A 1,153,433-nucleotide genomic window follows, 5' to 3' on the forward strand; every position below is an offset into this window, starting at 1 on the left:
TTTTAATTCCCTGTCATCTGGTAGGCTTTCTCCACCCTCCCCCTCCCGAGAGTGGATCGAGGGTAATTGCCCCATCTACCCATCGGTGGGCAGAACAACTTTGTCCCATTTATTTAAGGTGGCGGTACGGCCATACCCCCACCCTCTTTTATTGAAAAGAAATCTTCCCTGGTGTCTGGTGGGATTTCTTCCCCCCTGGGGGGCAGGTGAGCCTTACAAAAATAGTCTGATCTGCCGCTTAGGGGGGCAGAAATGGCCTAGAATAAATTTGCCCCCCGGGGGAGCGGCCATTGCCTAAGGAGTCGCTCCCCTTGTGTAAAATTGGCACAAGAAAATAATCCCTGGTGTCCAGTGGCTTCTGCCCCCCTTGGGGGCAGATTGGCCTAAGAACAATAGGCCGATCTGCCTCCAAGGTGGGCAGAAATGGCCTAAAATAAATTTGGCCCCTAGGGGAACGACCCTTTCCTAAGGGGTAGCTCCCCAACTGTAAAAAAACAAAAAAAAAAACCCTGGTGCCTAGTGGTTTCTGCCCTCTTGGGGGCAGATCAGCCTAATTAAAATAACTGATCTGCCCCAATGGCCTAAAATAAACTCCCCCCCAGGGTAGGGACCTTTGCCTAAGGGGTCGCCCCCCCTTATCAATGTAAACAACAAAAGAAATCCCTGGTGTCTAGTGGCTTTTACCCCCCTGGGGGCAGATCGGCCTAATTAATATAGGCCGATCTGCGCCAGGTGGAGCAAAAAAGGCCTAATAAAGAAATTGCTCCCAGGGGAACAACGCTTGCCTAAGGGGTCGCTCCCCTTATGCCAATTTCATAAGAAAAAAAATCCCTGTTGTCTAGTGGCTTCTGTCCCCCCTGGGGGCAGATCAGCCTAATCAATATAGGCCAATCTGCCTCCAGCAATCCCCCCAAACCAACGATAGCAGCAATGTGTACATACAAAGAACTATAGCACTTTTGAATTAGCTCCGTGGCCTAGGCCGCAATTATTGCCCCCTGGGGAGCGACCCTTGCCTCAGGGGTCGCTCCCCTTATAAAACGAAACAAACACGGAAAAACAAATCCCTGGTGTCTAGTGTCTTCTGCCCCCCGGGGGCAGATCAGCCTAATCAATATAGGCTGGTCTGCCCCCAGTGACCCCCCCAAATCAATGTAAAACAGTTGTAAGATGCATCCCTGTTCCCCAACGATAGCAGCAATGTGTACATACAAAGAACTATAGCACTTTTGAATTAACTCAGTGGCCTAGGCCGCACCAGTAAATGTCAATGTCAACTACATTGTAAAAAATATGCACAGCAACGCTGCTGCGCAGTGTAATCAAGGCCAGACACTCACTCCCACACATTCACTCTGCACCACTATGGGGTGCCATGGAAATCAATCACACTAGCACACACGCAGTTTCGCACACTTGCTTCCAGCACCCTAATGCAGTGCTCTGACAGCCGGCAGGTGAGGTGTAAATGAGTTTAACAGACCCCTCTTGGACCCAACCTTCCTCCTCCCTCCAACCAATTCCCACCCCCTCAGAGTTAGGAATGAAGCAATCTTTCCCTAGATACTAGGTAGCTCGGGCTGCTGATTACGGTTAGTCAGGATCCCAGGGCAAAAGTATAGGGAAAGAAAGTGAGAATGGCTGATCTGGCAACAGTCAGCAAATGGCGGTTTGATCACCACACAAGAAATTCACTCAGGGGTCTCCACACCGCCCTTCTGGTGTGGGCCCCTGTCTGCAATGCACAGGGGGAGGGTCGCCTTGGAACACGCTGTTCACATTGGTGCCCAGAAAAGCCAGACACTTCTCTTCACAGGTAGCTACCAATCCGGCACGTCCCAGGACATGAGGCTCCACATCTGGGAGAAGATGATTTGGACCACCCAGACGTCCTGGTTGCACATGAAGAGTTTACCAAATTCTGTCCCCAACTGGTATGGGCACCAGGACTAGTGAACAATGACCGAACGAACAAGCAAAGTGATCAATGCAGGGCCTCCCTGAAATGAGGCCTGTCTGGTGTGTGATGACTTGAGTCGCACCAGAAAATCCTGCTTGCGCACAAAAAGTTAGCAATGCTGTGCCTCTATGGGACGAGGCACAAGGTCTGGTGTGCTATGACTTGAGTAGCACCAGACAATCCCTCTGGTACATGAAAAGTTATAAATGCAGTACCTCCCTGGAATAAGGCACAATGGCGGTGATTCTAACCGCGGCGGGCGGCGCTCGCCGCCCGCCATGCGGTTACCGCCAAATGACCGCACCGCGGTCACAAGACCGCGGCGGCCATTCTGGCTTTCCCGCTGTGCTGGCGGGCGACCGCCAAAAGGCCGCCCGCCAGCACAGCGGGAAAGACCCAGCAACGATGAAGCCGGCTCCGAATGGAGCCGGCGGAGTTGCTGGAGTGCGACGGGTGCAGTAGCACCCGTCGCGAATTTCAGTGTCTGCTAGGCAGACACTGAAATTCTTTTTGGGGCCCTCTTACGGGGGCCCCTGCAGTGCCCATGCCATTGGCATGGGCACTGCAGGGGCCCCCAGGGGCCCCGCGGCACCCCCTACCGCCATCCTGTTCCTGGCGGGAGACCCGCCAGGAACAGGATGGCGGTAGGGGGTGTCAGAATCCCCATGGCGGCGGAGCGCGGTCCGCCGCCATGGAGGATTCTCAAGGGCAGCGGAAAGTCGGCGGTACACCGCCAACTTTCCGTTTCTGGCCGCGGCTGAACCGCCGCGGTCAGAATGCCCAGCGGTGCACCGCCAGCCTGTTGGCGGTGCTACCGCGGTCATTCGCCCTGGCGGTTTTTACCGCCAGGGTTAGAATGACCACCAATGTCTGGTGTGCGATGACTTGAGTCACACCAGACAATCGCCGTTGTACACGAAAAGTTACCAAAGCCATGCCTCTCTGTAATGAGGCAGAATGTCTTGAACGCGATGACTTGAGTCGCACCAGACAATTAGCTTGCACACCACTAGTTACCAATGCAGTGCCTCCCAGGAATGCGGCACCACTTCTGGTGCGGGATAACTTGAGACATACCATACAATCCCGCTTGCACATGACAAGTTACCACTGCAGTACCTCCCTGTAATGAGACACCATACCTGGTATGCGATGACTTGAGTCGCATCAGGCACTTCTGAACACACAATCAGTTCCCGATCCATGCCTCCCTGGAATAAGGCACAGTGTCTGGTGCAAGATAATGAGCCGCACCAGACAAATCCAGTCACACACACAGAGACGCCAGTTCAGCGGTACTGCACAAGGTAGAATGCGACAGTGCTCCAAGTATGCTCCCACCTCCGAGGGTCGCAACCAGTGACACAGACACAGCAAGCAATGAGCATGCAGTTGGGTGTTGCACAAGAGAAATACGGCACACTCAACAACAGTGGGCCACGCAGGGTCCCACAACCAGTAATCCGTTCACTACCAAACAAATGCTTATGTGTGATGTGGCCCCAGGATGAAGGACCACACTCCCTGAAAACGGGCAGTACTGTGCAGGCTTCACGCCAGGCACATCTGGTCTCCAGACACAAAACTTAGTTCTATGTTCACACCGCTGCTACCAAGTGAAATTCAGCAGATGACGTAGACACATAAGAGGGCCCTGATCTCCAGATAACGCTGTAGAAGGCGAAGATCCCTCGCAGGAGGTCTTTGATGTCCCTGAGATCTCCACAAAGAACTGGGGCAAGCCAACAAGCCCTTGGAGAGCACGCTTCAAAGTGTCACACTACAGCAAGCAGTGTGCCCCGTCCAGCCACAATGCAGGAAGAGTGCGGGATTCCTTTTTAGGACATTAAATGCTCCTGTGCACAACATATTCCTCTGGAAGTGTGCACCACACAGTTCTGGGTCTCTGTCCCACGTTCCTGCAAATGTATCTCTAAATTGCTGAAGTGTGGTACCCCAAGGTATGCTGAAGTGTGCCTTTGAAGTGGGAATGGTTCAAAGGGTTTCCCTTTGTACCACAGTCATCTCCCCTAAATTTCAGTCCTGTCTGCCATGGGGCCATGAAATGTAGATCTTTATTTTTAGTGATGACATGATCTGACTCCGAGAGGCCAAGTGTCAAAACCTCTTCCTCCAATCCATCCAGCCAGGCCCACAAATGGCAGAGGTCAGTCAATCGCCTTGCCAAGGTTTTCTAGCTCTCACTGGGCAATGCACAGATGTGTTTTACCCCAGCCCCCAATGGAAGGAAGCTTGAATTAGAAAAGCACACAAAAAGGGATTTTAGAACTTGGCAATGGCGACTTTCTAGAAGTGGCATTTCCAGGAATAAGTGACAAAACCATCTTTACCAGTGGAAAGGGTTTGTCTTTGGGAATCTAATGATAGTAAACATTATGAGGCTGCTCTACTGCAATCCACTATTGCCGTTAGGATTAATAATAATCTCTTCCCCATTTTAACCTATGGGCAGAGCAGCCCTCAATTGTAGTGAAAACACACATGGTCATTCTTCACAAGCTGGACACAAGCTTTGAGAACACCACAGGGGTACACGTGTGCTCATACAGGCCTGCTATGTCAGGCTCAGTACATATATGAAAAACTTAGTGTGCAAGGTTGCACATGCTGGCAAGTCGTGCCAGGCTCAGTATGTATATGAAAACACCAATATGCAAGTGTGCACATATATGCAAGCCATGCGAGGCTCAGTATACACATGAAAACACCACTGTGCGAGAATGCACATATAGGCAAGCCATACGAGGCCCAGTATATACATGAAAACACTAGTGTGCAAGTGTGCACATATAAGCAAGCCATGCCAGGCTCAGTATACACATGAAAACACCAATGTGCAAGTGTGCAAATAAAGGCCAGACCTGCCAGTTTCAGTATATGCATGAAAACACAAATGTGAAAGTATGCACATATAGGCCAGCCATGCCAGGTTCAGTATATAACTGAAAACACCAATGTACAAGTGTGCCCATATTGGTAGGTGCCACTTCCTAACTTACGTAGGGAGGGTGCGTGGACTTTCACACTGTTCTGACAGTGAGAAAGTGCCCAGGGCCCTAAGGCCACTCAAAGAGGATCCACAAAACCTCAAGGAAGAGCTGATCTCCTCGGTAGGGAAACCCAGGTGTGGGTTCTCCCCTATTAGGGCAGGGGACACCCTTTGTATCCCTACTTTCTGCCTATCACCTACTGTGCCCTCTGGAGGGGTTCTCTAGGGGTAGAAGAAGGCCTACTCAGGGCTGGCCCCACTGGGAAAAATGCCACCCTGAGAAAAGGCACATCTCCACAGGCCTGCAATATCAGGCCTGATACATGTTGGTCAGGCTACTCTGGTGAGTTGCGCACTCAGTGCAACGTCCCACTAGTGGCCAGGGCCATACCAGCTCCAGTTATGTGGTGTACGTTTTTACAAGGCACTCCTGACTACGGCATCTGAACCAATCACGTAAGCGCGTCTTCCCGGCATGAATGGGAAGGACCTGCGTACTTTTCCCCCGGTAGTACAGTCGGAAAGTGCCCAGAGTTCTGAGACCACGCAGGGATAGTCAGCAAAAAAAGAGGACGAAAAAGCAAAAGGTTTCAGGGAAATCCCATAAGAAGGGCCATGACCGATAGGTCATTTTTGTGTGGCCGAATTGGTTACTCTGTAAATTAATGTTGATCTGGTTGAGGGCTAACTTCTTACATCTTTCCCTTCGACAGAACAAGACCCACAACATAAGGACTTATGAAAGATGGGCAAAATGCTCCATCAAGGATAATTTCTCCTTTGGAATTGAGGGCAGAAGTGATTTCAAAACTGTGTTACCTGCCTATTGATGATCGAACAACAGTGTCCTCATGGCGCTCAAACGTAATAAGACTTACTTATCATCAGTAAGGCATTGTTTTTGGTATACAAGTGGATACACATCATTCCACAACAAAGGACTGCCCTTCACAATGGTACTCGTAACATTCTTACATCTCCAGCTTTTAAAAGAAATGAGGAAAGTGGGGAAAGCTGGGTAACAAAATCGATGACCAAAAGATAATCTGCAAACATATGACTAAATCACAGCAGTCACGGTGTCCCAGCTGTCATGAACTGCACTCGACTTCTCACCTCTGGATGCAGGATTGGAGAAAACACACGTTCTTCTGCAGGTTCTGGATAATCCCAGATAGGGGCGACCCTTTGTAGTAGCCACGGTGCTGCTTGACAGAGAACACCAAAGCAGACCGTACCCTCCAGAAGGTGTCCCAGAGGAAAAACCCCGAGAACTGGGGAAAAAAACTCAAACAGGAACTCCTGAAAAAGAAGAAAAAACAGGACTTGAAAATAGGAAAAAACAAGGAAAAAATTCTCCAAAGGCGAAAACAGGAACAACGAACAGGAGCGAAGAGCACTACCAAGGGGAAGTGTTTGCAACGCAAGGTAGAGCAAGACTGAGTGGCTTATATACTGGAAAAGGGGAAGTGATATCACAGGAAATGAAAATAAGACCATCTTGAATTGGGAAAAGCCCATAGAAAAGAATAGGGAAAAAGGATGTAGTATATAAGAAAAAGAGCATGCTGGGAAATGAAAACAGGAAGAAGATAACATGGACACCAGCTGGAACACTAAGGAATGCAGTACACAGAAAGCAAGAAAAAGAAACGAAAAAAGACAAGAAAAAAGACCTGAAAGAAGACCACAACTGACAGGGGAGAAGACAATGCCCTACAGTTGGTAAGGGCGACGCGATCGTGAGCGCAAAACACGCTTCCTGGTACGCGTTGCCAAAACGGCAAGAAAACGCTGGGAACGGTGCTCTGAGAACCGGCAGTGCGTTCTGACTGCAGTCGGAAAAAGAGACGCCGCATCGAGGTGTGGCATTACGGTAGGTCCACTCCCCGAGGCCCCAGATTTGTCAGGGTGATGGCCAAAAAACAGGCGAATCAAGCGGGGAGCATGGATGGAGGAGGCATCCTCCCAAGAGCAGTCACTGATAGGGTAGCCTTTCCAGTAAACCAAATATTGTAGTCTGCGCCGAAAAAATTGGGAATCACAAATTTCCTGGACTTCATATTGAGGCTGGCCGTCAACGGAAAGAGGAGGAGGACGCTGGAACTGTTGGTGGTATGGATCAGGAACAAAGGGCTTTAATTGGGACACATAAAAAACTGGATGAACCCTCCAAGTATGAGGCAATCGCTGTCGCACAGCAACAGGATTCAAGATTTGCAAAATCCGAAAGTGTCCATAAAAACGTGGTTTGAATTTATTGACAGAAAATCGGGAGGGTAGAAATCTGGAGAAAAGCCACACCTTGTGGCCTACTTGATACGAAGGTGACATTTGTCGATAACGATCCGCTTTCTGTTTCATTGCTTGTTTAGAAGCTAAGAGAGTTGTATGAATTAGGCTCTGGATTTGGCAGATCCGACGTGCAAAAGAAGTGACTGTAGGAATAAAAGAGGATTTACTGGGAACAGTAGATATGGCCCTAGGATGAAATCCATAGGTGCAATAAAAAGGTGTGGCCTTGGTCGCACTATGAACTGTGTTATTATAGGAGAACTCGGCAAGGGCAAGAAACTCCGACCAATTACTTTGAGTGGCATTACAGTAACATATCAGATACTGCTGGAGTTTCTGATTCACTCGTTCAGTTTGACCATTCGTTTGTAGATGGAAACCAGAGGATAAGGAGACCTCAATGTTCAACAAGGCACAAAAGGCTCTCCAGAATCGTGACACATATTGTGGCCCTCTGTCCGAAATGACCTCTTGTGGAAGACCATGGAGGCGAAAAATATCCCGCATGAATGTGCGACTCATTTCAGGGGCTGTTCGTAACTTTTTCAAAGCTGTGAAATGTGCCATCTTGGTGAAGGAATCAACTGTTACCATAATTACATGGTTACCAGAAGAGGATGGTAAGGAACATATGAAATCCGTGGAAAGAGTACACCAAGGAGCTGAGGGAACCGATAAAGGCCTTAATAAACCTGCTGACTTAGTTTGGGGTGTCTTGGTCTGGGCACTTACTGGACATGCTGAAACATAGGTTTCTGTATCTTTCTTAAGCGAAGGCCACCAAAATAATCGTTGCAGCAGCTCCTGGGTCTTCTTGATTACTCAATGCCCGACTATCGGGGAATCATGACACATTTGTAATGCCTCTGTCTGAACTTTCTTAGTAGGTAAGAAGAGAGGCTGCTGATGATAGAAGTAATCATCTTTCTTCCGCAAGAAGGGTGTCACTCTATTTGATTCCAAAGCTGAAAGAAACTGGTACTCAGATTTAACACATTCTTGAAAAGATTGAGTAGCTCCTATGATTCTACTAGACTCAATAATGTGTTGAGAAGAGATTTTAGCGGCGTCAGGATATCGACAGGATAAAGCATCTGCCACTAAATTCTGGGAGCCAGGTATGTACGTGATCACAAAATCATACTGGCTAAAGAAGAAAGCCCATCTTGCTTGACGACTTTTGCGACACTGGAAACTCCGAAGACATTGTAAAATGCAGTGGTCAGTCCTGGCTTCAAAAGGCTCTCTGGACACCATCAAGAAATGCCTCCATTCCTTACATGCTACTTTGAGAGCAAGAAATTCTCATTCCAGTACTGAATAATTGCGTTCTGCTTCTGATAAAATATGAGAAAGATAAAAAATAGGATGTTCTAATCCATCGTTGTCTTGTTTCTGCAGCAGAACTGCCCCAATGTCTCTGTCTGAGGCATCTTTCACAACTATACATTTTTTGGTAATGTCAGGGTGTCGCAAAATGGGTGCCTGGGTGAAGGACTTCTTTAATTCTTGAAAAGCGTTTTCAGCATTCTCGGTCAAGACAAAGCCCTTTTTCAGATTCTCTTTCTTGTTTGGGTAATGAAACTTTGTAGGTAGGCAAAGTTCTGAATAAACTGGCGATAGAAGTTTGATAGCCCAAGGAAACATTGTGTTTCTTTTATTGACTATGGAGAAGGCCAATCTAGGATGGCACTGACCTTGTCAGGGTTCATGGATATTCCGTGTTGATTGATACTGAATCCCAAATACTTCAGTTCGGTCTTATGAAATTTGCACTTCTCTGGTTTACAAAATAACTGGTTCTTCTTAAGTCTTTCCAAGACCTGCAGTACATGTTCCGTATGTTTCTCAGTATCACAGGAATATATCAAGATATCATCCAGATAGATTACTACATATTGGTTTAATAAGTCAGAGAATACTGAATCCATGAATCATTGGAAGACAGAAGGTGCATTGGTCAATCCGAAAGGCATGACACAATACTCATAGTGTCCGAAAGGAGTACAGAAAGCTGTCTTCCATTCATCTCCTTCTTTGATCCGTAAAAGATGATAGGCACCCCTTAAATCTAATTTGGTGACCATCTTGGCTCCTTGGATGGCATCCAGTATATCCCGAATTAAGGGTACAGGGTAACGATCCTTAATTGTTATTCTATTGAGTTCACGAAAGTCGACACGTTGACACAGATCTTTCGTCTTCTTGGGGACGAAGAAAATAGGAGCCCCAGCAGGAGACGTAAAAGGAGCAATTAACCCGTTCTGTAAGTTGTCATCTAGGTATTCCTTGAGCACCTACTTTTCTTGGTCTGTCAATGAATACATTTGACCAAAAGGCACAACTTCATCGGGAACCAATGGAATAGCACAGTCATAGATTCGATGAGGAGGTAGAATGGGATTACTTGGTTTCTGAAAAATCCCAATATATCCCTGATAACAATCTGGAACTCCCTGAATCATGTTTATGGAGTTAGTATTATCCTTAGTTGACTGACAGGACCTTTTAGGAGACCAATAGAAGTTAATGGAATAACAGTTATGCTTACAAAACAAAGATGTTAAAGATATAGGGGGTCATTACAACATTGGCGGTAAAATATGCTTACCGCCGTGCAGAAGACCACCAACACACCGCAGCGGAATTCCACCACAGTCATTATTACCCACAGATCGGAATCCGCCAAAATCCAGACACCCACACAAGTCCGCCACACCAAAGGTCAGTGATAAACCGGCGATAACAAAACCGACACCGTCACGCCAACAGGAATACGCCCACACTATCACGACCCACGAATCCACGTGGCGGTCTTTCAACCGCGGTATTCCATTGGCAGTACACACCGCCGCGCTCAAAATACACACACATTTACAAAACACTACCACATTGGACAAATCGAAATACACACACCTGATACACATACACACAGCACTCCCACACACCCAATATAATATAAAACACACACCCACATCACCTTACGACCACAATTGCGACTGAAGGCCAGAGAGACACCACCAGAAACAACAATAGCATCCACAGGCACTCAACACCATCACTCACACAACATCCACGCACCTCACACAACACACCTCTAAATATCACCCCACACATCACAACACATACCGCCCCACACATCACCCACATCACCCCATGGCACCGCAAAGACACCCCAGGTTCTCTGAGGAGGAGCTCAGGGTCATGGTGGAGGAAATCATCCAGGTAGAGCCACAGCTATTCAGATCACAGGTGCAGCACACCACCATAGCTAGGAAGATGAAGCTATGGTGCAGAATCGTGGACAGGGTCAACGCAGTGGGACAGCACCCAAGAACTAGGGATGACATCAGGAAGAGGTGGAATGACCTAGGGGGGAAGGTGCATTCCGTGGTCTCAAGACACCACATCGCGGTACAGAGGACTGGCGGCGGACCCCAATCTCCTCCCCCACAACTAACAACATGGGAGGAGCAGGTCTTGGCTAAACTGCATCCTGAGGGCCTCACAGGAGTAGCTGGAGGAATGGACTCTGGTAAGTCAAATCTTTAACTATTTTATCCCCCACCTTACCAGCATGCCATCACATATCCCCACCCTCACCCCATCACTCCAACTCCTCACACATGTCCCAATATCACAAACCACACATCCCAAACCCAAGCCCTGCATGTAACACCAAAGCATGGACACCCATCACCAAAGCATGGCCACTGCACATACCCATACACCTCCCTAAACCATCATCACACAAGGTCCTACACAGGAATGCAAGCACTGGGGTACACGATCACCCACCCATTGCACACCATGGCACACATAGATGCAATAATCATGCTTTTACACCCCTGCAGGACCCCTACCCAACGTCACCGGACAGAAGGGTCCAGATATGTCCACTCCACCCACAGAAGAGGCCCACAGTGATGACAGCAGCTCTGTCCAACTGGATCTAGATGACCAGCCCGGCCCATCTGGGACCTCGGGACAGTCGGTTCCCCTCACACTGGCACAAGCCACTACAGAGCTTCCTCGCTCTGGAAACACCAGCACAGCACCCACCCAGCGGCCACATACCTCTGACCCCAGGACACGTCAAGCAGCAGTGTGTCCACCACTACAGGGAACCCAGGCTAACCCAACAGCCCAACAACACCAGGGACCTGGAGGCAGTGGTAGTGGGCACACTGTTCAGGGGACAGAGGCACAGGAACACAGGGGAACTGGGAGGACTGCTGTGCGACAGGGGGAGGACAGGCCCAGGGAACCCACTCTCCACGAGGCCCTCTCCAACATCATGGGAGCCTACCACCATTCCCAGGAGATGATGGCAACGGTACTGGCCAAGTTTCAGGAGACCCAGCGGCTGCAGGAGAAACAGTATTTGGGGTTCAGGGAGGAACTCAAATCTATCAGTTCCACCCTGGGCACCATAGTAGGGGTGCTGAAGGAACTCGTGAACACCAGGAGGGACACTGTGGCACAACAAGGGGCCCCTGACACTAGCCTGGAGGATGAACGGCTCACCACCTCCGCCGGCGCTAGTGGACAGGAGGCATCGCCACAGGACCACCACACCAGCACCCCACCCCCTGCAGATGGAGAACCCAACCCCGCAAATGGTCCCTGAGATCCAGGACAAAGACAGAGAACAATGCCAAGACCCCCGCCAAGAAATGAGACCACCCTGATTGTCATACTTTTGTCCCACTTTGTCACCCTGTCCATCCTTAAACTGCCCCAGCTCCACTTCCTATGCCCCTTTGGACAATGCACCTGTGAGACTAATAGACTGGACTCTGCCATGGACATTCCTCCACCATCACTCCTGACCATTTTACAACACCCTCCAATATTGAGCACTTAAATAAACACCCTTAAATCACAAAACAATCTGGAGTCTGTCTGTGATTTCGAAATTGTGTATTAGCAATTACAGTGGCAAAATGCTATATCAAATGTAATGTCAACATACCTATGTCACACAGCTCTAGTCCATGAGGAAACAAAGCAGATGTCACACAGTGGGACCCACATCTGTGAAATCGTAAGGGAAAGTGACAACTCAGTGACCATACACAGGGTAAAAATGACAGACAGATGAGAGGTAGTAGAATTAAATCAGATGTAGCAGGCAGTGTTGTCTTCTTACCTGTGTCTCACTGGAAGTATTGCAGGATCACCGTGTTCCTGTTGTGTATGTCCTCTTCTTCTGCTTCCTCGTCTTCACTGTCCACAGGCTCCACAGCTGCCACAACACCTCCATCTGGACCATCCTCCTGCAGAAAAGGCACCTGTCGTCGCAAAGCCAAGTTGTGAAGCATACAGCAGGCCACGATGATCTGGCATACTGTGGAAGGCTCGGCGGTACAGAGGACTCGGACTCGTACTTTCAGGGGGCCCTAGAAGGGCAGAATCACGGATTTTATTTATTATAGTGTGAAGATTATAGCTATTGTATGAATACAGTTCTTTTCAATTTATCCTTTTTATTGGCGGTGTTGATCCTATCAGTCCTTAATGTTCTCTTTTCCCTTAGGTGGTGAGGCTCTTCAGACTGCGTCTTCCTGGTTCCTTCTCCAGTAGGGTCTCGGAAAAACAAGAGGATAAAACCAGGTAAGTGGGGAGGTATGGGGATGTCTCCTTGCTACGTTAGTACAGGTGCAGGAGGGTGAGGGAAGGAATTACAGGGGTCAGTGGTTTTAAATTGGTGCAGGCACAAAGGGAAGAGAGGGTTACCATAGTAGTCAGGTAAGGCTGGTGACAGGGTGATAACATAAGCAGTGTGGTTCCCAGGTTCCCAGCACTCAACTCAATCTGTCCCCTTTCCTTGTGCCCTCCCCGGTGTTCCTTCTTCCTCCGGCCCCTCCCTTATCCCCCTTGCCTCCTATAATCCCCTTTCGTCGATCTCCCTTTAACAGGGCCCGTACCTTGTTAAGCCACGACCCTCCTGGGTCGTGGCAGGGCTCCTCTTCTTCTTGACGCTCGTTCCCGGCTCCGCTACTCGGGCTGGCCGTCTGTCCTTCGTCACGCTGTACAACGGTCTTCTCCTTCTGACGCGTTACTCCTTCGTCCTGCTCCCGTCCGGCGTTCTCCTCCTCGCGTCCGGCGTTCTTCTCTACCTCCCCGAAGTCCGTCGTCCTCTCTTCTTGTTCGGCAACCCAGAAATCCGGTGCCGACATGACGTCCCGTCCCCACGCGTCTCCTTGGTGACGCTGGACGGGATCTGAGGAGGTGCGCGATCGGCACCATTCCAATGCAGCAGTAGACGAGGTGGACGACACTCCCCTACACATACCTTCTTTGGTGATTAGAATAGGGAACCACCTGTCATATGGAGGCACCGGAACCTGGCCTCCAGGAGGCCGAAGGTCCGCTCTATAATCCTCCTAGTTCGCCCATGGGCCTCATTGTAGCGTTCCTCTGCCCTTGTCCTGGGATTCCTCACTGGGGTCAGTAGCCATGACAGGTTGGGGTAACCAGAGTCACCTGCAAATGGCGATGGACAACTGTTAGACACACACTAACTCATAGGGACATCCCCAGACCCAGACAACTATTCAAACTGTATTCGGTCCATGTCCTCACCTTATAGCCCTGCACGGTGCCTCTGGAGTTGCCCCATCACATAAGGGATGCTGCTATTCCTCAGAATGTAATCGTCATGCACTGAGCCAGGGAATTTGGCATTCACATTGGTCAGCCAAACCAGGGGGGATTCCTGTGGGATAGCGGATAGCTGACATCAGGTCTGGCTCTAACTGGGCACACAGTTCCTGGATTGTGGCACAATCAAGTCTGTAGGTGATGATCACATGTCGCTCCTCCATTGTCGACAGGTCCACCAGCGGTCTGTACACCGGAGGATGCCGCCTTCTCCTCACATGCCCCAGCGGACGGTGCCTATGGAGGAGAACAGCAAGCAGTAAACACAGCTTACTCTGAAAATATTAGCAAATCGACATATGCCTGTATGAGTGTTTAGGCAAGGCCTAGATATGTGTGACACAGTCCAAAATAATGCCATGTGGGCCCATGAAATGGCGGCTGCCTGACCTGTAATGTGGGACAAGGGGATATGTACACCGTCGTGGTAGGCGGTTGAAGACTGCGGCGCAATCCTGCATTGGTTAACATTGGACCCTATGGGTCCCAGGAGCCAATGACGATATACGCCAGTGGTGATGGTACGCACCGCCGCGGACATGACCGCCATTTTCTCTCTGTTCAATCACTTGATACCTGATATTCAACAGGAGAGGACCTATACTGCAAGTGCTGCTGTGACCTCAGTCTGGAAGAGACAATGGCTCGTGTGTCTGGGGAAAGGGCCTCTGCCTTCAGCACAGAGGAGTTGGAGAAACTCGTGGATGGGGTCCTCCCCCAGTACACGCTACTCTATGGTCCTCCAGACAAACAGGTAAGTACACTGTGAGCATTCTATATGGGCAATGCCTGGGGGAGTGGTGTGGATGAAAGAGAGGGGGGGGTGAGAATGAGGCGTGCATGAAACGACAGTGAATGCATGTGCATCATGGCAAGGGTAGGGATGCGGGCCAATGACTGTGACAGTGCGGCCGGTAATAACTCCTCTGTTTCCCCTGTACTATTCCTGTAGGTCAGCGCCCACCAGAAGAAGGACATTTGGCGTGCCATCACCAAGGAAGTCCGGACCCTGGGGGTCTACCACAGACGGAGCACCCACTGCCGGAAAAGGTGGGAGGACATTCGCCGCTGGAGCAAGAAGACGGCGGAGGCCCAGCTGGGGATGGCCTCCCAATGTGAGAGGGGTGCCTGTCGCACCATGACCCCCTGATGTTCAGGATCCTGGCGGTGGCGTACCCGGAGTTGGATGGGCGCTTGAGGGCATCACAGCAGCCACAAGGGGGTGAGTACACTCTCATTCTGCTGATTCAGCACACATTGTAGGTGTCTGGGTAGGGGAGGTGGGCTGTGGGTTCCCCTAGGCCAGGGCGAGTTTAGTAGGCAAGGACCTTTCTTAAGGCAGGCCCTGTGGCACCCCACCTGTGTACAGTGCCATCTACGCCTAGTCAGGCTCCTGTGACATCCATTTGTGCAGAAATCGGGCATAGACTTGTAACCCATGTCCCTGGGATTGAATAGGGAACTCCAAGTGCACGGCGTAGTGCAGGGGGCTTCTGTGTCTGTGGTGTCCACCAACGGTAGCGGTATTGCATGCACTCAACATGTCTTTCTTCTGTCTCCCCCCCTTTTTGTGGTCTCCCTGTTCTTGTGTGCATTAGCATCATCAGGCGGAGGAGCAGTGCCAGTGGAGCAGGAGGGAGCTGCATCCCACATGGCCCTGGAGGGCGACACTACGGAGTCTGAATTCACCAGTGGGACGGAGGGCGAGGGGAGCTCCATGGCGGGGACAGGAGCTGACACCAGCGTTACGGACTCCTCCTCCGCTGTGGGCTCCCTTGTGGTGGCGGGCCCATCTGTGCCCCTGCATGTACAGGTACAGCTTCCACCCCCCCCTACCAGCACCGCCCTCCCAGCAGCCCCTCAGCGTGTGTCCCGTGCCCGCTCACCCAGGAGGGTGGGCATCTCCTTCGCCCCAGGCCCCTCAGCCCCTGCCCCTGTTACCCCTGCTGCCCTCAGTGAGGAGGCCATTGACCTCCTCAGGTCCCTCACTTTTGGGCAGTCTACCATTTTGAATGCCATCCAGGGTGTAGAGAGGCAGTTGCAACAAACCAATGCATACCTGGAGGGCATTCACTCTGGTCAGGCAGGCCATCAGCAAGCTTTTCAGACTCTGGCCTCAGCACTGATGGCAGTCATTGTCCCTGTCTCTAGCCTCCCCCCTCCAACTTCCTCCACCCAGACCCAAACCCCTGTACCTCAGCCTATCCCAAGCACACCATCAGACCAGCATGCACACACCTCAACACACAAGGGAAGCTCTGGCAAACATAAGCACCACATATCCCACAGGCACTCACGCAAGCATCAGACACATGCAGACACACCAACATCCACTGCCTCCACTGTGTCCCCCTCCTCCTTGTCTCGCTCCTGTCTCGTCTCCACTCACACATGCATGCACTACATCCATCACCAGCACACCCACCACCACACCCCGCTCACGTGCAGTCACCACCCCCACTACCATTCACACGTCCCCTATGTCCTCTCCCAGTGTGTCTGTGAGGGCACCTCCCAAGCTACACAAACGCAGCCACACACCCACCCAACAGCCATCCACCTCACAACAGCCCCCAGCCCATGCACCTTCACCCAAAGTCACCAAACGTACACCTCCTACAACCACTACCTCTTCCTCCACTCCCAAACCCCCTCCAGCTACCCGTCACAGTGTTCCTAAGAAACTTTTCCTGTCCAACCTTGACCTCTTTCCCTCACCTCCCCCACCCCTTCAGTCTCCTAGGGCCCGACTCTCCAGGTCCCAACCCAGCATCTCAGCCACAACATCGGTGGGACCAGTGGTGCCAGTAGTCATCGGCTTCTGGAGTACACCAGGCAGCAGGGCAGCCAGTGTGGCAAGGAGCCAGAGCACGGACAGTCCCCCACCTGTAAAGCATAAAAGGTTGGCCAGTGTACGGCGGGAGAGAGGAAAGAAATCAGCCACCAAAGCCACTCCCAGGGGTACAGTTGGGAGTGTGGAGACAGCTGCGCCACCATCCCAGGTGGGAAAGAGGCACAGTAAAACCGGCAAGTCTGGGAAGATCTGCACGGCGGACAAGACCTCCACCAGCCCCACTGCCCAGGACACCGCCGCCAGCAGCCCCGCTGCCCAGGACACCGCCGCCAGCAGCACCGCTGCCCAGGACACCGCCGCCAGCAGCACCGCAGGCCAGTGAGCACCAATGATTCCGACGCTACTGAGGCCGCCACGGGCAGGATGATGCACTCTGGGCACAGAGCCCTCTCCAGAACCAGTGGAGAAAGGCATCCACTACCTCTGTCCTTGGCAGGATGAAGCACTCTGGGCACAAAGCCCCCTCCAGAACCAGTGGAGTATCACATCCACTACCTCTATCCTTGGCAGGATGAAGCACTCTGGGCACAAAGCCCCCTCCAGAAACAAGTGGAGACTGTTATGCACTTGAGAGACTGTGGCTTTGCACTCCCCAGTATTGAGCAAACCACCCACTGTAGAGACTAGAGAGACTGTGGCTTTGCACTCCCCAGGATTGAACAGTGGGCAAACCACCCACTGTAGAGACTTGAGAGACTGTGGCTTTGCACTCCCCAGGATACATCAATGGGCATGGAACCCCCTCGTGAATCTGGCGTCGTGCACTCATCCGGCTGAGGTGCCCCCACCTTCCCTTCCCCCTGAGGTGCCTGTTTTATTTCTATCTGATGCCCCAGCAGTGTTCTCTCCGTCTTGTTCGGGTATTGAGTGTGGGCCTCGCCCATGCCTTTTGGGACCAGTGGTCCACGGACTATGATAGTGGAATATCTTGGAGTTGTATTCTTGGTGTATATATTTGTTTATAATATCTTTTTATATGTATATATTTTTGATTACTGTATTTGAATATATTACAATCATTCAACTCATTTCCTTTTGTCCTTGTATTCTTCCAGGGGGGGTTGGGCGGTGTAACTGTAATGTATCATGATGTATTAGTGTGTGTGTTGTCGTGGGTGAGGGTCGGGGTGTTGCTTATTGCGTGTGTGTTACTGTTTTTTCCCTCCCCCCTCCACTGTGTCGTAGGTGCAGTACTCACGTGGTCTTCGCCGCCGGCGTTCGTGCTCCTCCTAGAGGAGCAGGAAGATAAAGGCTGGAAGAATCTGAAGTTCCGGCTCCATGGCGTCCTGGTTCCTCGTGGGATGTGTAGAGGTGAACGTTTCCCCTTCCAAGTCCTGTTTCCGCCGTGTTTTTGTTCGCGGTGAATCCGCCCAGAAAAGGTGGCGGATTGGGCTGTTGTAATACAGTGGGCAGTACATTGTCCTCCGCCTGTCTGTTAGCGGTTACCGCCGCGGTGTTTGTTTGTACCGCCTTGGCGGTCGGAGTGTTAAAGTGGCTGTCTATGTTGGCGGTTTCCGCCATGGTTGTAATTCCATTTTTTTTACCGCCAGCCTGTTGGCGGTTTTACCGCCGCTTTAACACCGACCGCCAGGGTTGTAATGACGACCATAGTTCTCGTTTCTCAATTTATATAGGGGTTGTGTCGGGTTAACCAGGGTATTCCTAAAATCATGGTGTGATTCAGTGAGGCTATAAGGTCAAAGGCAACATTTTCTTGGTGCCCCCCAAATGTCAGACAGAGTGTAGGAGTTGAGGCCACCACAGGACTTGAGGTTAAAGGAGATCCATCAACCGTGTGTACCTGCTCAGGGGTTTCTTTAGGAATACGTGGAATTCCTTTATTCGTAGCCCAGGTCTCATCCAAATAGATTCCACTGGCTCCACAATCTATGAGCGCTAGGAGATGTTCTTCTTGATCCTGTGAGCTTTGTAACTTGACCGAGAGGATAAACAAGGTGGATATACTTTCTCTGGAGGAACATATCGATGGTACTTCAGCTCCTCCCATCTCCTTCCTCCTTACAGGGGACGGGAGTTGGCGTTTCCCGCAGGTCTGAAGGGGCGCACAGGGCAACTACGAATCAGATGGCCAGCTTTACCACAATACAGACAAAGTCCCTTTCGTCTTCTATCCTCTCTTTCTGATTCAGTTAATGGACCACAGATGAGATCAATCTGCATGGGTTCTTCAGTGGGGGATGGAGAGGCTTCGGATGGGACATCGTCCGTTTGCCGACTGCTGGTACAAGAATTACCAGACTGGTATGGAACTTGCGTTCTTCGTCTCTCCATCTTGCGCTCTCGTAGTCTATATTCAATGTTCATGACTTGATCCATCAATTCCTTTAAGGAACAGGCTGGAGTAGAATGTACAAGTTCATCTTTAATTTCTTCACGCAGGCCTCGGCGGAACAAGGTTGCAAAGGTGCATTCCACCCAAGAGGTTTCGGCTGCCATGAGTTATATACTGCAGAACGTCCTGATTGCCCTGCTGTATATCACATAAGGCCTCCTCAGCAGCTGCTTCCACTCCAGGCCTCTCAAACATCTGTTTGAAGAGAGTCAGGAAAGCAGGATGATTAGTCAGGACTGCATCTTCCGCAGAGACCAGAGGAGTCGCCCAAGCGAGTGCAGGACCAGACAAGGCGCTGATCAGATAGCCTACCTTAGCCTTATCGGAGGAAAATTGGAGTGAACTAAAGGCAAAGACCGTTAAGGCATCCAAAAACTCCTTTATCTTCAGAGGATCTCCTGAATATCGAGGAGTAGCAGCAGATATGGGTGGTATATCCATTGACCAGGAAGACAGGACTTGTTGTAGTGCAGTGTTTTCAGCCCGTAATTGTTGTAACTCTTGAGCTTTTTTTTGGACTGTCTGCAGCATGGCTTGAGCATTTTCTGCTGCCTCTCCCTGTGGACCTTCCATGGCTGCCTCGCAACGCGGAATCTTTTGGCATTGCAATCTGTCACGAACTGCGCTCGACTTCTCACCACTAGATGCAGGATTGGAGAAAACACCGGTCTTCTTGCGGTTCTGGATAATCCCAGATAGGGGAGACCCTTTCTAGTAGCCACAGTGCTGCTTGACAGAGAACGCCAAAGCAGACTGTACCCTCCAGAAGGAGTCTCAGAGGAAAAACCCCAAGAACTGGGGAAAAAATCTCAAGCAGGAACTCCTGAAAAAGAAAGAAAAAACAGGACTTGAATACAGGAAAAAACAAGGCAAAAATTCTCCAAAGGTGAAAACAGGAATGACGAGCAGGAGTGAAGAGCACTACCAAGGGGAAGTGTTTGCAATGCAAGGTAGAGCAAGACTGAGTGGGCTATATAATGGAAAAGGGGAAGTGACATCACAGGAAATGAAAATAACACCATCTTGAATTGGGAAAAGCCCATAAAAAAGAATAGGGAAAAAGGATGTAGTATATAAGAAAAAGAGCATGCTGGGAAATGAAAACAGGAAGAAGACAATATGGAAAACAGCAGGAACACTAAGGAATGTAGTACCCAGAAAGCAAGAAAAAGAAATGAAAAAAGACAAGAAAAAAGACCACAAAGAAGACCACCACCGACACGGGAGAAGACAACGCCCTACAGTTGGTAAGGGCGACGCAACCGGGAGCGCAAAACACGTTTCCCGGTACACATTGCCAAAACGGCAAGAAAACACAGGGAACGGCGCTCCGAGAATCAGCAGCGCGTTCCGACCATGGCCGGAAAAAGAGACACTGCGTTGAGGCGTGGCGGTACACCAGCAGTCACTGGAGCACAAAGCACAGGCTCCCCACCCAATCCAGACACTGCTCTCATGCTATACCAAGCATGAGAGAAGCACTGGGATTTGCCTGAGTAAGCTGGTCTGACACTCGCTCAGGCACAAGGAGCCTGTGCCATTTCTCCACGCAGCTGTGCAACACAGCTGGGTTGGAGAAATGTAAGTGCACATGTTGGTTGGCCGTTCTAAGACGGCCAGCCAAACCGACATGCGTACTTACAGTGCCCATCACTCCTTCTCCATGCCATCGCCTGGCCACGTCTCGCCGTGCCCTAGATTCCATGACTCAGCCAGTGGAAAATAAAATTATTCTATTGTTTTCTCATTGTACTTTTTGCTGACTGACTCTGAGCAGTGATGCGATGCTCCTCCGCCATTATGGAGGAGCTGCCCCACCACATCCTGCTCTGTTCTGCTCTGTTCAAATTCCAGTATAATCTATGAACTAGAAGTACACATTAAATGGTCAGTTATTTATCTTAAAAGAATAATTACTATTCTTCACAAAATTATTCTCTAAACAACGAAACTAATTTGGTTCTTCTACCATCTCGTATTTGCATCTGTTATGGTTTTAACTCATAATTAAAGTACAGTAAAAAAAAATCAAAAACATTTAAAGAAACATCTTTCTCATAGTTAATCATCATTCGATTGCTATTACCTTAACTGTATTTAGCAAGTTAAACCAAAAATCATGACTCAAAAGGTGCTGACAATTCACATGTTCTTGACAATACACATATTCTTATTGCAAAATGGCATAATATGATACAGATCTAAAATGGCAGATTTCGAACCAGGCAATACTCAATTCATTCACTTAGCAATTTACTCTAATCCAGTTCCTCGTTCAATCCTTTATTTACACTATCCAATTAAAAAACCCAGTAGACTTCTTGGATGTTCATTCTTTTACTCACAGCCCTCACCCTAGCATTACATCTAGGATTACATTTTAGCTTTTTAATTACACACTAGTGTATATCATCCTGCTTATGGTTTTCCACTATGAAGTGGCTCACCATTTTTGTTTCATAATACATTATCTGTGCTCAACAATCCTGAATTTTACTGGTCCCCTTGTTTGGCTAATGTAGGGAGAGCCACACATGCACATCACAATGTAATAACATTCTTTACATTACAACTATTATGTTCACCCAGTTTAATTTTAACATTATTCGCTAATATCTCCGTTTTGTACTCTGTAAGGCAACACACACTACAAGTGCCTCAACGAAGATGGTCATACATCTTCTTCAGTACCCAAATTTGATTTAGAGTAATCTCACTAGATTGGATGGGTATTACAGTATGCACCAGTGCATCTCTAAGATTTCTATTCAGCCTATATGAATTTAAGAGAGCCTCCAAAGATTGGTCATTTGCAACGTTCAATACCAGCCAGTAGGATGTGATGAGATTAGCCACAATGTCATTAGCAGGGTTCCAAATAGATGCAAATATGATGCTTTCATCATAGTGTGTACTTCCAATTTCTCATTCAACAGAGATTACAAGCAATAAAATGTGGTCCTATTTTTATCATGTTTGACAATACATATCAGATAGTCGCTTTCTATCATTTTTGTTAGGAGGGTTTCTGCATGCACACCATAAGCGTTTAGAAATGTGCACTTGCATCTTTGACGCAACATTTTTTGGAAGGGAAATTTCTTCTTGACACCCCAGTATGATCGTTACTACAGTTTAACAGTGAATTTCTGTCTGCGAGTTTAACAAACAGATCTGTACATACATTTCCCTCAAATGTTTTCATCCAGGTATCCAACATTGGAATCTGTGTTTTGTCAAATCGTATAGTAAATTTCAAGTTGGCATCACAATGATTCAACCAGTCAGTAAATTGTAAGAGTTCACCTTTGTGTCCTTGGCAAATAAAGAGAATACCATTGACGCAGCATCGCCTCTTCCTCAAAGGAGAGAACTATGGCTCTGCTTATTGAGAAGAAATCTTTGTACAAAGTAATGAACATGGAGAATTGCCAAACCTGCAGTAAACGTTGCACCCATACTTGTCCTTTGTTTTTGAAGATTAAAAAATATCCTGAAACTGGAAATAAATTTTAAGAGCAGCCTCCAATAATGTAGTAATGCATGTATCTGTATCTTTAATTGGTACCCAATCCTTTCCAGATAGTTCCTGACTACATTTAAAGTGTCCTATTGGGGAATATTTGTGAATAAGAACTCCACATTTAAAGTCAAAAAAGCTCTTGTTCCTTCTTGTTCCTGGCTATAAAGACTTCTCTCAATGAGATTCATAATGGACCTTGTCTCCTGTAGATAAGTAGGAGTACACAGTACACACAAGGGGCCTGATTACGACCTTGAAGATGCAGCTGTAGAGTCTAGGCGATAATGAGGGATCTCAGGAGTTGTCCACGAGCTGTCCCACACCAGTTGTCGAATTGCAGGAGGATAGGTGGCAAATGCAAAAGATGTGGTGCAAGAAGAGTTGCAGAAGTGGAAACCAGCAAGGTCCAAGGGACTCAATCTTTAAGGTAAGTCAGGGATAGCCCTCAGCAAGAAGGAGAGCCAAGAAGATTAAATGGAGACCCCAGGAGGACCCTCTGGCAGCAGGCACAGGGAGTCGCCAGGAGGTCTCAGCAGCACAATGATAATGGATGCCCACGTTGCAGGAGTTGCAGGGAGGATTTCATTCTTGGAGCTGTGTGATGCTTGAGGTTGGGGCTTCTTGGAACTAGGAGGCCTTTTGACTGAAGAGCCAACAAGCCTTGGCAACAACAAACAGATGCAGTGCACAGGGGTTCCGTCCAAGCAGCTCCAACGAGGGACCACAATATTTCCATTTGCAAAAAAGATAGGCCTGACCGCTGGTGAGGCACAGAGCTACCACCTGTGTTGCAGGGCGTTGAAGAGTCTGTAGGACACCAGGATCCGCAAACTGGTCGCTGATGCTGAGGTACCTGCAGATGCAGGGGAGTGACTCCTTCACTTCAAGGGAGATTCCTTCTTGCTGACCTTATTGCAGGCAGAGTCCTTGTGACTCTGGAAGATTCATGCAAACAAACACAAATGATGGACGGATGAAGGGTGATACCCTGAAACCAGTCCCAGGATGCTTGTTTCTGGTTCAGGGAGGACCTGGCCGTTCGGGCTGGACTGTTCCCATGGGGAACAGGGTCAAGACTGATTTGCATATGGCTGGGTCTAAACTGGAATGGCATGGGAGGCAAAAACTGATGGATTTAACCCAGATATGTGACTGGAGGTGAATGTTTGATTTGCTCTACATTCTGTCTGTCATCTGTTGTTTTTGTATATGTTGCCCCAAATGGGAAGGGTATGCCCAGACGTGGGTCCCGTGCTTGCTATGCCACCAAATTCAAGCTAGTCTGGCTGATGAAGGGTGATACCCTGAAACGGGTCTCAGGATGCTTGTTTCTGGTTCAGCGAGGATCTGTGACTAGGGGTGAATGTTTGATTTGCTCTGCATTCCGTCCATCATCTGTTGTTTTTGCATCTGGAAGATTCATGGCCATGGAAGTCACAGCGTCCTTGCAATACCCGGGAGACAAAGTTGCAGTAGGAGTCCAGCAGCAGTATTCAGTATCCAGCAGCAGAAGTGTCTTGAAGAAGAATCTTTCAGATAAATCTAGGGTCCCACTCTCAGGGAAGCCCTTAAGTAACACACGAAGTGAGCTGGACAGCTTCTGCAGTGACCCACCTATCGGGGTCAGGGACGCTACTCTGGTGGTCTGACCAGCCAGATGCTACAAGGGGCCTCTGTTCATCTGATTTCCAGGATGGCAGAATCAAATGGCCACCTGGCAGAGCTCTGGGCACCTCCCTAGGGGGAGGAGCTGGACAGAGGGGTGGTCACTCTCCTGCCCGGTGCGTTGGTTTCGCACCAGAGCAGGAGCTGGAGGCTCCTGCAGTGGAGTAAAGTTGTTTATAAGAATGGCACCAAATTGACCGTCAAAGCAGTCTGGTGGTGCTCAGGAGCACACCCACCCTAGCCAAGTGACACCTATTTCTAAAGGAGAGGTGGTAATTATTTGTTCTGCCTTCCCCTGCCTGAGTTGAGCTCAGCAGCAGGAGGGCAGAACAGTGTCTGGGGTCGGCGGCAGCACTGGCTTGCTCGCAGACCATGTAAGGCTGCACAGGCAGACATGGGGGAATCCTCTAAGGAGCCCCCCACAGTACATGGTATCATGCAGCTAATACTAGAATCAGTGTATTTGCATGATTCCAACATGTTTGGTACCAAACATGACTAGGTTCGGTGAAGCCATTATGTAGTTGGACTTCTCATGTTGACCAGTGTCCACTACATACCTTAAAATAGCTTTCCCGCACTTATAAAGCCCAGAAAATGGGGTCTGCAGTAGTGCCTCTGCTCATGCAGGCATACCCTCACAGTTAGAAACATGCACCCTGCCCTTGGGCTGAAGGGCCTATTTTATAGGTGACTTACGTGGCCAGAGTGTAGTGACCTTGATATAGGGTAAACCTTATATCTGGGGTGATGGGTGCATGCACCATTCCACACAAGCTGCAATGACAGGCCTGTAGACACAGCTTGCATGGGTTCCGATGGGTGGCATAATACATGCCTAGCCCATGGGGGTCCCTTGGTGTACCAATGCCCTGGGCACCTACGTATCATGTACTAGGGACTTACAGGGGTACACATTATGCCAATTGTGGGGTGTAAGAAGTACTTACCAACCACATTTAGGGGAGAGAATACTGACACTGGGGTCCTGGTTAGCAGGATCCCAGTGTTCTACCATCAAAACACACTGACACCAGGAAACAAGTGGGGGCAACCATGTCAGAAAGATCCTACTTTCCTACATAACCTCCTCCCAGACAAAAGAGGATAAGACTAACCTTGCCCAGTTGAGTCTTCATTTTCTAAGTGGAAATATCTGGAAAGTCCATCTTCGTTGGCATGGTTTCTCCCAGGTGTATGCTCCACTGACAAGTCCATCCCCTGTAGAGATAACGGACCACCTCAAAAGTTTTGGATTTTCACCCTTCATCTGTTTAAGCCATAAGAGGGGCTTGTGATCCGTCTGAACAATAAAGTGAGTGCCAAACAGGTATGGCCTCAGCTTCTTCAGAGCCCAGACCACAGCAAATACCTTCCTCTGTATGCCAATCTCCTGCTGATAAAAGTTACTGGTTGATCTTGGTCCTCATCATTAAGTTGGGATAGTACTGCTTCTATTACTATCGGAGAAGCATCTGTCTGAACAATGAAATGTTTAGAGTAGTCAGAGCTTTTTAGAATGGGAGCTGAGCACATGGCCTTCTTGAGGGCAACAAAGGCCTCTTGACAGCTAGCTGTCCAGTTGATCTTTTTAGGCATTTTCTTTGAGGTAAGATCATTCAGGGGTGTCACGATGGATCCATACCCTTCACAAATCTCCTATAATACCCAGTCAGGCCCAGAAAAGATTTGACTGGAGTCAGAGTAGTGGGAGCAACCCAATCTCAATGGTTTGGATTTTGCTCTCTAAAGTTCGAACTTGACCACCCACCTACCAGGTGGCCCAAGTATGCAACTTTGCCCTGCCTTATCTGGCACTTACTGGTCTTGATAGTGAGGCCTGCCTTTTTCAATGTCTCAAGTACACTCCTGAGGTGGACGAGGTGATCCTGCCAGGTGAAACTTAAGACAGCAATATCATATGCTGCACTGAAGTCTTCCAGGCCTGGTAGAACTTGATTCACCAACCTCTGGAATGTGACAGTTGCATTTTTTAAATCCAAACCGCACCACAGTGAACTGGAAGTGCCCATCACGAGTTGAAAATACAGTTTTGGGTTTGGCAGCATCTATCAGTCTGATTTGCCAATAGCCTGCTGTCAGGTCAAAAGTGCTGAGATATTTGGCTGTAGCCAGAGTATCAATAAGTTTATCTGCCCCGGGGATCGGACGGGAATCAGTCTTGGTGACTGCACTGAGACCTCTGTAGTCTACACAGAACCTCATCTCATTTATTCTACCCTGGGAATGAGACTTGGGTACAAGGACTATAGGACTAGCCCAAGGGCTGTCTGAAGGCTCAATAACCCCCAACGCTAGCATCTTGGGACCTTCTGCTCAAATGCAATGTTTAGCCAGGTTGCCCGTAGATTGTACTCCTGACAGGCGGACTGTCACCTATGTCTACATCATGGGCACACCAGGTAGTCTGACTGAGTGTCAAAGAAAAGAGTTCTGGGAACTGCCTGAGCCCTTGTCTGCAATGTTGATGGTCAGTGAGGCTGTCAGCAAAGACTACTCCATCTACTGAACCATCAACAGTGTTGTGTGAGAGGAGATCAGGGAGAGGGCCCTGTCTCTCATCAGTGGCCATGAGCAAGCTCTTGTCAGCCCTGTCAATGTAAGACGTTAGGCAGTTAATATGAAGCACCCAATGGGGGCTTCTTGGAGTATCCAGGTCCACCAAATACGTGACCTCATCTTTCTTTTCTACAATTGTATATTGGCTGATCCACTTGTCTTGGAGTGCTCTTGGGGACACAGGCTCCAAAACCCACGCCTTCTGCCCTGGCTGTTAAACAGTCAGAAGAGTCTTTTGGTCATGCCATAATGTTTGCAGTTCTTGACTGGCCTCAAGGTTTTTACTGGCCTTCTTTATATACTCAGACATATGTGAATGCTGGCCTAGTACATAAGTCACACTGTCTTGTTTCGGAGGTCTGAGAGGCTGCTCCCATCCCTCCTTCACAAGACAAAGAGGACCCCTAAGTGGATGTCCAAACATAAGTTCAAAGGGGCTGTAGCCCTCTCCCTTTCGATAAACTTCCTGGTAGGCAAAAAAAAAAACAAGGTATTAGGACATCATATCTCCTACTGAGCTTTTCAGGTAGTTCCATAATCATACCTTTGAGGGTTTTGTTAAATCTCTCAACTAACCCATTGCCCTGTGGATGGTAGGATGTAGGAATTTATAGGTTACACCACACTCTTTCCACATAGCTTTCGGGTAGCCAGACATGAAGTTGGTACTGCTGTCTGACACCACCTTGTTAGGGAAACCCACTCTGGAAAAGATTCCTAATGGGGCTTTTGCCACTGCAGGAGCTGTAGCGGTCCTAAGGGAAATAGCTTCTGGGTACCTGGTGGCATGGTACCAGAATAAATCGGCTCCCAGAGGTTGTAGGAGGGTCTAAGGGACCAACAATGTCAATCCCCACCCTCAGAAAGGGAACCCCAGCCACAGGTAGTGGGGGTAAGCAGCGGCGGTTCTTCCTGAAGAGCAGATGGGCTTCACCCCACCAGCTGCAAGAGCAGCAGGTGCATGCAATTGACATTATTATTAGTTTATTACATGCACACGCTGTTCTAGGCTAGTGCCGGAGTGCGGATCATGCCAGCAGCAGTATTACGATGACTTGTAAAGTTGGCTTCCAGTGCGGAGTGTGCATGTCACATTGGCTGGCCGTCTTGCGATGGCCAGACGAGCATGCAAGCTTCAGATCACACAAATCTCTGCCATGTTCACCTGCCCGGGATTGCAGGCACAGGCACCTAGTCTCAAAAGAAGTGCAGAAGTTAGCCTGCTGTAAGAAAGTGCCACTGTTGGCATGGTTACCCCTCACGTTTTGCCTGGTGTTGATGTCAACTTTGATTGAAAGTGGGCTGGGGCCCTTCTAACCAGGTCCCAGCCCCAGTGTACTTTCCCTAAAACTGTACCTTTGTTTCCATAATTGGCACAATCCTGGCACACAGTTAGGTCCCTTGTAAAAGGTACCCATGGTACCAAGGGCCCTGTGGACAGGGAAGGTCTCTAAAGGGCTGCAGCATGAATTATGCTACTCTAGGGGACCCCTCACCAAGCACATACACACTGCCTTGCAGCTTGTGTGTGCTGGTGAGGAGAAAAAAAAGACAAAGTCGGCATGGCACCCCTCTCAGGGTGCTATGCCCACAAACCACTGCCTGTGGCAAAGGTAAGTTCACCCCTCTAGCAAGCCTTACAGCTCTAAGGCAGGGTACACTATACTACAGGTGAGGGAATAGCTGCATGAGTAATATGCCCCTACAGTGTATAAGTCCATTTTTAGGCATTATAAGTTCGGTGTAGCTATATTGAGGATATGGTCTGGGAATTTGGCAGTTCAAACTCCACAGCTCCATAATGGCTTCACTGAATACTGGGAAGTTTGGTATCAAACTTCTCAGCACAATAAACCCACACTGATGCCGGTGAGGGATTTATTGAAAAATGCACACAGAGGTCATCTTAGAGATGTCCCCTGTATGTTAGCCAAACTGCTAGTGTAGGACTGACTGGTCTGTGCCAGCCTGCCACTTTCAGACAAGTTTCTGACCACATGGGGTAAGTGCCTTTGTGCACTCTGGGGTCAGAAACAAAGCCTGTCCTGGGTGGTGGTGCTTCACACCTCCCCCCTACAGGAACTGTAACACTGGCAGTGAACCTCAAAGGCTCAAGCCTCGGATTACAGTACCCCAGGGCACTCCAGCTAGCTGAGATGCCCACCCCCTGAACAAAGCCCCACTTTTGGCGCCAAGTCTGGCAGGAAAATTAGGGAAAACAGGGAGGAATGACCACCCCAGCTGGGACCACTCCTCAAGTGTCTAGAGCTGAAGTGACCCCTCCCTGCAGAATCCTCCATCTTGGTTTGGAGGACAGGGGCAAATAGGGTTAGGAATGTGACCCTCCCTCCCCAAAGGGAGTGGACACAAGGAGGGTGGAGCCACCCTCAGGGACAGTAGCCAGTGCTACTGCCCTGTGACCCCTGTAATGCCCCTAAATCTTGTATTAAAGGCTTCCCTGAACACATCTCACCAGATTCCTGGCGCCCTTACAAAAAGGACTGCTTAGCTGAAACCCCCAGCAGAGAAGAAGTCGACAACTGCTTTGGCTCCAGCCCTACCACCCTGTCTCCTGCTTTAAAGAACCTGCAAAAGACCAGCGACTAATTCAGCAGGACAAGCAACCTCTGTCCAACTAAAGAGGACTGCCCTGCAGCCAAAAGGACCAAAAATTCCAGAGGACAGTGTCTCTGTCTTTGAAAATCCAACAACCAAGGCTCCCACCTCACTTCGGTTGCGTGTCCTGACCCCTGTGCACCCGAATCCCACGGCACGTGTCCAGGTGGTCCACTCCGCAACAGAGGGTCCCCAGGCAATTGCGAGCAAGTGCCCACCACCCTAGGTTGACCTCTCCACCCCTCCATGACGACACCTTCAGAGGGAATCCCGAGGACCCCCCTGACCACGAAGCTCTGGACGGAGATATCCAAAGCCTAAAGACACACTGCACCTGCAGCCCCCAAGCCTTGGAGAAACCGACGACTGGTGCATCTATGTTCAGTAGCCAGCCCTCTTCCCTGTCCGACCGGTGGTGTGCCTGAGGCACCCCCTTGGACCTAGCCTACAGCCTCTGAGTGACCCACGGGGTTTCCTCATAAAACAGCATTGGAGGCCTGACATCCTGTTTTCTCCCGGCCTCCCCTGTGCCGCCTAGGGTGTGTGTTTGGTGCCTACTTGTGGCCTCTCCAGTGCTCTTTCATTCCCCCCTGGTCTGCCCTCCAAGCCGCGGATACTTACCTGCAGGCAGACCTGATTCCGAGTACCCCCTATCTCCATAGGAGCCCACGTTAAAATTGCTCAACCTTGACCTCTGCACCCGACCGGCCCCATGTTGCTGGTGGGTGGGTGTTTGGGCTTAACTTGAGGCCCAACTGGTGGACTTCCTAAAACCCAGAGACTGAAACTGTAAGTTTTGTACTTACCGGTAAACCAAACTAACTTTTCTTCCCCCCAGGAACTGTTTCTGAAAACTGTACCAAGTGTCCATTTTTAAAACAGATCATTGCCAATATTTCAAAAACTGTATTACTTACCAATTTCAAACAAAGTACTGTTGATACCTGTGTGAAATGTGAATCTCTTAAGGCACTTACCTGCTACTTGAATCTTATGGTTCTAAAAAATAAATTAAGAAAATATATTTTTGCTATATTAAAAACCATTGGTCTTGAGTTCAGTCATTGAGTGTGTGCTTCTTCTATTATCTGTGTGTGTCAACAAATGCTTTGCACTACCCTCTGATAAGCCTAACTGCTAGTCCACAGTACCACAAGAGAGAGCATTAGTAGTATCTACTTTAACCTCTGTTAAGTCTCTGGGGACCCCCTGGATTCTGTGCACACTATGGGGCACATTACGACCCTGGCGGTAAAAACCGCCTACCACCGCAGCGACGGCTGCCAAAAGACCATCGCCGCGGCTACCAACCCTCTGCCCTATTTTAACCACAGCCCGATTTCCGCCAGAAGGTTGGCGGGAATATCAGGCTGTGGCCATGCTGGCAGATGGTGGTAAGATGGTGCTGCTGCCAGCAGCGGTGCCACACCAGTAGACCGCCGTAGACCGTATCATCACCCATCATACGGCCTGGCGGTGTTTTGCTGGCGGACGCTGCTGCTGGCACCAGCGCCGCGTCCTGTCTCCTGCCAGAGAACCCCCTGACAACAGGTAAGTCGGGTGCTTCGACAGGGGAGGGGGGTGGGTGGTGTTTTGTGTGTGTGTGTCTGTCCGTGCATGTATGCGGGTGTGTGTTGCGTGTTGTATGTGTGTGCATGTATGGATGCGTGTGTGTATGTTGTGTTGTGTGAATGCGTCTATGTATGTCAGTGTGTGTGGATGTGTACGTGAATGAATGTATGCATGTGTGTACGATTGTGGGAATGAGTGTGTGTATGCATGTGTTTGTGTGTGAATGAAGGTGCTTGTATGTAGTGGGGGGGTCTAGGGAGGAGAGTGGGAAATCTGGGGAAGGGGAGGTGGCATGGAAGACCCCTATCAGTGACAGAAAAGGGATTCCCTGTCACTGATAGTGCCTACCGCCATGGCTTTCGTTACGGTAAGGTTGCCACGAAAACCATGGTGGTAGGTGGGGTCATAATCCTGCAGGCGGACAAGAGACGGCCGCTGGGCTGGAGACTGAAGACTGTTGGCAGTACTTTCTTCCTTATTAACGCCGTCCGCCAGGTCCATAAAGACTCATATCTCATTTTGATATAGTATATACAGAGCCAGCTTCCTACACCTGTTCAAACCGACCCTGGCACTTCTGTCATGCGAAAAACAGCATGATCGCAGGTCTAGGATTGGTTAGGTTCATGGCTGTAGGAAGTGAACCTTAACTTCCTTCCATGACTGTGGCCAAGCCTGGTCATTCCTGTATGCGTGCAGCACTCCAGCCTCTGCCGGCACTTCCAGCGGCTAGGAGATGTCCACAGTCAGCAGCTGCCTTCGTGACCCCACCAGACTCAGGGGCTCTCCCCCGCCTTCTCGAGAAAGTAAACAGCCCCTGCCTTGCCGCCATGTGGGAAATGATCTGCGGGCATCCGCCGTCCCGTGCAGGTCAGCGCCAACAGCAGCAGGGTACGTTCTGGCTGGTCCACAAACTCCTGCACAGCCTCACGGTGCTCCTTGGTGGCCAACAGCTTTTGTCACCGATACGGATTTAGCCTCAGCGACCGGATTAGGGCCTACTCTGCTCCAGGTAAAGCAGGCGACTGTTGGTACTAGGGGGCTTAGGGCCTATGACACTGACAGACTGAGAGCCGTGCTCCGGAAGAATGGGACCCATTTCGTTTCTCAGCGCGCCATTGATGACGCAGAAAAAGAAGGACTAACAAATATTCATATATCATGTAACCAAAATCGTATAAGGTAGTGTGATTTTAGAAAAGAAAATTAATGTACGTGGGAAATTGTGCCCACAGGGTAGTTCGCCATTATTATAAACGGGCTTAATTAATCATGAAGAATTGACAAATGTAGTTATCCGTCATAATTGCAAATGTAGTCCATGATTTTCTTGTTGAAACTGTTATATGCTTAGCTTAAATTTAGCAGAGGCTTTAGCCTAGTTGCCTGGTCTCAAACTTTAACTGCGTGTTTTTTTCTTGCATTAACAAAGACATTATTTTAAGGCTGTATTTTTCCAGTAGAGATGACTAATACACTTATCTCAAGGTTTCGTGCTAGGCTGGTTTCATCCTCTTTGATGCAAGGTCAGCTCTTGCAGGTGCAGACAATAAAAGCACTAAGATAAAATTAATTGGCAAACTTTGTTGCAACTTGTGTTCCAAGTCTCCAAGGACAATGTATGTAAAAATGAGTACTAGGAGAAAGACACTATTCATTGGTCAAATTGAAGCCACCCTATGAACCCTCCAATGGAAGACCCTGAAGAATTTGGAATGTGTCTTACTTAAACCCACCGGACAAAGAGAAGTCAGCCATTTTCCTTGATGCCATTTTGAAGCCTGATTCAAGACGACATTCTGATGCCTTTTCTCTGTCGCAGAGAAAGAGACATTAAAGAATTCTCACCCTAGAGACTTTAACTTTAACTTTGCCCCGTCCTTCCCATGCAGTAACTTTTGCCCCATTCTCCTTGCTGCCGCAAGGAAACTTGCCCTTAACTTGCCCCTTTGAAATCTGCCCCAATGCTGATCGAACCGATACCTGAAGGACGAAGACTTTTCTTGAATGCTGATTGTATTTGGTAAATATGAAAGGATAATTGTACTATGCTTTGTGTTTTCCCTCCTAGGTACCAACTGCCTATTTTGATAGGGCCCAAGCTAGAAGTTTTCTAAATTTGTATTGACTAAATTAGTTTTGCATGAAGCCCCACATGCCAATGCTAATTAGAGGTTAGTTGTCAGAGTCACCAGATCCTCGGGGTTTGCGCACGTTCCCAACACGTCCTCTAATGAACAGCTCCAAGACTCTGATAGACAATTCACAGAGACTGTGAGAGTTCAAGAGGGGAAGAGGGGATTAGGAAGGGTACTGCTGGGAAGGAGACCTTTAATGGGAAAAAAGGTTAGAACACACAATATAACCTGAAGTAAATATTAATAAACATAGTTTTTCTGAAAATATGAGCAATCTTGAATTGCAGTTTTAAAAATGAACAGATTTTGTGATGATCAGATACCTGTAATGGAATCAAGATTAATTGAAATAAAACTTTTCTTATTCAAGCATGAAGTAGAATAACAAGAATATGCATAATAGGAGCATATAATATTGCATCTAGAACTTCTGATCCTATATATATTTTCCTTGAAATGTTTTCAACACAGATTACACTCTTAAAACACTAGAGAAGAAATATTTTTCAATGGGTTCAATAGTTCAAGAAATATTTCCCATACTTGTCAACTCGAATTGTACCAAGCAATTATCCTGGAATGGTAATATGCAGTTCACAACATAAATAAACTCTAGTAAAAAATTACACGTCCTGCGGACTCGAATGCCACCATGCAAAGTCAAGAAATGGTTGCAAAATAAATAGCGACAGGTTTTGAAATTATCTTATATTGAATTATACATCGTGCCACTTCAAAACCTTCTTTGAAATGTCAATAAATAGTAGCACACAATGTACCACAAGCTTTTAAAGCTTCATAAACGAATCGCGCTTCTTGCCGATTCATATACATCCATGTACACACTTTAACAAAAATACTTGAGTGCACTTTTTATGACCTTAAAACAAATTGTTAACATAAATAAACGATCAGATCTTAGAATGAGATAATTCTAGATAAAATAAACGGTATTGGGAATAAACCCAACTACTGTCTTACCACCCAGGAACAAGATGCACCAATGAAGATTTCAAAGCAGAACTGGGAGATCAAAAAGGTCACTGGAACTGAAGTTCTGGAAATAGCTGCTCTTCTGCACTGGAACCTCTGAATAGTGAGCACTGGGAGTTGGGCTGACTCTCCTTACATAGAGTCTTGGCCCAGCCCAGAACCACGCCCAGGCATGTTGCAGGGAAAGTCTCTGGAAGGCCCTGGAAAGAGACCACACCCTAACCCACTCTGAAAACCTGTAGGAATACCTTGCAAAGAAACAGTATTTGTAAACATATTAAGAATAAGTGTTTAGGATTGAACTCTGCAATGCAAAAGGGTAAAATACAACATATCAGCACAATGCATGAATCATGTTATTTTGAAAGTGATGTTTTTTTGCATTTTTTGACACCAATAGAGCGTGCACTGTTCTGGTGTTGACATTAGTTGAGGTATTCACTTGATGCACCATGCTACATTGAAATATTGTTATGCTGACCGATGTATGCAATTAGTCAGATTCAGTTACTTATATTAGTGATTTGCATTGCCATAACCGAGTGCATTATAATCCAGGTTCTGCGTAGATTGCGTTTCTTCCGCCGCTATGGACAGCTAGTAATGTTCGTATACATATACCATTTGATTTTGAGACTCATATATATATTGTGTTAGCTTTGTTAATATAGGGAAATAAATTCATTAACTTCTAACAAACTGGTGTGGTTATTCATGACTGAAAGATCATGGTATGTCAAATTATTGATTGTTATTGATTTCTAATGTGTTGCTTGGTCTACTGATTAAGTATTGGGTATTGATTACAATGGTTATTGATTATTGATTTGAGTGATCCTACTATTCTTGGATGAGGAGAGCCCAACTCGGCTAAAAGGTTCACCGACCTCCAGCGTGTCCAAGTACAAGTAATTTATAAAGACTGGATGCACTATCAGTAGATGGTAGCAGAGGATGGTTTCGCCCTTTGGGACCCCATCCGAACAATAGGCGGATTCACGATAGAATTTTCTTTGATAAAACAAGTTGGAGAGATGATGATGCCCTAAATCCCTAATGACTTTCCCGGAATCTCGGAGCTTGCGAATGGAGGAAATGGAGGTGTGAGAATGTTTTCTGCGTTTCTAGTGACGGTATGAATGAAGTTAGGGTTTTGCGCTTGCAAAGCTTATGCCGCAGACGAATTGTGAAGTTTGTGAGGATTTTAGGGGGTTGCAAACTCCAGGAACAAAAAATTTTTTTTTTAGAGGAGTGGCACTCCAAAGTGTGAGAGTAGGGAAGTCGTCAAACTTCATATGTGTGTAACGCTTTGTGCAGGAAAAATTGTCCACGTGGTTGTTGATGTTGAGAAGGGCCCTGCGAGGTCAAGAGTCTCCGGGGTATGTTGAAAAGTGTATGAGACACTTGATTGGTGTTGTAATCTGTTCGGTTTAATAGGTTGATCGGGCGTGGTCAACGAGTCAGTATGAATATTGAGGAGTGAAAGAAAAATTTTGACTTTGAGATTTGACAAATTCTAAGGCGCGCTAGAATAGTTCATTGATCAGTTGAGAGTAAAATTTGCGGGTCAAATTTTGCTTGCGAAAGTGGGAAACCGAGAAAGATAGAATAACTGCCGAGGCTAGTGAAAAATCCCTAAGGTTTCTGAAGCGATTGTATTACCCTTCCTGTAGTAAACCAACAGATTTGTTTTCTTCTTTTTGGTTAGTGCTCGCGATATATTGCAGAAATTAGTTTTGAGTGAAGTTGAATGAAGGAGGACAAGCCGCGAGACTTTGTCAGCCGCAGTGTGTGGGTGTGACGTCACTAGGAGCCGCGCTGGGATAGGTTGGTTGGCGAGAAGGGTCGCGCACGGATTGGAAGCAGTCCGTGAAGCACAATTGGTGGGGAAAGGCAAGTGAAGAGTATTCCGGGAATTAAAGTCACTTATTGATTACAATTTTTAAAGAAAATAAAAGATGGAAAGATGAAATTTTTCAAAGTGCCCTAAGGGGAGATGTATATATTAAAGCAAACGTAGGAGAAGAAACACCGCCTGAGGGTGCACCAGCTTTACATCGTGATTGAAGAAAAGGGTGTCGCACCATGTCTTTGGCTAAAGCAATGGTGCAAATTATCAGAAAAGCATGGAAGTGTAGCGTTTCCTATCCATGGGTCGTTTAATCTAAGAGTTTTGGAGAATCTGAGATTCACACTATATGACATGAAAGTACCTCCAAGACCAGCACAATTTGAAGCATTAGCAATTTGGGAGCTAATAGCTAGAAGGCAACAACAGAAGAAATTTGAAACAAGAGTGAGAAAAGTAGAAAAGACACTAGCGGATGCTAGATGGGATAGTACTCAAAAGGTTTGGAGATCAGACGTATTGCAGGAAATTAAATTGTTTCCAGCAATTACTGACGAAGCAGAGATGGAAGGAAGGAAAGCTACCCATAAAACAAACAGGAGTCAGTCCAGAGATAGAGAAAACAACAGAAATTCGAAAAGGTCAGACGAGTCAGATGATGAGGAGTTCATTATGCAATTGCTAAATGACCGCCCGCCACCATATGTGGAAAGTGAAAATGGCTCAAGCACCAGTATTGCCCCTCCAGAACCGATACATGGTAATGTAACACCGAATTTGAGAATATCACAGAGGCAGAGCAGTTCCGATATGCCTTTTTCACCACAAATACCACAAGTTCAGAGAATATATCCTGACGTGCCTAAGTTGAAACCTGTCAATGATTATCAGCCACAGGTTCAAAGGCGCTATTGTGATGAGCATAATTTGGAAATGACTTCTAGTTTAATGGTGCAGGGAGGACAGAATTATCAAAGACCGACATTGATTCAAGCCGAATCAACACAAATTTTGATGCCTCAAAAGCAGATGCAAGAAGTATCGAGGTACACACAAATAGCAGAAAGCCAGCTAGATATGCCACCAACGATGAACCATAATGTGGGAATTAACATGCCACAGAATTCGGGGAACAGACAGAATCCAGACGCAATATCCCTGCCTATCACGGTAGGTCCGCCAGTGCCATTGTATATACAGGCAAAACCGAATGTATGCGACCAAGGGGTAATGACACAAAATGAGACGGGAAGGAGATGCATAGAAAATACTCCAGAAACAACTCCGGTAGGTACACTGCTAAATAGATCTGGGTCCTTGCTGGATTTCAGCCCAATTCCAGCTTGTGCTCCGTCAACTGTGGTAAGGTCAAATCCACTGCTAATAATACCGCTAACCTCAAAAACAGAAACCATCAGTAGCAGTCGATGTAAGCGCTACATTGATGGGACTGAACGCGCAACAGCTAACACAATGGTTGAACAGCCTGAACTCCCAACAGAGTACACCCAGGGGGAAGGGAGAAGAGTATTTGAATAAAATAAGATTGGGCTTGGAAGCAGACGAACTAGTAGAGGGAACGATGGGTTTGAACAGATTAGAATCATACACAGAAGAAGAGCTGAGACACATGTGCCCTAGAATTACAAGAGAAGTAAGCAGCATCCATAAGAAGTTACAAAAAATTGCAGACAGAAACAAGAGCGATATAGGTAAAACCAAACACTTGAGCAGAAGTTACAGGTTAGACTTTGAGACAAAAGATTTTGAACACATGAGATCTGCAGGGATGAAAACACACCTTAAAGAGATACTGCAAAGCGCACAGGTCTGGAGATGTTTAGACAAATGGGAGAGCAGGTGGGTTAAGAAAAAGGACAAAAAGAAAGAAAGTACCCCAGATCGGAATGAGAAAGTACAACAGAATGATGATCTGATGAAAATGTTGCCAATGAGAGAAACGGCAGGGGGAAAACTTGTACATGTACCGTGGCACAGGTACGATAGTCAGTCCTTTCCGGATGATTTCCCAAAATTAAGAGAGAAACCAATCGAATGGTATCAACAAACAGATAGATTTGTGAAACTCGCTAAATGTCTTTGGGAAGACCTGAATACCCTATTCGAAATTGTGGTTCCGGCAGATTTGTGGGAAGATTGTAAAAGGGCTGTAGGTTGGCCAACAAGTGAACCAGAAAGAGACAGGGAGACAGGTGCGCCATCACCTACGGTAATGAGTTTATACCATAAGGTGATTGAGCATTAGAAAACAAAGGTTGCGTCTAAAAATGTGGATTGGCAGAGGATTGACAGAACAGCACAAGAAGTTAAAGAGTCAATACATGCGTACTATGAGAGATTGTTGAAAGCATTTAAAAATTACAGTGGCACGGAAATGATTGAGCCAAAGGACATGCTCCATTTTGTGTTCAGATTTGTGGAAGGGTTGAGACCTGAGATTAGCCAGATGATTAAAATGCATTTGATTTGTTGGCAGTCAAAGTCGATTGATGAGGTGTTGAATTATGCAAAATACTGCAGTGATGAGATTGAGACGAAGCAGAAAAAGTTGAAGGAAAAGGTGATGGTGATGCAGCTTAGAGCAGCTCAGACAGGTTTACAAGGTTTGCAAGGTTTTCAACAACAGTTGCCGCAGCAGCAACAGCAGGGAAATGATATGTTTCAGCCACAGATGAGAGGCAGAGGCCGAGGAGGTTTTGTGAATAATGGCACTGATTTAAATACTGTTGTGATTCCAAATGGTATACAGGCAATGAAGAAGGTGATGCCATGTCACACGTGCGGAATCGTCGGGCATTGGAAACAGGAGTGCCCAATGTTGGTGCAGGAAGGTGTAGGTCAGCAAAACAATGATGTCAATTCATTTCAGAATATGAGAGGACCGAAAATGAGAGGTCCAAATCCAAATTTTCAAAATAATGTGAATCAGATGCAGGGTTTACAACCAGTACAACCACAGCAGGTGCAAATGCCCTATGTAGAGATGGCACAGTTGCAGCCAATACAACAGCAGTTTCCTATGGTACCTAATCAGCAATTGCAAATACCCTTAGCACCAATGAATCAGCAACAAGTAATGCTTCCTCAACAGGTCACGGGTCAAGGAATGAATCAAAATGACACAATACACCAATTCCCGTTACACAGTGAGAATGAAATAAACAATGTATGGGAGAGTGAAAGTTCAGATGAGGAGGGAAATTGTATGCTTGCAGCATCCTTGGAAGTTGATCAAAAGGGTCCGTATGTGGAAGGAAGAGTTATGGGTCACAGCGTTTCGTTCTTGATTGACACCGGAGCTACACGCTCTACAGTCAGAAGCATCGAAGTACCAAATTTGCCACTTTCGGGGAGAACAGTTCAAGTAGTGGGAGTAGCAAATAGGTATCTAACAAACGCAATCACAGATCCAGTGCAAGTCAGAATTGGTAACTTTCAAGGGTCACATAAATTTGTGGTGTGTGACTCAAGTCCGATATCCCTATTAGGGAGAGATTTATTGTGTAAATTGGGATGCTCGATTATGTGCTCAAATGAGGGAATTAACATTCAGACAAACAGTGATGAGGAAGAAGAGGACAGTTTAGGAGGGGACGAAGTGGAAACTGTCAATGAAGAGTATCCCCTGATTACTCTTTATCCAAGGCTCACTGAAGCAGATATTCCTGCTGAGTTATAGGAAACAGTTGAAAGAGAAGTGTGGGATATGACAGGGAAAGAGGTAGGATTGGTCAAAGGAGTAGAACCAGTGATAGTGACCGTAAAACCCAATGTACATTTTCCCCAGACACCACAATACCACATGTCGCAAGACACCCTCATGAAAGTCACCCAACTCATTGATGAGTTTGTGAAACAGGGAGTACTGAAAGAAGTGCTGAGTAGTCCATGTAATTCACCAATCATGGGACTAATAAAACCGAGTGGAAAAGTCCGAATTGTTCAGGATTTGAGAAAAATAAATGACATAATAGTCAAATGCTGTCCTGTGGTGCCAAATCCAGCTGTGATAATGTTTCAAATTCCATGTGATGCAGAGTGGTTCTCAGTCATCGACTTGTCACAAGCGTTCTTTTCTGTGCCTCTTCATGAGGACAGCCAATTTCTCTTTTGTTTCAAATTCCTGGACAGTGTCTACAGTTGGTGTCGAATTTCTCAAGGGTTTTCGGAGTCACCATAAATTTTCAACCAGATTCTAAAGAAAGAATTGGAATCGTTGGAGTTACCTTTTGAATCAACCTTGGTACAGTACATTGACGATTTACTGATCGCATCCAAGACAGAAAATGACTGTACGGTTGACACTATTGCTCTGTTGAATCATTTGGGAAGGAATGGACACAAAGTGTCCCCTTCGAAATTACAATTCTGCCAGAAGAAAGTGAAATATTTGGGTCACCAAATAGAAAAAGGGTCGAGAAGAATCACAAAAGAAAGAATAACAAGTGTACTTCAAATGAGTCCACCCAAAATGAGAAAAGAGGTGAGAGAGTTTTTGGGAATGGTGAGCTACTGTCGCCAATGGATTCCCAATTTCTCAACTCTAGCAAAACCTTTATTGAAACTGACCCAAAAAGATGCACTGGATGAAATAGTGCTGAAAAGAGATGAGATGGATGCTTTTATTGAATTAAAGGAATGCATGTGCAGAGCTCCAGCTTTAGGTATGCCTGAATACACAAAGCCTTTCACATTGTTTTGTCATGAACGTGATGCATGTTCCTTGTCTGTCTTGACTCAAGCCCATGGTGGCGTAAACAGACCAGTAGCATATTTTTCAGCTACTTTGGATCCAGTCGCAGCAGCCTTGCCAGGATGCCTGCATGCTGTAGCAGCAGTTGGTATAAGCCTAAATCAGAGTGAAGGAATAGTGATGGGACATCCTTTAACAGTTATGGTCCCTCACTCAGTCAAAATACTTTTGACACGTTCCCGAACACAGCACATGACCGGAGCTAGGCTGACAAGGTATGAGACAATAATTTTGGGTTCACCCAATGTGTAGCTGAAAAGGTGCCCTACGTTGAATCCAGCAACCTTGTTCCCCAGTGAAAATGTTGAAATTGAGAACGCTGAAGACATCGAGCACGACTGTCTTCAGGTGACTGAATTTTGTACAAAACCAAGACCTGATATCAAAGACACCCGATTGGAAGAAAACGATCAAGTTATTTTTGTTGATAGTTCATGTTTAAGAGATGCACTAGGAATATTGAAAGCAGGATATGCTGTATGTACAATAACTGGTGTTCTGGAAGCATCTTTGCTTCAGGGAGTTTATTCTGCACAGGTAGCGGAACTAGTAGCCCTTACTAGTGCTTGCCAACTTTTGGCATTAATGAAAGTCACCATTTACACTGACAGCCAGTACAGATTTGGAATAGTGCATGATTTTGGAAAATTGTGGTCACAGAGAGGCTTCATGACCTCTTCAGGATCACCAGTGAAAAATGGTGAAAGAATAAGATAATTGTTACACGCCATCCAGTTACCAGGGGAAGTAGCAGTGGTAAAATGCAGTGCACACTCAAAATCACAAGACTTTGTTTCTTTGGGAAATGGATATGCAGGTCAAGTCGCAAGGTTTTGCGCATTGAACTGTATATTGCTCAGAGACGAATAGAACTTAATAAATGAGCCAGAACTTGAACCAAGTGAAACCTTTGCCCTAAAGGTTGTAGATACAATTGAAGAATTTAAATTCCTACAAAATAATGTCAGTAAGGATGAGAAACTCTCATGGAGCAAACTACAATGCATAAAGAAACCAGATGATTTGTGGGTTTCAAGTGAAGGGAGATTGGTTCTACCAGACAGTCTTTTAACGCAATTGGCCAGGTTATATCATGGACAAGCCCACCTTGGAAGGGATGCCATGATTAGATTATTCAAAATTGATTGGTTCAATCCCAAATTCCGTCAAGTTGCTGAAGCAGTTTGCCATTGTTGCGTCATTTTTCCAACAAATGAACGCAGGGAAGGGAACAGTAGTAAATTTGAGCCACATTGGAAGAGCAGGTGGTCCATTTAGCAGGATGCAAATGGATTTCATTGAGATGCCTACACATGCAGGCTTGAAGTATGTGTTGGTGATTGTGTGTATTTTTAGTCATTGGATCGAAGCATACCCTACACGCAGAAATGACAGTCTCACAGTTGCAAAACTACTCCTGAGAGAACTAATACCACGTTTCGGATTCCCGATCTCTTTAGAATCAGATAGGGGAAGTCACTTCAATAACGAAATAATCAAATTACTATGTGCAGCATTGAACATTGAACAAAAATTGCATTGTAGCTACCGCCCTGAAGCATCAGGACTAGTGGAGCAAATGAATGGCACATTGAAATCGAGGATTGCGAAAATATGTGCATCAACAAACTTGAAATGGCCTGACGCATTGCCCTTGGTATTAATGTCAATGAGAAACACACCTGATAGAAAAACTGGACTGTCCCCGCATGAGATCCTCATGGGCAGAGCCATGAGACTCCCAGCAGTCCCTGCAAATGAACTTGTAAATATTACTGATGATATGGTATTGGACTACTGCAAAGGTCTAGCTGATGTGGTCCGCTCTTTTTCTCACTAGGTGGAGGCAACCACCTTGCCACCGATCCAAGGTCCAGGACACGCCCTGAACGAAGGTGACTGGGTCGTGATAAAGAAGCACGTGAGGAAGTCGTGCTTGGAACCCCGTTGGAAAGGACCCTTTCAGGTGATTCTGACAACTACCACCGCTGTGAAATGTGCGGGAGTTCCCAAGTGGATTCACGCCAGTCACACGAAAAGGGTGACGTGCCCCACAGAAGAGGAAGTTGAAGCGCTAAAATCACCTGCGACTGACAAGAGAGTACCAGGCACTGAGACAGGACAAAGAGAATCTGGAGGCGAACAAGCAGAAATAGAGGAAGGGGAAATATTTTCTGAGGAAGAAACAGCTGATCCATTTGAGGAGGACCGAGGGGAAGCCTCAGGAAGTGATGAAGATCCAGAAGGTGACAAAGAGCCTGCAACAGGTGAAGGAGCAGGAGAGCCTGATCAGAGGAGGGCTTTCCCAGAAGAAGACGATACAGGAAAAGAAAAAGAAAACCTGATTGGCCTCCTAGGGGGAGACGACAAGACAGGACAGAGTGAAATTATTCAAACTCTTCCAGAACCGGTTGCAGGTCCATCAGGTGAAAACAGTGCGAAACGAAGACAAAGCATGTCGCCAGTGAAATTAAGGACTAAAGAAATATTAAACGAAAGTGAAGGGCCAAAGTTGAAAGAGAAAAGAAAAGAAGTGTCTGTCGCAATAACATCACCAAGTGAAGAAAAAAAGACAGCCAAAGAACAAGACGTCAGCAAGAGAGAATCAAAAGGTGATGCGAAATTAAAAAGAGGAAAAGAATACCGAGTAGAAGATATTCTGGTCCAGAGTGGGCATACATAGCCACTAACGATTGGTCAGACGAATTTCTATCTCTCAGTCTTGAAAACGAAGAAGCAAAATGACACTTTGGTACTTGAAAAGCAAAACTTTATGAACATTACCGAATAAGACATTGACAACTTGATTGACTTTGAACCGGATAAGACATTGATAACTTGATTGACTTTGAAACCAATTTTGAGACAAAGCTGCTAAACCAATAAGAGACTAAGCTGCTAAAAGAAAACAGTGTGAACATTAACTCGTTCAGTTTTATATATATCTGCAAATCTGATTTGATAAAGTGTCTTCAACTTTCTGATTCTATATAGATCATGACAGGCTACACTACAAAGGGACACAAAATGAAATGTTGTAAATACGTGTGTATAGGTCTAATAACTGCATGTGTACTAATAATTATAGCAATAGTTCTTGGAATGCATGGGAAGAATGAGAGAGACGTGAATGATGCTTCTACTTCTAAACCTACTACTGAATTAACTCCTTTACAGAAACTCGAACAAGACGAAAGATATTTTCATGATAAGAAGGAACTTTCGTCTAACGTTTTCTATCGCTTGCTGAATGAGTATGTTGAGACAATGGATGCGAAAGATTGTTATGTGTGCACACAAATACCTACCTCAGTGAAAGAAGGAGTGACATATCATAGCATGCCTCTTACGTATGAAATTTCATGTAGTTTATTAATGACCAGATGTTATGGCCAGGAGTATATTCACTACTTTTATTCCAATCATGATGTTGTATTTGCATATGTCCCCATAATTGAGTACCTGAGTAAAGTAGCAAGGGATTATTATATAAAGTTAATTAGGGGTTTCTTTGAACCATTGTCACCTTTTCACACAGCTTACGCTCACAGAGAAAACCTTACATGCTTGCTTTCACTGCTAGAGAAGAGTTTTTTAGATCACACTGATGATAGGAGGAAGATGGGGAAGAAGAAATTAGAAAGGGAATTACACAAAAGGACATCTATAGATAACTATGCTTTTGCCGCGATAAAGACACAAGGGAAACTAGCTTTAGATGCAATACACGTAGGGAGGCTGTGTGTATATAGACCTAAATCATATTATCACACAATCTTTGTGGGAATAAGTGAATGTAAACATACGTTTTTGTTTCAAGCTAAGTGGACGTTCATGCTGAATGGACAAGACCCAGTTATTCCAGGGGTATATATTTGTGGACTTAACGCCTATTATCGTCTTCCAAAAGGATGGTATGGGAGATGTTATTTGGGAATAGTATTTCCAAAGATTTATCAATTGGACGACTTAAAGAAATTTCCAAAGCTGTCTGAATCACATCATGTTCAGAAAAGGGAGACAGCTTCTGGTGTGGTAGGAGATATATTTGGAGCAATGATTCCTTCAGTAGGAGTCATATTGAATTCAATTAAAATACGAAAGTTGTCTACTATTGTGGATAACATGTTGACAAAATTCTCAGGAGCTATAATCCTGATGGATGCTGAACTTGCTGCAGAAAGAGCTATGACTCTTCAAAATCGGCTTGCTTTAGACATTCTTTTAGCAAAGGATGGCGGCGTTTGCAAATTGCTTAGTGCACGTCACTGTTGTTCTTATATTCCGGACAACAGCGGGCAAATTAGAAAAATGCTTACAAATTTAACTAACGAGAGTGCAGATTTGAAAGAATTGAAAGAACCAGGAGTATGGGAGAAGGTTGGAGAAGGATTTGCTTCTGTGGGAAATTGGCTCAGCAACATTTGGAACGGACTATTGCTGAAAATAGTAAAAGGAATATTAATAACATTAATTTGCTTATTAGGTAGTTGGGGAATATGGAAAGCTATTAAAATATTGAAAACTAGAAACAAAAGGAGAAGAGAAGAGAAAGAACAAAATAAAATGGTAGAAATATACAGAGAAAAATCTAAGGGAACAAAAAGGAAGAGGGAATTGACTGAAGTGCCAAATTACTAAAACAGAATTTTAATGGAATAAAATTTGTGGGAAGATTTGATGTGATGACATAATTAGTCATCAGAGGAGGGATTGATGACGCAGAAAAAGAAGGACTAACAAATATTCATATATCATGTAACCGAAATCGTATAAGGTAGTGTGATTTTAGCAAAGAAAAATAATGTACGTGGGAAATTGTGCCTACGGGGTAGTTCGCCATTATTATAAACGGGCTTAATTAATCATGAAGAATTGACAAATGTAGTTATCCGTCATAATTGCAAATGTAGTCCATGATTTTCTTGTTGAAACTGTTATATGCTTAGCTTAAATTTAGCAGAGGCTTTAGCCTAGTTGCCTGGTCTCAAACTTTAACTGCGTGTTTTTTTCTTGCATTAACAAAGACATTATTTTATTTTAAGGTTGTATTTTTCCAGTAGAGATGACTAATACACTTATCTCAAGGTTTTGTGCTAGGCTGGTTTCATCCTCTTTGATGCAAGGTCAGCTCTTGCAGGTGCAGACAATAAAAGCACTGAGATAAAATTAATTGGCAAACTTTGTTGCAACTTGTGTTCCAAGGCTCCAAGGACAATGTATGTAAAAATGAGTACTAGGAGAAAGACACTATTCATTGGTCAAATTGAAGCCACCCTATGAACCCTCCAATGGAAGACCCTGAAGAATTTGGAATGTTTCTTACTTAAACCCACCGGACAAAGAGAAGTCAGCCATTTTCCTTGATGCCATTTTGAAGCCTGATTCAAGACGACATTCTGATGCCTTTTCTCTGTCGCAGAGAAAGTGACTTTAAAGAATTCTCACCCTAGAGACTTTAACTTTGCCCCGTCCTGCCCATGCAGTAACTTTTGCCCCATTCTCCTTGCTGCCGCAAGGAAACTTGCCCTTAACTTGCCCCTTTGAAATCTGCCCCAATGCTGATCGAACCGATACCTGAAGGACGAAGACTTTTCTTGAATGCTGATTGTATTTGGTAAATATGAAAGGATAATTGTATTTTGCTTTGTGTTTTCCCTCCTAGGTACCAACTGCTTATTTTGATAAGGCCCAAGCTAGAAGTTTTCTAAATTTGTATTGACTAAATTCGTTTTGCATGAAGCCCCACATGCCAATGCTAATTAGAGGTTAGTTGAGGTATTCACTTGATGCACCATGCTACATTGAAATCTTGTTATGCTGACCGATGTATGCAATTAGACAGATTCAGTTACTTATATTAGTGATTTGCATTGCCATAACCGAGTGCATTATAATCCAGATTCTGTGTAGATTGCGTTTCTTCCACCGCTATGGACAGCTAGTAATGTTCGTATACATATACCATTTGATTTTGAGACTCATATATATTGTGTTAGCTTTGTTAATGTAGGGAAATAAATTCATTAACTTCTAACAAACTGGTGTGGTTATTCATGACTGAAAGGTCATGGTATGTAAAATTATTGATTGTTATTGATTTCTAATGTGTTGCTTGGTCTATTGATTAAGTATTGGGTATTGATTACAATGGTTATTGATTTGAGTGATCCGATTATTCTTGGATGAGGAGAGCCCAACTCGGCTAAAAGGTTCACCGACCTCCAGCGTGTCCAAGTATAAGAATTTTATAAAGACTGGATGCGCTATCACCCTCGATCGGAAAGCAAAAGGCGTCCTGTCCATCTGACAGATACAGTGCTTCCTTTCCATGTCCTCCCACCCCGTCAGCAGGGAAGAGGACCTGTGGGCCTGTTTATATTTTTTGATCATTTACTTCCACTAACTTGAGGCAGTTAGATGAAAAGAAACACTATACTCAGACTGGATAAAATAAAGAGATTAAGTGGCCGAGCGTTAAACAATTGTTTAGTATTTACTCGGAATCCAAGACGGGGAAGCCACATATTGAATTGCAGTTTTCTGCAATCAGCCCTTATTGTTAATTCTTCTGTAATGTTACAGCTGAGTAGGATACCATCAGAGCACAGGCCAAAAAATGCAAAAACACTGTTTTTTTTAAAAGCTGGAATACTTTTACAAAACCTTTTCTACTTCAGAATCTGTAAGCCTTGCTGAGCAATTGCTAATCTTAATTAATTTTTCATGACATCTCATTGACATGGAAATTATTTTAGCTGTAGTCTTTAATTGCTCAGTGTTTCTGAAAATTAATTCACATTCATGTTTAAATTGACAGGATTTTTATTTTTTATTTTTGAACAATGGTGTTTGTTAGGCATGGCCTGGGGAGAAGAGCATGGAAAGCAGGGAAACTGGGGAAAGGACAAAAAGGGATGGAGTCGGACAACAGGCAGTAAGCGAGGCTAGGAGCATTGGAGAAGCGGGAAGTGCCGCATTCGCAATGCTGCCAGTGTGACTCTGACCTCGGAGGTTGGCATCCTCGGTCTCCCATACTAAGCTATAACTGCGAGAGGTAAGCGCAAACAAAGAAACAGCTGTGTGCATGTGTAGGAAAGTACCATCTTGCCTGGCATGTTACCTCTATTTTAACATGTATGTCAGTTTGTTTTTGCCTGTCTCACTGGGATCCTGCTAGCCAGAACCCCCATGCTCATAGTTTGTGGCCTGAATGTGTATACCTGTGTAGTGACTAACTGTGTCACTGAGGCTCTGCTAATCAGAACCTCAGTGCTTACGCTTTCTCTGCCTTTAAAGTTGTCCCTGTAAGTTAGTGACCACTTTACCAATTTCAATTGGCACACTGGAACACCCTTATAATTCCCTAGTATATGGTACCTAGGTACCCACGGTATTGGGGTTCCAGGAGACCCCTATGGGCTGCAGCATTAATTTTGCCACCCATAGGGAGCTCAGACAAACCTTTACACAGTACTGCCACTGCAGCCTGAGTGAAATAATGCACACGTTATTTCACAGCCATTTTCACTGCATTGAAGTAACTTATAAGTCACCTATATGTCTAACCTTCACTTGCTGAAGGTTAGGTGCAAAGTTACTAAGTGTGAGGACACCCTTGCACTAGCAAAGGTGCCCCCACATATTTCAGGGCCATTTCCCCAGACTTTGTAAGTGCGGGGACACCATTACACGTGTGCACTACATATAGGTCAATACCTATATGTAGCTTCACAATGGTAACTCAGAACATGGCCATGTAACATATCTGAGATCATGGAATTGCCCCCCATGCCAAATATGGTATTGGGGAGCCAATTCCATGCATCCCCAGGGCCCCACTATGGACCCTGGCTACTGCCAAACCAGCTCTCTGGGGTTTTCTCTGCAGCTACCGCTGCTGCCACCCCACAGACAGGGTTCTGCCCTCCTGGGGTCTGGGCAGCCCAGTCCCAGGAAGGCAGAACAAAGAATTTCCTCTGAGAGAGGGTGTTACACCCACTCCCTTTGGAAATAGGTGTTAAAGGCTGGGGAGAGGTAGCCTCTCCCAGCCTCTGGAAATGCTTTGAAGGGCACAGATGGTGCCCTCCTTGCATAAGCCAGTCTACACCGGTTTAGGGAACTCCCAGACCCTGCTCTGGTGCAAACCTGGACAAAGGAAAGGGGAGTGACCACTACTCTGTCTATCACCACCCCAGGGGTGGTGCCCAGAGCTCCAACAGTGTGTCTTAGTTGCCATCTTGTTTCCAGAGGTGTGAGGGCACTCTGGAGGCCTTTGAGAGGCCAGTGCCAGCAGGTGACATGAGAGACCCCTCCTGATAGGGGTTGTATGTCGGAACGCCGCCTGCCAGAACAACGAGTGCCTGAATGACGAGGTTGGAATAACGACCTTGTTGTTACCACTAATGCCTTTACCACGAACGCCTTAACAACAATATTTCGTTGTAAAGGCATTCCTGGTAAAGGCATTTCATAATAGGCATCCATTGATTCTGCATGCGTCACCCCAACCCCCCACCCCGCCCCAAATCCTAAAACCCCCGCCGCCTGCCCCAAAACCTAAAAAACCCCACTGCCCCAAAACCTACAACCCTCTGACACCCCGCCGCCCGCCCCAAAACCTAAAACCCCCCGAACCCCCACCCCGCCCCAAAACCTAAAACCCCTGCCCCCACCCCAAAACCTAAAACCCCCGACCCCCCACCCCGCCTCAAAATATAAAACCCCCAAACCCACCCCGCCCCAAAACCTAAAACCACCCGCCCCCCCACTTACCTGAGTCATCGCCTCATCGTCCGCGCCGTCCTCCTCAGCCGACTCCCTTGTTTGTGCCTTAACCCCGCATGTTCGTTGTTCAGGACATGCGTGGTTAAGGCACAAAACAACGAAGTCGTGGTTAAGGAAAGTGTTGCCCCGCTTTCATTAACCAGGACTTCGTTGTTACAGAGTCGGCGTAGAGGACGTTTCCCCATGATAGGTGCTTACCTGACTAGGTGGCCAATCCGCCTCTGAGGGCTATTTAGGATCTCTCCAGTGGGCTTTTCCTCAGATAATGACTTGCAAGAATTCACCAGAGTTCCTCTGCATCACTCTCTTCAACTTCTGCCAAGGATCAACCGCTGACTGCTCCAGGACGCCTGCAAAACTGCAACAAAGTAGCAAGAAGACTACCAGCGACATTGTAGTGTTTAATCCTGCCGGCTTTTCTCGACTGTTTTCTGGTGGTGCATGCTCTGAGGGCTGCCTGCCTTCACCCTGCACTGGAAGCCACAAAGGAATCTCCTGTGGGTCGACTGACTCTTCCCCCTGCTCCAGCAGGCACCAAACTTCAGCTTCACCGGTACTCTAGGAGCCCTCTCATCCAGACGAGCGTGGCCCCTGGAACACAGGTGGTGGCCCCTAGTGACCCAGACTGTCCAGTGGTCCAACTGTCCAAATTTGAAGGAGGTAAGTCCTTGCCTCCCCTCTTCAGACAGTAATCCTGTACACCGCAAAATCTGCAGCTACAAGGGCTTCTGTGCACATTTCCAAGAAATCCTGCATACACAGCCGAGCCTAGGTCCCCAGCACTCTGTCCTGCGATGCTCAGCTCCCTGAGATGATCTCCGGTATCGTGGGACCTCCTTTTGCAGTGTTGAGACGACCGCCGTGTTCAGACTTCTTGAACCCGTGTGCCAGGACTTCTGCGGGTGCTTCCTTGTTGTGCGTGGCTCTCTACGTTGCTGAGGGCCCCCTCTGTCTCCTCTTTCAAGTGGCGACATCCTGGTCCTTCCTGGGCCAAGGCAGCACCCTTTTTCTCAATCCACGACTCTTGCAGGTAGCAAGGCTTGTTTGCAGAATTTTGCCAAGAAAACAACTGTGCATCCTCCAGCCCGCCGTGGGACATCTTCTGCACGAAGAAGAAGTTCCTAGCTCCTTTTGTTGTTGCAGAATCTTCAGCTTCTTCCACCCGAGGACAGACATTTTGCACCTTCATCCGGGATTTAGTGGGCTCCTGCCCCCCCCGGACTCTTTTGCTACTCTTGGACTTGGTCCCCTTCCTTTGCAGGTCCTCAAGTCCAGGAATTCGTCTTCAGTGCTTTGCAGTCTGTTGTGGTCTTTGCAAAATCCTCTATCACAACTTTAGTGTGTTTCTGGGGAAATAGTAGTACTTTACTCCTACTTTCCAGGGTCTTCGTGTGGGTTATCTTGGACACCCTTAGTGTTTTCTTACACTCCCAGCGACCCTCTACACACTACACTAGCCTAGGGGTCCATTCGTGGTTCACATTCCACTTTCTTAGTGTATTGTTTGTGTTGCCCCTAGGTGTATTGCATCCTATTGTATTCTACAGTGTTTGCACTACTTTTTGACTGTTTTACTTACCTGATTTGGTTTTCTGTGTATATTTGTGTATTTTACTTACCTCCTAAGGGAGTATATCCTCTGAGATATTTTTCGCACATTGTCACTAAAATAAAGTGCCTTTATTTTTAGTAACCCTGAGTATTGTCTTTCTTATGATATAGTACCTCTATGATAGAAGTGGTATTGCATGAGCTTTGCATGTCTCCTAGTTCAGCATTGGCTGCTCTGCTATAGCTACCTCTATCAGCCTATGCTGCTAGAACACTACTACTCTACTAATAAGGGATAACTGGACCTGGCACAAGGTGTACGTACCGTTGGTACCCACTACAAGCCAGGCCAGCCTCCTACATTGGTGGTGCAGCGGTGGGATAAGTACTTGTAACTGCTTTACCACTTTGTCATTGGTGCTCTTCATAAGACAACCGTATACTAAATACTTAGAAATATACACAAGTAAACATAACAGTCTTACTTTCTCTCTAAAAACTTTTTTCTCTCTCCCCTAAACTCTTTCTTTCCACTATGTCTGTAGTAGAGGCCACTCCCAAAGGTGTGAGGACAACTTATGAGAATCAAAACTTTAAAAGTTTGAGGGGGTCTCTGTATAGAAAGACGTTTAGGTATTGGTAAGAACCCTACCAAAGATCTCCTTCTTAGCCTTCTCCTTGAAAGTGACCAGAGGCAGACTGGTCAAAGCCAGGATCAGGAGGTAGAGGAGGGGGTAGGGTACCCAGATAGTTTCAGGGGAGGGCCCTGAGGACTCTGGGGAGGGTACTTCCAAAGACCTTTCAGTTATCAGGCCACCTAATGAAGCGGGTAGTGGGAGGGGGTCACATACCAGTAGGGCACCTTTTACTTTAAAAGGCCAGGTCACTATGGTTCAGGTAGTTAGAGAAAGGTCCACTTCTGCCAATTCTCACATTACCTCTGTGTCAGAGAATTCCCAAGCCTCCCACCCTGAGGATAACACCCTAGACAGGGAACTCAGAAAGCTGAGGTTGGAAGAGGCCAGACTGAAGCTAAGACAGCAGCAGTTGGCCTTAGATAGGGAGTCTCTACATGTAGAGAGGGAAAGACAGAAGTTGGGGTTAATTCCCCATGGTGGCAGCAACAGCAGCAGTCTTAATAGTCATCGTGTTAGAGAAACACATTCGAGAAACCTGCATAAGATTGTCCCCTTTCAAGGAGGGAGATGACATAAACAAGTGGTTTTCTGCACTTGAGAGGGCCTGTATGCTACAGTTGGTCCCTCAAAGGCAGTGGGCTACTATCTTGTGGCTATCCTTCACTCTCAAAGGTAGGGACAGACTCCTTACAGTCAAGGAGAGTGATACCAACAATTACAAAGTTTTAAAAGATGCACTCTTAGGTGGATATGGCTTAACCATTAAACAATGCAGGATAAAGTTCAGAGATAGCAGAAAAGAGTCCTCTCAAGACTGGACAGACTTTGTAGACCGTTCAGTGAAGGCCTTGGAGGGATGGTTAAATGGCAGTAAGGTAACTGACTATGAAAGCCTGTATAATCTAATTTTGAGAGAGCAGATTTTGAATAATTGTGTGTCTGACTTGTTGCACCAGTACTTGGTAGACTCAGATCTGACCTCTCCCCAAGAATTGAAAAAGAAGGCAGACAAATGGGTCAGAAGTGTGAGCAAAAAAGCTCATACAGGGTGTAAGGAAATGCCTCCTTGGCATGGTTACCCCCTGACTTTTTGCCTTTGCTGATGCGAAGTTATGATTTGAAAGTGTGCTGGGACCCTGCTAACCAGGCCCCAGCACCAGTGTTCTTTCCCTAAACTGTACCTTTGTCTCCACAATTGGCACAACCCTGGAACCCAGGTAAGTCCCTTGTAACTGGTACCCCTGGCACTAAGGGCCCTGATGCCAGGGAAGGTCTTTAAGGGCTGCAGCATGTCTTATGCCAGCCTAGGGACCCCTCACTCAGCATATGCACACTGCTTCACAGCTTGTGTGTGCTGGTGGGGAGAAAATGACGAAGTCGACATGGCACTCCCCTCAGAGTGCCATGCCAACCTCACACTGCCTGTGGCATAGGTATATCACCCCTCTAGCAGGCCTTACAGCCCTAGGGCAGGGTGCACTATACCACAGGTGAGGACATAGGTGCATGAGCACTATGCCCCTACAGTGTCTAAGCCAAACCTTAGACATTGTAAGTGCAGGGTAGGCATAACAGTATGTGGTCTGGGAGTCTGTCAAACACGAACTCCACAGCACCAAAATGGCTACACTGAAAACTGGGAAGTTTGGTATCAAACTTCTCAGCACAATAAACGCACACCGATGCCAGTGTACAATTTATTGTAACATACACACAGAGGGCATTTAGAGATGCCCCCTGAAAACATACCCAACTTCCAGTGTGGGCTGACTAGTTTTTGCCAGCCTGCCACACACCAGACATGTTGCTGGCCACATGGGGAGAGTGCCTTTGTCACTCTGTGGCCAGGAACAAAGCCTGTACCTCCCCCTGCAGGAACTGTGACACCTGGCGGTGAGCCTCAAAGGCTCACCCCCTTTGTTACAGCGCCACAGGTCATCCCAGCTAGGGGAGATGCCCGCCCCTCCGGCCAATGCCCCCACTTTTGGCGGCAAGGCTGGAGGAGGTAATGAGAAAAGCAAGGAGGAGTCACCCCCCAGTCAGGACATCCCCTAAGGTGTCCTGAGCTGAGGTGACTCTTACTTTTAGAAATCCTCCATCTTGTAGAAGGAGGATTCCCCCAATAGAATTACGGATGTGCCCCCCTCCCCACAGGGAGGAGGCACAAAGAGGGTGTAGCCACCCTCAAGGACAGTAGCCATTGGCTCCTGCCCTCCCAGACCTAAACACACCCCTAAGTTCAGTATTTAGGGGCCCCCAGAACCTAGGAAACTAGATTCCTGCAACCTAAAGAAGAAGAAGGACTGCTGACCTGAAGCCCTGCAGTGAAGACGGAGATGACAACTGATTTGGCCCCAGCCCCACCGGCCTGTCTCCCTACTTCGACGAAAACTGCAACAGCGACGCTTCCAACAGGGACCAGCGACCTCTGAAGCCTCACAGGACTGCCCTGCATCCAAACGACCAAGAAGCTCCAGAGAACAGCGGCCCTGTTCAACAAACTGCAACTTTCTTCAACAAAGAAGCAACTTTAAAGACTACACGTTTCCCGCCAGAAGCGTGAGACTTTCCACTCTGCACCCGACGCCCCCGGCTCAACCTGCGGAAAACAAACACCTCAGGGAGGACTACCCGGCGACTGCAAGCCCGTGAGTAACCAGTGATGACCCCCCTGAGCCCTCACAGCGACGCCTGCAGAGGAAATCCAGAGGCTCCCCCTGACCGCGACTGCCTGTAACAAGGGACCCGACTCCTGGAACCAACACTGCACCCGCAGGACCTGAAGGAACCGAACTACAGTGCAGGAGCGACCCCCAGGTGACCCTCTGCCTAGCCCAGGTGGTGGCTACCCCGAGGAGCCCTCACTGTGCCTGCTTGCATCGTTGAAGAGCCCCCACGGGTCCCCCATTGCTTTCAATACAAAACCCGACGCCTGTTTGCACTCTGCACCCAGCCGCCCCAGTGCCGCTGAGGGTGTACTTTCTGTGCCTGCTTGTGTCCCCCTGGTGCCCTACAAAACCCCCCTGGTCTGCCCTCCGAGGACGCGGGTACTTACCTGCTGGCAGACTGGAACCGGGGCACCCCTGTTTCCATTGAAGCCTATGTGTTTTGGACACCTCTTTGACCTCTGCACCTGACCGGCCCTGAGCTGCTGGTGTGGTAACTGTGAGGTTGCCTTGAACCCCCAACGGTGGGCTACCTTGGACCCAACTTTGAACCCTGTAGGTGGTTTACTTACTTGTGAACTTAACATTTACTTACCTCCCCCAGGAACTGTTGATTTTTGCACTGTGTCCACTTTTAAAATTGCTTATTGCCATTTTTTCAAAACTGTACATGCTATTGTGATTATTCAAAGTTCCTAGAATACCTGAGTGAAATACCTTTCATTTGAAGTATTACTTGTAAATCTTGAACCTGTGGTTCTTAAAATAAACTAAGAAAATATATTTTTCTATATAAAAACCTATTGGCCTGGAGTAGGTCTTTGAGTGTGTGTTCCTCATTTTTTGCCTGTGTGTGTACAACAAATGCTTAACACTACCCTCTGATAAGCCTACTGCTCGACCACACTAACACAAAATAGAGCATTAGAATTATCTCTTTTTTGCCACTATCTTACCTCTAAGGGGAACCCTTGGACTCTGCACACACTATTTCTTACTTTGAAATAGTATATACAGAGCCACTTCCTACACAGGGGGTGACAAGGATGTCAAGAAGAAGGATGGTAAGTCTTCTGACAAGGGTGGGGTCAAAGACAAAAAGAATTCTGAGTCTTCATCAGGCCCACAAAAATCCTCTGGGGGAGGTGGGTCCAAATCCTCTTCACACAATCAAAAGAACCCATGGTGTTATTTATGTAAAAATAAAGGCCATTAGGCTAGTGATTCCACTTGGCCAAAGAAAAACACCAAGGCTCCCACCACCACAACCCCAACTATGTCCACTAGTGCCCCTAGTAATAGCAGTGGTGGTGGGAAGAATACTACAAATAGCCAATCAAAGGGTGTAGCTGGGCTCACCATTGGTAATGTAGTTGGGGTTGGTCTTGTTAGGGAGACCACAGAGGCTGTTTTAGTCTCTGATGGTGGTGTTGATTTTGCCACCTTGGTTGCTTGTCCCCTTAATATGGGTAAGTTCCATCAACTACCCCTAATAAATGGTGTTGAGGTTGAGGCCTACAGGGACACAGGAGCCAGTGTCACCATGGTGATAGAGAAACTGGTTGCCCCTGAACAACACCTACTTGGTCAGCAGTCCCAAATGACTGATGCTCATAACAACACTCTTAGCCACCCCATGGCTTTTGTGAACCTCAACTGGGTGGGGGTGGGGGTTACTGGCCCAACGAAAGTTGTGGTAGCCACTGATTTACCTGTAGACTGTTTACTAGGAAATGATTTGGAAACATCAGCTTCGGCTGAAGTGGAGTTGGGGGCTCATGAAGCAATGCTTGGCATTCCAGGGCATATCTTTACTCTCACAAGGGCTAAGGCCCAGAAGCAATGAGGGCAGGTAAATTTGGATCCTGTTAAAATGGACCAATTGCTCTCAAAAGTTAGGGGTAGAAAGGGTAAATCCTTGCCCACTATACCTCCCTCTCCAGAAGATTCCCCTTTTGAGGAAGCGGAATCCTCTCCCTGTGCAGAACCTACACCAGATGAGCTGGCAGCAGACACCGCTGAGCTTTTGGGTGCAGGGGGGCCTGCTAGGGAAGAGCTTAGTGTGGCACAGCAGACCTGTCCCACACTAGAGGGTTTAAGATAGCAAGCTGTCAAACAGCAGAATTGGGATGTCACTGATAGCCATTAAGGCTATTGGGAAGATAACCTGCTCTATACTGAGGCAAGGGACCCTAAACCTGGAGCTGCCAGAAGATTAGTCATCGCTTTGCAGTATAGGGAATTTCTCCTGACTTTGGCTCATGATATTTCTTTAGCTGGGCATTTGGGCCAAAATAAGACTTGGGACAGGCTTGTTCCATTGTTTCACTGGCCTCATATGTCAGAGGACACCAAGGAGTTTTGTCGCTCCTATGTGACCTGCCAAGCCAGTGGCAAGACTGGTGGCACACCTAAGGCCCCCTTAATTCCACTCCCAGTGGTTGGGGTGCCCTTTGAGAGGGTAGGGGCTGACATTGCTAGCCCCCTTGACCCTCCAACAGCTTCAGGAAATAGGTTTATCCTAGTAGTAGTGGACCATGCCAATAGATATCCTGAAGCTATACCCTTAAGGACCACTACAGCCGCTGCAGTGGCCAAAGCCCTCCTGAGAATCTTTTCCAGAGTGGGTTTCCCTAAGGAAGTGGTATCAGACAGAGGTAGTAACTTCATGTCTGGATATCTCAAAGCTATGTGGAAGGAGTGTGGTGTTACTTACAAGTTCACTACTCCTTATCATCCACAAACAAATGGATTGGTTGAGAGGTTTAATAAAACTCTCAAAGTCATGATCATGGGACTCCTTGAAAAACTCAGGAGGAGGTGGGATATCCTGTTACCATGCCTCCTTTTTGCTTATAGGGAGGTACCCCAGAAAGGAGTGGGCTTCAGTCCCTTTGAACTCCTCTTTGGGCACCCTGTAAGAGGTCCCCTTGCTCTTGTGAAGGAGGGCTGGGAACAACCTTTAAAACTCCCAAACAAGACATTGTGGACTATGTGCTTGGCCTCAGATCAAGGATGGCTGAGTATATGAAAAAGGCCAGTAAAAACCTTGAGGCCAGCCAAGAGCTCCAAAAGCAATGGCATGACCAGAAGGCTGTCCTGACTCAGTACCACCCAGGATAGAAGGTGTGGGTATTGGATACTGTGGCACCAAGAGCACTCCAGGACAAATGGAGTGGACCCCATCTCATTGTGGAGAAGAAAGGTGAGGTCACCTATTTGGTGGACCTGGGCACTGCCAGAAGCCCCCTTAGGGTGCTTCATGTCAATCGCCTGAAACCTTACTATAACAGGGCTGACCTAACCCTGCTCATGGCCACTGATGAGAGGCAGGAGGAAGAGAGTGACCCTCTCCCTGACCTCTTCTCCACCACTGAAGCTGATGGTTTAGTGGAGGGAGTTGTACTTGCAGATTGCCTTACTGCTGAGCAGGAGGACAATTGCATAAATCTCCTTGATCAGTTCTCTGACCTCTTCTCACTTGTTCCATGCACAACTACCTGGTGTGAGTACATAATTGATACTGGAGACAGTTTACCTATCAAAAGTAAAATATATAGACAGCCTGACCATTTCAGAGACTGTATTAAACAAGAGGTACAGAAAATGTTGGATCTTGGAGTGATTGAACCTTCTGAAAGCCCCTGGGCTAGCCAAGTGGTGCTTGTCACCAAACCTCATAGTAAAGATGGAAAAAAAGAAATTAGGTTTTGTGTGGACTATAGAGGTCTCAATCAAGTAACCAAAACTGATGCTCACCCGATACCCAGGGCAGATGAGCTGATAGATACACTGGCTTCTGGCAAGTACCTAAGCACTTTTGATTTAACTGCAGGGTATTGGCAGATTAAGTTATCAGAAGATGCTAAACCAAAAACAGCATTTTCAACCATTGGAGGGCACTATCAGTTCACTGTTATGCCCTTTGGATTGAAAAATGCACCTGCCACTTTTCAGAGGTTGGTGAATACAGTCCTCCAAGGACTGGAAGCCTTTAGTGCAGCATATCTAGATAATATAGCTGTCTTTAGCTCCACCTGGGATGATCACCTGGTCCACTTGTGGAAAGTTTTGGAGGCCCTGCAAATGGCAGGGCTCACTATCAAGGCCTCAAAGTGCCAGATAGGGCAGGGGAAAGTGGTTTACATGGGCTACCTGGTAGGTGGGGAACAGATTGCACCACTGCAGGGGAAGATCCAAACTATTATGGAATGGGTTCCCCCTACAACTCAAACTCAAGTTAGAGCCTTCCTAGGCCTCACTGGGTACTACAGGAGGTTCATAAAGAATCATGGCACTATAGCTGCCCCTCTTAATGACCTCACATCAAAGAAGATGCCCAAAAAGGTATTATGGACAGCTAGCTGTCAAAAGGCTTTTGGTGAGCTCAAACAGGCCATGTGCTCTGCACCTGTCCTAAAAAGCCCTTGTTACTCCAAAAAAATCATAGTACAAACTGATGCTTCTTAATTAGGGGTGGGGGCAGTTCTATCACAGCTTAACACTGAGGGCCAGGATCAACCTGTTGCTTTTATCAGCAGGAGGTTGACCCCTAGAGAAAAGCGTTGGTCTACCATAGAGAGGGAGGCCCTTGCTGTAGTCTGGGCCTTGAAAAAGTTGAGACCATACCTCTTTGGTACTCACTTTATTGTTCAAACAGACCACATACCTCTATTATGGCTTAAACTAATGAAAGGTGAAAACCCTAAATTGTTGAGGTGGTCCATCTCCCTACAGGGAATGGACTATAAAGTGGAACATAGACCTGGGAGTACCCACTCCAATGCAGATGGACTCTCCAGATATTTCCACTTAGACAATGAAGACTCATCTGGGCAGGGTTAGCCTTATTGTTCCTCGTTGGGGGTGGGTGGATGGTTGTGTAGGAAAGTACCATCTTGCCTGGCATGTTACCCCCATTTTTACATGTATGTAAGTTTGTTTTTGCCTGCCTCACTGGGATCCTGCTAGCCAGGACCCCAGTGCTCATAGTTCATGGCCTGATTGTGTATACCTGTGTAGTGACTAACTGTGTCACTGAGGCTCTGCTAATCAGAACCTTAGTGCTTATGCTCTCGCTGCCTTTACATTTGTCACTATTGGCTAGTGACCACTTTACCAATTTCAATTGGCACACTGGAACACCCTTATAATTCCCTAGTATATGGTACCTAGGTACCCAGGGTATTAGGGTTCCAGGAGATCCCTATAGGCTGCAGCATTTCTTTTGCCACCCATAGGGAGCTCAGACAATCCTTTACACAGGACTGCCACTGCGGCCTGAGTGAAATAACGCACACGTTATTTCACAGCCATTTTCACTGCACTTAAGTAAACTATAAGTCACCTATATGTCTAACCTTCACTTGCTGAAGGTTAGGTGCAAAGTTACTAAGGGTGAGGACACCCTTGCACTAGCAAAGGTGCCCCCACATAGTTCAGGACCATTACCCCAGACTTTGTGAGTGCGGGGACACCATTACACGCGTGCACTACATATAGGTCAATACCTATATGTAGCTTCACAATGGTAACTCCAAACATGGCCTTGTAACATGTCTCAGATCATGGAATTGTCCCCCCATGCCAAATCTGGTATTGGGGAGCCAATTCCATGCATCCCCGGGGCACCATTATGGACCCGGATACTGCCAAACCAGCTCTCTGGGGTTTTCCCTGCAGCTACCGCTGCTGCCACCCCACAGACAGGGTTCTGCCCTCCTGGGGTCTGGGCATCCCAGTCCCAGGAAGGCAGAACAAAGAATCTCCTCTGAAAGAGGGTGTTACAACCTCACCCTTTGGAAATAGGTGTTAAAGGCTGGGGAGGGGTAGCCTCTCCCAGGCTCTGGAAATGCTTTGAAGGGCACAGTTGGTGCCCTCCTTGCATAAGCCAGTCTACACCGGTTTAGGGAACTCCCAGGCCCTGCTCTGGTGCACAACTGGACAAAGGAAAGGGGAGTGATCATTCCCCTGTCCAACACCACCCCAGGGGTGGTGCCCAGAGCTTCTCCAGTGTGTCTCAGACCTCTGCCATCTTGTTTCCAGAGGTGTGAGGGCACTCTGTAGGCCTCCGAGTGGCCAGTGCCAGCACGTGACATCAGAGACCCCTCCTGATAGGTGCTTACCTGACTAGGTGGCCAATCCTCCTCTGAGGGCTATTTAGGGTCCCTCCAGTGGGCTTTTCCTCAGATAACAACTTGAAAAAATTCACCAGTGTTCCTCTGCATCTCTCTTTCTGTTTAACTTCTGCCAAGGATTGACTGCTGACTGCTTCAAGACGCCTGTAAAACTGCAACAAAGTAGCAAGAAGACTACCAGTGACATTGTAGCACCTAATCCTGCTGGCTTTCTCAACTGTTTCCTGGTGGTGCATGATCTGGGAGCTGTCTGCCTTCACCCTGCACTGGAAGCCACAAAGAAATCTCCTGTGAGTCGACAGAATCTTCCCCCTGCTCCAGCAGGCACCAAACTTCAGCTTCACTGGTACTCTGGGACCCCTCTCATCCTGACGAGCGTGGCCCCTGGAACACAGGTGGTGGACCCCAAGTGACCCAGAATGTCCAGTGGTCCAACCCTCCAAATTTGGAGGAGGGAAGTCCTTGCCTCCCCTCTCCAGACAGTAATCAAGTGCACTGCGTAATGTGCAGCTACAAGGGCTTCTGTGCACATTTCCAAGAAATCCTGCATGCACAGCCGAGCCTAGATCCCCAGAACTCTGTCCTGCGATGCTCAGCCCCCTGAGTTGATCTCCGGTGTCGCTGGGACCTCCTTTTGCAGTGTTGAAACAACTGCCTTGTTCAGACTTTTTGAACCAATGTTCAAGGACTTCTGCGGGTGCTACCTTCTTGTGCGTGGGCTCTCTACGTTGCTGAGGGCCCCCTCTGTCTCCTCTCCCAAGTGGCAATATCCTGGTCCTTCCTGGGCCAGGGCAGCACCCTTTTTCTCCAACTGCGACTCTTGCAGCTAGCAAGGCTTATTTGCAGTATTTTGCCAAGGAAACAACTCTGCATCCTCCAGCACCACGTGGGACATCTTCTGCACGAAGAAGAAGTTCCTAGCTCCTTTTGTTGCAGAATCTTCAGCTTCTTCCACCTGGAGGCAGCCATTTTGCACCTTCATCTGGGGTTTAGTGGGCTCCTGCCCCCCCCCGGACACTTTCGTGACTCTTGGACTTGGTCCCCTTCTTCTGCAGGTCCTCAGGTCCACGAATCCGTCTTCAGTGCTTTGCAGTCTGTTGTGGTCTTTGCAAAATCCTCTATCACGACTATAGTGTTTTTATGGGGAAATAGTAGTACTTTACTCCTACTTTCCAGGGTCTTGGGTGGGGTATCTTGGACACCCTTAGTGTTTTCTTACACTGCCAGTGATCCTCTACACACTACACTGGCCTAGGGGTCCATTCGTGGTTCGCATTCCACTTTCTTAGTATATGGTTTGTGTTGCCCCTAGGCCTATTGCATCCTATTGTATTCTACAGTGTTTGCACTACTTTCTGACTGTTGTACTTATCTGATTTGGTTTTCTGTGTATATTGTGTGTATTTTACTTACCTCCTAAGGGAGGCTGTCCTATGAGATATTTTTGGCACATTGTCACTAAAATAAAGTACATTTATTTTTTAGTAACCCTGAGTATTGTCTTTCTTATGATATAGTACCTAAATGATATAAGTGGTATTGCATGAGCTTTGCATGTCTCCTAGTTCAGCCTTGGCTGCTCTGCTATAGCTACCTCTATCAGCCTAAGCTGCTAGAACACTACTACTCTACTAATAAGGGATAACTGGACCTGGCACAAGGTGTAAGTACCATTGGTACCCACTACAAGCCAGGCCAGCCTCCTGGTCATCCTACTTTTGACTTATCTAAGTAAGGGGGTTGCAGGCTGGAGAGTTTGTTGGGTTTATGTCTGCCGATAGCTTCTATTCTTGCTGCGCCACACGTGCAGTAGGAAAGGACTCCCTGTCCCCTCCCCAGTGAATGTCATACAAGCAATAGGTGTGCCTCCTGTCGTTCCAAATTATTTTTCTTAAATATGAATTTAGATACATTCCTGTGTCCTCATCCTAATGACAACGTGTAGGAAGTTGGCTCTGTATGCACTATTTCAAAGTAAGAAATAGCATGCACAGAGTCCAAGGGTTCCCCTTAGAGGTAAGATAGTGGCAAAAAGAGATAATTCTAATGCTCTATTTTGTGGTAGTGTGGTCGAGCAGTAGGCTTATCAGAGGGTAGTGTTAATCATTTGTTGTACACACACAGGCAATAAATGAGGAACACACACTCAAAGACAATTCCAGGCCAATAGGTTTTTGTATAGAAAAATATATATTCTTAGTTTATTTTAAGAACCACAGGTTCAAGATTTACAAGTAATACTTCAAATGAAAGGTATTTCACTTAGGAACTTTAGGAACTTTGACTTAGCAAAATAGCATATACAGTTTTCACACAAATGGCAATAAGCTATTTTAAAAATAGACAGTGCAATTTTCAACAGTTCCTGGGGGAGGTAAGTGTTTGTTAGTTTTGCAGGTAAGTAAACCACCAACAGGGTTCAAAGTTGGGTCCAAGGTAGCCCACCGTTGGGGGTTCAGAGCAACCCCAAAGTTACCACACCAGCAGCTCAGGGCCGGTCAGGTGCAGAGGTCATGGTGGTGCCCAAAACGCATAGGCTTCAATGGAGAAGGGGTGCCCCGGTTCCAGTCTGACAGCAGGTAAGTACCCGCGTCTTCGGAGGGCAGACCAGGGGGGTTTTGTAGGGCACCGGGGGGACACAAGTCAGCACAAAAAGTACACCCTCAGTGGCACGGGGGCGGCCGGGTGCAGTGTGTAAACAGGCGTCGGGTTTACAATGGAGTTCAATGGGAGACCCAGGGGTCTCTTCAGCGAAGCAGGCAGGCAAGTGGGGGGCTCCTCGGGGTAGCCACCACCTGGGCAAGGGAGAGGGCCACCTGGGGGTCGCTTCTGCACTGGAGGTCAGAACCTTCAGGTCCTGGGGGCTGCGGGTGCAGTGTCTTTACCAGGCGTCGGGTTCTTTGAAGCAGGCAGTCGCAGTCAGGGAGAGCCTCTGGATTTCCTCTGCAGGCGTCGCTGGGGGGGGGGTCAACTCTGGCTACTCACAGGGTCGCAGTCGCCGGGGAGTACTCCCTGTAGTGTTGTTTCTCCGCAGGTTGAGCCGGGGGCGTCGGGTGCAGAGTGCAAAGTCTCAGGCTTCCGGCGGGAAACGTGTGGTCTTTCAAAGTTGCTTCTTTGTTGCAAAGATGTTTCTTCTTTGGAGGAGAGCCACTGTCCTTGGGAGTTCTTGGTCCTTTTAGATGCAGGGTAGTCCTCTGAGGCTTCAAAGGTCGCTGGACCCTGTGGAACGCGTTGCTGTTGCAGTTTTCTTGAAGTGGGGAGACAGGCCGGTAGAGCTGGGGCCAAAGCAGTTGGTGTCTCCGTCTTCTCTGCAGGGCTTTCAGGTCAGCAGTCCTTCTTCGTCTTAGGTTGCAGGAATCTATCTTGCTAGGTTCTGGGAGCCCCTAAGTACTCAATTTAGGGGTGTGTTTAGGTCTGGGGGGTTAGTAGCCAATGGCTACTAGCCCTGAGGGTGGCTACACCCTCTTTGTGCCTCCTCCCTAAGGGGAGGGGGGCACATTCCTAATCCTATTGGGGGAATCCTCCATCTGCAAGATGGAGGATTTCTAAAAGTCAGAATCACCTCAGCTCAGGACACCTTAGGGGCTGTCCTGACTGGCCAGTGACTCCTCCTTGTTTTTCTCATTATCTCCTCCGGCCTTGACGCCAAAAGAGGGGCCGTGGCCGGAGGGGGCAGGGCAACTCCACTAGCTGGAGTGCCCTGGGGTGCTGTAACAAAGGGTGGTGAGCCTTTGAGGCTCACCACCAGGTGTTACAGTTCCTGCAGGGGGAGGGGAGAAGCACCTCCACCCAGTACAGGCTTTGTTACTAGCCACAGAGTGACAAAGGCACTCTCCCCATGTGGCCAGCAACATGTCTGGTGAGTGGGAGGCTGGTAAAACTAGTCAGCTCACACTGGAAGTCGGGTATGGTTTCAGGGGGCATCTCTAAGGTGCCCTCTGGGGTGTATTTCACAATAAAATGTACACTGGCATCAGTGTGCATTTATTGTGCTGAGAAGTTTGATACCAAACTTCCCAGTTTTCAGTGTAGTCATTATGGTGCTGTGGAGTTCGTGTATGACAGACTCCCAGACCATATACTGTTATGGCTACCCTGCACTTACAATGTCTAAGGTTTTGCTTAGACACTGTAGGGGTATAGTGCTCATGCACCTATGCCCTCACCTATGGTATAGTGCACCCTGCCTTAGGGCTGTAAGGCCTGCTATAGGGGTGACTTATCTATGCCATAGGCAGTGTGAGGTTGGCATGGCACCCTGAGTGGAGTGCCATGTCGACTTAGTCATTTTCTCCCCACTAGCACACACAAGCTGGCAAGCAGTGTGTCTGTGCTGAGTGAGGGGTCTCCAGGGTGGCAGAAGACATGATGCAGCCCTTAGAGACCTTCCCTGGCATCAGGGCCCTTGGTACCAGGGGTACCAGCTACTAGGGACTTACCTGGATGCCAGGGTGTGCCAATTGTGGGAACAAAGGTACAGGTCAGGGAAAGAACACTGGTGCTGGGGCCTGGTTAGCAGGCCTCAGCACACTTTCAAATCATAACTTGGCAGCAGCAAAGGCAAAAAGTCAGGAGATAACCATGCCAAGGAGGCATTTCCTTACACAACGCTATTAGTGAGTTGTTGTACACCATATATATAGCCTAGTTTCTTATGATTCCTTAAGCAGCATTATATTCTGTGAAATCAAACATAAGATGTTTTTATAGAGAGCATATTCTGAACTTGCATATTTTAAGATGCACTCATATGTGGTAATGAAGAAAGGTGAGCTTTGGTAATATAAAACATTTGCCTACGATCACACAGTTTGGTCAAGTTGGGAAGCCGGAATTGGTCAGAAGATTTCTGCTTTTACAGTATGCAATTCAGACCTTGGGACCACATATCTGCTATGCTGTGAAAGTTGGAAAGATCTTTAACGCCCCACCACTTTCAAAAGTCACCAGCCACCACTGGAAGACATGTTAATCTGGTGACTGTTTATATTCATAGAGTATCAATCTGCAATTAAGTACCTAGTCGCTAGAAATATTGGCGCACAGCTGCACTAGCGCAGTTGCTCGTCATTTTTCATAAATCTGCCTGTAGGAATCTGTCTGGTGTGTGGTGATTATCTATGGTATTATCACCTTTTAACAGGTCCAGGTATCCCCTTATTAGTGTAGGATGTGTCTAGAAGCCAGGCTCTCTAGAGGTAGATGTGGATGAGCAGCCAAGACTTATCTAGGACACATGCAAAGCTTATGCAATCCACTGTAGTCACACATAGAAAAAGTGAAAAACAAGGATAAAAGAGAGCATTTCACTTGGTTATGCCATGCTAATGCTACCCCTGGATGGTGTTAGATTTTGGAGCTGCCTAAGGTTTCCAAAAACTCATAAATCTGAGGCTTTGTCAAAATTCAATGGGTGTTTTCTGTAGCACGTCCACAGCAACACCCGTTGCACACCCCTTTCACGCAAAGTGCTGCATGTGAAGGGGCCGTATTTACAAGGTGACGTTAAGCCAAAAAAAGTGGCTTAGCAGCAACTTGTAAATATGGCGCAGGGCATTGCACCACCAGAGTGTAACGAAAAGTGACGCTTCTGTGGCAGTAGGGGCTCCTAAATATGCCCCAAAATACCTTGTGAGCTTGCCCCAGTGTGATGTACAACGAAACACATAATATACAACTACATCTTGGGGTCTGTAACATGTCACTGAGCCTCCAGTAGCGACTAAATTATGTGCCTTGTCAACAGTCACCACAATCAAAGATTGACATATCGCTATCTCATTGCAGAGGATGATGCCTTACCTCCTGCCGACCTGTCTGTCCTGGATTTTACAGATGACATGGTTGACCAACTTCCGACCATCAATGAAGAGACTCTCCAGGATCTCCCAGGTTCCCTCCAGACACCACCTCCAGTCACAGGGAGGACACAGAGGGGTCTCCACATTAACCACCCAGCTACAACACACAGCTCCAGCCAGTCCTGACACAGCCCTGAACTCCGAGGACCCAGACATCACCTTCCAGAGGACAGTGGTAGGAGTCCAGTGGGAGCTGGCCAAGCAGGTGCGGGTGGGAATGGAGACCATTTCAGGCAGCCTAGAGGGAGTAGAGAGGTGCCTCAGTCCGACTAAGGGCAACTCAGCTGCCGTCAGAGGCACACACTCCCCGCTACATGGACTCCAGCAGTCCCTGGACGACATGGCTGCTGTCATGAGGCCGAGACTACAACTGCCCTCCCAAAGTGGCAGCAGCATGATCGACAACAGGCTGGGGGCTCTTCTGACAAGGGTGGGGTCAAAGACAAAAAGAATTCTGAGTCTTCATCAGGCCCACAAAAATCCTCTGGGGGAGGTGGGTCCAAATCCTCTTCACACAATCAAAAGAACCCATGGTGTTATTTATGTAAAAATAAAGGCCATTAGGCTAGTGATTCCACTTGGCCAAAGAAAAACACCAAGGCTCCCACCACCACAACCCCAACTATGTCCACTAGTGCCCCTAGTAATAGCAGTGGTGGTGGGAAGAATACTACAAATAGCCAATCAAAGGGTGTAGCTGGGCTCACCATTGGTAATGTAGTTGGGGTTGGTCTTGTTAGGGAGACCACAGAGGCTGTTTTAGTCTCTGATGGTGGTGTTGATTTTGCCACCTTGGTTGCTTGTCCCCTTAATATGGGTAAGTTCCATCAACTACCCCTAATAAATGGTGTTGAGGTTGAGGCCTACAGGGACACAGGAGCCAGTGTCACCATGGTGATAGAGAAACTGGTTGCCCCTGAACAACACCTACTTGGTCAGCAGTCCCAAATGACTGATGCTCATAACAACACTCTTAGCCACCCCATGGCTTTTGTGAACCTCAACTGGGTGGGGGTGGGGGTTACTGGCCCAACGAAAGTTGTGGTAGCCACTGATTTACCTGTAGACTGTTTACTAGGAAATGATTTGGAAACATCAGCTTCGGCTGAAGTGGAGTTGGGGGCTCATGAAGCAATGCTTGGCATTCCAGGGCATATCTTTACTCTCACAAGGGCTAAGGCCCAGAAGCAATGAGGGCAGGTAAATTTGGATCCTGTTAAAATGGACCAATTGCTCTCAAAAGTTAGGGGTAGAAAGGGTAAATCCTTGCCCACTATACCTCCCTCTCCAGAAGATTCCCCTTTTGAGGAAGCGGAATCCTCTCCCTGTGCAGAACCTACACCAGATGAGCTGGCAGCAGACACCGCTGAGCTTTTGGGTGCAGGGGGGCCTGCTAGGGAAGAGCTTAGTGTGGCACAGCAGACCTGTCCCACACTAGAGGGTTTAAGATAGCAAGCTGTCAAACAGCAGAATTGGGATGTCACTGATAGCCATTAAGGCTATTGGGAAGATAACCTGCTCTATACTGAGGCAAGGGACCCTAAACCTGGAGCTGCCAGAAGATTAGTCATCGCTTTGCAGTATAGGGAATTTCTCCTGACTTTGGCTCATGATATTTCTTTAGCTGGGCATTTGGGCCAAAATAAGACTTGGGACAGGCTTGTTCCATTGTTTCACTGGCCTCATATGTCAGAGGACACCAAGGAGTTTTGTCGCTCCTATGTGACCTGCCAAGCCAGTGGCAAGACTGGTGGCACACCTAAGGCCCCCTTAATTCCACTCCCAGTGGTTGGGGTGCCCTTTGAGAGGGTAGGGGCTGACATTGCTAGCCCCCTTGACCCTCCAACAGCTTCAGGAAATAGGTTTATCCTAGTAGTAGTGGACCATGCCAATAGATATCCTGAAGCTATACCCTTAAGGACCACTACAGCCGCTGCAGTGGCCAAAGCCCTCCTGAGAATCTTTTCCAGAGTGGGTTTCCCTAAGGAAGTGGTATCAGACAGAGGTAGTAACTTCATGTCTGGATATCTCAAAGCTATGTGGAAGGAGTGTGGTGTTACTTACAAGTTCACTACTCCTTATCATCCACAAACAAATGGATTGGTTGAGAGGTTTAATAAAACTCTCAAAGTCATGATCATGGGACTCCTTGAAAAACTCAGGAGGAGGTGGGATATCCTGTTACCATGCCTCCTTTTTGCTTATAGGGAGGTACCCCAGAAAGGAGTGGGCTTCAGTCCCTTTGAACTCCTCTTTGGGCACCCTGTAAGAGGTCCCCTTGCTCTTGTGAAGGAGGGCTGGGAACAACCTTTAAAACTCCCAAACAAGACATTGTGGACTATGTGCTTGGCCTCAGATCAAGGATGGCTGAGTATATGAAAAAGGCCAGTAAAAACCTTGAGGCCAGCCAAGAGCTCCAAAAGCAATGGCATGACCAGAAGGCTGTCCTGACTCAGTACCACCCAGGATAGAAGGTGTGGGTATTGGATACTGTGGCACCAAGAGCACTCCAGGACAAATGGAGTGGACCCCATCTCATTGTGGAGAAGAAAGGTGAGGTCACCTATTTGGTGGACCTGGGCACTGCCAGAAGCCCCCTTAGGGTGCTTCATGTCAATCGCCTGAAACCTTACTATAACAGGGCTGACCTAACCCTGCTCATGGCCACTGATGAGAGGCAGGAGGAAGAGAGTGACCCTCTCCCTGACCTCTTCTCCACCACTGAAGCTGATGGTTTAGTGGAGGGAGTTGTACTTGCAGATTGCCTTACTGCTGAGCAGGAGGACAATTGCATAAATCTCCTTGATCAGTTCTCTGACCTCTTCTCACTTGTTCCATGCACAACTACCTGGTGTGAGTACATAATTGATACTGGAGACAGTTTACCTATCAAAAGTAAAATATATAGACAGCCTGACCATTTCAGAGACTGTATTAAACAAGAGGTACAGAAAATGTTGGATCTTGGAGTGATTGAACCTTCTGAAAGCCCCTGGGCTAGCCAAGTGGTGCTTGTCACCAAACCTCATAGTAAAGATGGAAAAAAAGAAATTAGGTTTTGTGTGGACTATAGAGGTCTCAATCAAGTAACCAAAACTGATGCTCACCCGATACCCAGGGCAGATGAGCTGATAGATACACTGGCTTCTGGCAAGTACCTAAGCACTTTTGATTTAACTGCAGGGTATTGGCAGATTAAGTTATCAGAAGATGCTAAACCAAAAACAGCATTTTCAACCATTGGAGGGCACTATCAGTTCACTGTTATGCCCTTTGGATTGAAAAATGCACCTGCCACTTTTCAGAGGTTGGTGAATACAGTCCTCCAAGGACTGGAAGCCTTTAGTGCAGCATATCTAGATAATATAGCTGTCTTTAGCTCCACCTGGGATGATCACCTGGTCCACTTGTGGAAAGTTTTGGAGGCCCTGCAAATGGCAGGGCTCACTATCAAGGCCTCAAAGTGCCAGATAGGGCAGGGGAAAGTGGTTTACATGGGCTACCTGGTAGGTGGGGAACAGATTGCACCACTGCAGGGGAAGATCCAAACTATTATGGAATGGGTTCCCCCTACAACTCAAACTCAAGTTAGAGCCTTCCTAGGCCTCACTGGGTACTACAGGAGGTTCATAAAGAATCATGGCACTATAGCTGCCCCTCTTAATGACCTCACATCAAAGAAGATGCCCAAAAAGGTATTATGGACAGCTAGCTGTCAAAAGGCTTTTGGTGAGCTCAAACAGGCCATGTGCTCTGCACCTGTCCTAAAAAGCCCTTGTTACTCCAAAAAAATCATAGTACAAACTGATGCTTCTTAATTAGGGGTGGGGGCAGTTCTATCACAGCTTAACACTGAGGGCCAGGATCAACCTGTTGCTTTTATCAGCAGGAGGTTGACCCCTAGAGAAAAGCGTTGGTCTACCATAGAGAGGGAGGCCCTTGCTGTAGTCTGGGCCTTGAAAAAGTTGAGACCATACCTCTTTGGTACTCACTTTATTGTTCAAACAGACCACATACCTCTATTATGGCTTAAACTAATGAAAGGTGAAAACCCTAAATTGTTGAGGTGGTCCATCTCCCTACAGGGAATGGACTATAAAGTGGAACATAGACCTGGGAGTACCCACTCCAATGCAGATGGACTCTCCAGATATTTCCACTTAGACAATGAAGACTCATCTGGGCAGGGTTAGCCTTATTGTTCCTCGTTGGGGGTGGGTGGATGGTTGTGTAGGAAAGTACCATCTTGCCTGGCATGTTACCCCCATTTTTACATGTATGTAAGTTTGTTTTTGCCTGCCTCACTGGGATCCTGCTAGCCAGGACCCCAGTGCTCATAGTTCATGGCCTGATTGTGTATACCTGTGTAGTGACTAACTGTGTCACTGAGGCTCTGCTAATCAGAACCTTAGTGCTTATGCTCTCGCTGCCTTTACATTTGTCACTATTGGCTAGTGACCACTTTACCAATTTCAATTGGCACACTGGAACACCCTTATAATTCCCTAGTATATGGTACCTAGGTACCCAGGGTATTAGGGTTCCAGGAGATCCCTATAGGCTGCAGCATTTCTTTTGCCACCCATAGGGAGCTCAGACAATCCTTTACATAGGACTGCCACTGCAGCCTGAGTGAAATAACGCACACGTTATTTCACAGCCATTTTCACTGCACTTAAGTAAACTATAAGTCACCTATATGTCTAACCTTCACTTGCTGAAGGTTAGGGGCAAAGTTACTAAGTGTGAGGACACCCTTGCACTAGCAAAGGTGCCCCCACATAGTTCAGGACCATTACCCCAGACTTTGTGAGTGCGGGGACACCATTACACGCGTGCACTACATATAGGTCAATACCTATATGTAGCTTCACAATGGTAACTCCAAACATGGCCTTGTAACATGTCTCAGATCATGGAATTGTCCCCCCATGCCAAATCTGGTATTGGGGAGCCAATTCCATGCATCCCCGGGGCACCATTATGGACCCGGATACTGCCAAACCAGCTCTCTGGGGTTTTCCCTGCAGCTACCGCTGCTGCCACCCCACAGACAGGGTTCTGCCCTCCTGGGGTCTGGGCATCCCAGTCCCAGGAAGGCAGAACAAAGAATCTCCTCTGAAAGAGGGTGTTACAACCTCACCCTTTGGAAATAGGTGTTAAAGGCTGGGGAGGGGTAGCCTCTCCCAGGCTCTGGAAATGCTTTGAAGGGCACAGTTGGTGCCCTCCTTGCATAAGCCAGTCTACACCGGTTTAGGGAACTCCCAGGCCCTGCTCTGGTGCACAACTGGACAAAGGAAAGGGGAGTGATCATTCCCCTGTCCAACACCACCCCAGGGGTGGTGCCCAGAGCTTCTCCAGTGTGTCTCAGACCTCTGCCATCTTGTTTCCAGAGGTGTGAGGGCACTCTGTAGGCCTCCGAGTGGCCAGTGCCAGCACGTGACATCAGAGACCCCTCCTGATAGGTGCTTACCTGACTAGGTGGCCAATCCTCCTCTGAGGGCTATTTAGGGTCCCTCCAGTGGGCTTTTCCTCAGATAACAACTTGAAAAAATTCACCAGTGTTCCTCTGCATCTCTCTTTCTGTTTAACTTCTGCCAAGGATTGACTGCTGACTGCTTCAAGACGCCTGTAAAACTGCAACAAAGTAGCAAGAAGACTACCAGTGACATTGTAGCACCTAATCCTGCTGGCTTTCTCAACTGTTTCCTGGTGGTGCATGATCTGGGAGCTGTCTGCCTTCACCCTGCACTGGAAGCCACAAAGAAATCTCCTGTGAGTCGACAGAATCTTCCCCCTGCTCCAGCAGGCACCAAACTTCAGCTTCACTGGTACTCTGGGACCCCTCTCATCCTGACGAGCGTGGCCCCTGGAACACAGGTGGTGGACCCCAAGTGACCCAGAATGTCCAGTGGTCCAACCCTCCAAATTTGGAGGAGGGAAGTCCTTGCCTCCCCTCTCCAGACAGTAATCAAGTGCACTGCGTAATGTGCAGCTACAAGAGCTTCTGTGCACATTTCCAAGAAATCCTGCATGCACAGCCGAGCCTAGATCCCCAGAACTCTGTCCTGCGATGCTCAGCCCCCTGAGTTGATCTCCGGTGTCGCTGGGACCTCCTTTTGCAGTGTTGAAACAACTGCCTTGTTCAGACTTTTTGAACCAATGTTCAAGGACTTCTGCGGGTGCTACCTTCTTGTGCGTGGGCTCTCTACGTTGCTGAGGGCCCCCTCTGTCTCCTCTCCCAAGTGGCAATATCCTGGTCCTTCCTGGGCCAGGGCAGCACCCTTTTTCTCCAACTGCGACTCTTGCAGCTAGCAAGGCTTATTTGCAGTATTTTGCCAAGGAAACAACTCTGCATCCTCCAGCACCACGTGGGACATCTTCTGCACGAAGAAGAAGTTCCTAGCTCCTTTTGTTGCAGAATCTTCAGCTTCTTCCACCTGGAGGCAGCCATTTTGCACCTTCATCTGGGGTTTAGTGGGCTCCTGCCCCCCCCCCGGACACTTTCGTGACTCTTGGACTTGGTCCCCTTCTTCTGCAGGTCCTCAGGTCCACGAATCCGTCTTCAGTGCTTTGCAGTCTGTTGTGGTCTTTGCAAAATCCTCTATCACGACTATAGTGTTTTTATGGGGAAATAGTAGTACTTTACTCCTACTTTCCAGGGTCTTGGGTGGGGTATCTTGGACACCCTTAGTGTTTTCTTACACTGCCAGTGATCCTCTACACATTACACTGGCCTAGGGGTCCATTCGTGGTTCGCATTCCACTTTCTTAGTATATGGTTTGTGTTGCCCCTAGGCCTATTGCATCCTATTGTATTCTACAGTGTTTGCACTACTTTCTAACTGTTGTACTTATCTGATTTGGTTTTCTGTGTATATTGTGTGTATTTTACTTACCTCCTAAGGGAGTCTGTCCTATGAGATATTTTTGGCATATTGTCACTAAAATAAAGTACATTTATTTTTTAGTAACCCTGAGTATTGTCTTTCTTATGATATAGTACCTAAATGATATAAGTGGTATTGCATGAGCTTTGCATGTCTCCTAGTTCAGCCTTGGCTGCTCTGCTATAGCTACCTCTATCAGCCTAAGCTGCTAGAACACTACTACTCTACTAATAAGGGATAACTGGACCTGGCACAAGGTGTAAGTACCATTGGTACCCACTACAAGCCAGGCCAGCCTCCTGCTCATCCTACTTTTGACTTATCTAAGTAAGGGGGTTGCAGGCTGGAGAGTTTGTTGGGTTTATGTCTGCCGATAGCTTCTATTCTTGCTGCGCCACACGTGCAGTAGGAAAGGGCTCCCTGTCCCCTCCCCAGTGAATGTCATACAAGCAATAGGTGTGCCTCCTGTCGTTCCAAATTATTTTTCTTAAATATGAATTTAGATACATTCCTGTGTCCTCATCCTAATGACAACGTGTAGGAAGTTGGCTCTGTATGCACTATTTCAAAGTAAGAAATAGCATGCACAGAGTCCAAGGGTTCCCCTTAGAGGTAAGATAGTGGCAAAAAGAGATAATTCTAATGCTCTATTTTGTGGTAGTGTGGTCGAGCAGTAGGCTTATCAGAGGGTAGTGTTAATCATTTGTTGTACACACACAGGCAATAAATGAGGAACACACACTCAAAGACAATTCCAGGCCAATAGGTTTTTGTATAGAAAAATATATATTCTTAGTTTATTTTAAGAACCACAGGTTCAAGATTTACAAGTAATACTTCAAATGAAAGGTATTTCACTTAGGAACTTTAGGAACTTTGACTTAGCAAAATAGCATATACAGTTTTCACACAAATGGCAATAAGCTATTTTAAAAATAGACAGTGCAATTTTCAACAGTTCCTGGGGGAGGTAAGTGTTTGTTAGTTTTGCAGGTAAGTAAACCACCAACAGGGTTCAAAGTTGGGTCCAAGGTAGCCCACCGTTGGGGGTTCAGAGCAACCCCAAAGTTACCACACCAGCAGCTCAGGGCCGGTCAGGTGCAGAGGTCATGGTGGTGCCCAAAACGCATAGGCTTCAATGGAGAAGGGGTGCCCCGGTTCCAGTCTGACAGCAGGTAAGTACCCGCGTCTTCGGAGGGCAGACCAGGGGGGTTTTGTAGGGCACCGGGGGGACACAAGTCAGCACAAAAAGTACACCCTCAGTGGCACGGGGGCGGCCGGGTGCAGTGTGTAAACAGGCGTCGGGTTTACAAAGGAGTTCAATGGGAGACCCAGGGGTCTCTTCAGCGAAGCAGGCAGGCAAGTGGGGGGCTCCTCGGGGTAGCCACCACCTGGGCAAGGGAGAGGGCCACCTGGGGGTCGCTTCTGCACTGGAGGTCAGAACCTTCAGATCCTGGGGGCTGCGGGTGCAGTGTCTTTACCAGGCGTCGGGTTCTTTGAAGCAGGCAGTCGCGGTCAGGGAGAGCCTCTGGATTTCCTCTGCAGGCGTCGCTGGGGGGGGGGTCAACTCTGGCTACTCACAGGGTCGCAGTCGCCGGGGAGTACTCCCTGTAGTGTTGTTTCTCCGCAGGTTGAGCCGGGGGCGTCGGGTGCAGAGTGCAAAGTCTCAGGCTTCCGGCGGGAAACGTGTGGTCTTTCAAAGTTGCTTCTTTGTTGCAAAGATGTTTCTTCTTTGGAGGAGAGCCACTGTCCTTGGGAGTTCTTGGTCCTTTTAGATGCAGGGTAGTCCTCTGAGGCTTCAAAGGTCGCTGGACCCTGTGGAACGCGTTGCTGTTGCAGTTTTCTTGAAGTGGGGAGACAGGCCGGTAGAGCTGGGGCCAAAGCAGTTGGTGTCTCCGTCTTCTCTGCAGGGCTTTCAGGTCAGCAGTCCTTCTTCGTCTTAGGTTGCAGGAATCTATCTTGCTAGGTTCTGGGAGCCCCTAAGTACTCAATTTAGGGGTGTGTTTAGGTCTGGGGGTTAGTAGCCAATGGCTACTAGCCCTGAGGGTGGCTACACCCTCTTTGTGCCTCCTCCCTAAGGGGAGGGGGGCACATTCCTAATCCTATTGGGGGAATCCTCCATCTGCAAGATGGAGGATTTCTAAAAGTCAGAATCACCTCAGCTCAGGACACCTTAGGGGCTGTCCTGACTGGCCAGTGACTCCTCCTTGTTTTTCTCATTATCTCCTCCGGCCTTGACGCCAAAAGAGGGGCCGTGGCCGGAGGGGGCAGGGCAACTCCACTAGCTGGAGTGCCCTGGGGTGCTGTAACAAAGGGTGGTGAGCCTTTGAGGCTCACCACCAGGTGTTACAGTTCCTGCAGGGGGAGGGGAGAAGCACCTCCACCCAGTACAGGCTTTGTTACTAGCCACAGAGTGACAAAGGCACTCTCCCCATGTGGCCAGCAACATGTCTGGTGAGTGGGAGGCTGGTAAAACTAGTCAGCTCACACTGGAAGTCGGGTATGGTTTCAGGGGGCATCTCTAAGGTGCCCTCTGGGGTGTATTTCACAATAAAATGTACACTGGCATCAGTGTGCATTTATTGTGCTGAGAAGTTTGATACCAAACTTCCCAGTTTTCAGTGTAGTCATTATGGTGCTGTGGAGTTCGTGTATGACAGACTCCCAGACCATATACTGTTATGGCTACCCTGCACTTACAATGTCTAAGGTTTTGCTTAGACACTGTAGGGGTATAGTGCTCATGCACCTATGCCCTCACCTATGGTATAGTGCACCCTGCCTTAGGGCTGTAAGGCCTGCTATAGGGGTGACTTATCTATGCCATAGGCAGTGTGAGGTTGGCATGGCACCCTGAGTGGAGTGCCATGTCGACTTAGTCATTTTCTCCCCACTAGCACACACAAGCTGGCAAGCAGTGTGTCTGTGCTGAGTGAGGGGTCTCCAGGGTGGCAGAAGACATGATGCAGCCCTTAGAGACCTTCCCTGGCATCAGGGCCCTTGGTACCAGGGGTACCAGCTACTAGGGACTTACCTGGATGCCAGGGTGTGCCAATTGTGGGAACAAAGGTACAGGTCAGGGAAAGAACACTGGTGCTGGGGCCTGGTTAGCAGGCCTCAGCACACTTTCAAATCATAACTTGGCAGCAGCAAAGGCAAAAAGTCAGGAGATAACCATGCCAAGGAGGCATTTCCTTACACAACGCTATTAGTGAGTTGTTGTACACCATATATATAGCCTAGTTTCTTATGATTCCTTAAGCAGCATTATATTCTGTGAAATCAAACATAAGATGTTTTTATAGAGAGCATATTCTGAACTTGCATATTTTAAGATGCACTCATATGTGGTAATGAAGAAAGGTGAGCTTTGGTAATATAAAACATTTGCCTACGATCACACAGTTTGGTCAAGTTGGGAAGCCGGAATTGGTCAGAAGATTTCTGCTTTTACAGTATGCAATTCAGACCTTGGGACCACATATCTGCTATGCTGTGAAAGTTGGAAAGATCTTTAACGCCCCACCACTTTCAAAAGTCACCAGCCACCACTGGAAGACATGTTAATCTGGTGACTGTTTATATTCATAGAGTATCAATCTGCAATTAAGTACCTAGTCGCTAGAAATATTGGCGCACAGCTGCACTAGCGCAGTTGCTCGTCATTTTTCATAAATCTGCCTGTAGGAATCTGTCTGGTGTGTGGTGATTATCTATGGTATTATCACCTTTTAACAGGTCCAGGTATCCCCTTATTAGTGTAGGATGTGTCTAGAAGCCAGGCTCTCTAGAGGTAGATGTGGATGAGCAGCCAAGACTTATCTAGGACACATGCAAAGCTTATGCAATCCACTGTAGTCACACATAGAAAAAGTGAAAAACAAGGATAAAATAGAGCATTTCACTTGGTTATGCCATGCTAATGCTACCCCTGGATGGTGTTAGATTTTGGAGCTGCCTAAGGTTTCCGAAAACTCATAAATCTGAGGCTTTGTCAAAATTCAATGGGTGTTTTCTGTAGCACGTCCACAGCAACACCCGTTGCACACCCCTTTCACGCAAAGTGCTGCATGTGAAGGGGCCGTATTTACAAGGTGACGTTAAGCCAAAAAAAGTGGCTTAGCAGCAACTTGTAAATATGGCGCAGGGCATTGCACCACCAGAGTGTAACGAAAAGTGACGCTTCTGTGGCAGTAGGGGCTCCTAAATATGCCCCAAAATACCTTGTGAGCTTGCCCCAGTGTGATGTACAACGAAACACATAATATACAACTACATCTTGGGGTCTGTAACATGTCACTGAGCCTCCAGTAGCGACTAAATTATGTGCCTTGTCAACAGTCACCACAATCAAAGATTGACATATCGCTATCTCATTGCAGAGGATGATGCCTTACCTCCTGCCGACCTGTCTGTCCTGGATTTTACAGATGACATGGTTGACCAACTTCCGACCATCAATGAAGAGACTCTCCAGGATCTCCCAGGTTCCCTCCAGACACCACCTCCAGTCACAGGGAGGACACAGAGGGGTCTCCACATTAACCACCCAGCTACAACACACAGCTCCAGCCAGTCCTGACACAGCCCTGAACTCCGAGGACCCAGACATCACCTTCCAGAGGACAGTGGTAGGAGTCCAGTGGGAGCTGGCCAAGCAGGTGCGGGTGGGAATGGAGACCATTTCAGGCAGCCTAGAGGGAGTAGAGAGGTGCCTCAGTCCGACTAAGGGCAACTCAGCTGCCGTCAGAGGCACACACTCCCCGCTACATGGACTCCAGCAGTCCCTGGACGACATGGCTGCTGTCATGAGGCCGAGACTACAACTGCCCTCCCAAAGTGGCAGCAGCATGATCGACAACAGGCTGGGGGCTCTTCTGACAAGGGTGGGGTCAAAGACAAAAAGAATTCTGAGTCTTCATCAGGCCCACAAAAATCCTCTGGGGGAGGTGGGTCCAAATCCTCTTCACACAATCAAAAGAACCCATGGTGTTATTTATGTAAAAATAAAGGCCATTAGGCTAGTGATTCCACTTGGCCAAAGAAAAACACCAAGGCTCCCACCACCACAACCCCAACTATGTCCACTAGTGCCCCTAGTAATAGCAGTGGTGGTGGGAAGAATACTACAAATAGCCAATCAAAGGGTGTAGCTGGGCTCACCATTGGTAATGTAGTTGGGGTTGGTCTTGTTAGGGAGACCACAGAGGCTGTTTTAGTCTCTGATGGTGGTGTTGATTTTGCCACCTTGGTTGCTTGTCCCCTTAATATGGGTAAGTTCCATCAACTACCCCTAATAAATGGTGTTGAGGTTGAGGCCTACAGGGACACAGGAGCCAGTGTCACCATGGTGATAGAGAAACTGGTTGCCCCTGAACAACACCTACTTGGTCAGCAGTCCCAAATGACTGATGCTCATAACAACACTCTTAGCCACCCCATGGCTTTTGTGAACCTCAACTGGGTGGGGGTGGGGGTTACTGGCCCAACGAAAGTTGTGGTAGCCACTGATTTACCTGTAGACTGTTTACTAGGAAATGATTTGGAAACATCAGCTTCGGCTGAAGTGGAGTTGGGGGCTCATGAAGCAATGCTTGGCATTCCAGGGCATATCTTTACTCTCACAAGGGCTAAGGCCCAGAAGCAATGAGGGCAGGTAAATTTGGATCCTGTTAAAATGGACCAATTGCTCTCAAAAGTTAGGGGTAGAAAGGGTAAATCCTTGCCCACTATACCTCCCTCTCCAGAAGATTCCCCTTTTGAGGAAGCGGAATCCTCTCCCTGTGCAGAACCTACACCAGATGAGCTGGCAGCAGACACCGCTGAGCTTTTGGGTGCAGGGGGGCCTGCTAGGGAAGAGCTTAGTGTGGCACAGCAGACCTGTCCCACACTAGAGGGTTTAAGATAGCAAGCTGTCAAACAGCAGAATTGGGATGTCACTGATAGCCATTAAGGCTATTGGGAAGATAACCTGCTCTATACTGAGGCAAGGGACCCTAAACCTGGAGCTGCCAGAAGATTAGTCATCGCTTTGCAGTATAGGGAATTTCTCCTGACTTTGGCTCATGATATTTCTTTAGCTGGGCATTTGGGCCAAAATAAGACTTGGGACAGGCTTGTTCCATTGTTTCACTGGCCTCATATGTCAGAGGACACCAAGGAGTTTTGTCGCTCCTATGTGACCTGCCAAGCCAGTGGCAAGACTGGTGGCACACCTAAGGCCCCCTTAATTCCACTCCCAGTGGTTGGGGTGCCCTTTGAGAGGGTAGGGGCTGACATTGCTAGCCCCCTTGACCCTCCAACAGCTTCAGGAAATAGGTTTATCCTAGTAGTAGTGGACCATGCCAATAGATATCCTGAAGCTATACCCTTAAGGACCACTACAGCCGCTGCAGTGGCCAAAGCCCTCCTGAGAATCTTTTCCAGAGTGGGTTTCCCTAAGGAAGTGGTATCAGACAGAGGTAGTAACTTCATGTCTGGATATCTCAAAGCTATGTGGAAGGAGTGTGGTGTTACTTACAAGTTCACTACTCCTTATCATCCACAAACAAATGGATTGGTTGAGAGGTTTAATAAAACTCTCAAAGTCATGATCATGGGACTCCTTGAAAAACTCAGGAGGAGGTGGGATATCCTGTTACCATGCCTCCTTTTTGCTTATAGGGAGGTACCCCAGAAAGGAGTGGGCTTCAGTCCCTTTGAACTCCTCTTTGGGCACCCTGTAAGAGGTCCCCTTGCTCTTGTGAAGGAGGGCTGGGAACAACCTTTAAAACTCCCAAACAAGACATTGTGGACTATGTGCTTGGCCTCAGATCAAGGATGGCTGAGTATATGAAAAAGGCCAGTAAAAACCTTGAGGCCAGCCAAGAGCTCCAAAAGCAATGGCATGACCAGAAGGCTGTCCTGACTCAGTACCACCCAGGATAGAAGGTGTGGGTATTGGATACTGTGGCACCAAGAGCACTCCAGGACAAATGGAGTGGACCCCATCTCATTGTGGAGAAGAAAGGTGAGGTCACCTATTTGGTGGACCTGGGCACTGCCAGAAGCCCCCTTAGGGTGCTTCATGTCAATCGCCTGAAACCTTACTATAACAGGGCTGACCTAACCCTGCTCATGGCCACTGATGAGAGGCAGGAGGAAGAGAGTGACCCTCTCCCTGACCTCTTCTCCACCACTGAAGCTGATGGTTTAGTGGAGGGAGTTGTACTTGCAGATTGCCTTACTGCTGAGCAGGAGGACAATTGCATAAATCTCCTTGATCAGTTCTCTGACCTCTTCTCACTTGTTCCATGCACAACTACCTGGTGTGAGTACATAATTGATACTGGAGACAGTTTACCTATCAAAAGTAAAATATATAGACAGCCTGACCATTTCAGAGACTGTATTAAACAAGAGGTACAGAAAATGTTGGATCTTGGAGTGATTGAACCTTCTGAAAGCCCCTGGGCTAGCCAAGTGGTGCTTGTCACCAAACCTCATAGTAAAGATGGAAAAAAAGAAATTAGGTTTTGTGTGGACTATAGAGGTCTCAATCAAGTAACCAAAACTGATGCTCACCCGATACCCAGGGCAGATGAGCTGATAGATACACTGGCTTCTGGCAAGTACCTAAGCACTTTTGATTTAACTGCAGGGTATTGGCAGATTAAGTTATCAGAAGATGCTAAACCAAAAACAGCATTTTCAACCATTGGAGGGCACTATCAGTTCACTGTTATGCCCTTTGGATTGAAAAATGCACCTGCCACTTTTCAGAGGTTGGTGAATACAGTCCTCCAAGGACTGGAAGCCTTTAGTGCAGCATATCTAGATAATATAGCTGTCTTTAGCTCCACCTGGGATGATCACCTGGTCCACTTGTGGAAAGTTTTGGAGGCCCTGCAAATGGCAGGGCTCACTATCAAGGCCTCAAAGTGCCAGATAGGGCAGGGGAAAGTGGTTTACATGGGCTACCTGGTAGGTGGGGAACAGATTGCACCACTGCAGGGGAAGATCCAAACTATTATGGAATGGGTTCCCCCTACAACTCAAACTCAAGTTAGAGCCTTCCTAGGCCTCACTGGGTACTACAGGAGGTTCATAAAGAATCATGGCACTATAGCTGCCCCTCTTAATGACCTCACATCAAAGAAGATGCCCAAAAAGGTATTATGGACAGCTAGCTGTCAAAAGGCTTTTGGTGAGCTCAAACAGGCCATGTGCTCTGCACCTGTCCTAAAAAGCCCTTGTTACTCCAAAAAAATCATAGTACAAACTGATGCTTCTTAATTAGGGGTGGGGGCAGTTCTATCACAGCTTAACACTGAGGGCCAGGATCAACCTGTTGCTTTTATCAGCAGGAGGTTGACCCCTAGAGAAAAGCGTTGGTCTACCATAGAGAGGGAGGCCCTTGCTGTAGTCTGGGCCTTGAAAAAGTTGAGACCATACCTCTTTGGTACTCACTTTATTGTTCAAACAGACCACATACCTCTATTATGGCTTAAACTAATGAAAGGTGAAAACCCTAAATTGTTGAGGTGGTCCATCTCCCTACAGGGAATGGACTATAAAGTGGAACATAGACCTGGGAGTACCCACTCCAATGCAGATGGACTCTCCAGATATTTCCACTTAGACAATGAAGACTCATCTGGGCAGGGTTAGCCTTATTGTTCCTCGTTGGGGGTGGGTGGATGGTTGTGTAGGAAAGTACCATCTTGCCTGGCATGTTACCCCCATTTTTACATGTATGTAAGTTTGTTTTTGCCTGCCTCACTGGGATCCTGCTAGCCAGGACCCCAGTGCTCATAGTTCATGGCCTGATTGTGTATACCTGTGTAGTGACTAACTGTGTCACTGAGGCTCTGCTAATCAGAACCTTAGTGCTTATGCTCTCGCTGCCTTTACATTTGTCACTATTGGCTAGTGACCACTTTACCAATTTCAATTGGCACACTGGAACACCCTTATAATTCCCTAGTATATGGTACCTAGGTACCCAGGGTATTAGGGTTCCAGGAGATCCCTATAGGCTGCAGCATTTCTTTTGCCACCCATAGGGAGCTCAGACAATCCTTTACATAGGACTGCCACTGCAGCCTGAGTGAAATAACGCACACGTTATTTCACAGCCATTTTCACTGCACTTAAGTAAACTATAAGTCACCTATATGTCTAACCTTCACTTGCTGAAGGTTAGGGGCAAAGTTACTAAGTGTGAGGACACCCTTGCACTAGCAAAGGTGCCCCCACATAGTTCAGGACCATTACCCCAGACTTTGTGAGTGCGGGGACACCATTACACGCGTGCACTACATATAGGTCAATACCTATATGTAGCTTCACAATGGTAACTCCAAACATGGCCTTGTAACATGTCTCAGATCATGGAATTGTCCCCCCATGCCAAATCTGGTATTGGGGAGCCAATTCCATGCATCCCCGGGGCACCATTATGGACCCGGATACTGCCAAACCAGCTCTCTGGGGTTTTCCCTGCAGCTACCGCTGCTGCCACCCCACAGACAGGGTTCTGCCCTCCTGGGGTCTGGGCATCCCAGTCCCAGGAAGGCAGAACAAAGAATCTCCTCTGAAAGAGGGTGTTACAACCTCACCCTTTGGAAATAGGTGTTAAAGGCTGGGGAGGGGTAGCCTCTCCCAGGCTCTGGAAATGCTTTGAAGGGCACAGTTGGTGCCCTCCTTGCATAAGCCAGTCTACACCGGTTTAGGGAACTCCCAGGCCCTGCTCTGGTGCACAACTGGACAAAGGAAAGGGGAGTGATCATTCCCCTGTCCAACACCACCCCAGGGGTGGTGCCCAGAGCTTCTCCAGTGTGTCTCAGACCTCTGCCATCTTGTTTCCAGAGGTGTGAGGGCACTCTGTAGGCCTCCGAGTGGCCAGTGCCAGCACGTGACATCAGAGACCCCTCCTGATAGGTGCTTACCTGACTAGGTGGCCAATCCTCCTCTGAGGGCTATTTAGGGGTCCCTCCAGTGGGCTTTTCCTCAGATAACAACTTGAAAAAATTCACCAGTGTTCCTCTGCATCTCTCTTTCTGTTTAACTTCTGCCAAGGATTGACTGCTGACTGCTTCAAGACGCCTGTAAAAACTGCAACAAAGTAGCAAGAAGACTACCAGTGACATTGTAGCACCTAATCCTGCTGGCTTTCTCAACTGTTTCCTGGTGGTGCATGATCTGGGAGCTGTCTGCCTTCACCCTGCACTGGAAGCCACAAAGAAATCTCCTGTGAGTCGACAGAATCTTCCCCCTGCTCCAGCAGGCACCAAACTTCCAGCTTCACTGGTACTCTGGGGACCCCTCTCATCCTGACGAGCGTGGCCCCTGGAACACAGGTGGTGGGACCCCAAGTGGACCCAGAATGGTCCAGTGGTCCAACCCTCCAAATTTGGAGGAGGGGAAGTCCTTGCCTCCCCTCTCCAGACAGTAATCAAGTGCACTGCGTAATGTGCAGCTACAAGAGCTTCTGTGCACATTTCCAAGAAATCCTGCATGCACAGCCGAGCCTAGATCCCCAGAACTCTGTCCTGCGATGCTCAGCCCCCTGAGTTGATCTCCGGTGTCGCTGGGACCTCCTTTTGCAGTGTTGAAACAACTGCCTTGTTCAGACTTTTTGAACCAATGTTCAAGGACTTCTGCGGGTGCTACCTTCTTGTGCGTGGGCTCTCTACGTTGCTGAGGGCCCCCTCTGTCTCCTCTCCCAAGTGGCAATATCCTGGTCCTTCCTGGGCCAGGGCAGCACCCTTTTTCTCCAACTGCGACTCTTGCAGCTAGCAAGGCTTATTTGCAGTATTTTGCCAAGGAAACAACTCTGCATCCTCCAGCACCACGTGGGACATCTTCTGCACGAAGAAGAAGGTTCCTAGCTCCTTTTGGTTGCAGAATCTTCAGCTTCTTCCACCTGGAGGCAGCCATTTTGCACCTTCATCTGGGGTTTAGTGGGCTCCTGCCCCCCCCCCGGACACTTTCGTGACTCTTGGACTTGGGTCCCCCTTCTTCTGCAGGTCCTCAGGTCCACGAATCCGTCTTCAGTGCTTTGCAGTCTGTTGTGGTCTTTGCAAAATCCTCTATCACGACTATAGTGTTTTTATGGGGAAATAGTAGTACTTTACTCCTACTTTCCAGGGTCTTGGGTGGGGTATCTTGGACACCCTTAGTGTTTTCTTACACTGCCAGTGATCCTCTACACATTACACTGGCCTAGGGGTCCATTCGTGGTTCGCATTCCACTTTCTTAGTATATGGTTTTGTGTTGCCCCCTAGGCCTATTGCATCCTATTGTATTCTACAGTGTTTGCACTACTTCTGACTGTTGTACTTATCTGATTTGGTTTTCTGTGTATATTGTGTGTATTTTACTTACCTCCTAAGGGAGTCTGTCCTATGAGATATTTTTGGCATATTGTCACTAAAATAAAGTACATTTATTTTTTAGTAACCCTGAGTATTGTCTTTCTTATGATATAGTACCTAAATGATATAAGTGGTATTGCATGAGCTTTGCATGTCTCCTAGTTCAGCCTTGGCTGCTCTGCTATAGCTACCTCTATCAGCTAAGCTGCTAGAACACTACTACTCTACTAATAAGGGATAACTGGACCTGGCACAAGGTGTAAGTACCATTGGTACCCACTACAAGCCAGGCCAGCCTCCTGCTCATCCTACTTTTGACTTATCTAAGTAAGGGGGTTGCAGGCTGGAGAGTTTGTTGGGTTTATGTCTGCCGATAGCTTCTATTCTTGCTGCGCCACACGTGCAGTAGGAAAGGGCTCCCTGTCCCCTCCCCAGTGAATGTCATACAAGCAATAGGTGTGCCTCCTGTCGTTCCAAATTATTTTTTCTTAAATATGAATTTTAGATACATTCCTGTGTCCTCATCCTAATGACAACGTGTAGGAAGTTGGCTCTGTATGCACTATTTCAAAGTAAGAAAATAGCATGCACAGAGTCCAAGGGTTCCCCTTAGAGGTAAGATAGTGGCAAAAAGAGATAATTCTAATGCTCTATTTTGTGGGTAGTGTGGTCGAGCAGTAGGCTTATCAGAGGGTAGTGTTAATCATTTGTTGTACACACACAGGCAATAAATGAGGAACACACACTCAAAGACAATTCCAGGCCAATAGGTTTTTGTATAGAAAAAATATATATTCTTAGTTTATTTTAAGAACCACAGGTTCAAGATTTACAAGTAATACTTCAAATGAAAGGTATTTCACTTAGGAACTTTAGGAACTTTGACTTAGCAAAATAGCATATACAGTTTTCACACAAATGGCAATAAGCTATTTTAAAAATAGACAGTGCAATTTTTCAACAGTTCCTGGGGGAGGTAAGTGTTTGTTAGTTTTGCAGGTAAGTAAACCACCAACAGGGTTCAAAGTTGGGTCCAAGGTAGCCCACCGTTGGGGGTTCAGAGCAACCCCAAAGTTACCACACCAGCAGCTCAGGGCCGGTCAGGTGCAGAGGTCATGGTGGTGCCCAAAACGCATAGGCCTTCAATGGAGAAGGGGTGCCCCGGTTCCAGTCTGACAGCAGGTAAGTACCCGCGTCTTCGGAGGGGCAGGACCAGGGGGGTTTTGTAGGGCACCGGGGGGGACACAAGTCAGCACAAAAAAGTACACCCTCAGTGGCACGGGGGCGGCCGGGTGCAGTGTGTAAACAGGCGTCGGGTTTACAAAGGAGTTCAATGGGAGACCCAGGGGTCTCTTCAGCGAAGCAGGCAGGCAAGTGGGGGGCTCCTCGGGGTAGCCACCACCTGGGCAAGGGAGAGGGCCACCTGGGGGTCGCTTCTGCACTGGAGGTCAGAACCTTCAGGTCCTGGGGGCTGCGGGTGCAGTGTCTTTACCAGGCGTCGGGTTCTTTGAAGCAGGCAGTCGCGGTCAGGGAGAGCCTCTGGATTTCCCTCTGCAGGCGTCGCTGGGGGGGGGGGTCAACTCTGGCTACTCACAGGGGTCGCAGTCGCCGGGGAGTACTCCCTGTAGTGTTGTTTCTCCGCAGGTTTGAGCCGGGGGCGTCGGGTGCAGAGTGCAAAGTCTCAGGCTTCCGGCGGGAAACGTGTGGTCTTTCAAAGTTGCTTCTTTGTTGCAAAGATGTTTCTTCTTTGGAGGAGAGCCACTGTCCTTGGGAGTTCTTGGTCCTTTTAGATGCAGGGTAGTCCTCTGAGGCTTCAAAGGTCGCTGGACCCTGTGGAACGCGTTGGCTGTTGCAGTTTTCTTGAAGTGGGGAGACAGGCCGGTAGAGCTGGGGCCAAAGCAGTTGGTGTCTCCGTCTTCTCTGCAGGGCTTTCAGGTCAGCAGTCCTTCTTCGTCTTAGGTTGCAGGAATCTATCTTGCTAGGTTCTGGGAGCCCCTAAGTACTCAATTTAGGGGTGTGTTTAGGTCTGGGGGGGTTAGTAGCCAATGGCTTACTAGCCCCTGAGGGTGGCTACACCCTCTTTGTGCCTCCTCCCTAAGGGGAGGGGGGCACATTCCTAATCCTATTGGGGGAATCCTCCATCTGCAAGATGGAGGATTCTAAAAGTCAGAATCACCTCAGCTCAGGACACCTTAGGGGGCTGTCCTGACTGGCCAGTTGACTTTGACGCCAAAAGAGGGGCCGTGGCCGGAGGGGGCAGGGCAACTCCACTAGCTGGAGTGCCCTGGGGTGCTGTAACAAAGGGTGGTGAGCCTTTGAGGCTCACCACCAGGTGTTACAGTTCCTGCAGGGGGAGGGGAGAAGCACCTCCACCCAGTACAGGCTTTGTTACTAGCCACAGAGTGACAAAGGCACTCTCCCCATGTGGCCAGCAACATGTCTGGTGAGTGGGAGGCTGGTAAAACTAGTCAGCTCACACTGGAAGTCGGGTATGGTTTCAGGGGGCATCTCTAAGGTGCCCTCTGGGGTGTATTTCACAATAAAATGTACACTGGCATCAGTGTGCATTTATTGTGCTGAGAAGTTTGATACCAAACTTCCCAGTTTTCAGTGTAGTCATTATGGTGCTGTGGAGTTCGTGTATGACAGACTCCCAGACCATATACTGTTATGGCTACCCTGCACTTACAATGTCTAAGGTTTTGCTTAGACACTGTAGGGGTATAGTGCTCATGCACCTATGCCCTCACCTATGGTATAGTGCACCCTGCCTTAGGGCTGTAAGGCCTGCTATAGGGGTGACTTATCTATGCCATAGGCAGTGTGAGGTTGGCATGGCACCCTGAGTGGAGTGCCATGTCGACTTAGTCATTTTCTCCCCACTAGCACACACAAGCTGGCAAGCAGTGTGTCTGTGCTGAGTGAGGGGTCTCCAGGGTGGCAGAAGACATGATGCAGCCCTTAGAGACCTTCCCTGGCATCAGGGCCCTTGGTACCAGCTACTAGGGACTTACCTGGATGCCAGGGTGTGCCAATTGTGGGAACAAAGGTACAGGTCAGGGAAAGAACACTGGTGCTGGGGCCTGGTTAGCAGGCCTCAGCACACTTTCAAATCATAACTTGGCAGCAGCAAAGGCAAAAAGTCAGGAGATAACCATGCCAAGGAGGCATTTCCTTACACAACGCTATTAGTGAGTTGTTGTACACCATATATATATAGCCTAGTTTCTTATGATTCCTTAAGCAGCATTATATTCTGTGAAATCAAACATAAGATGTTTTTATAGAGAGCATATTCTGAACTTGCATATTTTAAGATGCACTCATATGTGGTAATGAAGAAAGGTGAGCTTTGGTAATATAAAACATTTGCCTACGATCACACAGTTTGGTCAAGTTGGGAAGCCGGAATTGGTCAGAAGATTTCTGCTTTTACAGTATGCAATTCAGACCTTGGGACCACATATCTGCTATGCTGTGAAAGTTGGAAAGATCTTTAACGCCCCACCACTTTCAAAAGTCACCAGCCACCACTGGAAGACATGTTAATCTGGTGACTGTTTATATTCATAGAGTATCAATCTGCAATTAAGTACCTAGTCGCTAGAAATATTGGCGCACAGCTGCACTAGCGCAGTTGCTCGTCATTTTTCATAAATCTGCCTGTAGGAATCTGTCTGGTGTGTGGTGATTATCTATGGTATTATCACCTTTTAACAGGTCCAGGTATCCCCTTATTAGTGTAGGATGTGTCTAGAAGCCAGGCTCTCTAGAGGTAGATGTGGATGAGCAGCCAAGACTTATCTAGGACACATGCAAAGCTTATGCAATCCACTGTAGTCACACATAGAAAAAGTGAAAAACAAGGATAAAATAGAGCATTTCACTTGGTTATGCCATGCTAATGCTACCCCTGGATGGTGTTAGATTTTGGAGCTGCCTAAGGTTTCCGAAAACTCATAAATCTGAGGCTTTGTCAAAATTCAATGGGTGTTTTCTGTAGCACGTCCACAGCAACACCCGTTGCACACCCCTTTCACGCAAAGTGCTGCATGTGAAGGGGCCGTATTTACAAGGTGACGTTAAGCCAAAAAAAGTGGCTTAGCAGCAACTTGTAAATATGGCGCAGGGCATTGCACCACCAGAGTGTAACGAAAAGTGACGCTTCTGTGGCAGTAGGGGCTCCTAAATATGCCCCAAAATACCTTGTGAGCTTGCCCCAGTGTGATGTACAACGAAACACATAATATACAACTACATCTTGGGGTCTGTAACATGTCACTGAGCCTCCAGTAGCGACTAAATTATGTGCCTTGTCAACAGTCACCACAATCAAAGATTGACATATCGCTATCTCATTGCAGAGGATGATGCCTTACCTCCTGCCGACCTGTCTGTCCTGGATTTTACAGATGACATGGTTGACCAACTTCCGACCATCAATGAAGAGACTCTCCAGGATCTCCCAGGTTCCCTCCAGACACCACCTCCAGTCACAGGGAGGACACAGAGGGGTCTCCACATTAACCACCCAGCTACAACACACAGCTCCAGCCAGTCCTGACACAGCCCTGAACTCCGAGGACCCAGACATCACCTTCCAGAGGACAGTGGTAGGAGTCCAGTGGGAGCTGGCCAAGCAGGTGCGGGTGGGAATGGAGACCATTTCAGGCAGCCTAGAGGGAGTAGAGAGGTGCCTCAGTCCGACTAAGGGCAACTCAGCTGCCGTCAGAGGCACACACTCCCCGCTACATGGACTCCAGCAGTCCCTGGACGACATGGCTGCTGTCATGAGGCCGAGACTACAACTGCCCTCCCAAAGTGGCAGCAGCATGATCGACAACAGGCTGGGGGCTCTTCTGACAAGGGTGGGGTCAAAGACAAAAAGAATTCTGAGTCTTCATCAGGCCCACAAAAATCCTCTGGGGGAGGTGGGTCCAAATCCTCTTCACACAATCAAAAGAACCCATGGTGTTATTTATGTAAAAATAAAGGCCATTAGGCTAGTGATTCCACTTGGCCAAAGAAAAACACCAAGGCTCCCACCACCACAACCCCAACTATGTCCACTAGTGCCCCTAGTAATAGCAGTGGTGGTGGGAAGAATACTACAAATAGCCAATCAAAGGGTGTAGCTGGGCTCACCATTGGTAATGTAGTTGGGGTTGGTCTTGTTAGGGAGACCACAGAGGCTGTTTTAGTCTCTGATGGTGGTGTTGATTTTGCCACCTTGGTTGCTTGTCCCCTTAATATGGGTAAGTTCCATCAACTACCCCTAATAAATGGTGTTGAGGTTGAGGCCTACAGGGACACAGGAGCCAGTGTCACCATGGTGATAGAGAAACTGGTTGCCCCTGAACAACACCTACTTGGTCAGCAGTCCCAAATGACTGATGCTCATAACAACACTCTTAGCCACCCCATGGCTTTTGTGAACCTCAACTGGGTGGGGGTGGGGGTTACTGGCCCAACGAAAGTTGTGGTAGCCACTGATTTACCTGTAGACTGTTTACTAGGAAATGATTTGGAAACATCAGCTTCGGCTGAAGTGGAGTTGGGGGCTCATGAAGCAATGCTTGGCATTCCAGGGCATATCTTTACTCTCACAAGGGCTAAGGCCCAGAAGCAATGAGGGCAGGTAAATTTGGATCCTGTTAAAATGGACCAATTGCTCTCAAAAGTTAGGGGTAGAAAGGGTAAATCCTTGCCCACTATACCTCCCTCTCCAGAAGATTCCCCTTTTGAGGAAGCGGAATCCTCTCCCTGTGCAGAACCTACACCAGATGAGCTGGCAGCAGACACCGCTGAGCTTTTGGGTGCAGGGGGGCCTGCTAGGGAAGAGCTTAGTGTGGCACAGCAGACCTGTCCCACACTAGAGGGTTTAAGATAGCAAGCTGTCAAACAGCAGAATTGGGATGTCACTGATAGCCATTAAGGCTATTGGGAAGATAACCTGCTCTATACTGAGGCAAGGGACCCTAAACCTGGAGCTGCCAGAAGATTAGTCATCGCTTTGCAGTATAGGGAATTTCTCCTGACTTTGGCTCATGATATTTCTTTAGCTGGGCATTTGGGCCAAAATAAGACTTGGGACAGGCTTGTTCCATTGTTTCACTGGCCTCATATGTCAGAGGACACCAAGGAGTTTTGTCGCTCCTATGTGACCTGCCAAGCCAGTGGCAAGACTGGTGGCACACCTAAGGCCCCCTTAATTCCACTCCCAGTGGTTGGGGTGCCCTTTGAGAGGGTAGGGGCTGACATTGCTAGCCCCCTTGACCCTCCAACAGCTTCAGGAAATAGGTTTATCCTAGTAGTAGTGGACCATGCCAATAGATATCCTGAAGCTATACCCTTAAGGACCACTACAGCCGCTGCAGTGGCCAAAGCCCTCCTGAGAATCTTTTCCAGAGTGGGTTTCCCTAAGGAAGTGGTATCAGACAGAGGTAGTAACTTCATGTCTGGATATCTCAAAGCTATGTGGAAGGAGTGTGGTGTTACTTACAAGTTCACTACTCCTTATCATCCACAAACAAATGGATTGGTTGAGAGGTTTAATAAAACTCTCAAAGTCATGATCATGGGACTCCTTGAAAAACTCAGGAGGAGGTGGGATATCCTGTTACCATGCCTCCTTTTTGCTTATAGGGAGGTACCCCAGAAAGGAGTGGGCTTCAGTCCCTTTGAACTCCTCTTTGGGCACCCTGTAAGAGGTCCCCTTGCTCTTGTGAAGGAGGGCTGGGAACAACCTTTAAAACTCCCAAACAAGACATTGTGGACTATGTGCTTGGCCTCAGATCAAGGATGGCTGAGTATATGAAAAAGGCCAGTAAAAACCTTGAGGCCAGCCAAGAGCTCCAAAAGCAATGGCATGACCAGAAGGCTGTCCTGACTCAGTACCACCCAGGATAGAAGGTGTGGGTATTGGATACTGTGGCACCAAGAGCACTCCAGGACAAATGGAGTGGACCCCATCTCATTGTGGAGAAGAAAGGTGAGGTCACCTATTTGGTGGACCTGGGCACTGCCAGAAGCCCCCTTAGGGTGCTTCATGTCAATCGCCTGAAACCTTACTATAACAGGGCTGACCTAACCCTGCTCATGGCCACTGATGAGAGGCAGGAGGAAGAGAGTGACCCTCTCCCTGACCTCTTCTCCACCACTGAAGCTGATGGTTTAGTGGAGGGAGTTGTACTTGCAGATTGCCTTACTGCTGAGCAGGAGGACAATTGCATAAATCTCCTTGATCAGTTCTCTGACCTCTTCTCACTTGTTCCATGCACAACTACCTGGTGTGAGTACATAATTGATACTGGAGACAGTTTACCTATCAAAAGTAAAATATATAGACAGCCTGACCATTTCAGAGACTGTATTAAACAAGAGGTACAGAAAATGTTGGATCTTGGAGTGATTGAACCTTCTGAAAGCCCCTGGGCTAGCCAAGTGGTGCTTGTCACCAAACCTCATAGTAAAGATGGAAAAAAAGAAATTAGGTTTTGTGTGGACTATAGAGGTCTCAATCAAGTAACCAAAACTGATGCTCACCCGATACCCAGGGCAGATGAGCTGATAGATACACTGGCTTCTGGCAAGTACCTAAGCACTTTTGATTTAACTGCAGGGTATTGGCAGATTAAGTTATCAGAAGATGCTAAACCAAAAACAGCATTTTCAACCATTGGAGGGCACTATCAGTTCACTGTTATGCCCTTTGGATTGAAAAATGCACCTGCCACTTTTCAGAGGTTGGTGAATACAGTCCTCCAAGGACTGGAAGCCTTTAGTGCAGCATATCTAGATAATATAGCTGTCTTTAGCTCCACCTGGGATGATCACCTGGTCCACTTGTGGAAAGTTTTGGAGGCCCTGCAAATGGCAGGGCTCACTATCAAGGCCTCAAAGTGCCAGATAGGGCAGGGGAAAGTGGTTTACATGGGCTACCTGGTAGGTGGGGAACAGATTGCACCACTGCAGGGGAAGATCCAAACTATTATGGAATGGGTTCCCCCTACAACTCAAACTCAAGTTAGAGCCTTCCTAGGCCTCACTGGGTACTACAGGAGGTTCATAAAGAATCATGGCACTATAGCTGCCCCTCTTAATGACCTCACATCAAAGAAGATGCCCAAAAAGGTATTATGGACAGCTAGCTGTCAAAAGGCTTTTGGTGAGCTCAAACAGGCCATGTGCTCTGCACCTGTCCTAAAAAGCCCTTGTTACTCCAAAAAAATCATAGTACAAACTGATGCTTCTTAATTAGGGGTGGGGGCAGTTCTATCACAGCTTAACACTGAGGGCCAGGATCAACCTGTTGCTTTTATCAGCAGGAGGTTGACCCCTAGAGAAAAGCGTTGGTCTACCATAGAGAGGGAGGCCCTTGCTGTAGTCTGGGCCTTGAAAAAGTTGAGACCATACCTCTTTGGTACTCACTTTATTGTTCAAACAGACCACATACCTCTATTATGGCTTAAACTAATGAAAGGTGAAAACCCTAAATTGTTGAGGTGGTCCATCTCCCTACAGGGAATGGACTATAAAGTGGAACATAGACCTGGGAGTACCCACTCCAATGCAGATGGACTCTCCAGATATTTCCACTTAGACAATGAAGACTCATCTGGGCAGGGTTAGCCTTATTGTTCCTCGTTGGGGGTGGGTGGATGGTTGTGTAGGAAAGTACCATCTTGCCTGGCATGTTACCCCCATTTTTACATGTATGTAAGTTTGTTTTTGCCTGCCTCACTGGGATCCTGCTAGCCAGGACCCCAGTGCTCATAGTTCATGGCCTGATTGTGTATACCTGTGTAGTGACTAACTGTGTCACTGAGGCTCTGCTAATCAGAACCTTAGTGCTTATGCTCTCGCTGCCTTTACATTTGTCACTATTGGCTAGTGACCACTTTACCAATTTCAATTGGCACACTGGAACACCCTTATAATTCCCTAGTATATGGTACCTAGGTACCCAGGGTATTAGGGTTCCAGGAGATCCCTATAGGCTGCAGCATTTCTTTTGCCACCCATAGGGAGCTCAGACAATCCTTTACATAGGACTGCCACTGCAGCCTGAGTGAAATAACGCACACGTTATTTCACAGCCATTTTCACTGCACTTAAGTAAACTATAAGTCACCTATATGTCTAACCTTCACTTGCTGAAGGTTAGGGGCAAAGTTACTAAGTGTGAGGACACCCTTGCACTAGCAAAGGTGCCCCCACATAGTTCAGGACCATTACCCCAGACTTTGTGAGTGCGGGGACACCATTACACGCGTGCACTACATATAGGTCAATACCTATATGTAGCTTCACAATGGTAACTCCAAACATGGCCTTGTAACATGTCTCAGATCATGGAATTGTCCCCCCATGCCAAATCTGGTATTGGGGAGCCAATTCCATGCATCCCCGGGGCACCATTATGGACCCGGATACTGCCAAACCAGCTCTCTGGGGTTTTCCCTGCAGCTACCGCTGCTGCCACCCCACAGACAGGGTTCTGCCCTCCTGGGGTCTGGGCATCCCAGTCCCAGGAAGGCAGAACAAAGAATCTCCTCTGAAAGAGGGTGTTACAACCTCACCCTTTGGAAATAGGTGTTAAAGGCTGGGGAGGGGTAGCCTCTCCCAGGCTCTGGAAATGCTTTGAAGGGCACAGTTGGTGCCCTCCTTGCATAAGCCAGTCTACACCGGTTTAGGGAACTCCCAGGCCCTGCTCTGGTGCACAACTGGACAAAGGAAAGGGGAGTGATCATTCCCCTGTCCAACACCACCCCAGGGGTGGTGCCCAGAGCTTCTCCAGTGTGTCTCAGACCTCTGCCATCTTGTTTCCAGAGGTGTGAGGGCACTCTGTAGGCCTCCGAGTGGCCAGTGCCAGCACGTGACATCAGAGACCCCTCCTGATAGGTGCTTACCTGACTAGGTGGCCAATCCTCCTCTGAGGGCTATTTAGGGTCCCTCCAGTGGGCTTTTCCTCAGATAACAACTTGAAAAAATTCACCAGTGTTCCTCTGCATCTCTCTTTCTGTTTAACTTCTGCCAAGGATTGACTGCTGACTGCTTCAAGACGCCTGTAAAACTGCAACAAAGTAGCAAGAAGACTACCAGTGACATTGTAGCACCTAATCCTGCTGGCTTTCTCAACTGTTTCCTGGTGGTGCATGATCTGGGAGCTGTCTGCCTTCACCCTGCACTGGAAGCCACAAAGAAATCTCCTGTGAGTCGACAGAATCTTCCCCCTGCTCCAGCAGGCACCAAACTTCAGCTTCACTGGTACTCTGGGACCCCTCTCATCCTGACGAGCGTGGCCCCTGGAACACAGGTGGTGGACCCCAAGTGACCCAGAATGTCCAGTGGTCCAACCCTCCAAATTTGGAGGAGGGAAGTCCTTGCCTCCCCTCTCCAGACAGTAATCAAGTGCACTGCGTAATGTGCAGCTACAAGAGCTTCTGTGCACATTTCCAAGAAATCCTGCATGCACAGCCGAGCCTAGATCCCCAGAACTCTGTCCTGCGATGCTCAGCCCCCTGAGTTGATCTCCGGTGTCGCTGGGACCTCCTTTTGCAGTGTTGAAACAACTGCCTTGTTCAGACTTTTTGAACCAATGTTCAAGGACTTCTGCGGGTGCTACCTTCTTGTGCGTGGGCTCTCTACGTTGCTGAGGGCCCCCTCTGTCTCCTCTCCCAAGTGGCAATATCCTGGTCCTTCCTGGGCCAGGGCAGCACCCTTTTTCTCCAACTGCGACTCTTGCAGCTAGCAAGGCTTATTTGCAGTATTTTGCCAAGGAAACAACTCTGCATCCTCCAGCACCACGTGGGACATCTTCTGCACGAAGAAGAAGTTCCTAGCTCCTTTTGTTGCAGAATCTTCAGCTTCTTCCACCTGGAGGCAGCCATTTTGCACCTTCATCTGGGGTTTAGTGGGCTCCTGCCCCCCCCCCGGACACTTTCGTGACTCTTGGACTTGGTCCCCTTCTTCTGCAGGTCCTCAGGTCCACGAATCCGTCTTCAGTGCTTTGCAGTCTGTTGTGGTCTTTGCAAAATCCTCTATCACGACTATAGTGTTTTTATGGGGAAATAGTAGTACTTTACTCCTACTTTCCAGGGTCTTGGGTGGGGTATCTTGGACACCCTTAGTGTTTTCTTACACTGCCAGTGATCCTCTACACATTACACTGGCCTAGGGGTCCATTCGTGGTTCGCATTCCACTTTCTTAGTATATGGTTTGTGTTGCCCCTAGGCCTATTGCATCCTATTGTATTCTACAGTGTTTGCACTACTTTCTGACTGTTGTACTTATCTGATTTGGTTTTCTGTGTATATTGTGTGTATTTTACTTACCTCCTAAGGGAGTCTGTCCTATGAGATATTTTTGGCATATTGTCACTAAAATAAAGTACATTTATTTTTTAGTAACCCTGAGTATTGTCTTTCTTATGATATAGTACCTAAATGATATAAGTGGTATTGCATGAGCTTTGCATGTCTCCTAGTTCAGCCTTGGCTGCTCTGCTATAGCTACCTCTATCAGCCTAAGCTGCTAGAACACTACTACTCTACTAATAAGGGATAACTGGACCTGGCACAAGGTGTAAGTACCATTGGTACCCACTACAAGCCAGGCCAGCCTCCTGCTCATCCTACTTTTGACTTATCTAAGTAAGGGGGTTGCAGGCTGGAGAGTTTGTTGGGTTTATGTCTGCCGATAGCTTCTATTCTTGCTGCGCCACACGTGCAGTAGGAAAGGGCTCCCTGTCCCCTCCCCAGTGAATGTCATACAAGCAATAGGTGTGCCTCCTGTCGTTCCAAATTATTTTTCTTAAATATGAATTTAGATACATTCCTGTGTCCTCATCCTAATGACAACGTGTAGGAAGTTGGCTCTGTATGCACTATTTCAAAGTAAGAAATAGCATGCACAGAGTCCAAGGGTTCCCCTTAGAGGTAAGATAGTGGCAAAAAGAGATAATTCTAATGCTCTATTTTGTGGTAGTGTGGTCGAGCAGTAGGCTTATCAGAGGGTAGTGTTAATCATTTGTTGTACACACACAGGCAATAAATGAGGAACACACACTCAAAGACAATTCCAGGCCAATAGGTTTTTGTATAGAAAAATATATATTCTTAGTTTATTTTAAGAACCACAGGTTCAAGATTTACAAGTAATACTTCAAATGAAAGGTATTTCACTTAGGAACTTTAGGAACTTTGACTTAGCAAAATAGCATATACAGTTTTCACACAAATGGCAATAAGCTATTTTAAAAATAGACAGTGCAATTTTCAACAGTTCCTGGGGGAGGTAAGTGTTTGTTAGTTTTGCAGGTAAGTAAACCACCAACAGGGTTCAAAGTTGGGTCCAAGGTAGCCCACCGTTGGGGGTTCAGAGCAACCCCAAAGTTACCACACCAGCAGCTCAGGGCCGGTCAGGTGCAGAGGTCATGGTGGTGCCCAAAACGCATAGGCTTCAATGGAGAAGGGGTGCCCCGGTTCCAGTCTGACAGCAGGTAAGTACCCGCGTCTTCGGAGGGCAGACCAGGGGGGTTTTGTAGGGCACCGGGGGGACACAAGTCAGCACAAAAAGTACACCCTCAGTGGCACGGGGGCGGCCGGGTGCAGTGTGTAAACAGGCGTCGGGTTTACAAAGGAGTTCAATGGGAGACCCAGGGGTCTCTTCAGCGAAGCAGGCAGGCAAGTGGGGGGCTCCTCGGGGTAGCCACCACCTGGGCAAGGGAGAGGGCCACCTGGGGGTCGCTTCTGCACTGGAGGTCAGAACCTTCAGGTCCTGGGGGCTGCGGGTGCAGTGTCTTTACCAGGCGTCGGGTTCTTTGAAGCAGGCAGTCGCGGTCAGGGAGAGCCTCTGGATTTCCTCTGCAGGCGTCGCTGGGGGGGGGGTCAACTCTGGCTACTCACAGGGTCGCAGTCGCCGGGGAGTACTCCCTGTAGTGTTGTTTCTCCGCAGGTTGAGCCGGGGGCGTCGGGTGCAGAGTGCAAAGTCTCAGGCTTCCGGCGGGAAACGTGTGGTCTTTCAAAGTTGCTTCTTTGTTGCAAAGATGTTTCTTCTTTGGAGGAGAGCCACTGTCCTTGGGAGTTCTTGGTCCTTTTAGATGCAGGGTAGTCCTCTGAGGCTTCAAAGGTCGCTGGACCCTGTGGAACGCGTTGCTGTTGCAGTTTTCTTGAAGTGGGGAGACAGGCCGGTAGAGCTGGGGCCAAAGCAGTTGGTGTCTCCGTCTTCTCTGCAGGGCTTTCAGGTCAGCAGTCCTTCTTCGTCTTAGGTTGCAGGAATCTATCTTGCTAGGTTCTGGGAGCCCCTAAGTACTCAATTTAGGGGTGTGTTTAGGTCTGGGGGGTTAGTAGCCAATGGCTACTAGCCCTGAGGGTGGCTACACCCTCTTTGTGCCTCCTCCCTAAGGGGAGGGGGGCACATTCCTAATCCTATTGGGGGAATCCTCCATCTGCAAGATGGAGGATTTCTAAAAGTCAGAATCACCTCAGCTCAGGACACCTTAGGGGCTGTCCTGACTGGCCAGTGACTCCTCCTTGTTTTTCTCATTATCTCCTCCGGCCTTGACGCCAAAAGAGGGGCCGTGGCCGGAGGGGGCAGGGCAACTCCACTAGCTGGAGTGCCCTGGGGTGCTGTAACAAAGGGTGGTGAGCCTTTGAGGCTCACCACCAGGTGTTACAGTTCCTGCAGGGGGAGGGGAGAAGCACCTCCACCCAGTACAGGCTTTGTTACTAGCCACAGAGTGACAAAGGCACTCTCCCCATGTGGCCAGCAACATGTCTGGTGAGTGGGAGGCTGGTAAAACTAGTCAGCTCACACTGGAAGTCGGGTATGGTTTCAGGGGGCATCTCTAAGGTGCCCTCTGGGGTGTATTTCACAATAAAATGTACACTGGCATCAGTGTGCATTTATTGTGCTGAGAAGTTTGATACCAAACTTCCCAGTTTTCAGTGTAGTCATTATGGTGCTGTGGAGTTCGTGTATGACAGACTCCCAGACCATATACTGTTATGGCTACCCTGCACTTACAATGTCTAAGGTTTTGCTTAGACACTGTAGGGGTATAGTGCTCATGCACCTATGCCCTCACCTATGGTATAGTGCACCCTGCCTTAGGGCTGTAAGGCCTGCTATAGGGGTGACTTATCTATGCCATAGGCAGTGTGAGGTTGGCATGGCACCCTGAGTGGAGTGCCATGTCGACTTAGTCATTTTCTCCCCACTAGCACACACAAGCTGGCAAGCAGTGTGTCTGTGCTGAGTGAGGGGTCTCCAGGGTGGCAGAAGACATGATGCAGCCCTTAGAGACCTTCCCTGGCATCAGGGCCCTTGGTACCAGCTACTAGGGACTTACCTGGATGCCAGGGTGTGCCAATTGTGGGAACAAAGGTACAGGTAAGGGAAAGAACACTGGTGCTGGGGCCTGGTTAGCAGGCCTCAGCACACTTTCAAATCATAACTTGGCAGCAGCAAAGGCAAAAAGTCAGGAGATAACCATGCCAAGGAGGCATTTCCTTACACAACGCTATTAGTGAGTTGTTGTACACCATATATATAGCCTAGTTTCTTATGATTCCTTAAGCAGCATTATATTCTGTGAAATCAAACATAAGATGTTTTTATAGAGAGCATATTCTGAACTTGCATATTTTAAGATGCACTCATATGTGGTAATGAAGAAAGGTGAGCTTTGGTAATATAAAACATTTGCCTACGATCACACAGTTTGGTCAAGTTGGGAAGCCGGAATTGGTCAGAAGATTTCTGCTTTTACAGTATGCAATTCAGACCTTGGGACCACATATCTGCTATGTTGTGAAAGTTGGAAAGATCTTTAACGCCCCACCACTTTCAAAAGTCACCAGCCACCACTGGAAGACATGTTAATCTGGTGACTGTTTATATTCATAGAGTATCAATCTGCAATTAAGTACCTAGTCGCTAGAAATATTGGCGCACAGCTGCACTAGCGCAGTTGCTCGTCATTTTTCATAAATCTGCCTGTAGGAATCTGTCTGGTGTGTGGTGATTATCTATGGTATTATCACCTTTTAACAGGTCCAGGTATCCCCTTATTAGTGTAGGATGTGTCTAGAAGCCAGGCTCTCTAGAGGTAGATGTGGATGAGCAGCCAAGACTTATCTAGGACACATGCAAAGCTTATGCAATCCACTGTAGTCACACATAGAAAAAGTGAAAAACAAGGATAAAATAGAGCATTTCACTTGGTTATGCCATGCTAATGCTACCCCTGGATGGTGTTAGATTTTGGAGCTGCCTAAGGTTTCCGAAAACTCATAAATCTGAGGCTTTGTCAAAATTCAATGGGTGTTTTCTGTAGCACGTCCACAGCAACACCCGTTGCACACCCCTTTCACGCAAAGTGCTGCATGTGAAGGGGCCGTATTTACAAGGTGACGTTAAGCCAAAAAAAGTGGCTTAGCAGCAACTTGTAAATATGGCGCAGGGCATTGCACCACCAGAGTGTAACGAAAAGTGACGCTTCTGTGGCAGTAGGGGCTCCTAAATATGCCCCAAAATACCTTGTGAGCTTGCCCCAGTGTGATGTACAACGAAACACATAATATACAACTACATCTTGGGGTCTGTAACATGTCACTGAGCCTCCAGTAGCGACTAAATTATGTGCCTTGTCAACAGTCACCACAATCAAAGATTGACATATCGCTATCTCATTGCAGAGGATGATGCCTTACCTCCTGCCGACCTGTCTGTCCTGGATTTTACAGATGACATGGTTGACCAACTTCCGACCATCAATGAAGAGACTCTCCAGGATCTCCCAGGTTCCCTCCAGACACCACCTCCAGTCACAGGGAGGACACAGAGGGGTCTCCACATTAACCACCCAGCTACAACACACAGCTCCAGCCAGTCCTGACACAGCCCTGAACTCCGAGGACCCAGACATCACCTTCCAGAGGACAGGGGTAGGAGTCCAGTGGGAGCTGGCCAAGCAGGTACGGGTGGGAATGGAGACCATTTCAGGCAGCCTAGAGGGAGTAGAGAGGTGCCTCAGTCCGACTAAGGGCAACTCAGCTGCCGTCAGAGGCACACACTCCCCGCTACATGGACTCCAGCAGTCCCTGGACGACATGGCTGCTGTCATGAGGCCGAGACTACAACTGCCCTCCCAAAGTGGCAGCAGCATGATCGACAACAGGCTGGGGGCTATACAGAATACCTTGGAGTTCATACAGTGGTAAATGGCCTCCCTCAGGGAAAGCATAGATGTCTACCACTGTGTTGTTGCTGCGGTGTTAAGAAATCAGCAGTTCCTCCTTGCTGCAGAGATGCCTTATATGTTTCCATAAATGGCAGCTGCTGGGACTTTGACTCCACATCTCTATCCCCTGATGTGTGTGTGGCCCCCTCAACTTCAACAACAGCACCACCCATGGCACAGGAGGCACCACACACATGAGAGGATGGAGATGTGGAAGGAATAGCATTCACAAGGAAAACCACCCGATAGCACAAGTCTGTGCCACATGGACAGTATCTCCCTAGTTCTATGCTTATGATCATGCCAGTGTTGTAACAGCAGGCTATGTGCCCTCTTCACGCAACAACTGTTGACTTGTCTGCTATGTACTGTCATTGTCTCAAATCTTACCTATTGGCAATTTGGACACCTCCTTACTAATACACACTTCTCCTAACCATGTCTCATGACATGTACCTCACCCCTAGACTCTGATGTTACAACAAATTTTTCAGGATCTCTTATGGGGTCTGTGAATTGGACATTGTATAGCACTGGAAAATACACTTGCACCTGTAAATAATTTACCTTGTTCACATGTAACATTTCTACGTTTACTATGATCCATCAACTCAGCTAAATGTATGCATTGTGTGAAGCTAGGTCAATGAGAACAGAACATAATAATTACATGTGTGCATTACTGTCAGGCACAAAGCCATACACTAGGATCCTAACATTAAAAAAAAGTTAATGATTGCGTTGTGGGCTACAACCAACTTAGAGTCTTTAATACATATATTGAACAGATATTCATGGAAGTTGACATATGGCATGTATGGTTCTGAACCAAGTGTATGGTGATTTACCCAGATGGGAGCACCAGTACAACTAATGTGTGTGGTTCAGAAGAGGCAAATCTAATCAGTGGCGGGCAGTTGTCAGTGTTGCAGGATACAGACCCAAATTTGGCTAATGTCATATGTTCCACACTTTCCAACAATAATACTGCTAGACCCCACCAATGACAGTTGAAGTTCCATACTTACCTGTCCAAGATACCATATACATACACAATGTGAATGGCTTGAACTGTGGATGACACATGTATTGACTAGTTGATGTCATTTAGCAGCCAATCTGACAGCTCCTTGGTCATAGCGTTTCACATGGTCTCCCATGGAAATAACAATACGAAGCATACCCTAAGCCATTCCTCCTACTTGGTCAGTGCACACATGAGAACACCCAGACACTTAATCAGCATGGAGAAAAAACATATCTAAACCTATCCTATATACTACCATACACTAAACTTACCTAAACTAACTTAACTTATATCTATACCTATCTATCCTATGCTAAACTAATCTTACACATGTAACACCACACTCTAAACATTGTCCCCCCCCACCCTCCTTCAGAGACAAGATACAAGTAGAACATAAACTAAGGCTATACCTGTACTAACTTAACCTATGTCCTAAACAAACATACATACATTTTTTTTACATTTAGGCCCCAACATAACCCCCACCCAACTCCTCCCAAAATAAAAAAAAGTACTAAAACCCACCCCACAACTATACTTACTCTAACCTATGCCTACCCTACACTGTTTTACTAACGTAACACTACTCATCTGAAACCCACTATAAATATCTAATAATAGTGAAAGAGAGAGGGAAGTAACTGGGGGGTTGTGGCTTGAACAGTTCACAGCTTTTTCATTTTTTTTTTTACAGTACTTGAGCAACTTAGGATTTTTTGTGCTCTCTTACGCCAACTTTTCCAAGCTTGCCATCATGGCGGCCATGTCCCATCTCATGTCTGATTCGAAGATTGATGTTGAGGCTGGAGCAGGTGGCTGTAGGGGTGCCCTATGTTGAGACAGGTGCAGCAGATGTGGAGGGGGTCGGACCCGCTCAGGCCCTCCCAGGCCCCAGATTTATTTCCAAAGTGGCCTGCTTTGTTGTTGGCTGTTGCGGAGGTCCCCATGTGGAAATGCATGCCATGCCCCAGGGACTTTCTCCTTCCTAAATCTCCTCTCCATCCTTTGGTAGCCGGCGTTCACCTCCAATATGTGCCTGTCGGCCAGCTTGTGGAAAGCATGTACTTCTACAGGGGTCATATTGGCAGCTGAAATATGAGGAGAATAAAGCATTAAAAACAGCACTGGGTGGAGGTAGAACAGACATGCAATGTACACAGCACCCTCAGATGACACATGCCATCCACCACACATTCCACAACAGTGACTGACTCCAAATCTATGCCAGATTCCCACAAGCCATCTACGGTATCAAGTACATATCACTACGGCAACGGCTATCCATTGTTGACCAACAGGGCCCATAGGTAAGTGGACTACTGCGTCCTTGCTCAACATTTGTGTGAAAACATTAGTGAGGATAAACTGGCCCAACAAGTCCAGAGTTCCTGTGCCATTGTCAATATGCAGCGCTTTGTAAGCAATCACCAGGTTGACACCCCTGGTACTACATCAAGCCTTGCCCAGGCATCATGGATGCAATGTGGGGGTAATCTGATGGGGGACAGGAAACTTCCCACTCACAATTCTAATGTTAGGTAAAGCTCCATTTATGTGTCCTGGGTTAAGACCTGCTCTGAGTACGCGTTACAAGGGGGCACACCATTACTCACAATGCGCCCACATGTACAATTCATGCAAAGTGCCCATATAGTTTGGGCAAAGCCTGAACAGCACATTAAAGCTATCTACAGATTTCAAACTATTGCCCCCACCCTGTACTATGTTGTGCAAAATGTGTAATGCAGCACACACATGGTGGCTGTATGGATGCCCTTAGGGAATCAGTAAGACAGGTACTGCACTGGGTGCAGCTACAGTAGTCCTATTGATTGAACAACATGTGCAGATGCATATCAGACATCACCTAAGTACCAGGTACACACTCAGCATTCACATCATATGCACATGTGATGTGACCAAGATCAATCACAAATATCATGATGGGTAGATCATGTTGGTAAATCTGCAGAGATCTAGCGTGCTACAATCCGTAGACATTTCCCACAACCATCTGGAGCTAAGTTGTATTCTCATTTTGTACTCTACTGACTTTTGTCCAGCACAATAAGACTCCTTGAACAACTGTGGCCTCAGTTAAAATCTGAAGAGTAGTGAGGCACCAGTGGTGCAAGTGTCTCATATATAAGGCCCCTAAAGACCTCAATACATTTACTTCACCTGTACCGTTTTGTGAGTAACTAAAAGCTACGTGTGGCACACAGTGCTGTCAAAATTGCAGTGACAAATTTGTTGGCAACAGACATGCTAATCACATTAACAGCAGCTATGACACCTATCATGATTCACATTCATGTATAAATGGGCATGCTTTCCATTTCCTAACACCCACAATTCCATAGCAGCACACATTGTCACTTGTGCAACAATCAAGCCATTCTCAATCCTCAACATTACATCAGACATGATGTCAACATCCTAATTCAGATGATTTCTTTGCATTGGTCACACAATACATTTCATCACTGCATTGCACACATCAGACTGTCTCACACAAAACCCTGGAATGCCACACGTGACGCACAAGGTGACACTTACTGGCAGCACCCCTCCTCTGGTGTAGGGTGGAGGCTCATTTACAATACATGAAAGGAAAAAGGTAGCTTAGTGATATTTAGACATTTCTGTGATGGACGACAGTTTCAAAATAAACTTGTTAATCTGAGTGAGCAAGTCAACCTAGTGGTAGATCTGAACAACTGTCAAACATCTGTGTGAAACATATTGTCAGATAATGTAGTCCCTGGCACCAACAAAGCATCACTTTCCCTGACACTCCAGTGGTGCATTTAACTGCACCATATGTGCATGAAATTGTCATGCAGCTGTTTTGTTGCTCTACGCCTTCATGATCATATTGGGCTGCGTGACACAGTATTCTGCATCTGCGGGTACGCAATAGTTGTTGCAGTGGCCATCCCATTGTGACACCCATAGCTTTTGACCCTACCCCAGATGTTGAAGACATCTAACTCATTACCACTGCTAAAAGACTGACAACTGCCTAGGGTTTGTGTGAGTATTGCAAAGTGTTTAGGAATGCACTGAAACATCCTTGTTTCTTGTTCTCATGTGTGTGTGCCATGACAAGGCACACACACTTAAGCCATAATGCCATGGCAGTTTACTTATGTTCATTTAGTTGTCCCTACCTGCACATTAACTGAATGACATTACGGATGTCTTGGCAATAATGTGTGGCCAGCCATTTTTGCCTTGGTAAACCATTTCTTGTCCAGGAAGGGATGCCAACATTCGCATGTACATTCACCTCAACACAGACACACTTGCTCTGTGGTCCAAGGATGCTTGTGTTAGTGCATGTTTCTGTGTAATGTGCTAGTGCTGGCGCAGATGCAGGCCTGCCCCATACTGTCTGTACAACGTGGCAGGCCTGTGGTACAAATCCAGCACGTGTGTGGGGGTAATAGACACATTATGGAGTGTATGTGATACACAATGTACAGGAAGAGGAATGTGCTAGTAGTCTGGATGCGGTGCATAGACAAGCTCCCTTAAATGCCATTGGCAAATGACACAAAGGGGCAGATTTAAGGAAAGTGGTGCTGTACCTAGTGCATAACTACTGTCCTTGTTCTCCCTAGCGCCCCCCTACCCCCTGCATGTGCACATTGTATAAAACATCCGGCACACCATGGTGCAGGTAGGGGGCAATTGTGTCAATTCATATGGACGCAATGATGTACGCAGCAGGAGTAGCACCAAATAATTAGAACTACTGCTGAGTACATGGGGGCCCATCATATACAATGGTATCCCCCTTTTTTAACAACGGCTCTGAGCAGCCGTTCAAAGTGCTGGAAATATGGTGCTAGGAAAGCTATCTTTTTCCTCACACCCATGTACTTTAGCCCCCCCATATCCAGGGGTAGCCCCCCAATACATGATGCCTGGCACAGCCCTCATGTTGTGCAAGTCTTAACTGAGTGGTGCTATGCATGCATCGCACAACTTTGTTATTATAGCGCAGGGAAGATGGCATCTCTACCCTGCCTCTGCTTCATTAATGCAAATCACAGTGGCAGCCCTAAGGTGGTGCTGGAGCTCTTTATACAGGCTCAAACAACCTGTCCAGATCCCTTGCCTAAACATGCTGCACTCAACCATATGTCCACCTGTCATGCACATTCAAATAATGGAGTTGCTGTGCAAATGGGATACTTATCAACTGCTCCCTTGAGGTCACGTCAGGCCAACAGTGTTTCAGCTGGTGGTCATTGCATCCTCCTCCAAAGATTTGGGTTAGGTGGTGGAGCACCTTGCTCCACCGCATGATCCAGGGCTACCCCGCAGAGGTCTGAAAGCTGCTTTCACCCAAGACCAGCATCACTGGAAGGTAATGCTGCACAAGCCATATAAACCCTCCCAGTTCAGCCATTATCTTTGTCAACCTCCCTTACCAAGACGTATTGCAGTTTTAAAAGACTGCAAATGTAAGTGCCCAAAAAAAAAGTAAATATAAAACTTTCCCGCCTACCCCCAAATACCCCAATAAACTATACTACCCCTAGACAAACACCCCACAATAGAGTGACAAATACAGTACAGAAACACTACAAAAGACTGAGTAAAAGACAAATATAACACAACAGCAACAGGACATAGCACACAACTCTCCTACAATTCCAATCCTCCAAAAACACCAGCTCCTCACACAGTCACAGACAATAAGACTGTGAAGTGAAAGTGAACTCACTGTACTATGTATGCAGGCAGGATGTCCCGTTTCATCACTTCCTGGGCCTGTGCGTCACGTTTTCAGATAAGTGTTTTTTTTTTTTTTTGATGCATGATGGTCAATGCTCGATTTTCTCCCATTGTGCCTGACAAAGCCTGTGGACTTGTGATTGACGCGCAAGGGCCAGGTGTCATTTTTCTGCATAGTAAAGTATGAAGTTTTTGCATTTGCGTCTAAAATTTTGACACATGATGGTCATGCGTGGTATTCTTTCCCATAAAGCCTGACAAGGACTGTGGACTTGCGATTGATGCACAGGGGCTAAGCTTAATGTTTTTGGTTTAGCAGAGTATGGGATATTGCTGTTTGCGTCAAAATATTTTGATGCGTGACTGGAATGCGTAGATTTTTTGGGAAAGGCTTACAGTGCACCCAGATTCTCATACCATGTCACAGGGGCTATGCATGTATGAAGTCAGTATGGTATGGCTACCTGTGTGTGCATGTCCATTCATATCTTTTACGGTAACATCAGTATGTGTTACCAATATGTTTGTATATGTGTGTGATGCATGCAATGACTGAAACCGTGTGCATGTGTAGCTAGAATATGTCCACATACATGTTAGCACGTGTGTAGGAGTGTACATATGTGATCTAGCACATATCTGTGGGTCTACCCCATTGTAATATCTGATTTCCAAATGTATGTTTAACAACACAATAGATATGATGGGTTATGCCAATACATGGTAATGCATGTGATACCCATGACAAATTGTACTCAGAAGATGCAGTGGACTACGGCTGGGTTGAAATCATTTTTACCCCTGGCAATGTGAGTGCATGTGTGTCCACACTGTGGTGTGTAGTTAGGTTCAGCCTTCATAATGCTCTGCTACACAACATACAGTTCCCCATGCATCTTAGATGCAGGAGATAGTGTAAACACGTGTCAATGAAGGTTGGTATATGCAGTGTGTGTGATTTCAGTAAAATATGACCACAGCGATAGGTTCATAGGATATGAAACCTCACATATCTATCTTCCTGCATGGACACATGTTGGACTTTGTCAAATGCATGTGTATTCATATCAGTGTTTCCATATGTCGGAACACATCTGAAGGTTTGTTTATTCTGTCAATGACCTTGTGATACATATGCATTTACATTTATGGAAATTTGCCTTTCCAGGCGTGTACCATTTAAATGGTACATGTATGCTGAGATATCGGACATATGTGTGCATGCCACTAACTAGGTACTCACAATCAACCACATCATGTTTGTTCTGACTATTACATACAATGGTATACCACTGTGTAGCAGTGTTGCAGTCAGACAAAGATGGCAGCCTAGTCATCATCACTGCTGTGGGAGTTATTATGCCCACTCAGTGCCACGGTTGCATGTTTAGCCGCAGGTTAACGGCGCTCCACACTAATCAGTTCACTGTGCACATGCATCAGGCCCCTAATTCAATAGTCAATGTAGCTTCATGAGTGGGGTTAGGGGGTTTTGGGCAAGGATCTAGCCTCTTCATGATTTCTCTTCAGCAGAGCAATGCACAGTCCCCTGCAGACAAACATATGCACAATTGTGATCAAAAGGACTGGGATTTTATTTTTCCTCTGGGGTACTTGATGTCAGCCTTGCCCTATCATGTACTGTGGACTCTCTACTTGTACGTGTAGGACATGTCTCATCATTTGGCATGGTCTGACAGACATGATTTTATATCCTTAGTAATTTCCATGAGCACCTTGGTTAGGGCTTGTTTATCTGTTGTAACTTGTAAATTTGACTGAGCCGGGGGATAGATGATGTCAACTGTCACTGCCTCCTGTCAGAATGGTATGTGATGGGCATGTTATTGTAGTGGCAAACATGAGTGGGTTATGTACTGACCTAGGCATCCTCTCTGTACATATATTGGGTGATCACATGGTGACACTGACATGTTGCACAGTCAGTACTGGTGTATGTGTTTACCTTCTCCATCTTTTATCGCATAACTTGTTAGCACTGGATTGTGTCCTATATTGCTGCCAATCTTAAGGCTGCTTACACTTTCTACACATCTTCTACAGCAACATGGTCCGGACATACATGAACAGGATGCAATGTGTGACTTGCGTACATTGAAGATGTACACATTTTCTACTACAGGCTACATGATAGTTACAGTCCCATTGCCTGGCTTTGCGAGATTACATGACTTCCACACACACATGACATTACACCTACCACAGCACTTGTGTCGTCGCCAAGTGACTTCCCCATGTAGTATCTGTGGAAATCTCTCAGCTGTCCATCCACATCCTTTGTTGTACACGGGTATGCACTAATTCCTACATTCCACAACCTATGTCACTTTTACCATGAGTGTATGATGTTAGTGTGTGAAATCATCTTAGTGTTGTTGTTTTTTTTATTAGCCACATGCAACATATCTGTCTACTTCTTCTCCCATACATTTGTGGATAGGTCTGTGACATGTTTGGACATTGCTGGATATACTTCCACATCCCACACCCGAGTAGCATGTTGGAGACCTAGACATGATAGTGAATTTTGTCACTGTTGGTAACTTTCACTTGGTCTGGCATGTGAGTGTCAATGAGAGGTGTGTATTGATATGTGCTGTGTGATGGTGTAATACAGACTATATTAGGTTACCTTGCTGACACATGTCAACCATTGTTGGTAATTGCAAACCCTTTCATACCTAGGCCATACACCCATACATCAGTCTTCATATGTGTAGCCAGATTAGTTGTAGGCATGTGTCATGACAGTAGATGTGTGTGACAAGTGTGTATAGAATGTACATACTGAGTGGAACACACTTTGCCTACATTCCACCCAGACATTAATTTGGTGGAGCATTGTCACATTTTATTCTTAAATCCTGACAATGGGCCATATGTTTCGACAGTGGTTCAGCACCCATTGCTGCTTCATTGGTCTAGCAACCCTCAGCGCACTCGACAGCCAACGTGTGTGTGCCACGTTTGAGGTACAGTGCACCATGTGGCAGGGTTGGGCCCAATGGCAGTGCCAGGACATACGTCCACTGATATACAGTGGAGGCTCAGGCTCTAAATTTGGTTACTAACCTTGAACAGTTAATGAAGGTCCATTGTTATTGTTACCAATCGTGCCCTCCCTCCCCCTTGTCACACATGCACAGTGCTGGTGTTGCAGCGATTCGCCTGAGATGTGACACAGTTCAGTTCCTACATTACTAAAATACCATTTGATAATAGCCCCTACCATATGTATGCCCCATTGCAAACATCCTGCTAGGAGTGGGGAAAGGGCCAAGATTTTGCACATTGCCCACTTAACACCACATTATATTTTGAGGAGCATGTATCTAGGCCTTCGAGAGCCACATGCCCATGAGGTATGTGACACTGATGTGTGACATGGAGGTGCTAGACCCTCTTACATCACAAACTATGTTGGAACCAACTTGTAACTGTTGTATGTCTTTCCTGCTCTGAGGTATGAGTAACATTCCAATTGTATATGTAGTGGAATATAAGTAGACCATGGACAATCTGGTACAAAGTAATGTATTTCTTATATTTACAAAGTGCAAATAGTTGTACAGTGACTGTGTAGAAGTTCTGTACAATTTGTAGTCTCCTGCAGCAGTGTTTTGTAGTTCCCCCTCCAAATGTGCTGCACTATTGTCATCCTTCTCCTAATTGGGGACATCTACCTGTTCATCCCAGGGAACGCTGGTCTGCATACGTATATTATGCAAGATTGCACATACCAGTATCATCTTACATACCAGTAGTGGAGCATACAATAGGCTTCCTCCTGTGTGGGCCAGGCACCTGAACCTTGACTTCAAAAGCCCAAATATCCTCTCAACCACATTTTGTGCTCTTCTGTACCCTTCATTATATGCGTACTCTTCCACTGTTGTGGGGTTGCCAAATGGAGTCATGAGCCATGGTTGTATGCCAAAACCTTAGGCGGATGCAAAGGAATGAGAGAAGATGTGTTGGTAATGCTTAATAGTGGTTTGGTACGTACCTTGGCAGTTGTGTATGTTCCTGTTTTGTGAAATGGTTTCATTGGTCTGTGTTGATGAACATTGCAATCTTGGGTTGTGGCTCAGGGACCTGGGGACTGTAAAATTCAATCCAAACTGATGGTTCAACCTTTGTAAATATATGTTGTCCATATTTGGAGAAGTGTCTTACTGTTGGTAGAACCTACCACCTCCTTGCACCACAGTGGTGTCACGTGTACAGCCACCATGTGAGCGCTACAAAGCCTAACTCTGGCCTCCATGTTAACATGTGGTACTAGGCATGGAGAGCGACACATAATGACCCTTTGTGACAGATGATGGCTGTGGCATCAATCAAGTGTACTAAGGTGTGAATCACACAATTGGAGGGTGAGCAAAAGTAGGTGCAGTGGAATCTCATAAGTTCTAATACACAATTTTTCACAGACACTTTCAACCCATGCACAGTGCAGGAGTTAGGAGGGGGCACGCCAATTTATGTACAGTGCATGAAAGGTCAGGTATGTCCTCTATACTCCTGCAGAGTCCTACTATGGCATCCATGATCTTTACAGTACTGCACAAACTCTGCGCCATGGTGGGTGGTTTCTTGTATACGGCACACACATGGGGTCGCCAAGGGGCGCATTTGAGGTGGCACTGGACTAGGTGCTGCACGACTTCTCTTAATTCTGCCCCATGGTCTCTCATGGCAGGTAGTTGTATTCCTATGTGTGCAACACAATGGAGTAGATAGGTGAATGTGCACACTACAGGTATGTGTAGGTGATGTGTTGTTGTAATGGCAACAGTTGGGTAGCATTTGATATTGGTGCTGCCAGAGGCTTGAACCCCATGAAAAATGTGGAGCTGTATCTATGTGTGACTTTCTTTACATTGACATGGCCTAGGCCGCCCACATAGCTGAGCTATTCATTGTTTGGCATGATGTGTTTGGATCTGTATTTAGGTCTCTACTAGTGGACCCTAGTAGTGGTTTGAGCCCAGCTTCTGTATGCAAAGGGGACATAGCTCTACCTGTCCTCACATGGTGTGCCAGTCAGGTTGTGGCTGTTTCATGTACATGTGGATGTGTGTATGAGATGTGAAATGATTGCAGTGTAGTGTGGCATATGTGTTGTTGTCTGTACATCTGTGTTCCCAAGTGTGTTTAGTGGTGTGTATGTCTCGAGTGTCCTACAAGGTTGGTGTGTTGTCTGTGAACTGATTGGTATGGTGGCTTACCTACGAGTAGGCCATTGCCAAATTTCTGGGGTATTTGGCAAGGATGTTCGAGAAGGGCCCACGGTGGGCCACAATGGCACTGAACATTTATCGAATGGATGTGCTTTCGGTTCCTGTATAGGTGATCCTTTGCTGCAGGTGGCAGCAGTTGAACATGGGTGCAGTCCATTGCACCCAGCACATGCAGGAACCCAGCAATTAGGTAGAAACCATGGTCTCCTGCTGCATTTGCTGGGTGTTGGGGAATCAGATGGTGGGGTGTGAGGCGTATGATTACGTGCAGAACCTTTGGAAGGAAGACCGAGAAGGATGGATGGGACATACTAGCCACTTGTGCGCCCATTATCTGAAAAGATCCTGAAGCCAGCATATGGAGGACAGTCAGAAGTTTGGTCATGGGTGGTGTGTTTGTTGGCGTTTCCACCCTTGCAGTGAAGTCTGGCACAATGTCGTGCAGCAGGCGTAAAATTGACTCCCAGTTCAGACGGTAATACCTGATGACATCTTGTTCACTGAGCCCAAGGATGGTTGTATGCGGTCAAACTATCTTCTACCCCCTTTTGCGCTGCCTTTGTGGCTGCTGTGGTGGTGGAGGAGGGACCTGTTGTCATCGCTGGCGTCTGCCAAGCTGGAAACAAACACAAATGATGGACGGAATGCAGAACTAAATCAAACATTCACCCCCAGTCACCGATTTGGGCTTAATCCATCAATTCTTTTGCTCACCATGCCACCCCAGTTTGGACCCAGCCATATGTAAATCAGTCTCGACCCAAGCTGGAGCAATAACCGTTCCATGTTGTCCAGGAGGTTGCCAATGCTCTTCCTGTGTCTTTTCCTTAAGTAGTAGTGTGTGGGCCTCACCAGACATTAAAAAGTGACGCAAATCAGGCTTTGCATTATTTTTTGGGTCCGGTGCCATTCTGTACGTCGTTTTAGTGTCAGGGAGTGGAGTTGGGGGTTGTAAATATGGCATTATGTTTTTGGAAGGGAACACCTACCTTGTATATCATTGTTGCAATATGATGCAAGGTGGGTTGGCGCTCCCAAAAAATGACGCTAACGCAGATAGTTTGATACTAGATGAGTCTAGCTTCAAAATATAAATATGGCAGTAGGTTTGCGCCACTTTTGCATAGCAAAAAATGACACAAAGGCCGCACAAACTTTGCATAAATATGGGCATTAGTGTTATAATTAGCTGCAACATGTCCCATTGTGGTCCATCCCATTTCAGAAATATTAGCTGTGGATTAGTTGTAAGTTCTTGTTGTTCTGCTTCCAGCTCTGGTTGTCTGATCTTTGCCTTCTGACTGAATACTCAAGGTCATTTGCATGTCAGGTGCAGGTGTGCTTTTAATTCTACCTTGTGATTTATCACACGTAGCCACAGTTCTGTGCTAGAACTTGAGGGAACTTGTTGTGCTCTGCTTCCAAATGTAGTACATTGTTGTTGTAAGTTCAGTTGCTGGTCTGTACCAGAGACCATTAAAATGTAGGCCCCGCAGATGGGCTGCCCATCCTTGCAAGGACATGTCTGCCATTAGACTCTGCCCTCTGAAGATATTCCCTCTTCTTTGCATTCAATAAACTAATTTGGTGAGCGACTGTAAAAATCCTCCCACTCTTTATTCACTGCTGCCCTACAAGCTGAATTTCTCTAAATCATCCTCATTCACAAGACCACGTTGTCAATACAGAAGAAAGCATGATGACAGTCCTTCACAAAGTCTTGAGATTCTGGATGACTGAGTCTGCATTCACTACGATATGCACTGCTAGACATCAATTGTCTTATCTCGCTCAACAGAAACATTTTCCTACGTTTCTATATAAATCTTTCACCTGCAAGACAATGTTGTCAAGGGGCAAAGCACATACTCCTTTACATTACTGGCCAGACAAAAAGTTATAAAACATCAACAATTGCTGGAAGCATTTTGTTGGCCATTCATCTAGTTAAGGATATACATCCTCTCCACCATAGAAAGACCGTTCTAGGCCCATGCACCTTGTAATAATTTGTGGCACTAACTTTAGCCCAAACAAAAGTGTCTTGAACTAGAATGATATCCTGCAACTTTTTGACTGACATGTATTGGAGCGTGTGTCTGCTAAACCCAAGTAAGATAAGTATTCTGAAATAAAAGGGCATATCTCATGGAAAGTAATCGTTTGAAAATCATTTTTTAGGTCGAGTGCGCAAGCGATTTGACTGTTGTAAGTATTTAGGGCTTTTAACCATCCCACCTCACACCTATCACTTTAGCTCGTTTGTAGGCTTGCCTTTCAAAAATTCCTCAATGTCAATGGTAATTGCTTTACATTTGTCCCTCCTTGGGGCAGTTTTGTTACCGCCTTGCAGACTGACCCTGTAACATGGATGAATGCCAATATAGTTAGGCGTGGGTGAACTATTTTTTTCTTTTGTCTCTCCCCTTCTTGCTCCATGGCCCTCACAGCGCAAACTCCATCGGCAGTATTGGAGCGCTGGTCACATTGTTCACACCGTTACCTAATCATAGTAATTTATTTTGGCTCTCCCCTCCATGCTCCATAGCTTCCTAAAAAAACACAGAAATCCACAATGCAACTTTCCTGGCACAGTGGGAGAGCCGATTCTGCGCTCAGGAAAAGTCACCCCATAATTCTTTGCAAGCATTCTTTTTAAAAACATTTTTTGCCCATAACACAGGCTGTTGTGGTCCTAAGACTATGGGACCACCATCAAAATGTTCAGCATGACACTTGTATTGTTTAGGTCATCATTGGGTCCCCCACTCAGTTAGTGGGGACCCCAAAATAATAACCCCTCCCAACAGTCAGTGTCTTTTTAAGTTCTCATGGCTGGAACTTTTGTTTTACAACTGAGATAAGTTAATGTTTTGAAAGCTTTGTTTGTAATATTGTTGTAGTAGGTCTGCCACTCTTAAAATGTATAATGCACTACTTTCTAGGGCCTAAATGTATGGTTACAATGCATTACTTTCTGCCATTTTCTTTTTTTGAGTGGTTATTCCCTCTAGGGGCTAACTAAATAGTTACATGACCATGTTTCCTACAAATGCTATTTTCACTGTGATGTTCTCTAGGGGCTGTTCTAAGCATTACAGTCATACCAACATATTAAAATATCTGGGGCGCGAAAACTTGCCCAATAATGCTGTGCAGAGTATTACTTTTACAAAACACATTTGCTCATAACTCAGCCTGTGGTGGCCCTAGGGCAATGGGGCCACCTTCAAAACATTGATGGCAATGTACTCTTTCTGTCTACATCATCTCTGCTGCCCTGCCCCCTGCAGCGCACCTCCCCCACACAATGTTTGGCGGGGCGGGACTCCAAAATAATAACCCCTACAACCATTGAGTGTATTTAAAAGTTCTTTTCAGGCTGGAACTTTTGTTTTACAGCTGGGAGAAGTTATGTTTTATGGGTCTTGTTTGTAACATTGTTGCAATAGGCCTGCTAGCCTTGAAAATGTGTAATGTGCCACATTCTCCCAAGGGTCTCCAACCTTTTATGTAGTAAAAGCTACTTATGTTAATTAAAATCATCCAGACCTATGAATACTATTAGAATTTTAATACTGACCACATCAAAGAAGTTTACATGTTTGTTTTAAATATAAACTTTGCCATTTTTGTAGGGGGCTACACAAAGGAGAGCTACTAAAGGGTTTGTCACAAGCTACTCATTGCAGACCCCTATGGTTACACTGCATTACTTTCTACCCATTTTCTTTCATGTGGTTATGCTCTCTAAGGGCTAACTTTATGGTTACATGGCCAGGTTTCTTCCAAATGCTATTTTCATTGTGGTTTTCTCTACAAACTGTTCTGAGCATTGCAGTCAACATACTATAATATTCGCACCATGAAAACTCGCTCCATAGTGCTTTGCAGGGCATTACTTTTACAAACCATTTTTGCTTATAACTCAGCCTGTGGTGGTCCTAGGACAACAGAACCGCCTTCAAAACGCTCGTCTATATCATCTTTGTGACCCTACACTAGGTTAGTGAGGACCCCACAATAACTCTTCCCACAATTTAGTGTCTTTTAAGCTTTCTCATGGCTAGTACTTTTGCTTTACAGCTGTTTTGTTTTAAAGGCCTCGTTTGTAATAACATTGCAGAGGCCTGCTAGCCCTAGAAACACCTTCTAGGGCGTAAGTAAATGGTTACACTGCATTACTTTCTCCTGTTTTTCTTTTTGCATGGGGTTATGTCCTCTAGGGGCTAACACTATGGTTACATGACCAAGTTTCTTACGAATTATATTTTTGTTATGGTGTCTTCTAGGGACTGTTTTGAGCATTAGTTGAACACTTCTGATATGTTAGGGTGAACCATCTAGTTTATTACTCCTCTGTTGTTGTCTTACGCCCTTTTTATGGTGGGGGGGGGGAGTATCTGAAGAAGACAGGAAAAGGTGAGCTTCCCAGGGGAGGAAGGAGGGTCACATGTGAATCTATGAAATATTCCAATACTGGAGAACTACAGTTACAGGTAAGTAACTTATTTTCTTATTCCAGTATTGGAACTTTCATAGATTCACATGCTTGAATCAGAATAGCAAGCAGTAATGAAGCACATTGTATAGCATTAATCCATATGTATACTTATTGTTATATGCACATATATGGAAAATGGCACTTACCCAGTGTAGATCTGTTCGTGGCATGTCCCGCTGCAGATTCATACGCTATGCACAGGTCCTGCCATCTAGTGTTGGGCTCGGAGTGTTACAAGTTGTTTTTCTTCGAAGAAGTCTTTTCGAGTCACGGAACGAGTGACTCCTGATTTTCGGCTCCATTGCGCATGGGCATAGACTCCATCTTAGATTGTTTTCCAGCAGAGGGTAAGGTAGGAGTGATAGAGTGTAAAGAAAGATGTCCATGCAATGGAATAGAGATGTATATACATATGTACAAATTTAAATGTAACTTAAACGGCTACAGGCTCCTGGGGAGGACGCATGTGAATCTCCAGCGAATCATGCCACGAACAGATGTACACTGGGTAAGAGACATTTTCCGTTCGATGGCATGTGTAGCTGCAGATACACATGCTATGCATAGACTACAAAGCAGTTCTCCTCCCCTAAGCCGTGGTCAGCCTGTAGGAGTTGAAGTTATTTGGAATAGTGTTCTTAGTACAGCTTGTCCTACTGTGGCTTGTTGTGTTGCTAACACATCTACACAGTAATGCTTGGTAAATGTATGAGGTGTTGACCAAGTGGCTGCTTTACAGATTTCCGTCATTGGTATATTTCCTAGAAATGCCATTGTTGCTCCTTTTTTCCTAGTGGAATGTGCTTTTGGTGTTATTAACAGCTGTCTTTTAGCTTTTAGGTAACAAGTTTGGATACATTTCACTATCCATCTGGCTATGCCTTGTTTTGATGTAGGATTACCAGTATGGGGCTTTTGGAATGCGACAAACAACTGTTTACTTTTCCTAAATGATTTTGTTCTGTCGATGTAATACATTAAAGCTCTCTTAATATCTAATGTATGTAGTGCTCTTTCTGCCACTGAGTCTGGCTGTGGGGAGAAGACTGGAAATTCCACTGTTTGATTTAAATGAAACGGTGAGATGACTTTAGGTAGAAATTTAGGGTTTATGCGAAGTACAACCTTATGTTTGTGTACTTGTGTAAAGGGTTGTTCAATAGTGAATGCTTGTATTTCACTAACTCTTCGTAATGAAGTGATTGCTACTAGAAATGCTACTTTCCAAGTTAGGAATTGAATCGGACGAGTGCATGGGTTCAAAGGGTGGACCCATGAGACATGTGAGTACAATGTTAAGATTCCATGAAGGTACTGGTGGCGTTCTTGGAGGTAAGATGCGTTTTAGACCCTCCATGAAAGCTTTGATGACAGGCACTCTAAATAGAGATTTGGTTTGTTCATCTTGCAAATAAGCAGAAATTGCTGTAAGATGTATTTTAATGGACAAAAAAGCTAAATTTGCTTTTTGTAGATGGAGTAAATAACCTACAATGTCTTGTATGGTTGCGTCTAAGGGTGTTATGTGTTTTGCTTGGCAGTAGAAAAAAAATATTTTCCATTTGTTTGCATAACACTGTCAGGTGGTAGGTTTTCTTGCCTGTTTAATCACTTCCATACATTCTGGTGGAAGATGTAGATATCCAAACTCTAAGATTTCAGGAGGCAGATTGCCAGATTGAGCATTGCTGGATTGGGGTGTCTGATCTGTTGTTTGTTTTGTGTCAACAGGTCCGGTCTGTTAGGGAGTTTGATGTGTGGTACTATTGACAGGTCTAGCAATGTGGTGTAGCATGGCTGACGTGCCCACCTTGGGGTTATAAGTATGAGTTTCTGTAGGAAGTTGGCTCTGTATTTCAAAGTAAGAAATAGTATGCACAGAGTCCAAGGGTTCCCCTTAGAGGTAAGATAGTGGCAAAAAGAGATAATTCTAATGCTCTATTTTGTGGTAGTGTGGTCGAGCAGTAGGCTTATCAGGGGGTAGTGGTAAGCATTTGTTGTACACACGCAGGCAATAAATGAGGAACACACACTCAAAGACAATTCCAGGCCAATAGGTTTTTGTATAGAAAAATATATTTTCTTAGTTTATTTTAAGAACCACAGGTTCAAGATTTACAAGTAATACTTCAAATGAAAGGTATTTCACTTAGGAACTTTGAATTAGCAAAATAGCATATTCAGTTTTCACACAAATGACATATAGCTATTTTAAAACTAGACTGCAATTTTCAACAGTTCCTGGGGGAGGTAAGTGTTTGTTAGTTTTGCAGGTAAGTAAACCACCTACGGGGTTCAAAGTTGGGTCCAAGGTAGCCCACCGTTGGGGGTTTAGAGCGATGAAGGCAGGCGAGGGACGGGGGGGGGGGGGGGGGGGGGGGGGGGTGTTGGGACGGACTCCTCGGGGTAGCCACCACCTGGGCAAGGGAGAGGGCCACCTGGGGGTCACTCCTGCACTGGAGGTCGGATCATTCAGGTCCTGGGGGCGCAGGTGCAGTGTCTTTACCAGGCAGTCGTGGTCAGGGGGAGCATCTGGATTCCCTCTGCAGGCGTCGCTGTGGGGGCTCAGGAGGGTCAACTCTGGCTACTCACGGTCTCGTAGTCGCCGGGGAGTCCTCCCTGTGGTGTTTGTTCTCCACAAGTCGAGCCGGGGACATCGGGTGCAGAGTGCAAAGTCTCACGCTTCCGGCGGGAAATGTGTGTTGTTTCAAAGTTGCTTCTTTGTTGCAAAGTTACAGTCTTTGTGGAACAGAGCCGCTGTCCTCAGGAGTTCTTGGTCCTTATAGATGCAGGGTAGTCCTCTGAGGCTTCAGAGGTCGCTGGACCCTGTGGAACGCGTCGCTGGAGCAGTGCCTTTAGAAGTGGGGAGACAGGCCGGTAGTGCTGGGGCCAAAGCAATTGGTGTCTCCGTCTTCTCTGCAGGTTTTTAAGCTCAGCAGTCCTTCTTCGTCTTAAGTTGCAGGAACCTATCTTCCTCGGTTCTGGGAGCCCCTAAATACTCAATTTAGGGGTGTGTTTAGGTTTGGGAGGGCAGTAGCCAATGGCTACTGTCCTGGAGGGTGGCTACACCCGCTTTGTGCCTCCTCCCTGAGGGGAGGGGGGCACATCCCTATCCCTATTGGGGGAATCCTCCATCTGCAAGATGGAGGATTTCTAAAAGTCAGTCACCTCAGCTCAGGACACCTTAGGTGCTGTCCTGACTGGCCAGTGGTGACTCCTTGTTTTTCTCATTATGTCCCCTGGACTTGCCGCTAAAAGTGGGGGCTGTGTCCAGGGGCGGGCATCTCCACTAGTTGGAGTGCCCTGGGGCATTGTAACACGAAGCCTGAGCCTTTGAGGCTCACTGCTAGGTGTTACAGTTCCTGCAGGGGGAGGTGTGAAGCATCTCCAGCCAGAGCAGGCTTTTGTTTCTGTCCCCAGAGAGCACAAAGGCTCACCACATGGTGTCAGAAACTCGTCTCTCAGCAGCAGGCTGGCACAGGCCAGTCAGTCCTGCACTGAACAATTGGGTAAAATACATGGGGCATCTCTAAGATGCCCTCTGTGTGCATTTTTTTATAAATCCAATACTGGCATCAGTGTGGGTTTATTATTCTGAGAAGTTTGATACCAAACTTCCCAGTATTCAGTGTAGCCATTATGGAGCTGTGGAGTTTGTTTTTGTCAGACTCCCAGACCATATACTCTTATGGCTACCCTGCACTTACAATGTCTAAGGTTTTGCTTAGACACTGTAGGGGCATAGTGCTCATGCACATATGCCCCCACCTGTGGTATAGTGCACCCTGCCTTAGGGTAGGGCTGTAAGGCCTGCTAGAGGGGTAACTTACCTATGCCATAGGCAGTGTGAGGTTGGCATGGCACCCTGAGGGGAGTGACATGTCGACTTAGTCTTTTTCTCCCCACTAGCACACACAAGCAGTGTGTCTGTGCTGAGTGAGGGGTCCCCAGGGTGGCATAAGACATGCTGCAGCCCTTAGAGACATTCCCTGGCATCAGGGCCCTTGGTACCAGGGGTACCAGTTACAAGGGACTTACCTGGGTGCCAGGGTTGTGCCAACTGTGGAGACAAAGGCACATTTTAGGTGAATGAACACTGGTGCTGGGGCCTGGTTAGCAGGGTCCTAGCACACTTTTCAGTCAAGTCAGCATCAGTATCAGGCAAAAAGTGGGGGGGTAACTGCAACAGGGAGCCATTTCCTTACACCTGGTTAGCAGGCCTCAGCACACTTTCAAATCATAACTTGGCATCAGCAAAGGCAAAAAGTCAGGGGGTAACCATGCCAAGGAGGCATTTCCTTACAGTTACTCTATCCCTTATGAATTGTAAGAAAGGATCCTGGGTAGTGAAAGCCTGTATTTCGCTTACTCTTCTAGCTGAGGTGAGAGCGAGAAGGAGAGAGACTTTCCAGGATAGGAATTTCATGTCTGCTTTGTGGACTGGCTCAAACTGTGGTTTCATTAACTGAGACAAGACCAAATTAAGGTGCCATGATAGAGGTGGAGGCCGTACCAGAGGAAAGGACCTGAATAGACCCGTAAGAAACAGTTTTATGACTCTTGCTTACCACAGAGGAGGCACATTCTCTGTACACCTGTAACGGGAAATCGCTGCTAGGTGGACCTTAATCGAAGAAATAGCCAAACCTGATCTGGCCAAGAGTAGAAGGTAAGGTAGTATCTGCTGCAGTGATGAAAAAAAGGGATGCACTTGAACCTGAGCACACAAGAGCAAAATCTCTTCCACTTTGAACAATAACATTTGTTGGTACTCAGCTGTAGCTCTGGCAAGGATTGCTCTGCAATCCGAAGATATATCTAGATGCGCAAACTCATGGTGTTCAGGAGCCAGGCTGTCAAGTGATGTGAAGTCGGATCTGGGTGGAGAACTTGGCCCTCGTTCATAGTAAACAGGGAGGGCATAACTGGTAGAGGGATGCTGCAGCTCTGCAAGAGGCGAAGGAGTTCCGTATACCAAAACTGACGAGGCCATGCCGCAGCAATCAGAAGGAGCTTGCAGCGTTCGATCTTTATCTTCGCCAGAACTCTTGGAATCAGGGGAATGGGAGGAAAAGCGTAAGCATAAATTCCTGACATGCCATGGAAAACGCATTCCCCCCTCCCCCCCAAGAGCCCCGATGTGGATCCTGACTTGCAATGAAACAGCATTTTGCATTCTGTGGGGTGGCAAAGAGATCCAAACTCTGTTATCCCCCATCGGGGGAAGACTTGATACAAGACTCCTTAGTCCAATTCCCATTCATTGTTGGACGACCATGATCTGCTCAGGGAATCCGCAATGATGTTCTGTACGCCTGGGACATGTTCCGCTTGAAGGTTTACTTTGTGGCTGATAGACCAATCCCAAATGTGCTGGAGAGCAGAGACCTGGTTCCTCCCTGCTTGTTGATTTAATGCATTGTCGTTTTGTCCATCCGGATGAGAACTGAGGAACCTCTCACTTTTGGGAGAAAGGCGCAAAGCGCCAGTCGAACAGCCTTTAATTCGAGGTAATTGATGTGAAAGACCTTCTGATGTGGCTTCCATTTGCCTCTGACTTGTAGGTGCTGGAGGAAAGCACCCCATCCTTCGAGAGTAGTGTCTTTAGTTATCACCCAAGGTGCTTGTTGGGGAAGAAAAGAAAGCCCCTTTGCTAAGTGAGACTCCAGAGTCCTCGAAGCTAGAGATAGTATCATGGGCTTTGTTATCCTGATGAGATCGTTGAAAGACCCCATGGATTGTGTCCATTGAAGATCTAACTGCTCATGTAGGGGCCTCATTCATAGCACTAAGGCACCAGAGGAATGCAGGAGGACGACATCATCCCCAACAGGGACTTGAAGAGGCGAACCGAAACTTACTTTTTTTGTACACAGTTCGCGAGGGAGATGAGCTTTCTCCATCTGTCCTCTGTAGGGGCTGCATTGTTGGTGGTAGTGTCCAGTACTGCCCCTAGAAAAGTTCTTCTCCTTAGGGTTGGAATGCTGACTTTCCGCGATTGACCGTTAGGCCCAGGCTCGTGAACAGCTCAATACAAGCTCTTGTGGACTTCTGCGCCTGAGATCTGGCTCTGGCTTTGACCAGCCAATCGTCCAGATACGGGAAGACTTGATGGTTCTGTCTTCTGAGGAAAGCTGCCACTGGTGCCAAGCATTTGGTGAAGATCCTGGGGGCCGATTTCAGGCCGAAGGGCAAGACGTTGAACTGGTAATGGTCTCCGGCTACTGCAAATCTGAGATACCTTCTGTGGGAGGGATGAATAGGGATATGGAAATATGCTTCCTGCAAATCGAGGGTGGCCAGGTAATCCCCCGAATTTAGAAGGGACAGAATGACTGATAGGGTGATCATACGGAATGATTGTTTGAGATAAGTGTTGAGATCCCTGAGGTCTAGAATTGGACGCCAACTTTTCTGCTTCTTTTGAACTAGGAAGAAATCGGGAGTAGTAACCCTTTCCTCTCTCCTGATGTGGAACCCTTTCTATAGCTCTCTTGAGAAGCATCGACCTGACCTCCTGCTTGAACAGATGCAAGTGCTTCACCTTTCGAGGAAGGGGAGGCTTTGTAGGAGGGTAGTGCAAGAACTCCAGGCTATGGCCAAACTGGATGAGATCTAGGACCGATTGGTCTGATGTGATCTTCTGCCAATTGTGGAAGTAGAGGGAAATCCTTCCCCCTAGTCTTGAGCCCTAGGGAAGGTTCGTAGCCGGAGACGATAGCAAGTCATTGTCTACGGCCTGTATCTTTTGGTTGTCTTCCGGCCTTTCCTCTCTGGGAAGCTCACGAATAAGCTGCTTGTGGAGGCATTCTCTGTTGAAACTGAGATCAAAAGGAATGGGATGCCACAGAGACCGGGGTATCTATACTGCTGAAAACCTGGTCTGTACGATGAGTAGCCTCGGCCTCTAGCTCCTTGAAAAGGCTGTCTTTTAAACTGCCGGGTGCCAAGTGACCTAGCCATGTCAGTGTCTCTCTTGATTGATGGAAGCCCACCATCAATGTGCTTCCCAAAAAGGGCTTCACCATCAAAAGGGAGGTCAAGAATTTTGTTTTGGACTTCAGGTCTAAATGAAGTTGCTCCAAGCCAACCCTGCCTTCTGAGAACCGTGGAACCTGCCATCTGACAGATAGCCGTGGTGGCGCTGTCCATAGCACAGTCTATGATTTCTGCAGAAGACTTCTCTCCTTCCTGCAAGACTTTCCTGGCTTCTAATTTAGAATCTTCTGGCAGGTGATCCAAATAGGGCGCAATGTCAGCCCATAGCTGTCTATCATATCTGCCTATGATAGCCAGAGTTAGAATCCCTTATAATAAGCAAAGCCATTAAGTAGAAGCGTTTTCCTATTGTAAGGAAATGCCTCCTTGGCATGGTTACCCCCCTGACTTTTTGCCTTTGCTGATGCCAAGTTTTGATTTGAAAGTGTGCTGAGGCCTGCTAACCAGGCCCCAGCACCAGTGTTCTTTCCCTAACCTGTACTTTTGTTTCCACAATTGGCACACCCTGGCATCCAGGTAAGTCCCTTGTAACTGGTACCCCTGGTACCAAGGGCCCTGATGCCAGGGAAGGTCTCTAAAGTGCTGCAGCATATCTTATGCCACCCTGGGGACCCCTCACTCAGCACAGACACTGCTTGCCAGCTTGTGTGTGCTAGTGGGGAGAAAAAGACTAAGTCGACATGGCACTCCCCTCAGGGTGCCATGCCAACCTCACACTGCCTACAGGTATAAATAAGTCACCCCTCTAGCAGGCCTTACAGCACTAAGGCAGGGTGCACTATACCATAGGTGAGTGCATGAGCACTATGCCCCTACAGTGTCTAAGCAAAACCTTAGACATTGTAAGTGCAGGGTAGCCATAAGAGTATATGGTCTGGGAGTCTGTCATGCACGAACTCCACAGCACCATAATGGCTACAATGAAAACCGTGGAGTTTGGTATCAAACTTCTCAGCACAATAAATGCACACTGATGCCAGTGTACATTTTATTGTAACATACACCCCAGAGGGCACCTTAGAGGTGCCCCCTGAAACCTTAACCGACTACCCGTGTAGGCTGACTGGTTTTAGCAGCCTGCCACACACCAGACATGTTGCTGGCCACATGGGGAGAGTACCTTTGTCACTCTGTGGCTAGTAACAAAGCCTGTACTGAGTGGAGATGCTTATCACCTCCCCCTGCAGGATCTGTAACACCTGGCGGTGAGCCTCAAAGGCTCACCCCCTTTGTTACAGCACCCCAGGGCACTCCAGCTAGTGGAGTTGCCCGCCCCCTCCGGCCACGGCCCCACTTTTGGCGGCAAGGCCGGAGGAGATAATGAGAAAAACAAGGAGTCACCACTGGCCAGTCCGGACAGCCCCTAAGGTGTCCTGAGCTGAGGTGACTCTGACTTTTAGAAATTCCCCCAATAGGATTAGGGATGTGCCCCCCCCTCCCCTCCCCTCAGGGAGGAGGCACAAAGAGGGTGTAACCACCCTCCGGGCTAGTAGCCATTGGCTACTAACCCCCCAGACCTAAACACACCCCTAAACAGAGTATTTAGGGGCTCCCAGAACCTAGGTAACTAGATTCCTTCAACCTAAGAAGAAGAGAACTGCTGAACTGAAAAACCTGCAGAGAAGACGGAGACACCAACTGCTTTGGCCCCAGCTCTACCGGCCTGTCTCCCCCTTTCTAAAGACACTGCTCCAGCGATGCGTTCCCAGGGTCCAGCAACCTCTGAAGACTCAGAGGACTACCCTGCATCTAGAAGGACCAAGAACTCCCGAGGACAGCGGCTCTGTTCACCAAAGACTGCAACTTTGCAACAAAGAAGCAACTTTGAAACAACACACGTTTCCCGCCGGAAGCATGAGACTTTTGCACTCTGCACCCGATGCCCCCGGCTCGACTTGTGGAGAACAAACACCACAGGGAGGACTCCCTCGCGACTGCGAGACCGTGAGTAGCCAGAGTTGACCCCCTTGAGCCCCCACAGCGACGCCTGCAGAGGTAATCCCGAGGTTCCCCCTGACCGCGACTGCCTGCTTCAAAGACCCGACGCCTGGAAAAGACACTGCACCCGCAGCCCCCAGGACCTGAAGGATCCGACCTCCAGTGCAGGAGCGACCCACAGGTGGCCCTCTCCCTTGCCCAGGTGGTGGCTACCCCGAGCCCCCCCCTTGCCTGCATCGCTGAAGAGACCCCTTGGTCTCCCATTGAATCCTATTGCGAACCCGACACTTGTTTACACACTGCACCAGGCCGCCCCGTGCCACTGAGGGTGTACTTTCTGTGTGGACTTGTGTCCCCCCCCCCCCGGTGCCCTACAAAACCCCCCTGCTCTGCCCTCCAAAGACGTGGGTACTTACCTGCTGGCAGACTGGAACCGGGGCACCCCCTTCTCCATTGAAGCCTATGCGTTTTGGGCACCACTTTGACCTCTGCACCTGACCGGCCCTGAGCTGCTGGTGTGGTAACTTTGGGGCTGCTCTGAACCCCCAACGGTGGGCTACCTTGGACCCAAACTTGAACCCCGTAGGTGGTTTACTTACCTGCAAAAACTAACAAACACTTACCTCCCACAGGAACTGTTGAAAATTGCACTGGCTAGTTTTAAAATAGCTGTATGTCATTTATGTGAAAACTGTATATGCTATTTAGCTAATTCAAAGTTCCTAAAGTACCTACCTGAAATACCTTTCATTTGAAGTATTACTTGTAAATCTGGAACCTGTGGTTCTTAAAATAAACTAAGAAAATATATTTTTCTCTACAAAAACCTATTGGCCTGGATTTGTCTCTGAGTGTGTGTTCCTCATTTATTGCCTGTGTGTGTACAACAAATGATTAACACTACCCTCTGATAAGCCTACTGCTCGACCACACTACCACAAAATAGGGCATTCGAATTATCTCTTTTTGCCACTATCTTACCTCTAAGGGGAACCCTTGGACTCTGTGCATACTATTCCTTACTTTGAAATAGTACATACAGAGCCAACTTCCTATACCTATATTGTCTAATCTCCTACCCTCCTTGTCCGGTGGGGTAGAGATTGGTGAAGGGTTATTAGATCTGCGCTGTGCCACAAGTGTAATAACTCAGTCAGGTCTGGGATGGCCCGTGAGGCAGGCCGGAGAGTCTTCAGGCGCCTCATACTTTTTGTCAAGGCAAGGTAGAACTGGGTGACTGTGGACAGGTTCTTCATAACTTTAATGCCCTCATTCCAGATATAGTCCACAATCGGTATAGATTTTACACTTCTGAAATGGCTCCTTAAAATCCTACAAAAAGCAGTCCATCTGCTTCTTGGGCATGGGCAACTCAAACCTTTTTGCAGCTCTGTAAGGAAATGCCTCCTTGGCATGGTTGCCCTCTGACTTTTTGCCTTTGCTGATGCTATGTTTACAATTGAAAGTGTGCTGAGGCCTGCTAACCAGGCCCCAGCACCAGTGTTCTTTCCCTAACCTGTACTTTTGTATCCACAATTGGCAGACCCTGGCATCCAGATAAGTCCCTTGTAACTGGTACTTCTAGTACCAAGGGCCCTGATGCCAAGGAAGGTCTCTAAGGGCTGCAGCATGTCTTATGCCACCCTGGAGACCTCTCACTCAGCACAGACACACTGCTTGCCAGCTTGTGTGTGCTAGTGAGAACAAAACGAGTAAGTCGACATGGCACTCCCCTCAGGGTGCCATGCCAGCCTCTCACTGCCTATGCCAGTATAGGTCAGTCACCCCTCTAGCAGGCCTTACAGCCCTAAGGCAGGGTGCACTATACCATAGGTGAGGGTACCAGTGCATGAGCATGGTACCCCTACAGTGTCTAAACAAAACCTTAGACATTGTAAGTGCAGGGTAGCCATAAGAGTATATGGTCTGGGAGTCTGTTTTGCACGAACTCCACAGCACCATAATGGCTACACTGAAAACTGAGAAGTTTGGTATCAAACTTCTCAGCACAATAAATGCACACTGATGCCAGTGTACATTTTATTGCAAAATACACCCCAGAGGGCACCTTAGAGGTGCCCCCTGAAACTTAACCGACTGTCTGTGTAGGCTGACTAGTTCCAGCAGCCTGCCACACTAGAGACATGTTGCTGGCCCCATGGGGAGAGTGCCTTTGTCACTCTGAGGCCAGTAACAAAGCCTGCACTGGGTGGAGATGCTAACACCTCCCCCAGGCAGGAGCTGTAACACCTGGCGGTGAGCCTCAAAGGCTCACCCCTTTGTCACAGCCCAGCAGGGCACTCCAGCTTAGTGGAGTTGCCCGCCCCCTCCGGCCACGGCCCCCACTTTTGGCGGCAAGGCTGGAGGGAACAAAGAAAGCAACAAGGAGGAGTCACTGGCCAGTCAGGACAGCCCCTAAGGTGTCCTGAGCTGAGGTGACTAACTTTTAGAAATCCTCCATCTTGCAGATGGAGGATTCCCCCAATAGGGTTAGGATTGTGACCCCCTCCCCTTGGGAGGAGGCACAAAGAGGGTGTACCCACCCTCAGGGCTAGTAGCCATTGGCTACTAACCCCCCAGACCTAAACACGCCCTTAAATTTAGTATTTAAGGGCTCTCCCTGAACCTAGAAATTAGATTCCTGCAACAACAAGAAGAAGGACTGCCTAGCTGAAAACCCCTGCAGAGGAAGACCAGAAGACAACAACTGCCTTGGCTCCAGAAACTCACCGGCCTGTCTCCTGCCTTCCAAAGAACTCTGCTCCAGCGACGCCTTCCAAAGGGACCAGCGACCTCTGCATCCTCTGAGGACTGCCCTGCTTCGACGACGACAAGAAACTCCCGAGGACAGCGGACCTGCTCCAAAAAGACTGCAACTTTATCCAAAGGAGCAGCTTTAAAGAACCCTGCAATCTCCCCGCAAGAAGCGTGAGACTTGCAACACTGCACCCGGCGACCCCGACTCGGCTGGTGGAGAACCAACACCTCAGGGAGGACCCCTGGACTACTCTACGACTGTGAGTACCAAAACCTGCCCCCCCCTGACCCCTCACAGCGCCGCCTGCAGAGGGAATCCCGAGGCTTCCCCTGACCGCGACTCTCTGAAACCTAAGTCCCGACGCCTGGAAAAGACCCTGCACCCGCAGCCCCCAGGACCTGAAGGACCGGACTTTCACTGCAGAAGTGACCCCCAGGAGTCCCTCTCCCTTGCCCAAGTGGAGGTTTCCCCGAGGAAGCCCCCCCTTGCCTGCCTGCAGCGCTGAAGAGATCCCTTGATCTCTCATTGACTTCCATTGCGAACCCAACGCTTGTTCTAACACTGCACCCGGCCGCCCCCGCGCCGCTGAGGGTGAAATGTCTGTGTGGGCTTGTGTCCCCCCCGGTGCCCTACAAAACCCCCCTGGTCTGCCCTCCGAAGACGCGGGTACTTACCTGCTGGCAGACTGGAACCGGGGCACCCCCTTCTCTCCATTGAAGCCTATGCGTTTTGGGCACCACTTTGAACTCTGCACCTGACCGGCCCTGAGCTGCTGGTGTGGTAACTTTGGGGTTGCTCTGAACCCCCAACGGTGGGCTACCTTGGACCAAGAACTGAACCCTGTAAGTGTCTTACTTACCTGCTAAAACTAACAAAAACTTACCTCCCCCAGGAACTGTGAAAATTGCACTGTGTCCCCTTTTAAAATAGCTATTTGTGAATAACTTGAAAAGTATACATGCAATTGAAATGATTCAAAGTTCCTAATGTACTTACCTGCAATACCTTTCAAACAAGATATTACATGTTAAATTTGAACCTGTGGTTCTTAAAATAAACTAAGAAAAGATATTTTTCTATAACAAAACCTATTGGCTGGATTTGTCTCTGAGTGTGTGTACCTCATTTATAGTCTATGTGTATGTACAACAAATGCTTAACACTACTCCTTGGATAAGCCTACTGCTCGACCACACTACCACAAAATAGAGCATTAGTATTATCTATTTTTTACCACTATTTTACCTCTAAGGGGAACCCTTGGACTCTGTGCATGCTATTCCTTACTTTGAAATAGCACATACAGAGCCAACTTCCTACATTGGTGGATCAGCGGTGGGGTACAAGACTTTGCATTTGCTGGACTACTCAGCCAATACCTGATCACACGACAAATTCCAAAATTGTCATTAGAAATTGATTTTTGCAATTTGAAAAGTTTTCAAAATTCTTTAAAGTCCTGCTAGGGCCTTGTGTTAGTCCCTGTTAGCATTTCTTTTAGAGTTTAAAAGTTTGTTAAAAGTTTGAATTAGATTCTAGAACCAGTTTTAGTTTCTTAAAAAGTATTCCAACTTTTAGAAGCATAATGTCTAGCACAGATGTGAATGTGGTGGAACTCAACACCACACCTTACCTCCATCTACAGATGAGAGAGCTAAGGTCACTCTGTAAACTAAAGAAAATAACAATGGGCTCCAAACCTACCAAAGTACAGCTCCAGGAGCTTTTGGCAGAGTTTGAAAAAGCCAACCCCTCTGAGGATGGCAACTCAGAGGATGAAGATAGTGACTTAGAGGGAAATTCCCCCCCTCCAGTCCTACTTAGGGAGAGCAGGGCTTCTCAAGCCCTGACTCCACAAATAATAGTCAGAGATGCAGGTTCCCTCACAGGAGGGACCAACAACTCTGAAATCACTGAGGATAACTCCAGTGAAGAGGACATCCAGCTAGCCAGGATGGCCAAAAGATTGGCTTTGGAAAGACAGATCCTAGCCATAGAAAGGGAAAGACAAGAGATGGGCATAGGACCCATCAATGGTGGCAGCAACATAAATGGGGTCAGAGATTCTCCTGACATGTTGAAAATCCCCAAAGGGATTGTAACTAAATATGAAGATGGTGATGACATCACCAAATGGTTCACAGCTTTTGAGAGGGCTTGTGTAACCAGAAAAGTGAACAGATCTCACTGGGGTGCTCTCCTTTGGGAAATGTTCACAGGAAAGTGTAGGGATAGACTCCTCACACTCTCTGGAAAAGATTCAGAATCTTATGACCTCATGAAGGGTACCCTGATTGAGGGCTTTGGATTCTCCACTGAGGAGTATAGGATTAGATTCAGGGGGGCTCAAAAATCCTCGAGCCAGACCTGGGTTGACTTTGTAGACTACTCAGTAAAAACACTAGATGGTTGGATTCAAGGCAGTGGTGTAAGTAATTATGATGGGCTGTACAATTTATTTGTGAAAGAACACCTGTTAAGTAATTGTTTCAATGATAAACTGCATCAGCATCTGGTAGACCTAGGACCAATTTCTCCCCAAGAATTGGGAAAGAAGGCGGACCATTGGGTCAAGACAAGGGTGTCCAAAACTTCCACAGGGGGTGACCAAAAGAAAGGGGTCACAAAACCTCCCCAGGGGAAAGGTGGTGAGACAGCCAAAAATAAAAATAGTAAAGAGTCTTCTACAGGCCCCCAAAAACCTGCACAGGAGGGTGGGCCCAGAGCCTCTTCACAAAACAATCCTGGGTACAAGGGTAAAAACTTTGATCCCAAAAAGGCCTGGTGTCGAAACTGTAGTCAGTCTGGACACCAAACTGGAGACAAGGCCTGTCCCAAGAAAAGTTCCACTCCAAACTCCAATCCAGGTAACACTGGAATGGCTAGTCTCCAAGTGGGATCAACAGTGTGCCCAGAGCAAATCAGGGTCCACACTGAAGCTACTCTAGTCTCTGAGGGTGGGGTGGATTTAGCCACACTAGCTGCCTGGCCGCCTAACATGCAAAAATACAGGCAGCAGCTCTTTATTAATGGGACAAGTGTAGAGGGCCTGAGGGATACAGGTGCCAGTGTCACCATGGTGACAGAGAAACTGGTTTCCCCTGGCCAATACCTGACTGGAAAAACCTATACAGTCACCAACGCTGACAATCAGACTAAAGCACATCCCATGGCAATGGTAACTTTAGAATGGGGAGGGGTCAATGGCCTGAAACAGGTGGTAGTCTCCTCAAACATCCCAGTAGACTGTCTGCTTGGAAATGACCTGGAGTCCTCAGCATGGGCTGAGGTAGAACTAAAATCCCATGCAGCCATGCTGGGTATCCCTGAACTGGTGTGTGTAAAAACAACAGCACAATGCAAGGCACAGGGTGAAAAAGTAGAGCTGGAGTCTGGAAGAAAGGCCCAGCCTACCAAGAGAAAAGGAAAGTCAGTTGGGAAACCAACTGCAACACAGTCAGAAAAAGAGAACCTCTCTTCTCAGGAAGAAGTTCTGCCCTCTGAGGGAACTGAGCCTTTGGAGCTTGAACCTTATCAGGTTGAGCTCTTAGGCCCAGGGGGACCCTCAAGGGAGGAGCTGTGTAAGGGACAAGAAACCTGTCCCTCTCTTGAAGGCCTTAGGCAGCAAGCTGCTGAAGAGTCCAAGGGCAAGAAAAATGGAACACATAGGGTCTATTGGGAAGATGGACTCCTGTACACTGAGGCCAGAGACCCCAAACCTGGTGCTACTAGGAGAGTGGTAGTGCCTCAGTCGTTCAGAGAGTTTATTCTGACCTTAGCCCATGATATTCCCCTTGCTGGGCATTTGGGACAAACCAAGACGTGGGAGAGGTTAGTCAACCACTTCTACTGGCCCAATATGTCCCACAAGGTTAAGGAGTTTTGCCTCTCCTGCCCCACCTGTCAAGCCAGTGGTAAGACAGGTGGACATCCAAAGGCCCCCCTCATTCCACTTCCAGTGGTGGGGGTCCCCTTTGAAAGAGTGGGTGTGGACATAGTTGGTCCACTAGAACCTCCCACAGCCTCAGGAAATATGTATATCCTAGTAGTAGTGGATCATGCTAATAGGTATCCTGAAGCTATTCCCCTTAGGTCAACTACTGCCCCTGCAGTAGCCAAGGCCCTCATTGGTATCTTTACCAGAGTGGGTTTCCCTAAGGAGGTGGTGTCTGACAGAGGTACCAACTTCATGTCAGCATACCTAAAACACATGTGGAATGAGTGTGGGGTGACTTACAAATTCACTACACCATACCATCCACAAACTAATGGCTTAGTTGAGAGATTCAACAAGACATTAAAAGGCATGATCATGGGGCTCCCAGAAAAGCTCAAAAGGAGATGGGATGTCCTCTTGCCATGTCTGCTTTTCGCTTACAGAGAGGTGCCACAGAAGGGAGTAGGATTCTCACCCTTTGAACTTCTGTTTGGTCACCCTGTAAGAGGACCACTTGCTCTTGTTAAACAAGGCTGGGAGAGACCTCTTCATGAGCCTAAACAGGACATAGTGGACTATGTACTTGGCCTTCGCTCTAGAATGGCAGAGTACATGGAAAAAGCAAGCAAAAACCTTGAGGCCAGCCAACAGCTCCAGAAGTTTTGGTATGACCAAAAGGCTGCAATGGTTGAGTTCCAACCAGGGCAGAAAGTCTGGGTTCTGGAGCCTGTGGCTCCCAGGGCACTTCAGGACAAATGGAGTGGCCCTTACCCAGTGCTAGAAAGGAAGAGTCAGGTCACCTACCTGGTGGACCTGGGCACAAGCAGGAGCCCCAAGAGGGTGATCCATGTGAACCGCCTTAAGCTCTTCCATGACAGGGCTGATGTAAATCTGTTGATGGTAACAGATGAGGATCAGGAGGCAGAGAGTGAACCTCTCCCTGATCTTCTGTCATCAGACCCTAAAGATGGCTCAGTAGATGGAGTGATCTACTCCGACACCCTCTCTGGCCAACAGCAAGCTGATTGTAGGAGAGTCCTACAACAGTTTCCTGAACTCTTCTCCCTAACCCCTGGTCAGACACACCTGTGTACCCATGATGTGGACACAGGAGACAGCTTGCCTGTCAAAAACAAAATCTTTAGACAGTCTGACCATGTTAAGGAAAGCATCAAGGTGGAAGTCCACAAGATGCTGGAATTGGGAGTAATTGAGCGCTCTGACAGCCCCTGGGCTAGCCCAGTGGTCTTAGTCCCCAAACCTCACACCAAAGATGGAAAGAAAGAGATGAGGTTTTGTGTGGACTACAGAGGGCTCAACTCTGTCACCAAGACAGACGCCCATCCAATTCCTAGAGCTGATGAGCTCATAGACAAATTAGGTGCTGCCAAATTCTTAAGTACCTTTGACTTGACAGCAGGGTACTGGCAAATAAAAATGGCACCTGGAGCAAAAGAGAAAACAGCATTCTCCACACCTGATGGGCATTATCAGTTTACTGTTATGCCCTTTGGTTTGAAGAATGCCCCTGCCACCTTCCAAAGGTTGGTGAATCAAGTCCTTGCTGGTTTGGAGTCCTTTAGCACAGCTTATCTTGATGATATTGCTGTCTTTAGCTCCACCTGGCAGGATCACCTGGTCCACCAGAAGAAGGTTTTGAAGGCTCTGCAATCTGCAGGCCTCTCTATCAAGGCATCCAAATGCCAGATAGGGCAGGGAACTGTGGTTTACTTGGGCCACCTTGTAGGTGGAGGCCAAGTTCAGCCACTCCAACCCAAGATCCAGACTATTCTGGACTGGGTAGCTCCAAAAACCCAGACCCAAGTCAGGGCATTCCTTGGCTTGACTGGGTACTACAGGAGGTTTGTGAAGGGATATGGATCCATTGTGACAGCCCTCACTGAACTCACCTCCAAGAAAATGCCCAAGAAAGTGAACTGGACTGTAGAATGCCAACAGGCCTTTGACACCCTGAAACAAGCAATGTGCTCAGCACCAGTTCTAAAAGCTCCAGATTATTCTAAGCAGTTCATTGTGCAGACAGATGCCTCTGAACATGGGATAGGGGCAGTTTTGTCCCAAACAAATGATGATGGCCTTGACCAGCCTGTTGCTTTCATTAGCAGGAGGTTACTCCCCAGGGAGCAGCGTTGGAGTGCCATTGAGAGGGAGGCCTTTGCTGTGGTTTGGTCCCTGAAGAAGCTGAGACCATACCTCTTTGGGACTCACTTCCTAGTTCAAACTGACCACAGACCTCTCAAATGGCTGATGCAAATGAAAGGTGAAAATCCAAAACTGTTGAGGTGGTCCATCTCCCTACAGGGAATGGACTTTATAGTGGAACACAGACCTGGGACTGCCCATGCCAATGCAGATGGCCTTTCCAGGTTCTTCCACTTAGAAAATGAAGACTCTCTTGGGAAAGGTTAGTCTCATCCTCTTTCGTTTGGGGGGGGGGGGGTTGTGTAAGGAAATGCCTCCTTGGCATGGTTGCCCCCTGACTTTTTGCCTTTGCTGATGCTATGTTTACAATTGAAAGTGTGCTGAGGCCTGCTAACCAGGCCCCAGCACCAGTGTTCTTTCCCTAACCTGTACTTTTGTATCCACAATTGGCAGACCCTGGCATCCAGATAAGTCCCTTGTAACTGGTACTTCTAGTACCAAGGGCCCTGATGCCAAGGAAGGTCTCTAAGGGCTGCAGCATGTCTTATGCCACCCTGGAGACCTCTCACTCAGCACAGACACACTGCTTGCCAGCTTGTGTGTGCTAGTGAGAACAAAACGAGTAAGTCGACATGGCACTCCCCTCAGGGTGCCATGCCAGCCTCTCACTGCCAATGCCAGTATAGGTCAGTTACCCCTCTAGCAGGCCTTACAGCCCTAAGGCAGGGTGCACTATACCATAGGTGAGGGTACCAGTGCATGAGCATGGTACCCCTACAGTGTCTAAACAAAACCTTAGACATTGTAAGTGCAGGGTAGCCATAAGAGTATATGGTCTGGGAGTCTGTTTTGCACGAACTCCACAGCACCATGATGCTACACTGAAAACTGAGAAGTTTGGTATCAAACTTCTCAGCACAATAAATGCACACTGATGCCAGTGTACATTTTATTGCAAAATACACCCCAGAGGGCACCTTAGAGGTGCCCCCTGAAACTTAACCGACTGTCTGTGTAGGCTGACTAGTTCCAGCAGCCTGCCACACTAGAGACATGTTGCTGGCCCCATGGGGAGAGTGCCTTTGTCACTCTGAGGCCAGTAACAAAGCCTGCACTGGGTGGAGATGCTAACACCTCCCCCAGGCAGGAGCTGTAACACCTGGCGGTGAGCCTCACAGGCTCACCCCTTTGTCACAGCCCAGCAGGGCACTCCAGCTTAGTGGAGTTGCCCGCCCCCTCCGGCCACGGCCCCCACTTTTGGCGGCAAGGCTGGAGGGAACAAAGAAAGCAACAAGGAGGAGTCACTGGCCAGTCAGGACAGCCCCTAAGGTGTCCTGAGCTGAGGTGACTAACTTTTAGAAATCCTCCATCTTGCAGATGGAGGATTCCCCCAATAGGGTTAGGATTGTGACCCCCCTCCCCTTGGGAGGAGGCACAAAGAGGGTGTACCCACCCTCAGGGCTAGTAGCCATTGGCTACTAACCCCCCAGACCTAAACAAGCCCTTAAATTTAGTATTTAAGGGCTCTCCCTGAACCTAGAAATTAGATTCCTGCAACAACAAGAAGAAGGACTGCCTAGCTGAAAACCCCTGCAGAGGAAGACCAGAAGACAACAACTGCCTTGGCTCCAGAAACTCACCGGCCTGTCTCCTGCCTTCCAAAGAACTCTGCTCCAGCGACGCCTTCCAAAGGGACCAGCGACCTCTGCATCCTCTGAGGACTGCCCTGCTTCGACGACAAGAAACTCCCGAGGACAGCGGACCTGCTCCAAAAAGACTGCAACTTTATCCAAAGGAGCAGCTTTAAAGAACCCTGCAATCTCCCCGCAAGAAGCGTGAGACTTGCAACACTGCACCCGGCGACCCCGACTCGGCTGGTGGAGAACCAACACCTCAGGGAGGACCCCCGGACTACTCTACGACTGAGTACCAAAACCTGCCCCCCCCCTGAGCCCCCACAGCGCCGCCTGCAGAGGGAATCCCGAGGTTTCCCCTGACCGCGACTCTCTGAAACCTAAGTCCCGACGCCTGGAAAAGACCCTGCACCCGCAGCCCCCAGGACCTGAAGGACCGGACTTTCACTGCAGAAGTGACCCCCAGGAGTCCCTCTCCCTTGCCCAAGTGGAGGTTTCCCCGAGGAAGCCCCCCCTTGCCTGCCTGCAGCGCTGAAGAGATCCCTTGATCTCTCATTGACTTCCATTGCGAACCAGACACTTGTTCTAACACTGCACCCGGCCGCCCCCGCGCCGCTGAGGGTGAAATTTCTGTGTGGGCTTGTGTCCCCCCCGGTGCCCTACAAAACCCCCCTGATCTGCCCTCCGAAGACGCGGGTACTTACCTGCTGGCAGACTGGAACCGGGGCACCCCCTTCTCTCCATTGAAGCCTATGCGTTTTGGGCACCACTTTGAACTCTGCACCTGACCGGCCCTGAGCTGCCGGTGTGGTAACTTTGGGGTTGCTCTGAACCCCCAACGGTGGGCTACCTTGGACCAAGAACTGAACCCTGTAAGTGTCTTACTTACCTGGTAAAACTAACAAAAACTTACCTCCCCCAGGAACTGTGAAAATTGCACTAAGTGTCCACTTTTAAAATAGCTATTTGTGAATAACTTGAAAAGTATACATGCAATTGAAATGATTCAAAGTTCCTAATGTACTTACCTGCAATACCTTTCAAACAAGATATTACATGTTAAATTTGAACCTGTGGTTCTTAAAATAAACTAAGAAAAGATATTTTTCTATAACAAAACCTATTGGCTGGATTTGTCTCTGAGTGTGTGTACCTCATTTATTGTCTATGTGTATGTACAACAAATGCTTAACACTACTCCTTGGATAAGCCTACTGCTCGACCACACTACCACAAAATAGAGCATTAGTATTATCTATTTTTTACCACTATTTTACCTCTAAGGGGAACCCTTGGACTCTGTACATGCTATTCCTTACTTTGAAATAGCACATACAGAGCCAACTTCCTACAAGCTCTTTCAAGCAGGTTGTGGAAACCGCCGATGTCACCAAGAGGGGAATCCACAGGAACTGGAGAGGGCGTGGACAGAGTATGAATTTGATAGTCATCCCACTCTGTCACTGCATCCGGTAATTCTCCCTCCTCTCTGTCATCATTATCAGAAGAGGACAAATCCTGCGTAGGGATGGAAATTGGTGTCTGTGGCGGTACATGAGATGGCTGGATTCCTGGATGGACTGGAGTAGAAGGCACAGAGGGCGCAACAGAAGCCTGCTGAACTTCCAAGCCAGCTGGTGGAAACCGCCTTCTGTAGTCATCCAACATGAGTTGCAGACCAGCTATGAGTGATCCTGACAAAGGAACCATCTGCTCCTGATAAGGATACTGGGGTGCCTGCGGGTAGTAAGAGTGCAGATCAATGTGGGTGTCTTCCTCTAGATCCTAGTTCTGATGGGCTATGAGCAACCCCGAAAGGTCCCTCATCATCTGAGTCCTCTTGTTCCAGTAAATGCGTAGGTACCAAGGCTGAAACCCTACTTGGAGATGTCACCAATGGCGAAAGGAAACCAGACTTATGTGCTTTAACCGTCGTCGACGGCAACACAAATGTAATCATCGACGGGAACGTAGCTGGCCAACTCGTCGGCATAGTCAACAGGAGTGCAGGAGACATCGCTAGAGAAATTCTCGACAAGGAAAAGGACGACAGCAGAGTCAACGTCGACAGTCTCACCAGCGGTAGCATTGATGAGGCGATTGGCGATCATAAACGCCGTCGGATGAGGACGTAGTCGACACAATCGATGAGGAAGACTCCGCCGTAGAGACTAGAAGTTGTAGCAGTCAACGACGAAGCTGTAAAGACACCTTTAGACACTGCCGTCAACGGTGCTCTCGTCGACTATGTTGTCGATTTTGCGGATGGCCTCTTAAAGATATGTTTCACCACAGGAGGTGGCGTTGGAGGCTCAGAAAAGGCTCTTTTGCTGCGTTCTGAGGAGACAGATCTTTCTTTAGCGTGTCTTTTAGACAAAACAGAACTCCTGTGAGGAGAAATGGAAGGACATCCAGCTTTAGAGGACACCCATTTGGTCTTTTTGTGAGCCTTTTTTCTAAGATCTTCTGAGTGGGGTTGAGGAGCTCTGCCTCTTTTCTGGAGGAAGTTGTAGATTCCTCACTGTCAGAACCAGACACTGGATTAGATCTGGACTTCAACTTCTGGAGCCAAATTAGTAGCCTACCCTCCCGGTCTTTGAGGTTTTTGTTAGAAAAGGCCATGCAAACTTTGCGGTCTTTGGCTTCATGGTCAGGGTAGAGGCAATAAATGCAGTCCTTGTGTGGGTCCTCAAAGTGGAGCCTTTTCTTCCCACAGATCTTACAGGCTTTGAAAAGGCATTTCTTCTCTTTATCAGACATGGTGAATTCACCTCAAAATAGAGTTCCCTTAAGTAAAGTAAGAAGAAGACACCTTACTTGCTGTAGGAAATCTTTTCTGAGGAAAAATAGCAAAAATGAACTTCTCTGAAGTGTTGACTGAGCAGAGCTCAATGGAGACTCCCTAGCACGACGTGCAGTAGAAAATCTGAGGGAAGGGAGCTCCTCTCAGGAGGGTTCTAGAGGGAGGGGAAGCCTGATTGGCTGGGCCTTGCTTTGGTTCTTTTTGCTCAGTGGTAAGGATAGGCTACTAAAGTGAAAGCCTTTAGGCCTTTTTTCATTGCAGTAGCCTGTATGTATAGCTGTTTTGATGTACCAGGGGCTCCAATTGACGACGGGGAAGGATTCAAGCATGTGATTCTATGAAAGTTCCAATACTGGAGTAACATGCCCTTCTTTGTGCTAGTGTCTTCTCTCTGTCCCCTCCATTCATCCCCCCTCCCTCATTGTAGTTCAGCAAATGTCCACCACATGCACAGAACACAGATGTTGCTGCTATACTTATAGTAAAATGGACTTTTACTACTGTGAGTGGTCTTTCTGCTTTTATGTGACAGAATGCTAATGCTGCCACCACTTACCTAGAGATTCCCCGGCAGTGTGACCAGACATCTGTCGCGTGGGTGAGAGGAGACTAGAAATGGTTACTGTTTAGGTGTGTAAAGACCTAATCTGAGACAGATTTTGACAAACAGTGAATGCACAGCCCATCCTATTGCATCTTCTGCTTTTTAATAACCATAAAAAAAATTACCAAAAGAGGCTTTAAGGATTACTGGCTCATTTAGAAGAAATTTAGTTGGTACTTTAGATATGAACTTTGGATTAGTTCTCAGGACAACCATGTCTTTTGGAAACTGGAGGAAAAGACTGATGGCCTGAATCTCACCAACTGTTTGAGGATGTTAAGATAAGCTATTTTTCAGGTTACATATTTAATGTTCAACTTGTTAATCACTTTGAATGGATCAGACATTAACTGTGGAAATACTGTATTCAATTCCCAAGCTGCTGGAGGTATTCTGGATGGTGGCAATACTCCGAGTAGACCTTTTAAAAAACTATTTTATGATCCTACGTGACTAAGTGTTAGAAATAGGGTTTCTAATTGACAGAGGTATACACCCTTGTCTAAATAGGGACCACAATCCTAGTCAGGGTAAGTCACAACACAAACCAAATTATCCTGTGCCCACCCTTTGGTAGCTTGTCACTGAGCAGTCAGGCTTAAATCAGAAGGCAATGTGTAAAGTAAGGTCCAATAAGCACAAGTTGAAATGTCACTTTTTAAAAGATAAGAGTCTCAATCCTTAGAAATCAATATTTGATTCTTTATAACAGTACCTGAGATGCGTCAAAAGCAAAGACCGCAGAGGAAGAAATGTGTGGAAAAGTAAGGTGTTGCGTTGGATTCTCCAGTGCAGCACAACAGATACATTGTTTCTCGGAGAGTTCACTCTTTCTTGGCATGGTTACCCCCCATTATCTGCCTGTTGTCAGTATGTTTGACTTTGTTCACTGTGATACTAACCAGGACCCCAGTGATTATGCTCTCTCCCTTCAAACTTAGTTAGATGAACCACTTACATGGGGGCACCACTACGCCAAATGCAGGGTGGAAGTCCCTAGTATATGGTACCCAGGGGATTAGGGTATCAGGGGTCCCAATGGGCTGCAGCATCTATTATGCCACTCATGGGGAGCCAAGGCAAAGTGTATCTACATGCCTGCCATTGCAGCCTGTGTGAAAGGGTGCATGCACCCTTTTCACTACAGGTCACTATGAGTCACCCCTATGGCAGGCCCTCTTAGCCCAGAGGGCAGGGTGCAAGTACCTGTGAGTGAGACCACCTCAGCAATAGTAGAGTTGCCCCCACAAACTCCAGTTTCATTTTCCTGGACTGCGAAAGTGTGGGGATGCCATTTTGTGTGTTTACTGTAATGTTAACTTCAAACCTAGGCATGTTTGGTATCAAACAGGTCGGTATCCTACCCAAATACAGTAGCCAGTTTTGGAAGTAGGATTCCATGAACGCTGGGGGCTCCTTAGAGGACCCCCAGCATTGCTCCTGCCAGCCTTCTAGGGTTTTCCAGGCAGCCTAAGCTTCTGTTACCCACTCAGACAGGGTTCTACCCTCCTGCTGCTGCTTGAACAGCTCAAACCCAGGAAGGTAGAACAAAGGATTTCCTTTGGGAAGGGCGGGGGGTGGAGAACACCTTCTCCTGTTGGAGATAAGGGTTACATGGCCTGGGAGGGATAGCCTCCCAAAGCTACTGGTATGCTTTGAATGGCACATTTGGTGCCCTCCCTACGTAAACCAGTCCACACAAGTTCAAGGATTTCAGTCCCTGCTCTGGCACGAAACTGGACAATGGAAAGGGAAGTGACCACACTGCTGTCCATCACCACGCATGGGGTGGTGCCCAGAGCTCCTTCAGCAGGTCCCTGGGTTCTGCCATCTTGATCCAAGGTTGACAGGGACCTCTGGGAACATCTGAATGGCCAGGTCAGCGTGGGACATCATCTGCATCCATCTGGACTCTTTTCCGGCTGCAGTGCTGACTGGTTCTTCCTCACCGTTTACCAACTCCTGCAAGAACAGCTGGGTGGTAGTAGCTCCTACTCCTGGACGCCACTGTGACCTTTGGACTTGGTCCCATCTCTCCCCTGTGACCTTTGGACTTGGTCCCCTCTCTCTCCAGGTTTTCTCCAGGAACCCATCGCTGGTTTCTTGCAGTCTTGCCGGGAGTCTTTTCTTCTTTTGGGTGGTTTGGGGGAAATCCAGTGATTTACTCCTGCTTTCCTGGTCACTGGGGGTGTTAGGTTACTTACCTCTGGCATTTTCTAGTACCCCTAGCTCCCTTCTACACATCCCCTTTACATAGGTGGGGTCCTGTGTAGGCATTCCATTTTTTTTTTTTTTTTAAGTATATGGCTTGGTCTCCCCCTAGGGTCACTACTGGTTATTACTATTTGCACTGTTTTCTAACCTTTTCTATGCCTATTTCTGATAGCTAATTTATTCCTTACCTCCTATTGGAGAGTTGCCCTTCTAGTATTTTGTACTATTGTGTTCCAAAAATAAATTACCTTGATTTTTTTTTTTTTTTTTACAACTGAGCGTTTTCTTTTATGTGTGTTAGAGCTGTGTAATTACAGCAGTTTGCATGAGCTTTGCATGTCTCCTGGATAAGCCTTGGCTGCTCATCCACAGCTACCTCTAGAGAGCCTGGCTTCTAGACACTGCCTACACTTCACTAAGAGGGGATACCTGGACCTGGTGTAAGTACCTTAGGTACCCACCACACAAAAGGCCAGCTCCCTACAAGCTGGTTATGCTCTTGCCCTCCTGGAAAACTTATTTTGTTTTTTTCTGAAATTCCTCTGGGGGGTTGCATCAGTCCTTCCATTGCTGGTGGCCATATCTGTTGGAGATCACTGGAATTTGCAATTCTCTATTGCATCGCTGCCTACTTTCCACCTGCTTAGTCCCCAGGCCCACCCACCCTCTGGCTTCCCTTCTGTAGAGGTGGACCAGTCGATGTGGGCTGTGTTATTCCTTTTCCTAGCTGTGGCCACTGTGATAGCGTCTACCGGTACCTTCTCCTTTATGTACTGGGGGGGAAATGGGGGCAGGTATAGGTTGGCCTTCTGAGATGGTATCAGGATTTCAAGGAGGAAAGAATTCTCCCCCACCCGAGACAGACTAGAACAGTTGCAACTCAATTCACCAACTACCCAGACACCTCTGCATGACACCTACTTGCTGAAATCATGCACTTAAAGAAAGGTCAGGACAATGGGAGCTCTCGTATCACTCCTAAAATGTGGAATGACTCACCATTCCACAACAAAGCCGCCTCATCTTCTTGAATTTCACAACCATGGGTTTTCAGTTAACTAACCTACGAATAGCAGGGCTGAACAGATACCTGCACAGCACAAGGATACCACCCAGGGTGATAGTGCGCTTTATAAGGAAAATGTCACTTACCCAGTGTACATCTGTTCGTGGCATTAGTTGCTGCAGATTCACATGCTGTGCACATCCCGCCATCTGGTGTTGGGCTCAGAGTGTTACAAGTTGTTTTTCTTCGAAGAAGTCTTTGAGTCACAAGATCGAGGGACTCCTCCCATTTCGGCTCCATTGCGCATGGGCGTCGACTCCATCTTAGATTGTTTTCCCGGCAGAGGGTGAGGTAGGAGTTGTGTAAGCTAGTAATAGTGCCCATGCAATGGAGTGAATACGTATGTACATAAGGTAGTTTAAAGTAATATATTTACAAATGTTCAAGATCAACTTCTAAACGGCTACAGGCTCCCGGGGAGGCGGGTGGGCGCATGTGAATCTGCAGCGACTAATGCCACAAACAGATGTACACTGGGTAAGTGACATTTTCCGTTCGATGGCATGTGCAGCTGCAGATACACATGCTGTGCATAGACTAGTAAGCAGTTATCTCCCCAAAAGCAGTGGTTCAGCCTGTAGGAGTTGAAGTTGTTTGAAACAATGTTCGTAGTACTGCTTGACCTACTGTGGCTTGTTGTGCTGTTAACACATCTACACAGTAGTGTTTAGTAAATGTATGAGGCGTAGACCATGTAGCTGCCTTACATATTTCGGTCATTGGAATATTTCCTAGAAAGGCCATGGTAGCACCTTTCTTTCTAGTTGAGTGTGCCTTTGGTGTAATAGGCAGTTCTCTTTTTGCTTTAAGATAACAGGTTTGAATGCATTTAACTATCCATCTAGCAATGCCTGGTTTAGAAATTGGATTTCCTGTATGAAGTTTTTGGAAAGCAATAAATAATTGTTTTGTTTTTCGAATTAGTTTTGTTCTGTCAGTGTAGTACATTAACGCTCTTTTGATGTCTAATGTATGTAGTGCTCTTTCAGCTACAGAATCTGGCTGTGGGAAGAACACTGGTAATTCTACTGTTTGATTCAAGTGGAACGGTGATATGACTTTTGGTAAAAATTTAGGATTTGTCCGTAGAACTACTTTATGCTAGTGTATTTGAATAAATGGTTCTTGTATGGTAAATGCTTGAATCTCACTTACTCTTAAAGATGTGATGGCAATTAAAAATGCAACTTTCCATGTTAAGTATTGCATTTCACAAGAGTGCATGGGCTCAAAAGGTGGACCCATGAGTCGTGTTAAGACAATGTTTAGGTTCCATGAAGGAACTGGTGGTGTTCTTGGTGGTATAATTCTCTTTAGGCCTTCCATAAACGCTTTTATGACTGGTATCCTAAACAGTGAAGTTGAGTGCGTAATTTGCAGGTAAGCTGAAATTGCGGTAAGATGTATCTTAATGGAAGAAAAAGCTAGCTTTGACTTTTGCAAATGTAGTAAGTATTTTACGATATCTTTGACAGATGCGTGTAAGGGTTGAATTTGATTATTATGGCAGTAATAAACAAATCTTTTCCACTTATTTGCATAGCAATGTCTAGTGGTAGGTTTCCTAGCTTGTTTTATGACCTCCATACATTCCTGTGTAAGGTCTAAGTGTCCGAACTCTAGGACTTCAGGAGCCAAATTGCTAGATTCAGCGATGCTGGATTTGGGTGTTTGATCTGTTGTTTGTGTTGCGTGAACAGATCTTGTCTGTTTGGTAGTTTGACATGAGGCACTACTGAGAGGTCTAGTAGTGTTGTGTACCAAGGTTGTATTGCCCATGTTGGCGCTATTAGTATGAGTTTGTTTTGACTCAACTTGTTTACCAGATATGGAAGGAGTGGGAGAGGGGGAAAGCGTAAGCAAATATCCCTGACCAACTCATCCATAACGCATTGCCCTGGGACTGATGTTGTGGGTACCTATATGCAAAGTTTCAGCATTTTGCATTTTCCCTTTGTTGCAAATAGATCTATTTGTGATGTTCCCCAACTCTGGAAGTAAGTGTTCAGTATTTGGGGGTGAATCTCCAATTCGTGGATCTGTTGGTGATCCCGAGAGAGATTGTCTGCTAACGGATTCTGAATTCCTGGAATAAATTGTGCTATTAGGCGAATGTGGTTGTGAATCGCCCAATGCCATATTCTCTGTGCCAGGAGACACAACTGTGTTGTGTGTCCCTCCCTGTTTGTTTAGGTAATACATCGTTGTCATGTTGTCTGTTTTGACAAGAATGTGGTTGTGGCTTATTATGGGTTGAAATGCTTTCAGCGCTAGAAATACTGCCAATAGTTCTAAGTGATTTATGTGAAACTGTTTTTGCTGACCGTCCCATTGTCCTTGGATGTTGTGTTGATTGAGGTGTGCTCCCCACCCTATCATGGAGGCATCTGCAGTTATTACATATTGTGGCACTGGGTCTTGGAAAGGCCGCCCTTGGTTTAAATTTATACTGTTCAACCATTGAAACGAGGTGTATGTTTGGCGGTCTACCAACACCAGATCTAGAAGTTGACCCTGTGCCTGTGACCATTGTGATGCTAGGCACTGTTGTAAGGGCCGCATGTGCAACCTTGCGTTTGGGACAATGGCTATGCATGAGGACATCATGCCTAGGAGTTTCATCACCATTTTGACTTGTATTTTTTATTTTGGATACATGGCCTGTATTACATTGTGAAATGCCTGAACCCTTTGTGGACTTGGAGTGGCAATCCCTTTTGCTGTGTTGATTGTCGCCCCTAAGTATTGCTGTGTTTGACACGGCAGAAGGTGCGACTGTGTAGTTGATTGAGAAACCTAGTTTGTGGAGTGTTTCTATGACATACTTTGTGTGTTGTGAACACCGTTCTAGCGTGTTGGTTTTGATTAACCAATCGTCTAGGTACGGGAACACATGTATTTGCTGCCTTCTGATATGTGCAGCTACGACTGCCAGGCATTTTGTAAAAACTCTTGGCGCAGTTGTTATTCCGAATGGCAACACCTTGAATTGGTAATGTACCCCTTGGAATACAAACCTTAAGTACTTTCTGTGTGAAGGATGTATCGGTATATGGAAATATGCATCCTTTAGGTCTAGTGTTGTCATGTAGTCTTCTTGTTTGAGCAGTGGCATTACGTCCTGTAATGTCACCATGTGAAAGTGATCTGATTTGATGTAGGTATTTAATGTTCTGAGATCTACTATAGGTCTCAGACTCTTGTCTTTTTTGGGTATGAGAGAGTAAACTCCTGTTCCTTTCTGTTGGTTTGGTACGAATTCTATTGCTTCTTTCTGTAGCAATGCCTGAACTTCTAGTCCTAGAAGATCTATATGTTGTTTTGACATATTGTGTGTTTTCGGTGGGACGTTTGGGGGGGAATTTGAGAAATTCTATGCAATAACCATGCTGGATAATTGCCAGTACCCAAGTGTCTGTTGTTCTCTCCTCCCAATGTTTGTAAAATTTGCTTAGTCTCCCCCCCCACAGGTGTTGTGTTGGGGATGTGTAGGAAGTTGGCTCTGTATGTGCTATTTCAAAGTAAGGAATAGTATGCAGAGTCCAAGGGTTCCCCTTAGAGGTAAAATAGTGGTAAAAAGAGATAATACTAATGCTCTATTTTGTGGTAGTGTGGTCGAGCAGTAGGCTTATCCAAGGAGTAGTGTTAAGCATTTGTTGTACATACACATAGACAATAAATGAGGTACACACACTCAGAGACAAATCCAGCCAATAGGTTTTGTTATAGAAAAATATCTTTTCTTAGTTTATTTTAAGAACCACAGGTTCAAATTTTACATGTAATATCTCATTTGAAAGGTATTGCAGGTAAGTACTCTAGGAACTTTGAATCATTACTTTACCATGTATACTTTTTACATAAAACACAATAAGCTGTTTAAAAGTGGACACAGTGCAATTTTCACAGTTCCTGGGGGAGGTAAGTTATTGTTAATTTTCACAGGTAAGTAAGTCACTTACAGGTTTCAGTTTTTGGTCCAAGGTAGCCCACCGTTGGGGGTTCAGAGCAACCCCAAGGTTATCACACCAGCAGCTCAGGGCCGGTCAGGTGCAAAGGTCAAAGAGGTGCCCAAAACACATAGGCTTCAATGGAGAGAAGGGGGGTGCCCCGGTTCCAGTCTGCCAGCAGGTAAGTACCCGCGTCTTCGGAGGGCAGACCAGGGGGGTTTTGTAGGGCACTGGGGGGGGGGACAAATTAGCACAAAAGGTACACCCTCAGCAGCGCGGGGGCGGACGGGTGCAGTGTGCAAACACGCGTCGGGTTTTCAATGGAAGTCAATGAGAGATCAAGGGATCTCTTCAGCGTCGCAGGCAGGCAAGGGGGGGGGGGGGGGGGGGGGGCTCCTCGGGGTAGCCACCACCTGGGCAAGGGAGAGGGCCTCCTGGGGGTCACTCCTGCACAGAAGTTCCGTTTCTTTAGGGGCTAGGGGCTGCGGGTGCAGGGTCTTTCCCAGCCGTCGGGAAATGGAGTTCAGACAGTCGCGGTCAGGGGGAGCCTGGGGATTCCCTCTGCAGGCGTCGCTGTGGGGGCTCAGGGGGGACAACTTTGGTTACTCACAGTCGTAGAGTCGCCGGAGGGTCCTCCCTGAGTTGGTTGTTCTCCACCAGTCGAGTCGGGGTCGCCGGGTGCAGTGTTGCAAGTCTCACGTTTCTTGCGGGGAGTTGCAGGGGTCTTTAAATCTGCTCCTTGTAACAAAGTTGCAGTTCTTTTGGAGCAGTGCTGCTGTCCTCGGGAGTTTGTCTTTTTCGAAGCAGGGCAGTCCTCAGAGGATTCAGAGGTCGCTGGTCCCTTGGAAAGCGTCGCTGGAGCAGGTTTCTTTGGAAGGCAGGAGACAGGCCGGTAAGTCTGGGGCCAAGGCAGTTGGTGTCTTCTGTTCTTCCTCTGCAGGGGTTTGTCAGCTCAGCAGTCCTTCCTGTTAGTTGCAGGAATCTAAATTCTAGGTTCAGGGAAAGCCCTTAAATACTAAATTTAAGGGCGTGTTTAGGTCTGGGGGGTTAGTAGCCAATGGCTACTAGCCCGGAGGGTGGGTACACCCTCTTTGTGCCTCCTCCCAAGGGGAGGGGGGTCACATCCCTAATCCTATTGGGGGAATCCTCCATCTGCAAGATGGATGATTTCTAAAAGTTAGATTCACCTCAGGACACCTTAGGGGCTGTCCTGACTGGCCAGTGACTCCTCCTTGTTGTTTTCTTTGTTTCCTCCAGCCTTGCCGGCAAAAGTGGGGGCCGTGGCCGGAGGGGCGGGCAACTCCACTAAGCTGGAGTGTCCTGCGGTGCTGTGACAAAGGGGTGAGCCTTTGAGGCTCACCGCCAGGTGTTACAGCTCCTGCCTGGGGGAGGTGTTAGCATCTCCACCCAGTGCAGGCTTTGTTATTGGCCTCAGAGTGACAAAGGCACTCTCCCCATGGGGCCAGCAACATGTCTCTAGTGTGGCAGGCTGCTGGAACCAGTCAGCCTACACAGATAGTCGGTTAGGTTTCAGGGGGCACCTCTAAGGTGCCCTCTGTGGTGTATTTTACAATAAAATGTACACTGGCATCAGTGTGCATTTATTGTACTGAGAAGTTTGATACCAAACTTCCCAGTTTTCAGTGTAGCCATTATGGTGCTGTGGAGTTCGTGTAAAACAGACTCCCAGACCATATACTCTTATGGCTACCCTGCACTTACAATGTCCAAGGTTTTGCTTAGACACTGTAGGGGCACAGTGCTCATGCACTGGTGCCCTCACCTATGGTATAGTGCACCCTGCCTTAGGGCTGTAAGGCCTGCTAGAGGGGTGTCTTACCTATACTGCATAGGCAGTGAGAGGCTGGCATGGCACCCGGAGGGGGAGTGCCATGTCGACTTACTCATTTTGTTCTCACTAGCACACACAAGCTGGTAAGCAGTGTGTCTGTGTTGAGTGAGGGGTCTCTAAGGTGGCATAAGACATGCTGCAGCCCTTAGAGACCTTCCCTGGCATCAGGGCCCTTGGTACCAGGGGGTACCAGTTACAAGGGACTTATCTGGGTGCCAGGGTGTGCCAATTGTGGAATCAAAAGTACAGGTTAGGGAAAGAACACTGGTGCTGGGGCCTGGTTAGCAGGCCTCAGCACACTTTCAATTCAAAACATAGCATCAGCAAAGGCAAAAAGTCAGGGGGGTAACCATGCCAAGGAGGCATTTCCTTACAGGATGTGTGACTTGTAAGTCACTGCTTGTTTTTAGGAGTTTTGGGGCTTTGGAACTTCCCTCTACTTTTTGGGAACTGTCCCCCTCTATATTGTCCCCGAAAACTTCCCCGCAGATATTGGGCCTTGTTTGTGAGGTAGTGGGTTCTGTGCTTTGCCCTCGAACCCCCCCTCGAAACGGTTTTTCGAAATGTGCCTGTAGGAATTTGGCCCTGTATGTGCTATTTCAAAGTAAGGAATAGCATGCACAGAGTCCAAGGGTTCCCCTTAGAGGTAAGATAGTGGCAAAAAGAGATAATACTAATGCTCTATTTTGTGGTAGTGTGGTCGAGCAGTAGGCTTATCAAAGGAGTAGTGTTAAGCATTTGTTGTACATACACACAGGCAATAAATGAGGAACACACACAGAGACAAATCCAGCCAATAGGTTTTGTTATAGAAAAATATATTTTCTTAGTTTATTTTAAGAACCACAGGTTCAAATTCTACATGTAATATCTCATTTGAAAGGTATTGCAGGTAAGTATTTTAGGAACTTTGAATCATTACATTAGCATGTATACTTTTTACATAAAACACAATAAGCTGTTTTAAAAGTGGACACAGTGCAATTTTCAGTTCCTGGGGGAGGTAAGTTTTTGTTAGTTTTGTCAGGTAAGTAAATCACTTACAAGTCTCAGGTTTGGGTCCAAGGTAGCCCACCGTTGGGGGTTCAGAGCGACCCCAAAGTTACCACACCAGCAGCTCAGGGCCGGTCAGGTGCAGAGGTCAAAGAGGTGCCCAAAACACAGGCTTCAATGGAGAGAAGGGGGTGCCCCGGTTCCAGTCTGCCAGCAGGTAAGTACCCGCGTCTTCGGAGGGCAGACCAGGGGGGTTTTGTAGGGCACCGGGGGGGGACACAAGTCAGCACAGAAAGTACACCCTCAGCAGCGCGGGGGCGGCCGGGTGCAGTGTGCAAACACGCGTCGGGATTTCAATGGTTTTCAATGAGAGACCAAGGGATCTCTTCAGCGGTGCAGGCAGGCAAGGGGGGGGGGGGGGGGGGGGGGGGGGCTCCTCGGGGTAGCCACCACCTGGGCACCGGAGAGGGCCTCCTGGGGGTCACTCCTGCACAGAAGTTCCGTTCCTTCAGGTGCTGGGGGTGCAGGGTCTTTTCCAGCCATCGGGACTTTAGGTTCAGGCAGTCGCGGTCAGGGGGAGCCTCGGGATTCCCTCTGCAGGCGTCTGTTGGGGCTCAGGGGGGACAACTTTGGTTACTCATGGTCTTGGAGTTGCCGGAGGGTCCTCCCTGACGTGTTGGTTCTCCACCAGTCGAGTCGGGGTCGCCGGGTGCAGTGTTGCAAGTCTCACGCTTCTTGCGGGGAGTTGCAGGGGTCTTTAAGTCTGCTCCTTGAAACAAAGTTGCAGTTCTTTTGGAGCAGTGCCGCTGTCCTCGGGAGTTTCTTGTCTTTCTTGAAGCAGGGCAGTCCTCAGAGGATTCAGAGGTCGCTGGTCCCTTGGAAAGCGTCGCTGGAGCAGGTTTCTTTGGAAGGCAGGAGACAGGCCGGTAGGACTGGGGCCAAAGCAGTTGGTGTCTTCGGTTCTTCCTCTGCAGGGGTGTTTCAGCTCAGCAGTCGTCTTCTTGTAGTTTCAGGAATCTAAATTCTTAGGTTCAGGGAAGCCCTTAAATACTAAATTTAAGGGCGTGTTTAGGTCTGGGGGTTAGTAGCCAATGGCTACTAGCCCAGAGGGTGGGTACACCCTCTTTGTGCCTCCTCCCAAGGGGAGGGGGTCACATTCCTATCCCTATTGGGGGAATCCTCCTTCTACAAGATGGAGGATTTCTAAAAGTCAGAGTCACCTCAGCTCAGGACACCTTAGGGGCTGTCCTGACTGGCCAGTGACTCCTCCTTGTTTTTCTCATTATCTCTCCTGGACTTGCCGCCAAAAGTGGAGGCTGTGTCCAGGGGGCGGGCATCTCCACTAGCTGGAGTGCCCTGGGGCATTGTAACACGAAGCTTGAGCCTTTGAAGCTCACTGCTAGGTGTTACAGTTCCTGCATGGGGGAGGTGTGAAGCACCTCCACCCAGAGCAGGCTTTGTTTCTGTCCTCAGAGAGCACAAAGGCTCTCACCGCATGAGGTCAGACACTCGTCTCTCAGCAGCAGGCTGGCACAGACCAGTCAGTCCTGCACTGAACAATTGGGTAAAATACAGGGGGCATCTCTAAGATGCACTCTGTGTGCATTTTTTTAATAAATCCAACACTATCATCAGTGTGGGTTTATTATTCTGAGAAGTTTGATACTAAACTTCCCAGTATTCAGTGTAGCCATTATGGAGCTGTGGAGTTCGTTTTTGACAGACTCCCAGCCCATATACTCTTATGGCTACCCTGCACTTACAATGTCTAAGGTTTTGCTTAGACACTGTAGGAGCACAGTGCTCATGCACATATGCCCTCACCTGTGGTATAGTGCACCCTGCCTTAGGGCTGTAAGATCTACTAGAGGGGTGACTTACCTATGCCACAGGCAGTGGGAGGTTGGCATGGCACCCTGAGGGGAGTGCCATGTCGACTTAGTCATTTTCTCCCCACCAGCACACACAAGCTGGCAAGCAGTGTGTCTGTGCTGAGTGAGGGGTCCCTAGGGTGGCATAAGACATGCTGCAGCCCTTAGAGACCTTCCCTGGCATCAGGGCCCTTGGTACCAGGGGTACCAGTTACAAGGGACTTACCTAGGTGCCAGGGTTGTGCCAATTGTGGTACATTTTAGGTGAAAGAACACGGGTGATGGGGCCTGGTTAGCAGGGTCCCAGCACACTTCTCAGTCAAGTCAGCATCAGTATCAGGCAAAAAGTGGGGGGTAACTGCAACAGGGAGCCATTTCTTTACAGTGCCTCTGCTCTGTGTGGAGTAGAGTGCGCCCATGGCTTTGGCCGTATGAGTGTCTTTCTTAAGTTTTGATAGCAGTGTCCATCTCCGGCCCAACAACTGCTGTCCGTTAAATGGCATATTCAGGACAGCTTGCTGTATTTCTGGTTTAATCCTGATGTACGCAGCCATGCATGTCTCCTTATGGTCACTGCTGTGTTGACAGTTCTAGCAGCTGTGTCTGCTGCATCCATTGCGGACCGTATCTGATTGTTGGAGATACTCTGTCCTTCTACTACTTGCTGTGCTCTCTTCTGGAACTCCTTGGGCAAATGTTCTATAAGTGTTGCATTTCGTCCCAATGAGCCCTATCGTATCTGGCCAACAAAGCCTGTGAGTTTGCAATACGCCACTGGTTTGCTGCCTGTGCTGCCACCCTTTTGCCAGCTGCGTCGAATTTGACTTTATCTGGAGGTGGTGCATCTCCTGAAGTATGAGTTCGCTCTCTTGCGAGCTGCCCCTACTAAAACTGAGTCCAGTGTTAGCTGTTGTGTGATGTACACGGGGTCTGTTGGTGGCGGTTTATATTTTTTTCTCCACTCTTGAGGAGTAATGGCCCTTCCTTTTACAGGCTCCTCAAACACTTGTTTGGAGTGTTTTTAGCATTCCGGGTAGCATGGGAAGACTCTGGTACTGGCTGTGTGTGGACGACAATGTATTAAATAGAAAGTCGCCTTCAATGGGCTCTGCATGCAGGCGGGGACATTATGAAATGCCGCTGCCCTTGACACCACCTGTGCGTAGGCTGTACTATCTCTGGTGGCGACGGTCTAGCTGGATAACAGTCAGGACTATTATCTGACACTGGCGCATCATAAAAGGTTCCACGCGTCAGGGTCATCTTGACTCACTGTATGAGTCGGGGATTGCATCATAGGTGGAGTGGCTACTGGTGATGTTTGCGGCGATCGTTGTGGAGACGGTGGCGGGCTTACTTGTTTAGCCACCTTTGCCTATGGCTGCTTGTCTTTCTCCTGGAAGGCAAGTTTGCGTTTCATTCTAATAGGAGGGAGAGTACTGATCTTCCCTGTTTCTTTTTGGATGTGGAGCCTTCTTTGGGTGTAGTCTGGCTCCATGGTCTCCAATTCCTGTCAAAATCTATGTATTTTCATTTGTGAGGACAGTCCTTGTTCCTCTGTGTAGGAACTTGATTTCAGTTCCGAGGCCGGATGTTTCGGTATCGAAACCTTTTCGGCTACTTTTTTCGGTTCCGACGAAACCTTTTTTTATTTTCGGCGTCGTTTCTCTTTGTGGATTCATTTCGGTGCCGCTGTCTCAGTGCCGAACTTGCTCGGAGCCGCTAGCTCGGGCTAGAGATTGCTGTGTGGCGGTATCTCGACCGGAGTCGGATGACTGACACAAGCGTGCCCTTTTTTGGTGCCGATGATCGGTCACCTATTTTTCGGGTTAAGCCATGGCCTGTTGAGGTGGCGTCCCCTGGGCTTTTGTGGTCTTCTCGTGAGTTTTATGTTTAGACGTCTTACTCACGGTTTTCGGTGTTTCTTCGGGATCGATCTCATCCGAGTCAGATTCCTGGATGGAGAAGGTTTCTTCTTCCTCGAAACGCCCTTGTCCTGTCGGCGCCGACGCCATTTGCAGTCTTCTTGCTCTTCGGTCTCTTAGTGTCTTCCTGGACCGAAACGCTCGACAGGCTTCACAAGTATCTTCCTTGTGTTCTGGCGACAAACACAAGTTACAGACCAGATGCTGATCTGTATATGGATACTTGTTATGGCATTTTGGGCAGAAGCGCAATGGGGTCCGTTCCATCAGCCTTGAAGAGACACGTGGCTGGGCCGACTAGGCCCTGACGGGGGAATCTAAAAAACCCCAAAGGGCCAACGGAGCTCTTCAAAAGTCTGTGTCGATCTGTTATAACTAACCAGATACCGATTATTGCCATTTTTAACTAAACTGTGTGTACTAATGTTTTGAATCAAAGTTCTATACTCACCTGTGTGAAGTACCTTGCATTTTATGTACTTACCACGAATGTTGAATCTTGTGGTTCTAAAATAAATTAAGAAAGCTGTTTCTATACAAAAACTATTGGCCTTGAGTCAAGTCTGAGTGTGTTCCTCATTTATTGCATGTGTGTGTACACAACAAAATGCTTAACGCTACCCTCTGATAAGCCTAGTGCTCGACCACACTACCACAAAATAGAGCCTTAGTATTATCTAATTTTGCCACCATCAGCCTCTAGGGGGAACCCTTGGACTCTGCACACTATCTCTCACTTTGAGATAGTATATACAGAGCCAACCTCCTACACCCTTGTTTATAGGATGCCACCATTTCCAGACTCAACTGTTATAAGATGTACTGAATATACTATACTACTATCTGAATGCCGTTTTTCTGTGAAAGAAAAAAAATTTTTTTATATATATAATATATATATATATATATATATAGTATATATATATATAATATTATATATATAAATAAAATTTCAGCTGGCTATGTTGCTCAAGAAAGGGGTACTCAAGCTGCAGAGTCCTCAAGCACTTTAAACACCTTGGTTTCAAAGGTTTAGAAGGCAGACATGGCATTAATGGTTTTGCAAGTCTGCTTCTCCCATCGACCGTTTCTCCATCCTAAATGTAGGGACTATCCTGGCTGAATATAGTCAGACAGTGAAGACAAAAAATACATACAGGCGTGAAACTGACACATTTTAATATCCAGATACAAAAGTAGTCAGAGGACAATTACAAACAAAATAAGCAACTTGCTAGTTATTTTTTTTACAAAGAATCTTCAAATATTCAAATAACCAATTTTAACAGTATACAACTGAAAACACCTATCTGGCCAAATGACATCGAAAATGATCACAAAATATCATACAATCTTCCAAATATCGGGGGATAAACCCAATTTCTTGATTCATTCTGGACTGGCACTCCTTGCTGGACTTGCCAAGGGTGAAATACTGAAAAAGAAAAAAAAAGAAAATACATATAATAAACGTAATCTTGAGGACACATTCAATTTACTTTTGCAGTGACTCTCCAGGCACACGAGTATGGTCAACCAGTGGCACCACCAGAAACTGCTTCTATTTTCCATCTGGGAACACTTAGGCACAGTTAACAGCCTGGCTTCTCCGCTCCATCATGCCCCACTCATAACAGTTGTTCATTTTGCACCCCATTAATGCATGCAAGTTCACATTAATTAAATTTTGAACAAGTTTGCAATGTTGTCGTTTCCTTTTCAGGGAGGTGTTGGCCATCAATGGTTTTTTATTTTAAACCTGTCCCATGGGACAGCATCATAACATTGCCCAAACAACTCTGCACAGGTTTAGTGTTGACTATTTATGAGAAGTTATACAAAAATCTCCATTTCCAATCAGGGACCATTGAACGCTGCACCCTGAAGAGAATAGCCTACACAACCTCTCCCTTTCACTGATAGGACTTTGACCAAAGTCTGAAACAACCTTTGGAAAAATATTCTTCCACACAATCTTAAAGAAATGTAGGTTAAAGAAAAAAAAAAAAAAAAATGGGGCAGCACAGGGATGTTGAGGCAAAACCTGACGCAACCATCCTCTATCACCACACCCCTTCAGAAGTGAATTGCTTAACTCTCCTCACTCACCCTCCAGTCCCAGCACCCTTTTCCTCATCTCAACACCCAAAAGAAACCTACGACTCCTGCAATCCATACCACACCCTTCACAGAAAACCCAGAGAAAGACGTAGGTCCTAAAGGTGCTACACCACTCCACACTTCGTGTACCCAAACCTACGCTTCAGTAAAGGCCAGAAAGCCACTACTACTAGTTAAAGTACGAGTGCCAATGCGAACACCCCCTCAAATGCAAAATTGACTGCGTACATAATGCAACGTCACTTGCTGTAATCATCAAAAACTTTCTCTTGCATAACTTCTTTGGAGCACCCAACATATCATGGTTACCCCCTGACTTTTTGCCTTTGCTGATGCCAAGTTATGATTTGAAAGTGTGCTGAGCCCTGCTAACCAGGCCCCAGCACCAGTGTTCTTTCCCTTGGTATCAAACTTTTCAGCACAATAAAGGCACACTGATGCCAGTGTACATTTTATTGCGAAATACACCCCAGAGGGCATCTTGGGGATGCCCCCTGAAAACATACCCGACTTCCAGTGTGGGCTGACTAGTTTTACCAGCCTGCCACACACCAAACATGTTGCTGGCCACATGGGGAGAGTGCCTTTGTCACTCTGTGCCTAGTAACAAAGCATGTACTGGGTGGAGGTGCTTCTCACCTCCCCCTGCTGCAGGAACTGTAACACCTGGCGGTGAGCCTCAAAGGCTCACCCCCTTTGTTACAGCGCCCCATGGCACTCCAGCTAGTGGAGATGCCCGCCCCCTCCGGCCACGGCCCCACTTTTGGCGGAAAGGCCAGAGGAGATAATGAGAAAAACAAGGAGTCACTGGCCAGTCAGGATAGCCCCTAAGGTGTCCTGAGCTGAGGTGACTGACTTTTAGAAATCCTCCATCTTGCAGATGGAGGATTCCCCCAATAGGATTAGGGATGTGCCCCCCTACCCTCAGGGAGGAGGCACAAAGAGGGTGTAGCCACCCTCAGGGCTAGTAGCCATTGGCTACTAACCCCCCCCCCCCCCCCCCAAGACCTAAACACCCCCCTAAATTGAGTATTTAGGGGCTCCCAGAACCTAGCAAGATTACTGCAACCTGAAGACGAAGGACTGCTGACCTGAAGACACCAACTGCTTTGGCCCCAGCTGTACCGGCCTGTCTCCCCACTTCAGGAAAAACTGAAACAGCGATGCGCTCCCCAGGGTCCAGTGACCTCTGAAGCCTCAGAGGACTACCCTGCATCTAAAAGGACCAAGAACTCCCGAGGACAGTGGCTCTGCTCCAAAGAAGAAACAACTTTGCAACAAAGAAACAACTTTAAAAGGAGTCCACGTTTCCCGCCGGAAGCGTGAGACTTTGCACTCTGCACCAGACACCCCTGGCTCGACCTGCAGAGAAACACTACAGGGAGGACTCCCAGAGTTGACCACCCTGAGCCCCCCTAGCGACACCTGCAGAGGGAATCCAGAGGCTCCCCCTGACCGCGACTGCCTGCTTCAAAGAACCCGACGCCTGGTAAAGACACTGCACCCGCAGCCCTTAGGACCTGAAGGATCCGACCTCCAGTGCAGAAGCGACCCCTAGGTGGCCTTCTCCCTTGCCCAGGTGACGGCTACCCCGAGGAGCCCCCCTCTTGCCTGCCTAGCCAAAGAGACCCCCAGGTCTCCCATTGAACTCCATTGCAAACTAGACACATGTTTGCACTCTGCACCCGGCCGCTGAGGGTGTACTTTATGTGCTGACTTGTGCCCCCCCCCCTCCCCCCTCCAGTGCCCTACAAAACCCCCCTGGTCTGCCCTCCAAAGTCATGGGTGCCTACCTGCTGGCAGACTGGAACCGGGGCACCCCTTTCTCCATTGAAGCCTATGCGTTTTGGGCACCACTTTGACCTCTGCACCTGACCGGCCCTGAGCTGCTGGTGTGGTAACATTGGGATTGCCCTGAACTCCCACCGGTGGGCTACTTTGGACCCAACTTTGAACCCTGTAGGTGGTTTACTTACCTGCAAAACTAACCAATCCTTACCTCCCCCAGGAACTGTTGAAATTTGCACTGTCTAGTTTTAAAATAGCTTATTGCCATTTTTGCCAAAACTGAATATGCTATTTTGCTGATTCAAAGTTCCTATGATACCCGAGTGAAGTACCCTTCACTTGAAGTATGGATTGTAAATCTTGAACCGGTGGTTCTTAAACTAAGAAAATATATTTTTCTAAATAAAAACCTATTGGCCTGGAATTGTCTGAGTGTGTGTTCCTCATTTATTGCCTGTGTGTACAACAAATGCTCAACACTACCCTCTGATAAGCCTACTGCTCAACCACACAACCACAAAATAGAGCATTAGAATTCTCTTTTTGCCACTATCTTACCTCTAAGGGGAACCCTTGGACTCTGTGCATGCTATTTCTTACTTTGAAATAGTAGATACAGAGCCAACTTCCTACATATACATGGTAAATGTCACCTACCCAGTGTACATCTGTTCATGGCATGAGTTGCTGCAGATTCACATGCTGTGCATTATCCTGCCATCTAGTGTTGGGCTCTGAGTGTTACAAGTTGTTTTTCTTCGAAGAAGTCTTCGAGTCACGAGACAGAGGGACTCCTCCCATTCGGCTCCATTGCGCATGGGCGTCGCCTCCATCTTAGATTGTTTTCCCCGCAGAGAGTGAGGTAGGAGTTGTGTATATAGTAAAAGTGCCCATGCAATGGAGTGAGTATGTATGTACATAATTTGTATAAAAATATTATATATTTACAAATGTACAAGTTTCATCAACTTATAACGGCTACAGGCTCCCGGGGAGGCGGGAGGGCGCATGTGAATCTGCAGCGACTCATGCCACGAACAGATGTACACTGGGTAAGTGACATTTTCCGTTTGATGGCATGTGTAGCTGCAGATACACATGCTGTGCATAGACTAGTAAGCAGTTATCTCCCCAAAAGCGGTGGTTTAGCCTGTAGGAGTTGAAGTTGTTTGAAATAATGTTCGGAATACAGCCTGTCCTACTGTGGCTTGTTGTGTTGTTAACAAATCTACACAGTAATATTTTGTGAATGTATGAGGCGTAGACCATGTGGCTGCCTTACAGATTTCTGTCATAGGTATACTTCCTAGAAAGGCCATTGTGGCGCCTTTCTTCCTAGTGGAGTGTGCCTTTGCCGTAATAGGCAGATCTCTTTTTGCTTTAATATAGCAGGTCTGAATACATTTCACTATCCATCTGGCAATGCCTTGTTTGGATAGTGGATTTCCTGCATGAGGTTTTTAAAAGGCTACAAACCATTGTTTTGTCTTGCGAAATTGTTTTGTTCTATCAATGTAATACATTAATACTCTTTTGATGTCTAGTGTATGTAAGGCTCTTTCGGCTACTGAGTCTGGTTGTGGAAAAAAGACTGGGAGTGCCACTGTTTGGTTTTGGTGGAACGGTGATATAACTTTTGGTAAGAACTTTGGATTTGTCTGGAGAACCACTTTATGTATTTGTAAAAGGGTTCTTGTATAGTGAATGCTTGATTTTCACTTACCCTTCCAAGAGATGTGATAGCTATTAGGAAGGCTACTTTCCAGGTTAAGTATTGCATTTCACAAGAGTGCATCAGTTCAAATGGTGGACCCATGAGTCATGTTAATACAATATTGAGGTTCCACGAGGGAACTGGTGGTGTTCTTGGGGGTATGATTCTCTTTAGACCCCCCATAAATGCTTTGATGACTGGGATTCTAAAGAGTGATGTTGAATGTGTAATCTGCAGGTAGGCAGATATTGCTGCGAGATGTGTTTTGATAGAAGAAAAGGCTAGGTTTGATTTTTGTAAGTGTAATAAATAGCTTACAATGTTTTTCGCAGAAGCGTGCAGTGGTTGGATGTGATTATGATGGCAATAATAATCAAATCTTTTCCATTTGTTTGCGTAACAATGTCATATAGTAGGTTTTCTAGCTTGCTTAATGACCTCCATACATTCTTGTCTAAGGTCTAAATGTCCAAATTCTAAGACTTCAGGAGCCAGATTGCTAGATTGAGCGATGCTGGATTCGGGTGTCTGATCTGTTGCTTGTGTTGAGTTAACAGATCTGGTCTGTTTGGTAGTTTGATATGAGGTACTACTGACAGGTCTAGTGTTGTGTACCATGGTTGGCGATCCCAGGTTGGTGCTATCAGTATTAGTTGGAGTCTGTTTTGACTCAATTTGTTTACAAGATAAGGAAGGAGTGGGAGAGGGGGGGGGGGGAAAGCGTAGGCAAATATCCCTGACCAACTCATCCATAACGCATTGCCCTTGGACTAAGGGTGTGGATACCTGGACGCGAAGTTTTGGTATTTTGCGTTTTCTTTTGTTACGAATAGGTTCATTTCTGGTATTCCCCAGTGTAGAAAGTAAGTTTGTAGTATCTGGGGATGAATTTTCCATTTGTGTGTTTGTTGGTGATCTCAACTGAGATTGTCGCCAGCTGGTTTTGAATCCCTGGGATGTACTGTGCTATTAGGCGAATGTGAATCGGCCAATGCCAAATCTTTCGTGCTAAGAGAGACAGTTGTGTTGAGTGTGTCCCTCCCTGTTTGTTTAGGTAATACATTGTTGTCATGTTGTCTGTTTTGACAAGAATGTGTTTGTGGGCTATTAGCGGTTGAAATGCTTTCAATGCTAGAAACACTGCTAACAGCTCTAGATGATTTATATGCAGTTGCCTTTGTTGAACGTCCCATTGTCCCTCTATACTGTGCTGGTTGATGTGTGCTCCCCACCCTGTCATGGAAGCATCTGTTGTGATCACGCATTGAGGCACTGGGTCTTGGAATGGCCGCCCTTGGTTTAAATTTATAGGATTCCACCAATGAAGTGAGGAGTGTGTTTGGCGGTCTATCAACACTAGATCTTGAAGTTGACCCTGTGCTTGTGTCCATTGTGTTGCTAGGCATTGTTGTAAGGGACGCATGTGTAGTCTTGCGTTTGGGACAATGGCTATGCATGAAGACATCATGCCTAGGAGTTTCACTTACCCTTCTAAGAGATGGTTTTTATTAACCAATCGTCTAAGTAAGGGAATACGTGCATGTGCTGCCTTTTGATGTGAGCAGCTACTACTGCAAGGCATTTTTGTGAATACTCTTGGGGCTGTTGTTATGCTGAACGGTAACACTTTGAATTGGTAATGCACGCCTTGGATTACAAACCTCAAGTATTTCCTGTGGGAAGGATGTATGGGTATGTGGAAATAAGCATCCTTGAGATCTAATGTTGACATGTAGTCCTGTTGTTTGAGCAAGGGAATCACGTCTTGAAGTGTCCATGTGAAAGTGATCTGATTTGATGTAAAGATTTAGTGTTCTGAGGTCTAATATGGGTCTCAGTGTTTTGTCCTTTTTTGGAGTTAGGAAATACAGGGAGTAAACACTTGTTCCTTTTTGATGGTTGGGTACTAGTTCTATTGCTTCTTTTTGTAACAATGCTTGGACTTCCAGTTGTAACAGATCCAAGTGTTGTTTGGACATGTGTGCTCTTGGAGGCACATCTGGTGGCAAATGTAGGAATTCTATGCAATAACCATGTTGGAAAATGGCTAGGACCCACGCGTCTGTAGTTGTGTTCCCAGTTGTGGTAATCGGAGTCTGTTTGTGATGTTGAAGTCACTGTTTAGTTTGTGGGGTTTTTGGGCTCTGGAATTTCCCTCCCGTTTTAGGGAACTGTCCACCCCTATATTGTCCTCGAAAACCACCTCCGATATTGGCAGATATGTGGGTCTGACTTGTGAGGTGGAAGGCTCTGTGGTCTGGGCCCGAAACCCCCCCTCTAAAGTGCGACTTCCTAAAAGTGCCTCTGCTGGGAGTGGAACACTCCCATGGCTTTGGCCGTGTCAGTGTCTTTCTTCAGTTTGTCTATCGCTGTATCTACCTCCGGGCCAAATAGTTGTTGTTCATTGAATGGCATATTTAGCACTGCTTGCTGAATTTCGGTCTTAAATCTGGAGGTTCGTAGCCATGCGGGTCTCCGAATGGTTACCGCCGTGTTTACTGTTCTGGCTGCCGTGTCTGCTGAGTCCATGGCCGACCTTATTTGGTTGTTGGAGATACTTTGGCCCTCCTCGACAACCTGTTGGGCACGTTTCTGGAACTCTTTGGGAAGGTGTTGAATGAGATGTTGCATTTCATCCCAATGTGCCCGGTTGTATCTTGCTAGAAGAGCCTGAGAACTGGCAATACGCCATTGATTGGCTGCCTGTGCTGCCACCCTTTTGCCTGCTGCATCCAATTTCTGACTTTGTCGGGCAGTGGTGCGTCTCCAGAAGTTTGAGAGTTCGCCCTTTTCCGGGCTGCTCCTACTACCACTGAATCTGGAGTTAACTGTTGTGTGATGTACACAGGGTCAGTAGGGGGAGGTTTATATTTCTTCTCCACCCTAGGCGTGATGGCTCTGCCTTTGACTGGGTCTTGAAACACCGGTTTAGCATGTTTTAACATGCCTGGCAGCATTGGCAAGCTTTGGTATTGGCTGTGCGTAGATGACTGGGTGTTGAACAAGAAGTCATCTTCTATGGGCTCTGCATGCAATGCTACATTATGAAACATAGCTGCCCTGGAAATTACTTGCATGTAAGCAGTACTGTCTTCAGGTGGTGAAGGTCTTGCCGGGTATCATTCAGGACTATTGTCAGAGACCGGTGCATCATACAAATCCAATGCATCCGGGTCATCTTGACTCACCCCTGTGTGTGTCGGTGACTGCATCATTGGGGGTGTTTCTACCAGAGACAGATGTGGCAAATGAATTGGTGAATGTTGTGGCGAAAATTGTGGTGGAGTTTGCTCTTTTGCCTTCGGCTGCATTTCCACCTCTTGGAATGAGAGCTTCCGCTTCATTTTGATTGGAGGAAGAGTTCTGATTTTCCCTGTGTCCTTTTGGATATGGAGCCTTCTTTGGGTATGGTCAGGCTCTCCCATGCCCAACTCTTGTTCAAATCTGTGCCCTTGTAAGTGTGTGGAAAGGCCTTGTTCCTCTGTATAGGAGCTTTGTTTCGGTTCCGAGGAAGAATTTTTCGGTACCGAAATTTTGCGACAGTCTTTTTCGGCTCCGAGGAAACCTTTTTGACTTTCGGTGTGCCGAACTCTCGTGCAGTGTCTGTTCGGAGCCGGTATCTCGGTGCGGAGTCGGATGTCTTCGGCTGCTGGGAGGCCTTTTTCGGTGCAGACGTTTGGTCACCGTATTTTCGGGTACAGCCATGGCCTGTTGGCGGTGGCGTCGCCTGGGCCTTCATGATCTTCGAGTGAGTTTTTGCTGGGGCTGGTTTACTGCGTCTTCGGCTGCTCACTCTGACTCGTCCGAATCTCGAATGGAGAATGTCTCCTTCTTTGACGTCAGTGTGTCTGGCCGGTGTCGACGCCATCTGGAGAATTCAAGCTCTACGATCCCGCAGTGTCTTCTTGGATCGAAATGCCCGACAGGCCTCGCAGGTATCCTCTGTGTTCGGGGGACAAACACAGATTACAGACCAAGTGTTGGTCTGTATAAGGATACTTTGCGCGGCAGTAGCGGAAGGGGGTCTGGTCCATGAGCGTTGAAGATGGATGCGGTCGGGCCGACCAGGCCCCGCCAAGGCGTGGAAACCCCGAAGGGCTGCCGGAACTTTTCTTTCTTCGCTGTCGATGTGCTAGCACTAACCCGGTACCGAGCGCAAACAATACCATCGAATTTTCCGATGGATAACTATCTTTTCCGAACCGATACACGGAGCGTAGAGGAACACGTCCGAAGACAATGGCGGAAAGAAAACAATCTAAGATGGAGTCGACGCCCATGTGCAATGGAGCCGAAAGGGAGGAGTCTCAGTCTCGTGACTCGAAAAGACTTCTTCGAAGAAAAACAACTTGTAACACTCAGAGCCCAACACTAGATGGCAGGATAATGCACAGCATGTGTATCTGCAGCTACACATGCCACGAACAGATGTACACTGGGTAAGTGACATTTTCCATATATAGTTTTTCCTTTTAAAAATACCTGCAGGGACCCAAATCCACAGTAGACTGCCTCACACAAGGTAAAAATACCTGCCAGAAGAGAATATATATACACACACACACACACACACACCCCCCCCCCCCTATCTCGCACTGTCAATGCCAAGTGCTTACAACTCAAGGTCAGATTTTGTGCATGGTGGAAATACACCCACAAAATTTTACACTGTTTTATATGCTGTTTGTACTACCCAGTTGTCAAACTATTTCACTCATAGTAACTTGTTTTAAATCGGTTTATCCATTTTCATTTATTTGATCTCTACTTGTAACTGGCAGAGTAGACTCGTGAAATGGAGTCTGCAACATTCAGGTTTTCAGCCGCAACTATATAAATAACGTTCAGATTCAATTTTATAGTAAATAAAAAAAAGCCTTCTCAGTAAGGCTCAGGAAATTTAAAACATTGCCAGATACTTTAATTTTGTCGTCAGCATAGTTCCCTGAAGAGGGCGACAATCTGACCAGTTAAAACACAATTGTTTTTTTTAATGTGCAAGACTCAAATGTATTGCCATGAGGAAAGAGTATTTCCCTACCCAATGAAATCTCTGCACACTGCGGGTGACAAGTTAACTCTTCAAGGGACAGATTGCCCATAAACCATGAAACTTTAGCAACGCAGCTGGCCAGAAAGCAGGAAAGACCGAAGATATCTTATTACATAAACTGCGTGCCAGCTTAGTCTTGTCTTGGGTAGGACTATGGGTATTGTGTAGCAGGGGAAAAAACAAGCTATGTTTAATGCAAAATATTTTGCTACCGTTAAACTTTTATACAGACTAGTCTCAGTAGTAACGGTTTAATATAGCATAGCAACACGTAACTGAAAGGTGACCAATTCATTGCAAAGGGCCTGCACTGTGCAGCCATACATTTGGCAATTTGTAGTTACACTTCCACCGGAGAACAATTTATTTATTTATTTTTTTTAAATGAAACCCAATAGTTTTAAAACTGGATCTTGCGTTGTGACCAGACACTATTCTAGACTGACTGGATATTTGAGAATAGTTTGCCCTGCAATAGATTTTCACTTAACCATTTGCTCTAGGAAAAGATTATGAGTTAAGGTCTCCTAATTATGATAAAGATCCAAGAGTTAGTAGAAACAAAAAAAACTCAATTTCTTTTCAAAATGGGACCGCCTTATTTTCTGCAGATTGGAAAGCAGGTGACTAAACCCTAAAGTTAATATCACCAGCATATGGTGACCGCTCAATGTAATTTCGACCACCTGAATGTGTTTTAAAATGGCTGGGAGGGATAAGGTTTTTGCAGTCCAAACAATTAATGAGTCCAATTAACAGTCCACTCCTAGGGAGGCCGCTGGTGTTTGATCTAGACAGATTTTTAAACGTCTGGCATTTGCTGATCCCCAGATGATTATTCCAGATCTCCTGGAGTCATCATCCCCAGATAAATATTTTTATGCACTCTGGCAAAATTGCTCGAAAGCAAACTGAAGGATTTTTTGGTTTAACTGATTTTGTTGTTGCAATAGCCAGCGTGCGTTTAAGGATATACTCTTCACTATGTCTTGGAAATCACTGCTGAACTTAAAGAATATTAAAATTAGCTAGTGGATCAGCTCATCCTCTGGTTCGCTGTATACACAATTTGTGGGAAATAGGTTGCTCACTACAATTAAGATTTTCTGAAAAGGACCATCAATCCCTTTAATCCATTCACAGTCAGGGTATTTGTGCCCCTGTATGCCTGAGGTTGTTCAGGCACATGTACCTCCTTGGTACATTTGTGCACCCATACAAACTGTTTTGGGGCACATTCAGGGCTATGTATTGATGCAAACTCTGCATTAGTTTCTCACTGCAGCTTTAAAATATGAAAATATCTTCACAGCTTTCAGTATATTGTTAGCAAAACGCTAACAAAGAAAACACTGCCCTAAAACAGGAGGAGCATGGAAATACCAAAGGTATGTGGGTTGACACCCCAGAAATGTAGTCTGTGCAAACCAATTATGTAACAAACTCTAGCAGGATCACCGTTTACTTGATGGCATAACAGACTAGGGACTTTAAGGAAGAGAATATATATATATATATATATATATATATATATATTTACACTCACTCAGACGTCTGTTCATGGCATGTAGTGCTGTAGATTCACATGCTTTGAATACGTCTGCCATCTAGTGTTGGGTTCGGAGTGTTACAAGTTGTTTTTCTTCGAAGGAGGATTTTGAATCACAGGATTGAGGGACTCCTCTCGGTAATACTGCGCATGGGCTTCGAATCCTTTGTTAGATTCTTTTCCCACAGGAGGGTGAAGTAAAGAGTGTATAAATGTATATATTAGTATAAACAAAAGAGATGTCCATGCACTGTAAATGCATATTTACAATATATTCTACTACAACAGCTACAGGCTTCCGGGGAGGAGGAAGGGTGCATGTGTATCTGCAGCACTACAAGCCACAAACAGATGTACACTGGTAGGTGACATTTTTCTGTTCAATGGCATGTGTACGTGCAGATACACATGCTTTGCATAGACTGAAAAGCAATCCCCCTGCTAAAATAAGGGGTAGCTAGCCTGTAGGAGTTGTAGTAGTTTGAAATAGTTTCAAGCACTGCTTGACCAACATTTGCTTGTTGGCGATATAGCACATCCACACAGTAGTGTTAAGTAAATGTGTGGTGTGGACCATGTGGCTGCTTTGCATATGCCTGCCATTGTAGTAGAATGTGCTTTAGGAGTTACTAAAAGTTGCCTTAGCTTTAAGATAGCAAGTTTGAATACACTTTACTATCTATCTGGCCAATCCTTGTTTCGAAAAAGGATAACCTTTATGAGGCTGTTGAAAAGCCACAAAAAGTTGTTTAGATTTTCTAAAATCTTTTGTCCCGTCTATTTAATACATGAGCTCTTTTGAGATAGTGTGGAGAGCTCTTTCAGCAGCTGATTCTGAATCTGGCTGTGGAAAGAAGACTGAATTCCACTGAAGTGAAATGGCGAAACCACTTTGGGTAGAAAATTTGGATTTGTTGTAAGTACTATTTTGTGTTTGTGAATTTGGAAGAAGGGTTCTTCTAAAGTGAATGCTTGAATTTCACTTACTCTCCTTAAGGAAGTAATGGCTACAGGGAAAGCGACTTTCCATAAGAGAAACTGAAGAGCGCAAGAATGCATGGGTTCAAATGGTGGACCCATAAGCCTTGTGAACACAAGGCAAGACTCCAGGCTGGAGCTGATGCAACTCTAGGAAGAATAACTTAAGGCCTTCTGTAAAGCTTTTGACAGGAATTCTAAACAGAGAGGTATGTTATCTGTTTTGGAGGAAGGCTGATATTGCTGTTTAATGAATTTTATTAAATATGCAAGATTTGCTTTTTGTAACTGTAGGAAAGTACCATCTTGCCTGGCATGTTACCCCCATATTTCACTGTATATATTGTGTTTTAGTTGTATGTGTCACTGGGACCCTGCCAGCCAGGGCCCCAGTGCTCATAAGTGTGCCCTGTATGTGTTACCTGTGTTATGACTGTCTCACTGAGGCTCCGCTATCCAGAACCTCAGTGGTTATGCTCTCCCATTTCTTTCCAAATTGTCACTAACAGGCTAGTGACCAATTTCACCAATTGGCATGCTGGAACACCCTTATAATTCCCTAGTATATGGTACTGAGGTACCCAGGGTATTGGTGTTCCAGGAGATCCCTATGGGCTGCAGCATTTCTTTTGCCACCCATAGGGAGCTCTGACGATTCTTACACAGGCCTGCCATTGCAGCCTGAGTGAAATAACGTCCACGTTATTTCACAGCCATTTACCACTGCACTTAAGTAACTTATAAGTCACCTATATGTCTAACCTTTACCTGGTAACGGTTGGGTGCGAAGTTACTTAGTGTGTGGGCACCCTGGCACTAGCCAAGGTGCTCCCACATTGTTCAGGGCAAATTCCCCAGGCTTTGTGAGTGCGGGGACACCATTACACGCGTGCACTATACATATGTCACGACATATGTATAGCGTCACAATGGTAACTCCAAACATGGCCATGTAACATGTCTAAGATCATGGAATTGTATCCATGATCCCCTGAGTCTCTAGCACAGACCCGGGTACTGCCAAACTACCTTTCCCGGGGTTTCACTGCAGCTGCTGCTGCCAACCCCTCAGACAGGTTTCTGCCCTCCTGGGGTCCAGCCAGGCTTGGCCCAGGAAGGCAGAACAAAGGACTTCCTCAGAGAGAGGGTGTTACGCCCTCTCCCTTTGGAAAAAGGTGTCCGGGCTGGGGAGGAGTAGCCTCCCCCAGCCGCTGGAAATGCTTTGATGGGCACAGATGGTGCACATCTCTGCATAAGCCAGTCTACACCGGTTCAGGGATCCTCCAGCCCTGCTCTGGCACGAAACTGGACAAAGGAAAGGGGAGTGACCACTCCCCTGACCTGCACCTCCCCTGGGAGGTGCCCAGAGCTCCTCCAGTGTGCTCCAGACCTCTGCCATCTTGGAAACAGAGGTGCTGCTGGCACACTGGACTGCTCTGAGTGGCCAGGGCCAGCAGGTGACTTCAGAGACTCCTTCTGATAGGCTCTTACCTGTGTTGCTAGCCTATCCTCCTTCCTAAGTAGCCAAACCTCCTTTTCTGGCTATTTAGGGTCTCGGCTTTGGGGGAATTCTTTAGATAACAAATGCAAGAGCTCAGAGTTCCTCTGCATCTCTCTCTTCACCTTCTGCCAAGGAATCGACTGCTGACCGCGCTCGAAGCCTGCAAAACCGCAACAAAGTAGCAAAGACGACTACTGCAACCTTGTATCGCTGATCCTGCCGCCTTCGACTGTTTTCCTGGTGGTGCATGCTGTGGGGGTAGACTGCCTCCTCTCTGCACTAGAAGCTCAGAAGAAATCTCCCGTGGGTCGACGGAATCTTCCCCATGCAACCGCAGGCACCAAAAGACTGCATCACCGGTCCTCTGGGTCTCCTCTCAGCACGACGAGCGAGGTCCCTTGAACTCAGCAACTCTGTCCAAGTGACTCCCACAGTCCAGTGACTCTTCAGTCCAAGTTTGGTGGAGGTAAGTCCTTGCCTCCCCACGCTAGACTGCATTGCTGGGTACCGCGTGATTTGTAGCTGCTCCGGCTCCTGTGCACTCTTCCAGGATTTCCTTTGTGCACAGCCAGGCCTGGGTCCCCGTCACTCTAACCTGCAGTGCACGACCTCCCGAGTTGTCCTCCGGCGTCGTGGGACCTTCCTTTGTGGCTTCGGGTGAGCTCCGGTTCACTCCACTTCGTAGTGCCTGTTCCGGCACTTCTGCGGGTGCTGCTGGCTTCTGAGTGGGCTCTTTGTCTTGCTGGACGCCCCCTCTGTCTCCTCACGCAATTGGCGACATCTTGGTCCCTCCTAGGCCACAGCAGCATTCAAAAACCCTAACCGCAACCCTTGCAGCTAGCAAGGCTTGTTTGCGGTCTTTCTGCACGGAAACACCTCTGCAAGCTTCTTCACGACGTGGGACATCCATCCTCTAAAGGGGAAGTTTCTAGCCCTCTTTGTTCTTGCAGAATCCACAGCTTCTACCATCCGGTGGCAGCTTCTTTGCACCAACAGCTGGCATTTCTTGGGCTCTCTGGGGAGCTTAGGTGCACTTTGCACCCACTTTTCAGGGTCTTGGGGTCAGCTATTTTTCTAACCCTCACTGTTTTCTTACAGTCCCAGCGACCCTCTACAAGTTCACATAGGTTTGGGGTCCATTCATGGTTCGCATTCCACTTCTAGAGTATATGGTTTGTGTTACCTATGTGCTCTCATTGCAACCTATTGTGACTATACATTGCTTGCACTGTTTTCTATTGCTATTACTGCATATTTTGGTATTGTGTACATATATCTTGTGTATATTTGCTATCCTCATACTGAGGGTACTCACTCAGATACTTTGGCATGTCATAAAAATAAAGTACCTTTAATTTTAGTATATCTGTGTATTGTGTTTTATGATATTATGCATATGACACCAGTGGTATAGTAGGAGCTTCACACGTCTCCTAGTTCAACCTAAGCTGCTCTGCTAAGCTACCTTTTCTATCATCCTAAGCTGCTAGACACCTCTTCTACACTAATAAGGGATAACTGGACCTGGTACAAAGTGTAAGTACCCCTTGGTACCCACTACAAGCCAGGCCAGCCTCCTACAGTAACATAAGCAATTAACATACAATATCCTGTACGGATGCCTCAAGTGGATCAATGTTATTGGGTTGATAGTAATATACAAAACGTTTCCATTTATCTGCATTGCACTTCCTGGTTGTAGGTTTACGTGCTTCCCTTAGATCATCAATACATTCTGATGGAAGCTGTATGTAAGGAAATGCCTCCTTCACATGGTTACCCGCTGACCTATTGCCTTTTCTGATGCTAAGTTATGATTGAAAGTGTGCTGGGACACTGCTAACCAGGCCCCAGCACCAGTGTTCTTTCCCTTAACTGTAACTCTCATTCCACAATTGGCACAGCCCTGGCACTCATAAATCCCTTGTAACTGGTACCAAGGGCCCTGATGCCAGGGAAAGTCTCTAAGGGCTGCAGCATGTGTTATGCCACCCCGGGGACCCCTCACTCAGCACGTTTCCTATACAAAACCAGACGCCTGCTTTGCACACTGCACCCAGCCGCCCCTGTGCCACTGAGGGTGTGTTTCGTGTGCCTACTTTTGTCGTCCCCCCAACCCCCCCTGTCCCTCCCAACATCCCCCTCCCCCCTCTGCCCATGGCACAGAGGGCAGAATCAAAATAGAGTCCAATCCATGAGCCTGTGATGCAGTAGGAACGAGAAGGGTGAAGGTACCCAAAGGGGCGGTTAAACGATCCAGACACTACAATCGGATCAAGTGTAGTATGAAAAATGCGTGTGAAAACCATACAGACGTTTCAAGGAAAGATAGAGAAGTTCAAATAGTACCGAACCAAGATCTACTGGAGCGAGAGGGAACAAGTCTGAACCAGACAATGAAAAGAAAACAATCCAACAAAGGACTCGATGCCCATGTGCACTATCACTGAGAGGAAGTCACTTATCTTGTGACTCAAAAAAAAAAGCTTCTTCGAAGAACAACAACTTGTAACACACCAAGCCCAACACTAGATGGTGAACTTATGCAAAGCATTTGTATCTGCATCGAACATCCAAAACATCATTATGCTTGTAACCGCTGGAGGTCAGACCACTTTTGCACGATTTTATTTGTAGACATACAGGAATCCTGTGTGGTGTTAATTTTGCTGTTTACACCGACACACAAGAGAATTTTCCAATACAGAAAATCTGTGATGAGTCCTCTGAAGAAAAATAAAAAAATTAAAAAAAAAGTGGTGTCATAATCATAATTCACCAAACCAGGGACATCTCCAGGATTCTGGTGTTGAACGTTGGGGGCTGGTAGGTTTTCCTAGAAGGTGTCCAACCTGAATAGCACCCCAGCAAGAAACTAGGCCCCACTAGGATTTTTGACGGATATATATATATATATATATATATATATATATATATATATATATATATAAAAAATGTCATTTACCAGTGTACATCTGTTCGTGGCATGAGACGCTGCTGATTCACATGCTGTGCATTATCCTGCCATTTAGTGTTGGGCTCGGAGTGTTACAAGTTGTTTTTCTTTCTGCTCCATTGTGCATGGGTGTCGACTCCATCTTAAATGGTTTTCCCCGCAGAGGGTGAGGTAGGAGTTGCGAGTATACTAGATGTGCCCATGCAATGGAGTAGGTATGTATGTACTTAGTGCATCAAAAGAATAATTATTTACAAATTTTCATTCAACTAATAACGACTACAGGCTACCGGGGAAGTGGGAGGGTGCATGTGAATCTGCAGCATCTCATGCCACGAACAGATGTACACTGGGTAAGTGACATTTTCCGTTTGGTGGCATGTGTAGCTGCAGATACACAGGCTGTGCATAGACTAATAAGCAGTAATCTCCCCTAAAAAGCGGTGGCTTAGCCTGTAGGAGTTGAAGTTGTTTGAAATAATGTTCTTCATACAGCCTGTCCTACTGTGGCTTGTTGTGTTAACACATATACACAGTAATGCTTCATGAATGTATGAGGCGTAGACTAGTTGGCGGCCTTACAAATTTCAGTCATAGGTATATTCCCCAGAAAAGCAATTGTGGTGCCTTTTTTCCTAGTGGAATGTGCTTTTGGTGTAATAGGTAGATCCCTTTTTGCTTTGATATAGCAAGTTTGAATACATTTAAACTATCCATCTGGCAATGCCTTGTTTGGATATAGGATTACCTGCATGAGGTTTTTGGAAGGCTACAAACAATTGTTTTACGAAATTGTTTGGTCCTGTCAATGTAATACATGCTCTTTTTAGGTCTAATGTATGTAAGGCTCTTTCGGCTACTGAGTCTGGCTGTGGAAAAAAGACTGGGAGTTCCACTGTTTGGTTTAGGTGGAACGGCGATATGACTTTTGGTAAGAATTTGGGATTTGTACAGAGAACCACTTTATGTTTATGTATTTGTATAAAGGGTTCTTGTATAGTAAATGCTTGTATCTCACTTATTCTAAGTGATGTGATAACTTGGAAGGTAGCCTTTCTAATAGCTAAGTATTGCATCTCACAAGAGTGCATGGGTTCGAATGGTGGTCCCATGAGTCGTGTTAATACAATATTAAGGTTCCACGAAGGTACTGGTGGTGTTCTTGGGGGTATGATTCTTTTTAGTCCCTCCATAAATGCTTTGATGACTGGGATTCTAAAAAGCGATGTTGAATGTGTAATCTGCAGATAGGCAGATATTGCTGTGAGATGTATTTTAATTGAAGAGAATACTAACTAAGACTTTTGTAAGTGTAATAAGTAGCCTACAATGTCCTTTGCGGAAGCATGTACTGGTTGAATTTGATTAGTGAGGCAGTAGTAAACAATTCTTTTCCATTTGTTTGCGTAACAATGTCTTGTAGTAGGTTTTCTAGCTTGTTTAATGACCTCCATACATTCTTGTGTAAGGTCTAAATGTCCAAATTCTAAGACTTCAGGAGCCAGATTGCTAGATTGAGCAATGCTGGAGTCGGGTGTCTGATCTGTTTGTGTTGTGTTAACAGATCTGGCCCGTTTGGTAATTTGATGTGATGTACTACTGATAAGTCCAGCAGTGTTGTGTACTACGGTGGCGAGCCCAGGTTGGTGCTGTAAGTATTAGTTTGAGTTTGTTTGGACTTAGTTTGTTTACCAGATAAGGAATGAGTGGGAGAGGGGGAAAAGCGCAAGCAAATATCCCTGACCAGTTCATCCATAGAGCATTGCCTTGGGATTGATCTTGTGGGTACCTGGATGCGAAGTTTTGGCATTTTGAGTTTTCCTTTGTTGCAAATAGATCTATTTGAGGTGTCCCCCAAATTTGAAAGTAATTGTTTAGTATTTGGGGGTGAATTTCCCATTCGTGGGTTTGTTGGTGATCTCAAGAGAGATTGTCTGCCAACTGGTTCTGAATCCCTGGAATAAATTGTGCTAGTAGGCAAATGTGGTTGTGAATCGCCCAATGCCATATTTTCTGTGTTAGGAGGCACAACTGTGTCGAGTGTGTCCCTCCTTGTTTGTTTAGATAATACATTGTTGTCATGTTTTCTGTTTTGACAAGAATGTATTTTTGGGTTATTATGGGTTGAAATGCTTTCAGTGCTAGAAATACTGCTAACATTTCCAAATGATTTATGTGAAACTGTCTCTGATGCATGTCCCATTGTCTTTGGATGCTGTGTTGATTGAGGTGTGCTCCCCACCCTATCATGGAGGCATCTGTTGTTATGACGTATTGTGGCACTGGGTCTTGGAAAGGCCGCACTCGGTTTAAATTTGTACTGTTCCACCATAGAAGCGAGATGTATGTTTGGCGGTCTATCAACACCAGATCTCGAAGTTGACCCTGTGCTTGTGACCATTGTGATGCTAGGCACTGTTGTAAGGGCCGCATGTGCAATCTTGCGTTTGGGACAATGGCTATGCATGAAGACATCATGCCTAGTAGTTTCATTACCATTCTGACTTGTATCTTTTGTGTTGGATACATGGCCTGTATTACTTTGTGAAATGTTTGAACCCGTTGTGGACTTGGAGTGGCAATCCCTTTTGCTGTGTTGATTGTCGCTCCTAAGTATTGCTGCGTTTGACACGGCAAAAGTTGTGACTTCGCGTAGTTGATGGAGAAACCTAGCCTGTGATGGGTTTGTATGACATATTTTGTGTGCTGTGAACACTGTTTTAGCGTGTTGGTTTTGATTAACCAGTCGTCTAAGTACAGGAACACATGTATTTGCTGCCTTCTGATATGTGCAGCTACTACTGCCAGGCATTTTGTAAAAACTCTTGGCACAGTTGTTATTCCGAATGGCAACACTTTGAATTGGTAATGTATTCCTTGGAATACGAACCTTATGTATTTCCTGTGTGAAGGATATATTGGTATATGGAAATACGCATCCTTTAGGTCTAATGTAGTCATGTAGTCTTGCTGTTTGAGCAGTGGGATTACGTCTTGTAACGTGACCATGTGAAAGTGGTCTGATTTTATGTAGGTATTTAGTGTTCTGAGATCTAGTATTGGTCTCAGAGTTTTGTCCTTTTTGGGTATTAGAAAGGACAGTCAGTAAACTCCTGTGTTTTTTTTGTTGAATTGGTACTAATTCTATTGCGTCCTTTTTTTAGCAATGCTTGAACTTCTATTTCTAGAAGATCTATATGTTGTTTTGACATATTGTGTGTTTTCGGTGGGACGTTTGGAGGGAATTGGCGAAATTCTATGCAATAACCATGCTGGATAATTGCTAAGACCCAAGTGTAAGAAGTTGGCTCTGTATGTGCTATTTCAAAGTAAGGAATAGCATGCACAGAGTCCAAGGGTTCCCCTTAGAGGTAAAATAGTGGTAAAAAGAGATAATACTAATGCTCTATTTTGTGGTAGTGTGGTCGAGCAGTAGGCTTATCCAAGGAGTAGTGTTAAGCATTTGTAAGTACCCGCGTCTTCGGAGGGCAGACCAGGGGGGTTTTGTAGGGCACCGGGGGGGGGGGGGGGGGGGGGGGGGGGGGGACACAAAGTAGCACAGAAAGTACACCCTCAGCAGCACGGGGGCGGCCGGGTGCAGTGTGCAAACACGCGTCGGGTTTCCTTCAGTTTTCAATGGGAGACCAAGGGGTCTCTTCAGCGATGCAGGCAGGCAAGGGGGGGGCTCCTCGGGGTAGCCACCACCTGGGCAAGGGAGAGGGCCTCCTGGGGGTCACTCCTGCACAGAAGTTCCGTTTCTTTAGGGGCTGGGGGCTGCGGGTGCAGGGTCTTTTCCAGCCGTCGGGAAATGGAGTTCAGACAGTCGCGGTCAGGGGGAGCCTGGGGATTCCCTCTGCAGGCGTCGCTGTGGGGGCTCAGGGGGGACAACTTTGGTTACTCACAGTCGTAGAGTCGCCGGAGGGTCCTCCCGGAGTTGGTTGTTCTCCACCAGTCAAGTCGGGGTCGCCGGGTGCAGTGTTGCAAGTCTCACGCTTCTTGCGGGGAGTTGCAGGGGTCTTTAAATCTGCTCCTTGTAACAAAGTTGCAGTGCTTATGGAGCAGGGCCGCTGTCCTCGGGAGTTTCTTGTCTTTTTCGAAGCAGGGCAGTCCTCAGAGGATTCAGAGGTCGCTGGTCCCTTGGAAAGCGTCGCTGGAGCAGGTTCTTTGGAAGGCAGGAGACAGGCCGGTAAGTCTGGGGCCAAGGCAGTTGGTGTCTTCTGTTCTTCCTCTGCAGGGGTTTGTCAGCTCGGCCGTCGTCCTTCTTGTAGTTGCAGGAATCTAAATCTTTAGGTTCAGGGAAGCCCTTAAATACTAAATTTAAGGGCGTGTTTAGGTCTGGGGGGTTAGTAGCCAATGGCTACTAGCCCTGAGGGTGGGTACACCCTCTTTGTGCCTCCTCCCAAGGGGAGGGGGTCACATCCCTAATCCTATTGGGGGAATCCTCCATCTGCAAGATGGAGGATTTCTAAAAGTTAGAGTCACGTCCGCTCAGGACACCTTAGGGGCTGTCCTGACTGGCCAGTGACTCCTCCTTGTTGCTTTCTTTGTTCCCTCCAGCCTTGCTGCCAAAAGTGGGGGCCGTGGCCGGAGGGGGCGGGCAACTCCACTAAGCTGGAGTGCCCTGCTGTGCTGTGACAAAGGGGTGAGCCTTTGAGGCTCACCGCCAGGTGTTACAGCTCCTGCCTGGGGGAGGTGTTCGCATCTCCACCCAGTGCAGGCTTTGTTACTGGCCTCAGAGTGACAAAGGCACTCTCCCCATGGGGCCAGCAACATGTCTCTAGTGTGGCAGGCTGCTGGAACCAGTCAGCCTACACAGATAGTCGGTTAGGTTTCAGGGGGCACCTCTAAGGTGCCCTCTGTGGTGTATTTTACAATAAAATGTACACTGGCATCAGTGTGCATTTATTGTGCTGAGAAGTTTGATACCAAACTTCCCAGTTTTCAGTGTAGCCATTATGGTGCTGTGGAGTTCGTGTAAAACAGACTCCCAGACCATATACTCTTATGGCTACCCTGCACTTACAATGTCTAAGGTTTTGCTTAGACACTGTAGGGGCACAGTGCTCATGCACTGGTACCCTCACCTATGGTATAGTGCACCCTGCCTTAGGGCTGTAAGGCCTGCTAGAGGGGTGTCTTACCTATACTGCATAGGCAGTGAGAGGCTGGCATGGCACCCTGAGGGGAGTGCCATGTCGACTTACTCATTTTGTTCTCACTAGCACACACAAGCTGGTAAGCAGTGTGTCTGCGCTGAGTGAGGGGTCCCCAGGGTGGCATAAGATATGCTGCAGCCCTTAGAGACCTTCCCTGGCATCAGGGCCCTTGGTACCAGGGGTACCAGTTACAAGGGACTTACCTGGATGCCAGGGTGTGCCAATTGTGGAATCAAAAGTACAGGTTAGGGAAAGAACACTGGTGCTGGGGCCTGGTTAGCAGGCCTCAGCACACTTTCAATTCAAAACATAGCATCAGCAAAGGCAAAAAGTCAGGGGGTAACCATGCCAAGGAGGCATTTCCTTACACCAAGTGTCTGTTATTTCCTCCCAAAGTTTGTAAAATTGGCTTAATCTTCCCCCACAGGGTTATATGGAGAAGTGTGGCTCAATGGTTAGAGCGGCAGACCCTGAAGCAGAGACCTGGCTCAAGACCAGGGTTCAAGTCCTGCTTCGGCAGGTCTTGGGCTCAATTCCCCTTGACCAGATAATTCTCGCCTCGGTGCCTAATCTAATTCATGGGTCCCACTCTGCAACTCTGGGCAATAGCTTGCTTAATTTCTACAACGGCCCCCAACAGCGCTTGGATGCCTGGCTTCACCCTGGGGGTGCTCAGGAGTGGGCGCCTCACAGGGAAAAGCCAGGAGGGGTTCCATAGCGGTATGAGTACAGCGCCTTGAGACCCTAACGGGTGAGTAGTGCGCTATACAAGTGCTAATTTACATTTTTTACATTTACATGTGATGGGGTGTGCGACTTGTGAGTCACTGCTTATTTTGAGGGGTTTTGGGGCCTTGTAATTTCTCGATTTTTGGGGAATTGGCCCCCTCTAAATTGCCCCCGAAAACCTCCCCTCTGATATTGACCCTGGTAGGTAGGCCTTGTTTGTGAGGTTGTGGTTTCTGTGGGTTGACCTCGAAACCCTCCCCCAAAAGGTGTTTTCCGAAATGTGCCTCTGCTCTGCGGGGAGTAGAGTGCGCCCATGGCTTTGGCTGTATCGGTGTCCTGCTTTAGTTTTTCAATGGCAGTGTCTACCTCCGGCCCAAACAATTGCTGTTCATTAAACGGCATATTGAGCACAGCCTGCTGGATTTCCAGTTTGAACCCAGAAGTGCGCAGCCATGCGTGCCTTCGTATTGTGACTGCAGTGTTTATTGTCCTTGCAGCTGTATCTGCTGCACCCATGGAAGACCGTATCCGATTATTTGAGATACTTTGTCCCTCTTCCACCACCTGTTGCGCTCTTTTTTGGAACTCCTTGGGTAAGTGTTCGATGAAATGTTGCATTTCATCCCAATGAGCCCTGTCGTATCTTGCCAAAAGTGCTTGTGAATTGGCAATACGCCACTGATTTGCTGCTTGTGCTGCAACCCTTTTTCCCGCAGCATCAAATTTGCGGCTCTCCTTGTCTGGAGGTGGTGCGTCGCCTGAGGTATGAGAGTTGGCTCTCTTACTAGCTGCCCCCACAACTACGGAGTCTGGTGTTAGTTGTGTTGTAATATATATTGGGTCGGTGGCTTATATTTTTTCTCCACCCTTGGAGTTATGGCTCTGCCTTTAACTGGATCCTGAAATATTTGTTTTGAATGTCTTAGCATTCCTGGGAGCATGGGAAGGCTTTGATACTGGCTATGGGTGGAGGATAGGGTGTTAAAGAGAAAGTCATCCTCAATTGGTTCCGAATGTAAGGAGACATTGTGAAACTCGGCTGCCCTTGCGACCACCTGTGTATAGGATGTACTGTCCTCAGGTGGTGACTGTTTTGTAGGATAAGAGTCTGGGCTATTGTCAGACACTGGAGCATCGTAGAGGTCCCATGCATCGGGATCATCCTGACTCATTGTGGTATGAGCTGGTGAGTGCATTAGTGGTGGAGTTGTCGCTGGTGATGCATGTGTTGAAGGTGGTGGAGAAGGTGGTGGGGTTGTTCTCTTTGCCACTTTTGCCTGTGGTTGCTTGTCCTCTTGTTGAAAGGCAAGTTTCCTTTTAATCTTGATTGGGGGAAATAGTGGTTATCTTCCCTGTGTCCTCATGAATATGAAGCCTTCTTTGCGTGTAGTCAGGCTCTACAGCTTGAAGCTCCTCTCCAAATCTATGTAATTGGGTGGTTAACCCTTGTTCCTCTGTATAGGAACTAGTTTTCGGCTCTGAGGCTGGATGTTTCGGGACCGAAACCTTTTCGGAAGACTTTTTCGGCTCCGAAGAAATTTTCTTTGGTTTCGGCGCGGTGTCTCGGTGCCGAATCTCTTCGGTGCCGCTGTCTCTGTGCCGAAGTTTCTCGGAGCCGCTGTCTCGGCTCCGAGGTTGCTGTGTGGCGGTATCACGACCGGAATCGGATGACTTCAACACCAGCATGCCCTTTTTTGGTGCCTTGGGTCGGTCACCTAGTTTTTGGGTTAAGCCATGGCAGTGGCGTCCCCTGGGCTTTTGTGGACTTTTCGTGAGTCCTTATTTTCGACGTCTTACTCACGGTTGTTGTTTCTTCGGCGTCGAGTTCTTCTGAATCCGACTCGTGGATGGAGAAAGCTTCTCCCTCCTCGAACCGTTGTTGACCTGTCGGCGTGGACGCCATTTGTAATCTCCTGGCTCTTCGGTCTCTCAGCGTCTTCCTCGACCGAAACGCTCGACAGGCTTCACACGTATCCTCCTTGTGCTCGGGGGACAAGCACAAGTTACAGACCAGATGCTGATCCGTATACGGATATTTGTTATGGCATTTTGGACAGAAGCGGAACGGGGTCCGTTCCATTAGTCTTGAAGTCGCACGCGGTCGGGCCGACCAGGCCCCGACGGGGGATCGAAATTACCCCGAAGGGCCACCGGAGCTCTTCAAAATTCGGTGTCGATTTGTTCGAACTAACCCGATACCGAACGCAACAATACCGACGTTTTTTTCCGAGATTCTAACTAACTTTCAGACCCGAAACACGGAGCGAAAAGGAACACGTCCGAACCCGATGGCGGAAAAAAAACAATCTAAGATGGAGTCAACACCCATGCGCAATGGAATCGAAAGGGGAGGAGTCCCTCGGTCTCGTGACTCGAAAAGACTTCTTCGAAGAAAAACAACTTGTAACACTCCGAGCCCAACACCAGACGGCGGACTGCGCACAGCATGTGTATCTGCAGCTACACATGCCATCGAACACATATATATATATATATATATATAAAAACTGTTGGTCTAATAATGAGCCTTTATTTTCGGTTCTTGAAGAAATTAATACTTTTGCAATATGACTAGGAACAGTACCCCCTGTTCTCTCAATCTTTTGCAGGATAAAAAAAAAAGCCCTATTGGTCAGTATGGTAAAGAACAATGTTCTGCGTTGCTTCCAAATCTAAGGTTAAATAGACAGAGGCGATAGAGGTAGGGGGATTAGATGACCGAGGACCACAAGTACCTTTCTCCATCACATCATCCCCAATTAAAACATGGGGATATAAATTTTAAAGCTAGGAAAATTCACGTACGTCTCCGGTCAATTACTATTTTAATTTCCGGACTAAATCCTTTTTTTAGGCATCACCAAGCACCGCTATTTAGGTTTCCTTTTGTTAGCTTTCGAATTAGTCTTAATTCAATGAGAACAGATGCTATAATGTATTAACTCAATGAACAGGAACCATGGAAGATCTGGTGTCACTGTTCCAGAGCACTCAGTGCCCCCCCCGCCCCCAATCCGGAAGTTTCAGCAAATGGAAATTAGTTACAACTGCCTCAAGTTTGTTTTGCTGTGAAGTACTTGAATAGAAGCAATCAAATCTTTGTAAGCTCCTCGACACAGAATTACTCCACCCTTATCTCCACCCTCTACTATATTTTTCACACAAACCCACTCTACCTGGTGCCTAACACCAAATAAAAACCTAAACCATGCCACCTTCAAAAGAACTGTCGTGCCCTAGCACCATTTGTTTCAGGAAATACCATAAAGAGCATTTGAGAAATACAACACTAGCATGTACGTATCATCAAATCATGTCACAGGCATACCTTTTGGTTGGAGTTACAGATCTGGATTTTGAACGACTGTAAATAGAAAGGCAAAAAGCAACTATAAATAAATTTGAACTGTATCCACCATGACTCCCCCCTTCCCCCTCCCCCCTTCCCCCTCCACATCCTCACATCCTACCGAAATAGAAATATAGATACCGGTTGGTGGGATGCAAACTGTGCGGGGGTAGGGGAGGGTTTTAAAGGGTGAGGAGAAACGAGTAAGATTTGGAGAGCCAAACCACCATTAATGGGGTTACAATTTCTTGCTGTAAAACCAAGGCAACAGTTTGTCAATTATTTTTCAAACATGGACATGATGTCGAATACGTTTACAAGCATATGCGCCAATTAAATATTGAATGCTAAGAAACCTTTACTAGTACATCCACCACCTGCCTTCCCTGACGTTGCTGAAAGAAAACGAAGTATCTATGAGCAAAGATAATATAATTAACTTGGGAAAAATACTAGCCATTCAGTAGCTGCAGATTAAGAAAGATTGGGGGGTGGGCGCTGAACAGTACGCAAGCCCACCGTAGGAGGATCACATGATCGAGATGCTCATCAGAAGCAGTCTAACTTAACTGAAAGGTGTCGCATTTGCGTTCCCTCGTGTATGGGAACGGACATCTGATTAGATGTACCATCAGTTACTCGCCCAGGAACAACAACAACAACAACAACAACAACAACAACAAAAAACACCTGGCAATCTAACTAGCCGGATGGAGTCACTGAAGCTACAAAAACATCAGAGCCGTGGAGCTGCTGCAGGCATTTTTCTGACACCATCGGTGCACTAACTTAGATGTGTGCGACTTGATTATTTTCTAGTTTACAGAAGGCAAAGAGCCATCTTCTTTTTTAAGAAACATTATTACCTGTTCGGTCCCTTTTCCAATTCAAACTAAAGCATTAAGAGACAACGGATTTATTTGCAATAGTTACAGTGCAATGCTGAGTCAGAGTACCCACAATGGTAAGTTCGTTTAGGTTTTCCATGAAAATTTCAGTAGTCTGCATGCCCAGTCGGGCGCAGTTTAGGGTGAGGCCAACTGAAAACCCAACTGGTATCAGTCTGGAGATAAGGAGATGGAAACAGCTGGTATGTGTACATCCACACAGGTTCTAAACATTTGGAGGCCGTATCTCGAAACTGGATGGTCTTATATTTATGTTGTGAGGCCGCACATGGGAAGAGGAGAGGGGTATCTAATGCACCCGAAGTCTAGGTCAGTTCCAATGGAATTTAGGTACGGGAGCACTCACTTTAAGGCCCTCGTAGCTTTGGGCCAAGAAGATAAAGTAAATGGTGACTAACTCTGGTTAATGTCACTTAGTTCACACCTGGTGGTGCAAAAGGTAAAATCCAGCAGCTCGGTTATCTGCAGTCTTGGAAGGGACATAAGTATGACCAAAAAAAAAAAAAAAAAAAAGGCAGAAAGCAGTGCTTGATCACAAATGAAGAGGTGCGCCCGTGATGGGTTTCTTCTTTTCTAAAAGCAGATGCATAATTGTGGACTGAAACACAGCCTTAAGGACTGAGTGGAAGGCAACAGTCACATACAAGTCAGGCTTGGTCCTACACATGCTGCCAAGGCATGTGCCCTTGCAATGGTAATGCAAGCACCCCTAGACCAGTTTCATCCTCGATTGGCATCAGCGAGGGGCAGGTCTAGACAAGTGGCCCTCAACTAGAATGGGACTCACGGCTGGGGAACATGGTCACACCAGTCAGACCTAGAGATACACAAACAACTGACGGGTGGGATACTGTCAAAAGTCTAACCCAATACCGTACAGGTGCATGCCAGGCCATTTCTTTTTTATTGCTTAAAGCCACTCTAGGCAGGGACCATGCAAAAGCTAAAGGGTTTCATCGATGAAATCGAAGGCGGTCTGAACCATCTAGGCCTGCTTGAATTCTTGTGCATATGGAACTGGACAGTTTCTACTGGAGCAGCACCAAGTCTGATTGCTTCATAGAACAGATTTCGTTGGGCCTTGGATAATATACAAATGTACCCAGTTTGAAACTTTGAGGACCGAGTGGGAGAGATAACAGGTGGCAAAGAAATGTCAGGAGAAAGCTTGTACAAGTTAGAAAAAATATTAACAGACATAGTAGAGTGCAGTATGAGTGAATCTGAAGGCTTATGATTGGCATTTACACTAGGAGTAGCAGGCTAGGGTATTAGAGGGGTCATACCATGGATGGTGTTGAACACTAGCTAATGGAAATCCACCCTTTCTGCAGGGTCACTTTTTTTTTTTTTTTTTTTTTTTTTAAACCTTTTTGCTGGCCATAGAATCCTGTTCTCTTTAACCCTGTTAACCGTGGGTAAAGTGCTTATGATTCGCCTTTCAATATACAAAATACAATTAGTGCTCTTGACTGGCGTAATTTACTTACAACTCCCTAGTATATGGTACCCATAATGTACCCAGGGCATGCAAGTAAAACGTTACCAGCAGGCTTGCACTCACAGGGGTGACTATACATCTCTGCAGGCTTGCACCAGCAGCCGGGCGAAGCAGATCGTAACTGCAAATTCGACCCATCAAAAAACCCTTTTGATAGGCCCAAACCTTCATTTGAAATGTTAAGTCACTTCTAACGTAGGCCCTATTGCTCATAGTATAGGGTGGGGCTTACATAGTTAAATGTAGGACCTGTAGACGGTTATTATATATAGCCTTGCCACAGTAAAAAAAAAAAAAATTTAAAATTAAAAAAATAAAATAAAATAATTATGTTCTTTCACTGTAAGGACCTCTTCCATGGGGTTGGTGACAGCTAGAGAAATATTTGAAGGACTCTTAATAATTGAAATCCAATTTAATGTTAGTCAAATTGTGATGCGCTATTGCAGAAAGGGTAGTGTTTTCTTCTTCAGTTTTCTTTTGTCTGCATAAAGCCTCTGGAGGCCTTTAAGTATTCAACTGCCACCTGGCAGCTCCTCTGTGGCGAGGTGTGAACTACTCACAGGGCAGGGATAACGGGCCTTGAGGGTGGTCCTCTCTTCAAGAGGATGGCCTGGGGCTGTGCCCAGTCCCATGGTGCACTTCAAGCAGGCCTCCACTGCCACAGGCAAGTATAGCTCACATCTGGGCCAGCCTTCCCCTTTTGTCTTTCGAGTCATCCAGACACCAACTCTAGTTGGAAGTAGAGCTGCCCCAGAACTGGTTGAGAGCAACCTTTATGGTAGGCTTTGAGCACCTTTTCTGACATGAAGTGTCAAATCCTGATTGAATGGCACTTACTGCTCGACAGGTCTGCTGGTGTTTTACATATAACATCTGATGACCACTTCAAAAGGAGGGAAACAGAATGCCAAACACAGGGTTAACCCTGGAACCTTCACCCAATTGGTTAGAGTGTCCCCAGCAGCCATGCCCACCCACTAGCTTGTGCTTGGCATAATGTGGTACCTCCACGAACCCACTTCAGAAAACCCCTGGGCCTTAGGAGTACTCCATTAATACACTGCCCCAAGTTAGGCAAGTTTGTTCTGTGCCACAGCTACCAGGGGGTTGAGCTCAGGGTAATTTAGTGATTTAAAGGGGGTACAACCTGACAAGGACTGCAATTCTTACTAGAGGTGGGTATGTACCCTCCTCTCCACTAAGTACCCAATTTCTTACACTAATTAGAAGTAGTTGGACTAGAAGGTGAGCTGGTGTTGCATCATGTTTGGGAGGATACGGTGTTGAGACTAGAAGATCTAAGAGTTTTGGAAAATCCCATCTACCAGTGGCTCGACTTGTATCCTAGATGCAGGAAAGAAAGTACTTAAAAAAAATCAGGAGGTCCCCTGAACAAAAGTAAAGAGACTTACTGATGAGGTTTACGATTTTGTAAAAATTAGAATAGAAAGAGGTGTCCATGTTTTCAAGTCATGCCAGTTGTCACAGTATGTGTTGGACCTGCACCTTTTTTGCAGGGTTATGCCTTCCTATTTTTTTCCTTTTTTTGTTGCCTTTAGGACTCTGGGCACTTTACCACTGCTAACCAGTGCCAAAGTGCATATGCTCTTTGTCTAAAATGTATTGGTGATTGATTTCTGCATAATTGGCATTTTTGATACTCTTAATCCCTAGTATAGCGCACTGGGTGTCCCCAGGGCCTGCAAACTAAATAGGCCTCCAGTACTAATTGACCACCCAGATAAGTAGTCCTGCAAACACCTCAGAACGGACACTGACTGCAGTTTTAAAAACATGCCAGGCTCAAATCTTGCCTTTTACTACATGTACGCCAGAGGGAGCCCTAGGGCCAAGTTGACATTCCAACAAAGGAATTAAAAAGCAAACTTTTAAATTTGAACCTCCATTGACCCTAAATATTGAAATAACTTGTGTTACATTAAGAATATGAATAGCAATTGAAAAAAACAACTATGACTAAATAGTGTTTTTAACAAGGGTCAATTTCAAACAAGTAGGATGTAACATGATTGATAAGCAGCCAAGTGGAGGATTTGGATTACGGATGTTCCTTACACAACAGTAAAAGTCATGGCAGGAAAACAAAGCTCGAAGATTTAAATATTAATATGCCTCACCTTGATCTTTTCGCTGAACGCGACCTACGAGAAGTAGAGCGGTACCTGCGTGGAGATCGAGATCTGCTAAGTGATCTAGACGCAGACCTCGGAGAACGAGACCGTGTTCTAGAAGAAAAAAATAAATAATTTACACACTTTACTACATCTCAGAAAGTGACATGTGTTTAAAAAAAAAAAGGCTTACTCAACCCTCTGTAGTAAGGACCACATTATGTTCACATTGGTATATTTTAAACCTATCAGAGCTTGATGGAGAACATCCATAAAACATAAGAAAAATGCCATGAGAGCGAGTGAACAGGTTCTGCACAGAACATTCATATGTGCCAATTTTTTATTAAAATGTTCTACAGAACGTAGATCTTCATTACACGTTTCTCCCTAATTGAGGATCAATGACACTGGCCCTAAAAACCAATACAACATTGTGATACATACGTCTGAACGCCCTGTTAAAATAACTGTAGGTTTGATAGCTAAGTATGATGTGAACATGAATATGAGGTTTACATTAGTTGGGACACATGGCTATCCCTTTAAATGGCTAATTACATCAGCTGAACGTGATCAGTTAACATTTAGGGCATGACAATAAATCCTATCGGCAGCAATTTTAAAAACGTTTGGGGCGTTTTGGCTAGACAGATTTGTTCAAATCTGCAAATTATGTAGATTGACTATGGTGGAGAGTGCGGGATACTCAAATATATGCACAAAGTGTAGCTGCTGCATCATCGATATTTTCTAGCAGGCTTGAATAGTACGAAATAAGAATTTGACTAGCCTTTAATGTTTCATAAAAGTCAAACTGAAACCAGCTGAAGCCCTTCCGTTCTAGCAGTTTTCAATCGTATCGTGCTCAGAGGTAAAGCGCAGCTCCCCAAGCACCGCTTTTCTCTGGAGAAGCATCACTGGAGCAACGAACCACTCCCCTTTGAGGCAGCACCTCTCCCGAGTGGAAGCCTGTTAAGCGATCACCACCCGGGCACAGGTGACACCCCCCCCCCCCCCCACCCCCCCCCCCCCCCCCGCAACACCGACACCAGAACTTCATTATGACAGCCACCTCCTGTCCCTGGAGAGGGCAGATTTGGAGTTTGAAACAATAAATAATGTTTTTCAAAATCACATAGGGCTATACAGTGGGAATAACACGGGATTAGAGGGATTTTACCTTTGCACTGTAGTAATATATGCCCGACTTCACATTTTAGTGGACAGGTGTAGGAAGTTGGCTCTGTATGTGCTATTTCAAAGTAAGGAATAGCATGCACAGAGTCCAAGGGTTCCCCTTAGAGGTAAAATAGTGGTAAAAATAGATAATACTAATGCTCTATTTTGTGGTAGTGTGGTCGAGCAGTAGGCTTATCCAAGGAGTAGTGTTAAGCATTTGTTGTACATACACATAGACAATAAATGAGGTACACACACTCAGAGACAAATCCAGCCAATAGGTTTTTATATAGAAAAATATCTTTTCTTAGTTTATTTTAAGAACCACAGGTTCAAATTCTACATGTAATAGCTCCTTCGAAAGGTATTGCAGGTAAGTACTTTAGGAACTTCAAATCATAAAGATTGCATGTATACTTTTCAAGTTATTGACAAATAGCTGTTTTAAAAGTGGACACTTAGTGCAATTTTCACAGTTCCTAGGGGAGGTAAGTATTTGTTAGGTTAACCAGGTAAGTAAGACACTTACAGGGCTTAGTTCTTGGTCCAAGGTAGCCCACCGTTGGGGGTTCAGAGCAACCCCAAAGTCACCACACCAGCAGCTCAGGGCCGGTCAGGTGCAGAGTTCAAAGTGGTGCCCAAAACACATAGGCTAGAATGGAGAGAAGGGGGTGCCCCGGTTCCGGTCTGCTTGCAGGTAAGTACCCGCGTCTTCGGAGGGCAGACCAGGGGGGTTTTGTAGGGCACCGGGGGGGACACAAGTCCACACAGAAATTTCACCCTCAGCGGCGCGGGGGCGGCCGGGTGCAGTGTAGAAACAAGCGTCGGGTTCGCAATGTTAGTCTATGAGAGATCTCGGGATCTCTTCAGCGCTGCAGGCAGGCAAGGGGGGGGTTCCTCGGGGAAACCTCCACTTGGGCAAGGGAGAGGGACTCCTGGGGGTCACTCCTCCAGTGAAAGTCCGGTCCTTCAGGTCCTGGGGGCTGCGGGTGCAGGGTCTCTCCCAGGTGTCGGGACTTAGGTTTCAGAGAGTCGCGGTCAGGGGAAGCCTCGGGATTCCCTCTGCAGGCGGCGCTGTGGGGGCTCAGGGGGGACAGGGTTTGGTACTCACAGTATCAGAGTAGTCCTGGGGTCCCTCCTGAGGTGTCGGATCTCCACCAGCCGAGTCGGGGTCGCCGGGTGCAGTGTTGCAAGTCTCCCGCTTCTTGCGGGGAGCTTGCAGGGATCTTTAAAGTTGCTGGAAACAAAGTTGCAGCTTTTCTTGGAGCAGGTCCGCTGTCCTCGGGAGTTTCTTGTCTTTTCGAAGCAGGGGCAGTCCTCAGAGGATGTCGAGGTCGCTGGTCCCTTCGGAAGGCGTCGCTGGAGCAGGATCTTTGGAAGGCAGGAGACAGGCCGGTGAGTTTCTGGAGCCAAGGCAGTTGTCGTCTTCTGGTCTTCCGCTGCAGGGGTTTTCAGCTGGGCAGTCCTTCTTCTTGTTGCAGGAATCTAATTTTCTAGGGTTCAGGGTAGCCCTTAAATACTAAATTTAAGGGCGTGTTTAGGTCTGGGGGGTTAGTAGCCAATGGCTACTAGCCCTGAGGGTGGGTACACCCTCTTTGTGCCTCCTCCCAAGGGGAGGGGGTCACAATCCTAACCCTATTGGGGGAATCCTCCATCTGCAAGATGGAGGATTTCTAAAAGTTAGAGTCACCTCAGCTCAGGACACCTTAGGGGCTGTCCTGACTGGCCAGTGACTCCTCCTTGTTATTCTCATTATTTTCTCCGGCCTTGCCGCCAAAAGTGGGGCCTGGCCGGAGGGGGCGGGCAACTCCACTAGCTGGAGTGTCCTGCTGGGTTGGCACAAAGGAGGTGAGCCTTTGAGGCTCACCGCCAGGTGTGACAATTCCTGCCTGGGAGAGGTGTTAGCATCTCCACCCAGTGCAGGCTTTGTTACTGGCCTCAGAGTGACAAAGGCACTCTCCCCATGGGGCCAGCAACATGTCTCAGTTTGTGGCAGGCTGCTAAAACTAGTCAGCCTACACAGATAGTCGGTTAAGTTTCCGGGGGGCACCTCTAAGGTGCCCTCTGTGGTGTATTTTACAATAAAATGTACACTGGCATCAGTGTGCATTTATTGTGCTGAGAAGTTTGATACCAAACTTCCCAGTTTTCAGTGTAGCCATTATGGTGCTGTGGAGTTCGTGTTTGACAGACTCCCAGACCATATACTCTTATGGCTACCCTGCACTTACAATGTCTAAGGTTTTGTTTAGACACTGTAGGGGTACCATGCTCATGCACTGGTACCCTCACCTATGGTATAGTGCACCCTGCCTTAGGGCTGTAAGGCCTGCTAGAGGGGTGTCTTACCTATACTGCATAGGCAGTGAGAGGCTGGCATGGCACCCTGAGGGGAGTGCCATGTCGACTTACTCGTTTTGTCCTCACTAGCACACACAAGCTGGTAAGCAGTGTGTCTGTGCTGAGTGAGAGGTCTCCAGGGTGGCATAAGACATGCTGCAGCCCTTAGAGACCTTCCTTGGCATCAGGGCCCTTGGTACTAGAAGTACCAGTTACAAGGGACTTATCTGGATGCCAGGGTCTGCCAATTGTGGATACAAAAGTACAGGTTAGGGAAAGAACACTGGTGCTGGGGCCTGGTTAGCAGGCCTCAGCACACTTTCAATTGTAAACATAGCATCAGCAAAGGCAAAAAGTCAGGGGGCAACCATGCCAAGGAGGCATTTCCTTACACAACCCCCCCCCAAACGAAAGAGGATGAGACTAACCTTTCCCAAGAGAGTCTTCATTTTCTAAGTGGAAGAACCTGGAAAGGCCATCTGCATTGGCATGGGCAGTCCCAGGTCTGTGTTCCACTATAAAGTCCATTCCCTGTAGGGAGATGGACCACCTCAACAGTTTAGGATTTTCACCTTTCATTTGCATCAGCCATTTGAGAGGTCTGTGGTCAGTTTGAACTAGGAAGTGAGTCCCAAAGAGGTATGGTCTCAGCTTCTTCAGGGACCAAACCACAGCAAAGGCCTCCCTCTCAATGGCACTCCAACGCTGCTCCCTGGGGAGTAACCTCCTGCTAATGAAAGCAACAGGCTGGTCAAGGCCATCATCGTTTGTTTGGGACAAAACTGCCCCTATCCCATGTTCAGAGGCATCAGTCTGCACAATGAACTGCTTAGAATAATCTGGAGCTTTGAGAACTGGTGCTGAGCACATTGCCTGTTTCAGGGTGTCAAAGGCCTGTTGGCAGTCCACAGTCCAGTTCACTTTCTTGGGCATTTTCTTGGAGGTGAGCTCAGTGAGGGCTGTCACAATGGATCCATATCCCTTCACAAACCTCTTGTAGTACCCAGTCAAGCCAAGGAATGCCCTGACTTGAGTCTGGGTTTTTGGAGCTACCCAGTCCAGAATAGTCTGGATCTTGGGTTGGAGTGGCTGAACTTGGCCTCCACCTACAAGGTGTCCCAAGTAAACCACAGTTCCCTGCCCTATCTGGCATTTGGATGCCTTGATAGAGAGGCCTGCAGATTGCAGAGCCTTCAAAACCTTCCTCAGGTGGACCAGGTGATCCTGCCAGGTGGAGCTAAAGACAGCAATATCATCAAGATAAGCTGTGCTAAAGGACTCCAAGCCAGCAAGGACTTGATTCACCAACCTTTGGAAGGTGGCAGGGGCATTCTTTAAACCAAAGGGCATAACAGTAAACTGATAATGCCCATCAGGTGTGGAGAATGCTGTCTTTTCTTTTGCTCCAGGTGCCATTTTTATTTGCCAGTACCCTGCTGTCAAGTCAAAGGTACTTAGGAATTTGGCAGCACCTAATTTATCAATGAGCTCATCAGCTCTTGGAATTGGATGAGCATCTGTCTTGGTGACAGAATTGAGCCCTCTGTAGTCCACACAAAACCTCATCTCTTTCTTTCCATCTGTGGTGTGAGGTTTGGGGACTAAGACCACTGGGCTAGCCCAGGGGCTGTCAGAGCGCTCAATGACTCCCAATTCCAGCATCTTGTGGACTTCCACCTTGATGCTTTCCTTAACATGGTCAGACTGTCTAAAGATTTTGTTCTTGACAGGCATGCTGTCTCCTGTGTCCACATCATGGGTACACAGGTGTGTCTGACCAGGGGTTAAGGAGAAGAGTTCAGGAAACTGTTGTAGGACTCTCCTACAATCAGCTTGCTGTTGGCCAGAGAGGGTGTCTGAGTAGATCACTCCATCTACTGTACCATCTTTTGGGTCTGATGACAGAAGATCAGGGAGAGGTTCACTCTCTGCCTCCTGATCCTCATCTGTTACCATCAACAGATTGACATCAGCCCTGTCGTGGAAGAGCTTAAGGCGGTTTACATGGATCACCCTTTTGGGGCTCCTGCTTGTGCCCAGGTCCACCAAGTAGGTGACCTGACTCTTCCTCTCTAGTACTGGGTAAGGGCCACTCCATTTGTCCTGGAGTGCCCTGGGAGCCACAGGCTCCAGAACCCAGACTTTCTGCCCTGGTTGGAACTCAACCAGTGCAGCCTTTTGGTCATACCAAAACTTCTGGAGCTGTTGGCTGGCCTCAAGGTTTTTGGTTGCCTTTTCCATGTACTCTGCCATTCTAGAGCGAAGGCCAAGTACATAGTCCACTATGTCCTGTTTAGGCTCATGGAGAGGTCTCTCCCAGCCTTCTTTAACAAGGGCAAGTGGTCCCCTTACAGGATGACCAAACAGAAGTTCGAAGGGTGAGAACCCTACCCCCTTCTGTGGTACCTCCCTGTAAGCGAAAAGCAGACATGGCAGGAGGACATCCCATCTCCTTTTGAGTTTTTCTGGGAGCCCCATGATCATGCCCTTTAATGTCTTGTTGAATCTCTCAACCAAGCCATTAGTTTGTGGATGGTATGGTGTAGTGAATTTATAAGTCACTCCACACTCATTCCACATGTGCTTTAGGTATGCTGACATGAAGTTGGTACCTCGGTCAGACACCACCTCCTTAGGGAAACCCACTCTGGTAAAGATACCAATGAGGGCCTTGGCTACTGCAGGGGCAGTAGTTGACCTAAGGGGAATAGCTTCAGGATACCTGGTAGCATGATCCACTACTACCAGGATATACATATTTCCTGAGGCTGTGGGAGGTTCCAGTGGACCAACTATGTCCACACCCACTCTTTCAAAGGGCACCCCCACCACTGGAAGTGGAATGAGGGGGGCCTTTGGATGCCCACCTGTCTTACCACTGGCTTGACAGGTGGGGCAGGAGAGGCAAAACTCCTTAACCATGCTGGACATATTGGGCCAGTAGAAGTGGTTGACTAACCTCTCCCACGTCTTGGTTTGTCCCAAATGTCCAGCAAGGGGAATGTCATGGGCCAATGTTAGGATGAACTCTCTGAACAGCTGAGGCACTACCACTCTCCTAGTGGCACCAGGTTTGGGGTCTCTGGCCTCAGTGTACAGGAGCCCATCTTCCCAATAGACCCTATGTGTTCCATTTTTCTTGCCTTTGGACTCTTCAGCAGCTTGCTGCCTAAGGCCTTCAAGAGAGGGACAGGTTTCTTGTCCCTTACACAGCTCTTCCCTTGAGGGTCCCCCTGGGCCTAAGAGCTCAACCTGATAAGGTTCAAGTTCCAAAGGCTCAGTTCCCTCAGAGGGCAGAACTTCTTCCTGAGAAGAGAGGTTCCCTTTCTTTTGCTGTGTTGCAGTTGGTTTCCCAACTGACTTTCCTGTTCTCTTGGTAGGCTGGGCCATTTTTCCAGACTCCAGCTCTACTTTTTCACCCTGTGCCTTGCATTGTGCTCTCGTTTTCACACACACCAGTTCAGGGATACCCAGCATGGCTGCATGGGTTTTTAGCTCTACCTCAGCCCATGCTGAGGACTCCAGGTCATTTCCAAGCAGACAGTCCACTGGGATATTTGAGGAGACCACCACCTGTTTCAGGCCATTGACCCCTCCCCATTCTAAAGTAACCATTGCCATGGGATGTACTTTTCTCTGATTGTCAGCGTTGGTGACTGTGTAAGTTTTTCCAGTCAGGTATTGGCCAGGGGAAACCAGTTTCTCTGTCACCATGGTGACACTGGCACCTGTATCCCTCAGGCCCTCTATTCTAGTCCCATTAATTAAGAGTTGCTGTCTGTATTTTTGCATGTTAGGCGGCCAGACAGCTAGTGTGGCTAAATCCACCCCACCCTCAGAAACTAGAGTAGCTTCAGTGTGGACCCTGATTTGCTCTGGGCACACTGTTGATCCCACTTGGAGACTAGCCATACCAGTGTTACCTGGATGGGAGTTTGGAGTGGAACCTTTCTTGGGACAGGCCTTGTCTCCAGTTTGGTGTCCATGCTGTTTACAGCTATGACACCAGGCCTTTTTGGGATCAAAGTTTTTACCCTTGTACCCATTGTTTTGTGAAGAGGCTCTGGGCCCACCCTCCTGTGCAGGTTTTTGGGGGCCTGTAGAAGACTCTTTACTATTTTTAGTTTTGGTTGTCTCATCACCCTTCTGCTGGGGAGTCTTTGTGACCCCCTTCTTTTGGTCACCCCCTGTTGAAGTCTTGGACACCCTTGTCTTGACCCAATGGTCCGCCTTCTTTCCCAATTCTTGGGGAGAAATTGGTCCTAGGTCTACCAGATGCTGATGCAGTTTATCATTGAAACAATTACTTAACAGGTGTTCTTTCACAAATAAATTGTACAGCCCATCATAATTACTTACACCACTGCCTTGAATCCAACCATCTAGTGTTTTCACTGAGTAGTCAACAAAGTCAACCCAGGTCTGGCTCGAGGATTTTTGAGCCCCCCTGAACCTAATCCTGTACTCCTCAGTGGAGAATCCAAAGCCCTCAATCAGGGTACCCTTCATGAGGTCATAAGATTCTGCATCTTGTCCAGAGAGTGTGAGGAGTCTATCCCTACACTTTCCTGTGAACATTTCCCAAAGGAGAGCACCCCAGTGAGATCTGTTCACTTTTCTGGTTACACAAGCCCTCTCAAAAGCTGTGAACCATTTGGTGATGTCATCACCATCTTCATATTTAGTTACAATCCCTTTAGGGATTTTCAACATGTCAGGAGAATCTCTGACCCTATTTATGTTGCTGCCACCATTGATGGGTCCTAGGCCCATCTCTTGTCTTTCCCTCTCTATGGCTAGGATCTGTCTTTCCAAAGCCAATCTTTTGGCCATCCTGGCTAACTGGATGTCCTCTTCACTGGAGTTATCCTCAGTGATTTCAGAGTTGTTGGTCCCTCCTGTGAGGGAACCAGCATCTCTGACTATTATTTGTGGAGTCAGGGCTTGAGAAGCCCTGCTCTCCCTAAGTAGGACTGGAGGGGGGGAATTTCCCTCCAAGTCACTATCTTCATCCTCTGAGTTGCCATCCTCAGAGGGGTTGGCCTTTTCAAACTCTGCCAAAAGCTCCTGGAGCTGTACTTTGGTAGGTTTGGGGCCCATTGCTATTTTCTTTAGTTTACAGAGTGACCTTAGCTCTCTCATCTGTAGATGGAGGTAAGGTGTGGTGTCGAGTTCCACCACATTCACATCTGTGCTAGACATTATGCTTCTAAAAGTTGGAATACTTTTTAAGAAACTAAAACTGGTTCTAGAATCTAATTCAAACTTTTAACAAACTTTTAAACTCTAAAAGAAATGCTAAACAGGATCTAACACAAGGCCCTAGCAGGTCTTTTAAGAATTTAGAAAACTTTTCAAATTGCAAAAATCAATTTCTAATGACAATTTTGGAATTTGTCGTGTGATCAGGTATTGGCTGAGTAGTCCAGCAAATGCAAAGTCTTGTACCCCACCGCTGATCCACCAATGTAGGAAGTTGGCTCTGTATGTGCTATTTCAAAGTAAGGAATAGCATGCACAGAGTCCAAGGGTTCCCCTTAGAGGTAAAATAGTGGTAAAAATAGATAATACTAATGCTCTATTTTGTGGTAGTGTGGTCGAGCAGTAGGCTTATCCAAGGAGTAGTGTTAAGCATTTGTTGTACATACACATAGACAATAAATGAGGTACACACACTCAGAGACAAATCCAGCCAATAGGTTTTTATATAGAAAAATATCTTTTCTTAGTTTATTTTAAGAACCACAGGTTCAAATTCTACATGTAATAGCTCCTTCGAAAGGTATTGCAGGTAAGTACTTTAGGAACTTCAAATCATAAAGATTGCATGTATACTTTTCAAGTTATTGACAAATAGCTGTTTTAAAAGTGGACACTTAGTGCAATTTTCACAGTTCCTAGGGGAGGTAAGTATTTGTTAGGTTAACCAGGTAAGTAAGACACTTACAGGGCTTAGTTCTTGGTCCAAGGTAGCCCACCGTTGGGGGTTCAGAGCAACCCCAAAGTCACCACACCAGCAGCTCAGGGCCGGTCAGGTGCAGAGTTCAAAGTGGTGCCCAAAACACATAGGCTAGAATGGAGAGAAGGGGGTGCCCCGGTTCCGGTCTGCTTGCAGGTAAGTACCCGCGTCTTCGGAGGGCAGACCAGGGGGGTTTTGTAGGGCACCGGGGGGGACACAAGTCCACACAGAAATTTCACCCTCAGCGGCGCGGGGGCGGCCGGGTGCAGTGTAGAAACAAGCGTCGGGTTCGCAATGTTAGTCTATGAGAGATCTCGGGATCTCTTCAGCGCTGCAGGCAGGCAAGGGGGGGGTTCCTCGGGGAAACCTCCACTTGGGCAAGGGAGAGGGACTCCTGGGGGTCACTCCTCCAGTGAAAGTCCGGTCCTTCAGGTCCTGGGGGCTGCGGGTGCAGGGTCTCTCCCAGGTGTCGGGACTTAGGTTTCAGAGAGTCGCGGTCAGGGGAAGCCTCGGGATTCCCTCTGCAGGCGGCGCTGTGGGGGCTCAGGGGGGACAGGGTTTGGTACTCACAGTATCAGAGTAGTCCTGGGGTCCCTCCTGAGGTGTCGGATCTCCACCAGCCGAGTCGGGGTCGCCGGGTGCAGTGTTGCAAGTCTCCCGCTTCTTGCGGGGAGCTTGCAGGGATCTTTAAAGTTGCTGGAAACAAAGTTGCAGCTTTTCTTGGAGCAGGTCCGCTGTCCTCGGGAGTTTCTTGTCTTTTCGAAGCAGGGGCAGTCCTCAGAGGATGTCGAGGTCGCTGGTCCCTTCGGAAGGCGTCGCTGGAGCAGGATCTTTGGAAGGCAGGAGACAGGCCGGTGAGTTTCTGGAGCCAAGGCAGTTGTCGTCTTCTGGTCTTCCGCTGCAGGGGTTTTCAGCTGGGCAGTCCTTCTTGTTGCAGGAATCTAATTTTCTAGGGTTCAGGGTAGCCCTTAAATACTAAATTTAAGGGCGTGTTTAGGTCTGGGGGGTTAGTAGCCAATGGCTACTAGCCCTGAGGGTGGGTACACCCTCTTTGTGCCTCCTCCCAAGGGGAGGGGGTCACAATCCTAACCCTATTGGGGGAATCCTCCATCTGCAAGATGGAGGATTTCTAAAAGTTAGAGTCACCTCAGCTCAGGACACCTTAGGGGCTGTCCTGACTGGCCAGTGACTCCTCCTTGTTATTCTCATTATTTTCTCCGGCCTTGCCGCCAAAAGTGGGGCCTGGCCGGAGGGGGCGGGCAACTCCACTAGCTGGAGTGTCCTGCTGGGTTGGCACAAAGGAGGTGAGCCTTTGAGGCTCACCGCCAGGTGTGACAATTCCTGCCTGGGAGAGGTGTTAGCATCTCCACCCAGTGCAGGCTTTGTTACTGGCCTCAGAGTGACAAAGGCACTCTCCCCATGGGGCCAGCAACATGTCTCGGTTTGTGGCAGGCTGCTAAAACTAGTCAGCCTACACAGATAGTCGGTTAAGTTTCCGGGGGGCACCTCTAAGGTGCCCTCTGTGGTGTATTTTACAATAAAATGTACACTGGCATCAGTGTGCATTTATTGTGCTGAGAAGTTTGATACCAAACTTCCCAGTTTTCAGTGTAGCCATTATGGTGCTGTGGAGTTCGTGTTTGACAGACTCCCAGACCATATACTCTTATGGCTACCCTGCACTTACAATGTCTAAGGTTTTGTTTAGACACTGTAGGGGTACCATGCTCATGCACTGGTACCCTCACCTATGGTATAGTGCACCCTGCCTTAGGGCTGTAAGGCCTGCTAGAGGGGTGTCTTACCTATACTGCATAGGCAGTGAGAGGCTGGCATGGCACCCTGAGGGGAGTGCCATGTCGACTTACTCGTTTTGTCCTCACTAGCACACACAAGCTGGTAAGCAGTGTGTCTGTGCTGAGTGAGAGGTCTCCAGGGTGGCATAAGACATGCTGCAGCCCTTAGAGACCTTCCTTGGCATCAGGGCCCTTGGTACTAGAAGTACCAGTTACAAGGGACTTATCTGGATGCCAGGGTCTGCCAATTGTGGATACAAAAGTACAGGTTAGGGAAAGAACACTGGTGCTGGGGCCTGGTTAGCAGGCCTCAGCACACTTTCAATTGTAAACATAGCATCAGCAAAGGCAAAAAGTCAGGGGGCAACCATGCCAAGGAGGCATTTCCTTACAACAGGTTACAAATAACATCCATTATTGAGTCACATCGTGTTCACTGCCACAGCATCAAAGCATATGCAGAGCGTAATATGCTATTTAACACTGGTGAGGGATAGTGACTCACTGGAGACGTTGGCTGTTTAATAGTATAGTTGCTCTAAATTCACTGCCATGGCATGTACATTTAATATTCATGAAGTGGTAATGAAATACAAGTGGCTCAATAACACGCTAAAGGCAACTGTACTAATACAAGCATATTTACACTTTCCCCACCGCGAAAAGTCAAATTTAAATTTACCACAGTACAGTAATACTAAGGAAATGAGAAGCCTACTGCTCGACCACACTACCACAAAATAGAGCATTACAATTATCTGCTTTTGCCACTATCTTTCCTCTAAGGGGAACCCCTGAACTCTGTGCACACTATTTCTTACTTTGAATAGTATATAGAGCCAACTTCCTACAATGACGCAAGAAAAATACTGTTACTGCTTAACAGATTACTTGTTTAACTTCACACGAAGAAGCAGCTCTCCTAATGGTCACAATGTCTTCATGATTGAGCTACAATTCACAAATGTAACCCCTTGCTTCTGGTTACTATACTATGTATGATCGTGGTGTGTGAGGAGCCATGAACCTCGAGTGAGTCCTGAAGACCCTTCTTCAATAATGGGGACAGCATATTATAATCAGTGTGCCTGCATTATATATCATACATATACACACACACACACACACACACAACTCGTACTGCAGTGATTGGATGGCGCAGGATGCTTTCCAATATAATTAAATCTCCATTACGCTGCAATATGTCTGGGCAAGTATTTAAGTAAGCCTGCTTGCTTCACCTTTTAGGTAACTGAAACTTGCTGTCATGATTCCAAGTCAGTGGTATTCAAACTTTTTAATGACTGCGCCCCAGTGCAAGAAAAGTGATTTAGGCCCAACTCCCGAGTTTCACAATAATTCTTACATTTGCAATGTTTAAATATGTCACGACTTATTTAAACCCTGCAGTTGTGTTACCGTTCTAAAAATGGAATCAAATACATGATGCCAAACATACTATTCTGGTTAGGTAGGCCTTACTACCGTATAAAAGTATGCAGTGTGATTATTAAAGATAGGGGTTTTTGAAACCTATTAGACAAACTTCCAGCTTGGATATAAATGACAAAAACAGGTTAGTGATGGACCACTAGAACGGTTTACTGCTGCTAATTTTTTCAGCTTAAGACAAAGCCCTGTTATCAGCATAATGTTTGTTTTGGCCAGAGCCTGGCACCCTCCTTCCCCGAGCACTTGAACGGCCCATTTTAAGAAAGGGGGCTGGAGGGGCGATTTTACACACTCCTGACGGAAAACCCCGGTTGTAAGTCCAATTATGTCAGAATCAAGGAAAACATGTAAGACCAGCCCCAACGTACGTTAGAAAGTCCTGCCAATTTACAAGGATCAGAAAGAGCGCAGAAAGCTAGTTGATGCAGGAGAATAAATTTATGGGCAGAAAAAAAAAAAAAGAAAAAAAAAAAACGTGCAAGGAAACCATCTCACCTTCTGCCACGGCTTCGGCTGCGTGAACGAGAATATCTTCTTCCCCTGGACCTTGAGAAAGATCGGGACCTTGACCTAAGTCATCAAGTTGAAGAAACAGAAGTGTCACAACAGAACCTTAGGTCTTAGGCCATCACTGCCACAATACCACTTACGAATGGTGTTCAGTTACTAACTATAAAATCATGTGCCAGTGCGCAAATGGCCAGGGAGGTTCCATTATCCCCAAGACTCCAAAATATATTAAGTTGCAAGAGGAAATGCCTTTCAGATAGCTAAAGCACATACCGCTATATCTACAGGTGTCTAATAAGGCGTATGAAGTTAACAAAAATAAGGGTCATGACTTCAAGCCCTAAAACTGTTAAAAATAGGGTTAAAGGTCCGTCCAATAATTATTTGTACGTCTACCACTGGCAACAGATTAAACAAAGCCTGTGCATACGATGTAAACAGCCGATAACATTTCTCAGAACTACAAAAAAAAAAATCTGTTTCCCAGATGCAAGAAAGCTGGGAGTCCATTAACTAAAATTGAAACCCAAAGCTTGGATACATTTATCTAATAAAGACTGATTAACTGAACATAAAATGTACATTTCTTAAAGGAAAAAAAAAGTGTAATTTGTAGTTAAAGTAAACCTTGCAAGTTTGCAGGTCGACCCTCTTTGGCTCAAGGTCTAGGAGATCTAGAAGATCTATCAGTCGATCGCTGCGTCTATTGTAGATGTTTTCTTCAATCTAGCGACGATCATACTGACAGCCAAATGAAACCGGGTGAGACTTGATTGACGGAGGAAGATTTTTCTAGGTGGGAAATGTGGTCAATCGGACGTTCCTCTTTCTAACGTAGGGGGCCCAATTGAAAGCCAAATTTACAGCGCAATGGCGGTCACCTTCTTAATTTTTCTGGCCTCTAATGATTGTTAAAGGTGAAGCTACATGTAGAAGGCTCGAGGGGATATGGTCTCATGCTGATCACCCAAGGAATAGCAGAATCATAATGGTCGAATTTGCAAGGCGCCTCAGCATGAAATCTTAAGGCTCGTGACATTCTGAATCAAGTCGACTGACTCAAACGAAGAAACCTGAAAGGTTTTGACCAGGTCAAGCATTAATAATTTGCATATAAAAAAAATGAACAATCAGTAAGACACACCAATAACATTAACAAGTTACAAATTGTTCATAGTAAATTACATTTTTGCATTAGGTTTTACTCCCCCCCCCTCCCCCCCCAACGCATGCATCAAACCCAGTAGCTCCCCTAAAGCCCACAAAAGATAAGAGCTGCAGAGATGGCACTGTGCAAGTGCCGCAATGAAACCTGGAAAAAAAGTTTGTTTGTGACAGGCACCATTTAAGTTACCATGTTGTCAGAAGTGCCCCTCTTCGGGAAAGAAATGTGCGAGTTAAGCTCAAAGACTTTCCCCCTTGCACCTCCATCAGCACAGGGACAGGTTAAGCCTTGGAATTATGGTGTGTGGCATTCTACACAGGATGTTCCTGTCCACTCCCTACTAGAAGGGAACCAGTCATGAAAGACCTAGCAGTGTGTATGCCAAACAATCAAGATATACAGGATTACACACACACCTAAAATTACATTTCTTCAGGGGAGCCCAAGTCGCTCGAGATACTGCTATGCTCCTTGGGGGAAGTGTAAACGGGCTTAAACTGGTAAACAAACACTTAAGTGTGTACAGAAAAGGCCTCTTGCAACCCCGCCATCAAGGATGGAGATGCGACTATGCCGAGTTAGAACCTGTACAGTGAGAATGGCTTAAAAAGGTGGCTCTGCTAGTAACACCTTAAATGTTTTTTTTTTTGCTACTAGTTTCAAACAGTCACGCATCAGGACTTGGAATGGAGGATGCAGGGCGAAATAGGATGTTTTTTGTGTTGTGTGATGCCTCCCCCGCCCCTACCCTCGAGAGCTAAACTCCAATATGCACTCTGGAAAGGACTGAAGGATACTACACACTGGTCACTACTACTAGTAGTAAGGACAAGCAGACCAGTGTAAAATTAATTGACAATGCATGCACTGAGGTGAAAGTACGCGAGTGAGTGAGTGGTGCAGAAAGGGGATTAGGAGGTGGTTGGGGTATTACATACTAGAGAAGCAGGAGAATATATATACACACACACACACACACACACACAAACACACTGCAGTTGGTTAAATAATTGATTGTAACTGTACCACTTCGCTTTTAAATATTGCGAAAAATATAGTTACAGAAATGACCAGAGGTCTTAAGCAACGAAACGGCAAAAGAATACGCAGGCACTTAATGTACCTGCTCCTCCGTCGGCGGCCAGTGTAACGATGACAATCGTAAGCATAGTGCCCTTCCTCTCCACATTTGAAGCACTTGTCATTAGGATCGAAGGGGCGTCTCGATTGAGGCCGGTCATATCGGGAGCGACGAGGCATTCCTGTTGACAATTCCACCCGCAGCCTCGATCCACAGAGCACACTACAGTAAGACAATAACCAATTATATATAAAAAAAAACTATCTTTGCAAAACACCTAAGTCAGACCTCAACCATACAGTACCCTGTGAAGTACGAACATACGTAGAGTTTTAGTTTTTTTTAAAAGGGCTTTTGTAAATAAAGATTCGTAATTAACAGCCTTGGGTAGTTCTGCCGATAGGAAAAACCACAAAAAAAAGCCACAAGCAGGACAAAACAGCACGAGACGATGGTAATCACCATATCCCAAACCCACACATCCCAAAAAAACTACTGATGGCCATGAGGTATGTCCTTGTAGTTACAGGTCTTGCAAATTATAAAATCAAGTTGATTTTAATCATAATTGGGCTTAAAGAAAAGTACTAAACACCTCCCTATGCTGAATAACAGCTCATCACACCAACAAAATGGGATGTATGAACAAAACCAATTTTTCTCCAGCAGGGGAAAACTATTAAAGAAACATTAAATGGTGCCGCAGGAGCAGTACAACCTTTGAAACAGTTAACTGGCAGACTATATGTCGAAAAGCTCAACCATGGTTCATGAATCTCTGACCAAGCCCCCCAGAGAGGGCCATGGGACATGTTCATGATAGGAGCCATCCTCGTTAGATCCACTACGCCCAAACTTTAGGTTACTTATCCATGTTAAATGTATGCATCTTTGCCAGAATACCCCATTTTTCAACACAATTATAGCATCTTACTGGGACATACCCAATTTTTACTATTTCTTGTGCCTTAAGCCTCCTCAAAGCTGGATCCCAGAAAGCTAAACGTTTCTGAAAAGTAGACAAAATTCTGAATTCAGCGAGGGGTCATTTGTGTGGACCCTACAAGGCTTTCCTTCAGAAAACAACTGAAATAAAACAAAATATTGTAAGGAAATGCCTCCTTGGCATGGTTACCCCCTGACTTTTTGCCTTGGCTGATGCCAAGTTATGATTTGAAAGTGTGCCGAGGCCTGCTAATCAGGCCCCAGCGTTCTTTCCCTAACCTGTACCTTTGTTTCCACAATTGGCACACTCTGGCATCCAGGTAAGTCCCTTGTAACTGGTACCCCTGGTACCAAGGGCCCTGATGCCAGGGAAGGTCTCTAAGGGCTGCAGCATGTCTTATGCCACCCTGGCGACCCCTCACACAGCAGACACACTGCTTGCCAGCTTGTGTGTGCTGGGGGGGGGGGATAAAATGACTAAATCGACATGGCACTCCCCTCAGGGTGCCATGCAAACCTCACACTGCCTACAGGTATAGATAGTCACCCCTCTAGCAGGCCTTACAGCCCTAAGGCAGGGTGCACTATACCATAGGTGAGGGCATAAGTGCATGAGCACTATGCCCCTACAGTGTCTAAACAAAACCTTAGACATTGTAAGTGCAGGGTATCCATAAGAATATATGGTCTGGGAGTCTGTCATGCATGAACTCCACAGCACCATAATGGCTACACTGAAAACTGGGAAGTTTGGTATCCAACTTCTCAGCACAATAAATGCACACTAATACCAGTGTACATTTTATTGTAACATACACCCCCAGAGGGCACCTTAGAGGTGCCCCCGGAAACCTTAACCGACTACCAGTGTGGGCTGACTAGTTTTAGCAGCCTGCCACACACCAGACATGTTGCTGGCCACATGGGGAGAGTGCCTTTGTACCTCTGTGGCTAGTAACAAAGCCTGTACTGGGTGGAGGTGCTTCTCACCTCCCCCTGCAGGAACTGTAACACCTGGCAGTGAGCCTCAAAGGCTCACCCCCTTTGTTACAGCGCCACAGGGCACTCCAGCTAGCGGAGATGCCTGCACCATCCGGCCACGGCCCCACTTTTGGCAGCAAGGCCGGAGGAGATAATGAGAAAAACAAGGAGGAGTCACTGGCCAGTCAGGACAGCCCCTAAGGTGTCCTGAGCTGAGGTGACTGACTTTTAGAAATCCTCCATCTTGCAGATGGAGGATTCCCCAATAGGATTAGGGATGTGCCCCCTCCCCTCAGGGAGGAGGCACAAAGAGGGTGTAGCCACCCTCAGGGCTAGTAGCCATTGGCTACTAACCCCCCAGACCTAAACACACCCCTAAATCGAGTATTTAGGGGCTCCCAGAACACAGCAAGATAGATTCCTGCAACCTAAGAAGAAGGACTGCTGAGCTGAAAACCTGCAGAGAAGACGGAGACACCAACTGCTTTGGCCCCAGCTCTACCGCCCTGTCTCCCTACTTCTAAAGACACTGCTCCAGCGACGCGTTCCACAGGGTCCAGCGACCTCTGAAGCCTCAGAGGACTACCCTGCATCTAGAAGGACCAAGAACTCCAGAGGACAGCGGCTCTGCTCCACAAAGACTGCAACTTTGCAACAAAGATGCAACTTTGAAACACACGTTTCCCGCCGGAAGCGTGAGACTTTGCACTCTGCACCCGACGCCCCCGGCTCGACTTGTGGAGAACAAACACCACAGGGAGGACTCCCCAACGACTGCGAGACCGTGAGTCGCCAGAGTTGACCCCCCTGAGCCCCCACAACGACGCCTGCAGAGGGAATCCCGAGGCAACCCCTGACCGCGACTGCCTGCTTCAAAGACCAGACGCCTGGTAAAGACACTGCACCCGCAGCCCCCAGGACCTGAAGGATCCGACCTCCAGTGCAGGAGCGACCCCCAGGAGGACCTCTCCCTTGCCCAGGTGGTGGCTACCTGTAGGAAGTTGGCTCTGTATGTGCTATTTCAAAGTAAGGAATAGCATGCACAGAGTCCAAGGGTTCCCCTTAGAGGTAAGATAGTGGCAAAAAGAGATAATACTAATGCTCTATTTTGTGGTAGTGTGGTCGAGCAGTAGGCTTATCCAAGGAGTAGTGTTAAGCATTTGTTGTACATACACATAGACAATAAATGAGGTACACACACTCAGAGACAAATCCAGCCAATAGGTTTTTGTATAGAAAAATCTCTTTTCTTAGTTTATTTTAAGAACCACAGGTTCAAATTCTACATGTAATATCTCATTCGAAAGGTATTGCAGGTAAGTACTTTAGGAACTTCAAATCATCAAAATTGCATGTATACTTTTCAAGTTATTCACAAATAGCTGTTTTAAAAGTGGACACTTAGTGCAATTTTCACAGTTCCTAGGGGAGGTAAGTATTTGTTAGGTTAACCAGGTAAGTAAGACACTTACAGGGCTCAGTTCTTGGTCCAAGGTAGCCCACCGTTGGGGGTTCAGAGCAACCCCAAAGTCACCACACCAGCAGCTCAGGGCCGGTCAGGTGCAGAGTTCAAAGTGGTGCCCAAAACACGTAGGCTAGAATGGAGAGAAGGGGGTGCCCCGGTTCCGGTCTGCTTGCAGGTAAGTACCCGCGCCTTCGGAGGGCAGACCAGGGGGGTTTTGTAGGGCACCGGGGGGGACACAAGCCCACACAGAAATTTCACCCTCAGCGGCGCGGGGGCGGCCGGGTGCAGTGTAGAAACAAGCGTCGGGTTCGCAATGTTAGTCTATGAGAGATCTCGGGATCTCTTCAGCGCTGCAGGCAGGCAAGGGGGGGGTTCCTCGGGGAAACCTCCACTTGGGCAAGGGAGAGGGACTCCTGGGGGTCACTTCTCCAGTGAAAGTCCGGTCCTTCAGGTCCTGGGGGCTGCGGGTGCAGGGTCTCTCCCAGGTGTCGGGACTTAGGTTTCAGAGAGTCGCGGTCAGGGGAAGCCTCGGGATTCCTTCTGCAGGCGGCGCTGTGGGGGCTCAGGGGGGACAGGTTTTGGTACTCACAGTATCAGAGTAGTCCTGGGGTCCCTCCTGAGGTGTCGGTTCTCCACCAGCCGGGTCGGGGTCGCCGGGTGCAGTGTTGCAAGTCTCACGCTTCTTGCGGGGAGCTTGCAGGGTTCTTTAAAGCTGCTGGAAACAAAGTTGCAGCTTTTCTTGGAGCAGGTCCGCTGTCCTCGGGAGTTTCTTGTCTTTTCGAAGCAGGGGCAGTCCTCAGAGGATGTCGAGGTCGCTGGTCCCTTTGGAAGGCGTCGCTGGAGCAGGATCTTTGGAAGGCAGGAGACAGGCCGGTGAGTTTCTGGAGCCAAGGCAGTTGTCGTCTTCTGGTCTTCCGCTGCAGGGGTTTTCAGCTGGGCAGTCCTTCTTCTTGTAGTTGCAGGAATCTAATTTTCTAGGGTTCAGGGTAGCCCTTAAATACTAAATTTAAGGGCGTGTTTAGGTCTGGGGGGTTAGTAGCCAATGGCTACTAGCCCTGAGGGTGGGTACACCCTCTTTGTGCCTCCTCCCAAGGGGAGGGGGTCACAATCCTAACCCTATTGGGGGAATCCTCCATCTGCAAGATGGAGGATTTCTAAAAGTCAGAGTCACCTCAGCTCAGGACACCTTAGGGGCTGTCCTGACTGGCCAGTGACTCCTCCTTGTTGCTTTCTTTGTTCCCTCCAGCCTTGCCGCCAAAAGTGGGGGCCGTGGCCGGAGGGGGCGGGCAACTCCACTAAGCTGGAGTGCCCTGCTGGGCTGTGACAAAGGGGAGAGCCTTTGAGGCTCACCGCCAGGTGTTACAGCTCCTGCCTGGGGGAGGTGTTAGCATCTCCACCCAGTGCAGGCTTTGTTACTGGCCTCAGAGTGACAAAGGCACTCTCCCCATGGGGCCAGCAACATGTCTCTGGTGTGGCAGGCTGCTGGAACTAGTCAGCCTACACAGACAGTCGGTTAAGTTTCAGGGGGCACCTCTAAGGTGCCCTCTGTGGTGTATTTTACAATAAAATGTACACTGGCATCAGTGTGCATTTATTGTGCTGAGAAGTTTGATACCAAACTTCCCAGTTTTCAGTGTAGCCATTATGGTGCTGTGGAGTTCGTGTTTGACAGACTCCCAGACCATATACTCTTATGGCTACCCTGCACTTACAATGTCTAAGGTTTTGTTTAGACACTGTAGGGGTACCATGCTCATGCACTGGTACCCTCACCTATGGTATAGTGCACCCTGCCTTAGGGCTGTAAGGCCTGCTAGAGGGGTGTCTTACCTATACTGCATAGGCAGTGAGAGGCTGTCATGGCACCCTGAGGGGAGTGCCATGTCGACTTACTCGTTTTGTCCTCACTAGCACACACAAGCTGGCAAGCAGTGTGTCTGTGCTGAGTGAGAGGTCTCCAGGGTGGCATAAGACATGCTGCAGCCCTTAGAGACCTTCCTTGGCATCAGGGCCCTTGGTACTAGAAGTACCAGTTACAAGGGACTTATCTGGATGCCAGGGTCTGCCAATTGTGGATACAAAAGTACATTTTAGGTGGAGGAACACTGGTGCTGGGGCCTGGTTAGCAGGGTCCCAGCACTCTTCTCAGTCAAGTCAGCATCAGTATCAGGCAAAAAGTGGGGGGTAACTGCAACAGGGAGCCATTTCTTTACACTACCCCAAGGAGCCCCCCCCCCCCCCCCCTGCATCGCTGAAGAGACCCCTTGGTCTCCCATTGAAACCTACTGCGAACCAGATGCCTGTTTGTGCACTGCACCCGGCCAACCCGGTGCTGCTGAGGGTGTACTTTTTGTGCTGACTTGTGCCCCCCCCCTCCCCCCCCCGGTGCCCTACAAAACCCCACTGGGTCTGCCCTCCGAAGACGCGGGTACTTACCTGCTGGCAGACTGGAACCAGGGCACCCCCTTCTCCATTGAAGCCTATGCGTTTTGGGCACCACTTTGACCTCTGCACCCGACCAGCCTTGAGCTGCTGGTGTGGTAACTTTGGGGTTGCCCTGAACCCCCAACGGTGGGCTACCTTGGACCCAATTTTGAACCCTGTAGGTGGTTTGCTTACCTGCAAATCTAACAAACACTTACCTCCCCCAGGAACTGTTGAAAATTGCAGTGTCTAGTTTTAAAATAGCTATTTGCCATTTGTGTGAAAACTGTATATGCTATTTTGCTAAATCAAAGTTCCTAAGTGAAATACCTTTCATTTAAAGTATGGTTTGTGAATCTTGAACCTGTGGTTCTTAAAATAAACTAAGAAAATATATTTTTCTATACAAAAACCTATTGGCCTGGAATTGTCCGAGTGTGTGTTTCTCATTTATTGCCTGTGTGTACAACAAATCCTTAACACTACCCTCTGATAAGCCTACTGCTCGACCACACTATCAAAAAATAGAGCATTAGAATTATCTCTTTTTGCCACTATCTTACCTCTAAGGGGAACCCTTGGACTCTGTGCATGCTATTTCTTACTTTGAAATAGTACATACAGAGCCAACTTCCTACAAATATTGAAACTGCCATATTTCTCAACGATTTACTCTAACTTTTTCCTGCAATATCAGATTATTGAAAGCAATATACCACTGTGTTTGCTGGACTCTTCTGGTTGTGGGGATATATAGGGCTTGTAGATTTGTCAAGAACCCCAGGTACCCAGAGCAGTAATTGAGCTGCAACTTGCAATGTTTTTCATTCTATACCGGGTATACAGCAATTCATACAGTGAAAAGTAGGTATCAAGAAAACCTTTGCATTTCCAAAATGGGCACAAGATAAGGTGTCCATACTAGCATGTGAATTATAGGGCATTTCTCAAATAGATGTCGTTTTTACAAACTGCCTTACATTTGGAAGGAAGAAGTTTTTTCGAGAAAGACAAGGAACTTTTCTTCTTCTATTCGGTGTTCCCCCAAGCCTTCCAATAAAAAAATTGTACCTCACTCGTGTGGGTAGGCCTAACGCCTGCGACAGGAAACGCAACATGACATCACATTTTTATATTGAATTCTGGCTTGTTTTTTGCTAAGTGCCTAGCTGAAGATGTTGGCCTCTAGCTCAGGCGGCACCTAGGGAAACCTACCAAACCTGTGCATTTTTTAAAACTAGACACCTAGGGTAATCCAAGATGGGATGTAACCAGGTTTTGTTACCCAGAATCCTTTGCAAAACCTCAAAATTTGGCCACACTCCCCCCACCTCCCCCTTCACATTTTGGTGACAGAAAGTTCTGGAATCTGAGAGGAGCCACAAATTTCCTTCCACTTAGTGTTCCCCAAAGTCTCCAGATAAAAATGGTACCTCACTTGAGTGGGTAGGCCTAGTGCCCGCAAAAGGAATATTGGAGGTCACCTGCGTTTTTGGTCCTGGGCTCAGCAGCCATCTAGGGAAACCTACCAAACGCAGACATTGCTAAAAACTAGACACCCAAGGGAGTAGAATCCTCAGCAAACCTCAAATTTAGCTTAAAAAAACAAAACAAAAAAAAAAAAAAACAATCCTGCCGATTCCATCACAAAAATGTGGGGAAAATGTGTGATTTCGAGCAAAGTTAGAGGTTTGCTGGGCATTGTGGGTAAGAAAATGGTGTGGGATGTATGTGAAGCACACCACCCTGGAATCACCCAGATGTTTAGTTTTCAGATGTGTCTAGGTCTTGTGGATTTTTCTACATGGCAGCGTCCCAAAGTCCATAAAGTGCAGCTCTCACCATTCCAAGTGGGACGGTTTTGAGTTAGCCATGCTCTCATGGCCCAAATGTAAAACCAAAACCCAAAATAATCATATGTCCTCTTGCTTGCCATGGGATAAAATGTTTTAGTGTTGAAAAACTGTTACCCCCTCCCTTCAGTTGGGGTATAACCAGACCCATACTGGTTGGTAGCCACCACCTCACTATTTATTTGTTGAATTAATTCCCTGCCACCTAGTAGACTTTTTACCCCCCCCCCCTCCTCAGGGGGGGGCAGATGGACCAACAGTAATGTGCTCCAATGGGGAGCGACCCCTGCCCAAGCACCCTCCCTCCCCCCCCCCCCCCCAAAAAACACACACACCAATCCCTGGTGCCTAAGTGACTCTCCCCTCTCCTCCCGGGCCAGAAATGCCCTAAAATAAGATTTATTTTACCCTGTGGGAATTTTTTCCACTTCCCTTGAGTTGTGCAACTCACACAGTATCATACCATTAACAAAAACACATGGGGAAAAAAAAAAAAGCATGTCGGTACTCTCCTACAAAAAACATCAGAAATGCATGGATGCCAAAGCCAACTGCAAAACGGAGTGACAATCTGTACCAACCCATAATGCAAACTTACTTCCCATCCAATCCACGAACAGCATCTTCTGCATCTCTTGGGTCTTCAAACTCCACAAACGCAAATCCTGGAGGATTTCTGGCTATCCACACGGTTCTCAATGGGCCATAATAACTAAATGCACGTTCCAACTCTCCTTTTCCAGCTCCTGTTTCAAGGTTACCCACAAAAACTTTGGTTTCTATTCAGAAAAGAAATAAGCGTGCATCCATAAGTCATATTTTTAGCAAAATCGATCCTTTTATTAAAAAACATTCCAGTGGAGAAAAAAAAAAAAAAAAAAAAAAAAAAAAAAAAAGTACACGCTTCCCATTTATGTGCTCAAATAAAGCCCTGCCACCACACATACACAGTTACAGTCCGCAAAGAAGCCTTTATTGCACATAATAATGTAGTGGCAGGAAAATCCAGTTTTCACAGAGATCACAATTATGTAAATCACTTAATGACGTGTTGATGGGGTCCGTGTGAGAACGTTCTGACTCACCGCCAAGCTAGCGAATTGCTCAGGTGGACTGACCGGTTTATTACCCCAAACTGTAGTGAGAAGAAAAATGTAAATGACAATAGCAGGCCAATTAATGACGAGAAATGGCTGAAAGCCCATAAGTGTATATCGTACAGAATTTTAGTAAAGCATTTGCTAACACCAGACTTAAACATTGGCTACGCCGAAAGGTATGTCTAAGTACATACTAATGTAAACAGGCATTCACAAATGCCGTTTACAAATGCACTGTATGCAAAAAAAAATTTTATCATATTAAGACCTGCCCTACTGGCTTAGCAACTCTGGGTAAAAAGGCTACAAAAATATAGCTATATTGAGATGCCACATATTAGAAAAAGAATTGATTGTGACAAACAATAGCGAGTATTTCTCAGATTTAGAATAATTCATTGTGCATTCTAAAAGGAAGCACTTCCTGGAATGACATCACCAGCTGATAGCATTACATGAAAGTAATATTCTTTTGGGGGAGTCGAGTCAAGCTAAATATCACTCTATACACATACTAAAAGAAATGTCATGCAGACAGATGTGCTCTCGCGAACTAAAAAAAAAAATGAAGACAAGTTTACTTTATCTAGTTAGGCCATTAATAAGTACCACTGGAGAAAATAGGTCAAGCACTAACATCTAGTGTATTTTGTCTTTCACCGATTTAAGAATTGGGAGTTGTCATTTATAATTCACCACTTGCAGATAGAACATTACCATATATGACTGAGGGTAAAACACGCTCCAGGTACAACAGGAGCTACAGATGGTGCAATTTGAGGAAACAAATGACCTACGAGGTATTAGAGATTCACATGGCTGGCGCAGCACCCTCGCCAGATTTTGTGGGGAGATGAAACACTAAGGAGATCCGCTAGATGATACTTGCCTAATCTGCCATTTTACACTAGTAAACACTGCCTGAGCAAGAGTTTGATTTCACTACTTCCCTGTAACAATTGCTAGTCTTGGTAAAGAACTCTGGCAACTTGATAAACAAATGATTACAGCTCTTGTAGAATAAGCACTTTTCCTGTGGAAGCACACAACGTCCGCCGAATCAAAGCATGTATTGTGACCACCAGTATGTGGGCACAGCTAAAGTCCTCATAAGCAGTACTCCCGAAAGCTCTTTTTGTGGTTAATCGGATTTGGTCTAATGACATGCACTGTCAAGCGAGACCTAAAAGCTAGCTGCAAGTGCCTAACATCTTTCTATGGAATTTACTAGTACTGTACACATCCCAACAGCTGGCATGACCTTTCTCCTGTATAGGAGTAAAGCAGCACAGCCATATAGAAACAGTCTCTAAACCAGGTAAATGGGAGGCGATAGGCTCACTAACAAATAATCGAAACTGATGTTACAAGGAGGAGACCCCAATTTCAGTTCTAAACCACTGAGATTAGGAATGCCACTAGTTCCATTATCAAAACATCAACCAACCGATAATGATTTCTCACATCTATGACACGCTAAGCGCAGGCCCTGCAGAGGAAGCGTTTATCTAATGAAGAGTCAGCGACAAAACCGAATAACTTAACTATGACTATTCAATGCCTTCCTGGAAACCTATGGCTTTCATTATTACGCCGATAAGTAATGGCAGGCTTGAAAAAAGGTCTAGGATCTACTGGATGCCTCAATTCAAAGGCCAAGAAGTCCACCAGCTGGCAGAAATTTTGAAAAGCTCAAGTCTTCTGCTAAAACTACAAGGGACTTCCAATACGCCACACCCCAGGCAGGGAAGTGACAGTTTCTATCCCAGTACCTTAACCCTAAACATGCATGCTTGTTAAGAAATTCCCTTGTATATGTATTTGGCGACAGAGCAGGATCATGATTTCACTGCCCCTCTATAGGAGCCTAGTCTACAGGCAAGAGAATAGGTTAAATGAATTAACATCTAAGACAGTGGTATTCAAGCATTTTAATGCCACGCCCCCACACCCCTGAACCTTAGTGAATGGGGCTAGTGGTTTACTATCGCCCCCCGCCCCCACCAAGGATTTCTCGATTATTCTGTTAAATTGGCAATGTTAAAATAGGTCTACACTTATTTAAATATTCCAGTTAGGTTCTGTTACCGTTATAAAAAATGAAATCAAATGCATGATGCCAAACATACTGTTGTCAGGCAGGTTCTTCTAACTTGTAAAAGTATTCACAATGTGATTACTGAAGTGGGGGTTTAAGGGTATTTTGACTCTTACCCTTTGACATACTCCCAACTTGTACATAAATGACAAAACGTGTTAGTGACAACCTATTACAGAGGGGGTTACTGTAGGAAAGTACCATCTTTCTTGGCATGTTGCCCCCGATTTTACATGTATGTCAGTATGTGTTTGCCTGTCTCAATGGGATCCTACTAGCCAGGACCCCAGTGCTCATTGTTTGTGAGCTGAATGTGTATACCTGTGTAGTGCCTAACTGTGTCACTGAGGCTCTGATAATCAGAACCTCAGTGCTCATGGTCTCTGCCTTTAAAATTTGTCACTATAGGCTAGTGACCACTTTTACCAATTTCAATTGGCATACTGGAACACCCTTATAATTCCTTAGTATATGGCACCTAGGTACCCACAGTACTGGGGTTCCAGGAGATCTATATGGGCTGCAGCATTTCTTTTGCCACCCATAGGGAGCTCAGACAAACTATTACACAGGACTGCCATTGCAGCCTGAGTGAAATAACACACGTTATTTCACAGCCATTTTCATTGCACTTAAGTAACTTATAAGTCACCTATATATCTAACCTTCACTTGCTGAAGGTTAGGTGCAAAGTTAATAAGTCTGAGGGCACCCTTGCACTAGCAAAGATTCCCCCACATAGTTCAGGGCCATTTCCACAGACTGAGTGCGGGACATCATTACACGCGTGCACTACATATAGGCCAATACCTATATGTAGCTTCACAATGGTAACTCCGAATATGGCCATGTAACATGTCTAAGATCATGGAATTGCCCCCCCATTCCAAATATGGTATTGGGGAGTCAATTCCATGCATCCTGGGGGCTCCACTATGGGTCCCCAGTACTGCCAAACCAGCTCTCTGGGGTTTTCTCTGCAGCTACAGCCACCCCAGAGACAAGGTTCTGCCCTCCTGGGGTCTGGGCAGCCCAGTCCCTGGAAGGCAGAATAAAGAATTTCCTCTGATAGCAGGGTGTTACACCCTCTCTCTTCGGAAATAGGTGTTAAAGGCTTGGGAGGGGTAGCCTCTGGAAATGCTTTGAAAGGCACAGATGGTGCCTTCATTGCATAAGCCAGTCTACACTGGTTTATGGAACTCCCAGTCCCTGCTCTGGTGCAAAACTGGACAAAGGAAAGGGGCGTGACCACTCCCCTGTCTATCACCACCCCAGGGGTAGTGCCCAGAGTTCCTCCAGTGTGTCTCAGACCTCTGTCACCTTGCTTCCAGAGGTGTGGGGGCACTCTGGAGGCCTCTGAGAGCCAAATGCCAGCAGGTGACGTCAGAGACCCCTCCTGATAGGTGCATACCTGACTAGGTGGCCAACCCTCCTCTGAAGGCTATTTAGGGTATCTCCAGTGGGCTTTTCCTCAGATAACGACTTGCAAGAATTCAGAGTTCCTCCGCACTTCTCTGAGGACTTCTGCCAAGGATCGACCGCTGACTGCTCCAAGACGCCTGCAAAACTGCAACAAAGTAGCCAAAAGACTACCGGCGACATTGTAGCGCCTAATCCTGACTGCTTTCTTGACTGTTTCCCACGCTCTGAGGGCTGCCTGCCTTTACCCTGCACTGGAAGCCACAAAGAAATCTCCCATGGGTCGACAGAATGGTCCCTCTGCTCCAACAGGCACCAAACTTCAGCTTCACCGGTACTCTGGGTCCCTTCTCTTCCTGACGAGTGTGGCCCCTGGAACACAGGTGGTGGACCCAAGTGACCTAGACTGTCCAGTGGTCCAACTGTCCGAAATTGGAGGTGGTAAGTCCCCTTGCCTCCCCTCCCCAGACAGTAGCCATGTGCACCGTGTGATCTGCAGCTACAAGGGCTTCTGTGCACATTTCCAAGAAATCCTGCATGCACAGCCTCGCCTAGGTCCCCAGCACTCAGTCCTGCAATGCTCATCTCCCTGAGTTGATCTCCAGTGTTGTGGAACCTCTCTTTGCAGTGTTGAGACGGCCACTATGTTCAGACTAATCAAACATGTGTTCAAGGACTTCTGTGGGTGCTTCCTGCCTGTGTGTGGGCTCTCTATGTTACAGAAGGGCCCCTCTGTCTCCTCTCCCAAGTGGTGACATCCTGGGCAGCACCTTTTTTTTCCAACCACGACTCTTGCAGCTAGCAAGGCTTGTTTGCGGTCTTTTGTACAGAAAACAACTCTGCATCCTCCAGCACGCCGTGGGATATCTTCTGCACGAAGAACTTCCTACCACCTTTTGTTGTTGCAAATCTTACAGCTTCTTCCACCTGGAGGCAGCCATTTTGCACCTTCATCCAGGGTTTAGTGGGCGCCTGCCCCCCTGGACACTTTAGCGACTCTTAGGCTTGGTCCCCTTCCTTTGCAGGTCTTCAGTGCTTTGCAGTCTGTTGTGGTCCTTGCAAAATCCTTCATCACAACTTTAGTGTGTTTTTGGGGCAATAGTAGTACTTTACTCCAACTTTCCTGGGTCTTGGGGTGGGGTCTCCTTTACACCCTTAGTGTATTCTTACACTCCCAGCGACCTTCTACACACTACACTAGCCTAGGGGCCCATTTGTGGACACTACTACACTCTACTAATAAGGGATAACTGGACCTGGCATAAGGTGTAAATACCATTGGTACTCACTACAAGCCAGGCCAGCCTCCTACAGTTACTGCTGCTTATTTTCAGCTTAAAACAAGGCCCTGTTATTAACTACATAATGCTTCTTTCGGCCAGACCCTGGCACCGGCCCAATGATCACACGAGGACCCCGTTTGTGGGGGCGGAGGATGGGACGCCCCAGTTTGAAGACCTCTGATGCAGTGAGTGAAGGCAAGAAACACAAACGCTTTTGATATCCTAAAACTCAGTCCCTAACTGAAGGCGAATCTTTAGGTTAACGCCACCCTTCTGCAGACCAATTATAGGCGACTAAGGATACTAGACTCAGAATGCATTAGTTCTCTGCCTCTGAAATTGCAAGGTGCGCACTTCAGAAATATGCGATCGCATAACGTTGTAACTAGCCGGCTCTTTAAAACTACATATATCAGATTCTGACCGTGAATGTACTTTAAACATACATTATCTGTCGGTTTCCATTATCAACTACCTGCTCTCTCATTCATGATGTCCTATACTAAATTTTTATTTTAAAAGATCGCCTCACGGTTGTGGCTTATTTTCCCGCGTCCCTTAAAGAAGTCAGGTAGTGCTCGATTTTGGAGGATAGCTGCAATGCGGCGCTCAGTCCTTCTCCAGGCTGCGTCACGGCCTCAGCCGCATGGGCCAAACACCACAGCCTTTTCTAGGAAGCGGCGGAAGCACACATCGCCAGCTTTGAATTCTTGAAGGGTCTAAAATGGATCAGGCCAAAGTAGTCCCTCCACACAGCCAGCCATGGGCGTACGCGCTCCACCGCAAGCACTGGCGCCCCTCAGCACGCCGGGTTAAGAGCGAAGCAGCGCTCGCAGACAGCACGTTTGGGCGGCATCCATTGGGGGCTACAACAAGTAAATCAAGAGTGCCAGAAGTAAAAAGAGGCGAGACGCTCCCCATTGCCGACAGTTCTACCCCACCATCACGCAAGTCAAAAGGCACCTATTAAACCGTCTAATACTCCTTCCCTGTGCTCCCAAATAGACTCTGCTGCAGAACCCAAACGGGGGTAGGATTGCTGCCCTTCCTATTGTCACTGCACTTACCTCCGCTGTAACGCCCGCCATACCGCGACATGATGCCTTGACGGCCGTATTTCGCCTCACGGTCCCGCCACCAGCAACGAAATGGCGCCTTAGAGCTAGTCTCTCAAACAGAAGATAAACTAGAGCAGCTCCAAGTCGCATGCGCAGACACTTAGCAACGCCCACCTCCCACACCACGTGATCCCCATGTTTTCCGTCATGCCCCCCAAATTGGCTAATTTGGTTCGTTTCCATGGCAGCGGAGAGGCGGTAATGTTTTGTGCCTCAACGGATTCTTCACACCGTTTACTTCAAGTTTGCTTATAAGCACCATATGTCTTCAAATATGAGTTTTAAAGTCCGAAGTGGGGAGCAGAGATACGTTCAATGTCTTTTCCTAACTTTTACTTTGGCGCGTCCGACATGATGGTACTCATGTAACCTTGCTCTTTGCTGCTTCTAATAGCTCGCCGCACCCTTAGTCTTCTTTGTCACATTTTTTTGTGTGACAATTTCTGTCGTTATGTGGGTTGGTTTAGTTGGGGATTCTTTTCACAGTCCGTGGCTCTTGTTTTAGGAAACGACCTTTGAAGGCATTGGCGCTGTAATGGCCCTTAGTAATAGGTGATCAAGACAGCAGAGGTTTCTGGATTCTTACTGAGTACGCCCCAATCACTCCTGCAGGCGGTGGGTGAGTACGGCGCACATGGCCTGTTTGGGGTGTCGAGCAGCGAATGTCCGGAAGCTTCATGCACGACTGCGAGTTGTATTCTTACCTCCTCAGTTCAAGTTCTGCTGTTTGTAGACCAGATCGTATCTTAAACTCACAGTGTGAGAGGCAGCCAACACACTTCGGATTGGAGTTTTAACTGGAGGGAAACCATGTTGAATGAACTCCTTCGCTGCCAGGCCTTTTCCCCCTAAGGTGCCAGGCCTTTTTTGGGCTGTTAGGGGCAGCTCGCGCTTAGGCCCTCAAAACTTTTTGTCCACATAAGCTTACCCACGCCAAATTTGTGTCCTTTTTTCCAACATCCTAGGGATTCTAGAGGTACACAGTCTTTGTGGGTTCCCCTGAATAAGACCAAGAAATTAGCCAAAATACAGTGAACATTTTGTTTAAAAAATAAAATAAAAAAATGGGGCTGCAGAAGAAGGCTTGTGTTTTTTTCCCCCCCCTGAAAATGGCATCAACAAAGTGTTTGCAGTGCTAAAATCACTATCTTCCCAGCATTCAGGAAGAGGCAGACTTGAATCAGAAAACCAACATTTTCAACACAATTTGGCGTTTTACTGGGACCTACCCCTTTTTAGGGTCAGGCCTGCGTTGCATGCGCTCGCAGCAAGACGCTTTTGTATTTAGAAAAAGGCTCAGAGTCCTGTCGACATCACGTCAGTGTTTTTTATTGGTTCGTGGGCTTGCCTAATAAAACCTGCTTGCTTTCATTAGTCGAAGGCAAGCATACGTCATGCCTTTTCCGGTGGCTAGCCCTCCTCGAGCGCAGCGACCAAGTACAGAAAACATGCGAGGCTCGCTGTTTTCTGTCCGGCTCGCGGACTATTTTTTTCTCTATTTTCCTAGCGCGATTTCGCTTGGCAGAAGTCGAGCGCTTTACACAGTTAATTGCACTTTTTCGGGGTACGTACATAAATGCACTTTTGCTCAATAGGTGAAAAGTCGGGTTAGGAGTTTACAACGCGATCAGCTCTAACATGAGCAAACGCGAGACCCGTTGCATTGTAAATGCTTGTTTACTATTTGTTGTGCTTTCAGCCCCCTTCCAGTTAGTGACAGAAATGGGTGTGAAACCAATGCTGGATCCCAGAAAGCTAAACATTTTGGAAAAGTAGACAAAATTCTGGATTCAGCAAAGGGTAATTTGTGTAGATCCTACAAGGGTTTCCTATAGAAAATAACAGCGGAACTATAAAAAAATAATTGAAATTGAGGTGAAAAAACCCAGCAATTTTTCTTCACGTTTTACTCTGTAACTTTTTCCTGCGATGTGAGATTTTTTAAACCAATATACTGTTACATCTGCTGGACTCTTCTGGTTTCAGGGATATATAGGTCTTGTAGGTTCATCAAGAACCCTAGGTACCCAGAGCCAATAATTGAGATGCACCTTGCAATGGGTTTTCATTCTATACTGGGTATACAGCAATTAATTTCCTGAAATATAAAGGGTAAAAAATAGGTATCAAGAAAACCTTTGTATTTCCAAAACGGGCACAAGATAAAATGTTGAGAAGCAGTGGTTATTTGCACATCTCTGAATTCCGAGGTATCCATACTAGCATGTGACGTCTTTTTTTACACACTGTCTTACATTTGGAAGGAAAAAAAAATGTAGCGAAAGACAAGGGACAATAACACTTATGTTCTTATATTCGGTGTTCCCCCAAGTCTCCTAATAAAAATGATACGTCACTTGTGTGGGTAGGCCTAATGCCCGCGACAGGAAATGCAACATGGACATATCACATTTTTACATTGAAATCTGACGTGTTTTTTGCAAAGTGCCTAGCTGTAGATTTTGGCCTCTAGCTCAGCCGCCACTTAGGGAAACCGACCAAGAAAACTAGACACTCGGGGGAATCCAAGATGGGGTGACTTGTGGGGGTGTCACCAGGTTCTAGACCGAGAATCCTTTCCAAAACCTCAAAAGTTGGCCAAAAAAAAAAAAGTTCTGGGATCTGAGAGGAGCCACACATTTCCTTCCACCAAGTCTCCCACTAAAAAATGTTACCTCACTTGTGTGGGTATGGCGTAGTGCCCGCAAAAGGAAATGTCCCAAAACACTATCTGGACACTTCAAAATTATCAAATAGTAAACTACCTGTTTTTGTGTTGGGGGTGGGTAGAGAAACACCTGCGTTTTTGGTCCTGGGCTCAGCAGCCATTTAGGGATACCTATCAAACCTAGACATTTCTGAAAATTAGACACCCAAGGGAGTCCAGGGAGGTGTGACTTGCGTGGATCCCCCAATGTTTTCGTATCCAGAATCCTCCGCAAACCTCAAATTTAGCTTACAGCACCGGGACACATTTGCTACCACCAAACGTTCCCCTCAGTCTCCCGGTAAAAAAGATACCTCACTTGTGTAGGTGGGCCAAGTGTCTGTGACTGGGAAGAGCCAAAACATGTCGAAATTGAGGGGGAACCTAAGCAGGTCCAAAAGGGCAGTTTGAGAAAAAACATTTTTAGGCTGACAAGTGCAGCAGAATTTTTATCGGTATAGATGAGACTGCTGGGGTCCAAAAGGGCAGTTTGAGAAAAAGATTTTTTAGGCTGCCAAGTGCAGCAGAATTTTTATCAGTATAGATGAGACAATGCTGGGTGGTAGGAATTTTGTAGATTCCTGCAGATTCTGGAAGGTTCCATCACAAAAATGTGTGATTTCCAGCAAAGTTGGAGGTTTGCAGGGCATTGTGGGTAAGAAAATGGTGTGGGGTGCATGTGAAGCACACCACCCTGGAATCACCCAGATGTTTAGTTTTCAGATGTGTCTATGTTTTGCGGATTTTTCTACATGGCAGCGTCCCAAAGTCCAAATAGTGGAGCCCTCACCATTCCAAGTGATGATTTTGAGAGGTAGTCAAGCTCTCGTGGCCCAAATGTAAAACCAAAACCCAAAATAATCAAATGTCCTCTTGCATGCCGTGCATAAGATGTTTTAGTGTGCAGGAGAGAGTGGAAAGACTGTTACCCCCTTCGGTTGGGGTGGGGGCATAACCAGACCCTTACTGGTTGGTAGCCATTACCCTAGCATCTGGTAGACTTACTGCCCCCCCCTCCCCCCTCCCCCCCCCATGAGCCGGTCCCAGGATGTAACAGTTACGTCCTTGGCGCCTCAGCGCCGCAGCCAAGGACGTAACCGTTAACCACTTGGCTGCGAAGTGGTTAATATGTTTTTGCTTTACATTTTATTATTTGTAGATTCACTTCCTTTCTGTCAACAGTACCAGCATTAAAACAGAATGAGGCACTCAACTGTAACATCCTGTATCTTGGAGGGGGCGGGGATACAGACATGCGTGGGTTGGCGGGTGGATGTTAGTGCATGGGTTCGGGGACAGTTCTAGATGCATCCTGTTCAGTGCATGTAGGAAGCTGGCTCTGTATATACTAAATCAAAATGAGATATAGTGTGCAGAGAGTCCAGGGGTTCCCCAAGAGGCTTGACAGAGGCAATAATAGATAATACTGATACTCTATTTGTGATAGTGTGTTCGAGCAGTTAGGCTTATCAGAGGGTAGTGCTAAGCATTTGTTGTACACACTCAAGCAATAAATGAGAACACCCACTGGATGATATTATTTTCTTAATTTATTTTAGAACCACAAGATTTAAATTGCAGGTAAGTACATTAAATGTAAGGTACTTTGCATAGGTATAGTTAGGACTTTGAACCAAAACAGTAATGTACAACGTTTTTCATAAAATGGCAATAAACTATTTTAAAAGTGGACACTGTGCAAAATTCAACAGTTCATGGGGGAGGTAAGTACAGGTAGATTAATGTGGAAGTAAAGCACTTACACGTTCAGTCTCCGGGGCATAGGTAGCCCACCGTTGGGGGTTCAAGTCTACCCCAAACACCCAGCAACACAGGGTTGGTCAGGTGCAGAGCCAACATAATATGGGCGCCTATGGAGACGGGGGTGCTCCGGTTCCAGTCTGCTGGCAGGTAAGTACCCGCGTCCTCAGGGAGCAGACCGGGGGGGGGGTTAGTAGAGCACTGGGGGGTCCCAAGTAGGCATACAAAACACAGACTCAGCTGCACACGGGCGGCTGGGTGCAGGGGGGCAAACCGGGCATCAGGTTTTCAATAGGTTTCAATGTAGGGACCAGGGGGTCACTCAGACGTTGCAGGCAGGGCACAGGGGGGCTTCTCTGGCCAGCCACCGACTTGGTAAGGGTAAGGGCTGCCTGCTGGTCACTGCTGCACCGGTGGGCGGTTTCTCACAGGCCTGGGGGCTGCGGGGTGCAGTGCTTCTCCAGGCGTCGGATATCTTCGTCCTGGGCAGTCGCGGTCAGGGGGGTCCTCGGGAGTCCCTCTGCAGGCGTTGTCGTGGGGGTGCAGAGAGGTTAGCCCAGGATGGACACGTCATCGGAGTCGCCTGAGGATCCCCTCTGGGTCGTTGGTTTCTCTGGACACAGGCCTGGGGCGTCGGGTGCAGAGTGGTGCGGACTCACGCTTCTGCAGTAAGGTGAGAGTCCATTTAAAGATGGTTTCTCCTTTCTTGGGTTGGACAGGTCTGCTGTCCACGGAACTTCTTGATCCTTTGTAGTTGCAGGGCAGTCCTCTAAGTCAGCAGAGGTCGCTGGGCACCCAGGATGCGTCGCTTGTGCTGGTTCTTTGAAGTTGGAGACAGGCCGGTAGGGCTGGAGCCAAGGCAGTTGTCATCTGCCTTCTCTGCAGGCTGGAATATGCCACCTCCTAAGGCCCATTTGGCCCCCTGACAGAAGGAAAGTTTGAGGTGGACGCACCTCTAAGGTGTGCTGCCTGATGTGCTCCACGAAAGAAGGCCGCCACCATCTTGTTTTTGGTGGAATTAAGGACTCCGGGACAGGATTATGCTGTTTCCCACATTAAGTGGTCATAAAGGGGGTGTAGTAACCCTGGGGGTAGGTAGCCCATTGGCTACTACCCTACACTCCTCTCAACACTCCTAAATTATTATATTTATTTCCATAATTTAGCAGTGACACAATTTTATGATACAGTTGAGAACCAACACATTTCATTATTTCTAATAAATAGCACATAACACCTTAATCATGACAGTAATTGTTACGTCTGTAATATTTACATGAGCCAGTCTCGCTAAATTCTATTAAATCTAACTATAGAACCCAGCCTCTTGGCATACAGTGTTTTTCTGTACTGTGCTCTGTTCATTTTTGTTACCCATTCTGCAACTGTTTGAATCTTAACCAACCGCCAATTAGATAGAATGAATGATCTTGCTCCTGAGGGTGCAATGAATACTAGCTGTTGTTGCCCAGTAGTCAAACCCAAAACTGCCCTTGTCCAGCCAAATAACGCGATCTGGGGATCAGGTAAAACTTCCCTGCAGTTTGAGCCCCAGTCCCTCAAAAAAGTCTAGCCAAAAGGTTTTCATTTAATAATTATGTTTAACCATTCTGCATTGCCCTGATTTCACCTAAAGCATGCAGACCAGACCACAGAATACATGCTATGTTTGGCTTGAATATGATATAACATCCACTTTCTGGATGTCGCAATTCTTCTCACATTGGCGGCGCTTACTGCCTTGCAGCTGATTTGATTATACAATTGCCATTGCTTTGCATTTATATGACAACGTGTGGTACTCGCAATCGACTGGAGATATCCCTGTATTAAAGTCACATTTTTCACTGCGATCAGTACTCTATAGCATTTACCAATACCCTGCAGCGAGGAGATGAAATAAACTGAACTCAGTTTATCCACTACCAAATTATCGTCTTCCCTATACCCTGAATAGAACTTTTTAATCTGGACGTAGCTGAAGAAAAAAAAAAAAAGAAGCATTTAGATCGCTGCGATGACTCGTCTGCTGATGCCATGAAAAAAACGGCCCCATTTAGAAGAAGTCTTGTAGCCTATGAAAACCTAAGCCTCACCAACGCCTACATAGAGGTATACCCAATTTTAATCCCAGTGGGATACAATCCAATAGCTTTATCCAGAGATGGAAACTGGGAATCTCGTACCTTTCTCAAATTTTCTGGAATCGGTCGACAATTACATGAATCGGTTTATACTGCGATCACTTAGGCAACCTGGGAAATTTCAGAAAAGGAACCAAGCCAATCTCTGATTCCTTGGGCATAAGATTCAAATAGAAGTTTGCATCATGATAAGAGCAGGAAGAGCCGACCAACCAATAAAATAGCGACGTCTGATAGTACGTTTTAAGGTTGGGTAGTGTGATTCTACCGTCCTCGAGCTGCAACTGCAAAGCTTGTAATTTCAGTCTTGTTTTTTTTTTTTTTACCTTGCCACAGTAATTGTCTAATTTCCCTATTGACAGTCTCAAAGAAAACGTGTGGGACTTTGATCCTGATATTAGCAAATAGGAAAATTAATAGAGGGAGGATGTACATTTAATTAATGCCGCACGCCCTATGATTAACAAGGAAAGATCTTGCCATTGATTAAGTTTTGTGCACATCTTCTGCAAAGTAGTTTTGTAAATGAGCGCATAGAGCTCCTCAAGTATGGAAGAAACCCAAACCCCCCCAAATACCTTATCCGCTCCAATGGTGAGTAGTGAATTCGCATGGCACTAGGTAATATCTCAGGAGTACTATTGAACAGTATAGCCTGGGACTTTGCATGATTTATTGTATAGCCCCCTATTGCCCTAAACTGCCTAATTCTAGCAAACGCCTGCCTAATATTGACCTTATTATCAGCCAACTAAAGTGTCATATAATCCACACACTTTGCGGACCCTTTGACCGGGGCTAAAAATGAAGCATCTTGTGGAAGAGCTGAAGCTAACAGCATGAGAAAAAGCACAAATAAATTGGGTGACAAAGAGCACCCTTGACGTGTCCCCCGGCTTATTTCGATCTGACCTGCTAAGTTACCAATAGTGACTATAGCTGCTTTTGCATGCAAGTACACGTTTTGTATTACCTGAATATACTGTGTTGGAAAAGCGAATGTCACCAAAACTGCAAAAAGAACATTCCATTGTACCTTATCAAATGCCTTTTCAGCTTCCAAAAATATGATAGCGCACATTTTTTTCACACAAAAATAATCCTTTGACTGAAACAAATAGTGAACCCATTTTGATCCGGGTGTATGACTGACGTTGCCACAGGAGAAAGATGATGAGACAGAATCTTCATGAAAATGTTATAAACTATGTTTTATTGACTAATGTAGCGGTATGACTGAACATCCTGAGCAGACCTGCCCTTCTTCAAAAAACTAACCACCACCGCTTAAGTGAAAGTATATGAAACCTCATTCCCTCGCAGAATACAATTGAATAAAACAACTAAAAATTGGTTTAATTGAGAGGCAAACAGCTTATACATTTCAGCTGGAATCCTGTCTGATCCACATGCTTTTGCATTGGGAATTGAATCAACCCCCTGCTTGACCTCCACAAGAGTAATGGAACTAATCGATGTAGCTCCCTGCTCAGTCTTGATTCATAGAATATTGATATTCGCTAACCATTGCGTAATATCCTTGGGGATGGTTTAATATATCAGAGTACAGATCGATATAATGCAGAGGAAAGACCTGAGCTATCTCTTGTGGAACCATTAAGGATGTCACTGTACTTGAGTCATAAATTTGATGTGATAACTATTCACATGAGTTTTGCACTTGACCGACCAAGCCAAATACTTGCCAGTATGCTTATATTCTTCATAGCTTTGCTGCAATATTGTTATGATTTACTGTCTTTTGACTGAGGAAATAATCCTTGACTTCATGTGGAGTGTGATTCAGCTTGGCCTTGACCTCTTTCATAGGAGTAACTGGATGGGCAGCCATCACTTGATTAAGAGTAAATTGTAGCTGCTGATAGGCAGCTCTTTGTGGCTGTTTTAACTGTGCACTAAAAGCTATGACTTCCCCTCTGAAAAAAGATTTTGAGTCCACTCCCCCTCCGCCACACTGCAAATTCTGAATCAGAGCTGACATTATGCTCCAAGAAATCTTGCAGCACTAAACGCGCCTGAGCAACCCATGCCAAGTTTGCTAGTAAGGATGTATCAAACGTCCATCTTGATGTTGGTTGATGTTGACTTGTAAGATTGAGGTCAAGAGTGATTACGGCGTGATCTGAGAAGGGTTTTGTCAAGACAGCAGACTGATCTTGCCAGACCATGCAAAATCAGAAAGAAATCAATACATGATGAAGAGTGGAATAGTTTGAATGGCAAGTGTATGATCTGTCAATAGGATGATCACACTGCCAGGTGTCAATCAGGGCGAAATCCTGCATAAAAGCTTGAAGAAATTTAATAGACTTTGGTTTTGTCTGGGCTTTGTTTGCATGTGAACAGTCTACATCTGGAACGCTAAATATGTGACAGTCGCTGCCTATCACAAGCGGGTCCACCATATCCTTGGCATAATTATAAAAAGAAGACAATGATTCAGGGGAATCCTCAATAGGACCATAAACACTGACCAAATTAATGACTTGATTATGAAGTTTCATTTGGACCCACATCCACCTGGCATTTATATCTTTGTGCACCTTGATTATTTCAACAGTAATGTCTTTACAAATCAATATTGCAACGCCACAAACTGTGGCATTAGCTGAAGCTAAAAAAGCATGCTGAATATACCCAGGAAATTTTATTGGGGCTGCTGCCAATTTAAAATGCGTTTTCTGTATTACAATTATACTAGCCTTCATGGATTGAAACCACGCCAGCATCGCTCTCCGCTTCAACCAGTTGTTAAAACTATTCACATACAAGACAAAATAGTACATGGTCTAGGACTCATCCAGAAGAGATTCCGCTATCCATCATCCTGAACATAATGGCTGGCCAACCTTTGATCTTTTGGTCCTTGAAATGCACTGCTACATAATTTTATTGTAATCTGAACCCCAGCCCAATGCTACATTCATGCCCCCCACCATCCAGTACCTCCACCGCCCCCCAGCTGATACCACCTTGCCCCCGACACCCAGTCCCTTCACCCCTGAGGCAGAAAGTCCCAGAGAACCCACCCCACCCAGGGCTCCACAAGGGCCCCCCACCTCCCTGCCTTCCCTCCACCTGCCTGTAAGCTGAGCGCCTTGACATAGCACCCTAGATCTGTTTTCCTGAGCCCACCACTGATCTCAAAAGAAAATTCCAGCCAAGTATGGTGCCAACTCGCTAGCTCCGATGTATGTGCACACAAGTCAATACCATTTATATAGCTTGAAAGATTTCAACGCAGTATGTGAAAAACGACTGTCCCAATAATAGGAAGCCGCCAAGCACCTCCTACGACACTCGAAGACCAATGTACAAGCAACATGAGCATAATTGTGACAACAACCATCCATAAAATCCCCAGCACTCCGTTTCAGTGGTTTTGAGTTCCTTCCATGCACCTCACCCCAGCATTACACTGCCCCCTTTGCATTGCCTGATTTCCATGATTGCAACAAATCTTTAGCTTGCTCAGTTGTTTGTAGGACACAAAATTGGCCTTTTACCAACACCTTGAGTTTGGATTGTTAAACTGTAGCTATCTGGATGCCTCGTTTTCTCAAAGGTTCAATCCTGCTTTTGAACTCTCGGTGATGGTGGGCTGCCAAAGCCGACAAGTCTGGAAAATCGTTGAGACTGCCTTGGTCGAAATGCAGAAAACATTTGCACCCAATTGCTGCTGATAAGATAGCTTCTTTAACTCTGAAATCTTCAAAGTTAACCAAAAAAGGCCTGGCATACTTCACGTTTGAAGATTGAGTTGGAGGGATGTGATGGGCCTGCATAATGCGAGATCTTTTGGTGCGGAATTTCCCGCAGGGAAAACATGCTGGAGAACCTGGTCTGACACGAATTGCCCTTGGGAATTCCCATAAAGCGCAGATTTGAGCACCTAGCCCGATTTTTCCAAGTCATTTAATTTTAATGGGAGGTAATGTGTTTCCAAAAGATAATGCTGTACGAACTTGTATTTATGGTTCAATATTTGAAAGCCTTCATTATTAGGGTGCGTGCTGTAAATAAATGTTTTAAGGTCGCACTTCACTACTGACGTTGGTTCCAGTACAAAAAAAAAAAAAACATGTACACACATGTTTGAAAAGTTTAGGCTAAGAGGCTAAGTATAATGCTCCCAGAATGCTCTCTGATTATATGCAAATGAGGTGTCCTTTAGTAAAATGTGTTGATGCATGCTAGTATTTACCAAAAATATTTCTAATGGAAAATCAGTGTAACCATTTTCAACACGATTATGGGAAGCATGAAAATAAACAAACACTGACAAAGCCAACTGATCTGACATATTTTTATAAGTCTTTTAGTTTCATCAATGCGTGTCTTGTTTTGACATGGCTTTTGTAACACTTTATTGTTGTGGGAGCTACCAGGCCCTCAACATTGTAACAAACATTGGCAAAATCCCCCCAAAAAGTTTTTGAACTCTTAAAGCACACGTTGCCACCAGTGGCATAACAAAGGCCCCGCAGCCGCCCTCCAGGGGTCCCCTTCAGCACAGCACCTGCCCTGAGTGAGTCTGGAGAGGGGGCTCCTCCATGTTCTTTGCAAAGGGGCACCCTCCAGTTTCGTTACGTCACTGATTGCCACTGTAGTTCCTGACACTGAACAAAACTACTTTGTGTGGCAATATGCTCCTTGTGGAAGAGCAGAACGCGATCGCTCACAGTAAAGCCAGCCGAAAGAGAGAGAAATAGAAGTTTAATAAAAACAAAATGTCTTTGTTAACACCAGACCTAATTAGGGACCAAGACCCACAAGTAGGTAGCTTTTTGCATGCCGCAAACAGCGACTTTCGCTGTTTGCGACGTGCAAAAAGCACATTGCGATGCACAAACCCAGTTTTGCGATTCAGTAACCTGGTTACCGAATCACAAAACGGGTTTGCGACTCGCAATTAGTAAGGGGTGTTCCCTTCCTAATTGCAACTCGCAGTGCAATGTAGGATTGTTTTGTGACCGCGGGCGCAAACCAATCGCAGTTTGCTCCCATTTCAAATGGGTGCTAACACTTTCGCATAAGGGAAGGGATCCCCGTGGGACTCCTTCCCCATTGTGAATGTCACTGTAAACATTTTTTCAGAGCAGGCAGGACCACTGCCTGCTCTGGAAAAAATGAAACGAAAACGTTTCATTTTTCGTTTTTGTTATGCATCTTGTTTTCCTTTAAGGAAAACGGGCTGCATTACAAAAAAAAACAAAAAAAAACTGCTTTATTGAAAAGCAGTCACAGACATGGTGGTCTGCTGTCTCCAGCAGGCCACCATTCGCGAGGGGGTCGCAAATTGCGACCCACCTCATGATTATTCATGATGTGGGCATTTGCGAAGCCCTTGCGAATCACAGATGATGTCAACGACACCATCCTACATTCGGATTTGCGACTCGCAATTTGCAGGTCACAAATCTGAACCTACCTACATGTGGCCCCAAATTCTTAAAGAAAGTCACAAAAGTGCACCCATGGTATATGTCGTACCCCTATAAAATATTTGTGAACTGTATTTTAGCATGGGTAAATACGATGTGTAGATTTGCTCATGTGAAAATCTATTGAGCATTTGCAAGTTCATTTTCCCTCCAGCCACTTTCTTCCCAACCCTGGAAGAAGTTCTAATTCTGCCATCGTCAGGAGTAAATGTCCAACCTTTCTTATTATGGGAAAATATTAGAGAGAAGCTGGTAAAAATCTTTAAAACATGCAGGTTAGTAGGTTTGCAGACTCAAAGGCATTCCAGTCCTGGAACTATTGCTTACTGCTTCCTCCAGCCCCAGTATGCAGATCTGCAGAAAGGTGGCAAAATAAGGAAAGTGCTACACTAGGGATTGAAACTCCAAGTATTCGAGCCCTACTATGGTAGTAGCCCTGGCATAATCAGAGAGGCTATTAATTGCTGCTATAATTTTTCGCCACACTACATGGCACCAAGGGACAAGTAGATCTTTTTACAGGACAAGTAGATTTGAGAAGCAACCTGTCCCCTGGACAAGTAGATATTTTAATAAATTCCACACCCCTGATGGGGTCTCAAGGATCTCGCGTTTAAATTGAGATATTTGAGGTTCCGAACTGCCCTGGAAATGTTCAAGATGTGATATGCACTGTTCTGACAGGGACAGTCTAGAATTGATTTGCACTAGGTTATGGTTAATACTGCCCATCTGTGTCTGCACTTCAAGGATGGCTTTTTCATGGGCTGCTCTCAACAATCTTAGCTCTCCCAGAATTTGTAACAACAAAGACTCCAAGTGAGTACCAATTAGCTTGCTTGATATTTGGGTCTGCAGTTGACTGAGTGATCCCGTCATGCACTTTGCCTGAGAAGAGCCGCTGCAGACTGGAGTAGGGTGCTTGATGGCGTCTAGCGCAGGGATGTGGAATTCCTATCGCCCGACGCCCGGGACATCTTGTTTGGGGTCAAGGGCAACAAGTTTTTATGTTTACTTTGTCCTTGGGACAAGTAGGCCCAACCCTCTGCAGCACAAACCCTTTAACTGCCTGTTTACAGAGAGTGGAACTCTCTGCAGTTGAGGTAATGTGTTTCCAAAAGATAATGCTGTTCGAGCTTGTATTTATGGTTCATTATTTGAAAGCCTTCCTTATTAGGGTGAGTGCTGTAAATAAATGTTTTAGGGTCACACTTCACTACTGACGTTGGTTCCAGTACAAAAAAAAAAAAGTGTATACACATGTTTGAAAAGTTTAGGCTATGAGGCTAAGTATAATGCTCCCAGAATGATCTCTGATTAGATGCAAATGAAGTGTCATTTAGTAAAATGTTTTGATGCATGCTGGTATTTCCCAAAAATATTTCTAATGGAAAATCAGTGTAACCATTTTCAACACGATTATGGGAAGCATGAAAATAAACAAACACTGACAAAGCCAACTGATCTGACATATTTTTATAAGTCCTTTAGTTTCATCAATGCGTGTCTTGTTTTGACATGGTTTTTGTAACACTTTATTGTTGTGGGAGCTACCAGGCCCTCAACATTGTAACAAACACTGGCAAAAAAAAACCAAAACGTTTTTGAACTCTAAAAGCACACGTTGCCACCAGTGGCATAACAAAGGCCCCGCAGCCGCCCTCCAGGGGGCCCCTTCAGCACAGCACCTGCCCTGAGTGAGTCTGGAGAGGGGACTCCTCCATGTTCTTTGCAAAGGGGCACCCTCCAGTTTCGTTATGTCACTGATTACCACTGTAGTTCCTGACACTGAACAAAACTACTTTGTGTGCCAATATGCTCCTTGTGGAAGAGCAGAATGCGATCACTCACAGTAAAGCCAGCCGAAAGAGAGAGAAATAGAAGTTTAATAAAAACAAAATGTCTTTGTTAACACCAGACCTAATTAGGGACCAAGACCCACATTTAGGTAGCTTTTTGCATGTCGCAAACAGCGACTTTCGCTGTTTGCGACGTGCAAAAAGCACATTGCGATGCACAAACACAGTTTTGTGATACAGTAACTTGGTTACCGAATTGCAAAATGGGTTTGCGACTCGCAATTAGGAAGGGGTGTTCCCTTCCTAATTGCGACTCTCAGTGCAATGTAGGATTGTTTTGCGAATGCGGGCTCAAACCAATCGCAGTTTGCACCCATTTCAAATGGGTGCTAACACTTTCGCAAAAGGGAAGGGGTCCCCATGGGACCCCTTCCCCATTGTGAATGTCACTGTAAACATTTTTTCAGAGCAGGCAGTGGTCCTGCGGACCACTGCCTGCTCTGAAAAAGTGAAACGAAAACGTTTCATTTTTCATTTTTGTAATGCATCTCGTTTTCCTTTAAGGAAAACGGGCTGCATTACAAAAAAAAAAAAACTGCTTTATTGAAAAGCAGTCACAGACATGGTGGTCTGCTGTCTCCAGCAGGCCACCAGCCCTGTGAGGGCCGCCATTCGCAAGGGGGTCGCAAATTGCAACCCACCTCATGATTATTCATGAGGTGGGCATTTGCGAAGCCCTTGCGAATCACAGATGGTGTCAGGGACACCATCCTACATTCGGATTTGCGACTCGCAATTTGCGGGTCGCAAATCTGAACCTACCTACATGTGGCCCCAAATTCTTAAAGAAAGTCACAAAAGTGCACCCATGGTATATGTCGTACCCCTATAAAATATTTGTGAACTGTATTTTAGCATGGGTAAATACGCATGTGTAGATTTGCTCATGTGAAAATCTATTGAGCATTTACAAGTTCATTTTCCATCCAGCCACTTTCTTCCCAACCCTGGAAGAAGTTCTAATTCTGCCATTGTCAGGAGTAAATGTCCAACCTTTCTTATTATGGGAAAATATTAGAGAGAAGCTGGTGAAAATCTTTAAAACATGCAGGTTAGTAGGTTTGCAGACTCAAAGGCATTCCAGCCCTGGAACTATTGCTTACTGCTTCCTCCAGCCCCAGTATGCAGATCTGCAGAAAGGTGGCAAAATAAGGAAATTGCTACAGTAGGGATTGAAACTGCAAGTATTCAAGCCCTACTATGGTAGTAGCCCTGGCATAATCAGAGAGGCTATTATCAGAGCTCTTACATAATGAGATTGCTGCCATAATTTGGCGTCACACTACATGGCACCAAAGGGACAAGTAGATCTTTTTACAGGACAAGTAGATTTGAGAAGCAACCTGTCCCCTGGACAAGTAGATATTTTAATAAATTCCACACCCCTGTAGCGTGTCCGGGACACTGGAGGAATGTGAACCTTCGCTGCACTTGCATAGTCAGAGAGACCCCAGTTTTGACTTGGCAGACCGGGAGGAAATCGCAATGCTGCGGCCCTGAAGTTTGTATGGAGGAATAGTACACCATAAGTGATACTAGTGAGGGGGCAGGGGGAGGGACAATTAGCTGAAGTTGCTGAAGGGAGTTGAATGGCTGAAGGGAGCGCAAGCTGGATGGTGCTGTGCCGATTTCACAAACACAGAAGTGTATTGGATTTCTTTGTTGACCGCACTTTAGGTTCCATGCTTGTAGGCAGGATGAGGCTTGTGGTATCATATGCCCTGCTACATTGAAAAAGTGCTGTTCACTGGATGAAGAAGTGCAGCAAACGGAAGGTTTGTAGGGATTTGCTCCCCTCGGTAAAGAAATTTAAACAGTGGACCTAGCACTATATACAATAGAGAAACCACTATTTTCCAATACATGAGCGCTGCACGGTTTTAAAGTGCTACAAGGTTCTTGCGTTCTCCGAGAAAAGTACAAACCAGTCACAGGTCAGCTTCAGCTATACCCCCACCCCCTTCAGGACTGGTAATTTGGCAAGTGCATACACCAGGGAAAGCTAACACAGCGCACGCTGCTAAAATGATGAGGGGCACGCTATATCCCCTCGGAGGTCAACAATAATAAAACCACCAAACAAAATGTTGTGGGACCCGATAATGGGGGGAAACTAAGCAGTTTTTCTCCCCCAAGGCCCCCAGGGTGGAATTGGAATATCTCTCATGCAATCCGGAGTATCCATGGAGTCCCCCTCCCGCTGTAGGGTGAGAGTTCCCGAAGGTAGTAAAAACTAATTTTATACCCCTTGTTTGGACCCAAAATCGTAGCCCCTGTGCCACTTGGAGAGGTGATACCTTCCACATTGCCTGTACCGGAAGGAGGGGGGCTCGAGGGTACTTTCGCAGTTCATGTCCTCAAGTTTTTGTGTAGACAATTCCTTGGGTGCAGTACAAGGTGAGGTGGCATCTTGGCCAACAGTGTTTCAAGGAAGCAACATCACCTTGAAGGAAATATCCAGCAGCACCCCTAAATTCAGTATTTCGGTGGCCAAGACACCAAGAACTTAGATTCGTCTGACTACAAGAAAAAGGACAAAGAAGGGCTGACCAGCGCAAGAACTATGGACTTTGGTGCCAAACACTGCCTACCTGCTCCTGTCCTGACCGTTGCAAAGACCCGACTTGTCCTGTAGCTGTGCGTCCTCCCAATGCCTCAGAGTCCTGCCAGCACTTTACCAACCAACCAGCATCTCCCTAAGAGTGGCACCAACCGGGACTGCTCGGTTCCCTGTTTCGCTAACCATCAGGTTCCCTGAGGGAGCAACTTGCCAGGAAGATGATCCTGAGTGTCCAGGAGTGCAGCCCCACTGACAGCTCCAGTCTTCATGTCGCTGAGCCTGCCCAGAGTCTACCTGCACCAATGCCTGGGGTACCACCCCCAGTCACAAGCACCAAGGCTTGTTTGTGTTCAGTCTGAACACCACCACTGCCGAAACTTACCTGCATTGCGTGGGGCTTAAAGAGAGGCCATCTCCACTCCAAAATAATCTTGCTATGTTTCTTCCCCTCTTCTGCAGAAGAACCAAGAGAGCCTCAAACACGCCAGACAAAACACATATGCACCTTAGCCCCACCCAGCCAAAGTCCTTTTAAACTGTCGGTGTCTCTGTGGTTCTAAGGACGTCAAGAGCGCAGCCTCCCTTTGTGTTCTGCCTTACTGGTCCCCCAGTCTCCCTTTTTCTTACAGGTATTTTTCCCATTGACTTCAACCTGTAGCGTTAAAAGCTACCACCACTAAAAACACCTCTACACCTGGATAGACCAGGGCAGTTAAACCATAACAGTTGGTTCTTTCTTGGACCTTGGCTCCTACTGCCTTAAGTCCAGAAGAACAGTCCTGTAAGCCCTTTGCAAGTGACCCTATGCAAGATGTTTCTCTCCTAGTATAACATTACAGCGTTCGAGGCTCATGCCTCAAATCTGACCACTGTATTTTTAAATAAACCTTGCTTGAAAAGTACTTACTTGATCCCGACGATCTTGGTGTCTAAATTAACGTAACACTTTTAGATTTTTCTAAATTGAACTTGAGTTTCTTCTTGTGTGTGTCTCATTTATTGACTGTGTATTAAACAAATACTTAACACTACCCTCTGATAGGCCTAAACTGCTTGCCCACACTACCAGAAAGAGAACATTTGGGATTGTTAATATAAGTCCTGTAAGTCAATAAGGGTTGTGTGGACTATCAGCATGGTGTACCCCTACATTGGTACACTACATAGATAGCCAGGTTGTTACAAAGACTAGGAGGAGCGCCCTGTCGGATCTCTCCAAGTTTGCTTTTGGGCAGTCAGCTCTCGCTGTATGTTCCTCTGCTACTGGGGACATGCTGGGCCCCCGTCCTTGTTGGCAGTCTGTCCTCCTGCACGACCAGGCAGACTTATTTCCTCTCTTAGCAGAGAGGCAGACAGACTTCTAGGTGCTTCAGCCAGATCTACAGCTCCTCCAGCATAAAATACAGACTTTAGCTGATGCTCCTCCACCTTTGGGAGACTAGCAGTCAGGCAGATGACATCCCTGGTTGCACAGCAGTCCTTTGCACAGCAGTCCTTTGAGGTTCACCTTTCTCCTGCTACAGGAATGCATGTAATACACTTGCGCTGTCTGGAAACATAGGACCCACCAGTCATCTTGTGCAGGGCTAGGCCAAGGGGATGCAAACTGGAGCCGATTTACCCTGATTACACAGGCTCGCTCATATCCACAGTTGACCACTACACATGGTACACGCGCTACATATGCATATTCACTTGACATACACATGGGATGCCAATGCAAGGCTGTAGGCTAATACATAATAGTAGAACCTTCCACTAGTGCAACAGTATCCCTTACTCCCAGTCACACAGATAACAAGCATTTGCAGTGCAATAGGGCTCGCGTTTGCTTGAGTTAGACCTATCGGCGTTGTAAATGCATAACTGTACTTTTTTGCCATATAAATTGGTCAACCCTGCTGCATAATTTAGTCCTCTCTGCCACATAATTCCAGTGGCCCTGCATATAACTAAAGCACTGTACTTGTAATCCCTCTGTGCTGTGCCACCCCTCCGCGCTCCTGTCCCTCATTTGTTAACGTTGTAGTCCAGTTGTCTGTAGCCAAATGCCAATAAAGACGTTTTCAAAAAAAGCATACACATACATGCCAAGCTAAAAAAAACTTGTTGCTGCAGTGAACTGCCTCTTCATTATTGGTTTCTGCTATTCAGTTGTAACAGGAGTGCACCAGTAGTAAAAAAAAGTATTTTTCAAGGTTATGCCTTGAAAAATAGTAACGTATTACTTCCAATTCAAAGCAAACCACTGAAAATAAAGAAAAAAAAAAAAACTCATACACATCTCTTAGCAAATACACCACGACTAGGGGGTTAATTATGCTAACAATTCGTAGAACGCAAACTGCAGTGGCATTTCAAAATTATATGCCAGGATTTACACTCTACTTTAGGACAAGAAGCGAACAACGTCAACAAGCGTATGTGGCGAACGGCGTCAACAAGCACACACCTACTCTTGCTGAAAGCAATATAATTAAAGCAGACAAACTGAAGCTGAGAAAAACAACTATAAATATTCAGCAGACGGAAAAGGCAATACAAAGAGCTAAGGAGTTAAGCTGCTAAACAAAAACCTTTGAAATGCATATTGTAATAAAAAAGGGAACCACACAAGTTCTCTTCCGGGCAAGAAATTGCAGCAATAGGTAAATGTTAGCACATTGTACAGATCAACACAGTCCCATGTCCCGATGCTCTAGGTTAACATTCCACTCAAGGAGCCCTTATATAACTCCCATGTGGCCCTCCTTTGCTGCACAAATAAGAGATGTCCAGTTATATTAACGAAGATAAAAGATACAAAATCATGAAAACCCCAGCAGGTAATAAGGCTGGGCACAAAAAGTAATCGTGCACATACCAAGTGGTCATACCAAGCCGGAATATCCCAAGCATGAGGCAGGATGACTTGTCGGAAGCACCGCGAGGCAGAGCATGCAGTTTTGAGCCTGCTATTTCTCTGCTTACACTAATGACAGTATGCACTCACACTTAAAATTATATGGTACGAGGATCTGGTCACAACTTGCAGTGCGGTTGTGCTTTTCTCAACTACGCTCTCAACCTTTTCAACAACAGCTTTCGCAGTAACAACTTAAAAACAATGAAAGGACGGTGTGTGCCAGGGGACAGCAGAGGAGTTCTTTTACACAAACTAATTGTTTTAAAACCTGTTCAAAAGCATGCATTTTAACAGCATCCTAGCCCTGAACACCAGGTGTTGATAAATGTGGAATCAAGTAACCACTAATGTAATCACAAGCAGTGTTGTCGGAGGGGGACGGCATAGGGAAGAGTACGTGACGCGTGAAGCTGTGGAGCCACCTGGTAACCATGCGTTGTGATGGCCGACCAGGAGGAACCGTGGACCTGTTGGGATGGACAGCAAAAAAGAACAATGAGTGAAATCTCCTGGGCATGAACCAAGCACCTAAAAGCGGAAGAATCAGAAGCAATGCACCACTAAAAGTCCAGCATTTCTGAATGGCACAGCAAAGAACGAATGGCAATAGTGGGCGTGGTTAAAAGCCCATAGAATGAATACAGCATGTCTTGCAGACAGCGCATGGGCGCTGCCTAGGCTCGACCTAAAAGGGTCTGCTCACAATACAGATCTTTTAAAAACACATTACGCTACCGCCGCCACCAATTTAAGAACCAATACCCAAGAGATGGACATTTGTCCTCTGCCCATAATAAGGGAACACTTTATTCATCCCATCAGACACAGGACTGATCCAGGACCTCACATAGTCTGGGACTGGTCTAGCCTGTAGTGCATCCGCTCCAGATCTACATGTAGTTGGGTTGTCAGTGCATGGGACACATCTATATCCATTACAGAGAACATTTGTATCCCAACATATGCATTCTGCCAGGAATTCTTTCTGTACCATTAACATTGATGAGTAGGTGTCTTGAGTACGGCCAGGATGCTCAATGTTGACCGTGCACAGCATGTCCTTGTGTGTGCATCTTCTTATACCTCACTGTGTGCAGACCCTGACAAATCAACACATTGTTAATAGACCTACTCGTAGAGCAACATTTTAAAGGTACTGCCCAACCAGGTCTCCAGTCAGACATGGTTTTATATGGGAGTTAATTATATATTTGTATCCTAGATAATTTTAATTTGTCAGAGTTATACTAGTTAGTAGGAGAGGGATGCCTCAGTCGAACATTTCACCCATTGTTTGATACTATGGTCACAGGCTCAGATCCCAACAGGTCCACCCAGGGTTTCTTCTTTGAGATGTCAAAACAAGTACTATCAAGTCAGGTAACAACATTTGTTATCTGTCAATAGTCCCAAGAAACCTCTCAAGATGAATGCGCAGACTACAGACATTCAAGGTATTCCTAGACTCCAGTACCATTTGCGAGACTCCCACTCAGCTGTTGTTCACAGATAGTCCCCATAGCAGGACAAAGTTTAGCATAAGGGATTCAGGGCTGTTGTCACTAATAATCACAGTCGGCAACAATCATCCACTCAACAAAAGGAGTGCTGTAATCCCACCATATGCAGACCTATGTCCATGCTGGTTGGAGCAGCCAAAGTTTATAGCCATATTTTATTAAACCATATACAGATTTGAGGTGACTCCCAAAAAATCGAGGCAGATCCTAAGGCGGTTTCGGTATAGTGGGCCAGGTAACCAAACCCCATACAATGTTAAGTATGCTCTACGAAGGATTGTTCCTCTCCTTATGAATTTTACAGATCATAAGTTAGTTTTCAACTTGGAAATGTGGGACCAATTGTGGGCCAGTTTGAAAGTTAAGTCAAACCGTAATTGTCTGCTTGCAATCCGAGATTGAAAGGCCACCAATTTTGTTTTAAGCTCAATTCCAGAAAGACTGATTTGATGCTTTTAAGCACTCAAAAACCTATATTTCACAATTCTTTCTTCCTTCCTGCAGAGCGGGATACTCAACTGTTCATTTCTTCCCAAGTCAGATATCGGAGTCTTTCTTTCAAGGCTCAGGTCAATGAGGTCACCTCTTCTTTTTTGTTTTGACATATTCGGAACTCTCGGGAAAATACTTTTGTTTGTACCTTTTGAATCTTCACTCTCATTTGGCCTCTGTACATTTGCTTTCACAGCTGTACTGCAGTAACATGTTGAGCCTAGGTCTTCCAGACTAGGATATAAAAAAAAAAAAAATAAGAACTCCAGAGCATCCAAAACATAGCTGTTCTGAAGATCTTTTGATTGAGAACAGTTGATCATGTGTTTTCCGTGGACAACTCCACTGGCTGCTGGAGTGTCAAAACATAAGATGGTCTTTCCCCACACTACTTCTTTGCCTCAGTACTCTTGCTATCTACATTCCAATTCTAGCTTGTTACAGCACACCCTGAGTGTTTTAGTAGAAATGTTCTGGTATTTGGTCTTGTCTCATTTAATTCTCAAAGCTTGGAAGACTTGCCTTTGTCCTTGAGGGCTATTCACAACTTATAGGATGCCAGTAAGGCACTTAACACCTTTCTATCTTTCTTTTTCACTGATATGGCTCTTGACTTGTCTCTATTTTATCTGCCCCCTTCCAGCATTAGTATGCCACCTGTTGGATTTGTGCTAAAAATAAATAAAATGTCTTAGTAGATTGCACAACCAAACAGGCAAAGTTCAATATGGAAAAACAGGAGAGCCCACTGAGGATTTTCCTATTTTTCATGAGTTGCTACAAGTCTGTGACTTGCCCTTCTTCTATATAGTTAGTCCTATGAGAACTGTTCAGCCAGAACTGCCAAGCCAGGTCCTCCCTGGACTGGAAACAAGCATCCCAATACCGGTTTCCGGGTATCACCCCTCGTCAGTCAGGTGGAGCGGGGTCAAGACTGATTTGCCTATGGCTGGGTCCATCTGGGTTGGCATGGTGAGCAAAAGAACAATGGATTTAACCCAGATCCGTGACTGGGGGTGAGTGTTTGAAAAGTTTCAAACCTCTGTCCAGCATCCTTTTGGGTTGCATACTGAATAAATCTTCACTGTGCTCAACATAACACTTCTTATTTAGCAACTAACATTAATTTACTTTCAGTAAAAATCTATAGGAGCAGACCACAACCCTAAAAGTTAAATATATCACATACTGATACACAAAAAACTTAACTCATCCTCCTTGATCACAACTACCAAAAACACATGACGCAACACCAGCCATTATTTAGGGACAGGTAAAATATTTGTGGATCTCTTCAAGAAAAATACATGAACAGTGATGTATTTAGATACGTTTGAGACTTTCTTGCTAGGTTTTGTAGTCTCATCTAATGTATCCTATGTGGATGGTTTTGGTCTGTTCAAAACAAACTATAATAGCTTGTTTCATGAGGCACTTGCTACAGTAGGTTTTTTTACTTTGCAGAAATCTAAACAACAAGTTAGATATTTATTCTCATTGCTCTGTTTACTCGTAGCCATAAAACCCAGTTAGGGATAATCCATTTGCTGTCTTAAGCTGTATTCATTTAGCAATTTCAGAAGACTGGACTTCAGAGGAAACCCCTGCTAAGTTTCAAACTTGTTATGCATGTTAGAAAGATCTCAGCGAAAGGCACTGTGCCCATAATACTTACACAAGCCTATCATCTGTTTTGAGTAGAATGATCAGTAGTACATCAATTAGTTAACTCATTGTTAGATTGCAACTTTCTGTTTGTTTTTTTCTATGTAGCTTTCATATTGTGCCACATGTTATGGCATCACAGCATTAAAAAACCACCATTAAGATGTATGTACTAATGTCATATACGTTTTCTTAGAAATGCAAGCATGTTCACAGATGAATTGCTGTCATGTCCCCACCCGCAATAGAAACTTTCATTACTGTCTTGCATATATTTTTATCTGTTTCTATACTCTACAGTTCTCCAAAATTATTGCTAGTTAGCTAATTAAGTGTTTACAACAGAAAAGCTAACAATAAGGGTGTATAAAAACACTCTGGCCAACGTGGATTACTAATGGACTCAATTAATTGGGTCTTTCACACCTTGCCTACCAGCTCTAGCGGCCTTGTGGTAACATGCCGCCGGTTTACTCAAAGCCAGATGTGTACAAATAAATTTACAGAAACTATAAACTTGGGCAGTGGAACACAGAAGTAGCAAGGTCACTGGATACAGCATCAAACGAATGGCCACTACTCTTGGAGCTGGCCGAGTATGCAAACTTAGCCAGAGATGTGGACAGGACAAGAAGGAGAGCAAACGTCTTTGAGAAGACAAAGGGCATATACATCTGAATTCAAATTTATGAAGGGAGGGGTTGTGCTCAGGAAATACAGAGGATACTACATGGGCACCTTCTACTCTACTGCAGATTAGTTATGGCAGTTGAGGCACATGGTGGGATTTCCTTGAAATACCACAGAGGTATGTACCGTATTGGCATTGATGGACCTGTGGGTAAATCAAACAATAAGGGAACATGCGCAACCCCTAATCCGAGATAAATACTTGATTGTGCCGAAGAGCTGACTATCAGGGAATGTAATATGCAGAGATGTGGAATTCCTATTGCCCGGGACATCTTGTTTGGGGTCAAGGGCAACAAGTTTTTATGTTTACTTTGTCCTTGGGACAAGTAGGCCCAACCCTCTGCAGCACAAACCCTTTGGCTGCCTGTTTACAGAGAGTGGAACTCTCTGCAGTTGAGGTAATGTGTTTCCAAAAGATAATGCTGTTTGAACTTGTATTCATGGTTCATTATTTGAAAGCCTTCATTATTAGGGTGAGTGCTGTAAATAAATGTTTTAAGGTCACACTTCACTACTGACATTGGTTCCAGTACAAAAAAAAAAAAATGTGTTTACACATGTTTGAAAAGTTTAGGCTATCAGGCTAAGTATAATGCTCCCAGAATGCTCTCTGATTAGATGCAAATGAAGTGTCATTTAGTAAAATGTGTGATGCATGCTAATATTTCCCTAAAATATTCCTAATGGAAAATCAGTGTAACCATTTTCAACACGATTATGGGAAGCATGAAAATAAACAAACACTGACAAAGCCAACTGATCTGACATATTTTTATAAGTCTTTTAGTTTCATCAATGCGTGTCTTGTTTTGACATGGCTTTTGTAACACTTTTTATTGTTGTGGGAGCTACCCTCAACATTGTAACAAACACTGTAAAAAAAAAAAAATGTTTTTGAACTCTAAAAGCACACGTTGCCACCAGTGGCATAACAAAGGCCCCGCAGCCGCCCTCCAGGGGGCCCCTTCAGCACAGCACCTGCCCTGAGTGAGTCTGGAGAGGGGGCTCCTCCATGTTCTTTGCAAAGGGGCACTGTAACGAATCAAGATGTTCTTCCAGATGAAATAAAGATGTACAACGGCATGTAGTCACGAGGAAGCTTTATTCCAATATATAGGAGGTCCCATCCAGCCAAGATCCAACTGTCAGCCTCTCCTCACCAAGCTCTCTCTGTCTCACCTCAGCCATGACATCACCAGATTCCAATCCACTCTCAAGAGTTCTACATTCCTATGCATACTACACACCTCCCCCCTTTTACAAACAACAACAAAAAAAAATTAAACAATAAAATACATTGAGAGCAAAATAAAATTAAAGAGCCAAAAAAAACGAATTGAACATATTACATTTGAGAACCACCACTCGATTGAGATTCCACCTCTTTGAATCTTCTGTTCTTACGGCATTCTTAAATAACTTCACCACTTTTACAGGCTTGGATTTATGTGTACTTCTGCCTTTGTAGACCGGGCTACGAATAAGTACCCAATCTCCTACTTTAACTTTGGTTACTCGTGCTGATTTTTTTGAGTCTAAATATCTCTTCCTAGCTTCTACTTTCTTTCGTTCACACTCTCTCCAGCTGTCATCTGACACAATCATTCCTGATCTTGACTCCACATCGTTCACCCAACTGGGAGCTACTAAGGTATTTGGGTGTCTGGCTCTAAATAATTCAAAAGGTGTTTTTCCCGTGGTGGAGTGCGGGGAAACCCTGTATGCCTCAATCCTTTTAATTACTTCTTTTTTCCAATCCATACCATTGTCTTTGGCCAACACAATTGTTTCTTTCAAAACTCTTTTGAAACGCTCTACCATGCCATTGGTTTCTGGATGGTAAAGTGCACATTTCTTGTGTCGTATGGCACAGTCTGCTAAAAAACGTTCCATTTCCCTAGACACCAACTGCACACCATTATCGGTGAGGATGGATTTTGGAAACCCTTCTCTCCCAAACACTTCCTTCAGAAACTCAATTACATGCCTCGTCTCAATACCTCTGGTAAATTTGATCTCCGGCCACCTTGAAAAAACATCTACCAGCACCAGGAGATATACGTCCACACCCCCTCCACGAATGGGTCCCAGAATGTCTAATGCAACTTCTTCCCAGGGTTGAGCGGGGCGTTCTCTAATCTCCATGGGTTGAACTCTAGGTTTGACTGTTTTCTCACTCAACACACATTGCAAACACTCCCTAATGGTCCTCTCCACCTGCCTATCCATTCCTGGCCACCAATATGTCATTCACAAACTCCCTTTGGTTTTAGAAATTCCCTGATGACCCGAGTGGGCAAGAGAAATAAGCTCCTGTCTAAGTGTGGTAGGAGGAACTAACCTTGTGCCCCTAAACAGTAGGCCGTCTCTATTCGATAATCCCCCCTTTACATGCCAAAACTTCTGTGTCTCTGCACTCCCATTATTTTTGTTCCACCAATCTTTCTCTAGCAAAGAAAGCACTTCTATTACTGTATTATCCAAAGCGCATTCTCTCCTCCATCTCTCTTCTGTGACCACATCGTTATCAAAACTACTGCTTCCTATTTCACATACCCCTTCACCGTCTGAATCATCATCACTCCCTTCTCTTTCCTGACTATTACCTGTAGACTGTACCAACCTTGATAATGTGTCAGCGACCATGTTCTGTACTCCAGGAATGTATTTTACTTCAAAATCTAAATCCTGTAACGATATCACCCACTTTGTGATCCTGCTTGATATCGCATCAACCCCTTTCCTCTTATATATCTCACAAAGTGGTTTATGATCTGTCCTGACTTCAAATTTGCTGCCCCACAATACATTTTTTAGTTTCTTCACTGCCCAATGCACTGCCAAAGCTTCTTTCTCTATAACAGAGTAATTCAGCTCAGCATTTTCAAAGCTCGTGACAGAAATAAAACCACTTCCTCACACTTATGATTACCTTGTTGAAGCACAGCCCCAAGACCTTTCGCACTGGCGTCAGTAATCAGAACTGAAGGAAGATTAGGGTTGACATTTTTTAGCTTAGGAGCACAAATTAACTTCTCTTTGATGTCTCTGAATTCTCTTTCACAATTATTACACCACACAAATTCCACACCTTTTCGTAACAACCTCCTCATATTCACACAAAAATCCGCAAAATTCTTAATAAACTTCCCATAATACTCAGCCATTCCAATAAACTTCATCAGTTCTTCCTTATTTGAAGGAGATTGCAAATTCTTAATGGTGTCTACTAGTTCTCTCTTCGGTGATATGCCTTCTCCTGTGGCCATGTGACCTAAGTATTCAATGGAGTCCCTCTGGAATTTGCACTTCTCCATTTTTATGGTTAGACCACACTCTCCCAGCCTCATCAAAACTCTACATACCCTCTCTTCATGTTCAGAATCATCTTTCCCAAAAACTAAAACATCATCTTGATATATTCTTACACCTTCAAATCCCTTCAAAACCCTTTCCAACATTCTTTGAAAGACTGACGCTGCAGAAATCAGCCCGAATGGCAATCTTGTGTATCTGAATGTTCCAAATGGAGTTACAAAGGCAGTAAGATTTTTAGATTCTTCAGTTAGTCTGATTTGATGATATGCTGATGTTAAGTCTATGGTGGAGAAAACCTTCGCTCCTTGCAATAACATTAACATATCTGAAATGTTTGGTAGGGGATATCTATCCACAATCACATTTTTATTCAGTTCTCTCAAGTCCACACACAAGTCCACACACAAACGTAGACTGCCATTCGCCTTCCTGGCTGCAACGACTGGTGCCAACCATTCAGTTCCTTCAACTTCTTCAATAATTCCTTCTTTCTGAAGTCTCTCCAGTTCTACCTTCATTTCTTCACGCAAGGCCACAGGTACACCACGAACTTTACTACACACCGGCTTAGCTCCCTCCTTGAGGTGTATATGATGAGAATAGTTCCGAAGACACCCTAATTTGTTTTGAAACACAAAAGGAACCTTCAATTTTTGTTTCTCCACAAAGTCATTGTCTTTTTTAATTTCCTGGACAACAGATTCATCACGTTCCTTAATTTCGTTTATCTCATCTTGATCTTTGATCTTCACAGGAGGATCATTATTAGGATCAAGTATCACTCCAAGATCTTTCTGATGAAACCAACTCAGGATACTGTCTCCTTCTTTTGAAACATAGATCTTTGCATTGATCAACTTGTGTTTGAATTCCAGTAAACCTCTAAAGTAACCATACAGTTTGATAGGTTTTCCACCATACACACGAGGAGTGATATCAGGTTTGAATAACTTAACTTTGTTTAAGAGTTTTTCGAAATAGAACTCTTTTGATATGATGGTAATCTTCGCTCCAGAGTCAAAAAGAACCTTTGTTCTTTCACCATCTACCAGAATTTCATCAATGGGCCCTCGCCTCCCATTGCCGACTTGGAGAATAATTTGGCCACACTCAAAATCATCTCCATCCATGTTATTTGAATCATCATTAACTTCATAGATACCTCCTTTCCTACTTTTGGTTCTGCAAACACTGGCAAAATTACCTTTCTTTTTGCACAAATTGCATGTTACTTTAATGGCAGGGCAATTTCTATCATTTGCCATGTGGCCCTGCTTACCGCAACGAAAACATTTCCCTTGAAAGTTTTTCTGTTCCTTCCTATAATTTTGTTTCAGAGAGATTTCATGTTTGTCTCCATGACTCTTGATGAGATGTACAGAGTCACATTTGTTCTGTTGGATCATCTTTTTGCCAAATTTCCTCTCTGACCTTCTCAATGTTGCAGCCCAGCATAAACTGATCCCTGATTCTCTCATCCAAAAGTGGCCCAAATTTGCATGATGATGCCAGTTTCCTAAGGGCTGTAATATAGCTCTCTACGGTTTCACACTCTTCCTGGTTTCTCCTGCCAAAGTGGTATCTCTCGAGTATGGTGCTAACCTTTAGAATATAATGTCTATCCAACTTTTCTATGCATGTCTCATATTAATTTAGGTTCTCGTCAGATATGTCTGGAAGATTATTAAAAACTTCCTGACCTTCTGATCCTAAACAATGTAACAATAATGCAGTTTTCCTTTCAACGCTAAGTGATGCACCACACACTTTTGCGTACCTCTCAAAAACTTTCTTCCACTTTTGCCATTTTATAGGCGGTTCTCCTGGCAAAGCCAAGAAAAACGAGGGCGCAGTAACATTCTGCATAATTTTGTGTTCCAACTCACAAGCTCCTGTCTCTGAATCCTTAATTTTAAGGTCTTAAATAGTTCGTTATAATAGTTATATTAAACGTATCTTTGTGCTTGGTAGAAAAAAAAAATGGTCTCCTCCTTTTTTTTTTTTTTTTTAATCTTTTAATAGCTGCATTATACATTGGCCAAACTATTGGTGAGCTTGAAACAGCTGACGCGGAAGTGTGTGCGTTTAAGCTGCCGTGTAGCTGACTGGTTGCTTTATAGTTAATATGAGCTGATCCGATCCAGATAACTCCGTAGGATTAGGGCTATGATACAAATGTTTATATATACAGTATATTTATATCATGAAGAAACTGGCGCGCAGTGCTTGTTCGTTACAGTTGTTGTTAAGCTCATGTGCAGGTCCAAAGCTCCGCCGCTGTACAGTTTCTAAAGAAATGCGTACACAGGCCAGCTGATTAGATCAAACGAAGCGCTCGCGTGGAGCCGGCGCGTGCTCAGCTGTTTAGTTAAGAAAGAAAGAAAAAAAAAAAAACTCACGCTGGGAGTCAACGCGCACGGTCCTTCCTCTCAACAAACAAGCGTTCAAAGGACAAAATGAAAAACAGGAGAACAATAAAAACAAAAGACACCTTCTCCCGTTAGTAATCCTTGAGTTCTGAATCAAAATCCCTTGTTGAGACCTCCATGTAACCAGCCGTTTAGAGGATGTAGAAGGCTAAAAGAAACGCATCCCATCCTCCGTCGCCAGTGTAATGAATCAAGATGTTCTTCCAGATGAAATAAAGATGTACAACGGCATGTAGTCACGATGAAGCTTTATTCCAATATATAGGAGGTCCCATCCAGCCAAGATCCAACTGTCAGCCTCTCCTCACCAAGCTCTCTCTGTCTCACCTCAGCCATGACATCACCAGATTCCAATCCACTCTCAAGAGTTCTACATTCCTATGCATACTACAGGCACCCTCCAATTTCGTTACGTCACTGATTGCCACTGTAGTTCCTGACACTGAACAAAACTACTTTGTGTGCCAATATGCTCCTTGTGGAAGAGCAGAATGCGATCACACACAGTAAAGCCAGCCGAAAGAGAGAGAAATAGAAGTTTAATAAAAACAAAATGTCTTTGTTAACACCAGACCTAATTAGGGACCAAGACCCACATGTAGGTAGCTTTTTGCATGTCGCAAACAGCGACTTTCGCTGTTTGTGACGTGCAAAAAGCACATTGCAATGCACAAACCCAGTTTTGCGATTCAGTAACTTGGTTACCGAATCGCAAAACGGGTTTGCGACTCGGAATTAGGAAGGGGTGTTCCCTTCCTAATTGCGACTCGCAGTGCAATGTAGGATTGTTTTGTGACTGCGAACGCGGGCGCAAACCAATCGCAGTCTGCACCCATTTCAAATGGGTGCTAACACTTTCGCAAAAGGGAAGGGGTCCCCATGGGACCCCTTCCCCATTGTGAATGTCACTGTAAAAAAACATTCAGGGCTGGCAGTGGTCCTGCGGACCACTGCCTGCTCTGAAAAAATGAAACAAAAACGTTTCATTTTTCGTTTTTGTAATGCATCTCGTTTTCCTTTAAGGAAAACGGGTTGCATTACAAAAAGAAAAAAAAACTGCTTTATTGAAAAGCAGTCACAGAAACGGTGGTCTGCTGTCTCCAGCAGGCCACCATCCCTGTGAGGGCCGCCATTCGCAAAGGGGTTGCAAATTGCGACACACCTCATGATTATTCATGAGGTGGGCATTTGCGAAGCCCTTGCGAATCACAGATGGTGTCAGGGACACCATCCTACATTCGGATTTGCGACTCACAAATTGCGAGTCGCTCTGACTCTCAATTTGCGGGTCGCAAATCTGAACCTACCTACATGTGGCCCCAAATTCTTAAAGAAAGTCACAAAAGTGCACCCATGGTATATGTCGTACCCCTATAAAATATTTGTGAACTGTATTTTAGCATGGGTAAATACGATGTGTAGATTTGCTCATGTGAAAATCTATTGAGCATTTGCAAGTTCATTTTCCCTCCAGCCACTTTCTTCCCAACCCTGGAAGAAGTTCTAATTCTGCCATTGTCAGGAGTAAATGTCCAACCTTTCTTATTATGGGAAAATATTAGAGAGAAGCTGGTGAAAATCTTTAAAACATGCAGGTTAGTAGGTTTGCAGACTCAAAGGCATTCCAGCCCTGGAACTATTGCTTACTGCTTCCTCCAGCCCCAGTATGCAGATCTGCAGAAAGGTGGCAAAATAAGGAAATTTCTACAGTACGGATTGAAACTGCAAGTATTCAAGCCCTACTATGGTAGTAGCCCTGGCATAATCAGAGAGGCTATTATAAGAGCTCTTACATAATGATATTGCTGCCATAATTTGTCGCCACACTACATGGCACCAAAGGGACAAGTGGATCTTTTTACAGGACAAGTAGATTTGAGAAGCAACCTGTCCCCTGGACAAGTAGATATTTTAATAAATTCCACACCCCTGAATATGAATTGCCAACAATTTTAAACAGTCCCCCCTAATGGGTTTAAAGTCAAACACTATCCTTACACATACCAAAAATACATTTCTTTGGTACTGCTTCATAGACTATTCAGTAAAATGTTAAGGCACTCAGATGTGCATTACCCAGCACAATCTCTTGATTGAGTACAAGCTGCTCTTCGCTACATAGGGCTAAGGATCCCATGGACATGCTTGTAAGACTGGAGCTGCTGCCAAAAAAAAAGTGAACTTTAAGCAGAAATTCATGTATTTTCTGTTATTGTTCGCAATAAAAGAAATACAAATCCTGGGTACATTTAAAATGTCCAGAGTGGGAGGAATCATTGTTAAAACATGTTTGTGAATGGGTAGCAGCAGAGTCAATAAATATGTGCATGGTGCACAAGGATGATGCTCCTGGTAAAATCTGAAAGACTGAGTTGGGGGTAAGTGTCATTCTCTTCAAATTAAAGACTGCTATAAATTGGAAATTCTGAAATAGTAGAAATCTTGACAGACTCTTCTAAGAAGGAACAGCCTAACAGAGAAACCTGTAAATTTTCATAAATTCCATGATAGAAGAACGTTGACTATGTCATAATATGATGTATTGAGTTGGGTAAAGTTGACCGAATATTAAAAAAAAAAAAAAAAAGTAATTATTGCACGGCAATGCTGTACCATCAGTTTACAATTCAACACATTTAGTAAGCTCAAGCTCAAGCCATTCTGTTTTCATTGTGGGCCAAAGCAAACTAGCATTGCCTGATACATTTCCACTTCAGCAATAGTTTTTCAAAACATTGGTAATACAACATTGTCTGGTTTCCACAATTATGCTGAAATGGTGCACTATTGATGGTTGCCAGTTCATAAAATGGATGATGTCTAAAGGTTTTGAATTTGGTATATCCTCTTTTTTCTTCAGCAAACTTTGTGCCAAGATTGAACTATGGCAGAGTGGTGCAATAAAACACCACTGGAATGGCAAGATTATATCAACAAGGAAGTTAAAGTCACCGCAGATGAAAAAAATGAGTATCAAGGCTGGGTTCTAACAACTGATCCAGTGTCTGCAAAGTAAGTTCACAATTCATATTTCAGTGCTACGATTAGTTTGCTCCTATAAAATACCAGTCTGAATAATGACCAGAATCATGTAATGAGTGTGAATCGTGAGACGTGTTAATTAAGTAACTTACTTCACAAGGGGTATGCTATGTATTAAAACTATTACATTCTGGTAGTAGTGTTCGGATTTCTACAATTACAAGAAGCTTGGAAGTTAAGAATTTTGGGTTCTTACAGATTCATGACTTACATCACATTCATTCGTATTTCTGTCAATATTGTGAGGGTGTGCCCTAGATCAGTACCAGAGTTGTCCCACATTCAGGACATTTGCTCACTCCTTAAACTTGTATGTAGCAGAACACATATAAAATGATGACCCATACACATTCAGCAAGTGGGGCAATTGGTAAATTTTCAGAAGACCCTTACCATTTCCTAAACACAGTAGAATTTGCCTGGATGGCCCGGTCTGCTAGATTGAGCTGACAACCAAGAGTATGAATGAAGATCATCAAGACAATTGCATCAACCGTTTCTTCCTGTCTAGTTTAGGGTTGAATTGAAAGCGAGTGGAAGAATTTGACTTCCAACATATTGCAGTGTGCATAATTTATCTTTAAATGAAATGAATGTGGAATAGTTTCATAATGCTTTGTGAAGTTGATATTTTATTAATTATTGCTGCTATTGTATGTTATGATGACAAATTTGCTTTACATGTTAAAGTATATATTTATTTTGTCCAGTGGAGCAAGTGTTTATTTGTGCATTGGGTTCTGACAGACTGGTCTTTTCTAAAGTGGCTTGCTGCTTTCAAGTTTGAGGTTTGTGGTGGGCCTTCTGCACAACCAGTATGTAACTTATGTATAGTGAATGGAAGACCCACAATAGAGGTGCACATGAAGGAATTAAGCAGGAGTGCTTACCAGTGTATGCAATGTGCTATTTATAAAAGGTGAACTCTTTATGGCCAGTTCTCCTCCTCCATAATTACTTTATTTGCACCTCGACTGTGGGTCCTCCATCCAACTAGACATTTGTTACTTTGTTTCTGTTTCTCAGATTCCTCCTTATGTTCCCATTTCGAGATTTGTAGCCTTTCCCCATATGTAAATAAGACCTTTGAAGACTAATGCGCTAGTTTATTCTCAATTGTGTCACAACCATTATTATTGTAGCTTGTTTCTATGTTTTTCATTTTTTGTTGTTGTTTTTATTTAAAACCAAATCTGGCCTACATTGAATCCTTATCCCTGATGATGAACCTACAATTATAGGGGATCGAAACTGCATCAACAGTTAACACAGACCTGGCCTGATAAGTTTTATTTGTAACAAATGGGCTGTATTTTTATATTGTGATACGAACATTGCATAAATTACACATATGTATCTTGCCTGAACACTTATCACTTTCTCCTCGGTTTGCAATTTGCTCACCTTACAGTGATCTTTGTATATGTTGGTTGATATTATCCATTAAAACACTCCTTTGAACTTATACATTTGCGATTATTACATGAATAATATTGCTTTCATAGGCACCGTAGTTCTTTGGAAATTTTAGATTCAGTGCATCACTAACAGCAGTTCGCTACGTTGCCAGTACATTCATCTTCAGCTGCCTTTCTAGCCTTCAGTTAGTCATACACCAGCTTCTTCAGTATTCTTGAGAAATTTAAATTCATTGTTGCGCCCTTGTCAAAAGTTTCATTTTTTCTTACTTTCACAAGTGTCCTTGCTAATAGGGAAAAGATCTGCATGCCACAAGACCTTGGTGGTTTCAGACGTGATCTTTCATATTGTTTTATTTTGTTATCTATTTTTGTATAATCTAACACTGCAAGCACACTCTAATCTAAATACGTTTTCTAACCTTTTAAAAAGACAAAAACATTAATCTTTGCCAGGTGTCCAGTACAATCAGAATGTCCAAAATGTATTTGAACAGATCAGTGTGAGATAGCTACAGAACTAGAGTGGCAGGGGGTATTTTTTGCAAGAATTTAGGCAGTCATTTAGCAGGTGGATAGAGAGAAAATTGATTGGAAGAGTTGTAAGCACTACTGGATGGTGAAAGCCGATTGGCATTTAATAAGGGTCTGTTGTTTAGGGAAACAGGATTGATTATCCTAATTATTAGAATGAGCTCATGTAGTGCATTTGGATATTGTGAAAATGAAGGAAAGAAGAAAGATAGATGATTGGTTGTCTGACCAGGGGTGTGGAATTTATGAAAATACCTACTAGTCCATGGGACAGGTTGCTTCTTAAATATACTTGTCCTATAAAGAAAATGTGCTTGTCCCTTTGGTGCCATGTAGTGCAGTGACAAATTATGGCAGCAATCTCATTATGTAAGAGCTCTGATAATAGCCTCTGTGATTATGCCAGGGTTACTACTATAGTAGGGCTTGAATACTTGCAATTTCAATCCCTACTATAGCAATTTCCTTCTTTTGCCACCTTGCCGCAGATCTACATACTGAGGCTAGAGAAAGCAGTAAGCAATAGTTCCAGGGATGGAATGCCTTCTGAGTCTGCAAACCTATTAACCTGCATGTCTTAAGGATTTTCACCAGCTCTTCTCTAATCTTTTCTCAAAATGAGAAAGGTTGAAATGTACTCCTGACAACGGCAGAAGATGATATTCTTCCAGGCATGGGAAAGTGAACTTGTAAACGCTCAGTAGATTTTCACATGAGCAAATCTACACTTGCATATTTGCTTGTGCTAAAATACAGTTCACACATATTTTCTAGGAGTATGATTTCCGGGTCTACTTCTTGAAGTTCTTGTGCATTTTGTGAAAGCCACTAATTCGAAGATATATACCATGGGTGGACTTTTCTGACTTTCTTTAAGAATTGAGTCCCTAATTAGGTCTGGTGTTAACAAAGACATTTTGTTTTTTATTAAACTTCTGTTTCTCTATCACTGTGAGTGATCACATTCTGCTCTTCCACAAGGAGCATATTGGCACACAAAGTAGTTTTGTTCAGTGTCAGGAACTATTATGGTAGTTAAGCTGGAGGGATCCCCTACAAAGAAGATGGAGCCTCCCTCCCCCAGACTCAACCAGGGCTTGTGCTGAGGGAGCTCCCTAGAGGGGAGCTGCAGGGCCTTTGTTACACCACTGGTGGCAATGTGTGGTTTTTGAGACCAAAAACATTTGTTTCTTTTTGACAGTGTTTGTTAACATGGTGAAGACCTGGCAACTCCCACAACAATAAAGTGTCACAAAAGCCATATCAAAACAAGACATGCATTGACAAAACCAAAAGACTCTCAAATAATGTTGGATTGGTTGGCTTTGCCAGTGCTCGTTTGTTTTCATGCTTCCTGTAATTGTGTTGAAAATAGTTACACTGATTTCCCGTTAGGAATATTTTTAAAAAATACTAACATGCATCAATCATTTTACTAATTGACGCTTCAATGAAATAGCACCTAAAATTTCATAGTAGTGAAACTTTCTTTTCCTATTGCATTTTTTTCTGAACATTTTATTTTGAAAGCAAAGAATCATCAGTCTTGCTTACAAGCTTCTGCAAATATTTGCATCTAATCAGAGCGTGTTCTTGAAGCATTATACTCAGCCTCAGATTGTTAAACATTTCAAACATGTTTGTACACTTTTTTTTTTCCCTGGAACCACTGTCAGTAGTGCAGTGTAACCTTAAAACATTTATTTACAGCGCTCACCTTAATAATGACGGCTTTTCATTAATGAACCCTAAATACAACCTTGAACAGCATTAACATATGAACACACGTATTATCTCAACTTCAGACAGTTCCCTTCTCTGTAAACTGGCAGCCAAAGGGTTTGTACTGCAGGGTGTTGGGTCTACTTGCCCCAAGGACAAAATAAACATTAAAACTTGTTGCCCTTGATCTCAAACAATATGTCCCGGGCGGGCGTCGCGCAATAGGAATTCCACTTCCTTGCTGATGTAGAGTGGCTGGTGAAGGTTTACGCAAAATATTGCTGCATTGATAAGGTCTGTGTACCAGAACTCCGTTAGTTTGCAGCAGTTTTCAATCGAAGCCCTGGGAAAAGTGTCCTTTTACATAGTGGGTCCATTAACAGGAACACTAGTCAAGGTTGTTTTATGGTGCTCATTCATATGTTCTTGTGGTAGACTAAGCTACATGGGTAAGTAACATGGGCACATTTGATGTAATCAAATTTCTTTGTTGGGTGTGTAGGACAAAGAGGCTACTGGTTTCCATCATGACAGACAATGGAGTCCAGTTCAAGTCTAGTGAGATGGAGGGTTTCAGAGAACTGACAGAGTAGGGTATAAAACACAACAATTTTTAATAACCCAGAAACTAATGGGATGGTGGCGAGGTTCAACATTATGGTAAGATAAACTATCCAGTTAACTCGGATCAATGGGTTGAATTGGAAAAATTGAATCATGGCTACTGTATGACAATGTATATTGTCCTGGCACTCGTTCTTTTAGGACTGTTCATGAGTGAAAGGGAGCAAACGCAAGTGTGTGTCCAAGTTGAGTGAGATGGAACATGGAGTAGGTGAATGCAAATTTGGAAGATGATTTGCTTAAGAGAAAGTTGTGCTAACCAGGGGAAAGGAAAAGAGTATGATAAAAGAAAATCACCTTAAGGTTACAGCAGGTGTTATAGCAGAGAGAGGGTTCTGTTGGAAAGGGGTTGGGTGGTCAGAATTCATTAGGCCTTTAGATATTATGTTATTAAAACTGTTAGGACTGGGGGTGGATGCATCTGGAATTTGGGGTTACATACCTTTACACATGTAAGGTGACCAAAGGGATGAGTGAGATTGTTTTGTGCATACTGTTTGATTTCTCCTATGCTTGTGTTTTGTTTAAAGTTTAGTTGTTTTTATTTATTGCAATGAAAGTTGATGTGTAGGGATTTGCTGCCTGCCATTTAATACTCCGTTATTATTAGGGACATTAACACACACTTTTTTTCTCCAAAAAACGTGTTTTTATTAGCATTGGCATAACACATATCTGTACAGTGCAGAACATATGTCGGTATCACAGAAAGCAATGCATCACAGTTAAAACAGCCGGCATTCAAAATTAACAATTTGAAGTATCATCTACAATTTGGAGCTGAGGAGCCAGTACCCATAGGCTCAGCCAGTCTGGCACCCAAACACATCCCCAGTATATAACTGGTTAACAACAAGCGAAGCCATACCTGCATTTTTCTTGATCAAACTGTTGTTAAAAAAAAAAAAAAGACTAACAAAAAATAGACCGACAACAGTGGCAAAGTGCCAGCACACATCCATTGTTGTAACTCCTTTTCCGGGCCCCTAATCTGTCTTCGAGAGAAGAGGGGAAAGCGTGGAGCGAGGAAAAATCAGGAGGTGGAAGCCCACATCCCAGGAGAGGGGGGGTTTGAAAAAAAGGGGTTGGGGCACAAGGATCTCCAGAGCCCCACCCACGGAGTCTGCGTTTCAGACCTCCAACAGCCACACACGTGTGCAGACACACAACACAAAACTCTGAGGACCATTCCTATGTATTCACCATCGGCACTATCAAGCTTGTGCTCAGTCGAAGTGGACTGGTGCCCTTCAGCTACCAAGCATTCCAACATATCTCCCCCATTTCCAAGTCTCTCTCCGCATTCTTATCTCTGCATACCAGTTGTAACCTCTGCTCATCTGTCACTCCCCATTTGCGCAGGTCCGCCAACCATCAGCTCAGCGCAGGCAGGCTAGTATACGCACAGTGGATGGCGAGGCTTTGCTTTGGGAACACTGACACTAACACTCAGCAACAAGAACATGTGTTTCACCCAAGTCCCCCTTTTAGAGGTTGGTAAGACACCCAACAGGCAGTGTTTGATCAAGGCCTCCACCTGGACCTGCGTGATCTCCCGCAGGACAAGCATCCCCCCCATGCCTGTAACTCTGCAAGTTATCACATTCCCATGTCGTGTAGGAATGTATGTAGCTCTACCTCACATCTAGGGTAGGTGGCAAACCTACACAACCGCTGAGGAGTTAAATAGGTCCAGTGCAAGTAATGAGATTGGGTTAGCTTGAATCAGGCGTTGCTGTCAAACCATGGACCTGTGCTGAGTGAGGAAGGTGCAATTAACATAAGTCACCAGCTGTGGTGCTTCCCTCCTCGTGCCACTGCGTTAGGTCCATCACGGACTGTATCTGTTAGAACATAGCAACCATTTGAGGGACAACTACCTGGCATATGGGGACTACGAGGCATGTGCGTGATCTCCTGTTCCTAGTCTGATCACAAATGGGTAGTCATCCTGGTCCCCCTCATCAGGTACCCAGGGATGTCCGCCCTGGTACTCCATTCCTTGAGCAGCGCCTTTTCCCCGTTCTGGCCATCTGCGCACTACTGCAGAGTATTGTAACAGTCCAGCAAAATGGTACATCCACAGGTCCGGTAGACCCAGTCCTCCCAGCCTTGTATCCAACTGCAACAGCTCCAGTATCAGTTTACTCGACTTACTTGCCCACATCAGGGGCACCAGCCCTGCTAGAGGGAAAAGCACTGACTTGACAGTAACTCACAAACCTGAGACCTCACCAAATGCTGTCACAATCTCCAACAACGCACTCGCCTAGCGGTCTGGGTGCAGAATGAGTGAATGACAGATACTTGTAAAGCGCACAGCTACTCTACATAGAGTGTGCCAGCGCTAAGCTCGTTTCTAAACAAATAGGTTTTCAGTTTTTTTTTCTTTTTTCTTTTTTTAAATCCTTGGCCAAGACCGACCTTAAATGTGAGGGAAGCTGATTCCATAACTTAGCAGTAATCATGATAAAAGAAAAACCTCTCAGGCGAAGCCTTTTCAAGCAAGGGACTACCACAATGTTTGCATTACTAGCCTGGAGTGGGTGCACTGGAATATGTTTTATTACCCTCTTATTAAGGGCGCTAGGCCTTTTATTATGAAAGTCATAATAAGCCAGAATTAGAGATTTGAAAATTACATATTGACTCGCTGGCAGCCAATGCAATTTTTCGCAAAAGGCGGACACACCCGCTGCCCTAGGTGGTTTGAACAAAAGACAGACAGACATATTTTGCATCACCTGTAGTCGATTGGTTAAATAGGCTAGCGATCCCAGGTAAAGGGCATTGGTGTAATCCAGTCTTGAGAAGATCAGGGCCCTGGGCAGAGTGTGGAAGAAACTGCACTAATTTTTTTCGGCATGCGCAGGATCCAGTAGCAGGATCTGAGTATAGCAGATACCTGAGCGCCCAATGAAAGCTTAGAATCAAATATCTCTCCCAGATTCCTAGCCTCCACAGGCCTAAAAAAATTTACTCGCCCACTTGCTATGGCGAGTCTTATTTTATCAGGCAAGCTATTTTTAAGACCTCCTCGCCTCTTCTGACGAGTTGACAAAGAACAGGTGGTGTTATGTTCAGTCAGAAAGCGAAAAAATGCCTTTAAATCTTGTTCTTGTTTGATTTGCTCTGTGTTCAGAGACAAAGGCCAAAAGTCAGTTTGTCTTTTTTTATTCTGACTGCAGAGATCCAGGATTTTATAAGGTGACCTGTCTGACCTGCTGTGAAAACTGTGAAATGAAAGGCTGTGTGGATTTTTCTTAACACACAACATTTTATATAACCAAGTCAACTGTAAAAACATTTCAAAATACATGTAGCTGTGAAAGACTTTTTTTTTTTTTTTTTTTTTTTTTTTTTTTTTTTTAATTGGATGAAAACAAATAAGAACACTTTACCTGGTGATGTGCAAATGATACATTTTTCCTGAAACCTGGTTTTCACAGAATGTTAATATGCTACATAATTTTATCTGTAAAGCTGCTGGCTAGTTGGAAGGTTTGTGGGCATTTCTTGGAAATTTACTGTCTGTAAATTACTATGTGATACCACATCATGCTTTAGTGGTATATTTATTAAAAGTGAGTGTTTAAACAAACTTGGAAATACTTCAGCCCTGATGGCACTGCTATTAGTAAACTAAGGACAAGTCACGGATCATGTGTACCCTACATTTGGGTTAGATTCTTATTATACACGGAGCACATGCTTTGTCTATTTAATCAAACAGAGAGGTTTTTTTATGCAGGAGAAATGCTGAACTCACATTTGAAGGTGCACTCATGTTAGAACGAAGGAAAAGGCGACTCTGTAAAATAAAATAATTGCCTAGGATCACAAAATGTGAGACCTGTTTATGGGTCAAGTACATTACAGTTATGCTTAGAAGATTATTTAAGTTACTCGACCTGCAGGTCTAGTAACAATTTTATGACTTTTCTAGGCCTGCTCCAATGTGGGTGAGGGGGACAGGGGCAGTCCTAGGCCATGCTCCCAACCATCCTGGAAAAGGATTACGACCAAACAATAAGATCTCCCTCTTATCGGGATTACATTGACGCTTGTTAACCTGCAACCAGTCAAGGTCTGCCTCCATAAAATTAGCAAAGGCCACTTTTGCCTCAGATGAGTCACCCTCGTACGAGAGCAGGAGCGGAGTGTCATCTGCATAAGATATGAAACTGATATTAAAAGATTTTACCAGAAACGCTAACGGCGCCATATAAGATCTTAAAAAGACTAGGGCTAAGGGAGCAGCCTTGAGGCACTTCGCACATCACAAGCGTAAGGCTTCATCCATATTACCTGCTCTCTGTGCAACAGGAAGGAACTCAACCAGTCCAGGGCCGAGCCAGTCACACCCATGTGTTTCAGCCTGTTAAACAAGATGTCATTGTTGACCATGTCAAATGTGGCTGGCAGGTCGAGCAGCACCAGAGCCACATTGAGGCCAGAGTCTAAGCTGCAATGAATTATGAATGGACTTCAACACCTCAAGTAGTGCTGCCTCGGTGCTGTGACGTGACTTAAACCCAAACTGGGAGGGATGTAGTAAATTATTCTCATCTAAGAAGGCAGTTAACTGTTGGTTAACCAATTTTTCTAAACTCGTAGCTACTGTAGGAAGTAGAGAGATCGGTCTGAAATTAGCCAGGGATACCTGGTCTGCATTGGCCTTTTTGAGGATTGGGATAACATTAGCTTGGTTCCACTCCCTAGGGAGGGTCCGCATTTGAAGCAAAGAGCTAAACAAGTTGCGATAAATAGGGCCAATAATACCAGCAATTAACTTCAGCCACCGGTGGGGGATGAGATCAGAAGGATAGCTGGATTTACAAATGGAGAAGGCGGACACAACATCCTCCACTGTAGGGGCAGAAAATGATAGTCAGATCCAGAGGGCAAAAAAATTGCCCATTCCAGATCTAACTGGCCAGATAAGTATTTTAACCCGGAGATATTAGTCTGGATTTTGAGAATCTTATACTCAAAAAAAAAAAAATTGCTCAAATGAGTACCTAACTCTTGGCTTAGCTCAAAAGGATAGGAGATTTTTTTTAAGATCAGTAAACAACGACATAACTTTAAAGATCTCCTTGCTGTCATTGTCTGCTTCTTCAATGCAATTTTCATAGATGAAGCGATGAGCTCTCTTAATATTTTTGATAGTTACGTATTGCTTCTCTATAAGTGGCCTTATCTGGATCCAAATAGTGTTTTCGCCACTTTCTCTCCAAGTTCATACAAGCAGCCCTTTCCTGAACTAAGCCAGCGGAAAACCAGAGAGTCAAGCAAGATTTTGTTGTCTGCCTATTTCTTTTCAAAGGAGCAGCCAGCTCATCTGTCGTCCCAAGCCACCTCTGAATAATCATATCTTTCTCAAAAACAGACCCTGACAATTCAGGTTTAGAATCCAGCAGTATACTTCTAATGTCCTCCACAATAACCTTACCCCAAGCCCTGTCCTTGGACCTAAGCATGTGGGGGTAGGGTTCCTTAGCAGAACCAAACTGCCAGGAAACGCACGATAAAATAGTCAGACAATAACACTGGCAATGGGGATTCCCACGTCATAGGGGCATTCAAAAATATCCCATTAATAGCATGCCCAGCTCTATGTGTAGCACCCATAGAAACCTGACTAAGGTTAAAAGAAGACACTACTTCCAAAAAATGAGTCAACAAAGGTTCCTCTCTCTTGTCCAAGTTCAAATTAAAATCACCAAGCCGAGTATAATTTGCATACATGACACATTTGAAAGGTAGGGCAAGGACAAAGAGGCATGAAAATCTCCTGGCTACCCAGGGGGACGATAAACTAGGGCCCCAGAAAAGGATCATTGGCCATCACACGCTAAACTGAAGCCCAAGGCTTCAGCCACTAACAGCTCTTCCATTTTGAAACAATTGCACTTAAACATTTTCTTAAAGATAACGGCAATCCCTCCGCCCCTTTTCCCGACCCTATCTAGCTGCAAACAAGAGTATGCCTGTGGCAGAGCAATCTGCAGATCTGGCGTGGAGGTCTCATTCGGCCAGGTCTCAGAGTTGAAGAGAAAATCAATGTGTTCAGTCTTTAGTAAATTGAAGATATCAATGATGTTTCTGAAGAAAGCATCTGCGCTGCGCCCTTACCTCTTTATAGTAGGTAATTGACCATGTGATCTGAGTGAATTCTAAACACCAGAATGCGGCCACACACAAAAATGGCGGTGCGCATTGTCACAATCCCCCCAGCCAGCCGGAAACACCCTCACGCAATCTGCTCTTTGTGCAATCTGAGTACACCAACAGATAGCACAGAGCAAAAAGAGGACAGAAGATAGCACCCAACCCCAGCAAAAAGAGATTACACAATTAGCCAACCCCCCTCTTGTCTTCCAGTTAAAATGCAGAACATAAATAAACGCATAGTCCGTGTGTAGGGAAACAATGTGGGTACGCACTCCCACAACAACACCCCACCGAGCATTGTTGCGACACAACCAAATCGCCAAGGGTTCCATCACCCCAGCGAAGAGGAGCGGTGCCAAGGTGCACCCTTCCGTGCTCGATAGGCAAACACTCTACACCACATTACTAGTTTGGGCTCGTGCTACGGATTAGGCATAGAGCAACCATACCCACGAGAGAAGCACTGGCTCCAGCTTCTTCCTCCGTAGCCCTTCCCAAAGATAGTCCCAGCAGAGAGTATCAAAGGCTTTTTTTAATATCTAACTTCACCACCGTGTCCTTAGGTCCCTGCCTGTCACTGAATAGTGCCCGTGGGACAGCCTTTGCAGATTAATCTGCGTCCCTCCTACCAGGCATAAAACTGCACTGGTCCTCATGTTCCAGGTGGGTTACCACCCAACCAAATCGCATTGCCGGGGCATTTGCCAGGATCTTAATGTCAACATCCAGCATAGACTGGGTACAATAGGACCTGGAGTCAATGGGATCCTTACAAGGTTTCTGGAGTATGACAGTCTGGGCCTCCTGCATAGATCGCAGTAGCAAACCATTGTGCACGGATTTTTTAAGCATTTTCAGTAGGCAGGGTATCAGTAGCCCAGTAAACATCCGGGAGTACTCTACCGGAAGCCTGTCCGGGCCTGGAGTCTTTCATGGAGCCATGGCATGGACTGCCTCCTATAATTCTGCCAACCGGAGCTTCTTCTCGAGACTCTGCCCTGGTCAGATGACACACTAGCCCTTCTTCTGATGATGCAGGTACAACAAATGCCACTGAGTGATAGGAGAAAAAAGGTGTACATTTGTGAGTCAAAGGGCCATAGTACAAGTGACCTTTGCCAGATGCCGTTATTCTTGCACCAGATAAAAACCAACATTAATGTGATACAATTTAGTAGTTACAATAACTACTACCTATTCTGACTTTCCAGGAAATAGCATGCAGATTTCAGTGGTTGCAGCATCAGAAACAACATAACCTGATAAATACCAGGCTTATGTTTTGAAGGTTGGCAAGTTTGACATCCTGACATTTAATGGACGGTTCAAATTTCATTGTACCAGATAATAGCCTGGTGCAAGAAAGATAACACCACGTGTTACTGCAGTCCCTGCACAGGTGATTGCGCAAGCATCACAATATAAAAGGCAACTTTTAGCCTGGCATCAAAGAAATTTAAGCAGTTGATAAGAATGATAGGGAATGCTTTGAGATTGGTAACATTGGGAGTTAGCCCGAGTAAGAGCAGTTAGTAAAAAAATAAAAAAAATGGTAGAGGGTTTCACAGGTAGATTGCGAAAATGTTTTTGCCTATCTACACTGCTCTATCCTGCTAGCGATGTCATCTACCTGCGTCCATTGGTTCAGAGGCAAGGCACAGACCATTCATGCTGTTGCTTCTTCTCTCATGTCTACTAAGACTGAACATCTCTCGCTATTACAGGATACACAAGGTGAATGATCTGTTGCTAGGTACTAGGATTACTCGTTTTCCTCTCCCTGTGAGAATCCTGCATTCTCTGTTACAGTCCTTCCTCCGCTCAGAAATATTATTTGCAGTGTCCTGCAGGCGTGGACCTTGAAAACCTGTTTGAAGCAGGGGTGAGAAACTGCTATACTACCACTTGTATAGCCACTCCCCATGTACTTTTTTTTTTAAATAGTGTTTAGTATCCCCAGTACTAGTACTTGCAGCAAGCAGAGCACTTTCAGTCCTCCTTTATGACCTCCTTAGGGGCTCTCAGCGTGCTCAGGCATTACAGTACGCAAAAAGTAGGAGCAGTCATTGGGATGGTTAAGAGAAAGTACCTGTCTTGACACAAAGCATTCATTGTTACCTTTACAAAGCTGTTTCATTTTTTTCTTTAGATAGTCTTTTTTCCTCCATTTATGTGTTGCTGTATCCTGCATGAGGACAGTTATTCTAGTGCTTAATTTAATGAAGAAGCACCTGATAGAGTTCTAATGTTATAGGTAAGTACATATTTCCATCATGATTCTGAAGTCACTGAAACAAGGTGTTTTTGTAGCTAATCATATATTTTTAGGTGTTAAGATTTTGCATGTTCAAGCGATGGATCATATTCCAGTTGATGATCAATGCAAGACATATTGCTTCATGATTTAGATCTTCCAAATAGTGTTGCTTAATTGACTCTACATGATGGTGCACAAGAAAAGATAGATACTCAAGGTTATACTTTCTACTTTGCTATATATAGATTTTAACATTTTGCTTCCATCTTTTCTTGATGAAGACTATACTAGTTTGTGAACTAGTGGTGGCCTACTGAACTAGGACCAGCTCCCATTCTGACAGACCATGTTCGCAACCTTAGCATCATCCTGGGCAGAAAGCTCACCATGAAAAATCAGATCAAACATTTTCTTCTGCCTGCTTCCTTACCTTTTGCATGCTCTGTATGATCTTCAAATGGCTCCCCCATCAACACTAGAGGAACCGTTACTCAAACCCTAGTAACCAGCGGGCTGGACTACAGCAACACACACTGTGTAGGAATCACCATGCACCTCATAAAGAGACTGTAGACCATACAGAATTCAGCAGCCAGACTCCTCCTCAACCTCACGAAATGGACCCACACCACTTCCCACCTCAAGAAGCTCCACTGGCTCCCGATTCAGAAGATATGTCAATTTAAAATGCTGATTCACATCTACAAGGCTCTTCACAATCCAGAACCAGCATACATCAACCACCACCTGAACTCCTAACCCTCCAGACACTTGCACTCTGCTTCCCTCTCCCTTGCGCACCCCCATGCGCCCATCCTTTTACCCCTGCGTCCACCTGAGTACGCTTCTTCTCCTATCTAGCGGCAAAGTCTTGGAACAATCTCCCCCCTTCACCTATGGACCTCATCCTCTCTTCTGGAATTGGAAAAGATTGGCTATTCAACTGAACCCCTTAGCAGTTACGTTCCCAGTGCCTGGACACCCTGTTGATTAGCTGTGCTCCATAAATCCTGTTTCATTGATTGAAGTGGACAGCTGCTCTTTTGCTATTGAAAAAGGAATCAATTCAAAAACATTGAACTGTATTTTTTGCTTCCCACACTTCTTATTCTAGAATTGATTATTTTTAGTAGATGGGTCAATTGTGGAACAATCAGAGATTGCATCTAGAAATACTCACCTTTATTTGATCATGCACCAACAATTCTAGTGCTTGATTTAAAGTAAGAGAATCCTACTCCTAGTCCGTAGAAAGCAGGTCTTTTCCTTTTGAAAAGCTCAGCATTTATATTTTCATGGAGGTCAGGTATTTGGTAGTTTTGGAAGTCTACGACGAGATTGGTGAAAGATACAAACATAGTATGGCTGATCAAAAGAGCGGTTATGGAGGGCAAGCAGTTAATCATACTACAAGAAAAAAACCTTAGAAGTAAAAGAGACAGGAATTTAAAACTGTGGGTGAACACAAAGATAATGCTAAAAGTGAGATGATTAAAAGATAGTTGATCAGGATTGATACAAAATGAATATCTGTCTCAGTTGGAAAGAGGGTAAGGCTGTTATTATGATTGTTGAGTTGAAAATTCTGAAAAGTGTGTTAGCTCATAAGTTGTAAATACATTGGTACACTTAAGATCAGGTCTACTCAGGTTCTATTTTACATTCTCAAAAAGATTATTTTCTTATAGCTTTGTAACTTCTCCTCCTAGTTAGAAAAAAGCCCAGCCTGTCTTAAGCAAATTTTTTTTTTTTTTTAAATGACCATCTGTTACCCAAATTTTGTGTTGAAAACAAAAATTGCAAAAAAATTCAGCAGTAACTTTGTGTCAATTCACAGAAAGTAAGGGAGATGACTTCCCTTAGCCTCTTTAACTTACACGGATCAACGCAGCAAAATATTCTCGGTGGGTTTTTCAGCTCCTTTTCGAAGGCTTTTTAAACGTTTTTTTTAAGAGGTGGGTGTTTGGGGCCGTGCTTGGGGCAAAAGTGCCACTTATGTGCTTCTTGGCACAAGGCTGTACCCCTTCCAAGGCACCTGATCTGCCAACCGCCCAATCCATGAGATTTTTCTGGAAGTTGGCAGGTATGAAGTTACGTTTTTTTAACTATAATGTAGGCAAAATATAATATTCACCAAGTTCTATTCTAGGCATAACTAAGGTCAAGGCCTAACTACATGCTTTATAAGCACGGATGCAGAAAGACATTTGACAGTATCACCTTAGAGTTTTCCGTGGTGCATTTTTAGGTTGAGCGTAGAAGCGCGCAAGTAATGTAGTTTCAACATGTTGTTATCTCTCTGTGGGCTTTAGCCATGCCTACCTCACTCCTATCACTTTCATTCGTTCCTGGGCTTGCCTTGCAAAAATCCCTTGAGGTCAGCGGTGAATGCTTTAAGTTTGCCCCGGATCGAGGCTGTTTTGTCAGGCATTGCAGACTGCCCCTGTTACTTGAATAATTACACCATTGACAGTATACTTCAGTTTGTCTCTTCCCCTCTGCACTCAATGGCGCTGTGAAGTTGCGAACAGCACGAACTCGATCGGTGGTATGGAGCGCTTTGCAAAAGCACCAGTTAAGTCACGTTGTTTATTTTCTTATTTCCTTCGTGCTCCATCTTCGTGCTCCATGGCAGAGCCGAAATGCTTCGGCCTGTTTTATTTTCACGCAATTCAGGACCTTAGAAACCGAGCCGCATATGCAATGCAAGAACTTGCTTTTTTCAATTTCACTTTTTAATCACTGAAGGTTTTAATGGGGGTGCGGTAATACAACTTTTACACATCAAAAATAATGCACTTCAGGATGCCTACAGCAGACGTGTGGGGCGGGGGAAGGTATAAATCAGGCTCAGAGGAGAGTTCTTCTTTCGCCTCGACGAGCACATTGAGGAACAGGACCCTCACCTTTTTTTCTTCCTTTGCTGTGTGACAGCTTTATTACCTGAAACATTAACTATTGTGTTTAATACATTTAGCAATAACCTCATTTTTCTCTAGTCAATGAATTCAAGTGGGCGTTTGTTGCCTTTACTTTTGTATACAAGTATCACATAATGAAGTAGTTTGATGGAGAGGAAGGAAACAAACAAGCACACATCTAAGCGAGGGACAATGTGAGGTTGAGAACCTCACCGTACAGATTTCGCTACGACAGCATACCATTACTTCTCTTGACAAATTAAGATTATGGTACCAGTACAAATGAAACTGCAGAATAACTGAGTCTTGCCCAGGCTGTGATTGACAGGAGACATAGCAACAACAACAAAAACGTTACCTAAGACAGCTAATAGTCATGGCTGTAAAGAAAACTATTACACCACAATTTAATATCTCTATCAAAATTAAATGTGTTAAAAATGTCATCGGCGGTTGTGGAGCAAAAAAAGCTTATGTTTATAAATGATCCTTTATATAGAGGCATCCTTTGCCATGATTTTAGTTCCATCATTAAACTTAACTGCAGAGGACGAGTATACGTCCAAAGAGCACGTTCAGTCTCCACATAATGAATCATCTTTCTAACCCATTTTGGAAAGAGTAGTAAACATATAGATATAGGGGATACAAAACAAAATAGGTCAGGACAGACCTTCCAATACTTTAACTAAGCAGTTTCCAATCTTGCAGAAATGAAGAACGTTATTTACCTGTAAAGTTGGTTACCTAGCAATACCATTTTTAAAGTATTCACTTTATTTTATATAAGGAGATCCCAACACTGCAGATGTTACTTACACATAATACAGGTTTACCAGCTTTAAGCAATAAGGCTTGGTTCTGACTCTTAACCCCATACTAACAAGACACACAACATATCAGACGAGGATTAAATTGCTAAAACTAAAGAAACCTCCCTCTTCCAAAATGCACACATGCCCTTGGTGTGTGAGAACTGTGCACAGACACCCTGGCAATCATTACAACTTCCCAAATAAAACTAATAAGAACGAACGTTTTGTGAAGGATCTATTGAAAAAAGATGTTCATAACTTTCAAGTTTGTATTATTTTTATTGGATATTACAGTGATGCATCTGAAAAATGTGTGAATCAAGGGACGCTATATAATGTTGACATAACGAGAACTGTCCGTTTTTGCGTTGTCTACGATTGCTTTATTTACTTAAATATAATGTGCAGTAACTGGAGAAGTTACTCACCTGCAACTACAGTACTTCAGAGGTGGCATCTTTCATGATCCACAAGCTAGACGTATTGTGTATTTTTAGACTTTGAATTTTTTGAGAAATGTTAAATCAGCAGTGACTAATGCACCGAGCTATCTGCTGATACCAACATCTACAGCAGACATAACAATTCCCCTTTTGAAGGGTATTCTTCTTTCTTAACTAAGGGTAGAAAGGCAAGTAATGGACCACATTTGAGACTCCCCTGATCTGACTGTGTGGGTTTCCATGACTGACCAAGTATCATATAGCAGGCAGGGTCCAAATTCATTACTAAATGTCTTTTAAGCACAAGAGGTTATGGAAGGAAAGTACCATCTTTCCTCGCATGTTACCCCATTTTTATATGTAAGTTTGTTTTTGCCTGTCTCACTGGGATCCTGCTAGCCAGGACCCCAGTGCTCATAGTTTGTGGCTTGAATGTGTGTACCTGTGTAGTGACTAACTGTCACTGAGGCTCTGTTAATCAGAACCTCAGTGCTTATGCTCTCTCTCTCACCTTCAAAATTGTCACTATAGGCTAGTGACCATTTTTACCAATTCTAATTGGCACACTGGAACACCCTGATAATCCCCTAGTATATGGTACCCAGGGTATTGGGGTTCCAGGAGATCCCTATGGGCTGCAGCATTTCTTTTGCCATCCATAGGGCGCTCAGACAAATCTTACACAGGATTGCCACTGCAGCCTGAGTGAAATAACGCACATGTTGTTATTTCACAGCCATTTTCCACTGCACTTAAGTAACTTATAAGTCACCTATATGTCTGACCTTCACTTGCTGAAGGTTAGGTGCAAAGTTACTAAGTGTGAGGGCACTCTTGCACTAGCAAAGGTGCCCCCATATAGTTCAGGGCCATTTCTCCGGACTTTGTGAGTGCAGGGGCACCATTACACGCATGCACTACTTATAGGTCAATACTTATATGTAGCTTCACAATGGTAACTCCGAATATGGCCATGTAACATGTCTGAGATCATGGAATTGCCCCCCCCCCCATGACACATCTGGCATTAGGGTGCCAATCCCATGCATCCCTGGGGCTCCACTATGGACCCTGGGTACTGACAAACCAGCTCTCTGGGGTTTTCTCTGCAGCTACCACTGCTGCCAACCCACAGATAGGGTTCTGCCCTCCTGGGGCCTGGGCAGCCCAGTACCGGAAGGCAGAACACAGAATTTCCTCTGCCCTCCTGGGGCCTGGGCAGCCCAGTCCCAGGAAGGCAGAACAAAGAATTTCCTCTGAGAGAGGGTGTTACACCCTCTCCCTTTGGAAATAGGTGTTAAGGGCTGGGGAGGAGTAGCCTTCCCCACCCTCTGGAAATGCTTTGAAGGGCACAGATGGTGCCATCCTTGCATATTAAGCCTGTCTACACCGGTTCAGGAAACCCCCCCAGTCCCTGCTCTGGTGCGAAACTGGACAAAGGAAAGGGGGAGTGACCACTCCCCTGTCCATAACCACCCCAGGGTGGTGCCCAGAGCTCCTCCAGTGTGTCCCAGACCTCTGCCATCTTGGATCCAGAGGTGTGAGGGCACTCTGGAGGCCTCTGAGTGGCCAGTGCCAGCAGGTGACGTCAGAGACCCCTCCTGATAGGTGCTCAATCCTCCTCTGAGGGCTATTTAAGGTCTCTCCTGTGAGCTATTCCTCAGATAACGACTTGCAAGAATTAACCAGAGTTCCTCTGCACCTCTCTCTTCGACTTCTGCCAAGGATCGACCGCTGACTGCTCCAGGACGCCTGCAAAACTGCAACAAAGTAGCAAGAAGACTACCAGTGACATTGTAGCGCCTAATCCTGCCGGCTTTCTCGACTGTTTCCTAGTGGTGCATGTTTTGGGGGCTGCCTGCCTTCATCCTGCACTGGAAGCCATGAAGAAATCTCCTGTGGGTTGACAGAATCTTCCCCCTGCTCCAGCAGGCACCAAACTTCAGCGTCACTGGTACTCTGGGACCCCTCTCATCCTGATGAGCGTGGCCCCAGGAACACAGGTGATGGATCCAAGTGACCCAGACTGTCCAGTGGTCCAACTGTCCAAATTTGGAGGAGGCAAGTCCTTGCCTCACCTCTCCAGAAAGTAATCCTGTGCACCACATGAAGTGCAGCAGCTAGGGCTTCTGTGCCCCTTTCCAAGGAATCATTTGGGCACAGCCAAGCCCAGGTCCCCAGCACTTTGGTCAACTCCTGAGTAGACCTCTGGCTTTGTGGGACCCTGTTTTGTAGTGTTGAGACGACCGCCGTGCTCAGTCTTCTTGAACCAGTGTTCAAGATCTTCTGCGGGTGCTACATTCTTGTGTGTGGACTCTCTACGTTGCCGAGGGCCCCCCACCACCACTCCCTGTCTCCTCTCCCAAGGGGTGACATCCTGGGCCCGGGCAGCACCCTTTTTCTTCAACCGCGACTCTTGCAGCTAGAAAGGCTTGTTTGCTGTCTTTTGCCAAATAAACAACTCTGCATCCTCCAGCACCCTGTGGGACATCTTCTGCACAAAGGAGAAGTTCCTAGCACATTTCGTTGTTGCAGAATCTTCAGCTTCTTCCATCCGGAGGCAGCCATTTTGCACCTTCATCTGGGGTTTAGTGGGCTCCTGCCCCCCTCCGGACACTTTCACGACTCTTTGACTTGGTCCCCTTCCTTTGCAGGTCCTCAGGTCCAGGAATCCGTCTTCAGTGCCTTGCAGTCTGTTGTGGTCTTTGCAAAATCCATTATCACGAATTTAGTGTGTTTCTGGGGAAATAGTAGTACTTTACTCCTACTTTCCAGGGTCTTGAGGTGGGGCCTCCTTTACACCCTTAGTGTTTTCTTACACCCCCAGTGACCCTCTACACACTACACTAGCCTAGAGGTCCCTTTGTGGTTCACATTCCACTTTCTTAGTGTATGACTTGTGTTGCCCCTAGGCCTATTGCATCCTATTGTATTCTGCAGTGTTTGCACTACTTTCTGACTGTTTTACTTACCCGATTTTGGTTTGTGTGTATATTTTTCTCACCTCCTAAGGGAGTATATCCTCTGATATACTTTCGGCACATTGTCACTAAAATAAAGTACCTTTTATTTTTAGTAACTCTATATGAGTGGTATAACAGGATCTTTCCATGTCTCGTAGTTCAGCCTAAGCTGCTCTGCTATAGCTACCTCTATCAGCCTAAGCTGCTAGAACACTACTAATCTACTAATAAGGGATAACTGGACCTGGAACTAGGTGTAAGCACCATCAGGTACCTACTATAAGCCAGGCCAGCCTCCTACAGTTATGCATCAATGAAAGGTAGAAGATTTAAAGGATCAGTCTGCTAAACCTGATGCAGAAGTACTACAGTTAGCAAGACCTACTGTTAAATACTCTATAAACTAAAGAGAGCTAACTTGCTGATGGGTTGGCACAAGATGTGTAATGATTAAGAGTGCTCAGAGAGAAGTCTGTATTGCAATTGGTTGCTGACTGCAAGGTTAAAATCACAGAGAAGGATAGTTAAGAGAGTAGCTTGGAAGTGAGTCAAGGACTGCATCACATGGTGGGCGAGAATGAGTGGTGAGAGGACTGGTATACACAGGTATTCCAAAAATGATGTGTGTTTTTTTTTTAGAATTAAGGCAGTGTGGCATGTTCTACTGAGTAAGATACCATTTCCTCAATGTTTCATGTAGGTGCAAAGAGGACAAATAAAACAAGGACAGTATTTAGTTGGCGCCTGTGTGAAGACTAAGAATCGCCAGGTTGGGGTGGAGTATCGCTTTCTGCTACTGCAAGACCAGATTGTCTGAAAGAGAGACTCTATAAGGAGATTAATCAAATATCTGCATAAGATATGGATACCAACGTCCCTTGGTCGAATCTCGAGCTATGAGAATCATGGCAGCTTTAAGAAATCGGATCATTCGCCAATATGTAATGAAGCAACAAATTCCATGATATGCTGAGCAGGTTTCCTAGAGAATTGAGACTGGAGTTGCCTTGAGCAGAAAAGAGGGCATTTATTGTTTACTGTTGGGGTATTACTGTCGATCTGCTTCAATACTTGCTGAGCAAGCTCGCACCCACAGTTGAGAGGCAGAAGTCAAGGCAAGAAATCCGCTACTTGGTTCACTTCCATGTAAAATAAGCCGATGACATACCAATTGAGAGTTTAAAGCTCAACTGGCTATGATGCACAGGGGAAGAGCACCAGCACCTTCTTTGTTGAGATAGTGCGTCATGCAAGCATTGTCCGTTATGATTTGCTGGTTTCTCACAGGCAAGTGAGAAATATTCAAGGCCAAAGTAATAACTCCGATCTACTCCTTAATGTGACCACAAAGCATTAAAGGTCAAATGTAGAAGACCCCCCTCCCTCAAATGTTTAAGGACATGTCCAAAACCAGAGTTCTACGAGATCACATGGCATGGATGGCTCCTCTTTAAAAAAAGACCCAGAGAATGTCCACCAAATAAGTGATAGAATGTTTCTTCATTCTCCAATCCTTCAATCTCCTAGGTGCCTGTAGAAGTGATTTGTGCAGAGATCAACACAAGCAATGTAGCAGTCTCATTAGCCGACACACCTGAAGTGTCTGCAAAATGCAGAATGCCATGAGCCCTAGAAGGTGCTGAACAGATGATCTCATCTGGCACGTTCACTAATGTGCAATGTCTGGAATGTGAGCCAAACCAATCCTTCAGAAAGAGGAAGTGCCTTCATCTGAGAAGTGTTGAGAACTGATCTGATACACTGAATCCTCTGAGGAAGGCAGAGTTCTGATTTTTCTGGAGTGATAGAGGTTTTGTGAAGAGCAATTACAATGTTGACATTCCTATGAAACTGTTGTGGGGAACTCAGCTTCATCTGCCTAGTGTTAAGACATGGTTAATATCAGCTTATTGTTAAAACATGGTTGAATATGGACTGCTGAGGATACAGAAAAGCCACAGCCAAGAAGTTGGTGACCTGGGGCTGTTAGAAGTCTCAAAGGACTATCTCCAGTCCTGAACTTGTCATCTGCAAATCAGATTTCAGGTGTCTAATTAGTTCAATGAAAGCAGAACACAGCTACAACACCCAGAATGCATTAGCCTAAAAGCCATTAACTGAAAACAGTGTTGAATGACTTTGAGGAAGGTGGTCATCCTATCGTAATTGACAGTAGTGAACTGAAGGCAGGAATCATTTATCGTCTGTTTCACTACTTAATACAAGCATTTTCATGCACATTTGGTCCAGATGCTTAGATGTCCTATTTGTGGATAGAGCAGACCATTAGAATCACAGAGGGTGTATGAATCACTAAACCTTTTGAGTTAAGGATGAGTAGATGGGACAGCTGGTTGGATGTAGGGTTCATAGGTGCAAGTTTAAATGGTCTGGCTGCCTTACTAGATATCACAGGACCAGACTGTGGTGTGACCCACACCTGGATCACTTGATCAATGAAAGGCCTCATTGAAAGGTACACAAATGTTATTTACTTTAATCCTGATTCTGCATTATACAATTCCTCATTGAAGAAATAAACATAGAATAATTCCTGCTAGCTTGTGTGGGGACCCCCGGAACACATCTGCTTTGCCATTTTCCACACACACAAATATTTTTGTATGGATGGTCAGTTTGAGAAAAGAAATCCAATACATAGGTCACCTCGACTTTACAAATTCAGGTGGCATTTACTGCATTCTTTCCCTCTCTTTGAGATAATTATTTCAAAAGGACCTACATTGCAGCATCAGGCCGCAAACTGCAGTCCCTAAAAAACTATAGAGCATTAAACTTCACCATTATAGTAGAAAACAAGCATTGGCAATGCCAATAGGTCAGTCATTTAAGGGATGTTGTATGGTAATGTTAAGTATTACACATAGCTTGGGAATAGATATGTATTTTTGTGGAAGCAAGGAACTGAAGAATAATGTTGGTATAGGTTAAAAGGTCAGCTGGCAGTTGCACTGTTAAGCCACAAATCCATGTAGGTTTATGACTGCCCTCCTCCCATTTGTGCTTCTGCCAGAGAAAAACCAGTGTGACCCAATAGGTTCAAACTCAGGAGCCATGCAGCCAAATGTAACAATTGTACGGTGGTGGGGTGATATATTCTCTGTTGCATCTTCAATAGAAGATTAGGGCTGCATGGCAGTTTCTTATGTTGTACTAAGGACAGATGGAGGCGGTCTGAGAACAAAATAGTTTCTTACCTGACGGTGTAGTTTTGCAGTTTGAAGAATTTTCTGGATTCACCTGCTGTGCATCATTCCGCCATCTTGTGGTTTGGTGTGGAACTCTCTACTGTATTAGTGGTGGTCCTTCTCTTTTTAGGTCGAGCCTAGGCAGCGTGCAAGTGCAGTCTCTCAATACGTTGTAATCTACTTCTGTGGACTTTCACTGCGCCCATTTCACACCCATCACTTTCCAGAAATCCTCAACGCGGCCTTCCCGGCACAGCAGGAGAGCCCAATACTACAATATTCACTGCACTCGGGGAAACTCTTCCCATAATGCTTTGAGGGCATTTCTTTTTCAAAACATTTTGACCCATAACTCAGCCTCTGGTGGTAATACAACAATGGGACCACCACCAAACCGTTCAGCACGACTCGCTCTTTCGGTCTGGGCCATCTCTGGATCCCCACACTAGGTTGGATGAGAGGAAGTGGGGGGGGGACTCCAAATAACCTCTCACATAATTCATTGTCTTTTTAAGTTCTCATGGCTGGAACTTTGGTTTTTACGGCTGGGAGTAGTTTGTGTTTTGAAGGGCCTTGTTTGTAATATTATTGCAATAGGCCTGCTAGGTCTGAAAATGTGTAAGGCAGAGGTTCCCAATCTGTGTGCCGCGGCACCCTGGTGTGCCTCCAAAACTACCCAGGGGCACCACGACATAATGCCTCAATATTCTGAGTGCAATTTCTTTAGTTTTTCAAGCTGGCTTTCAAAAATATGTTTTGCTAAGATGAAACTCCCTCTAGTACCACTAGATGGCAGTGCGACATGCAATATAGCACAGGAATTGCTCCTATCTGTCAGATCAGTTAACACAAACTATGAGCAATGCAGAGATATAAACACACGCATGTTGGACTTAAGTGTGTACAGTGTCTCTTTTAAGGAAATTGTGGTATTGTTTTAATAATATTTGATTTGATCCTGAAGGGCATTGTTTTTAGTCTTGTTAATGTTAGTTGGTGGGAAGACTTTTTAACATCTTTTGTAGTGTATGAATAAGTTCTTATAACTATGATAGTATGCAGCATGTTTAATGGATAACTGTGTTTTTACTTTTTTTATATGGTGTTATGTGGACCTCCATCGGAGTTTTGTACCATAATAAGAACTGAATTGACATGAACTGTGACACACGACTATAGTGAGAAGGAATCAGAGACTGCAGACAAATACTGAGGTCTGAGACAGGAGAGTGCAATGACTCCATTAGACGCTAGAAGAGACAGAAGCAGAGTTAAGATAATGGTGGCTGCTGGAACATTTAGTAAAGTACTTGAAAATGAAATATAGTTAGTGGAGCTGCAGTCTTAAATATCAAAAATGGCTCCTTGACAACTAGAATGACCTGAAGGAGAGCTCCCTGTGCTGAAGGCAATTTTTAAGGAAAAAAACATAATTTAAAAAAAAATCCATATGCAGACCACAGTGCTGAAGAGCATTGTTTCCGTCTTAACCAATAAATGTTTTTTTTTTATTAAACAACTGTTATTTGTTTTTATTTTGCTACATCTGTGATTATAATACCTTCATAGTTCATACCAAGTATTTTTGAGGGAATAAAATGGAAGAACTCCAGAGGCCAGGCTTACAAGCCCCTCCCCTTCCCCCCTCGCCAAAAAAGAATAATACAGTGGGGAGCTGCAGCCAACTGCCAATAGGTCAAGGGAGCCAAGGATCTAAAAAGTTTGGGAACCACTGGTGTAAGGCACTAAATATGTGGTTACACTGGATGACTTTCTGCTGTTCTCTTTTCTTGTGGTTATGCCCTCTAAGGGCTGGCTGTATGGTTACATGACCGTGTTTCTTACAAATGCTACTTTTATTATAGTGTCCTCTATTTCTGTTCTGAACAATACTACAAAATTTGTTGCACTCAGAAACTCACCCCATAATGCTTTGCGGGGCATTCCTTTTACAAAACATTTCTGCCCATAACTCACCATGTGGTGGTCCTAGGACAATGGGACAACAATCAAAACATTCAGCACAATGCATGCCTTCTGTCTGTCATCTCTGGGTCCCCACAATAGATTGGGAGGGGGGGCTCAAAGTAATAACCCCATCCACCATTCAATGTCTTTTTAAGTTCTCTTATGACTTGAACCTTTGTTTTATAGCTGGGAATAGTTTGTGTTTTAAGGTCCTTGTTTGTAATATTATTCTAGTAATCCTGCTAGGCCTGAAAATGTGTAATGCACTACGCCCTCTAGCGGTTAAAAATTTGGTTACACTGCATTACGTTCCGCCAATCTGTTTTCATGTGGTGATGCTCTCTGGGGGGTGATTATATGGTTACATGACCAAATATCTTACAAATGCTAGTTATTTTGTGGTGCCTTCTAGGGGCTGTTCTGATCTTTACAGTCAAGATACTATAATATTCTCTGCACTCGGAAACTCACCCCAAAATGCTTTGTGGGGCATTCATTTTACAAAACATTTTTGCCCATAGCTTACTATGTGGCAGTCCTAGGACAATGGGACCACCATCAAAATGGTCCGCACAATGTGCTCTCTGTCTAGGTCCTCTTTGTATCCCCACACTAGGTTGGGGGAGGCGGGTACAAAATAATAATATAAAAAATATAATAAATAATGGCAATATTTTCATTTTTGCTGCAGATAGTGAAAGAAGGTAAATTGAAATGTTTTACTTAGATGCATGGCCACTATAATTATGTGGCAGAGAGGACCAACTTATGCGGCAGGGTTGACCAATTTATGTGGCCAAAAAAGTCCAGTTGTTCATTTACAGTGCCAATTTTGTAGGACCTTTTCAGTGTGACTTTTTGTTTCTTTTTCTAAAGTTTCTGCAATGTGGACCTTTTTCATTGCGGATGGAAACAGAACACAGGCTGAACGTCTACATTTTTAGATGGACCCTCTTTTGATCTCCACAGATGTAGCAGAGTATGTAAACTGTGATTTGATCAGTGGAATGGTTAGGGCACATGTTGAGAATACATCTGCGCATTTCCAAAGGTTTATTCTTTTGAGGTTAGATATGTTTGAGATGTCTTTAAACTCCGACCTACACCCACTCTTCGCCAGCCAGTCCTGTTTTGTAGGTTGCACCAGCATTTTATCAGACCTTATATCAGAATCAAGTATCCTATACACTACATCGGAAACCTCAATAATAATTGCAAAGTTAGTATTGTAATAATGATATTTATTGGGAAACCTAACAGTTTCTGTTTTACTGGATACATTTCCAAGGTTTACTTTGCACAGCCATTTCTGTCTTTGGATTTCTCCAGGGTGGGATGAGTGAGGAATTTAGGTTGACTCAATTAATTGTCATAAATTGATGAGCATTTATATTATTGTTTTTGCCGCCTGTATTAACCTGTTCCATTCTGTTCTTTTGTAGCATTGTCCTGGCCAACTTTCTAGAAGATGGTAAAGTGTCCATCAGAGCGATTATGGGGCATGCTGTTCAGAGTGTGGAAATTCTAAAGGAAGGAAACGATGAACAGAAGGAAAAACTTGTACATCTGTTCATGCCAGTGGAAAGCAAGACTTACAGTCAGGACTACTTAGAAAAGAGGAAGGACAGCCTAAAAACGTGGTTAGAAGAAAACCACATCCCCGTAACAGAAAGTGGAAGAACGCTATGTGTGGCAGGAGTACTTACCATTGATCCACCATATGGGCCAGAAAATTGTAACAGTTCTAATGAAATCATTTTATCTAGGCTCCAAGGTCTAGTACAAAGCCATGTAACACCTACATAACTGCAAGAGATTGTATGAGCTGTGTTAATTTCCGACCTTCACATTTGATATTCCGAGATTACTTTCTCACAAACACTGATACAAGTTTTGTCTATTATTAGATTTCATATTGAGGTTCACCTCGCAACAGGGCAATTGATGAAGATAAGTATAGCCTTTTGGTAATTGTGTGAAATTTGGATCTGCGAGTTTGAGTCCTAGCTCTGCACTGTTTTCATGTGCTTTTTGGTAACTTATTTATTAAACCATGACAGATGTATACTATTTGAAAATGGTCTTATTTATTTGGTTGCATGGTAACTACAGATAACCACAGGTGCTTGCAGAGAACTGTGTTCCAGTCCTCACAGAACCTGAGTACATCTCAGGGCTTCGGAGAAGGAAGACTGCTAATTGTGTCTAATGTTTCATTGTTCTATTTTGGTGTTTATAAATTTTGATAACTATATTTTTTTGCTTTTCGTTTATTTCATATACGTTTACAGAAAACACTAGAAAAATGATATTGCACACACAAGATTTGATAAACAGACTATACAGCAAGTGACAGATAATTTAAATCTTTAGCTAAAATGCTGCCTTTATAAAAGATCTGCTACTGAATTTCGAATTCAAAAAGTATTACAACCATTCAGATCTAAATAAAACAAGTCTGGCTTCTCAACTGTTGAAACAAAGTTAAGCACGCATCGGTAATACCGATAGGTCTGACTTTAAATGAGTGTTGTATGATAATGTAAAGCATTACCAGTATATAGAATGGGAATAAATATGTATTTGTGTTGAGGGCAAATAACTATAGAATAATATTGGTGTAGGTTAAAAGGTCAGGTGACAGTTGCACTGTAAAGCCAGACCTAAAGTTCCATGCAGGTTACTGACTTCCCTCCTCCCACCTGTGCTCCCGCTAGAGAAAAAAACCACAACCTATGTAGTTGTCTAAGACACTTTAATAGTATGACAATGTCATGTGTGTGTCCCTGAAAGTTCAAGCTCAGCCAGCTAGATGAACAAGTTACTTACCTTCGGTAACGAGGTATCTGGTAGAGACTCTATCTAGCTGCAGATTCCTTACCTTAGAATTCCCTGGCGTCGGCTTCGAATCTGGAGTTTTTTCTGAGCAGTACCCTGTGCGCGCTCCGTCGGACGGCATCGTTCGGATCCGCGTGCGTCGACCAGCTCCGCGTGCGTCGTCAGCGTCGTTGGAGCCGTCTATGACGTCACAGTTGTCTATATAGATGCTGTCTCGGCGCGCGTACGTCAGTTCTTTTCCATAACTTCCTGCGCCAGAAGTGCAGAGTCATGGAAGAACCAACCAATACACTTTTAACCTCTTTGACTGTTTGGAGTAAAAACACTTTCATGCCTATAAGAAAGGCAAAAGTTGCCAAAATCAAAAATATTCATATGTACACATAGAAACATATATACATATATATATACACATATCCCCATGAGAAAAAATTTCCCCAGAGCGGGGACGCTTGGGCAGGAGTAAGGAATCTGCAGCTAGATAGAGTCTTTACCAGATACCTCGTTACCGAAGGCAAGTAACTTGTTCATCTGATAGAGACTTCTAGCTGCAGCTTCCTTACCTTAGAATAGATACCCAAGCTATAACCCATTGTGGTGGGTCTGAAGGATATATATATATATATATTTTTTTTTTAATACTAGGAAGTCCTGCAAGACAGAACGGGCAAAATGCCCCTCTCTTCTCACCTGGCTATCCAGGCAGTAGTGTTTCGCAAACGTGTGTAAAGAAGCCCACGTTGCAGCCTGACAGATGTCCACCACCGGTACGCCACGTGCTAACGCAGTGGTAGCAGCTTTCCCTCTAGTGGAATGACCTCTCAAGCCCTCAGGAGGCTGCTTCTTCGCCAAAGCGTAGCATATTTTTATACAGAGAACAACCCAGCGCGAAATGGATCATTTCTGTACTGCCCGACCCTTCTTTGCACCAACATACCCCACAAAGAGTTGGTCGTCCACCCGGAACTCTTTAGTGCGGTCAAGGTAGAACGATAACGCTCTTTTTGGGTCCAGTCGATGAAGACGCTCCTCTATCTTAGAGGGATGCGGTGGTGCAAAGAAGGTGGGCAGGGTGATATTTTGACCCAGATGGAAATGGGTCACCACCTTGGGGAGGAAAGAGGCACGAGGTCTTAACACCACCTTGTCCGGATATATCATGAGATAATGTGGCTTAGAAGATAAAGCCTGCAGCTCACTCACTCTCCTGGCAGATGTAATTGCCACCAAAAAGGCTGTCTTAATAGTGAGGAGCCGGAGAGGACAGTTATGCAAGGGCTCGAAAGGAGCACACATAAGGAAGGTAAGAACCAAATTAAGATCCCACTGGGGCATAACGAAAGGCACAGGCGGGAACAGATGTACAAGCCCTTTCAAAAACCTCTGTACTTTAGGTGATTTAAACAGAGATGGTTGATCAGGCAACCGAAGAAAAGCCGATAAGGCTGCAAGATAGCCCTGGAGAGTCCCCAAGGAGGAACCCTGCTGGCGAGAGACAAAATAAACAAAAGGATGTTAGACAGAGAAGAAGAAAGAGGATCAATAGACCTCTCTGAACAATAAGAAATAGAACGTTTCCAACGGCAGGCATAGATCGACTTAGTAGAGGGACGCCTGGCTGCCAGGATGATATCACAGATCTCGGGAGGGAGGTCATAAACCATCAACTGTCGCCGCTCAATCTCCACGCATGAAGGCGCAGAGTTGACAGGTTCGGGTGGAGAACCTTACCCTGCTGCTGCGACAGAAGATCCTCCAGAAGAGAAGAGGTAGCCTGATTGGAGGACCGATGCTCATTTTGAGAAGCTCTGGATACCAAACTCTCCGTGCCCAATCCGGAGCCACAAGGATTACTTGGGCCCGGTCGTTTTTGATTTTCTTGAGAACTCTGGGCAGAAGTGGTATAGGTGGAAAAGCATACAGGAGGCCTGAACTCCACTTGCGACGAAAAGCGTCGCCTAGCGATAGCCCCCTTGGAAACTCCAACGTGCAAAACTGCTGAAATTGCGCGTTCTCTGCGGAGGCGAACAGATCTAACCAAGGCTCTCCTCACTGCTGAAAGAGTCCTTGCGCCACCTCTGGATGGAGACACCATTCGTGATCCTATAAGCATTTTCAGCTGAGTTCGTCTGCTCTGGCGTTCAGAGAACCTGCCAGGTGTTGAACCACCAGGGTCATGCCCTGCTGTTCCAGCCATGTCCAGAGGCGTAAAGCCTCTTGACAAAGGGTCCACGACCCCACACCGCCCTGCTTGTTGCAGTACCACATTGCGGTAGTGTTGTCCGTGAACACCTGCACCACCTTCCCTTTCACAACAGGAAAAAATTCTTTTAATGCCAGCCGGATCGCCCGAAGCTCCAACAAGTTTATGTGGAGCCTGGATTCCGCCGAAGACCAACGACCTCTGATCTCCACCTCCCCCAGATGGCCACCCCATACCAGAAGTGACGCATCTGTCACTACCGTTAGATCTGGTTGGGGAAGGGAGAGGGGTCTGCCTTTGACCCACTCGCAGTTCACTAACCACCACTGCAGATCTTCGGCAGTCCTTTCAGAGATCTGAACCACGTCGGTAAGATTTCCCTGATGCTGTGCCCATTGGAACTTCAGGTCCCACTGCAGAGCCCTCCTGCGCCATCTGGCATGCTTGACCAACAGGATGCAGGAAGCCATGAGTCCCAGCAGCCTCTGAGTCTGTCTCACCAAGATCCAGGATAGAGGCCGAAACATCGGAATCCTAACCTGAATATCCTGAACCCGCTGATCGGGCGGATAAGCCCGATACTGCACTGTGTCCAGAACAGCTCTGATGAAAGAGAGCTTCTGAGAGGGAGTCAGGTGTGACTTCGGCACATTTATAGTGAACCCCTGCGAATGCAAGAGGTCCGCCGTCGTCTGGAGGTGGGTGACGAGAGCCTGGGGCGTAGGAGCCTTCAACAGCCAATCGTCCAGGTAGGGGAAAACTGAAATCCCTGATCTGCACAAATGAGCTGCCACCACCGCCATCACCTTTGTGAACACACGAGGGGCACTGGTGAGACCGAAAGGAAGCACGTAAACTGAAAGTGCTCGTGGCCCACCTTGAACCGCAGGTAACGCCTGTGGCTTGGCAGGATAGGAATATGGAAATATGCATCCTGCAAATCCAACGCTACCATCCAGTGTTCTTGGTCTAGGGCAGACAAAACCTGAGCAAGAGTGAGCATCTTGAATTTCTCCTCTTTGAGGAAGAGATTGATGTCCCTTAAATCCAAAATAGATTTTGGGAATCAGAAAGTAGCGGGAATAACAACCACTGCCTACTTCTGATATCGGGACTCTTTCTATGGCTCCCTTGGCCAAGAGAGCTGTAACGTCCTCGCGGAGCAAAGCCAGATGGTCCCCCATCAGCCATTCCTTTGTCGGAGGGATAGAAGGAGGAAAAGACTGGAAGGGAAGGGAGTAGCCCTTCCGTATGATCTGCAAGACCCACTTGTACGTGGTGATGGAAAGCCAGTGAGGGAGATGAAAACGAATCCTCCCTCCAACTGCCCGGACATGATCCCGCAGAACCACACTAGGAGGGCTTGGGCGCAGAGGAGGGGGGCTGTGTGGCGGCCGACCTCTGGCCTGACCATCTGGGTCTGATGGTACCATGACCTCTTCTGGGATGCTGTGAAGCGTGAGGATGGTGGCTAAACTGTGGCTGGCGTGGTACCACGCCCCTCCCGAAGCCTCGGAAGGGGCGAAAGACTGACTGCTGGCGCTGAAAGGCCCAAGGATATGGCCGTGGCTCGAGAATCCTTGAACCTCTCAAGCGCGGAGTCTGCCTTTTCGCCAAAAAAGGCGAGAGCCATCAAAGGGCATGTCCATAAAGCTGGACTGGACATCCCCTGAAAAACCAGTAGAACGTAGCCAGGCGTGGCGACATAGGGCCACTGACTATGAAATCGCTCTGCCCAGCGAGTCAGTCGTGTCCAAGCCACAACGGATTGTAAACTTGGCTGCATCTCTCCCATCCTTTACAGCCTGGGTGAGAGTGTCCCGTACGCCCTCTGGGGCAGCACTTGTGCCACCGTATCCCATAAAGCATGGGAATAACTGCCCAATAGGCAAGAGGTGTTTACAGACCTCAATGCCCTGCTGGAGGAAGAAAACATCATCTTCCCAAGCTGATCCAGCCTCTTGGATTCCCTGTCCGGGGGAGCGGAAGGGAAGGCACCACGGGAAGTAGAGGCTTGGACAACCAAGCTCTCAGGAGTGGGGTGTTGTGTCAGGAAACTAGGGTCACTGGGAGCAGGTCTATGGCGGCGGCCGACCGTCCTATTCACAGGAGCCCCTGTGCTGGGTTTGGACCATGTACCCAGAAGGACATCTATAAGAGCCTCATTGAAGGGCAACAACGGCTCCGATGTTGACACCCCCGGCTGAAGCACTTCTGTCAGGATATTCTTCCTGACTGGCAGCGTAGGCAAATCTAGGTCCAAGACCTCAGCTGCCCTACGCACCACCATAGCGAAAGAAGCCCCCTCCTCCGTAGCCACATTAGGAGGAGAGAGCATACCAGTATCTGGAGATGTGTCCAGTCCACTGGCCGCCCCTAGATCCTCATATCAGTCGTGCTGCAATCCTGATTCTAAAGGGTCCTCCGACCCCTCCCATTCCTCTCCTGCATCTGGCTGTTCCAAATAATGCTCAGACAATGATCTGGGCCGAATCGGCTCCGTCTAAGTCGTACGACGTCGCTCCGGCTCCAGATCATCCGGAATAAGGATGGGGCTGCCACCGGTGGGCGCCGGTGGCGGAATCATCGACGTCGGACCCGGCGCCGAAGGTGGTCGACTGTGAGAGATCCTGAGGTCCCCAAAGGCGCCGAAGCCACCGGCGTAGAATCCGAAGGGGCCCCTGCTGACCCTGCGGGGCCCAAAGACCCACCCGAGGATACAGCCCGCTCAAAAACGAGACGCATGGCCTCGTAGAATTCTTTTATTTGAGCGGGGGTCAATCCGGTCCCCGGAAAGGGGGGAAGACGCGGAGTCGACCCTGGCGACGGCTCCGCAGAGCCGCGCTTGGAACGTCGACGTTCCCTAGACGCCTCATCGGTCGACGGGCGTGGCAAAGACGAAGTCCGCTTGGACTTCTTCTTCTTGTGCCTCTTACCTTCCGATGACCTCAAATGCGAGGAAGAGGACTTGGGGCTCCGGGAGCAGTGCCGCGACCTCCTCCTACTGCGAGACCGTGACCTCTGCGGAGTCGCGCCGACCGAAGACGAATGTCGGGCCGCAAGAAGCTTAAGGGATCTCTCCCTCAAGGCCTTCGGCGCCATGGCCTGACAATCGGAGCACGAGGTGGAATCGTGGTCCTTGTCCAGGTACCAAAGACCAACTCGGTGCAGATCCGTCACCGACATGGTGCGATGACACGCACCACACGGCTTGAATCCTGTCTTTCTCGAAGACATGACTCCAAACAGCCCAAAAAGCGTTGACAAACCGTTGAAGCAGGGTAGCTCTTTCCAAAACTGCGCTTAACCGGCACGGAAGGAAAGGAACTGACGTACGCGCGCCGAGACGGCGTCTATTTAGACACCCGTGACGTCATAGAAGGCTCCCAACGACGCTGACGACGTACGCGGAGCTGATCGACACACGCGGATCCGAACGACGCCGTCCGAAGGCGTGCGCGCAGGGTACTGCTCAGAAAAAAACTCCGGATTCGAAGCGGACGCCAGGGAATTCTAAGGTAAGGAAGCTGCAGCTAGAAGTCTCTATCAGATAAAACTAAATTATCACAGCTGTGTGGATGACATACTTTTTATGGAAGCATACAACTCCCCACTCAAAACATGTACTCCTAGCTCCCAACATGTGGCGGTGTAGTGACGCTCACATAATTGTCTGGCAACAGCTGCTCTGTCAAGCCAAACCATTAAAAACTGAAAGAGTTGTGATCTGCTCGGGGAAGGGGTGCAGGGGGCAGATGGTGAATAAGGAGAGACATTAAAAAAAAAAAGAAATACTTCAAGAAAACACCATTGTTGACAGTAAATCACACGGGCAAGCTCTGATGTCTAGCTTCCTCAGGAATATTTTATATGGTCATGTAATACACATTCTATAAACCTTAGAGTAAAACACAAGGGAGGGGCAACGGCTTGAGTCTGCACAAGGGCTTCATTACTCACCTAAGTATTGTTAAACGTTTGACTAAACCCCATAGACTGTGAGAACATGCATTTGCCTAATACTTTTCTGAATTTTCATTTTATCACAGTTGATGATCACATCATATACATTCACAGATTTCGAGTTTTCATAGATAGAGCAGAAAACTGCATATAAAGAGGTTAGTTAGCCCCATGCTACTCACATCACCATTAAGAGAAATCTTATAGAAAAATTAAAATGATTTTTTAAATAATTGCTCATTTATTATGGGATTGTGAAGCCAATTTAAGATCTATCACTTTCTTTTTATTTATGTACCATTATACAGACGTTTTAGATAATGCACATGCACACATATTAACTAAACGTTTTGTTATGCTTTCTTTAAAACAAAGTGACACTTTGTGTATGATGTAATGTCGGTCATATAAATAATCCATATTATCGCTTGTTCTATCAGGTCCCCCACCCTCTCTTTCACTGCCTTAACTGCACCTGGTAACTTGATGCCTAGATGTGAGCGTCATGTTTATACTTTGCCCTAAGCAGTTAGAAGTATATAGTCCAGTAGTTTTTGCTTCTTTTTTACCTTTCTTCTTTTTTCAGTTTAATAGCACCTTGATGCACTCCCTTGACTACGAGGTGGAATGTACTCCTGTGTTTCTTATTGCACAACCGTGGTATTTTTGTTGTCCTCTGTATTATTTAACCCTTTGGGTGCCCAGTACGTAACGGTTACGTCCTCTGCAGCACCGCTCTGGTGCCTAGGACAGAACGGTTACATCCTTCACCTGGCCCTTGGCGGAAGCGCTAGCGCTCCCTCCGAGGGCCTCCCACTCACTCCCCTGGGCAGGGATTGAAGGGGAATCGATTCCCTCTCCACCCGACCCACCCCAGTGACGTCTGAAGAAGTCAGCACCCAATTGTGTGCTGACCTCATCAGAGGCCACCCCCATTGCTCTGGAAGCTCAGCTCATAAGGCAGGCATCTCCAAATTCGTGACAGATGAGTACACATGGGGACATGGCTGAGAGTTTAGGCACAGTTGTGCGTCATGTGGTGGCGACCACCCAGCTGCAGCGTGCAGGAAAAGCAAACACCTATCAGACACAAAAGAAAAGAAGAAGAAACACTTAAAGTTGGTCAACGCGGCGGGCAGTCGGAGGTTGGGGAATTTTTCAGCTGGCAAAATCCCCAATGAACACACACATGCTGAGAAGGTTAGCCAATGAGTACTACAACAAAAAAGAAGCAGGATTATTAGAAAAAGGTTTTAAATAAGGTTTCAAGATTCCATTTAAAGGCCAGATAGCGGGGAGTGTCAGCAGTAATAAAAAATTGGCGAAGGAGCATCCTGAGGTGGTTCAGCAAAAAAATAGAAAAAAAGTTGAGGCTGGGTCGCATCGAGGGTCCCCTGCCTCTCCCCCTCCCCCTCCCCAAAGACTTAATAATTTCCCCCCTAGGCGTGGTGCCAAAGAAAGAGGCAGGACAGTATAGACTCATAAACCATTTATAGGTCCCAGGCGGTGCGTCAGTAAATTATGGTATCTCCCCCCCACTCCCCCGAATCAGAAAGCAACCCTAGGAGAACTACAAAGGATGGTTGGCAAACTGAACTTTGCAACCAGGTCCTCCCGGCAGGAAGAGTGTTTGCAAGGCGTTTGAGTAGATTGACAGCAGGTTTTCGCGAAAAACACCACCACGTCAGGCTAGGAGCTGGGGTAAAGAGCGACTTGGCCATATGGAATTCCTTTCTGGCGCAATTTAACGGACTGCTTATTTGGCGAGATGGCTGGATATCAGCCAATGAGCTAGCACTGTTCACGGACACCCCTGGCAGCTGTGGTTTCGAGCCATTATTGTGGTGCGCAGGCAAATGGCCAGACAGGTGGCGCAAACTAGGAATCACTGGGAACATCACATTTTTGGAGCTGTTCCCCATAGTGGTGGCTCTGACAGTTTGGAAAGATAAGCTGCGGAACATGAAACTAATAATGAGGTCAGACAACCTGGGAGTGGTCTTTGTTATAAACAGGATCAGCATCATGCCAGGATACACTGAGGCGATTGGTTAGCTTTCAACTCAAGGGGAACCTTGTCGTTAGGGCAAGACATGTCGGGGGCATAAAAAATTCACGGGCGGATGCGCACTCTCATTCCCAGATGGACAAATTCAGGAAGCTAGCCCCGGAGGTGCGACAAACAATGACCCGTTTTCCAAAAGAGCTTTGGGAGCTGGCAGAGTGCACTTGTCAATATTAGTTCACAATGCGCTCAAGCCAGAGATGCATAAGAGGTACACCAAATAGGCCAGCTCACTGATGAACATAGGGGGGCCAAGGTCACTGAGAGATCCGGAGGCCACTGCACCTGCAGTGGAACGCTCCATCAAATGGGCCTACCAGCAGGAGAAGACGAAGTCCTGGGTGCAGGCCCACCTGGCAGTGGTGGCTTATTTCTCAAAGATACAGGCGGCCATAGATCCCACAGCTTCACACTACATTAGAACAGCCATGAAGGGTTGGAGGCGCCTTGAGGGACCAAGACAGGACAACAGGCGACCCATAGATTTCACAAAGCTGACATTGCTGTTAGACGCTCTGGAAGCAGTGGCAGACAACCTGTATGAGTTAGGGCTATTCAGAGCAGCATTCACAACAGGCTTCTTTGGGGCTTTTCGTGTAAGCGAAATAGTAGCCACAGCAAAGAGAATGGGGGTAGGGGGTAGGGGGTAGTTGTCTTCAGGTGGAAGATTGCAGACTGGTTGACAGCCAGGGTGCGGCTGCTACTAAGGAGATCAAAAACAGACCATCAAGGCAGGGGTACTTTGATTCAGCTCGGCTGCATAAAACAAGCAAAGTACCGTCTAGTCTGCAGTCTAAAAGACTACCGGACGATACACTGTGGCTCCCTGTGCTCTCTTGATGAAAGTTGTCTCTTGATTACATTGACAGGAACGCTACCCAGAACAGTGTGGGTGGTTGGGCACTCATTTATTCATACAATGCAGGCATGGTGGAACCATAACTCCAAGAAGGTGAGAGGAGACCTAACAGCGACAAGCATCAGATGGTGGGGCTACCCTGGCATGAGGTGGGCCCAGCTCTCACAGGCACTCCGGGGATTACAAGAAACAGCACAGAGGCAACCAGACATAATAATCATACATTTTGGGGGAAACGATTTGGCTCAAGTACGGAGAAAGGAACTCCTGAACACGATCAGGCACATTTTAACAGAAATAACAAGGCTTTTTGACAGTACCACTATCATCTGGTATGAAATAATCCCCAGCATCAAATGGCGGGGGCCAGATCGAGCAGGGCGGTGGATTACTTCAGGAGAAAGCTTAACATTGCAGTCTGCAAGTACTGCAAAGAAAATGGACTGGAAAGCATATGCCATGGGTTGATCCACCCCAGACACCCGGAGTTGTAAGCACAGGATGGCGTACTCCTACTACTGTGACCTATGGGGCATGTATATCCGGTATTGTGGACACCAGCGGATTACAAAGGGTATAAAACACCTTTGTAAGAAAGTATTAGCTGTCCCACATGGTGGTTCCACCATTATGTGCCATGAGGAACGTGGTGTGCCCTACACTGAGGACAAAATCAAACTAGCACCACTTCTTGTGGTGATATATTTGGGCCAGGGAGTCTGCCCCACTAAATCGTATGGTTATTAAAGACTGCATACATCTTTCTGCAGCACTGGAGATTCCCTGGCTTGCTTATGTCAAAGGGTTAGAGGATATTGGGTTATTGGAGTTGTTTACCCCCCCTAGTGCATGTAGTAGCTGCATACAAAAAAAGGCTGAGAAAGAAATATATGGAGAAAGCTACGATCTCTAGAGAAGCTGCCAATTGTAACCAACCTACAGTGTACAGGTATGAGCAGCTACAAACACAGGGAGGGACCCAAATTTATCTGTCCATGATCATCAACATTGCTATGTTCTTACCAGATTTTTCGTTAATTATCGCCCAATTATGGGGGTTATCCATCGAATCGTCACACCCTTTCAGGGCTTGCACCCGGTCCTTGGAATGGTAAATCTATTCATTGAAATTAGCATTTTATGTTTTTCTGCTCTTTTTATATGATACGCAGGAAAAAGCTCCTTCTGCCATTTCTTATATTACTTAACTTTTACCAATGCCAACCAGCGTTGTCATTCCTCCAGCAACTGCAGTTTCCCTTGGTGTGTTGCGTGGGGGCGAATTTCATCTGGCAAGCTTTGAAATTAAGAAAGATTTCTCACAACTGATAGGCCATTAAATCCGGTTGTTATACTGCCTCTGTAATTTATATGAAGGCTGGTTCTTTTTATCAGTTTTTATATATTTTTTTATTCCTTCTCTCTTTTATTAACATGTTTGCATCTATTTTGTGTATTTATGGTTGCTGATCTGTTTTGTTTTGTGCTTTTATGCTGTAGAAACACAGCAAATAAAGTTTGAACTGACTGACTGACAAAACCTTTGGCATACATTTAACATGCTGCTCTTACTGTCCATATATTAAAACAGCACAGACCACCTTTGAGAACACATTTTCTGTGCACAGATTTTAAAATCCATGTTTGTGGTCTTTCGTGAAGGTACTGACTTCCGTCAGACTGGAACATCTTGTGTAGCAGTGTCTGAAACAGCTGATTTATCGAATAAAATAAAAAAGATCATATAATTTGAAAGTGCTCCTTATCTTGTGTACCATGGGACAAAAAAAATGAAGTTGCTTGAGAAAGGTGTATTACAATCTGTGCCTTTTAAAGCAAAGTAAATGCCTCCCCCTCTTTCCTTCCACTGACAATGTTCTCATATTGTCCTTTAACGTATATATATATATATGTATATATATGGAAAATGTCAGTTACCCAGTATACATCTGTTCGTGGCATGAGATGCTGCAGATTCACATGCTGTGCATTATCCTGCCATCTAGTGTTGGGCTCGGAGTGTTACAAGTTGTTTTTCTTCGAAGAAGTCTTTTCGAGTCACAAGACCGAGGGACTCCTCCCTTTCGGCTCCATTGCGCATGGGCGTCGACTCCATCTTAGATTGTTTTCCCCGCAGAGGGGGAGGTAGGAGTTGTGAATATACTAGATGTGCCCATGCAATGGAGTAGGTATGTATGTACATAATGTGTATTAAAATAATATTTATTTACAAATTTACAATTTTCATTCAACTAATAATGGCTACAGGCTCCCGGGGAGGTGGGAGGGCGCATGTGAATCTGCAGCGTCTCATGCCACGAACAGATGTACACTGGGTAAGTGACATTTTCCATTCGGTGGCATGTGTAGCTGCAGCTACACATGCTGTGCATTGACTAATAAGCAGTAATCTCCCCAAAATGCGGTGGCTTAGCCTGTAGGAGTTGAAGTTGTCTGAAATAATGTTCTTAGTACAGCCTGTCCTACTGTGGCTTGTTGTGTTGCTAACACATCTACACAGTAATGCTTAGTGAATGTATGAGGCGTAGACCAGGTGGCTGCCTTACAAATTTCTGTCATAGGTATATTCCCCAGAAAAGCCATTGTGGCACCTTTTTTCCTGGCGGAATGTGCTCTTGGTGTAATAGGTAGATCTCTTTTTGCTTTAATATAGCAAGTTTGAATACATTTAACTATCCATCTGGCAATGCATTGTTTGGATATAGGATTACCTGCATGAGGTTTTTGGAAGGCTACGAACAATTGTTTTGTTTTACAAAATTGTTTTGTTCTGTCAATGTAATACATTAGTGCTCTCTTTATGTCTAATGTATGTAAGGCTCTTTCGGCTACTGAGTCTGGTTGTGGAAAGAAGACTGGGAGTTCCACTGTTTGGTTTAGGTGGAATGGCGATATAACCTTGGGTAGGAATTTGGGATTTGTACGGAGAACCACTTTATGTTTATGTATTTGTATAAAGGGTTCCTGTATAGTAAATGCTTGTATCTCACTTACTCTTCTAAGTGATGTGATAGCTATTAGAAAAGCTACTTTCCAAGTTAAGTATTGCATCTCACAGGAGTGCATGGGTTCGAATGGTGGTCCCATGAGTCGTGTTAATACAATATTAAGGTTCCACGAAGGTACTGGTGGTGTCCTTGGAGGTATGATTCTTTTTAGTCCCTCCATAAATACTTTGATGACTGGGATTCTAAAAAGCGATGTATGTGTAATCTGCAGATAGGCAGATATTGCAGTGAGATGTATTTTAATGGAAGAGAATGCTAGCTTAGACTTTTGTAAGTGTAATAAGTAGCCTACAATGTCCTTTGTGGAAGCATGTAGTGGTTGAATCTGATTAGTGTGGCAGTAGTAAACAAATTGTTTCCATTTGTTTGCATAACAATGTCTTGTAGTAGGTTTTCTAGCTTGTTTAATGACCTCCATACATTCTTGTGTAAGGTCTAAATGTCCAAATTCTAAGACTTCAGGAGCCAGATTGCTAGATTGAGCAATGCTGGATTTGGGTGTCTGATCTGTTGTTTGTGTTGTGTTAACAGATCTGGTCTGTTTGGTAATTTGATGTGATGTACTACTGATAAGTCCAGCAGTGTTGTGTACCATGGTTGGCGAGCCCAGGTTGGTGCTATGAGTATTAGTTTGAGTCTGTTTTGACTTAGTTTGTTTACCAGATAAGGAATGAGTGGGAGAGGGGGAAAAGCGTAAGCAAATATCCCTGACCAACTGATCCATAACGCATTGCCCTTGGATTGAGGGTGTGGGTGCCTGGACGCGAAGTTTTTGGCATTTTGCGTTTTCTTTTGTTGCAAATAGGTCTATTTTTGGTGTTCCCCAGCGTAGGAAGTGATAATGTAGGATCTGGGGATGAATTTCCCTTCGTATGTTTGCTGGTGATCTCGACTGAGATTGTCTGCTAACTGGTTCTGAATGCCTGGGATGTATTGTGCTATTAGGCGAATGTGATCGTGAATTGCCCAATGCCAAATTTTTTGTGCTAAGAGACACAGTTGTGACGAGTGTGTCCCTCCTTGTTTGTTGAGATAATACATTGTTGTCATGTTGTCAGTTTTGACAAGAATGTGTTTGTGGGCTATGTAGGAAGTTGGCTCTGTATGTACTATTTCAAAGTGAGAAATAGCATGCACAGAGTCCAAGGGTTCCCCTTAGAGGTAAGATAGTGGCAAAAAGAGATAATTCTAATGCTCTATTTTGTGGTAGTGTGGTCGAGCAGTAGGCTTATCAGAGGGTAGTGTTAAGCATTTGTTGTACACACACAGGCAATAAATGAGGAACACACACTCAGAGACAATTCCAGGCCAATAGGTTTTTGTATAGAAAAATATCTTATCTTAGTTTATTTTAAGAACCACAGGTTCAAGATTTACAAGTAATACTTTAAAAGAAAGGTACTTCACTTAGGAACTTTGAATTAGCAAAATAGCATATACAGTTTTCACACAAATGACATATAGCTATTTTAAAACTAGACACTTAGTGCAATTTTCAACAGCTCAGGACACCTTAGGGGTTGTCCTGACTGGCCAGTGACTCCTCCTTGTTTTTCTCATTATCTCCTCCGGCCTTGCCGCCAAAAGTGGGGCCGTGGCCGGAGGGGACGGGCAACTCCACTAGCTGGAGTGCCCTGGGGTGCTGTAACAAAGGGGGTGAGCCTTTGAGGCTCACCACCAGGTGTTACAGTTCCTGCAGGGGGAGGTGAGAAGCACCTCCACCCAGTATAGGCCTTGTTACTAGCCACAGAGTGACAAAGGCACTCTCCCCATGTGGCCAACAACATGTCTGGTGTGTGGCAGGCTGCTAAAACTAGTCAGCCCACACTGGTAGTTGGTTATGGTTTCAGGGGGCATCTCTAAGATGCCCTCTGGGGTGTATTTTACAATAACATGTACACTGGCATCAGTGTGCATTTATTGTGCTGAGAAGTTTGATACCAAACTTCACAGTTTTCAGTGTGGCCATTATGGTGCTGTGGAGTTCGTGCATGACAGACTCCCAGACCATATACTCTTATGGCTACCCTGCACTTACAATGTCTAAGGTTTTGCTTAGACACTGTAGGGGCATAGTGCTCATGCACTTATGCCCTCACCTATGGTATAGTGCACCCTGCCTTAGGGCTGTAAGGCCTGCTAGAGGGGTGACTTATCTATACCTAAAGGCAGTGTGAGGTTGGCATGGCACCCTGAGTGCCATGTCGACTTAGTCATTTTATCCCCACTAGCACACACAAGCTGGCAAGCAGTGTGTCTGTGCTGAGTGAGGGGTCCCCAGGGTGGCATAAGACATGCTGTAGCCCTTAGAGACCTTCTCTGGCATCAGGGCCCTTGGTACCAGAGGTACCAGTTACAAGGGACTTACCTGGATGCCAGGGTGTGCCAATTGTGGAAACAAAAGTACAGGTTAGGGAAAGAACACTGGTGCTGTGGCCTGGTTAGCAGGGGGTAACCATGCCAAGGAGGCATTTCCTTACAGGCTATTAGTGGTTGAAATGCTTTTAATGCTAGAAACACTGCCAACAGTTCCACATGATTTATGTGAAGTTGTTTTTGTTGATTGTGCCATTGACCCTGTATGCTGTGCTTGTTGAGGTGTGCTCCCCACCCCATCATGGAAGCATCTGTTGTGATCACATCTTGAGGTACTGGGTCCTGGAATGGCCACCTTTGGCTTAAATTTATAGGGTTCCATCATTGAAGCGAGAAGTGTGTCTGGCGGTCTATCAACACTAGATCTTGAAGTTGACCCTGTGCTTGTGTCCATTGTTTTGCTAGGCACTGTTGTAAGGGCCGCATGTGTAATCTTGCGTTTGGGACAATGGCTATGCATGAAGACATCATGCCTAGAAGTTTCATTTCAAACCTTACTGGGTAGTGTTGGTTTGACTGTATGCTTGATGTTATATTTTGGAACGCCTGGACTCTTTGTGGACTTGGAGTGGCAATTGCTTTTTGTGTGCTGAGTGTTGCTCCTAAGTATTGTTGTATTTGGGATGGCTGCAGATGTGATTTCTGGTAATTTATAGAGAACCCTAGTTTGTGTAGAGTTTCTATAACGTATTGCGTGTGAAGAAGACACTGTTGTTGAGTGTTGGTTTTTATTAGCCAGTCGTCTAAGTATGGGAATACGTGCATGTGCTGTCTCCTTATGTGAGCGGCTACTACTGCAAGGCATTTTGTGAATACCCTTGGGGCTGTTGTTATCCCGAACTGTAACACTTTGAATTGAAAGTGTACGCCGTGTATCGCAAACCTCAAGTATTTTCTGTGAGAAGGATGGATGGATATGAGAAAGTACGCATCCTTCAGATCTAATGTTGACATGTAGTCCTCCTTTTTTAGTAAGGGAACCACGTCTTGAAGAGTTACCATGTGGAAGTGGTCTGACTTGATGAAGAGATTCAGTGTTCTGAGGTCTAAGATAGGTCTTAATGTTTTGTCCTTCTTTGGAATTAGGAAATATAGTGAGTAGACGCCTGTACCTTTCTGATGGTTGGGTACTAACTCTATTGCTTGTTTTTGTAATAGTGCTTGTACCGCTATTTGTAATAGGTCTAAGTGTCGTTTGGACATATTGTGTGCCCTTGGGGGCACATCTGGTGGGAAATTTGTGAATTCTATGCAATAACCATGTTGGATAATGGCTAGGACCCATGTGTCCGTGGTAATGTGTGTCCAGTTCTGAAAGTATGCAGTAAGTCTCCCCCCCACTGGTGTTAAGTGTTGGGGTTTTGTGACATTGGAGTCACTGTTTGGTTTGGCTTGTTTTAGGTGTCTGGAACTGTCCCCTTCCTCTTGGGAATTTTCCACCTCTTATATGAGCCACGAAACCCTCTCCCCTGGTATTGTGCCTGATAGGTGGGTCTGGTTTGTGAGGTGGAAGGCTCTGGTGTTTGCATTCGAAACCCCCCTCTAAATTGTGGCTTTCTAAATGTGCCTCTGCCCTGTGGGGAGTAGAGCGCGCCCATGGCTTTGGCCGTGTCCGTGTCTTTCTTTAATTTTTCAATTGCTGTGTCCACTTCCGGCCCAAACAATTGTTCTTGGTTAAACTGCATGTTCAACACTGCTTGTTGGATTTCTGGCTTGAATCCAGAGCTTCTTAACCATGCATGCCTGCGAATGGTTACAGCAGTGTTGACCGTTTGTGCTGCCGTGTCTGCAGAGTCTAATGCGGACCTTATTTGGTTGTTGGATATTGCTTGTCCTTCTTCCACAACCTGCTGGGCACGTTTCTGGTGTTCTTTGGGCAAGTGTTGTATAATGTGTTGTATCTCGTCCCAGTGTGCCCTGTCGTAGCGAGCAAGTAGGGCTTGTGAGTTTGCGACCCGCCATTGGTTGGCTGCCTGTGCTGCCACTCGTTTGCCCGCTGTGTAAACTTCCTACTCTGTCAGGCGGTGGAGCGTCTCCTGACGACTGAGAGTTTGCCCTCTTTGTAGCTGCTCCTACAACCACTGAGTCTGGTGTAAGTTGCTGTGTTATAAACACATGATCCGTTGGGGGAGGCTTGTACTTCTTCTCCACCCTAGGTGTGATAGCCCTTCCTTTAACTGGCTCCTGGAACACCTGTTTTGCATGTTTGAGCATGCCCGGGAGCATTGGCAGACTCTGGTAGGAAGTGTGGGTGGATGCCACGGTGTTGAACAGGAAATCATCCTCTATTGGCTCAGAGTGCATTGCTACATTGTGGAACGTAGCTGCCCTTGATAGTACCTGTGTATATGCAGTACTGTCCTCTGGAGGTGACGGCTTTGTTGGGTAACAATCCGGACTGTTATCTGATACTGGTGCATCATACAAGTCCCATGAATCAGGATCATCCTGTGTCATCCCTGTATCCGTAGGTGACTGCATTGGAGGTGTTCCAACCGGAGACAGCTGTGGTGAGTGTAGTGGGGAAGGTTGTGGAGAAAACCTTGGTGGTGGGGGTTTTTCTCTGGCCACCTTCGCTTTCGGCTGCATTTCTGACTCTTGAAATGCCAGTTTTCTTTTTGTTTTAATTGGAGGGAGAGTTTGTATTTTTCCAGTCTCTTTCTGGATATGCAACCTCCTTTGCGTATGGTCTGGTTCAACCATACTTATTTCCTGCTCAAATCTGTGTTTTCCATGCATTTGCTGAGTCGAACTCTCAGTGTCGAGATCGTTCGGTGCCGGAATCTCGACCGGAGTCAGAAGTCTTCGGCAAATCTTTGGCCTTTTTCGGTGCCGATGTTTGGTCATCTTCTTTTCGATGGGTTGAGCCATGGCCTGCTGGCGGTGGCGTCCCCTTGGCCTTAAATCTTTGTGTGAGTTTTGGACGGGGCAGTTTTACTCACTGTTTTCTGCATTGTCGTGGGTCGCTCACTTTCGGAATCGTCAGAGTCCGTCTCCTGGATGGAAATTGTTTCCTCCTCCTCGGCGTCGAGTTGTTCTCTCGGTGTCGACGCCATTTGCAGTCTTCTCGCTCGTCGATCACGCAGGGTCTTTTTTGATCGAAACGCTTGACAGGCCTCACAAGTATCCTCCCTGTGTTTTGGTGATAAACACAGATTACAGACCAGGTGTTGGTCTGTATAAGGATACTTCGAGTGGCACTTCGGACAGAAGCTGAAGGTGGTCCGGTCCATTAGTCTTCGGCGATGGATGCGGTCGGGCCGACCAGGCCCCGCTGAAGAATGGAAGCCCTGAAGGGCCGCTGGAGCACTTTTGCGATTGGTGCCGATACGATAACACTAAACCGGTACCGAGCGAGAACAATACTGTCGAATTTTCTATATTTAGCTAACTTTCCCGATTCGAAATACGGAGCGAAGAGGAGCACATCCGAACCTGATGGCGGAAAGAAAACAATCTAAGAAGGAGTTGACGCCCATGCGCAATGGAGCCGAATATATATATATATATATATATATATATATATAATACAACATTGGGGTTTCGATAGATGCCTTTGTTTAAATAACCTAAATCACAATGTTGTATCATCCTACAAGTGAAAATTCAAGGTACTTGTCAACTTAAGTTGTGTCTTGATATGGTACTTTTCAGGTTCTTCTGATTGATTTTGATAATGCGTCAAAGGGAAAAGAAGTAGTCTTTCCTTACCAAATTCTATAGGATGTTTGAATTAATTTAGTAATTAATTTCTGAATCAATTTAGAAATTAATTTCTGAATTAATTTAGCAACACAATTAGATGACTTTGCATGGCAGTACTAAGTGGAACATCTTTAAGTTTTAGGGTTCACAAAACACTGTAGTTGACTCTGGACACCAACAAAATGTAACTATTAATATCTACTAAAGCATAGCAATAATACAAATATCTGTTTGTATTAGAGGGATAGTATTTTAACCAAACACCCCACAGCAATGTCAGTCGATTGTTTTTATACAAAGACCTAGTACAATAGTTCTTTGCAGTAGGCCTTGATATCTCGATTGTGGATTTTCTGTCTGCTTTACATTCGGATCATACAGCTAACATTAGGTTTGGTCGTAACAGCAAACTTTTGGGACCTGTGCACTTAGTCAGAGGTGTCCGGCAAGGCTGTGTTTTAACACCTTTGTTGTTTATATTGTACATACATAGTCTTAGGTCTGTTTTAGTGGGGTGGGCACAGCATGCACCTTTCGTCAGCACCAGAGCTTTAACGGCACTGTTGTATTCCAAAGATGCTGTCATTCTGGCCCATACCCCGAACAGTCTCAAAACTCTCACAAATGGCTTTGCCAGCTTTAGGAGTGATCTTGGACCAAACACCAGTCTCTTTAAATCTTATATTGTGGCCTGTGCCACAAAAGCCTCTAGGCTTTGCTCCATTTCAAGCAACAGCATGGCCCTTGGTAGCACCTCTCAGTTTCCTTACCTAAAGTTCCACAAATAGACAGGGGCTATTGTCAAAATTGCCTCCAATGTTGGAAATAACCCAATAAAGCCACCTTTACAGGTCTTTAAGACTCAGTGTATTTCTGATGCTACCTTTGGTTTTGGGGTTATACAACCTGTTCAGCCTTGCAGCTGGAATAAAATAGATTCTATTGCTGTTTGCTTGGCTTACCGTTTAACTGCCCCGAGAAACTAGGCTGAAGAGACATAGAAGATGCCATCAAATCGGCCCCTCTTTTACTTTGGCTTTCCATTTGGGTGAACCTGCATGGTAAACTAGACCAAAGCATTATTCTTCGTTGCCTAACTGGCAATAAATACATGGACGTTTCCCGCTTGTCCTATATTCCATCGTATGATTTGGGCAGATCGTCTCTTTAATAAACGACACTCCAGAGTAAAGCACGATAAAGCTTGGGAAAAGAACAATTTTCTGGAGTATAGATGGCTGGATAGAGAACTGTTTGGAATAGCCAAACCAATGCTAAGGCAATACGTTATATATCAAACCTGTAGTGGGACAGAGACATATTTACGACTCACCCATAACTCATGGGAAATATCACTTCTGGCCAGATTCAGGAAGGCACAGTGTGCCAATTCTTGTGCTTTCCTTTGAAGACATTATGGTTGTGAAAGCGAAGGTTTGTGCCAGGTTTGTGCAGGCTCAATCATTATTGCACTTTCCTTTTTTTCCTGTGTTATTTTGCTAAAAGGTTTTTAAATTCCCATACTCAAAAAATTCGGTTTTACTCAACGTAGCCCTGATTTATGCTTTCTGAAATTGTTGCCTAATCCAGCGGTCTGTCTTGCCGTGGGCTTTTTTGAAAGTCGGCAGTATGTACTTGTAATTCAGTGATGGTTTAAATTTCTGCTTGTGTATTTATTGTATCTGTGAGTTTCAATATTATGTTTATAGAGTCTAAAACGTTTTTTATTGTATTGTAGTTCCCTGCAGCAAACACAACCTCTATGATAACAAGTTTGATGTTGAAGTCTGAGAAATGTAGTTACTTAGGAACAATTGCCCTGGAAAGTGACATACTTAAGAGAGAAGTGGAGAAGCCCTCCTTTCTCAGACAGGCGATTTCAACACTGCAGAAGGGAAAAAACACAGTTCTTGACAAGAAGATCTGGGAATCAGGAATGCTGAGCTAAGTTTGTACAGGTGGCATTGTTTGTTGCACTCTTGAACGTCTGCACACTTTCCGAAAAATACAAATGAAGGAAAAGTATAATACGTCCAGGGTCAAATCATCACCAAACAGTATCTTGAAGAGCCCAAAATCCTGCTCATTGAAGATGCAAACTGGAGACATCTTGCATTTTATCTAGTGATAAAGAAGTCTGAATGCAGAGGGTCCCATTAGTGATTCTGTTAGCTGTTGTCCAGGATTCTAAATTATATGGGGAATTCTGAATTCTACTTAATCCTCTCGCCTTCCTATTTTTCACTCCCAGATGATTACCACATGGAATCGGTCCGGGTCAACCTCTAGAGTTCTACTGCCAGACAGCGCAAAAGGTGTGAAATAAGTATATTCAGTTTCTTTATCTTAAACATGGTAGTTCCGTCTTAGGCCGCATCTTCAGTTTTGTTGTGGACTTGAAACTGGAGGTTAGGCATGGAGAAAAGAAGTGTCAGTGAGGACTTTGAATGTGTATGACTTTAATCATGGGCCAAATTGTCCTGTATTTTAATATGCACTTTAGGCTGAGCTAAAATTACAAATTGGTTTCTTCACAAATATCTCAAGTATAGAAGAGAACATTTTTTCAAAACATTCTTTCATTTCTGACTGAGTGCGTGATTAGATGAAAAGTATGTGGTGCAGACCTTGCCAAGCTTTCACTATCCATGATGCTAATGGTAGATACCACCGGGAAATAGACACTATCACCTTCTCCTGACTGAATATTTTAATATGTGGTGAGATGTACTTCATAACATGAACACTACTTTGTTTAATTATGTAGCGGAAACCTGTGATTCCCCACTTCACAGTTTGTACCTGGCACTGCCATAAAATTTATGTTTTCCTTATTTGGCCCTTTTTCTGTGATTTATCAGATAAGTTGATTTTATCCAATGATCACAATGGAGGTACAATGCAGATGTCACTAAGTGGGCTATGAGATTTTAGTGAGTGCACAAAAAAAAAAAAAACTTATCTTGAAATAAAGAAGAATTCCACAGTAAAAAAAAAAAAAGAAAAAAAAAAAGAAAGCTCCAGTTAGGGAGGTCGCAAGACATTCAAGATTTTTTTTTTTTTAACAGCTAAACTTTCTCTACTACAGGGAGTATGGTGAAATGGTGAAGTCCCATCTGGAGGGAGTACAGTGGATCAATACTGAGATTTGTAGAATAAAAAAACGTCATGTTTGAGAAAAAATGGGCACTTAGTTCTATAGATATATGAATAAGTTACTTACCTTAGGTAATACTTGTTCTGATGGATATAAACTCTACCTGCAGATGCCTCAACTTTTGAATATCCCAGGTGCTAGTCTGGAATCAGAAACATTTCTCCAATAGCTCTTCCATACAGATAGGTGCTGCCAACTCCACTTCGAATCTGCACGCACCAAAGTGTGACATCACTGGAGCCATAAAGCCCCCAGTAGGTGTGCTGACGTCAGTTACCATTCATTTTGTAAAACGTCGTCAATGCTAATGGATAATACCGACTCAAATAAGGTATGTGTAGTTCTCCTAATTGTTAACCAATATAGGACACTGGAATTAAATTTATGTGAAATATGTTATATGACCTTAAAGTGTAACTTGACGCTTGTTGTAGAAAACAAATGTGACGGGGAGGGTGGTGGTCCGGTGAAGAATCAGCAGGTAGACTTTGTATCATCCACAAGTGTTACCAAGGGTAAGGAACTTGTTCTTCTGATGCATACATCTCCCTGCAGATTTACTCACCTTTTGAATAAATTCCCCAAGCAATCCACACCAGGAGATGGGTGCATGGCTTACAAGACCAAGAATTCTTGAAGAGCTGAGCAGGCAAAGTGACTATCATTTCAGAATCTAAACAGTACATTTTGCAGGGTTATCCCCAAATGTTTTGCATTTGACCTGTTTTTGACTGTGAGCTGCATTTCGTTTTTTGCTGGCTTTAAGACTCTGGAAACTTTACCACTGCTGACCAGTGATTGGTTTATCCATGATAAGCATATTTGATTTACTAGAAGGCCCCTAGTAAAGTGCACTATGTGTGCCCAGGACCTGTAAATCAAATGCTACTAGCGGGCCTGCAGCACTGATAGTGCCACCCACGATTAGCCCTGTACACATTGCTCAGACCTGCCACTGCAGTGTCTCTGTGTGCAGTTTACACTGCCATTTCGACCTGGCAAGTGCACCCACTCACCAGGCCCAAATCTTCCCTTTTACTTCATGTAAGTTAACCCTAAAGGAGGCCCAAGGCAGCCAAAACGGCACGGTGCACTGTATTTAAAAGGTAGGACATGTACTGGCGTGCTTTACATGTCCTCATAGAGAAATACTACTACATTTGTTTTTCACTATTGCAAGGACTATCTATCCCATAAGGTAACATAGGGATTGCTTTGAAATACCTTTTACATGTAATTCCCCATTGAGAGCAGATATACAGAGTTTGGGGTCTCTGAACTCACAATTGAAATATACATCTTTTGGTGACTTTGGTTTTTGAATTGTGAGTTTAAAAATGCCACTTTTAGAAAGTGGGCATTTTCTTGCTTAACCATTATGGGCCTCTACCTATCTGCTGAATACACGTCTTGGTCAGGATGACAATTGGGCTGTTGGTGCATTCACTCTAGACCAGTGGTTCCCAACCTTTTGACTTCTGTGGACCCCCAGTATATCAATTCTGAAACCCCCACTGAATCATTATTGGAATGCAGGGACCCCTAACTGAGTTAATACTCAAAGCTGGGGACCGAATCTGTTTAAATTATTGCGTTTTCTAAGCAGTCGTGGACCTCTTGAGGAGGCTTTGTGGCCCCCCCGGTGGTCCTCGGACCACAGGTTGGAAACCACTGCTCTAAACAGTCACACAAAGGGAGCTGCAGTGTGCTCTGCATATCCTGATGGTCCAAAACCGGGCTGATGGATCTTCCAGAGCTAGCGTGGTGGCATGAGCTGTCACTTGCACCTGAAAAGGGATGTGCGCCTGTCCTCACACAAAGCAGTCTCCAAACCTCTGGAGTGTGTCTCAGTTCAGGGCAGGGAAAGGTATGGTCTCGTTAACTAAAAAGACTTTTCTTTGAAAGACAGGAAGAGGTGTAAGTATTGGACCTCTAGTACCACACCTTCTGACTGAGGACATTCTGCCCTGAAGAAGAGCTGGATGCTGTAGGAGGGACTGCCACTCTGGATGTTCCTTTGTTGTGCTGGCCTACTGCTTGCTGCTTCTGTCCTGGGAGTGAAAGGGCTGGACTTTGCTTTTTAAAGCCTGCTTCCAAAGGTTCTCCTAGGGCTTGGACAGAGTTTGCCTCCTGTTAAGAAGTCGCAGGAACATCGAAGACTTCACCTGCCACACCTGAGCTCTTTTGTTGAGAGTCCTGACTTGCAAAGTGGTGCCAAATCCAGTTTCTGGGCCCTTGGGAGTGAGTTCTGGTGAAACAAGGAAGAAACTAGTGCATCAATATCCAAAACGACTTCAGAGTCAGCACGACTCTGACTCCACGCCAGTGCCTGCACCAGCGCGTGGTCCCTGTTGAGTGCAACGAACGCGACCTACAACACAGACCTGATGCCACCACAGCGCCTCCAAAGACCAGCCACAGTGTGAGTCCAGAGTGCTGTGTCACTAGCATATGTAGCACTCGACTCTGACACAGCAGCTGTATCCCCCTAGTGTGATCTCGATACCGAGAAATCGACGCCTCGTGTCTTGACCTGCTGGATTCATCAACCCCGCCTTGTCGTAAGGCACCAATGCCTCGTCACATCACCTCATCTGCAACCGTAAGGAACCAACGCCTCACCTCCCCTGCCTAGCAGTAAGTAACCAAGGCCTCACCTTTCTGGTGGCAGTAAGAAACTGACACGGCACCAGTGTAAGGAAATGCCTCCTTGGCATGGTTACCCCCTGACTTTTTGCCTTTGCTGATGCCAAGTTATGATTTGAAAGTGTGCTGAGGCCTGCTATCCAGGCCCCAGCACCAGTGTTCTTTCCCTAACCTGTACCTTTGTTTCCACAATTGGCACACCCTGGCATCCAGGTAAGTCCCTTGTAACTGGTACCCCTGGTACTTGGGCCCTGATGCCAGGGAAGGTCTCTAAGGGCTGCAGCATGTCTTATGCCACCCTGGGGACCCCTCACTCAGCACAGACACACTGCTTGCCAGCTTGTGTGTGCCGGTGGGGAGAAAATGACTAAGTCGACATGGCACTCCCCTCAGGGTGCCATGCCAACCTCACACTGCCTATGGCATAGGTAAGTCACCCCTCTGGCAGGCCTTACAGCCCTAAGGCAGGGTGCACTATACCATAGGCGAGGGCATAGGTGCATGAGCACTATGCCCCTACAGTGTCTAAGCAAAACCTTAGACATTGTAAGTGCAGGGTAGCCATAAGAGTATATGGTCTGGGAGTCTGTCAAACACTAACTCCACAGCACCATAATGGCTGCACTGAAAACTGGGAAGTTTGGTATCAAACTTCTCAGCACAATAAATGCACACTGATGCCAGTGTACATTTTATTGTGAAATACACCCCGGAGGGCAACTTAGAGATGCCCCCTGAAAACATACCCGACTTCCAGTGTGGGCTGACTAGTTTTACCAGCCTGCCACACACCAGACATGTTGCTGGCCACATGGGGAGAGTGCCTTTGTCACTCTGTGGCTAGTAACAAAGCCTGTACTGGGTGGAGGTGCTTCTCACCCCCCCCCTGCAGGAACTGTAACATCTAGTGGTGAGCCTCAAAGGCTCACCCCCTTTGTTACAGCGCCCGAGGGCACTCCAGCTAGTGGAGATGCCCGCCCCCTCCGGCCACGGCTCCACTTTTGGCGGCAAGACCGGAGGAGATAGTGAGAAAAACAAGGAGGAGTCACTGGCCAGTCAGGACAGCCCCTAAGGTGTCCTGAGCTGAGGTGACTCTGACTTTTAGAAATCCTCCATCTTGCAGATGGAGGATTCCCCCAATAGGATTAGGGATGTGCGCCCCTCCCCTCAGGGAGGAGGCACAAAGAGGGTGTAGCCACCCTCCGGGCTAGTAGCCATTGGCTACTAACCCCCCAGACCTAAACACACCCCTAAATTGAGTATTTAGGGGCTCCCAGAACCTAGCAAGATAGATTCCTGCAACCTGAAGACGAAGAAGGACTGCTGACCTGAAAGCCCTGCAGAGAAGACGGAGACACCAACTGCTTTGGCCCAGCCCTACCGGCCTGCCTCCCCACTTCAAGAAAAACTGCAACAGCGACGCGTTCCCCAGGGTCCAGCGACCTCTGAAGCCTCAGAGGGCTACCCTGCATCAAAAAGGACCAAGAACTCCTGAGGAGAGCGGCTCTGCTCCAAAGAAGAAACAACTTTGAAACAAAGAAACAAACTTTAAAGGACTGCACGTTTCCCACCGGAAGCGTGAGACTTTCCACTCTGCACCCGAAGCCCCCAGCTCGACCTGTGGAGAACCAACACTACAGGGAGGACTCCCCGGCGACTGCGACCCTGTGAGTAGCCAGAGTTGACCCCCCTGATTCCCCCCAGCGACGCCTGCAGAGGGAATCCAGAGGCTCCCCCTGACTGCGACTGCCTGCTTCTAAGAACCCGACGCCTGGTAAAGACACTGCACCCACAGCCCCAAGGACCTGAAGGATCAGACCTCCAGTGCAGAAGCGACCCCCAGGTGGCCCTCTCCCTTGCCCAGGTGGTGCTACCCCGAGGAGCCCCCCCTTGCCTACCTGCTTCGCTGAAGAGACCCCTGGGTCTCCCATTGAACTCCATTGCAAACCCGACGCCTGTTTGCACTCTGCACCCGGCCGCCCGTGCCCCTGAGGGTGTACTTTTTGTGCTGACTTGTGTCCCCCCGGTGCCCTACAAAACCCCCCTGGTCTGCCCTCCGAAGCCGTGGGTACCTACCTGCTGACAGACTGGAACCGGGGCACCCCTTCTCCATTGAAGCCTATGTGTTTTGGGCACCACTTTGACCTCTGCACCTGACCGGCCCTGAGCTGCTGGGGTGGTAACTTTTTGGTTGCCCTGAACCCCCAACAGTGGGCTACCTTGGACCCAACGTTGAACCCTGTAGGTGGTTTACTTACTTGCAAAACTAACAAATACTTACCTCCCCCAGGAACTGTTGAAATTTGCACTGTCTAGTTTTAAAATGGCTTATTGCCATTTTTGCCAAAACTGTACATGCTATTGTAATGATTCAAAGTTCCAATTATACCTAAGTGAAGTACCTTTCATTTAAAGTATTGATTGTAAATCTTGAATCTGTGGTTCTTAAAATAAACTAAGAAAATATTTTTTTCTATACAAAAACCTATTGGCCTGGAATTGTCTTTGAGTGTGTGTTCCTCATTTATTGTCTGTGTGTGTACAACAAATGCTTAACACTACCCTCTGATAAGCCTACTGCTCGACCACACTATCACAAAATAGAGCATTAGAATTATCTCTTTTTGCCACTATCTTACCTCTAAGGGGAATCCTTGTACTCTGTGCATGCTATTTCTTACTTTGAAATAGTACATACAGAGCCAACTTCCTACAACCAGCTTTAGCGACCCCTCACCTTCCCGACTCCGTGCAATATCTTTGTTTCCTCGTTTACCAAGCTACTGTAACTGGGGTCTACACGACTTCATGACTTGCCGTGCTCTCTTGCGGGTGGCACCAGACTGTTGGAAGCGACTCCATCAATCCGTTTTGATAGCCCAAGTTTGAGCTAGTGTGTTTCTACGTGCTATGCTACAGTAAATGTTTTAAAATTAATTTATTTACTTGTGTATGTTGGATGTTTGTTGTTTTGGTCTTGTTTTACTCAGATAAACATTGGGGTTGATTGTAAACTGGTGTGGAGTACTTTTGTGGTGTTTTCACGTTGTTACTGCGTGTGTGTGTGTGTGTGTGTGTGTGTGTGTGTGTGTACAAATACTTTACACATTGCCTCTGAGATAAGTCTAACTGCTTGAGCCAAGCTACCAAGGGGGTGAGCAGGGATTGTCCTAGCTGTGTGACTCTTACACTGAGTAGAGTGAGGGTCCCTGCTTGGACAGGGTGCCAACCACTGCCAACTGGAGACCCCATTTCTAATAGTAGTGTTTCCCAAATGTATGAAGGGAGAACCAAGTTGCTGCTTTGCATACATCTGGTAAGCGAATCCCTTCAGCTAAGGCTGAAGTAGAGGATTTGGCTCTGGTAGAACAAGCTTGAATACTTTCAGAAGGATCCATCTGTGGCATGGAGTACCATTCCTTATCCATAAGATGATCCATCTGGACAGTGTGCTTTTGTGGACCACCTTTTCTTTCATTTTCCCAAAGTATCCCACGAAGAGTTTGTCATCATATCAGAACTCACAGGTTTTGTCTACTTAAAAGCTGATCACTCTTCTCACAAGTTCTGTCAATGTAAATTTGGGGTCAATATGGTGAAGTTCTTCTTCCTCTTTAGTGGGTGAGGCGGAGGATAGAATGTGGAAAAAGTAATAGACCTGCATACGTGGAAGAGAGTAATCACTTTGGGCAGGAGGGCAGGCCTGGTTCGTAATACCAGTTTGACAGGAAAGAAGGTAGTGAAAGGTGGTTTTACACTTGAAGCTTGTATTTCACTGATATATCAAGCTGATGTGATGGCAACCAAGAAAATTGCTTTGAAAGAAATTGTACGGGACAACTATGCATCGGTTCAATGGGAGCACACATCAAACATGTAAGGACCAAATTAAGGTCCTATTGTGGCATGATAATGGGAGTAGGAGGGTACATGTTTTTGAGACTCTTTAGAAAACGTAAGACGATAGGGGACCTAATTAAAGAGGCTTTATCAAGTAAACGTAGGAAGGCTGTTAAGACTAACAAGTCACATTTAACTGTTACAAATGAACAGCCCCTGCTGGACTAAATGTAGAATGAAATAGAGTATATCAGATAAATGAGACTTGATGGGATCTAGGGATTTTTCAGCACACCATTTTACAAATCTGGCTCATCTGCTAGAATAAACCGTGTTGGTGGAAAGAAGTCTAGAGGAGAAAATTATGTCCAACACTTCAGGGGTAAAGAGAATGAATTCAGGTTGCCCAGCTAAACCTCCAGGCATGTACGTGGAGGCCCTGAAGTTTTGGGTCTAGAACCTGGCCCTGTGACTGAGACAGGAGGTCTACCCTGTGAGAGAGATGGAGCAGAAGGCACAGGAAGAAGGTACCAATGTCTGCATACCACACCCTTCTCACCAGTCTGGAGCAATTAGGATTACTTAGGCCCGATCTAGGTGAATCTTCATTAACGTTAAAGGAAATAAGGGTATGGAAGGAAACGTGCAAAACAATTGAAGAAGTCCACTTGAGATTAAATAGGTCTCCTAATGCTCCCCACATCAGATACTGGAGGGCACAGACTTTCAGGCAGTGAGTGTTTTCATAAGTGGCAAAAAGATCTACATGAGGAGTCCACCTGCATGATGTCCTGGACCGCCTATGGTTGAACATGTCACGCGTTGTCTGCCAGATGATGCTGGCTAAGAATGTCCACTCACATGGGGAGCACTCTGGTCAGATGATTTAGTACTACACAAATCTGATGGCCCTGCACCCAGGACCAGAGTCATAGAGCTTCTCTGCAGAGGAGAGATGACCCCACACCTCCTTTTTAGTTGATGTACCACATTGCAGTTGTGTTGCCCATTAAAATATGGACAGACCGATCTTGAAGGGTAGGGAGCCATCTGTTCTTCTGGAGATTAAAGGCCTCTGTTATTCAGTTCCTCCAGATGAGCTCCCCTCTCTAGGGTAGAGGCTTCCGTGATCACCGTTGCTACCGGTGGTGAGGTACAAATAGTCTTCTTTGAATAAGGGTATCGCTCACTCCAACACTAGATTTGCTGCAGTGTCTATTGAGATCTTTATGCGCTTTAAGATCTCCATTTTGTTAGACCACTGTCTGTGGAGACACCACTGTAGTGTCCTCTTCTGCTAGCATGCATGTGTGACCAACAGAATGCTGGATGCTATCAGGCATAGGACCGTCAGGACTGGAAAGATTGCTCCATTCATAAACATCGGAATCATAGCCTAAATGGCCTGAATCCTCTGAAGTGGGGGAGGCTTAATTTAATGCAGTGTCCAATACTGCCCCTATGAACATTATGCGCTGACATGGCACCAGGTGAGACTTGAGCTGACGTTGTATAAAGCTGAGTTGTCACTTGTAAATTGTAGGACACCAATTTTGAAGTCTTGGCCTTGAGTAGCCAGTCATCCAGGTAAGGGAATACAGAAGTTCCCTTCCTTCTGAGGGGAGCTGCTACCACCACCATCACCTTTGTGACGACTCGCTGTGCGGAAGTGTGGTCAAACTGAAGGAGTTTGAACTGATAGTGTTTTGAGCCTACTGTGAACCAAAGATACTTCCTATGTGATCACAGGATAAGGATGTTTAAATAGGCATCCTGCAGATTACAGACACCATCCAGTCTTCCGCATTCAGCACAAGAAGAACCTGATCAGTATTTGGAACTTCCTTTTGAGAAACTAAGTTAAAATCCCGAGGTCTAGGACTGGACGAAGACTGCAGTGCTTTTTGGGACTCAGGAAGTACCTAGAATAGCATCCCTGCCCCATTCCTGCACAAGAACCAGTTCCACTGCACCCTTGAGTAGAAGAGATTGAGGTTCTTGTTGGAGAATTTTAAAATGGTCCGCCAGGAAGAACTCCAAGTGGGCAAGTATGGAAGGGGGTGCTTCTTGGAAGAGTAGGTTGTGCACTGTTTCTACAATTAGTACGACCCAAAGTCTGTAGTGATGGATTGCCTTTTTTTTTTTTAACAAAACAGAGGACACCCTTCCTCCAGCTGTTTGATCGTGCTCCAGTAAAGCAGAACTAGGGCTGCTTCCCTGCTGTGTAGTGGATCCTATTTAGTTTTAATGGGAATCACAAGTTTAGTTTAGCGTTCTGGCTTGTAGGCCTGTGCCCCAGTCACCTAGTGACTTAACCTACTTGGCTTGCTCTGTTTTAGCCCATTTATTTAATTATTTCTTCCAAAATGGCTGCTATGTTTATAGTTAGGAAGATGTTTTAGTGTCACGTCATAAGTGGCACTCTGTAAAGGTGTCACTATCAGTGCAAAGATAAATGAGATACGTAGGTATTCACATCATGTACTTTCCCACTTTTGTGTGACAGCAACATAATGTACCTTTCCAGGTAATTGTTTATATAATTGCCGCCTCAAGCATGCCATCTTGTCTATTGTTTGGGAACATACTTGCGTCAGGGGTCCTACAAGATCTGTATAAATATGGGGATGCTCCTGGTAGCCGTGGGTGGAGGGGACACTCAGTCCCAGCAGTCCCTCAGGAGGGCAGAGCACCGACACAGCAAGGCAGTGCTACTAAAGCACTGGGAGAGCCCCGCAGCGCAGGACGCACCTGGTAGCCTTGAGTGAAGGGGGCTCGCAGTCCCAGCAAGCCTAGCAGGCCCTCGGGAGAGGGTGGAGCACTGACACCACGAGGTTGTGCTACTAAAGCACTGGGAGAGCCCACCAGCGCGGGACATGCCTGGTAGCCGTGAGTGGCAGGGACTCGCAGTCCCAGCAAGCACTCACGAGAGGGCAGAGCACCGACACTGCAAAGCAGTGCTACTAAAGAACTGGGAGAGACCCGCAGCGCGGGACGCGCCTGGTAGCTGTGCCCGCAGCGCGGGACCTGCCTGGTAGCCGTGAGTGGAGGGGCCTCGCAGTCCCAGCAAGCCCAGCAGGACCTCGGGAGAGTGCAGAGCACCAGCACCACAAGGCAGTGCTACTAAAGGACTGGGAAAGCCCTGCAGTGCGGGACGTGCCAGGGCAAAGCCTGGGCCAAGGGCGGGCCCATCAGTGGCCAGATGAGGCTGGGCTGGGCTACCCCTCTGAAGCCTGGCAAAGCAGGGTGAATGACAAAAACTACTATAGTCACTCTGATTCTATGCCGAGGAGGTGGCTGCTCCCTCTTATAACTAATCAGTGGTTGTGATACATCTGAGATACATTTGAGAGGCAGTTGGGGTAGTTGCAAAGGAAATAGACTTGGAAGAGCGACGGCTTTCAATGGAAATGAGCGACCAGCAGTGAGTTACGCCAAATGTTGAGGCATTGGAGCCTTACTGCAATGAAGATGGGCAGCCACTGGCAGGGCAGGGGAGGTCTGCCCAAATCCCTCCAGCTGGCAGTGGGGGTGAAGGGATTGGAGGATAAATCAAAAAAGAGCAAGAGGGTCCTATCGGTTTCCCCTCCCAGCTATATTAGCCCCCCCCGTTAAAAGTAAAAAAAGCCAGGAAAACCCCCCCAAATTGGCGTTGTCTGAAAATCTGAGCTGCTCTGGTTCGTGGAATGGCACTGATGCCAGCAAATGCCCAGCACCCAGCGCTGACAATCTTTTGGCAAAATTTAAGGAGATGATCGAGGCAAGCCTAGTCCAGATAATGGAAAAACTGCAGGGCCTGGAGGTGGCAGTTTCCCTGTGGGTCTGCTATAGTTCCAGCAAATTATGGCCCACTGGATCCCGTGCGACAAAGCTCAACTGATGGGGGGTAGGGTGTCCCTACCAGGGAAAAATTCCATAGTCCTGGAAAGAGCTATTCAGCAGCCCCTATACCACTCTAACTCAGGGATTCCGCAGCTCTTGCTAATCCGTCTACAGCTGTAAGGGATATTGGTATGCTTGTAGTTAGAGAAAAACGCTGGAGTGTGTCCAGGGAGAAGGCAGTGATGGCTCATGAACAGAGGAGAGGACAAGATTTGAACTTGGATATGGCCTTTCACTTGTCCGCTTGGAGCTCCCGCCAGACTATGCCCCCTATGTGGTGGAGCTTAGAAATGTTCCACCTTTAGTGCGAGGAGCAAGTGAATCCACAGATCAGCTGAAAAACAAGACATGCCACTGGTTGGGCAAGACTCGTGATTTTATGTGTCAAGATTTTAAGGACTTCCTGTGTGTCAGAAGGATTGGGTGGGTTGGGCCTCGAGAAAAGGAAGGCAAAGGGGATTGTATTATTGTAAATTGTAGATATCCAGGTTTAGCCCAACGGTTTCTTTTGACACAATGTTTGGTGCCCCAGGTGATGGAAAAGATTGGTATGGTCCCCCTGGACCTTTTTTTATAAGCATACTCGGCCCTTGGGTGGGTTTCAAGCCAGGAATTCTGCCTATGTGCAGGTGGAACCGCAGCTAACTAGTTTAGAAAGTAGACTTACTACACACTCTGATCTGGAGGAGATTGATTGATGGCGCCAGTGGGGGCTTCCCGGTAGGGTTGGAAAACAGGGGCTCTGTGGCTCCACTGAGGTCCTCAAATGTATCTATGGGCTTACGAGGCCAAGCTGGGAAGACTTCTCAGTCTCGTTTAATTTCTTGGAATGTGCAGGGTATGATACCAAGCTTCAAGATGGGCAATGGGTAAAGTTTATGGTAGACTTTGACTTCATCTTACTCCAGGAAACTTGGTCTGAGGAGCATGCACTGTGGGATGGCTTCCAAAGGTTTGCAGTTCCGGCTGAACGACTACTAGGTATCCGCCAAAAGGGGGTTTAGTTACTTTCATCTAGTCTTCTAAGATAGCTTGAACATACCAAATGAATTGCAATTACTGGGGTCTCCTTTTTACATGGGCAGTCTTCCCAAATAAGTCTAATGTCCTTCTGGTAAGTTTCTACAACACTGTATGGGATTCTGGATGCCAAATTGGGGCCCTCTTTTCAGTGTTGCAAATATTGAAGTGTAGATTGGAGGTGTGTGGCATGGAATTCTGTGCTGTCTTATCAGGGGACTTTAATGCGAAGATTGGGACGGCACTGCACTGTGTTGAACCCCTCTGAGCAGGACCATAGAGCATATGTATCTGAGGGAATACAGGATGCAAGGGGAAGGTCCCTTATCAAGGGACTACAGAACTTGGGTCTGTTGGATATATGCAATCTGGAGGGGGTAAGTGATTTTCAGGTCCCATCCTTTGTTGGAAGAGGGTTGGATCGATAATTGATTATATCTTTGTGTCCCCAGCTGTGAGAAGTCTGGTTCTGTATGGTTAGGTGGTAGAGCAACAATTTAGTGACCATAACTCTCTTATGATCCTTTTTAACTTTCCACTCAATATACGTAAACCGGGGGTTGGAGGGCCAGCTTCTTTGAGAATAAAAGATCAAGGAAGGAGAGTCGGATGGAGACAGGCGAACAGCCCGCAAATAGTGGAGAGGGTTGTGGGCCAAAATGTAAAGCTGATAATAGGACCCTCCTTGCCGAATCCCTCCTACTGGGAGATGTTATGGATGCCGTGCTCGGTGTTAATGGAGCCATCAAAGTTTGTATGACCACTGTTGTAAAGCCAATTGCAAAGCATCAGGTGGGTTGGTTTAGTAAGCCCTGCTATGAGGCGAGGAAATCCCTGAGGAAGGTATTAAAGGCACAGCTGAGGCCCATGTGAGTAGAGCGCAAGCTCATTATAAATCTGTTTTGAAGGAAAGGAAACATCATCTTAAGAAACAGACCTGGGAGGACTTGCAACGCGTGTCGTGCACTAAGGACCCAGGCCTGTTCTGGAAGACTGTAAATAGGGGTACCTTTGAGACAGAAACCTCGGAAGGGTTGGGCTGTAATATCGTCGCTGAGGTTTGGGTGAGCCATTTTTGCATTGAAGGGGAGGAAATGGATGAGATGCATGGTCACACCCCAAATCTGGCTATTAGGTTTACACTCAATGAGGTGATGGAGGCTATGCAGGGTAGTGCTAGCCTCCAAGCACTGGGCCCTGATGCCATTCCCATGGATTTATATAAAAGTTGCCCTCAGCTGTGGGCACCTATGTTACTCAATGTTTTAAATGCAACAGTTAGTGCAGGGATTTCTACTTCCTGGAAATCGGGGTGTATTGTCTCATCGTCGCCCCCCCACCTCTGCAAAACCATCAACAGCTCCTTCTAATCAGCCACCTTCCCAGGAAGATGGAAGCACGCAGAAATCAACGCCCCGCTGAAGAAACCAAAGGCAGGCCCAGACGACCCCAAGAACTACCGGATGATCTCCCTCCTCCTCTTCCCAGCCAAGGTCATCGAAAAAACGTAAACAGACAACTATCCCGGTTCCTGGAAGACAGCAAGGTACTCGACACCTCCCAATCCGGATTCCGCAGAAACCACAGCACCGAGACTGCACTCATTGCTGCCACTGACAACATTAGGACCATGCTTGAAGAAGGAGAAACAGCAGCACTCATCCTCCTGGACCTCTCCGCAGCTTTCGACACAGTATGTCATCACACTCTCCGCACACGCCTTCACAACGCTGGAATCCACGACAAGGCACTCGACTGGATCTCGTCATTTCTCTCAGGCAGAACCCAGAGAGTCCGCCTCCCACCGTTCCTGTCAGAAGCCTCCAGAATCATCTGTGGCGTTCCCGAAGGATCTTCGCTCAGCCCCACGCTCTTCAACGTTTACATGGCCCCCCTCGCCAACATCGCACGAACCCACAACATCAACATAGTTTCCTACGCAGACACTCAGCTCATCCTCTCCCTCACAAAAGACCCTACAACTGTAAAGAACAACCTCCACAATGGACTTCACACCATCGCCAGCTGGATGTAATCAAACCACCTCAAGTTAAACACAGACAAGACTTAAATCCTCATCTTTGGCACCAACCCCTCAACTTGGAATGACTCCTGGTGGCCCACCTCCCTAGGAACCGCACCCTCACCCACCACCCACGCACGCAACCTAGGCTTCATCTTGGACTCCACACTCAGCATGACTCAGCAGGTCAATGCCATCTCCTCTTCCTGCTACAACACTCTCTGCATGCTCCGCAAAATCTTCAAGTGGATTCCCGTTGAAACCAGGAAAACTGTCACCCACGCCCTGGTCAGCAGCCGATTGGACTACAGGAACGCCCTATATGCAGGAATAACAACCAAACTCCTAACAAAGCTGCAAAGAATCCAGAACGCATCCGCCCGCCTCATTCTGGACATCCCACGCCGCAACCACATTTCCCCCCACCTCAGAGACCTTCACTGGCTACCAGTATAAAAGAGGATCACCTTCAAACTCCTCATCCATGCACACAAGGCCCTCCACGACACAGGCCCAGCTTACCTCAATGTCAGACTCACCTTCCACACCCCCACCCGCAATCTTTGCTCCGCCAGCCTCGCCCTCGCCTCCATCCCCCGCATCCGCCGCACCACCGCCGGAGAAAGATCCTTCTCTCACCTAGCCGCCAAGACCTGGAACTCTCTACCGCTCCACCTTCGCCAGACCCAAGACCTCTTGACATTCAGGAAACGCCTCAAGACATGGCTCTACGACCAGTAGCTCCCCCCCCCCCAGGCGTCTTGTGACCCTAACGGGTGATTAGTGTGCTCTATAAATCCTTGATTGATTGATTGACTGATAAAAAGGGAAATCATAGTGACCCAAAACCAAAGGCGTTTTGAGGACTGGATGAGGGAAAATGAGGTACTAAGGAGGGTGCAGTATGGTTTTACAGAAGGGCTTGGAACTCAATAGCAATGTTTAAATTTGCTCATTCTGATTGCTAAATATACGCAGGCAAAGAAGGATAACCTGTAAATTGCTGCGCTTTCGACAAAGTGAATCTAAGTAAATTATGGCAAAAGCTAACCCTAGTGGATCTGGAGCCCCAAATTGATTGTGGATTTTCTCTGCTATCTCCACTTAGGAACAAACGCAACTTTGAGGTGTGGGTCGAAGTGTGAATGCACTGAATCTTTTGAGCTTAGTAGGGGTGTTAGACAGGGGTGTGTTCTGGCTCCCACCCTTTTTTCTTTTGTACAAAAATGGTCTGTATGATTTTTTTGTTGGAAAATGTAAGGATGTTCTCATAATAAATGGAAAGTGTGTCCCGGTCTTGATCTATGCAGATGATGCGGTTCTTATGGCCCGCACCACGAATGGCCTCCGCAAGGTGGAAATTTTATGTCTGACTTAGAGATTAATAGTAGCTAATCACATTTTATGGTTTGTCGCAAACCTCTGAGTAGGGTGGGTGTGCTAAAGATTAACAACCAAGTAATAAGCTATGTACAAGAATTTCCATACTTGGGGGTAACCTTTGATGAAAAAGGGAACTTGGAAATCCTGTATTTCTAGGAGATGTATGCATTTTAATGCCACAGTAGGAGCCACCTTTGAGTTTGCCTCAAGAGTGGGTGATTCCCTGCTGGAAGTGTACAGGCGTAAATGTCTCCCAGCTCTAATGTATGGGGCATTACTCTGGGGCTACTCAGCAAGCAGGGCACCTATACCAGAGGAAAATCGTTTTTGTAGAAGGCTGCTAGGTGTGGGGCAAAACACCTCCACCTTTTTGCACACATGTAGAATTGGATTTGGATTTTGTAGAGGATGCTATCAAGTTTGCTCCCCTTTTGTTATGGATTTCCATCTGGTCAAATGAGTGTGCCCCCCAAATAGAGAAATCCTGCACCACTGTATGATATGTGATTATGCAATGGATATCCCCTGGCTATCATACATAAGAGAAGCTGCTATATCCCTTGGTCACCCAGATATGTTCAATGCTCCAGAGTGTCTAACACGTTCTGATAAAATCTGGGCAAAGGAGAATCTTCTCAACATTTTAGGAGCCAAGAGGGAAGCCGAGGAATTAAGGAAGAAATCAGTGACGGACTTCCTAATGCTAAAAACTTTGGCGGGTCCAGATATGTACCTCTTGATGATACAGAACTTTGGGAAAGGACTCTCATCTCACGATTTCGGTTAGGTGTAATCAGAAGTAATTTGTGCTTCCCACTGGGACAGTTAGACCCAAATTCTATTCAAATCTGTCTATGTGATGGGGTCTCCCTACAGTCGCTGACCCATTTTACCCTGTTTTGGGACTTTTATGCTCCATTTAGGTGTCGACTTTTACTCCCCCTGTTGAAGGAAAGGAGCTTCATACACCACCGGCCAGCCTATTTGTGGCTGCGAATGGTCTCTGATGTGTTGGTGTGCCGGGGGTAGGTTCCTTTTTAAAGAGAGCCATAACCTGCCGGAATAGCATAAACCCCTTTTAATCTTATTTATAGGTTTTTATTTTTTGAATTTCGTATGGGAAATTATGGGGGTCATTCTAACCCTGGCGAAATGACGGGAGCACCGCCAACAGGCTGGCGGTGCTCCAATGGGCATTCTGACCGCGGTGGTACAGCCGCGGTCAGAAACGGGAAACCGGCGGTGTCCCGCCGGTTTCCCGCTGCCCTAGGGAATCCTCCACGGCGGCGCTGCTTGCAGCGCCGCCATGGGGATTCCGACCCCCTTACCACCGCCAGGAACAGGATGGCGGTAACGGGTGTCGTGGGACCCCTGGGGTCCCCTGCAGTGCCCATGCCAATGGCATGGGCACTGCAGGGGCCCCCTAACAGGGCCCCATAATGATTTTCAGTGTCTGCATAGCAGACACTGAACATTGACCCATCTCCTGATCCTCGAGGAAATCAAGTCCAAACCCTTCTTCTCAAAAATTTCTTTCAGGGGTTTATGATCAGACCTGACTACGAAAGAAGATCCCCACACAAATTTTCTGAACTTGTTTATGGCCCAGAATATTGCCAACACTTCCTTCTCTATAACAGAATAACATATCTCTGCCCCTTTCAAGCATCTTGAAGCACAAGCTATTAGCACCTCTTGGCCCTTCCTGATCTGAAAAAGAAGAGCACCCAGCCCCTTTATACTCGCATCAGTAACAATGAAAGTGGGATTCCCAGGTACAAAAGCTTGTAAGTTTGGTGCATTCCTGAGATCATTTTTTACTTGTTTAAATTCTGTACCACACTCTTCCGTCCAAACAAACTCTGCATTCTTACACATCAACTTCCTTAGATTTACTGTCTTATCTGCAAAATTTCGTATAAATTTGTTATAAAATTCTGCCATACCTAAGAATGAAGAAACATCATCTTTTGTACACGGTTCTTTTAACATTTCGATAGTGTCCACCAAATCCTTTTTAGGACTCACCCCCTGCCGTGAAATATGATGACCCAAATAGTCCAGTTCAGTGACTCCAAATTTACATTTGCTTCGCCTAAGAGATAACCCAGCATCAAGCATCCTTTTAAGCACAGCATGCACCCTCTCATCATGTTCTCTCACGTTTCTCCCACATATTAATACATCATCCTGGTAGCACTTTACGCCTGAAATGCCTTTAAAAAGATCTTCCATAATCCTCTGGAATACTGAGGCCGCAGAAACCAGCCCAAACGGCATACGCAAAAACTTGAAGGCCCCCATTGGCGTAATAAAAGCCGTTAATTCTTGACACTCTTTACTCAACGGAACCTGATGGTATGCTGATGCCATATCCAGAGTGGTAAAATAGCAAGCACCATCCAACGATGATACTAATTCCTCAATATTGGGAAGTGGGAACTTGTCAACCACCACTTCTTTATTTAAGGCACGAAGATCCACATATAGACGGATTTCATTATTTGGTTTACGTGCCACAACAATGGGAGCTAACCACTCCGTTGCCTCTACAGGCTGTATAACACCAGTGGACAACAATTTATCTATCTCTTTTTGTACAGCGTCTTGGACACAAATGGGAATGCGTCTAACTTTTGCCACAACTGGTACTGCGCCCTGTTTCAACTTAATATGGTGATTGTACCCCTTTAAACACCTCAAGGTGTCACTGAACAATTCACCAAAAGCTCTCACAAACTTGTTTTCGTCACCCTCAATAGATTGTACCTGAACAGATGGATGTGCATTAGGATTGAGAATGACACCCAAGCGTGCTTGATGACTCCAGCTCAACAAATTATCACCCCTCTCAGCAACATAAATCCTAGCATCAGTGAACCTACCATTGTACTCAATGCAGTCATCAAAATAACCTAATAACTTAATTGGCAACCCACCATAACCCGTAGGTTTAATATTAGGTTTGAACAGTTTCTTCCTTCCTTGAAAATTCTTCATAAAAAATCCTTTGAGAGAAACGTGATGTGAGAGCACGAATCAAATTTCATTTTGACTCTAACATTCCCCACCAAAACCCACTCAGAGGGATGTTCCACCTCACTCTCACTAACTTGAAAACTGACTTCCTTTATTTCTGATCTAGAATCTCTCCTATTCCTCATCCTACAATTTTTCCCAAAATGTCCTCTTTTTCCGCAAACATTACAAGTAATCTTATTAGCAGGACACTCACTTGCATTAGCCATGTGTCCAAATCTTCCACATCTGTAGCAATTTCCTTGAAAAGGTGTTGCAAACCTCCTATTCCCCTGTGTCTTTCCTGCGCTATTTTCTATTACAACACCTTTCTCACGGACACCCTCATACTTTTTTTCCTTCTCATCTTTTTGTATGACTTGACACTCCACTTCTTGTGCTTTTACACTGACCTTGTCTTCTTTATGTGCTTTACTTAGTTCTCCAACACACATTAACATATGCTCTACCCTTTTTGCAATACTAACAACCTCATCCAACGGTGGCTCGTCCTTTAGCCAGAGTTCTTCCCTCACTTTATCACTGCAACACCTCAGCACAAACTGATGTCTAATCCTTTCTTCTACCAACGCCCCAAATTTACAACTTGAAGCCAACTTCCGTAAAGCCGTAATATATTCTTCAACACTCTCCTCTTTCCCTTGCTCCCGCAAACCAAAATGGTACCTTTCCATAATAGTACTAATCTTTGGCAAGTAATGTAAATCTAGTTGTCTTGCACATATTTCATATTCATTCAACCCCCTCTGATCAGCTTGCGACAATGGAGGTAGATTTTCCAACACCTCCTGTCCTTCACCCCCTAAACAATGTAACAAAAGTGCCTGCTTCCTTTCACCACTCAAATTCGTACCACACACCCTGGCATAATTCTCAAAAATCTTTTTCCATTTCTTCCAATTAATAACCGGTTCTCCTGGATCTGACAAGAAAAACGGCGGCGCCGTAACATTCTGCATACTCACAAGAGGTGTAAAACACTTCTTCCCCACAATATATTCCAAACCCTACTAGTTGCTAAAAGTACTTAAAGTCCAAAAGGTGTGCCAGTCACTGTATGTCCCAGCACAATGCCGCTATATCAAACACGGGTCTTCAGGTGTGTTTGTCACCGCAGAGACAACCTTTTCAGTTTAATTCATTTTACAACGCCCAATACTTGTATTCCACAAGTGCAATAAAGTTCCCAAAGAAATGTATATTCCCGTGACCACAAACCAATATCCTTATCCAGTCTCCGTCTAAGTTTCAACTTAGGCTGATGGAGCCGGCGGAGTGGAAAGGGTATCTATTCTAAGGGAAGGAATCTGCATCTAGAAGTCTCTATAAGATTAACAAGTTACTTACCTTTGGTAACACATTATCTGGTAGAGACTCTATCTAGCTGCAGATTCCTTACCTGAGAATTTCCTGCAGTCAGCTTGGAACCCTGAAGTTTTACTGAGCAATACCCTTGCATGGGCTGTCGACTGGCGTCACTTGGAATCGCATGGTGTCGTTGGAGCAGTTTGTGACATCACAGTCACCTATAAAGGCACCGCCCAGGCGTGCGTATGTCAGTTCCTTTTCCACAAACTTCCATGCCAGAAGTGCTGAGCCATGGAAAGAACCAACAGTTTGTGCAAAAACTAGGGCTTGAAAGGGACAATCCCTGACACTTAGATGTGTCCGCAGAGCGGGGAAGCATGGGTGGGAGTAAGGAATCTGCAGCTAGATAGAGTCTCTACCAGATAATGTGTTACCAAAGGTAAGTAACTTGTTAATCTTATAGAGACTTCTAGATGCAGATTCCTTCCCTTAGAATAGATACCCAAGGCATAACCTCCCGGCGGTGGGCGCGGGCAGATCTTCTTCACAATAAAAAGTCATGCAAGACCGAAAAGGAAAAGTGTCAGTCTCTACGGATCTGATTGTCCAGGCAGTAATGTCTTGCAAACATGTGCAATGATACCCACGTTGCTGCCTGACAGATATCCAGGACTGGAACACCTCTTACTAGCGCAGTAGGAGAAACCTTACCCCCGGTGGAACGACCCAGTACGAAATGGTTTGTTTCTGCACTGCCTGACCCTTCTTTGCTCCCACGTACCCCACAAAGAGTTGGTCATCCACCCCAAACTCTTTTGTGTGGTAAAGGTAGAACAACAATGCTCTTTTTGCTCCTCTTCTTCAAAAGGGATGCGATGGAGCAAAGAAGGTGGGCAGGGTGATGTTGACCCAGGAGAAATTAGGTCACCACCTTGGGGAGGAAAGAGGCATGAGTTCTGAGTAACATCTTGTCTGGGAACATGGTGAGATACCGCAGCTTGGAGGAGAGAGCTTGTATCTCACTCACCCTGCTGGCATATGTTATTGCCACTAAAGAGGCTGTCTCGTTGGTGAGCAGCCGGAAGGGACAGTTATGTAATGGCTCAAATGGAGCACACATGAGAAACGTGAGAACTAGATTTAAGTCCCACTGAGTCATAACAAAGGGCATAGGGGGAAACATAAGTACAAGCCCTTTGAGAAATCTATGTACAATAGGAGACTTGAATAATGAAGGCTGATCAGGCAGCCGAAGGAACTCAGATAGGGCAGAGAGATAGCCTTTGAGAGTGCCCAAGGCAGAACCCTGCTGGGCAAGGGATAAGATAAAGAGAAGGATGTCAGAGAGAGAAGCAGAAAAAAGGATCAATAGATCTTTCTGTACAATTATATAAAAGCCTTCCCCTGCTGTTGCGACAGAAGATCTTCCCAAAGGGGCAGCCTGAACAGAGGATCGATGCTCATTTTCAGGAGCTCAAGATACCAGACTCTCCATGCCCCATCTGGAGCCACCAGGATTACTTGGGCCCAGTCGTTCTTGATCTTCTTGAGAACTCTGCAGAAGTGGCATGGGTGGAAATGCGTAGGAGAGGCCTGAACTCCACTCGTGACGAGAAGCACTGCCGAGCGAGCACCACCTCAGCAACTCCAACACGCAATACTGCTGACAATTTGCGTTCCGTGCGGAGGCGAACAGATCTAACCAAGGATCTCCCCACTGCTAAAACAGTCCTTGTGCCACCTCCGGATGGAGACACCACTTGTGATCCACTTGGCATTAACAGCTGAGTTTGTCTACCCTGGCGTTCAGAGAACCTGCCAGGTGCTGAACCAGCAGGGTTATGCCCTGCTGTTCCAGCCATGTCCAAAGACACAGGGCCTCTTGACAAAGGGTCCACAGCCCCACACCTCCCTACTTGTTGCTGTACCACATTGCGGTAGTGTTGTCTGCGAACACCTTTTACAACAAGAAGAAATGCTTTCAATGCCAGTCTGATCGACCGGAGCTCCAGTAAGTTGATATGGAGTCCAGATTCCATTGGAGACCAGAGGCCTTTGATCTCTACCTCTCCCAGATGGCCGCTCCATACCAGAAGTGACGCATCTGTCACTACTGTAAGATCTGGTTGGGGAAGGGAGAGGAGTCTGCCTCTGACCAAATCGCAGTTCACTAACCACCACTACAGATCTTTTGCAGTTTCCTCAGAGATCTAAATTATGTCGGTGAGATTTCCCTGATGCTGTGCCCATTGGAACTTCAGGTACCCCTGCAGAGCCCTCATATGCCATCTGGCATATTTGACTAACAGGATACAGAAGGTCATGAGGCCCAACAGCCTCAGAGTCTGCCTCATCCAAATCCAGGATAGAGGCCGAAACATTGGTATTGTAATCTGAATATCCTGGACTCACTGCCGGGATGATAAGCCTAAAACTGCACTGTGTACAGAACAGCTCCGATGAAAGCGAGCTTCTGAGAGGGAATCAGGTGTGACTTTGGCATGTTTATAGTGAACCCCAGCAAATGCAGGAGGTTCGCCATAGTCTGAAGGTGGGTGACGACAGCCTGGGGCGAAGGAGCCGTCAACAGCCAGTTGCCGAGGTAGGGGAAGACTGAAACCCCTAACCCGTGCAGATGAGCTGCTACCACTGCCATCACTTTGGTGAACCCCCGAAGGGCACTGGTGAGACCTTGAGCAGCAAGTAATGCCTGTGGGCAGGCAGGATGGGGATGTGAAAATACACATAATGCAAGTCCAGCACTACCATGCAGTCTCCTTGGTCTAGGGCAGACAAGACCTGAGTGAGTGAGTGAGTGAGCATCTTGAATTTCTCCTTAGAGAGGAACAGACTGACGTCCCACAAATCTAGAATAGGGTGAAGACCCCTGTTTTTTTTGGGTGTCGTGGCTCCCTTGGCCAAAAGAGTCACAGAGCAAGACTAAGTGATCCTTGATCAGCTGTTTTAATGGAGGCATAGAGGGAGGAAAAGACTGGAGGGGTCGGGAGTAGCCCTTCTGCATGATCTGAGAGACTCATTTGTCTGATGTTATGGACCGCCAGTGAGGGAGATAAAATGGAATCCTCCCTCCAACTGGACGTGTGTGGTCTTGCAGAATCACACTAGGAGGCCTTGGGCACTGTGGAGGAGGGGGGCTGGATGACTTCTGGCGCGACCCTCTGGGTCTGAAGGTACCACAACCTCGTCCCCGCACAGGATGCTGACCTGACGGAGGATGGTGGCTGGTCTGTGGATGGCGTGGTACCCCACCCCTTCTGAAATCTCGAAAGGGGCGAAAAACGAACTGTTGGTGAGGGGTCGCCGAGAGGCCCAAGTACCTTCCCATAGCCCGAGAATCCTTGAAACGCTCCAGCACCAAGTCTGCCTTTTCACCAATTAGGTGGGAGCCATCAAAGAACATGTCCATAAGTTTTGCCTGGACATCCCCCGAAAAGCCAGATGTACGAAGCCAGGCGTGGCGATAAAGGGCCATCATTGATTAAATCACTCTACCCCGCAAGTCGGTCATGCCCAAACCACACCTAATAGTAAACTTGGCTGCATCTCTCCCATCTTTGACTGCTTGTGAGAGAGTGTCCCACACGCCCTCTGGGACCTGAGGCAGCACCTGCGCCACCGTATCCCATAAAATATGGGAAAAACAGCCCAAAACGCATGATGTGTTTACTGACCTCAATGCCAGGCTGGAGGAAGAAAACATTTTCTTCTCAAGTAGGTTCAGCCTCTTGGAATTCCTATCTGGGGGAGCGGAAGGGAAGGTGCCATGGCAAGTGGAGGCTTAGACCATGAAGCTCTCTGGGGCAGGGTGTTGTTTGAGGAAGCTAGGATCACTTGGAGCTGGGCGATGGCGGTGGCCAATTGTCCTATTTAAAGGAGCCCTTCTGCTGGGTTTGGACCAGTCCCCAGCAGGACATCAGTGAGTGCTTTTTTAAAGGGTAACATCGGTTGCAATGTGGAAACCCCTGGCTGAAGCAAATCAGTCAGGAGATTAGTCCTGATCGGCATTGTAGGTAGATGTAGGTCCAAGATCTCAGCTGCCCTTGCACCACCATAGCATACAATGCTCCTTCCTCTATAGCCACAGTAGGAGGTGAGAGCATGCCAGTATCTTGAGATTTGTCCAGTCCATTGGCTTCTTCTACCTCGTCAGACCAGTCCATTTGCTCCAACCCATACTCATGAGGGTCCTGGGACCTCTCTCATTCCTCACCAATGCCTTGCTGATCATAATAAGACTCAGGCAATGTTCTGGCCCCTATTGGCGCCATCAGAATCAGCGATGCATAACGCCGTTCCGGCTCTGGATCATCAGGTATTAGAATGGGGCTGGCGCCACTGGTGGTGCAGGGAGTGTCGACGTTGGGAACGACGCCAGAGGAGGCCATCTGTGTGGACTCTGCATTGTTCCAGATCAGATATCAGATCCAAGAGACCCCATCAGCGCCGAAGCCTCCAGGGTGGAACCTGATTGGGCCTCTGCCGACCCCACGGGGCCTGAAGGCACGCCAGCGGGGCAAGCACGAATAAATACAAGAAGCATAGCCTTGTAAAACTCTGAGTTGAGTGGGGGTCACTCCAGCTCCCAGAAAGGAGGGAAGGCTCGGCGGAACAGTGCCTCGAACGCTGACTTTCCTGACTCAACTCATCAGCCGATGGGCGAGGTGAAGTCGAAGTCCACTTGGACTTCTTCTTCTTCTTGTGCCTCTTCCATGAGTGTGCCTATTCAATGAGTGAGATGAAGAGGACTTGGGGCTCCTGGAGCAGTCCCACAACCTTCTCCTCGACTGGGACCGTGACCTCTGAGCAGTTGCACCAGCTGACATCTACTACCAGGCCACCATGAGCTTCAGGGACCGCTCCCTTAAAGCTTTCGGAGCCATGGCTCAGCAGTCGGAAGACAACTTTGAGTCGTGGTCTTGGTCCAAACACCAGAGAGATATCTTATGGGGGTCCGTCACCGACATGGCACTTTGGCAGGCGCCGCACAGCTTGAGCCCCATCTTCCTAGATGTCATTCTCACACAGACTTGAAAAAATCTTTTACAAAAAGGTAAAAAAAAAAAAAAAAAGGCCTGTCAAAAAACAGAAGGTAGCTCGATTCCGGATCTGCGCTAACCGGGGCGGAAGGAAAAGAACTGATGTACCTGCACCTGTGTGGTGCTTTATAGGTGACCGTGATGTCACAAACGCCTCCAACAACGCCAAGTGGATCCAAACAACGCCATCCAACTGCACATGCAAGGGTTTTGCTCAGCAAAACTTCCTGATTCCAAGGTGACGGCAGGAAATTCTAAGGTAAGGAACCTGCAGCTAGAAGTCTCTATCTTTCAATTTTCAGGAGGCAGGTGGACTGAAAGGAAGGCAGAGTCTATGGGTGCTGGTTTGTACCTTCTGGCTACTGCTCTCGAAACAGCTGTAGAGGTGGTGGGCTTCTCCCATATTGCCTCATTAAGTGGGATAAGAGGTTCTGAGATATGAGCAGAAGAATGAAGGACTTCTGTTGGGATGTTAGATTTTACTTCAAGTCTAGCATATCAGCCGATTTGTTACCCCCGGAGTGGTAAAAGGTGACTTAAGAGGCAGCGCAGGAATGTCTGAGGGAGATAGGAGCTCCCACTCTTGGAATGTGGCTAAACCACTCGTGTCTCTCATGTCTCTAGGCCCTTCTTATTGTAGATCTAGAGCTGGTTCATCAACATCCCCTTCAATATCCTGCTCACGGACCTTTGAGGAAACGTATGGCTAAGTGAAGGCAAAGAGAAAGGTTCAAATGGAAGGGGTACTATTTTAGACAGAGGATCAGGAACCAGTGGCGTCGGCTGTGGCGTCAGCTGTCAACTGTGGTACCTGCAAGGTGATGACTTCTGGCACCGACAGAGTCCACCTTCAAGTGGAGAGAGGAGGAGGTGAAGTTATCCTCTGCTCCTGTGGATGATTAGGCCAGTAGTAGATTCGCCCAAGAGATTTGTGGTAGTGGACAAAAGAGTGTGAACTGCGTCATCTGAAACAGTGTCAGCATATCTCCTATTGTGTAAGTCACAGGACCCAAGGGACTAAGAGGCGCACCAGTAGGAGTCATGGACTCAATAAAAATCACATTTAGGGGGTTGAATTATTCTGGTCTGGCTTAGAGAAGTCAGGGTATTGGGAATCTGACTGGGGCCTTGGAAACGCCGCCACAGGAAGAACTGGATCCAAAGTCGGCATCTAGCCTACTTGAGCCGCAGACACCGGTTCGGTTGAAGTCAAGGTAGGTATATAATCATCTTGAGGGAATTGTTGACGTCTGATTCTGGATGTGGAGAAGTTGCAGGTCTTGAAAATGGTCACTTGCTTTTGAAAGATGTTCACTGAGAACTGTATCTTCTCTTCTTCTTGTGTTTTCTTCTTGAAGACTTTAACAATGGAGGTGATTGAGTTCTCGATCTCAGGCATGACCTCCGATGACCGTGTTTCTCACTTTTGGTTCTTGTTCTAGGAAATCTAGACTTTCCGTTCTTTAAGAGGCTTAGAGTGCATCACAGGATCCACTCTTGTCAATGTTGTGATCCGATCCCAGGCACTATAAGCAGATGTTGTGAGTCCAAGATGGACATTTGGCCCTCACAATCTTTACATGGTTTGAAACATGATCTTTTTGCCTGTGACATCTCAATGAGAACTGCATCAAAAAAAGAGAGAAAGAACTGAAAAATTGTTGAATGACTATTTGCAGAGGAGAGTAATTCCGGAAAAAGTCGATGGCGCAAAAGAAAGGGAACTAACGCCCGCTACCGGTGTAGGAGAGCTATTGGAGAAAGGTCTCCAGTTCTAGACTGGGGGCTTGGTATCTTCAAAAGATGAGGAATCTGCAGGTAGATGTATCCATTAGAATATAAAAATTTAAGAGTCCATACTCTTCAAATAAGACTTCTAATGTAGAACATTCAGAGGTTTCCAGCCCATAAATGTACTTAATCTAAATTAGTACCATCTCAAGAGATATTCTGTCTTTTATTTTCTTATGAATTAAGATTAAGCACATTCCAGTACCTATTGTAGAAGAAAGGTGTGGGTGTAAATCCTTACTTAATATAATGATTAAAATGATATGCATTTCAAAAAGTACCAATGGTAGGCATAACTACTTCGCCTAAAGAGTGTAGAAGAGGATTCACTTCTGGGGGTGCCAGCTAAAGCCCATGGTGAGGCGACTGCCGACTCTATTTTCAACATGGTTAATCTATCTTTGGATCAAGACTGTGTGTGTGTGTGCTTAAATAGCTGACTCATGCCCCTTGGTGACTGTCTTGGATGATTAACAGGACCAGGTCAATAGTGGGTTTCAAGATGGTGATGCTGTGGAAATGATCAGTGAAATTTCACTTGGTAGATTATGCCATTCTTCTACAATGGTTAGTGAACCATGCACAAACTACAACTAATTCTCTCTAATGGCTCCCCTGTATTTCTGCAGACAAGGAATTGTTAACCTGGCCAGCACTGATCAGTATAGATTCTGGGTCACACACAGCTCCTCATTGTCATCTGTGATTTTAATTTCCATCTCTGAGCCTTCGGGTTATAACTTTAGTCCAAGAAATATAAGAATATTTCTACTGTTATAATACACAAAATGTATCTGCATTTCATCGGAAAGAAGGAGAGCTTTTTTATAGTGTCACAAGACCTTCAAATGGCAAAGTAGGGGATGGAATGAGAAACGTTAGTTTCAATGGCAGCCAATGGTGGTTAGAGTGCAGACACCAATCACCTTATGAAATATACCTAGACCTGTCCAGGTGCACTTGAAATGTCAGGATGCTATAACCTTTCAACAAAGAATGTGAGAACTGTGGGAGAGATTTAGGATGCGTCTGAAGTTGCAGAATGGAGCTGTAATTCAAAACTACTTTTACAAGATATGATGGTTATAATGGGTGCTACACATGTCGACTACCTGGATAGTGAGTGTGTTAATCAACTCAAAGATGAACTATGCTAATGCTTTTCTGCCAGACTTTGGGCTGTAAACCATGAGTATGTGGATGAGATAGACATACATTTTGCTTTAGTCATGTTCTTTTGCAAAACCTCCAGTTTTACCCCTTGATTATGACTTCTTGGCTTCATCTACACAGCTCTGAGTCAGACCTCATCTATGCCAACTACCATCCCCCATATCAGTTTCTCAGATAGGAAAAATTCCCCCACACCTCTGTGCTATATGTCATTGCTGGGAGCCAGGAACGTGGGGCCATATGTACAAACACATGTTCCCATAGACACAGAATGGGTAAAACCGTTTGGTACATCTGCCCCTAAGTGTCCAATATTTAAAACATCCCAGTTTCAGTCTTTGTGCTTGCTCATGTCCTCTCTATAGGCACCAAGGGAGGGATTGCTGAAGAAGTTTCCATTTTCTCCCAAGGTTAAATCTGTCTTCACAAAGTTCCAATGGCAGAGACTGACAAAATAATGTGAAATTAAACCCAACGATAAATGCAGCACTGGAGTGTTCTAAATGAGAGTGGTTCCTAACACATTTGACATTTTATATGTTTTTAACATGCAGTACGCCAAAATCTATCACATTTGCTCTTGAGAGGAGAGAGCAGCATACCAATGGGTAACAGTGTTGCTCTACTGAAAAAACATTGACAGTCCAAGGAAGCTCGTCACAACTTTAGCCCTTTCCTGAAAACAACCAACCACTAGAGGTTTTGCCATCATGGCAAGAGCCAGCCAGTCGAACACGGCTCACATAGGAAAACAGGGGTTCAGTATGCCTTCAAGATACGCTTGGCCATCTCCATGAACCCTTTTAAAGATAAGGCTGGGCACCTTCTGGGTTACCTTCTGTTTCAATGGGAGGTCGCTGGTGGTCGCTATGCACAGGAAAATGATTTCAAAATCTGAGAAAGACTGTGCAAACCATGATAACGAGTATAGCAACATAGCTGCACCCACTGTAGTTGTGACTGTGTCAATAGTGTTCTGCAAACTGATACATGATTTGCGTTCAAATTCTGAAGCACAATAGGCAGACCTACATTAGACAGTGTCTCCCATGGCTGGTAAAAGGTCTCTGTGGTTCAGACATATTATGCAGGTAAAATGTGCGTAGCATGGCGGTATATTGTAGAAGAATAGTAATTCTAGCAGAAAGGAACAGGGGGAAATGTGTGGTTACAAGCTACAATTATTTCGAGCTCTCCATTGACCAAGCAAATGTAGTAGCAGGCCAGGGATTCGAACAAATAATCAGCTGAAAGTAAGAGTGTCAATGCTCCAAGGAACTGAAACCTTTTGTTAATAAAGAAGTGAAATTGCAGCTCTGTTCAAGGTACAGCTTTCTGGAGATTTAAACAGGCAGTGCATAACCCAATGAAATTCTAGATGACACCAGGTGCTCTAGGTCAGTGGTTCCCAACCTTTTGACTTCTGTGGATCCCTACTTTATCATTACTGGAACCTTGGGACTCCCACTGAATCATTATTGGAATCCACAGACTCCCCACTGAGTCATTACTGAAACTGTGGGCCTAATCTGTTATTATCATTTAATTTTTTTGGCAGTCGCAGAACCCCTGAGAAAGCTTCGCCGCCCCCGGACCACAGGTTGGGAACTACTGCTTTAGGTGCTTCACTTGGCCACTGGACATTTTAACAAACAAATCATCTTCAGCTGAGTAACCTTCCCATATTCCATTTGGTCCCTTGCTTGTTTCTCAACAACACTGTGAGAAGACAAATTGGCCGTTTTGAGAAAAGAAATATTTGAAAAAAGAGTGACAAATTCCAGCTTTAGGTATTCTCTGAGACTGATCACAAATTGCTTCCAGAGGGCAGAGTCCAAAAGAAAGAGTGGTGAGGAACTAAAGATACACTTTCTAGACATACAATTAAGTACTAATAATCTCGTAATGTGTTATAATAGACATACAATTATAAAGATGCTGCATGAAACACTCATAGTATTTCACAAGTTATACATTTTTGTCAACTTCATATAGATTTAATGTATCCATTTTAAGGAATATATGTCCAAGTTTTACATGGAAATCCTAGTCTCATGAATAGTCTGCAATAAACCCTCAGGTTGTAAACTCAATAAGTCATAAAATACAATATTATGTCCCAGCATCCATAGTCTTTTACTAACGTTTTACTACCGATGGGTTGTCAATACATTTTGAATTATTTAAAAAAATGCCAAAATGAATGATTGCTCATTTACGTCTATGTTCAAACTGCATACAAATTTGGGGAAAGTGCCTTTTAAGTTACAGTAATTGTAGATTTGGCACAGACACCATCAAAATACAAATCCAGAAAACAAGATAAACAAAATGGTAAAGGAAAAACAAAAGACATAATAGAGACAATGAGAGGCGGCTGTTAACATGCCTGCATGGTGGCCACTTGTCAAGAGGGGTGGACTAACAATCGGCAGTGACTGGCATAAGAGGCTTAAACAGCATGTCGTATGGTGACTATGAGATGGAAGAGGATAATGTTCAACAGGGTAATCGAGGGTGAAGTGCTGCAGAAAGGCGCAATTGTGACCACAGCTTTTCTTCATAGACTTTATCAGACAATTTATATATAAAAAACAGATGATGAACAATAATCAGCATGTTACCAATCACAGCCACATGATATAGTCTTTAACTGGAGGGTTGTGTGGAGAAGTAGGTCGTCATGTAAAGGGGGTACATGGTACCCTTAAATCTCCAGAGGCCTGAAAAGCTAGTGACAGTAACCTGGTCACACTGCCATACTCAGTTGTGGCTTCTTCTGGCTGTAGCGTATGCTATTGAGTGGTCACCAACTTCACAATCATACTAATAATGCGGGACCCTCGGGGGCAAGTGCACAAGTCCATGGTAGGATTCTTGATTTTATCCTGCAGCAGCTGGTCAAGTTCACTTCGAAGCTCCTTCACGAGCTCTGCCACCTGAATAGGGACAATGGTACAGAACAACACACTGTGATAAGCAAACAACCATGGACAATTTCCAATGTCAAGTTACTTTAATGCAAGGCAGCCATAGTCCTGATATTGAAGTACAACCACACTATCGGATAAAACAATAACTACAAACCAAGGGCATGATTCGCAAAGTCTTTTTGATTTATACTTCATTCAACTGGTGTCAGTCAAAGTTGAGGTTATAAAATTATGAGTATATGCACATTTACAATACATACTGGTGCTTGTGTAAAATACTAACTCTGTGGGCAACATGGTCTGCATACATGCATCTCGTTTACTTGCAGAATCTGCAAAAGGGGGCCCATCCGCAAATCAGGCTTATGAGATCTGTGCACATCCATCACTGACAAGGGGATGCGCACAGATCTTTGGCTGTGGCACCACTCCTTCCCCTGTGAAAGTTGTGTCTGTACTAGAAGAACGAGTTACTTACCTTCGGTAACAACTTTTCTGGTGGATACATTAGCTACCTGTGGATTCCTCACCTAATGAATACTCCCATTGCGCCAGCATTCGACGGAAATATTCTTCCTAGCTTCTGCACGTCGACGAGGACATCACATTTGCCCACGCGACGCCGTCTGACGTCATACAGGCAATAAGAGGTCCTCGCCGACGTCAGTACCAACATTTTTTACGTGCCTGAGAACAATAATCCATTGAGATGAAAGACAATAGCAATATTTAATGACATTGTAAACAACACATCATTGTGAGAAGATGGACTACTAATTTAATAATTTCTTTTTTTTTTTAAACAAGTAAATAAATATATAAACTATATATAAAAATATATATATATATATATATATATATATACATATACACATATATATACATAATCTATACCAATCCTCAAAGCCAAGAGGAGCACACTCAAGAATTACTTGGTTAGACCAAACAGGCAACGGGGAGGCGGGTGGGACCGTGAGGAATCCACAGGCAGCTAATGTATCCACCAGAAAAGTCGTTACCGAAGGTAAGTAACTCGTTCTTCTGATGGATACAACTACCTGTGGATTCCTCACCTAATGAATAGAGTCCCAAAGCAGTACCGCACTCGGTGGTGGGTGCCTGAATGGTCAAACCAAGAAATCCTGCAGCACTGACCGTGCAAAATGGCCGTCCCTTCTGACCTCAGAGACCAAACAGTAATGTTTCGCAAAAGTGTGAAGGGACGACCAAGTTGCGGCCTTGCAGATGTCGACCACAGGAACACCCCTGGCCAAGGCCGAAGTGGGCGACTTAACCCTGGTGGAATGAGCTCTAATACCATCAGGAGGATCCTTCTTTGCTAAAGAGTAACACATTTTAATGTAAAGAACAACCCACTTGGAGAGTGTTCTCTTGTGGACTGCCTTTCCTCTCCTCTTTCCCACGTATCCGATGAAAAGCTGATCCTCCAGCCTGAAATCCTTCGTCCTGTCTATGTAAAAGCTTAACGCCCTCTTTGGGTCCAAGCGATGTAGTCTCTCTTCTTCCTTTGAAAGATGAGGCGGAGGATAAAACTTGGACAGAGTAATTGTCTGGGCCAAATGAAAGGGTGAAACAACCTTCGGAAGGAAAGCAGCCTTGGTCCTCAACACCACCTTATCCCTGTAAAAAGTTGTATAAGGGGGTTTTACTGACAAAGCCTGCAACTCACTCACTCTCCTTGCAGATGTTATAGCAACCAGGAAAACTGTTTTAAGAACTAACAATCTTAAGGGGCAAGAATGCATAGGCTCAAAAGGGGACCCCATAAGGAAAGTTAGGACCAAGGACAAATCCCATTGAGGCATAACGAAAGGATTTGGAGGAAATTTATTCATAAGGCCCTTCAAGAATCTAAGTACTATAGGAGATTTAAATAACGAAGGCTGGTCTGGAAGGCAAATGAAGGCTGACAAAGCAGACAAGTACCCTTTAACAGTAGCCACTGCACAACCCCTCTGTGCTAAAGACAAAGCAAAAGATAAAACATCTGACAAATGAGCATGTAAGGGATCAATCTGTCTCTCTCCACACCATACCACAAATTTAGACCACCTATTAGCATATATAGATTTAGTGGAGTGTCGCCTGGCCGCTAAGATAACATCCACTACATCAGGCGGGAGAGAAAAGGAACTCAGGTTGCCCCGCTCAATCTCCAGGCATGAAGGTGCAGACTCTGGAGGTTGGGGTGTAAAACCTGCCCCTGCGACTGCGAGAGGAGGTCTGCCCTGAGAGGGAGACGGAGCGGAGGGCACAGTGAGAGTTGGAGAAGGTCGGAATACCACACCCTCCTTGGCCAATCCGGAGCAATTAAGATTACATGGGCCCGGTCTTGGCGAATTTTCCTCAACACTCGAGGAATCAAGGGTATGGGGGGAAACGTGTAAAGCAACTGGTCGCACCAGGTTCTCTGAAACGCGCCCCCCAACGCTCCTTGCACCGGATACTGGAGGCTGCAGAATAATGGGCAGTGCGAGTTCTCCCGGGTGGCAAACAGATCTATCCGAGGAAACCCCCACATCTGGAAGATTAGACGGACTTGATCTGGATGGAGACGCCACTCGTGGTCGGCCGAGAAATGGCGACTGAGACTGTCAGCACGTACATTCAAGACTCCGGCCAGATGATTTGCTACCAAGCAAATCTGATGGTCCTTTGCCCAGGACCATAGCCGAAGAGCTTCTCTGCAGAGAAGGTACGACCGCACTCCTCCCTGCTTGTTTATATACCACATCGCGGTAGTATTGTCCGTCAGGACCTGAACCGACTGACGGCGAAGGGATGGGAGGAAGGCCTTGAGAGCCAGACGTACAGCCCGTAACTCTAACAGATTGATATGTAACATCTGTTCCTCTGGAGACCAAAGCCCTTTGATCTCCAGGTCCGCCAGATGAGCTCCCCATCCTAGAGTGGAAGCATCCGTTATGACCGTGGTCACTGGTGGAGGCTGCGTGAACGGCCTTCCCTGGGAAAAATGGTCGTCCGCAATCCACCACTTCAAATCCGTTGCAGCATTTCTGGAGATCTTGACAGAACCTTCGAGATCTCCTTTGTGTTGAGACAACTGCCTTCGGAGGCACCACTGAAGAGCCCTTATGTGCCAGCGAGCATGCGTGACCAACAGTATGCAGGAGGCAAACAGACCGAGCAGACGTAGGACCTTTAGGACTGGAATGACCCTCCACTTTGAAACATTGGAACCAACGCCTGAATGTCTTGAATCCGCTGAGGCGGAGGAAAGGCTTGATTCAATGTTGTATCCAGTACTGCCCCTATGAACAGGAGGTACTGAGAGGGCTCTAGGTGAGATTTGGGCACGTTCACCGAAAAGCCCAGGTCGAACAACAACTGGGTTGTCGACTGCAGATGATGCAACACAAGCTCCGGGGACTTGGCTTTGATCAACCAGTTGTCCAGGTAAGGGAATACTGCTATCCCCTTCCTTCTGAGCTCTGCCGCAACCACCGACATCACCTTCGTGAAGACTCGAGGTGCTGAAGTAAGACCAAACGGAAGGACCGCAAACTGATAGTGCTGCGACCCTACCACAAACCGGAGATACTTCCTGTGCGACTTGAGTATCGGGATAGGAAAATAAGCATCCTGCAAGTCGACAGACACCATCCAATCTCCCTTGTTCAACGCCAAAAGCACCTGAGCTAGGGTCAGCATCTTGAACTTTTCCTGTTTGAGGAACCAATTCAAAATCCTCAGGTCGAGGATTGGTCTCAACCGACCATCCTACTTGGGAATCAGGAAGTATCTTGAATAACAACCTTGACCCTTTTCCTGCTCTGGAACCAACTCCACCGCGCCCTTTAAAAGGAGGACTTGAACCTCCTGTTCTAACAACAGGAGGTGTTCTTCTGAACAATAAGATGGGCGGGCGGGATGGGGGGCGGAAACTCCCGAAAGGGAAGGGTGTAGCCTTTTTTCACAATGCTGGGAACCCAGGCGTCTGATGTGATGACCTCCCACTTGTGAAGAAAATACAGTAACCTTCCCCCTACAGGAGAGGAGTGGGCATTGGTGGAAGCCTAAGGCTGCTTCCCCTGCTGCACCCCTCCAGAGGAAGAGGAAGAGGCAGAGTGCTGCTGAGAGGCTCCCCTGGTACGTACCCTACCCCTCCCTCTAAAAGATCTATAGGTGAGAGAAGAGGAAGGCTGTTGGAATTTCCCCCGAAAGGAGGAGGAGGATGAGCCACGACCAAATCCTCGAAACCTCCTAAAAAATCTGGAGGAGGCAGAAGAAGTGGCTTGTAATCCTAACGACTTGGCCGTGGCCCTGCTCTCCTTAAACCTCTCCAAGGCCGAATCTGCCTTGGCACCAAAGAGCTTGTCTCCATCAAAAGGGAGGTCCAACGGGGTCGACTGCACGTCTGATGAAAACCCTGAGTTACGAAGCCAAGCCTGTCTTCTCGTAACCACAGCCGTGCCCATCGCTCTAGCCACAGAGTCAGTTGTATCCAACCCAGATTGGATAACCTGGGTTGCAGCAGCTTGAGCGTCCGACACGAGATTCAACATCCCTTGAGGAACCTCTGTATGCGTAGATGTTATTTCGTCCATCAGAGCATAAATGTACCTCCCTAAAATACACGTAGCATTGGTGGACTTTAATGCCATGCTACATGACGAAAACACCTTTTTGGATTGCAAGTCCATCTTCTTGGAGTCCCTATCCGATGGCACTGATGGAAAAGACCCAGGCGCAGACCTTGCAGAGCAGGAAGCCTGGACCACCAAGCTTTCAGGCGTAGGGTGTCTGGTAAGAAAGCCAGGGTCAGTTGGTGCAGCCCGATACCTCCTGGCCACAGACCTATTGACAGCCGAAGAAGATACCGGCTTCTTCCAGACCTCCAACACAGGTTCCAGCAGTGCCTCGTTAAACGGCAAAAGAGGTTCTGCTGATGCAGAGGTCGGATGCAATACCTCTGTCAGCAGATTCTGCTTCGCCTCAGTCACCGGCAAGGGCAGTTCCAGGAAGTTAGCTGCCTTCTTTATCACATCATGAAAAGTGGCCGCCTCTTCAGTATACTCCCCCGGAGATGACAAGTCCCACTCAGGGGAAGTATCAAGGCTACTAGCGGTGTCCAGCCCATGAAGGCCCTCACCAGAGTCTTCAATTTCTCCTTCCTCCAGGACCTGCTGATACTCTTGTTCTTCCAAGAGACGGAGAGCACGTCTCCTCGAGTGCAGCCTCTCCTCAATCCTCGGCGTCGACATGGCATCAGCAGATGTCGAAGAACGACGCCGATCACCGGATCCGTCCGATGCCGGGCCAACAGGCGCCACAGGTAGCTTTGGCGCCGAACCAGGATTCGGATGAAGGGAAGGCTGCTTCGGAGTCGCAGAAGGCCCAGACGGCGTCACTGGCCGAAACACAAAAGCCGCTGGAGTCGAAACTCCCAGAGCCGAAGTCTCTGGAGCCACCGGAGCCGACACCGGTGCCGAGCCCACGTTCCCCAGGGGGAGAAAGGGCATGAAGGGTGCTGGTCGCAGCGGAGCCGGAGCACCCAAGTTAAAAGCCAAAGGACCCGAAGGCCCAGCCGGTGCGCCACCTGGAGCCATCTGCTGAAATATGGAAAACATTGCATTTAAAAATGCGGTATTATCGGCTCCAGGGGCCGGAAAAGCCGTATACTGGGGTGCCTGGATCGAAGGCGACACCGACGCCGGCCCGACGTCGGAGAGAACATTTGAGGCTGTGGAACCTCAAATACTGAAGGCGGCTGGCTCAAAGATCCGGGCAAAGTCGGCGAGGCTGGAGAAGGCAACGGCGTCGACAGATGGGGAGTGACTGTGGGACTGACCTCCCAAGTCTTCCGACGCCGAGTCGATGGCGACCTCGACCGAGACCTCTCCTTACTCGACCGGCGCCGTGATTCTCGACGGCGCCGGGAGTCTCGATGACACCGATGAGACTTCGTTGAGGAGGATTTTCGATGGTGCCTCTTCTCCTTTTTCTTCGACTTCGCCATAAAAAGTTTGGCCTCTTGCTCCTTCAGGGCCTTCGGATCCATATGCTGACATGAATCACACCTGGCCACATCATGGTCGTAACTTAAACACCACAAACAGTCAGAATGTGGGTCCGTTACCGACATTTTGCCCCCACACTCTCGACAGGGCTTAAAACCTGACTTCCTCTGAGACATAGTAACCTCAGAGAAAAAAGCACAGCCAAAAAACACACTGTAACTGCCGAACAGCAACAGTAGCTCCCTTGAAGATAACCGTTTCGAATGGCACGGAAAAAAGGGAACTGACGTCGGCACGTCGGCGAGGACCTCTTATTGCCTGTACGACGTCAGACGGCGTCGCGTGGGCAAATGTGACGTCCTCGTCGACGTGCAGAAGCTAGGAAGAAGATTTACGTTGAATGCTGGCGCAATGGGAGTATTCATTAGGTGAGGAATCCACAGGTAGTTGTATCCATCAGAAACTGAAAATGATAACACAAAGTATTAGTCCTGCTGTTCCTTATTCCATGACCCTCTCCTCCCAACGTAGTGGTCAGAATGTAGGCACAGGCCAGATGTACGAAGTCATTTTGCAATTGCAACCCCTGCGATCCTGCAAAATCACCAGGTTTACACATTCAAAATGGCTATTTCTATGTGGTGAACCTATTCTGTCAGTCGGAAAAACATTTCCAACTTGGAAAATGGGTTTTGCAACCCAAACCAAATCGAAATTAGGAAAGGCTGTCCTTTCTTAATTGCGATTTGGTATGGTATATATCAATGGTTTGTGACTGCAATTGCGCTTGCAAACCCTTGATCAGTTACCACAATTTCAAAGGAGGGGAGTCGTGAGAAATGGCTCTCCTTGTGTCCTCTTGCCCTTTGATAAATGTACTGGGCGACATCGAGGGTAACTGGCAGTGGGCCAGGTGATCACTGACTGATCCCCAATGTATTCCGAAACTGAAAACGTTTGTTAAGCAGCACCGATTCCGTTTAAGGAAAATAGGCTGTTTATAGAAAAAAAACACTTCCTGTTCGAGAATGCAAACATGGATGGTGGGGTTCGTTGTTCCCTGCAGGCCACCCTCCTTGTGTTTGTAGCTCATCATAGTATAATTAATACTCATTAGGCAGGTTGTTCCACGACTACCTCCTGCGACTGCAGATTCTGCAATGCAACCTATTAGTACATAGGTCGCAATGCAAAATTGGAGATATAGCGAAAGGTCGTCTGCCATTTGTGACCACTTTTGCCGTTTCATATATTTGGTCCCATATTCTTTGCATTTCCCTTCGTTGGCAGTTTAACATCTATGCAAGGAAATGCGCTCGCTCAACATTCAGGTAGATGTCAGTGGGCTTGGGACCTTAGCAGGCCTCCTACACTCCTTCCATGTTGACCATGCTAGGCAATACACTGTAAAACCGTCCATTTTACTATTCATGAATTGCTGGCTATGAAACGACAATGCAGTGCAGCACGTTCACTGCCAGCATGGCCCTCCTATCTGCACACAAGCAGGTTTGGGAATTAGGATTTGGGTTCAGAAAACAATGTAATTGCAAATCTGCTGGAGACAAAACGTTTCTAGTAATCTGTGTTTGTATTTTTTTAATAAATCACTCTTTATTAAAAGTTTAGCATACAGTGGAGAGACAGTATTACAGAACAAGCATTTGCAATGCAATGGGTCTTGCGTTTGTTCGAGTTAGAACTGTTAGTGTTGTAAATTCCTAACTGGACATTTCTTGCCTCATAAATTGAAAATGAAAAATAAAACAGTTGACATAGGCAAGCTGATTCAAAGTGCCACCGCTGCCATGAGGATGAGCACGTAGGAGAGACACAAAAGGAAGAAGAAGTTTGCTCGCAGTTAAACGTATCAGCGTATGTGCAGTATGTAACAGGGTAGATGGCCAAGGCTGTAAAAAAAAAAAAATGCTCCAAGGAGGGACAAACATAAAGCATTTACCAATGATAAAGGATTTTTGAAAGGCAAGCCCACGAACGAGTGGTAGTAATGGTCGTGCGGTGGGCGTGGTTAAAAGCCCACAGATAGATTACAACAGGCCAGAGAGCTTGCACACTCGACCTAAAAAGAAGACCCATATCTGGCCTCAGTGCACAGGGCTACATACATTTGTCGATCTAGTGCACAACAGGCGAGGCAAACCGGGTCCACATCACGCACAGAGTTAGTACGTCATGCTTCAGAACATGCTACGTGTGGCACACTACATATGACAAATAAAGAGGATCTTGCAACATAGGAAGGGCAGTTCCGTATCCAGGTCAGCAGTGCACTGAGCACCAGGGAGCTTCAGCAAGGAGGGACAACCTGGAACAGAGTGGCATATGGACTATTCTTGTGCCATGGATAGAGCGTGTGGATAACAGTGCAGAGAAAGTAGGGCCTAGCAACTGAAAGTTATGGCGGCCGCAGTCTTAATCCGGTTCCAGGGCAAGTAGTATTATATCTCACCCTGTAACCTGTGAGCACTCCCTGATCTGGTATTGCAGTTTTTGCATTATATCACCCTCTGCGTGTGCCCAACGTTGGAGATCACATTTCCGTCCAGACAACTTTAGATCATAGACCCTAAGTCCATTGGAGCCAGAGACCTAATAGGGTCCATCTTACTCCTTGTCCCAACGCCCTGTATACATTTGTGACCCTGTGTCCTTCGGGACTCCACGTTAACAGTGTGTGCAAGCCAGGGTTGGTAGCAGGCTCAACATCAGGGCCCCCCAAATGTCACCTACTGTCTCCTGAAGCCCTGCTGAGTCAGAAATGGTCCAGCAGAAGCATGTTTATCTCACAGAGCCCTTCCAAAGTGAGGGTAGCCCCCGACTCAAACAGCTGTCCAATGAATGTGACAGAGGCATTTCTTCATTGCGACTTGCAAGGGCCGGCTTTACTGCTGGTGGCACCCTGTTCAATGGTCTTTTTTTGCACCCCATGACCACCTCCTTGGATTCCTTCACTACTACCCGGCAAATGTGCCCCTCATCTCTCCATAGCACCCTTTCAAATATATTCATTTGTTTTAAAGCGCTTGTAGAGGTTGGCTTTAGCTAGCCACGAAAAATATAGTTCTGTTCTTTGCAGCAGGCATATTAACCCTCTACCCTACTTTATGGCGAGTCAAAGCTGCCACCAGACAAAACTCCCATCTCTCCCCTCAGCAGGAACATTATTCACAAGAGGTATTTTGATATTTTAATTGCTTCCTGAAGACTGGAAGCACAAGAAACCTTTCAGGAGGTGCTTTTAAACCGCAAGCTTCTAAGGTATTGCTATAGACAGCGTCCCCCTGAGGTCAGTACCCGGTGCAGTGGCACTGTTTACACCGCCCTAAAGTGGCTCTGCGACAGCGAACTTCTATCCTGACACGGGCAGACACCAGAGGGGGAGTATGCCTCTGCAATGCCTATGCTGGAAGTAACAGGACCAAGAGCGTTACACCACCTGGAACACAAGCAGAATCCACATACCATGCAGAGCAGCCCCCAGGATGTCACGAAGCACCAATGACAGAGTCAACGTAGGTCAGAGATACCTCGCCTCAGACAGCATTTCCTAAGCAATCTAGGTCATAAGCCATTGCAGCTGTGCTGCTAGATAATACAGCTCGTAATCCAACGCCCCCAGGCCTCTGGGATCCAAGGGCAGCAATAATATCTCCAGGGTGACTCAGCGCCTGCCTGACATCCAGATCAAATCCAAAAGCCAGCTATGGGGGCAGGGGGGATATTGCCGAACAGATATAAGACGTGGCCACCATGTTTGATAATGCAATGTGGCCCATAAGTGAGCGAGGAAGCCTTCAATTCATGTAGTGTATGTTTGTCAATGAATTGGGTCTTAAAAAAAAGTTCTGACACAAAATGAAGCTCATTAAATATCGCTTGTTGCTGCACTTAATATTGTGAGACATCTTTTGGTAACATAATGCATGTCAAGTTAAAGATGCATTATAACACATAGGGGCTTATTCACTAACTTAAATGTACGCGTCTGCATGTGATTTGTATTAACTTTACTGCTTTGGGCTAGTCACCATTTTTTAGTGTAAAGTTATATATACTTTTTGTAACATTAAAAGTACACACATATATATATATATATATATATATATATATATATGTACATACACACCTTTTTAAAGTCTAAATAAGTTAATTTATTTAAACATTATTTCCTAGGGTTTTGTATTTTAAGTCCTTGTCTCCATTATTTTCTATGGGTGTATGTTGCAGTACCTGTTGAGTTGTCATGGGTGGTACTGGACTTACTGCCGGTCTGAGCTGGAATACATTTACAACTGCATTGGGTCATTTTTGGCTATAATAACTTTAAAAGTGCAGACGGTGAACAACAATGGGCTTACTCTTTTTTGGGGTGAGTGCATACCCCAAGCTAAAGACTCCATTAACCCTCCTCCAACCTCACTCTAAACCTCTACCATTAGTTTGTTCCCCATTTTCCTGCCACTTCCCTTTGACTCTCCTACATTTATTATTAAAACTCCTATCTTGAACCTAAGGCTGCAAGCTAAGGTAAAAAAGGGGCAACAGATCTCCATTGTGCCGCAAATTGAAAAACCTAGTCACACATATAGCCCATGCTGCATTTCATACAAAAAAAATCCAAAAACACAGCCCCTGCAGATGTGCATAATCTTTCAAATTGTATTTCTCAAATGGCTCTGTAACGCAGTTCACAACACATTGCTGCGACCTCAGAATACTTTGAGCACTTGTAGCCAGGAACTTCCCAATAGGATCTGCTTCCTAGGCAGACTTACAGAGTACCTTCCAAATCTTTAGAATATAGAGGCCTCCTAACCATAAAGAATCAAAGGGAAAAACATTACCTCTTTGAATGCTGGAACTCTTGCTATGACTTGCTAATAAGCTAATAGGTAATAGGCAACTGGGGAGGACTCGTTTTAGGCTTTTAACTCACAACGGAATGAGAGACGGTGCTGAACCCCTTTGTCTATTACCAGTGAGATTTGGAATACCCTTTGCAAAGTGAGATGTGCCCAAGAGATAGGCCAAGCAGAGCGTGCAGGTCTTCTGTTCCTTCAGAAACTGTACATAGCTTAGATTTCTTCAAGGCTTAAGGGTTGAGAAAGGGTTATATCCCGGTAAGAACACTGCTGGCAGATTGCTTGGGCGGCTTATGGAATCAAGCATCTAAAAGTTTGGGAATGGCTGGAAGTCCCTGGTTGAATCAGAGAGTGGGATGGTGCACAGCCTTGTGGATTTGCGGAGAACCTTGAATTATGATATCTCTTCAATTGCCAACCTAGAGAGGGTCATTAGATGTGATGTGGTTACTGTGTCTCAAGCCAAAGAGACACATACCACCTGATATTAGACTTTTTCAAGCTTATCAAGTCAATGTTAGACACGCCTGAATTGTTTAATTTATGACAATGTCCCTGCTCCCTCAGTTATCCTCTAAAGTGAGGTAAATCAGTGTCATCTGCATATATGTGGAAGCCAATTTTGCTTTATTACTGTATGTTTGTAAGAGGTACCATAGAGCCATTGTAATCAACCAGTGAAATTACAGATCTTTGGGGATGCACCAGGTGATGGCAATGTTTTTAAAAGGAAAAGTTCTAGTACGACCTAGTGAGTGAAGATTTTCAGGAAAAGGGTGGAAATATTCAATACTGTATCATGTGGTGCCAGACACTGAGGCATTTCTTTGTAGAAGATCAGCTAAAATGTTGCAGAGAGGTCTTGTAACAACAAAGAACACAATTCTGATCATGGGCGGCAATTACCTCTTTCTTCAAGTTTAAATATGTGATTTTCATCCCATGATGTCTCTGAGAATTAACTGAAGTTGCGCACCAGTAAAGCAGTTGGTGTCAGTGGGTGGGGCGATTGATGCAATTATTGCTGCTTAAAAATAATGACAGGCTGTGGCAGAGATTTTTATAAGGGATGTGCATGGAGAGGGTGAAGGTTGATAAGACTATCGCAATAACCACTATAAAGTAATGGCCCCAGCTGATGGGTCCAGAGTGACATTTGATCCATAGTTTTAGAACTATTTGCAGAATTTCAGGATTCCATTAGCCAGCATGGAGTGGAACTAATCTGACTTGGTACTGACAGCTTTGTACCCAAGGGTAAAATTCTTCATTCAGTAATGTCGGCAATCAATAACAAAACAATCCACTAGTTCTACAGCACTAGCACTATTGCCCTTATTTCATTTCAAATTACTGCTACAAGAAAGTAAGGGCCTGATGTAGATATTTGCTGATGAGTTACTCAGTCACAACTGTAATAGGTGTCCCTTCCTCTGAAATCTAAATCCAATTATATCCTACAGTATTTTGATTTCAGCGGACTGGATAGCCAGCATGTTCGTAAATATCTAAATCAGGCCCTAGGTCACTTACCTTTAACGGTAGTTCTCTAGTGTTGGCATCTTTCATAGATTCACATGCTTGAATCATTCCTTGTCGTCACAATGGAAGTCCCATGGAATAATTATAAAGCAGTACAGTATAAGAAACATAGCCTATAATGGCTAGAAAACATTTACTTCAGTAAGTTATACACATCATTTATTAAGAACCAAACTTCAGGCAATCAGGTGACAGCACCCTCTAGCTCTAGAACACTCCCCATAAGGGCTTCTATCCCTCATTTTCAAGCTGTAGTGGGAAACATAATCCTATAAGAATAAGGGCAGCTTGTAAGGGGAGGAGGGACGGTCAAATGTGAATCTATGAAAAATGCCAATCCTGGAGAACTACTGTCACAGGTAGGTAACTTATTTTCTTCTCCAGTACTGGATCTTTCATAAATTCACAAGATTGTATCATCATACGTGCAATTTCACAATAGCAGATGGTGGGATAAAAAAAATAGGGAAAGGTTTACCTTATTGAATAAGTGATACAACACTGCTTGTCCTGCAGCCGCATCACTCTGCTCTGATGATTCCAAGCAGTAATGTTGTGTGAACGTGTTCCTGTTTTTCTATGTTGCCGCTCGACATATTCCCTCAAGAGAGAGACACCAGCAAAAGGTGCAGTAGTCACCGAAATAGCTCTGGTAGAGTGACACTTACTTTGTCCATTAAAGGTCTTCCAGCCTTATTTTGAGAAAGTCGGATAGCCGCTGAAATCCATCGAGCTACACTCAGCTTGGAACTGGAAAACCCTTGCCATGATTTCCATATGCCACCAGCAACTGGCCTGTTCTCCTGAATTGTTTTGTCCAGTGCAAATTTGTCCGGTAGAATTTCAGGAATCTTTTAACATCCAAAAAACGTAATGATCTTTTTGCTGCTCCTTGAGGATTCAGAAAGAATTTCTTCAGGACAATAGGTTCAGGGGACTTGGCCGGACCTCCTGTAAGATGGGTGCCGGCGCCTGAGTCTCCCCATTGCATCAAAGCATCTCATGGAGGAAAACACAGACTGGATCATTATTTCCTAACAGCAAAATGTGTCAGCGGCATCAGAAAGTATAGGGAGCGGGTAGGTATCATTTCAGACCACTCCCCGATCTATTTACCATAGTTTTGCCTCCCGTAACATTTCCCTCACATCAAGCCACTGCAGCTGCCATTTTGACTGTCGCGGCTGCCGAGTCCAAACATAACACTTGTTGAGAGACTTTAAGAACTGCGCTGACTCCTCAGCTGAGTATAGAGAAGATTTGGCCCACATTTAAACATGAACATGACTTATTTTTAAGTGCTGAGCGAGACCTATAACGCCTGTGAGGAGGAGAAAAGTAGATATGTACTTCTCTCTGTGCATATTTCTTTGTTAATGTCAATTGCTCTCCAGTTTTCACCCCCACTCATATCACAGTATATCCAGCTATTCGGAATTTTCTTTTTTAAACCTTCACTAATAAACTGAGGAGGTGATTAGCACATTTCTTCTCCCTTTAGGCTGAGTTCGTATATCTTTATATAATCAGGTATGCTTCCTCCACTCAAAAGACTGCCTCTTAACCTGTGGCAATGCATATGCCCTGTAAGGATTCTACAGGTAATGCAACTAAAAGGTCAAAGAAGGACCGCGCCTCTCCAACAAAGTCTCCACTACCTCTAACACTTGAGGACTTAATGGAGGAAATAACACATTTGAAACCTTTTGTGATGGAGACTAATGCCACACTTCAGAGGAGAAAGGAGAAATGGTCCAGTCTTGAATCCCGGGATACCGAGGTGGAACAATAGATAAGCAATATCCAAGATACGATAACCAAGGTTGAAGTGATGTCTAAAGAAATTTCTCTTTTAAAACGACAAACAGAAGCCTTGGAAAACCGCAATCGATGTAATAACCTGCAAACTTATGTAATTCCTGAAGGGGGCGGAGGGCTCTGACATGATCGCCTTTTGGCCTCAAGGAAGCAACCAACCTTAATCTGAAAAGAGCTCACTGTATTGGCCCTAAATCCTTGGGAGCATCCCAATCAGCTCATCCAAAAGGAACTGTAGTTCTTTTCTTACAATATACTGATCTGATGACGATTCTAACAGCATCCAAACAGAGGAAACAAATGCTTTGGTCAGGTCAGAAAGTTTTCTTTTCCCAGGATGTGGCTCATGCAAATGTCGGGCCTGCAAACCTGGATATGCCCCAGTAAAAAACTTCTGAGTTGATGATTTGCCTTTGCAGGTACCAATGCTTGTTTCCAGAGACCAATGCTTGTTTGCAGAGACCAATACTTATTGGAACAAATGCTTCTTTGGGAGCACATGTTGCACAAGCCTCCAGCATCCCTATGACTCAGACTGGGTGTGGCTCCCTATGACTCAGACTAGGTGTGGCTGGATACAGCAGGTATTTAAACCACACCCGACCTGAGTGAGTTGCTTGCTGTAAAGGTCACCGGCTGCAGAGAAGGCATCTCTGCTCCTCAGCTTTTGAGCTTCACGTTCTGTTTTGTCCAGCATGTTGGAAGCCACTTCTGAAAGATGAAGAGACCAAGGGAATTAACTTTTGAAAAGGCGGTAACGCGCTGCATGCGATTTAAGAACATTTATTGCTAAAACTTGATACTTGTTGACTTGAAACTTGATAAGCGAATGTTCCAGGATGCGATGTGCCTAAAAGGATACAACTTGGGATTTTAAGGTCATGGTAGTTGATTGCATTATACCACAGAAAGGGGGTTCTATTGAACAATTATTATGAAAACGATATACTGTGAATATGTTTATCATCGCTGAGTTTAATGTGGCATTACTACTTTTGCTAGCGAAACGATGTACTGTGAATATGGTTATTATCGCTGAGTTCAAAGTGGCATTTGCACAATGTCAAACTCTTGCTGAGATGCAGAACATTCTGTGTTTGGCGCCTAATTGAAGTTGAATCTTATCTTTGCCATGCTCAAAATTACGCTGTGACGTAACAGTGATAAGCTTGTTGTTCATGAAGTTGAACGCTATTGATTAACCCTATGTTTGCATAGTAATACAACATGAACCGTAATCCTTGATACTACTGTTTTCAGTGTGATTTAAACATCAAATTGCGTTCCTCGCAATACTTGCACAGTACAATGATTATCTGGAGACTCTAATTCCCTGAGAGTTTGTTCTTATTATTGATGCCTATGTAAATGTGTATGAGTCGAGTGAGTCAGAATCTTGGGAAATCTTATCAAGGTGAAACACACTAGATAACCACTGAACATCAAGGAACACCTAGGTAAGCTTTACTGAGGTGACTATGAACTAATCTGCGATCACAGTGGGAGTAGTTATAGACAGCATAAGAGGTTCAATGCTCTTATTTAATTACACGTAAGCCACATTGTTTCTGAAAATTCCTAGAGACAGGGAGAGCCATCAAGAGATGTGAAAGGGGACCCCCAACAGATACATCTAGCTTGCACATCATAGTTTAACAGTAGAGTATACATGGGTTATGAGGTATACGTTATTTGACTGATGTGTAATTTATCATAGGAAAGACCGGTTCTTCAAGTACCATCACTAGGCGTCCTGATCCAGCCATGCGACTCCAGTGTCTCTCTCCTTCTCTCATCCATCCTCTTTCCCCTGGGACGTTGCGGTGCCGATCATGTATTTTTAAGTGGGACAACATTTAGGTGGAATTGGGAACAAGCAGTTTGGTCAACATTGTGTCTCCTTTGGATGACTAGGTTAGTGCTTGACAGCAGCAGCTACTCAAAGAAAATAATTTTCATTGCTTCGTCCTGCCCTCAGATCCCTGAATGCCCGGTTATGGTCTAATACATCTATGCCTGTTCAAAGTCACATACAAGGAGAGAACTTTGCCATTCGACTCCCTGGAGGACTTGAAAAAAATCATATTTCAACATAACGGGGAGGAAATCGACCCTGGAAAGACTTGATTTCTCAGTCAAAATGTGTTTTGCTTTGTCTGCTTGTGGATGTTGCTATGTCTGAGGTTTCTCTAAATACGTCATCCTCATGCTATCTTTTTCCCTACAAAGGTGTCCCTTTTCTTACCAGGATGTTTGTCCCAGATTTCTTTTTTTCCACATGTACCCCCCACCCCCACCGTAATGTTTACATCATGTTCCCCATATGTTGGTAAGTGCTCCTAATATTTACATTACTTTGTCCTAGTTTATATTTTTTCTTTACAGTTATTATTCATCTTGGATTATACACAACTGATTGTGGAGGTCTCCCTGCTGGCCCCCGATGAACTTCGTGTTAGATGTCGGTCTTTCTTATTGCAATTCACCACCACCATCACTGAATTTATGTTGAATTTTATGTCTTGCTGTTCACCATAGTTAAAGCCTTTTTGGCTTCTTACTATCTCCTCTTTCTTTACCAGATTTTTTCTCCTTTTCCTATTTCCTATCTTTTCCTCTCCCTGTTCTTCTTCATCATTTGATAATTTTTGCTCCTCCAAGACTTACTTTTTCACAACTAAATTGGTTATGTTACTGGTTCTGTTTAGCGTGTACAAAGAAGTTCATTATATAGAAGTCCTATTTTTTATATGACATATAATCTTTGTGTCCTGGAATGTCAAAGGTTTGCATAATCCCATTAAGAAGCAGAAAGTGCTTACTCATTTTTCTCAACTAAAATGCAAAATAGCTCTTTTACAAGAAACACGCCTCTAAGACACGGACATTAGTTCGTTAAGGAAGAATTGGGTGGGTCATTTATTTTGTTCTCCTGTGAGTAAAAACAAGAATGGGGTCGCCATATTGTTTTGCAAATCGCTCTCTCTAGTGGTTAAGAAGGAAAAAAGGGATGAAGAGGGATGATTGCCTTTCCATCTCACTATACATCACACTCCAGTGGTTCTCAGGTGGCCCGTGACTGGTTATAAAATTAAATAATATTAACAGATTAATAAAGTATATGTAAATACAGTGACAATGTACAATTGAAAATTTTAAGATGTACTTTAAATATCAAGGAATATGAAATTGGAGGATAAAAATAAATGAGTATCCGCAGATTAATTCATGGGAGCAGTGCAGCTGCATTAAACAGAATATAGTATGGACAATATGGGGCTTTAATTGAATTTAGAAACACCTCAACCTTCCTATTAAAATTACATTTTTGTTTCTGTTATCTATATTTGTTTGCAAATTAAATAAAATGTGTAATTTGTTTGTGCTTGATGAATGCTTGTTTCAGTATTTTCCATGTATTGTTTTGCATTTCAAACCAGCGACAATGTTTAGGCCGGGGTCCATTGGTTCCAGTTAAGACTCGGTGGGAGGTCCCTGGGTATAAATAATGATTCAATAGGGCCCCCGGATTCCAGTGATGATACAGTGGGGGTCCACATAAGTCAAAAGGTTGGAAACCACTGTCACACACCAATTTCCATTCTCAACAGTTATGGCCCTACCCCTGTCGATATTCAATTTTGGGAACAAATGTTTACCACGATACAGTTTTGCTCCAACACAAATTTTATAGTTGCTGGGGACTAATCAATTTATGGATCCCTTCAGTGACAGGAAATCTATAACTAAATATGTCCCTAAGAAAATGCAAAAAACATTTAACCAATCCTTTCACATTAGAGGACTGGTAGATGCAAGGAGGGTTTACAACCCATCAATCCCACTCTAGAATAGATTACATTTTTCTCACACCACATTTAATCTCCACATTAACCAATGCTGAAATGGGCTCCATACTAATTTCAGATCTTGGACCAGGAACAATAGATTTAGAGGTGTTGCCTGATTCTTCCAGGTCTAGTAGCTGGTGTTCAATAATAGTTTACTGACTAATAACGTCTTTGTAAAAAAGTTTGAATGCTTCCTTAATGACTACTTTGCACCTAATATTACTCCTGATCTTCCTTTTCTCTGTATCGGGATCCTTCTTAAGGCAACTGCTAGAGGAATTCATAATTGACAATATTGCAATTAAAAAGAAAAAGGCCTTCAAATATTCCTCACTTTTACCGAACAACTTGAACACAAATATTATACATCTAACGATAATGCTTCACTTAAGCGCCTTACTGCTTGCTAATTATTTGAAAGTCCAATCACAAAAGTCCAAAATTGTTAATATTATTGAAGACAATGGTATTACACATTTCAAGTATTATGACATTTTAAAAAGTTTTGCTGATTTTTATCAAACTCTATACACACCACAACACTCCTCTTCAGATAAGGCCTTTTTTTAAAAAATTCTCTTCCACCGCGCAAAAATCAACCACAGGATTTTTGTTTTCACTTAAACAAACATCTCTATTTCATAATTAAAAGTCAGCCCTTGCTAAAATACCCAAAGATAAAGCGCCTGAAAAAGATGGTTTCTCTGTTGAATTTTACTCATGTTTCTCACATATTTTGCTCCCACATTTGCTTTCTTTGCATCAATACTTTCTCTCTCACAATGACACAATGAGACTAAAGGTACCTTTTTAGAAGAAATGGTATGTCTAATCCCTAAAAAAGACAGAGATCTTTTCTCTTGTGCCAACTACAGACCTATTTCTCTCATCTAGATCGTCTAGAACAAACAGGATTTGTGACGGTCAGATATAAGGCTCATAATTCCATAGCTTTGGACATTTTACACCTCGCGCATCAAACACCACTACACCCATGGCTGCCATCACGCTTGACACCGAAAAGGCTTTTGATCAGGTAATTTGGCACTTTATGATGTGTGCTCTCGAATGGCATATTAAAAAAATATCAGACTGCTTTTTTGTTCTCTGAAAACCTCTGTATTTGTCAATGGGCTTCAGTCCTCTTACTTTACCCTTTCACGAGGTACTAGACAAAGAAGTCCATTGTCAACTTTACTTTTTATATTGTTCTTGGAATTATTATTATTATTTTTTTTACATACTTTTCATCATTTGTCCTCCTTTAAAGGTTTTCAATATAAAGACACTGAAGTCAAATTTAATGCTTATGTCGATGATACTGTCCTTTTTGTATTAGATCCACAAACTTCCATGCCTGCCTTCATAAATCTCTTAACAACTTATTCAAATTTATCTGGTTATAAACAAAACCTCACAAAATGTGAAGTCCTTCCATGAAATAAGTAATGTTTAAAAGATATGTTTGTTGACACTGGGTTCAAATAGATTTCTAACTATATTAAATGCTCAGGGATCAAATACTTTAACTCCATCAATGTATTTGAATTATCGTTCCTTGTTTGTATTGAAACAAATTTTACCCGACTCGGATACGTATATTAATACATCCTCTACTATTTGGAGAAAATTGGAATTGTCAATGATCTTGCCTCTCCCTTTTCATTCTTTGGCACACTTCATAAACCCCCCCAAGGTCTTTCTCTTCTCCCACTATTAAATATTTTATACCAAGGGCATTTTCCATCCTTACTTGGTCATGGACACCACTGCAGGTGTTTCCAGAATCTTCCATTTGACATAACAAACAAATCAAATTATCTAATCGAACAATTCTTTGGAAAGATTGGGTGGCCAAAGACATAACTCAGATTAAACATTTATTGCGAGAATTGTTTCCCCCTTTTCTCACCTGAACTTGGAAGTAAATATGACCTCTCTTCTGCTTCAGCCTTTAAACATAAATGTCTAATAAATGTTCTTATCTGATCCATATCTACACTTACACAAGCACACTCTCCCCTTCGATCCCCGAACAGCTTAACCCCTTCTTAGCATTCAAAGGATCTTATATGCACAAACAAATTTATTACTTATTTTCCACTCATTGGAAATCCAAAACTGAGTTACTCTAGGAATCAGAACTATAATGCTTACTTTCCTTAAAAGCCTGGAATTTTGTTTGGGCCATAATACATCACACCTCTTGTACTGCCAGCTCTATGCTAACTCTATATTACATCTGTAATAGGTTGTTTTTAACCCCGACTTCTCTTCAAAAATACAATCTAGCGAAAAGATGTTGGACATGTAGAACAACACCCAGCAATTGCTATTCTTATTTTTAGACTAACACTCACAAACTGGGTAAAATTGTCGACTCACTTATTGCCATTGCCTTCCAAATAATAACTTCTAACTGGAAGAATACAACTATGGTTACCGCAACCAGATGGTGGAACTAACTCTGTCATCATCAAAGAATAGATAAAGCATCTGCTACGTCTACGCAGCTTCTTATTGAAAAGGATCTATTTGGTCACCTCTTACAACATATTTAAACAAAGTCTGATCGGATCCAGGACCACACATTTGCATTCCAGCCTATATGAATTTCTCCTATTTTATGTTCACAACTGCAATTTTGTTATTAGTATTGCCTATTGTCAACCACACTAATCACTAGTTACACATAAGGTGGTGCAATTTTAATGATTCTTTTTTATTTTCTCTTTATTCCATTTTCTCTCTTCTTTCTTTTCAGTCTTCCTTTCCTATCCTTTACACAATATAAAATGCTACATTGTTATAGTATAATCTTAATGTCCAAAGCTTTACAATGCGTTACTTTTTGATTTCTCAAAACTCTCTAATGTTGCTCTACTGCATTGCATTCCTATATAATATGCTCTTGCAACGTAGATATGTCTACTTTGTACTTCTTGTTCAAATAGTAAAATAAAGCTCTCTCAAACTAAAATAGGTTCATGAAAATCCATTGGGAATTTAAGGTTAATTTTGGGATTCGTTTGGAGAACCACATTATTATACTTGAACTGCATAAATGGTTCTTAATTGTGAAGACCTGTTTCTCATTAACTCTTCTTCCCGATGTCAGAGCCAATAAAAGTGCCATTTTCCATGTTAAAATTTCAGATTGGTTTAGTAAATGGGTTTGAATGGATTCTTCATCAGTTGTGCAAGCACTGTATTTAGCTGCCAAAATGGAGGAGGTTTCTTTATTGGATGAAATACTCTGAAAAGGCCTTTAAAAAATTGTTTGATCACCCTAGTAGACCACAGGGTTGGTGAACCAGTCGATCTTCTAAATCTCAAAATTGCAGCTAAGTGTACTTGATTGAAGCAAGTACTACAACTGATTTTGCTAAAAGTAACAGCTAGGGTATTTCAGTGGTGCAGATATAGGGTGTATTTAAATTTTTTGGCACCATAAACAGAAATTATTCAATTTCAGCTTATATGTCCTATTAGTAGTATCAGCTCTGGCTTTCACAGCATTTCTCTACAATCTTGTGGAATGTTCATGTTCGCAAACGCATTGTAGTCAGGAGCCAGGTCGCCAAGAGCAAGGATGTTGGGTCTGGATGAAGTACTTGGTTGTGGTTCATTGTCAGTTAGACATAGTTAGACGTTTAAGCTGAATGTGAGTCTTCTCGGACACGAGTAGTAGTTTGGTGAACCAATGATGCCTGGGCCATCCTGGGGCAATCAAAATTATTCAGCACTGTTCTCTTCTCTCTTCATTTTGCTGAGAAGTTTTGGAAGTAACAGGATTGGGGTAAAAGCACAAGCAAAGATCCATGACAATCTGATTGAAATGCATTCCCCCACGACCCTTGCTGTGGGTACCAATTTGCACAAACCTGGCATTTTCAATTTTTCTGAGTCACAAACCGACCAACATTTGGTCTGCCCCAATGACTGAAAATTCTGTCCAGAATTTCATGGTTTAGCACTCATTCAGGACGACTGCTCCTGCTCAATGTACCTGCTAGGACACTGTTTGTCCCTGTAACATGTTCCGCCATGATCATTTTAAGTTGTTGTAGAGCCCAAACCCACATTTCTTGTGATTTTTGCAATGGAGCTAGACATCCTGTGCCCCCTTGCTTGTTTATATAATAATGCCTAATGGTTGTGTTGTCTCTACAAAACAATACTGATGAACCTTTTGTCCTGGGATGGAATCATTGCAGACTCAATGCTATGGCCTTGAGCTCTAGCAAATTTGTCTGCCAATTCATTTGATGCAGAGTCCATGCACCACACCCCTCTAGGAAGGAGTCTATAGTAATGACAAATTTGGGAAGCAGAGGTAGAAAAGTTAAACCTGTTGACAGACTGGCATCCTTCGTCCACCAAAGTAAAGATACTGTCATGCTCGGAGTGATTTGGATTACATAGTTGAATGTCCTTTGCATTTAAAGCCATTGCTTGTATAACTCTACCTGTAAAGGCCGCATTCTGAGGAGGCAAAGCGGCACTAGAGTAATGGAAGAGGCCATCATAACTTGAACAAGCGAAATTAAACAGACTTTCTTTAAAGTAATTCCCATGCCAAGAGTTTGAATGCTAATCGCCCTTCTTGTGACAAGGATGCATTGTCTTGAATTGTATCCAGAAATGCTTCCAGTTACATTATTTTCGTTGAAGAATTCAGCAACAAATTTTGCTGACTGAAGGTAAGACCAACGCTGTTGAACAGTGTTAGGCAGGCTCTTTTATTGCCTGATGCTGCCTGACGAGTAGTTGGTGCCTTTACCACCCAATTGGCAAGTTATAGGAATACCTGAAAACCCTTCAGCATTAAAGGAGCTTCTACCAGAGAGAAGCATTTTATAAAAATAAGGGAAGTTGATTTCAGCCCAATAGGGAGAACCCTGAATTGGTAATGAGTGCCGGCCACCCTGAATCTAAAAAAATTGTGATGTTTTGGGTCAACTGGGATGTTAAAGTAGGCATCATGTAGATCGAAGTTGGCATATAATCTAGGTGATTGAGAAGATGCAGGAATTCTTGAAGAGTGTCCATGCAAAAAGACTGCTTTCTTAGGTATTTTTGTTAAGCTTCTGAAAGATCCAAAATGGTTTGCCAGTCTCCTGTTTTCTTCCGTATTAAGAAGAATCGGGAATAGAAACCCACTCCTTTCTGGGTGCAGGGTACTCTCTATTGCTGAGCATGGTTACTATTTCCCACTGGAGCAGATGTAGATGAGGTGGGGTTGGTCCCTTTGGAGGAGTATTTGGTGGTCTCGGAGTGATTTCCAAGGTATAACCGTAGGTGATTAGATCCAAAACCCGCTTGTCCGTTATCAGTTTCCACTGTTGTCAATAATTTGAGATTCTGGCCAAAATTAGTTGGTGGAATAGAGAGGGTGTAAACAGCATCACCAATTCGTCACTGTTTTTGACCAATGGCCCTTCTTGAGAAGTGTGCTTTCTTCTTGGAGCTTGTTTGTAATAAGCTGCTGTTGGCGGTTGTTTAAATTGTTGTTGAGGATGTGAATGTCGATACTGTTGTTGAGAGGGCTGATATTGCTGATATTTAAATGGTTGTTATCCTCCTCTGTATGAAAATAACTATGATAGGGTTGCCACGGAGGACACAGTGTTCTAGGTTTCTATTTCAGACTCCAGTCAGGGAGGTGGTAAAAAGTCAATAACCTATTTATTCTGTGCTTTCACAGGGTTTTCAAACATAAATGTCTGTGATCTGTCCAGTTTGTAGTCCTTGCCCTGTTTCACGCTTTTCTAATTTGGTATCTTTTCTTCTGCAGGGTCTTTTTATGCTCTCAACAACCATCGGCACGCGGGCTCAGTGAGGGTAAGAAGACAAAAGGATGTTGTCAGGTAAGTGTCCCTTTTTTATATAATTCTCGTTGTGCATGCAAAGAGGGAGGGGCTTTGTTCACCACCAAAAAAATAGACTGTCACCACACTTGTGTCCTGGCTCTCAAGTCATACCATCTTCAACCACAGGAGACCTTTGTGACCATGGGGGTTCCCCATGGGTTGGTGTGCACTAGGAGAGTAGAGTGAACCTCCTTGTCTAGTTTGGCTTCCCCCTGATCCTCCACACCTTCCTGCTTCCAATCCCTATTGTTCCTCCTGGGACGCGGTGGGCCCCTTCATATCTGCCGCGTTTCTCTGCTTCAGCACGTTTTTCTTCTGCTCTGCTGTTTCTCTGGCTCAACTTCATCGCCACGCTTGCCGGTGGAGTCTTTTCCTCGTCGTCTCATTGATGCTGGTTTTCTTCTTCACCATGCCGTCTCCCTTCACTTCCACGCGAGTCTGTGTCCTCTCTCTTCCGTTGTTCTTTGTACGTCTTCTTTTCACATCCTCCTATGTCGGTACACTCCCTGATGCGTACCAACGTGATTCCCTCGATTGTCCCCCTGGGGTCACTGGAGAGACAAATTGGGGCTCTTGAGTACGTTTAATTCCGCAACCCGAGGTGACTCCCTTTCACAGTAACCCTCTTCTTTTTGCTCCTCTGAACTGTATTTTTCTTATCTGCAAGGTAACTAAACATTTTGCGGTATCCATGTCTGTTTTAATTGCCTGTAAGGGATTGCCCACATGCTGACCACATAATTATTTCCCATCATATGGCGTGTTCAAGATTTTACTCTGGATTTCTGGTCTGAAGGATGTGACTTTCAACCATTCTTGCCTTCTAAGAACAGCAGCTCCCACCAGCTGGCAAAAACCTGTTGGTGAGATAGCCATCACAAGGTCGGTCATTTCTGAGGAAATTTCCCTTTCTGCAGGACCTTTTTTGCTACTCTTCCTGCATCTTCCGGGAAGAGATTATGTATGTGCAATGTCTGACCAGATTTGCCTGTCATAATGGCCAAGAGCAGCTAATGAACTGGCGTTTGAGCTGCTTAATTTCCTACAGAATTTGGTTTTGTATGACCAATTGAGCATGCTGGTGAGTTTTCTGCTGCTTTATATTTTTATCTAGTCTAGGTAAAACCACAGAGATTGTAGCCGGGTTCTTCATTATTTTAACACCTCCCTCTGAAATAAAATCTACAATAGGGATTGCCTTGAATGAGGTTCCTTAAAGTCATATAAAAAACAATCTGATTTTTTGATAGTCAATGGTAATAGAAACATCTTCTCAGCTCTTCCCATCAAATTATCAAATTGTCTGATGTCATCAGGTAATGTATAAACTGGTGTGGTGATGGCAGAGAAGATGCTGGAATTAGGTAACCATCCCAATAATTTGGGTGTTGACTGATTGTCTTCAATTTCCTCCTCTTCTGTATCCTTATCAGAGGATACTGCAACATCTGTAGGCAGCACTACAATGTCTAAAATTGGTGTTCTTTTGGGTGTCACAGGTGTAGGTAACGTAACCAGTGTGCGCAGAGTGGGGGGTTGTAATTGAGAGGATTGTGGTAGTCGCATTGTCTGTGATGGAAATGTAGCATTTGTAAGTTCTGGAAACCTTCTGTAATAATCCTGCAACATAACTTGGAGGTCTTGTACTAAAGTTATTGGCACCTGAACGATGCTCTCTTGAAGTTAATAATCCTGAGGAATAATAACTTCATAGTATTCCTCTTCACATTCCTCCTGATATTTAACATTCAGTTCAGAAGGACTACGGGCCATTCCAAATGGCCGTTTGTCATCCAAAGACCAAATCCACCTCATCCAGTAAGTGGGTTTGTGAGAGAGGAAAGACTTTACTTGCGGAGGTATGTTCAGGCCTTAAAGTGTCAGATTGCATTCTTTCTCTCATCGATGATGTTGTTGATGATCCAAATGTAACATTTACTGCCGATGGAGTCCTCTCTCCCGTCACTGACAGCGTCATCAATGGTTTCTTCATTAACAGTACTTTTTGTCGACGGTGTCATTATCATCAAAGTAGTCATCTCTGTGTATGTCAACATCGCCATTGCCAGTGTCAATGCCATCGTCAGTGCTGATGTCGATGACTTTGTCGCTGACAGTTTTGAGACTGATCTGCCAGTTAGCATTAAGACATATTTTTCTGTCACAACACTGAGGAGGGTTTCCTCCATTGTAACACCAAACTAGGCGATGGAGTGGTAGGCTCTGTTGAAGATACTTTCTCCTTTTTTGCCTAGGAGAGGGCTCTCCAGATGTCCTTTGTTCTCCTGAAGACTCAAGATGGGCCTTTTTAATGCCTTTTTTGATGATTCTGAAGGCATCTCTGATCATGCAATCTTTCACTTTTTGTGACCTAATTTCACTTTATGAGAAATTCTCACTATCCTGCTCAGAAATTGAAGCCTTTTTAGATTTCAGTTTTTGAAGCCATATCAAAAGCCTCCCCTCTCTATCCTTCAGTGTCTTAGAAGAAAAGGAGTGGCACATTTTACAATGTTTTACCTTCTGTGAAGAATATAAACAACAAACACACTACTTATGTGGGTCTTCTGAGCGTAGTCTTCTCTTCCCACAAGTTCCACAAGGTCTGAAAAGTCCTTTCTTTGTTGATTGTCCTGATGAATAAGCCTTCATAAAAGAGAAGACTTGTAATAAATTGAACAGAGCTCAGGAAGACTTCCATCACACAACTAGCTGTAGAAAATCTGAGCGAGTGAAGCCTCTGTGGGGAGTGTTCTAGAGGGTGCGGTCTCCTGATTGACTGAAGTTTGGTTAATAATACATGATGTAGATAAGTTACTGAAGTGAATGTTTTCTGGCTATTATAGGCTATGTGGGGTATACTGTATTGCTTCATAATTATACCATGGGACTGCCACTTTGATGATTGTGTATGATTCGAGCATGTGACTTTATGAAGAACGCAAGTTTGTCATTTTTGATTGAATTAATAAATTATTAGAAGGTCATCTATATGAGGACCATTCTAATGATCGATTCCTGGTGATCACATATTTCTTCCAGGAAGTACAATGGTGTGTCAACTGAGGCCATAAGAGCTTTAGAGCTTTTAGCATCTTCCATTTCATATTTTTGGAAACTGCTGCAGCAGACAAGGTTTTGTGAAAAGCTCCCCTTCAGTGAAAACATTAAGATGAACATGTGTTCTAACATTCTGTAATCCGTGAGAAAAATTAGTTCAGAGCGTGGGGTCAATAGTTCATTGGTTGCCCTGATAATTGGAGGACTCTTAAATTGTCTTTGTCCTCTATAATGTAGGAGAGGGCAGCAAGTTATTATATCTTGTTCCACCAACAAACTACCTTGTAATCACAGAACAGAACTGGATTAAGGTATGCCTCTGATGTTGAGCACCCCTTGAATATCGAGGGCTTACATATGACATGGTATAACAGGAAGACAGACCAATGTTTACACTTAAAGGCAGGGTTGAGAACAGTGAGGGGAGAAGTCAGAAGCCCTGTAGTATCTCCGGTGTAAGAGTGGGTGCCACTGTATAGGGTTAGAAAAGAGGCATTCGTAGGTGGAGTCCTTATCTCTTCTGTTGCCACAGAGTTTGTTTAACTGGTGACAAGACATTATCATGAACCTCACACTTGCTAGTGGTGCAAAGGAAAAGCTTTTCAGCTGGTCCAGTGTGTGGTAAAATGTTAATAGGTTGTTGCCAGAACATCCTGTTGATATACATAATTATGGTAAGGAAGAAACGTTTAGCATCTTTCAATAGGACAACAAAGTCAGTTTGAATTTCAAGATTAGTGCATCCAACCATTGCCCCAAGACCCTCCTAAGGGGCATTTCTTTCAATTCATTGAAATCTGTACTTTCACGCATTCATGATTATCATAATTGTAAGGATATTCAATAATATCAGACTTCATCCGAGAACAGGGATCTCCCAGATCAGAGACATCCATTTCCTATTTGGTCTGCAATGACAGTATTGTGCTGATAAAAGCATCCATGGTTTGGGCTAACTTTCGTACTTTTCCTCTTTCTCTTGCATGAACTCCTTCATGGTGCACTAGAACCGAGTGCTCTTTTACTGCTTCTTGATGTCCCCCTACCATCTGCAGGTTCTCTAAGAAGAAACATGCCCAGCCTCCTTTGCCATGCAACCCTACCTGACTTGCCTTGAGTCCTCCTCCCCCAGAATGCACCCCATACAGCAATGGAGGGGGTAATTCTGATGTCTCTGCCCATGTGCTGAGGTTTCTGCTCTTCAGCCTAGTAAGAGCGGCAAATATCCTGCAAGGTACTTGTTTTCCCGCAGCTGGTCATGAGTAAGGGTGGATCCTGCATCGGAAGTCAGGGTAATGGACTGTGCAGATCTTGGTGAGTCTAAGTGGTTAACAATGGGGGGGAGGAGGGGGTGAAGAAGGGACAAGAGGAGGATCTAGTATAGAGAAGACTGATAAGATAAGGTTGAGAAAATGGAGGATAATGGGGCCATGCAGTGAGGTGCAAATGGGTTAAAAGTGAAATGAAGGACTAGTCCTAATAGTTGAGAGTGAACAATAAGATCTAGTGTGGAGTACACTGATGAAATGGAGGGTGATGCGGTCTATGCAGGAGGTTCTAGCGGGTTGGAGGTGAAATAGAGGACTTGTCCTAAAGGTTGGGAGTAAATGGAGTTTGTCCCAGGGGTTATTCCGCATAGTGGTTGGGTTTAAAATTGGGTTGGCTTTGAAAGAGTACCAGTGTTGGATTGGTGTACCTTGAGTCAGTATTATTCTTGTATCATGCTGAGGCTTTGAGGTGGATCTTGTGTAGATAATAGGATGAGCAGATTGAGAATGATGACAGAAGGCCCAGATGGAAGCTTTAAAGAGTAGGGAGTTGCTAAGATGGAGGGCAAGAGGGGCTCTGTGGCAAGTCACCATAGTGGTGATCTAGTTCTCTGGGAGGGCTTCGGATGATTACAACTGGAACTAGAATCGGTGCACTGGTAGCTTCCCAAAAAGACTGTGCTTTCACAAATGACCTGGATGAGGAGAGGGATAACTCTTTGCCACCTCCGGGAGAGTGGGTTTCTAGAGGAAGCTAGTACACCAGTTGTGGGTGTGTGGAGGTGCTGTAGAAGGCATTTACTTGATTGGGGTTCTCACCCAGCAAGTTCTCTCTAGCCTTCTCTTTGTCAACTGGGGTTTCTGTGTGGTTTCCACTCGACATATTAAGGGGATTCCTTTGCTCCTCTCTAGGTACCCTCTGCGGATAGGCCTTTGTTGTGTTTGTGGGTCAAACTCAAAGTCTAGGTGCTGGGTGTTGATCTCAGGTGAGGCTTTTTTTTTTTTTTTGCATCGGGCAGATGTTCATGTACACTTGGTCTTTCTGCCATTGTGGTTCAATGTGATCAGCAACAAATCAAATATATAGCCTACTCCCATCATAAGGCCTCTTAAACATTCATGTTTTCAGTGCACAGCCACAGAGGGAGAAGTAAGCTGCCCAGTGAAAGGGTGAGAGCTTATGGATGTTTCAGCTTGGCCTGAGAACAAGTCACATTGAGGAAATGCTTACCTAACTAGACTGATTATTTTACTTTGAGCCTGTTCCTGTTCAGTGCCTTGTGATGGACTTGACCCTCTCCGCACGGTCACCCTCTGATTGATTTGTGGGAGCAGTACAAGTGCATCAAACAGAATATAGTGTGGACTGTGAGTGGACAGGGCTGAAATCAAATAGGCTCAGACATTCAATTTTTAAATATTTGTTTGTGAATTAAATAGAATATATATATGTGTGTACTTCTTTTAAAGAATTTTCCTGCAATTTCTGTGTATTGCACGCTTAGGTGTGTGGGGAGGGGGTCCCCGGATTCTAATAATGATGCAGTGAGGGTCCCAGAGTTTCAGGAATAATTAATTGGGAGTCCACAGAAGTCAAAAGGTTAAGAACCACTGCCCTAAAACATGGTAGAATTGAGTTACACCTAACTGACATATTTAATGTACTTGTAAGTCCCTAGTAAAGTGGTATACCATATAACCATATACCCAGGGCTTATAAATTAACAGTTTCTAGGGGGTATGCTGCAGTTTTTGTGCCACCAACCTATGTTGCTCCTTTAAAACACATTCCAGGCCTGCTACTGCAGCCTGTATGCAGTTTTAACCTGCCCATTTGCCAAAATAAGCCCCTTGCAAAGCCTTAAACTCACCTTTAATTACACGCCACCCCTTCGGTGGGTCCTATATAGCCAGGAGGTCAAGGTGCATTACAATTAAAAGGTTAGACATGTCCTGGTAGTGAAAAACACCTAACCATGTTTTTCACTACTTTGAGGGCTATGCCTCCCATAGTATAACAGTGGGTTGTCTTACTACATTTAAAAGTGCTAATGTTTGATTTGGAGCAAGTAAGAAATTCATGTTTGGTGTCTAAGAAAACGTAATTTAAAATCCTCTCTAATGGCAATGTGGGATTTTAAGTCATAATTTTTAAAACAACACTTTTAGAAGATTTGCATTTGCCGGACCAAACTATTTGGTGCCTGCAGCCTATTCCTGGGTCACATAACTGGTGTAGTTTGTATTATTCCTCCCAGACAGCCACACAATAGAGGGATTAGGGGTGCCTGGGTTGGCCATCACTGACAAGCTGAAGCAGGGCAGGGGAGTCACGAAATTCTAAGCATTTCAAAGGAAAATCTCTAGAAACGTGTCCTACTTCAAAGAATGCACCAGGTATAAAAATAGGACCATCACACCCACTGTTCTGTTCACTTTCTGGATTTACAGAAGGACTCTCTGTGGTGGCCTACTGTGTACGTCCGAAGATTGCTTTGCTACACCTAGGACAGCTCTGCTGCCTAAAGTCTGCCTTGAACCCTCAGAGGCCTGTCCTGCTGCATAAGCCCTGTTTCAACTCTTGAACCTAGGATTTCCAGAGTGACTCCAAGGGCTAGTTGGATGGCCTCCTAATCAGAGCATAAGGGACAGAAAAGGCTCCAACCATATTGAATCTCCACTCTGACCCATCCTGAGTGCTTCCTGGCCCTTCAAGTGGTGCCTCTACAGTCCTGGACCTATGGAAGGTGTGCTAAATGTGCTTAGAGAGCCATTATCCACAACTTGGGACTTAAACACATTTTGGTTTAGAAGTCCTCTGAGAACTGACCAGGACCTATATGCTTGTCAATCTGCCCAAAGTGCATTGCCAGTTGCGCTCGACTTCACAGCAGATCCTGCTACGTTTTTCTCTGCAGTAACAAATCCTGTTCAGTGATCCATTGCAGAAGGGTTATCTGGCCTCGTGGAGCCCTTGCTGGCTACAGCTTGCAGCTTCATCCCACTGGAGGTTTTTGACTTCCATAAAAGAGACTACGTCCGAAAGTAGAAATCTTCACTGCGACTTCATCCAGCGGCTCCATGACCTGAACACCTCCAGCATGGACACTGCCTGTAGCCTCCGCCTCCCCGAACTTTACCTTCTGAGACATTCTTCCACTATTTTTTTTCTTTTTAAGTCCGAAGGTAAGTGCTGACTGGGCCTAATCCACTTTCTGTATCCCACCTGTGCTACTTCACAGTCAGTCACATTTTTTGACTTTGACTCAGTCTTGTGTGACTAAATATTCTAAGTTGATGCTGGTTTTTACCTTAAACTTAAAACATGTATAACTCCGATTCTACTGATTGGATGTTTGACGTTTTGATGCCAAATAATTTATTAAAATGTACTCTGTTTTTCTAAATTGGAGTGGGATTTTTCTTGTGTTGTGTTTTCACTTTACTGCTGTTTGTGTGCTGCATAAATCATTAACACATTGCATATAAATTAAGCCTGACTGCTTTTGTGGCAAGCTACCAGAGGTTAAACACAGGTTAATTTAGTGCCTTTTGGGGATCACCCTGACAAGAAATGTGGCTGTTGTTTGACCCACTCAACCAACAACATAGTTTCTTATGCCTTGGAAGCAGGTTGCTCCTGCCTTTTTGTCAGTCCGGTGCTCTTATTATATTGCCAAAAATGGCTGTGGATATATGCTTCCAGTTACCTACATGAACCACCCCGGAAGCAGAGCAGCCACTTTATAAACCCTCTAATGAAATGTTTTGCTACAGAATGTTTAACTTTTTAAAGTTGTTTTTCTTTTTAATTTGCATTGAATTTATAGTGTATGTGGGATTCCTGTTTTACCATTGAATTGTATTATATTGATTTTCTTGGGAACTGAATGTTTAAATAACTTGCATTTTGTCTGATTATTTTAAGATTGTGTGTGTTTTATGTGGATCGCTTCGGAATTCAGTAACATAAATAAAATTTCAAACTTCCCCCTGGCCTTTGCTTTCCACAAGCACATCAAATATGGTTACAGTGCACAGGTATTTTTAACCCTGTTTTTTTTCTACAGGTCTCTCTGAGGAAACAAAGACGGGAAGGCTTAATGTTTAGATAAAACTAGGTCACACAGAATCAAGATCACTCAGTTGACTAGCGCTGGACATTTTTTAACTGTAATGGCACCTAACTGACTAAAAGAGGGTTATTTTTTTTTTTTTTACATGGTCTGCCCTCTCTGCTTTTAGGATGTGTGCATTTTGTGACTCCTGATGTCAACAGTATCAGAGCATGAGGCTACTGATGTCTAAATATATGGAGAAATGAATGCAAAGGAGTGCCATGATTCCTGGTATTGAGAATGCATGGGTAATAAGTCCGGCTTGTGAACTACTTGGCGCTTACATAAGACTGCCTGTGTTGCTTCTCATACCTATAGAAGGAATTGGAGAGCTGTGGGAGGTCCTTAAAGTGGAGGGCCTCACCTTTGCAGTGTACTGTGGAGAGGAGTGAGCAAAAAGGAGGAGGGGTAAGGATTTGGTACCCACTGTTTTTTTGTGCTCTGGGGTGTGGTATTGGCACGCGAGAGCTGGACTGGGTCTCAGTCCAAAGCGCAATTTCCACAGAGGGGGTGGCTGGAAAGGAAGATGACAAGATACTGTATTTTGTTTTACCATTTTGTCTTGTTTCACTGTCCCCTTCTTTCGCTCCACTGCAAGGTCGCTTTACTCAGGCCCTTCTGCCCTCAGACCTTTCGGCATCCTGCCTCCATATGACCACAATCCCAAATCAGATACATTCTTCTGGTCATTGTGCTTTCTGCATTAAAGAGCAGCTAGAAATGGTGGCTAAGTGTGATCTGTGAGGTGCAACGTCTTACTGATAATTGTAGTTCTTGGGCTCTCTATTCGGATCACTTTTTCGCTGATCAGAGCTTTTTCTGTCCTACCTGGCATCCTCCTTTCCCTTTTCTGGCATGAGCCCTGGTTCACCGCTATTGATTCTCCTACTTTCATTTCTACTAGGCAATATTATGATTAATGATGCGTGAAACTGCGATCATTTAAGAGGGGGCTTTTTCTAGTTTTCAGGGTACCTGGATACCTATACGGTGCAGGATTATGACTTTACATGGGCCGGTATAGGCTTTGGTGGTGGCTCTGCTATTAAGGTGGTGCAAGTCTTCTCCTCATGTGATGTGGCTCTGCTCTGGCAGGGACAGCTTTGGCCACTGAAAGATTGCAGGCATGGGGATCATGCAGTATATTTACAGCAGGATGAAAGCTTCCTCCATTAGCGCTTAGTTAGGCGAAATGCCCTTCCAATTCCAACCCCCTCTCCCCCCAAAGTCAGTGAGCCTTCTGCCATGAGGGGCCCAGAATGGATTCTTCCCCCATCATCCACTTCTTTTATTTATTCACCCTGTGCCTGGGACCTCCTAAAACGACCACCACTGGCCAGCAGAAACTAGGGATAAAAGTATGGGAAAACACCCATCTACACTCAAACTCCTCAGTAATGGACCTGACCATTCAGTGACCAATATCACAGTTAGGTATGCACCACAGCATTGGTCTCTTCCACCCCTTCACTGTGCATTTATAAGGTCCTGTCTCCTGTCTCTTCTACTATAGGCCAGCAGGCCATCTGGGAGAGAGGAGAAACACGGATATCTGCCTACACACAGAAGACTAACAGTATGAACTGGCTATCCAGTACTCAATGTCTGTGGCACATGCTGGTTTAAAGATCGTGCAACAGAATCCACGCACTCATTTTGGGCCCGGAACAGCTGCTACTTCCCAACCCAGTAATGACATATGGAGAAAGGGGTGGGAGAAAATGAAAAAGGTATTGGGAACCTAGAACTTTTAGGGCCTCACCTTACCCTCTAGTGCCCATCATCAATGCCAAGCACCAACTCCACAGATTGCAAGGTGGACCCCCTTAAACTAGGTACAGCCTGGTGTGCAGGGACGATACCTGTAAGTCGATAGCTGCTATTTGTTATCAGTATTGGGAAAGCGTAACTGCTCTATTTTGCCTATTAGTTATTGTAAGATCAGTAGTGTTTTGGCAGGGACTGCTATATACATTACGCCCTCAGGCGATAATCCTCTCCTCCCCCCCCCCCCCCCCCCTTCGTGGTCCGTGTTCAGTGGCCTGGGGGCAGGGAACCTTGATCTCGGCTTCTGCCTTCCATTTTTCCTCTTCCCCATAAGCACGTTTACAGCTGCCATTTTAGGTGGGTTGGCGGCCTAGTGGTTATTTTTCCGGTCTTTCGTCCTATATTTAGACCGGATGCAGGCAAGCCCGTCTGTGCCCGTCTGCGCCAGAACAGGCCTAGGTCTATGTCCCTCCTAAAGGGAAAGGAATTAAGTATCCCTCTAACCTTCTCCATTCTATGAGACCAGTTCCTCAGAACGCCTGTGCTCATAGTGTGGTCCCGGTGAATCTTAGGGGCCATTGCACTGAGTGCTCCTGGTCTCTTCGAACTACTTTAAACAATCATGATTCAGCAGCTCAGGAGGAAAATAAATGTCTCCTCCTACTAGCAAATTGTCACTCCTTAGTAGCACATAAACTAGATATATATCTGTTCCTAGAACAGCTTACACCCACAGACCTTTTTCTAACAGAGACCTGGTCACATGAGGGGTCAGCCCCTGATATTGCCCTGACTTTACCCAGTGGCTATTCCATAAATAGGCTTGACAGAGACCTTACTAGAGGTGGGGGCACCCTTGAATTAGCCATATCCAGCCCCAGAAAATGTATTCATAATTTATCTCTACCTACTATACGCTGGCACAATATTAAAGCCAGTGCCTGGATTGATACCCTGGAGAGGTTAAAACCATCTACTAACAATAATATTAGAGACATGTTAGAGTCTTTTAATAGCTGGATCACCAACAGCTTAGACGTTCTTCTGCCCTCCTCCATTAAAACTAAAGGTTGTCGTAGGCAGAGCGCCCCTTGGTTCTCCCCACACCTTCTTCATCTCAAAAGAGAATGTAGAAAATTGGAAAGGAGATGGTGAAAATCTTTTGATGATACACTAAAACTAAGGTATAGGAAAGCCATCCGGGCCTATCATAATTAAATCAAAATTGCCCAAACTGCGTATTATTCAGCAAAAATTGAGTTGGCATCAAATTCTCCTAAGGAGATTTTCCAGATATTCAATGAAATTATTCAGCCACAGCAGGACGTGGCACTTCTGGATGCCTCCCAAGAGCATGTCAATAATCTGGCAATATATTTCCAACAAAAGGTACAAGACATCTATTCCACCCTCCCTCCAGCCACGATCCAGGCCCAGGAGGTGGTGGAAATGAAGTCTCTGGGTCCCGCAATTCTTTCAGATTTTCTACCAATATCCGAAGAATCTGTGACCAAATACCTTTCATCTATCAAATTGGGATCCCCTCTGGATCCTGCCCCTCCTCAGGTGCTGACATTAGGTGCTCCAGTGACGGTACCTGCTATTATGAACCTCCTGAACACTTCACTGTCTTCGAGGACAGTACCAGAACAATGGAAACATGCCATTGTTAAACCACTTTAAAAAAACAAAAAAACAACCTTGACGCCGCACAGCTTAGCAACTATAGTCCTATCTTGTTGCTACCTGTTCTCGCTAAAATGGTTGAAAAGCATGTCAATACTCACCTTTCCTGTTTTTTGTAAGACAATAATATTTTACACAACACGCAGATGGGTTTCAGACCGCTCCACGGTACAGAGGCAGCTCTAATTGCTGTGACAGAAGAGGCTAGAAGGCGTATAGATCAGGGTTTGGAGACAGCTATTATCCTTCTGGACCTCAGCTCTGCCTTTGACACAGTGGACCTTGATATACTACTTTGTAGGATACAAGAGATTGGAATATCAGGGCATGCCTTAGACTGGATTACATCCTTTACTAAGGATAGATTGTATCAAGTTCTAGACAGATCATATATTTCAAAGCATGTTAAGAACAGCTGTGGAGTGCCGCAGGGGTCCTCTCTTAGCCCCACTCTATTTAATATTTACATGCTACCGCTTGCAGAAATAGTCAAGTCTCTTGGGCTTGGTATCATATGCTGATGATATACAGCTAGTAGTATCATTATCCAATGACTCTACTGCTTATGGGCCAGCACTGGGCCCATGCCTCCAAGTGGTGGCAATATGGATGTCATTAAGTAAGTTGAAACTTAATGACAATAAGAAGGAAGTGATGATATTTGGAAATCACCCACAACCCACTTCTAATCCATCTATTATGGGGAGTTCGGGAGACCTGCCACCCCCAAAGCACTCATTAAGAGTCTGGGTGTATGGCTCGACCCACAACTATCTATGATGTATCAAGCCAATAAAATCTCTGCCACCTCTTTTGGCCTCCTTAGGCTTTTAAGGAAGGTTTTTACAATCCTACCTTTAATAGCCAAAAGGATCATTATATACAGGCCTTGATCGGCTCACGTCTGGACTATGAAAATGCCCTGTATGTTGGAGCACCTGGATATGTGATCAAAAAGTTGCAGGTAATTCAGAATGCGTCAGCCCGCCTGCTTTTAAATATACCTAGACGTGAATCAGTAAGAGCAGAAATTTCCTCTCCCCACTGGCTTCTGGTGGCCAAATGGATAGAATTTAAGACGCTGTGTCATATTCACAGAGCTCTGCACAATAGAGGTCCGGCATTACTGAGGACACTGGCCTCCTACTTTCCGAGCAGGTCGCTTAGGTCCTCCACAGCATTTTTTGCAGTGACCCCTAGAGTGAAGAAGGCCAGATGGGGTGGAAGATCCCTGGCCTATCAGGGAGCAAAGTTACGGAACTCCTTACCATTGAACTTACGTATGAACAGCCACGAAATAACTTTCCGGAAGGCCCTGAAAACCTGGCTGTTCAACGCATAATCCCCTCTTTTTCCAGATACTGACTATCAGTGTCCAAGCTCTCAGCGCTGGGAGTCTTTCGGGTAGCCAGGCGCTATATAGATCTACATAACATAACAGGCTCACAGTGCAGAGTAACACTAAGCCCGCCGTGTTACGCTGCGTGCAATTGTATGGCCGAGGCCCCCGCCAAAAACAGTCCACGATGCACCCGACTGCCCCCTTCCTTCCTCCCTGAAAAAAGTTCTTGGACGCCCATGATTACAATATGATCAAAGAATAACAACACACACTAGGCATTACTAAAACTACATCTGAAAAAGCCTAGCTGTGCTCTCTATTTATTATGAGACATATTCAGGGTATCCTGTTATCAGCTCCTATTGTGAATTATGGTGTCTTTTTCAATGATTTCTAGTGTTTTCAAAAGCTATAAAAATAGGTGTTTATCAGCAGCTACACTTTTTGTGTTGTAAAACGTTACAGAGATGATATTTTTCCAGTGCTTATAGTTCTTCCTTCTTTCCACGTTCTCACTGCCTTCCTTCTACCATCCCTTGAATTTTCTCCTTCCTGTAACTTTCTGTTATTTCTTTCACCTCTTTCTCCCTGTCTGACATAGATGGAGATATTTCTGTACTTTATTATGGTCAAGGCTCCCAGTTTTCCGTTTTTCCTGATTTATACAGATAAATGCAGACAGAAAAAAGTGCATCTAGGCTGTATTTGTTTTTAAAGGTGGAAAAATACAGAAAAGTGGGCATCTTATCAGTTACTCTCCTTGTTATTGTTCATGATTTCCCAGCTAACAGTCATGCAGATTGAGAGCATGTGGATTTAAAAAACACATCAAATGTCCTTAAATTAGTGCATACCTTAACATATGTTTGTGCTATTATGCAAATATTTTCATGAGGCTTTATAGTTGTATTATATGTGGTTGCTAAACGTGCGAAAATCGGACAGGCATCAAAGTACAATTGCATATTTATTTGTTAAATAAATGTGGAAATATACGAGGTACAGATTAATTTAATTACAAAACACAAAATAAATATGAAAAAATACAAATAAAATGTCCAAAAAATAAAAATGGATAATTACAGACGGAAATGTTTAAAAAATAAATACCATTAAACTGAGAGCCCTAATTATGGTTTAACTGCAGCAAATAAAAAGTAAATGATTGGCATTTAATGTATGCTACAACAGTGAATTTTGAGTGATTATCTGAATGAAGATGTTCTGCATAAAGGAGGTATATGTTGTTGGGTGGTAAAAAACGTTGTCATTTTAAGTATTCTAAGCATGGGTCACCATGCATCGGTCTGTCTTGAGTTACTAAAAGAGGAGCTAGGCCAATACAATATAATTATTGTCTAATCCAAACTTATTCTTGCTCCCTCTAACCATAGGGCAGAAGTGTACCAAGGAATTCATCTGCTTACTACCGGCTTTATAACCTTTGGTGTCAGCAAACAATGTTGCAGTATGAAAATACAACTGCAGTTGGTTGTTTGCCTGTGGAGGTTAAACCATAAGTGACTCCAGACAACACTCTGCACCAGGCTCAGGGGTCACGGGCCAAGAGGACCACACCTCCCAGACACACTGGCGGGAGGAGTCCGCCTACGACGCTCTGCCGCACCCAAAGGTGCATACATTTAGACTTGCGATTCTGCTGCGCGCAACACTCTGCACTTGGCTCATGGGTCACGGGCCAAGCAGTACCACACCTCCCAGGCACACCGGCGGGAAGAGGCCACCTATGACGCTCTTCTGCGCCCAAAGGCGCATAAATTATGACTCGCGCTTACCCGGCGCGCAACCATCTGCACTTGGCTCAGGTGTCACAGGCCAAGCAGGACCACACCTCCCAGGCACACCGGCTGGAGGAGGCCGCCTATGACGCTAAGCCGCGCCCAAAGGAGCATAAATTAAGACTTGCGCTTCCGCTGCACGGTACGCGCCCGGGCACGTGCCTGGGCAAAGACCAGGCCAAGAGCGGGCCCGTCTGCAGCTGACTGAGGCTGGGCTGGGCCTACTCTCTTGGTCCTGTTTTGTTTTGTTACTATTGCCCGCTTGCCTGATGATGTGTGGTCACAGTAATTAGGACATAAATCGGTGTCATTACTATTACCCTATCCTGGATACCTATTATAGTTGCAAATAGATTTAACGCTTTAGGTGTTAAGCTGTAGTATAAAATATGGGCAAACGTACAGTTGGAAATCAGAAGGCAGTCATTCAATCAAGTTGCTCCACTATTGACTCCTATTTAGTAAGGGTGATGGGGGTTATTTCTAAAGAACTAGATCTTGCTGAAAGATATCTATCTTTAGGGGCAGCTGGACTGAATGCAGTATTAGAGGGATCCCCAAGTCCATCAGATATAGTAACTGATACTCATCACACCCTACAGCTGGATGAGACAAGGAATGGTGATGAACATCTAGGTCATACGACCACAGCCAATGTTACCCCTGTCCCAGTCACACACTCACCTGTTGTAAAAAGGAAGAAATGGGCCAGAAAGGGGGTTGACGGTGTTTGGACTCTATTGCATCTGCCAACACTGAACCCATATATTGGAATAACTTCATATCTGTTATTAATGATCTGCTAGAGCCTCTTAAAGACAAATTGGATAAACTTGAAGGGGAGGTGGTGAAATTAACTGCCATGTGCAAGAAACTCTCTTTGTCCACGATGGTCCCTAAACCTCAAAACACTGTTTTATTTTATGACGCACAAAATGAGCCAGGCCCTGTAGATGTCCCTCAGGACTTATATCCTGTATCTGAATGCCATGTGATACCAAGTTCTAGGCAAAGGGATCCCGTTGAAGGACAGTCAATGAAGGCTGGTAGTGTAGGTCAATCTAGTGGGTGTCATACAACCACCAGTAAAAGGCGGGATGATATGTTATCGGATGGTCCAAGATCTAGAATAACTCCAAAGGTGACCGCCACATCTGAAACATGGTATAATCAGAATGTTGTGTCTGTCCCATTGCCCCCAAGGGAGGAACTTCCTGCTATCAATTTACCACCAGAGTGTTGCCCCTATGTTATTATTATGGTCAATGTTCCTCCTTTACAGCTTGGCCAGAGTGTAACCCAAGGGGCCTTGAAGTATAAAGTTATGCCCTGGCTGGTTCAAAATAATCTATTAGCACTTGACAAAGCTCACTAGATTATCTTAACTCGAAGAGTTGGCTGGGTAGGGCCTCTGGCGAAAGACACTGGGAGGTGACTGTATATTCATTAATTTCCGGAGTCCTAGTCTTGTGAGAGTCATTTTATTTAGGGCTACTCTACGCTCATTATGTAGTAACACTCCGCTACTGCTGCCACTGGGTGCATTCTATCAACATATGCAACCCATACAATCAGGGCATTCCTCAGTACACCCTTGTCCTGAGCCACCTAATAATTCACACAATATTTTACCAGTACCTTTAAGTAATAGATATCAGGCCCTGGGTTCACTCTCAGATCATGACGGACACAAATACAGGCGCCATGTGAATAGCCAAATTGGAGGGCCGATTATGGTGACGACGACTGGGAAGACAATGTTCACTGGTTGCAGTAGTGCCCCACTAATGATTTAGGGTCCAGTTAGGGCAGATATTGTGGTCTGTAATAGTAACTCTGATGGAGCATTAAAAGATAAGCCCTTAAGAATTATTAGCTTGCTGGAGACAGTAACTGAGGGTAATGCGTGTATTAGATGTAACAGTGACCGCCACAATTTTACCACATGGAATGTACAAGGCTAACGTAATAAGATTGAGTCGGAGGAGTGGTGTAACATTGTTAGTGACCTTGGTTTGATTGTTATCCAAGAAACATAGGGGGTCATTACAACATTGGCGGTAAAAGCCGCTTACTGCCGTGCAGAAGACCGCCAACACACCGCCGCACATGCGGAATTCCGCCACAGCTATTATGACCCACATCTCGGAATCCGACAAAATTCAGACACCCACACAAGTCCGCCACACCAAAGGTCAGTGATAAACTGGCGAAAACAAAACCTCCACCGTCACGCCAACAGAAAAACGCCCAAACTATCACAACACACGAATCCATGCGGCGGTCTTTCAACCGCGGTATTCCATTGGTGGTACACACCGCTGCGCTCAAAATACACACACTCTTACAAAACACAGCCACATTGGACAATTCCAAATACACACACCTGATACACATACACACACCACTCCCACACACCCAATACAATATAAAACACACACCCACATCACCCACATCACCCACAAACCCCTACGACCACAATTACAGAGAGAAGGCCAGAGAGAGACACCACCATCAACAAACTAGCATCCACAGGCACACAACACCATCACCCACACAACTTCCACGCACAAAACACCACACACCACTACATATCACCACACTTATCACCCCACACACCACCCCACACCACCCCATGGCACGGCAAAGACAGCCCAGGTTCTTGGAGGAGGAGCTCAGGGTCATGGTGGAGGAAGTCGTCCGGGTAGAGCCACAGCTATTTGGATCACAGGTGCAGCACACCTCAATTGCAAGGAAGATGGAGCTATGGCAAAGAATAGTCGACAGGGTCAACGCGGTGGGACAACACCCAAGAAATCAGTAGGACATCAGGAAGAGGTGGAACGACCTATGGGGGAAGGTGCGTTCCGTGGTCTCCAGACACCACCAGGCGGTTCAGCGGACTGGCGGCGGACCCCCACCTCCTCCCCCACAACTAACAACATGGGAGGAGCAGGTCTTAGCGATTCTGCATCCTGAGGGCCTCGCAGGAGTCGGGGGAGGAATGGACTCTGGTAAGTCAAATCTTAACTATTACATCACCCACCCTACCTGCATGCTATCACATACCCCCACCCCCCCTTACTCCCACCCCTATCACTCCAACTCCTCACAAATGTACCGATATCACAAACCACACATCCCAACACCAAGCCCTGCATGCATGGACACCCATCATTAAAGCATGCCCACTGCACATACCCATACACCCCCCTAAACCATCATCACACAAGCTCCCATACAGGAATGCCAGCACTGGGGTACACGGTCACCCACCCATTGCACACCATGACACACACAGATGCAATAATCATGCCTTTCCACCCCTGCAGGACCACTACCCAACGTCACCAGACAGGAGGGTCCAGACATGTCCACTCCACCCACAGAAGAGGCCCACAGTGATGACAGCACCTCTGTCCACCTGGATCTAGATGACCAGCCCGGACCATCGTGGGCCTCGGGACAGTCGGTTCCCCTCACACAGGCACAGGCCACCACAGACCTTCCCCCCTCTGGAAACACCAGCACAGCACCCACCCAGCGGGCCCATACCTCCGTCCCCAGGACACGTCAATCAGCAGTGTGTCCACCACTACAGGGAACCCAGGATAACCCACCACTCCAACAACAACAGGGACCTGGGGGCAGTGGCAGTGGGCACACGGTCCAGGGGACGGAGGCCCAGGAACACAGGGGAACTGGGAGGGCTGCTGTGCGACAGGGGGCGGACAGGCCAAGGGAACCCACTCTCCATGAGGCCCTCTCCTCCATCATGGGAGCATACCACCACTCCTAGGAGACGATGGCAACGGTGCGGCCAAGTTTCAGGAGACCCAGCGGATGCAGGAGGAACAGTATTTGGGCTTCAGGGAGGAACTCAGAACCATCAGCTCCGCCCTGGGCACCATCGTAGGGGTGCTGAAGGAAGTACTCAACACCAGGAGGGACACTGTGGCACTACAAGGGGCCCCTGACACTAGCATGGATGATGAACTACCCACCACCTCCGCCGGCGCTAGTGGACAGGAGGCACCGCCAAAGGACCACCACACCAGCACCCCACCCCCTGCAGACGGAGAACCACCCCGCAAACGGTCCCTGAAATCCAGGAACAAGACAGAGCACGATGCCAAGACCCCCGCCAAGAAATGAGACCACCCTGATTGTCATCCCACTGTCCCACTTTGTCACCCTGTCCATATTGAAACTGCCCCAGCAATACTTCCTATGCCCATATGGGCAATGCACCTGTGAGACTAATAGACTGGACTCTGCCATGGACACTCCTCCACCATCACCCCTCACCATTTAACTTCCCCCTCCAATATTTTGTATTGAAATAAACACACCTAAAGCATCAAAAGATCTGGAGTCTGTCTGTGATTTCTAAATAGTGTATTAGCAATTACAGTGACAAAATGTTCATGAAATAGTAATGTCAACATACCTATGTCACACAGCTCCAGTCCATGAGGAATCTAAGCAGATGACACACGTTTTGACCCACACCTGTGAAACCGTAAGGGAAAGTGACAACTCAGTGACCATACACTGGGTGAAATCGACAGACAGGATAGAGGTAGAAGTGTAAAAGTACATGTAGTAGGCAGGAATGTATTCTCACCTGTGTTTCATTAGAAATATTGCTGGATGACGGAGTCCCTATTCTGCATGTCTTCTTCCTCTGCTTCCTCCTCATCACTGTCCACAGGCTCCACAGCTGCCACAACATCGCCATCTGGACCATCCTCCTGCAGAAAAGGCACCTGTCGTCGCAAAGACAAGTTGTGAAGCACACAGCAGGCCACGATGATCTGGCACACCTTCTTTGGTGAGTAGAATAGGGATCCACCTGTCATATGCGGACACCTGAACCTGGCCTTCAGGAGCCCGAAGGTCCTCTCGATCACCCTCCTAGTTCGACCATGGGCCTCATTGTAGCGTTCCTCTGCCCTTGTCCTGGGATTCCTCACTGGGGTCAGTAGCCATGACAGGTTGGGGTAACCAGAGTCACTTAATAGCCACACACGGTGCCTCTGGAGTTGATCCTTCACATAAGGGATGCTGCTATTCGGCAGGATGTAGGCGTCATGCACTGAGCCAGGGAACGCGGCATTCACATGGGAGATGTACTGGTCTGCCAAACATACCATCTGTACATTCATGGAATGATCACTCTTCCGGTTCTTGTACAACTGTTCACTCCTGTGGGGGGGACCAAAGCGACATGGGTCCCATCAATGGCACCTATGATGTTGGGGATATGTCCAAGGGCATAGAAGTCACCTTTCACTGTAGGCAAATCCTCCACCTGAGGGAAAACGATGTAGCTCCGCATGTGTTTCAGCAGGGCAGACAACACTCTGGACAATACGTTGGGAAACATAGGCTGGGACATCCCTGATGCCATGGCCACAGTTATCTGAAAAGACCCACTTGCAAGGAAATGGAGCACTGATAGCACCTGCACTTGAGGGGGGATTCCTGTGGGATGGCGGATTGCTGACATCAGGTCAGGCTCCAACTGGGTACACAGTTCCTGGATTGTGGCACGGTCAAACCTGTAGGTGATAATCAAATTTCTTTCCTCCATTGTCAACAGGTCCACCAGCGGTCGGTACACTGGAGGATTCCGCCATCTCCTCACATGTCCCAGCGGACGGTGCCTATGAAGGACAACAGCGAGTACAGAGTCAAACAACTCAGAGGTATGTACCCACAGTCTACACAGAACACCATTCATACACAAAATGTGGCCTGTATGTGTGTTGAGACTAGGCCGAGGTATGTGGGACGCAGTTGGTAATTAGGCCATGTGGGCCCCTGAAATGGCGGCTGCCTGACCTGTAAAGTGGGACAATGGGATGTGAGGTAACTGCGCTGGCGTTGTACACCGTTGCGGTAGGTGGTCAGAGACCGCGGCGCAATTCTGCATTGGTTAACATTGGACCCTATGGGTCCGAGGAGCCAATGACGATGTACGCCGGCGGTGATGGTACGCACCGCTGCGGACGTGACCGCCATTTTCTATCTGCTCACTCGATACCTGATCTTCGACAGGAGAGGACCTACACTGCAAGTGCTGCTGTGTCCTCGGTCTGGAAGAGACAATGGCTCCTCCGTTTGGGGAAAAGGCCCTTGCCTTCACTGCGGAGGAGTTGGAGAAGCTTGTCGATGGGGTCCTCCCCAGTACAAGCTACTCTACGGTCCTCCAGACCAACAGGTAAGTACACAGGGAGCATGTTGTATGGGCTATGCCTGTGTGGAGAGGGCTGGTTGTAAGAAGGAAGGGGGCAGAGTGCTGCGTGCATGAAAGACAGTGGGTGCATGTGCCACATGGCAAGGGTAGGGATGTGGGCCTCTCACTTTGACGGCACAGTTGGTAATGACTTCTCTTCTTACCCTGTAAATTTCATGTAGGTCAGCGCCCACCAGAAGAAGGATATTTGGCGTGCCATCGCCAAGGACGTCCGGACCCCGGGGGTCCACCACAGACGGAGCACCCACTGCCGTAAAAGATGGGAGGACATTCGCCGCTGGAGCAAGAAGACGGCGGAGGCTCAGCTGGGGATGGCCTCCCAACGTGGGAGGGGTGCCCGTCGAACCATGACCCCCCTGATGTTCAGGATCCTGGTGGAACCCGGCGGTACCCGGAGGTGGATGGTCGCTTGAGGGCATTACAGCAGACACAAGGGGGTGAGTACACTCTCATTCAGCTGACTTTGCGCGCAGTGGAGGTGTCTGGGTGGGGGAGGAGGGCTGTGGGTTTCCCTATGCCAGGGCGAGTTCCGTAGCCTAGGCCCCTCCGTAAGGCATGGCCCTGTGGCCCCCCACCCCACCTCTGTAGAGTGCCATGTACAGCTATTCATGCACCTGTGTCATCTATGTGTCCAGATGTCGTCCATAGCCTTCTAGGCCATTTCCCAGGAATTGCACTGTACAGCCCAACAGCGCGACGTAGTGCAGGGGGCTTCTGTGTCTGTCTTGTCCGCCAACGGTAGCGGTAATCCATGCACTCAACATGTCTTTATTCTGTTTCCCCCCCTTTTTTGTGGTCTCCCTGTTCTTGTGTGCATTAGCATCATCAGGCGGAGGAGCAGTGGCACAGAAGCACGAGGGAGCTGCATCCCACATGGCCATGAAGGGCCACACTACGGACTAAGAATACACCAGTGGGACGGAGGGCGAGGGGAGCACCACGGCGGGGACAGGAGCTGAAACCAGCGACACTGACTCATCCTCCAATGGGAGCTCCCTTGTGGTGGCGGCAACATCTGTGCCCCCCACTTCTACAGGTACAGCTGCCACCCCCCCTACCAGCACTGCCCTCCCAGCAGCCCCTCAGCCTTCGCCTCGTGCCCGCTCACCCAGGAGCGTGGGCATCACCTTCGCCCCAGGCACCTCAGCCCTTGCTCCTTTCATCCCTGCTGCCCTCAGTGAGGAGGCCATTGACCTCCTCAGGTCACTCACTGTTGGGCAGTCTACCATTTTGAATGCCATCCAGGGTGTAGAAAGGCAGTTGCAACAAACCAATGCATTTCTGGAGGGCATTCATTCTGGTCAGGCTGCCCTTCACCGATCCGTTCAAACTCTGGCCTCAGCACTGATGGCAGCCATTGTCCCTGTGTCTAGCCTCCCCCCTCCAACTTCCTCCACCCACACCCAATCCCCTGTACCTCTGCCTATCCCAAGCACACCATCAGACCAGCCTGCACACACCTCACCACACAAGGGAAGCTCAGGCAAACATAAGCACCACACATCACACAGGCACTCACGCAAGCATCACACACATACAGACACACCAACATCCACTGCCTCCCCCTCCTCGTCGTCTCCCTCCTCCCTCCCAGTCTCGTCTACACTCACACCTGCATGCACTACCTCTACAGCCACTACGTCCCGCACCAGCACACCCACCAACACACCCCGCTCACGTGCAGTCACCACCCCACAGCCATTCACACGTCCCCTGTGTCCTCTCCCAGTGTGTCTGTGACGCCCCCTCCCAAGATACACAAACGCAGGCACACACCCACCCAACAGCCATCCACCTCACGACAGCCTCCAGCGCATGCACCTGCACCCAAAGCCACAAAACGTACACCTCCTACAACCACCACCTCTTCCTCCACTCCCAAACCCCCTCCAGCTACCCGTCCCAGTGTGTCCAAATAACTTTTCCTGTCCACCCTTAACATATTTTCCACCCCCACCCCCCGTCCAACTCATAGGTCCCGAACTAGCACCTCCGCCACAACATCTCCGGGACCAGTGGTGCCTGTTGTCACAGGTATGTGGAGTGCACCGGCCACCAGGACACCCAGTGTGGCACGGAGCCACAGCACAGCCAGTCCCCCCCCCCCCTGTGAAGCACCAGAAGTTGGCCAGTGCCCGGCGGGAGAGGAGGAAGACTCCAGCCACCCAAGCCGCTCCCAGGGGTCCCGGTGGGAGTGTGGACTCAGCTGTGACTCCTCCCAAGGTGGTGAAGGGCCACAAGAAACCCGGCAAGTCTGGGAGGAGCAGCACGGCGGAGAAGACCGCCATCATCCCCGCTGCCGAGGAGGGCCCCGCCAGCCCCATCGTCGCTGCCCAGGAGGCCACCGCCAGCCCCATCCCCGCTGCCCAGGAGGGCCCTGCCAGCCCCATCGTCGCTGCCCCGGAGGGCCCCGCCAGCCCCATCCTCGCTGGCCCAGGAGGCCACCGCCAGCCCCATCCTCGCTGGCCCAGGAGGCCACCGCCAGCCCCATCCTCGCTGCCCAGGAGGGCCCCGCCAGCCCCATCCTCGCTGCCCAGGAGGGCCCCGCCAGCCCCATCCTCGCTGCCCAGGAGGGCCCCGCCAGCCCCCTCCTCGCTGGCCCAGGAGGCCACCGCCAGCCACATCATTGCTGCCCAGGAGGGCCCCGCCAGCCCCATCCTCGCTGCCCAGGAGGCTACCGCCAGCCCCATCGTCACTGCCCAGGAGGCCACCGCCAGCCCCATCGTCGCTGCCCAGGAGGCCACCGCCAGCCCCATCCTCGCTGCCCAGGAGGGCCCCGCCAGCCCCATCCCAGCTGCCCAGGAGGGCCCCGCCAGCCACAGCCCAGCTGCCCAGGAGGGCCCCGCCAGCCACAGCCCAGCTGCCCAGGAGGGCCCCGCCAGCCACAGCCCAGCTGACCAATGAAGGACCGCCAGCCCCAGCCCAGCTGGGCAATGAAGGACCGCCAACTCAAGCACCGCTGAACAGGGCAAGCACCAGCAACTCAAGCACCGCTGAACAGGGCAAGGACCGCCGACTCAAGCACCGCTGAACAGGGCAAGCACCGCTGAACAGGGCAAGAACCGCCAACTCAAGCACCGCTGAACAGGGCAAGCACTGCTGAACAGGGCAAGGACCGCCAACTCAAGCACCGCTGCACAGGGCAAGCACCGCTGAACAGGGCAAGAACCGCCAACTCAAGCACCGCTGAACAGGGCAAGCACCGCTGAACAGGGCAAGGACCGCCAAATCAAGCACCGCTGAACAGGGCAAGGACCGCCGACTCAAGCACCGCTGAACAGGGCAAGGACCGCCGACTCAAGCACCGCTGAACAGGGCAAGGACCGCCGACTCAAGAACCGCTGCACAGGGCAAGGACCGCCGACTCAAGCACAGCTAGCCCATGAGCAGCAGGGGCACTGACACAACTGGGACCGTCACGGGGTGAGTGATGCACTCTGGGCACCAGTCCCCCTCCAGAACCAGTGGAGAAAGACATCAACTACGTCTGTCCTTGCCAGGATGAAGCACTCTGGGCACCAGTCCCCCTCCAGAACCAGTGGTGAAAGACATCCACTACGTCTGTCCTTCCCAGGATGAAGTACTCTGGGCACCAGTCCCCCTCCAGAACCAGTGGAGAAAGACATCCACTACGTCTGTCCTTCCCAGGATGAAGCACTCTGGGCACCAAGCCCCCTCCAGAACCAGTGGAGAATGTTATCCACTTGAGACACTGTGGCTTTGCACTCCCCAAGATTGAACAGTGGGCAATCCACCCACTGTAGAGACTTGAGAGACTGTGGCTTTGCACTCCCCAGGATTGAACAGTGGGCAACCCACCCACTGTAGAGACTTGAGAGACTGTGGCTTTGCACTCCCCAGGATTGAACAGTGGGCAAGCCACCCACTTGTGAGACTTGAGAGACTGTGGCTTTGCACTCTCCAGGATTGAACAGTGGGCAAGCCACCCACTTTAGAGACTTGAGAGACTGTGGCTTTGCACTCTCCAGGATTGAACAGTGGGCAACCCACCCACTGTAGAGACTTGAGACTGTGGCTTTGCACTCCCCAGGATTGAACAGTGGGCAAGCCACTCACTGTAGAGACTTGAGAGACTGTGGCTTTGCACTCCCCAGGATTGAACAGTGGGCAAGCCACCCACTGTAGAGACTTGAGAGACTGTGGCTTTGCACTCCCAGGATTGAACAGTGGGCAAGCCACCCACTGTAGAGACTTGAGAGACTGTGGCTTTGCACTCCCCAGGATTGAACAGTGGGCAAGCCACCCACTGTAGAGACTTGAGAGACTGTGGCTTTGCACTCCCCAGGATTGAACAGTGGGCAAGCCACCCACTGTAGAGACTTGAGAGACTGTGGCTTTGCACTCCCCAGGATTGAACAGTGGGCAACCCACCCACTGTAGAGACTTGAGTGATTGTGGCTTTGCACTCCCCAGGATACATCAATGGGCATGGAGGCCCCTCGTGGATCTGGCGTCGTGCACTAATCCGGCTGAGGTGCCCCCCCTTCCCTTCCCCCTGAGGTGCCTGTTGTATTTCTATCTGATGCCCCTGCAGTGTTCTCTCTGTTTTGATCTGGTATCGTGTGTGGGCCTCGCCCATGCATTTTGGGCCCAGTGGTCCACGGAAGATGAATGGTGCAATACCTGGACTACTAATCTCGGTGTATATTTTGTTAATAGTGTATATATGTATATTTTTGGTTACTGAATTTTGATATATTACAATGGTTACACTCATTTCCTTTTGTCTTTGCATTCTTCCGGTGGGGTTGGGGGGTGTAACTATAATGTATAGATATGCATTAGTGTGTGTGTTGTAGTGGGTGAGGGTGGGGGTGGGGGTGTTGCGTGTGTGTGTGTCCCTGTTTTTTGCCTCCCCCCTCCCCTGTGTCGTAGGTGCAGTACTCACCGTGGTCTTCGCCGTCGCCGTTGGTGCTCCTGGTACAGGAGCAGGAAGACTATCGCAGGGAGGATTTGGAGTTCCGGGTCCATGGCGTCCAGATTCCTCGTGGAGTGTGTAGAGGTGAGCGTTTTCCCTTCGAAATTCCAGTTTCCGCCGTGTTTTTATCCGCGGTGTATCCGCCCCGGAAAAGGTGGCGGATTGGCCTGTCATAATAGTGTGGCCGGTACATTGTCTTCTGCCTGTCTGTTGGCGGTTACCGCCGAGCTGTTTGTACCGCCGTGGCGGTCGGAGTGTTAAAGTGGCTGTCTTTGTTGGCGGTTTCCGCCACGGTCGTAATTCCAAACTTTTTGCCCCCGGCTTGTTGGCGGTCTTACCGCCGCTTTAACACCGTCCGCCAGGGTTGTAATGACCACCATAGTGTGTTTCTCCCATCCATATGCAAGGATTTACGTCACAATTTTTACATGCTACTGCCTCCAAATCAGGTAGGGCTAAGGGTGGGATTCAGTTGCTTATTTCAAATAAACTCCCAGTGGTGGTCAAATAGACCTCTTGGGAGACTCCAAACCTCCAACTGTTGTGGTTAAAATGTAAGACTATGATCGATGTGGTATTAATTAACTATTACAACAATGTCTTTGATTCTACCCGGTGTAGAGAAGTCCATGCCTTGGACCAGTGTTTATGCAAATTTCTAAGCCCTATTTCTTCAAACTTCCTTATACTATGGGGGCTCGCGATTTTAATATCCATTCATGCCCCTTGCCTATATCTCAGACACGTGTGCTTACCAATAACGAGGGGGAAGGCTACTATAATTTCTGTCACAATAATTATGGTGAGGCCCTTAATTCGACACTATCTAAATATGACTTAATGTTATTGAGATGTAAAAATTGAGTTAATGGTGAGGTGATCCTATCCTTTAGAGGTTCTAACTCCTCATCTGTTACTGACCACCTTATAGTGTCTTCATTTGCCAACAATTTATGTGACACTCCATACATTGTCCAGTTACCACTGAGTGATCATGACCCGATTATCCTTCCAACCGTATTCTTGGGTCCAAAAGCTGTTTTTCATACCATCCCAAACAAGGTTAAGGTCCATAGGACTAATGGGGAGAGATTGAAACGCAAAGATGTTAACCCAGCTGATCTACAGCAGACTATTTTGCAAGGGTATCTGTTCGAAATTAATTATTCCTTACAAGAGCAACTCAAACCATTACAGCTGCTTAATTGCTTTAGTAAAGTTATTTCTTATACTGAGGGTCGTTTGACACGCCAACCAATGGCAAGGCAGACTGAATGGAATAGAGGGTGGTTTGACCAAGCATGCACTAAAGCCAGGAGGGACCCTACAATCGCCCTTCACACATCACCCAGAGACCGGGTGGTTAATAGGTCATTGCGTGTAGAATATAGGGAAGTCTTGGAGCGAAGGAAAAAACAGCTAAGGGAAGAGGCATGGTCCAATTTAACCCTGGCTACAGGAACAAATAACTCATGGGAAGTAGTAAATGCCCCTTTTTGTCAAATCAGGCATTACCTGAATTACGTAATAATGTAGCCTGCGTAGTGTGGGTGGACCACTTCTGTGAGGTCTTGAAGCAAAAGAGTGGGGCTGTAAAATTAGTTGGACGAGAGGAGCCAGAGTATCCTGATCATTTACACATTGCTTTGGAAGAGGTTCTCTCAGCTTTTTCAGCTAGTGCTGGGAGTAGGTGCCCCAGGCCCAGATGGGGTACCGGCGGATGTTTTTGAATACAATAGTAAACTTTGGGCACTTATCTTGACCAGGTTGTTTGACACAGCAATAACCAGGGATATTCCGGCGTCCTGGGCTACTTCTATTATCATACCTATATATAAGAAGGAAGATAAAGCAGATCCCAAAAATTATCGTCCAATATCACTGTTGGATTCATCTTCAAAAGTCTTAAGTAGGGTTTTACTGGCAAGGCTCAATGAATGGGTATTGGACAACAATATTTTCTGTCCAGTTTCCGTTCAGGAAAGGACTAGGTACTATCGAGCAATGTGCCAATCTTGAGTTAATTATAGGGAAATGTACTAAGGCCAAAGTAGGGGCACTCTATATCTGATTTGCTGATCTTTGTAGCGTCTTTGATCTAGTAGAGCACACCCTTCTGTGGCCCACATTACTAGAAATGGGTGTCCCAAGGTATATTATTGATTACCTGGCCCGTTTATATAAAGATTTAAAATGCAAAGTCCGCTTCGTGCCAAAAGGTGAATGTGCCACCCCTTTTAAGATTGGTAGAGGCATTCGCCAAGGCTGTGTACTTGCCCCGTTACTGTTCTCCCTATTCATTAATGGGGTGGATAAATTCCTGTAGGGAATCCAGTTGGATCCACCTTATGTGGCAGGGCGCTCTATACCTGCATTATTATGTGCAGATGACGCTGTCTTGATCTCTAGGACCTCTGTGAGTCTACAGAAACTAATGAATGGTTTAGAGCAGTTTATGACATCAAAGGGTATAGTGATTAATAAATCTAAAACCTTCACCGTGGTCTGTGGCCAAAAGGCAAAGAAATGCAGGAGTTTCTATATCCAAAATACACAGATTATTAATGTTAGTTCTTTTAGCTATCTGGGTGTTTTGTTTACAAGTAATGGATCATGAGAACAGCAAATGGATTCAGGTAAGGACAAGATGAGAAGGAATTCCTGTGCTATTTTTAGGTTTGCTAGTAAATTAGAGAATCGTCCCCATAACCCCTATGGTAAATATTTACAGGGCTAGAGTTCTATCCAAGGCAGCGTATGGAGCAGGAGTGTGGGGCTATGCAAAAAGTACACCGTTGTAAATAGAGGAAAATCGTTTCTTAAAACGTTTGTTATGTCTACCCACATCCCCATCTAATTTCCCAAATAAACTCATCAAGGATACCTTCTTACAATATAGGTTAGACGGTAGGAAAACCACTGAAATTACAAAATCCACCGTTGGTGTATACATCCTTTTCTGTGGGAACAAGTAGAGAAGGATACCTATCAGGTGTCATTATTATGCAGCACCGATTGTCTTGACAAGACTAAATTTGAGAATAGTGCACCATTTAGTAACATTCCCTAGAATGAGATCTTGTCCCCATGAGCTGGATAGGTGCCCCTGTGATGAAGTTGGTCAACAGAGCACTTTGCACTTTATGTTATTCAGTAAATTCTATGAGCACCTTAGGTTTTCCTACGTCAAACCCCTTTTTATTGAATATAATATAAGTAGATATTAGGTGGCGCTGGAATTTCTATTAAATTTAAATAATCCTTGTGTGTGTTACAGGATCGCACAATATATCCTAAATGCCATATAGGTTAGGAAAAGCCTTAGATTTTAAGTCTGCAAAATTTTGATATGTGTAATAATTGCTGCTATGAACGTGGCTGGGTCTGTCTTGAATGTTTTATATTTTTATTTTTATTATTATGACTTTTTTATATTTTTTACTATGAATTAGAATACGGTGGTGTTGGATGCTCTAAATATTTGTTTCTATGTACTTTTATGGCTATTTTGTATTTGCTGAATAAGGTTTTCAAATCGAATTGACTCCGGTCTACTGTGGCATAGGACGTGGAATAATAAACATAGGAAAGGCAAGATTTCTTTACTTTGGTGAATCTACTTTCTTTCCTTGTCCTGGGGTTTATTCTACATTGTAGTCCGTGCTTAATGAGGTCTTATGTTTACTTAAAGTCAGCATGACGGCTACTATGCATTTATTTCTGCCAGGCTGGGGCCCTTGTTATTTGAAAGCAGCATGGGAAGTGCTGCATGGGAGCACTCAAGATATTCATGACTCAGCCAGTAATTGGGTGCAGTGCTTTATGGGCTGAAGTTGATTCAGGAGGCACCTGTATCCACAGTGATTCTTCTTAACAAGAAGCTCCGGCCAACTCTCAGTGAATGAGAGTGGTATTTGGTGGTGGTGCTGCTTGCTGAGGCGCAGCTCACAGTTTGGCTAAGAACCTACCGGCCACCACACACTAGCATGTAGAGAACAGCGAGATGAAGGCAGAAGTGAACCATGTTTGTAAAGTGGTAGGGACAGGGAATGGAACTAGTTCCTGTGGGGTCAGGGACTTTGGGGAAAGACACAATAGCATATTGGATCGCTTACAATGGGCCCCAAATGGGGGGGCAGAGGATGCGTGGGAGGTGCATTTTTACTGTTTTGACAAAAATAGATCACCAAGTCAGTATAAGGGGGCGCATTTCAATGTTTTCCAGTTTCTACTGAAAAACAAAGATTCACCTAGGTTAGTTCCACCAGTTATTATCGGGTTTCAATGAAAACCAGAAACCCTAGACTTATTTTTATAGTAAGGAAGGAAACATATTTATTTCCTCTCCACTGCAGGTGTTCAACCCTCAGGGCAGTACAATTGAGTTTGCGTCCTTTTGCTTTCTGGACACCCCTTGAATTTGGTGCAGTGTTTAACTCATTAAGGTAATAAAAAAAAAGTTTTTGAAACTTGTTTTGTTATGTATCATACTTGGTAGGAGAATGAAATCGTCAATAACTTACATAAAAACACAATTTAAGAGGCAAGCAGAAAAAGCAAATCCAAGAATCAAAAATGAATCAAAATTTCAGATCATAACAACATACACATTAAGAAAGTGAAGCATTTCTGTGAGAAAAGACGATGCAACACACAAAAGTAAGAAACAGGAGGCGGTAAGAGCACTAGGTACATACAACCTGATTAATAAATATATCTTCAACACAAAAATAAAATAAAATTATATCTAACAGGAAAATGGATAGGCTGTGGTGTGGCCAAAAGGGAAGTGGCCTGCTGCTTGAGGTCTTTGGCAAGTACAGTTGTTGGCTATGGGTTGCAGCAATGAAGCAAGATCTGACTGGGAGGGTGCTGGTGCTTGTGGGCCCTGAGCTACGTATTGTGACAAATCCCAAATACAATCCTGATTTGAAGTTCTCTTGCCGGGGCAGCCTTAACATTTGGCATTTAGCTAATGGTCTGCTGGCTCTTGTTATGGGAAAGAAGAGGAGGGGGCAGTGAAGGAGGTGGGTTGGGGGAGGGTAGGCTCCATTCTTCATTCTTTGGCATTCCTGGCATCGAATGTTCTGCTGCAAGCACATCAACTGCTACTGTTGGATGTTCCTCACAGTCTGCGATCATGGGCTTCCCCAGAAATTATTTTAGGAGGGGCGTCCCGGACTAATTTTGGTGGGGGCCGCGGCCATACTAGTGCAAGTAGAATAATACTACCACTGCACTGTGAGCCTGCACAGCAGGCTGTGCCTAAATCCGAGGGGGCGGGGGAAAGTACCCCCGCAGAGTCCCATGTCTGCAATGTCACTTTAGGCTACATTATGCCAACTCTTAGGCATTTCTGTAGCCATGAGGAAAGGGGAATTAGGGATGCTCACAGTCTCAAGAATCGAATGGCTGGGTTCCAGACTATGGAAAAGCCACAGGCACAATTCCTTTTGGCTGATTTCGTGATGAGGGCACTGTTCGACTTCTGAAACTTGGATTCTCTGCCCTCTGTACTTAGCTGTAGGCGGTAGAATTATGATCAATGACACAGCCATTTGCACCTGGTTAGTCAGATTTCTCCCACGCAGATCTTATTGTTTCAAGTAATCATTACTGGCATCATCCAACAGTTGTTCAGCATATAAAGGATGTAAGACAGAGTCTCGCCATACTGTGTGATGCTCCATCTACCATTAGATAGCCTTTTCTTTAAGATTTACCCCACAAACTGTATCAAACCCCCCGAATGGATTCTCCTTTCCCCATTCAGCCCGATCCTTGAGGCACCAGGCAAAAAACAACAAAAGAAAAAGCACATGCTTTTATCAGAATAATATACGAGTGAGAGCAGGGGGTTGGGGTAACCTCTCAATAACTTGTGCACATGGACATCATCCTTCATCATGTCATAACCAGTAAATAAATCATAAGTGAGGAGAGTTTCTGGACCACTATTGATAGAGCTGACATTGTGTAATACATAACAGAGTTTCCAGCAAAACTGAGAATTTACAGGTGGGGAGACAGGGAGTACACACAGTGGGAGTGTAGGCTAATGTACCATCTCTAATGAAGTGAGCTGAAGGTCAGGGAGGCTTGCTCTATTATTTCTTCCAATCAATGCACCATGGGGAATTTACACAATGCCTCTAACTTATTCTCTATAAAGTAAGTGACTTTCAGCCACCGCCATAAGTGCAAATGTATTCTGCCATTTGGTGATGGTATGAGATGTAATACTTTCCATACTATAGGGAGATTGTGTCTAGCTAACAGAAGGGCAAGGTCAACGACCCTCACCACCACTTTGCCAATCTTTGGCCTTTTATGGTTAAAATCTGTTTTATTAGGTTCAAGAAAAGAGTACAACAATCGTCCCACCTACATCCACTGACCAGCGGGGAAACAATAAACGAATGCTAACAAGGTGGACATCAAAGAGAACGCACGGGAGGGACCTTAATCGGGGGGGGGGGGGGGGGGGGGGGTCGCAGAGAGGGTAAAAGCAGTCCACTGTTGGAGCTCCCTAGTGTAAGTGACAATATGAAGAGGGTGGATGAAAGGACGAGAGGTGTCGTACCATGTACTGGGTCATTTGGGTGCATGATCGTTGTGTATCAGGCAGAGCATACACAGGTATTTCGTGGCAAGTTAGTTCTGTAAATTTGTCAGACAAACAGAATATGCACAACCCCATATCTTGGCAAGCTGTGGTAATGTCGCATTCACAACTGCCATCAACTTCTCCATATCCAGTAGCTCCCTTGAACCCGATGGATTTTGTCTGTGCCTAACCAAGAGAGCAAAAGCTGCTTGGTCGCTCCCATTAATAGAGTGATAGCGCATCCCTTTGTGGATTTTAGGGGGTATGTCAAGGGATTTGGAATATCTAGCAAGGCACAGTTAGGAAACTTAGGAATATCAGTGTCACATATGTCATCTACTGCTGTTAAGACCCCTGTCCAGAAGGTCCTTATCTGAGGACAGTGCCATAGGAGGTGAATAAGAGTGCCAACCTGGCCGCAATGCCACCAGCAAGTACTATCACTGCCCCTCTGCCCCTCTTCCACTGGGTGAAATATACTACCAATAATGTGTGATTTTAAGGAACATTTCTTTGCTAGCACTACTGCGGGCAGAGGCTCAGGCTTGGTGTAGAATGTCTTGCTATTCTTTGGTGGTAAAGATGTGCTCACATTCCTCCTCCCATCTTCGTTGCACAGGTGATGGAAGGGGGGCTTGAGACTTGTTGACAAATGAACAGATGTCAGAAAAGAGGAGTTTGTCAGAGGAGGGGTTAAAGAGCCATTTCTCAAAGGCCGTGAATGGCCTTCCTGCATCTGACCAGATCAGGGGGCTGGATATCCAATGCCGAATAGCAGTACATTGCCAGTAAGCGGAGGATGGTAGCCCATATTAAGATTGGATTTGGGAGAAATCCATGGGGCCCTCCGTGTCAAATAGGTCATCCACCCTCTTGCAGTTGCTGCGCAATGCAGGTGGGGGGGAGAGTCCAGGTTTCCTATTATGGGCATCTACGGTGAGATGGGGTGGACAGTTTTAGTCTGGCATGTAGCCTACCCCAAATACCCATTGTAGCTTGGAAAACCGGCGAGATATAAACCCCTACTGGTCAGTGTTGTTTCGGAAACCATGGCACCTTTCAAATAAGTATACCAGCTACTGCTTGATCTATGAAACACAAATGCTTTTTGGTGCTAGGACTAGACCATTTTACCATGTAACGCGGCTGCGCTGCCTGATAATAGCATAAGAGGTGAGGAATGCCCAAGCCACCCTCTGCTTGGGGCAAATATGCCTACTTTCCCACAATATGGCCTTTTTCCCCTTCCCAGCTAGTTGCCCTAGATAGGAGAGACCATGTCCCTTCCACTTGGACAATTCAGAGCGAGTAAGCGCCATTAGTGCAGCATAGTTACATTCAGCGGTTTGTCCGGGTGTGTGGTGGACCTATAAGCCCAGGTATCCCATCTGTGTGAGGTCTAAACAAATGGGAATTGGCCTTCGAGTAATGTTTGATTGGCCTTTGGAATAGTATTTGTTTTAAAACAAGAGGCCAATCCCAAAACAGTCAGCTCTCGCATCACTGCTGGTAAAGATCTATGTGGATTGGATAGGACCAATAAAACACCATCAGCATATAATGCAGTCTTATGTTCTCTGCCATGCATGGGTATGCCTGTGATAGCTTGACAGCTTCGTACCCGCTCCGCAAAGAGTTCCATATATAGAACAAATAGTAACACGGATAAGGCTTAGCCCTGGCGGGTACCCATCGAAATGCTGAAAGGCCACAACAGGTGTCCGTTAACTATCACCATTACTTTAGGGGAGGCATAGCCTCATTGAATCCACTGTTGAAATAGTGGACCAAGGCCAAATGTCTCTAACGCCAAGCACAGGTATGGCCATTGGATCCGATCAAAGGCCTTTACAGTATCTACGGAGAGGAGAGTGGCTGAGATACAGGATTGCAGTGTCTTATTCAGAAGGTGTAAAATGTGTTTTGTGCTGTAACTATAGTTTCTTGATGGTATGAACACGGTCTGCTCAAGGTCTGTTAGGACTTGCATGTATGGAATGAGGTGCTGAGCCAATATACCAATTAAAATTTAGCTTCTACATTAAGTAGAAAAATAGGGCAATAGGAGGAACACTGCCCTGGGTCTTTACAGGGCTTTGGAATTACTGTTATTATTGCAAGTTGCATAGTATCTGTGAGGGTACCGTTAGAGCTGAACGAGTTATAGAGGCATGCCATAATACGGACCAATAGTGGTCCAAAGGTCTTATAGAAGTCTGAAGTATCGCCATTGTGTCTGGCACCTTGCCTGGCTGTAGAGCGTTTATGGTCATGAGGACCTCAGTAAGGGAAATTCCCCCTCTAGTTTGGAGGCCTCGCCTTGAGGAATGCAGGTTTTTCGGGACCTGTGGTAGGTAGGATGTGGCATTTCCTAAGTATAGTTCCTCTACTGTGTAAAGGGCAGCGTAAAAGCATTCAAATTCCTGTACAAGCAGGCCATCTTGATGAATTGTGTCACCATCAGTGCCTATAAGTTTCTCCACGAGATACTGAACAGCTTGGGATCTCAACCGGTGAGTTAGCAGCCACCCTGCTTTGTTCCCGCCGGCATAATATGTTTATTTTGTTCGCACCAAGGCATATTCTGCCTTGTCTATGTTGAGGGCCTTGAGTTGCTTACATGCCGACCTAAGTTGCCTCCAAGTAGCAAATGAGTCAGTTTGTGTGTCTCCTCTACATCCTCTATGTTGGATTCCAACTTAGTACGAGTGTCTCACCTGCCTTTATTGAAGCTGGCAGCTATCACAATAAACTGCCACTTATCACTTTAATGTGCCCCATAGTAGCGCTATAGGTGTGTCTAGTGTGTCACTGGTGGCTAAAACGAGTTGAATGCAGCTATGATTTCTGTGACTGTCTTGTCATAGATGAGTAATTTGCAATTGAGGCGCCATGTGTGTGTGTGTGTGGGGGGGGAGCAGAGCTTGGGAAAGTGCACCGAAGGATGATGGGGGAATGGTCAGATAGGGCAGCCACTCCAATGTCCGCTGTGACAGTTGTGGCAGTGATACGTGGGGACGTGACAAAGAGGTAAATTATATTATACGTGTGGTGGGCTGCGGACAAAAAAATTATAATCCTGCACCGTTGGGTTCTTCAGTCACCACATGTCCACCCGCCCAACTTTGGATAGCCATTGTCTTCAGGCTGTGAAAAGGGCAGCAGTCTGCCCCACTCTCTGGGCAGAGCGATCTATGTCAGTTTCAAGCACAATGTTAAAGTTTCCTCCAACTATATCTGTGTCTGGGGTAGCAATAACGTGGCCTATTGCGTCTTTGATAAAGGCTTCTTGGTGCTCCTTTGGGGCACAGAGGTTTGCCAGTGTGTATGTGCAGCCGTTTCTGTCTACTTGCAACGTGAGGAGCCTGCAAGGCAGGTCTGAATGTGTTTATGCCTCCGTCCCTGGAAAATGTGTGTCAAAAAGAATCGCCACTCCTGCCTTGCCCCTCAGAAAAGTATTGGAAATCGAACCATTGGGAGCACGTGTGACACCAATCAGCTTTAAGTAGGTGGGTTTCTTGGAGGAGGCAAATGTCACACTTTGTGTCCCTAAGGAAGGAGAGGAGTATAGAGGTTTCGCTGGGGCATTAAGTCCCTAATCATTCAAGCTAAGTATATTAATCATGGATGGGGGTGTCAAAGAGCAACAAAAAAATAAGAGAGGGACAGAGAATAAATACGTGTCCCTGGAGGCTCGTCTGTAGTGTGGTTTCTGAGGGAGCGTGGAGAGGCGTGAGATAGTGGACAGTGAATAGAGGGAAAGAACAGTGGACAGGATGGAAGGGGAGAACAATAAAGAGTACAAGTGGGTTCCCAACCTGGGAACATCGGAGACAACATCCGAGTCCATGTCGTTGGCAATACATTTTGGCAAACCTTCAATCCATTGGAGTTGTGGAGCTCCACTGCCATAAAAGTACAACTAAAAGAGCCGCGCTGTCCCCCTGGCTACAGTGAGTGTTTAGTCAGAGCAACCATTGGCCCAAAAAGAAAAGGGCACCATGTTTGTTGTCATATTAACCCGTTATCATCAACATGGCCTCCAAGGGATCAGTGGTCACTATCAGGATCTGATGCGCTGTCATGCCTTTGTAGCTGTGCATCAATGTCGCACAATCCATATTACTTTCTTTCTCTGAAAGCTTATGGACCGGTTTCTTCATCCAGCAGGTTGATTGGCTGTTGGAAAGTACCCTCTTTGTGGCACGGTTACCCCCACTTTTTGTCTGCTGCCAGTGTTTTTTGACTATGTTCACTGGGATCCTGCTAACCAGGACCCCAGTGACTGTGCTCTCGTCCTCTAAATTTGGTTATCTAGGACATTGTACTCTCAACATCTGGCATGCTGGTGCCCCATTTAAGTCCATAGTAGGGGTTCTTATTGGGCTTCAGCATGTATAATGCCACCCATGGGAGCGCATGCAAAATGTATCTGCAGGCCTGCAATTGCAGCCTGCGTGAAAAGGTGTCTGTCCCCTTTTCACTACAGGTCAGTGCACCAGATCACTGTAAGTCAGCCCTATGGCAGGCTCTTCTAGCCTAGATTGTACGGTGCAGGTACCTGTGTGTGAAGCCACCCCTGCTTGAGCAGAGGTGCCCTCAGGAACTCCAGCTCCATTTCCCTGGACTTTGTGAGTGTGGGTAAGCCATTTTACCCAGGTACTGGACATAGGTCACTACCTATGCCCAGCTACACAATGGTAACTCCGAACCTGGGCATGTTTGGTATCAAACATGTCCGAATAATACCCCAGTACTGTTGCCTGTATAAGTTGTATGATTCCATGCACTCTGTGGGCTCCTTAGAGGACCCCCAGCTTTGCTCCTACCAGTTTGCAGGGTTTTCCTGGGCAGCCCACGCTGCTGCCATCCTAAAGACAGGCTTCTGCCCTCCTGCTGCTTGACCAGTTCAAGCCCAGGAAGGCAGAACAAAGGATTTCCTTTGGGATAGGGAGGCAACACCCTCTCCCTTTGTAAATAGGTGTTACATGGCTTGGGAGGGGTAGCCTCCCCAAGCCACTGGTATGCTTTGAGGGGCACATTTGGAACCCTCCTTGCATAAACCGGTTTACACAAGTCCAAGGACCTCTGGTCCCTGCCCTGGCACGAAACTGGACAATGTAAACTGTCCATGACCACCCAAGGGGTGGTGCCCAGAGTTCCTCCAGGTGGCCCCTTGATTCTGCCATCTTGAATCCATGGCGGGCAGAGTCCTCTGGGAACATATGAGTGGCCAGGTCAGGCAGGTGACGTCACAGCCCCCTCCTGATAGGTGTTCACCCTGCTAGTTGACCAATACCCCTTTTAGAGCTATTTATGGTCTCCCTCTTGGGTAGGTCCTCAGATTTGACGTGCATGACTCCAGCAAGATTCCTCTGCAACGCTTACTTCATCTTCTGACCACTGGAACTGCAACTGGACCCACCAGGAACCGACAATCTGCATCCACAGCAACGACTCTGCTTGCAACATTTTTTCCACGGCTCCTTCCAGCAACTGCAACATTTCCCCAGCTGTGCATCCGCTGAGGGCAACAAGTCTTCTGTCTGCATGAGAAGCCAGAAGGAATCTCCCTTGGAGTGAAGGAGTCACTCCCCTGCATCCAAGTGCACCAACTGTAACGACAACTGGTTGAGTGGATCTCCTCTCCTCCAGAGCTGCGTGGGTCCTGCATCACGGGTCGTGGTCTGGAGTGGTTCCCTTGGTCCTCTCTACCAGCTGTCCGACTTGAGATGGTAAGCCCTTGCCTCTCCACACAGGACAGTACCCCCGTGCACCGCAACTCTTGCAGCTACCAAGGCTTGTTGGCATCTCCTCCATGGGATCTTCAGGCTCTGTGTAGCTCCAGCCTTCTTCCCTGCGACGTACAGCCCTCTGTGTGCTTCTCCAGCGACGTGGGACTCCGTTCTAGGTGTGCTGCGTGGGCCTCATCTCGACTCCTGTGCTTGCTGTCTGTGGTGACTGCCTTCTCTTCCTGTGACTCTCCTCACTGCTGAGAGTTACCAGGGACTCCCCTCTGTGGTTTAAGCCCTCCTGGACCCTGCTGGACCCCGGCAGCTCTGCATTTCTTCTTCCACATTTGCCTTTGCCAGGGCTTGCTGGTGGTTTTTCGACACCAATAACCGACTGCAATCCTTCTTCCGGCGTGTGACGTCACCTGCATCACTTAGGGAACTCTTCAGTTGCTCCACTGCTGACTGTTCACCTTCGACCTGGTCCTACATCCACAGACGGGTGGCTAGTGGCTCCTGCAGCCACCAGACACTCCAACGTGAACTGGACTTGGTCCCCTTCCTTAACAGGTCTTCCTCTACCAGATCCACCTTTGGTTTCTTGCAGTCTTGTCTGGGCCTTGCATTATCCTCTTCTGAAGACCTCTGTTTTTCTGGTCGCTGCGGGGCACACTGGTACTTACCTTTTGGGGTTCCTAGTTCCTCCAGCTCCCCTCTACTGATTCCACTTCCTTAGGTGGGGGCCCGACTTTCGCATTCTACTTTCTTAGTATATGGTTTCTTTCATGTGTGTAACTGCAGTGTGACTACAGTGGTATTCCATAAGCTTTGCATGTCTCCTAGATAAGTCTTGGCTGCTCATCCATAGCTACTTCTAGAGGGCCCTGGCTTCCTAGACACTGACTACACCTCACCAACAGGGGATACCTGGAATAAGGTGAGAACACCATAGGTGCTCACCAGCTTCCTACAGTTGGGAATTTGTGTTACCTGAGAGCCCTCTGGCCAGATTTGAACCTTGTGTCCACCAAAACATGGCTACTTTCATTGTTGAATTTATTTGCAAGAGCTCCTCGAAGGACCACTGTGCCTGAAGCCATTGCTTGTCCAAATCCTTGTGAAGTGGACGCATTTGCAGTTGGCAATTTGGGTCAAGAGGGATGCAGGAAGAAATCATTTCCATGAATGATTTGTAGATCTGGACAGAAATTGACATTTTTGTGGACAGTCTGTGAGCTAGTTGTTGAATCTTTATTTGCATGTTTTGGGAGGGAAATGCTTCATTTTTCGCAATGTCTAGGAATGCTCCCAAGAATGTTAACTTTGTTGTGGGTCATAAGTGACATTTCTGATGGTAGACAGTGAGGCTGAGTGTGATTAACAATGAGAGGCAGATGGACGTGGCTGTTGGTCCTTGTTGATGTGTAGAAGCTTTTATGAGCCAATCGTCAAAGTATGGAAGACATGGATTTCTTTCATCTGACATGGGCTGCTACTGGGGCAAGCATGCTGGCAAAAATTCTGGGGGCTAATATTAGCCTGATTGGAAGGACCTTGAATTGTAAGTGGGTACCGGCTACCTGGCTATGGAAGAACTTGTGGTGTTTTGGATGTTTTGGGACGACAAAGTATGCGTCTTGGGGGTCCAGTGACATCATTTGATCTCCCTTGTCGAGGAGGTGTAATATATCCTGAAGCGTCACCATGCGAAAAGATTGCTTCTCTAGAAATGTGATCAACCTTTGCAGGTCCAGAATGGGATGCCAATCTCCTGAGGGTGTTTTTGATTAGAAAGAACCTGTAGAATCCCAATCCATTATGAAGTTTGGAAACAACTCCTATTGCTCCCTTTTTTTCAGCATGATGGAGATCTGATTCAGGAGTTGTTTTAAGTGAGGGGGAGGTGACTCTGATGGTAAGGTGCTTGGTAGTTTTTGGAGAAACTCCAGGGTATGTCCTCGGGAGATCACATCGAGCACCCACCTATCGCATGTTATTGTGGACCAATGATGAAAATGTTTTGAAATTTGACCTCCAATACAGGTTGGTGGAGAGTGGGGGGTAGTCAACACTAAACTGTGGTCACTCTTTTCTGTTTGAATCTCTGCCGTTGGCAGACAATTTTCCTCAGGCTGAGTACTTATATGTAGCAGCTGGTAACGGTCTGTATTGCTTTTTTTTGTATATCCTGGGAACAGTACTGCATCTGGCCTGGCTGATATTGATGCCTGTAGGGTTGGTAACTGCCTCTAAAGGAATAAGCCACTCTCTGCCTCTAGCTCCTTGAAAGGGATGCTTCTTATACTTCGAGAGTCCCAAGGGACTTTGCTATATCTGTGTCAGCCTTGATGGATTGCAGGGCATTATCCTCTTGTTTGCCAAGAACGATTTACCGTCAAAGGGCATGTTAAGTATCTTACTTTGGATCTCGGGCGGAAGTGGATTTTAACCATCCTTGTCTGTGGGGAACCGCCACTCCCGCAAGCTGCCTGAACTCAGTAGAAGCAACATTAATGGCACAGTCAGTTATTTCTGCCAATATTCTTTCACCCTCCTGCGGAATCTTTCCACCTCCCAGCTCTGCATCCTCTGGCAGCAAGTCAAGGTAAGTGGACATATCTGACTACATTTGGCAGTCATAATTGCCCAATATAGCCAGGGAATTTGACACTCTAATTGTCGAAGCTGTCATGGAGGAAAATCTCTTGACAATATTATCAAGCCGGTGACCATCCCTGTTCGGAGGAGTGGAAACTGGTGTGGAGGGGTTCTTAGAGTGACCCTGTGCTGCTTCTGATACCACAGAGCTGGTTTTGGCTGTCCAATGAGACAAGTTGGAGAGGCATGTGGACCTTTGTATTTCGTGTCTAATCTTGAGATGACAGCTGAAATTGTAGCAGGGTTCTTCGTGGCTTTGAGCCCTTCTGGCCAAATAAAATCAATAATTGGGATAGCCCTCACCAATTTCTTGGTAGGTTCCTTAAATTCATGTAGGAAACAGTCCACTTGTTTGGTAAACACTGGAAGTTCAAATTGCTTGGCTGCCTTTTCCATTAAATTATGGAACCCGCCAATGTCCTCTGGCGGAGAATCTACTAGTGCCGCCGCTGGTGGGGATGGAGTGAAGATGAGATAGTCGTCCCACTCATTTGGCACTGAGGTAGTGTCTTGTATTTCTCCCTCTTCTCTGTCTTTGTCAGTAGGCAGAGCTTCAACAGTTGGGGTCAGCTACGGTATCTGCCAACTCTTGTAGAGGGGTGACAGGTGTTTCAAGCAATTGTGATGGTTGCAGTAACGGTGTAGGAGTTTGCAGCAACTGTACAGGGCTTGACGCAAGTGGAATAGGAGTTGCAGGAGCAGATGGTGGAAATCTGCGATAATAGTCTTTGTGCATACTTTGTAAATTTGTAACCAGAGACATAGGCATTGAAATAGAAGGCTCCTGTTGGTCATGTATTGAATATTCATGGTGGTATGAAGGCGCTCTCTTGCAGAGTAATAGTCCTCCTGATACTGCACCTCAAAGTCCTGGCATGCTACATGTAGTTGGGAGGGACTACTAGAAGCTACTCCAAAGGGCCTTCCATCCTCGGAGTCTTCATCCTTATCTAGGAGTTGCACAGGCAGATAGAGCAACACCTTACTCGAAGAGGTGTGAACTTGGAGAATTGTGGATGCAGACAATTTATCCCCTACAGGGATCAAAGAAAATGGCGGTAATGTCATTTTTATGTTTTTTTTTGTTACCAACATTGACTGTTCCATTGTCAAAGGTCTCTTTGTTGACAGTAAGGTGGTCATTGACAGCATCGTTGATGGTAGCATGGTATCATCGCCAACGGCAACTGTGATTGTGTCAGCACGGACTGTTTCGGCGATGGGATCTTCATTGTCGACGTTAAGTTGAAGAAGGACGTCAAACTTAATTTTAGTATCCTCGCTGTTATAATCGTTGTCAATGACAGCGGGCGTGATCATAGGATATGATGCTGTTGTAAAGGTCGATGCTGACGTCATCGTTCGTTACTGTAGAATCGGTTGTCGACGAGAGTACAACTGTAAAGCTTGATGGTATCTTCATGGTTGTTGTCGTTGAAGGCACAGACTGCAAAGCACACTTGGGAAGTGGTTCTTTCAGTTTAGTAGTGGTAGGCTCGGAGAGAACCTTTTCTGAGGCAATTTTTCACTTCTTGGAGGAGGAGGGAAGGAAGGTCTTCATGCCTCTGTTCGTGCCCAGTGGTAGTATGTTTGGATTTTGAATAGCGTTTGAAGGTGGTTTTGAGGAAATTTTTTCATTAGATTTTTTCCTAAGTCTTTTGAGGGAAGATGAAGTCTGTGAAGACTGATCATTACCCCCTCATATAAAAGGCACTATTTGGTTTTTAGCTTTTGTAGCCACAGCAAAAGTCTACCTTCCCTGTCTTTAAGAGTCTTCTGAGAAAAGGTGCACCAGATTCTGCAGTCTCTCGCCTTATGCTCTGGATTAAGGCAATATATGCATTCTTTATGTGGGTCATCTGAATGGTGCCTCTTCTTTCCACAAGTGCCACAGGATCTGAAAAGTCCTTTTTGGTGAGTTGGGACATGGTGTCCAGTTAGAATATGCAGGTAGAAGAAGTGATGATCTTTAGAAGTAAATTCTTTTGAAAAAAACTGAGAGAAATAAATAATTTGAGCATTGCTCAATGAAGCACGACGTACAGTAGAAACTCTGCAGGAATGAGCCTCGGTTGAGAGAATTCTAGAGGGTGCTGTTGCCTGAGTGGCTGAAGTTTGTAGGACGGTCCTTTTTTAAAAAGGACATAGGCTATATAACCTGTGGTTCAATGCCATTTTGTCTATTATAGCAATTCACATTAGTAGTGTGGGACTCCCACTTCGACAACAGGGAATGATTCAAGCATGTGAATCTAGGAAAGATCCAATATTGGAGAAATATGCGCTGGACGGAATTACACCAAATTTGGCATCACCCCCCCACCTCAGAGGTCTACACTGGCTGCTGGTGCACTAGAGGTGCAAATTTAAAGTTCTCACCATCACCTACAAAACCCTCCATAACACCGGACCCAAGCTAATCAACTGCAGACACTCCTCTCCACCAGCCAACCAGGTAGCTCCGCTCAACAACTCTCGGCCATGTCCCAAGGATACGTCACAGCCGCGGCGGAGGGTGCTCCTTCTACTACCTAGCTGCCAAGAACTGGAACGACTCCCTACCACCACCTTCGCACCTTGCACACCCTCCTCTACGTCAGAAAAAACCCTCAAAACATGGCTCTTTGAGGAGAAGCTAGGACACACAGCAACAACCCTGAGGGCCTGGATACCCCCGTGATAAGCAGCACTTTACAAATACTATGATTGACTAACTGAAAGCTGTAAACACAGATTTACTATACTTATTGCAGTCCATTAGGAATTATATGTGCTTCTATATTCCTTTGTCATTGTATTGAGATCACCAAATTTTTATTGTAAATTTAATTTTAAATATAGATGTTAGTCTTTCTCACAGTGTTTCTGTACCTTTATGCGTTTCGATCTGTTTTCTCCTATGTTCGTTGTCAACTATTTTTGAAATTATGTAGCTGTCTTTTATAATGCATCTGTTTAACTTACATCTAACCTTCCAATGATAGGACATCACATAAACTGGGATGTGATGGGCCTACCAAGAAGCCTGGGCTGGCACAAGCAATACACAAGGAGGGGTGTGGCTACTTTCTGTCACTTTTGGGTACACAACAATTACAGGGTTATCCATGCTACTAAAGCAGCCCAGGTATTTTACTGCTTTCGTTTGCTCCTCATAAAATCTGAAATTGTTGTAGTATGGCACTTAATGAAAAACTGTAAATGTTTCTAAGCACTCAATGTATGTTGGGGAAATTAAGGCAAAAGGAGAGAAACCAAGGCAACGTAGCAAATAATTGGTAACACTAGTGCAATGATTCAATACCTAAATCTACACAGAGAGCCTGGCAGTTTAGGGCACACACTTTAAACATAAATATACATTTCAAAAGTAGCATTGACCTGATAATGTTTTGATGGTTAGTGCAAAGGGAGAAAAAGCTGACATTCCATAGATTACAATCAAAGATACCTGGTGTGATGCTGCTGCAAAACAAATCCATCCATCATCAAGGGAGATGACAAATTCTCCCCTTCGTAGCTCAATCTTGACCTGTCCTCCACCAAAAAGAACAAGTGGGTAGACAGATACCATGCTGCAGTCTCTTATGAACACTCGGCTGGTTTTAATCTTCTCATGATACACCAAATAGCGACTGGAAAAATGTCTGACCTGGAGAGAAAGTTCAAGCATATAAAGTTAAGATGAGGAGGTATGTACGGTCAGGTACACTCAAGACCATTTGTTCCATATCGGTAGCACCACAGCTGCACATTCAAGTATTTTTGCATGTGTTGTAGGTCTTTGCAGTTTCCGGTTTTAAATATTTTGAGACTTTTCTATCAGAGAAGAAGAATCTGCTCAACATGAGGCTGCTGAAAATGGGAACTGCACGTCTGCAAAATTGTGCCCATAAGGAGCCTTTGAGGCTCTACCACATTATGGGCAAAATATGGAGTTCACCAGTCTAAAGACTCTAAGCTGGTGAAACTGCATTTTGGTAAATTTACAAAATAGGGACATCTTTTTCTCGAAACCTTTGAGGACTTCTGACATAAAAAATACCCAAATAAAAATAGTTACATTGTTCATGAAAACTGCAAACAGGTACAGCAGTAAAAAGGGGTGGCAGTAATGGAGGGAGGGAAAAGAACTACTAGGGTAGAGATAGGGCTTGACACACATGGTATAGGTACAGCAAATACACAAAAGGTGCTGGGAGGAATACTTGCAAAATCTCTAACCAATGGCATTCCAGTTCATTGTTTTTTACCTACTGTGTCGGTCGACAGAGGCCTGCCTTATACAAAACAGTACTGACTCTGCTCTTCATGGGAACATTCCATCCTGAACTGCCAGACGAGGTCCCCTCCAGAAGGGACCACAAGCAACCCCAGGCCGAATCAGTGAGGTATAGCTTGGATACTGTGGCACTGCAATTTGGGCCCACATCTGTGCATACCCCTGGCCATTTAGCGTTATGGGAGGAATCCATGCTAACAGTCTAAAGACTAGCAGTCGCTTTGAGTGGAATTCCAATCTATAGGTAAAGGTGCCCTATATTTATTAGGGTACATGTACTAGGATTTAGCCAGCAGTAAAGGCACTAGGATATATGAAGAGGCTCTGTAGTATAGGACGGAGTGTTGGTACTAGAATTTAGTAACAGGCAGATGTACTGAGATATAGGCATGGATAAAGCACTTGGCTATAGGCAGCGTACTCGAATGCAGGTAGGGTTACTAGGTTATATCCACAGGTAGGTATTAAAATGTAAACGTAAAAGGGCTCAGGCAGTGGAATTAAGGTATAGGTCGAGGTAACTGACAGGAGTAAAGAAAAAAAACAGTTCTGAGGAATTAACTTGATTGTAGAAAGAGGGTAGAAGATTGGAGGAGAGAAAAGAGCAGGAAGGGTAGGGGTGTTTCATGCCCAAGTGCATGAATAGGGTAGAATGAAGAGGAAGACTGGGATAAAGGTGATGTACTCCCATAAAGGGGAAACAAGGGAACTATGTGAACTTGGAAAAAGTACTATATGGACCTTTTATGTGAAGTGCATTTAGCAAGACTAATTTCAACAGTCTGGCTATAGCATTATCTGAAAAAAATTAAAGAAACCAGTTTATCAATCAAGTTTCTCCATAAAGGGTTTGTTGAAGTAAGTTTTCTGCTGGATCGAGTTGTATGCAGTTCGGCTATTACTCATCCTTTGTGATGCACCATTCAACACTTTCTTTTATATGATTAAAAGACTCATTAGACAAGTTTCACTAATATCACGTTTATGAAGACCCTGGCAAGAAGCCAAGCAACCATCCTTGTTCCACAGTTTCCAACTGTAAAAATAATCTCCAGACCACTGACTTTCTTGAGGGTTAAGTCTTTTAGTCATGCTTTTTCACAAAATGTTAGTTCACAGGCAAGGGTACTGTAACCAACAAGGAAATCAACTTAATTTCCAGCCAAAAAGGAACAAATTATAATATCACTAAATAAATATTTCTACAAGAGAGAATCGTCAATTTAATTAACTGCAAAGCAGTCTCCATATCCTAGAAAGATCATATTCTCAACCATTAGTTGCAAATACTAGAACAAATGTTGAAGCGGTCCAAAGTGAACCCAGACAATCCACCTTTTCATAATCAAACTGCCTGGTTCATAGATGTCGTTTTTTGTGGCTTCCACCTCCAGGCTATAGTGCTAGTGGAACTCCAGCATTTAGGGATGTCACTGGAGTTATGTTGTTTGTTTAATGGGCTGTCAATCACTTTCAGGGCTCAAGGTTGGCTTTTCCATGCAGAGTAGTAGCTGCCACTACCCACCCTAAGAGGCCTTCGAAATAGGGTGGCCTTTTCAAGGTACACAAAAAAGACTGATTTTATTTGTGCACTTGAAAGATTTAATTGGTCTGTTGGAAATTCGGTGGCATCTGCAAACAACCAAGAAGTGCAGATTGATCTCTTCACTGCACCAGTAGGGTTCTAAAGGGTGGATCTTAAAACCGCTGTTCATTTATGTGTAAGTCACAAGGCACAAACTAGCTTTGGATTGGACACAGAACCACCCTGTCCTTGTGAAAGGAGGCACATTTATTGTTAGAGTTAACCAACTTTCAAGGACACATGAGCACTGGTAACATTGTGTGTTTCCAACAGAAGTACTTGATAGCTGCCTGCTGTATGGGTTTGAACAGGCTTCACAAAAGTTGTGAAAGGGTTATATTTAATTTCCACTTGACTGAGGGAATAACACAGCAATGGGAAATACCTCAATGGTCTTTTCAGAAATTGCACCATGAATCTCTGAGAGAAGAGGAATGTCACTTTCAGTGAGTCCCTGACACAGGATAAGGCCTTCAGAAGAACTCTTCTCCAACTGTTACTGAGACCTGACTTGGTAAACAGTGGTAAATAGAACAGGGGTAGAGCTGTCAATGAATGAAGCACCTGAGAATAATACCAAACACAGACTTTCTTCCACTTGGCCCGTACATTCTTGTTGTTGTTGATGCTCTGGCTTGAGCGAGGTTCTATCTAAACACTGACGTGAGTAGGATGTTAAGGTGTGCATAGTTAAGCTTTTCAGGAGTCAGGTTCTGAGATGCAATGGTGCCAGATCGTGGTGGTGAATCTAGATGCTGCATATGGATAGTAAGTGCTGAAAAAGAAAAAAAGAGAATATGGAGAGTATGTCCATGAACTGGAACAGTTTTGTCCATGCTGGAGCAACTAGACTAAAGAGACATAGCTCTCGTTTTATCTTGCTTGTTTTCTGCTGGGTGAAAGAGAATGATTTAAGCATGTGAGTCTATGAAAGATTCAATGTCAGGGACTCATTTATTTGTAAACCCCATGTAACTCATAAATCAGTTTCCGTAAAGTATTGTAGAATTTTACAGCTGGATGGTGTAAATGTGAATCAATTAACCACAACAGAGGTTTATTAATTGTTGCATTTAATACTTAGCCATCTCAGAAACAAAATTCACTTTACATTCATGTGATACAATATAATAACCTTTCTAGCAGTTTCATTTAGTATGGTATCAGAATTGGCAGCAATTAATGCAGATCTTGTCTCATATGAAGAGCATGGCCTAACCTTGGGTGTTGAAGACGGGTGAGGGTTACAGGCTACACAGTCATGGCTTTTGTGACACTCCAGTGCTGGCCATTTGGGGGAGATGAATACAGATCCCACCTAAATCCCCAAAGGCTGCTTGCAGAAATCAGAACCAGAGGCAGTAGCACTACAGTCCTCCTCAAGCTCCAGGACATTTCTGGACATCCCACCTCCAATGACACTACAGAACACAATCCTACTACCACTGAGACTTTAGGATATTGTTCAACAGCTCACCTCTTCAAAAGCAATAGCTCCTGAAGACCAAGAACTCTAAAACTACATATGTCCTTGCAGTTGAGAGATGAAGAACTATGTAAGTGTGTGACTGATTGTGTGGATATCTGTAACCAGAAGCCAGCCAGCATGCAAAAAAGACTAGCTCTTCTGACAATGAACCACATAAAGCAGTTGTGATCCTGAACTGCATGTACCTCTAAAGGCTTTTGGAACCGAGAACTGCAGGAAAGCAGAATTAACACAATGTGTGCACCCAGAACTGTATGAAAGCAGAACTAGCACAACATGCGCAACCACAACTGCATGAAAGCAGAATCAGCACAAATAAGGTAGCTAAGTCCTGTGTACACACACCCTGAACAAAACTCAAAATCATCAGGTGGGCATACAAACTGGCAATTAATGTATGATACTGAGGCATAGACACCAACACACGTTGTTGTGAAGTCATTTTAGTGATGCCTCTGGGCATTATTTTAGCAACTAAGCCTGCTGCCTGTGCCCTTTGGCCTAGTAACGTTTTATTTTATTTGATTATTTTAAAAACAATCACATTTGTGGTGATGTTTTAATTTCCTTTATATTGCTTTCCTTTTGCCTAGAAAAGCATTCACATTTCTTAGCACAACATTCTTTCACTCTGTGCTTTCTTCGAGGCTGCAATGAGATAGGATTATCGGCACAAGTGGTACATTGCGTCTCTAATATTTTACAGAAACATGCATATTTTTACGTGGGGACACTTTTCTCAGAACATCAGCTGTTTTATTATAAAAAACATTTCCCTGTTCCATGCACGTTAGAGGGCGATTCCAGCCAGACAACCATGACTGCATGCTATCTGACTTGGTTACAGAAGCTCACTGAGACCACCGGTTCCCTGGCCTACATGAGAATGGTGTCTCTATAGATAACAGGCTTCTCCACTACGGTTAAGCTTAGGTATGGGGGATGATGTCTTCCCGGGGGGTCCTGAATGGCGGATTAGGGATTATCCTGCTGTGCTCTAACCTAGCGTAGGTAGGAATCACACATCTTGCTTAGTGACAGCAAAGTGGGACTTTTCTTGTTTTTCTCTTTTCTTGTCACCATTTTGCTTCTAGTATATTTCATCATCCTAATTATTGCATTTCATGTTATTTAATTAAGACACAGCTGATTCACAAAATCTTATTGAACCATTTTCTGCCTCTGTTTGCCTTTGTATGTGTGAGACGAATGTAATTGAGAGAAAAAGGTGAGATCTGATCCACCATGATTTCCCTGAGAAGTCACAGTGTCATGCGCCCGGTTGCCACAAATCATTGCTGTTCTTGGGCAGAGATCAGGCGCTACTAGCTGGCCGGAAACAGAGTAGGTTGACAGTTGTCACATGGTGTGGGACTGGACTTAGTTCCCCACGATTCAGGTGATGCTGCTGCCCAAATGCAGCAGCCTCATTGGTACAATGAGAGCCAACGCGACAATGTGAGTGAGAAACAGAATGTTTTTCATCACAAACATTAACCAAGTTATAGTTGGTAGGCTTTATACCATGTAATGGTATAAAGCACATGTAATGCTGGGTGCCCACTCATAGCCGATACCAAATCAAATCAAATCAAATCATTAACATTTATAAAGCGCGCTACTCACCCGTGCGGGTTTCAAGGCGCTAGGGGGGAAAGGGGGGGTTATCGCTGCTCGAACAGCCAAGTCTTTAGGAGTCTCCGGAAAGCGGAGTGGTCCTGGGTGGTCCTGAGGCTGGTGGGGAGGGAGTTCCAGGTCTTGGCCGCCAGGAAGGAGAAAGATCTCCCACCCGCCGTGGAGCGTCGGGTGCGAGGGACGGCAGCAAGTGCGAGGCCAGCGGAGCGGAGGGGGCGGGTGGGGACGTAGAAGCTGAGGCGTCTGTTGAGGTATTCCGGTCCCTTGTTGTGGAGGGCTTTGTGTGCGTGGGTGAGAAGACGGAAGGTGATCCTTTTGCTGACTGGGAGCCAATGCAGGTGTCTCAGGTGTGCGGAGATGTGGCTGTTGCGGGGTACGTCGAGGATGAGGCGGGCCGAGGCGTTTTGGATGCGTTGCAGGCGGTTTTGGAGTTTGGCGGTGGTCCCGGCGTAGAGGGTGTTGCCGTAGTCCAGGCGACTCGTGACAAGGGCGTGGGTCACGGTTTTTCTGGTGTCGGCGGGGATCCAGCGGAAGATCTTGCGGAGCATGCGGAGAGTGAGGAAGCAGGCGGAGGACACGGCGTTGACTTGCTTGGTCATGGTGAGAAGAGGGTCCAAGATGAAGCCGAGGTTGCGGGCGTGGTCTGCGGGGGTCGGTGCGGTGCCGAGGGCCGTGGGCCACCAGGAGTCGTCCCAGGCGGACGGGGTGTTGCCGAGGATGAGGACTTCCGTTTTTTCAGAGTTCAGCTTTAGGCGGCTGAGCCTCATCCAATCTGCGACGTCCTTCATACCCTCTTGTAGGTTGGTCTTGGCGCTGGCGGGGTCCTTGATGAGGGAGAGTACAAGTTGGGTGTCGTCGGCGTAGGAGGTGATGATGATGTCGTGCTTGCGTACGATGTCGGCGAGGGGGCTCATGTAGACATTAAAGAGTGTCGGGCTGAGCGATGAGCCTTGAGGTACGCCGCAGATGATCTTGGTGGGTTCTGAGCGAAACGGAGGGAGGTAAACTCTTTGGGAGCGGTTAGCGAGGAAGGAGGCGATCCAGTCCAGGGCCTGGCCTTGGATCCCGGTGGAGCGTAGGCGGGTGATTAGGGTGCGGTGACAGACGGTGTCAAAGGCAGCCGAGAGGTCGAGGAGAATGAGGGCGACTGTTTCACCGTTGTCCATCAGGGTTCTGATGTCGTCTGTGACTGAGATGAGGGCGGTTTCCGTGCTGTGGTTGGTTCGGAATCCGGTTTGTGAAGGGTCGAGCAGGTTGTTGTCTTCCAGGAAGGTGGTCAGCTGTTTGTTGACGGTCTTTTCTATTACCTTGGCTGGGAAAGGTAGAAGAGAGATGGGGCGGAAGTTTTTCAGGTCGCTTGGGTCAGCCGTAGGTTTCTTTAGTAGGGCGTTGACTTCAGCGTGCTTCCAGCATTCGGGGAAGGTAGCAGAAGAAAAAGAAGAGTTGATGACGGTCTGGAGGTGCGGGGCGATGATGTCGTCGGCTTTGTTAAAGATGAAGTGCGGGCAGGGGTCCGAAGGGGTGCCGGAGTGGATAGAGTTCATGATGGATTTGGTTTCTTCCGTGTTGATGTGGGTCCAGTTGTTGAGGGTGGTGTCCGGGGAAGCGGGTTCAGTGGTGTATGGTTGGGTCTGGTGTCCGAAGCTGTCGTGGAGGTCGCTGATCTTGCGATGGAAGAAAGTGGCGAGGGATTCGCACAAATCCTGTGAGGGCGTGACGGCGTTGGCGCTGGCGCTGGGGTTGGAGAACTCTTTGACGATGCTGAAGAGTTCTCTGCTGTTGTGGCTGTTTTTGTCTAGTCTGTCGGTGAAAAAGTTCCTTTTGGCAGTGCGGATCAGGTGGTGGTGTTCGCGTGTAGCGTTCTTGAGGGCGGTCATGTTGTCAGCGGTGTGGTCCTTGCGCCAGGCCTTCTCAAGGGCACGACAAGTTTTCTTTGATTCTTTGAGGGTGTCAGAGAACCAGAGAGGTTTTTTGGTGTTGGTCTGTCGATGCGTGCGTTTGAGGGGAGCAAAGTTGTCAGCGCTGTTGGAGATCCAGTTTGTGAGGTTGAGAGCTGCGTCGTTGGGGTCGGTGGTGAGGGTGGGTTGGTTGGCGGCGAGAGCGGAGAAGAGTTGCTCTTCAGGGATCTTGTTCCACTGTCGATGAGGGATGGGTTGAGTGCGGAGGTGGGAGGTCTCGCGTCGGAATGTGAAGTGGACGCAGCTGTGGTCGGTCCAGTGTAGGGCAGAGGTGTGGCTGAAGAAGACGTGTTTGCTGGCGGAGAAGATAGGGTCGAGCGTGTGTCCGGCGATGTGGGTGGCGGTGTTCACCAGTTGTTTGAGGCCGAGGTTGGCGAGGTTGTCGAGCAGGGTGGTGGTGTTGGGGTCGTTGTTTTGTTCCAGATGGAAGTTGAGGTCACCTAGGAGGATGTAGTCCGGTGAGGCGAGGGCGTGCGGGGAGATGAAGTCGCCGATGGCGTCGCTGAAAGAGGCGCGAGGTCCGGGAGGACGGTAGACGAGGGATCCTCTGAGGGTGGTCCTTGGGTCGGTGCGAATCTGAAAATGCAGGTGTTCAGCGGCGAGGGGGGGGTCTTCGGTGGAGGTGGTGACGCTGATGGAGTCTTTGAAGATGATGGCGACACCTCCTCCTACTTGGTTGGTGCGGTCTTTTCTGGAGATCTTGTAGCCTTCGGGGATGGCGGTAGCGATGTCTGGAGCAGAGGAGGCGTTCATCCATGTCTCCGTGATGAAGGCGACGTCCGGGGCTGTGGAGTCCAGGAGGTCCCAAAGTTCAACGGCGTGCTTGTGGACGGAACGAGCGTTGATCAGGATGCACTTGAGGTGGTTGATGGCGCGTGGGCTTGTGGTCGTGGTAGTTGCGTGGTGGAAGATGCGTTTGCAGGAGTTGCAGGCGAAGGGTCCATGGGTGCGTTTGGGGTGAGCTAGGAAGCAGGTTTTGGAGCGCCCTGGGTTGAGGGCGTGGAGGGTGGTGGGGTCGTAGCGGATCAGCGGGGCTTGGGGGAGCTGGGGACCAGGGGTCGTGGCGCTGGGCGCGGGCCAGGCGCGGACGGGCGCAGACGGGCTTGCCTCTGGCGCGCCTCCGGCGCGCCAGCAGCGTGCCCGCTGCGCGCGCCCGCTGCGCAGTCGCGCAGCGGCCGCCATAAGAGGTAGGAGGGGGGGGTAGGGGTCAGCTGGGGGCGAATGGGAGCTGGGGGGCGGGGGCGTGCAGGAGGTCGCGGCGGGAAAGCGCGAGGGAGGGGGGGGACAGGTAGAGTGAGAGGAGCTGGGGGAGGGGGTTTAGGGTGGAGGAGGGTGAGTGTTAGGAGGTTTGGAGATTTGGAGATTAGGGAGAGAGATAGGAGTAGGGTTGTGAAGATAGGGGAGGGGGGGTTGTAGAGGTGGGTGAGGGAGAGAGGTAGAGTGAGAGGATAGGGAGATAGGTAGTAGAGGGGGTGGCGGGAGGGGGGGAGAGATAGAGAAATAGATAGAGAAAATAGATAGAGAAGTCGATAGATAGGGAAATAGATAGATAGACAGATAGGTAGGTAGGAGGAGGTGGAGAGTGGGGGAGTTAGATAGTGAGATAGGGAGCTAGAGAGATAGGAAGATAGGAGGAGTGAGGGAGGTAGATAGCGAACGGGTTAGCTAGGGGTGAGAGAGGGGGAGGCGAGTGAGGGAGGGGGATGAGGAAGGAGCAGGAGGGCAGGCTCGGGGGAAGAAGACGGAGGAGGTAGAAGAGCCGAAGACAGGAGAGCCGAAGACAGGAGAACAGAAGACAGAAGAACAGAAGACAGAAGAACAGAAGACCGGAAGAGCAGAAGAGCAGAAGAGCAGAAGAGCAGAAGACAGAAGAACAGAAGATCGGAAGAGCAGAAGAACAGAGAAGAACAGAGAAGAACAGAGAAGAACAGAGAAGAACCGAGAAGAAGAACACAGAAGCACCGAGAAGAACAGAGAAGAAGAACACAGAAGACCGGAAGAACACAGAAGAACAGAAGGGAAGAACAGAAGAACAGAAGAGAAGAACAGAAGAACACAGAAGAAGATTGCAGAGGGGGAGCGAGGAGGAAGAGACAGAGAGGAGGAAAAGAAGCAGGAGAGAAGGTGAGTGGCGCGGGGCAGGGCGAGGGGCTGGGAGGAGGGGGGTACTTACAGTTAGGTGGGTCTCAGGAACACAGGAACTCGGGAACTTGGAGGAGCTGCAGCGGCAACGGGAGCGACCTACCCTTGGGTCAAGGGTCGCTACCACTGTCGCGCAGCGTCCGCCATAAGAGGTAGCAGGGGGGGGGAGGGGTCAGCTGGGGGGCAAATGGGAGCTGGGGGGCGGGGGCGTGCAGGAGGTCGCGGCGGGAAAGCGCGAGGGAGGGGGGGGGACAGGTAGAGTGAGAGGAGCTGGGGGAGGGGGTTTAGGGTGGAGGAGGGTGAGTGTTAGGAGGTTTGGAGATTAGGGAGAGAGATAGGAGTAGGGTTGTGAAGATAGGGGAGGGGGGGTTGTAGAGGTGGGTGAGGGAGAGAGGTAGAGTGAGAGGATAGGGAGATAGGTAGTAGAGGGGGTGGCGGGAGGGGGGGAGAGATAGAGAAATAGATAGAGAAAATAGATAGAGAAGTCGATAGATAGGGAAATAGATAGATAGACAGATAGGTAGGTAGGAGGAGGTGGAGAGTGGGGGAGTTAGATAGTGAGATAGGGAGCTAGAGAGATAGGAAGATAGGAGGAGTGAGGGAGGTAGATAGCGAACGGGTTAGCTAGGGGTGAGAGAGGGGGAGGCGAGTGAGGGAGGGGGATGAGGAAGGAGCAGGAGGGCAGGCTCGGGGGAAGAAGGCGGAGGAGGTAGAAGAGCCGAAGACAGGAGAACAGAAGACAGAAGAACAGAAGACAGAAGAACAGAAGACCGGAAGAGCAGAAGACAGAAGAACAGAAGATCGGAAGAGCAGAAGAACAGAGAAGAACAGAGAAGAACAGAGAAGAACAGAGAAGAACCGAGAAGAAGAACACAGAAGCACCGAGAAGAACAGAGAAGAAGAACACAGAAGACCGGAAGAACACAGAAGAACAGAAGGGAAGAACAGAAGAACAGAAGAGAAGAACAGAAGAACACAGAAGAAGATTGCAGAGGGGGAGCGAGGAGGAAGAGACAGAGAGGAGGAAAAGAAGCAGGAGCAGGAGAGAAGGTGAGTGGCGCGGGGCAGGGCGAGGGGCTGGGAGGAGGGGGGTACTTACAGTTAGGTGGGTCTCAGGAACACAGGAACTCGGGAACTTGGAGGAGCTGCAGCGGCAGGGGGAGCGACCTACCCTTGGGTCAAGGGTCGCTACCACTGTCGCGCAGCGGCCGCCATAAGAGGTAGGAGGGGGGGGGGGAGGGGTCAGCTGGGGGCGAATGGGAGCTGGGGGGCGGGGCGTGCAGGAGGTCGCGGCGGGAAAGCGCGAGGGAGGGGGGGGGACAGGTAGAGTGAGAGGAGCTGGGGGAGGGGGTTTAGGGTGGAGGAGGGTGAGTGTTAGGAGGTTTGGAGATTAGGGAGAGAGATAGGAGTAGGGTTGTGAAGATAGGGGAGGGGGGGTTGTAGAGGTGGGTGAGGGAGAGAGGTAGAGTGAGAGGATAGGGAGATAGGTAGTAGAGGGGGTGGCGGGAGGGGGGGAGAGATAGAGAAATAGATAGAGAAAATAGATAGAGAAGTCGATAGATAGGGAAATAGATAGATAGACAGATAGGTAGGTAGGAGGAGGTGGAGAGTGGGGGAGTTAGATAGTGAGATAGGGAGCTAGAGAGATAGGAAGATAGGAGGAGTGAGGGAGGTAGATAGCGAACGGGTTAGCTAGGGGTGAGAGAGGGGGAGGCGAGTGAGGGAGGGGGATGAGGAAGGAGCAGGAGGGCAGGCTCGGGGGAAGAAGACGGAGGAGGTAGAAGAGCCGAAGACAGGAGAACAGAAGACAGAAGAACAGAAGACAGAAGAACAGAAGACCGGAAGACCGGAAGAGCAGAAGACAGAAGAACAGAAGATCGGAAGAGCAGAAGAACAGAGAAGAACAGAGAAGAACAGAGAAGAACAGAGAAGAACAGAGAAGAACCGAGAAGAAGAACACAGAAGCACCGAGAAGAACAGAGAAGAAGAACACAGAAGACCGGAAGAACACAGAAGAACAGAAGGGAAGAACAGAAGAACAGAAGAGAAGAACAGAAGAACACAGAAGAAGATTGCAGAGGGGGAGCGAGGAGGAAGAGACAGAGAGGAGGAAAAGAAGCAGGAGCAGGAGAGAAGGTGAGTGGCGCGGGGCAGGGCGAGGGGCTGGGAGGAGGGGGGTACTTACAGTTAGGTGGGTCTCAGGAACACAGGAACTCGGGAACTTGGAGGAGCTGCAGCGGCAGGGGGAGCGACCTACCCTTGGGTCAAGGGTCGCTACCACTGTCGCGCAGCGGCCGCCATAAGAGGTAGGGGGGGGGGAGGGGTCAGCTGGGGGCGAATGGGAGCTGGGGGGCGGGGGCGTGCAGGAGGTCGCGGCGGGAAAGCGCGAGGGAGGGGGGGGACAGGTAGAGTGAGAGGAGCTGGGGGAGGGGGTTTAGGGTGGAGGAGGGTGAGTGTTAGGAGGTTTGGAGATTAGGGAGAGAGATAGGAGTAGGGTTGTGAAGATAGGGGAGGGGGGGTTGTAGAGGTGGGTGAGGGAGAGAGGTAGAGTGAGAGGATAGGGAGATAGGTAGTAGAGGGGGTGGCGGGAGGGGGGAGAGATAGAGAAATAGATAGAGAAAATAGATAGAGAAGTCGATAGATAGGGAAATAGATAGATAGACAGATAGGTAGGTAGGAGGAGGTGGAGAGTGGGGGAGTTAGATAGTGAGATAGGGAGCTAGAGAGATAGGAAGATAGGAGGAGTGAGGGAGGTAGATAGCGAACGGGTTAGGTAGGGGTGAGAGAGGGGGAGGCGAGTGAGGGAGGGGGATGAGGAAGGAGCGGGAGGGCAGGCTCGGGGGAAGAAGACGGAGGAGGTAGAAGAGCCGAAGACAGGAGAACAGAAGACAGAAGAACAGAAGACAGAAGAACAGAAGACCGGAAGAGCAGAAGAGCAGAAGAGCAGAAGAACAGAAGATCGGAAGAGCAGAAGAACAGAGAAGAACAGAGAAGAACAGAGAAGAACAGAGAAGAACAGAGAAGAACACAGAAGAACCGAGAAGAAGAACACAGAAGCACCGAGAAGAACAGAGAAGAAGAACACAGAAGACCGGAAGAACACAGAAGAACAGAAGGGAAGAACAGAAGAACAGAAGAGAAGAACAGAAGAACACAGAAGAAGATTGCAGAGGGGGAGCGAGGAGGAAGAGACAGAGAGGAGGAAAAGAAGCAGGAGCAGGAGAGAAGGTGAGTGGCGCGGGGCAGGGCGAGGGGCTGGGAGGAGGGGGGTACTTACAGTTAGGTGGGTCTCAGGAACACAGGAACTCGGGAACTTGGAGGAGCTGCAGCGGCAGGGGGAGCGACCTACCCTTGGGTCAAGGGTCGCTACCACTGTCGCGCAGCGGCCGCCATAAGAGGTAGGAGGGGGGGGGAGGGGTCAGCTGGGGGCAAATGGGAGCTGGGGGGCGGGGGCGTGCAGGAGGTCGCGGCGGGAAAGCGCGAGGGAGGGGGGGGGACAGGTAGAGTGAGAGGAGCTGGGGGAGGGGGTTTAGGGTGGAGGAGGGTGAGTGTTAGGAGGTTTGGAGATTAGGGAGAGAGATAGGAGTAGGGTTGTGAAGATAGGGGAGGGGGGGTTGTAGAGGTGGGTGAGGGAGAGAGGTAGAGTGAGAGGATAGGGAGATAGGTAGTAGAGGGGGTGGCGGGAGGGGGGGAGAGATAGAGAAATAGATAGAGAAAATAGATAGAGAAGTCGATAGATAGGGAAATAGATAGATAGACAGATAGGTAGGTAGGAGGAGGTGGAGAGTGGGGGAGTTAGATAGTGAGATAGGGAGCTAGAGAGATAGGAAGATAGGAGGAGTGAGGGAGGTAGATAGCGAACGGGTTAGCTAGGGGTGAGAGAGGGGGAGGCGAGTGAGGGAGGGGGATGAGGAAGGAGCAGGAGGGCAGGCTCGGGGGAAGAAGACGGAGGAGGTAGAAGAGCCGAAGACAGGAGAACAGAAGACAGAAGAACAGAAGACAGAAGAACAGAAGACCGGAAGAGCAGAAGAGCAGAAGACAGAAGAACAGAAGATCGGAAGAGCAGAAGAACAGAGAAGAACAGAGAAGAACAGAGAAGAACACAGAAGAACCGAGAAGAAGAACACAGAAGCACCGAGAAGAACAGAGAAGAAGAACACAGAAGACCGGAAGAACACAGAAGAACAGAAGGGAAGAACAGAAGAACAGAAGAGAAGAACAGAAGAACACAGAAGAAGATTGCAGAGGGGGAGCGAGGAGGAAGAGACAGAGAGGAGGAAAAGAAGCAGGAGCAGGAGAGAAGGTGAGTGGCGCGGGGCAGGGCGAGGGGCTGGGAGGAGGGGGGGTACTTACAGTTAGGTGGGTCTCAGGAACACAGGAACTCGGGAACTTGGAGGAGCTGCAGCGGCAGGGGGAGCGACCTACCCTTACCACACTCCCAAAGGGCCTGATTTAGAGTTTGGCGGACGGGTATTTCCTCACAAACGTGACTGATATTCCATCTGCCGTATTATAATCTCCATAGGCTATAATGGGATTGCAATACAGTGGACAGGATGTTTGTCACATTTGCAACGGAGTAACACCCTTGGCGAAACCCAGGCCCAGAGTAACAAAGTCTGAAGGGCAGACAGTAGTAACAAATAAAGTATGGCGCTACAGCTGCCAAAACTGAGACATGAGTGGCTCTTGTTGTTTTCCTGTACAAGCTAGGATTTGCAGCATATATGTATGTATATAGTATTTCTGTAGTGAGAACCTAACCAAAAGGCAGCAGAAAGTAGAAAGATAACATTTTTGCTTGATATTTCAGGGTGTTTGAATGGACTGCAATATGTCAAGTAATTTGCTTTGAAGATATAGTTGGTTTGATAAAAGATATAACAGGTGTATAGAAAATATAGAATGAGATAGAAAACAACATAGCAAGGAGAGAGTGTTTATTTTCTATTTACAGTTTGCTTATTTTAACTTAATTAAATTGCTATCTTATTCACCAGCCTCCCCCTACTTATTGTTAAATTACCACAGATATGTTATTACATATTTCAATTTATTTTCAAAACGGGAAAGTGGTTCAATAATCCTAAGAAATTTCCAATGAGGAGAAATAGAAGAGCCTTTAACAGTACATGTGACAACGTATCATTTCTGATTCCCATCCTTGTATATAACTGAACGGCTCTCACCTGGTGGTTTACAGAAGAAGGATGAATATGGACGTAACCATCATTCTTTGTAACAAATTTCAGTTCCTCTGCTTTTGGCTGCATTTTCACTGCTCCTGTGCTTGTGTGTTGATATTTTCCTTCTGGAACTTTCACCTAAGATTGCCACAATACAAGCAATGCACAAGAACAAACCATCATATAAAAAGTAACATTTTTGGCATACATTTCTGAGCTGAAATACCCAGGAATTGTGTAATGTACAAGTAAATTGTGAAGGTTATTTACTGTCCTTTTATTAGTGCTATGTACTGACACTGGTGCCGGCAGCTAAATTATCTCTTTGAAGATATGGTCTAGTGACTATCGATCAGAAACAAAATATAGATGGTGTAAGATCTGACCCTCTCTGCAGGGTCACCCCAAACTTTTTGCTTTCACCCCTTTCCTTTGCTGAACCCATTTTGTTGTTTTTTAGGGCTCCGTGCACTTCACTGCTAACCAGTGCTAAAGTGCTTGTGCCCGCTCCTTAAAACATGGTAACATTGGACTACACTTAATTACCACATTTAATTTACATGCAAGGCTCTAATAAATGTCACTACCTGCACCCAAGGCCTGTAACTTAAATGCTACTAGTGGACCCGCAGCGCTCAAAGTGCTACCTACTAAAGGAGCCTTTTATTACATGCCTCAGGCCTGCCACTGCAGCCTGTAGTGCTGTTTCATCCTACAATTTTGATGTGGCAAAATAACCCTTTTGCCAGGCCTGAACTTTCATTTTTAATGCTTATAAGTTATCCCTGATAATAGGCCCTAAAGGTTCATAGAGCAGGGTGCATTGTACTTAAAAAGTAGGAATGTGGGTTTAAGTTTTAAATGTCCCGGTACCGAAAAACTCCTAAAGTTATTTTTCACGACTGTAATCTCTGTCTCTCTCATTAGTCAGCACTGGCCTACAGTATTACATTTAATAAGTGCTAACTTTGGATTGGGAGCAGATAAGAGTTATGCTGTTTAGACTGAAAGAAATTGCAATTTTAAACCCTCTTTAATGGTAAAGTCAAATTTTAAGTAACAATTCTGAAAATGCCACTTCTTGACTCAACCATTTGTGTCTTCTGCCAGTGTCCTGGGTCACATGATTATAAATGGCTCTGCTGTCCGGATTTGTGTATTCCTCCTACACAATGACACAAAGGGGACTTAGGAGTGGACAGGGTGTGGAATCCTGGCAGGATGTCTGGGGGCTGAGTTGTGCGCTGCCCCACGTGTACTTCAAAGGGCTTGCTTCCAGCACACACAAAGGATCCTGATTCCTGACACCAGCCTTGCGTCACTACAGATTTCTTGAAGCCTTGACAAACCATATACTAAAAAAGTGGAATGTGAGAGGCACCCCTCGTCCCCCTCAAGGAAACTGAATCAGTAGAAGGGAGCTGGAGGAACTAGGAACCCCAAGAGGTGAGTAGCACAGTGACCCCTAGTGACCAGGCGAGCAAAGGTAAGAACCTGGTTTTCCCCAAAACCAACAGGAGGACTTTGGAAAAGGAGTGTGCAAGACCCAGACAAGACTGGAACAACCCAAAGATGGATCCAGACAGAAGAGGGGCTGCAAAGGAAGGGGATCGGTTCCAGTTTGAGATGGAGTGTCCGGGTGTGGCAGGAGCCACTACTCATCCTTCTGAGGCTGCAGGACCAGGTCGACTGTGGATGAAGAAAGTCATCAGTGCAGCACAGGAGCTGAACAGGAGTCCAAGAAATGATGCAAGTGATGTCCTTCGTCGGCGGTCGTGATGCAGTCAATCAGTGGTGCTGGTAAACCACCAACAAGCCTTGGCAAATGCAAGAGTCAGAGAAGAAGGTTTTGCAAGGCTGAAGAGGACCAGCAAGGTCCAGGGTACTCGACCCAAGCAGGGGAATCCGGGGTGACCCTCAGTAGTAGGGAGAGTCACAAAAGGGGTGGCAGCCGGACAGGCGACCCACAGGCAGCAGGCACAGGAGTCGCAGTGAGGCCCACTGAGCATACCTGAAGACGTGTCTCATGTCGCTGGAGCAGTAGGCAGGGGACTGTGCATTGCAGGAAGAAGTGCTGATGGCTGGTGATACACGGAGCCTGAAGATACCTTGAAGGAGGAACAAACAAGCCTTGGTAGCTGCAAGAGTCGTGGTGCACAGGGTTACTGTCCTGCAACGACAGGCAAGGGCTTACTGTCTCCCAAATTGGACAGCTGGTAGAGAGGACCAATGAGACTACTCCAGACCACCAACTATGATGCAGGATCCACGCAGCTCAGGACGACGGAAGATTCACACAGCCAGTTGTCGTTGCAGTTGATGACTGCGGATGCAGGGGAGTGACTCCTTCACTCCAACGGAGATTCCTATTTACTTCTATTGCAGGCTGAAGACTCATTACCCTCAAAGGATGCGCAGCCGGGGAAATGTTGCAGTTGCTGGAAGGAGCCAGAGAAACAATGTTGCAGAGCGGAGCCTTTGCTGAAGTTGCAGATTGTTGGTTCCTGGAGAGTTCAGTTGCAGTCCCAGCGGCCAGCAGATGAAGTAAACAATGTAGAGGAGGCCTGCTGGAATCTTGCCCTTCGAATCTGAGGACCTACCCACAAGGGAGACCCTAAAGAGCCCAGGAAGTGCAATTGGTCACCTAGCACGGTGACCAACTATCAGGAGGGGGTTGTGACATCATCTACCTGACCTGGCCACTCAGATGTTCCCAGGTGCCTCTGCCCACTCTGGATTCAAGATGGAAGAATCGTGTGGACACCTGGAGGAGTTCTGGGTATCACCCCTAGGGTGGTGATGGAGAGGGGAGTGGTCACCTTTCTTTTGTTTGTCCAGTTTCGTGCCAGAGCAGGGACTGGGGGTCCCTGGACTGGTGCAAACCCGTTTATGCAAGGAGGGTACCAAATGTGCCCTTCAAAGCATACCGGTGGCCTGGGGAGGCTACCCATCCCAAGCCATGTAACACCTATTTCCAAGGGAGAGGGTGTTGCTTCTCTCTCTCACAGGCAATCCTTTGTTCTGCCTTCCTCTGCCTGAGCTAGTTAAGCAGCAGGAGGGCAGAAACCTGTCTGATGGGTGGCAGCAGAGAGGGCTGCCCGGAAAAAAACAGAAGACTAGGAGAAATGCTGGGGTCCTCTAAGGAGCCCCCAGAGTGCATGGAATCATCCAACCAATACTGGCAACAGTATTGGAGTCTGATTCCGAAATGTTTGATACCAAACATGCACAGGTTCGGACTTACCATTACGTAGCTGGACACAGGTAGTGAGTGACCTGTGTCCAGTACAAGACTTAAATGGCTTCCCAGCACTTACGAAGTCCAGGAAAATGAAGCTGGAGTTCGTAAGGGCACCTCTGCTCATGCAGGGCTGCCCGCACACACAGGCAACTGCACCCTGCCCTCTGGGCTTGGCGGGGTGTACCATAAGGGTTGCTTACAGTGACCTGTAGTGAAAAAGTGCATGCACCTTTTCACGCAGGCTGCAATGGCAGGCCATATACTAGGGATTTACATGGGGCACCAGTATACCAACTGTGGGGTGTGCAAAGTCCTAAGCAACCAAATTTAGTGGGAGAGAGCGCACAATCACTGGGGACCTGGTTAGCAAGATCCCAGTGAAACAAGTCAAAACAGTGACAGCAGGCAAAAAGTGGGGGTAACCATGTCAAAAAGAGGGTACTTTCCTACAATCCCTGTACCCGGGTCTGCTCTCCATTACTACTCGCTTAAAAAGCAATGAAATAATGTACATTTAAACAACTGCTTGGAATCAACTGTGCAGGGAAAGTGAGCACTCAAAATATTTGTTGAAGGATGATATAGAGGATATTTCAGACAACAGATATTTTGCTATCACAGAAAAAAAAATCTGGAAAATTGGGTCACAGAGCTGGGTACAGACATCAGCATGGCCCTAGAGGAGGAAGCATTAGGAAGAATTTATAAGACTAGTCTAAATTTGTTTCCAAGAAAATTAATAAGACCATGTTACCAAATGGTTACATCTGCTAGCATTAGAGAACAAATGTGGCTGGGTCCCTTGGTCAGCCTACATCACGTACAACACATTCTGCATTGAATATGAGGCAGAAAGCAAGGGGAACCTACTGCACATCAGGACTACAATCAGGACGTCCACAGAGCTTCAGAAGACAAACAGCTTGTCTAGACTGGAATGTAGGGCAAAGGGAAGCAAAAGCACAGATACCACACCTTTCCTGTCACATAATAATTGTGTGCAACTCCATACCAGTCGAAGCTCACCAGGCAATATTCCACCTCTGTTTCTGAAAAAAGCTCAAGTCTCTACTCTTCAATTAGGCTGTGTCGGCTTGACAAAGTTTTTGTTTTATGCAGGAGTTTTGCTTCACTCTGAGATGTGACTTAAATCTGGACAATTCACAAAACATTTTATGCGAGTTGTTTCCTGAAGAAGCCGTCTTACTCCTGAAAATGCATGAATAAGTAGCACCTGAGCCTGGAGGAAAGCACATCTATTCACAGAAAATGCTGTTTTAATCAGACTTGGATATACAGATGTAACTCATACTAAGCCTGGAGTAAGTCATCCCTATTCTTAGGGAAGGTTTTTCGACCCATCTCCACCGTGTTTAGAATGCGACAATCCAAGGTACATTGACAAAGGTGTTCCTCATGCCCGTTTAGGAAAAATGACGTGTGTGCTATAAAATTACATATACGCACACTACACCAGGGTATTTGCACTAGAGATTACAAGCCATAAGCTCGAACCTTAATGCAAGGATATCTTATTTCTATATGTCCCTTTTTATGTCAATTTATGTGTATATATAAAAGTGAACAAATTTTTTTTGACATAAGAGTGTTTTGTTTCTTCTAGGAATTCCCAAAAAATAAAACAACTTGTTAACATCCTGTGTGTCTATGATTCAAAGAACTTTCAATTGTACATACAGGAAAGGAAGGGGTAATTTAACTGGGTACAAATGATGTTGGTCATAAGGCATTCAATCTGCCTGATACAAAACAACTGACACGAAAGAAGACTTACCTGTACAACATTAGGATAAAGGGCCGCACACAACATTGCGGATATTAGCTTGATGTTCTCTGCATTTGTGTTTGCCTGCAAGAGAGACACAATAGACTAAAACCATATTTAAATAGTGTTACAAACTCTACGCATAGTGAACAAGACAGAGATTTATGAATATGGATAAAGCATGTTCTGTTGCTGTTTGCAAACCGTGTCTGAATGGGTTACAGAGAACAATCAAGTAAACCACTCTCCTTTCCAGCGCTCCAGGGAAAAATGCATACATCCCAAAAAGTTCACAATATAGCTAATCTCTGACATACGACGTTTTTACAAGACAGAATATAATTTTATGACATTTACTTCCCAAAGCTAAACATCTTATCAACATAGAATAGCATACATGCAACCAAATGATAAAAGGGACGGAGGGCTTTTATCAATTGTTTGTGGTATTGTATTATTTGCATTCTATAAAACGCACACTTTTGTTATACGTCTATTCATCCAAATACACAAAAATTCCACGATATTTAGAATTGGGCCATCTTGATCTGGTCTCAAATCATTCCATTAAAATGGTTTATGGCGTCACCAGAGGCACCCAAAGGCAATACTGGATCATATTACACAAGTATCCATTATGTACCTTTTCACTTGCATAATGTTAGAGTTAGTGAGACTGTGGTGGTGTTATTACTTCCTGTTCTTTGACCTCTTTGATTAATGATCCTGTATATGCTTGGCATGCCACAGTGTATGGATCTTGTTTGCTGATAAGGAGTTGCTGGATATCTGAGGCTTAGTCTATAAATGTTGCATTATTACAATTGTGCCCATATCCGAAGAAGTGGCCCACCTACATATTATCAAGCAGCACACCAGGATGAAAAGACCTAAAATGGAGCAATACATTTCTGTTTGTTTTTCTGGTTTTGCTGAACAACAAAACATCAGATATAAAGTTTACATCACACTGGAGTACAAATGAAGTCCATTTCTTGGATCTCACCATTAAACATGATGGATGGGAGATCTTTACTACCCTCTATACAAAACAGACTGATAAAAACACATCTCTTCACTATTTTAGCCACCATCAGAGAAATCTCAAAGACAATGTACTTTATAGAGAGTTCTTACGGATTGGAAGAAACTGCTCAAAGAAGGAAGACTTCTCCAATGCAAAGAGACTTATTCTAAAGCTTAAAGCCTGTAATTATTCTCAGACTGCTAAAAACAACAATGAAGTGGGCATGATATACGCCAAAGGAAGCCCTCTAAGAGCACAATGGATGAAAGGAAAATGGACCGGTTGGTGTGTGTCACCACCTTCAACTCCACCACATCAGATGTTAAGAAGATAATTTGAAAGCTTGCAGGATGGTCTCCTCCTTGGATTCATTTAAGGAGACACCATTATTTGCACTGAAAAGGAATAGGAATTTAAAGGACAGATTTGTTTGTTCCATCACTGAAAGACAGAAAACCCAGCCAAATCTCAGAAATGTATTGGGATTACCACCAATCCTTGGCCATTCCAAGTTTGGGAATTGCATAGTGTGTGATTTGACAATTGAAGGATGTGACTTTGTAAACAATAACATACTTATTAGACATAAGGAATTTACCAACTGTAAATCAAGAAATGTGATCTACTGCATACTCTGTCCATGTAATAAAGCACACATGGGCAGACCAGCCAGGAAGAACGACACCTCATCAGTCAACACAAATCCAGAATCAGGTGTTGCACAATGTCAGCTCCCTTAGCACAACAGTTTTTGCAACATAAACATGCAGCTTTCGAATTAAGATGGACAGTCCTGCAATAAAAAACATACAAAATCGGGCAGTGATATGTCATTATTATGGCACAAGGCATCTATGGTCATGAAGTTACTAACGGCCGAAACAGGCTTAAATGAAATATCGGAAATCAGAAATAGTTTTAAAAAAAATGCCTGGCCTCAAATCTTTCCATATCTGACCTGCTTCAGTGACTCATAAATGTGCTTAAGTGTTACCTTAACGTTAACGTCCTCTTATAACCATTTGATAAAAGATAATACGATTATAGGCGGAGAACTACATTCAAAATACGATGACTGATTTGGAACTTCAGCAACAAGTTCTTTTTATCCAGGAAGCCCACACCATCAAACCCACGGCATAAGTCGTAGAACTAACTACATCTCCCAGCCCAGAGTTTTGCCCAACTACACAGGTGACGACATTGCAGCCTTCCCGGAGCTGAAAGTATTTATCAACAAATAAGATGGCAGCCCTTCTAGGACCGAAAGAAGTCACAGAAGAAGCCCACAGTTTTGGTAGTCTGTCTCAAGGAAGGGTACAGTTTTGGGAAACACAAAGCAGTTTTGGGGATCTGATAACCCGAAGGGTTCAAAGCACAGGTGAGACGAGGAGTGGGCTGCTTGTCAAAACAAAAGGTCCCACAAATGCATTTTGAAGTGCGTGCAATGACAATGATATTTATTTACAAATACTGTGACCGACCTGGAACATTTTCTATCAAATGTTTTTTTGTTGGGTTCTCCAATTAGAACTGCCTATTAGAATTAATGAGCCGAATTAAGGTGAGCGAGTGACAGAAAGAAGTCACAAGTGAGGTGGCGTCCCGGGATCATAGGCTTCTCTTTCTTGAGTACATGACTATGGTTCATACAACTACTATCCCCACTGGTGCTTTTCGATCACTATAAAACATTTTGAAGACGTGTTTTTTTTGCACAAGCATCATAGTCTTTATGTGGGTATGCACTTAATTATACTTCCTAAAATACAAATTAACATGTATTTACATCCTCCTCGTATTCCCAGTGTTCAGACATGGTAAATGATGGTATGCCCTGTTGATGACCTCACATAAAGAACTGAACCAATATCCTTGAGGTTGAAACGCATCTACAGAATCCCATGAGGGAGGCGGAGTGGCCACTTCTGCATCTATAAAGAGATTGAACTACAAGCTGTCAGAGAATAAGAGGACTAACACTAATGAGAAATGGGACTGTATATATAAAATCCACCCCCATTGTGCAATTTGGGACTTCTTGAAGTGTTCTTAAAGCAAACTGAATTATTTTTTTCTGCAGGTAACTTTTTGTTGTGTATTGCTTTAAACAAAGTATGGTGTTTTTGTTTAAGTCAGATGAGACTTTACACAATTGTGGTACTTATTTGTTTTATATACACAGTGCCTTAAAACGTCTGTCATAACAAAATAATTGTGTTATATACGCACTTTATCTGTAGGGGATAGTTTTTTAAAAAAAAGACATGTTAAATATACTGTGAATCTCTATGTCTGTAAGATGGAGTTTTTTGTGTACAAAGATGGATGCAATTTGACCAATGAGTTGTGAATAATATATACTTCATTGTTACACATGGGATTAATGAACTTGTTGTGTATTTTTTTAACAAAGACTGATTGATGGCCGGTGGGGGCTTTGTATACTTCTTGCTGTGTTTTACTTGATCCCTCCCCTGCCTAGGTTTCACAGGATCAAACCATAGCTACTTTTAAGATGACATATTTTATGTGCATCAAGGTGTGCGTCTCAGATGTTTCCTTATGAACATACAAGGTAAAGGGACGTCAATTCAGACTACATTATTTTGGTTATATGTCTGTATATATTATTTTTTAACCTTGACATAATGAAAAGTAGACATCTGACCCATACAAATGTTGCGTTAAGTGCAGTATCTATGTGATCAAAAGAATGGCTTGATGCTTTCACAGTTCCTAGATATGGTCAGGTGACATCTGCATCTGACATACATGTAGCATACATGCTCATAGTGGTTACAAGGAGGCCTATATCTGAGTGTGACTGGGCCAATGGCCTCCCCCTCCACCCAGATGGGAGCAAACCAGGAGGCACAGGCTGGAACGAAGCGAGGACAAGTAGGTACCTCAGGCCACTAGGCTCACCCTGAGGCCACTCACAAGTGATCTAGAGAGCCCAACCACCTACTGTGGTCAGTTCCACAGCACCACTATTACACACAGCAACAGTTGGAGCCGAGGGAAGGGGGTGGTTCTCTCGGGGGGTTAGAGGCTGTATTTAAAACTGAAATCATCAATCAGGCCCTTAACTAGAGGGTCAGGATCGTGCATACCCCACAACTTGTGGAAAAAGAAAAAAAAGACAGCTCCAGTAACAATGGCAGCTACCAGAACATAAGGTCCCCACTCCTCTTCCATTAAAGATGAATACCAGAAGGCTGACACCCTGAATCTTCACGGAGAAGGTTCTCTATCTACAGCTTCCAAATCAGGTGGGAGCCATGACCTCGAGGCCCTACCGACTAAGGAGGACATCTAAATGCTCGTCTGAAATCCGTGAAGATACTACATCTCCCAGGCACAACTTCAATAGGGCCCTGAATGACCTGTATCACTCCTTGCGCCAAACTAACACCTGCCTGCAGCATGTTGTAACAACCGTGGCGGACCACATTCAAGACAACGTGGCCCGAACAGCACGCTGGGAAAAGCTAAAAAGTCATCATGCCATACTGCAGGATAAAATCGACAACCTCGAAACTCGCTCTACAAGGAATAAAGTAAGGATCAGGGGCACCTCTCGAATAATCTCTCCAGCAGACCTCAAGGCTCATATCCAGGCCCCCTTCGCCCAATTCTTCAACAGACAGAGGGCACCCTGATCCTTCAGGGTATCACCGATAGTCTACTACGCAAGCCAGCAACAAAAGAATCTCCCTACAGATGTACTCACTAGGACCCACTATTTCTAGCTAAAAGAAAAAATCCTGCAAACAAATCACCAGCAAGAACCTGTGGTGTTCTGGGGGGACATTGTTTCATTATTCCAGGATGCCTCGGCCTAATTGCTTATGTTGAAGGAGAGAATATCAAAAAATCACTCAACATCTGCAAAAGGAAAACAAACCGTATCAGTAGGGGATCCCCATCCGCCTGCGATGCATAATCAAAGATAAACAATATGCAGCATGTACTCTGGCGGAAGCCCAGAAGGCCTTGGACTTGTCACCCTCAGTGGATGTGGGACTCTCCTAGGACAACACACATATCAAACTCACAAACCGGGGAAAGTGGGGGAGGTGGGTAGAGCTTCCAAGGTACGCATGCAAAAAGTCCAGCAAACAACAATGCCAAGACAGCAATGAACGTAAACCATCTTCAGTAGACACATTGCCATGATATGGTTCTCAGCTCCGGATACTCCTTTATGGACAGGATTGCTATAACTTAATCACTCATATGCTGTACCGACTGGTAAAGTCTAACTTTTTCCAAAGATTAAGCATTTTGGTGTTGGGGGCTCCCACACTAGTTTTAGGAGCCTGCCCCTACTTTCTATAGTTATACAAGCTGTTCCATATATCACAGAATTCCCAGCATACATGGCGGAGTTATTTCCCTTTTAAGCGGCCACAACACCCATTCTCTTCACTCTCTTATAGTTAGCAGCTCGTTCCCTAGAGTTACTTTGTCTCTTCCTATCCAAGTTGACACACACGGAATACACCACGGGAGATGACACACACACACACAATAATGTTTATAACTCATGCTCTAAGTAAAAACGTGCATCGCTCTAACAGACACTACGACTCCTCTGAAGCTGGTATCACTTTACTTGCAAGGCCTGAACTGCCTGATGAAATGACAAGCCCTGCTGCAATAGCTTAGAAGGAAAGAGGCAAATATGGTTATTTTACAAGAGACCAATCCCCTTAAAGCAGTTACCAAAGGCTTACACTCGTACTGGTATCCAGTGCATTTTCCCTCTTCATACACATGCAAGACACAAGGGGTAGCAACTCTATCCCAGAATATCGCATTTCACAATGGGTGATATCATTATAGGAGCTGAATTTAACACCCTCCTAATCAACAAGCTGGATCGCTTCCACCCCAGACATGGTGGGACCACACATCCCTACATCTCTTACTCAGAAGATAACAGACCTGACATTGGTGAACGCCTGGAGATACTATCTTCCATGGAAAAAAGATTACACATTCTACTCAAACATCCACAGAAGCTATTCATGCCTTGATTATTTCCTGATGTCAGAGAATATTCTGCCTAGATTAATAGATTCACATATATATGAAAGTCATTGTCAGACCATGCCCTGGCTTGGCTGCTGACAGACTCCCAAAACAAAGAAAAAACACTCCCAACACTGTGGGTCATAAGAAAGAACATTGAGGGATCCAGTCCTGAGGGACCGCATCAAAGAAGCCTCTGAACATTGTTTCACTGAAAATTATAATGGCGAAGTGACCCCCCCACAACCGTTTGGGTCGTGGCTAAAGTGGTTTTCCGCGAAGAACATCTCTCTCAAACAGCAATGTTCCAACTAATGGTCAAGCAAATTAACAGAGAGATATGTCTCATATCTCTCACACCGAAGAACAACACAAACGAGGGGGCACAACTAGAACCCTGAGGAATTTACGTAGGCTCAGAAGGGAACGTGAACAAATTCAAATGAAAGAAGCAGCTAAGATATTATTATTATTATTATTATTATTATTATTATTAGTTAACCAAACCTATTATGAGAGGGGGAACAAGGCGGGTAGGCTCTTGGTCCAGAAGCTTAGGCAGGTAGCTTTGCAAAATCATATCAAGGCAAAAAGCATTTTGTCATGTTGGGATAGGACTCTGTCTCATCGCCCCTTAGGGTCAGGAGCCTATCCCTTTCAGATACTGGGATCAGCTCCCATAGGAATTAATTACTAGCACTGAGTTCTAACCTTTCTCATCTTGAGAGCCCTCTCAAAAGCTGTGAGCCACTTAATGTCATCCTCCCTCTTGATATCTAGGAACAATTCCCTCGGGTAGTCTGGGGCAAAAACCACGACCCCTGGACACCTCTAAGTCTATTGCGCTGTCACCATCTCTTTGTTCTTCTCTTGACAACTTCTTCTTTTCTAGGGCCAACTTCTCTGCTTCTAGTGCTATATAGACCAGCTGGGCTTCCAGCTCTAATCCTTGAAAGACAGGTTGCCTCTTCCTGAGGTGACCCCTCTTCCCCAACTAGCTGTAGGCAGGGCCCTGGTTACTGTGTGGAGGGATGACTCCCTTTTCCTCCCCAGTACTGAGGTGTAGAAGTTCTCCCTCCCCTGAGAGGCTGGACGTGGCATCCTCCCCCTTCTCTCCCACTCACTGAAGCCTCCTCTGTGCCCACATCCTGGGCTTCGGCCCAAACCCTAAGGGATACTAGTAACTAGGCTTCAACATGTCTGGCCCAGCCTAGTCGCTACCCAACAATCTGTCTTTATCAGAAATAGACAAGTGAAGGATAACAAGATTGACAGTGGCACTCATGGAAGTGGGTGAACACTGGAACCAGCCAATGATGCTTCATTCTTTAGATAAAGAGAAGGCCTTTGACATGGTAGCCTGGCCGGAACTGTCAAGGGTACTGGACAGAATCCACATGGGCCCCAAGACGAAAACATATATATTCAAACAAATTACAAAAAACTGACAATCAAACTTAAAAACAATGGGGAATTTATATTGGAAATCTCCCTAACAAGAGAAATGAGACAGTGATGCCCCCTTTCTCCCTTAATATTCGCCCTGCCCATAAAACCATTGATATCCAAGATCCAAAATAATCTCAATAGCCATGATGTGAGAGTAGGTGGAAAGGAGCATAATTAGCCTTACTCGTGGATGACATTTAGGGGGTCATTACAACCTCGAGGTTGCGGGAGCCAGAATACCGTCATTGCTGGCGGTATGGCTGGCTCCCTATTTTGACATTTCCGCTGGTCCAGCGGACAAGTCACATCAACATTGCCGCCGGCTCGTAATTGAGCCGGCGGCAATGCTGATGTGCAGCGGGTGCAGTAGCACCCGTCGCGCATTTCACTGCCCGAAATTCGGGCAGTGAAATGCGCGACGGGGCTCTGCCTGGGGGCCCATGCACTGCCCATGCCAAGTGCATGGGCAGTGCAGGGGCCCCCAGGGGCCCCCTGAATTCCCTTACCGCCAGCATCTTCCTGGCGGTGCAAACCGCCAGAAACAGGCTGGCGGTAGGGGAGTCATAATCCCCAGGGCAGCGCTGCTTGCAGCACTGCCCTGGCGGATTATCACCGCCGGGGCTAAAATGGCGGTATACCACCGGCCCCGGCGGTGCGACCGCGGCGCCACCGCCGCGGTCCAAATACGCCAGGAGGCACCGCCAGCCTGTTGGCGGTGCTCCCGTTGTTTTGGCCCTGGCGGTCAAAGACCACCAGGGTCATAATGACCACCTTAATGTTTTGTGACTGATCCACAGAATACAATTCCAGCACTGCAGGAGAAATTAGACAGCTTCACACAGATGTCGGATTTAAAGAACAAGTTACTTACCTTCGGTAACACCTTAGCTGGTAGAGTCTCTATCTAGCCTTAGAATTTTCCCCAAGTGTCAGAATGGATCCAGAAACTTTTCATGAGCAGTACCCGTGTGTGGTGTCATTCGGCTCTGAGTGGCGTTTCTGGTGTCATGCGCACCGGAATTGACATGCTCTATGCCTAATAGGCGCCACCCCTGCCCGCTGACAGTTTCTTTGCCCAACTCTCCACACCAGATAAACTGAGCCATGAAGAACACTGACCACTGGTGTGGAAGGCTAGGGTCCTGAACGGGGAACAGCCTTGACCATAGAAATCTGTTCACAGAGCGGGAGGATCGTTGGGTCAGTAAGGAATCTCTGGCTAGCTAGAGTCTCTACCAGATAAGCTGTTACCAAAGATAAATATCTTGTTCATATGATAGAGACTTCTAGCTGCAGATTCCTTACTTTAGAATAGATACCCAAGCAATACCTTCCTGGAGGTGAGTCTGTGAACACGATTTAAACCATAAATGGACCAAATTGTGCAGGCAGTAGTAGTGTCTGGTGATGTGTGCAGTGAGGCCCATGTTGCTGCCTGGCAGACATCCAGGACCGGAACTCTGCAGTGGCCGTAGCCTTTGCTCTGTTAGAATAAGAACGCAAACCATCTGTGGGTTGGTTCTTGGTCTGTTTCTCAACAGAACATGCCACAAACCTGTTCCAAAGGACAGATTATACCATCATGGTGGAGGGGTGCCAGGCTGCCAAGATAACATTGCAGACTTAGGGTTGAAAGTCTAATGCTGTCAATTGCCACTGCTCAATCTCCAAGCATGAAGGTGGAGCGGGGACAGGTTCGGGTGGAGAAACTTCCTCTGCTGCATCAGAAGATCCTCCCGAAGGGGCACTGATGGCCAAGTTCAACAGCTCAGGATACCAAACACTGCAAGCCCAGTGAGGAGCCATCAGGAAGTCTTGGGCACAGTGGTTTCTGATCTTCTTGCGAATTCTGGGCAGGAGTGGTATGGGTGGAAAGGTGTACAGGAGGAGTGAGCTCCACTTGAGATGAAAAGCATCTTCGAGTGAAAGCCATCTTGGAAACTCCAGCATGCAAAAGCGCCGACATTGCTTATTCTCTGCAGTGGTGAATAGGTCTAACCAAAACTCTCCCCACTGCTGCGCCATCTTTGGGTGGAGACACCATTCATGATCCACAAGGTATCTTCGGCTGAGTTTGTCCGCACTCGCATTTAGGGAGCCCACCAGGTGTTGAACCACCAGGGATATGCCATGATGTTTCAGCCATGTCCAGAAGTGCAGGGCCTCTTGACAAAGGGTCCATGAACATCTCTATTAGCTTTCACTTGATTGAGGGTAGAAAGGCCTTCTCACAACTCTAATAGGTTGATGTAGAGCCTGGTTTCTGCCGGAGAACAGAGGTCTCAGATCTCCACCTCTCCCAGATGGCAACACCATACCAGGAGTGATGCACCTGTCACTTCTTTACGATCAGGTTGGAGTAGGGAGAGGGGTCTTCTGCTGACCCAACTGCGGTTCCTTAGCTGCCACTGCAGATCTTTTGCAGTTCCCTCCAACATCTGGACTATGTCGGAGAGACTCCCCTAATGCTGCACCCACTGGAACTTCTGGTCCCACTGCAGGGCGCCAGATATTCCAATAGACGTGTCTCAAGCAGGATGCAGGAAGCCTTGATGCAGTCTCACTGAAATCCAGGATGGAGGATGAAACATTGGTATCATAGCCTGAATAACCTGGACTCACCACTCGGGAGGACAGGCCCTTAACTGCACTGTCTAGGACAGCTTTAATGATACGGAATGTCTGAGTGTAAGTGAGGTGTGACTTTTGCTACGTTGATAGTGAACCCCAGAGAGTGCAGGAGGTCTGTCATAGTCTGACAGACACCCTGGGACCAGCACGTCTTCAACAGCCAGTCATCGAGATAGGAGAAGACTGGCACCCCTCATCTCCGCAGATGGGCTGCAACCACCACCATCACCTTGGTGAACTCACGAGGGGAGTTGGTAAGCCAAAAGGGTAGAACTTCCAACTGGAAGTGCTCATGGCCTACTGTGAACCGCAGGTAACGTCTGTGGACAGTCCAACGCTACCATCCAGTCTCCCGGGCAGACAAGACATAAGTTTGAATTTCTCTTTTTTGAGGAAGAAATTGAGAAGGTGCAGGTCTATGATACGACAAAGACCTCCTTTTTTCTTGGGCACCTGGAAGTAGCAGGAATGGCAACCACAACCAACTTCTGATGCTGGTCCCCTCTCTTTGGCTCCCTTGGCTAAGAAAGATGCTACTTCTTGTCGTAAGTGGGTGGCATGGGTGGAGAGGTGGTCATGAAGTGGACAGAGTAGTCCATTGGACATTCTGAAGAACCCAGTGGTCTGATGTTAGTGACTTCCACTGGTGCAGGTAATGGCGTATTCTACCACCCACTGGGTGCTCATGATGGTTGAAGGGCTAACTAAATGGGCTTGGAGGCTGAGGATGGTGGGCTGGGCCGACCTCTGGCTGGCTGACCCACAAGGTCTGTGGGTGCCGCATCTTCAGCCATGCAGGGTCTGAGAAGCTTGTGGTCTGTGGTTGCAAGGTGGGTAGAGATGTGGCTGGAAGCCCCTTCCGTGGCTACGAAAGGAGCCAAAGGCAGACTGGGGTTGGCAGGGGCCATGGAAAAGTCCAAGGACCTGGCCGTATCTCTGCTGTCCTTGAACACTCCAGCACTGAGTCTGCCTTGTTTCAGAGGAGATGGGAGCCATCAAAGGGTATGTCTATTGTATATTGCTAGGGGAAACTCAAAATCTCTTGGCTAGGGTGATTAAACACCCTCAAAATTACCTTTATGCCCACCTCTTCTACATATTACAAGTGCTTATCATCTCAATTCCAAAAACTACGCTTACACTAATATGTAAGAGAATTTTCCACTTAGTATGGGAAGGCAAATCTCCGCAATTGGCAAAATCGACCCTCTGGCACCAAACAGCTGAAGGGGAACTTAGCTTCCCTGACATAACAACAAATATGCCCTACCTAGACTCAAACTACAACCCTGAGGGTAAGCCATGGATAAAAGCAGAACAGACATTCTTCACAATATCACTTAAAAGATTTATTGTGACTACCAAGCAATACTTGGATACAACCTTTTCCCCTCCTGCCTATCATGGTCAGGCTATTGATCCACAAGCAGACTATACTGCATAAACAGGCATTCCCAGCCCACCCTTTGTCCTTAATTCCCTTGGCTAAAAATCTGGACTTCCCTCTGGGTATGCAAGATCCCAAATTCCTCACCCGGAATCAGGGACAACCCCTACACCTGAATGACTTTTATAAAGTTGGTGAACTCCGGACAAAGGAGAATCACATGGAGAAGTTCGCATTGACCAGGTGAAATACATGAAGGCTCACACAAGTCCTGCACTGGGTGGGAGGGATCCCGGTCCAGGGAACATTGTCACAGGATGAAACACAGACTGAATCATTGTATGCCAACAACATCACATGCAAAGGAATATCCTTGCTCAATTTTATCCCTCACACCCCTAGAAAACCTGCTCATATGACATGATGAAGAGGGAAGCTGGGCATAGAAATCCCAGTGGTGACCTGGAAGACTATTTGGCAGAGAGCTTCCTAGTCCTCAATCTGCATATGCTACAAAGGAAATGCTGATAAAATATTGACAATTACTGCACAATAATCTCAGGGGTTCGATTGGTCACACTCGAGGCAGCGACCCATGCAAACCTGTATCTGGTCCACCACAGGACTGGAGCAGCAGATAATTACCCTTCTCCCCTCATGCGCCCCCCGGATGGTCTCTTACCTTATAGATATTTTACATGGTTATTGGTGCTGCATAACTAGAGGATCCCCCTTCCATTTTGTTTTGGTTAGAGTTTCCCCCCTTTTTTTGGTTGGGCTTGTTCCCCTTGTTAGGGCATGGCCGGGTAGGTGCTTTCCTAGATGCGACCCCTCACTGCTGTTGATCGCTGGTCTCCTGGGGAGGGGATGTATCTCCAAACAGGCCTGGCCCTGGCACCCACACCTTAACCTATGCAGCCACTGGGGCCTCCCCTCATATCTTTGCTTGTACATTTCATGGTGTCCTTGATCTTTTCCCCCAGGTGTGTATCCCTTCCCTCATTTGGGTCACTGTGGCCAACATTGGTTTAGTCTGTTATATTCATGCTCGTGTGGGTACTGTTTTTGCAGTGACAATGTTTCAAGCTTGTATATTCACTGACACCACTGTTATACAAGTTATGCCAAGTTATTGGAAATGTATTGTTTGTTGAGAATTTAATGAACAGATTCTGACAAAAAAACAAAAAAACTGTCATTTGTCGCCTATATAGAAAGAGAACAAAGAGCAGGAGGACTCTACAAGATGATGTCCTTCTTGGAAGCTGAAAGCCAATTATCATATGTAGCACAGGGGGACTACGCGCAAGACAAGTGGACAGACAACTACATTACAATCAAGTTGAGACAGAACCAAAAGGCCCAAACTTGCACTGAAATGTATTCTGAATGTCTACCGTGGACTATCTCAAGTTAGTTTGTACACGAACAATTTTACACTGTGCAAAGTAATGAAGTGTGATATTGTGGTGTGTGCCCTTTACCCTTATTAACACCTAAAGTAAAGTTGCTTTAAAAAAATATTTATATTATTTGGTGCTGCATGAAAACAATCCTAAAGGGTACTAACCTGGAACCTAAAATACAGGAATATTTTAAGCTAATGTAATTGGGAAAGAGTAGGTAAAGTGAAGCGTAATATAAATCATTTAGCCCCTTCCATCAAACGGCTGGACTTACTTGCTAGCTTAGTGTAATATGGCTCTGGTATTAAAATATTGTTGAATGATTCTTTTAGCTCCCACTCCAGCCATGGTTACACTTGCCTCTACTCCTTTACTATGTCACTCTTGCTTTCTGACCTTCTCAAAAAGTTGGGAACATCTATATCACAGAGAGGTCAAACAATATTTGTCTTCATAAGATGCTGTCACTTTGAATTGCATTGATGAGACCAGAGTGCTAGTGTTCCCTCCTTGTAGAGGGGCCCTGCACCTTTCCCATGAACCACTAACTACAGCAGACTAATTCACTTTTTCCCTTACTTTTGTAGGAGGCAAATAAGAGCCTCTCCAGATGTGCCACTCTTGAATAAAACCAAAAACAGGTTGGCTCCCTCTTTTGAGCAATGCATATTGGAACACTTGGTGACTGACTGATGCTCCCGAGGCTTCTACCTCTGCTGTTTTTCAGATATGCACCACAGAAAACCATCCACTTCATGGCAGGCATCGCCATTAAGTAAGAGGAATTCAAGACCAGGCTGAGTACAAGTTTCACCAGCACTTATTGTTCATACCTTAGAATATCACCAAACAGGCCTGGAGCATCCTGGAGATGACCATGCTCTAGGAAACAAATCCCCATAGTAAGGTTGTTAAAATGCATGCCAAATCCATTTAAGGTTGAGTTTAACCCCCTCCATGTTCGTTCTCTGAATTCTTTACATGCTCCTTACTCCTGTGCATCACAAATGGGAAAATGCCATGACAACAGCAAGAAGGATATGATCAGAAAGTGAAACAGTTCTGCACTTGTCATTTTACAACTTGGCTCTTTAGTTCATCCCATACTTGAGGTTGAATTTCAATCTATAAAGCAACATGCCGTTATTAAAATGTCAACTTTTCCCTTCTAGCTGGAATGTGAGCCATTGTGACAAGTCTATGTTCCAAATGAGATGTTAACATCCCATGTTCAAAGGCATAATGAGACGCCACACCTTTCTTTTATCCAGACAACTTAGTCACAGCAAAATCTCCACTGACACTATATTCTACTACTCTAGCAACAATTGAGTCCAATGTACTGGTACTTAGAGATGCACCATAAGTAATTTTTTTCCCTTTTTCAGGGAAAAATGTCTGTATCCTGACAGAGCAGAGCACTCACCCCCAGAAACTGGCACTGAGGGCATAGTCTGAATTTCTGTGCCAGTTGGCTATAAAACAGTTGAACTAGGTACTTGACAGCAATGTCATCTCTATGCATTTCGTTCTGGACTCTACCCTCTGGACAACTTGCCAGAGTTTCACAGTGTTTGGGAAAAGGCTACCTTCCAGATGACTCCTTTGTGACATACACCATGTTTTACATGGGGAATTTCATTTAACAAATCAATGAATTACAAAACATCTATTACTCCACTGCAGAAGATCAAAATGGGATATTATTTCTTCTAGGCAGAATGTACTTCTTATCGCAGCATTTAATACCAATAGGTGTTACTGTTATTTACCTTACAATCATGCACCAACTTTGTGTCAATTGTTTTTCCTGGCACCGGCTTTATGATGGGCATTATTTAGCTGTCAAATGAGACAATTTCCAAAATTATGCTAACTTGGCACAACCTGTTTGCAAAGTAAATTTAAGGGCTTTCAGTCTAAAGAAGGCTAAACCATCTTGAGCACTTTGGAACTTGTGAAGAAGAAAACAAGTTGCTTACCTGTAAATACAGTTATCCAGTATTGGTATATTTCATAGATTCACATGCTTGAATCATCGCCTTTGTCGAAGTGGGAGTCCCACGGTACCTTAGGAAAGCAGTATGTAGGACTAACCAAAGGCTATAATGCTAGTATAACTTAAACATACAGCCTATCCATGTTCTTTTGAAAAAGCTATGACCAATCAGATGTTGGCACCCTCTAGAATACTCCCAAGAGAGGCTCCTTCCCTCAGATTTTCTACTGTATGTCGTGTGAAGGGAGTTTGCCTGAGCTCTGCTCAGTTTTCCCCTCTCAAAACCGGCTTTCTACTTCAGAAGTTGTCAGATACTTCCAAAAAAGGCCTTTTTTGACCTTGTAAAACCTGTGTAAAGAAAAGGCTCCATGTGGGTGATCTACACAAGGACTTCTTGTACTGCTTGTACTCCAAACATCAGGTGAAGAACTGCAAGATCTATCACACTTTCCCTGCTAAGATTCTGAGGGACAGAGAAGGAAGACTTTTACTTTAGTTACAGGCAAAGTCCTGTATTTCAGGTGGGATAGCGACACGGCCAAAGCCTCAAAAAAGGTCAAGATCGTCTGGCCAGGGATGTTCTGAGGAGAGCAGAAAGTACCATAAATCCCATCATAAGGACCCTTCCAAAGATGAGACTCATCCTGCCTCGGAGGGTCAGCCTCCTCCCAGCCGTCCTCTTCATTACCACTGATGTCATTTTGTTGTTGCTAACCCTGTACCCTAGGCAGTTTTGAAGTAGGTTATGTAAGTAGTTTACCTTTTTGTGTGCACTGTTGTGAAATAATTGTTCTTGTCTCTTTTAAACATTTTAATTAAATGTGGGTACATTTTAAGAAATGTTCTAAAATAAATTCTATTTAGAAGTGACTGCCATCGCAAACCCACCTTTCAGCAGACAGGACAGGAGTTTAAAAACATCAAAAGGAGTGCATGAAATTATGACTTTGTTTATCAAGATATCACTGAATTAAAAAGTGAGCATTACAGTAGAAAAGACAGCAAGGCAATAAACTGTGGCTTTTGATAAAAGTTTCGTACCTCCTCTCCAGTGGCATCCATCACGCCATCTCCCCTCTGTCCCCATCTCTTCTCAATGTCCCTGGATCGTAATCCCTCCTTTACAAACCCGATATCAGACAGCAACTCAGTAAATTGTCTTTTAAGACTGGAAATTTCCTGCAGAAATGAAATAATATGGAATCAAAGGAATACGGTTTTTTGTTTATCCTTTAGCTTGGAGTTTAGAAAGAGCCTCTCCTCATGTGCTTAGAAGGGCACCAAAACAGGACCCCTGCCAAAAAACAGATATTCCTTTATAACAGAGCTAGCTACATAAGCCCCTATGTAAATACACTTAGACAGAGGATAACATAACAAAGAACAAAACACTGCCCAACTTTAAGAAGTATACAGAATGCTAATGAGAAATAGCAGGCAAGCAAATATTACTGGAGTTACTTGGAGTTGGAATATGTGGATCTTTGATACAGCGAGGGATTTCAGGAAAGAAGGTGCAAGTTAAATTTCATCCAGAAATGTGTGATAAATCCTTAGAGGGTGGGAGAAAGCTTGTAAGGTACTGAAAAGTAGTGCCTGAGCCCACATAAATAAAACATTTGGCATGCTAGTCGATTCGGTGGATGGAGATAAAGGGAGTTGAAGGAGGTGTAGCCTGCAATATGACCGATTCTTCAGATGGAGCCATGTGGGGACACAAGGAGGAGATGGCATGGAGGACTTTTTTGCAACAAATCTAAAATGAGCTGAGGAATGAGTTTCAGATTTCAAAGAGGCAAATGAGACTAGTGCTAGGGACACCACCATTATCAATGTTGGACAAAACTGTAGCTGGATTCAGTGCTTTGACATTTTCAAAAAGAACTGAGGGTTTTCAACTTTTACAGGCGATTGTGCTGGCAGTACACACCATAGGCTCGTACTGCATAATTTATGTGGGGGGTGTCAAGTGTGAAACCTGGGGACTTAGGTAATACTGCAGGAGCAATTTCTACAGAAGAGCTTTGCATGAACCAATAGTGTTTAAGAATAGGGAAGCTTAAATTTAACGTGGAATTAACTATTTTGAAGGGGTTTAGCTAAAATGATAAGCAAGTCAGCGGGTTTACCAAGTGTTCACTTTGCCCATGTCATTCAGAGGACACACTCGGGAAAAGTTTGGAGACGGAGAACAAGAAGGTGCATTAGAATGTTTAGTTCAGTTAATATAAACCGCAAAGGCTAAGAGGAGCCTTTTTCTCAGAATCCATATCTCGTCCTGTAGCACCCCCCACTGGGCCTGATTAGTGGGGACCAATTTTTTTTTCTAAAGAACCAACTAACAAAGTAACATTTGAAATTTAGAACTTGTTTACTGTGGCTTCTAATTGCAGAAAATCAGAATATCCCATATTTTGACATATTACCAAAATAAACAACAAAAAAACCATAAAACATATTTTACTCCCTCCGGTACTGGATCTCTTTTAGCACCATGATCACACTTTAGTGACCATATTCTGAGACCAGAAGTCAAGAAGGTGACCTTATATATAAAAAACACGAAAGAGGTTCTTATCATGCTGAATGATATATATTTGACCTAGACAAGGACTTACTACTGACACTGGGTGTAGAGTCCCTTTGCACAAATACCCCAGGAAGCTACCCTGAGAGAAGTACAGGCTCTCCTTGGAGATTCGTAATTGCAATATCAGGCTCCTATCTCTCTAGTAATGGCTTCAGTCAAGTTAACCATCATCAGGAAGACAATCCCTAACTAGAACTTAAAAGCACTTCTTGTCCACAATGTAAAAGAGAGAACAGATAGAATAGTATTTGTAACCTCTCTTCCACCCATCTTGAACAAACTAAAGAAAATTATTAACAGACATTGGGAATGGAAACTGGGCCAAAATACATCAAGACCTATGGATCTTCAAATTGATGTGGGGCCGATTTGTCACAGAGTGTATGGATCTTCAAGGACTTATAATGAAGACAATGGCCACTCCATGCCTATTATGCAACCAGCCAAGATTACCTCCTTATAATTAGGTACAGAGATGAGTGGTTCATCTGAAGTCCCAAACAGGTCTGTGCATAGGAAATATACAGCTCCGTTCAGAGGATACAGCAAGTGCATCACAGGTCTTGTAACCATGGAAACTGCTGGTAAATTTATCCTTCAGATCCTGTGTTTATCCTGTGATATCTGACTGGGACGCGCAAGGGGAAGCAGGAAGAGTAAGTGCCAGTCAAGTCTCCAGGTCCTTTGAAGCTCCAGGGAAAATATGTAATCCTTGTAACAAGTGCTGCTGTTGTCATGGGACCACATAATACAAATAATACCTCAGGATCACTGAATTGCTAAGAGCCTCTGATTTAGGACGTAAGACTATTTTTGGCAGAAGACATGATAAGGCAGTGTTTTTTTTTCTCAAGAAACTAAGTAAGACTATAGTGTAGTTATCAATGTAGGTTATAGTCCATATCTAACAGATGGTCAAGAGCCAACAGATGTAAGCATCATGAATACATTGCTTGGTTCTTAGTAGGTGTGATCTGTGCACAGTAGTCTTCTGTGTTGTTGAAAGCAGAGCTCTGGCCCAATTCAGTATTACACTTAGTTACCATTTGGGCAGTTCACAAGACACTTCTGCACACAGAAGTGGAAATGTTGCTTCATTCTCATTCTTCTAATCTACAGTGCATGGTGGTAGTCTGGACTCACCGGTGCTGGGAAATGGAGCAAGGCACTACATGTGTGGCTCAGGTATATTAGCTGATGCTGGAACTCATTGGTCTTGATGTTGGCTGTTATGTGTAGATGTGGGGAAACACAATGGGCCTCACACTGATGCAACAATACTGATCACATTTTGATCTAGGTAACTCAAGGCCACCACACGGGCCTCATGTCAGTGCTGGCACTAATGATGATTGAACTCTAGATCTTGTTTTTCGAGTGGAGAAGCACAGTTCTGGGCTGTGTTGGGGCAGGAGGAAGAACTCTACAGGCTATAATCTGACTGCGGTCAGCTAAAATGGCATCTTTCTCTCCTTCTCACTTTTCCAGTTCAGTGCTAAGAGTGTGGCAGGGCGGCAGAAGACACAGACCACTAGCCTCTTCTGCGTTTGGCTTGTATAGCACCTCAATGCAATGCCCTGGTTAGCTGGACTGGTCTTTGGGCGGAAACAGGTGGATTTTCTACAAACCGGTTGGTCTATCGCTTTGATCAGAATGCAGCAGCATCAAAATCTTTTCCTGAGCCCTGATGTATTATTCTTAGCCTTCCAGAAAAAGAGATGGAATTTCCACCTGCTGGTCTCAGCCTTTCCCTACACAGGTGTACAGAGTACTTCTAAGTTAAAAGGTGAATTTTTTAATATGTCATGGTTGTCTGCTCCTGTTCAAAAACAGTAAGAGTTAGGCACGAGTCAACTGGCTACTCCAATTCAAAGTTTGCACTTAACGTTTGATGGACATAATTATTTAAACATAGTTTACCTTCAGGTGTGAAATAGCTCTATGGCAACAACGATTCAAGGGGAGCATCGCACACCGTAAGGTGCATGCCAGATGGTACACAGTGGAAGAACCCAAATATGGTTACCTCATCCCGTATCCAAGCACTACTCTCACGGACTACATACAGGGTGCTTAGTCATGACCAATTACAAAGAATTATCCAGCAAGAGCGGTCCAGCAGGCCCCCCAGGGCAGGTAAAAAGCCTAATACACCAAAACTACTAATTCTGCTGCTCCAACTACTAGCTGTGGCATGCCCTGTTCTTGGGGCCAGTAGTCAACCAAGAAAGGAGGAGTATTATATTTGATGTATGCTTAGTGGTGGACAGTCTAGCTCTCTGTTGGTGAGTAAGGTTCAAAATCAAGTAGAGCACCTTTCAGTGGTTCATGACATTAGTCCCCTAAACAGGGAAACATACCACGTCAATATGAATGAAAAAAGGACCAAGATGCCACCTGGCCACTGTAGCAGGGACTTCTGACCTCACTGCTAGTCACACATCAAACATTTGAAAAGCAAAGACAAATATGGTTTATTTAAATTAATAGAAGTGAATTATTTACAGTAAAATACATGTTCCAAAGCTATGTTCTTTTCAATAGTGACACGAACAAAGCATAGCTGTCCCTTTGCAAAAGCAATTGCTCACTCTTGAAAAACACCAATGACAAGCACAGAAAATGTAGAAACAGGCCTCATAATATTTCTGGCTGCATATACTTTGCAGTGTATATTGCAGCTTTTCAGTTGAGTCAGGGTTGAATTTAACAGATCTTGGTATGTGGTGTACAGGTGAAACCTGTGAAGCAAGCCACTTCAGAATTGAGCAACTAAGGCTATATACCACATGTCCATACATGGTAAATCAATGAAACAGAATAAGAGACCATGCAATACCAATTACATAGCAATCATAGAAAATACAGTGTCCCAAAAGACTGCGGATAAGGTGGAAATCCCTCTGACATTGAACTGTCATGTTACTGAGTGTCATATGAACAAAGCAACTCAATTTCTCCATTCTAACAGAAAACCTTCCATTCAAGCTCAATTGCTAAAGCCTTACCTGTAGGACTCTTCCGGACAAAAAGTTTTGTCTGCAGTAGGAAAAACCAGCACGTTGACTTTCTTTGCTCGCTGAAATCCAACCCTGTGTGCACATAGTTAAGAGAAAAGCATGGATAACAATCTCATGTAATGCGCAAATTCTTAGTTGATGTCTAACCAATGACAAATGTATCTTAATGCACACACAGAGATTCTCCTCACCTTATACGCCTGTAAGAGAGCCAGATGATCACTGTTTGCTACAGCAAATTCCAGTTTTTTGCTGTTAGCTTCTTCTTTTTTGTCCCAGGGACACACCTAAAATGAAAATAACACACTCAACCAATAGGTACATCACATTCTAGTCCAGAAAACAGAAGTCCAGCCTGTTATTTGATTAAAAAAGCATTAAGCATGATGAACATTGTGGGACATAAAAACAAATTATTCTTTTCTGACCGAAAATTGATGCCAACCATGTTCAAAGGCCTAGGTGGTGTACTCTTTGGCAACTTGGACTCACCAGAGTGAGAAACCACAACCATGAACATATCAAGAAAACTGGAATGTAAACAGTATGGCAATTTTGTCAATTAAATAAAAGACATGCCAGCTCAAATACATTCTAGATTCTGATTATTAGTTGTGTTAAAATGGAAGATAACATACAAATCACATACCATTGTCCATTTTCTTCTATATTGTCACTTTCCTCAATTGGATTTCAAGCATTTTCCTTCTGAGACATAGGGTGTTTCAGGCAAATCATATCTCATGCACAGTCTTTGACATTGAATGTAGCTTGTTGTGCTATAAAAGCTAACAACAGAGAATAGTGTGTTTACTTCAGTCCAATCTTCAGCCTTCTTGCTTGGGCAAAATTGGGTTCAAAGAATATGTCTGATAGATCTCTTTTCTCCCTTATCACCCCAATGCCTTCTTTCTACTGGTGGTAATCATTTCTCAATCCCTGCTTCTTTCTCCAGATAATAGACTTAGATTACATGTATAGTAGACATTTATAGATCTATCATTGATTTTTTATTTGTATCACAAGTTAACTTTTGTGACAACTTCTTTTCAATGGTGAGGTATATTTTATACCATTGCCAAATTGGCAAATGCTTAGTTCTTGTGGTGCACATGGCTTCTTGTTTTTCATGGACCAAACAATGGGTGATTTTAAACAGGCACACTTTAGAAACAAGGCATTTAATAGCTTCTTAATCACAGTTTAATACAGAATACTTACAAATGGGGACTTAAAAGCCAGACTTGCTGCAATAGTCAGAGAAGGATCCAGGCAGCGGAAAATGGTACCAAATAGCATGAGTTTCCCAATCCTAACATCGACAGGCAGTGAAGCCAGATGGTAGCCCAAAGGGGTCAGTTTTTCATCAGGGGTCAGGGCTCCCAGATCCTGTAGTCGCGTTTTAGAAGCCTGAAGGGCTTGTAAACTTGGTGGCTCAATCAGTTCTGATATAACAGATTCCAGGCGGTCCTCAGAGAACATATCCAAAATTTTAATTCTGGAAAAAAACAAGATACTTGCTTTCTCTTTTGAAACAATGTCAAATATGTTTACTCTTTTTTTTTTTTTACTATCCAAATGAACAACATCTGTAAAGGGCACTTTTTCATTAATCTATGGAAACGTCAAACACACCATTCTGAAACTATTTCCAGCAGTGGTTCCCAACCTGTGGTCTGGGGACCCCTGGGGTCCGCGAAGCCTCGTCAGGGGGTCCGCGAAGCCTCGTCAGGGGGTCCGCGACTGCTTAGAAAATCAAATAATATTAACAGATTAGGTACCCAGCTTTCAGAAATGGCTCTATGGGGGAGGGAGGGCCTCGGATTCTGAAAATGATTCAGTGGGGGTCCCCGGGTTCCAGTATTGATAAAGTGGGGGTCCACAGAAATCAAAAGTTAGGAATCACTGATTTACAGGGTATGTTTCCAAAGTATTTACATAACTAGCTAACAGTTGACTGCCAAACATTAAAAACATTATTTCTCTTTATGCTTTGTTGGGGATTTACCGACTTTCAACAGTCATCTCAAGTGTTGCAACAATAGTACTCACCAACAGGAAGAGAAGTTTGCTTACTTTCAAACTTCAGAGCATATTTTTGTGGACGCACTTTGATAAGTATTTTCATACAGTACCTGAGACAGAGTTGCTCCAGCGGCACTCTTTGGATTTCAGGGATCTGCTGTTCAAGCAGCTGGTTGTTGTAGTGGTGGCTAGTGAACAGATGAATACACACACCTGAGGCCACTCGCCCTGCTCGTCCTTTCCTCTGCAATGCATTTGCTTGAGATACCCAAGTGTCCTCCAGACTTTCCATTCCTTTGCATGGATCATACCTACAACAAAAAGGGAAAATAGCTGATTGAACAAGTTTTTTTAAGAGAGTCTTTATTGTGTTTTTGGATTTCAAACTGTGGAAAGACATGTACTAAGTGCATTGCAATCTCACATTCAAATGTAGAATAGTAGAATAATCTATGTATCTACAATCTATCATGAGAACAAAGCCATACAACTTCAGGAGGTTACAACACACTAGTGGCAATGTCCCTGTGGCTGAACGTTAGTGGTATAAACAACTCCCAGAGGATGAGCAAATACACATGTTCACCAATATAATACTTGATATCATAACAAGACACATTATAAAGAACAGTTCAGGGTGGCACATATTGTGCTCTCACAGGTCAAGTCTAATAACGTGTCCTAATTTGTGATCTCCTGGCCTCCACCAGCCTCTCCTGAGGACCGGCGAGCTTCATGTACAGCTTTTGTTCATCTTACAAGATCCAACCCCATGCGAGAGGATTGCCAACCCATCACAATTTGCTGCTTAGCTTATAATATATAGAATTACAGCTGGGTAACAGTGAATTACGGGGATGATTTACACTAACGGGTTCTGAGTGATGTCAAATAGACAACGAGAGTGACGCTCAAGTTGTCTATGACGCCACTCAGAAATCTGGTGAAAACATCTCTGTAATTCACTTTTTACCCATCTATAATTTTAGGTTATGTATGGCCAAAATCATCTGCCTGTCCCTGCCTTTAACTACTGCGCAAGGGCAGAGGATAATGGAAGAGCTATACATAAAATGGCCTCGCCTCCTCAACACAAAGGTGAAAAATTAATACATTACCTTCTATCCTTAACCAAAACCTACTACCTTCCCTGCTTTCCTTCACCTCCTGCAGCTGTGCTTTCTGCTTTCAGTCCAAACAGACAAGCACAGCTGTGCTGACAGGCTCTCAGACAGCCCTAGCACCAGGCCTGGAAGACCTTTATGACATCACAACAGTTGATACCCAGTTTTTATCTCTGTTGTGATGTCATAGCAAGGTGTTATGGCGTTCACAAACTGAAATAAACGATAGAGGCTCAGAGCTATGCATATCAATGCCACAATAACACATTCAAAATTAGACTTCTAGGCTTTAGGTTGCAGTATCAAGCCTAGGAAGAATGTTTTGGAAGTACATAAGTTGCACTTTCCAGTCAGCGCAGAAGAGAACAGTGTAGTGACGCTGTACATATATATTATGTGTGCATGACCATACAGTAAAAAAAAAGAAAATGCAGCCTAACTAGTGTTACACCTAAAGTACTGGTAGGTGTCAGATCGGATGCAAAAGGTAAACTGATGCACCTTTAAATGTGCATTTCCTGAAACTTTGGCCATGAGATACACCTCAAGAGCCACAATTGCTGTACAAATGCTGTCACAAGATGTAAATACCACCACTTATCTGTTCCTTTAAGTCACCTTAACAGCTCGTCTTGTTGTGTGGTACAAAGACATGATCAGTTTCAAAACCCCTTCCAGAATGAACAGCAGGTGCAGCAGCTCATCTGTAACAGGTTCATTTGAGTGAATACTCAAGAAACTTCCCTAACGGAATATCACGTTCCTGTCTAAGGCTATCAATGTTCTGTAGTATCCCTGAGTAATAGAGACAGCCCACCAATGTTATTCGTGCAATAGCCAACAGTAAAAGAATAATCCTCCTTGCTAATTCTCGAAATCCAGGGAGACACTGAATGAGTAATTAAGGGGTCTAGGCCTAAAAATGACCAGTTTATGGTGGTATTTAGTTCAATAGTGTTTGGCTACTTGTAGCAGGGCAGGGAAGGAGGAGGCAGAGCACCCAAAACAGAACATCTGCCAGTGATTTTAGTCCCAGTGCTTTATAAAGGTGTCAGGCTTTGGCATTGTCTTTGGGTAGTACCCACCCACTGAAGTTGTGCCATCAGGTATGAGGATTAGAAGCCAAGTACACCTAGGTCGCCATCAGTGATTGGTAACTACATTTAGGATAGGGCAACTCTGGGCCTACCTCAGCGATAGCCATGGACCAGGAGCAGGAGTGACTCAGTGTGCAGGATGGAACTGAGATGCTTTCCAAGTGTTATACGCCTGTACTCTGATGACTCTTTCCTCTAATTCCCTTCTTCCCTTTGTTTTACAGTGCTGCTGCCTAGAATGGTAGACACTGGGCAGGGGACTGCTCCTGCAAACATTGTGTGAGATGTGACAATGGGGGCAGGAGGGGTACAACTGCTGTTGCGACCTTACAACAGTATTGTCCATCTAATGGAGGTTGACAACAACAAATTCAGACTGGAGGCTTTGGTGGGGGGGCTGTGGTCGGGTTAGGATGATTGAGAACCTCTGGCCACACCTTCCTGCAGGGATGCTAGGCCCTCTGCTTAATATATTTAATGCTACTGAGGTTGTGGCCTCTGAGGGGGGATTGGGGTGGTGGGACCTCTATGTTGGCCTTACCGGTTGTGACGGTAGTTGTTTGAGCTTGCTGCCTGTGGCTGGGGTGTGTTCTAAATTGTTCTTGTTTCAAGTGGATGACTGGGTGATTGTGAGGGTTTGTCTCTATGATACTAGATCTGGATATTCGATGCACTGTGTGTCGGGTCGGGGGTTTTGGAGTACTGCATGTAGAGGATCTGTCAGACCGGGTGTTTGCAGGCACAGTGAATAAATCCCTTGATCACTTCTTTGCTGCAAACTGGGGTAGTGCATGGGTGAGAGCCTTGGAATGGGATGTGATGAAAGTTGTGCGGCGTGGTGAATGCTTGAAAGTTTTATATGGTGTGAGGCAGCAAATATCCAGGTCTTTCAACACTCTAGAAGGGCAACTTAGTATCCTGAAGATAGATGTGATTGAGTGGCCCCTGCGTGTGAGAAAGTAGCCTCTTTCTAGCCTTGTTACCCCCACTTTTGGCCTGTTTGTGAGTATATGTCAGGGTGTTTTCACTGTCTCACTGTGATCCTGCTAGCCAGGGCCCAGTGCTCATAGTGAAAACCCTATGTTGTCAGTATGTTTGTTATGTGTCACTGGGACCCTGCTAGCCAGGACCCCAGTGCTCATAAGTTTGTGGCCTATATGTGTTCCCTGTGCGATGCCTAACTGTCTCACTGAGGCTCTTCTAACCAGGACCTCAGTGGTTATGCTCTCTCTTTACTTTAAAATTTGTCACTAACAGGTTAGTGACTAAATTCACCAATTCACATTGGCATACTGGTACACCCATATAATTCCCTAGTATATGGTACTGAGGTACCCAGGGTATTGGGGTTCCAGGAGATCCCTATGGGCTGCAGCATTTCTTTTGCCACCCATAGGGAGCTCTGACAATTCTTACACAGGCCTGCCACTGCAGCCTGCGTGAAATAACGTCCACGTTATTTCACAGCCATTTACCACTGCACTTAAGTAACTTATATGTCACCTATATGTCTACCTTCACCTGGTGAAGGTTGGGTGCGAAGTTACTTAGTGTGTGGGCACCCTGGCACTAGCCAAGGTGCCCCCACATCGTTCAGGGCAAATTCCCCGGACTTTGTGAGTGCGGGGACACCATTACACGTGTGCACTATACATAGGTCACTACCTATGTATGGCGTGACAATGGTAACTCCGAACATGGCTATGTAACATGTCTAAGATCGTGGAATTGTCCCCCCAATACCATTCTGGTATTGGGGGGACAATTCCATGATCCCCCGGGTCTCTAGCACAGTACCCGAGTACTGACAAACTGCCTTTCCGGGGTCTCCACTGCAGCTGCTGCTGCTGCCAACCCCTCAGACAGGTTTCTGCCCTCCTGGGGTCCAGGCAGCCCTGGCCCAGGAAGGCAGAACAACTATTTCCTCTGAGAGAGGGTGTTACACCCTCTCCCTTTGGAAATAGGTGTCAGGGCTGGGGAGGAGTAGCCTCCTGCAGCCTCTGGAAATGCTTTGTTGGGCACAGATGGTGCCCATCTCTGCATAAGCCAGTCTACACCGGTTCAGGGATCCCCCAGCCCTGCTCTGGCGCGAAACTGGACAAAGGAAAGGGGAGTGACCACTCCCCTGACCTGCACCTCCCAGGGGAGGTGCCCAGAGCTCCTCCAGTGTGTCCCAGACCTCTGTCATCTTGGAAACAGAGGTGTTGGGGGCACACTGGACTACTCTGAGTGGCCAGTGCCAGCAGGTGACGTCAGAGGCTCCTTCTGATAGGCTCTTACCTCTCTTGGTAGCCAATCCTCCTTCCTTGGTAGCCAAACCTCCTTTTCTGGCTATTTAGGGTCTCTGCTTTGGGGATTTTTTTTAGATAACTAATGCAAGAGCTCACCAGAGTTCCTCTGCATCTCCCTCTTCACCTTCTACCAAAGGATCGACCGCTGACTGCTCCAGGACGCCTGCAAAACCGCAACAAAGTAGCAAGACGACTACCAGCAACATTGTAGCGCCTCATCCTGCCGGCTTTCTTGACTGTTTCCAGGTGGTACATACTCTGGGGGTAGCCTGCCTTCACCCTGCACCAGAAGCTCAGAAGAAATCTCCCGTGGGTCGACGTAATCTTCCCCCTGCTAACGCAGGCACCAAAAGACTGCAACACTGGTCCTCTGGGTCCCCTCTCATCCCGACAAGCGTGGTCCCTGGAACACAGCAACTCTGTCCAAGTAACTCCCACAGTCCAGTGACTCTTCAGTCCAAGTTTGGTGGAGGTAAGTCCTTGCCTCCCCACGCTAGACTGCAAAGCTGTGTACCTCGTGATTTGCAGCTGCTCCGGCTCCTGTGCACTCTTCCAGGATTTCCTTCGTGCACAGCCAAGCCTGGGTCCCCAGCACTCCGACCTGCAGTGCACAACCTTCTGAGTTGTCCTCCGGCGTCGTGGGACTCCCTTTTGTGACTTCGCGTGGACTCCGGTTAACTTTTCTTCTAAGTGCTTGTTGGCGTACTTCTGCGGGTTCTGCCTGCTTCTGTAAGGGCTCGGAGTTGCTGAGCGCCCCCTCTGTCTCCTCCTCCAAAAGGCGACATCCTGGTCCCTCCTGGGCCTCTGCAGCACCCAAAAACCTTTATTGCGACCCTTGCATCTAGCAAGGCTTGTTTGCAGTCTTTCTGCGTGGGAACACCTTTGCAAGCATCATCACGACGTGGGACATCAGTCTTCCAAAGGAGAAGTTCCTAGTCCTCTTCTTTCTTGCAGAACTCCAAGCTTCTTTCAACCGGTGGCAGTTTCCTTGCACCTTCAGCTGGCATTTCCTGGGCTCCTGCCCCCTCTCGACACTGTCGCGACTATTGGACTTGGTCCCCTTGTCTTACAGGTACTCAGGTCCGGAAATCTGTTGTCAGTGCACTGCTGGTGTTTGTTCTTCCTGCACAATCTCCCTATCACGACTTCTGTGCTCTCTGGGGGTAGTAGTTGCACTTTACTACTTCTTTTCAGGGTCTTGGGGTGGGGTATTTTCTAACCCTCACTGTTTTCTTACAGTCCCAGCGACCCTCTACAAGCTCACATAGGTCTGGGCTCCATTCGTGGTTCGCATTCCACTTTTGGAGTATATGGTTTGTGTTGCCCCTATACCTATGTGCTCCTATTGCAACCTATTGTAATTTTACACTGTTTGCATAACTTTTCTTGCTATTACTTACCTAATTTTGGTTTGTGTACATATAACTTGTGTATATATCTTATCTTCTTACTGAGGATACTCACTGAGATACTTTTGGCATATTGTCATAAAAATAAAGTACATTTATTTTTAGTAACTCTGTGTATTGTGTTTTCCTATGATATTGTGCATATGATATAAGTGGTATAGTAGGAGCTTTACATGTCTCCTAGTTCAGCCTAAGCTGCTTTGCCATAGTTACCTTCTATCAGCCTAAGCTGCTAGAAACACCTCTTCTACACTAATAAGGGATAACTGGACCTGGCACAAGGTTTAAGTACCTCTGGTACCCACTACAAGCCAGGCCAGCCTCCTACACTGCGTTTACCCGAATGGAAGGAGTACAAGCGAGAATCGCTAGAAACCTGCGTTAGACTCGATAGGTTTGCTTGCACTACCTATAAACAGCGTCTCCATATGGAGGGAGACAAGGCGAATAGAATGCTTGCCACTTTCCTCCAAAGCGAAACTCAGTGCCCACCAATAGTGGGGATTCGGGACGCACAGGATCGAATGGTACATTCACAACAAGTCATTACAGAGGTCTTTGCATCACACTTGTGAGTGGTTTAACGCACCGCCAGATTGTGCACTCCTAGCGGGGGTAACCTACCTTGATGATTTGCAGATGACCTCTCTGTCAAGAGGTGAGAGGGACAACCTAGACACCCCCATAACTAGGTAGAAAATAACAGCGGCAACAAGGGCATAGAAAACCACTAACGCTCCCAAGGGAGGCAGCCTGCCTGCTGAATTTTACCAGTGTAAGGAGGGGGAATGGCTCACCACTTGCTGGAGGTTTACAATGAAGCATACGAGAAGGGACTGCTCCTGACCTCTATGAGAGAGGCGCTTATAGTCATGATTCCCAAACTTGAAAACGATGTTACTATGCGGTCGTCCTACCGTACCCTGCCGCTGCTCAGTGTTGATGTGAAAATTCTTAGTAAAATATTGGCATCCCGATTGAGGAAACAGTTACGAGGGTTAGTCCACGAAGACCAATGTGGGTTCATACCCTGTAGAAATACTTTGTGCAACTTAAGGAGACTTTCCTTGGTTATGCATGCTCCAGTAGTTGAGGAAGACCAGTATACGCTAGCACTGTTGGATATTGAACTAGTGTTCGATTCCGTGCCATGGGAATTTCTGGGGGGGGGGAGTGGGCGGGGGGGGGGGAGATCCTACGGAAGGTGGGAATAGGAGAGACATATTAAATGGGTACAGCTGCAGTATTGGGCCCTAATTGCAAGAATGAGGGTGGGCGAAAAGTGTTGCTGCGCTTTTCACTATGCTGAGGGGCCCAGCTGGGCTGCCCTTTGTCGCCCCTTCTCTTTGCTTTGGCGATGGATCCCTTGAATTGCAAGCCATGCCAGGTATTACAGGGGTGTGGGATACAGATAGGGGACAATACCCATGTGGTATCCCTATATGTGGATGATGTGTTTCTCTGTTTACGCCAGCCGATCGGCTCAGTCCCAATAATGCTGGCTGTCCTTGCTGAGTTTGGGGAAGTGTCTAGGTTAAATGTTAATCGCTCAAAATCAAAACTGTTCCCAGTGGGAGAGTTGGCTGGCAGCGAAGTTCAAGCCTCACCTTGTCTAGACCTCCAGTGGGAGACGAAAGTGGTGAGATATCTTGGCATATGTTTTACCCATAGTGCAGCAGAGTTTGAGGCTGTTAACATAGGCAGACTGATAGAGGGGCAGAAACCTGGGGTTAAATGGTGGGACACCCTCTGTATCTCCTTAGTGGGGAAGCTGGCGTTGGTAAAAATTACAATACTACCCCGCTGCCTGTATGTATCCCAGGGAACCCTGGATGATATCCATAGAAAAATCTTTGTGGAAATGGATAGACTGATACTTGAACTACTAAGCACCTCAGGGAAAAGAGGATTAGCATGTCCACTCTCAAGCGCTCCTGGCTTAAGGGAGGACTTGAGTTGCCTGGCCTGGAACTATACTACCTGGCAGCACAGCTGCAACACACGGTTCACTGGTTGGCCAAATTTGAGAACTGGGAGAGTAGACTGCTAAAGGGCATCTGTAATGAGGTTGCTTTGCCCAAACTATTAATAATGGGGGCAAGGGCCCGGCTATGGTACCATATGTGGTCAGGCAGGTGTGTGGCGCATAGGAGTGGGCAGTCAGGCTTGCAGTGAGGCAGTCCCCTATGCACCAGACTTGCCCATCAGGGCATTACTCCTGTTTAGAGTTATTGCACACACTGCTGATAGACCGGTGGTATTCCAGCAGATGTGAGCTCCTGTGGGAGCTATACCCAAATGACAGATTCATCACTTAGGCCGATGCCATGTAAACATTTCAGATGGGAACTGGACAGTTCCTGCAGTTTGTGAAAATTGTGGCGACAGCCACACAAAGAATTGCCATTCGCTGGATGTTCCCAATAGTGCCCAAGGTATCAGTTTGGCTGAAAGATATAGCCAAAAGGGTGAATGCAGAAGAGAGTCATATGCACAAAACACGCAGGGACAATAAACTAGCAGATGACTTAAATGCCTGGGCGGCAATGCTCACAGAGCTGTTAGATACCCCCGGACACACTACCTCCTTAAATATGTGCACAGATGCAGATCATTGAGACTGCACTGACAGTCTGAGGAAGGGCGGACAGGCGGTATGCGTGAAGCATACAGTTAGCACTAATTGTTGAATCATATTGTGCTTTACTACTATGAGAGAATAGTACTGTTTACTATGATAACACTGCTATTAAAAACTTATGTACAAAGAAAGCCTACCCATGCCCAAACAGATCTAGTGGCCCAAGTATGGTTGCCAGCTATGACATGTTCCAACTGATAATACATTTGCATGCCTAAGTGTTTAAAAGGGTAAGATTTCCATCCTAGCTCTAAATTGGTTGCTGCTGCTGACCTACGGGACTTACCTGGATTCAAAGGAAAAAAGCACGTCTTACTCCTGCTCACTAGCAGGTTAAATATAGCAATGAACATTTCCAATTAGTTGGGTCCAAGTCTGAAGTGATATGCTGTGCAACTATACAGATACAAGAAAATGGTATAACGCACTTAATCTATTACAATGCCGTGTCTAGATGTTTCAGACGTGGTTTGCAATTCCGCCATTGTCAAGGTGAACAACAATGTCAATACAGGGCACCAATGTCAGATGCCCTTCTATTGGCCAAGACTCAGAGATGAGAGTCTTCCGGTCATAATCAGTGCTGTTCAGTTCAGACTAAAAGAGTTTGACCCGTGCTATAAATTATTCACCAAACTGATTGCAGAATGCTGAAAATTAATTGTCACTTTAAAAAGAGGTTCTTTTTAAGTTCGTGCCATATTACCAATTAATCTGTGGACCTAGAAGCTGTGGTTGCTGCTCTATAAACATATTCATGTGCTCTATAGCCATGAAACAGTCAGATACTGGCAATGCATATCTTGCAAATACTTAGTGCTATGCCAGTAACAAGGTTAGTAGTACATAGTGCTGCCCCATAGCTGGTTAGGATAGTACTTCTAACATCATTTAGTACTAAAACTGACATGGCTTAGTTCCTAATTTCGTCTGATTTCCAATTCATTTATAGCATAAGGGTGAACTGGAGAAAAGCAAAGTTTGGAAGACCTCCTGATTCAAACGTCTTTCTGAGTGCTCCCTGTGATTCACAGTCCTGCCTTGTGCCTTGCTCTAAAAAAGTCTTCTTCAATCTTTACCATCTTTAGAAGCTAGATGAACTGACAGATAAATTGGATTTTTTTGCTTATTCTATGGCTACCAGGGACAGGTTACGTGAAGAGTGACACTTCTAAGATGAGCTCAATCAGGTACCAAGCGTGTTACTAACACCCGTTACTTTACTTTGGTGGTTATATGGGAGTTAAAGGTGGGTCTTACTGACAAAAAGATATAAACCACCCAGGCTAATCTTTGAGCACAGCTTGTTGGCAGTTGCTTGAAACTTGGAACTCCCTGGGTTCAAAATCAACCTGGCAGGCAAGCCAGAGTCCACAATCCTGTCCTCCCACAGTCACTATTTCCCTTGATTTTTCTACTCAAAATCTCAATTCTCCAATGCATTGCATTAAGAAATGAAGGATGCTTCTCATAAGTTTGATTGCGGCAAGCCAACAAACTTACATCATGATTTTGGTATGAGTAGAAATGACTTAAGTTTCTGAATTCCAGGAGTAACCCAGGAACACTGCAAACATAAATTAGAGAAAATCTTTGTGAATTGGGCCCTCTGTGTTTAAAGAGGCGGTGGCTGTTTTTGGTTTGCTAAATAACAGTTACTTACCTTTCTTCGGTAACACAGTATCTGGAAGATACTCCAGCTAGCCGCAGATTCCTTATTTTAAAGTACCCCCAGGGGTCACACTGGATCCAGAAGACTTTAGAGCAACACCCCTGCGAGCCAGTAGGTGGGGTTGTTGAGCCTGCATCAGCATCGTCTGCGCCAAAAGTGATGTGCGCGGTATCTATATGGGTGCAACCCCTGCATGCTGATGTTAGTGACTTTTGTGACTTTCATGCCAGGAGCAAAAAGCAACAATAAAAACTGACCACTGGTGTGGAAAAATTAAGGTCCTGAGAAGGGAGTCCCTATACTACAGTTGGCTCCCAGAGTGGGGAGAATGAGAGGGTAGCTCTGGTGGAATAAGCATACAAACCTTTAGGAGGTTGCTCCCCGGCTAGTGCGTAGCAGATCTTGATGCATGGCACTATTTATCTAGAGATGATCCATTTCTGCACATCCTTCTCCTTCTAAGCTCCTATGACCTCTAGGAAGAGTTGGTCACCCACTCGAAAGTCTATTGTATGGTGTGTGGAGAACAACAATCATCTTTTTACATGGAATGGAGTCACAACCTTCGGAAGGAGGCATGTGTGCAAAGGACACACTTTTCTGGGTAGAAGGTAGTGCATGTAGGGTGTGCAGAGAGGTCTGTAATTTTCCTGACCCCGTAGCCCCTGTTATGGCCACTACAAACACAGCCCCTCAAGAGGGAAAATGTGCTGAGTTTCAAAGGGTGCACATATCAAAAAGGTAAGAACCAGATTCAGATCCCACTGGATCCTGATGAATGGCCTAGGGACAACAATGTGCTGCAGGCTTTTAAGAAACCTAGTCACAACAGGTGCCTTAAATAACAAAGGTTGGTCCACCAACCACAAAAAAAAACGAAATGGCTGAAGGAAAACCTTTATTTGTGCCCAGAGCAGAGCCCTGCTGGATTAAAGAGAGAGCAAATAGAATAATCTGGAATAGAGGTGTAGAAAGGGGGTCGATATTGTGGGAATAACACCATGCCACAAACGTATCCCAATGGCAGGTGTATACAAACTTGATGGAAGGACGTCTGGCTGCCAGAATAATTTCACAGACTTCAGGAGGAAGGGTAAAAGCTGTCAACTGTCTAGGTGAAGGTGCACAAGTTCGGATGCAGAACCCTCAACTACTGCTGCAACAGAAGATCGTCTCAAAGGTGCAGCCTGATCGGAGGACTAATTGCCATGCTCAACAGCTCAGGACACCAGACTCTCCGTGTCCAATTGGGGGCCACAAGAATAATTGGGTCTGGTTGTTCCTGATGTTCTTGAGAACTCTGGGCAGGAGTGGTACTGGCAGGAAGGCATACAGGAGGCTGGCGATTCACAAGACAAAAATCGTCTTTGAGCAAGTCACCTTGGAAACACCAGCATGCAAAACTGCTGACATTGTGGGTTCTCCACAAGGGCAAACGGATCTAACAAAAGCTCTTTCCTCTACTACGAAGAGTCCTTGCACTATCTCTGGATTGAGATGCCATTTGTGATCTGCTAGGCGTCTTCAGCTGAGTTTGTCTGCCCTGGGATTCAGAGAGCCTGCCAGGTGTTGAAACACCAGGGAAATGCCATGGTGTTCCAGTGATGACCAGAGATGCAAGCCTCTTGGCAAAGGGGCCACGACCCCACCCTCGCTCTGTTTGTGGCAGTATCACATGACGGTGCAGTTATCTGTGAACACCTGCACCAGACTTCCCCTGATTGAGGGAAGGAAGGCCTTGAAAGACAAGCAAATTGCCCCAAAGCTCCCACAGGTCAATATGGACCTCAGACTTCACCGGAGAACAGAGTACTCAGATATCCATCTCTCCCAGATGACCACCCGATCTCAGAAGTAAAGCATCTGCCACTACAGAAAACTCCGGTTGGGGAAGGGCAAGGGGTCTGCCCTCAACCCAATCATGGTTCGTCAGCCACCATTGCAGATCTTTCACAGTTCCCTCCGAGATCTGGACCATGGTAGAGAGATTCCTCTGATGCTGTGCCCACTGAGACTTCAGGTCCCACGGCAGAGCCTGCATATGCCAATGTGCATGAGTCAAAAGCATGAGGACATGATGCCCCACAACCTCAAAGTGTTTATCATAAAAATCCAGGATAGAGGCTGAAACATTGGTATCATAGCTTGGATATCCTTGCCACTTGGGAGGATCAAGATGAAACAGCACTGTGTCCAGACCAGCGTCTGAAAGGGAGTCAGGTGTGACTTTGGCATGTTGATAGTGAATTGCAGCAAATGCCGAAGGTTTGCCGTAGTCTGGAGATGGAAGACTGCCTGGGGCAAGCCAATCATTGAGGTAGGGGAAGCCTGAAACCCCTGACTTCGGCAGATGAGCTGCAACCACTTTCGTGAACACCAGAGGGGCACTGGTAGGCAACAGGAAGCACGGAAAACTGAAGGTGTTCTTGGCCCACCTTGAATCGCAGGTAACATCTGTGAGCAGGCAGGACGGAGATGTGGAAATGCTTTCCCTGCAAGCCCAACGCTACCATCCAGTCTCCCGGGTCCAGGGCAGACAGAACTTGTGAGAGCATCTTGAATTTCTCCTTTTACATGAAGAGATTGAGAAGGCACAGGTCCTGGATGGGGTAAAGGTATCTGTCCTTCTTGGGCACTGGAAAGTACAAGCCTACTTCTAATGCCGGTACCCACTTGATGGCTACCTTGGCCAGGAGAGCCGGCAAACTTCCTGAACGAGCAAGGAGAGGTGGTCCTCAGTCAGCTGATTATAAGTGGGTAGCATGGGTGGAGGAGTAGTCACAAGGGGGAAGAAGAAGCCCCTTTAGACTATTTGCAAAACCAAGCGGTCCAATGTTACTGACCTCCAGTGTTTCAGGTGATGGCATATCCTGCCTCCCACTGTATGTCCATGATAGTTAGAGGGCAAATTAAAGGGGTTTGGTGGATGCTGAGGGTGTAATGGACTGACCCAACCTCTGGCTGCTTGTAGTTTATGGGACTGGCATTCTTGGCACTAAAAAAGGCTGGGAACTCTGTTGCCTGTGGTGACTGGGAGGGTATGGACGTGGTCGGAGACCCCTTCCGTGACCTCGAAAGAGGCAACAGTAGTTATAGTGCTGAATGCTGCTGAGAGGTCAAGGAGGATCAGGGCCGATGTTTTTCCTCTGTCCAGGAGGACTGTAATGTTGTTGGTGGCAGCGATGAAGGTTGTTTCAGTGCTGTGGTTTGTGCGGAATCCAGGCTGGGAGATGTCTAGAAGATTGCTATTCTCCAAGTGTTCCGTGAGTTGGTGGTTGATGGCTTTTTCAAGGACACTGGTGGGAAAGAGGAGTAGAGAGATGGGACAGAAGTTCTTAAGTTTGTTGGGGTACTACCTCAGCCTGTGTTCATTCATTGGGGGAAGGTGGCAGTGTTGATGGATACATTGAAGATGGTGCGAAGTTTCTTATTGATCAATCGCAGTGGTGTTTTGCGTGGTGAGCTGGTTCCAGCTGGCTTGCAGGCAGTCAGGGTTTGCATCTTTGGGAGGGATGAGGCTGAGGACGCGAGAGGTGGTGGGTTGGGGCACGAAGCTCTTGTAGATCTCCGACATCGCGTTGTGGAAAAAGTCTGCCAGGGTGTCAGAGAGTTCCTGGGAGGGGGTAATGGTGTTTTCAGAGGCTGAGTGTTGGAAAACTCTCTGACGATGTTGAATGATTCTTTGCTGTGGGAGGAACCAGCTTCGACAAGGTTGGTAAGGGCATTACTTTCACCCATTCAGCCTGTGGTGTCCTTGATGGTATGCCATCTTCTTTCAAGCTGCTTGCGTTTGCAGTTCTTGAGTTCAGTGGTATACCAGCTGGCCTGTTTGGAGGGTCTCTTGGTTTCTTTCAGCTTGATGGGGCGTGCAGTTGGTGATCCAGGCGGAGAAATTCTTGACAGCCTGTTCTAGGTTGGTTGAGGTGTCTGGGCAGGAGGAATTGAGGGTGTCGGTCTGATTCTGATGCATTTCTCATCTTCAGGTGAAAACTGTAACATCATGGATGCTTCTGGTGGAAACAGCTGGCCATCAAAATGTGTACATAAGGGTGTGTCTTTCCATTTAAAGCCTAAAAGAAATATCCTAGCAAAGGATAATGATTCACAATTTTCTAAAGTGATAGAAGAAAAGACTCCTGTTCCTCATATGGTGCATTATGACATTGCATCAAGTGTGTTTTGTTAAAGTGTATCATCTTTTTTCATATTTTCAAGTGTAAACATATACACAATGTTACCTCATCCACCTACCCAAGCACAATGTTCTTTTCAACAAATGCTAGTAACAGCATGGAGCTATGTTCCCTTATGAGCCAAGAGGAATAAAATCTAAATAATAATTCCAGGCGATACAAATGATACAACCAGAAAAGCTAAAAAAAAAGACCAAAGGCCCTGGTGACCTGCCCCCAATAACAATCTCTAGGTGAATTCAGAGATAGTATCAGCACTAGTCAGGCCTATACAACTGCTGACTCTCCCAAAAAGCAACAAAACCAGCTTAGGGCCAGACCTCAGGCTGGCTAGGATCTGAAGCCCTTGCATCAGAGAGTGACATGATCTGTCTCGTAACAACCAACAAAGGCCTATGTTTTGTTCCCGGTGTCCCTATCCTCCCAGAAGCTCAAACTCTTCACAGGGAAACAAGCAACTGTTTTTCCCTCAGCTCTTTTTCTTTACAAATGGCTCTGCAACTCTCAGAAAATTGTTTTGGTTGGTGTGAGGGAGAAGGAAAGCCTGTCTGTGCCTGTAGTTAAATGCTTTGCTTAATGAAAGAGGGCAGTAAGGCCCACCTGCCCCTACAGTCCTCTAAAAAAGAGTTCTGAGAAGAGTACAGCACAAGGACAGGGAGTAAACCTTTCCTCGTCCAGAGACAGAAGCAACAGGTCAATTATTCACTTGCCACTCAGAGAAGAGGTGTCCTTTACTCAGCTGAATTGCTCTTGCTCGGTGCAGACTAGAGAGCTATCTCACAACTGTCACAGACAGCAGAACTACTCCTTACTTGCCACAGTTGCACAGCTATCTCTCACCTCCCACAGACATCTGCGATACCTTTAACTTTGGCAAATCAATCCTTTGTACAGCTGACTGAGATGACAGTGCTATTCCCCTTTAGTTACAGACAGCACTGGGCAGAGGCAATCCATGACTCATATGGCTTGAACTGAAGGGTTGTAAGATCTGTCCATACTGTATGAAACACCACTGTATTGAAAACTCACATCGTACAACCACACCAGGCACAATCACTTAGAACAAGGGGAGCATGAAGTGAAATACATTGTGTCATTTTCCTTCCCTCTTCACATACCTACCTTTGAGTAAACCCATAACTGCAGACATAAGTCTTCGCTCAAGAAAGTAAAATGTCAAGGGGGCAATAAATGGATGATGACTGCGCAATACAAATAATGTGAGCACATTAGGAAACCTGTATACCTTTAGAAAGATGAGAAAAGCTGTGAGATACAACTTATAACGGGCAAAACATTTCAGATAGCTTTTAGTTTCCTATGCACATGGCAACTTCCTAAAGACTGTCAAAAACAATTTGTCTATTAGTAGACTGAGGCACATATCACACTGTTTACCAGAAATCAAAAGGCTCCACTGAGGTACCCTAGAGAACCACTGTATGAAAACTAAGGGGGGATAATGCAGAGCCTTTTTCACATTGCCACACTACTTAGTATTAGTAAGGGTGCTATGTGGACATCAGTGCCCACGTTTTCGTGCCCATTATATCAGAAACAAAATATTGGAACAGCCTCTTCTTGATAGTCTGAGTCACTTCAAGCCATGTCTGACAGCCATAACATCATGATCATGAGGCAGACAAGACAGCACAATGCCTACGTTACAAATGGCCCAGTAATTCCATGAACTCAGGAATAAAAGTGTACTTACTTTTGGAAATTATCTTTCTGATGGATATTATGGCCCTCATTTTGACCCTAGCGGTCTCTATGCCAACAGGACGGTGGTGAAGACCACTATAATATGAGTGTGGTGGGTTGGTCTCTGCCAACCCGCCACATCCCCGCTTATACCTCCAGGGAGGTTAGACAGCCAGGCCAGAGATTAGCATCTCCGACCCAGAAGTCCACTGAAGACCGCCGGCTGTATAACGAGTCGGCTTTCCGCCAGGGTTTCCGTGGAATTAGCACCGCCACGACAACCCTGGCGGAAAGTGTACTGGTGACAGGAAATTTCTTTCCTGTCACCGGCAGAGGTCTCACCCAACCTCCCCTGCAAACCTAATACCCTTCCACACCAGCAACCCCCTCCTTCCACCCCCTTCCAGAATAGCACTCCCTCCCCCTGCTTCCAGAACAGCACCCCCCATACATGCACATGCACCCCGCATACACTCATCCACCAACACTCACATACACGCATTCACTTACACGCATCCATACTCGCATTCACACAGACATTCCAACAAGCACTCACTTCAACAATCATACACGCAAACACCCATTCACACAAGCATACACACACGCATTCAAACACCCATTCACACCTGCATTCAAACACACATACACACCTGCATTCAAACACACATACACACCTGCATTCAAACACACATACACACCTGCATTCAAACAACCATTCACACACACATACACACATGCATTCAAACACCCATTCACACATGCATACACCCATGCCTGCACTCACGCATACACACTTACATTCACATACGCAGACAACAACCACCACCCTCCTACCCCTCTCCCCTGTTAGACTATCAACTTGCCATGTCCGGCGAGGAGGTCGTCTGCCAGAGATCAGAAACAGGCGCTTCCACTGCTGGCAACGCCCCACCATCAGGACACCGGCAAGCCAAATTACAAGTCGTAATACGGCTGGCGGAGTCCTTTTGGCGGGGCGGGTGGTGGAACCGCCTATGTGCCTCCAACCGCCAGCACGACTACTGGAGGATTTCCACCCAAATTGTGGTAGAAATCCTTCAGTACTCGTAATATGGTGGTCAGAAGACCGCCAGCACTGGCGGTCTCTTTTGGTGCCCGAGTCTTCAACGGTCTTCTGAAAAGACCGCCAAAGTCATAGTTAGGGCCTGTATCAGCTTGCAGGTTCCTCAGGTCTTGAATCTTCTCCAGATGCCAGACGGGATTCAGAAAAATCAAAACAGCTCTCCTGAATTGGCAGATGCTGCTAAGCTCAGTCTCAATTCCAGGTTCCACCAAAGGCAATGTCATCCTGGTGCTCAGACGTCAGTTCCTCATCCGTTTTTTTTTTCTTCAACACCCTCAGAAGTGGAGGCAGAGTCACTGAAACAGACAAATAGTTATGTAATGTACCAGCATCTAAAATGGAATCTTATTATTGTACCTACACCACTCCTCCGAATGGGAGACAAACTGGATTGGTGAGGAATCCACCAGAAAGACTGTCATGGAAGGTAAGTAATTTTAACTTCTGATACGTCTACCGAGGGTTTCCCAGAGCAAAGCCCTGTTTGTGGCACGTCTGAAAAGATGGGCACATAAATTAGTCCTGGCAGCACTAATCTGGCAAAATGGCAACCCCTGTGGACTTCCGAATCTAGACAATGACTGTCGAACGGGACTGAAACATTGTCACAGCTTGTCAAATGTCCAGGATGAGGAGAAGTGCCCTTGCCTTGGTCAAATGGGCCATGTTACCAGCAGGAGGATTTTTCTTGGCAAGTACACAGCAACTCTTAATGCACAGTACAATCTATCTGAAAAGTGTTCTTTTCTAGATAGCCTTGAATTTTTGGCACCAACAGAATCAAAGAACTGGTTATTAATCTAGAATTTCTTTGTCCTCTCCAATTAAAGGTGAGAGTCCTGCAAGGATCCAAACAATAACCTGCTTGGTGGGCTGGAAAGGCAGACAAAAGGAAAGCCAGATGATGGACTGACCATTGTGCAATGGAGTAATTACCTTCGGCATGAACCAAGACTTTTCTCTGGAGAACCAGCTTATCCGGGAAGAACAAGCGTAAATAGGGAACATACAAAGCTTGGGATTCCCTAAAATGCAGAGCTGAGGTGATAGCAATCAGACACACAGTCTGAATAGTTAACTAGTGCAATGGGCAGTTATGCACTAGCTCCAATGGAAACCCGATCTATAAAGTAAGTACCAAACTAAGTGCCCAAAGAGGCAATATAAATGGTGAAGGAGGTAACAACTCTTTGAAAAACAGCATGACCCTTGAAGATTTCAACAGAAACAGCGTGTAAGTTGAACAAAGAAAGTCTGAAAGATCTGAAAGGTAACGTTTCACAGTGCCCTCTACAAAACCTTGCACAGTTAAAGAAAGGTCAACATCCTCCACAGCAAAGCAAGAAACAAACCGGGACCAATGTCCAGAATAGCCATATTTGGTGGAGAGGCGACGCGCGAATAAACAGACACGCACCACCTTGGAAGGTAAATCAAACAAATTCAAGTTGCCCTGTTTATTCTCCAGATGTGAAGGTGTAGGCTGTAAGAAAAGGTCTGCTCCGAGCAAAAGCAGGAGAGCAGGACACAGGGACAAATGCAGCATATCTATGTATCATACCCTCAGTGGCCAGTCTAGCATGATCAAGATCATCTGATCCCAGTCTCAAAGCAATTTTCTTGGAACCAGAGGAGTCAGAGAGATTGGAGGATTGTAAAATAGGGTGTAAAGTCACACTTCAGAAGAAAGGAAAGCTTCCAGCAACAGAAACTAGAGGGCCCTGAATAGCAGCAGTATGTATTTTCCTTAGTGGAAAAGAGGGCCACCAGAGGAGTGCCCTTCAGGGTGAAAATGGTCTGAATCACCTACAAATGGAGATCCACTCGTGGTCGACAAGATGACACTGAGTAAGGTCATTGAATCCCAAGTTCAGGGAATCTGCCAAATGGTTGACAGGGCCAGGTGGATTGCCTGAAGTTTGAGCAGGTTGATATGACATCTCTCAGCCATTGGAAAATGAAATCCTTTCATCTCCAAGTCCTCCCAATGTACACCCCACTCTAGAGTGGAGGCATCCATCACCATTGTGGTCACTGTTGGTGGAGGGGATAAGGGTGTCAGGAGGGAATACTTTATATATATATATATATATATATATATATATATATATATATATATATATATATATATATATATATATATATATACACACATACATGTTCTGGGTCCCCACGATAGGCAGGACTATCCAGTACTTACGACTATTCATGAGGATCCCCTTGAAGAGTACCACAATGGTAGTGACACTGTGCACTCTAGTGTTCTGACAATAGCTCCAGTAGCAAACTGCTGAGGTACAGAATATGGATATTTCGGCCCCACAAACATGAACAGCCATCCATCACCTTGGTAAAGACTCAACGTTTTGATTTCAGCCCCAACAGAATGACCACAAACTGGTAGTGGGTGGAAACAACCATAACACTGATTTACCTCCTATGTGACCGCAAGATCCGTATGCAAAAATACATATGGTGCAAGTCGAGGGACACTACTAGTCTTCCCGCTCTAGAGCTAAAAGAAACTGTGCAAGCGACAGCATCTCAAATATTTCCAGAAGACAGAGAATGGGACGAAGCCGCCTGTTGTTCTTGGGCACAAAAAACAGCATGAGTAACATCCCTACCGATTCCTTGCTCTGGAATTCGATATACAGTTCAGAAATGCCAAGACTTCAAGTTACAGGATGTCAGTGTGCTCCCCTGAAGGAACAGAGGAGAGGAGGAAAGAAAGGAGAGGGCAGCTCCTGGAAAAGGAGAGAATATCTCTTCCCAATGATCTGGAGTACCCACTGGTCCATGGTGATGGCGCGCCATGTCCCCAGATTTTATGATATCCTCCCTTCCCAAGGCCACGTGTGCGTGCTCAATGGTGAGCTAAAGCAGTTTTGTGGGTGGAGTGGGAGAGGAAGAGGAGAAAAAAGAAGATTAGTGTTGTCTGATTTGACCCCTGGAACCAATACCCCACTGCACTGAGGGTGAAATTGGTTTGGCTGCTGCTGAACAGAATGGGAGGCTGGTGCTGGAAAATGGCACACCTCTGAAATAGCCACAAAACGTACAGCAATGACAGCTGATCTTAAAGGAAGGGAAGGCCAACTCCAAGGAATGAGCCACAACTCCTTAAGCTCCTGTATAAAACATTCCATGGCCGAATCAGCTTTTTTGCCAAACTGATGGGTGCCGAAGAAGGGCATGCCCATCAAATTTATCTGGACATTCCCTGAAAAACTTGTGGAGCAAAGTGAAGCATGATGGCAGATAGCAACTGATGAATCAATTGACCATGCCACAAAGCGTACAGTATCGATGGCCTGAGCACATGATCTGTTTTACTGCACTCTGCATTTCCTGAACAGCCTCAGGAAAGTGTCTCGAACATGGTCTAGAAGGTTAGGCATGACCAACTGCGCCAACTCGCAAAGCACATGTGAGTACCTTGCCAAAGGACAGGCCACAACGATGGATTTGAGGGCAAGTTTTCCCAAGGAGAAAATCTTTTTCCTTATGGCCTTTATCCACTTTGACTCGCAGTCAGGAGGAGCAGAATGAAAGAGCCTGTATTCTGCTTGACCCAGGATAAAGCCTGCACTTTTAGACTCTCTGACAGGAAAAGCTAAGAGGAATTTGGGGTCTTCCAGCATTGGATAAAAGCTCATTAAATGGAAGCAAGGGCTCATAAGCTGAAAAGGCTGGCTAGACAATCATATTTTTCTCCATGGGAATAGGCAATTCATAAACCTCCAAAGCCTTTTTTAGGACTACTGTAAAAGAGAGAATCCCCGCTGACTTAGGCATCAAGGAGCACGCTGCGTCCATACCTGGTGAGCTATCAAGCCTAAAAGTGTTCTGAAGTGAAAGATAGTTCTCAGCATCTGACCCAGTCGCAGCAGGAGGGGGCATATTGGCCACTCAATACGGTCATCGTCGTCAGAATCCTATCTGTTCTGGTATTCATCTGCTCCTGCTTCTCAGAGTGCATGAAGCTGGTCTCACTCATCATAAGGGGCTCCGGAGCTGATGTCAAAGTTGAAGACAGCATTGACGGCTTTGAAGGGCCCCATGGGCAAGGCTTTCAGCTATGGGACAACACTGGCTGGAACAAAGCCTGAGGTAGGCGGCATGGGTTCGACTGATGCTAAGCGAGGACCTACGGATAGAAGTTCAAGTGATGCTTATTCCTTGGGGCCTAAATGTGCGCAAGGGAACAGCAGTGTGGTGGAAAAACACTAACATGACTTGCATAAAGGCAGTAACCTGTGTCAGGACAGCACCCGGCACAGGGAACTCCAAATATACCAAGGTTGATATTGGGCCCGGGGTTGGCACCAAGGTCTGAGGTGGCACAAGGGTGTTATCCACCAGTACTGGTTCTGACAAGGACACCACAACTGGTGTCAGGGACTAATGTTGCAGACCTGGAGACGTACCTCCAGAACCGAATCCATGCATGGATGCTGAGGAAGAAATCAAGTTACTTACCTGTAACTGCAGTTATCCGGTATTGGTATCTTTCATAGATTCACATGCTTGACTCATCCCTGTCGTCGAAGTGAGAGTCCCACGATACCTTAGAAAGCAGTAAGTAAGAATAACCATAGGCAATAATGCTAGCTACTTAAAACATATAGCCTATCCATGTTTTTTTTTTTTTAAAGAACCAAATGTGACCTATAACCAATCAGGTGCAAGCACCCTCTAGAATATTCCAAAGAGAGGCTCCTTCCCTCAGACTTTCTAGCACTAGAGTGAAGAATATATATACTGAAAATGAGGGTGAGCCTCAGAGGGGAGGAGGGTGGGTTGCATGTGATTCTATGAAAGATACCAATAGTGGATAACTGTAGTTACAGGTAAGAAACAATGTCTTATCCTAGATCTTTCATAGATTCACATGCTTGAATCTGAATAGCCAGCAGTGCTTAAAATAGCTGTTATGCCCATAGCGGATGGTGGGTGTCAGCTTATCAGTGTGTATAAAACACTGTACTTATACACTAATTGTATAAATCTATATCGATATATATATATATATATATCAAAACAAATCCCTTTCAGGGTTAGAGTGCCGCATAAATTATGCAAAAAAGAGAATAGAGAACTCTGGGTAGTTCCCAAGTTTAGGTGGAGAGCAGCTCTAGTAAGGAGCACCCTGCAACACCAGCGACACTCTAGATTTGCTCACCTCAAATGTCTGTTTATCTAGCAAAGTTTTTAAGCATTGGATCAGCACAGTGCTATCCACGCCGAGCTAGATAGTGACAAAGTCTTTTGCCATTTGTACAGCAAAGTCTTTAAGCATAGGTTTGACACAGTGTCAACCTTGCCGAGCTGTAAAATGACAAAAGCCATTTACTATTCCAGGCACAGTATTACAGCTTTGGACTGGTAAAATACCATCCAAGCCAACCTGGAATGAGTAAAAGCAACCCCTGACACGTGTTTCGCTCTCATTAGAGCTCATCAGAGAGGTTTAGCTTTGTCCAGACACAAGGGAGCACCCAGTATAAGTCAAAACAAATCCCTTTCAGGGTTAGAGTGCCGCATAAATTATGCAAAAAATCACTATCTAGCTTGGCGTGGATAGCACTGTGCTGATCCAATGCTTAAAAACTTTGCTAGATAAACAGACATTTGAGGTGAGCAAATCTAGAGTGTCGCTGGTGTTGCAGGGTGCTCCTTACTAGAGCAGCTCTCCACCTAAACTTGGGAACTACCCAGAGTTCTCTATTCTCTTTTTTTGCATATATATATATATATATATATATATATATATATATATATATATATATATATATATATATATATATATAAAACCAATTGCACAGTGATTATAAGGAACTGCACAGCTAAGTTAAACACAAAGTAAGTTATATATCAATGAGGCTCTCCTTAATGGAACAGATGCCGGAGAACCGCCTGCCCCACAAGTGAATCGCTGCGCTGTGTTGATTATAAACAGAAATGCTGCGAAAAAGAATGAGAAGTCTTCCACGTTGCAGCTTGGCATATCTTGTCCAAGGTGATACCTTGAAATAGAGCAGCCGAGGTTGAGATTGCTCATGAAGAGTGTGCCTTAGGTTGATTGGTTAGTGGTTTCCCCGCCTTAGTATGATAAAATTGAATGGTGGATGAAATCCATCGGGCTGTTGTTGCTTTAGTTACTCCTGTGCCCTGCCAACCTTGTCCATAAGCAACTAGTAGTTGGTCTGTTTTACGGAACTGTTTGGTAGGCTGGAGATAGAATTTCAAACACTGCTTAATATCCAGCCTGTGGAGTTTTGTTTGGCTACAGTCGATGGGTTTGGAAAGAAAGTTCCCAATATAACCGGTTTGTTTAAATGAAAAGATGACGGTACCTTGGGAATATATCTCGGGTTAGTTCTGAGAAGAACAAAATCATTAGAGAAAGTTAGAAACTATTCTTTGGTGGTAAATGCTTGTATCTCACTAACTCTTCTAGTGGAAGTGAGTGCAAGGAGAGTTGCCATCTTCCATGTGAGAAACTTCAGATCTGCTCTGTGTATGGGCTTGAACGGTGCTTTCATTAATTGAGAAAGGACAATATTATCTGTTTGCTGGGAAGCCGTATGGGATTGTCCACCGACAAGAGAATGAGCTCTGCCTACCAATACTGTCTAGGCCATTTGGGAGCTATGAGAATGAGCCAGCAACCCTCTGTTTTCATTTCCTTGAGAAGTCTGGGGATCAATGAGAAGGGTGGGGAAAGAGTATGCAAAGATCCCAGACCATTGCATTGACAGAGCGTTCCCCCAATGATTATGGGAGGGGGAGCCGACTGGCGTAAAAGTGGCATTTTGGCGTTCTTGTTGTTGGCCAAAAGATCCAGGGACGGTCGTCCCCAACGGTGGAAGACCCTCTCTACTTCCTTCTGATTGAGTTCCCATTCGTGACAACTGTCGTTTGTCCTGTTGAGTGACATTGTTTGTGCCCGGTACATGTTCCGCTCTCAAAAATATTTTGTGTAGATTGAGCCACTCCCAGAGTGTCTGGGCTTCTTTTGAGAGGGAGAGAGATTGTGTTCCTCCCTGTCTGCTGATATAATACATGCTTGTTATATTGTCCATACAAATCAACACAGGGGAACCTGCAATATGAGGAAGGAAAGCTTTTAGAGTGAGTGACTGCTTTCAACTCCAAAAGATTTGTGTGCATCTTTTTCTGAGACGTCGACCATTTCCCTTGAATGCACATGTCCTGCCAATGGCCTCCCCATCCTTCTAAAGAGGCGTCCCTTGTCATGATGAAATCTGGCATTGGAGTCAGGAAAGTTAAGCTTTGAGATATATGACTGGTTTGAGACCATCACTGCAGGGACTCCACTATTCTTGGTGTGACTTTGATCATATCTTCGTCTGAGACTGGCTCCATTGAAGTTGTAGTTCCTCCTGCAATTATCTCATTCTTAATCTTGCTAGATGAACCAAGTTGATTGAAGAGAAATCATTCCTAAAAGAGACCTGAATTTTCTCACAGAAGCTAAGTTTCTTTTTGAGATCGCCAGAGCGAGTTTGGAAATCTTTTGTTGTCTTGCTATTGACAGATAAGCCTTGTTTCTGTCTGTGCTGAGTTTTGCACCCAAGAAGACTATCTTGCGTGTCAGAATAATGGCTGATTTCTGGTGATTTATAGTCAGACCTAGATTGTGAAATAAGGTTAGACAGGTGTTGGTGGCATCGGAAGCCTGCTGCGAAGTTGGTGCCTCTATCAGCCAGTCGTCTAGATATGGGAACATTTGAAAACCTCTGTCGTGGAGAGTTGCTGCCACTGGTGCGAGACGCTTTGTGAAAATTCTTGGTGCTGACTTCAACCTGAAAGGAAGAACCTTGAATTGGTAATGGGCACAGGCTACATTGAAGTGAAGGTATCTTCGATGCCTGGGATGTATACAAATGTGGAAACAGGCATCTTGGAGATCTAATGATGTCATGTAATCTCCTCTGTTGAGAAGGTGAAGGATATCGGACAAAGTGATCAAATGGAAGGATTGTTTGCGCAGGTATTTGTTTAACTGTCCGAGATCTAGGATCGGTCTCCATTCTACTGAGACTATTAGGAAGAACCGAGAGTAAAAACCTGGACCTCTCTGATGGATCGGGACTTCTATGGTGCCCTTGGACAGCATTTGGTATACCTCTTGCTTTAGTAAGTGAACGTGGAGTGAATGTGTTTTCACTGGAGGGTGATCTAGTGGTTTCTGCACAAACTCTAGTGTCTGACCCTCAGTTACTATATGCAACACCCATTTGTCTGATGTTATGTGCAACCAATTCTTTTGGTAATTTGAGATATTAGGGTGCCCTATTAAGCAAGCTGGAGAGTCATCTGTAGACTTATACATCTTGTTTAAATCTGGTGGAACGTGCTGGACTGTGGCTGGGTTTTTCATAATTTTCAAACCCTCACACCTATGAAATCTATGATGGGAATTGACCTCACTGATATTCTTGCTTGTTCCTTAAAATCATGTAGGAAACACTGTAGGAAGTTGGCTCTGTATATACTATTTCAAAGTAAGAAATAGTGTGCACAGAGCCCAAGGGTTCCCCTTAGAGGTAAGATAGTGGCAAAAAGAGATAATTCTAATGCTCTATTTTGTGGTAGTGTGGTCGAGCAGTAGGCTTATCAGAGGGTAGTGTTAAGCATTTGTTGTACACACACAGGCAATAAATGAGGAACACACACTCAAAGACAATTCCAGGCCAATAGGTTTTTATATAGAAAAATATATTTTCTTAGTTTATTTTAAGAACCACAGGTTCAAGATTTACAAACAATACTTTAAATGAAAGGTATTTCACTCAGGTATCTTAGGAACTTTGAATCATCACAATAGCATGTACAGTTTTGGCAACAATGGCAATAAGCTATTTTAAAATTGGACACTGCAAAAATCAACAGTTCCTGGGGGAGGTAAGTATGTGTTGGTTTCACAGGTAAGTAAAGCACTTACAAGGTTCAAAGTTGGGTCCAAGGTAGCCCACCGTTGGGGGTTCCAGGCAACCCCAAAGTTACCACACCAGCAGCTCAGGGCCGGTCAGGTGCAGAGGTCAAAGTGGTGCCCAAAATGCATAGGCTTCAATGGAGATAGGGGTGCCCCGGTTCCAGTCTGCCAGCAGGTAAAAACCTGTGACTTCGGAAGGCAGATCAGGGGGGGTTTGTAGGGCACCGGGGGGGACACAAGTCAGCACAGAAAGTACACCCTCAGCGGCACGGGGGCGGCTGGGTGCAGTGTGCAAACAGACATCGGGTTTGCAATAGGTTTCAATGGGAGACCCAGGGGTCTCTTCAGCGATGCAGGCAGGCAAGGGGGGGTGGGGCTCCTCGGGGTAGCCACCACCTGGGCTAGGGAGAGGGCCTCCTGGGGGTCACTCCTGCACTGGAAGTCGGATCATTCAGGTCCTGGGGGCTGCGGGTGCAGTGTGTTTCCCAGGCTTCAAGTTCTTTGAAGCAGGAAGTCGCGGTCAGGGGGAGCCTCTAGATTCCCTCTGCAGGCGTCGCTGTGGGGGCTCAGGGGGGTCAACTCTGGCTACTCAAGAGCTCGCAGTCGCCGGGGAGTCCTCCCTGTAGTGTTAGTTTTCCGCAGGTCGAGCCGGGGGCGTCGGGTGCAGCGTGGAAAGTCTCACGCTTCCGGTTGTAGTTTCTTGAACAGGGCCGCTGTTCTCTGGAGCTTCTTGGTCCTTTTAGATGCAGGGTAGTCCTCTGAGGCTTCAGAGGTCGCTGGACCCTGGGGGACGCGTCACTGTTGCAGTTTTTCTTGAAGTGGGGAGACAGGCCGGTAGGGCTGGAGCCAAAGCAGTTGGTGTCTCCATCTTCTCTGCAGGGCTTCAGGTCAGCAGTCCTTCTTTGTCTTCAGGTTGCAGGAATCTATCTTCCTAGGTTCTGGGGGGCCCTAAATACTCAATTTAGGGGTGTGTTAAGGTATGGGAGGTTAGTAGCCAATGGCTACTAGCTCTGAGGGTGGCTACACCCTTTTTGTGCCTCCTCCCTGAGGGGAGTGGGGCACATCCCTAATCCTATTGGGGGAATCCTCCATCTGCAAGATGGAGGATTTCTAAAAGTCATAGTCACCTCAGCTCAGGACACCTTAGGGGTTGTCCTGACTGGCCAGTGACTCCTCCTTGTTTTTCTCATTATCTCCTCCGGCCTTTCCGCCAAAAGTGGGGCCGTGGCCAGAGGGGGCGGGGGTATCTCCACTAGCTGGGATGCCTTGTGGTGGTATAACAAAGGGGGTGAACCTTTGAGGCTCACCGCCAGGTGTTACAGTTCCTGCAGAGGAAGGTGAGAAGCACCTCCACCCAGTACAGGCTTTGTTACTAGCCACAGAGTGACAAAGGCAACAACATGTCTGGTGTGTGGCAGGCTGGCAAAACTAGTCAGCCCACACTGGAAGTCAGGTATGTTTTCAGGGGGCATCTCTAAGATGCCTCTGGGTGTATTTCACAATAAAATGTACACTGGCATCAGTGTGCATTTATTGTGCTGAGAAGTTTGATACCAAACTTCACAGTTTTCAGTGTAGCCATTATGGTGCTGTGGAGTTCGTGTATGACAGACTCCCAGACCATATACTCTTATGGCTACCCTGCACTTACAATGTCTAAGGTTTTGCTTAGACACTGTAGGGGCATAGTGCTCATGCACCTATACCCTCACCTGTGGTACCTTAGGGCTGTAAGGCCTGCTAGAGGGGAGACTTATCTATGCCATAGGCAGTGTGAGGTTGGCATGGCACTCTGAGGGGAGTGCCATGTAGACTTAGTCATTTTCTCCCCACCAGCACACACAAGCTGGCAAGCAGTGTGCATGTGCTGAGTGAGGGGTCCCCAAGGTGGCATAAGACATGCTGCAGCCCTTAAAGAACTTCCCTGGCATCAGGGCCCTTGGTACCAGGGGTACCAGTTACAAGGGACTCACCTGGATGCCAGGGTGTGCCAACTGTGGAGACAAAGGTACAGTTTTAGTGAAAGAACACTGGTGCTGGGGCCTGATTAGCAGGCCTCAGCACACTTTCATATCATAACTTGGCATCAGCAAAGGCAAAAAGTCAGGGGGTAACCATGCCAAGGAGGCATTTCCTTACAAACACACAGAATGACAAACTGATGCTGGTAAGTGTAAGCGTGCCACGGCCCTGTCCATCAGATTATGAAATCCTCCTATATCCTCCGGAGGGGAATCCAACAGATGAGGAGGCAGTGGTGATGGCGTAGGGGCCAAGTAATCATCCCAATCATCACTAGGGTGTTGAGGAATGATTATTTCTCCTTCCTCCCTTTCGTCCTCTGAACGTGGTGAGGTCTTCCATGGGGGGAGGGGGCGGAACAGCTATTGAAGAGGTAGATATGAACCTAGGTGTTGCCGGGGGTGGAGGAACAGATTTTGGTGTAGCCTGTGAGGAATGTTGTACTTGTTGTGGCTGCTCATCCGCTTGAACTGGAAATCTCCTCTTATAATCTTGGAGCATGATCTGTAAGTCCTGAATCAATGAAGTAGGCATTTGCATGGTATCACACGGTTGTTGATACTGTATTGGCTCATAATAATGCCTATGATGAGCATGATAAGGGTCATAATGATGGTGTTCGTATTCATCGTCATCATTCTGGTACTTGACATGTAATTGTGACAGACTTTCAGTGTCTCTGAATGGTCTGTCATCTTCTGACTCTTCCAAGTCCAGTAAATGGCTAGGAACTAATGTAGTCACCCTGCTATAAGATGTGTCATCACGATGAAGGGCAGTTCTGGAAAGTGTAGTGACCTTGACTGTTGTCTGAAGCTCCGGAGAACCAGCAGAGGAGGGAACTGTGTTTCTTTGAGGTATTGTCTCTCTTAATGTTAGTGCCGTTGTCGACGGTGGTATTATTGTCAACGGTGATGTCATCGACAGCTCCGACAGTGGTCTTGTCGACAGTGCTGTCGTCGACTGAGCTGGTGTCGACGGTGTCTTCAACTGGATCGTTTCCATCGACGAGGTCCTTGTCGACGATGACTTTGTCAACGAGGGTTTCTCCAATGCTGTTCTTGTCAACGATTGGATTGTCAACGGCGTGGAAGATCTCACTGACGATTCTGTCGATGGAAGCCTTTTGGTGCCACTCACACGCACAGACGAGAATGGCATTTTTAACACCGACATTGACTATGTCATTGTCAATGACAGTCTCGTCGATGAGACTGTGGTGACGGTGACTGTGTCGCGTGGGCTCTCATTATCCTAAATGAGACTACTGGATTTCTAGGCAGCAGGATCGATCACGGTGTGGGGGACTGAGTCTGACCCACGTGGAAGGAACTCTGTCACCCTAAATCCGTTTTTTGCTCCGGATAACTAGCAGTGCCTCATTTCTCCCGAAGGGAAGAGATGATTTGGCAGCCGAGCGCATGACATCTTTGGAACTTCTCAGGGAAGTCGTGGTCACTCAGATCCAAACCAACTCTCTCATTTACAGTATGATCTCATATACAAATGACAAAGGCAGTATAAGTTTTATATAATGTTTTAATAAAACGACTGCATTTTAGATAATAAGACGTGAGCCGCAATAACCAGAACCATACAACACAGTAGGATTGAAATAGTCACCAGGAGAGTAAAACATAAGAACAATGCTATCATGGTGTCTAATAGTTTCTACTCTCCCTCTGCTAGTTCTATTTCGAGCACAGCATGTTAAGCTTCTAACTTGCCTTTCTGAATCACTGGGGAGACATCAGCCCTCATACCTGAGCAAAGGCCTGTGATCTTGGTTCAGCATCTGCAACGAGGCAGTCAGCGTCTAGTTGTGGTTCCCTGGTCGGAATCTCCCTCTTACGTGTATTGGGACAAGGAAGTGTTTTTATAACTAACATGTCAGCGTGATCAGAAAATGTCCCTACGCAGGAATGCCAAAGACTAAACCCCTACCACGTCTATCGGCAATGTACCAGACTGTATCCTTGACTGAAGCACAGAGTGAACAAGAATGTGTTATGGAGAACTCCAGTGCTGAAGTAGGCTAAACAGTGGGATATGAATATAAAACAAGACCGTAGAACTGGCTATTTGAAAAATAACAGTACGAAGCCGAATAAAAAGCATTTAGAGCAAAGTGCACAGAGGCTCTAAGCTGCGAGCAAATTAATAAAATACATCCAGGGCAAAGTGCACAAAGGCCTAAAGCCTGAAGCTAATGCGCAAAGGATACGTAAAACTAACCACACTTCACCCTCCCCTTGTCGGTAGCAAGTGGTTCCAATAATATAAAAATATGCCCCAGATATAAACAATACATAAAAATATATATTTCGACAAGGTCAGAGGACAACAAAGTCATAAATTTGGGAAGCATGTGACGATAAAGCCAAATTCAATATAATGTCAATTTTTGAAGAAAAAAAAAATCCAATTGTCAGACGGAAGCAATAAAAAGCAGGAGCTCCTCCACTTCGATATATGTCAATATCAGAAGATCCACGCCAAAAAGTACCATGGAGCAGGTGTGTTCCAAAGCCCCAAAACCATCCAGGGAGGCACCCCGTGCAGGGCCTATGAATGAGACAACACCATCTTCCTCCAGGAAGGGAATCTCATAAACTGCCTCACAAAGCAAACGGAACCGTAGTACACAAGTCTGGGAATGAGCCCTAATCGGGAACATCAACAGATCAGGATCGACCACTGGAGGGCGCTGCAGCGAGAGACAGAGAGCCAGTGCATGTTCAAACGAGCACCAGAGGCACCGAAACACGGGTTGCACACAATCCAAAACCGGCCGGAATGTCAGAGACCAGTCACACTCCAAATGTCCAAGGAGTGTCGCTCCAAAATGCTGTAACATGCGTTCACGACACAGCAGCTGTAGTTAATACTATTGTCGACGGTAATCCTGTTGTCGACTTTAATTTAACTGATACCTTTTTTGATGTTGAAGGTTCTGAAGAAGGAGAATGTTGGCGAGTCTCCTTTTTGCAATGTGAAGAGGATGGCTGGGAGGAGGCTGACCCTGTGAATGTTTTTAAAGGGTCTTTATGGTGAGTTTTATGATGTTTTCTGCTCTCCTCAGACAGTCCAGAGTCACATGATCTAGACCTTTCTGAGGCTTCGTGTCCATGTCACTCTCTTCACCTGAAGTACCAGATTGTAACTGCAACCAGATTAAAAGTCTTCCTTCTCTATCTCTCTGTGTTTTAGCAGAGAAGGTGCAGCATACTTTGCAGTCTTTTACCTGATGCTTGGGATACAGCCAGTAAAAACAATCCTTATGCGGATCATCCACATGGAGCCTTTTCTTGCCACAAGCCTTGCAAGGGCGAAAAAGGCCTTCCTTGGAAGTATCAGACATTTTCTGAGAGAAAAGTAGTTCTGACAGAAAAACTGAGCAGCGCTCAAGGAGACTCCCTTCACACGCCGTGCTGTAGAAAATCGGAGGAAAGGAGCCTCTCTTGGGAGTATTCTAGAGGGTGCTGGCACCTGATTGGTTATAGGTCACATTTAGTTCTTTTTTCAAAAGGACATGGATAGGCTATATGTTTTAAGTTTGCTAGCATTATAGCCTATTGTTATTCTTACTTGCTGCTTTCCACTTCGACGACGGGGGATGAATCAAGCATGGGAATCTATGAAAGATCCAATACTAGAAAATCCTTATACAGTGATTTTTCTTTGCTTCTTCCCTGCAGACTCGTGCCCCCGTCACCTAATGACTTTTAACCTACTTAGCTTGCTCTGTCTTAGACCATTTAATTATTTAATTCTTCTAAGATGGCTGCCTTGTTTATAGTTAGGCCATTTGTTATGATTTAAATTATCAGTGTCACCGCGCTAAGGCGCCAAGATCAAGCAACAAAGACAAACAGCAGGTGTTCATACTTAGAGATTTTCCCTCTCTGTACTTTCTAGGGATTGTTTATATTAATTGCTGTCCCAAGCATGTCTGTTATCTATTGTTTGGGAACACACCTACGTCAGGGGTCCTTGTAGATCTGTATAAATACATCGTACTTTAGACAGATAATCAGAGGGATTTCCAACCAGAGGGCATCGCCACCATCGCTGATATCGATGCTGCAGTCGTCTTCACGCTGACCCAGTCTTCGTGTCCCTGCGGAGTCTGAGATAGAGACCTCATTCCAAGGTAACGAGGGTTGGGGGCTCCTCTCATGGACATGGCATTGGAAGATTAGGTTTAGCAAACCCAGCTCTCCTTTAGGTAGGAGGTTAGGCCTCTAACATTAGGGTATTATGGCATATTACATCTCGTATGTCTTTCTTATGCATTGCAAGATGGTGGGGGTCTTTGTAATAATGACTCTCGTCTTCACAATTCTGTTTCTTGAATTATTCATTATCCTAATCATTGCAGCCCATGCAACTTATCGCAAATTGCAGTTATGTTAAATAAAAACTATTGAAACTTTACTGCATCTTTGTCATTGCCTGTGTTTGTACGAGACATGATATATCTGTGAGAAAGGGGTAATCTCCGTTTAACCACGACATTCCCTGAGATGTCTTATTCTCGAGTCCATGCGTAAAGGTTGCCACAAATCACCTTTTACTATTGTGTTTCTGGTGAGGTGCTGCTAGTGAGCCGGTAAGGTTGGGACAACAGTTGCGACTTGTTGTAGGAGAGGCGTAGTCCCCTTCAAGCAAAAGTACTGTCATCCTTTAACCAGCAGTCTTGCCCAGAGCAAGAGTCCAAACTACGACATGGCGCCACCAACGATGGTGTTTAGGCACTAATCTACGGATACCTCGACTATCACTGTCTCATAAACAACAGGTGCCCTAAGTACCATTATACGGAGACGTCTGTGGTCTTTGGGAAAATCCTCCTCAGCTGAAAAGGTAACACCTGATTAAGCTGTAGGTTGTTCAAGCTCGAACTCATAAAAGGACTTATACTCCCCATTTTGGTGTTCCGTTTCTCTGAACGAAATGGCTGCTGCCATAGACATTCCTGAAAATGCTAGACAAGCACTAACACAACATTTATTAATGCATGGCCTTACAGATGAGGGCGGGGATGTTACTCTTATAATAGAAGCTAATGAAGCATACCAATCAGAAACATTTTACTGTTGGGTCACCTTTCCTGAGGTAGACTAAAGAACATATACATTCCACACATATGAAATTGCGAACGTGCCTTTACGGTACCGAGCATACCAGTATCATGAAATATCGCTCACATACCAAGAGCATCAGAATAGGTTCGAAGGCGCCCTACCACATGTACTACAAAGAGTGAGGCTAGGTCCATTAAGTAATGACGGACCAAAATGGCCTATGTTTGCCACCAACACACTTCACCCAGGCATGCAAAATATGGCAATAGCAGATCTGCGAGATTTATATAATGAATTAGTGACATTATATAGATGATTAGTTCAGTTCGAAATGCGAACATTGAACACAACACCAGCGCGACCAGCACCACCAGCACCTGGTGGTTATCAATTGGCTACTGGGATTAATCCACAAACAGGGCATACTATTATGGGTAAAGTACCCGTGGAATGGGAAAAAATACTGTTCTGGATTGCCCAGAAAACTAATCAGCTGGAAGCTGTGTTTCCCTATACAGGACCGCAGGAAAAACAGACTGCTCACTATGTGCTTGCCTTTTGGAATGGTTCCCTCAGTGGATGACTGTGCCACATGGGGTCAGTCGTCGCTGCCATATATACTACCACATATGGTACCCAGACACTTGCCAATTTACCGGAAGTGTTAAAACAAATACAAAATGAGCATGGGGCTGCACCAGCCCTGGATTTGGGGATGAAATTAATGTGTAACTTTGACATAGTATCCTCAATAATACTCAGTAACATTAAAGGGGAAGCTGTAGCACTGGCAATTCGCCAGCGTCTCCGGGAAACTCCACACCAGGAACAAGAGAGACAGCTACCGAAAATTATTTCTGACACCTAAACCAGTATAGGACGGGATAGTTTGGGAGACAAACCAAAGAAATTGGAGTCACAGGGTACCGCCCATAAGGAGGGTACAAAGCAGGCACAAGAGGGCTCTAAGAAGCGCTGCGACAAACAAAAAGATTTCAAAGAAAGAAGAAATAAGAGAGCTGATTCTCCACACCCGGAGAACTCCGAAAGGAGATATAATCTCAGAAATAGGGAGAACATTACAATTCCAGACAGGAATACTGATTCATGTCCCTCTCGTTCCTTTCAGGACTCACCGGATAGATGTAGCGAGAGATTGACGTCCTGAATACGTGAAAAAAAAGAAAGACTCGCCGCAGTCTACCACAAAAAAAGAAGAAAAGACTCCTCAGCAAAAGCCACAGTTTAAAAAGAAGAAGGTGGCAGCATTGACAGCTAAAAATGCCAGTATACTTGAGAACACTGCAGCAGAGGTCACGATATGTCGCCAGAGTCTGAAAGATCATCTGGATGCGACAGCAACTAGCGATTTCATCTCAGTTGAAACAGCGGACAGTCGCTTTCTTCCCCCCCGATAGGGTTTATGATTTAAAGATTCAGATAGAGGGAGATGTGGAATGCACTATTAGTGTGATATTTTGGGATGAACTTACTAGTGATATCCTATTAGCCGAAAGAGACTGGCCACCTGAACACGTCCGCAAGCTCCCACATGGGGAAGATGTCATTTTGCCTTCTTTCTCCGATCTTGTTCCGGAAGCAGACAAAGAAGCCTATGCTTCTGAAAGGGCTTTAGCGCAGGCACCTGAGTTATATCGCAATCATGTAGGTTGGGACAAGGAGTCTCCTTGTCATGTTATTCCCGTTAGGTCTACACCCCAACCGCAGCCACAATATCCTGTTAAACATGAAGCAAAAGCTCCGGTGAGGGAGATCCTCGCCCAACTTGAGTACCAGGGAGTGATTGAGCCCTGTACATCTGCTATGAATAATCAGTTATTCCCCGTTGCAAAGCCGGACCATTCATATACAATAGTCATTGATTATAGACATTTAAATCGTCATACACGCACATATGCTATACAAAATTCACACAGCACGGCACAAATAAACAATATAGTGTGTAAAAAATATAAAACAACATTAGACATATCTAATGGATTCTTCTGCCAGAATTTAGCACATGAAAGTCGGGACCTGAGTGCATTCTCATTTGGCTCTCAGAAACGCTTTTGTTGTTTACCTCAAGGCTATAAAAATAGCCCGGGCTATTTTCAGCCCGTGTAACATCAATATTACATGGTATTGATTCCGAGGCGTTATCCTACGTGGATGACATATATCTCACAGACGACGTCCTTGACATTCATCTTACAAGGGTCGATCTGATCATTCTGGGATTTGCAGACCTCGGTTACAAATTCAATTTTAAGAAAAGCAAGATTGCCTTTCTCAGTGTAATATTCCTGGGATATGAGCTATCAAACGAGGGAAAGAGCCTGGCCCGCACTTTCTATAAAAATGTGCTCAACTGCACCCTCCTAACACACTTAAGAAACTACAGTCATTACTAGGTTTCTTTAATTTTGGCAGGACATACATTCCAGATTATGCACAACGTATCAAGCCACTTTATGACTTAGTTCAGACCAATTTTTCTAGCAGACACTGGACAATTGAACACACACGCATCCTTAGGGAAATGCAACAGGACATGCTAGAAGCTAAACACTTGCACACACGTGACAATAAAACAAATTTGGTCATCAGAATAATTGCTGGTGCCATTGGATTTACTTATGTCACCTTCAATGAGGATGACAGTACCCATAGCGTATAAATCACATTTATACTCCAATGCTGAACAGCGTTTTGCACCTACAGAAAAGATTCTGACGGCAGTTCAGATGGCCGTCATAAAAGAGAGGCCACTTGCCCAGGGGAAACGTATTATTGTTGTCTCCCCGGTGCCGGTCTTAGAGACTGTCACCAAAGCAAGTGTTCCTAACGCTAAAGCATTACATCCACGTTGGATTCAATGGGCAACGTCTCTGACCGCCACTGATGTTGATTATATATTCAATCCAAAACTTCAGACACAAGAGTTTCTCCAGTATTAACAAGAGTACCCCGCTCCTCTAAATATCTTGCCACGACACAGATACCGTACTGTCATATACACTGATGGTTCAGCACAACTGGCTGTAGGTACTAAACATGAATACTCTGCAGCTTGCGCAGCTGTGAGCGGAGTGATGGAAGATGGAGTCTTCCACCCTCACAATACCTACATGCAGACCTTAGGGGACTGCACAGCCCAGTTGGCTGAGCTTAAAGCTCTTATTCTAGTGCTCAAACATACTGAGCCAGGATGCCGGACTTTAATAGTATGTGACTCTTATTACTACGTCCAGTCATACAATGACTATCTCAATCATTGGAAACTGAACGGGTTTAGAGAGTCTAAAGGGAACACCACTAAACACAAAATATTGTGGGGGAGGGTGGCTGTAAGGATAACATGCTGTGTGTCCATGTAGTACATACATTGGGACACTAACGTGTAGGAGTACACGTTACTGGTAATACATTGGCTAATGAAGCGGCCAAAGCAGCAGTAGCTATGGCTTCTGTGCCTGCAGTGACTCGTTCTCAGACGAGATTGGATGATGAAATATTGACTGCTGTTAAAGCTTCGGCTGCAGGCAAGCCCCTTCCAAAAGGATACCCTACAAGCTATACTTACCATATCAGTGCGCAGATTGTTGCTTACACAACAATTCCTTGGGTTGGAGATCAAGTGATCCCCAATGAAGACCAGAGATTAGATCTGATTAAAGCAGCGCAGGAGGGTGTCGCTTCTGAACATGCTGGTATATCGGCCACGATAATACTCCTACAGAAACGCTTCTGGTGGCCTGGTCTATGCAGACGAACAAAACAGTATGTCCTTTGCTGTGACATTTGCAAGCAGATCAAGGGCTCTAATATCAAACACCCACCGCAGACATCCCTCTTAGTGTCCAACAGGCCACTACAGTGTGTGTACCTGGACAATTATGGTCCCTTACAGCCTGATGGTGCATACAAATACATTTTAGTCGCTGTAGATTCTTGTTCTAGATTCCTGTGGGGATGTATGCGGTTGCAGCATTCCATTTGGACCAGGGCCATGCATTTGCCTTTAAGGCATTCAGGGACACCATGGGGACGATGCGTGTTGAACTCCATTACTCCTCACCATACCATCCGAGGGAAATTCGATAGTGGAGAGGTGGAATCGTGATCTAAAGCAGTCCTTAACAGCTCGAGTATTAGGTTCAGGCCGCAGTTGGTTACATCACCTATATGGGGGCCAGAGAGCACTGAATAATCTGCCAAGACGGTCCTTGGGGGGACGCACTCCATATGAGGTTCTCTTTGGGAAACCTATGTATGTCCCAGATCTTGATGCCCCTGGTATGGTGGCAGCAGAAACACCATTTGACATAAATGACCGCCTCACTGTTTTACAGAAGCTTCAGCAATTTCGTGATGATAAATCATCTGGAAGTGCTGCCACCTTCGGAATAAGGGATTTAGCGAAAACTGCGACTGGCTGGATTCCTAAAGTTGGGGATCTGGTTTGTGAGAAGATCGTAGTGAAGAAGGAGTTCGGTCCATCATACAGAGCACCTGTACGGGTCTTGGGAATTCAAGGCACCAGGACTGTCATCTTACCACCGCTGTCTGGCTCTAGAACGAACAGATACATCTCCATCAATGACATCAAATTACACTATGTGGCCGATCCTTCACAGTAGACCAAGAGGTCCCTTGGGTGGTTCCCGATCCCCTCTCACTACCCAACAGGACATATGTCTACATAGTAGGATGAACAACACTACTACAGACTATGCAACAATGTCTAATGCTGTTCCAGACAACTCCTCGACCATGGGGAGGGCGGAAAATTAACTCTTGCTAGTTCCTGTCACTACTTCAGTGACCACCCCAGTCCATGATTTAGCTGTTTTTTACACAAACACATCACAGACTAACAACCCTGTCTACCAAGAGCCTCCACGTGAAGTTGATCAAAGTACAGATGGTGCACCGGCTCCCGTGTTTGCAGAGACTGCCTCTAGCTATTTCATTGACATTGATGATTTTTCTTCAGACTCATCCATTACTGTGATTGACAATGTTTCAAAAAGAAGTAAGCTGTATCAATGGCTTAAAAAGAACTATTTGAAATACCCATGGAACTATTCATGGTTCTGTTTGACATTTTTTGCATTATTTTTATGGATTGGTTTTGTGACTGTTTTCGTTTTGCTTATAAATGGTCACTATATTCCTGATCACTCCTTTGTGGAGCCTGTTGATGAAGTTTTAACTCCATATCATGCCTCACATAAGGTCCGAAGAGACTTGTCCCCTGTAAATATTACAGCAATACTTATTTCTGATGGATTGTGTGGGACAAAGTTCCATTTGATATATACGGGCCCACAGAAATTATACAAATACCATACGTGTGCAAAACTTCTATGACAGATGTAATTACACCTGATGTTGTCTCTCATGATTGGGATGTCCAAACAGTTGATTCCATGCTAACTGAAATGAAGGACTATTCCGCTTCTGAAAGTGATGATGTATATGAACATACAATGAATTATGGGGAAATGTTTTGCTATAACAATTGGGGACATTACTACCTACACCGTGCCACTAGATACAGGCCAGTATTAAACTAAACACGGTGGGAACACTGTTCTACACCACCGGTGGGGGGCCCAAAGTACTATAGTGATAAGTTTACATACTTTTCTGGGCATGACGCAAAAAAAGCAGAGTCGTAATATTTTAAAATACCTACGGCACAAATTAGGAAACTTTTGCTAACTGATACAAAAATGATTTATTCAGGTCCCTTTGTTTCCTGGCTCGCAGTTGAAGGTTACGAATACTGGAAGAGCACTATTGATTTGAAAACTGTATGGGGAACACAAGATTGGCAGATACAGGATAGGGAGGCTTTATTTCGAGCATGCCTGATTCCTGTGCAAATGATTTTCTTAAATGACACAATTCAGCAGACATCCTTTCTGGGGTTAGCAAAAATTAAAGACTTGAACACGCCCAATATCCCTACTCCAGCAAGGTTTAAAAATTGCCAATACTTCCTTAATATCACAGAGGATAGGCTAGACACAATGGTTAAGGCTGGTACCTATATTCTTCACTTTCCAGTCCCGGCGGGTGGTTAATATGGCCCACTGACACAAATAAGTGTCAAGCACGTTTTCTGAACTCTTCAGGGTTTTTTTCAATTAACAGGCCAGAACCTCGCTTTGTATCGGGTCAACATACAGGTATAGCTACGACATACAGTGTGGGTAAGCTGTGCGAGCAATGGATACAGACCAACACGTTAGCCGCAGTTAAGAAACACCTGAACACTTTTTCTGAAGATGTAGACTTGCAGGATTTTCTGCTGGGTCCTAGGAAACAGTGCTCAAAAAGGTTTTTGTATGCTTTGTACAATGAAATTTGGAAGCTTTCACAGACTGAGGCTGCTGCACGTTTAAGGCAATTGGATAAAGAAAATTTAGAAAAGGCATTAGCAGTTGTCGACAACGGCATGAATACACTGTCCAACAGGATTTATTCACTATCAAATATAGTGTCGTCTGCTATTGATATCACTCAGACAGACTTGCCCCGGTTATATCATGGGCAAACACAGCTACGTAACATCATGCAGCTGGGCTGGACTTTACAGACACTGAAAAATGGCCGCATTCATTGGAAGTATATTAACGGGAGTGAATTTTTCACTGCTTTAATTTTTTTTAGAGAACAACAGACAATGGCTAAAAGGGAGGCTAGTTTCACCATGCTTCATGTAGAAAAGTTAGATAAGTTGCCCTTCACGGTAGCAGAGAGTCCTTCAACTATCTGGCTCTTACATGACATAATTAATTTACCCATTTCGACCTTTCGTTTCTCAAGCTGCCTGAAACATCTTGCAGTCGGAAGGTACGAGCAACTAGGAGATAGCTATATTAAGGGAAAGTGGGAGTTGCCCTTTGAATATAAATGTCTGAACAGCGAAACAGAGGTCTTTCTTAGCGGAAGCGAATGTGAGGCTGCTGTTAGTCATTCCATGATATGCAAGCAGGTGTCTCTTCACGGTCTTTGCAATGCGGGGGTCGCAAATTTGGCCTGTTTTCTGAAGGGGTACTCCCGTCCCTTTGATTCGCACAGTATTTCATGTACTTTCCAATGGAAGTTATGTGGTACTGAACAATCAAAGCTGTTGCAGCATGCGACCAGGAATTGCCTACGCAATCTCGGTATCAAAGGTCGTTACGTGTTGTGGACATGTTTTGTCCCCCCCCCCACACGAGAGATAAAAGTATCTGACATGTAGCCCCACATAGATACTATTAATGTGAACTCTGACAAGCTGAGCAGGCTAAAGGCGCTATTGTTTCAAAAACAGGTCGCCTTGACATCTGCAAAGGAGACGTATGCTCTCCAGATTGCAAGATCATCAGCCGAGATACAATCCCTATTAAATACCAACTTCCCCAAGCACTTTGGAGAACTGGTATCCAGAATATTCAATGCCTCGAGCACCACTGGGATTGTTCATCTCTTTAAGGCTGTCAGGTCTGGTTTCCATCTTCCAGACTGTCTTCGGAGTCATTCCTTCAGCCACCCATTCGCTCGTTTCAAGTGTGTTTGGTGGCTTTCCAAGTATTTTGGCTTTGATTGGCGGACTACTACTGCTATTTCTTCTGATTCGCAGTGGTTGTTTCTTGATGCAATGGAGCTGCTCCCACCAACTCCACTGTGCCGTGAAAGCATGGTTCGGATCTTCAGTGAACCCTTGCTGGTGGAATTGGAGCATGACTGGTTGTTGTCATTTCGGCCTCTTCTCTGGTGCGTACAACCAGTCTTCCGCAGCATATGGTGCCTCTTTGAACATCTGCCTATGGTATGTCTTGCTGTTGCGCCATCTCCTGTGGACCACAAACTGCTGATGTCCCCGATGACGGTTCATACACGGTCATGCCCACTGAGACTGAGGTTGCTCCGCGAGGCCACCTATGAGCCCTCCGTTTTGACATCTACCATGGACAAGGGCACTGCAACAAATGACGTCACACCTGAAAGTACTGCTCACTACTGCTCTGTGGATCCGTTTGTCCGCCCTGCACTCAATTTAACACCAGATGATGATGACTCATTTTTGAGGTCAATTGGTTGGTGACTTCGATGACACTCTTCAAGATCATGGGTACAGTAAATAATTTGATGAATTGACTTGCCATTCCCGGTTCGGAATTATGCATTTAAATTAACTTGCTTTGGCACGCTGTGCTTGTCATGGTTGACATTAACATCTCTGTATGTGTTTTAGCGGAACTGTTTTTATTACTTTTTTAACACATTTAAAATATTTTTTTTTGCTGGTTTTTATGCTTTTAGCTTTTTTAGTTCATAGCAATTTTAGCGTTTGGGTTCCAGTTCCGTCGTCATACCTGTTACTGCAATGGGGAGGGTGTAGTGAATCCTAGTTCGTTTTAATGGGATAACAGGAGTTAGCTCAGCCTCTGGGCTTGCAGACTCGTGCCCCCGTCACCTAGTCACTTTTAACCTACTTAGCTTGCTCTGTCTTAGCCCATTTAATTATTTAATTTTTCTAAGATGGCTGCCTTGTTTATAGTTAAGCCACTTGTTATGATTTACATTATCAGTGTCACTGCGCTAAGGCGTCAAGATCAAGCAACAAACAGTAGGTGTTCGTACTTAGGGATTTCCCTCTCTATACTTTCGAGGGATTGTTTATATTAATTGCCATCCCAAGCATGTCTGTTATCTATTGTTTGGGAGCACACCTACGTCAGGGGTCCTTGTAGATCTGTATAAATACATCGTACCTTAGACAGATAATCAGAGGGAGTCCGACCAGAGGGCATCGCCACCATCGCTGATATCGATGCTGCAGTCGTCTTGACACTGACCCAGTCTTCGTGTCCCTGCGGAGTCTGAGTTATAGACCTCATTCCCAGGTAACGAGGGTTGGGGGCTCCTCTCATGGCATTGGCAGATTAGGTTTGTCAAACCCAGCTCTCCTTTAGGTAAGAAATTAGACCTCTCACATTAGGGTATTAGGGCATATTACATCTTGTATGTCTTTCTTATGCATTGCAAGATGGTGGGGGTCTTTGTAATAATGACTCTCGTCTTCACAATTCTGCTTCTTGCATTATTCATTATCCTAATCATTGCAGCCCATGCAACTTATCGCAAATTTCAGCTATGCTAAATAAAAACTATTGAAACTTTACTGCATCTTTGTCATTGCCTGTGTTTGTACGAGACACGATATATCTGTGAGAAAGGGGTAATCTCCGTTTAACCACGACATTCCCTGAGATGTCTTATTCTCGAGTCCATGCCTAAAGGCTGCCACAAATCACCTTTTACTATTGTGTTTCTGGTGAGGTGCTGCTATTGAGCCGGTAAGGTTGGGACAACAGTTGCGACTTGTTGTAGGAAAGGCATAGTCGCCTACAAGCAAAAGTACTGTCATCCTTTAACCAGAAGTCTTGCCCAGAGCAAGAGTCCAAACTATGACACCTTTTGAATGTTTACAATACTGATTTGCTGGTCAAAAGAGAAGAGTAGGATCTGGAACAGGCTTGACGCTGAGACCTGCCGTCATCACACGTCATCAAGCATGACTTCTGCTCCTTAATGGCCATGGAGTGGACACACTGGTCGCAAAACTTCGACTTGTGTTTACACCCCCAGCACCACAGACAGACCTTGTGACCATTTGAAATGGACATCTACACACGTAAAGAGTGACATAGATTGAACCTGGCTTTTTAGGTGGACACAGCCTTCCTAACACTGCAAAAAGTAGAATTTGGGGACTAAGGGGGTCATTCCGACCCTGGCGGTCATGGACCGCCAGGGCCGGGGACCGCGGATGCACCGCCAACAGGCTGGCGGTGCATCCAGGCCAATTCTGACTGCGGCTGCAAAGCCGCGGTCAGAAAAGGGAAACCGGCGGTTTCCCGCCGGTTTTCCCCTGGCCTGAGGAATCCTCCATGGCGGCGCTGCAGGCAGCGCCGCCATGGGGATTCCGACCCCCTTACCGCCAGCCTGGTTCTGGCGGTTTTGACCGCCAGAACCTGGCTGGCGGTAACGGGTGTCGTGGGGCCCCTGGGGGCCCCTGCAGTGCCCATGCCAATGGCATGGGCACTGCAGGGGCCCCCTAACAGGGCCCCACCAAGATTTTCAGTGTCTGCATAGCAGACACTGAAAATCGCGACGGGTGCAACTGCACCCATCGCACCCTTTCCACTCCGCCGGCTCCATTCGGAGCCGGCATCCTCGTGGAAGGGGGTTTCCCGCTGGGTGGGCGGGCGGCCTTCTGGCGGTCGCCCGCCCGCCCAGCGGGAAACTCAGAATTACCGCGGCGGTCTTTTGACCGCGCAGCGGTATTCTGACGGCGGTACTTTGGCGGGCGGCCTCTGCCGCCCGCCAAAGTCAGAATGACCCCCTAAATCTTCTAAGGAGAGCTACTCCAGATTTGCATCAAAGGGAGTGGAAAAAAGGATTTGATGTCAGGATGGAGTCTATGTGGCTCAGGGATGTCATGTCTAAGCTAGAATTCAGTGTCCAGATGAAGCAGAGTACTACACACCAAATGTTTTAACTTATGAATCCAGTCTGGTGCCTGGAGGAGACTCAATAGATGAGGAATCTAAAATTAGTATAATCAGAGCCAGAGTTACCAATCCACCATTCCTTGGGAACAGTGTGGTCTGGAGTATTTTACTTGAACACTTCACCAGCTGAAGGCAAATTATCTGGGTGAAATACTGGGGATAAATGTGCAATTCTAATAGTCCTAGGACTTTGGTGATGTTTTCCTGTGGTAATAATGACTCATGCCACAGTATCAGTAACTTTAGGTAGTTACATTTTAGTCCAATTATAATAGGACGTCTAGACACCCATCCTTAGCCTATACATTGCTATATTACTTGGCTGCAGTACTTGAATGAGCCCATTCAAACTAAATGGAGAAAAAAAAAACTCTTATTCAAAAAGGAATTCTGTGCAGCACTGCTATAAAAATGAAAACCTCACGAGAGAAAAACTCTGAGCATAACAAAAAGAAGACAAAAAGTGTGACAACAAGAATTATTTATTTGTAAGACCTCTTCTGAAGAATCAGAAAGAAGAACAGAGGTTAAATGGTCTAAGGGGACTGCCCTCTCAGTCTTGAATTTTTAGGGTCAGTTGCCTAGTTGGTGTATGATGCAGTTGTGATTTTTTTTTGTAGACTAATTTTCTGAATACGTTTTTAGGTCGAGCATTGCAGCGCGCAAGTGCTGCTTTTCAGATGTGTTGGTATGTATCTGGGCTTTTAACAACGCCCACCTCATGGCCATCATCACTACCACTCGTTCGTGGGCTTGCCCTTCAAAAAATCCTTTGATGACATTGGTAAATGGTTTACCTTTGTCCCTCCTTGGGGAGGTTTTGCTACCGCCTTGGCCATCAGCCCTGTTACATGGCTAACTGCACTTTTGGCGATTAGTTTTACTGCGAGCAAACTTTTTTTCTTTTTGTGTGTCTCTTCACGCTGATGCTCATGGCGGCCGTGGCACTGTGGATCAGCTCCCTTATGTGAAACGGTTTCAATTTTAATTTTCAATTTATGTGGCAAGAAAAGACGGATTAGGAGTTTACAGCGCTAATAGCTCTAACTCGAGCAGATGCGATACCCACTGCATTGCAAATGTTTGTTTAAAGTGGACGGCAGCAAAATCATCTTTTTATTTTGACAAAAATGAATGTATTTTTAAGATCTTTCAAGATTTGCAGGCCTGGCATTATCTCATGGTTATGAATGAAAGGAAGATCCATCGCTGAAGAATAGGAATTTTCTTCTCATATGTACAATCAAACTTGCATTCCCCTTTCCGTTAACAAGAAACTGTTGTACCAACATCCAAAACTTTGGTTAGGCAGAAATAGTCACAATCATTTTAAGTAGTTATCTGAGCCGACACGGAGTTGGCTCATAAGTAAAAAGCTGAGCATCTAATATTTGTAAGCGGGTTCTGGCGAACAAGTTACTTGCCTTCAGTAACTCCTTATCTGGTAGAGACACAGACTAGCCGCAGATTCCTTATCTTAGAATTCTCCTCCAGGTGTCAGACTGGATCCGGAAACTTTTCTTCAGCAGCACCTCTGCGCATCAGTAGAGGGCGTTGTGTGACTCCGTAGTGACATCGTCCCTGAATACGACATCGACAGAGTCAATATAGTCCCTCCCCTGACGCGCTGACGTCAGTTTCATCTGTGACTAGAACCGCACAACAACCTGAAGCCAAAAATAAACTGGCAATGGAACAGTGTATACACCAAAAAGGGTGGACATAATCATGATGCAACAACCACCAAAATGAAACAACGCAACAAAAGAATGCCCTGAAGCAAGACTGAAGTCAAAGAACCCAGTTCGCAAAGCAGGGAGGATGGGTGGGTCAATAAGGAATCTGCAACTAGTCTGTCTCTCTACCAGATAAGGCACTACCGAAGGTGAGTAACTTGTTCATCTGATAGAAACAACTAGCTGCAGATTCCTTATCTTAGAATTAGATACCAAATCAATAGAAACCCATGAGAAGGGCTGCAAACACGTCTCTCCCAGTCTTGCAAGAAACGACCAGTCAACTAAGGAGTAGCAGACCAGTTATGAGAAAGACAAAGGTGAGAAGAGGGCTGTAGAGCACCCACAAAAAGTAAGAGACCCACATATCACAAGCAGATATGAAAAGTTATGGTCGTTTAAGAAACGCAGTCCTCAAAAAATCATAGAAATGTTAATAGACCTGCAGGTCAAGTAACTTGAATAATCTACTCAACCTAACTGTAAAGTACTTAACCCGTTGATGGGTCTCAAATTGTGTGATCCTAGGCAAATAGTTTACAGAGTCACCTTTTTCTTCATTCTCACATATGATTACACCTTCAAATATGTGAGCTCAGCATTTCTGCAATACAAAAAAAACTCTTTTGTTTGATTAAGTAGACCAACGTTTGCTGCATGTATCACAATAACCTAGGTCATATACACGGAGGACACATGACCCATGACTTGCTTTTAGTTTACTAATAGCATTGCCATCAGGGCAGGGGTGTTTCTCAGGTTGTTTTAACACCCACCTTTAAAAAATATATTAATAAACCATGCTGTTATGCTCTTGATATGGGACGCTCAGCAGGCTGCCAAACTTGGTGTTCGCTGTGGTATGGATACCACAGATTCTTTTGGGCAGATTATGGCCTCCTCAGTAGCACTATGATGAAGGGCGTAGATACGTTCTTCAAATTTCTCTGAACTTGTACGCAATTCTTGCTTGCTTTGCCCTTTGATGACAAGTTCCTTTTTTAGCACATATGCAGATTCGGCTTTGCACCACTTCACAGATGCTCATGGTGGGACTTAATGTAATTTCCTCTTCCTCTTCTAGTGCTCCTTTAAGGAGCATTTACCATGGCATTCTGCTTATGGTTTCACAACCTCCCACTACTTTGCGAAGGTCCTCTTGCGGGGGTGTCTGTACATATGCACCACCTTTGGCTGTTATATTGTTATTCTGGAGCGTGTTTTTGTCAGTTCACCTCCAGTGTGTAATTCCTGCTCCTTGCAGGTTCACTTGTTAATATTGTGTTCTCCTCCATCATGGAGACTTTACTTAGTGGCATGATTGTGTGCATCTGGTGGTGCTGACCACTTCTGTTCAGCAGTTGTTATACTGCTAATGACATCCATAATCATTTTTCTCTGTTGTTCTGCACATGATGGTTCTTTTTATTGTTATTTCAGACCAGATCCGAGTCTCACTCTGCCTGTGGCATGATTTTTGTTGTAGCCTACTTATAGGCGGGTCGCTTACATTCTCTATGATTTGTATGGAGAGTTGTGTTCAGCCACTGCTCTTCAGAGCCATTGGGTAAGCTTTTCGCTTCTCTTTACCTGCTTTTTGTTCCCTATGGGGAACTTCCTTGGTACTCCTATTGGAGCAGGTTATTTCCTATTGTCTTTAGAATTTCTGCGACTGCTTTTGCGTGTGTCCTTTTTCTATTCTTATTATGAAAGAGGTTTTTTCTGGGCAATTCAGTTAATGCTTTTATTCCAGTTCTTCTTTCTGGTTCTCTTTCCTCCATACTCAGGGCCACTGGCTGTTGCCCCTGGAAGTTCCCACTTTCACCTTCCTTCTGCCCTTCTTAGAGTGGTCGTGATGGTCATCCCTTATTGTTCTGTTTTTCTGCACAACAACATCTTTGTCATTTTTCTTTTGTGTATGGAAGTTTATGGTGAAGTTGTGGTCATGGTTGCAGTCCCTCATGGCAAATATGTTGTACGCTCCACTGTGACTTCATTGCCAGGTTCACGGATGCTTCCACAGGATGGTGAGGGTTCTCTTCCGCATGTGTTTCAGTAATTTCCCTCCTCCAACGTTGATTTCAAAACCCCTTTTTCCTTTCAGGCATACCCTGCCTTTTTCATGGACTTTTTTCTAATCATTAGTCCACTGTGGCAGGGTTATACTTGTGTACAACCATTGGTTTATGCGATGGCTCTTGACGTTCATTCCCTTCCTTCCATAAGGGAGGGATGTAGTGTGTCTATGGGATGTTGTTGACCCCTGTTCTTTCTTGACTGCCTTTGTGTCTGTCTTGGAGGGTTGTTTCCCCCTTATGTATGTATCTTCTTTGTTACCTGTTGTCACCTACTGCAGGTATCTCACTAACAGGTTCTACCCCTAGCATTGCAACTTTATTGTTGGCTCAGGGGTATGAAGGTGTTTTCTCTTTTTCTATCACATATTCCTTTCTTACCTTACAGGTCTCTAGGGTCTGGTATCTAAATTCCATTAGTGGAATAATCTTTTGATACTTCTCTTAGGAGTATTCTGAGTGGTCCCACTTGACTTGCTAAGCTCTGTGCTGGTTCTTCCTTGGGAATCACCCTCTTGCTTCCGTTCTTCTATGACAGATTTCTTCAATTTGTTGCTTGAACCCTTTTTGTGCTTAGACTCTCCTTTAAAGGGTGTCTCTCTGCATTGTGTTTCTGTTCTTATTTTATCGCACAGTATCTGTCAGTCTATCAGAGAAAGTGGTTCTCTACCATCTACTTCCTTTGATGTACTATCTTTGTTTTTAACCTTGGTTGCTTTTGCTGTATTGAGGGGTGTTTTATTTTTTCCCCTTTTCATTTTCCTCCTGTGTTGTCGCTCCTCCACAACCTTCTTCTTTCTTCTTTTCTTGCATTAGAAGTACAGCTCAATATTCAGGTTTTGTGCCTTTGATGTCATGCATGTACATTTGATGGTTCCGATCAATCCCTCCTATGTGTTCTGCTTTTGTTTATGACATCACTGTTGTCCGGAGCCTGTGTATGTCTCTGGACACTTTCTGCTTTCTTATATCAAAGTTATTACAAGTCTACCCCTCTGTATGGGTAACACGGCTGGTCTTTCCAGGCATCCTATTTTACCCATTGGTAATGAGCTTTTGGTACACCTTTAGGGTATTCTGTCTAAATGCCTCCCAATTTTGCTTTCTGTCTAAGCTCTTTTTCCTCTTTGTGTGTTTCTACACACATTCAGTCCGCTGTCAGGTTCAGACCTTTCAGTGTGATGCTTCCTGAAGATTTTCACTAACCATTTTGGTGCATGCGTTCTGTATAGCTCCATATTGGATGATCTTGCTCGTCTTCATCTGGCTAATTCTTGGGAGCACCTCATGTCCTTACCTGTTGTGGCTCCACCTCTAGTTCATTTTCATGGCCATTTCAGGGCTTGAAAAATCTACTTGACCACTCGCTGTGGCAAGTCATATTTGATGAGGTAAAGCTATTTTTAGGACTTAATCGCCCTTCTGGCAAGTTGACAAAAAACAGGTGTTCTGTTCAGTGAGAAAGTGGAGGGGCAATAAAAGAAGGCTTTAAATCTTGTTCTTGTATGTCACATTTGCTCTGTGTTCAAAGACAGAGGTCAAAAGTCAGTTTGTCTTACAATTAATTTTCCTTCTGACTGCAGAGTTCCAGGATTTTGAAAGGTGGACGGTCTAGCCTGCTGTTTAGAGTGTGAAATAAAATGCTACAGGTTGTTAGGTGTTTCTTAAATCACAACATGTAAATGACTAAGTCAACTGTACAAACATTTCAAAATATATATCAGTAGATGAGAAGGGCCATTTTTTGTATTTTCGTTTTATGACAAAAACATTTTAATAGGATGAAAACAAATCAGAATACTTTACATGTAGATGTGCAAAGGATGTTTTATTAAACCTAATTATCAAAGATTGTTATTACACTATATAGTTTTATCAGTAAAGCTGCAAGTTAGTGTAAAGGTGTTTGGACATTTCTTGGAAATTTACTGTGTGTAGATGACAGTATGCTACCACATACCTAGTCAGGAGTAGAAGGCAAAATAATCTCCACTGAACGAGGGAGAAGTGAGCAATTACACAAGAGGGGTTATTGGAACGTAAGGCCGAACTAGATGAGGTGAACATCCTCTTACCAGAAGCGTCCAGCTGCCTGGCTTCTCGCTCTGGTGGAACAGGAGGAATCTGCTTAAGACTGTGTGCACCACAAAACTTTGAGTTGCCGGGTGCCTCCGAAGGCTTGACAGATCCTCCGAGGTTGGCCTGTGTCTGTGAGAGACATACTGCTCCACAGGGGGACCAGAAACTGGCTGGGATCAGGCTCCCAAGAGGATATCATAAAGAGCCTCACAGTAAGGAAGGACAGGCTCTACAGAAGACTGGTCAGGATGTAATATGTCAAGTAACGGATCCGTGGACAAATGCACCGTAAGAAGATGTAAGTGCAACACCTCCGAAACCCGTTTCAACACATATGCAAAAGCAGAACTAGCCTCAGTAGCCAAACCAGGGGAGGGGAGGAGGCTGGATGCCGGCGAGGAATCAAGACTGTTCGCATTGGCCAAATCAAGCAACCAATCTGAGTGAGAAAATGGCATGGTGCCTGAATGAGGAGGCTGAGGATGTTCAGGTCTCTCCAATGGAGGAACAAGAGGTTGAGGCTCAGTTAATGAAGGAAAATCAGACTCCAACCGCGCCGTTCTCGGTGTCGTTGTCTACATCGACAGACGCCTAGAAGGAGAGGCCTTGACCTCGGAGGTGGCGTCGTCCGACTTGGAGAAACAAAAATAGGGGCATCAAGCGAAGTCACATGCGCTACCACTGCCGAGGACAGCGTCGGAAGGGAGGAATCCAGTGCAGTCAATGAGATCTGGAAAAGGCTGTGCATCGGTGCCGATCCGAAACTGGAGTCAAAATCGAGGGGCTCAACGGGCACCCAGGTCAAAGCCACCGGTAAGGACTCTGTCGAAGCACCTGCCACCATCTTAGGGCCCTAAGGTGCTCCACAGGGAGAAGGAGACCCGAAAACAGCATTTAAGGACAAATAATAGTCCTGCATTTGGGCCAGAATCGCTCCGGCATTTGGGCCAGAGTCGCTCCGGCGCCAGGATAAGGCGGAAGGGATGGGGTCAACTCTTGCACAGACTCTGCTTCAGCAGATCTGTGTGAGTCTCGTGGGGGTGTTGGAGCCGGTGGGGGACGTGACTTTCCCCGAATACAACGCTTACCTGGAGGCGTCATCGGAACAGGAGATGTCGAGGTAGCCAAACAAGATCGACTCTTAGAATGGTCTCTGGTATCTGAAGTAGAAGATGACAGACTACAACGCCTTCGAGAGTCATGAGAAGACTGGGACACCCGCTGTGCCAAGAGCTTCATCTACCGCTCACACAAAAGGAATTCTTACTAAACCCATCCAATCAACAGCTAACGTGTGCAAGTTCTCCTAAAAAATGAACGGCAGCAAGGAAAGTTTAAAATGTCAACACAAATTTTTACATATATCATGGAATAATCAATTAAAGTACATAAGAACTTCTCGGGGTAATAGCAGCAACAATATAACTAAGGACGGCAGAGAAAACTTAGCAGGTAAATCACCCCATCTTTATAAAATGTAAAATATTTTTTTGAGAGAACTGGATGCAAAAGAACATTTGGAAGGAGTCATACAATGTGCAAAAGAGCATAAAGTGCAGGGTGGATTGAGCAGTAACAGCGTCACAGTGGAAACATCGGAGAGAAGGGTGTCAAGAGCTTACTGTGGGGAAAGCCACCAAAAATGGTCTGTTTTAGGTCTTAGCATGGTAAGATAAAATCTATTCTCCAGGTTAGCTATCCAGGTTAGATGTGGTTCCATACCTGTGGTAGGAGATATTTGCATATACCTGGTGACTGACGGCATAGACAGAATGCTCACAAATCTGGTTTCCTCTCTAAAGGATTCATAGGCCCCCTTTAAGTATCATTTTAGATTTGGAAACAATACTTTCTGGACTATCGAATAAGTGTCTAACACTCAGGTTGTAAAGGGTGTTTTTTTTTTTTTATATAAGCCAGCCATAGGGTAGCAAACGTATTATCCAGGCTTAAGCGATCCACTAATACCTGTCTTGAGAATTTTGTATTTGGTGTGCTCCATATCTTTAACCTTAGAAAAAGTGTTGCCAGGCTAATTTGGTCCTCTGTAAAGCTTAGTCCTAATTCCATGTGTGTAATAAAACTCGCAGAAACTCTGGGAATAGCCAAGAGCCTGCACAGAAAACTGTTTTCTGCTGCCTGGAGTTTCCCTGAGGCAGCAATACCCCAGACTCTAGCTCCATAGGTGCCCACTGCTAAACATTTACTTTAATATTTACTTTTATAAACCGGAACCCTCTCTCATATCGGGTTTTGGCAAATAAAAATAAAAAATAAAAATTAAAAAAACATAACCTGCTGCCCCCATTTTTTGTGCTCTATGGGTCATTAACCTATCCTATCGCCTGTCTGCCTCCAATAAAATACCTAGATAACTAAACATAGATACTTTAACAATGGATCTCCCTCCTATAAAAAATATTTTTGATTTGATGCTTTTGGGACCATATGACATAATAAAAAAAACGCCGGCTGATTTACCTCAAGTCCAGACATGAATTCATTAAAACCATTTAAAAGCATTTGGAGACCATTTGCTGTGCGCGCTAAAAGAACTGCATCATCTGCATGCAGCAATTCCGGGACTGCCTGGGTGCCAATTCTAGGGACAGCCTTACTACACGTACTTAATGCTGTGTCTAAAGAATTAATGAAAAATAAGAAGTGGAAGGGAGCTAATATACAGCCTTGCCTAACACCTCTAGCCTCCTTTATAAGTGCTGTACAATCACCAGTTAGTGAGTAACACACTGTGGTTGAAGAGTCCCACTGTAGACGCCTAATAAGATCTAAAAGTGGGTTCCAATATCCACAAGCAGCAGCGGCTCCTTCGCTAAGGCGGAGGAGCATCGCCCGCTGCTGCAGCAGAAAGAAAAATAAAATGATAATAACGGAGCGTTATTATAATATTTTTTTTTCCTGAGCCAGATTAGAGCACGGTGGGGCTGGAGGAGGAGTGGTTTGTGCACCATAAGTGTGCATCTGTGTTTGGTAGGCCGTGTTGGGCCAGCCAGACATGTGCACTTTGCATTTCTCCTCCCAGCTGTATTGGACAGCCGGGAGGAAAAAGTGTACAGGCCTTCATTCCCTCTATGAGCGCCAAAGCAGGCCGCCCACACCAATCATGATGCTGCTGTCATGCTGGTGATAGCAGCTTTGTGATTAGCTGAGGGGAGTCTGGGAGCCAGTGAGCTTCCCAGTGAGGACGGAGGAACAAACCCTTCTCTCGACGAACAAGGTAATTGTTTTTTTTGTTTTTTAAATTATTTTATTTTGCATCCCTGCCCCGCCACCGTTGTTCAGTGGCAGCTGTCCCGGTCCACGAGGTCAAAGGCACAGAAGAGGTCCATAAAAGCCATAAGCAGGACCACTCTCCTGGCCTTCACATATTTACCAAGGATAAGTGTGAGATTTAGGGCCTGTTCTGCGGTCCCGAGTCCTTGTGGGAAATCATTGTGAACTGGACTAAAAAAGGAATTAGCCTCTGCCCAGGATTCTAAATTACCCAAAATAACACTCGCTAAAATCTTCATTGTCGAATTGATCCGCGAGATTGGACAATAACTGTAGGAAGCTAATCTGGATCTGGTGATCACCTACGGTGGTATAACCTTATACCAGGTCCAGGTATCCACTGTTAGTGAGTTGTAGGCAGTGTCTAGGAAGCCAGGGTTCTCTAGAGGTGGCTGTGGATGAGCAGCCAGGACTTATCTAGGAGACATACAAAGCTTATGCAATACCACTATAGCCACACAGCACTTACACTCCTGAAAGAACCACACAGCGTTACAAAAATAAAGGTATTTTATTAGGGTAACACAAATACTAGAATACTGAATAGCAATCCCCCGACTGGAGGTAAGTAAACACACTATTATAAACACATTAGTAATCAGTAAATAGCATAGAAAGCAATGGACAATTGCAAAAGCAATAGCAAACAGAGAGGGCCCTGAGAAGGGCCAAACCATATACTAAAAAAGTGGACTGTGAAAGGCAGTCCCTCACCCAAGGAAGTGGAATTGGTAGAAGGGAGCTAGAGGAACTAGAAACCCCAAGAGGTGAGTATACCAGAGTGACCTCAGGCGACCAGAAGAGCAAAGATAATTACCTGGTTTTCACCAAAACTAACAGGAGAACTTTGGAAAACGATTATACAAGACCAAACCAAGACTGGAAGAACCCAAAGGTGGATGCTGACAGAGGAGGACCTGCAAAGGAAGGGGACCAAGTCCAGTTGGCGTTGGGGTGTCTGGTGGTGGCATGAGCCCCCTCCCACCCTTCTGTGGACGCAGGATAAGGTCAACGGTGGACGAAGAAGGTCAGCAGTGCAGCACAGGAGCTGAAGAGAAGTCCCAGACGGGATGCAAGTGATCTCCCACCTCGGCAGTCGAGATGCAGTGGGACAGAGGTGCTGGAAAACCACCAATAAGCCTTTCTAAATGCAAGAGATGGAGAAGAAGGTTGGCAAGGCTGAAGAGGACCAACAAGGTCCAGGAGACTTGACCAAAGGAGGCGAGCCCGGGGTGGACATCAGCAGCTTGGACTGCCACAAGAAGAGGAGGCAGCCCCCACAGGAAACCCACTGGCAGCAGGTACAGGAGTCGCAGTGAGACCCACTCAGCACACCTGAAGAGGAGGCCCACATCACTAGAGCAGCAGGCAGGAGACTGTGATTTGCAAGGAGTGCTGGGGGGTCGGGCTACATGGAGCCTGAAGTTCCTTGGAGGAGGGACAAGCAAGCCTTGGTAGCTGCAAGAGTCGCGGGGTACAGGGGTACTGTCCTGCAAGGAGCAGCAAGGGCTTACCGTCTCCTAAGCTGGACAGCTGGTAGAGAGGACCAAGGGGACCACTCCAGACCACCACCTGTGATGCAGGATCCACGCAGCCGGTCGTCGTTGCAGTTGGTGCCTGCGGATGCAGGGGAGTGACTCCTTCACTCCAAGGGAGATTCCTTCTTAACTTCTTGTGCAGGCTCAATACTCGCTGCACTCAGAGGATGTAGAGCCGGGAAAATGTTGCAGTTGCTGGAGGGAGCCGGAGAAACAATGTTGCAGAGTGGAGTAATTGCAGATCGTCAGTTCCTGGAGGGTCCAGTTGCAGTCCCAGTGGCCAGAAGATGAAGTAAATGATGCAGAGGAGTCCTGCTGGAATGTTGTACTTCGAATCTGAGGACCCACCCAAGATTGAGACCTTAAATATCCCAGGAAGGAGGACTGGTCGCTGTAGGAAGTTGGCTCTGTATATAGTATCTCAAAGTAAGAGATAGTGTGCACAGAGTCCAAGGGTTCACCTTAGAGGTACGATAGTGGCAAAAAGAGATAATTCTAATGCTCTATTTTGTGGTAGTGTGGTCAAGCAGTAGGCTTATCAGAGGGTAGTGTTAAGCATTGATTGTACACACACAGACAATAAATGAGGAACACACACTCAAAGACAATTCCAGGCCAATAGTTTTTATATAGAAAAATATATTTTCTCAATTTATTTTAGATCCACAAGTTCAAGATTTGAAGTAAATACATAAAATGCAAGGTACTCCACACAGGTAAGTTAGGAACTTTGAATTAGAGCAATAACATACACAGTTTTAGTTAAAAAGGCACTAAGCTATTTTAAAAGTGGACACTACAAAAATAAACAGTTCCTGGGTGAGGTAAGTAATGGTTAGTTTTTCAGGTAAGTAAGGCACTTACAAGTTCAAGTTCCTGGGCATAGGCAGCCCACAGTTGGGAGTTCAAGGCAACCCCAAATTTCCCATACCAGCAGCACAGGGCCGGTCAGGTGCAGAGGTCAAAGAGGAGCCCAAAACACACAGGTGCCTATGAAGAACGGGGGTGCTCCGGTTCCAGTTTGCCAGCAGGTAAGTACCTGTGTCTTCAGAGGGCAGACCAGGGGGGTTTTGTAGATCACTGGGAGGGGACACAAGTAGGCACACAAAACACCCTCAGCGGCACAAGGGCGGCCGGGTGCAGTGTGCAAAGCAGGCGTCGGGTTTGTAACAGAAATCAATGGAGGGACCCGGTGGTCACTCTAGCGGTGCAGGCAGGGCACAGGGGGGCTTCTCGGGCCAGCCACCGACTGGGCTAGGCAGAGGGTCGCCTGAGGGTGACTCCTGCACTGAAGTTCGGTCCTGGGGGCTGCGGGTGCAGTGCTTGGTCCAGGTGTCGGGTTCCTTGTTACAGGCAGTCGCAGTCAGGGGGAGCCCCTGGACTGTTAGGCTCCAGGGGGGTCGCCTCGGGTTACTCGCGAGGTCACAGTCGCCTGTGAGTCCTCCCTGTAGTGTTGCTTTACTGGAGCTTGAGCCGGGGGCGTCGGGAGCAGAGTGCGAAGGCTCACGCCTCCGGTGGGAAGAGTGAGTTCTTTAAAAGTTGTTAGAAAATTGCAAAAATGTTGCTATAGGTAAACAGTGCCGCTGTTCTCGGGAGTTTCTTGGTCCTTTGGATTTCAGGACAGTCCTCTGAGGCTTCAGAGGTCGCTGGTCCCTGTCGGATGCATCGCTGTTGCAGTTTTCTTCGAGTCAGGAGACAGGCCGGTAGGTCTGGGGCCAAAGCAGTTGTCGTCTCCGTCGTCTCTGCAGGGTTTTCAGGTCAGCAGTCCTTCTCGTTTCTGGTTGCAGGAATCTGATTTCCTGAGTTGTGGGTGTAGGAGGCTGGCCTGGCTTGTAGTGGGTACCAGAGGTACTTACACCTTGTGCCAGGTCCAGTTATCCCTTATTAGTGTAGAAGAGGTGTTTCTAGCAGCTAAGGCTGATAGAAGGTAGCTATGGCAAAGCAGGTTAGGCTGAACTAGGAGACATGTAAAGCTCCTACTATACCACTGGTGTCATATGCACAATATCATAAGAAAACACAATACACAGATATACTAAAAATAAAGGTACTTTATTTTTATGACAATATGCCAAAAGTATCTCAGTGAGTACCCTCAGTATGAGGATGCCAAATATACGCAAGATATATGTACACAATACCAAAAATATGCAGTAATAGCAAAAAGGAAGTAATGCAAGCAGTGTAAAGTTACAATAGATTGCAATAGGAGCACATAGGTATAGGGGCAACACAAACCATATGCTCCAAAAGTGGAATGCGAACCACCAATGGACCCCAAACCTATATGAGCTTGTAGAGGGTCACTGGAACTGTAAGAAAACAGTGAGGGTTAGAAAAATAGCCCACCCCAAGACCCTGTAAGGTAGGTGTAAAGTGCACCTACAACCCCCAGAGAGCACAGAAGTCGTGATAGGGGGATTCTGCAAGAAAACCAACACCAGCAATGCAACAACACAACAGTGGATTTCTGGACCTGAGTACCTGTAAGACAAGGGGACCAAGTCCAAGAGTCGCGACAGTGTCGAGAGTGGGCAGGAGCCCAGGAAATGCCAGCTGAGGGTGCAAGGAAGCTGCCACCGGATGGAAGAAGCTTGGTGTTTTGCAAGAACGAAGAGGACTAGGAACTTCCCCGTTGGAGGGTGGATGTCCCACGTCGTGAAGAGGCTTGCAGAGGTGATCCCACGCAGACAAGCCTTGCTAACTGCAAGGGTCGCGGTTAGGGTTTTTGGATGCTGCTGTAGCCCAGGAGGATGGGGATGAGGAGACAGAGGGGGTGCCCAGCAAGTCAGGGAGCCCTCACAGAAGCAGGGAGCACCCGCAGAAGTACCGGAACAGGCACTTAGAAGAGGAGTGAACTGGAGTCCACGCGAAGTCACAAAAGGGAATCCCACGCCGCCGGAGGACAACTCAGAAGGTTGGGCACTGCAGGTTAGAGTGTCGGGGACCCAGGCTTGGCTGTGCACGAAGGAAATCCTGGAAGAGTGCAAGGGAGCCGGAGCATCTGCAAATCACGCGGTACCCCGCAATGCAGTCTAGCATGGGGAGGCAAGGACTTACCTCCACCAAACTTGGACTGAAGAGTCACTGGACTGTGGGAGTGACTTGGACAGAGTTGCTGAGTTCCACGGACCATGCTCGTCGTGCTGAGAGGGGACCCAGAGGACCGGTGATGCAGTTTTTTGTTGCCTGCGGTTGCAGGGGGAAGATTCCGTCGACCCATGGGAGATTTCTTCAGAGCTCCTGGTGCAAGAAGGAGGCAGGCTACCCCCAGAGCATGCACCACCTGGAAACAGTCGAGAAAGCCGGCAGGATAAAGCGATACAAGGTTGCTAGTAGTCGTCTGGCTACTTTGTTGCGGTTTTGCAGGCGTCCTGAGCAGTCAGCGGTCGATCCTTTGGCAAAAGGTGAAGGGGGAGATGCAGAGGAACTCTGGGGAGCTCTTGCATTTGGTATCTGAAGAATTCCCCAAAGCAGAGACCCTAAATAGCCAGAAAAGGAGGTTTGGCTACCTAGGAAGGAGGATAGGCTAGTAACACAGGTAAGAGCCTATCAGAAGGAGTCTCTGACGTCACCTGCTGGCACTGGCCACTCAGAGCAGTCCAGTGTGCCAGCAACACCTCTGTTTCCAAGATAGCAGAGGTCTGGGGCACACTGGAGGAGCTCTGGGCACCTCCCCTGGGAGGTGCAGGTCAGGGGAGTGGTCACTCCCCTTTCCTTTGTCCAGTTTCGCGCCAGAGCAGGGCTGGGGGATCCCTAAACCGGTGTAGACTGGCATATGCAGAGATGGGCAGCATCTGTGCCCATCAAAGCATTTCCAGAGGCTGGGGGAGGCTACTCCTCCCCAGCCATCACACCTATTTCCAAAGGGAGAGGGGGTGTTACACCCTCTCTCAGAGGAAATCCTTTGTTCTGCCTTCATGGGCCAGGGCTGCCTGGGCCCCAGGAGGGCAGAAACCTGTCTGAGGGGTTGGCAGCAGCTGCAGTGGAGACCCCGGAAAGGCAGTTTGGCAGTACCCAGGTTCTGTGCTAGAGACCCGGGGGGTCATGGAATTGTCACCCCAATGCCAGAATGGCATTGGGGTGACAATTCCATGATCTTAGACATGTTACATGGCCATGTTCGGAGTTACCATTGTGACGCTATATATAGGTAGTGACCTATGTATAGTGCACGCGTGTAATGGTGTCCCCGCACTCACAAAGTCCGAGGAATTTGCCCTGAACAATGTGGGGGCACCTTGGCTAGTGCCAGGGTGCCCACACACTAAGTAACTTTGCACCTAACCTTCACCAGGTGAAGGTTAGACATATAGGTGACTTATAAGTTACTTAAGTGCAGTGGTAAATGGCTGTGAAATAACGTGGACGTTATTTCACTCAGGCTGCACTGGCAGGCCTGTGTAAGAATTGCCAGATCTCCCTATGGGTGGCATAAGAAATGCTGCAGCCCATAGGGATCTCCTGGAACCCCAATACCCTGGGTACCTCAGTACCATATACTAGGGAATTATAAGGGTGTTCCAGTATGCCAATGTGAATTGGTTAAATTGGTCACTAGACTGTTAGTGACAATTTGGAAAGCAGAGAGAGCATAACCACTGAGGTTCTGGTTAGCAGAGCCTCAGTGAGACAGTTAGTCATCACACAGGGAACAAATACAGGGCACATACTTATGAGCACTGGGGCCCTGCCTGGCAGGGTCCCAGTGACACATAGACTAAAACAACATATATACAGTGAAATATGGTGGTAACATGCCAAGCAAGATGGTACTTTCCTACATTGGGGTGCCCCTAAATACCGAGTTTAGGGGTGTGTTTAGATCAGGAGGGCAGTAGCCAATGGCTACTGTCTTGGAGGGGGGGCTACACCCTCTTTGTGCCTCCTCCCTGAGGTGAGGGGGGCAAATCCTTAATCCTATTGGGGGAATCCTCCAAACTTAAGATGGAGGATTTCTGAAGACAGGGGTCACCTCTGCTCAGGACACCTTAGGGGCTGTCCTGAGTGGTGGGTGACTCCTCCTTGTTTTTCTCATTATCTCCTCCAGCCTTGCAGCTAAAAGTGGGGGCAGTGGCCAGAGGGGCGACATCTCCGCTAGCTGGGATGCCCTGGGGTAATGTAACAAAAGGCACGAGCCTTTGAGGCCCACCGCCAGGTGTTACAGTTCATGCAGGGGGAGGTGAGAAGCACCTCTACCCAGTACAGGCTTTGTTCCTGGCCACAGAATGACAAAGGTACTCTCCCCATGTGGCCAGCAACTCGTCTGGTTGTTGCAGGCTGGCAGAAATTGGTCAGCCTAGCACTAGGTGTCAGACTGGTAGTCAGGGGGCATCTCCAAGATGCCCTCTGCAAGCATTTTACAATAAATCTCACACTGGCATCAGTGTGCATTTATTGTGCTGAGAAGTTTGATACAAAACTTCCCAGATTTCAGTGTAGCCATTATGGAACTGTGGAGTTCGTATTTGACAAACTCTCAGACCATATACTCTTTATGGCTACCATGCACTTACAATGTCTAAGGTTTTGCTTAGACACTGTAGGGACATAGTACTCATGCACATATGCCCTCACCTATGGTATAGTGCACCCTGCCTTAGGGCTGTAGGGCCTGCTAGAGGGGTGACTTACCTATGCCACAATGCCACAGGCAGTGTGAGGTTGGCATGGCACTATGAGGGGAGTGCCATGTCGACAGTCATTTTCTCCCCACCAGCACACACAAGCTGTGAGGCAGTGTGCATGTGCTAAGTGAAGGGTCCCCAGGGTGGCATAATACATGCTGCAGCCCTTAGAGACCTTCCCTAGCATCAGGACCCTTGGTTCCAGGGGTACCATTTACAAGGGACTTATCTGGGTGCCAGGGTTGTGCCAATTGTGGAAGCAAAGGTACAGTTTAGGGAAAGAACACTGGTGCTGGGGCCTGGTTAGCAGGGTCCCATTACACTTTCAACCATAACTGGCCTCAGCAAAAGGCAAAAAGTCAGGGGGTAACCATGCCAAGGAGGCATTTCCTTACAGTCACCTAGTAGGGTGACCAACTATGAGGAAGAGGCTTTGACATCACCTATCTGGTAACTCAGATGCTCCCAGGGGCCTCTGCTCACCTTGGATTCAAGATAGCAGAATCGGATGGCCACCTGGAGGAGCGCTGGGCACCACTCCTAGGGTGGTGATGGACAGGGGAGTGGTCACTTCACTCCCCTTTCCTTTGCCCAGTTTCGTGCCAGAGCAGGGACCGCGGTCCCTGGACTGGTGCAAACTGGTTTATACAATACATGCTGCAGCCCATGGGGAACCCCTGGTGCCATAATGCCCTGGGTACCGAAGTACCATATACTAGGGACTTATATGAGGGCACCAGTATGATAATTGTGGGGTGTGCAAAGGGAGCGAGCACAATCACTGCCGTCCTGGTTAGCAGGATCCCTGTGAAAACAGTCCAAACGCACTGACAGCAGGCAAGAGTGGGGATACCCATGCCAAAAAGAGGGCACTTTCCTACAATAACAAATTCCAATCCCCTTTTTTGTAAATGGGAATTATAATAGAGTCTCTCCACAAGGCAATCGGACCACCCTTCTCTTCAGCCGTCAGCACATTTGTGACCAAGGGGGCCCAAAACGCTATGTTTCTTTCAAACATGTTACTCGATGCCCCATCAGGCCCGGGGGTCTTACCGTCTGTGGCATTCATAATGGCTTCAGTTACAGAGGGCAAATCTACGAGGTCAACTATCCAGTTTTCCTCCAAAGAACAAAGATCAAGCCCATTTTCCTTGCCATCCGCACACTCCCAATTGTCTGGATTGAAAACAAAAGAAAAATTATTGATCCAGTCTTGTTCGGGGATGTGGCACACCACCTCTGCAAGTGAATTTTCCAAAACAAAAAGGACAATTAACTATTGCCCAAAATAATCTGGGGTCTTTCAACTGTGCTACTTTAGATAGGTCCTCCCAAGCACTCCTCCTAATATCATGCTTCCTTTGCTGGAGTGCTTGCTTGTAGTAGAACGTTGCAGCTCTAACTGGTATTCATGGCTGTCTTCAGGGCTTTTAGTGCTGAGGTACACTCATGACTAAACCATAAGTGACCAAATCTCTAGTTGGATGGTTTATCTGAAACAAGCCCACTTGACATAGCTCTGCAAATTCCCGTAAAACTATCCAAAATATTTGCAGGATCAATTTACAGTAACCAGGTTATTAAAGAACTTTTTTGGGTCGATAGATCTCCACTTTAGGTGAACTAAAGATGGGCCCTCATGTGGGAATCTACCGCCTGCAGTTGACACGTGGTGCCCTGGCCCTCCCATTCTAGTTGCACCCCTTCACACTCTCAATCATGGAAGAGTGGGGCCCGGGAGGACCGCCCCCAGCCGGCCATACACTCTGGGGGATCCACTAACAGCGGCAACACCAAGACATCTGGCTCTCTTCTACACTATCCTGTGGTAAGATAGCTGTTTCCACTATTGGGCCCCCCAAATTCACCCCAGAAACCCTAGATACACCTCTCTGCGCCACAAGCCACCCTCAATAGAACTGTGCTCTCTTAAAGCCACTGCATCCCTCTGCTCTGATGGCTTTCTTAAATTAGGGGGTCCCGGTCACCTCAGGGTAGCTCTCCTCCTTCCTCGGACCCCGGTTCAGCGCAACACTTCTATCATGCTGCCTGCCACATGGTCCCCCTCTGGACAGGAGGGACCTGTGGATTACTTTGGTCCTCCTTCCACTGCCTCACAGGACTGGTCCCTTTGCTCAGGGCAGTGAGCTGTTTGACGAGAGACGATGCCCGCTCTGCTCCGGAACCAGAAACGCAGGGGAGTGCAGCAGCGGTGCAGTCTATCCATCGGAGTGCTTTCGAAAAGCCTTGCGCCTCACAGCTCGTGGCTCCTCCCGTGGACCCCTGTGGAAGCAGCCTAGACTGTTGCGGATTGTGGGGGAACGAGGGGCGTTCCAGCCTGCCGCTACTGCCGCCATTGGCAGCCGCATTCGACAATCAGCTGTGTAGATCCAGGTCCCCCCCCCCCAGCACCCCTGCCTCTGCTGCTGCCCAGGAGGCCGGCCGGGAGGATTGGAGGTCGGCTTTCCACACACAGCACTCCGGTAAGAAGTGCTCCTTTGCCCCTTTGCTCCCCCCCCGGGCCTTCGGATCGTGCTTGACACAGCTCCACAGCTTGGAGGAAGCTTGGAGGAGCTGGGAGTAGGGTGATAGCAGGGGGCAGCGGGGGGGGGAAGAGTAGGGGAGGTGCCAGAGGTGGTGGGGCGGGCATGGAGAGGCTAGGAGGCACCCAGGAGTGGGGTGAGAGCGTTGCACACCATTCCCCCCATCTCTGCCCGCCGCGTTCCTCCCCGTGCCTCCACTTTGCATTTCACCCATTACCTGCCTCACCTTGTCCCTCCTTGCCTCACCACCAGTTGGACTGTTGCATTAAGTATCACTAGCGCTCAAAGCGGCAAACTCGTGCCCCTCCACCACTTCCATCATACACCCAGTGCTAGCTACAGCCTACAGGCATGGAGGAGAGGCGGCGCCCTGAATACAAAGCCAGACTGGACAAAGCACCTGGTGCACTAGGCACCAGGAGCACAGGTGCAACACGTACAGTGGGAACGAGTCAGAAAGTCGGTCAGTGGGTCAGCAACAGGGACGCCCACAGCACACAAGGAGAGGGGAGGGGCACAAAGATCACTAAGTGTATTAAGCTTCACAGTGGCCCTTGCAGCCCCTGAGGGCGATGCCCAAAAGGAAATACAACACACGTCGGCAAGGGATGGGGACTGCTCGACCCCGCAACCAAAACGCACGGGGCGCTCCATTTACCCAATGGCTTATAGGGCGATTGAAGAGGATTCCCCCCCCAGACCAGGTACTAACACAGGTCCGACTCAAAGGAAAGGACTCTATAGTCAGATTCCTCTGCAGAACAGCAACAGGGAGTTCAGAGAGGGGAAAAGCGGACATACGGCTGTATGCAACAGAGGGGGAAGTAGACGCCCAGTCTATCAAAGAGGGGCGAATCCCCAAACACAGCACAAACTCAGCAGAGATATCTACAGGGGGGATTATTGCCCACATATCACTCTTATGCCCTGCGCTAATAGCTGGTCACCAGATTTTTCCGTCTTCACTTTTTCCCCTTCACAAGCAGGCGTCGCACTATTACCACCTTTGAACAGAGACCTCTCCACTACAGCAGATAGCGCCACTCAGTATCACAATTCTTTGTTGGTGTGCTCCCCTCCAGGGACCGTAACATTAACACTGCTGAACAAAGACTCCATTACCACAGCAGACATGGCCGACCAGCACTTCAACAAGTCCGTGGTACGCTCTCCCTCAGGGACAGCCACGAAAAGCACAAACTGACTACAATCGCCCTAGTAGTCCGCGAACTTGAGTGGTCCCCGGTACAAGTGGAGCTGATGGAGTCAGCCAACCCCCAAGAGCTATCATCCTCACCCAGCGGTAAACCAAAAATCTTGCCAACCAGAAAGGGCAGGTCTAGTCTCACAGACCAGGAGCTCGGGCATTGTCCGAGCAGTTCCTCAACAATTTAGAGGAGCAGATTAATAGAATACTCTGTCTTATCACAACAGTAACAGCAACAACAGCAAAGAAACACTTGGACAAGGATGAGGCTGTCCACCATCCAGAACAACTCCAGAGAGTTCTACAAACACACAAGAGCTGGTGGCCATCAGATCCTCACAGGATATTATGGCTAGGGCGCTTCTTTGTCAGTCAAACAAGATGGAGTTGCAACTGGACTTGTTTCGGTCTCTGGCCACACACCTACTTGAAATTAGAACAAAGGTAACAAATATGGAGAATCTCCTCTTTATTACAATGAAGGGAGCTCAATTTTCTGGCTTCCCGATCCTCGAAAGGTTATGCGCCCTACCAAACATTCTGCGTGAGTTAGTTGAAGTAGCCAAGGAGACACCTAGAATTGATAAAGCTATAACGGCTACCCTGCCTCCCAAAAGGTGTCAATCCGTCCAACCAGCCCTCGCTCAAGGTCAAAATATTGCTACAGTAAGAGCACATTCAAGCAGCACACTGCACATGGTTCCTGAGGCTGATGGGCCAACTTTAGTAATCTTTCCCAGCCCAGGCAGGGACCCAAAGTCCCGCGCATGCGAGAAACTGGAAACTAATGCCGAAGACGCCATTACAATTGTCGGTGAAACAACAATATCATGCACTTCTCCCGTCAAACCTACCTAAAATCAATCCACAGCCCTTACAAGGAGAGCAAGGAAGAAACAAAAAAAGCAAGACAGGAAACATAGGTGCCAAATGAGATCAGCCAAAAGGCACAAAATAAATATCGTCCCAGAAGTATTGGAAGCTAGTGGCACTTTGAAGTTTTTCCCAATGTTTCAGGCACACACATCACCAACAGCCCAGCAACAAGAACATGCGGTAGAACTGATGACAGCTCCACGATGCAGGGAAGGGAAAGCCACATCCTGGGTACAAACGTCGCTACCGGCCTACCACGGTCATCGCTACCGGTTCAACCACATTGTAGTAGCGCCAACAATGCTGACCCCCAGGGACCATGACGTAGGGGAAGCATTGGGTCGTGTGGGCCAATATTCAAGTCCCTGCCCGCAAACAATCTCAGTAAGGACCATAACAGCTTGCTCCTGTAAGGAAGGAGCAAGGGAGCACTCCACTCCATACAGCATACACAACAACTATCAAGACCTGCAAACGGCCCCAAGGAGGGGGCAACTCCCAGAGCTCGTAGAGACAGGAGGTACCACCGGCTTCGTGGGTGATACAGAGCAGGCCCTCCACTCAGTGGTAAACGCAATTCATCACGCCCCCACTGGTAGAGATCCCATTCATTGGGTCAGTTCGGAAACACTGTCAGTTGGACAGGCTACTCCAGACCCAGTAGAACAGGACTCTCTGGACCTGGTGTTCATCCCTCATTATACCTCAAAAGGTCATAGAGATATTCTAAATAGAGGGAACTTATTGCGTCTATTTACTCAAGTGCCAACTCTTAGGCACATCACCTAGGAAGACATGGAACGGGTTCGGTTTGAGCCCCCTGCTCTGAATGCAACAAACGAGATCACAAAAACAACTTGGAAAAATGCAGCACAGAGGACCGCAGTCTGGGTGCAAGGGAGTCTTTTGCAGATTGGGGCATTGAACAATATATCCCCCGCTCAATAAATATCCGTTCATCCTCTTAAATACTGCTCCCCTTCAAATGCAGAAATCTGTTCTAAGAGGCTCAGGTGGGGGGCGGAATCATGGGACCCATACAATGGTGATCCCGCAGACCATAACCATAGACTGTGCGCAAAACAGAAGAGAGGTTCATACAGTCACACAAACATTCCCGCAAAGCAAGCAGAGGGATCGGGAAGAACCAAGGTATCAGTCCTAGCAGTAAGGGGACCATAGAGTACCACTCTTCACGATCACTGAAATCACTGTCATTTATGTCATGGAATGTGGCAGGCCTAAGAAGTATCAGTAGATCTGGCGAGGCCATGTCCTACCTAAACTCTAATGACATTATCTGTATGCAAGAAACTCAGGAATGTGCTCCTTCTTTACTGCCAGGCTATTATGACATTTTCCAGTCAGCCACGCGTCCCAGTATTTTTGGTCAGTCTTCTGGTGGATTATCCATCTTCATTAAACATGCAGTCCATTTGGTAACTACTGAGCTTACTATCAATAGTAAAATGGCCCAAGTAATCACAATTAGTGGTGTGAACACTGTCCAACAAAATGTGGATCTCATACTAATCAACTGCTACATAAATGCCCCAAGGAAATCCAAGGTAGCAACAATCCTCGAACTCCTGAAAAACTTGGAAACAGTCATCTTCAGTCACCCTGGCCACAAAATTGTTATGATGGGTGATTTCAATGCACACGGGCTCGATGCAAAAACAGAGTACCTCCCCTTGGACAGAGGCCGTCAACTACTCCAATTTTGTTTTATTTTTTACAACATTCAGCCTATCGTCAGCCCGACAGGAGCAAAGGAATAATCGGAAAGGGCGCCTCCTTCCTTCGTCATTTAAGGGAGGCTCAACCATCGATTATATGTACCTCTTGGAAAAGCTTAAGCAGAGACTTAGCCACTTTGAAATCACAGAGGGTGGAGAGCGACCACAATCCTCTGAAATGAATAATTGATTCACAAGTGTTCAAGCAGCCGAGGAGCATGCAGTGGTAGGGGCTTCAACGGGCACAGGGCAAGTATACCTGGTGAGAAAAATCTAATGGGGACCAGAGGATTCTTCTAAAATAATCCTATGGTGAAGAACCTTGCCCCGGGAATCAAACCTGAACCTTGAATGGTGGACGAAGATGGTGGGTGATCTACACACGCTGCTGTTGGGTAACTTTCAGTGCGCACATGTTACTCACCCTGTCCGAAGAAGTATACCAACCAAGTGGCAGGTAAAGCAGCAGACGGATTATCAGACAGAGGACTGGGCTGACCTCTTGGAAGTACTAGACCACAGGGTGAGGGAAGCTCGCTTGAAGTTTTGCTTATTCAAGACGCTGCATGACGGGCACTGGACACTGGCGAAACTACATGTGATGGCCCTCCTACCCCATGCAAACTGCTGGTACTGTTCTGTATACCGATGCAACATGTTACACATTATCTGTGACTGTCCATTGATCCAGTCCCTTTGGGATGTAGTGGGGTTCACACTCACGGAGCCACTGCCAGTTCGCGCCCCCCCCTTTGCCGTACACTGATTCTCCTGCACGATACGGGAGACATAATGGAACTGTCCTGCCCCCAATGCCGCCTCCTACACACAGCCTCCGCCACAGCAAAAATATGCATACTGCGCCACTGGCGTTCTCCAACACAACCCACTCACGAAGAATGGCTATCGGCTGTGTTTTTGGCCGCTTCACATGAACGTGTTATTCATAATCTCCAGGACCGTACTGAGATATTCCTCATGATGTAGATGCCCTTTCTCCAGGACCCTGTGGAACCAATGGCTACGGTTCAACCTTCCCCACCGTTATGATATGCACCCTCTTCCCCACCCACACCCCCGTCCATTTTCTTGCTTCCTTCTTCCCCATTTCCTCTTTCTCTCTTCCCCATTTCTTTCCTTCTTGCTATGCTCCCACCCAACACTGTCCGTCTCTCCCACCTACACCCTTTAAGGGGGCGTTATCGAACTTCCCTGCAGCTCTTAAACATAACTTCTCTCTTAAAGGTGGAAAGCACCTGTGCAGGATTCCATATGTGGAGACCCTGGCCTTTACGAATGATTCTGGATTACATTTATCCTCTGCGACGCAGCACCAACTACGGACATGGTACAAACCGTATTAAATATCTGTATGCCCGAATGTAATATCTGTGAGTCCGCCCCTCCAATGTACCCCTTTTTGTTTACTTTAATAAACAACTGTAAAACAAAAAAAAGTATATTAAACTGTTTAAACAGGTAGAGGTTTAAAATGTGATAACACTGCCTTGATGCAATTATTTCAACTTCCAAATTCCTAATGGAACATGCCACCAAAAAAAGCTAAGCCCCCTTTTCCTCTGCCAGCAGCGAATGGAATTACATAGGCACAGTAAGATTTAAACTCATTGATGGCAATGTTATCAAGAGTCCAGGTTTCATGGCAACAGGTTAGATCGAATTTCCCAACAAAGGACAGCCAATCCACATTTTGAAGTTGATGTCATATCTCTTCAATGTCCCAGGAAAAAAAATTATTCCTTTGCTGCCCCTATAGGTTCCTGGAGAACGGGTATTCAACTGTGGCCAAGTTGGTAAGGGAGTGTTTGGGTCACGAATGTTTGTCCCCATATTCAAGGAATTCAATGCCCCATTTTCCTCCCTGTATAAAGCCAATCATTATTATCCATGCAGGACAAGACTGTAACCTATTCCTGAGCGGTAAGGAGAAATTTGGTTGAAATCTATTACGGGGATGACTTACAACTGGGCCCAGTTATCCCATGCTGCAGCAGGTTCCAAATGCTTATTAAAGTAACCAAGTGGCAATATCTTCTTAGGACTAGATTTGACCATACTAGCTCTTACTTGGGCTAAAATGTTCCCAATAGCCTTGGGCTTATGGACGTTTACATTGACAGTGTCACCTTGATAATTCCTTTGTAAAGGACCAATTCCACCCACTTGCCGCACAAAAAGAATCTCATTGTTCAGGTCCTAATGGCAACTTACTATGCGGTTTAACCAAAACAGAACCTTGTACCTAAGGGAGCATGTCAATTCTAAAGAACCTGTGGGCAACCCAGGTACCTTGGCCAAAATAATGACATAAGGACACGAGGCTGGGGGGAGATTAATAACGGCTAAAGGAGCCAGGCCACCTCGTCTTCCCAACTGACCTACAGAAACTGGAGGATCTAACCTCATGAAATAGAAATTGTGGGGGACAAATTGTTACATCTGATGAGGTAGCCGCATTTAAGTCTCCTGACTCATCGCGTGCCCTAGAGTTCTTAAAGCCAAGGGGATTGGGGAGAATGGGGGGTGTCCTGGTAGTACAGCTGTTTGTAGGACCAATGGTACATGAGCCTGTAGGGGAGGCAGGACAGTATGTTTGGAAGGTTGCACCTTCCCATCAGTTCTGGGGCATCCTCCACCAGATTTCACTATTCCACTTAAGCTAGCCTTGATGGTGACAATGCGATCGTAAACTGGGCGCAATGTAACATCAAGGAGATCGCTTACGAAGTTCTTTAAAGACACGCAAAAATCGGCTGGTAGAAATGAGGTAAATGCTGGGTTGAGCGGCCCATATAGTTCCGACCTCTGTTTAGGTTTGATCAACTTTTGCTTTAACACTCTTTTCCTCCACTTAGGGAACGAATCTGCAATCAAGGGGCTCATGATGGAAACAGAATCGTTAACTGACTCGTGCCCAGAAGCAGCCCCTCCGCTATGGCGGTGGATTGTTGCCCCACTGCTGAAAGGCAGCAGAAAAATAATATGATAATACAACTATTGTATTATCATTTTAGTTTACATTTCCTCCTTGGCCAGTCTGTCGAGTGTAGGGCAGGGCAGGGCCAGCCTCGTCACCAGGGGAGGGAGGAGTAGTGTGCATTTCCTCCTTGGCCAGTCTGTCGAGTGTAGAGCAGGGCAGGGCCATCCTCGTCACCAGGGGAGGGAGGAGTAGTGTGCAATCTAAGTGAGCATGTCCGTTTGGCTGGCCAAACCAACATGGACACTTAGAATTCCCCACCCTGGCTGTGTTGCACAGTCTGGGTGAAAAACCAGTGCAGGCTACCAGTCCCCAGCTGAGTGGCATTTCAGCCCGCTTAGACCAATCCAAATGCCTCTCTCATGCTGGGTAACAGCATGAGAGAAGCATCTGGATTGGGTGGGGAGAGAGGAAGCAGAGAAGCACTGAGGCAGCATGTGGCAGGTAAGTGTTTTTTTAAATTATTATTGTCATTATTTCCACCCCCCCCCACGTTACCACCCCATGCAACCCCCCATGCTACCACATTGAACATTATTGTCAGCAGCCGCTGCTGCTCTTACACCTCAAGAGGAGCCGAGAAAAATAACCACATGCCCCTAAAATAGACCCCGCACATTCGTTTGAAAGATTGGTGATCGCTAAGCATGCTCTGATTATAATACCTCAAAACCAGGTTTAAATAACGGAACAGATTTCTAGAAAATGGGCTTTCTTTTAAAGCCACCATTCTTTTCGAATATAAAGCATACCTTTTCTCTCTCATTTTTCCAGAATCAATAACGTATACAATATCATCAATGGTGATGGAGGTCTCTGCAATGTTAGTGGAGAGGATGATCTTGGTAACTCCTTTAGGGGGTTTCAGGAACACAGTTTGCTGTTCTTCATTGGAGAGTGATGAGTGGAGTGGATAAATTACACATCTAGAAAACGGAAGGGGTGGAAGAAATAACAACAGGGCACGTTACATTTCTGAAAATGTTTTTTCTTCATATTCTTTGTTTGATTCCATCATTTCAATTACAGGCATGTCAATGTAGTTTGGGAGGAACAACACACGTCAAAACGCAGACACCCAAGCACAGTTATGAGCAAAAAACAGATTTGAATTATAAATTTTTTTCCAAGTAGACAAACAGCTTTTAACTAAAATCCAACCAATATTTTGGGGACCTTTCATCAAGTTGTAGAAAGACAATTCCAGCTTGAAAAAATCATCACCCACATTCAGACAGACGCCGAGGACAAGGCTTTAAAGTTAAAGGCACTTTGGTTACAGAGACCATTTGTACAAAATTGTGCTACAACCAAGTACACACTGCAGTGGTGAAACTATGAAAGCAATTATGTATCAAAAGATTCAGAGAAAACCAATCACTCAATTTTTCCCATCTTGATTTCTCTATTGCAGGCACTTACAAAAATGTCCTTACTGATGTTACCTATCCCAAGTATCTCAGAGAAAAGGGATGCAGACTTTATTTTAAAACATCAAACCGCCCAAAGAGCTAGACAAATGAAAGTCAGTGATATGAAGGTGAGATCCTTTACTATTATCTCTTACTATCAATTAATGTCAATAGACCAGAAGCCGTCCTACACCACAGGACATACATTATGCACCAATTTAAGGAGGGTTGGATTGGATTACCTTCAAGACTGGATGCATCATCTTCGATGCCCTAAACATCCAGTTTCGAAACTCAAACTTATTGTAACCCAACTTTAAGTTATTTCTCAAGAAACAAAAAACTCACACTGGAGATAACTTTCATAAAGACAAAAATACAGTGAAGCAATTTTTTACCAGAATACACTCTTTAAACTTGGGAGCTTTCTACTGAAGAGCATCGCAAAAGCTTCAAGTCTTCACACCTTGTGTCGAGCCCTAAGGGCCTAGCATAGATTTGAACATCCATGGTGCATTGGCCGTTCTTCTCCACATTTCCGCATTACAGCAGACACAGTATGTGTTCCTGCCCAGGTGACCCAGGTTGCAAATACTCTGCAAGACGCAATATCTGATATCCGTGTTGCTCGGTAGCAGAATTCTATACTGTGTTACACTGTAATGCTCCTTAGTGTCGGGGTCATCCACATGAACAGAACATGACGTGACTCATGGTTGATTTAAAAAAAAATCATTTTATTAAGATTTTCAAGAACAACAACTGGCTCCCAACATGCGACTGGTGATACATAACAGAGCTGAGAGGAAGATGAATAATATCATTCCAACACTCTGAATGGAACAGGATTCGATGTCCGTATACATGATGAATTACAGAGACTGTGGAGGAGATATTAGTGCACAGTAATGAATAAGGGAATAAACGCAGGGTGGGGACGTGGTGTTAAACCGTGGTAAGCTAGGGGGGGGAAATGAGGGCGAGGGTGGCAGGTCAGAGTGGCTGATAAACAATGGAGGAAAACGTAAAGTGGAATGAGCTCAGAGAGGGGGGTTTTCAATGGGGGGACCACAGTATTGCTTTCTGCATATTAGGTAAGGGTGAGATCAAGTGCTGGTAGTGCGGTGTAGTAGTGAGGGCCTATACGCCAGGGAGAGAGGTCATAGTTCTTAGTATTGTGTACTAATTGCATCAACAGGGTCGCCCAGTGAGAAGATATGGGTTGTTTGTGTAGATGTCGCACTTCTTCATAACGAAGGGCATCTTCCTCCGCTGTCGCCCATTTACACTTAGCGCCGCACCAGGCTTCTAGTGGCGGGGCTGTAGGGAAGCGCCACTGCAGGGCCAGCACGTGTTTCGCAACAAGGAGCGCTCCTGAGGTGAAATGGATGCATACCTTGTATTGTTTTCGGCGCTTGAAGATGCCCAGCGAGCAAGTTTCCCAGGTGTGTATGTCAGGCAGGTCGGCAACTTTGCGCAAGGTGTTGTGTATAGATTTCCAATAATGCGGTAAGTCCGGGCAGGACCACAGCATATGTATCAGGTCTGCATCTAGCATCTGACAGCGTGGGCAGCTCCCTTGGGCAGAGGGGAAATACCGGTTTACCTGGTCAGCTGTGAGATATGCTCTGTGCAGCAAAAAGAATGGCATGTTATTGAAACAAAGACTTTTGAGAGACCTGCTGTGGGAATTCTAGAGCTTGTGTGCATTGTTTGTAGTTCAGTGCTCTCCCACAGTCCTCCTCCCATTGCTGCCGAAGGGAATCTAGGAGCACCACCTATAAGTCCTTGGTGGCTTTGTAAAGCCATGTGACAAGGTGCCAGCCATTCCCCATGGTAAAGTCTGTACAACTGGGTGGGTGGCAGGTTCTACATCTGTGGTGTTCCAAAGAGTACTGCAGGTATGGACTAACTGCCCGAGAAGTAGGAATTGGCTAGGCGGAAAGTTATAGTCTAGCTGTAATTGGTCAAACGACAGATGATGACCATCTGCAGACAAGATGTCTATATTGTGAAGTGACTGGGCCAGCCAGGATGAAATGTCTCATTGTGTGTAGGTGCCAGGGCATGGGAGACCTATTAAGGGGAACACCGGGGCGTACGCCAAAATGCCCTTCGTTAGGTGATATGTTTGGGATAGGCATGCTCGGACTACTGTCACTTGTAGTCAGTGTATTGGGGAGGTGGGTGCAAACTTTGGAAGCAGGAAGCTGCAAACTGAAGATGGGATGGGATAAGGACCCCCTCCTCGCCACTAGTCTCACCCATGTACCGTCCATCAGTTCATCGCAAGAGCCACTGCAACTGTGCTGTTAAATAGGAGGCCTTGAACGAGGGCACGCATAGGTCTCCTCGATGTACCGGCAGTTGTAGCTTCCAAAGAGCAACCCGGTGTTGTGTGGTGTCCCAGATAAGAATGCCCAATAAGGTATCCATCTCCCTGAAAACAGGTGAGGTCGGGCAACAGGGAAACTGACACAGTAGTAGAGAAGACGGGATAGGAGAATCAGTTTAGCTAGGGCTATCCGGGAGGTTGGGGGTGTAAGAATCTTCACACCGAGTGAGTCTGGAAATTACTTTATTTCTTTAGATACATGGAAAAAAGGGAGACGCGCAGTTGCTCCGTCCGCCGTTCAAAACCGTCACAACCTCTGTTCTCGAATGCCTCCAACACATACCAGCGCGTGTAGAATTCCCCGCGCACGGCATTCGAGAACGGTAGGCATTTACCAACACTACATATCTTCTCTTTACAGAAGAAACAATATGAAAATAAACAATATATATGTAGAAACAATATGAAAATAACCATATATAAACCTATAAATAAAACAGTCGAACACATCCCAATAAACCGTTTCTATAGAACATTACCATGAATAATAATCTTTTAACTTGTTTGGTTTTACAATTCTCCTGCCAGATCTACTCCACCTACCACTCTTACAATGGATTCCCTCCAATCTACTAGAGTCACTGGAACTGTTAGATGACCTCAGGTCATTTGATGGAAGATGACAATCATCAGTACTCCCTGATTTCTCTCTATATTGACATTGATGAACATGTTGTTCTCTTCCCTCATTCTTCTCTTCCAACCATTCTTTCCACAGATGACTCTTCGGAATACTAGTCTCCGTTCCCAAGGTAACTCCAGTACCTTTACATAGTGACAAAGCAGATACATGCCACACTTTACCATCATTGAGTCGCACTGAATTATCGTACACAGCAATTACTCTCATGGGAGAAGAAAAGTTACTTTGGCCTTTCACAGTGTGTTTATTGCTCTTGACTCTCACAACATCTCCAACACACAATTTAACCTCCTTACACTTGTGTCTCTCATCATAATACTTCTTATATTTATCCTGAGCTTTCTCAATATTTGTCTTCAACTCCTCTGGACACCATTCTACTCTTTTAGCAGCTTTGAGCCAACCAACATTATCCTTTGACATGGGAGTTCTACCCCTCATGAGTTCAAACGGACTAGCATTTGTACTGTCACATGCAGTAATCCTAAGGGCCAACAAGGTTTTCCATAATTCTCTTTCCCAAACTAAATTGTTGCAATTAGACCATTGAATCATTCCTTTAAGTACACGGTTAAATCTTTCTACAGAACCATTACCTGCAGGATGGTAAATTGAAGTAGTATGATGTTTTATTCCATTCCTTCCCACATAACCTTGGAAAGCAGAAGACGTGAATTGTGTCCCATTGTCCGACACAATACATTTTGGTAAACCCTCTCTTACAAACATTTTATCCATAAATTTGATGATATTGCTTACATCAGCCTTCCTTACAATTCCTACCTCTGGCCACTTGGAAAAGTGATCTTCAAGCACTAACAGGAAGGTTTGCTCTTCACCTTCACCAATTGGTCCCATCACATCAATACCTACTCTTTCCCATGACATGTTGGGAGAAGGAATGGGATGTAAAGGCGGTCTCAACATCACATGTGTTTTATCTGCATTTTCACAAACATGGCAATCTCTCACCATTCTTTCTACCTCCTTATCTATTCCCGGCCACCAGTACCAATGTTTCACTCTATTCTTAGTTTTACCTATGCCAAGATGGCCTTCGTGACAAATCTCAAGAATTTTCCCCCTTAAGGTGATGGGAGGTATAACCTTTCCATTCCTAAGAAATAAACCATCTTCCATAGTTAATTCGTCCCTTACTTCCCAAAAAGGTAACACAATTTTATGAACCATTTTCTTTAACGGCCACCCTTTAGTAATCATGACGCTCAATTCTTTCATCACCTCATCCAAGTTCTGCTCTGTATTCCATTCATCTCGCATAATACCATTGCATACACCTTCCTCTACAATAGCCACGCACATGTCATCTTTACCATCTTCATCAGAATTCTGAAACTCATCCGTATCGTTGGATGGCAAAGGCATGCGGCTTAAAAAATCTGCATCCATATTCTTCACTCCAGGTAAGTATTGCACCACATAGTTGTAATCAAACAATCGTACAGACTTCTGGCAAGCCTAGGAGAAGCCTTATACAACCCCTTTGTGGTTAAAACCTTCACAAGTGGTTTGTGGTCACATCTTAATATGACTGTAGTACCCCACACATACTGTCTAACATATTCCAATGCCCATACACATGCAAGTGCCTCCCGCTCAATAACTGAATACTTCTCTTCAGTAGGAGTTAATGAACGTGAGGCAAAAGCAATAGTGTCTTCATACCCCTCCTTATTAATTTGGGTGAGAACCGCTCCTATTCCCTTGCAACTAGCATCAGTTGTAATGACACATCTAAGACTTGGATCAAAGCCTTGCAAAGGTGGAGCTTTACAAATATCATTTTTCAACATGTCAAAAGCATTTTGACACGCATCTGTCCACAAAAACTTGTTCCATACTTTGAGCAATTGCCTTAAATCATATGTTTTCGTAGAAAAGTTATTAACAAATTTGGAATAGAATTCTACTAAACCTAGAAAAGCACGGACCTCATCCTTATTGTGAGGATTAGGTGCCTTGCTTATTGCAGACAATAACTCCTCCTTAGGTTTAATTCCCTGGGCAGATACAACATGCCCCAAGTAATTGACATGGTCACAAGCAAATTTGCATTTACTAAATTCCGCCGTCAGACCCTTTTCATCCAACGTATTCAATACTTTTAATAAGGTCTGATCATGATCATCTCTTGACCTCCCCATCACCAGAATATCATCTTGGAAGACCATTGTATTATCTATTCCTGAAAGAATTGAGCACATTAACCTTTGGAACATGGCTGCTGCCGACGCCAAACCAAATGGTACTCGCCGAAACCTGTAACATCCAAAGGGTGTAATGAAAGCAGTCAAGTCCCTACTTCTGGGATGTAACCGTACCTGATGATAGGCCGCTTTTAAATCAATGGTGGAAAACCATTTCATTCCTCTAGTGCGTGATAACATTTCACTAATATGTGGTAAGGGGAATTGATCAACTAGTATATTCTTATTAAGATCTCTCAAATCGATGCATAATCGTAAACCCCCATTGGCTTTCTTCACCACGACTAATGGGGCCACCCACTCAGAAGATTCAATAGGTTCTATAATTTTCTCTTCTTGTAATTTATCCAATTGCAGTTTAACATCTTCCTTTAAGGGAATGGGAATATTTCTTACTTTATGCACCTGTGGCACAGCATCCTTTTTTAAATGAATAAGGTGCATAAAGCCTTTCATTTTTCCAATCTTTCCCGTAAATACTTTGGTGAATTTCTGCAGAACCAGTTGACCAATTCCTACCCCTTTTTCTATAGAGAATACCGGTTCAGGATTATTGGGGTCCAATATTATACCCAATTTCCTCTGATCAATCCATCCCAAAACGGATGGGCCAGTGACTGCAATATACAATTTTCCGATCATTTCTCTGTTCTTATACTGGAATTTCAATTCCTTGTAGCCTAACAATTCGATAATTTCCCCAGTAAATGTCTTGATTGTTATGTCTGGTGAGCATAACTCTTCACCCACAATATGTTTGAGACTTCTTTCCCACTCATTTTGATTAATAATAGTGTATGGAGACCCTGAATCTACTACAATGTGCATAGTCACTCCTCCCAACATAATCTCACAACTTGGTTTTTTCATTCTATTTTTCTCTTCTTGTTTCATACAAAGAATAGTGTCTTCGTCAGAAGGATTTACACACAAAATACACATGTTCAAATCATCATCCTCAGAAGAGTTTGTGTCTTCCATATCCAAGATTTTGCTACCCCCATTCTTTCTCTGACACACTTTTTGGAAATGGCCTACAATTCCACATTTTAAACATTTCTGTTTCTTTGCCGGACACAATTTATCGTTCGCCAAGTGGTCATAACTGCCACATCTGTAACACTTCTTTTTATCATCAGACTTAAAATTCTTAGATTCTATTCCTGTTCTCCCTGTGCTTCTCTTCTTAAAATCTTTAGTGTGTTTTTTTTCTTTCACTCTTGCAATTGCGGTCTCCTCTCTTTTATTTTCATTTAAAACTTCTTTCGCACACGTCGTCATGTAAATCACCAAATCTGCAATTTATTGCTAAATTCTTTAAGGCAGGCACGTAATCCTCTACTGGTTCCTCCTTCCCTTGCTGCCGATGAAAAAATTTATAGCGATCCACAGCTATGCAAACTCTAGGTCTGTAATAGTTATCTAAGTCTTCAAGCGCATTCTTATACAGATCACCATCACCCGCTTGCCTAGGTTTCTTATTAATGTTTTTGAAAATTTTCAGACCACCTGGTCCTAAACAATGTAAGAGGATCCTATATTTCTTTTCAGCAGAAAGTTCTTCTTCCTCCTCAATGGCGGAGATATAATTCCTGAAATATTCACTCCATTCCTCCCATTTTAATATAGGTGAACCAGCAACAGAAATAAATGATTGTGGAGGTGATAAATTCCATGGGTTGTTCGCCGCCATGTATTTGCGCTGTCTCCTTTCTAAAATTATCCACTTAAGTAGAGGTAACCACTATAATTGCTAATAGTTGGTTACAGATGGTTTAAAAGATGTATTAAACTAATTAAAAAAAAACACAGGCAGTTTTTAATGTTAGTCAAGCTAGCAATAAATTTGTTAGCATGTACTGTCCCAATCTAAAATGGCTGCCGCATAAATAACGTATAAATAAAAATGGCTGCCGCTCTGTTAGTAGAACTATCCCAACTTAAAATGGCCACCACTTAGAAATGATGCATGGTCCCGTTTTGACCAATCCAAAATGGCCGCAGAAACAGGATGACGTCAGTTGGAGGCAGTCCCGGTAGTAGTACACACCCACACAGTCACTGCTTCACTCAACAATGATCTTAGACTGCTGCGAACATGTTGCTCAGCTCCTGACTCACAGTGTAGAAAAGACGATCTTCGGCTGCAGCCCAAAATGCTTCACAGCCCCTGACTCACCGGAATAGTGGCTACCCACTGTGCAGCACACTCCTCACGATGACACGTTAGGATTAATTCTTCCCCTCGTCGCCAATTGTAAGAATCTCCACACCGAGTGAGTCTGGAAATTACTTTATTTCTTTAGATACATGGAAAAAAGGGAGACGTGCAGTTGCTCCGTCCGCCGTTCAAAACCGTCACAACCTCCGTTCTCGAATGCCTCCAACACATACCAGCGCGTGTGGAATTCCCCGCGCACGGCATTCGAGAACGGTAGGCATTTACCAACACTACAGGGGGCTAGAGGGAGTGACTTCCAGAAACAAATTTGTGTCCTAATGCCAGGTAATGCTGCATAAAGGTTGCCTTCATAGAGGTCGAGTGAGGCGTGGTATAAACGGATCCCCAAGTAGCGGAGTGCCGCTCTCGCCAGTGAAGAGGTGTGTCACACAGGTATATGGGTTGCACAGATTGGGCTCTGTTGAGTGGGTATATGGCTGATTTCTCCCACTTTACCAGCAATCCTGTAGCTAACTCTATCAGGGTATTTTGTATTGGAGACTGATCTAAGGTGATGTCCCACAGATATATCAGCAGGTCGTCTGCGTAGAGTGATATGGAATGAGTCCTATACCCCAGTTGCGGTCCTCTGTCCTCACTCGTATGGCCAGGGGTCTTCATCGCGAGAGCAAAGGCGATGGAAGGCACCCCGATGTACTGGGAAAAAGGCAGAGACCAAATGACCCAGTCGCACCCTGGAGATCGAGTTGGTGTAAAGCAATTGGCATACGCTAGTCATCTAAAGCCTACTCCCAAGCGACAGAGCATAAGGAAGAGCTGGGGGCACATCAGTGTATCAAACACCTTCGCCAGGTAAAATAATAAGCATGTAGCTTCTGGAAATCGTCCCCGCATGTGATCTTGGACATGGAAAAGGCAGCAGATGTTTTGTGATGTACCGCGTCTCAGAACAAACCAGTTCTGATCCATACGAACCGATTCAGAGGGAGGGATTTCCCTCTGAATTTTATAATCAGTACCCAAGATAGCTACTGGGTGATAAGATGATAATTGGGTGGGGTCTCTGTCTGACTTGCACATAGAGACCAAGAGGGATTCAAATAGAGAAGAGGGGAGTTCCCTTGCTGTCACTGCTGCCTCGCGCACTGAAGGGCAAGAAGCAATGAAAAGGTGCTATAATATTTGAGAAGCAGGCCGTCTAGCCCAGGCGCCTTGCTACGGGCGAGGTCTTGGATCACCTGTACCACTTTCTCCGCAGTAATTTTGGCATCAAGAGCTTGCCCGGTATTGGTAGGAATTCATGTCTGCTCAGTCCCAGCTAGGAAGTGGAGCAAGTGCTCCTCTGAAAAATTGGGTGCGGCACTGTAGATTGTGCAATAATAGTCATTATAGTATCTCCTCTTGTGGACGGACCATAATGCCAGCAGGTGACACTATCTTGGTGATTGTGGTGAACGCATAATCTTGTATCAGCCAGGCCAGCGGGCAGCCAGATTTGTCACCTTCCCTGTAAACCTTTGCACCATGGAAGGTAAAATTAAAATGGTGAAGTCTTTCTAATAGCGCCGTATAGGATGTTACTGCGAGCTGTGTGGCCAGCATGGGGGCACGGTCCGCCGTCTTCCCCCTTTCAGCGAGCTTGTGTTTAGTAGTCGGGATCTCTTTATCAAGCATCAGTCAGACACCTACATGACTAATGGTTGATGATAGGTGATCTTCAGTTTCAAGGTGCATGCCTACTCACCTGCACACCAAAGTGGGAAGAGCCTTACTGATTCTTCCTGATAAAGTCAATGATGTCATTTTTGTCTGGGACTCCTCATTACACCCTAAACATGAAGTGTATTTGACTATCCTTGGATACATGAGGGGTGGGGTACTCCCTTATGGGGTTTCATCTTAGTGTATGTGGTTCTCAGCTTTTATGGTGTTATGTACAATCATTCATACTTACCGCTTGTTTCGCCGGTTGCTGAATAAAGCATTTGACAGTAGCTGCTCATAAAGTGACTTAATTTCTGCCAGGCCTGGCAGAAATACCAGCACAGCACCTAAGAGTGAAATAAATAATTTGGATTAGAAAAACAGTGAAAGCCCCCTTCCAACTGTGTCTATTAATTCATGGATGCTTCTTTCTGCTCAAAACCCACAAATAAGTAGTTCTTCCTGGATTTCATATTACAACACTTACCAAACTCAACAGAAGTTAAACAGTGACTATTAAAATTATATTGCACGACTTTCATCCATCAATAGTGCCTCACTTTGACTTTAGAAGCTGTGTATATCTATATCTATATCTATGCAATACCCAAATGCTTCATAACAAGTGTAGAAAAAAGTAAGGGATAATGAATCAACTACACAAGGTAGTCTTGTGGAACAAACAGGCCGGAGTTACTACAGGTAAGAATCTTTCTCAGTTAAAGTTTCTTCTAGCTGACATAATAAGGGGTACAGTGCTTCCATCCGGTGTGGAATTATTGTATATGTGTTAAGTGTGTATGTCTTTTTTTTTTACTTGTACGGATTGTTTGATCCATTTGAAGATCTTGTGTTTGCTGCACACAATGGGGGCAGACTGTCATGCATGCTGGCCCTGTATGTGGTTGCCTTTACAGTACTAACACTACTACTGGGCCGGGGGTGATCTTTACATTTAGCATGCAGAAGTCCATTATTGTGGCGTCTGAATATTCACAAAGCTCTAGATCAGGACCCAAGCCTTTGAACATTGTTTCTTAAATATCTGGAGGAGAAAGGATTTGTAATTCTTGAATGTACAAATGGATTTTAAACAGCATTTTTAACAGAGGTAGTGATATATATAATTTCAAATGTATTTAAGAAGTTTCCTAATAATAATAATTGCATCACTTTTTAATCTATTTTCATTATTTATTTTGCACTCTATGATAGCACCTTACATTATAAGAAGCCAACTCACTCATGGGTGAATTTCAAACTGGGTTGGCTATTTAAAGCATTCTTGTTCCTAGTTAGTGGTGAAGCTCAGAAGCTTTGGCTCAGAACATGTGCATAGGTCTATCTCCTTACTTAAATGGTGCAGATAGTAAAACGTGGTTAGATAAAGAACTCTGAGATGCAACAGATTACACGGTGCCCAAGTTACTTGTGTGACTATTGTGACTTAGGACAAGATCAACCTAGCAAGGGGACATATCACATTTCCTTCCACTTTCCCCACAGTAGGAAGTGAGCCTGATTTTATATTGGCACTAGTGAATTAGGGATTTGGATTGTGGAAAGAAAATTCACGCAGGTTGGGGATTTATTTCGAAATGCCATTATGTATGCTACTGAGTGAATAAGGGCAGATTTTCAAGAACCTGGTACTGAAAGATTTATATAGATGTTGATTAAACACTGGGTCTTGCCCCAAGTCATCAAAAATGATGGCAACAGACCACTCACTGATTTTGGGATGTGGCTATAAAGGATGTATAGGGATAAGCGCCTAGTGTTAGACGTATATAAACGTTTACAGGATAAATGATCAATGCAGTAAAACTTTTTCGGATCTTATCGGAACAGAACAGAAACTGCAGACATACATATCAGATGAAGAATGGGGGTTATAAGTGTCCAAAGCTACGTAACAGTTAACAGTGTAATGAGCAACGGATCAAGGTGCAAACTAGTGCGCTGCCTGTATTATACCTACTCCACAGTACACAGGCGGAACACTGAGGAATCTGAAAGATATTGGTGCATTTCGGGTGAGAAGGCACACTACTACATATATTTTGGATACGTCCTAAACTAAGTAAATATTTGAAGAATTATTATCTGCAAATAAATGTATGATATTGCATTGCCTAGAGAGCCTATGACTCTTCTGTTGGTTTGCCTGGTAACAACAATCTTTCTGCTTCATTAAAAAAGGGGGTGACAAAACTGTGCAGGCCTTATTGTCTGCTAAATATGCTGTGCCATTCTCAGAAGAGAAGACACAATCATAATGGCACAGTTATGACTGCAAATAATTTGGAACTTGAGGTTATGGCATTAATTAATAATTATTGTTAATGACACGGCCAACCTAAAGCAACGCTTTGCTGCTGGAGGCTCTTATGCTAAATGCTTTCTCGATTTCTGACCACGAAGAATTTGCATTCCCTCACTTTCTTAGAGTGGTTAGGGTTATTCCACTTGTGACTAGTCCACTATTAGTTACAGGATTCAGCTAAGAGAGGGAACATGGGCCACTAGCGTAGGTATGACAAGAAACTAGAAAATGCCCTATTCAGAACCAGTGAAGGCCCCCTAGACAAAAGACTTTGGATCTCAAATGGGGTAAGGAATGTTAATGATTAGAGGTGGGAGGAGTACACAAGGGTTTAGGGAAGGATGGAGTTGTAAGGAGTTAGGGGTCTGGGTATGAATAAATCATATGGTTCTGCCCAGACTGGGGTAGGTTACTCATGTCAAAGTATTATTTTCAAAATGCAATACAAAACATTCAAACCTTAAATACTCTTCATCTTGATACCTCCCCATCTTGATCTTCCTCTATTTTGCAGGTACTGTTGTATAGCTTCTCCATAACCTACCTAGATTTTTTATAACATCATGCCTCAATATTCAAAACATCTACCCAGACGACAAGACAGAAAGTCAGTCAAATCATTTCACCCCTGATAAAGTGGATCAAAACACCCTGCATATGTATCTGAGTGCCCACTGTCTTGTCCAGTATAGTATAGCAAACATGTTCCCCAATTTAATCCATTTACCTCCTTTTAAGATGCTTTTCTTGACTCGGTGCTTAAACAATAATCCCAGAGATCGCTGCCTTTTGCAATCCTTCTTACCCAAAGGCTAAATAAGTGCCTATTTCATCGTAGAAATTAGTTCCATTAGCTCAAAAACATCCTCACATCAGGTGCTACATGCAAAATATATAACTATGCTGGAATTCTAGGAATCTTGGGAATAATTAAAGGTGGTTAGCTACAAGTATAATCACTCGTTTTAGGACTATCAATCTGGTTATTATCATTTTGAGAGGGAATTATAGGGAAGAAATAATGCTGGTAACTTTTAGGATAATCTTCTAGTCACATCTGATAAAAGATCAGTTGGCAATGTTCAGGACAGAGCTCTATTTTCCTCCACTGAGGGTGAAAAATAAATTCAAGAACCATTTATGAAGCCCTTCTTCTGCAATACCCTGCACAGTTTTGATACTGCTTCAATATTTCATAAATTTCTCTTAGACAGGAGCCAAAAACACTCAAACAGCACACGCAAAGTCAATCACTGTATAGAGTGACCTCTTCCATGTGGAAATCATTGTCTGAAGAGCTGCTATGTCTTAAGAACTCCAGTTAGGAAAATGGCAAATACCCATCTATTTAAACTAAATGTGGACTAGTAACTCATTTTTCTTCACAGATCCTTCATATCCCTTTTCTTCTGACTCTATATATCTCTCCCTTTATATCTAATCAACGTAATCATTTGGCTCCTCCTTATTCCCTCCAATTTACTCCTTCCTCCTATCCTGTCTTCTCCAATCATCTCTTCTTGAAACCATGCCCTCTGCTATTCTCATCTAGATATATTTCCGTATACTGAACTACCCACCAGCATTTCCCTTTCCTTTACTTACCGACTCCAAATACGTAATTTTTATTTAGTCATAAGTTCTTTGCCCTTCTCTTGATAAAAGAGATGTTCTATCTCTCTGATAGTACTTTGTACACCCAGTGGACACCTACTTGGTAAAGTTGTACTTTATAAACATGCAAATATAGAAATAAATCCTTGTGGGCTGTTATCACATTTCATCTTGTTTTTTAATATTTGCAATCCATTCAATTAACCAAACATAAAATTGCTGCTGGGTGCCATTTGGCAACACATTAGAAGTCATTTATTCTCAGATGCCGGCCTCTAGATGAAAGTATAGGTACTGCTTTGACTTTTGTTTATCCACTGTAAATAATAGTACATACCACGTTTTCTGGTGTTCTGCCCACGCAAGACACATAGGAAGTGACGTGACAGAACAACAGGCACAAAAGAAATATAAATCCTTCAAGGGATGAAGTATTTAGACTTTCCTTTAACATAGGAACTCGTCAAGCCTTTCAAGGGTGGGCCGCTTTTAGTGGTTTAAGACTAAATGCAAGCCATACTAAGTTCTGGATGTAGACCCTAATTAACCTCTAACTCAGAAAGTTTCTTATTGAATTAGGAAGGTCTCTGATCCTAATTTTTCTTTATTTTTAATGTTTTTATTGCAAGAGAAATAGAAAACTATACAAAGCACACCTTTGATTTAGCACATACAGTTAAAATTTTCATAAAATACTACAAAACACGTGCAACTATATGAACTACAACAGTGCATCACACAAATACATTTATTAAAGCACTATATACAGAGTCAGAATGAGCCTCAAGCTTAAACACAGACAGCATAATCCATTACATAAGAGTAAATACAAAACAAGCATTGGCAAACCAAATCGGTCTCGCCTATACAAGAGCTATTGGCTTTGGCAATGTGTTTTTGCAGTGTTGTATGTCAGTGTAGCTGCTCTTCAGCATGGCTAAAAGTTAGTGGTGTGGAGTGTCAGAGTGGAGTGGGGGAGTAGAGTCTCGTAAGTAGATTTATTGGAGGGTTGTAGAGTGTAATCGGGGAGTAGATTGTCACAGAGTTGAGCAGAGGGGAGTAGAGGTCAGTGGTTCAGTGGCAAAGAGTGTCGCAGAGTGGAATGGAGTGGGGTGAGTGGATTGAGGTACTGGGGTTGATAGGATTGGACTAGAGTGCGGTGGACTGGAGTGGGGTGGATTGGATTAGGGTAGATTGGGGTCGACTGGATTGAGGTAGAGTGGGGTGGATGAGAGTGGGGTAGATCGGAGAGGGGTGGATTGAAATAGTATGAGGTGGATTGGATTTGGGTGGCATGGAGTGGGGTGGATTAGACTGGACTGGGGTGGGGATTGGAGTGATAGGACTGGGGTGGGGGATTACAGTGTGGTGGATTGGAGTGGGGTTGAGTGGGGTGGTTTAGAGCAGGTGGGCTGAATGGATTGGATTGAGTGGGGTGGACTGAACTGGGTTGGGGTGGACTGGGGTACAGTGGGGTGGACTGAGTAGAGTGTGGTGGAGAGGAGTGGGGTGGACTGCAGTGGAATTAACAGGATTGGAGTGGCATGGATTGAAATAGGGTGTGGGGGGCTGGAGTGGGATGGTTTGGTTTGGAGTGTGGTGGGTGGGGTGAGGGGAAATGGGGTGAGGTGAATTGGGGTAGGGTGTATTGGAGTGGGATGGATTGCACTGAGATGGGGTGGACTGGACTGGCATGGGATGGGGTGGACTGGATTGGAGTGGGGAAGGCTGGATGGACTCGGCTGGAGTACAGTGGATTGGACTGGGGAAGAGTGGGGTGAACAGGAGTAGAGTGGGGAGTACTGGAGTGGGGTGGATTGGAGAGTGGTGGGGTGGACTGAAGTGGAGTGGAGTATGGTGGAGTGGACTGAAATTGGGTGGGTGGATTGGATTAGAGTGGTGGTGGGGTGGATTGGACTGTGGTGACAGGACTGGGGTGGAGAGGACTGGAGTGGGGTGGATTAGAATGGACTGGAGCGGGGTGGAGTGGATTGGGGTTGAGTGGGGTGGATCGGAGAGGGGTGAACTGAAATAGTATGAGGTGGATTGGATTTGGGTGGAATGGAGTGGGGCAGATTAGACTGGATTGGGGTGGGTGGAATGGAGGGGGCAGATTAGACTGGATTGGGGTGTCTGGATTGGAGTGATAGGACTGGGGTGGGGACTGGAGTGGGGTGAATTGGAGTGGGGGTGGTTTGGAGCGGGTGCGCTGGATGGATTGGGGTAGAGTGGGGTGGACTGGAGTAGGGTGAGGTGGACTGCAGTGGAGTAAACAGGATTGGAGTGGAATGGACTGAAATGGGGTGTGGGGGGCTACAGTGAGATGGATTGCTTTGGGGTGAGGTGAAATGGGGTGAGGTGAATTGGGTTAGGGTGGATTGGAGTGGAGTGGACTGGATGGACTAGAGTGAGGTAGGCTGGATGGACTGGGCTGGAGTTCGGTGGATTGGATTGAGAGAGTGGGGTGGATAGGAGTAGAATGGGGAGTGAGGTGGATTGGAGTGGGGTGAGATGGATTGGAGTGGGATGGATTGGGGTGGGGTGGGGTGGACTGGAGGACAGTAGCGAGGACTGGAGTACGGTGGAGTGGACTGAAACTGGGTGGGTGGATTGGATTAGAGTGGTGGTGGGGTGGATTGGACGGGGTGCAAGGACTGGTGTGAAGAAGAGTGGGGTGGACTAGAATGAACTTGAGTGGGGTAGATTGTTTGGAATGGGATGGATTGGATTCACTGGATTGGAGTTAGGTGGATTGGACTGGTGTGAATTGGACTGGTGTGGGATGGACTGAAGTGGGGCAGGTTGGATGGACTGGAGTGCAGTGGACTGGATTGGCACAAAGTGTGGTGGACTAGAATAGAGAGGGGGTGTAGGAGTGGGGTGGGATTTATTGGAGTGGATTGAAATGGGGTGGGGTGGATCGTGGTGGGGGTGGACTGGAGTGAGATGGATTGGATTAGAGAAGAATGTAGTGTGGATGGGATTGGAATGCCAGGACTGGAGTGGGGGACCAGATGAGGGTGGGGTGGTGTGGATTGGATTGGAGTGGGTGGATTGGATTCCCTGGATTGAAGTAAGGTGGAATGGACTTGAGAGGGATGGATAGGATTGGAGTGGGGTGGACTGGATTGGAGTGGGGTGGATTGGATTGGGGTGGGCTGGATTAGAGCGGGGTGGGCTGGATGGATTAGAGTGGAATGGACTGAACTGGGATGGGGTGGGGTGGATTGGAGTCGAGTGTGGTGGAGTCAGGTGGACTGAGTGGGTTGGATTGAAATGGAGTGTGGTGGATTGTATTTTATTGGGGTGTGGCAGGCTGGAGTGGGATGGATTGAGTTGTTGAGGGGTGAATTGGATTAGGGTGGGGTGAATTGAGATGGGGTTAGGTGGATTGTATTAGGGTGGGGAGGATTGAAGTGGGGCATATTAGAGTGGGGCAGATTGGGGTGGGGAGGACTGTTTTGGATTGGAGAAAATTGGGGTGGGGAGAATTGGGGTGGGACAGATTGTTTTGGATTAATGAGGGGAGGATTGGGAAGGGGCAGATTATTTTGGATGGAGTGGGGAAGACTGGGGTGGGGCAGATTATTTTGGATTGGAGTGGGGCAGACTGGAGTGCGGCAGATTATTTAGGATTGGATTGAGACAGACTGGAGTGGGGTAGATTGATTTGGACTGAAGTGGGACAGATTGATTTGGATTGGAGTGGTGAAGACTGGAGTAAGGCAGATTGGAGTGTGGCAAATTGTTTTGGTTTGGAGTGTGGCAAAATGTTTTGGATTGGACTGGGGCAGATTGTTTTGGATTGGCGCAGTGCAGATTGTTTTGTAATGGAGTGGGGCAGACTGAGTTGGGCAGATTAGGCTGGAGTGGGTTAGGAGGATTGGAGTGGGCTGGTTTGGGGTGGATTTGATTGGAGTAGGATGAATAGGATTGGAGTAGGGTGGACTGGATAGGAGCAGGTGGGCTGGGTGGATTGGAGTGGGGTGGAGTGAACTGGTATGGGGTGGGGTGGATTCAGATAGAGTGGGGTGGGTTGAAGTAGAGTGGTGTGGACTGGAGGAATGTGGGGTGGACTGGAGTAATGTGGGGTGGACTGGAGTAATGTGGGGTGGGGTGGATTCAAATTGGGTGGGGTAGATTGGGGTGTGGTGTGATGGGCTGGATAGGAGTGGATTGGAGTGAGGAAGGCTGGATGGACTGGACTAGAGTATGGTGGACTAGAGTGTCTAGAGTGTGGTGGATTGGAACAGAGTGGGGAAAATTTGAGGTGGATTGGAGTGGGGTGGAGTGGACTGGATTGGGGTGGGGTGGATTGGAGTGGACTGAACTGGGTGGACAGTGGTGAGGTGGACTGAAGTGGATTGAAATGGGGTGGGTGGATTGTGGTGGGGTGGACTGAAGTGGGGTGGATTGGATTAGAGTGTGGTAGGGTGGATTAGATTGGGGTGACAGGGCTGTGGTGGGGGACTGGATTGGGGTTGGGTGGGGTGTATTGGATTGGCATGGCATATATTGGATCAACTGGTTTGGAGTAGTGTGGACTGGACTGGAGTGGGATGGATAGGATTGGAGTGGGGTGGACTGGATTAAAGTGGGTGGACAGGAGGAGGGAGACTGGAGTGAGGCAGACTGGAGTGGTGCCCGATTGTTTTGGGTTGGAGTGTGGCAGATTATTTTGGATTGGAGTGGAGCAGATTGTTCTGGACGGTAGTGGGGTTGATTGTTTTGGATTGGAGTGGGCAAATTGTAGTGAAGAAGATTGGAGTGGGGCAGATTGTTTTGGACTGGAGCGGGGCAGATTGTTTTGAAATGGATTAGGGTGAACTGGAGTAGGGCAGATTGGAGTGGGACAGATTAGACTCGAGTGGTTCGGGAGGAGTGGGGTGGATTGGAGTGGGGTGTGGTGGAATGGATTGGAGTGCGGTGCATTGGAGCAGGGTGGACTGGATGGTTTGGAGTAGGGTGAACTGAACTGGGATGGTGTGGGGAGGATTGGGGTAGAGTGGGGTGGATTGGAGTGCGGTGGATTAAAATAGGGTGGCATGGATTAGATTAGGGGTGTGGTGGACTGAGAGGGATGGATTGGATTGGACTAGAGTGGGGTGGACTGGGTTGTGTCAGGTGGACGGTTTTGGAGTGCAGTGAATAGGTTAGGAGTGGGGTGAACTGGAGAGGGGTGAGGTGGATTGTATTGGAGTGGGGAAGATTGGAGTGGGGCGGATGGGAGTTGGGCAGATTGTTTTGGATTGGAGCGGGACAGATTGGGGTGGGACAGACTGGGGTGGGGCAGATTGGGTTGGATTGGTGTGAGGCAGACTGGAGTGGGGCGTATTGGAGTGGGACACATTGTTTTGCATTAGATTGGAGAGGAATGCAATGGGGCAGATTGTTTTGGACTGGAGTGTGACGGACTGGAGTTGGGCGGATTCGGGTGGGATACATTGTTTTGGATTAGAGTAGGCAGATTGAAGTGGGGCAGAGTGGAGTGGGGTAAATTGTTCTGGATTGGAGTAGGGCAGATTGTTTTGGACTGGAGAGGAGCAAATTTCAGTGGGAGAGATTATTTTAGATTGGACTGGGACAGATTATTTTTCATTGAGTGGGATAGTTTGATTTGGACTGGAGTGGGGCAGATTGTTTTAGATTAGAGTGGGGCAGACTGGAGTTGGGTAGATTAGACGGGTGGGTTGGGAGGGCTGGAGTGGGGTGGGTTGGAGTGGATTGGATCAGGAGACTGGTTTGGATTGGAGTGGGGTGGACTGAATTGAGTGGGGTTGATTGGTGTGGGGTGAGGCGGGGTGGATGAGCATTGATTGGAGAAGGGGGTGGAATGGGGTGTACTGCACGATTATGTGTTAAAGCATAATATCGGAATTACACATAAGAAAGAATGTTGCTTTGCAATATTTAGAACAAGATAATCGCCATATTTTGAGAACAGCACCCACAAGCAAAAATAAACATGAGTGCAAATTGAGAAAAGACAACTTGACAAAATAAAAGAAAGTTAGCTATAAAAAATAAAACTTACAATTTTGTTTGTTCTGCTGGCGGGATATCACTCCAAGTTATAACAGCCTGTGGCGGAGCGTTGCTAATGCACATCCGCCAAGTCCCACTTTGGGAATAAATTTAGGATTGGTTCGAAGTGTGACACTGTCTGAACTGAACTGAAGAAAAGGTTCTTTGATGGTAAAGGTGTTAATGTCACTTACTCTTTTGGCAGATGTTCGAGCCAGGAAAACTGCAACTTTCCAAGTAAAGTATTTCAAATTGTGCCTGGTTGGTAGGCTCAAATGGTGGTTTCATGAGCTGTCCCAGCACTACATTCAGGTGCCTCGCTGGTGGCAGTTCTTGTACAGGAGGCAAAGTCCTGAAGAGGCCTTTGAGGAATTGCTTTACCATATGACTAGCCCATTACTGGAACATTGAAACTTGGAAAATCAGAGCTGCCAAGGTCTCAGATTGCTCATGTATGACGTTTTTATAATTTCAGTGTGATTAGGAGTGACATTCAATAACTATGAGTGACATTTTTTCACAAGCAAAATCAAGCAATGAAAATGAGGGAAGCACATAAATATCATAAATTACACCCATTGGAGCAGTGAGAAACTATAAGAAGATCTTCAAACTGCTGCAAGGCACCAGAAATGGAAGGACACTAACCAAGTGCCCAGTTTACTTAGGCTCATGATCATGACGCGCTAAAAGTAAATTAAATAAGGATTGGAGAAGGTACCAGTGCCACTTACTAGTGTGTAAAGAGCAGCAGGTGACTGGACAGCCAGATATGAATCTGCCACGGTCTTAGAGCATGACCTGCTCAATAGTTCCAGCAACACTGAGGGGCTGGGATTGGACAAGCTTGGTGCCCCTTGTCTGCTCTGGCAGTAGTGGATGCTGCAAAAAATAAAATAAATCTGCCACCTTCTGCCTCTGACTGACTGAGGCCACCAATAAATCAAACACTGCAGTGAGTGTGTTTAACACCTTCTGTGCCGGGGATGTAATGGTTACGTCCACCGGCACAGTGCTCCTGTGCTGAGGACGTAACCATTTGGTCCTCGGCATGGAGCTCGGAGGGAGCACTAGCGCTCCCTCCGCGGGCTTCCCTCTCACCCCCCCAAAGCAGGGATGGAAGGAGAAGCCTTGGGGCTATCGCACGCTGACATCATTACAGGGTGCTGGTCGCTCTGGAAACCATTTGCTTCCAGTGCGCGATCGGAGAAACAGGTAAGTTTCTCCTCTGGCGGGTGGGGGGTTTGAAACAAAGAGGCATTGGGGGAAAGGAAAGGGTTTTCCTTTCCCCCCGGTGTCTCTTTGAGCATTCCTGCTGCCCAATCGCATTGTGATTGGGCAGCAGGAATGCCCACTAGACGCCAGGTATTTTTTTAAATGTTTATTTTCATTGTTTCTGTGTCGGGGAGCGGCCCCTTGGGCAAGGGTCGCTCCCCTTTGGGGGCATGTATACTATGGCCATTTCTGCCCCCCTTGGGGGCAGATCGGCCTATTATTTTTAGGCTAATCTGCCCCAAGGGGGGCAGAAACCACTAGAACGCAAGGGATGTTTGTTATTTATGTTTATTTATGTGGGGGGGGCATAGAACTGTTGCCCATTTCTGCCCCCCCTTAGGGGCAGATCGGCCTATTTTTTTAGGCCCATCTGCCCCCAAGGGAGGCAGAAGCCACTTAGGCACCAGGGATTGTGTGTATGTGTGTGTTTAGTGGATGGGAGGGGGCAGTCCCCTGTGCAAGGGTCGCTCCCGTTTGGGGGCATGTTTTTTATAGCCATTTCTGCCGATAGGCCTTTTTTTTAGTAGGCCCATCTGCCCCTATGGGAGGCAGAATCCACTTAGGCACCAATTTCTAAAGGCTTGATGGTGGGGTGTTTGTCAACTGGCGAAGTATTTACATTTGTGATAAAAAAAAAATTCCTTTTTGTTCTAGTTCAAAGCTTTTGCTTTCTTTGCTGTGGCTCCTCGCGCTTTTGGCGGTGGTTGACCTGCGGTTTGCATAGCTGCATGTTTTATGTAAGTAAAAACAATTTACTCCAAATGAGTATTGTTGCCATGCATAAATGACATGTTTGTAGGTGGTGTACTAAATGCAGGATTGTGTGTGAAATTGTCCCTAGATTTGTGCACAATGATATTTGTGTTGTCTTATTTCTAATTTGCTTTTCTTTGTTTCTTTTTAGTGGGATATCATTGGTGATTGCTGTGTCTGTGCAGAGTAGTTGCCGTTGAGTCAAGCTTTTTCAGGCAAGTGAGCGGCATTGTTTTTGAGTTTATAACTCTTACTGATAAAGCTACACTTTATTACTTATCTTACCCAATGCTGGTTGTTGGTGGTGCATTTGTCCAGTTACTTTTCGTAGGAAAGATCATGGCTGGCCTCAGGATGACCGCTCAGCAGGTGGTTGGTATGCTTTTTGAGTCATTGTCTGATCAGGATTATGAGACGGACTCTGCATCTGAGGCAGAGGAGGAAGTGAGAGATTCTGGCAGTGAAGTTTCTGTCAGAGAGGAATCTTCTGATGAGGAAGCCACTCTCTGTGCAGATGAATTGCCTGTTTTAGAGGAGGACACTGATGTGCCATTAGTGCAGCAACCTGGGGCTGAAAGGTTTCCCATTAGAAGACCTGAACTCTGGGTTGCCCCAAACATGAAGCAGCCACAGTTGCCTGCCTTTACTGGTCTCCCGGGGTGTAGAGTCAATACAGATAACTTTTTGCCTGTCAATTTCTTTGAGTTATTTGTGGATGATGTGTTTTTGGAAGAGATTGTTGAGCAGACTAATTTGTATGCAGAGCAGTATTTGAGGGACAACGCTGCTAGACTTAGGCCACACTCTAGAGCTACCCAGTGGATTCCAACAAACTTGGAGGAGATGAAAATGTTTTTGGGTTTGACTCTTTTGATGGGGTTGATAAGGAAGCCATCACTGGCTTTTTATTGGTCAACTAGTCCCTTGATGGCAACAGCTATATTTCCTGCAACCATGAGTCGTAATCAGTATTCGTGTCTTCTTCGGATGCTGCATTTTGTTGACAATGTATTAGCCTTGCCACGAGATCACCCTGATTCTGACCGTCTTTTTAAGATTAGGCCTGTCCTTGATCATTTTGTATATCGGTTTTCAGAGATCCAGGCAAAGAAATAGCTGTGGACGAGTCTTTGGTCCTCTTCAAGGGTCGTTCGGTTTTTAGGCAGTACATTCCTAGTAAGTGGGCATGATATGGAATTAAATTGTATATGCTGTCTGAAAGTAGTACAGGATATGTGTATAGTTTCCGAGTATACACTGGTAGGGATTTCAGTATTGAAACCCCTGGTTGTCCTACCACTTTTGGAGTTACTGAAAAAATTGTGTGGGAACTTGGTAGACGACTATTCAACAAATGTCACCATTTGTACGTAGATAACTTCTACACTGGAGTGCAGTTGTTCAAGGAATTGTTTAGAGTGGACACTGTTGCTTGTGGCACAATTCATTGTAACCGGAAAGGCTATCCAAGGGAGCTTGTCTGTAAAAAAAAAAAAAACGTGAGAGGGGACAGTGCAGTGCTTTGCAGAATGATGAGCTGCAAGCTTTGAAATTTTCAGACAGGAGGGATGTCTACATGCTAAGTACCATCTATGATGAGAGTACTTCCCCTGTGACTGTTGGGGCCAGGTTGCTGAAGTGCGCAAACCTGTGTGCATTTTAGATTATAAGAAGCACATGGGAGGTGTAGATAGAGTTGATCAGAGGTTGGAACCATATACTGCTATTCGTAAGTCTTACGTTTGGTATAAGAAGTTAGCAATTCACCTCTTCCACTTGGCAACTTTTAATGCTTTTATTGTGTTTAGGGATAGGTCTCCAGAGTCAAAGATGACATTTGTGAAATTTCAGGAGTCTGTGTTAGAGAGCCTTATTGTGGTGGAACAGGCAAGAGTTCCTAGAGAAGCAGTGGTAGAGGTTGTGGGTAGATTGAAAGATCGCCACTTTGCTGAGCACATTCCTCCCATGCCCAAAAAAGACTTTCCAGCTAAGAAATGTAGAGTCTGTGCTCGAAGAGGTATCCGGAGGGAGACTCGAATGTACTGCCCAGATTGTCCTTCAAAGCCTGGGCTGTGTCTGGGTGGTTGTTTCAAGAATTACCACACCCAGAAGAATTACTGGGAACTACCATGAGTGTAAACTGCTTGTTTTGTATTTTCATGTGTTCAGTTTCATGGTTGGCATTTCTGTCATGTACTTAGTTACAGCTTTTGTGTTTGTAGTTTTGTAATTATTTCTACTTAATTAGTGGTTTCTTTGCTTTTAAAACATAAAAAGTGATGCCATTGTGTGGGTAGTGGCGCTTGGCTAACGGTGTAGATATTGACTTGCTGTTGGCTACTGCAACACACTGCCAGCCAAACGCCAGTCCACACACTCCCATCAGCTGGTGTGATTGCTGTATCAGGCATGTGGGAATATGTAAGTGATGGGCCTTTGAGTGGCACTGTCTGTCGATGTGAGTGTTGTAATGTGGTGGGCCTGTGGCTGGCGGCGTGAATGGGCTTGTGCATGTCCTGTATGAAAGGTGTGTGAATGGACTGTAAAACGGTTGGTGCCTTGACGCGGCTTTACAGCTCACGAGCTGTGAGTCATTGGTTCAGTTTTTTGGCCTTTCAGTTATTAACAGTGCATTTCATTTTTGTGAAATCTCTTGTTAATAAAATTTGATCCACTGAACCATCACTCACCCTCGTGCCAAACCCACGGTAAAAATGACAAAACCTGCTGCACTGTAATCAGGCGTCGCAGCACACCTGTGACACGCTAGGTGTCTCGTGTGGGACACCGATGATGAAGCATGCCACCAACTTGGTTGGTGGGTGAGGGATCTTTTTAACATAACCTAAGTGTGTTTCTTTTCACAATTTTAGTGTTTGGAACATCACATAAGTGTGTGGAGACACCAAAATGATCTAAACTAACTGTGTTTGGGGGGGCACCTATGTTTTTGGTCCCGGGTGCGGCCTTCATCTAGGGAAACCTACCAAACCCAGACATTTTTTAAACATAGACATCCCAATGAGTCCAAGGTGGTGTGGCTTGCCTGGATCCCCCAACATTTTCTTACCCAGACTCCTCTGCAAACCTCAAAATTTGCTTAAAAAAGCATATTTTCCTCCCTTTTCTTTATAGGATCACCGCTGCAGCACAAATTTCCCCTCAGTCACCCAAGTAAAATGATACCTCACTTGCGAGGGTCCCCAAAGCAGAGTCAGCCTAAAAGATGTATGAAAGAAAAATATGTGCTTATCAACTCACTGTGCTATCCCTTCAATCTCTACAGGTTGCTGGCATTTTTCTGTTGCAGACACCTGGGCCACCCACACAAGTGAGGTATCATTTTTGTGGGGAGACTTGGGGGAACGCTGGGTGGAAGGAAATTTGTGGCTCCTTTCAGATTCCAGAACTTTCTGTCACCGAAATGAGAGGAAAAAGTGTTTTTTTAGTCAAATTTTGAGGTTTGCAAAGGATTCTGGGTAACATAACCTGGTCAGAGCCGCACAAGTAACCCCATCTTGGATTCTCCTAGGTGTCTCGTTTTCACAACTGCGCAGCTTTGCTAGGTTTCCCTAGGTGCCGGCTGAGCTAGAGGCCAAAATCCACAGCTAGGCACTTTGCAAAAAACAGCTCTGTTTTCTTTGTTTAAATGTGATGTGTCCATTTTGTGTTTCCTGTCACAAGCATTAGACCTACCCACGCAAGTGATGTAACATTTTTATCTGGAGACTTGGGGGAACACAGAATAGTAAAACAAGTGTTATTGCCCCTTGTATTTCTCTACATTTTTTCCTTCCAAATGTAAGACAGTGTGTAAAAAAGATGTCTATTTGAGAAATGCCCTGTAATTTACATGCTAGTATGGGCACCCAGGAAGTCAGAGATGTGCAAATAACCACTGCTTCTCAACACCTTATCTTGTGGCCATTTTGGAAATACAAAGGTTATCTTGATAACTATTTTTCACATTTTATATTTCAGCAAATTAATTGCTGTATACGCCTTTTAGAATGAAAACCCACTGCAAGGTGCAGCTCATTTATTTGCTCTGTGTACCTTGGGCTCTTGTGAACCTACAAGCCCTATATATCCCCACAACCAGAAGAGTCCAGCAGAAGTAACGGTATATGGCTTTCAAAAATCTGACATTGCAGAAAAAAGTTACAGAGTAAAACGTGGAAAAAAACTGCTGTTTTTTTTCACCTCAATTTCAATATTCTTTTATTTCAGCTGTTATTTTCTGTAGGAAACACTTGTAGGATCTACACAAACGACACCTTGCTGAATTCAGAATTTTGTCTACTTTGCAGAAATGTTTATCTTTCTGGGATCCAGCATTGGTTACTCACGCATTTCTGTCCATAACTGGAAGGAGGCTGAAAGCACAAAAAATAGTAACAATGAGGTATGTCCCAGTAAAATGTCAAAACTGTGTTGAAAAATTGGGTTTTATAATTCAACTCTGCCTATTCCCTAAAAGCTGGGAAGATGGTGAGTCTACCACCGCAAACCCTTTGTTGATGCCATTTTCGGGGGAAAAATCACAAGCCTTCTTCTCAAGCCCTTTTTTCCCATTTTTTTTTTTTGAAGGAAATGTTTGCTGTATTTTGGCTACTTTCTTGGTCTCCTTCAGGGGAACCCACAAAGTCTGGGTACCTCTAGAATCCCTAGGATGTTGAAAAAAAAAGACGCAAATTTGGCATGGGTAGCTTATGTGGAGAAAAAGTCAAGAGGGCCTAAGCGCGAACTGCCCCAAATAGCCAAAAAAAGGCTCGGCACAGGAGGGGAAAAGGCCTGGCAGCGAAGGGGTTGATTCTTATACTATCCTGAACAGTCAGAAAGTGTTGCAAGACCACATGCTAATGAGACACACACGTGATCCCCACACTGTGCGGCACCTTAGGTGTAATACCTAGTGCTAGATCATCAATAACTTTCTAAAACAACGGAGACGCCAGTCTCATATGACGCAGTAGACTCTCCCTTGGGCAGCTCAGCGCTACCAACAGTGTTCACTGCCTCTTTAAATGCAACACTGTACCACTGTATGTATTTTCTTTATTAAAAACAGTGCAGACCTCACTCGTGGCCAGTAGTTACCTTGCAGCACAGTCTCCACAGTGAGACAGACCCGCACAGCAGCGGAGGAGACTGAGTGGAAGGCTGTACGTGTGCCTTCCTTGGAAGCTCGCTGTGGTGTGTGTGCATGCGATCATGAGAGATCAGGTCAACGGGCCCCTTAATCTCCTCTTTATTTTAATCCCTACAATCACAGCCCTGGTTAGGGCTGGAGGCGCCCCTCCTTGGAGACCGATGTGGGTGTGAATCAGAGCAGGTCAGCCCAGGGGGCTGACTCCAGGGCTCACAATGTTCCTGTCTCAACCCTTGAGAGCTGCCCTGCTGGAGGACAGCCCTGCCACTGCACAGCTGCCACTCAATTAGCACTCGGAGGCCTCACTGTTAAAATTAAATGCAGATCTGAAGGTCACTGTCATTCTGCTTCACCCTTACAATGCGCAGGTGGTCAAGGCACCAAAAATTTGTGATTAATGCAGTAATACAGACCACTACACTAAAATGCATTATTCTAACGCCTGATGCGTGGTACTTGGCAGGGCTGAAAATTGCAGCCAGTTGCACTCCTATGTAAGAATAAGTCAAGCTGGATCTTGACAGGTAGAGTAGATATAGGAGGATTTGCTCTGGCGCTAATGTGATAGGTTAGACATTATAATCCACAGACCAAAGGCAGAAGCGTTCCCAGCTTTTACGTTTTGTTGGTTGTGTCTGCTCTTGCTTTGGCAAGAACTTCCCTGTATTCTGGTGTAATGTTTATCATGATGAATTCATTGAATTTGTGAGCCACGTTGATAAGTGTAGGGATGTCGGGTCTGGATGCCAGACCTGTCCCTGGTACATGGTCAACAATTTTGGTATCGGTTTGAGTCGGACATGGGGTTGGTCCGACAGGAGTAGGAGCTCAGTGAACCAGAACTTTCTGGGCCACTTGGGGGCTATGGGGAGAAGTTCTGCAAGGCTCCCTCTTCATTCTGTTGAGCATCTTTAGGATCAACAGGGAGGACCTGGCCTGGCAGTTCGGGCTGGACTGTTCCCATGAGGAACAGGGTCAAGACTGATTTGCATATGGCTGGGTTTAAACTGGGGTGGCATGGTGAGCAAAAGAACGATGGATTAAACCCAGATCTGTGACTGGGGGTGAATGTTTGATTGGTTCCGCATTCCGTCCATCATTTGTGTTTTGCTTTGCTTTTGCTGCCATAAGTGTGCTGGGTATGCCCAGACGTGGGTCCCGGGCTCACTATGCCACTGGATTCAAGCTAGCCTGGCTCATGAAGGGTGAAACTCTGAAACCGGTCCCAGGATGCTTGTTTGCGGTCCAGGGAGGACCTGGCCTGGCAGTTCCGGCTGCACTGTTCCCATGAGGAACAGGGCCAAGACTGATTTGCATATGGCTGGTTCTAAACTGGGGTGGCATGGTGAGCAAAAGAACGATGGATTAAACCCAGATCTGTGACTGGGGGTGAATGTTTGATTAGTTCTGCATTCCGTCCATCATTTGTGTTTTGCCATGTAACCATACAGTCAGCCCTTAAAGAGCATACCCACCTGAAAAAATTATGGGAAAATTAATGCAGAGTAACCCTATATTTAGCCCCTAGAGGGTGTAGTGCATTACACACTTTCAAGGCTAGCTGGCCTATCCCAATGATATAACAAACAAGGCCCATAAAATATAAGTTTCAGCCAGGAGAAAGCTTAAAAAGATAATGAATAGTGGTAGGGGTTATTATTTTGGAATCCCCACTAACAGACTGAGGACCCAGAGATGGTGTAGAGAGAAAGAGCACATTGTGGTCAATGTTTTGGAGGTGATCCCATTGCCCTACGACCACCACAGGCTGAGTTATGAGCAAAAATGTTTTGTAAAGTAATGCTCTGCAAAGAGTGCAGTGAATATTGTAATATCGGTTCTCCCGTGGTGCTGGGAGAGCCGCTTTCGCTGTGAGGATTTCTGTTTTACGTAAAGCATTTACCAATTTCAAGTGTTCTAAGGGGAGTGCCACAAGAAATTACTCTGATTAGGTAACTGTGAACAATGTGACGTGCTGATCAAGTTCATGCTGTTGTGCCTCTTGGTCGCTGTCAGCGCCATAGCCGCCATGCAGCACGAAGGGAAGAGACATGCTTTATCATCTGGCCATGCTCCTCGTCAGTAGGGCCCATCAGGCATTGCAGTGCCGGCCTGAAAAGGAGCATGGCTCGATGATGGAGCGAGCAGGTCACCTAATGGTGAGTGAGGGCTACTGTTCCAGTACGAATAATGCATGTGGTGTGGGAAAAGACCCCCCTGCCCTAATTGGTGGAATGGAGTACATTCTTTTGGAACAGTGCATCTTATTTCAGTTATAGGTTCATGAAAGGAGACTGATAGTTTTGTATCCCTAAAAATGGTTTGTTATTATTATTAACCTTTTGACTTCTGTGGACCCCTACTGAATCACTACTCAAAGACAGGGACTCCTGCAAAACAGTTCTTTCACTTTTACACAAAGTTTTAAAACTTTACATTTTTTTTTATTTTTTATATATATATATTTACTTTTTTAATCTGCTCATATTATTTAGTTTTGTAAACAGACGCGGACACCCTGGGCAGGCATTTTGACCCTCAAAGAGACCACAGGTTAAGAATCAAAGTCCTACATAACAATCTCCTTTTTCACAGTGGGCTATGCCACCTTGTCACTAAAACCATATCCAGAAAGTGTTTTAGTCGCAGCCTTTTCAACCACTTAATGCTGATTGATGTTAGCTAATTTTGCTGACAGTCCTGAAACCCCTGTTCTTACCCGCTGTAAAAGGTAACTCTTCCCACCCGAATGGAAGGCATTACCTGTTTGAGGGTTGCATGTCAAGCCACAAAGAAGTCTTGTTACTGAGGACTTCAACATTGTTAAGATGATATCTGTACTTGGTAAAATGGCTCGGGGGGGCAAGGGAGGAGGTCCCCCTGACTTAGAAGACATACCAGGTTTGTATCCAGACTACCACCAGTTTCCCACAATTCAGTAACATACTTGGTCCCAAAGTAGGATCCTGTAGAGGTAACATATTTTTCAGTGCTCTGGGAAAAAAGGAGGCACACTGATTTGGTCAAAGACAGGCTGAGCACCTCCCTACAGGCTCCAAGCTCAGACTGAAGATTAGGATGAGGCATTATCCACCACATACATGTGAGAAGAGATGTGCCTTGATTGTTAAAGGGATGAGCTTCCCCAGTCCAACACCTGCTGGGTCCAAGATGGAAAAATACCCAGTACTCCGGGAGCTCTAGAAGGAGGAATCTCCGTCCATACAGCTGGTCTTCAGAAACAGCCTTAAAGAGAAGTGGCAGACTAAGCAGACTGATGAATGCTCCTCTTTTCAATTTCAGGTAGGTGTCCCTGTTAGAAGGGGAGGTGGTGAAGGTATACACAATTTGTGATTCACCCATCCAAAGTCTGGAACCTGGATCTCTGGAACTCTCAGAGCTTTCTTCGCAGTAGCTACTCAAGGGCTGAGACCTTGGGGTAAAAAATTCCCCCTTTTCTCTGGCTGGATGTTTCTTATTCTCTTTGGGGGCATGTACCCCAGCTACCTCTAAATACTGTGTAGTAGTGCTCAGTGTTATGTTGTCACTTTGCTAGAGAAAAGTGTTAATTCAAGTGCTAAACTTCCCCTTAGCTGTGTCCCTTTGTGGCAACGGCTGCTTCGCATTTTGCTGCATTTCTGCTGTACTCAGTAGGGTCCACCACCAAAGTCTGGTTCCTTTACCGGGCAATGGATTACCTCAAGGTACCATGTGGTAGCCACAGATATACTCCACAGCTGTGACCTGACACAGTAGGGTCACTCATGTGGGCTCTGCTTCGTCACTTGATGATTTTGGACTCCGATATGGCCTTGGATGCCGCAAAGCCCAGATCCTGGTGCCACCACTCCTCCACACTGAAACTGGTTGTTAAGGAGCCCAACTTTGCCTTTCCTTGCAGCTTTAGGGCCTAGAGGCTGGGATACAGAGGAGCCCTGGAGAAAGAATGGTCATCTTTAGAGACTCATCAGCAGGAATACTTATGTGAAACAGAGGCTGGCAAGGGAAGTGGCACAACCATGCAGATTCTCCCCCTTTTTTACAAGGAAGGGGAGCGTTTCAAAATATTGTATGCAGCACAGGTGGGAATATAAGAGTGAATGATGTGAGGAGGAGAAGGAGGAATGGAGACAGTTGAAAGACTTCCGTAAGGGAAAGCTCTGTACCTCATCAAAAGAGGGTGAGCCTCACATAAATGAAAATAAGCCAAATTACGTAGTAGAAGGAAGAGGTGAAGTCAAAAGCCTTTTTAAGTATGAGAAATTGTTTCTATCCAGGACCAGAAAAGATATTACTAAGATATTAACTTGAAAGAAAATAGTTGAGTGTTATTACAAGTCTGTGACCAACAAAATAGTTTTGCAGTGCCATAACCCCTACTTCATCTTTGCAGTTCGGATCTTGTCTCATAGTTGTAATACCTGGCGGGTATGAGTGAGTTCCATCCACAATCCACTCCAATAAAGCCTCAATTAAGTCAAGATTAATCTTGTCCAAGTCCATGCCAATCAATGTCTTTATTACAGATTTATCAAGTCCTAGGAGGCAAAAAAGAAACATTTATTATTAACAAGTCAAATAATATCTTTAATTTTGATTTTTTTTAAAACTATTTTTTTCTTTAGCAAAGAGTTTCTGAAAGCATTACTGTACATAGTTTTTTTTCTTCTTTTTACATTGTTTTACCTATGAATATACACGCCACAAATCAAATTTGTGGAATGTTAATCAATACAAAAAAACATGACAACGTGTCTGTGATGTATCCTGATCTTTAGCTCATTATTATCATTACAACTGATGATCATTCGAAAGCATCAGCCTGCTTGCAAAAGGATTTTGGGAATAAAATTAAAAAATGTGAAATGGGGTGTGCTTCATACCACCAGGCAAAGCAACTCCCGATTTCAGCCTTCAGCAACCACCCTGCAATATGTCCCTAAGAAGAATCCTGAAACTGAGCCCACTAGTAACATGACGAGGAGTAAGAAAACACCCATGATCAGGTTGCACAGGGCCCCTCACAGTCTTGGGTCCTGGTGCCAGAGCACCTGTTGTGCCATGCGTAGTAGATATAACCCTTGCTCTTATGCTCTGACTAACAATCCTGCAGTGGGGCAACGATCAACCCGAGTCACAGGGAGGCAGGCAGGGTTGCTGATTCCAATGTGGGCATGCTTAGCATTATATGAATACTTGGTATGGCCTGCTGGAATCATAGCGCCATTGTAGAAGGCAGTGGGAATGAAGGTGCTAAAAGCCATTCAGCAGATAAGGGTTTGAAGAGCAGCATGTATGCATGCACAAAATCTGCAAAAGAAACCAAAAGAGGATGTGGCCCTACAGCCAGGGCTGCCACTTTAGAACTTGGAAACCAGATTCAAGTCTCGGCGACGGTTTATCATCCTGGTTAAATCACTTCCTCTTCCCGTGCCTAAAAAAATATGACCTTTTGTATTGCAACTGGTGATCATGTAAAATGCTCCAATACCTTCTGGTGGAGTTTGCGCTATATATAACTGCAAACGGTAGACAAAAAGAACAAGCCTACAACTGTCTATCAAACGTAAAGGAAGATGGTGTAAATTTGGACAAAAAAGCAGTCATAACATTGTGGAAACTGGGGATTAATAGCTTTTCACCTTGGCAAAGCATGTGCTGCGCAAAGTGGCAGGTATCCTTAAAGCAAAGTGACACTTTTTTGGCATTGCTGGTTTAAGGACCAGAGTTTGCCACAATTGACACTTGTAAATGGGGATCACTCGCAAGACTTAATCGACAAAATTATCGAAATAATCGATTATATATATATATATATGTATAGTTAGGATCTAGTTTCTATAGAAAACTATGTTTTTTGCTTGCCTATATCCATGGTGTCGCTTGACAAATCTTTACAACATTTTCCCCCAAAAAGTCAACAGTCACGTGAGCTGCTGTCTGGAAAATTTCAGGGTGATCTGTCAAGTGGGGGCCGGGATAAAGGGTGGATAAATTTATAGATTTCCCTACGTTAATTCCCATAAGAAAAATTGAACAGCGATAGCGCAAAAACCAGTGGACGGAATTACACCAAATTTGACAGAAAGGTAGCTCTTGGTCCAGAAAGAGCCCTTTTTGTATTTGGTGTAAATCCGTTCAGTAGTTTTTGAGAAATTTAGGATAACCCAAATTTGTATGTAAGGGACGTAAAAGATTTGCGACCCCTCCCGACCCTTTGCAGAGATCTGATTGGCTGATAACACTTCAACAACAGAAGTGTTGTCAGCCCTCTTGGGACTCAGCTGAAGCCGAGTCGCAGCTCTAGTGGTTTAACCCCCAAGGGCTAAAAAGCATTGTTTTTTTCTAATTTTAGGGTCAGATCTGCTGTAAAATTAAAATATATATATATATATATATATATATATATATATACATATATATGGAAAATGTCACTTCCCACTGTACATTTGTTCATGCCATGAAGTGCTGCAGATTCACATGCTATGCATAGCTCTTCCGACATCTAGTGTTGGGCTCGGAGTGTTACAAGTTATTTTTCTTCGAAGAAGTCTTTTCGGAGTCACAGGATCGAGTGACTCCTCCTCTCGGTTACAGTGCGCATGGGCATCGACTCCATTGTTAGATTGTTTTCCCGCAAAGGGTGAAGGAAGGAGTGATAGAGTATAAGAATATAAAGAGATGTCCATACAAGTGTAAATGTATCTACATATGTACAAATGATAAACTTAAATGACGAAAAAAAGGGGGGACTGGGAGATTGACTGAACCAGTGTACAATCTCCCAATACACAGTATGGAAAATAATGAGTGCACAGTTCCAGAATGTAGAATGTTATCAACCCCTCTCGAAGTCAGTGTGCTTTACTCTTTGAGCATGTAAAGTGTGGGATCATCATTTCCCCTTAACTTTTTTTTGTGTTTTTAATCTTGACCGGGTCCTCGCTCGTTTATTAAACATCTTCTCACACTGAGGAGGTACCCGAGCCAATTTTAATTAGTATTTTGTATCTCTCCAGCTGTTTCTTAGTAACCTGAGATCCTTGGTACTGAGACACAAACAACTTTTTAATGGCTAGATGGTGCCATGTAGGACCCCATCAGACATTGCAGTGCCAGTCTGACGTGAAGAAGAGCCCGATGATGATGCATGAGGGCTTTAGCTTCTGATTGTGTGTGTGCCTTCGAGAGGGGTTGATACCCTCTACATTCTGCAACAGTGCACTCATTATTTTCTAAACTTAAATGACTACAGGCTTCTGGGGAGGAGGGAGGGTGCATGTGAATCTGCAGCACTACATGCCACAAACAGATGTACACTGGGTAAGTGACATTTTCCGTTTGATGGCATGTGTAGCTGCAGATACACATGCTATGCATAGACTACAAAGAAGTTAGTCTTCCCAAAAAATTGCGGTGGCTAGCCTGTAGGAGTTGAAGTTGTTGAAATAGTGTTCTTAAGACAGCTTGGCCTACAGTGGCCTGTTGCTTTGAGAAAACAAACACAATAGTGTTTAGTAAAGGTATGAGGAGTAGATCATGTGGCAACTTTGCATATATTTGCCATTGGTATGTTTCCTAAAAATGCCATTAACGCACCTTTCTTTCTTGTAGAATGTGCTCTAGGAGTGATTAAAAGTTGTCTTTTTGCCTTGATATAGCATGTTTGTATGCATCTAACAATCCATCTTATTAAGCCTTGTTTAGATATAGGATTGCCTTTAAGTGGTTGTTGAAAAGCAACAAAACATTGTTTTGTTTTTCTAAAGTCTTTAGTTCTATTTATATAGTACATAAGAGCTATTATGAGATCTGGAGTATGAAGAGCTCTTTCTGCAACTGAGTCTGGCTGTGGAAAGAAGATTGGCAACTCCACTGTTTGGCTGATGTGAAAAGAAGATACTACCTATGGTAGAAATTTTGGATTTGTCCTAAGTACAACTTTGTGTTTGTGTACTTGGAAAAAAGGTTCCTCAATAGTGAGGGCTTGTATTTCACTAACTCTTCTTAATGAAGTAATAGCTACAAGGAAGGCAACCTTCCATGTTAAGAATTGAATTTGACAAGAGTGCATGGGTTCAAAAGGTGGGCCCATAAGTCTGGTAAGTACAATATTTAGATTCCATGAAGGAACAGGTGGTGTCCTAGGTGGAATAATGTGTTTTAATTCTTCCATGAAAGCTTTAATAACAGGGACTCTGAATAGAGAAGTATGTTAAATATTTTGTAAATATGCAGATATTGCAGTAAGGTGAATTTTGATGGATGAGAAAGCTAAATTTTAATTTTGTAAATGAAGTAGGTGGGATACAATATCTTGTATAGAAGCTGTAAGTGGATCAGTATCTTTAGATTGACAGTAGTAAACAAATCTTTTCCATTTGTTAGCATAACATTGTCTGGTAGTAGGTTTACGTGCTTGTTTAAGCACTTCCATACATTCTGATGGAAGTTTTAGATAACCAAATTCTATGATTTCAGGCGCCAAATCGTTAAGTTGAGAGTATTGGGATTTGGGTGCCTGATTTGACCTTTGTTCTGTGTTAACAAATCTGGTCTGTTTGGTAGTTTGGAATGAGGTACTACAGACAGGTCTAGGAGTGTTGTGTACCGATGTTGATGTGCCCATGTTGGGGCTCGGAGTATCATGGTAAGAGATGTCTGACGTAGTTTGTTTACCAGAAAGGGAAGGAGTGGGAGAAGGGGAAAACCGTAAGCAAATATCCCTGACCAATTGATCCATAGGGCATTGCCCTTGGATAGCGGATGTGGGTGTCTGGATGCGAAGTTATGGCATTTTGCATTTTTGCTTGTTGCGAATAGGTCTATTTCTGGTGTCCCCCACTTTTGAAAGTACTTTTGAAGTACTTGGGAGTGAATCTCCCATTCGTGAGTTTGTTGGCAAATCCTGCTTAGGAGATCCGCTAACTGATTGTCTATTCCTGGAATGTATTCTGCTAATAGATTAATGTGATTGTGAATTGCCTATTTCCATATTGTCTGGGCTAGCAGAGACAGTTGAGATGAATGTGTCCCACCCTGTTTTTAGAGGTAATACATGGTCGTCATTTTGTCTGTTTTTATCAGAACAGTCTTCTGTTTGAGAAGAGGTTGAAACACTTTTAGGGCAAGAAACACAGCCAATAATTCCTTGTAGTTTATGTGAAATTGTTTCTGTTTGGGATCCCATTTCCCTTGAATGATAGGTTGGGGAGCTCATCTCAACAATCCTATCATCAATGCATCTGTTGGTATTATGGTCTGAGGTACAGGGTCTTGAAATGACTGCCCCCTCATTAGATTGCTGAGATTCCACCATTGAAGGGACGTCTGCGTATGGCGGTCCATCAGCACTAGATCTTGAAGCTGACCGTGTGCCTGAGACCATTGTTGTGAGAGGCATTGTTGTAAAGGCCTCATGTTTAGTCTTGCATGTGGAACTATGGCTATGCAAGATGCCATAATCCCTAGATTTTTCATGATAAATCTTACAGTGTCATGTGGAATTGGTTGGATATGTGGGATGAGATTTCGGAAAGCTTGTATCCTTTGTGTATTTGGATATGCCTGGGCTTTTGGAGTATTTAGAATAGCACCTACGTAAGGTTGTTCCTGTGCTGGTTGAAAGTGTGACTTTAGAGTGAATCCTGGTGTATGCAGTATTTCTATTACATACTGAGTGTGTTGTTGACATTGTATAAAACTGCTTGATTTTATTAGCCAATCGTCTAGATATGGAAAGACATGTATGTGTTGTCTTAGGTAGGCTACTACTACTGCTAGACATTTTGTGAACACTCTTGGAGCTGTTGTTATGCCAAATGGCAAAACTTTGAACTGGTAATGTTTTCCTGCTATGCCAAACCTGAGGTATTTTCTGTGAGCTGGATGAATGGGTATATGGAAATATGCATTTTGAGGTGTAAAGCAGTCATGTAATCTTGTTTTTGTAGTAGTGGAATGACGTCCTGCAGAGTTACCATGTGAAGGTGTTCTGACAGGATATATAGATTTAGTGGTCTGAGATCTAGAATGGGTCTGAGAGTGCCATTCTTTTTGGGAATGAGGAAGTATAGAGAATATACACCCCTGTACCTTGTTGACTGATGGGAACTATCTCTATTGCACCTTTGAGTAGAAGAGATTCTACCTCTTGTTTCAACAGAGCAATGTGCTTGAGAGAAAGCCGGTGTGATCGGAGTGAAATGTTTGGTGGAGTGGAAATGAGTTCTAGGCAATAACTATTGCGGATAATTGACAGTACCCATTGATCTGTTGTAATTTGTTGCCAGTGAGGATGGAAATATTGCAGTTTTCCTCTCACAAGAGCTGTATGCTGTTTGGGAATGCAGGGGAAGTCACTGCTTCGATGAGGTAGAAGCACCTCTTGTGGCAGGAGATTTACCTCTGGATCTAAAATTCTTTGCTCTATAGGAGCCCCTGAAAGATCCCCTGGGAAAATATTGTCTTCCCTGTTTTTGCTGGGACGTAGAGGCATCTGAAACTTGTGGTTTAAAACATCCTCTAAATTGAGGTTTGCGAAATGAGCCCCGAAAAGGTGTTGTATAAAGGGTTCCTATGGCTTTTGCTGATCCTGTGTCCTTTTTAAATTTTTCAATCGTTGTGTCCACTTCCAGTCGAAATAGTTACTGCTTATTAAAAGACATAGGCCCGCTTGTTGTATTTCAAGCTTAAAGCCTGAGGACCTCAACCAAGCATGCCTTCTAATTGTAATGCTAGTGTTTATGCCTCTAGCTGCTGTGTAATGCTGACCTGATCTGGTAATTAGCAATGGTTTGCCCCGCCCCTCTTCCACTAACTGCTGCGCCCTTTTCTGGTGTTCCTCTGGGAGGTATTACAGGAACTCCTGAATCTCATCCCAATGTGCCCTGTCGTAGCTAGCTAAAAGGACTTGTGAATTAGCAATATGCCAGTGATTCGCAGCCTGGGTGGCCACCCTTTCACCTGCTGCGTCAAACTTGCAGCTTTCTTTATCAGGGGGAGGAGTGTCCCCTGTGATCTGGATGCTAGTGTGTTTTCTGGCTGTACTGACTACAATTGTGTCTGGTGGTAACTGTTGAGAAATGAAAACTGGGTCTGTTGGTGCTGGTTTATATTTCTTGTCAATTCTAGGTATTAACACCCTGTCTTTGACTGGCTCTTTAAAAATTTCATCTGCGTGTTTGAGCATACCAGGCAGCATTGGCAAACATTGGTATTGTTTGTGTTTTGAGCAAAGAGCGTTAAAAAGAAAATCATCTTCGAATGGTTCAGAGTGCATCTGCACACTATAATATGCTGCTGCCCAGCAAATGACCTGGTTATATGTTGTGGTATCCTCAGGTGAAGATGGTCTTGTGGGATACACTGCAGGATCATTACGTGGGATTGGATCAGAGTCATACATGTCCCATGGATCCATGTTATAAATGCTATTACCCATATAGTCCTCATGTGAAGAAGCATGAGATTGTGTGGGTAAAGTTGGTGGTGATGGAGTAGGAGGTGGTGGAGAAGAGGAAAGGTAAGGCGAATGTGGAAGAGAAAGCTGAATAGTCGTTGGCTTTTCCTTATGCCTAAATATTTTCGCTGGTGAAGGTCCAGCATTCAAACTCTCCTGGAATGCTAATTTATTTTTTGTCAATAAAGGAGGAGAGGCAATAATATTTCCAGTCTGTTTCTGGATTTGAATCCTCCTTTGTTTCTGGTCCATGACCTCAAGAATGGGTCTAATGTCCAACTCACCCCCCTCTTGTTCTAACGATGAAGCATGTTTTTTGCCTTTTCGAGAATGTTCCGAAAGTTTGGTGGCAGTATGCTTCGTACTGGCTGAAAAAACTGTTTGAGTAGATGAAAAACTTTTTTTCGGCTCTGAAGATGGACTTTGATGTCTCGGCTCCGAAGAGGAGCGTGGATTTTTTGGTTCCAATGTACTTGGAAGCCGACTCAGTTCAGAAGTGGAATCCTCCACCTTTCGACTCGACGCTGAAACAGGCGTGGCAGTCTGTTGCTGGGGGTGAGTTTGGCCTTCTTTGCTGCTGAACCAGCGGGTCGGTCGAGGAGTTCAGGTTTTCGGGTGGAACCACGGCTTACAAGCAGTGGTGTCCCCAAAGGCCTTGTATGGTCTTTTAGTTTGATGGGTAGGGGCTGGTGTACTCATATACTGCGCCACAGGGAGTGCCTGGCTGTCCTCCTCTGAATCCCGGTCAGAGTCCGAATATCGAATGGAGACTGCCGTCTGAGCCTGTTTTTCACCAAGGATGTCTAGCGTGGGCTCTGTGGATTTCAACGGCATCTCCAACTGCCTTGCTCTCCGATCTCGTAATGTCTTTGATCTAAAAGACCCACATGCCTCGCAGCATTCTTCTCGGTGGTCTGGAGAAAGGCAGAGGTTACACACCGAATGCTGGTCGGTGTAGGGGAACTTGGCATGGCACCGAGGACAGAATCGGAATGGAGTCCGATCCATGAGCCTGTGACGCAGTAGGCCCGAAGAGGCCTAAGAAGGGCACAGGCACCCGAAAGGGCGTTTAATCGATCCTGGCGCTACAATCGGATTGAGTGCAGTGGGAAACCGCAATCGAAACTATACCGACAGCAAGCTAAATGACAGAGAAGTTCAGATAGTACCAAACTGAAAGTACCGGAGCAAGAGGGAAAACGTCCGAACCAGACGGCGGAAAGTAAACAATCTAACAAATGAGTCGATGCCCATATGCACTATCACCGAGAGGAGAAGTCACTCGATCCAGTGACTCAAAAAAAGCTTTTTCAAAGAAAAACAACTTGTAACACTCCGAGCCCAACACTAGATGGCGATATATGCACAGCATGTGTATCTGCAGCTACGCATGCCATCGAACATATATATATATATATATATATATATATATATATATGGAAAATGTCACTTACCCAGTGTACATCTGTTCGTGGCATTAGTCGCTGCAGATTCACATTCTGTGCACATCCCGCCATCTGGTGTTGGGCTCGGAGTGTTACAAGTTGTTTTTCTTCGAAGAAGTCTTTTAGAGTCAGGAGACCGAGGGACTCTTCCCATTTCGGCTCCATTGCGCATGGGCGTCGACTCCATCTTAGATTGTTTTCCCCCGCAGAGGGTAAGGTAGGAGTTGTGTATGCTAGTAATAGTGCCCATGCAATGGAGTAATGTACATAATGTAGTTTAAAGTAATATATTTACAAATATACAGATGTTCAAGATCAACTTCTAAACGGCTACAGGCTCCCGGGGAGGCGGGTGGGCGCATGTGAATCTGCAGCGACTAATGCCACGAACAGATGTACACTGGGTAAGTGACATTTTCTGTTCGATGGCATGTGTAGCTGCAGATACACGTGCTGTGCATAGACTAGTAAGCAGTTATCTCCCGAAAAGCGGTGGTTCAGCCTGTAGGAGTTGAAGTTGTTTGAAACAATGTTCGTAGTACTGCTTGGCCTACTGTGGCTTGTTGTGCCGTTAGCACATCTACACAGTAGTGTTTGGTAAATGTATGAGGCGTAGACCATGTAGCTGCCTTACATATTTCGGTCATTGGAATATTTCCTAGAAAGGCCATGGTAGCACCTTTCTTTCTAGTTGAGTGTGCCTTTGGTGTAATAGGCAGATCTCTTTTTGCTTTAAGATAACAGGTTTGAATGCACTTAACTATCCATCTAGCAATGCCTTGTTTAGAAATTGGATTTCCTGTATGAGGTTTTTGGAAAGCAATAAATTATTGTTTTGTTTTTCGAATTAATTTTGTTCTGTCAATGTAGTACATTAACGCTCTTTTGATGTCTAATGTATGTAGTGCTCTTTCAGCTACAGAGTCTGGCTGTGGGAAGAACACTGGTAATTGTACTGTTTGATTTAAGTGGAACGGTGATATGACTTTTGGTAAAAATTTAGGATTTGTCCGTAGAACTACTTTATGCTTGTGTATTTGAATAAATGGTTCTTGTATGGTAAATGGTTGAATCTCACTTACTCTTCTTAAAGATGTGATGGCAATTAAAAATGCAACTTTCCATGTTAAGTATTGCATTTCACAAGAGTGCATGGGCTCAAAAGGTGGACCCATGAGTCGTGTTAAGACAATGTTGAGGTTCCATGAAGGAACTGGTGGTGTTCTTGGTGGTATAATTCTCTTTAGACCTTCCATAAATGCTTTTATGACTGGTATCCTAAATAGAGAAGTTGAGTGCGTAATTTGCAGGTAAGCTGAAATTGCTGTAAGAGGTATCTTAATGGAAGAAAAAGCTAGCTTTCACTTTTGCAAATGTAGTAAGTATCCTACGATGTCTTTGGCAGATGCGTGTAAGGGTTGAATTCGATTATTATGGCAGTGATAAACAAATCTTTTCCACTTATTTGCATAGCAATGTCTAGTGGTAGGTTTCCTAGCTTGTTTTATGACCTCCATACATTCATGTGTAAGGTCTAAGTGTCTGAACTCTAGGACTTCAGGAGCCAGATTGCTAGATTCAGCGATACTGGATTTGGGTGTCTGATCTGTTGTTTGTATTGCGTTAACAGATCTGGTATGTTTGGTAGTTTGACATGAGGCACTACTGAAAGGTCTAGTAGTGTTGTGTACCAAGGTTGTCTTGCCCATGTTGGTGCTATTAGTAGGAGTTTGAGTTTGTTTTGACTCAACTTGTTTACTAGATATGGAAGGAGTGGGAGAGGGGGAAAAGCGTAAGCAAATATCCCTGACCAACTCATCCATAACGCATTGCCCTGAGACTGATCTTGTGGGTACCTGGATGCGAAGTTTTGGCATTTTGCATTTTCCTTTGTTGCAAATAGATCTATTTGTGGTGTTCCCCAACTCTGGAAGTAAGTATTCAGTATTTGGGGGTGAATCTCCCATTCGTGGATCTGTTGGTGATCCCGAGAGAGATTGTCTGCTAACTGATTCTGAATTCCTGGAATAAATTGTGCTATTAGGCGAATGTGGTTGTGAATCGCCCAATGCCATATTCTTTGTGCCAGGAGACACAACTGTGTTGAGTGTGTCCCTCCCTGTTTGTTTAGGTAATACATCGTTGTCATGTTGTCTGTTTTGACAAGAATGTGTTTGTGGCTTATTATGGGTTGAAATGCTTTCAGCGCTAGAAATACTGCCAATAGTTCTAAGTGATTTATGTGAAACTGTTTTTGGTGAGTGTCCCATTGTCCTTGGATGCTGTATTGTTTGAGGTGTGCTCCCCACCCTATCATGGAGGCATCTGTCGTTATTACATATTGTGGCACTGGGTCTTGGAAAGGCCGCCCTTTATTTAAATTTATACTGTTCCACCATTGAAGCGAGGTGTATGTTTGGCGGTCTACCAACACCAGATCTAGAAGTTGACCCTGTGCCTGTGACCACTGTGATGCTAGGCACTGTTGTAAGGGCCGCATGTGCAACCTTGCGTTTGGGACAATGGCTATGCATGAGGACATCATGCCTAGGAGTTTCATCACCATTTTGACTTGTATTTTTTGTTTTGGATACATGGCCTGTATTACATTGTGAAATGCCTGAACCCTTTGTGGACTTGGAGTGGCAATCCCTTTTGCTGTGTTGATTGTCCCCCTAAGTATTGCTGTGTTTGACACAGTATAAGGTGTGACTTTGTGTAGTTGATTGAGAAACCTAGTTTGTGGAGGGTTTCTATGACATACTTTGTGTGTTGTGAACATTTTTCTAGCGTGTTGGTTTTGATTAACCAATCGTCTAGGTACGGGAACACATGTATTTGCTGCCTTCTGATATGTGCAGCTACGACTGCCAGGCACTTTGTAAAAACTCTTGGCGCAGTTGTTATTCCGAATGGCAACCCCTTGAATTGGTAATGTAGCCCTTGGAATACAAACCTTAAGTACTTTCTGTGTGAAGGATGTATCGGTATATGGAAATATGCATCCTTTAGGTCTAGTGTTGTCATGTAGTCTTGTTGTTTGAGTAGTGGAATTATGTCTTGTAATGTCACCATGTGAAAGTGATCTGATTTGATGTAGGTATTTAATGTTCGGAGATCTAATATAGGTCTCAGACTCTTGTCTTTTTTGGGTATGAGAAAGTACAGAGAGTAAACTCCTGTTCCTTTCTGGTGTTTTGGTACTAATTCTATTGCTTCTTTTAGTAGCAATGCCTGAACCTCTAGTCCTAGAAGATCTATATGTTGTTTTGACATATTATGTGTTTTCGGTGGGACGTTTGGAGGGAATTTTAGAAATTCTATGCTATAACCATGCTGGATAATTGCTAGGACCCAAGTGTCTGTTGTTATTTCCTCCCAATGTTTGTAAAATTTGGTTAGTCTCCCCCCCACAGATGTTATGTGTTGGGGATGTGTGACTTGGAAGTCACTGTTTGTTTTGAGGAGTTTTGGGACTTTGGAACTTTCCTCTATTCTTTTGGAATTGTCCCCCTCTATATTGTCCCCGAAAACTTCCCCGCTGATACTGGCTCTGGTAAGTGGGTCTTGTTTGTGAGGTTGTGGGTTTTGTGCTTTGTCCTCAAAACCCCCCTCTAAACTGTGTTTTTCGAAATGTGCCTCTGCCCTGTGGGGAGTAGAGTGCGCCAATGGCTTTGGCCGTGTCAGTGTCTTTTTGAAAGTTTTTCGATCGCAGTGTCCACCTCCGGCCCAAACAACTGCTGTCCGTTGAATGGCATATTCAGCACAGCTTGCTGTATTTCTGGTTTAAATCCTGATGTACGGAGCCATGCATGTCTCCTTATTGTTACTGCTGTGTTGACAGTTCAAGCAGCTGTGCCTGCAGCATCTATTGCTGACCGTATCTGATTGTTGGAGATACTCTGTCCTTCTTCTACTACTTGCTGCGCTCTCTTTTGGAACTCCTTGGGCAAATGTTCTATAAAGTGTTGCATTTCGTCCCAATGGGCCCTATCGTATCTGGCCAACAAAGCCTGTGAATTGGCAATACGCCACTGGTTTGCTGCCTGTGCCGCCACCCTTTTGCCTGCTGCTTCGAATTTTCTACTTTCTTTATCTGGAGGTGGTGCATCTCCTGAAGTATGTGAGTTCACTCTTTTGCACGCTGCCCCTACTACAACTGAGTCCGGTGTTAGCTGTTGTGTGATGTACACGGGGTCTGTTGGTGGCGGTTTATATTTTTTCTCCACTCTTGGAGTAATGGCCCTTCCTTTCACAGGCTCTTCAAACACTTGTTTGGAGTGTTTCAGCATTCCGGGTAGCATAGGAAGACTTTGATACTGGCTGTGTGTGGACAACAGTGTGTTAAAAAGAAAGTCGTCTTCAATGGGCTCAGCATGCAGGCTGACATTATGAAATGCCGCTGCTCTCAACACCACCTGTGCGTAGGCTGTACTATCCTCTGGTGGCGACGGTCTAGCTGGATAACATTCAGGACTATTATCTGACACTGGTGCGTCATAAAGGTCCCATGCGTCAGGGTCATCTTGACTCATTCCTGTATGAGTTGGGGATTGCATCATTGGTGGAGTGGCTACAAGTGATGGTTGCGGAGAGCATTGTGGAGATGGTGGCGGGGTTACTTGTTTAGCCACCTTTGCCTGTGGCTGCTTGTCTTTTCCCTGAAAGGCAAGTTTGCGTTTCATTTTAATCGGAGGGAGAGTACTGATCTTCCCTGTTTCTTTTTGGATATGGAGCCTTCTTTGTGTATAGTCTGGCTCTATTGTTTCCAATTCCTGTCCAAATCTATGTGTCTTCATTTGTGTGGACAGTCCTTGTTCCTCAGTGTAGGAACTTGTTTTCGGTTCCGAGGCCGGATGTTTTGGTATTGAAACCTTTTCGGCTGCTTTTTTCGGTTCCGACGAAACCTTCTTTACTTTCGGCGTCGTGGTCTCTCGGTGCCGACCCATTTCGGTGCCGCTATCTCGGTGCTGAACCTGCTCGGAGCTACTATCTCCAGCCCGAGATTGCTGTGTGGCGGTATCTCGACAGGAGTCGGATGACTTCGCCCCCAGCGTGCCCTTTTTCGGTGCCGATGATCGGTCACCTATTTTTCGGGTTAAGCCATGGCCTGTTGGCGGTGGCGTCCCCTGGGCTTTAGTGGTTTTTTCGTGAGTTTTGTGTTTCGACGTCTTACTCACGGTTTTCGGCATTTCTTCGGGATCGATCTCATCCGAGTCCGATTCCTGGATGGAGAATGTTTCTTCCTCCTCCTCGAAACGCTCTTGTCCTGTCGGCGCCGACGCCATTTGCAGTCTCCTTGCTCTTCGGTCTCTTAGTGTCTTCCTGGACCGAAACGCTCGACAGGCTTCACAAGTATCTTCCTTGTGTTCTGGCGACAAACACAAGTTACAGACCAGATGCTGATCTGTATATGGATACTTGTTATGGCATTTTGGGCAGAAGCGGAATGGGGTCCGTTCCATCAGCCTTGAAGAGACACGTGGCCGGGCCACCAGGCCCCGACGGGGGTTTAAAAAAAAACCAAAGGGCCACCGGAGCTCTTCAAAAGTCGGTGTCGATCTGTTGTAACTAACCCGATACCGAACGCAAGCAATGCAGACGATTTTTCAGAGATTTTAAATAACTTTCCGACCCGAAACACGGAGCGAAAAGGAACACGTCCGAACCCGATGGCGGAAAAAAAACAATCTAAGATGGAGTCGACGCCCATGCGCAATGGAGCCGAAATGGGAAGAGTCCCTCGGTCTCGTGACTTGAAAAGACTTCTTCGAAGAAAAACAACTTGTAACACTCCGAGCCCAACACCAGATGGCGGGATGTGCACAGCATGTGTATCTGCTGCTACACATGCCATCGAACATATATACTGTATATATATATGGAAAATGTCACTTAACCAGTGTACATTGTTCTTGGCATGTAGTGCTGCAGACGTGCATTTGGCACTATTGAGATGCATGATTGCATCATTCCCAATAGTTTCATGACAAATCTTACTGTGTAAGTTTGATTTGGCTTGCAATTGGGATATTAGGGAGTGAAACGCTCGTCTCCGTTGTGGATTTGGGTAGACCGAGTCTTTAGAATTGCTCCTAGATATAGTTGAATTTGCGCTGGCTGAAGGTGTTATCTCTGGTAATTGATTGTGAACCCTAATTTGTGTAGGGTATCTATTGTGTATTGTGTGTGTTGTTGGCAGTTTTGGAATAATGCCAGATTTTATTATACAGTTGTCTAGATAAGGGAAGACATGTATGTGTTACCTTCTGAGTTATGCTGCAACTACAACTAGACATTTTATGAACACTCTTGGTGCTGCTGTTACCACAAAGGGTAGTTCCTTGAATTGATAGTGCCTGCCTGCTATTATGAACCTTAGGTACTTGGGGGTGAGCTGGGTGTATAGGAATGTGGAAGTAAGCGTCCTTTGGGTCTAACGATGTCATGTAGTCTTGTTTTTGTAGCTAGGGAATGACATCCTGTAGAGTGAGCATGTCAAAATGCTCTGACAGGATATATAGATTTAGAGGCCTGAGATCGAGAATGGGTCTTACAGAACCAACCATTTTTTGGTATAAGGAAGTATAAGGAATATACTCCTGTACCTTTCTGTGAAATGGGAACTATTTCTATTGCCTCCTGAGTAGTAGAGATTGTACCTCTTGTTTTAGTAGAATAGTGTGTTCTGGAAAGAGTCTGCGAGAACGAGGTGGAATGTTTGGAAGAGTAGAGATGAGCTCTAGGCAATAACCATTGTGCATAATTGAGAGTACCCATTGATCTCTAGAAAGTTTTTGTCAGTGAGAATGGAATTGTTGCAGTTTTCCTCCCACAAGAGATGTATGGTGCTGTGGAATGTTTTGTAGATGTTGAAGCACCCTTTGAGGCTGGGAAGTTACCTCTGGACCTGAAATGTAGTCCTCTGTAAGAGCCTCTGAATGCCCCCCTTTGCGGTATACTGGTAGCCTTCCTTTGAATGGGAGTTGGAAGCCTCTGTAGTTTGGGATTTAAATCCTTCCCTAAATTGCGGTTTCTGAAAGGAACCGCAAAATGGCGTGGTATAAATAGCTCCAATGGCTTTTGCTGTGTCTAAATCTTTTTTGAGTTTTTCTATGGTTGTGTCCACCTCTGGTCCAAAAAGCTGTTTATTAAATGGCATATTAAGGACAGCCTGCTGTATCTCTGGCTTGAAACTGGAGGACTTCAACCATGCATGTCGCCTAATAGTAATGCTGGTATTAATTCCTCTAGCTGCAGTGTCAGCTGCATCTAGAGCAGACCTTATTTGATTATTTGCGATGGCCTGACCTTCCTCTACAATTTGCTGCGCCCTTTTTTGGTTTTCTTTGGGGAGATATTGCAAGAATTCTTGCATCTCATCCCAACATGCCCTGTCGTATCTTGCTAACAGGGTCTGGGAATTGGCAATACGCCGTTGGTTGGCTGCTTGTGTACCCTTTTTCCCGCCACATCAAATTTAAGGTTTTCATTGTCAAGGAGAGTTTCCCCAGAAGACTGACTATTGGCACACTTCCTGGCTGAACTGATCACAATAGAATCTGGTGGTATTTTTTGTCAATTTGTGGTGTCAAAACCCTGGCTTTAACTGGTTCTTTGAAAATGTTGTCTGCATGTTTGAGCATCCTAGGAAGCATTGGTAGACACTGGTATTGCTTATGGGTTGAGGACAGGGTATTGAAAATAAAGTCCTCCTCTAAAGGTTCTACATGCATTTGTACTCCATTGTATGCAGCTGCTCTGGAGATAACTTGGTTGTATGCTGTACTATCCTCAGGTGGAGATGGTCTGTTGGGATACAAATCCGGATCGTTAGATGGGACAGGATCTGAATCGTACATATCCCATGGATCTATGGTGTAACTAGAATCACCCCTTTCTTCTTCTTGTGAGGAAGTGTGAGAGTGTGATGGTAAAGGTGGTGGTGGTGGAGTCAGAGATTGTGGTGAAAAGGAAAGTTGCAGTGAATGTGGTGGAGAAAGCTCAACTGGTTTTGGCTTTTCTTTTTGCTTGTAGATTTTTGCTGGTGGTGGGGCAGTATCCAGAGTTTCCTAAATGCTAACTTCCTTTTAGTCTGTGGTGGCGGAGAAGGAATAATTTTTCCAGTCTTTCTCGATTTGAATTCTCCTTTGTTTGCTGTCCATAATCTCCAAAATGGATTGAATGTCTGATTCCTCCATTTGATGTTATGAAGCATGTTTTGTGCTTTTAGAGGAATGTTTGGTAAATGTCTTGGGCATATGCTTAATTTGAGTCGAAAGCCCAGTTTCTTCTGTGTAAGATGTTGTTTTTTGGCTCTGAAGTTGGACCGAGGTGTTTCGGGTCCGAAGCTGGCAGCCAAGGTTTCGGCTCTGAAGCAGAGCGTGCTTTTTTCAGATCCGATGGTGTTGGACGTCGACTCGGTTCAAAGGTGGAGGCTTGCATTTATCAGCTTGACCCCAACACCAAAACAGACATGGTAGCCTGTTGAGGGAGTGGCCTGGCCTTTTTCGGCGCCGAACCCAAGGGTAAGCCAGCGATTATTTTTTTCCGGGTGGACCCATGGCTTAAAAGCAGTGATGCACCCAAGGCCTTGCCTGATTTTTTAATTGTTGGTGTTGGGGCAGGTTTACTCACATACTACGCAACTGATATTGCCTGGCTGTCGTCCTCTGAATCCTGCTCGGATTCAGATTCTGGGATTGAAACTGGCGTTTGTGCCTGCTCTTCGACAAAGACGTTGGTGGTGGACTCTGTGAGTTTCGACTCCATCTCCAATCTTCTTGACCTTCGATCGCATAATGTTTTCTTTGATCAAAAAGACCGACACGCCTCACAGCTTTTTTCTCCATGTTCTGGAGAAAGGCATAGATTACACACCAAGTGCTGGTCGGTGTATGGAAACTTGCCATGGCAATAAGGACAGAGTCGGAATGGAGTCCGATCCATTAGCCTATGATGCAGTAGGCTCGAAGAGGCCCTAAGAGGGTGCATGCGCCAGAAAGGGCGTTTACTTGATCCCGACTGTACTATTAGATTGAGTACAGAAGGAAACTGTGTTCAAAACAATACCGGCAGTATGAGAAAAGTTTGAAAGAGTAGAGAATTTCTGAACCAAAAATCCCAGAGCGAGAGGGAACACGTCTGAACCAGACAGTAGAAAGAAAACAAACTAACAAATGAGTTGATGCTTATGTGCACTTTCACCAAGAGGAGGAGTTACTCGATCCCGTGACTCGAAAAAAAGTCTTCTTTGAAGAAAAACAACTTGTAACACTCCGAGCCCAACATAGATGGCGATATACGTACAGCATGTGTAGGAGGCAGGCCTGGTTTGTAGTGGGTACCTATGTGTAGGAAAGTACCATCTTGCCTGGCATGTTACCCCCATTTTTACTTGTGTGTCTGTTTGTTTTTGCCTGTGTCACTGGGATACTGCTAGCCAGGACCCCCAGTGCTCATAGTTTGCGGCCTATATGTGTTTCCTGTGTGGTGCCTAACTGTATCACTGAGGCTCTGCTAACCAGAACTTCAGTGTTTATGCTCTCTCTGCTTTTAAAATTGTCACTGCTGGCTAGTGACTCATTTTACCAATTCTGATTGGCACACTGGAACACCCTTATAATTCCCTAGTATATGGTACCTAGGTACCCAGGGTATTGGGGTTCCAGGAGATCCCTATGGCTGCAGCATTTCTTTTGCCACCCATAGGGAGCTCAGACAATTCTTACACAGGACTGCCACTGCAGCCTGAGTGAAATAACGTCCACGTTATTTCACAGCCATTTTACACTGCACGTAAGTAACTTATAAGTCACCTATATGTCTAACTGTAGGAAAGTACCATCTTGCCTGGCATGTTACCCCCATTTTTCACTGTATATATGTTGTTTTAGTTGTATGTGTCACTGGGACCCTGCCAGCCAGGGCCCCAGTGCTCATAAGTGTGCCTGTATGTGTTACCTGTGTTATGACTAACTGTCTCACTGAGGCTCTGCTAATCAGAACCTCAGTGGTTATGCTCTCTCATTTCTTTCAAATTGTCACTAACAGGCTAGTGACCAATTTTACCAATTTACATTGGCATACTGGAACACCCTTATAATTCCCTAGTATATGGTACTGAGGTACCCAGGGTATTGGGGTTCCAGGAGATCCCTATGGGCTGCAGCATTTCTTTTGCCACCCATAGGGAGCTCTGACAATTCTTACACAGTCCTGGCCCTGAGCCGGAGTGAAATAACGTCCACGTTATTTCACAGCCATTTTACACTGCACTTAAGTAACTTATAAGTCACCTATATGTCTAACCTTTACCTGGTAAAGGTTGGGTGCTAAGTTACTTAGTGTGTGGGCACCCTGGCACTAGCCAAGGTGCCCCCACATTGTTCAGGGCCAATTCCCCGGACTTTGTGAGTGCGGGGACACCATTACACACGTGCACTACATATAGGTCACTACCTATATGTAGCTTCACAATGGTAACTCCGAATATGGCCATGTAACATGTCTATGATCATGGAATTGCCCCCTCTATGCCATCCTGGCATAGTTGGCACAATCCCATGATCCCACAGGTCTGTAGCTCAGACCTGGGTACTGCCAAACTGCCTCTCCTGGGGTTTCACTGCAGCTGCTGCTGCTGCCAACCCCTCAGACAGGTTTCTGCCCTCCTGGGGTTCAGCCAGGCTTGGCCCAAGAAGGCAGAACAAAGGACTTCCTCAGAGAGAGGGTGTTACACCCTCTCCCTTTGGAAAATGGTGTTAGGGCTGGGGAGGAGTAGCCTACCCCAGCCTCTGGAAATGCTTTCATGGGCACAGATGGTGCCCATTTCTGCATAAGCCAGTCTACACCGGTTCAGGGACCCCTCAGCCCTGCTCTGGCGCGAAACTGGACAAAGGAAAGGGGAGTGACCACTCCCCTGACCTGCACCTCCCCTGGGAGGTGCCCAGAGCTCCTCCAGTGTGCAAACCTCCGCCATCTTGGAAACAGAGGTGCTGCTGGCACACTGGACTGCTCTGAGTGGCCAGTGCCAGCAGGTGACGTCAGAGACTCCTTCTGATAGGCTCCTTCAGGTGTTGCTAGCCTATCCTCTCTCCTAAGTAGCCAAACCCTCTTTTCTGGCTATTTAGGGTCTCTGTCTTTGGGGATTCCTTAGATAACGAATGCAAGAGCTCATCCGAGTTCCTCTGCATCTCTCTCTTCACCTTCTGCCAAGGAATCGACTGCTGACCGCGCTGGAAGCCTGCAAAACTGCAACAAAGTAGCAAAGACGACTACTGCAACTCTGTAACTCTGATCCTGATCCTGCCGCCTTCTCGACTGCTTTCCTGGTGGTGCATGCTGTGGGGGTAGTCTGCCTCCTCTCTGCACTAGAAGCTCCGAAGAAATCTCCCGTGGGTCGACGGAATCGTCCCCCTGCAACCGCAGGCACCAAAGAACTGCATCACCGGTACCCTGGGTCTCCTCTCAGCACGACGAGCGAGGTCCCTTGAATCCAGCAACTCTGTCCAAGTGACTCCCACAGTCCAGTGACTCTTCAGTCCAAGTTTGGTGGAGGTAAGTCCTTGCCTCCCCACGCCAGACTGCATTGCTGGGAACCGCGACTTTTGCAGCTACTCCGGCCTCCGTGCACTTCTGGCGGAAAGCCTTTGTGCACAGTCCAGCCTGGGTCCACGGCACTCTAACCTGCATTGCACGACCTCCTAAGTTGTCCTCCGGCGACGTGGGACTCCTTTGTGCGACTTCGGGTGAGCACCGTTTCACTCCACTTCGTAGTGCCTGTTCCGGCACTTCTGCGGGTGCTGCCTGCTTCTGAGAGGGCTCCTTGTCTTGCTCTACGCCCCCTCTGTCCCCAGACGCAATTGGCGACACCCTGGTCCCTCCTGGGCCACAGCAGCATCCAAAAACCCTAACCGCACGATTTGCAGCTAGCAAGGCTTGTTGGCGGTCTTTCTTCAGGAAAACACTTCTGCACGACTCTCCACGGTGTGAGGGATCCGTCCTCCAAAGGGGAAGTTCCTAGCCCTTGTCGTTCCTGCAGAATCTTCAGCTTCTACTGACCAGTAGCAGCTTCTTTGCACCCACAGCTGGCATTTCCTGGGCATCTGCCCATCTCCGACTTGCTTGTGACTTTTGGACTTGGTCCCCTTGTTCCACAGGTACCCTCGTTTGGAAATCCATCGTTGTTGCATTGCTGATTTGTGTCTTTCCTGCAGAATTCCCCTATCACAACTTCTATGTCCTTTGGGGAACTTTAGTGCACTTTGCACTCACTTTTCAGGGTCTTGGGTGGGCTATTTTTCTAACCCTAACTGTTTTCTTACAGTCCCAGCGACCCTCTATAAGGTCACATAGGTTTGGGGTCCATTCGTGGTTCGCATTCCACTTTTGGAGTATATGGTTTGTGTTGCCCCTATCCCTATGTGTCCCCATTGCATCCTATTGTAACTATACAGTGTTTGCACTGTTTTCTAATACTATACTGCATATTTTTGGTATTGGGTACATATATATTGTGTATATTTGCTATCCTCATACTGAGGGTACTCACTGAGATACTTTTGGCATATTGTCATAAAAATAAAGTACCTTTATTTTTAGTATATCTGTGTATTGTGTTTTCTTATGATATTGTGCATATGACACTAGTGGTACTGTAGGAGCTTCACTCGTCTCCTAGTTCAGCCTAAGCTGCTCTGCTAAGCTACCATTATCTATCAGCCTAAGCTGCTAGACACGCTATACACTAATAAGGGATACCTGGGCCTGGTGCAAGGTGTAAGTACCCCTTGGTACTCACTACAAGCCAGTCCAGCCTCCTACACTAACCCTCACTTAGTGAAGGTTAGGTGCAAAGTTACTAAGTGTGAGGGCACCCTGGCACTAGCCAAGGTGCCCCCACATTGTTCAGGGCAATTTCCCTGGACTTTGTGAGTGCAGGGATACCATTACACGCGTGAACTACATATAGGTCAATACCTATGTGTAGCTTCACAATGGTAACTCCGAACATGGTCATGTAACATGTCTAAGATCATGGAATTGTCCCCCCAAGCGAAATCTGGTATTGGGGTGCCAATCCCATGCATCCCCGGGGCTCCAGCATGGACCCCGGGTACTGCCAAACTAGCTCTCTGGGGTTTTCTCTGCAGCTACCGCTTCTGCCAACCCTCAGACAGGTTTCTGCCCTCCTGTGGTCTGGGCAGGCCAGTCCCAGGAAGGCAGAACAAAGGTTTTCCTCAGAGAGAGGGTGTTACACCCTCTCCCTTTGGAAATAGGTGTTAAGGGCCTGAGAGGAGTAGCCTCTCCTGGCCTCTGGGAATGCTTTGAAGGGCACAGATGGTGCCCTCCTTGCATAAACCAGTCCACACCGGTTCAGGGACCCCCCCAGCCCCTGCTCTGGTGCAAAACTGGACAAAGGAAAGGGGAGTGACCACTCCCCTGCCCATCACCACCCCAGGGGTGGTGCCCAGAGCTCCTCCAGTGTGTCCCAGACCTCTGCCATCTTGAATGCAGAGGTGTGAGGGCACAATGGAGGCCTCCGAGTGGCCAGTGCCAGCAGGTGACGTCAGAGTCCCCTCCTGATAGGCTCTTACCTGGTTAGGTAGCCAATCCTCCTCTGAGGGCTATTTAGGGTCTCTCCTGTGGGTTCCTCCTCAGATAACGAATGCAAGACCTCACCAGAGTTCCTCTGCACTTCTCTCTTCGACTTCTGCCAAGGATCAACCGCTGACTGCTCCCGGACGCCTGCAAAACAGCAACAAAGTAGCAAGAAGACTACCAGCAACATTGTAGAGCCTAATCCTGCCGGCTTTCTCGACTGTTTCCTGGTGGTGCATGCTCGGAGGGCTGCCTGCCTTCACCTTGCACTGGAAGCCAAGAAGAAATCTCCTGTGGGTTGACAGAATCTTCCCCCTGCCAACGCAGGCACCAAACTTCTGCATCACCGATCCTCTGGGTCCCCTCTCATCTTGACGAGCGTGGTCCCTGGAACACAGGAGCTGGATCCAAGTGACCCTAACAGTCCAGTGGTCCTTCTGTCCAAATTTGGTGGAAGTAAGTCCTTGCCTCCCCACACCAGACAGTAATCCTGTGTACTGTGTGATCTGCAGCTGCTAGGGCTCCTGTGCACTTTTGCAATACTTCCTTCGTGCACAGCACAGCCCAGGTCCCCAGCACTCCGTCCTGCACTGCCCAACTCGCTGAGTTGACCTCCGACTTCATGGGACCCTCTTTTGTTGTGCTGAGACGACCGCTGTGCTCAGATGTCTTGAACGCCTGTTCAAGTGCTTCTGCGGGTGCTGCCTGCTTCTGCGTGGGCTGTCTCTGTTGCTGAGCACCCCCTCTGTCTCCTCCTCCAAGGGGCGACCTCCTGGTCCTTCCTGGGCCCTGGCAGCACCCATTATCTTCAACCGTGACTCTTGCAGCTAGCAAGGCTTGTTTGCGGTCTTTCTGCATGGAAACAACTCTGCATACTCTGCAGAATCTTCGGCTTCTTCCACCCGGATGCAGCTCTTTTGCACCTTCATCTGGGGTTTAGTGGGTTCCTGCCCCCCCTGGACACTTGCGTGACTCTTGGACTTGGTCCTCTTCCTTTACAGGTCCTCAGGTCCAGGATCCGTCTTCAGTGCTTTGCAGTCAGTTGTTGTCTTTGCAGAATCCCCTATCTAGACTTTACTATCTTTGTGGGGTAGTAGGGTAACTTTACCCATCTCGGTGGTACTAGTTATATCAACCTCAGAAGGATGAGAGACTGAGCTGCCTGTTATGGATTCAACCATCAACCTTTATCTTCGATACGGATTTCTGAGATTGATGCCCACAACCAGCAAACTCTTTTAATGGCTAGAATGTAACCTTAGCGCTTGAGCTTGAATTCTTATGGTAACAGAAGCAATTACATGTGTTGCCACACCTCTGCCACCATTCGTAGTACTACCGCATTTAACTAATCTCCCCACTTTATAATACCACCAGTAACAGCACAATGCATTGTCCTTCTTAAAAAAGAAGTTATAACACATTAACAGAGTTTCAGTAACTTATATTGCACAACTAGTCACCAAGCTACAACTTACAACAAAAAAGCTTATTATTAATAACATAGGTCTTTACCAATGCGTTTTATAATCTTATCATCATATTCCCTTATCCACCTCTAAACCCTAAAAATATCCTTACCACCTAATACCCTTAACTACCCCTAAAACCCAAAGATACCCTTACCACCCTCAACCCCTACCAACCACAAAATCGTAAGAACGCCTTTACCACCCCATGCCCCTACACAGCCCTAACATATGTTGTGCACGCTATGTGTCATTACTGGAAAGATGTATCTTTCCACATATATTTAAAATTTTTGAGCTACAGCATTTTTAATCAGATTTACATTAAAGAAATTCGAATAGCTTTCTGCAATAAATTAGTAACTATTTTCTGGTATGTTAAATTTAGCACTAAAAAATTCTGCTTTTATGTTTCAAGCCTGCAAACATACTATATTGTTCATATGAAAGAGAAAAGATGATTGTGTAAACATATATTATAAGGAATACAATACCAAGAGTCATATGTTAAAAGGATCTTGCATGTCACCTCAGAGTGCAATGACCTTATAAAAGGAATTCTTCCTCTGTCCTCAATCCTCTGTATGCTCATGGAAGTCCGAGGTGATCTGCAATATCCCTATAATATATACCAGAGGTGTACTTTGTCCCAGCTACTGTTCTTAGCATTACAGCAGCTTCTAATTATCAGAACATATATTTTAGGTGTCCTTGTATGACATTCGGGACCTTCTAGTAAAAAAGGCTTGTAAATCTAAAAGCAAAGATTTATCACCAGCGGCCTCCCTGATCTTATCTTCAATATGATGCCTGAAGCCCTCGAGTAAAAAAATGAAAATTGAGAAAACGTGCACAACAAGCAGATTACTGGCATTCCAAGAATCAGTGATCTCTTTTTACCTTGTCCCTGGATTTAATACCAATCTTTATCCAAGAGCAATGATTTTTCTCTGAAACGTTTTGATCAATAAACCTTGCTTCTTAGTTATGTATTAATGTTGTATTGTATTTAGTGTGTGCTGTGTGATTACTGTACCTCTTTCAAAATTGGTGACTTTTTTAGACAACAAAAATGAGGCGATTGAAAATCTTTCCAGGGCTATTACAGCATTGTTTTAGATTATTTGTGCGGTTAGATTGATTTACTAACCCTATGGAAACCATCCGGAACCAACCCCAGAAAGTAGCTTTCTAGAACCATCTGCTAGGCCACATCCTTATCCAAAAATCACAATGTTTCAGCTGTTCTGGGCTTCATTGGTGCAGTACATCTTCGGTGCATGTAAACTGCATGCCTACGACCATCACCTGATCATACCCTCCAACTACGGTAGGAAGATTCATGTAGCAAAAGAGTGTACGGAAATTACTCAATCTTAATCACTCGGTGTTTCTCTGGAAAGCGTTCTTTACCTCTTTTTCTTTGCTCCTGTGTACAAGAATAGAGCTCTGAAGTGCAAAATGAGGCGGCTTCGAAGGGTTAATGCATTTAACAAAAATATGGATGTAATAAATGTTTAAAAAGGGCAGCTGGTGATGGCAGGGAGGATCTGGACACGTGTGTGAGGTCAAAGGAACACAATATTTTACTTTTAACATAACCCTTCTTCCACCTGGGGAACAGTGTAAAGCTGAGACTCCATATGCTGTTCTCATTCCAATAGTATGTATGTAAACTGAGTACGAGAAATCTACTGAGAGATACTAACTATGCTATTAACATTTGTATAGCGCCGTTGGCATGGCCTTGTAGCGCCCTGAGCAGTCTGCAATGTGTGTTTTATAAAGCTCCAAAGTTAATACAGGTCACTTATTAAAACGTAAGTGAAGTATGCCTCAAAGAAACCATAATAGTTCACACAGTCCCATTAGAACTTTACAATAGATACAAAGTATGTTGTGTAGCCTAGGAAAACGAATAAATTCCCAAACACAATCAAGTGTAAATATCTGTAGTGCATCAGAAATATTTACTTTGTACGATAAGTAACAGAAAAGCTCAATATTAGGCATCATGTGTTTGCACATCAGACTGTGCATATAAGCATCTGTGCCAAGTGCAGGAAAAGGTGCAGTCCTAAAAGATGGCCACTGAATATCAGCCTAAACGCGTTCTGTGTTACTTATTTTTAACATAAGGAGAGGGATGAAGGCTTTATACTGACCCTGCGGTATAGAAATGCTTAAGGTAGAACGTATATGTTATGATATTTTGGATGCATTTACTTGCCTGGATAAGTTTATGAGCTGCAACATCAGTGGTGTATTTGTGTTCTGTCCTTTTGTAACAGGTGTTTTAAAATAATTAATATGTATATATGGATTATGAGGGGGCATTAGCTGGAGTTTGTTGTTGTTTTGGGAAGCCATTACATCCAGCAACGGTCCTAGCTGGGACTGTGTTAATTGTGAACATGTTTGTAGCATGCTAAAACCCATCAATACTGCTCAGTAGATGTGTGTGGTACGTTCTTTCTAATCTGTTGAGTTCGAGATATCCGCATGTGTTGTTTTTGGCAGAAAGTTATGATGAGAACATATTGATAAACAACCCAAGTATACAGCATATCAGTGCACGGTTGTATAATGCCGTGAAAGGTTCAGCTGTAGTTGTGTGCTAGCGGGATACTAGGATAGCGGTTTAAATTACAAAAAGCACCCAACACTTCCTTTATTTAGATGATAACTTGCAGTACTTCACTGAAATATTTCTTGAAACCCAGTTACTATTCCATCTGAAACTTGAGCAACAAAAATTAGCTTTATGACTCTAAGGGAGACCATGCATTAAAACTACTTGCCGTTCAGACACGCTCCAGTGTAAAGTCATATGCTTTAAAAATAACACATTGATTAAAAATAAAAACGCATATTTTAGAACATTGGCGTCCAAAGTAGGCCGAGGAGGGCCAGGCCCGTGCCAGAGTTTCAGGTTAAATGAGATCCACTTACATTTATTGTATGTACATTTCTCTAGTGTTACTATTCTGAAAATCTGGTACTTCGGCCCCTTCGGTGCATACTTGTGTTATAGTAAGCATGGGGCCCATTTGCTAATTTATGAAATAAAGATGTAAGTAAATGTAGAAAGCATTAAAAAGGTATAAGTAAAAAAGTGTTTATGAATGGAGTATAAAAATGATGCTCTTCGGCCTGCACACAATTACCTTCGTATCGAGCAGAGAGCTGTTTAAAACTGAGCTGCTGATCTGGGATGGAGTCTTTGACCCTTCGAGAATCCTCGAGGTGCAGGGAGGAGTTCATCTGCTCTTCTAGGTCATCGAGGACTTCTTGATAGCTCTTTCCTTTACCTGGCTTATGGGACTTTCCACGGGAGTCCCTGACAGCCTGCTTAGCAGAGCGAGCATACATGCTTCCATCCTCCACGACATACCTAAGGATGAACAGACACAGTATGACTATGAGCAAAAACAGTCAGTGCTACGGCTGCGCCCTAAAAACCTGCACATAGAGTTCCGACTCTCTGACATGCACATGCAAGGACACTGACTTTAAATCAGGGACACTGGAATTGTGTGGCAGGGGAGGAACAAAGTATGAGGCATGAAGGATCAAATTATGTGGCAAGAAAAGGGAAATTATGCAAGATAATGCAGCACATTTTGTCATAGAATTACTTCCTTATTTGGCAATTTTTACAGATGGTAACCCTGGGCAAAGATTTCATCTCATTAGTACCTGAAAGATGACCAATCAACCTTTGTAGAGGGCCTTCCACTACACTGGAGCACGTTGCCACATTTTTAGTAACTTTTGACCTGTTTGAACTACAGACAACCTTTTTTGTTAAAATTGTAAGATTATGCACCAGATGATGGATAATGTGGCAAATCCATAACTATGCAGAACTTGTGCTGCCGCAGAATCACGTAATTCCAGTGGCCATGCTTTAAATTAGGATGAGATGACAATGACTGCTCTGATGTGCCTTTTGAACAAGTTACCTTTGGTAATGCTCTTTCTGGTACAGACTATGTAGCTGTAGATTCCTCACATTTTGAACATTCCTCAGGTGTCAGACTAGATCCAGAAACGTTTGTATAGTACCTCTGCATGCAGGAAGGTGGTGCTGTGTGGCTCCGCAATGATGCTGTTCCACTCTGGAAGTAACATGAGGGGCCTATATAGGCACCACTCCTGCACACAGATGTCAGTTGTTTTCGAGACTGTCCAAAGCCCCAGAAATAGAGCCCCAGAAATAGAACCCCAAAAGCAAACTGACAGAGCAGTGTGCAGATTCTTAGACTTGGATCTTATTAATGGGAAGAGTTGAGTCACAGAACGAGGAGGGTTACTGAGGAATCTGGAAGATTCCCCACAAAGAGTTGATCGTCCACTCAGTTTCCTTTGGTACAATCAATGTAGAAACCGAGTGCTCTTTTGGGGTCCAACTGATGGAGTCTTTCCTCTTCCTTAGAAGGGTGAGACAGACCACAGAATGCTGGCAGGGTGATGGTTTGTCCAACGTTGAATGGTGTCACTACTTTTGGTAGAAAGGATGCACTAGTTCGCAGAATCAACTTATCTGGGACAAAGGTGACGTGTTGTGGATGAACACATAGAGCCTGAAGTTCACTCACATCAAGCTGAGGCGATGGCACATAGGAACACAGTTTCGATGGTGAGGACCCATAAGGAACGGCTGAGGAGTGGCTCGAACGGAGTACACACCAATTAAGTATGAGGCTGAGGTCCCCTTGGGGCATCACAAAATGAGAAGCTGGAGACAAATGCTGCCACCAACTCTTTCAAAAACCTCAACACAAAGGTAATTTAAATAAGGATGTTTGATCAGTCATTCGCAGGAAGGCCAAAAGATAACATTTAACCGTGCCCAAAACAAGGCCTTGTTGGGGCTGGAGGATGGGGCAGAACAAACAGCAGGACATTAGACAATTGGGCCTAGAGGGGGTCAATTTGGTATGTGCCGTACCACACCACAAACTAGTCCCAGCTACAGGTGTAAGCAGTCTTTGATGAGGGACACATGGCTGCCAAAATGACCACAACTTCCTCCGGAGGGAGATCGAAGGCATTCAGCTAGTGCCACTCAATCTCCATTCATGAAGGTGGAGATTGTGAAGGCTGGGTGGAGAACCCGACCTTTCTGCTGTGAGATGGCATGCTTCTGTATAGCCTCACTATTTTTTACTCCTGTGTAGGAAGCTGGCTCTGTATATACTATATCAAAATGAGATCTAGTATGGAGAGAGTCCAGGGGTTCCCCAAAGGCTTAATAGAGGCTAACATAGATAATACTAATGCTTTCTTTTGTGGTAGTGCAGTTGAGCAGTTAGGCTTATCAGAGGGTAGCGCAAAGCATTTGTTGTAAACACACAGACAATAGAAATAGCACACACTCAATGACTTAACTCCAGACCACTGGTTTTTATATAGCAAAAATATATTTTCTTAATTTATTTCTAGAATCACAAGATTCAAGTTGCAGGCAAGTACTTCAATAGATTTGTATTTCACACATATATCAATAGTACTGTGTTTGAAATCAATACGTTATACAGTTTTTGAAATATTGGAAATTATCTATTTCAAAAGCTGACAGTACAATTTTCATAAACAGTTCCTGGGGGGGGGGGAAGAAAAGTTAGTACGATTTCCAAGTAAGTACTCGACTTACATTTCCAGTCTGCGGGGGTTAGGAATTCCACAAGTTGGGGTTCAAGTTAACCCCAAACACCCACCACCAGCAAGGTGCAGAGGTCATAGTTGAGGCAAAATTAACATGAGCTCCTATGGAAATTGGGGGCATTAGGAATCAGGCCTGCCTGCAGGTAAGTACCCGCGACGTCAGAGGGCAGATATGGGGGGTTTAGAGGAGCACTGGTGGGGGGGCCACATGTTGGCACCAAACACACACCTTCAGAGAGACTGGGACGGGCGGGTGCAAACATGTGGTTGGGTTTCCAATGGTTCTCTATGAGGAGGCCCCGGGGGTCACTCAGATGCTGCAGGCGAGGTCCAGGGTGTCAACTGGGGAAAACCCAGTGCTTAAGTTGTAAATAAAAATGTGTCAGTGCCCAAAGCCCTTCTCTTAAACACACGGCTGCTGCAATTAAATGTGCGAACACGGAATACTGAGGCAGTGTCATCCTGAAGCCATTTCGGGCCTCTTCAATCCATTTAATGCCACTCCCTGCCCCTCCGCTCACTCTTGCATCTTCTGCTTTCCCCCATTGTGACGCTTTTTTGTTTTTCTCTTCCTCAGTCTTTCCTATATGTATCTTTTGCTCGCAGTAAACGTTTGAGGCAGAAGAAAATAGTGTCAGCCCTCAAAAATAAGCGCTGGTGCTCCGCACCGGAAACAACAAGCACAAATTAAGCACTGGGCAAACCACAGGCTGGGCAGGGAGAGGGGCCGCCTTCTGAATGTAGCTGCACCGGAGATTGGGTTCTCCAAAGCCTGGGGGCTGCGGGTGCAGTGGTCTTTTAGGAGTCGGATAACTTCGTCCGGAGCTTTTGCGGTCAGGGGAGGGTATTCGGGATTCCCTCTGCAGGTGTCGTTGTGGAGGGGTGGAGAGGTCAATCCAGGGTGGGCACTAGCACACAATCGCCTGGGGATCCTCTATAGTCAGTTGGGCCACCTGGACAAGGTCCGTGGCCATCGGGTGCAGAGTGGTCCAGACTCACGCATTCGGAGTGGTGCTGGAGTCCCTGGGTCTTGTTTCTTCTTCTACAGGGTCGCTGTCCATGGGAGTTCTTGGTCCTTTTGGGTGCATGGCAGTCCTCTGGAGATTGGCAGAGGTCCCTGGTCCTGCTGGATGTGTTGCTGTTCTTGTGCAGGTTCTTTGAAGCAGGAGGCAGGCCGGTAGGGCTGGTGCCGAGTCAGTCGTCATCTTCCTTATTCACTGTTGGGGTTTCAGCTTAGCAGTCCTTTTTCTTTCTCTTCAGGTTGCCAGGAATCTGGTGAGCTGGGTTCAGGGAGGTCCTTAAATCCTGGATTTAGGGGCGTTACAGGGGGCAGAGGGTATTAGCCAATGACTACTATCCCTGGGGGTGGCTACACCCTTCTTGTGTCCACTCCCCTGTCGTCCAAACTAAGATTGAGGATTCTGCGGGGAGGGGGTCACTTTAGCTCGGACACCTTAGGGGTGGTCCCAGCTGAAGTGGTCACTCCTCCTTCTTTTTCCTAAGTTTCCCGCCGAACTTGCTGCCCTGGGGCACTGTAGCAGGAGGCCTGAGCCTTTGAGGCCCACTGCCAGGTGTTACAGTTCCTGCAGGGGGGAGCTGTGAGGCCCCTCCACCCAGAGCAGCCTTTGTTTCTGGCCTCCGAGAGCACAAAGGTCCTCACAGCATGGGGTCGGAAACTTGTCCGCTAGAGGCAGGCTGGCACAGACCATTCAATCCTACACTAGAGGAGTGGGTAAAATACAGGGGGCATCTCTAAGATGCCCTCTGTGTGCTTTTTAAAATAAATCCCACACTGGCATCAGTGTGGGCTTATTATGCTGAGAAGTTTGATACCAAACTTCCCAGTATTCAGTAAAGCCATTATGGAGCTGTGGAGTTCATAATGACAACCTCCCAGACCATATATTTAATATGGCTACACTGCACTTACAATGTCTAAGAATGGACCTTACCTGTGGTATAGGGCACCCTGCCTTAGGGCTTTAAGGCCTGCTACAGGGGTGACTTACCTATGCCACAGGCAGTGTTTTGTGGGCATGGCACCCAGCGAGGGATGCCATGTCGACTTTGCCCCCCACCAACACACACAATCTGCAATGGTAGTGTGCATGTGTTTGGTGAGGGGTCCCTTAGGGTGGCATAACACATGCTGCAGCCCTCAAGGGCCATCCCTGGTCACAGGGTCCTTGGTACCACTGGTATCTTTTATAAGGGACTTAACTGTGTACCAGAGGTGTGCCAATTGTGGAAACAATGGTACATTTTTAGGAAAAGAACACTGGTGCTGGGGCCTGGTCAGCAGGATCCCAGCACACTCTCAGTCAAGTCAGCATCAATATCAGGCAAAAAGTATGTGTGTGTGTTGGGGGGGTGGGGGGAGGTGTAACTGCAACAAGGACCAATTTCCTATATCCTGTGAACACCACAAAGAGTTGATCATCCACCCAGTTGTCTTTGCTGCAATTGATGTAGAAACTAAGAGCCCTTTTGGGGTCTGAGCAATGGGGTATCTCCTCTTCCTTAAAGAGGTGAAGCGGAGCATAGAACACCGGCAGGGTGATGGTTTGTCCACCATGGAACGGCATCACAACTTTCAGTTGAAAGGATGCCCTAGTTTGCAGTACCAGCTTATTAGGGAAGAAGGTGGTGCATGGTGGATAAACACACAGAGCCTGAAGCTCACTCACATGTCAAGCTGAGGTTTTGATAGTAAGGAACCCTAAACTGTTGAGCAGCGGCTCTAACAGAGTACACACCAAATAAGTAAGGATGAGATTGAGGGCCCATGGGGGCATCACCAAAGCGGGAAGAGGGAAACAGATGCTGCAACCCTTTCAAAAGCCTCTTAACAACCAGTGATGTAAACAAGGAAGGTTGATCAGACAATCACAGGAAGACCGAAAGATAACTTGTAACCAAGCCCATAGCAAGAGTTTGCCTGGGGAAGGACAGAACTAACTGCAGGACATCAGACGATCTGTCCTGGAAGGGGTCAATTTGGCGTGCACCACGCCAAACCACTTGTCCCAGCAACAGGTGTATAGTTTTTGTCGATGGATGCGTCGGTGCCAAGATGACATCAACTACCTCCGAAGGGAGAGTGAATGCATTAAACAGGCACTGATCAATACCCATGCATGAAGATAATGATTGCAAAGGTCAGTTAGAGAATCCAGAATTTTTTTGCTGTGACAGCAGATCATGCCAGAAGGGCAGCCTGATCGGAAGGCAGATGCTCAAGCTCAGTAGTTCGGGACACCATAGTCTGTAACCAGTCTGGAGCCATTAGAATGACTTGGGCCCAGTCAGTTCTGATCTTCTTGAGAACTTGGGCAAAAGTAGAATCAGTGAAAAGGCATACAGGACAACCGAGTTCCATTAGAGGTGAAACACATCGTTGAGCGAGACACCTTGGAAACACCAACACCCAGATGTGCTGACATTGCGCGTTCTCTGCAGTGGCAAACAGATTGAGCCAAGGTTCATTCGCGGAAGAGTCCAAGCACCACTTCCAAGTGTAACTGCCACTCGTGGGCCACTAGGCACCAACTGCTGAACTCGTCCTCCCTGGCATTCAACGAGCATGCCAGGTGGCTCACAACCAGAAATATTTCTTGGCATTCCAGCCACTTCTGGAGAAACAAAACCTCATGGAAGAGGTTCTGAGACCCCACCCCGCCCTGATTGTTGCAGTACCACATGGTGGTGGTGGTATCCATGAGCACCTGTATCAGCCTTCCTTTGATGGCCGCCAGGAAGGTTTTCAACGTCAAACGAATGACCCTCAGCTCCAGAAGGCTGATTTGGAGTCGAGACTATGCCAGAGACTAGAGGCATCTGATCCCCATCACTCGCAGGTGGCCGCGCCAGCCTAGAAGTGATGCATTGGTCACCACTACCACATCTGGGTGAGGAAGAGAGAGCCGTCTGCCACTGACCCAATCGCGGTCCAGTAGTCACCACTGCAGATTTTTTGCAGTCTCCTCCGAAATCTGAATGTGATCAGAAAGGCCCCTTTGATATTGGGCCCACTGGGACTTCAGATCCCACTCCAGAGCATCTGGCATGCTTGGCCAGCAAGGTGCAGGAATCCATAACTCCCTGAAAGTCGACCTCACTGAAATCCAGGACCGAGGTAGAAAGATTGGGATCATAGCCTGACTGTTCTGAACTCTCTGTCCCAGGGGAAAGGCACGAAACCAAACCGTGCCCAGATTAGCTCCGATGAAGGAGGGGGCATCTGAGAAGAAGTCAGGTGTGGCTTTGGCATGTTTAAAGTGAACTACAACAATGACAGGTTTGTTGTAGATTGGAGGTGGTCGACGACTGCCTGGGGTGATCCCACCTTCAACAGCCAGCCATCAAGATAGAGGAAGGCTGGCACCCCTGATCGCCAAAGATGTACTACTACCGCCATAACTTTCATGAACTCCTGAGGGCGCTGGTGAGACCAAAGGGCTGAGATGCATACTGACCTTGGCCATGGGAGAGGTTGGCATTTCGTCCTCTCCCGCAAAACTGCTAGGTTTCCTGCTGGGGTCGGACATGCTGACTGCTGGAAATGGCCCTTTTTGCAGGGTTATCCCCAAACTTTTTGCCTTCTTCCTCCTATTTTTTTCAGGTCTGTTTTTGCTGGTTTATTGTCTCTGCGCACTTTACCACTGCTAATCAGTGCTAAGGTGCAACTGCTCCCTATAGAAATTGTACTGTTGATTGATTTATCCATGATTGGCATATTTGATTTACTGGTAAGTCCCTAGTAAAGTGCACTAGAGGTGCCCAGGGCCTGTAAATCAAATGCTACTAGAGGGCCTGCAGCACTGGTTGTTCCACCCACATAAGTAGCTCTGTAATCATGTCTCAGACCTATCACTGCAGTGTCTGTGTGTGCAGTTTTGACTGTAACTTTGACTTGGCAAGTGTACCCACTTGCCAGGCCTAAACCTTCCCTTTTATTACATGTAAGGCACCCCTAAGGTAGGCCCTAGGTAGCCCCAAGGGCATGGTGCAGTGTATGGTTAAGGTAGGACATATAGTAAAGTGTTTTATATGTCCTGACAGTGAAATATTGCTAAATTCGTTTTTCACTGTTGCAAGGCCTGTCTATCTCATAGGTTAACATGGGGGCTACCTTTAAATCTGATTAAAGTGTAGATTCCCTTTGGGAGCGGATGGACATGTGGCGTTTGGGGTCTCTGAGCTCCCAATTTAAAAATACATCTTTTAGTAAAGTTGATTTTAAGATTGTGCATTTGAAAATGCCACTTTTAGAAAGTAGGCATTTTCTTGCTTAATCCGTTCTGTGACTCTGCCTGTTTGTGGATTCCCTGTCTGGGTCAGTTTGACAGTTGGGCTGTTCACACCTCTCCTCTAGACAGTGACACAAAGGGGGCTGGGGTGTAGCCTGCATATCTTGATTAGCCATCTGTGCTGGAGGGGAGGCGAGGAGTGGTCACTCACACCTGAAAGGACTGTGCCTGCCCTCACACAATGCCGTCTCCGACCCCCTGGTGAGTGTCTGGTGCCTGGCCTGGACAAGGAAGGATCTTGCAAACACTTGAGACTTTGCTTTGAAGTTTGCAAACTTCAAAGGCAGAACTGGGTATAAGAAGCAGACCCAAAGCCCCAGACTTTTAGAATCTTTCGGGAATCAAGAGGAACCTCTGCCCAGGAGAAGAGCTGAAGAAGTACTGTCCCTTTGCTGTGTTGCTTTGCTGGACTTGCCTGCAGTTGCTGCTTCTGCCTGAAAAGAGTGCAAAGGGTGAACTTTGCTGTGTGTCCTGCTTGAGAAAATTCTCCAAGGGCTTGGAGTAGAGCTTGCCTCCTGTTGGAAGTCTCAGGGACACCAAAGACTTCAGTTTCCTGGACCTGCAGCACTGGGAACTGTGTGTTTTGTGCTGTCCAAGAGGAGAAACCACTGCGACGGCGCCAACGATGCCGCTGACCTGCACCGTGACCTGCCGACGCCGCAAGGAGTCGCATTGCCCCACTTCGCACCGCGACCCTGGTCTCACCGACGCCGTCATCGGACGACTTCACCAAGCCGCTGCTCGCGCCGCGACCTGTGGGCCCCGCACTCCGGCGTCACCTGCTCACACCGCAGCCTGGGCATCCCCAACAACGTCGCTCCTGCTGACACCGGTGCCGCTGCCTGCACCGTGGCCTGTGGACACCGCTTGTGAGGAGCATGAAGCACCGTCCCGCGCCGCAGCCCCGGTCCACCGACGCCAGCACCATCGGCTCCAGTGTCTACACCAGGCATCCTTGCCTGCACTGTGGCCTGTGGACATTGCTTGTGAGGGTCACGAAGCACCATCCCGTCCCGTACCTCTGGCTTGGGCCTACAGACGACAGCGCTTCCGCAACAACAACGACGCTCCCTGCACCGTGACCTGTGGACACCGCACATTGCACCGCCCCGCTTCACACCCCAGCCCTGGTCTCACCGACGCCGCTCGACGCTGTCACCGAGCCGTTGCCTGCACCGAGACCTGTGGGCACCGCATGTCGCATCGTCCCGCTTCGCAACCGCAGCCCGACGCCATCCCCGCCAGTGCACCTGATTTCATCAGCCCGGAGTTCGATCCCCAAGGTGCGTGACTTCAAGGGCCAGATGACTCCTGCACAGACTCCAGAACCGACACCGCTCTCCGGAGCTCACCGCGAGGATCACGACGGCCTCCAAATCCAAGGTACTGTTTGTGGGTCTTCCCGACACCGCAGCTGGCCGGCGACGCCGAGGCCAGCCTGAACTTTTGGTTTTGTTGTTCACGACGCCGTGATAGCCCCAGGTGGACTTATTGACTTCAAGGAACTGTATTGTTAAGTACATCTTGCAGCATTCATATTTTTATTACTGTATGTTGGATATTTTTATCGTATTTGGTCTTGTTTTACACAGATAAATATTGCCTATTTTTCTAAAACTGGTGTGGTGTCCTTTTGTAGTGTTTTCACTTATTACTGTGTGTTATGTGCAAATGCTTTACACATTGCTTCTGAGATAAGCCTGACTGCTCGTGCCAAGCTACCAAGGGGGTGAGCAGGGGTTATCTGAGCGGGTATCTCCCTTATCCTGACTAGAGTGAGGATCCCTACTTGGACAGGGTGCAAACCGACTGCCAACTAGAGACCACATTTCTAACACTGACAGTAAGGGACACCTCAGCCAAAGCCACAAAAGGAATGATGGAAGGGATGAGGCCGCTAGACCAGGCAGAGAACCCAGAGAGTGAGCAGTAGCCCTACTCTCCTGGAAATGTTAAAGGGCAGAGTCAGTCTGGTTTCAAGTCAATCAAGACCCGTTGAAGGACTTGTCCATCAGGGTGGACTGGAAGTCGCCCAAGAACCCAGTCGACCAAAGCCACACATGGTGAAGAATTGCAACACTAGTGCCTATAGTTTGTGCAATAGAGTCGGTGGTGGCCAAGTCACAACAAATTGTGAACTTGGACGCATCACAACCATCTTGAATCGCCTGTGAAAGGACAGGGCAAAGATCTTCTGGTACAGCAGGGAGGACTTGTGCCACCGAGTCCCAGGGGGCATGAGTGTAATGGCCCAACAAACAGGAGGTGTTGATCAATCGCAGGGCCAAACTGGCTGATGAGAAGAGACGCTTACTAAATGTCTCCACTCGCTGTGATCTCCTGTCAGGGGGAGTGGTAGGAAAATTGTGGGGTTGGTCCAACTGGTGGAGGCCTGCAGCACAAGGCTCACTGGACAAGGGTGCTGAAACAAAAAGGCTGGGTTGCCTGGAGCAGGGTGATTGCACCTGATGGTCTGTCTGTTAACTTGGGGACAAGTGCAAGCCTTGGCCCTAGGAAGGCATGCCAGGGCCTCACTGGAAGGGAGGACGGGATCAGAAGCAGTGTGAGCCAGTTGAAGGACCTTAGCCATGGTGGAGAGCTGGAGGTCAAGGACTCTAGCCGCTTTAAACAAAACCATAGTGCAAAAGACAGACTCTTTTGTGGCTGGGCATGAAGGGGTGGAAATGGGTACCAACTGTCCTCGGCATAGGGCTGAGCGAACTCATCACCCTGGACACAGTCAATATCGGGGTCGGTCCCAAAAGGGAAATGTAAAGTATGTTGCCTGCCTCGTGGTAACACAAGTGCAGAAATTAGTGCCTTGGTCGGATATGGGCGCAACATCGGTCGAAGTCAGACAGCTGTTGTATTGGCGTCAGAGAGGAGAATCAAGGCCACCTCTTATGCCAGACTGCTTGTCATCAGCTTCAGTATACCCAGGCCTGGTATGGTTTGGTGCACCAAGGGCATCGTTGGAACTGGTACAGAGGGCAGAAGTGGTTAGAAAGATCCAGCTGCCACCGAGGGCGAAATCCGCCAGCGGTAGTCCAGATGGAAACTCTCAGCTTGGTGGGCCCCGAAGACGAAGGAGAGGGAGTAGGCAGGGATCCAAAGAACTGGACTGTTGCTGCAAGGAACTTGTTGTTCTTGTGCAGCATAGCTGAAGGCCCTTGAACATTTTTTGTGCCTGAACGAGCTGCAGAATTAGCTCTGAAGATGGTAGACTTTGGCAGTGAGCTGGTTTGTGTTGCCCACATATTTCGTCAGGAGAGTGGGAATGACCTGAAGGAAGCGGAACTTGCATCAACATTTTGTGCTTTTTTCTGTTTTTCAGAGGACTTAGAGAGCAATGAAGACCGGCCTCTAAAGCCAGGATTGAGCCTTGGACTTAGAGTGGGACTTCGAAGAGGTCCAGACGCTGCATCTTCTTGTGTTTGGTGACAAAGTTTCGCCCCTCGTTCCCTGATGGCCTTCGGGTTCATCAACGCAGTTTCAGCAGGTCTTGGATCTGTGAACTGACCCCCTGACACCACAGGCAAACCCGGTGGGTGGGCAATGTTTGGGGGGCACTGACCAGTGAAGCATATAGTAATGATGAAGGGGGAGCATCCCCATCAATGGTACAACAAGCAGAAGGGGTGTCCTGTAGGATGGTGTGCACTGCCAATGATGTGGACATCCAGTGGTGGCACGGCAAAGAGCGGGTGGGGAGCGATAGTCCGTCCCTACCTGCAGTGGCTTTTCAGCACCACAACAAGAAGTGAGGGCCATGGGCAAGCATGAGGGAGAGGGAAGCGGCAGCGAGGCAGGCAATGCAAGGCCCTAGGGTTCAGCGAAGCCCTGACAAGCAACTCTGCTCAAAGCCAGGGCCGCTGTCTTCATGGTCGCCCCCGCAATAGAGGTCAACAACAGGCTTGGTTGGCCCCCAGCAGGGCTGATGAATGGCAGGTATTTGGGAATCAGTGGAGAGCCATGGTATCAGGTGTCCACCATCTTGGCTCTCAAAGCCACCTCTTTAAAGGAATATTAGGATAGCAGCATTGGGTCGGTAAGGGATATGGGCAGATCATAGCTCTGACTACTACTAAACTCTACAGAGAGTCTCACATCAGGTGGGGTACCTCAAAAATGAGTAGCTGATCTCTCTTGTAATGACTTTCTCATGCACACCACGTAGAATCGAGGAAGTCCTGAGAGAGTACATGACTTGTATCAGAGACAGCTGGTAGGCAGTCTCCCCACTGAGGTGCAGGGATAAAATAACCTGTACCCGGATACTATAATCAGCTGACACCAAATGTTAGCAATGTCATAGAGTGGTCATAGGGTGGTAGCCACCCATGTTAAAAGAAGTACTACTTTAAGTAAACCCCTCTCACCAAAGAGAGTGTAGCTCTCTGTTGTGTGGCAACATACCAAAATTATACAGTCATGACATGGAACATGAGTGAACAGAACAGCTACAAGTTGAGCTTGAAGACCTTAAAAAAAGGAACAACACTATGGGGTATGCAGTTTCCTACTGCGAACAACACAGCGCCTGGCATTTTATTCCCTGCATTGCTCTGAGGCATTACACTGCATGGCAGGCGTAGGCTGAGAAATGTCACCGGGAGAACAAGGGGCCAGAGGGGTCGAAAGGGAAGAAGTAGGGTTTCAGTGGGGAGCAAATGCATTCCCCCACTCACCCACATAGAAGGGAAATAAGAAGAAAAAAAAGGAAACGTTCAGGGGAACGCCAGTATAAAATATACATATTATCTATCTATTTGTATATGTACCTATCTAGAAGTAGTTAGCACTTTTTGTCCCAGCCTCTTACTGGCTCTACCCTCCTTAGTCTGCACAGTGTCAGGAGGCGCTGGTGCAGCGGAATGTGCTGTGGGATTGCTACATGAGGCTCATCACACTGACCCAGACAGAGAAATGAAGAGGGAGGCGAAAGAAAAGCACAGATGCAAGATCGGACTTGCGGGGCAGCAGGTAAGGAGCAACCCAAAATGAATTAACTCAACAAACAATGTAAAGTAATTCATAATAATGTAGTTGTTTCTTTAGCAGTGGCATTTCCTTAGAGTTGACAGATTATTTTTTTTTTTTTTATGTTTCGGTATTGGTCTGACTAGTTGGGACTGGCCTGCACAGACATGTATCCCTTGCTCACTATATACCAGGAACTTAAGCTGCACCTCACTGATCAGCTCAACAAGGAAGTCAGTGTGGAGTAGCTTGTGTTCCCAGCATGCAGAGGGGACAATGCCTAACCTTTAGCTCAACAGTCCATGCTTGACTGCTTCTATTGGAGCAAGACCAAGCCCCTCCTTGTTGGCCCTCTTCAGTAAACGCAGAGGCAATGTAAAAAACGTGACATGATGCTGATTAAATCCCAGCCAATGGATATCTGGACCCCCCTCGGAGCGATGAGGAATGCTCTTTATCCGCTGGCAGTGCTGATTCATCCTATTCCCAAACACCTACTCTGGCACTGACTGAGTCACTCGATAACTGAATGCATGCTGGCAGGGAGTGCATTAAGAAAACGGCCACTGCTTCTCAGGGCCTCCAAGGTAGACTGCGTTTCTGAGCATACCGTCTTGAATCTCAGAGTCTCTGGGTGGGACTTTGGTAGGAGGGGGGTGCTTTTAAACAAAAAAGCTATGATGATGTTTCTGTGATCCTCCATTGCCCTGTAAATCACTCTATGATGACTACATATATGGTTGTTTGTTTTCTCTGCTCCGGTTATCTCAAAACCTAATAAATAAACGTTTAAAAAAATAATCACTGTGGCTTTACATAGTGCAGCCTGAGACAGTTTGCTACTAAGTCAAGCTACAAGTCTCCAAATATCTCTTACCTAGTCATTGCAATAGCATCTTCCAAATAATACTGATCAACAGGAAATGTTCGGCCTACAGAAAAAAATACAAGTTAGTTTTCTATTTAGAAATATGCAGGAAAGAGGAGAAAATCATTTTATTGCAACAATTAAGCTGTTTGTCATTGGTCTAATTTGTGGAGTAAGTATTCCTCCTGCTTCCTGCCCACAATCCAAGGTCACAAATCGCATATATTTATTTATATATTGATTGATTTTTCTTAAAACACCAACCTCATCTACAAAAGGCAGGAGAGTGCTGTAAAATCGTAATTATAAGAAATATGTCAAATATATAGATCCGTCAACATTTAGAATGGATTAAAACTTTTTAATGAAAACAACAGAAACGCATAGTCAAAGAATGACTTAAGTGCGACGTTAAATAATTCCACAGTTTTTAGGTTTCGTCTGCCAGTCAAACTTAGCTGTCTAGTTGTGAAAGAACCCTTGTGGACTATCACAAAAGCTTACAGTGGGGTTTGAGCCTGCCCGATATATCTACTGTTTGGCTTTGTCACTCTTCTGTCCTCTCTTGTTCAATGGCTTTCCTTCCTCTTCTTGTGTGTTGCTGACCTGTATCCTTCTACCGCCCACTTTTATGGAACTACTTTTTTTATTTTCACTAAGCACTCCTTGAGAGTGCATGTATTTTCCAGCCGGCTCCCTCATGTGCTTTTCTCCCTACCAAATACCCACTGTGTGGTTCTTGTTGCTCTCCCTGGTGTGCTGCTCAATCACTTGTGGGCTTCTCCACCCCAACACTCTGTATTGCTCTCTCCCTTGTGAGCTGCATTCGCCTATTTCTTTACAACTTCCTCAACCACTTAGCTCTGCTTTTATTTCACCCCCGACTACTCTATGTTGCATCCCCCACCACCTTCGCCGTTGCTCGCTCATCCATTGCAGCCCTTTAATTTTTATTTTGTTTTACATTTTTAACAGTCTTTCGAGGTTCAGGCATCTCCCATTTCCTGCCAAGCCGTTCCACTAGCAGAAAAGCATTTTTTTTACTGCACCAAATGGTGCCCACTGTAGGAGGCTGGCCCAGTTTATGGTGCACCCCTATGGTGTGGCACTCTATACTGAGTCCAGGCAACCCTTAGTGATAGTGAATAGGTGTCCAGATAGCAGAAGCTCTCTAGGGGTAGCTAGGGTGAGCAGCTAAACCTTATCCAGGAGGCATGTAAAGCACTTGCAATACCACAGTAGTCAGACAGTAGATCACTCACAAGAAAGAATCACATAAGTGTTGCAAAAATAAAGAAATCTTCATTACAGCACTACTACTAAACTAGCATTGGTGTATCTCCCTTTGGAAATATCTACACATATTATACACACGAAATAACCAACAGAAAGAACATAAAATATACAGGGCCCTAAGTATGGTAAGTGCCCCCAGTGACCAAGTGCCTGGTAGTTATCCACCCAATCGTCCCATAGGCTAACACAGAGAGTAGTGGTTGGAGTTTGTGAGATTCAGAACCCTTCCAGGCGGACCCCAAGAAAACCAGCAGACAAGAGGAAGGTTGGAAAGTGTCCCCACTCATGAGTACTCAGAAGACGGAGTACCTACACCAGGGAAACTGGAAAAGGGAGAGACGGGACGCTCTCTGAAGTCAGTGGAGCCTCGGATTGTCCAGCTGCTGTCACAACCCTTGCACCAGGCTGGTGGAACCCAGGGATGGATTCCCGACATGGAGGACCTGCAAAGGAAGGGGACAGAGTTTAGCACATTCGGAGGTGCCCAGGTGGTGCAAGGGCCAATGCCCACCCTCCTGGAAGTAAAGTTCCTGCAGGTCAGTGGAGGAAGAAGTCCAGCTGCAGAGTCCAGGAACTGCAGAAGATTCCAGGAGTCACCTATGAGCTGTCCCTCGACGGCCATCGGACTGCAGGAGTGTCAGTGACCAGCCAGGTCACCAACAAGCACTGGCAAAGGCAAGCAGGAGCTGAAGAAGTATTTGCAAAGGTTTGGGGTCTAGCAAGGTCCAGGAGACTCTACCCTTGAAAGGGTGTCAGGGCTGGCCCTCAGCACAAAGGAAGGCCAGCAGAAGTAATTGGAGCCCCCACGGGTGACTCCCAGGCAATGGACACAGGGAGTCACAAGCAGACCTCAGTAGCACAACAAAACAGGATTCCCACGTCACAGGAGTTGCAGGTCAGGGGCTGGTCTAAGTGTTGAAAAGTGCTGAAGACTGGGGCTACTTGGCACCTGAAGATCTCTTGGAGGAAGAGTCAACCAGCCTTGGCAAGTGCAAAAGTTGTGGTGCACAGGGGTTCCAGTGCAGTGGCAGGAGCAGGGGCCTACAGTCTCCCAAGATCAATAGAAGACAAGCATGACCCAGAGAAGACCACAGACTCACCACCTGTGTTGCAGAGTCATTCGATGTCCGTGGGACAGAAGACCCCACCAGCTAGTCGATGTTGTCTTAAGGTGCCTGCGGATGCAGGGGAGAGACTCCTTCTCTCCAAAGGAGATTCCTTTGTGCCTTCAGATGCAAAGATAGTACTTGTGACTCTGGAGGATGCACAGCCTTTGATGTTGCAGAATTCTTGCAGGAGCCGGAGAAACAATGTTGCAATGGGAGCCTTCCCACCAGGAGCAGACAGGTTTCGGTTGAAAAGCAGACCAACAGTAGGTCCAGTGGCCAGGAGTAGAAGATGTCTTGCAGAGGGTTCCTTGTAGAGTCTTGCTTGACAAATCTGGGGACCCACCCCGGGAGGAGCCCTTAAGTAACCCTCAAAGGGGATTGGTCACTCACTGCAGTGACCCACCTATCAGAGGGGGAAAGGGACGTCATCTAGGTGTCATAACCAACCAGATACTCCCAGGGGTCTCTGCACATCTTGTTTTCAAGATGGGAGAATCAACCGGCCACCTGGCAGAACTCTGTGCACCTCCCTAGAGGAGGAGCTGGACAGGGGGTAGTCACTCCCCTGTCCTTTGTGTAGTTTCACGCCAGGGCGTGAACCAGGGGTTCCTGAACTGGTGCAAACCAGATTATGCAAGGACGGCACCACATGTGACCTTCAAAGAAGTCTGGTGGTGCTCGGAGGCCACCCCACCCCAGCCCTTAGACACCCAATACACAAGAGGAGGTGGCCACACCTGTCCCCTGCAGGAAATCCTTTGTTCTGCCTCTCCGGCATGAGCCAGGCTCACCAGCAGGTGGTCATAAGTGTCTGGGGTCAGCAGCAGCATGGGCTGGCAGCTAGACACCGTAAAGGCTGCACAGGCAGAACTGGGGGATCCTTTAAGGAACCCCCAGAGTACATGGTATTATGCAACTAACACTGAAATCGGAGTAGTTGCATGATTCCAACATGTTTGATACCAAACATGCCTAGGTCTGGAGAAGCCATTATGTAATTGGACTACTCGTGCTGACCAGTGTCCACCACATACTTTAAGATGGCTTCCCCATACTTACAGAGCCCAGGAATTGGCCTGGGGTCTGTAGGGGTACACTGCTCATGCAGGGGTACCCTTGCACTTGAGGACATGCACCCTGCCCTTAGGCTGAAGGGCTTATCAGAGGGATGACTTATAGTGTTTAAAGTGCAGCGACCAGTTTTTCTGGTGTAAGGTGCATGCACCATTTCACGCAGGGTGCAAGGGCAGGCCTGCAATCACAGTTTGCATGGGCTCCCATGGGTGGCAAAATATATGCTGCAGCCCATGGGTGACTCCTGGTGTACCAATGCCCTGGGTACCTAAGTACCGTACGCTAGGGACTTACGTGAGTGCACCAGTATGCCAATTGTGGGTGTTTAAAGTTTACTAGCAACCAAATTTAGAGGAGAGAGAGCACAGTCACTGGGGTCCTGGTTAGCAGGATCCCAATGAAGTACAGTCTAAACACACTGACACTAGGCAAAAAGTGGGGGTAAGTATGCTAGAAAGATGGCACTTTCCTACATCCACCAACTTGGATCACTAAAATAAATAATAATAAAGTGGTGCCTATATCATTCAGTAGACATACGCATGGGCCTGTCGATACAGAACAAGTTACTTACCATTACTTACCACTAGCAACAACTTTTCTGGTAGAAATTCCATTTAACTGTGAATTCCTCACCAGACAGAATCGGGAAACTTTTGAAGCAATTCCTCTGCATGTTGGTAGGAAGCATTAAATCCTTCCCCAGATGTGACGTCTAGGGCCCTATTTCGGCACCATCTCTGGTCCCAACATCATTTTCTTCTTGATCTCCATCTGAGCCGCTGGACATGGAGCCAACAGAAATCAGAATTGCAGTGTGTAGATCTGAGACTTGGGTTCTTACTAACAGACAGTAAGAGTCCATTTCACATAAAGGAGAAGCAGGTTGCTATATGAGCAATCTGCGGTTAGGTAATATTTCTACCAGAAAAGATGTTATGGAAGGTAAGTAACCTGTTCTTCTAATGCGGACCTCTGACTGCAGATCTGTCACTGTGTGAAATTATATACCAAGGCAGTACCTTCCCAGATTGTGTGTCTGTGAATGGCGGGAAATCCTGCAGGACAGACTGGACAAAGCACCCATCCTGCAAGACCTCGCTGTCCAAGCAATAGTTCTATGTGAACGTATGGAGGAACGTCAACGTAGCAGCCTGGCAAATGTCTGAAACTGCAACACCCTATGCAAGGTCAGTGGCTAAGCTTTTGCTCTGGAGGAATGAACACGTAAACCTTATGGGGGCTGCTACTTGGCCAGTCCGTAACCACTTTTAATGCACAATACAATCCATCGAGAGATATTCTCTTCTGTAGCGCTTCGCCCTTTTTGGCTCCAGTAAAACAGACAAAAAGTTAATCGCCCAGCCAGTAGCTTCTATTCCAATCTATATAGAAACTCAAACCACTCTTAGGGTCCAGACAATGGAGATATTCTTCCTCCTCAGAGAGATGGGATGGAGTGTAGAAAGCTATCAAGGTGATGGATTGCTCTATGTGAAAGGGTGTGAATATAGGATGGGGTGTGACTGCTTCTAACAGAAACGCTGCTTTCGTTCTGAGGACCAGTTTATCCAGGTAAAAGAAGTATACAGTTGTATGGACAAGGCTTGAAGCTCACTCACTCACTCGGCCAATGTTATGGCAATGAGAAATGCCTTAATGGTAAGGAGAAGACTGGTGCAGCTGCGCATCGGTTGAAAGGGAGTGATCATTAGGTTAAGATACGCCTGTGCATCACAAAAGAAGTTGGAAGAAAAATGTGGATCAGACCCTCCAAGAAACACTTCACAAAAGGGGATTTGAAAAGCGATGGCTAATCAGGCAAATGTGGAACGGCTGGAAGGTAACCTGTAACTGTTGCCACAGCAAGGCCTTGCTGGGCTAAAGATGGACAAAATAAGAGAACATCAGACAAATGTGCATTCAAGGGAAGGATGTTAGGGGAGGAACATGACACAACAAACATCTCCCAGTGCCCTGCCTAAATAGTTTTAGAGGGTGGACGCTTGGCTGCCAAGATAACATCTACCCCTTCGGGAAGAAGGTTGAAGGCCATCAACTCTTGGTACTCAATCTCCAAGCATGGAGGTGTAGGTTTTGCACGATTAAGTACAGGACCCGTCCCGCCACTGTGACTGGAGGTCCTCTCCAAGGGCAGCCTGATCAGAGGACAAATGCTCAAGGCCAGAAGTTACAAGTACCACACTCTCCCTGCCCAGTCCGGGGCCACAAGGAAGACTTGGTCCCAGTCTTTTTTAAATCTTTTTCAGCATTCTGGGCACAAGAGAAGGGGAGGAAAGGCATATAGGTGTCCCAAGACCCAGATGAGACAGAAGGTATCTCCAAGGAGTATGGCCTTGGGAATTCTAACGTGCAAAATTATGGACACAGTGAGACCTCTGCAGTGGTGAATAGCTCGATCCAGGGTTCTATTGATTGCTGGAAGATGCCCTGTGCCACCTCTGAGAAGAACTGCCATTAGTATCCACCAGGCACCAGTGACAGAGTTCATCTGCCCTGGTTTTTAAGGATCCTGCCAGATGCTGGGCAATGAAGGAACTGTCATGAGCATTCAGCAACTTGCAGAGACCTAAGAGTCTCCTGGCACAGGACCCACAACCCCACTCTGACCTATTTGTTGCAATCACACATGGCTGTTGTGTAGTCCCTGAGAAACCTTACCTGTCCCCCTTGATGGTCAGGAAGAACACCTTCAATGCCAAGTGAACCCACCGCATCTTCAGTAGGTGGATGTGGAGACGTATTTCTGTCAGAGACCTGAAAAGGAGCAGTTGTGAAGGAGTCAGGTGTGGTTTTGGCATGTTGATAGAAAAGCCCAACAATGTCAACATGTCAGCTGTTGTCTTGAAGTGGCCTAGGCTCCTTGAGGCAAGCACATCTTCAGCAGCCAGTCGTTGAGATATGGGACGATTGGTATTCCCAACTTTCACAGATGTACTGCGGCCACCACCATTACTTTTGTGAACACCCAAGGTGCACTGGAAAGGCCACAGGGGTGCACAGAGAAGTAAAAATGCTCCTGTTCTATCTGAAACCACAGGGAATGGGAAAATAGGCATCCTGCAAATACAACACTACCATCCAGCCTTGTAGATCCACGGCAGATAGAATTTGGGAGAGGGTGATCCTCTTGAACTGGAACTTGTCATTCCAGGGAAAAAAGTTCAGATAGCACTGATATATGATGGAACAAAGGCCTCCATCCCTTTGCGGCACCAGGTGATAGCAGGAGTAACAGCCAATCCTGACCTCTGATGCCGGCACCCTCTCTATTGCTTGCTTCGGCCAACATTGCCTGAATTTGGTTGTAGGGTTTGGACAAGTGGTCTTCCAAGAGGAGTTGTGGTGTTGGTGGCATGCCCAGGAGATATGACAGGAAGGATAGTGTGAGACTCTGTTCCATGATCTGGAGCACCCGTAAGTCAGATGTGATGCTACTCCATCTGGGGAGGTAATAAGTGATACATACTCCCAGCTGGTGATCATGAGCTGCTGAGAGTAAATTAAAGTGGTTTGGCGGCAGCTGTGGGAGTGGGGCTTGGGGTGGGGTGTATTGTTGCCCCTTGGGCAAGGATATTGTCAGCTTGATCCCCGTCCTCTACCCTGAAGGGACTGGGAGGACTGTTAATGCTGAGTCCTGTATTGGTGCTGTCGCTTCTGGTGTCACCTGCCAAAGCCTTAAAAGAGGAGAAGTGGCTAGAAGTTGGGGGCTGCCGAATTGGAGGTGCTAGGCCTAAAGAGAGAGCAGCAAACTTGCTCTCATTAAACTGTTTTAAGGCCAAGTCTGCCTTTGTTCCAAACAGCCTAGATCAGGGGGGGGGGGGGGGTTTAAACTGGGAGGTGGGCCTCCCTAGGGGGGCCTCAGGTGATCCTAGGAGGGGGTGCAATGCTCTGGCCAAAAGAAGCATTATGAAGATGGCAGTGCTTTAAGCAGAAAAATATTTATTACATTTTTAAAAAGGTAACATAACTTAAATGCAATGTTTAAACAAGTCTAGACACATTTAAACACTGCCAACTTAATAGAATAATTGTGAAAAATTCTGTGGGGGGGTCGATTATCTTTTTTTCCCCACTGGCGGGGGCTTGGCATTAAGAAGTTTGAAAACCACTGGCCTAGAGCCATGAAATGGCAGATCAATCAAGGATTGGATGACCCGAGAATAGCCAATGGAGCAAGTGTGGCCCTGAACCACCAAGTTGATCTCAACTGATCTACCAAGTTGATCATGTCAAAGTCCCAGTGAACCGGGTACTTCACTGCATCCTGCTCATTCCGCGATAAGGTTCTGTCCCACAATGCATGCGGGTACCGCACCAGGAGGCAAGATGTATTAACAGATCTTCGGGCAAAGCTGGCATAAAAAAAAAATGCTTTGTTAATGTCTCCATACACTTTGATTCTCTGTCAGGAGGGGCTGTTGGGAAGGCATAAGTGTTGAAGGGACTTGTGGAAGCCTGTACCACCAGGCTCTCCCAACAGTGGTGTTGCAATCCTGGAGGCAAAATCTTCTGACTTGGAAACACGTATTGGCCAGCTGGATGAACTAACGCAAACATTACGCCTCCAACTACAGGCATCAATCCTAATGCACGAAGATTTGGAGTACAGATCACAACACGACAATATAAGAATCTGTGACCTGGCGGAGGGGTTGGAGGGCCCATACCTGGAGGCATTTGTTGCGGGCTATTCTCAGAACTCTTGGAAGGAACAACACTGAAAGTGAAACTGGACAGGGCCCACAGCGTCAGCCTAAAATCAACTGGTGACAGGAATTGACCAACAGATGTCCTTGTGAAGCTTCACTCTTTTAAAACTAAAGAGGCCATCCTTCAGGCAGCTCGTGGAGTAGCGACGGTCACCTTTCAAGGAACGACATGCACACTGTTTCAGGACATTGCCCCGACCACATTAGCCAGATGCCAACAATGCAGACCGGTGACAGACGAACTGAGGCAAGAACACATAAGATGTCGATGGACATATCCATTTGGTCTTGCCTTTAATCTAAAGAATAAGTCATGCCATGTGATAGAGCTATCAGAGGCGATGACACTTTTAGACATAGCGGTTTGGAAGGCTCAAATGAAGGGAGGAACCCTGGGAACCTCTTGAGAGAACACTAACCACTCCTCAAACACCAGTGCTTGGCTTTCCTAAAGCCCCCCCCAGGCTACCATAAAAAAAACACTGATTTGCACTGAGCAGCTCCCAAGTCTCGGGATGAGCTACCCGGTCTCCCAAGATTCCTGACACGCCGGCATCGCAGAACGTGCTCTGCGAAATGGATTGCTGTATACACCTTGATAAGAAGGTATCGGCAGTGGGAGGAAAGAGTAGTGGGGAGATAAGCTCTTTAAAGAGCGACAAGTGTTTCCCCAATTAATGACTCTTTATTCTTCAAATTGTTCAGTACCTTCTTGTTGTTACTTTATTATAGCCATTACCCTAACTACATATGCTACACAATTAGATGCCTTAATGGTAATAGACTGATTGCCCAGTAAGATGCAGATACTCATATATTTCTCTGAGTTTGGGACCTGTTGTCCTGCCTTTTTTCATGGTGAGGTTAAAAAAGGGAGGGCTTGGGTGTATGTAAGGCAAGTTTTCACTAGCTGCATGGGAGAGCAGGATGGAGGCACTCACTGTTTCAGCCACTGGAGCGGGAGGGAGAGGAGGTCCAATCGAGTTAAACAAATTAAGAAGAGGAGTAAACTACACAATCATCAGGGGCAAGCTCTGCAAAGTCGCAAAACCAGACATAAGACATGGTGGTTATGACACTCACCTGGAATGTTAAGGGCTTAAACGCCTCTGCTAAAATGATAGAAATACTTACTCAAACAACACTATGATGTGGTAGCACTATAGGAGACACATCTGAAATGCAACAATGGTCACAGAACTGAGACATAAAGCATACCCACCGTTTTTAAATCAACCAGCACCGCGAAACACAGTGGAGTAGTGCTCATGTTCCATTTATCACTGAAATTCCAGCCCACAGGACACAAAACTGATTAAGTGAGGGTTATAATGCTCAAGGGTCTTCTTCATGGTAGGCTCTCCACCTTTGCCTCCATATATGCCCCTAACACAAACCAAGATCAGTTTCTCCACTCCTTCTTAGAACTACTTGGAAGGTTCGCGGAAGGGGGGATTCCCTTATTGGGAGGCTTCAATCTTACTTGCCATGCTAAAAATGCTCAAAAATGCTAAAACACGCAATCCAGGTACTAGAGTGGTTGCCATCTGAAGTACACGTCATCCAGATTACTGTGACTACACTTTCTTTTCTCACTCCCATCGTGGCTACTCAAGACTTGATTATACATTAATTAGCCAATCGAAGATCCAATACCTCTGAGCAGTGACAATACACCTGATAACTCTTTCTGACCATGCACAATGTGTATTACGTATGACTGGTGTGACGCACCACTGCGACACTGCTGTTGTTTTTTCCAAAGTCCCTTATCCGAGATTGCCTCTCCGGAGACGATTTACGAAAGGCTAATAGGGAATACTTTAAACTGAAGGCGCCTGCTGACACGACAACCTCTACTAATTGCAACGTCTTCAAAGCAGTGCTCAGAGGGAAATGTGTCTCTCTCACAGCGGCACTTAATAAACAAAGGGCAAAAGATCAATTGGACCTTGAAGCTGAACTACAGACTTTAGAACAGACACACAAGCAACACTCCACACTGTCTCTTCAACACAAGGTCACAGCATTGTGGGACAAGCACAATGCCAATTTCACCAATAGAGCAGAACTCACTCTACTACACCTAAAGTGCACATTTTACGAACAGGAAAACAAGGTGCCATATATATATATGGAAAATGTCACTTACCCAGTGTACATCTGTTCGTGGCATGAGTCGCTGCAGATTCACATGCTGTGCACATCCCGCCATCTAGTGTTGGGCTCGGAGTGTTACAAGTTGTTTTTCTTCGAAGAAGTCTTTTCGAGTCACGAGATCGAGGGACTCCTCCCCTCCCCTCCCCTGTATCTGCAGCTACACATGCCATCGAACATATATATATATATATATATATATATATATATATATATATATATATATATATATATATATATATATATATAATAATGCCAGGCGTTCTACAACTGACCTTACCAGTTCAGACATGGAGAAGGCACATACATTTGGGTGAATTCTACAAGAAAATGTACAAGGTTGAACCTATGAATAACCCTACCCAATTTGACAACCTAGATAAAGTGGATTTTCCCCAAGTGACACCTGCATAAAATGAGATGCTGGCAGAGGCCATCAATGATGATGAAATGCAACTAGCAATAGCCAAACTAAAACTCCACAAGTCACCGGGCCGGATGGCCTCACAGCCAAGTTTTATAGAACCTTCAGTTCAGACCTGGTCCCACGCTTGACATCCATATTTAATCATATAGCAACCTCAGGGGCAGCCACACCTTCCAGGAGCGAAGCACTGATTTTCATCATCCCAAACCTCATTTGTGTGGCTCATATAGGCCCATAGCACTTCTAAATTGAGATGCCAATCTCAACTCAAGAATTTTAGCTGCCAGGCTTGATGACCTGATGCTGGATTTGGTCCACCCAGACCAAGCTGGCTTCATCAAGGGAAGACATACACATGATAAATTGAGGAGAGTGGTTCACCTGGTAGAAAAAGCCAATAAAAAAAATAGAAAAGTATACCACAATTATATTGAGTCTAGATGCCGAGAAGGCATTCGACCAGGTGAACTGGTCTTTCTTATTCCATGCTCTTAAGTGTGCTAACTATGCCATGCCTAAATACAGGTTTCTGGTGAACAGGGTGGCCTCTAGACTTTTTGACCTAGAGCGGGGGGACACAGCAGGGGTGCCTCTTATCCCCATTATTATCTGCGCGCAGTATCAAACCCTTCATTGCACGAATACGGTCCACACCCACCATCTGAGGGATACCATTCGGCTCTGTGGAACATATGATTTCCCTGTTAGATGATTATGTGCTTCTAACACTCACTAACCCTAGCCCCTCACTAGTAACACACCAGGAGGAGCTGCACTACTTTGAAGATGTAGCAGTATTTAAAATTAATTCGACCAAATCTTGCATGCTTAACCTGAAATTAACTGCAGCCAAAATGGAAGTGCTAGCAGATACAACAACCTTCCTCTGAGCAAAGAGAGAAATCACTTACCTTGGCATTAAAATTAGTTGACTTTTATTTTTCATAATACGGCTGGCGGCAGTCTACTGGTGCGGCGCTGCTGGTAGTAGCAGCACCACCTTAACACCATCTGCCAGTATGGCCGCGGCCGGATTTCTGCCCTTCGAGTGGCGGAAATCCGGCTGTGGTCATAATTTGGCTTTAGCCGCAGCGACGGTCTTTTGGCAGCCGCCGCCACGGCGGTAGGTGGCATTTACCGCCAATGTCTTAATTAGGGCCCAGATCATCAAAAGGGAGAAAATTGAAATATGCTCATCTAGTCCAAAGACCAGTATGTAGCTGAGGCACAAAGACACAAAGAGGGAAATGAGAAGTACATCAAAAAGTGCACAAAGATGTAACAGGTAAACTGATAGCGTTGAAAATAAAATAGAGATACTGGAAGAGCAGGGATTACTCAAGGTAGATATGCAAACCTCTCCATTGGCTATTGGAAAAAGACCACGCCAAAAGTACATAAGAAACATCTGTTTAAGTTATATTGTGGCAACTCAACACTGATAATGTATTTTTAATCGGGGACGTACAGATAGGAATTACAACAAATACAACATCAAACCCACATACAATGTAAGCAAAGAGAAAATATAATTATTTGACATGCTGTTGCGTGAACAAAATAAGCTGGAAACAACATTATATAGGAAGAAAACATCTATCAACACTGCTTCGTCTTTCAACCCACCATGACAACCAATTAAAATGAAGTACACCCTACAGGGAGATGCTGATAATTAGAAGGAACTATTCCACAGAGGAGGAGTCCCAAGTGAACCTATTACAACCTAAATTAATGTTCATAAAGTGAGGATATCCTGAAAAAGCAGTTGAACAAGCATACCTCAAAGTAAAAACAAGAAAAAGAGAGGAACTGCAAGTAACAAAAACAAAAAGCAAACAACTGTACCTCATGAGAGCCGACACTTATTTTTCTGCCTCAAGCATTTACTCCTCGCAAAAGACACATATGGGAAAGACAGAAGTAGAGAAAAACAAAAAAAGTCACAATGAGAGAAGGCAGAAAGCTGCAAGAGTGAGCTGAAGGGGTAGGGAGTGAATTTAAATGGTTTGAAGAGGCCCGAGATGTCCTTCAGGATTACGCTGCTTCAGTATTCTGTGTTCGCACATTTGATTGCAGCAGCCGCATGTTTAAGAGGGGGCTTTAGGCACCAGCACGTTTTTACTTACAACTTAAGCACTGGTGACCAGCTATAGCAGCAGAAGAAGTAGAGGCAATGCCACTGGTTTCCTACAAGAAAGCACCTTCCATTGGTGGCGTGATCTCATATAGTCTTTTTAAACAAATCAAGAAAATCTGATTGTGGCACTGCAAAACCTTCATTTTACCATGTAGCAATTTAAGGTTAGACGTCTTCACAGTGAAAAGTCCCCAAAAGCTATTTTCACTGTAGCAAGGCTGACTGTCCCATAGAAAAACAAAGGGTTACATTATTACATTTATTAATGCTATTTTTTATTAAGAAAAAGCTAGAATAATAAACAAATACTTTTAATAGTTATCAAAAATCCCATTTAACGAGGAAGTCAGATTCATAATAAATATTAAGTGAAAGATACTTTTAGAAAGTTATCTTTTTCCTGCCATAAGGCTCTGAAGGTCAATTTGCATGTGCTCTCTCAATTTTTCCCGTCAATAATTAGCATTTGAATAAGTGTGAAATGTCTCTCAAGAGCAAACAACAGGCTGACCTGAATAGGCAAAGGTGACTCCTCTAAATCTGACGGAATACGCAGGGTGGGACTCGGAGCATTTTTTTTTACTTGCTTCAATGTCAAATCAGCTAGAAATGTTTTTTTGGGACTTTACATTTCAGACTTTGGACACACTTCAAAACATCTTCCTCAGTCACAGGCAAATGTTAGCTGACAACTGGGCAGGGCCCTCCCTTTCACCTACTCCCAGCAAGGCAGACTCCAATAACAGTGGGTTTATTTTTGCCATTACTGTGTCAAATCCTGTTAGAGTACCAAATCCTGCTTGACAGTTCTGTACGGGTTTTATATATAACACCTGGGGATCATTCAAGGGGTGAGAATAGGATGCCAAAACAATTCTTGTGCATCTACTGTCTGGTTTATTGGGGGTAAAGTGGCTGCCCTAAACTGTATTTTAGTGTTAGTGAAGGAGGGCACTAGCATCATCATTGTATAATTCCAACATAAAGCCGTGCTACTCAGGACCAAGAGGTAGTATGGCTGAAGTCTTGTGCCATCTTGAAAATGCCCAAAGATGGTAGAGTTTGCCATGGGAACTTTTACCCCATTGATTATGGAGTGCCCAGGAGTCATACCCATCCACCAGCTACTGCCAAGCATAAATGTGTCACCACACCAGAGCACTCCTGGACCTGAGGAAGACCAGAAGAAGGACTGATCTGAGAAAAGTCCTTGGAAATAGAACTGCTCTCTCTTGTACCCACAACAAAGATGTTGACTCAGAGGGTTATAGGGCTTACTGACATTTTTCTAAAGCTACAGGGGCACAAGCTACAAAATGCCTTTTCCTGCAACTGGCCAGCTGACTAGTGGCAATTAGACATGGACTGGATCCTGCTGTTTGGCCTCTACCGGACACCCTGTGAGTCTGTAAGTGTATTTCCCGAGGTTCTAAGGAACACTAAAAATGTACTTCTGTGGTGGATTGGGACTTAAAGGACTAAACAGGATGAACCAGGTTAATGATCCAAGCTCCATTGTGATCAGCATCAAATTGTGCCTAGGCACTGGTCTACTGTGATGACTGTCATAGGCACTTTGATCTTCTTGGCGTAATATTTATTTAAAAATGTAAAAATACATACCCTCAGTTACACTTATTGGATTGCTGTCATTTTGTTTATAAAATTTTACTTTAGTTTTCTAATTTGGCTTGGGATTTTTATTGTGTTGCCATTCAACTTTATCACTATTTTGGTAATGCATAAATACTTTACACACTGGCCTTAGTTAAGCCTGTCTGCTTTGTCACATAGCTACCAAGAGGTTGAGCTCAAGGTTAATTTAGTGACTGTAAGGGTTCACTCTGACTTTAGTTGTTACTGTTCCTTGAGGTGGGTAGTCACACCAAATAATGATTTGATTTCTAAGACTTGGTTTGCTAAAGTTCCGTCAATATGGAAAAAAGGGAATATTCAGTTAGACAAGGAATCACTTGCAGGAATTCTTTTGTGGTGCACATGCAATGACCATGCCATCTCGGGTATATAGGGAGTATGGCATGACTGTTTCAAAAGCACATTTTGGAATATCTCAGGGTGATCAGAAACAATGATTTTAACTGTTCAATTGCAAGGCATCAAGAAATCAAATATGAGGGAGAGTCTTCCTAATTACAATATTTTGATTTCAACATGATTGAAAGTATGAAAGGGGGTGAGATCGAACCCGCAAACTGCAGCAGATGGGATCAAGATACATGATAAAACTGAAAACAAAATCGTCAGGTGGGTATATAGCCTAAATGAATAACTTTTTGTGTAACGGGAACAAGCTCAAAGCCCTATCCCAGTCACCAGATCATTATTCTCACAACAAAGACTTAGCCAATCAGAGGGCAGAAAAAATATGATGGACACAATGTTGACCTTCCTAATTAGTGAACCTTGCAAGAATGATGCAGCCCACCAAAGGTGACACAATGGCAACAGGAAGAATCACAAGGACTTAATGTAGACCCATTTTTAACAGCCTGCGTCCCCCGCACTTCATGTTGCATAATGCCTCACAATGGTGAACTGGACACTATGAGACACTTTTGTTCTATTTTCTATTTCAGGTTGCATCAATAAATATATAATATTTCATACCAAAGAAATTAGGCTCAATTATTATTCAAATGCTACTTGAGATTATGAAATAGATAAATGAAAAATGATATGCTCGAACATGTATCAGTACCACAAAACAACAAAAGGTATAAATACAGATCAACAGCAATGTGTGACTGTTTTGTTGTGATCAAGACTTATTGGTCAAAACGCATCAGTGTTTTTGTATTGTTTCCATCCACCTCTGAAAATGAAAACATATCACTGCTTCCTGTGTGTAGTCCCACAGGTTATTTCAAACCTGAGACTCCATTAATATAGGCGGATGTCATGCCCGAGAGCAATGCACTATGAGGACAGCTCAAATGCGAAAGGTGTTGAAAAGTTTATAAACCCACATAGCAAACAGTGTGTGTGTGTGTTAAGAATGATCTGACCAATTTCTTGCCTACTATTTATATATTCATTGACCCTTTCACCTTCTCGTCTTTTTCTTTTTTTCTTTTTCCGATTTAGTGCTCTGGTCTGTCATTCCCTTTCGTTCCTTTCCTGCCGGTACATTCTTTCTTTTTTTAAATTGCTCTCAAATTTCCATATTCTTCACATTTCATGTTTTAATCCTGTTTCTTCCTCTATACCCCTGCCCATTCTGCAGGCTAAGCTAGAGTCCTGTTTTTTTATTTTAAAATGCTATCTGCTTTGCTAAGTACTTTTGGTGATGGTAGCTGGCAGGTAGTAGGAGGAGAGTAGCTGTTCAGAAAGGCGAATGGACACTAGATGCAATAGTTGTGAACTAGCAGCTTAGGGAGACACAATCAAGGCAGACTTTCTCAAAGCACTAAAGGAAGAAGAGAGCCATGGGAGGTTTCTTAAAAGTTTTGAATGTATATTTTTTTCTACAGACCTTCTCAAACATTCTCCGAAACTCACCAATATTTTTTTAATAACCTTCTGCACATGTCCATTAGACACCACACACTCCCTCCGCATCCTCCCTTCTCCTCGTTTCCCTTTTCCTTCGACCTTTTCAACACATACTTTTATAAGCTACTGACCAGTGTGCCTTCTGTTGAAGCTATCTATCAATGACCTACCGCATCTACTGAGCATGCTATTTCACAGCATGCACATGCACATGCACTTGCATGCCGGTATTTTCAATCTCCATGACAGCAGACACTGAAGCAAGGAAACCAAAAGTAAGTCATGTTGCTCTCGAATCGGGGTGTATTTCTATACCTCACAAACTAGTGAGGAGACGCTTGGAAATAGGACTTCTTCATGAGTCGAGGGCTTATGTGGACATCAACGTTTAATATTCCACCCATATGAGTGCAATATAAACATTAATGTAACACAACAGAATAAAATCGAGAAAGAGAAGGAACAACATGCGCATATAGAGGCAGAGCTATAATCACGAGTAGTGCTCGCTACAAGCAGCTTGCACGTTGAAGAGTTTAAGATACAGGTATCAATGTCAAGATTACATAGTGGCAATAAAGGGCAGATAAAATAACAATAGCATGCCTAACAGAATGTATACAGAATTTATAAGTTATATACAGCAGTGACAGATAAATCAGCGCACCCAGGTCATGGTACTGTATCCTCAAGGTTTATTTTCTGTTTCAATGGTGTACTCGGTGGCTATCTCTTCAGAGTCTGAAAGGCACACATCTCGAAAGTACAGAGAGTAAACTGTGCAGATAAAGACAAAATGGGACCAAGGACAAGTCGTGTAGGCCAAAGTACACCCTTGTGAAAATTTGGAATACAAATAACATGATGCATAGATAAACTCAATCATGACAGTTTAAAAGAACCCTGGTAAAATGCATATACACACATCAGTCATAACCTAGAAATCCAAAATGATTATGATATTCTACAATTGCATGTATGAAAAGCAGCTTCTAACATAGTAAAAAAAGGGACCCATGTTAGTATTCTTCAAAAATGAGAAATCACATAAGCCTCGTCATTTTCATGCTCCAGCAAATCATTATGGAGACTTATTTTTGATGAGGGGATACTGACTGTTCTTTCCGTTGCATAACACTGTCTCGATTTAAAATTGTTGTTCCACTCAAAAATACTAACGGCTAAAATTAAATATGCAAAAGACAAATATCGGGAGCTGGGTTCTGGTTGCAGTACCTCCCTCAACCTTTTTGACTAGTTTTTAGAAGCAACTTTGACGGAAGTGCACTAGGTTCCTGCTAACCAGGTCCCCAGTGCCAGTGTTCCTTCCCTAAAAAAAAAAGACACCTGGTCACTTAATCCCCAAGTGACCAAGCCCTTCAGCCCCCTGTAGGTCCCTAGTAAATGGTACCCTGGTACCTAGGGCATGGGCACTGAGGAGGGCCCCCTCAGAGCTGCAGCACAACTTGTGCCACTCTGAGGGATCCATCACCAACCTTATGCAGGCTGCGTGACAGGGTGCTTTCAAAACTGAAAACACGACACAGCATGCACTATATGTAAGTCACCCCTCTAGCAGGCTTTACAGCCCCAAGGCTGGGTGCATTATATTGCATGTGAGGGCATATCGATTCTCAGATACAGTAAGTGTACAGGGAAGCCATTTTAAATGCATGTGCTGGACACTGGTCATTTCGAGTTCCCCAGGTACATGATGGCTTCTCTGAATCCTGGGATGTTTGGAATAATAAACCCTCACTGATCCCAGTAATGGATTTATTAAAAAATGAAACCTAACAGCTACTAGTGTGCTGACTGGCTATTCCTGACCAGTTCAGCCACCACAGATGCATTTCTGCCCCTCCCCCCCCAAAGTGATAGCCAGTGCTCTCGAGGGCCTGAGACAAAAGCCTGCACTAGGCAGAGGGGTGACCTCCTCTCCTATGCAGGATGGACATTCCGGGGGGGAGCTTCAAAGGCCTTGCTGCCTTTGTAATGTGACCCAAGCCTCTCCAGATAGCAGAGATGACCGAATCTCCTGTCCTGACCCCAATTTTAGTAGCAGCACAAGCGGGAAAGTTAGTTAAATTGGAAGGAATGCCCACCTCATGCCAGTCCCACCCCTAAGGTGGACGAGATGAAATGGACACTACTTTTCAAATTCCTCCATCTTGTCTGGAAGGAATTAGGCGACTAGGGTTAAGGTTATGCCCACCTCTCAGTGGAAGTGGTCATAAAAAGGGTGTAGTGACCCAAAAGGTGATCAGCCCACTGGCTACCACCTGGCGCTCCCTGTAACGCTGTTACATTGAGTATTTAGGTGGCATCCCTAAACCCTAGAACTCAGATTTTGACAACCTAAGAAGACCCAGACAAAGAAGAGTTGCACCCGCAGAAGAGGAAAAGAAGAAGCAGCTGACCTGGACCCAGCCCCTTCGGCGTGCCAGCTGACCTCAAAGAACCTTGCACAAAAAAGCCAACTTGTTCAGCCTTCAATAAAGACTTGAGTCTCCCGTGAGCAGCGGACTTGCCCTGCAAGAAGAAAACTTTAAAGAAAAGAGTCTGCAGCTGCTAGACCCTGGAAACCCAACACCAGAAGTGACCACTGCACCCGACATCCACGACCGGAGCTGAAGCCAACCGACAGTGCCAACGTGGGTCCCCAGCTACCCAGAGACTGAGCCCAGTGTGGTCTCACCCATTTTTAACTCTCCAGAGATGCCTTCAGGCTCTGCATGCAGGCCCCCTCTCCCACAGGCTTGTCAATGGAGAAAATCTGAAAGCTTCAGCAACCACTCCACCCGTGACCCCCTGACCCCCGCTGAGGTGAGTTACTGGTACCATCAACGTCCACCCACTTCTAAGAGCTCGAGTCCACCCTGGGTCCACCCCTGCCAGACTTCCCCACAACGCCTGCAGCCTCAACACACAAGACCCCCTGACTGCGAATGCTCCTGGATATGAAAAGCCAACACCTAAAGACACCCCGGCATCCGTCATCGCCTGGGCACAGGAGAAGAGTACCAAAGGTGCACCTACGTCCCCGAGCACCCCAAGTCTATTACCTACCTGCTTGTTGTCCCTGATCGGCTTCCTAGCCAGAGCCTGTAGTCTGTCTTCATGAGAACCAAACGCCTATAGGAAACCATTGGGCACCCAATGCCTTATTGCAACTCTGCACCCGGCCATCCAAGTGCCTCCCGCTGTGACCTGTTGGTGTGGTTCTGATCAGTGCCCTGTACTTACCTTAACTTCCTGAGATTGGCCTTGTAAGTCGTTGTTAACCCTGTTTTTGCTGAACATTGTTTTCCTCCATAGGATAACATTGAGAGAACTCTGGAAACTGCACTGTCTATTTTTGAAACTGCAACGTATTTATGCTTACAAGTCTACTTACCTGATTATGAAGTTCTTGGGTTTGAAACATACATAGACAAATAATAATTTTTCTAAATTGGTCTCGGATTTATTCTTTGAGTGTGTGTCTCAATTATTGCCTCAGTGACTACAACAAATGCTTAGCACTACAATCTGATAAGCCTAACTTCTCACCCACACTACCACAAATAGAGCATTAGTCCCATCTACTTTTGCCTCTGCAATACCGAATGGGGATCCACTGGACTCTCTGCACAGTGTTCTACAATTTAGTGCACTATATAGGGAGCCAGCTTCCTACAACAGCCATTTTTTATCATCATAAGGGCTTCAGCGCAACTATGGGCAAATTGCGGAATCAATATTAAAGCATTCGGGTACAGAGCAAGCATAAACTACGTTAAACATTCTCCCTCCATATATAGACAGAGTATGCATCATGTTGCAGTGCACCGAAAGTATTGATCTTACGTACTGGAAGACGGCCCCACGACATACTGCCCCCTGCATTCCTTATGCTCCAACTATTCCTATGAGGGGATATCCACCACGTCTTCGGGTACCCTGACAGTGAGTAAACTGCACCCCTGGGAGCAGGGATGAGTAACAACGTTTGGCACGCTCTTAAAAAACGGCACCCTCATGACCCATCGTAATTTTGCTGACACTCAGTTTGCCAGAAACCCTCTTTTTCACACATGCTAGTATATTTGTTATGTCCGACAGCATTGGGCGCTGTGTGGTTCTGAACCGACTACACACAAATTCATAAAGGCCATGCATGTTATGGGTCATGGCAGCCACCTGATCCACTACTTATATCGTGGTCTGCGTACACATTTATCGGTTTGGTTAGCTCCTTGGTGGACCAGGTGGAAAGAGGATCTTGCATCGGGTCTCCATGATAAAGATTGGGCCTTCCTTCTTCAATACCCCAGTAAAATCTCCCACAACTCCAGCTTTAAGTTTATACAATTTTCTATTTTACATAGGGCCTACCTCACGCCTAAAAGACTACACTCTATACTCCCTGCTGTGTTTTCTGCCTGCCCCCGTTCTCACATGCCAGATGCATATGTTATGGGCCTGTCCTACGTTAACTTCTTATTGGACGGCGAGCCAGCTTGATCTGTCAGAATTAACCGAGTTGAACCAATGACACACAGTGGAAAACTGCATTCTAGGATTATACCCTAGACCCAAGGCCTCCAAAGTATCAGCATGTTTTGCTGATTTTGGGCTTTTGCTGGCGGAGCACCTCCTCATGAGGCGATGGAAGTCACCGGTGTTGCCCCTTGTCTCTCACTGGTGGGTGGAAGTCCTGCAGTGGGGTGAGGCCGAAAGCGGTGCCTTGCGCAGAGAGGAGTACCGAGGTTTGCTGAAGCAGCTCATAGCTCTGGAATGGGATGCACTAATTGAATCCTTTAAGGCTCAGGCGGTTGACGACGGATAACCTTACATGCAATTGGCTTCATTCTGTTCTCTATAGTCTGCTACCACAACTCTGTTCAAGAAAGAGATACCACTATGCTGCCCAGTTCTGATTCCGAATTAGGCCTTATGGCTTGACATATTACTCATGCCACTTTCAGTTCCTAAAGTCAAAGCTCGGGGAGTAAGTACATGGTCTCTTCGACGTTTACTCGCTATTTCAAACTACCATAGTCTCAGTGAAAATATATATTTCCACATTTCCGTAACATAGGGCTTTAAGAACACGGTTTCGGGTGTAGCAGTAATTGTCATGTAACGAGATGATTGAAACAGTGAAACATTCCGAACTAGAGTATCCTACTCTAAATTGAAGGGTAAAAATGGTGCGTATTTCTAACTGCTTAAGGGTTTCGCAGTCGTTGTTGTAAGGTTTATTTAATGTGGACCATTCCATTGTGCAAAAGTTGTGTTTTTATTTACGGATTACTAAAAAATCACTAAAGAAACTAAAAGTTACATTTATGCTTGCAAGGGTCAGGTGTGAAAGGCGAGGTTAAATGCTGCAGCTGTGAAAGGTTTGGACTGAGATTATGGCCGTTTGGATAACGGCTACACTAGGCATGTGTTTGTTTCACCAACTCAAACGGTCTTGCAGCCGCGCATATACTAGATACTGTGGCAATCCATTTGCTTCGTTTTTTTCAGAAGTAGCACTTGTTTTAATTCATAAACTAACTGGGAAGAAATCTGAAACTGTTAAATTCAGTGAAGTCGATATATGATGAGCAATGATCATCTTGTATTAGTATGGCTCAGCTAGTTCGGTAACAATACGGTAGCCACTTAGTAATTTTCAGTGCAAACTTAGTAGTCATTACGTATGTTACATGAGGATTGTTTATATTTATTTTTAGATTTTCTCTTATAAGAGGCGATGGTAAAAAACACACACGGGCTGATAAGCAACATAACATTATTAAAGGAAATGCAAATAAGAAGAGGAGTAATGAAAATGTCACTTACCCAGTGTACATCTGTTCGTGGCATTAGTCGCTGCAGATTCACATGTTGTGCACAGTCCGCCGTCTGGTGTTGGGTCGGAGTGTTACAAGTTGTTTTAGTTCGAAGAAGTCTTTTCGAGTCCCGAGACCGAGGGACTCCTCCTCCTTTGTTCCATTGCGCATGGGCGTCGACTCCATGTTAGATTGTTTTCCCCGCAGAGGGTGAGGTAGGAGTTGTGTATGTTAGTAATAGTGCCCATGCAATGGAATGAATAAGTATGTACCAACTAAGGTTTAAGTAATATATTTACAAATGTACAAATGTTGAAGATAACTTCCAAACGGCTACAGGCTCCCGGGGAGGCGGGTGGGCACATGTGAATCTGCAGCGACTAATGCCACGAACAGATGTACACTGGGTAAGTGACATTTTCAGTTCGGTGGCATGTGTAGCTGCAGATACACATGTTGTGCATAGACTAGTAAGCAGTTATCTCCCCAAAAGCGGTGGCTCAGCCTGTAGGAGTGGAAGTAGTCTGAAATAAAGTTCTTAGTACGGCTTGACCTACTGTGGCTTGTTGTGCGGATAGCACGTCTACACAGTAGTGCTTAGTAAATGTGTGAGGCGTAGACCATGTGGCTGCCTTACATATCTCGTTCATTGGAATGTTTCCTAGGAAGGCCATGGTAGCGCCTTTCTTTCTGGTTGAATGTGCCCTTGGTGTAATGGGCAGTTCTCTCTTTGCTTTAAGGTAGCAGGTTTGGATGCACTTAACTATCCATCTGGCTATACCCTGTTTTGATATTGGGTTTCCTGTATGAGGTTTTTGAAATGCAATAAACAGTTGTTTTGTTTTCCTAATTTCTTTTGTTCTGTCAATGTAGTACATTAGTGCTCTTCTGATGTCTAATGTATGTAGTGCCCTTTCAGCTACTGAGTCTGGCTGTGGGAAGAACACTAGTAGTTCTACCGTTTGATTTAAGTGGAACGGCGAAATAACTTTTGGTAAAAAATTTGGATTGGTTCTTAGGACTACTTTATTTTTGTGTTTTTGAATAAAAGGTTCTTGTATAGTAAACGCCTGAATTTCACTTACTCTTCTTAGAGATGTGATGGCAATGAGAAATGCAACCTTCCACGTTAAGAATTGCATTTCGCATGAGTGCATGGGTTCAAAAGGTGGGCCCATGAGTCTTGTTAAGACGATGTTGAGGTTCCATGAAGGAACAGGTGGTGTTCTTGGTGGTATAATTCTTTTTAGGCCTTCCATAAACGCTTTAATGACAGGTATCCTAAATAGTGAAGTTGAATGGGTAATCTGCAGGTATGCAGATATTGCTGCGAGGTGTATCTTTATGGAAGAGAAGGCTAGATTTGATTTCTGTAAATGTAGTAAGTATCCCACTACATCCTTTGGAGATGCATGTAATGGTTGAACTTGATTATTATGGCAGTAGCAAACAAATCTTTTCCATTTGCTAGCATAGCAGTGTCTAGTGGATGGTCTTCTAGCTTGTTTTATGACTTCCATACATTCTTGGGTGAGGTTTAAATGTCCGAATTCTAGGATCTCAGGAGCCAGATTGCTAGATTCAGCGATGCTGGGTTTGGATGCCTGATCTGTTGTTTGTGTTGTGTTAACAGATCTGGTCTGTTGGGCAACCTGACATTGGGTACTACTGACAGGTCTAGTAGTGTAGTGTACCAAGGCTGTCTTGCCCATGTTGGTGCTATTAGTATGAGTTTGAGTTTGTTTTGACTCAATTTGTTTACTAGATATGGAAGGAGAGGGAGAGGGGGAAAAGCGTACGCAAATATCCCTGACCAGTTCATCCATAGAGCATTGCCTTGAGACTGCCTGTGTGGGTACCTGGATGCGAAGTTTTGGCATTTTGCGTTCTCCTTTGTTGCAAATAGGTCTATTTGAGGTGTCCCCCAAATTTTGAAGTAAGTGTTTAGAATTTGGGGGTGAATCTCCCATTCGTGGACCTGTTGGTGATCTCGAGAGAGATTGTCTGCTAGTTGATTTTGGATCCCTGGAATAAATTGTGCTATTAGGCGAATGTGGTTGTGAATTGCCCATTGCCATATCTTTTGTGCCAGGAGGCACAGCTGTGTCGAGTGTGTTCCCCCCTGTTTGTTTAGATAATACATTGTTGTCATGTTGTCTGTTTTGACAAGAATGTATTTGTGGGTTATGATGGGATGAAATGCTTTCAACGCTAGGAATACTGCTAACAATTCGAGGTGATTTATATGCAGTTTTGTTTGATGTACGTCCCATTGTCCTTGGATGCTGTGTTGATTGAGGTGTGCTCCCCACCCTGTCATGGAAGCATCTGTTGTTATCACGTATTGTGGCACTGGGTCTTGGAAAGGCCGCCCTTTGTTTAAATTTATACTGTTCCACCATAGAAGCGAGATGTATGTTTGGCGGTCTATCAACACCAGATCTAGAAGGTGACCCTGTGCATGTGACCACTGTGATGCTAGGCACTGTTGTAAGGGCCTCATGTGCAGTCTTGCGTTTGGGACAATGGCTATGCATGAGGACATCATGCCTAGGAGTTTTTAATACCGTCTTTGCCTGTATCTTTTGTGTTGGATACATGGCTTGTATAACCTTGTGAAAATTTTGAACCCTTTGTGGACTTGGAGTGGCTATTCCCTTTGTTGTGTTGATTGTCGCTCCTAAGTATTGCTGTGTTTTGCACGGCAGAATGTGAGATTTTGTGTAGTTGATGGAGAAACCGAGTTTGTAGAGGGTTTGTATGACATAATCTATGTTTTGTGAACACTTTGTTAGGGAGTTGGTCTTGATTAGCCAGTCGTCTAGGTACGGGAATACGTGTATTTGCTGCCTTCTGATGTGTGCAGCTACTACTGCTAGGCATTTTGTGAATACTCTTGGTGCGGTTGTTATACCGAACGGCGACACTTTGAATTGGTAATGTATTCCCTTGAATACGAACCTTAGGTATTTCCTGTGCGAGGGATGTATCGGTATGTGGAAATACGCGTCCTTTAGATCTAAGGTTGTCATGTAGTCTTGTTGCTTTAGCAGTGGTAACACGTCTTGTAGCGTGACCATGTGAAAGTGTTCTGATTTGATGTAGGTGTTTAGTGTTCTGAGATCTAGGATTGGTCTCAGTGTTTTGTCCTTTTTTGGTATTAGAAAGTACAGTGAGTAAACTCCTGTGTTTACTTGTGTACATGGTACCAATTCTATTGCGTCCTTTTGTAGTAATGCTTGAACTTCTAGTTCTAGAAGGTCTAAATGTTGTTTTGACATATTCTGTGTTTTTGGTGGGACATTTGGAGGGAGTTGGAGAAATTCTATGCAATAACCATGTTGGATAATTGCTAAGACCCAAGTGTCTGTTGTTATCTCCTCCCAGGATTTGTAAAACTGACTTAGACTTCCCCCCACTGGTGTTGTGTGAAGGGGTTGAGTGACTTGTGAGTCACTGTTTGGTTGTAGGGGTTTTTGGACTTTGAAATTTTCCCCGGTTTCTAGGGAATTGTCCTCCTCTGTACTGGCCCCGAAAGCCTCCCCTTTGGTACTGTCCCTGGTAGGTAGACGGTGTTGATTGTGAGGTGCTGGCTTGTGTGGCTTGACCCCGAAACCCCCCTCTGAAAGTTGTTTTGCGGAAGGTGCCGAAAGTGCCTCTGCCCTGCGGGGAATAGAGTGCGCCCATGGCCTTGGCTGTGTCAGTGTCCTTTTTCAATTTCTCAATTGCCGTGTCCACTTCGGGTCCAAACAATTGCTGTTCATTGAACGGCATATTGAGCACCGCTTGCTGTATTTCCGGTTTAAAGCCAGATGTGCGCAACCATGCGTGCCTTCTCATGGTTACTGCGGTATTTATTGTTCTTGCAGCTGTGTCCGCTGCGTCCATAGAGGAGCGTATTTGGTTATTGGAGATGTTTTGTCCCTCCTCAACCACTTGTTTTGCCCGTTTTTGAAATTCTTTGGGCAGATGCTCGATGAGATGCTGCATCTCGTCCCAATGGGCTCTATCATATCGCGCTAGGAGCGCCTGAGAGTTCGCGATACGCCACTGGTTTGCAGCTTGTACTGCGACCCTTTTCCCAGCTGCGTCGAACTTGCGGCTCTCTTTATCCGGAGGTGGTGCCTCGCCTGATGTGTGCGAGTTGGCTCTCTTGCGAGCTGCCCCTACCACGACTGAATCTGGTGGCAGTTGTGAGGTGATAAAAGCAGGGTCCGTGGGCGGTGCTTTATATTTTTTCTCCACCCTTGGAGTTATCGCTCTACTCTTGACCGGTTCTTTGAAGATCTGCTTTGCGTGCCTTAGCATTCCTGGAAGCATAGGCAGGCTTTGGTAGGTGCTATGGGTGGAGGAGAGGGTGTTGAAAAGGAAGTCATCCTCGACAGGTTCTGCGTGTAACGACACGTTATGGAACTCTGCTGCCCTAGCTACCACCTGTGCATACGGTGTGCTGTCCTCAGGTGGCGAGGGCTTGGTAGGGTACGACTCAGGACTATTGTCTGATACTGGGGCGTCGTATAGGTCCCAAGCGTCTTGGTCATCTTGGCTCATGGTGGTATGAGCCGGTGAATGTGACGGAGTCTGTGCCGGTGATGTGTGAGTTACAGGTGGAGGAGAGGGTGGCGGAGTTACCTTCTTCACCATTTTTTGTGGTGTTTGTTCTTGAGTTTGGAACTCGAGTCTCCTTTTTCTCCTGATTGGGGGAAGAGTGCTGATTTTCCCTGTCCCACTTTGTATGAAGATCCGCTTTTGTGTGTGGTCTACATCAGTGGTCTGTAACTCTTCTTCAAATCTGTGTTTGCGCATTTGAGAGGACAGTGATTGTTCCTCTGTATATGAGCTGGCAGTTGGTTCGGTTGCTGGTCGTTTTGGCACCGAAACTGTGTCTCTGCTTGTTTTCGGCTCCGAGGCGAATTTTTCTTTTTCGGCGTCGAGCTTTCTCGGCGTCGATCTTCCTCGGTGCCGCTGTCTCTGCGCCGAGCAGCTTCGGTTCCGCTGTCTCGGCGTCGATCTTTTTCGGCAGCACTTTCTCGGTCCCGAGATTGCTGCGTGCCTGTGTCTCGACCCGAGTCGGACGATCTCGGCACCAGTTCGGCCTTTTTCGGTGCCGATGGACGGTCACCTACTTTATGGGTTGAGCCATGGCCTGTTGGCAGTGGCGTCCCCTGGGCCTTGTCTGTTTTCTTGTGTGGTGCTTGCTTCGACGTCTTACTCACGGTTTCTTCGACGTCGAATTCCTCCGAGTCTGATTCATGGATGGAGAAGGCTTCCTCTTCTTCTCCTTGTCCCTCGAACTCTCGGTGTCCTGTCGGCGTGGACGCCATCTGCAATCTTCTGGCTCGCCGGTCACGGAGCGTTTTTCGGGACCGAAACGCACGACAGGCCTCACACGTTTCTTCCTTGTGCTCGGGCGACAGGCACAAGTTACAGACCAAATGTTGGTCTGTATATGGATATTTATTGTGGCATTTAGGACAGAATCGGAACGGGGTCCGTTCCATCAGTGTCGATGTTACACGCGGTCGGGCCGACCAGGCCCCGACGGGGGATCGAAATTACCTCGAAGGGCTACCGGAGCTCTTCACAATTCGGTGTCGATTCTATTCTCACCCGATCCCGAGCGAAACAATACCGACGTAGTTTTCCGAAGTTAAGACTATCTTTCCGTCCCGAAACCCGGAGCGAAAAGGAACACGTCCGAACCCGATGGCGGAAAAAAAAACAATCTAACATGGAGTCGACACCCATGCGCAATGGAACAAAGGAGGAGGAGTCCCTCGGTCTCGGGACTCGAAAAGACTTCTTTGAACAAAAACAACTTGTAACACTCCGACCCAACACCAGACGGCGGACTATGCACAACATGTGTATCTGCAGCTACACATGCCACCGAACATTGATTTACCTAATTTTTAATTGCATTCATAATAGAGAAGAATGCCTCTAGGACGCGCACACAGCTAAACAACAGCTTGCATTTAATTGTGTTGCAAAGATTTGAAAAGTGGAGTGCACAACATATATAGAACGATTCTATTGTTCTAGCATCAAGCACACGGAAGCCATTAGCAGGATAACAGGATTTAGTTGAAAGGTAATCACAGTTATTATTTAAGACATATTCGTAAAGATAACCATCAGTTTCCTTAGTGGTGGAGATCCAGGCTTGTTCAGCAAACTCACCATAGGAAGAGTGAGCACAATACCATATCAGAAGGAGGTTCTTTTCATATTTTTTTTCATTTAGTGATGTAGGTATAACCAGACTTTTAAAATAGGAGATACCACTATGAAGAATTATTAGTTTTTCCTTTTTTAGATGAGAGAGATTTGTAAGTGTAATCACTGTAGGAAGCTGGTCTGGTGTGTGGTGAGCCCCTATGGAGTTATCACCTTACACCACATCCCGGGCTCCCCTATTAGAAGTGTAGGCAGTGTCTAGGAAGCCAGGGATCTCTAGAGGTAGCTGTGGATGAGCAGCCAAGACCTATCTAGGAGAACTGCAAAGCTCATGCAAAGCTCATGCAATACTAGGGTGAGACCTGGCATTGAGGCAAATTCTGGACAGGACTGTAAAAAATTCAGGACAAAGGGTCAAAATTCAGGACCAAAATTCAGGACAAAGGGTCAAAATTCAGGACAAAAATTCAAGAACAAACATCAGTTTTACAGACACAGGAGAGAGAGGCCATGCCTCACTATGTTGTCAGTACATTTATTTACTCTTTTTAGCACGATTAATTCACTGTGGTCTTTTTGGGATTGCCTCCTGGTATGCTACATTCAGGTGTCACATTAGGTTCTTGTTCAGTAGTAAATTAATGCCCTTCAGTACTGTGACAAGGCCATCACCCCTACCCAAATATACCCGATCTTTCTCGAACAGCAAAATTTTGATCATGTTTCTGAACATTTTAAAACCCCTAGCAAACAGTTTGGGAAACATTAAGGTAAATTAACCTTATGCTAGTTTAAAAAAATGTTGGCTTACCCCGACTGCCCATTGACGTTAAACCTAAAAAAAACTTTAAAGAGGCAGGGCAGATGGTGTGGGCAACAGTCTCACACCTAATGTCAGGATGTGAGGTACCCACAACTTGTCTGTAGTCTCACAGCACTAGAGTGTATGTCTGGGACTCTATATTTATCTCAGAAATGGGAGCTTGGACTAGCAATCGAAGCTAATAAAAGAGGAGGATGAAATCGAGATCAAATGGGAGATCCACAGCAAGTGATTCAAAGGGTTGTTGCTAAGAAGTGGATAAATGAGGGAGAGAAGAACAAGGTGGGACAATTCCTAAAATCAGACAAGATGGGTCCACCAAAACTATCGGAAGGTATTGGGTACCTGAGGAATTGTCTCTGCACACAGGAGAGAAACAGAAGAGGCACTGTCAAGTGGTTGAACAAGCAACACTCATCCACCTTGGCAAACTCTTCTGGTGCAATGGTCTACTGTTTTTGCTTGTGAAGGGTGAGCAGGGGCTAGATTTGGTGTGCATTCAAAGAACAAAGTCAAATGTCGGGCTCTGTCTTCAGTGGGAACTTAGTGTTTATTTTTCTTTCTCTGACTTCAAAGTGGGAGGATTTATGCGCCGATCTTGCTGTATAATGGGTTTCGGAAAGAGTTTTTTTCTATCACATGAAAACATTTAAATAAACTTCAGAATAAATCAGAATTTAGACGTCAATTGAAGCACATTTTTGTTAATTCTGAACTGTGCTGGAAAGAAATACCTTTATACGATTAAAGACAAATCATTGCATTAGGTGATGCAATTTCCACACATCATCATCTGTGCACAGTATAGTTTGATTTGAAAAACTGTATATCTGTGCAATGTAATGGTAATTTCAATAAAAAAATGTGTTGTCTGTAATGGCAGTGTTACCACACCATGCATACTCCACTCCATTCCTCTCTGCTCTGCACCACTCTACACCACTGCACCCTACTCTTTATCACTCCACTTTACGCCACTGCACTCTTCTCCATTCTGAACCACTTCACATTATGCCACTAGAATCTAAGCTACTTCACACTATGCCTCTCTACTCTACTCTGTACCACTCTACTCTATGCCAATGCACTTCACACCACTCTGCACCACTGTGCTCTACTCCTCTGCATGCTATACCACTCCAGTCTGGGCCACACAACTCCACTCTATGCCACTTTTCAACACTGCACTGCATGCCATTGCACTCTATGTTAATACAGTCTATGCTAGTGCTCTTTACTCTATAACACTCAACTCTATGCCCCTGCACTCTACATTAATACACTGTACATCACTCTAATCTACTCTGCACCTCTGCACTCTATGCCACGACACTCTACACCACTTTACTCTATGCCATCACACTCTATGGCACTCCACTCTACCCGCACCTCTCCACCCTAGGACACTTCACTGTACTGTCAAACAATCTACTTTATGCTACTGCACTCTGTGCCACTGCATTCTATGACACTGCCCTTCACCCTGCACCTCTCCACTCTATGCAACTGTACTCTACTCTGAAAAAATCTATTCTACGCCACTGCACTCTATGCCACTCTGACCACTGCGCTCTAGTTCAATGCACTCTACACCACTGCACGCTGACACTCTACTCTGCAACACTGCACTGGCCCCCACTATATTCTACACCACTCTACTCTGTACTACTATATTCTGCACCAATCGACTCTATGCCACTCTACTCTGCCCCATGCCACTGCATGCTACACCAGTGCACTCTAAACAGCAGCACTGTATGCCGCTGCCCTTTACCACTGTGCTATATGCCACTTTTCTCTGTACCACTATACACCACTGCACTGACACTCTACAACACTGCATTCTACACCACTCTACTCTGTACTACTGCATTCTGTGCCACTGCAAGCTATGCCACTGCACTGTGCATCACTGCATTCTACGCCACTGCACTCTAGGCACTATACTCTACTCTGCACTGCACCACTCTACAGTACTCCACTCTGCACCACTCTACGCCACTGCACTCTATGCCACATGACTCTACTCTGCACTCTGTGACACTGCACCACTCTGCATTACTACACTTTCTGCCACTCTATTGTATACCACTCTACTCCACAGCACTCTATGCTACTCTACCCCATGCCACTGCACTCTGCGCTAATGCACTATAAACAACTGCACTGTATGCCACTGCCCTCTACTCTGCACCACTGTACTCTGCGCCACTGCTCTCTGTGCCACTCTACATCACTGCACTGACACTCTACTCTGGAACATTGCACTCTCTACCACTGAACTGTACACCAATCTACTCTGTCCTTCTGTATTCTATGCCACTGCACTCTATGCATCACTCCACTCTACGTGACTGCACTCTACAGTACTATACTCTATACTGCACCACTCTACACTACGCCACTGCACTCTCTGCCACGCAAGTCTACTCTGCACTCTATGCAACTGCACCACTCTACACTACTGCACTCTCTGCCACTCTATTGTATGCCACTCTACTCCACTGCACTCTGTCACTCTACTCTGTCCCACGCCACTCCATGGCACGCCATGCCACTCCACTCACTGCACTACTCCAATGCACTCTACAAAACTGCACTGTACCCCACTGCACTATACTCTGCACCACTACGCCACTGCTCCTATGCCACTCTACTCCACTCCACTCCACACTACTATGCCACTAACTTTTAGCCATGCTGAGCAGCAGCCACTCTGGTGTATAACATGGCTAAAACACATTAGCAAAGCCAATAACTCTTTCGTAGACGAGACCTATTGGTTTTGCCAATGTTTGTTAGTACTATAAGGTTCTGATGTCCCTGAAAGAACTGTGAATGTGTAAGTCCTTATTTTAAACAGCATTTGACGCCTTGTCAGGGGTAGTAAGCACTATATAAATACAATTACATCATAATATAGGCTGCTAAAAATGTGCAAATACATTTTGGTTAAATTTAAAAAAGTGCTTCTCAAATACAGATTTGAATAATATGCAGTTTATACATAGTACTAACATTCTTTATAACACTACATTAAAACCACACACTCCACAGCTCACCTCAGAACACCCTTAAGGTACCTCTGTAAAAGAAAATGCCTTGGCCATCAGAAAGCTTCCAGGGACTCCTTTGGTGAAATTCAATGCAGGTTTTCAAGCCCCTTTGCGTTTGCAGATTGCCCACATTTGCATTTCTTTAGGGGAGGAGACACCCTGGCAAGAAGGACTTTTCTTATCTGTCGGCCCCTCCCTCCCTCAAAGCACAGGAGACCACCTGCCTTTCAGTCCAGCTTCGGAAACTAACCTGCCTGTAATTTCATCTTGCCCTCCGTTGTCCTTTGGTGAAAGGCTAAAATTACGGACAAATGCCGTCCATTAAGCCTTTCATCACGGACAACGGATGGCAGGGCGAAATTACGGCCAGTCCGTGAAATTTACGGACGGGTGGTCACCCTATGCAATACCACAATAGTCACAAGCAACTTATCAGACATGAAAGAACTACACAGTGTTCCAAAAATAAAGGTATTTTATTATAGTAACAAAACACTAGATTACTTATAGGCAGTTCCCCAACTGGAGGTAAGAAAACAATATATGGAAAATTTCACTTACCCAGTGTACATCTGTTCATGGCATGTAGTGCTGCAGATTCACATGCTATGCAGATCTCTTCCGACATCTAGTGTTGGGCTTGGAGTGTTACAAGTTGTTTTTCGTCGAAAAAGTATTTTTGGAGTCACAGGATCGAATGACTCCTCCTCTTGGTTACAGTGCGCATGGGCATCGACTCCATAGTTAGATTGTTTACCCCCATAGGGTGAAGGAAGGAGTGATAGAGTATAGCAATGTAAAGAGATGTCCATGCAAATGTAAATGTATATACATATGTACAAATGTTAAACTTAAACGGCTACAGGCTTCCATGCGAATCTGCACCACTACATGCCACGAACAGATGTACACTGGGTAGTGACATTTTCCGTTCAATGGCATCTGTAGCTACAGATACACATGCCATGCATAGACTGCAAAGCAGTTAGTCCTCCCAAAAAATAGCGGTGGTAAATATATGAGGAGTTGACCATGTGGCAGCTTTACATATATCAGACATTGGTATGTTTCCTAAAAATGCCATTGATGCACCTTTCTTCTTGTAGAATGTGCTCTAGGAGTGATTAAAAGTTTTCTCTTTGCTTTGATGTAGCATGTTTGGATGCATCTAACAATCCATCTTGCTAAACCTTGTTTAGATATAGGATTACCTTTATGTGGATGTTGAAAAGCAACGAAAAGTTTTTTTTTTTTTCTAAAATCTTTAGTTCTGTCAATGTAGTACATAAAAGCTCTTTTGAGATCTAAGGTATGGAGAGCTCTTTCTGCCACAGAGTCTGCTGTGGAAAGAAGACTGGCAATTTCACTGTTTGGTTGATCTGAAAAGGAGATACTACTTTTGGCAGAAATTTTGGATTTGTCCTAAGTACAACTTTATGCTTGTGTACTTGGAAGAAAGGTTCTTTAAGAGTGAATGCCTGTATTTCACTAACTCTTCGTAAAGCAGTAATAGCTACAAGGAAGGCAACTTTCCATGTTAAAAATTGAATTTGACAATAGTCCATGGGTTCAAAAGGTGGGCGCATAAGTCTGGTAAGTACGATATTTAAATTCCAGGAAGGAACAGGTGGTGATCTGGGTGGAATAATGTGTTTTAATCCTTCCATGGAGGGTTTAATAACAGGAACTCTGAATAGAGAAGTGTATTGAATAGTTTGTAAATAAGCAGATATTGCAGTAATGTGGATTTTGATGGATGAGAAAGCTAAATTTGATTTCTGCAAATGAAGTAAATAGCATGGAATATCTTGTATAGAGCTGTAAGTGGTTCAGTGTTTTTAGATTGACGGTAGTATACAAATCTTTTCCACTTCTTTGCCTAACATTGTCTAATAGTATGTTTACATGCTTGTTTAATTACTTCCATACATTCTGATGGAAGTTTAGGTAACCAAATTCCAAGACTTCAGGAGCCAAATTATCAGATTGAGGGCATTGGGGTTTGGGTGCCTTATTTGACTTTGGTTCTGTGTTAACATGTCTGGTCTGTATGGGAGTTTGGAATGAGGTACAGATCTAGGAGTGTTGTGTACCAATGCTGACGTGCCCATGTTGGGGCTATGAGTATCATGGTGAGTGATGTTTGAGGTAGTTTGCTGACCAGAAAGGGAAGGAGTGGGAGAGGGGGAAAAGCGTAAGCAAATATCCCTGACCAACTGATCCATAGAGCATTGCCCTTGGATAGGGGATCTGGGTGTCTGGATGCAAAGTTTCGGCATTTTGCATTTTCGCTTGTTGCGAATAGGTCTATTTCTGGTGTCCCCTACTTTTGAAAGTACTTTTGAAGTACTTGGGGGTGAATCTCCCATTTGTGAGTTTGTTGGGGATTCCTACTTAGGAGATATGCCAGCTGACTGTCTATCCCTGGAATGCATTGTGCTAACAGATGAATGTGAATGTGAATTGCCCATTTCCATATTGTTTGGGCTAGTAGGGATAGTTGAGATGAATGTGTCCTGCCCTGTTTGTTGAGGTAATACATGGTTGTCATGTTGCCTGTTTTTATTAGAACAGTCTTCTGTTTGAGAAGAGGTTGAAACGCGTTTAGGGCAAGAAATACAGCTAATAACTCTAGATGGTTTATGTTAAACTGTTTTTGTTTGGCATCCCATTCCCTTTGAATGTCATGATTGTGAAGATGAGCTCCCCAACCTATCATGGATGCGTCTTTTGTGATTATGGTCTGAGGCACAGGTTCTTGAAAGGACCGCCCCTTCATTAGATTGCTGAGATTCCACCATTGAAGGGACATATGTGTTTGCCGGTCTATCAACACTAGATCTTGAAGTTGACCGTGAGCCTGAGACCATTGTTGTGAGAGGAACTGTTGTAAGGGCCTCATGTTTAATCTTGCATATGGAAGTATAGCTATGCAAGATGCCATCATCCCTAGAATTTTCATGATGAATCGTACAGTATATTGTTGATTTGGCTGTTTTGTGGTATGAGATTTTGGAAAGCCTGTATCCTTTGTGTATTTTTCATATGCTAGGGCTTTTTGAGTATTTAGGATAGCACCTAGGTAAGGTTGTACTTGTGCTGGTTGAATGTGTGATTTTAGGTAATTGAGAGTGAACCCTAGTGTAGGTAGGGTTTGTATCACATATTGAGTGTGTTCTTGGCATTGTGTAAAATTGCTTGATTTTAATCAGCCAATCGTCTAGATATGGAAAGACGTGAATGTGTTGTCTTCTTAAGTGAGCTGCTACTTCTGCTAAACACATTGTGAACACTCTTGGAGCTGTTATGCCGAACGGCAGAACTTTGAATTGGTAATGCTTTCCTGCTATGACGAACCTGAGATATTTTCTGTGAGCTGGATGGATGGGTATGTGGAAATACACATCTTTCAGGTCTAAAGCAGTCATGTAATCTTGTTTTTGCAGTAGTGGAATGACATCCTGCAGAGTTACCATGTGAAAATGTTCTGACAGGATGTATAGATTGAGAGGCCTGAGGTCCAAGATGGACCTGAGGGTGCCATCTTTTTGGGGAATGAGGAAGTATAGTGAATATACTCCTGTTCCCTGCTGGGAATGTGGAACCAATTCTATTGCTTGTTTCAACAGTAGAGATTGTACCTCTTCTTGCAGCAGAACATTGTGCTCTGGGGACAATTTGTGGTGATGTGGTGGCATGTTTGGAGGGGTGGAGATTAATTCTAGGCAATAACCATTGCAAATAATTGATAACACCCAATTGTCTGTGGTGATATTTTGCCAATGAGAGTGGAATAACTGTAGTCTTCCCCCCACAGGAGATGTGTGGAGTAGAGGGGTGAAAAGGAAGTCACTGCTTAGATGATGTAGTGGTTTGTTTTGAGGCTTGGAACTTGCCTCTGTTCTTGAAATATTGTCCTTTGTAAGCCCCTCTAAAACCCACTCTTTGATATTGAGTTTGTTGTCCCTGCTTTGTCTGGGAGGTATATGCGTCAGAGGATTGTGGCTTAAATCCTCCCCTGAACTATGGTCTGCGAAAGGAGCCTCTATATGGTGTGGTATATAATGCCCCTATTGCCTTAGCAGTGTCTGAGTCTTTTCTCAGTTTCTCTATAGTGGTGTCTACTTCAGGGCCAAATAGATGTTTCTTATCTAAAGGCATGTTAAGTACTGCCTGTTGTATTTCTGGTTTAAAACCAGAGGAGGGCAGCCATGCATGCCTTCTAATTGTAATGGCATTGTTGGTGCTTCTTGCAGCTGTATCAGCAGCAATGAGGGCAGACCTTGTTTGGTTATTACTTATAGCCTGTCCGTCTTCTACCACCTGTTGCGCCCTTTTCTGATTCTCTTTTGGGAGGTGCTGTATAATATCTTGCATCTCATCCCAGTGGGCTATATCATATCTATCCAGCAGTGTCTGAGAATTGGCAATTCTCCATTGGTTAGCTGCTTGTGTGGCTACTCTTTTGCTAGCAGCATCAAATTTTCTGCTTTCCTTATCAGGAGGAGGAGCGTCTCCTGATGATTGGCTTTTAGCTCTTTTTCCTGCTGCACTAACTACCACTGAGTCCGGAGGAACCAGTTGTGTTATATAGTCTGGGTCCGTAGGAGTAGGGTTATATTTTTTGTTAATTCTAGGGGTAATGACCCTAGCTTTGACAGGTTTACTAAAAATGTGTTCAGCATGTTTAACCATTCCAGGCACCACTGGGAGACACTGGTATCTGGAGTGAGTGGAAGACAGAGTGTTACATAGAAAATCTTCCAGGGGTTCAGAATGCATAAGCACCTTATGATAAGCCGATGCCCAGAGACTACCTGAGTGTAGGCAATAGTGTCTTCTGGTGGTGACGGTTTTGAGGGGTAGAGGTCAGGATCATTATCTGGAATGGGCTCAGGGTCATAGAGATCCCATGGGTCCACTGTATCTCCATGCGAGTATAATGAGTGTGTCAGAGAAGGCAGTGGTGGTGGACTATTGTGAGGTGAAAAAGAAAGTTGTGGAAAGTGAGGAGGAGAAGCAGGGAGAGGTGCTGGTTTCTCCTTTTGTTTCTGCACTTTTGCTGGTGGTTGAGCAGAATCCCTCTTGAAAGGCCCGCTTTCTTTTAGTCTTTAAAGGAGGTGCAGTGAGGATTCGACCAGTCTCCTTATGTATATAGATTATCAATTGTCTTTCATCCAACACCTCCAATATTGGCTCAATCTCAGTCTCTTCTTCTGAAGCTTTGTGAGATTCTTGCATGGGCTTTAAGATTTGCTTTAGTTTTCTCTAAAGTCCTTGTTCCTCTGTGTATGAGGATTTTTTCGGCTCCGAAGTTTAGATCTTTTTCGGTCCCGAAAAAGAAGTCGGTTGTTTCGGTTCCGAAGCAGGGTGTTGAATTTTCAACTCCGAAGAGTCAGGGCGTTTGCAGGAGTCCGAGATTAAAGTTATAACTGACTTGCTCGACTCCAAAGTGGACGGAGGAGTGGCCTTTTTCGGCGTCGATCCGAAAGGTCGGTCGCCGACAGTCTTTTTTTCGGTTTAAACCATGGCCTTCCGGCAGTGGTGTACCCAAAGCCTTCGGTTGTTTTTTTATATGAGGGCGTAGGGGCAGACGTACCCACATGCTGGCCAACCGTGATGGGTCTATCATCTTCCGATTCTTGTTCGGAGTCGGTGTCTCGGGTGGAGACTGCTGTCTGCGCCTGCTCTTCCTCCATGACGTCAAGATGTTCGGTGCTCTTGGACGCCATTTCTAATCTTTGGGCCCTGCGATCTCTTAAGGTCTTCTTCGACCGAAACGATCAATAGGTTTTGCAGTCTTCCTTTCGATGGTCCGGAGAAAGGCACGAATTACAAATCAGGTGTTGGTCTGTATATGGGTACTTTGCGTGGCACTGAGGGCAGAATCAAAATGGAGTCCGATCCATGAGGCTTTCCACGTGCTAGGCCTGAACAGGCCCGAGTCGGGCGCACACACCCCGAAGGGCAAAATTTTTATTCCAACGGTACTACCGGTTCGATGTTAGATGGGAAACGCGATCGAAACAATACCGACGAATAACTAGGTTTTCTAAGGTTTTCCGATTTGAAATCTCGGAGCGAGAGGAAACACGTCCAAACCTGACAGCGGAAAGAAAACAATCTAACTATGGAGTCGATGCCCATGCACACTGTAACCAAGGAGTCACCACTCAATCCCGTGACTCCAAAAAGAATTCTTCGAAGAAAAACAACTTGTAACACTCCGAGCCCAACACTAGATGTCAGAAGAGATATGCATAGCATGTGTATCTGCAGCTACACATGCCATCGAACATATATATATATATGGAAAATGTATGGAAAATGTCACTTACCCAGTGTACATATGTTCGTGGCATGTAGTGCCACGAACATGATGTGCATATCTCGCCATCTAGTGTTGGGCTCGGAGTGTTACAAGTTGTTTTTCTTCGAAGAAGTCTCTTTTCGAGTCACGTGATCGAGTGACTCCTCCTCCTGGTGATAGTGCGCCTGGGCATCGACTCCTTTGTTAGATTGTTTTAGCGCAGGAGGGTGAAGGAAGGAGTGAAAGATTGTGTATGTACAACTATAGATGTATAAAAGTAAGTAAGATGTCCATGCAAACGTATATACATATGTACAAATAAGTACTACAACTACAGGTTCCCGGGGAGGAGGGAGGGCACATGTGAATCTGCATCACTATATGCAACAAACAGATGTACAGTGGGTAAGTGACATTTTCCGTTCAATGCATGTGTAGCTGCAGAGACACATGCTGTGCATAGACGAAAAAGCAGTTCTCCTCCCAAATAAGCTGTTGTTAGAACGTAGGAGTTGAATTAGTTTGAAATAGTATTTTTAGCATTGCTTGTCCACATTGGCTTGTTGTCTAGATAACACATCCACACAGTAATGCTTCGTGAATGTATGTGGTGTGGACCATGTGGCTGCTTTGCACACATCTTCAATAGGTATATTTTTTAAGAATGCCATTGAGGCACCCTTTTTCCTAGTGGAATGTGGTTTTGGAGTTATTAATAGTTGCCTTTTTGCTTTAAGGAAGCATGTTTGAATACATTTTACAATCTACCTTTACGAGGTTGTTGAAAAGCAACAAAAAGTTGTTTAGTTTTCCTAAAGTCCTTTGTTCTGTCTACATAATACATTAGAGCTCTTTTAAGATCAAGAGTGTGTAAAGATTTTTCAGCAGTACAGTCTGGCTGTGGAAGGAAGACTGGCAATTCCACTGACTGATTAATGTGAAAAGGTGAAACTACTTTAGGCAACATTTTTCGATTTGTCCTAAGTACTACTTTGTGTTTGTGTATTTGGAAGAAAGGTTCTTCTACAGTAAATGCCTGAATTTCACTTACTCTTCTCAAGGAAGTAATTGCTACTAAGAAAGCAACCTTCCATGTTAGAAACTGAATAGCGCAAGAGTGCATGGGTTTGACTGGGGGACCCATAAGTCTTGTGAGTACAATATTAAGATTCCATTCTGAAACTGATGGAGGTTCTGGGTGGAATAATGTGTTTAAGTCCTTCCATAAATGACTTTATGACAGGAACTCTAAACAGGGAGGTATGTTGTATGTTTTTAGGTAGGCTGATATTGCCGTTAAAGAAATCTTAATAGAGGAAAAGGCAAGATTTGCTTTTTGTAAATAAAGAAAATAACACACAATATTTTGTACTGATGCTTTAAGTGGATCTATATTTTTAGGTTGACTGTAGTATAAGAACAGTTTCCATTTATTTGCATAGCATTGTCTGGTTGTTGGTTTACGTGCTTGTTTTAGAATGTTCATACATTCTAATGGAATCTGTAGGTATCCAAATTCTATGACTTCAGGAGCCAAATTGCTAAGTTGAGCACGCTAGGATTAGGATGCCTGATTTGACCTTTGTTCTGAGTTAACAGGTCTGGTCTCTTTGGAAGCTTGTGATGGGTACTACTGTTGTGTACCGGAGTTGGCGTGCCCATGTGGGAGCTATGAGTATCATTGTGAGGAAAGTGTGACGCATTTTGTTGACCAGAAATTGAATTAACGGGATGGGGGAAAACCCTAAGCAAATATCCGTGACCAGTTGATCCACAGAGCATGGCCCTTGGACTGAGGGTGTGGGTTTCTGGATGCAAAGTTTTGGCATTTTGGGTTTTCGCTTGTTGCGAAAAGGTCTACGTTTGGTGTTCCCCACATTTGAAAGTAATATTGAACTACCTGTGGGTGAGTCTCCCATTTGTGTATTTGTTGCTGCGTCTTGCTTAGAAGGTCTGCTAGCTGGTTGTATAATTCTGGGATGTATTCCGATGTGATTGTGAATTGCCCATTTCCATATTGTTTGAGCTAGAAAGGACAATTGGGATGAGTGTGTGTCCCCCTGTTTTTTCAGATAATACATTGTTGTCATGTTGTCTGTTCTTATTAAGAATGTTTTGTGTATTATCTGTGGTTGAAATGCTTTGATGGCTAAGAACACCGCTAATAATCCCAAGTGGTTTATGTGGTAAGTTTTTGGTACTGAGTCCCATTCCCTTTGTATCGTTAGATTGTTGAGATGGGCTTTCCAACCTGTCATTGACGCATCTGTTGTGATTATGGTCTGTGGCACTAGGTCTTGAAATGGCCGCACCTTTGTTAAGTTGTTATGATTTCACCATTGCAGAGATTTGTAAGATTGGCGGTCTAACAACACTAGATCCTGTAATCGACCCTGTGCCTGAGACCATTGTTGTGAGTTTCAGTGGTCTCATGTTCAGCCTCGCATTTGGTACTATTGCTATGCATGATGCCATCATTCCCAATAGTTTCATGACAAATCTTACAGTGTAAGTTTGATTGTCCTGCATTTGTGATATGTGGTATTGAAAAGCCTGGATCTCTTGAGGATTTGGGTAGGCTAATGCTGAATGAGTATTGAGATTTGCGCCCAGATAAGGTTGAATTTGTGCTGGCTGAGATGAGATTTCTGGTAATTGATTGTGAACCCTAATGTGTGTAGGGATTCTATTGTGTGTGTTGGCATTGTAGAATGGTGCTGGATTTTATTAACCAATCGTCTAGATAAGGGAAGACATGTATGTGTTGTCTTCTGAGGTATGCCGCTACTACAGTTAGACATTTTGTGAACACTCTTGGTGCGGTTGTTACTCCAAAGGGTAGTACTTTAATTAGTAGTGGTTGCCTGATATTACGAACCTTAAATACTTGCGGTGAGCTGGATGTATGGGAATGTGGAAGTAAGCGTCCTTTAGATCTAAAGCGTTCATGTAATCTTGTTTTTGTAACAGGGGAATAACGTCTTGTAGAGTGACCATGTGAAAATGTTCTGACATGATATATAGATTTAGAGATCTGAGATCGAGAATGGGTCGTAGAGTACAATTTTTCTTTGGTATAAGGAAGTATAGCGAATATACTTCTGTCCCTTGCTGTGCGATTGGAACTATTTCTATTGCCTTCTTGAGTAATAGAGATTGTACCTCTTCTTTTAGTAGAATAGTGTGTTCTGGAGAGAGTCTGTGAGAATGAGGGGGAATATTTGGTGGAGCGGAGATGAGCTCCTGGCAATAACCATTGCGGATAATTAACGGTACCCATTGATCTGTGGTGATGTTTTGCCAGTGAGAATTGAATTGTTGCAGTCTTCCTCCCACATGAGATGTATAAGATTGTGGGATGTTTGGAAAGCCATAGTTTAGTGGGTGTGGAAGCACCCTTTGAGGCTGCAAATTTTCCTTTGGCCCTGAAATTTTGTCCTCTGTAAGAGCCTCTAAATTACCCTCTTGAGTAGTACTGCTGTTGTTGCTTTGGATGGGAGGTGGAAGCCTCTGCAGTGTGGGTTTTAAAACCTCCCCTAAACTGCGATTTCCAAAAGGAACCCCGAAATGGTGTAGTATAAAGGGCTCCCATGGCTTTTGCTGCGTCAGAGTCTTTCCTGAATTTCTCAATGGTTGTGTCCACCTCTGGTCCGAAGAGTTGCTGTTTGTCAAACCACATATTAAGGACCCTCTGTTGTATTTCAGGTTTAAAACCTGAGGAACTCAAACATGCATGTCGTCTAATTGTGATGCTGGCATTAATTCCTCTAGCTGCAGTGTCAGCTGCATCTAGAGCAGACCTAATCTGATTATTTGCTATTGCCTGACCCTCTTCCACAATTTGCTGCGTCCGCTTTTGGTGTTCTTTGGGTAGGTACTGCAAGAATTCTTGCATCTCATCCCAATGTGCCCTGTCGTATCTTGCCAACAGGGCCTCAGAATTGGTAATACGCCATTGGTTGGCTGCTTATGTTGCCACCCTTTTGCCCGCAGCATCACATTTCCTGCTGTCTTTGTCAGGGGGTGGAGTATCCCAGGAAGACTGACTATTGGAACGCTTCCTGGCGACACTGACCACAATAGAATCTGGTGGTAGTTGTTGTGTGAAAAAAAATCGATCTGTTTGTGCAGGCTTATATTTTTTGTCAATCCTCTGTGTTAGAACCCTAGCTTTCACTGGTTATTTAAATATTTCCTCTGCGTACCTAAGCATACCAGGAAGCATTGGTAAACACTGATATTGCTTGTGAGTTGAAAATAGTGTATTAAAAAGAAAATCCTCCTCTGAAGGTTCGGCATGGCATTTGTACCCCATGACATGCAGCTGCCCTAGATATTACTTGGGTATAAACCATACTATCCTCTGGTGGAGATGGTCTAGTAGGGTAGAGATCTGGATCACTGGATGGTATAGGATCCGGGTCGTACATGTCCCATGGGTTTACAGTGTCTCCTTGTGAAAAAATAAGAGTGTGATGGTGACGGTGGGGGTGGAGTGAGAGGTTGTGGAGAAAAAGAAAACTGCGCTGAATGTGGTAGAGAAAGCTAAGGAGGTTTCGGCTTTTCCTTATGCTTTACAATTTTTGCAAGTGGTGGGGCAGTATCAAGGGTCTCTTGAAATGCTAGCTTTCTTTTAGTCTGTGGAGGCGGAGAAGTAATAATTTTTCCAGTCTCTTTCTGGATTTGTATTCTTCTCTGCTTGCTATCCATAACCTCTAAAATAGGTTGATGTTCAGAGGTATGTTTAGTGCCCTTGAAGGAATGTCCAGTGAATGTTTTGGGCAGCTGCTTCAATCGAGCCGAAAGTCCTGTTTCCTATGTATAGGGTGATGTTTTCAGCTCCGAAATCGGACCAGGATGTTTCGGTTCCAAAGCTGTTGGTCGACGTTTCGGCTCCGAAGCAGAACGTACTCTTTTCGGATCCAATAATTGTGGGTGTCGGCTTGGTTCGGAGGTTGAGGTTTGAATTTTTCGGCTCGACCCCGACACCGAAACAGGCGTGGTTAACTGTTGATGGAGTGTTTTGGCTGTTTTTGTCACTGAACCTGAGGGTCGGTCGACGATTAGTCTTTTTTTGAGAAGGGGACCTGTAACAGAAGGGGACAGAGTCGTCCTCTGGGTCGACCGGGGAAGAAGAAGACCAACTGCGGAGCCCAGGATTTGAAGAGGAGTCCTTGGTGTGGTGCAGATGGTGTACCACTCTGGTCGTCGGGTCACAGATGGTCAGTGCTTTAGGAGAACCACCAACAAGCCTTGGTAAATGCGGGAAGAAGCAAAAGAAGCGTTGCAAGGCTGAAGAGGACCAGCAAGATCCAGGGTACTCGACCCTTGGAGGGGAGTCCGGCCTGACCCTGACCCTCACCAGTCGGGAGAGCCGGAAGAAGCAGTCACAGCCCGACAGGCAACCCACTGGCAGCAGGCACAGTAAGTTGCAGTGAGGCCCAATCAGCACACCTGGAGAGGAGTCCCACATCAAAGGGAGAAGCAGAGAGGAGACTGTTCCTGGGAGGATGAAGTGCTGGAGGCTGGAGCTACTTGAAACCTGAAGAACCCTTGGAGCAGCAGTCAACAAGCCTTGGCTGCTGCAAGAGTCGTGTGCACAGGGAGAGGCAAGGGCTCACCATCTCTTAAGTTGGACAGTGGGCAGAGAGGACCAAGGGGACCACTCCAGACCACCACCTGTGATGCAGGATCCACACGGTTACAGAGGAGAGCATATCCACGCACCCGGACGTCATTGCTGTAGGTGCAGGCAGATGCAGGGATGTCACTCTTTCACTCCAAAGGAAATTCCTTCTTACTTCTTGGTCCAGGCTGAAGTCTCGCTGACCCCAGAGGATGCAAACCCAGAGAAATGCTGCAGTTGCTCGAAAGAGCCAGAGAAACAATGTTGCAAGGCGAGGTTGTCTCGGAAGTAGCAGTCTTGTCGGTTCGTGAAGAGTCCAGTTGCAGTTCCAGTGGACAGAAGTGGAAGTAAACGATGCAGAGGAGTCCTGGTGGAATCTTGCATGTTGAATCTCGGGACCCACCCTCAAGGGAGTCCCTAAATACCTCTAAAAAGGCGTTTGCTCACCTTGCACGTTGACCACCTATCAGGAGGGGTCTGACCACTCAGATGCTCCCAGGGGCCTCTGCACATCTTGGTTTCAAGATGGCAGAATCGAGTGGCCACCTGGAGGAGCTCTGGGCACCACCCATAGAGTGGTGATGGACAGGGGAGTGGTCACTCCCCTTTCCTTTGTCCAGTTTCACACCAGAGCAGGGACCGGGGGTCCCTGGGCTGGGGCAAACTGGTTTATGCAAGGAGGGCAGCAAATGTGCCCTTCAAAGCAAACCGGTAGCTTGGGAGGCTATCACTCCTAAGCCTTGCAACACCTATTTCCATGGGAGAGGGTGTTGCCTCCCTCTCCCACAGGAAATCCTTTTTTCTGCCTTCCCCTGGTAACAGTATTGAGGTACTATGCTGACATGTTTGATACCACACATGCCCTGGTTCGGAGTTTCCATTATATAGCTGGACATAGGTCCTGTGTCCAATACACTGGTAAAATGGTTTCCCTGCACTTACGAAGTCCAGTGCAATGGAGCTGGAGTTTGTCGGGCATCTCTGCTCATGCAAGTGTGCCCTCACACACAGAGACCTGTACCCTGTCCTTTGGGCTGGAAGGGCCTACCACAGGGGTGACTTACAGTGACCTGGTGTAGTGACCTGGGGTGAAAGGGTGCATGCACCTTTTCACACAGGCTGCAATGGCAGGCCTGCAGACACATTTTGTATGGGCTCCCATGGGTGGCATAATACATGCTGCAACCCATGGGGGACCCCTGGTGTCCCAATGCCCTGGGTACCTAAGTACCATATACTATGGACTTAGAAGGGGGCACTAGTATGCCAATTGGGGAGTGCACAATGGTCCTAAGTAACCAAATCTGGAGCGAGGAGGCACAATCACTGGGGATGTGGTTAGCAGGATCCCAGTGAAAACAGTCTAAACACACTGATAGCAGGCAAAATGTGGGGGTAACCATGCCAAAAAGAGGGTACTTTCCTACAATCACAACAATGTAGTGAGAAAATTATTAAGGTGACAATGGATACCACATCATTGCCTGAGATACTTTAAAAATATAAATTCTATTTTTCTGTGTTCCAGTATTATGAACATGTACATATCAGTGATTCTGAACGAGCAATGCTAATTTGTTCATTGTGTTTTGTTGAATTATTCCCAAACGTATATGTATTATCCTATAATAGCACCTTTATGATGCACAGATCTATGTTTCACAAGAGATTTGGAATTAAAGGTTTTTAAGAAGAACACATTTTTTTGAAAATATTGATTATCTCAATTTGCGACATGCACAAAACTGATGTGTAAGGTATATCTAAAAAAAGTTAATGAGTTACAGTAAGATGTATGACCACATAATGTATTAACTATGTATGTTATGTAGTTCTGTATTTATAACAGCCCTGAAGAAGCGCTCATTGAGCGAAAACACGTATTGGCTGTTGAATACTATATACAGGAATAAAATTCAGTCTTTGATTAAGATTCATCTTTGTGACAATATTCTTTCTCCGATCAATGAAGTGCGTCTATATGTACACAGTGGTGTATGCATATGAATATGCAATAAGGTTTGTATTAAAAAGAAGAAAACGTTGCAGTGCACCCAGGGAGGTGTGAGGCATTGGATGCCTTGGAGAAATCTAACATCTGCCCCTCCATTTCAGACAAGTCAAAGGATAAACTACAAATGATGTTTTTCTGCTTACAGAATTTCAGGCCACACTAAAGATTAAAGGTAAGTTGTACTAAAAGCTTCTGCGTTCACAGACACTCCGATTAGAGATTTTCTAAAGTGAACTGTCAGACAATCCTGCTGGCTGGTCACACAACATTTAAATAGTTTGTAAATGAAGAGTATCAATATTTCAAACTTTATTTCAAGTAGTTAGGAAAGGACTTTTTTGTACCAGTGGGTGAAGAATTCCACTCCGCTGGCTGAGTCTGCAGAGTTTTCCTCCGTGCGGAGTTCTGAAGAATTCTGCAAAGAGATGCGGAGCAGAGTTTTTTTTCTCTCACTCACCAATGTTAAGTTGGCGAGCAAGAGAAATCGATAATTAACGAGTACGAGTGAGTTTTCTGAACGCAAGCGGTCTTGAGAAAGCAGCTGCTTGCGTTGAGGTAACTGCTGGTTGAGTAGAAAATCTACTCGAGTGACATAAGAAAATAAGTTACTTACCTCTAACTGCAGTTCTCCAGTATTGGTATCTTTCATAGATTCACATGCTTGAATTATTCCCCGTCGTCGAAGTGGGAGTCCCACGGTAACTAAATAAAGCAGTATATGTATCACTATCATAGACTATAATGTAATGAAAAGGCCAGTTTAATAGCCTATCCATGTCCTTTTTCAAAAAAGGACCAAAGGACCAAACTTGAACAATAGGCAATAGCATCCTCTAGAACACTCCCAACAGAGGCTGAGTCCCTCAGATATTCAAGCACAAGAGGGAATAGATAATCCCGAGCTATAAGAGGAGCCTCTCTGGGGAGCAGGGTGGGTCACATGTGAATCTATGAAAGATACCAATACTAGAGAACCTCAGTTACAGGTAAGTAAATTATTATTTTCTCCAGTATTGGATCTTTCATATATTCACATGCTTGAATCAGAATAGCAAGCAGTTACTGTATTTGTATGTCTTATAGTTTAGTGCAAATAGTGGATGGTGGTTAGAAAATATATACATAACATTCATATGCAATTTTTTTTTATATATATATATATATATATATATATATATACATACACATCCTAAATTAAAATCTGCATGAATACATAAACACATGGAACCAAAGAGGCTCACTTTAATTAAATAAGTGGTATAGTAAAACCAATCCAACTGCAATATGACTGCGCTGAGCCGATTCCAGGTAATAATTCAGCATGAATAATATGCACACTTTTCCAACTCGCATCACAACATATCTTCTCCAGAGGTACTTACGCAAACAAAGTAGTTGAAGCGGAACTGCCCCAGATGAATGCACCCTACTTTCCTCTGTGAGGGGATTGCTAGTCTGTAAGTGGCAGAACTGGATTGCAGCTGAAATTTACTCAGTGATGGGTGCTATTGTGACTGGAGCACCCTTACGAGTTTGACTATCTGAGTCCAACAGTTGGTCGGTTCACATGAGTTGTTTAGTGCGATGTATGTAGAAATTTTAGATATCACTTGATACCTAGAGTATGAATAGACCTCTCAGCTAGTGACGTTGAATTTGGGAGAAAAGTCTGAAATATTGTAGATTCATTGAGACAAAATCTGAAAGAACCATAGAAATGAATCTGTGGATTGGTTCAGGGAAGTACTAAATTGCCCTTGAGACGCGAGAAGGCTTTTGAGTTGAGAAAGCCTGCATCTTCTCTACCCTACTTTTCGGGGTGAGCGCTAGTAACAAGACGGCCTTCCATGCAAGAAATCTGAGGTGTGCTCTGAGAATGGGTTTCAATTAACTCTTCATGAGTTGAAACAGAAGTATGCATAGGTGCCAGTCCGAGGAAGTAGACCTTTCTGTAGGAAAACACTGAATAAAACTTTTATGAACGGTTTGATGATTCTGCAAGAGTAGAAAGAAAAAATGTGATGAAAAGCTATATCTTGATATTGCTGCAAGTCGTACCTTGACGGCCGCATGTACCGACTGTGACTGAGCTAGTGAGAGGAGATAGGGTAGTTATTTGCCAGATTATGCTAGTAGAAGAAGTAGGTTTGATTTTCTGGTGCCACAGGCAGGAACGTTTCCATTAACGTTTACGTGTCCTTATTGTGGCCTCCTCCTTGACTTGGAAAGAATATACCTGCAGTCCTGAGGAGTATTGAGATCTTAGAACTGGCATTTGCAGGGTTGCTTGTTGCAAAGAGATGTAGAGCCGGTTTGACCAGACTGAGAAGATCACACTTAGAGCTGAATGATCAAATTCCCCTCTTGGACTGTTTCCAGTTTTGCTTAGCATGTCTGCTATGAGATTTCTAGTCCAGCGAATATGTTCAGGTCGAAGAATTATCCTGTGTGTCATTAGCTGACACCAAATTTCCTGGTCTTCCTTGGACAGCTCCAAAGATCTTGTGCCGCTTCGTTTATTCACGTATTGCATGCTGGTGGTATTGTCCTTGCGAATTAACACCGAAGACTCCGCTACACTGGCAGAAAAATTTGGAGACAGAACAGATGGCTTTGAGATGTAGGTGAGTGATATATGTATGCTCTTTTGGGACAGAGACCACTTTCCTCGAATTAGAGGTTCTGTAGATGACTGCCCCACCTTTCCAGGAAAGTATTTGTGGTCTGAGACTACCAGACTAGAGCTTCCATCATACCTATGTGAAAATTAATCAGGCCCTGAAATGAATTGCTTGATTGAATCTATTGTTTTTGTAGCTGCTCCTGTAAGGCAGTCAATGTCAGGTGTACAAGAGGAATCATATTGATTGCTGAGGACCTGATGCCCAAAAGCTAAATGAACAGAAAGTATCTGCTTTGATAGAGGAGTTGATTATCTCTGATAATTAACAAGGAGACAGCCTGTGAAACAATTTTAGGCATGCCTCTGTGGCCTTGGACGCTTGAAATGCCATTAGTGCTTTCACCAACGAGCTGTTGAAGTTGGGAAAACCCTTAATGAAAAAGCTGATCTGAAGCCAAATGGAAGAACTCTGATGAGTGGGGAAGCAAAAATATATAAATCCTGTGCTGAAGGAGACCACATAAAAGGATCGTTTTCGGAAATACTTGTTAAATTTCTGGAGGTGTATGATGGATGAATACTACTCTGTTTTCTGGTTTATGAGGCAAAACCAAGAATAGAAGCCTATTCCTTGCTGAGAATGTGGGCCTTTCTCTATGGAACCTTTGGTCAGCGTAGCTAGCACTTCCTTCCAAAGGAGATGGCAGAATCTGGGTGAACTACACCATATATCTATAAGTGACGAGATCCAGGACTTATGTGTCCAAAGCGATTTTCTGCCATAGATGACAATTTTGGAACTCGTTATACCACTGGATGGTGTAATCAACACCAGAACGATGTCACTGCAGGTAAGCTAGCCTAAGGGCTACTGAGAGGGTTGCTAAGTCAGATACTTTTCAATGGATACATTTCTTTTGTGGGTCCCTGTAAAGATTGTTTCATTCGAAATTGTAAAGCCCTTAAAGATCATGCAGTGTCAAGAGTTAACCTTGACTGCTTGCAAGGAGTCGTCAATGGGCTTGGCAAACAGTGTGTCGGCATGGTACTATAAAAATATTAGATATATTTGCACTTCAATTTTTAAATGTTGTGGTCTTGATCCATAATATCCAAGGGCCACTCACCCTGCCAGTTGTGGGAATCCTACTGAAGCTTTATCTCTAGCACAATATATGCTGACATATGATGACATCTCACCCCACTACAGCAGCATTTATTATGTTTTTTTTTTTTTTTAGTCTTCCGGCAAACATTTTGTATATGTGGCCATGTCTGACCACATCTGGTGGCTATACCAGCCCCGTATGCCAGTGAATTGGCAGACCGTACAGTAGTCTGGACCTAGATGAGAACGTGTCTCTGCTGAGTAGGCAGAATTATGAATGACAGGTTTTTCCAGGATTGTAATTCCTCCTGGATATATGGGCACTTGGAATAGGTTTTACTGCTTTCCTATTTAAAAATTATAAAGAAAAAACAAACTAATTTCTTGTTTGCTATAGGAAGCTGGAAGTGTGTGGTCGCTCACTCCAAAGGGTATGGAACCCACCAAAATAAATCTGGTGGGGAAATCCACCAGTTGTGGGTATAATATGCTCTAAAGCTCTAGTATTAGAGATTCATGGACTTGACTCGTGTTCTGCAGTTTGAGGCGGACTGGTGTAATTGCTCCATATATTACCCCTCAATATATTGACTGTTGAAGACATGTTCATACTGGTACCTTAATGCTTGACACTAAATTATCCTGGATTATGTGTGTTTTGCTCTTGTTGGCAATTGCGTGTTTTTGTCTTAATTAGTATTGTGATTAAGTTCGACGAGGAGCATATAAACGACTAGGTTGATGTAGACAATGTTTGTTGTTGACGAGGCCTTCGCCGCAGACAAGGCCGTCGTGGAGGATGCAGTCATAGACAAGGCCATCATCCACAAAGCATACAGAGAAGAGGCCATTGTAGATGTGGTTCCGTAGAGTAGGTCATTGTAGGCAAGGCCGTCGTAGTAGACAACCATCAGAAGAGGCTTTTTCAGACTAACATCGTAGATGAGACGGTCACAGAGGACTATCATAGAAGAGGCCATTGTATATAACTGTCGTACACGACCATTGTAGATGAGGTTGTCATAGACAAGGTCGCCGTAGACGACCGTTGTAGATGATACTGCAATCATATATGAGGCTGTCGTAGACGTCCATCATAGATGAGGATGTTGTAGACAACCATCATAGATGAGGCTGTCATATGGAACCATCATAAATGAGGATCTCATAGACAACCATCATAGATGAGACTGTCGTGGATAACCGTTGTAGATAAGCATTATAGATGATGCCGTCATAGACGACCATCTTAAATGAGGCTGTCGTAGGCAACCATCTTAAATGAGGCTGTCGTAGGCAACCATTGTAGATGAGACTTTCATCGACGACCATCATAAATGAGGCCTTTGTCGACGACCACCGTAGACTACTGTCATCAACGACCCGTCAACAATGACCACTGTAGATGACCGTCGTCATCAACCACTGTAGAAGACCGTCGTCGTCGACCACTGTAGAAGACCGTCGTCGTCGACCACTGTAGATGACCGTCGTCGTCGACCACTGTAGATGACCGTCGTCGTCGACCACTGTAGATGACCGTCGTCGTCGACCACTGTGGATGACCGTCGTCGTCGACCACTGTAGATGACCGTCGTCGTCGACCACTGTGGATGACCGTCGTCGTCGACCACTGTGGATGACCGTCGTCGTCGACCACTGTGGATGACCGTCGTCGTCGACCACTGTGGATGACCGTCGTCGTCGACCACTGTGGATGGCCGTCGTCGTCGACCACTGTAGATGGCCGTCGTCGTCGACCACTGTAGATGGCCGTCGTCGTCGACCACTGTAGATGGCCGTCGTCGTCGACCACTGTAGATGGCCGTCGTCGTCGACCACTGTAAATGACCGTCGTCGACGAGCACTGTAGATGACCGTCGTCGACGAGCACTGTAGATGACCGTTGTCGACGAGCACTGTAGATGACCGTCGTAGACTACCAGTGTAGATGACCATTGTAGACGACCACTGTAGATGACCATTGTAGACAACCACTGTAGATGACCATTGTAGACGACCACAGTAGACAAACTCTGTAGAAAACCTCTGTAGACAACCTCTGTAGATGACTGTCGTAGATGACTGTCGTAGATGACCGTCGTAGATGAGGCCCTTAATAGATGACCATCGTAGATGAGGCTACCGTAGATGAGGCCCTTCGTAGATGAGGCCATCATAGACCACTGTAGATGACTGTTGTGGACGATCACTGTAGATGGCCGTAGTAGACGACCACTGTAGACGACTGTCATAGATGAGGCCATCACAGACAAGGCCCTTAGTAGACAAGGCCATCAAAGACAAGGTAATAATGGTAATAATGGTCGACATTGTCATCAACTTCCTCATTGTAATTCCTGATTGATGGTGATTTTACAGGCGGTTTTCATTTGCCCCATTGTAAGGTTATGAGGGTCTCTTTGATGTATTGTTGGAGTTGAGGGTCTTTTCAATTTTTTTTTCTTTCTCTCTGAGAAGTGCTTTATGAAGACTCATGGTAAGTCTTTTTATGGCTTTTCTGCGCACCTTTTGGGAAGCCTGGCACAACGTCTCTCTCTGACCTCTCCTGTGAGGTGAAGGAATCCTCATTGTCTCCATTATTAGTGACAGATTTAAGATTTTGTAATCCCAATAATAGCCTCATCTCGCAGACCGTTTGAGTTTTTGAGGAAAAGGTTAGACATATTTATGTGGTCTTTTACCTTGTTTTCTGCTACTCTGACATATTAGTTCTAGGGTTAGAGAAATGAAACAGGAAATATAATCTTAGATTATCCAAAAAGAAGTAAAAGCTGAAGAACTGAGCAGAGCTCAGTGAGACTCCCTTCACACGACATGCAGTAGAAAATCTGATGGGCTCAGCCTCTGTTGGGAGTGTTCTAGAGGGTGCTGTTGACGGATTGGTTATAGTTCAAGTTTGGTCCTTTTTTGAAAAAGGACATGGATAGGCTATTAAACTGACCTTTTCTTTGCCATTATAGTGTATGATAGTGATATAAATACTGCTTTATTAAGTTACCATGGGACTCCCACTTCGATGACGGGGAATGATTCAAGCATGTGAATCTATGAAAGATCCAATACTGGAGAAAGAAGTTAGTGCCCTCTGGCACTCCGCATAATGCTGTTCATGCTGATTTTACAGCATGGGAGAAACTCCAGCATTGAAAATCAGTGCGAACAGCGCAACTTACTCAGACTCCGCTGCTTGCGGAACTCCGCATAGCATGGCACGGTTTTTTCAGCCCTTTGCAGAGTTGGGCGTAGCAGAAGTCTGCAAACTCCGCCTGGCCTACTTTTTTGTAATTTCGAAGTGAGATGGAAACAGTAAGATCAAAACAAATCAGAATATTTTACATGGTGATGTGCAAATAATAAGTATTTAATGAAACCCAATTTCCAGAAATTATTGTTTGTACTCTATATAATTTTATTCATAAAACTGCATGCAACTGAGAACGTTTGTGGCCATTTCAAAGGAAAATGTCTGTCTGTAATTGGCATTGCGTTACCACATCAAGCCATTAAAAATGAGTGTTGCTAATTGTGAACTGAGAAACATTCCTGCCTCTGCCCAGGTGACAATGCTATTAGTGAACTAATTTTTCATTATACATGGAGCGAAAGTTTAGTCTATTAAATCAAAGAGTTTTTTCCGACATGTTGAAATCACATAATTGAAGGTGATCCCATATTTAATAATAATGAAGAAAAAGGGAATTAAGTGAATTAAAATATTTTCCCAAGATCACACAATTTGAGATATATTTATTGGTTAAGTGCATTACAGTTAGGTCGAGAAGATTATTCAAGCCACTAGACCTGGAAGTCTGGTGAGATTGTCCTGATTTTTTGAGGCCTGCTGAAGTAGATTTAATATGACAACTTTTTCAGGTTCCTTGTTAGTTTTACATTGCCGGGAAAAGTAGAATGATGGTTCCACTGATGAGGCTGACAAAAGGGATTCCCTGGAGCACAGTTCCTAACTGTTGAGCTAACTATGTCCTACGATGCATCAGGGGCATAACAAAGGCCCCTGCAGTACAGGGGGGCCTGAGCTCTAGCAGGCCCTCTCAGCAGAGTACACTGTGCACAGGTGGCAGGCCCCTGACTGAGTACCGGGGAGGGGGCCCCCTCAAGGTACTTTGCAGGGGGCGCCCCTCAAGTTTTGTTACGCCAATGCGGTGCAATATTTTGTCCTGCCGTCACCGGGTATTCTCGATTTCTGGCTCACCGCTGTCGAGAAGAAACAAATCTGGACCCTAAAGTGGGCAGGTCTTGCATTTTGCACAGCTTTTCACTCACTGGTAAGTTTTGGTGCTCCCTAGTATAGCCTTCAGATCTATGGGCTTTGAAACAATCTCATTTGTCTACTTATTATAGAAAATCGGTGTTCCAGACAACTTCATAATTAAAAACAAAATACCTGGCTAAACTGAAATTCAGGAAAAACACACAAGACCGTCCTAAACTCTCTAGTCAAACAAACGGGTATTAACAAAGGCAGCAGATCTTGCCCTTCGGAAAAAAAGGTGCAATGATGAGGCTGCATCGTAGGGGTATGCATGCATCATGGTGTAAGGTCAAAAACAGCTCACCACACATGCACACTCCTACTAAATGACGCAGGTATTTTTTGACATTTACTTATTTGAGATAGATCAGTAAATAAAAAATAAGTTAAACTCAAGTAGAGCGAAAGTATTTTTCTTTAAGTTAGAGTGGCTTTCAGCCCTTGGCCCTCCACAAAAGTAAAATATTAAAGTAAAATAAACAAGTAAAGGAATAGTGCGGGGTGGCAACGGAGAAGAGCAAGGGGCCAAATAAAATAAAAATTAAGCTGGATGGGAGGAGGATAAAGGCAGCACAAAGCAGAGAAGTACACGAGGGAGAAAGCAACACAAAGTGCAGAGGTGGGAGAGGAGCACAGAACGAAGTGGGCAACGCTGAGCATGGCGGGGAGGAAAAGCACACAACAGAGATAGCTGGAAAACACATGCACTGTCAAGGAGTGCTTAACCAAAAAGAAAAAAGTAGTTCCCTAAAAGTGAACAGTGTAGGGATACAAGTCAGCCAACAGAAAGAATGGTAAAGAATATTCTTGGGAGAAACAAAAAACATGAAGAGGAAGACAATCCAATGAACATGAAGCAAGCAAATGAGTGACAATCTATGTCACAGAAAACTCTTGCCTCCATTGCACCTAAGATGGATTGCATTTTCCTGTTTTTTACAATAACCTGTGACAGTGGTGAAAGGAAACAAAGACTTGCTATGAGGCTCATTTACACAGCAATAACCATTCTGCACTGGGAATTTAATGTAATCTTCCTGCAATCCGAAAATGCACTGCAAACTTTGCGTATGGAAAGTAAAATGTCTACATCAACAACAAAGGAGGATGGACTTTGTGCATTCCCTGCATATAACATGGAAGCAGAGGTTATTTAGGTCACACAGGTGCAGATATGTATGTTGTGCTTTGTCAAAGCCATGCTCCGAGACACTGGGATGTCTGTAATAATAAGGGTAGTGTTTTTTAAGTTCTGTACTTCATTGATATTAAAAGGCAGAGAGTCTCCACTTGTTGCATGGCCCTGGACAGGCCGTGAGTGGTAAACGAGGTCTGCATTCGAAGAGATGCATAATGCAAAATAAAGACGGAAAGGATAAGTGAGGAGGCAGACTTTGATTGTGTGGTAAGGAGGAATTTGGTGAATCTGGAAACCACAGGATTGCGTTTTTTAAGCGAATTTCCAGACGAGCACAGGTCATGTTTTTATAACAGCAGAAAAGGACAGGGAGGAAGAAAAAACACATGACGGTTTTATCTTTAAAGGCTGACCAGTGTACCCCATGCAGTAATAAAATACAGCTCAATCGGTTTCCTGCTGACGGATATACACACACATAACAGAAGTAACTACATTTAACACAAGCTAGAACAATAGTTTTGTTCTTACAAGATGCATTTAAAATCAGGGCACAGATAATAAATAATCGTTGCCAAATACATGAGTTATGCCTATTGATCTTGTAATCAGATAATTACAAACATAATAAAATCCACGCCTATGGTTGAAATACGAACCATATTTATACTTCTTTAAATAATATAATTTAGTATCATTCAAATAATTCTTCTAATTCGTATCTAATGTGCTCGATTATGGAAATCGATGAATTTTACGGTCTCTGATTTTCTTTCATGTGGAATATACTTCATGAGTAAATGTAATGCTAAGTGATATTTGCTCTTTTTTAACAATTCCACTGAATGTATGGATATTCCCTGCTTTTTTCAGTCTGATAATTATCTTCTGCTTACAGAGTCGGTCTTTTAAAGTGGAAAATATGTGCTGGTGATAAAAGGAATAATCACACAATTATGGGTGTTTGGCTTCTTGCTACATTTGCAGGTTAACCCACCCAGAAAAACCCAAACAACCAAATGTAGTACAAAAATGTCAAGTGCTGCAATTCCACAAACTCGATGGAATTTCACGTGTACTTTGCGCACGTAAAATTCCATCATTGCCAACTCTGTAAATTAGTATTGCAAATTTACGTGCACAAAGCTGCTATTTTGGACACCCAAGTTCATCTTACATGCACAAAATCTTTAAGAATCGGGCACTCGGTACAGAACGGAAGAAATGTAGTCTGTGATGTGTCAGATGGAAAAAGATTTTGTACAGTGGATAGACTGACCCATTCGTCTTTCCTACCCACAGACGTCTCAAGCATTAATCAAAAGTAATGAAAATGGATGAGATGTGCACAAAATGGCCCAAAACACATTTAACCCAAGCACATCTCATACTACTGATTCATCAACTCAATGCCCCTCAAGTAATTCAAGTATTTTCCGTTGAGTTACTGAAAAAACAGTAGGTGCGTCTCCAAGATGCAAAGAAGGTGTGAGGCAGCACAGCCGTGGTCCAAAGAAGAAATCAATGACAACATTAAGGACGCTCGGGGAAAGAACAGAGGCTTTTTGTTCACGGTCCAGTTGTTCACAACATAAAGACCAGATGAACACAGGCCACTTTTTAGTGTTCAAATGGCAAACTGTCCGGGGTTATCCAACATTGTGAAAATGATCTTGGGAAAGTGCCTGCTTCGTTATTCACCATTATTAGAAGAATCAGTTTACTGCAAATGTCTTTTGGCAATTCTGGCAATTCTGCTGTGCAGCACTGGCTAAAGCTGAGTATCATGGCGAAGATGGTAAAGAAGCATTGGCAAAGACAATAGGTCTTGCCTATGCAAGAGCTATTGGCTTTGCCAAAGTCTTTTAGCTATGTTATAGAGCAGCGGACAACATGGACAAGAGTTAGGCACAAGTGGTGTGTAGCCATTTTAGCTATAATTGAACACATGTTATTTTAGCACACTAGACCTGCCGCTGTGCACTTTACCCTAGATATATTTATTCAGCTTCGTTTTATTATTTTAACATTAGCCACATTTGCGGTCTTCTTTTATTTTCTCTATCTAGATGTTCTTCGTCTACGTCAGCACTGTGTTCTTAAACAAAACATTTCTTTCACTCTGTGTTTTTTTAAGGCTGCAGTAAGATAGGTTGCCGGCATAAGTGGTACGCTTTGTCTCCAATATTCACAGAAACATACACACTCTTACGAGGGGATCCTTTCTTGGAACATCAGCTGTTTTACTATAAAAACACTACTTTGACCAATGTACGTTAGAGGGAGAAACCAGCCAGATGACCATGACTGTATGCTGACTACTGATTGCTTCACTACTTCTGCTTATGTAGACTACAGGTCTCTTGCTCAGGTATGAGGGATGATGTCTTCCCAGGGAGAACCTGAAAGGCAGAATTAGAGCTTAACATGCTGTGCTCTAACATAGCTTAGGTAGGAACTATCCCTATAAACCTAAGTGACAGTATGGTAGCGTTATTCTTGCATTTTACTCTTGTCACAATTTTAATCTTATTGTGCTTCATTGTCCTAGTTATTACAACACATGCTTTATTATCTGAGATGCAGTTACTTCAATAAAATCTTATTGAATTTTGCTTTGCCTCTGATTGTCCTTGCATACGTGAGACTAATGTAACTCAGAGAAACACATGAGATCTGAGTGACCACGATTCCCCAGAGGAGTCAGGTATGTCATGCACCCGGTTGTCCCAATCATCCCTGCTCTTGGGTGGAAATGAAGCACTGCTAGTGAGCCGGAACAAACCCAGATTAGGCTGACAGGTGTCACGTGGGGCGGGATCAGACTCAGTCCCCACAGTACAAGTGATTCTGCCACCCAAATACAGTAGTATCATTAGGATAATGAGGACCTAAGCGACACGAGCAACAAGGGGGAAGAAGTGGCACAGGCAACAGGAGGGCGAGAGGGAAGAATCAGCATGGGCAACAGGAGGAAAGAAGTGGCACAAGCAATGGGAGGGAAGAAGCAGCACGGACAACTGAAGGGTGGGAGGGAATAGGCTTCACGGGCAACAGGATGGCGGGACTGATGAAGCGCACGGGAAAGGAAGGGAAGAAGCCACAAACGAAAGGGAGAGGGAAGAAGCAGCATGGGATAGGGGAATAAGTAAGCTACATGGGGAAAGGGGAACGAAAAAGCTGCACAGTAAAAGGGAATGAAGAAGCCACACAGGAGAGGGGAGGGAAGAAGCCACATGGGAAAGGGGCGGGAAGACGTTGCACGGGAAACGGGAGGAAAAAGGTCGCACGAGAAACGGGAGGGAAAAGCCACACAAGAAAAGGGAGACAAGAAGCTGCACGGGAAATCGTAAGGAAGAAGCCGCATGGGAAACGACCTGGAAGAAGCATGGGAAAGGGGAGGGAAGAAGCCACTAAGGAAAGGGAGAAGGGAAGAAGCAGCATGGGGAAGGGGAATAAGTGAACTACCCGGGGAAAGGGGAACGAAGAAGCTGCACAGTAAAAGGAAATGAAGAAGCCACACATGAGAGGGGAGGGAAGAAGCCACATGGGAAAGGGGAGGGAAGAAGTCGCACGGGAAACAGGAGGAAAAAAGTCGCACGGGAAACTGGAGGGAAAAGGGAGACAAGAAGGCGCACAGGAAATCGTAAGGAAGAAGCCGCATGGGAAATGAGACGGAAGAAGCAGCACGGGAAACGGGAGTGCCAGAGGGAAGAAGCTACAAGGACAGCCGGAGGGTGGGAGAGAAGAAGCCGCACGGACAACTGGAGGGTGGGAGGGAAGAAGCCGCACGGACAACGGGAGGGTGGGAGGGAAGATGCAACACAGACAACTGGAGAGTGGGAGAAAAGAAGCAACACGCACAGCCAGACAGTGGGAGAAAAGACGCAACACGGACAACCGGACGGTGGAAGAGAAGAAGCAGGACTGACAATAAGAAGCACCACGACTGAAAGAAGAAATAAAAAAGAAGAAGCAACACGATGGGAAGAAGGAAACAAAATAGTACGTGACCAGCGGAAGGATACTAATCAAGATGAAGCAATTGGTACTTGGTCCATACTCCACACAAAAGCAGAAGTGAAGCCTATTACGAGGCAGCAAAAGTGACAATGAAGCCAACGAATAGTAAGCAGTGGGTGGGCTCCAAGCCCCTTTTATAAAACAATATCTCTTCCATGAGATAGATAGACCATGCACATGCGAGACGTAAACACTGGCTTTTAGCTTTCTCCAAAACAGTTTACCACATATTTCATAGTTTACATACATAACGTTTTTTTCACAAAATGTACAATAAACTTAAGGCTTTGAGGTCACGCCTAATTACAAAATGCAAAAAAACACAAATGATGGACGGAATGCAGAACCAAACAAATATTCATCCTCCAGGTCCTAGATCTGGGTTTAATCCATCAATTCGTTTTGCTCACCATGCCACCCCAGTTTGGACCCAGCCATATGCAAATCAGTCTTGACCCTGTTCCCCATGGGAACAGTTGAGCTCGAACTGCCAGGCCAGGTCCTCCCCGGACCGGAAACAAGCTTCCTGGGACCGGTTTCAGGGTATCACCCTTCATCACCCAGGCTAGCTTGAATCCACTGGCACAGTGAGTCCGGGACCCACGTCTGGGCATACCCGGTGCATTTATGGTGACAAAAGCAAACAAGCATTTGCAATGCACTCGGGTCTCGCATTTGTCCGAGTTACAGCTATTACCAGTTGTAAACTCCCAACCGGATTTTACTTGCCACGTTAAAAGAAAAAAACAGCGTGATCGCGCTGCTACAGTTCACTCGTAATGAAACCTATCGGCAAAAGTGCAATTATATACGTAACCGGCAAAGGTGCAATTAACTGTGTAACAGGGTCGATATTATGCAAAGCGCACAACTTTTGCCAAGCAAGATCGCGCTGCGAAAATAGAGAAAAAGTAGTCCACAAACCTGACAGTAAACAGCGAGCCTCGCATGTTTTCTGTACTTGGTCGCTGCACTCGAGGAGGGCTAACCACTGGAAAAGGCATGACGTATGCGTGCCTTCCACTAATCAAAGCAAACAGATTCTAACCGGCAAGCCCACAAACCAATGAAAGACACTGAGGTGACGTGGACGGGGCTCCAAGCCCTTTTCTTATTCCTAAAGCGTCTCGCTCGCGGTACGCATGCACAAGCGCATGCGACGCAGGCTCGACCCTAAAAAATACAAATGATGGATGGAATGCGGAACAAATCAAACATTCACCCCCAGTCCCAGATCTGGGTTTAATCCATCAATTCTTTTGCTCTGGATTAAACCCAGATCTGTGACTGGGGGTGAATGTTTGATTTGCTCTGCATTCCATCCATCATCTGTTGTTTTTGCATTTGTTGCCCCAAGTGGGAAGGGTATGCCCAGACGTGGGTCCCGTGCTTGCTGTGCCTCCAGATTCAAGTTAGCCTGGCTGATGAAGGGTGATACCCTGAAACCGGTCCTAGGATGCTTGTTTCTGGTCCAGGGAAGACCTGGCCTAGCAGTTCGGGCTGGACTGTTCCCAAGAGAGAACAGGGTCAAGACTGATTTGCATATGGCTGGGTCCAAACTGGAATGGTATGGCAAGTAACAAAACTGATGGATTAAACCCAGATCTGTGACTGGGGGTGAATGTTTGATTTGCTCTGCATTCCGTCCATCATCTGTTGTTTTTGTAATTACAAAATGCAGTCATAGCAAGGGCCACTGGAACTACTTGATTCTGCGGTTTATGCATTTTCCGTGTAAATATGGGTTTGCTGCATTTGCCACATGAGCAATCATCTGTTGTATACTCAGCTGATTTTTTTTTTTTTAAACTTCTTTATAGTGCAAACAAATCAAAAGTTACTAAAACATGATGACAGAGGCTGTTTAACAAGTATTACTGGGGTGAAACCTATGCCCAGACAGTGTTAAGAAGCTTTAGAATTACAAAGTGATAAAGTAATAGTATCACAAATTGTGCCGCATTATGCCGCATAATTTGCCTTTTCTTTACGCTTAATTTAGTCATCCTGCTGCATAATTTGGTTCTATCTTGTTGCGTACTACCAGTGCCCCTTGTCATATTGTATCTAAATGGACTGGTTACATATCTCATCATTTTTCAGACAGCCGCCCTAACATGCTCATAATGTGCTTATATATTGCCATCTAGTCTTTTTAAGACTATTGCCTACAGATCCTTAAAACTAAACCTTCTTCTCCAGTTGACAGCATAGCAGTTGTTACATTGAATTGTCTACTTCTAAGACGAAATCAGGCCATATAAAAAAATAGCAGTGCATTAGCATTTATGTAGGCTGCTGGTGAAATACCCTTCCTTTGCACACAGCGTCTGCTTCCCAAAAAGGCCCAGAGATTACAATGTTCTGCATCTCATCCGGCGGCGCCGACTTCAGGTCGGTTATTGTGATCAGCCGTCAAATAATTCATAACCACTACTAGCGTATCACACAGGTTTGTGGGCACATTTGGGGCTGGAAACAAGACGTCCGATTCAAACTTCAGACACACACTGGACAATGCAGGAACGAGACCAAAAAATGCAGGCAAAGCCATCAACGACAGACCAAGGCACCCCTAGATAGCAAAAAGTGTGTTTTAAAACCATGTATATTTGGAAAAAACTGTGAGGCTGGGTGAGGAATGTGTGTTGGAGGGAAGCAGTTGGGCAGGGAGGCACGAAGGCTAAAGCAACACAGAGGGAAGGGAGAATACTAGGGAGACAGCAATGCAGAGGAGAAGCACGAAGGAGAAAGCAACACAGAGCCTGGGGGAGGCAGAGTGAGAAGTAAAAGGGAAAACATTCCAGCAGCCCTGAGAAAGAACAAACACAGAGCACAATGGAGGGGGTATTTGATAGACAGGGGAGAGGGAAAGAAACACAAGGAGGAGAGAGCTGAAAACACTCAAATGGACTGCTTAAAAATAAAAAAAGTAGTTTACAAAACATGAGCAGTGGAAGGACTCAAGTCAGCCAGATAAGAGGATGGGAAAGAGGCTACGCACCAGGGGATGGACAAGGAAAGCCATGGAATAAGAAGCAACTGAAGGAGAGTGGCAAAGCTACCAAATGGTAAGCAATCATCAGGCTTTGAGCACACTGCAAGTTCTTGGTAAGCACACAAAAGGTTGGTATTTATTTAGAGCAAACATATTTTTGCGATCAGACAGACTGTACTTTAATGTAGGCTTGACTTAAAGATTTGCAGTCTGAATTATCTACAAAAAAAATGCTGAGTCCCACAATGTGTTTATTGGCATTACAGCAAACCTATCTGTGAAACATCGGCGCACTGTACCTTATGTGAGGGATAGGAAGACTATCTACAAGATTGTGTACATCAAGTGGGGATAACACAACTACATTTTTACACACTTTTAGGTCCAGTGATATTAAGTGATTTCCCCAGAATCAAATAATGTTGAGTCTAACACCAAGGCTGGGATTCAAATCTAGGTCCCCAGCTTCCAAGGGTGGCAGTTCAAGTCACTAGGCTACATTTCTCCACAAATCTTCAAATTCAGAAAGCAGATAAACAGTGTGAAGACTCAGTACAGGTTCACCAAAAGTATCCTGGTGCTAGGACTGGCAGCCCAAGGACAACGAAAACAATATTTTAGCTCAACCAATGTTACTTCCTGGCTCTGCTAAAGGATTAATTCTTAGAAATCATAATTATATAGGTAGCGAACTGGTCCCAAATATGATGGTGTAGAATTGAAAACAACCTTTTACTAAGATGGGCAGAACATGAGCTTAGGATAAAAATAGAAAACCTCACAACTCAGCTGGCCATTAAATGGTTTATTGCCAAAGGACCTTAAAATGAATCTTCTAACCTGCAGAAGCCTATGCAGTTTTTTAGAGACTTGATTACATTTCTTCACACTGTAAATCAGAATAACTGCTATTTTGCACAAACTGAAAGTTGGGACTGGAACTAGGGGGCAGTCCAAGGTAACAGGCATTCCTGCAGATAATTCAGGACAGAATTCCACACCTACTACAAGCAGAGTGAAGTGATAGCAACTAGGAATGATATCTTTGAGGACAAACACTGGAGGGTGAGGAGTAGAGGGGTTCGAATGGAGGGTCCATTAAACTTGTTAATGCAATATTGATATTCCAATTGGGAGCGCGTGGTACCCTAGGAAGAATGACTCTTAAGACCTTCTAGGAAGACCTCGATGACTGGAATTCTAAATAGGGAAGTGAGTTGTCGGTTTTGTAGATATGCAGCAACTGCTGCTAGATGTAGCTTTATAGATGTAAAAGCTAAACAAAAGGTGTGTAAGTGAAATAATTTACAGACAATGTCTTGAACCTTGGCTCCTAAAGGATCAATGCGTTTGGCACGGAAATAGTGAACAAATCTTTTCTGCTTTGCAGCCTAACAGGCATGGTTAGTGGGCCTACATGCTTCTTTAAGACTGTCCATACAGGGTTGTGGCAGATTTAAATAGCCATACTCTAAGACTTCAGAAGCTAGAGTGCAAGGTTATGTGACCTGAGTTCCGGGTGTCTGATTTCTCCATGGCTTTGCGTGAGAAGGGCCTGTTCGGCAGCACCTCATGTAAAACCACTGTGATTTCTAGAAGAGTGGTGAACCATTGTTGCTGTCACATGTGGGAATCACCAAAATGAGGTTGAGAGATATCTGCTGAAGTTTGCGAACCACAAACGGAAGCAATGGAAGAGGTGGAAAAGCGTAAACAAATATCCTGGACCTAGGAATATTCTGTTTGGGAACCTGGAGGCGAAGTTTGGGCGTTTGGCATTTTCTGCTGTGATGAAATGGTCTAAGTCTGGTTGACCCCAACCCTGGTAGCATGGGAAGAAGGCTTGTTGGTGGAGTTCCCACTCATGGACTTGCTGGTGCCTCCTGCTGAGATCTGCAAAGTTATTTTCCACTCCCGGGAGGTACTCGGCTAACAGGTGAATGTTTATACCAGAGGGCCCACCTCCAAATGGTCTTGACAAGATAAGAAAGCTGAGAGGACCTGGTGCCCCCCTACTTTTGGAGATAATTCATGGTAGCCATGTTATCTCTTTTGATCAGGACTACCTTGCCAATCAGGTGAGGAAGGAAGGCTTTGAACAACTGAGGGAACAGCTAGCAACCCCAGGTGATTGGTATGGAGATGTCTCTGGCTGTGTGTCTAGAATCTTGGGACAGTTACATCTTGAGAATGCACTCCCCAACCTGTGAAAGAGGCGACCGTTGATATGGTTCTCTGAGGAACTGGTTCTAGGAAAGGCCATCCTTTGAGGAGTTTTTTGGTGTTTCACCACTGCAGACAGTGGTAAGCTTGATGGCCGACCAAAACTAGATCTTCAAATTAACCCTTCGCTTGAGTTAATCGGTGCGCTAAGCACTTCTGCATAGGACGCATGGTCAGTCTGGCATGAGGTACTAAGGCCATACATGAAGCCATCATACTTAGGAGACACATGACTGTCCTCACTGTTAGTTGTTGATGAGGCTGGAATTAGGGAATAAGTGCTTGGAAGGACTGAATCCGGGAGGCACTGGGGTAAGCGATCCCCCCCCCCCGTTGTGAGCGGAGGATGGCTCCCTGGTATGGTTGTATTTGAAGTGGTTGGAGGTGAAGTATGACTGAGCTCAAGGTAAAACCTAGTTGATGAAGTATGTTTATGGTGGCCTGATTGCGTTGCAAGCGTTTTTGATGAGACACACGTTTGATGAGCCAGTAGTCTAGGAATGGAAAGAGGTGTATATTTTTGTCTGCGCAAGTGAGCAGCTACTATTGCAAGACATGTGCTGAAGATTCTAGGGGCGGTTGTGACCCCATAAGGAAGTATCCCAGAGGGCTCTGTCATAGCGGGAGAGGAGTCCAAAAGAGTTGGTGATCATCCAGTGGTTGGCAGACTGGGAAGCCACCCTCTTACCAGCTGTATCTATTTTCTTGCTTTCTTTATTTGGGTGGGGTGCCTCATTAGAGGTCTGTGAATTTGCCCTTTTCCTTGCTGTGGCGACCACTAAAGAGTCAGGCGGTAGTGGATTTCTTACCTACCCTTCATATGATGACAAACGCCTTGACCAGGTCCTTAAAACTATCAGGTGTGTGTCTAAGCATGCCTTTGAGTATCGCCAGGTATCGTGCTGAGCGTTGGCTAGAGGAAAATGTTTCTCTAGTGGTACTGTGTGAAGCTGAACCTTGTGATAAGAGGCAGACTTACCTATCATGTCATGTTTTGCAGTGGTGTTCTCTGGAGGAGGAAGTTTGGCCCACTACAGACCAGTGATCTGTGTCTGCAGGTGGTTCTTTGACATAGGTGTCCTACAGATCATTGTGTTTTGGAATGGAGAATTAATCTTTGTCACCCCATTCTCCCCTGGAAGAGTGGATGGAACCCTCTGGAGAATATTTTGCATATGCAGGAGATGAAGCCAGTGGGAAGTTTGTGCATGGTGCAACAGGCAGTGGTGATGGGCTGAGGCGCATTGGGCTTGAAGCCTTATTGACCTTTTTCCTGTGCTTTGGTGGGACCGGTATCTCCAAGGTTTCTTCAAATCTTAAATGCCTCTTGGCTGGTTGTGCTCTGGTAAAAGGAGGATTTTCCAGAATTCAACCAGTGTCTGGGTGCATGACTAGCTGTTTCTGCCTAAAGTCTATTTCTTCCTGCAACCGTTGGAGCACAGGCTCCAGAAGTTCGGACCCAAGCGTCTGCTTGGAGAAGGAGTAGGATTTCAGCTCTAATGCAGACTTCGGTCCAGATGGTTTCGATGTCGAGGGTCTTGGATCTGAAGATGCCGCTTTCGGCGCAGAGGTGGAGCAGTGTTTCAGCACCAACGCGTTCAACTCCGCGGATCAGCTGATGATGGGGAGTCAGCTGTGGACCATGAGTCTTTTGCTGATCTTTCAGCGCTGAGCAGGGGATGGCTGTATCCAATGCAGCTGTGTGTGCCAGCATGGCCTGAGGGCAGTGGTGGCCCATGTGAAGACTTTGGCCGGTCGGAACTGTTGGGCTGCACTGTAGGGAGGTTTGCAGGGTTTGAGGCCAAAATGAAGGGGGCACAGTATTCACTGCTTGGCCTGGTGGGACATGCTGTATCTCCAACTCGGAGCCTGTGCTTTTTTTATGGCAAAAGGTGCCCTCATCCTCTGTGGACACCTGGGTAGGAGCCTCTTTTTGAAGGTCCTCAGATTAGAAGAGATCTGGTGTGTCTTTGGCCCTGCGGTAGAACATCTCAAGTCGTTGAGCTCCTTGGTCATGATCGTCTTCTTGGACCAAAAGGACTTGTAGGCCTCGCAAGTAGCTTCCTGATGTTCCTGAAAGAGGCATAAGTTACATACCTGATGTAGGTTGGTGTGTGGAAACTTGGTGTGGAGGCGAGGGCAGAAACAGAACGATTTCTGTTTCATCACCTCACCAGATGGACATGATGCAGATGGGACTTTGAAAATAGAGAACTGCCCCAAATGGCAAAGGCCCATAGGGCCAGAGATTGATTTGAATTGCCAGACGAGATCAATGAAAGAAAGATGGGGATTTAGAAATAACCGTGATTAAAACAACACTGATGTTAAGGCCTAAATGCTAGGAAACAAAAATGTTGATACAGAGCAGAGGAGCACACGTCCGAAATCGAAAGCAGCAGAGAACAATCTAACAATCTAACAATGATTGTGTGCATTACCAGCAAGAGGAGGAGTCACCATACCTATGACTCAAAAGACTTTCTTTGAAAAAAAACAACTTGCAAAAATCCGAGCCCAACACTAGATAGCTGGATTATAATGAGCATGCGTATATAGTGCCACACATGCCTCGAACATGACAGTCTTCTGTTGCACACTTGAATTGTCAAATCTAAAAAATTGACCTTATTTATATTTTGAGTAATGGTAAAGTTCAGTTCCTTTGTATGATTGTTCAACCTCTGATAGAATTCTTGCAAGAGATTGGTGGGTCCTTACTAGACTGTGAGCACATGACCTATGTACCTATACCATCTCTTGATGGCATGTTTGAAGGGGTTGGCCTCACCATACAATCCATTTGTGCTCAAAGAAGCACATATACAACTTTGCAACTTCTGGAGCAAAGCTGCACCCCATAGCTACACCCTTAACTTTAAGGAATATTTTGAAAACGAAAAACATTTTTTTTAAACACATGGATACTAGTTCAACTGGAAGCTCAATAGGAACCTGATAAGGACAATGACAAGTTACAGTTGTATTTCTTTGCTCATTTAGACTACTTTGGGTTTTTCGTTGTGTACAAAATCTTTTTGCTAATATGATTTTAACAATTTTACATGTTTGCTTTAAGGGAGGTATAAGATAATAATTGTTTTGGATGCCTGTTGTTTTGATCTTATTATTAACAATAAATGAACGTCTTGGAGTAATAAGAACAGAGATAAGTGGTGGTTACACTATTTAAAGCAGCGAATAGTATTTTTGTACTTCAGTCACTCAACCCACCTGCATCAGTTTTGTTTCAGGTCCGAAGTAACATCTGTGCTCTTTCTATTCTTGCCAGTTATTATTTTTTATTGTTTGGATACTTGGATATACTCCTGGTCTGGCGGGTCGTATGAGCAAACCTCTCTGTGTGTTTATGTATTAAAACCTGCAGCAGTACAGACACTGATGTTGTTCTGTAATGTTCTTTAACATGATTCACAATGAAAGACTGAAAATTAAAAAAAGAAGAGAGGGGAAGCAAGACAGAGAGGGAGAAAGAGTGAGAGAAAGTGAAAGAGTGAGTGTCTGTATTTGTTTTCTGCAGGTTCCTTTCTGTATGTGCTGTACCTTTTCTGTTCCTTAAAAGAGGAGTGCAGTGCTGCTGCCAATACTCTATATATGATTTGCTCAAGAGAGGAATTTGTGCTACTACCTTTGTAAATTAACAATCCTGTATGTGGTGTACCCTTTTCTCTACGTGTAAATAAGTGTGTAATGCTGCTGCCCATCTTTCACCTGTTTAAGCTCCTGTTCTTAGTTAGCCTTGAGAAACTCTCTTCATTACATAAGATCTCAAACGTTATTCTTCAGTGGTGCTTTTTAAGCAGTTACTGTACTCACCTGGTATATTTATGACTGGACATGATTTGAAATATTGCGAGAAGAGTTCTGCATTCAATGTAGCACTCATGAGTATAACACACATGTCTGGTCTCTGAAAAATTACATCCTTCAAAACCAGCAGCAGGAAGTCACTGCAGAAAAAACAAAGTACTGCTCAGTTTAAAGTCACAGCAGTAACAAGAGTATATGTACATATACCTTGTCAATTTTAGCACTTTAAACAAGGAATATTGCATACACAGAACAACATGAAAAACACAAGTAATATTATTAAAAATGGGTTAAACAAAACCCAGGAACAAGTGTGCAACTTAGAGACCCCTGGTCAACAGTCAAGTACTTTCGCTTTTGATTATGTGTTTTCTGGAAAGTTATTCTATTTGTTTAACACTTTCCTTTACACAAACCATTATCATAGGATATTAGATGTACAATATTATATTTTTATGATTTGTATTCGGCTTTGCAGAGAAGAAAACCGATCACATTAGCATAGCAGCAACAAATATTCTAGAATGACTCCTCTCCTTAGTAACATTTACTTAGGCACACTTTTTAGCAAGCCTTAATTCGGTGCCTTGCAGGTCTCCACCAGCAATAAAGCTCAGTTTGTCAAATTTATGGAAAATGCTGCAGGGGTGCTTTCGTAAATCGCTGTTTTTACCCAGCACGTTTTAGTCCGATGCTAAAGCAGTTTAAAACGACTGAAGGGTGTCTGTAGTAACTGGTGTTGATTGGCGTAGACATCTATGACTGTTATTGCTTCAGATATTAACCAAACTGGGTTAATTGCCAATCACTCTTTAATGTACTCTAATGAGTCAGATTGTTCCTAGAACTGTTACTGTACATGTGGAATTGTTTTTAGTTGTAGATCACACTATAGTCTTTATGGTATTTTTAAAACATGTCTTTGTGGTTTGTGCTGTGTTAATTAACAATGAGATACATAAATTTGATTTGATTATGTATATTGGATGTAAATATATACCTCTCTTCGGTTCTTTCATGAACTTCATCAACAATCACATGAGTGACCCCTTGTAGGCTTGTGTCTGCCTCGAGCCTTCTCAGAAGCACTCCAGCAGTACAGTATAACAATCTGGTGGCCAGGGACTAGAATAACAAAGAAAACAAATAGAAGTATTCACTAAAAAAGTGCAGTTGAAAGGTAAAATATTTTAATGCGGGGTAGCAAATCTGTAGGAATATATGCAATACAAAATTTCAGTTGATTTGATTCTAAGCATATGCCATAGGACCTCAATGTACCTGAAATTCATCACTTAAGGTTGCTAAACAAACATCAAGGCAGAGTCACCACAGAAGAAAAGACGGCCCCCACAGGAGACCAACTTGAAGAGGACCCAAGAGTTGCAGAGGAGCCCACGCAGCATAATTTAAGAAGGGTCCCACGCCGCAGGAGAAGCATGCAGACAGCTGTGCATCGTAGGGAAGAGTGCTGGGGACTGGGGCTACACAGAGCCTGGAGATGCCAACAAGCCTTGGTAAATGCAAGAGACGCAGTGCACGGGGGTTCTGTCCTGCGTGGGAAGGCAAGGGCGCCCCTCCACCAAAGCTGGACAGCTGGCAGAGAGGACCAAGGAGATCACTCCAGACCACCACCCGTGATGTAGGATCCACGCAGCTCAGGCTGAGAGGAGATTGATGCAGCCGGTCGTTGCTGTTGGTGCCAGTGGATGCAGGGGAAAGACTCCTTCACTCCGAGGTAGATTACTTCTTCCATCTCGTTTAGACTGAAGACTTGCTGCCCTCAGAGGATGCACAGCCGGGGAAATGTTGCAGGAGCTGGAAGGAGCTGTGGAAACAATGTTGCTAGCAGAGTCTTCGTCATAGATGCACATTGTTGGTTCCTGGAGGTTCCAGTCGTGGTTCCAGAAGTCGAAGTAGAGATTGCAGAGGAGTCCTGCTGGACTCTTGCAAGCCGAATCTGAGGAACCACCCAAGAAGGAGACCCTACATAGCCCTGGAAGGGGGATTGGTCACCTACCGGGAGGGGGCTCTGAAGTCACCTGCCTCACCTGGCCACTCAGATGCTCCCAGAGGCCTTTGCCCACATTGGATTCAAGATGGTAGAATCAAGGGACCCTCTGGAGGAGCTCTGGGCACCACACCTGGGGTGGTGATGGACAGGGGAGTGGTCACTTCCCTTTCCATTGTCCAGTTTTGCGCCAGAACAGGGACTGGAGGTCCCTGAACCAGGGCAGACTGGTGTATGCAAAGAGGGCACCAAATGTGCTCTTCAAAGCATACCAGTGGCTTGGGGAGGCTACCCATCCCAAGGCCTGTAACACCTATTTCCAAAGAGAGAGGGTGTTAGCCCTCTCTCCCAGAGAAAATCCTTTGTTCTGCCTTCCTGGGCTTGAGTTGATTAAGCAGCAGGAGGACAGAAACCCATCTGAGAGGTGCCCAGAAAACCCCAGAAAGCTGTTGGTAGCAATGCTGGGGGTCCTCTAAGGAGCCCCCAGAGTGCATGGAATCAAACTTCCAATACTGGCAACAGTATTGGGATAGGATTCCAACATGTTTGATACCAAACATGCCTAGGTTTGGAGTTACCCTTATATAGCTGCACATAGGTAGTGACTATGTCCAGTACACGTGTAAAATGGCGTCCCTGCACTCTCAAAGTCCAGGCAAATGGAGCTGGAGTTTGCAAGGGCACCTCTGCTCATGCAGGAGTGCCCTCACACACAGTTACTTGCACCCTGCCCTCTGGGGTAGGAGGGCCTACCATAGGGGTGGCTTACAGTGACCTGGTGCTGTGGCCGGTAGTAAAAAGGTTGCAGGCACCCTTTCACGCAGGCTGCAATGGCAGGCCTGAAGATACACTTTGCATCGGCTCCCTACTATGGGTGGCATACTACATGCTGCATCCCATGGGAGAACCCTGGTACCCTAAAGCCCTGGGTACCATATACTAGGGACTTGCAAGGGGGCACAAGTATGCCAAATGTGGGGTGTGTGTGGTCCAAGCAACCAAGTTTAAAGAGAGAGAGCATAGTCACTGGAGTCCCAGTGAACGCAGTCAAAACATATTGACAGCAGGGAAAAAGTGGGGGTACTCATGCCTGAAAGAGGGTACTTTCCTTCATCACTGTCCACCAGGTACCATATTTGGGACCTGTTTGTCTAACTCCGTAGCATATTGTGCATTGGGGAATAGGATTGCATATTGTTAGACCTGGCAGCTCTTGGCGTGGTTTCCCTGTACTTTCTTCCTCTGACCTCCTCTTTTTGGACCCTGTGCTGTAATTCGTTTTTTGCTGATTTTGATACTCTGGGCACTTCACCACTGCTAACCAGTGCTAAAGTGCAAGTTTTGTCTGTCTAAAAGATATTGGTAATTGGTTTTCCATGATTGGCACATTTGTTGTACTGGTAGGTCTCTCCAGTAAAGAGCACTATGGGTACCCAGGGCCTGTAAATCAAATGCTACTAGTGGGCCTGCAGCACCGATTGTGCCACCCACATGAGTAGCCCTGTAAACATGCCTCAGACCTGCCACAGCAGTGTCTGTTTGTGCAGTTTTGCACTGCCAATTCGACCTGGCAAGTGTACCCATTTCCCACGCCCAAACCTTCCCTTTTATTTCATGTAAGTCACCCCTAAGGTAGGGCCTAGGTAGCCCCATTGGTAGGGTGCAGTGTATTTAAAAGGTAGGGCAGGTACTTGAGTGTTTTGCATGTCTTAATAGTGAAATACTACCAAATTCGTTTTTCACTATTGCAAGGTCTATCCCTCCCAGATGTTAATATGGGAACTGTCATTAAATGTCTTTTAAGTTCAGTTTCCCAAGTGGAGTTTGGGGTCTCTGAACTCACAATTTATTTATGCATCTTTTGGTAGAGTTGGTTTTTAGATTGTCTGTTTGAAAATGTCACTTTTAGAAAGTGGACATTTTCTTGCTTAACCACTCTGTGTCTCTGCCTGCCTATGGAATCCACGTTTGGGTCACACTGACAGTTGGGCTATTTATGAATTCCTTCTACACAGTGATAAAAAGGGAGCTGAGGTGTGTCCTGCATATCCTGATGAGTCTTCCTGCGCTGCGGCAGGGGGAGGGGGGGTTGTGGGGACAATAGGATACCTGCACCTGAAAGGGCTGCTATCGTCCCCACACAATGCAGTCTCCAACCCCCTGGAGTGTGTCTGGGGCCTCGCCTGGGCAAGGCAGGATCTTGTGAACAACAGAGACACTCCTTTGAAGTTTGTCTACTTCAAAGGTGGAAATGAGTATAATTAGTGGACATAAAACCTCTGACTTTTAGATTACTTCTGCATCAAGAGGAACCTCTGCCAAGGAGAAGAGCTTGATGCATGAGGAGGACCTGCCTGCTGCTTTTCTGTGCTGGCCTGTTACTGCTGCTTCTGCCTTAAGAGGGAAAGGACTGGACTTTGCGCTCTAAAATCCTGTTTGTAAAGTATCTTCAAGGGCTTGGACTAAGCTTGCTTCATGGTAAGAAGTCTCAGGGACATCAATGACGTCTCCTGCCAGCACCTGGGCACTCCTTCTGGGGACCCCGACTTGCCAAGTGCTGCCAATCCAGTTCCTGGGCCCTTGGAAGTGAGCTCTGGTGGGAAAACAAGTCTATCCACGCACCCAGACTCCGGACGACTCCAGAACCGGCACTGCTGCAGGATCCCGTGCCGCTGCCTGCAACCCGAAGCCGTAGTCCCCACTGGAGTGAGACGACCATAACCAACACCGCAAGCCCGAAGCCGCCGCAGACTCGCCGAAGTCCCACGACTCTGCACGTACCGAAGGGCCGTGTCATCAACATCCGTGACACCAGACTCCGCCGCAGCGCCTAGAGTCCGTGATGTAACTGCAACCCTGGAGATCGCCCATCGCGTCTTGACCTGCCAGATTCATCAACCCTGTCGGATCATCAGGAACCTATGCCTTGCACGGACGCCGTGTCACCTCCCATGCTCTGCAGTAAGGAACCGCTGCTGCACCAGATGCAGTGACGTCTCACCTCCCCGACTCCGCGCATCGGCTTGTTTCCTCGTTTACCAAAGGTATTGTGCCTGGGGGTCAATGTGACTCCGTGACCGGCCCCATCCTCCTCGCGAGTGGCATCGGATTTTGGTAACGACTCGGTCAATGACGTCACAATAGCCCCAGTTGGTGTTATTGTGTTTCTAAGTGCTATACTGAAGTTTAATATTTTCAAATTCGTATCTTTGCTTGTGTATGTTGGATTTTTGTTGTTTTGGTCTTGTTTTACTCAGATAAATATTGGCTATTTTACTAAACTGTGGTGTTTGCACTGTGTTGCTGTGTGTGTTTGTACAAATACTTTACACATTGCTTCTGAGATAAGCCTGACTGCTTGTGCCAAGCTACCAAGAGGGTGAGAGCAGGGGTTATCCTAGGTGTGTATCGCACTTACCCTGACTAAAGTGAGGGTCCCTACTTGGACAGCATATAAACTGACAACGAGCTAGAAACTCAATTTCTAACACATACACAGCACAGCAGAGACCCACACCCAGTACTTGGTACAGACAAAGTTGGGCCTTCGTTTAAGGATACATGCATTTGGAATAGACTTGGTATGCGACAGGGATGGGTGTGTAATTTGTCTTGTTTTTAAAATAAGGTCTTTTTTAGGTATAGGGTAAAAGATGATTGTATACTTAACCAATTTGATGTATTTAGTGCAAATCCAAAAAAGAATATTACCAACATAGTAATTCAGTAATTCAATATTCATTTTAGAAAAAAAAACAGTGTGCACATATTCTAGTCTACACAAAAAAAACGATTCCATCCTTATTCACAACTACACCTCACACTCACTCATATTTAATCATTCCTACAATTACTTTATTCCAAGCTTAAAACACATTTACAAACTAAGTAATTGCTCAACATTCAATTTCAGGTTTATACATACAATCCTCTGTTTAGCTTAGGTTTTTTTTTTTTTTTACATAAAAAAATCAGTATTATAAAACACTGTTGGCACCAACTGAGGTTTTAGCCATGCGGTCAGTGTCAAATTCTTTCACTGGTACCATTCCAATATTCAATCTCATAAAAAGTTTGTCCCCATTGTTCACTATGTTTAAGTTTATTTGTGGTACAAATGTAAATAAAAAAAATGAATTCTGATACTTGGATCAACTTTTTTTAAACTTACATCAATAGGTTTACTATCTATTGATTATATATCAATATGGGGTTTATTTATCAGTTAGTCCCCACTTACATTTATTCAAAATTAAACAAAGTTCTCCTTATTTGCCAGTCAGTAATTGAATGTAGTAGAGTAAGCACTTTAATTCAATACACAGTATATATATTTTTGATATTGATACATTAAAAAAAAAAGTTATGTGGTATTTAATGCCTCGTAGTTGCATAGAAGAACAAGTTACTTACCTTTGGTAGCGCTTTCTCTGGTTGATACAATATCTCCCTGTGGATACCTCACCTTTTGAATATCCCCATGAGCCAGCATTCCACAGAAACATTTCTTCATAGCTCTCCCACGTCGACGAGGATGTCACAATAGCACAGCTTCACATGCGACTCCATGTGACGTCACTGGAGCCATAAGAAGTCCTCGTCGGGTGCTGACGTCGGTTTCCACCCACTTTTTTCATGTCTTCGAGACGAAAGGGTGAAACCAACATGACAGATGCAACAACATGTTGCGAACCAGATACAAAAATAGACCAATATGTCTATGCCTTGGGAAATATATACATAATATACAAATAGATTCACAAACAGGGAAGCAGGTAGATCAGTGAGGAATCCACATGTAGATACTGTAGCCACCAGAAAAAGTGCTACCGAAGGTAAGTAACTTGTTCTAATGATGGATACATCTACCTGTGGATTTCTCACCTTTAGAATAAAATCCCCAAGCAGTCCAGTGCTCAGAGGTGGGTACCTGTCTACCTATACCAACAAATCTTGCAAGACAAAACAGGTAAAGTGACTGTCCATCCTCACCTCTGAGTCTAAGCAGTAATGCTTCGCAAAGGTTTGGAGGGAGGCAAAGTTGCTGCCTTACAAATGTCAACAACAAGGGTCACCCCTAGCCAAAGCAGAGGTGGAAGACTTCGCTCTAATGGAATGAGCTCCTATACCTTCCTGAGGCTCCTTGTTAGCCATGGTGTAGGAGATCTTAATACAAAGGATGATCCTCTTGTGAATTGACTTTCCTTTCAACTTGCCAATGTACCCCACAAAGAGCTGATCAGCAAGTCTAAACTCTTGTGTTCTGTCTATTTAAAATCTGACCTCTCTCTTTGGGTCCAAGCGATGAAGACTTTTCTCCTCCTTAGAAGAATGAAGAGGAGGATAAAAAGTAGGAAGGGTGATAGTCTGGCCCAAGTGGAAGGAAATAACCACCTTTGACAGGAAAGCAGCTCTGGTTCTCAACACCAACTTATTCATGTAGAAAGTTGTGAAAGGAGGCTTAACACTAAGGATCTGCAATTCGCTAACACGCCTAGCAGATGTTATGGCTTCTAGGAAAACTGTGTTAAAAGTGAGTAACCTCAAAGGACAACTATGTAAGAGTTCAAATGGAGAACCCATTAAAAAAGTAGGAACTAAATTAAGATCCCACTGAGACATTATAAACGGAGTGGGGGGATATCTACAAGTAAGTCCCTTAATAAATCTTAACACTATAGGGACCTGGAACAAAGGGGTCAGGTAAACATAGGAAAGCCGAAAGGGCAGACAAATATCCATTAACTGTTGCAATTGCACAACCTTGCTGCGCCACAGAAAGTGCAAAACATAGAACATCAGGATAAATGGGCTCTTATAGGATCAATAGAATTTTCTTCGCACACACTTTACAATTTTAGCCCATCTGCCAGTGTACACTGACTTGGTGGAGTGTCGCCTGGCACATAAGATAACATCCATCACGTCAGGGGGGAGGGAAAAAGAACTCAGGTTGCCCTGTTTAATCTCCAGGCATGTAGGTGCAGGCTTTGGAGGTGTAGGAGCTTGCAACTGCGAGAGAAGGTCTTCCCTGTGAGGGATAAGGAGCGAAGAGAACAGTGAGAGTTAAAGGAGGTCTGTGTACCACACCCTTCTTGGCCAATGCGGGGCTATTAATATGACTTGGGCCCCGTCTTGGCAAATCTTCCTCAGACCCTGAGGAATCAAAGGTATGGGGGAAATGCACAGCAGCTGGGAGCCCCAGTCCAACTGAAACGCGCCCCCAGATACTGGAGGCTGCAGAACGACAGCAGTGCAAGTTCTTGTGAGTGGCAAACAGGTGCATCTCAGCAGTCCCCCATAGCCGGAAGATGTGTAATACCACCTCCAGATGAAGACGCCACTCGTGATCAGGTGAAAACTGTTGGCTGAGACTGTCCGCAAGTACATTCAGGAATCCTGCCAAGTGATCTACTACAATGCAAATCTGATAGTGCTGAGCCCAGACCCAGAGTTGTAGAGCCTCTCTGCAGAGAAGGTGTGCCTACACCTCTGTTTATTTACCACATTCCAGCAGTATTTTCTGTAAAGAGCTGCACTAACTGACTGCAGAGGGGAGCAAGGCCTTAAGAGCTAGACGTATTGCCTACAGCTCCAACAGATTGATGTGTAACAACTGTTCCTGTGGAGAACAAATTCCCTTGATCTCCAGATCCCCCAGACGTGCTCCCCACCCTAGAAAGGAGGCATCTGTTATTACTGTGGCCTCTGGAGGTGGAGGAAAAAACAACCTTCCCTGAGATAGACTCCCGTCCACACTCCACCCCTGAAGATTCGCTACAGTGTCTCTGGAGATTCTGACGGACTCTCTGAGATCTCCGTTGTGCTGAAACCAATGCCTGCGGAGGCACCACTGAAGGGCCCTCATGTGCCAGTGTACATGGGTGACCAACACAATACAGGAAGCCATCAGACCAAGCAGGCATAAGACCTTCAGGACTGGAACCATTGCTCCATTCTGAAACATCCGAACCATAACCTGAATGTCTTGAATCCTCTGCAGAGGAGGACTGGCACAATTCACTGTAGTGTCCAGTACTGCCCCTATAAACAGGGTGCGCTGGGAGGTGAGACTTGGACACATTTATGGGAAAGCCCAGGATGTCCAACAACTGAGTTGTCAACTGCAAGTGATGCAACACCAATTCTGGAGACTTGGCTTTGTGCAGCAAATCGTCCAGGTAAGGGAATACCGGTTTTTCTCACCATCTGGGATGCAGAAGTAAGAGCAAACTAACAGGCCGCATAGTGATAATTTTGGGATCCCACCATGAAATGGAGATACTTCTTGTGCGTTTGCACAATGGGGATGTGAAAATATTTACCCTGAAAATCGACTGAAACCACTAGGTCTTCTTGGTCCATTGCAAGAAGCACCAGTGCTAGGGTCAGAGTTAAAAAAAACCTGCTTGAGGAACCAATTCAAAATCTCGAGATCTAGTATGGGATGCAAACAAAGACACAAACAAACCTTCCCTTTTGGGGATTAGGAAGTGGCACGAGTAACATCCCTGACCCCGTTCCTGCTCTGGAACTTACTACACTACAATCTTAAAGATTAGTGTTTGGACCTACTGCTGAAGCAACAGGAGATGTTCTTCGGAACAAAAACTTTGTCGAGGAGGGAAGGGAGGAGGAAAGTCCTGGTATGGTAGTGTGTATACATTTTCTACAATACTCAATACCCACAGGTCCAATGTTATTGACCTCCACTGGGGTAGAAAATTTATTATCCGGCCTCCCACTGGTAAAGCATGCTCCAAGATGGCGGAACTATGGCTGCTTTCCTGTAATATTGCCCGAGAAGAGGAGGAGGAAGGCTGAAGGGAAGAGACCATGGTGTCACTTCTGAAGAACAGGAAGCTTGCACCACCAAGCTTTCAGGTGTTTGATGATTGCTTAAAAACAGAGGATCCCCTGGTGCAGTCTTGTATGTTCTGGCAATGGGACGAGACACTGCCAGGGCAGACCAGGGTTTCTGCCAAATGTCTAACACAGGTTCAGACAAAGTTGCATTAAGTTGCAAAAGTGATTCTGACACCGAAGCAGCAGAATGAAGGACCATTATCAGCAAATTATGTTTAAGTTCAGCTGAAAGCAGGGTCAACGCAAGCATGTCAGCATCTAATCTTATCACCATGTGATATGAAGTGACCTCAAGTGGAGGCACGCCCTTTGGTGACAATTCCCACTCTGGGGAAGTGTTCAGACCACCCGCCACACCCAGTCCTTGTAAGTCAGCATCATGCAACAACATTTCTCCTTCCTCCAAGTTAGGATCCTGCTGTGGACAGAAATGCTGTTCTTCCTCTAGAAGCCGTTGAAGTTGTCTGCTGGAACTGTGTCTCGACTCCAGCAATGGCGCCGGTGACATCAGTATCAGCGTGGAGGACTTGGACACTGGAGAAGCAGAATCCCCAGGGACTGGAGTTGAACAATACGACGCTGGCATGGAGCTTCCAGACACCAGCGCAGACGCAATCTGTGCCGATGATTCCAGCCAGGTGTCAGTTGGTGAAGAAGTCATCTTCCACAGAACCAGAAAAGGCCAGGGAAACTGGGCCATTGGCATGAAAGGCAGGAACGAAGCCTGCTGATACGGCGCGGGGAAACCTCCCAGGGAATAAGACAGCAGATCCATGAGGCCTGCAGGCGCACCAGTCGGAGTCAGGGCCTTGGGGAAAAAAAATGCTACACATAGCATTGAGGAAGCTGCAAGGATCAGTTCCAGGAGCAGGGAAATTTGGATACACTTGCTCTTGTCAATGAGGCTGAGGGAGAACTGGAGTCGGAGGGACTACTTCTGGCTCCGGATCAGGAGGCACAGGTGAAGTCGATGGTATCACTGGTCTCAATGGACTCAAAGGCAGCATCGGACCAGTGACAGAGGATGAAGCCGGAGAGTCTTCGGTCGACCTTGGACGCAGAGATACCGATGTCAGAGAAACGTCTCTTGAAGATCAGCATTGGAAGCTGACGCCGCTTCTTCTTGTGCTTCCTCTTTGATGACTTCGAGGAGTGGGGAGACGGAGAATCCGAGCGAGGCCGTGACTTCATAAGATTCTTTGTCTCTTTCCTCGCCTTGGCTTGAAGAGCTTCCCCTACCTTTCTTTCAGGGCCTTCGGGTTCATCTTGTGACACAAGGAACAGGCGTGGACGTCGTGGTCAGAGCTGAGATACCAAAGACAGACATCATGAGGGTCTGTGATCGACATCTGGCCCTCGCACTGTCGACAGGGCATGAATCTGAACTTCCTCAGTGGAGACATTGTTGCAAAAAAAAAACAAAAAGACTCTGCTGATCTTCCTTCCAAAAACACTGTAACCAATAGTAAACTAAGGGAGAGAGGGAAAAAACATTACACGTTGAAGGCACAAAAAAAGGGAACTGACGTCAGCACGCCGACGAGGACTTCTTATGGCTCTAGTGATGTCACACAGAGTTGACTGTGGAGCCATGCTATTGTGACGCCCTCATCGAAGTGGAAGAGCTATGGAGAAAAGTTTCAGTGGAATGCTGGAGCATGGGGATATTCAAAAGGTGAGGAATTCACAGGTAGATATGTCCATCGGAAATAGCATTTTTAAATTAAAAAATAAGTCTTAATTCTCAGACATCTTCTTACCAATATCTATACACAAGAATCATTATGAACTAAACGTTATTTCAAAATAACTAGTATAAGCGTAAGCGACCTTGATGTTATTATTTTTATGAGATTGTCACCTCCAAAAAAAGCATGTGTGAAAAAAAAGAAAAACTACAACCACCAAAGCTAATCATCTCATTAATAGCTCAAGGCTAACAACAAAAGCTAGGCGTGATTCAAAACTATTAAAAACAATTCCAGCCTTTTCTCTCCATACATGATATGTATCCCATGTCCAGTAGAAAAAATAACAGAAATAAATTAATATTTCATTAAGAAATGTGCAAAGACTACCTATTGACAAATCAACCTCTCAAGCTGTAAAACTCACATATACTCATATGTGCTCATCTTTGGCAGTCCTTCAAACCACTGAAAACACAGCCCTTAACTACATCTCTTAAAATCAACAACCTAAAACATTCTCTTACACCAAACCCCTATGTCGGTGAGCTCATTTCAACATCTCCCATTAAATTATTGCCTCCTAAGGCGCTCACAACTGTTTCAAATATTATCAACACTTTCCTACTCACAGCCATCTTGTAGTTATTTTTGAAGATTGATGAAGCCACCTCTCTGCTACGAAAACCCAAACATGAACCAGATGGGCTATATAACTATCGCCCCACCACACATCTCTTCCTTGGAAACACTACTGAAAGATTAGTAGCTATCCAGCTTCTAGGACATGCCAATTTCCACAACCTCTGTCAAACCTACCAGTCTGGGGTTTTCTGTGGCTGAAGCCCAGAGGTTGCTACCATCCAGATAGCTGATGAATTTGTATCAATCTCGAAGAATGGCTTTCCACGTCTCTTGGTGTGGCTGGACTTGTCTGAGGCCTTTGACACCATTAATTACCAGGTCTTACTTGATACTCCATTGTGACTCATGGGAATGACTTCTATAGTTTTAAATTAGTTTACCTCACACCTTTCTTGCAGAAATCATTTTGCACAGATGGAGTAGTCCATATCCCCCATCAGTACCTGTCTCATCTGGAGTTCTTCAGGGTTTCATTCTCATTCTCTTGATGTTTAATCTTTACATGGAACTATTGGGAGTGCTCCTAAGCCAACAGGACATTGCTCTCTGCTAATGAGTTAACAACACCAAACTATACTTATCTTTAAGTGTCATTGGCTAAATACATTTTTTAATGTACATCCAGACTAGACTTCATGCAAACCATGATTTCCAGGGCCGGACTAGAAACAAAAATTAGCCCTGTGAAAATGTTTCAAACAAGCCACTCACTTTGGGAAGCCTCAACTAGACTGGGGTCCAGGGTACATGGTTTAGTCATTGGAACCCACACTGCTCTGAAAGCAGGTCCTTATCCTATAAGCTAGTGGGAAAACATCAGAATAATGGAGTACCAGAAAAACAGCCAGATCGGTCACAAGGATAATTACAGTACTTGAAATTCAACCCAAAAAAGATTGAGGGCCTGATTTTAAGTGCATCAGAAAGGGGACTCCCTTGCAACAGCAACTGAGTTACCCTTTCTGCCATACTAAAGATCCACCAGCCTCATTTAGTGATAGGTGGACCTTCAGTATGTCAGCCATGGAGACTACTCCGTCTGTCCTGACATATACCACCGACAGCCCGATGGAATAACGGCAACTGTAGATTTTGCAATTTTTTCGTCACCTGCCCTATTTAGAGTGGGAGAACAAATTCCAAGTTTTTGACCTCTACACAATGGGAGAAAACACCCATGAGGGGAAGGATCATTGTTTTTTTTATTTTTAAAAAGAAAATTACAATTTGGGATTTTCTTTATAAAAATAAAACAACAATTGAAAGTGTTTTTTATGTCTCCGATACATTGACAGAGCCATCCATTACACTTTCAATCCACTGACTGCCAATTTAAGAGAGTCCACCATAAGAAGAGACAACACTCCAAATACAGCAACTCTCAGAATAATCTTTACCCAAAGTGACTTCTCTTCCATATTCAGAGTAATGAGTTAAAGGTAGTGCCCCGGGAGTTTTGACTTTTGTAGACATTGTTAATTATTTTGAATTTATGCCAATGAGTAGAAGCCTCTGTCTTTTAGGGTATGAGGTCTATGCTGCTGACAAGCAACAAGGGGCCATATTCTGCAAGAGCTGTTAACTGTCTGAAGTAAAATTTAGCTGCTTTATGTGGGCTGAAAAAAGGTGACACATCAAGAATAGGAATCTATGAGTTTTCTCTTTGTCTATGGAGCTCACAGACATTCTGCCGGATGAATGGGCCAAAGAAAACATAAGGAACACTAAAATGGAGAAGGGCATGGCCTGTGGCAGACCAGAGCTTATCCAAGAAAGCAATAAAGCTCTCTAAGTTAAAGCATGATAGCGATTATGAAGTGCCAATTGCCCAGAGAAACAGAACAGAACTGTAAAAATCAGACATAGGGGAGCAAAATAGAAGGCAATTACTGCAATATTTGAGAGAAAATACGCCCACCTTCACGCTTTCCAGTCGAATTTGGTATCCCACAGTAAGTCCGACCCGTTCAGCTCTCTCCTTGGCTACACGCTCAGCTACAGTAATGGCAGAGATTCTGCGAGGCTGAGTACAGATGATGTTGGCCACTTGATCTGGAGGGCCTTGTAGGGAAGCATCCAAAATAAATTGCGGGATCTGTGTTGTTTTTCCACACCTAGGCAAAAAAAGTTATAACAGATTAAAAAAATATATATTATAATTATGAAATGGTATGTTACAAGGTGACATGAAGCTGGGCCATCCTTAAGAAACATAGCCATCTGCTGGTGGTGTCGACAAAGGATTTTTGGTGCTCTGGATCATTTAACCTTGTACTATCCAAGAACTATATAAAGATGCCTAAAACAGAACAAAATAAGTTACACCTTTTTTATATTCCAAATGTCGAAAAGTGATCATTTGCTGAAGCAAGGCAGAAAACGGTTGTATGTGAAATTAAAGTAGGTCGAAACAAAAACTAAAGATACAAAATTGACAATACTACCAAAAATAAAATTGTGAGCATTAAAATGGAAACTTTAAACAAGAGAACGTCAAAGAAAAATAAATGATTCTTCTGATATAGGGAATGTGTCTCCCTGAGGGCATCCTTTTTCGGACTGCTAAAGACTGGCCCTTGACTCCAACCCCTCTCTTCTAACTGTGGGTATCTGCACATTTGAGGAAAGGGTGCCAGAGCAAGACCAAAAATAAACAGACCTGGAAAGTTTAGGTTACACTGCCATGCTCTCCTCCCTTCCAGTTCAGTAATGGTCTCGCTCAGCTTCTCCTTCTTGATGAGTCTTTCCATCAGTGACGGGACTGATTGGCAGCATAAGGTCTAGGGGACTAGGTAGCACCACAACGACCCGGTCCATGTTTTCAGTCAAATGATGTACCTAAGCTGCATTCAAATCCTGACACCAAGGGCAATTGGGAACACTGCAACAGTAATGATAGGCCAGATAACAGGATCCCAGAGAAGTACAGCAACCTACCCTCCTTTTGTGGTCCACTGATATCCTCGTTAGTTGATTTTCCTGTCTTTATCCAATAGGTCATTATTTTCAAGGAAAAACAGGAAAGTGTCATTCACTTTGAGCTCAGCTAAATATAAGTTTTCAATTTTTTTTAAAAAACATTTTATGATAAGCCTTATTTTCAACAGTCCCTTCTCTACAGGCTACCACCAGGCTGCAATCTAACGAAAAAGAGCAATTTTGAAGTTTCAATACTAAACCACTCTGCCTTGTTCGTATCCATCACCATAAAGATGCCAGAAGCGAGTAAAAGAAGGAAAGAATGTTCCACTCTCCTCACTTCACTTTCTACAGTGATGGCTGAGAGTCTCCCTAGAACTCGCCACCACCACTACTTATACATGCGTATTTGTTGCATGATCCAGTTCTTTACGCAGCAGAACACTTTACGAAAAGTACAATACTCTTAGAAAAAAAAACAGATCTCTACACCTCCAAAGTAGGTATTCACAAGAAGTCATACTGTTGCATAATGAGTTGCGGATTCAGCAAGGGATCAACATTATCTTAGAAACAATCACAATAACTTACATAAAAATGTGTCAAAGAAATAAATAAGTGTACCACTGAGGGCCAAAGGCATGTCTTCACATGAGCAGCACATTTAGACTCCTTATTAAAGCCAAACAAAGTCCAGAAGTTCTTGGGTACTGATGCTTACTGCTGACAGCTTCAAGAATTGATATGGGTCCTGTTGCCAATCAATCTGACCAGCTGGCTAATCACTCGCTTGCATGTGCTCTGCAGCCACCTAGGCTTGTTGACTGGTTTGTCATTTGTCTCCACTCAAAACTGAGAGGTGAGACTCAAAGGGCAGCTTCTTGTATCATTCTCAGTAGAGGGTATTTATTTATTTAGGCTACAGTATGAACAATCAAAGACAAACTGAACTGGCTCTTCTCTGTTAGAAATGGGGTCTCTAAATGGCAGTGAGTTGCACCCTGTCCAAGTAGGGACCCTCACTCTAGTCAGGGTAAGGGAGTCACACAGCTAAGATAACCTCTGCTCAATCCCTTGGTAGCCTGGTTCAAGCAGTCAGGCTTATCTCAGAGGCAATGTGTAAAGTATTTGTAAGCACACACACAGTACCATACAGTGAAAACACCACAAAAGTACTCCACACAGTAAAACAAGACCAAAACAACAATCCAACATACACAATTAAAGATAAGAATTTTCAAAGATTAAATGCAGTATAGTGCTTAGAAATTCAATAGCTCCAACTGGAGCTATCAAAACGGCTTGACAGAGTCGCTTCCAACAGTTCTGCGCCACCCGCGAGGGAGCGCGGTTAGCCACAGAGTCATGTAGACCCCAGTTACAGTACTTTGGAAAACAACGAGGAAACAAAGATGTTGCACGGAGTATGGGAGGTTTGGCGTCGCTGGAGCCGGTGTGGCCTTGGCTTCTTATGGCCACAGGAAGGTAAGGCATTGGTTCCTTACTGCTAGGCAGTGGAGGTGAGGCATTGGTTTCTTACAGTTGCAGAGGTGATGTGGCATTGGGGCGAGGCAGAGGTTCCTTACAAGAAGGCAGGGTCAATAAATCCAGCAGGTCAAGAGGCAAGGCGTCAACTTTGCTGTGTCGCAATCCCACCACAAAGCTACAGGTGTTGCGGCGGAGTCCGGTGACACAGCACTTTGGACTCGCGCTGTGGTGGGACTTCGGAGGCGCTGTGGTGGTGTCCGGTCTGTGCTGTAGGTCACAGTTGTTGCACTCAGCGGGGACCACGGCTCCGGTGTAGGCAGCAGCGCAGGGTCATAGAGGGGCGCTGGTTCTGAAGTCATTTTGGAAGTCAATGCACTAGTTTCTTCCTTGTTGAAACAGAACTCACTTCAAAGAATCCACATACTGGATTTGGCACCACTTGGCAAGTCAGGACTCTCAGCAAGAGAGACCAGGCGTTGGCAGGTGAAGTATTTCATGTCCCTGAGACTTCTTAACAGGAGGAAAGCTCAGTCCAAGCCCTTGAAGAACCTTTGGAAGCAGGATGTAGAAAGAAAAGTCCAGTCCTTTCACTAATAGGACAGAAGCAGCAATCAGCAGGCCAGCACAACAAAGCAACAGGCAGAGTTGGCAGTCCCTCCTACACCATCCAGCACTTCTTCCTGGCAGAATTTCCTCAGTCAGAAAGGATTTTAATTATGTGGTTTCAGTGGTCCAGTACTTATACCCATTTCTGCCTTTGAAGTAGGCAAACTTCAAATAGATGTCACTGTAATGGACAAGACCCTGTCTTTCCTTGCCCTGGCCCCAGACACACTCCAGGGGGTTGGACATTGCTTTGTATGAGGACAGGCACAGCCCTATTCAGGTACAAGTGTCAGCTCCTCCCACCACTCTAGCTCAGGAAGACCCATCAGCCTGGTGATGGATCATCAGAATATGCAGGGGACACCTCCGCCCCCTATGAGTGACTACCTAGAATGATTGCACAAACAGCCCAACTGTCATCCTGACCCAGACGTGTATTCAGCAGACAGGCAGAGGCACAGAATGGTTAAGCAAGAAAATGCCTACTTTCTAAAAGTGGCATTTTCAAACTCACAGTTCAAAAACCAACTTCACCCAAAGATGTTTTTTAAAATGTGAGTTCAGAGACCCCAAACTCCACATCTCTATCTGCTCCCAATAGGAAACTACACTTAAAAGATACTTCAAAGTAATTCCCATGTTATCCTATGGGAGAGACAGTCCTTGCAATAGCGAAAAATGAATTTGGCAGTATTTCACCACCAGGACATGTAATGCACACCAGTACATGTCCTATCTTTTAAATACACTGTACCCTTCCCATGGGACTGCCCTGGGCCTACTTTAGGAGTGACTTACATGTAGTAAAAGGAAAGGTTTGGGCCTGGCAAGTGGTGCACTTGCCAGGTCGACATGGTAGTTTAAAACTGCACATACAGACTGCAAAGGCAGGTCTGAGAAATGTTTACAGGGCTACTCACGTGGGAGGCAGAATCAGTGCTGCAGGCCCACGAGTAGCATTCAGTTTACAGGCCCAGGGCTCACATAGTGCACTCTACTAGGGTCTTACTAGTAAATCAAATATGCCAACCATGGATAAACTAATCACCAATATAATTAACACAGGGAGCACTTGCACTTCAGGACTGGTCAGCAGTGGTAAGGTGCATAGAGTCCTAAAGCTGGCAAAAACGAAACGTAGCACAGGATCAAAAACAAGATGTGTAGGAAGCTGGCTCTGTATATACTATAATAAAATGCGATATAGGTGGTCATTATGAACATGGCGGTAAACCCCGCCCTTCCGGCAGTGGCGGTAACTACCAACAACATGCTGGCGGTCCAGACCACCAAATAATGAAGCAGATAAGAAACAACTAGTGGTCCATCCACACACCGCATTCTTTGTAGTCCCGACGAGGACGGAGGAGGCCGCCCACAGGCCGGCGGAAAGGACCCACCCGCCCACCAAATAATGAAGCACAAGATCGCCGGCAGTTCTGGGGCGGGAACCACCGCCACGCAAAGCGGGTGGAAACTAAAAAAAAGGAAACACTCACCGGAGGCACACACAACACACCGACGCCGACATGGAGAGAGAGTTGGAAATAATGCCAGTGCTGCTCCTTGCCATATACCTCCAAGACCGTGATCGCCGACAAAGAAGACAGCTGTAAGTACTGCAACATAGTACACATGGGAAGAAAGGGCACAGTTACACACCCACCCTGCAACGCACTCCCAACCCCTCCCACCATCCCAAGCCATACACACCATAAAAAGATGTACCAGGCACAAGCCAACAAACACCTGCACCAAAGTACACACATGTGCACACCACACCCCCACAGTGAAGCAATGAACAACGTCACTATATTGTGCCAACAGCACTACTGAGCACTCCAATTTTATCTGCACCAAAGAACAATACTGTCCGAATAATGCCATTAGCCAGTCCATGTGTAAATCCTGAAGGCCCAATATAGGTCAAACTTGACTCCCACATGTGCAAAGGGTACTCCACTGTATATGGGCACCAATGCAGCAGCCAGGCACCTCAGGGAAGAGGGGCAGGGGTGGTGGGGGCTTACGTCTGGAAGGGGGGGCTTGGGCTTAGGTGTGGGAGGTGGAGGGGGTTTGGGCTTGCCCTTGGCAGGTGGGGGAGTGGATTTGGACTGGGGGGTGGCAGAGGGACCTGGGGCAACACAGGGCTTCCTCCTCACTGGGGAAGGGGCACGGAAATTGAGAAGTGCAGACTTGGGTGGACTTGGATGAGGAAGGAGTGGACTGGGCAAGGAGATGGGCACAGTTAGGGACGAGACGGGGTGGGCCAGTGGGTTCGAACAGGTCAATACAGGAGAGGAAAAGCTTCTTAGGGGTAGTTGGGAGGGATTTGGAGGAAGGTCTGTGAGTGAAGGTTTAGGGAGTGCTTGTACCAGGTGTAGATGTGCCGGACGTGGATGCAGGTGGGGGTGGACACAGTGGGACAAAACAGGCTGCCAGTGTACATGGATGTTGTCTGGTTGTCTGCAGGTCTGGTGAGTGTGCTGCAAATGTCTGTCAATGTAGTTGTGGTGAGTGGAGGTCTAGTGTCTGGGGTGCGTGTCTGGATGTCAGATGTTGTTGTGACTGCATGAATGGGGACAGCAGCAGTGACTGAGGGTGCAGTGCTTGTGGGTGTGCATGGTGAAGTGACGGACATGGTGGAGGGGGAGGATGACACACTGGGGGAAGTGGATGTCGTTGTGTGTGTTCTGGTACGTTGGGTGTTTGCATTCCTGTGGTGGGAAGTGTGGTGCTTGTGTTTTTCTGTGTGCTGCTTGTGTGTGGACGTGTGTGCATGGCTGTCTGTACGTGTGCTTGGGATGGGTGAAGGGAGTGGGGTGCTGGAAGAGGTAGAGGTGGTGGGATGGGGGAAGGAAAGACCAGGGACACTGGCTGCCGTCAAAGAGGAGGCCAGAGCCTGAAAAGATCTCTGTAGGCCAGACATGGCACAGTGAATGCCTTCTAGATATGCACTGCATTGCTGCATCTGGGATGCTGGCCCCAGTATGGCATTCACAATGGTTGTCTGCCCTACAGAGATGGTCCTCAGGAGGTCAATAGCCTCCTCCGTGAGAGCAGCAGGGCTGACTGGGGCAGGGGATAAGGTGCCTGGGGCGAAGGAGACGCAAACCCTCCTGGGTGAGCGGGCACGGGCAACTGGGTGGGGAGCAACTGGGAGGGTGGTGATGGCATGGGAGGTGGCGGAAGATGACATAGAATGGGTGTGCCTAGTAGGGTCCACCACCACCAGGGAGCTGCCATCGGAGGAGCTATCAGTCTCACTAACGCCAGTGGTAGTTGCCTCCCCGTGGTACTCCCCTCGCCATTTCAACCCACTGGTCCCTTTGGTGTCCGCCGACTCTGCCTCCTTGGAACCGTGGGCTGCTGCACCCCCATTCGCCAGTGCCACTGCTCCCTCACCAGATGATGCTGATGTACACAAAGGACAAAAGAGCACAGGGGTGGAGAGACAAAACAAGGGAGAACTTTGTAAATATCTGAATATATGTACATCCCTGGCTCACACACACTCCCATCCAGGTCACACACCTACACGCAGCACCTACAACATTAATCATAACTGTGCCCCTGACTAGTGGCCATTACCCCAGAATACACCACATTACCCAGGAGCTGATAAACTGTGTGGAGTACGACCATGTGCAGCCAATGCACTTACTAGTCAATGAGGTCCACAAAGCATCTCAGATGTCAGAATGGGGACCCCCCCCCCCCCCCAATGGGCCTATTGGGACCGCCCAAACATGCCCTCACACCATCCCCAGGTGAGGGGGCAGGACTGCAGGAACACACCTGTCCACGTGCCTGGCACTAGAAAGCATACATACCAAAGGACCAACATACATCCATCAAAGTAGTATTACAACAGTGTTGGTACTCACTCCCTTGTGGCTGCTGTGCTGCCTTCAAGCACCCACACTGACAGAATGTGGGCCATTGGGGGGTCAGGGTCCGACAGGCACCCCTTCCTCGTTGGGAGGCCTTCCCCAGCTGGACCTCTCCGGTCTTTCTGACCCAGCGCCTCAGGTTCTCCCACCGCTTCCTGCAGTGGGTGCTCTGCCGGTTGTAGACCCCCAGGGTCCGCACCTCCTTGGCGATGGCTTGCCACAGGCCTCTCTTTTGATGGGCGCTGACCTTCATGGGACACACAGAGCAAAGAAACCGACGTTAGTATGTGTGCTCCGAATACAGATTACATGTTATTCCCTAAGGAACAGCCATTCTTGAAAACCATGATATCAACTCACATACAGTACATGCCAGACAGTCTACGGCTGGGCAGTCACAAATCAAACCCACATGCATACAGGCATCCGCCACAATCACACACATCCAAGGATGACAGACGCCAACTCACCTGCTCCTGTGGTCCCCATACAACTTGGCATACAGGGGTAGGACCCCGTACACCAGCTTCTCCAGCTCCTCTGTGGTTCCCTTGTGACCCGCGCCACCTTAGGGACCAGAGTCAGGACACAGAAGCACACGCAGTGGAGTACTGCCCTGCTCGGAAATCAGGAGTCAAGCGTCAATGGTCTGACGACATGGCATACGTTCCGCTGCAGTGTTCTCCGTCACCGCTGGCGACGATCATGATAGGCCCAGGTTCCCCATTGACAACCTTGTAATTCAATGATTGCACCCCTTCCGCCATGACGACTACACCACGTCATCATAGCCTTGCCAAGGGCCTCATCCAGGGCCTCCTAATCTCCAACCTTAGTTGCTTGCTGACATGAGTTTATGATCCTTACATGCACCCATCTTTGGAACTGTGTCCACACTGGGATGCCATTACAACAGAGTTGACTCTGCACACATGTGCCGGACGGTGTACTTAATACTTTGCGTCTGTGTGTGTTACCTACGTGTCGCACATATATTGATACAGTGACATCATGTGTTGCAGGTGTATGTGGGCCCTCAATATGTGTTCTTTTCTCCATCATAGGTACAGACCCATGTGGAGAGAGGGCCCCATCTGTGTACAACTATGGATCCTGTACTGAAATCGACTAATCGGAATCAGCATGCCATCCCTACTAAAGTGCAAGTGTTATCTGTACTCCATTTTTTGGCTACGGGCTCATTTCAGGTGACAGTGGGCATGGGTCTCACAGCCAATGTTTAGCCTCATCCTGTCAAAATTCCTGGATGCATTCGTCCAACAACTGCAGACATATGTCCAGTTACCCCAAAGGGCTGAACTTCCTGCCATCAAACCTGGATTTTATGCCTTTGCCAACAACATCCCACATGTGATTGGTGCCATTGATGAAACCCACATAGTTCTCATACCCCCAAGAGTGAATGAACAGGTGTACAGGAATCGTAAGAACTTCCACTCCATGAATATACAATTGGTGTGTACTGCTGACCAGTACTTATCACATGTCAATGCCAGGTTCCCAGACTCATTCCATGATTCCTTTGTCCTGAGAAACAGCAGTGTGCCACACTTGATGGGACAACTACAAGGAGACAGAGGATGGTTCATCGGTGAGTGTGTATGACAATGGATCTGTACATAGCTGACAGCCAGGCAATATGCATGTGAAGTCAGTCTATTATGGTCCTGTTTCGCCCACTTGTGCAGGTGAATCTGGCTACCCCAACTTGCAATGGCTCCTGACACCTGTGAGGAATCCCAGGACAGATGCAGAGAGATATTATAATGTGGGCCATGGACATACTAAGAGGGTGATTGAGCACACTATAGGTCTCCTGAAGGCTAGAGCTATGTCCCTGACAAGGTGTGTAAGACAGTGGTGGCCTGCTGCATGCTGCACAACTTGGCTGTGAGGAAAGCTATCCCCCTTCTGGAAGAGGAGTGTGCTGTCCAACCAGCCCCGCAAACTCAGAGAGGCGATGAGAGTGATGGTGAGGCGGAAGATCTTAACTCCAGGACCCAGCTGATCCGCCTATATTGATCCGCCTATACTTCCAGTGACCCTAAGGTACTGTTCAATGATGCTGTCATCTTTACTGCATAGTTTCTGTCTGACTCATGTAATTGGTAATGTGGTGTCTATAGTCATTGACACTGTTAACTGAATACTGAAACGGCATGTGCCAGGGAACCCAATAATGTGTACAGTGTGACTTACTTCAGACACTACAGTGCATTGGATCCCCTTCTGCAATAAAAATATGAATATGAAATTTACTGGCTAATGCATACACACTCATAATTGATATCTCGTAATGACAAGGAACATACGATTTGAGTGCACAGGTGTTTCTATTAAGTGACAAAAATTACGTTTTTTGCTGGACAGTGATAGGGAGTGGGCTCATGGTGCATATCCATACTCAGGTGCATATGCTCAGCTGTTGGTGGCACTAGGTTTTGTTCCATGTGTCCATTGGTAGATGGTGTGGTGGTACTGGCAAGTCAACAAGGGTGCACAGTGGTACACAAGGGAGACAGCTCAGGGCAGAGTCACTTCCTAGCGGTGGCCTTGGTCTTGGCTGGTGTTCCAGTGGCATGTCTGGGTCTGAGGGCACGTCTGGGTGACTGGAGCTGGGCTGCAGGGCTAGGGGTGCTGGTTTCCTGTGTGACCTCTGGTAGTGCCACCAGTCCAGCAGCTAACATAGATGTAGATGGCTGGGCAGTGTCCTGGCTAGTGTTAGGGGCTTGCTGGTGGATGGAGGCCTCAGGCTGGTTAGGGTAGTGGCGCTGCAGCACCCCTGCAATGGTAACCATGGTGGCATTGAGCTGTTTCCATTGCTCCATGGCCTCTTGGTGGTGTGCTATCTGCAGCCTTTGATTGTGCTCCAAGGTGGCTAGGATCTGGCCCATCCTGTCCTGGGTATTGTGGTATGCTCCCAGGACCTCAGAAATCACCTCCTGGTCTGCAGCATCCATCCTTTGGCTACCCCCCCGGGCCACTGATGCCCTCCCACTGGCCCTTGCCCTCTGTGCCTGTGTCCTGTGCACAGGTCTGCCAGTCCCACTTGCACTGAGCCCTTCATCCTGCCTGTTGGTGGGTGGGGACTGTGGCCTCTGTGAATGTGGCCCGCCAGTCTGTGGCTGGGAGACACTGGTGTGGGGTCGTTTAGCCAGAGCTGATGTTGGTGGCTGGGTGGTAGGGCTGTCAGTGGTATCCTGGGTTGAGCTGCTGGAGGGTTACAGTCCAGGACTGTGCGACGGCCCAGGGTATTCCTCACTTTCCATACAACCCTCTCCAGTCTCCTGAGTGGGGCCTCTGTCTCCGTGTGGGGTGCTGGCACTCCTTGGCCTTTCCGTCCGAGTGGCATGGGTAGTGGTGCCTGTGGGGGGCAATGGACATGTATGTGCCATGTACTTTTTCGGAAATTGATGCACAGCTCCGCCCTATTTTGTGCTTCTATTCCCTTTTGCGGCATGCAGGGTCCTTTCGTGTACATATCTTTATATTTTATGTGGGGGGTAAGATGCATTGTGGGTGCTGTACTGTCACTGGGAATCCATGCAGGGTAGGTGACTGTGCACAGGGGGCAGGGATGGTGTGATGCTATTAATTAAGTTTGACCAATGACTTTGTGTTTCACCACTGCGCATATTAATTGCTCAATGTTCACCAGTAGCACATTACATGTTGTATTCAGTTTAGGTGCCTATTGGCTTTAACATGAATTTAACCATTACATTTTGTATTCAGTTTAGCTGCCTATTGGCTTTGACATGGCATTAAACATTACATTCTGTATTCAGTTTAGATGCCTATTGGCTTTGACATGACATTAGACATTACATTTGATATTTAGGTTAGCTGCCTATTGGCTTTAACGTGGGGTTAGCAATGGCAGTTGAGACATTGCAGATGAGCTGTGTTTTTTCCAAGCTGTGTTTTTCCACATGGTAGACCAAGCAGTGTTGTTCACACCAGACCTTAGCTGATAAGAGTACGTAGATTTTGTGTTTACCTCGCAATCCAGTCTGAGAGCGAGTGAGCTTGGGAGAATTGGCCACTCTGCAGGGTTCTTCGGTTCTCACACCGAGTTTGCTTTTAAGGATGACTCTGGGCTACAGCAGGGGTATATTGAATCTGCTTTGACTTCAGACAGGAGCTAGACATTAGTTGCCTGTCTCCAGTTTGGGTAGAAAATCTCTTTCTCGCAGTTGACCGGAGTCATTAACTTGCAGGCCCCAGAAAGATGAAGCTGAATATAGGCCCTACAGCCTTGCCCATACGGTGATGAATTTTGACTTTTATGATTTGCTTTGAAGTTATGCTATGATATAATCACCTATATTTGCTGTGTACATTGCAACTGAGAAGTACTTTGATATATTTTGCTTTCATTGCTGAGACTACTTTTGAACGTGTGCTTCCAATCTACTAATTTCGTCTCTCAGGAACCTTGTGGTGGAGAATTAATAACAGATGGGGGCCTGTTTGTGAGATTGTGGGCATGCAGGGTAATTGGATGTGTGTTGTGGACTGGGTGAGAGTATGGGGTCCAGGTGGTAGTGAGAGGGGTGGGGTGTTGCATGCACTATAGGTGTGGTGACTGTTAAGGTATTGTAGTTGACTTACCAGAGTCCAGTCCTTTTGTACGGCGATGTTGTGCCTGGATGCCATAGACCTCACCTTCCTGCGCAAGTTGTTCCATCTCTTCTGGATGTCCTCCCTTGTGCGTTGATGGTTTCCCACTGCGTTGACCTTGTTGACAATCGTCTGCCATAGCTCCATCTTCCTGGCTACGGGTGTCTGCTGCACCTGTGTCCCGAATTGTTGTGGCTCGACCATGAGTATTTCGTCCACCTTGGTCCTTAGCTCCCTCTCTGTGAAGTGGGGATGCTTAGGGGGTGCCATGGTGTGTGTTGTGGGTGGTGTGTTGTGGGTGTATTGGTGAGAGTGCTGTCATGTGTTTATCTGTGTGGCTTATGAGGGTGTTTGTGTGTGTTTTGGTGGTGTATTTGTGCGTGTGACTTTTGTTATGTTGTCAGTCTCAGTTGTGCTATTGGTGATCCAAAGGATTGTGGGGGGGGGGGGTTTATAGTGTTGTAGATGTGTGTAGGGTATGTGGGTTTCAAAGTTCCCAATGTGTGCATTTGTTGTTGTTGGGTCCCACTGCTGGCCGTGGCAGTCCGTACCATCCACTATCCGCCACACTGATTTGTGCATCATTATTTGGTGGACGGAGGATTTGTCTGCATGACGGTGGCGGTGTGGGGTGTACTGCCTTCACGCCATCGAAGGCCCTGGCAGTGGGTGGAGGTTGCAGGATTTGTAGAGGTTTTCTTTTTTTTGCATCATAATTCGTCGGTGTCCAGTCTTCCACCACTGGCGGTCTTCTGTTTACCGTCGCCACGGCAGTCGGCGGTGATTGCTGCCATGTTCATAATGAGGGCCATAGTGTGCTCAGAGTCCAGGGGTTCCCCAGAGGCTTAAAAGAGGCAAAAGTAGATAATACTAATGATCTCTTTTGTGGTAGTGTGGTCGAGCAGTTAGGCTTATCAGAGGGCAGTGCAAAGTATTTGTTGTACACACACAAGTAATAGAAGAAGCACACACTCAAGGACTCAACTCCAGACCAATGTATTTTATATAGCAAAAATATATTTTATTAATATATTTCTAGAACGACAAGATTCAAGGTGCAGGTAAGTACTTCAATAGATTCTATTTCAGACATATATCAATAGTACTTTATTTGAAATCGAGAAGCTATACAGTTTTTGAAATATTGGCAATTATCTGTTTTAAAAGTTGACAGTGCAATTTTCAGAAACAGTTCCTGGGGGAAGAAAAGTTGGTACGATTTACAGGTAAGTACTTGACTTACAGTTCCAGTCTCCGGCGTTAGCGAGTCCACAGATTGGGATTCAAGCTAACCCCAAACACCCACCACCAGCAACACAGGGCCGGCCAGGTGCAGAGGTCAAAGTTGAGGCAAATTTAACATGGGCTCCTATGGAGACTGGGGGCACTCTGAATCAGGCCTGCCTGTAGGTAAGTACCCATGACTTTGAAAGGCAGACCTGAGGGTTTTAGAGAAGCACTGGGGGGGCCAAAGGTAGGTACCAAACACACAACCTCAGCGGCACTGGGACTGCCGGGTGCAGGGTGCAAACAAGACATCAGGTTTCCAATGCTAGTCTATGAGGGGACCACGGGGGTCACTCAGATGCTGCAGGCGAGGTCCAGGGGGGTCGACTTGGGAAAACCACGGGCTGGACAGGGAGGAGGGCCGCCTGTTGAACATAGCTGCACTGGAGTTCGGGTTCTCTTAGGCCTGGGGGCTGCGGGTGCAGTGGTCTTTTAGGTATTGGATATCTTTGTCTGGAGCTTTTGCGGTCAGGGGGGTCCTCAGGATTTCCTCTGCAGGCGTCGTCGTGGAAGGGTGGAGAGGTCACCACGGGGCAGGCACTTGCTCACAATCACCTGGGGACTCTCTCTAGCTGTTTGGGCCACCTGGTCACCGGCTCAAGGCGTCGAATGCAGGGTGGTCAGGACACTCAGATCCGGAGAGGCTCTGGAGTCCCTTGGTGTAGTTTCTTTGTGGGCAGGGTCACTGTCCTCTGGAGTTCTTGGTCCTCTGTGATGCAGGGCAGTCCTCTGGAGCTTGACAGAGTTTGCTGGTCCCGCTGGATGCGTCACCTTCTTGTTGCAGGTTCTTTGAAGCAGGAGACAGGACGGTAGGGCTGAGGCCGAGTCAGTTTGCGTCTTCCTTCTTCTCTGCTTGGTGTTCAGCTTAGCAGTCCTTATTCTTTCTTGTCAGATCGCCAGTAATCTGGTGAGCTGGGTTCAGGGAGGCCCTTACATCCTGATTTTAGGGGCATTTCAGGGTTAGGGGGCAGTAGCCAATGGCTACCATCCGTGAGGGTGGCTAGACCCTTCTTGTGTCCACTCCCTTTGGGGAGGGGGACACAAACCTAACCCTATTGGTCCCTGTCCTCCAAACCAAGATGGAGGATTCTGCAGGGTGGGGGTCTCCTCAGCTCTGGGCACCTTAGGGGTGGTCCTAGCTGGAGTGGTCACTCCTCCCTGTTTTCCCTAATTTTCCTGCTGGACTTGCTGCCAAAAGTGGAGCTTTGTCGGGGGGGGTGGGCAGACAACTCCACTGGCTGGGATGCCCTGGGGCACTGTAACAAGAGGCTTGAGCCTTTGAGGTACCCCGCCAGGTGTTACAGTTGCTGCAGGGGGGAGGTGTGAAGCACCTCCACTCAGGACAGCCTTTGTTTCTGACCACAGAGAGCACAAAGGCTTTCACCCCATGTGGTCAGAAACTCACCTGGAAGTGGCAGGCTGGCACAGGCCAGTCAGTCCTGCACTAGCAGTTTGGCTAACATAGAGGGGGCATCTCTAAGATGCCCTCTGAGTGCATTTCTCAATAAATCCCACACTGACATCAGTGTGGGTTTAATGAGCTGAGAAGGTTGATCCCAAACTTCCCAGTACTCAGTGAAGCATTATGGAGCTGTGAGTTCGTAATTAGAAACTCCCAGACCATATACTCAATATAGCTACACTTACAATATCTAAGAATGGGCTTAGGCACTGTAGGGACATATTGCTCATGCAGCTAAGCCCCCACCTGTGGTATAGTGCACCCTGCCTTAGGTTTGCAAGGCCTGCTTGAGGGGTGACATACCTATGCCACAGGCAATGGTTTGTGGGCATGGCATCCTGAGAGGGGTGCCAAGTCGACTTTGCCTTTTTCTCCCCACTAGCACACACAAGCTGCAAAGGCATTGTGCATGTGCTTGGTGAGGGGTCCCCCAGGGTGGCATAATACTTGCTGCAGCCCTTGGGACCTTCCCTGGCCACAGAGCCTTTGGTACCAGGGGTACCTTTTACAAGGGACTTAACTGTGTGCCATGGGTGAGCCAACTGTGGAAATAAAGGTACAGATTTTGGGAAAGAACACTGGTGCTGAGGCCTGGTTGGCAGGATCCCAGTACACTGTCAATCAGAGTTGGCATCAATATCAGGCAAAAGGTGTGGGGAGAGGGGGTGGTAACCATGCAATTCCCTACAAGAGGTAGAAGCAGAAAGAGAGGGGAAACCACGGCAAGAATTAAACACTATCCTTTCAGAATTCTATGAGCCCACCGCCACATTTTCATTTGGCCAAAGTCTACTTAATCTCAGATGTCAGCCCACATCATTGTTGATGATCATTACCTCTACACTCAATTGGCAAAAAATAAGGGCATTACACACTACATCTGACTTACTCCACGTGCAAGTCAACCAGGAATACTAATATATCAAAAAAGTTGTTTCGTATGTTTCCAGGTTTTTAAGAGATCAGTTTACAAACATTTTTGCATTTGGCTCCATTCTCTGGCAGGATTTGCATCAATCTGTGAAAAGGATTTTCTGCATTTAAATGACAGTCCAAACTACAGTCAAGGCCACTGGAATTATGTGACAGGAAAGGGGCAGGTTATGTCGCAGGGTTGAGTACATTATGCAGCAAGAAAGGTAAATTTATGCAGCATAATGCAGCACATTTTTTATTGGTATAACTTCATTAGTTCATAATTTTTAAACTTGGTAGCACTATCAGGGCATTGGTTGCACCTCATTAGTACTTGTTTAACACCAAACTATAGCAATAAGCAACAGAAATGTGACAGGCCAGCTTTGCAAAGGGTCTTCGATGGTGCAGCAACAAGTTTTACTGCATTTGAATAACTTTTGAACTGTTTGAGAAAGAAACAATTTTTTTCTGTTAAAATCTGTAAATTATACAGCAGATGATGATTATGGGGGTTATTCCAATTTTGGAGGAGGTGGTAATCCGTCCCAAATGTGACGGATTTACCACCAGCCGTATTACGAGTTCCATAGGATATAATGGACTCGTAATACGTCTGGTGGTATATCCGTCACTTTTGGGACGGATTACCACTTCCTCCAAAGTTGGAATAACCCCCTATGTGTCAAAGGTGGTAAATCTATAATTATGTGAAAATCTCAACACAACTGCATAATTACAGTCTAGTGTAAAATGGAACGTTTTAGGGGCACATCCCTGAAACTAGCCAGAGCTTAGGTAATGCATTCAGCACAGGCACAAAATATGGGTCTTTAGTGTGTGGCGTCAATCAACCCTGAGCAAGTTGGCGTGCATTCCATTCTAACATGGAAGTTATATCTACAGCCTACTACATCAGCAACATTCTGAGGATTGAAACTGTCAACTGGACGCCTAATGAGATTCCCTTTGTTTAGAGTCTGTGATTTGCTGACCACAGCATTGCAACCTTTACCTAAAGTAAGGTGCATAGGAACCACAATTCAACTTCTTTCATGAAGTAAAAATAAGGCTATTTGCCTGGATATCTCTCTGTCTGTTACTATATTAGGTTATGTGTCTTAACATTTTTCTTTGCGTTTTGGGATCCTCCTGGTTGCCTGGCAAAAAGTGTCTTGAGAAGAAACAGACAGAAAACATTCTGGAAAGGTTAATATATTATCATGTTATGTGTCTTACCCCCACTTCAACCTAGTTCTAGATTGAAGTCATTATTGAAGACCTCTTACCCTGTCATTCCACTCACAACGAGCACTTGGTGCTTGGTCAACAAATCAAGAATGATTTCTCTCTTCTGCCAAGCAGGGAGATTCCTTCTCTCTTCCCACATTGATTGATAGCTTCGAGAACCCTAAAATAACAATCAACAATACAACACCATTAGACAAAACACATTATTTTAATATCTACAAATATAGAAGGGAAACAACTGTTTCTGCAATCTTATGTTTTACTTTTAAATCAATGATCACAAAACAATGAACGTGATAAAGGTTTATGAGTGACATCGGCAGCACCCTGGAATCAAATTCACCTGGCATCCGGATTCACCAAGGCCATACAACCACCTCTGGACATTATGAGAATGAGGCCTTCCAGGCATCTTGTTATGGTTACATCTCTTTGAGGAAAAATAACTTATCACGAACAGTGTGAGGAAAAGGGGAGGCATGTTCTGCAACGGAGGGGAGCTGCAGCTGTACCAAGACCTTTTCCCAATCACACAAATAAAAAAAATAAAAAAATAAAAATGTTTTGACCATTTAACACATTTGTCAGTGACCACGACACCTGTTACAGATGGGAGCATCTGTTTTGCATTATGTTTGCCTGGAAAGACTGGTTCACAAGATCTCTTGCAGAAGCCTGTGATATTTTGGGCATCGATTTAGTCAAGGGCACCGCTCCCACCAGCTCAAGAAGAAACTTGCAAACATATAAAACCCAGAATGGGTGGGTGGACGTCGCAGCAGCATGCACCAAGAATGTACAAAATCAAAATCAAGGTAAGTTGCAGAGAGGCAAACAAGCAATTGCAGAAGGTCAGTGTGATGGAACACCTAGACCTGCTTTGAGTAGTGAATAACTCTGTGAAAAGGCAGACAAAAGAGACAACACTTGAAGGAGATGGGGGTTGAGGAAAAGGACTGAGCTACAGGACTAATGGCAGCAACAACTTTAAAATTAATTCCTAAGGCGGCGCAGGCTGGGTGTACAATCCAAACACAGGATTCCTCTGTTACTTGGTTGTGAAATTAGAATGCTGTAATCACAGTCTCAACCAGCTGTAAAACAAATTGGCAATATAAGGTTGTTTAGATATTGTGGGAGATTTATAGGAATGGGGCATGGGAAGGGCAAGTTGGGAGAAGAGCTGAAGGGTGAGGTACCAGATCTTCTCAACCGGCTACGTTAGAAAACGGGGTGAAGACAGAAATATGCAACACAGAGAACAGACAAAGCCCTGGAACACACCTCACCAGTCACCTAACAAACATGAAGTATCCAAGGCTAAACAGCTTGATAAAAATGGATAGGCTGCTACAAGGGCTAGACTAGCTTGACAAAAATAAAGGTCTGATCCAAGAAATCCACTTACTGAGGAGGGACCAACAACGCTTTCACCCCTTAAACTAATTCTTCCAAATCTTCTTAGCAAGCAAGAAACTGCAGGGGAGGAGACAGGTACTACATCGCAGATTTAATTTAATGGTCAGAAGAGGGACCAGTGGATGGGGGGAGGGGTGAAGGGGTTTCCAGTTAAGCCACGAAATAGATATCGGGGGCACAACAACATTCTTTCAGGAGGAAATACCAGGATGGAAGACTTAAGGGCAGTTGACAACTGGAGTTTCAGGCACTTCCCAAAGGTAGACTTTCCTCATTACTCTGTAGCACATATTAGTTATGCACAGCTTTACTATATCAAAAGCACTTTTCAGGGATCAGAGAGGTAGACCACAAACCCATTATGTTATCAGACCTTGGTGCATCTCGCTCTGAACACTACACCGACTGGCACCACAGAGATCCAACAGTATTATGGAACACCAATTGGCATATCTCTAACTACCTTGCTACAAATGACATGAAGACACATACAAAGCAACATTGTGGGAAGTGCTTAAGACATTACTGAGGGGATACTTTGTAGAGAAAGCAGCATGGTTTAAAAAAGATGAGGAAAGCCTTGCTAGAAAAAAAAAGCCGAAGGGGGGACCGTCAACAAGCGTAACATATGCACAAGTGCATGTAATAACTGCACCTCTGTTGAAACTTCATCAGTCTACAGGGACAAATACGAACACTAGAGGTAGACAGGGTGAACTCTCCTGCCTAAACCTAATCAGCGATTTTTCAAAAGAGGCAATAGACCATGCAAACGACCTAAGACCGAAACAGGCACGTAATTACATCACAGAGGTAAGGGGCACTGATGGAGTTACTCCTGCTAGAGAGAGAGAGAGGAGGCCAAATGCTTTTGCATTTTCTACAACAAACTGTATAAGTGAGAACCCACGGATGCTGCAACCCAAAGAAACCATGTCTTTCAGACGTGACTGGGAGCGTTATCGGAGACAGAGAAGGTTAAACTCTACACAATCCTCCATGCCATCAAAAACCTCAAGATATTTAAAGTTCCAGAGCCCAAAGGTTTCACAACAACTCAGGGTATGTCTGCTACTAGTAGTACTTAGAGTCTTTCAGCGGATTCTTTGAGGTCAAGTGGTCACTCCCACTATGTTGGAAGTCTTTATTACCCTCCAAGTAAAGAAACGAAATCTGGATAAAGACCGGAATCTGACAGATTAATCTTACTGCAGGAGGACACCCATGGAAAAGCATTATACTTGATGTTAAGGGAACGGAGGCTAAAACTGCCATCTGTAGATACTGAAAAAGCCTTTGGCAGAGTTGATCAAACTTTCATGAGGGAAATGTTGTGAGGTACTAGAGCCAGAATACAGCGTATGTGCACATAGAGTGATGTAGGGATGCAAACACTGCCTGCTTAAATACCTGCAGGTTAGGCACTGGGTACTGCACCCACACATGAACACGGGCCACAAGGGCATTCACTCACTTTGAGACGTTTCTGCTGCATTACGAAAATGAAGGCTGTTAGAAATAGCCCTTTCTGTAGGATCACCCCAGACTGTTTGCCTACACTCCTTCTATTTTTGCTGAATTTGTTTTTCTTGGGCTTAGGACTCTATGCACTTTACCACTGCTAACCATTGATAAAGTGCCTGTGCTCTTTCCTTCAAACATAGTAGAATTGGCTTGTACCAAATTGGCATATTTAATTTCCTTATAAGTCCCTAGTAAAGCAAACCTACACGTGCCCAGGGTCTACAAATTAAATTCTACTAATGGGCCTGCAGTACTGATAGCACTTAAGTAGCCCTCTAAACACGTCTCAGGCCTGCCACAGCAAAACCTGTGTGTGCAGTTTTAAGCTGTCATGTCAACCTTTTGCCGGGCCCAACCTTCCTTTTTAATACATATACGTCACCCCCAGGGTAGGCCCTGGACACCCCAGAGGGCAGGGTGCAATGTATTTAAAAATTAGGACATGTACTTTTAAGTCTTACATGCCATGGCAGTGAAAAACTCTTACATTTGTTTTTTACTACTACAAGGCCTATCTCTCACATTGGATAACACAGGAGTTGCCTTTTTACATTTTATAACTGTGATTTCCAAAAGGGAAGAGATAACTGTTTCATGTTTCATGTCTCTGGAATTCTAACTTAAAATCTTAATTTATGGTGAAATCAGATTTTAAATGACTGAAAATAGCACTTAAAGAATTTGGCATTTTCTTGCCTTAGCCATTTGGTGCCTTCTGCCTGTCTCTGGTCACATGACTGAGTAAAGTTGGCAGTTGGGCTTTGTGTATTCCTCCTAGACAGCCACACACAATGGGAGTTTAGGTGTGACTTAATGGGCCATTACTGTACGGACGGGAGGGAGGAGCTGGACCCAGTCTCACTTAAACTTGAATAGGCTGTGTCCTGCCTGCACACAAAGGGCTGTATACCCTTGTAGTTAATCTGAAGCTACAGTAGGCAAGGCAGTGCTTCTGTGTACTTCAAAGGCACAGCTGTGTATAAAACAGACACGACCACTTCAGTACACTTCTGGACTTTTGGATACCCTGCAAGGATGAAGGACTGCTGGGCTGCTGAAGGGCTGCCACTCTGCTGGACACCTGCTTGCAGTGCAGACCTGCCTGCTGCCCTTTTACCTGGATTGAGACAGATAGGACCTGTATCTCTCCAAACCAGAGTGATTCCAAAAGCTAGTTGGATGGCCTCCTGATCTGAAGTCTCAGGGACATAAAAGACTTCCAGCCACCGTGCTTCTGCACATGGACTCTGCCATCTGTGAGTCAACCTTGCCAAGTGGTCTCATCCCAGTCCTGGACCCTTAGAAGTGGGCCTAAAGTGCTTGCCAGCTGAACCAATGCATCCTATCTGCTGAGCAGCCCATCTCCGAGCAGAACGGACGCATCTTCTCGCTGAGCAGTGCATCCTCGATCAGAATTGAATCATCATCGTTGCTGTGTGGATTAGACATGGCGCAAAAGACTCACATTGCCACCGCACCCGCATCCTGGGTTCAACACATCACCTTTGAACCTTCAATGCATGATGCTTCCTGGGAGCAGGTCCTCACATCTCTCGTTGACTGCAGCCTTGACAACAATGTTGAAGCTCTGCATCACAGCTTCACTGCTCATCGAAACAGATGCATTGTCTCGACTGCATAACCCATCCCCGACACCGGCATTCACATCGTAAGCCCAGTCAATGGGATTCTCGCTGACCAATGCAACAGGAACCAATGCATATCCTCGGCTGTGCAAAGCATCTTGGACTCAGATCCACGTAATGCTATGCAACCAGGATTTAAGGTACTTTGTTCAGCGGGCCTAACCAGATCCCTGTAACCGGGACACGCTCCATCTCGGTCGGCCAGAACTTGGGACTCTGCCTCGGTACGGTGCAATCAGATAGCCACAGTTGGTGCTCTATGTTCTTAAGGGCTGCTTTACAGTTTATTCTTTAAAAGTTCACAACAAGCTCTACTGATTGGATATTTGTGGTTTCGGTCTTGTTTTATTTATTAAATTAAGCTCTATTTTTTTTACCTGGTGCGGGGTCCTTTTTGTGTATTGTTTTCACTGTTTACTGTTTCAAGTGCTGTACAAATACTTTACACATTGCCTTCAACTTAAGCCTGACTGCTTTGTGCCAGGCTACCAGGGGGCGATCACAAGCAAGTTTGGGGTTTGCTTGTGCCTTACCGTGACAAGAATTGGGGGTGCTGCCTGACCAGGGCTTTCACACCAGTCAACCAACAAACCAATTTCTCACAAAGGCCATGTAACTTCCCACATCCTTCAGATCTCTAACACACCTAGGACCAGAAGAGAAATCTCTCCCCCCTAGAGGGCATTGGAAAAAGAGCTAGTGATAACAACAGATCTAGATCAGTACAAGAATGTTTTGGTATGTGCAAATAATTTTGTGGGACGCACATATCTTTGGCATTACATGGCAGCAATACTTTGAGCTCTGAGCTACCCAGGGGAGCAACTTGTGTTGGAAAGGCTATGGGCTGGTGGGCACCCCTTACTCACCTGTTGTGATCTGCCCAGCTTTGCACCCTTCTAGAGGGAGGCTTAAGGGGTGGGGATGTTCCAGTAGAACGTCCCGAATGATATTACTAGGTAGGCTCTCAGAGGCAGTTTATCCCCCTCCACTACAAAAAGGGAAAGATTATCTCCCTAATGCTACTGGAGGCAAAATAATCTACCTTCACTTGATTGGGTTTGCAACAGGTCCATACAGGGGATACGTAGCTCTGAAAATTGTGGTGGACATTCAGCATGGAAAGGTGAACAAACATAACTGGGAAGGAAGAAATAAATCAGTAAATGGTGGAATCCCCTGCAGGAGTACATGGGCAACGAATTTAAATAATTACAGTGCTGTTAGAGAATTTGTTTCCTGCACATCATTGACTATTCTAATGTCTATGGAACAACAAAGAGATATGGTTTCATTATAGGGAGAAAGGGGGAAAGAGAGGCCTGCATAATCGACTGAGAGGACTAGTGAGGGACAGCAGATTTTCCACAGAGAGGAAATGAAAAGGGGACCTACGAGAGGGGTCAGATGAGATGAAGTAGGGATGTGGTGAGAATAAAGATGAGTTAAAGGGAAACTGTATATCTGTTTCCAGAAAGAAAACAGTCAATGTATTTTCCACAAAATGCTAATAAAAAAGTATTGAAATGTAAATACTCTGATTATCACATACAAAACATGACTTTAGGTCATCATAACTGATCCAGAGATGTTCCTGAACCACGTGGCGAGGGCACCTAGATATCTAAAGTGCTTAAAGAGCAAAACAATTACAAAAAGTTACTATACATATGCTGATAAGATAACATAATTTGTTAAAAACCTTGCAATAACGGGCACAGTACCTGCCTCCATGCATTTTTTTTCCATGTAAAACTCTTGTGATGTGGGTTATGTAGATTTATATATACCATATAAAGCACCAAAAATAAATCAGTATACTGTTATGAAGTTTACAAAATGGCTTTTAAAATACAGGGACACAAATGAACGGTGATCTAAAGAAAATTGAAGTGGCACAGTAATGCATTTACATCTCTTCAAAGCAAGACTAAAGTCAGTTACACCTTTCGATACCAGATGACAGGTCATAAAACGTTATATTTGCATCCACAAGACTGAGAGCTCACTCTTGCGACTACCAATATTTAGTGCATAATTTGAGCCAGTAGTTGCCGGTGGTGACCAGCACTTATTTTTTCCTCAAAAGACATTCTCCTAGTGCTAGACAGGGAAAAGCACACAAATGGGCCTTGGTATACGCCCCGATATTTAAAAGCATCAGCTAGGCTTCTGAGCAGCGCTTTTGGCACCAACACTCACCATTTTATGAATTAAGCACTGACAACAATATGAAGCCATTTAGTAAACATTTCAAAGTACCTACCACATTTCTGGTCAGTCAGCCATTAAACCATCTCTGGGCAAACACCAAGCTTGAAGTAGCTGGCAGTAGATCCCCTTATTTCAGGCAACAGCAGAACTATTGCGCCACCACCTGGCTCTTTAATGTACACCTGGAAGTACAGGGTGCATCAACTTTAAGCTTTTACCGATGCAAAGAGGATTCTGGACCTTCAATGATCTGGGGTTTGGCCCAAACAGAGGGGATGACTGACTAAGAACATCCTGGTGGCAGCTTGTCCATTCCATTCTAATGGACAGCTCATCTGCCCTTGCCTCACTGCTTGAGCCATCCCGGACGTGATTTCTCTAGTTTTTTTTTATGAAAGGGTGTACAGTGTAAGATTGGCCCTTGGCAAATACTCTGTGGTGGCTCTCATGCCCTTAGAGACTCACTTGTCTCCTTTATTGTATAACATTTTTTGATAGTCATTTGGGACAATAAGCTTGGTTTGGATAACGCAGTGCTATTATGATCCAGGGACTACACTTGAGGTTTCACCAACTGAAAACACATTTTGCATTTTACTCCTTGCATGACACTGCAAAATAGGACTAGGCCACTGCACTGTAAATAGAGCTTTGGAATGTCACCCTGACAGTCAAATCAATATCAAATCAAATAAAACGTTATTGTTTCAGTTAACTGAAACCATAACAATATTATTATGTTCGCATGAGACAAACCCCTTTCAAAAACTTAATAAATGTGGCTTAATTTGCTGATAGCTACTTCCTAAAAGGGTTTTCCTTCACTATTATTCTGTATCCCTTGCCGGCTTTATTGCCTCAAATGAAGTAACATCTTTGACCAGATAACATTGTAATGTAAAATTATAACAACATAATGATACAATTCATCCTTATTGATTAATTTAAAAATGCTGATGTGGCGAAGACAGCATAAAATGGGACAAAATCCACTATATAGTCAAAACTGGATAACTAAATATAACTATGATCAATATACAAAGAACCATGGTTAAAAGTTGTTGCCTATGTATTACCTAGTGCTAATTAGCTACTCTTAGCACTTTGTCTTTGGAGCTATTGTTTTCTACCAGGTGCAACCTCGTTTAAAAGATCTCCACACATGATCACAAACTTCTTCAATTTGCAATTGAACTGAGGGTCTGAGACCCTGACAGTCATTCAGAAGCCTGCTTCTTATCTAGTTATTGGCTTGATTAAGTTTGGTACTGACTGACTGAAATGCTGTCTAGGTGGGACTAGTGTTACATCAAGAACCAGTGCTTAACATTTATAACTGTTTGTGGACTGTAAGGAAATGGCTCCCTGTTGCAGTTACCCCCCCCCCTTTTGCCTAATACTGATGCTGACTTGACTGAGAAGTGTGCTGGGACCCGGCTAACCAGGCCCCAGCACCAGTGTTCTTTCACCTAAAATGTACCATTGTTTCCACAATTGGCACATCCCTGGCATACAGATAAGTCCCTTGTAAAAGGTACCAGTGGGACCAAGGGCCCTGTGACCAATGAAAGTCCCTAAGGGCTGCAGCATATGTTGTGCCACCCTAAGGGACCCTTCACCTAACACATGCACACTGCCATTGCAGATTGTGTGTGTTGGTGGGGAGAAAAAAGCAAAGTCGACATGGCATCCCCCTCAGGATGCCATACACACAAAATGCTGCCTGTGGCATAGGTAAGTCACCCCTCTAGCAGGCCTTACAGCCCTAAGGCAGGGTGAACTATACCACAGGTGAGGGCATAGCTGCATGAGCAATATGCAACTACAGTGTCTAAGTCTATTCTTGGACATTGTAAGTACAGTGTGGCCATATTAAGTGCATGGTCTGGGAGTCTGTCAAAAACGAACTCCACAGCTCCATAATGGCTACACTGGATACTGGGAAGTTTGGTATCAAACTTCTCAGAATAATAAACCCACACTGATGCCAGTGTCGGATTTATAAAAAAATGCACACAGAGGGCATCTTAGAGATGCCCCCTGTATTTTACCCAATTGTTCAGTGCAGGACTGACTGGTCTGTGGCAGCCTGCTGCTGAGAGACGAGTTTCTGACCCCATGTAGTGAGGGCCTTTGTGCCCTCTGAGGCCAGAAACAAAGCCTGCTCTGGGTGGAGGTGCTTCACACCTCTCCCCTGCAGGAACTGTAACACCTAGCAGTGAGCCTCAAAGGCTCAGGCTTAGTGTTACAATGCACCAGGGCACTCCAGCTAGCAGAGATGCCCGTCCCCTGGACACAGCCCCGACTTTTGGCAGCAAGTCCAGGGGAGATAATGAGAAAAACAAGGAGTCACCCACCAGTCAGGACAGCCCCTAAGGTGCCCTGAGCTGAGGTGACCCCTGCCTTTAGAAATCCTCCATCTTGATTTTGGAGGATTCCCCCAATAGGAATAGGGATGTGCCCTCCTCCCCTCAGGGAGGAGGCACAAAGAGGGTGTAGCCACCCTCAAGGACAGTAGCCATTGGCTACTGCCCACCCAGACCTAAACACACCCCTAAATTCTGTATTTAGGGGCACCCCAGAACCTAGGAAATCAGATTCCTGCAACCTGAAGAAAGAAGGACTGCTGACCTACAAGCCTGCAGAGAAGGAGGAAGACAACAACTGATTTGGCCCCAGCCCTACCGCCCTGTCTCCAACTTCGAAAACCTTCTCCAGCGACGCATCCGACAGGGACCAGCGACCTCTGAAGCCTCAGACAACTGCTGTGGACTACAGGACCAAGAACCTCCCGTGAACAGCGGCCCGGTTCAAAACATGCAACTTCTTTGCAACAAAGAAGCAACTTCCAAAGACTTCACATTTCCCACCGGAAGCGTGAGACTTCACACTCTGCACCCGACGCCTCCGGCTCAACCTGCAGAAAACCAACACTTCAGGGAGGACTCCCCGGCGACTGCGAGCCTGTGAGTAACCAGAGAGACCCCTCTGAGCCCCCACAGCGACGCCTGCAGAGAGAATCCAGAGGCTCCCCCTGACCGCTACTGCCTGTAACAAGGGACTGGACGCCTGGAACCAACACTGCACCCGCAGCCCCATGACCTGAAGGAACCGAACTTCAGTGCAAGAGCAGCCCCCAGGCGACCCTCTGCCTAGCCTAGGTGGCGGCTGTCCCGAGAAGCCCCCCCTGCGCCTGCCTGCAAAGCTAGAGTGACCCCCGGGTCTCTCCATTGTTTCCTACCTGAAACAAGACACCTGCTTTGCTCATTGCACCCGGCCGCCCCTGTGCCGCTGAGGGTGTACTTTGTGTGCCTCCTCGTGTCCCACCCGCAGGTGCTCTACAAAACCCATCTGGTCTGACCCCCGAGAACGCAGGTACTTACCTGCTGGCAGACTGGAACCGGAGCACCCCTTTTCCCATAGGCGCCTGTGTGTTTTGGGCACCCGTCTGACCTCTGCACCTGACCGGCCCTGAGCTGCTGGTGTGGTAACTTTGGGGTTGCCTTGAACCCCCAACAGTGGGCTGCCTATGCCCCAAACTTGAGATTTGTAAGTGTTTTACTTACCTTCAAAACTAACCTTTACTTACCTCCCCCAGGAACTGTTGCACTGTGTCCACTTTGAAAATAGCTTATTGCCATTTTTACAAAGACTGTACATGATATTGTTTTAATTCAAAGTTCCTAAAGTATCTAAGTGAAGTACCTTACATTTAAAGTATTAATTGTAAATCTTGAACCTGTGGTTTTTAAAATAAACTGAGAAAATATATTTTTCAATATAAAAACCTATTGGCCTGGAGTAAGACTTTGAGTGTGCGTTCCTCATTTATTGCCTGTTGTGTGTACAACAAATGCTTAACACTACCCTCTGATAAGCCTACTGCTCGACCACACTACCACAAAATAGAGAAAATAGAGCATTAGAATTATCTCTCTTTGCCACTATCTTACCTCTAAGGGGAACCCTTGGACTCTGTGCACACTATTTCTTACTTTGTAATAGTATATACAGAGCCAACTTCCTACATGGACCGAAGAACCCGAGGAAAAAACTTCACCTTTAAGTACCAGAGCAAATCTGGGATACAGTAACAATGGTCAAATAGCTAAAAAAAATTATTTCTGAGGTGGAGTTAGGAGTGCTGCTTCACCTTAATAAGTTAGTTTTTGGGGAAAGAATCATCACAGGACATGTGATATATACATGTAAATATGAATGTCCTGTTAAGAAGAGTCCTGCAGACCTACAGACAACATCATTGCTTCTGTTCTTTGGTCTCTCCCATGTTCCTAGAAGGGGATCTGCATTCTGTTTAAGCACTGGTACCTAGTGATTGTAGGAAATTGAGTATTTGTTGATGGAGGTGAGAACCCACCTCAAACAATAATCACAATCCTTGTCAGAGTGAACCATAAAAGCCACAAAATAAACCTAGACTCTACTCTGGTAGTTTGGGCCCGAGCAGTCAGACTTAACTTTGAGATAATGTCTAAAATATCTGTGGGGAGCGGTCCAAATGTGAAATCTTACTTTTGGCCATAGATGCCAGAAAGGCGCTTGATCGCGTCCACTGGCCCTACCTGACAGCAATATTTACTCACTTTGGATTTGGACTATGGTTCTGCAACTGGATACTGAGCAATTATAGCTACCAGAGGGAGACTGTCCAGGTGAACGGTCACTCATCAACCTCCTTTCCCATATGTCAGAGGACGCGACAAGGGCGTTCGTCATCACCCCTGTTGTTTGTGCTCTACATGGTGCCATTTGCACAGGCCCAGAGTGTGCGCAACCACCCAGGCATTACTGGTGTCTGCTTTGGGTGGGAGGAACACTGGCCTACTTAGAAGAGGTGAGGCGATTTGGAGAGGCAGCTGGCTTTCGGATAAAATTAAAAAAATCCCAGGCCCTCAACCTTCCAGCAGATCACACATGACCTGGCTCAATGGCGTTTATACCCACTCTCATGGCTTGGCCGGATAGCTGCGCTTAAAATGACCGCCCTTACGCAGGTTTTCTTTTCCTATTTCAAACCCTCCCGGTTGAATCCCGGCACGATCAGACCTATGCAACAGGCAATGCTCTGTTGCGTGTGTGCTGACTAAAGCCCATGAATGACCAGCAAGCATAGCTATCGGCCCCCTACAGAGGCCGGACTGGGAGGTCCAAACCTCACAGCATACTACCAAACAGTCCAGCTCAGCTGCTCTGCTGAATGGTCTAGGGCAGAGTCTGAGACACTCTGGCTCTTTATTGACTGGAAGATCACAGTCAGACATTTATGGAAGATTCCATTCTTAAAGAGATCACAACAGGCTTGGGATCTATATTCCTCTCAAATCACTAGGACAGTGCTGAAAGCCTAGGGTAGGATAACAACCAAAAGGCAGGACCACCTTTCCTTTCCCCATGGTGCCTATAATGGGCAACCCAGACTTTGTGCCCGGACTTGGCCATACTGAGTTCCATCAGTGGCAGGCGCATAGCTGCCGACATATCATTTACCTTTTTCAAGTGAATGTCGTCTTCTCCTTTGATCAGCTGCAAGAAGAATGAGTTGCCGGGGACAAAGCAACTCCACTATTTACAAGTCTGACACTGGATAACTCATTCTACTATGAAGGTTGGAGCCCTGAGAGAGCAAAAACAACAAGTGATGGACGGAATGCTGAACATTGTCAAACATTCATCCCCAGTACAGTGATCTGGGCCTAAATCCATCGTTTTTTTGCTGCCCATGCCACCCCAGTTTGGACCCAGCCATATGCAAATCAGTCTTGATCCTGTTCCTCATGGGAACAGTCCAGCCCGAACTGCCAAGCCAGGTCCTCACTGGACCGGAAACAAGCATTCTGGGACCAGTTTCGGGGTTTCACCCCTCATCAGCCAGGCTAGCTTGAATCCAGTGGCATGGGAAGCACGGGACCCACGTCTGGGCATACCCTTCCCACTTAGGGCGACAAAGCAAAAACAACAAGTGATGGACGGAATGCTGAACATTGTCAAACACTCACCCATAGTCACAGATGTGGGTTTAATCCATCGTTCTTTTGCTCACCATGCCACCCCAGTTTGGACCCAGCCATATGCAAATCAGTCTTGATCCTGTTCCTCATGGGAACAATCCAGCCCGAACTGCCAAGCCAGGTCCTCACTGGACCGGAAACAAGCATCCTGGGACCGGTTTCGGGGTTTCACCCCTCATCAGCCAGGCTAGCTTGAATCCAGTGGCATGGGAAGCACGGGACCCACGTCTGGGCATACCCTTCCCACTTAGGGCGACAAAGCAAAAACAACAAGTGATGGACGGAATGCTGAACATTGTCAAACATTCACCCCCAGTACAGTGATCTGAGCCTAAATCCATCGTTTTTTTGCTGACCATGCCATTCCAGTTTGGAACCAGCCATATGCAAATCAGTCTTGACCCTGTTCCCCATGGGAACAGTCCAGCCCGAACTGCTAGGCCAGGTCTTCCCTGGACTGGAAACAAGCATCCTGGGACCGGTTTCGGGGTTTCACCCCTCATCAGCCAGGCTAGCTTGAATTCAGTGGCATGGGAAGCACGGGACCCACGTCTGGGCATACCCTTCCCACTTAGGGCGACAAAGCAAAAACAACAAGTGATGGACGGAATGCTGAACATTGTCAAACATTCACCCCCAGTACAGTGATCTGGGCCTAAATCCATCGTTTTTTTGCTGCCCATGCCATTCCAGTTTGGACCCAGCCATATGCAAATCAGTCTTGACCCTGTTCCCCATGGGAACAGTCCAGCCCGAACTGCTAGGCCAGGTCTTCCCTGGACTGGAAACAAGCATCCTGGGACCGGTTTCGGGGTTTCACCCCTCATCAGCCAGGCTAGCTTGAATCCAGTGGCATGGGAAGCACGGGACCCACGTCTGGGCATACCCTTCCCACTTAGGGCGACAAAGCAAAAACAACAAGTGATGGACGGAATGCTGAACATTGTCAAACATTCACCCCCACTACAGTGATCTGGGCCTAAATCCATCGTTTTTTTCCTGCCCATGCCATTCCAGTTTGGACCCAGCCATATGCAAATCAGTCTTGACCCTGTTCCTCATGGGAACAGTCCAGCCCGAACTGCTAGGCCAGGTCTTCCCTGGACTGGAAACAAGCATCCTGGGACCGGTTTGGGGGTTTCACCCCTCATCAGCCAGGCTAGCTTGAATCCAGTGGCATGGGAAGCACGGGACCCACGTCTGGGCATACCCTTCCCACTTAGGGCGACAAAGCAAAAACAACAAGTGATGGACGGAATGCTGAACATTATCAAACATTCACCCTCAGTACAGTGATCTGGGCCTAAATCCATCGTTTTTTTGCTGCCCATGCCATTCCAGTTTGGACCCAGCCATATGCAAATCAGTCTTGACCCTGTTCCCCATGGGAACAGTCCAGCCCGAACTGCTAGGCCAGGTCTTCCCTGGACTGGAAACAAGCATCCTGGGACCGGTTTCGGGGTTTCACCACTCATCAGCCAGGCTAGCTTGAATCCAGTGGCATGGGAAGCACGGGACCCACGTCTGGGCATACCCTTCCCACTTAGGGCGACAAAGCAAAAACAACAAGTGGGGTGGCATGGTGAGCAAAAGAACGATGGATTAAACCCAGATCTGTGACTGGGGGTGAGTGTTTGACAATGTTCAGCATTCCGTCCATCACTTGTTGTTTTTGCTTTGTCGCCCTAAGTGGGAAGGGTATGCCCAGACGTGGGTCCCGTGCTTCCCATGCCACTGGATTCAAGCTAGCCTGGCTGATGAGGGGTGAAACCCCGAAACCGGTCCCAGGATGCTTGTTTCCGGTCCAGTGAGGACCTGGCTTGGCAGTTCGGGCTGGACTGTTCCCATGAGGAACAGGATCAAGACTGATTTGCATATGGCTGGGTCCAAACTGGGGTGGCATGGTGAGCAAAAGAACAATGGATTAAACCCAGATCTGTGACTGGGGGTGAGTGTTTGACAATGTTCAGCATTCCGTCCATCACTTGTTGTTTTTGCTTTGTCGCCCTAAGTGGGAAGGGTATGCCCAGACGTGGGTCCTGTGCTTCCCATGCCACTGGATTCAAGCTAGCCTGGCTGATGAGGGGTGAAACCCCGAAACCGGTCCCAGGATGCTTGTTTCCGGTCCAGTGAGGACCTGGCTTGGCAGTTCGGGCTGGACTGTTCCCATGAGGAACAGGATCAAGACTGATTTGCATATGGCTGGGTCCAAACTGGGGTGGCATGGTGAGCAAAAGAACGATGGATTAAACCCAGATCTGTGACTGGGGGTGAGTGTTTGACAATGTTCAGCATTCCGTCCATCACTTGTTGTTTTTGCTTTGTCGCCCTAAGGGGGAAGGGTATGCCCAGACGTGGGTCCCGTGCTTCCCATGCCACTGGATTCAAGCTAGCCTGGCTGATGAGGGGTGAAACCCCGAAACCGGTCCCAGGATGCTTGTTTCCGGTCCAGTGAGGACCTGGCTTGGCAGTTCGGGCTGGACTGTTCCCATGAGGAACAGGATCAAGACTGATTTGCATCTGGCTGGGTCCAAACTGGGGTGGCATGGTGAGCAAAAGAACGATGGATTAAACCCAGATCTGTGACTGGGGGTGAGTGTTTGACAATGTTCAGCATTCCGTCCATCACTTGTTGTTTTTGCTTTGTCGCCCTAAGTGGGAAGGGTATGCCCAGACGTGGGTCCCGTGCTTCCCATGCCACTGGATTCAAGCTAGCCTGGCTGATGAGGGGTGAAACCCCAAAACCGGTCCCAGGATGCTTGTTTCCGGTCCAGTGAGGACCTGGCTTGGCAGTTCGGGCTGGACTGTTCCCATGAGGAACAGGATCAAGACTGATTTGCATATGGCTGGGTCCAAACTGGGGTGGCATGGTGAGCAAAAGAACGATGGATTAAACCCAGATCTGTGACTGGGGGTGAGTGTTTGACAATGTTCAGCATTCCGTCCATCACTTGTTGTTTTTGCTTTGTCGCCCTAAGTGGGAAGGGTATGCCCAGACGTGGGTCCCGTGCTTCCCATTCCACTGGATTCAAGCTAGCCTGGCTGATTAGGGGTGAAACCCCGAAACCGGTCCCAGGATGCTTGTTTCCGGTCCAGTGAGGACCTGGCTTGGCAGTTCGGGCTGGACTGTTCCCATGAGGAACAGGATCAAGACTGATTTGCATATGGCTGGGTCCAAACTGGGGTGGCATGGTGAGCAAAAGAACGATGGATTAAACCCAGATCTGTGACTGGGGGTGAGTGTTTGACAATGTTCAGCATTCCGTCCATCACTTGTTGTTTTTGCTTTGTCGCCCTAAGTGGGAAGGGTATGCCCAGACGTGGGTCCTGTGCTTCCCATGCCACTGGATTCAAGCTAGCCTGGCTGATGAGGGGTGAAACCCCGAAACCGGTCCCAGGATGCTTGTTTCCGGTCCAGTGAGGACCTGGCTTGGCAGTTCGGGCTGGACTGTTCCCATGAGGAACAGGATCAAGACTGATTTGCATATGGCTGGGTCCAAACTGGGGTGGCATGGTGAGCAAAAGAACAATGGATTAAACCCAGATCTGTGACTGGGGGGTGAGTGTTTGACAATGTTCAGCATTCCGTCCATCACTTGTTGTTTTTGCTTTGTCGCCCTAAGTGGGAAGGGTATGCCCAGACGTGGGTCCCGTGCTTCCCATGCCACTGGATTCAAGCTAGCCTGGCTGATGAGGGGTGAAACCCCGAAACTGGTCCCAGGATGCTTGTTTCCGGTCCAGTGAGGACCTGGCTTGGCAGTTCGGGCTGGACTGTTCCCATGAGGAACAGGATCAAGACTGATTTGCATATGGCTGGGTCCAAACTGGGGTGGCATGGTGAGCAAAAGAACGATGGATTAAACCCAGATCTGTGACTGGGGGTGAGTGTTTGACAATGTTCAGCATTCCGTCCATCACTTGTTGTTTTTGCTTTGTCGCCCTAAGTGGGAAAGGTATGCCCAGACGTGGGTCCCGTGCTTCCCATGCCACTGGATTCAAGCTAGCCTGGCTGATGAGGGGTGAAACCCCGAAACCGGTCTCAGGATGCTTGTTTCCGGTCCAGTGAGGACCTGGCTTGGCAGTTCGGGCTGGACTGTTCCCATGAGGAACAGGATCAAGACTGATTTGCATATGGCTGGGTCCAAACTGGGGTGGCATGGTGAGCAAAAGAACGATGGATTAAACCCAGATCTGTGACTGGGGGTGAGTGTTTGACAATGTTCAGCATTCCGTCCATCACTTATTGTTTTTGCTTTGTCGCCCTAAGTGGGAAGGGTATGCCCAGACGTGGGTCCCGTGCTTCCCATGCCACTGGATTCAAGCTAGCCTGGCTGATGAGGGGTGAAACCCCGAAACCGGTCCCAGGATGCTTGTTTCCGGTCCAGTGAGGACCTGGCTTGGCAGTTCGGGCTGGACTGTTCCCATGAGGAACAGGATCAAGACTGATTTGCATATGGCTGGGTCCAAACTGGGGTGGCATGGTGAGCAAAAGAAAGATGGATTAAACCCAGATCTGTGACTGGGGGTGAGTGTTTGACAATGTTCAGCATTCCGTCCATCACTTGTTGTTTTTGCTTTGTCGCCCTAAGTGGGAAGGGTATGCCCAGACGTGGGTCCCGTGCTTCCCATGTCACTGGATTCAAGCTAGCCTGGCTGATGAGGGGTGAAACCCCAAAACCGGTCCCAGGATGCTTGTTTCCGGTCCAGTGAGGACCTGGCTTGGCAGTTCGGGCTGGACTGTTCCCATGAGGATCAGGATCAAGACTGATTTGCATATGGCTGGGTCCAAACTGGGGTGGCATGGTGAGCAAAAGAACGATGGATTAAACCCAGATCTGTGACTGGGGGTGAGTGTTTGACAATGTTCAGCATTCCGTCCATCACTTGTTGTTTTTGCTTTGTCGCCCTAAGTGGGAAGGGTATGCCCAGACGTGGGTCCTGTGCTTCCCATGCCACTGGATTCAAGCTAGCCTGGCTGATGAGGGGTGAAACCCCGAAACCGGTCCCAGGATGCTTTTTTCCGGTCCAGTGAGGACCTGGCTTGGCAGTTTGGGCTGGACTGTTCCCATGAGGAACAGGATCAAGACTGATTTGCATATGGCTGGGTCCAAACTGGGGTGGCATGGTGAGCAAAAGAACGATGGATTAAACCCAGATCTGTGACTGGGGGTGAGTGTTTGACAATGTTCAGCATTCCGTCCATCACTTGTTGTTTTTGCTTTGTCGCCCTAAGTGGGAAGGGTATGCCCAGACGTGGGTCCCGTGCTTCCCATGCCACTGGATTCAAGCTAGCCTGGCTGATGAGGGGTGAAACCCCGAAACCGGTCCCAGGATGCTTGTTTCCGGTCCAGTGAGGACCTGGCTTGGCAGTTCGGGCTGGACTGTTCCCATGAGGAACAGGATCAAGACTGATTTGCATATGGCTGGGTCCAAACTGGGGTGGCATGGTGAGCAAAAGAACGATGGATTAAACCCAGATCTGTGACTGGGGGTGAGTGTTTGACAATGTTCAGCATTCCGTCCATCACTTGTTGTTTTTGCTTTGTCGCCCTAAGTGGGAAGGGTATGCCCAGACGTGGGTCCCGTGCTTCCCATGCCACTGGATTCAAGCTAGCCTGGCTGATGAGGGGTGAAACCCCGAAACCGGTCCCAGGATGCTTGTTTCCGGTCCAGTGAGGACCTGGCTTGGCAGTTCCCATGAGGAACAGGATCAAGACTGATTTGCATATGGCTGGGTCCAAACTGGGGTGGCATGGTGAGCAAAAGAACGATGGATTAAACCCAGATCTGTGACTGGGGGTGAGTGTTTGACAATGTTCAGCATTCCGTCCATCACTTGTTTTTGCTTTGGAGCCCAGAGACCCTTAACCTTTGAAAAAGGGCTTATTGTTAAGACCACAGACAAGGCTTTGATTACAGAACTCTACCAGATTACACTTCAGGCCTCCTCACCGACTAAAACACCGGGGCAGAGACAATGAGAGCTAGAGCTCTACAGTCTCCTAACATCTAAGGAATGGGGGGAGATACATTACAGAGTTCGCCACACTGCTCGTAAGGCTGCAAGCATTGAAACAGCTACTAAGTTCACCATCTACTGGTATTATACACCTCTCCGCTTATAGAAGTGCTACCATACTTGCAGGGTGGGCTGTTGGCGACAATGTGGGTCGCCCAGCACCTTATTGCATATACTGTGGGAATGCCCTAAACTTTCACATTTCTGGGAAAAGGTATTACAGGACAGATACACACCTAGATACACAACTGCTCAGATTTCCTGCCTACACCATCCTGGGACTACCCAACACACTCACTCTCCTGCTCAAATCCCGTAAGGGCCGCCCCATTGGTTTTGCACTAGGAGCGGCTCATCAGATAATCCTAGCACAGTGAGTTACTGCCACAATCCCCTAGCATCTAGCCTGGCTCCATTGAATATAGTATATCCTGTGCATAGAGAAGCTATCCCTGGTGCGGACCTCTCAAGGGGATGCATACAGTGACTTGCGGAAACAACCTATAACATTATTATCCCACGAATTTCTAGAGCTGACATGCCACGAATTTTGACAGCTGACATGCCTTCAATACATGAGACTGCTATGTCTCGCAGAGATTGTCCTTCCTACATCACTAAACACCAACTTCGATGAAGATCGTACAACTAACGTTTAAACCTTCTTACTTCGTAAATGCTTGTTAGTACCCCCGGGGAGGGATTTTGTAATTCTGTAACCTTGACGTTTATTCTTACCTTTGTCACATTTTGATGTGTTTGTTACACCCTGGCAGCGTATATTCATAATAAATAGATTTGAACCATAAAGTATTCGTGGGGGACTCCAACAGTAATGGTGACAAAAAAAAAAAATCCCAACCCAGTTTAGAAAAATAGAGAATATTTTAATTAACAAAACAACACTAAAATAACATAAATTCAACAAGTAAAACTAGTTATGTGATTAAAGTTTGAGTTAAATATAGCACCAAAAAGCACAAACTGGCAACCATGAATATCTTGTTGCAGTCGACTGGGTCAAAGTCAAAAGTTAGAGCAAACCGCCGCAATGGATCACTAGTTGGATACAGGACCAGGTTTGTCCAAGTGGAAAGTTACCTTAAGACTTGGAAAGCTTTATGGCGGTTGAAAGCCTTCTTTAATTGGCAGCAGACTGGACCCAACGGGGGGCTTGACAACACTAGGGAATCGTGGTGCAAGGACTCGCTCAGTATTGGACTTGAAGACACTGTCAACAAGGGTCATCAGCACTGATCAGGTGCTGCTCGGCGTGTAGTCCGATGAAACCTTTGAGTGGGTGCTGCTCAGCATTTAGTCTGGTAAGGTAGTTAATCGGTGATATTCAGCAAAGAGTCAGGTGAATCCATTGATGCTTGGCATCGAGTCAGTGAAATGTTTGGTTAGGAAGGGAGGAGTACACTCTGACCACAGCCAAGGGTTCAGGACCTTGGGAACAGTACCTGGGGGGTCAGGACTCACTCCCACAGAGGCCAGCAGAGGGGACCATATAGGCCTAGTTGGAGATGGTCAGCTCGAAAGCAGGAAAAGACTTCTGGAAGCTTGTTGTGGCCCTGTAGCTCAGACATGTGGTCAGTCAACTGACCCTTGGAGTCGCATCTGGGGGCAATCCTTTGTCCACCCGCTAAACCAGTTATCAGTAGTTCCCCCACTCCCTCTGGGTTTGAAGGCAGTCTGACTAGAATGACAAAAGTGAGCCAGGATTAGGTGTGAGCTTCATCCACAAGGGACAGGGTGGGCATTTTCTGAAGCTAAAGAAGGGGATGGGCATATTCCCTGCCCCAAGACCATCCTGGCAAGAAGGGAAACTTACTCTTCACACCCAGAGCTCTTTTGCCCCCTGTCTGGGAGCAATATACATCTTACCACAGGGGGCCCATCGGTAGTCAGGCAAAAGGACCTTTAAGTTTTAGACAGGAAACGGACAACTTTCTAAGAGTGTCTTTTCTATAAAAGTAATGGAAAATCTGACCTTACCATCAATTTGGATTACAAATAACTGTTAAAACGGGTCCTTTAATTATTTTTCTAGCTGTTCCCAAAGTGAAGTTAACACTTATAAAGTGTAATAGTGTAAACCAGTGTTAGCCTATGGGAGAGCCAGCCCTGCCACACTGAAACATGACTGTGGAAGTTTTCCAATGCCAGGACATGTATAACATTAAATAAGTATGTTCTGCTTTTAAATACCACACACCCTGCCCTATTGGCACTTAAGGACTTCCTTAGGGGTGACTTATAACTATTAAAAAGGAAGGTTTAGGGTTTTCAAAAGGGTTTGCAGGTCGAAATGGCAGTTTAAAACTGCACACCCAAATTGCAGTGCCAGGCCAGAAGACCATTTTTTACAGCGCTAGATTAGTGGGTGGCACAATGATTCCTGCAGTCCACTAGTAGAATATAATTTACAGGCCCTGGGTATATGTAGTACCATATACTAGGGACTTACAATTAGATTAAAAGTGCCAGTCAGGTGTACACTAATTGTAACATGTCCAAAAGGGAGAACACAAGCACTTTACTATGGGTTAGCAGGGGTAGAGTGCGCAGGGTTCTATGGCTAACAAAACGGATTCAGCAAAAGAAAGCAAAATCCTGAGGGAATACCACGTAAAAGATGGTCCTTTCCAACAGTGATGACTGAATTGTAATGACGGGAGCAAAATTAAATGTAGCCCAATACACTTTATTCAAAGTAATTGTACTAATAAACGTACATTTAGACATAACAGTGCAAATGTAAAATTTTATTACCACAGTACAGCGAAATGCGCATGAGAAAAACACTATTACCTCCCATATTTCATGTTAAAATGGTCTTACAAAGAGAAAAAAACTCTCCCAAAATGTAGGAGGCTCCTTCACTGGGATTTTACCTTACTGCGCAAGTTTAACATTTTGAATCTTGGATTTGGTTAAATATCATTTTTATTGAGTTTTATCATTGTTTGACAAAGTACAGAGCCATTCTGACATTACACTGCTTCATAGCATAGATAAAGTTTCAGGAATTAAGGTAGCCCTACATAGAAATAAAAGACTGATAAGAGATAGGAATAGCTTAACTCCAAAGTGTAATATCCTGTGACATTAATTTCCATACTGTGCATCTAATAGATTACAACTAGAATTGCCTAATAAAACAACTGAAGAGTCCCAGCACTCTTGGTCTAGGATGGCATTCATAATGAGGTAGATCTTTTGATGTGTATTCGAGCAGTAGTCCCGAAGTCCCTTCAGAATTTGTATGGTCTTCTTTAGCATTGCTAGTCATTTGTTCCACGGCTATGATTTTCTGATAGCCCATGCCACTGAGTTAAGGACAGTGTGCCATTTAATTATTTTTTTTAAAGGAAAGCTACAGCTAATTACACCGCTCCCAGGTACTGTTACACTAAGTGTCATCAATATTTGAGATTTTCTTAGATCCTGACTTCTGGAACTCCAGCAGTCTCACTCGAAGTTCGAGAGGAATGTGGCAACGCAAGATTTCTTTCAGTGCTTTAGAGACCTCTTTTGAGAAAGTGCATAATTCCTGTGTTTATGCAACATGATTTTAACCAACTGCACCCTCTTGAGCATTCTGAGGAAGCATTCGGGTATCTCAAGTGTAGTTTGATGTCTGTGGAATACCACATGTATCATTTTGTAGTGTACTTCCTAATTTTGTTATACAAATAGTGCTTTTATGGATATCCCATCTGAGCATTTCCTACCATTCTGTATTCTAACAGCTTTGCCCCCGCAGTTCTATTGTGTCCACTATGGGTTTGAACATGATCCCGTGAAGCCATCATATATTTAAGAGATTATGTTCTGAGAATCACTAATTGTAGGGGGTAGTTTCTCGAAAGGAGTTTTGCCCCTTCTGGCCGTTTCCTCCGCTGATTGGTGTAAGATCCAATGTCTCACCTGTGCATATCTCAAATGTTCTGTACTGACTGAATTATGTTACTATGCCCTTCTGAAACATACTCAGTATTGCTCTGCACCCTCCAGACTCCCATCTGTGAAATGGACCTGCTCACAAAGCTGAGGCAGATTTAGAATTAACTTGTATTGGAGTAAGTAGGATGGAAATGTGCTGAGGTATCATGTTGCCACCACCTTGGGCCTCATTTTGAAATGTGGATGTAAAAGTTGCGCTCAGTAGAGCATTGACAGGTTGAAAGTCTTTTGTTGCCAAAAGAGAAACCATAATTATCTACATAGGGCTGCAACACCTATGGATTCCCCGATATTTTTAGCCTCTGCTTTTAGCGTTTAACCATTATTCTCAGTTGTGCTGCCCAGTAGTAGAACTTAAATTTCACAAACAGCAGGATGGAGTTCCATTACAGTTTCATTAGGATCCTGAACCATGAATTGTGCCAGACAAAAGACAGCATTTGTAGCTTATCAAAGTGATTTGCCTAGTTTAACTGGAAGTGCCTGAAAAATGAATATTACCCTTGGCAGTATGGTCACCTCCATAAGGTTCTATGTACAAAAACAAATAACCAGCTCTGAATAGATCTGAACTTTTGAAACAAGTGGAAATCCCTAAATATGTAATGAATGTTGAAGCCAGCTTAAATGAGCATTGTTCCAAATTTGTATTACTTTATCAGGTGGCAAGGTCAGGTTTACTATTTTATATTCACTTGGTAAGCACTTACAGGTCGCATATCAAGCTACGGAGCAAGGTTTTTGGCTTACAGAACCATTTTTATGTTCATTTAGACCAAACCATTTACACTTTTTAGATCATCTGAATGTCTAATGTTAAAGGCCAGCTGTTCACAGCTTACTGCAAAAAGTAGCAGGGAAAGAGGGCACACTGTCATATCCCCCTTTCAAGCTAAAATATCTATATCTATATGACATTCACAGTTACCATGGTTGTACAGAGCTGGTAATTCCCCAGCACCATAGTTTTATACCATAGGATAAACCCAAACTTTTGCAAAGAGTTTTCCCAATAAAGACTAGTAGATCTGGTCAAACACATTTTTAGCACCCAAAAAGGCTTAACCTAAAGGGAATTTTTTGTTCGGAACTTTCTCAACCACCTGGACTATCCATCTGATGTTATTATGTGTCTGCCTTTCCCTATATAAATCCAGATTGGACAAGGTGGATTTGCTGTGGAAGGACATCTACTGCAATGGCCTAGACTTTCATGTACATCTTTAATACAATACTGAGAAGAGCTGCTGGCCTGCAGGACTGACGGAGACGAGGTCTTTGTCAGTGTTTGGAATGATAGTTACAATAGATTTGTCCTGCATCAGCAAAGTAATCACTTTCACAAATTTTGAGGTGAGGAGAGGAACAAAGTTCTACTCTAAATCCATTAGTCCTGAGACTTTACTGAATTTCAATGTCTGGATAACAAGCCTTAGTTAGCTTCTGTAAGGGCGCCTCTAGGTGCTCCATTTGTTCTAAGGTTAATTTAATAAGATTCCTTAAGAGAGGTAATCTGTCGGTTGCTCTTAGGAATAGGACTCCACCTAGTACAGGTGACAACATTTCCATTTCTTAAAGCTTTTCAGTGTCTCCTGTGTAAGACTCTCCAGTGGGGAAGTGTATGGCTTTTATATATATGTTTTCAGGTTAGCCTCAATCGGTGGTATAAATGCATGCACTTAATTGCTAAAATCAAAGGTATGTTTTCATGAAATCTACTCTATTGGTATTAATTTTTTCAAGTGACCTTTAATGGTTGTCTATTTCCTTAAATGCTTAAATGAGGATGATTGTGTATACTCTTCTTCAATGTCTCAGTTTCTTCCGTTCACAATCTGCAAAGGTTAAACATTAAAGCTATGTTTTTGCCATTTAGAACCATTTTAGATGTGTCACACAATCCTGATGGCAATATCTCTCACCATTAATTTATCTCAACGTATACATTTATTTGTTGTTTTAGTTTGGCTCTGAGTACTGGGTCTCTAAGAAAAGAAGGATGAAGTTGAAGTTGCTAAGAATAAGGCCTTCTCTGTTGCTGCCGCAGATCAATCTTTACATGTACGGTAAAGTGATCAGAAACTGCTATGAAACTGTAGGAAGCTGGAATGGTGTGTGGTGGGTACCTATGGTACTTACACCTTATAGCAGGTATCGCCTCTTAGTGAAGTGTAGGCAGTGTCTAGAAGCCAGGCTCTCTATAGATAGCTGTGGATGAGCAGCCAAGGCTTATCTAGGAGACATGGAAAGCTCATGCAATACCACTGTAGTCACACAGCACTTACATACATGAAAGAAAACATTCAGTTGTACAAAAATAAAGGCACTTTATTTTTGGCACAAATAACCACAAAACACTAGACAGGTGACCCACTCTTAGGAGGCAAATAAGTAACTAAATATATACACTAGCAATCAGAAATAGGCATAGCAAAGGCTAGAAAACAGTCCAAACAGTAATAACCAGTAGTGACCCTAGGGGGAGCACAAACCATACACTAAAAAAAACCAGAATGTGAACAAGGTACCCCCAGCTAGGTACGTAAAATGTGTAGAGGGGAGCTGGGAGTACTAGAGAACCACAAACGTAAGTAATACAGTACCCCCCAGTGACCAGAAATGCAGGAGTAAAACACTGGATTTTCCCCAAACCACCCAAAAGGAGGAAAAAATGAAAAAGAAGACACTCAGAGGAGACTGCAAGAAAACCAGCAGTGGATTCCTGAAGAAAGAAGACCTGTGGAGGGAGGGGACAGAATCAAAGAGAGACAGTGGAGTCCTGGAGGAGTAGGAGGTACTACCCACCCAGCTGTGGATGCATGAGTTGGTCGACGGTACTGAAGAACAGGTCAGCACTGCAGCCCTGGAGCCAGAGAAGAGTTCCTGATGGATTCAGAAGATGTCCCACGCCGGAAGTAAGATTACAGACGAGTGTTGGTGCAGGATTTCCACCAACAAGCCTTGGCAAAGGCAAACTTGCGGTTAGTGGGAAAGAGGTGCTGCTGGGGACCAGCAAGGGCCAGGAGGACTCAACCCAGGAGGGGGAGTCACAGGGGACCCTCAGCAATGCAGAGAGTCCACAGAAGAAGAGGCAGCACCCACAGAGGTCCCACAGGACGGGGACACAGGAGTCGCAGAAGGAGCCCACGCAGCACTACAGAAGTGGATCCCACGCCGCAGGAGAACCACGTAGGAGGCTGTGCTTCACAGGATGAGGTGCTGGAGACTGAAGCTACACGTCGCCTGAAGATCCCTTGAAGGAGATGCAAACAAGCATTGGCAGCTGCAAGAGATGCGGTGTACGGGGGCACTGACCTGAGTGGGAAGGCAAAGGCTTACCTCTGCCAAAGTTGAACAGCTGGCAGGAGGACACAGAGGACTACTCCGGACCACTATTCATGGTACAGGATCCACGCAACTCAGCAGGAGAGGAGATCCACGCAGCAGGTCGTCACTTGTCGTAAGTGCCTGCGGTAGCAGGGGAGTGACTCCTTTACTCCAGCGAGGAAATTGTTGCAAAGCTGGCAGGAGCCCTGGAAACAATGTTGCTGAAGAGTTCTTTCTTCTTGGAAGCAGCTTGTCAGCTCCTGGAGGTTCCAGTGGTAGTTCTGGAGGCCTGAAGTCGAGGTGAAGGATGCAGAGGAGTCCTACTGGAATCTTGCAAACTGAATTTGAGGACCTCACCCAAGAGAGAGACCCTTAATAGCCCTGGTCACCTAACCAGGTAAGCACCTATCAGGAGGGAGCTCTGACGTCAGCTGCCTGGCCTGGCCACTCAGATGCACCCAGAGTTCCCTGCCAACCTTGAACAAAGATGGCAGAACTCAGGCACCCTCTGGAGGAGCTCTGGGCACCACCCCTACAGTGGTGATGGACAGGGGAGTGGTCACTCCTCTTTCCATTGTCCAGTTTCGCGCCAGAGCAGGGACTGGGAGTCCCTGAACTGGTGTGGGCTGGTTCATGCACGGAGGGCACTAAATGTGCCCTTCAAAGCAAACCAGTGGCTTGGGGAGTCTACCCCTCCCACACCAGTCACATCTACTTCCAAAGGAAATCCTTTGTTCTGCCTTCCTAGGTTTGATCAGATCAAGCAGCAGGAGGGCAGAAACCTGTCTGAGGGGTGGCAGCAGCTTGGGCTGCCCGGAAAACCCTGTAAGACTGGTGGTAGCAATGCTGGGGGTCCTCTAAGGAGCCCCCAGAGTGTATGGAATCATACTTCCAATACTTGTAACAGTATTGGGGTATGATTCCAAAATGTTTGATACCAAACATGCACAGGTTCAGAGTTACCATTATGTAGCTGGACATAGGTAGTGACCTATGTCCAGTGCACGTGTAAAATGGCGTCTTCACACTCACAAAGTCCAGGAAAATGGATCTTGAATTTGTGGGGGCACCTCTGCTAGTGCAGGGGGTACCCTCACACACAGGTACCTGCACACTGCCCTCTGGGCTGAGAGGGCCTACCATAGGGGTAACTTACAGTGACCTGGTGTAGGACCTGTAGTGAAAATGGGTGCATGCTCCAGTTTCATGCAGGCTGAAATGGCAGCCCTGCAGAACCCTTTGCAAGGGCTCCCAATGGGTGGCAGAATAATTGCTGCAGGCCACAGGGATCCCCTGGGACCCCAGTGCCCTGGGTTCCTATGTACCATATGCTAGGGACTTACATGGGGGGACCAGTAAGCCAACTGTGGGAAGAAAAAGTTATCAGCACCCAAGTTTCGAGGAGAGAGCACCGCCACTGGGGTCCTGGTTAGCAGGATCCCAGTGAACACAGTCAAGCACACCTACAAACAGACAAAGAGTGGGTGTAATCAAGCTAGAAAGAGGCCACTTTCCTACAGAAACCTATCCCTGTGTCTCTTACTAAGGGTACACCTCAGTTGTTCTATGAGCACGTGAATAGCAGATATAATTTTGTACTTCTTAGTTCTTCTTAGTTCTTCTCCCAACACATATCCCTTAAAACCTCTTCTTTTATCGCATGTTTGAGCTTTCTAAAGATTACATTTGACAATCCCGTGCCAATTTGGCATACTTTCCCACAGTACACTTAAAGTCCCACATTATAATATCCTCCTTAGCAAAGAGTGCTAGGGTTGCTAGAAATCACTACAGAAAGAGGACCTAGGTGGAGTTAAGTACATTTATAGAGGTCGTAGTTGCTTATTTACAACTTAGATTTCCCTTCAGCATCAAGTTCCATACAGATATATTTCTGTCACTGTCTTGTACGTGAAATTGGAGATAACTGCACAGAAATAGAGTCACCCCATTATGATTTTCGTAATCGTGAGCAACAAAACATTTGTGTTTAGCTTAAGTTTCTTTCCTGATTAATCCTCTAGCCAAAGTTAAGTCTCTTGCAGGAAAATTATATCAGGTCTAGCTTTCCTTCCCTTAGGGCTTCTCAAGTCATTAAGGCCTTTTACATTTAAGATTAGGATTTTAACCATCCTATCAGGTATAGGAAACAGAGTTGAAAGTCACCCTTCCCTCTCTACTTGGACAAATATCAGGTTGTCTTCTTCTACTTGCATCCGCCACTAAACTCGGTCCACTGCAAATCTGAACTCCTTACGTTTTCACTCTTCCTCACCCCTTGAAATCCCAATTAAGAAAAAAATACCTTTAGAATACCCAGAAGAAATTATGGAAACTTACTTCTATCCAACAGAGGGGATAGCTACAAGCAAGGGGGACATTCTCAGTGCAGATCAGTGGAACCACAATGATTGACTGCTGCTTCTGTGAGCAGATATAAGCAGAAGGTGAATGAAGCATGTTTCTCTCATACTCTATCCCAAGACTTTGGCTCAATCTCATATAGTAGTTTCACGTAACAAGGAAACATCATTTATATTTCAGAGCTTCATTAACCCAGACTCTTCTAATCCAGAACACTACAAGAGTCTAAAAAAAAAGGGGTGGGGGAACCTCAGAGATTTTATCCAGCAGTATTTCAGTTTCCATTGCGTCCGTCCAGAGAATCACTCTCTGCATCCTTGAGGTCTTGTTTTGCTATGTTCTCATTCTTCCATCGCTCCACACTTTGGACCAAAGAATCAACCTGATTGTGGAGGTACTCTGCTGGCCTCCTCAACTATAACTTTCCACATAGCTTAACCTGTGTTAATGCCCTGGCTTCAGACGTGTCCTTGAAGTGACAAGTCTTGCTGTTCATTTGAAGGAGAATGCGAAAAAGGAATGACCACCTGTACCAAATTCCATCTCTAAATTTGTCTATGATAGGTTTACACAATATCCTCCCTTATAGTGTAGCTGTTGCAAAGGTTTGAAACACTGACTGTGTGTAGCCTTGCCTCAAAGTGTAAATGTTTTTCTGAAAAACCAAAAGGTTCATCGTCACACAATTTCAAAACTACATTTCAACATCAGAGGTGCAAAGACAGGTTAAAAATTGAAAAGGTTACAAAACAAATGTAACTTGATAGACTTCTAATGTAAAAAAAAAAAAAAAAGCGTAAAGAGAGTCCTGTCCCTTTAAGAGCTCTAGACAGTCTTTCTACCCATAATGCTTTGTACTGACAGTTTTCCTCATCCACTCAGTTCTTATTTATGGAAATGTCAGGAGTATCTAAAAGCCCAGCTCCATAAAGCAAGGTGGTTCGGTTATGACTTCAATTAAGCTTTCTGTGAATGAAGCAGAACTACGACCACAAGTATGAAACCTTTTCTTCTGCATCATAGGATGTTCACTGAAAGTCACTTGAATAGAGTAGCAAAGTTTAATGACCAACCAGTGGCAGAGTGAAGAATAAAATATTGTAATAAATAATCCTTCATAAATAAAAAAATGTATATGTTAATATAAACCCCTATAAAGTTACATGAATATATTTATAAACATGTATAAACAAACTATAATAAAAATAAATAAAAAAATTATGTATACATGCAGATATACAGTGATGAGATATATACATATGTCTACAAACTACTCAGTGTTTATTATTTTTCTTCTATATTTTTTGAAGTATGGTGACCTATTCTAGTTTCTGCTTAAGTATAAGGATCAAGGCAATTATGTCTAGTAAAGGTGTGTATTGATTTCCAAGTTACTGCTCGACAAATGTCAGCAATAGGAACATTCCACAGCCAAGCAGTGGAAGCCGCCTTAGCTTTAGTAGGGTGAGCTTTGGGACTGCCTGGGAAAGGCTCATTTGCGAACTAACAGCAGGTAGTGATGCATAAGAGTATCACTCAGAGTTTGTAAAGCGCTGCTACTCACCCGTAAGGGTCTCAAGGCGCTAAGGGGGTTGTCCTCTGAGCTTCAGTCAAAGAGCCAGGCTTTAAGGTCCTTCCTGAACTGGGGTAGCGATGGTGACTGCCTGAGGTGCAGGGGCAGGGTTTTCCAGCTCTTTGCTGCGAGGTAGGCGAAGGATCTCCCACCAGCCAAGGGCTTTCGTATGCGGGGTACAGTGGCTAGTGCTTGTTGAGCGGACCAGAGAGCTTTGGTGGGGGGAGTAGAAGGTGCTGTGATGGTTGAGGTAGGCAGGTCCTATGTCGTGGAGGGCCTTGTAAGCAAGGACGAGGAGCTTGAAGCTAATTTTCTTCTCGATAGGGAGCCAGTGTACGTCTTTCAGGTGACTAGAGATATGTTCACGGCGGGGAATGTCCAGGATGAGTCTGGTGGAGGAGCTTTGGATGTGCTGTAATTCTTGAGGTTCTTCTGGATGGTACCGGCATAAAGGGCGTTGCCATAGATGGCTGGTAACCAGGGCATGAATTATAGTTTTGCTGCAGTTCTTTTGGATCCATTTGTAGATCTTCCGGAGAAGTCCGAGTGTGTGAAAGCAGGAGGATGCGACTGAGTTGACTTGGCAGGTCATGGTGAGCGATGAGTCGAGGACGATGCTGAGGTTGCGTGAGTGGTTTGTTAAGGCGGGGGAGGGGGGTGCCGTGGGTCGATGGCGCCCAAGAGTCGTCCCAGGATGAGGACCTCAGTCTTGCAGGAGTTGAGTGTAAGACAGCTGTCCTTCATCCTGGCGGCAACAGCTTCCATCCCATTGTGGAAGTTTTTCTTGGCAGTAGCTGGGTTTTCAGTCAGTTAGATGATTAGCTGGGGGATCTTCGGTGTAGGAGCAGAGGTTCAGTCTGTGGTCCATGACAATGTGTGTGAGTGGGCCATGTAGACGAGTGAGGTGCTCAGGGAGGAGCCCTGTGGAACTCCGCAGCTGATCTCGTAGGTTTTAACAGGTAAGGCGGGAGTCTGACTCTGTGTTTGGCCAGACAGGAAGGAGCGTATCCACTGCAGGGCCTTTCTGCGAATGCCAGCTGCATGGAGCCTGGAGCAGAGGGGTGAGGTGTGAGATCGTGTCGAAGGCGATCAATAGGTCCAGTAAGATGAGGGCGGCTGTATGGCCACGGTCGAGCAGTGGGCAGATGTCATCTGTGGCAGCGAGGAGGGTGGTCTCCATGCTGTGATTGCTCCTAAAGTCTGATTGGGAGGTGTCCAGGATGTTGTTGTCCTCGTTATGCTTACGGAGCTGAGCGTTGATGGCCTTTTCGATGACCTTGGCGGGAAAAGGCAGTAGAGAGATGGGGCGGTAATTCTTGAGATCCAGGGGGTCAGCTGTGGGTTTCTTCAACAGCGGGGCAGATCTCTGCGTGCTTCCAGTCGTCTGGGAAAGTGTCTGTCTCTATGGAACAGTTCCCATCCATCCAGTTAACCATCTACCAATAGATTGTTCAGAGTTAAAGCATCCCTATCTGATGTCACCATGGTTGATTAAACAAAAGTTGATTAGATTTATATATCTCCTCTGTTTTATGAAGATAAAACTTCATAACCCTTTTGATGTCTAATGAACAGATGGATCGTTCAGACAGAGTGGAAAGGTTTGGGGAAAAAAGTTGGTAATGTATTAGATTGATTAATATGAAAATCAGGCACTACCTTAGGGAGGAATAAAGGTTTTGTCCTTATTACAACTCTATTAGAATGAAAAATAGTATAGGATTCTATATCAGACAGGGCTTGGATCTTACCAACTCTAGAGCTGAGGTAAAAGCAACTAAAAACACTGTTTTACAAGAAACAATTTGCAGTGTAGCTTTATGACTAGGTTCAAAACGTGGAGACGTTCATTTTGACAACACTAAATTAAGTACCTATGGAGGAGAAGGTCTTTTATTTGGAGGGAATACTTTCTTCAGGCCTTCGAAAATGTATTTGCCTACTGGGGCTTTGAAGTAAAAAATATTAAATGAAGGTTTTCTGTGGCTGGGGTAGCTGATAAATGGACTTTTATTGACAAAACATTATTGGGCCACATAAAGTAAATAAGGAAGTCTATTCTTGACATGTAATAGGACTGTGTTCATTGTTCCGCCACCAGATGAAAAAAAAAATCACTTCAAGGAATAGCACAGTCTAATAGCTGGATATTTAGCTTCTTTTAAAAATCTTATGCAGGCAGGTGGTAAACCTAGATGACCATACTGTCTGACTTCAAGAGTCAAGCTGCCAAATTCAATGATGCTAGGTTTGGATGAAGAATCTGGCCATGGAGTCTCAACAACAGGTTGGGTTTGAGTGAAAGTCTATTGTCTAGTGTGAAGGAGGTCTGTAAACCACCACTGCCTTGGCCATCCCAGCACTATCTTTCCTGGAGATGTTGTCAATTTCAGGTTTACTAACGGTACAGATTGAGGAGAAGTGTGCAAAAAATCTTGCAATCAAGTCATCAAAAGGACATTGTTGTTCAACCAGTGTTCTGGTACTCTGGATGTAAAGTCTTAGTACTTAGTACTTTCTGTTTTCTGTTGGTGTGAGGAGGTCTACATAATGGTGTGCCATATTCTTTGGCCAAACGACCATTCGTGACTTTGTTTATAGTATCTGCTTGCGAAGCCTGCTTGATAGTTCCCAATACCAGATTGCTTACGCTTCCATTGAAAGTGTTCTCAAACTAGCGCTCCTTGCTTGTTCATGTGAAACATGCTGGTCCTATTGCCCATTTGAATCCAGATTGCAGTGTTGGTTCTCAGGGAGGAGAAAGAATGACTTGAGAGCTAGGTGAATGGCTCTTAATTCATATGATAGTTCTGTCTGTTTCATGTCCATCGACCTTGGAGCGTTAAATGATCCAGATGGGATCTCCGTCCGATGACGTGAGCATCTGTGACAATAGTTTCCTGTATTCTTTATTTTTTTAAAGGGAACCCCTTGTCTTACGTTGTTTTTGACACACAGTTTCGAGATAGTTTAGCCTCAACTGAAAATGTCAAATGATCTTCCCATTTGTTGTATTTCTGACTCCATTGGTCTTCTAGACATTGCTGGAGAGGCCTCATATTTAGTCTTGCATTAGGGACAATATAGACACAAGACAACCTAGACCACAGGAGCAATTTCATCTCTCCTGCAGTCTACTGACTGTGTTTTTTCAGCCTAATTGTTCCAGATTGATAATACTCTCTTCTCCGAAGGACACACACTTTCATTTACTCTACCTTGACTGAAGTGTATTGCACCTATACATCTTTGAACTAGAAGTAGTTGAGACTTCTGATAATTTATTTGTATATTAGAGTTCTTAACATACGTTTTAGGTCTTGTCTCACCTTTTGTTGCGAACTTGCTTTCTCAAGTGAGCAGCTACTACTGTCATTCATTTTGAAAGTCAGTGGTGCGAACTTTAGGCCATAAAGGATGCCTTTGTATTGGTAATTTCGCCAACATAACAAATATTAGAAAGTTTCTGTGAAGTAGATTTATTGGAATGTGGAAGTATGCATGCTGTAGGTTTATAAAGCAAATCCAATTATCCTGTTGTAGATTAGGAATGACTAGGTATAATGACAGCAGTCAATTTTTCTTTTTTTGATGTATTTGTTAGGAAACGTAAATGTAAAACTGTACTTGCTGTTGGACTTTTCTTTTTTGTTCAGAAGCACCCCGAATATACGCCTTGACATTTGGATAGTGTGTTACTTCTTCTGTGCCTTTTTATCGAAAGTAACACAGACGTTTCTTCTCTTTTTATTCTTAGATGGTGCTTTTTGTTGATCTTAGTGGCACGGACGGAGGCACTTTTCTGAAACAGAGGTGGTGTCCTTAAATACAATGCTCAACACCCACTTCTCTTTTGTGATGGAAGACCACTTTCTAGATGAAGAGATACACTGGAGTGTCTTCCCCTTCTAGGTATTGATGCTTTTGAAGTAATTGTTTCAGATCATGCCTGCCTCTTTGATATTGATATGTTTGCCTTATTGATATTTATGTTAAGGTTGGTAGGGCCACTAAGTGAACTGGATCCTTCTTTGATAAGATCATTTGTCCTTGGGCTTAAACTGCTTGAATATTTTTTCTTCTCCTATAGGCCAACTGCCTGTAGGGATTCGGCTTCATTTTTCATCTTTGCTTTTTTGTTATGTGTATGTTGACCAAATGGTAGACAGTAGATTATCTACCTTCAATTGAGTGCCTGACTTTAAAGATGTTAAGCAAAGCCAAGAATGTCCTATCAAAGCCACACCATAGCAATAAGTGGAGGCTAGATCAGCTATGTCACTGCTGAGTGAAACATCTAGTTTGAAATCAGTGAACTCTCACCCAAGTGTTCTAAATAGTCATTAAAAATGTTTAGGCAAATCGTCTGCTAACAACATCATAAAGTCCATTATTTCCCTTTGGAAACAGCCCACGTGAGCAGTGGTAGTCCCAAGGTGAACTGTGGCTGAACTACATACCTTTTGTTCTACTCAATTCCAATTTTTGCTTTCCTTCTCAGGAAGGCAGCGGGCTCCGGTGCTGATGGGTTTCGAAGTTGGAATGATGGGACAATAGGAGTCTGCTTTAGGGTGACTTTTTAGAAAATCTAGGTCTTGTTCAGGGTTTTATATTTATTTAAGTCCTTGGATTAGAAGATTTTATTGTGTATCCAAAAGATCTGCACCAAAGAGACAAGGGTTTTGGAGCTGGCATTGACTGAAGAGTCTCAAATCTGACTAAGAATGCTGGTTTTCAAGCCTCAACCAGAATATTTAGTTTTGAGACACCCCCAGCTAAAACCTCGTAGAAAGTAATAATGTCATCCACAGGAAATGCATGAGATAGCAATGCTGCCTGTGATTTTGGTATGTATGACGAATGAGTATCGACAATGTCATAAACAGAAAATCTTGATTGCAATGGAGACCTAGCCCCTCTTCTTGAGTGGCTTGTCTGGGTGGACCAAAATAAGGAGGAAAAATGAAGGTGTTTGAGAGGGTTAGAAGTGTTCTCAGGGGAGATAGCTGCAGAAGACAAAGGCATTCGAAAACTGGTTCATCAAAAGGTATAATAGGTGGTACTGATTTAAAAGGTAAAGGATGAGGGCCCGGTGCTAGAGGACATCTCATCTTCTGAGGAGGTTTGGCTATGGTCCCAGTCAATTTTCTCATCAGAGAAGAAATTGTACATGGTGGCAAGCCTGCCACCAGAGTGCATACAGATTAGTGAGTGAAAGATGAAAAAACCCATCAATGGAGAGTGTGAAGGGGTGTGCTCTCTCTACACTTGATTAATGAGAAACTAGTGTGACATTATGAATCCTTTCAATGCTGTTTTCTCAATGTCATCTGTGATCTTGACATCGAGCAGTGACTTTTTGAGGGGGATGCCAGCACTGCCAAACTCGAGCGGCGATGTCTTGACGGGGGTTGGTAAGTTAGTTCTCCGTTGATGACTTGACATTGACGGTAACATACTTCAGTGTTTCCACTGTCATTTTCTAGACTCTGAAGGCAATGTCCTTAATGTCAATCAAGTGATATGTTGTGTTGATTGAGGATATCTGTCTCTCTGCCTACTGTGGGAAGGTGTGGAATCCAATTTAGACAGCGAACATGTTGGAACTAATGCTCTCAATGTTGACAATTAAATTTCTGATGTTGATTTAGAGTGACACCTGGAGTTAATGCAATCCAATCAAACTGAGTGTTCAAGACACACACAGAAGGACATAAAAATTATTAAATAAAACACACAAATGTATATATTACAAACAGGCTACTGTTAAAAATAATTAGAACATTGGAATGTTGGCATGTCCATTGAAGACAATGGACTGCTGCGGGCTTTTACAGGCCGGTAAAAGCCCGCAGCGCCAACATTCCAATCTTCGCTTTGTTCACAGCAACAGCTGTGAACAAAGCCTCATGGAGCCCAAGGGGATTTAAATCCCCTCGGGCTCCGTGAACATTTTTTTTTTTTGATAGAACATTCTGCCCTGTGTGGCAGAATGTTCTAATAGCCTTAGAACCCGCCGTAGCGGGCTCTACCGGCTATTAAAGTCCCTCTCCCTTGTTAAATGCCCTCGCCTTCGGCTCGGGCATTTAACGCGGGGAGCGGGCCTTTAATAGCCGATAGAGCCCGCTACGGCGGGTTCTAAGGCTATATTAAACATCAACGGTTACAAAAGCATGTGTTCCTAAAATGTATGGGCAATTTGAGAAATTACCACACGCGAAAACAAACTTCCTTGTCGTTAAGTAATTGTAAAAATGGAAGTGCTATTCTACACTGTGTAAGGACAATGTTACTGCCCAGTAGACATCTGTTTGTAGCATGTAGTGCTGTAGATTCACAAGCTATACATAAGCTTGTCATCTAGTGTTGTGTGAGGTGGTACAACTTGTTTTTCTTCTAATAAGCTTTTCGAGTCACAGGACTGAGTGTCTTATCCTCTTGCTACTACTGCGCATGGGCATCAAGTCCTTTGTTAGATTGTTTCTTCACAGGCGGGAGAGTGAAGTACTGTAGCGAGAGTAAGAGAGGAAAGTTGTCCATGCAATGTATTCACATTTGTAAAATATTTACATGTTATATAATTGCAACGGCCACATGCCTCTAAAGAGGTGGGAGGGCACATGTGAATTTACAGCACTACATGCCACAAACAGACGTCTACTGGTAAATAACATTTTCCGTTCGATGGCATGTGTGGCTGTAGATACATATGCTATGCATCGACTGTAAAGCAGTCCCTCCATAAAGTGATGGCTAACGTGTGGGTGTTGCAATTATTTGAAAGTGTTCCCAGCACTGCTTGCCCAACATTTGCTTGTTGACGTGCACTTACATCTATACAATAATGTTTAGTAAAGGTATATGCTGTAGACTATGTAGCTGCTTTACAAATGTCTGTTATAGGTATGTTACCTATAAATGCCATTGATTCACCTTTTTTTCCTAGGGGAGTGCGCTCTAGGTGTCACAGGTGTCTTATTTGTCCTTGATTCTGTGTTAGAATATCAGGCCTGCTGGGGAGCCTTTGGAGAGGAACTACTGAGAGATCTAACATTGTTGGGAACCATGGCTGATGTACCCATGTAGGAGCTACCAGGATCATGGTGAGGGAAGATTGTATGAGCTTCCAAACTAGAAAAGGAATGAGTGGGAGAGGGGAAAAGTATAAGCAAATATCCATGGCCAACTCAGCCATCGAGCATTGCCTTTGGACTGAGGGTGAGGGTACCTGAATGCGAAGTTTTGGCATTTTCTGTTTTGAGGTGTAGTGAATAGGTCTATTTGAGGTGTTCCCCACCTTAGGTAGTATTGTTGAAGGACTTTGAGGTTGAGTTCCCGTTCGTGGAATTGTTGCTGCAACCTGCTGAGCATGTCTGCAAACTGGTTGTCAGTCCCTGGGAGATATTGTGCCACTATTTGAATGTGGTTTTGAATTGCCCATTTCCATATTGTTTGTGCAAGATGAGTTAGTTGAGAAGATCATGCCCCCTACCCCCTCCCCGTTTTTGAAGATAGTACATGGCAGTCATGTTGTATGTACGCACTAGCACCAATTTGCGTTGCAAGTGTGTAAGGAGCATCTTCATTGCAAGGACACTGTTTGAAGTTTCAAGTGATTGATGTGTAAGGACTGTTGAGTGGTGTTCCATAAGCCTTGGACTGTGAGCTTGTGGATATGAGCTCCCCAACTGGTATGTGATGCATCTGTAGTGAGGGTGATCTGAGGCACAGGATCCAAAAGGTTGGCCCTTTCATAAGGTTGGTGGTGTTCCACCATTGCAGAGAGCAAGGAGTCTGGCGGTCCAACAACATTAGATCTTCCAGTTGACTTTGTGCCTGAGACAACTGATGAGATAAGCACTGTTGCAGGGATGCATAAGTCTGGCATGAGGTACGATGGCAATGTAGGATGCCATCACCCACAGCAGGCACATAAAAGTCCTCACTGAGTGTGAATGGTTTTCTGTTAACAGAGCAATCAATGTTTGAAATGTGTCAACACGGGCTGAGCTGGGAAACGCTAGCTTTAATTGTGTATTGAGAACTGCTCCTAGATAAGGTTGTATCTGAAGGGTTTGAAGATGGGATTTGAGATAACTGATTGTTAATTCTAGAGAGTGTAGGAGATCGATTCTGAGTTGAGTGTGATGTTGACATTATTGGAATGTATTGGCTTTTATAAACCAAGTAAGGGACAATATGAATGTGTTATCGTCTGAGGTGTGCGGCAACTACTGCAAGACATCTTGTGAATACTCTGGGAGCAGTTGTGACCCTAAAAGGTAAGACTTTGAGTTGATAATGTTTTCCTGCAACCACGAACCTGAGGAATTTGCAGTGCTAGATGGATAGGAATGTGAAAATAGGTGTCTTTTAGATCTAAAGCTGTCAAAGTTGCCTTGTTGGAGAAGGAAAATGACATCTTGAAGAGTGACCATATGGAAGTGTTTTGACAGAATGTAATGGTTTCAAGGTCTGAGACCTAGGATTGGTCCGAGAGACACGCCTTTTTGGGGTATTAGAAAATACAGGGAGTATACTCTAGTACCATGATGTGTTAATGAAACTGGCTCTATGTCCCCTTTGAGACGAAGGAACAGTACTTCCTCTTTGAGAAGAGTGAGATGTTCTTGGGAAAGCCTGTGAGTACGAGGGGGTATGTTTGGCAGAGTGGAAGTGAGCTCCAAACAGTAACCATCTTGGATAACTGAAAGAACCCAGGTGTAAAGTGAAAAGTACCTCAGTGTGTATTGGCTTAGAGTGCCCCCATAACTTTGGCAGTCTGATTATCTTTGTTGAGCTTTTCAAGCATGGTTTCAACTTGTGGGCCAAAGATGTGCTCTTTTGTTGAAGGTTATGTTCAACACTGCCTGTTGTACTTCCTACTTAAAGCCTGAACACCTTTGCCAGGCATGTCTTCTTATAATGACGCTGGTATTAACACTGCGTGCTGCTGTACCAGCAGCGTTCAGCGCACATAGAACAGAATTATTAGTGATAGTTTGCCCTTCAGTCACAATTTCAGAAACCCTCTTACGATGCTCCTCAGTTAGATATTGAAGGAGGTCTTCCATGGAATCCCAATGCCTCCTGCCATAACGTGCTAGCAACACCTGTGTGTTAGCAATATGCCAGTGATCGGCTGCTTGAGTTGCAACCCTTTTACCTGCTGCATCTAGCTTTTTACTTTGCTTCTCAGGAGGGGGTGTATCTCCTGTAGATTGACTATTGGCCTTTTTGTGAGCAGTTGACGCAACAATGGAGTCTGGAGGAACTGTGCCTTTATGAATAAAGGATCTGTGGGTGCAGTTTTATATTTTTTATCTAGTGATAATGCATGCTCTCACTGGCTCTTTAAAGATTTCATCAGTGTGCTGGAGCATGCTTGGGAGCATGGGAAGAAATTGACTTTCTTTATGTATTGTCAAAGGGTATCAAAATGAAAGTCTTCCTCAATAGGATCAGTATACATGTGTATGTTATGAAATCATGCTGCCTAAGCTATGACTTGCTGATGTGAGGTGGAATCCTCAGGTGATGATGGTCTAGCTGGGTAGACCCCCAGACCACTGGGTGTAATAGGATCCGGATCATATGGGTACCATGGGTCTGGGTCATCCAATGTGTCTCCTTAATCCTGAGCCCCACTTGGGGGTGAATTTGGTGTTGTAAACCCCGAAGGAGAGGGAGATGTTAAGGTGGAGAGGATTGAGAAGAAGGCTGTGGAAGAGATGGAGCCTTGTCTTTGATGGAGGAGAACTGGAATCAAGCGCCTTTTGAAAGGTCAATTTCCTCTTTCAAGGGACAGGGGTGATGTTATAATACATCCTGTTCCTTCCTGATGTGAAAACAGCGCTGTCGAGCATCCATTACTTCCAAAATTGGCTCCACTGGTGAAAGGGTGGTCGAAGACTGTCCAGCATCACCTGGTCTTCACAAGTTTTTGGTTCTGAAGTGTTTGACTTGTGAGATAGTTTTGGCACTGAAACAGAAGATGACAGTTTTTTCATTGGTGCTGAAATGGTCGGTACCAAAGCACCATGTGCACTAGGTTGGGTCAGCGCTGAGGTGGAGCTACCAGTGCCTGAGGTCAATGCCGAAGATTTTACTGTGGGGTTTTTTTGGTGCCAAGCTGGAGGGCAAAACATCCGAAGCAGTTTCTCGGCTCCGATCATGGACAGAAGGCATTGGGGGACTGGTGATCTCTTTGAATATAGACTTTGTCGAGGTATTTTTACTCACAGTCTGCGCCGACTGCAAAGGTTGACTTTTGATATTGCACTGCAAATCCAAGTCGGAGACTTAGATGGAGAATGCCTGTTTTTGCTCCGGTTCTTGCTGTGCGTGTTCGTCACCGAAGATGTCTGGTGTGTAATCTGGAGTCCGACATGCCATATCCATCTGACGAGCTCTTCTGTCTCTAAGTGTTTTCTTCGACCGAAACGATCGACATGCGTCGCAGGCGTGCTCTTTGTGGTGGGGGGGAAAGACACATATTACACACCTGGTGGTGATCGGAAATTTGAAATGGCATCAAGGACAAAAGCGAAATGTAGTCTGTTCCATCAGGTTTGCATAGTTGGATGCCACGTATGAGCCCGAAGAGGGCCGGGGAAGCCCCGAATGGCAAAGAGTAGACTTTGGGTTGAGAGCTGGAACCGAAGGCATATTATAAGAAACAAAAACGAGATTGAGACAATACCGAAGTGGAAAGAGAGACAGAAAGAAGACCGTTTTAGATTGTATCGAGCCGAGAACTCGGAGCGAGAGGAACACATGTCCAAACCCACCCGTAGAGAGAAACAATGTAACAAAGGATTTGATGCCCACGCGAGTGTTAGACACTCGATCCAGTGACTCGAAAAGCTTCTTCAAAGAAAAACAAGTTGTACAACTCCGAACCCAACAATCGATGGCAAGCTTATACATAGAATATGTATCTACAACTACACATGCCATTGAACATCTGTTTCTCCTTAATACAAGGATTAACAACGTTTTTCTATACATAGCATGAACTTTGAAGAAAAAAGGGAAAATACAGTAAAGACTGCGCAGACACACAATCATGGGGCAAAATTAAGCAGATGAATCTTGCTGGTGCCTCAAGAGGACACTCATATATTTAACAGTTCATGCCCTAAACCAAAACAATATCAATCTTTCTCACTGACCTTGCTCAACAGATAAATGAAATTCTAGACCAAAACAAGTTGTCAAGTCTATTATAGATCTTTACAGTTGGTTTTCTGTACTCCACAAACTCGCTTAGTATGGGACGAACCTTCAGGAACTGAAGCTTTATGTAGTTTTTATCTTCGGCAAATACAGAGGATGGTTGATCAAACAGGGACTGATATCCTAACATTACACACATATTGCAGACCTATGCAAGCCTTGGAAACATGAGGGCTTTGTCACAAGAGAGGCAATCTTAGATGAACTGCAGGGATCAGAAAAAGAAAAGAAAATTGGCCTCAGGTTTTAGCGATCTTCTAAGTAAGGGAGTCCTAATTCGTCATGGCATGTATAGTGAGATTTCAACGTGGGTACTGAGAGTATCTGCCTACAAAAGCGGTTTTCCTTGGAATGAATAGCAGAACAGTTAGCGTTTTCCCAGATACCTGCTCTGTATACATTAATGGTGGCACATTGGGACTTACAGATTGAAAGTGCGGGTATGATTAAATTACCACCGGAAGGCCAAGGCAAATTAAAAAGGGCTCCCACTGATCAGGATAGTTTCATACTGCAATTTACAACTTTAGAATTCCAAGAACCAGAGGAGTCAAATATTACCCCAATGTACGGAAAACTTAATTCCTTCTAATCGTTTGTTACCAAATGGGAATGTGGGGAGATGTAGTCATTTAGGGCAGTATGTTTTTGAGTAGTTAGTGACTGACTCAAGATCCACTAACTCAACAAAGGAGCTAACTAAGCAGTGTAAATCCTTTGGCGTTCGGGCCATCAGTATTGCATCCTCAGCACTTAACAATGCAGGAATAGGCATGCTTCCTATCTTAGGGACATCTAATGCTCTATTCACTAAAAAAAGGACTCAATTTGTTTATATATAAAATAAAGAGAAGGGGGGCAAATAAGCAACCGTGGAGGACGCCCCGGTGGCGTCATTTAGTCATGATGTCCCCGGTGAGCATGTTCACTTCACTTTTAGATCTCCCTCTTGTGGAGTCCTTGTCGGAACCCAAATTTGTAGGCACAGATGCTTGTACGTTTGTATCCCCAAACCACTTCCTGTTCTTTCTCTCCTCTTCAGTGTAAGGAAATGGCTCCCTATTGCACTTACCCCCCACTTTTTGCCTGATACTGACTTGACTGAGAAGTGTGCTGGACCCTCCTAACCAGGCCCCAGCACCAGTGTTCTTTCACCTAAAATGTACCATTGTCTCCACAATTGGCACACCTCTGGCACACAAATAAGTCCCTTGTAAAAGGTACCAGTGGTACCAAGGGCCTTGTGACCAGGGAAGGTCCCTAATGGCTGCAGCATATGTTGGGCCACCCTAAGGGACCCTCACCTAACACATGCACACTGCCATTGCAGATTGTGTGTGTTGGTAGGGAGAAAAAGGCAAAGTCGACATGGCAGCCCCCTCAGGATGCCATGCTCACAAAATACTACCTGTGGCATAGGTAAGTCACCCATCTAGCAGGCCTTACAGCCCTAAGGCAGGGTGCACTATACCACAGGTGAGGGCATAGCTGCATGAGCAATATGCCCCTACAGTGTCTAAGTCTATTCTTAGACATTGTAAGTACAGTTGTGGCCATATTAAGTATATGGTCTGAGAGTTTGTCAAAAACGAACTCCACAGCTCCATAATGGCTACACTGCATACTAGGAAGTTTGGTATCAAACTTCTCAGAATAATAAACCCACACTGATGCCAGTGTTGGATTTATTAAAAAATGCACACAGAGGGCATACCCAATTGTTCAGTGCAGGACTGACTGGTCTGTGCCAGCCTGCTGCTGAGAGACGAGTTTCTGACCCCATGTGGTGAGGGCTTTTGTGCTCTCTGAGGCAGAAACAAAAGCCTGCTCTGGGTGGAGGTGCTTCACACCTCCCCCCTGCAGGAACTGTAACACCTAGCAGTGAGCCTCAAAGGCTCAGGCTTCGTGTTACAATGCCCCAGGGCCCTCCAGCTAGTGGAGATGCCCGCCCCCTGGACACAGCCCCCACTTCTGGCAGCAAGTCCAGGGGAGATAATGAGAAAAACAAGGAGGAGTCACCCACCAGTCAGGCCAGCCCCTAAGGTGTCCTGAGCTGAGGTGACCCCTGCCTTTAGACATCCTCCATCTTGATTTTGGAGGATTCCCCCAATAGGAATAAGGATATGCCCCCCCTCCCCTCAGAGAGGAGGCACAAAGAGGGTGTAGCCACCCTCAAGGACAGTAGCCATTGGCTACTGCCCTCGCAGACCTAAACACATCCCTAAATTCAGTATTTAACGGCTCCCCAGATCACAGGAAATCAGATTCCTGCAACCTAAAGAAGAAGGACTGATGACCTGAAGCCCTGCAGTGAAGACGGAGACGACGACTGATTTGGCCCCAACCCCACCGGCCTGTCTCCCTACTTCGAAGAAAACTGCAATAGCGATGCATCCAACAGGGTCCAGGACCAAGAAGCTCCAGAGAACAGCGGCCCTGTTCAAGAAACTGCAACTTTCTGCAACAAAGAAGCTACTTTAAAGACCCCACGTTTCCCGCCGGAAGCGTGAGACTTTCCACTCTGCACCCGACGTCCACGGCTCGACCTACGGAAAACTAACACTACAGGGAGGACTCCCCGGCGACTGCGAGCCTGTGAGTAGCCAGAGTTGACCCCCCTGAGCCCTCATTGCGACGCCTGCAGAGGAAATCCAGAGGCTCCCCCTGACCGCGACTGCCTGTAACAAGGAACCCGACGCCTGGACCCAGCACTGCACCCGCAGGCCCCAGGACCTGAAGGAACCGAACTCCAGTGCAGGAGCGACCTCCAGGCAACCCTCTGCCTAGCCCAGGTGGTGGCTACCCAGAGGAGCCCCCCGTGCCTGCCTGGATCGTTGACCCCCTGGTCTCCCCATCGATTCCTATCTGAAACCTGACGCCAGTTTGCACTCAGCACCCGGCCGCCCCTGTGCCGCTGAGGGTGTACTCTCTGTGCCTGCTTCCGCCCCCCCCCCCCCGGTGCCCTACAAACCCCACTGGTCTGCCCTCCGAGGACGGGGGTACTTACCTGCTGGCAGACTGGAACCGGGGCACCCCTGTTTCCATTGAAGCCTATGTGTTTTGGGCACCTCTTTGACCTCTGCACCTGACCGGCCCTGAGCTGCTGGTGTGGTAACTTTGGGGTTGCCTTGGACCCCCAGCGGTGGGCTACCTTGGACCCAACTTTGAACCCTGTAAGTGTTTTACTTACCTGTGAACTTAAACTGTACATGCTATTGTGATTATTCAAAGTCCCTAAAGTACCTAAGTTAAATACCTTTCATTTGAAGTATTACTTATACATCTTGAACCTAAGGTTCTTAAAATAAACTAAGAAAATTTATGTTTCTATATAAAAACCTATTGGCATGGAGTAAGTCTTTGAGTGTGTGTTCCTCATTTATTGCCTGTGTGTGTACAACAAATGCTTAACACTACCCTCTGATAAGCCTACTGCTCGACCACACTACCACAAAATAGAGCATTGGAATTATCTATCTTTCCACAATCTTACCTCTAAGGGGAACCCTTGGACTCTGTGCACACTATTTCTTACTTTGAAATAGTATATACAGAGCCAACTTCCTACATTCAGTCTTTATATTTTGAAGCATTTCACAAAGTCTGATGCCCTCATTGTCCTTAAGAGTTTTTGGACATCTTTTGGCAGATATTGATGTCCTTTGAAGTGTGAGATGGAGAAAGACACTCTACAGAGACCTTATGAGGGGCAGGAGTCTGCCTTTTTTCTACCACAGGAGGGACGCCTCTTAAAACCGAGAAGGCATTTTGAGAGGAACACACTTTAAATGTGAAAACAATATCTCACTGAAGATACAGTTGTTAAAGATGTTGAGTGAAATGAAATCTTACCTCAAAGACTAGGATTTTGAAGAAAAAGCCTGAAGTATAAAACCTCACAAGTGCTCTCAGATAGTTCTCATGGAAACTGGAACAATAACTGAGTGGGTGAGGCAAACTGCCAGTAGAAAACATCATGGGTAGGGGGTGCCTCTAGAGTTCTAAAAGTGACAGGGCTCTTTTCACTATATTTCCACAACAGACGCCTATCAAGTTACACAATTTTCTTAAATTATTCACATTTGTAACCTATCCTTGCACCATAGAGGTTGATATGTACTTTAAAAAGGTTATAAGGATGAAACACTTTTGATTGACTGCTTTCAGGGTGCTGTTTGTTCCCATGGACAAATGGATTCTTCACATCCTGTATTATATGAACAACACATCTATGGTAGAGTGCTCCAGGTCAACCATGAACGGCAAACGTTGCTCCTCCAATAAACCAGTCTGTAAAATATTTCCAAGTGAGTTCCTTCTACTCATTCTTTCAGGCTCCTAATCCGTACATCTGTTCATCTTGAGCCATTTTCCTGCTCCATATTTTTCAAAAGGACATGGTCCTTTGGAACTTGCAAGAACATCACTGCTTCTTTGTGCCTATTGCTAATGGAGCCCAATCAACCAACCCTGTTTTCTAACTATACCATACTGTCCCCTTTCATTTAGCCATCCATCAAAAGATGCTCCTTCTTAGCAACAAAGCCACCTCCAATTCCTGCAATTCCTTTGTGAAATCCTCCTTCAGTTCCATCTGCAACATCTTTGATTAGTGTTAGGCAATGAAAGAGAAGCTTGTCAATGACACAGAATGGCTGCTCTTTCTTGAGGGCTGATTGCCACAAAATCCCTGCTGGAGCCCCAGGTTGCAGCTCAATAGCTATCTGTATGTTTGATTTTGGGCGGCATTCAAGAACTTGTTTCAAAGATATATTGTATGTGGAACCAGCAGGCACAGTCACTTTAAAGGGAACCACAAACTCAGCTACCAGGTGTCTCAAACTCCCATACCTAAAGGGACATTAAGGCAACTTTGTATCTTAGCGTAATTAACTGTTTGGTCTTTGGCAGGTTCCACTGTGACTAGCGTTTGCGAGCTTTGATGCAGAGACTCACAAGCCACGAGGGTTTAATACAGCTATTTTCTATGCTTTACTCGAGCAATCATGAGCAACTAGCCTTATTCACTTTATGGGATTCAATTTGTTCACAGATCTGTGCTCCACGCGATGCACCCATCTCAACAGCGTAAAAGTGTCCATGTAGACTTGACCTGGGGCCACTACAAGGATACCACAAGTCAATCTAGAAACAGTGCCAGAGGAAGCATACCTCCCAGTGATGTTCCCACTCTGACCTTTTGCCTGCTGTATCTGCACAATCTTTCAATTGAGCAGACTCTTGTTCCTTTCCTTCATGGCCTCGCCACCTCATCTAATAAAGCATGGAGGTAATCTCAGATCATAACCAGGCAATCAAGAGGGCAGAGCTTCTACCATCTGCAATTTAGTAGCTATGGACTCTTTATAGATGTATGCATAGCGAAATGGACACACAGTGACAAACACACACTGTACCTGTTTCAATCTAAAGTGTTTGCAAATTTTAAGATTTTCTGCAAGGACACTTTTTGGCTGCCAGTTGTACTTTCTGGACAATTTCTTCTTGAGATTCACATAGCTTTCATTCTCCACAATTACATCTTCAGATTCTACTTCATCCGCATCGTCATCCTCTTCTGGAAAGAACATCACCTCTTTTATTACTAGAAAGAGAACAAAGAAATAGTCCTTAAGAAAGGTTGAAACAAATATGTCTTTCTCCACACTATATCAGAATCAGGAACAAAAGAGCAAATTCTATGATGTGGCAGCCAGAAAGGTGAACCCACCATTTAGAATGGAGCAAACAATGAAATATAATAAGTACCCCAGATAATTGTACCAGAATACTTCAACCCACTTGGATAATGTGAGAAAAACTCAAGTGCCTGAGTCATTTAACTATTAGGGAGAATACGAAACTGTTGCTATTCAGTGGAACAGGATGATCACATCAAGTATATCTTTTGAACAAATGTGCATAAAATAGATTAATAGACAGCATATCTAGATTGACTATTCACCCACCTACTCTTAATCACAACTTCTACATGCTTATGTATTTATTTACCTATTTCATTGAGACATGAGTATGCCAATCAAAGCTTCTTAGTGCTGAAGTGACAGGTAATAGGGGGTGTAACTGGAAGGTGATATTTTTGAAACAGCCAGTCTTCGACTGCTTGTGAAATATAGGGGATTTTTCTGCAATTCTGAGAGGAGGTTTTCGATATAATAAAGGTCTGAATTGCAAACGTCAAGCACCCTTCTGATACCTCCCCGTCATATGGGCCTTCATTAATTTGTTGTCTTTGAGAGGGCCTTTCGAGGTTGTGTAGCTGGAGCTGTTTTTTTACTTGTAGCATTTAAATGACTGATAGGGGAAGCATGGCCAAGTAAAGAAAGGTTTTTATGTACCAAACACAGGGATTTGAACTTAGGCCTCTAGCTAACATGAAGCCAGTGAAGTTGCAAAGAAACGTGTCTAGTGTGCTAATATGAAAAAGTATGGTACCAAGATGAGTATTTCTGTTCTGCAAACAATGCCGCTGGATTATCAAGACAATTGCAAAAATGCTATTTGGAAGCTGTGAAAAAATGAGGATCTAAATTGGGTAGTATAAAACAGCGGACTTAAAATGCAGATCTGGTGGTAACAGAACTTCAATTTGTGCATGGAATAATTAGTTATCAGTCTGGACTCCCTTGTTCCTCACAGACCCAACTGATCACACACCGAAAGCTCAAATTTTACACCACATTATCTTCATACAAGTTCAACTGTCCTAAAACAAAATGAATGGCAGCAAGACAGCTCTTAAGAGAATAGGGCTGCCAAGTACTTAACATCAATTTTAAGGTATACCTAATTGTAGGTAAAAATCAGTGAAATGCTGCAATTTGACATTCACCTAGGAAGGGGTGCAAATATGCATTAAATAATTCTAAGCTAAGGAAGAAGTTATAAGGTCCCACTACATGTCAGGGGAATATCCAGCAAAGAATAGAGGATCAAATTCTTATCCCTGGGAGGAAGCCAAACAAAGATTCATTTTTTTGCATGAATCTTTTTATTGTTTATTAATAGTAACAGAACAGAACAATACAGTAATGTCATTGCTTATAACAGAATAGCTCAGTAGTCGCGTATCCTGTGGGGCAATAAGATTCACAATGGGTGGTATAGTGAACAGCAACTAGTACGAAGAACTGTTGTGTTGGCTACCAGAACATGTGAACTACATATTACAACCAGTAGTGTCTGTGGAGGCTTCAACATTAATGGTTTGTGCATTAAATGGCAAACTACATGTGTTCGAACATAAACCTTAAAGTATCCAGCAACTCTATTGCTCCACTAAATGACAGTGAGAATGACTATGGATTTGTGTGTAAACGCGAATTCTAGGGCAATGTTAAGCAAAACAGTAACATACTGTAAGGAAATGGCTCCCTGTTGCATTTAACCCCCACTTTTTGCCTGATACTGATGCTGACTTGACTGAGAAGTGTGCTGGGACCCTGCTAACCAGGCCCCAGCACCAGTGTTCTTTCACCTAAAATGTACCATTGTTTCCACAATTGGCACACCCCTGGCACACATATAAGTCCCTTGTAAAAGGTACCAGTGGTACCAAGGGCCCTGTGACCAGGGAAGGTCCCTAACGGCGGCAGCATATGTTGTGCCACCCTAAGGGACCCCTCACCTAAAACATGCACACTGCCATTGCAGATTGTGTGTGTTGGAGGGGAGAAAAAGGCAAAGTCGACATGGCAGCCCCCTTAGGATGCCATGCACACAAAATGCTGCCTGTGGCATAGGTAAGTCACCCCTCTAGCAGGCCTTACAGCCCTAAGGCAGGGTGCACTATACCACAGGTGAGGGTATAGCTGCATGACCAATATGCCCCTAGAGTGTCTAAGTCTATTCTTAGACATTGTAAGTACAGTTGTGGCCATATTAAGTATATGGTCTGAGAGTTTGTCAAAAACGAACTCCACAGCTCCATAATGGCTACACTGCATACTGGGAAGTTTGGTATCAAACTTCTCAGAATAATAAACCCACACTGTTGCCAGTGTTGGATTTATTAAAAAAAGCACACAGAGGGCATCTTAGAGATGCCCCCTGTATTTTACCCAATTGTTCAGTGCAGGACTGACTGGTCTGTGCCAGCCTGCTGCTGAGAGACGAGTTTCTGACCCCCTGGGGTGAGAGCCTTTGTGCTCTCTGAGGCCAGAAACAAAGCCTGCTCTGGGTGGAGATGCTTAACACCTCCCCCCCTGCAGGAACTGTAGCACCTAGCAATGAGCCTCAAAGGCTCAAGCTTCGTGTTACAATGCCCCAGGGCACTCCAGCTAGTGGAGATGCCCGCTCCCTGGACACAGCCCCCACTTTTGGTGGCAAGTCCAGAGGAGATAATGAGAAAAACAAGGAGGAGTCACCCACCAGTCAGGACAGCCCCTAAGGTGCCCTGAGCTGAGGTGACCCCTGCCTTTAGAAATCCTCCATCTTGGTTTTGGAGGATTCCCTTAATAGGATTAGGGATGTGCCCCCCCTCCCCTCAGGGAGGAGGCACAAAGAGGGTGTAGCCACCCTGCAGGACAGTAGCCATTGGCTACTGCCCTCCGGACCTAAACACACCCCTAAATTCAGTATTTAGGGGCTCCCCAGATCCCAAGGAATCAGATTCCTGCAACCTGAAGAAAGAAGGAGGACTGCTGACCTACAAGCCTGCAGAGAAGGAGGAAGACGACAACTGATTTGGCCCCATCCCTACCGGCCTGTCTCCAACTTCGAAAACCTGCTCCAGCGACGCATCCGACAGGTACCAGCGACCTATGAAGCCTCAAAGGACTGCCCTGGACTACAGGACCAAGAAACTGCAGTGAACAACGACCCTGTTCAAAACCAGCTACTTCTTTGCAACAAAGAAGCAACTTCCAAGGACTTCACGTTTCCCGCCGGAAGCATGAGACTCTACACTCTGCACCCGATGCCCCGGCTCAACCTGCAGAAAACCAACACCTCAGGGAGGACTCCCCGGCGACTGCGAGCCAGTGAGTAACCAGAGACGACCCCCCTGAGCCGCCACAGCGACACCTGCAGAGAGAATCCGGAGGCTCCCCCTGACCACGACTGCCTGTAACAAGGGACCCGACGCCCGGAACTAACACTGCACCCGCAGTCCCCAGGACCTAAAGGAACCGAACCTCAGTGCAGGAGCGACCCCGAGGCGACCCTCTGCCTAGTCCAGGTGGTGGCTGTCCCAAGAAGCCCCCCCCTTGTGCCTGCCTGCAACGCTAGAGTGACCCCCGGGTCCCTCCATTGTTTTCAATCTAAAACCTGACGCCTGCTTTGCACACTGCACCCGGCTGCCCCTGTGCCGCTGAGGGTGTGTTTTGTGTGCCTGCTTGTGTCCCCCCCAGTGCTCTACAAAACCCCCCTTGTCTGCCCCCCGAGGATGCAGGTACTTACCTAATGGCAGACTGGAACCAGAGAACCCCTGTTCCCCATAGGCGCCTATGTGTTTTGGGCACCTATTTGAACTCTGCACCTGACCGGCCCTGAGATGCTGGTGTGGTAACTTTGGGGTTGCCTTGAACCCCCAACGGTGGAATACCTATGCCCCAGAACTGAGACTTGTAAGTGTTTTACTTACCTCCTAATCTAACCTTTACTTACCTCCCCCAGGAACTGTTGATTTTTGCACTGTGTCCACTTTGAAAATAGCTTATTGCCATTTTTACAAAGACTGTACATGATATTGTTTCCATTCAAAGTTCCTAGAGTATCTAAGCGAAGTACCTTACATTTAAAGTATTAATTGTAAATCTTGAACCTGTGGTTCTTAAAATAAACTAAGAAAATATATTTTTCAATACAAAAATCTATTGGCCTGGAGTAAGTCTTTGAGTGTGTGTTCCTCATTTATTGCCTGTGTGTGTACAACAAATGCTTAACACTACTACCCTCTGATAAGCCTACTGCTCGACCACACTACCACAAAATAGAGCATTAGAATTATCTACTTTTGCCACTTTCTTAACTCTAAGGGGAACCCTTGGACTCTGTGCACACTATTTCTTACTTTGAAATAGTATATACAGAGCCAACTTCCTACACATACAACAACAAAGGAATTCAATGGAGTAAGGAGCCCAAAACAAGCAATTCAGTTCCCCTGTATGCAAGAAGTTCCCCGGCAAGGTTACGGGAATGTCCGCACATAAAGTGATTAACTCGTGTCCAAATGGGCAGTGCCACCACTGAACCAATCTGGATACTTGTGTTAAAGTGTAATAAATGAGAAAATCGCCAATGACACTTTCAACACATTGAAAAAAAACTATGGCTGCTGGGGGTTATTGAGTTGCCGCAATGAGGTCAGTGTATGTCTCCGGAGTACGCAAGGATGTCAACATCGCTTCCCAGCCACCAAAGAGGGGATATTTTCGTAGGCCAAGTGTGTCCTCTCGCCTCAGCGCCACTCCTTCAGCTTCCGCCCATGTCAGGAAGGAGTGTTTCCAGGCCAACACAGTTGGTGCTTCGGCAGCCTTCCATCTCCGGGTTATCAGCCGTTTGGCTGTTAAAAGCCCAAGGTCTAGGAATCTGGCAGTAGCCTTGCAGTTTGTGTTTCTAGGAAATAGGCCTAACACGCAAGGTTCCCATGTGTGTGACAGTGAGCGAGACGTGCATGCTCACAAACAGGCCACAACAGCGCCCCAGAAATTATGTTAGAGGGGGCAAGACCACATCATGTGGAGGACATCTACATTTATGTGTTTGCAACGCGGGCAGGCTGCATCTATGCAGCAGAAGTATCGATTAATGCAGGCCGGGGTAAGATATGCTCTATGAATAATAGAGAATTGGAAGAGTCGGAATCTGGAGTTGCGGGGGATAGTTGTATGGCTGGACAGGACCGATCTCCACTGCACATCTGTGAAGGGAGTGCCAGAGTCCTCCTCCCATGCAGCACGCAGCGCACCGTGATCATGCTGTGTGTAAGTCCGAAGCGCATCTGTGAACCATCTAATCGGATGTCTGCCATGCTCCATAATCTGCACATATTGTATTAGCAAATGAGATTGTTAGGTCCCCCCATCTGCTTGATAATGACCTCAAGTTATATAACAGGAACTGTCCCACTGGGAGACCCGTTTCAGCCACCAATGTAGGAAACAGAGTCAGTTTGCCATCGCTATAAAGGTCGCCTAGCTTATATAATTCCATAGCATGCCATGGCTGGAGCTCATTGGCAGACGTGACTCCAGGGCCACGAGGTGTACCCAGCAGCGCCAAGGCCGGGGCGAACGGGATTGCCCCTTTCGGGAGTTGTAGGCACCCACGGTAACAGCGATGGGCAACATTAAGGAAGAGCTCCTCAGGTGGCGCCGAGTGTGTGAATGGGTGGGAAAGGTGTGTTAGTCGCGGAAGTGTCCAGGGCTCGGAGGTGGTCACCGTGTCGGAAAGATGAAGTTCCACTAGCCATCGGGAAACCCACTGAAGCTGCGAGGCCAAATAGTAATGTTCCAGGTTCGGCCCGAAAGGCCACTGTGCTCCAAAGGTAAGTAGAGTTTTTTCAATGCTACTCTGCAGCGACTCTTATTCCAGATAAATTCGCACAATCTGGGCTCCAGATCACTAAAAAAACTAACTGAGATATAGTATGGGAGATTAGAGAAATAGTATAATAATTGTGGTAGCACGATAATCTTCAGGAGGGCAACCAGGCCTGCAAACGAAAGCTGCAGCGATTGCCAGAAGGTCATTTGGAAGCGGATGGATGCCACTGCCCTTCCAAGATTTCCATCGTATAGATCCTCCTTCTGATGATATATTTGGATGCCTAAATATCGGAACGTCCGTGGCTGCCAAGGGACATCAATGCCAGAAAGGCACAACTCCGGATTCTGAAGTTCTGGGTCGAAGGGGAAAAGGCATGATTTCGCCCAGTTGACACGCAGGCCAGAGAGAGTTGCGAAGTGCTGCAGAATGATCCCGATCGCCAAAGGGATATTAGCAATGTCTCTGAAAACAAAAGGAGGTCATCAGCATATAGTGATACAGTATGTAAACGGTCACCCAGCACGATACTCCAGTGGAGGCCCCGGCTGCGAAGCTCCACGGCCAAACGCTCCATTGCTAGGGAGAACAGTAACAGGGAAAGGGAGCAGCCCTGTCTCGTGCCTCTGTGCACTTCAACTGGGTTGGAGATGTAACCACCTATCTTGACCCGAATCCCAGGGCAGGTATATAAAAGTTTAACCATTCGCAAGAAATGTGGGCCAAGGCCAAACCGCCATAAAGCTTCAAAAAGATACGGCCACTCCAGTGAGTCAAAGGCCTTTTTCAAGTCAAGGGCAAGGCACCCTGCTTGCGGCCAGTCTCGTGTCGAGTATCTCATGATACGGAATAGGTGCCCGATATTATGAGAAGTATCTTGTGCGGGTACTATTCCATTTTGATCAGTGTGAACAAGGTGCGAGACCAGTGGTGCCAAGCGTGTCCCAGAGCCTTAGTTAGAATTTTATAATCAATATTGAGCATCGCCAGTGGTCTGTAGGAGGCAAGTTCCGATGGGTCCCTGTCTGGTTTAAGGAGCGATACCAGCAGCGCCTCTCTTTGAGATACTGACAGAGATGCCCCTTGTATAGATTCCTCGTATAAATGAAGGAGGTGAGGCGCAAGGGTTGCAGAGAAGGTTTTGTAGAAGTCGGCCGGAAGGACATCCGGACCAGGGGTTCAGCCCGCAGATAGAGCATGAGTATTGCCCTGGATCTCGGAAAGCTTCAGCGGTTCCTCCAGGTCCTCCCATTGAGCGTCCGTTAAGCAGGGCAGGGTGAATGACGAGAAAAAATCTTCACAGGCTCGTTGGTTCAGCGGTGTCGTAGAGCTGTGGAGTGTGCCATAGTATTGTGTAAACTCAGAATGGATCTCCAAGGGAGTGTAAAGTACACTCCCGGTCACTGAGCAAAGCTCCACAACCAGACCCTGGTCTTGCTCCCGCCGGGTCAGCCAGGCTAAAAGCCTGCCTGACTTGTCAGCAGAAGCATGTGTGCGTGCTGAGTGGGCTGCATAGTTTAAGCAGCGTATCCACTCTAAAAAGGATATATGCTCAACTCAGCCTGATGATAATTGCGCCACCCCTCTAGGGTTTTGAGTAGCATCCTGCTCAAGTTGCAGCAAAGTCCGTTCCATCTGTGGGAGAGCACTTTCAATAGAGCATCGCAGATTCCACTGTGTAGCCATGCAATGGCCCCTAACGTAGACCTTAAATGCATCCCACTCAATCAAACTGGAGGACGCCATGCCTGTGTTATCTTCGGAGTATTCGGTGATCGCCCCCTCCAATGACGCTCTAAATGCTGCATCCTCCAGGAGCTCAGTTCGGAGCCTCAAGGTAGGGATACTTGAGGGAGAGATGTCCCATCCTAGTCGCAGGAGCTGTGGGTTGTGATCTTGTGATCCGAATGAGTATGACCTAAATAGTCCGTATCCAACACTTCAGGATAGAAATTAGTTGTGCATAGAAGTCTATCAAGACGAACATGCAAGTGATGCGTGGCGGAGTAGTATGAGTAGACTTTGGCGGTAGCGTTACGGTGGCGCCAAATGTCCAGCAGGCACCAATTCTGGAGCCAGGTGTCTAGCGCATGTGCAGCAACCACAGTAGGCGCCGTTGGCAATGGAGTGAAGGATCGGTCCAAGTCGGGATCCAGCACACTACTGAAGTCCCCCCCAATAACCAACGGTAGCCACTCCATCTCGAAAGCTGATTGGACAGGGAGTGGAGAAAGGAGGCCTGATCTGAGTTTGGTGCATATAGGGAGCCCAACACTAGGGCTCAGCCCGCAAGTCGCCGTTGCACCAAGACATAGCGTCCCTGCTCGTCAACAATTTGATCCTATGCTATAAAGGGGGTGCCCGGCCTGATCCAAACCAAAGCACCCCTGGCGTAGGAAGAGTAACCTGTTGCATTGAGCTGTTCCCTCCGTCGTCGCTGCAAGCGAGGCACCTCGGGCTGTGCCAGATGTGTTTCTTGCAAGAAAGCTATTTGTATTGAGTGTCTTTTAAGATATGGGAATATGGAATATCTGCGCGCAGGCGTGTGCATGCCGCGCACATTCCATGTAAGAGCGGAATAGGAGTTCATGGCGGGTCATGATAACGATATCGACTAAACAGATGGGTGTCACGTATGTGAGAAGCTGTATTGATAACAGCGGGGCTCCGGCAAATCGGTAGGCTGAGAAGTTCCAGACTCAATTCCAAAACTAACAAAAAAAATACCATTAGAGCAGAGGGACAACTGGTATCTGCCCAAACCGAGCAACCCGTAGAGTCAACTAAACAGGTATGAACAACAAGTCTCCACTATTAGGAGAGGGGGGTAGGCCAGGTAAGTTGTAGGTGATCGTAAGGTAGAGCAGGTTCCCTGAATAATATGAATGGAGGGGGGCCAATGGAGGTGAAGCGAGTAAATGCATGAGGGGTACAGGAGCGCGAAGCACCCCACAGGGGGCCACCGCCAGCGACCAGGGACGTCAAGGACAGTTTCATAGTGGTCAGAGTCTCCGTCGGGTCATGGAGTAGGTAGTACAGGCACCATTCCCAATTATAGAAATTGCAACAATTGAGGGAGAACAATCTCCCAAGGATATCATCCGGGAGTGATATCAGCAGGCAGATGTCAATGTAAAGACATTAGAGCAGATCATCTGGCGTCTGGGGTGTCACCACTAGGTGCGCCAGGGATCCCATCTCGGAGGAGTGCTCAAGAGAGGAAGGTTCCTCACTGTTGGACTGTGAGAGTTCAGTCTCCGCTTCTGAACCAACCGGGAGTACATTAATAGCTGCTGCTGACTGCAGTGCGCAGCGACGCTCCTGTATGATCTGCTCCAGATCGGGGACATGCTTCACCTTCTTCGGGTGGCCGTTCGATTTCTACGGTTTTGTCTCTTTTGGGAGCGGTGGCCTTGCATTATTGGTGGATCCGTCTCTGGGTCTCGTCCACTGATTCGACCAGTACATTCCAGCCACTCCCATGCCGACTCTGGTGTGGTAAAAAAGTGAGACTTGTTCTTGGATGTTATGCGAAGTTTGGCTGGGAATAGGAGGGAGTACGTGAGGCCAAGGGCCCGGAGCTTACGTTTTAAAGGCAGATATGAGGCGCGTTCTCTCTGTACAGCCAGCGTATAATCAGAAAACAGCATGACCTGGGCATTGTCCACTCGGATCGGGGGCGACGACCTGACCACTTGGAGAATAATATCTCTGTTTGCATAGTGAAGTAGACGGAGCAGAAAGGGACGTGGTCCGTTCCCTGGTGGCCGCGCCCTGGTAGGGACCCTATGCGCTCGCTCCGAGAAGAAAGGCGTCAAAGATCCCTCCTGCACCAACCCTCGAAGCCTGGATTCAGAGTAGGCAACCGCATCCAGGCCCTCCACCCCTTTCGGGAGGCCTATGACCCGAATGTTGTTCCTCCGGGTGCGGCTCTCAGCGTCCTCAACACAGCACTCCAGCTTGCCTATTCGGGTCAGAGCGTCCTGTAGCGAAGGCTCCAGCCAAGACGTTGTGGGCGCCAGCCCACCAAGCCAGTCCTCGAGTGCACATGTTCTGTCTGCCAGATTGCAGTGGTCCGCATGCAGCAAGGTAAGGTCGCTGGTCACCTTATCTATTTTGCCCTCCAGAGATGCGCAGGCCTGCTCCAAAGAAGCGCCTATGCGCTCCACCGCTGCCAACACAGAGTCCAACTTGTGACTATCCTGACGTAGCGCTTCCGATGAGGGCTTAACACCAGTCCAAGAGCGGAGGCGACCAGTGCCCGCCATGTTTGTAGCAAGGAAATTATGTGTGCTGCTGCAGGGCGTCACTGTAGGCACAAGCCAAGTCTCAGCAAATGTGGGCGAGGGGGCGGCTTGCACGCGCCGTCTGAAGGGAGGATGCAGCAGCACGAGAAGCCCCCTCCTCCGTCTCGTCCGCGCCACAAGGTAGGTCAAACCGCACACAGACCGATAGGAGGTGGGCAAGGAGACCAGTCGACTGAGCACATCTGGGTGCCTCCAAGCAGAAGTAAATCATCTGCTCTCCGGTCCACGAAACAATAGTGGGCAGCCAGGAGGTCAACTAGGAGCCCCTTCCGTGCAGGGCACCGCCGTCAACAGGGTCGGGCGCTGGCGCTTGGGCGACAAGCGCATGAGAAAGACAGGCCCGCTTGCATGCGCATCAAAGACAATAGGGCACAACAGCACGAGCAGCCTCTCCGCTCAACACGGCACGGTCCCAATGGGGGTCTGCTCCAGGTGTCCGTGGCACGTGACCGTGCACACACTCGCCAGTAGCCGCAGGGAGCCCAGGGTATGGAGAGGTAGGGCCACGCCCCACTTAGCTTGCGCATAGAGTCACGGGAAGTCCCAGGGCAGTTCCAGCTAACAAGAGGTCGGCGAGCAGCAGAGGCGCACCGGTGTTCCCAGGCCAATCAGGCATCCAAGCGCCAGCACCACAGCCAATGCCCACCCAAGTGCAGCTGCTGCCACAGGCCGCACTCCTCCACCCGGGTCCGCTCCCCCTGTCTACTCCAGGGAGACCACCGCCGGCAGCCCCACATGCAACAACAGCAGCTCCAACAGAGCTCCCAGCCTCTCTCACCGCCTCAACTGGAGCTGCTGTCATGCCGGAGGCTCCGCTCAGTGGAGTGCGGGATGGGCGGTGGTCATCAGTCCCCCGTGCCGTTATTCGGACTGATAAACCGGGGATGAACCGCGGAGCACGATCAGATCGCGCCCGCCATCTTGGGTCGCTAGCCACACCCCTCCGCCAAACAAAGATTCATAAACAATGTAATCAAACAAGGGAGACAGACTTTTAAGGCAGGCATCATTATGTTGGCTACATAACAGAGCATATCTATTAGAGTGACAAGCAAGTCATCTGTCCTCAGCCCAGACTAAACCTCAGATGGAAGGGGTCTAACATTTGACTGCCTTTGGGAAAATCCTGGATGACCACTCTCTAAAGTAATGTAAAAAGGCAGGATAAAGATAAGGCAATAACTGTTTGTATTAGATTGGGCCCAGTTATTGTTTCTTTAACCTTTTTACTGCCAAATGTTTCGCTCACCTGTGTGCCAGATTTTTATTTTACACAATATTAGGTTGTTCAAACACATATACCTATTCCGTATTTTGTGTCCCCTCAAAAACTGACACACTATTTTTTCTTGTTTTTAGCACATTAACCGGTAGGGATTTGTGGAAACTCTGCCTCAATATCTCATTGCACCTTCAACGTTTGATGAAAGATCTGGAGATTTTTGTGTTTTGAATATCCCCCATTCTTTGTTGCATTTCATAAACAGCAAAACAAATGACAGAATGCTAACCAAGGAAATGTTTCCCTGAAAGTCCAAAGTCTAGAAATGCCAAAGATATGGGTTTTTCCTAATGGGTGTTGTCCGCACACTTTTCTAGAATTATTTCAGACCAATTGTAGCAAAATCAGACTTTATTGTGCACTGTTTGATGAGATATCAAACCTCAAACTATACAGAAAGTTTAAAAACAATATACATTCTAATTTGTACAAACTAATGTATCTGCACAAAATAAAAGACCACTTACAAGTTATCATGAACCACACATTTTATCAGGAAATGCATAAACACAAGACTAGCCATCCCCTGTAAAAATATATAGGGCTTCTACGTACCTTCTGAATGCTGATTTGAAATCAAAGGAGCCTCTTGAGGCACAGGTTTTCTAACTACTGTGCTCGCCCGGTCCGAGGATGCACCCACTGAACTAAGGGTTATCAAAGGCGGAGGTACACTATATTTGTGGTGGGTTTTAGTGAGAAGTCTGGTTATTTCGTCTTCATCTTCCAGGTAGGTCATCAATGCATACACCACGGGTTCGCACCTCTCTGCCATTTCTAATGCCTTACTGAAGAGGAACTCCGCAATGTGCAAACGGCAAGCCAAAGGTAGATCCTCATTAGTGGAATGAAAAGCCACAAGCGGTGCTTGGAAGGGGTACTTATTATCAGCAGGGAATCGTATTTCAAGGTCATATAAAAATTCCCCTTGCCAATGGGTGTTGAGATGGGCATCATCTTTCTGAGCCTTTGTTTGTTTTGAAATGTCATGTCTAAACTTACATCGTGCACCAAATCTGCAATCTCCTCTCAGCATAAACCGACACAAATCTCTTGAATTCTGTTTCATCTGTTCTTTAGCACTCTCACGCTTGCTGGGTTTGTGCAGCATGGCTGTGAGGTAATTTAGCTCCAGCCCAATGGTCCAGACCCTATTTTGAATCCTTTCCATAAATTTGTCTCCACAAATTGACTGGAGAACAAAGGCTTCTTCCTGCCTGCGGTCCATACATTCTGCCATGCTGACAACTCCAGCTGTCTCAGGAGGTTTGATCCTTCCACCAAAAGTTTCTGAAAGGCAGAGCTGCATTAAATGTTCCAAGGACTTTCCCAAATCATACTCACAAAGCTTCAGTGCAGACACACAACGCTCCTTATCAAATCCGTACCTAAGCAGAAAGAAAGTTAATTGAGAAATCAGATATAAGAAATTATTTATAAAAATTCACAACCAAATGTTTGGTTTTGTTGTACTGTGTTGAAATTATTTAGTAGGAATTAAATTAAATCCAGATTTAGGAGATCAGAAGTAGGGGAAGCTGAACTCTTAGTATTCTGGCAGTGGGGGTAAGTGTTGCAAGTAGGTGTAAACTAAACAGGAGGAGCAGTAGTTGGGGTAGGAGAAGACAATTAGTTACTTACCTGTAATTGTAGTTCTCCAATATTGGAATCTTTCATAGTTTCACATGCTTGAATCATTCCCCATCGTCGAGATGGGAGCCCCCGGTACAAATTACACAAGTAGTGTTGAAATATATTAACAAAAGGGCCCTAGGCCTCTTCAATTTAACAGTCTCTCAGAGTCATTTTAGGAAAAGGACCAAACTTGAGCATCTACCAATCAGACAACACCACCCTCTGGAAGCTCCAGCACCTCAGATTTTCCAAGCACATGTGTGCTAAAGAAAGGAAAAGAGAGAGAGAGAGAGAGAGAGAGAGAGAGAGGTGAAAGTGAGCTTCTCCAGGGAGATGGGTGGGTCGCATGTGAATCTATGAAAGATTCCAATACTGGAGAACTACAGTTATAGGTAAGTAACTAATTTTCTTACTCCAGTATTGGAACTTTCATAGATTCACATGCTTGAATCAGAGTAGTGAGCAATACTTATGCACATTGTACCATTGTAACCATGTATGACACAAAACACATGCATATATAAAACACACACACATATATATATATATATATGGAAAATGTCACTTACCCAGTGTACATCTGTTCGTGGCATTAGTCGCTGCAGATTCACATGCTGTGCACATCCCGCCATCTGGTGTTGGGCTCGGAGTGTTACAAGTTGTTTTTCTTCGAAGAAGTCTTTTCGAGTCACGAGATCGAGGGACTCCTCCCATTTCGGCTCCATTGCGCATGGGCGTCGACTCCATCTTAGATTGTTTTCCCCCCGCAGAGGGTGAGGTAGGAGTTGTATATGCTAGTAATAGTGCAAATGCAATGGAGTGAATAGGTATGTACATAATGTAGTTTAAAGTAATATATATATTAAAAAATATACAGATGTTCAAGATCAACTTCTAAACGGCTACAGGCTCCCGGGGAGGCGGGTGGGCGCATGTGAATCTGCAGCGACTAATGCCAGTGTAAGTGACATTTTCCGTTCGGTGGCATGTGTAGCTGCAGATACACATGCTGTGCATAGACTAGTAAGCAGTTATCTCCCGAAAAGCGGTGGTTCAGCCTGTAGGAGTTGAAGTTGTCTGAAACAATGTTCGTAGTACTGCTTGGCCTACTGTGGCTTGCTGTGTTGTTAGCACGTCTACACAGTAGTGTTTGGTAAATGTATGAGGCGTAGACTATGTAGCTGCCTTACATATTTCTGTCATTGGAATATTTCCTAGAAAGGCCATGGTAGCACCTTTCTTTCTAGTTGAGTGTGCCTTTGGTGTAATAGGCAGTTCTCTTTTTGCTTTAAGATAACAGGTTTGAATGCACTTAACTATCCATCTAGCAATGCCTTGCTGAGAAAATTGGATTTCCTGTATGAGGTTTTTGGAAAGCAATAAATAATTGTTTTGTTTTGCGAATTAGTTTTGTTCTGTCAATGTAGTACATTAACGCTCTTTTGATGTCTAATGTATGTAGTGCTCTTTCAGCTACAGAGTCTGGCTGTGGGAAGAACACTGGTAATTCTACTGTTTGATTTAAGTGGAACGGTGATATGACTTTTGGTAAAAATGTAGGATTTGTTCGTAGAACTACTTTATGCTTGTGTATCTGAATAAATGGTTCTTGTATGGTAAATGCTTGAATTTCACTTACTCTTCTTAAAGATGTGATGGCAATTAAAAATGCAACTTTCCATGTTAAGTATTGCATTTCACAAGAGTGCATGGGCTCAAAAGGTGGACCCATGAGTCATGTTAAGACAATGTTGAGGTTCCATGAAGGAACTGGTGGTGTTCTTGGTGGTATAATTCTCTTTAGACCTTCCATAAATGCTTTTATGACTGGTATTCTAAATAGAGAAATTGAGTGCGTAATTTGCAGGTAAGCTGAAATTGCTGTAAGATGTATTTTAATGGAAGAAAAAGCTAGCTTTGATTTTTGCAAATGTAGTAAGTATCCTATGATGTCTTTGGCAGATGCGTGTAAGGGTTGAATTTGATTATTGTGGCAGTAATAAACAAATCTTTTCCACTTATTTGCATAGCAATGTCTAGTGGTAGGTTTCCTAGCTTGTTTTATGACCTCCATACATTCCTGTGTAAGGTCTAAATGTCCGAACTCTAGGACTTCAGGAGCCAGATTGCTAGATTCAGCGATGCTGGATTTGGGTGTCTGATCTGTTGTTTGTGTTGCGTTAACAGATCTGGTATGTTTGGTAGTTTGACATGAGGCACTACTGAGAGATCTAGTAGTGTTGTGTACCAAGGTTGCCTTGCCCATGTTGGTGCTATTAGTATGAGTTTGAGTTTGTTTTGACTCAGCTTGTTTACTAGATATGGAAGGAGTGGGAGAGGGGGAAAAGCGTAAGCAAATATCCCTGACCAACTCATCCATAACGCATTGCCCTGAGACTGATCTTGTGGGTACCTGGATGCGAAGTTTGGGCATTTTGCGTTTTCCTTTGTTGCAAATAGATCTATTTGTGGTGTTCCCCAACTCTGGAAGTAAGTATTCAGTATTTGGGTGTGAATCACCCATTTGTGGATCTGTTGGTGATCCCGAGAAAGATTGTCGGCTAGCTGGTTCTGAATTCCTGGAATAAATTGTGCTATTAGGCGAATGTGGTTGTGAATCGCCCAATGCCATATTTTCTGTGCCAGGAGACACAACTGTGTTGAGTGTGTGCCTCCCTGTTTGTTTAGGTAATACATCGTTGTCATGTTGTCTGTTTTGACAAGAATGTGTTTGTAGCTTATTATGGGTTGAAATCCTTTCAGCGCTAGAAATACTGCCAATAGTTCTAAGTAATTTATGTGAAACTGTTTTTGGTGAGTGTCCCATTGTCCTTGGATGCTGTATTGATTGAGGTGTGCTCCCCACCCTATCATGGAGGCATCTGTTGTTATTACATATTGTGGCACTGGGTCTTGGAAAGACCGCCCTTGGTTTAAATTTATACTGTTCCACCATTGAAGCGAGGTGTATGTTTGGCGGTCTACCAACACCAGATCTAGAATTTGACCCTGCGCCTTTGACCACTGTGATGCTAGGCACTGTTGTAAGGGCTGCATGTGCAACCTTGCGTTTGGGACAATGGCTATGCATGAAGACATCATGCCTAGGAGTTTCATCACCTTTTTGACTTGTATTTTTTTATTTGGATACATGGCTTGTATTACATTGTGAAATGCCTGAACCCTTTGTGGACTTGGAGTGGCAATACCCTTTGCTGTGTTGACTGTCGCCCCTAAGTATTGCTGTGTTTGACACGGCAGAAGGTGTGACTTTGTGTAGTTGATTGAGAAACCTAGTTTGTGGAGGGTTTTTATTACATATTTTGTGTGTTGTGAACACCTTTCTAGAGTGTTGGTTTTGATTAACCAATCGTCTAGGTACGGGAACACATGTATTTGCTGCCTTCTGATATGTGCAGCTACGACTGCTAGGCACTTTGTAAAAACTCTTGGTGCAGTTGTTATTCCGAATGGCAACACCTTGAATTGGTAATGTATTCCTTGGAATACAAACCTTAAGTACTTTCTGTGTGAAGGATGTATCGGTATATGGAAATATGCATCCTTTAGGTCTAGTGTTGTCATGCAGTCTTGTTGTTTGAGTAGTGGGATCACGTCTTGTAATGTCACCATGTGAAAGTGATCTGATTTGATGTAGGTATTTAATGTTCGGAGATCTAATATAGGTCTCAGAGTCTTGTCTTTTTGGGGTATGAGAAAGTACAGAGTAAACTCCTGTTCCTTTCTGGTGTTCTGGTACTAATTCTATTGCTTCTTTTAGTAGTAATGCCTGAACTTCTAGTCCTAGAAGATCTATATGTTGTTTTTACATATTGTGTGTATTCGGTGGTACGTTTGGAGGGAATTTGAGAAATTCTATGCAGTAACCATGCTGGATAATTGCTAGTACCCAAGTGTCTGTTGTTATCTCCTCCCAATGTTTGTAAAATTGTCTTAGTCTCCCCCCCACAGGTGTTAGGTGTTGGGGATGTGTGACTTGGAAGTCACTGTTTGCTTTGAGGGGTTTTGGGGCTTTGGAACTTTCCTCTATTTTTTTGGTATTGTGCCCCTCTTTATTGCCCCCGAAAACTTCCCCGCTGGTATTGGCTTTGATAAGTGGGCCTTGCTTGTGAGGTTGTGGCCTCTGTAGGTTAACCTCGAAACCCTCCGCTAAATGGTGTTTTGCGAAATGTGCCTCTGCTTTGTGGGGAGAAGAGTGCGCCCATGGCTTTTGCGGTATCAGTATCTTTTTTGAGTTTTTCAATAGCAGTGTCGACTTCCGGCCCAAACAACTGCTGTTCATTAAAGGGCAAATTCAGCACGGCTTGTTGTATTTCCGGCTTGAACCCTGCCGTACGCAACCATGCGTGTCTCCTTATTGTTATTGCAGTATTTACTGTCCTTGCAGCTGTATCTGCTGCGTCCATTGATGACCGTATCTGATTATTGGAGATACTTTGTCCTTCTTCTACCACTTGTTGTGCCCTTTTCTGGACCTCTTTGGGTAAGTGTTCTATGAAATGCTGCATTTCTTCCCAATGAGCTCTATCGTATCTTGCCAAAAGTGCTTGTGAATTGGCAATACGCCATTGGTTTGCTGCTTGTGCTGCAACTCTTTTACCCACAGCATCGAATTTGCGACTCTCCTTGTCTGGAGGTGGTGCATCTCCCGAGGTATGAGAGTTTGCTCTCTTGCGAGCTGCCCCAACAACCACAGAATCTGGTGTTAATTGCTGCGTAATATAAACAGGGTCTGTTGGTAGTGGCTTGTACTTTTTTTCCACCCTTGGAGTTATGACTCTGCCTTTAACAGGCTCCTGAAATATTTGTTTTGAATGTTTTAGCATTCCTGGGAGCATAGGTAAGCTTTGGTATTGGCTATGAGTGGAGGAGAGTGTATTGAATAAAAAGTCATCCTCAATTGGTTCTGAATGCAAGGTGACGTTATGAAACGCAGCTGCCCTTGAGACCACCTGCGTGTAGGATGTACTGTCTTCAGGTGGCGACGGCCTTGTAGGGTAACAGTCTGGGCTGTTATCTGATACAGGAGCATCATAAAAGTCCAAAGCATCAGGATCATCTTGACTCTTTGCAGTATGAGTCGGAGATTGCATCAGTGGTGGAGTGGCTACCGGTGATGTGTGTATTGATGGTGGTGGAGACAGTGGTGGAGTTGTTTGTCTTGCCACCTTTGCCTGTGGCTGCTTGTCCTTTTCTTGAAAGGCAAGTCTTCTTTTCATCTTAATTGGGGGAAGAGTGCTTATCTTCCCTGTGTCTTTTTGAATGTGGAGCCTTCTTTGAGTGTAGTCTGGCTCAACAGATTGAAGTTCCTCTCCGAACTTATGTCCTTGCATCTGGGAGGACAATCCCTGTTCCTCTGTGTAGGAACCTGTTTTCGGTTCCGAGGCTGGATGTTTCGGAATCGAAATCTTTTCGGTCGCCTTTTTGGGCTCTGAGGCAACCTTCTTTATTTTCGGCGTCGTGGTTTCTCGGTGCCGAACCATTTCGGTGCCACTGTCTCGGGCCCGAGATTGCTGTGTGGCGGTATCTCGACCGGAGTCGGATGACTTCGCCACATGCATGCCCTTTTTCGGTGCCGATGATCGGTCACCTATTTTTCGGTTTAAGCCATGGCCTACTGGCGGTGGCGTCCCCTGGGCTTTTGTGGTCTTCTCGTGAGTTTTATGTTTCGACGTCTTACTCACGGTTTTCGGCGTTTCTTTGGGATCGAGCTCGTCCGATTCATGGATGGAGAAGCTTTCTTCTTCCTCCTCGAAACGCCCTTGTCCTGTCGGCGCCGACGCCATCTGCAGTCTTCTTGCTCTTCGGTCTCTTAATGTCTTCCTCGACCGAAACGCTCGACAGGCTTCACAGGTATCCTCCTTGTGCTCTGGAGACAGACACAAGTTACAGACCAGATGCTGATCTGTATATGGATACTTGTTATGGCATTTTGGGCAGAAGCGGAATGGGGTCCGTTCCATCAGCCTTGAAGGGACACGTGGCCGGGCTGACCAGGCCCCAACGGGGGGATCGAAAAAACCCCGAAGGGCCACCGGAGCTCTTCAAAAGTCGGTGTCGATCTGTTATAACTAACCCGATACCGAACGCAAACAATACCGATGATTTTTCCGAGATTCTAACTAACTTTCCGACCTGAAACACGGAGCGAAAAGGAACACGTCGGAACCCGATGGCGGAAAAAAAACAATCTAAGATGAAGTCGACGCCCATGCGCAATGGAGCCGAAATGGGAGGAGTCCCTCGATCTTGTGACTCAAAAAGACTTCTTCGAAGAAAAACAACTTGTAACACTCCGAGCCCAACACCAGATGGCGGGATATGCACAGCATGTGTATCTGCAGCTACACATGCCACCGAACATATATATATATAAATATATCAAGGAATACTTCTAATAAAATATCGTATGTCAATACCATCGTCACTTCTCTTCACTTTTCTCTATTCTCCTTTAGCTTTAACTCTCTAGCCGAACATAAGAGACATAAACAATGTTCATACCTGATCTAGGATGGAGGGATTAAAGAGATGGCTCACCTTCACCTGAAGAGGTTCCTGAGGACTGCTTGGCCCACTGCTATCTCTCCTTGAGATAGTGATTCCAAGCAGTAATGCAGTAAGAGCAGACAGCTCTTCCATGTTGCTGCTCTGCAAATGTCTTGCAGGGAAACCCCCGCGAACAGCGCTGCTGAGGAAGAAACTGCCCTCATAGAATGAGCATGTACTGATGAATGCAGAGGTTTACCCGCTGCTTGATGGCAGAATCGAATGGCTGAGGCGATTCATCTGGACATACTTTGCTTGGAGAGTGGTTGGCCTCGTCTAGGTGCACTGTACGCTACGAACAATTGATTAGAGCGTTGAAAGGACTTAGGGCCACATGTAGGAAACTCCAAGATTGCGACTCGGAAATTGCGAGTCTGTCCGACTCGCAATTTCCGACTCGCAATCCCGGATGCAGAACAGTGTCTCAGACACCGTCTGCGACTCGCTATGGGGTCGCAAAGACCCAACTCATCAATATTCCTGAGGTGGGTCGCATTTTGCGACCCCATAGCGAGTCCCTGCACTCACAGGGATGGTGGCCTGCTGAAGTCAGCAGACCTCCATGTCTGTGACTGCTTTTTAAATAAAGAAGTTTTTTTTTTTTTCATTTTGCAGCCCGTTTTCCTTAAAGGAAAACGAGTTGCAAAATGAAAAAAATACCGAAACCATTTGGTTTCGTTTTTTCAGAGTAGGCAGTGGTCCATAGGACCACTGCCTGCTATGAAAAAATATTTTTGTTGACATTCACAAAGGGGAAGGGGTCCCTTGGGGACCCCTTCCCTTTCGCGAATGAGTTACCACCAGTGTGACACTGATGGTAACTGCGAGTTGCTTTGCGACCGCATTCGCGGTCACAAAGCAATTCTGAATTGCGATGCGACTCGCAAATAGGAAGGGAACACCCCTTCCTATATGCGAGTCGCATTCCCAAATTGCGAGTCTGTGCCGACTCGCAATTTGGGCATGAGCATCGCGTTAGGCTGTTTGCATGGCGCAAACTGCGATTTTCGCAGTTTGCACCATGCAAACGGCTACCTACATCTGGCCCTTAGTTCTGTCCAAGTAGAATTTAACACATCTCTTAATGTCGAAGGAGTGTAATGCTCTTTCCGCAGGAGTAGAAGGATGTGGAAAAAAGGTTTAGAAAACTAACGGCTTGTTGATGTGGAAGTCCGAAGGGACCTTCGGGATGAAATGCGGGTTTGTGCGCAGCAGTAGTCTGTCTTGTTTAATCTGTAAGAACGGCTCTTGTATAGAGAGGGCCTGCACCTCACTGACAAGTCTGGCTGATGTGAGAGCCACCAATAAAGCAACCTTCCAAGAAAGGAATTTCAGAGAAGCACGATGAATCGGTTCAAACGGATGCTTCATCAACTATGCTAAAACAATATTCAAGTTCCATGAGGGAGGAGGAGGTCTGAATGGAGGAAAGACCCTGAACAGTCCTTTCAAAAAACATTTGATTAAACAAGAGGAATACAGCGAGGGTGAAGAGTCTGAGCGCCTGTATGATGCTATTGCCGCCAGATGTACCTTAATGGAGGAATGTGCCAGGCCTGCTTGCGATAAGTGCAATAAATACGGCAATATTTTTTCCGGCGGTGAAGATAGTGGGTCAATTTGCTGCTGATGACACCAGACACAAAATCGTTTACATTTGCAAGAGTAAGCCTTATTAGTGCTACCTGCTGTAGCTCTGGACAAAATGTCCCTATATTCCAGTGGGATATTCAGATGTGCAAACTCACTTTGCCCAGGAGCCATGCTGACAATCGCATCGACTGAGGATCAGCTCCGCAAACCAGTGTTGACGAGGCCAGTTCGGAGCTATCAATATCAGGGTGCACGGATCTGCCTTCATCTTCGTGAGGACTCTTGGGATCAATGGAATTGGAGGAAAGGCGCAAGCAAAGATGTCTGACCAAACTATGGAAAACGCATTCCCCCGATATCCCTTTTGGTGATGCCAGCTTGCGAAGTACTGGCATTTGGCATTCCACTTGTTGGCGTTCCCCACTGGGAAAAGATGTAGTCCACTATGGACTGGTCCAGCTCCCACTTGTGGCAGCTCGATGTTTGCCTACTGAGCGAGTCCGCTATCTTGTTCTCTATCCCTGGCAAATGCACAGCTGTGAGTGTTATGCCTTGCTGCGAGGCCCAATTTCAAATTCTTTGGGCTTCCTTGGAGAGGGTGAGAGATCTCGTGCCTCCTTGTTTGTTGAGGTAATGCATCGTAGTGGTGTTGTCTGCTCTTATTACTACGTCTGATTCTGCTATTTTCGGAAGAAAAGCCTGCAAAGCGAGATACACTGCTCTGAGCTCTAGCAGATTGATGTGCATCACTCTTAACTCTAGTGGCCACTTGCCACTTACTTGTAGATCCTGCAACACGGCTCCCCAGCCCTCCAGAGATGCGTCCGTAGTGATGGTCCATGGAGCTGGACGATGTAAAAAGGAAGGGCTGATGGACAGATGATGCTTTTGAGACCACCATGTCAGGGCTTTGGCTATTGCTGGGGTTATGTCTATTCGATCTTCGAAGCTCCCCGAAACCTGGAGCCATTGACGGTTGAGTTGCTCCTGTAACGGACACATTTTTAGTCTGCAGAGAGGAACCAGAGATATGCATGATGACATCATACCCAACAGGGATTTGAACAGGCGGACAGAAACGCAGCTTCTTCCCTGTATTGACTTTGCTAGTGTCAGTAACTTTTGTTGCCTCTCTACTGTAGGACACGCCATGGTGGATTGTGTGTCCAGGTCTGCCCTTAAAACGGTGATACTGCGTGCTGGCAGAGGTTTGGACTTCTCCTAGTTGATGGTGAGGCCTAAACTGCTTAGAAAGGAAACGCACCTTCTTGTTGATCTGTGCGCTCCTGCGTAGGTGCTTGCTTTTATCAGCCAATCGTCGAGATATGGAAACATTTGGTGTTTCCTCCCCCTGAGGAAGGCTATGATTGGCGGTAGGCATTTGATGAATATCCTGGGAGCTGATTTTAGGCCAAAGGGGAGGACATGAAATTGAAAATGGCTTCCGGCTACCATGAATCTCAGGTATTGTCTGTGGGCAGGGTGGATGGGAATGTGGAAATATGCGTCTTTTAGGTCTAGTGTAGACATGAAATCTCCCTGGTCCAGACGCAAGAGGACATCCTGCAGGCTGATCATGCGGAACAATTGCTTTTTTAAGTAGATGTTTAGTTCCCTTAGATCGAGGATCGGCCTCCAATCTTTCCACTTCTTGCGAATGAGAAAGAACCTGGAATAAAACCCTCTTCCACGCTGTGACCGAGGTACCTTCTCTGTGGCTCCTTTGAGGAGCATCTTGTTGATCTCCTTCTTGAATTGTTCTGGGTACCTTGAAGGAGTCCTGCGAGGAGGATTAGAGGTAGGCTGTTGGATAAATTTCAGAGTGTGGCCCTGTTTTACTAATCGGAGGACCCACTTGTCTGATGTGATGACTTGCCATTGCTTGAGGAAGAGGGATATCCTTCCGCCTAGAACCAGAGGAGGAGAGTTGGGTGTAGCTGGCGCCTCAGATGTATCAGGCTCTACGAGCCGAGTCTTTAGCAGTGCGAGTTGAGCGTCCCCTATTGCCAGATCTACCATAAGCTGCTTGCGGTGGCTGCCTTTGTGGGAAATATTGACAGAACTGTTGAGAAGAGGAAGGATAGGTGGAATACCTATACTGCTGATATCCTCCTCTAAATGAAGGTTGGCCACGTCCTCTAGCTCAAAATGAAGGCTTTCAAAACTGGAGAGTCCCTAATGATCTTGCCGTATCAGTGTCAGATTTGATAGATTGTAAAGCCTCGTCAATATGTTTACCGAATAACACCTGGCCATTGAAAGGTAAATCTAAAATCTTATTCTGCACCTCAGGCCGGAATGATGTAGCCTTTAGCCAACTTTGTCTCCTAAGAGCAGCCCCACCTGCGAGCTATCGAAATGCAGTCGTGGCTATGTCCATTGCACAGTCTATGAGTTCCACTGACGTGTGCCGACCTTCTTGCAACGCCTTCTTTGCCTCTGATCTTCCGTTCTCTGGCAACTGGCCATTATGTGGGGAGATGTCTGCCCATAGCTGTCTGTCGAACCTGGCTAACACCGCTAGTGAGTTAGCAGCTCTTATCACTAGGCTAGCCATCGAGGAAAACCTCTTCCCAATGTTGTCTAGTCATCTACCCTCTTTGTCTGGGGGTGCAGAAATCGGACCAGACGGATTCTTGGACTTCCTCTGTGCCGCCTGAGCCACCACTGAGTACGGATGAGGATGACCAATTAGGCACGCCAGTGCATCGTCTGGTGTCTTGTATTTTTTGTCCAAACAAGGCAGCACTGCTGTGACAGTAGAAGGATTGTGCATCACTTTTAGGCTTTCTTCCCATAAGTAACTGACCAGCGGAATAGAGCGCACAGATTTTTTTAAACAGCTCTTTAAAATCATAAAGAAAACAATCTGTCTGTTTAATGGCATTGGCAAAGCGAAACACTTAGCTGCTCTTTCAAGGAGATTATGAAATCCTCTGATGTCATCTGATGGGGACTTCACCTTGGAATGGGAAGGAGAAGGAGGAGCAGGAATGATGTATTCATCCCACTCGGAATGAATGTCAAGGAGCTCCCCTTCTTTGTAATCACCTTCTGACATGTCAGTGTCCTGAGGTAGAGTCATATCCGGCGTAGCCACATTTGTTAGAGGTAAACCAGTCTCTGACGTGGAGTGGTAACCCTGGAGATGGGCGATGGAGGAGGTTGCTCCCCTTGAGGAGGAAAACAGCTGCTGTAATCAGCCAGCATTGCACTGAGGTCAGACGGTAAGGAGGATGGAATGTACGCCCCTTCTTGATATTGTTGGTCTACTCCATAACATTGAGGGTCATAAGATTCATCAAATTAATCTTCGTCCCGATATTTGACGCTTAATTGCGATGGGCTGTCCCAAATGGTCCCTCGTCGTCCGAGTCTTCATCTGCCGCTAACAAATGCACTGGAATGAGAGAGGTCACCTTACTAGGTGAGGTGTGCTTTGGGGTAAGTTTTTCATGTGTTTTATGATGTTTTTCCCTCGTCGACAATGTCGTCGCCGGTGTTGAATGGCGAATACATAGTCTTCGTCGACGGTGGTGTCGCCGATGGCGAGCGCATGGAGATTTTGATCGATGACAGCCTTACCAAAGAATCTACCGTCGACGAGGCAGTCGAAGATGGTAATGCCGATACCGCCATAACCGCCGTCGACGATGATGAGGTGTAGACGTTCGTCGACGATGAGGTCGTCGATGCCGCTCTCGTCGACGGTGGGGCACTCGTCGTCGATGATGTCATCGTTCGAACTGTCGTCGACAGTGGAAAGGTGCAAGTCGTCGTTGCCGTTGAAAAAGCACTCACCGACGGTCTCGCCGACGATGAATCCATCGTCGACGGTGCCTTTTTTGTAGAAGTAGAGGAAGGTCTCTTGAAAGGCACAGATGGAGGTACAGAGGATGACTTTTTATGCCTCTCAGAACAGCTTGCATGACCTCTCTCCCCTTTTCTGGAAGATTTTTGAGGTGAAGTAGATGGGCTGTGGCCCTTGTAAGACCCTGAAGCAGTCTTTTTGAGGGCTTTTCTTGATTGTTGGGAGGGAGATCTTGTGTCTGATCTCGCCCTTTTTGATGACTTTTTAGATATTGAAGAGTCAACACTATCAGAGTCAGAGACTGGATTCTCTCTGTATTTAATTTTTTGCAGCCAAATCAATAATCTGCCTTCTCTATCCTTAAGAGTCTTAGAGGAAAAGGTACGACAAACTTTACAGTCCTTGGCTGAGTGGTCTGGATAGAGGCAGTATATACAATCCTGATGAGGGTCTTCAGAATGTAGTCTCTTCTTACCACAAGTTTTGCAATTTCTGAATAAACCCTTTTTCTCTTTATCAGACATATTGAAGGTGTTATTCCAATCAGTTCAGAGAAGTTTTTCTCAGAGGAAAATATGTTGAAGCTAATCCAAAAGGTGTGAATAAAGAGCAGAGCTCTGAGGAGACTCCCTAGCACGACGTGCAGTAGAAAATCTGAGGTGCTGGAGCTTCTCTCAGGAGGATTCTAAAGGGTGGTGTCGTCTGATTGGTGGATGCTCAAGTTTGGTCCTTTTTCTAAAATGATTCTGATAGACTGTTAAATTGAAGAGGCCTAGGGCCCATTTGTTAATATATTTCAACACTACTTGTGTAATTTGTACCAGGGGCTCCCATCTCGACGACGGGGAATGATTCAAGCATGTGAATCTATGAAAGTTCCAATACTGGAGTAAGTACATTGATGACATATATTTGGGATAGGAGAGTTATCTGGCAATAAATTGCAGAAATACTATCACTAAGTTGGGAATGCAGCTGAAGGGTGAATTAATGAAAAGGAAAAAAGACGTGTCTTTAGAACATACATGTTCATAGAGGAAAAACAGACTTTTTTTACCCCAATAGGAAATGATGTTGAGTGCCACATGGGAGATTTAAAGGAAGTCAAAGGCAAGGGAGTGGATGAGGAAAGAAAGCAGCAAAAGGAGACAGAGAATGAGTGACTTGAGAGTTAAGATGAAAAACAATCAAGAGCTAGCACTGCAATGCCTACTTATCGTGAGTTGCAAGCACAGTGGAATGGCTGACAGTGTCAAAGTCTCCAAAGCAGGATAAGGCTAAGAAGAGGTGGTTTCGAGAAGGCAGAGGTAAAAAATATGTAAATATTGAGTAGAGCAGTCTTTTGGGGCCAACAAAAGTGAAGGAGGGGCCCAAGGTCACAAATGATCCATTGGTTGCAGACTTTTGGCCATGTAGTTGTTAGGGAGATTAAGGGGGAGCGGGAGAAGAATAATGGTATTTCTGGGTTGCCCTTTAGATTGGGATAGGTTTGGGTGCGATCTTCATATGTGTAATTTAAAGCTAAAACTGCCAAGGAGTGTGGCAAGTGGTCAAAGCAAACCGTGTATTCCACAAAGTGCATGCAGACCTCCAGATTAATTCTTTGTCACAGAACTGATTAATTTAGTGCTTATACTGATTTTCAGGATATACTGTGTTGCAACGTTTAGCTGCACCTACCGAACACAATATTAACATTAGTGTTTGCAGCTGCAATACCTGCATTAGAAGCATGATAAGGAGAAATATCACACCACTGATAAGGTTGATAAATGTATAAATGTCTTCCTGATTTGAAATTGACATTTCTCCAGGCACTGGTAGGCTGCCAGGGTCATCAGAACTACATTGTGAGGCAGTGTAAAATAGTGTCTAATGTGGTCAATCAAAATGGACTGCAAAGCATTTAATAAGTGTTTGAACTCAGAAATTAGAATGAAAACTGAGGGTCCCACATAGACAATATTCACAGAGCACCAAGTATTCTCCTTCATCGGGCAAATCTTACAAACTTACAAATCAGTGCCCTTCTTGTTAAATCTATTAGAGATTGCAAAGCTTCATTAAGCAAGTGCATGTTCCAGGATTTCTTTCCTCTACCTCCTAGGCATGGATGCAATTGCACAACATCGTGTCCAAGAATAGCAGAAAGACTATGCCCGGGAACTGAAGTGATTTCATCTGGCAATGTGATGTTATGGTGTGGTTTGTTGGGTCTGTTTCTATTGTTGTAAGTATAAGTCTAGGTGAACAAGTTACTTACCTTCGGTAACGCATTATCTGGTAGAGACTCTTATCTAGTTGCAGGTTCCTTACCTTTGAATTCCCTGGCGTCAGCTTCGAATCTGGAATCTTTTGCTGAGCAATACCCTGTGCTTGCCATCGCTCGGCGTGGTGTCATCTGCATCGTTGGAGCCGTCTGTGACATCATTGTTGTCTATAAAGGCACCACTACGGAGCGTATACATCAGTTCTTTTACCCACGAACTTCCACACCAGAAGTGCAGAGTCATGGATAGAACCAACAGTTTGTGCAAAACTAGGGCCCTAAAAGGGATAAACCCTAACCCTACTAGACATACCGGCAGAGCGGAGAGGCATGGGTGGGTGTAAGGAATCTGCAGCTAGATACAGTCTCTAACAGATAATGCGTTACCGAAGGTAAGTAACTTGTTCATCTGATAGAGACTTCTAGCTGCAGATTCCTTACCTTTGAATAGATTCCTAAGCCATAACCTCCTGGCGGTGGGCTGCAGATAAATCTCCTTTACACTAAAAAGTCCTGTAGGACAGAACGGGCAACATGACCGTCCCTTTGGACCCGATTGTCCAGGTAGTAATGTTTTGCAAACGTGTGCAAGGATGCCCATGTTGCTGCCTGACAGATATCCAGGACTGGTATGCACTGAGCTAGTGCAGTGGTTGCAGCTTTGCCTCTGGTAGAATGAGCCCTCAGGAGGTTGCTTTCTGGCCAATGCGTAGCATATCTTAATGCAGAGAATGAACCAGTGCAAAATGGTAGGTTTCTGCACTGCTTGACCCTTCTTTGCTCCCACGTACCCCACAAAGAGTTGGCCATCCACCTGGAACTCTTTTGTGCGGTCAAGGTAGAACGACAATGCTCTTTTTGGGTCCAGCCGGCGAAGTTGCTCCTCTTGTTTAGAGGGATGAGGTGCAGCAAAGAAGGTGGGTAGAGTGATGTTCTGACCCAGATGAAATGGGGTCCCCACCTTGGGGAGGAAAGAGGCACTAGTGAGAACCACCCGGTCTGAAAACATGGTGCGATACAGTGGTTTGGATGAAAGAGCCTGCATCTCACTCACCCTCCTGGCAGGTGTTATTGCCACTAAGAATGGTGAGCATCCGGAAGGGGCAGTTGTGTAAGGGCTTGAAGGTAGCACACATAAGAAATGTGAGGACCAGATTTAGGTCCCATTGGGGCATAACAAAGGACATAGGGGGAGACATATGTACAAGCCCTTTGAGGAATCTATGTACAGTGGGAGATTTGAAAAGTGAAGGCTGATCAGGTAACCGAAGGAAGGCAGAAAGATAGCCCTTGAGAGTACCCTAGGCAGAACCCTGCTGGGCAAGGGGTAGTATAAAGAGAAGGATATCAGAAAGAAAAGCAGAAAGAGGATCAATAGACCTTTCTGTACAATAATATACAAAGCGTTTCCAACGGCAGGCATAAACCGTTTTAATGGAGGGCCGCCTCGCTGCCAAAATAACTTTACAGACTTCAGGAGGAAGGTCAAATCCATTAACTGCTGCTGCTCAATCTCCACGCATGAAGGCACGGAGTTGACCGGTTCGGGTGGAGAACCCTCACCTGCTGCTGTGACAGAAGATCCTCCTGAAGGGGCAGCCTGATCAGAGGATCGATGCTCAATTTCAGAAGCTCGGAATACCAGACTCTCTGTGCCCAATCTGGAGCCACTAGGATTACTTGGGCCCGGTCGTTCTTGATCTTCTTGAGAACTCTGGGCTGAAGTGGTATGGGCAGAAGGGTGAAAAGGCGTACAGGAGGCACAAACTCCACTAGCGATGAAAAGCGTTGCCGAGCGATTGCCGCTTGGAAACTCCAACATGCAATACTGCTGACATTGCGCATTCTTTACAGAGGCGAACAGATCTAACCAAGGCTCTCCCCACTGCTGAAAGAGTCCTTGAGCCCCCTCCGGGTGGAGACACCATTCGTGATCTGCTAGGCACTGACGACTTAGTTCGTCTGGCCTAGCGTTCAGAGAACCTGCCAGGTGTTGAATTACCAGGGTTATGCCCTGCTGTTCCAGCCATGTCCAGAGACGCACGACCCCACACCGCCCTGCTTGTTGCAGTACCACATTGCAGTGGTGTTGTCCATGAACACCTGCATTATCTTCCCTCTTACAACAGGAAGAAATGCTTTCAATGCTAATCGGATCGCCCGGAGCTCTAGTAAGTTGATATGGAGTCCGGATTCCGACAGAGATCACAGACCAGAGCCCTCTTATCTCCACCTCTCCCAGATGGCCACCACATCACAGAAGTGACACATCTGTCACTACTGTGAGATCTGTCTGGGGACGGGAGAGGAGTCTGCCTCTGACCTAATCGCAGTTCACTAACCACCACTGCAGGTCTTTTCAAGTTCCCTTTGAGATCTGAACCGTGTCGGTAAGATTCCCTTGATGCTGTGCCCACAAGAACTTCAAGTCCCACTGCAGAGCCCTCCTATGCCATCTGGCATGCTTGGCTAACAGGATGCAGGAGGCCATGTGTCCCAACAGCCTCAGAGTCTGTCTCACTGAAATCCAGGATAGAGACCGGACCATCGGTATCATAACCTGAATATCCTTGATTCGTTGCTCAGGAGGATAAGCCCAAAACAGCACTGTGTCCAAAACGGCTCAGATGAAAGGAATATTCTGAGAGGGAGTCAGGTGTGACTTTGGTACATTTATAGTGAATCCCAGCGAATGCACAAGGTCCGCCGTAGTCTGAAAGTGGGTGACGAGAGCCTGGGGCATAGAAGCCTTCAACAGCCAGTCGTCGAGGTAGGGGAAATCTGAAACCCGCAACCTGAGCAGATGAGCTGCTAACACCGCCATCACCTAGGTGAGCACCAGAGGGGCACTGGTGAGACCGAAGGGGAGCACGGTAAACTGAAAGTGCTTGTGGCCCACCTTGAATCACAAGTAGTGCCTGAGGGCAGGCAGGATGGGGATGTGAAAATACGCTACCATCCAGTCTTCTTGGTCTAGGGCGGACAAAACCTGAGCAAGAGTGTGCATCTTGAATTTCTCCTTTTTGAGGAAGAGACTGACGTCCTGCAAATCCAAGATAGGGCGAAGACCCTTGTTCTTTTTTGGAAGCATAAAGTAGCAGAAATAACAACCACTGCCTTTTTCTGACATTGGGACCCTTTCTATGGTTCCCTTGGCCAAGACAGCCGTAACTTCCTCACGGAGTAAGATTAAATGATCCACCATCCGCCATTCTTTAAAGGAGGCATAGAGGGAGGGAAAGACTGGAAGGGGAGGAAATAGCCCTTCTGTATGATCTGCAAGACCCATTTGTCCGAAGTTATGGACCGCCAGTGAGGGAGATAAAATTGAATCCTCCCTCCAACTGGACGCGTGTGGACTTGCATAATCACACTAGGAGGACTTGGGTGCTGCGGAAGAGTGGGGCTGGGTGGTTGCTGACCTCCAGCTAGGCCCTCTGAGTCTAAAGGTACCACAACTTCGTCCTGGATGCTGTGGTGATGGAGGACGGTGGCTGATTTGAAGGTGGCATGGTACCCCACCCCTTCTGAAGCCTCGAAAGGGACAAAAGGCAGACTGCTGACGAGCTGGCGCAGAGAGGCCCAAGGTCCTGGCCATAGCCTGAGAGTCCTTGAACCGCGGAGTCTGCCTTTTCTACAAAAACGCATGAGCCATCGAAGGGCATGGCCATAAGGTTTGTCTGGACATCCCCCGAAAAAGCCAGAAGTACTAAGCCAGGCGTGGCGTTGAAGGGCCACTGTCGATGAAATTGCCCTGCCCAGCGAGTCGGTCGTCTCCAAACCACACCGAATCGTAAACTTGGCTGAATCTCTTCCTTCTTTGACGGCTTGAGTAAGAGTGTTTCGTACGCCCTCCGGTACCAGGGGCAGCACCGGTGCCACTCTGTCCCATAAAGTATGGGAAAAACAGCCAAATAGGCATGAGGTGTTTATGGACCTCAATGCCAGGCTGGATGAAGAAAACATCTTCTTACCAAGCTGATCCAGCCTCTTGGATTCCCTATGCAGGGGACTGGAAGGGAAGGCACCATTGGATGTGGAGGTCTGGACTACCAAGCTCTCTGGGGTGGGGTGTAGGGTAAGAAACCTAGGGTCAGTAAGAGCTGGTCGATAGTGGCAGCCAATTGTCCTATTTACAGGAGCCCCTGTGCTGGGTTTGGACCTCGTCCCCAGTAGGAGATCAGTGAGGGCTTCGTTGAAGGCTAACATTGATTTCGATGTGGAAAACTCCGGCTGAAGCACCTGTGTCAGGATGTTAGTCCTGACCACCACCGTAGGCAACTCTAGCTCCAGTACCTCAGCTGCTCTACGCACCACCATGGCATATGAAGCTCCCTCCTCCGTAGCCACAGAAGGATGTGAGAGAATGCCAGTGTCTGGAGAAGTATCCAGTCCACTGGCTTCCCCTAGATCTGCATACCAGTCCTGCTCCAATCCATATTCTAAAGGGTCCTCAGACCCCTCCCATTCCCCACCTTTCCCTGGCTGTTCAACATAAGCCTCAGGCAATGATCTGGGCCTGGTGGGCGCTGTTGAAGTCAGAAACGGCGTCGTACAACATCGTTCCGGCTTTGGATAATCCGGAATGAGGAAGGGGCTCGCACCACTGGTGGGTGCCGGCAGTGAGGGAAGAGTTGATGTTGGGACAGACGCCGGAGGAGGTCGACTGTGTGGAACCGGTGTTGATCCGGATCAGATATCGGATCCTGGGGTCCCCAATGGCGTCAGGGCCGAAGACACCGACGTGGAATTCGATGGGGCCCCTGCTGTCCCCGTGGTGCCCGAAGGCTCACCAGTGGGGGCAGCCTGCTCAAATACTAGGCGCATGGCTTCGTAAAATTCTTTAAATTGAGTAGGTCGCTCCAACTCCCAGATAGTGGGGGGAGACGAGAAGTCAGCCTTGGCATCGGTTCCGCTGAACCGTGCATGGAACGTTGATGTTCCTGAGTCGCCTTGGCGGCCGACGGGCATGACAAAGCCGAAGTCCTTTTGGACTTCTTCGTCTTCTTGTGCCTCTTCCCCGAGTGCCCCGAGGACATCGAGTGTGAAGAAGAGGACTAGGGGCTAATGGAGTGGTCCAGCGACCTCCTCCTCGAGTGGGACCGTGACCTCCTAGGATCCACGCCAACCGATGTCGACTGCCAGCCTGCCACGAGCTTCAGAGACCACTCTCTCAAAGCTTTCGGGCCATGGCCCGGCAATCGGAACATGACTGAGTCATGGTCTCTGCCGAGGCACCAGAGACATACCTGGTGGGGGTCCATCACCGACATGGCGCGATGGCATGCTCCATACAGCTTGAACCCAGTCTTCCTCGAGGACACCTCGCACAGACAAAAAAGCTTCCACAAAAAATGTTGAAAAAGGCCTGCCAAAAAAGGGAGAGGGTAGCTCGATCCCGGACCTGCACTTATCCGGCGTAGAAGGAAAAGACCTGACGTATGTGCCCCGGCGTGGTGCCTTTTTAGACGAACGTGACATCACAGACGGCTCGAATGACGACGATGATGCCACGGGGATCTGAACGATGCCACCCGACAGGGCACACAGAGTATTGCTCAGCAAAAAATTCCGGATTCAAAACTAACGCCAGGGTTTAAAGGTAAGGAATCTGCAGCTAGAAGTCTCTATCAGATCTTCTCTGTTAAGGTGTATCTCAAGGTGCTATTGTTTTGATATAGAGGATTCGTCCGATTAAGCCTCACCTTCTGTGTGTGGGCCTATGGGTGTCACAGACTCCATAAATGAAAGAATATCGCTGTTCCATTTTTCCGAGATATCACTGCACTTTGAAAACACTTTATGGGTCTTACTTTCCATTTTGTAAGTGCTAGGGAATTTAACTCATTATAGGGAGAAGCGCATAAATAATGGATTCAGAATGAGCTCCCACCATGCAGTCTTTATAAGTTTTATATAATTGTTTGCTTTATCCGTATTCATTGGTCTTCAGAGCCCAAACAGGCTGAGGGTGAAATGTGTTAGGGAAACAGTTTCCCTAAGAACACCTGATCTTTAGCCTAGAAGTCTTATTTGCCTTTTATACTGATTTTCACACAAAAAAGGATGGCGGATGCAGCTATATATGTAAACCATTGCCCTTCTCTTGGGCAATGAGGTGAATAAGAAACACACACTCATAATGTTTCTGATTTTCTGCCCCATTGCAGATTACTGCAATTCAGTTGGGCAGGTGGGATAGGGGAATTCTCCAGTCTGCCATTAAGTCTTTTATCCACACCACTGTGTTTTACCAACCAGTTCAAAACAGTGACAGCAGCCCTACAATTACCTGGAATTTTTCATTTGCATGTCCCAAAATAAATAGGCATTAGGGAATATATGCAGATGTATACAGACTACTAGTAAGACCTGGATTTTTCTGATATATTAGAAGATGCAGGTAATGTGCCTAAGTGGAGAGACGGAATTTTTGTAGTTCATCATATATAAGCATAGGGTGTTACAATGAAACTAGAGCGGAAAAATATCCATTCAATAAAGACAGAGTTAAGATTAAGGCTGTTGCGAGATTAGCCATAAAGGAACCTTGAGGTTTGGGATGGGCAGTAAGACTTCTCCCCACATTCATTCAGGCAGGATTTCTGGATGAGCACCAATACAGGGCACCTCAGAGATCAAATACTTGTGAGGTTTGAAAAAGTCTTGGGCCATATGCAGAGAATATTTGGCTCTCAGAAAAGGCTTGTGTGGAGCACTACTGGTGGCCAGATCACATGGAATCAGTCGGAGCAATTTATCTGAAACTGGTTATCAAGACACATGCCAGCCGGGTTGTTGGGTGAGGAGGTATGTTCCTTCGAGGGTGGTGTAACTGAAATAACTTACAGATCAACCATCTACACCTTTTTGCAGGTTCCTGTGCACTAAAATAATCTGCACGAGACAGGGCCCAAGGGTTGGATGAGCAATGCATTAGTAATGTGGTGCATCAGACAACAGGAAGAAACAAAAAACTTACTTTAGTGAATATGATAAAAACCTTGTGCACCTGCTGCCACAATCAGCAGATTGCCATGCAAATGGATTATCTACCAGTACTACACATTAACCTAGCCAAATATAAATTTCAGTACTCAACAGATAAACGGGGCTAGGGGATGAATTCAGTAGTGTTTGGGGGATGTTATGAACATTTGTAGCTTGTGTCACACTATCTGATCACTTTCATATTCAGATGTTAACCTGAAGGCCAAATACAGAAACAACAGATATACTGATGAGACCTCATTCCAATTGGACAGATGTGCCACCTGGAACCTTTGTGCATTTCCTGACCTTGTCTGTGTTTTTTACCCCCGTGAACTCGACATCCTGCAACTCTGCAGGTGAATGCACCTTGTAACCCATTATGTATACCAGAATAATATTGAGTTTTGCTGGTAAAGGGGTATATCCAAAGGGTAACCCTTACCCCTAATGGAGAGTGGCTACTTCCCCTTTGAATCATCAGGCTCGGGATAAACTGAAAGTTGGTGTAAAATTAATCAACTGTTCAGGGGCACAAGATTTTTACCTGCATCAATAGTGGGGAGAAGTCCTACCTGCTTCCCCACCCTATAAAATTTGTTCCCCATAGGCTGAGTACTTCAGTCCTGTGCATGTATGTAGTGCGCTGTTCTGTCCAACATGCTTGTTTATTGTATGACTTAGTTCATCTGAGCCAGATGGGTTGAGTGGATCATGCAAAATCTAGGTATGGTTCTGGATCATGTCTGACAACAGAGGACAAGGTGTGTAAGGCTTTTGAGACGGGATCCAGTTTGAAAGACGGCTTGCAACTGCAGAATGGTCAGGTGAATAATTTTTGAAAAAAAATGATTTGTGGATATTGATGTGATGCTGCTCTTTGGGTACCCTTCATGTTGCTTACTGTGTTATTCAGATATTCACTGGTTCAGTGATAGTTCAGAATCTGTGTCATTGAGTGAGTGGCTCAAATCAAAGAAAGTGGAAGTGCTAAGTCTAGATGTAATGTGTAAAGGATAAAACTACTTGTGCACTGGCTGACAATTTAAGGTCACCTTAAAAAATAACCCACTTCAGAAGCTGGCTAACGTGGTTGGGGGGTACTTCTCTGCTGACACCAACATTTTGGAATCTTAGATTCAGGAAGCTGCTGGCGGTTTAACAAATTTGACCCTCACTAAATTAGTCCTGTTGGTTCTGCGCAGTGTAGTAAAGCACCAAATTCCAAGAAACCCCAAGAAGCGATCAAATACTATTCAAAACATATAACACAACGTAACATTGGATTGGAGAGTTAATGTAGCTTTAGGAAATCTGTGTGATGATTCTTCATTAAACATTTTTGCTTAAATAGACCCATTACATTTGTCCTCTTGCTACTCTTTAGATATGGCTGTTATTCACTGGGAACATGCTTTTCCTGTAGATCTGGTTATAGTTGGGGACAAACATCACTTTTCTGCAAATATGGTATAAAATGCTGAAGAAGAAATCCTTTGAATCCTGCACTTTCATTGTACTTGATCAGGGATTAAATGTACGGGATAGAATTAACAACATAACCCGCTTCACAGAGGGAAAAAAGACATATGTTGATTTCATTTAGAAGACCCCTGTCAGAAGGTCTGCAGCCTTCCACATAAAGCTCCAGAGGATAGAGGAGCCCTTGCACTGACTGCTGGTCAAAAATAACTTTGGGCCCGATTAAGACCTTGGCAGAGGGGATTACTCTGTCACAAACGTGATGGATATCCAGTCAGCCATATTACAAGTTTGATTATATCCTATGGAACTTAAAATACTGCGGACAAGATATCTGTCACGTTTGTGACAAAGTAATCCCCTCCACCAAGGTCATAATCAGGCCCTTTGATATCTCAAAGGAGGTTCCAAGTGGTAGATAGGAACAGAAGGAATAATGAAAAGTGAGTGAGTTGCAGAGGTCTACACCACTCTCTTTGGAAGTGCACAATAATTTGGATTAGCAAATAAGAGTGCATCAAACAGGTCAGTTTCAACTTATGTTGTAAGACTATGACATGGGATCTGCTTCAGGCAACCTGACAGATCAATGGTTTTAATGGGTGAATGATATTCCCTTTCAGCAAGAATATACCAAGAAAAAAATCTTTGCTTGCTCAATGGGAGAATTTGCTAACAAATTCTTTGTTTCATTAGTGACCATAGAGGCCCAATCAGGAAGCATGTTTTAAAATTAGCGCTAATAGGTAACCTACACAAGGGCATGCTATGCTACCTCAGGAGCAACACCGGGGCTGAGTTAAACATCTGCCTCTAATGCCTTTAGATAGGGTGCAATGCTCCACTGGCATTTCAGTTAATCTGTGCCTTAAAGCGCATCAGATCAAAATTAGATTGTGCAATTCTGCTCATATCTAGTTCGCACAGGTTACCGCACAATCTGACCTAACACCTAAAATTTGAAGTAACTGTGTGATTTAATAATAGCAATAAAGATTAAGACTCTTCTTTAGGATTTCATGGCTCAATTTGACATACGTTCTAGTCTAAGTGATCTGGGGTGAATGGTTTAAAAATAAAAGCCTTCATCCTGTGCAACAAGTGGTCCTTTTTTGTTACATCTTTTATTCAATCACTTCCACTGCACTTTCAGCTGAAGCTTCAACTACAGAATAAAAACATTAGCCTGTATTGTGTGCAGTTACATCAAGGCGTTCTTGTTTTTGCTGTATGGAGCACACATTCTGAGCTAAAATTATGTTTAAGTTTTCAATATCAATTTATACATTTTTCTGTATTTCCTTACCCCTAGATTCTCATATGCATTTCAAATCAAAGATTCAAACCACTGATTGGGCTTATCGTCAAGCCATTTGAAATGTACTATATGATCCTCTAGTTCTGAGAGTTCATTGCTCACTGTTGAAGCCAAATTTTGTTTAAATATAAAAAAGCATCAGAGTCAAAGTGGTGAACGCCATCTTTGCTTAACCTACCTGTATGTAGGAAGAGTCTTGCCATTGTGGTTTGTCTACTAAGGGGCCTGGGAGATCTTAAATGAGAATCCTATCCAAGGTCTGGAGGATCCACCTAGTGCCAATGCCCTAGGACTTGTCATATCAGTCTGAGTAAACTTCCTGAAAATAACCATTTCCAACTAACTGTTCAAATTTCCTTTCATTTAGATCACATAATTCTCAGATTATGATTAAGGTGTGGATAGTGACTTAAAATGATCTTTCAAATTTCTGATCTTAACAAAGTATTAGACACTGGATAGTGTGAACAGTCAGAGCAAAACATATTCCAGACTTTAAATTCACCTGGAGAGTTTTCCAATAGCAAATTGGGAGACCACAATCTCGGGTACTTCCACTGGCTCAGGAGGATAAAAAGACAAGTTATTTGTAACATCTGGGGCCTCCACCTCAGTTGACCAATAGTGATCATCATTATCCTGGTAATCATGTTCATCATACTCCTCGTCCTCTCCACCTGATGCAGTATCTCTGTTTTAAAAAAAAAAACAATAAAAACATAACCAACAATTATTTGCAGTGCCCTTTCAATTGACACAAACAGTATAGGAATACAAAAGAAGAAGAACATAAATTCAGAATTAAGAATGGCCCTTCTAAACATAGTATGACTTTTTTGAATAATTGCATTTTAGGGTGTTGCACATTCTTGGACAATTTTGGCGTTCATTTGCATGCATAGCAATAAATGTAACTGTTTCAGAAAAGCAACATGGAGACTGTTACGTAAATACAACTAAAGTGTAGGATTTGAGACAATGGAAGACATAGCCCAAATTAGAATATGACTCTATTCAGAGTTTACAGGAGCACCCATTTATAAAGTGTCGGCCCAGGAGTCTCCCTTGAATATCTCTGTGTACAGTACAATTAATCTTTAACAATCCACGATAAAGATAAGCCCGAAAACCCTTTCCTCGTTCACATAGGTTTATTTGATTTCTAACAAACTGTTGTGGTCGATGCCTCTTTCGGAACAGGTTGTGAGTTTTTCTCTTTGTGGTCATAACAGCGGGGATAGGGTATCCCCCTTGATTGGCTTTATTAGTGACATTGTCTTGGAGTAGCTCTTCAACATTTTTTGTTGGATAGGTGGTAGGTTCCCCTCATGAACGTAGATCCTGGTTATGTGAAAATGTAGTCTTCATGGAAGCGTCTTAGGGTGGGTATGTTAGGATGGTTGAAGGTTGGTGTTTGAGTATGTTCACCAGTGCAGAGAACCTTTGGCAGAAGTTTGAAAAGACAGATGTCAAAGATCCTATTGCCATAGTAAGGGTGTCCAGCTTTGACTAAAAGGTGGAACTGAATGAAACATGTTGGGCTTACTCAATCTCCTGATTGATTAGGAGTGAGGAAATTGATCTATTTGTTGGGAGGGGGGTGGGAATCTAGATTTGGGGATGGTTTGAAGTTTTTAAGTGGTGTTCATTGTAAGAGTTGTGGCGGGAAGATTATAAAGGTCTTTGAATGCTATATGTGTTAATGACTGTGGATGGGGTTTATAGCTGTAGCAATTGGAGAATACTGTGAAGGTCTTGGAATGAGCTGTGTGGGAAAAATGAGGGAGAATATACCCAATAGCTGGTGTTGTGTTGAGGGGGGGGGAAGACCATGGGTGCAGAAGAGAGCACATTCTCGGGCTGGGTGAGAAGTGATTAGCTTGTTTCTGTTCTATTACCTATCCAGGGTTCAGGTTGAGATCAGGGATGTACTGAAGTTTATGACTGTTTAAAGAGGGGTGTGGAGAGTGTTGTGTGGAGGGTGTGGGAGTAATATTGACCAGTGAGGGATATTTAGGAGAGAAGGGATCTCCTTGGAGGCACTAGGGAGTCTTGGAGGGAGCAGTTTTCATGAGTTAGGTTCTTTTTGATGCTCCAGGGCACTTTGAAGGGTGACTCAAAGGGTTTGAGATCAGCATCAGACAACTAGATCAGGATTTTGCTGTTGTCATATATAGATACTGAGATTTCGGTTATTGAGGTGGCTTGAGAATGCAATCGTAAGCTTTGTCTCTTAAGTGACTTTGACATTCTTAGAGACCTTGAAGGACTGTAAGCAGGCTCTCGACCATAACGTGATGCCTTGAGTTATTATAGTAGACCTGTTTTAGTTTCTTTGTGTAGAAGTATAGGTGACAGGAAAAAGTGTCACTGTGTGTTTCATGAGTAGTTCGTGTTTGAAGTTTTTAATGTCATTCTTAGGTACGGGATATAACTTCTATTATGAGAAAATCAAGGGACAGCATGACAGTGATACTGTGTGGCCAGTACAGAAAAGATTACTAGAGAGTGTATTACATTAAGGGACTAAGGAGGAGGAAAGAATTTCAAGCATGGTCATTCACTGATCGGGGCCTCCTTCGATAGTCGTAGTTCTCATGCTCAGGGATCTTTAAGATAAGGTTGGCATGGTACAAGATAAAGTAACTTACTGGTCATGATTTTATAGAATGGTAAGAAGCACTTGGGCTCAGAAATCTTTCAACTCATTGATGAATGGCATTCTTGTTTCTTTTCACCAAACTGAGGGCACTATACGAATGAAGATTGGTATGAACTGTCCTTGCTCTAAATTCTCTTTGGCTGTAGTCATTGTATGGGGCTGCTTATAGACTTTTTGAAGGTCTAGTGCCCTCCCTTTGTTTTGGAGAGGGTCAGACAACGTAGGACCCTTAATCTTTCCTATGTGTTGTCAAGGTCAGGTAGGTAAACATTTTATTAATGGCCAGGCGTAAGCTGCCTTTGCAGCAAAATGGAAGACCGGGAATGGGGCAGCACAAGCGTTGCAAACCCTTTATTATGTAATATAAATGTTTTTTACATTTATGATCCACAACCTAATCTTTAAATATACTTAATTTAAAATTTAGTAAGCTAAAACTCACCTTTAATGTTTTAGTTAAAATAATATTTACTCTAGCGCAATCTTTTTTATACTGTATTTTAAAGTTAATTTATAAACCTGACATTTAAATATCTTTGAATAACTTAGAATTTAATAACCTAAGTCTAACTCTCAAAATGTTACATTTATAAATATGTCAGAACCTAACATTCATATTTAAAATATATTCAATTCATAATTAATGACTTTATCTAACCCCAAGTTAGTTTATATTGCCTTTCTTGATGCCTGCTGAACTTCAAGGCCTCTGCCAGTTAAATCATTTAGCTTAGTTTATACAGCTTTTAATGCCCCTTCCATTTTTGCTGTTTTCACATTTGTGTCATCATGAAATGCTGAATTTGACCCACTGAGAGTTTTCTCACCTCTTAGGAGCCTGGCATCTCGTCATATCTCTTCCAATATGTAGATTGGTTTGAAGACTTCTACCTTGCCATATCTTTTCTCCTTTTCCAAGATGATGGATTCATCCTACAGTAAGATTGAAGCCTAAAGTTGAATTGGTTATTTACCTGTAACTCCAGTTCTCCAGCGTTGGTATCTTTCATATATTCAAATGCTTGAATGAAACCCCATCATTAAGCTGTGAATCCGCAGTAAACGTAAATATCAGTAAAAGGTGTTAAAATGGTCACAGGCCACATCAACCTTGTTTGTTTAGTAGCACAGCCACCAAATTTGAAGCAACCCAAAGACCATGAATGATGTGGAAGTACCAGCCCTTCCACTACCCCTGGAGTTCACCAAAACTTCAACTTCATAGCGCCAGGGTGAAAAAAGTATGTAATGAATGAGCCTGTAACAAGGGAGGGTGGAGGACTGCATCGAAAAATATGAAAGATACCAATGCTGCAGAATTTGAGATTCAGGGTGGTAACGAATTCTTCTCCAGCATATGTATATAAGGCAGGGTCACCCTTTACTGCAGCGTCCTACCATGCTCATGGTGAATGTACCATCACTCTTACCTACAGCGCACGCTTAGATTTGCTGTGGTAGAAAGTGATGCAGACTGAGAGCCAACAAGCTATCCCTTGTTTAGACAGGGGTCGACCTCTTTTTGGCTAGCCAAAGGAGACAAAGAGTTAGTCTGATGAATGTATGTACTTAGTCTTGCCTATGTAGAACATGAGGCACCTATGTACATGCATGGAATGTAATGATCTTTTTGCTCATGATGTTGGATTTGGGAAGAATGAAGGTTGTATGACATGTTCATTCAAATGAAAATCAGTATGGACTGTGGGTATGAATTTACATTTGGTTCTCAGCATGGCTTTGTCCCTTGTGAACCAGAGAAAAGATTATTTGACAGTAAATGTTAGCATCTCCCCAATCCTTCTTGCTGGTGTAAGCGCTAGTAGAAGCGCTGTCTTCCACATGATGAACTTTAGGGGCACCTTGTGGATAAGCGCAAAGGGTGGGCAACATCAGTTGACTCAGAACAGTGCTGAGTTCCCATGCCACTACACACCGCTGTACAGGTAGAAGTGCTAGAAAACATACTTTCATAAATTGTTTTATTATTTTCTGGGAAAACAGAGTGGATGAGGCGACCTCTGTACTTCTAAATCTTGATACTGCCACTAGATGCACATGCACCAATTAATATTTCAGACTATTCTTGGCTACATCCAAGCAAGTTGGGGAGTATTTGGTGAGGTTGCATAAAGTTTATAAAACCCATTTTTTGCCCCAGACACAAAAATGCTTCCATTTGGTGTTGTATGTCTTTATGAGTGCTGTGCTTGTGCTAAGAGGTTTCTACATTCTGTTGGTAAATCCAAGTGACCTAAACTCTAGCTGGTCAGGTACCATCCTGTTAGGTTCAGCGATTTAGGGTTGTGGTGTATGGGGAGGAGAATGCAGAATGGTTTCACTGACCTCGTGGGGCAAGCCAATGGCGCATCTGAATGAAAGGGCGCTGCTCATGGTTTGTGGTTGCCAATATGTGCTGGTGAAGTACCGGCATCTTCTGTTGCTCTGGGTGACATATGGATCTATCATGGGCTGACCCCATTGTCAGAAGAAATAGTCGACTTGTTCCTGATGGAGTTTCCATTAGTGTCAGTCTGACAGTTGTCCGCTGAGTGTATCTATTTGATCCTTGTGGCACCCTGGCAGGTGTTTTACAGAGATGTCGACTTTATGAGAAATGGCCGAGTCCCATTGTAGTTGAGGCTCTTTCAAGTGAGGTAGTGACACGTTCCCTCTTGCATGGCTATGTAAAATACAGATGTTGCATTGTCTATCCTGATAAAGACTGCTTGACCTGCTCATTTTAGGAGGAACCCTTGTAGGCCTAGTCTTATGGCTCGAAGCTCCAGTACGCTGATATAAAGTACTTTTTCGGTGCCCGACCAGAGGCCTCTGGCTGACCACTCTTGCAAATGAGCTCCCCAGCAATCTGTGAACGCATCTATTGATACAACTATGCTGTCTTATACAGGCTGGAAAGGGAGACTTGCTTTGAGGTTTGCTGTGAATCTCCACCATAATAGTGCTTGTTTCAGTCATCATGTGAAAACTGACTGTCACACCAGTAGCCATCTTCTTGTTTTCATTGAATACCTAGTTCCTGTTGGACAGATCTCATCCAGAGCCTGCAGAGGGTAGGAAGGACAGCAGAGACATGTGCTGTTTGACCATGACTGATTATCTGATTGATAGGCCCTTTGCCATGGCTTGAAGCTTCATCACTGTTTCTTTTCCAATTGTGTACGGAGTACCTCTCCCTAGGACTGAGCCTTCATATGCTGCTTCAAAAAAGACTCCTGTTTGGTTAGCATGAGACCTAAATTGTCAAAAAGACTGAAACAGGTGACTGTAGAAGCATTTGCCTCATTCTTTGATGGAGCCTTGACGAGCCAGTCATATGTATTTTTTATCAAGAAGAACCTGGACTTTATTGCTTCCTTGAGGAGGAGAATTTCATGTTGCAGCTCCATTAAGTGGTGGTGTTTCCTGATGGTTAGGTTTTAGTAGCAACTGTAGCATATGTCCTGTAAGTTCAATTTCCTGCACCTATTGGTTCCAAGCAGGGGAAAAATTGTAAATTCTCCCTTCCACTTGCTGGGATTGAGAGGGGGCAGCTGTGGAGAGTCAAGCTCTCTTCTGATTTCTTTGGATTATAGATGGAGTGGAATTGACAGGTGCTCCTCCTCTGTCCAGTAATCTTCCATATCCTTGTCTTTGACTGCAGATGATGGGATATCCTTTGTCAGGACTGGTTTGTTGTTGGGAGTAGTCCTGACCTTCATATTGATTGAATCCTTCCCTGTACGCTTGCCATCTGGGTCAGCCAAGAAAAGTGGCTGAGTCAGGTTGTTGGTACTGCAGCACACCTGGTGATTTTGTTGTATCTGTATCATTTTTAATATTTTGGACAGCCTCATACACATGCTTCCTTGACAGGATGAGGCCATTGAATGGAATGTTAAGGATATTCGGTTGGCTGCTCCTTGAAGTCGTGGTGGAAGCATTGTTCTTCTACCAAAGTCATCAGTAAACTGAACTTCTTGGCAGCTCTCTTAATTAGAGAATGAATGTGGGCTATATCGGCCGAAGGCAAATATGGTTGATTAACTGGGCTGTCACCTTCTTTGGGTATAATGTAGTCTTCCCATTCATCATTACCCCTGTCATCTCCTGCTGGAAAATCATCTTCTTTATTCAAATCTGAAAATACAAATTAGGATGAGTCTTCTTCTCCCATGTCCTTAGGAGGTGGTGGGACAAGTAGTGTGTTGATGACTCTGGGAGATACTTCCTGTAGAGGTGGAGGAGGCGGTGGAAGTGGAGGAGGCAGAGGAGGTGGCAGAGCAGATATAGCAGGTACTACGGGTGGAATAGGCATAGGTTAGCTTGAAGGTTGCTGAGGCTGTAAACTTTGAAAGGCATCCATCATCTGCTTCAGTGTCGACAAATATGCTGCAGGCACCTGTAAGACTTCTAGCTCTCTAATGTAACAAGGTGGTACATAGGAGAGTGGATTTTTCAGTGTAAATGTATGCCGCTGATACTCATACCGTAGGTAATGTTCCTTCTCTTCTCACCCATTACGTCCTTAAAGTTCAGGAAGTAACACACATCAAGTTGTGAAGGACTGTAGGTAGTCTTAGAGGCAAGGTTGCTCACATTTTCCTCTAGTTCTGAGTCTAGAAGTTGAGTAAGTAAACTTGTTGCTACCTTTATGGCAGGAAAGGCTGTCATCCACGTCAACAATTACATAGTTGATGGTGTCTCCTTCGAAAGTGTTTTTGCTGTTGACATTGAGGCTGGCATTGAAAGTGGAAGGAGTGACAAGCTTGGAGCAGTCATCAACAATGTTGCTGTCAGAAATGGTGTCAACAGTGATGTTGTTGTGGCCAGGTTAGAGGTCAATGAGATTTTCTTCATGGTCTTCGTCAATGATTGACGATGGTCTTTTTTTTCTTGAATGATGCTTGTTTCTCATCGGAACAAGATTTTCACACAGTTATTTGCACAGACTGGCATTCCCCTCTTCTGGAGTGTTAGTTGTTTGCACAGACTGGCATTCCTCTCTTCTGGAGTGTTATTCTAAGGAATTTCTAGAATGTTTCTATAGGGCAGTAGACACAGGCACTTTGTGAAACACGGCTAGTTCCTGAAAATTTACAGGTCTCATTATTGTGCTGCCTTCACAGGAAGTGCTTGGTTTGGCATATTTCACAGGGCCATCTTCAGTCAAGGGACATCCCCCTTAGAAGGAGGGAATTTCTTTTTATTTTCCAACTGATAAAACTCCAACATCCTATTTCTGTCCTTCAGAAGGAAAAGTCCTACATATACCACAACCTGAAATCTTTTGAATATGACAAAGGCAGTAAATGCAATGGTCATGTGGATCATAAGTATATACATTTCCATTTGACAGGCAGAACAGGATTTGGATGGAGATTTTTTTTCTCTCTGTCACTCATGGTGGCAGCTGACAGAGTAGAAGAATCTCCTTGGCCCAGAAAAGGGAATCTACCCTAAACACAACTCACAGTCCTCTGAAAGATAAAGGTAGGGCTGCTTTAGTCCCAGGGTACATCAGAAAAGGTTCCAGAAAAAGGTCCCTGAAAGGTTAGTGCAGAGCTCTGCTTGGGGACTCCCGCCAACACAACATACGCGAGAAATCTGAGCTGGCGATCTCTGGGGGGAGTCTGAGAGCTGGCACTTCCACTTCATTGACTGATGTGCGGGCTTCTTCAAATGAGATGGATGTTCTATTAAACAAACACTGTTGTTGAGGCCTTAGGCAATTTTATCACTATTTACTGCTATTTAAGATTACCAGGATCCCATGCCTGATGATGGGGAATTTTTCAAGCATGGGGGTATATGAGAGATCCAATGTGGGAGAATGTATTTTTCTCTAAGAAGGCATTTCTGGACCCTTGTAAATGTGTAGATGCTCAATCTACTTCTTCATCAATTCAGTTTCCTCCTCTAAGCTGCAAGTCCCTATGGTTCAGAAGCATAGATCAAGTGCCCCCAAAATGTTGCTTATAAATACAATGGATGAAAGTTCTCGCCTCTCCTGGCTCACTCATCGTCCTGTCTCCTGCACTCCAGACACTGAGGCACAGCCAACCACTAACATGATTAGGCCTTAATACGTGCCTCCATGGTATACTCATTGTGACTCCACTGGTGGTACTCACCCTTCTCAGGATAGGACTCAGGAGCCAAAGACAAACAACATTTTTTTTACCAATGTCTTCTGAAAGCATCTTGTGGCTGATGTAGTAACTCCTTAAAGTGTCGCTTGAAGGAAAATGGGTCAAGGGTCCCCTACTAATCTGGTGACACGGATAACTATTGACAGCAGAAAGCTTGTCTCTTGCATTCTCTCCATTCACCAGGGCAGCAGAGATAGCTAGTTACATCTCATAATCAGCTATAAGTGTTCCACCAGAATAGGCCTTCTCACAGTCACACCAAATATGTTAACTCAATGTGCTGCACTTGGTATACAAAGGTGCGTGTCTGGTAGGTTGCAAAAAATACATTTTTATATATCAATACTGACCAATGAAAACAAATAAAGTGAAAGGAGAATTAACTGTGAAACAGAAATTGCTAAAATATGAGAGATTAATGAAGAGCTTATGACTAGGGTAGATGGACCACGCAAAGGTTTTATGTTCTTGCCATTGACATGTTTTGTATATACCCCTAAGTGTGATGAGACTAAAATTTAGTGGTGATATATTTATGTTTTTTAAAAACATTGTGATCCCGAAAAGCTTGTAACACAACTAAATGCAGTTCAAATTATGTAGTTAGTGGAAATTCAGAGATGCAGACAAAGCAAATCACAAGTGGCTCATGATATGTAGCAGGGAAATAGATCCTAGACCCATCTCTGGGCATGGACATCCTTATGTTAACACTGATTAGTGTATGCTGTGTCAATTTTGCCTTCATACAAATAAAACTGTAAATAAAGTTTGTGTTTGGATCAAAAACACAGTACTTCTTGAGGCAATCATGGGGCGGAATGAGTGGTTGACCCTTGAACAATTAGCTATATATATATATATATATATATATATATATATATACACACATACATCCTTGACAGTTTTTAACTATCTGTATTATTCCCACAGAAACAAACTGCACCTATGAGTAGGCCTAATGGCTGATCAGATGTGACCTATCCACCTGAAGGTAAAATTGGGGCACTATCTGTTAAACTTTGATGGCTGTCTATCTTAATACCTGTACTTCCTTGGGTGCACTGAAAGTCTATAAATCAAGAATGTAGAATAGAACAACTGGTGGTAACCACTTCTGCATAACACTTCTAAAAAAAACCATCAGCAGGAGCACACAACAATATTTTCCATCAAAGGGTGGACTGGTGGTAACCACTTCACAATGCATGGAAAAGGCCATTATCTAGAGAGACCATGAGCTGTACTTCAAAAAACAACTAATGTTTAAGTACTGGAAAGTTTTTTTCAGACCAGAAAAAAGTCAAATGTAAAACACAATTTCTTAAATTAAAAGGGTGAATATCACAGACTTTTCTAGAGTGTATAAAATGTAAAACATAATTTCTCACTGTCGACTTTGGAAATATGTTTACATGGACTGTCCGATACGGATACGAGAGTCTATTTCCATGCCATGTCCTCAGATTAGGACACTTTAAAATCTGAATGGTTACTTGGTTTCCACCTAGCCTCTCAACAAAATATTAACCTATAATTTGCTATCATGGCAGCCTTTTACACCGAATAGTTTGAGTATGAAAACAATTGCATCTGAAGCACAACTGAATGAACTTCTAAGTGTAAGGCATCGGCTACTGTGACCTCCTCTCTGTAAAGTTAACTAAAATGCTGTGTTTTTTCCACTATAACAGCAATCAGTCCTGGTGTACGAGTAATCGAAAATTGTCATTATCTCCACTGAACAAAACTTATTATATCGTTCAAGTGCTTCACTTTACATGGTTTTCAATTTAAATCGTTCTAGACTGCTGACATACAAAGTCAAAATATTAACCACAAAAACTCACTCTTCAGCAGGTTCAAGCTCCTGTCCTTGGAGTTGTCGCAAGAGTTCTTTCACCCTTTCCTGATTTTCAGTTGTCATGTGTAGTTTCTGTAGAGGCGCACTCGTTTCCGGATTGCGTCGTACCACCCTTGGTCTTCTATCATTGCTTGCCCTATAAAAAAAGATAACAACATTAATGACCAACATTAAACCTCAAAGAACATATTCATACATTTTGAAGCACGAATGCCAATACTGATACAATGTAGGATGAAAAAATCTACTGAATGTTAAAGTATCTCAGGAAGACCTTCATAAATATTAATTGAATGGGACAATTTTCCTGTATTGAAACAGAAAGAATAACGTCAGACAAACAAATGAAGTTAGTCCTCAATGTCAGAAATGTAATTAACTTTCCAGGAGAGGATACAGTTACAGAGGCGAAGAAATTCACTTACTGGTACAGAATAACAGTTTACATCCCTTGGACACGAGTAGAAAAGAATGACGAATAATCCAATATTTTAGATGGTTAAATTGGCAATTCTGAAGTGCTGAAGGCCTTAATGTCACTCAACTGTATGGGCCCTCACTAGCTTCCACAACAACAGCAGCCTTTCTATTACAAATACTCTTTTCTGCTGAGACTCTAGAGCTTCTGTCTCCAGACAGCATAACTATTCATACTGTCTGTATTATGACCCATGCTCCTCCTCAAACTGGAGAAAGTTGGTGAAAGGCCATCAGATAGACTTAAGAGGCAGTCAGCAAGTAAGGTAAAGGCTGTGAATTGTGTCAAAAGATTTGTAGCCTCTCTCGGAAATTCCTGAGTGCTTCTGCATGCTAACACCTTTAGGGTTCACAGAAAGGATAAGTTGCCTTTTAGCTCTTCAGTACCATTTGCAAAGCCTTTAAGCCACTGCTGTGGTGTATTATGACAGGTTTTATCTTTGGTACATCTTAGGCAGGATAAATAACAAATACTAGCTCAGTGTTGCTCTTTCATGTCCCAAATCACTTGGCACAGTGCCTGTTTTCATATCTGCACATTGGCTGGATACAAATTTCAGTACACCAAAGAGAGGAGCTATTTTCCGTATTTGCTGGAAACAATTGAGGGGACTAAGAAAGCAGCACGACACAGAGCTGCATTTTGTGAAAGTAGGGTTTTTTATATTTCAGCCATACAGCCTTAGATAAACTGTCCTAGTTCTTAGGCTACAGCAAGCAAAGTACAGAAAGGGGGTGGGTTTCAGTGTAGTGGATGGGAAATTAGTTGAGAGGGGCAGAGATGACCGTTCTTCCCAAACTCCACCAGAGTTACCATTTACATGCAGTTTTTGACTTTCTCAAAGGCTGAAGACAACCCGCATCGAGTAATCCATCTTATGCAGAGCCACATGAAGGGTATTTAATAGACACTCTTTACCCAAGGTTGCACAAGGGCTCCGGGTTCCAAACAGGTTGTCCAAATTCAACACTCCTCACTACAAAACATACACATTTTTGGAAAGACAAGGACAGCAGGTTTAGAGGAAACCTTATCAAATTTTCCAGAGGAAGGGGATTGGTAGGCATTTTCCCAGGCCGATATGCATGTATTCATACAACATCCATCAGTGGCCATCATCTGCTAGTCATTAGTCTAATATGACTAGCAGTAGCTACAATTCACTTGAGGTGAGGTACACTTTGGGTGCACCACCTAACTGGCAGAACTTAAGTTGTATGACTGCATGTCACGTAATATCATAAAACACCTTTAGTGGACTCGCAGACGGTTGAAGGCACTGGGCTGACAAATGCAAGGAAACCCAGAAAAAACGAGCAATTGCAATGCAATGGGTCTCGCGTTTGCTCAAGGTAGAGCTATTAGCGTTGTAAATTCCTAAGTGGACTTTTCTTGCCACACAAATTGAAAATAAAAAGTAAAACAGTTGACATAAGGGAGCAAATTTAAAGCGCCGCTGTCAGCATGAAGAGAGACAAAAGACAAAAGAAGTTCACTCGAAGTCAAAGTTATCCACAAAAGTGCAGTTATCCATGTAACAGGGTGGATGGCCAGGAAAGTAACAAAACCGCCCTAAGGAGGGACATACGTAAAACAGTTACCAACGAAAACAAAGTATTTTTGAAAGGCAAGCCCATGAATGAGTGATAGTGCTGGGTGGGCGGTGGGCATGGTTAAAAGCCCAGATACATCTCAACACGTCAGAAAATCAGCACTTGTGCGCTGCTATGCTCAACCTAAAAATAACCAGCAGGGCGGTGCAGCATTTCCAAGCCATCATAGGATGTCTGTCTTTAAAGTACTCCAGGGAATTCCTAGAGTCAGAAATTTGTCCAAAAAACGATACCACTTAGATTTTTGACATTTTTTTTTACAAAACACTTGAGAATCAGCCAAAGAACATTCGGGCAAAGTTCAGTCTGAACATAGTTACAATTTATCAAAAACACACCTCTAAAATACTGGATACAATAGGAGCAAGCAGATCAACAGTGAACCCACATAATGCAACAAGGTTTAGAATTTACAGAAACCAACTGGCAATTACTTCATCTGACAGGTCACGGTGAACAAATCCAAAAGCTTTGGAAAAAGATGCAAAACAAGAGAACCCTCTCCTCTGGCATGCATTGGCAACGCGCTTGTACCGCTCCCTCTCGAAACTGGCTCACCCAGACCAGTCTGGGTTATCCCACGCAGAAACACACTTTGTAATTGTAATTGCAATTTGCAGCGCTTGATGCATGTGCTTCATGCACCATGCCTGGACCAGTATGCCTTTGCCTTCCTGGGCATAGAGAAGGCATTTGATTATGTAAACTGGGAGTATTGTTGGTATGTTCTGAATGAATAGGGGCTAGGACCCAAATTTGTTGCCTGGATAAAGTTGCAGCATACAAGACCCGTGGCGTGTATACGAATGGGTAATTTTGTGTCAGAGGCATTTCCATTACAAAGGGGTACTCGGCAGGGGTGCCCAGTTATCCCCTCCTGCTGTTTGTCCTGGCAATGGAGCTGATAGTGTGTAGACTGTTCCAGGTGTTGCACAGCTGGGAAGTCCAGTAGTGTCAGACCACCCACCTAGTGTCACTATATGCAGATGACGCCAGCCAGCCACTTCGGTTCCGATCCTCCTGAATGTACTGAGAAAGCTCGGGGAGCTCTCGGGATTACATGTGAACTAGTCAAAGTCTGCACTATTCCCAGTAGAACAACTGAAAGGTGTGGATGTAACTATGCTCCCAGAGATGGGTATAACCTGGGAAACAGATAGAGTCTGATACCTTGGATGCATATAACACACAGGGTACAGTAATATCATGCGCTAAACTTGGGGCACCTGGTTGCAAACAGGTGTCCATCTATTAAATTCTGGAACACTTTGAAACTTTTCCTGATGGGGAAGACAGCACTGATGAAAATGGTAGCACTGCCACGTGGAACTGCTGTGGGCTGGGAAAAGGTGTACAGTGGGACTTACCATGCTCAAGCTGGAATGGGACAGGTTGGGGGGGAGGAGAGAGTGCCGGATCTCAAATTGTATTATCTTGCAGCTCAGCTGCAGCACACAGCCCATTGGTTTGAAGAGAAACCCAACTGTGAGAAGACCCTTCTGGCTGGCACATTAGGGAACAATCAACTAGGGGCCCTACAGCTGCGTGGCAGGAGTATGCTTGGGGCACTGCCACATGTTATACGGTTAATGTGCAGGCTTTGGGAATGAGCAGTACACAAGGTAATCCATAGGGTGCCCTATGTGCCAGGACCGGAGGTCTGGTAGATCCAACAAGTAGATGCACAAATAGCAGAGACCATGGCCACAGACCAATGGCGCAATGGGGGTGTACTGTATTAGACGATCTATACCCAGCAGGGAGATCTATCACATTGCAAGATGCATCGGAGACATCCGGACTGAGGAGGGGACAGTTCCTTCAGTACGCAAAAATAGCAGCCACGGTACATGAGCTATGGCCTACGTTCCCTGAGGCCTTTACACCTACAAAGACGCTGATCATGTTATTGTCCCAGGTGGGAGGTCGGAGGCTTATCACACATTTATACCAGGCCCTACAGTCAAAAAGATCACTGATACCCTTGAAGATTGAGGATACCTGGCAGCAGATTAGTGAGGACCACATCACAACTGGAGAGTGGACCAGGGTGCACAGGGGAGTGCGGGGTATCTGTTAATGCAAGGTTGAAAACTCATACAATTTATTATTGTCCATATCGCCTACCTCACCCTCATGCAACAGCATGCAATCTACCCCTCTAGAGATTTGGGGTGTGCAGGATGCAGAAGCACACCGGCAGACTTCTGCCATGTGGTGTGGAGTTGCCCTCATGTCGGGCACTACTCGGCAGAGGTCAGAGAATGATTCCAGAGGACCACAGGCTGGGTGATCCCCATGGCGATAAAGCACTGTCGATGGCGCCAGGTGCCAGAAAGAAAAAATAGGAAACCAAGCAGGAAATTTGCACTGCTTAGACTAAATTCGGCTAAGCGGCACATAGCCATTAGGTGGCTGAGCCAGAGACACCCCCCTTCGTTGGCGACGGACTGATTAAGGGACATAATCGAATGGACAGGGCGGAAGAGGTTCAAATGAAGAGTGAGGCGTGACGAGAAGATGACTGATGTTTTGCTCGCATGGGGTGCCATGATCCACGACTTGACTGTCTTAAGTAACAGCGTCACCCCAGCTGAGGTTGTTGCTGGAAATCGGGGAGAGTCCCTAGATGTTCATGCCATAGGTAAAAGATCAGGCAAGGGAGGGAAGCTGTGGAGGTGGTCACTGAGCTTGTGCTGTACATCATGGCTGGGGAGGAAGTGGTGAGACACCTTCGCAACAATTTGAGGCCTCTTGACTGAAGCTTCAGGTAATGGGGAGAGCATTAGGATGGGGAGGTATGGACTGAACAGTTAATTTGTTTGTTACCCTAAGTCAGTTTGATGCACCGGCAAGTCATTTTGCATGCTACAGGGGCAGAAGCTCTGACTAGCGAAACAGTGAAGATGTCTTTATTGTGGGGCGCTAGCCAATGGATGATAATTTGATTTGTCATATTGCTTGTGTATTGAACGGATTTGTGTATTACCAAAATGCTAAAACAAATTATGTTAAAAAAAGAGAACCCTCATCTGAGGAAGTTGACTGCTCAGGAAAATATGTTATATACATAGACGTTCATACTTTACATCTTATGTTGAACAGCTGCAAAGGCTATAGCCTCAAAATGGTAAAGAGCAGACCTAATAACACTAACAAAATGGTGGACTTCAGAATGTTTGGTATGGTATTTTGAGAATGTATTCCAGAATGGAAACCAACATAAAAAAAGATTATAGGAATATAGCTTGGACACTAGTACAGGAATATTTCAGAATCAATCTAAACTAAAGGAGAAACTTATAAAAGAATCCAAAATAGAAGTATGAAACAGACCCAGTCTCTCACTACCACATATAAACCACTCCACATCAATTTATTTGTTTAAATGTAAACTGTCCAGGGATGCACAACAATACATACTATTGAAGGATATCACTATAATAAAGGCACACATCTTGTAGATGCAATGATGTTAGGGAGTCTCTTATTTCATTATTGTTTGTATGGACTTTGCTCTTGATGTTTTTTAATAATAAATCAAAACGTATGTGAAAAAGAAATTCGATTTATGAATAGGGTCTTAGCATGAAATAATGTTCCACTAAGCAATACAATCATAGATGTAAATGCATAAAACATCAGATATCTATAAAAACCCAAAGCTTTAAAAACCTACATAATTTAAAACAAACATTAACACTGTCCATAGAATGCATTTAAAACCAGAAATGTCATAATACCATAATACAATGAATACTAGAAATTATCTTAATTTACTTTTAATAAAGGCTAAGAAGCAAATTTCCTATAATAATGAAATGCATGGAATATAAACTAAACATGAATAACCGATCTTACCAATTAGCCACAATCTCAAGTGGCTGAAATGACAGTCAATAACATACAAAAAAGCCACAGCCGGTATTTTCAGCGCATCCACCCAGACTACCAATACAACAATGAAGTTCTCCTTTGCCATAAAACAATGTAATAAGCCAATGCAAACAGAATAAGCTTTGGTCAGCTGTGCTCTCCTATGTAGTTTAAGACTGGTTACTGGTCAGTAAACACTGATACTGCTTTACAGACTCCAATTGTATTCCATTAAGCCACAACCTCATGGATAAGCTTTGCCTCTGCATTTAAAAGACATAATTTTGGTGTTATGTAGACTTACCTGCAGATCAGTTATATCTGAGTGCTGTCTTGAAGTTCAATTGGAAGTGGGGGCCACATGTGCAAAGCATTTTTCCAGCCATAAACATGCCAATTCCCAGAATCAGCCATTTGCAATTAGAAAAATGCTTAGTGGGATGTACAAAGCCCAAATTGCGATTTAGTAACTTGTTATCAAATTGCAATTTGGGATTTGCAATTCGGTATTAGGAAGGGGCGTGTTGAGGGCTTCTCTTCCTAATACCGAATCTGAAAGGTATGTACGAATGTTCTGTGACCAAATTGCGGTTGCAAAACATTCACAGTTTATCGCCAATAGAAAGTTGGTGGCAACCCATTAAAAATGTGAAGGGGTCCCTAACTCTTAAAAAAAAAAAAATGAAACAAACATATCATTTTTTATTTTTTGTAATGCATCCCGTTTTCCTTTAAGGAAAACGGGCTGCGTCTAAAAAAAAAAAAAATTATTTATTTAAAAGCAATCACAGACATGGTGATCTGCTGAACCCGGTAGGCCACTATCCCATCCCTGTGAGTGCTGCGATTCATAATTGGTCGCAAATTGCGACCTACCTCATTAATATTCATGAGGTAGGTCTATTTGTGACCCACTATGAATCGCAAATGAAACTCTATAGGGTTTTAAACATTTGAATTAGTGATTTCCTAATTGCAATTCACAGGAAATCACTTAGGAAATTGCTAATTCAAATGTTTGTACATGTGGCCCTAAATTCATTAGCAGCAGAATAAATAACTGAAATAGGTTCATCACTAAGTTTAGGGGAAAAAGAGCTGACATTCATCAGGCAGATTTGTAATATATAAAGAAAAAGCTATGGGTGCTGAAAGGAGTATTGATTTTTCAATCTGTTATTCACGCAGATATTATCTATGAGCTCATTTATAAAGCCAAGCCTCACATGTATCCAACAGTCTTAGCGGAGCACAATAATAATGTCCACTATCCAATGGAGAATATTACACAGCCATAACTCAGCCCATTGTGTAGCTCTATTGACAGAATTGAATGTGCTAAAGAAGTAGTTGAATTAAACATACATCCTATGTTTTTCTGGTCAACAAAATTCTTCATTATTAATCACTGTACCAGATTAAGTTGATTATGCTACAGGAAGGACAAAATCCAAATTAATTCAACTTCCTTCGCTCATGCACCCAAATAACTTAAACAGTTTTTTTTTATTTTTCTTTTTTACAAATAACGTGCCAGAAGCATTCACGATTGCTACACAGTGATAATATACTTTCTCATAAATTGGAAGTTGTATATTTCTATACCAGGTGTCTGGTATGGTAAATGAGTTTAAAATCATGAATGTTTGCGCTCACATCTCAGGATTTTTCTTGTACACCATCATACCTGGATACCCGTCCTGTCCTTGACCTCTAGATGGCTTAGCTTGGTGTGTGAATTCTGGTTTAACACTATGTGAACTTGACAACTGAAAAGGATATGTATTTGAGTTGGTCATACTCTTTGAGTGTTTTGTACTGACTGTGGACCTGTAAAACAGTCCAGAAATAAGCTAAGGAATAATTTTCCCTGGTGGGGAATGTTTTTAAGTAATTCGGGGCCTAAAGATCTGGCCACTCTTTAAACTGTTGCATATTACCTACTTTTAAATGTACAGCAAAGCATGCCCTCAACATTATACAATTCACTCCTTCTTTCTAAACAGGTTATAGGAGGGTATATCGCTCCAGAAAGAGTTCTCGGACAGCAGGGCTTATCCAAAATGATCCTGGGAGGAGGGCTAAAAGTAAAATCTAAAATCTAAAACTTTTACAAATAAACACTTAAAAATAAATGTTAACAGTAGGCATCTGTGACAAATAAAGTAGTGGGAATAAATAGTTGCCTGGCAAATCTCTGGGACAAGGACTGTGTGTGTTAACACAATGGTAGAATTTTTGGACCTAGTAGAATGAGAACACAGATTTTCTGCTATTTGGCCGATGCATAGTAAATCTTAATGCAGAGCACGGTCCAGTGGCAGATGTTTCTCTTCTGCACTGCCTAGCCTTTCTTCGCTCCAGTGATCCCAACAAAGAGCTGGTCATCCGCCAGGTGGTGTCTGGTACAATTGATATAGAACTCGGAGCTCTCTTGGGGTCCAATCGATTTAGTCTCTCTTCCTCCTTAGAGGAGTGAGACGGAACATAGAATCCCACCAAGATGATGGTTTGACAGACATGGAACAGCATCACAACTTTCAGCACAAAGGATGTCCAAGTCCGCACAACCAGTTTGTCTGGGAAGAAGGAAGCCTATGGTGGACTGGCACCAAGACCATGAAGCTCACTCAAACACAGAGCTGAGGTGATGGTGATGAGTAACACACTCTTGATAGGGAGGAACCGCAAAGGAGAGCTGTGAAGCTGCTCAAATGGACTACACATCAGATAAGACAGGACCAGATTATGGTCCTACTGGGGCATGACAAAGGGAGATGGAGAAACATACATTGCAGCCCTTTCAAAAATCCAATCACAACTGGTGATTTAAAAAAAAAGGCTGATCTTGCAACTGTAAGAATTCCAAAAGGATTTAAAGATAACCTTTAACTGTGTTTACAGTAAAGCCTCTTCAAGCAAGCAACAAAACAAACAACGGAACATCAGATAAATCTGTAGGTAGGGGGTCAATCTGGCATGTGATGAACACCAAGCCACAAATGTATCCAACAACAGGCATATACAGTTTTTGTTGCGGTATGCATGGCTGCCAAGATGACATCAACCACCTCTGGAGGAGGGCTGAAGGTGTTCAGCTGTCACCGCTCAACCTCCTAGCATGAAGTTGGAGAATGTGAAGTCTTGGTGCTGAACCGTGCCTTTTGCTGCAACAGCAAATCCTCCTGGAGTGGGAGCCTTATTGGAGGGCATATGGTCAAGCCAAGACGTCTGGATAACATACTCTCAGTACTCTCCAACTCAATCCGCAGCCACTAGGATGACTTAGGCCCAGTCCGTCCTGATCTTACTGAGAGCTCGGGCAGGAGTGGTACCAGTGGAAAGGCATACAGGAGCCCCAAGTTCCACTTGAGGTGGAATGGGTCCCCAAGCGTGAGACGCCTTGGAAACTCCAAAACACAGAAGTGCTGACATTGCGTGTTTTTGAACCAAAGTTCTACCCATTCACAGAGGAGATCTTGCACCACCTCCAGGAGTAACTGCCAATTGTGATGAACTATACATCAACGGCTGACCTAGTTCGTTCTGGCATTCAACGAACCTGGCATGTGGTTCACTACCAGGAAAGTTCCTCAGTGATCCAGCCATTTCCTGTACTCCTGGAAAAGGGTGCCTGACCCTACCCCATCCTGTTTGTTGCAGTACAACATGGCAGTGGTGTTGTCCATGAGCAAACTGTACCAGCCTCCCTTTGATTGATGGACAGAAGGCTCTCAACGCCAAGCGGATGGCCCTCAGCTCCACCTCTCCCAGATGTCCGCCCCAACCCAGAAGCGTTGAATCTGTCACAATGGTCAACTGGACCATGGACAACACACCAGTTTAGAAAAATAGGTAATCTTTATCTAAATCAAACAAGACCAAAACAACAAAAATCCAACATACACAAGTCAAGATATGAATTGTCAAAATAATAGAATCTTACTCTATAGAAAACAATGGAAACATTGTTTTTACACAAAGTACCAGGTTTGCGTAAAAAATAAAGCCGGACGGGTGAGCGTGTGTCGAAAAAGTCAGTGATGCGTCGTTTTCCTCTCCTGCAAGGGAGCGATGCGTCGATTTCCAGATAGGGCAACTCGGGTCCATACAAGGTCACAATGATTTTGACACCCAGCGATGATGCGTGGGAAATCCAGCCGCACGTGATGGAAAACCACGCTGCCTGGGGTTAACGTCATTTTCAGCAGCCGCAAGCGGGTGTTGCGTAGTTTCTCCAGCCGCGATGCAGGTGATGCGTTGATTTCCCAGATGCGATGCAGGTGGTGTGTCGATTTCAGGCGCAAGGTGGGAGGGGCGCCATTTTTTGACCTGCCTTGCAGGTGGTGCGTCAAAATTTTCCCCGCACAGCTTCCTGTGCAAGGTTTTCAGTTCTTGTTCTACCAGCTTCACCTTGTAAGGGCCCAGGGACTGGATAGGGCACCACTTGGCAGGGCAGGAGTCTTAGAGAGTCCATGTGCTGGAGAGGAAGTCTTTGATGGCCCTGAGACTTCAAAACAGGAGGCAAGCTCAGTCCAAGCCCTTGGAGACACTTCACAAGCAGGAATATACCACAAAGTCCAGTCTCTGTCCCCTTTCAGGCAGAAGCAGCATCTGCAGGTCAACCCAAAAAATCACACTCACAGGCAAAGGGGCAATACTCCTCCTCCAGCTCTTCTCCTTGGCAGAGGTTCCTCTTGGTTCCAGAAGTAATCTAAAAATATGGAGTTTTGGGTCCACTACTTATAACCCTTTCTGCCTTTGAAACAGACAAACTTCAAAGGAAAGTCGGTTATTCACAAGATCTGCTGTGCCCAGGCCTGGCTCCAGACTCACACCAGGGGGTTGGAGACTGCGTTGTGTGAGGTAAGGCACAGCCTAGTCAGGTGTAAGTGACCACTCCTCCCTCCACTCCAGCCCAGATGGCCCATCAGGATTTGCAGGCTACACCCTAGCTTCCTCTGTGTCACTCTCTAGTGGAGATTCACAAACAGCCCAACCATCAGTATGACGCAGACAGGGAATACACAAGCAGGCACAGTCACAGAATGATTTAAGCAAGAAAATGCCCACTTTCTAAAAGTGGCATGTTCAAACTGACAATTTAAAAAAAAACTTTCCCAAAGGATGTATTTTTTAATTGTGAGTTCAGAGACCGCAAACTCCATTTCTCTCCCAAAGGAAAACTGCACTTAAAAGATATTTAAAGGCAGTCCCCATGTTAACCTATGAGAAAGATAGGCCTTGCAACAATGAAAACCGAATTTGGCAGTATTTCACTGTTAGGACATGTAAAATAAATCAGTACATGTCTCACCTTTAACATACACTGCACTATGCTCATGGGGCTACCTAGGGCCTACCTTAGGGGTACCTTACATGTATAAAAAGGGAAGGTTTGGACCTGGCAAGTGGCAGGTCACAACTGCACACATAGACAATGCAGTGGCAGGTCTGAGCCATGTTTACAGGGCTACTCATGTGGGTGGCACAACCCGAGCGGCAGGCCCACTAGTAGCATTTGATTTACAGGCCATGGGCACCTCGAGTCCACTTTAATAGGGGTTTACTAGTAAATCAAATATGCCAGTCATGGAAAAGCCAATTACACATACAATTTGCACAGGGAGCACTTGCACTTTAGACTTGTCAGCTGTGGTAATAGTGCCCAGAGTCACAAAAACAGCAAAAACAGCACACAGTGAGAACATGGGAAGCAGAGGCACAATAGACAGAGGAGACCACGCCAAGGATGCCAGGTCTAACAAAGGCCTGTGAGCTCATTGGGCCTTAAGGCACACTGGAGAGGAACCACAGGAATCCAAAGAGCTAGAGCATGGCTGTGCAGAACTCTTTGATTTGATGCTCATAGCTGAAGGCACCGGAAATTCAAGATGTGCTGGAACCAGCATTGGGATCGGCTCCAAAGTCAGTCGACTCTGGGGGCAAGTTCGAGAAGGGTAGCATCTCCCCCAAGTGTGCTTAGTCGAATGTGAGTGGTGCGAGGGAGCAAAATCTTTCTTCAATTTCTTTAGATTCTTACACTTATCTGAGGACTTGAAGTACTACGAAGGCTGACTTCTGGAGTGGCTCTGTTGACTCCCAAAATGGGAACAGGAAGGAGACTGAACCTTAGCAGAACAAGACTTGAAACGGTACCAGGGCGTAGAGCCTTCTTGTGCCTGTCGATGTAAAGTTTTGCCTCCCGTTCCACAATGACCTTCGGGTTCATTGACGTGCAGTTGGCACAGGACTTGAAGTCATGGCTCAAACCCAGGCACCACAGGCATACCTGATGAGAATCCATCACAGACATTTGTTTGTAATAGTCCACATAGGGATTAAAACCTGTAGTTTTAGCGGGTGACATTCCAAGCACACTGAAGAAAATTTGTAAGCTATTGAGATAAGTGTCTCTGAGAGACAATATGGAGTGTGGACATGCGTCTGATGGTGTGGAAAGAAGGGAACTTACGTCAACACACAAGAGTAGAGCCTATATACAAGCTGCATGTCATTTCCACAGTGGAACAGTGTCAGTGTGGAGCCGCACAGTGCCATCGTCCAGCCCGGTACTGCTGAAACATTTATGGATCCAGTCGGACGTCTGAGGAATAGTCAAAAGGTGAGGAATCAACAGCTAGAAGGCTATCAGAAAATGCTATACTCCAACTGAAGAAAGTAAAAGGGACATGAGATATCCTTTCTGAGGCATAATGAAGAACTTAAGGGATCCATGCCTAAGCATCCTAGTCATACCTACAAAGACATGAATTGGAGACTCACAGACAATTTTTGAATCCTATGCCTCCTATTGTTTGCATTATTAACATAGAGGCAGAACCTTTAACTTCCTCTGATAAAACAAAAGAAGAGTATGCCTAAGAGGTTCTGAAAACAAGACCTGCCCATTGGTTTGTAGATCATCTAGAAGTGTTAATGTGAAGGGGACTTAATACATCTTTCCTCCGAATACGTAGCTCTTCAGCATGACTCATTACAAGCGTGCTAGCCTGTGATGCACTAAAAATCATTAATGCTATAGTTTTTTTTAATCATCATATTTACAATTTTATCATCATAATAACATAACAAAAACATGTATGAAATGCAGCACCACAATGATGCCAGGTACATGCCAGTTAAATGCAGTTCATCGGGCTTACATCATTGTACATTCTTATTACAATATCGAGGGTTACTGACTATCACGTGCATCAGTCCCAATTTTAATCCTTATGTTTGCCCCCCTACCAGGTCTCCTCTTGCCTATGCTCCTTCACCCAGTGTCTCCCTTATGTGCTCCCCTTCTCCTCCTCCAATGAATTCTCTGTGCAGACACAAATGTGTATGCGGTTAGTCAAGGTTCACTGTCTGGAGAACAACAATTTCTACCCAAATTTCCAAATCACCTCCTGCATTCCCATTCCTTTGTACTTCTTGCAAGTGATGCTCCCCCACATAGTCCATTCAGTCGAATCTATGATCTGCGTTTGGAAAGCTGGGGCGAGCTAGCATAAAGCTATGTGCTATTTTGTCAAAAGCACTGTAAATGCTACAAACCCATTCCGAATCGTCAGGCCCTTTCGAGGCCTGCGTATATTCATCCCAAAAATAATATTTGACTGTGGTGCTCAGTTTTAGGGCAGTTACCGGACAGAGCATTGCAACCATCGCTAGTCAGTAATTCATCACTCATTTACATGCCCAATTCAAATGTATAAATGATGCTACCCTCTTACCACAGCTTGGGAATATCACCTGGTGTGCCAGGAATGTTCTATTAAGTCTCTGAGGTGTAAGGTTGGAGCGGTGTAGACAGCAGAAATGAGAACAGTTAAGACTGGCATTGCTGGCTACAGAGTAAATGAGAGCAAAAGCTCTATTTTACTCACTGTCATCCAGAGGATCCCCAAGTAAAGCCTCTCATAAACTTTTCGCTTTCAGAAGCTTCCTTATTCTGTCCTTTTTCAAAGCAGCATGAAGACGCAAGATCAAGCCTCTACTCTACTCGGTCTCGGATAGTAAATGCGGAGTCTAACATATCCCTGGCACTGCCGAAAAGTCAGTCCAGAAATCACATGCTGCTCTCAACATTTCAGCAAACTGAAGAAATTGACCAGTACCCAGTTGAAAAGTCTGCTGTCTCTTCAAATGTAATAAAGGCCTTATCTGCCACCTAGCAGTCCCCTGCCACTGCCTCATACACACAACCTAGTGTATCTGACGAAATGGCTGAAGCCACCAAATGTTCAACTGTCTAGCGAAAGGCAGGCACTTCAAGACCTGTTTAACCGCAGACTCCCATGCAGCACAGACCTATCAGACCATCAAAGAGCATTTGTCTGGAACATGGGTACCGTTCATACGGAGCACGGAAAGTTGGCCTCCTTCCACTGTGGCAACCAGTAATCTATTTTCCCAGAATAATACATCCTCACACCACAGTGCTGTATATTGCAGCGCCCTATCATATAGTTGTGGACCCGGTCGCCCTAGACCTCCATCATCTCTATCCAATTTTAGCATATCCAAGCTGAACCTGCTCCTTTTACCCACCCACACTAGCAAGATCAAAAGACTGTTCAATTCCTAACTTTGGAATCAGGCACATGGGGGTTTGAAGGATATAGAAGCAGCGAGGAAGAAACATCTTGTACCTTTCCATATGGCCCAGCTCTCTGAAATCAGGCTTTCACTCTGCATTCTGTTAGACCTGGCATCCTTGGCGTGGTATTTCCCTAACGTTCTGCCCTCAGACCTCATGTGTTTTGTTGACTTTGTTTTTGCTGGACTTAGGTCTCTGCAAACTTTACTACTGTAAACCAGTACTAACATGATTGTGTTCTTTCCCTAAAACATAGTGACACTGGCTTCTACCAGAATAGGCATATTTAACTTACTTGTAAGTCCCTAGTAAAGTGGCACTACATGTGCCCAAGGCCTGTAAAAATAAATGCTACTAGTGGGTCTGCAGCACAGGTTGTGCTGCCCACTTAAGTAGCAATTTAAACATGTCTCTAGCCTGCCACTGCAGAGCCTGTGTGTGTAGTTAAACTGCCATTTCGACATGGCAAATTAAACCTTTTGCAAGGCTCAAACATTCCTTTTTAATACAAGTAAGTCACCCCTAAGGTAGGCCCTGGACAGCCCCAAGGGCAAGGTGCAGTGTATTTAAAGATTTGGACATGTACTTTTAAGTTTTACATGACCTGGTGGTGAAAACTCTCTCTGGAATCACAATTTAAAATCCTAACTTGTGATGCAGTCAGGTTTTAAATTGCAATTCTGAAAATGCCAATTTTAGAAAGTTGGCATTTTCTTACCTTAGCCACTGGGTGCCTGCAGCCTGTGTCTGGGTCACATGACTGGGTGTGGGTGATAGTTGGGCTTTGTGTATTTCCCCTAGACAGTCACACACAATAGGAGCTTAGTTGTGACTGGATGACCTTCACTAGCAGGATGGGAGAGAGAATCAGGGCACAGGCCCACTTACATCTGAATAGGATGCGTCCTTCCTCCACACAAAGGGCTGCATGCTCCCTGTAGTTAGTCTGGAGCAGGACATGGAAAGCAATGTATGTGCACAATTCAAAGACATGCCTCTAGAAGTTTCTCCCTAATTCAAAGACACAACTGAGTATAAAAGAAGGGCCTGAGACACTAACTCTTCAGCACACTTCTGGACCCGCAGATACTCTGCCAGGAAGAGGGAATGCTGTACTGCTACTCTGCTGGACTGCTGGTCTGAAGGAACTGCTACCATGCTGTCTGCTTGCCTGTGGAAGAAGAACTGGACCTGCAACTTGCATCTTGAAACCAAAACCCCAGAATGACTCAAAGGGCTAGCCTGCTGGCCTCCTGATCTGAGCCTCAGGGACATAAAATGCCCCCCAAAAGCTCCTAGACCAGTCTTCTGTGACTTCCTTACCCCCAAGTGGAGCCCCTCAGGTCCTGGACCCCTGGTGTGGCTCACAGGCTCTTTAAATCAAGCCTTTGGGCTCTTCACAAACAAGCCCGTTGGCACCAAAACTGTGCAGCTTGCATAGAAATCCAGCACAAGCTGCCGCCAGCCAGTCTCTTCACATGGCAACATCGACAACCCGCAGGGGACCACCAACGTGAAGCTCCAGCACGCCCATCTGCAACACCTGGCCTGCTCTTCTCACCAAGCCGACTGCCACCCCCAACACTCTTTGTTTCTTGCAACCCCCTCCAACATGAACAGGACTCTTGGTACAAAACTTGCGAAGGCAAACCTTGAGCCAAACTGTATCCACCAGCGCTCCATCACGGTCAGCCTGAACTTTTGACTTTGACCGCTGTCTGGCTTGAGCAGATAGCTGGGGTTGACATTTTAACCTTCTGGGGACTTATATTGCAGTTTCTTTAAAAAAAAGGAATAAGTCATCTTCTACTGATTGGATTTTGGTCTTGTTTTTTTAAATTAAATTGAGCTCTATTTTTCTAACCTCATGTGGGATCTTTTTGTGTGGTGTTCTCACTCTGTTACTGTTTGAAGTGTTGCTCAAATACTTTACACACTGCCTCTAAGTTAAGCCTGACTACTCTGTGCCAAGCTATCAGGGGTTGAGCTCAGGTTAACTTGGGGTTTGCTTGTGTCTTACCCTGACCAGGATTGTGGTTGATGCTTGACCTGGGCTCAGACCCCAGTCAACCAGAAATCCAATTCCTAACACATTTGAACAGTGGGTTTATGCATTGCCTCTAAGTTAAGCCTGACTGATCTGTGCCAAGCTATCGGGGGCTGAGCACAGGTTAATTTGGGGTTCGCTTGTGCCTTACCCTGACAAGTATTGTGGTTGTTGCTTGGCCAGGGCTCACAACCCAGTCAACCAGTAACCCAGTTTCTAACACATTCGAACAGTGTGGTTCGTATAAAGCAGTTTTATCCAAACTAAGAAACTGGAACTGAATCCCATCCGATTCAATACCATCCATAAATACTCCCAATAGAGTGTCAAAGGCTTTTTTGAATAGTGTGACACGAGGGCGCATCCCAACTCTGTGCTTTCTACCACATGCATCACAAGTGAGAGACTCCTTCAATCCATGTGAGTGCCCCTCCCTGGCATAAAGCCACACTGATCCTCATGGATCAGAGATGTCACCACATGATACAATCAAGTCGTTAACACCTTAGGCAAGACCTTGGAGTTCACAATAATCATGGCAGAGGCCTATATAAACATGGATTCATTGTCCAGTTTTAAAACCATAGTCATTATGATCTCTCTGATAGATGGCATGAACACACCCATGTCCCTTGCTTTGTTAAGGATGACTAGCAACCTCTCAGAGACTTGTGCAGCAAAGGTCTGATAAAATTCAGATACAATTCCCTCAGCCTCTGGAGCCTCACTTTGAGACACAGCTTTTATAGCCTCCAAAGGTTCCACTCACTGTAAATCTGCCTGCAATTCGTCCTACCTCTATAAACTGAGGAATCTCTTTATATCCTGGTTGGGCATAGTGGCAGTAATTTAAAAAACGTTTTTCCAAAACTGCTATTCAGATACTCCCAAACAAACTCCCTGAGAGACACACAAAAGCCCTACAAAAAGTATAGCCTCTTTTGTTTGAGAAGGAAAGAGAGCACCTATCTCTGGGAAAACCTTGAAAGCACCTAAGCAGACTGGCGGGATAGATCAACAAGATATGAAGAAATACAACTAGGATTCTACACTCAGAGTTCTTATGGAATAGTCACTATATGAGACTAAGTGCCACTGGATCACTATGGATACGGTGGTGATGGGCTGAGCTCCTTGGGCTATATCCTGGTGACGTAGATGTACAAGACCACCAGTCTGTTACTACTCTGATATCCTGAAATCAACCTTGGAGATACAGGACTCAATCAGTAGAAATCAAGGAAAGAAAATCACATTTGTCTCCCCTTTTGCCCCATTTTTTCCGCCCACTGATGGGCAATTCACCTTTTCCTCTGAGGACAGTGAAGGGCGACTTTGAACCATGGTCAGGAGGTGAGGTCAGGATACAATGAGATCTATTTCAGGGGAGTGGTATCAAGGCCTTAAATCAATGTAAACAAGAATATAAACTGAGCAGAACTGACTGCATGCACTGCTTTCAGCTATGATGCTGGGCTTTTGTCCCCAGAGAACAAAATGTCAGTAACACAACACCTGGCAAAAGCTTTTCACAACCTTGCTGGCCCCTAAGGCCTCACTTCCAATATTTATGGCTTACTTTCAGAAGTGGGCCCTGACATGGCACAGGCCTACATGAGAAATTTGAACCAAATCCTGGGAAAACCTGTTTCAATGAGACAATGGCAAAAGCTCTGGCGCAAAATCCCTTCAATATGTAAAAGCGTGCAGAATAAGGAATTAATGTACAAGCTTATTTATGATGATATGGTATTGTATTGCAAATGTATTATTACGATCTTTGTTAAAGGTGTTGGGCTCGCACGTGACTAGTGCGAGCCGGCGAACGTGAGAATGTTGAGGGATGAATGGAGGCATGAATGGAGTGAAGGATTCGAGGGCGGTTGAGACGGAGTGGATGAGAAGAGGTGGCAGGTCTGTGTGCAGCTGGGGTTATTTTCTTGTACTGCTTGTTTGATTACTGCGAACTTTGAAGAATAAACCTGTTCAACCTGCCGTGATCCTTGTACTCGTCTTTAACTGAACCAGGAATCCATCTCAACAAAATTGGTGACGAGTTGTTAGCCCCGGCTGCGCCCAACGTTGATATCTTCAATTCATGTTTTGACGAACTCCATGCATCCAGAGATAAGTGTGAGTACACTTGTTTTTCAAGTTTAATTGCGGAGGCTGTACACGGGCGCTCCGCGCGCCTTGTGAGGATCGCTACATACGTGCGTACGTCAGAGAGGAGACTCCAATAACTGGGCCGCACACCTGTTTTCTTGCAATGCGTACGTGTCACCTAGCAACGTCCTAGGTGTTGCGTTGCGCGCTGGCCTATTAAACTGTTCCGGTTTTGACAACTAGACTGCTAACCTCAATTAACTTTGGAAACTCTCAGAACGTTGTTTTCCACAAAAAAAAATATATATTAATAACATTACTTTTACAAAGAAATTCACACGTAATTCATATGGACGTTTCTTATTTGTATTGCGCCTCAAGGTTGTAAAATTTTACATATAACACATTTATCTATGGCTGCCAGCAATTTGAATTTACCACCTCCGCAACCTTTTAATCCTGGAAGTAGCGATGTCTCAGTTAAATAGCAAGAATGGCGGGAATATTTTATAAATTACATCTCCGCATGTGATGAGGAAAACGATTGTTCCGGGGAAAAGAAGAAGAAGATTTTAATGCATTGCTTAGGACCGCATGGTCTTAAAACATACAACAGGATTGAAAAGAAACCCAGAGAGCAAGGAAATGTCTTTATTCATGCATTGGAGGATTTGGATAAATACTATTCTCCCACGGTTTGCGTGGGGATTGATCGTTTTTTGATAGGAAGCAGGGAAAAGAGGAAATCATTGAAGAATATGTGTCAGCCTTAAAAAATTTGGCCTTAACATGTAGATTCGGCACCTTACATGACGAACTCATTAGAGACCAGATAGTTATGCATGCAGCCAACCAGAACATACATGATTGCTTATGGACTAAAGGGGAATCACCATTACAAGAAGTAATAGAAGTAGTCAAAAAAGCAGAATTGACAGGGAGGTGTGCAAAAGCCGTTTTACAGGGATATCACAAAGAAGAAGATTTAAAAGCAGAATCCAATAAACTAGTGAACAGAGTCATAGAAACTAAAAAATGTTCGCCTGGATCAGACGGATCCTCGAGGAAGGATAACTCCTGTAAATATAAGAAGAAGTCTAAGAAAGACATCACAAAAGCGAATATTACATGTTTCAGATGTGGGTTATTGGGATACTACGCGAATGACAAGAGTTGTCCAGCCCGCAGTCAGAAATGTTCTGGCTGCGGTATTATTGCCCATTTTGTCAAGGTTTGCAGGAGAAAAAAAGGAACAGCGATAAAACTATTAGAGGATGCTACTTAATCAGCTTCCTCCTCGGATAGTGACGACAGGAATATGTGGGTGCTTAATGTAAAGAATTCTGAAGCTGTGATGTCGGATTGCCAACGGAAAAAAACAAACTGTGACATATCAATTGGGGGTGTTACCATCACAATTACTGCTGACTCTGGGTCACCTTATACAATTGTGAATGAACAAGTTTGGTTAAAAAAATTGAAGTATACTGTAGGTGGGGTTTTGGATACACCGGATATCTCACCGAAACGTTTTACTGGAGAATCAATCCGGTTGCTTGGCTACAAGAAATTGTTATTTGCATTCAAAGATCGTAAAGCAGAATGTAAAATGTATGTATCTAAGTCTGGGCCTTCAGTATTAGGCTGGTGGGACCAGGGAGCGCTGGGAATGATTTTAGATCCAAACAGTGCAGAACCAGTATTGGTAATTCAGGAGGGTGAAGTGTGTGATGCAAACATAAAGGACCTGTATCCCCTAGTATTTTCAGGAACAGTGGGTAAGCTAAAAAAATTCCAACATAGAATACTACTCAAGGATCATGCTGTACCTGTCATTCATAAGGAAAGGAATATTCCTCTCATTATCAGAAATGAAGTTTCTGGTGAGTTGGATAGGTTATTGCAGACAGGTATTATTGAGCAGGTTGAATCATCCGATTGGATTTCTCCACTAGTGGTAGCTAGACGTTCGAATGGAAAATTGAGGTTATGTGTGGATCTTAGGGACCTCAATAAGAATATTTTGGTGGATTAATTTCCATTGCCCAAGATCAATGAGGAAACAAAGGTAAGGAATGGTTCACCACGATAGACCTTACTTCTGCATATCACCAAGTTCCATTGCATCCTGACAGCCGTAGACTAAACGTTTGGGTGTTATCAATTTTACAGAGTTCCATTTGGGTTAGCTTCTGCAGCTGCTATGTTCCAAAGGCTGATGTATAAACTATTTAGTAAACTATTTAGAAAAATGCGGGACGTATTGTTTTTCCAAGATGATATCTTAATTATGGGTATTTCAAAAGATGCAAAAACAACAAGTGATGGACGGAATGCTGTACATTGTCAAACACTCACCCCCAGTCATAGATCTGGGTTTAATCCATCGTTCTTTTGCTCACCATGCCACCCCAGTTTGGACCCAGCCATATGCAAATCAGTCTTGACCCTGTTCCTCATGGGAACAGTCCAGACCGAACTGCCAAGCCAGGTCCTCACTGGACCGGAAACAAGCATCCTGGGACCGGTTTCGGGGTTTCACCCTTCATCAGCCAGGCTAGCTTGAATCCAGTGGCATGGGAAGCACGGGACCCACGTCTGGGCATACCCTTCCCACTTAGGGTGACAAAGCAAAAACAACAAGTGATGGACGGAATGCTGAACATTGTCAAACACTCACCCCCAGTCATAGATCTGGGTTTAATCCATCGTTCTTTTGCTCACCATGCCACCCCAGTTTGGACCCAGCCATATGCAAATCAGTCTTGACCCTGTTCCTCATGGGAACAGTCCAGACCGAACTGCCAAGCCAGGTCCTCACTGGACCGGAAACAAGCATCCTGGGACCGGTTTCGGGGTTTCACCCTTCCTCAGCCAGGCTAGCTTGAATCCAGTGGCATGGGAAGCACGGGACCCACGTCTGGGCATACCCTTCCCACTTAGGGTGACAAAGCAAAAACAACAAGTGATGGACGGAATGCTGAACATTGTCAAACACTCACCCCCAGTCATAGATTTGGGTTTAATCCATCGTTCTTTTGCTCACCATGCCACCCCAGTTTGGACCCAGCCATATGCAAATCAGTCTTGACCCTGTTCCTCATGGGAACAGTCCAGACCGAACTGCCAAGCCAGGTCCTCACTGGACCGGAAACAAGCATCCTGGGACCGGTTTCGGGGTTTCACCCTTCATCAGCCAGGCTAGCTTGAATCCAGTGGCATGGGAAGCACGGGACCCACGTCTGGGCATACCCTTCCCACTTAGGGTGACAAAGCAAAAACAACAAGTGATGGACGGAATGCTGAACATTGTCAAACACTCACCCCCAGTCATAGATCTGGGTTTAATCCATCGTTCTTTTGCTCACCATGCCACCCCAGTTTGGACCCAGCCATATGCAAATCAGTCTTGACCCTGTTCCTCATGGGAACAGTCCAGACCGAACTGCCAAGCCAGGTCCTCACTGGACCGGAAACAAGCATCCTGGGACCGGTTTCGGGGTTTCACCCTTCATCAGCCAGGCTAGCTTGAATCCAGTGGCATGGGAAGCACGGGACCCACGTCTGGGCATACCCTTCCCACTTAGGGTGACAAAGCAAAAACAACAAGTGATGGACGGAATGCTGAACATTGTCAAACACTCACCCCCAGTCATAGATCTGGGTTTAATCCATCGTTCTTTTGCTCACCATGCCACCCCAGTTTGGACCCGTGCTTCCCATGCCACTGGATTCAAGCTAGCCTGGCTGATGAGGGGTGAAACCCCGAAACCGGTCCCAGGATGCTTGTTTCCAGTCCAGTGAGGACCTGGCCTAGCAGTTCGGGCTGGACTGTTCCCATGGGGAACAGGGTCAAGACTGATTTGCATATGGCTGGGTCCAAACTGGAATGGCATGGGCAGCAAAAAAACAATGGATTAAACCCAGATCTGTGACTGGGGGTGAGTGTTTGACAATGTTCAGCATTCCGTCCATCACTTGTTGTTTTTGCTTTGTCGCCCTAAGTGGAAAGGGTATGCCCAGACGTGGGTCCCGTGCTTCCCATGCCACTGGATTCAAGCTAGCCTGGCTGATGAGGGGTGAAACCCCGAAACCGGTCCCAGGATGCTTGTTTCCAGTCCAGTGAGGACCTGGCCTAGCAGTTCGGGCTGGACTGTTCCCATGGGGAACAGGGTCAAGACTGATTTGCATATGGCTGGGTCCAAACTGGAATGGCATGGGCAGCAAAAAAACGATGGATTAAACCCAGATCTGTGACTGGGGGTGAGTGTTTGACAATGTTCAGCATTCCGTCCATCACTTGTTGTTTTTGCTTTGTCGCCCTAAGTGGGAAGGGTATGCCCAGACGTGGGTCCCGTGCTTCCCATGCCACTGGATTCAAGCTAGCCTGGCTGATGAGGGGTGAAACCCCGAAACCGGTCCCAGGATGCTTGTTTCCAGTCCAGTGAGGACCTGGCCTAGCAGTTCGGGCTGGACTGTTCCCATGGGGAACAGGGTCAAGACTGATTTGCATATGGCTGGGTCCAAACTGGAATGGCATGGGCAGCAAAAAAACGATGGATTAAACCCAGATCTGTGACTGGGGGTGAGTGTTTGACAATGTTCAGCATTCCGTCCATCACTTGTTGTTTTTGCTTTGTCGCCCTAAGTGGGAAGGGTATGCCCAGACGTGGGTCCCGTGCTTCCCATGCCACTGGATTCAAGCTAGCCTGGCTGATGAGGGGTGAAACCCCGAAACCGGTCCCAGGATGCTTGTTTCCAGTCCAGTGAGGACCTGGCCTAGCAGTTCGGGCTGGACTGTTCCCATGGGGAACAGGGTCAAGACTGATTTGCATATGGCTGGGTCCAAACTGGAATGGCATGGGCAGCAAAAAAACGATGGATTAAACCCAGATCTGTGACTGGGGGTGAGTGTTTGACAATGTTCAGCATTCCGTCCATCACTTGTTGTTTTTGCTATTTCAAAAGATGACCACGACACTAAAGTCAAGAATGTACTTCAAGTGCTAGGAGATAATGGACTTACGGCTGAATATAGTAAGTGTGAAATAGCTAGAAGAAGTGTCACTTATTTGGGACATGAGATTAGCGGCAAGGGTATTGAACCAAAAGCTATTCTAGTAGAAGCAATAAGGAATTCACCTGCAACTACTAATAAAGACGAAGTTAGGGCCTTTTTTTAGGCCTAGCGGAGTATTATGCAAAGTTTGTGCATAATTTTTCCCATAAAACATTTCCCATTAGGCAATTGTTGAAAGGGAAATGTGTTTTTAAGTGGTGCGAGGAGTGTGAAGCAGCGTTTGAATTAATTAAAAGTGACATTATTCGAGCGCCTGCCTTACAAGATTTTGACCCAAACCTACAAAGTATAGTCACAACGGATGCCAGTAGTAAGGGATTGGAGCTGTCCTTACACAAGTGGATATGAATAATAAGGAATGTGTGATTGCATTTGCTTCTCGTTCTATAACTGATACTGAAGCGAAATATTCTGTTATTGAAAGGGAGGCCCTTGCATGTGTGTGGGGTTTAGAACATTTCAGATCATTTGTGTGGGGTATGAATGTCATCTTACGAAGTGACCACAAACCACTTACCAAAGTGTTAACAACAAAAGGCTTATTCAAAGCCTTGCCACGTATTGCCAGGTTGTCCATAAGACTTTTGGACTACAAGTATGAAGTACGTTATGTACCAGGCATCAAGAATAAAATTGCTGATTTCTTAAGTAGAATGCCTTTAGCCAATACTGACGAGGAGGTGAAAGAGTTGGAGGATTGTTGTGTAGCTGATGTTATGTAAGACGTTCAGGGAATCACTGAAAGCGAGTGGAATAAGGCCATGGTTGAAGACGTGACGATAAATAAAGTTCAAAGCTTGTTAAGTGAGGGGTGGCCCCATAAAAAAAATCATGAAGAAAGTGTAAAGGGGTTTTGGGAAGTCAAGGAGGAGTTGTCTGTAGAGCGCAACAGATTAATGCGCAATGGAAGGGTTATTCCCCCAGAAGTACTCAGGAATAAAATTTTGAATATATACCATGATGGTCATTTAGGTATATCTAAAACAAAAAGTAAGGTTAAGCAATTGTATTGGTGGCCAGGTATAGATTTAGCTGTGGGAAGGATAGTAAGAGAATGTGTTCTATGCAACGAATCAGAAAAAACGTTATCCACATTCAAACCACCGTTAATTCCTGTTGGGTGTCCTGACATGCCTTGGGAGAAAATTGGCCTGGATATTACTGGACCAATACAGGTGGAAGGTGGTTGTAGATACGTTGTAGTGATGTTTGATCATTTCTCTAAATGGCCAGAAATTGGAATTGTGACCAAGGTGGATTCTTGGTCTATTGTGGAATTTTTGGATACTGTTTTTTTGAGAGAGGGACTTCCCAAAACCATTATCACGGACAATGGGCCGCAATTCACATCTGACGTATTCAAGGCTTTCTTAATCAGGTGTGGCATTAGACACATCACTACTTCCAACTATCATCTAGCTGGTAATGGTGTCGTGGAGAATTTCAACAGAGTGTTGAAAAATAGTATACAATTGGCAGAATGTGCAGAATTAGATTGGGAAAAGGAAGTTTGGAAAACAGTTTGGTCGTACAGGGCTACACCATGTGGTTCTACTGGTCAAAGCCCATTTGAGATAATGAGAGGAAGGGTTCCATTGAGGACAGACAATGTAGGTTGGATGATCGTGGGTAGGAAAAGCAATTGGACTAGCAAAAGTATTGGAAAAATATTTTTTTTAAAACACAAATTCGTTCGAAGGAATACTATGATGCAAAACATAAATGCAAAGATGTAAAAATACAGGTGGGTGATTTGTTTAAGGTGAAAGTTCCCTGTTTCAAAAAGTAGGAAAAGGGTAAATTCTATCCTCCTTTAAAGGTTATAAAAATTTGTGTAATGCAGTACAACTCGAGAATGGGAAAGTATGGCACTTAAGCAGAGTCTCTCCGTACAAAGGCAGTGAAAGGAGAGGTTTGGTTGGAACTGACTGGTTATTGAATGATGATACCAGGAATAACAGGCGTTTGCAAAGTGAGGTTGATGTACCGTTACAACGTGCCAATGATGCGCAGGCAGGTATTCCTATCCAAGAGGAGTGCAGATCTGAGAAGAGGGATAACGGAGACAAAGTATGGAATGGCAACACGACCAGTGTGATGAATAAGTTTAGCAGATCTGGCAGGAGAATCACAAGACCAGAAAAGCTTGGCGACTATGTGTGCAACTGAGTCTCTGCAAGGGTATTGGTCAATATTACAAGATGTATTATTATTAGCAATGGTTATTATATCTGGATAAGATTTACTAAGTTGAAGAAATTATAACATTGTATGTTTTAGTAACTTATAGCTTTAGACAGGTAGTAGGACATTTATTATGACATTGTTAAATGTTTATATAAAAAAAAAAAAACAAGTGTAAAGAGGAAGATGTGTTGTATTGCAAATGTATTATTACGATCTTTGTTAAAGGTGTTGGGCTCGCGCGTGACTAGCGCGATCCAGCGAACGTGAGAATGTTGAGGGATGAATGGAGTGAAGGGTTCGAGGGCGGTTGAGACGGAGTGGAGGAGAAGAGGTGGCAGGTCCGTGTGCAGCTGGGGTTATTTTCTTGTAAAGAACCTACTTGTTTGATTACTGCGAACTTCGAAGAATAAACCTGTTCAACCTGCAGTGATCCTTGTACTCGTCTTTAACTGAACCAGGAATCCATCTCAAGAATGGCACGTTACCTCCTCCAGAATGAAAGAAATGTATGGAACAACATACAGGCTATACTAGAGGTGATTTGGTTACGAAGGGCATATGTTACATGTCTAGTAGACGTGCCAAAGGTTAACAGTTTTGTGGAAACAAATGCTTAGTCAAATTAAGGGAGGGGTAGGCTACCCACTGGTCCAAATCCCAAACCTGTGATCCTTGGCCTTAGACCAACGGAAATTATAAACATGCCTAAAACACACGAAAGATTAATCACCAATATGCATTTTGCAACAAAAAACACTCCTGGCACCGAGATCGAAGTCCCTGGTCATTCCTACAATGAAAGAATGGGTAGGGAGAATCTGTTTGTTCTGGCCAAGGCAACTTAACATAATACAAAATAAATATGATAGCCAGTGGCATGCTCTGGAAGACTATCTAATGGATAAAGGCTTTGTTTGTGGTTGTCCTAGATCACTGAGATTTCTTCGACTACCTTACGGAAAAGAGTGTTTGCATTCCCTGAGCTATTTATTTATAAACCAAAAGATGATGTGATATTGTAACCACAATGGAAAGTACGCATGTAAAGTTTTTTGTTTTTTTAAAACACATTTCTATTGCTTTTAAACAATGATACACTGTGACATGTGGGTTAACTGTCAACATATAGAGTAAAAGTTGCTTAATACAAGTACTGTTACAGTGATACAGATATAAACATTGCCAGTTCAGGAGTTCGATCAGTACATAACATTGTTTGAAAGTCAACCCGCTCTAGGCACAGGAATTGTACTGTCCTATCCTGCCCCCACCATTTCCTACCTCACAACAGTAGCAAGGGCACAGTATCATTTATCCTCCCCTGCACAACAGGGACCTAACATTGGCACTGTTTCAGTTACACCTACAACCCAGGTTATCCCACATTTATAACTAGCAAAGTTTATGTCTCCCTTGAGTTTTGATCTGATAGTATAGAACTCTCAGGGGCCTCAACAGCAGGTTCTTTAAGGCATTCTATTAAGGCGTCCCAGGCCTGGACTTCTCAATCGTGCTTCGTCCCCTTCTCACCGCTTAGAAAAATACTGTACTTCCATATCCAGCCCATAAAGTAAGGACCTCCTTCCATTTGTGTATCTGGGAGCCAGTGGTGGCTTTCCATTTCTGTGTAATCTCCCTCTCTGCCAGCACTAGGGCCACATCTATGAACTTGGGAGTGACTTTATATTTAGCCAGACTTGGGAATCCCCCCAGCAAACAAGCCAGTGAGATGCAAGGAATCGTTCTCTCATTGACCTTGTTTATACATGCAGTGACACCCTCCCAACAGTCGGCAGGTTAGGGCAGCTCCATACCATGTGAAGCATTTCTGCTCACTGTTCCCTGCATCTGGGGCAGCCCTCATGCTCAGAACATTCGCATGACTTTCCTCGGTGTAAGTTATGCTCTATGTAAAAAATAAAAGTTGATGAGCTTAAATCTAGCATTGCAGGAGACAGTGTATGTATTAGCTAGGACTGAGGTCCACTGATAGATGATGCTATGTCTTCCTCCCATTTGAGTCCCAGCTCTTCCAAGCGTGTGTTAGTGCTTGATACAGAAGAGTGAATGCCTGAGTTTTGCCTGTAGTCGTGAAGAGAATCTGGCTTTTGTGATGCGCCAGGGGCTCTGCCATTCCATTGTCCTAGTTACCCTGCACAGTCATCACTGCCGCGCGGTGCAGTAGGAATTGACCCTGAGGCAATTCAAATGTTTCTACAAATCCTCAAATGACTGCAGTTTACTATCCCTGTAAAGGTCTCCCACTCGGGTTATGTCATATGTCCACCACTCTGACACTCCCCTTCGGGCCCCCGTCGTGTCAAGTACCTCCAAGTTCCGCCGTTGGGAGTCTTCAAACTGATATATCAATCATTGCCAGTAAAGCGATCACCTTGTGAAGGAGATGCTACCCCTTTCACTAGTGTTGACCCGGGCCGCTAGAGGACGGCCTCTGCTGTAGATGCCGGCCTCCGCTGTAGATGCCAATTTTGGAGGCAGAGCTCCTACCCCTGAGAATTGGTGATGATAGAGAGCCCTCGAATCCACGATCTGGACCCCTCAAATTCGACTGTTGGTGTTCCCAGTCAGGGAGTAGTTTTTTTTTACCCTCTAATCCACAAAGAAGATTAATAATGATAGCACAGACATCTTCTTGGACTCAGTCCCCCCTATCTAGTATCCCGCAGGCGACTACCGCCTGACTCGACAAAGACATAACCTCCACTGTGGTTCTTATGGCCATACAGCGCCTCCAGCCTGGTAAGGCTCCTGGTCACGATGGGTATATGCAGAGTTTTATAGAACTTTCAGGACACTCCCAGCCCCCATACTGGCACGGTTATATAATGATTTCAGCACCACTGGCTCTCTCGCCCCCACGATGCAATTGGCAACGATTGTGGTCAATCTCAAAACAGGAAGAGACCCCAAACACTGTTTCTCTTACAGCTCCATATCACTCTTAAATGTAGATGCAAAAATATTTTCGGGTTTCTTGCCCAACAGACTAGCTCCCTTAATGCAGGGTTTGATGGACCCTGACCAACGGGGCTTATCCCTGAAAGGAGCTGTAGTGATAATATCAAACTATTGTGCCATCTTTTGGACAAGACACTGCAATCTCGCCTACCTGCACTTCTTCTGTCTACTGACGCAGAGAAGGTATTTGATCGAGTCCAATGGCCACACCTTAAAGCAGTGTGGACGTGTTATGGGCTGGAGCCGCGTTTCCGACAATGGATTCACTGCAGCTATGAATCTCCTAAGGTGATGGTGCAAGTGAATGGTCTCCTCTCTTGTCACTTTCCCATAGGTAGGGGCACCAGGCAGGGATGTCCCCTTTCGCCCTTATTATTCGCTCTATACATGGAGCTGATGGCTGAACACATCTGCAAATCTCTGGCATTCTGATGGGCGGCAGGTCACATAAGATTGTTCTCTATGCGGATGATGTCCTGCTCTATTTAACATCGCCGCAGGTTTCCCTGCTGGTGGTTCTGCAGGAATTGACAAATTTCGGGGCAGTCTCGGGATTCAAAACTAACCTACAAAAATCATCTATTTTAAATCCAACTGTACCCGAGGTGTACATGACATCCTTAAGGACCGCCTTTCCATTTATCTGGGCAGCGCAAGGGGTGAGGTACTTAGGCTTGCAAATCTACTGCACTCAGAACTATCAGCAGATCACAATTATGCTGCCGTCGCTGCAACTGTGTGGTCGGATCTGTCCAGATGGAAGGGGTACGGCCTCTCTTGGATAGGCCGCCTGCTGGTGGTCAAGATGACGCTACTACCAAAAGTACTATATGTTATGCAAACACTGCCGCTGCCACCCCCCTGCGTATCCTGGATAAAATTCAGAACCTGACATGGGAATTCTTATGGGATGAAAAGAAAGCGAGAATGGCAAAGGCCTACTTGCCTCAGGCTGGGCTGGAGGTCCCCCACTTGGTAAGCTACTATCGCGCAGTACAACTGTGCTATATGGTGGAGTGGTCTCACCCGACCACAGAGAAACATTGGTGTCCCCCCCCTTCGCTATTTCCTACTTGCTTCAATTGGCTGAACTTCCACCACAGTCCACGGGATGTAGAAGGAAAGATTGCTGTATGTGTTGATTGTGTATATATAAAACAATAAAAGATGTTAAACCTAAAAGAGGATGCCAACTGCATGTGCCCTCTGGAATGTGGACTCCAAATGCCTGCTATTTCCCATTTTGAGAAATACTTTTGAGCATTCCAGATGAAAGTGGTAAATTGTGTAGGTGAACAGTGTTCTCCGACACTACTTGATAAGACTAATACTATATATGATGCTCAGCCAAGTAGACTCACAACTATGCACAATATGGGAACAGTATTTGCGATCTGGCACAAAAAATGGAAAACTTTTGCATCAGCTGCCATCAACCAGGTTTTACATCACTGACTGGACATGGAACGGTGGTCACCCATGTTAGGAGGAGACTTGAGCATTCTGCTGGCGAGTCACCCAAGTCATATAGAACTGTCACGGCAGGAATTCAGGTCATGATTGACCTGTGAAGGAAACATACTGGGTATTTAAAAAAAGAATGAAATTAAGAAGAGTGCAGCCAGTGCAACAGCACCAGGTACCTTGGACACCCACAGAGACCGTATTCCCTTAATTCCTGTTAAATTTTTCAAGGCGTGTAAATACATAACAAATAAAAAACATATATCGAGATATATATATATATATATATATATATATATATTATTTCTTCAACAGATGGACTGATAGCCATCTGACGGCTGCACCGATCCCATCACGTATCTCCCAAGTGTCGAAGTCAATTGAGTCCAAAGCGCTCGTATTTAGTTGATGAATTTATTTATTTAGCTTATTTAGCTTATATAGGTAATTCAGAGTCCCGAATGAGATGTCTGTCAACGCGTTTTGGCAAAACGCCTTCTACTGGACGTTTTTGTAACTGTGCTTGTCATTACCATCACAAGATAAAAGTAACAGTTTTCTGCTACAGGCCAAGAAGCACTGTGATGATTCATGTAAGAGACCTGGCCTTCCAAACTAGGAAAAAAGTCTTGGCTGTAGCAAGTTCACAGGACACATAGAACGGGGAGGAGAATGGACTTATACAATGTTTAGTCCATTCAATAAAAGTGTGTTTATATGAACATAAGAATATGTTTATAAGTGTAGAACTAGGATGACCTATATCACAGTAGCATCCAAAAAGGCAAGGATCCAACTATACAACTGAAATGTGAAGTAAGTAATAGCTTTTGGTGCTATTGCTGAAAAAATATAAACGTATTGACAAGACAAGACGAGTTTTAGTATATAGGCTTCTTTCATTGTGTACTGTCCATCTACAGAGCTGGCAAGATCTAAATACGTTCTCTGGGCTCATTCGTGTGTATTCTGAAGACTCTTTTTTCGACACTATTAAATAACGTGTCAGATGGGCTGGAAAAGAAACGTACTTCCTAGAAAAAAGTTTCTAATGAAGGAATAACAATGAACTTTTGTACCTCAGCAAGGAATTATTGTGACTCATCCAAAAATTGTGAAAAAACAACAGAAGTAGTAGATATGCCGTAGTTTTTATGCTGCAAGAGGGATGAATAAGAATATTTTAAAGATCCAAGCATCAAAGGTCTTCTTAAGGACTGTAGAGAATCGGTTGTGCTACTTACCATTAAGAAAAAATATGTGCTGTGGAGCTTTTCGGTTAGGACATTATAACTATGTTAAAATACTTATTTCGGGGGAAATAAAATAAAAGACAAAATAATTTAGACTTTGCATAGGATGTCCATCTGTAACACAGATAATGTTAATTTCCAACCACATTACCCAAACACAGAAGTCGTTCACATTAGTACCTGACATATGCAATCAGATATTTAACAGACTAAAGCAATTTGGATTAACAGCACAACAATTCTATATAGTTAAAGCAAAGCTTTGTTTTCAACTAAAAACCATTTAGGCGGTCAATGCAAATATCCAAATAATAATTTGGGAGTTTATTATGTACAACACAAATCTCCACAGAGATTAAACTATAAACATGTATATCTGATCAATAACAGCAACTTGAAGAAATGTGTGTAATAACCTGTTTGGAGCCACTGGCTTGTGGGAAAAGCAAATGTCATCCCCATCATCCCACGCATGGTTGGAAGCTTTTCTACTTCCACCTCCACCTCCAAGACCACCACCTCCACCTCCTCCTGGCCTTGAAAATCGCCCTCCTCCACCACCACCTCCTCTGCCACCTCCTCTTCCTGCTCCTCTACCACCTCTTCCTCCTCCTCCGCCTCTTCTTCCGCCACCTTTGTTTGGCTTTCCCTTCCTTCTTCCGGGTTCATTCATTGTCAGTTGCTGCAACAAAAGAAATGATTATTGTACATCTAGATTTAGTATGCTGCAAGGCAGTTGGTTTTCTAATGAGAACCATTCCTCAGTAAAGTTACCAGAGCAATCAATCAGGACAGTTGATTGGTTTTAAATACAAATTGGCACTAAATTACGCTAGATTTTAAAACTCACACTTGAAACATAAAGAGAGCAGCAAGTGAATAGCAACAATATGACCATGCCCCCTTTATAACTCACTCTAGACTAACCCTCTTCCCACACAACAACTGACTGCATTGACTTCTCAAACTCCGCCACCATAGACCACTCCACCTCTGGTTAACCACTCGTAAGTATGTTTCTCATTATCATTCTACAAGGACCTCCCCATGCGATCCCAATCTAACTTCATGCAGCAAGTGCAAACTATCACCCATCTCACTTTTGCCTTACTTAGCACGAATTCATCATGACCCTGATCCGCCCCCCCCCACAAAGTCATTAAGCATCTTCATCACCATGCTTCAGTAGGTAAGTGACTCCCCTCTAGGAACTGAGCAGCTTCACACCCTAATCACATAAATCTTCTACCACCAACAACCATTTGCACCTGAAAAACATAATGCATGTCCATATTTACACATGGTTCAAATACTTCATACTAGAAGACCTCTTAAACAACTTGCAAGGGTCTATCTACTGACTGCACAGACTTTGCTATATTCCTTTACACCCACCCTCAAAAAACAGCCTAGGTCCCTTTAATACTACCCCTCCCAGCCCCGCAGTCAGTACTCCACTATTTATAATGGCATTCTCTTCTGCTTCTAAACCAAGATTACACTCATCCACACCAACCTTGGCACTGGCTTGTTATTCTCCCTCACCCTCTCAACACTTTACCGCCCAAACCCTCCAAAATCGTGTTTACCTTCCTAACCCCCAATTCTCTTCATTCAATTGGGTAAAGCTACCTTCATCCATTCTAGTCCTAAAAATCAGGAGACTCCTAGTTATGTCCTCTAATTCACTGACTCACCTTGCCGACATCTTTAACCACTGGTTCCTCTCTGACAAATAACAAATTATAATATCATGCATGAAAGCAAAATTAGTTTGTATCTTACAAAAAAAGTCACAAGTCTTTTCTTGCTTTTACTGCACAGAGCTGCACTCTTCTTCGCCGGATTTCGAAGACCAGAACTACTGAAAATTCTGCTTCATTCTGAGCACCTTCTAACCCACTTCTTTCATCTTCCATCCATCAGCTGTCTAGCTTGATCCATTTACATCCCGATTTACATACTCAACCACCTACTCCCTCAAACGCGCTACCTAGCCACACTTAGCCAACCAGATACAGTCACAAATTTAACCACTTTCAAAACCCACACGTACTCAAACCCAGTCTATTCTCAAACCCCATTCTCGATATTTGTAAATTCATAAAGAATGCATGAGTTGCTTGCTATTTGACTCTGCAAATTGAAAAACCAAGAGGCTTTGATAGGCATTACCCTTGCAGAATTTGGAAATGTGTGAGCATTTTCTTTGTTCATTACCCTCCGCTGAGAACGCTAAGCATTACAACTTGCTTGTCCTGGTGACGGAAATGATCTTTCTTTACTATTGTCCTTGAATACATGTGTACGATATTTTGAATTACCTTGTCTCACTCTCCGCTACAAGGAGGACACACTTGTCACCTCAAACTATTTATAGTACACGTTAATACACCAGGATAGCTTGAAAGGAAATGTTGATATTTTACCACAGCATTGGCCTCTGAAAAGCAAATGGGAGTGGGCAGAGCCAATTGAATGGCGAGCTCTTCTGGCCATGAGGTTGGCTTTGATTGTCACATCCCAATATGTCCCTACTCCACCTCTGCAAAATTAAGGTTAAGGTACTGTTAATTTTTTGAGTGACGAAGACAAACTGCCAGTTACACCTTTTATGAATAATAAATTGACATGATAATAGCACAATGTAGACTGATTGAACATGGTTTGTGAATTATAGAAAACAGGTTACTAAAGGCACAATTTTATTTCTTGTTTATAATGATTAAACGTTACTTAATAAATATCCATTAATATCCCTTGCTTCACATCCGATTTTTTCCAAAATTAAGAAAAACGGCATGTGTTGATCACTTTGCACTAGAAGAGACTACTTATAGAGGGTCTGCGGACACTTAACCATGTTCAACATGTCGCCTGCATATTCCCGCTGATATTGCCCGCACTGCTGTTTCCTGGGCTGCAAACTGGGAGCAGAAAAAAGCGATGTACACCACTGACTCACAAAGAAGAAATTAATTGCAAGCACAACGAGCCTATTTTAATATGGAAATCTTAAAAATCTGTCAAATGGGGCAGTGGTATGGGAGGTTGCTATATGCATAAAACAAAAAGAAGAGTAACAAGCATTTGCAGTGCAATAGGTCTCGCATTTGTGAGAGTTACAGCTATTTGAATTATAAATGACAATGTATTTTACCTATGAGTTTTGGTTTGGAGTGCAGTGAATGTATGCCAGGTGTCGCAGCAACCCTCCTAGGTCTGTTGTTGCAGGAGAGAGGACTCAACAAGGCCGCCATCTTGAGAGTGTTTTTGCCTCATTCTTACAGACTGGCTGTGATACCCTAGAGATGCAACCCTGTATAGTGTGTTTACCTAAACTTTTATAGCACCGAACAAGCCACAAAAAGGCACCTTTGTGGCATTTAACCCGGAGAATGAGGGGGACAAAAGAGTTAAAAGCAAAGAAAAGGGGACATCCATATATTTCTGTGTTACATTTTTAAACAAATTATTCCTCTACACTGGCAATACCAGCCTAACTTTTAAAAACATTAACTGCAAATGAAATATAGTGATTTTGTTAAGAATGACACCTGCTTTGCAGTTATGAAATGGCAGAGCCTGTATTACCAAGCACTATATAACAAAAATCTCGCTATTCCCAGACTGCCCCAACAAGCACCAGACAAAGAACCCTAGGGGAGAGGATGTGGCCTAGGAGCCAAAGCTGCTGACCTTAGAGCTAGGGAACATGGTTGGAGTCTTGGTGCTGGCTCAACATTATGGCCATTGATGTAATACCTTTGTATTGAGTAAGCGCTAACTGAATTCTATTTGAAGAGGCCCGATTTACATCCAAACGTTAGCTGTTTTTTTGCTTTCAACCTTGGGGCCGTGAAGTGCTTGGGTCTGGATTCACAACTCCTTTTCCACCATTTTGGAGACAACACGTTTCACCTTCATATTGCCTAGGACTAACCTATGTGCTTGGTTAGTGACCCTCCGGAGGTTATCAAAAGCACGTGTTATCGCCTAGGGTTTTCCTCTACTCAAGTGAGTTTGTTAATGCACCCACTGAAGAGGTCTTGACAGAACAAAAACGTTGCAGATTACAATCCTGACATAGCATTTTCACCTCTTCATCTCTGCATGGTTGACACAAATGAATTATAGCAATTTTGTTAAGAATGGCACCTGCTGTGCGGCATTATGAAATGGTCGAACCTGTATTAACTAACACTTTCATGTTGAGTTTGTGCTACATAAAATTGCAAAAAATAAAATAAAAAAGACCCTACAGACATCGCAATGAAACACCAAGATGCCCGAAACCAAGGAAGATGAAGAAACAACATAACACCATGAGCGAAGCAGCAATGCAAAAGGAAAAATAGTGTGCCAACACAAAGGTAACTGGCCGGTCCTGCAAAAATCCATGTAACAGGGCCAGTCTACCAAGCGGTAACAAACCAGCCTGAAGGCGGGACAAACGTTAAGCATTTACCAACTACATCAAGGGATTTTTTAAAGGCAGGCCCAGGAACGAATGCAAGTGATGAGTGTGATATGGGCGCGGTTAGAACCCACAGAATAGATGACAACAGGTAAAAAAACAGCGCTTGAGCGCTGCTACGCCTAACCTAAAAAGAACTGTGTGAGGTGGGGAAGTGGAAATATGGAGGTAGCACCAGTGAGATAGACCAAAGAGTCAATTCCATCCTCATTTCTGGGCTGGACTCTATGGCCAGGTTGCATACCTTCACTTTCCATAAAAGAGATGCGTTCCCAAAGCGCAGCAGAAAAATGCCAGGAGGATAGGCAGTAGCACCCTCCCAAAAGTAAATAAAATAAAAAACAGGAGGTACATAGAGAATTACAGGGTGAAGCTACAAAGTAGATGTCTTTGTGACGGTAAATACACCACTAGCACTTCAGTGGTGCAGAGTGCAGCGGTGGCCTCTCACTGTGAACTATAGTGCAACACTTCCAAAATTACTTTTAACAAATCATTATGTAACATGCAGTGATACATTTTCTGACCACCACAATGTAGCAGTTCAGAAACAATAATCATGAATCAAAAAATTGCATCGCATTTTCACTTCTTTTTGAGAAGACCAAATAAACTTTTTTTTCTCTTGTCCATGGATAGGCAATGTGAATGTATTCATGCAAGCCAGGATGCAGAGAGTTCAATGGCCAGATCTTAATGGTTCCTGGATTAAACAGATCAGATCAAAAAGCTTTCTAGAGACCTTTTCCATTGATAGACATCAGCCTGAAACTCTAAATAATAGGTATCTCCTGTGACCGCACATGCTCTCTCGCTTGCAAAACATTGTTTAAGAGAAAGGATTTGAAACAATCCCATTGTTTACTATTCATTGGCTGTACTGTCACTCCTATTTGCTGCCTCCTAATTGGGCATAGCAAGCCGGATTTACTTCCTCTTCTTTCCTCTGGAGCATGAACCAAGTACAAGTTGCTTTATCCTGATTAGTGTCCTTCACTGCTGTGATTGAGGTACTATTTACTTTCTTCTTCTTAACCCCACACTGTCCATGTTGATTATGCCCTCCCAACCCCACCCTCCTGGTGTCCGTGTTGCTTCTTCTCTCCCCTCGACACACCTGTTGTCAGTGCTAATTCTTCCCTCCCACCCCCATGCTTCTGTTGTGTGTGTTGGCCCTCCACCAACCGTAACAAAAAAAAGCAATATGACACAGCCAGCACTGGCCACATCATAGCGCTTTTTAAAATCTCTCATGTCATCTCTCTCTCTCTTGTTTTTTTTTTTAATAACTTTTAGTCATGCTGCACAGGAGCCACACTGCTCTACAACATGGATAAAAGGTTTTGGCAAAGCTGATAGCTCTCTGATAAGTGAGACCTACTGGCTTTGCCACTGCTTGTTGTAAACTCCCTTCTCAAAACGCCATGCTTGGCCCAACCACTCTCTTTCACTATCACTTAGTCTACTTCTGCAGACAACAACGTTGAACCTTTCCTAACCACAAAAAGGGCTCTAGACCAGCCATCATGTTAATAAAGAAAAACAAAAACCCCACGCCCTCTAAAATGTATTTAATCAGACCAGTTCTTCGGGTCTTTAAAACTCAACACCGTCACACATCCTCTAACTTGCTAAATAGCAGATGGTATTAGTAAACCCCTGTAGGAAGTTGGCTCTTTATGCACTATTTCAAAGTAAGGAATAGTATGCACAGAGTCCAAGGGTTCCCCTTAGAGGTAAGATAGTGGCAAAAAGAGATAATTCTAATTCTCTATTTTGTGGTAGTGTGGTCGAGCAGTAGGCTTATCAGAGGGTAGTGTTAAGCACTTGTTATACACACACAGGCAATAAATGAGGAACACACACTCAAAGACAATTCCAGGCCAATAGGTTTTTGTATAGAAAAATATATTTTCTTAGTTTATTTTAAGAACCACAGGTTCAAGATTTATAAACAATACTTTAAATGAAAGGTGTTTCACTTAGAAACTTTGAATTAGCAAAATAGCATATACAGTTTTCACACAAATGGCATATGGCTATTTTAAACAGTTCCTGAGGTAGGTAAGTGTTTGTTAGTTTTGCAGGTAAGTAAACCACCTACGGGGTTCAAAGTTGGGTCCAAGGTAGCCCACCGTTAGGGGTTCAGGGCAACCCCAAAGTTACCACACCAGCAGCTCAGGGCCGGTCAGGTGCAGAGGTCAAAGTGGTGCCCAAAACACATAGGCTTCAATGGAGAAGGGGGTGCCCCGGTTCCAGTCTGCCAGCAGGTAAGTACCCGCGTCTTCGGAGGGCACACCAGGGGGTTTTTGTAGGGTACCGGGGGGGACACAAGTCAGCACAGAAAGTACACCCTCAGCGGCATGGGGGTGGCCGGGTGCAGTGTGCAAACAGGCGTCGGATTCGCAATAGGTTTCAATGGGAGACCAAGGGGTCTCTTCAGCGATGCAGGCAGGCAAGGGGGGGGCTCCTAGGGGTAGCCACCACCTGGGCAAGGGAGAGGGCCACCTGGGGGTCGCTCCTGCACTGGAGGTCGGATCCTTTAGGTCCTGGGGGCTGCGGGTGCAGAGTCTTTACCAGGCGTCGGGTCTTTGAAGCAGGCAGTCGCGGTCAGAGGGAGACTCGGGATTCCCTCTGCAGGCGTTGCTGTGGGGGCTCAGGGGAGTCAACTCTGGTTACTCACGGTCTCGTAGTCGCTGGGGAGTCCTCCCTGTGGTGTTTGTTCTCCACAAGTCGAGCCGGGGGCGTCGGGTGCAGAGTGCAAAGTCTCACGCTTCCGGCGGGAAACGTGTGTTGTTTCAAAGTTGCTTCTTTGTTGCAAAGTTGCAGTCTTTGTGGAACAGAGCCGCTGTCCTCTGGAGTTCTTGGTCCTTCTAGATGCAGGGTAGTCTTCTGAGGCTTTAGAGGTTGCGGGCCCTTTTGGAAAGCGTCGCTGGAGCAGTGTCTTTAGAAGTGGGGAGACAAGTCGGTAGAGCTGGGGCCGAAGCAGTTGGTGTCACCGTCTTCTCTGCAGGTTTTTCAGTTCAACAGTCCTCTTCTTCTTAGGTTGCAGGAATCTATCTTGCTGTGTTCTGGGAGCCCCTAAATACTCAATTTAGGGGTGTGTTTAGGTCTGGGGGGTTAGTAGCCAATGGCTACTAGCCCTGAGGGTAGCTACACCCTCTTTGTGCCTCCTCCCTGAGGGGAGGGGGGCACATCCCTAATCCTATTGGGGGAATCCTCCATCTGCAAGATGGAGGATTTCTAAAAGTCAGAGTCACCTCAGCTCAGGACACCTTAGGGGCTGTCCGGACTGGCCAGTGACTCCTCCTTGTTTTTCTCATCATCTCCTCCGGCCTTGCCGCCAAAAGTGGGGCTGTGGCCGGAGGGGGCGGGCAACTCCACTAGCTGGAGTGCCCTGGGGTGCTGTAACAAAGGGGGTGAGCCTTTGAGGCTCACCGCCAGGTGTTACAGTTCCTGCAGGGGGAGGTGAGAAGCACCTCCACCCAGTACAGGCTTTGTTACTGGCCACCGAGTGACAAAGGCACTCTCCCCATGTGGCCAGCAACATGTCTGGTGTGTGGCAGGCTGCTAAAACTAGTCAGCCCACACTGGTAGTCGGTTAAGGTTTCAGGGGGCACCTCTAAGGTGCCCTCTGGGGTGTATGTTTCAATAAAATGTACACTGGCATCAGTGTCCATTTATTGTGCTGAGAAGTTTGATACCAAACTTTACAGTTTTCAGTGTAGCCATTATGGTGCTGTGGAGTTCGTGCATGACAGACTCCCAGACCATATACTCTTATGGCTACCCTGCACTTACAATGTCTAAGGTTTTGCTTAGACACTGTAGGGGCATAGTGCTCATGCACTTATGCCCTCACCTATGGTATAGTGCACCCTGCCTTAGGGCTGAAAGGCCTGCTAGAGGGGTGACTTATCTATACCTATAGGCAGTGTGAGGTTGGCATGGCACCCTGAGGGGAGTGCCATGTCGACTTATTCTTTTTATCCCCAATAGCACACACAAGCTGGCAAGCAGTGTGTCTGTTCTGAGTGAGGGGTCCCCAGGGTGGCATAAGACATGCTGCAGCCCTCAGAGACCTTCCCTGGCATCAGTTTCCTTGGTACCAGGGGTACCAGTTACAAGGGACTTACCTGGATGCCAGGGTGTGCCAACTGTGGAAACAAAAGTACAGGTTAGGGAAAGAACACTGGTGCTGGGGCCTGATTAAGAGGCCTCAGCACACTTTCAAATCATAACTTGGCATCAGCAAAGGCAAAAAGGTCAGGGGGTAACCATGCCAAGGAGGCATTTCTTTACAAACCCTAAAGACCTCAAAAGAACTGACAATGCATCAGGTTTTATGTGTTTGAATGCACACAAAGGCATGCGCAGGTATACACATATTTTTATTGTGTCTCTGTGCACACTTTCTGATCCTCCTTCCTGTTTTTCATTCCCGCACCCGTTGGGCTAAAGGTGGAGTTTATCTTTCATCCCTTGCTTAAAGCTGGAGATAATTTATTTTTACCTGCCCCCAATCTTGCCGAAGGGGTGGTGTTTAATACCCTCTGTCTTGCATAAAGGTTGAGTCTACTTTTTTCTCCTTCCCACAATTTTATTTTATTTATTCTGGGGGAAGTAGGAGTCTCAGGGCGCTGAAAATGATTTTCTTAGAATCCGGGGACGCCACTGACGGAATTTTGGCATAACAAATAACCAGATTTGTAAAGGATTTTCTAAATTTGAGCAGGGAAAGACTATTCGAAAGCATTGCATCTTCGGACCTGAAACCACTGGAACCCCATTTTGCGTATTTAACGTAGCAAACAGAGATACAAAAAAAACAGCCTTGTATTGAGAGCTGAGATTTTGGATGGGGAGGTACTTTTTATGTGTTTTCCTTCTAAACTGTGAACCTTCTTCATGGAAAATATTGTAATAAAGCACACCGATATAAAAAGGACAGGAGTTGCGACTGAGAGGCACTAGAGATGGCTTAAATCCATTGAAACAGGGTCGAATTCTTTCAAATTAAACACGTTTCTTCTCAGTGCATTTTGTATTTTTTTGTACACATCCTATATATCTCGATTCGGATGTTTGCTACCCATTGGGTGACAAAAAAAATATTTAGGTCCTTACCCATGATGTGACAGATGACATAAATGACATAGCTGGTGACATTACATTTCACCATAACATTGAAATTATCAATGACATAATTATGGATACAGTATCGTTGTTTTGTTTGGATTTGCGTTGCTATTTAATGATGCTGTGTTGTGAAGTCCTGTTATTTATTTATTTATTTATTTATTGTACAAATATTATGAGAGCATTAACATTTTAACTGCATTAAAGTCCAAGTCACGGTCTGCAGGGAAGTTACAATTTGCTCAGTTTAGGCTCATAGCTGGGCTTGAGCGGTTCAACAGACAGCAGCTTATTTCAAGAATGGCAGAGACTAAGCTGGTGAAGCCTTTGGAAGGGGTAGCGTTTCCTGAAGGTCGGCAGATTCTCATATCGTAACAGAAAAGGAATAGAGAGGCAATTAAATTAAATGATTTAAAGAGCACTATGTTTTTTCTTGTCGGGTCACTTTCTTCAGAATGTCTTATATTCTGGCAATGCTGTTTTATGCAGGACTGGAAAGGGGAAATCTGCAAGTCAGGTTTCTCTGATGAAGAACTATTCTGTACTGACAGGATTTGGGTAATTTTCCCCGTATTTACACAGATAGAAATATGGATTTACAATGTTTGATGTCTTATTAGGTGTTTTTATTCCAAGCAGGACCTTAGTATATAATAATATGTGTTTTTTTTTATCATATGGTCCGGGGAATATCAACTTGGTTATGTTACATTGTTCTTTCCTGTTCTATTTCATTTCCCTTTGAGGGTAACATATAGGGATATTAATTCATCTTGTCTAGTCGGATAACTAAATATTAAAAACCAAATTCCATAATAGAAATTAATAGAAACTAATAGCTGTTAGGTATTTCTTGGTATTAAGATCTTCATATATATTGAGGTTATTTGGGTGGGATTTGTTAGCTTTATTTATTTATTTAGTTTGATTTACTGAATTTTTCATTTACACATTTATTGTCCTATTTCTATGTTTATGGAGGGGGAGTACTTAAGGGAGTTTCATTGGTGGTAATTATCATGTGATCAAGGCTGCTGTGTCAGCCGAAATGCGTCGTGTGTTTTTGGAATAAACAGAATTTTTCTTGAATCCTGCGTGTGCAAGTACAATCCCCTTTTTTTGTGACGTATGAATTACCGGCTTGCTCATGCCGGTTCTTGCACCACCCCTCTTGGGCTGAAAGCTGTTTTCCTTTTCGAGCATTGGACATTTATTTAATATATATATATATATATATATATATATATATATATATATATATATATATATATATATATATATATATATATATATATATATATATATATATATATATATATAATGTATATATATGTTTTCGCTGAAAAGAACCAAAGGTTACAACAAACGTTATAGTTGGGAAATAGAATTTAAAAAACATAGAAATGCACTTTAAAAACCAAGGGTTAAAGGGACGTTGTAGTTGGGCTCATGTACAAAACCACAGAAATTCACCAGTTGTACTTAGTTATCTCAAGTAACTATAACTCGTGCCCAAGGTAACTATAACTCGCGCCCTCACCATGCACTGCTAATTACCTCACAAACTACGGCAATGACGACATGTTTGATATCAAGGTTTTGATGGAAAAAAACTGTGCATGGCAGGGGCGCCCTCGCACCGTATTATAAGTGTGAAGCCCCTTGGAGGTGGTGGTCCACTGGGGGCAATTTTAATTAAGCCCCAGGGAGGTGGTAGTCCCCAGAGCTGTGGAGGAGGACAAAGGGCCTCCCCCACTCCATTAATTATTTTTGCCCCAGAGAGGAAATGATCCACAGGGTGCGGGGGCCAAGTGCCTTCCACACTTCATTTTAATATTGCCCCCCGGACATGGACCAAAGAAAATAAAGGGCAGGAGCCCGTGCTTTGTTTTTTTTTGTCTGGATTTGTGGATCCTCCGTAAATCTTGGAGAAAATAAAAAACAAAAATGTTTTAAGCCCTGGGACCCTACCACCCGAGCTAAGGGGACATGTTGTGTGTACCCTGGGCCCTTTTATTTATTTTTAACTTTTTTTGTGGGACTCGGCTGAAGCCAAGTCCCAACATGGCTGACAATACTTCCTTCTTGAAGTGTTGTCAGCAAATAAGATCTCAGCACAAGATCGTGAGGGGTCGCAAATTCTTCGGGTCCCTAGATGTACAAATTTGGATTTTCCTTAATTTCTCTAATACTACTGAATGGATCTACATCAAATAACAAAAAGGTCTCTTTCTGGACCAAGAGCTACCTTTCTGTCAAATTTGGTGTAATTCTGTCCAGTGGTTTTAGCGCTGTCGCTGTTCAATTTTTCCTATGGGAATTAACATTGGAAACACTCTAAATGTCACCCCCCATTTATCTCGGCCCCTGCATCATGGATCACCCTGAAACTTTCCAAACAGCAGCTCACGTGACTGTCGAATTATTTGGGAAATTTTCATGAAGATTCGTCAAGCGGCACCAAAGTATAGGCTAGCAAAAAACAGCTTTTTCTATAGAAACTAGATCCTAACTATAATTACCTAGCGGATGGATATATATATATATATATATATATATATATATATATATATATATATATATATATATATATATATATATTCCAACATACACCATAATGCTCTAGGTGTAAAGAACGTGCACTCAGGCCTGCAAGAATCACCTAGTTTTATTCAACCTAATCAGCTCAGCAACGTAACTTTAAGCCAGATAACCCACCCAGCGAAAACGCAACACCCCTTTAGGGCAGGTACACCAAATGGTAGGTATCAACTTACTTTTAGCTCAAGTACATAAATCTAGATCATTCTATGCACATTTGTCACTGTATATTAACTAGGGCTCTAAACGTTCAGGATTGCATGAATGATACTTACTTCTTCCATGCCACAGACAATTAATAAGAATAATAATCAATTCAACAAGTTAAGAACTATGGGTGGATAACTACCACAGGTCATGTGTTTACCCCATAATAAAGGTACTGTGTTATTCACTGATTTTGTTTTAGATTCGCAATGCTTGGTGTCAAAGAGCGCAAGGAAGGTCCCTACCTCAGACTGGGGGTGGGGAGGCATTTACAGGGCGCTGGCTTGTAGGGCTATCATAGCTACCAGTATCATTGCAGTGTCTCAGCAGAAATCAAGGGCTTCAATAAGAGCATTAATCTGAACGTTACACTCGTTGGCGATTGTGGAGAAACTCCATGCAGTTGCTGTTTAGTGATGTCAATGAACAACATACTTTTTTCCTTCTGGGTCTCAGAATTAAGCTCAATAAGGTCACAAGAGGTCCCCTCTATCCTTGGTTCCCACATTGTAAATGTATGTTTATATTCTTGTCGAAATGTATACAGACATACATTTAGAAGGTGGGCGACACAGTTGCTAGAGGGGAAAAAAATAAAAATATATATATATATATATACATACACACACACATGCATATACACACACCCTATCTATTTATATAAATATATATTTACATATCTATCTATTTATATAGATATATACAAATATATATTTTCCTCATTTACTAGCTTGCGGTGCCGGAGTGCTCCCAAATGCCGGAGGTGCCGCTAACTCGCCCGCTGTGCGTGCTGCAATATCCAAAACCCTCTTAAATATAGAAGAGGTCAGCACTCCAACAGCAGTTACAATAGCAAAACTGTATTAGCTGAGGAACATATATATATATATATATATATATATATATATATATATATATATATATAAAAATATAGGTACACAAATATGTACACACACATTTATATATTACCTACTGGCAGTCGCCAGTAGGTAGTCAAAGTTAGGATCTGGTTTCCATAGGAAAAAAGTTTTTTATTTTGCCGATATCTATGGTGCTGTTTGACAAATCCCCATGACATTTTCAATACCAGTTTGCCACTCACTTCAGCTGCTGTCTTGAAAGTTTCGGGGTGAATCGTCAAGTAGGGTGAGAAAAAAAGAGGGTCCCAAAATGCATTTTCTCCATGCAATTTCCTAAAGGGATTTTGAACACAACTTCAGCCCGAACCACTGGACGGAATTACACCAAATTTGGCAGAAAGATAGCTCTGGGTTCAGAAAGAGACCTTTTTTGTTTTTTTGGTGTAAATCTGTTCAGTAGTTTTTGAGATACTAAAGGAAAAAGAAATATAGCTATCTAGGGACGCGGATTCGACGATCCCTGTGCTGATATCTGATTGGCTGCCAACATTTCAACCAGGAAGTGTTAGTGGCCATTTTGGGACTCGTACTCAGTCGAGTCCCAAAAAAAAAAAAAGAAAAAAAAAACTTAAAAATGACAAAAAGGGGGCATGGTAGAAATTCCCTGACCCCTTAGCCCTGGTGCCCCTCAGGGACCTCGTCGGGGGCCCAAAAATGTTTTTCAAGTTTGCCACAAAACCACAGAGGATCCCCAATCCGTGGCAAAATTGGGACAAAAAATAAAATAAAACAAGTGCAGTCTCCAATGCTTGTTTTTCTCTAAGCCACCGGGTAGGACTCTGGGGCATGCTAGCTTGTAGTAATTTTGGGAGGGGGGCACATGCCCCCCTCCCCATACTTGTGGGAAACCCAGGGCCCACTACCTCCCTGAGGCTGGCCCAGAAGAAGAAAGGATGGGCCGCATGGCCCTCCTCCTGGAACCACTAATGGCTCTCAGGACCGCCACCCCCCAGGGCCAGCTCCATATCTACCGAGGTGCCCATCCTCAGGATATAGCGGTTTGCTTTCACTTGACAGGAGCTTTGGCAGCTCCCACCAAGCGAGCGAAAACTGTATATCTGCTCCTAATGGACACGAGCAGTAAAACTGCTCCCGCTCGCTGGAAGCGGACTTATCATCTGTTTTCCTGCCCACTGCCAAGCAGGCAGGAAAACAGCTGAAAGGGTTGCTCCCACATGCGCGGAGCAGCATTTTTAGTTGCTCTCTGCGTGCAGGATCAATACCGCATTTCACAGGAGAGGGAGAGTCAATAGAGGCCATGGAGGCATTGAGGCTCCCACCAGCAGTCCCCAGGAGACTTTGGGCACTGGTCCAAGAGAAACATGAGTTTTCTCTGTACTGCGAGCTTGAAAGGTTATCTAAAAATCCTTGATGGCGGTGTTTGCATCACTACTCTTTCATGGGCACTATCTTATATAGTGACTGTATCAAGTGGGTTCTTTCTTGTCATCTCCTGTTGAGACCAGAGATTGTCGTTTTCCGTTTTAACCACTAAGAGCATGCAAAATGACTTAACCCCTTCGCTGCCAGGCCTTTGCCCCCTCCTGTGCCAGGCCTTTTTTTGGCTATTTGGGGCAGTTCACGCTTAAGCCCTCATAACTTTTTGTCCACATAAGCTAGCCAAGCCAAATTTGCTTCCTTTTTTTCCAACATCCTAGGGATTCTAGAGGTACCAGGACTTTGTGGGTTCCCCTGAAAGAGGCCAAGAAATTAGCCAAAATACAGTGAAAATTTAGTTTTTTTTAAAAAAATGGGATAAAGGGGCTGCAGAAGAAGGCTTGTGGTTTTTCCCCTGAAAATGGCATCAAAGGGTTTTCAGTGCTAAAATCACCAGCTTCCCAGCTTTCAGGAACAGGCAGACTTGAATCAGAAAACCCCATTTTTCAACGCAATTTTGGCATTTTACTGGGACATATCCCATTTTTACGATTTGTTGTGCTTTCAGCCTCCTTCCAGTCAGTGACAGAAATCGGAGTGAAACCAATGCTGGATCCCAGACACCTAAACATTTCTGAAAAGTAGACAAAATTCTGAATTCAGCAAGGGGTAATTTGTGTAGATCCTACAAGGGTTTCCTACAGAAAATAACTGAAAACAAAAAATATTGAAATTGAGGTGAAAAAAACAGCAATTTTTCTCTACATTTTACTCTGCAACTTTTTCCTGCAATGTCAGATTTTTGAAAGCAATATACCGTTACATCTGCTGGACTCTTCTGGTTGCGGGGACATATAGGGCTTGTGGGTTCATCAAGAACCATAGGTACCCAGAGCCAATAAATGAGCTGCACCCTGCAGTGGGTTTTCATTCTCTACCGGGTATACAGCAATTAATTTGCTGAAATATAAAGAGTGACAAACAGCTATCAAGAAAACCTTTGTATTTCCAAAATGGGCACAAGATAAGGTGATGAGGAGCAGTGGGTATTTGCACATCTCTGAATTCCGGGGTGCCCATACTAGCATGTGAATTACAGGGCATTTCTCAAATAGATGTCTTTTTTACACACTCTCTTATATTTGGAAGGAAATAATGTAGAGAAAGACAAGGGGCAAAAACACTTGTTTTGCTATTCTATGTTCCCCCAAGTCTCCCGATAAAAATGATACCTCACTTGTGTGGGTAGGCCTAGCGCCCGCGACAGGAAATGCCCCAAAACACAACGTGGACACATCCCATTTTTTGACAGAAAACAGAGGTGTTTTTTGCAAAGTGCCTACCTGTAGATTTTGGCCTCTAGCTCAGCCGGCACCTAGGGAAACCTACCAAACTTGTGCATTGTTTAAAACTAGAGACCTAGGGGAATCCAAGATGGGGTGACTTGTGGGCTCTGAATAGGGTCTGTTACCCAGAATCCTTTGCAAACCTCAAAATTTGGCACAAAAAAAAAAAACACATCTTCCTCACATTTCGGTGACAGAAAGTTCTGGAATCTGAGAGGAGCCACAAATTTCCTTCCATCCAGCGTTCCCCCAAGTCTCCCGATAAAAATGATACCTCACTTGTGTGGGTAGGCCTAGCGCCCGCGACAGGAAATGGCCCAAAACACAACGTGGACACATCACATTTTTTGACAGAAAACAGAGGTGTTTTTTTTACAAAGTGCCTACCTGTGGATTTTGGCCTCTAGCTCAGCCGGCCCCAGGGGGGGCAGAAATGGCCTAAAATAAATAGGCCCCCCCCAGCCCCCCGGGGAGCAACCCTTGCCTACAGGGTCGCTCCCCCTGCGTGACATTGGTGCAAAAAAAAAAAAGATCCCCGGTGCCTAGTGGTTTCTGCCTCCCTTGGGGGCAGATTGACCTAAAATCGGCCGATCTGCCCCCAAGGGGGGCAGAAATGGTCTAAATACAATTTGCCCCCCAGGGGAGCGACCCTTGCCTAATGGGTCACTCCCCATCTCTAAAAAAAAAAAGAAAAAAAAAAAAGAAAAAATTAGCCCTGGCGCCTAGGTTTCTGCCCCCCCGGGGGCAGATCGGCCTAATAACAAAATGGCCTAAAATAAATTTGCACACTCCCCACACCCCCCAAAGCCCCTCCGGGAGTGACCCTCACCTACGGGGTCGCTCCCCTTGTGTGACATTGGCGCAAAAAAAAAAAATCCCCGGTGCCTAGTGGTTTCTGCCTCCCTTGGGGGCAGATTGACCTAAAATCGACAAAAGAAAATGATCCCTGGTGCCTAGAGGTTTCTGTCCCTAATAATAGGCCGATCTTCCCCCAGTGGGGGCAGAAAAGCCCTTAAAAAAAATGCCCCTCCCCCCGAGAGCGACCCTTGTCAAAGGGGTCCCTCCCCTTGCGTGAAATTCGCAAAAAAAATTAAAAAAATCTCTGGTGTCTAGTGGTTCCTGTCCCCCTTGGGGGCAGGCTGGCCTCATAAAAATAGGCCAATCTGCCCCCAAGGGGGGCAGAAATGGCCTAAATGTAATTTGCCCCCTAGGGGAGCGACCCTTGCCTAAGGGGTCGCTCCCCACCTCTAAAACAAAAAACAAAACAAATAAAAACAAAAAAAATGATCCCTGGTGTCTAGAGGTTTCTGCCCCCCTTGGGGGCAGATTGGCCTAATAATAGGCCGATCTACCCCCGGGGGGGGGCAGAAAAGGCCTTCCAAAAAAAATGCCCCCCCTGGAAGCGACCTTGCCCAAGGGGTCGCTCCCCTCATGCAAGTTTCACTCTGAAAAGAAATCCCTGGTGTCTAGTGGGCGTTTCAAAAGCCAGATTGCTTTACAATCCGGCTTTTGAAACGCTGAGAGAGACTTCAAAGGGATATGTTGATTATATATATATATATATATATATATATATATATATATATGGGGGGCATGACCCGCTTGCCTCCTGACACGGCATTTAACCGGATATTTGAGTAATGGAGAAAAGAAAGGGAGGAGGGAGAAACAATGTCACTCTCCCTCTACAGGCTCGGTCACTTTGGCATGAACAGGAATATTGGCAGCAGAGACTATTTTAAGGTTTGAATATCGCCCTACAAATGGAAATTTAACATTTTGCACGAGGCAAACTTTAATTTGTATCATGTGCACCGTCATACTTGGAAATGTATGTAATTAGACACTTCAGTGGAAAACAAACAAATTATGAAGGCTGGTCGACTATGGATAATGCTATTTTAGCGTGATGGAATGATTTGTACCAGTCATTCATATTACTACTATAGGAGACTGCTGTGTATTTGTGATCAAGAATATGTTCGGTGCACTTTGGGAGTTGTAGTATGCACCAGGTCATAAGGTTATAAAGCACCTGAATTCGATTATTTCAAAACCTTTTCCCGTGATCAAGGCATTTTGCTGAAACGCGCTGGGATTTCTTCTGTGCAGGCCTTATTTGGTTAAATGCCCAAGATGACTCTGAACTTGGGCTTCGACATTATTTCAGTTGTATGTATATATATATATATATATACACACATACACACACACACACATAAAACTGAAAATAAAAAAGGTTAAAGTGGTTAGGTGAAAATATCAATTTAAATGTCATATTTTTAACTAAAAAACACTGAATTTCGCCAGTTATAGTTTCTTCAAGTAAGTATAATTTGTACCCCTGCGATGCACAGTGTTATCATTGATAATGCCATTTCAGATGTAATCAGTGTTGTTATCAATGACAGCATAGAACATTTCATGAGTGATGTAATATGAAAGTTCATAATCGGTTTATGGCAAGGGTGAAAGTTATACCTCACTATAACATCATTTCAATCTTTATTTTTTCAGTGAATTTCTAGGGTTTCTTTAAGTACAAGCTCTAGTGTGACTGGCAGGAGCTTCGTGCTCAAGTGGGAGCAAGACAGCTGACAGGGAAAGAATACCCCCTCTGCCGATATGATTGTTCTGTTATTTAAAGTTGCATACTTGCGGAACTCCCTCAAGAGTCCGGCAAACACAACCATCCAGCTATACATGCATTTTTAACTTTAATTTCTCAAAAACTAATTTACTCCATTCCACAAAAGCAGCTTTCTTCTAAATTTGGTGTAATTCTGTTCAGCTGTGTGAGCTGTAGTACTGTTCATAAATCCTTATGGAAATTGCATAGGGAAAATTGTGTTTTAGAGCTTCCCCCTTTTGCATCTGCCCCTGTCTGATGGATCACCCCGAACTTTTCAAGAAAGGAGCGGAGGTAGATGAACATTATTTATGAAAAGTTTTTGAAAATTCATCAAACAGTGCCAAAGTTATTAGCACAACAACAATAGCTCTTTCTATGGTAACTAGGAACTAACTATGAGTACACAGTGGCAACCGCAGCTGTGTAATATATATAATATAAAGTTTGGGAAAAAACGAAAGCTGTATCTAGGTATGACCTTCAAAATGGAAGTTAGCAGTTGGGCAAGTGTCAAATGCAATCTTCCCATCTTACTTTTTCCCACCCACCCGCGCAAAAGAGAAGACAGTTCAGCCAATTAGATTTGTAATTGCTCTAGCCTAAACTGAGTGAATGGCGGAGGGATTAGGAAGACGAGGAAGGTAACATTTACGTTAAATAGTAATTCTGAAGAGACAAGATGGAGGTGCTGTTTTTAATACAATGCAATCAATAGGATTTTTTATTGAAATTGATTATTATGCACTCAATGCCATGCTGTCAACATCAATGAGATACAGCTGCTCGTTGGGAGAACATAAAGAAGTGTAACAACTATAAATATCTAGCTTTTATTTTCTCAAGATCAGACGGTTAGGTAGCATATTTCTTTGAACAAACTCAACATGCTTAGGTGGCAGGGAACACTGCACTGACCTTGGAGGTGGATTTTTCTGTTATAAAACAGCTACTTAATGTTGAGACTGAATCTTTTGCTCATCAAGGTACCGAAGTATGGGTTTATTTTGCTACCAATAAACTTTAAAAAACGCGATGGAAATTCAAGAGCTTGGCTTTTAACCTAGTATTTGTTACTGTCTTAAATTATATAAGATTTTAGAGAGGGGATGGGATCAAAGCCTATCTATCTTTGTTTCTGGTCCCTAGTCTACAAAAACCCTGTGAAAGAACACGTTTTTCTGTAGAGTATGGCAGAAGAGCAGACGTTAAACATCTTACATAGGCTCGGATCCCTTCTAACAGTCTACAAACACCAACTGTTGGTTAATATGGCTAAATTAATAAATATGTAATACAATTATTAATATTACTGTTATCAATTAACTACCTAGTTAATACGTTATGGGGACCTAAAGCAATCTATTCAACTTTTTTTCTATTTAGATCTCATGAATGACACTGTTTTGGAAATCACTTTTTTATGTCTCACCTAGTTGCAAGACATAGTGTTATCTTACACTAAGCTACGAGTCAGCCCGTTGGCCATTACCAGTGGTTGGCTTCGGTGACACTAGCATTTCTGTTCTTCTTATTTGTTAGCTATGTGGACTATCCTTCCTCCTGTGTTTGTCCTGCCCATTGAGTATGGATGCATTACCATGATAATAGCAAGGTGAGGCCCCCCTTAATTTAAATTATTACATGCGTGAGATCAAATATGTCAAGAAACAAATGAGTGCAGTTCAGATCAAACAAGTCAAAAATCCAAGTGAGTAACGTTCAGAGGAATGCAATCAAGAAGTTTCACTTCAATCAATATAAAGTCCATTCAAGTCCAAAAGTTTAATAAGTCACAATTTTAAATTTCACAGCATCATCCACGAAGGTACACTCCACGTTGAGCCAACACGTGTTTCGTCAAGGGGGATTCTTCTGGTCCCCAGCGACTTCTTCAGGGCTCTATATTTACAAGCAAATAATTGGTATTAGAAACCAAAATGCTCAGACTATGTGAAGATAAGTGAATAAATGGGAAAGTGTCCCCTTAAGAATTCAAAAGCTTAATATAGAGAGTTGGTTAAAGAATTACTTAACACGAGAGAGGAAAGAAGAATTCTCAGGTGATAAAGTCCCATATTTGGTAAGACCCTCATTTCATACCCCACCAACATCAATTGTGACAAAAAATAGAAATGCTGATTGATCAAAAATACTCCTTGCAAATATCCAAACACCATGTGAATTTAAAACCAAGTACCAAACCAGATGAAATCTTAGTAAAAAGTAGTGAGAAAAACACAAATAATATATCTAAAAGGCATCATGCCTCATAATACCTTATAAGCTCCCGATATCAATTTAATGCAATTCGTTCCAAAATGTAAATAATGTGATGGTTTTCACTGCTCAATAGCAAATGAAATGCCTGTTACTGCAAAAAACATGTATGAACTTCAATTACCAAACTCGCTACTAGCCATAAATCCACAGCATACGAGAAAGTAAAGGTTGTGTATCTTACATTGAATTCCCCAACTGCTGTATCGTCAAAAACATATAAAGGGGCTGTTGCATTCTAGACTAAAAACAAACAAAAGAGGTTCAATCTGTGTTTCACGTGAGGGTCCGTGAAAGATAATTTTATTTAAATAGCCCTCCAAATTCTTACCTAAGTATTGCCGGTTATCCAGATCGGCGTCTAGACCACCAACGGCACCATGTTGCGAGTACGCACACGCGCGTCTCGCGTTATCACAAATTAAATCACCTCCGGAATCGCGGCGTCACGAGGCGCCAGCAACAGAAAAAACGGACTATAGTCCGTTTTACATGTACACATTGTTGCGCATAGCCGCAACGTATCACTGATTCCCCCCGCACAAATTCCAATTAGGAGATACGCAAACCATGAAGAAATAACAACTAAAAGAAAATGCCAACACCAAGAGTAAACGGACTATAAGTGGGGTTAGAGTGATCACAAAACATTATTCGTTCAAAAAAGCCACTACATAGTACTCCTACAAAAATAATAACTATGTCTCAACGAAATAAAAAATTATATATAAAAAACTGCTCATGTTCCGTACATGCAAGAAAATAATACCCAAACATCCAAAACGATAACTTCTCACCGTTAACGTCACCACATTACTACAATACCTAGAGAAGGAAACAGTTTGCACAAACTACTGGTCACTATTAGGTGCATTGACTAATGAAGGTTAAATCAGCAGGTAGTGTCAAAGGAAATAAACTCATGTGTCTTAGACAATAGTTCTGAAACCCTATAAATATGAGAAAAATACAGAATGAAAAAAGTTAAGATCGAAGTAAGAAGGTTTATAATAAATTCAAAAGCCCCAATACTAATCACTAATAGGGTAATCTTCAAGCGTAAGGATTTTGGTTAATAATTACAATGTTTATCAACAAGAATTGAAACATGCAACAAATACATCCATGTATTGTGAACATGAAAATAACTGGTTATTGCTACCTTTACATTAATTGCGATCTCCCAGAAAGAACTCTAACTCCCTGTCCGAGTTAAGGCCCAATTCCACAGACTTAAGTCTCATTATCCATGTCGCCTCCTTTCTACGTAGCATTAATTCTCGGTTGCCCCCTCTCGGGTTGCGGGGAACATGTTCTAATCCAAAAAATTTAAAATTTTTATGAATCGATTGTGAATTGCAAGATAGAATATGGGCAACTATTGGATATCTCGTATCACCATTTTTAAGCATTCGCATATGTTCACCAATTCTAGCCTTTAGTGGGCGTATAGTACTCCCTACATAAATGCGTGTACATTTGCATTGTATTACGTAAATAACATGAGTAGTGTTACAGTTGATCATAGTACAAATTTTTTAAGTTTTCCCTTCCAAGACGAATTCTTTCATCCCATGGCACGCCCAGCGACACGTTCCACAATTACCACATTTAAAAAAAACACTCATTTGTGCCGGTAGCCAGGTTCTATTAGGAGAAGAGGCAGTAAAACTGGGACTTAAAATATTTTTCAGAGTTTTACCTTTACGGTATGTGGTGGGAATTCTTTGTGGTATTATATTTTTGATTGACTCATCTTGTGAAAGTAAATGCCAATGTTTGGCCATAAACTTAACCAAATTCAATGAAGCATCATTGAAATCTGTTATAAGGCGTACCTTATTAGATTCATCTGACATGTTCTTACACTTACTAGTTTTTAAGGTATCAATCCTATTAACATTTCTACTTTTCAGTTGTGCCTTCTTAATCATTTTTTTTGGAATAGCCACGTGCTCTAAATCTTTTACCCATATCATTCACATGAAATGCGAATTCACAATCTAAACTGCAATTTCATCGTGCCCTCACCATTTCGCCAAAGGGAATAGAAGCTATTTGATGTCGCGGTGAGCACTTAAAGCATGTAAAATAGAGTTGCAGGCAGTGGCTTTCCGGAATAGTCTACTTTGGATTTTGTTATCCGCAATAAAGATCTCTACGTCTAGAAACACAATCTTCTCCGCGCTGTACTGGTATGTGAATTCAACGTTCATGGCATTGGAGTTCAAAAAAGTGCAAAATTCTAACAATTTCGGTTCTCCACCTGTCCAGATCATAAAGCAATCGTCTATAAATCTACCCCAAAACAAAATATCAGTTTGCCATTGAGTAGATTCCGAGCCCCAAACCCAATTTTGTTCAAACCAACCCATGAACAAATTTGCATAAGAGGGGGAGAATTTGGAGCCCATAGCAACACCACGTTTTTGTCTGAACCAGTCATTGTTAAATGGAAAAAAGTTGTTGGTGAGAATTACATCAATCATTTCAATTATCATTGCAGTATGTGGATGCATTACCATGCCCTTTCAATTTTTAGGCATTACTGTTTTCCTTTTTGATTAAGCTTTAAACAAGAGTGCATGTGTTTTCACAATGTCTCCCTCGTATGCTTCTCCAACGACTTACGTTGATGCTCTCACCCTATGCTTTTTCTACTCCACCATTCCTACTTCACATTGATCCCTTTCAGCTGTTTGCTTTTGTGCCCCTCACTATGCACTTTCCCCATTTTCTGCCATCCCTGCACCCTGCCCTGTGTTGCTACTACCTCCCACGTCCCTCGTGTTGTTCCCCCATTCTCTTGCTTCTTTTTTTACCTCTGCCCTCTGTGATTTCTCAGCCCTATGACCTCCGTACAGGAAGAACAAAATAGCAAATGGAAACGTGAAGGCTCAAGGAACAGCACAACAGTACATCAGTTAAAAAAAACACAGACAACCTAGAAAGATGCCTGCACAAACCTCTTACACATCAAGTGCACACGTACTGACTGATCTTCAACCACAAAGAGGGGAGGAGTGGCTGGAGATAGACAAACACAAAGTTGTGGTGAGCAAATTTACTGTACAATCAGTATAAGTATGCACAGAATTGTGCAAGCGCCTGTCTTCATGACCTTTTACATGAAATACATCTGCGTTGTGTTTTATAGTAATTTTAAAAAAACGTGCTTCGGGTTTGATGAACCAGACACCTAACAATAGGAACTGCCCTTCCACGCACTCAGCAAAACTGCAGCAGGAAAATAAATCAAACCACCCAGACCCCTGCCACTGCTCCAGAAGGAAAATACCCGCTCAATTTCCTAGGATGTCCTTAATGCACAACAACAGGTACAGGCTCTCAAGAAAGCACAGAAGAAAAGGAACAATAAGCATTTGCAATGCAATAGGTCTCGCATTTGCTTGAGTTAGAGCTATTGGCGTTATAAATGTATGACTGGACTTTTCTTGCCACATAAATTAGTCAACTCTGCCACATAATTTGGTTCTCCCTCCACATAATTCCAGTGGCCCTGCATATAACTAAAGCACTTCCTCGCTCTGCAACAAAAAATGAAAATAATGCTATTATTTATTATATTTGTTTATATTAATATTTGGTCCAGCCCAACCTAGTGTGGGGACCCAGAGATGACAGACAGAAAGATCACTTGTGCTGGCCGTTTTGATGGTGGTCCCATTGTCCTAGGACCACCAGACAGTGAGTTATGGGCAAAAATGTTGTGTAAAAGTAATGCCCCACAAAGCATTACGGGGCAAGTGTTTCTGAGTGCAGCAAATATTGTAGTATCTTGACTGTAATGCCCAGAACAGCCTCTAGAATGGATCACAAAAAAGATAGCATTTGTAAGAAACATGTTCATCTAACCATATAGTCAGCCCCTAGAGAGCATACCCACCCGAAAAGAAAATGGCAGAAAGTAAGGCAGAGATAACCCTATATTTCGCTCCTAGAGGGCACAGTGCCATACATATTTTCAGGTCCAGCAAGCCTATTACAAACAAGGCCCTTAAACACACAAACTACTCCCAGCTGTATGAGAGTTTAAAAAGATGCTTAACGGTGGGAGAGGTTACTATTTTGGGGTTCCCCCTAACATAGTGTAGGGGCCCAGAGTATGGCCTAGACAGAAGGGAAGCGTTGTGCTGAACAGTTTGATGGTGGTCCCCATTGTCGTAGGACCACCACAGGCCGAGTTATGGGTCAAAATGTTTTGTGAAAGAAATGCCGTGCAAAGCCTTATGGGGCAAGTTACCAGAATGCAGTGAATATTGTAGAATCTGCTCTCCTGTTGTGCCGGGAGATCTGCGTTGAGGATTTCTGTGTTTTTGGTCTGTTTAAATACGCCAGTTTGTATATTTTGCAACTGCTAAACTTGCATGTAAGTGAAACTCATGTAAAGTCCTCCTCCAATCGAGGTTGCGCTGTATGAAACTTTCAGACATACTTTAGCGAGTTCCTCTTTCTTTTTAACTCCTTTCTTGTTATGTTTTTCAAATTGATACAGGGCTTCGGTATTCGACTTTCCACTGTGTTGAGTAGAGTTTATCCTGCCAAAAAATAATTTCCAGTAGTTACAAAGAACTATGAAGACATATTTTCATGTTCTTAATAGCCATCAGAAAACTTGTTATGGAACTTCCGGTGGGAATTAGTTTCACTTTCAACCGCACAGAAAAAGGAAGTTAATTTGAGGAAAAAAAAAAAACGCTGACAATAGCATAATACAAGAAAAGCAGCTTCATTTGACACCAGGTCTGTGTTCAGTGGCCAAACATCAGAATGTAGAGGGCAAAGTTTTACGATGCATACATGAATTACGTCAATTTAAGATGACCGGCTTGGTTAAAACTTTCGGTTCCCACACTCCTTTTTTTTCATGCCCTTCTTCGGTGACTCACTACCAGCCAGTGAACTTCCATTATGCTTGAGAGACTTAGGGGATTGCACAGTTTAACTTTGTTTAGGTCGTTTTGGAAACGTATTTGAAATTTGTTTGAGCATGGGGATATGCGAATTTAGTAAAATATGTTATGGGGATACTTTTGATTCTGTTTTGTGAAGTTTAGAGGACAGATATCAAAAACAGTATCAGTAATCGGTAGTGGACGTTCTTCTTGCGCAAATGGCACTCTACATATACATGTGTTCTAATCAAAATGCACGCTGTAAGCTGGGATGATGTTAAAGTATCCTTCCGACCTTAATGCATTTTAAAGAGTCAACCACTAAATTTTCTAAAAATATAGATTGATCGTGTTGGATGTGTGCAGGTATGTCGGATCTTTAAGTAAGAACATTCTGTATTCTTTCATATCAGAATCTACCAGGGTCCCCTTTATTTGCGAGGTACCGTTAGTGCTGTAGTTCTGCAGCTTTGAGAGTGAGAAATGGCATGAGGGAAAGTTGATTTACGAGACTATGGTTCATGTCACCATCATAAATCTGCAACCAGATAAAAAAATGGGCAAAAAAAGTGCTGAGCAAACTCGAACCTGGCGGGACCGGAAAATCCTCACTTTACCGGGCAGAGCTGACCCTTACATTGTTTTTAATGAAGAGCAATGCCCAGTTATAGGTACAGTGGGGTGTATTGCAGTGTTCAGCACATTTTATACACTTCATATGTTTACGCCTGACAGTTTCAAAGGCAGACAGAGGTACAGCATTTGCCCAAGATCACACAATGTGGAGAGCTACATGCCTGAATTTGTAGATTAATGTTTCCCTTCCTTTGAAGTTCCTCCTAGGAACGTGTGCTGCTGTTATAGGATGAACAGAAAGAGCCAACGGAGGGTGTAAGCTGAAATAAAAGGTGGTTCTTTCCTCTTGTGTGCTACTAAATTCATCTGTGCAACGTGTTAATGATTGCGATTGAGGACTGCCTTAGTGAGAAATGGCAGTGCATGACGTAATCAATGCACTTGCTCACGTTTGGACGATGAATATCAATCTTAAATGCAGAATGCAATGTCTGTCGTGCATCATTTGCTGTTATCTTCAGTTGCACTGCTTTAAAAGTGAATGCACTGTGCTTAGTTGCTAGCTGACCATCATGTCAAGCATGACAGTTTAAGCCATTCCTGGATTTCCGCTGTGAAGCGCTTTGCATTGCAGACCTCGTAGTTTCACTTTGTTGTTCAAAGCATGAGTCCATAAACTCTGCAAATAAAGCACTGGGGCTGAAAAGTCGGTAGTGACAGGTGGGATCACATGACATGGATCCACTTGCCAGGCAAGAAGTTTCAGTTTTGTGGCCATTATGACATGAAACTTTTAACTAAGACTCACTGAAGTCCTCCTGTCGGACCACACAAAACATGTACTGACAAATAGCAACAAAAGAAGTCTGGCAGAGTCTCTTCTTCGCAGTGCAGAGCATCCATGCTGGTAATTCTCGGACTTTCCACACTGTTTCCTATGCTTGTTTGTTCAGCAGCACTGTAGCTACTTCTCAAAAATTCAGATAGAGTTTGTTTTTACGAACTTAAGGGTTAAATTAAGTGGGAATGAATGGGGCACACATACTACAGCGTGTATGTCTGGTGACACAGAGGCCTGTCAGGGCGCTAGCTGCTCTGGTGACAGGAGAGGTCAGTGAGGCAGCGCACCTCTTCCCTTCACTCAAGGAGGAAATAAAGTGCGCAACTTGCAGAGGCCTCCCATTGTGTTCGGCCACCTTGGCTGCCTGTACTGCGGGCTGCAAACAGATGTTTCCTCCCCAACACAACTCCCCGCCTTGATTTACGAACCCTTTGCTCAAACCTCTCCATTGTTATTGCGCCAGTGGGAAAATAAATGTAATTTTCTCTGGAGCTAATGTAAACACCAGGACAGAGGCAATTTGTCAGTCATGCCCTTGAATGATAGGGGTACAAAATCACGCATGTAACGCCATACCATTCTCCGCAGTTCTCACTTCGTGTTATGGTCTAAACAAACACCAGCGCAGCCAGCTAGTGACATCAGCATGGAAGCGAGTCAGTGCTGAGCATGATGAGGCATGTAGCCCCTGCAGAGCTGATACCGCAAAAGAAGCGCATTGAAAACACAGACGGCACAGCACTTAACAGGGCAACAGGGGTGGCTTGGTACTTGAAAGCAGCAGTGTGTATGTGGGGGAGGTGGCAGACAGGCGCCCTTGGAAATCTCTTCTAACATTTCCCTTCCATCTTTCAATGCACAGCAAATTTAACCAGGTAAGAACATGATTTATAGCCCTGTTTACAGAAACTGATCTGGAGTGACTGAAAACATCTAGCACTTGTGACAAATGCTCCTAGAGAAAGTGAAAAGTAGTCCCTAAAGAGACTGTACAACGGAATAGGTGGAAGGATGCAAGTACAGGGGGTGTGCTCCAGGGGAGTAGACAAAAGAGGAGAAGGTGGGACAAATAGGCAAGATTAACCACTTAGAAGCAAGGATTTTTAAAGGACACTGACATAAACTAATGACAAGCAGTGGGCTGAATTGAAGCCCACAAAGAACTATATACTAAAGTATATACAAGAGGTCTCGAATGCTCGACCTAAAAAGGGGAATGGCTGCATGTCATGTGTTGGATGCCTCCATCCAAAGTTTGCTTTTTAGCCAGCAACACTTTGAATCCTTGATCTTGCAAGCCCATAATTGTGATAGGAAAATCAAGACAACAGGTCTAGGCTAGCAAATCCCAACATGCAGAGTGCAGCAGGCTACAAGGTCAAGTAAGGCTAAAGGTGCCACATTTGACATGGTCAATTATCAGGACTGGGCACACGGAACCAGAAACAAGCATGGGCACGTCCAACAGGTCTTACTTCTGAGCCCTGTGAGCTCTGCCAATAGTTTTTGGCCATACTGTACAGCACCTCCAATACTGTGCAGCGTGGCTCAAAACCACTGGCATAGCCAATAGGTCCCCAAAGGTTAGACTTACTGGCTTTGCCAATGCTTGTTTTGTTTTTGAAGCAGTCAGACATATGATTGACTCTGCCCAGTTCGTTTCTCTTAAAAGTATCTTTCCAAAAAATGTGATTTTTAAGATGTATATTATATAACCATTCTAATGTTTGAAGGCAGTTATTTGGTCAGGCAAAATCTATATAACTACACTCTTGCAAAGAAATAGAAACAAAGAGTTCCTGCCACAAGCAAGGACATGACTTACATACTGACTGAATGTTTTGAGAAGAACAGGGTACAAACTAGAGCAATGCATAAAGGGTTCCCAATTCAACATAACCATGATTATCAAAGACTCATATTTTTATGTGATAGGGCATGAAGGTGCGAATGGGGTTGACATAAACTGGACAAGGCAAGACAGTCGGCGGAACTGTTAAGAGCGACTGAGGGCTACAGTGAACATGGTCAAGAGAGCGGATGGTATGAGAGAGGAGATGGGCTTCCAAAGATGAGATAAAAAAAAGTTCCAGAAATCAGGGTTATTAATGTTTTAGTCTTTGAAATACTGCTGACAAGGTTGCAAATTAATCGAGTACAGGCATGCTTATTGGTTTCAAGATATAGACCGTGATGTATTTTTCATTTTCTGCTCATCAGAAAGAGATGTCGCCTATACATTTGGATTGACCCTAGAGGTGGGCAAGCCACTGAAGGCTGAAGCCTGTATGGAGTTGGATGGCTAGCTCGGGCTCGAGGCTGTTGTGGAAAGACTACCCAAAACCGGACCTAGTCACACTGTGGCTTCTGCCTGCCTGTCACTCTCATCTGACAGGAGGGTTATAGAAAGGCTGATCATATAGATGCTTTGGAGTGGTGTGAAAGTTTGTGGAAAAAGATAAAATGCTAGTGAATGTTCAAACAGCATTTGTTAGGACATGAATGTTCATTGTGTGTTATACGTGCACATTCCCCTGCCCCGAGTGCCTGACTGTGTGTGAATCTGGTAATCTGACTTTTTTTCTTGACCTTGTCACACTAATCTTGCACGTGCTGTCCTTGACAATGTGAAGTATTTTCAAGTTTAAATACACAACCAGTTCAGTCTTTTCTTCTCGTGGGTGGTGTTCCATGTGTGAGAACAGTCTCAAGTCCTACCTAGGGCCTGGAAGCCAGCCTGGCCACAAAGTGAGGGAAGGAGTCTGCCTATCTCTGCAGGAGAAGGGTATGTCCAGGTGGAGAGGCTCCTCCTGTTTGAAGAACACCTAGACAGATGGGAATGCCTGACAGAGCAAGCCAGGAGACAGCCATACTGCAGTGGGCCTCCCGGTCTCTATGATTCCCGGCAAGAACAGCAAGAGCACTTTGTCAGACTTCACCTACAGTGCCACATGATTCTAAACTGGCATGTTTTGGGGTGCAACAGACAGGGGTCCTGAAATGGCCCAGGTGGTGCGGCAAAAGCGGAGATCCGTGAATTTTGCACTGGCCCATGTCAGGCTGCATCTACCCACAATCTGGCACTCATGAGCATTGGTCCAGAAGTGGGTGGAGACTGTTGATGACTAAGCAGTCCCCATTCACGTCTCCTCTGAAGACATGAGCTGTGTCTGGGCTCCTCTGTGACTTATGCAAAAATAACATGCGAAGGCCGAGGGTCTCCACCGGCAGTCGCAAACTAGTCACTGCAACATGATGCATGAGGATTCGAGACTGTTCTCACACATGGACCACCACCCAAGAGAAGAAAATATTGAACTGGTTGTGTATTTAAACTTGAAAATACAAACAAACTGTTCTGTGGAGCTAAATATGGGCAAAGAAGAGATAACCATCTACTGGTCTTATTGTACAACACATAACTGGAAAACTCGAATTCAATTGCAGTTTTCCTACTTAACCAAATTGTATGAATCAGGGAACTTACTCTGCTTCACTCTGCCCCTTCTTCTTTGATAATCACATTTGTAAGTGCCGTCAAGTACATTTGCTCAGGATGCGCACTTCCAGTATTGTTTCAGTCCCAAATTCTATATGATTAAAATTCAGTATTGTCGCAAATATTTTTGAGGATTTACATAAGCCATTTAAAACTACGTGCTGTCATCATCCTCTAGCAGACCAATCTTTGGCACAAAGATTATTCGTCTGTGGATACAAGTGTGAGGAAGCCTCGACTCAGTGGTCTACCTAACGTACAATCTGAACTCAAAAATGGACCTTCGGATTACTCCTGAGACATTCTGCCGTCTGACCACTATCTTTATCAAGAGACAGTGACTGGTGCTTTTGGACACCCCTTTCCTCCACATTGGAACATGCTGCAAAGAACTGATTACTAGGAATTCTGCAAAAGTGATTGATGAGGAGATTGTCATTTAACGATTATGTTTGCCCTTGTGACACTGATGCCTGCTTTTTACTGTCTGCATAAAGGTATTTTTTGTTTGGGTTACTGCAGAATTTTTTATCTAATTATTATCTGTGTGATGTTAAAGGTCATGTGGTATGACTTATGTTTACAAAGGGTCATAGAGCGTGTGATTTCACACTTGCTATCCCCATGATTATGGTAAAATGAAACCAGTGCATCTCCATGATGTTTAAGTGAGGATATTATTCGATCAACATCTTATTGGCAGCTGAAATTAACATCTTGGCTTGAGTGGTGTGTCCCTGTCCTCCAGAGATCTGGAGATCCAAAAAGGTTCTAATTCCCAACTTTACGGAGTTGTTAGAAGTCCAGTTAGACAGAGACAAGGATCCCAGGAACAGCACTGGGCACCACAGGGAAAATGCCTCTTGCAACGTGGTGTGTCCCTGTAGCCACACAGGAGGTCAGCCAACTAATGCTTGAAGTCCACTTCTTTGCCCTAGGTACAAGTGGGAGCAGGTCTAAACTTCTGTATTTCAAACAGCAGGTCAGTCCTTCTTCTGCTATTTCCCAGGCTTAGAAAGTATTCGGAGAAGGGCGTCTTAGGGTACCAAAGTTATGGATGGCATTAGCTAGTGGGATGAGGAGACTCCTGGCTCCTCCCTGACCAATGGGAGTAAAGTTTCCAGGGGCAACGCTACCCACATTTTCAGCAGTTCCTGTTTGCCCCACTGCAAACAATCCTACTCCACACCGTACTCCTGCAATCCCACAAACTCCTCCTCCTTTATACAGAGCCCATTTACCCAGCTTGAGGTGTGGCCAAAGTAATGAAGATTCCCTCCTTTGTGGTCACTCAGAACAAGTTCTGGCAGTAGCTCTCCTCAAAATGTGTCTGCATTGGTAGCAGATACCACACCTCATTAAGGTAAAGCACTTGTAGGAGAGCTGCTTAAGGGCTACAGTAAATTAGCCTCCAGAAGCTTCAGGCATGGAAAACAATCTTCCGAATGTTATTTTTTCTAAATAATACTTAAAATCTAAATTCACCATTGAATTGAGCTGTAACAAATATTAAAAATAGAGGCTGAACTACTGTTCTGGCTGGACCCAAAACCAAGATAGCAGAATTAATATTTAAATCTGTATTCTAATTTTACTTATAGGACAGCCCCCCACAGTGAGGGTATTTTCTTAAAAGGCCACCTGCTGTGACAAAATGTAGTATCTTGCAAGTAGGTGAAATGTTGACATAGTAGAATTTTCTTTGATGTACCTTTTTCACATCTCTTTGTAAACTGTTTCTTAAGTAAGAGTGTCAAATATTTGAACTGGGAAGAGGTTAGAGAGGACATTCGGTTTGAGGCATGGCTTGATGGCAGCTTGCTCTTGTCTATCTGTTCTTCAATAAATTACTCTTCATAACCCTCCACACGTTTGTTGATGACTCCCTACCTGCTAGACACCATATCATGTTGGAGTTGAGTTATGCATGATTGTCAAAAATCTGCATGTTGGTTTCTCAATCCTGGTGTTTCTGCTTCAGTTGGTTGGATGTTTGTATAATGCTGTGCCTGCTTTAAGCACAGAGTGACTCTTTCACAGCACAGCCTTTTGTTCAGAGTTAGGCTCAATCAGCCTCGAAGGAAGACCCTTTTGATCAATAAACTAATCACTTTGCAAGGCCGGCACAGCCTGTAGTGGAATGAAAAGTGTGTTTCAAGCCTCTTTCTTCTGATGCAGTGAGGATGTTTAGTAACCTCATCATTATTTATGTATCTAGCATCCATATTCAGGAGATATTTGAGTTTCCTCAACCAAGAGCATGCAAGTGCACACAAGAATCAGCAATGAATCACATTAAAAATCTCATCTATAAGAATATCATCAATGTGACGCGGTAGCTAAGTGAGCACCAGGCTATATGGCAATGCCTTAAGTAGTGTGGATGGTAATTCTGCTGAAGGGAAGATAGGAGAGGTACATAATTTTCTTGAAGTGTATTTTCTCTGTCAGATTTCTGTGCATGAACACAAATTTTCAGATCTTGCTCTTTTTATGAGGTATGACATTTCAAATGTTTCAACATCCATAACATTTGAACAACAATGTTCGGAACAATCGTATCCCACTGGCAACAAACACTGCTGACAAGTTTTCATTTTGAGTTTACTATAATGGATGGTTTTTAGAAGTGGACATTATAAAGGTACTGGGTGCCCTCACCTGAGACAAATCAACATACTATTTTTACCCTGGGACATTTAATCTGTAAATTCACCAAACCATTTTTTACAATTGTTGTGTGATCCATCAATAAGTTGAAGACATTGGTTTGATGCATTTGAGGCATACCTGGTTGCAATAGAGGCACTTGGGTTTGGGCCTGAAAAAAACAAATGTTCACTCCTTCATTCTTCGGGGTTTGAGGAGAGAGTGAGCTTCAAACAGTTATCAGATCCAATTTTCAATGCTGATGAGGTCCTGGATGACTCAACTTGTGAACAAAATCTGGAAACTCACTTTGATGTTGTGCCCAGTTTAGTGGCTCTGAGACACAACTTTTTCAAGATAACTCATAATCGGGAAGAAAATGTTGACTTAAGTATCACAACTCTACATCGACTAATTGGGGAGTCCCAATTTGGAGTATACAGTGATCAAATGGTCAGAGACCGATTTGCAAGTCACCGTTTTGACAAAGGGATTCAGCAGAAAGCATTATTCATGGGAAATTCATCACTGGATGAGACAAACTGTGTGGGTAAGAGCATCAAGACTTCACAAATATCTGTGAAAATGCTAGATGAGAAACACCTAGAAGTTGTATAGTTAGTTAACGCTAACAATGCAATCAAGTTGAGACAGGTGTTTGATATGGTCAAGTCACATATCAAACAGAGGATCAATTGCTATGGATGTGAGTTTTCTACACATGTAAAAAAAAAAAAAAACATGCCCGACAAGAATCCTACATACAGAATATGTACCAGATTAGGGCATTTCGCAAAGATATGTCAATTTGTCAGGCATGGTGTGAATAAGATTGCAGTGGCGTATGAGAAGGATATGTCAATCAGTACAGAGTGAGCTGCTAGACATGGTTTTAGCTCTGAAAGATGTTGGCATACATTCTGGCAAACCTTTGGACTGTGTGTATCTGTATTTTGATATAAAAGTTGGGGACAAGAATCATCATCTGCTGGTTGATTCCAGAGGTAGAATAACCATGCTCAACTGTGATCTTTTTGCAAAAATGTGGGATGAAAGAACTTCAAACACCAAACAGGTCATCCATTTCTTATGATGGAAGGATAAAAGAGTTGATGGGATTTTTTTAATATGTCCTTGATATTAAGAAAAAGCTGTATCCAAGAGAATGTTTATATTAGTAAAGGGTTTGAATATCTTAGGGTGGTTCCACCACTGAGTTTTTGGCATGGTATTGAGGAATGGGACAAAGATCAAGTTTTGGTTATTTGTGAAGAAAGTTGGGTTGTATGTTCATTGGGTCAGTTCTCCAAGGTTTATGCAGGTAAATTGGATAGAATTGCTGGTTTTAAGGACAGCATCAGAACAACAAATGGGGCTATTCTCACTAAACAAGTGCAAGGAGTTCCTTTCAGTACAACTGATGACCTGGAGATGGAATTTGGCCATTTGTGCAAGCAAGGTATTATTATTGAGCCAACTGAGTCTACTAATTAGGACATGGTGGTGGCACACAAACAAAGAAGTGAGCTAATGGTTTGTTTTGATTTATGGAGTTTAGATGACTGTGTATCGACTCTCGTCCGTTACACAAAAATCCATTAAATATTGACAAGATCAGGGAGCTGTATGTTTCACAAAGTTACATTTGGCCTCTGCTTATCACTAGGTACAATCATTTAATTGCTTTTGTTTGTCTAGTCAGGACTTTTCAGTATTGTCAGATGATGTTTAGTTGGCATGAGTGGCATCTGTTCTTTCAGAAGAACATGGCCCAACTGTTGGAAGAAATCAAAGGTATTGGTCTTTCAAGATGATGTCTTAAGTTTTGCTTCCATCCAGGCAAAGCAAGAGAGTACTTTAGAACTTGTGCTTGTATTGTTAAAGCACCATACATCTGGGCTGAAAAAAGTAAACAATAATTCGTGAAAACAGAAGTAGAGTACCTGGGAAATTTAGTATCAAAAGGTGGTATTTCCACACAGCCTCATTTGGTTCAGGCTGTCAAGGATGCTCAATCTTCTACTGACAACTCTGGGTTGAAATCAGTTTTTTTCTAGTTTTTTACTCGAGTATGTCTCACACATGCACTGTTAATCCAACATGTTGCAGAAAGAGGTTTCATTCTGCAGTAATGATGAGTGCAAAAGAGCATCTGAGTGGGTAAAAAGGGAAATAGTAGGTGACAAAGCCCTTAAATCGGTAGATGGTAGCAATATTGGTGTTGGAGCTGTGTTGTCACAAAAGGCAGTACAGGATGAGTTCATGATTGGCTACGCTTCTCAAGGTCTCAGAAAGACCGAGATACTCCATTATGGCAGTGAAAAAAAACTTTTGAGATGCTTGTGGGCTGTGGAGTAGCTCCATGTGTATTTGTGGGGAAGGAGATTCACCATTCTTACCAACAACAAACCAAGTGTTTACATCCTCAATGGTAAGAAAGTCAAATCTTAAACACTTCGCAGTTCACAGCAGTCCTCTAAGTCAATTTAATATCAGTCTGACAACCACCATATCTCTGGTGCTAAGAACTGTCCAGAGTCCCTCGCCAAGTGGATTTTGAGACTGAGTATGATGAAAAATGTGAGATATGTTTATTTGCGGCTGTGGATATGGGGGAACGAAGTCCCATAGCTAGGGGTGACAGAATTGCTCCTTCTGAACATACTTCTCAGTTGATCAAGGTGTCTGATGAGCTGACTGTAGAGGATAGTTGGTTGATGCGGGCCGACAAGTTGGTTCCCACTCTAGAATTAAAGTCGGCAATTGAATACAATGCCCATGAAGGTGATCGTGGCTGCACTTTGACTAAACAAAGGGTTTGTGCTGCCTTTTGGTGACTAGGAATGTATAAGGATGTGGAGGAGGTACTAAGGTGTTGTGCAGTATGTGCTTGGTCTGAAAATAATTTTTTCGTACACACTCTTCCTCTTCAATCCAAAGGAGTTACTTTTCTGGTCCTTAGGTCAAGGTGGGTCTAAATGTGCTAGTGTCTTTATACCTGCTGCCTTCACATCATCGTTATGCCGTAGTTCTTGCTGATTACTATTCCAAACGCCCTGAGGTGAGGTTTTCATCAGTTCCTAATACTACAAGCATTGATGAGTTTCTCAAAGATGTGTTTTCTAAAAAAAAAAAAAAAAAGGCTTCCCAGAGCACATTGTATTGTACAATGGTGTCCAATCTGTGAGCAGAGAGATAGAGCGTTTTCTCAAAACAGTGTGAGTAAACCATCTAAGGAGTTCACTGCCTCACGCCCAAACCAACAGTTTGGTTGAACGGATGATTTGGGTTGAGTTGTGGGTGAATGTATACAATGGGCACTTGCCAGCAAGTGTGAGGTTTTGTGAGAGATTAGGACCATGTGTGAGACTACACCACACAGATAACAGCCTTTCCAGCTGTTGAGAGGGAAGGAAACAAGTGATTACGTTTTTTTGTCCTTGATGGATGAAGAGGTTGTTAGACAGTACCTGTGTGTCTCAGGAGTTGGATGACAAGGTTAGAATCAATGTTGAAAATGCTCAAACCAAAGAGAAAAATGATTTTGACAGAAGAAAGCGTACCAAGTCTGTTTGTCTCCAGGTTGGAGATAAGCTACATGTCAACCACTCTCTCACAAACTCTGAGCGTGGGTTCCGTGACCGGGGAGGAGTAGAGACCCCAGGAGCACTGAGACTTTCTAAGGAAAGGCACCTTCAATAATTTCTAAGGAAAGGCACCTTCAATAATTGCAATCGCCCGGTCCATGAAGAGCCATGGTTTCTTGAATGTGCGGAGGTTAGGGATACCCAACCAACCATCCTTTGTGAGTTGGGAGTTCAGGGATCGGGCCCCCAATCTCTGCCATCTTGTCTTCTATCTTTCCTTTGAATGATCTAGAAAGCAAAACTGCTACCCCTGCTAGCGTTTGAGGAGTGCAGTTGTTGTGGAAAGGCCTGAGACTTCAGGTGATGCCAATCTTTAGCCTTGAGACGGGTCTCCTGTAGGAGGCATATGTCTGCTTTTGTTTGGTCTAGGTAGGAGAGGACGGCCTTTCATTTGACAGGGCTATTCAAGCCTTTTACATTGGGTGTGATTATGCGCAGTGTGTTGGTAAGTGTTGATGTAAGGTAGGTAAAGAGTGGCTGTCCCTGTTTGTGTGCTTCCCACGTTGCCCTCGACCGACACCTCTCCTTCCTCATCTTTTGTATCTATCGTAGATACTACTTGTGTACCCCAGTCCGCGTTGTGGAGTTACCCCATCATGAAACCCCTGAAGAGAACAAAAACTTTAACCAAAACAATGTCCCTGGACGAGAGGTGTGAGCTCCCCACGTCCTGTCCTTCAGCGGAGATAGAGAGACCGAGGTCGTGAGCTGGTGTGACTTTCCCCTCATCCTCTCACCCGCCGCCTGCAGAGGATGTTTAGTCACAAGTATGCTACCCAGTTGTTTTGTGTCAGACCAAGTTTTAATAGGTATTCAGGCATGTCATATGCTGGCCGGGTCACCTGCCAAAGTTTCCAGCACCGCCCGTCATTCTTGCGCCCTGGCGTCAGGGCCACGGCGCAGGTCCCTGGTGGATGGAGGGTGCTTGTGCCAATGCTGGTGCTTCTCTGGCCTCTGAGTGACGGGCCTGACCCACCCCCGGGCCTGCATCCTTGTTTATGCCCAGAAGAGTACATGCCACTGATAGGGAGCGAAGTTGGTGGAGTTTGCCCACCAATCGAAAAATTATATGGAATGAGTGGCCCCAGGAGTAGGCAACCGTGAACGCACACCAGGAGATCTTCTGGGCAGGAGGGTGGGGATCTGGGGATATCCACCTTTTGCACCCTGTCCATCTGAATGGGAGGCTCAGCAGACCCTAGTATGTGAGCAAAGATGGCTTGGACATAGGCTCCGATATCTTCTCCCTAAGCAGCTGTCGCTCCTCCTCTTATGCGAATGTTGTGGCAGTGTCATCTATTTTCCAGGTCCTTGGCGAGGGCCTGTAGATCCACATGTTGTTCGCGGGGGCAAATTACTTCTTGCTGCAGGGCCTTGATTTCCTCATCCCTGCTAGTTGAGTTATCTTCTAGGGTTGAGATTCTGTCCCCAGTTTTGGCCAGGTCCTTCTAGACTAACTTCAGGTCTTCGGATGAGTCCCTATTGATGCTTGGGAGATCGTCTTTCAGGGAGGTGAAAAGCGCCTCAAGAAAGGAGTGCGTGACCGGACCCTCTGCGTCATCCAGCTCAGTGTCCTGGGCCACCTGGTGGGGAACGCACAGGGGCGGTAGTCTTTATCAGCATGCCTTTGAGGGATCGCTCCTTCTTGGAGTTGGCTGCGGCCATAGTGGTCGATTGTATTTAGTGTCTCCTAGTTTTGAGGTTGCTTCGCCCGCACCTCCACAGCCCAACAGCCAGAGGAGGGGGGAGCCAGCACCTGTGTGGTCGGTAGTACCTCCGGGACCGCCAGAGACCAGAAATGGTTCAGGTCAGCCAGACTCCAAGTCAGCGGCTTCGGGCTACAGTTGCTCCCCTTCTCCTCCGTAGCCGCTGGCCCTCTGCACAGTGCTAGTCACAGATGAATGTTCCACAGTCCAGACACCAGGACCTGAGACCCCCCAGACCCAACAGGAGGGCTGTGGTATGTTAGAGGGGGGTTCCTGCGACTCCTAGGAATAGGATCCCAGTCCCAGCGTCCTCAGGCCCGGAGCAAGGAGATGCCGGCCAGGCGGGCCACACCCGTCACCAACGTAGTCAACAGTCTCTGACTCACTGCCCATGTGCATATGCGGAAGTATGGCATGGTTCCGGGAGAGGCAACACCACTCAGGTAAGTCCACCGCTCCTTCGCCGCTAGCTCCCCTCGCCGTCCAACTCCTTCTATCGGACCTCGTTTTCAGGGGCCCTCAGCACAGGGGCGGTCGCGGGCGGCCGATCAGTGGACCCTGCGCAACACTCTGGGGCAAGACACTGCTTCGATGGGGGAGAACCAGTGATTCTGGGAGGCCATTGCAGAAATGAAGCTACCTCGGGGGTATGATCCTGAACCTTCGGGTGCCCAGTAACGAGGTGTCTTTTGGGTGGCCTCCCTAGTCTCCAGGCCTGCCCGCCGGACCACGCCCCTCATTTTGTTGTAGGCGTCAGGCGCCTAAACGGCTTCCTGACTACGCACTCCAGTTAGCACCCGCAGCTCCCTCCTGGGGCAGGCGTTTTCCCCTGCAGCAGGCCCCAGTCGATGAATGAAGGAGCGGGATACGGGGAGCCGGCTCCCGCCACCACCAGGCCCCTCACTTGATCGTGTTATCACTGGCAGGGGAGCGATGTGGCCCCACCAAGCCACAGGCCCAGGCTCCATCGGACCGCCCCTCCTCTTTGTTGCAGCTCACCTCCACTCCTTCGTGTGCGCCACAGGTCCAGGTGTTGTGCCTGCTTCTCTCCCAGGGCACCTCTGGACCCCCTGCACCGCAACCACAAGTATGCACCTTAGGGGGGAATGAGCTTCCCAGTCTCTGTCCCGGCTCGGAGGGAGGATGGCGCATCCACCATCTTAACTGTTGGGTCGGATGCTGCCGCAGCCTTGTCCACCGCCGTGTTGGCTGCTAAGGGGCTACCGCCTCGTTCTTGTGATGGTCACCGCAATGCAGGAGCCCAGGCTCGCACAGCGGGGGCTTTCAGGTGCAGCATGGTAGGTCCCTGCGGGTAACAGGGGACAGAGGGCGAGAGGAATACGTCCCAGTCCGCTGCCCTCTTGGCCATGCCCTAATTATAAATTAGTGTATTAATGTATAACTGTGATGGGGAGGAAGGAGAACTTGGGCAGATCAGTACTGATTCCCAAGTCACACTCAATTCACATCACATTCCATTTATATTGGTGGTAGACGGGTTGAAATGCTTTCTGTAATTGTAAATTTTGGGCAGTGGGTTGTTGCTGTTTCCCTCTACGATTAGGGAGTTAAGTCACTATTTCAATTGCCGTTTGCATCTATCTGTCAGTCTTCTCTGTATTGTCCTGTTGGAGTGGATGTATGATGGCTGTTGTCAGTGTGTACTACGACCTGGAGGATCTAGTCCCTACCTGAGTCAGGAGAGAGGTTAGCCATGTTAAGTGGTTAGCCATGATAAGGGCTTTCCCCAGGCTTCTAGGATGTATCAGGGTAATAATAGGCACTCGTTCTTCAAATGAAAAGAATTAGGAGAGAGGTATGCTGCTAAAAGATACAAAATTAATTTCTGCCTGAGGCGGTGTGAGGTGCACGTTGCCTTTCTTCAGGACACCAGAGGTTGCTCAGCAGTGGCACTGATGGAGAGGTCAGTTATTTGTCACTAGCTATTCGTTATATGCCAGTGGTACCCTTATATGGATCAGATCTGGGGTCCCTTTTGTGGCCATGAAAACTCAAATTAATAAGGGTAGGTGCTTTGTCCTTGTTGCTGGTAGACTGGAATGCCTAGAGGTCTTGCTGGACAGTTTATTTGCACCTCTCCTGGCCCAGCTGCACTTTCAGTGTCTTGGCCGCGAGACAGACTGCAATATGATCCTGCAAGGGTGGACTTCAATAATGTAAGGTATCGCTAATGACCAATCGACCCCACCGTTGCATAACAGACAACCGGCTAGGGTGGCTAAGGGGTTAACAACATTGCTAAAGTAGTGGAGAAAGGTAGCCATATGGCAAAAGCACCATAATTTAAAGAGAGATTATTCCTGTTATCCTCCCCTCCACCATATACTTGTATGTTTGGACAAGATGCTCTGTTCCAGTACCCTTTGTCCACTCCTTACAAGCTCTGAAAATTTGGAAAGAACCTTTTCTGACCATACTCCATTACTGCTGAGGGAACAGCCACAACCCAAGAATCCTATGGAGAGTGCATTAGGGAGTTTTTGTGACTACTAAGGGTACTGCCTCTAAAATACTAGTAGAGTAGGAGGCTTTTAAGTTGGTGATCAGGGAACACCACAAAGTTAAGTGGGTCGGTATCCATAAGTCCCCTGAGAAGGAGAGGTGCAGTGTGGAAAGAGTTGCTTGGTTTCGAGAGGGAGGTGCTGTTCGACTCAACTAAACGTACAACATTGCAATCTAAATACAAGTTCTATGGCCAGCTTCTAGAGAGGCTGTGTTGCCATAATACATGAAGTATGTAGCTAGGATACATGAGGTTATGGTAGTGAAGAAAGCTTATCGACCTGGCTGGTCTGTGCTGACAATTCTCACTCCCAGGCCACACAAGTACACAACTTGACGGGTCAGCTGGTGTATTGCTGGTCCAATATAAACTATACATTTTTAGAAAATTACAGAATTTATACGGTAAGCCTACTGAGGCCTGGATTGAGCAACTGGTACCTAGATAGCACAAGTCCACGGTGCGTGAGAAAGGATGTAAGAGAGGGCTTCAGGCCCCATCCACAAAAGTGAGACAAAAGAGGAAACTAAAAGGTGCTGATGGCATACCTGTGGAATTTTAACACACCTTCTGTCACTCTTAGCTCCACACCTTGCTAAACAGTATTAAGCAGCACTGGAAAGTGGTGGCCTCCCCAAACCACCAGGGAGGCCTGGTGGTGACTGTGCCCAAGCCGTGTATGGTCAGACAGGAGGTGGCCTGGTATAGACCACTCTCAATGCTGAACTTGGATTTTCATGTTTTTAGCAAAATACGTGCTAATAGACTGCACAACCACATGCCCAACTCATACATGTAGACCAAAATGGATTCATCACCTTAAACAACACCACTGGCAAACTCAGGAGGCTCTATAGGATCATTTGTAAGTCTGCTGCCACTATGTGGAGTAACTAGAAAAGGAATCTGATACACTGCAGAGGGGCTACCTGAATTCAGTGATGTGCTGGAAAGGGTTGAGTCATGGCTGGGCCAAATGGATGACCTTACTAAACTCTAATCTAATGGCTAGGGTTAAAACTGGTTGAGGCATCCAGAGCAATATAACAGTTTCAAAGGTACAAGGTAGGGATGTCTGCTCAATCCACTGCTATTTGCAGTAGCAACTGAACCATTTGCAGTGGTGATCAGATTGGACGGATCGAAAAGGGCTAACTCAGTTTGGGATGGGGTTCATAGAATCTCCCTCTCTATAGGCGATCTGATATTGTATTTAGCAAACCTACAGACACTAGAATCTTTGGTGGAATTTTGTTTACAAACTATCGGGACCAACATGTGTGTTTTCACTTACCCTTTGTGTTTGTGGGCCTCACATCTGTTAAAACACTTAGGGATCGAAATATACCATGCTGAAAGGACTTCAGGGAGGGTAACTTAGGCTTGGCCTTGAGATCACTGAAAGGGAGTCTGGCATTCTGGAGAGCTTACCTTTTATGGCAAGAATATCTCTGTCCAAGATAATAATTTACATCTTTATAAACTTGCCCATCTGGATACCTCTAGACTGGTTGTAATGGCTAGACTCTCTGCTCAGGGCCCGATTTGGCCCTGAGCAATCAATAAGCTTTATTTGATCATTAAAAAAAGAAAATCATAAAAGCACATCAACAAAATATAACATTCATAGAAATACAAACCCAGATTAAAATAATAAACATTATAGGATAGTCTTAGATATATATCCAACAGTCTACAAGATTAAGGACTGCCAACAAAGCCAGACAAACTTAAGAAATGTTGAAACACATACCCAAGCATCAGGGGAACAAAGCATATGTAAATATAATAACACAAGGATACATCTGGTCAACACAGCACTCTGGAGTAGCAGAATTAAAAACTTGTTAGTATAAATAGAATAAAATGTATCACAAATTACAAAGTATGGCAGGGTTTCCAGAGAGTGTTCATCACAGCGACATGTAAGAACCACAGATTAATCAAATAGGGTCAAGGAAAAGCAGAGCTGGCATCTAATGGTACCAAACCTAAATCTGGTCAGGAGCAACTCGTCCGATGTGCTGGTCACCATGTGAGGGCACGGTCCCAACCCTTGCCTTGACTGCATCAATATATAATCTTTATCACAGGTTTTCAAAGTTCAAACATCTCTCTTTTTCCTTGCCTGACAACCATGAAATGTATCTTATGCCATTGTTTATCCATAGCTGATAATGCTTCATGGTTCAAGAAGAAAGAGGGCCTTTCTAGATTGGAGCAGACAGCCTTGATAAACCTGCTCAAAATTATTACAAAAACTGAACTTGAGCAAATAGGGATACAACAGAGGTCCCTTATGATCACTAGCAGATGTAGAACCTACCAAAAAAACAACCTTAAATATCTGTTCCACTGAGGTTACAATCAAATTACCACATTTGTTATTAAAGTCCCCTGCAAGTATATTAAAATCCATTCCTTTGTTAGCACATTTATAATCCAGTTCATCAATAAAATAAATTAAAAAAACAAAATTAGGGTTGGCTACAGTACAAAATTTTTAAAAGTTGACGACAATGACACTAAATGTTTTAGGCCAAGTCACAAAAAATGAACCCACTATTTGACGAGATAGACAACATCGCAAAATCATGTGTTGCTTTGAATGAAACAGAGAAAACCTGCACAGGTACGTCCAAACAGAGAAGGAGAAGCAACAACAGAAAAGTAAATAAAACCATGACAAAATAACTAGCTTGTGGTCCATGTATCCTGCAGCAAAACAATATTACAGGAGCTCATAAATTCAATCCAGTCCTTCAAACATAATTTTGCCGCAAGCCCTGCAAATATTCCAGCTCAGCAACTTAACCAATTCACTAGTACATGGTGATGTAATTGGAAGCTTTAGTGTGGAAAATAGATCTAGCACAGCTATAACTTTATTAGACGGCCTTGAATCAAGTTTGGTAAGAGAAGAAGAGTTAGAAATGGCAACAACTTCAGTGGCTATTACAAACCCCTCCTGTCAATCATTGCTGCACCCACCGGATAAAGCAGAAAAACAACTGGCAATGGGCACAGAGGGGGACACAATGTTAGAGGGTCCCGGTCTAGGTACACATGTGGGGGCTACAGGCTTCATACAAAATGGGTGCAGAAATAGCCGGATGGTAAGACCTTAGTAACCCAATGCCATGCAAGATCCAATAAGGATTATTTAATCAATTCTCCTGCAACAAACGGGTTAAAGTTAATGATTATACTGTCACCCTCAGATTTATTTTTCATAGCCCCCACCACCCAACACACTATGAACAAACAAAATGTCTTGGAACGACTGTGCATTACTCTGAATGTTGGAATGTAACTAGCAAGTGAGCTTATTCAGTAACTGTTTAGTGCTTTCAACTACCTGATGGGGCAAGTATAGGAAGGTTGATAATGTGGGGAAAGGCAGCAGGAGGTAGATGGCAGGCAGGGTTACTTCCCTTAGACCCAGTCAAACCAGGCATGTTAAAATGGTTATTTAAAGGTGGAGTAGGGTAGATACACGGTGAGGCTAGATAAACAGAGCCTGCTGAGATAGTCTGTGGTTGGTGGACAACTGTAGGAAGATGACTCATCAAGTTAAGACCATGTTTTTACCATCTTGAAGTGAAGTCTGTGTTGAGGCAGCAGTAGTGGGGCTACGATACAGTCCTTGCAACATATAGCTGTCCCATGCTCCAGAACCACTGTCAGCTTAATTTCAGTAGCCTCTAAATGCTCAAATATGGGCAGAGACAATCAGACAAGATGAGTTTAAGTTTATCCCAAACCTAAGGGAAAAGTTAATTTCCATCACTGACCAATGGGAAAATATTGGGAGACTGTGTTGCAGGTTGAACCAGAACAGCCTCAGGTGACCTTGTCTGCTTCGGTTCTTTTTTATGTTCTCCAGGGAGTGAACTAATGGTGGGTAGCAAAACAGTGCAAACTAGCCCACAGTGCAGTCTTAGACTGCTAGTTATATTGCCATGTGTATTTTTGCACTTTTATAGCTAATCAACAGAATAAAGATATTGATCATTGATTGTCACATTGTTTCCTGTGCTGCTTGGCAAAAACCAAGTTGTCAGGCACTGTCTTTCTAAGTGTCACATGTGCCACTGGATCATATGGTGGTGGGTGGCTTATGTTCTAAACTGAATCCTTCAGAGGTAAGCCAAATCCTTATCTAGAATATAGTAAAACTAAATGTTGACACTGGCAGAGAATACACACTCACTAGAAACCATTGGCTAAAAGCGGATTTCCTAAACGTGAAAGATAAAAACCCTCGGGTAACAGATTCCTCGGGGCACAAGTCAGGGGTATATGGTGGTGGACAACATCCACACACTATTTTCACAGGGTAGACACTGTCCACCCTGCCAAGATGTTTGGCCTCACAGTAAAACATTGAATTTGTCCCGATGTGCTTTTCAGACATCGGGATACATTCAGCAGTGCCTGCACATCGTCTGTAGGTGGCAAGTGGGGTCTTTCCAATTCAAGACTACAGCTGTGCCCATAACAAAGGCCGAATTTAAGGGGCCATCCGGCCTCCTTTTGAACAATGTTCTTGGCTGGAAGCTATCTGGAGCCTCACACCTAGATGAAAATGCAGTGAAGGAGAAACAAAAAGTCACACAGCTTGTCAGCACTTTTAAGAGACATGCTTTTGACTTTGTTCAGTCCCTGTATATGAGAGATATACATGCAGTGTAAGAATGTCAGATGTGTTGGTCTGTCCCAGTATTTACACAAAATAACAATTTAAATACTGCTATTTTTGATTTCTGCTACAGCGTTGTTCATCAAAATGGTGGTTGTCTGAGCGCTTTACACATACCATACTCATTACATTGACAATAAATCATACAAGTTTGTACATCAATGTTCAGGATATGTTACATAACACAGTGAGGGTTACAAGGTGTAGGAGTCACATATTGTCCTTCATAGCTCACTGCTTTATATAAGAAGGATTACAATTTATTAACTGCAAGTAAGAAAAAGTATCTCTGTGTTAAAAGCAGTAACTCACTTAACTATCTACATAAAATAAAGGTCTGTCATGTGCCTGTTACATGATGTGCTTTGCAGGAGACACATTATTCCTCTATGCTATTTTGAGTCAAAACGGGCACTAAAGAAAACAAAGATCGCAAAATACATTAGCCATAAAAGCTATCTAACTTACCATTATTATTATTCCCTCTCTTTTACTAGGAACCCAAAAATCTCTGCCGTAGGTGCCTTACCCACATAAGATTTTTTTTTATTCAGACTTTGCAACAACTAAAGCAGAACAGATTTACTGATAATTGAGAAATCCAGCACTCCCTGGTCCAGCCCTGTGGTGCTGGTACCAAAGGCTGCCGCACCTGGTGCCATGCCAGAACTTAGGTTCTGCGTGGACTACCAGGGTCTCAAATCTGTCACTAAAACTGACACTCACCCCATCGCCCGAGCTGATGAACTTGTAGACAGGCTAGGTGCTGCCAAATTCCTCAGTACTTTTGAGCTCATGTCAGGGTACTGGCAGATTGCCTTGACTGAGGGAGCCAAAGAGCGATCCGCTTTTTCAATTCCTGAGGGACATTACCAGTTCAGAGTGAGGCCCTTTGGTTTAAAAAATGCTCCTACTACCTTACAGCAGTTAATGGGGTCCTGGCTGGTAAGGAAGGATGCGCTCTGCGCCGCCTATTTAGATGGCATTGCTGTCTACAGTTCCAGCTGAGAGGACCACCTGCTCCACCTTCAAGAGGTGCTCCACGCCTTGCAACAGGCAGGCCTGAAAATCAAGGCCAGTAAGTGCCGGATTGGGCAGGGTTCCGTGGTGTACTTGGGACACCTAGTAGGTGGTGGCAAGGTGCAGCACCTCCAGGCCAAGATTGAGACAATCACGGCTTGGCAACCACCTAGATCCCAAACAGAAGTGAGAGCCTTTCTAGGCCTCACTGGATACTACTGTAGGCTTGTTAAGGGTTATGGCACTGTAGTGGCCCCCCTTAACAGAACTAACTTCCAAAAAGCAACCTAGGTTGGTGAACTGGACAGAGGCTTGTCAGAAATCCTTTGATTCCCTAAAGGAAGCCATGTGCACAGCACCCATGCTCAGGGGCCCCTGACTACTCCAAAACGTTCATCGTGAAGACAGACGCTTCAAAGCATGGCATAGGGACGGTACTAGCACAGCTGAATGAGGAGGGCCTAGACCAATCAGTAGCCTTTATTAGCAGAAGGCGATTACCACAGGAACAGAGGTGGATTGCCATTGAAAGAGAAGCATTTGCTGTGGTCTGGGCACAGAAGAAGCTGAGACCATACCTGTTTGGGACTCACTTCCAGGTTCAGACAGACCACAGGCCCCTCAAATGGCTCATGCAGATGAGGGGTGAAAGTCCTACACTCTTGAGGTGGTCCATCTCCCCACAGGGAATGGACTTTACGGTGGAGCTTCGCCCAGGGAGTGACCACGCCAATGCTGATGGTCTCTCCAGATTCTTCCACCTTAGTGAAGAGAGCTCCGAGGGGGGTTGGGTAGCTCACCCCACTTTTAGCTGGGGGGGGACATGTTAGACCTGACGGTCTTAGGGTGGTTATCCCCCAACTTTTTGCCTACCTCTCTCCACTTCCCTGACACTGTTTTTGCTTGTTTTAGGACTCTGCACACTTTACCACTGCTAGCCAGTGCTAAAGTGCATGTGCTGTCTCCCTTAAAAATGGTAACATTGGTCTATTCCCAATTGGCATATTTAATTTACTTGTAAGTCCCTCGTAAAGTGCACTACATGTGCCCAGGGCCTGTAAATTAATGCTGCTAGTGGGTCTGCAACACTGGTTGTGCAACCCACTTAAGTACCCCCTAAGCATGTCTCAGGCCTGCATTGCAAGGCTGTGTGTGCGGTTCCACTGCCACTTCGACTTGGCATTTAAAAGTACTTGCCAAGCCTTAAACTCCCCTTTTTCTACATATACATCACCCCTAAGATATGCCCTAGGTAACCCATAGGGCAGGGTGCTATGTAGGTAAAAGGCAGGACATGTACATATGTGTGTTTTTATGTCCTGGTAGTCAAAAACTCCTAAATTTGTTTTCCACTACTGTGAGGCCTGCTACTTTCATAGGCTAGCATTAGGACTGCCCTCATATACATTTGGAGTAGTAGATTCTGATCTGAAAGGGGTAACCAGGTCATATTTAGTACGGCCTGAATGGTAATAGAAAATACTGCTTATAGGTGAGGTTGGCATTTATATTACTATTTTAGAAATGCGACTTTTAAAAAGTGAGCATTTCTCTGCACTTAAAAACCATCTGGGTCTTACAGCCTGTCTCCAATCAACGTTTAGGCTGGGCTGGTTGACAGCTCTCTTGTGTATTTCACCCAGACAAACACAGGACACTCGGTCACACCTGCACTCATCTGCATATTGAATGGGTCTTCCTGGGCTAGAAGGTTGGAAGGCCTAATACTTACATTTCAAAGGCCAGAGGCCTGCCCTCACACAATGGACTGCCAAACCCCCTACTGGGTCCCTGGCAGACAGGGCTGAACTGAAAGGGGACCTAGTGCACTTCAAAACTACTCTTTGAAGTCTCCCCCGCTTCAAATGCATTTTTGGGTATATAAACTGGGTCTCTGACACCGCCAACACAGACACTTCGGACCTACACCTGCATCCTGTCAAGAGGATCTGCCTGGCTGCCCAAAGGACTCATCTGGACTGCTTTGCTGAAAAGGACTGCTGCCCGGCTGGCCTCTGACTCTGCCTTCCCCAAAAAGTGCTCTCCAAGTGCTTGGATTGAGCTTACCGCCTGTTTTGCGAAGTTTCAGGGCCAAAAAGATTTCATCTTCAGGAAACTCTGTGTGTGTCGAAAATCAACGCACCGCCTGCCAAAATCGACTTGAAGCCTGCATTGCGACTGAGAAATCACCATACAGCTGACCAGAACAACACAGCCTGACTTCCCGAGTAGAAATTCGACGCAGCGCCTGCCTTGCTATGGAAAATTTGACGCATCACCTACCGGATCAACGCAGTGCCCATGCCTTCTTCCAGCCCGTCAAGGATTTTCCCTGCATCGTCCCTGGGTGTCAAAATATCCCCACATCATAGTGAGGAACCAAGACTGCGCGCCAAAAAAACGACGCATGCCACTTGAAAGAAACAACACATCATCTGTGCCGCGTCGGAAAATATGACACACACCTTATTTTTCCAAGCATCTCCTCCTCTGTTCTCTCCGTGTGTTGGTATTTTTGACGCATACTGGGTACTGTGTTTAACAAAGAGACAACTATTTACAAGGATTAAGACTCCTTTAAACATTTTAAAGGTGATATTTCAGCTTGTGCTTATCGGATCTTTGTTGTTTTGACCTTATTCTATTCAGATAAATATTACCTTTTTTTCTAAACCTGTGTGGTGTATTTTTGTGGTGTTTTCACTGTGTTACTGTATGATTTATTGCAAAAATACTTTACACATTGCCTTCTAAGTTATGCCTGACTGCTCAGTGCTAAGCTACCAGAGGGCGGGCACAGGATAATTTGGATTGTGTGTGATTTACCCAGACTAGGATTGTGGTCCCTACTTGAACAAGGGTGTATACCTCTGCCAACTAGAGACCCCATTTCTAACACATACTGCCTACCTTGGTCAGCCCTCCCACTTCTTTTTTTATTTTTTTATTTTTTAGGACTTGTGCCCTGAGAGTCCTTCCTGCGCGAGAATCAAAGCTTAAAGTACCCCCACATAATGGTTAACAGGGTCAGCCTGAGCCACTGCACATATAATAAGTGGAGGTATCGTTGAACGATAAGCAAAACTACACATCCCAGAATGTAAAGCGATAATTAAATTGATTTATTGCCTCATCGCGTCAATCATTGCATAGAAACTTCAAAACGTATACAAGTTTGTGTATAACTGATTACTTATGAATAAACAAACAGCTAGTGCTAGGTTCATTCCAGATGCTGGCGCCCGCTTCTGTTGTTTTCCAAGCCCAGCTTGTGCCACTCCATATATACTCCAGACAGGCAGCGGCACTAGAGTAATCGCAGATTGTTTTAATTTTTCGCTGCCTTGTCTGCCCAGCCAAGCGGCAGTACATAACACATGTGACCCAGTGTGGACGCTGCTCAGTCCTCAACGATGGCTTGCAGGCAGCATGCAATGTTAACGATATTACTCAGCTTGTGTGGGGCGTGGGAGTATTACCTCCACTCTGGCTGGCGCTGGTAGGTGGCTGAAGGGGTGCACATGCCACTAACACTTCTGGCCAGTTAGCCAGCCCAGGCGACCTGAGCAAGATGTCTGCCAGTGATGATCGTCCGCGACAGCCTGACTCAAAGCCTCTGCTGCCTGCATCCCAACCAAAGAAACCGGGATATAAGCGGTACAAGTGAAGCAGTTAGCCTGGCAGACACACTCCCCCAGGCACTTGTGGACTGGCAGCCTAGTTGAGTTACGCACTCTCTCAGTCGCTCTGAGAATCTACACTGAAGTTCACTCTAATCTCGGCTGTCACGTGCTTTATCCGACATGATTGGAATTGCAGCCAGTTGATTTACATCAGACTGAGGCAGGAGCATTTTTTGCTAATTTATTTTTCAGACAGTGTGACCCACAACAATTCCGGTGTTTAGGTTATCTTGCTCCGTCCACACACTGAGAAAGAATTGTATGCACTAATAATTATTGATGAAGGATGTGTGAGTATTTCCAGCTCCGTGCAGCTGTAAAAGCCAACCTCTCTGCTTGTGAAATGCACGCTCTCGCGTTCTGAAACCTCAGTTGGTTAATACAATAACAGCAGATGTTTTCTGTGTAACCAATGAGAAAGAAAATTGTGCCTTTACTGGTGCAGTGGGGAATAGTGGCATCTGGATCATATTGCTACGAAGTTCTACCCTGCAAACGAAAGCACTGTGAATATGAATATAATTGTTTTAAAATTGTAATACACACAGTAGACGCGAGAACATTAGTAAGCTTCCATTTCACGGGTTTTGCTGCATCAAGTTATTTTTAAAGCTTCGCGTTGCCGAAAAATGTCTAGTTTCGGATATTTATCTCCCATGCAGCTCATTGTTTGGGTTTCCTGACTCCAAGTGTCACACCTACGGCAGTGGAATCATAATCTTCTCGGAAACCATGATCGGCGAATACTGACTGCCACCTAGATAGTTCTTGACACACGGGTCACCGAGACAGACGTTTCGGGCCATATGGGGCACTAGGACGCAGGAACCCCAACGTCAAGATTTCCTAAAAGCCCTTTTCACTATTGGAATGGGCCGTACGACAGTCACACAGCTGTACAAAACGTTAGACAATACGACTGACCCATATGTTAAACGAGGCAACTTAAACACGTCAATCTTCATCTGCCTTGGATAGGGGTGGTGTAGAAAATGTAATGTCACATAAACCACCCCATTCCATCAAGTCGTGATCGCTCTATATCAAAGTCCCAAAATCTCCCTCCTCACGTAGTTTGCTAAGATTCTCTACGTCAGCGACTGGGAGGTGCTTGCTTCATTTGGTTATCAACAAAGGAGAACTTTGCCTCCGAGGCTATATCACAACCTGCCACTGGAGTAGTAGCATTTATGGACAGCTAAGCTGTTGTTACCCTGCTGACCGTCTACGCTTTTCTCAGTGCAGACTTCTGCCACAATCTCCATGTGCTTACCTGCCACAGTTTCCCATGCCGGCAAGTTCCGCCCCTCCCGATTTAGCGATACTGCCGGGAGCCGGGGCGTCAAGTGTTTCACTTCCGGGTAAGAGGCTGCTCTAGGGTGGCTATGGCAACGCCGTTGGCGTCGACGCTGCTCAGAATCCCAGAGAGCGCTGTGGATAAGGAAGGGTAAAGGATCGACCTGAGCGATGGAGGGTAAGACGTGGGCAGAGCAGCAAACAACCCTTGAGGCGCAGGCCGATCGGGCGGACATGAAGTTCACGGGAGCAAAAACATTCAATCGAGAGCTTTACTGGCTGTGGGCCTCACAACTTGAAGCTCAGTTACACTTGTTTAATTTACTAATTGAGTGCCATACTTAGCGTCATATTTATTTCCTTTTCAGACATTAATTTTGGCATGAAAACGTTATCTTGCGCTTGGCATTATGAGCTTAGAAGTTGAAGGTTATGATTGCTGGTTTACGTTTTGAACCTTTAAGTCTTTAACAAATTTAACAATATTATTATTATACACCACATATGCTCAAAATACTAGTCATTTGTTTTCGCTCGTCAAAAACTTAATTCAATCCAATGCAAATGGAGGGGGAAATTATATTTCCTATTTTTTCTCCATATCTCCCTCCCTGGATGCTTCCAAATCTTAGTTTTTATGTCGTCCAAGCTGCTCCTGTGTATTCACCCTCACTATTTGGTGAGATTAGATCAAAAGTAGTCACAAACATTTTGCCAGGGGCAAAACGTATGGTGTGTGGCATAACCAAGGGCCACAATCATGCCAGCAGGTTGGTGCCCTGGGGCTGGATGTGTAAGGTGGACATAGGGGAAGCATAGCATACACTTGGCATGGGCAGCGGGTCATGGAGGGTTTTTAGTGTATCATTTCATGCAGCCCTCTACATTGAGGCCCTAGTGTCTCGATGCAGTGTATATTTCAACATTGCTTCCTCGTGGCAAAAAAATCTGTCCTTTATTGTCCATGGTAGGGCAGTACCGTCTATTACCTTCAAGGCACTGGCGATGGCACAGTTTTCAGAGTGGGGTGCTACTATCAATTCAATATCATCGTATAACAAATTGCATTACCGTTTCCCACAATTTTGTAAATGAAAGGCAACCCCAGACCATACAATAAAAATCGATCCTCCTTCTGTCTTACATGGTGGGTATGTTGCATGTGCATCTGGGAAAATTAGATTGAGTCTTCCAGGGATGACAGAGTCTCTATGTAGGTAGTAATACTGGATTAGTTTAAATCTAGTATTTCTAGAAGTCTGAGGAGTATTTTTTTAGGATAGTGCAATACAAAAGTTGTTCCCTGGGACTTATTGTTAAAATCTAATTCGCTATGTGGATGCTTAATTATCAGCAGAAGAACAACATATATAACTTTGATCTCAAACAATAACCAATTATGCTCCAAACGTTTCCAAATGTTATTAGACTGAAGCTCCACTGCACTCCACTTTACATAATTGTGAGATCATAGATTATTCTTTGGTCCCACTAGCAGACAGAAACTGAACATTCCACGCTTTGACCACGCTCAACATTTTCAGTATTATTTTTAATTTTCTTTTTCACTTCTGTTTTGCCAGACTTGGAATGAGCCTTAGGACTCTATTAAAAGGGCCCTGTAATCAGACAAGGTATTAACTATACGTGGCAAATACCATTACTCCTGGGTGAAGTTTTTACTGATGTAGTAAATATCTCATAATCAGAGTAGTTCCCTTCAAAAGGTGGAAGTACATGTGGAAATGGGTGCTTTCCGGGACTTATTCTTCATATATTGAGACTTGCTGGTATTTTTCCCCTGGTAACTTTCTGCAGGCTGTGGTGATTACTGTATAATTGACAATTCTAAAATTGAACCCAGACCTCATAATCAGGGCCTTAGTGACAGAACCCAAGAGATCCTGCACTGAACAGCAAGGACAAAAGGAGCATGTATTTTGTGCCATGGCCTCTGGGTTGTCAGAAGGACATTCAATAGGTATTACATCTTGTGTATTGCGTGGTGTGAAGACATTAATTGTTTCTTTTTTTGCTGCTTTGATATTCACCTCAAATTCTAAAGGAAGCCCCCTCTCGAGGGACTGGGAAGTAAAGGGTACCTTACACACAGGCACAGGAGGTTGGACCACAGTACATTAAACATGCACAAGAAAAGGACATCATATAGAAGTAATTTGTTTTTTGTTGGAAAACTAACATCACAGGAACAATCACTCAGTGATCTGTATAAACATTCATTATTTCATACTTAAATCATTTGAATAACATTTCTCACATATACATCATTGTATTCATGCACAGAAAAACTTTTGGTTAATGTGCAATACATGGTGTACGTGACCAGTCACCAGTAAATCAGTCTGTGCAATATAAAAGAACCATTTGGATTCACAACGGATTAGGCCACTTCCACAGTTGCTTTAGGAGATAAGGTTTCCAGTAAAGGTATATAAGAATCAGTCTTTTTACGGTTCATTGAAACCGTATAAGTCTTTTCTGTGAGTCACCAATGTGTGCTATTGGCAGCACGATTCAGGAGAAACAAATAACGTCTCTAATGCTCCTTTCTTAACCCTGATGGCATTATCTCCTGATCCGAACTCAAAAAAGCAAATTATTTTCCCTTGGGGTAAATGTAGACACGTTTCAACCCTAGATGAGTGGAAGGTCTCCTCAGGACTTTGAAGTGGGTAATCTGTTCAAAAGCAATTGATACATTGCTTGGCTAATCCGGTTAAAGAGGTGTGTGAACAATTGTGTGACCCACCTCTCAATGGTCAATTAAAAAGGGGAAAGAAGGGGGAAAATAGATTAGCCTTGATGGCCGGTGAGCATGGGCTGAACAAAACTTAAAAGGAGAAAGAAAGGGGAAACATTATGCACCTGTTGTCTGTATAGTGCGTATAAAGAAAATCAAGAAAGCTGGTGTTAAATACCTGATTCAAAAATACAATGTTCGTTGAAATAACTATTGCAGTGTGGCTCTACAAAGGAAAAGGGAATAACGGAGGAACTCACAACCATAAAGGTGCCAAAACGCACACAGGCACAAAAAAACATAATTGACAAATTGCGTACTGTTATAGCAGTAGGTACCAGCAAAGCGATATTTATCCAGTTGAACAAACAGTGAATAATAATTAGTGTAGGACCTTGAAGATCTACATCTTCTATTTCTACTGTTGAAGGCCTGTTGAGCCATAGATATCCAGGGTTAAACTGCTTGTTCTTCCTTTAAAGATATCCTGTTCTTTCAGTCTTCAACTTCATTCGGCACTGCCCTTCTGCCCAACACAAATAAGTACCAATCTAGGAAAGACAGTCTCCTTAATAGGGTTTGCTTCAGAGTATCTTAAAATAATCTGAATCGTTTTCTTCTGCAAATGCACAGGAGTAATAATCATGTAGAGCCCATCTTAAAGTTTTGTAATCGAAAGTCTGAAACATATTTATGTATTTTTATGATGCATAGCAATCTCCAACCTGCAGTGCTAATATGTGATTCTGATGAGATTTCTGAAATTCTATATTGAGATTTATGTAATGAAATTAACACTATCTTTCCAATAGGTCCTGAGGTGTTTACGATTTCCTTTGTTTTTCCAAATGGAGATAAATATGGTAAGATACATTTTCACATTGCACTAAATACGTATGTGTTCACTGAAAAAAGGGTGAGCAGTATTGGTTAAATGCAAAACCTAAAAAGATGTGCAATTCACAGGTTAAGGTGCTAACTTAACCTTAACTTTTGACACCATGGTGTGTGAAATGTGGAAATGAGATGTGACTGAAAGACAGAGTGGATATGTTGGCGAGTGTGTACGTTTGCATGGTTCTGTCTGTAAGCTCATGTAGTGATACCTAAATTTAATTTGGAAATGTTTCTTCATGTGGGTACGTACTGATTGGGATTTTGACAGATAACATGACAAAGACTAACACTGGGCAAAGGATCCATAGATTTGTTAGTATGCTTATGATGTGTTAAACTTCAGGAATTTGCATGTCAAAGTGGAATTCCGTCTTTGTATAATCATTATTGATTCAATTTGTGAAATTGCATGTGCTGTTATTTGGTACTGAGTGTGTGAAATAATGTGCAACATTATAACGAGTGTACGGAGCGAGCAAAGGAAATAAAGTTAAATCACTACCTTGAATTAAGGATTTCACATTTGCCAGTATTGCTCCCCAACCGTTATTAGCTCATCTAACAATATTGTTACCTGAACAAAGTGGAATGGTGCACCCAGAGATATAACAGTCCACAAATCTTCAGTTTTGTTTAAAAATATTCTTCTTTTATTTGATTCTCATATAGTACATAGAATCCAACAGTCGAACATCCAGCCAACGTGTTTCATTGAAAAACAATTTGACTTCATCAGGGCTGTGAATGATATACAAAAACATGTGTAAGAAACTGTTTCACAAACAATACAGCATGTACAAACATTTACAATAAAACCAAAACAAACAAGTTACACTCTAATTTCCCATTCTATACAATAACAGACACAAGCATGGCACTCAAAATACACAAACCCATAATCGACAAACAGCAAAATTCATCATTGCACCTGTGTAGGAGCATGTATGCAAGGAAACCCCTCCAACAAGGGGACCTGCAACATTATTTCCCACTTTCTTTTAAAAACATCAAAATCATAGAATAGAGGAAAAACTTCATCAAACTGTACACTTTTTGACATGAAAATCACAGAGCACAGACCCCAAAACAACAAACATAAAAATGATTTGAACATGTGTGGGTAAAAGTGTGCCATGGAAACCCTACCAAAGAAAGGACCTGCCTCATTAGTTCCCACTTTCCCATAAAAAACATTGTATATATACACGAAAAGTAAATCAGTCCAGGTGAGGTACAAAGAATATATAAACCATCACTTAGCATATACCATTTGCTGTGCACTCATATTATATTATGACAGCTCCCTCCATATTTCATGATTTACAATGTAATTCTTCATTTCATCTGTTTGTGTCAACATTTCCAAATTACATTCACTTGCCCCAATATAGATTTAAGGTGGACAAACTTTTTTTTATCATATTAGTCATTAAGGGCCACGCGTATGCAGCTTTTTCTTGGGTTGGGGCCCAAAAAATAGCATTTCCCTATATACAAATCTCTATTTTGCGAGCCGGAAGGCAGATACCAACTCGCAAAACAGGGTTTGCGACTCACAATTAGGAAGGGGCGTCTCTTCCTTATTGCGACTCACTGGGGGATGTATGACTGTTTTGTGTCCATGAATGCGGTCGCAAAACAATCACAGCTAACACAAATTTCAAATTGGTGTTAACCAATTTGCAAATGGGAAGGGGTCCACAAGGGACCCCTTCCCCTTTGTGAATTGGGGTGCAAACATCTTTTCAGGCAGTGGTCCCACTGCCTACTCTGAAACAATGAAACTGAAAAGTTTCATTTTTTTTTCTTCTTTTAAATGCATCCCGTTTTCCTTTAAGGAAAGTAGGCTGCATTTAAAAAAAAAACTGCTTCATTTAAAAAGCATCACTAAACACATATATACGTGAAACTCATTTTCAATCAATTTAAGTATTATAGCAGAAAAATCTTGCAACTGGTTAACTTGTACAAAAGATTCTTGAATGAAGACAAAAATCATCTGTCTAGAATCTTTCAAGAAAGCTCCACTGAATCCAGTGCCAACACATATATGAAAAACATGATTTTAATGTTTTGGAAGCTGCATCAGCATATAATGGTGAATCATTTTTATAATCATACTTTAGGAAAATAAACAAAGAGTGATAGTTGAAAAAATTTATCCCCAAGTGGGATAAGAGACACCAAACCATAAAGCAAAAATGGTGGTGGGGGGGGGGGGGGTGCACACATATAAAAACAAATAAGACAAAACATGCAAAGGCATGGTCCCATAATGTGTTAAAAATATCCATCATCCCTACTTTTAATCATGTATACCACAAATAAATAGAAAAAACTAAATTCAGTAGTACAGTGCACCCTGCAGTAACATAGCAAGCAAATGAACAGGAGCCCCTCAGTGAGGTGGACCGAGCAGGGAGAGAAGACATGGTTGTGCAAAATGTACAACATGTGACATAACTTACCAAAAGAGATCCAAAGCACAGCATGTTTTGTCTAATGCATTATGCACAGGCTCAAAAGATCATAAAAGACTCATTCCTACCGAGGTACCATTTCAGTGTGAATATCCACATCACTCACGTCTATAAATAACTATCAATATAAAATATTTCCCTACCAAGCAATAAACAAGGGGGTAATCTTGCCTACTAGACACTTAGTCACCCTCATCATATGTCCCCATCCTAAGAGATGAGTAGCACCTCAAATGAATGATACCTTATCCTAGAAAATGGTGGAATTCATTATCTTTGTCGTGTCTGTGATATATGGTTCCTAGGCGGCATATCCCTTTAGCCTCCGTTTTTCTTAATAACAACTCCCTATCTCCACCTCTCGGATTTTCAGTTATATGATCAATTCCAGAAGACAAACTGGAATCATTTGGATGCACTATCCTAAAGAAATGATGTATTCTTTATCCCAACATCATATTGCCAATATTCATAAACACCACGCATATGTCAAGTGACATCAGATTACCTAGGATGTTCCCTATGTGGCAGGTCAACTAAAAGAACTATCAACTTCGACATAGCATAAATCAATCCTTCAATATCGGCCTCATGTGATCCATAATAATCCGATGACATGCTTAAACTGTCCACAGTTGCCTATTGGAGTCACTGACATGCATAATGCGTCCACAATTGCTTGTTTCAATCACCATTATTAATGATGTACCTGTTTATAGAACATGGAGCACAAACCCCAAGAAATACCATCTCTTTTTCAAGACTTTCTATTTCATACATGCACCATGTCACAACCACAGCATGTTACATGTCTTATGGTGTGTACCTGTGTTGTGTTAAACCTAAAATCCTTTTTGTTTTTGCCATATCAGCACACACTACAACCACTGCTGGTATAGAAGACAGATGGTTTAGATGGTAACGAAGTACCACTGTAGTGTGTGATGGTAATGTAGCTAGGGCACAAGGAGTTCCTCAGTGTGCGTCCCCTCATATATACCACTTTATGATTCCTGCCAATCTCCTTGCATAGCTCCAGAATCTCCAATAGAAGATGCCAGTGTTTGCGAAAGACTCTAAAGATCTTCTTACTATATATGGAATATATAGTGATGAAAGCCAACTGCTCCTGACCCCATTGTTACTTGTTTTTATTTGTGCTTTTTCTGGCCTCCAAGGTGGACTCTCTTGCTACCAAGAGAACTTTTCTCTCTCCTAGTGCCAGCCTATTGTTATCATATTCTCTATTTAGGAAATGGGTTTTAGTATCTTCTTTGTTCCTCCTAAATGTGGCATCCTCACTGCATTTCCACCTGACACAGATCATTTCGCCTTATGGAATATTGCTAATAAAAGAGATTGCATGTGCACTTGAAATATGCAGAATACTGTTGCATGCTCTTTTTTTGTGGAACATAGTGCTATGAATTACACCTTAATTCACGTAGAATTTCACGTCCAGAAAGTCAATTTCTTCTCTATGATGAGTCATTGTCAGTTTTATATCGTAGGGATTGTCATTGAGGTATGAAAAGTAATCATGAGGTGCCTCAGTCGAACTTGTTCAAAGGCAGATATTGTTGTCAAATGTACCTCCCCCGAAAGACTATGGGGTTCATTACGACCCTGGTGGACGGCGGTAATTTGGGGAAAGGTACTGCCAACAGGCTGGAGGTACCTTTTCCCAAATTATGACATAGACGGTTTGGCTCAAGCCACACCGCCAGTGTACCACTTCATCCGCCAGGGTGGTAACAGCCTCCGGTCTGGAGACTTCGGTCCCCAGCCAAGCGCCTGTCACAATCCCACCCTCGGGATTATGACCCCACCTACCGCCATGGTTTTCGTGGCAAATCTACTGCCACAAAAACCATGGTGGTAGGCACTATCAGAGCCAGGGAATTCCTTCCCTGAAACTGACAGGGGACTCCCCTGCCCCCCTCCCCAGAGTCCGCCCCCTCCCGACCCCCCGACATCCACACACCCACACGCGCACATATACACGCAAGCATACCCACATCCACCCACACATGCATACATACACATCCCGCAGCACACACTAACATACATTGTAGCACACACACATTCACAACATACACTCACATTCATTCATTCACGCACGCTTTCCACGTGACTCACACCTGCATGCACGCATACAAAAACAGACACACACACCCCCTCACACACACAACACTCCACACATGCACACAACACGCCCCACCCCCCCTCTCCTGTCGGAGAACCCGACTTACCTGCTTGCAGGGGGTTCTCCGGCAGGAGACAAGATGCGGCGCTGCTGTCAGCAGCAGCGTCCGCCAGCAAAACAACACCAGGCCGTATCATGGCTCAAGATACCATAGGCGGTGTTTTGCTGGCATGGCAGCAGCGCCACCTTACCGCCATCCGCCACCATGACTGTCGACAGAATTCCGCCAGCCTTCTGGTGGAATTCTGCCTAAGGTCTTAATGCGGTTGATGGCTGGTAGCCACGGCAATGGTGCGTTGGTGGCCGTCGCCTTGGCGGTAGGCAGCATTTGCCAACAAAGTCATAAAGAGGCCCTATTTGTTCAGTCCTCGGGGAAGCACCTCTGCCCCGGGCATGGTCCCTTTCATACCAGCCCCTGAATAGGCCAGCATAAGAGGGAGCAATCCAGAAACCCGTAGCTCTATCCCGAAGCTGATGCTGCCAAGTACCATCATTAATAAAGTAATTTCTGGACAGTTTGATGTCGATCATCTCTAGTATCATACAATTCCGTTCAAAATGATCTGCCCTATCCCTGCCTGGGAAGGACTTAACTGCGAGTAGCCCAAAATCCTTGAATATGCACATGTACAAGCATGTTACATCTAATGTCACAAATGGAAGGTCCCCGGACCATGGTAAGTTTTTGAATTTGGTGACGATGTCCTTGCCATCCTGTATAAAGGATGGCAGGTTGATGACAAATTGTTGGATTTTGATGTCCACATATTCAGACAGTCTCTCCGTATAGGACCCCACCCCTGATATTATAGGTCTACCTTGGGGGAAAGGCCCTCCCTTGTGAACTTTGGTCATTACATAGATACATGAGAATCTTGCATTCCCAACCAACAGATATCGGTATTCATCATCAGACAACATGCACATGTCTTTCCATTTCCCCAATTTCATATAGATGAACACAGTGAGTTCCTTTATTGGATTGGTCCTTATACATGCATAGCACTGGTGGTCATTAGGATGTCGGTTGAGTTCATTCATGTAGTCATTTTTGTTCACGTTGACCACATTCCCGCCTAAATCTGTTTCTTGAATAACTATAATGTCGTCATTATGCAGCCTAAGGAGCACCTGTCTCTCCTTAAAAGATAAGTTATATTTGAGATGCGAACCAAATTGGGATGGAGTATCCAACAAATGTAACTCCTTTGTCACCTTCTCACGGAATTCATCAATATTTTGATGGTACGAGGACAAGGGAATAAACTTCAATTCTGGCCTGAGCCCACTTTCCTTTCCTCTGCAAAATTTTCTACTATGCTTAACAATTCCATATCCCTGATATCATCATTCTCAATAGATAAAAGACAATGTACATCTTGTACATCGGAGATAGTATGTTTCGTAGGAGTCTGTTTGGTATCATGCATCACAGAATTATGTGGTCGCTGATTAAAAAATTCCTTTAATTTTAAGGCTCTTGTGAATTTAAACAAATTAATATGCACATCAATTAAATCCCCCTTCTGTGTTGGACAAAAATTCAAACCTTTACAGATAACCATGATCTCATCCTTATCCAAGATTCTGTCTGATACATTTATAACTTCCAACCCCTTGTGTTCATCAACATGTGTACTTCTGTCATTCAGAATATCAGATTTATGACCCTCCACATTCTGTGCAATTGTGTTTCAGGGGACCATTCCAATTAAGTCTTTCTGGATCGGGTATGTACCCCCACTTTTTCCACCTGTTTTCCCTTGCCACCTTCTTCCACCTGTTCTAGTTGCTTTGACTCTTTTTTTTGTGTTGTTTGTTGCCCCTCTGGAGCCTTTTGAGCTCCTTCTGAAAGGAGGATGATCATTTCCCAAAAGGGTTATCAAATGTCATGTGGCTGGAGGTGGTACTACTTGTTTATGCAGTTGACTATTGCTAGCTGATTTAAGTTCCTCACTGTCTTCCCTCGCTCTTTTACTGCCATCCATGAAGTTTATATTATCATACTTCTTTGCAAAAGTAGAAATGCGATCCTCTCTATAGTCTCAGTCGTCTCTTTTTATCTTTCTCATTTTTTTATCCTCGAGGTATTGCTGATGGTTTTCTATAAACTTGTTTAGGATATCATATTTTTTCAATTAAATCCTTGCACTCCATTACAACAATTTATTTTTCAGTACTTTCTATTTCAGATTGTAACTTGCCCTCCTTGGTGTTGGTATGTTCAATTAATATGCACATCATTGTGTATGACGCACCTTCCAAATTGAAAAAAAATATATAACATTTTTAAAAACTTACATCTTCCCGTTGCTGCCATCTCCTACTGTCTTGCTTGTCGCTCCTCTTCTTCTGGTGTCCCAGCATTCACTGCGACACCAGCACAGGCTCCCAAACAATCCTGGCGCTGCTTTCATTGTAACCCTAGCATGAAAGCAGCATCAGGATAGGTCTGAGCGTCTTGGAGTGCCACTCAGACACAGCCCTGGGGGCTGTGCAGTTTCTCCAGCCCGGCTGTTCAACACAGCCGGGTCACACATACCTAAGTGCACATGTGTGTTTGGCCGGCCTAAGATGGCCGGCCAAACACACATGCACCGTTAGGTGCACTCTCCTCGACTCCTTCCTCCAACCTCCTGTGGCCCAGACCACCCCTCCCTGTACATGCTACTGGCTAAGCCAGTAGCTGAAAGATGAAACAATAATTAAATATTGTTTTATCTTTCAGCTACTAGCTTAGCTGGGGGTGGTGGGGTGGCGCTCCTTCACCATTGCGAAGGAGCCACCCCTGGTTTTCTGTAAGCTTTATTGTTTTTTGAAGATCCTAAAAGTTCTTTAACAGGTAGTTCATTGTCACAAAGAAAGAGGAAAGAGTGTGTTCAAAACTGACTTGCTCATAGCTAACTTTTTTGGTTTAGGCTAATGTCTGTGATCGTACATATATATTTATTTTTTGCACACTCGCAAATGTCCTTAAACTTTTTTTCCTATGTGCATCTGGCATGTATCAGCAACAGTTAGTATGCCTAGCCCACTCCATTTTATGTGTGGCGTTTTGTTAATTTTGTGGTGCTTTACACAATATATTTACTGCTTCTTTGCTCATTGTTGGTTGTGTAGTACTTCACTGATGACATAGGGCTTTGACCAATTTAATATTATTGTTTGTATGTTTATGAGTGTTTAGCTCTTCATTTATGATGTTGCTCCTTACATAGTATGTAGTGCCTTAATATTCATATGTGTGTGCAGCATAATCTTTGTTATTGTGGGAAAACATCATATTCATAGTAGGAAAAACTTTGATGATCAATGGAGCATGGGCTTCTGACATCATACTGACTTCTTGTAGCAGTGTAGCACTATTTTTGTGGCTCACTGTAGTTATATAGTATCTACTTTGTCATAAAGTGCGTAGCACAAAATGTTCTCTTTATTTCATGTAGCACCGACTGGCAGCATCAGTGGAGTAGAAATCTTGCCTGTACCAGCTACAATGCAGATTTATAGTGCTCCACTTGTGGCTACATGTAGGTGTATAGTGCTTTGTTTGTCTCTTCATCTGGGTGTATAACATCCTGTGAGTCATACAATGCCTCAAACTATATGTTCATGAAGATCATATTTATGTAGTGCAGCCTTACAGCATTGATGGAGCGTTGTCTTTGTCCATGCTGGTCTCGATTGGAATTGTATAGCCACCTTTCATGTAGCCTGTTTTACATGCATGTAGGTGAATCACAGATTCATTTAGGTGAACAGCACCTTGTGTTTTTTATAGTACCTTATATTATATGTTGGTAAACATCATATTCCTTGATGTATCATTTTCTTGTTTATAGTAGTTTTTTGTAAGCATGCTATTCCAAGCTGCACCCTATACTGTGGACAAAGCATGGGCTTTGCCAGTGCTAGAATCCATGTAGGTCTATGAGTCACACTGGTAGGTCTATAAGGCCTGGTTAATGCCTGCATGTAATGGCATAGTGCCTTGATTGCAATATACTGTCTTCGTTTGCATCTTCACAAATATCAAATTCCATGTAGCACTGACTTATGGCATCTGGGCAATGGGTGGCGGGCTTCTCAAACCAACTCCAGGCTCTGTACGGCTGTGTACCATTTTTCTTTAGCCTCCCGGTTGGCGTGTGGGACATGGTGTGTTTCTCTGTGTAGATGCCATAGCCTTTCTTGTGCCATAGGGCCAGATGTACAAAAATGTCATTTTGCATTTCCTAAATAGCGACTACTTAGAAATCGCTATTTAGGAAATGCAAAATGTAATGTGCCAAAATAGAGATTTCCTTATAGCAATTCCCACAGAGTAGGAATCACTATTATGAAATCACTATCTAAGAAATGCTAAACCATTCCTTCCAGTACAAGTATAGCAGTAAGTACAACAAAACAAAGCAGAATATTGAGATTGTATATAGAGATTATAAATATGTCAGAAAGCTAAAATTGAAAAAATACTTTGATACCCAACTGACAGCAGCGAGAACAACACCTCAAAATATACCGACTCTCAGTGAGATAACAATACAAGATGTATATGATACCACGATGTTAATGTCAATTACAGACTATGAAGAATACCCAACAACTACATCTGTGGTATTGCATGATTTAAATGTTTCATCGGATGTTCATGTTACAAGTGGACTCAAACAAAGGTCTACTTGGATACCCAGACAAGTATTGGACAATAATATAGATGTATTTTTTAAACATGTGTGGCGAGATTTTGATCAAGAAGAGACTAAGAAGAGAAACATCATGAAGTCTAACTTAAGTTATCATGAACACCTAGCACTAAAAATGTTAAAATCTGATGAAAATCTAATCATAAAGAGAGCAGATAAAGGAGGAAATATAGAAATGATGAACCGTGATGATTATGAAAAAGAGATTTACACACAGTTACATGATACTGAATGTTATGAAAGATTATCTCATAATCCAATGATGTGGTTAACAGGCGGGGTAAATAGATTACTTAAAAATTGGCGGGATAAGAATTTACTGGATGAAGATGAATATTTATATCTATTGGTGAATCGTCCAAAATATCCCTGTCTATATACATTGCCAAAAATACACAAACAATGTGAATTTCCACCAGGAAGACCGATAGTCTCAGGTATAGGAGGTCCGACGGAGAGATTATCTGAATTCGTGGACACATTTTTACAACCTTTTGTATATAATCTTCCTTCGTATATCAAAGATACAAAACATATACTCAGTTTATTATCAGATATTCAGTGGGAGTCGGGTATGAACATTGTTACTTTGGATGTAGTGGCATTATACACTAGTATTCGACATGAATGTGGCATTCAAGCCATTGAACACATGCTTAATAGAAGATCAGTGAGTCTAATGGAACATACACATATGATAATAGAGATAATAGATCTCATTTTAAACCATAACTATTTCCTCTTCAAGAAGGATTGGTATAAACAGAAACAAGGGGTAGCAATGGGGTCTAGATTTTCTCCCTCATATGCGAACCTCTTCATGGGATGGTTTGAGGAGAAATGGGAGTGGGGCCCAGAAGCAGCAGAGTGGCAGTCAGACATTCTGTGCTGGGGACGGTACATTGACGATTGTTTCAGCTATGGACAGGTGAAGAAGAGAAATTATTAAGATTTTGTGAATATCTCAATAATAATGAGGTTAACATCAAATTCACATATAAATACAGTGTGACCTGTATAGATTTTCTAGATGTAGAACTGTTTGTGGCAAATAATAAGATAGAGAGCAGACTGTACCGAAAACTAACATCCTGTAATACTTTATTACATGCGAAGAGTGCACATCCAAAACATCAAATAGAAGCATTCCCTTTCGGAGAGACGGTGAGAGCAAGACGCAATTGTAGTAGGAATTGTGATTTTCAAGAGTGTATCAAGGATATGGGATGGAGATTCATTGTTAGAGGCTATTCAGAGGATGTAGTAATTAAATCTCAACGCAAAGCCTCCAAAATATCTCGATCAAAGACACTGTTGCATCATAGCCTCATAGATGAAGGGAGTAAGGATACTGATACCCACAAAGTCAGGATAATTATGGATTACACAGACAATTCACATAAACTATTGAGGATTATGAAAAGACATTGGGCCATACTTACACAAGACCGAACTCTTAATAAATACATTGGCAACAAGCTGGAGGTTGCATATAGGAGGGGCAACACACTCAATAATATTCTTAGCCCTAGTTATTTGTCGGATACAATTAAACCTAGTTGACTTAATTTACATAATTTAGGTTTCTATAAATGTGGCTGTTGTGCCATGTGCATATGGGCGTGGAATGCAAAGAAGGTCTTTCGGGGCATTGATGATAAGGAATTTAGTATTAGATCACATATAGATTGTAACACTAAATTTGTAGTGTACATGTTGTCCTGTAAGTGTGGAAAGATATATGTGGGCAGCAGTATTCGTCCCCTGAAAGTTAGAATCTCAGAACACTGGAGAGCAATTAGACAGGAAGACGAACGATATCCAATTGCCTCCCATATGAAGACATGTGAAAAACAAGGTACCCATAAAGAATTCAAATTCTTTGGTTTTGATTTATGTGAACAAAATCCCCGAGGTGGGAACAGGGAACTAACTTTACGGAGAAGGGAATCAATCTGGATAATGCGACTAGGGGCAGTGGAACAAGGCCTCAATTCAGATTATGAAATGGAATATTTCCTTGGTGATAGATAGGTAGGAATCCACCATAATGATGTTACGAATATGACTTAGGTAGGACTCTATAGGTATTTTGTGACTAGCATCATGACTTACAATTTTTGAAGAAATGAAAATTAGGAATAAATTTAGAAATATAATTTTGATTTGGAATTACTGATTTAGAATTTAAGGCTGAAAATGATTTAGGGAGTAGACTGTATATTATGTAATGTGCCCTTGTTTGATCAAGTATTCTCACATACGTAGGCTTAACCATAAGATATTTAGATTGAAGGTATAAGAGAGACATTGCAGATAACATTCTCTTGGATAAACCATATGGGAATAAATACCTTTCAGCCACTTTTATTTTAATTTATAAAGTTTCACTCTAATTCATAATCTCAATTAGTTTGAAAAACAAGAAAACACGAGTACACATAAAGATTAGTCTGTTTTTGAAATTTATAGATCAGGGGCAATTTATTTACTATTTCCATGATTTGCAGAGCACATAACGTCGAAGGAAACATGTAAAGATGAGTCCGTTTTTTATTTCTATAGGGCGGGGTAGTCCATTGTCTATTTCCATGCTTCTGCCGAACACATAAACGGCGAGGGAAACAATGGCGTTTCCTTAGTAGTGTCGGGCGTACTCGCGGCAACACATTGTTTAAAAGTAAGGTAAGACTGAAATTTGCGGGATGATGTATGACACATCACTTTATTTGTGAAGTTTCTCGGACCTTTTATTAAATTATGTGCACTAAAAGTTATGATTTATTGACAGGATACGCCGGGTTCCGGCATCCAATAACGAATCTAAAACCACGGATCGGTCTCTCTGAGATTTAGCAGACAGTAGTGTAAGTTTGGATATTGTGTACAGGTATGCCTTTAGACGTTGTGGTTTGCGCACAAGTGTACTTAGGGATTCTCATTACACTTTAGCGCTGGTGCTAATTAGGTTAGTACTATCTTGCTAACACTATTTATTTGGGCACCTAAAATGAGAACATGATTTATGGGACTAATACTGGAGACTTTAGTCAACAACTAATGATCATGGGCTAAAATAATGCAAATTCACAATTTTTATCATTTGGAGCACATTTATTAAGAATGTTTTCACTTAAATTTCACGGCTTCCACATGAAAAGCATGCAAAATGAAACATTCATCAAAGGGATTGTAGGAAGACAATGTAGCTATTAATAACGAATATTAATTTACATTTAATGGAAATGTTATTATAGGAAGTCCTGAAGAAGTCAATGTGCACTCCCTAGATGAAACACGTGTTGACAAGTAACAAGTGGGACAAGTGACAAGTGGTGGTGATAAGTGATGATATAATGGATTGAACTGTTAAATACGGACTAAATCAATGGAAATTTGGAATACGACATTGTGATGATCCTTTGATGAAACTTGGAACATTATGAAAAATATGTGATGGAATTTGGGAACAAGCACAAGAAGAATTAAACAATAATTTGTGTATGGAACCAATTGGATGAGGACTCTCTATATATAATCTCAATATTCTGCTTTGTTTTGTTGTACTTACTGCTATACTTGTGTTGATTAGAGATTTTAGCGTGTGCTACTACATTTTGAATTTGTTGGATAACAATGGTTATCATGTAGGGCTTCACTGGGGGGTGTAGCTCTAGTATAGCAGCAGCGTATAATATCATATGATCTAAATATTGTGATATAGAGCGCCATTTACCCCTCATCACCCCCAGTCAATTAGGCATTCCTTCCAGTGGTCTTAATGGCCTATAGGTAGGAATGGTTTTGCATTTCCTAATTTGCGATTTCATATTAGGAAATCACAAATTAGGAAATGTAATACCATGGGTGACAGTGACCATAAGGTCTCCCTTGATGCACCTCAAAAACAGGTGTTGCACATGTTACATGCACAAATGTACTAGGGGCATGTGTGCTCTACATGTAACTTTAAAAATGCATTTTGGGTTCATTTTTTAAAATTGCACGTGGTTCCCATTGACTTTGAGTCAATGGTAATTGCATTTCCTAAATGTCCATTTTGCATTTAGGAAATGCTTTGTACGTGTACTTAGGAAATCGCAAATAGGAAATCCCTATTTGTGATTTCCTATTTGGCAATCGCTAAATGTGATTTGTACTAGGTAGAAATTGCATTTTACAAATCCCCAAAAACCTTTCTACATATGGAAAGGCCATTTAGCATTTCTTAAGGGACCAAAATTGCAATTCAGTCTGTTAAGAAATGCTAAATGCGTTTGTACATCTGGCCCATAGCGTCTTAGTGCTATTATTTGTGGACATCAAATTCCATGGTATGCCAACTTGTAGTTTGGGCACAGACATCGCTCACTCTGTGGTCCATTGTTGTTCTATATTGCCTCTATTGCGTCTTTCTTGATATCGTGTACAGGTTTCTAACAAATCTTTCACGGAGCACTAATTTGTGGTGTGAGCAGAGTGGGTGCTTAGTTCACACTGGGCTTCACGTGGGTGCTTTTTGAGTTTTTTAAAATGTCCTCTGTGAACATTGTCTCCTGTTAGCCAATCACATTGTTTGATTGGATTTGTAAATGTCTTGTGATATTCATAAACATGTAATGGGTATATAGAGAATTTTAGTGTTCAGTCTAAAACCTAACTTTTTTGATAGCCTCGTGGCCAATCACCAAATCTGGTAGCATCAAACTCTGATTGTTGATATGTTTTTCAGCAAGTTATTGGTAGACCAAAAACTGGGTTTCCTCTGCAGTGTGGTGTCAGCCTTAACTACAGAGGATCAAGAAACCGCTGCCTCTGTAGCATATATATTTACTGAAAACATATTGTTAAAGATAAGGTTATTGTTGCTCACAAGATATTGATATGTTTAAAAACCTACATAAATTCACTGGAAAGATCACACAGTGAAAGTGATGTGAAAGTTATGATTTCCAGTGACAAAAAGCCACTGAAAGTCACCTGTTATTGTTGACCATCTGCTTGCTCCAAATGAACTGCTCGTGGCTTAACACTTGATTTAACATATGATATCACAACTCAGTAACTTCGCTGATGACATCACATATCACTATTGGAAAAATTGATGGCATCACCATGGCTTTGAAGTCTAATAGTTATCATTTACTGACACGTTAGGTCGTTATGAACTGTTATTTATAGTTATAAGGTATCACCTCTCCTTCGACTAAGCACTGTACCCAGGGCCGGAATGGGGAACCGAAAGAACCCTGGCAAAAATGTTCAAACTAGCCCCTCTCGCTTCTTTTTTTCCTTTTCTCTCCTCGCTCGCCTCTCTCATGCCTGCTGTAAGTACCTAGGGCAGCTGGAGAAAGGGGCACAGAAGTTAGTAGCGACCACCAGCCTTCAAAACCTGGCCTCCAAATGCTTCAGCTTAATGGGGAAATGGCTGCTGGAGTAAACAGGTAGTCCTTCCCACAATGTAGTTATAGCTGTCAAGTACCAAGGAGAGGGACCTCCCACTATCCCTATCAGCTCTTACATCCTGATATACTGAAGATGGTGAAACATATTCCCAGCAGGCATGTGGGACAACATGGATTGGTACTGAGCAAAAACGCCAGAGTCTGTTTTTAGAGCCACAGCATGATAACCTTGTGAGGCAGGACCCGCTCATTGTTAGCAGTTTTCAGATGTGCACAGTAAGGATAAGGCATAAGGGGTCTCCAACTTTTTTTGCAGTAAAAGTTATCTATGTTGATGAAAATCTTCAAGAGCACAGTAAATAAATGGAAAATGTTTTGTGTAATGCTGTGAGAAAAGGCCTGTTTTTGACATGGACAGCTCCCCACTTTGTTTGTTTTTTTGAAGTGTGACTTGCAGCGCACACAATGCACTGAAGTCTCACTGTCAAAAGTGAAAGCAGACAGCACCATGATTTTGCACCTAACAGGTCATTAATGAAGAACTGCTCGCCATCAGGCTCAGTGAAGATTTCTACCTTCAAAGTTTTTTTAGAGTTTTTCTGGAGCTCACATTTCCTCAGTAGGGCAAGGTTGCTGCCTGTCGCCCAGGAGTGCTCCACAAAGCCGTATACCATAATTGGGAGGTCCTGTTGAACAGGATTTGCTGCTGCAAGGAAGAATGTAGTGGGAGCTGCGGCAAAGTCAATCCCACCAGCAATGCACCCTCTGCAGATCAGCTTGCAGGTAGGCCCCGGTCCCTCACCAGTTCTCGGAGCAGACATTTGTGGAAACGTTTGTAAGTCCCAGCTGCTAGGGATAGGCAGGAGGAGTAGACTCTTAAGACCAATCCAAGGATCAAGAACTTGAAGGGGACCATATAAGGGTTAAGACTCACTCCAGCAGAGGCCAGCAGCCGGGTCCGGGCAGCACCAGTTGGATCTGGTCAGCTTGGCAGCTGTGTCCCTGAGGCTCAAACAGGAGGTCAGCCAACTGACCCTTGGGGTCACTTCTGGGGTCCTAGGTTCAAAGCAAGCAGGTCCAGTCTTTCTTCGGATTCTTCAGACAGCAGGGCAGTCCTTCTGATCCACACAGGTCCAGGAGTGTCTCTGGCTGCCATTCTTATACATAGTTCCAGCCTGTGGTTGAGGCCAAACCCTTTGGCTACCCCCTTAACGAGTTATGGTCAGTTCCTCCCCTCCTTCTGCATTTGGCACCAGTCCACCTTCAGAGACAAAGAGCAACAGGCGCAGATGTGATTTGCATCTGCCATTTTCAGTGTAGGCACTCTCTGAAGTCAGGAAGGGGCAGCGTACAGCCCCAAGCTACCTTTTTGAAGCTCAGGCAGGGGACTGGGTACAGAACAAAGGCCTACCTGCTAAGAAGTCTCTTTGTCCACTGTATGGGAGCAATCGACAAAACTGTCCAGGTGAGCCATTGACCAGTCATGTGACTCTGGGCACCGGAAGAAAGGCACACTTGGATAAGCAGTATAATGCTAACTTTTCAGAAGTGTAATTTCCAAAATAGTAATATAAAATGCGACTTTACTAAAGTTGGATTTTAAATTATTCTTCAAGTGAGTCCTTGAATCATGTTTCTAGCTATTCTCAAACTGAAGGTAAGCACTACAAGGTGCTATAACGTACACCCAGTGTTTTTTTTTCTGGGAGAGCAAGCCATGGTATAGTGAAAAACTAGTTTGGAATTTTTTCACTACCAGGACTTTTTAAATACCAATGCCAAGTCGAAATGGTAGTTTAAAACTGCACACACAGGCGGCAAGGGCTGGCCTAAAACATGTTTTCCAGTGCTACTTTAAGTTGATAGCGCAATGAGTGCTGCAGCCTACTTGTAGCATTTAATTTACAGGTCCTAGGTACACATAGTACCATATACTAGTGACATATAGGTAAATTAAATACGTCAATGAGGCGTATGCCAATTGTATCATGTTTAAAAGGGAGAGCACCCGCACTTTACCCCTGGTTACCAGGAGTAAAGTGTGCAGAGTCCTGTGGCCAACAAAAACTGGTTCAGTCCAAGAAAACAAAAATCTGGGGTAATACAATGCAATAAATGGTCACCTCCAACATGGTCATATGCATCAAGAATGTAGACGACTCTGCAAAGAACCTCCGATGGATAATAAATAATTGAAAGAATCGAAGAGAGGAACCACACAACAAAAGACAAAAACTGCTGTATAAAGAGCAGAGTTAGATTTTTTTAACTGTTCACTGATGACATGCGACTTAATAATGAGGTAAAGTGATCTTTTTTATCACAGTAATATACTAACAGTAGCTCCCTCCCCTAAACCTCCCCTAATCAGTGCCTGCTTCCAGACTCATGAACTACTGAATGTACACAGATTGTCTCAGACACAATATTCGGAAGAGTGCTTTTCCAAAGCGATCGTTTGCTTTAAGGTTCATAGCATCTCCAGAAAACAATGGTGATAACAATTAATGGACCACCGCCACTTAGGCTTCAGATATGTATACCTATTAATATGAAGACCTAAAATCATTTTCACCTATTTTTATGGAAGATCTTCATAGTGGCTGTTTTAAAAGGTTCAGACCACCTCAAAGTAATTCTGCAATGTTTTCCTGCTCAAAGTGCGCTTAGAAGAACATGAGTGCTGAAAAGGCTTGTATTTTGAATAGCATAAAATCATCTCAAAACAAGGCAAACAAAATGCATGGCTTACTGTTTTCCCTAATATAGACTAATTAAACTGGTAACATGCCTGCATACTTGTAATTTCTGGACGGAGTGTGAGTTGACGCTTACATGCACCACGTCATACAACTATAGAGAAGGGAAACTGCTGTGGGACAACGTGAACAAGTATTTGCAGCAACCAAAACCGTTGTGTCCCATAGACCCTCAAATGGAAAAATCAAAATCCCTTTACTTATAGTTCTTCAGAATGTCTTGATAGAAAGTTCACTGCATCACTCACAAAATCAGCAAGTTCATCCTGTCTGCAACGCCACAATTGCATGTCCACAGGACTTTACCATTTTGCTTCTTAGGCTGTTTCTCCTTGTTGACCTGTTTGCTTATTAGTATATTTTGCAGTGATTACATTGCATTAGTGGTTGAAGTAAGAGTCAATCTCTGGGATGCACGGGATGAGAATTTCTTATACATTATACATTTTTATTTTGTGTAGACTTGCTACAGTAATATACTTATCTTGCACTTAATACGCAAACATTTTCTAAAAAATAGCTTTTCTGTAGATGCAATGAGCACATTAAATACCTAAAATGCTGTGATTTTAATAAAACTTTGATAGCGTATTTTTCTTTGTTTGTCTCCTTTCAATTCGATTAAAGTATTAATGTTAAAAAATGTCTACCCCTTTAAGCAGCCTGAATCAGGGGAATCTGGCTTTGTTGTCTTTCTTTTGTGTTCTTGTCACACAGTCTTAAAATATAGGTGAATTGGTGTGGCAGCCAATATAGATCAGGGATCAGGTCGATTCTCATAAAGTGATGAGGCCCTGTGCAGAATGTGTTGAGGGGCACCTGAGACTCCCATCTCACACATGTATTTAGAGGCCTCCTGAAGGGTGTAAGCTTCCATGCACTAAAGAGGCTGGATGTTCAGCCCTTTCAAGACAGAAGAAATTATCAGGCACTTTAGAGGCATTTATTTCAAAATAATGAGATGGAGTAGCTCTGTTGAAGCTTTTTCCACAATGGCGGACATTGAAAGCAGAAGGAGAGAAAGCAGAGTCGGAATGTTTTCTTAGACAAATATAATCATCAATAATCTCTATTCGGTATGAAAAAATCAACCACACACATAAATAATTAAAACATATCCAAATACATAAATAACACCTAAAAATCCACCCACCTATGTTTAAAAACCTAAAAAAAAAGTTCATTAAAAAAAGAATATATTTGTCCATTTTAAAAATACTCTAACTTATTCCACCAGGTAATGGCACCCTTCAAAAAGGACCCCAGCCCACGCCACACCAATGCATCCGATGCCTTGCGCAACCACATAAAAGCTGGGCGGTATTGCACAAAACCCTTTGACCTCAACAGGGGGAGTAAAAAACGACGCCTAAAAGGTGCATAAAAGTCACAAAACAAAGTAAAATGGACTAAAGACTGCACAGACACACCATCACAGGGACAAAGTCTAATTAGTTTCTCATTGTACTGACCCAACGGAAAACATAAGCTGCTTCTCACTATCCCCAGGAAGAAACACGTAATGAGGCACTTTTCCCTCACATCCCTTATCTCTATGAGATAGGGCTCAGGCTCACCCCCATCTTTATCATAACAAACTCCCTAACCAATTTTTTCCTTAGAGCTTCCTCCTCTCTTTTGGCCCCCAGGATTTTCAAAAAGTTAGCCTTGGCCCAAAGTTTGTCATGGCTAGTCAGACCCTCCGGAGCTTCGAACATACCCGGGCGCCCCAGGAGATAGGCTACCTTTCTTATGTACATCAGCCAGGGGATATCCTTCACCCGATCACAGGTCAGGCAATCACGCATGATCTCTCTGTTAAATGAGGCACATTCGTTAGACCAAATAGAGATCCATAATAAAAGTGGAGCAAGCTGGATAGAGTCTTGTACAAACTCCAGAGCTAGTTCGGTATGTAGGCAGAACCCAGAAGTGTTCTGACCAACTCCCAATAACCTTCTACAAAAACGGTTTTCCTCAACTACAGGGGCCCTAAAATGTACATACCCCCAAAGAGCAGCACCATCCAGGAGAACTGGAAGGCAATTGCGCCTATATACTTCGAGGAAGGGTTTGATGGGTTTGAATCCCACCCTTGCAGCAAAATTAAAACTGGCACCAACTGTAACATTATAAAGAGCCCCTTGTCTCAAAATACATGGTTTCCAGGAACCTTGATCATCAAAGACAACCCCCAAATATGGGAAATCCTGCACCTTTGTTATTACTTGTCTTTTAACCATCAGCAGCCCCACCCTACTAAGAGGCTTCCCAAGGACCATGAAGTGTGATTTTTTTACAATTAATCTCTAAGCCAAGTGCTGTCATAAAGGAATCATAGGCTCTAACTGCATCCCATAGGCCAATTATGGTGCGTGCCATAATCACTGCATCATCTGCATAGATCAGAGCAGGGACACTTGTACTGTTAATTTTTGGGGCATCTCTACACTGCTCCACTAAGAAATCAAGCAATCCGTTTGTATACATTAGGAAGAGAGTAGGAGCAAGGACACATCCCTGCCCTCCCCCCCCCCCCCATTTAGCTCAAAGGTATCTGAGCATTCCCCATTGATCCCTACCCTTACATTTGCATTTGTACCTGAATGAAGGTACCGTAGCAATTCCACAATGTGGGGATCCAGGACTAGCTGATTTAGCCTCTCCCAGAGCCTAGCCCGATTTACCTCATCAAAGGCACAGCTAAGGCCCATGAAGGCAAGATATAAGGTCCCTTTCTTAGCTAAAGTATATTTTACAATCAAAATAAGCAAATTTAGGCACTGCTCCTGGGTGCCAAGCCCTTCCCTGAAACCGTACTGTGCCCGGCACAAAATTTAATTTTCGGCCATCCAGGCCTCGATACGCCTAAGGGTAATCCGGCCCAAGATTTTAGCGGAGGAATCCAAGAGGGAGATTGGACGATAGGATTTAGGATCATTTAGATCCCCCTTTTTGAAAACAGGAATAATGCAGGCTGATCTCCAAGAGGCAGGGATTCCCACAGTAACTGCTGCATTTAGAACATTTAACAGAATAGGCACCCATAGCTGGGGATAAGATTTATAGAGATCCATGGGGATTTGATCCGGGCCCGGAGCTTTATTGCCAGCGCTATCACCGAGTGCCTCCCTAACCTCGTGAACTGTGAACCTAATGGCTAAGTTTGGAGGAGCATCAAATTGACTGTACTCATTGTCTCTTAGGGGGGTCCCCTGAAAAATGTTACAGAAATGAATCACCCAATCATCAGAAGCTATATTACAACCTAGACCCTTTGAGGTTTCAGTTTCACGGAGACCCCTATTTACCACCTTCCAAAACATTCTTCTATAACATTCTTATACTTAACCCTAGCGTCACTGATCAGGACCCTGTCTCTGGGGTGGGTTTTAAGAGCCCTCCTCAAGGTTTTTTTCTCGTCATAGCAGTCTTTACTAAACCAACCACCATCAATGGTCGAGCCAACTCCTCTGCCCACAAAAGTAGGTGGCTGCTTGGGGCCTACCATATTAAGATCACAAATATTCACAAGGCCCATCTTCCTCACACCCTCAATCAGGACCAAACCCCTGGCATCCACAGCCCCCTCAGCTAGATAGCCCTCAATCTCGCACTCAAAAGGGTTAAGCACTGTACTCAGGCCTCCAATCTTAGCATTGAAATCTCCTGCCACAACAGCACAAAATTCCATCCCCACCTCCTCCATTCTACCCTTCAGTACCTCCCGAACAGAGAAGAGGACCTTCATTTGACAGCATTGTAAAAATTAACAAAGAGAACATTTGAATAGTCGGAAAAAAAAAAAAAAATAATATGCCCTGATGGTTACAGTTTATTTGGAATGCTCTCACTGTTTTGGAAAATCTGATCTAGGTAACCAGAACGCCTTTGGGGCGGCCTCCACCGGACTGGAAATCCGGGAACGAGAACCCATGGTAGCCGTCCCAGGCTGCCTGTCTATCCGACAAAGTTTCTTGGAGCATAATCAAATCACAATAAGACAGCCACCTAACTCATGCCCTATCTGAAAGTTTTGAGTCATAACCTGCAATATTCCATGAGATAAGACGGCACTTAGGCGGTCATTCTGACCGCGGAGGTCAGCGGTCGCCGCCCGCCAAGCGGTTCCCGCCGAAAGACCGCGGCGGCCATTCCGGCTTTCCCACTGGGCCGGCGGGCGACCGCCAGAAGACCGCCAGCCGGCCCAGCGGGACAGCCCCTTCAACAATGAAGCCGGCTCGGAATGGAGCCGGCGGAGTTGAAGGGGTGCGACGGGTGCAGTGGCACCCGTCGCGATTTTCACTGTCTGCACAGCAGACAGTGAAAATCTTTGTGGGGCCCTGTTAGGGGGCACCTGCACTGCCCAGGCCAGTGGCATGGGCACTGCAGGGGCCCCCAGGGGCCCCACGGCACCCGTTCCCGCCATCCTGGTTCTGGCGGTGGACACCGCCAGAAACAGGCTGGCGGGAAGGGGGTCGGAATCCCCATGGCGGTGCTGCAAGCAGCGCCGCCATGGCGGGTTCCCTGGGCCAGCGGGAAACCGGCGGGAAACCGCCGGCTCCCCTTTTCCGACCGCGGCTTTACCGCCGCGGTCAGAATCGCCCAGGAAGCACCGCCAGCCTGTTGGCGGTGCTTCCACCGCACTCCGCCATGGCGGTCATGGACCGCCAAGGTCAGAATGACCCCCTTAGAGTATTTCCTACCGTGTATCTCCCTGAACAAGCCAACATTATGGGGGACTACAGTGCTTGCTATGGGACTCTGTTCATGGCGTCAGTCCACCCCTTCCAAATCAGGAGTTCTGATGGAAAACAAACTTCTACTAGCTGACTGGCGGGCACTCCGGTCTACATGGGAAATCCTACCCAACCCAGATAGAGGCTCAGCACCTTGCCACAAATGCTTATAAAAGTAGCACAGATGAACCATACCAATCTTCCCCTCTCTCAGAGAGACCCTACTCTGTGTAGAGAGAAGGCACTGAACCAGGTTGGGATATCGACAATTTATAATAATGCAGTCCCCGACACTCTTTTTCTTGGGGCCCCACCCAGTCAACTCTTCTGACAAACAGAATATCTATGAGCTCCTTACAAGCAAAGTCGCAGTTCATACTCAGCCAATGGCCAACCTTATTTTTCAATTGGTCCGTGGATTCACTAAGTCCTGGGGCAAGAACGTGGACATTTGTTAATACCACCACATAGGGGGCACAGGCTGGAGGCAGCTCCACAGAAACCAAAGGGAAGCTTTTCTTCATCGCATACCGATTTTGTTCTCTACTGAGTTGTGGAGAAACCCTCCCCGTTCTCCACCCGCCCACACACCAGTTGCCTTCCATCCCCAGGGCTATTAGCCGCCCTCGCCTCAGTCGATAGAACAGTTCGGGGGGCCAGCTCAGACTGTACACAAGAGCCCGAAACCCCTGGGCTTGCACCATTAGCTGCTTCATGCGTTACTTTCTCCAGTGTCCCTAGAGCGCCTCCATGGTCGTTCAACTGCTGTGAACTACTGGCGACCGAAGGTCCAGCTACAGGGCGTCTAGACTTAATCCACTCCCACTCAGATAGCCGAAGTACTGCTTTCTCAAGGACCTGTAACTTCTCCAGAACTGGGGCCAGACTAATCTCAATCATCTCCTTAAATTTTATCAGAAGATTGTTCACTCCGGGGAGAACAGGGACATCATTTGGGTTCGTCGGACTGTCAGCTAGGGACAAAATCGCTTTATTCTCAAAATTTTTCAGGGCCTTTCTTTTCCTGGGGGAGGGGGGGGCTACAGTTCTCCAGGGCACAGACCGGGGGAGAGGCCAGTAAGCATCTCTTACTTTTCCTCCGAAGACCAGGCCCACCCCCAACTCCCAATTCTCCAGATAGAGGGATTTCTGAGACAGCACCTACCACCCCTGTCCATATCACCTCAGTTTCCAAGACCCCCAGAGCCTCATTAGCTACAGTAACTTGTTGCCAATCGTCCATCTCCAAAGAGAGTCTCCTTTCTGCCAGGTCAATCTCCTTTATCACAACCCCCACAGCTCTGGCAAGAAAATAATCTAATGTAGTATTTGTACTTCCCTGACCGCCTTTGCCATTTAAGACTCCTGGTTGCTGACCTCTTTTCTTGCCCATCCTCACTAGGTATTCCCGAACTCACCCTTCGTATAAAAGTCAAGGGGGATGGCCCAGCCCAGTCTCTGTCGGTCGATGACAGGCGAAGGACGAGCCCGCCCTTGGCCCGGGCGCGTCCCACGCAGCGGGAGGCTTGCCCCACTTTTGGATGCTCCTGGGGCTAGACGCCGCCCCCTGCTCCTGCTCCTCAGCTCCACTGGCCTTCTGGGACTTCAAGTCCCTCACGATAGCGTCCCACGCAGTGGGAGGCTTGGCACACTTTTGGGTGCTCCTGGGGCTAAATGCCACCCCCTGCTCCTGCTCCTCAGCTTCACTGGCCTCCTGGGGCTTGAAGTTCCTCACGATAGCGTCCCGCGCAGCGGTAGGCTTGCCACACTTTTGGGTGCTCCTGGGGCTAGTCGCCGCCCTCTGCTCCTTCTCCTCAGCTCCACTGGCCTCCTGGGACTCGAAGTCCCTCACGATAGCGTCATTACTTTGGCTAAACGCTTATTAAATTACTTGTATGAATCTCTATATCTGCTGCTTCTTCTTCCCACACTGCCTTTAGAGATAAATTAGTTAAATAAAATAACCCTTCATGGTCTCTTCTGTCTACAATTCACATCTGTAAAATGACGGCATTAAATGAGTTAGCTCGTTGTAAGTGTGTGCAGTCTGAGAAGGAGGACGGTCTTTGTGGTGCTCAAAGCTCTTGCCCGTGTCTTCTACCAGCTACCTGTGCACTCTGCCCTCTATACTGGACTGAGGAGTGGCCCAAACCTTTCAATTTGCTGGTGTCCGGTCTTGCGACAAGGAGTAGCCTCTTTGACCATACCTGCTTAACATGCACTTGGCATCATCCCTGCTGTCCAAACGTTCCTTCCCAGACACTCAGGAGGAGCCTGGTCACCATCTGTCTCTAGAGTACAGCTCCTTCCCCCAGCCCCTCCCATTTTCAGTATGGATGCTCCAGGGAAGAAAACCCTGGCCAGCTGAGTGAAAGCTACACGTACCAATTCCCCATGTAATCTCTTTTCAGCAAATCCCTACCGTCCCAATAACTTTAAATGTTATATTTGTAATATAATCCTCAGCCCCCTTTTTCTGAGGTACACCCAAGCACTGACTCTCTACATTTTGACTTCCACAGACCTTATTTTACTTGCTGTCCCTCTTTCTTCTACTGAAGACACCCCTCACCTTTCCAGTCCACCAGTGTGTGGCAGCAATACGGTTAATTATTTCTGATTGTTCCAAATCTGAGCATGCAACATTGATTAATTAGTCACGGTGCACTTGTGTGCATTTAGTCGAGATCTATCAGTGATGGTGCCAAACCCGGCCCAGCACTCAAGATTTCTGAAGTCAAATCCAAACATGCATTTAAGATTAATGAATGATGGCGCAGATCTGAACTTGTAGTAGTAATGAGTGCTGGGCAGTTGTGAACATTAAACAATCATCTAGAATTATTGGTGGTGCAAAGCAGCATGCGCACTAAGGATTACTTGGTAATGAAGCAAATCCAAACATTCATAATGGTGGTAATTCTTGCATATTGTGGGCACCCTGACACAGTGGTGCCAACCTCTCATGTGATGCTTATCTGGCATAAAGGTGCCAATTCTTATTTTTATGTTGTAGGTATCCCCAACATGATATCGCCCTGCCCTAATATACTGCTTGCTTAAATTGGCATAATATTGGTAATTCGTTGTATCTTATGACCTTAGCACTACTGAACCAAAGCCCCATCCAGTGGGTTTGATGCAAACTGCATTTAACTGTTTATAAGCTGTCCCATTTATCTAGCCATGTCACAGAATCACTTTTTTAACCATTCACTCACCCATTCACATACCCATTGATCCATTCTTACACATGCCTGCTAATTATCCTTGCTCTGACACACTCATTCATTCATCCATACATGCATTCATCCAAACATTAACTAATTTGCTATCACCCACTCTCTCATGCACAATTTCATTTTAGTAGTGGATTTGTTATAGGTGATCCTTCTGCCTCATGACATTCCAAAGCATACTTTTCACTCAGAGGTGGGGAGCGGGTGAGGTTTGTTTTGCACCGCGTCTTTGAATTTTTCAATGTGAATAAATTCTGTTAAATCTATGCTATTCTTGGCTTTGGCAATGCACATTGACAAATACTGTAGATCTGGCTTCTTACTGAAATTGCCGCTATATTCTTTAGTGATTTGAGGCGTTAATCAGGCGCACACTCTGTCACTCAGCCTTACATCCATCCTTCTACCTGTTGACCCATTCTTGCGTTCACTTACTCACCCATCTACTATATCATGCACACAAACTCACAAACCAGTGATGAACCACATTCATTTATGTTGCTAGACCCACTCGCTTGTTTTCATAGTTCACTTGCTGTACTGAAAGGATTGTAGTCTGCTTCCCGACCTTTAGCTTATTTGAACTTCTGGGGCTATTTACTCCCTTCCAACCACTTCTTTTGTTGCTTGGTATGAAAAAATAATTTTAACATATTTAGGGGGTTATTACAACTTTGGAGGAGGTGGTAATCCGTCCCAAATGTGACGGATTTACCACCAGCCGTATTACGAGTTCCATAGTATATAATGGACTCGTAATACGGCTGGTGGTATATCCGTCACTTTACCGTCACTTTTGGGACAGATTACCACTTCCTCCAAAATTGGAATAACCCCCTTAATTTCAAATTATGCCGGTATTAGAATCACCAACATACTATCCATTTCAACTATTTTGTTTTGTTTATTGTCAGTGTTTTTCATTTTGATTCTGTTTCCTCAGCATTTTATTAAAATACTGAGACACACTGCATTTTTTGAACGTGAATTCTCAGGGCCAATATTATTTTCTTTATTGTAGATGGTGAATGTACACGAACTCCATCTGGAACATTAGAGAGAAATGGAACAGGAATTCATATAACCCCAAATGGAATTATCTACGAAGGAAACTGGAGAGATGACAGGGTAATAATATACATGATTGATTTTGAAATCTGTTCACAGTAGAAGAAAGTGCATTTTTATTTATGTACTGGCCACCGCCCAGTGACCATTTTAAAACACTTGTGTAATACAAGCAAATTCTGCAGTGAACAACAACATAACTCAACTCAAAGAATTTTATTGATTTAGACCCGGACAGGGATCAACAGTATAAACTGACATATATGAAAAAATTATTTCACCAAAATCAGTCCAGGCAGTCAAAAAAGTTTAGTAAACCAATTAACACAAACTCAAAAGGATTTTTAAAATGTAAATACATTATAACATACAAATTAATTTAGACTAAACCTTATGAGCCTTAACATTTCATATGCACTTGTTATATCAAACGTAAAATATAGCAGAGATATATAGCGAAGTTACGTTGTAGATACCGCATGACAGATGTCAAACATATGCTTTAAATCCTGGATCCCTCCCTTACGCAAATTACAAAGTCCTGCCGAATTATCCCAATGACTTTTGTAGGCATTATGGAATTGAATCCCTACCTCAATAGAAGAGACTGCGTAACACCATGTTCTAAATTGTCAGGTATTCTTATATATATATATATATATATATATATATATATATATATATATATATATATGTATATTCGTCAACTGCCAATGGAGATATATACAGTTTTAGCTTCATGCAGTGAGCAGTGTCCCTTAAATTACTTAGGTGGTCATTACAACCTTGGCGGTCAGTGTTAAAGCGGCGGTAAGACCGCCAACAGGCTGGCGGAAAACAATGGAATCACGACCGTGGCGGAAACCGCCAACAAAGACAGCCACTTTAACACTCCGACTGCCACGGCGGTACAAACAGACACCGCGGCGGTAACCGCGAACAGACAGGCGGAACACAATGTACCGGGCACAGTATTACAACAGACTAATCCGCCACCTTTTCCGGGGCGGTTTCACCGCGAACAAAAACACAGCGGAAACAGGACTTGGAAGGGAAAACGCTCACCTCTACACACCCACGAGGAACCAGGACGCCATGGAGCCGGAACTCCATATTCTCCCTGCATTTGTCTTCCTGCTCCTCTACCAGGAGCACGAATGCTGGCGGTGAAGACCACGGTGAGTACTGCACCTACGACACAGGGGAAGGGGGAGGGAAAAGAGAGTGACACACACACACGCAACACCCCCACCACCACCCTCACCACCACCACCCACTACAACACACACAAAAATATATGTTGATACATTACAGTTACACCCTCCAACCCCCCTGGAAGAATGCAAAGACAAAAGGAAATGATTTGAACAATTGTAATCTATTAAAATCCAGTACTCAAAAATATATATATACACTATAAACAAATATATACACCAATAATACAAGTCCAGGTATTGCACCGTTAAAGTCCGTGGGCCACTGGTCCCAAAATGCATGGGCGAGGCCCACACTCGATACCCGATCAAAACGGAGAGAACACTGATGGGGCATCAGATAGAAATACAACAGGCACCTCAGGGGGGAGGGAAGGGGGACACCTCAGCCGGATGAGTGCACGACGCCAGATCCACAAGGGGGCTCCATGGCCACTGCTGTATCCTGGGGAGTGCAAAGCCACAGTCTCTCAAGTCTCTCCAGTGGGTGGTTTGCCCACTGCTTTATCCTGGGGAGTGCAAAGCCACAGTCTCTCAAGTTTCTCAAGTGGGTGGTTTGCCCACTGCTTTATCCTGGGGAATCCAAATCCACAGTCTCTCAAGTCTCTCCAGTGGGTGGTTTGCCCCCTGCTTTATCCTGGGGAGTGCAAAGCCACAGTCTCTCACGTCTCTCCAGTGGGTGGTTTGCCCACTGCTTTCTCCTGAGGAGTGCAAAGCCACAGTCTCTCAAGTGGATAACAGTCTCCACTGGTTCTGGAGGGGGCTTTGTGCCCAGAGTGCTTCATCCTGCCAAGGACTGAGGTAGTGGATGCCTTTCTCCACTGGTTCTGGAGGGGGCTTTGTGCCCAGAGTGTTTCATCCTGCTCGTGGCGGCCTCAGTAGTGGCGGTGCTTGCGGCACTCATTGGCCTGCAGTGCTGGTGGGTGGCTCAGTGAGCGTGCTGGTGGCGGAGGTGTCCTGGGCAGCGGTGCTGGTGGCGGCGGTGTCCTGGGCAGCGGTGCTGGTGGCGGCGATGTCCTGGGCAGCGGTGCTGGTGGCGGCGGTGTCCTTGGCAGCGGTGCTGGTGTCGGCAGTGTCCTGGGCAGCGGTGCTGGGAGCGGTCTTGTCCGCCGTGCAGGTTGGCAGTTACTTCCCTTTCTTTCTGTGCCCCTTCCCCACCTTGGATGTTGGCGCAGCTTTCTTCCCACTCCCAACTGTAGTCCTGGGAGGGCCCTTGGTGGCAGGTGTTTGACCCTTCTCCCTGTGGGCAGGGGCCAACTTCTTATGCTTCTGAGGTGGGGGACTGTCCGTGGTCTGGCTCCTTGGCACACTGGCTGCCCAGCTGCTTGGCGCACTCCAGAAGCCGGTTACTGCTAACACCACTGTTCCCGCTGATGTGTTGGCTGAGGTGCTGGGTTGGGACCTGGAAAGGTGGGCCCTAGGGGACTGAAGGGGTGAGGGAGGTGAGGGGAAGAGGTCAAGGTTGGACAGGAAAAGTTTTTTAGACACACTGCGACGGGTAGATGGAGGGGGTTTGGGAGTGGAGGAAGAGGTAGTGGTTGTAGGAGGTGTACGTTTGCTGACTTTGGGTGAAGGGGCCTGGGCTGGAGGCTGTCGTGAGGTGGATGGCTGTTGGGTAGGTGTGTGACTGCGTTTGTATACCTTGGGAGGTGGGCTCACAGACACACTGGGAGAAGACACAGGGGATGTGTGAATGGTAGTGGGGTGGTGACTGCACGTGAGCGGTGTGTGGTGATGGGTGTGCTGGTGATGGACGTAGTGGATGAAGATGTAGTGCATGCAGGTGTGAGTGGAGACGTGACAGGGAGGAAGGAGGGAGACGAGGAGGAGGGGGACACAGTGGAGGCAGTGGCTGTTGGTATGTCTGCATGGGTATGATGCTTGTGTGATTGCCTGTGGGATGTGTGGTGCTTATGTTTGCCAGAGCTTCCCTTGTGTGTCGAGGTGTGTGCATGCTGGTCTGATGGTGTGCTTGGGATACGCTGAGGTACAGGGGTTTGGGTGGAGGAAGTTGGAGGGGGGAGGCTGGACACAGGGACAATGGCTGCCATCAGTGCTGAGGCCAGAGTCTGAAAAGCTCGCAGTTGGGCTGCCTGACCAGAATGAATGACCTCCAGGTATGCATTGGTCTGTTGCAACTGCCTCGCTACACCCTGGATGGCATTCAGAATGGTAGACTGCCCAACAGTGAGGGATCTGAGGAGGTCAATGGCCTCCTCACTGAGGGCAGCAGGGCTGACAAGGGCAGGGGCTGAGGTGCCTGGGGCGAAGGAGATGCCCACCCTCCTGGGTGAGCGGCCACGGGGCAGACGCTGAGGAGCTGCTGGGAGGGCGATGCTGGTAGGGGGGGTGGCGGCTGTACCTGTAGATGCGGGGGGTACAGAGGGCCCGCCACCGCAAGGGAGCTCCCATCAGAGGAGGAGTCCGTGTCGCTGGTCTCAGCTTCTGTCCCCACCGTGGAGCTCCCCTCGCCCTCTGTCCCACTGGTGCCTTCAGACTCCGTTGTCTCGCCCTCCAGGGCCATGTGGGATGCAGCTCCCTCCTGCTCCGGTGCCACTGCTTCTCCGCCTGATGATACTATTGCACACAAGAACAGGGAGACCAAAAAAAGGGGGGGAAGACGGAAGAAAGACATGTTGAGTGCATGCAATACCGCTACCGTTGGCAGACACTACAGACACAGAAGACCTCTGCACAACACCGTGCACTTAGAGTTCCCTAATTAATCACAGGGACATGGGGTACAAGGCCTATGCCCAATTGATGCACACATGGAAGTCACACGAACCTGACTGGGTGTAGTTGCCTCTGAACACTGGTGGGGTGGGGTGCCACATGGCCTGCCTTACGAAGGGACATTGCCAACTAAACTCGCCCTGGCCTAGGGGAACCCACAGCCCACCTCCTCCACCCAGACACCTCGTAATGCACGCTGAATCAGCTGAAGGAGAGTGTACTCACCCCCTTGTGGCTTCTGTGATGCTCTCAAGCGCCCATCCAACTCCGGATATGCCACCACCAGGATCCGGAACATTAGGGGCGTCATGGTGCGACGGGCACCCCTCCCACGTTGGGAGGCCATCCCCAGCTGGGCCTCCGCTGTCTTCTTGCTCCAGCGGCGAATGTCCTCCCATCTTTTCCGGCAGTGGGTGCTCCTTCTGTTGTGGACCCCCATGGTCCGGACTCCCTTGGCGATGGCACGCCAAATATCCTTCTTCTGGTGGGCGCTGACCTAGAGGAATGGTACAGGGGAAAAGGAGAAGATATAACCGTCCGGACCGTCACAGTCATTGGCCAGCGTTCCTACCCTTGCCATGACGCACATGCACTCACCGTTGTTTCATGCACACCTCATTCTCCCCCTCCTATCTTCCATCCACACCACTCCACACAGGCATTGCCCATACAGCATGCTCACAGTGTACTTACTTGTTTGTCTGGAGGACCGTAGAGTAGCGTGTACTGGGAGAGGACCCAATCCACTACTCTCTCCAACTCCTCTGTGGTGAAGGCAGGGGCCCTTTCCCCAGACACATGAGCCATTGTCTCTTCCAGACTGAGGTCACAGCAGCACTTGCAGTGTAGGTCTTCTCCTGTCGAAGATCAGGTATCAAGTGAGTGAACAGACAGAAAATGGCAGTCACGTCCGTGGCGGTGCGTACCGTCACCGCCGGCGTTCATCGTCATTGGCTCCTGGGACCCATAGGGTCCAATGTTAACCAATGCAGGATTGCGCCGCAGTCTTTGACCGCCTACCGCGACGATGTACAACGCCAGTGCAGTTACCTCAAATCCCCTTGTCCCACATTACAGGTCAGGCAGCCGCCATTTCAGGTGGCCACATGGCATTAATTTGAAATGCGTCACACATATCTATGCCTTACATACACATTACGACAGGGACATAGCGGATTGAAAAATTTGTGCAATAAAGTAGTGTTTTCGTACCTCAGTGTTGGCTGACCCTGTGCTCGCTGTTCTCCTCCATAGAGCACGTCCGCTGGGGCAGATGAGGAGATGGCGGCATCCTCTGGTGTACAGACCACTGGTTGACCTGTCGACAATGGAAAACGACATGTAATTGTCACCTACAGACTGGACCATGCCACAATCCTGGAACTGTGTGCCCAGTTGGAGCCGGACCTGATGTCAGCTATCCGCCATCCCACAGGTATCCCCCCTCTAGTGCAGGTGCTGTCAGTACTCCATTTCCTGGCAAGTGGGTCTTTTCAGACAACAGTGACCATAGCATCAAGGATGTCCCAGCCTATGTTTTCCAACGTGTTGTCCAGAGTGTTGTCTGCCCTGCTGAAACACATGCGCAGCTACATCGTTTTCCCTCAGGTGGAGGATTTGCCAACAGTAAAAGGTGACTTCTATGCCCTGGGACATACCCTCAACATCATAGGTGCCATTGATGGGGCACATGTGGCCTTGGTCCCCCCCGCAGGAGTGAACAGGTGTACAGAAACCGGAAGAGTTACCATTCTGTGAATGTGCAGATGGTGTATTTGTCCGAACAGTAAAATTCCCATGTGAACGCCAAGTTTCCTGGCTCAGTGTATGACGCTTACATTCTGAGGAATAGCAGCATCCCTTATGTGATGGGGCAACTCCAGAGGCACCGTGTGCGGCTATTAGGTGAGGACATGGACCCTATACAGTGCGACTAGGTTTCTGGGTCTAGGGTTGTCCCTAAGGGTTAGTGTGTGTCTAACAGTTGTCCCTCGACATTTGCAGGTGACTCTGGCTACCACAACCTGTCATGGCTACTGACCCGTGTGAGAAATCCCAGGACAAGGGCAGAGGAATGCTACAATGAGGCCCATGGGCGAACTAGGAGGGTTATAGACAGGACCTTCGGCCTCCTGAAGGCCAGGTTCAGGAGCCTCCATATGACAGGTGGTTCCCTATTCTACTCACCAAAGAAGGTGTGCCAGATCATCGGATCATCGTGGCCTGCTGTATGCTTCACAACTTGGCTTTGCGACTACAGGTGCCTTTTCTGCAGGAGGATGGTCCAGATGGAGGTCTTGTGGCAGCTTTGGAGCCTGTGGACAGTGAAGACGAGGAAGCAGAAGAAGAGGATATGGACAACAGAAACACAGTGATTTATCAATACTTCCAGTGAGACACAGGTAAGAGGACCTCACTGCCTGCTACATCTGATACACTTGTTCTACCTCTCATCTGTCTGTCACTTTCACCCAGTGTATCGACCCCGAGTTGTCACTTTCCCTTTTGATTTCACAGATGTGGGTCCCACTGTGTGGCATCTGCTTTGTTTCCTCATGGACTGGAGCTGTGTGACATAGGTATGTTGACAATACAATGGATATATCATTTTTGCTCAGTTATTGCAAATGTCCATGGCAGAGTCCAGTCTATTAGTCTCACAGGTGCATTGTCCAAAGGGGCATAGGAAGTGGAGCTGGGGCAGTTTAAGGATGGACAGGGTGACAAAGTGGGACAAAAGGATGACAATCAGGGTGGTCTCATTTCTTGGCGGGGGTCTTGGCATTGTTCTCTGTCTTTGTCCTGGACCTCAGGGACCGCTTGCGGAGTGGTTCCCCATCTGCAGGGGGTGGGGTGCTGGTGTCGTGGTCCTGTGGCGGTGCCTCCTGTCCACTAGCGCTGGCGGAGGTGGTGGGCAGTTCATCGTCCAGGCTAGTGTCAGGGGCCCCTTTTTGTGCCACAGTGTCCCTCCTGGTGTTGACAAGTTCCTTTAGCACCCCTACAATGGTGCCCAGGGTGGAATTGATGGCTTTGAGTTCCTCCCTGAACCCCAAATACTGTTCCTCCTGCAGCCATTGGGTCTCCTGAAACTTGGCTAGTACCGTTGCCATAGTCTCCTGGGAATGGTGGTAGGCTCCCATGATGTTGCAGAGGGCCTTGTGGAGAGTGGGTTCCCTGGGCCTGTCCTCCCCCTGCCGCACAGCAGCCCTCCCAGTTCCCCTGTGTTCCTGTGCCTCTGTCCCCTGAACCGTGTGCCCACAGGTCCCTTCTGTTGTTGGGTTGGTGGGTTAGCCTGGGTTCCCTGTAGTGGTGGACACACTGCTGCTTGACGTGTCCTGGGGACAGAGGTATGGGCCCGCTGGGTGGGTGCTGTGCTGGTGTTTCCAGAGAGGGGAAGCTCTGTTGTGGCTTGTGCCAGTGTGAGGGGAACCGACTGTCCCGAGGTCCCAGATGGGCCGGGCTGGTCATCTAGATCCAGTTGGACAGAGCTGCTGTCATCACTGTGGGCCTCTTCTGTGGTGGAGTGGACATGTGTGGACCCTCCTGTCTGATGACGTTGGGTAGGGGTCCTGCAGGGGTGTAAAGGCATGATTATTGCATCTGTGTGTGCCATGGTGTGCAATGGGTGGGTGACCCCGTACCCCAGTGCTTGCATTCTTGTGTAGGACCTTGTGTGATAATTGTTTAGGGGTGTGTGTGGGTATGTGCAGTGGCCATGTATTGGTGATGGGTGTCCATGCTTTTTTGTTGCATGCAGGGCTTGGTGTTGGGATGGGTGGGTTGCGATAGAGGGACATATGTGAGGAGTTAGAGTGATGGGGGCGAGGGTGGGGGTATGTGATAGCATGCAGGTAGGGTGGGGGATGAAGTGGGGAAAGATTTGACTTACCAGAGTCCATTCCTCCAGCTACTCCTGCGAGGCCCTCAGGATGCAGTATAGCCAAGACCTGCTCCTCCCATGTTGTTAGTTCTGGGGGAGGAGGTGGGGGTCCGCCGCCAGTCCTCTGAACTGCAATCTGGTGTCTGGAGACCACGGAACGCACCTTCCCCCGTAGGTCGTTCCACCTCTTCCTGATGTCATCCCTTGTTCTTGGGTGCAGTCCCACTGCGTTGACCCTGTCCACGATTCTGCGCCATAGCTCCATCTTCCTAGCTATGGTGGTGTGCTGCACCTGTGATCCGAATAGCTGTGGCTCTACCCGGATGATTTCCTCCACTATGACCCTGAGCTCCTCCTCAGAAAACCGGGTGTGTCTTTGCGGTGCCATGGGGTGGTGTGGGTGATGTGTGAGGTGGTGTGTGTTGTGATGTTTAGGGGTGTGTGGTGTTTTGTGCGTGGATGTGTATGTGTGATTGTGTTGTGTGCCTCTGTATGGTGGGGTTGTCTTTGCTGTGCAGTATCTCTGGCCTTCGTCTAAATTTCTGGTCATAAGGGTTTGTGGGTGATGTGGGTGTGTGTTTTATAGTGGTGTGAGTGTGTGGGAGTGGTGTGTGTATGTGTATCAGGTGTGTGTATTTGGAATTGTCCAATGTGGTTGTGTTTTGTAAATGTGTGTGTATTTTGAGCGCGGCGCTGTGTACCGCCAATGAAATACTGCGGTTGAAAGACCGCCGCGTGGATTCGTGGGTCGTGATAGTGTGGGCGTATTCCTGTTGGCGTGACGGTGTCGGTTTTGTTATCGCCAGTTTATCACTGACCTTTGGTGTGGCGGACTTGTGTGGGTGTCTGGATTTTGGCAGATTCCGAGCTGTGGGTCGTAATAGCTGTGGCGGCATTACGCTGCCGCGGCAGTGTGTTGGCGGTCTTCTGTATGGCAGTAAGCGGCATTTACCGCCAATGTTGTAATGACCCCCTTAATCTCAGTACAATTTTTTTTAATAGAGGTTAATTTGAGCTGGTGTCAAAGAGGATAAGTATTCCATTTTACATTCAAATTCATCTAAGACCATTTTAAAGGTATTGTTAAACTTATTTTTTTCTACAGATAAGAAAAGTTTCTTGCCTTAAGATATCCCTTAGTGTACCTTCTGACCCATGACATAGGCTATGAGCCCAATACATTATAGTTGCAATTGTATAGACGGAGGCTCCTATGAGATCAAATTCAAGTTGCAGGATTTGAACCGGAACTGATTGACTCCCAATTTACGAAGAAGTTTTCCCTCAAGTAGGTCCAAAAAAGCCCACTGCTTTATCGGTATGTGCTCTAATACATATATGAGATGGGGGGATTTTACAGAGTATATTTCTAATAGATATTTAAAATGCCTTCTTCCTAAGGATTTATAAAATTGGTTCAAACCAACTGTTTCTCCTAAGGCCTTGTTCCCTTCATGCTTACAAAGAGGCTTACTATCAAGATTTTCACAAAATACTTTTCCTAAATATGTGTTGGGTTTTACGGTTTCCAAAGATGTACCCCCTATAACGCCCGGCTGTGCTTTCTTCCTTTTGAAGGCCATTATTTTAGTTATTGTGACATTTAAAAAAAAAATCCATATAAAGAACTGTGGTTTTGTAACAAATCATTTGCTTGGTCGACCGTTTTCGAGTGCCAAGTAGCCTTCCGCGTGCTGGATCACCCTGTACATTAGCATTATCATTGTCCAGTGCCCAGTTCTGAGTTTTGCCAGAAGAACTGTGTGGTCATTATCTTGAAAGGGACTTGTGCGATCTTGTCCAAATATTACACAATCCTCCTTAAATAGACCATATAGGTTGTAAGAGGCTATTATGTAATCAATGATAGATGTTCCCATGATACCCCTCCTTGTTAGTGCAGCCTGTATATCTGATGCTGTCCTTCCATTTATTATCAACCCATTGATTACACTTGGGAATTCTATCAACAATCTTCCTCTTGTGTCCGCTATCTGAGTACTTGGGAATGAAGATTCAGGTGTATTCCATGCATCATCAAGAAGCCTATTTGAGCACTCCACTAACAAACTATTAGACATATTTGCATTGAAGTCTACCATTAATAACAGGCTAGCTTTTTTCTTCTGTTCGAGGGCATCTTCAATCAATTTGAATACGTTAATTAGCAAGAAGTTATTCTGCTGACCACGATTTCCCTGTTGATATTCTGTTTTAGGAAAATAAATCTTTGCACATTTTGGGACGGAAGAGGGAGTATCTCAAAATCCCATAGCATCTCTGAAGACAACAATATTGCAAAGCCTCCTTTTGCATGACTTTTATTTACCGGCTGTGCTGGCGAGTCTACAACGAAATATGAATCCACCTGGATTTTATTAACACGCCATGGCCCTTGAAGAAAAAGAATTGTGGGGTTCAATGCAGATAACGATTCTGCTTTTTGTAACAGAAAGCCAGCTAAATTCCAGAAGATAACTTGCAGCTCTTTGCTAAAATGACTGTTTATATTCTTCGCTTAATTTATTTATATTAATTGTTCCGCTGTCCAAGACCAAAAGCAAGGGTCTTCCATATTGGGCATTGATTTTAATTCATTTTCATTTTTTCTAATGTGTTTTTTCTGTTTCCATCAACTTAGATGATAATCGAACTAAGATTAGCAGACATATTTATCTCCTCTTTACAATCTCAGACTGATATCTGGTCCTTTTTAGGTTTTGCCTGCAGACGCGCTTGCAAAATCTATTGTTAAAATAAAAAAACTCAAAAGGGGCTTAGAACCAGCCGCTTACTTACCTGAACATACATACCATTGGCTTAGTCCAACATTGCTATGATTTACATTCTTCTGATTGGCCAGCACGTCGTTTGCATATCGTCCTGCTTCACTTGCCCTTCTTTGCCATCGGGTTACCCCTGGACCAAGTAATCCTTCCAGTCACTTTCCATTGGACACTGACCAGTGCCCTTCCTCTCTAGCTGTAACACTGAAGGTACTTCTTTTTTTCTTTCTGCATGCCATATTCTTTCTTCGTGACATCTTCTTTCTTAATGGTGACTTCTTTTTCCACGGAACGTCCTGCTTATGGGGCACCGCAAGCTGCACTGGAACTTCTTCCTGCAAAATGGGCTCAAATTGGCATTTTGTTTGTTATTACATTTATTAGCACTGATCAGTAAATGGGCCACGGAACTACTGGAACCACTCAACAAAATGTAATGTGTGCATGAGTGTCTTTATGAGGCCTAAACGAGGGATTAAAGTGCATTTGAATTGTGTAATTGTCTTTGAATGAGTGCATGCATAAGTGTGGACATGCATATGTTTGTTATATGTATGATATTTGATATATGACATTGAGATATTCTGAATGATGAAATGTGGTTGCACTAAGGCCTTCAAAAATCAGCCACACATTAGTCAAAAATATAAGTTTACCCACTAGGTTAGTAAACCTAATCCATAGATCTGTTGTCATATCTTTGAAAGCCTGGCAGGGTCAACTGAGTCTTTCATACTTCAGTGATTGAGAATACGAGTTCCACTAAGGCCCCAATTTCAAGTGCAGCATGCACTGTGATTATGATGTAGAGCTGCAGCGTTGCGTCTGCGCAGGATTCGGAATAGCATATTTTTGTGTTGTCATTCCTGTTCATATAGTGCTCTTATAAGTGCTCAACAGTGTTGTTCTCTTGCAGCCTCCACTGAGCCATCTCCACAGACATGCGGAGCTGGATTGTCATGGCAGCAGCTGCCATAATGCAACACAATTTACGTTCAAATGCCCATAACTAAAACAGGCATTGGCAAAACCAAATGGTCTCATCTGTGAGACCTATTGCCTTTGCCAAAGACTTTTAGCCATGCTTACAGCTCAGTGATTGCTGTGTCGCAAGGCTAAAAATAAAAAATAACAAGCATTGGCTAATCCAATAGGTTTCGCCTTTGTTTTTTTTTTTGCTTTCTATTTTACTATGTAACTTGATTATAAATATTAGAAAAATGTTATAATAATGTTTGTTTTAAATTTCATAAACCGTCAATAGTTGTTTATGTTTAATTAATAAACAATAACATAAACAACTATTAGTGGTTTATCAATTTTAAAGCAATCATTATTAGAACATCTTTCTAATATTCATAATCCTGTTAGATAGTAAGATAGAATGCAAAAGAAAATGCAAAGGCAAAACCTATTGGCTTTGCCTATGCTTGTTTCTGTTCCGAGCATGCCACTAGAGCCATAGCTTAAGTTGGTAAGTAGGCACATATCAAAGCCATTCTTACAAAAAATATCCTGATCTTTCAAGATGATTGCTTATATGAAATTTGACTAAACCTCAACCAGTACAACAGTAGGATCATGTTTGGAAGGAAAAGTAACCAATTTCAATTCAGCTGAAGACACACTTTGAAGTTGTGGAATTATGTGTAAAATGTTAAGACCTCTGCCTATTCAGTAAAATTGACTTGTTCGGAAAGAAATTTGCAATTTCAATACCTGCAGAAGATGAGATTGTTAGTAGGATCAAGAGATTCGTTTAGTGGTTCTAGCAACACTTCAGGAGCTATATTTTCTGTTCCAATGCCTTCTCCTGTTGAGAGGGAAACATGGTTTTAAATTCAGTCACATTGGGATTTAGAGCACCCTTTGTTATCACCTTAGCAAAGGAGCAGGAGGGAGTAGGCATTGCTGCTATTCTTTCCCCAGTAACAAGCGCTGTATTTGGTGGACAAGTAACTTCCTCATCCAGATTAGAAATGATACTTACATCAAATCTTATCTGTTGTGAGCACTTCTTGGTTATTCTACGCTTTACTTTTTTGACTGTTCCTCTCTTCTATTTGCCTTGATCTTTATTTTCTGTGTTCTCATTTTCTACTATCATGTTTCAATTAGGCTTGTTAACTTTGATGTTCAACCTCTTTGATTTAAAAAAAAAAAAAGGATAATATTGAGGAGAATTATATTCTAATACTTGTTGTTGGTCCTCAGAATTCTCTGCAAATACTTTTTGAAGTGAATAAACATTTTGTCAAGTTGATGGTATCTGTTTTCCTTTTCCATTTTTTAAAAGGACTTTCCTTGTTTGTGAGGCACATGTCTTGTTTGTTTACTATTATCCTCTTCTGAGTTCCTATTTATATTCTCCGAAACAGAACTTTTATATAAAAATTCTTGTTCTACATTGTTTTGTTTAGTTAGGGATTTTAATATTCGAGTTAAAAGTTCCAAACTATGATCTGAATTACTTGTAGTTTTTTCTAAAAGTAGTAACATTGACTCAAGAATTCTCTGAAGAATAAAACGTGCTTCAGATACCTGAACATATTCTCCCTTGGGGTGAAAAGAGTAATTCAGTGAGAGTTTAGGCAAACATGAAAGATTGTTACTATTAATTGAGTCATTGATTGGTGTACTCTTATAATATCTCAGATAATTCTTTGGTGTTCTACTTTCATTTCCCTGAGATGCCAGGCAAAACTCCATGTCAGGAAGTGTAAAGCTTAGTGGTAGGTCTTTTATTAAATCCTCTTTTATTGTGGTGTTATGAATCACGCTTCCTTTGTAATTAATTGTTGCTATAATATTTGTCTTGTTTCCTCGACCTTGTTTGTCAGGGGAAGGTGACAGGTTTTTAAGAGAGATATTCTAATTAGTTTTATTTTGGAGGGGGTTTGGTAAGATGACTCTTCTTCCTCAGTTTCCTTCTTGTTTTGGGATTTTTTTCCTAATGAAGGTGCTATCTGCGTAGGAAAAAAATCTAGGATGGTAGAGAAAGAGCCATCAAGTGTCACAACATGGTTTAATACAATGGGCTGACTTCTCATACTAATGGAACGATTCCTTAATTTTTTAATATTCATTGTTCTATATCAGCTCAGGTCTCATTAGGATTAACAAATCAATATGGGTGTTATTAAAAATAAAAAATGAGATAAAAAAGAAAAAATACCACTTACCTTGCCTGTGGTAAACAATTGCTGCCTCCAGCCACAGAGAAGGTTTTTTTCAACAGAGGGTTATAGGGTCCTCTTAGTCTTTCAGAAAAGGCCCACTTCCTCTTCAATATTAACTGTTCACCATTTATGTCCCCTTTAAAGATTATGGGGGTCATTATGACCCCGGTGGTCCATGCAATAGTGGCGGTAGTACCGCCAACAGTCTGGTAGTACATACCACCATATTATAACATTGGCGGTTAGCCAAACCGCCAATGTTACACACTGACCACCGGGCTGGAGAGAGCAGTCTCCAGCCCGGCGGCCGTCACTAGGCCGCCCACGGCAATATGACCTGGCACTGTTAGGGGTCTCCCCCGCCGTCTCCCCCGAGTCTTCCCCCACCCTCCTCTTCCCGTCCCCCAACATAAACACACATACACACAAGGCAAAACACACACATACACACATTCACCCATGCATGCATACATACATGCACACATACACACACTGACATACATACACGCACACACGCATTCACACATCACAACATACACGCGCACTCACATTCATACATGCGCACACACATCACACATGCCCCACACCCGCATGCATGCCCACAGACACAAACACACATACACCCCCACACACACTCACACAACACCCCCCTCTCCTGTCGGAGCACCCGACTTACCTGCTTGCAGGGGGTCCTCCGGCAGGAGATGGGACGTGGCACCACCATACTACACTACACCATACCCTCTGGCGGAATTCCAGCTACGGTCATGATACGGTCGTCGGCGTTCTTCTGGCGTGGCGCTGCTGCTGGCAGCAGCACCACCTTACCGCCATCCGCCGCCATGACCGTAGCCGGAATTCCGCCAGAAGGTATGGTGTAGTGTAGTATGGTGGATGGTAGGTAGCCACGGCGACGGTCTTTTGGCATCTGTCGCCGTGGCGGTAGGCGTCATTTACCGCCATTATCATAATGAGGGCCTATGTATCTGTTCTCCAATTTGACTTTCCTTGAGTAGTAAGGGAGAAGCGGCCCCAGAATTTACTACTGCCAAGCTTTCATGCTAAATTCCACATGAAGCTCTGTGACTTGGGATGTAGGCAGGATTGGTTCAGAGCTGGTGGCTGGACTGGGGGCAGTATCATGAGCTCAACTCCTTGGGGATAGACCCTGCGCCCAGAGCCTCCCTTTAACACATATCCGCCTTCTTTCCATAGCACCCCCTGCCCTCCTCTGCCCCCGCGCAAGGATTCCAGCCAACTGCTAGAAACAATTATGGAAGCCCCATAAGGAGCAGAGGCACAGAACGAAGGGCAAGGCATAAGAGGCACTGGAGCCATGCACTGCAACAGCCCACATTGTTGTTCCTCTGGCGTAGCTGTCGTGTAAAGAAGCTTGGGACAGATCACGGGCTACAGACCACACCGTAAACAATGGCAGCAAAACAACCGTGATGATGTATGGTACAGGAAATGAAAGTAAAATGACGACAGATGACTTAAAGCAGGAGCGCCATATACTTTCAAAGTGCAATCTGTGTGTAGCAGTGGAAAGCTGTGAAGAGCTGCCGAAAGACGCCGCAGAGCACCAAACGCAGTGAAACGTTCTGTGGGCTTGTACCTCTCTGAAGGTATGGAACCTTCTGTAGGCGGGTACAAGCACAATCATAGCAAGCAAGACAAGCAGTCTTAAAACAAAAAATAAACAAAAAGTATATTATCTCTATAGGAAAGTGTACCTTTTCAGTGGTTCCTCTATTCATTTTGGCTGTATTTGCAGGCATATTTTGACTCAGGATACTTCATGACTGCCAGACACCTCACACTGTATGTTCTCTGATCTATAAGCCTAAAAAGCATATCTGGGGCCAAATGATCAAAGCTTTTTAGCGGTCACACATGGTCCGATTCACAAAATTGTGCCATTTGCAACATCTAAAAAGCTGTCCAATGCAAAATTGCGATTTGGTAACTTGTTACTGAATTGAAGTTTGGCATTTTGATTTGGTATCAGCAAGCATCGTGTTTAGGGTGTCCCTTCCTAAATCCGAATCGCAGTGGTATGTTTGAATGTTTTGCGACCGAAATGCAGTCGCAACAAATTCACAGGTTACCACCAATTCCAAATTGGTGGTAACCCATTCGCAAATTGGAAGGGGTCCCCAAGGGACCCCTTCCCTTTTGTGAATGTCTGTAAAAGCATTTTATTAGAGCAGGCAGTGATCCCACAGCAACTGCCTACTCTTAAAAAATGAAAAGAAAACTTTTATTTTTCTCTTTTAATCGCAGCCCTTTTTCCATTAAGGAAAACGGGCTACAAAAAAAAAGATTGCTTTATTTAAAAGCAATCACAGACATGGTGGTCTGCTGACCCCCAGCAGGCCACCATCCCTGTGTTTTTTTGTGATTCCCACTGAGTCGCAAAGCGAGCCCTTCCTCATGAATATTAATGAGGTAGGTCTATTTGGGACCCACTGGGAATCACAAAAAATCACAGGGATGGTGGCCTGCTGCGGTCTGCAGACCACCATGTCTGTGATTGCTTTTAAATATGGCAATCTTTTTTTTCTTTTTTTTTCAGCCATTCGAACATTTGAAATTGCGATTTCCTAATTGCGATTTGTCTGGCCCATGGCTTTTAGGTACAGATGCAGTACAGAAGTGCAGAAATTGCACCAGTGGCATAAAACTCAGATGTCATACGTGGATGACATTTTTACTTGCATCATCCATTTGAATAACCAAAACACAGCATTTGGGCAGCTCCTGCATCCTTATTGGTTACAGGCAAAGCTGGATCAGATCCATGATAAAATAATCCCTTTTGATATATAAAAAATCCTACTCCTAATCATAGTAAGTCAGCGTACGCATGCCTTGGAGATCAAATGATCTAGTAGCATAATGTGTAGAGGAGAGAGTGGATGTATCTATAATAAAGGGATTTAAAAGTGGTATGTAATGCATATGTTGAAGCAGCCTACCTGTTTTTGGTGAGGCTTGCATTATGTAAAAACTCATATTTCCATAAAGTGGCTTAGGCAACGACCAGAAAACCCATCTTCAATAAAGTCTGCTATTTATTAAAAATCAAATTAACTGCTGAACTTAGATTTTTGGTATATATGCCCCAGAGGTCTATCAAAGTTGTCTATCTTTGCCTGGGCCTAATCGGCCACCCAATTGAATAAGCACTGTTTCCACCCTTCGCAGTAATTGTAATTAAATGTACTCAGCACAAAGAGGAACTGTAAATGGCTCCTACCAGAGACCTTCTGGAGCGCCAGAGTCAGTCTGAGGCTGCTGCGTGCTGTAAGATGCCTCTCAGACAGAGGGAGGTTAAGTACAAGAACATCTACCTTCACTTATCTCAAAATGTTAGAGGGGGAATAATTTACGTCAACGAGCCTCACAAAGGACAGAAAGGAACTCTAATTGTACCATGTTTATACTAAAATAGGACAGTGGTCTGTTCCAGAGTTTGTTTCTGCCACTCCAGTAGGTACCCTGAGTAGGTGTTTCCACTGTTTGGACGAGACAGGTACCTCATGTCAATGGGGCACCTCTTTTGCATGCTGCAGGAACACAGATGGCTGAGCTAACCATTTGTTATCCTTGACAACAACCAAAATAGGGCTTTCTTGAATTGTTTTCTGTAAAAAAAGCATGAACTAAATGGGGGATCTCCTTAGGTTTATCGCCTGTCTCCACTGACAAGTCAATCACTACCTTTTAAAAATGCTCCCACTTCAGAGACTAGGGTACACCGCTGGACTTAAAAGCAGAAAAGACAAGCATTTGGAATGCAATGAGTTTTGGGTTTATCGATTAAAGCCATTCGTTTGTAAACTCCTAACCGGACTTTTCTTGCCACTTAAACTGAAAAGTAAAACAGTTTCACATAAGCGAGCCAACGGCCGCCATGAGCATAAAGCAAACACACTAAATGGAACAGTATCGACAAAAGTTCAATTATCCATATAACCAGCACAAGCGCAATTATCCATATAACCAGCAAAAGTGCAAATATCCTTGTAACAGGGTCGATGTCATGCAAAGCGCTCTAGTACTGCTCAGCGAGATCACGCTGTCTACGAAATAAAGAGGAAAGAATAGTGCAGAAACCATTCGGAAAACATGGAGCCTCGTATGTTTTCAGTAGTTGGCTTGAGGTGAGCTAAATACCGGAAAAGGCATGACGTATGCATGCCTTTCACTAATGAAATCAAGCTAATTTTGAAAGGCAAGCCCACGAACCAATCAAACTGATGGGCTTGACATGTGCGTGGTTACAAGCCCATTGAGAGATTACACCAGGGACAGAGCGCTTTGCGCTCAACCCTAAAAAAGCAGAGTTCTGCAACTGTTTAGGAGAAGATTGAGACCTTGAATAATAAATGTGGACAGCCTTCTGCTATTATTTGACTGCTGTTCTGGAACAACGTGAAATATTGTATGCGCATTTTTACAGAAAATGTAACACACTGCCAAGAGGGCTAATGTCTTTGGGGATATCTTTAGACAATTGTGACTTGTAAGAAAATAGAACATTCCATGCTGAGATTTTTGAGCCAGTTCTTACAATTATAACAGCAAAACTACATGTCCCAAAATGTAGTGTCCTTTAAGAACAATAACCAGGATGGGTTCACGTGACATGATGCTACTTGGCAACAATGGGTGTTCTTGACTTCCCCCAAAATAGTATACAAATAGGTTAGTGCTAAACCTAGTTTACTCTATCCAGATAATAATTTAGTTATCTAATTGACACTAAATAGGTTGAATAATTAAGTAATAGGGGTTCAAATGTGTGTAGAGGATTTGCAAGTGGACAGTTTTGCCACCCTTGATTAAACCCATCCATTATCACCCTTTTAAAGAAAATTTGCCTTTAATGATTCTTGTTGTAGTCTATCTACCTGTCTATTTATTACTTATAAAGTGCAGCATATGCTGAAGATACTTGGCTCTACAAAGGAGAAGAATACTAAACAAAGTAACTAAATATTGCATGCCTGTCTAACAAAGTACGTTTTCAAAGTGTTTTTAAAGCATAGGGTAATAGTTAAATACCTTAGTTCCAAAGGGAGTTTATTCCATTCTTTTGAAGCAGTATAGGAAAAAGGATGGGCACCAAAAGAAACTGTCATAATATGTGGAGTGGAAAGTAAAAACTTGCCGGACGGACGAAGATGTAGAGATGAGATGTATCGATAAAACGCTCTAACTCGGATAATAGTAGATTTGTCATTCACTGTCCTGTGGTGTAGTGTAGTGGGTTGTATTTGTGCCTGATATAATTCTGAGTTTAGTCACAAACTCCATTTTACAAATTTGAATGTCCAATGACTTTTCAGTGCTGTATAAATGCCTCTGACACCAATTCAGGCTATGTCTTCTTGGGATGTTATCAAACATGCCTCAGACCCCATGGGTAATTTTAGAAGTTGGCTCCCCTGGGTAAGAGTGTCTTTTGCCCAGGTAGTCATCCATATTGTTTGTCTACTGGACCCTGCCAGGACATCTGGGAACAAACACAGATTAATAAGTACTTATTTAATATATCCGTTCAGTTAATTCATCATTTGTAGCGAAAGGCATGGTGCTAACTGAGGCTCTCACATCAGCCCTGGTATCCAAAACTGTTAACATCTGTGTGGCTGCATTATTCAAGACCTTCTTCATGCCCTGACGGGCATCTGTGTGGGCCAGCAGGGAACTGTCAGAACTTTCACCACCTACTCTCCTTCCCCACTACCCAACATGGCCAGCACATCACTAGAGCACTGTTAACGCTACTGCAGAACTCACCCTGATCAAAAGCATACTGCTCCACACTGATTCCAGCATTGCTCCATCCGGAATGATTGGTTACCCTTATGGGGTTCTCAGTGGACCTGTTCATGCCCCTGTTGGGAGCTACCCCCTTAGAAGATTGATTTGCTAACACTACTAACTGAAACGTGATGGCATAAATTTACCATAAATAAAATAAAATGATGGACGCAGTGTTGAAACTTTTCAAACACTCATCCCAGTCACAGATCTGGTTTTAATCCATTGTTACTTTGCTTGCCACGTCACCCCAGTTCGGACCCAGCTATATGCAAATCAGTCTTGACCCTGCTCCCAATGTGAACAGTCCAGCCAGAACTGCCAACCCCAGGTCCTCCCTGGACAGGATTCAAGCATCCTTGGACCGGTTTCAGGGTATCACCCTTCATCAGCCAGGCTAGCTTGAATCCAGTGGCGCAGCAAGCAAGGGACCCACGTCTGGGCATACGCTAGCCACTCAGGGCACACAAGGCAATATCACAAAATAAAATGATGGCCGGAGTGTTGAAACTTTTCAAACACTCACCCCCAGTCACAGATCTGGGTTTAATCCATTGTTATTTTGCTTGCCACGTCACCCCAGTTCGAACCCAGCTATATGCAAATTAGTCTTTTCCCTGCTACCATTGGGAACAGTCCAGCCCGAACGGCCAAGCCAGGTCCTCCCTGGACTGGATTCAAGCATCCTTGGACCGGTTTCAGGATATCACCCTTCATCAGCCAGGCTAGCTTGAATCCAGTGGCGCAGCAAGCAAGGGACCCACATCTGGGCATACCCTAGCCACTTAAGGCGCACAAGGCAATATCACAAAATAAAATGATGGACAGAGTGTTGAAACTTTTCAAACACTCACCCCCAGTCACAGATCTGGGTTTACATTTTTCATGTCCCTGGGTTGCCCCTTTCTGGATTCAAGGCTTGTACTGCATGCATGTACTGGCCCAACTGTCTTCTTTGGTTTTACTTACAGAGGAGTCATGAGAAGGCCACATAAAACATAATTCTGGATCCTGCCCTCGGGTCAACTGGTGTCAATTGGTGTACACTGGAGTGATTGGCTCTGAGACTGCCATCCTACTTAAGGCTGGTTTGGATATCCATGTAGCTTGCACTACGAACTGCCTCAGCTGCACCTTTGGAAATAATTCACTATGTTTTGGACACTTCCTGAATTCTACCCTGTCTGGCACCATGTTGTCTGTAAACTCCAGGCTGGTCATACTATTGATAGGTGCTCTAGGTCACTCCAGATGGGGTGAAGTATGAGTTTTATGCGTCTTTTGATGCCTTTACTCCTGCCAGACTCTGGAATTTGCTGTGGATGTCCTTTACTGTCGGCTCTCACAAGATCACCTACATCTGCACCACCTGCTTCAATATTATTACCTTCCTGCTTGAACTTGAATAACTATGGGGAGGGAAGACTAGAAGCAGGACAAGCCATCCTTTTATCTGTGATCCTCTGAAAAATTGTCCATCAGGAGCCACAATCCCAGATAGATTCTTCATACTCAGATCATCCACCAGAGGACGAAGCATAAATCAAGTAGCTACTGTAACTCCATCTCACTCCAAATGGAGGACGTGGGAGCATTTAGATAAGCAAGCTACCCTCAATTACATTACTAATAATGGCGCTTCTCAGAAATCAAAGATTACCCTGTCACTATAAATAAAGAAATCTTGCAGTTGAAGAAGGTGCTGGAGTTAGCAAAAGCCAGAACGAGAATTTGGGAGCTTATTAAAGGCAACATAGTTTGCTTATCGTGGGAGTGCCGCACGCAAAAGACAGTGGGCAGATGGAGACATTAAACACCATTCTGCCATTGGATTTATTTGATAGGTCACCTCTCTCACCATTGTGTATTGTACACAGTACACTATTCTTAGTGCCAAGACCTCCACTTAGCACATCTACACGGCCAATAACATTTTGCACCTAAGCAGCACAATCTTGTACAGAAAGGCTCCACTATCTTCATCTTCCTACTCTTTACTCTGGATGTGCAAGATGCCATAGGAGCCTTCACAACAGTCAAAAAAAGCTCAAGCAGACCATTATCTCCTGGGCAGTGATCTGCTCAGATCCATTGAAAGATCCCATTAGAGAGAAAGCACATATCTTCTCTACCCCCATGCAGACAGCTATCTTCCCGAAAAATACATTAAGGGGGTTCCACAGTGCATCAACAGGATGGAGTTGATTGGGGCTTTTCTTGTCCCAATGACACTGAGTAGTATTTCTGCACTAATGCTGTCATCTTAATATACTATTCCCTAATGATATGTTACCATTCCGCCCTATTTATTAGTATCTTTGCAGACTATAGAGGTTTCTGTGCTCTATTGTGTATTGCCTCCCATAAAACGCTATCACTTACTTAGACTCCATATGCAAGGCTGAGTCTATAGCAGGCTCAAAAGAATATTATGTGTTCCACTTGGCTGTGGAACCAAGTTCTCTATTGTCAGCCTGTCAGCCATGATTACTGTGCGTAGCTTGTAGAAGTGCAGATGCCCAAACTGAATTCTAGAGGGCTATATGTTATTCTCTTTGTTACACATTACAACACCACTACAAATAAAGTATGCAATAATGCATTGCCTGCTATTTTCCCCGGCCACTTCCACTAGGTGGTAGGTGCATTATATTTGGCCTGGATTTCAGATGTGCAGGGTGTGCTCCATTTATTTATTGAAATGTAAGATAAAAAAATGAAGTGATCATTTCAGTTCCTCACTTGGAATATTAGCCTACTAAATAACCCTCCAGAAACCATGGCAAGTTATTGCATAGTTGCATGGGCCATAGCATTGATGTGGCACCTCTCAAGGAAACCTATCTGACCAGGAACTCAGAGAAGAAATTTGTATACAGGTATGATGCCCAGAAATTCCTTGCTTCATACTACTCATACTCTATGGGCATTGCTATTTTCATCACCCATGGTATGCCATTCTGCAATCTGAATGTTGCACCAAATACTGTTCCTCAATATTCTGTGCTTATTAGCTTGCCAATTCTTTGCACAGAACTCTAATGATCAAACTATCTTGGACCTCTTATTAGGTGGAAAACTCTAACCGTACCTTACAAAATATGTGGATTTACAGCACAACTGTTATATCATATTTGTTTATGCTCAGGCACATTGGTTACACCCACCACCCTTCTACCCACCATCTTGTAGTGAAAGTAAACACTACATACCCTTATCCTCTGACAATGATCTTAAGTTGCCCCAATAGCAGATATTAAGGGCCTTATTCAGATCTTGCCGGTATTACCACTGGTGAGCTGCTGCCGTCTCATGTATTCCATCAAGTCGACAGTGATGGAGTGCTCTTCCTAGATGTTAGGCTAGTGGGCTCCTGCCAGCCATATTTGGATGTTACACTCCTGCTGGCGTTGTACTGGCGGCAGACTTCTGATTGAGGGAGCACATCGCAGGATTCTATGTATAGTGTACAATGGCAGTGGCAATGGACATAAGGTAAGTAACATACACACAATGTACATTGGCCATAGATGTCCACCGTCATGACACAGAACGCGACACACTGTATACACACTATTATCATTTGCCATTCCACCGCAACATGTACATGCAGAATACACGCAATGTATTACATCCCCAAAGACAACATACACACAACACCCACATTTACACACAATCACAACTACGCACACACCACACAATATCCACAACAAAACAACCACACTCACCTGATTGTTACACACTGCAAGACAACACACAGCCAAACGTATACAACCACAGCAGACACACATGCAAGTGGCACACTTGCAGACACAACCACATCACCTGCTCCAGCTCCTTCTACTTCAACTAGCCAATCCACTCACACCACTCCCAAGTAAAAGCCATGAGGTGCTAGATATGTGCCCAATAGCTGCCCATACATGAGGACAACACCCCTGGACTATAGGCAAGAGACAAGTGTAGGCACAACACAGCCAGGGGGGGAATTGCATGTCACAGTATTCCTGTGACAAGTATTTTTCAGCACTACTTCCAAGCCAATGTTAAGTAAATGTTTGCAAGTACTATGGAGTGCTCACCTTCGAGTCCGGTGACTACGGGGTCGTGTTTCCTCCAAGATCCAGTGGCTGCAGCTACAGCAGGTCTTGTCCAGTTGTGTCCAATCAAAAACTGAAGTGTAAACAGGAAAGAGCCCCTCCACCAGCCACTATTTACAATGGAGCCATCAACACGGTTGAAGTTTCCTGGTGGAGTCGACGAGAACTGGGCGACCTTTCGCCTTTGGCACCGCCAGCCTCTAATTTGGGTGGGTGTACCGCCAAGACGGAGGATGGGTTTTGCGACAGAAAACCAACGGTGGGACCATTACCGCCAAGATCTGAGTCAGGCCCTAAGAGTTTTAACTCAGTGGCCTGCACTGGTTGGGCCTGGCAGAGAATAATCAAAAGCATAAAATAAGTAATTTGTTGACCCTTAATCTGGCTTGTAGTTTACACCCCACACTCCCTCACACACTTGACTCCAAAGTCGCAACTCAACTATCAAAGTTGGACTTCAGAATCGTGGGTGATATCTTCCCTGAAGGCAGAATTTTAAACCTGCTGTCAGTAATGGAGTGCACATATAGCACACGGCTTGACATGTTTCCGTACTACCACCTCTGAGCCACGTCAAGCCTTATATCTATTGTTTACCCAAGAACCCTTCGAGGTTTTCACTCTTTTGTGGCTGATATCTGTCTCGATGCAGAAACACCTGGTTGCCAGGCTGTACTATTCCATGCTGGGTGAAGCCTTTGATTTCACAATAGTGATTAAAGTCAAATGAGAAATCCAGTCCAATAATCCCTGATGGACAGTGGGTTTATTGCTGCGCTCAAACCGGAGTGATCTCCAGCAACAAAAGGTGTAGGATAGTACATTTTAAGATTCTACTTTCTACATGAAGTCTGTTATATGCCCAAAGGACTAGCTGATAAAGATTTGATGGATGACATCAGATGCTGGCACAGCCATATTCCAGAAACGGTCTTTTTCCCATTTTTCTTCAATCTGCTCTCCAGTGGAGAATTTCCGGCCAGTAGTCTTTAGTAACCTCTGGTGGGGACCAAATCTCTTGATGGCTGTACTGGGTCATGTACAGGACATTCCTTCTGCTCTAGCGTACCGCAGTTACATTACTTTTGGCAACAAGATATGCAGAGCTGGGTTGGGGAAGAAGACCATGACCATGGTTTCATGACGAGTTGAAAGATCTGATTTCTGTAATGACATAACAGACGCCTAAGTATCTTTTCTCCCACAATATGATATAGGCCTCTTTGCAGGCGTGTCTAATGAGTCAAGAACCTACCTTACTTGTCCAAGATAACTTTGTGTAATTTGTGCAATGACTTTGTAGTTTCTAACTACTTACTGGAATACATTCAGTTAAGTGTTTTGTTTTTAAAATACTCTATTTGTCTAATAAAATCATAGATTGGCCTCTAGGGTTATATTTTTTTTGGGGATTAAGTGTTTTCTTCAAATTTAACTATATTACTCTCTGCGACCTTCTCATCGGCTTCAAATACTATATTATTGTGGCCAAACTCAATTATGTGTTAACTGGAGAAAATGTGATTCCCATTTTCAGACAGCCTCGCTGCCTTCATCATCATCTAGAGTAAGAGCTGCAGCACCTTCATGCCTCTTTGTGCTTAATTTGTAAATAAAAGCGTGCCAGTGCCCAAATCCCTTCTCTTAAACATGTGGCTGCTGCAATTAAATGTGCAGACAAAGAATACTGAGGCAGAGTAATCCTGAAGCCAGGGCCGGCTTTAGGATTACTCTATTTACGAGTATGTTGCTTTTGTTACGCGAGTTCCTGCTTCACACGTGTGTGAGCTTGGCTTATTTTCAAAATTGAGCAATTCGACTTTCCCCTAAATAGTACAAAGACAGTCTTGGATTTGCTACATAATTCTCACATTTTCGTTTTTGGGGTCCTCGTTGCTCTTATTACCTTTGTGTGATCCCGGCGTTAGTGCAGCAGAGCCTCCACTCTACCCTATCTTTATACAGCATAGGAGCATTTTGTTGCAGTGTCAATACAAAAGAACGTCTAGTAGCTGGATCATGGAGGTTATTTAGGCAGGGGCGGCTCCTCCATTAGGGCGGAGGAGCGCCACCCCCTTCCCCGCAAGCAGCAGAAGCTGCAAATCTCTGACCAAGAAGGGATAATAAATTAGGTTTATTATCCCTTTGTGGTGGAAGGGGCAGGGCCATGGGGGTGAGGAGTACCGAGGGGCGTGCACTGTGCACTCCGCTCAGAGCCCATGTGTGTTTGGCCGGCTGTTTCGGGCCAGACAAACACATATTCACTCTAGGCTCTCTCCAGCCCAGCAACACGGCCAGGGCGCTCCCAGCCAACCCTGATGCTGCTTTGAGCAGCGTCAGGATTGGCCACAGGGCAGGCTGGGAGTCTGTGCCTGCCTGCAGCCTGAGGAGACGGGGGAGGGGTGCGGCGAGGAGCGGGTACGTTTTTATTTTATTTTCCTTTAATTAATTTTGTGACCCGCTCTCGTGCGCTGAGCCGCTCCCCAAAGGGGCACCGCCCCATCCCCCTTATTAATGATGCGAGCCGCAACTGTATTTAGGGGTCGGCCGGGGTTACAGGTGCGACCCCTGGCACTGCCTTTGCGACTCATGGCCTCAGAGGTCGCAAAGACAGTGCCTGGAACACTGTGGCCGCTGGTCCTTATGGTCGTCAACTGGGGCTCTACTCTCTTTGTTTTTTGGCAATTTTCTGTCACCCTTATAGGGAATAATGATCATATTATTCACTATTAGTGTAATGAACATGGGGTGCAATTAGCTGAAATATGCATTTCCATGGCAGCTGAGGTAAGTGAAAAATGCTGTTGTGTGCTTGCTTTCAGGCGAGAGTGCGTTCATGTGAGAGAGGTTGTATGCAAGTGTGGATGTGTATGTGTGTGAGTGAAATTGAAGGTCAAGGGACATGTGATGTCACTTCCACTACCCCTGACGCCCAGGAGCTAGATTTATGAATTTAGGGTGGTCTGACCCATTTTATTTCGAAAGTCAGCAGATGTGATACTGTCAATGTACTCGACTTCCCTGCTGTGCCCGTTTTGAATAACAGAGGTGAATCGGGCCCACAGATTTTATTACGTGAAGCATTATCATGCCAGAGGTGTTCCCAAGCAATTCCACTCAGACATTGTAGAGCTAGAGCCGCCTCTCAGCTAGTTTATGGTACACACTTTTTCAAAAGCTGATATGCTCCTTATTCCCAAAATTTATGTTTTACATTAATGAACCTTTCAACACCTATAGGGGAAAAGTACTTTAAATATTGTATTGGGAACTATTATAATTGTGCGCTCTTTGCCCAGTGTTGCTCTCGGTCGGAATTTGAAATACTGCAGTATTCAGAGAAACCAGTGGGCAGTGTGCTGACAGTCACGCATTTGTCAAAGATTGCAATGCTTACCCATGTTGAGCAAACGCCGTTTTGGCTCAATTTTGTAGAAAAATTGAATAATCCTCAGAACCTTAATACTTGAGTTGTTGCAAGTATAAAAGATTCTTACAAAGCCAAACTAGGGAATAAGGCATTGAAAACGGCTGTCCTAGGCCTTCTGAATATCGGGAGCCTGATACAACTATGCTGATAGACTGTATTTGACATCTCAGTGAATACTATTCAGCGAAGTCAGGCTAGGAATCCTCCCAGTGGGCTTTACTATAGCCATTAAAAGCCCACTCCAGCATTAAAGACCCGAGGGCCTTTAACAAGGGAGCAGGACTTTAATGCCAGTATAGCCCAGCTATGGAGGGCTATAAGGCTATTAGAATATTCTGCCACTAGAGGACAGAATGTTCTAATAAATAAAACAAAGGCCTCAGAAGCCCGAGGGGATTGAAATTTCATCGGCTCCGTGAGGCCTTTTTTTTACAGTTGTTGCTGTAAGACAAACATTGGAATGTTGGGCTTTTACGGGCCATTAGAAGCCTGGAGCTACTCCATTGTTTTTAATCGAGAGTACAACATTCCAATTTTTTTAATAATAGATTTCAAAGCCATTCACTGCCCTCAGTCTAGAGAACCATCTTAGGGCCTGATTTAGAACTTGGCAGACGGGCTACCCCGTCACAAAGGTGACGGATATCCTGTCCCCCGAAATGTAAATCACATAATAGCCCATTGGATGCAGATTTCGGCAGATGGAATATCCATCACCGTTGTGACGGAGGAACCCGTCCGCCACATTCTAAATCTGGCCCTTAGACTTTCTATGGGGTCAGTGCTATCAAGGAGTCAGCAATTATTTGATAATTGGCCACAACATTTCTTATACCACCTTGTGAGTCTCTTACCTTTGTCTGGTCATTGGCAATGTCCCGCTGGTTCCTGAGAGAGACAAAATAAGACTGGCCAACTTGTGATTTGGAAACCCTTATTTGCAGTTTATTCCCCTATAACACACCTTTTTGGGGGTTCCTTGCACAATTCTGAAATATTTCTGTAAACAGTAATGTCATTCAGGTAGGTAGGACACACAAAAAGCCTTGTGTATTTAGCACATGGTTCACCAGTTCAATGTAGCTAAGAGGGCACTGCTAGTCTCAGATGTGGACAATGCAAAATTGTTCTAGGCTCCAGGGACCAGGGCAATTTACCAATTACCACCTTTCAAATTAAATTAATAGAAGTAAATTGATTCTCCCATCTCACCGCGAAGCTTGTCATTCATAGGATGGGCATCAATCTTTGTAACAGTTTTTAGATCCTTGATAGTCCCTACAGACCTGCAGTTCCATCCACTCTTTCTTGGGTACCTTTTCAACTGGCGGGCCTAAAAACTAAGTTGGTGCTAAATCACTACCGCTCCCAGTATCTCTGCCTTCATACACTCTTGGGCATGGTTGGAAAACTTGTAAATTTTGCTCCTTAAGGGCAGACTGCTCTTTGCACCTAAGTTGTGTACATATGTTGGACTGAATGTAGGGTGTTTGGGGTCAAAAAGGTTAGCAAAATGACTCAGCTGACCCCCATTTTGACTTGCCCTCCGCATGCTCAACTGCCGTCTTCACATACGGGAGTGGACTGGTTTGAGCTCAGGTGGTGAGAGCCTGGCATGCCAAGAAATTGGTATTTGGTCTGGAAGAGCTGGAAGCGCACTGGGGATCATTTACTGACCCCATCTTGAGATCCCGCCAATGTCTCCACACAGCGAAGAGAAGAGGTCCATGCGATGCTTACCGAGGCCAAACGCCACAATCACTGTGGAGAGGCAAGGCCGTGATTGGGCCTGGGCCAGGAAAGAGTGGGTAGGAACAACTGCGTAGTGGCACCCAGCAAAATGGCGCTGCTTGCCCCACATGACCCCTACAGGCCAGTGGCAGCCCTGCAAAGACATAAGGGATTCTTGCAGCCTGCTAGGGACTTGCCAGTGCCCCCAAGGAGTACACAGGCCTACCTCAACCCCACTAGCCAACGTCCAAAGAGATGAGAGCAGAGCAGAGCTGGCGAGGTTACCTGTAAGATACCTGCAGCCCCTGCTCAGAGAAGGCCCCAAGAGAGCAAAGCTATCTGACTCACCTTTACAGAATCCTGCAGTGCCCGTGCCCATGAACCAGTCCAAGGGAGCACAGAAGGGCATCTTTGCTGAGCGTTATGAAGCATGTGGGTGCTGATGTGCGGGACAAGTGGAGAATGGAATACTGACCAGGGCACTACAACGCCCATAATCTTACTGGTGAGTGAGTAGGCAGGCACTCTTTGCTGAGTTCTATAAAGGTTATAGGTGCTGCCGCTGTATGGGACGGCAGAGAAATCTCAACACAAGCAAAACCACAACAACATTGTTCACCCAAAAGCAGATCAAAAAGCATCCACAGATTGGCCTCAATGGAGAGGAGATAAGGTGGGAAAACAGCAGCTCATACCTATGGGTGACACGACTCCAAACTCAGCTGAAGAAACCACATTGAGAAGGCATGCCAGAAAGCATCAACCAAACTGGCTGCATTGTACCCGCTTCTGAGAATTAAGTCAATGCCTATGCGGAGCAAGGTGCGCACCAAAATGCAATTATTTGACTGATTATGACATATGCTACACCAGTGTAGAGTGGCTGCCAGCCAGAGTATTGGAAGCCTCTGCAGACTCCACAGGACAAGGTTTTACGGATGGCAGCAGGTGCTCCTTGCTTCGCAAGAACAGCAGGCCTCCTCAAAAGATTTAGGCGTTGAAATGTTGGACAACCAACTCCCCAAACTCAACCTGGAATTCTACAAAGGATTGGATCAAAAGATAAATCCACTGATCAAGAAACTTGTTGACAAACCCTTTTGCCCGCTATCTACAGCGCTAACCATGTAAACCAGCCTCACCTGTGACAAAGCGTCACAGATCAATAAGTAAACAGAACAGCAATTAAAACATTCAAAATAAATATGGAGTTGTGGCTTCCGCCTTGGTATCCAAAACACACCGCTGTCAGGAGTCTGACAGCCAAAGAAGACAACAACATGCTGCACGGGATGCATGCAGGCACACTGTGGGCCGTCTATGCTCAGAGGAGCTCCGAGGAGGCTGGACTGAGCCACTCTTCTTGGCCCCATTATTAAGGTACCCTGCAACTGTTTGATGGTTTGTTTAGACCCCCACCACTTGTTGCTCATTATCATTAACCTAGAGCCAGTTACTTTTGTTCTGGTTAGCTACTGTCGTATACCTCTCAGTTACAATGGGGAAGAAGAATCCTGTAGGGGGCAACTCAATTCACTCACCCCCAACAAAAGGCACCTCTATTAATTGTATGCTGGTAAGGGACATGTAGTTTATTAACACTGAAATTATGCTCCCAGAGAGGAGGCTCTCGCTGAGCAGGTGCATAACACCTGCTTCCAATCATGAGGTGACCAAGATTGCTTCTGTTGTCATGTGCTTGGTACCTAGTCCATCTCGAAATGCCATCAGGGGGATTTCTGACTTGGTTGGGACCCCTGATACATCTTTACTTGAGCGAAGTCAGACACATAGGGGGTCATTATGAACACACCAGGACTCCCCGCCGTGTTCATGCTGGTGGTCTTATCACAGACCGCCAGCCCCCTTGAGACCCCGCCGGACGAATAATTAACATTCCGCTGGGCTGGCGGGCGGAAACCGTGTTTCTGCCATCCGGCCCAGCGGAATGGTGGGCCAGGACATTGCCTACGGCTCCACATGGAGCCATTGTCAATGCCGCAGTGCGGTGGGTGCCACAGTGCGGTGGGTGCAGCAGCACCCATCGCGCAGATCTGACCTGCATGATGGGGCTCTGCAAGGGGGCCCCGGAGCACCCCCGGAACCAGCCTTTCTCTGGCAGGTGAAACCGTCAGGGAATGGCTGGTGGAACAAGGGTTCTTTATCCAGAGGGCTGCGCTGCTTGCAACGCCACCCTGTCGGATGAAGAACTCCGCCATCGTCAGGCTGCCTGACGGCAGTAGCCTGGCGGTGGTGGAAGACCTCCTGTGTCGGTCCCCACTGTGTTCATTATGTGGCGGTTGACCACCAAGTTCAGAATGAGGGCCATAGTTCTCCTCCATAGACCTCCTCCATCGGTTACAACTTGACCTTGATTCCAGATGTGCTGGACGTGCTCTGTTTGTTTTTTTTGTTTTTGCAAATGCACCCTCAGCTTTCCAAAGGGATACACAGATTTGTTTCAGTGTTAGGGGGTATTTCACACAAGATAACATGGTAAATATAAAGCTTTACCTGCAAAGATAACCCAGGCAACCCATACTTGTCAAACATTGTTCGTAGGGACATCCTCCTTTGGTAACCTGGCCCCCCTTCCTTTTGTGCCTCAAGCAGGGATCACAGGGAGCTTAGTAGAGAATGGCCCCTCCTTTATCAGCATCTGGAGAGGTTATCCCGCTGTGAGGCACACTCTACTCTGCCTTAAATTAACCTCCCACCAGCTTCATGCTCCTATGTGGCTATCCTCACTGGAGTTCCTCCCCTGCATAGAGGGCAGGCAGAGACTAAGGAGGGACTTAGGAACAAAGTTTTAGACTAGCTTGCACACAATAGAGGGTTCCCTTTTACACTTGTAAATTACATTTTGATGACACGCAGAGTCTGGTGGATCCAAAGGATCCCAAGAATGCTAGTTTGGGAGGTTCCTTTACCTTGCTGAGCTAGAACATTCTGGATTAAAGATTTGATAGATACTTCTAGCTGCAGACTCCATACCTTTGAATTTCCCAGACGTCTGTAGGAAGCTGGCTCTCTTTATGGTGCACTAAAAAGAAGTATATTGTGGATAGAGTCCTGTGGATCCCCAGTTGGCTTGCAGAGGCAAAAGGTAATAGAGCTAATGCTCTATTTTGTGGTAGTGTGGGCGAGCTGTTAGGCTTATCAGAGGGTAGTGCTAAGCATTTGTTGTATTCATAGAGGCAATAAATGAGACACACACTGAAAGAATAAACCCCCAAGACAAATTTAGTAAAAAAACACTCCTTTGTACATATGTTTCAAACCTAAGAGCTACGTTATTAGGTAAGTATATTTACTTTACTTTCTAGTTTTCACAAATCAGCAATTTCAGAGTTCATCAATGTTAACCTATGGAGGAAAACAAAGCTCAGCAAACATACATTGAACAAAGACCTACAAGGCCAATCTCAGAGACTTAAGGTAAGTACTAGGCACGGATCAGAACCACACCAGCAGGTCACTCCGGGCAGCACTGGGGAGGCCGGGGGCAGGGGTGCAGTAAGGGGTCAGGTAGCCAATGATTTTCAATGGGAAATGGGCCACATGAAAATAGGCTGCAGGCTCTGGCAGGGGAGACAGTCAGGGCCAACAAGTAGGTAGGTAGAAAACATGGGGTGCTCGGGGACGCAGGTGCACCTTTGGTCTTTTTCTACAGGGCCCAGGAGTAAAAGATGCAGGGCCAGTGGTTTTCTTTGTCAGGGAGCACTCTCGGTCACGGTCATGGGGTCCAGCGTGTTAAGACTGCAGCCGTCATTGGGGAGTCTGACAGGGGTGGAGCCAGGGTGGACTCCAGCTCAGGGAAGCACCGTTGGCACCGATTATCCACCTCAAATTGGGTCGTGGGTGACGGGTGTAGTGGTTGCTGGAGGTGTCAGATTTTCTCTCACCACAAGGCTGAAGGAGAGGGGGCCTGCGTGCCGAGGCTGCAGGTGACTTGGGTGAGTCCAAGATGAGGTAGACTTGAGTCTTCATAGAAAGCAAGCAGTCCTCCTGGGTTTCATGAGGCTCAGCTGCAGGACAAATCATCTTTTTAGGCAGAGTCTGTCGAGGTCAGCAGGCAGGCCGGTGGGGTTGGTACCAGGTCAGCTGCTGCTTCTTTTCCTCTTTTGCAGGTGTGACTCCTCTCTGTCCTTTTCCTTGTAGGTCATCAGGATCTAAGTTCTAGGGTCCAGGGGTGCAACCTAAATACTCAATTTAGGGAGGTTACAGGGAGTGCCAGGTGGCACTTTAGGGTGACTACACCCTTTCTATGACCACTTCCACTAGAAAGCAGGCATAACCCTAACCCCAACCGTAGTGGCCTAATTCCTTTCAAACAAATATGGAAGAATTTAAAAGAAGAAATGTGACTATGGTGGCTAAACTGTTCAGGACCAGTCAGTCAGTACACTAGTAGCTGGTAGGTTTTCAGGGGGCACCTCTAAGATGCCCTCTGGGTGCATTTATTAATACATGAGGGTCAGTGAGGGATTATTAATCTGAGATGTTTGATACCAAGCATCCCTAGGTTCATAGAAGCTGCCATGTAGGTGGGAAACTCGTAGTGACCAGTGTCCAGCACATGTATTTTAAATGGCTTCCCTGTTCACTTACTATATCTAAAGTGTCGACGGAGACATAGCAGGGGCATATTAGCTCATGCATTTATGCCCTCACCTGTGTCCTGATGCACCCTGTCCTAGGGTGACTTACACCTGGCACATGTAGTGATAGGGGACCGGGCACACAGGGGTGTGTGATATGTTGTGTTTTCAATTTTACCTGCACCAACACACGCAGTCTGCAATGGCAGCGCTGGGGTTTGTGGGGGGGGGGGATCCCTGGGTGTGGCACAACTGGTGCTGCAACCTTCCTTAGTACTCTAGGCCCTAGGTACCAGGGGTACCTTTTAGTATAGACTTATAGAGGGTGCTGAAGAGTGTGCCAATTGTGGAGAACAACTGTGCAGCTTTGGGAAAGAGCTCTGGCAATTGGGATCTAATTAGTAGGAACCCAGTGCACTTTCAGTTGAAATCACATGAGATACCGGGTAAAAAGTGGGGGCTAACCATGCCAAAAAGGGTGCTTTCATACAACGTCAGACTGGATCCAGAAGTTTTTTGGGTGCACAGTACCCTTGTTCTCTGGCAGGTAGCTCCATCCGGTCCTGCGCACTAGTGCTGTTGGTGGAATGCTGGGCCATGGTGCTGAAGATTTTGAGGAAGCGGTCCCTAAAGCTCCTTGCAGCCTGGCAATCGACACTACTTAACATGACTCCTCGGAGGTCTTGCTCCCGATTGAGGAGAAGGATGTGGTACTGCTGTAGGAGCCCCAAGTCCTCTTTGTCCTACTTCAAGTCATTGGGACACTCTGGGGAGAAGCATGAGAAAAGCACAAACTTGAAGTGTTCTTCATCTTCTCCTCATCCGTAGGCTGACTTGATGACTTTGGAACATTGGCGTTCCAGGCAAGGTTCCACAGAGCTATTGTCAGGTCTCACTCCTCACCTCCCCACATTTCCGAGAGCCGGAGCTACCCCTGCACAGGTGAGAGAGTTCTATGAGGCCATATGATGAGCATTCAAGCGGACCGACTCCTCTGGAGCATTCTTGGGCTCCAGGGGGTCAGAGGAGGCACCATCAAGTTTCGCGCCAACAGCTCTGGCCTCGGCACCGATGAGGTCTCATGGATCCGATCACAGATCTGGATCGGCACCAGTCATGCCAACGCAACCTTCTCCGGCCTCAGCCCCGACACTGATGCGCTCAGCGCTGGTCCCGATGACGATGCTCCCGGCCCGATAACTCAGAACAGCATTACTCGATGCTGACTCCAGCACCGACAGGGCCCTTTGGTCCTAGGTTGTTGCCTGAATATTTGTCTGAGAATCCAGGCATGGGGAGGAGTGGAAAGGGTCACTTGACCCTTTAGAACACCAGTTGATAACATCTATGCACTGGTATGAGGAATTGGGTGGTGCCAGTGAATGAGACACATCTCCAGATACTGGTTTGCTTTCTCCTCCTATCGTGGCTAGGGAGGAGGGTGCATCATTTACAATGTTGGTGAAGAGGGCAGGGAAGGTGATCGATCTTGAACTTCCCTCTTTGGTGGTCAAGACTAACCTCTTGACAGAAGTGCTTCAGCCTGGGGCTTCCTCATCAGAACACCTGTATCCCTTCAACAAAGCACTTACTGATATTCTGCTGCAACCTGGTCCAAGCCCTGCACAGGGGCTCCTGTGAACAGGTCAATTGCCAGCCGCCATCGACCCACCTCAGGCAACCCGGTTTCTTCACCTAAACCCACCCAACCAAACCCACGAGAGCTTGGTAGTCCTAGCCTCAACTTCGCCATTGCATGTTCCTTGCTTCTCCCCTGGACTGAGAATCCAAAAGGCTGGACACCTTGGGAAAGAAAATGTTTTCTTCCACCAGCCTAGCATTGTGGTTGGTGAACACTGCATGCCTTTTGGGCCTTCATACCCACACATTGTGGGATATGGTTGTGCAAATGCTGCCACAGGTTCCAGAGGAGGCCTGGACCATCCTTCCCAAATTGTAAAGGACAGGAGAGATGCAGCAAAGTTCACCATCAGGTGTGGATTGGACACAACAGACTCGCTCGGCACAGTGGTTTCAAAGCTCTTAGATCCCATGCCTGGCTGAGAACATCTGGCTTTTCAGGGGATGTCCAGGCCAACCTCATGGACATGCCATTTGATGGGCCACATCTGTTCGGAGAGAAATCAGTCTTGGTGCTTGAGCGTTTTAAGGACTAACTAGCTATGACCAAATCCTGGGGCCTCTCAGTGACCCCAACGTCCCCAGTCTGCGTGCGTGCCACCGTGCTCACCCTATACTAGCCATCGTCCTATGCAAGCTCCCCAAGTCTTGCATGAACGCGGTGCATTCTGACCCTGTGGGTAAGGTAGCCAGAAATCATCCACTGCAAAGCCCCCAGCAGCTGCAGCCTCTAGGTCCTCCTCGTCTCCTAATAAGGGATCATGGCTGGACAGTTAGTGGGAGAATATGTCATCATCTCCACCAATGGCAGCCTATTACATTGGACAGGTGGGTTCTGCAGATCATTCGGAGGGGCTATTCCCTCTCATTCGAATCTTCCCTCTCCCTATACTGCCAACACAAGAATGGCCGATGGAGGACCATCTATCCTTACTCCGAGAGGAAGTTATGGCTCTCTTGGCCAAGGGAGCCATAGAGAGGGTTTTGACACCAGACGTAGGCAGTGGTTGTTATTTCTGCTACTTTCTGCTTCCCCCAAAAAAGCTAAGATTTTTGACTTGTTCTAGACCTCTGAACTGTGAATCTCTTCCTCAAGAAGGAAAAATTCAAGATGCTCAGTTCTTGTCCGCCCTAGACCAAGGAGACTGGCATTGGACTTGCAGGATGCATATATCCACATCCCCAACCTGCCTGCCCACAGGCGTTACCGGTTGTTCAAGGTAGGTCACAAACACGTTCAGTTCACTGTGCTCTCCTTTGGCCTTACTAGCACCCCTTGGGTGTTCACCAAGGTGATGGTGGTGGTCACAGCTCATCTGCGGAGGATAGGGATGTCTTCACCTATCTTGGTGACTGGATGTTGAAGGCTGGCTCGCCCCAGGGTGTCGTCTCCTACCTCCTACCCCAAGCAGCGAGTCCAGGATAATCAGGCTATGGTACCGATGTTTTAGCCTCTGTCCTGGATTTTGGTGAGAATGACTCTGAGGCTGCTGGGCCTCATGGCCTCATGCATCCTGCTGGTGAATCATGTCAGATAGCATACGTGGGCACTGCAGTGGGACCATAATTTCTAGTGGGCGCAGCATCAGGGGAATCTGTCCGACTTGATTATTGACAGATACACCATCGCCAAGGGCTGTCCGCTGTATACCTGGCCTTTGAGGATTTGTCAGCCGCCTTTGATTGCATTACTAGAACTAAACTCTGGTTGATGCTGCTGGATTGTGGGGTGGAGGCGGCATTAGTGAATTTCCTATATATTTTGCATGAGAACTTGGAAGAGAAGGTTAGGTACAGTCTGGCTGGAGAACTGTCTGATGCCTTTCCTTTATCTCGTAGGGTGCGCCAAGACTGTATCCTGGCCCCATTATTATTTCTTGTTTATATTAATAATTTGTGCCCAGACCTGATTAAAGCTAACCTAAATGTCCTGACAATTTTGCAGGCTTATGTACCGGCGCTGCTTTAAGCACACAATGCCATTCTCATTGCACGGACTCCAGGGGCTTTGTGTATGTTGGTGGAATCTTCATATCTTTTATGAATGAGCTGGACCTGAGTACAAACTTCAGAAAATTGCATATCATGGCATGTAGGCCAGGTAAGGAACATAGGCCCAAATTAATAGTCAGGGGTAAATCACTGGCAAGTGTGAACGATTTTAATTATCTAGGGGTTATTTTTAATAGTTCAGGCTCCCGGCAGCCGCAAATAAGAAACTCAGGCCGGTGCTCTATTAAACTTGCCTCAGGCCGTAGGAAGGGGTACAGTATCGCCATTTCTGAACCTCTACAATGCCCAGTGCATATCTGCTTCGCTTTTTGGCACAGGGATTTGGGGATACTGTGATGTTAAGTCCTTGCAGATAGAAGAAAAACACATTTTCTAGGCAGATCTTGCACTTACCCCCCTTGAACTTACACTTTATTATACACTCGAAGTTCAGTCTTAGGTATATTACAGATAGAGCCAAGTTGGCTTCGGGTTAGTGTATGGGCTAATACCGAGGCTAACCTTAACAGAGACATTATTCAGGACTGTTTGAAAGTGGATAAGGGCCTTTCAATTCCCCGCCTGGCTTATGTAGAAAATGTCTGTAACACTCGGAACCTATTAGATAAGTTTGATGCACCTAAATCTGATAAAAAGATGGTGAAGTTAAACTTCTTAGAATAATGTCACCCTCAGAGACAGGGAAATTCAACCAGTAAAGGAACCATTAAAGAATACTGAATTTTTCTTGTACCTTAGGCCCCTGTGATGCACCCTACAATACTACTCCCACATTGTGTGAGAGCCTTACTATTCCGCTTTAGGGCTGGCTCTGTGGACTGGCTCTTGAATTTCTCAGGTTTGTGTGCTTATCTGGGGAGTTTTCAGCGGTGGCTTGCCGGTGTGATGTAGACTCACAGCAGTCTGTGACGCATTTTATGTTTTTTTCTCCACATTTTATAAACCCTATTTTATATCATATATTAAGCTGATTTAAATATCCTTGAGGTTCAGGAAATATAGGGATGCATTTATTTTACGGGAGTACCCTTGATGTTTGTCACAGTGTTTGTGCTTTTTTTAAGGCAGCGGTGAGAGATAGGAAAATGATGGAGGGTTAAGTGCAGTATCTGTTCTTATTTGTCTAGGTGTGGGTAAATGGACCCTTGACCTCAGTCTTAGGAAATGTCATGAACTGATTGTGATTTATGGTAAAATGTAGCGATTGATGTTTAATGCTTAATGTATATGACAGGTTTTTTAGATTTGCTATTGTAATTTTGTATATGGATTGTATGCTAGTTTTTTACTTCTGAATGTTTCTTTTATGGCTATACTTGTGCTGAACAAAGGAAACTGAACTGAACTGACTCACCAATTTAGGTGTCCGATTAGAGGCAAGTAATAATAATACCACTTGTTCCCTCTGGAGGTATCGCTTCATCCTATCTAAATGGTATAGTCAGTGGGGATGACTGGAGGCAACTGAATGGTTAACCTCACTTGCATATCTCACTGATCTTTGTTTTCAGAAACACAATCCAAAGCTCAGGGGCAAATCAATTTAATTATGTAGGAGTTCCTGAACTTCCTGGTGACCAGTAATGTAGTCGACTGGTAAAACAACATCCATGCCAGTTAGTATCTGACGCAAAAGTGCTCTGAATCTGTATTGGACATCTATTCCAAAGGTGTAGTACACAATCAACCATGTCATTTATAGTTACTTCTCCTTTCTACGATCACAGTCCTACAAAATGCAACTTTGGAGAAGATGCCAAGGAGAGCACTACCTAACACATGGGCAGTGATGCTCCTCATGGCCACAGTCTCAGGACACCTGTGGGAATGCTCACCACAACAAATAGGTAGTTGTTGCCTGAGCTTGTTAAGAAGGCTTTAGGTTAATAATAGATGATCCTAATACACTCCAAAATGGAAACCCAGATATTGGTGGTATGACCTAGGATTCCCTGGTCGGAACTTCCAACTTAGAACTAACTGGCAAGTTTTGCAGGTCTGACAGACTCTTGCAATGTACTAACACGTGCCAAGGTATTAGAACACAAGCTGTACCTCTCTTTGGCCTTCTTATGAACCACCATCATCAGGATGTTTTTCTGACCCTGTGGGACATCCTGAAGCTGGTGGTTCATAGAAGATGTGGGCCTCTTGCAGCCCCAAGGTATTAAGCTCAGAGAACCTGATATACAAGAGCTCCTCTTCTATGGAACATAAATCACCCTGATACTTTTCCTTGGAGTAGAGCTCTTGCAGGCTTCGTTAGACCTAAAAGTCTGTGGCAATCTAAATGAGTCCTCCAGAATGGATTCCTTGTTGGTCCAAAAGCAACCAGAAGGTCCTCTCACTGTTGTAGAGATCTAGGCACCAGATCCTGGTCAACTCCAAGATACTCTTCCTCTTCTTTGTAGTAGAATGTTCCGTAGCATCTCCAAAGATGCTGGAACCATCCCATTTCTCATCAGAGGGTTTCCAATATTTCTCACAGTTGTCGTCACCCAAGTGATCCTGTGACCAGTACAGGTGTAATCATGGGGCCCTGTTCGATATCAGTCTACTGTCTTTCCAACCAAATATTGAAATTTTGCCAAAACCTTGCTTTCCTTTCTATGAAACATCATTTATCTAACATATTACAGTGATTAAAGCCAAGCTAGTGTCAATGGCAGAGATGGTGAAACCCATGGTTTACTAATTTCACGTCTCATGAGGAGCATCCGGCAAAACAGCATTTGAATGCCTAATTTGCAAATATGATTTATGTCCTTCAGATGTCGCAAAAAAGAAAAAAACAGTGGGACTACCTCTATCATCGTATGGAAAGCAGAGGATATATCCTTACTCGCATCTTTCCAGAAGGGGGCCAGACTTGGGCAATTTACAAACGTATACATATCCTCCATTGCCAACATCCTGCACTTTCTGCTTTAAGCTTTTGTTTACGCTATCAACTTGGCCAATTTTAACAGAGTCCAGTATATTCTGTCTAGGGTTAAAAATGATTCTTTTTAATTGAGCAATTTTATCAGTGCAATAAAGAGTGTTTAACTATACTTGCCTTAAATTCTGCAACTTGTCTCATGCTCTGTAAGGTATTCCCAGGTTGCTGTCTACTGCTCCACACAGTCCCAAGTACCATTTAGAGAATTCCTGTTTCCTGAGTTGTATTTTGTAACTCTAATTGTATTTCACATAGATCCTCTGAAAACAATTCTGGTGTAACAAACCGAGTAAATTGTTGTGCACATGCCAACGTTATAGCACAGGAAAGTGGGAACCTTTTTTTAAAAACAAAAAACAAAATCGGGGATGTATTTCCCCATTGACTTCTATTGAAGCAGAGGCAATTTCAGGCGGGAGACAGCTTAAACAAAGCTTTTTTTTGTTTCAAAATTCAGGAATTCAGTCTGTCGCATGTATGTATGCAGTTGACTATATTTAAATCTGGAGTCATTTACTGCCACCTTTTTCTTTAGGTAATTCCCAGACTGTATTCTCAAACCTTCAACAGCTGTCCCCAACTTAAAATTCCAGCCTTCGTAGGTGTGAGACTCAGGTGATCTTTCATATATCTGGGACTCCTCAGGAAATCCCACGTTGGGTAAGTTTACTATAACGGTGGCTCCTTACAGTGGACCTCATATCAAAGCATGTTCTAGCAACCATTTGTAGCACTTATAATTAAACTGTTTTGAGGAATCTGGGGGCTCCGGACTTGTATAGAAAATTATCTCTGCAAATATCCTGCAGCATTACTTGAAATATTAAACTGTTTCTTGACTGAGCAGTAATAAATTAGCATCCTACAGTTGTTAAGCTGAAATGCCTGACAACATAGGTTAAAATCCAGCAGAGACAGCCCCTCTTTTTCATTTCGCTTCCACAGCTTTTTTTTCCATGGCTGCCTTATTCATTTCCTTTGATGCGATGGAGAAATGAAACTTCCGACTTTACCCTGTAATTTGGCAATTCTTTTATTATCAAACTTAAATGAAATGCAAGTAAAAAAGAAATGTCAGTTTGGGTAAGATGTTAGTCTGTATTAGGTTGACTTTACCATATATAGTGAGCAGTAGTTTCTGCCATTTTTATATTTTAAATCTATGTTTTAAATACTTTATTTAGCCCAGTGTCTGCAATTTTATCTACATCTTCTGTTATTCCATGATATCGTATTTCCTTAAAGCTGTGTCTGTCCTCACATTGCAGGTACCACATCATAATCTCAGACTTTGTGTCATTAATCTGATATCCTGACACTTGACCAAAGTTATGCCTACGCTCCTCAATGCATGGTAGGATTATGGGTGGATCTGAAGTAAAATCAATCAAGTGTCCACATATAGAGCAATTTTACTCTTAAAGCTCTTATTTGAGAAAGGGGTGATGTTTTTATTTGTCCTCAGCAGATGTGTCAAAGGCTCAATATATAAGACACAGGGCGGAGTGTGCATCCTTTTCTAGTGCCCCTTGCTATCTTTAATTTAGATATCAGGTTCCCATTAATTGACGTCCTGGCTCCGAGTAAAGCTATGCTGTCTGTATGGATCTGTAAAGCCACAGGCCTAGAATTGCTCCAGTAGCTCCTTTAAGCATGTCCATTTGACATTGTTGAAAAGCCAATGGACTGTTGTTACAGTTCGCCAAATCAATTAAACCTATTAATGTATGATTTAGGTCATTTAGCTGTCTTCCTGCCCTTCTGATCTCCATGTATTAAGCTGCTCAGCAAGGAGCATAACCATTCAGCAAATATGCCAGAGAAAGCCTTATGTTAGAATGCAACAATTGCTGGGGCCCACCTATCATAATACGTCTTATATTTCCAAGGTGCACAATTTAATTCTTCATCCCTTTTCAAATAATACCAAAACCTAGTACAGGGCACTTTTTTCCTTTGTTTCCTTGTTTCCACAATTACCTGGTTTGCGCAGTGCTCAAATTGTGAACATGTATACAAAAACATACAAAAGGAACACTGTAGAAAGCCCAAGGTTGCAAAATGATTCAAAACAATTATGACCAGGGATAGCATCTGTGAGTATACAATAGCTCCTCGCATATTGAAACGCAAAACAACCAAGACAGGTGTTGATGTTTCGTCCAGTGTCACCTTGTCTGTTTTGATCAGGATCTTTGTCATCTGACTATTGCACCTATGGAAAAAGAAAGTAGTAGACTTGGTGCATGTACAATCCTTGTCCAACATACAACACAACGTAACCAACAAATTAATGTACTCACCACACTATATGAACACAGGGACACTCCAATAGTTGCCACAAGAATTTTCAAAAATCTGTGTTAGAGGCAAGATTTCTAATCAGCATTGCCTGTAAAACCTCACATGCACACCCCATCTTACCTCAATGTGCACACCCTAATTGGCACATACTAGTAATGTGTTCATTAGCAAACCAAGGTAGACAAACCATTACTGACCGCATGATTGGTACCTCACGCCAGCAAGCACTAATTACCCCATCATGCTGCTATCGTGCCATGGGGGATAATGAAAAGCAATAGCTATCCAGTGTTTGTTCATGTCAGTCTCCTACTAACCAAGGCAGACTGCTCCTTATCGACAATGTGATTGGTGTCTCACATCAGCATTAAGTAATTGCTCAACCATGTCAAATCTGTGCTATAGAAAATCACCAATATCTAAATCACTGTTCTGCATTAATAATTCAATTTGTATAGCTCTTACTGCCCCTGACGAGGCTTTGAAGTGGCTTTTGACGAATAGCACGCTACTCAGCACCCAAAGGTGGATTAGTGGTGGATTAGTATAGGCAAATTGTTATTTGGAGCGGTGGAGTGGTAGACATGTGAGTCTGTTAACTAGATTAATAGAATAAAGGATGGAGAGGATGGAAGAGTCGAAAGGATTATTTGGGTGTTCATAGTTGTAAAAGAGGCTTGGGATGAGTCGGCGAGGGGAGGTTTGGTATATTTTGAAAGAGGAATAGGATGAATCATAGAGTGATGGTTTGGGGATTAGTTAACTTTTTTTCTCTGCAGTGGGAGAAAAATATATCAATATGTAGATTCATAACAACACAAAAGAATTGTACATAAATAGAAATTTTGACACAATAGACATATGGAAATAATCAGGAGATATAACATTGTACTAGATAAAGATCCCATATGTACATTCATGTCTAAATATTTACAAACTCATGCTTTCAAATGTTGCTGTAAATAACTTTTTTTAAAATGTTATTTTATGTTTTTTAAATTTATTTTTGTCCTCCCATATTTCAGTAGTGAATCAGTTGTAGATACAATTTCTATAATCATACTTACACACTGTAAAAAGTATGTGTTACTATAGGAAAATAAACCCATAAGCATACACTCATCACCTTATATTGTATTGATGTATTGATCTACTTGTAAATGGATATAGTTATAAAGTTATACATATATGTATGTATATAATATTTCTTATTTTTCATTTCTTTATATTTTTTTAAATGTATTAATTTATTTTTCATTTCTCTGTATAAATAAGTATAAAAGTATATATATAGAGAAACATAACTATATTATTTTTGGTTGTTTTTTCCATATTAATCAATTAATTAGTATTATTTGTTCTATCATATCATCAGTTTTAATGTATGTATTTATTATATTTTAAGTAATAATTGTATTAAATAGTTAACAATTACTTTCTGTATAATCATGTTTATATGTTGTGATTTGAATGATCATAATAAATAGAAACCCATAAGCATGTAGTCACATACTTATATTTTATCTATATAATGACCTATGTACAGTTAAACCATAAATAGAAGGAATGTATATATTTTAACTAATGGTAATACTTACATTTGCTAAACATAAATTTATTTAAGAAAGTATATACATCTTTATTCATAAGTACTACGTTCCTTTGTCCAAAGAATTGCACTTATCTCAATACTTACATATAATCAAAGTGTATATGTTTACAAACACACCGATATGCACCATTGGTGTCTTGTGCATACTATTGCTGTACAGCTGTATTTTTTATATGGTGGTCATGCAGGAGAACACCTCGTGCCACTTAGTCACCCATGCAGACCTGTGATTTCCAAAGTCTGTGCAGTCAAGTAGTGCTAATCAAGGCTAGTGCATGCACCAAACCTTCATGCAGACCATAGATTGTAGGCAGTGTCACTTATCATCCAAACCTACATAAAGGTTGGGGGGTCTAATTACCCGTGCGGGCTTCCACCAAGTGTCTCTCGTTTATCTGAGTTAATCTGAAAAATAGCCAAGGATGTGCAAGACCATAAAATCAATCAGTCCCGATGTCACAACGAGCAAGAATCCTAAGTCATATAACCCGTGGCATAGAGACTAACCCACTCAGTCACTATATATCGGAATTGACAATAAATAACAATTCATGGAGAGTAACCTTAGTGCACTCACCAGTTCATCTAGATATAGGCATGTGTCTTGTCTACATTGAAGCCATCATCGCGTGCAAAGAAGGCAAAAAGTAGATGCTCTCTTCAATATTACCGTATTTGTGATAAACAACTTGACTGCTCAAAGACGTCTGCCATCTTGGAAGTATGACCTCGGTTTGCCTACATTATCCTGAGTGACTCTAGCAAGACAAATCTTTTCAAACCCTCTTACAGGCAATCCCCAGAGAATGATAACCATGAACTGTAAGTAACCCTCCCTACGAGGTTCTCTGTAGTACCAAGTAAAGACGGCTATAACCAGTCATCAGGTGTTTATATATTGAGTCTTCACAAGTTGGCAAGCCCAAAACCTGGCTGAATACACCACAAAACCTTCACAAGCGTTCCATGGCTATTTAATGCATTGTGGGCATCACTATCTGTTCCTCCCACGTGGAGCTACATTTAATCAGGGTAGACCCTATATCACAACGGGGGAATGACCATCTGAAGATAGGTTCATACCAACATACAACCTCCTCAGTTGGCATAGAACATTCAAGTAAAGACACTCATAACCAGTCATCAGGTGTTGATATGTTGAGTCTTCTCCACAAGTTTTCAAGCCCAAAACCTGGCAGAATACACCACAAAACCTTCACAAGCGTTCTATGACTATTTATTGCATTGTGGGCATCCCTATCGGTGCCTCCCATGTGCAGCTACATTTAATCAGGGTAGACCGTATATCACAACGGGGGAATGACCATCTGAAGATAGGTTCATACTAACATACAACCTCCTCAGTTGGCATAGAACAACAATCATATCAACGCATCAACCTCACACAAGATTTCCCATTTAATGTTAGGCCGTAATGCATAGGCTAAGGCCATAGGAGAATTAAGTAATTATTGAACCAAAGGGAAAAGTGTATTGCCATACTGAGAAGTGTGGGGTGTCATTTTCAGTTGGACTGCTACCATTACTATGATCAATGCTCCTTCATGTCTTGAGACTCCCACTTTACCCATCAATGCCAAATTCAATCCAGACAGCCACCTAGCCAACCACTGATTTAGGGCCATCAGATCATATATTTATTTCATGATCAGGAACCTCTAAGCCTAAGTGGTTGTTGAGTGTCACAACGTTTTCAGACAACTTGCTGTCGTACTCTGTCCCATATCAATTCCCTGAGCCGGGTGTTTAGTGCTTTAAACCGACTCTTAGGTATCCAGATTGGGAGGTTCGTAAAGTAGTACAGCATTTTCAGCATTATAGATAAGGGTATCCTGGCCATTGTGTGTAATTTCAAAGTGTGCTAAAAGGTACGTTTCGTCTTATGTCTCACAAAGTAGTGCCCAAATTTCTTTCCCCGATTTTCATACCTGTGTGATACATTTTGCTCCCAAGTATTTAAAGACCTAAGCTTCCCATGTAGTACTCAGATCGGTGATCTCCAGTGGAGTTCGCAGTAACTCAGGGGATACCATGAAGGGACAGGTCTTACTCTAATTAGTGCACAGGCATCTTCCCCAAGTACGCTGGGACCTTAACATTCCAAAGGATCCCAGTTTCTGCACGCTGGAAGTACAGGAGCATGCCATCTGGGAAAAAAGTATCACATGCTTTCTGTCCCACAACAGGATACCCATTCCCCTTCCTTCCATTTTCATCAGATCGGTAAACAGTTCAACCACTTGGGAAAAGATCATCAGCAAAAGGGGAAAAATCTGCCTGCTGCATCAGAAAAGCCATCTAGCCCAGACCCTCGCTCAGTAATCAGCATACAAAAGGGCAGCCCATTTATTCCATCTCATTCCTAGGTTCACACACCGCATGATGACTCATAAATACCCCTGGCGCAGAGTACAGAACACTTTACATGAGTGTAGAAACAGTGCTAGAGCAGCAGGATAACTCAATATTGGGGTTTCGTCATGGATTATTTACAATTGCCTGATATTAAAAGAGGTGTTGTGTTAGAAGATGAAGCCATTCTGATCTTTATGGACCAAGGCATGAAGGTATTGTTGATGATTTTGAAGTCTAGGTTCAGCATGGACAGTGCCTAAATGAGGGCACATCCAAAGCATCACTCGGGGGCTTGAAAACTCTTTGAGTTGACTCCTTGGTGGTGGTGGGCCAGATGTATGAAGGTTCGCATTTGCAAATACCAAATAGCAATTTTTACTGAATCGCTAACTGGGATTCGCAAAATGCAATGTAACAACACCATTACAGAATTTTTTGCGATTTCTTAAAATTTGCAATCGTAAATAGCGAGTACCAAATAGCAATTCTGTAAAATAGCGAATCTGTATTTTGAAATCGCAAATTGCATTTTTTGTATTCTGAAGCAGCAGTAAGTGAGTCAGTGCATGCTGTTTCCAGATGCCTGAGCCACAGGAGCAGGCAGAGAGACCCAGCACAGCACCAGGGAAGCACTCAGGAGAGTCAGCCAGGCCCATGAGAATACAATGGCCACTGATGGAAATGGCAAGGACACAGGAGGGAGAAAAAGAAAACTTAAATTCAGTGAGCAGGAATTAGAGGTGCTCACAGAAGAGGTGGTCAAGAACCATGACCAGTTATCTGGCAAACACTCACTACAGGTCCCAGAAACTGAGAAGAGGAAAATGTGGACTGACATCCAGACAAAAATGTTTGCGGTGGGTGTTGCACAGCATTCAATTGTTGAGATGCGCAAGCGCTTTTATGACTTGTAATCACGTGCCAAAGAGAGGGTAGCAAGCAGGCTGAAGGAAGCAAGGAGCACTGGCGGAAGTCCATTTACCCAGGCACCATCCACCCCTTGGAAGACATGGTGGAGTCAACACTGCTGCCTGAAGCACTAGGTGATGTCACTGACATTGACACCTCAGGCACACCCGGCACCAGCAAAGGTAAGGGCAGTAATGATTTGTATCACCATATGTGCATATATAAATGTTCCCTAGAGAATTGCACTGGTACTATGCACTGTGATAAATAGTCCATGCCACATATTTCATTCACTAGAATGCCTTTTGAGAGTGGTAGTCCATACTCCAAAAGTGCATCTACTACATATACAGCAGTATAATGTAAAACCAAACAGAGAAACAACACAGCAGACAATCTGAGACACCATGCTAGGGGAACAGTTTATCATGAAAATAACTGTAAGAATACATATGCAAGGTGAACATCATGAATGAAATGCTGCATATTGTTGTTGAAGATGTTCCAGGCCCTGACGCAGCAGAAAGTGGAAAAGGGGGAATGACAAAAGTCAGCCACAGTCAAATTCAAACATCAGTGAGTCCATCATACCAGCACCAACCAGACGCAGGGCAAGAGTGCAACCCCTCCCTGAGTTTACACTGGACTCCAATGAATTGCAGGAAGATGTACGCACACCACCTTTAGAGGGCAGGCGTACCGACAGACAGCAATCCCTGTTCCAGCGTCAGCCTACTCCCCTCAGGAGGTGTTGTGAAGAAGGCAGACAGGTCACAGAGGAAGGTGAGGTCCCATCACTGTTCGGTGCTGTTGAGGCACCCATGTTGAAAGTGCAGTGCCTGCAATGTAAACACATGAGATCAATGCACAGGCAGTTGGTGTCTCTAAATCACAGCATGTGCAAGTTGCATGAGGGACAGCAAGCTACAGCAGAACACGTAAGGGAGATGACAAATGCCATTAAAGAACTTTGCACTGTAATGTAGCAGGAGCATGTCACCCACCGTTGGTGCCATCAAGAGAGGTTCAGGGCCTTGCATATTATGTAGCAATGCATAGATACTAATGTATGTTAATAGTATTGCACTGTAATTGGGACCTGATTGTTTCTTTTGATTAACTATGGCCTATACACACATACATGTCCTGAAGTCAAGGCAATAAATATGACACATACAGCAATAAATGGAAGTAGAAGTGGTGCTGTCATTACTTACATCAGAAATAGTTGCGCGTAATCTCAGCACGTCTTTTCCTGCCCTCTGCTGCTCTGGTTCTATCTGCTGGGTGAAGGGGTGGCAAGGGGTCGTCATCCTCATCGGAGTCCATCTCTGTGGGTTCGACTGGTATGCCTCTTGTTGTAGCAACGTTGTGCAACATTGCACATGTGGCCACGATCTTGCAGGTGGTCTCCGGACAGTATTGCAGTGCGTCCCAACTCTTATGCAGGCTTCAGCAGGAAGAAGGTCCTTTCAATCATGTTTCATGTCCTCCTGTGTGCCGCATTATATTTCCATTCACTTTGCATGGCAGGATTGAGGTAGGGTGTCAAGATGTAGGACCGCACTGCATATGCACTGTCTCCTAGAATGACAGGAGTGCTATATGAGTTTTTGTTATCTGTGACATCACAAATATGTTATACAACATTGTTCACTGTTACATTACCAAGCAGGCATCCTTCGCCAAACTCACCAGCAAGTAGTCTTGTGAGTATTCCACTGTGCCTGAAGATGAATGATTCATGTGTGCTACCAGGGTATCTGGCCACAAAATCAGTTATAATGTTGGAGGCGTTACATATGACCTGGATGTTTATTGAATGTGTACTTTTCCTATTCCTATATACGTACTCTGTTGATGATGGTGGACAGATTGCTACATGTATTCCATCAATGCTGGCAATGACATGTGGAAATTGGGCTTCCTGATAGAAATCTAATTACTTTTTTTGCAAATCCTGTGGGGGTGTTGGGGAATTGTATGTGCAGATGTAGTTTTGTCAACATAGCATTTAGGAATGCATTAAAGAAGCGTGAAAGTGCACTTTGTGATACCCGTCCAGCTCCTGCTATGACCCCTTGATAGCTTCCTGAGGCTAAGAGGTGCAGGAAGCATAATACCTGCACATGAGTGGGTATGGCTTTGGTTCTGTGTGTGTGTGTGTGTCTCGCTGCAGTAGGGGTTGTAAATCGGCTATTAAGTCAAGTATAATGGCAGAGTTCAACCTGTACTTGTCAAAAATCTCCTCCTCTGTCTGATCAAATAGGGTAATGCGCAGTCTAAAAATGCACCCCTGTCTCCTAAACCCTCTCCTCAAACCTGCCAGGATCCTCATCCTCCTCCCCATGACATAGAGTGCAGCCATTGTTGAAAAGGGCTGGTGCATTCTGGGCCTCTTTAAATAGGCTGCACTGTTTACCACCTGATTTCAATTTGTGGTAAATTACACATGCAAAAACCCATTTTGCGACTAATCGCAATTTGAGAATGCTCCATACATTGTATTGTGATTCGTTAATTGCGAATCGCAGACTGCGATTCGCAAAATCCAGTCGCAATTTTAAGGAATCGCTATTTTAGCGATTCCTTATAAATTCATTTCGAATGCCTTTCATACATCATGAAAGGCGATTTTGCATTCGCACACGGCGGAAATTACCGATTTGCACTGTTTGCGAATGCAAAATCCTTTGATACATCTGGCCCCATATTCAAGGGTGCCTGTATACATTTCTGCCAAACACAGTGCCAGCTGAGCCACATAAGTCTGGTAAAATTCCACCACAGCCACCTGTTCCCACCGTTTTACCCCCTGCAAGTTCCTTTAGGGCCTCTTTAATCTTGGGCTCTGGTATTGGCCGACTTAGGACTTCCCAAGCAGTGCCTTGCCTAAAAATGCTTCTATATCCTCCTCTGAGATTGAAGTCTGTTCTCCATACAGCTTTCAATAGTGTCTGGAAAATACGTAATGTGTGTTGTGCTGAGAATACATGTCTTCACCAGCTGTGTTTTACATCCAAGTAACTGGGTGACTCCTTTCATCCGGTTCTATCAACCAGACCAATAGCCTCCATGCCCTGCCACCCTCAGCTTGTTTAGAGTTCAAGTGTTCCCAATATGTCAGGGCCCTCAACCGCTCCAGTGCTGTTTCATATTTCTCCTTCTCCTCCATTAATCTGGTTCTTGTGGATTTTGTGGGGAGGCACTGGAAGTTCCCTCTCCAACATGCAGACACTGCCCTCCAGTGTGACCAGCTTACCCTCTAAGGTTTTCTTAACTTCTGCCTGACGAATACAGAAGCCCCATACAATTACCCTAAAAGCATCCTAATCTGTTAGTATGGTCAGTGCTTCAATGATTGATTTGAAAATGTTCCCCAATTGTGTCGTCAAAGGAGTCCCTAAATGTTACCTTCTGTAGATGAGAGATTGAAAACCATTAAGTTGGAATGGTAGTTAATTGTCAGCCTCATGTGACCCCCATAAAAGGTTGTGGTCCCATAGTTTGTGAGTTAGATGTTCTATATGTGTATGTAATTAATCTTAAGAACGCACATCAACTTGTCCAATAGGTCATGCAGTTCATGTACTGGGGAGTAAAAAAATATTTGCATCGCAAACTATTTCTCAGTCTCCAAATATGGTGCAGTACCAAGTCTCTCACCCAATCTCAAAAGTTTAGTGCCAGTTTTACTGGTGGGGATCAACAAGAGGGAGAACTGACCTATCCAGGGCCACATTCTCCAAGCAGTGTTAATCCCCTCGCTATCTTGTGACAATAGTAGGACCAAGATAGCCGGTATTATAAACAGCAAAAACATATCATCCTAGACAGCAAGTGGACATGATGCAAACATTTCTACACACATCTTTAAAACTTCACAATTTCTATGAATAAGATAGAAGTGCCTGAGAGCAGCCACAGAATAGACATGTTAGAGTATAACACAACCAAATGATGGAAGTAGAAAAGTCTGAAAGGGGACTGTCACACATTTCTCTCAGTACTCCGTGTTGCAAATTACAGGAAGTCAAACTCATTTTTGATAAGATATTTCATTGGCCCAGGATCATAAATATCTAGACCATAAAAACCATGTACAGGTAAGCATTCTCTGGATAAGCATAATTGAGGACTCACTGACCCAAATTATTCATACTGGAGTCTAAGGCTTCTTCGGTCTAATCAAATAACAGCCTATTTAGAAAGGCATGGTTGATGTGAGCAGATTACTTGTTGGATCTATCTCTTAAATGCTGTGCTAGTTAAATATGCTGATTTGTGATGTGAGGGTTAAATATGTCTTGCGAAAAATCATTATGTGGGAGTGACAATCACACACATATTCTAGAACGCTTACTGATTCCTCTTTAAGGGTGGACCATTCAAATTCCATGTAAGAAGTGATCCGTACATCCCTCTGGTTTTCCCTTGAATTTATTTTCTTTTTTAGATTACTTTTATTTTGCCTACAAAATAGGACTGGTACTCCTATAGGTATATGCCCCCCCCCCAAGGAACCGTCTCTCCTCTTCTTGGTACATCTATAGTGCCTTACAGAATTCCTAGCTAGACCTGTGGCTCATGCTTGATCAGTTCTTACAGCCCAACCTCATCTAACCAGAGTCTCCTTTAGTGATCTTGATTAATTTAGCCACTTCCTCTGTGTATTGTATGTTGTACATTGTATTGCTCCACATGATCCTGAGCATTGTAGGAAATTTCAATTGAGGTTTAGTATCAAGATGCTGCAGTTTGAATTTTAGTCTACCTAATTTCCACTGCCTTTCCTCCATGATTTGACTTATAACAGACAAACATTGAAATTTTCAACAGTCATTTAATTGTAGAGGCTTTGTTATAAGAGCAACAACTAGTATCCGTTATTCTAATGAATAAAGACAAAAAGATGATTAATATATTCTTGTGCTTCTATTCATTCTGGATTCAGTATGAATGGGTCTTGATGCACCCTATGAATTTCATGCATAAGGCTATAGTTATACTAACCTATATACCTTATACTACCTCGGAACACTACTATCAGAAGGTTTACCACAAATGTTTTTGTAAATCTGCACCTTCTGGTACCTTTAGCATCACAAGGATGTTGTCCTTGCATGGTTTTTTAGGCTTTCCCTGTTTTTCTATTTTGTGTTTCCAAGGGACCAAATTTGTTCTGCATTGCTTTAAGCTTCTGAGCAAACTTTTTGCATGGCACACTAATACTTCCATCCTAGTAGCTAGCACATCAGTTTTTTTTCTAGCACAGAACTTGCCTCTAAGATATTTTTATGATTATTTTTAGAGATCTCAATCTATTTTTATCTCAGATGTTAAACCTAACAGAATACTTTGCAACAATTTATCACATGAGGAATTATTGATTTCAATGCACACAATAGTTGTCTCTCTTGGGTCTTCTAAGTTCTCTAAACTGTGTCCTCTTCTAAGGCAAGCACCTAAAAATTATTTACATGCGTTACTAACAGGTTAATCTTCTCCAAACTTTTATCTCCCCAACTTCAAGTTTGTTGTTGCTAAATGTCCTTCTCTCTAACCTCCTTGTTTACTAGTACTCTGTTGTGAAGACTGGGGCTCTTCCTGTTGTTTGATGTAGAAGAAAGTGGTCCATAATACACTGTACCTAATGAATTCATACTTGTTTTTTGACTATCCACTCGTGCTCTAAAAAACGATCTGAGTGTGGGTTTAATATTTGTAAGTAATTTGTCCTTCCTTCTGTGCTCCTCAATCTCCTTTATCGCAAAAGTTCATACAGTTCTTGTGTAATGTCTTTTACAATCAGTTCTTACTTTTTAGGGATGTGATGAAAATACCACTTCCTCTTTTAGGGCAGGTTATTTTTTTAGAGTCAGATTCTAAACTCCTACGCTATGTACTAAATCTTCCCCAATCCACTGGTAAGATTAACCTTGCTTTGGGTAGAATGTAACACATTTCTTTCGCCTCCCTGTGCCAAGTTATATGTTTTGGAAATGCTCAAACTGCTGTATGTTTTCTCTAAAGGCTTTTTATTTGCCATTTAAAATTCACTCAAGGCCTGTCCTGACTTATTTAGTAGGTGGGCTGCCATAGAATAAGCAATTGCTACATCCACTTTCTCTGTTTCTATGAAGTAATTGTCCAACAAGCATGTCATGACCATTTTATTTCTTACTTCCACAAACACCCTCTCAATGTTATCCTTCTGATATTGCAGATGAATCAGATAATATGTGAAGATGTTTTTGGCTCTTCTTTCTATCCCAAGGTGATCTCGAGGAATCTTATGGGAGGCTGCAAAGTACTGTTTGGTAAACTTCCTGCTAGTTCCAGTATCCTGGAAGTCTGTTTCTATCTATCCATCAACAAAGGCATTGGCAGAAAGGGATATGTGTTGCAGAGGGCCCAATTTACAGTCCAAAGGCCTGCATGCCATATATCTAGAGGAGCATAACTATCTGTGCTTTTCCTCACAATTGTTGCCCTTTTTAAGGGACCATACATCTTTAGCTTCTGTCCCAACTGGGCGGTATAGAGACCACCGGAGAACTTGTTACCAGGGAAGTCTGTATGAGGGAACTGAGGGCCAAGAGCCAGCACTAGTCCATGCCTTAAAGGATTCAATCCCACTACGCAGAGAGGCCAGAATGACAGCCAGTAACACATCTTTATTTGAGCCAGATGGGTTAAGTACCCTGGCCTTATGAGTCTTGTGTGTGTCCACCTTCAGGCCATCCAAATTTAAACTGGTCCCTTCCTGCTAATGATCTAGACCTTTATAAGTGGGTAGTGTCCCCTGAAGTCTGAAATCCAGTGATCTCACTGCTTTCTGAAATATTTGCCCTTTTTCAGGGGTACTTCTAGAGTCCGAGGTTGTGGATAGTATACTACATGGGTAAATTGTTGTTTACCATTCATGTCTTCAGAAATAACTTTTTCAGTGGATCTAAAGCAGCTATGGGCAGACATGTTTCCACTGATGTGACACGCAAGACCTTTCATCTTCAGTCGACATGATCGACCAGAAGGCAGCCGTGGCTTGATTGATACTTTTGTACAATGTGGCAGACACTTTTCCTCCTGGCGTGGCCACTGCAGTGGTCTTAATGTCTGTCATGTGTGACAACAAATATGGAATAGGCACATATATGCTTAGTCACCGCTTGTGGATGGGTGGAGACCTCAAGAAGACCTTGTTGATGTATTGGGGCAGTTACAGCAGTCCATCATAAAAATGTATGCATATGTTTGTAATTTGTATCTGAATGTGTGCTTGTATTTTGCATGCCTTTGTGTGTGTGCATGCCCTATAGAATCACAAAAATGATCTGCTGTCCAAAACTTTGTTTTTACCTCCTTCATTCATATAATGGCACTTGGTTGCTGCCTCCTCTATACCTGTACTTCCTTTAGCACGTCTTTTTCCTTCCTCGCTAGTTGATGGTGCCCCAAACCATACACAATTTATGCGGCCTATCCTTTTGTTTTGAACTCAGTTTTGCCTTTTTATTTACTGGTTCTCCATTGCAGCAGGTCCAATAGCCCTCTGAGTATCTGAATCAGACAGTAGTCTGCCTACTACTGTGGTAAGCACAGTACTGTATGATCTCTTTTTTGACTTCCTGAAAAGTTAATTTTCCTGCATGTCCTAGACCAGAAATTAAATATTTTGCATCACCCCCTCTTTTTTTAGTAACTGTCATGATTTTTTCTCATGCTTTCAGTCCCAATAACTGCCTGACCATATGAAGGTAAATTTGTGTACAGGTGAATTATGAGTGGTGAGGTCATATTGAGTAGCATTCACTCAGACAAGATAAAGGGATGCATAAGTGTGAGACAGATTTATGGCACTGCTGATAGTATTTGAACCATACTGTAGTAAAAATATATGCAAACCTCTCATTGATTGGTTCAGGGTCATATTTTGGGAATAGGACAGAAGTGTTCCATTTGAGAATAGTCTTGGACAGGATGGGAGAGGTAGATCACATTTGAGGAGTGTTAGAAATGGGGTCTTTGGCAGTCATGTTACCCCCTGTCCAAGCAAGGACCCTCACTCTAGTAAGGGTAAGTCACACACAATCCAAATCCTGTGCTTTGCACTGACAAGTCAGGCTTAACTTAGAAGGCAATGTGTAAAGTATTTGTGCAATAAATCATGCAATGACACAGTATAACACCACAAAAATACACCATATAGGTTTAGAAAAATATAGAATATTTATCTGAGAAGATTAAGGTTAAAACAATCAAGATTTGATAAATACAATTTGAAATATGACTTTTGTAATGATAAGTAGAGTCTTATAGTTCTTAAAAGTAACAATGGTCTCTTGCGAGCGCAAAGTACCTGGTTTGCATCTAAATTATCCACATGGGACCGCAGAGGAGGGGATGCGTGGAAAACGGGGAGGTGTGCGTTGGTTTCTCCGGGCGCACACAGATGATGCGTCACTGCTTTTCCACGCAACAAGGGCTTTTCTTCGATTTCCAGAGTGCAGGCTTGGATTCTCTTTGGGTTGCAGGGTTTTTGGACGCCCGGGGACGATGCAGAGAAATCCTGGGCTCGCAGGACTAAGTCACAGGAGCTGCGCCGATCCGGTGGGTGATGCAGGGAAATTTCTGTCACACAGCAGTGCTGCGTCGATTCCTCTCACAGGAAGTCAGGCTGCGTCGTTCCGGTTTGGCAAAGTGTCGATCCGGTGGGCCGTGCGTCGAAGTTCCGGTCGCAATGCTGGTGCTGCGTCGATCTCCACTCAGGGAGCTGGGCAGCATCGTTCTAGTTCGGCATTGCGGTGATTGTCTCACCCAGGGCAGGCTGTGCGTCGATTCCGGCAGGCTGTGCGTCGCTTTTCACCGCACAATGAGTTCTTTGCAGAGATGAAGTCTTTTTTGCCCTGAGACTTCAGGAAACAGGAGACAAGCTCAATCCAAGCCCTTTGAGAGCATTTCTCAGCAGAGCCAGAGGGCAGCAACGCAGCAGGGCAACAGCAAAGCAGCAGTCCTTTGCAGAAAAGCAGTCCGGTGAGTTCTTTGGGCAGCCAGGCAGCTTCTCTTAGCAGGTTTCAGGTTCTGGTCCAGAGTTTCTTCCCCAGTAGGTATCTTGTCAAGAAGTATCTCAGTTGGTAGTGTCAGGGACCCGGTTTATATACCCAAATGTGCCTTTGAAGTGTGGGAGACTTCAAAGAGTGGCTTAGAAGTGCACAAGATCCCCTTTCATTACAATCCCGTCTGCCAGGGTCCCAGTAGGGGGTTTGACAGTCCATTGTGTGAGAGCAGGCCACTGTCCTTTGACCACTAAGTGTCAGGCTCTCCACCCTTCCAGCCCAGGAAGACCCATTCAGTATGCAGATGCGTGCAGGTGTGACTGAGCATCCTGTGTTTGGGGTTGTCTGAGTGAAATGCACAAGGGAGCTGTCAACTAACCTAGACAGATGTGGATTGGAGACAGGCTTTAAATCACAGGAGGATTTGATTGTAGCGATATGCTTACTTTCTAAAAGTGGCATTTCTAGAATAGCAATATTAAATCCAACTTCACCAATAAGCAGGATTTTCTATTACCATTCCGGCCATACTAAATATGACTTGGTTACCCCTTTCATACCAGAATCTACCACTCAAACAGTATATGAGGGTAGCCCTATTGCTATCCTATGAAAGGAGCAGGCCTCACAGTAGTGGAAAACGAATTTAGGAGTTTTACACTACCAGGATATAAGCTACACAAGGTACATGTCCTGCCTTATACCTACATAGCACCCTGCCCTATGGGTTAACTAGGGCCTACCTTAGGGGTGAGGTATATGTAGAAAAAGGGGAGTTTAAGGATTGGCAAGTACTTTTAAATGCCAAGTCGAAGTGGCAGTGAAACTGCACACACAGGCCTTGCAGTGGCAGGCCTGAGACATGGTTAAGGGCGACTTATGTGGGTGGCACAACCAGTGCTGCAGGAACACTAGTAGCATTTAATTGACACGCCCTGGGCACATGTACTACTAGGGACTTACAAGTAAATTAAATATGCCAATTGGGTATGAGCCAATGCCACCATGTTTTTGGGAGAGAGAGAGCATATGCACTTAAGCACTGATTAGCAGTGGTAAAGTGCGTAGAGTTCTAAAGCCAGCAAAAATGAAGTCAGAAAAAGAGAAGGAGGAAGCCAAAAAGTTTGGGGGTGATCCTGTAGAAAGGGCATTTCCATCAAGGAGTTTACAGACCTCCACAAAGATCATGAGTTTGGGACCTTACTGGCAGTTTGTCTAGAAAGAATTGTCTGTGTCTAGGAATCCAGTTCCTGGAACTCTGACTAGGTATTTGCTTAGCAAGGCTAACCATAACAAATTCAGGAAGTCCTATAAAAATGTCAGTTTTGCTAATATGCTGAGACTTTCAATAGAGGTGGAGCGGTGACTAACATCAAAATAAACTTTAGTCTAATTTGCACATTGTATCAATATAAGTGTGCTGGAACCCCATAACACATAATATAAGAAATACATTTATATTTCTAGACCATGTACATGTTGAGCACCCTATGTATTGATTAATGTTCTATTCTGAGTGTGACGACGCACCATCAGTGTATTCATGCCTTACAATGTTCCCAGACTTGATGTAAGATTCTTTAATCTATTAAGACTGGCAGGAGGCATGTGAAGGAAAAGTTGTGAATGCTTACATTTGAAGGTTTGTAACATCTACCAGATTGCCAAAATACAGGTCTGTGAATGGTGATCTAAACAGAGATAACAATATCTACCATGAAGTTTACTCTTCTGTTTGTAGGTGAAAAAGAAATGGAATGGCTCCTTCCTAATTTCCTTTTTGACTACTATTTCCAGCCAGTTGGAGAAGCTTTGTGGGATATTAAAGATAAAGTCAGGACAAACACATTACACAAGCAATGCAGGGCCCTCAAGATGTGGTGCAGATTTCCTGGATAGTCCAGATGCCCCTCTTAATCACGTCTCATTTTAGACTTCTGCTTTTGGGGATTATTTCCATCATTCACTCTGTTATAATATGGTTCAATGTTTATAGTTGAAGATTGATGCTGGTGATGCCACCTAGAGGTGCTGAGGTTTCTTCTGTTACTAAAAGACTCTTTAATGCACATGCAGTACCAGGTTTCCTAAGAAGGCTCCAGTGCATCCGTCAAAGATTTCAGGAAATCTGAGATTGGCCAAATATTTGCTAGTCCTTTCTGGAATTTACTTGTGAGTGATATTGTCTAGATACACAGAAATGCATGAATGATGTAAGGTAATCTATTAAAGACGTTTTTTCTATCCTTTTTCCTCTATATAGATGAATGGCACTGGGCGACTTGAACATCCTTCAGGAGCGGTTTATGAGGGCGAGTTTAAAGACAACAAATTTCATGGAAGAGGGACCTACACATTTCCCAATGGAGCAAAGTACATGGGCAACTTCAATGAAAATAAGTAAGTAAAAGAAAATATACTGCTACATGTTCTCGTAGTGGTGAAATGCGTCCCAAATGTAACCCTATTGCAGGGGAGATGTGAACCTCTTGCTTTAGCAGCTACAGCGGGGGTGGGCATCTTTATGGGCCTCTTCTGTCTGTAACCCGGCAGACACAATCTTATCATTAACGGTGGAATACAGCGTCAGGAGAACAAGAGCAGGAGCAAGGAAAACAACATTTGAATAAATAGACTAGGGACAGAAAGAAGGGCTATTGGCAGGAAGAGTGAAAAGAAGGAAGTATGGATGATTGAGTAGATAGATAAGGATCAATAGATGGATCAATGAATGGATAAGTGGATGGACAGGTGAAGGGATAGCAGAGTAAATGCTTGGATGGATATTTGGATGAATGGTGAATGGATGGCAGAACGGATGAATGATGGATGGACGGCAGAACGGATGAATGATGGATGGACGGATGGCAGAATGGATGGTATGGTGGATGGGTGGCTGGATGGTAGGGTCGATGGATGGATGGCGAAGTGAATGAATAGATAGGTGGATGGTAGAGTGGATGGATGGCAAAGTGAATGAATGAATGGATGGTTGGTTAGCAGTGTGGATTGATTGATGGACAAATGGCAGAGTGGGTGCGTGGGTGGATGGATGGAAGAGATGATGAATGGATGAATGAACAGACAAGTGGATAGATGAAGGCTGGATGGATGGATGCATGGATGAACAGACAAATGGATGGATGTCAGAGTGGATTGATGCATGGCAGAGTGGGCGAATGGATGGTTGGATAGCAGAGTGGATGGGTGGATTGATGGATGAATGGCAGAGTGGATGGATGGTTGAATAGATGGATGGAAGGGTGGATGAAAAAATGGATGAAAGATGTATGAATGGATGAGTGAATAGCAGACTGGATGGATGAGATGTATGACAATGAATGGATGGATGGCAGAAAAGATGGATGGTAGAGAGGATTGATGCATGGCAGAGTGGACGAATGGATGGATGGCAGAGTGGGTGGATTGATGGATGAATGGTAGAGTGGATGGATTGCAGAGTGGATGGATAGATGACAGAGTGAATGGATGGATAGATGAATCACCGATTGGATGAATGAATGGCAGACTGGATGGGCGGATGGCTGGCAGAGTGGATTGGTGGATGGCAGAGTGGATGAATAGATGGATGGATGGCAGAATTGATGGATGAATGGCAGTGGATGTATGGATAGCACAGTGGATGAATGAATGGATGGCACAGTAAATAGATGGATGGCAGAATAGATGGATGCATGCATGCATGCATGCATTCATGCTTGGATGGATGGCAGACAGTAGAGACGGATGACAGAGTGTCTCCCTGGTTGGATCGCAGAGTGGATGGATGGATAGATGAGAGAATTGATGGAATAATGGATTAATGCCAGTGGATAGATGGATGGATGGATGGCATAGTGGATGAATGGCTTGATGGAAGTGTTGATGGTTGGCAGAATGTATGTATGGGTGAATGGATGGCAAATCAGGTTGATGGATGGCATATTGGGTCGATGAATGGATGGAATGGGGAAAGATTGAATGATGAATGAAATAATAACTGGATGACAAAAAGTAAATGTGAAATAGTGGATATCTGGCTACTCCCTTGCCTTATGGCATACAGCGTGTCAAAAGGTTTTTCCTTATTGAGTGAATACCCCTTGCAAACTGTAAGGTCCCAAGCTTTAGCACAGCCACCCTCATCACGTTTTCAAGGCTTTGCTTCATCAAAGAAGGATCATGCACAAGCATTTTGTGAAAGTGAGATCTTTTTTATGCTATTTGACGATAATTGTCAACCCACACAAAATACCCTTCATCAGAGCTCTTCAGTTGGCTCACAAGCGCAGGCTGCAGAGTAAAATGCATAGCCCAACATGCAGCTCAGGATTGTTTCCTTTTCATCTCTCTTAGGAGTAACCAATGCTCGCCAAAAATAATCTGCTAACTCTATTAACATTTTAAAGATACAGGAGATTTTACCCTTAAGAGAGGGCCCCAGACTCTCCTGCAGGACATCTCCAGGTTCTTCCCAGCCCCTACTAGGTTACTTAGGTTTTGTAGAATATTACACGCTTTTGTGGAGACGACTCAGATAATTGTCAAGAGGAAACAATGTGGTGGTAAAGAGAGCGAGAACATAGTATGTTCAGGAATTGGAGCAACCCCGACATTGTCCTTTACTACTGCTTGTAATGATAGTGAAGACTTAGAAATGTGTGTACCTATATATATATATATATATATATATATATATATATATATATATATATATATATAAACACTGAATGCGGCGTGCTCTCCAGCTCGCCGGGGGTGCCAGATTAAATGCGCGCCCCCGCGTCTATTATTTTCACTCTCCTCCAGGGTTCCAACAAAGGATACAGCACTCCACAGTTACTTAAATCAGTTTATTGACTCGCAAAGGAACGCGTTTCCGCGTCAACCGCCTTTGTCAATCTTGCAGTCGCCATTTTGAAATCACTTTATATACCTCGAACTCGTCCTCATAATTCAAATTACTTTTACATCTCAATTAATTTTTACCATGGTAACCACCTTTCACAATCGCCACTACATTCTAAACAAATCACCATCTTATTTTATATTTACAAATGTGTACAATCACACTTATCGATCTTTACCAAGTATACATAACGATGTCAAGAAATTACACAGTACAATGGCTACGTCACCATATTGAATTTTCTTTACTATATCACATGATTAACTTTGTGATTCAAATTTAATGTAAATTTCATTCAGTTTAAACTCTGATGACCAACCTATAACTACTGTTGCTCTCTTCATTGCAGATTTATAAATATACTCGATTGCTCTCATGTAACTTTATCAAGAGCAAAAAAGCTACCACAAATAAAATAAAATAAGTCAGTGCAAACATAAATTCTAAATCTAATTAACCAATCAGAAGATGTAAGTGATCATAAATATAACATATCATAATAATCCAACATCAAACCATTGTTGTTCTGATGTGTATATATCCATTATTAGATTTTAATTAAGATGTGAAGAAATGGACAAATTGAAGTATTTTAGAAAGTGAGCAAATCTCTACAATCAAATCCCCTGTCCCTTAAAGCCTGTCTCCCATCCGCATCTGGCTAGGTTAGTTGACAGCTCCCTTGCACATTTCACTCAGACAAACCCCAAACACAGGATGCTCAGTCACACCTGCACACATCTGCATACAGAATGGGTCTTCCTGGGCTGGAAGGGTGGAGGGCCTGACACTTTCATGTCAAAGGACAGTGGCCTGCCCTCACACAATGGACTGCCAAAACCCCAACTGGGACCCTGGCAGACAGGATTGTACTGAAAGGGGACCTTGTGCACTTCTAAGCCACTCTTTGAAGTCTCCCACACTTCAAAGGCACATTTGGGTATATAAACTGGGTCCCTGACACTACCAACTGGGACACTTCTTGACAAGATAACTCCTGGGTCTGTGGTTGTCTGGGTGAAATGCACAAGGGGCTGTCACCCAGCCCAGCCTAGATGTGGATTAGAGATAGGCTGTAAGCACAGACGGATTTTCAGTGCAGAGATATGCTCACTTTCTAAAAGTGGCATTTCTAAAATAGTAATATAAAATCCAAACTCACCAATAAGCAGGATTTTTTGGCCATACTAAATATGACCTGGTTACCCCTTCCTGATCAGAATCTACCACCCAAACACTATATGAGGGTAGCCCTAATGCTATCCTATGAAAGGAGCAGGTCTCACAGTAGTGGAAAATGAATTTAGACATTTTCCCATATCGGGACATATAAAACACACATGTAATTGTCCTGCCCTTAGCCTACGTAGCACCCTGCTCTACGGGTTGGATAGGGTCTGCATTAGAGGTGACTTATATGTAGAAAAAGGGGAGTTTAAGGCTTGGCTGATAGTATTTGAACCATACTGTAGTAAATATATATGCAAACCTCTCATTGATTGGTTCAGGGTCATATTTTGGGAATAGGACAGAAGTGTTCCATTTTCCTTTTCTTCTTTAGATAGCGGTCCTCGTATTTGACTAATTTGCATTGGTTCTTCCACTGCTACTCCTTCTCCTACTCTCATATGATCATTTTTTACTTGATTGAATCTCAGAGGGGGGGACCGATAATCTCTCCTCTTTTCTGCTTTCCGTTCAGTTAACTGATGGTCAATTTGTTATACGAGATCAATTAGTTCTGAAATTTCAGTGGGTTGATTTGGAACTTGTGCCAATGCATCCTTCAATTCATCTTTTAACCCACAATAGAATATTGCAGCCCTTTTTGACTTTGGCCAGTTGGTTTCCACTATGAGTTTATTAAAATGAGCTACATAAGCTACTAAATCTTTATTTCCCTGCTTTATTTCCAAAAGCTCATTATCTATGGCCTGAGCTGCAGTTCAACGATCAAATATTCTTAAAACCCTTATTTTAAATTTTAAAAATGATATAGAACTGGATCATTTCTGGAAGCAATTGACAATATAAATGTCACCTTGGATTGGTCTACGGAAAAAATAATGGGTCTACATATAAAATGCAATGAGCATTGAGTTAAAAAAAAATTGCGCTTTATTTGGATCTCCACCAAAACGCTCAGGCTGTGCCAGGGGGATTATGGGAGAAAAAGCATGAATTACTTGAGTAGATATACCTGTGAACTGTGAAGTACTAGGGGTCTGTGAAAACGCTGAGTCACTAGACTTAGACGTGTTTCCTAACTCATTTTTTATTCTTTGTTTTATCTGTACTGTCTCTTCTATGGTATTGTTTAACTGTTTCTGCAACCCTTCCAAGATGTTAGCTAATGCCTTTACATCAATTCCTTTGGCCATTCTGCTCAGGAGGTAATCTAACTTCCCAGTAATAATAGGGAGGGCACTTCAATCTGTCAGAGTACCTTGATTCGATTCCTTTAGGAGCGAAAGATAAATCCTCAGTCCCAACCCAGACTACTCGCAACAAAATAGATTCTCCGTTTTGAGCACCCTGGAGGTGGAAAGGAGAGTGGGATTTAGAGAGACTGCCTCAGAGATGGTGTTTCTTCAAATACTCAGTCTGCCACTCACTTCTTGTCTTATCTGGATAACAGCACCTGCAAGATCACAATTACAATTACTAGGGACTCACTGTTTAACTACATCATCCTTTAACATTTACTAATGATTAATTTCACTGACAATCATATCACACTCTCTAACCCTGGAGTCCCTGAGGAATTTGCCTCTCTCTTTCTCTGTTACTGTTGGATATTGAATTAATAGGAATTAATAGTAAATGAGTTTCTTAGAAGTTGTTCTCTGTTTTATATGAAGATTAGTTTGCTTCTCAGCCTTCGTACTGATAATAATTTTGAGTTTGTTTGTCTGCATGCTCTTAAATAATTTTAATTAGTTGCTATATATATATGTATATATATATCAACTAATTAGAACTATATATATAGCAACTAATTAAAATTATATATATATATAAGAGTCACATATGGTAGTTTAATGCGTGAAATTGTACTTCCTGTTGTCTGTCTTATATTAACCTTTTCTGTTAATAATAATCTGTATTCTTCTTTAAAATCGTTGTGTTAACATTCTTCAGTAACTTTTTTGAACTTTGGTTGTTTTGATTATTGATACGAGATTATCAAATTGGATGTCGATAATATCTTTATATTCTTTGAATGTTCATAAGAGTCAATTCCAGCCGGCAGACACTTTTATATGCTGCGATAACCTTCTGTCACTGTATTTGCTTCTAAACAATTAAATATTATCTGTGGTTGACTCGAATAGTCTGTGAAATGCATGCGAAGCCAAGTTTGCCTCAAAAAACGTTTACCTTACAACAAGCGCTCTCTCAATACATCTGGATTCCTGTCAGGTCACAGTTGAAGTGCAAGGCTGTCTAGCGGCGCACACGTATTATAGCAACAAAACTGAGAGCAACACTAGAACTACAACTTAACATCTGAACTTCTCGTCGGCCATCTTGGATTCCTTTCTTCTGCATTCTCTTTGCAACGTGTGTAGCACGACTCGGCAAACTTTCTTTCAATAGGGACATTGCTTTTTCCACAGTGGATACTTCTTTACCAGCACTCCTATTGCTTTTCCTTTACGTTTTGCTGTTATTACATGCCAAGTTTGAGGGTTCTTGACAGATGCACATCCGAACTGGAACGATGCAGCCTGACTTCCTAAGTGAAGATTCAATGCTGCGCCTGCCGCGCAACAGAAAATTCAGCGCATCGCATACCGGATCGATGCAATGCCTGTGACTTCGCTCCAGATGCCCAGGATTTCCACGCATCGTCCCTGGGCATCAAAGAGAAACCTGCATCATAGTGAAGACTCAAGACTGGGCGCCGGAAATGAACACTAAACCCCTTGCAGCATGGAAAGAAACAAAGCATTCTCTGTGCCGCGCCGGAATCCCGACTAGAGAGCCCCTTTCTAACACTAAACAACTTGCAAGAAAACTGAACTCATTACATCTCACACTCTGGATTTAATATTCATTATCGAAACAAAGGTTTCCCCCTCTTCTCCACTGTCATTTTTGACCCTATTGGCAGATAGCTGTTTTCAACCTCATAAAGATAGGCTTCACAAAAATGGATCTAGCATTGCTGTTACCATACACAATAATAGGTTGATTTGCACAACAGGAGACTCCCATTCCTTTTCCTGCTCCCACCGTCTTTGAGTAATCAGCAGACTGAACCACAACATCTGCTTTCTTTCATATCATTTGCCATCCCAAGAGCATAATACTACCTTCTTTGAAAACATGAACTATCTCATTACATCCATGACGTTTCCCAGTGCAGTGAGTGTTCCCCTTCGAGACATCACTGTCCCTAGGAACATCAGCAAAACCCTATCTACTTCTAAGCTAAAAAGAAACTTACCTCCTTGATCCTCTTTCTCAACTAGCCTCCATACAGACTGACTACAATGGTAACACCCTGGATATTAAATTTTCACCTCCAAATCTCATAATTCTTGGTAAGCGTTCAAACTTAATTGAAAAGACTGCGATGCATTGTCATTCTACTTTACCCTACTGAGCCTTCAGAATAAAGGGAATATCCAATTTAAATTATGCAAGGATCCCACTAAAAGCATGTCCATGCATTGACTATGTCGTAAATGTACAGCCTTATAAAAATATCTAATCATCCCACTCAAAACCTCACTAATCACAGCAACCATGCCACCAGTAATTCCATCAATAAGCTTACTCCTGTCACTTAAAGATTTACCCTGAAGAAGCCTTCCCCTTATTTCAGAATTGGGGTATAAATATTTGAGAGCCGCTAATTTCAAAAGAATGGGGTTTCTCGCTAGATGGATGACATATTATAATCCCCAGAGATTGCACCGGATGAATGTAGCAATTCACGATCAGTGCTTTTGTTCCAAACAAGATGGTGCAGGAGACTGGGGCAATATTTTCTCCGCTTGCCCAGTTCTGCATGAATTCTGACTAAATGTGTTTCAGAAACTTACAGATATTAAGCAAATATGTATAACGTTTGAGCCTTTGCTTACTTTGTTTGGCTATTCAAATGTTATCTGTGGGACAGTCAAAAGTGTACAATGCTTACTATTTGCATGCTCCGCTATTTCTCATAGCTTGATACTTCACAGGTGGCGAATGGAGGAGGTGGCAGTGGTTGGCCAAGATGCTAAGAACTAAAACGTTTGAGAAGGTCTATACCAATAAGTGGGACGGCTAGCCAACTTCCGTAAAGTGTGGGGGCTTTTTGAGGTTGATCTAGATAGTCCTAAATAGTAAGCCCATGTGATAGATGATACCTAATAGTCTGTCTATGCCCCATTCTCGATATTGGCAGGGCAGGTATGAACCCCTGGGTCACGAGGAGACCCAAAGATACGCCTTGTATTTAAGTATATAACTGAAGCACTCTTGCACTTTAGTCATAGGTACTCTGACAGTAGTATACTGTTTAGCACTTAGTACTTTTCTGGAAAGCGTTTCTCACTGCTGGTAATAAGGTTCTGAGGGATATGTAAAATCTGATATGAATATGTACGTGATATTCTATCTATATCAACTAGGATTATTGTGTCGGTTCTTCTTTTGCTTTTACTCTAACATTTGCACATTCTTTTGCATTTAGCATTTATTAGACAGCACTTTATGCTACAAATCTGAAGTTCTAAGTGATATTTTTTAACAAATTTCTTGACGATTATGTATGCAATGCTAAAATTGTATCGATTATGGGCTGGTGTTCTCCTGAATTCATAATTATCTGCTGCCCAATAAAACGTTTTTGAAAAAAAAAAAGAAGCCTTCCCCTCCAGGTACATCAAATAACTTAACACCAGCAGGAAAACAATTAGAAAACAGCTAGAGACAGTCTGGGGAAAATATAAAACCTCTGAAAAGAGTAATCCACATAGGCATGGTTCACCTTATCCTAAGCCAATTATGTCAAAAAGGTTAGTGTGACGTTGAACCACTTGAGCACTCTCCAGACTATTAAACACTGCATCAGTCTAACTCAGAAAATCAGGAACATTTGGGTTCCTCAACCTGGTTCAATGGTTGTTGATTAACATCCGATTCAAATTCAGAACAAAAGAATCAGTTTGGAAACAGCTCATATGTTTATTGTCAGCTGAAATTCCTTGGTTTTGTTTGATCTTCTAGGACTTAGTCTATCTAGCATGAGCTCTGCCTATGGCAGTTAAGGTGGAAGGCATGTTTCACTTGTGGAGAGTCAGGCGTCACACTTTCTACTTTTCCGTTTTTGTGAGATTAATGTTGGCATATATAAAGGTTATTACATTTATTATTACTGTAAAAAAGATATGCTGCACTGGATAGTAAGCATTTCATTTTAGAAGACCTCAAACTACTAATGTTAATAGACAGTATGTCTCTTTATTTTTGCAGATTGGAAGGAGAGGGGGACTTTGTTGATGCCCAGGGGCTTGAATGGAGAGGCACGTTCCATAAGAGAGCGGCTCCGGGGCTGAAATTGAAGCTTGCTATGTAGCTCTCCATTAACACCAAAAAAAAGGCTCAATTGTAGACTTTTGCCTTGAAATGTGAACCGAAGCTCGTTAGGCATTTGACAATAGTATTGAAACCCAACCTTGAAAACTACGCATCAGGCAACAGAACTGGAGCTGGAGCTTGAAATGCAGACACTGAAAATTACAAATAAAATTGAGGCGTGGAACACGAACAATGTGCATTGAAATGTAGACATCCCACGAGGAAGTTGCCTTTCACTAAAGAAAATGGTTTGTGATAGACTCACTATTACTAGAATTGGGGTCACTGTTTTACAATGTGGTCTTTGGTGATCATGAATTCCAAATGATAGTTGGGTTAACACAGTAATACCATTGTGTTGTGTAGTTTGTTGTCTATGCTTTCATTCCACTGTTGCCTAAACATTTGTATTCCTAATCTTGAATAATGACTTGTTTTATTGTGAAATATGCTGATAATACAAAATTGTGAAAGAACATGACACGAGAAAAAATAAAAATATATAAGAACTAAGGTGAACATGTGCAAATCATGCATGATTTAAACATAAAGGGGGTCATTCTGACCCTGGCGGCCGGTGACCGCCAGGGTCACCGACCACGGGAGCACCGCCAACAGGCTGGCGGTGCTCCCAAGGGCATTCTGACCGCGGCGGTTCAGCCGCGGCCAGAAAGGGTAAACCGGCGGTCTCCCGCCGGTTTACCACTGCCCTACAGAATCCTCCATGGCGGCGGAGCGCGCTCCGCCGCCATGGGGATTCTGACACCCCCTACCGCCATCCTGTTCCTGGCGGGTCTCCCGCCAGGAACAGGATGGCGGTAGGGGGTGCCGCGGGGCCCCTGGGGGCCCCTGCAGTGCCCATGCCAATGGCATGGGCACTGCAGGGGCCCCCGTAAGAGGGCCCCACAAAGTATTTCAGTGTCTGCAATGCAGACACTGAAATACGCGACGGGTGCCACTGCACCCGTCGCACCCCTGCAACTCCGCCGGCTCCATTCGGAGCCGGCATCCTCGTTGCAGGGGCATTTCCGCTGGGCCGGCGGGCGCTCTTTTGGAGCGGAAATGTAAGAATGGCCGCCGCGGTGCGGTCATTTGTCGGCGGGACTTTGGCCTCCGCCGCCCGCCAAAGTCGGAATCAGGCCCAAAGTCTAGCTTTACACGTTATGTGTTTAAAAGTACTAGTGTGGTCTTGGCCAATTGCAGTGTTGGCTGAGATTCTTTTTGTGTCATATAAGAGAATTTCTTCAAAACTGGGAACAGAAGGAATGCACTGAGTTCAAAAACCTGTTTAGTTTATTTGGGTTAGTTGGTTTTGCCATTCCTCGGAAGCCAGAGGCATGTTAATCATTACGGAAAACAATTTAATCTATTTCCTGTTCCCAAACTTGCGCTAAATTTCTTATACCTTTATTACCAATTTGTATTTTATGTCACTGTTTTTTACTTTTAAGTGTGGTTCATAAACCTTTTAATGTCTGAAATATTTCAGAATTTTTCCAAGTGGAAAACATGTTGGTGGAAGTGTGGCCTCTTTGTGTTCATTCAAATGATTATCATTATCAGTTCTAACATTCAATAATTTTTCCTCAGAACATTACTTAAAATTTGAAATGCACACCATGATAACCTGAGTTAAGAAGTATAAAAGAGAGATGAATACTAATGGTGCACTCACTAGCACTGGGCTTGAACACTGGCTAGCTGGAGTGTATTCTAGCTTTAGAGTGGTAACTGCCTTTTATCCTAAGAGGTCTGCTCAATGTTGCTTCTTTTGGACTTGATTTCATCGTTTTGTCTTCAGTTGCTGGCCCTGAAATACGGGTAACCAAGTAAGGGAGTTCCATTTTCTGTTGATCTTCACTCTTTTAAGCTTTCTAAATGAGGGGTGTGATCTTGAATGGTGTTCTCTGATCTACTGAGAGCCATTGAGGTTATTTAAAAGTTGATGTTACATGATCACTAATCCTCTGTTTTAACTTTTTTTTTAAGTGTTCTATTTCCATTTCATACATGTTATTCACAGGTATCAAAACTATAAAATCCTCTGCAGGTATAGAATATCCTCAATACGTATCACTTAACCAAGTCTGAAAGAGTCCTCAAGAAGGCGAAGAAAGCAAATCCTAATAGAATGTTCTACAACATATGGAGGCAAAGACCGAACATCAGACAACATATTTTGAGAATATCAGTCTGTTGACTCAGGCCATCATGTCAAGGGGCGGGAAAGGAAGATAATTGACTTATAATTATCAGTCTGCTATGTCCTCCTCTTGTTTCTTGTCCTTTCTATATCTTCTGTACTGTGTACCTCAGCCTCCGGCCTTTTTTAAACATTGTTTAACCAAGAATTTCTCACAGGTGTCCCTTGTGCCATACAGGTCATTGTTATGTGCGTCTTGGACAGAATGAAGGAAAATGATAAAAGTCTATTTTTCCTCATGTGTTTCTTAGGTTTGATACTTATTCTCAACATCTACGTCTTGGGGCTGTCCTGTGCAGCTGTATTGAGGTAGCTACATTTGTGTTTATACCCAAACTCCTTCTTGTCACCTAGTAAAAACGGCTGTCTGTTCTCTCAAAATAATAACTTATTGTCAGAAAGTGGAGCTGAGCAGCCAAATAGCAGCTGTCCATGTTGGGCAGCCCCAAAACAGCTCAAGCCTCTGCAACTCATCAGGTTAAACACAATCAGGATGTATGGTTGTGTATTCTTCGGTGTTTTGGACATCTGTTTGTGGATCAGTTTTGAGGACACTATTATAGAGGTCTAGATAGGACAAAACCACTTTTTTGGGATTTCCACTAGATGGTTTTCAGGTTGAGTCGGAAGATCTACAGAGGATCATTAGTTTGTGTTGTTTTGCAGTGGTCGAGAGTTTTAGTTCAACCAGGGTACCAGAAGCCATATTATGGAAAGTGCCCCAGGGGCACTTTGGTATTAAAGAAAAAGCCACAGACGCTTGTGCTGGCCATTCTGTAATACAAATGACGCTGGGGCACATATAGCACCAGCGCTATCACCAGAGGGCTGTGACCCCATGCAAATGATGGAATCCCTTTGCCTGGGGGCAGAGAGGTAAAGAAGCTATCATGAGGCGCACTGACAGTTCACCCCCTGATGGCAGACCTCTGGAGGGGAAAAAGGGGCTCTGTGGACCCCCCAACACCCCTTTGCAGGTGGGTGCAGTCCCTCACTGCACCCGCCTGCGAGGGGATCTGTAATCCCTCTTAAAGGTGGAGGCGGTTTGCCACCTGCCCAGTGAAACACAGAACAGCCGATCCGTTTTTCACTTGAATGCACTGCCCCCATGGCAGCACAAGTTTGTGGTTGTCCTGGAAGCAGCGCTTTCAGCATAATTTGGTGCATGCTCCTTTGTTTGTGCCGGGCGCAAACAAGGAGAATGCACTTCATTCTATAATAATTCTATAATACAGCTCCTTATTGTTTTTTTCACTTTATCTGATTGTAAAAGGACCTTTTATGTGTTTAGCGCATTCAATATAATATGGTGCATGCTCCTTTGTTTGTGCCGGGCGCAAACAAGGAGAATGCACTGCATTTTATAATAATTCTATAATACGGCCCCTAATTGTTTTTTTCACTTTATCTGATTGTAAAAGGACCTTTCATGTGTTTAGGTGTATTGAGTTTCCTGATGTATCTGCCAGGATCACTGATTTATACTAATTGTAGCCTGGATAGGTCTCCTTCATCCAAGATTGATTATGTTTCCGACTTTCATTATTGTTTCTGTCTTTCTCTAGGTTGCTTTGCCACTGGAAATTCAGCTGGATGTTATCCCTGTACATTTGGATATATTAACTTACAGTTACCTCTGCCAAGCGTCTCTTGTATATATTGAAAGGCAACATTGATAATGATGGGATTTGGAGTGCCACAGAACTAATTTTTGATGACATGGATCTCCAAATGGTCATTAGCGATTTTTGTATTCCACTGGCACATGCTGCACATGAATCCAGAAGGCTCAGGCCAGCTGTTGTGCTGTTATCTATTCAGGCATAAAATATCTCTGTGGTCACGGTAAAAGGGATCTTCATGTCGTTGGTGGGCCGTAAACCTGATTGTTGGTTGTGGAAAGGGAACTGGACTTCCAAGAAGTTTTGGGTCTCGCTGGTGTTTAGTAGGTTGGAATAGAGCTGGTAAATACAACGTTCTCTCAAATCAGCATTGGGTTCATTAGTTGTGGAGCTATGACTGAAGATATGTGGAACCTACAGCTTCTAGCTAATCTGTGATATTTGTTGCAAATGTAGTGATGTTGTCGCCCACAAAGTATGCTGATATAGGCACCTGAGTGGTTGAATGCTTTAATTTTCAAGTGTGAACATCAATGCACACCGCATACACAACGAAACAATGTATAATTCTAATCTAAATAGTCATGCTAGTAATATGATTTACCATCATACATCTTCACTTTTCATAAAATATTGTATTTAATTACAGTGTGTAGGAAGGGAACGGATTTGAGCAGCTTGAGGAAGCTTAACAAGAAACAAAACAGAAACCAATGGAAACAGGCTCAAGGTGGGGAGATAGGCCAATGATAAGCAAGGAGACCCAGGATGAGAGAGGCACCTTTGTAATGTAGGAAATTACCAAAGTTAACAGAAGGCTTTTAATGACATAAAAAGTGAGGAGATAGCAATTTGTTTGAATGATGTATGGCTGAAATGTACATAATTTGGACTAAGCATAATTGTAGGTATAAAATAAAGGCAGATTTAGATGATGATTCCAAGGTTTGCTGTGTAAGTAATTATATATTTGTTGAACGAATTCAGTGGCGAACACAATATGAACTCTGCAAATTTTGTTTAGCACCCAACTTTGCATGAGGGGGAACATTTTGACCCCAACAGATTTTTGCAGCAAAGGTTTCCTGCAAACTCCTTTTTATGAGCAAATTGTCTATTACGTTTTAAATCTAGCATTTATCTATATAGAGAAGGTATTGAGTTTTGTCCCTTTAGCTTCTGCTTTTTATACATTATATTTGTAAAACATCATCAACTTTGTGAGGTGCAGATACTTTGCAACCTTTTTTTAAAACTTAATGAAGTTTAGCTAGGCAAAGCTTTATGATTTTGTTAACTACTGTTTCATATGCAAAGTTAACAAATCAGTTGACTCTCAACTTCACATCGTGTTTTTTCTAAAGTAAGAAGATAGGAATATTGAAAAAGTAGTGGTCCTTTGCGATAGCAATAAATATTCTTGTGGCAACTTAGGGGCACAACAGTGCACTAGTGTTTCCGTGCTGCCATATGTCCTGACATAAGGAGCACGGGTTTCTGTGATACGTGGAACAGACTAACTGAGGCTGCTGAGGAGCTCTGTCTCCTGCTTTCCCCAGTTCCTCAGAATGTTAAACAGAGCTCTAGGTGGCAGTGAGTAAAAAAATCCTTCTGCCAACTAACACCTGAAGCCATAAGACTTACTTTCCATGGTGGCCTGGGCATACAAATGCAGGAACTCAGAAGCCATAGCATTTCCTCAGCTGACTTGGGGAACTTTATCCACCTTCTTGAATGGCAAAAATTCACTACTTTGAAGACATGGGTATGGAGGTAGGAGGCACCAAGTGTCGTGCCAAGGAGGAGGGTGGGTCTTGTCTGTGTTGAGCTTCAGGCAGTTCGTCTTTATCTACTCGGCAACTCTCATCATGCAGTTGCGGAAGTTGGTCTTAGTGGTGGAGGGGTCTTCTGACAGCGAGAGGATCAGCTAGGTGTCATCTGATGATGTGGAGGCCACAGGTTCTGATGATGTCAGCCAGGGGTGTTGTGTAGGTGTGTTGAACATTGTGGGGATGAGGGATGAACCTTGAAGGATGCTGCATATGATGCTGTTGGGTTCTGAATTGAAGGGTGGTAGGGGTATTCTCTAGGTTTGCCCTGTGAGGAAGGATGCAATCCATTTTAGGGGATCTCCCTGGGCCCCGACATGGTTCAGTCTCTTGATAAGTGTGTGGTGGAATACGGTATCAAACGTTGCTAAGAGGTCGCGGGCGTTAGGGCTGCTATTTTGCCCCGGTCTACAAGGGTTCAGACCGATCAGAGCGGTCTCAGTGCTGTGGTTGGCACGGAAACTGGATTGGAAGGCATCCAGCAGTTAGTATCTCTCCAGGTGTTCGGTAAGTTGGCGGTTGATGGCCTTTAGGAGGACTTTGGGGGGGGAAGAGGAGCAAAGAGATGGGGCAGTAGTTCTTGAGTTCCCTGGTGTTGGTGGAGGGTTTCATAAGAAGGGGTCTGAGTTCTTAGTTTTTCCATCCATCAGGGAAAGTGACCATGGTGATGGATAAGTTGAGAATGGATGTGAGTTTGCAGCTTATCTTCTTGCTCCTGAGGTTAAAGAAGTGGTCGGGCAGGGGTCCATGCGTGGTCCCGAGTGGATGTAGTTCATGATGACTGTGGTGCTCTGTGTGGTGAGCTGTTCCCATGCAGTGAGTGGGTGGTTGTGGGTAGCATCCATTTGTGTGAGGAGGTTGTAGAGGCTGGTGGGTTGGGTTTCAAAGCTACTGTAAATGGAGAATATCTTGTTATAGAAATAGTCTGCCAGAGTGTTACAGAGGTCTTGGGAAGGGGAGATTGTGTTCCTCGAGTCAAAGAAAAGGGAGGTCAAATGTAGGCCCAGGCGAGATGAATAATTATCAATTTTCCAGATAAAAACAGATGATGTGAATGAGCCCTATCTGGTTTTCTTTTTGTAAATATAGATTATGTGGTTATTCTGAAAATCTGCTTAAGATCCGGCCAACCTGGACCTTCGTTGGACACCCCTACCACTTTACATTATTTTTTTTAATACTCTTGTACTTTTATGTTTTGAGGGTAGAGCTATCACTTCATTACAGACATGGTCTACTGCACCATTAGCATTTATAAATCTCACTGGGGTGGGCAGGTGACCTTGTAAGTGAGCTTTCAGCTATATCACAGAATCCTCTGTGACTGCTCTGCTTCACAGCTACCTGAGTGACCTTTCATGCCTAGAGAGATATGTTTTGGAAGTGTCCCTGTTTATTTTGAACATATTTTTTCCAGTATCCACTGTAGATTTGGAGACAATCAGATTTGGCCGATAGTGCTCCACAATGTTCATTGGTCTGAAAATAAGAAAAACTCTTCTATGAGGTGATAGACTGGGTCCATTGACATCTGTCCAGGTCTTTTGAAGCCCTAATTTTATAAACATATGACAACAACCTAATCCTGGGAAGCAGCAGCCTTGCATGTGTGAGGACAGAAATCTAGTTTGTGGAATCTGTTTCCTTGGTTTTGTGATCAAAAGTGATTCAAACTTCACAGCTATGCATACAGGTACATTGATGAAATAGGCACTCTTTATTTAAATGTATTATTTCCCGGGTCTGTTGCCAGAGTTGCATTGCGTGGTGGAGACTGGCCATAGATATGTGTAAACCTCATCACTTCCGCTTTCCACAAGACCTAAAGCAGTGGTGACTGGTCTGTTCTCTACCCTTCTAGATTTAAAGAAGGTTTGAGTCAGGAAAGGAAGACTGTACTGAGAAGAAGAGGGGGACAGAGAGTGAGTAGGAAAATGGGCAGGTGAGACGATTTGCTTAAGGAAGATATAGAAGGGTAATAGACAGGAATGACAAATAAATTAGAAAAGGGTGTAGAAGAAGAGAGGCAAGAGAAATACATTTGGAGGATGGACAACAAGAAGAGTGGTGAAAAAGAAAAAGGTGTGGCAATGACATATTCTGAGTGAGGCTAATAGGGTCAGAGCACAAGTATGAAGATGAGAGGCACACTTTGAGATGTGACAAGACAGGTAGAGTGGGGCTGTTCCACCACTCCTTCTGCAAGCCTTTGCCTCTATCATCATATTTTCATGTAAGATTGGCATATTGGAAAAGGAGTACTATGATAAATGTTTACAGTTGTCATTTTATGAATGTTAGTTTTTTTCTCAAAGCGTTCACATTTTGGGGATGCAGTGTCTATTCAGCAGTATGAAATTAACATGCAGAAGATAAGATGATACCCCCTTCTCTGAATGAGGGGGCTCCCAGAAGGGCCCTCAGCATTCTACATGATTGCTTTAATCAGAATCTAACGCAATGACCTTTAACCACGAGTGAAGAAGATACAGACTCAACAAAAAGCTAAATAAGTCACTGGTTGTCGCTTTTGGTAACTTCCGAATGCTTGATTGAGCTCGATATGCTTTGCTGCTAAGGGAAGTTAAAGTCCAATCGCCACGGCTGGTGGACTATGCCAATCAGTCATTGAGTTAATATTGAGCCTACAATTACATCTTTGCTACCCCAAAAGTATAAATGGGTATCACAGAACATACGATACTCAAACAGGTGGTCCCTTGTGATGCCATGGTTATATGGGGAATGTGAGAAAGCCAAACCATGAATTATTTTCCACACTTAAGGGCATCAAACACATTTTGTGGCTTTTTTGGTAGTAAAGAGATGTGTAAATTCTTTTATTTTATTTTATTTTTTACAAAATTCCATTTAAAGTTTGTGAAATGACGACTTCAGAACTAAACACGTTTTGCGGGTATCTTGTGTGACTATTTTCATGCAAGCATTAACTTTGTGTAAAAGTTATCCAAAGGAGATCGGTTTGAGCAGAAAATGTCTGTTGGTAAGATATTTTTTGCTTGAAAAAAACTCCCATGTGCAAACAATTGTGGAATGTGGAATTTAAATGCATTTAACAGCGTTATTAAACTTTTTGCCCACGTCTACTTTTTAGTCACTTGCAACAGTTGAGATCAGGGGACGATCAACCGCACAATGGTCTTTTATTGAGAAGAAATAATGTGTTTTTAAACTCGAAGCATACTTGTACGATGTACTAACATTAATGTTTGCCATTAACAAATAGCGATTTGTTATGATTCGCTGTTTGGTAATCACAAACAGTAATGTACTAAAGAGTGTTTTGCACTTTTTGCGATTCCTAGTGGGTCACAAGTAGACCTACCACATGAATAATAATGAGGTGGGCCTCAGTTTGCACCCCATTGGGAATCACACAAATCACAGGCCTGCTGGGCTGCTGAGGTCAGCAGACTACCATGTCTCTGACTGATTTTAAATAAAGTATTTTCTTAAGGTTTCCTTAAAAAACAGCATGAGTTTAAAAAAAACATTTTCTTTTCATTTTGCAAGAGAAGGCAGTGGTCCATGGGACTACTGCCTGCTCTTAAAAAAATAATTTTCTGAGTGGGTGTTGCCAACCATCATGGCCACCTGGACGTAATCCATAGTGGCTCTGCACTACACTGCCAAAAAAGGAGACACAGGCCCCTTCTACAAAACAAATGTGGCCCCGAGGAGTGGGAGTGGTGAGTGGAGGACCGGGGGAAGCCTAGACTAGCCCGAATAGCTTTCAGAAGGGTGCTAGAGACCGAGGCCTGGAATCAGCCAGAGGCCGCATAGGCGGAAAGGCAGACGCAGCAACAGACCTGGGAGAGCAGAAGACAGCGTAAAATCGACTGCTGATGAGAGGGTTTGAAGTCCTGGGCCCAGAGTGTGAAGACCAAACAACTCGAAGATAAGTGGTTGGGCAGGCAGTGAGAGAAATGGATTGTTACAAGGTTGCCTGACCCCATTATGGCGCCCGTCATGAAAGGCCTGAACCCGCCGGTGCGAACCTGCTGATCCTTCTGGAGGCACAGAGGAGCCGAAATAGCAGGTGAGCGGGCAGAGGAAACACCTCCATGATCACCCAGTACGGCAAACTGCCCCATTAAATAAAGGCCAGGGTGTGAGCAAGCTGGCTAAAGACAAGATTGAGGGATGTACTTGATTTTGTTTGCATGGGGAACGTCCGTCAGCCCACCTTGGGAACAAGAGGGACTCGCTTTAGCCACTCTATAACTTCTGCAAAGCTTGGTTCTAAGACTCAGACTTAGGTGTGTCTCCTAGGTGGGGATACTAAGTCTCCACATGCCTAGAGGAATCCACTCTCCCTGAAAACTCCAGAGATTTGGATGAAAGGCAAAAAAAACAAAAAGCAGACCAAACCCCTACCCGCCTTGGCCTTCTGACTCATAGGGAAAAGACCTATTAGCAGTCACGGGGCAACTGCCCCACTTGGAGTATATATATCGAGTTCAAGAAAGATTATTGGAGTGGTTGCCTGGGACTGGATCGTTGATACTGAAGAGCATTTGATCCAACAGCCTCTATGCCACCAAAGAAAAGCAAGTCAAATAAAGTCACTGTTTACTTCACCCAGTCACCAGAGAAGAATCGAGAAGCTACTGGGAACGACATAGCCCTGAAAAAAGAGTACTTCCTAACCTCACTCAGAGACTTTAAAACAGAACTCAGAGAGGAAGTACGTAGAGACCTCAATGCATCTCTAGATACCCTGAGGAAGGATATCAATGCCCGGTTGTCCTCCCTTCAGACAGACGTTGATGCCATTGGATCCCAAACCCTGGAACTGGAAGCTAAATGCATAGAATTTGCTAAACGTGTAACTCTACTGAAAAATTACACCGTACATATCTGCAACCAATTACAGACAGCCATCCTCAAGTGGGAGGATTTAGAAAACTGCTCTTGGTGAGACAACATCCGAACTAGAGGCCTTGAGGAAGGTGCCGAGGAGGCAGACTTTGCAGAGTTGCAGCTGGACCGGGAACACAGGGTTGGACCATAGAGAGTGAGGGACGGCAGCCGAGGCAGGGACGTCTTAGCCAAGCTACACTCTTTCAAGGTCAAAGAGAAGATACTCTCTGAGGCCTGCAAACGAGATTCGGTCTCCTTCCACTGAGCTACTTGCTTTCTATTTCACAACGTGGCCCTAGTCACTCTGATGAGGAGAATGGGGCTCAAGCCTGTCACAGACCATCTGAGAAAGGAACAAGTAAGATACTGATGGACATACCCATTTGGCATAGCCTTTGATCTATACAATAAGTCTTACCATTTTACGGACCTAGACGGAGCGGTGGCTTTTCTGGGTCTCAATATCCCAAATACCAGCGAAGAAACTGGAACGAGGAATGATCGACCTACTGATCAGCCATGAGCTACGACAAGCAGGCAATGGCAGCAGCAATGTATGGACGATGTTCGGGCAAGTGAGGATACAAGTGGTAGTATTCTTGGGACCCCCAGCGCATGGGGGTAGCCCAGAGGGGACACCAACTTTAACCAGCTAGAACCAGAGCTGAGAGGAATGAATATCACCCCTATACCCCATCACCAGAGCTATGGGCAGGGGCCCCTGGAGGGGGAGTCAGACGCACATCACTGTTACTATCAGACTAATCATATTGACTGCCTCTAATTCTGGGGTGACCCAATTAACTGTAGCCTACATCTCACTAAGCATCTCTTTTATTCTATGCAGTGAACATGCAGAACTGGACCAAAGTCCCCAGAAATATGTTGCAAAAGTTATGTTTATTTGTTTGTGAGGAGCTCAAGCTCCTAAGTTTCATATAGTTAATAAGTTTTACATGGTGCAAATCAGGGTATCTAGTGTGGAGGGAGTGGTTTGGAGCTGGGGGAGGGATGGGAGATGGGGTTTCCTGCGGGATCGTCCCACTAACCTAATTTGTAAACTGCCAGCTAAGCGTCATTTAGAAGGGTGACCTTTCCCTTACCTATCACGGTTACTATAGGTACCTGGAATCTTAAATACCTCAATTCACCCCCATAAACGAACTCAATTTTGGAAATACATCTTAGATCGTAGGTTTGATGTAGTGGCACTACAAGAACCTCACATAAAAAGAACCAAGGAACACAGACTAAAACATAAAATCTACCCCTTAATTTGTAGATCGTCACCTACTTCTAAACACAATGGGATTGCTTTGATGTTCGATTCCTCTCTGAAATGTCAAGCATCTCAGGTCAGGACAGATAAGGAGGGAAGGATGTTGATGGTAAAAGGGATTGTGCGTGGCCACCAATGTACCATAGCTGTGTTCTATTTACGCCAATCAAGCTGAACTTACTTTACTGTGCCTCAGACAGACCACATATGAAAAAGGGAACAAAGTAGGTACACATCTAGCCCGACAATTACATTAAAAAAAAAAGAAAAAGAACATATAGGCCCAATTCATACCTCAATAGGGGAACTGACTTACACGGAAGAAGGGAAAGTGGAGTCTCTTTGAGATTTCTATAAGGCACTCTACTCTAAAGACTCGGGACCCATACTCATGCCATACAACTACTTAGCTAAAACTACACTTCCTAAACTTTTATTAGCACAACAGGAAGAGCTTGACGAGCCCATTAGATCAGACAAAGTCCAAACAGCTATTGACTCTCTTAAGCTCAATTAATACCCCAGCCCAGAGGTTCTGATGGCCCATTTTTATAAAACATTTGGAATTGATTGGTCCCTTACTTGACCACTCTCTTTAATTCCTTCGCGAACTCGCAAGCAGTCATGCCATTGATGGGCGAAGCCCTAATAACAGTGATACCCAAAGCCAGCAAGGATCTGAGCGCTTGTTCCTCATAAAGGCCGATCACCTTATTAAACTTAGATTCTCAATTATTCACTAAAATATTAACTTGTTAATAGACTTGAAGACCTCATGCCAGACTTGATTCATTCGGATCACTCGGGCTTTATTAAAGGACGACAGACCCACAATAACCTCAGGTGCATGACCCACCTCATAGAAAAAGTCATTAAGAAAAAAATACCAGCAATACTCCTTGCCTTAGATGCCGAAAAGGCTTTTGACATTGGCGATTGGTCATTCCTTTTCCACGCACTGAGGCATTTTGGATTTGGGGATAGAATTATGACAGATACAGGCCATCTATGCTTATCCTTGCTTAAGAGTTCTTGTTAATAGTCTAGCCTCCGAATATTTCTTGCTAGAGTGGGGTACGGGACAAGGTTGCCCTCTTTCCTCCCCTTTTGTTTGCTCTCAGTATTGAACCCCTAGCGGCCAGAATTCGAGAGTCCCCATCTATTCATGGCATACCGTTTGGGCCAATGATCCATATAATCTCATTTTTTGCAGACGTTAACCTCCCCCCACACATCGTTACCAGGAGTACAAGCTTAACAAAAGGAATTTGAGCTAGTGACATTTTTTAAGGTTAATCTCAAAAAATAGTTCGTACTTAACCGGACGGTCGCACCGAGGGATATGAGGAGACTATCAATACACCTTTTCGCATAACTAAAAAGAGATTACTTACTTAGGTGTCAATATCACACCGCACAAAGCCTATATAAAGCCAACTACCCTCCCTTCTTATGTCAGCTCAAGCAAGATCTGACAAAATGGGTCCTCCTATGCATAACATGGCTAGGATGTATAAATGCTATCAAAATGATGATCCTGCTACGTCTTCTGTATCTATTTCAAGAGCTTCCAGTGGAAGTCGACAGGCATTTCTTTATATCACTGCAAACAATGCTTACAGAATTTCTTTGACAGAACGAGAGAGCTAGGATTCCAAACAAACTTCTGGCCCTTCCCACAATGGGAAAGAGGGCTATCACTTTTGAACTTCTCCCTCTACTACAAGGCGGCGCAAATTATAATGATTACAGAATGTTAATTACAAGAGTCAGATAATAAACACTGGCTCCACGTAAATAGAGCGATAGTGGGGAAAACGATATGGGACTTACTTTGGAAATCTAGGGTCACTTACCCTCCCTCCCACCAGAACAACACCGAGAGCATGGGACAAAGTGGCTAGTAAACATAAATTGATGACCTTCCACGCATACCCCGATACACTTTAAGAAATACTTTGTGCCATCCCTAATCCCGGGCCCCTTCGATGTGTGGAGAGAGAGTTTGGATGTCTCACCATTCTGGACTTGTTCCACAGCTGTGATTTTCTAACGTTTGAAAACTGCCACCGAAACTTCAACCTACCGACAACTTATACACTGGGTATCTAGCCCTGTGATTAGACAAGTGGCCACAAGGGAACTACTTCTGCTGGAGAAGTTTATATGTAGGCAGGAAGGATCCAAGGGGAAAATTTCTGTCTTATACTCTCTTTAAGCATCCTCATGCATGGCCCAATATACCGAGACACAGGAAGCTTTGGGACCAGCTCCTGGGGACAGCTATTTCCACAGAGCAATGGTGAGCCCTAGCAAGAGATCTCACAAAATTCATTTGAGTAATTGGTACCTAGAAGAAAAGGCACAAGTTAGTCAGTCACATTTTCATAGTTACCTATCCACCGAATGGATCAGCAACAAAGTCAGTCTTCGTCTTCAGGTAATCAATAGATCAGCATAGCATCAGGCTCTCAAGAGTATGAGCCCAACGACAGTCTCGAGCAGCGTCTCCTGAAGTCACCAATTCTCCTCTAGCATCTCCTAAAATCTGATTTTTTAGCCCCTTGTCATGACTTTTTATTAGGGTCTCCCAGTCCATCCGCCTAATTCCCAATTGGTCAGTAAGTCAGCAGATATGACTTTAACCTATAATATTTGTTTACCAAATCTATAAATTTTTATATTAGTCCTTTTCACAAGACGTGGATTGGTCCACTATACGATGTCCTCATCATCCGGCTCTTCAGGTAACGAAAATGTTACATGTTCCTCTTCATTTAGTGCTTCCATTGTTCAAGTTCTGGGAAAGTACATTTAGCCTACTCTACACATAATTGTAAAAAGCATCATCTCCTGTCCGCCAGTACATTGCAGAGAATTCTAGCTAAGCAACTTTAACATCGGGCAGATCAATGTCAAGTCATGCATTTTCTCCTCTACAGCGCATTAGTGATTCAGCCCTTCTCATGAGGCCTGGGAAAAGGATAGGCCTTATTCTCGGCTAAGTTGACTCTACAAATCAATATAAAACATAGGTTTTACAATTCAATATGACATATTACTACATTATTCTTTCATATGTTCATTACTTCACACATCTCGTAATTATTTTAGCATAACTTCGCATAACTGGCTGACAATCTCCGTTGGTCACAATTTCAAATGTGCACGTTATTTTCTCTACCATTAATTTCTCGATGAACATTCATTAATTAAACAATGTAATCACTCATTAATAATTTCTAATTAGCATATAAGGCGACAGCAGGAAATTTCCGCCATGTATGGTGGGATTGCCCCAGGATCTGGTCTGAAATACTTGCCCAGATAAAAAACATCCTGGGGTATCCCCTACCGCAAACACCTGAATTTACCCTATTGGGCCTGCGGGATCAAACCCTCAAGCACCAAACAACTGGGGACAGATCCATTGCGTGGCTCTGTTTGGGAGCCGCCAAAATGACTGTCGCCTGGAAAAAAAACGACTGCCCCCTCATTAACATAATGGCATGCGCGCCCTTTGCAGAGTATCACCTTGGAACATTTGACAGATAAAATCACGGATACACTTAAAGCTTTTGAATTCTTATGGGGCCACTGGTATGCTGTCTCTCTGTGGGCCTCCCTTTATTCACTTGCCCCACACGCATGAGAGCCCTCCATCTTTTCCAGATCTGAGACCTCCCTACCACTGCACCACCGCAACCTAGGCCTATCACCACACAATATTAAAAAAACGACAACCGCAACCCTACCCATTGTAAATGACTAATACATGCTCCTCCTAGACATGCCACCATTGTTATTTACTTATTATTTCCCCTTTTCTCTTTTTTGTAGTTTTTCTCCTCGTTATTCCGAGAATTGTACTGTTGGAATTGTTACAGACTGGTTTAAATTATACCACTCTCACTTTGTTTCCTAATTTCTCTGGTTGGTTACCGGGGGAGTGGATTACAGTACAGCTCATGTTTTGTTTATAGAAAGATATGGCATTGCAAATGACCAGCTGAATGTATACGGTCACTTTTTACAAATGCAATCGCTATGCAATACTGAGTTGTACAATAGCATGACCGAAAGCATCCTGGAAAAGCGCATTGCAAAGTATTTCTTAGTTATTGTCGAAACCAATAAAAACAGTTTGAGTAAAAAATAATTTCCCAACCATTCTCAAAGGGGAATGGATTCATCTGGGACCCTTTCTCATTTGCAGATGGGTTACCACCAACTTTCAATTAGTGATAAATTGCAAATGTTTTTGCACCTCGATTTGATTGCAAAACATTCAAATATACCATTCTGATTTGGTATTAGAAAGGGACGCCCTCATCACGCCCCTCGCAAATATTTAATCACAAAACCTAAATTGTCTTCGGTAGCTAGTTACTAAGTCACAATTTTGTCTTTGTACATCCCCAAAAAAATTTTTTTCGGTTGCGAACAGCCCGATTCTATGAATTGAGCTGTTTGAGATGGAAAAAATGCTTTGTACATGTGGCCCTATGTCTCTGACATTTGCAATGGCGATGCCAATAACAGGAAACCTGTATTTCCAGTACAATTTTAGAAGCATATGACTAAACATACTGTATTTAAATAGGGACAATAACTTTTTCTGTTTAACAATCTCTGCTTTGTGGAGTGTAAATAAACGTAAAATACATATTAAAATATATAGTGAAGAAGACGGAAAAGATGAAAAGGACAGTTGGCTCAGAGTCAGTCATATTTTACAATCTTCACTGTGAAGGGCAAGGAAATATGGTACAGTGTGTCTATTTGCACCTCAGTGTGTCTAAACTCAGCTGTGTGGCCATTTCTGCTACAAGAGGGATATGTTGGGAAGCTTCTCTTCTTGTTCTGCTCTTTTTGACTGAAACATTGTTATTCAGAGTCTATCTATTCTTAATATTTCTGTGAATTCTAGTCCACATTTTTTGTAGAATCCATCTTCTTATCAGAGACAAAACCTCTTGCCAGAGGTGATGGTTCATCTCTTTCTAAGACCTTATCCATCTTTAGAGACTCATTGCTTCTTGAGAGACGGCAACCTCACCCCTTCGGAGAAAGGTCTGCTTTGTGGAATTTTGGTTATTTGCTTTGAATTTGAACTGCCTGCTTGGCAGTCTGAAAGTGAAATATTGTCAACTTTTCACTCAAGATGGTGAGATTTTATTGAGATCATTGTTAGAATATAATACAGTCCGCTTGTGGCATGTGGGATAATTACTTTGAATATTGGTTACTTGCTTTGTAGTGTAAAAACTGAATGTTACCGCTTTTTCACACACATAATTTGGGAAAGTTACCATTTCTGTATTTTTAGTTTTACCAGGGCTGCATTGATGTTTGCTAGAATAGGCCTATCCATCCTGTTGCTTGAGGGCTCACCATCATGTGTACTGAACTCTAGAGTTCAGTTCACGCTCATGTTATAACTTAAGAGATGTTCCCCATTTCCAGTGAATATGAAAATGTATTTCTTTCCTTGTAGTATATAGTAAAGAAACTAACGTATTAGAGAGGCCTAGAGGGACAGGTGGAAGGAGGGTGGAGAGGCAGTGAGTGTTGGAGAAAGGAGGGAAGAGTGGAGGAAGAGAAAGGGGGAGTAATAGTGAAATGAGACTGCAAGATGAAGGGAGAGAAATAAGAACGATGAGAATGGTGTTTGAGAGAGTGTAACAGGCCAAGTGTGAGAGCTAAGTAGTGGGGAGGAGAAGATAGCTTTAGGGAGAGGCAAGTACGGAAAAGGTGGAAGAAAGAAGGAAGGGGATAGGTAGAAGTAAAGAAGAACAGAAGGACAGACAGAGAGATGGAGAGGCAAAAAAGAGCGGCAAGTGAGAAACTGACTGAGGATGGAACAGAGAGATAGAGTACGAGATCAAGAGATAGAGACTGAGAAAAATGGGAATGAGACAGTAGGAACTGGAGATTTGTGGGAGAAAGCCACAGAAAGTAAATGGAGGAAGAGAAGGAGGGACTGTAATTATAAAGGAAGATGAACGAATTATTTTTGAATAATGGAACAAACTAGAGAGCGAGGAGTAGTAGCTATTTACAGCTAAAAAACAGGTTTCTCTGGCTATCCAATAGGTGTTGCGCCCTGATAGATTCAAGAATGCAGCATGAGCTATATGGATGTAACAACCAAACTGTGTAGTTCTAATGCATAAGGTCACTGATAAATTAACACTTGCCACTTATACAATGCCAGCTGATATAATACCAGTTGGCATTCAATTATGGTTAAAAAGATCTTAAGCGATGCTGTGCCAGAAAATATATTGCCACCAAAACTAATAAGCACCTAGTGGAAATAATGCCTCATAAGTGTTCTATGCAACTAGAAAATTGTGCAATGGAAAAAAGCCCCAAAATATTCAGCCAATATCATAGCCACAAATTACTTATATGCAGGATTTTGCCTCTGTGTACTTTGAGAAAGAAATAGGTGCTCATTAAAAAATTATTTACTCATAAATTTGAAGAGGCCATCATAATTAAATGAAACATTTTGAGTATTACTTAAGGCTGTTGCGATTTGTCAAGAAGAGTAATAATTCTCTTGTAGATCCTGCTTGTTTCTGTAAAAATACTCTGTAAATGAGCATGTGGTGTGCTATTGTCACTTATTTATTCAAATACTCCAGCTGTAGCATTATAAACACAATACATCGCTTATAGCACTTCTTTTGATACTAACCAGTGTGTCTCTGAAAATACTGACTAATTCAGAACCATGCTTTAGATTGTAACTACTTACAAACATTTTCTTAGCTTGTGACCGATGGCTGTGCTGATACCAGAATGGGCCTAGGAGCTCAGTGGTGAGACGATAATGTGATTAGGTGGAATTCTAAGTCAAGGAGTGCTTGTTTTGGGTTCCATTTCTTACTACCCTATGTTAGACCACAGGTCTCTTTAGATCTCACCAAACATTGATTTAATCAGGTGTGATTACCCAGGGAGTGATACTGAAGTAATAAAAGCAACAGAAGCAAAAAATAATTATACAACTATGATTATGATCAAATAACGGCAATACAGACACATATGTTTCATGAATTCTTCATGGTGACCTGACCTAAAAGCATCAACAAAATTTGTGAGATGGTAACTAACAGGTATAATGATTGCCTTCCAGTACTTGCAGCCAGTATTGGAGACAGCAAAAAGTTTCACCATTTTACTGCATCTCATAATGAAGATGAGAATAGAGCATGTCTTTAGTTCATAACGAAGTAGCAAGTACTGCAGATAAAAGCCATGAAAGTGTCCTTTTTACTTTAGTGTCAATTTCAAATGCCCTAAGTTCACAAAAAACAAAGCACAGGAGAGGTAATATAAGTTGATCTTTTCCTGCAGAATCCTGAGATTGGGTCCCTGTACTCACTGTATTAATGAAAAGAATATTCTTGTTGAATCAACTTAACTATAATGGGTGTCTACTGTAATAATTCCCTTACACATTAATGATATGAAGAGTGATCCAGCAAATTATAGGCTGATATTTCTTCATGGATTCAATCAGAAGTATATTTCATAGACTGTTTTCTTGTTTTTTTGTTTAATACAATATTTTTTATTTTGCTATTACACACAAGCGGTACAAGGTACAATGTAAATGTATAAGCATGATTAATATAAAATTAAAGCAAGCGGAATCGGGGAGAATAATTTACATAGTTTGTTGCTCATTCCAGACCATTTCATGAAAATAAGTCAAACTCCGATTAAGGACAAATATCTCAATACTATCCAACCCAATCTACCAAGCAGCAGAGCGGAGTAACATTTAGAAAGGATAATTCATTAATAAACAAAAAATAAATCCACAAACCCCTTAATTAATCACCATTTAAAGACTCAAAATAAAGGAATATTACATCCTATTAAATTCAAATCAACTCTTTTAGCGGATCAAGGGACACTATTTTCCAACCATTCAAGAACAGGAGCCCATACCCTGACCCCCCTCATCTTTGCAGCCCGACCCTTACAGGCATACAAGTTATTCTCAAGATGGAAAATGGAGAGCAATCTGGCCAACCATTGATTGTATGTGAGAGGGTCCGGCTAAGCCAGGCTGAGGCGATACAAATCGGTACTTCAGCCAAAGCCACAAAAATAAAAATTATTGAAACTGACTAACAACCTTATCTTCATCTACCCCCAATAAAATGAGCATATCTGTATATGCATAACAGCTCCTAAAAGCCCACTGATCCCCCTCTTTTAACCCAGCCAGCTTAGGGCAGTTGCTAAATATATGGATAAGAACCGCATTTTGAATACTGCATCACAGACCATTTATGCCCACACTTTTTCCCCAGCATCTTTTTTGCAGGGGTGTAATAGACGTTAAAAAGCGTTTTATAATGCTGGGCCTGTAACCCTGCAGATAATAGTACCCGCTGACCCATCACCAGAGACTTTTAAAATTGTACTTCATTAATGCCCAGCAGTGAGCACCAGTTGTCTGATTGATTTTCCAGATCATCCAGCAAAAGCTCCATTATTTGATAGATTTGACTGATCTCAGAGTCCTCTCTTTTACCAAGCTTCAATCACTGGAACCTTTTCCCCACAAACAGTGCTTCTGGTGTTTTTTAAGCAAAAAATCCCTAAACTGAAGAAACTTAAAACATCTTGCCTTTCAAGACCAAATTCCCCTTGCATCTCCTCAAAAGATTTTAGTTGGTTGTGATAAAAACAAATCCCCAAGCTTCTCAGTTCAGCATCGTCACCAGCTAATGCAATGGTTGTCATGGGAAATGGCTGGAAGAGTCTTAACTTTCCACAAAGGAGTATAGTAATTATACCACCCAATGCCCACCTGAGACCAAATCTACAAATGCATTCTGCACTGTCTTGAATTTAGTCTTTTTAAAGTAGCTTGGTTCCACTTCTCTTAAGGAGTATGCATTGGCTCCTTCACCCATCAAAAGATCATAAATGGGGGGTAGCTCAGCCCCCAGCAGACCACCTGGTTGCTTTCCTGTTATTAAAATCTTCAAATGTTGAATATCTTTGGCACAGTAATAGAACCTAACATTAGGTATAGCACACCCTGACACACTTGCCTTCTGCAGCGTTAAGTATTTCAGGGCCCTTTTAGTTCTGGCATATGACCATATGAAGCTACTGGCAATATCCTCCATCCACTTGAACCAACAATTATCAAATTTCACAGGGATAGCCCTTAAAAAATAAAGAACTCTAGGTAGAAAAGGCCTTTTAATTACACTGCAATGCCCCACTATTGATAGATATAGATTGCTGAAAATCCCTCTTAGTGTTCTGAAGCACTGGGGTCAAGTTCAATTCCACTATCTTCTGCACTTTACTTGAGCTGTTAGTTCCCAGATATACACTGTGTTCAACTCTTTGATTATTATTCAGCTAAACCCAAAGATTAGAGACTATCTGGCTTTTGTTCTTATTCAATCGATATCCCAACACTTCACCGAACCTTAATACCTCACCCTCCAGTTCTCTTAATGCTGATTGAGGATCGGGTGTAACCAATGCAATATCATCTTCGTAACCTAATGCCCTTGTATTTAGACCATGTGAAACCATCTGGACAATTGACTTGTTATCAATGAACATCCTAATTAATGGATCTATATACAGAGCAAATAATAGAGGAAAACAAATGCACCCCTGCCTTGTTCCTCTCATTATAGAAAAAGCCTTAGATTCTGACTCTGCTATTTGCATTCTGGCTTCAGACTTTCTATATAGTGCTGGTACCACTCTTATAAAACTAGGACGTAATTAGTTCCATCTAAATAGGGCCCACAAATAGTCCTATGCTACCTGTTTGTAGGCCTTTTCAGCATCAAGTAGTATCAATGATATGGAATCCTCTGCAACACCTGCCTTATCAAATAGTGCGCACAATGCCTAGTGTGGTCAGTGGCCCCTCATCCAGGGATAAACTCATGTTGCCATAGGGAAACAAGCTTACTAATCACCTTGCTTAGCTGAGAGGCTAAGATCTTATTGTATAATTTTGCATCCCTATTTATTAATTAAATGGGGGTATATGACCCTATCTCGTTTAGAGGCTTACCCTTAAATATTATAATGTTAGTAGAAGCCCAGGACAGTGGAGCTTGCAACCCACCTCGCACTTCCTTGAATAAATTAATTAAATTAGCCCCTAGAGCCATAAAAATACTTAAAAAAATTTGAGTGGAATTTTATCGGGGCCTGCCGCTTTCCCGGATGCCAGTGTATCCAGAGCTTTTTCTGTTGCTTCTGCTGCTAATGAAGCTTCTAGTGAGCCTTCTCATCAGTGTCTAGCTGACCATCTCTGAAAGGTCCAAGATATTGCCATATCTCATCCTCTGTAGGAGTAACCTCTGCATAATACAATTCCTTGTAGAACTTCTTGAATACTCCCAATATTGCTTCTGGAGTAGTAGCCATTTGCCTCTGCTTATCTTTAATTTCCTGAATGTTACCTTGGACTACCTTTTTCCTTGTACGAAGTGCCAGCAATTTGCTCACACTCTAACTATACTCATAACACTCAGATCGACGAGACAGGTTTTTTTGGCTGCCTTTTAGGAATAAAGGTCATTAACCCTAGCTCTCGCCACAGAAATTTCACATAGTATCTCCTGCAGTGCCCAGCCTTACATTGCCCTTTGGATAAGTTGTGCCTCCAATTTGGTCAGCTTGTCATTATTAGCTTTCAACTTTTGCCCTGAATTTGCTGTCTATGCAAGCTAAAACTGAGAGTCTCCCCGTTATTCCAACTTTCAGGGTGCCCAAGACAACATTACCAGGGGTGCTACTCATATTAACCTCCAAAAAGGCAGGGATCCATTTCTTCATATGAACAACATACTCCGTATTAAACTATAGTCCCCTATCAAATGCCCAGGTCTGGGGCTGTTTTGTCAGGGTCCAGCATTCAATCACCAAGGATTTATGATCTGAGAAACGTTGAGGGAACTTCTCAATTTTTAACCCTTTAAGATGACCAGATGACACCTGAAAATAAACAAGTCTGACATACTTGACTAAAACATATACCCCTTGTCTGGGGCCCTCAATTGTCTCCATACATCCACCAGCCCATTGTTTAATTTAACACTAGTAATGCCTGAAAAACCCTGGGCTTACACCCCTCATTTCACCTTAAAACCACAGCATCTGGACCACAATTGATATGTATGTTCAAGTCCCTGCATATTATCACTGGGGTACCCCTGGATGCAAGCTTAACATTGATAAAGTCAATTACTGCTGGGTCGTCTAAGTTTGATCCACAGATAAAGCATACCATAGCTGTACAGCCCCCATCTAAGCACTCTACCAATGCCCAGGGGCCATATTTATCTGTGAGTTTCTGGTTGCCTCCACCATTTTTCTATAAGCCCAAATAGCTACTATTTGTAGGAAAGTCCTCCTTTTTGCCCTGGTCACCTCCAAACTTTTTGGACAGATACTGGTGGTTACTGACTCTTGGCTGTGCCCTGGGTACTGCTTACCAGTCCCAGGGCCAGTGTTCTGTGTAAAGTGGATATGCAAATTAGGCTAAGTATAATTGGCAATATAAACCTACCTGTAAGTCCCTAGAATATGGTAGGGCATGTAGGTTTTAGGGACCCCAGCATAGGTAGTACACCCATAGGTGCACTGCTGAGGTGCCCAGTGTCATTTTAAAGGCAGGCCTTCCTTGCTGGCTGCTTTTAAATTAAAGTTACATGCAAATTCGACTTTGGATTTAAAAATACTTCCAAAGTCTTAAACTACCTTATTGTTACATATCAGTCACCCCTAAGGTGTGCCCTATGTGCCCCTATGGCTGGGTGCCATGTAACTATAAGCAGGGACCTTATAAAAATAGTTTTATAAACCCTGGTGAGGTAAAACAGCCAAATTCGTTTTTCCCCTCATTGTAGTGAATGGCCTCCATAGATTTGAATGGGGAGACTTTATTTTAGTTTATAAAGTCCCCTTAAGTGTCAGATACCTTAAGTTTGTTATCAAATTAATTGTTATAATAAATCCCACAACTTACAATTGTTGGATTTAATATAACTTGTTCAGGTAAAGACTTTTAAACTTTACCTGAAAAGTAGCCAACTTCAACCCTGCAGTGTTTTGCTGCTTTGCTCCGATTGGCCAGCCTCTGGCATCCTGGCCAGGCTGCCTTGATGAGGTGTGAAGTGCCCTGACTCAACACAAAGAGATGTGCCTGGGGGAGGAGATCTTCCCTCAGCAGATGGGGAAGCAGGAAGGAGGGGGCTGCCAAACTGGTCTTCAATGGCAGGGAGGGACATTTGGAGCAACCCAGCACCTCCCTCACATCCTGCAAACCCAGACAATTAGGTGCCCTCTTGATTAGATTAGGAGAGGGGTGTGTTTAGGATTTTTAGCTGTAACCTCCAAAAATCGTTTTCAGCCCTGATGGATTTTTGAGGAATGTTGCTCCCTGGGATTGATTTTTGCCACACTTACCAGGAAGTGGTCATCACAGGGGTAAGGACCGTGCGCCTGATTGGAGAACCAGGACCCCCCTGTTTTTCACCCAGGAGCAATGATAAAACTGACAGACCTGCACCCACACCTCAGATCCCTACCAGGGAGAACTACAGGAGAAGAAGGACTGCTCTGCTGGACCCCTGACCTACACCTGGACACTGCACTCTGGAGGACTGCACCAGCTGCACACTTGGGCTTCACCACAAGGACTTTACCTGGCTTCAACTGGTTAAAGGAGGGACTCCCTGTTTGCTACAGGTGAAAACTTGCTAACCAGAGTCCCCTGCACCAACTCCTGAAGAAACTGACCAGCTGACCACTGCCCAGTGGCCAAATTGGAGTTTGTGCCAGGTGCATTCTTGGAGTTCGAGTCTGCACCATCAAGGAGCATCTCAGAGCTTCTGGAACCTTGAGGTGAGTTGTGGACCTCAAAAGAACATGAAAAGAACATCTGGAAGGAGATTCAGAAGTTTGGAGAATTTTGGAGAACTTTTGGAAAAAAAGCTCCATTAAGGGACCGACCCGCCGCGGCAACCCTCGCTGACTTGCCTCAGCCACGACCTGGCTGGACTTGCAGGTTCATCCTGGTGAAGAAAATCTCCGGAAAAGTGACTGCGTCCGAATGTAGAAAGTTGACCGGGACCTCCCAGGCAGTGTATCCGAAGAGGGCTCGAGGGTCGAAGGATTTTCACCTCGAAAAAACGACTAAGTCTGAAGGTAAAAATCTCCACAGAGGGCTCCCGAGACACGTATCCGAGGAAGAGTTCCAGGAGGTCAGATTGGACTGGCGACTTGGTCCCACTGAAGAAAATCTCCAGAGAAACGACTAAGTCCTATGGTAAACTTTTGACCGAGGCCTCCCGCGGGCTGTAGCCGAGCAGGGCTCCATCGCAGTCGGCCTTAAACTTTGACTTTTCTCCAGACGAGGTGCGACCAGATTACCATATTGGCGCTTTTTGTTTCTAAGCGCTAAAAAGCATTAATTCTTTAGAAAATTTATAGCTCCGGTTCCCTTCATCCAATGTTATTCATTTTGGTGCCATTTTAAAGCTAACATTTTTTCCTATTGTCATAAATTGATTTTGGATTTTTAAACTGTTTCCTGTGTTTTATTTAATTACTGTTTTGTGATATTTGAATGCTTTATGCTTTGTCTCCTAAGTTAACCCTTGTCTCTCCTTGCCAAGCAACCGAGGGTTGAGCTAGGTTTAATTTATTGAGACCTAACTGGACCTCAGTGGAGATTAGTGGTCTATTGCTAAGTGTAGGTACTTACCTGCCCTTACTAATAACCCATTTTCCAATACTATTTCATAGACTGATTTTGGATAGAATCCAGAAACTGGTGAACAAGGAGTGTTACTGCCAGGTTGTTTCCATAGTGGAACTAGTGCTTTTGATTAATGTTTTAAATTATTTCTCATACTCGCAGAGTATGTAGTGACCAAGAACATGTTTAAATGACTCAATTTTAATAGATTTAAAATCAGTATTGATCCAACAGACCACAAAAACGTGTGCGCAATTAAGAAGGAAAAGATGGATCAAGGCCAGATACAATGGTCAGAAGTGTTACACAAAAATATCGAGGATCCTGTTCAAGATGGTTCATTTTTTTTTTTTTTAAATGGAATGTGTTCCCATGAAGAAGCAATGATATTATAAAAGCTATTCCACTGCAATATGCTGGGGACAAGCTCCTTAAAGATTACTTGAAACATACAATAGTGAGGGGAAAATTAACTTGAGTGTAAGTATATATCTGTTTCTTTTATGTAAAGAATAGCTACAACCCTGTAAACTGGCACAGCAACTGGATAAATAGCAAATTTGAACTAAATGTAATTTATATGAATTGTATTGTGTTGCCTTATTGTGTTTTATTCTCAAAAGTATCAATTGTCCTAATACAGTGATAGATGGTGATGATGATGATGATAAGTATATTAGAAACCTGCCGGGCCCTTGATTCCAGATTAAATAGGAAGCTGCATGCAGATTTGTACTTGGTAAAACCAGCTAGGTATGTTTTCCCTGTTCTAGGCAAAATAACTCAGCATGGGATGGTGCAGAGCAGGATTGACCTATCAAAATTGGTAACCCTGCCCTCCAGTAATCCATCCTGGCCTGCCTGCACTTCCCAACCGAGGACATAGCAAGCAGAAATAGATGTGTTTCTTCTGAGGCTACTACATCAGATCAACAGAGCCTTCTTGTCCCATCATTAGATGTGGTTCAAGGAGGGCTGTGGTAGCTGACAGCAGCCTAGGTGTCCAACTAGTGTATTAGGAGTAGTATAAATGCTACAGCTTCTATTGTTGACTGCATAACCCACAATGGCCATAGCAAATATCAACATTCTTAATAATGTTTCTATTATACTACTGTAGCATACTGTCGCGTAGGCTCTCATTATTCTAATGAGACTACTGGATTTTGAGCAGCAAGATCGTCCACGGTGTGGGAGACTGAGTCTGACCCACTATGGGTGACACTTGTTGCTCTAAATCCGGGTTTTGCTCCAGCTAACTAGCAGTGCCTCGTCTCTCCCAAGAGGTAGAGATGATTGGGCAGCCGATCGCATGACATATCATACTTCTCAGGGAAGTCGTGGTCACTCAGGTCGCATCCGGTTCTCTCATTCACAATTCGGTCTCATATATAAATGACAATAAGAAGCAGTATGAGTTTTAAAGACTGGTTTAATAAAACAACTGTGTTTTAGATAGCAAAGCGTGAGCTGCAATAACCAGGACGACACAACATGACAATATTAAAATGGGGACGAGGGGAGTGAAGCATAAGAATAATGCTATCATATTGTCACTAGAATCTATGGACTATTTCCTATCTAAATCATAATCTGAGCACAGCATGTTAAGCTCTAATGCTGCCTTTCAGGTTCCCTTGGGAGGATATCAACCCTCATACCTGAGCAAAGACCGGTAATCTGCGCTAGCATCTGCAGCAAAGCATTCAGCAATCAGCATAAAGTCGTGGTTCCCTGGCTGGAATCTCCCTCTTAACGTGTAATGGGACTAAGAAGTGTTTTCATAATAACACAGCTGATGTTCTAAGAAAATGTCCCTACGTAAGGATGTGTATTTTCTACGAATGTCGGAGACTAAACTTCTACCACGTTCACTGGCAATGTACCAAACTGTAGCCTTGACTGAAGCACAAAGTGATCAAGAATGTCTTGTTTGAGAACACAGTGCTGGGCTAAGCAAAAACAGTTAGATAGTTGAAATTAAAACAAGACCGTAAAACTGGTTATTGTAAAAATAACAATGCAAAGTCGAATAAAATATATCTAGGTCAAAATGCACAGCGGCCTAGTGTGTTTAGCTAATGTGCATGGAGCTATACCTAAAATGGATACACAACAATAGTACTGGGATACCAGTGATGCTGTCAGCTTCTCCAATCCTCCTTCTCTCTCCAATTAATGTGGAAGATGGGGACTGGATCATTTGACAGCATGATCTAAAAACTGTCTTAAAAGTACCTATTTGTGCAGGTAGATTGATGGAATAGCCACCACTGTTTCTCTAATTTCATTATTTCCATAGTTTCTCATCAGAGTTGCAGGTATGTTGAGACTGGTCATGGAGGTATTGAGAGGGTTGTGCGATGAAGGAGAAGCGTGAGCATGACTATGAAAATGGACAAAGAGACGATGCAGAGCAGAAAGATAGATTAGGCTAATGCATTGGTGTGTCCAAGAAATCTGTATAAGGGTAGAGTGTACAGAGGAAGAGGGGCAAGAGAAAGAAAGCTAAAGATGTGGACTTTTGAGAATATTTAATCTAAAAGAATATTTATGGCATCATGTGATCTGATTTTCAGCTTGATTATTTGATTGAATTAGGATGTTATTTTGTTTTATGATTGTTTTTTTTAATTGTAAACTTTTCAAAAATGTATCCCTTTGCCCATTTTATGTGCAGCTTGATAGTCTAATTGCAGGGCATACATGTTTTATAAATAAATAACGAGTTGGGAAGAAAAGGAAAAGGTGTTGCAGTGGGAGTGTTTGAGTGAGGGAGACTGGGAGAGAAATTTCCCTTCCCCTCTTAGAGTGGGTGTGTTTTTTCCAGGTGGGGATATCTGGGAGTCTACTTAATGATTGCCTTAATCAGAAACTAAAGGAATGACATTTAACAGAACAAAGAAATTACATATTTATTGAGGAGTTATATAAAGTGCTGTGTGTTGCCTTTCAGCGCATATAGCACAGGAAAATGCAGTTTGCAGTTGAGAGGGTCATATATGGTCAGTGACCCTTCCCAACGTTCACTATATTGAATCAGCAAAACCACCCTTTCTCACTAAAAACTATCCAAGGGTATTACTGCATTTATGCTACTCTAATAGGTGGTGCTTGATGATGTTACCAAGAGACAGAATTTGAAAGGGCCAAACATGAAGGAAAACACATTTGAGGGCATCTATAACATTTTCTTGTGAGCAAGCTACTAGTTTTGCTTGCGGGCAGTGGTTGATGATGCTCATCTTGCCCCATTATTGAAGCAATAGGTCTCTTTTCGAGCCCTTCTGGCATATGCAACGCACATGTCCAAAATAGGAGGGTGATATTCCTTGTACAATCTCAGAAGCTTAACACTGAACAGAATAAACTGAAATGATGAAAAGAAGCTTTTTGTATTAAAAACAGCGTTCTGTACTTTCTCAGAGCCCATTTGTACTTTTTAGACTCTAGCTTCTGCAATGTAGCCCCTAAAGCAGGAGGTTGTTATTCCTTCTACAACTTTCAAAGCATATGGCCAAATAGAATATATTGAAGTGACATAAAGAAACATTTTGCCATTAAAACAATGTTCTAGAATTAACAAAGTGCACTACAGAAAAAATATGATTAGAAGCTATAGTAATGAAGACAGAGGAAATTATGAAAGATCAGTTGGTCCGCAGAGTCATTGTCATTTTAAAAACCTCACTTTTTATGAGACATTGTAAATGTCCTTAACAGCCATGTCATAGTGAGTTACCACCTGCCCTCCCTCCATTGTGCATAATTTCTGCAGTGTGGCCATTTCTGCTCAGACAAAGGAGCGTTGAAAGACTTCTCTGCTTACTCTGGCCTTTAGGCCAAAACTATTGGTATTTGTAGTCTGTTAGTTTTTGTAAATCTTCATCCGTGAATTCTGGTCCATGTTTGTTGTAAATAATCTATCCTCTTCTGTGAGACAATAACCTCTTTTTGAGGACAATAGTCCATGTCTTTCAAAGACCTTATCATTGAGATGATCATCCTGTCCAGAGATGTGGCAGCCTCACCCATGTGGAAAAAGGCCCATTTTGTGGAATTTTAGATAAATCACAACCTAAAGGAATAACTTCTAATGTTGAACACACAAGTTTCAGATTTATTGGAGAGTTTTAAAAAAGCGCTCTATTTTGCCTTTCGTTACTTCAGAGTGCTTGACTGAGGAGATCCATTTCTAGATTAGAAGAAGCTGCAGTTGAACCAGACCGGATTCATGAAGCATTCCCATCTGGTGGTAATATACTGAGTCTGCAAGATCGTCTATGCTCAACGAAAGGTATCCATGTGTATCTCAGTATGTATGTTGCTCAAACAGGTGGTGCCTGATAATGTTAGCGAGTGACAGAATAAGTGGTCCTAGCCATAGAAGACAACACTCCTGAGGGCATCCAACACATTCCGATGGAGATTTAGCCACTTTCATTGCTTGGTGACAGAGGTTAATAAACCTGTATTTGCCCCATTGACAATATGCATGTATTTGCCAAAGAAACACACAAGGTGAAAAACAAAACATAGAGCTTAGACCTGGGCAACTCTTGCCCTTTTTATGTCAGTGCAAGAAGGAACAGTGCCTCCAGTATTTGGAATGCAATGGCCATAACATGAGCCTAATATTCTTTCTATAATTCTGGACACATATGCTTAACATAATTCACTGAAAAGAGGAAAAGAAGCCCTTTTCTCGTAAAAATAATATTTTGTGCTTTACACACAGTAAACTAAAGAATACAACCGAATTTGAAGGTATAGTAAAGACAGAAAATAGGGAGATGCCAATTGGTCCTCAGTTATTGGCATTTTACAAACCTCTTGCTGAATATCAAGGAAATAATGCAAATGACCTCATCAGCTGTGTCACAGTGAGTTACCACCTGCCTATGAGTGTACCTAAGTTCAGCTGTGTGACTATGTCTGCTAAGAGAGAGGTGAGGTAGGTGGTTTCACAGGTTGCTCTGCTCTATGGAACAGAAGCACTGCTCTTCATAGCCTGTTGTTTCTTGGAGACTATCTACTGTGGTTCTTAACTAATTGTTTTGTTTAGTAGATTTTGATCTAAAAAACACAATCTTCTTGAGCTAAATCCACGGCTTTTAAAGATATTATCCATCCGGGGAAACTCATCGCTACTCGAGGAAGCACCTTCACTAATTTAGAGAATGGTTTACTTTGTGATAATTTGGAAAGTTTCTTGGTGGTGTGTATACAAAATTTGAGTTGTTTTCTTTTAAAAACTTGTTTAGGTAATCAAATGGTAACTGAAACATACAATTGCATGCAAAACAACATTTTTATTCATAGTATAGCCATCTTAAAATCATGGAAAGGGTTGCTGTAAAGGGAAGAGGAGGACAACAGAAAGCGAATAATGGAAAATGAAGGGGAATAGTAATTTAATGTGAAAGAATATCCATGGTGACATATGAACTCATTTTCATGCAGATAAATGAACTACGCTAGCAAATACTGTTATTTTATTTCATGAATATTATTGTGTCTCTTAAGAAATGTATTGATGTCTGCTATATTTACTATATATATACTTTTAAGCTCTAATTGAAGGCCAAGTATGTATTTTAAGTATTAAGAAATGTGGAAGAAAAGATACATTTATAACTGTGTGTAGTAGCAGCACACAGGCAAAATGAAGCTGTCCTCCAGGAAAACAGTGATAAATAAAGAGGTTTATTTTCTTCTTTAAAAAGTTCAAAGAAACGGAAAGAGCCACGGCTACGGTTGATACCTGATAAGAGGTTCAGAACAACTGCCTCCCATCAGGAAAACAAAAGGAAACATTCTAACAGAACTGGAACATGATCGCATCAGAAAGAGAGAACTTTCCGATGTAATCATATTCCAATAAACATTAAAGACATACACTACATCATCTCCCTTTCCTTAACAAATTTTAACTAAGATCATAGTCTAACAGTTTTACAGGCAGCTTGGAAACCCTTTTGGTAGCAACAGAACCCTGCTACAGACGACAAGAAGCGTTGTCAACATTAACATCACTGTTATTAGGAATGTCTTCTGGTACTACAGGAGATGAAACTTCGGGAAACTTATTTGACATAGGAACAGTACACAGTTCACTTCCCCCTTGTTTCTCTGTTTCGAAAAGTATGGAATCCTCCTTAGGAATAATACATGTTTTATTGTAAATTTCCTTCTGTGCATCGGAAATGTGTACCAACCTACTCTTATTCCAACAACCTTTACCAGACAGCAGAACAGCACTATTGGAGACCTGCTCAATCCTAAAAGGAGAGGAAAACTGAGATATTCCTTTGCAAACCTTGTAAGGTTTTGTGATGAGTACCCATTGACCCACAATGAAATGTTTCTCATGTACTTGTTTATGAGAATCAAAATATTGTTTTTGTTGAGCCTGTTTTATCCATACTTTTTCCTGAACAGACATTTGAGGAGGTTCAGGGCATTTATGTGCACGCTCTAACCAATTGGGAAAAACGTTTGACACACACTTCCTTCCCCTTAATAACTCAAAAGGAGAAACACCCGTAGTAGAATGGGGAGTAGAGTGATAAGCATTAACTTTGTGCCTCAAAAAACTCAACACATCTGTGCCAGAAGAAAGAGCAAATTTAATGCCCTCTTTGAGAAAGCGGTTTACTCTTTCAACTAAACCATTCGCTGAAGGACTATGCATAGCTACTTGCAAATGTCTAATATCATGTTCAGTGAGAAAAGATCTCATTTCCCCAGAAACAAAGTGAGTACCATTGTCTGTAACAATTTCTTTAGGGACTCCTTCATTAGAATTTTTTTTTTCAAGTAATTGAATAACAGATTTAGTAGTTGGTGACTCTACAAAAGAATAGTAAACCCACTTTAAAAAAAAGTAGTCAACAAGAACAATTAAGAACTTATTGGTGAAAGCAAGCAGGCTGAACGGACCAATGAAATCCAGAGCCACTTTCTTCCATGGTTGGTCAGGGAATGGTACAGGAAAAAGAGGCTTCTTAGCTGTTTTCCAGTGTTTATCAGCAACGATGCACTGCGGACACAAATTTATGAAAGAAGAAACTTGGCTGTTAAAGCAAGGCCACCAATAATGCTCTCTGATTTTCCTGCATGTAGCAGTAATCCCCAACTGACCCTCATCCGCCAAAGCAATCAATTTGTTTCTTAAGCCTGTAGGTGGAATAAAGTATCCCCCTCTAATGCAGATGCCATTTTCACATGATAGCTCTGTTGAAATCTGGGCAAAAGGTTTCAAAACAGCTTCAACACTGCAAATAGGTGGCCAGCCTTTTTGTGTGAATTCGATAGCTTTCAATAACACGTCATCTTGAGACATGGCTTCTAACCATTATTTTTCAGAAAGGCACCATGGAACTCTGACACTGCATCAATGGTAGCAACAACACATTCAATATCTTCAGCAATATCGGTAACAACTGGCAGTGATAGCGGGTGAGTAGCGCGCTCTACAAATGTTTTTGTTTGATTGATCGATTGATTGATAAACGTGAAAGGCAATCCGCGCAGAAATTCTTCCCACCTTGTATGTAATGGATGGAAAAATTATACTCCTGCAGCTTAGACAGTAAGCGTACCAGGCAAGCAGATGCTTTGCCTAGACCATCCCCTTGAAGTAAATAGACTAAGAGTTTATGATCTGTAAATAATTCAAATGAATTACCCCATAAATATGTCTTGAACTTCTGAACTGCCCAGACACAGGCTAGCACCTCCCTTTCTATTGTGCTGTAATTTTTCTCAGAAGCAGTAAGACTCAGTGTAAAAGCAGTAGTGGTTTGCTTGCTGTTGACGAACTGACCAAATTCAGCTCCTAGGCCTTTCAAGCCGGCATCCACATTGATGAAACACTTCTGACCATGAACAAAGGGACTCAAAGCAGGAGCCTTAAGCACTAAATTCTTGGCGGTGACGAAAGCCTCATCAACATCAGTGGACCATGTAAACTTGGCACCCTTTTTAAGTAAATTTCTCATGGGTTGTACAATGGAAGCATAGTTGGGAACAAACCGTGCATAGTATTCACACAAACCCAAAAACGATTTAAGAGAATCTTTGTCAGTTGGTGCTGGAGCTTTGAGAATGGCTTCTACATTGCAAAAGTTTGGTTTGATACCCTCATGGGAAATAGAATGACCGAGATAATCAATTTGTTGGGCCAAAAATTTGCAATTCTCTGGTCTGATGGTGATTCCCCTATCACTCAGTAAGCTGAGCACCCTCTCCAACACAACAAGATGTTCATCCCTATTCTTCGTGAATACAAGGATGTCATCCTGGAACGCTTGTACAGTTTGGAGATCTTTAAACAAGATATCCCTAAGTCTCTGAAAAACACTAGCTGCCGAGGCCAGGCCAAAAGGCAACCTCAAATACTTGTAGGCCCCTAAAGGTGTGACGAAGCTAGTAAGATCCTGCGACTCAGCATCCAAAGTGATCTGATGGTAAGCAGCATGTAAATCAATAACAGAAAAATATTTCTATATTGGCTAACATTTCATGTATCCAGGGCAAAGGGTGACAATCAACAAGAATGTTACTGTTGAGAGACCTGTGGTCCACACACAAACGAAGCTCACCTGATTTTTTCCTAGCTAGAACAATGGGAGAGACCCATTCCAATGACTCAGTGGGAGTTATAATACCTTCTCGCTCCAAATTTCCAAGCAATGTTTTCAAATCTTCTCTAACACTGATAGGTAGGGGGGCGTGGCTTCGAGCGTCAAGATGGCGGTCGCACTCTGAGAGTGCTCTGGACCCCTCCGTCATCCGCCCATAGTTAACGCGGTCCGAAGGAGCAGAAAGACGCCGTTTCGGGCACCCCTGTGACCCTGGGTCTCATAGGGGGTCGTATACGGCAAACAAACGAGGATCCTACATCCCATGCTCGCGCGGAGATCCAGCCGATCCCGGGAAGGGAAAAGAAGATGGCGGCAGCTAAGCGATGCACCCGGCTGGGCTGAGGTCGGGCCGATGGCCTCGCTGATGGCGTATGCGGTGAATTGAAGGAGCGGCAAGAGCCCCTGGGGAGCCTGGACCGGGCCCTGACGGCGGATCCCTGTGGCCGGGAGGCTGCTGAAACCCCAGCCGAGAAAGAAAGCACCAGGTGAGCGGCCCTGCCCCTGTGCACTGCCCCGCGGGTGCAGGCCGGGAAGCCGAGACCCCCCATTTGTCCTGCCATGCCCGCGAGACGGAAGTGAAGCGGCCAGGCGAGGACAAAAGGACCGCTGACGCCCTTCCCCCGCGTCCCCCTTCTGACACGAAATAAGGGCTGGGGCCGCGCGGGGATCAAGACCCGGCTGGGGGTCGGGTGGGAGCCCCCGAGAGGACGAAGGCACAACTCAAAGGCCCAGGAGAGGAGGAGGAAAGAGAGAGGGTTGGCGATTTGTGATACCCCCCCCTCCTGTCTCTGTCACAACGAAGGGGACACGCGGTGGCCCACCTCCTGCTCCCCCTCAGGCCTTCACCCAGAGGGGGTTCGCCAAGGCCCATAACAAGAGCTAGGAGCAGACCAGGATCCGAGATGTGGAGGAACACATCCCAGAACAGTCTGAAATTTAAGGCCTCGAATCATAGATAATTGATCCTTGTCGAAACAGATCTGGAAATCAGAGGCCAACGTGTGGCGAGACAAGACCTTCCACTGAAATACCAGATCCCGGGTATGGGGGGACTTGGGCCCTGACCTATAGCGAGTCCCTCCCAACTAAGCAGGGGGAGCGAGGAGGGGAGCTACCGGATGGGAACCAACGACCCGGCCCTCCAACGGCGCCGGCAAGAGATGCCTCCACAGGGCCCAAGGGAGAGTAAAAGAGACTGGAGGACGCCCTTGAGACAGTGACATCCCACCGTCCCCGCGCGGAGCAACGCGGCGAAACCTTCCCTGGTCCAAGACACTTGAAAACAAACTGAAATCTTGGGCTTGGAAACATAATACGGAGAGTGCGACACACTTGACCCTCACCCCAGGCGCCACGATGGGAAAGGACAAGGCGAACAAACAACCTCCACCCTCCCAGCAAAAAATCGATCAGTTCACGACGACGACGGGCCGGCCAACGGGGAGGGGGAGACACAGCCAGCGGGAGCCCGGCCCTGGACGGAGTGAGCGCCATTCTCCTAGCTATCCAATCATCGCAGACAGCGGTGGAAACCAAAATCGGAGAAGTACGCGTGGACATGGGCCTCATCAGACAAGACCTTAGAAATGCAGTAAACCGAATCACTGAGGTGGAATCCCGAGTTTCTCAGAATGAAAGCGATTTGTCTGACCTCAAAACCAAAGTGGCCCAGCTGCAGACCCGAACCAATGAGCTTCACCGCCGTGCAGAGGATGCTGAAAACCGGGCAAGACGCAACAACTTACGCTTCATCGCTTTCCCTGAGGGCATAGAGGATGACAAGGCCTCCGAGTTCCTCGAGAGATGGATCAAATCGTGGATGCCAGACCAATCCCTCTCGCCCTTGTTCGCAGTTGAACGAGCCCACAGGGCGCTCGCACCTCGCCCCCCTCCGGGCGGCCCGAAGCGTCCAATGATCGCACGATTTCTTAACTTTAAAGACAGAGACAATATCCTTAAAGAAGCGAGAAGGTTGGAAGATCTTCAATGGGAAAATCACAAAATCCTAATTTTTCCGGACTACACCAGAGAGGTCCAAACCCGCCGCAGGTCATATGAGCTTGTTAAACAAAAACTCAGGGCAATGCAACTCTCGTACATGCTCCTCTTCCCTGCATGCCTCAAAGTTCTCATGGCTGGGAAAACATACTTCTTCGAATCACCAGAGGAGGCATGGGACTGGCTGACGGAGGAGGGCATCGAAGCCCGAAAAGGTCCCCCAAGAACTACTGTGAAAACCCCATGTATTGAACCCTCCTCTTCAGAGGGGCCCCGGAGGAGCCGGCGGCGCACCAGATCCCGGAGAGGTAGGCGGAAAGACCTTACCACTCCTGCAGACAATGAGGCGGCCCAAGACTCGGACTCACAGACTGAGAATACCTCTGACGCTCTCCCGGGGCCTCAGACACCAGCCGAGGCGGTGGAAGACGGTCGCCTAAGTCAATCTCCGATGCTCGGGTGACAGGATATGTGAGACCCCTTCGCTGGACGCGGTGGGAGACTGGCAGCGCTCGGTGTGCTCGAGCGGGCCCCGGTGGGACTGCCATTGACGACACCGGAGAATTCCTAATGTATGGTGTCGGATGCTCGATTTGTGACCGTTAATTGCAGCTGATCCGAAGGAAAGGAGGGGTCCACCACTCCACCCCAATGACAGCTCTACTGGCTGTCTGGTTCTGGTTGGGTATTTGGGCGACAGATGCTTCCGGGGTGGGAGTATGGGGAGGGGGGAGTTTTTTTTGGGGGGGGAAGTTTGATTTAGGTTTAAAGGGCTACGAGTTAGTTAGCCCGGTTTGTAATTTTAAGATTCCACTGAATTGTTTGAAATGGTCGTCCCTAGGTTCGCACACTAAACCTTGTATAGCACCTACACATCTCACACTTGGCCCTCAATGACTCAAGTCCTTTCCTAGAATGTAAATGGCCTATTAGACAAGATCAAGAGGTCAGCAGTATTCCACACTCTCCGTAGATACTCCCGCTCCGTGGTCCTCCTGCAGGAGACCCACCTCCTTGGGTCCAGGTGCCCTATGCTTGCGCGAGGAGGATATGATAGAGTATATCACACGGGATTCTCCAGAGGCTCTAGGGGGGTGGCCATCCTACTTCACCGATCTCTACCCATGGTGATCACAGCCACGCAGTCCGACCCACAGGGTAGATTCGTAGTAGTCACAGGGACACTTCAGGGGCACCCGTTAAACCTTGTATGCGCCTATGCTCCTCCAGCGGGTCTTGACGCCTTCCTACTTTCGCTCCACCGAGTGACTTCAGGACTTCCCCAAGGGACCACCCTACTGGGAGGCGACTTCAACGCGGTCCTTGACCCAACTCTGGACGTATCTGGGGAGATCACCACCAATAGAACTAAGAGGGCTTCAACCCTAAGCAACTGGGCGGAGAGCCTCGGCTTGTGCGAGGTGTGGCGCACCTGGCACCCCAGAGAGCGCCAATACACGCACACGTCGGCTGCCCACCAGATGCAATCCAGAATAGACCTTGTGTTTATGCCCGCCCTGGACTTCTTAAATGTCGCGGGGGCGGAGATTCTCCCCCGAGGGGTCTCGGACCATGCGCCAATACGTATCCGACTGGGCGGAGTAGACTCCACCAGGCGGCCTATGTGGCGCCTGAATGCTTGGCACCTGCAGGATAAAGATTACACGCAGGAGCTCAGGAATCACCTTAGTCAATACTTTGAATTAAACGTAGGGTCGGTTCCCACGAGATGGTTCAGGGAGATGGACTCCTTAGCGCGCCAATTCATATGGGGCGGCACTCGCGCACGATTGTCGCTTAAAACATGTCAGAGGGACATATACGACGGGGGCTTGGGCATGTCCAATATCCAATACTACTACCTAGCGATGCATACACTCATAATTAATGACTGGGTGGTAGGTGGGTGGACAGACCCCGCATATCAACTAGAACTACAGACAATGGGCTACCCACGGATCTTCGGTGCCCTACACGGGAATCCGATCCCCAGAGATGCCCCAGACGTGACTAAAGTGGTACTACAGGGATGGCGGACGGCTCAGAAAGTGACGGGGTGGTGGAAACATCTTACCCAACAGACCCCGCTATGGCACGGGAGGCAGCTGGTACATGTGACAGGCCTGGAGGGCTTTCAGAACTGGGACAACATAGGTATCTCTACTCTGGGTGATATCTGGGGAGGGTCACATATGCGGTCCTTTCAGGACCTCCAGAAACAATACGCTTTGAACAAGTCACAGTTCCACCGGTATCTTCAGTTGCGTCATGCCCTCCTAGTCCACATACAGGCAGGGGACACCATACCCGAGCATAGCCCCATGGAAGCCAAGGCTCTGATGGGAAACCTGGGTAGAGGAGGGGTTTCCCGGATACATCGCACCCTAACTACCGTCGCGGCGGGCCCCCAGGGAGGACTTCGCCAAAGGTGGGAAGACTGGGTGGGTCCCATGGAGGAAATGGACTGGACATAAGCACTGATGGCCCCACGCTCTCTTACAATGGCCACTCGCCCCTGATTAATACAAACCTACTTTCTTCATACCACATATCTCACGCCCGACAAACTACACAGAGCGGGCCTCCGCCCCTCGGCGGAATGCCCCCGTTGTGGGAGCCCCACAGCTGACTTCTTCCACATGGTATGGGCATGCCCGATAATAGCGGCTTATTGGGAAGCGGTTGTGCAGGAGATCTCTGAGGTCTTACAAGAAGAGGTGGAGAGGCTGCCTTTGCCCCTTCTTCTGGGGGTTATGGGAGACATTGGGCTGCGAAGAGCAGACCGGACCTTCTTAGGGGTGGCATGCCTGGTGGCCAAGAGGGATATAATGGCAGAGTGGAAGGCCAGGAATGCACTGACACTAACTAAATGGAGACGGGGGTGGACTGGTGTGCGCAGCGAGAGAAACTGGTATATGAGGCCAGAGGTTGCTTAAATAAACATAACAAGATATGGGGGAAGTGGGAGGGCATGGCAGGCTTTTAGGTTTCTAGAGTGTGTACTATATTTATCAACATTGTGTAGCGGGGACTTAGGATTCGACCATCATTGTTTAATGCCCGTTGGCATCATGTTAATTTGTGCACATTATTGTTTCATGCAAAACCAATAAATTCTCTTTATCAAAAAACACTGATGGGTACAGGCCTGACCTTGTGCGAAATAGGTTTGGTATTGGGTTTCAATTTTATTATATGCTGGAAACACAAAACAGTACCAATCTCAGACTTGAAAATGTTTGGGAATTCAGAAAACATGGCAGGCAAAACATCAGAATGCATTTCCACAAATGGCACCGGTAATTCACCCAATACAATAGGATCAATTTGCCCAGGTCTGAGATGAATACCCAACCTGGCCAAATCCATCCAACCAACAATGTTTCTCCCATTAACAGCTACATAGATTTTGGTCCAGGTGCTCCTGCCAAGAACTTGTAAACATGCAAAAAAGAACCCACGCAACTCAATATCTTTGTTGCCAAATGCCTTGGGGTTGATATCAGGACTTTCCAATGTAAAAGTAGTCAGCCAAAGCGAGGGAAAAGTACTGTCAGCCAAAATTGTGATGGGAGAACCTGAGTCAGCCATGATTGAAAGTGATCTGCCATCAATCAGAGCTAGACACATAGGACCTTTAATGTTAACATGAGGATGATCAGTATCATTGGTAAGAATTACATTAGCAAATCTGTCCGAACAGTTTTGAACTTGTGTATTGTAGGCATTTGTAAAGTCTTGAGAAAAGTCAACCTCTACAGTGTCTATTATAACATTCGCATTTGAAGGTAACGATTTACAAACTGCTTGGAAATGTCCCACTTTTTTGCACCTCATATATTTCTTGCCTATCGCTGGACGTGAAGAATGATTACCAAGGTGGTTGCGTGAACCACATCTGTAAAAAATAGTTTTCCTCTTTTCTTTCACATTCCTTACGGTTGCAATAGTATAGTCGCCATCTCTAATACAAGAAACAGGTGAAAAACCCTCTTGGTTATTAAGAGCTTGTGTGGAAACAATGGATCTCTCAATGCTTTTAGCAATCTCCATGACTTCCGAAAGAGAAGGATTCCTACAGGTGAGTAACCTTTCTTGCATTTAGAGAAACAGTTGAAAACAAACTAGTCTCTGATATATGTGTCAACAGAATTCTCAAACTCGCAAGGTGATGCTAAAATGCGCAAAGCTACAATGTATTCCTCTACAGACTCGTCGCTAGATTGCTTGCGTTTGAAGAAACTGTGTCTTTCCAACAAAACACTAGACTCTTCAGAAAATTGTTTTTTTAACCTCTCAATGGCCTAAGTATAGACATTCCAAACACCATCCCCGCTGGGAGTAGGTACTTGGGGGAGATTGTCAAAAAAATTTGCCCTGCTACTCCTAGATGATTAAATAGTAGTGCAAACTTCCTGGGTGGATCATATGAAAGTCCATCTTTGGCTGCCAAATAGTTCTCAAATATTCGCAACCAACGTTTCCACTGTATCTCAGGTTTGCCTGGTCTTGAGAAAAAAGGAGGAGGATTGATAACATTTTGGGATGTTGCCATGAAGTCAACTTCAATAGTAAAAAGTAGTAGCAAAATGTAAAAACAACAAAAGAAACAGGTTCAAAAGTATCTTTATCTTATTTTTATATATATATATTTAATTCTAAAAATGAATGATGTGAAACAAAGATGATGCTTGAGAGCAAGGGTTTAAAATACAGCAAACGATGTTAGCAAAGCAGCCCCTTTAAAACAATGAAAGAATGAAGGCGAAACTCATAAAAACGATTTGAATACTCGAAAGTATCCCAATCCTCCAAAATGGCAAAAGGACGTCACACAACGTGAGGAAGTAGATCTCTAGAGCTGGTGGGGCTTCCTGCACAAGCTGAGAAGGAAACGTGCTGTGCGCAAGAATCCAGGCGCGCGGCCAAGTAACAGCATGAACAGGAAACGGAGAAGGAAACGTGCTGTGCGCGAGAATCCAGGCGCGCGGCCAAGTAACAGCGCAAGCAGGAAACGGTGCGTAGGAAATCGAAATAAAAGTCAGGGTGACACCAAACCCACACACAACGCACCTGGAGTACGGGCCGGTCCGACACAGCAAACAAACGCCTGTGACTCTTTTATTCTTCCTTTTCTTTTTTCTTTCCTCCCGAAAGTGTGATACTATGGTCCAAACCGTCACGGCGCCCCACTCCTGGTACCAAATGTAGTGGCAGCGCAGAGGCAAAATGAAGCTGTCCTCCAGGAAAACAGTGATAAATACAGAGGTTTATTTTCTTCTTTAAAAAGTTCAAAGAAACGGAAAGAGCCACGGCTACGGATGATACCTGATGAGAGGTTCAGAACAACTGCCTCCCATCAGGAAAACAAAAGGAAACATTCTAACAGAATTGGAACATGGTCGCATCAGAAAGAAAGAACTTTCTGATGCAATCATATTCCAACAAACATTAAAGACATACACTACACTGTGGAAGACTGAGTGAGGGAGATGAGAAGGGAAAAAAAGAATGTAATGAGAGTCAAAGTGTATGAGGAAGGATAGGTGAATTGATATATTGTGACCAATCCAGCAAAGGAAATGAACAGTTAAGGCATAACTGGAGAGATGTCTGTCATGGGGGATAGAATGTGTCTGTTTCAGGTCTCCTATCTGCATCTCCCCAAACCACCATCTTTTATTTTACAGATGGGAATATTGTAAGTAAGAATATTGTGAAAACAAGTTTTTCAATTCCTATTTTTATTAATGCTCATTTTATCACAGGGCGGTGCAATTTGGGTGATACAATGTGCTTTTGCAGAAAAGGAATCAATAGTAATAGAAGTTATGAGATAAAGTCTCTTCCTCTCATCATGTGGGGTCTTCTTCGAGGAGAGGACACCCAGAGTCTGCATGATTGCCTTAATCAAAAGTTAAAGGAAAGACATTTAGAAAGTAAAGTTTTATTGAGAACTTAAAAAATATGGTCTGCGCACCTTAGGGTAACTTTAGAACTTTTAGCACATTAAAATACGATTTTCTGATGAGAAGAGGTTGGAGTCCAGTTAGGTTCAGTGAACCGTTCCTATCAGTCACTATATACCCTTTCTCACCAAAACTATCCATGGATATCACAACATGTGCTACTCAAACACAGGCTGCCTGATAATACAGAGGGATGTAATTTTAAAGGGACAGACCACAAAATAAAAACGCATCTAAGGGCTTCAACACATTCCTGGCAATTTAGCCACCTTCATTGCTTGAGAACAAAGGTTGATGACCTTCACCTTGCTCCATTATTGAAACAATATGTTTGTGTTTTTAAGCTACAGCTTTTGCAACATAGCACCTAAAACAGAAAGATGTTATTCCTTGTGCAATTTTAGAAGTATGTGGCCAAATAGAATATATTTAAATGACAAAAAGAAATCATTTGCTATTATAAACGATGTTCTGTGATTAACAAAGTACTCTAAAGAAAAAATATGATTAGAAGATATAACAAAGAAAATATATGAAATAGGGAGAATGCAATTGGTCTGCAGAGTCATTGACATTTTATGAACCTCACTTACTGTCAGGGAGACAAGGTAATGCCCTATTTAAGCATGCCATAGTGAGCTACCACCTGCCCTTCAGTGTGCTTAAGCTCTACAGCATGGCCATTTCTGCTCACACAGGGAAGAGATGGAAGTTTTCCCAGCTATCTCTACTCTTTAGAACAGAAAAATCGATTTTTGGAGTCTTTCAATTCTTGTAAATCTTCTTTGAATTCTGATCCATATTGTTGTTTTGTTGAGTTTGGTGTAACAAATATATCCTCTTGTGAAAGACAGTAATCCAGAGTGCTTGAACAAGGAGAATACAGTTTAATGATCAGAAGATGTTGAAGTCTGTTCTGGCAGATTCAGCAAAGCATTCCCATCTGTTGTTAAAATACAACAGATGGTAAGATCACCTTTGCTCAACAAAAGGTATCTGTGTGCATCTCAAAATGTATGTTGCTCGAGAAGTGGTGCCTGATGTTACAGAGGGGCTGAATGAATGGCTCAAAAATAGAAGACAACACTCTTAAAGAAATCTAACACATTTTGTGGAGTTATAGCCCTTTTCATTACTTGAGTACGGAGGTTATTGAACCTCACCTCTCCCCGTTAACAATGTTTTATGCTAAAAAAAAACAACTCTGGATTAAAAACAACACTGGGAGCTTAGACCTGGACAACTCTAGCTCTTTTTGATGTCAGTGTGAGAAGGAACAGTGTTTCCAGCGTTTCTAATGCAATGCCCATGACAGGAACCTGATTTTCGATCTACAATTTTAGAAACCTGATTAAACATAATTCACTAAAATGAGGAAAAGATGCATGTTTCTGTCAAAAACAGCATTCTGTGCTTGACACAGAGTAAACTAAAGTATAAAACCTATTTAGAAGGTACAGTAAAGACAGAAAATAGGGAGATGCCGATTGGTGCTCAGTCATTGGCGTTTTATAAACCTCATGCTGAATCGCAAGGAAATAATGCAAATTACATCATCAGCTATGTCACAGTGGGTTATCCCCTGCCCATTAGTGCCTAAGCTTAGGTGTGGGACCATTTCTGCTCAGAGAGGAATGAGGTAGATGGTTGTAGTGATGGTTTCACCGCTCTCGAATGCCTCACGCTTGTGTTGGCTTCACAGACGTGATGGTGACATATAGGCATTTGAGAACGGTACGGAGTGAGAACGGCAGTTAGTCCGTTGGCTGTCTTTGCGCGTCTCCTTATATTGTGAAGATATACTTTTATAAATAAAGCAGCTGAAACTTCTTCTGTGTCAACGCCGCATCTTGACAAAATTGGTGACGAGTTTTGAACCCACCTGCGTCTAAAGGGAAGCCGGAGGAGTGCACAACTCTCTTTCAAAGTCAAGGGGAAGGTTTATGCAGGCGGCTCTCTTTAGCAGGCAGTCCTGTTTTACGGTGAGTCCCATCCAAGTCTTCATGAATGTTCTCGGGACTCTGCAACTGTTTTTGTGAAACGCACAACGGATGTCTGCGTTTCAAAGACAGCACGTGGAAACACATCATTCTGACGTGTTACGTGCCGCCATTTTGAATTGGGAATAGCGTATAAGCAGAAAGCACATCAGGAACAATGAACGCATCATTCTGATGTGTTAAGTGTGCCATTTTTGATCAGGTTGACAACCTTTTAAAGACATTTCATATTTAAATTGGAAAACGTGTACATCTCATTTCTTTAAGAATCGCATAATATTGCATTGTGTGGATTAAGACATTTATACAAGCACACTATATTGTGTCATGTTGTAGTGTTTTAAAGGAAAAACACATATATGAATTTAAAAAAATAGGAAGTATAACAAATGGAAATAAACTTACACCTTATGTAAAATGAATTGACACAGGTATAAAGGACTTACAATTAATTCACATTTGCAATTGCTGTTTTATTGAGGAGACTGTGCAGTGACGGCATGGCTTCGGGCAATCCATGGAATTTAACACCTCCCCAGGCATTCATATCTGTTCTGGCACACCTATTTTGAAATGGGAGGAGTGATGTGAGTATTTCAAAAATTATATTTCTGTCATTGGTGACGAAGAAGAACTTTCTGCGGAAAAAAGTATAAGATTCTTCTACATTGTTTAGGGCCTGGAAGTTTGAAGGTTTTCAAAAACATTAATAAGAAACCAAGACAAGAGGGTCAAGGAGACTTGTATGTTAATGCGCTTGAAGACTTGGATAACTATTACAGACCTAGGGTCTGTGTGGCTGTGGATCGCTACAAGTTCTTTCATCGGAAACAAGGGAAGGATGAACCTGTGGAGGACTATGTATCTGCCTTAAAGAATTTAGCGATCAATTGCAGATTTGGCGATTTGCATGATGAGCTTATATGAGATCAGATTGTTACGCAATCATTTAATTCGAATATTGAAGACAACTTATGGGCTAAAGGAGAAACCTTGTTGCAAGAAGTTATTGACATTGTGAAAAGGGCAGAATTAACTGGAAGGTGTGCCTAAGAGGTTTTAAGTGAAAGTAAGAGTGACGAAAATATAATTGCAAGAGTGAAGGGGATAAAAACCTCTAAAGAACTTAAGAAGAAGTGGATGAGAAAACCAGAAGTCAAACAGAAAAATTATAGACTGGACGATAAAAGGAAATGTTACAGATGTGGCAGTTATGACCACTTGGCAAATGACAAGTTATGCCCAGCAAAGAAGCAGACGTGTTTGAAATGTGATGCTAAAGGTCATTTTCAAAGGGTGTGTCAATAGAAAATTGGAAGCAGTAACAATGTGTTGGAACTAAAAGACGCTAACTCATCAGATGATGAGGATTTAAATATGTGTGTTTTATGTGTGGACACTTCGGATGAACACACGGATGAACTCACCATTTTGTGCAGTGGGGAAGAAGACAGGAAAAGGAAGAAGAAACCAAGTTGCGAGACAATCTTGGGTGGAGGGACCATATGTATTGTTATAGATTTGGGGTCTTCTTATACTTTTGTTAATCGGAATGTTTGGGAAAAGAATTTCAAACATATTTTGGGTGAGGAGTTATGCTTGCCAGACAGAACAATCAAGACATTTACTGGTGAAGTCATTGAGTTAATAGGTTTCAAGAGGTTGAAATTTTAATACAAAGATAGAGAAACAATAGGGAAATTGTATATTGCTGTAACATGTCCCTCTCTTTTGGGCTGGATTGATCAAGGTAAATTAGGCATTGTCTTAGATCCTAACAACCCTGAACCAGTATTAACTGTGCAAACAGAATTAGAAATTGGCAAGTTAGTTTTGTATAAATTTCCAAGTGTATTTTCTGGGCGAATTGGAAAAATTAAAGGGTTTATGCATCTCATTCATTTAAAAGATAATGCTGAACCACAGGTGCTCAAAGTGAGGAACATTCCTATTCCCCTAAAAGAAAGTGTTAAAGTACAATTGGATAAACTGCAAGAGGAGAAAATTATAGAACCCATAGAATCGTCAGAGTGGGTAGCTTCATTAGTAGTATTGAGAAAGGCTAATGGGAATTTACGACTATGTATTGACTTGAGAGACCTTAACAAGAACATACTAGTCGATCAATTTCCATTACCTCATATCAATGAAATGCTATCACGCACTAGGGGCATGAAATTGTTTTCTTCTATTGAGTTAAAAGCAGCTTATTATCAGGTATGGTTGCATCCAAATAGTAGGGATTTGACTGCTTTTGTTACACCCTTTGGGTGTTATAGATTCAGACGGGTGCCATTTGGTTTGGTGTCAGCAGCATCCATGTTCCAAAGACTAATTAATTCAATCTTAGAAGGGATTGATAATGTCATGGTCTTTCAAGTTGATATTCTCATAATGGGAAGATCAAAAGAAGGTCATGATCAAGCGCTGTTGCGAGTACTAAATGTTTGAAATGAGAAGGGATTGACAGCAGAATTCAGCAAATGCAAGTTTGCATGTGATCATGTTAACTATTTGGGGCATGTAGTGTCTGCAAATGGTATCAAACCAAAGGAGGAGTTATTGTCAGCAATAAGTAAGGCGCCCAATCCTCAGAACAAGGATGAGGTTTGTGCTTTTCTGGGGTTAGTAGAGTTCTACTCTAAATTAAAAAAAGAAAATTCAACGAAGAAGTATTGTGTAAGACAGTTGCTCAAAGTAAGAAATAGATTTGAGTGGACAGAAATGTTTAAAAATGCCTTTGATGTGTTAAAAATGACATTTGCAATGCACCTCCATTACAAGGTTTTGATGTGAACCTTAAATGTATCATTACTACAGATGCCAGTTGTAAAGGAATTGCGGCAGTCCTGCCACAGGTAAACATAGAGGGCAATGAGGATACTATTGCTTTTTCTTAACGTTCACTGACTCCGGCTGAAGAGAAGTATTCAGTTATTGAGCGTGAAGCACTTGCGTGTGTGTGGGCGTTAGAACATTTCAGACAGTATGTGTGGGGAACTACAGTCACCTTGAGGTGTGATCGTAAGCCATTAGTGAAGGTCTTAACTACAAAGGGGTTGTGTAAAGCTTCTTCAAGGTTGGCAAGAATGTCAGTACGTTTGTTTGAATATAATTATATTGTGCAATATTTGCCTGGTGTTAAGAACATTATTGCAGACTTCTTGAGTCGCATGCCTTTACCATCCAAAAATACGGAGGAAGAGATGAAGGAAGATATTTGGGTGGCTATTGTGGAGGAAGCTGTGTGTCGGGACATTACACGTGATGAATGGAAAATAGAACAGGTTGTGGATGAGACGCTAAGATAGTTAAGTGTTGCAATCGCGAAGGGGTGGCCATTAAAAAAAATGGTTAACAAAGCTTTGTTTCCTTTTTGGGAAATGAGGAATGAGTTGTCCATGGAAGATGGTTTCTTTCTTAGAAGCGGGAAGGTGATACCCCCTGCTACGTTAAGAAAGAAAACTATCTAAATTTGTCATGAAGGCCATCTTGGCATTGGAAAAACAAAGAATAGAATGAAGTTTTGGTACTGGTGGCCTGGGTTAGATAAAGATGTAGAAAGGATTGTTAGAGACTGCCTTGCATGTGAGAATGTGGATAAAACACAGGTAACGTTGAGACCGCCTTTACACCCTATTCCTTGTCCCAATATGGCTTGGGAAAGAGTACGTATCGATGTCATGGGACCCATCGGTGAAGATGACCGGTTCCTACTTGTGATTGTGGATCATTTTTCCAAACGGCCGGAGGTGGGAATCGTAAAAAAAATTGAAGCAAGTAGTATCATTACATTTATGGATAACATTTTTGTGAGAAAAGGCCTACCAAAATGTATTGTGTCTCACAATGGTTCACAATTTATATCATCAGCTTTCCAAGAATATGTAAGAAGGAATGGAATTAAGCATAGAACTACCTCACTATGGGGGTGATTCTAACTTTGGCGGGCGGCGGAGGCCGCCCGCCAAAGTTCCCCCAACAGAATACCGCTACGCGGTCAGAAGACCGCCGCAGTTATTCTGTGTTTCCCGCTGGGCTGGCAGGCGACCGACAGAAGGCCGCCCGCCTGCCCAGCGGGAAACCCCTTCCCACGACGAAGCCGGCTCCGAATGGAGCCGGCGGAGTGGGAAGGGTGCGATGGGTGCAGTAGCACCCGTCGCGATTTTCAGTGTCTGCATGGCAGACACTGAAAATCTTTTAGGGGGGCCCCTGCAGTGCCCATGCCATTGGCATGGGCACTACAGGGGCCCCCAGGGGCCCCAGGACAACCCTCACCGCCATCCTGTTCCTGGCGGTCACGACCGCCAGGAACAGGATGGCGGTGAGGGGGTCGGAATCCCCATGGCGGCGCAGCAAGCTGCGCCGCCATGGAGGATTCCTCAGGGCAGCGGAAAACCGGCGGGAGACCGCCGGTTTTCCGTTTCTGACCGCGGCCATACCGCCGCGGTCAGAATGCCCTTGGGAGCACCGCCAGCCTGTTGGCGGTGCTCCCGCGGTCGTTGACCGTGGCGGTCAATGACCGCCAGGGTCAGAATGACCCCCTATGTCATCATGCTGGTAATGGTGCTGTTGAAAGATTTAACTGTGTACTTAAAGGAATGATTCAATTATCTAGTTGTAATCATTTAGTTTGGGAAACAGAGTTATGGATAATTTTGTGGGCATTTTGGGTTACCACATGTGTTAGTACTAACACTAGCCCATTCGAACTCATGAGGGGAAGAACACCTATGTCAAAGGACAATGTAGGTTGGCTCAAGACTGCTAAGAGAGTGGAGTGGTGTTCTGAAGAAGTGAGGAAGAATATTGAAAAGGCTCAGGATAAATATAAAAAATACTTTGATGACATCCGCAAGAGTGGAGAGTTAAATTATGTGTTGGTGATGTAGTGAGAGTTAAAAGCAGTAAATACATAAGTAAATTTTCCTCTCCCTTGCGTGTGGAGGCAGTGTATACTAATTGTGTAAGACTATGTGATGGCAAAGTATGGCACATGGCTGCATTGTCGATGTGTAAGAGAACCTGTGTAGACATGAAAAAGGAGAATAGTACTCTGAGAGGTCAGAAATTTAAAGAATGGTTGGAAGATAAAGATGAGAGGAGTAAGCATGAATATCAGGGTCAACATAGGATTGTTTCTAGTAGTCCTAGTAATGCAGACAACATGCCGACAACAATGTCTTCTAGTAATTCCAGTGGCCCTGAGGAGGTTCATAGTAGGAATGAAAAGTGGAGTAGATCTGGCAGGAGAATTGTTAAACCTAGAAGGTTGGAAGACTATTACTCTTGAAAATAGTTTGCGTTAAATATGTTCTGTTGTTTATAACTTTCAGAAATAATGTATATTTATATATATTATCTGTTTTGTTCCCTTTCTCTTCTATTATAAAGAGGGAAGATATGTAGTGATGGTTTCACTGTTCTCAAATGACTCAACCTCGTGTTGGCTTCACGGATGTGGTAGTGACATGGAGGCATTCGATAACGGAACGGAGTGAGAATGGCGGTTAGTCCGTTGGCTGTCTCTGCGCATCTCCTTATATTGTGAAGACATACTTTTATAAAGAAGCAGCTGAAACTTCTTCTGCGTCAACGCCGCATCTTTACAGTGGTTTCACAGGTTGCTCTGCTATTTAAGACAGAAACATTGATCTTAAGAGTCTATTGTTTTCTTGGAGACTTTCTTCTGTGGCCCCTAACTAACGGTTTTGTTTTGAGTTTGATCTCAAAAACATCCTTCTTGAGAGAGAGAGACACATTTTTAAAAACCTTGTCCATTCAGGAAACCATTATTTGAGGCAGCGTCTTCACTAATGTAGAGAAGATATTTTAGAAAGTTGCTTGGCTGTTTAAAGCCTGAACCCCGTTACATTTTCACAAAAGTAAGTTTATTTTTTCTTTAAAAATATTTCGATAATCAAATTGTGACTCAAAAATACAATTTTATGCAAACCAACATTTTATTCATAGTGTAGCGAGCTTAAATTAATGGAGAGGGCTGCAGTAAATGGAAAAATAGGACAACAGAAAGCGAGGGATGGGAAATCAAGGCGCATATCAATTTAATTTGAAAGAATATTTATGGTGTCATGTGAACTCATTTTCATGCAGTTAAATGAACTAATCTAGCAACTACAGTTATTTTATTTTTGGAACGTTATTTTGTTAATTAAGAAACACATTATTGTCTCTTATGTGCACTTTTAAGCTCTAATTGCAGGCCAAGTATGTATTATAAATAAATAACGCGTGGAAGAATAGAGAAAGATATCATGATGGACAACTGAGTGAGGAAGATGGGAAGGGAAATTGGAAAGACAGTGAGAGTCAGTGTATGTGGGAGGATAAGTGAATTAATACATTCTGACCAAACCACCAGAGTAAATGAACAGTTTCAAAGCACACCGAGACACGTCTGACTAAAGGGACACGATATGGCTGTTTCAGCTCTCCTATCTGCAGCTCCCCAAACCACCATCTTTTTATATACACATGTGAATATTGTCAAAAAGAATGTTGTGAAAACATGTTTTTTCAATTCCTTTTATATTAATGCTCATTTTAACACAGGACTGTACCATTTTGGGGGTACATTGTGCTTTCAGAGATAGTGGATTAACAGGCATGGAGGATATGAGATAATCTTTCTTCCTCTCAGCATGTAATGTATTCTTGGAGGAGAGGATGCCCAGAGTCTGCATGATTTCCTTAGTCCGAATTTAACTTAGTCAAGAAAGTACAGATTTATTGAGAACTTATAAAAAGCGTTGTGTGCCACCCTAGAGTATCTTCAGAGCTTTTGGCACATTAAAATACAATTTTCTGATGAGAGGAGGTTAGCGTCCAATTAGCCTGGATCAGTGAACTGCTCCTATTGGTCACTATATACTCTTTCTCTCTGAAACCTATCCATGGATATCACAAATTATGCTACTCAAACAGATGCTGCCTGATAATACTGAGGAACAGAATTTTAAAGGGATAACAATGTACAAAAAACATATATAAGGGCATGTAACACATTCCTGGCAATTTAGCCACTTTCATTGCTATAGGACAAAGATCGATGACCCTCACCTTGCTTCATTATTGAAACAATGTATTTTTAAGTTCTTGCTTTTGCAATGTAGTGCCTAAAGCAGAGGATAGTATTCCTTGTATAACTTTAGAAGCTTATGGCCAAATAGAATATATTGAAATGACAAAAAAATATGTTGCTATTAAAACCAATGTCCTGTGATTAACAAAGAGCACTAAACAAAAATATTGGCTTTTTATAAATCTCCCTGTTGAGGTCCAGAAACAATGCAAATTACCTCATCAGCCATGTCATAGAGAGTTAACTGCACCCTTCAGTGTGCCTAAGCTCAGCTGTGTCATTTGAGATGATTCTTAGCTGATTAAATTGACTGAAGTAGTTTTATTGTCTAATAGGCATGTTATTTTTTATTTTATCAAATGTATTGTCATCTTGAAACTCTGTGCAAGGCATGCACAGATTACAATAAATGAAGATAACAGTTTCAAACCAACACCGGAAGGTGTCAGAAATGGGATATGGTTGGTTCACCTTCCTTTCTCTCTGCCTCTCATCTAAAAAGGAAAATTGTTAGAGAATATTTTTCAATTCCTATTTTATTAATTCTAAATTTGTCAGATTAGTTTGAGATTCTGATGAAGTGGTGTCTTTTTTCGGGGGAGGATAAATAGCAGTGACAGACTAAGATGAGATAATACCTCTCTTCTCCTGTAAATTTAAATCACTGCGTGCCAACTTTCAGTTAATTCAGAGCTTTTGGGACAGGAAAATATATTTTTTTGATGAAGAGGTTGGAGTCAAGTCAAAAAGGGACAGTAAACCATTCCCATCAGTCACTATATTGAGTATGTAAGATCAACCTGTCTCACCTAAATCTCTCCAAGGGTATCAAAGCATTTATGCTATGCAAACAGCAGGTGTCTGGTGATGTTACAGAGGGATAGAATGGGAGAGGGCCAACCTGTGGGCCACAATATACAGGGTGTTTAACTCATTTTGCAGTGATTTGACTCATTCATTGGTTGAGGGCTGAGGTTGGTGAGCCTCACTTTGCCCCCTTAGGGAATGGAAATGATATGTGTCTTTTTAAGATCTTCTGGTGGTTGCAGTGCACATGCCCATAACAGGCTAATATTTCTTGTACGATTTCAAAAGCCCTCATTATGATACTGGCGATGGCCGCCAAAAGACTGTTGCTGCGGCTACCAGCCGTCTGCCGTATTCTGACCACAGCTGTATTTCCGCCAGAAAAATGGCGGCAATCCGTCTGTGGCCATACCGGCGTATCGCGGTAAGGTGGCGCTGCTGCAGCAGCCCCACACCAGTAGACCGTCGCCGGGCAAATTATGACCCATAATACGGCCTGGCGGTGTTCTGCTGGCGGCGCTGCTGCTGGCAGCAGCACTGCGTCCCGTCTCCTGCCGGAGGTCCCCCTGAACAAAGGTAAGTGGGTGCTCCGACATGGAAGGGGGGCGGGGGGTGTTGTGTGTTTGTGTGAATGTTTGTGCGTGCATGTATGCGGGTGTGTGTTATGTGTTGAATGTGTGTGCATGTATGGAGGTGTGAGTGTGTGCATGATGTGTTCTGTGAATGTGTGTCTGTAGGTATGTATGAAAGTGTGTGCGGATGTGTGTGTGAATGGTTGTATGCATGTGTGGATGCATGTGGGAATGGGTGTGTGTAGGCATGTGTGTGTGTGTGAAACGGGCGTGAATGTAGGGGGGTTTGGAGAGGAAGAGGGTATCTGGAGAGGGGGTTGGGGGCGGAGGAGACCTCTATCAGTGACAGGGAAGGGATTCCCTGTCACTGATAGTGCCTACCGCCATGGTTTTCGTGGTGGTAAGGAAGCCACGGAAACCATGGCGGTAGGCGGGGTCATTATCCCGCAGGCGGCACAGTGACGGCCACCGGGCTGGAGACGGATAGCTCCAGCCCGGCTGCTGTTACCTCCAAGGTGGTCGGTGTGGTACATTGGTGGTTTGGCTTCAGCCAAACTGCCAATGTCATAATATGGTGGAAAGTACTGCCAGCCTGTTGGCAGTACTTTCTACCATATTACCGCCGACTGCCAGGATCATACTGAGGGGCATAATGTATTGGCATGAGAAAAGGAATTCTTTCCCTTTTAAAAACAATATTCTTTGCTCCACAGAGTAAGAGAAAGGAAATGCATTATTAGGAGGTACAGTAAAAAAGATAGGAAACAGGGAGAGGACAATTCGCGCACACAGTCACTGGCTTTTCACAAGCCTCTATTAAGGTCACGCAGACAATACAAATGATGTCTTTTGGCATGTCATAAGGATTTACTCCCTGCTCCTTAGTGAGCCCAAACTGAGCAGCGTGGCAATTTCTTCTCAGTGGGGTGAGAGGAATGTGCTTGTGCCTATTCGGCTCCTGTGGGCAGATACATTGGTTTTCAGTCTTATTCTTGGAGACATTTTTCTGTGAATCCTAGCCACCTGTGTTATATTTTAAGATTTGATCTCAAGAATCCACCTTCTGAAAGACAAAATACTATTTTGGGGTTGGGCATGACGATCTATGCCATACGAAACCCTTAACCGCCATGAGAGACTAAAGAAAGCTCAGCCTTGTTTGGTTCTAGGCACTTGCTCTGAATTTGGGGTACCTGCTTGGTGGTCTCACAGTGGAATATTGTTTCCTTTTTACACAAGTTTAATTTTTTTGCTAAAAAATATTGTTTATTTGGATAATCAATTGGCAAACAAATATAAAATTGCATGTGTAAGTAACAATTATTTTCATGGTTTATCCATATGAAAATCTTCATTAAGATGTAATACATTCTAATTGTGGAATTCAGGCTACATGCTTATAGTCGGGAAATGTAATTTTACAAACTTTTCACATAATTAAGTTGAAGTAGATTTCTAATTTGATATTTTCTTCAGCATACCATCATGGTGGCAGGGTAGGGGTATTCAACTTCTTGAGAACTGAGGTGAAACAAATGCAATGGCTGAGTGCTAGAGGAACAGATGGAAGGAGTGTAGGGAGGCAGTGAGTATGGGAGAATGAAAAGGAAGCAACGAGAAAGAGAAAAAGCAGAATAATAGAGAGTTGAGAATCAAAGACAAGAGCAACTAGAATGGTGTATATGTAAGTGACACGTTTTCGGGCAAGCTAAATAGCCTAGTGGGGGAAGGGGAAGACAGTGAGATGTGGAGGCAAGTATTGCAAGGGTGAAATAACAAGGAATTTCAATGGAAGTAAAGAGGAACAGAAAAGGAGATCCAGAAAGAACAAAAGGGAGAGGCAGTGCAGGGAGAGGTGTGACCAAGTTGAATGAGCACGATAGAGGGAGAAAGACTGAGAGAAATTGAGAATTAAACCTGAGGGATTAGAGGATTATGGAAAAAACAGACAGTGTGATGGCGAATCAAGAAGATCAGAGGGGCTTCGATTATATAGGAAGATGAGTGAAGGATTTTTGAACAGTGTAAAACAGGAGTGAAGTGAGCTTCGAAAACTTGTCATGGTCAAGTCAGTGGCTTTGTGTGAGGGAGAAACAGAGTGTGAGTCTAAGGTTTCCGAACAGTGTGATTCACCCTGTAAACACCATGGTGTGATGAGCATGGATGGGTGGTTTAAAAGGAGTTGTTATGGTGTTTGTGGGAGAATTAGAGGTACTGTTCAGCTATCCAATATAGAGCCACTGGTAAAGTAACACTTTTCACAAATACAATGCCAGGCGAAATAATGACACCAGGTATTCTGTTTTGGTTTAAAAATACCTTAATGAATGCTTTGCCAGAAAATATATTGCCAGCACAAATACGTAGCTCTTAGTAGTAATACCGCCTCATCATTCTACACAATAGCCAACACAACTAAGAACACTGCCATGGAACAAATGTCTTCAAAATATTGGCCAATATTATGCAAACAGGTTAATAGATTGCAGAATTTGACTAAGTGTAGTGTGTGGTAGAAATGAGTGTTCACAATAATTATTTAATGAATTAAAGGCAATTCTACAATGTTATTTCAAGCATTAACAGCAAGGTTCCATCATAATCAAGTGAACACATTTAGAGCATCAAGGCTGAAATGCTTAGTGAAGATGCTTAATAATTATTTTCTAGATACTGCTTGTTTCTTTTTCCAAAATCTTTGGAAAGTGAACATATGATATGCTGATCTACCTTTATTGCTTTATCTGAAAATGTTGGAAATGGTTGTGCCTAGAAACAGTCTTCTTTAAGGTAGCAGGATCTATAAAAACTTTGATAGGAATTCTAAGCAAGGTGGGCAATTCACTAAGGTGGGTAGACACCATCACCAATCACTCCACTAAATGAGGTCCACTGTGTACAGTAGTCATTGCATAAGGAGACTTGAAATACATTGCTGACTTTATAACTTATTAAAATGTGCTGGTAGTAAAATGTGGGCTACCCCCCAGTACAGCAGCATATTCTCAGGGCAGGCAGCTGATGGGCACTACCAATCCCAGCTCCGTTTTAGTGTAGGGATCAAGATGTAAATTGTGGAACCAAAAATATATAGGCCCTCGTTGCTAATTAAGGGCCAAATTGCAATCCCTGTGCATACATGTGTTTTGTTGGAATTATGAGTTGTTTGATAATTATCATACTCTCACAATTTTCACTGGATAAATTCTGGCAGGTCAAACCTGGCAAGATTTATCAAGGAAATAAAAACCCAGAAAAAAAAGCAATTATGATGTGATAAATCTCGATTCAGCACTTTATTACCCATTTCCCTTATAAAAAGAAACTAAATAAGAGGTATTTACCATACGTGGTAATTACTTCACCCTAGGATTAATGGTGTTTACCAGGTGTGGAAAATTCTACAAACATTTCCGGCAAACTTGTAATGAGGGCTCTCAGCCTACTCATATGACCAAATTGTGTGCTCTTGAGCTATCATATTTTTATTATTCCTTTGCATCTGTTTGCAAATATTAGGAGTATTAAAATAAGGTTAGATGCTTATAACAAGTTTTTGATAAGACAATTCGCCTGGAACCCAGCACAGTATATATTGCATGTACCCCTCCCACGCCCCAGGAGGAAACTTCTCTCAGAACCTTGTCTCATAACCTACTAACGTGTAGTTACAATAGTAAGAAAATTATGAGCTTTAAAACTGCCTTGCGCTGCAGTCTTTGTTCTACTACTTGACCAAACTGTTTGGCAACGGCTCTGCCCCCTTAGCTGTGATAGGTGAGAACTTTAAAACAGGGTTATGACAGGCAATGGCACTAAAGGCCTGTACAGACCCCAGGGGCACTTTTGATTCATGGATGATGATTTAATCTTAATTTTTATAGTTAAATCAGGGATATTTGACAGGTAATGAGCATCTGGACGTCCACATTCCAGTAAAGTGTACCGTGTGCTCTTACATTAGAAATACGGATTAATACCCAGAGTCACTCAGAGTTCAGTTGTTGACAATATACATATTTACTCCAGAAAATCCAGATTAACTAGGAATGTGTACATCACAACAACAAAAACTCATGGAGCTAAAAGTGATACCACCCACATTTGTTTGTTTTTATGGCTATTGTTTAAGATACTGCGATCCATTCAAAGTGCTGATCCTAATACTATTTAGCATTGCTTATACACCCGCAAGATAGAACACTCTGAGCTTTGTTGTTTACACAACTCATACTTACCTCACCCAGTGCTCTGATCTTGATAAAACCAGGTTATTAAGAGCTCCTTTGTTTATATTAATGTAATAATAAACTGTCATTTCCTCCGCCTAGCCTCCATGCCAGGCATCATTGATTAAGCAATGCATTCTTACACACAGAAACTAAAATCATCTTACTCAACTCAACAACCAAAAAGATCACAGTCCAACCCAATAAGGTAGCAAGTTGTACCCCAGTATCCCAACATATGCACCTGCTAAACACAGTGTCCTTCAACAGCTATTTTCAAAACACCTACATCTATCACCCCTTTTGTCACAGTCATGAACAATGTCACCTCCGGACTCAAAGTTCAGTTCTTATTAATATCAAACTTGCTAAGAGCTCTGCTCTTCGTAACATTGAAAACTCCTTTAATAATACAGACTGAGTACGATCTGTAGATCTAACAATATCTAAAGTGCCCCAAGCATCCTACTTGGATAATACAGTTATGTGTAGATCTGCTCTTGAAAAGACTCTGAGTCGCCAAGAATAGGGCTGGAGACTGGGCAATTATAGCCTGCTGACAGAGAGGCCAGTGCCAACTGAGCATAGTTTGCTCATAGCGTATAATGTGCATAAATGTGTTTTTAAAGATATTGTCAACTATTGTATTCCAATCATGCTGTAATTCTTGTTTTCAGTTTTCTGTTCCTGAGTGCCCCATAATTCCTTTTAGCTAATTTTGAAATTCCTAGGGTGAGTATTAATTTGTTGCTCATAATACAAAGGTACATTAGTGTTGAAGAGAGGAGGGTTAGTGTTTTCCACTGGTTCTCTAGTAAATGGTCCACATGTTTGCCCTGTTTTGGTGGTAATCCTTTTAATTGGTGCTTGATTGGTGGCTGTGTGACTCAGTTTTTAATAGTGTTGTGGTTGACAAGGCTTATTTTTCTCCTGTGCATGTTTTTTTCATTTGGAGGATTTCGGTGGATCCTATAAACAGAAAGAAATATTTAATGCAGAATGTATTTCTCTTCCTCAATGACACATGCATATTTCTGGATATGCCAAGCAGATGACTGTGGTTTTTGTATTAGAGGTATTTGCACAAGAATGCATTGCACTCTGACTGAATTAGTCTGGGTTCACCAAACCCATACTTAGTATCATAAAACAATCATCTGAATTCAGGAATTCCTTACGTGTTGTTAGAGACACGTGCTAATTAATAACAATGTTTGTACATTGATTCTATTTATGAAAAGGCAACTACCTTTCTCTCTCATGATTCACTCTCAGAAAGGGGGCTGTTTTCATCAACGTGGGTCTTACATGGTCCAGGATGGACGTAAGAGATCAACCTATTTCCTTCCTTAGGTTTAGTTTCTTTGTAAAATTCATCGTGTTTTGATTAAGAGATTAATAGCTATGCATACCTGTAATCCATTGATGATGACCAATAAACAATGCAATCAGGGAATAGTTTTATTCAAACATTAAAATTACAGTACCTCATGCAGAAGAATTGTTTGCAGGTACTAAAGGCCAGGAGTTTGCTCAACTAAGACAACTGGTCAGGTAGATAAACCTCTCTCCCTCAATATACAATGTAGAAACTGCCAACATAAAGCATATGTTTACAAGAAACTGAAGATCAATAAACACAATTACAGGTTGCAACACAGAACCTCTGCACATTATATGATGGAAAGGAAATTAATTGGCACCAAACATTATGGGACACCTTTTCTCCGGGGGCCGAAGTATTGGAAACTTATCCTAACTAGTAAACTATGTCAAGGGATTCAACCCGTTCGACTTAAGGAATTTCCTGTAATCTTCACCTGTCCAAAATGATTCTTTTCCCTGTCATGTGACAAAGGCAATATCTTGAGAGATGTTCCGAGGGTTCCATTGGGGGTGGTTTGAAGCTACCTGACCCAGTATGGTTTCTGGTACAGGAGATGTGTGACATAAGTCCGCTGAGGGGTATTTTTGTATTTGGATGTTGCTCACCAGCACAGTGCTAGAATCTGTTGGGTGACAGTGGTACAGGCAAAGTGGTACTTATTTTTTCATGACTGAATACTGCTTCTATGACGAGGCCATGACATAGGTAGGTGATAGCTGATTAACATTCATGGGGTGCACTCAGGTAGAGGGAGTACCACCAAGCTCTTCCTATGTACATTTGTGTAGTCTTTCATGACTCGGTCCCCTCATTCTTCTGATTGCATGTGGTATGTGTGAGTACTCATTGGATACATAAGTGGTGACATTGCTCAAGTGGAGTCTTCCTTGTCTGTATGGGAGCCGTCAAGGCTATAGGATGATGAACAAGGTTTACTTTTAGTCAAAACTGCTGTTTTCCTTTTTCATCTCTCCCGGATGCACTGTCCCATGGCTCATACCCACTGTCATAGGAGAAACCATTGTACAGCCAGGTGTATATGCCTCAATTCAAATCACATAAACTTTAACACAGCTTGAAAGTTCCTTCATGATCACCTTCCGTAGACCAAACAGGTTCCAGTGGGCTAGACTATGGCCATGACCAAAAATACGTACATGGTGAGACCAGAAGCACAATAACTTGATAGCTACCTTTAAAGGATTAGGGAGCATATTCCAGAACTGAGTTGAATACTTTGGTACTGTTGCACCATGAATAAAGAGGCGAAAGGCTGCCTGGAATGTAGACAATGTGACTTGCTTCAGCCCAAAGTTCAAATCCATCTGCCCAGTACACTCAAGTAATGATCCTTGTTCAACAGGGTCTGAGACTAGAGGCCTGCAACTACTGCCTAGCCTGACTATGGTTGCCAAGAGTAAGCACTGAGAAGTGTAGGGAGTGGAGGTGCATTAAGGTGAACCACTAGCTGTGAGTGTGGAGCCTGCTCTGTCTCATACTTTCTGTATGTACTCCTTCTAGGCACCAATTCTGTGCATGAGGACTATGACACTCTGACATACTGTAGGTGGTGCTGATGGTCCCTGCTATGCATTAGTGCCTATGAGCATCCTCCCTGACCTGATGCCTGCTACACTAAGTCTAGTTTCTCTAGCTGCAAGTTTTGTGAGTTTGAAGACTCTGCCTCGTGCCACCCCTCATATAAAAACATAAGTGCAAGAAACTGTGTCTCATGGACCCACAATATCTACCTGAAATTTCCTGTTTTTGGAGCCAGTGCCGAAGAAGCACAACCCTTTCCTGTCACCTGCAAACTGAGCTGTGCACCTTGTCTGCCTTTATGGAATTTCACTTAAAAAGTATAACCCTCAAACGGAGGGACTTAGCAATTCAGTGAGCTTCCAGTAGAATCTGGGTTCTCTTGCTCCTGAGACAACGGTAATACGTGTCAGAATTTTCCACAGGCCCTGGAAATCTGCCCCAATATGAAAGCTAACCTTAGATACGCATTCATCAGTCTGTTCAACTCCTGAAGCCTACTGCACCTTCAGATAAGGCAGATAAAAGAAATATTCAAGATACTGGAGACCCACATCCCTTCCAGCATGATCCATTTTCTAGAATGTCCCTCTTGGCCAGCCTGCCTGTTTTAAAGTATCAACATGTCAGAACTTATCAGTAACACATGTTACCTGGTGGTATGGCTAGAGTTGTTTAAAATCTCCATCTTCTATGATTTTGAGACCACTATATTTGTTTACCTTCAGGCCTTTTCTATCAAGTTGTTGGACTATAGAGTAAAATGCCTTGTACATTGTAGATCAATATATTTCTTATCCTTCAAGCTGTAAAATCCACCTATTTGCCCTTCCTTTCTCAGCAGTTGGATGCTCTTAAAGCCACATTATTGTTCTAGTACAAATCAAAGCAATTAATGCAGAGTCCGTAAGGCATGGCTAACTCAGGCACCAAAGACAAACAATACTCTGATGAACAGAAAAAAATAGTTGTATGTCAGATCCATATACTTTTTATTTCCCGCTAGTAAAGTCATGATTTGGGAGTTTGGTTGTGAAAAACAATGAATGTCAAGCGGGACACAAAAACACGGTGCCTGCTCGACATTCAGTTGAGCCTACAGTGCATGAGTGCACTGTAGAATGAGATCCTTACTAGTCACATGGGGATTTCTAAATATATCAGATGATGGTCCAAGGCAAAGGCCTCTGCCACCCGGACAAGCTGCTACAAAACCATACCCTTGCTGTTTCACAGATTAAACCAGATCACATATTGAGTATGTCTTTGTTTCTTGCTGCTTTCAAGTTAAGTACTTAGATTGTCTCAAGTAAAATACTTTTCTGGAAAGATAAAATGATCTAAACATTTCAGTGGATAGAAGCTTCTTATTGGGGGAATTCAGCATGTTTATTTTTTTCTGGATTTTTGCCACAGTTCCAAAGATGAAGTATCTGAAGGAGATGGACAGACTTACAATCTTCAGAATACTGGATATGTGTGCTGCATGCTACCCAGATAAAACAGGCATCTCCTGTTGCCGCTATTTAGAGTGTTCCAAGAAAGTAAGTCTGCCCATGTGAATGCACATCTGCTTCCCCTCTCCACTGACAGAGGGAGAGGGAAGGGAATTGGAAGGACTGAGGCAGTGGGCTTCTTACCCTTGGTATCAGCAGTCATGTTTAAAGCCATATATATTTTGTTATCTCAGCTCGTATGGGAACAAAAACTGACTGTTTTGGATATCCTTCTCACCATCCAACGTGAGACAGTTGACTTCAAGAACATTGTGTACATATCCCAAACCACCTGAAAGTTCCAGCAGCAGCCGGTATGTTGCCTGAAGCAAGTTATGACAGGTGTGGGTTGATATGAGGGAAAAGCAAAAAGCATGCTATGGGCTGGATTCCACTCAACCAGGTCTTGTTTCGTAGCGTTGTTCAAGCCTAATACTTCTCTTAGAAGTGAAAGAGGCAAGAGATAATTGCTGTTCTCAGATGTTTTGCAATGTTTTGTCCACTATACCAATAATACATGTTTAACATGTTCAGTTACTTTTGCGGAGTTAGAGAAGTAAATGCTTCAAAATAACAAATTTGGAAAATTGTGATGGTCTCTGCCAGGTTATCTAAATTCAACAACTTGCTGAATTTACACATTCTTTTCACAGATACGGGGCGATTAGATTGATACAGAAGCAGCATGAGCTAATGTGCTGCAGTTCCAGCTTGTTTCAATTAAGATCTAAAGTTTCTGCTGTTTATTCATACTAGCATTCATGTTTTAGTAGATAGAGCATTAACAAATGCAGTGATAATACATGGATTATATATTTTATGTAGGCTAGCTGCATAAACGTTTGTGTGTCACAATATCAGCTACGTAAATTCTGTATTGTAAGAATATCATTGCAAAAATATTTAATAAAAACAAAATATTTTGGAAGTGTACATTGGTAAGTATGGACTTACTATTAACTCGACATCCATGTACACTAAAGATACATATTTTGTAATAGGTACGCGTATGTGGGGTTTCACAAAGCTGAACTTATATATATATATTTATACACCCATATATACTTGTTAATATTTTTGTTGACAATATGTGTAACAAGTTAGAATTGCATAGAATTGGTCAGACAGACGTACTGAAGGCTCACTCAGATCTAGACCTGTGTCAGCCCATTTGAGCTTCCCATAATTTAGGAAGTTATAGAAAGTAAGCTTCCTTTTGTAGGATAAGTGAATTGACTACTCTTACAAACAGACAATCAAAAAACCCATTAACAACTATTCAAGTCATATCTGCCATCAGGTAACAAGACCTCCCACCAAAAATATCCCTCCTCCACATCCCAGACTCTCGACTGGACTCGTTGATTTGCTTGTTTCACCAACATCCTCTTTTTGAGGTGAAGCGAGGAGAGATGAGGCTTGACGAGGAGTGTAGTGAGAAGTGGCGATCCTGACCACATCCTTAATCTTGTTTACAAGATTTCTTCCCGCATAATCAAGCCCCGTGAATTAGTAAAAAAGGCCATTGCCCTCATTCTCAGGTAGTTTATATAATATTCCTAGATCTTCTGATGTTCCTTAAGTTATCAGGCATACAGCATTTACTAATTGATGTGTTAATACTCGAGCATAGTAATTTTGTGCTATGCCAAAAAGCTTTTTCAATGTGAAGTAAATTACTGCAACACTTTGAGTGCGCCTGTGAAAAATGTTATTTAGTCTCCTAAGGGCTCACAGCTGCAATGTATTATTCCTTCCAGCATACACATACATGCTGTGTACTTTGGTCTGCATACTCCATCCATCTTCTCAAGCATCTTGACATCATTGCACTTTTGCAGTGCAGCTACTCCATGCAGCACACACATACATGCAAAGTGCCTTGGGCTACACAGGGCTCTTATCTTCTGACACTGTATTCAAGGTTTACTGCTGATGGATCTTGAGCTCGCTGTCTCAGGTATTTTTGGCACCACAGTTTGTACTAGACAACATCTATTTTCTCAGCCTCTGGTTTAGATCTTACAGTTCACAGAATTAAAGGTTATGGTCTGCCAGTTTGATACTAGTGATTGTTTTTTAAAATAGTTGGCTTCATTGACAACTGATCTCATCATCTTGTTCAGCTGTCTGAGTTCACAGATGTGAAGCCTTTTCGGCTGCTGAGTGATAGTGGAACTTGCTTGCTGGCTTCCAATGTGGTACTTAGAAATGCCCTAGCTCTTCTTGAAATAGAGACCATCTCACATCCAGTTGTTGCAATGTGCCACCAAAAAGTCATTCAAGGCCATTGTAACTTGCCGTGCATTTGAGAGTCCTGTACATTAGGGAAGCCTATGCTAAGTGAGGTGAGACATTAAGTTTTGTGTGACACTATTGGTGCAAAGAACACACAATTCAAGATAGAAGGTAATAATGGGTTAGTGATATCTACAGACACAGGTCTCCGGTTAGGAGAGTACAACACTATAAAATAGCAAACCTATTAGTTCCGCCAGTTAAACCTACAAATGTAGGGTGTAACTGGTGATAAGACTGCTGTACACATCAGCCTGCTCACTGCCTGCTTCTCAGAAATGTATAACCTAATCTAGTTCTCAGTTTGAGACTTCCTGTTTAGTACTTTTCTTTGCCTGTCTCTCTTTGACATTTTACATTAAGTTAATGTTCCATACAATTTCTGCTAGAATTGTAGTCCTTGTATTTGGTACTCTCTCTGTAATCATTGTTGCTCATTAGCCCTATCTCCTTTCCCTTCAATTTCACATTGTGACCTCTAATTTTGCGGAAATTTAGGCTCCCAGGTTTACGACCTATGGAATTCATGAGCAATCCTTGTAACAAGTGTGGTCTTTTATACGTGGGATGCAAGTACTCAGATACTACTAGGTGATCACTGGATCAAAATAACCTCATTTTAGACTTTGACCCTCAGGAAACTGGCTGTCCATTCCCCAGAGTCTCCTACAAGGAAACCAAGCTGGTCTCCAGAAAGGATCTGAACAAAAATCCTCTTCTAAATCTTTGTGTGCCACCAGTGTCCGTTCAAAAGGAAGCCTGAAGGCTGCAGTGTCTCTCTGTTGTGCCACCTACCTCAAATCATAGTACTCCCCAAGGTTCTGCCTTTATATTGCCCCACTCATGTCAATTCAAAGGACACCCCAATGCTAAAGTTTATCAGTTGTGTGTTTCAGTTTGAAGTACACTACTGGACTCCCGCCTCTGCTGTGGTACCCGTGTCAGTTCAAAAGCACCACAGGCTTCTGTCTCCCTTGTACAACCAGTCTGAGTTGAGTTCTTTTGTTGTCACTTCACAGTGTCTACGATGAAGTACTCTGAGGGTTTGCTCCTTGAACGCTTTCTACCAAACATGAGGAAAGGAAGATGTTTCGCTCACTGCCTGTATTTCAACCGTGGTAGGTATACATCAGTATTAGGAAGCTTCTCTGAAACTGGATGGAGCAAGCTCCCATTTCAAGCATTCTGTCCATTTTTATGAAGACACCAGACACAATTGTATTTAATTGTAAGCATCGTTTTAATCAACAACAGAGTTTGGCCAAGAACTTTGTCAAAATCTTCTGGATGTTGAATTCACCTCAGAGAAATGACTTTGCTTTTCTTTATAAAATTAACAGACTCAGTACATTGTATGTAAAATTGAAATGATGTGTTATTCTGAGCAACATAAAAAATGTAAACAGGTGAGGTATTAGAATGTGTCATAAGACATTAAAACTGCCCACCCTCCCCTTTATTTTATTTTTATGTACTCCCATTCAGTGTGTTCTTACTAGTTTGAGATGGAATGTTGCTATTGTAGTAGAACCAAGGCTGATTTGCATATTATTGAACCTTGTCTGTAGTGGCAAACTGAGAAAAAGAGTGATATATTGGAATTCAGCCCAAAGTACAAATGGTTTAGGTTAATAGATTCTACCCATCATGTGAGAATTTTCTCATATGATCTATACCATGCTGTTTTTTCATATGTAGAAGCTGTCAGCAATGCTGTTTAACCATGAACGGAAGGCAAGAATTGAAATCCGGACATGGGATGAAATCAAATGACCAGGCTCTTGTAAGCATGGGGTAAGTTTGTTTCCTCTGTAAAGTGATTGTAACAAGGGATAAATAAAATGTGACCTCTCCAACTAGGTTAGTAATTTTTCCTTGAAGCTGTGGTAAGAACTTCCTGAATGGAGGCATATGAGTACAGGCTTTCCAATGATATTACATTTTTTATGACAATGCATAAATATGCGTCTTCTCAAGTAATTTGCAAATATCAATGTTCCCTTGTTTCACACATATTGAGGTCAGAGGCATGTACTCTCTTTTGTGTTACTTCCTGTAGATCCGTGCACAGGTCTTACTGATACTTGGCCCAATGGCGACTCTGCTTTCCCCAGAATAGCTGGCCCTGGAACTACCATGGCTGAGAGATATTGTACCTTCAGGCAAGTCTGCCCAAAGAGAACACCTTTGGCTTGATGAAGGCACGTCTGGGGCAAATGTACCCAACAGTAAAATCTACTGTATGTCTGTATGAATTATGTCCATGATATATTGCAGAGAATCACAATCATAAGGGGGTGTCTAGTAAGAGGCGGTTTTGGCTGGGGGTATTCTGTGCTTGTCTATTGGATTTCTGCAAATGTTTTAGATAGCTTTCGACACATTTGACTAGGGGCACAGATCTGAGTGATCATTTTCTGGAACATTTCACCTGGGATTTCATTGATTGTGCTTTCATTACCAGTGACCCTATAATTCTGATGGTACTTCCCTCTTCAAAATAATATGTATAGGAAAATACTGCTGCTATAATGTGCTTCATCAAAAACCCAGGGGAAAACATGTATAGTAAATATGTCTCCCATATGTTATTCCCCCCAAATGTTGAATCCTTGTTATTTGCCCCTCCTGGAATAACAGCAAAATAATACATTATGATAGGCCACTCATAATGAGAGCCGCAGTAGTGGAGATGGAATCTATAGACAGGACTGATTTACTATAGTGATTTATTCTAAAACCGCTTGATTTTCAAAAATCTACTGAGAAACTGATTTTTTGGAGTTGTTATATGGCTACATGGAAGAAAGCAATGCTTTTGGAAATTTAGGGCAAAACTTTAAACCAAGACCATTCATTTTTTCCCCTTCCTTTTCTTAGCCTTCCTGCCTCACTAGGAGTTAAAACAAAAATGTTCACACTTTTTATGTATTTATTTTTCCTTTTTTTATACTCCCAATATTGAGACAGAAACAGTAGCCAACTGGTTTTATTGTGACCTCCCATAAGAATCCTAATCATGAGCCACCACTAAGAATCCATATCACTTCTGCCGCCTTAATCTCCAATGTTGGACAAACACCTGCCTTTTCATGAGATAGTTTATATAATTTGGAAAAGGTTTTGACATTTTTTTTAAAAATCTGTCATTGCATGTTTTCATAACAGCTATAGAAAACATTTTGAAATTTGTAAACTTACCACCATATGCAATTTGTAACACCCATGTGTATACTAACCACCCCTTGCCCTAGAGCAGCCTCATCAACTTCTATATGATGATTTTTATCAATTCAACTCTCTGAGAATTCTGATCACCTCCCCCAGTTTGTGTAATTGCATCAAATCACTTGGTATCTTGAAGTCCACTTGCCATAGAAGATCTTAATCCCCTATCCCTCGAAAATGCTCACACTGTGAAGCTCCACACCACTTCTTCCTTCTTGATGATCCTCATTATCTTTCTCCCCTATGGGTTCTGATCATCGCTGTACCTCAAATGAGCTGTGTCTGGAAATTTTAAAAGCCTTCATTAAGTTTTGAATGGGTACATTCACCTTGGAATCTTAAGCACCTGTCCCCCTTCAAGGAGACTAATAAATTCCCACAGAAGGTCAGTCACCTCCTCCCTTGAGTGTGAAACACCCAACCACCATAAGAAATTAGATTACCTCAATCCCCTTGTCTGCTTTGAGCTCATTTCCTGAAGATAGAGTTTGATTCTTTTCTCTTCTTCCTAATGTGGTTCTTAAGAATCACTGGGAAGAGACATGACGGAAATGGTGTCGCATTCAGCTCTGACTGTTGCTTAGTAGGTCAAGATCTGTAATTTTTGAGTCATTTAATCTAGTTGGAAATGAATGTTCTAAATGAAATTGGAAACCATATGGATGAAGGGTTTGAAGGATCTGTTCCGAAAGGCTTCCCCCTTACTAATTCCATATTCTTTTCCATGCAGCCTCTCGGACAGTACCTTCGAGCTGGTGTCAGAAAATCTTGCAAGGAGGCATCTTTACCGGAAAGGTTTGCAGCACTACACAATATGGTAAGGGCTTTTTCGGGAAACTCTTCTACCATCAAATCACTATCTCCTGAATGATAAATATGATCCATTGGTGTGGAGAACACAAGCCCTGATTAGATAATAGAGATGTGGCGGCTGGTCCTGTCTATTCACTGACACCTCTCATGAGAGAACACCAACAAAGTCACCTGCTATCTCCATCACAGAGTGCTGAAAATGCCACCCATTGTCTTTAAACACAAACGTTTAAATGGCATCCGCTGTCTCCAGGGGTAATTAGGATATCACCTATACTTTCCATAGCATGTGAGTGAAATCATTACCCACTTTTATCATAGCAAGAGTCTCAGAATGTCAGTCACTGGATCCAAAGCATAGCAGGAGCCTGAACACATCATTCACTTGTCCACAGCCAAGGAATGACAAAGATATTCTGCATCTCAATTCTCATGGTAAACAGGACAGAACCTGGCTTCACTGCTGAAAATCCAACACTAGAGACACTACTCTATAACAGTCCTGTTTAAGTGAGTACGGCAGGGTGTGAACTAAGGCAAAGGTATTACGGGATAGAAGTCTACAATTGCTAAACAGTTTGAAGAGCACATATATTGTGGTTCAATTGTTAAGGTTCTACAAAGTAGCAGTACTGGGTATTCAAGTTATAATCCCTATATGCCGTTCATAATCTTTGTAATGATTGCTGTCACTGTGATGTTAGTAATCAAATGTTGACAAATAATTCAGATCTATTCCTTTCTAATTGGAAAGAGACCAGGTTGTCATACAGAAGAGAATGTGAGTATCCTTTACTTCTGGAAAAACTATTCACAATGTGCGGTCTGCAGTTCTCATAAGAAGCGAAGGGTTAATGTTGGGCCAGGATCTGAATACTCATCCACCTAACAGATCTGTATGGCCATTACCACACTGTTCACAAATCAGTCTTTGATCCCAATTATTATAGGATGGCCACCATAGTGGAACCTAAAAAAGACGTAAACACATGAATACTCAAATTCATATCAAGGGATTTTATCTAAGAAACCTGTTTACCTGCCAGTTTAGGGTTAGGTTTGAAACTGGGTCAACAGCCCTGTGTCCAGGAAGGAAAGATGTTGATAATGGAGTCATATAGTTTGACTAAACTTCTCACGTGCAAAAGTTGAGATGAGGTACAAGAAGACAAAAAGCTCAATTTTGTTAGCAAGGTGGTAGACCTCTCAGTTTATGCATTATCAGGGGACTCACTAGGTGTATGGCTGAGGAATTCTTCTAAGGGTGCTCAAGTCATTCAGAGTGGAGAACGACCCGTGTTTAATGCCAAGTCAGATGAAGAACAGCGTGTACCGGGAAATGGACAGATGGAGGGGGTCTTACAGAGGTAAAACAATCAAGTGTTAACACAGAAAGGTGTCCTCACCTGGAAGAGTAACAGTCAGTCCACTCGTTTGCGTAGGGTGATCCTGGGCAGTGTCTGTTAAGAGGTCAAAGAAGTTTTTTTCACAATCTGGGGCAGCATGTCTGAACTCCTTGAGCTGGCATGTGTTTCCATGAATAGAATGTCAGCATTGGCAGGGGAGGTCAGGAGAACTCATCAGTTGGCTGCAGCTCCATATTCACAAAGGTACCAACAAGGGCTTGTTGATATGAAACTATTGAGATGAAGGGAGCCTCCATAATTTATGTTCTTCCATGGCAATTGCACAGCACCCCAATCACAAATAGTGTGTTCTGAAAATTGTAATTGCTTACTAATTGGCCGAGACCAGCTTTTAAAAAACAGTGGCACACATGCATCTCACTCACTGGTGTAATGTCACCAAAATGCTCAGGGGTAGTGGAAATGACATCACAAACCCTTGGGCCGCCCAGTGTCATAATAGGGTTGGTTATTTATTCAAGCATTAACCTGTCTACTGCCTTCTATTTTCTACTATGACCTTCTTAAGAGTTGGCTTGAATTTGGTTTGAGGATACTGGGTGCCAGAATCTATGATTCTTGACTGTATCTCCAGACCAAATTCTGGCTATTCTGAGTTTTCTCTAGAATGAAAATAACAGTTTGGACCCAGAGTTGCCAGAATATTTGAGATGATAAATAGGCACTCTGGCTGGTGAAGGAGAGCTGGGGTTGTGAGGAGGGTCTTAACTGCACACAGCTATGTTATTTACGGTGTAAGTGATGCTTTTGCTCTGCACATTACAGTGTGCGGGGCCATAAATAATAATCGTCCCCCTCTCTAAGTTATGTCTTTTCTTTGGCAGATCTCAGCCCACGAACCTCTTCTCACAAAGGTCAAGCAGCAAAAAAGAAGGCAAACTAGCTTATTCCGCTGCTTGGTGGTACCACATTGGTTAAATCATCAAACCCAATTTCTTTTTAAGTCTGAAAATATAACTGTAATTGAAAAAGTTAATTGTTTATTGGTCATTGTATTGTTCTATTCACCCTTGCATCTGGCCATGCCCTCCTCACATACCTCTATATTGCCTCTTTTGCTAGTGCTGTTTGTGCTTTTGCCTTGCTAGTCTACCTATGCCCCTAACACTGCCATTGCCCTTCTATCCATGTCTAACTGATAATTCACGTGAATGCATCTCCTGTCCATGGGTCGTTCGGCCATAAGACCTGCTTTTGCCTCTGAGCTCATACTGTTACTTATGCTTTTCCTCAATATCTTGTAAATGATTTCTCTGTCTATGCATCATCTACCCACATTCCTGTATTGCTTTTCTTTCTCTGCTTCCTCTGCTGTACCTCCTGAATAAACATTAGTCTCCTCCTCAATCCTTGTCACCATACATCTTACTTTTTACTCATCCCTTCTTTGCTCATGAGCAGTGATTTAATATCTCCTCTGCTCTTACATAACACCATAAATTATCTTATTATTGCCTCCAATGCCTTACTCTTTACTATATCTGTTCAGTTGTATTATACAATGAGTATGATTACCATCAAAACTAGTCTTCGAAGCTAAACAGGAAAGTAATAGCCAAACTCCTGTGAAATACAAACAAGCGATCTGTTGGCAGTATTATGGCCAATGTTATGGTGGTGCACAAACTCTTAAATGCTTATGGCAAGAACTTTGGAGTGTTATGGTTTATCTGCTTGAAGTTAGAGAGCAAAATCTGTTCCAAGTTGGCAGTCTCTTATTTATCTAGGAAGCCTAACTTTACAACCGTTATTCTCTATCTATAGCCTTGTCGATCCAGTCTTTGGAGTTCCTTTTTGACATGTATGTGAATTCAAACCTAGATCCTACCCTGACAAAGAACATCTTGGTTACAGGTCTCACTACTCATGGTTTGCATCTTGACGCTATATTTGTGTATATAAAGCAACAGGCTTAGGTTGAACAAAGAAACATAACAGGTCTGTGCAATGGACAAATTACCACAAACCAAAAGGTATGGAAGTGGGCTTTCACCTTTACATGCATGCTCTTGACATTCATAATCTTCACAGATTAAGGGATCTAAGTGTGTCTGCCACAATTTCAACATTTCTTAGTGTGGCACATGATTGGAGAACGCACAGGAGAATGAGCTTCAAACTTCTTTTGATCTAGACCATATTGAAGAGGTGAATGTGGCTTTGGTTGCCCATCTGATTCTCGCGCTGAGCTCTCCAAATGGCAGTAATTCGTTGCAATTGGCGCTATTGGTTTTACTGCTTTGAGAGCCTTGTTGGTACACTTGAATTCAGGGGCATGACACGGGCCCCCAACAGAGCGAAGGATGAGTGCAGCCTTGACACCTGATCCTCTAGGACACACGGGTGGCTTGGAGAAGACCCTTGTGGAAATTTTCAAATATATTATTCCATATCTCCTTGGAGTCCCGTATTTTATTCGACAAAGTCATTAATTGAGGTCCTTATGTTGACTGTCTCAACCTAAGTTATTTAGAGCTGTCAACTCACCTATGACATACAAAGAGGGACTCTGGGTCAGCCATTTCCCTGTGTGGGAGAGCTTCCCTTAAACATTGATTTAATGCAATGTTTGTCATGTTTTCGTATCAGCCCAATTCATTATATGATTGTGTACATTTTTTATTAGAACTTGTTCTTGAGAGTGTTTTAAAAAATGTTTTGTTTTCTGTGTTACTGTTGCAATCATTATCGAATTGCGGCTGCAATGGTTCAGTGCAGAACAGAGGGCATGTTTTAATGTGTTTCCAAAGTTTAAACTCCTTCAAGTGTCTGAAAATTTTTCAGACAGCACAGCTCAGAAACAGAAAGGGTGCAGTGCTTAATTTGAGCCTGTGGTTTCCATTGCGGGGCACCAACACTTATTTTTGAGGGCCCTGCACTTATTTTTCTGCCTCAAGTATTTACTGCGAGCAAAGGACACATATGGGAAAGACGGAGGAAGAGAAAAACGGAAAAGTGTTACAAAGAAACAAAGCATAAAGCTGCAAAAGTGAGCTGACGGGGCAGGGAGTGTCTATAAATGGATTGCACAGGCTCGAGATACTTCAGGATTACGCTGCCTCAGTATTCCATATTCGCACATTTAATTGCAGGAGCCTCGTGTTTCAGAAGAGAGCTTTTGGCACCAGTACGTTCTTATTTACAAATTAAGCACTGGAAAGGAGTAACCTCTGCTCCTTGCTCCTGGCTGTGCCAACTATAATTTATGCTCTAAATGAGAAATTTGAGTTATTGGTATACATTGTATGTAGTGCAAAAAGCATAACAACAGAGGCTGGGTTCTGCGCTCCATTATAATAGCAACTATTTTAGAGTACAAATATTAAAATTGTAAAATCCACAGCAAAGTCATCCCAACTGCTCTTTACTGAGCCCAGTTTATTGCTACCTGCCTATGTCACAGATGACAACAGAATCAAAAAGAATGAAAAAATACCCTTGCTAATAGTCTTCGTGTATTAATTTTGCCAACATCAGAAAAGTACACAGTTGTTACTTTATGTTAGTGATGCAACGACAATAAATGTGTAGCTGAATAATGTGAAATTGGGTAGCAACAAAAAATCCAAAATATACCAAAACGTGGATTTCTTAAAGGAGTATGGAGAGTGATGTAGCTGGTGAAGTGTTGTTTTGCAAGTAGTGCAAAAAATCAGCAAGTGCAGGTATTGTGGCTACCTCGATAACCTGCGATGCACCTTGAGTTCACAGTGTTTACATTCCAACGCAAGTCCTCTTTGGTATTCAGTGTCGCTGGTGGTCACTCATCTCTCCTGGCACAGTATTCTTGATAGAATATTACTCCTATCACTATGTGTTGATGTGCATTAATTTTGCTGGGGAACAATGTCGTACATTGCTCCGTTACTCCTTAGGACACTATGGAATAAGAAATTAGTTCTGTGGTATATAGCCATTTTAGTGTGCAGCTGCTGTTTATATCTGACAAAAATAATTATTTTGGCCACATTAAAAACCTCTGTTGCGACACACAAAAACATCTCGGGGAGATACAGATGTTTCTGATCGAAGAAAACATGTTACATGTGTGACTTTTCAGCGCCAGCCTTTCTGGAATACTTGGGGAAATCCAGGAGTTGCAGAGCTCTATCTCCAGTGCAGGGCAGCAAGAGTCAGGTCTTGCTGATAAGTGCTCAGGCTGAGGACTGTGGTCTGGATTTATAAAGTGAGGGGCTTTGGTGTATTTTAAGATGAGACAAATTCTAAAGCTACTGCACTCTCAAAACAAACTTTCAAACTTGTTAACTACATTTGAAATGTATTACAGTGCACACATCGTTCCCATTTTGTATCTATGTCACTGCAGGTGAAAGGTCGCCATTTTCAGTCTGGTTATAACTGAAAATGGCGATCAGTCTCTCAGCTTTGCCAGTGCTTGTTAAAGTACTATGTGTTGTTCACAAAGCTATGTGTGGGTTGTCCTCAAACTTTCTCAAGGGGAGTGCTGTCTTACTTACTTGATGACTTCACAGCCTTGGTTCCTCCGCCCCTTCTGCCTTCAGGAGGCAATGTTGGGCGTCCTTGCTTTCTGATTCCGGCCCCTAGCACTTGGAATAGATTTCTAAAACAACCTTCCCCCATCAAAGGTTTCAGAAGCAGCTTAAGACTTGGTAATTCCACAGTTTTCAATTTCCTCTGATTCCCAGCATGTAGGAGTCTGTTATGTGGCAAACCCTAAAATCATGTCATGTTATATAAAATGTTAACCGATTTATGTAGTGCTTATGGCAATTAGTAAGGTTTAGAACATAACATTAAATTGGCATTTAGGAGACACCTGTCCAGGGGAGCTTACAATTTAGGGGGCTGTAAATGATTAAAAACTGCACGTTCTCCATGGCCCAGGGTGCCAATAGTTCCACTGCTGCTTGCTCCATGGGGTCATATATTGTCATGATGTACCCAGTATACTTCTCACCTGGTTCACTACCTCCAATAATGCTGGTTCCCTGATGTGACTATTCATACTGGTTCTTCCTTCTTCATGGCTGCATTGCTACACGCTTCTTACCTCACAAGGCCATTGCTCTCTATATGTCTAAGTGTTGTGGCCACTATCACCTGTTCTGCTTATCTAGTGTGGTTTGATTTATAATGAACAACACAAAGCTCTGTTCACTGTCCTTCTTCAGATACCTTGTTTTTTTAAAAATGTATCTGCATTAGCTTTTATGTATATACATCGGTAAAATCTGCTTGACTCTTGCATGTTTATCTCCCTTGATTTGCTTCAAGCTCTATAAATTGGCTGCTTGCAGAAAGCTCTTTTCATCAGGGCTAGGTTGAAAGTGCAGCTGTTTGCAGGAACTATTATTACCAATTCTTCAAATTATACATAGTGGGTGTTGACTTCACCCAATGGAGTACTTCTCTGACACCTCAGGGTATTGGTTGTTTGGTGTATTATTCTGCTTCCTATGCAGTGCGTGCACTGGAATACTTTTAAGGGTGTTTTACATCTCAAACGTACACTAACTCATGATACATTGGATTTTTTATCACAGTCACATAAATCCATTGTATATAAAAAGTTATCTTTTTAAAAATATTTTACTCATGGCTCGAAATGCAAGCCAAACCTATTGGTTTTGTTCATGTAGCTTCTTTAACAAAACTATATTCAGAGGGGCTGGAAAAATAAACATTGCTATTAAATGTAGTGTTCCTAATAACTATGAAAAATAACTCAAGTCCGTGATCAACTTCTTACGTAGAGTATCAATTGGACTCTAGAAAAGGCAAGAGTAACATTTTCTGACTTCAGGAAAGAAGTGCGGGTGTATGGTGGTCCCTGGATTGGATTTTGGGGTCTTGACTTATTGACTGATGTTTTATTAAGGGTTCCTCACAGAAGCCGCTGGGACCATCACTGGATGAAATCCAAAATAGATGTTTTGTGCCTTATGGTGGCCAGCCTGTAAAGATAAGTAGAAGGGGATGTGAGTGAATGGGCATGTGAGTAACTAACAAACAGTCACTGTTGCATTCTGCCAGTGGACCCACTGTCATCCTTAGTCCTTGGCTCACGCTTGGCAACGAAGGACCCTAGTCTCTAAAGTTATTATTTGGATGCATCCTCAACATGGCTTCAATGCCTTTTTATTATTAGTTCATCCTATCTACTGGCACATTCCCTGTAGATGTCACATTAATCCTTCCTAACCGTATGGGCCAGCTTCATACTTAGGCCACGCCGCCCACTGTTCCTTCTCAGATATCTTTATCTGGATGAAAGGCTGGGTTATCCCTCTCCACATCCTCCCTCTTCTACCTCGCCTTATTCCTCTCATCTTAATTGAAATGGCGGTAGAATAGAACAGATTAATAAAAACTGCAACAAGTGATGATGGTAATTCTACAGTCCCGATTGCCAGCAAAAGAGGATTTTTGTACCCTAGGTCTACAGAATGCATATGTGGACACCCAGGCTCATGAGCACTCCAAAGGATATTTCAGATCTAGATTGGTCACAGAGCACAACCTATTGAAAGTTCTCTCTTTTGGCCTGTGATCCATGCTGACAGTCCTCCTAATAGTGACAGTGAATGTGTTTGGTCAAGGGTACCTTATCTACGATGCCAAAATGGGTGTCAATTTTGAGAAAGGTCAAGCAAAACGTTTTTGTCCATCCTAGAGTACCTGGGTTGTCCTCATTGTCTTGTCATTTCTAATAACAACCACCAGCATTTTGAAGCACTGTTAAAAATGTTCTTTTTAAGAACATTAAATTTGCATGTGAATCAATAGTATAATAGATAATGAAGCATAATGCCATATAGTTAATAACCCCATGAGGCTCTGTTACAGAAAGGGCTCATTGTTCCTGTTTGCGCCAAGGTGCACCTATATAAAGAGTACGCTGCACTTTTAGAGGGATTAGAGATCCCCTTGAAGGCGGGTGCAGCGAGTGACTGTAGCCGTCTGCAAGGAGTTGTAATCGGGGATCCATAGGACCCCAGTACCCTCCCCCAGGGGCTGCCTTGAGGGGCACACTGACAGTGCACCAACATTTTGTGGTGCACTTTCAGTGTGCCTCCTAACAGCTTCTTTGCCTTAGTGCCCATGTCCCTAATATGGCGCAGGTGCAGAGTTAGAGAATCGTTCATTTACCGCCATACCTCTACTTCTATATAAAATGGCTAATGAGGAAATAGTGTTGGTTTTACATATGCACCAGCTGTATCTGTATTACAGAAGGGGCTGCACAAGCATCTGCAGCTCCTCCTGTAATGCCAAAGTGCCCTGGGGATGCACAAAGTGGGCTTACATGCCGTTGTGCTCTCAGGCACTTTCTATAATACGTCTCCTGGTAGTAATAATACAAAACAAATACCATCTGCCTCAACAATGAAGCACAATATTCTGAAACATAAATATATATACAGGTAAACATGTTGTCGTGAATGACTCTCGCCTCTCAGCAAGACTGCTGGATTATATACACCAGATTGTGTGCGCAAACTTGTGTTGGAAATTACATAACAAATTCCTGACATAACAAATACCTGACATGTTTGAATTCTGTTCTTGTCAACGTAAAGCAAAGGGAGCATGATGTCATTACCCACCTACATCACTGATAATGGCGCTTTCTCAGAATGACACTGATTAGGAAAATGAAAACATTTCTCTAAAATGCACACATCTGCAAGCATTGCTAAAAGAAATAAATAATGAAATAGAATAAAACAGAGCTTGATAAATAGACCAAAGGGGACTAGGTAAAAGGGGCAACACGTCCACAAGCTAAAGCTAAGCTATCTCCTTTGCCCAGGCAGGGAACTAAAATGGACCCATGACACCCTCCCCATTGCTGAAGCAAGGGTGCTAAGCAAACATGCCAAGCAAGGGTGCAAGAACCCGAGACCAAAAATGCTCTAAACTAAAATCTAAAAAGATGTTTAAAAACATATTAAAAACAATTAAAAAACATGTATGATAGATATATAATGTAAAAAATGAAAAGCAAAACAGGCCAAGAGACAGGTCAAAATAAAAAAGGCAATTTGGTGTCACAATCTATACGTTGAAAAACAGCCAATGATCAAATTTCAACAATAAGTGTTATTATGCAGGAGGTCTTCGCTGTCATCAAAAGAGACAGAGGCCAAAAATGACTTCACTTCAGCAGGTGGCAGGGTGACCAGCAGGTTGGCTGAAGGATCCACGAAGCAGAAGATTGCAGAAGCCTCAAAAGCAGAGGACCTGCGTAGGGGGCACCGCCCCTTGTGCCAAATGGTGTTGGAGCCATAAAGTTCACAAGTGGTGGCTCATAAGTTGCCTTGCAAATCAACCTCAGTCTCAAGAGGCATGACCGTGAATTAACCCTCATCAAGAACATTAACATTTCCTTGTCCACAGGAGGCACGGGCTCTATGGCAAGGCACATTATAGGTGCGCATTCAATGAAGTACCAGATGTAATGGAATACCGGCTGCACACACCATAAGATTGGTCTGAATGACAATGCCCAATCGCACTCCAGCTCTTCCAGTAAGGGACCACCAAAGTACTACATCATGCGCTCATGACACAGCTAGGCTAGTGGTTGCTCCATCACTCCGCTTTGCTGAGATAGGACAGCCACTGCATATCAAAAATAGCAGCAACAGAATTCCGCCAATTAACTCCAAAGTTATTGGGCATCTGCCAAAGAAACTCGAAAAGGATGAATGTATGGCTGAAGGTATCACTCTGAAAACTGTCTGGAAGGTGCTGACAAATCCAGAACCGACAGTCTTAAAGAAGTGAACAATCTCCGTAGTGTCAGATGTGTTGAATATTCTGTCCGCCAATTCTCCAAAGTGCTTGAGGAAGTTGGAATTTAATAGGCACCGTATCTCAGCCGATGATCTTGCGAACTGGAGATTATACGTCTCCTTTGCTGATGTCAGAACTACTTGTTTTTGGAACAATAGCACCTTTAGTCTGCTCAGCTTGTCAACATTTACATTAGAATTAGCAATGTGGGGCTACATGTCTGCCACTCTTATCTCCCGTGTGGGGGGAATAGAACATAGCCGCAACAAGTTACAGTTTGAGAAACCAAAATTCGGAAGACAAAGCCAGGCATCATGCCACAGCAGCTTTGATCGTTCAGAACCACATAACTTTAATTCAAAAATATATCAAAAAGAGGACGAATCAAAGGGACGGGAGTTCCCTTCAGAAAGCATGCCAAGTAGGCAAAATCGGCTTTGCAAAGGCCGTGCAAAGACACTTTCTTACAGATCATTGAATGACTAAAAGTAGTCTCACATCCGCTTCCACTAAGAAAGATCTCTGTTTGACCATTATGACACCCAAAATCAAAAGGCAACTCCCACTCCTCGTGGATGTAACTGTCTCCTAACTCGTCATATCTGCCTACAGCATGATACTTGAAACATTTTGTGAAGCGAAAAGTAGAGATAGGCAAATTTATAATGCCATGAACTAACCATACGGCTGATTGTTTCTGCCACAGTGAAAGGCAGCTTTTCTAGCTTTTCGAGAATAATCATAGTGTAACTAACTTCCTTCGTATCCGTTATCTGTTGTTCTCTCGACAAATTAAAGGCAGCAAATAAATCTTTACTGTTATTGTGTTTCCATGGCATGCAGCCCTTTTTCAGAACTTGCAGTGTCCAACCTAACTGCATAATGAAATGCAGCTGACTTCGCCCATGTTGTAAAAAGGGCATGTCATTCTGAATAATATCAATCACAAAGACACAATGTTATTTATGGTGTAAATTCTGTTTGACAGAGCGTTCATGTCATTATCGAGAACAGCTAAAGCCTTTTCCATGTTTTCCTTATCTATCTGCCTTATACTGCAGCAGCTTCCATTTGGGAAAGCTTCCATATTTCATTGTAAATGGCATACAGGAATTGTTTTGAGCGTGGCTTCCTTTGACCTAACAAGAAATCTTGTAAGTTTACGTCTTCTGACAGGAGACTAAGATGTTCCTTAACTGCTGCTAATGTGGAAGAACATAACCATTGTTGGCATAGTTTACCCACACCATATGTAGTGATGGTACCCAAGTGTTGACCCAAGACAAAGAGAGAGTCTGGCCGGCCAGTCTTGAAAGCTCCAGAGGAATTAACAAAACGTGCCTGGCAACCATTTGTGTCCTTTGGCCACAATAATTACTCGCCGGCGCTGGAAAGTGAGGGATTAAAGGTACCTTTCTGAACCCAAACATTCACTGCTTCTTCTGTGACATTTAGAAATGTTTGCCAATTGTCAAATTCAGCTGGGTGTGTTAATGTCTTTATTTTTCGCTAACCCCAAGCAGGATGTTTGTTGAACAGTTTCATTCACAAATATAATTTGAAAGGGAATAAGGCATACTGTAAAGCTTCCTTACCCTGTATCTGCCAATCTTTCGTTCCCCATACACTCATCAATTCAATAGTGTTTTCCAGAACTTATTACTTTCAACAGCAAGCCAGGAAACCAAGGAATCTGAATAGATTAGTTTTGTGCCAGTTAGCAGTATTTTCTGCGTTTTGGATGGTGGTAACTTGAAATAATATGACTCAGCCTTACTAGTGTCATGCCCAGTGAAATATACAAACTTATCTACATATTTTTTGGAACTTCCCACAGGTGGAGTTGAACAATGTTCCCATTGTGTGTAATTGTAAACTAATCTGGGTTTACCAGCTCAGTTCAGAAAGTAATGTCCCCAGTGATGATAACAAAACATTTCCCCATAATTTGTGGTGTTCACATACATATCTTCACTTTCAAAAACAGTATAGTAATCTAGCTTAGCAAGCATAGAATCAAGTGTCTTAACATCCCAGTCATCGGAAACAACACCAGCTGTAATTACATCAGTCAATTATCTTTTAAACACAAATGGAATTTGAATGACTTCAGTAGGACTGTGTATATCGAAGGGAACTTTATCCCAGACTATCCCACCTGGAATAGGAATTGCTGAAATATTCACAAAGGACAAATCTCTTCTAACTTTATGGGAGGAAAGATAAGAAATTAAAATCTCATCCACTGGCCCAATAGCAGCATGTTCAGGAAGATAATGTCCCTGTATCAAAAGAAAGAAAACAATGATAAACCCAATCCATAAAAGAAAGGCAAACAATGTCAGTAATATCCACAGATAATACCATTTATCAATTAAATAGTTATTTTTTAGCCACATGCACAGCTTACGTGTCTTTGAAACAGTTTCCGTTGATATAGTGGATGAAATTGAAAAGAAGTCATCAATGTCGATAAAATAACTTGAAGTAGTCTGTGCAAACACAGGCGCCGATGTAGAGCTCATGGATGGACCTACTTCTTGTGGAGGTTCATAGTAGATATTCCAACTGTCTGTGTTGAATTGGAATAGTATAGTTCCATATCTTGAACAGTTCTTGTCAGCAGAAGCTCATTCTCCACCCTCCGGATGCTTGAGGAGGCAATTGTAGCATTATTTCCTGTACATATAGTTACAGAAATGTTTAGTGCTTGTAGAGGTATGTCCTGTTGGGCAGTGAGAGGAGACCGGGTACTACCCAAGGGACCTCCTGGTCTACTGTGCAGAATCTGCCACATGGTGCAATTTGATGTTTTCGATGGAGATGAACCTGTTCCCATTGGAACCAGGCAGCGGTGGTAGGAGACAGTTCTGGTACCGGCAATTTGCAGGCCTGGAACCGGTGTTCTGTAAGATGGGGCAAATTCTTTCTCCGTAGCAATCTTTTCATGAACCAGATCCCCAGCATTAGGAATTCAGCCTGTAGATGTTGCTGGTGAATCCCTTGTTCCCAAAGTGGTGGCACAGGCAAATTAATTATCATCTCAAAATTGTTGTGGTTCCTGTAAAACAGCGAAACGTTCATTTATGTCAAACTGTGTGTCTGCCACCACCATGCCAGGACCATCAAGATCTGAGACATACATATAAATCCCAAACAGGATCTCATATGGAATACGCCCTCCCAAGGACCCTCTTGGCAGATTGTTCAGTGCTCTCTGGACCCCATATAGGTGAAGAAGCCAACCAAAGCCTCAACCTAGTGCTCTCACTATTAAGGGCTGCTTCAGATCTTGGTTCCTCCTCTCCACAACACTGTTACCCTCGGGATGATACAGAATAATGGAGTTCAACAGCCATTGTTTCCTTGGTGTCCCTGAATTCCCTAGAGGCAAAAGCAGGGCCCTGGTCCGAGTTGAATGATGCAACCACTATGTACTGATAAAGACCAGCAAATCTTTTATAACAGTTAGACCGTCAGCCGACCGTTGTGTCCATCCCCACAGGAATGTAGAACAAGAGTTCCTAGCAACTAAGATGTATTTGTATGCACCATCAGGTTGTAAGGGACCACAATGGTGCAAGTTCACACCTTGTAGTAGCCTATTGGACACTAAGAAGGATGTCTGTGGTGGGCTTTTGATGTTTGATCCCTTTATTTGCTGGCAAATGTCACAACAAAGGACATATTGCTTGGCCTGTTTGTATAGACCTGGCCACCAAAGGCCTTTGGTGAGAGAAAAATAGTGGCCGCCACACCTGCATGAGCAGAAGTGACACCCTCATGTATTGCTTTGATGAGATCTAATCTCTGGTCTTGGATGGGGATCACGTGATCTCCCATCTCTGGAACGGTTGCAAAGGCAACATTTTGTGCACTGATATGGTAGGAATATTTTTGGGGGTATGCTTTTGGCAAAGACTGGCGCCAGCCAAAGCTTTCACGGCGGCTAGTGTCTCATTGTCTAACTGTGTGAGAATGAGTTATTACAGCAACAGAAGCAGTAGCAACTGGCGTTGGCAGCTTCATTAGCCAAAGCGTTCCTACAACATGTACTCCCACACGTTGATGGCCCAATGTATGTACTACATGAGTATCTGGCATTCTGTCATTTAGATCAGCTACCCTCCCCCACAGACTTCTGCGTTTGATGGTGTTCCCGTTGGAGTCTCTGAACCCGTTTACATGCCAGTGATTGAGATAATCATTGTAGGACTGGAAACAATAATAAGAAATCACACACTATTAGTGTAAGCTGTTCAGGATCTGTAAGTTCCAGTGCCAAGATAAGAGCCTTGAGCTCTGCAAGTTGTGCTGTGCAGTCCCCTGGGGTTTGCATGTAGGTATTCTGAGGGTGAAAAGCACCATCCCTCATTACACCGCTGACAGCTGTGCAAGCAGCTGAGTATTGATGTTTAGTACCTTCACCTTGCTGTGCTGAACCATCAGTGTTAATAACAGTTTGGTATTGATCCAGTGGCAAGATGTTGGTAGAGGTGCAGGGTACTCCTGTTTATATTAGAGAAATTCATGTGTTTGTAGTTTTGGGTAAAAAAATGTAGTCAACATCAGTGGCAGTCAGGTAGGTTGCCCATTGAATCCAGCGTGGATGTAGTGCTTTAGCATTGGGAACACTTGCTTTGGTGACCGCCTCTAAGGCCGGCACCCGGGTAACGACAATAATGTGTTTCCCTTGGGCAAGTGGCCTCTCCTTAATGTCAGCCATCTGTACAGCAGTCAGAATGTTTTCCATGGGTGCAAAACGTTGTTCTCCATTTGAATATAACTGAGATTTGTATGCAATGGGTACCATGTCACCATTATTGAAAGTGACATAGGTGAACCTGATGTCACCAGCAATTATTCTGATGACCAAGTTTGTTTTGTTGCCAGAGGTATGTAAGTGTTTTGCTTCTAGCATAGCTTGAGGCAACCCTCTAAGGGTGCGCATATTGAACTGTACAATGTCTGCTTGAAAAACCTGGACCTATTAAGTCATAGAGTGATTTTATGCTTTGAGCATAATAGGGAATGTATGTTTTGCCAAAGTTAAAGAAACCAAGTAGTGACTGTAGTTTCTTGATCGTATTTGGTGGTGAAAGTTGAGCATATTTCTCTAGAAAGTGGGGGACAGGCTCTTGCCTTCATCTGATAACTTGTATCCCAAAAACAGTATGCTGAGAAAGGCTATCTTTGTTTTCTTAAAATTAAATTTGTAGCCAAGGGCTGCGAATCCTAAAGCGATCTGATCAACCCTGGCAAGATGGATGTCGAGATAATCATCTGTGAGATAGATGTCATGCACATAGGACCACACCTCAGGATCAATATCATGTAAGATTGATGTTAGCGGGCTGAAAACAACGCTAGGCTGTCCTTATAGCCCTTTGGTAAACGGCAAAAGTGTTTTTGTGAACCAAATGAGAATGTACTTAGGTCCTGACTTTCAGGCGCTACGTTTTGGCAGAAAGAACGTTGGACATATCCAAGATTGTTTAGTATTTTTTGTGCACTATGTTGTTGATAATTGCTGTGCTGTGTGCATTTTGTGTTGCATATGTGCATGTGTAGTTGTTTAAGCATCTGTAGCCTAAGACTATTCTATATGAATGATTTGGTTTTGCAATGGGGAATAACGGGGGTGTTCATTGCAGAGGCACAGGGTTCAATTACTCACTGGTACTACAGTTGGGTGAGAATTTCTCTCAATGGGGCTTTAGCCTGTTGCTTAACAGGATATTGGGGTTGAGGCTGTGGTGTGTACCTATTGGTATTACATGGAAGGGGGAATCTTTATCCCACCCCACATGGTTGCGGTATAGCGCGCATGCCTGCGCTAAAGCCCAGTCTGCAGCATAGGCGTTTTTTTAACGCCCCTAGAATAAGAGCTGAGAAAGAAGGCAAATTGGCATCTTCCCCATGTGTGAGCTTGCGGACAAATTCAGTTGGCCAGTCTCTTCCTTCCTATATGATATCACAATGAAGTTCTTTCCAGAATATTACTCCTAAGGTGCGCTCTGCATCTCCCTCTATTTGACTATTTAGTTCATAAAACCTGTCGGGTGGCGAGACGCATCTGTCTGCAGTCTCAACTACAAGAAAGTAATTAGCTGCTGTTGCATCCAGATGATCTTTCAGATTCTGGCCTCTAGCAGAGTCACTACCCACGTCTTGTTCTTCAACAACGTTCTCAAGGTTGCTGGCATGTTTGATAGATATCACTGCCGCCTTTTTCTTTTTAAATTATGGCTTTTGTTGAGTAGATTTGTCCTCCTTCCTGTCTGTAGATCACTGTGAGTCCTTGGTCTTCACATAGTGCCTTGCTCTGACAGACCCACTCTCTCACTTCGTTTATCGGGCGTGTCCTGAAAAGAACAAGAGGGACATGTACCAGTATACTGGTATCTATCAGGTGTTTTTAATGTTTCTCTATTATGGAGATTGTATCTCCTTTCAGAGGTTTCCGGATGTGGAGAATCTGCCCTCTGACTTCTTATGTCTTTATTTTGTTTTGCCCCAGCATTTTTTAAAACCCTCTTGTGCTTGTTTAGTACCTTCTTTAGTGGTGGTACTTTGTAGTTGTGGCTTTGTTGGTCTGACCCCCACACTATCCGTCCTATACTTTCGGTTTCGGAAATCTTTCGGAGCTCACGCTTCTGTTCCTGTTGAGGAACCTCCCAGAGTCGCCGGTGAATTGCCAACACAGCTGATTCACCTTTAATGTTACTGAGAATAATTGAGACTGTGTCAAAGTTGTACATCAGTTTCATTCCCAAGTCTAGGGCTGGGGCAGCCCCATGTAAAGCAAAGAGAGCATGATGACATTGCCCATGTACATCACGGATAATGATGCTTTCTCAGAATGATACTTATTAGGAAAATGAAAACATTTTTCTAAAATGCACTCATCTGCAGGCATTGCTAAAAGGAAATAAATAATGAAATAGAATAAAACAGCATGGTATATAGGACAAAGGGGACTAGGTAAAAAAGGCAACAGGTCAGCAAGCTAAAGCTAAGCTATCTCCTGTGCCCAGCCAGGGAACTAAAATAGATCTGTGACAATTTAGTCTCAACAATTCAATGAATTGGTTAAATTAAGATAAAGAAACAGAGTAGTCAAATTCAGACTCTTGTGCTTGTTTAGTACCTTCCTCAGTGATGGTACTTTGTATTTGTGGCTTTGTTGGTCTGACCCCCAGACTATCCATCCTATACTTGTATCGGTTTCGGAATAATCTTTGGTAGCTTACGCTCCTGTTCCTGTTGAGGAATCCCCCGAAGTCGCTGGTGAATTGCCAACACAGCAGATTCACCTTTAGTGTTACTGAGAATAATTGAGACTGTATCAAAGCTGCGCATCAGTTTCATTCCCAAGTCTCGGGCTGGGGCAGCCCCATGTTCATTTTGAATTTGTTTCAACACTTCTGGTAAATTAGCAAGTGTCGGAGTACCATGTGTGGTAGTGTAAATTGTGGCAAAGACTGTACCCCCAGTGGTGCAGTCCTCTACTGAGGTGAACCATTCCAAATGGCAAGCACATTGTGAGAATTCTGTTTGTCTTGGGGTCCTGTATGGGGAAACACTGCTTCGAGCTTATTTGTTTTTTGTGCTATCCAGAACAGAATCTTCTCCCACTCTGTGAGTACTTTACCCACGGTATGGTGGACTGTTTGTGGATTAATGGCTGTAACGTGCAATTGTTGGACAGGTGGAGCAGCCCTTGCTGGGGCGGTGTTCAAAGTTTGCATAACAAACTGTACTAGTTGTCTGTATATTGCTACTAGCTCATTGTCAAGTGTACGTATTTTGGCTACTTGCATAGCCTGTGTGTCAGGATGCTGTGTGTAGATGGCAAGCATAGGCAACAATGGTCCGTCGTTACTTTAAGGACCTAATCTCACAGGTTGTATTATATGTGGTAGGGCACCATCAAACCAGTTTGATGATCTTGATACGAAAGTGGTATTCCTAAGTATTGATAAGCTTGGTACCCCTACGGTACGTTTGCTACTCTATATATGTGAAAGGCATGTGTATTTGCTTCAGGAAAGGTGACCCAAGAGTAAAATGTGTTTTTGGTAAGCTCTTTTTGCTTCCACAACAAATGCTACCTCCCCACCCTCATCTGTTAAGCCATGGGCTAGGACATACTGTGTTAAAGCTTGTCTGCAGTTCTCTGGAATATTTTTGGTGATAGCCATGTTAAGTAATAGGTAAAAAAGAATGGAACACCAAATGGCGAGAAATCCCTTTAAAAGTTCAAGCTTGAACAACCTACAGATTGGATAGGTGCTCCCTATTTAACTGAGGAGGACTGCCCCTAAGACTACGAATGTCTATGTAAAAATTATACTGAGGGTGCCTGCTGTATGTGAGACAGAGCTACTCAGGGCGATTCGTATGTTACTGCCAAAACACCATCCTTGGTGGCGCCTTGTCGTGAATGACTCTCGCCTCTCAGCGAGACTGCTGGATTAGGGGCTGCAACACTTCTGCTCACAGGTGACTGTGTCACTCATTTGCCAGTTGAAAGCTGTCGGCCCAAACCTCTCGGCTCTCGGCTCTCTAGCAGTACCTTACCCAAAATCTAAGTAGTAAAGGTGCTTTCTGGCAGCCTAGCGCATGGACTCTGGAAACCTCTCAGGGAAATCGCGGTGTAACAAATCTTACCCCTTTTCTCTTGTTAGAAATAAGTCACATACACACACAGGCAATGAAGAAAATGCAGGATAGTTTTCAATATATTTATTGAAAAGACTACAATCTATGATAAAATGCATGTGCTGCAATAATTATGACAATGAGAAATAACAGAAGCAGAATGGTGAGGATAAAAGTGGTAAATATGAAACCCCCTAACATATTACAGTAAACATGAAATATGTAGTTCCTAATAATAAAGCCTAAACCCTCCCCTAAAGCGAGAGCTGGAAATAATAAGCCTAATCTGCCAATACAGTGTCAATGAGAAGCACCCCCAACCCCGTTACCGTGGGACCAGGTCGGACTCTTAGTCTCTGGATCAGGAATTGTAGTGACAAAGCAGCATGGTGTCTAGATGGTGTATTCTGGTAGAAGCTCCTCTAATGACCTTGGGCTTGTGAGGTATATTTATAAGACACATGCTATTGTTTGTGCAGAAATCCTGATGTGAGTCTGTACCTAAACATCAGATTGTGTGCGCAAACGTGTGTCTGCAATTACATAACAAATACCTGATATGTTTGCATTCTGTTCTTGTCAACGAGAGCATGATGACGTTACCCAAATGAAAACATTCCTCTAAAATGCACTCATCTGCAGGCATTGCTGAAAGGAAATAAATAATGAAATAGAATGGAAATCTGAAATCACTGGGACAAATCAGATCAGGAGGAAACACGTAAGTAACATGTTGGGCTTTTTTCCTTATGCAGGGTCATCTTTTTGGCTCCTGCCTCCTATTTTTTCTGACCTGTTTTTGTTGGCTTTTGAACTCTGAGCACTTTACCACTGTAAACCAGTGCTAAAATGCACATGCTCTCAGTGTAAATTGTATTGTTGATTGGTTTATCCATGATTGTCATATTTGATTTACTAGTAATTCTCTAGTGAAGTGCACTAGAGGTGCCCAGGGCCTGTAAATCAAATGCTACTAGTGGGCCTGCAGCACTGGTTGTGCCACTCACATTAGTAGCCCTGTAAATATGGCTCAGACCTGCCACTGCAGTGTTTGTGTGTGCAGATTTTAACTGCCAATTCGACTTGGCAAGTGTACCCACTTGCCAGGCCTAAACCTTCCCTTTTCTTACATGTAAGACACCCCTAAGGTAGGCCCCAGGTAGCCCCATGGGCAAATTCGGTTTTCAATGTTGCAAGGCCTATCCCTCTCATAGGTTAACATAACATGGGGGCTGCCTTTAAATTAAATATGATTAAAGCGTAGATTCCCTTTGGGGGTGGAGTGGAGTTTGGGGTCTCTGAACTCACAATTTAAAAATACATCTTTAGTAAAGTTGGTTTTAAGATTGTGTGTGTGAAAATGTCACTTTTAGAAAGTGGGCATTTTCTTGCTTAAACCATTCTGTGTCTCTGCCTGTTTGTGGATTCCCTGTCTGGGTCTGTTTGACAGTTGGGCTGTTTGCACCTCTGTCTAGACAGTGTCACAAAGGGAGATGGGGTGTAGCCTGCATATCCTGATGAGCCATCTGTGTTAGGAGGGAGGGGAGGAGTGGTCACTCACACCTGAAAGGGCTGTGCCTGCTCTCACACAATGCAGTCTCCAACCCACTGGTGGGTGTCTGGGGCCTGGCCTGGACAAGGCAGGATTTCACAAACAAGAGAGACTTTCCTTTGAAGTAAGCCTACTTCAAAGGCCAAAATGGGTATAAGAAGGGCACCCAAAACCACAGACTTTAGATCACTTCTGGAAATCAAGAGGAACCTCTGCCTGGAGAAGAGTTGAAGAGCTGAGGAGAAGTGCTGCCCTGCCTGTGAATTTGCTTTGTGGAGCTATCCTGCAGTTGCTGCTACTGCCTGGTGAAAGGGAAAAAAGACTGGTCTTTGTTGTGCATTCCTGCTTGTGAACAAATCTCCAAGGGCTTGTCCTGAGCTTGCCTCCTGTTGTTGAAGTCTCAGGGCCATCAAAGACTTCCCCTGCCAGCACCTGGAATCTCTGCTGAGACTCCTGCCCTGTTCAGTGATGCCCTATTCAGTTTTTGGGGTCTTGACAGTTGAAGCTGGCAGACCAAGATTGAAAATTCACGCACAGACTGCCGTGCTGGGAAATTTCCGATGCAACCTCTGAGACGTGGCTGAAGAAACGACGCGCCACCGGCTTCGCAGCTGAAATTGACATTCCGCCTGCAGTGCGGCTGGAAGATCAACGCACGTGGCTGGAGAAACGACGCGCAACACCGCTAACGGAGGCTGGTAACATCGCAACCCACACATCTCGGTTTTGCTGATACCATGCGGCAGGATTTTTGACGCAAACCTTGCTGGGCACGGAAAAACAATGCAACGCCTGCCCGGACCCGAGTGCTTGCCCGGATCGACGCATCGCTCTCCTGCGGAGAGGAAAAATGACGTACGCTGACCCGACCGGAGGAGGAGAAATGACGCATGGTCTCACTTGTGGGTGAGAAATCGACACATCGCTAGCCTTTTCCGACGCACACTCGCCAGTACGTGTTATTTTGACGCTATTCAGGTACTTTTCAACGCTAACAGTGTTTTTACTGTTTACAAAAGGATGTAAGACTCTTTTGCTTTTAAAATTAAAAACTTTACTTGTGTATGTTGGATGTTTGTCATTTTGGTCTTGTTTTCTTTAGATAAATATTCCCTATTTTTCTAAACCTGTATTGTGTCATTTTGTAGTGTTTTCACTGAGTTACTGTGTGTGTTGGTACAAATTCTTTACACCTAGGCTCTGAAGTTAAGCCTGCCTGCTTGTGCCAAGCAACCAAGAGGGTGAGCGGGGGTTAGCTGAGGGTGATTCTCCTTTACCCTGACTAGAGTGAGGGTCCTTGCTTGGACAGGGGGTAACCTGACTGCCAACCAAAGACCCCATTTCTAACACAACATGTAAAGCAATATCAGCGATCCTGCCATGTGGGAGTTGAAATGCACAGAATTCAAAAGGAAATAAGTAACAGATGATAAGCAGCAGATCTCACAAAATAAAGCACCTCCAGCACATTTCAAGTCCAACAATGTACAATGAAATCTCTCTTGTGCTCTCTCTCCCCACCCCTCTCTCTATATATATATATGCACACACACAACTGAATGGGTTTACACCAAATAAAAAAAGGGTGATCCACTATCTTTTTGCTAAATTTGGTGTAATTCTGTCTAGTGGTTTGGGCTGCTAGCATGTCTGAAGAGTCTATAGGTATTAAGATGGGAAACAAACTATTTTTTACCCCCCGCCTTTTTCTGAGCCCCGCTTGACTGATCATCCCGAAATTTTCCATGCACAACAAGATCTTTGGGAACACTTTTATCAGGATCATTTTGTGAAGATTCATTAAACGGTGCAAAAAATATGGGAAAGTCAAAAAACACTTTGGGGGTGATTCTGACCCCGGCGGTCCTTGACCGCCGGGGCCAGGGTCGGCGGGAGCACCGCCAACAGGCTGGCGGTGCCCCGCAGGGCATTCTGACTGCGGCGGTTTGGCCGCGGTCAGATGCGGAAAACCGGCGGTCTCCCGCCGGTTTTCCGCTGCCATGGGGGATTCTGACAGCCCATACCGCCATCCTGTTCCTGGCGGTTCTCCCGCCAGGAACAGGATGGCGGTATGGGTTGTCGTGGGGCCCCTGGGGGCCCCTGCAGTGCCCATGCCAATGGCATGGGCACTGCAGGGGCCCCCGTAAGAGGGCCCCACTTTGTATTTCAGTGTCTGCATTGCAGACACTGAAATACGCGACGGGTGCAACTGCACCCGTCGCACCTTCCCACTCCGCCGGCTCAATTCTGAGCCGGCGTCCTCGTGGGAAGGGTTTTTGCACTGGGCTGGCGGGCGGCCTTTTGGCAGTCGCCCGCCAGCCCAGTGCAAAAGCCAAAATACCCTCAGCGGTCTTGCGACCGCGGAGCGGTTTTTTGGAGGGGGGAAGTCTGGCGGGCGGCCTCCGCCGCCCGCCAGACTTAGAATGACCCTCTTTATCTATTTAAACTAGGTCCTAACTAAAACTACCTACTGGCAATCGGCAGTAGGTTTTATATATATATATATATATATATATATATATATATATATATTCACACACACACAAAAACGTCAGTCTCATTCCCATCTTACTACTCTACTATTGTGGAGAGTAATGGCTACAAAATGTTATCAAAAATAGAAACTTGATCATTCTATCTATAAATATCTATAAATAGGTTTGTCATGCACAATCATCGGCATGAGTTCTTGCAGCCAATCATAATGTGTCAGAACCACAGTCAATTTCCATCTTCCCAGAATGTATAACTTCTCAACTGCTAGAGACTTAGAAAACCATTATATCCATTGTCTGTCATGCCCAATATACATGAAAGAATATGCAGCATAGCCAGGGTCAGAAATGGGGTGAAACCATGGTCCCAGCAACGTTTTCACAGTCAACAAGAATACTTGAAAATAGTTCAGGACAGGACCAGAGCACATGTAAAATGTCACTATGAGGTAAGCACTTTGAGACAGGACTTAAGCCTGCAGAGCAAAGTTTGATGGGTGATCATGGCCAGGCTGGCCATTTATCTCATAGGACATTTCCCCTGCGAGGTGGAGCCATGGAAGATCAGTCTTAGAAGTTCCACCTTGCCTCTCATTCTCTAGCTCCCTGGGGTCAATTTCAGCATTTATAGAGGGGTCAAAAACATAGAAAGAGATTAGGGAAAGTGATAAAGATGATGGAAAGAGCATAAAAGGAAAGAGGATGGAGAGAAATTAGAGTGCAAGGGACAACAGAGAAGGCAAAAAGAATGGAAATGGATGGAAAAAGAGGAAGAGGAGAGGAGAGGAACCGGGCCGGTCTGAACATTTTTGTCCATTCTGCTTTAGATTCCTAATCTAGCCCGCCACCAGAGACAGTCAGCTGTGATATGTTAAGGTGGCACAGATCATGAGAGCAAAATATTCTATGCAGTAATTGCACCTAAATTGGCCATATGTATTCCCCCCTCGCATGTAAAAGGATGTCCAGTGTTCTACATGCATTTTTCTCGCTATCTTCAATACCCTGCTGATGAAGCACTCTGAAAAGACTGTACAAAGAGTGTTAAAAGTATAAGACAAGTACAAACAAGAGCATAATTGAATTGGAGAATTGTTATTCTGTGCACATAAACTAGTGCACTAAACAGACTAGAAACCTATGGAATAAAAACATGGACATTGTTCTTTGGTTAGTCATCCATCATATGTCTTGAGTATTCCAAAGGTTTATAAACTGCAAATATTGTTTTAGCAAGGGTAGATAAGGCCACTGACGCTTCCTTTACGTAGAGGAATATTTACAATGCGTATTTTACAAGATAGCCTTCCTAGTAGAAGTCACTTCAGAAAGAACAATTGAAGAGATGCAATCCCTTTCAGGTGTGTACAAAGCAATGCCACATTGCATTAGGTACCTTAATGAATATATGCATCTTCAAGGAATGTAGGTATTAGAATAATAATACACTTCTATGTACTTAATTTCTCATTGTTTTAGTTGATAGTTCTGCTACAACATTATGGTAACACAACATGAAAAACAAAGATAAAGATGTTTATTTGAGGGGATAGAGGTTGCCTGGGTCCCATTACTGGAGGCTGGGCTTAGCCTTGATCTTGTCTGATATCCTTTTTTTTATTGTTTACAGCTTCCAGTATTGTCTTCAGGAACTAGCGTTATACAGAGAAACTTCTCACTGTTATACCACCCCACACATTGTATTGCTGGGAGAGGAATGGTAAGTGTAAGAGTATTATGATGGAGAGAAAGGAGCTGTGTATTTGAGTGTTTCAGTTGCCATCCTTGTATGTTATGTGCAGTTCTCTGGCATTGAATCGTTTATAAATACAATCTCATCTTCCTCCGTTTGATTCTAATTCATAACTAAACAGTTCAGTCTCTAAACAATCCCTTTTCTATCACTCCAAAAAATAAATATATATGCAGGTAAACATTGAGTTCCCCACAATATTAGGCATAACTGAATTGGGGAATGGAATGGACAGGAAGCCAACTGTTGCAGTTGGCCTCATGGCCTTCTATGGAGGTGAGATTGAGGGCCTGGTACTAATAGATTTATTCCCCACACGATCAGTGGTAAAAGCTCTTAATTGCATGTTCTCCATGTTCTAATTGCCTGTTCTCCTTGCTCTACCTGTCACTTACACAGTAGTCAATTAATGGGTTATCCTCTCAGCACATGGTATTAACTAATGTTAACCCACTTTGCAGAGGGCAGTTGTGGTAAATTCCTTACATTCAGCTCTAGGTGAGAACTCTCAGGGTGTTCTTATTCATTAGTGAACCCATGCATTTGGCAGTGAGATCAGAGTGCAATTACAAAGCAGACTAGAAATGCATCAGTGTAGGACCAATAAATATCGCACACTGCATTGCCAGGCGGAGGTGTAGGAAAACGTGCATCACTTTGCACATCCAGATAATCTTCACTTTCACTGCAAAATTATGACTTTAATGAATCATACAAATTTACATTTGTTTTTTTAAATTAGTGATTTCAATAGGATCCACCTCTTTTCATTGGCTATGAACCTATCCACTCCCTTTCATCCAAACAAGGTGAACATGTAACCTTGCTGTTATTTCAGTTTTAACATATTTGCGTGTATTTTTGTCTCCAAGAAAAATACTTCATGCAGTTTATTGTACTCAGAGAATGTCTGTAGGCAAACTATCCAAATACACTAGGGGTCTATGTTTAAAGCCTTTGAATCTGTAAAGGGTACCATGGCTGAAGATAAGGCTTTATAGCTAATTAATATTTTCATCTATTCCACACAATTGACTACAAATTAGGTTGCTGGCAACAAACAGTACGTGATCATGTTCCTACTTAAACTTGGGTGCCACTGAAAAGTCTGAGTCTTTCATTATGGTATGGATAGTGAAAGTGAGCCTTAAAGTATGTTTTGTCGAATGCAATTGTTACCTTCACAGCAGCCACACTGGCCCACCACAACCACAGTAATGAAAGAGAACAGAAGCCTCCTATCACATTCTGGCAAAAGGGTGAGACAGGATATCAAAGGCTTCCATGTGATTGAGTATTTACTTCACCGTGTGTTTGCGAATCTCCTTTGTCTCAGTACATTTTATTTTTGGTTTCTAACAATGCATAGTCCAGACTATTTTTTGCCAGTTGTCCCCATCTACAACTAAACTACACAATCTGCTCTATCATAAATTGTCTTATCTCACTGTCTCACCCTTACATTAATTTTACTCAACAGTGATTACATCTTTATGTTCTTTGAGTGTTTTATTTTATTCAATGCAGATTCCTTTGTTTTTATTCCAACATTACCAGCTGAACCATTCATCCACACCCTCAATATAAAGAACACTGAAGATCTTCTGGATACATTATACATTCTCAGCAAACCTTTGAAAGTGATTATCTCATCCCAACCAGAAGCCAATCCATCTACTAATGAAGTAGCCCCAAATTGATGATGGCTTGTAAAACATTAAACTGTGCAAAAGTAAATATGTCTATTCCCTGGGTTTGTAAATGTATATTTAATGAGCAGCACCTATTTTACTGTCATTCGCAAGTGGTAATATGGTGTCCCTTGCATATATTTTTGCAAACAATTTTCACAGAACTATGATGCCTTTTATGAAACACGATTTGAATACAAAGTGTTCAGAAATATATATATAGTAACTTAGATGCCATCTGCCACCATGCTCTACCATCACTCTAACGCAGATCTACTGGCTTCATTTTATTCTTTGGATCCCTTGTAGTTAGGATCAGGAGATTGTATTGAAAGATCAAGAATGTTTCATGGACTCGGTTGGTAGGAACCTCAAAAATCAAGATTGCATTGGGGGTTGAGGTCACGTAGAGCTCCCGTCATGCTACGTGACTGAGCCCCACGGAGTAGCAAGATGGCTGGGCTGAGCACACTTGTGGACGCTCTGATACATAGTTAAACATTGCGGGGTCACAACTCTCCCCCGCGCACTAAGGAGAGGTGCAGGCTCTACATTTTACAGCCATGGCCGCCGGGCTATGAAGCGCTGCACCTGAGGTAGCTGTGCCAGGATGGCATGACGGTGGGGTCGAGCGCGCTGGTGTTTCGAGCGGTGCAGCTCCCTGTTCTGGGATATGCGACCGGTGGGCTGATTGACGGTGGAAAGGAAGGAAGGGGAATTCCCTGACATCGGTGGCTGTACTCTGCTTTTCTCTGTCTGGATGAGGCAATTGAACTAAAAGATAAGTAGTTGGTGCATCGCGAGGCTGGGGGAGCAGGCTGGAACATTTATTCTCTGTTTCTGTGCATGTGAAGCTGGCAAGCAACTCTGGAACTAGCACGAGAGGGAGGAGGAGGGACAAAACAAAACAACATTATAAAAATAATGCTGAACTGAGCTAAAACTAGCTGTACATTTTCACCCTACAAAGCTGGAATTATTCACATCGTATCATGTTAATGGACTCTACTGTTCAAGACTTATTGGAGGCAGAGCACCAGTAGGGGGAGGGGATGAAAAAAAAGTGCAAAGAGGAAATAGCTCCTTTATACCCTGTGTGCGTACTCAGCATGTCCCCTCACTCCAGTCAATGCATGGAGCAGATTAAGTAACTAGGCACTGGATCTTGTCAATTCCATGAGGTGAAGGGAGGACCTGGTCTCAAATATACTAAAACGTGTCCCCTTGACTGTGTGGAGTAAATATGCATCTCAGAACCAGCGTAAGGGGGAGAGAAGAGGTCTCATATCAGCCGCCAAATGGGCTAAATGGTCTATAGAGATTGAGCAACCTGGTACAGCAGCATTAGGCAGCGTAGCAGGGGCTATCGCGGAGCTAAAGGTGCAACGGAAGCAGTCCGAGCTAGCACGGATGCGGCTTGATGCCCCCGGTTCCATTTCAGTGACTCTCGCAATAGCAACATCGTCTGAAGGCATTCTTCGCCGCGCCTCACCTCACCCTACTCCACATTAATGCACCTCACAATAAGGCGCATGGCACGGGATGCAGGATATAAGGCACAAACAATTGGAAAAATTCCTAAAGGACTTAAAGCTAAGACTTTGACTCCTGCCATGAGAAGGCAAAGACTCAGGCCAACAAGACCTAGTTGGATCCATAAGAGATTCTGCTGGGGTGCAGGACCTTTTAGCTACCTTTCCAATACTTCCAGTACTTCTCGGGTCTAGCCCATTGGAGGGTCAAGAACTATCAGCACCGCAGTCAAAGCAAACCGTTGAATAGTTTTCTCAACCCTCCATCTCCGTGTTGAGCAATCGGACCATCGAGTCTCAGACAACTTCGGCTAGTCCAGCAGCACCCATTACCCTCCCCCTCGCCTTATTGATTAATGTCCAACAGCGCAAAGATAAACCTGCATATCCTCTGTTTTCTACTACAAGCAGTAACATTAAGGGGGCATCAAAAGAAATTGAAAGAGAAAAAATGAAAGAGCGATGGCAAGCGGTCCGATCAAAGAAAATTTACCTGGCAGTGAACTACTTCCCACTATGGCATCAAATCTAATATCAGAAGGTACATGTCAGATAACACCTGACTCGATATCCTTTAATAGAAATATCCTCTCACAGACTCTCTGCTCCTCTCTACTTACTCACATTCGAGCCAGCTCTGTAGGTGGGGTAATTGGTGCCTCTTCAATGGAGGATTTAATGGGTCAGATTTTGGAGGAGCTCTGGGCAATAAAACTATCCCAGGAGGAAGCTAGTAAGGAAACCAAGGATCAGCTTAGCCAATTAAATGCCAATTTAACCCATCTCCCTACACGGGTATCCCAAGCCGAGCCCAGGGTTTCAGATCTGGAGGATGCTAAAAAGCAACAGGAGTCTGTAACATCCCAGGTCCAATTGGAACTTGAGGAACTACAATTTAAGCTTGATGAGATTGAGAACAGATCTTGGTGCTCGAATCTCAGGTTCATAGGGGTCCCTGAAGAGATTGAACCATCTTCATCAGTGACCAAGGTAGTCTCGGACCTCATCTATAAATGTATCCTTCCGGAAAAAGCCAGAACTGAAGAGGATCTCGATTATTAGGGCATACATGTCCCTTTTATGCGTGCCGCAAACTCAAAATACCCTTGCAGTATATTGGTCAATTTCAGAGACTACAGGATCAAGGAACAAATTCTATCTCAGGCTATAAGAACCTCTAATTCTGGGGATAATTTTAGCTTCTGTGTGTTTTCTGATATGTCTTTTGCGGCTGTCCACCAGTATTGCAAATTTGTTAGTCTTATAGATAATTTTAAGAGACTGGGGGCCCCAGCTGGTATTGTTCAACTAGCTAAACTCAAGGTGTTTTATAAAGGACAGGCCCATATTTTTCAGGGTGTACAGGATGCAAAGAACATCCTCGAACCGTTAAAAAAGCAATGATATGGTATGGAAAAAATTTATTATATTATTTGGAAGAAATTTGCGTGCTCTGTGCTTTTTTATTTTTTGCTCGCTATTTTTGCCTAGCTGCCTTGCTACTCTTCCTGAGATCAAGGCTCTAGGAGTGCCATGTTAGTGCACTCTCTTTTTGGGTTTGGGGGGGCCCATTGGTAGGGGAGGTCCACAGATTGGTGGGGCCAAGGCGGGTGGGACCAGCAGGAGAAGGGGGGGGGAGATATCCTCCTTATGGGTGGGGGGGGGTCTATTCATTAGGGTGGGGAAAAAGAGCAGATTACAAAAAAAATATACGGAGAGTTTGGTTGTGGGTCGACTATGACTTCGATACATGATGATATCATCTGGTAGAGGGGGGTTTGGGAGCGAACTAAGGGTTATCTCTTGCAATGTAAACAATGCCAATAATCATGTAAAGTTTGCTGCTCTACTCAACTGGCTTAGGGCTTTGCAATCATGTTCTTTTGCAGGAAACACATTTAAAAGGCCAAAGTAACCAGCCAATACTCCCTCAATTTATTACACAGGATTAGCCGTGGTTTGAGAGGTGGCCATATGGGTGTCTCAGGAATTTTCTGGGAAGGTGTATCCTACCATGGAGTCCTGCAGGCATGATGGGTGGTAATTAGTACCCTTATCTTGAATGATCATATCCATTTTGCAAGTTTTTACGGTTCAATAAAAGATGATCAAGCCCCCTTCAGGGTCTTTACAAGGTGTTGAATACACTTCCTGCCTATTCATTATTGGTGGAGACTTTAATGTTATTCCAGATACTCAGATGGACACGTCATGCAAGAACAAAGAGCAGAATATACCTAGAGTTTTCCAGTGGCTGGGCAAGATTATTTCTGATCTAGCATTAGTAGACGCATGGAGGACCGACCACCCTCAGGATTATGAATTTACTTACTTTTCAAAAAAATATAATACAGCTTCCAGAATCGACTTCATACTAACTTTATTTCTTCTCGCAAGAAGTGGCACCTCTATTTGTGCCAATCCTTTCTCGGATCACTCAGCCCCTTAAGTAAATTTGTATTTGCCTAGTGAGATGCGTACTCGTCCACGCTGGAGCTTCGACAAATCTCTTTTGGCAAATGAAGGATGGGTACAAATCCTTATGACCTCCGTTACCGATTCCTTAGAGATCACAAAGACTCTGCTTCCTCATTTTCCATTTGGGAAGCACTCAAGGCTTACATAAGAGGAGAAACAATTTCTTACAAAGCTTATACTGTCAAACTAACTAAGGAAAAGGTAAACGAGCTCCAAAAGGTGCTTAATCAAGCACAAAGAGCCTTCCAGACCTCCCAGGGTCCAGAGGCAGCCACAAGATTGAGCGTGGCACAGGCTAAGTTAAGGGATTGCTTTTTATCTCAGGAGATAGTCAATCAACATACAAGCTCACAGAGATGGTATGAAGAAAGTGAACACGTAGACAAATTTTCGGCTGGGTCTGTGAAGGATCATCATTTTGACCAATGCCACGTGTTAACGTGTCCCTTTATGACTAATTTACTCACTTTGGGACTCGTTTTAGGCCAATGAATTTTTTGACCCTGATTGAAGACACCTTAGGACGAGACAGCTAATCAGCATGTCAATCAATACTGTATGTCAATAATGTCATCAAAGTTCACAGTAATATGACAATTCACATTAATCAAAGACATTTAATAGAACTCGCAGACCACCATGACCTTTCAGTCATGAATAACCACACCAGTTTAATACGATTTTGTGAAGTTTATTCCCTATTGATTACAATTCTACTAGCAAGTTTATTAGTCTCAAAACCAAGAAACACATTAGCATAGTCACAATATGGCAACTCTGATAAGATTTCATCAAGGCAAGAATCATGAATATTAGAACATAACACGGCGTCAGCATAGGTTATCCTTAGCAGAGTAACATTAGCGCATCATTCAACAAAGCATTGATTCAGTCATTTGTCTATTTGCGTCAGTTTAGTGAACCCCTCTCCTAACCTCTGATTAGCATTGGCATGTTGGGCTTCACGCAAACAATTTAGTAACACCAATTTGGAAAACATCTAGCTATGGTCTCTGTCAAAAGGAGCAGTTGGTACCTAGAAAGGAAAAGCAAACAGACAATCACAATATCATTGTGATTCAGTTACCCTCCGTATTTTGGGTCAGCATTCAGGTTCGGTGTTCGTCCTTAGGACATCAGTTGACTCGCCATTTTTTATTACATTTTCGTTGTACATTCCCCTAAAATTTGGTTGGACAAGGGGTTGCACCCCACTATCTTTATCCAATTGACTTTAAATGAGCTCATCGAATTTGCCACCCCATAACTGTTCTCACGTATTTTATTGGTCCTTATGATTGACGTCTTTAGCGGGTGGAATGTCCGGTATGATTTCATACTCTCGTGGTCCTTTGCACATCTTCAGTCAGTGGCTCCATTGTCTGTACCGGTTCAGGCGACCTTGTACCTACGAGTGGTCTACAGTGTTGCATTCAGCTAAAATGTTTCTACAAGCAAGTCGAATTTCATGAGAACGGATCTACTACAGTTACATTCAGCTTCTAGTTTGGAGAAAAACAAGAGTTCATGTCCTTCAGCAAGTCAGCACACTGCACGTTAGAAAAACACATTTAATATGAGAGTCAGGCAGCCAGGCCTCGACTTATGCTAACTAAGGTCTAATGATTTATTAGCAAAACTCTAGCATATAGGTTTTCAACATTAATGCAGAATCACATTTAATAAAGCATTTAATAATTATTTTAGTCAGTTTCATTAGTCATCATATATGGTGACGGCCACTCCCCGTGGGCACATTTCAAGCACCCGTTTCAGCAAAACATTATTAATATATTTTCTATGCAGCATTATTACACATTAGTTCATAATCATTTCATGTTAATATTGATTATATAAGCTACGCTCTCTCAGTCCCTCCTCTGATGACACTTGTCATAACACAAACCTTTCCCTTTTCAACCTTTAACTTTCTGCCTTATGCGCATTTCAACATCTTGCACTTTATGTGAGCTTTCCCAAATTTCATTAAACATTTTCTCCCTTTCATTTTCTTCGTTTCTTTTGTTTCGTTTTGTCTGATTTCTTTTTATTCTTTCAGTAACTTTGCATGATAACCATAATCCCAATAAACAAATCAGCACAATCAATAAATCCTCTAATACTTTTGCAAGAACCACATTACAAATATTACTAAACCAATTCCCTACTTTGGTAATTCCTTTCCCAACTTTCTCACAAACTCCAGGTTCCTTCAGCTCCTTCAAATCCGCACTATCTCTTGTTAGGTTAGTAAGCATGCTTCTAATCTTTTTGCTGTTATCTGGTATGAACGCACAACAATGGCTCTCAGTAAGCATCTTACAGACTCCGCCACTCTTTGCTAAAAGAATGTCTAAAGCAAGCTGGTTTTGAAGAGTCATAGCTCTTTCCGCAGCAAGTTCAGTATCCATCAGGAGTATAGCTCCTGTGAAATTTGTCAGCATGTTATCCACAATAGTAGACAACTTTCGAATCTTTATGGAGTTTAAGATAACCCCTACTGAAGGAATTATGGCTCCAAATATGTCACCAACGACAGCAGCCGCTGTCTCTCTCTTTTGTCTAGTATGTTGTAATTCAGACATTTTAGGAATTTGCTTTAAGTCATCAATCTGGTAGATCTTTGGAAAAACTATTCCCAAATAACATGTCCCATACCATCCTTTAGGAAGACGGTAATAAGCATTGAGTCCACATATATAATAGATCCCAGGGATCGCTGGATCCTGTCCATTTAACATGAATGTCCATTTACCCTGAAACAAAAACACACGCCTGCATTCACTCGTTCCTACAAATAAAGTGTCATGCTCAGATTTTGGCCTATAAGTACAAAGCCTACCTAAATGTAATGCATCTATAGCTAATTTGCCCTGTGTCTTTATTGCAGTGTAAGCATAATCATTTGTAAGCGTGCGTTTTTCTAATCCCTTTTCTAGCCTTTCCTTTAATGCCTCTCGCCTATCATCAGTGTGATCTAAGAAGCTCTTCTCTACAGGCGTTAGTAAGCAGGTTAGATTATTGCGGTGCGCATAAGCTGTTCCAATTGTCAGTGTCGGCTCAAAGAAACCCCTAACTAATTTTATGCTGTGTTCTTTAGCTAATTTGTTTAGAAACTCAATCACAGGTACAAAAGAAAACACTTCACCTAAGTTAGAGTAGAAATATTGCACATGTTCTTGATCATAGAATCTTGTTAACAGCAAACTACAGCTTTTCCCATAAGTTAGCGGCAGACTATGATAAGTAACCCCATCTTGCACTGATGAAGGAATCTTTGTGCACACATAACAATTCTTTGCATCCATTGTGTCAACATACTCATTCAGCAAGCGATAGAAGACATTAGTAGATAGTTCCCCTTTTGAATTAGTTCCCTCATGCAAGTATCTTGCATCTTGCTCAAACCTCTCCCCTGGTGTTAATGTAGCAGTCTCAGGGTTTGAAGCATTGTTAGTCACTTTCTTATCTATCCATGGCATTCCCACAATCACACCTATAATTATTATTGTGCACACAATAGCTAGTATGGCACTCAACCAACCACACAGCCTACCCTTTTTACTATTACTTCTAGTGTAACTCATGATCTGTAAAGAATCAGATAGCAGAATAATACAAAGCAAACAATCAACTTGAGGTCGATATAAACTTATTTTTTTTCTTCTGTGCAAAAGCCTCTCTCTCTGCGAGTATTTACAGCGTTCACTCACTCCAGGACCCTTTTGTCAAATCAGGTTAGCAGCTTGTCATAATCGGTTTTTCAAAGTCAATTCAGGTTATCAGCGTCACATCCGGTAATTTATCAGTCTCTTTTCTCAGCTTCTCAGCTTTCAATTTCAATTTCAATTTAACACAGTCTCTTTCTAAAGTTGAATTCAGGTGCCGTAGTATTAACCTGGTACCTCCCGATCAAAACAGAACGGCAAGAATTCTTGTTGCCATTCGGCTGATGTTGCAAACGCCCATTCAGGACCTGCGTACCTTCTGTTTGCGACTCTTTTTCTTTTCAGTTTGCGTTCACTCTGCAACTCTCCTTCACTGAGATCCTCTTTTCTGGTTGTTTTAACTTCTTCCTCTATTGTTTCACTAGGTAACACTTTCTCTATTGCAGCTTGTGACTTCGGACAGTTATCTCCTTTGTGAGTTTTCTTTCTGCTTGGCCTTTCAGAATGTTGAACAGCGTCCTCCTCTTGTGCTGTTGTGCTTTCTCTTGATGGACCTGCAAGCAGCCTAGGAGGAGTCAGTGCACTTTGACCTCCCTCTGCTTCTTCCCCCTCGCCTTCAGGGTCTGTTATGGGCTAACCGTCTGCTTCTGGGAGAACCTCTCCTTGCGTCGGTTCCCCTGTTACCTCAGCTGAGATAGGCTCACTGTCACCCCTCTGGAACTCACTTTGAGTGACTAAGCCGTCCTCAGTGGGCTCTCCTTCAGTCTCAGTTCCCCTTTGAATGCTCTCCGGCCCTGAGACTTCCTTCTCTGCAGCTGTTGTTTTAGACACTCCATGTTCCTCGTCAGTTGGACACGTCACCTTCTTTGTGTGACTGGCATGTATCCAGTTTAGAAGGCCTGCACATTTCACAGCAGTGGTTGTTGTCAGTATTACTTGATATGGCCCTTTCCAACGCGGCTCCAAACATGACTCCCTCACATGTTTCTTGACAACCACCCAACCACTGGCTTTCAAGGTGTGACCTGGATCACTTATCGGTGGCAATGTGGTAGCCTCCACCTGGTGAGAGAAAGAGCGGACCACATCAGCCAGACCCTTGCAGTAGTCCAACACCATATCATCCGTGATATTCACAAGAGCATTTGCAGGTACTTCGGGCAATCGCATAGCTCGACCCATTAGAATCTCGTGTGGAGATAGTCCTGTTTTCTTGTCAGGTGTTTTTCTCATTGACATCAGTACTAAGGGCAATGCATCTGGCCACTTCAAATTGGTAGCTGCACACATTTTTGCCATTCTCTACTTCAAGGTACCATTCATCTGTTCCACTAGTCCTGATGCTTCAGGGCGATAGCTACAATGCAGCTTCTGCTCAATGTTCAATGCAGTACACAAGAGCTTAATCACCTCATTTTCAAAGTGTCTGCCCCTATCTGATCCTAAAGAGATCGGGAATCTGAAACGTGGTATTAACTCCCTAAGCAGCAGTTTTGCTACTGTGAGGCTGTCATTTCTACGTGTAGGGTAAGCTTCAATACAGTGACTGAATACACACACAATCACCAACACATACCTCAGTCCTCCACACACAGGCATTTCAATGAAGTCCATCTGCATCCTGCTAAATGGACCGTCAGCTCTCCCAACGTGGCTCATACTTACTATAGTCCCTTTCCCTGCATTCATCTGCTGACAGATGTTGCACCTGCGACAGATAACCTCTGCAGCTTGTCTGAATTTTGGATTAAACCAATCAATTTTAAACAACCTGATCATTGCATCTCTCCCTATATGGGCTTGCCATGATAAAAACTTGCGAACTGTGACAAAAGACTGTTTGGCAAAACCATTTTTCCTTCTTCTGAGACCCATAAGTCATCAGCTCTTTGTACACATTGCATTCTCTGCCAGGAGCGTTTCTCCTCTTTGCTGGCATGTGCCTGCAGTGATCTTAGCTCATCTAATGTATCAACCACTCTTAATGCAAAGTTTAAGCATGTTTCATTTTCAGTTTCAGGTAACAATTCCCATTGATCTCGGAACGATTTACAGTTCAATGCGCAAAACCTTGCGACTTAATCTGCATAGCCGTTTCCCATTGACACAAAGTCTTGTGACTTAACATGAGCATTGCATTTCACCACGGCAATTTCAAGAGGTAACTGAATTGCATGCAACAAATCCTTAATCTTTTTGCCATTTTTCACTGGTGAACCAGAAGAGGTCATGAAACCCCTCTGTGACCATAGTTGGCCAAAATCATGTACAATTCCGAATCGTATCTGCTGTCAGTATAGATAGTGACTTTCAGGTTTCCAGCTGCGTGGCATGCCTTAGTAAGGGCAATTAATTCAGCCACTTTTGCAGAGTACACTCTTTCGAGCCAGGAAGCTTCTATAATACCGGTGATTGTACACACGGCATATCCAGCTCTCAGTACTCCTACTGAGTCTCTCAAGCATGAACCATCAACAAACATAATGTAGTAATTTTCTTCCGATTGGGTATCTTTGATGTCAGGTCTTGATTTGGTGCATAGTTCTGTTACCTCAAGACAATCATGTTCTACTTCCTCAGCATCATTAATATCTGCATTTTCAATAGGAAGTAAAGTTGCCGGGTTCAATACAGTACATCTCTTGAGGGAAACATTCGGAAACCCAGTATAATGGTCTCATACTTAGTTAACCTAGCATTTGTCATATGCTGTGTCTTGGTTCGGGTTAACAGAATTTCAACTGAATGTGGAACCATTACTGTTAAGGGATGTCCCATCACTGTGCCTTCACACTGTGTGAGGCTTTGACCAACTGCTGCCACTGCACGCAAACAACCTGGTAAGGCTGCTGCGAGTGGGTCCAAAGTAGCTGAAAAATATGCTACTGGGCGGTTTGCATCTCCATGGACCTGTGTTAAGACAGACAAAGAACAAGCATCACGTTCATGACAAAACAGTACAAAGGTTTTCGTGTAATCAGGCATACCCAAAGCTGGTGCCCTGCACATACATTCTCTCAATTCCATGAATGCCTTCATCTCTTTCTCGGACAAGGTTATGGTACCTGGGTCATCCTGAACTTCCTTACCTGTCAGTTTCACCAATGGTTTAGAGATAATTGAGAAGTTGGGAATCCACTGACGACAGTAGCCCACCATTCCCAAAAACATTCTGACATCTCTCTTTGTTGTCAGGGGATTCATCTGCAGTATGTCTGTTACTCTTTCTTTGGATATTTTTCTTGACCCTTTCTCAATCAGGTGACCTAAGTACTTCACCTCTCTCTGACAGTATTGCAGCTTCTTCGGGGACGCGTTATGTCCATTCTTTCCGAAATGGTTCAGTAAGGCAATTGTGTCATACCTGCAGTCATCTTTTATTGTGGACGTGATTAACAAATCATCAATGTACTGTACTAGAGTCGAACTGAAAGGCAGTTCTAACAACTCCAAATCCTTCTTCAATATCTGATTGAAGATGGAAGGTGACTCAGAAAACCCTTGAGGAATTCTGCACCAACTGTACACCTTATCCAGGAATTTGAAACTGAAGAGGAATTGGCTGTCCTCGTGAAGAGGAACCGAAAAGAATGCTTGAGACAGGTCCACAACTGTGAACCACTCTGCATCATACGGAACCTGAAACATGATCACTGCTGGATTTGGCACTATGGGGCAGCATTTCACCACATCTCATTTATTTTCCTCAGATCTTGCACAATTCGAACCTTCCCACAAGGCTTTTTCAAACCCATTATTGGTGAATTACATGGGCTACTCAGTACTTCTTTCAAAACCCCTTGCTTCACAAAATCTGCAATTATCTGCGCTACCTGAATGAGGACATCTTGTGCCATGTGGTACTGCGGTACTTGGGGAAACACTGCATTCGGTTTTACCTGTACTTTGACCGGTTCTACTCCTTTTATCAGTCCCATTTCTTTTCCTGTCAGGTCCCACACTTTCTCTGTTACTGTTCCCTGCAGCTCGGGTGGCAAGTCAAGCACTGTAAGCATTGGGAATCAGAGGGTATTCTTCATTTGCGGTCTCCGTCTCTAATTCTGAAAACTGGCCATTGTCCCCTTCATCATCACTGTTTGTCTGCACTTAAATCCCTTCATTTGAACAGGTAATTGAACATCTTGTTTTGCACAATAAGTCTCTTCCCAGTAGGGATACAGGACTCGAATCACAGACTACAAATTTGTGTAATCCCTGGAAGTTGCCAATTTCAACTTGGACCAGGTCTGTAATCGGATTTGTCAGGAACTGATTTGCCACTCCTACCACTCTTATAGTACGCCCTGAAAGTGGCAATTTCAGAACCTCTACACTTATGACTGTAGAGCGTGTAGCTCCTGTATCAACTAGGAATGAAACCTTGTGACCCATTATCTTTCCCTCTACATAGGGCCCCCTCTGATCTACCTCTAGGGACGCTGCAAGCCTGCACTCCTCACTGTCTGAACAATCATCCGACCATTCATCATTTATTCCATCCTCACCACGCATTGGGAACTGTTGTACTGTGTTATTTTGACTCATCGTTTGGCCTGTGACCTGTTGAGGAAGCATCACATGTTGCTGTCCCATTGGAGCTAATGGCATTTGCATTTGCTGTCTAGGTACCATGGGAACCTGCTGTTGTACCTGCTGCATTTGTGCTGTTTGAACACGCGGCATTTGCATTTGTTGCACGGGCTGTAACCCCTGCATCTGAACCATGTTATTCTGGAAGTTCTGATTTTGGCCCCTCATCTTTGGACCCCTCACATTTTGGAATGTACCGACATCATTGCTTTGTTGAACAACACCATCCTGCACCACCATTGGGCATTCCCGCTTCCAATGCCCCACACCCCTGCACGCGTGACATGGTGACACCTTTTTCATCCCCTGCACATCGTTTTGAACCACAACAGTATTCAGGTCTGGACCACGGTTCACAAAACCTCGACCTCTACCTCTCGGTTGTGCCTGAAACATGCCATTTGCTTGCGGTTGCACCACCTGCTGTATTCCGTTCCCCTGCATCCCTGCTTGCGCTGCCTTAATCTGCATCACCATCACCTTCTCTTTCAACTTTCTCTGCTTCAACTCAATCTCGTCACTACAGTATTTTGCATACTGCAACACCTCATCAATCGGCTTTGCTTGCCAACAGATCAAATGATTCTTAATCATCTGACTAATCTCTGGCCTCAGTCCTTCAACAAACCTGAACACAAGATGATTCATGTCTTTCGGCTCAATGACCTCAGTGCCACTGTAATGTTTGAATGCTTACAACAATCTCTCATAGTAGGCATGAATCGATTCTTTAGCCTCCTGTGAGGTTCGATCGATCTTCTGCCAGTCAGTCACTTTTGGCGACACTTTCTGCTTCAAAAACTCAATCACTTTATGATAATACTTCATCACCTCCTCAGATGGTGCTCCAGTCACCTTATCCCTTGCCGGTTCCTGTGTCGGCCAATCCACACCTCTCTTGCATTCAAGCCATAAGTCAGGTGGAACTATAATCTCAAACAGGGTATTCAAGTCCTCCCAGAAACATTTTGCAAGCTTCACAAACCTGTCCGTCCCCTGGTACCACTCTATCAGCTTCTCCCTCAACCTGGGATGGTCATTTGTGAATGGCGGGATGTCACCCCTAGACCACGGTACATGGACTAGAACCCCTCCGGCTGTTTCTCTCATTGGTAACATTTTTATTGTCCCCGTGTCCGGTGCGGCTTTAGCCTGCTTTGGTTACGGATCATCGCCTTTCTCTTTATCTCATTTCTTTGCCCATCTGCCTTCCCACTCCTCTAAGGCTCCCCAAATTTGCGCACTTTGCAGTATTTCTTTAAGATGCGCTTTCATTCCAGTAGACCTCATTTGATCAAAATCTTTAGAATGGAAGTCTAATCTGTAGCTTCATTTAAAATGTTTAGTATTCTCAATATCTATGCCGTATTTATCTGCTAGGTTTGCCAACCTCTGATGCACCTTGCCCACTTCTTTAGTGATTTTGGGGCACAGATACCTCAATTCTGCTTCTGTGTATGACTCTAATCTGTTCACCCCCATTGTTCCTTCCACTAGTTCCATGGCTTCTACACCCAGTCTTACAAAATTTAAGTATTCATCCCTCTCTGACCTCTCTGCGGTCGCCGCAGTAGTCTGTGAAGCGTTGAGCTTTTCTAACCATTCATTCAACTGTTGTGCGGAAAAGCCTTGCAACGAAATGTTTCCTGGCTGCATCAATGGTGACTGTGTCGTATTTGTGCTCATTATCTGTGGGCTTAGCACACCTAACCCTGCTTGCCTCATTGTCTCCAAAGGAGCCCCAATTGGACTAAGGTCTAGCAAAGAACTGAGTCCTTCTGCTGTCTGTTCTCTTGGTGTCAATACTTGGGGAGTTCCTTTGAACTCTCCTTTTATTGCCTCTATGGTCATTACTCCCTGATCACACACACCAGGTTTACCTTGCGCATACAGTGGTACTGGTGGACAGACAGTAATTGGCAATGATATAGCAGCTGGTGACTGTCCAGGTCCCAAACCCTGCAGAGCATTAATTCCCATAGCTCGATTCATCATGGGTGCTGTAGCTACTGATTGCGGTCCTGCAACTGCATTGTAACTCGGAACCAGCTGTTGCTGCGGCTGAGGAAGCAATTGCGTTGTTGGCTCAATCTGCACTAACTTTGATCTCGTATATGTCGGATCAGACGGCACCATCAGACTCGTATTTGTCTCTAGTACTGGGACGTCTGGATAAATCCTTTGAATCTGTGGTGGCTGCAATTGTATATGTGTCTCTGGCGCAGTGGGTACACTGACACCATTCTGTATCAAAACTGTATCGCTTGTCCGCACTGTACTCAAGACGCCCTTACTCTGTGCTGGTTCTTCAGAACTCGCACTAGTGCCCTGTGCGTTATCATTTATGGCATATGGTGGCGGGCGATCATGTAACCACTGATTAAGAAACTCTTCGTCATCTGAATCATCTTCATCTACCCAAGACCTCTGAGTCTCCTTTGACTTACTAGAGCCCTTGTCTGTCTTACAGGTGGCTTTCTTTCCCTGTGTCTCATCTTCCTGGGTTATTGCCGGAAACAATTTAAGTCTGTCAACTATTCCTCTTCTCCACATCCTGCTCTCATTGTCCCATCTAGCCTCAGCCAAAGTCTTTTCTGCTCTTTTCATTCTCCTTTCAAATTTCTGCTGTCTTTGTCGTATGGGCATTAAATCCCAAACTGCTAATGCCTCATACTGAGCTGGTCTCGGAGGCGGTTTTTGTACACTTAACATCCAGGTCAAGTTCTCTAAAATTCTTGTATTAAACGTTCCATGCTCCGGGAACGCTAAACATCCCTCCTCTGTTAATTTGCGCCACTGCTTCATCCAAAGACATGGCGCGAGTCCCTTTTCCTCCATTACAATATAAGCTGGAGTACCCTCAGGCGGTGTAGGCTCCCCTTCACTTGCCATAAGATATGTATCTCCCTTCCAAGCACTTTTTAGCGCCTTGAAAAACTTCATTTTTGCGTCTTTTATTTTGTTTAAAATCTGATCAGAAAGTGACTTTAATTCCCAGAACACTCTTCACCCACCTTTCTGAACCTATTGCCTCTCACGGACGGCTGCCAATCCGTGTGCGACCCCTCTCAGCAACTGACCTATCCCAGCGCGGCACCACTGACGTCACACTCACACACACTGCAGCTGACAAAGTCTTCAGGCTTGTCCTCTTCACACAAAACTAATGCAATATATTGCGAGCACCTTTAACAACCATAACTCAAATTTGTTGGTTTACTACAGGAAGGGTAACACAATCGCTTCAGAACTTTACAGAGATTTCACTTGAAGCCTCGGCTGCTACTCTCTCCTTCTCAGCTCCCGCACTCGCAAGCAGAATTCGACTCGCAAATCCTACTCTCGACTTGTCAATGGTTCATTCCAGTGCACTTTAGAACTTACCAAATCTCATTCGAAGATTTCACTCACACAATTTGACTCAAACCCGACTTTTCAACCACGCCCGATTGACTTATTAAACCGCACAAATTACAACATAAACCCAAGTGTCTCCTGCACTTGTCAATATACTCCGGAGTCTTAGACCACGACGGGTCCGTACATCACCAACAACCACGTGGATAATTTTGAGCACAAAGCGCCACACTCACATGAAGTTCGCCGACTTCCCTACTCACATACTGCGGAGTACGCCCACTCCTACTAAAACAACATTACCTGGCCTAAATCCACACAGACTTCATAAATCACCTGCAATATGCATAAGCTGAGCAAGCGCAGATTCTACACCACACATGCTAAAACCCCAAGAACATTCCCAACTCACTTAGACAGGCTCCGAGATTCCGGGAAAGTCATGGGGAATTTAGAAACACATCATACCTCCAATTTGCATTATCTCGAAAAACAATTTAAACAATAGTCCTCCGTCCTAGGGCCCCAAAGGGCCTAAACCGTCGCTTTGCTACCAGAACTGTTAACGCGTCCCTTTCTGACTAATTTACTCACTTTGGGACTCGTTTTAGGCCAATGAATCTTTTGACCCTGATTGGAGACACCTTAGGACGAGATAGCTAATCAGAATGTCAATCAATATGTCAATAATGTCATCAAAGTTCACAGTAATACGACAATTCAAATTAATCAAAGACATTTAATAGAACTCGCAGACCACCATGACCTTTCAGTCATGAATGTCCACACCAGTTTAATATGATTTTGTGAAGTTTATTCCCTATTGATTACAATTCTACGAGCAAGTTTATTAGTCTCAAAACCAAGAAACACATTAGCATAGTCACAATATGGCAACTCTGAAAAGATTTCATCAAGGCAAGAATCATGAATATTAGAACATAACACGGCGTCAGCATAGGTTATCCTTAGCAGAGTAACATTAGCGCATCATTCAACAAAGCATTGATTCAGTCATTTGTCTATTTGCGTCAGTTTAGTGAACCCCTCTCCTAACCTCTGATTAGCATTGGCATGTTGGGCTTCACGCAAACAATTTAGTAACACCAATTTGGAAAACATCTAGCTATGGTCTCTGTCAAAAGGAGCAGTTGGTACCTAGAAAGGAAAAGCAAACATACAATCACAATATCATTGTCATATAGTTACCCTCCGTATTTTGGGTCTGCAATCAGGTTCGGTCTTCGTCCTCAGGACATCAGTTGTCTCGCCATCAGCCAGGAACTCAGCAAGTCGAGTAAAGGGACACTTCCCTCATAATATTGATTATATAAGCTACGCTCTCTCACACGCGTCCAATAATTAACAGAGCAGAAGCTTGCCATTTCTGAAGTAACTGTTGCACTTTCTTAAAAGTAGATTTATAGTTTAAATGAAAAAGATCCAAAAAATTATGCAATACATAAATGCCTAAATATCTAATGGGGCAGGAAAAACGGAACTGGGCCCGCCCATCCAAAGGAAGAATATTATTGGTGGTATTAAAGAACAGAGCTTCCGATTTAGAGTGACTAATCCTGTATCTGGTATTTTCAGATTTGGGGGGATATAGGATGCCATGGGAGCTCTGTTTGGTACCTCGTGTCACTCTGAGTTAGCTATTTGGGCGAAACAGATTTTATTTATAGCATCAATGATTGCCAAATCTCTAATTCTACAAGCCTGGAAATCACCTATTTCTCCATTATTTAAGGCTTGGAAGGCAGAAATGAAAGTTGTACGCTTTGAGAAAAAGCTGTATGCGCAACAAATAGGTGCAGTCCGCAAGTTTAAGGGTATATAGGGACCGACTTCCGAAATATAATATTCAGATATGGCACTATAGGATGCTAAAATGTGCTCGCCTAGCTGACTTCTGTTTTATAATGAGATCAAATGTGTCTTTGATAATTCAGGGGGGGAATTAGTATTTACAGTGTACAGTTGTAAGGGTTACTTGCCGTCTTCTCTCTTTCTTTTTCTTTTTTCTAAGTCTGCTTCAGTTACCCAACATTGTCAATTTGTATTTTATGTTTTGCTTTGTTTAATTATTATGGTATATATCTGCTCAATAAAAAATAAAAAATGCATCGCGGTACCAAGGAAGAAGCTCATATCAGTGTTAGCAGCACTCAAACCTGACAAAATAGAGTACTCTGCCAAAGTAACCTTTAATGTAAGATAAATATTCCGTGGTACACAGGAAACCTAGGCTCAGTCACTCGAGGAGCTTCTAGAATCCTCAATCTTTCTATGAGGTCACTGGACTACAAAGGTCTTACAGGAATACTAGAGAAATCTTAGGAAAAACACGCATGCACACACCATGCCATTTGCATTTAGTTTACTATCTTTTGAAGTCATGAAGACTACTGTTATTGGTGCAACTTCACACATTCTGTAAATACATTCCAGTACAAGACAACACCCAACATGAGATTCTGTCAGCTTCTTCAGCTCACTATCTCCGAGATTACCCAGAAGTGATGACAGCTCATCAAATCTGCAAAACTAAAAAGGTTTACATGCACTTAATTATTTCTCAGGGAAGTTGTCCTAAGATGTATTTTGAACAGAGGGATATACAAACACTATTCCACTGTGTTTCTTTTATGACAATTTTCCCCTTTCCTCTTCCTTCCCCTTACGTCTGGGTTACAAGTCACTCTTGTTTAGATTTTTCATTTAATTCTCTGGCATTTCATCCCTCACCTATCCAGCCTGCCAATGAAATGTAAATAAGTTCAATATAGGAGACAGTTTCTGGTATTGACCTTGTAATCACTTCTATCTATGTAATGTCTGCTAATGACTTACGTTAAACATAGTATATATATTTTGCCCCAGGATTGGTTGTTTTAGCTTTATGGGCCCTGCAGGGCATAGCAGAGAACTGGGAGTTCCAAAGGCCCTTCCAAGGCCTATCACAGTGACATTGTCACTTTAGAGACAGGTAGGCAGCCCTACCATAGAGCCAGGAGAGAATATGACACACACACACGGTTCTAGACGATGCAAAGGTTATAGATCACCACACACATTGGATATTTTTTGGCCCTCTAGTTTTAACCACATGCATATTTCCAGATTTATATGCATATGCTTGTCATACAATTCATGAGATTGCATCAGGGATATAAACTTGTCATTTAAAGGAGTTTGTTCTGCTAAAGACATTGATGAGGGGTTTTCAGTATGGGGATGGTGTTGTGTGGATAATGGAAGTGGGCCTTGAAGTACATTTTGCTTCATGCCATATTTTACCTCTTCAGCATCCACGTTGGCCCGCCACAGAGGCAATGATAAGGCAGAACAACAGCCTGCTACTTTGCGGTGGCAAAAGGGTAAGTGGGACAGGATATCAAAGACCACCATCTGTTTGAGTATTTCCCTTTTCCCAGTATGTTTTATCTAGTTGACTTCTAGCAATGGATGGTCTACAAAGCCAGTCTCATACCGTGCCCTCTGCCCCTGGGTAAAAATAAATGTTACAATCTCTTCTTTAGAGCATCCAAATCTTAATGGTCTCTGGGTTTTGAAATTATAGTTTACATAGGTTTATCAATGGCACATGAATTCTGTTTGCACGGTAAATAAAGGCCACCAATCAATTCTTTACATAAATGCACATTTGCAATGCACACTTTTCAAGACAGTCTCTTCCTCATCCTTTCTTTCACTCATCCAGGCTATCTCATACCCACTTTACATCCCTTTTCTGCACCTACGCAGAGTAAACACATTTATCAACCCATATTCATTTTTCATGGTGAGTTAGCAACTATTCTACCATTGACACACAGATTACACTTTCTTTCACTTCTAAATCAGCAGAATGCATAATTCCACATCCCCAGCCACAAGTGTCCGAGACCTCACCTGACAGTAGTAGTGCACACAATCCATTACAAAATATAAGTACCCCTTTTTTGCCCTGCAATCGCCTCATAACATTTTACAGTTTTCTGTAAATAGTGACAGCACTTTTGACATAACTAGGTCACCATGGCTGTCAGTCCATTGGGGAGTGGTAAACCTATTTAAGGCACTAACTCATTGTTTGACTTCTGCAGAGCACTTACCCTCCAATCCTGCTTGGTATATGACATCACCAGAACCCCTTTATGGTATAGCAGATCATATAAGGTTACCTTTTATGTTTTTTTAAATTTATTTACTGTGGGCCAGTAAACTTGAAAAAGATCTATTTCAAACAGGGAAATGTTTATTGATAATAGTAAGTGAAATACTGCAATATGCTGTTTAGTTGTCTACAGTGAAATAAAAACCAAAGCTTGATTATGCTGACTATAGACGTTTAGAAAAAACACTGACAGTAAACACATTCTTCATGTGCAAGAAAGGGATTGTCAAAGCTGTTCTCTTAAAGAGGCAGCTAACAATGACATTACTGAATTTAGAATATTAAGGTTTTCAACTCTCCTGTTAACTTTTTTTGCCTTGTACAGAACTGTGCATAGTTTGTCATGGCATGTTGGACCTAATCTTGCCAATTTTGTTACAGGGCCAATAGTCATGGTGAAATCTAAAAACCACTTTCAATGGAGCATTTGGCCCAACTATAACTGCATAATGGTGACCGCCACTGTGCTCTATATATATATATATATATATATATATATATATAGATATATATATATATATAAATAAATATACATAAATAACAGGTGAAGACACAGACTGTCTCTCTCTTGATTTATCTATACTTATCTCCCTCTCTCATTCGCTATATATATAGATAGATATATATATAGCGAGAGAGACAGTCTCTGTCATCTCCTGCCATTTGTGGATATTCAAACCGCCGGAAATGATAATAGTTGCCCTATCTAGAAAATCACATTACAGGTAAAAACAATTCCCTTTAGTAACATGCTGGAAAGTCCCTGTCCTACCTTTAGCATCTACACAATAGACATTTTAACAAACTTAAATTACAAATATTTAAGAATACACTCAAGAACGTTTTTAGCCAATTCGTTTTAGCCACATTCTGGTTTAATTTTCTATGGCAGACCCATCAGACCCTGACACTTCTCTCAATACATCAAGAATACCCAGAGGCGAAACTTCAGGGGGCTGTTTGGGGTGTTACACCCTGTTAATAAATGTATTTTCTGGGAAATAGTTGGGTATAGGAGCTCTCAGTTGAGTAAGGTGAGGTGTCTGTCGCATTTCACCAGGAATTTGTATATAAACAGACAAAAACAAACGCACACTCTCTCCCTCTCTGCTTTGAAAGCCCTCAAAACATTGGTTATTTTACAAAAAAATGTGTTTTCTCTCACTAGGTACCGTTACCAATCCACATTCGACTCCATTCGCACTGCCCTTCTAGCCCCTCTCCTTTGCCCTGCTTGTCGTATTATGTATTTTGACATTATATTCCAGCGTGACTGTTGGAAAATCTGAAGCTCACACCCCCCTATTCTTACTTCCCCTGAGAATATCCAGCATTCGCTAAGGACCATCGTCATGCCAGAGATATGCACCATCATGGATGTCCAAAACATGACAGGATTTATTGTCCCAGGCCCATCATGTTACTATGGGGTAGGCATTAGACCATGTCTAACCACAAGTTGGCAAGAAAAATAACCAGTATGTGAGGGTTAACATTTTACCTTGGGTGGTCAATGTGAATCCTCCCATGGAAGTAAGAGGTCGCCAAGAATCATCACCACTGTACAAGAGCCACCATTTTGCTGGGTGCGAACAGGGAACATATATATCTAGATGGTGTGGGGCTCTCCTATCATTAAGATTTGTTCAAACTGAGTGAATCTAAAGTTTACTGATGCTAGTAGCATTACAGATAAATGCTGTCTCATATGCTACTCCACATGATGTCATAAAGACTACATTGATGATTATGTTGTCATCGCTTTACTTCAGCAGAATGACTTGGGAAATGTGATCTAGTGATAAGAGAGGGATCATTTGTGGTAGGTAGAGACAGTGGTTAATGAAGTTTAGCCTTTACTGGGTTGTGCCTGACATTCTTTTTTGTCTATTTACAGTTATCAGTCTGCCCATTCCAAGACAGAATTACACAATGGAGCAGCTCTGTGATTTTCAGTGTTGTACTGTACAATGCTGAGGGAGACTGGGTAAGTGAGAGGGGATGTTGGTGGGGTAGGGGGGTGATCATACATTTTAGTGTTTACTTTTTCCTCCAGGGCTGGATTTCTGTTACGTTATTTGTGTGGGATATATTTAAAGCTTAAATTCAAGGGAAAATTGTATAATTCAGATTATGCAAATCAGAACACTGAGTTCTGCTACGATGAAATATCTTTAAGCCAATCATTCATGAAGTAAACTGCTAGCACACAAATGTAAAGATAAGCAGAAATAATGAGATACCTTTGATGAGCAAAATGTCCTGTGCCAGGATGGTCTTTCACATCTTTGCTTTGAGTATGCAGAAGAGTGGTAAGATGATTGCTCTTCAAAAATTAAAACATCTCTTGAAAAAACGCATATCCTCTAAGCCAGGCAAAGAGGCCTACTATGACCAGTCTACAGAGCTTCTTTTTTGGGTAGCACACAGGTATTCTGTCTGATTTTGAGTAAAACCACATTAGTTGTAAGTAAACATACTCTGATTAACTAAGAAATGCAATTGAACAATCGGAAACAAAAGCAGTCTATTTCAATTTTATTCTCCAAATACTTCAAAAAGATTAGATTTCAATTTATTTGGTTGATCTGTTATAACCAGCAGGCTATAAGGAGCCATTTCAACTTTCATTGTTTCTCTAAAAACACAATATGAGCCAATCCTAATCTTACAACTCCATTCATGATAAATGTACCTTTTTAGCATTTCATTTTATATCTGTATCAGCATGTGTTTTTGCAGAACTTCAAAACAGATTACTATGTTATTTTCATTCCTCAGCCACTAGATTCTGACATTTTTTCAAATAAATAGATGAAGAATTTGTTAACTTGCTTCCATAACAAATTATTGCAGCACTAATGGTTAAATGGGTGTCACTAACTTTGAACTTTCCTACACTGAATGTCAAAATATTGGCATCAACTGGTCTGCACTACAGAGCACATTTAAGGAATGCCAGCAAAGCTCACTTACATATATCTTCAATGTCCAATTTCGTATGCTGGACATGCTTACATTTGTTTATATCCCAGTTTTCAGGGTTGTTTATATCCCAATTTGTCAGGGTTAGAAATAGAGTGTGTTTGGGTTCAGATGCTGGTAAATGAGTGGCAACCAATTATTATCAGAAATCATGGCACAAGGCTTTGATTTTGCTTCTTTGAATGTAGCCTGATAAATCTTTGCAAGAGCCAAGAATTATCCAGTACCAATAATAATGTAATGCCTGTATGAAATAGATACAGTTTGACACTTGGAGTACTCTATTTCTAGGCATATAGAAAAATCAAAATGCTAGAAAAAGTTGTTATGTTTTTAGAATGTCTGTGTTCAAGAACATAATTGTTAACTCTTTCAAACATAACTTCACAACTGGGTATTCACTCTTTAGATCATCAGTTACAGTATCTCAAGTTGGATCACTGCATCCTTGTTCAAAAGATGAACTCTCTTTTTAGATGGTTCTAGTTTCTCCATCTGTTTATTCATATCCTGGTATTGGTTTCAATCTTTTTCAAAACTTGGAGGTAGCAAGTTGGATCTCATTGAGTGAATAAAAGAAAGACAGATAAAACAAATCATGGGTGCCTCTTGATAACGCCTCCAGCCCTTATGAATTACCTGTACCTGGACACGTTGGAGGTCCGTGAACCTTTTAGCCAAGTTGGGCTCTCCTCATCCTCGAATAGTCGGGTTATTTAAATCAATAATCAATAACTGTTGTAAGCGATAGTCAATACTCAATTAATAGATCGAGATAATACATTAGGAATCAATAACAGTTGGTATTTTGACGCACCATGACCTTTCAGTCATGAATAACCACACCGGTTTATTGAAGATAGTGAATTTATTTCCCTATATTAACAAAGCTAAAACAATGTATATAAGTCTCAAAACCAAATGATATATGTATATGAACATTACTAGCTGTCCATAACGGCGGAAGAAACGCAATCTACGAAATATCTGAATAATGGTGCATTCAGTTATGGCAATGCAAATCACTAATATGAGTAACTGTATTTGACTAATCTCGTACATTGGTCAGCATAACAAGATTCAATTCAACATGGTGCATCAATTGTATACCTCGACTAACCTCTAATTAGCATTGGCATGTGTGGGCTTCATGCAAAACGAATTTAGTAAACACAAATTTGGAAAACTTCTAGCTTGGGCCCTATCAAAATCGCAGTTGGTACCTAGAGGGAAAACACAATGCATAATACAATTATCCTTTCATATTTACCAATTACAATCAGCATTCAAGAATATCTTCGTCCTGCAGGTACCGGTTCGGTCAGCATGGGGCAGAATTTCAAGGGGGCAAAGTTAAGGGCAAGTTTCCTTGCAGCAGCAAGGAGAATGGGCAAAGTTATTGCATGGGCAGGACGGGGACAATTTAAAGTTAAAGTGTCTAGGGTGAGAATTCTCAAAGTCTCTTTCTCAATAATAGAGAAAAGGGCATCAGGATGTCGTCTAAGATGGCGTCTGGCATTCGGCTTCAAAGATAGCATCAAGGAAAAAATGGCCGACTTCTCTTTGTCCAGTGGGTTTAAATAAGAAACATTCCAAATTCAGCAGGGTCTTCCATTGGAGAGTTCATAAGGTGGCTTCAAATTGACCAATGAAAAATGTCTTTCTACTAGTACTCATTTATGCATACATTGTCCTTGGAGCCTTGGAACACAAGTTGCAACATGGGTTGCCAATTATTTTGATATCTGTACCTCCTTTGTCTGCACCTGCAGAGACTGACCTTGCTTCAAAGGGGATGAAACTGGCCTAGTACGAAACCTTGGAGATAAGTGTATTAGTCATCTCTACGGGAAAAATACAACTTTTAAACGTGAATATATGTTACATTAGTTCAAGGAAAAGTCACGCAGTTAGAATTTGAGACCAAGCAACTAGGCCAAAGCCTCTACTAAATTTAAGCTAAGCACAAACAGTTTCAATAAGAGATCATAACACACATTTGCAATTATGACGGATTAATACATTTTTCAATTCTCCATGATTAATAAAGCACGATTATAATATTGGCGAACTACTCCGAGGGCACAATTTCCCTCGTACATTATTTTCTTCACTAAAATCACACTACATTATACGATTTTGGTTACGTAATATGTGGATATATGTAGGACCTTCTTTCTCTGCGTCATCACTCTCCAGCTCAGTGATATTATCAAACATGAATAGTTTCAGTGTTGGCATTACCTCTTTTATAAGACCTAGTTATTTTGTGCCAATTAAAAGTCTTCTCCTTTGGGCTACAGCCCACATTTAGTGAAAAGGAAGAGTGACAGCACATTTGAATGGCCAAGAATGTCTTCCTATATCAAGATAACTGACTGGTTTATTTACACGATCGTTAGAAATTATCAGTCATACTGATTTTCTATTCACTATATTGAGAACTCAAGAACTGTGTATTCTCTATTGTTTGAAGACTTATTTATGCAGAGGGCCCAATTGGAAATAATGAAATATTCTAGTAACAGTATGACAGTTCATCACCCTACAAAAGGTGTTCCGATATTGTATATCACATTAATACTATACCATTAGCTCTGAAAAAAATCTCTGCAGGAAGTTTGAGCCTTTAATAGACAAAGGCACCTGGTCAGCGGGGCCAGAAATTAATACTCACACAACATCCCAAAGATGCATAAAAGTGTAGTGCACTAATAATAGATTTGAGCTGGTGGTTCCAGGTGGTGAGCACCAGCATTTCTGTATTTTCATGATAAGATTTTGGCTCAGAGTGAGAGATGGAGAAAGAAGGAAAAGAAACTGCAACAGGGGGAGAAAGAATCAGTGAAAAAACAGCCTGCAAAATGATGTAAAGGGAGGGGTATGAAGTAAACTGAAGGGGAGGCAGCTATAGATAGAGCAACTAGAAATGGAGATTATATATAGTCAAGTTACTTAAATATGTGGTTAAGAAAAGTAACTTTACAGAATATTGCCTATTGTGGCATCCTGCACTCAGTGGTGTTGCTGGCTGATATTTTGTCACTTGACACTGTTTATCTTATTTGGTTCAGCAAACAAAAGGCAAGCCATCTCTGAATAAAGTATAGACAGATGGTCAATAAAGCTGCCCACTCCTTGAGAGGGAAAGTGAATATAGCACAATATTTACAATAACACACCTGGTTGCAACATGTGAAAGTGTTCAAAAGTTGGTCTGTGTGTACATAATTGTGTAACTTACGATGCCCTGATGCAGGAGTGTGAAAATGGCATGGTGAATATGTGAAGTATCTCAGAAGGCCTCAAATCCACCTTTCAGTACCATGTCTTCCATCTGCATTTGAAGCAATTAAAAACCAATGCTGGAAAGAAAAAATGTAAAACTCCACCTCTACTGTATTATCTTCAGTAACAGCATTATATTTCATGTGCTCACTTCACCCAGGAAGGTTATATATCCTTTGGTAGCCAATTGCCCTTCTTATGGCAATAGCAACCATTGTGGGGCATATTCCACTGTCTCACTAGGAAAGACAAAGAGTGGGGCAGCCTATGTCTACAATGATGCAGTTAGGGCAAAGTGTGGCCACTTTAGTTTAAGGAAGCTAAGGTGCCACATGAAAGCAGACTTGCTGTGCCTGAGTGCGATAAGATTTCATTGCGGGGACAGCACTTATATGACATTTGTTGGAAAGTGGATTATTGGTAAGGGCAGGTAAGTACTTTCACTTTTCAATAGGCCACTAACCCCCACTAGGACCAGCTAGGTCTCAAAAGATTAACCCCAGATCAACCCTTGGTAGATTGGCAACGAGCAACACGGTGTAACTTAGGAGACAAAGGGGGTGATTCTAACCCTGGCGGTCGGTGATAAAGCGGCGGCCAACCCGCCAACAGGCCGGCGGTCCAAAAAATGGAATTCTGACCCTGGCGGGAACCGCCAACACAGCCCGCCAACTTAACACTCCGACCGCCACGGCGGGACCGACAAACAGCGCGGCGGTCACCGCCAACAGCCAGGCGGCAGACAATGTTCCGCCCACACTATCATGACCGGCCAACCCGCCACCTTTTCCGGGGCGGGAGCACCGCCGATAAAAACACGGCGGAAACAGACCACGAACGGGAAAACGCGCACCTCTACGCACTCCACGAGGAAGGAGGACAGCATGGAACCCGAATTAAACATCCTACCTGCTCTCGTCTACCTGCTCATCTACCACGAGTACGAACGCCGGCGCAGACGACAACGGTGAGTACTGCACCTACGACACACGGGAGGGGGGAGGACGAAAGGTCACGTGCACACACATACGCGATACACCCACCCCCCCAAACCATGTACACACCAATGCAGAGCAACAAGTCACAGTGAAACCACCCAAACCCCCGTAAAGAAAACAAGGACATAATTAAATAGTGACTCGAAATTTATGGGAAAGAAAAACCACTGATAAGTCACGGTCAAATAGCAATAACAACTCAAATATCCAAAATCAATATCCAGTGCATACGAAATACCGAGGCAATAAGTCCTGCACAACTAACGAGATTCAAAGTGTCCGTGGGCCAAAGTGTAGCAACACAAGGGCTAAGCCCACACAGGAGACCTGAGTCCTTTGGAGAGAACACTGCAGGGGCATCTGATGAAAAAACTACAGGCACCTCAGGGGGAAGGGAAGGGGGGGCACCACAGCCACATGAGTCCACGACGCCAGATCCACGAAGGGGCCACCATGCCCACTCGGCCATCCTGGGGAGTGCAAAGCCACAGTCTCTCAAGTCTCTACAGTGGGTGGGATGCCCACCCGGCCATCCTGGGGAGTGCAAAGCCACAGTCTCTCAAGTCTCTACAGTGGGTGGCTTGCCCACTGTTCCATCCTGGGAAGTGCAAAGCCACAGTCCATCAGGTGGATTACAGTCTCCACTGGTCAAGGAGGAGGCATGGTGGGCACAGTGAACCGTTAACAGTGCTTGACAGGAAGGGCCCAGCGGAGCGGTACTTGAGACGGCGGGGCCCAGCGGAGCGGTGCTTGACAGGAAGGGCCCAGCGGAGCGGTGCTTGACAGGAAGGGCCCAGCGGAGCGGTGCCTGAGATGGCGGGGCCCAGCGGAGCGGTGCTTGAGACGGTGGGGCCCAACGGAGCGGTGCTTGACAGGAAGGGCCCAGCGGAGCGGTGCTTGAGATGGCGGGGCCCAGCGGAGCGGTGCTTGAGACGGCGGGGCCCAGCGGAGCGGTGCTTGACAGGAAGGGCCCAGCGGAGCGGTGCTTGAGATGGCGGGGCCCAGCGGAGCGGTGCTTGAGACGGCGGAGCCCAGCGGAGCGGTGCTTGACAGGAAGGGCCCAGCGGAGCGGTGCTTGAGACGGCGGGCCCTCTTCAGCGGTGCTCTTCTGCATGGCGGGGCCCTGTTCAGCGGTGCTCTTCTGCACGGCGGGGCCCTGTTCAGCGGTGCTCTTCTGCACGGCGGGGCCCTGTTCAGCGGTGCTCTTCTGCACGGCGGGGCCCTGTTCAGCGGTGCTTTTCTGCACGGCGGGGCCCTGTTCAGCGGTGCTCTTCTGCACGGCGGGGCCCTCTTCAGCGGTGCTCTTCTGCACGGCGGGGCCCTGTTCAGCGGTGCTCTTCTGCACGGCGGGGCCCTCTTCAGCGGTGCTCTTCTGCACGGCGGGGCCCTCTTCAGCGGTGCTCTTCTGCACGGCGGGGCCCTGTTCAGCGGTGCTCTTCTGCACGGCGGGGCCCTCTTCAGCGGTGCTCTTCTGCACGGCTGGGCCCTCTTCAGCGGTGCTCTTCTGCACGGCGAGGCCCTCTTCAGCGGTGCTCTTCTGCACGGCGGGGCCCTGTTCAGCGGTGCTCTTCTGCACGGCGGGGCCCTGTTCAGCGGTGCTCTTCTGCACGGCGGGGCCATCTTCAGCGGTGCTCGTCCAGTTGGTCAAGGGAGCCAGACCTGGCCTGGACTCCCTGCTCACTCGCCCTCCGACCGTGCTGTTGCTGGACCCTTCGGTGACGGAGTCCTGGGCCCTTTGGTGTCCTTCCTAACACCCGGGATGGGGCTTGTGGGCCCCTCCTGCTCCGCGCTCCTGCTGGCTGACTTTTCCGCCCTGCTGCCTTTCGCTCCTTAGATGGGGCTCTCGGGCCCTTGCCTCCCCTAGCTGTTGTGGCTGGTGATGTGGGAGAACTTGGCTCCTTGGGGGCAGCCGTGTCAGTCCTCTCACGGCGGCCCTTTACCTTCCTGGTCTTCTTGCCTGGTGGGGGGCTGGCTGTCCCCTTGCTGCTGATTGAGGTGTCACTGCTGGCAAAGGGTGGGCTCCAGAACCCATGCACCACAGTGACACTCGAAGCTGGGCTGGTGGTGGCTGAGGTGCTCTTGGGACTCTTTGCAGATGGAGGGGGTGGGTCAGTGGAGGGAAAGAGGTCAAGATTAGCAAGGAAAACTTTCTTAGGACCAAGGTAAAAGGTAGGAGAAGTGGAGATGGAAGTGGAGGAAGAGGATGTGGTTGTAGGAGAGTCAGGTGTGCTGTCTTTGGGTGCAGGTGCATGTGCTGGAGGCTGTCGTGAGGTGGATGGCTGTTGGGTGGGTGGCTGCCTGCGTTTGTGTGTCTTGGAAGAGGGGGTGACAGACACAGTGGGATAGGACACAGGGGACGTGTAAATGGTAGTGGGGGTGGTGACTGCAAGTGTGAGGACTGGACTGGAGGGTGTGCTGGTGATGGAAGCACTGGCTGATGGTGGTGTGCATGCAGGTGTGAGTGTAGACGTGACAGGGAGGGAGGAGGGAGACGAGGAGGTGGGGGACACAGAGGTGGTAGTGGCTGTTGGAATGTCTGCATCTGGGTGTTGCTTGCGTGAATGCTTGTGGCTTCTGTGGTGCCTGTGTCTGAATGAGCTGCCCTTGGGTGTTGAGGTGTGTGCAGGCTGGTCTGATGGTGTGGATGGGATAGGCTGAGGAACAGGAGACAGAGACAGGCTGGAGGCAGTCAGAAGAGGGAGGCTGGAAACAGGGACAATGGCTGCCGTCAGTGCTGAGGCCAGAGCATTGAACGATCGTTGATGGGCAGCCTGACCCGAATGAATGCCCTCCAGGTAGGCATTGCTCCGATGCACCTCCGTTTCTACCCCCTGGATGGCATTCAAAAGGGTAGTCTGCCCAACAATGAGTGTCCTGAGGAGATCAATGACCTCCTCACTGAGGGCAGCAGGGGTAACAGGGGCAGGGGCTGAGGTGGCTGGGGCGAAGGAGACGCCCGCCTTCCTGGGCGAGCGGGCACGGAGCGTAGGCTGAGGGGCTGGTGCGCTGGGTGGTGGCTGTACCTGGAGAGGCGGGGGGCCCGGATGTTGCCGCCACCGCTAGGGAGCTCACATCCGAGGACGTGTCGCTGTCGCTGGTGTCACCACCGGTCCCCGTTGTGGTGCTCCCCTCGCCCTCCGGATCACTGGTGCCCTCGGTGTCTGTTCCTGGTCCCACCGGGGCATTGTGACGTGCAGCTCCCTCGTGCTCTGATGCCAATTCTCCTCCGCCTGATGATGCTAATGCACAGATGCACAAGAAGACGAAGAAGAAGGGTGGGGGGAGAAAAACGAAGACCAGGTTGAGTGCATGCAATGTCAACACCGTTGGCGGAGAGGACAGACACAGGAGCCTCGTGCACTAAGCCGCGCATTCGGGGTACACTACTCAGTACTTCGGACTAGGACTACAGGTTTACAGACGCCAAAGGCGCACATGTGTGATGCTGGACCATCGATAGCTGTAGTTGTCACCCTACAGAGGTGGGGTCCGGGAGCACAGGGCCATGCCTAAAGGAGCGGCCTACACAACAGAAAGCGCCCTGGCCTGATGTCACCCCCAACCCTCCTCCCCCACCCAGACGCCTCCACTGCGCAGAGAGATAGCAGAATGTGCTGATACTCACCCCCTTGTGTCTGCTGTGATGTCCTCAAGCGCCCATCCAAATCAGGGTAGGCCACCGCCAGGATCCGGGACATCAGGGGGGTCAGGGTACGACTGGCACCCCTCCTAGGTTGGGAGGCCATCCCCAGCAGTGACTCGGCGGTCTTCCTGGTCCCGCGGCAGATGTCCTCCCACCTCTTGCGGCAGTGGGTGCCCTGTCTTGTGTGGACCCCCAGGGCCCGGACTTCCTTGGCGATGGCACGCCAAATGTCCACTTTCTGATGGGCGCTGACCTATTTGACATGTACAGGGTGGGAAGGAAAAAATCATAAATTTTCTGCATGTTAGATGCGATTGGCCCCCCTCCCCAACCTTGCCATATGGCACATGCTCTCATCTGTGGTGCGTTGCACTCCTCATTCGCCCCCCACCCCACCAACTTACATCCACCCCACTCCACACAGGCATAGCCCATTCAATGTGCACCCAGTGTACTTACCTGTTGGTCTGGAGGACCGTAGAGTAACGCATACTGGGGGAGGACCTCGTCCACGAGCTTCTCCAACTCTTCGGAACTGAAGGCGGGGGCCCTTTCCCCAGTCGCAGCAGCCATTGTCACGTCCAGACCGAGGTCACAGCAGCACTTGCAGTATAGGTCCTCGCCTGTGGAAGATCAGGTCTCGAGTGATTAAGCAGATAGAAAATGGCGGTCACGCCCGCGGCGGTGTGTACTGCGGCGGTGCGTACCGTGACCGCCGGCGCACCTCATTATTGGCTCCTGAAACCCATAGGCTTCAATGTTAGCCAATGCGGCTTCGTATAGCGGTCTTCGACCGCCTACCGCCACGGTGTGCCACGCCAGCGCATTGACCTCACATCTCATTGTCCCACTTCACAGGTCAGGCAGCCGCCATTTCAAGGGCCCACATGGCATTATTTGTACTGCGTCACACAGGCCTAGGCCTTGCATTGCCACACATACACGCCTTTCAATACATAGATAATCGTGTGCTATGCATGCAGTGGTGAACGTACCTGTGACTTGCTTGACTCTGTGCTCCATGTTGTCCTTCCTAGGCACCGTCCGCTGGGACTTGCGAGGAGAAGGATGAATCCTCGCGTGTACCGCCCGCTGGTGGACCTGTCGACAATGGAAGAACGCCACATCATACTACGATACCGACTTGACCGAGCCACTATACATGAACTGTGTGCCCAGCTGGAGCCAGACCTGATGTCCCCCATCCGCCAACCCACAGGAATTCCCCCTCTAGTGCAGGTTCTGTCAGTCCTCCATTTTTTGGCAAGTGGCTCATTCCAGACAACAGTGGCATGTCATCTGGAATGTCTCAGCCTATGTTTTCAAAAATCTTGTCTAGAGTGTTGTCTGCCCTGACGAAACACATGCGGCGCTACATTGTATTCCCTGAGGAGGTTGATTTGGCCACTGTGAAGGGTGATTTTTATGCCCTTGGACATATCCCCAACATAATTGGTGCCATTGATGGGACCCATGTGGCTTTAGTACCCCCAAAAGACGATGAGCAGGTGTACAGAAACAGGAAAAGTTACCATTCGATGAACGTCCAGGTGGTCTGTTTGGCTGACCAGTACATCTCCCATGTGAATGCCAAGTTCTCTGGGTCAGTGCATGACGCGTATGTGATGCAAAATAGCAGCATCCCTTATGTGATGGAACAGCTACAGAGACAACGTGTGTGGCTAATTGGTGACTCTGGTTACCCCAACCTGCCTTGGCTATTGACCCCAGTGAGGAATCCCCGGACCAGGGCAGAGGAACGGTACAATGAGGCCCATGGGCGAACTAGGAGGGTCATTGAAAGAACCTTTGGCCTCCTGAAGGCCAGGTTTAGGTGCCTACATATGACAGGGGGATCCCTGATGTACTCACCAAAGAAGGTGTGCCAGATCATCGTGGCCTGCTGTATGCTTCACAATCTGGCATTGCGACGTCAGGTGCCCTTCCTGCAGGAGGATGGTCCAGATGGTGGTGTTGAAGCAGCTGTGGAGCCTGCGGAGAGTGAAGAGGAGGAAGACGAAGAGGACGACCCAGACAACAGGGACAGAGTTATCCAACAATATTTTCAGTAGCACACAGGTAGGAATCACCCACGCCATTTACCATATACTGAATGCCCCCTGCATCTTTACTTTGTGTATTTCCCCCCAGTTCTTTTAAACTGAAGTTTACTTTTCCCTTCCCTTTTCAGTGCTGTATGACCCACTGCGTGACTTCTGCCTGGTTAGCCCATGGACTGATGCTTATTGACATCGGTATGTTGTCCACACATATATAACAGAACATTATTGATAAGTAATGTGTTATACATTTGTAAATAATACAGGCTGACTCCAGAATTATTTATGTGCAATGAGTGATTTATTTTTAGTGCTATATTTTGGTACATGATATTAAAACGGTGAAGGGTGAGGGTGGAGTTATGTCCATGGCAGAGTCCAGTTCTCGGTCGCACAGGTGCATTGTTCGTATGGCAGTGGAAGGATGGAGCAGGGGCAGTTCAAGGTTGGACAGGGTGACACTGTGGGACAGTGGAATGACATCCGGGGGGATATTAGACTGGCGGGGGTCTTGGCATCCTACTCTGTCTTCCTTTGAGATCTCAGGTTCCTCTTGCGGGGTGGTTGTTCTTCAGCAGGAGGTGGGGTTCTGGTGGCCCGTCGTTCTGTGGGGGCCTCCTGACCACTAGCACCGGCGGAGGTGGTAGGCTGTTCCTGGCTAGTGACAGGGGCCCTTTGCGGTGCCACATGGTCCCGCAATGTGGTTTCAATGCGGTTGAGGGCCTGGACTATGGTCCCCATTGCGGTAGCGATGGCCCGGAGTTCATTGCTGAACCCCATGTACCGTTCCTCCTGCTGTGCCTGGATCTCGGTGAACCTGGCCAGTACCGTCGCCATGGTCTCCTGGGAGTGATGGTAGGCTCCCATGATGGTGGTGAGGGCCTCTTGGAGAGTCGGTTCCCTGGGCCTGTCCTCCCCCCCTGTCGCACAGCAGCCCTCCCAGTTGCCCTGTTTCCCCGGGCCTCTGTACCCTGGACGGTGTGCCCACTACCACTGCCCCCAGGTCCCTGTTGTTGTTGGGGTGTTGGGTCAGCCTGGGTGCCCTGTAGTGGCGGACACACCGCTGATTGACGCGTCCGCGGGACAGAGGCATGGGCCCGCTGGGTGGGATCTGTGCTTGTGTTCCCAGAGGGGTTTGGGTCTGCTGTGGCCTGTGTCTGTGTGTGGGGAACCGACTGTCCAGAGGTCCCCGATGGTCCGGGCTGGTCGTCAGGTTCTAGGTCGACAGAGCTGCTGTCCTCGCTGGGGGCCTGTTCTGGGGGTGGGATGGACATCTCTGGACCCTCCGTGGCGGTGTGTTGTCGTTCGGGCCCTGCAGGGGTAAAGGAGTATGGTTATTGTTTCTGTGTGTGCCATGGCGTGCATTTTGGGTGCCCTTGTCCCCCAGTGCTGGCATTCCCTTGTGGGAGGTGTTGTGAGGGTTTGGGGGGGGGTGTATGGGTATGTGCAATGGTCATGCTTTGGTGGTGGCTGTCTATGGTTTGTGTTGGCATTCAGGGGTTGGGGTTGTTTAGGGTGGGTTGTGCTGGTGAGACATTGGCAGGGAGGTTATGTGCTGGGGGGTGATATTGGGGGTGAGGGGGGGGGGTTGGCATGCTGGTGGTTGGGGGGGGTGAAGTAGTTGAGATTCGACTTACCAGAGTCCATTCCTCCGCCTACTCCAGCGAGGCCATCAGGATGCAGGATGTTTACCACCTCTTGCTCCCATGCTGTGAATTGGGGTGAGGTGGGTGGGGGTCCGCCGCCAGTCTTCTGCACAGCGATGTTGTGCCTGGAGATCATCGAGCGCACCTTCCCCCGTAGGTCGTTCCATCGCTTTCTGATATCTTCCCGATTTCTGGGATGCTGTCCCACAGCGTTGACCCTGTCTACGATCCTTTGCCATAGCTCAGCCTTCCTTGCTATGGTGGTGTGCTGCACCTGTGTGCTGAAGAGCTGGGGCTCAACCCTCATGATTTCCTCCACCATGACCCGGAGTTCTTGGTCCGAAAACCTTGGGTGTCTTTGGGGTGCCATGGGGTGGTGTGGATGAGGTGTGGGGTGGTGTTTGTGGTGATGTGCATGGTGATATGTGGTGATGTGTGCGTAGATGTGGTGTGGGTGATGAAGTTGTGTTCCTGTGTGTGTTGGGGTTTTCTAATGCTGTGCTCGCTATCTCTATCTCTCTCGCTCTCGCCTTCGCTCCGATTTCCAACTAGTGGGGGTTTGTGGGTGATGTGGGTGTGTGTTTTATAGTTGATTGGATGTGTGGGAGCGTTGTTTGTATGTGTCTCAGGTGTGCGTATTTCAAAATGTCCAATGTGGCCGTGTTTTGGAGCTGGATGTGTATTTTGACCGCGGCGGTGTGTACCGCCAATGGAATACCGCGGTTGAAAGACCGCCGCGTGGATTCGTGGGTCAGAATGGCATGGGCGTGTTTGTGTTGGCGTGACGGTGGAGGTTTGGTCATCTCCAGTTTTCCGTGGCCCGCTGATGTGGCGGCCTTCCTTGGATGTCGGATTTTTGGCGGTTTCACAGTTGGTGGTCAGAATGACAGTGGCGGTCTACCGCGGCCGCGGCGGTAGTATGGCGGACTTCTGACCGGCGGTAAGGGCCTTTTACCGCCGAGGTCAGAATGACCCCCAAACTGTAAAGCATTCAAATATCACAAAACAGTAATAAAATAAAACACAGGAAACAGTTTAAAAATCCAAAACCATTTAATCGAAATAGGAAATATTGTTATCTTTAATTTGACACCAAAACAAATACAATCAGATAAGGGGAAGCGGAGATATGAATTTTTAAAGAATTAATGTTTTTAGCGGATAGAAACTAAAATCGCCTCTCAGGATATCTGGTCGCACCTCAACTGGGCAATGTCAATGTTTAAGTCTGACCACAATGGTGCCCTGCTCAGATACAGTAAGTGAGAGGTCTTGTTCAAAAGTTTACCTTTGGACTTAGTCTTTTGCTTGAAATTTTTTCTCACCGGAACAAAGTCACCAATCTGATCTGACCTCCCCGGAGCCCTCAGCGGATACGCGTCACAGGAGACCTTGTGAAGAATTCTACCTTCAAACGTAGTAAATTTTTCAGGATGGAAATCTTTGTCCGGGCCGAAGTTGAATTTGAATCTGACGTCCCTGGAGCCCTTCTCAGATACACTGAGCGGGAAGTCCTGGTCAACTTTTTACGTTCAGACTTTGTCACTTTTTTGGAGCTTTTTCCTTCCAACTGCAGTTGACCCTCCACAGCAAGCCGATTTCGAGGTGAGGTTGTTGGATTGCCTTTCCAGGAGCCCCCGGTGAAATCCTGGAAGCCTTAGGCTCCGGAGGTTTTTAGTGTGATGAACCTGCAAGTTAGGCAGGGTCGCAGTTGAGGGAAGCCAGCTTGACTCACCATGGCGGGTCGGTCCCTTTATGGAGCTTTTTACCAAAAGTTCACCAATCTTCTCCAAACTTGTGGATTTTCTTCCAGAAGGTATTTGACAGTTCTTTAGGAGTTCACAGCTCACCCCAAGGTTCCAGAAGCTCTGAGTTGCTCCTTGAGGGCTAGGAACCCAAATCCCAGAATGAACCTGGCTTAAACTCCAAAATGACCACTGGACAGCTGTCAACTTGTCAGTTCCTTCAGGGGACTCTGGTTAGCTATTTTTTACCTGTAGCAAGCAGGGAGTCCCTTTGTGAACCAGCTTAAGCCAGGCAAAGTCCTTTTTGTGGTGGAGCCCAAGTCTGCAGCTGGTGCATTCCTTCAGGGTGCAGTGCCCAGGTGCAGGTCAGGAGTCCAGCAGGGCAGTCCTTCTTCTTCTGATGTTGTTCCTTGTAGGGATCGGAGGTGTTGGGTGCAGCTCTGCCAAATATAACCTCCTAGGGTGAAAAGCAGGGGGGGCAACCGTCCAATCACAGACAGGCCACCACCCTGTTGGATGACCATTTCCTGGGAAGTGTGGCAAAAATCAGTCCTAGGGAGCAACATTCTTTAAAAATCCAAAATGGTAGAAACTGAATTTTAGAGGTTAGGTCTGGCTGAATCTACCCATTGGTACGGCTTAAAATCCTTAACACACCCCTTTCCTGCCCTCTCCTAATTTAATCAAGAGGGTACCTGGTTGTCTGTGTTTGCAGGAAATGGGGGAGGTCCTGAGCTGCTCCAAATGTCCTTCCTTCCTTTGAAGTCCAGTTTGGCTGCCCTCCCCCCATCCTGTTTTCACCACCTGGTGATTCAGATCTCCTCTCCCAGGCACGTTTTTTGTCGTCTGCACAGGCCACTTCACATCTCATCAAGGCAGTCTCGCCAGGCTGCCAGAGGCTGGCCAATAAGAGAAGAGCACTACAGAGCTAAAGTTGGCAATTTTCAGGTAAAGTTCTAAAACTCTTTCCCTGAACTAGTGATATTAAATCCAACAATGGGAAATTGTTTGATTTATTATAACAATACGTTTCATACCAAACTTGACATAGTTAGCTCCTTTTGGGACTTTATTAATTAAAATAAAGTCTCCCTATTTTAGTCTATGAAGTCCATTCACTACAGTAAGGGGAAAACAAATGTGGCTATTTTTCCTCTCCAGGATTTATAAAAAATTTTTTATAAGGTCCCTGCTTATAGTTACAAAACACCCAGCCCTAGGGGGACTTATATGTAAAAATAAGGTAGCTTAAGTCTTTTGAAGTACTGTTAATTCCAAAGTCGAATTTACATGTAACTTTAGTTTCAAAGCAGCCAGAAAGGCAGGCCTGCCCTTAAAATGACAATGGGTACCTCAGCAGTGCACCTATGGGTGCACTACCTATGCTGGGGTTCCTAAACCTACATGCCCTGCCATATACTAGGGACTTATAGGTAGGTTGACATAGACAATTATTATTAACTTAATTTGCATATCCACATTACACAGAGCACTGGCCCTGGGACCCATATGCTTTAGCCAGGGCACAGTCAAGAGTCAGTAACCACCAGTATCTGTCCAAAATGTTTGGGGGTGACCAGGGCAAAAAGACGGCCTTTTCTACAACATAGAATCAGTAACCATTATTATTGAGGAGTGGGTCTTACTCAGGTCTTCAGGAGTGGGGTGTGAATGCTCATGGTGGGAAACACTTGTTCACCTCTCACATCTTATCTCAGGCCCTTGTTACCTAAAACTAGGAATAATGTGCTGTAGGTGTCTCAGCTCTCAAAGCATATCCTAGGTGGTTAGAAGGTAGACTAGTCTATCCTCCCTAGCCTAGTCCCACCAGCCACTAGGATACAATTCCAGCCATATGCCTCACCTGTGCCATCCACAGTAGCAGAATTAAAGCCTTGTTAGTAGTGCTTAATTTGTAACAGAATAAGTCCAGATACCCAAAGATTAATTGGAAGCCAACCACCAGCGTTTCCAAGTGTTGGGTTTACCAAATGGCAAGCCTTTCTAATATTGATTTCAATTCATGCCTTTTTCAAACCACGTCATCCATTCCCTTCCCTTTTACCTAAATATTGCAGGGTCCTTTCCATCCTTAATTTCTTTATTTTTCAGTTTTTCTGTGTTATTTGTCCTCCATATTCCCCTTTTCTGCCTTTCTCTCTCTTGTTCTGGATCAGTCTGATGATGATAAACAAGTGCACATCCCCAAGGGAGTGCTGGTGGACCCTATATGTAATTATTGCCTTGAATTAAACACTGCCAGTGAGGAAACAAAGTATGGCATTATGTGTGACCTGCAGAGGTGTGCCTGATTCTTCCATTGCTGCAGGCACACTAAACATACTACAGGCTCTATAGGCCCTGAATAAGGGCCTCCAGAAACCAAGAATGGCCTTTTGGTAATCTATTTGGTCAGCAACTACCCAAGGGCCAGGTAGAAGGATGCCCAAGTTTCTACATCTCAGCAAGAGGGTCTGTAGCAAGAGGGTCAGTACTGCACTGGACGGAACACATCAACCACTAAGTGTGACACTTCGTAGAGTTGCCACATTTTCTCCTTGTATCCTAGGTCATTTCTGTAGCAATGTGGAACCAGCGGCAGACCATTTGCCATTTACTAAAATAGCCTGAGTACCCACCCACCAAAAGTGCCAAGGTAGCAGCTGCCCTTGTCAGCTCTCCTCCCTCTGCACACTTCATCACATTCCTCTTAGTCATCTAGACAATATCACGTGCACCTCATATGTGCTGGTAGTCTGTCCCTCCAACGAACCAAGGCAATATGTACTTATGTACTCCCTCTCTTTTTTGAAGTTGGATACCTACAGTCATCCTACCCCCTGCAGGCAGGCAGTGCACTGATGCAAATGGGACCATCAGGAGTTAGGCCTACAGGATACCTTCATCCTGCTGGTCAACACTCTCACCTGTAGCCTCCCACCACACACATATATATATATCCATTTGCACTGCAAAGAAAATGTATGTGTACTTTATGCAGTTGACAGGTCTACCTCACTTGCTGTGCTTCACAAATCTAAAATGGCCTCTGTAGCTTCAGGGATATGGCTGCTTATGTAAAGAGACATTGATGGGCTACTAAAGTAAACTCTGATGTCCAATTTATATTTGGGACAAGGTCTTTATCTGACAATGGCAAATGTTCAAAGTACATTAATCTGTTCAAGTGCTCGAGAAATAATAGTTAAGACAAAAGTTAAGGCTTTTGTCTGCTATCTCTACTGATTTCTCAGAAACAATATTGATGTACTGGAGCATCTGTGAAAATCTTTCTTCTTAGGCAGAGTACCAATGGGGACTGAAGAGGGCTGAAATTAGAGGGAGAACTTCCACTGTGGGGAGGGGGCAATGAAAGTGGACATTGAGCCGGGTTTTGCCTGATGACCTCTCTTGGTACCTTCACAGAACCCTTCCCACTCCACCGCCCAGGAAACTGTGATGCAGAAAAGGAACCTCATACCCTATGCTGCCAGGAGTGAAAGGGTAAGTGAGAGCTTTGGTAAACAAGCCTTTAAAAGAATTGGGTGAGATCAGGTGAGTAAGAATATTGTTCAATAGCAGTGCAATTCTAGTGTGTCCCTGACCATTCTAATGATAGTACCAATGCTGGATAATACAGAGTAATCACCTGCACCCCATGTAAAGGACTTACACTATGTCCTTTGCTTACTGTGCCACAGGACTTGTGTACCAACTCACTGATGGCAAGGCATATTGGAGTTTGCATGTGCTCCCATTCAGAAAGGATATGGTGTAGCAGTTCAGGATGGAACTGTCCCTACTAACAGTAGCACCCTGGCTGCAGTGCATGGTTAGCAAACAACAGTGAATTAAAATGTAGCCAAGTGTAATTACCAATCAGTGTGTTGATTGTCTCACTAGATCATGCCTGATAACCTTTTTTGGTGTCTTTCACACCGAACAACCAGGCCTGATGAAGAGCAAAATAAACAGTGCATGTCCCTAGTGCCTTATACAGGTCGTGATGAGAGTACAATTGAGAAAAGGCATGATGTTGATGAAGATGGACCATGGGCAGTCCTGGTACCTTTTTATTTATAACCAATTTTATTGAGGTTTTACATGTGAACAGAACAGAAGGATACATAAACTGTAGTCCACACATAATCACTAGATAATTACAATAAGCAATCGAGCATAAGACATACTTCATTGCACACTCATGTGGTATATCTGAATTTGATCTTCCAACTCCCCACATTCCAGCTCTACGAGATCTGTCCCAACCATCTCCCCTACACCTATCCATGTTTTCCAGGGCAACCCTAGCCTCGTAAATCACTTTCTCCTGTTGAGAGCGTCAGTCAACCACTCTGCGCCACTATGTCATGCAATGGGATCAGGGTTCTTCCAGTGTGTCGCAATATCACGTTTGGTGGTTAGTAGAGCTGTTCCTAAAAAGTGTTTTTCCGCTCTTGTGCCTTCACACCCTCTTGGACCCCCAGCAAAATCAAGAGGGGGGATGAAGGAACCTCCTACCCCAAAGTTTCAGTAAGTTCTGCCGTAATAGCAGACAAGTAGCTTTGAGTCTGTGGCAAACCCATGTCATATGGTAAAAGTCAGCTGGGGAGTTATTGCAGTGAGGGCAGCCAGGTTCAGAAGGTAGACCCGCCCAGTGTAATCTCCGTGGTGTTAGAGATGTGCCATTGAAATAATAGGCCTGAATCAGCCGCAATCGAATCCAGCCTTCCCATTGGGCTCGAAGTAGATCCAGGTTGCTTGGGGTGTTCTTGAGAAGTGTACAATAAATTTGGGATATTTTCCCCTTCCCTAGTAGGCCCATAAGGAATTTAGCTTCTAAAGGACTACAGCCTGGAGTGGGTCGGTGTGTGAGACTTGTGCATAGAGTGAGTGCCTTAATTGTAGGTATGTATAAAATTGAGTAGATGTGAGTGTATATTCATTACGAAGTTCTTGGAACAACTTCATGTGCATTCCTGTCCACTTGTCCCCAAGTAGTGATAACTCCATAAGATCCCAGCTTTTGAAGTCCTGTAGTTTCGCAGATTGGCCAAGTACCTTGCCAGAGGGGAATTTGTTTTGTGAGGATGTTTGCCCATTGAGTGTGTCTTAGTGCAGCTCTCAAGGACAGTGCCAGGAATCCCATAAGTGACATTCTAGATGGTAGGGGTGATCTGAAGAACCACTGTTAAACCATTTGTGCACTACCACTAAGTGAGAGGCTAGGTAATAGAAGTATAAGTTTGTCATCCCTAGGTCCCCTTAGTATGGACCTCTCTAGCAGGTCTGGATGGCCAGACGGGATCGGGTGCCTAGCCACAGAAAGGAAGTTGCCAAATTATCTTGAGATCAGAACCACGACTGGGGTATGATGGGCGGAGTTTTTGAAATAGATATAAGAACCTCAGCAAAATCATCATTATAAAGAGAGCGATGCGGCCCATCACATTCAGTGGGAGAGACTACCATTTGTTCGAATCCAGTTTTGCCCTTTTCACCAACGGTTGTAGGTATAAGTTTCAAGAGAGTTCTGGGAGTAGAGTCACCCATATGCCCAGATATTTAATGCTGAGTCTATGAGGGGTATGGTATTTTGCCAATATAAGCAGTCTCCTGTGGGGGCCAAGGTCACTGTTACGGATTTGGAAGGGTTCAAACGGAGGCCTCACGCTTCCCTGAAACATTGGAATATGTGTATGCATTGGGGGCCTGTAACAGCTGGATTGTCCAGGTAGAGTAGGATGTAATCTGCGTATAACGCAATTTGATCCTCTCCTCCCTGATCATCTGTTCGGATCAAATGTGCCAAAGATTCAAATGCAAATAAAAGGGGTGATAGGGGGCATCCCTGTTTCGTTCCCTTCCCAATGGGGAATGCCTCTGAAAGGATCCCATTATTCTGCACTCTTGCTATGGGTTTGGAGTAGAGGGCCCGCAGGACAATACAGAAATGTGGTCCCAACCCAGTGTGTGTCAGAACTGCCCTCAAATAGCACCAGTACACCGAATCAAAAGGCCTTCTCGAAATCGAGAAAGAGGAGTGCTAGGTCAACTTTGATTCGGTGTCAGTGAGCTAGGGCCACATGGAGGCTCTAAAGGTAGTGATGTGTGCTGCATGTCAAAATGAAGCCGCATTGGTCTGGGTGTATTAAGATGGGAAGAATGTGCCGGAGCCGCGCAGCCAGTATGGTGGCCAGTATCGTAATTTCACAGTTAAGAAGAGATAGGGTGGTAGGCTGAGCAGGAGGTGGGAGGGGTAGTGAATTTGGAATTACTACAATAGTAGCTGTATCTAGCTCAGGCGCAAAGACGTGTTCCTCTCTACCTCTCTGTAGAGGGCCAGTAATCTCAGTATCCGGATGTCTTTAAAGGTTTTGTAATATTCTGTTGGGAAACCATCAGGACCTGGTGTTTTCTCTGCGGTCATTGTGGAAAGGGACATGGATATGTCTGTGGTCATGAGGAGTTCATCTAATAATAATGCTTTGCAGCAGTCTGAGGAGAGACAATCCCTTGAAGAACTGCGTGGGAAGCTCTGTGATTTCAGCGCTTGGGGCTGCATATAAGGTGCTGTAATATTGTTATGCTATGATTTCAGGTATGATCCTTGAGGTTTGATGGTGGGAGGCTAACAAGTACAGGAGTTTTCCGTTATTGTCCCCCCAACCATATATCCTGGCCGTTGTGTCCCTCCAGACATGTTTAGCCACCTCCAGGGAGTGGTGGCGTATTTCACTCCTGATAAATTCAAGATCTCGAATCATGGCCTCACTGGGTTCCCCCACACCCTCGGATTCTTGGCAAAGGGCGCAGGCCTCCAGACAGGTAATTTGAAGTGGGCGTGCATGCTCGCATGTTCGGAGATAACCTGTAGTCTTGCCTAACTGGCTACCCATAAGATCCCCGGGTAGGAGACCGAGCCCTCATTACAACTAAAGTAATTTTTGATTTCTGTCCTGAGTGCCGTAGTATATGTTTTATCCTGGCAGTACTAGGTGTTAAGGCACCATAAGGGCCATAGCCCTTCTCACGAGGGCCCAGGCAAAGCAGTAGGGGGGATGATCGGAAATACCTCTTGGTAGAATTTGTATCTGGTTAAGGTTACAGCAATCCAGTGTTGGCATAAATGCATTACTGAGTGTGATGGGCTGCGGATGTATGTGTGTTTGTATTTGCGTGGGTGCCAGGTCTGCCATACATCACACAATCCCATAGAGATGTGCCAGTCTAAGAGGTGTCGGGCGTTTGCGCAATGGGATGCAAAGGGGGGATCAAGACACAACCATCTCAGGTTCCTGGGACTGCGTTAAAGTTGCCCCCTATTAAAGTTATGCCCTGGGGCATGTCCAATAGGTGTGCAGAAAAAGTCTGAAGGAAAGAGTGTAGGGCCACTGAAGGGGCATAGACACTCACTAGATTAATGGTGCATCCCTCAAGTGCACCAGTGAGGATTAGAAATCGCCACTTGGGGGTCTCGTACACCATGGGAGATCGTCACTTGGAAGGATTTCCTCAGTAGAATGGCCACCCCACTAGAGCACTTAGTGTGTCCTGCATGATATATTCTGTCATAGCCCCTGTGCGCTAAGAATAGGCATTGGTGGCCCAGTAGGTGAGTTTCTTGCAGTAATAGGACATTGGGGGAGAGTCTATGTGTAAACGTTAGCACTGCTGTACACTTCCCCCAGTCCAGCAGGCCAATTGTGGTCCAAGATGAGGGCCGGAGGGTTGCCATCTTGAAGATCTTGTTGATCTTAGCAATGAGGGGGGCAGACGATGGCGGCGGATCCTCTTTGTGGCCCTCCGTTTGGAATGGGATGGCAGCATGTGTTGCATGGTGCCTGGTATTGGGTGTGGCGAGATACATGAGTGGCGTGTTTCTGTGTAATTGTGTCCTAGTAGAGCAATCAAAAGGAAGTTTAAAACAAACATTTTACAAACCCCAGAAAATATACTGAATCCCTTCCCCCAACTCCCGTCCCACCCCATACTTCCCTCCTAGAAGCATCTGTCGCACTCCTGAAAACCTGTAACATAAAAACACAACAGAAACAAAATTCAACAACGCTAAGCCCTAAATGGAGATAGGGGGTGTGAGCGTTGAACCCTCTCCTCTATGAAGGATAACTGGTAGCCATCGAAGAAAGTATATTAAAATTATAGCACAGGGCTGCGTGACAAGTCAGAGTCAGTATTGCGGTCCACATCTGGGGGTGTGACTCTGTAAGTTTTTCTTTGTCCGATATATGGTGGGCCTCCTCGCCCAGGCCCCGTGGGCATCCCAATGGCAACGGAGAGTCATCCTGTTGACGGGGAGACCATGAGGTGGAATCATTGTTGGGGCCACTGCGTCTCCTCCGTGAGCGAGTCCTGTTATACAGTATTGGGGCTTAGGCTTTATGTCAGTAGCAACAGTTCTTGGTCCATTTGAGGTGTGTGTTGGGGTCCTTCCAGTATTTCGGTGCAGGTATTCCTCTGTCAGCCACTGCCAGGCCAAGCTTGCTGATTCAAAGAAGTGAGTCTTATTAGCGTGAACTACTCTGAGTTTTGCGGGAAAGAGGAGACGTATTGACGGTCCATTGCCCGCAGTTTTTACTTGACCTCTGTTTAGGACCTTCTTTGTTGTTGGAGCTCATGCATGTAATCATGGAAGAGGAGGACCTTGGTACCTCCACAGCGGAGGTCTGGGTGGTTACAGGCTTTGCAGACTATGGTGTCTCTATCCCTGAAGTTTAAGATACCAGCTATCATCCGTCTTGGAGGTGCCCTAGGAGGTTGCCCTGGATTTGAGGCTCGGTGGGCTTGTTCGACCACAAACCAAGTTTATAGGTGGTCGGGTGGTGTCTAATTCTTTATCCATGTTTCCAGAAAGTCTGTGGCCTGCTGTGATTCAGCCTCCTCGGGTACCCCCAACATATTGTTTGTACCTTAAACTAACTTCAGCGTCTTCTGCTCGTCAGTGGAGTTCCGTTTTTCGGGTAATTAGGCTTGTCACTTGAGTTTTAAGAGAGGCTACGTCATCTTCCACCGTCGAGATTTGGATCTCCGCTTCAGTGATTCGAGTTGAGACGTTTCAGAGATCCTCCCAGAGCAGGGCAATGTCCTCTGGTACTTTGCCTATTTTGGTTTCCACTGCCAGTTGAGAAGATTTTATTGCCTGAAGGATAGTATTGAGGTCATTGGTGGGGATTAACGACTTCCCTTCTGAGGGTTCCTGAGGGGGGGTGTTCGTTGGGCTATTGGTGTACTGATCCACTTGTGTTTGTGCAGTGGATGATTGGGCTGGTTTGTCCTTGTCCATTGCATATGCTATTTCTCAGGGAGGCCCCAGTTTGTTTGCCACGTTTTTGTGGCCCCAAAAGTCACCAGATCCATTGGGCCTGCCCTGGAATTGAGTAATTGTGTTGCACGGTCCAGTACTGGGTGGTTCATAAGTACCATTAGTCATGCATTGCTTGATGGCCGCAGAGACAATGCAGCACTTGAGTATCTCTTTGTCCCCGTTTCGGGGCAGCCCAACTAATGGCTAGAATTGGCACCTGAAGGGTCCACGCTGGCCACCTCTCGCTGAGGATGTTGGGTGGCCCAGAGCTTATATGGGTGAATCCCTTTGTCAATGTGGGCGCTGCGCTCTGTGCGCATGGCAGAGGGATGAGTTCTTCCCGGTTCCTGGTGCCATGATGTCTCTATATTCAAATGAGTGACCTCCCACCATGCCCCTCGGCGCACAGCTGCTGGGTGCTACTGGACGGTTCCAGGGCCGGGATGAATGCCCCCCTCCCTCAGTTTATGGTCTCCCCCATTATCTGTGGGTGTAAGCAGGGCCTACACCAGTCCCAAGGCTCCACAAGTACCCCAAGTCAGGCGAAGTTCCCTCTGTTTGGCACTCACCAGTGGGGGAGGTCAGGGTCTGCTACCGCCAATGGGCCCACAGCAGGTCATCCTGTTGAGAGGAGATGCCTCCACCACTGTGTTGGCCCCCACCACAGAAGTTCAGGAGTCAGCACGGGCCAAGTCCGTGCACGTGCCACCCTCCCTTAGCTTCAGGGAGTTGGTCGGGTAACTCGGCCCGGTCACCGCCAGCAGGCCGTTTAAGAGAGGGGATTTCCCTCGGCTGCATTTCGCCAGCCCGGCCACCATTCCTCAAACGCTCTAGGGCCACTCTCCCTCTAGTCGCTCAAGGTCCTGTGTGCCAGGATGGGGAGGCTGGCAGAATCATCGCCAGCACTCATCTGCTGTCCATTGTAGCTGCAGTCGGGCAGTCTGCGGCACCAGGCAGCTATTGGATCCTCGAGTTGTCAGAGGGCCTCTGTCGCCACTCGTCCTCGCCCGTGCCATTCTCTCTGGCCCCTAGGGCATTGGGCCACCGCTAGATTGCTCCAGCTGCCATGTTGGATCAATCAGGCATCACTCCATTAGTAGACTGCAGGCGAGCATGTCTGGCCCTAAAGGGCATTGATCGCGGCAAGCGGGGTCTCTAGGAGTCACATAGGGAGGCGGTGGATAGTTATAGGGCGCTGATGGCTACTTTCTCTCCTGGATTACAGAGGGGACCAGGGGCACTTCTAAAATGCATGCCGCCATGTTGGTGTACTTGGCCACGCTCCCCCCACAGTCCTAGTACCTTACACTGCTTTTCTGCTAAAAGAGCTGCAGCAGATCCAAATCTTGTGGTCACAGCTGAATTGTCATTTGCAGGTTCACCAGCATCAGAACTTGCTTTTACAACAGATACATAAATACTCCATCCTAAAATGGACCCTGTGCTCCTCCTCTAATTTGGAGAAGATGGGAGTAGGGGTGGTCCTGCAGCTGGGCCATGCACCAGCTCATCAGCTACTGTGGAATCAATGCTCATGGCCCTGCTGTTCTTTGAGTCCAATCCGGGCTCAGCTGACTCGCACATCCTGGGAATGATGGCAGAGGTTGTGAGCTGATTAGTTGGTACTCCAGGACATTATACTCCACACATATAACTATTGTGACATTGCAAGGTACTAAAGCTTTTTTTCTATGCAGCTACATTTGTCCTGCACCCCTTAAAAGCATGACATCCAATAGAAAAACATTTGGTCCTGTTTACTTCTGAGGTGTGCTTCACTCTTGAGAAGAATGGTATTGCTGTTCTGTGCCTGGTGGCACAACACATGCAAATTCTTCTGTGAGTATACAACTGCATTCCACCACATGAATGTCTTTCCATCTATGCATAATAAAGGAAGAAAGCTTTAAGAGAATTAATGCACATATCAATAAAGGAAAAGCTGCCTAGCCCCCCTCCTGCTCATCTGCGTTCAACATGTTGATATTACGTACGTCCTCTCAAGAGCTGAGCTCTTCATCCTTACGGCATGATTCCCGCTACCCAGGAACCACACCTTTGTCTTTACCTTTATTTCTGGCTAAAAAACCTTCTCACATATTATAAATCTACCTTCCATTTTAAACATATTCATAGTAAACAAATTAATTAGGCTACACATTACTCAAAATATTTTTTAGTCTGCCAGATTATCTAGAAGAAATCATTCATGTGACAAAATGTGCACACTTAAACATAATGCTTCTCCATGATTGGAGTATCACCATTAGGCTGAACACCATTGAGAAGCAAAATATTATTCATTGTGGGTAGAGAGAAAAGATATATGCTACTCAAGGTGATGATCCTTGGACTGGATCGCGCAGGATACTTTTCTTTCTTGTATCTTCCAGCAGCCAGCAGCCATTCCACCTCAATGAACTGGAAATGAGGCAAAGCTCAGGTCTCGTACCATATGCTTGCGGAAGTCAAAGGGTAAGAAACTACAGACAGCTGAAAATAGAGGGGTATGTTATGTGTGAAGTGGGTAGCCGTCTTGCCTGATGCTTTTTTGTTAAATTCACAGATGCCAGCTATGCCTACCCGAACTGGAAGTCTACAGATCAGCAGTTCATTGGTGCTACGCCTCATAAACTGTACTTTGTGGAGGCAAAGGGTAAGACACTGGATATCGGTGGACAAGCAAGACTCATGTGGTTGAGTGTTTCCTGTGTTCTCAATGCATGCATTGTTACAATTCTTTACCTTTAGATCTCCCTTCTATCTACTGTATTCTTTCATGTGCTGCGTCTTCCCTAGCTGAGCTGCCAAATGTATAAGGTGTTATTTCCTGTAGACTGCTGAAGAAGCCATGACGCTCTACATTCGTAGTCCATCTTTTTCTCCACCTGCACTTGCCACATTGACGTAATTTCCACCCACCTCATCCTTATGCAATGCTTCTTTCCAATCAATATTTATGTTTATTTAGTTAAGTACTCCCTTCATGGGATCATTACTTCTAGGCTTCTGAGAAAGGTGTATGTGTCACTGGCTGAGAGTTGTTGCATGATCTTTGCATGGTTTTTTATTCTATTGGTGGGTGGTTGTGAGTTTTGATTGCTGAAGGTCTTGTATTTAGCAGCGTTATCCATTACGAATAAGTGGATGTAAATGTGTATTCAGGAACATATATAAGGCAAATGTCAATATTCTCTCTTGGTTTTCTCTTCCAATAGTCATGTTTCTTCTGACACATGGATCATAACTCCTTTACTCTAGATCCTTGTTTACAAATGAAAATAATGTAAGGGGGGAAAATACATGTGCTAAAATAATCCATTTTTTCTCTGTCATTTCCATGTTTTCTTGGGCACTGCCTTCATACCTTCCAAAGTAGCTCGGTGCAACACACTCTGCTGGGCCTGCTGGAGAAGTCGCTGAGGCAAAATCTTTCAGTCAGGCAGTTCTATATATTCCATGAGAGGGTGGAGTGGGCATTTGGTGTTATTTGCTTAGCACAAAATGCACCCTTGCATCCAAAAATAGATGCAAGGATAAATGCAATTTGGTTCATACCCCTCAGTACCCTTACATACTCTGCAGTGATTACTCAGTGTCTACACTCTAAGAACTTAAACTTTGGTCCTCAGTTATTGTGCAACCGAGCACTTCATAGGGATCATAGTAATTCAGGAAAAATGTTAACACTAATCCAGTTTTTTACTTGTGCAGAAGGTGTACTGAAAGCCAAATTAATTAACAATACTTTTACACAATGAAGTGTAGATAATGTAATTACTCAATGCAGTTCATGAATCACTACTGCTGTTTTGTGCATAAGTAACTTATGTTTAGGGTTCACGTTACTTATAAATATAAAAATGTTTTTCATTTTTCTTTGTCCCCCAACTGAAATTTATATTTATGTGTGTATCTTTTTCTTTTCCAGACAACAGCATCTTTCTCCCAAAACTTGCCTCCTGCTCGCAGAAGCATGCAACATAGATAAATAGCACTCCTGCCTATTGGATAATAAAATGAATGTTGCTGAGGTGCATTTTTGCCAATTGCACATTGCAGACTAAATATAATGTCATGTGTTCTATTGAAAAATAAAAGGTTTGTTGCTGCCTACATTAGATGTATGCTGCAGATGCAATTCGGTGTGTGCAGAGGCGTGGCTTGGTGAGGGGGTGTGGGCTTCAGATTTCCCAACAATCACGCTGAGATTTCATGGTGCAATACATACGCTGCGAAGCAGGACATGATGGGGGCCTAAGGGGCAGTGGAAAGGGATAGCAGTGTGGGGTTGTTAGCAGTACTCAAAACAAAATATTATGTGAAATAATCAACATTTTTTAAGAACTTCAAAACAGAGGCGAGAGCAGGCCTATGAGTGTGTGTGAGTTTTAGTCTGTGTGTGCATGTGAAAATCCTAGGATGAAATCGGACAAACACCTTACCACTCCCAACTGAAACACCTGTACCCCACTATTTGCTATGGAATACATTTATTAGGGGAAAGTAACACTTCCCCTGAAGCTACGGCCCTGGGTGCATGACTTCAATCTGCTTAATGCTGCACAAGCTAGCTGTGTACTTTTTATACAATGACTGACAAAGTACTGAATAATAGTGAAAGCTGATGAAATTGATTATGCTTTTGAAGAACACTTTTGTTTATCCTATTTGTTGTGCCTGATATTTGCCAGATCCAGTAAGTGGATTGGGTCCCCAAAGGCTGGGCATAGTTCTTTCTTACTGAGATGGCATATAGAGTTTATAAGCTGCTATCACAACAGAAGGTGGTGTTCAACAGAATTTGTATGCTAATTCAGTTTTCAGTCACTGTTCATGGCGACCGACCTATCAAAACAACAAGAAAAGTGTATGTTTCAGTCTGATGCAAAAGCATCTTTCCTGAGTGACACCTTCAGATTTTTCTGGAAGATTCAAGCAGAAGCACACTGTATACTGCAAATATCTGAAGCTGATGGGCAAATGCTGGCATTGTCAGGCTTAACTGTATTCAGACAGTTGCCAACCTCGCTGCACCGTAGCAGACTTGTTGACAACAAGTTTATCATGCAGAGGTATGCATGGAAGTCCATGGGAAAGTTCTGCTCGCACTTTGCAGATAACAGGTTTTAGGTAGAGGCCAAATGCGAGGGGTGGTTCACCATAGGGTATTTCTATCAATCAATTTACTGAACATCATCACATTTGTAGCCATTCTCTTTCAATTACAATATCAATTTTTACATTTATTACGTTCATCTTTGTAACAGTATCTTTTGCTAAAATCTACACAAGTTTAGGGTATTAATTTTAGTTAATCCTTTTAATATGTCTGGGTTCCTGGAACTCAGAGTAACAACCCTGAAGTGCTGATCACTGCCCTACACACACCATCCCCAAGTAAGCAGTAGAAGGCACTTGGCTTACTGTGCGCCTGATTACCCAGCTCCAGTTGGTAAATTAGTGCAGCCTCTACTTGAGCTTTCGAGGTCAATACAACTGAGCTGTATTTGGTGATAAGGCTGCAAAAACGTTTCGGGAGAGCTCAAAGATAAAAAGTAATTCCCTGGTGTGAACTTTCGAGGATGAAAATTATCTACTCAAAGGGATGGTAAAAAAGCTACGCACCAGGAAAAAGACAAACACAAGAGGAAATGTAAACAAATAAAAAGCATGCAAATGGGAGTGAAAAATCAAATAAATGCTAAGCAATGGACTGACCCAAGCCCCACCTTCTGGACAATAGGTCTTCAAGAACAGACAACTAAGGCCCTCATTACATTACAACCCTGGCAGTCTGCGATAAAGCAGCGGTTATACCGCCAACAGGCCGGCGGTAATAAATATGAAATTATGACCACAGCGGAAACCGCTCAGACGGACAGTCACTTTAACACACCAACCGCCAAAGCGAAACCAACAGGCACCACGGCGGTAACCGCCAACAGCCAGGCAGAAGACAATGTACCGCCCACAGTAATATGACACACCTATCCGCCACCTTTTCCAGGGCGGTACCAACAACATGAAAAGCCTGGCTGAAACACTGCACAAAAGGGAAACAACTCACCTCTGGAGGCTCAGGGAACAACCACGCCGCCATGGAGCCCGAGTTGCATCTGTTCCCCATGCTCTTCTACATTCTGCTCCATTACGAACACCAACCCCGTCGAAGACGACCACAGTGAGTACTGCTGCCTAGCACACAGGGGAGGGGGGGAGGAAAAAGAGAGTGACACACACACACGCAACACCCCCACCCCCAACACCACACACACACAACCAGATGCAGTAACATAACATATACACCCCGTAACCCTCAGTAATAATCCAAGGACAACTACTATAGTGTAAAAAGGCTGTAATAAATATAGGTGAAAATCGTGCATCCAAATCAAAAAGTATATACATATACAGTCCTCAATGTCCGTGGGCCACAGGGCCACATCACAAAGTCCAAGGTCTAACCTCACTCCTGCAACAACACGGAGAGAACACTGCAGGGGCATCAGGTCGAAAATAGACAGGCACCTCAGGGGGACGGGGAATGTGGGGGCACCTCAGCCAGAAGATGGTACACCGCCACTGGTCCTGGAGGGGGCAACATGTCCTGTGCTTGGTCCTGGGGAGTGCAAGGCAACAGTCTCTCAAATGGGTAAATTGCCCACTGCTTGGTCCTGGGGAGTGCAATGGGAGTACAAGGCCACAATCTCTCAAGTGGGTGATTTGCCCACTGCTTGGTCCTGGGGAGTGCAAGGCTACAGTCTCTCAAGTGGGTGACTTGCCCACTGGTTCTGGAGGGTGCATTGCGCCCAGTGAGCTTCATCCTGGGAAGGATGGGGTGAGTGGATGGCTTCTTCCATTGGTTCTGGAGGGGGCGTTGTGCCCAGTGAGCTTCATCCTGGGAAGGATGGGGTGAGTGGATGGCTTCTCCACTGGTTCTGGAGGGGGCAACATGCCTTGTGATGCAGATCTTGGCAAGTGCAAGGTCACAATCTCTCTCCTGGGTGTCAGACACACAGGATTTGCTGGGGCCAGTCCGCACAACAGCCCATGGACGCAGGACTACACATTGTCCACCGGCGGTGACAGCTGCTCAGTGGTGGCAGTGGCGGTGCCTATGGCGATGCTGGTAGTGGTGGTGGGAGGCTCCAGCCTTTCCCCTGCAGCCTGGGACGGCTGCAAACTGGGGCTGCTGCTGGCAGTGGAGCTGGTGGTGGTGCTGGCAGTGGTGGGGGGGCTCCAGCCCTTCCCCTGCAGCCTCGGATGGCCCGACCACCATGGTTGTTGGTGGGGGCTCAAACTGAGTCTCAGCACCAGGCCTCTTGTCCTTTTTGCCTGCTGGGGCAGGACCCTTGCCCTTCCTGCCAGCAGCTGGGGGTGGCTCCTTGCTCCTTTTGGCAGCAGCTGGGGACTGCTCCTTGACCTTCCTCTCAGCAGCCAGGGATTGCTCCTTGCCCTTCATCTTACCAGCTGAGGGTGTCTCCTTGCCCTTCCTTTTTGCAGCAGGGGGTACCTCCTTGCCCTTCCTTGCATCACTTGGTGCAAGCACCCTATCAGTGTGGCTGCCTGGTGCCTGGGATCCTCTCCCACCTGGTGTAGATGTGGACACTACTGTGCCCCTGGACTGGGTGGCTGATGTGCTTGGCTGGACTTTGACCACCCTGGCCTGACGTGAGGGATGGGGGGAGGGCTAGGAAAGAGGTCAATATTGGCAAGGAAGAGTGTCTTAGGCACATTGGGGCAGGAAGAGGGAGATGGTTTGAAAGTGGAGGAAGAGGGTGTGGTTGTAGGAGGTGTCAGTCTGCTGTGTTTGGGTGCAGGTGCATGGGATGGATGCTATTGTGAGGTGGATTCGGCCTCCTGGGCCCTGTGGGATGCAGCTCCCTCCGTCGCCGGGGCCTCAGCTCCTCCGCCAGATGATGCTAGTGCACATAAGGACAGGGTGACAAAACAAAAAGGAGGGGAGAGACAATGGATACACTTGGTCAATGGCACCACCAACACCACCGTTAGCATACACAACACACAGGGAACACCCCTACACACTAGGCAATGCACTACCAGTCACAATGCTAGTCACCAGCCCATGGATAGGGACACCTAACGCCAATTGCAGCATACCTGAGACCCACAGACCCCTGCCCAGTAGTGGATGCCTACTAGCTTGGTTGGAAGTATTTTACATCAGAACCCTGCCCAACATGGGACCCACTCAGCAATGTCAAGCCTGGCCTAGGGGCACCCACACGCCCACATCCCCCACCCGGATACCACCCCACCAGGCTCAAGTTGTATATTGGGGCACTGTACTCATCCCCTTGTGGCTGCTGTGATGCCCCCAAGGGCCCATCCAGCTCCGGATAGGCCACCACCAGTATGCGGGGCACCAGGGGGGTCAGGGTTCGACGGGCACCCCTTCCTCATTGGGAGGCCATCCCCAGCTGGGCCTCAGCCGTCTTCCGTGCCCAGCGTCTCAGGTCCTCCCACCATTTGTGACAGTGGGTGCTCCGCCTGCCGTAGACCCCCAGGGTCCGCACGTCCTTGGCGATGGCAAGCCATATACCCTTTTCCTGATGAGCACTGACCTGCAGGGGAAATGGACACAGGGAAAGATATTAGTCCGACCATCCTGCCTGTTACACTCATGGCCCATCATGCCCCTTCCCATCCCCATTAGCACAGACATGGCCCACCATACATGCTGCACGCTGCCCAGGGAACATCCACCACCCATCCTTTACATGAGACCTTCACACACAGCACTCCATGCATTCACCCCCCATGCATCGTACTCACGGTGTACTCACCTGTTGGTCTGGAGGCCCATACAGCATTCGGTACTGGGGAAGTCTCCTCCACCAGTCTCTCCAACTCTGCTGAGCTTAAGGCAGGGGCCCTTTCCCCAGTGACACGAGCCATGGTCAGTTCCAGACACTTGTCACAGCAGCACTTGCAATGTAGGTCCTCTCCTGTTGAAGGTCAGGTAGCAAGTGAGGGAACAGATAGAAAATGTCAGTGACGTCCGTGGTGGTGCATACCGTCACCGCCGGTGTACATCACCATTGGCCACTGTACCCCGTAGTGCCCAATGTTAACCAATGAGGTGTTGCATGGCGGTTTTCTACCGCCTCCCGCAATGGCGCACTGCGTCAGAGGATTTACCTAATTTCCACCTGTCCCTCCAAAACAGGACATGCGGATGCCATTTTGGGGGGGCAGGCCTTGGCTCCTAACTGCGTCACAGTACACATATACACCATTTGGGCCTCTCCAACAAAATACTGTTACATTCCCAACATGCATTGAAGTGTAGTGGTTGGAAATACGAGATACTGACCAGCTGCTCACCATTTATCCCCATAGATTGCAACCAGTGCGGATGAATAGGAGATGGAGACATACCCCCATGTACAGACCCCTGGTGGACTTGGCAACAATGGAGGACAGGCACATTATCCTCACCAATAGACTGGACAGGGCCACAATCACAGAGCTGTGTGCCCAATTGGAGCCTGACCTAATCTCTACCATCCATCACCCCACTGGGATCCCCCCTCTTGTGCAAGTGCTATCAGTACTCCATTTCCTGGCAACTGGCTCCTTTCAAGTGACAGTGGGCTTGGCAGCAGGAATGTCTCAGCCAATGTTCTCAATAGTGCTGACCAGAGTGTTGTCTGCCCTGATTAAACACATGCGCAGCCACATCGTTTTTCCCCGGTGCAGGATTTGGCCACAGTGAAAGCTGATTTCTATGCAATGGGACATATCCCCAACATTATTGGGGCAATTGATGGTACACATATTGCATTTGTCCCACCCCCAACCGGCGAAATGAACAGGTGTTCAGAAATAGAAAGAACTTTCACTCCCTGAATGTGCAGATGGTGCGCCTGCGGACCAGTACATCTCCCACGTCAATGCAAAATATCCTGGGTCTGTGCATGATGCCTTTATCCTGAGGAATACACACCAAGAAAGGGGCAGTCCCGGTAACCCACCTGGATAGGGGACAAGGGTAAAGTAATAAAGGCTAAATATCCAGCAGGGATAAATATATATTTAATTATGAAGGAGTGGCTCTTGGAATTTTGAATAAGATTGAACAACTTGGGGAATGGATTGAACTTTTATCTTTGTGAACAATGGTCTTCACTATATAAGATATGTCCTTCCCACAACAGTCACTAACTGGAAATATACATGCTTACCACTAGATGGTTGAGCAGTTCTCTTTTTATGTACCACGGTGCCCTTGTTTAGTTTTTGTATTGTGCTTTATATGTGATATGGTTATGTACAGGCGACATTTGGACTTCTGGATTTAATTTATCTATTTGGAATAAAATAAATTATTTTTCAGTAAAAAATTTAGTTTTTTGCTTAGATAATTAAATATATATTTATCCCTGCTGGATATTTAGCCTTTATTACTTTATCCTGAGGAATAGCAGCATCCCATATGTGATGGCTCAACTCCAGAGGCACAGGGTTTGGCTAATAGGTGAGCCCTGGTTCCCACCCAGTAGATGTTGGTGTATGGGTATGGTGTGGACCCTAAGGGTTGGTGCGTGGCTGACAGTTGTCCCTCGATATTTGCAGGTGACTCTGGTTACCCCAACGTCTCATGGCTACTGTCCCCTGTGAGGAATCCCAGGACAAGGGCAGAGGAACGTTACAATGAGGCACGTCGGTGAGCAAGAAGAGTTATAGAGAGGACCTTTGGTTTCCTGAAGGCCAGGTTTTGTTGCCTTCATCTAACAGGTGGATCTCTGTACTACTCACTCAAGAAGATCTGCCAGATCACTGTGGCATGCTGTATGTTGCACAACCTTGCCTTACGTCGCCAGGTGCCTTTTCTGCAGGAGGATGAGGCTGTAGATGGCCGTGTGGCAGCAGTGGACCCTGTGGACAGTGAAGACGAGGAGGCAGAGGATGAGGATGAGGACAACAGAAGTGCAATAATGTGTCAATACTTCCAATGACGCACAGGTAAGACAGTGTAATTTCACATTTAATTGACAGTTTTGTGTTTGACATTGTCACTGGCAGCTTGATTTTCCCACTTCTATGGCCACTCACTGTAGCCTTTGGCATCTCTATTTGCAGATATTTGTGCCCCACTATCGCTCCTGGTGTGTTGACTGCAGCCAACTACAGGTCATTCCTATGTATACATTTCTGTACAGTTGATTTTCAATGTTTAAACCTTGTTAAACGAATACATTCTTAAATCATTTGACATACTCCATACTTGTATTTTTCCAAAGGGTGTTTATTTAAGTGCTAAGAGGTAGAGGGGGATGAGCAATTGGCTGGAGTGATGGTGGAGGACAGTCCAGGTTAGAGTCCAGTCTATTTGTATTACAGGTGCATTCTCCAAGGGTGCATAGGAAGGGGAGCAATGGCAGTCAAGGTGGACAGGGTGACAGAGTGGGACACAAGGGTGACAACAGGAGAGTCTTATTTCCTGGCTGGGGTCTTGGCAATAGTCTCTGGCTTCTGAGTGGATCGCAGGGAACGTTTGTGGGGTGGTTCTCCTTCTGCAGGGGAAGGGGTGCTGGTGGCCTGTTGGTCCTGTGGCGAGGCTTCCTGTCCACTAGCAGCAGTGGAGGTGGAGGGCTGTTCATCATTTTGGCTAGTGGCAGAGGCCCAGTGGGGTGCCACTGCCTCCCTCATCATGTTGGCCACATCTGCCAGCACCCCTGCAATGGAGACCAGAGTGGTGTTGATGTCCTTCAAGTCTTCCCTGATCCCCAGGTACTGTCCCTCCTGCAGCCGCATGTTCTCCTGCAACTTGTCCAGTATCTGGCCCAGCATATCCTGGGAATGTTGGTATGCTCCCAGGATCTCGGTGAGTGCCTCCTGGACAGTCGGTTCCCTGGGCCTGTCCTCCCCCTGTCGCACAGCAGCCCTCTCAGCTTCCATGTTGTCCTGTGCCTCTGTCCCCTGAACCGTGTGCCCACTGCCCCTGACCCCAGGTCCCTGATCGTCCTGTGTTTGTGGGGTGGCCTGGGGCCCCTATAGTGGTGGACACACTGCTGATTGACGTGTCCTGGGGACAGAGGTATGGGCCAGCTGGGTGGGTGCTGTGGTGGTGTTTCCTGAGGGGGGAGGCTCTGTGGTGGTGTGAGAGTGTGCCTGGGTAACCAACCTTCCGGAGGTCCCTGATGGGCCAGGTTGGTCATTCAGATCCAGGTGACCAGAGCTACTGTCATCACTGTGGGCCTCTTCTGGGGGGGGGGATGGATGTTGCTGGCACCTCTTCTCCGGTGACATTGGCTGAGGGACCTGTGGGGATGTAAATGCAGTGTTATTGTTTCTGCGTGTGACATTATGTGCATGAGTGTGTTGCCCTCTATGGTTGTTGTTGCCCTGGCAGATTTGCCTTTGTGTGAGTTGCTATTTGGTTGGCTAGGTGATTCTCTCCAGTGTGCATGCAGTGGTGTTAGGTGTCCAGGCAGGCATGTGAGGAGTGTCTATGCATTGGTAGGGCATGCAGGGCTTAATATTGGGATGAGTGAGATGTGATTGTGGGGTATGTGGGAGGTGGTGAAGTGATGGGAGTGAGGGTACGGGTGGGGGTTTGTGATGGCATGCAGGTGAGGGGGTGATAGTAATAGAGATTTGACTTACCAGAGTCCAGTCCTCCTCCTACTTCTGCCAAGCCCTCAGGATGCATGATTGCCAAGACTTGCTCCTCCCATGTTGTTAGTTGTGGGGGAGGGGTTGGGGGTCCACCGCCAGTCCTCTGTACAGCTAGCTGGTGTCTTGCTGCTGTGGAATGCACCTTCCCCCATAGGTCGTTCTACCTCTTCCTGATGTCATCCCTTGTTATGGGGTGCTGTCCCACGGCGTTGACCCTGTCCGCGATTCTCCGCCATAGCTCAATCTTCCTAGAAATGGATGTCTGCTGCACCTGTGATCCAAATAGCTGTGGCTCTACCCGGATGATTTCCTCCACCATGACCCTTAGCTCCTCCTCAGAAAACCGGGGGTGTCTTTGCGGTGCCATGGGGTAGTGTGGGTGATGTGTGAGGTGGTGTGTGTTGTGATGTTTAGGGGTGTGTGGTGTTTTGTGCGTATTTCACCTATGGTCCTGGCAACATCTAAATTGGGTGGGCGGGTGGAGCGCCAAATGGGCGGTTGGGTTTTCACATGGACCGTTACTACCAAGATCTAAATCAGGCTCAGCGTTTTCAGATCTGCCGCTGCAGTAGATTGGCGGTTATACCGCCAAGATCTAAACCAGGTCCTTTGCCTACTGGATACTGTTTGTAGGCAGAACATGGCACTCTGTGGGCCTGGTTCACAAAGATAAACTTAAACTTTTATGTAAGTTTACGACTTCTTTGGTATTCACAAATGGAGCAGCATTATTTAGGCTCCACCCTATTTATGTCATGTATACATATATGCACTCATATGACATTTATATACAGCATGTGGTTTAACTTCATTAACGTGTGGTACATTGAATGAATTAATTATAAATGAATTAATAGTATGTAACCGTTGCAACTACTAAGAGTCTACATGTACGTGTATTAAGTGGATCAATAGAATGATGTCATTATGTTGGTTGCATACTCACTCATGTTGATAATAATTATTTGCTTATACTTATTTATAATACTATAACATGTATTTATTTTGATTCCAAGTTAACTTAGCCAGATATTAGGCCTTTGCTGAAATTCTTTGCTTTCACAATGGCAGTATGCTGTTTTCTCTCCGTGGCAGGTGTGATATCATGTTTCTTGTTAGTTAGGGAAAGGCTTATTGTGTGTATCAGACTGCTAATCTTAGATAGGAAAGCTGGCAATGAGAACAGAGCAGTGATAGTGAGAGAAAGTCTTCTGTTCATGGTGTACCAGGAGGATGAAACATCCAAGGCAAACATAGATGCACCTCACTGTGAGTAAGGGAAATTTAGGGAGTAAATCGACTCTGCTCAAATGCGGGTACACGATTGGTGGGAATGGACTCTGGATATTCAGGCAATTGTTAGTTGGACTTTTAATTAGTGTTTCATAAACAGACTTTATTGTGACTTTGAGAGGGAACTGATCTCTCTCTGCTGGGCTTCTATGAATGTAAAGCTTTAGGCTGACCACTGTTCCTAATTTTCTGAACATCTACTGTAGTTCGACGTTATGCTGACACTTTCTATGCTCTCCTTTAGAAATCTTTTAGGATTTGCCTTAGCATATGTTTAGACTAGAAAGGGAATGTTTCTTTGTGGAACACCAGATGCATCAAACTGTTTTCTTTGCATTGTGGCTGTTACTATTTTGTATCTCATCTTACTATGACTTAATTTACTGGTGTATTGTAGTCTTCGTACTGTTCTGTTATACCTTCTGAACTTCTTTTTGCTCTGCATAGATACCAGCTGAATAAATGTTCTAAAACTAACCTTCATGGTTGAACTATTTGCTCCTTGGCCTTTACTTTGAGGTCAAATAGATTTCACAGAACTGGAAATGTCTTACTATTGTTCCTTAGTATGCTTCAGTTCAATGAAAGAAGGTCCATAGGACCAATATGGAAATATAGTTGATGATCTTGCTAAGCGTTTGAGGTGCAGATATCCGTGTTCTATCACAAACTACAAGTCCAATTTTACTAATAGAACCCCTTCCCACTCCAATCCAACAAATCAGGTGTGGAGAATATGCACATGTGCCAGAGCCTCCACAGGACCTGTCTTTTTATGTGCAAAGTTCTCATCTTTGACTGCGGAGTCTCTGCAATCATAAAATTACTATTAGTAATATTAAACTTGTAGTTTGTGAATACCAAAAAGATAGTAAACTTACACAAAAGTGTGATTCAGGCCCTGTGATGGCTTCAATTACTTACAGCTATTTGCATTATTCTGAGTCCTCCCTTATTTTAAGTCATAAAATAGACTTAATTAATATGCCTTGACATACCCCTAGTTGAATTACTTTGAACTCCAAGAGGAGAAGAAACCCTCACCATCTTGTATTCCAAGATGATCAAACCCACCTGCTAGAAGCATACTTATTGCTTAGCTTCCTATTTTGCTGTCCCAAAATCTATGAACAAGGAAGATAAAACCCTAGAAAAGGAAACTCTCCAGATAATGAGCATGACCCTTCTCACATTCAAGCTCTGCAACCTCATCTCTTCCAAATTAGGAGAAAGAACAAATACCAGAAGAGCCCCTTCATACTCTCTGTGAAATGTAGAATTCACTTTGAGAGGAAAGGAGGGTGTCGTATGAAGGATGATCCCATCCTCAAATGCTCTTAAAATGGACTCTTACAGGATAAGGACCCTGACTTCACCAGGTCTTCTGAAAGGTGTAGTGGCTAGCAGAAAGAAAGAGTTTAATTTCAGAATCTCATTCACTAAAACTAGAGACTCAACAGGTGGATCTTTTACAGCACCTATCACCAGAAAGAGATCCCAAGAAGGATGTAAAGGCTCTGCAGGAAATGGAATTTTACTAAACCCCTTAATAACGTATGGAGTAAACCGTCCTCATCAAGGAACTCTCCACAAGAGCTCCTGAATGCTTGATAGCCGGCCACTAAATCTTAAATGTTAATGTTTCAAGCCCCAACAGAAAACCATCCTGACGAAACAAAAGGATGTGAAACTAAATCAAACACTGAGGGTTCATCTGCTGCCAATGACACTGTTTACCAAAGGTACCCCAATGTTTGAAATAAGATGCCCTTCTTGAGGCCACCACTAGTGATGCTAGAAAATCAGACAGGTTCCTCTTTCCTAATTCTACTGTCTCAACTTCCAAGCCATCAGCCTGAGCCCCCCCCCCCAGGGTACTCCAATGGAGAAAATGGTAGTCTAGAGGGGAAGGGGATGTTGCAAGCACCATCTTCTGACAGGTCCTCATTCAAATCAGAATATCGCAACACAAGCACCTTCAAGCAGGAGCAGTCAAAATCTCTGAAGCCCTCTTTGTCTGCCCCCATAATGATAACAAATTTGAGAATCATGCAAAGGAGGGAATGCATATAAGAAACCCTTGGGCCAAGGGCAGGATACAGCATTGAAATCCCCCCCCCCCCACTTCAAAACTCTCTTCTTGTTTCCCATCACATGAAAAAACTTTAAAAGAGAGTTGTGAAGAGAGGCAAAAAGTTATATTGTCAGCTGGTCCCCATCTGGCAAAGCTGAGCAAACACCAGAGGATTCAGACAACATTCCTATGATGCAGGAATAACCAAAGTTAGGGTGTCTGCAATTGAGTTCAATCCCTATCCCCCTCCACCCCTGTCAGTTGTGGGTTGCTGAGATTGTTGCCACATTGTCTTCTGCCAAATTGAAAAACAAGCCAGAAGTCCTGTCAGCACCTTAGTACCTGAACCAATCTCGGGGACTGATGGTTTGGGATGCTGGATTACAGAGAGCTAGGATATGTCTCATGATCTTGCTGAGGTAGACTAGAAATATAGTTGATGCAGGTCTTTCTGGATTTGTGAATGAAGATTGCTTCCTAATGAAGCAACACAACCAGTGGTGCCAGAACCTTGGTTAAGATACTTCAAAATGACCTTAGCCAAAAGGGAGAATCTTGCACAGGAAGTGAAAGTTGTGTAATGCAAACTGCAAATATCTTTGATGACTTGCATAAATTTAGATGTGTAGTTAGGAATCCTGCAGGTCTTTTGTTGAGAGATAGTCCTGTATGAATATCATAGGAATGATCTACAATGTCATCATTTTGAAATTAATTGTTTCTACCCATGAATGCACCCTCTTCAGATTGAGGCACTGGTCTGCAGGTCTCTGGGTCCTTTAGAATCAAGAATGGAATCAAACATACTGTTCTTAAGAACCTCTTCTGGCAGGACTGAAATGATTGCCTTCTTGTTGCATAATGCTCAGATCTCTTCCCAAAAGGCTTGGTGCTTGACAGAATCCCTGGGAATGAGAGTAGGGGTGGTTCTAGAGTATGGAGGACGGTTGACAAAGTATATAAGATAGCACTCCTTGATAATGATCAAAACCCAGTAACGTACCCCATATGTATATGATGAGGGATGCTTCATATCCTTGAATGCATTAGTAATCATATAATCTAGCTGGTCTCTAACATGTTGCAAGAAACATCAGCGAAATAAATTAGATACCTGCTCCACTTGTACAAGGAGATTGGTACAATCAATTCCTTCTCAAATCTACTGTCTACAGCTAAACCAGACAAAAGCTCAAAGCGCAAACTGAGCTCTTTTCAAACACATAAAACAACTGAATGCCATTGTGGTCAGCCAAATGAATCATGCCTCCCATCTGAGCAACAACACGATGCTGCATAGAAACAAGGGCTCATGCATGGAGGGTCAGATGGCCCCACAATGTCTCACCACTCCATATTCTGAATAAAGGAAAAATATGATGCCCTCTGTCCTGCACACAACTGAACCTGTAGGTCTGTTACAGACACAAAAGAAGGATATGTGAAGGGGAAGAATGACAGTTAATTCTGAAACAGAAGCGTGCTGATTGGTGTCATTTTCGGAGGCAAAAGTGCCTCATAATGCAGCAAATTCAAGAGAGGGAGGAGCGAGGAGGTAACAATGCCAAGGAGACGTGCCATTAACTTACACTACACTGACCTACACAGATCTACTGGTCAGTGTCTGTGCCCTCCTCAGCTCATCTGGTTGCTGCTGCCTCTGGCTTGCCTGGGAATGAACTGAGCGCCTGCGCCTCATCCCTGGTGGTCTAGTGGTCATTGACAAGTGAGTATCTCTCTCTATCTCTCCTTTACTCCTGCTTCTCAACTTCTGCCTTTTCTTTCACTCATTTTTACTTTTGGTTTCTTCCATCTCTTTTCTCTTTTTCTGTCCTTTCCTTGACCCTCTCCCTCCCGTTCCTGCGGCCTCACCCCGTTCCCCCCGCAAAAAGCCTTTCCCGCCCTCCCGCCTCCCAGCTGACCGGACCCCCACACCCCCTCCCCTTCTTAATGGCGGCCGCTCTGCAGTTGCGCTAAAGCCGTGCCAAAGGCAAGCCCGTTCGCTGCCTACACTTCACCATCACCGCACCCAGTAGCTGCATCCACGCCCCCAGGACCCCCCCACAGGAAATGGAACAAAATAACCAACAAGCAACTCACAACTCTTGCCAAATCCCTCCTGCCTCCCTCCAATGACGCCAACACCAAAGTGCGCAATCCAAACGCATGGATCACCAAATGCGCTGACACTCTAGCCCTCCTCTGTCTGATATCGACCAAGTGCATACCAAAGAAAGCCAGCTGGTTCACCACTGAACTCCAAGAATCCAAACGCACCCACAGGTGCCTAGAGTTAAAATGGAGGAATAGCCAACCCAGCGAAGTCCTTGCCTCCTTCAGAGCTGCAACCGCCATCCACTGCTGACATATCCAGAACGCAGGAAAGAACGCACTCCTGGAACGCATCAACTCCTCCACACATAACACAAAGGAACTTTTCTCAATTATCGAGTTCACAAATCCTCCCTCCGAAGCCACCAGCATTCCGCTGTTGCAAAACCTCTTCGACAAACTTGCCACCTTCTTCCACAGCAAGATCCAAGACATCTATGACAGCTTCTTCCCAGAAAACCAACACAGCACCAGAACCTACGACCGACCCACCCCCCAAAAACCCAACAAGACCATCTACAGCTGGTCCATGCTCACCACGGAGGAAACAGAAAGCATCATGAACAGCACCCACTCCGGAGCCCCCACCGACCCTTTCCCGCACCACGTCTACGTCACAGCCAGCACATCCTTCGTCCCCGAGCTCCAGAGCACAATAAACTGCTCCATCAACCCTGGCTCCTTCCTGCAGGACTGGAAACACGCCGAAGTATGCCCCCTCCTGAAGAAACCCTCAGCCGACCCATCAGAACTAAAGAACTTCCAGCCCAGCTCGCTGCAACCCTACCCAACCAAAGTACTGGAGAAAGCCATCAACACACAACTACGAAATTTCATCAAGGTCAACAACTCTCTGGACAGCTCCCAGTCCGGGTTCCGCAGCAACCACAGCATGGAGACAGCTCTTCTTGCAGCCACCAACAACATACGATCACTTCTAGACGGTGGCCATTCCGCAGCACTCATACTCCTCAACCTCTCAGTGGCCATTCAACACGGTCTCCCACAGCACAATATGCACCAGACTTCACGACGTAGGAACCCATGGAACAGCCCTGAAATGGATCCACTCCTTCCTCTCCATCAGGACTCAGAGGGTCAGGCTCCCTCTCTACACATCTAAACCTACAGGAGTCAGCTGCAGACTTCCTCAAGGAACCTCTCTAAGTCCAGCTCTTTTCAACATATACATGACCCCACTCGCAGCCATCATCAGAAGCCACGAAATGGACATTGTGTCATACGCCTATGACACACAGCTCATCATTTCCCTCACTGAAGACCTAGACACGACCAAAAGGAATTTCCACTCTGGAATGGAAGCCGTAGCCACCTGGATGAGTGAAATCTGCCTCCGACTCAACTGTGAGAAGACAGAGCTCATCATTTTTGGAAATGCCACCTCCGCATGGGACGACCCCTGGTGGCCCACATCTCTCAGCACCCCGCCTTCACCGACTGAGCACGCCCGCAACCTAGGCATCATCCTCAACTCCTCCCTATCTATAACCCGACAGGTAAACTCAGTCAACTCCTCCTGCTGGCACACCCTCCGCAAACTTTGGAACATTTTCAAATGGATCCCAGCGGAGTACTGCAGGACAGTTACCCATGCCTTAGTCACAAGCAAACTTGACTACGGCAACTAGGCTACTAGGAAAAGGTAAGTACCACAACCCACCCCAGTGACCAGGAAAACAGGAGTAAATCACAGTGTTTCCCAGAACACACACAGAGGAATAAAGAAGAACATTGCAAAACCCAGAAGAGACAGCAAGACACCAACAGTGGATTCCTGGACAAGAAGACCTGTGGAAAAAGGGGACCAAGCCCAAGCAGAAGAGAAGGTGCAAGAAGAGAACCACCAGTGAGGAAGAAGTGTCAGCCTTGCAGCCAAGAAGACAGTCGGGTTCCACGAGGTGCAAGTGATGTCCCACGTTGGATGGAGGATTGCAGTCGGGTTTGCGTAATTGGAGTCCGCTAACAAGCCTTGGCACACACAAAGCTCGTGGTTAGCGGAAAATGGCGCCGCCGGGGACCAGTAAGGACCAAGTGGACTCTACCCAGGGGGTGAGTCTGAGGGGGACCTCAGCAACACCGGGAGCCCACAGAAGACCAGGCAGCACACACAGGTGTCCCACAGGATGGGGACAGAAAAGTTGCAGAAGAGGCCCATGCAGCATTACGAGAAAGGCTCCTACACCACCCGAGAACCACTCAGGGAGCTGTGCGTTGCAGGATAGAGTGCTGGGGGCTGGAGCTTCTAGATGCACGAAGATCTTGGTGGAAGGATGCCAGCAAGTCTTGGCAGCTGCAAAGGACGCAGTGCACAGGGGTACCATCTTGCGTGGGGAGGTAAGGTCTTACCTTCAACAAAGTTGGAAAATTGGAAGAGAGGACCATCTGGACCACTTCAATCTACCACCCGTGATGCAGGATCCACGCAGCTCAGCAGGAGAGTGGATCCACGCAGCCGGTCGTCATTGCAGTTGGTGCCTGATGAAGCAGGGGAGTGACTCATTCACTCCAAGGGAGATTGCTTCTTTCTTTTGAGGCAGGCTGAAGACGGGCTGTCCTCAGAGGATGCACCACCAGGGAAATGTTGCAGTTGCTGGAAGGAGCCAGAGATACAATGTTGCAGAAGGTGTCTTTCTTCTTTGTTGCAGCTTGTAGAGTCCTGAAGAGTCCAGATGCAGTTTCTTGAGTCAGATGTCAAAGTGGAGGGTGCAGAGAATTCCTGCTGGAAACTTGCAATCCGAATCTGAGGAACCACCAAAAGGAGAGACCCTAAATAGCCCGGAAAGGGAGATTGGTCACCTAGCTGGGTGACCACCTATTAGGAGGGGGCTCTGACGTCCCGTGCTGGCATTGGCCACTCAGATGCTCCCAGAGTTCCCTGCCAACCTTGAATCCAAGATGCCAAAATCCAGGGAACCTCTGGAGGAGCTCTGAGCAACACCCCTAGGGTGGTGATGGACAGGGGAGTGGTCACTCTCCTTTCCTTTGTCCAGTGTCGTGCCAGAGCAGGGACTGGGGGTCCCTGAGCCGGTGCAGACTGGTTTACGCAAGGAAGACACCAAATCTGCCCTTCAAAGCATTTCCAGTAGCCTGGGGAGGCTACCACTCCCAAGCCTGAAACACCTATTTCCAAAGGAAGAGGATGTAACACCCCTCTCCCAAAGGAAATCCTTTGTTCTGCCTTCCTGGGCTTGAGCTTCTCAAGCACCAGGAGTGCAGAAACCTGTCTGGTGGGTGGAAGCAGCTTGAGCTGCCTGGAAACCCTCAGAAGGCTGTACTGGCCATACTGGGGTACTCTAAGGAGCCCCCAGAGTCCATGGAATCATACAACCAATGATTGCAAAAGACTTGGGGTATGATTCCAACATGTTTGATACCAAACAAGCCTATGTTCGGAGTTACCATTATGTAGCTGGACCTAGGTAGTGACCTATGTCCAGTACACTTGTAAAATGGTGTCCCCGCGCTCATGAAGTCTGGGAAAATGGGCCTGGAGTTCCTGGGGGCACCTCTGCTAGTGCAGAGGTACCCTCACACACAGGTATTGTGCACCCTGCCCTTTGGGCTAGAAGGCCTGCCATAGGGGTGACTTATAAGTGACCTTGTGTAGTGAAAAATGGCAGTGAAAGGGTGCTTGCACCTTTTCACGCGGGCTGCAATGGCAGTCCTGTAGAAGCCTTTGCATGGGCTCCCTACGGGTGGCAAAATATATGCTCCAGCCCATAGGGACCCCCTGGAATTCCACTGCCCTGGGTACCTAGGTACCATATATTAGGGATTTATAAGGGGGTACCAGTGTGCAAATTGTGGGTGAAATACAGAGTTAACACTAACCAACAACTAAATTTAAGGGAGAGAGCATAACTACTGGGGTCCTGGTTAGGAGGATCCCAGTAAACACAGTGAAACACACTGACAAACAGGCCAAAAGTGGGGGTAACCAAGCTAGAAAGAGGCTACTTTCCTACAAATCCCTTCTAGATAAGTTTGTGAGAGGTTCATGGGACACCTTTCTGTTTTCCATTTACAAATTGGTAGCCTGGTATATATATCCCCTTGATGAGAACAAGGTATAGTCTACCACGTGCAATCTGGACTGTTCTGCCAAGTGGCATGAGTCACAGTCAGACTTTTATCAGGTCACTGCCGTGAGGGGCCACATACAAGAATAAATACCGCTAGGAAGATGTCTTGTTAATATTGATAGGAAAGTTCTACAACTGAGGTGCTTGTTCTCCTACAGGGCTTGTTAATCTTAACTATTAAATTGAACCCTTTTTATTCAAATGTGTTTTGAATCTTAATCTGAATTTATGTTAAATTAGCGGGTGGTAATGTAGTAATAAGGGTTAACGAATGGAGTCCAGTGACTGAATATTTGATGTCACAAAGGTTTTAGGTCATAATAGGTGAAGTACTAGGGGCTGTTACAGCAATTCCAGCTCATCCAATGGAGATATTTTACTCACGGGTAGAACTTCACCTAGTTGAAGCAAACAGTTATCAGATACAAATATTCGACCTCCTGCTAGATACTGCTATATGCATGCCATATGAATGTCAGCAGATTCTCATAGATTTTTAAGAACACATGCAGTGGTTTAATGGGGAGCTACCTTAAGTAACAGAGTTAGAATGCAACCATTGAGGCCTCCAAGCCCCTCATGGCCACTCATTGCTGGATGTGTGTTGCATCCACACATAAACAACAGAAACATAGATTAGATGAGGGCTAAGGTGACAGAATTAATACAAGTGTATCAATGACTTAGACAGTACATGCTACAAATGATGGGGACGAACAAGAACCGTAATCAAACCACAGACTACAAATGCACTAATGGACAATGGACTGGGATGCAGCACCGATTGATTACCAGTTGCTGAGATTAATTTAATCATAACAACCATTACTTTTTTGTATACTTTAGTTCGTTGCCTCAAATGGGAAAGATATGCCCAGACGTTGGCCCCGGACAGATGGTGTCTAATGGAAAACGTCTAGGAAGTTACTTCCATTGTTCTTAGTAACATTTTGGGTGAAGCAGCACCATAGACCACATCCATATGAGACTGATTTGCCATTCTAACATCCAACCAGAACCCAATCAAAAGGAACCTTCAATCACCCGAGATTATTTCAGAAAAGTATGCCATTTTAAGTCGAGACACAAAAGATACTTGCCCACCCAAAGCACAACTCAAGCCAAAAGTTAAATTAGTAAGAATACTGGAAGATAAAATGCCAGATGTGAAGAAGAAACTAAAATATACAGAGAAAGTCCAGATCGTATGGTTTATTAAGTGAAGGAACTTTGAAAATTGAAATAGCCTGATCGGTAACAGGGTACTGACGACTATCTGATGGGATGGTGAATGCCCCCTGCATTGTTTTAGATATGCGCACCCCTGCCCTTAATAACTGAATTGTCAACTTCACTAATATTTTGATGCACCAGTGCTGAGATCAAGGAGAAAGGTTCTGGGATCCAGAGAGTGGCTCTGTTATCTGGAGGATTGCACTAATCACACCTTCCAGTAAGGCATTGCTATAGTTGGTGTCCTGGGACATAATTATGGAGTGGTGGTGATAACATATCTTTCTTCTGATCTGTAGCACGGGGCAGACTTTTCTCCAGTCCTTGACGTGGTTAATGCCTATCTGCCCCAATTAGCTCAATTTCCACTACTGTGATGCACCTGGACCCTGAGCAGGCATCCCTGAATGAACGGTGTGTGAACGGGAAATATATCTGGTGGCTGGTAGTTTGACTTCATATTGAATGCAAGTATGGACTATGAGACCAGAAGGGTTAATTTTGGATTGCCCGAGCATACGATGGAGGCCTGGGGACAGCCTTTTCAGAAGTGTATTCAGGCAAAGTGTATTGTTGGCTTCCTGAACTTTGGGTTTAGTGTCAGACAGTAAGGTGTTGGAGACAGTTTCTCAGTAATGATTTGATTGTCTCAACATTAAACTTGAAGGATGTTCGGGTTGGTAAGGACAGTGGTCTCCTTGTTGTGCAGAGTGAATCATCCAGGCAGTGTCTGCCCCTATGGAGCTTCTCGAGGTTCTATGCCCAAAAGCTGATCACTGCCAAGTGCAAGGTCTTTGCACATGACTATACTCGCATTGTGGTTGCTCTTTTTTGAAACACCACCCAAAACAAAGATTGTGTCTTTTCTTCAGAGAAGACTTACACTGAGACTGAGAACTACTTTTGACCACTTCCAGGACCCTAAACGAGCAATCAGGGAATGCATCCTGCATTTCCTGACTGCGACATACATATAACAACAGGACTGAAGTTTCAGCACTTCCCCACTTGGTTTCAGATTTCTCACTGACCAAAGAGGTGGTACTTCACAGACTGCCAGAGACGTCCCTGCTATGAAGGGCTGGTGTCACTGACAGCAAGTCTCTCAGACGGACGGAGAAATGTACTTGAAAATCTGCAACAGGCTATTGGAGACGCTGTGGAACTGCCTCCATGGCTCCATACCAGAGCCAGCCTGGCCTACTGAGAGAGATGAGCAAATGATTACTTTGCAAGAAGAGATTACCTAGAAGACTAAGGCATCTGCGCCTGAGTGGTATGGAGAGTGCACAAGCTTGGACAAGCCTGGGAGCAATGAAGGAACTGACCCAGGTATTGAAGTGTGTCTTTCTAGCTTTCTGATAAATCGCCTTCAACATGCCGAACCCAAGAAGACGGAGAGGGAGCGATGCAGGAGTCAACTTGAGTGCTGGGGTGGCTCTCCCTTCCTCTGAACTGCTGTTTAAATAAAACAAATCTCATAAACGGTGGGCCCCAGGTAGCTCTGGGCTCCAAAGACTGCTCCGGGCACCAGACAACCTATGCTGGGTCTGCAAGCAAGTTGAGTGTAGCTGAAAATAGAAGACTCATCAGCAGCGGAGAGTTGGATCTTCACATGTTTGGAGGTTGGGCTTTTGTTTTCGGCCTTTTCCCATTGGACTCTGCAACCACAACCTCTGAACAGTCACAATCTGTATAGAACACTTGAACAACTTGCAGGAAACCAGGACTGTTCCACATTAACTCTGGAATGAGGGCCTTGAGAGCCAGACCTAGTTGTGCTTTGCTCAGGTCTGCTCAGGTAATTCCCACACTCTTGAACTTCTGCTAACCAGACATTAGGAATATTTAGGTTTTAATAAGACTAGCCTATTGAGCACTGACATGGTAGTTTGCTTGCACTCATCACAGCGAGCCTCCCCAAGTGAGATTATTCTATGCCATATACATTTTTTCCTGTTTAGAATTCTGTACCCATGGGCATATGCCCTTGTGTGATATTTCGTTTTGGGATAAAAACGTACTTCTCTTTTATGTAAGACAAGTACTGGATTGGACAATCAACAGTGTAATTTATTTGATAACTGTTGATCTCTGAGTCTCGACTCCATACTGCCTCCCTGAAAGGCCTTGTACTATTCCCCCTAATACGGTTAGGGTCAAGTGCCGAAAGGGTGTACATGCTGTTCAGATTGCAGTGAATTAGTAGGTCAGTCCCTGGGACAGCATGGTAAAAAGGCTGAACCACAGTGGGTGTGGCCCAATAACCCCTGCAGGCTCCATGGCTACCAAACAGGCTGTGACACCATCCTTCTTGTTATTCACAAGACACCAAGGTCAACACACTCCTAGAGAGGTGATCTGAAATAGGAACAGGTGACTAAACTTAGCATCGGAAGAAGGAGGAATATTCCAGCGAGAAAGTCAACAAAAACCAACCCCAATAAAGGGATGATGATCATAGAGGTAAAAAACGAGGCGAACGATTTGGATCAAAAGTCTCCCTTCAAAAAGTAAAAAGCGGTTGCACTGACCATTAAAAGGAAACAGCATGCCACAGAATGGAGAGTATTTCTGTAGAATGGAAGATGGGCAATTCTGCTTTTATACAGCCGGGGAATAGAAAAGTACATTTCCAGATTGTACAAGACCATCTGGCCATGACAGTGACTGAGTGATCGAGATACTGAACGGACATGTAAACCCCAATGCAAAGTACATGAAGTTGTAATTCAAGTAGATGGGAAGTTATTGCACACTCGAGGTGCTTTTCTGGTCTGAGCTATCAAAGGACTATGAAATCATCCTAGCCAAGTAAGACTGACCTCCACCTTTTGTTAGGGATGTGCTACGTGGGGAGGACATAATATGGAAGTATTTGTCATAGTTTGTGTAGCCTGAGAATTTTAGAGAAAAATAGACAATTGCAAGGGCTTTAAAACAAAGTCCTGAATCAACGATAGGGACTTGACTCCACATGTTCTTCCTCTTTGGAGTGAGCCATGTGATCAACCTCAATGTGCATTAAAACCAGAAGCCAGACGTGATATAAAACTCATCCTGATAGAATTACAATAGCAAGGAGTGATAATGTCCAGTCACTCAACCATGAATAGCCCTCTGTTGCAGTAGTTATGCCACACAATTTGTAATATCTAGCATTGGATTAAAGAAATCTGAACTCATACACACATGTAACCACGTGGTGCAGAATTCCTACAATATTGGACTTATGACTAACTTTGCACATAAAAAGTACAGTATGACAAAAGACAATCTCCTCTCTCCTTAACCTGGTCAGATCACTACCTGATTCCTTTTAGTCTAGCTAATGCCTCCCCCTCTCCGCCTATGTATCTTCCTAAACTCCTTGCTTGGCTGTGGTCTAAACTCAATATTGATAGGTGGTTTGTGGCCTTGGAATCTTCAAAGCCGGTCCTTCCTGATGCAGTAGATCTAGCAGCCCGCCTCTTTGATGGCTGGCTGTCTGCCTCACTTGACTGGGTTCTCCTCGAGAAGCCACAGCCCATAAAATCATGTTCCCATAAATGACCATGGTTCTCTGCTGACCTCCTCCCCCTGAAGAAGGAGTGTAAGCGCTTAGAGAGGAAATGGAGGAAGGCGTATGATTCTGTTTGCAAAACAGAATATAGAAGCGTTACCCATCACTTAATTAGAGCCTCGCATGCAGTCTACTACTCTACTAAAATTAACAGCTCTGCTAATACCTCAAAGGAAATTTATCTGATTTTGAAAATAAACTGCCCCTCCTCAATTACTTTGACTGAACATTGTAACGAGCTGGCCTCTTTTTTTCAAAGTAAGATTATGAAAATCTATTCAGCTTTTCCATGTGTTTCCAATACTTCACTGGACGGCCTTGTGGACTCTTCTGTTGTTCTCCCTGAGTCTACCTTCCCGGCCTTCCCTCCACTCTCTGTTGACTCAGCTGAGGATGTTAAGGGCAGTAAAACCTGGGTCTCCTTTGAATCCCCTGCCCATGCATATCCTGAGGCAAGGGGCTGTGTCTTTTGCTTCCGTCCTGACTGAGGTACTCAACCTCTCCTTAGCCCAAGGGGTTGTTCCCCAGCATTGGAAACATGCAATAGTCAAGCCGCTCCTTAAGAAGGCCAACTTATACTCCTCTAATCTAAGCAATAAACACCTTTCGGCCTTCCTTGAATCTAATTCATTGTAACATCCTAGGCAAATGGCACTGTTAGCGCATCAGAACCTTGATAAGTAAACTTACAAGGAGACACGGCTAGGTCGATGAACCTTTGGACCACGTTCGGGGGCTTCCCAGTACGCGATATCTTTTTGGCATCACCATCAATATGACAATAACTCAATCAATATTCACAATAACTAATCATTGAGCTAATCAACAACATTTAATAAGAATCAATAAAGTGAACACACCATGACCTTTCATTCATGAATAACCACACCAATTTAGTTAAGAGTTAGAATATTTACTTCCCTATTGGTTACAATCTGATATCATCTCCGTTAATCTCATTAGCAGTTCATCTCATTAGTAACGCTTCAAACTTTGTAATTAGAACACAATTAATCAATGCATAGAGAATATGTATTCAGCATTATCACACCATTAATAAGAAGCAGCTTAGCAAAGTCACAGTAATACAGGATTCAACAAAGCAAGAACCCTGTCATTTGTCTATTTGCGTCAAATATTTGTGAACACCTAAACTAACCGCGAATTAGCATCAGCATGTTGGGCTTCATGCAAAACAATTTAGCAAACACAAATTTGGAAAACATCTAACTATGGCTTCTATCAAAAGAGCAGTTGGTACCTAGAAAGAAAAGTCAAACAGACAATTACAATTATCATCAGATAGTTACCCCTCCAACGAATCAGCAAACAGCGTCAATCTTTGTCCTCAGGACATCAGTCGATTCACCATCAGCAAAGAGAGGACAAGACAAAGTCTCAGTACGGCATAGCTAAAGAATAAGGCACTTCCCTCATATGGAGGAGAAATAAATATCAGGAAGGACTTAGATAGAGGATAGTTAAAGCATTAGGAAGAATAAACGGCAAAGTCTCAAAAGAGCAATGGCAAAGTATGGCTTAAAGTAGAATGTCCAAATAATGGCTGAATTCTCCTCAGGTAAAGCGGTTAAATAAAAACTGTCGAACTAGCCCTTAATTCCCTATTGGATGATATTTGGTGCATCATTATCTCTGTCCAATAATTCTACTCGCACCTCACTAGAATTTTCCACAAACCACAGATCTCATGTCGTTGATTGGCTCACGTATTGACGTCTTCATCGGTTGGAATGTCAGGTAAGAAAAGTTACACTTTACGCTCCAGTCAGTAGTCCCATTGTTTTCTCCTACTCCAGGCAGCCTTGCACCTGTTACAAATTACACTGTTGCATTCAGCAAGAATGTCTCCTTGAACAAGTCGGGTCCCATGAGAAAGAATTTACATCTGCTACACACACATCTCTAGCTTCTGGAAAAGTACAGTTTCGTGTCCTTCAGGAAAACAGCACATTGCACATTAGAAAAACACAGTTTAATATGAGACCAAGCAGCTAGGCCCAGACCCTTGCTAACTAAGGCCTAGTAATTCATTTAGTAAAACCCAAATACATAACTCTAATTATGATATGCTAATACAAATTCAAACATTAGTACATCATTTGTTCATCATTAATAAGTTTCATTAGTCTTCGTATACATTGGTGGCCACTCCCGTGGGCACATTTCAAACGTGTGCATTATTATCTATGTTCACACATTTTCTATGCAGCTTCATTATACAATCTATTGCAAGCCTTTTCATGTTAATATTGATTTTAAAGGACACACTCCAACAATCCCTCCTCTGATGACTCTTGTCATCACACAAAACCTTACCCTAGAAATTTTACATTTTAAAATTCTTTTATTTCAATTTCTTCCCTTAATCTTTCCCCCGTTGATTTTGCCCTGAATAATTTTTCCCTTCATTTTTCCCCTCTCCTCTTATTATTTTTCGCCATTTTCAATTTTATTCTTTTATTGATTTTACATGCTACCCATAATCAGAATAAGCAAGCTATAACAATCAATATCCCTTGTATTATTTTCAACAATATCCCATGCCAAATATTACTAAACCAATTTCCCACTGAAGCAAATCCTTTCCCAACCTTTTCCCAAACACCTGGTTCTTTCAACTCCTTCAAGTCTGTAATATCCCTAGTTAAGTTAGTAAGCATCTTTCTAATCTTCTATGCTATCTGCTATGTAATCACAGCAATGACACTCATTAAGCATCCTACAAACTCTGCCATTTTTCGCCAAAAGAATGTCTAAAGCAAGCCTGTTTTGAAGAGTCATAGCCCTCTCCGCAGCAAGTTCAGTATCCATCAGGAGTATGGCCCCTGAAAAACTTGTCAGCATGTTATCCACAATAGTAGACAACTTTCGAATCTTTATGGAGTTTAAGATAACTCCCACTGAAGGAAATATTGCCCCAAATATGTATCCTACTACACCAGCAGCAGTCTCTCTTTTCTGTCTAGTACGATGTAATTCAGACAATTTCGGAAACCTTTCCAAATCCTCAAGTTGATATATCTTCGGGAAAACTATCCCCAAATAACATGTCCCAACCATCCCTTTGGAAGACGGTAATAAGCATTAAGTCCACATATATAATAGATCCCAGGGATCGCTAGATCCTGTCCATTTAACATGAAGGTCCATTTACTCTGAAACAAAAACACATGCTTAAAATCACTCGTACCAACAAACACATTGTCATAATATGCAAAGTTTGCAAAGTTTACCTATGTGTAGTGCATCTAAAGCTAACTTCCCCTGTTCCCTAATTGCACTGTAACCCTCACTACTAGCAAAAGCTCGCTGCTGCAATCCTTTCTCCAATTTACCCTTCAATGCCCTTCTTCTATCTTCCGTGTGATCTAAAAAGCTTTTCTCTAAAGGTGTAAGCAAACATTTCAAATTATTGCAGTGTGCATTAGATGTACTAATTGTTAATGTCGCCTCAAAGAATCCTTTAACTAACTTTATACTATAGTACTTAGCTACCTCATTCAAATCCTCTATGATAGGCACATAAGAAAACACGAGATCATGGTTGGAGTAAAAATACTGAATCTCTTCCTGATTATAGAAATCTTGTTAGTAACAGACTGCAACTTATCCCATATGTTAAAGCCAGACTATGATAAGTAACCTCCTCCTGTACCGAAACAGGAATCTGTGTACACACAAAACAATCATTGTGTCAACATATTCACTCAGCAAGTAATAGAAAACATTAGTGGATAGTTCCCCTTTTGCGTTAGTTCCCTCATGCAAGTATTTTGTATCCTGCTCAAACCTTTCCCAAGCTGTTAGTGCAGTGGTAGTCTCAGAAATTGTAGCATTGTTAGTTCCACTTTTATCCATTAGTGGCATACCCACAACCACAACTATGATGAATATCACACACACGACACCCAAACCAACACCCAAATATTTACAGCACCTACTACCTCTATTATCATCCCTAGTGTTAGCCATGATCTGTAAAGAATCAGAAAGTGAACGATTATTAGTTCAAACAACAACAGAGAATGGTTTGAAAATGTTCTTCTTTTCTTTTTTTTTTTTCTTGCAGCAAGTCAAAACAAGCAAGTATTTACAGCTTTCACTTTCTCTCCCAGGATCTTTGGAAATTCAGGTTAGCTGCTTGTCAAAATCGTTTCTCAAAAGTCAAATCAGGTTATCAGTGTCTCATCCGGTAAATTATCTGTCTCTTTTCTCAATATATTTTTTTCTCTTCTTCCTAATTCAATTCTTATGCCAATTCAGTCTCTTCGGCCAGACTCAGGTACCAAAGTACTGACCTGGAATCTCTTGATCAAAGCAAAACACAAAGAACTCTTGTTGCCATTCAGCTGACGTTGCATACGCCCATTCAGGACCCGTGTACCTTCTGTTCGCCACTCTCTTTCTTTTCAACTTGCGATCCCCTTCCAGCTCTCCTTCACTTAGACCTTCGCTCCTTGTTGTATCAACCTCTTCCTCAATTGCATCTTCGACAACCACCTTTCCCTTTTTCACTTGCAATTCTAGCCACTTATCTCCTTTCAGTGTCTCTCTGGCCTTTCCTGCGGCAACCCTTCACCCTCCTCTGACTCTATGGTGTTTTCTCTTGATGGACCTGCAATTTGCTTAGGAGGAGTCCGGACACCCTGACTCTCTTCCGCCTCAACTCCTTCGCCTTCTGGGTCTGTCAGGGGCTCTAGCTCATTTCTATATTCGTCTGCTTCTGGAAGAACCTCCCTCTGATTTGGCTCTCCTGGTGCCTCAGTTGAGATAGGCTAACCGTCACCCCTCTGGGTCTCTTCTCCTTTGTCTCTTACTGGAGTGACCAAGCTGTCCTCAACGGGCTCTCCTTCTGTCTCAGTTCCCCTTCGATCACTCTCCGTCCCTGAAACTTCCTTCTCTGTTGTTGGTACTTTCAACGACTCAACTTCCTCATCAGTTGGACACGTCACCTTTTTTGTGTGACTGGCATGGATCCAATTCGGAATTCCCGCACAATTCACAGCAGTAGTAGTCGTTAGTATTACTTGGTATGGCCCCTTCCAACGTGGCTCCAAACACGACTTCCTTACGTGTTTCTTGATGACAACCCAGTCACCAGCTTTCAGATTGTGTCCTTGATCATTTATTGGTGGCAGGGTGGTGGCTTCCACCTGGTGAGAAAAAGAGCAGACCACATCAGCCAGACCCTTGCAGTAGTCCAAAACCATATCATCGGTGATATTCACAAGAGCATTTGCAGGCACTGCGGGCAGTCTCATAGCACGGCCCATGAGAATCTCATGAGGAGACAGTCCTGTTTTCTTGTTAGGTGTATTTCTCATTGACATTAGCACCAAAGGCAACGCATCGGGCCATTTCAAATTCATGGCTGCACACATCTTTGCCATTCTCAACTTCAGGGTACCATTCATCTGCTCCACTAGTCCTGATGCTTCAGGGCGGTAACTACAATGCAACTTCTGTTCAATGTTCTATGCTGCACACAGTAGCTTAATCACCTCGTTGTTGAAGTGATTTTCCCTAACTGATTCTAAAGAGATCAGAAACCCGAAACGTGGTATCAATTCCCTAAGCAGCAGCTTTGCTACTGTAAGACTGTCATCCCACTGTCCCTTTCCCTGCATTCATCTGTTGACAGATGATACACCTATGGCAAATCACTTCCGCAGCTTGCCTGAACTTCGGGTTAAACCAGTCAACTTTGAACAACCTGATCATGGCATCCCTCCCAATATGTGCTTGACCATGGTAAAACCTTGCAAACTGTGACAGGAGACTGTTCGGCAAGACCATTTTCCCTTCATCTGAAACTCACAAGTCATCTGGCCTTTGTACGCATTGCATCCTAACCCAAGCACGCTTCTCATCTTTGCTGGCACGTCCCCGCAACAATCTCAATCCTTCTAACGTGTTAATCACACTTAATGCGTAACCAGTGTATGTCTCATTTTCTGTTTCAGGTAACAATTCCCACAGATCCTTAAATGATATACAGTTCAATGCACAAAACCTCGCGACTTGATCCGCATATCCATTTCACATTGAAACAAAGTCTTGTGACTTCAGGTGAGCACTGCATTTCACCACGGCAATGTCATGAGGTAACTGAATCGCGTGCAACAATTCCTTAATTCTCTCACCATTTTTCACTGGAGAACCAGAAGAGGTCAGGAAACCCCTCTGTGACCATAGTTGGCCAAAATAATGGACAATCCTGAATCCGTATCTGCTATCAGTATAGATAGTCACTCTCAACTGGGCGGCGGCATGGCAAGCTCTAGTAAGAGCAACCAATTCAGCAACTTGAGCAGAATATACTCTCTCAAGCCAAGACGTTTCCAGGATACCAGAGATCATACATACAGCGTATCCGGCTCTCAGCAGAGTCTCTTAAACAGGAGCCATCTACAAAGATAATTTGATAATTTTCTTCCAATTGGGTATCTTTAATATCAGGCCTCGGTTTGGTGCACATTTTGGTTACCTCCAGACAATAATGTTCTACATCTTCAACATCTTCAACTTCTGTATTTTCATTTGGAAGCAAAGTTGCCGGGTTCAACACTGTACATCTTTTCAGTGTTACATTTGGTGACCCCAATATAATCGTTTCATATTTTGTCAGTCTCGCATTTGTCATGTGTTGCGTTTTGTGCAGGTTAACAGGATATCAACTGAGTGAGGGACCATGACTGTTAAAGGATGTCCCATCACTATGCCTTCACACTGTGTGAGGCTTTGACCAACTGCTGCTACTGCACGCATACAACCCGGTAAGGCTGCTGCAACTGGGTCCAAAGTAGCTGAAAAATATGCTACTGGTCAGTTTACACCTCCATGGACCTGTGTCAGGACAGACAAAGAACATGCATCACGTTCATGACAAAACAAAACAAAAGGCTTCATGTAATCAGGCATACCTAAAGCCGGAGCCCTGCACATGCTCTCCGTTAACTCAGTAAAAGCCTTCATTTCCTTCTCTGTCAGCAAAATAACATCTGGCCCTTCCTTAACCGTCAGTCTCACCAATGGCTTGGAGATGACTGAGAAATTTGGGATCCACTGACGACAGTAGCCCACCATTCCCAGAAACATTCTAACATCTCTCCGTGTTGTTGGGGGATTCATCTGTAACAGTGCAGTCACTCTTTCCCTGGATAACTTCCTCTGCCCTTTCTCAATTTGATGACCCAAATACTTCACCTCTTTTTGGCAATATTGCAACTTCTTTGGGGACACCTTGTGTCCGTTCTTTCCCAGGTGATTCAGTAAGGCAATCGAATCATACTTGCACTCATCCCTTGTTTTCGATGCGATCAACAGATCATCAATGTACTGCACTAAATGCGATTGAAAAGACAATTCCAATGACTCCAAATCCTTCTTCAATATTTGATTGAATATAGAAGGTGATTCCGAAAGCCCTTGAGGAATTCGACACCAATTGTACACTTTGTCCAAGAATTTGAAACTGAAGAGAAATTGGCTGTCCTCATGAAGAGGCACAGAAAAGAACACTTGGGACAAATCAATTACTGTGAACCACTCTGCATCACATGGAACCTGGAACATGACCACAGCTGGATTTGGCACCACTGGCAAGCATTTCACCACTATGGGGGTCATTCTAACTCTGGCGGGCGGCGGAGGCCGCCCGCCAGAGTTCCCCCCTCCAGAATACCGCACCGCGGTCAGGAGACCGCTGCGGTTATTCTGTGTTTCCCGCTGGGCTGGCGGGCGACCGCCAGAAGGCCGCCCGCCAGCCCAGCGGGAAACCCCTTCCCACGAGGAAGCCGGCTCCGAATGGAGCCGGCGGAGTGGGAAGGTGCGACGGGTGCAGTTGCACCCGTCGCGTATTTCAGTGTCTGCTGAGCAGACACTGAAATACTTTGTGGGGCCCTCTCACGGGGGCCCCTGCAGTGCCCATGCCATTGGCATGGGCACTGCAGGGGCCCCCAGGGGCCCCACGACACCCCATACCGCCATCCTGTTCCTGGCGGGCGAACCGCCAGGAACAGGATGGCGGCATGGGGTGTCTGAATCCCCATGGCGGCGCAGCAAGCTGCGCCGCCATGGAGGATTCAGCAGGGCAGCGGAAAACCGACGGGAGACCGCCGGTTTTCCTCTTCTGACCGCGGCCAAACCGCCGCGTCAGAATGCCCTGCGGGGCACCGCCAGCCTGTTGGCGGTGCTCCCGCCGACCCTGGCCCCGGCGGTCAAGGGCCACCGGGGTCAGAATGACCCCCTATGTCATTAATCTTTCTCAAGTCTTGGACAATGCAAACTTTCCCACAAGACTTTCTCAGCCCCATTATTGGTGAGTTACATGGACTGCCCATTACCTCCTTCAAGGCTCCCTGTTTCACAAAGTCTGCAATGAATTGCGCCACCTTTATAAGGACATCTTGCACCATATGGTACTGCGGTACCTGGGGGAACACAGCATTTGGCTTTCCATTGACTTTAACTGGTTCTACTCCTTTTATCAGTCCTACTTCTTTCCCTGTCTTTCCCACACCTTCTCTTGGACTGTTCCCTGCAAGTCTGCTGAAAGATCAGCCACTGTGAACATTGGGAAGAAGTTAATCAGAGGATACTCCTCATCTGTGGTCTCTGTTTCAGGCTCTGAAATCTGCTCCTCATCTCCTTCATCGTCACTGTTTGTCTGAACCTCAATTCCCTCATTGGAACAGGTGATCGAACACCTTGTCTTGCACACTAAGGGGGTCATTCTGACCTTGGCGGTAAAAGGCGCTTACCGCCGGTCAGAAGACCGCCATAACACCGCCGCGGTCGCGGTAAAACGCCACTGTCATTCTGACCTGCAACTGGCAAACCGCCAAAAACCCGACACCAACAAAAGTCCGCCACACCAAAGGTCAGCGGGAAACTGGCGATGACCAAACCTCCACCGTCACGCCAACAGAAATACTCCCATACCATTCCGACCCACAAATCCCCGCAGCGGTCTTTCAACGGCGGTATTCCATTGGCGGTACACACCACCGCGCTCAAAATACACACACCTTTACAAAACACTACCACATTGGACAAATCAAAATATACACACCTGAGACACATACACACACCACTCCCACACACCCAATTAAATATAAAACACACACCCACATCACCCACAAACCCTTACGACCACAATTGCGACTGAAGGACAGAGAGAGACAGCACAGCATAGAGTAGACCATCACACAGAGGCAAATCACAACATCACCCACACAATTTCCACGTACAAAACACCATACACCACCACACTCACCACACTCTACAACACATACACCACCCCTCACCTCATCCACACCACCCCATGGCACCCCAAAGACACCCCAGGTTCTCTGACGCAGAACTCAGGGTCATGGTGGAGGAAATAGTTTGTGTAGAGCCCCAGCTCTTCGGGGCACAGGTGCAGCACACCACCATTGCCAGGAAGATGGAGCTATGGCAAAGAATAGTGGACAGGGTCAACGCTGTGGGACAGCATCCACGCAATCGGGACGACATCAGGAAGTGGTGGAACGACCTACGGGGGAAGGTGCGTTCCATGGTATCAAGGCACAACATCGCGGTACAGCGGACTGGCGGCGGACCCCCACCTACTCCCCCAGAATTCACAGCATGGGAGGAGGAAGTCTTGCACATCCTGCATCCTGAGGGCCTCGCAGGAGTAGGCGGAGGAATGGACTCTGGTAAGGCAAATCTCCACTACTTCATTCCCCCCACCCCACCTGCATGCCAAATCATACCCCCACCCTCACCCCCACCCCCATCACACCAACTCCTTGCAAATGGCTCACCATCACATCCCACCCATCCCAAAACCTAGCCCTGCATGCGTCCCCAAAGCATGGACACCCATCCCCAAAGCATGCCCACTGCACACACCCATCACCCCCACAAGCCACCGTCACAAAAGCCCCCACAAGGGAATGCCAGCACTGGGGTACACGGCCACCCACCCATTACACGAAATGCCCCACACAGAAGCAACAACCATACTTTTATACCCCTGCAGGACCCGAACGCCACCACACTGCCACGGAGGGTCCAGAGATGTTCATCCCACCCCCAGAAGAGGCCCCCAGTGACGACAGCAGCTCTGTCTCCCTGGACCCAGATGACCAGCCCGGCCCATCGGGGACCTCGAGACAGTCGGTTCCCCACAGATAGCCACAGGCTACACCTGACCTAACCCCCTCTGGGAACACCAGCACATCTCCCACCCAGCGGGCCCATGCCTCTGTCTCCAGGACACGTCAATCAGCGGTGTGTCCACCACTACAGGGCACCCAGGTTGACCCACCACCCCAACAACAACAGGGACCTGGGGGCAGTGGTAGTGGGCACACCATCCAGGGGACAGAGGCCCAGGGAAACAGGGGAACTGGGAGGGCTGCTGTGCGACAGGGGGGGGACAGGCCCAGGGAACCGACTCTCCAATAGGCCCTCTCCTCCATCATGGGAGCATACCACCACTCCCAGGAGACGATGGCTACGGTACTGGCCAGGTTCCAGGAGATCCAGGTACTGCAGGAGGAACAGCACATGGGGTTCAGAGAGGAACTGAGGAACATTAGTTCCGCAATGGGGACCATCGCCGTGGCCCTTAACCAGATAGTCACCACATTGCGGGACCATGTGGCACCACAAAGGGCCCCTGTCACTAGCCTGGACCAGGAACAGCATACCACCTCCGCCGGCACTAGTGGACAGGAGGCCCCCACACAACGACAGGCCACCAGAACCCCACCTCCTGCAGAAGAAGAACCACCCCGCAAGCGGAACCTGAGATCTCACAAGAAGACAGAGTAGGATGCCAAGACCCCCGCCAGCAAACGATACCCCCTGATGTCATCCCACTGTCCCACATTATCACCCTGTCCAACCTTGAACTGCCCCTGCGCCATCCTTCCACAGGCATATGGACAATGCACCTGTGAGACTGAGAACTGGACTCTGCCATGGACATTACTCCACCATCACCCATCACCGTTTTACAATCATGTTCCTAAATGTAGCACTTTAATTAAATCACTTATTGCACTTAAAAAATCTGGAGTCTGCTTGTATTTTGAACAAATGTATTAGACATAACGGTGCAAAAATGTTCAGTTACATTGTGATGACAACATACCACTGTCACACAGCTGTAGTCCATGGGCAAACAAAGCAGAGGTCACGCAGTGGGGCCCACAGCTCTGAAAACGGAAGGGAAAGTCACAACTCAGTTAACAGGAACTGGGGGGGGAACTCAGACAGTAGAGAGGCAGGAGACTTTAAGTAAATGTAAAATGGCGTGGTTGATTCGTACCTGTGTGCTACTGAAAATACTGTTGTATCACTGTGTCCCTGTTGTCTGTGTCGTCCCCGTCATCTTCCTCCTCTTCACTCTCCACAGGCTCCACAGCTGCTACAACACCACCATCTGGACCATCCTCCTGCAGGAAAGGCACCTGGCGTCGCAAAGCCAGGTTGTGAAGCATACAGCAGGCACGATGATATGGCACACCTTCTTTGATGAGTACATTAGGGATCCACCTGTCATATGCAGGCACCTAAACCTGGCCTTCAGGAGGCCGAAGGTTCTTTCTATAATCCTTCTAGTTCGCCCATGGGCCTCATTATAGCGTTCCTCTGCCCTTGTCCTGGGATTCCTCACTGGGGTAAGTAGCCACGACAGGTTGGGGTAACCAGAGTCACCTATTAGCCACACACGGTGTCTCTGTAGCTGTTCCATCACATAAGGGATGCTGCTATTTCGCATGATGTATGCGTCATGCACTGACCCAGGGAACTTGGCATTTACATGGGAGATGTACTGGTCAGCCAAACAGACCACCTGGACATTCATCGAATTATAACTTTTTCTGTTCCTGTACACCTGCTCACTTCCACTGGGGGGAACCAAAGCCACATGGGTCCCATCAATGGCACCAATGATGTTGGGGATATGTCCAAGGGCATAGAAATCACCCTTCACTGTAGCCAAAACGCCCACCTCAGGGAAAACAATGTAGCTCCGCATGTATTTCATCAGGGCAGACAACACTCTGGACAAAACCTTAGAAAACATAGGCTGAGACATCCCAGATGATATGGCCACTGTTGTTTGGAATGATCCACTTGCCAAAAAATGGAGTACTGACAGAACCTGCACCAGAGGGGGAATCCCTGTGGGTTGGCGAATGGGGGACATCAGGTCTGGCTCCAGCTGGGCACACAGTTCCTGTATAGTGGCTCGGTCAAGTCAGTATGTCAGTATGACATGTCTTTCTTCCATTGTCGACAGGTCCACCAGCGGTCTGTACACGGGAGGATTCCTCCATCTCCTCGCAAGTCCCAGCGGACGGTGCCTAGGAAGGACAACATGGAGCACAGAGTCAAGCAACCCACAGGTACGTAACCACAGCTTGCACAGTACACGATTCGCTATGCATTGAATGGCTTGTATGAGTGGCAATGCAAGGCCTAGGCCTGTGTGACGCAGTAGAAATTAAGCCATGTGGGCCCTTGAAATGGCGGCTGCCTGACCTGTAAAGTGTGACAATGGGATGTGAGGTCAATGCGCTGGCGTGGCACACCGTGGCGGTAACCGGTCGAAGACCGCGGCGCAAAGCAGCATTGGTTAACATTGAACCCTATGGGTCTCAGGAGCCAATGACGATGTGCGCCGGCGGTCGCGGTACGCACCGCCACGGTACGCACCGCCGCGGGCGTGACCGCCATTTTCTAACTGCTTAATCACTCGAGACCTGATCATCCACAGGAGAGGACCTATACTGCAAGTGCTGCTGTGACCTTGGTCTGGAAGATACAATGGCTGCTGCGACTGGGGAAAGGGCCTCTGCCTTCACATCTGAGGAATTGGAGAAACTTGTTGATGGGGTCCTCCCCCAGTATGCGCTACTCTACGGTCCTCCAGACCAACAGGTAAGTACCCAGGGAGCACGTAGTATGGGCTATGCCTGTGTTGAGTGGGGTGGATGTAAGAAGGATGGGGAGGGGAGCGAATGAGGAGTGCAACGCACGACAGATGAGAGCATGTGCCACATGGCAAGGTTGGGGAGGGGGGGCCACTCACATCGACCATGCAGAAAAGTGATGATATTTCTTTTTCCACCCTGTTCATGTCACATAGGTCAGCGCCCATCAGAAGATCGACATTTGGCGTGCCATCGCCAAGGACGTCCGGGCCCTGGGGGTCCACAACAGACGGGGCACCCACTGCCACAAGAGGTGGGAGGACATCCGCCGCGGGAGCAGAAAGACCGCCGAGGCTCTGCTGGGGATGGCCTCCCAACCTAGGAGGGGTGCCACACGGCAATTGACCCCCCTGATGTCCCGGATCCTGGCGGTGGCCTACCCCGATTTGGATGGGCACGTGAGGACATCACAGCAGACACAAGGGGGTGAGTATCAGCACATTCTGCTATATTAGCGCACAGTGGAGGTGTCTGGGTGGGGGAGGAGGGCTGTGGCTATCTCTAGGCCAGGGCGGTTTCTGTATGCTAGGCCCCTCCGTTTGGCATGGCCCTGTGCCCCCGCCCCCACCTCTGTAGGGTGCTAAGTACAGCTATCCATGGTCCGGGCTCACCTATGTGTGCATTTGTCGTCCATAGACTTGTAGGCCAAGTCACAATAATTGAGTAGTGTACCCCGAGTGCGTGGCGTAGTGCAGGGGGCTTCTGTGTCTGTCCTCTCCGCCAACGGTGCCGCCAATGCATGCACTCAACATGTCTTTCTTTCTTCTCCCCCCCCTTTTTTTTGGTTTTCCTGTTCATGTGTGCATTAGCATCATCAGGCAGAGGAGAAGTGGCATCGGCGCACGAGGGAGCTGCATCTCACATGGCCCCGGAGGGCCATGCAGCCGACTCCGAGTACACCAGTGAGACGGAGGGCGAGTGGAGCTCCACAACGGGGACCCGTGGAGACATCAGCGACACCGACACGTCCTCGGAAGGGAGCTCCCTTGTGGTGGCGGCAACATCCGTGCCCACCGCAACAACAGGTACAGCCGCCACCCAGCGCACCAGCTCCGCCCTCCCAGCAGCCCCTCAGCTTTCGCCCCGTGCCCGCTCGGCCAGGAAGCCGGGCATCTCCTTCGCCCCTGGCACCTTAGGTCCTGCCCCAGTTACCCCTGCTGCCCTCAGTGCATAGATCATTGACCTCCTCCAGACGCTCATTGTTGGGCAGTCTACCCTTTTGAATGCCATCCAGGGGGTAGAAAGGGAGGTGCATCGGAGCAATGCATACCTGGAGGGCATTCATTCGGGTCAGGCTGCCCATCAGCGATCGTTCAACGCTCTGGCCTCAGCACTGACGGCAGCAATTGTCCCTGTGTCTAGCCTCCCCCCTCCAACTTCCTCAACCCAGTCCCACTCCCCTGTTCTTCTGCCTATCCCAGACACACCTACAGACCAGCCTGCACACACCTCAACACCCAAGGGCAGCTCATCCAGACATAAGCACCACAGATCACACAAGCATTCACCCAAGCAACATCCACATGCAGACATGCCAACAGCCACTGCCTCCTCTGTGTCCCCCTCCTCCTCGTCTCCCTCCTCCCTCCCTGTGACGTCTCCACTCACACCTGCATGCACACCACCATCAGCCAGTACGTCCATCACCACCACACCCACCAGAACAGTCCGCACACGTGCAGTCACCACCCTCACTGCCATTTACACGTCCCCTGTGTCCTCTCCCAGTGTGTCTGTCACCCCCTCTTCCAAACCACACAAACGCAGGCAGCCACCCACCCAACAGCCATCCACCTCACGACAGCCTCCAGCACAAGCACCTGCACCCAAAGACACCAGACTTCACTCTCCTACAACCACATCCTCTTCCTCCACTCCATTGCCCACTACAACTACCCGTCCCTGTCTTTCTAAATTGATTTTCCTTTCCAACCTTGACCTCTTTCCAACAACTGACCCACCCCTCCATCTCATAAGACTCCAATCAGCACCTCAGCCACCACAAGCCCTGCACCTACTAGGACCATCGTTCAGGGCTATTGGAGTCCACCAGCTCCTAGGGCAGGAACATCGGCCAGCAGCAAGGGGACAGCCAGCCCACCCCCTGGGAAAAGAACCAAAAAAGGGAAGGGCCGGCGCGACAGGCCTGAGACGGCTGCCCCCAAGGACACCACCCTTGCACCGTCACCTGGCCCATCCACAAAGGGAGGCAAGGGCCCCACAGTTTCTGCCAAGGAGGGCAAGGGCAGCAGGGCGGACAAGTCCGGCAGCAGGCGAGCTGCCCAGGAGGGCCCCACCAGCCCCATTTGGGGTGTGACGGAGGACACCCACGGGCCCAGGACTCCAGCACATGAGGGCCCCGCAAGCGAAAGGTCGGATGGCGACTGAGCGGGAATTATTGGCCAGATCTGGTTCCCTAGGAACACAAGACAAGCACCGCTGAACTGGGCCCCACCGTGAGAAGCACCGCTGAACAGGGCCCTGCCGTGAGAAGCACCGCTGAACAGGGCCCGCCATGAGAAGCACCGCTGTACAGGGCCCCACCAAGACAAGCACCGCTGAACAGGGCCCCGCCAAGACAAGCACCGCTGAACAGGGCCCCGCCATGAGAAGCACCGCTGAACAGGGCCCCGCCGTGACAAGCACCGCTGAACAGGGCCCCACCATGAGAAGCACTGCTGAACAGGGCCCCGCCAAGACAAGCACCGCTGAACAGGGCCCCGCCAAGACAAGCACCGCTGAACAGGGCCCCGCCGTGAGAAGCACCGCTCCGCTGGGCCCTTCCTGTCAAGCACTGCTCCGCTGGGCACCGCCGTCTCTGAACTGCTCCGCTGGGCCCTTCATCTCAAGCACCGCTCCGCTGGGCACCGCCGTCTCTGAACTGCTCCGCTGGGCCCTTCATCTCAAGCACCGCTCCGCTGGGCCCTTCCTGTCAAGCACCGCTCCGCTGGGCACCGCCGTCTCTGAACTGCTCCGCTGGGCCCTTCATCTCAAGCACCGCTCCGCTGGGCCCTTCCTGTCAAGCACCGCTCCGCTGGGCACCGCCGTCTCTGAACTGCTCCGCTGGGCCCTTCATCTCAAGCACCGCTCCGCTGGGCACCGCCGTCTCTGAACTGCTCCGCTGGGCCCTTCATCTCAAGCACCGCTCCGCTGGGCCCTTCCTGTCAAGCACCGCTCCGCTGGGCACCGCCGTCTCTGAACTGCTCCGCTGGGCCCTTCATCTCAAGCACCGCTCCGCTGGGCACCGCCGTCTCTGAACTGCTCCGCTGGGCCCTTCCTGTCAAGCACCGCTCCGCTGGGCACCGCCGTCTCTGAACTGCTCCGCTGGGCCCTTCATCTCAAGCACCGCTCCGCTGGGCACCGCCGTCTCTGAACTGCTCCGCTGGGCCCTTCATCTCATGCACCGCTCCGCTGGGCACCGCCGTCTCTGAACTGCTCCGCTGGGCCCTTCATCTCAAGCACCGCTCCGCTGGGCACCGCCGTCTCTGAACTGCTCCGCTGGGCCCTTCATCTCAAGCACCGCTTCGCTGGGCACCGCCGTCTCTGAACTGCTCCGCTGGGCCCTTCCTGTCAAGCACCGCTCCGCTGGGCACCGCCGTCTCTGAACTGCTCCGCTGGGCCCTTCCTGTCAAGCACCGCTCCGCTGGGCACCGCCGTCTCTGAACTGCTCCGCTGGGCCCTTCATCTCAAGCACCGCTGGCCCATTGGCAGGGCCGGATCTGTGTCGGGCAGGGCTTCACGAAGCACTCTGGCCAACATGCCTCCTCCATAACCAGTGGAGTCTGTAATCCACCTGATGGACTGTGGCTTTGCACTCCCCCGGATGGTACAGTGGGCAATCCACCCACTGTAGAGACTTGAGAGACTGTGGCTTTGCACTCCCCAGGATGGTACAGTGGGCATGGAGGCCCCTCGTGGATCTGGCGTCGTGGACTCATGTGGCTGAGGTGCCCCCCCTTCCCTTCCCCCTGAGGTGCCTGTGGTTTTATTATCTGATGCTCTGCATTGGTGTGTAGGGATTTGGGGGGGGGGCCCTAAGTCTCTTCCCAGTAGGGACATGGGACTCGAAGCGCAAACCACAAATCGGTGCATTTCCTGAAAAGTGCCAAGCTCAACTTGAACCGGATCTGTGATCGGGTTTGTCAGGAGTTGATTTGCCACTCCTACCACCGTGACTGTGTGTCCCGAAAGAGGCAGTTTCGGAACCTCTGCGCTTCTGACTGTTTGGTGCATGGTGCTCCTGTGTCAACCAAGAATGAAACCTTGTGACCCATTACCTTCCCCTGAACATAGGACTCTTTCTGATCTACTTCTAGGGATGCTGCAAGCCTACACTCCTCACTATCTGAACTCTCATCCGACCATTCATCGTTTATTCCATTCTCACCATGCAATGGGAACTGTTGCACTGTCTTATTTTGACTCATTCTTTGACCTGTGACCTGTTGAGGAAGCATCACCTGTTGCTGTTCCATTGGCGCTAAGGGCACTTGCATTTGCTGTCTAGGTACCATGGGAACATGCTGCTGCATTTGTTGCATCTGCATCGGTTGTATACGTGGCATTTGCACCTGCTGCATAGGTGGAAAACCCTGCATCTGATTCATGTTGTACTGAAAGTTCGGATTAGGACCTCTCAGCCTCAGTCCTTTCACATTTTGAAATGCACTGGCATCACTCCCGCTTCCAAGGTCCAACGACCCCGCAAGCATGACAAGGTAACATCTTCTTCATCCCCTGTACATCGTTTTGAACTACTATAATGTTCAAGTCTGTGCTTCTGTTCACAAAACCTCCTCAACCTCTGCCTCTCACTTGCGCCTGAAAAATCCTGTTTCCTTGTGGCTGTTGCACCATCTGTTGTAGACAACCTCCCTGCATCCCTGACTGTGCTGCCTTAATTTGCATTACCATCGCCTTCTCCTTCAACTTTCTCTGCTTAAACTCAATCTCGTCACTACAGTACTTCGCATACTGCAACACCTCGTCAATCGGCTTTGCTTGCTAGCAAATCAAGTGATTCTTAATCATCTGACTAATCTCAGGTCTCAACCCTTCAACAAATCTAAACACAAGGTGATTCATGTCCTTCACCTCGACAACCTCTGTACCACTGTAGTGCTTGAACGCTTTCACCAACCTCTCATAATAGGCATGTATCGACTCCTTGGCTTCTTGTGCTGTCCGATCAATCTTTTGCCAATCAATATTCTTCGGCGAAACTCTCTGTTTCAAGAATTCAATCACCTTATAGTAGTACTTCATCACCTCAGGAGATGGTGCTCCTGTGACTCTATCCACTGCCGGTTTCGCGGTCGGCCAATCCACACTTCTCTTGCACTCAAGCCACAAATTAGCTGGAACTCTGATCTCAAAGAGGGTATTCAGGTCTTCCCAGAGACATTTTGCAAGCTTCACAAACCTGTCCGTCTGCTGATACCACTCTAGTGGTTTCTCCCTCAGCCTGGGAAAGCCATTTGTAAATGACAGGATATCCCCTCTAGTCCACGGCACATGGACAAGAACCCCTCCAGCAGTCTCTCGCACTGGTAACATCTTTACCGTACCAGCATCCTGTGAGGCTTTAGCTGGCTGCTCTAAGCAGTCACTCTTCCTCTTATCTCTCTTCTTCGCCCATCTACCTTCCCACTTCTCTAAGGCTCCCCAAACTTGTGCACTCTGCAGTATCTCTTTAAGGTGTGCCTTCATCCCAGTAGACCTCATGTGTTCAAAATCCTTAGGCTCAAAGTCTAACCTGTAACTCCTCTTCAAATGTTTAGTATTTTCTAAGTCTATTCCATATTTATCTGCCAAATTTGCCAACCTCTGATGCACCCTTCTCACTTCTTTAGTTATCTTGGGACACAAGTATCTCTATTCTGCTTCCGTGTATGATTCTAGCCTGTTCACTCCCATGCTCCCTTCAACAAGTTCATTTGCTTCCATGCCCAACCTCACAAAATTCAGGCACTCTTCTCCTTCTGACCTCCCTGTTGCTGCGGGAGTAGTCTGTGGTGAATTTAACTTGTCTAATCAATCGTTCAGTTGTTGCGCAGTTAAACCTTGTAAGGAGATATTCCCAGCCTGCACTATTGGTGTTTGCGATATGTTTGTACTCGAGATCTGCGGAGTCAGCAGTCCCAAACCTGATTGTCTCATGGCATCTGGAGGAGCCCCAATCGGACTGGGGTCTAACAAAGACCTAGATCTTTTGAATGTCGGTTCCACTGGAGTCATCCCTTGAGAGCTCCCTACGAATCCTCCTCTTGTCATCTCTTGAGTCATTATCCCTTGATCGCATACAGTAGGCTTCGCCTGCGCATACAATGGTACTGGTGGACCAACTGTAATGGGCAAGGATATTTCAGCTGGTGTCTGCCTGTTTCCCAAAACCTGCGTAGCATTAACTCCCATATTCTGTTTCATTACTGGTGCTATGGCTGACTGCGGTCCTGTGACCGAAGTGTAATTCGGGATCATTTGTTGCTGTACCTGGGGCATATCTACATATCTACATTCCTTGTTGAAGCGTTGGCAGCCAGTCAGATATCAGCACGAAATCAGGAGGGTTCACAAAGCCTTTTTGTCCCTATACATACAAATTTGGATTTTCTTTATTATCTCAAAAACTACTGAATGGATTTATACCAAATAACAAAAAGGTCGCTTTCTGGACCAAGAGCTACCTTTCTGCCAAATTTGGTGTAATTCCGTCGAATTGTTTGGGCTCTATCATTGTTCAAAATCTCTATTGAAAAATGATTGGGGAAAATGCGTTTTGGGACCCCCCTTTTTTTGGGACACCCCTTGACGGATCACCCTGAAACTTTCCAGACAGCAGCTGAACTGAGCATCATATTTTCTTGGAACATTTTGTGAAGATTTATCAAATGGTGCTAAAGTTATTAACAAAACAAAAAATGTTTTTTTCTACAGAAACTAGGTCCTAACTATTACTATGTAGTGGCGACTGCCACTATGTAATATATATGTGTGTGTGTGTGTGTGTGTATATATATATATATATATATCAACTGACATTACTAACACTATTAAATGTAATTACTTAATATTATCTTTGATGTAATGGTAAGGGTTGCATTGCTGCTTGGTTTAACATCACTTAATTTTGAATTTTAAATGAATTTCTTTTGGATTCCATATGTATGTTTTAGTTGGTCGGTTCCAGTCAACAAATTGATACAGAAGTTCCTAAGTGGACATCGATTTCTACATCTTCACTATCATGACAAGCAGTAGTAAAGAACACTGTCAAGGTTGTTCCAATTCCTGAACATACTATGTTATCACTTTCTTTACCACCGTTGTTTCCTCTTGATAATTATCTGAGACGTCTCCACAAAAGCGTGTAATATTCTACAAAAACCTAAGTGACCTATCTATTCCACCGACTCGTAGGGCCCCCTGATGTATGAGCAGGGAAGCTTCTGGAGATGTCCTGGAGGAGAGAATGGGGCCCTCTCTTAAGGGTAAAATAGCCTGGGCCTGATTTAAGAAAAGTGGTACTGCATCCAATTTCATGGTAACAAGTTCTCCGGCGGTCTCTATATCGCCCAGTTGGGACAGAAGCTCAAGATGTATGGTCCCTTAAACAGGGCGACAACTGTGAGAAAAAACACAGATGGCTATGCTCACCTAGATGTATGGAAGGCAGACCTTTGTACTGTTTATTGGGCCCTCTACAACACATACCCCTTTCTACCAATACCTTTGTTGATGGATAGATAGAAACCGATTTGCAGGCTACTGCAACTTACAGGAACTTGGTAGAACAGCATTTTGCACAATCCACATATCACCTGACTCATCTGCAATACCAGAATGATAACATTGAGAGGGTGTCTAATGGCGTGCTTGTTGGACAATGACTTCATAGAAACAGAGATAGAGGATCTAGCCATTACTCATTCTATGGCTACTGGTACTTTCATCACATCACTAAAAAGTAAAAACTGACTGTAAAAGCCATAACACAATAACTGTAGGAACCTTTGATGTAAAGGAGATTAAAGAGCACAAAAGGAAGGACAAATTACTTACGAATATAAAAACCCATACCCACACTCAGATTGTTTTTAGAGCATGAGTGGATAGTGGAAAAACAAGAATGAATTCATTAGGCACAGTGTATTATTGATCACTCTCTTCGACATCAAACAACAGGAAGTGCCCCAGTCATCACAAAATAATATTAGTAAACAAGGAGGTTCGAGAGAAAGACAGCAAACACGATGTTGGGGAGATAAAACTTTGGAGAAGATGAACCTGGTAGTAACACATGTAAACACATGTAAATAATTTCAAGGGGTTTGCCTTAGAAGAGAACGCAGTTTAGAGAACTTAAAAGACACAAGAGAGACAATAATTGAGTGCATTGGAAACAATAATTCCTCAAGTGATAAATTGTTGCAAAATATTCTGTTAGGTTTAACATCTGAGATTAGAAATAGATTGAGACCTCTACAAATAATCATCTGCAGAAAGTTTGCTCAAAGGCGTAAAGCACTGCAGAACAAATTTGCTCCCTTAAAACACAAAATAAGAAAACGTGGAAACCTTCAAAAAACAGCCAAGGAGCAACTGCCTCATGATGCTAAAGGTACTAGAAGAAACAGAAGGTGGAGATTAATACAAACATTTGTGCTAAATCTTCTAATAGTAGGTGTGTTCGGAGGTAGTGTAACTATAACCTTATGCATGAAATTCAGAGGATGCATCGAGACCCATTCATACTGAATGCAGAATGAATGGAAGCACAAGAAACATACTAATCAACTTGTTGTCTTTATTAATTAGAATAACAGATACTAGCTGTAGCTCATAAAGCAAAGTCTCTCCAATTAAATGACTGTGTTGAAAATGTCAATGTTTTGTCTGATATCAGTCACACCATGGAGGAAAGGCAGTGGAAATTTGGCAATTCAAAGCCAAACTGCAAAATCTTAATACTAAACTTCAATTGAAATTTCCTACATGCTCAGGATCTTGTGTTGAAATACAATGTACAACCTAAAAGACTCAGAAGAAGTGGCTGAATTAATCAAGACCACTAAAAGTGACTCTGTTTAGATAAGGGTGGGCTGAAAGTAATGATCAAGCCTGAGCCACAGGTGTTTTGTTAGGAATTCTGTAAGGCACTATAGATGAGTCAAGAAGAGGAGAGAGGGTTCCTTAGGGTGGGTGCATCTACCTATAATAGTACCAGTCCTATATTGTAGGCAAAAAAAGAATAAGTCAAAAAGGAAAATGACTTCAAGGAAAAACCAGAGGGATGCACGGATCACTTCTTACAAGGAATGTGAATGGTCTACCTGTAGAGTAAACAGTGAGCGGTTCTAGAATATCTGTGTTATTATCACTACCACATAATGATTTTTCAAGAGAGATATTTAACCTGCACATCGCAAATCAGCACTTTTAAACAGCACAGAATTTAAGACATAGATCCAACAAGTGATCTGCTCAGATCAACCATGCCTTTCTAAATAGGTGTCGAGACAGGGCCACTCACCTGAAAAGCAGGATGTCTGAAGGGGCGATGGTATGCCCCGACCTCCTGGAGCACCTCTCAGCACTTCCTGGTGGACACAGAAACACCGGAAGGTGTCCCAAAAGAAAAGGGGGAGTGGAAGAGAAAGAGAAAAAACACTGCCACGTCTTGCCGGTCCAGCCAGGCACTCTGTATCTTCGGGGGGCATGTCGTTGTTGACAGAGTGATAGTAGAGTTGGTGCACTCAACTTCCTTGAAACTGAATCTCTCTTTCTGATATGGGCACAGGAGTGGTAGAAGAACACCAGGATGCTCCAGCCCTTTTCTTGGATAATAATAACTGTTGGCACAATTACTAACACTGCATTACCAAAAACCCAAACTGAGTATCATAACAATAAGTACTGCAACACTGGGGCTGGCTTCACAGAGATTCACTGTTGCACACTACAATTAGAACTGTGGTTGCACTTATCATGCACAAGAAAGACAAACAAGGGCATTAATTATATCACGTATAACTTTCCTGCATGCATAAGGTTAAACTAAAATGAACAAAAACAATCCAAGAAATAAAAATGTCCACTCTGGGTTTAAACAGTTAGGGTGGCACAGTTTGGTTTGGTTTCACTGTGTGTGTGAAAAACCCTTCCAAAGCAAATTCATCAAACCTGAAACACAGACATGAATGACACAATTTAAATCCAAGAGTTATGCTATTAGAGAAAGAAAACTCACGTAAATGCTCTTTTAAAATTGCACTGTCACTTTTTGTAGTACTTGAGCTCAAGCAGATTTCCTGAAGCACATTTAGGCACGTAACTACAATAATAATGTAGAATGTTCAGAAATGCACTTGTCTCTTCAAAATCAGCACTCTGCCAAAATACGAGGTCTGCAATACACCAGCCGTTCTAGGAAAGTGCGGCGCTCAAAGAACAAACTTCCTGGAGAATACTAGTCACTTAGCTGCAGTCTTTTCCGGAGTGCTGGAGGAATGCCTGATGTCAACTGGTACAGGAACGAAGAAAAGAAGTGCCTCAAAAGTCCTGAATACGAGGTTGACAGCAGGGGCTGGACTGCCAAATCAGATGCTGAGATCAGGAAGCAAAACAAAGCCAAGCAGGGAGGCATGCTTCACTCTGCTATTTATAGCCAATCAGGAAGCCATTTCAGTTTTCACATGTGGATGAGTCACCACACCCAATTAGAAGCACATGTCTACACCACACCCAATGAGAAGCACATGTCTACACCTGCTCACATTAGCAAACAAGCATTGGTAAAACAAGCATTGATAAAACCAATTGTGTAACACAGCACATTATGTTTACTTAGAAACATGAAGGTTTAACCAAGAACAGAGATATGATTTAACCCTAATCCCGGGGGATGCTGACAGATAACGCAGGAGGCACCTTAGCGATTCCTGACAATAGGTTACTTTGATTAGACAGAACTCTGGAACAGAAGTCTTGGACTCAAGTATGAATAATTTGGGTCAGTGAGTCATCCATTATGCCTAACCAGAGGATGCTTACCTATACATGGCTTTAATGTATAGATATTCATCATTCTGGGCCATTGAAATATCTTATCAAAAATTAGTATGACTTCAGTATGCAACACCAAGTACTGAGAGAAATGTGTGACAGTTCCCTTTCAGACTTTTCTATTTCCATCATTTGGTTATTTTAAACTCTACCATATCTATTCTGTGCACTTCTATGTTATTCATAGAAAGTGTGAAGTTTTCAAGATGTGTTGCATCATGTCCACTTGCTATCTAGGATGATATGTTTTTGCTGTTTATAATACTGGCTAACTTGGTCCCCCTATTATCACAGGATGTGCAGATCTTGCTGGTACTGAGAGGGGATTAACACTGCTTGGAGAATGTGGCTCTGGATCGGTCAGTGCTCCCTCTTGTTGATTCCCACCAGTTGAACTGGCACTAGACTTTTGAGGCTGGGAGAGAAACTGGGTACTGCAACATATTTGGAGACTGAGAAATAGTAAGTGATGCAAATATTTTTTAACTCCCCAGTACATGAACTACATGACCTATTGGACAGGTTGATGTGCTCCCTTTGGATTATTTATATACACATATAGAATATCTACCCACAACCTATGGGACCACAACCTGTTATGGGGGGTCACAGGAGGCTGACAATTAACTCCCATTCTGACTAAATGACTTTCAATATCTCATCTACCCAAGCAACATTTAGGGACCGCTTGGACGACACAATAGGGGAGCATTTTTAAATCAATCATTGAAGCACTGACCATAATAACATAGATTGTAAAGCTTTTAGGGTCATTGTAAGGGGCTTCTGCATTGGTCAGGCAGATGTTAAGAAAACCTTAGAGGGTAAGCTGGTCAGACTGGAGGGCAGTGTCTGCATGCTGGAGAGGCAACCCAGATTAATGGAGGAAAAGGAGAAATATGAAACAGCACTGGAGCGGATGAGGGCCCTGACTTAGAAGGAACACTTCAACTCTTAACAATCTGAGGTTGGCAGGGCATGGAGACTATTGTCCTGGTTGATAGAACCGGATGAAAGGAGTCGCACAGTTACTTGGATGCAAAACACAGCTGGTGAAGACGTGTATTCTCAGCACAACACACATGAAGTATTTACCAGACACTATTGAAAGCTGTATGGGGAACAGACCCCAATCTCAGAGGAGGATAAAGAAGCATTTGTAGGCAAGGCACTGCCTGGGAAGTCCTAGATGGGCCTAAACCAGAGCCCAAGATTAAAGTGACCATAATGGAACTTGCAAGGGGTAAAACAGTGCGAACAGGTGGGTTGTGGTGGAACTTTACCAGACTTATGTGGCTCAGCTGGCGGTGTGTTTGGCGGAAATATATACAGGGACCCTGGAATATGGTTCTTTGCCTCACATCACCAGAGAGTTAACTATGTTTTCAAGCCCCAGAGTGATGTTTTGGATGTGACCTCATTAGGCACTGTCCATGCTGACCCTCGACTACAAAATCATCAGCAAAGTACTGGCCAACTGCCTACATTCATACTTTCATGCCTTGGCCCATAAAGACCAGAATGGCTTCATCCTCCAATATAACACCTCTTTTAATATCAGGCGATTGTACAGAATCCATAACGAAACCCCAATATTGAGTTACCCTGCTGCTCTTGCACTTTTTATAGACTAATGTAGTGTTCTGTACTCTGCACCAGGTGTACTTGTGAGCCGTTATGTGGTTTGTGAACCTAGAAGTGAGATGGAATAAATGGGCTGCCCTTTTGTATGCTGAAGCTCAAACAAGGGTCAAGGCTGAGTGGCTTTCCTGATGCACCAGGGAGAGCAGTGCCCTTTTGCTGATGCTTTTTGCCCTAGTGGTTGAACCTTTTGCTGGTGTGATGAAAATGGAAGAAAGAGGAATGGGTATCCTGTTGTGGGACAGAGAGCATGTGATATTGCTTTACCCAGATGGCATGCTTCAGTACTTCCGGGATGCAGAAACGGGGATCCTTTGGAATGTTAGAGTCCCAACGTACCTGGGGAGGATGATGTCTATGCACTAATTAGAGTAAGACCTGGCTTTTCCGGTTTCCCCTGAGTTACTGCAAACTCCACTGGAGATCACCAATCTGAGAATTACAGGGAAGGCTCAAGTCTTTAAATACTTGGGAGCCAAAATATATCACACAGGTAGGGAAATCAGGGAAGGAAATGTGGGTACTACTTTGTGAGACATAAGAGGAACCATGGTCTTTTAGCACACTTTGAAATTATCCTCAATGGCTAGGATACCCTTATCCATAGTGCTGGAAATGCTGTACTACTTTACAAACCTCTCAATCTGGATACTTAGAAGTTGGTTTAAAGCACTAAGCACCCTGCTTAGGGAATTGATAAGGGACAGAGGACAACAGCGAGTTGCCTGAAAACATTGTGATGCTCAACAACAACTTAGGCTTAGAGGTCCCTGATCTTGAAAGAAATATATTATCTGATGGCCCTACATCAGTGGTTGGATAGGTGGCTCTCTTGATTGAATATGGCATTGATGGATAAAGTGGGAGTCTCAAGACATGGAGGAGCATTGATTACACAGATGATGGCAGCCCAACTGAAAATGACACAACCGCCCAAACTTCTCAGTACGGCAAGACACTTTTCTCTTTGTTTCAACAATTACCTAATTCTCCCGTGGCCTCCGCCATATGCATTACGGCCTAGCAACATTAAATGGGAAATCTTGTGTGAGGTTGATGCATTATGATTGTTGGTATATGCCAACTGAGGAGGTTGTATGTTGATATGAACCTTTCTTCAGATTCCCCTGTTGTGATATAGGGTCTACCCTGATTAAATACAGCTGCACATGGGCGGAACAGACAGTAATGCCCACAACGCCTTAAATAGTCCTAGCCTGATTTTGATGGTTTTGTGGTATATTCTTCCCGGTTTTGGGCTTGCCAGCTAGTGGAGATGATTCATCATATCAACATCTGATGACTGGTTATTGCTGTCTTCACTTGGTACTACAGAGAGCCCAGTAGGGAGGTTTACTTTGAGTTCATGCTTATGATTCTCTGAGGATTGCCTGTAAAAGAGTTTGAAAATATTCTGTTTGCTAGAGTCACTCAGAATAACGTAGGCAAACCAGGCCATACTTCCAAGCTGGCGGACGTCTTTGAGCAGTCAAGTTGCTTATCACAAAGAAGGTAATATTGAAGAGAGCATCTACTGCGTGTCTTCTTAACATGCAGTATCATCAATGTAGACAAGACACATGCCTTGATCCAGATTAACTAGTGAGTGCACTAGAGTTATGCGCCATGAAGTGGTAATTCTTGTCAATCACAATATAGTGACTGAGTGGGTTAGTCTTCATGTCACAGGTTATATGATTTGGGATTCTTGCTCGTTGTGACATCAGGACTGATTGATGTTTTGGTCTTGCACGTCCTTGTTTTTTTTCCAGATTAATTCAGATAAAAGAGAGACACCTGGTGGCAGCCTGCATGGGTGATTATAACCCCAACCTCTATGTAAGTTCGGATGATAAGTGATACTGACCTCAATCTATGGTCTGCATGAAGTTGAGCTTGCACTAGCCTTGATTAGCACTACTTGAGTGTATAGACTTTGGAAATCACAGGTCTGCATGGGTGACTAAATAGCACCTGGTGATCTCCTACATGACCACCATATTCAAAATACAAATGTACAGCAATAGTATGCACAAGACACCAATGGTGCATATAGGTGTGTTTGTAAACATATAAACTTTGATTATATGTAAGTATTGAGATATGTGCATTTCTTTGTACAAAGGAACTTGTTACTTATGAATATATATATATATGTAATGATGTATTACCTATAGTTAAAATATATACATTGCTTCTATTTCTGCTCAAACCTACATTGGCCATTATATAAATAAAATATAAGTATCTGACTACATGCTTATTCTATTTCTATTCATTATGATCATTGATATCACAACATATAAAGAGGATTATACAGAAATTATGTGTAATTGTTAACTATTTAATACAATTATTACTTGAAATGTCATAAATACATAAATTAAAAATAAAGAAATGATATAAACAAATAATACGAAGTAATTAATTAACCCCCTGGGTGCCCTGGACGAGGTGATCTCATCCCAGCACACGGTTCCCGTGTGCCTGGGACGAGATCACCTCGTCCTGCCCCGGCTCATTGGGGGAGCGCTAGCGCTCCCCCCGTGGGCCCCCCACCCACACCCCCCCAGTCAGAGATGGAAGGGGAAACCCAACAGGTGAGTCCTTCCCTTTTTGGGGGTCTTGGGGGGGGGGGAAAAGACACGGGGGAAGGAAAGGGTTTTCCTTCCCCCGTGCCTGTTTTCAGTGGATTCCTGGTCCACGATCGCGGGCAGGGCCTTCAATTGTGGACCAGGAATCACCACTAGACACCAGGGATTTTTTGGCTGATTTATTTTTGGGAGCGACCCCTTGGGCAAGGGTCGCTCCCATGGTGGGCTATTTTCCTTCATATTTCGGCCCCCCCTGGGGGCAGTTCGGCCGTTTTTTTGCCCGATCTGCCCCCAGGGGGGGTCGAAAGCCACTAGACACCAGGGATTTAGTTTGCACTAGGATATTTTGGGGAGCGACCCCTTGGGCAAGGGTCGCTCCCCTTGGGGGCATAAATAATCCTTTTTTGCCCCCCGGGGGAAGATCGGCTGTTTTTATGGACGATCTGCCCCCAGGGGGGGTCGAAAGCCACTACACACCAGGGATTTCATTTTCACTAGGATTTTTTGGGGAGCGACCCCTTGGGCAAGGGTTGCTCCCCTTGGGGGCATAAATAATCCTTTTTCGACCCCCCGGGGGCAGATCGGACGTTTTTTCGGGTCCCCAAAGCAGAGTCAGCCTAAAGATGTATAAAAGAAGAATATGCCCTTCAACTCGCTGTGCTATCCCCTCTCTCTCTACAAGTTTTTGGCCTTATTCTGTTGCAGGCACCTGGCCCACCCACACAAGTGAGGTATCATTTTTATCAGGAAACTTGGGGGAATGCTGAGTGGAAGGAAATTTGTGGCTCCTCTCAGATTCCAGAACTCTCTGTCACTGAAATGTGAGGAAAAAGTGTTTTTTTAGCCACATTTTAAGGTTTGCAAAGGATTCTGGGTAACAGAACCTGGTGAGAGCCCCAAAAGTCACCCCGTCTTGGATTCCCCTAGGTCTCTAGTTTAAAAAAATGCACAGGTTTGGTAGGTTTCCCTAGGTGCCGGCTGAGCTAGAGGTCAAAATCCACAGGTAGGCACTTTGCAAAAAACACCTCTGTTTTCTGTAGAAAAATGTGATGTGTTCACGTTGTGTTTTGGAGCATTTCCTGTCGCGGGCACTATGCCTACCCACACAAGTGAGGTACCATTTTTATCGGGAGACTTGGGGGAACGCTGGGTGGAAGGAAATTTGTGGCTCCGCTCGGATTCCAGAACTCTCTGTCACCGAAATGTGAGGAAAAAGTGTTTTTTTAGCCAAATTTTGATGTTTGCAAAGGATTCTGGGTAACAGAACCTGGTGAGAGCCCCACAAGTCACCCCGTCTTGGATTCCCCTAGGTCTCTAGTTTTCTTAAATGCACAGGTTTGGTAGGTTTCCCTAGGTGCCGGCTGAGCTAGAGGCCAAAATCCACAGGTAGGCACTTTGGAAAAAAAACCTGTTTTCTGTAGAAATATGTGATGTGTCCACGTTGTGTTGTGGAGCATTTCCTGTTGCGGGCACTATGCCTACCCACACAAGTGAGGTACCATTTTTATCGGTAGACTTGGGGGAACCCTGGGTGGAAGGAAGTTTGTGGCTCCTCTCAGATTCCAGAACTCTCTGTCACTGAAATGTGAGGAAAAAGTGTTTTTTTAGCCAAATTTTGAGGTTTTCAAAGGAATCTGGGTAACAGAGCCTGGTGAGAGCCCCACAAGTCACCCCATATTGGATTCCGCTAGGTCGCTAGTTTTCAAAAATGCACAGGTTTGGTAGGTTTCCCTAGGTGCCGGCTGAGTTAGAGGCCAAAATCAACAGGTAGGCAACTTTGCAAAAAACACCTCTGTTTTCTGTAGAAAAATGTGATGTGTCCACGTTGTGTTGTGGAGCATTTCCTGTCGCGGGCACTATGCCTACCCACACAAGTGAGGTACCATTTTTATCGGCAGACTTGGGGGAATGCTGCGTGGAAGGAAATTTGTGGCTCCTCTCAGATTCCAGAACTCTCTGTCACCGAAATGTGAGGAAAAAGTGTTTTTTTAGCCAAATTTTGAGGTTCGCAAAGGATTCTGGGTAACTGAACCTGGTGAGAGCCCCACAAGTCACCCCGTCTTGGATACCCCTAGGTCTCTAGTTTTCAAAAATGCACAGGTTTGGTAGGTTTCCCTAGGTGCCGGCTGAGCTAGAGGCCAAAATCCACAGGTAGGCACTTTGGAAAAAAAACCTGTTTTCTGTAGAAATATGTGATGTGTCCACGTTGTGTTTTGGAGCATTTCCTGTCGCGGGCACTATGCCTACCCACACAAGTGAGGTACCATTTTTATCGGCAGACTTGGGTGAATGCTGCGTGGAAGGAAATTCGTGGCTCCTCTCAGATTCCAGAACTCTCTGTCACCGAAATGTGAGGAAAAAGTGTTTTTTTAGCCAAATTTTGAGGTTCGCAAAGGATTCTGGGTAACTGAACCTGGTGAGAGCCCCACAAGTCACCCCGTCTTGGATTCCCCTAGGTCTCTAGTTTTCAAAAAAACACAGGTTTGGTAGGTTTCCCTAGGTGCCGGCTGAGCTAGAGGCCAAAATCCACAGGTAGGCACTTTGCAAAAAACACCTCTGTTTTCTGTAGAAAATGTGATGCGTCCCCGTTGTGTTTTGGAGCATTTCCTGCCGCGGGCACTATGCCTACCCACTCAAGTGAGGTACCATTTTTATCGGGAGACTTGGGGGAACGCTGGGTGGAAGGAAATTTGTGGCTCCGCTCAGATTCCAGAACTCTCTGTCACCGAAATGTGAGGAAAAAGTGTTTTTTTAGCCAAATTTTGAGGTTTGCAAAAGATTCTGGGTAACAGAACCTGGTGAGAGCCCCACAAGT

General features: G+C 45.1%; 4 protein-coding genes across 8 annotated transcripts; 2 read left to right on the plus strand and 2 right to left on the minus strand.

The window, feature by feature from the left end:
* Positions 1-154,399: 154,399 nt before the first annotated feature.
* Positions 154,400-214,952, minus strand: LOC138296198 (serine/arginine-rich splicing factor 7-like). Of its 2 annotated transcripts, XM_069235102.1 has the most exons (7): positions 214,796-214,952; positions 208,427-208,607; positions 200,203-200,382; positions 197,900-197,974; positions 184,682-184,789; positions 180,111-180,146; positions 154,400-154,672 (listed from the first exon to the last, which is right to left on the minus strand). In XM_069235102.1, exons 1-7 carry the CDS (start codon positions 214,824-214,826, stop codon positions 154,627-154,629), a joined length of 657 nt encoding a protein of 218 aa, XP_069091203.1. In that variant the 5' UTR covers positions 214,827-214,952; the 3' UTR covers positions 154,400-154,626. The 2 variants fall into 2 exon arrangements, with proteins under 2 accessions (XP_069091203.1, XP_069091205.1); XM_069235104.1 differs by lacking the exon at positions 180,111-180,146.
* A 388-nt stretch (positions 214,953-215,340) lies between these two features.
* Positions 215,341-274,522, plus strand: GEMIN6 (gem nuclear organelle associated protein 6). Its single transcript, XM_069235105.1, has 3 exons — positions 215,341-215,465; positions 247,225-247,376; positions 273,900-274,522. Exons 2-3 carry the CDS (start codon positions 247,249-247,251, stop codon positions 274,261-274,263), a joined length of 492 nt encoding a protein of 163 aa, XP_069091206.1. The 5' UTR covers positions 215,341-215,465; positions 247,225-247,248; the 3' UTR covers positions 274,264-274,522.
* A 51,249-nt stretch (positions 274,523-325,771) lies between these two features.
* Positions 325,772-857,706, minus strand: DHX57 (DExH-box helicase 57). The gene is made up of 24 exons (XM_069235106.1): positions 857,620-857,706; positions 806,024-806,289; positions 773,903-774,052; positions 763,744-763,929; positions 738,126-738,958; positions 725,888-726,075; positions 679,187-679,308; positions 662,602-662,797; positions 649,474-649,598; positions 648,480-648,613; positions 579,959-580,013; positions 566,290-566,516; positions 539,567-539,683; positions 518,252-518,348; positions 508,190-508,363; positions 437,943-438,143; positions 437,029-437,305; positions 435,999-436,094; positions 435,796-435,879; positions 431,239-431,376; positions 415,268-415,342; positions 410,235-410,369; positions 395,406-395,606; positions 325,772-326,753 (listed from the first exon to the last, which is right to left on the minus strand). The coding sequence occupies exons 2-24, from the start codon at positions 806,278-806,280 to the stop codon at positions 326,610-326,612; spliced, it is 4,212 nt and encodes a 1,403-aa protein (XP_069091207.1). The 5' UTR covers positions 806,281-806,289; positions 857,620-857,706; the 3' UTR covers positions 325,772-326,609.
* Positions 857,707-857,712: 6 nt separating this feature from the next.
* MORN2 (MORN repeat containing 2) lies at positions 857,713-956,267 on the plus strand. 4 transcript variants are annotated; one of them, XM_069235110.1, is made up of 7 exons: positions 857,749-857,820; positions 861,216-861,266; positions 873,258-873,377; positions 887,856-887,962; positions 928,583-928,649; positions 946,513-946,649; positions 955,630-956,267. In XM_069235110.1, exons 4-7 carry the CDS (start codon positions 887,925-887,927, stop codon positions 955,730-955,732), a joined length of 345 nt encoding a protein of 114 aa, XP_069091211.1. In that variant the 5' UTR covers positions 857,749-857,820; positions 861,216-861,266; positions 873,258-873,377; positions 887,856-887,924; the 3' UTR covers positions 955,733-956,267. The 4 variants fall into 4 exon arrangements, with proteins under 4 accessions (XP_069091208.1, XP_069091209.1, XP_069091210.1 ...); XM_069235109.1 differs by lacking the exon at positions 873,258-873,377 and having other exon boundaries at positions 857,724-857,820; positions 955,630-956,266; XM_069235107.1 differs by lacking the exons at positions 873,258-873,377; positions 928,583-928,649 and having other exon boundaries at positions 857,713-857,820; positions 955,630-956,264.
* Positions 956,268-1,153,433: the final 197,166 nt, after the last annotated feature.

Source organism: Pleurodeles waltl, chromosome 5 (genome assembly GCF_031143425.1).
Source record: "Pleurodeles waltl isolate 20211129_DDA chromosome 5, aPleWal1.hap1.20221129, whole genome shotgun sequence".
Taxonomy (NCBI): domain Eukaryota; kingdom Metazoa; phylum Chordata; class Amphibia; order Caudata; family Salamandridae; genus Pleurodeles; species Pleurodeles waltl.

Excerpts from the sequence above, each read along its gene's own strand:
- GEMIN6 (XM_069235105.1), top strand. The coding sequence starts at position 247,249 with ATGGCAGAGTGGTGCAATAAAACACCACTGGAATGGCAAGATTATATC. Across the intron at positions 247,377-273,899 it reads ACTGATCCAGTGTCTGCAAA|CATTGTCCTGGCCAACTTTC; the intron begins GTAAGTTCACAA and ends GTTCTTTTGTAG.
- MORN2 (XM_069235107.1), top strand. Across the intron at positions 887,963-946,512 it reads GAAACTGGAGAGATGACAGG|ATGAATGGCACTGGGCGACT; the intron begins GTAATAATATAC and ends TCCTCTATATAG. Across the intron at positions 946,650-955,629 it reads GGCAACTTCAATGAAAATAA|ATTGGAAGGAGAGGGGGACT; the intron begins GTAAGTAAAAGA and ends TTATTTTTGCAG.
- LOC138296198 (XM_069235102.1), bottom strand. The coding sequence starts at position 214,826 with ATGTCGCGGTATGGCGGGCGTTACAGCGGAG. Across the intron at positions 208,608-214,795 it reads TGGCGGGCGTTACAGCGGAG|AAACCAAAGTTTTTGTGGGT; the intron begins GTAAGTGCAGTG and ends TTTTCTGAATAG. Across the intron at positions 154,673-180,110 it reads TCTGTAACTCCAACCAAAAG|TATTTCACCCTTGGCAAGTC; the intron begins GTATGCCTGTGA and ends TTTCTTTTTCAG.
- DHX57 (XM_069235106.1), bottom strand. The coding sequence starts at position 806,280 with ATGAATGAACCCGGAAGAAGGAAGGGAAAGCCAAACAAAGGTGGCGGA. Across the intron at positions 738,959-763,743 it reads GCTATTGGAAAACTCTCCAG|GTACGGATTTGATAAGGAGC; the intron begins GTGAATTTAAAG and ends CTTTCTGCTTAG. Across the intron at positions 395,607-410,234 it reads CTTCTTCTGTAAACCACCAG|GTCAGACATTTTTCCAGTCG; the intron begins GTGAGAGCCGTT and ends CTTTCTCTCCAG.